Here is a 1153433-nt window from a genome sequence, read left to right as displayed (position 1 = left end):
AGTCAGGCAGTATTTTCAAGAGACAGTGGTACTTGAGCTAAAAATTTAAAAAAAAAAAAAAAAAAAAAAAGGGCTGGGCGCATTGGCTCACACCTGTAATCCCAGCACTTTGGGAAGCTAAGACAGGTGGATCACGAGGTCAAGAGACCGAGACCATCCTGGCCAACATGGTGAAACCCCATCCCTACTAAAAATACAAAAACTAGCCAGACATGATGGTGTGTGCCTGTAGTCCCAGCTAATCGGGAGGCTGAGGCAGGAGAATCACTTGAACCCAGGAGGCTAAGGTTGCAGTGAGCTGAGATCATGCCACTGCACTCTAGCCTAGTGACAGAGTGAGACTCCGTCTAAAAAAAAAAAAAAAAAAAAAAAAAGTAGTGGTAAATAAGGTGGATAAAGGATAGAAAAGCATGTGTTTAGTAAGCTAGTATTTTTACCCAATAATATTTCACAGACATCTCTCTATGTTAGTTGCTAAAAATCTTTATCATTTTTGTTGGGTTTATCATAGTTCTTGGAATAAACATGTGAGTTACTTATTTCTTTATGATCATTTTTCTCCTTTTATAACCAAATCTACAGGAAACTTACAATACTATTTCCACTTATATTTTAAATACCTGTTTAATTTTTTTCCTACTAAACTATTATGTTTCCAAGGACAAAAACCATGTTTATCTTGTTCACTCCTTAAGTCCCCAAGATATAGTATGAAGTTGAATAAGTGAGGATATAGACCATGCAAAGACATGGAATGAAAAAGTAGCAAGGAGCATAAGAGACTTGCAAGCAGTTTTCTACAACTGGAGTAAAGGATTCTTATTGTGGAATTTTGAGAGGCAAGAAATGAATTGAAGAGGTTGACATTCATTCTCTAGGAATCATCAAAATGTTTATTTTGGACCCAGTCTGTGTTAGTCCATTTTCACACTGCTATAAAGACGCTACCTGAGACTTAGTAATTTATAAAGGAAAGAGGTTTAATTGACTCCCAGTTCCATATGGCTGGGGAAGCTCAGGGAACTTACAATCATCGCGGAGGGCAAAGGAGAAGCAAGTACCTTCTTCACAAGGTGGCAGGAGAGAGAGAGAGCAAAGCGGAGACTGCCAAACACTTTTAAAACCATCAGCTCTTGTGAGAACCCACTGACTATCATAAGAACAGTATGGGGGAACCGTCCTTATGATCTATTTATCTCCCACCAGACCCTTCCCTTGACACCAGGGGATTGCAACTTGAGATGAGATTTGTGTGGGGACACAGAGCCAAACCAAATTACAGTCTATATTACGCACTGTAACTACAAATAGAAGGAAAACATTAGCTGTTCAATCAGGAAGTTTATGGGATTGCAGGGCCCACAATATAAGGGAATTTTTTTCCTCTTCATCCTAAAGACTGCTGGAAGTCTTTGAAGTATTTTAAGTAGGAACTTCAGAAAGATCTTTGAATCAGTGGTCCTCCTGCAGAAGGAAACTGAGAGAGAAGGGCAATATTAGGAAACAGAGACTCCATTAGAAGTTTCTTGCAACATAAAAATAATAAGAGATTCCACGAAATTACTTGTGTGGAGACTGAGAAGTGGCTGCAGGGGTCATGATATTAGAAGGATGTGACGTGGAGGCAGCTGGGAGAGGATTTTTCAGGAGGAGAGGGCGGGATTGAGATCTATCTGGAGGTTATATCAGCTCTGCTCTATAACTGACGTGATGTGGAGGGTGATGAGCAAAGAAATTGAGTATGATTCTCAAGTTAATGGCTTGCATCACTGGATGGGTGAAAATGGCAGACAGTAAAGAAAGTAAGATAGAAGACAGTGCAATCTGTTGTGTTTTTGGGATGGGTTAGTCAAACTCATTGTGGTGGAGATAATTCCAAGACCCTAGGTGAAGGTTCCCAGTAGATAGTTGAGGACACTGGTCTCTAGGGAGAGAGCCATGGGCTATAGATATAGACCTCTGACTGAGTAGTATATGAGTTAATATTACACGAAGTCTCACTGTAAATGAGACCCCCCTCAAGGAGACTAGGTAGAAGAGAAGAGAATCCAGAATGAGCTCCGGAGAGCACCAGCATTTAAGATGGAAAAGAAGAAGAGCATGAGAAAGAAATACATTTGGAAGTCAAGATGAGGACGATGAATGGGAGATAGGTGAAAAATTTGGGAGAGCCCACTGAAGTATGATTGAGGAAAGAAAAAGTATTCAACACTGCAGGGTGCAAATGAGGGTTAAAGTGATGAAGCCTTTGTAAGTGATAGGATTCTTCAGTTAGGGTGCCATCCACAGCCTTAATTAGAGCAATGCCAGACACTTTACTCAGATAATTGCATTTAATTTATACAATAGCTGATGAAGCAGGTAATATAATCCTAATTTGACAGATGAAGAAACAGTAGCTTAACTAACTGACTCACAGACATGCAACTAGTTATCAGCAAAGCTCAGATTCAGACTTAGGAAAGCCAATGCTGAAAACTGCACTCTGAATAACTAAGCTCTACGGTGCCACCCACTGACGCATCTAATTACTTTCAATTCAGCATGTCACTTCACAGTTTAGGGTTTTGTTTTGTCCTCTAATTTTTCATAAGCACAAATATTAGTTCACCAGCGCTATTCTAAAGCATCGTCAGAACTGAGTGAGACATATATGTTGCTGTGTGTTGGCGTCAAGTTTTTAGCCAAAAGCAAGGTAGTCCCCATAAGGTGTCCCGTAAATTCCATTAAATACATGATATTGAAAAGAAATGAGCATTTGAGGTGTTAGAGGAAATGCAGATCAGCCAGGTTGTCCTCCAATGACACACATAGCAGCTGAAAAGAATGATGCCAACTATTGACTGTGCTCCCTGGTCCTAAGCACTAGATCATTGCACTTCTCTACTGATTTATGTGTGAAATTTCCAAGGTTATACGAATAGGCCACAAATAGACTTTGATATACCCATAATGGGTTAATAATGCATACTCCATACTTAATGCACAAGAAAGTAAACCACAGAAATTCCACAAAAAAAAAAGGACAAACATCTCTGGTGAGCAGTTCCTTTGAGCTTAGAGTCTGGAACAAACTATTGTGGAAGGAAAATGCTTTTAATCTTCCTGCTGATGAATAAATCACAGTTTTTTCTTAATACTTTAAAACATTTGAACAGCACCACCCCAGGACTTCACACAAGCTCTATTTTTTAGTTCCATCAGCATGCAAGCCATTCTCTTAATTGTGTACATAACCACGTACATAAGCAATGCCATGGATTTTGCACACTTCTGAACAATGGGCACCATAGATATCTTGCGTGTAATACCGGCTGCCATGGTGCGATTAGAGGAGAAATAAATCTTACCATCTTGATGACAGCCTGTGCATCCAAAACCAGGCAATACAGATGGCTTTGAGAAAGCGGAATCTCGTATTCTTTGACAATGTAATTATTATGCTCTGTCAGCTCATTTGACTTTTTCATAAAAATCACTTAACACTTCGCAAGGATATTACTTTTGCCATCAAATATCACTTTGGGAAATGTTAATAATTTAGGAACTCCTATATTAAAAATGGCTAATTCACTAAGTACATGAAATGCCATAATCTGAGAGCCTTTCCAACCTAAAAGATATCCCCCTCCCCAAGCTTTATTAAGGTATAATTAGCATACAAAACACTGCACATAATTAATGTATACCATTTGGTGAGTTTAGACATATGTAAATGTTACTCCTGTTACCATCACCACAACCCAAGTAATAAATAGATCCACCACCTCTAAAAATTGAATACTTCAGTCCCACTGTAAGACCCTGGGGAGAACAAAGGGCTGCATTAAGGAGCTATGGTCTGGTATTTAAAGGCTAAATAGTCAACAATTCAATTACAAATGATTTAGGAAAGTGCTGCAGCTATATTTAGTAGAGAGTTTTCTTCTCCAGCACCAAACTTGTTATATATGCTATATGTTATTATATGCTATTATATGTTATTATATGTTATTATATATGTTATATATGTTATTATATATGTTATTATATTATATTATATATGTTATATAATATTATATTATTATATAATATATATTTATTATATATAAATATATATTAGTTATAATATATTAAATATATTAAATTATTTAATATATAATATATGATATATTATTTAATATGTAATATATGATATATTATTTATATGTAATATATGTTATATTATTTAATATGTAATATATGATATATTATTTAATATGTAATATATGATATATTAATACATTAATATTTAATATATTATAATAATATATTATATTAATATATTAAATATTAATAATATATTAAATAGATAATATATGTATTATATATAAAATTATATAATAATATATTATTATATTATATATGTTATTATATGCTAATTTTCAGAAACTTAAATCTAAAGACTTGTCTACTAAAGACTCTTTTTGAGTTGAATGAAGTTCATGGGCAATAGACATTGCATATTTCACTTTTTTTTAGTTGCCTTTCTAAACTTACTTACATAAGATAAAATTCACTCTGTTTGGGGTAGATTACTGTGAATTTTGACAAACGCTTTCAGTCTCATAACCACCACCACAATCAAAACACAGAGCAATTCTGTCACCCCTAAAATTTGTGCTACCCCTTTATAGTCAACCTCTCTCTCCATCCCTAGCCCCTGACAACCACTGATCTATTTTTTGTTCCTATAGTTTTGCTTTCCACACTGTTGTATACTAGTTTGTTAATTTTTGTTGATGAATAGTATTCCATTGTATGGAATATCATAGCTTTTATGTCCTAAAAACTTGCGTTTATGATGTGATGATGGCAATGATAATAATAGGGATATCTGACATTATGTGAATGCTTATCGTGAGTCAGGCATTGCTCCAGCTCTGTCAGCATACTACCTCATAAAATTTCCTCATCATACGAAATAGGCAATATTATTATTTCACTTTAGAGAACAGAAAAAGGAGGCAAAGAATATTAAGTAACCACCCTAGGATCACACAATTTGTAAATGTCACAGCCTGTATTGGAATCTGGGCAGTCTGACTTCAGGACCTAACATAATAACCACCATCTTAAACTGCTTCCCAGTAATAGCTACCAATTATTGATCATCTGCCCTTGGGCTCCATGGCAAGCATTTCCTTGATCCATTTTCACATGAATAAGGTAGGTTGCGGAAAATGAGACTTACAGAGACTAAGCAATTTGCTCCAAATCACTCTGATAATTTACCTAATTTTTAACCAAATCATAAAAACTGGGTCTTAGTACTTTTAAGGGTATTTAATTTTGATTAGTTTCTGGATTTCAATTTTTTTATTATTATTTTCTCCTACGACATTGCATTTCCAATTTGTCTCAGCATGCACAGAGTCTTTTGGAGTTGGACTAACTTGTTGGGCATTGGTACAAATCATCTTCCAGGCTTTAGGATTAGATAATAAAATATATTTGGTACAAAAGAGACCTTGTCTCTATCTTGATTTATCCCTGCCTGTGGGAAATTGAAGGGATGAAAAAAAAATCTGCTATCTGAATTAAACTCCATGGAGTGACATGTGGAAAAAATTTATATACATTTTAACTTTGGGTTGTTCCTCAGGAGGTTAAATCTTTGTTCCAGAATGAAGATAAAAATACATTTTGCCGCTAGATTGCTTATGTTATCACCTTATCATGAGCACTGTAGAATTGGAAGCAAAAATCTCCAGTAGAGATGTCTACAGGGAGAATGTGATTGTATTTTTCAATTTGTATTTATAGTAATAATAATGCACTCAGCTCACATCTTTAAGGAAAAGGCCTTGAAGTACTTTACGTATTTTAATTAACCCTTACTGTACTCAGTACATAGACAGTATATCAATTTTATTAAGGCATAGCACATGGAAAGCAAATTTAAGGTCTTAGGTTCAAAGTCATGGCATGCTGGTAATGATAATAATGTTTCATGGTGGAGACAGATCTGTGAAAAGAAAGAATAGGAAACAACCCAGCAAACTCCGTGGTCTGACATGTCAGCAGCGTTGCACCCTTGCATGCTCCAATGGTCCTTTGCATTACAAATTTCTCAATATAAGAAACATCCTGAATATCCTGAGTATTCTTTCCTACTGTCCTCTCTGGATTTATTAACAGAGTGTAAATGTCAAATACGGAGGAAGGTGTGAAGAATGGAGGGCTCATCTCTTTTCCGAACAACCCTAAATACTCTGGTCAAATTTCAAACAATTCCTAGTTAGACATTTGGATGCCTTTGATTTTGAGTCCTACATACATTCTCGTTATCATAAGAGATATGCCACAGGAAAAAAAGACATGTTCTGAGGCAGAGTTACAAGACCAGATAGGGCAGAGTGGGATTTTGATATTGTTTTTGGATCTTCAGACTAATGGTAGATATTACCTATTTGTGAATTTAAGCTCAATTATAAGGGGAATTTTTTTTTCGGATAACTGGGGTAATCCAGGGTGAATGAGCTTATCTAGAAGGCAGTGAATTAAGAAGAGGAGATTCCTGCATTGAGTGGGTGATTGAACTACATGCAAAGCAAGGCTTCCTCCAGTTCTAAGGAACTAACTGGAAAACTGATTTGAACTTTTATTTAACAGCTTTATTAAAGTTTAATTCATATAGAATAATCTTTATATATATATATCTAAAATATACAATTTAAATGTTGTTTTTAACATCTTAGTCATTTTACGTGTACAGTTGAGTAGTGTTAAGTACATTCACATTGTTGTACAACAATTCACCAGAACATTTCCATCTTGTAAAACTGAAACTCTATACCCACTAAACAACCGTTCCCCATTTCCACTTCCTCCCAGTCCCTGCAACGACCACTCCACTTTCTGTTTTTATGAATTTGACTATTTTCGATACCTCATATGTGGAAGCATACAATATTTGTCTTTTTGTTACTGACTTCACTTAGCATCATGTCCTCAAGTTTCATCCATGTTATAGCATATGGCAAGATTTTCTTTCTTGTTAAGGCCAAATAATATTCCACTGTTTGTATATACATTTTGTTAATCCATTCATCTGTAGATGAACATTTGTGTTGCTTCCACCTCTTGGCTATTGTGAATAATGCTGCTATGGATATAGGTATGCAAATATTAATTTGAGATCCTGTTTTTCATTATTTTAAATATGCACCCAGAATGGGGATTGCTGGATCTTAAGGCAATTCTATTTTTAATTTTTTTAAAGAATTATCATACTATTTTTTAAAGTGCCTGCATAATTTTTCATTCTCACCAATAGTGTACAAGGTTTCCCTTTCTCCACATCCTCATTAACATTTGTTCATTTCTATTTGTAGTAGCCATCCTAATGAGTGTGAGGTATAGGTTAAACTTTTATAACTAGAAAATTTAAGAACTGAAAACCATACAGTTTTTCTGGCTCAGATTATTATTATTCTGTTCCTGACAATAAGTTTGACCTTGTAGAAGCAACTTCACCTCTCCTTGCAAGTTTTCTAAAATATTAAAGAAGAATAATAATGCATATCTTAAAACCAAACAGGCACTTGAGTCTGTTCCACACATCATACATGTACGATATGTGATCATCTGTGATACCATTTATATAAGTATATATAATATAGTTAACCATATAAATATAATATATATAACTCTATAACTATAGTTATATAGAGAGAGATAGAAATACAGGTGATTACATGTGATAATTACATGTGATTCAATTTGTATATATAATAAGCTATACTAAGCAGGGATATGGTAACTTTCTTGGTAAGCATCCCTCTACAGAGAAAGACTCTTCCTTTCTCTGTTTTACTTACCCACTTCACTGGGATCACTTCTCAAATTAACTCCTTGCCTGGAATCCTTGTCTCAGGGTCTGCTACGGGAAAACCAGATTAAGACAAGTATCTATTCACTCTTACTTATTCAGGTATAATACTTAAAGTGTAAATTAGGGAGTGAATATTTGATGGACCTAGTATAGTTCTTGGTAGTTATCTTTATTATATTATACTCATCATGGAGTGTGAGGAATGCTTCGTAATCCATTATCAGTACCCTATCTTTTCTTCTAGAGGAATAATGATAGACATGTATACAGCACTACACAGAGGTTGAGAATAACAGGCCTGAGCAAAACCAATCACAGCTCAAGGGCTATTTTCTTCATATCTGTTAGCAAATATAAGGGCTGTATTTGACAGTCTCTTTTTTTCCTCAGCTTTTTCTCTTCTGATCATCATAAGATGAGGTGGGATGAAACAGCAATAGAATAATAGCAATGGAATTAATGCTGTGCAAGTTTGAAGAGCATTTGTCCTACTAAGGCCAATTCCTGGGAAGAATCATGTGGAGGGTGGATTTTTCTGCCGGTGAGGTCTGCTTGAAATACCCTGGTCTACTGAGAGTGTATTGGAAACAAATAATTTTACCAGCCAAAATGTACTACAGGCATGAGGATGCACCCTCCAGTTTTCTTATGAAACCCTTCTTCTTATTGATTTCTGCCTGCTCTAGTCTATCTCAGTAATCATCTAGATACTATTCCTGAAGGATTAAAAATGAAAGAAATCAATATGTTCAACCTCTGTCTGACAGCAATCTCTGCACAACTCAAGGTACAAATCAAAGGCTTCTCCATTAAGTCGTCCCTACAATTCACTCATTTCCAGGCCATATTCATTCTACTCTCTGATGTGTTTCCATTGCATTCTATAATTACTTCTGCCACAGTAACTAAATTTTGTCTTAGATTCCACTTACTCTCACCCTGGTTTGAATGTAAGCTCCTAAAGGATAGGAACTAAGCTCTTTTCTTCTTGCCTTCTCTGGGAACCATTATAATGCTAGGAATATATGCATAGATAAAAGTTTTAATGTCTAATATTGAGTTTATAAACTGTCTTATTTTCAGTTATTCTGGGGAGCAATTGACATTACAGATCAAATACTCCACACTAGCATTGTGCTAAATGCTTTATAAATGTCAATTCATTTCATCTCACAAACACTATCATTTATCTTATACTGTACAACAGACATCGAAAACTTGGTTCTTAAAACAAAAGCTACTAAGTCTCTGAAGTTGCTGATCAGAGAGCACAGCCTTCAGAATGCGCTAAGTCAACCTGAGTTGATAGCGGTTTTAGCAGGTCTCTCTCAGACTCTTTCCCTGATCTCTTTGCTAAGTTCTATGTCCCTGTTGGTATCACACTGACCTTCTAGTTTCCTCTATTTGATGCTTGATTGTGCTAGTGTTATCAACTATGCCCTAGGGCATAAATTACTACACAATCTGAACCAATTAAATTGGAGCTCTTTTGCTGAGGTAGTTTTTGAGACTAGTCTTTGAGGTTTGTTCTGTCCCTGGAGAAGCTCTTCTTTGTGGTCTCTTTTCATTTTACTCTCTGGTAAACTAGCTAGTCTGTGGTTTAGCTACATGCGTTTTCTCATTTGCTTGCCATCCAATGTTAAGTGGGGGAAAGGGGGGAAGCACCCTTAGGCTTGAGCTATTCCATGCTCTTTTTCAAATAAAGTTTGTTTATTTGGGGATAGCTTCGGAGCTCTCTGCCCTTTTGGACTAGTTCTACCAGTGAGGAAATTCTCTCAGTTACTGATCTGAAGCTGCAGGTTCAGGAATAGTGGTCCACTTTTCTTATAGGGTACCTCTGCTTGATGAGAAGAGACCCATGTTGGGGAAGTACCTTCTAGTCTTCTGGCTTGCCTTTCCCCATTTGGAAGCTTCACTCTGTGAGTGAGCTGTAAAAGGGCAATTGGAGCCCTATTATCATTAGCCTGCTGTGCCTAGTATAGAGCTTCTGCTCTATTTGTAAGGGGAAGAAGGGCCACATTCTTGGCCACGCTCTCTTGGATTTGAGCCTTTGTAATTTACTTGGAGGATGTGAGTGAGCTTGTAGGGATGGGGATGAGAAATGCCCAACTCTCTTGGGGAGATATTGACCTTATCCTTTATTTTGGAGTTCAGAATAGAAGGAACCCTGTTTTTCTTGACCACATCCTCCCAAAGTGGGGGCATCCATGATGCTGATCTGGAAACATTAGGATGAGAGGAGCAAGTTATAACTCATATCACACAGACTCTTGCTGTCCTTACTGAGGTTTAATGGATTTTCTTTTAAGAAATGTTTCTTCACCCCACAAGCACAGGCAACCAAAATAAAAATGGACAAATGGAATCACATTAAGTTTAAAAGCTTCTGAAAAGCAAAGGAAACAAATAGCAAAGTGAAAAGACAACCTACAGAATGTGAGAAAATATTTGTAAACTACCCATCTGACAAGGGATTAATGGGTAGAAAATATAAGGGTTCAAACAACTCTTTTGGAGAAAAATCTAATAATCAGATCAAAAAATGGGCAAGAGATCTGAACAGACATTTCTCAAAAGAAGACATACAAGTGGCAAACAGGCATACAAACAGGTGCTCAACATCACTGATCATCAAAGAAATGCAAATCAAAACTACAATCAGATATCATCTCACCCCAGTTAAACTGGCTTTTATCCAAGAGGAAATCAATAACAAATGCTGGCAAGGATGTGGGGAAAAAGGGAACTCTCACGCACGGTTGGTGGGAATGTAAACGTATACAACCACTGTGGAGAAGAGTTTGGAGGTTTCTCAAAATACTAAAAATAGAGATGCCAGCAATCCCTTTGCTAGGTAAATACCCAAAGGAAATGAAATCAGTATATTTAAAAGATATCTACACTCTCATGTTGTTCACAATAGCCAAGATTAGGAAGTAGCCTCAATGTTCATCAACAGATGAATGGATAAAGAAAATATGATACTTATACCCAGTGAAGTACTATTCAGCCATAAAAAGAGTAAGATCCTATCATTTGCAACAATATAGATGGAACTGGAGATCATTGCTTTAAGTGAAATAAGCCAGGCACAGAAAGACAAACTTCACATGTTCTCACTTATTTGTGGGAGATAAAAATTCAAACAATTGAACTCATGGAAATAGAGAATAGAAGGAAGGTTACCAAAGGCTGGGAAGAGTAGTAGGGAGGGTGGAGAGGAAATGGGGATGGTTAATGGGTATAAAAAGTCGTTAGAAAGAATGAATAATACCTAGTATATGATAGCACAACAGGGTGACTATAGTCAATAATAATTTAATTGTACTTTTAAAAATAATTAAAAGAATATAATTGGATTGTTTTTAACAAAAGGATAAATGCTTGAGGTGATAGATGCCTCATTTCCCATAATATGATTGTTACATATTGCATGCCTGCCTCAAGGTATCAAATGAACCCCACAAATATATACACCTATTATGTACTCACAAAAATAAAAAATAAAAATGCTTCTTCATTTGTTGTATGCTCTTAAGACAATTCCAAAACTTTAACTCTTTTTAAATTAGAAGTTTTACCAATTACACTTGTTTTTCCAAGAAGCAGTTCCATGTAGCTGTTTATGCAGCTATTCCAAAAGCAGAACTTCCCATTGTCCTGTGATTTTAAGTTAGAAAATTGAACAAAATCTATGAAACAGCTGTTTTGGGGCATTGAGCAATATTACTGTGTGGCTCTGTTCCTTGAGAAAGAAGAAATAAATAAGCCAAGCCCTATGATAACCCCAGGCTATCTACCTAGGAACACTTCCCAGACAAAATTGCATGGATAGGAAGGCTAAGGAGACTGCAGTAGTCTCATTGAGTTGAAATTATAGTTCTAGGTACTGAGGTGGCTGGAAATGAAGGTACTATAAGAGACTTCTTGAGTCTTTGTCTAAAAACTAAGCAGCAAGTATGTAAGATTAAAGAAAATGAGGATGAACAAGAACAATTTCTGGGGCAAAAATGGTAACTACCTGAGAGCTGTCAGCTCAAAAAAACTTCCTAAATCTCACACAAAGCTAAGAGATGCTCAAATTCAGCCAGATTAGATAAAGGAAACTAATTCAAAATACAGGTTATTCATAGATGCCAAAAATTTCACCTCTTATGAAGTGGATTAAACTAGACCTAGTATGACTATTACTCTTTAGGACTTAACATAGCATAAAAACAATCTAAAGAGTATCAAGTAGATCAACAAGTAACTTAACTGGCACCAGAAAAAACCCCAAAGTACCCTCAAAGAAGATGAGAAAAGCAATGTCACTCAACCATGTCACTCAACAATGTGACATTAAAAACATCTGACATCCAATAAAAATTACTAGACGTGAAGAAGCAAAAAAAATTGATGTACATTTGTGCTTATATCAATGATTCATACCTTTTTTATTCCTCAAATGTATTTCATTGTATGAATATACATAAATGTTAATCTATTGACATTTGGCTGTTTCAGCTTTTTATATAAATAAAGATGCTGATGCTGGGATAACTGACTCTCCATATGCAGAAGATTGAAACTGGACCCTTTCCTTACACCATCTTCAGAAATCAACTCAAGATGAATGAAATACTTAAATGTGAAACCTAAATCTATAAAAATTATGGAAGATAACCTAGGAAATACCATTCTGGACATAGGACCTACCAAAGATTTCATGATGAAGATGCCAAAAGCAATTGTAACAAAACCAAAAATTGACAAATAGGACCTAATTAAGAAACTCTTTTTCAACATAGTAAACAGACAACCTACAGAATGGGAGAAAATATTTGCGAACTATGCATCCAACAAATGTCTAGTATCTATAAGGAACTTAAAAAGAGTTACAAGCAAAAAACAAACAACCTCATTAAAAAAACAGACAAAAATCCAACAAAGGTCAGAATCTATAAGGAATTAAAAGGAGTTACAAGCAAAAAACAAACAACCTCATTTAAAAAAACAGACAAAAGACATGAACAGACGCTTTTCAAAAGAAGACATATATGTGCCCAACAAGCATATGAAAAAATGCTCAACAGCACTAATTATTACAGAAGTGCAAATCAAAACCACAAAGACATACCATCTCACACCAGTTAAAATAATTTTTATTAAAAAGACAAAAAATTACAGATGCTGGTAAGATTGTGGAGCGAAGGGAATGTTTATACACTGCTGGTGCAAATGTAAATTAGTTCAGCCATTGTGGAAAGCAGCTTGGTGATTTCCCAAAGAACTTAAAAGAGAATTACCATTTGACCCAGTTATTGCATTATTGGGTATATACCCAAAGGAATATAAATCATTCCACCATAAAGACTCATGCATGCATTCATTCATTGAAGCACTATTCACAATAGCAAAGACATGGAATCAACCTAAATACCCATCAGTAGTACACTGGATAAAGGAAACGGAATACTATGCAGCCACAAAAAAGAATGAGATCATGTCCTTTGTAAAAACATGGGTGGAGCTGGAGGCCATTATCCTAAGCAAACTAACACAGGAAGAGAAAACCTAATACTGCACATTCTCACTTATAAGTGGGAGCTGAACACTGAGTACATATGTACACAAAGAAGGGAACAACAGACACTGGGGCCTACTTGAGGATGGAGGGTGGGAGGACGGTGAGGATTGAAAAACTACCTATTAGTACTATGCTTATTTCCTGGGCAATAAATCTGTACACCAAACCACTTTGATACAAACTTTGCCTATATAACAAAACTGCATATGTACTCCTGAACCTAAAAAAAGTGAAAAAAAAGTAAACCAGATTATAAGTTGTTAATATATCTATACATCTGTAGTTGCAGCACTAGTGATTGATTTAATAAATTGATATTTGCAAACATGAAATAAAATAATACAGCAGAGCAAAAACTATATAAATAAATAAAGATCCTGTAAATATTTTTGCATAAGACTTTTGGTAAATACAAGTGTTTATATATTTTGCAGCTCTATTTGGTGCATACTATTTAGAAAACATACCTTCTTAATGAATTAACCCTTTAATAATTATGAGATTATTCCTCTTTAGTAACTTTTTTTTCTAAAGTATACTTTGTCTGATACTAATATAGCCAGTCCAGCTTTCTTATAATTAAAAATTGCATGTTATAAATCTTCATTCCATCCTTTTACTTTTTTCTTTTTTTTAGAGACGGAGTCTCGCTCTGTCACCCAGGCTGGAGTGCAGTGGCGCGATCTCGGCTCACTGCAAGCTCCGCCTCCCGGGTTCACGCTTCTACTGCCTCAGCCTCTCTAGTAGCTGGCACTACAGGCGCCCACCACCACGCCCAACTAATTTTTGTAGTTTTAGTAGAGACGGAGTTTCACCGTGTTAGCCACGATGGTCTCGATCTCCTGACCTCGTGATCCGCCCACCTTGGCCTCCCAAAGTGCTGGGATTACAGGTGTGAGCCACCACGTCCCGCCCCTTTTACTTTTTTTCTATGTCTTTATCTTTAAAGTCCATTTTTATAGACAATGCATGGTTGGGAAATACTATTTATGAAGTTTTCTGTAATCCCTTTCCTTTGATTGGAAAGTTCAGATCATTTCAATTTAATGGAATTGATGACTGGGATTCAGAATGAGATACATTTGATATCAGATATCAGAGTTTGTACTCATCATCAATGGTATTTCAAGTTCCTAGATGGAAACTATAGCCTATACTTGTGTCTTTGTTTCGAATGACTTTAGTAACCTGTACCCCTCATTCCTGTTATCATTTTCAGCAATGCAAGCATTTTTAAAAGTTGTTTGGAACACAGAGTTTGACATATGGAAAAGTTCTTAGGTATTTACGTAACAGAAAAGAATGCTGGACATTTACCCAGTACAAACACCACCTCCACTATCTTAGAAATCAAGAGAATATATCAGATATTATACAAACAATTCACAATTATGGTAAACATTTGAAGGAAATATATATTTTTCTACCTTCTGAATGTATGCTGAATCTGTTAAAGATTTTACTAAGTAATTTAATATTTTAAGTTTTTCCTTAGTTAAATGGGGATATTTGCTTAAATCTAGACAAAAAAAAAAATAGATTCTTTCTTTTGAGCCTTGAAAGCACACCCACATCTGAGAGACAGTTAAGTAGGGGTTGTATAGAGGCTGATTGTCTAATTATATGACTTTAAAATATTCTTTAATTCTGAGATCTAAGGAGAAGAGAGTCAAACTATTGTATTTTTTTAACAAAATGAGACATTCTGCAGCAGATTTCCCCCATCACCTTCCTGTTATGGAGACACATCAGAATCACCAAGGATTAACTAGGAAGGTGTCAGATTTCATTACTCATTTGGATTCTGTATGGCTGAAAACAGAAAGCCCATGCGTATGCTCTCTTTCTCCCCTTCCTCTCATTGAGCAACCAGGTGCTCAGGCTCAGAACATGTTCAAGGTCATGCCACTTGCTTGATGAGAAATTCTTGGCAAGTTTTCTGTCAGTGTTGGTTTCCTCTTCAGTGAAATGAGACTAATAAAGATTCGTACCACACAGGGCTTTGTGAAAGTTAAGTAATATATGTTAAACACTTAGCTCTATGACTGGCTTAAATAAGGTCTTGATAAACAATATTTACTGTTGTTATTTTCATCATGATTTTTTTTTTTTTTTTTTGAGACAGAGTCTGGCTCTGTCGCCCAGGCTGGAGTGCAGTGGCGCGATCTCGGCTCACTGCAAGCTCCGCCTCCCGGGTTCACGCCATTCTCCCACCCCAGCCTCCCGAGTAGCTGGGGCTACAGGCACCTGCCACCACACCTGGCTAATTTTTCGTATTTTTAGTAGAGAAGGGGATTCATCGTGTTAGCCAGGATAGTCTTGATCTTCTGACCTCGTGAGCGGCCCGTCTCGGCCTCCCAAAGTGCTGGGATTACAGGCGTGAGCCACTGCACCCGACCCGTAGTTTCTATTTTTAACATAAAAATCCAGAATCTCATTCTTCAGACGCTTCGCAGATCCTCCTTGGATTCTTCTATTTTAACCACAGAACCAAAACTAAACATCGCCTCTTCTACTTTGCAATTCTTCTATACACCATACCTCATAAACGGCACAAAGGAAATTTAAATCCTGATATGGTGATGTATAAAGCAAATTAGAGATTCACAGTAAGGGAACTCAGATCTTGTCCAAATTTTCCCTGAGTTTTTGTGTAGCTGTAGTCAATGTCTTAAATCTCTGAGTTTCAGGGGTTTTTTCTCCAGAAAATGAGTGATTTTGGGAAAAGTCCCTGAGGATGCTTCCAGCTGTATGTGTTTATGTGCCTTCATCCAACTTTGTTTTTATTTTAATATGTCCTGTTTTATTTTAATATGTCCCATCACAGATATAGAGTCGCTATAAAATAATATAAAGGCCACAAAGAATTATTAGCAGAAAGTCCAGGAAAATTTTGTTTCTCAGGTGATCTTGGATCGATGAATCAAGTCTCAAAGGGCAATCTACAAAGATTCTTGTAAAACAAGATGAAAATAAACATATGTATTTTTTAATTCTACTTTTTTAAAGGAATACGTTGCTGAATTAACAAACAGTGACAGGAAAATGGATTTGAGAAGTTAACTGTAAAGCTAGAAGAGCTCTGTAAAGCATAACCTTTATCTGCATTGGTAAATAAAAATCTAGAGTGGAAAATGGATGAGGGAAGAGAATTGGAATGAATCCAACAAGTAACTGGGTTATAGCTCCGAGGCAAAGAGAATCAAGCCCTCAGTGAATGTCAGTTGCACAATCAATTCTTTAGGAAAGAATGATAACCATCAGCCTCTGAAAGCTGTACTTCCATGTGTCTGGGAAGAGCATAATTCACAGGAGGACAGGCCACACGTGCGATTGTTGAGCACAGGGTTCCTGGGTTCAGTACTATTAGGAATTACAATTCAGAGACACAGAATTTATAATTAAATAGGAAAAAAATAGTAAATATATGATACAACATTGAGAATACATTTTAGAGGGTCTATATTCCCACTCGCATTTGAATTTTTTAAGAATAAGAACTGGTTCTAGTTTGTCTCTATCTGTCCCATACAAAAAACACAATTCTTGGCACATGTCAGGTGCTTAATAGAACTATACGTTTTGAACAGCATTTTGCCACATCATACAGAGCCATGACTGCGAGTAGGAAGGGAATGCTAGGTAATTGGTTGTAATTAAAGTTGTAGGGTTAATGAAGAAAGAAAGTACTGGAAATTCTGGGCATATTTTTACTGAGATAAGAGGCCAGGATATTGAGGGGCTTACCTGCAAATTCTGAACACAAAATGGACTTGGGAAATCTCAATTTTGACAGGTTATTTAAGTTACTCAGAAGCAGAAGTAGCCATTTTGATCTGAGAGTTGATGTACAACTTTTACTTCAAATGGGCTTTCATAAGCAACGCATGAGATAAATTCTCATTTTACCTACCCTCTTGAGGCAAGAGAAGAGCAGAAAGTCTCTCAGGCACTAGAAGTCATAGTCAGTTCAACAACTAGATACATATGGTATTTTAAAATGCGAATCTCCAAACCTTGCCAGTGAATCAGCATGATCAGGGACATTATTAACTACATTCAAGAATATAGGAAGGCCAGGAAGTTTTCTGCTCTGCATCTCTTTTATTGGCAATTCCTCTACACATTCTATTCTGCTAAGTTACTACCTCTTCACAGGGAACAACATTTATTTCCTCGTTTCATGAAGGGATGGTTTATTTCAGAGATGTACAAGTAAGGGATATGAACCAACATTCCCACTGGATGGTATTTGCCATATTCCTACCCAAGCTTCTCAATATTCTCTTATAGCATCTTGTTTATTTCCTTTTTAATGTAGATCACAAGTAATCATTTTGTTAATGTTTTGTTAATGTTTTGTTTATATATAGAATTTATATATATAATTATATATTTATATATAAATATATATTACAAATTTATAATATATATTTATATATATATTATATATTTATATAATATATATTATATTTTATAAATATATATTATATTTATATAAATATATGTGATATTTATATAATTAAAATTTTATATATAAAAATTGAAAATTATATATATAATTAAAAAAATTATATAATATTATATATATACATATCATTAAATTGGAAACCATGAGTGAGAAAGACAGGTAAATCATTTACTACTCTTTCCTAGGGTCTTATACAGAGTTTGGGTCAGAGTTAGCACTTAAAATATTTTGTGACTAAATTAAGGAATGAACAAATCAATATGAAAACAAAGAGATGAGATACCATCAGAACTATTTTCTTTGGCATCTGCAAGGCATAACTCATTCAATTATGCCCAGAAAGCTCAAAAATAATTTTCTTATTATCCCAGGAAAAAATAATAAATCTAAAGAGGAGATATTTAAAGCGATATCTGTTTCTCTTTCGCTCTCCTCTTCCTTCTCCACCACTACTGCCACCATCACTACTTTTTAAAGTGAAAAATTGCTTCTTGTTATAATATGCTGGTTTGCAGGAGACAAATAAGCTACCTTACCCCTCAAAATTAGGTAGGAGTAAAGTTTAATCAGTATGAAATCTTTCAAGAATTTTCTATTGATATAAAAATCCTTTCAGCACTATTACTTTTCTTTGGAAGTGATGGGGAACAGGGAGGCCAATTAAAAAAGACTTTCCCTTTGAGTCTCTGTCTTTTTTAAGGTTAGAAGCTTCAAAACCCTTTTGAGTGACGGTGCAACACCTACCAAAGGTAACTCTGGGAACTTTAACACCATGGAAAATGTTGTGGGACTAATATAGGGTACATTTATTTTTAGAGAATTGGGTAGTGCAACCTGTGGGCATTTTAAGTTCACAACATGAAACCAAACCCATTCCAAACACATCAATCCAAATACCAAGGCAACATTTTAGTGACAGATGAAAATCTGGCTTAATTACTCTACCAGAGTAACCCCATCAAAATTGCCTCCCAGACTGAGAGAAAGAGCTGAAGGTCATTAAAGAAAATTACCTTTCTTAGTCAAAGTCTGTAGGAACTTAACCAATGAAGGCACTGGTTCTGTAGAATAAGAGACAGGATAGGAGGGAAAGACTATTTTGTTTTGCTTTCCTCTGGGGAGTCTTAGGGCCAGAAGAAGGTGCCAGGAATGTTTCCTGGCCTGACAGCATCTTGGGGATGTCCAGCGGCGGTGGAAATTGAGGTAATTCCCACTAATGTTCACTGACTGGAGCACAGCCCTTTCTGACTCCCAGGAAGAAGCCAAGGTAGATACTAACTCTTAGCAGGATTGAGGAATCTGTAGCGATTATAAACTCTAAAGGTGGAAAGTTAGCTTAAAATTTACACTTCATTTCTTTTGGCGGGTATTTGAAAGAACTTTGAAGGTTTCCATGGGGATACAAAAGCAATATCATGATAGCTATTTAAAGTATTACAGAATAGTATTATTTTTTCAATTGGCTGCTAGATGTATTTGTCCAAAGTGGAATAATTTTACTGAGGATAGGAACTAATCAAAACGCCACTTATTATTTCTTATTTATTTTTTCTTCCTTTAAAAATCACTACCAACAATGATCCAGAAATAAGACTTCTGGATATTTACCCAAAAGAACTGAAATTAAGAAACTGAAAAATTGTGAGAGTTTTAGTGAGGTATAATTGATATAAAAAGAACGGCACATATTTAATGTATACAATTTGATGAGTTTAGACATATGCAAACACCTGTGATACCAACATTAAAATCAAGAGAACAGACATATCTAGCATAACCAAGTTTATGCTGCTTAAATAAAACACACTTGGAGCTCTATCTGTCTCCTGCCTGGATGGCTTCATCGGGATCCTACCATGTCTCAGGTGATCCGCATTAGACCAAGTGGTGGGGGAGGGGAATTGTCTAGGAGAATACAGTGAAATTCCCAGAACTTAAAGAACTGTTGCTGGATTAACAGGGGAGGAAATAAGTTATAAGAGGCTGGAGCATTGTTTGGGCTTGCAGAAACCATTATCTTATGGGTTATAATTTTGAAACTGACTAGCGGTTGGCATTTTATAGGAAAAAGGCAGTCTTTGTCTTCAATAATAATATTGGTGGCTTATTACTTATTGGGTGAACTATATGCGAGGTATTGTTCTAGAAAATCCATTTGTTTTAACTCATTTAGTCTTCATATTATACCTATGGAATAGGCCCTGTTAGTATGCTTGTTTTCCTTATGAGAAAGCTGAGACACATACAGCTGAAATAATTTGTCCAAATCAGCTGGCTTTTAAGAGAAAGCTTTGAGTTTTGAACCCAGTCTTTCATTACAGCCCATGACTTTAATTGTTATAGAAGGGGTATGAAACATACACACATAAATTGTTATATTGTCAATGTAATAAAATGGTTTAAATTTTTCACCTAATAAAAAGGAGATGAGGTGAACAAGGGTTTCTTAGGGGTAGAAGAACTTGAACCATGTTAGAAAACACAAAATGGAGTTTTTTCTTTTCTTATTTTTGTTTGTTTGGTTGGTTGCTGGGTTGGTTGGTTTGTTTATTTTAGCAATTGTTAGAATTTCAACAATCAAGAATAGATAGCCATTTCCAGTTAAAACCGATCATTTGAGCAAAGTTGTCATAGTAGAAGAAATGATAATAAACAGTTGTATAGTTTTTTAATTTAACTTTTATATCCTCTCACTTTATCCTTGTGACAACGTTTTGAGAGAGACATTTTTATCACCTTCCTCACCTTCCAGACAAGGAAACTAGGTTTTAATAAATATCTTATGGAGAGTGCACAAGTTGTGTGCTGAGCAACCTGACTGGAATAGAAAATTCAAATAAAAAAGAAGACAAGATTAAAACAGCAGTGTGGAAATTGACTTTTGCCAAACGCTGAATACTGACTCTCCTTGCTTACCATCTTCCCCACCGCTGTACTTTCACAATACCCAGAATACTCTTCTATTATTTGACTTAACAACAATGGCTAATATTTATTAAGTATTTCCTACAAGATCACACTGTACTAAATATCTCATTTGTCCTCACATGAAGTAAATAACTTTACAATGAACAAGCTGACGCTTATAGAGGTGCGAATAAGTTGGGCACATCACACAGCTAATAAAAGGCTGTGTGTGGAACTGAGATTTTTTCTATGTCAGAGTTCAGGTTCTTAGCCTCCCACCACACTGCCTAATGAGTCTTGGGGCTTTCCTCTAAGCAGATTCTAAGTTCCCTGAACATATGGACTTCTGTTTTTGTTTTCACTTTGTATAACCCATGTCCAGCACAGTACTTGGCACATAGTAGATGGTCAATAACCTTTGCATTTGTAAGTAAATAATAAGAGAAAGAATTGACTAAATTAAGTAATCTGGCAGCAACAGGAGTGTATGAGTTCTACTGAGACATAGTAGGACACAGGTGAAACCATCCAGGCAAGAGATAAATGAGGCTCCAAGTGTATTTCATTTAAATAGCATAAACTTGGTTATTTTGGATATGTCTTTTACTTTGATTTTGGTAATGGTATCACAGGTATTTGTAGATGTCTAAACTTGTTAAATTGTATATGTGCAGATCTCTGGATGTCAATTATACCTCACTAAAACTTCCATAATTTTTCAGTTTCCTAATTTCAGTTCTTTTAGATAAATACCCAGAAGTGCAAATGTTGGATCATATGTTGTTTCTATTTTTTAATTTTTTAGGAACCTCCATACTATTTTCAATATAGTCTGCATGATTTTTGCGTCCCCACCAACAATGTACAAACATCAGGGACATGCAAATCAAAGCCACCATGAGATGCTATTTTATATCCGTCAGGATCACTGTTATCAAAAACACAAATAATAACAAGTGTTGGTGAGCATACGGAGAAAGCAGAATCCTTGTATTTCTTTATGTGTTGTGAACTCTGTAATACTTTGAAGTTTCATTTGGCTTTAAGTAGTCACTCATTCTGTCAGTATAAATTTTAAAAATAATGTTTTACCACATATTTGCCACTGTGGTCCTTTTATTACTTCATAAAGGTTTGGCTTTCATTTACCCAGATTTTATTCAACCTAAAGAATATCCTTTTGCATTTCTTGTCATATGGGTCTCCTGGCATCTAATTCTTTAAGCTGTTATTTATGTCAAGTTATTTTTATTTCAGCTTTGTTTTCTCTCAACAATATATAGAATTCTAGATTGTCAAGTTTTTAAAATCACCTTACAGAAATAATCCTGTTGTCTTTTGTTCCCAATAAAGTATCAAATGGCATTTTTATTTTTGTTCCCTGAAATGTAATATATTTCTGTTTCTATGGCCACTTTTACAATTTAAAAAAAAATTTTTGATTTACCTTGGTGTAACCTTCTTTGTATTTCTCTAGCTTGGGGCTTACTGAGTACTTAGATCTGTGGGCCGATGTCATTCTTTACTTTGGAATGCTTTTTTTCATTATATCTTCAATGTATCTCCATGTGCAACTCTAATTTACGGAGTTAAATCATTTAATTTTGTCCTGAAGGTATCTAACGGTCGGTTTTTAATTTATTTTATTTTATTTTTATCTTTGATTTTTAGTTTAGATAATTTTGATTGACCTATCCTGGAGTTCAACCATCTTTCCTCTTGTGTGTCGTTCTGCTGCTAATCTTTTCTAATGAATTTTTAATTTTAGATGTTGGGTTTTTTTTATAACTCAAATTCAGGAATGTCTATATGTTTCCTGCCAAGAGTTTTCATTTTTTCATCAAAATTTCCCATATGCTCCCACATGTCTATTTTTCACTTCAAACTCTTTAACAGATATGTGATACATTTAAGGTCCTCGCCTGTTAACTTTAATACATAGGTTGTTTTTGAGTGTTTCTATTGATTTTTCTTTTCTTATTGGGAAATTTCCCTCTTGAGTATGGGTTGTATTTCTATGCTTTGTTGTTTATCCTATATTATTTTTTATTGTATGGCAGACACTGTTATAAAACATTAGAGACTGAAGTAGACAATATACATGTTGTTTTTCCAGAGACTTCATGCTTTTTCCTCTGTCAGGCAACTATGTGGAAGGGCTAATCACTTAATTTTAATCAGATGCTAATCTGAATAGGGCAACCTGAAGCTTTAATTAGTTTCAATTCAACTTCACTTTTGAATGTTTTGAGGATGAGTTCCATTCTTTTCTACAGCAGGCCTTTGAGATCGAAGCACTACAAGATGTACAAATCATGAGGGGTGATAATTTTATGTTTAAGGGTCTGCACTGTACTTAACTGTTGTATAGTACTTAACAACCCATAATGTCATTAAAAGTTTCCTGATTTCTCTTTGTCCCAGAAAACTCTCTTCACATATTGTAGGTTTGCTCTCCCACTTACCCATAAAAAGAATAGGCAACTGATTCCAAGCACAAAAGCAGCCAATGGCCCTTGCTCACCTAGGAATAGACTGATCCTCTTTGAAATTTAGTTTATTTAAGTTCCTTGTGTCTGAGATTCTTTAATGGCTTTAAAAGAAGGTGTTATTTTGTTTTCGTTTATTCAGGCTCTTGTATTGTTAAAGAAGGAGTGATGGCTTTTGATAACTTTCTACATCCTAACTGGGAGCAAAGAAATCTCTACATTGTACTATTATTTTAACATGGACTGAAAGGGAAGATGTAGGAAAATAACATGACAAATGATATAAATTGCAAACTGAGTAAAAGGGAATAGATTTATTCGGTATGAACAAAGTGGATAGAAATGTATTTTGAGCTAATTTGAGAACTAACTTTTCAAATCTAGGACTGTTCAATGATGAAAGAGTTTCCTTGATGTGGTATTGCAAGTTCCTTGTCACTATAGATATTCAAAGCCAAAGTGCAATGGCTATTTGGGCATTGCAGAAAAGGAAAGGAAATTCAAAACTTGGGTTTAGTTGGGGTGATTTTTAGAGTCCCTTGTAGCACAGAGGCTTTATGACAAACAATATAACTAAATATATGTTTTTCCACTGAATTCCCACCTCTAGGAAACAGCAGGTGCCTTTTGAGGCAAGGTATTGCAAATAAAAGGAAATCTTATTTCATGTTGAGAGTGCTTTTTCAAGGAGCTACTGCTTCCCATAAATATTGTTGGCAAGCAAGTAGTGAATCTAGAATGTCCTAGGACCTGGTATAGGCCAGACATATGGACCATTCATAAGTAGGTTTTAATAAACCCTTGAGTAACATTACAAAGTAATTGACTATTTACTTGCATGTCTTTCTTTTCAGACTATATGTATGAGGCTAGTGAGTTAGATTTTTCTGTTGCAATTACAAGACGCTGACTCTGCTTAATTTGAGCAGAAAGAATTTACTAAGACATATCGAGTAGTTCGATGCATTTCTTAGAGAACTGAAAAGTCGTGCTTACACACCACACAGACAGAAAAAAAAAAATAGCCAAAGTCATGCCACATGTCCCATGATGATACCACTGTATCCAGGTACCTAAGAGTGAGTGAACTCTTACCACTACTGCTTCTGGATCTTGGATATGCTTTTTTTTTTTTTTTTTTTTTTTTCCTGCCGCCATCTTCACCAACATGAGCTCCACCACCTCTTGTGTTTTACCTTTTTTTGCCTCACTAGTTTGAAATCAAAGTAGATGTGAGTGCACTTGTTTTGCAGAGTCTAGATCATATCCCTGCATCCTAGCTATAGGAGAAGTTGGAAAAGGGCGTAGCTAGCATCTTCACTTCGTACTGGGAAGTAAATTCTGCCTTCTTTCAATACTTATGAGGTGGGAAGTCTCCTACACATAGAACGAGAATACAGATACTTGTTACACATGTTTATGGAAAGTATAAGTTGAGTTAATGAATGGCAGAACTAGGAATAGCTATTAAGAGAGGTTAGGCTGAGCTTAACTGGAAATGGGAACTTTCCTCAGGACTTTCTCCAGGATAAAGAGCAGGATCACAATGTGCTCATTCCTTTAAGAAGCCAGTGAGAAGACCAACCTGAGTTTCATTTTTCCATGACTTTATTGAATTCCTTCTGTGTCCCATCCTTGAAGCAAATGGGATTCAATGGTGAGGACAGACATGTGCTTGCATTGATAGTGACTACAGTCTAACAGAGGATAAAGATGTCAAATTAAAGATGTATTCACTATTTTACATGTGTTCTGAGAGTATGCCATTGGGGATATGACCTGGGTAAGAGACTCAGAGAAAGCTTCTCCTGGGAAGGAATGACTGAACAAAGATCTAAAGAATAAAGAGGAAATAACAGATAAAGGGGTAGATGGGGATGATATGGGAAAAGCATTCATGTCAGAGGAGAGGTGTTTATAAAGGTCAAACATTTGCACAGAAGGCTGGAACAAGGTCTCTTAGACACTGAAAAAAAGACCACATTTTGAATCCCCGAGGGTTTTGTGCAATTTCAAAATACAAAAGGAGACAGGGATAAAACAATATTGAATATTGGAGAGCTTATTGCTTATTAAAGATATAGACTTTTGTCCTAAGGAATTATGGGAAGTCGTTGAGTGTTGTTTGTTTGTTTGTTTGTTTGTTTTCTTAAAGAGCTCATTGTCCTACAGTTGTATTTGGGTTTGGAAACAGTTACTCTAAATCCAGTGAGGAGAATGAGCTACAGGGTGCAAGAGTAGCTACAGGACACCAGCTAGAAGGAAATGAGACTAGTGCCGATGGAAGAGGATGATGGCTTTACCTAGGGTGGCAGCAGTGAGGATAGATATAAAAACATATTAATCCCCAGCTAAAGCTGAGGGTGATATTGTAGAAGAAGGTAGTGAAAAAGTACAGACACCAGCCTTGTATTCACTGACACCCAAGTTAATGCTACACCAAGGATGTTAGCGATAATCCAGTCATAGCAGACTTTTCCCCAACTTCACTATTTGATGCTATTTAAAATAAACTTTTGGCATATAAAATGAAATATACTTAGGGTTTCTGTATTTCTGTCTCCTAAAACTTGAAACATCCATTTGGTCCAGTAAAATTTTTAATAAACCCTTTTTGTATTCCTACTTAAAAAATTATCTTTTACATCTTTTAACTGTTTTAAGTAAAACAGTTATTTACTGGACAATAGTTTCTTAATCTACAATTACTTCATTAAATATTGTTAACTTTCTAGCTTTAAAATGCTTACAATCCAAGATCTAACAAATATGTTTTTGTTTAACAAAATATTAATAAAAATAAAACAATTAAAATAAATTTATTAAATTTTAAATAAAATATTTACAGTAATTTCCTCTCAAATTAAGGTATGCAAGGGACATTTAATTGAACTGAGAAGCTCTGGTGTTTATATATATTTAGACCTGATCTCCCCTGGCACAAATCGGGCAGAATCAACCAAAAGAAGAAGCAGGATTAATTTTTGGCTTTGTTTCTTGCAGAGTATGAATGTGCATGACTGTGTGTGTTAATTTGTGTGAGTATATGTGGTATGAGTCTGTGTGTATGCAAGCATATCAGGTGCGGCTTGTCATAAAAGAAAAGTATATTTCACTAACAGGTGGGCCTCGTGCTGAGTAATAACGTGTGAGTCTCAGTGGACAGAAGTTGTTAGTAAGTGGTTGTCTATATGGACTGAATCCTTTGCCACCTAGATCCCATTCCCTGAAATATCCCTCTCCAATCTCTATTGCAGTATCTCAGATGTCTTTGTGTTAAACACAAATATTCCTTAGAGAGGTGTCATGGAAATTTGGGTCAAATCTTAAAGACTGGATGGGAACATAATTATGAGATATTTTGCATTTGCCAATGGTGAAAAATCACAGGGGCCATGGAAACTTTGGAAGATGTCATGTTGAAATCATAAATTTTGGTCCTATGTTACTTCTGGAACTGCAGTGAACAAATACAGGGTACTGAACAATTATTAGTGCAATAAGGATTATGGAAACCTTAGGGAACCAAAAAAAAAAACTTAGCTAATTTCACAAATTTGCTGAAGCCAGCTCTGTCTCCTATCTTGATGGTCTTCCCATGTCTTATTATAGCTCACCCTTTTAGAAACAGTCTTCTGATCCTTCAGAAAATAGTGCTTCTCAAAGTATGGTCCTCAGACCAGCCGCTTAAGCATCCAAGGTAATAGCATTCACTACCCACGTTTTACAGTAAAATATACTTTACTGCATATTTTGGGAGAAATCAGAGGAAGGGGGCTGCATGTACAGAAAAGGGTGTCTGCATCTCTGTACCATGTCTGCTCCTCATCCTCTCCCTTCAAGGCTGCCCTGGAAACTCCAAATCTGTTTCCTTTATAAGTTTAGGTTATCAACATTTAGCATCAGATACTCAGAGCATTGCCTTCTACACATAGCTTTTAACTAAAATGACTCAACAAATCAGTCTCTCATCAAGAGAGAAGCTAGTGCTTGCTGTCAAGGTAAGCAATTTTCTCTATGTCCATTTTTTCTATTTTCTTCCTCTGATTATATATTACTTGAGAGCACAATTCTATCTGCCTTATTCATCCCTGAATTCCAAACAGTGTGTCTGGCACAGGGTTCTTGGGGTTATTTATTGAACGAGTAGATGAATAAATGCAAAGTTGGTGATTAAATCTGCAAAACATCCACCTACGGAAGTGACCAGATTCTGTGGCTGTGTAACTTTTTTTTATCAATAAACATATGGGAAGGTGAGCCCTATAGGGAAAAGCTCAGTCAATGTAATGAGGGGAAAGGGAGCTCATTGTGCATGCAAGACAGAAAAAGGTGATCAGCCAATGGAAAGTAATATGTATATTATGCATACATATTAATATGTATATTATGCATACATATTAATATGTATATTATGCATACATATTAATATGCATATTATGTATACATATTAATATGTATATATTGTATGTATATAATATGTATATATTGAGAAACATGAAAGGGGAAACAGAGCCACAGCCACATAAGTATAATCTGGGGTTGCGGATACCTGTGTAAGAAGAGAGAAGGCAAATGAATTTGGGCCCCTACCTTTAAGGAATAAGGAGCCACTATTGGCTCTTGAGCAGAAGAATGACATGATATTAACTTTGGCTAATTTTCAGGAAGCAATTCCTATATATAGGGCATCTTCATATACATCATTCATACCCCTCCCAACTACCATTTGGGTGAGAGCTTATCTGTGTTTCAACAATCGGAAGATGGAGGATCAGAGAGGCTGAGTAACTTTCCCAACATTATGGAGCAAATGAGCGACAGCCTAGTTCCATCCCAGATACCCTAAACCAAGTTCAGTGCCCTTTACAGAAACATTAATTAGGCATTAATGTGTGAGGTGGCAAAATTTTCTGAAAACAAAATGATTGGGTCTTAAGGCAGTCGTCTTGTTTCTAAAGGGTGGGAGGAAATGGTGGGGATGGGAGAGAAGCTCTCAGTAGGTGAGGACCTCACACAGCAAATATGCAGAAATACCCCAGGCTCTCCATCTGCTCCAAACTGAGGGCCAGGAGGCAGCCAAGGAGTCTGTGGAAGAGAGCAGTCTGTGGGTTCCTGTAAGTTGAAAACAGCATCTCCCTTCTCAGGGCTGTGAATCGTGCCCCAGAAAAATCACAGCAGGGGCAGGCAAGGTGGGAAACGAATATATCATTCCTGAATGTGAGCAAATTCTGCCTTGTCACTGCTGTCAGTCCCTGATGATTTTCTTGGCAGAGTTTATGTTCACTTTGGGGTTTCCTGATTTCCTGCTATGTCTCTACATAGTATGTATACCGTAGGTGTGATTGTGAAGGCAGGGAAAGGTGAGGCAAAGGCAATGAAGTGAAAAAAGAGGAAAAACAGGAAAAGCAACCATGTACAAAGACTCTTAAGTGTCGCCAGTGACAGGATCCAGGTATTTATATAGATACCGAAGCAGGGAGGAATGCATGGAAGATGTTTCTGTGGAGCCCTGTGGGCATCAATATGATTACAGGAGAAGTGGTGGCGGTCCTAGCAGGTCAGGTTGCTGCTTTGATTCAGGAAAGGTAGGAGTTACCCAGAGAGGAAGTTGGATACTGCTTCTGAACTCTCCCTAGTCAGACATTGGCTTCTGTTGACAATACCATGTGAGTGCTTCCCTTCAGTGTTCCCAGGGGGACTGCACATTCATTATTTCTTGCTTACATGGGATATGTCTCTCTTTCAGTCCATTGAATCCCTTTTCTCAAGGTGAGAAATGGCCACTTGCACTATAGGTTTTAAGAGTAGAGAATATTAGGCTGGGCGTGGTGGCTCACACCTGTGATCACAGCATTTGGGAGGCCTAGGCGGGTGGATCACCTGAGGTCAGGAGTTCAAGACCAGCCTGACCAACATGGTGAAACCTCATCTCTACTAAAATACAAAAAAATTACCAGGCACGGTGGTGCACACTTGTAATCCCAGCTACTTTGGAGGCTGAGGCAGGAGAATCACTTGAACCCGGGAGAGGAGTTGCAGTCATCCAAGATCACGTCACTGTACTCCAGCCTGGGTGACAAGAGCGAGACTCTATCTAAAAAAAAAAAAAAAAAAAAAAAAATAGAGAATATTTGCTTGTACTTGAGTTTCAAGAATTATAATATGCATAGAAATAATTATGATAATTATATTCATATAATTAGTTTTAGGTATATTTCTCATTTATCAATGCATTTTTATGAGCCAGGCATTGGGCTAACTTATTTTTATATATTGTCATTAATCCTAACCAGGCATTTTAAAGTAAATATTATGTTTTCCTGTTTTCCAGTAAAAGAACCTAATAATTAGAGAGCTAAGGTGACTTGTCTAAGATCACGTAGCTCATCCATGGTAAAATTGGCATAAAGACTCTAGATTATCTGTTTCTGATATTTTAACTTTACTACAACACTCTATACTGACAGCTCAATCAAAATATTTAGAGGTTGATGTCACAGTAAGAGCTTTCCCTGGAGTCAGAAAAATGAAGTGTATTCTGTATGTCCTATTTCCTGATCATGAGTTGTTGAAAGTCTTTTTATTTTTGTTTTTCTTATTCCATAATTGATATGTCTGATTATTTCTCCTTAGAAAAAGGCATATTTAACAAAATGGTATATAAGTGTTTCCATAATATAAGTTAATGAAAACTGCAGAGATTTTTTTACATTTTGCTCTTTATCCATATAGCACAAAAAGCTATTTCTGTATGCAAGAGTTTCCATCTCATGTGAGACAGTCACAAATACAGAGCAGAGAGATCCCAGGCAAGGAAGGAACCCAACAAGAGCAAAAACTGGATAGTCTTGGCCTCCGTATTATAAAGTAAAATGATTTCATTCTAGGGATCACAGGATTTCTTGTTGTATTTAACTGGAAGAGAAGGTCAGAAGAGTTACTATGGGACACAACAAACTGGAACTGAGTCCTGTTCCTATATCTACTACATCCCTAGTGAAACAGGAAAAGAGGTTTCTACCCTCTGGGTCTCAGTGAAGTCATATATAAAGGAAATAGCTTGTTTAATTCACATTTACATTGATTTAAATTTCACACAAAATTACAAGCAAAGTTAAAGTCTTATTCGAAAGCTAATATAAATACATAGAAATATAAATGTACAACAAAAATTTTTTCAAACTGTCTATAAATTCCTACTTTATTTGTAGGAATAACCCATTCATACAAGAATGCTGGAGACAAAATTAACTGTTAGTAAAGAAAAAAATGTCAGTAATAATGTCAGCTCTGAGACAGAAGGCTCTGTTTTAGGCAGTAAATTCTTAAATGATCAATTAACGTATGTTTTTCTTTGAAGGATAATCTGACTACTATGGAGTTCAAATTGTTTTAATAAACTGTATTGTAAACATTAGAATATTAATAACTTGAAGATAAGCACATCTAAGTTGAAGCCCAGCTTGTTACATGAACCAGATAATCTAAACAGCAATGTTATTGCTTGAGGTGTTATGATCCCCCGAACAGGATATTAAGGATGTCAAAACACAGGAGGAATAGGAGCATATGAATTAGATCCCCAAAAGTTATGTTAACATAGATAGTATTTAGATAAACACAATCTATTTTTATCTTAAAGGCAGAATTCAATTATGTTAGAACTTGTGTATAAAATGAAAAAGCTCTGAACAGTTGAAAGTTAAGAAACAGGAATTCTTACATGTTGGACACTGGGAAACTATAATAACTTCAGATCATGCAACTGTGGTAAAAGAATAGGCATTCTATTGGATCCAGGAAGAACAGGGCCCTTGTCCTTGAGTAGACACCAAAGATTTTTTAAGAGCATTGAGAAACAATGCTAAGGCAAGTTTGGCAGGAAAGAATATCCTCTGATAGAAGTCAGTGCCCAAAATATCAAGAGCTGCTTTGGAAAACTAAAGTTTTTGATATGAAGATTCAGAGTAATGCAAATTTTATAATTTTGGAGTTTCCTCATAGTTCCTTTCAAAGTTAGGATAGAAAAGTTATAATCCAACAAATACATTTGTAGGGTTACTCTTAACTAATTCTGCTCAAATATGCACACAGAAAGATCTATAAGAGTATTAAATATCTTAAAAGCAATCTTGATTGCCATCAATAGTTGAATGGATAAATAAATTGTAATATGGTTATACAATAGAATGCTATTCAGCAGTAAAAACAACTTATGTAGAAAGCATTGTCTGAGGCCAAGTTCCCAGAAAACAGTCTCTGACTTGGACATTGTACCAAGAAAATTTATTAGTGATTGCTTTTGGGAACACCTATGAAAGAATAAAGGAAGTAGGACTGGGCAGGAGATGTTTACGGTGATGCAGTCAGAGCAAAGAACTCAGCTCATCCTATGTGGAGCTCTGAAATAAGGATAACTTTTCAAAGTCATCCAAAATCAGGAAAGGGGGTTATGTATTTGTAATTTCACCCACCAGTCATTGGACATTTGCTCCTGGGGAGGTGTAACGTGGAGCAAGGCAGATCCCTTTAGCTAAGGGAATCTGGAAGGAAATGCCTGGAAAGGGTCTCAGCAGAGAGTGATCAGCAGCCAAAACAGCCAGCTGCTGAAGGAATGAGTAGCTCCGTTCTGAGGATCCTGAAAAGGAAATCTGAACAGCATACCACAGCATCCAGAATAGACATATATATCAACATGATTTTATTTCCTAACATAATGTTGACTGCAAAAGCCAAGTTGCATACGAATACAGAAAAAATGCAATTTAATGAATGTATAACATTCATTATCATATCATTTTAAAAATATGCCAAAACAATAATTTATTTCCTTAGACATCCATAAGGAAGCAATAGAAGGTAATGAAAATGCCAAGATCACTATAATAGTTACTTCTGAGTACACAGAAAGGCATATACAGATATTCTCAATCTAAGTGTCAAAGTGGTAAGTTTAGTAATGCCTTCTATTCTTTACAAAGGTATTCTTTATGTGTTTGTGTCATGGTTAATTTTATGTGTGAACTTGACTGGACTAAGATTTTCCCAGAAAGCTGGTAATACATTATTTCTGGGTGTGTCTATAAGGGTGTTTCTGGAAAAGAAGAGCATTTGAATTGGTAGACTGGGTAAAAAAGTCACCCTCAGCAATGCAGAGGCCATCTATTGAGGGCCTGAATAGAACAAAATGGTAGAGGAAGGGTTAATTCATTCTTTCTCTGCTTGAAGTGAGATATTCATCTTCTTCTGTCCTCAGACATCCTTGCTTCTCTTTCCTGGGCCTTAGGACTCAGAGTGAGTAACACCATCAACCTTTCTGGTTCTCCAGATTATAGGCAGCAAACTGTGGAACTTTTTGGCTTTCATAATCATGCAAGCCAATTCCTATTGGAATTCAGGGGTGAGTGAGGCAGTTATAGTTGTGCTTTCCAGTAGGATATAATCTAAGGAAGAAAATAGGAAAACGGAAGGACATAGTCTTTTTTTTTTTTTTTTTTTTTTTTTTGCCACAGGAAGTGGCCACCCACACTGGTTTTTCCACATTTATTTGAGGGAATTAACCCTTCATTGACTGAAAAAATGGTAATGGCCTCCCCTAAAGCAGTTTCCATGCAAGGTAATGCTGATTATACTCCCGACCCACTCCCAACACCCATCTTTGCATCTAGACCTATATCTAGACCCTAGCAGGCCCCTAAAGGTGAGGTACAATGTATGACCTCTACTGAGGTATGCTATAATCCAAAATAACAACTTGAATTTTCTAACTTATACAAGCAGAAATCTAGGAAACATGTATGGGGATAATATTAAGGGTATATAATAATGGTAGAAGGAGCATAAAGTTGGATCAAACCAAATTTATTGACATGGGCCCACTAAACAAAGATTTTTCATTTAGCATTACATTTCAGAGAGTTAAAAAGGGCTCTAACAGTTTGGCTGGTTAGTTGGCTGAAACATGGATCAAAATATGGCTCACAGTGAATGAATTAAAGATGTTTAACCTTTCTTGGTTTAATGTAGAGGAAGGGATACTAAGGCTTAGAGAGATTGGAAAATTAGAGTAGATTTGCCATATAAGACCTACTCTCCCACACTAGGAGGTTCCAGAAGACATGCCTTTCACTGAAATTTTGAGATATAAATTTGTGAAGGGAGCCCTAACATCCTTGAAGTAGTCAGTGAATGTTCTTCTCTGTATGAGACCTCACAGTAAGAACTGCAGCAACTCAATTGGAAAACCTAAATACAATAGGAATAATTGGATCCCAGAGTGACAGGGGCCAAGCAGAGGCACCCAACCAGCAAAAGAAAGTTGGGCATAGTTTCCTTACTGGACATCAGATTCAATGCAGCAATCAGAATTATCTGACTCATGCACACCTATGGTGTTAGCTAGTTAATCCTGGTGTTTCTCAAAGTGAAATAGATAGGAAACCCACTCAATTTTTACTTGACCTGTAAGCAGAAAAGTTCTTGTTCAAGTGAACAAAAGTCTAACTCAAATCATATAAACAAAGTCAAAGCCTCTCAGTCAATTCTAAGCCCTAAGGCATTTACAGACCCAGACCCCTTGAGTGAAAGCAAGGCTATTCCCCCTCAAGGAAGAACCCTGGTACACTCACAAAAATTTATTTTAAACCGCTAGTATTTCTCCCAACATTCCCCAAAGGTACCTACAGCCTTTTAAACAGGGTTACTAGGCATTGGAGTAAAGGAAATAAACATAACTTTAAGGACTACTGGACACTGGCTCTGACATGACTCCAGAAGATCTAAAACATCACCATGACCCTTCATCTAGAGCTGGAGCTTATGGAGGTCATATGATCAATACAATTTTTGATCAGGACCATCTCACCGTGGGCCCAGTGGGTTCCCAAATGCATCCTGTGGTTATTTCCCCAGTCTTTAAGGCATAACTAGAATAGACATATTTAGCAGCTGGTAGAACCCTTGTATTGGTTCCCTGAACTGCAAAGTAAGGGCTATTATAGTGACAAAGGCCAAGTGAGAGCCATTAGAACTTCCTCTACCTAAGTAAATAGTAAATCAGAAGCAGTAATGCATTCCTGGGGGGACTGTAGAGACTGGTGCAGAATTTGAAAAATGCAGGGTTGGTGATCCCACCACATCTCTGCTCAATTTCCAATTTTGCCTGTACAAAGAACAGATGGATTTTGGAGAATGACAGTGGATTGTTACAAGCTTAATTAAGTGGTGACTCCAATTGCAACTGCTGTACCAGATGTGGTTTCATTGCTTGCACAAATTATCACATACTCTAGCACCTTGTATACAGCTATTGATCTGGAAAATTCCATTTTCCTACCCTGTCCATAAGGTACACCAGATGCAGTCTGCATTCGGCTGGCAAGACCCACAATATACCTTTACTGTCCTACCTCAGGGGTCTATAAATTCTCCAGGCGAATGTCAAAATTTCTTTCGCAGGGTTCTTGATCATCTTTTTTTCCTACAAGATATAGCATAAATGATATTATGCTGATCGAACTAAGTGAGAGAGAAGTAACAACTACTCTAGACTTATTGGTAAGATAGTTGCATGTCAGAGGGTAGAAAATAAATTCAATTGAAATCCAGGGGCCTTCTACCTCAGCAAAATTTCTAATGGTCCAGTGGTGCGAGGAATGTCAGGACATCCCTTCCAAGGTGAAAAATATGTTGTTCCATCAGGCTCTTTGCTCAATCAAGAAAGAGGCACAGTACCTACTGGGCCTTTTGGATTTTGGAGACAACATATTCTCATTTGGGTGTATTACTCTGGACTCTTTACTAAGTGACCTGAAAAGCTGCTCATTATAAGTGGGCCCAAGAACAAAATAAGGCTCTGCAACAGCTTCAGGCCACTGTGCAATGTGCTCTGCCTCTTGAGCCATGTGATTCAGCAAATTCACTGGTGCCTGAAGTGTCAGAGGCAGAGAAAGACACCAATTGGAGCATTTGGCCTGCCCCTATAGATGAATCACAGCGTGATCCTTTAGGATATTAGAGCAAGGCCCTGCCGTCATCTACAGATAACTACTCTCTTTTTGAGAGACAGTTCTTGGCCTATTACTGGGCCTTCGTGGAAACTAAATGTTTGACTATAGTCCACTAAATTACTATGTGACCCAAGCTGCCCATCAGAAACTGGGTGTTATCTGACCCACCAAGTCATAAAGCTGAGCTTGCATAGCAAAACCTCATTATCAGATGGAAATAGTATATACATAATCAGCCCAAAGCAGACCCTGAAGATGAAGTAAGTTACATGAAGAAGTGTCTCTAATGCCCATGGTTCTTTCTTCTGCTATATTGTCTTCTCTTTCCCAACCTACACTTATGTCCTTATGGGTAATTCTCTATGATTAGTTAACAGAGGAAGATAAGACTAAGGCTTGGTTTACAGATGGTAGTATTCATGGTCCTCACGATATGCAGGCACTACCTAAATGTGGATGGTTGCAGCACTAGAGTCCCTCTCTGGGACTTCCTTGAGGACATTGGGAAAGGAGAATCTTCCAAGTAGGCAAAACTTTCAACAGTTTACTGGCTTCATACTTTTCTTGGAAGGAGAAATGGCCAGATTTGTGATTATATTTTGATTTATGAGTTATGGCTAATGGTTTAGCTGAATGGTCAGATATTTGGGAAAACATGATTGAAATACTGGTGACAAATTTGGGGAAGGTGTATGTAGAGAGATATCGCTAAGTGAACAAAAAATGTGAAAGTTGTATCCTAAGTGAATGCTCACCAAGGGTGAGCTCAGTAGAAGAGGACTTCAATAATCAAATGGACAGAATGACCCATTCCGTGGATGCCAGTTGGTCTCTTTCCCCAGCCACCCCTGTCATCACCCAAGTGGCTCATTAACAAAATGGCCCTGGTGGCAGGGATGAAGATAATGCATGGGCTCAGCAAAATGGACTTCCACTCACCAAAGCCAACCTGGTTACAGCCACTACTGAGTGCCAAGACTGCTAGTAGCAGAAACCAACACTGAGCTCTAACACGGTAACAGTCCCTTGGGTGATGAGCCAGCTACCTGGTGGCAGGCTGATTACATTGGACCATTTCCATCATGAAAGCAGCAGTGTTTCGTTCTTGCTGAAATAGACACTCTGGTTATAGACTTGCCTTCACTGCATGCAATGTTTCTGCAAAAACTACCATCAGTGAACATATATAATGCCCTTCTAACCATTGTGATATTCCACACATATTGTTTTGATGAAGGAACTCACTTCACCACAAAAGAGGCATGGTAATCTCATGCTAATGAAATTCATGTCTTACCATGTTCTTCACCATCCTGAAGCAGCTGGTTTGATAGTACAGTGGAATGGCCTTTTGGGGCTTCGGTTACAGCACTAGCTAGATGGCAACATATTTCAGGGCTGGGGCAAAGTTCTGCAGAAGGCTGTATATGCTCTGAATCAGCATCCAATTTATGGTGCTCTTTCTTCCACGTCCAGGATTCATGAGTCCAGGAATCAAGGGGTGGCACTGGGGGTGGCAACACACTATTACCCCTAGTGACTCAATAACGCAATTTACACTCTGTGTTCTCAAGGCTTTATGCTCTAGGGGCCTAGAGGTCTTAATTCCAGAGGGGAAAATGTTTCCACCAGGAGGAACAATAATGAGTTCATTGAACTGGAAGTTAAGACTACCACCTGGCCACTCTGGGCTCCTCGTGCCTCTGAGTCAACAGGCCGAGAAAAGAACTATGGTGTTGGCTAGGGCAACTGATCTAAACTACCACTGGAAAATCATACTACTGTTCCACAGTGGAAGTAAGAACGGGTGTGTCTTGAATACAAGAGATACCTTAGGGTGTCTGTTAGTACCCATGCTCTGTGGTTAAGGTCAATGGAAAACACCACCATCACCATCTAGTCAGGACTACAATGACCCAGATTCTTCAGGAATAAAGGTTTTTTTCACCCCATCAGGTAAACAAACAAACAGTGAGCTACAGTACTTGCTGAAGGCAAAGGGAATACAGAATGGGTAGTAAATGAAGGCAGTTTTAAATACCAGTTACAACCATGTGACTAGTTACAGACATGAGGACTGTAATTGTCATGAATATTTCTTCCTTGTTTTGAGATATATACAATTAAGCAAATATCTGTGTTTTCCTTCCTCTTATTCACTTATCATATAAGATAAGATGTATTGACTATATATTGTTATTTAGGCATTGTTAATCTTACAGCATAATATTTAATTTATACATTATCAGGAAAACAGTAAACATGACCCAAGGACTTTACCCCTTCTGAGGAAGGGATTAGTGTGGTTTGGGTTGAATGTAGGATAGTTGTATTATGTCAAGCAAAATTATGACTGTTACTATCTTTATTTGGAGATTAAGTAGAGTTTAAGGAGATGCATATGGGTGCCAGTTTGAGAACCGGTGGACTTGTGATGAATAATTTATGTCAACTTGACTGGGGTAAGGGTTGCTCAGATAACTGGCAAAACACTGCTTCCAAGTGTACCTGTGACGGTGTTTCTGGAAGAGATTAGAATTTAAATTGGTAGCCCTAGTAAAGAAGATTACCTTCACCAGTGTGGGCAGGCATCATCCATTCTATTGAGGACACAAATAGAACAAAGAGGTGGAGAAAAGTTAAATGCGCTCCCTCTCTCTGTCTGAGCTGGGACATCCATCTTTTCCTGCCCTCAGCATTGGAGCTCCTGGTTCCTGGGGCTTCATTACACCACCAGTTTTTCTGTTCTCCAGTTTGCAGATGGCAGTTCCTGGAACTTCTCAGCTTCCATAAACACATGAGTCAATTCCTCTAATAAATCATATATATATTAAAGTATATAATTTTTTTCTGCTTCTCTGGGAAACCTTGACCAATACAGTTTGATATCTCATTAGAAAATGTTAAATATTTAATCTGAAAAAATAAAACTAGGATTTCTCCATAAATTCACAAATCGTTTGTTCATTCATTTGTTCTCTTTCTAAATATGTATATAAGTAGTTAGATAATACATATTTTTTTAACTCAGCTCAAACTTTGAGACCAGCCTCCTAAATGCTGAAAGAAAAACTAGAGAAGTAAAGCCCCTTGCTTTCAAGGGGCTTTAGTCTCATAAAAATATGAGACACACAGGGAAATTAAAATAGCAACATAAGATTTATGAAGGGGAACCTGTGTGGAAAGGAAAGATGCAGCTTTAGGGCCACGGTATATATATACATATAGGCTCTCTCTCCAAACCCCGCTAAAGGTGAGAGAGACCATGGGTGTGAAGCAAGAGCACGGGAAAAACAAAACCTTTATTGAATCCTTCACTGTTCTTTCTGGGATATAGAGGAATCCATTAACTTGACAAGTGCCCCCATTTGAGCCTCTGTTATATCAAAATTTCTTACAATGACCTGAAGTCCTACACCAGGAGTGATTTTCAGGCAGCAGCATATGCTTTGTCTAAGTATCACAGCTCTCCTCTCAGAGGTGTATCAGAGACAGGCATTGTTTTAATCAGTCATTGTGATGTCTTCTGTTAGATAGTATCTGTAGCTGTTTTTCTACCCAAATAACTTTTTCTATAAGAACATATTGGGTCATACAAGAGCATATCCTCCTCTTTAGAAGATAAAAAAGTGATTTATTGTGGAAGGATTTCCTGTCCTTGACAACCATGTTTGAAGGATTGTATAAGTGGGATTTAGTTTCTACTAAAGAGAGTGTCTGGAACACCAAGGAGGCCCTATCAGTTCTGATATCCATTAGTTTCAGCTCTCAGAAGTCAGGGTTGTGTTTTAAACATCACTGGCTGCCTTTGAGAATTCTTGTGCCTTCCTCTTCTATGGATATCTCTAATCCCTATGATCCATTATAGTATGATAGTTGTTTTGTTGTTTATGTAGGAATGGCATGCATAATCTTGAAAGTAACAATTTCAAAAAAAAAAAAAAAAAAAAAAAAGATTTCCATTTATGTGAAGGGGAGGGGAGGGCTTAATAGTTTAGTTTTGTTCTTTTTTTTTTTTGCCCTAAAACTGTCTCATTTGCGATTCAAAGCAGACTTCAACTTTCTAATATTTCAAAAATCACTGAACACATCTGAGGTTACCTCAGATGTATATGGGGTTAAGACTTCCCATACTTATTATGGCTTCAAACTCAGTTCTTCACTCTGCTTTCATTTTTACATCATGAGAAGCTATCTGATTTTGAGTTACACTTTACATGTTTTATGTTTTTATTTTTTATTTTATAACATCCTTATAGTGTTTTGATGAGGAAACTGAGGCCCAGAGAAATTATGATTTTGCCTTAGGTCACACGATGGCCATTGCAAAACTGAATTTAGAACCAGAAACATTGACATCAAGCCCACTTTAATAGATAAGTAATATACCTGGAGAAATATCCACCATTCCATATTACATTGAAATGTGAACCAAAAGAAACCTAGGAGATTGTATTAGACCAATCTTATGCTGCTATGAAGAAATTCCAAAGACTGGGTAATTTATAAAGAAAAGAGATTTCATTGACTCATAGTTCCACGTGGCTGGGGAGGCCTCAGGGAACTTAAAAGCGTGGTGGAAGGTAACTCCTCACAGGGTGGCAGGAGAGAGAATTAGTGCCCAGTGAAAGGGAAGGCCCCTTATAAAACCATCAGATCTGGTAAGGACTAACTCACTATCATGAGAACAGGATGGGGGAAAGTGCTCCCATGATTCAGTTGTCTCTACCTGGTCCCTTCCACAAAACATGGGGATTATGGGAACTATAATTCAAGATGAGATTTGGGTGGGGACACAGCCAAACCATATCAGAGATTATCAAGTTTTAGGGATCCCAAAGAAAGTTGATTAGATCATTTCATCTAAGGGATCATTATTAATGGCTGTCAGCCAAGAATAAAAAATTATCTCAATAAATTAACCTGAGATAAACTCTGAAATAAGCAGGTTTCTGCATCACAGAACTCTTTAGGGCCTTTAGAATATTAATGGTTACTTCCCAGGTGAAAATATAGGGGATATGAAATATGTGATCTTGCCAGATTTGTTTTATCACATAACTATTTTGGGGATTGATGTATTTTGCCAAGCACACTCTGGGAAACATTGACCTAAACAAGTTCTATTAATATGTGAAATGGGAAAACAACGCATAGGAAAAGGGAATGATTTGTCCAAGGTTACCGCACTAGTTAGTAATACCAGAAAACAAGGAAGGAGAATAAGGAGTGCTCATTAAGTAGCATTTGCATGTGTCTAAAAACCATGCAGTCCTTTTCTACAGCCAATGTAATGCTAATGAGAAAAATACATCCACCTGTGAAACAAAATATGGAGAAATGTGCAAAACATATGACTTTTTTCATATTTTCAAAGATGTTCATCATCATTAAATGCTAGGCAGAAAACCCTGGAACAGATTATGGCAACGATAATACTACTCTTGTGTTAAATGTCTATTAGACATCTGGAACACAGAGGAGCAGCTTAATATTACTAGCTTAATTATCCTCTCACATGGAAATTATTTAATAATATACATGTTGCTATAAAAGTATGCTTCCCTTATTAAAGATTGTTAAAGGAAGATGAGACCTAGAGATCTTTTAATCTAAATTTTGGTTAGTTTCAGATATGGAAACTGAGGCCCTGTTTGGGTAAACAGCAAGGTCAAATGACTAATTTGTAACAGCACTGGGCTGAGACCCCAGGTTTCCACATTTTCACAGCAAAGTGCTTTCCATCTCATTGTATGAGTGTGTATAACAATGCCAAATTACTGGAGATAGCTCCTAGGGTGCCACATTTTACTCTGATTTAAACTTCCATTTGGTTTTTCAGGAAAGAGTATGATTTTTAAATGAGATGACTTGTCATTCCCTGGCAGCCAGGGCCCCTGTTCATTTGAGCCAGAAAGTGAGGACTGCAGCTTTCCCCTCTGGTTATGAGAGCTGGAGTGTTGCTGCTTACTGCATGCAGAATTCATCAACCACAAACCACTATTTAAGACATATTTCTAAATGGATTTTGCTCTTCCCCTTTCTAGGGGAATAATAGCCCTTCTTTCTCATCTATAAGTTCATCTGTGTTGCAAAGCATAAATAGGAGCAATAATCAAAAGAAATAAGAATATGATCTAGCTCAGAACAAAAGAAAAGCAGATGGCAGATTTAGCTCCTCCTTATACAGTAGAGGGAAATACTGAGAAGCATTTTGTTATTCTGATTTTCAACTATAGGAGGTAGAAAGATCTAAGAATGTTGCTCCTCGGCCACTTGAACATTTGTCTCTGGGCAGATTTGGTGTCATCATGAAGGCTCATACTGTAAGAGGAAGAACAACATTTACCTTATCTGCTTCACAATAACAGACTGCACTATCTTGTCACGCTGTAGTTTTACATTCAGGGAAAGCTAGGTAATATAATGCAGCATGCATTGAATTTACCTCACCAAAGATTAATTCTACCTCTTAGAGCTTAGCAAGTTAGCTTTTGTTTTTAGGTGGCATGTACTCTGTGGCATAAAAGTTAGACATGTAATGCAGATTTGGAAAACTACATGGATACATAAGTGCAAAGCTCATGGATTTTCACAATTGGAATGTGCCATCCTAATCAAGGAACAGACCATTACTGGCACCAACATACTCTTCTTATGTTTACTTCTAGCCACTGGGTTCACTTGGATAAATACTACCCTCACTTCTGGATTAGTTTTGACTACTATTGAACTTTATATGAGTGTAATCTTTTTGTACAAACCATAGGATATAGTTTAGTTTCTTTTGTTCAACAGTTTGTGCATGTAATTTATCAATATTGTATATAATTATAGACTGTTCATTCTCCTTGCTTTAAAGTATTTCATCATCATGCATTCAACTGTTGATTAGCTTTCGGGTTGTTTCCAGTTCTTGGCCTTTATAAATAATGCTGCTGTGAACATTCTAGTACATACCTCATAATTTATACGTATACGCATTATTTAGAATAACATAGATAAGAATGGAATGTATCTAAAATATATAGGTATGTGAATACTCATACATATATATGTTTAACTTTGCTAGATACTGACAAGAAGTTTTCTGATGTGAATGAACCAATTTATACTCCCACTATAGTACATGAGAGTTCTGGGGGCTTCACAGCTTCTAGAATGCTTGATATTTTTTAGCTTTATCATTTTGCTTATTTTGGTGGAAGTAAAGTAGTATTTCTTATATTTTTAATTTGTATTTACTACTAAAGTTGCATCTTCTCACGGATTTGTTATTAAAACGTGCCCTTTGTGACATGCCTGCTAGTGTTTTTTGCCCAATCTTCAACTTTTTTCTCATTTTTTATTGATTTGTAAAAGTTACGTACATATATATGTTTGTCTACATATATATGCAAGTATGTGTATACATATACGTACATGTGTGTGTATGTGTGTATATATGTGTATATATGTGTATATATATGTGTATATATGTGTACACATATATATATATATAAAATGAATACAAGTCCTTTAGCAGGTATATGTATTATAAATGTATTCTCTTTCTGGATTGAACTTTCACTCTCTTATTGGTACCTTTTGATAAAGAGGATTTCTTAAATTTGTCATTTTTTTCTTCTTTGGATAACAAACTCTGTGTCCTGTCTCATAGATTTACCCACGTTGATGTCATCAAGACATTCTCTATTTTCCTCTAAAAGGCTAATGTTTGTAAATGGTGTGAAGGACAGATGAAATACATTTCTTCCGTATTCTTTTTGTCTATCTATTGAAGCAGCACCATGCATTAGTTAAAGAAAAATAGCATCCTTTCCTCACTAAAGTCTCACTTCTGTCATAAGTTGTTTAACTGTAATTCTGCAGAACTGTTACTGGGTTATATTCTGTTCCCTGCTCAGTTGTCTAGCCTTGTGTCAGTAGGACATTATCTCATGCACTCCCTATCATGAGCCTTTCCCTTTGGTAGTATAAGTCCTCTGGCTGTCTTTGTCAAGATTGCCTTAACTACTTTTGAATATTTGCACTTCTACATGAATTTTATACTTAGTTTGATGTAAGAAAATTTTTGTATCATTTTTATAGTTACTTTTAATTTTTAATATGTAAAAATTATACCTAGTTCTGGGGTATATGTGATGTTTTGATACATGCAAACAATGTATAGTAATCAAATCAGGGTAAGTGGAATTCCCATCACCTGAAACGTTTATCACAGATGGAACTGGAGGATATTATATTAAATGAAATATGTCAGACACAGAAAGACAAATATCACATGTTCTCACTCATATGCAGAATTTTAAAGTTGATGCCATGGATGTAGAGAGTAGAATAGTCGTTACCAGAGGTTCAGAAAGGTAGGGAAAAGGAAGAACACAGGTTGGTTAATGGGTACAAATACACAGTTAGATAGAAGGAAAAAGTTCTAGTGTTCAATAGCACAGTAGGGTGACTGTCGTTAACAATCATTTATTGTATATTTCAAAACAGCTAGAAGAAAGATTTGGAATGTCCTCAATACAAAGAAGTGCAACATAAAATGTATAATTTTGATTCAGATTGAGTTTGGGTGAATTAGTATTTTTACACTATTGAGTCTTTCAATCCTCAAACAGGATATTCCCCTGTATTTATTGTAGTCTTTTTAAATTACTTTCAGTGAAGATCTGTAATTTTTCAGAGTAGAAATCATGTACATATTTTGTTTTATTTTCTAGACATATTCTATTTTTTTATGGTATTATACATGTGTGTTTTTCATTTTTTGTTGAAAAAGTCATAGAAGTAAAATGGATTTTTATTAGCCTGGTGCTCTGACATCTTATTAACATCATTTATTCATCTTAAATTTGTTTATAGATTCCTTTGGATTGACAATACACAATTATTGATTCTGTAAGTAATAACTACTTTATTTTCTATTTTCCCATTCTTATTTTATTTTGTTTTCCCTGCCTTATTCTACTGGGTGGCCCTTTAGCAAAATATTAAATAGAATAATTGAAATCAGATTTCTATATTTTTCTTGTTCTCATAGATACAAAATTTTCATCATTTTATTACTATTCATGATTTTTAGACATATCTTATTAGATAGGGAAGTTCTATTATTAGTTTACTAAGAGTTTTATCATTAAAAAGTGCTGCATTTTGCCAAAAGTGTTGGCATGAGATGATCATATTATGTGAAGTTTGTCATTATGGAATACAGCTTTGCGTTATACATTGTTACACACACATATGCAACAGTTACTGGAGTAGTGTCATGGTTCCCTTTGGGGAAGGTACAAAGGAAGACTTAAAGTATATACTTTATACTATATATATATATATATATACATGCACACACATATATATACACACATATATACATATATATACACATATATACACACACACACGCACACAAACACGCACATATACAAATTAGTTCAAGCTTGTTACTTTTACATCTTTTGTATCTTTACTGATTGTATCAGTTCAGTTTCTGTGGAAGAAACAGCCATCAAAAGTATTATGGACATAAAGGAATAAGGTGGGAGGAGCCAAGGAACTGAACATCTGGAAGGGAAATTCAGTGTCAGAGAAAGAATCACTCACTACTCAGTCTACCTGAAGTACCGTTGTAGGTGGACAAGTTGGAACCTACAGGGAAATTTTTTAAAGCCAAGCATTTTCACCCACCAAAACATGGGATCACATATAGGGGGCTCATGTAGAGGTCTGTGGGAAGCTGTGCATCTGTGAGAGGCAGCTGACACCTCAGTGGATCTACTGTCTGCTAGAGGCCTGGGGTCAGTTTTTGTAGGAAAAGCCAGCAAAGAAATATCAGATAAAATATACTTTAATGCAAACATGATTACTAACAACAAAGAGGACAATCTCATAATAATAAATGGCTAATGCAACATGGCAATATCAAATTCTAATTTACCCAATAGCATAGTTTTGGAATAAAGTAGAAATTGACAGAACAAAAAGGAAGAATGGAAAAAATCATAATACCAGTGTGCAACTTTAACAAACCTCTGCTGACAACTAATTGAATAAGCCAAGAAAAAAGAAAACCTGTATACCGGACTATGCTATGACAACTTGGCTAAGTCTGGGAACTATGTTTCTCCGAACCCCACCCCCCTCTTTTCTGCATTGTTCTGGATTAAAGATGATGAATAGAAGAAATTACATGAAACCTGGAAGGCAGAGATGAAGCAGTAAATATCTCTCAAGAGTTTTTCACAGGTTGGTATGGTGATGGACAGATGTAGAAACACCCCTACAGATCCCTGCTTGCTCTAGTTCCTCACTCCTCTAGGCCCACTTTGTCTTTTAGACTGAGTCCCCTGTTTACCAACAGCACCTCCAGGCCCATCACCAGATGCCTGATTGTGAATCAACAGTAAGTCACTGATGATCAGACATGGTAATGGATAGATGCAGAGGTGCCTGAAGCATCCCAGAAGCTGAAGACCAGGTACTACACCTCACATTATCTACCACATAAAAGAAGCACACTGCGTGATGGGCCTTTTTAGATTGTGAAGGCAACATACAATGTATTTGAGTGTGTGATTTCAACCCATCTATCCCAGTAAAATAAAATTGCTTCTTGGTGATTCTTACAAATTAGAATGAAGAAAAAATAATTAGCTGGGTCAATGACTCACTATCAACTGTCAAAATCTGTGCTGATGTACCCTAGTAAATCTAAATCTGGAGTTACTACCTAATTAGGCTCAACATAGCCCACAGTCATTTTCCAAGATCTGTCTGATTTATTCCCAGGGGAAACAGTAAGTTAAAGAAGGATTGATGATTACATCAACACTGTGTCTCTCAAGTCTTTAGTGGTGGCACTAATCTGTTATTCTCCAAGGGATACACCGTTGTTCCTTGTTTACTATTTTTTAATGGAGAGAAAATTCCACGGGCTTCTGCTCAGCACTTCTATTATAATGGCTCTTATCCCATGGGTGAGAGATCCCATGTGAGAAATCCACCAATTGTCAAGTATATCTATTCTAATCATACATTCAGGAATTAGGGAAATAGCCACAGGATAGGTCTGTAGAACAATCGAGCTGACTGTAAATTGAATGTGAACTAAGACCACCACAGTCATGACTTTGGTTATCTATGGTGGCATTTATCTATGGTGGCATTTTGGGGTATGAGAAATTAATGTTATTTCAGAGCCAGTGTGTGGTAATATCAAACATGTCTGGATAATCCCTTTGGTACAGTACACGGTTCCTGGAGTAGTGTCATAGTTCCCTTTGGGGAAGGTACAAAGGAAGACTTAAAGTATATACTTGTATGAAGTTGTTTCTATTTTCTGACAACATGATCTTATATAGAGAAAAACACAAAGGCTCCATACACACACACACACACACACACAACTATTAAAACTGATAAATTCAGCAAAGTTACAGGATACAAAATCAACCTACAAAAATCAGTAGCATTCTGTATAATAAATACAAACTATCCAAAGGGGAAATTAAGAAAACAATTTCATTTACAATAGGAACAAAATAAATACTTACATGTCAATTTAAACAAGGTGATAAAAGACCTATATACTGAAAACTATTAAACACTAATGAAATAAATTGAAGAAAACACAAATTAATGAAAAGATATCCTGTGTTCATGGATTAGAAAAAATAATGTTGTGAAAAAATCCATATGACCCAAGTGGTCTATAGATTCAATGTAATCCATATTAAAATTCTAATGTCATTTTTCACAGAAATAAAAAAACTATACCTAAATTCATATGGAACCACATAAGACTTCAATAGTCAAAACAGTCTTAAGCAAAAAGAGCAAAGCTGGAGGCATCACATTACTCAGTTTCAAACAAATATTATAAAGCAATTATAATCACAACAGCATGGTACTGGAACAGAAACAGGTACACTGACCAATGGAACAGAAGAGAAAACCTACAAATAAACCCATGCATTTATAATCAGTTGACTTTTGGCACAGATACTGAGAACACAAAATGGGGAAAAGATACAGTCTTCAATAAATAGTGTTGGGAAAACTGGATATCCACATGCAGGAGAATAAAATTAGATGCTTATTTTACACCATTTACAAAAACAAAAAACTCAAAATAGATTAAAGATTTAAATACAACACCTGAAACTGGTAAAACTACTGGAAGAAAACAGGAGAAAACCCTCAAGACTTTGGTCTGTGCAAAAATTTTTAGGATATAACCCCAAAAGCACAGAAAATAAAAGCAAAAACAGAAAGTGGGATGGCATCAAACTAAAAAGCTTCTGTACATCAAAGGGAGGAATTAAGAAAGTGAGGAGATGGCCCACAGAATAGCAGCAAATATTTGCAAACTGTGTATCTGATAAAGGGTTAATATCCAAAATATACACGGAACTCAAACAACTCAGTAGTAAGAAAACAACCTGACTTTAAAAATGGGCAAAAGGCCTGAGCATGTATTTCTCAAAAGAAGACATACAAATGGCAAACAGGTACATTTTTAAAAACATGTTTAGCATCACTAATCATTAGAAAAATGCAAATTAAAACCACAGTAAGATATCACCTCACATGCTAGAATGACTTCTAGCAAAAAGATGAAAGATAGTGTTGGAGAGAATACAGAGAAAAGGGAACTCTTATACGTTGTTGTTGGTGGAAATGAAAATTAATACAACCATTATGAAAACTGTATGGAGGTTCTTCAAAAAACTAAAAATAGAACTAACATATTATCCACTAATCCTACTTCTAGGTATACATCCAAAGGAACTGAACTCAGTATTTCAGAGGCATATCTGCACTCCCATGTTCATTGTAGCAGTATTCACAATAGCCAAGATATGGAGTCAACCTAACTGTTCATCCATGGATGAACAGATTAAAAATGTGGTATATATCCACAATGAAATACTGCTCAGCCTTAAGAAGGGGTAAATCCTGTCATCTGTGACAACATGAATGAATCAGAGGACATTAAGCTAAGTGAAATAAGCCAAGCACAGAAAGACAAATACTACATTACTTCATGTATATATAAAATCCAATAAACTTTAACTTATAGAGAAATAGGTCATAATGATGGTTACTAGAGGTTGGAGGGATAGGGAGCAAGGGAATGGGGAATTGTCAGTCAATAGATACAAAGATTTAGATAGAAAAGAAATAGATTTTGAGATCTGTTGCACAGCAGGGTCATTGGAGTCAATTATAACGTTCATTTCAAAATAACAGTAAATTTTAGATGTGTCATCATAAAAAAATAAGTATGGAAAGCGATGTGTATATCAATTAGCTTGAGTCTGAAAACTAGGAGAGATATCATGACTTTCAATTGTGATAAGTTAAATCAGGATTTGGGCCACTAGACCTGGAATATTTGTATTATATAGATTTGAGAAATATATTCTAGTTGATTTCCTGTCTATATAATTCCTAAGAAAATTGTTTTCAAATAACGATACCCACAGGTCTCTGAAGTTTAAAACAATCCTGATTATCTATACCTTTTTGCTTCCTTTTTAAAATAATAAATGTGTCCATTTTGTCTGTGCTACCTTGCCTCTGCTACTCCAGAATACCATCCACTGTAGAAGGTGGGACTTAACTCTGGAGGCAGGGCTCAGACAGTGGACCAGACTCAGGACTAGAGAAGACAGGGAAGAGGTGAAAGCATCTCCCCATAAGATATGCCAGGACAATGGCAAACTGACATGGTGCACCCAGCAGTGCACTATGTCAGTTTGCCATTGTCCGGGCAACACCTCGAAGTTACCACCCTTTTCCATGGCAATGACACAGTGACCCAGAAGTTACCAACTTCTTCCATAAATTTCTGCATAATCTATTACTTAATTTATTTATAATTAAAAGTTCATACAAATATGACTGCAGGACTAAACTGCTACTTGTAGGCACACACCTGTGGGGTTGCCCTACTCCACAAGGAGTAGTACCTCTGCTGCTGCTGTAAACAAGCTGCTTCCATAAAAGTTGCTGTTTTAATACCACCAACTCACCCTTGAATTCTTTCCTGGGTGAAGCCAAGAACCCTCCTGGGTTAAGGCCAGTTTGGGGGTTGACCTGCCCTGTGTCATTACCAGTAAAATGAGAACGTTTATCTAACTGGAGAAATTACCCATGGTCATACCTAGTCTACAAAGAAGAGAAAATACAGTGATTCAAGTTTCATTGTATTCCTCTCATTGATATATTTATCAACCTTCCAAGTGAAGGAAGTGTCTTCTAGGCCTTTACAAAGAATGTAACTAGGGTTTAGGTATACAAGTTGCACATGATAAATCTGTCATATTTCTATATAAATCTGTCCATACTTCTCTTCTGAAATGCATTATTTCTGTGGGAAAATAAAATGTGATGCAAAGATCTTTATACTTTGTGATTTCCCCATATATCATCCCTATACTTCTTTCCAGAACCTTTTTCCTATTGATTTTCTAGTAACAGTCCTTCAAGCCTCTGAGAAAACAACCCAGTCATTTGCTACTCTCTAGAATTCCCTTGGGCTGTTTCCTTTTTCCCCACACAAAGTGCAATGCCTTAGGCTTTACCTACTGAGAGGATTTCTCTTCTTCACTGTCTTTTAAGGACATCTGTAGGCAAGATGTAGCTCACCATTAATCTATTATTGTTGCCTTAGAATAATTTACCCACATAGCCCATTAGTGAACAAAGCCTGGACATATTTTTCCTCCTCTTTCAGACTGTCATGCAGAATCTTTCAGAAGCCAATGGAAGTTTATAGGAGCAGCACTGGTGCAACAATGGTGGGTCACATGGGAATCTGATCCTCTTTTTTCACGCAGCTTACTAGAGCCATTTCATCCTACTGAGGGCTGATTCTTGATATACTGCTTTAACTGTATAATAAATTATTATTTGCCCTGCCTGATCTTATGATTGTGGGTATGAAAGCTCTCAGTTCATGATGGACAACACTGATTATGTTTACTTGATGTATTAGTCTGCTCTCATGCTGCTATGAAGAAATACCAGAGACTGGGTATTTTATAAAGCAAAGAGGTTTAATTGACTCACAGTTCCACATGGCTGGGAAGGCCTCAGGACACTTTAAACTATGGTGGAAGGCATCTCTTCACAGGGATGAGGAGAGGGAATGAGTGCCATCAGGGAAATGCCAGATGCTTAAAAACCCATCAAATCTCGCGAGAATTCACTCTCTATCAAGAGAACAGTACAGAGAAAACCACCAGCATGATTCAATTACCTCCCGTCAGATCCCTCCCATGACACATGGGGATTATGAGATTAAAATTCAAGAGGAGATTTGGGTGGGGACACAAAGCCAAACCATATCACTTGCTATATCGTGGCCAGTTACTTGGTCTCTACCATAGCCCAGTAGGTCATCAGGAGCTGCTATTTAAAAGGTTAACAATTATCTGCTACAGAATATATGCTTTTTTTCCTGAACCCTAGGCTTCTGCCCTTCTTATTTGGTCTTTCGGGAGATCTATACAGTGCCTTTATTTACCCAATGAAGATCAATTACTGTAATATCCACTGGGTCATATAGTCCAATAAACAGGGCAGCTTTTATCACAGCCTGTACCTAATGCCAATCCTTTTCTTCCCCTGGTCCTCATGCACAGCTGGTAGCCATCAGCATCACTGTGTAAATGAGACATAGCAGCATTTCTAAGTGCAGTATTTGAACTTGAATTGGTCTAACAATTTCTGTGTTCCTTTTCTTGTGATAAAAAGATTCAAATGCAGTAACTTGTCACTTACTTTGGAGTGCTGTCTCATCAATGCCCCAAACCACTTGAGCCCTAAAACCTTTTCTGAGCTGGGCACATGGTTGTGTATGCCTGTAGTCCCAGCTACCAGGGAGGTTGAGGTAGGAGATTGTTTAAGCACAGTAAGGAGTTCAAGGTCAATCTGAAAAATATATCGAGACCCCCCATCTCTAAACAAAAATTAAAAAATCAAAACTTTTCTAATGTGTCAGAACCCTAAATAGTTGTACAGTTTATCTCCTACCATTTGGTGTACACATGTGTTATCAGTGCACTGAAAGTACTTCGTACTTCCTATTCAATAGGTCTAAGGTTATTAATACAATTGATCAGCATGAAAGTCTTTGGGATATCCAGATGATCTTGGACGTTTCAGACTCTATTGTTACAAAGTAAGGGGATAGCACAACCCTGAGGCAAGAGAGTGAATGTTTACTGTTGTTCATCCCAGGTAAATGTGAAACTCTTGTAATTCCCCTGTAATGATGACTGTTGGAAACAACATATGAAGCATTTCAAGAGCCAAATTTTATGAACCAGAGATCAGGCTGATCAGTACTAATCTATCTAACTATCTATCTATCTGGCATAGAGCTGCATTTGAAGCTGCTCATTAGTTCAGTTTACAGTAGTCCAATAATGTCAACTGCTACTCATCTGGATTTTTGAGGAGTCATATGGTGAATTAAAGAGAGTAATAATGGGGACCACCATTCCTGTGTTATCCAGATCTTTTAAGATCGTACTAATTTCTGCCTTTCTAATACAGTTGCCTTTGATTTAATATGGCCAAGACATATTTTCATAGGCTTTCACCTTTCCTACAACAATAGTTCTTCCTTCAACACGTCAAAGAACTAATGTGAGTTTTGTGCCAAGTTTTAATTATGTCCATTAAAATTATGTATATGGGAAGCAAAGAAGTGATTACTGTGCTACAGTCTAAGCCAGGTATTCATTAGTTACTTGACCCTCAGGCACTCTTACTTTATCAGGGGTCCCTAAAAGTGCTTTTTTCTCCTAGTGTCTGAACTTGTCTTACAAACTCAGTGTTAAAATAGAGCATATCTTGAATGATTTCAGATTTTCCAGCATTAAAATTAGACATCTAAGAACTACCTATGACACTGACCTAGGCCTGGATTCTACTCATTACTTGAACCCCATACACTTCACTTTATTGGAAGGAGCCTGTATTAGTCAGGATTCTCCAAAGAAAGAGAAGAAATAGGATAGGAATAGAAAGTCCAAAATCTGCAAGGCGAGCCAGCAGACTGGAGACCCCGGAAGAAACAGTGTTGCAGTTCCACTGTGAAAGCCTCTGCCAGCCACATTTCTTCTTGCTCCAGGGAAATCAGTCTTTTTTTCTATTCAGGCCTAAACTGATCAGATGAAACTTACCCACATCATGAAAAGCAATGTGCTTTACTCTGTGCCTACCAGTTTAAATATTAATCTTATTCAAAATGATCCTGGCAGAAATATCCAGAATAATGTTTGATCATATATTTGGGCATCATTTTCCTGCAAAGTTGACACCACTGCTGAGCCTTATAAAATTTTATTTCTCTATGTTTCAGGCTAACCCTTGCATCTAACTGGCTCTGTAGTGATCTAAGTATCCTGCTTTCCTGCTTCCTCTTACGTACAGTTAATTTGGTAATTCAAGGAACATCAACTTTTAGAAACACTGCCATTGCACTTGCTAAGCTACTACAGGTTTTATTTGTTTGTTTCTCGAGATGTATTCACCTCTCTTTCAAGTGGTTTGTTTTGTGTCTGAGAATTAGCTCAGTTCTGGAAACCAGGCAAGGTATAATGCGTTTCATTGGCACATCTGACACAAACCTTCTGTTAATCTATTATTTATTTATTGTTATTATATATATAATTTATTTTATACATAAGAATATTTTATTATATATGATTTTAGTATATTTCATTTTATATATATATATGGCAATTTCTTGTCAGATATTCAACTGCCCATCTTTTTTGAACTGAAGAATACATGATTTGTCAGCCATCTCCACAAATCAAGGCCCACTGAATGTCTATGATAATTATGCCCACCATTCCTCTGATATTTATGTTCTAACCCTGGATTCTGCCATTCTAGAATCTTATCTACACCAGTGAAACTAGGGAGCCCAGTTTTTTAACAGCATCTCGTACTATCATCTCTGGCTTAAAAAGAGCAGTCCATAGCTGGACTGCTCACCAGTGTCAATGCATTCTTCTCCAGCATGCTTCTTACCATTTTAGCAGGGGAATATCTTTTGCTCCCTCTTCAATAACACGGCTTGATGATGACAGTTTAAGTCTTATGTAATATTAATAGATTTATTTTAACATTTAAACTTATCTAAATCCTTGATCTCTACCTAGATACTCTGCCAAAGTAATTCTGGCATATCTATTTCATTTAATGTGAGACACTAGTTTTTCCAACCTTCTAGTAGCCATCCTAGAAGCATTTAGAACCAGTTGCAGGGGTGCTGGCTTGGGTGTCAAGTCTTAAGTTTTAGGAGAGGGTCCCTATATAGACAAGATCTACTGTCAAGGTATTATTTTTCATCTCCCACCTGGATATATTATGCAGGTCTTCTTCAGTGTATAATCTCTAAATATAAACCCCTCTCTCCTTAGCGGGCACAGTACTTCCCCAATAAGGCCATGTTAACACTTGACCTTGGTGGTGGTTCTGATATCCAGAGGATGGACCTTGTAGGTATCTGCCTCGTTTGAGGTCACTGCATACTCTTTAGCTAAAATATGGACTACAGTCTCAAACGGGGGAAGCAAACTTCTTCTCCAGGTCCAAAGGCTTCTGGGGAATCTGGAGGGTCAACATTCACAAGCCCAACCAAATATTCTCATCCTATGTCTAAGGGTTCCACTTATTTCCTTTCAGGGGCCTGATTTGGCAGAGCTACCAAGCCTGCAAATTCAGCCTTTTCTCAGGTTCTGCTATTTCTACAATTAAGTCCCATCTTTGGTGGTCACTACATTTTTCTCTCTGGTTACTGGTAAAGGACACTTTAAATGCTGCCATGTAAACCACCAGGATTTGATATATTGACTCGTGTTGTTAACTGGTCACATTTGCCATTTTCTCTCTCAGGGCTTCAGTGGTGCTCAGCAGCAGTCACTCAACCCCAGTGTCCTTATAATTACTATTTTCCTCATATCTCACAAGTCCCAGAGATACTGCACTACCTCTTCCATCAGTATCCCATCCCAGTCAAACAGAGATAAAAGCCTTAGCAATTGTAATGCTGTAGCATGCCAGTGGCTATCACCACTCCACTCTCCACCCGTGATGGATTTTTCATTGCCAATTAGTCGATGAGTGCACTAACTCCAGAATCCTATTCTTAGAAGTATCAACTGTTGGCTGACTGGGATGGTGGCTCATGCCTGTAATCCCACCCAGCACTTTGGGAGGCTGAAGCAGGAGGATCACTTGAGGCCAGGAGTTTTGAGACAAGCCTGGGCAACACAGTGAGAAAAAAAAAAAAAAAAAAAAAAAACAAGAAAAATTAGCCAGGCATGGTGATGCATGCCTATAGTCCCAGCTACTCAGAAGGCTGAGGTCGGAGGATTGCTTGAGCCTAGGAAGTTGAGGCTACAGTGAGCCATAATCGTACCACTGTACTCCATCCAGCCTGAGTGACAGAGTGAGGCTGTGCCACAAAAAAAAAAAAAAAAAAAAAAAAAAAGTATCTTAAGTCATATTGTCTAAAGAGGCCATCAGAGTTAGAGAGTTAGAGTACATGTTCAAATATTTTGTTAAGGGAATACCACGAGATTAAACTAGTAAGTGAATGGTGAAAAATACATTAATGAAAAGGAAGAAACCAAACTAAGACTAATTTCAACTGAAGCTCCATCCTCAGTCTGATCACATGAGAAGATCTAGGGTTTAAATTTTTCAGTTCATCCCACATTGATAAAAGAAAGCTGGGATCTTGTATTCCCTAACCAAGTATTTATTGGCTGTGAGCTTCTGTAGAACAGAGGGCATGGTATAACCCCCAGGACTTTCTGGATATTCAGAAAAGTAAAGTGTTTCTAGTACCCAAGGGCATACTCTGAAGAAAGTCGTGGGTGGAAACCCGTAAGCGCAAAGCTCACTGAAGCTAAAATATGGTTTAGAGGCCCAGTAAATAAAATAGATCCAAGTGAACCTAGAAAGAACACCAACCATCTGCTATACCTTCATTTTTCCAAGACACAAGAGAGCACTATGGCAACACAGGGTCGGATTAATGCTGATACCTAGGAATTTGCATGGCATTAAATATTTTTCATGTCTATTATATTTTTGTAATCACAATATACAATTAGAATAGGCAGAAGAGATATGTTTTATGATTGATGAAGAAACATTGTTACAAGGTCTTCAAAATAGTTAAGTTATCCCACAGATAGGGCCAAAGCCCAGATTGCCTAACTCTTTGTACAAGAGTCTTGTTCTCCCATTAATGGATGGGTCTTAATATACTTGAGCATCTCCCAGATTTGTTATTCATCTGTCTAAAGATGTTTTCTCATCTATGAGTCTTTTTACGTTCAATATGCTACAAAATCAATATTCTGTACCAAACATCAAATATTAATGTGATCAACACTATGCTGGAAGACCCAGGTGATCCTGAAGAGGACCAGGAACACTTTCTTTTTCTATAAAGGACTTGTCTGTTATGGATTGAATTGTGTCCTCAGAAAAAGATATGTTGAAATCCTAATCACTAATACCTGTGAATGTGACTTTAATTGGAAATAGAGTCTTTGCAAATTTAGTCAAGTTGAGATGAGATCACAAGGGTGGACCTTAATCCAGTATGATTGGTGTTGCTTTAAGAAGACAACTATGGAAAGATAGGAACACAAGGGAGAATTCCATGTGAAGGCAAGTGCAGAGATGCCACTGCAAGTCAATGAATGCTAGGATTGATGGCCTTTGCTGGTGCTAAGAAGAGGTGAAGAGGATTCTTCCCTATAGGCTTTCAAAGGAATCATGGCCCTGTCAACAACTTAATTTCAGACATCTAGCCTCCAAAAGTGTGAGATGATAAATGTCTGTTGTTTTAAGCTTCCCAGTTTGAGGCATTTTGTTATGGCAGCACTGGAAAACTAACACATGTTTTATGTAAAGAGTCAAGAATAACACACATGACAAGATTCAACATAAAGCTAATTATACATGTGAGCCCAGTGTAAAAAAAGGAACATTAGAAGAATTATTTTAGAATCTTGATTCCATGAGGTACAGTTTTTAACTTTTTGTAAATCATTTATCCTTTCTGAATCTTAAGTCCTTCAAAGAAGCTATTTTGTTCTGTTCATTCCTTAGAAGGAATACCAAGCCAAGCAAAAAGAGCTGTTAGGAAAAGAAAGATGAGCAGTATTACCTGCTTAATTTCTGTTTTAACCTGAGGAGAGAGATTTACATTATTACTTCTTAATGATGACATAAAGGCAACTTTTTCTGTTTGAATCCTTATAAAATAAGTTTTAAACAATCCAAAAATACAAAAGGCTCTCTGGATTTGGGCTGCATTTAACTTTCCATTTCAAATTTCCAGGGACTGACATTTGGTTTGTTAAGGTTCCTTGTTTAACTGACACACATTCATATATTTGTGCCACACTGAAGAAAAGACAGAGATAAAATGAGAGGGGAATATTGTTAAGACATCTGTATGATGGCAGCCCATCAGAAAAATGCTAAACCACGTTAAAGAGACATGAACATGAACAGACTTGGAAGTCACTTGTGTCACTGGAATACTTTACCAAGCTACTGTGCACAGAAGAGAGACATTTGGATCACAAGTGCTTCCAGAAAGCGGAAAGTTCTAAATATATTCATAGCCGACCCTCTCAGGGTTTGGGTTTTGCTCCAGATCCAGTTTAAGAGTCTTATTTTAAATAAAAGCTTTTACTCAATCTGTAATGAATTGAGATTCCAGCACGTAGAACTCATTGAGGGAAATTGCTTCCCACTATGATATATGATTCATTCATTTATCTCTCTGAGCTATGTAGAGGAAATTATCCATGGGATTGTGTCATTAGTTTAAAACTATTGTAATTGTTTTCTTGTCAATATAATTTTCAAACATGTTTTAGTCGGAAAAATATGTTGGACAAAGCATCTAACTCTTTTCATATTGTTGAAATTAAAATTTCAGAGATTTTTTTTTCCTTTGTAACCAATTGGATGAATAGGCCTGAGAAGAGTCAATGCTCTCCTATATATGTCACAAGATTTAATTCCCCCTATTAAATCCTCTATTAGACACACAATGCCAGGTCTGAGTATAATGACATAAGAAAAAGTTTTTCAAGAAAAATTTTCTTGAAACTTGCTCTGTAATTCATCACCTGGATATGACAACTGGGTTTCTTGAGTTCCATATGGAATTTGAGCTACTACTCCAAAATCTATATGGCATTTAAGTTACTCCTCTGAAATTATTTTTGCTAATAGGACAGAAATGGAAAATCATATTCATAAGGTGATGTGGTTTGGCTGTGTCACCCAAATTTCATCTTGAATTGTAACTCCCACAATTCCCATGTGTGGTGGGAGGAACATGGTTGGAGATATTTGAATCATGGGGGTGGGTCTTTCCCATGCTGTTCTTGTGACAGTAAATAAGTCTCACAAGATCTGATGGTTTTGTACGTGGGAGTTTCCCTGCACAAGCTCTCTTCTCTTGTTTGTTGCTATGTGAGATGTGCCTTTTACTTTCCACCATGATTGTGAGGCCCGCCCAGGCACGTGGAACTGTAAGTCCATTAAACCTCTTTTTTTTTTTTTTTTTTTTTTTTGTAAATTGCCCAGGTATGTCTTTATCAGCAGTGTGAAAATGGAATAATACATAAAGGAAACATTAAAACATTGGGGGAAATAAATGATGGGAAAATTATGCCTACATAACATGCTATTTTGTTATTCCTCATGGGGGAATACTAAATGTCTAAAAGAAGCAAGTAAACAAAATCTAAATAAATAAATCCCCCCTAAAAGCAAATGAATGAATATTGAAAAAAATTCATTGAATATTATGTCAGTTTTTGATTCAAATAAACAAAAGTATCTTACTTTTGATTATTTGTTTGCTTTGCATTTCCTGTAAGATATGTTTATTTTTCTACAGGGAAGATAGTGGTTGTTTTTCTTCTTTAGACTATGGCAATACTATTTAACATTTAAAGTTTGTCTTTTAGGATGCTTTCCTATGTGGCCTAGGGTTCAGTTTTTAGTGAAGGCTTTGCTGAAGTTTGAATGGGGACAGGGATGCCAGGTGGGCCAGTTCTGAGGCCCCAGTGGTGGTAGCGGTGGGCTGAGTGTGCCTGTTTTAAGCCCTAGGATCGTATGCGATGGTGCCAGTGTTAGTGTGTCCCAGTAGGCTTATTCTCGGGCTTCCAGGTAGATTGCTGGAATGCTAGCAGTTGCAGCAGTGGGCCAGGTAGGTCAGTGCATTCTTGGGCCTGTAGGCAGTGGATGTGGCATTGGCAATGGCAATAGTAGTGGTAAGACAAACCTTTCACTCCCAAGCAGTTCATGTAGTTGTTGTTCGTGGCTGTGACAGGCTGGGTGAGGCAGTCCCTAGGTCCACAGGTGGTATGTGTAGGTGGGTGTAAGTTGTTGTGGTAGTGGCAGGTTGGGTGGATCCATCTTCAAGCCCAAGGAGAAATGCTTAGATGCAAATGGTGGTGGAGCGGGCTGGATAATCCCTAGGCCTCTGGACAGCATGCTTGGGCACTGGGATTGCAGAGGGTAGAAATACAGAATATACATTCTCCTTGGCACATGAAACTTTCTCCAGGATAGACCATATATTAGGACACGAAACAAGTCTCAACAAATTTATAAATTCAAAGTTATATCAAGTATCTTGTCAAACCACAAATGAGTAATTCTAGAAATTAGTAACTAGGAGAAATTGGAGGAAATTTGCAAACTGTAAAAATACATGGAAATTAAACAAAATGCTCCTGAATGAACACTGGTTCAAGGAAGAAATTAAGGAAGTAACCAAAAATTTCTTAAAACAAATGAAAATCAAAACAACGTATCAAAAGCTATGGGATACAGCAAAAGCAGTGCTAAAAGGGAAGTGGTAACAGTAAATACCTGTGTCAAAATAGAAAAATTTAAATGAACAATCTAACGATGAACTTCAAGGAATTAGAGAAGCAAGAACAAACAAAATTCAAGATTAATAGAAGGAAAGAAATAATAAAGATCATAAAAAAATTAAACAAAATAGAGATTAAAGAGAATACAAAGGATCAACAAAATGAAAATGATAAATGCTTGCAGTGATGGACACCCAAATACGCTGACTTGACCATTGCACAGTATATACATGTGACAAAATTTCAAATGTATCCCATAAATATGTACAAATGTGATATATCTGTTTTAATAATGAAAACTTATTTATGTATTCTGGATACAAGCCATTTGTCAAATGTATCATTTGCAAATACTTTATCCCAGAGTGGCTTGTACGTTCTTTTTCTTAACTGTGTCTTTTGAAATACTATTCATCAATTTTTTTCTTTTTATGGATCTTACTATTGTTGCTATATCTAGAAAATGTACCTGATATAAAGCTTTGTTCCTGTTTTCACCTAGCAATTTTATAGCTTTAGGTTTTTTACACTGAAGTCTATAGTCTATTTAGAGTTAATTTTTATATGGTATAAGGATCTTTTACTGTTTTTTAAATGTGGATATCCGATTTTTCCAGAAGCATTTATTGACCTATTATTTCTTCTCTAATTGTCCTTGTATATTTATCAAAAATCAATTGACCATATGAGTAAAATCAATTTCTAAACTCTATACTTTGTTACTACTTTGTTTTATTTATCTATCTATCAAACTTTAGGCTAATTGTACATTATCTTGATGATTTAGCTTTATTTACAAAATCTTGATATAAGGTAATGTAAAGACACCAAATTTATTCTTTTTCAAAGTTATACAGGCAATTCTAGATCCGTTGCATTTCTTATGAATTTTAGAACAATTTGTCAATTTCTACCAATTATTGCCTGCTGGGTTTATAGAGAATTGACATCCTTTTTTTTGGCGGGGCGGGGGGAGGGGACAGAGTTTTAGTTCTGTCGCCCAGGCTAGAGCGCAGTGGCATGATCTTGGCTCACTGCAAGCTTCGCCTCCCGGGTTCACGCCATTCTCCTGCCTCATCCTCCCGAGTAACTGGGACTACAGGTGCCCGCCACCATGCCCGGATAATTTTTTGTATTTTTAGTAGAGATGGGGTTTCACCGTGTTAGCCAGGATGGTCTTGATCTCCTGACCTCGTGATCTGCTCGCCTCCGCCTCCCAAAGTGCTGGGATTACAGGCATGAGCCATCCCGCCCTGCCGAGAATTGACATCTTAATAATATTGAATATACCAATCCATGTACATGTTATATCTTTTCATTTATTTACATCTACTATAATTTCAGTCCTCTGTATTTTCTAGTTTTCACTATACAAAATTTGCATCTTCTTTATCAGATTTACCCCTAAGTATTTCATATTTTGAGACACTGTAAATGGTATTTTTAATTATAAACTTTTATTTTTTATTATATGAAACACAATTGGTTTTATTATATGAAACACAATTGGTTATATGAAACACAATTGGTTTCTTTTGGTATACTAATTTTATATTCCACCATCTTACTAAACTGTCCTTTTAGTTATAGTAGGCCTTTTTTAATTTATTAAATTTTCCGACATAGGCAATCATATGTCCTGTTAATAAAGCCAATTTTATTTTATTTTATTTTATTTTATTTTATTTTATTTTTTACTTTTTTTATTTAGAGATAAAGTCTCACTCTGCTACCCAGGGTGGAATGCAGTGGTGCAATCATGGGTCACTACAGCCTCAACCTTTAGGGCTCAGGCAATCCTCCTGCCCCAACCTCCTGATTAGCTGGGACTACAGGCACATGCCATCAAGCCCAGCTAATTTTTTTGTCTTTTTGTAGAGACGGCCTCCTGCCATGTTGCCCAGACTGGTCTTGAACTACTCGCCTCAAGTGATAATCCCACCTAGGCTGTGATTACAAAGCGCTGGATTACAGGTATGAGCCACCATGCACGGCCAAAAAGTCAGTTTTAATTCTTAGTTTGCAATCTGGACTTCTGTTGTCTTCTTTCATTTTATTATTTTATTGTACTAGCTGGAAATTCCAGTAATAAAGATAAAGAGAGCATTAAGTCTTTCACCATTAAGAATCATAATGGCTTGGTCAAAGATGTTCACTACCAGGTTAAGAAACTTCCTTTCTATTCCTACTTAGAACTCAGAGTTTTTACACAAATTAAAATTAGATATTTGATTTTGTTAGATAATTTTTAGCCTTGATTGATTTTTTAAAAAAATTAAAACAGTATATTACATTGGTTTTGTTTGTTCGTTTTTATTTCAAGACAGCGTTGAATTCCTGAGATAAACTACACTTGATTATGGTATTATCATTTTTAAATAGATATTGTTAGATTCTATTTGCTAATATTTTGTTAAGAATGTTTTTTATCTCTGTTCATGAGGGACATTAAAACCTTATTGTCTTGTAATGTTGTCTTAGTATCAAAATAATGCTGATTGCTTGCCTCATTGAATGATATCGGGAGTAGTATCTCCTCTCTTTTTATCGGGAATTTTAAAAATAGAACTTATATTAGTCTTCCCTAAATGCTTGATAGTATTCACCAGTGAAGCCATATGGCCCAGAATCTTCTGAGAAATTTTTAAACTATAAATTCAGCTTCTTTAATAGATAAAAGGCTGTTCAAATAATATTTTTTAATCAATTTTTGCTATTATGAGTATTTTATATTGATCCAAATTTCCATCTGATAGAGTTTTTCTTCTGCCTGATATATTTTCTGTAATATTTCCTGTTCATGAATTCTTTCAGGTTGGATGTATCAAAACTTTTTCCCCTATCATTACTGAAATATATTTCTACTATTTATAGAATGCTACTTTAACAGGTTTTTTTCAGTACTTTAAAATGTTGCTCTACTATCTCCTAGGATGCGTTGTTTCCAAGGAAAAGTCGGTTCTGATTTTTATCTTAGTCCTTTGCATGTATTTTTTTTTCCACTGGCTGATTTTAAGGTTTTCTCATCATATTGGTTTTGAGAAATTTGAACGAGGGGACTTTGTGTAGGTTTCTTTGTATTTCCTGTACTTTGGTTATATTGCGTTTGTGGATTTTTCGAATGATAGTTTTCATCAAATTTGGAAATTTTTCATCTGTTGTTTCCTCAAACATTTTCTGCTTGTTCATCCCTTTCTGTTCGTTTATTCTTAGAGATTTCAATGACATGCATGTCGAGCTGCTTGATGTTATCTTAAAGCTCACTAATGACCTCAACATTTTTCAATCTTTATATTCCTCTGTGTGTTTTATTTTAGATAGTTTCCATTGTTATGGCATTCAGTTTACTAATCATACTTTACCTTAAATCCCCTCAATTATATTTTTTAATCTCAAAATGTAGTTTTCTTCTCTAGAGAGTCTAGATTAAAAAAAATCGTCTCTGCCTTTACTTAACAGGTACAACTTTTACTATAGCTTCTTAAAAATAAGAAGTATTCTTATAATAGCAGTAATAATAGTTATAATAGCTGTTGCAATGCCATTGTCTACCAAGTCTATAATTTTTTTCATTATTTATTTATGTGTTCCTATTGATTAATTTTCTGATTATTATGGGTCTTTTTTACTGCTTCTTTTCATGCCTGATAATTTTTAAATTAGATGTCATACTTTGTGAACTTTACTTTTTGTGTGCTGGATATTGATAAAGGGCTGAAAAAAACAAACAGGTATTGTATCACTCTTCTTTGAAGTTAGAGGAGTCTATATGACATAGATCTGATCAATAAAATATATAGATCTAGCTGATCTGAGGGCTTCTAGAAAATACTTTACTCCATGATAAAATGACAGTCATAGGGAAAACCATATTTTCTTTCTACCCTCATTTTCCTATTTGGGACTTTCATTGTGTGAAAAATTGTTTCCTGGAGGAAGGCATCATGTTGCAAATGTAAGAAGTCAAATCACCAGCTTAGAGACAATGGAAGAGTAGAAAGAATTTAGGTTCTTCATGACATTGTTGTAAAAACTGTAATATACCTCCAAGTGTTCAACTTTTCAATTTAACTATAAATGCCATTATAGTTGAGGCCATTGTTATTTTTATTAGTGGTGGTATGTATTGTTACTTACAGTCTGAATACTCCTAGATTTTTAAGTACTATGTTTGTGTAGAGCATGGTATTTTATGGGATAGTAATGTGTTCAAACGTTTAGCAACGATGTTTAATATTGAGAGGAGCTGTGGAGTGTTCCTCGGAATGAATTTGAATTGATCATAGACATTAGAATCTTTAATTAGCTAATTCTCTCCCAGAAATGCTAATGAATTTTTTTGTAGAGCACATTATTGAAAATTAGATGTTAAAATTCAAATTATCCTCCGAAAAAATAACTGAGTCTCCCCTATCCTTGAAACCTCTCCACAGTAATCTACAATGATAATTCATACATTGAAAAAAATCCTGAAAGTTTGAAGATACTTCTAGTAGTTCAGAATACAATTTAAAAGTAGTTTCTGTACAATCTTTAAAGTAGCTACGATTATAAAATACGGCTATGTTATCTCAGTAAAATTCCCAGGAGACATCTCAACGCTTTATTATTTTATGTGCTGTTGCATGATAAAGTAAACTTAGTTTTCCAGGTGTGGTGGCATTCTTGGGAGACTGTTTTCTAACAGCTTCTTTGGTCGTGAATCAGAAAACAGTACCACTATTTCCATCTCTGCACAACTTGAATCTGCCTTTATAATTTATGTATCCATGTCACCTGCCTCCTCTCCCTATATATGACAGTAGAGTTGAATAATGCAGTAAAATTCAGTGTCTGCTTCTCCACAGATAACTCAAGTTTTTAGAGCATGGGTTGATGGAAAACTAGGATGGCAGTGGATAGACATGAGTGTTTATTTTGAGAATATAAAGGCAGAAGTGAATTCTAATAGAAACTCAGAGATTAGGATAAAGTGAAAGAAGAACCAAAAAGTATTAAACACAGACCCTTGTTTAGCACTATGTTAAAGGACTTGGGTAGGTAGAATCAGGGGCTCAGAAAATCCTGTGAGGACTATGGAATCCTATTTCAACCCAGTAGTTGCTGATTAAATCTAAAATTAACTCTAATGAAACAGAGACACTCATAGATTTCAAATAAATGCATATTTTATTTTCTTTTTTAAAATGGTTATCTTAAAGTCACATAAAGGAAAGAAAGGGGAGAGAAAAGGCACATATATACCATGGAATAATGAGCAGTCTCCTATTTCTATAAATCTCAGAGACAAAACCTTAGAGACTATTTATAATCATTACAACCACTAAAAAGGTCAACTAGCATGGGGTGGTAAGCCTGAGCCAATTTATTTGTTTTTTCACACTCTGCCATTATGTGAGCTACCATCAAAGGGAACGTTTGATTTTATGGCTCCCATACACTAAGATGGAGCAGGGGCTCTAATGATGTTGAATTTTAGGGATGGGAACCTGGCAAATGCTCCAAAGCATTCCTGCCTCTCCTGTGAGAATGAATCTTCCAGTCAGTTAGACAATCAAATCTCAACTTTGTCCATAGACCAGTGATTCCATACAGATAAATGGACCTTGGAGACGTATAATCACAACCTGTAAATTTGAGTTAATAATACCTAATAATAAAGTTTTGTGAACTAAATAAAATGATATGTGTAAAATTATTAAGGTAATGTATATGAAATACACATTGGGTCATATTATTAAGCGTCTAGGAAATAATATTTATATGTATGAGGAAAAGAAAGAGAATGCCCTATCCTAATTATTTTTTCTCAATTTTTCATAATTGCAGTAAAATACACACAAAATATAATTTGCCATCTTAACCACTTTAAATGTACAGTTCAGTTGTATCACATTTAGAACATCGTGCAACCATAACCACCATCTAGCTCTAGAACACTTCATCTGGTAAAACTGAAACTCTGTACCCATTAAACAATTATTCCTCCTTTCCTCCTAACTCCAGCACTTGGAACCCACCATTTACTTTCTCTCTCTCCGATTTTGACTATCCAAGTACCTCATATAAGTGGCTCCAAACAGTATTTGCATTATTGTGACTGGCTTATTTTACTTAACATGATGTTTTCAAGGTTCATTTATTTTGTAGCATGAGTCAGAATTCCCTTCCTTTTCAGACTAAATGGTATTTCATTGTATGCATACACCATATCTTGTTTATCCATTCATGCACTGATAAACATGGGTTTCTTGGCGGTGGCTCACACCTGTAATCCCAGCACTTTGGGAGGCCGAGGCGGGCGGATCACGAGGTCAGGAGATCGAGACCATCCTGGCTAACATGGTAAAACCCCGTCTGTACTAAAAATACAAAAAATTAGCCGGGCGCGGTGGCGGGCGCCTGTAGTCCCAGCTACTCGGGAGGCTGAGGCAGGAGAATGGCGTGAACCTGGGAGGCGGAGCTTGCAGTGAGCCGAGATGGCGCCGCTGCACTCCAGCCTGGGCGACAGTGAGACTCCGTCTCAAAAAAAAAAACATGGGTTTCTTTCACATTGTTGCTATTGTGAATAATGCTCCTATGAACATGGATGTACAAATATTTCTTCAAGATTCTATTTTCAATTATTTTGTGTACATACCCGAAGGTGGATTACTAGATCATATCCTAATTTTATTTTTAATTATTTGAGGATCTGCCATACTGTTTTTCACAGTAGCTGTGCCATTTTACATTCTACCAACAGTGCACAAAAGTTCCAGTTACTCTATGCCATATCCTTACCAACACTTGGCATTTTCTGGGTTTTTTTTCTCTTTCAATATAGTATCCATCCTAATGGGTATGAGATGGTATCTCATTTTAGTTTCGATTTGCATTTCTCTAAGAATTAGTGATATTGAACGTCTTTTCATGTGTTTATCAGTCATTTGTATATCGTCTTTGGAGAAATGTCTATTAAAGTCTTTGCCCATTTTTCAATCATTTTGTTGTTGTGGTTAGTTTTAAAAGTTCTCTATGTATTGTAGATATTAATTCATTGTCAAATATATAATTTGCAAATATTTTCTCATTCTGTGGGTTGCCTTTTTACTCTGATATTAAAAAATCGAAGAGAAATAAAACACGATTATCTAATTGATACAGAAAAAGCATTTGATAAAATTTAATACATGTTTATCACAAAAACCTTCAGCAAACCAGGAACAGGAGGAAATTACCTCAAAATAATAAAAGTCATGTATAAAAACCACAGCAGATGTGATACTCAATGGTGGAAGACTGAAAGCATTTTCTCTAAGATCAGGTGCAAGGCAATGATGCCTGATTGCACCACCTTTTTTCAATATCCTAGGCAGAGCAATTCATAAAGAAAAAGAAATAAAAGACATCCCCGTTGGAAAGAAAGTTGTAAAATTATCTCTGTTTACAGATGATATGATCTTATATATAGAAAACCTTAAATATTCCACCAACAAAACTGTTAGAACTAATACATGAATTCAACAAAATAACAAGATACAAAGCCAGCACACAAAAATTATTTGTAATTCTATAGACTAAACAATCTGCAAAGGAATTTATAAAAGCAATTCCATTTACAATAGCAGCAAAAGGAATATAACACAGAGATTAATTTAACCAAGGATGTTAAAGTTTTGTACAATACAAACTATAAAACATTGCTAAAGAAGATATAAATAAATGTAAACCCATCTCATGTCCATGGACTCGAAGGCCTAATGATTTAAAAAAAATTTAAACATTTTTCAATTTAGTAGAAAAAAAATTTCCAATATTCTAATTCACATAATTACAGAATTAACATATTTTTGAACTAACATTTAAAAGAAAAATTTACTGTTTTGCTGTTGAAAATATATAGAAATTTGATATAATTTTATGGAATCCATTGGATTTTTTCAAGAATAATTACTGACAAAATTTTAAGGTTGAAGGATTAAATAGCATGGTGTTTTAGTGACACAGAAGCAATGGCTATTTCTATCATTTCCCTTGGTGTTAGGTAAGAATATGACTGTGCCAGGGAGAAGGCAAAGCAAACGAACAATCAAAATGTCAGAAGAAAACACAGAAAAGTTATTTTTCCCCCACTTCCCAATATGGGTGTACAGACACACACACAATGGGCGCCTGTGGCTTTTTATCCAAACTCTGGGTTCTTTTCTTCCCCGTCAAAGTTACTTTTCTTTTTCTAAGAAACATGGCTTGTGTTTGCAGCTGAGTGGCCTTGTTCCTCGCTGTAGAAGACTGGATATTCAGAGGTCCCTTTTCCTTCAGAGCTGTCTCTGTGCTTTTTAGTCTAGACTGATACAATTTCAGCTTTGGATCACAAAAAGTAACTAATGGGTACTAGGCTTAATACCTGGGTGATGAAATAATCTGTACAACAAACCCCCATGACACAAGTTTACCTATAAAACAAACATGCATGTGTACCGCTGAACTTAAAATAAAAGTTAAAGAAAAATCTAATAGATCAGGTGCATTCAGGGTGGTATGGCTGTAGACAATGTACAAAACTGAGCAGCATTTCTACACACCAATAATAATATTCAAGCTAAGAACCAAATGAAGAACTCAATCCCTTTTACAATAGCAACATTTAAAAAATAAAATACCTGGGAATACATCTAGCCAAGCAGGTGAAAGATCTCTACAGGGAGAACTACCAAACACTCATGAAAGACGCAAACAAATGGAAAAACATCCCACACTCATGGATTGGAAGAATCAATATCACTTAAATGATCCCCCAAAGCAATCTACAGATTCAGTGCCATCCATTTAAAATTAGCAACGTAATTTTTCACAGAATTAGAAAAAGAGATCCTAAAGTTCAAATGGAACAAAACAAAACCCTGAAGAGTCAAAGCAATCCTAAACAAAAGAACAAATCCAGAGACATCACATTGACAGACTTCAAATTATATTATTAGTATAAAGCTACAGTAACTAAAACAGCAGGCTGGGCACAGTGGCTCACCCAGCACTTTCGGAGGCCAAGGCGGGTGGATCACGAGGTCAGGAGATCGAGACCATCCTAGCTAACACACTGAAACCCCGTCTCTACTAAAAATACAAAGAAAAACAAAATCAGCCAGGCGTGGTGGGAGGCGCCTGTAGTCCCAGCTACTGGGGAGGCTGAGGAGGGAGAATGGCATGAACCCAGGAGGCGGAGCTTGCAGTGAGCCAAGATCATGCCCCTGCACTCCAGCCTGGGCAACAGAGCGAGACTCTGTCTCAAAAAAACAAACAAAAAACAAAAACCCAGCATGGTACTGGTACAAAAATTGGCACATAGATTAAGGGAACAGAATAGAGAACCCAGATATAAAGCCACGTGTCTCAACCAACTCATCTTTGACAAAGCCAACACAAATAAATACTGGGGAAAGGACACCCTACTCAGTGAATTGGGCTGGGAAAATCGGCTAGCCGTATGCAGAAGAATGAAACTGGACCCGCTATATCTCACCATATAAATAAATGACTTATTTAAATCAATCAAGATCATTTAAAGACTTAAACATAAGACCTGAAACTATAAAAATCCTAGAAGAAAACCTAGGAAAATCTCTTTCAGACAATGGCCTATGCAAAGAATTTATGATGAAGGGCCCAAAAGCAAATGCAACAAAAATAGACAAATGATATTTAATTAAACTAAAAAGTTTCTTCACAGCAGAAGAAATAACAGAGTAAACAAAGAAACTACAGAATGGGGGAAAATATTTACAAATTATGCCTCTGACAAAGGACTAATATCCAGAATATATAAGGAACTCAATGACATAAAAACAAAACAAAAAATAAACTACCCTATTAAAAGCTGGGCAAAGGACGTGAACAGACATTTCTCAAAAGAAGAAATACAAGCAGCCAACAAATGCTGTAATGAGAAAAAAAAATTTCCAAAATCACTAATCATCAGATAAATGCAAATTAAAACTGCAATGAGAGATCGTCTTACACCAGTCAGAATGGCTATTAAAAAGTCAACAAATAACAGATGTTGGCATGGATGTGGAGAAAAGGGAGTATTTATTCATTGTTGGTGGGAATGTAAATTAGTTCAGTCTCTATAGAAAACAGTGTGGAGATTTCTCAAATAACTTAAAATAGAACTATAATTTGACCCAGCAATCCCACTAATGGATGTCTACTCAAAGGAAAACAAATTATTATGTTAAAAAGACACCTGTACTTGGATGTTCTTCACCATGGGCATCACTATTCTCAAGAGCAAAGTCATGGAACCAACCTATGTGTCTATACACAGTTGACTAGGTAAATAAAAGGTGGTACATATATATACCGTGGAATACTATGCAGCCATAAAAATGAATGAAATTATGTTTTATGCAGCAACATCGATGGAACTGGAGGCCATTATCCTAAGTAAATTAACACAGAAACAGAAAACCAAATACTGCATCTTCTCTTATAAGTGGGAGCTAAACAATGGGTACATATGATCATGAAGATGGAAATAATAGACACTGGGGACACTGGGGAGGGCAAAGATTCAAAAATTACCTATAGGTACAATGTTCACTACTTGGATATCCTATACACTAGAAGCCTCATCCCCACCAGCATGCAATAAACACATGTAACAAACAAGCACATGTATCCTCGAATCTAAAATAAAAGAACCAGAAAAAAGAAATAAAATATTGTGAGCTTTATATGTATCCAATTATAATATAGCAGAATAGACAGAGGTACAATCATAAATATCCTGGTTTGTGTATAATTTTAATTTTAGCTCTTTCTCCTTTGTGGATTTAATTTTTTGTATTTCCATAACTCAAACTAGATAACTACAATATCTCTTTGTATAAATGTATCCATTTTGTATTATATAATGTCACTCCTTTCTCTATTTTTTCTCATTTCCTGAAGTCCTTTCTCTAATTTTTCTCATTTCCTGAAGTCCTTGTAACTATTAGCTTCCTTGTTTATCGCATTATCCTCCCTCTATTTCACTTTGTAAAGAGATGCGATATTCTTCTCTCCACAAGTTTCTTACACAGTATATATCCTTTCGGTGTTCAGATTTCTTCATACTGGAAATCACATCATTTTAGTTCATATTTTCTTTATTCTTTATTGAAGGCTCATAAACACAACATAGTTCATTCAGCTTGTCTTCTCTGTCTAGATATTTAGGCATCCAATATTTGGCAATTAAAATAATGCTAAAATGTTTGCATACATATTTTGTATTGTTTAGAGTGTATCTTCAGAGTGAATTCCTAGAAGAGTAATTTCTGGGACAAAACACAAATTCACACATAGTTTTGTTAGATAGTGCCAAATTTCCTTCCCCAAGCTGCACTTACTTTCAAATTGTTGCCAGTGTGGTGGGTGAGAAATGGTATCTCAATTTAGCTTTAATTTGCATTTGAATATCTCGTAAATTTAAGGTCCATTTTAATATCTCCCTGGTGAATTGTCTGTTCACATCTACAGCTTACTTTTTGCATCTATTGCCTAGTTTTCTATGGAATTTTTAGTACCTTTCTCAATTTTTGTAAGTTATTTTTATGTTAAGGATATCAACCCTTGTCTATGACATATGTTATAAGTATTTTTCTATTTTTTCTCTTAATTTTTGCTTGTAAGGCTTGTACCATGAAAAAGTTATTTTTCTTTTAATTATTTGTAGTCAAATGTATCAGTCTTTACTTTTATGAACTCTAGATTTTTGAGTCATTCTTACAGAGCTTTTTCCTTATATTTGGGTTATAGAGGAATTGGATTTTCTTTTAGAATTGCATAGTTAATTTTTGTATTTGTGTATGATGTGATGATTAGATCTAATACTGTGAATTTGTAAATGGTTTTGTAATTATTCACTTTAAAGTCTATCTTTGATTTATTAATTAGAGATACCACATTTATTACATAGATTTCCATAGGTAGTTGTGTCTACTTGAATTTCTGTTCTATTTTACTGTATTTCATTGTCCTGCCTATTCATTTGTGAGTAACGCAGTTTTCATACAGAAGCTTTGTAATGTTTTTGAGCCTGATAGAGCTAATTCCTTTCACAGTTCTTCCTTTTCAGTATTTCCCTATTTTTATGTGTTTATTTTTCCATACAGATTTTAAAACCAACTTTTCCAGCTCCATAAAATCTTTGTTAGTATTTCCTTTGGAATCACTCAAAATTTATAAATTGCTTAGGGAGAACTAAATTTTGATGACTTTGAGAGTGCTAAGCAACACAAAGTCAGTGCCTTTTCATTTTTCAAGTTTACATTTTAATCTATAGGGATGTATTTTATAGTTTTCCTGCTATAGGTTTTCAAAAAGAAAAATTGTATTATCTTAACAGCTGATGCTTGAAATTCTCTCAGGGAAAAAGCTTTCTTTTATTTGTAAAGGAATATCTTGATCATTGTGTTGGATAGAAGGGAATAGTGGGTGCCAAAGTGTCAAGATATCAGAAAGAAGATGAATTGCATTATAAGCAGAGAAAAAATTTGAATTCTTGGGAATAATCCATAACGAAGTGTAAAGAAAGCAAATTGATAAGCAGAAGACAGCACAGCCAGAAAGGTAGCAGAAAGCTTTGCAAGTCATAATGTCAACTCTGTCCCTGTCAGATCTCCTCAGGAAATCTAAAAATCCTCTGAAAGATCTACTAGAGTCACAAGAAAGCACTGGAATTCATTCAAGTTGATAATTGTTAGGGAGAGGGTACACACAGAGAAGCAGAAAAGCAGTGATTCAGAATGCGGAATCAGAAGTAACGCTGAGTCAGAAGTCACATGGCGCTTTGCTAAAATCTTGAAAAATGCCTCATATATTATCTAACTGATGGTGGTGGTAGAACTAAATTATTATTATTATTATTATTATTATTTTTTGAAATGGAGTTTTGCTCTGTTGCTCAGGCTGGAGTGCAGTGGTGCAATCTCAGTTCACTGCAACCTCCACCTCCCGGGTTCAAACAACTCTCTTGCCTCAGCCTCCTGAATAGCTGGGATTACAGGCACATGCCACAACGCCCAGCTAATTTTTTTTGTATTTTTAGTAGAGATAGGATTTCACCATGTTGGCCAGGCTGGTCTTGAACTCCTGACTTCAAGTGATCCGTCCACCTCGACCTCCCAAAGTGCTGAGATTGTAGGTGTGAGCCACCGCTCCTGGCCCAAATTAATTTTTAAATTAGTTTCAATTTGTTTTAAATTAGTTTAACCTCGATATTTGGTGACCATGAGGCCCTCTGGGCATCTGGATTACAAGAATAAATAAGAAAGAGACAGTCATAAGTAAGTAACTGTCACACACACTAACTTAAAAATAGCCTTACGATGGTCCTGATGGTTAATTTCAAGTGTCAACTTGACTACATTAAAGGATACCCAGATATCTAGTAAATCATTATTTTGGGGTATGTTTGTGATGTTCAGACTGGCATTTAAATCAGTAGACTAAGGACGATCTCCCCTCACCCAATGTGGGCAGGCACCATCCAACTGGTGGAGGGCCTGGTAAGAAGAAAAAAAGCAGAGGAAAAGTAAATTCATACATGCTGTCTCTTCTGGAGCTGAGACACCCATCTTCTGCTTTTGGATATCAGATCTCCAGACTCTTCAGCCTTCAGACCTCAAGACTTGCACAACAGCCCTCCAAATGCTGCAGCTTTTGACCTTGGACTGAGAGTTACACCATTAGCTCTTCTGCAGATTAAGAAATTAAAGTTCAGAAAAACAAAGTAGATTGCCTGAGGTCACACAGCTAGTAAATAACAAAACTGAAAGTTAAAATAATTGTTTGATTCCAGAGTGCAAGTAACTACACTACTATTCAAGTGCATCCCAATCTGTTACTACATCAGGCTAGATGGAGATTTACAAACTCCAGGAAAGAATACATAAGTCAAGATGACATTTGAAGAAAGACTATACAGATTTAAAAATAAAATGCATATTTCACAATATGAAGTCAAGGGTGGACTGAAAACACCATTCACTGATTCTCTTCTCCTGCCAAAAAATAAAAGAACATCAGCCAAGAAATAAATCACATGTATAAGTGACACTTAGTGTAGTAGACTCTTGAACAGATTCTCTGTTCTAGAATAACCTGATCCACCAATAAAAGTTAATCAGTTCCTGTCTTTTCTCTTGCCTAGAACAAGAGTTGCTCTTTTTAGAAGAACTTAAAAAAATGCACAAAAAATAAAAGGGAAAAAATTATTTCCAACATATTTATAATTTCTGTTTGGGAGAAAAAAACAGGTAATTTTTTTTCAAAATTTATCTGAGTTTGCCATTGTTAGCTCTAAAAGCACTGCCACAGGATCTGTTAAAAGTGTTTAATTAATTCATGCTGTATAATGTCTCATTTTTTCAATATAGGCTTATTATGCATTGCCAAGATGCAATAAAAGAAAATTAAAATAACCAAGGAAGCATAATTGATGGCATTTTGGAAGCATGCTTTTAAATAACATTCAGTCAGATCAGTGTCACCCAAAGCATTTGGGGGTTAAACATTGTATTATTAATAATGGTTTGGGTAAGATGAATTGTGTTACCAGAGGCAACACAAGTTAAATGCATATTTCACAATGTGAAGAAATGTCTTCCTGGGGAAGAGTATTGAACATTTTTCATCTGTCACCAAATGAATCCTAGAGAGATTAGAGAAGAGGCATTGAGAAGGACTCAGAAGATCTGTAGAGAGAGTGAGTTGGAACCACACCCACTCTCAAATTCAAGTGAACTTTGACTCAAGAGAAGGATAACCACCAGACTACAAGTGGGATGTAAAACCAGGTGTTGCAAGTATCTACCATCCTGCACCTTCAAAGAAGTCCTGTCCCAAAGATCCTGTGGTGGATAAATTAGTTCTCTGTCCATGGGAAAATTCTTATGGCTCTGGGATTCGCTATAAACATCATGGCTTCATTAGGGCTATGTCTGGATACCTGCTACATGCAAAATCTTATATCTCCATGTAGAGATGAACAACACAGAAAAGATGAGAATGGGGTGATATGTGGGTAAGAAACAAAATAATAGGGAGTAAAGAGAATGCACCTTCTTTCAATATTTGCAGAACTAGGAGATGAGGTACACAAGAGGCAGAGAAGAAAACTGAAAGCTGTAGTACAGAAAAGCAGGCACTAGCTCCTTAGAGGACAGCTAGTTGTACTGGAAATGAGAGCATCTGATGGATTTAATGTAGGAAGAATCCAGAGTACCTATACCAGAGAAGTACACAACTGTGAGATCAGCTCAACCCAAAATGATAGTTTGTGCATGTGTGTTTTTTAATTTTGATATATAATGATTGAAGGACAGAGCACCATTCATAAATGTACAGTTTAGTGAATTTTTATAAACTAAATTCATCCAGACAAAATATAGAACATTAGTAATACCCAGAAGTTCTGCTCATGCTGTCTTCTAGTCACTATCCCCCAAGGAAATGCACCACTCTGACTTCGAACAGTATACATTAGTATTGCCTGCTTTGTACTTTATGCAAGTGGAATTCTATTACTTTTTGTGTCTGGTTTCTTTCACTCAACATCGTGTTTGTAAGATATGATTTGTCCCTATTGTAAGATCATTCATGAATTTTTTATTCTCATTGCCATAGTGTATTCCATTGTGTGACTAGAACACAATTATTTTTTTATCTGTTCTACTTTTGGTTAGAATTTATATAGCTTCCAGTTTTGCTTATTAAAAAACCTTCTAGTCAATGTCCTTTTTAAAATGACATATTTCTCTTAGATATTTCTTACATATTTCTTAGATATTTCTTACATATTTCTTAGATATTCTTACATATTTCTCTTAGATATAGAACTAAGAGTCATCTTGTTAGTTCAGAGGGTGTAAATATGTCCAGCTTGAATAGTAGTGCCAATTTTCAAAATAGTTGTACCAAATTACCCTTTCTCTCAGTATCATAATATGAGAGTTTTAATATTCTGATTAGAACTTGATATTTCCCATCTTTAATAATTTACTGTTTCTAATGGTTTTGTAATGCTATCTTATAATTTTAATTTGGATTTCTCCATGATAAATGAAGTTGAGCACTTTTCAGTTTCATTGGCCCTTTGAATATCCTATTTTGTCAAGTGTGTAAACATCTTTTGTGTCCATTTTTCTACTGAAATATTTCTTCATTTTTATTATTGAATTTTAGGGGTTAACAATAAACATGACTACTTTGTCCAGTGTACCACAAATATCTTCTTACTCCTTGCATTTCCATCTCCAATATGTGTTTTAATTAGCCAAAGTTCTGAATTTTAATATAGCAGAATGTATTACTTCTTTCATTTCTTAACGTAGTGCTTTGCTTGTCACTCTACAAGAAAATCTAGTCAACTCCAAGCTTTCATCCTTTACTTTCCTTTAAAGCTTTCATTTGTCTTTCTAATTCAGGTCTACAACCAATCATCTGGCAATTATTTTTATATACGATATGAGGTAGAAATTCAGATTCATTTTTCTCCGATATGGATATCTAACTTGTATAGCCTAATTATACAGAAGACCATCTTGAGAGAGAAGCCAGATGGTGGAATAGAAGCCTACGGTGTTCTTACCCACGTAGGAGTGCCAAATTTTAACAACTATCTGCACACAGAAAAGCACCATCACTAGAGGCAAAAATTAGATGAGCAATCACAATACCTGGTTTTGACTTCATCTCCTTGAGAGATGCATTGAGGAGGGTCAGAGACAGTCTTGGATAGCAGATGCCATTCTTTCCCCGAACAACACAGTCTCTGCCCCCACCCCTGGCAGCCAGAGAGAATCTGTGCACTTGGAGGAGGGAGATCACAATGACTGGGGGACATTACATCGAATTCAGTGTTGCCCTGTCACAGCAGAGAGCAAAGCTGTGCTGGGCTCAGCCAGTGCCAGTACAGACAGGGAGCATTTGGATCAGACCCAGCCAGAGGGGAATCACCCATCCTATCAGTCATAACTATAGCTTCTCAGCAAGCCTCGGCACCACAGGCCAAAGTGCTCTGAAGTCCCAGGTAAACTTGAAAGGCAGTCTAGAACACATAAAGACTGCAAATCCTCAGAGCCAGAGGACTAGGGTGGCACATGAGCTAGGTAGACAGAAGCCAGGGCAGCTAAAGAAGTGCTTGCATCATGCCTCCCCCAAACCCAGAGAGTGCAGCTTGCAGTCTGGAAAATGTCTCTTACCTTCTGCATGAGGGGTGGAGAGCAAAGAATAAAGAGGACTTTGTCTTGCATCTTGGAAATCAGCTCAGCCACAGTAGGATAGGGCGCCAGACAAAATTATGAGGCCCCCTTTCCAGGCTCTAGCTCCCAGACATTTCTAGAAACACCCCAGGCTGAAGGGGAACCCACTGCCTTGAAGGAGGGACCCAGTCCTGACAGGATTCATCACCTGCTGACTAAAGAGCCCTTGGGCCCTGAATAACCAGTAGTGATGTTTAGGTGGTATGCCGTGGGCCTGGGGCTCTGAGATGTGCTATCTGTGTGGCCCAGCACATTCCTAGCTGTGGTGGCTACAGTAAAAGACTCCTTCTGTTTAAGAAAAGCAGACAAGAAAGTAAAGGGGACTTTGTCTTGCACCTTCGGTTCTAGCACATCCAGAGCAGGGTAGAGCAACAAGCAGGCTCTTGGGTCCCCGAATCCAGGCCTAGCCTCTGGGTCAGCATTTCTGGACCTGCCATGGACCAGAGGGGAGCCCACTGCCCTGAAGGGTGAGTTCCAGGCCTGGCAGAATTCAACCAAGCTGACTGAAGAGCCCTTGGGCTTTAAGTGAAAATCTGCAGTGGACTAGCAGAAACCCGCCATGGGCCAGTGGTGATGGGACCCACAGGGAGAGGCTCCTCTGCCTGTGCACAGGAGAGGGAAAAGCAGGAAGGACTTCATGTTGTGGTTTGGCTGCCAGCTTAGCCACAGTAGACTAGAACATTAAGCACATTTCCAAGATTTTTCACTCTAATCTCTGGCTCCCAGACAGCATCTCTGGACCCACCTGGGGCCTGAAAGAACTTGCTGCCCTGAAGGGAAGGACACAAACCTGGCTGGCTTTGCCACCTGCTGGTTATAGAGCCCTAGGGCCTCGAGTGAACATAGGTAGTAGCCAGGTAGTGGTTACAGTGAACAAGACTCAGTGCTGTACTGGCTTCAGGTCTGACCCGGTGTAGTCCCAGTAGTTGTGGCCACAGGAGTGCTTGCACGACCACACCCTCAGTTCCAGGTGGCTTAGCACACACACAGAGAGAGAGAGACTGTTTGGAAAAAATTAAGGGAAAAGAAGAGTCTCTGCCTTGTAAAGAGAATTATTCCAGATCTTATCCAAGATCACCAAGGTGATACCTCTATGAGTCTGTAAAAACCCAGTGATATTGGACTTGGAGCTGAAGTCCCTTCAAAAGTCCCTGGAAATCCTTCTCAAGGAGGATAGGCACAAACAAGCCCAGACTTTGAAGACTACAATACCTAACTCTACAATGCCCAGGCACAGACCTGGAACATTCTCCAGAATAGACCATATCTTAGACCACAAAAGAAGTTTCAAAAAATACAAAAAAGTAGCAGTCATATCAAGTATCTTTTCTGGAATAAATCTAGAAATCAATAAGAGGAAGAACCTCAGAAACTACACTGATGCATGTACTCCTGAATAATCAATGGATCAATAAAGAAATTAAAAAGAAAATTTAAACATTTCTTGAAACAAATGAAAATGAAAATACAACATACCCAAATTTTGGGGATACAACCAAAGCAGTATTAAGAGATACTGTTAAATGCTAAGAAGCACATACTAATGATTATATCAAAAAAGTAGAGTTTTTAAGTAAACAACATAACAGTGTACCTCAAGAAACTAGAAAAATAAGAACAAACCAAACCCCAAATTAGCAGAAGGAAAGTAATAATAAAAATCAATGCAGAAATATATGAAATTGAGCCTAAAAATAAGTACAGAAAATCAACCAAAAGAAAGATTGTTTTTTAGAAAAGATAAAATCTGCACATCTTAGCTAGACAAAGAAGATCTAAATGAATAAAATCAAACATAAAAAAGGAGAGACGACTATGATTATATAAATACAAAGAATCATTAGAGTCTATTATGTGCAACTTTACACCAACAAATTTAAAAATTCAGAAGAAATAGATAAATTATTGGACATATGCAACCTACCAAGTTTAAGCCATGAAGAAATAGAAAATATCAACAAGCTAACAATGAGTAAAGAGATTGCAACCATAATAAAAAGTCTCCCATCAAAGAAAAGCCCAGGACCTGTTGACTTCACTGCTGAATTCTACCACATATTTAAGAAGCTAATATCAATTCTAGCCAAACACTTCAAAAAAAAAAAAAATGAAGAGCAGAAAATACTTCCAATCTCATTTTATGAATCCAAAAGTACCCTAACAGCAAAACCAGACAGAACACAACAACAAAAAAACTACAGACCAATATCACTGATGAACATAAATGCAAAAATCCTTAACAAAATGCTAGCAAACTGAATTCAACAACACATTTAAAAAGTCATTCACCATAATCAAGTGAGATTCATCCCAAGGACACAAAGATGGTTCAACATATGCAAATCAATAAATGTGGTACATCACATTAACAGAACCAAAAACAAAAACCATATGATCATTTCAATAGATGCTGAAACAGCATTCAATAAAATCCAACATCAGTCTGTGATAAAAACACTTAGCAAACTGGCTATAGAAGGAACATACCTCAAAATAATTAAGACCGTATATAACAAGAAACATGGTACTGAATGGGGAAAAACTGAAACCCTTTTTCTTTTCCCAGATCTTAGAATCTGGAATATTAAAAGGATTCCCACTTTCACCACAATCATTTAACATAAAAGTTGAATTCCTGACCAGGACCATTAGGCAAGAGAAAGAAATAAAGAACATCTAAATTGGAAAGGAATAAATCAAATTAGCCTTGTTCACAGATGTCATGATGTTATACTTAGAAAAGTGAAAGATATATACACAGAAAACTATAAACACTCAATAAAGAAATTGAAGAAGACACGAACAAATGGAAAAGATATTCTATGTTTATGGACTGGAAGAATCAATATTGTTAAAATGACAATACTACCCGAAGCAATTTACAAGATTCGATGTAATTGAATAGTAAAATACCAATGACATTCTTCATAGAAGTAGAAAAAATACTCTAAAATTTACATGGAACCACAAAAGACCCTGAATGGCCAAAATAATCCTGAGCTAAAAGAACAAAGCTGAAGGCATCACACTAACTCACTTCAAAATATATTGCAAAGAAATAGTAATCAAATCAGCATGATACTGGCATAAAAACAGACACAAAGACCAATGCAACCATATAGAGAACCCAGATGTAAGTCCACACATTTACAGCCAATTTATCTTTGACAGAGATGCCAAGAACATATACTAGGGAAAGGGAAGTCTCTTCAATAAATGGTGCTGGGAAAATTGGATAACCATATGCGGAAGAATGAAACAAGGCCTTGGTCTCTTAGCATACAGAAAAAAACAAATAAAAATGGATTAAAGACTTAAATCTAAGACCTGAAATTATAAAACCACTTAAAACATTGGGGAAATACTCCAGTATATTGGTCTGGGTATAGATTTTGCATAAGATCTCAAAAGCACAGGCAACAAAAGCAAAAAATAGACAACTAGGATTATGTCAAGCTAAACATCTTCTGTACAGTAAAGTAAATGGTCAACAAAGTGAAGACAATCAACAATCCACAGAATGGGAGAAAATATTTGCAATCTATTGTAAAGAATTGACCAGAATACATAAGGAGCTCAAACGACTTAATAGCAGAAAAAAAAAAAACCCCACAAATAATTTGATTTAAAAAATGGGCAAAATGCTTGAATAGATGGCCAGGTGCAGTGGCTCATGCCTGTAATCCCAGCACTTTGGGAGGCCGAGGCAGGTGGATCACCTGTGGTCAGGAGTTTGAGACCAGCCTGAACAACATGAGGAAACCCAGTCTCTACTAAAAATAGAAAAATTAGCTGTGCATGCTGGTGCACACCTGTAATCCCAGCTACTAGGGAGGCTGAGGCAGGAGAATCGCTTGAACCCAGGAGGCAGAGGTTGCAGTGAGCCGAGATTGTACCACTGCACTCCAGCCTGGGCAACAATGCCAGACTGTCTCCAAAAACAAAACAAAACAAAAGACTTGAGTAGCTGTTTCTCAAAAGAAAACATACAAATGGTCAAGAGATATATGATAAAATGCTCAACATCACTAATCATCAGAAAAAATCAAATCAAACCCTCAATGAGATATCATCTCACCCCAGTTAAAATGGCATTTATCAAGAAGACAGTGGATAAAGGATGCTGGTGAAGATGCAGAGGAAGGGGAAGACTTGTACAATACACTGTTGATGGAAATGTAAAATTAGTACAGCCACTATGGAAAACAGTATGGAGGTTCTTCAAAACACTAAAAGTAAGACTACCATATAATCCAGCAATTCTACAACTGAGTATATATATTCAAAAGAAATAAAATCAATATATTGAAGAGATATCTGCATCCTATGTTTATTGCAGCATTAGTTACAATAGCCAAGACAACAAATCAACCACAGTGTCCAGCAGTCAATGAATGGATAAGATGAATGTTGTATATATACACAATTTAATATTATTCTGCTATAAAAAAGAGTGAAATCTTGTCATTTGCAGCAACACAATTGGAACTGGAGGTCATTAAGTAAAATACATCAAGCGCAGAGAGACAAATGTTGCCTGTTCTCACTCATATGTAGGAGTTTAAAAAGGTAGATCTCAGAGAGATGTACACTGGTGGTTACTAGAGGCCAAGAAAAGTAGTGGGGAGAGTGGTTACAAGACGTGGGGAAGGGAAGGAGGAAGGGAGGGAGATTGATTAATGGTAAAAGTATATAGTTTGATGGAAGAAATAAGACCTAGCACTTGATAGATCAGTAGAATGACAACAGTTTACAATAATCTATTGTAGATTTCAAAATAACTAAAAGAGAATAATAATATGACTTTTCTAACATAAAGAAAACACAAATATTTAAGGTGACCTATATTCCAATTATTATCATTTGATCTTTGCAAATTATGTAAATGTATTCAGTTATCACAGGTAACCCCCAAATATCTACATACTTAAAAATAATTTTTTTAGGCCAGGCATGGTGGCTGACACCTATAATCCCAGCACTTTGGGAGGCTGAGGCAGGCAGATCACCTGAGGTAGGGAATTCAAGACCAACCTGACCAACATGGAGGAACCCCATCTCTATTAAAAAATAAAATTAGCCAGGCGTGGTGGTGCATGCCTGTAATTCCAGCTACTAGGAAGGTTGAGGCAGGAGAATCACTTGAACCTGGGAGGCAGAGGTTGCGGTGAGCTGAGATCGCACCATTGCACTCCAGCCTGGGTAACAAGAGCAAAACTCCATCTCAAAAAGTAATAATAATAATAATAATTTTTTAATTAAAAAATTAACACAAACATAAAAATTAAGCGAATCTCTTGTAATAAGTAAATGAGAGAGAAGAGACAAATCTCCTATGCAGAATTCCAAATAATTTATATACATATTCTGTTCTCAAAGAGGTGGAGCAGAACGCCCCACTCTTTAAGTGTGGTTTGTGCATATTGAGCTTCTTCCAAAGAATCAGCATGGAAAGAGGGGAGGAGAAAGGGAGAGAAACTTTACAATGGAGACGTCTGACAAGCAAAACCTCAGCCTGATGATCAAGGTCAACATCAACAGTAATAAGCTATATTAATCATATATCTCTTTGATATAATGTGATGAAGGTATCATTTTATCTCTATGTTCTTTGTATTCCCCAAACCCATAATCCCAGTCTAAATATGAGAAAAGTATCATGCAGCTCTCACTTAGGAGATATTCTCCAGAATACCTGACCAGTATTTCCAAAATTTTCAAAGTCCCCAAAAATAAGAGAAGTCCAAGAAACTGTTGCAGCTCAAAGAATCCTAATTCAGAAATAGAAAATCAAATACCACATATTCTAACTTATAAGTGGGAGCTAAACAATGGGTACACATGGATGTAAAGATGGAAATTATAGACAACTGAGGACTCCAAAAGGGAAAAGGGTGGGATGGGGACAAGGGTTTAAAAAATTACCTGTGGTGTACAATGTTCATTATTTAGGTAATAAGCACACTAGAATCCTCATCAATACACAAACTACCCCTATAACACACCTGCACATGTACCCCCGAATGTAAAATAAAAGTTTTTTAAAAGTATGAGTAATGCATCTGCAAAGGCCACAACTGGGCATTATCCTAAGAAAATAGTTAAAGTTTAAAGACAAAAGTTGAGGAAAAAAAAGAAATGACAAGCAAATGTAATATAAAGAGGTATGCTGGGTGGGATTCTACAACAGAAAAAGTAAAGTGGGTCAAAAAAAGTAAATCTTAATAAGGTATGAACTTAAGTCAATGATATTATTTCAGTATTGGCTCATTAATTGTAACAAATATGCCGGCCGGGCGCGGTGGCTCACACTTGTAATCCCAGCACTTTGGGAGGCTGAGGCGGGTGGATCACGAGGTCGGGAGATCGAGACCATCCTGGCTAACATGGTGAAACCCCATCTCTACTAAAAAAAATACAAAAAATTAGCTGGGCGTGGTGGCGGGCGCCTGTAGTCCCAGCTACTTGGGAGGCTGAGGCAGGAGAATGGCGTGAACCCGGGAGGCGGAGCTTGCAGTGAGCCGAGATAGCGCCACTGCACTCCAGCCTGGGTGACAGAGAAAGACTCCGTCTTAAAACAACAACAACAACAACAAAAAAAAAAAAAAAAAAAACAAATGTGCCATAGTAACAAGTTGTCAGTAATAATAGAGAAAGCTAGAGGGTGGCGAGAGGTATATGGGAACTATCTGTGTTATCTTCACATTTTTTTTATAAATCTAAAAGCGTTCTAAAATAAAAATTTTATTTCAAAATGAAGTTCAGCACCTTTTTATTGTTTATTTGTATCATTTTTCTTTGTTTATAGAATACTAAATAAAATACATTCTATGTTTCTATAAAGACTTTGAATCCAGGGACCTCATTTAATTCACTTATTAAGTACAATCTTTTTTTTTTAAGATTTGTTTATTTCTTGGTACAAAAATAAGATCATTTGAGGATGATACTTGTATTTTCTCTGTTTCCATTCATATGACTTCTCTTTAATTTGTTTGTCGTATGACATTGGTTAGGACATCCGGTACAGTCTGTCATTTCCTTTCCTGTAATGTCCTTGTCAGATTTCGGAATCAAAATTATGCTGGCTTCAGAAAAAGACAGAACTTGCCCTGCCTTTTTAATTCCTTGGAAGTGTTTGTTAAGACTGATGACAGTCTTTTCTTAAATATTTTGGGGAAAAAATAACGAGTGAATTCATATGAGTTTGGGTTTTTTCTGCTGCAAGTTTACTTTTTAATAATACTCTTCAATTCATTAACAGATATAAAAATCTTCAAAGTTCTATTTATTTTACTGTCAGATTTGGCCAGTTCTATTTTTAAAGTATTTTGTTTGCTACGTTCATTATTTTTAAAATATTGGCATAATATTTTCACAATTGTAATTTTTATAATTTTTTCACAAAATTTTAATTTTGTTATGCCTGTGGGATTTATATCAATGCTCCTTTCTTTCCAGTCTGGAAGAATGAGAGAGAAATAGCAGATTAACATATTAGAAAATATAAATGTAAATATAAAATGATCTACAGCTATGACAATAGCAAAATCTTTAGTCTAATAAACATAAGTAGAATGTATAGTGATAGAAAAATGCAAGAGGGCTAATATATTTGTAACTTGGTAAGGTTCTAAAATTGGGACATGGCAAAAATATAAAATGTAGACATTAAAGATAATCTTTTAAAAAATTTCCAGGTAAACCACTCCAGAACTAGTAAATAGGGAATAAATACTATAGAAGACAATAAAAATTACAAATTAATAATCAGTGCAAAAGAAGGTGATTAATTAATAGCAAAATAAAATATTTTGAAAATAGCAAGATGACATACACAATAACAAACATGTCATCCTTTACCTTACATGTGAATGAAATAAGAACTTTAAGAAAAAGGTTTTCAGACTGGAAAAACTGTATAAGTAAACAAACTTAAAAATTAAGAAAACAGAAATTAAAAGAATGGAAAAATCAGATACCAATCAAAAGTCAACAAAAAAGAAATATGGTGTAATTATACTAATCTCAGGCAAAAAATATTTTTATAAAAAGCTATATTAAAAGCCAAAAACAGGGAGATTCATGAGAGAAAAGATCACTCTACCAAGAAGATATTACAATTATAAATTTGTATGCACATAATAACACTATATCTATACCTATTAGACTGAATTAAAAAAATTAAAATTCTATAAAATACACCGTTAAATAAATTTGGCTGGGTGTGGTGGCTCATCCCAGCATTTGGGAGGCCGAGGTGGGTGGATGACCTGAGGTCAGGAGTTCGAGACCAGCCTGGCCAATATGGTGAAATCCCATCTCTACTAAAAATACGAAAAACTAGCCGGGCATGGTGGCAGGTGCCTGTAATTTCAGCTACTTGGGAGGCTGAGGGAGGAGAATCGCTTGAACCCAGGAGGCAGAGGTTACAGTGAGCCAAGATTGCGCCACTGCACTCCAGCTGGGCAACAAGAGCAGAGTGAAACTCTGTCTCAATAAATGAATGAATGAATGAATGAATATAAAGATGCCCACAGACTGTGGGAAGATATTTGCATATAACATATATATACACACAATTATATAAATGAATTGTAATCAGACTATACAAACAACTCGAAACTTAATAAATAATAAGAAAACGGAGAACTAAATTAAAAAGTACAAAAATTTGAACAGACACTTTGCCAAATATGCTATATGGATAGCAAACACACACAAGAAAACGCCACAATTTCATTAGTCACTAGTAAAATGCAAGTGAAAACCATAACATATTTTATCACATAATTATTATGATAGTTAAAATCAAAGACTTAATATACCGAGTGTTGTCAATGATGTGATGAAACTGGATCCCTCATACATTTCCAGAAGGAAAATAAAATGATATAAATAACTTGAACAACTTTGAAAGATTATTAAAAACTTACATATGCATCTATCATACAATTAAGCTATTCAACCTGTATATTTACTCTTGAAAAATTAAGGAATATGTCCATAAAAAGACTAATACACCAATATTTATAGCCACTTTATTTGTAGTAGCCCAAACTGGAAGTAAACCAAATATCTATCAAGAGGTGAACAGGTGAAATGTTCTGTTATATCTGTGCAACATAATGAACAATATAAGGAAATGAGCAACATACTGAGGAATAGAAATAAATGAATTAATTATACACAGCAACATTGATGAATCTCAAAATAACGATGCTCTGTAGAAAAACAAGACAAAAAGTACATGTTTTATAATTAGATTTCTATAAAATTCTGGAAGTGATGATCAATAAAATTCTAAAGCTTACCCTATAGTGCATAATGAAAGACTGAATATTGTTTTCATAACTTTATGAACATAGCAAGAATGCACTCCCCTATCAGTTCTATTCTGAAGGTCGCACGCATTAGAATAAAGCAAGAAAAAGGAATAAAAGCATAATAATTTGGAATGGAAAAAATAAATATTTCCCTACCTGCAGGTAACTTGAGTGTTTACATAGATAATACTAATGAATATACAAAATCTATTGATTTAGCATTTGTAATATACAAGTTAACGATTAAAAATTTATTAATTTATATATATAAGCACAAGGTGATTGGAACTGCAAGTCAAAAAACTAAAATTCAATGTATGATAGTGTATAAAACAAAAAGTGTAAGAATAAATTTAAAGTTTTCAATAGTTTTTTACACAGGAAACTATAAAGGATTGCTGATTGGAAATTTAAAAGGTCTACATAAATGGAGAGATAGACTGTGTTCATGGATTAAGAGAGTCAATATTTTAAGGTTTTAATTATCCCTAAATTGATCTATAAACAAAAAAAATCCCAATCAAAATATTAGCAGAAGTTTTATAGAATTTGGCAAACTCAAAATTGTGTAAGGAAATACATAGAGCCCAGATTGTGTAAAGTAAACTTGGAAAAATAACAAAGTTTGAGGACTTCAACACTTAATATACAACTACCATAATTAAGTTATGCTGAATACTGGAATATAAATTGGTAATAGATAAATAGAACAGAATACATAGTCCAGAAATGGACCTACATTTAATAGAGCACTTTCCTCTTTTACAAAGTTGCCAAATAGCAATGGAATGAAAAGCATTTTTAGAAATGGTGCAATATATCTACATGAAAAAACATGAAACTCATCTCTGTTTCACATGATATAAAAAATCATCAGACCTAAAGGTAACATCGTAAGCATTTAAAACAACAAACCAAAAAAGAACATCTTTATGACTTAAGGTTTAATATAGGCTTTTGAGACTGGTTACAAAAATAAATATAAAATAAAATTGTGTTACACACAAAACAAAATACAACCTAAAGATAATAAATAGCTAAGCTAATTATTTGGAGAAAATATTTGCAAAGCATATATGACAAAGGACTAGTATCCAAGATATAAAAATTATTTAAACATCCATAAAATAAGATCAAGCCAATATTACATTAATACCAATCTATTATATGGGCAAAAGAATCAAACACTTCATAAAAATAAGTTACGTAATGTCCAATAAGCACATTAAAATGTGGTCAATATCATTAGTCATTAGGACACTACAAATTAAAGCTACAACAAGATGACACTACATGCCCCCTCCCACCTCAGAATGACTAAAATTTAAAAATCTGACAATACCAAGTGTTAGCAAGGATGTGGAACAACTAAGTCTTCATACATTGTAAAAGAAAATGTAAAATGGTACTACCACTTTCAAAATTTTCCTAGTAGTTTTTAAAATAAGACTCAACATACATTTCCTGTGTGATTCCTAGATGATTACATACAATCAATAAAAACATATGTCCATAGAAATAATTGTAAAGAATTGTGAAGGAATCTTCATTTTACCTTTAATTACAAAAGCCTCAAACTGGAAACAACTCAGGTGGTAATGTTCTATAATTTGGTAGGAATTTGGGTTATATATCTATATGCATTCACCAAAGCTCAGTTAAATATAGACTGAAAGTTTGTGTACTTTCTTTTATGTAATGTTACATCAAAGGAAAAAAAATCAAAAATTACATACTAGTTAATTTTATAAGTAATATAACATTTATAGGGGTACAGATGTCTACAGTGTATTTTTAAATGTATGAAAAATAAGATTTATTAGCTATTGGGATAAAGATGATATACAGGGAGGAAGGATGGAAAAAAGGGAAGAAACAAAGATGGAGTGGGGAAGGAAGGAATATTATCAGACAAATATAGTGAAATATTAATAGTAAAATATAGAGGGTGAGTAGTGTTATTTACCATAAAATTTTCTGATCATTGCTATATGTTTCAAAATAATTATAGTAAAATGTTGGAAAATTACAACAGCAATTAGAAGAGAAATTTGCAGTCAAAATTCAAATTCAAAATAAAGAGAGAATACTGAAGACCTAGTTTCCAATTATGAACGGGAGCGAAAGAAATGCAAATTAAAACCAAAGAAAGTAGAAAAAAATTGAAACAGAAATACATAAAAAAGATACAATAGATATAATAAAATTAATTTTAAAGGGAGATTCAATAGCTAAAGCTAAAGATTAGTTCTTTGAAGGGATTAAAGCAATTTTTAAAAAAACTCTATAAATCCTGATCAAGAAGAAATTGGGGGAAAGGGGAAGAGAGAGAGAGAGAGAGACAGAGAAATAGGTAACTAGAACAACTATATGGTCTATAAAGTCTACGTTTTGCCTTTTCAATTTCTGAATAATGTACTTAGATAAATGAATGTTCTGAAATTCAATACAGCCTATTAAGAACATCTGTCTATCAAAGTACAACATTCTCTAGGCCAAATACTTGTCAAATACTTATATTTGACAATAGAATTTGATTCATCTATACTCAGAATACAAAAATAATTGTCAAATATCAGCAACAGAAAAAAAAAACTACGTAAAACGTAGAGAATAACCAAATGACTAATAACCATATCAAAATTTGCTCAACATCATTACTTATCATGGAAATGCAAATATTAGCATAATGTGATAACACCACAAACCGTCAGGTAAGTAAAATGAAGAACATAGTGCCCAGTGCTAGCAGAAATAATAGCAACTGGGAGTGTTGCTGGGAGTGTGAATTACTTCAATTACTTGGGAAAGCTATTTTGTAATTTGTAAAAGGTAAATATATACCTATGTTTGAGTTCCAGTCTTAGGAACATACCCAAGAGAAACTATACATAAATCCCACAAAATATGAGTATAACATTATCTACAATAGCCAGAACCTAGAAATATTACAAATGTTTATCAACAGTGGAATGAGTAAATCATTGTATATTCATTAAAAAAACAAATTATAACAAATTATTGATACACATAACATGAATAACATTCACAAGCTTTAGTAAAAGATGCCAGAAAAAAAAATAGTACGACATACCCATGTGCTTACATGATACTCAGAAACAGATTAAAATAATCTACATGTTAGAAGGTTTAATTCAAGACTACCTCTGTGGGAATATTGACTTGAAATGAATACGAGGGGATTTTCCAGGGTTCTGGATATAGTGCATATCTTGATGTTTTAGATTTAACTAGGTGATTACATGTGAAGAATTCAACAAGCTGTGCATATAAGATTCATGTAGTATAAATTCACTTATACTTAATTAAGTGAATGAATAAAGCAACATCTGCTGTGCTACCTGGTCTTGTATATATTAAGCACCTGACCATAGCATGTCATGTGAATACATTATTGGAGCTGTCCATCACGTGCTAAATATTATGACATCCATTTCACTGTGAAGGAGGTGCAAGATAATGCAAATGACCAGGGAATCTACTCATACTCCCATATACTGTATCTCTCAGACATTACCAGTTATGAGAATCTTGAAATGACCTTGTAAAGCATATCTAAGGCACTAGAGGGAATCGTTCTCTGAGGTGTTAAGGTGCTGCTCTTTAAAAACTTGTTTTATACCTTGAAACAACAGCCAGTGTATGAGGTAATTTGTCTAGTAGGGAAAATGTGAGTGAGAAACCTGAAGGTGGAATTAGGAATGGATTCGCCATCATGCCCAATGATACACTTGGGGACTTCGTTCTGCTGTATTAAAAATCTGGTGGTGTGTGCCTGTAGTCCCAGCTACACGGGAGGCTGAGGCAGGAGAATCACTTGAACCCGGGAGGTGGAGGTTGTGGTGAGCCGAGATTGCACCACTGCACTCCAGTCTGCGCAACAGAGCGAGACTCTGTCTCAAAAAAAATTTTTTTTTAAATTTGTTTTTCTAAGGTGAGAATGCTTCTGCTGAGAGACAAAATGAAAGTTCTATTAAACCTAAGAATATAGATGTTACTGGCCATTTGGTCTCTTATTGCCATTATATAAGCTGGCAAAGAAAGGAGTTTCCATTCTGGTAACAGTAATCCTCCTAATTATCATGAGGAGAGCTGGTTGCTGCTACACAATGAGAAGGAAGATTCATGTCTGTAATTTAAGGTATTCACTTGGGTATATTTTTTACTTCTATCCTCAGTAATAACCACGAATGGGCAACTACAACAACCTTAACCTAACAAGGTCATAAATAGACCATACCTCATGGGGATACAGGTCTGGTTTAGGCTACAGGCTAATCAATCTAGAGTAGCCAAAGTGCTGTGCAAGTTTGAAGGGGATTTTAGAATGGTTGGTAAAAAAGAAAGATCTTGTATAGCAGTAGATGTTTTAGTAACAATGGCAGCGCTAAAAACTACGGTTCTACCTCTGTCTCTCTCATTCTCTCTCATCAGTGACAGGACAAAGTAAACCTAACACATTCCTGAGATACATGGCCTAGGAGGTGGACTGTAATAGAGTCTGTGATGCCTAGCATATACACTCTCTATACCCCACTGTCTTCCAACTACAATCATACGCTTCTCTTTATCTGAAGTGTTCTTTGATCACTTCTGCTTGGTCTGCTACATGTTCAGTATGCTGGCCACTCTAGAGAGTCAGTACCACCTGGGAATAACCTTCAATAAAGGACTAATTAGTAGTAATATACAAATGCATATTCTTTTTCATTCTTTGGGTGAAATAACTGTGAAACATGTATCATTCTGGCTTCAAGAGTTCTCCAGAAGGATTAAGCCTTGTACACCGAACAGTGCTTTGCTTGACAATGCATCCTCTGTTGACTCCCTTCTCTTACTAATCAACACTTCTCCCCACTTTTTCCTCCAGTATGTCTTAGAATCACCCCCCAAATAAAATCCCTATGTCAACATTGGGTTTTGAAAGAACACTAAACAGAGTGCAATATGCAATATTCCTCATTATCCATTTTGAGAACAAGAAAAGACTATTTGCCAGTAAATTAGCTTATCTTACCTTTTGGGGAAAATAGTTATTTTTTAACAAAAATACATTGCCTTAAGGAGACAGGAACTAAAGCCCCAGCTATAGTTACTGGGTGAACTTGGAAAAGTCACATAACCTCTCTGCATCTCATTTTCTTTCACTATAAAATGAACTCTTAATGATTCAACATTGGCATTTTCTAATTCAAATATTTGCATTATTCTATAAAGGACTGAGATGTGTGTTTTTTGCTCCCTCCCTCTTTCTTCCGTTCCTCCCAGGCATGGCCTCTGTACCACATCATTTTCAAATGTATTATTCAAATTATATTTTTGTCTAGTTACTATGGTGATCAGTGCAACCCAAATCCTTAGATAGGAGTGCTGAATTTTTCTCTCATCAAAAATAATACTTATTGTTCCTGCTGCATCTTTTGAGGAGCAGAGAAACCTAAGAGCTGGTTGCTGATGGTACTTGAGAATCTGAATCTGAATGCTGAAATCTTCTGTAGCAGGGGAAATAGAGGCAGAGAAGAAGAATTTCAAGGCAGTAGCGTCCTTAATAATTGGAAAGTAACATTGTTACAGAGGATCAGGGATTTTATGTGACTGTGGAGGAATTTACCTCTCGACTTAATTTCAGCAATAAACCGATTAACTAGATAGTAAATTTTGGCTTTTGGAGGATACCAACAAGCTTCAAAGCTGCAATGAACTTTCAGACTAGTTAGTTCTTCATAAGCACAGTTATTGTTTCTTTAATGTCAAATAATACATACACGTGACATTGCCTCTACCAATTCTCCAAACCCAGTCTGCAATACCTTCCCTTAAAACTTCACAGTGGAAATGGAACCCCTTACACTTCCTCGAAATGAGGAGTTATACTTATTCTGAAGTTACAAATGGCAGCCCTTGAGCTAGATATGGACCACAGAAGGAGCGATCCTATAATGAAGGTGACCAATTGTCGTAGTTTGCCTGGGATACATGACTTTTAATTTTAAAACTGGGATAGTCCCAGGCGAATCAGAATGAGTTTGTTACTCTAAAATTTTTCTTTGAATTTCACAATATTTAAATATGTGTATTTTCGAATCAATAACCCACATATAAAAATCAAAAAGTTCTACACAGTTATTCAGAATTTTAATTTCTCTTGTAAAAATCATACCTGACAACATTGAATCATCAAAGGCTCACAGCAGTGAAGATGGGCATAGTAACCGTTTGCTTTGTAGATGGGGCCTAAGCTCTTTAGTTGGTCACTATTCTCACCTTTCCTATTGTCTACCAACAATGAGGTCACGACATTATCTTCTCTCTTATGCTCTTTTTCTTATCTTTGACCAATTTCATCAATGTGTTACCTGCCTGGGACATAAGTTTTTGTAACTATAACCCTGGTTTTTCAAATATTTTATTTTTATGTATTTTCCAGGAACATTCACCCTCCTGCTGTACTCAGAGACCATAATCTTACCTTTTAAGACAATTCACACTTCCTTTGACATTGACACATTCTAAAGCTTGGGTTGATTGTTCCCTAGTTTTCCTCTCTACTTGTCCATAGAACATTCATCACATAAAGGCTCAATTATTTATTAATATTTATCCCACATGAAATCATGATACACACTCAGAGAAAAAGAGAGACTGACTCAAGCATTTACTGGGATCATCAATTCACTCTGAAGGTAAGATTTGTAAAATGTGAGTTGAAGTAGGTGGGGAGTTGGTACATGGATTCAAATTGGAGAAGAACTTTGTTTAGAAATGTATAATTCTGATGAGAATGTAAATTTGTAAAGACATTTTGGATAGCAAAAATAATCTGTGTTCCTAACAATCCATCATTTTCACTTCTCAGCATCTACCTTAGAAAAATTCACTTGTGACCTCAAAAATATTCACTTTAATTAGATGCTTGTTTTAGCATCTAATTAAATTGCAAAGATTTGGAAACATGTTAAATAACCAAAAAAAGTGGGAGAATAGCTAAAGAAATTGTGATTGTCTATATTATAAAATACTTTACAGAGTTAAATAAGGTAGATCTTTATCTTTTATGTAAAGATATTCATAACTTAGCAATTCAAAAGAAAAAGGAGTGGAACAAAATATACAGTATGAAAATATTACATAAACATAAATAAAAATGAGACTCCATATGTAAGTATGTTAGGACATACATAGAAAAAAGGGTCTGAAAGGAGACCCACCAAAGTAGTATTATAAAAACAGGTATCTCCAGTATAGGAACAAGATTTTGAATGTCATGAAAGAATATTTTACATTTATATCAAAATACAGAAACAAGAAAAAACAGTAGACATCCTTATACCTACAGTTTACTACCATTAACTATTGCATTTTGCTTCTACTTTTTCCTTTTTGAAAATTATGCATGTTTATTTTAAGTATTTCAGTGTTCCACGCTACACATTTAATATAACATTCCACATTACACCACTCAGAAAGTAACCATTTTTTATATTAGGTACACACAATTCCAAAATTATGAATAGTTAGTTATACAGGTATTATTAAATATGACTTTATACTGTAGAGAGATGCTTTTTTAAAAAGTATTAATTTCAATTTTATTTAACTTATCAAAAGAGAGTAAACTAAAGGAGTTCTTGAATTTAAAATGTATGATGCGTTACCGTAGACATATTATTACCTAAATTATAGCTTAAAGGTTGAAAAAAACTAAGGGAAAAAAAATCATGAGAAAGTATTTTCTTAACCTTGTGTTTCAGTTTAATGTAATAACACTTCACTCCTATTGTGAAATACAAGGATAACGGTTTGCTCAGACTTGCTTCTTCTCCCTTACCTCTTCCCTCCTGATGCTTTATTTTACACTGAAAACTTTCTTTTAATAGTCTCTTCTGTAAGCAAAATTTGACATCGTCTTATGTATACATTTATTTACTGCCCACCATCTATCCCGAATGTGCAGTTTATCCATTTTTTGTAAGATTCCTTTTTGTAATATCTTAAATCACAAGATTTGATCATTGGATTTCTTTTAATTAGAGAGATTCACGGATGCTTCATTCCCTGAGATATTTCATGTTTTTGAGGGCGTGCCTGTTGCCTTTATATTTGAATACCTTGGGTGGTTATAATATTCTTGGACCATAATTTGTTACCCGCAGAACATTGTTGCTGCAGAGAAATCTGAGGCTCATCTGATTTATTTTTACCTTATAAGTGCTTTTTTATTTTTGATGCCTGAAATGTCTGCCTGTATTCTTGATGCTCAGTAGTTTAACTGGCAGCTTGAATATTTTATATCAAATTGTCATGGAATATTTCATGAGCTTTCAATATTAGGATACAGTTTTTTAAAATTCTAAACATGTCATCCTGGCCAACATGGTGAAACCCCATCTCAACTAAAAATACAAAAATTAGCCGGGTGTGGTGGTGCATGCCTGTAGTCCCAGCTACTCGGGAGGCTGATGCAGAAGAATTGCTTGAACCCGGAGGGCAGAGGTTGCGGTGAGCTGAGATCATGCCACTGCACTCCAGCCTGGCTACAGAGTGAGATTCCACCTCAAAAAAAAAAAAATTCTGGACTTGTTTTATTATATATTTGATTGAATTATATTTCATATTAAGTACTCCAATTATCCTTACATTGAAAGATGTTTATCAATTTATTTTATATGATCCTGTTGTATTTAAACATTTCCTTTCCATCAGTAATTCAATTCAAAATGATGTCAGTGTCGTTCCTTGTTTCCATTCATGTATTACTTTTGACGTTGTTTTGAATTTGCTACCCAAACCTGCAGTGTTCTCTGCCATCTCCTTCTGTCACCCTTTTATCTTGTCTTTCAGTTATTTTATTAGAGGAAAATTATTTTTATGAACTAACAGATGAGAAATTGTGAATAACTTTCCCTCTTCCTTGAAATATATTTTTCTTTTAGATCTATTTTTATTTTTTCATTTTTTTTATTTTCTTTCTTTTGTTTTCTTTCTCCCCACCTACCCATCTTATCCCCCACCACCTATGTCACCTTGGTAGAGGGAACCCAGAGAAATGACGTAAGTTCCACAATTCTTTTTAAAAAATTATTTTTAGGTGATGGGTACATGTGCAGCTTTGTTACATAGGTAAATTTGTGTCGTAGGGGTTTGTTATGCAGATTATTTCATCTCCCAGGTATCAAGCCTAATACCCATTAGTTGTTTTTTCCTGATCCTCAACCTCCTGCTGCCCTCTGCCCTCTGATAGGCCTCACTGCATGTTGTTCTCCTCTATGTGTTCTCATCATTTAGCTCCCACTTGTGAGAACGTGTGGTATTTGGTTTTCTGTTTCCGCATTAGTTTGCTAAGGATAATTGCCTCCAGCTCCATCCATATCCTGGCAAAGAACATGATCTCATACTTTTTAATGGCTTCATAGCATTCCATGGTGTATATGTAGTGCATTTTCTTTATCCAGTTCATCATTGATAGGCATTTAGGTTGATTCCATGTCTTTGCTATTGTGAATAGCATTGCAATGAGCATATGTTTGCATGTGTCTTTGTAATAGAAGGATTTATATTCCTTTGGATATATGCCCAGTAATGGGACTGTTGGGTCTACATTTCAGTGTATCACCCTGAAGTCTCAGCCTTCATTAGAGGCAGTTTGTTCACTACATTTTTCACCAGGTTCCAATTCTCTTAAGTCAAAAAAAAAAAAGCTGAAACTTATATATATTAATCATGCTTTTTGCCCCAATTGAGTGCATTAGTAAGAATCCTCAAATGTTGTTGACACACAGGGCTGGTGGGATCTAGGTGAGAAGTGCAATCTCACTGTGGCTCCTACCTCCCTCTACGTTCACCTGTTTCTTTCATGTGCCACCTGTTTTCAAAGTCCATCAAATTCAGTTCTCAATCCTACATGTATATTAGATTCATTTGGAGAGCTTATTTTTTTTTAATGCTAACACTGATTTACACCTATGCGCTAGGTCTAAATCAGTGAATCTGATTTAATGGATCTGGGGTATGAATCCAGGCATTCTTATTTTTTGAAGTTACCTGGGAAATTCTAATAGCCAGACAAGTTTGAGGGCTCTTCCGTTATTCTATAAGTCTCTTCTTATTTGATGGCTATTACTAATTACTTTTATGGAGATGGGGTTAAATTTTTTTCAGTTAATTAAGAGACGCAGTATCAATTCACTCTCTCAACCTTGGAAGTTCTTGCAACCTGTAGAATCAGATATCTCTATAGCAAACAGTCCCCAGATTTCAGAGTCCCATAAGAAGAAAGGTTTATTTTTCCTATGTCTTACAAGAAAGTTTCAATGTAGATGTTCTGGACCGTATAGCTCTCTTGAGTGGCTCTTCTTAAAGTGGTGGCTCAGAAATCATGGCTAACCAAGTTATAGCTCCACTATGTTCAACATGTAATTTGGAAATTATCCTGTCATCCTCAGCTGACTTATGGGGAAAGAGAGAGGAAATAGGGGAAGCACACCCTCTTCTCAACACCACTATCTGGAAGATGCTTTACGTGGGGTAAATTAGATGTTAGGTCATGGACCATTAAGAAAACATAGATTTGTCCGAAAACCAGCCAATCTCTGCCACACAAGCTCTCTAATGTTTTAGCATTTTTCCACAGCAGAATTCATGTATTGTTTGCTATAACTAAATTGAATTTTTAAAATAAAAAATAAATACTTTTGGCAAAGATGTCTGGCAATGAAGAGACTAAGCTGCCTGGAAAATAGTTTTCTGAAAAAGGGAAAAATACTGGTGAATTGGGTAGAATAAGCCAACAAAGAGAAACTTCGACATCCAGCCAGAGAGCTTACATTGGATATAATTGACAACAGCCACAAAGTTCCTTGAGCAGGCGCGGAAACATGACACATTATGCCAATTTGAGTTAAAGTGCAGAAAATTAGACAAAATATTTTCCAAATTCCCCCAACAGTATCAGAAAATAGTGTACATGGGCAGAAATTGTAGTTCTTCTTGTTGTCCCAATTTATTCACAATTTCCTGGCAGAATGAGTAAAATGGAACTTCAATTTCTATGCTCCCAATCATTCCCTTGACCTACAAGTGCAAAACTGTGGAGACAGGAGTGTTTACAGGAAAAAGGAAACACATCCAGAGGGTAAACACCATATCCCAACAAAAGCCTCCCAATTTTTATAGAAAAAGAAATAATAAAAGCAGATAAATAAGTGTCCACATAATCTGGGAGGGAAGAACGGCCTTGATCCCTGCAGGTGTTTGTTTGCAACAAAACTGTCTAAATGAAGCTCAGCTTCTCTCTTGAACAAATTCCAGAGCCTCCCTCTAAGAGGAGGCTAGTAAAGTTGCAGTCTACAGCTGAATAACCTCACAATTCCTGCTTTTATCCTTTCTCTGCCATATTCTAATTTTTCAGAAGCAATGGGTAATGGTTTCCCAAATTATGGTGCTGTGTCTTGTAGGCTAGGCTCACCAGGTGACGCCAGCTCTGGGAACTGCTGCAGGATCAGGATATTGCAGAAACCTTCCCTGGGCATAGAGACCATAATGCTGAAACTTAGCCCAGGATCTCTCTTCTTGCCAAACCAGGAACCTCTGCCTCACTCGCTCCCCAAGGTGGTCCCCATGGGATCCCTTGACACTGTAGGACCAGGGTTTTCTAATTATTGTTCTCCTGGGGAAAGTGACTTTTTCCAATCTGCATAAAGGCCCCGTAAAGAGAACCGTAAACCATTCCAAATAGGAGCGCTTTCTGGCTGATATTTGATCAGAAGTGATCTCTGTCTTTGAGACAGCATGACAAGTCCTTTATCATTTTATTTTTCTGGTCAAGGCCAGGTTGAAAGTGACTTTTCCTATCCTCTATCACTTTACAATGGCATTTTCTTGTCAAGGATGAGACCTGGGACTTTGCATATTTTTTTTTCAGAAGCCTATCAGATCATTCACTGAACTCCAAGTAGAAGCCTTGTTTCTCTCATTCACATCCTATGATAATAGTAATAGTTAATATTTTTGAAGTCTTTCTGTAGACTACATTCTGGGCTAATCACTTTACATCCATACATTTTCCTAGGTCTTACGACTGGTCTATGAGGTAGATAGTGTTACTCCCATTTCAGGAGAAGACCCAGAGAAAAATTAAATAACTATTGTATAATAATGCAATAGTTAACTTGTATTGGAAACCATATTTCTGTGACTCAAAGGTCCATATGCCAATCCAACTTCTTGTACACGCGCTGACTGTAGCATTTCAGTGAAGTTTCACCAAGATCGTGTCTGCAATAGGTGCTGCTTAAAGGGAAAAACAAGGCATAATCACTATTTGTTCTAGTCTCTCTCAGTCCTTATCAGTGGTGTAATATCAGGTCTATCATAAAGCCGCTTTAGATTTGGGTTATTTTGCTATATAATCAGGATTTTAATCCCTATTTTCTTCTTTACATTGTTTCTGAAAGGTCCAGATTCTCTTTGTCAGTTATTTTTATATTTCTTCAAAAAAATATCTGAATGTTTCTATATGTCAGGAATTGTTCTAAGTGCTGGGGATACAATGATAAACAGACAAGACCACTGCCCTCATGGAACATGTAGTCTCAGTGAGGAAGTCCAATAAAGAAGAATTAATGTGACAGGCAATTCCCAGAAGTGCCCCTTAAGAACTGTCTCTCTGAAAAGGTGACATTTGAATAGAGAGAGATCTACAAGCATGAGGGAAGAAGCCCTACTAAGCTTTTTTATTTTTTATTTCATTTTATTTTTTTGAGATGGAGTCTCACTCTGTCTCCCAGGTTGGAGTGCAGTGGTGGGATCTGGGCTCACTGCAACCTCTGTCTCCCCGGGTTCACGCCATTCCCCTGCCTCAGCTTCCCAAGTAGCTGGGATTACAGGCTCCTGCCATGCCCCACTACTTTTTTTTTTTAATTTTTTTTTTTTAGTAGAGAAGGGGTTTCACCATGTTGCCCAGGCTGGTCTCGAACTCCTGATCACAAGTGATCCACCCACCTCGGCCTCCCAACATGCTGAGATTACAGGCGTGAGCCACTGTGCCTAGCCCCTACTAAGCTTTGAGGAGAGACTATTTCAGTTGAAAGTCAACACAAATTTCAAAGACTTGCAGAAGGGAATTAGTATACTTAAGAAACAGTATGTTTAATTAAGGCTATGTTTGCACTAATGCTTTATAATTTGTTCTTGTTTCTTCTGAATTATACTTTATTTGTATTATTTATTTTTAATTAAAGAAGCAAGTGACAAAATTATTGGAATTTCCTGCAGGATAGGGAGTCAGTGGAATCTTTGCCACTATGAATACTTTCATGTTCATCAGAACAATACTCCTTAGCAAGAAGCTCCAAGAGCACCTCAGCCAGAGGGAGAAGAATGTGAGAAGGGAGATGCTAATCAGAGGAGAATATAGAAACGTAGATGGAAGTCTCCCGTCCCACATTTGGTGTGTGTCTGGTGTATGTGTGCATATGTGTGCATGTGTGTATGTGTGTGTGATTGTGGAAATAGTTCCATTAGATGGCAGGAAAGGACACTTTCAGTACCCTATGATAAAATATAAAATAGAACAATAAAGTAGAAAAAAGACTTGGGGTGGGTCCATTTAATGTAACTGTAGGTTAAAAAAAAAAAAAAAATCCAGAAGAATACAAGGACCAGTGGATAATAGATTATAATGTATAGTCTTATAATAGCCAATTATTTATGATTGCACCAATATCATCCACAGATGTGGCACATCATTATTTATGTATTGATGTTTTGTTTCTTCTGTTCAAATTGGCACTTTTGTGGGACTAGCCCCCACCCCACCCACACCCCCACCATCAACCTCACAGTTGCCATAAGGAAGCACAATTTTGCCGCATGTTGTTCTGAATTCCTGCTAACATTTGATTGATTCAGATGAGACACTAAGACCAAACTATGCGATTTTCTTCCCATCATTTTTTGGACTAAAAAATAAATTGTTTGCTCATGGTTTCCTTGTCCATGGGAGAAATAATAAAGATCTGGAAATCGATGAACATATTTTATGTCCAATGACCAGGGAAATGGAAGGGGAAATTTTGCATTAAAAGATGGGGTGGAAATGAAGTAGCTATGGAGAGGTGATCAGAGACAAGAGACAAGGAACAAATCCTTGTTGAAGGACAAGGCGTTGAAGTCCCTGGTTCCAGTTGTTTGCAAAGCCTGGCAGGTTTCCTATCCTTGAATTCCAGAGACAGCCTCATCCCCTACTTGTATTTTCCATTTATTATTTAAGGTAGTTGGTGTTGGGATTTATTTCTTGTAAGTGAAGAGTACTTACTAGAAATATCCATATATGTTCTATTTTGATCTTCACAACATCTCTGTGAGGTATATATTTCCTCCATATTATGGATAAGAACTCTGAATAAGAAAGTCTAAGTGAAGAGTATACAATCACATAGCTTTGGAGCAGAAGGCCCCCCTTCAACATGGTCTTAAACATAAAACTGTGCAAGAGGAGGATGAAATTATGTTTATGGATTCAGCTTGCAATTTCTAAAGATTTCTAAAAATTTGTTATCCAACCAATCAGAAGGATTGCTTCATGACAGGTCTGGCACTTATTGCTGGCTGTGACATCTGTCTTCCAGGTTGCTTTCACAGAATTCATTTTGGTTGGTGTGTAAAATTACACACAAGGAAAGGACTAAGGGGTAATACAGGTGGAACCCTGCATCTTTGCACAGGAAATCCCTTATACAAATTGTGGTCCTCCATCAGTACCTGCTAGCTTGAAATCCCAGAAAAAAATAGAAGCCTTTTTAAAAAGTCCCAACATACTGGCCCAGCACCCATAAGATAGCCTCCATCAGCACGCACCTTCTTCTCTTTCTCTCTTATTTCGGTAAGAAAAGTGTCCATTCTCCCTCCAAGACTAATCATTCCATTTATATTTTGAAAATCTTCTCTACCTGCCCTTCTGGGACTTTTGTTTTCTTGGTTAATTTTCCACCTTTTATCCTTGCTTATATATATCTCTCTCTCTCTCTCTCTCGATAGAAAGATAGATAGATAGATAGATAGATAGATAGATAGATAGATAGATAGATAGATAGATAGATAGATAGAGTTTGTTTTGAGAAAGAATCTCATTCCCAGGCTGGAGTGCAGTGGCATGATCTCGGCTCACTGGAACTCCTGCCTCCTGGGTTCAAGCGATTCTCCTGTCTCAGCCTCCAGAGGAGTTGGAATTACAGGCATGCACCACCACGCCCAGCTAATTTTTGTATTTTCAGTAGAGATGCGGTTTCACCACGTTGTCCAGGTTAGTCTTGAACTCCTGGCCTCAAGTGATCCGCCTGCCTTGGCCTCTCAAAGTCGTAGGATTACAAGCATGAACCACCACGCCTGGCCACTTCTCTAAATATTTTTTTAAATAATTAGAAAGCCTTTCTAGGATCACATAGACCCCTCTATATCCCTAGTTCTTCACTATCCAAAAAGAAAGTTCCTGAGAAATTGATCTATGCCTGTTGTAGTCAAGTATTTTTCAACCCACTATAATTCAGCTTATTTTCCTCAAAATATCATAAGAATTTCTCACTCCTTTGTCAAAAATAAGTTATTTTTTCTAAAACATCATGAACTCTTTTCAGCCCTTATCTTTATTATTCTCTGACATTACTTAACACAGTGGACAGTTCCCTCTTTCATAAACTGACTCGTTTAATTTTTTCTCTTAATCTGTGACCAATACCCAGTGTCCTGTACAGCATTTTCTCCTTTTTTTCCCTTTTTTCATCCTTCACTTGTTATTCTCTAAGCCTCTTCCCTTTGCATTCTATAGTTGATCTATTGCTGAACATCTCCACTAATACAGCTTAGTTAACTACCCATAATCTAGATACCACAGCTTATGGCAAAACTTGAATGTCCCACTGCTAACAGGACGTCTCTCTCTGAGTATATCACCAGAACTGAAAACATTCTTACCCCCACAGTGAAAATCAACAACATCAACAAAGTCACTCAATTCAGAAAATGAGAAGTTACTTTTGGCTCCTCTTTTTGCATCTCTCCTGTCTTTAAGTAAACACCAAATTAAGGTTTCACCCTCCTAAATGTATTTCCCAAACATTTTTTCATCTTCAGCATCATAATTCTTGTTCATCTGTTGTCATGTCATACTCTGTGATTACAGCCTTGTTTATCTATTCCATTCTGCAGACAGGTAGTAAGAGTCTAACAGTATATAACTCTGACCCTATCAAACTTTTGCTTCAGATTCTTCAATAGATTTCTATTGCTTTTTTTTTTTTTTTTTTGAGACAGAGTCTCACTCTGTCACCCAGGCTGGAGTGCAGTGGCGCGATCTTGGCTCACTGCAAGCTCCGCCTCCCGGGTTCATGCCATTCTGCCTCAGCCTCCGGATTAGCTGGGACCACAGGCGCCCACCACCACGCCTAGCTAATTTTTTGTATTTTTAGTAGAGACGGGGTTTCACTGAGTTAGACCAGGATGGTCTCGATCTCCTGACCTTGTGATCCGCCCACCTCGGCCTCCCAAAGTCCTGGGATTACAGGCGTGAGCCATGGCGCCTGGCCTTCTATTGCTTTTATAGTAATGTTTGATGTCTTAACATCTCACCTCTTACCCCAAGGTCAGGGATTGTCTATTCTGCTCACAGCTAGCTGTATTCCAGTGCCATAGCACAGTCCCTGGTACGTAATAGGGGCTAGTCATATAAATAAAGCTATGTTTACCTACTTTGCATTGTGGTAAATATACCAACAAGGACTATATAATGAAAATATCTTGGAGTCCAGAGAAACTGAGTTTTCATTTCTACTCTGCCTCCAACTTACTGCATGAGCTTATAGCAGACAGAAGGTTTTGCAACCTGAGAACCAGCTCATCTCTAAGGAAGTTTCCTAAAACTCTGACATTCTTTGGTCCTGTTTGTTTACCAACTCTCTAATTTGTCTGCATGAGAAGTCACAGATAAATAAAAACAGAAAAAGAGATAAATGAGTCAAAACTCACTAATGTACAGAACCTGTAAAGATAAAATGGTTTTAACCATGCCTTTTTATTCCATGAACATTTAATAGTTACATATGGAAAAAACAGAAGTGTCCCCATGTCTCTTCATTTAATTGAACATGTAGAGCACACATTCCCATTAACTGTGATGCCATGTATAGATTAATTTATGCTGTCCGTATAAATCAAAGAAAAGAAAATGAAAAGCTAACAGGTCTCAATGCTTGTTAGCTTGTAAACCCCAGCATACCCTACTATAAATTTGTGGAGTGGCCACTTTAGTCCATCCATACATTGTCATCTGAAATTATTATTCCTGCCAAAAGAGTTCATCAAGATGTATACACACTAATGTGTTTGTGAAAATGTTAATTTGTAAAAGGATACTACCTGCCCCAATTGCATGTATAATTTCAAAATAATCAATGCATATAAATTCCTAAAAGAAAAACCTCTGAAAAATGCTTGATAGTTAAAAATCTTTAGTGAAATGATTCACCAGTTGAAATGACAAAATTGTCTCAGTCCATTCTGCAGCTATAAGAAAATAGTACAGATTGGGTAATTTATAAATAGTAGAAATTTATTTTCCACAGTTCTGGAGGTTGGGAAATCCAAGATCAAGGTGCCTGCAGATTCAATGTCTGGTGAGGACTTTCTCTCTGCTTCTAAGATGGCACCTTGTTGCTGTATCCTCCAAAGAGGACAAACACTGTGTCCTCTCATGGTGAGAGGTGAAAGGGCAAAAGGGACTAATTCTCTTCTTCAAGATTTTTTTGTAAGGCATCAATCCCACCTATGAGGGCTCTGCCCTTATGTCCTAATCACCTCCAAAGGGCCCCACTTAATACCATGACTGGCAGGTTTAAATGCAACACATGAATTTTGGAGGAACACATGCATTCAAACAAAAAATCTTATCTGAGAAGAGAAGCTCAATACATTTTCAACAAGGCAAACTGGACCTCCTACATTCACAACAGTTTTCCTATCTGAATAATGTTTAATGGCATCTATAATACCAACTTATCTTGTTTCCACTGACATTATTATAAATAACACCAGAATACTGCATTCTATGTTTTTTACTGAATTGCAATTATCACCAACTGGCAATGGAAAACTAGGGAATGACATGTTATTTCCTGGGTACCCTGTCACTCAAAGTGGCCAATATATTAACAATATTGCATTGACTACCTTAAGAATTATAAATGATCAGAGTAACCACCCATTACTTTGTTATGACAGATATACTTAGTATCCATATACAGAAGTAACTAAATATAAGTTGCTACTTAGAAAAATGTATGAAATCATGGCAGCTGCAGTTGTTATTCTTAATAATATAATACGATATTTTCAGTCTACTTTTTACACTAGAGTCAGATGCCAACAGTAAAATTAAGAAAAAGAGGAGAACAGGTTATCTTTAGCATTTCTCTAGTTCTCCTTTCAACTTTCTACCTCTATGTGGTATCACACTCAGTCACACCACAGTCAAATCCAGCCTTCATGCTGTGTTCTGGGCACTCGAGAGGACCCGTTCACAGTTCAGGCCTCTTCAATTGATACCCACGTGCAGGATCCTCCAGTTCCTCCACACCAAGGCATTTCAACTTCTAGTTCTGTGCCTGTTCATTGCTATCTCCTCTTGGATGGTGTCAGTTGAAAAGGATTGTTGTACTTCATGAGGAGTTCTGTTTAATTGCTTTCTTTCATTCCAATAATAAAAAAAGGGTATTGAAGGTGTGCTTCCCATGCTCTATGGCTCCACCCTTCACTCTTTCTTTTTAATAAGAGGAGTGATTTATCTGATTATGTAAACCCAATCTCCTGACCTTCAATTTCTTGCCTGTGCTGCATACTTTATGGAGAGAAAAGCCCTGGAAATGGTTTGGCTGCATCTCCCATTTGGTGAGAGGACAAGGCTAGACCTGCAAGAGCAAATCTACCATCCTCCATGTTCTCACCTTGTCACTAGGTGAGAATTCAGTTCATTTCAATAGGGAAAGAAAGAGAAAGGCTTTCTCAATCCTCTGGTCTAAGATGGGTTCTCCATTCGAGGTTTACTAGTAATGGTGCCTCTCCCTATTTCTCTTTGATTTTTTTAACCCAGAAGAGAGGAGAGATACTCAGAGCTACTCAATATGCATAGCAAACTATACCGTGTTCTCATTAAAACAGTATGTTATACAGTAGTTATTACAATGAAATACATCTTTTAAGATGTTTCATTTATCATTGATGGCCTAAAGAGAATGATATTTGAGGTTAGGAGACTTGTTTAATGCACCATACACACAGGCAAACAACAATCTCTCCATAACTCCACCTCAAAGAAACATATTTAAGGTTAGCCATGCCATCAGATTTTACATCATTTTGCTTAAAAATGCAGACTCTACACCCAGTGCATGTGGCGTCTGTTTCTTGCATATATCAGTTACCTTGACCAAATTACTTACATTTTCTATGCCTCAGTTTGTGTGTCTGCGAAATGTGGATAATATTGCCAACTTCATAGAATTGTTTTGAGGGGTGCATGAATTAATAATTGAAAACTCATAGAATATGAACTAGAACATAATAATCATTCAAGCTCAATAAAGTTTGTTTCTATGATTATGGTTATAATTATGATGATATTTTATTCCTTTTTTTAGCTCTTCTACCTTTCCCTTGTATCTTCTTCCCTCTTCTTCTCCCTTCTTTTCACTCTCATGAGTTTCTATCCATCATATGTATCCATCATATATCCTACAATAGATTGGTTGCCTTATTTCTTCCTCCTTGGGATGCGTTCTCTTCTGGAGTTTGGAGGAAATTGACATTCACAGTTCGTGGTTAATGTACTACAAATTAGGTGGACACTCAGAATCCACTAAACCACTGAAAGTATTGCAGACATTTAAAGGTGTTAAAGCTAATTGCTCCAACTGGAATTTATCCAGAACAGTCATGGAAAATGCATCGTGAAGATTTTATTGACTATAAGTGGCAAAGACCTTGGTTTTGTATGTCCTCTAAATGACAACACCTCTCTTTTCTCCGTTGTCTGCCAGAAGTAGAAGACAAGTTTAGGCTCCACATGGAGTTAGGTCCAGCATCAGTTGGACCTAAAATGTCACAAAACTAATTCTTTTCAGGCATAGCAGTAACATTATAAAGTATGTGGGAAGCCATCTGGCAGAGACACAAAATCTGGGTTTCTCCGACCTGCCATTCTCAACCTGCTATTCACTAGCTATGAGGCTTGGACAAGTGACTTACTGCTTCTTCACCTGAAAAAAATGAGAATTAAAACATCTGTATAACAATTTTGCTGTGAGGATGAAAGGAAATAAACAGTACCAGTGTTCCTTGCACAAGGCCCAGATCAGACTAAGTAATCCGTAAATGTTACTCTTATTCACATGATTTGAGAACATTCTTTTGTTGTTTTCAGACTTCACTTAGGCTGAAATCTAGGTGAATAAGTCACCTATTTTATGTGTCAGTACTCAAAAACATAGAAGGAGTAAACGATATCCTCAAATCTAAGCTAAAGTTTAAAAGGATCCCTTTTCAAGTCTTTATAGACGCTACTGCTTCTGAGACACTCTTGTGACCAGTCAATAATGAGGATACTGAGTTATTTATTATTCATTTATTTCATGCATTAAATGAAGGATTTTTGACACTTTTTATAGGTTGGCCACTATTCTAAGTGCTGAATAAGACAACCAAGTTTCCTGTTTTCAAAAGGCTTAATTTTCGTGACGAAGAGCTAGAACAAATAAGCAAACAAGCAAGATAATTACAGAATATCAAGAGTGCTATGAATAAACTTAAACAGGAAAATGTGAGAGACAACGTCTCGGTGGGGGTTATGATTTTACATATAGATCCCTCTGACAAACATTTGAACTATTTCTCAATATAATGAGAAGAATCCAGTTTGTGACAACCTCGGAGAAGAGTCTTCCAACCAGAGGACAGAAAATCTTCAAAGGTCTTGAGGTAAGAATGAACTTAGAAGACTAAAAGAATACAAAGAAGGCCCATGCAGCTGGAGCAAGGAGACTTTAGAAGAACTAGTAGAGAGACCGGAGAGGGAAACAGGGGCTGGGGCAGAAGAACCCTGAGACCATGAGCCAGGCTCAGGTCTCATTCCATATGCAACGGGGACTGACTGAACAGGTGTAAGCATGGAAACACCTTGATCTGAAGGCTTCTAATATTTTCAAGAATTTCTTTAGCTTAGAAGTGAAAATAGATTTAGATTACTAGATCTGAAAGAAGCTAATATGTCTTTAGCCCCAAATTCTTTATTTTAAAATGAAAAAACAACTGCAGCCACAAAAAAAGGCAATAATTTATTCAAAAGCTTACATTTCATTAGTAGTCAAAGCAGGACCCAGACTCAGAACTTTAGTATCTTGCCCTATGCTGTTTCCACACAAGGGCCCCAAACTTTGCTTAATGTTACTTAAGTCCTCAATGATGCTTAATTCCAGGAGAATAAAGTAGACAAAATACCTCATCAGAACCCTCCCAAGAATCTGTAAGAGTCTCCAGGGATGGCCCCATCTATCAGCCAGTTAGTCTATTCTAATCTTTCTCTCCTTCTCTGTCCCATTCCTTTCCATTTACTGTTCTTGTGAGAAAACTAACGCCTGTATCTGGGGAGCCAGGCTCCGTGCTCTAAAGTCTATCAGTCCCAAAGTTCCTGCAGCACTGGGAAATGGTTCTTTCCAAGCTCCACACAGCATTGTGTCTTCTGAGCTGCTACTCACAATTTATGCTACTTTGGCCACAGACTCACAGAACTCCAATTAAAATAGCTTCTTCACAGTCTCCCCTAAACATTCCCTCTTCAGGAACCAAAACCGAGCCAAGCAACTGGGCAGGGATATGCTCCCCTCATTTCTTTCTGCTCCATCCTCTCTTTCCCTATCCCTCCTGCATCAATCAACAATTAAATATCCTCCTGCCCACATAAAAACACAAGAGAAAACGTTTGCATTTCAATGTATGCAGTTGGGAATTACCCAAGGAGTAATTTCTCCATGGTTTGGCTTTTCAAACAGCTCAGCTTCGGATCCCATTCCAGGAACTCAAAGATTCCATGCTAAGTGAAAACCAAGGAAGATATGGCTGCTGATTGGAGTTGCAGACACTGCCTTAAATCCTTTGTGCTGTGGCCTTAGCAAGTAAACTTCTGATTTTTAGGAAGGTGTTAATGTCGCACAGGGAAGAGCTGTATTTCTCTGTGACTTCAGCAATGCCATTACTGCCCAGAGAATGCTGAAAGCATTTAGTGCTTGAAAGACTTCTTAATAAGACACTCCTCAGCTAAAGAGGTTTTCCTTAATTTATAGAGGAAGTAATCAATCACTGCACTAGAAAATACATCCTACCCATTGAAGTAAGCTCTTAGACTCCTACAAGGTCCGTCCCACTGAACTGGATGGTCTGGGCCAGGGCATGTGGGGCAGCCTCTCTCTGCCATTGGTTTTTTTGTTTTTTTTTTGTTTCTTCGAGATGGAGTCTTGCTCTGTCACCCAGGCTGGAGTGTGGGGGCGCAAACTCTGCTCACTGCAAGCTCCGCCTCCTGGGTTCACGCCATTCTGCTGCCTCAGCCTCCCGAGTAGCTGGGACTACAGGTGCCCGCCACCATGCCTGGCTAATTGTTTGTATTTTAGTAGAGACGGGGTTTCACCATGTTAGCCAGGATGGTCTCGATCTCCTGACCTTGTGATCTGCCCGCCTTGGCCTCCCAAAGTGCTGGAATTACAGGTGTGAGCCACCGCGCCTGGCCTGCCATTGGTTTTCAAGGCACGGTCATGAATTTTGTCATTGCATCAGAGGTCTTAAAACCTAAAGGAGCAGGAGTTTGAAAAACAGGTGCATGGGGTGATACATGAAGTGAGAGGAGGTTTATATTTTCTGGGACTAACTGGAAGAAAAAAGCTTCTAGGTATTCCTGAAGGTATAACTGACTCTTATGCCTGTGGACAGTGACCATCTGTAAAATTTGGAAACTGGCTGTTGATGATCAAACTGGGGAGTATAAGATATACAGTGAGCACTAGGTTGCCAAACACCTGTGAGTTTCCTTTTCAAAATAAGGGGAAAAGGCAAAAGGAAGATAGGAGGAAACAGAAAAAACAAGAAGAAGGACAGGAGAAACGAAAGATAAAAGAAACTGTAACACTTCAAGGAACCCAAAGAGACAGAGGAAGGTGAGATCTAGAATCACAATATGCCCATAATTGCTTAGCAACCTGGCTAACTTGAGCCAAATCTTATGTCATTCTTATTTTCAAATACTCAGGAGCTCCAAGCAATAGCTCTTCCCTGTATCATGTAATTTATGAAAGTGTAAAAACATAGGCTCCACAGCTGCTCTGCAGACACACCACATCACACTGGCCTGAGCTCTCACTGGTTTTTCTGAGCACATAGATAGCTCTAGGGCTGCTGCTTTCTGACCCCCAGGTCCTAGATGTGATCCTTGCCATTCACAGAGAAGAAAGGCTTTGGCCACTAGCAACAACTAGGAGATACGTCACTCTCCTGCTCCTGCTGAGGCATTGGTGTAAGGGCCTCTATGGACTGGAGCGTGAAGTAACCCCCCAGTATTTTCCTTTCCTTCACTCAGGACTTTAATAAGAGAAAGCATTCGCTCCTCCCCCAATAAAATCTGTTTTCAGAGAAATCATTTACACCAAGTCATCAGAATAATTCCCTCCCATCTGTGTTTAGACTCTAAGTTGAAAAGAATGAATTGCTAAGTGGGGAATTTTAGTTTCTAGCCAGCCTTATGAGGAGGAGTCTTTTGTCATCTGGATTGTAGCAAAATCATCCTTGATATGGTCTTTAAGATTCTAAGTGATATGGCTTCTTCCCAAGTCCCTAAATTTTATCCTGCTACTTGTGACACTCCTCCTTCCTCTCCACCCACCATCCCATCAGTCACAGGACCTTGGTACATCTTCCTTCCTTCCTTCCTTCCTTCCTTCCTTACCTCTCTCTCTCTCCTTCCTGCCTGCTTGCTTGCTTTTTTCCTTTCTTTCTTTTCTCTTTCTTTTCCTTTCTTTCTTTGTCTTTCTTCCTTCCTTTCTTTCTTTTCTTTCTCTCTCTCTCTCTCTTTCTCTATTTCTTTCTTTCTCTTCAACTTTTAAGTTTGGGGTTACATGTGGTTTGTTACGTAGGTGAACTTGGGCGGTTTACTGCACCTGGGTACTAAGTCCAGCATCCATTAGCTATTTTTCCTGATGCACTCCCTCCCATAGACAGGCCCCAATGTGTGTTGTCCCCCACCACCACCCACATTGTGTCCATGTGTTCTCATCATTCAGCTCCCACTTATAAGTGAGAACATTCTCTTCTTTCTACATGGAGCTCTCTGCGGCTGCTCTTCACGTAGATAAATTCAGTGTAGCCTTCACATCTCGGCTCAAGTGTCACTCCATAGAGGCTTTCACTGCCTCCTCAGACTAGATCTGGCCTTCCTACTATTGATGCTCACAGAACCATGTGCTACTTGCCTGTAGTGTTTATCAAGTGTTTCTTATTAGCATCAATAGTCATCTCTTCCCCTGCACTGTAAGTGACATGATGTTAGAAATTTCTGTGATTTTATTTTTTCTTTAGTGTTCTCCCAGAACTGCACGAAAATCCAGAAGGAGAATAATCCTGACAGAGACAAAAGCTATTATAAAGGTCCTAAGCTAAGACTAACCCTGGCATGCTCCAGGTAACAGAAGAGGGCTGATGTGGCTGTTCTGTGGGCAAAGGAGAGAAATAGCAGGAGATGAGAGTAAGGAGGGAGTCAGGGACAGAGGGTGTCGAAACTTCAAGGTCTAGTTCTGGATTGGACTCTAGGAAGATGAGAAAACATTGAAGAGGATTTTTAAATGTTTGTTTTATCTTACTTTTTATTTTCAAATAATTTGGCCTACAAGAAGTCGCCAAAGTAATATAGACAGTGCTCCAGCATGCCTTCCTACCAGCTTTCCATAACTATACTACCTACGTACTGTGAAAACCGAGAAATGTCCATTGATACAACACTACTAAAACACTAGTAACTAAACTGCAGACCAGATTTCATCAGTTTACATGTAGAGTGTGTGTGTGTGTGTGTGTGTGTGTGTTACTGTAAAATCACATCACATGTATGGATTTATATAACTCACACCACAATCAGGGTATAGAACTGTTCTATCACTACAAAGAAACTCCTTCCTGCTACCCCTTTACAGTCACAAGTACTGATCTGTTATTCATTACTGTTTTTCATTTCTACGCGGGTTCATTTCTGTCATATACACGGATTCACACAACATATAACATTTTGCAGTTGGCTTTTTTTCACTCAGCATAATGCCCTTTTGTTATGCTCATCTTACAGAGACGAAAAGAACAATTGACCTGAAATTTGGTTTAGATGCCACACACCAACCAAAAGGCTATGAAAACATTTAATGCTCACATCATGAGGCTTTGGGGGAGAGCAGGGCATGCTTCCAAATGGGTCTGGAACTATCTTGAGCAAGCAAAAAAGGAGCTACTGGCTTTGCTTTTTATTGTTGATTGGATAGAAAGATGGACTGGGATGTGCGTTCCCATGTGCAGTCCAGACCTTGTGTGGTTTTAACTTTCCACCAGCATTAAAAGAAAGCCTTCAACCCTTTTTATCAGCTGGCCCACATATGGGGCAAGAGAGGAAGAGGGAGTAGTGGAGTTTGAAAGAGTCAGCAGCCAAGCATCAAACATGATGTTACATACTTTATTTACACACCTTTAAATCTACCCTAGTTGTTGCATGTATTAATAGTTCATTTTGTTGCTGGATAGTTTTCCATTTTATGGTTACTTTATGGTGTGTTTATCCATTTACCCACTAAAAGATGTTTGGTTGTTTCTAGCTTTTGGCTATTACAAACATAGCTTTTATGAGCATTTGTAAAAATGTTTTTATGTGAATATAAGTTTTCACTTTTCTATGATAATTACCTAGCAGTTCAATTGCTTGTTTTATGAGAAATATATGTCTACCTTTATGAGAAACTACTAAACCATATTCCAAAATGGCTATTCCATTTTACATTTGCACCATTCAATGCATGAGACATTGAATTGGAGAGTTTTAAGTATGACAACCACATTGATTTATACTTCTAATGATCCCATTAGCTACCCAGTGAAAAATGGGTAAGGAAGAGTTAGGGGCAATACTAGGATAAGGGAGACTAGTTAGGAGACTATTGTAGTAATCCAGGTAAGAGATGATTATGGCAAGTACAGAATGATGGTAGTAGAGGTACAGAGGAGTAGACAAGTTCAACATATTTGTTGTAAAAAAAAAAGAAAAGGTCATTGAATTTGGTAATATGTGTGATATTTTGTTGTGGTGGTTGAGGGGAAAAGAAAAATCAAGAAATTAAGATTTTTAGGTGGAGCAATTGGATAGCAAATAGTGGCTTTACTGACATGGAGAAGATGGAAGAAGAACAGTTTATGGAGGGAATCAATTGTTATATTTTGGCCATTTTACGTTTTTAGTGCCTTTTTTCCATGTGCAAATGCTAAGGAATCAGGTAAAATTGTTAGTAAAAGTCAGAGCTGGAAATAGATATTTGGCAGTAATTGACATAAAGAGAACTGTAACCAGATTTGAATTTTTCCATTCAAAAACAACGAAGAGAGAGGGGTTGGATACTTCATGTTCTTATGACACAATATAAAAAATAGACCATACTGACAGGGTAAAAGTGGTGTGTAGGACATGAGAAGAGTAAAGAAAGTGAAAAAATAACATTAAAAAATTGACTACCACAATGAGTTGTATAATCGACAAAGTGGAAGTGGCATTTTGCTAATTCCTTCCAGTGATATGATGGAAGGACAGGAAGCAGTGGTCATTGAATGTAATTTAGGAGTCAGAAACCACCATTTCAGGATATACATGTCCAGTATATTTCCAATCTCAATTCTTGACTAAGATGAGGTGTTACTATAATCTAGGATGTTATAATGGCTAATTTTGGCTATAATTGCTAATTAGCTATAATGGCTAATTTTATGTGTCAATTTGGTTAGTCTATGATGCCCAGATACTTAGTCAAACATAGTATAGATGTTTCTATGAAGGTATTTTTTAGATAAGATTGACATTTAAATCAGTGCACTTTGAGTAAAGCAGATTACCCTCTATAATATGAAAGTGTCTCATCCAATCACATAAAAGCCTTAATAGAAAAAGACTGAACTCTCCCAAGCAAGTGTGAATTCTGCCAGCCAACTGTCTTCAGACTCTCTCCAGCCTGATGGTGTATTCTGCAGATTTTGGACTTGCCAGCCTCCACAATCATGTGTGCCAATTCCTTAAAATAGATTTCCCTCTCTATGTACACATTCTATTGATTCTGTTTCTCTGAAGAACCGTAACTAATACAGATGCCTCTCCCTCTTTTTAGATGCCCATCAACCCACAGTTTTGAAGCTAATTCTGAAACTTTAAAACAACTTGATATTGCTGTGGCCTACGTATACACTCACAAGTAAAAGAGAGTTAAAAACTCTCCAAAGCTGTTTGTAAAAATATTTCGAGATCACTTTCTGTTTGCTGCTGTCTTGCTTGATTCTTAAACTCTTTGTTCTTTGTTCCATTATCCATTTGGAGTCCTGCCTCCAGCCTGGGATTGTCCACTCCAGTCAGCCTCTTGGATCTCAACCTCTAACTAAGGGTCACCCCAGCTCCAGGGAAGAACTATCTCTGGAGCCTTTCTACAAGAAATCTCTAATTGACCCCCATCTCCACTCTATCTTCTCCCAATTTTTGGGAATATGTTCCTTCATGACTACTCTGGTTATTCTACCTGACTGTTTTCTTCCTTTCAAATTGAGTACCATCCCTGCTACCCACAAGGCTCTTTACCTTCCAGGCTCACATCCGTCACAACTCACTTTCATCTTTTATTTACTCCCACTAAGGCAATCCTCTAAGTCCTCCCAACTTTCCTATCAAGAATCAAGCGTATTCACATCCCCCCCCCACACCACACACACACAGAGTGCTTATTTATAAAAATGATCAAAATTATTTTATTTTCTATATTCATTTCCTTATGTTATTGTCTCTTTATGTATTTGTTTTTGATGCTCTATAGTTTGTTTTCAAGAAGAAATCCCTAGAAGAACTCATAGAAACAATATTCCCTGAGTTATTTGTTATACATAATAATTTATTTTGCATCTTTATATTTGGAAGTCAATTTGTCTAGATTAAAATATCTTTTGATTCCATTTTCTTTCCTTGGGAATATTAAAAATATCACTATATTTTCTTCTGGAAACAACACTTCTTCAAGTGTTGTTGTACAAAAGACTGATGATAAGCTGATTTTCCTTCACTTATAAGTGTTGTGGCAACTTTGCTGGGATACCCAGAAGTGTTTTTGTTTGTTTGTTTTTCTTTTTCTTCTTCTTTAAAGTCTAGAAATTTTACAAATATACCTCAGTGTTGGTCATTCAGGGTCAATTTTCCTTAAGTATGCAACTAGCCTTTTTAACACATAATTTTAAACCTGGTTTTTTTTTTTTTCAGAAAAAAAATACTTAGAATTATACTTTTTACTCTTGAATCTGTTTCTATAATTTTTGTCATTCTTCTGAGATACCTATTATATCATGCTGAATCTTCTTGCATATCCTTAAATTTACTACTTCCTCTCAAGTCCTTTTTATGTTTCTTCATCTTTGTTTTTGCATTATTATTCACTGTCTATTCCTTCATAGCTAATTTTGATTGTAAAATGATTGTTTACATTTTATTGATAATTCTTTACCAAGATCTAAGACATGTCCAAGAGTTTCTAATTATGACTAATATATGTTGTGTCATTATCTTTACATAATTTATCTTTCATTGATATATAATTCTCATCTTTTTCTGGCATGTTTTCACTGAGGTAGAAATATTATTCTACTACTTATTCTCTTTCTCTTATAAGAACTTTTATATGATTTTCAAAATTCTTTTGTTATTCATTATATAAGAAATTCATTTTTATATGCTTTGTGGCTCTAGATTATCCTTTTCTTTTGTTTTGGCTTGATGTTCAAACTATGCTTCCTTATTTCCTGATGTCTCCCAATCGTGTTTCTCTCTCTTACTTTTTTTCTTAGACTTTCTTTTGTCTAGATTGTACCACTCCTCAGTGTGGAGATTTTAATGAAAGGACACTTTGAATGACTGACTTGGAGAGGTCGTGTGACTCAGAGCATTCATCTCCTTTAGGGCTTATACCAACCCCTTGCAGTCACTCTCTTTTGGAGTTTGCGAAGCCTCCAGGCTTCTGCATTTGCTTTCAAGTTGGCTGTGAGGCTCCAGTGAGCATATTTTTATTCATGTATCTTCTTGTGTGTGTATTGGGGATTATCAATACTGGAAAACTAGTTTTTGCATTGTGTCACCCAGTAAATATTATAATACTATCGTTATTGTGACTGATGATGGTTTTATCCCCATATTCCTGTATTTTATGGTTCATGTTGAAAATATTTTAGCCAGTGTTAACACAGATGTTTTCCAAGGTGGTTGTATTGTTCATTTGTGCATTTGTTTTTATACAGACACTACCCTACTTTATGGGCCATTGGAAAGATTTTTTAATTATACTATCATTTCCATTTTCAAGAAATTTATTGGATTATCTTATTTTTTCAGTCCTCTAGCTATTTAAATTATTATTTTCATTTTATGGAAGAGGAGACTAAGGCTTTAGAGGTTAAGCAATTTTTTTCAAGGTCAAATCTCCAGTAAGAGAAAGAATTCAGATATAAAATTGTCATGTTTTCAACAGAATATAAACTATTAAACACCCTCATAGGCTGCTTCTATGTGTAACTGAAGCTGATAACCCATGGATAAGTAGAAAGTGGACAAGTGAAGAATAGAAAGACGCTTGTGCTAGTTGTGTGTTGTAAGAATGAAATTGTCAAAAGCCCTGATACTTAGCTTCTCAGAAACTGAAAGAAGGTCAGTGTGGCCAGAGCTTGGTGGGTTAGGAGAAAAACAGGAACTGACCAATGAGAGGTTAAGCAGGGATCTACAATATAGAACATCACAGAACATAGTCAAGACTTTGGATTTTATGGGAGACCATTAAAGAATTTTAAGGTGTGTACAAAATGGCATGAGAGCTCAGACGGATAAATTAGGTATTACTTATCTTGGGCTTTGAATCATCATTGACTAAAATTCCAAGGTCATGGAGGATAGGACATATATGGGGCATTCATGAATCAGTGGGATCTTAACCAAGACTGAAATTAACATGGTGCACAACATGTGAAGAAGCCACCGAAAATTAGGGTGGAGAGTTAGACCAGGTGAGGCCAGTCCTTGCTCGAAGGATAATGAGAACAATGGCTCTGCCATCACATAAATTGCTGCTAGAAAAAGAGTCAGTTTGTGGGCCCTGGTACCATGTGGCATAGTTGGAAACTGAAGAGAAATGCTACTTTAGTTTGAAATAGGAAGGCGTATATTTTAGAAAGCTACATTACCTTTGATAGTTTTTAGGGCCTTGCGTTGGAAAATCCGTAATATACACATGTGAAGATATTGTGGCAATAATGACTCTGCTTCCTTGCTTTTTATATCAGCTATTTTTTAATACAGCCACTGAGACTTTTTGAGTGGGTTTTGTGATATCTTTTAGAACACTGTAACTTTTGATACTTTTCCCATTTTTATTCAACAAAGCAAATATATCAGGGAAAACAAGTGGAAAGGAAAATGCCTGTGACTCACATGTTATTTTTATATGTATTCAAGTGAATGAGGATATTGAAATGCATGTAGCTCTGTTTATACAAGACTTAATATGTAACATCCTTAAAAGAGAAATTTATAAATGTAGAAATTAAAGCCATAGTTTTACATTCCACTAAACCTTTATTGTTAATAGGAGTCTTAAGTGTCTATGTAAACTTTGGCTTGTTCTTTCATGCTTGGTATGATTGAGAAGTCTTTGTGTGAGAAACACTGAATAACGTGCTGCAGATTAGGTAACACTGTTACCTTCAAGAAGCTGTCAGTTAAGAATTAATTGTTTAAAAATGTTTTATTTTTAGTTCTGGGGTACATGTGCAGATGTGCACGTTTTTTACTTAGGTAAAAGTGTGCCATGGTGGTTTGCTGCACCTATCAACCCATCACTTAGGTATTAAGCCCAGCATGCATTAGCTATTTTTCCTAATGCTCACCCTCCCCCTACCCCACCTCCTGAGAGTCCCCAGGGTATGTTGTTCTCCCACCTGTGTCCATGTGTTCTCACTGTTCAGTTCCCACTTATAGGTAAGGACATGCGGTGTTTGGTTTTCTGTTCCTGCATTAGTTTGCTGAGGATAATGGCTTCCAGCTTCATCCATGTCCCTGCAAAGGACATGGTCTCATTCCTTTTCATGGCTGCATAGTATTCCATGGTGTATATGTACCACATTTTCTTTATCCAGTTTATCATTGATGGGCATTTGGTTGATTCTATGTCTTTGCTATTGTGAATAGTGCTGCAATGAACATACGTGTGCATGTATCTTTGTAATAGAATGATTTATATTCCTTTGGGTATATACCCAGTAATGGGATTGCTGGGTCAAATGGTATTTCTGGTTCTAGATCTTTCAGGAATTGCCGCACCATATTCCACAATGGTTGAACTAATTTACACTCCCACCAACAGTATAAAAGTGTTCCTGTTTCTCCACAACCTCACACATCTGTTGTTTCTTGACTTTTTAATAATGGCCGTTCTGATTGGCGTGAAATGGTATCTCATCGTGGTTTTGATTTGCATTTTTCTAATGATAAGTGATGTTGAGCTTTTATTCATATGTTTGTTGGCTGCATGGATGTCTTCTTTTGAGAAGTGTCTGTCCATGTCCTTTGTAAGGACTTACTTTTTTTTAAGTCTTACATTGTTCTGAATTATGAATCGTCTCACTACCTCCAGTGAGTTGAGTGATTGCGTCTTATTCTTCTTTTAAAAATTTATTTTATTGTAGATATAGAAGGTATCCACATGATGTTTTAATAGTTTTATATAGTTTATATACATAGTTTATAAATTGTTATTGCATGTAAAACAAATTAATATATCCATCACCTTCCATAGTGCCATTTTACCTGTGGTAAGAACATTTAAAATCTATTCTCTTAGCCAATTTTCTGTATGCAATACAATATTATTAACTATTGTCCTCATGCTATACAATAGATCTTTGTACTTAGGTAGAATCAATAAGGCAATAATAGTAATAGTAGTAACCTACTTCTCACCATTTTTCCCTTCCCTGCCCCTGGTAACCACATTTCTACTCTCTGTTTCTATTTATCCAACACCACTTTTTAGATTCCACATATGAGTGAGATCATATGGTATTTTTCTTTCTGAGGCTGGCTTATTTCATTTAGCATAATGTCCTCTGGGTTCATCCATGTTGTTGTAAATGGTGGTATCTCTTTTTTAAGGCTAAATAATATTCTGTTGCATAAATGTATATAACGTATGTTTTTAATCCAGTCATTTGTTGATAGGCACAGATTATTTCTATTCCTTGGCAATTGTGAATAATGCTGCAATAAACATGAGAGTGCAGATATCTTTATAAGGTGCTAATTTCATTTCCTTTGGACATACAGGCAACAGAGGGATTCCTGGGTCATCAGGCAGATTTACTTGTAATTTTTCAAGAAATCTCCATACTGCCTATACCAATTTACATTTCCACCAAAAATATCTAAGGGTTTTCTTCTCTTTACTTTCTTGCCAATATTTATTTTTTGTCTTTTAGACAGCAGCTATCTTAAATGGTAGTAGATAATTTCTCTTTGTGGTTTTAATTTGCATTTCCCTGATGATTAATTATGCTGAGCACCTTTTCATATACCTATTGGTCATATGGATTTCTTCTTTTAAGAAATGTCTATTCAGACTCTTTGCATTTTTAAAATCAGTTTATTTGGTTTTTTACTCTTGAGTTGTGTGAGCTACTTATACATTTTGGATATTAACCCCTTATAAGGTATATGGTTTGCAAATATTTTCTTCTAATCCAAAGGCTGCCTTTTTAAAATTTTTAGGTTCAAGGGATACATGTACAGGGTTGTTACATGGATGTTTTGCATAATACTGGGATTTGGGCTTCTGTTGAACTCATCACCACCACATAGTGAACACAGTACCCAATAGATAGGTTTTCAACTCTTGCTCCCTCTCTCTCTTCCCCAGTTTGGAGTCCCCATTGTCGATTGTTTCCATCTTTATGTCCATGTGTTCTCCTTGTTTAGCTTCCACTTATAAGTGAAAATATGCAGTATTTTATTTTCTGTTTCTGCATTAATTCACTTAGGATAATGGCCTCCTGCTGCATCTATGTTGCTGCAAAGGACATGATTTTGTTTCTTTTCTGTGGCTGTGTAGTATTCCATGATGTATATGTACCACATTTTCTTTATCTAATCCACTATTGATGCATGCCTAGGTTGGTTCTATGACTTTGCTATTGTGAATACTATTGTGATAAACATATGAGTGCAGGTGTCTTTTTGGTAGAATGATTTCTTTTCCTTTGGGCAAATACCCAGTAATGGGATTCCTGGGTCAAATAATAGTTCTAGTTTTAGTTATTTAAGAAATCTCCAAACTGCTATCCACAGGGATTGAACTCATTTACTTTCCCATCAATAGTGAACAAATGTTCCTTTTTCTCTACATGCTCACTGTTATTTTTTACTTTTTAATATATCCATTCTGACTGGTGTGAGGTGGTATCTCATTGCAGTTTCAATTTTCATTTCTCTGATTATTAGTGCCATTGGGCATTATTTCATATGTTTGTTGGCTGCTTGTATGTCTTCTTTTGAAAAGTGTCTGTTCATGTTCTTTGCCCACTTTTTAATGGGGTTATTTGATTTTTCTTGTTGCTTTAAGTTCCTTATAGATTTTGAATGTTAGTCCTTTGTCAGATGGTAGTTTGCAAATATTTTCTCCCATTCTATAGGCTGCATTTATGCTGTTGATAGTTTATTTTGCTTTGCAGAAGCTTTTTATTTAAATTAGGTCCCAATTGTCAATTTTTGTTTCTGTTGCATTTGCTTTTGAGATCTTAGTCTTAAATTATTTGCCTAGGCCAATGTCCAGAAGAGATTTTTCTAGTTTTCTTCTAAGAATTTTATAGTTTTAGGTCTTACATTTAGATATTTAATTCATCTCGAGTTAATTTTCATATATGGTGAAAGGTAAGGGTCCAGTTTCAATGTTCTGCATGTGGCTAGCTAAGGCTGCCTTTTTAATTTTGTGGTTTGTTTCCTTTACTGTGCAGAAGCTTTTAGTTTGATTCAATCCCACATGTTTGTTTTTACTTTTGTTATCTGAGCTTTGGCGGTAATATCCAAATAGTCCTTGCCAGGGCCAATATCAAGGACAATTTCCCTTTTGTTTTCTTTTAATAGTTTTACAGTTTTGGATCTTATATTTATGTCTTTAATCAATTGAATAAAAGTAGAAATCAATAACAGCAAGAACATGGGAAAATTAATCAACATGTAAAAACTAAATAACACACTCTTGAACAACCACTGGGTCAGAGGAAATCGAAAGAGAATTTTTAAAATATCTAGAGACAAATAAAAATTAAGACACCGTCTAGAAAAAACTCATGGGATGCAACAAAAGCAATAATAAAATGGATATTTATAACAATAAAGTTACATTAAGAAAGAGAGAGAGAAAGACCATAATTCCAGCACTGTAGGAAGCAGAGGCAAGAGGATCGCTTAAAGCCAGAAGTTTGAGACTAGCCTGTGCAACACAGTGAGACCTTATCTCTATCAAAAATTAAAAAGTTAGCCAAGAGTGGTTATGTGTGCTTGCAGTCTCAGCTATTCATGGGGCTAAGGTAGGAGGATTGCTTGAGCCCAGGAGATCAAGGCTGCAGTGAGCTATAATCATGCTCATGCACTCCAGCCTGAGTGACAGGGCAAGACCTGTCTCTAAAAAAGAAAAAACATAACAAAACAAAACAAAAAAAAAAAAGAACAAGCTTATATAAACAACCTACCTTTATACCTCAAAGAAATAAAAAAAGAAGAAACTAAACCCAAAGTTAGCAGAAGGAAGAAGATAATAAATATCAGAGCAGAGATAAATTGAGAATTTTTAAACTATAGAAAAAAATCAATTAAACTATAATTGATTATTTGAAAAAATAAACAAAATGGACAACTTCTTAGCTAGACTAACTAAGAAGAAAAAAAGAAAAGAAATAAATAATACCAGAAATGAAAGAAGTGACATAACAGAATAAATAGGATCATAAGTAAAAGGATCATAAGGAACTATTATGAACAATTATAATGTCAATAAATTGGAAAGCCTAGAGGAAATAGATGAATTCCTAGAAACATACACCATCCAAGACTGAATCACGAAAAAAAGAAACTCCAAACAGACCAATAGCAAATGAAAGAATTGCAGTAGTAATAAAAAAAAAAAAAAAAACTCCTAAGAAACAAAACCCAAGGACCAGATGGCTACACAGCTGAATTCTTCCAAACATTCAGAGAAGAATTAGTACCAATCCTTGTTAACTCTTCCAAATAATAGAATTACAGAAAATACTTCCAAACTCATTTTGTGCAGCCAGCATCACCCTGATAGTAAAGTGTCTAATGCATTTTTAGCTGCCCAATTACATTCTGTATGGCTGTAGAACTATCTCTCTGATAATTCTAAAGATTATAGACATAACTGGACATCTACTCTATGCCAAGTACTGTTCTTGATGTAAGAGACTATAAAGGTGCAGATGCTATATTTGCTGTTATTGGGCAGATAGACTTGTACGCTCAAATTTGGTCATTTTAAGGAACTTCAGATAAAGTAAATAACTTGACATATGTTATAAATATTTTTCTCTTGTGTTATTTTTCTTCACCTAAAACTTCTGTGAAAGCATTGACTACATCCTAATCAACTCTGCATCCTTCAAGTTACCTAAAACTTAATATATTTTTTGTTCAAATAATCATGTTGGTAAGACAACAGCAAAATAACTGAAAATTTTAACATTATGGAGATACAATAAATATACAACACAACAATTCAGAAATGATCCTAAATATTTATTTCTCTGAATTTCATTTTTAAAGACCATGTTAGAAATAGAATTCTTATTTCTTCCTTAAATGTACCTGGCAACCTTATGGGAAAGTAGCCAAAAACAAAATAAAAACAATGAAAACCCACCGAAACATTAAGAAAAACCTTACAAACACACAGGAATACAAAGTGCTTATAGTGAGAGAGGTTGGGGTGAAGACTGTTCCTTTTTCTGATATTTTGCAGTAGTTTTATTTATTTTTCAGAAATGGGACTTCAGCCTGATGGTTAGTAAGAGGTAAAAAAATGTGGTATTGGTTAGGCAACAGGCAGTGAGGTTCAAGAAGCAACAGGTGTTTGTTTTGAATTTATATTGTAAAACAGCACAATACGTGACCTACTGGGGCATTTTGAAAAGATTCTACTATCATTAATAATCACATCTCATAGAGCATCAGAAAGCCTTTACTTCCTTGCTTCATCCCCTCACTTAAAATTGATAGTTTTGCTTTCAGATTTCTCTCTTGGAGTATACCCGGTGATTTTAAACACTCTATTTGCTGTTTCCTTTGAAATGCATTTTTCTCTGAAATCCAAAAAAAAAAAAAATCTTCTATTTTACTTTGTGACAACTTCTAAAACAGACAAGGTTAGCAATTTAAAATAGTATGTGCTGCCCTACTGCCCATTTTAAAAGTCTCCAGTGACCCTACATAGTGAATTATTAGTTTTCTTTTCTATGGATTTTAGGATTTCCCCGTAAAGTAATTTTATTAACTCCAAACACATATTTAAGGTCTAATGGCCCTATTTTACTTCCTACTAGTGCCAAAATAATGTCCTTTTCAAAGAATTTTGGACTTGGGGTGGAGCAAGATGGTGGAATACAAGGCTCCATCTATTGTACCCACCCCCCAACAAAGACACCAATTTAACAACTATCTACACACCTTCATAAGAACCAATAATCAGGTAAGAACTCACAGTACCTTGTTTTAATTTCATATAGCTAAAAGGGGCACTGAAGAGGTAGGAAAAACAATCCTGAATGGCCGACAACACTCCTCTCCCATCCTCCAGCAGCAGCAACTTGGTTCAGAGAGTCATTTTATGCTTTGGGAAGCAGAAGAGCACAGAAATTGTGAGACATTGAACTTACCACTGCCCTGTTACAGCAGAAAGCAAAACTGGAATGAAGTCAGCTGCTGTCCACCCACGGAGGAAGCATTTCAGCCAGCCCTAGCCAGAGGGGAATTGTTGATCCCAGTAATCAGAACTTGAGTTCCTGCAAGCCTTGAAACTGTAGGCTTAAGTACTGTGGGACCCTAAATAACTTGAATGGCAGTCTAGGACACAAGGACTACAACTCCTAGACGACTCCTAGTGCTGCACTGGTCCAGAGCCAGTGGACAGGGAGAGATGCATGTGACCTACCGAGACAACTGCCAGAGTTGCCAAGGGAATGTTGGCATTACCCCTGCCCTAACCCTAGGCTGCACACTTTGTGGCTCCAAAAGAGACCCCTTCCTTCTGCTTGAGGTGGAGAGGGAAAAGTGGGAAGGACTTTGTCTTGCATCCTAAATACCAGTTCAGCCACAACAGGATAGGGCACCAGTCAGAGCCACGAGGCCCTACCTCCAGTACAACATTTCCAGATACACCCTTGTCCAGAAGCGAAACCACTGCATTGAAGGGAAGGACCCAGTTCTGGCAGGAAGAATCTTTGGGCCCTGAGTAACCATTAGCAATACACAGATAGTACACAGTGGGCCTTGGGTAAGATTCTGTGGCTTGCTGGCTTCAAGTGAGAGACTCAGCACATTTCCAGCTACTACTTCCTCTGCTTGAGAAAAGTGAAGGGAAAAGTAAAGGGGACCCTATCTTCCACCTTAGGTACCAGCTGGGCCACAGTGGGTAGGGCACAAAGCAGGCTCTTGGGGTCCCTGATTCCGGGACTTGGCTCTTAAATGGCATTTTTAAACCTGTTCTGGGCTAGAGGGGAGACCACTGCCCTGAAAGATGAGTCCCAGGCCAGGCAGCATTCCCCACAAGGTGAGTAAAGTGCTCTTGGGCCTTAAGGGAACATCAACAGTAGTCTGGCAATACTCCACGTGGGCCTGTGGTGGTGGTGTACATGGGTGCTCCTGTGCCCTTGGAAAGGGGAGGGAAAAGTGGGAAGGACTGTGTCTTGTGCTCTGAGTGCCAGCCAAGCTACAGTACAATAGAACAACAGATAGACTTCTAAGGTATTTTACTTTAGTCCCTGGCTCCTGAACAGCACCTCCAGACCAATCCAGGGCCTAAGGGAACCCACCCTCCTGAAGAGAAGGACACAGGCCTGGCTGACATTGCCACTGGCTGATTGTAGAGCCCCTAGGCCTTAAACCAACCAGGGAGTGGTTACAGCAAGCCTTGAGTGACACCCAGTGCTGAGTTGGCTTGAGGTCTGATCAAGCACAGACATAGTGGTAGTGGTCACAGGGGTGCTTGTGTCACTCTATCCGCAGATCCAGGTGGCTCAGAATAGAGAGAAACGCTGTTTGTTTGGAAGAAAGTAACAGTAGGGAACAAGAGACTCTGCCTCATAATCCAGACAAGTTTTATGGATCTCTTCAAAGACCATCAAGGCGGTACCTCCATGAGTCTGCAAGAACCATAGAATTTCTGGGTTTGAGGTGCCACCTAAAGCAGATACTCCTCAGATAACAACAGTGAAGTTCTTTTGATGTCTGGAAAGCTTTCCCAAGGACAAGTAAAAACAAGCCCAAACTACAAAGACTACAATAAATACCTAACTCTTCAATGCCCAGACATGAATAAACACCTAAAAGTATCCATACCATCCCAGAAAACATGACCTCACCAAATGAACTAAATAAAGCACTGGGATCAATCCAGGAGAAATAGAGATATGTGACATTTAATGCAGAGAATTCAAAATATGAAACTCAAAGAAATTCAAGATAACACAGAGAAGGAATTCAGAATTCTATCAGATAAATTTAACAAAGAGATTAAAATAATTGAAAAGAATCAAGCAGAAATTCTGGAGGTAAAATTGCAATTGGCACAATGAAGAATGCATTAGAGTCTTAATAGCAGAATTGATCAAGCAGAAGAAAGAATTGGCGAACTTGAAGACAGGCTATTTGAAAATACATAGCCAGAGAAGACAAAAGAATAAGAATTTTGAAAAATGAAGCCATAAAGCATGTCTATAGGATCTAGAATATAGCCTCAAAGGGAGAAACCAAAGAGTTATTGGCCTAAAAGAAGAGGTAAAAAAAGAGATAGGTGGCTCACCCCTGTAGTTCCAGCACTCTGGGAGGCCAAGGCTGGCGGATCACCTGAGGTCAGGAGTTTGAGACCAGCCTGGCCAGCATGGTGAAACCCCGTCTGTACTAAAAATACAAAAATTAGCTGAGCTTGGTGGTACACTCCTGTAATCCTAGCTACTCAGGAGGCTGAGACAGGATAATTGCTTGAACCCAGGAGACGGAGGTTGCAGTAAGCTGAGATCGCGTCACAGCACTCAATTCTGGGCGACAGAGTGAGATTCCATCAAAAAAAAGAGAGAGAGAGAGGGTAGAAAGTTTATTTTAAAAGATAATAACACAGAATTTCCCAAATCTAGAGAAATACATCAACATCCAACTACAAGAAGATTATAGAACACCATACAGATTTAACCCAAAGATTACTTTAAGGCATTTAATCAAAATCCCAAAGTGCAAGGATAAAGAAAGGATCCTAAAAGCGGCAACAGAACAAATGGACATAATAGATATTTACAGAACATTGTATCCAACAGCTGCAGAATACACATCGTTTTCCTCAACACATGGATCATTCTCAAAAATAGACAATGTGTTAGGTCACAAAACAAGTCTTAAAACATTCAAAATAACTAAAATAATTTTAAGCATCTTTTCTGACCACAATGGACTAAAACCAGAAATTATTAATGAAAGGAGTTTTAGAAACTGTACAATTACATGGAAATTAACATGATCCTGAATAACCAGTGGGTCAATGAAGAAATTAAAAAGGAAATTGGGAAATTTCTTGAAAAAAATGATAATGGAAATACAACATACCAAAATTTAGGATACAGCAAAACCAGTACTAAGAGGAAAATGTATACCTGTAAGTGCCTACATCAAAAAAAGAAGAAAAACTTCAAATAAACAACCTAAGGATGCATCTTAAAGAACTGAAAAAGCTAGAGCAAACTGAACCTAAAGTTGGTAAAAGAAAAAGATCAGAGCAGAAATAAATAAAATTAAAATGAAGAAAATACAAAAGATCAATAAAACAAAAAGTTGGTTTTCGAAAAGTTAAGCAAAATTGACAAACCTTTTGCCAGACTAAAAAAAAAGAGAACAGATGCAAATAAATAAAATCAGAGACAGAAAGGGAGACGTTACAACCAATACTACAGAAATGCAAAGTATCATTAATGGCTACTATAAGCAACAATATGCCAATAAGTTGGAAAATCTAGAAGAAATGGACAAATTCCGAGACACATACAACTGATAAAGATTGAACTAGGAAGAAATCTAAAACTTGAATAGACCAATAACAAACCCACAATAAAAAGACCGGAACTCAATGTCTTCACTGCTGAATTCTATGAAACTTTTAAAGAAGAATTAATACCAATCCTACTCAAAGTATTTCCAAAAACTGAAGGAGCCAAGATGGTTCAACACACACAAATCAATCAATGTGATACATTGTATCAACAGAATGAAGGATAAAAACTATATTAATTTTTCAACTGATGCTGAAAAAGCATTTGATGAAAATTCAACATTTCTTCGTGATGAAAACCCTCAAAAAACTGGGAATAGAAGGAACATATCTCAACATAATAAAAGCCATACATAATAAACCCACAGCTAGTATCATACTTAATTGGGAAAAACTGAAAGCCTTTCCCCTAAGATCTGGAACATGATAAGGATACCCAGTTTTACTTTGGTTATTCACCACATTCTGGAGGTTCTACCTACAACAATCAGACAAGAGAAATAAATAAACAAAATCTTAATTGGAAAGGAAGAAGTCAAATTAGCCTTGTTTGCAGATGATATGAGCTTATATTTTTTTTAAAAAAACCTAAAGCCTGTCCAAAAAATGTATTCAAGCTGATAAACAAATTCAGTAAAGTTGCAGCATACAAAGTCAACATATAAAAATTAGTAGCATTTTGTATGTTAATAGTGAACAATCTGAAAAGGGAAGTAAAAATAATTTCATTTACAATAGTCACAAATAAAATTAAATACCTATGAATAAACCTAACCAAATAAGTGAAATATAGCTATAATAAAAACTATAAAGCACTAATGAAAGAAATTGAAGAAGACACCAAAAAAATGGAAAGAGGTTCTATGTTCATGAATTGGAATAATAAATATTGTTAAAATGTCCATGGTGTGCAAAGAAATGTGCAGAATCAATACAATCTTCATCAAAATACCAATGACATTCTTCACAGCAATAGAAAAAAAATCCTAAAATTTTTGAAACCACAAAAGACCCAAAATAGGCAAAGCTATCCTAAGCAAAAAGAACAAAACTCAAGGAATCATATTATCTGACTTCAAATTATACTACAGAGCTATCATAACCAAAACAGCATGGTACTGGCATAAAAATAGACATGTCAACTGATGGAATAGAATAGAGAACCCAGAAACAACATCACACACCTACAGTGAACTCATTTTAGACAAAGTTACCAAAAACATACACTGGGTAAAAAGACAGTCTCTTCAAAAAATGGTGCTGGGAAAACTGGATATCCATATGCAGAAGAACAAAACCAGAACCTTATCACTTGCCATACACAGTCATCAAATACAAATGCAATAAAAGCTTAAATGTAAGACCTCAAACTATGAAATTGATGCAAGAAAACATTGGGGAATCTCTCCTGGACACTGGTCTGGGCAAAAGTTTCTTAAATTAAATCCCACAAGCACAGGCAACCAAACCAAGAATGGACAAATGGGATCACATGAAGTTAAAAAGCTTCTGCACAGTGAGAAAATCAAAAGAGTGAAGAGACAACCCACAGAGTGGGAGAGAATATTTGCAAACTATCCATCTTACTAGGGATTAATAACTAGAATATATAAGCAGATCAAACAACTCTATAGGAAAAAAATCTAACAGTCTTATTTTAAAATGGCCAAAAGATTTGAATAGACATTTCTCAGAAGAAGACACACAAATGATCAACAGGCATCTGAAAAGATGCTCAACATCGTTGATCATCAGAGAAATACAAATCAATGCTACAGTGAGATGTCATTTCACCTCAGTTAAAATGGCTTATATCCAAAAGACAAGGAATAACAAATGCTGGTAAGAATGTGGTGAAAAGGGAACCCTTATACACTGTTGGTGAGAAAGTAAATTATTACAACCACTATGAAGAACACTTTGGAGATGCCTCAAAAAACTAAAAATAGATATGATCCAGCAATCCCACTCCTGGGTATAGATCCAAAACAAAGGAAATCATTATAACAAAGAGATATCTGCTCTCCCATATGTCTGTTGCAGCACTATTCACAATAGCCAAGACTTGAAACTAACCTAAATGTCCATCAACAGACAAATGGATAAAGAAAATGTGGTATGTATATACAATGAAGTATTTTTCAACCATTTAAAAGAGTAAGATCCTGTCATTTGCAACCATATGGATGGAACCAGAAGTCGTCATGCTAAGTGAAATGAGCCAGGCACAGAAAGATGTACATCACATGTTCTTACTTGTTTGTGGAACATAAAAATAAAAATAATTGATCTTATGGAGATAGTAGCAGGATAGTTATTAGAGACTGGAGGGTGGTAAGGGGCTGAGGGGAGGTGGGGATGGTTAATGTGTACAAAAAAATAGTTACAGACAATGAATAGTACTTGATAACACAACATAGTATTTGATAGCATAACAGGGTGACTACAGGCAATAATAATTTAATTGTACATGTCTAAATAACTAAGAGTATAATTGGATTGTTTATAACACAAAGGATAAATACTTGAGGGGATGGATACCTCATTTTCCATGTGATTACTATGTATTGCATGCCTGTATCAAAACATCTTGTGTACCTCATAAATATACATGCCTACCATACGCCACAAAAATTAAAAACAAAACTTTTTTAAAAGCCCTACCCATCTTTTGTGCCTCTAACCATCTCTCATATTTGACGGGCAGTGCCGCAATTGAAGTTGAACCTGTAAGACTCTGGGACTTGACAACAGTCATCTCGTTTCCTTTTTCTGTTATAGTGCCCCTCTTGCCTTGAGCAAAGTTTGGACAGCATGGAAGTATTGAGCGAAAACCAAGTGAACATCCTCATGGATGCATTTCCAGACTTCTCGTCAGTCATTCTAGAAGAGATTGTATATAGGAGGAAGGCCCAGTTGAATTTAGGTTTTGTGGGGCCTAAGCTAACAAAATTTTGTGAACAATTTTAAGAAAAATAATCCAAAAGTATTAATAACAATTGGATTAAAAAGTAAGTCTTTTTTAAATAAGAAAACAGGGGCTTTGTTTTGATGTGTGTTTAGCAAGGTCTTCAGTCCTGGATCCCTTAAATAGAAGTTCTGGGATGGGGAACTGAACGGAACGGAGCGGAACGGAAGGGAACGGAACGGAACGGAGAAAATGTTATTTACTAAAAAATTTCTTAGAGGAGTGTTTCTTGGCTAGAAGGAAAGGCTCCAAGTGCAAACTCAAGTTAACAAACATAGTCACTGGACTCTTTTATTAGGTCAAGGAAGAAAACATGTGGCTGACAGACAGTAGAAGAAGATGAATAGAAAAAGAAGAAATGAAGAGGCATGCTAGAATATTCTAGTCTTGTCCCTGGTGGAAGATTGAACAAAAATATCTTTTAGGAGAACATGATTTCTAATAGGTGGGTTTTAGATTGTTTTTCTGGAAAACATACATTATAGAAAGATGCCTATCCCCTCAGTCTATCCTTACCTCCCCCATGAGGACTTCAGCATAGGCTGCTTTGCTCACTAATCTAGCACAGGAGAACCAGAGGAAGTGCCTTTTATGCATCTAGAATGTCAACATCAATAGAAATGGGCCAAGCATAAGCTGCATCTTACACTGTAAAACCAGAATAAGTACGAGAGAATCATGGAGGAAATGAAGCAATAAAAGATGAGAAATTCTTTCTGTGTTAGATTAATACAGAAGCATTTTGTTTTACCTCCCATTATTCTCCATTTTACCAATGGAGAAAAAAGGCAAAATTTAAGAGTATGTGTGTGTTACATAGGCTAGATTATATTTGTCCCAGAGCACAGGTCTTTTGACTCCAAGTCTAGCATGCTATATGTGGCTAACCATTTTCATTCTGATTAGCTTAATGAATCCCTATTCTTTTCTCTTGGAGATAAAAGGAATATGTATACCCACATTAAGATCTAAGCATTGGCATCTACCTAGTATCTATAGATGGAGCCAGCAGAAGCCCCTTGGCATCTGACTTTTGTCTGAGTTACAAGCCAGTGGAGCCTTGGCATGAAGACATGAGCATTCTGTTGCCTATTCTCTATTTCCAGCTTGCTCTGGTCCCCAAGCATGTCTTTATCAAGTGTGGAATTGACTTGGAAAAATAAAACTTTGATGAGACCCTTCTCAATAATGCTATATGTTTCTATGTGTTTCAAATTTAATGATTAAAGAGAAAGGAAAAGAAAGATACTCACATTTCTTTTGTTTTTCATTTGGTTGACCAGAACTCATTATTATTTAAATGTCTTTCTAGGTGTTCTGACAGTTTTCATGAACACAGTAAAATGCTGAGGCATTCTGTCTCCTCTGTCTGACAGCCATCTCCTTTTTGAAAGCTTGTGGGTGACTCATCTCAGCTGTTCTTTGTCTCACTGTATTACCATCTATTCAGGCCTAAGAGAAAGACACATCAAGCAAGGTGTAGATTTTGACTAGGTGGCCTAGGACAAGAAATCCAACTGTGTTTTCAGGTTTTCTGGGTCAGAGAAACAGAGGTCAAACTTGATGGAAGCAAGGCTGGAGAAAGCTCGTAAATAAAGAACCTTTATACATCACTTGAAATCCTTTCGCCGTTTGTAATTTTGAGATTCCCATTTTCTCTCTGTATAGAAAAGTTTTCAACCTGCAATTAAGAAAACATTGAGTTTATCAGGTTTCTATATTGCCATGCCTTTTACACTTCTGAATGTTTTTTCTCCAGCCAAAAGTGTACCATTGTATCTTCTTAATCCTTCCAGAATTTCTTTATGTCTATCTATCTATCTATACACACACTTTATGTTTGGGGATACATGTGCAGAACATGCAGGTTTGTTACATAGGTATACACATGCCATGGTGGTTTGCTGCACCACCAACCTGTAATCTACATTAGGTATTTCTCCTAATGCTGTCCATCCCCTATCCCCCAAGCCCACTACAGGCCCCGGTGTGTGATGTTCTCCTCCCTGTGTCCATGTGTTCTCATTGTTCAACTCCCACTTATGAGTGAGAACATGCGGTCTATTTTGTTTTCTGTTCCTGTGTTACTTTGTTACTTTGCTGAGAACAATGGTTTCTAGCTTCATCCATGTCCCTGCAAAGGACATGAACTCATCCTTTTTTATGGCTGCATAGTATTCCACGGTGTATATGTGCCAGATTTTCTTTATCCAGTCTATCATTGATGGGCATTTGGGTTGGTTCCAAGTCTTTGCTATTGTGAATAGCGTCGCAATAAACATATGTGTGCATGTGTCTTTATGGTAGAATGATTTATAATCCTCTGGGTATATACCCAGTAATGGGATTGCTGGGTCAAATGGTATTTTTGTTCTAGATCCTTGAGGAACCAACCGCCACACTATCTTCCACAGTGGTTGAAGTAATTTACACTCCCACCAACAGTGTAGAAGTGTTCCTATTTCTCCACATCCTCTCCAGCATCTGTTGTTTCCTGACTTTTTAATGATTGCCATCCTAACTGGAGTGAGATGGTATCTCATTGTGGTTTTGATTTGCATTTCTCTAACGACCAGTGATGATGAGCTTTTTTTCATGTTTATTGGCTGCATAAATGTCTTCTTTTGAGAAGTGTCTGTTCATATCCTTAACTCACTTTGTGATGGGGTTGTTTGTTTTTTCTTGTAAATTTGTTTAAGTTCTTTGTAGATTCTGGATATTAGCCTTTTGTCAGATGGATAGATGGCAAAAATTTTCTCCCATTCTGTAGGTTGCCTGTTCAATCTGATGATAGTTTCTTTTGCTGTGTGGAAACTCTTTAGTTCAGTTAGATCCCATTTGCCAATTTTGGCTTTTGTTGCCATTGCTTTTGGTGTTTTAGTCATGAAGGCTTTGTCCATGCCTATGTCCTGAATGGTATTGCCTAGGTTTTGTTCTATAGTTTTTACAGTTTTAGGTCTTACGTTTAAGTCTTTGATCTGTCTTGAATTAATTTTTGTATAAGGTGTAAGGAAGGGATCCAGTTTCAGTTTTCTGCATATGGCTAGTCAGTTTTCCCAACACCATTTATTAAATAGGGAATCCTTTCCCCATTGCTTGTTTTTATCAGGTTTGTCAAAGATCAGATGGTTGTAGATATGTGGCATTATTTCTGAGGGCTCTGTTCTGTTCCATTGGTCTATATATCTCTTTCGATACCAGTACCATGCTGTTTTGGTTACTGTATCCTTGTAGCATAGTTTGAAGTCAGGTAGCATGATGCCTCCAGCTTTGTGCTTTTTGCTTAGGATTGTCTTGGCTATACAGGCTCTTTTTTGGTTCCGTATGAAATTTAAAGTAGTGTTTTCTAATTCTGTGAAGAAAGTCAATGGTAGATTGACGGGGATAGCATTGCATTGAATCTATAAATTACTTTGGGCAGTATGACCATTTTCATGACATTGATTCTTCCTATCCATGAACATGGAGTGTTTCTCCATTTGTTTGTGTCCTCTCTTATTTCCTTGAGCAGTGGTTTGTAGTTCTCCTTGAAGAGGTCCTTCACATCCCTTGTAAGTTGGATTCCTGAGTATTTTATTCTCTTTGTAGCAATTGTGAATGGGAGTTCACTCATGATTTGACTCTCTGTTTGTTTATTGGTGTATAGGAATGCTTGTGATTTTTGCACATTTATTTTGTATCCGGAGACTTTGCTGAAGTTGCTTATCAGCTTAAAGAGATTTTGGGCTGAGACGATGGGGTTTTCTAAATATACAATCAAGTCATCTGGAAACAGAGACAATATAACTTCCTCTCTTCCTATTTGAATACATTTTATTTCTTTCTCTTGCCTGATTGCCCTGGCCAGAACTTCCAATACTATGTTGAATAGGAGTGGTGAGAAAGGGCATTTTTGTCTTGTGCCGATTTCCAAAGGGAATGCTTCCAGATTTTGCCCATTCAGTATGATATTGGCTGTGGGTTTTTCATAAATAGCTCTTATTATTTTGAGATACATTCCATCAATACCTAGTTTAAGAGAGGAGAATCAAATAGACTCAATAAAAAATGATAAAGGGGATATCACCACCGATCCCACAGAAATACAAACTACCATCAGAGAATACTATAAACACCTCCATGCAAATAAACTGGAAAATCTAGAAGAAAAGGATAAATTCCTGGACACATAAACTCTCCCAAGACTAAACCAGGAAGAAATCATGTCCCTAAGTACACCAATAACAAGTTCTAAAATTGAGGCAGTAATTAATAGCCTACCAACCAAAAAAAGCCCAGAACCAGACAGATTCACAGTCAAATTCTACCAGAGGTACAGAAAGGAGCTGGTACCATTCCTTCTGAAACTATTCCAAACAATAGAAAAAGAGGGACTCCTCCCTAACTCATTTTATCAGGTCAGCATCATCCTGATACCAAAATCTGGCAGAAACACAACAAAAAAAGAAAATTTCAGGCCAATATCCCTGATGAACATCGATGTGAAAATCCTCAATAAAATACTGGCAAACTGAATCCAGCAGCACATCAAAAAAGCTTATCCCCAACAATCAAGTCAGCTTCATCCCTGGGATGCAAGGCTGGTTCAACATACAAATCAATAAACATAATCCATCACATAAACAGAACCAATGACAAAAACCACATGATTATCTCAAAAGATGCAGAAAAGGCCTTCGATAAAATTCAACACCCATTCCAGAGCTTCTTAACAAGGAGTATGACAACCACGTCATGAACTTTCTTTTGCTCTTAAGCTATGTCTTAAAGACAATGTCCACAATTTGTAATTCATCCTAAAACGTTGTATTTTAATGGCCAAATATTTGAAATGATAGATTTATTTTTTAACTTTGTAAATCTTAGAATATATGGACTGTATATATTCTTTATCAATTATATTTGCAAATTGTTTTCCTGATTTCAGTTTTTTTCTTAATGTAACTTACCAAATTCACTTAGTAGCCATCAACTAATATTTTCAATATTAAGCTTCTAAACCACCTGGCAGAATGTTCAACTTTTTTAAGAATATTTTCTGTCTTCCAATTTACCACAGGTGAGAGACAGATTTACCAAATATGTTGCCACCACATAAAATGGATTTCCACTTTCCTAGCTTCATATCAGTGTTTTCTCACCGATTACTAACAGTCCTAAAGAGAAGATTTTAGACATCTGTTATGTTAACACTTCACTTTCAGTACCAATTTCTTTATCAGTCAACTATTGCACAATAACATTACATATTACATCATGCCAAAGTGTCAAAAAATTACAACAACAAGTACTTATTCATATTTTATGGGTCTGCAAAAGGACTTTAGTCCGGGTTACGTAAACTGGCTTAGTTCCAGGTTGCAGATTTGGTTTATGTCTACTTCATGTATGTTTACTCTGAGGTCCAGGCTGAAGGAACAGTGGCAATGTAGAGTACATTCTTCTAATGACAGATCACTGGAGCATAAAAGGATAACCGTCTGAGCACAGTTAAAACTTTTGCTTCTGCCATATCCATTTAAAGTCCATTAGCCAAAGTAAAGCAAATCACATGCCAATGCCCAAAGGATAGTATCCACCCAACATAAAGGCATAATAGCAGTGTGAATGTTATTGTTCTTCTAAAAGGAAGTGACAAATTAGAACCAATAATTTAGTCTACCATAACATCCAATACAAGTTGGGCCAATCGAAAAACCTTCATTGATATTGAACAACTACTCTTGTTCTACACAGACAAAGAACAGCCCTTTCTACCATGTAATTAAGTGTGAGTATAGGGGAAAAGCTAGTCTCCAGAGAAAGACAAAAATGATCATATAAAGCAGAAATGTGAGAGGCCCAAGGAGCTCCCTACATGCCTAATACCTTTCCCTTTTCTGCTTCCGTTCCTTCCTGAGACTCAGAACCTGTCTTCTGCCTCATTGAGACCTTCTCTTAACTTTTAAGTATATTTTAATTTTAACCTTAAACTACCTCAAGAGGTTTTCCTACAACTTAAAACTAATTACCGATGAATACAGAGGGATATCTGTTACTGAGGGTCAAAGTTCTGTATTAGATTCTCATTGGGCACAACATCTCAGCCCTGGTCAGTGTAAAACTAGACTAGAGTGTTCCTCAGGTCACTTTTAGCTTATAAGTTGTAGAGGATGTTCCCTTGAGTGATTTGGCTGACATAGAGAATCTGTGTCTTCATCACATTAGCAAGTGTTGCCTAGTCATTGAATACCACTCCAAAAGTAGGTGGATCACTTAATATACTCCAATGTTTCACAGAAAACTCAAAGCATATATACCCTCCTGGTAGAGCATAAAGATTACCTAAGTATCCACTAAGTATCTTCTTTCTGGGTTCAGACTAAGAACACTAAATCCAGTTTATTGTCATTTTAATGCACACACACACACACACACAAAACAATAAATAAATGAATAAATAAATAAATATATTTTTTTATAAACAATAAAAAAAATAAAAAGGAATAAACAGCCCAGTGAGTTTACTTGATAGATGAATGTCTTTGCAGTTAGCAATGAGCTGAATGTAGAACATGGCTCGGGGTTAAAATCGCTTTGTTGTTTTCTAGGCACAGGACCATTCAATCAATCAACTTCACTCACTCTCCACTTCCTCAGAAAACTGGATGATGAGTTGAAGGATCATGGCCTTGGAGACATTGCTGATGACCATGGCAGAGATGCTGTATCCCCCAAAGGACAGATAGCGACAGTCTGATATAAGCAAGATTCATTTTTCTTATTTAGAGAGCTACACTACTGAAAGATACATGTGAGTTCCAGGTTCCTTCACACATCCCAGAACAAAATCTCCTACAGTCTATACTGAGATGGACTACAGAGTTCTCCAAAATCTGTAGAGTTGGACTATAGGGTTATCCAGAATCAACTTATCCAGGTGTTAGATCCAGCCACTTAACAAAAGATATGGGGTGGCACCAGTCTCTTTCCCTCTTGGGGTGGCAGTGTTATTTACATCAGAGTGAGTTGGGTTGGAATACGATATACATAATTTACTAGTGATATGACATTAAGCAAATTACTTAACCTCTTTGAGGCTCATGTGTAAGGTGGAGATAATAATGCCTGCCTCATGAAGCTATTGCATTATAAGAAGATGATATGTGCAAAGCATTCAGCACAGTGTCTGACAAACAGTAAGATTTGTTTTTATCTCCCCTGCTATTTTCTCTTATCTTGCCTTGTTGCAGTAACATTATATATGGATGATACACCTTTTTAGGAGAAAACAAAGGCATTACCTTTTGACAGTTTAACATCTATTGATCTTTCCCTCAGCCTTATATGAGTATTCACTGCACTAGAGCAGCTGTCTCCCTCTCCAGACTCTCTAAGGTATTCTGACTTCTGTGCTATGTCTTCATAGAATATTAGAGAAAAAGGAACTTTAGAGTTAGTTATTTTACAGATGAAGAGACACCTGAAAGGATGAAGTAGCTTGCTCAAGGTCACTCAGCTAGGTGGTAGCAACACAGAGATTAGACTCTATTCTAGATCACATTTCACTTTGCCATCCAACCTAATGTCTAAAAACAAAGTCACAAGTTTCTCTGGTTAGCTCCCTGCTAATTTTTTAGCTAAAACCACAATAACAAAAATATAATAACAATAATGAAATGAAAAAGGGTCTTTTTCTTTCACTTATTCTTAGCTTCAGATTATATGCTTATATATTAAAACTAAGGTTTCACAAGCAGAAGACAGAAACACAAATAACTGGGTGGATTTCAGAAATCAGTGTGAACTAAATCAGTCTATAAAAACCAAATACCTTAAAAATCAATAATCTTTGAAGGATCCACCACAGAGTCCAGTAAGAGAAGACAGAGGCCCTCTCAGAACCCTCACAAACCTTAGGACCCAGGAACACTCAGCAGGGAACCTACAGTATGACTCAAAAACAAGCTTAGTTAAAACACACAGCAGTGAACACACTTAGTTAAAACACACAGCTTTGTTGCTGGACCACCTGCATGGCTGAGACCTACTATTTGATTTAAAGAAAAAAAAAAAAAAAAAAAAAAGAAAAGAAAATCCCATTGTTTTAATTAGTCCCAGGAGAGCTACGTTGTGGTTGCTTTAACATCCCATGAGAGGGTGTCTGTATAAATTAGCCAGGCCTGAAAATTTAAAGCTGTTCAACAGTAGGACCAAAACATATAAGAGGCATTGGTAGGACGTGCCTGGAGATTATTAGTACTGGAGGTGAGAATAATGAAATGTGACTTAGATGCAGAGAATGACTGTTTTCACACTTGACATAACTTTCAGCCATGTTTTATGCTATGCACAAAGAAAGCAAAGAGAATAGCTAAAGATGCTACATTCTGAAGATAACGACTACCAGAAGCATCAAAATCTCACTGTCTTTTTGGTAAAACAGGCAGTGAGTACAGCGGAGTCTAGGTGAAAGGAAATCTACAAGGGTTGAGGAAATCACGGGAAACTGGGATCAGTTCCCCCAGATCCCACAGATTTGGGCTGAGCTCTGTACCTCATCTCTGATCATCTTTTATTGGATCTTTGGCCGTTTGATTTAGGTAGTTACAGTATCATGCTTGGCTAAACTTTCAATTCCAACTCATACATTTTCTAAAAATTGTGATTATAAGACCCTATTTCTGAAATAGATTCATTGTTTCCAACTGTCTCTACCACTTTGTGTGGAATGCTCTTCTCCAATGCAGACTTAGTACAATAACTATTTTAAGCAATTTTTATGCTCCTGCTTACATAATTTTCAAGTTCCTGAGTCTTCCTATAAAAAAGCCCATCAAATATTTTTTACTCCCTCATATTTTCACAATACTCACGTCCTTTTATCCCAGCAACAACTCTGGAATAGATTTCTCCTCCTAAAATTACTAGCATTGCCTCTTTTTAAAATTGACACCTGTAAATGCTAGATTTTAAATTTACCGGTTCACTGTATTCATATCTTTGAATGATTCAGTTTCTGAATGTGGAGAAATTTTGCCTGTCTCTAACAGGGAATCCCTTCACTCATCTAATCCAGTCTGTACATCTACATGAATTTAGATCTCTTAATTGATATATCACACCAATCCATTAACTGTAGACTACTCTGAGAAACTATTAATTTTCTCAAGACATAGGCAATTATTGTTAACCTTAACTAGTATTATAACCATTTTTTGCTGGTAAATGCTTAGCAACAGACTCTCAAAAAAACAAAATAGCCCTGTTTTCTAGTGTTGGCCAATTTTCATGACGTAAATACTCCCACCATTTCTGACTTCACATTACAGATTTGACGTGATTGGACAAAGTTGATCAGAGCATACAATCAGCTCTCACAAGCCAATATAACCCAGCACCAGCATACCACTGAATAGAGTTTACTTAACAATGCACTTTCTGCTGTAAAAAATAAATTTATCCTTTTTAGTCTGTTTACAGATTGAATTAGAAATAAAAAGTACACACATATACACAAACACAAACACACATGGACACATATATGAAAAGATACAGAAGCATAGGAGAAATTGTCCACCATCCACAACAGAAAATGTAACTATTAACTGGAGATATTCTATGTGTTTGGAGTGTGGGTGTTCCGTTGTATAAACAGGAATTATAACAATATACTAACACACAGTTGGAATATTTCTTTGATGACTTAAAAAGGCAGTAAACACGTTTCCACGTAGAAAATGCCTTCTTAATTCAATTATTTTTAATGGTCTCACAAAGGGCTTTGAATTTGGGCAGTTGCTCTCCATTCATTCTCAGATATGGTTGTAACATACAGTGACTAATCCAACAAAAAGCTGTGCATTATGTACTCTGTAGCAGCACGGCCCTAAGGACCAGTGGTACCAGACAGTGAAATAGACAGGGTTCTGTCTTCATAAAGTTTTCTTTCCAGTAGGAAAAGATACATCTGCTTGTTTAGCTATGCAATAATGTGATTAACTATAATTGCTTTGGGAGAAACATATAGGATCTTATGAGAACTTATTACAGAAAAACTGATCTAGTATGGGAGTAAGGGTGGTCAGAACTTTTCTCTGAGGATGTGATACTTAAGCAATAATACAATAAGTGAGGTTTCATTGGAGAAAGGATGGTATTGGATAGCACAGTAAAATCCAAGGAAACTGCAGCATGTGGAGGCCTCTTAGGTGTGGAGGCATGTGCCACTCCTTAGGACGTTGGTCATGGCCAGTGTGGACAGTATGCAGGGAAGATGGCCAGAGATGAGGCTGGAGAGACAAGCAAGGGCCAGATCAGTCAGGGTCTGCTGTTAAAGATTTTGAATTTTATTCCGAAAACAACATTAGTTGTGCTAGGAGATGGAGTGAGGGTGAACAGAGAGTAAAAGGCAGGAAAATAGGGTCTGGAGGCAGGGAACATAAGGTCAATCGATTCACACTTCAGCTGTGACAGGAAATATCCTCTCCATAGGTTGTAGACCAAGTAAATGACTTTGTAACTTCATCCTCTCCATTTACATAGGGCATACACCAAGTAACCGATGGAATCCTCTAGGGGGTAAACTCCCAAAAATTCTGTAACAGGGCTTTTGAGCTCCTATGCTTGGGCCTGCTCCCACACTGGAGTGTAATTTCATTTTCAATAAATCCCTTCATTCCTTCCTTGCGTTTTGTCTAAGTCTTTGTTCAAAATGCCAAGAACCTGGACACCTTCCACCATTAACAAAACTATGGCATCAAATGGATATGAGATGAAACACGTCTTGATTCCTCTTAAAACATTGCTGCTTTGGGGTGATATAAAGAAATATTTCATTGAACATCACTCCCACACCTGAGTATCTTTTTACAAACAAACCCTAAGAATGCCATCAGATGCCTTACCCTTTGTAGCACCCATCTAGAAACTCTGCTTCCCACTACCCTAATGGGTAGAGTGGAAAAGAATCTGGTGCTTTTTTTAATCTCTGGAAATGACAGAGCCTTCTTGAGTGCTACCTGCCAGCCTCCTATTAGTTGTAGAAATTTAGTACCTTGAGAACTCACAGTTTCAAAACTGAGAATGGGGGGAGTTTTCAGGGATGGGGGAAGGGAGTGAAGTGGTTGTGGGTGAAAAAAGCAACAGATATGTTACAATTTTAAATTTGGAAGAGATAAATCTCGTTCAAAACTACCTTTCTTGCTCCATTCCCCAAACTCTCCAGTGCTAATGTTCCGGTTTTTGTTATGCAGATTAACATAGGTACAAATGGATTTTTAAATGGTTAAATATCAATTTGAAGTTAACAACCTGAGACTTCACCACATGCACAGAAATTGCCAAAATCAGCACCTTGAGGTTTGTTTCACATGGAGAGTGAAGAAATTAGACAGGGAATTTGCTATTGATTCTTGGCTGCTAGTGCCTGTTCAGATCCATTCGGAGAGACATGTTTATTTCTCTCTCCTCAACTCATCCTTTCCTTTAATGTGTCCTGGCACTACCCGTCTTCATTCCTTCCTCCCCTCCAGCCAAAACAAAACCAACCCAACAAACAAAATGCCACTCCCTTACCCCTGTCCTTTTTTGCTACCACCTTCTTTTCTTGCTTTTTAATTTTTATACTTATTGATCTCCTTATTGAGGTTAAACTGACTAAAAGAAAGTTTCCCCAGAATTGAACATAAGAGTATCATGTCAAGAACTCCTTAATAGCTTCATTACATGGTGGAATAAGATTCCAGGAAAAATAGTAAGAGGGCAATCATGTGAATTATTTAAAACCCAACAGGACAAAGTCATGGAAGGTGTGCCACCAGAAATGTGCCAGCTTCAGCCAAATGGGAATGAAGAAAATGATCATAAAAGATTGTCTAGCCTCAGCCCCATCTTTCTCTAGGCTAAAATCTATACATCCTACTAAAATCAGCTACATGTATAGACCAAAAGATTCCTTGCTTTTTCTGCTACCACATACATTAAACTAAGGGGAAAAAAAGAATTATCCCTGCTTCAATTACCAAAAAGCAGCCTAAATTCACAAGCAAAAATCTGGACTTGGGTTTTAGGATTGAAGTTCTAATTCCAGGCCTGATTCTGTAGCAGTTCTATGCAAATTGCATGGGGAAAGGTCAGTATGTAACATTTTATGACAAACGTGGTTACTTATACATCACTTCCTGCAATTCTAAGTGTCATTTCTACCCACAAATGAGTAATGCTTTTTTCCATAAGAAAGTACCATCTTACAACTACAAAGTATCATAGCAATTACTCTGTGGTCAATTAATATTTTTGTTTGTTTTTTAATGCATCCCACCTACCGAGTCTGGCCCAAGCCAAAATCCTATGTGTGATCTTTCAGGCCTGACCACAGGCAATTACAGGGCTCTGCCTGACAGGCCTTATGGGGGAAAGCTGTACTTGCCAAATGAGACCTAGTACATAGTCAGTGCACTGCAGTTCTCTGAAGGAAATAGCAGTCAAGGACTCAGGCTCAGCCAAATCCATTTAGAGGCTTCCATATTGGAAATTCCAAGGCACTTCACAGGAACCTCTCCCAAGGCCTCTTTATCAAAGGCCTTAACTTTTCTTCACTCTGACTCAAAATTCTTCCACTTCTTGTGGAGAAAAGGGAAACTTTATACACTGGTGGTGGTACTATCAATTAGTACAGTCATTTCAGAAAATAGTATAGAGGTTTCCCAAAAAAACAAAAATTAGAATTAACATAGGATCCAGCAATTCCCCTACTGGGTATATATCCAAAGGAATTAAAATCAGTATGTAGAAGAGATATCTGCCCTTCCCTGTTCATTATAGCATTACTCACAATAGCCAAGATACGGAAACAATTGAAGTGCGTATCAACAGATGGATTTGTAAAAATTGGTATTAAACAAAGTGGAATACCATGCAGCCTCTTAAAAACAGGAAATTCTGTCATTTGCAACAACATGGATAAACCTAGAGCACATGATGCTAAGTCAGATAAGCCAGGCGAAGAGGTAAACACTGCATAATCTCACTTCCACGTGAAATCTAAAAATGTTGAACTCATGGAAGTAGAGTAGAATGGTGGTGACGAGGGGCTTTAGGAGGGGTTTGTGGACTGGGAAAGGAGTGAAGTTTGTCAAAGGGTACAAAGTTTCAGTTAGCCTGCAGGAATAAGTTCTGGTGTTCTACTGTACAGCGTGGTAACTATTAATAATAATGTATTGTATATTTCAAAACAGCTAAAAGAACAGATTTAAAATGTTATCACCACCAAAAAAAAAAGATAAGTATTTAAGGTATGAATATATCAATTAACCTGATTTGAACATTCCATAATGTATACATGTTTTGCAACATCTCATTGTACCCCATAAATCTAATGAATATTATTTGACAATTGAAAACAAAATATTTTTCCACTCCTGCCTTTTCTCCCAATCCCTTCATCTGGCCCCCTGGGTCCAGAAAAAGGCAAAAGCCTTTTCTTCATGGCTTCTCAGCAGTGAGGCGACTCCTTCATCTGCACTGCTTGTCATCCAATCCTAGTCTGGTGCCATTCCATGGGGAAAAGTGAAACAGTGAGGATCTGGAACCTATTTTTTCATCTGCCTCTTGCACGCACTGTCTCAGGGAATAAGGGCTTGATTGATAACTTTCAATTTGGCTCATTGTCCCCACATCCGGCAGCTTGACACCAGCCTTGCAAAATATTATGGAAAACTTTTTAAACATAAAATATTTTAAATAGACCTATCAAGGCATTGAAGTAAATTAACTACCCTGTCTCTTAACAGACTAGGCTCAAGGAAAGGTGAAGTGGCTTCTAAGACAATGGTGAAAGTGAGATAAACATAGCTGTCATCCCTCTACAAGTTTTCAATAAAAATCCATTGTGTTCCAATAAGCCAATAGCACCATCGGCAGAGCTCCCATAGGTTTGGGGCTCTGTAGTAGACAAAATAATGTTTGCCCTAAAAATGACTGCATTCTAATCATTGAACCCCCTTTCATGACAAACAGATCTCAACAGATCAGATTAAGTCAAGGACCTTAAGAATGAAACAGGATCCTGGATTAGCTAGGTGGACCCAATGTAATCACAAGAGTTCTTAAATGTGGAAGAAGGAAGCCGAAGAGGCTTTCAGAGTCACATGATGAAAAAGGATTTGACGCACAATTCCTGGCCTTGAAGATGGAGGAAGAGGGCCTTGACCCAAAGTATGCAGATAGCCTCTAGGAACTAGAAAGGGCAAAGAAGCAGGTTGTCTCCTGGAGCCTTCAGAAGGAATGCAGCCTTTCCAACAGCTTGACTTTAGCCCATTGGCACTGCATTGGCCTTCCATCCAGCAGCACAGTAAGATAATAAATTTGTGTTGTTTTAAGCCAAGTTTGTGGTAACTTTTTACAGAAATAATAATAAACTAATACAGGCTCTTTCACAAACACCTTTTCACTTGATCCTCAAAACAGCTTCTTGAGGCAGGTATTATTATTATCGTTAACTCGATTTAAAAAATTACTTCCCATTTCTGTGCGTTAGTTGGTCCATTTTACCTGAAGCTCAGCAAGGGGAAATCGTTTGCTCAATGTTTCACAGCTATAAGAAGTAGAGCTGGAACTCAAGCACAGATATATGTGATTCTCTTCTTTCTCTTATATCTGAGTTTTTGAGTGTTTTTGAGACCTCAGCCTCAAGAACAACTCAGATGACTCGCATTACTAAATACCTAGTGCCTCTCAACCCAGTACTTGATAAATGTCTGGTGCTACAGATTGTTGATATGGTTCCTCCCTCACTCTATATATGTTAAAGCCTAATCCTCAATGCGGTAATAGTATTTGGAGGGTGATTAAGTCATGAGGACAGAGACCCCTTGAATGGGATTAATGCCCTCATAAAAGAGACCCCAGAGAGCTTGCTTCTCCTTCTCCCATGTGAGAACACAGCAAGAAGACAACCACCTATGAACCAGGAAGTTCAGCAGCACTGAGCCTCCAAGCATTTTGATTTTAGGCTTTTTACACTCCGGAACTGTGAGAAATAAACCTATGTGGTGTATAAACCACTTTGCTCATAGGATTTTGTAACATCAGCCCAAATGGACTGAGATATCTGGCCAAATAACTACACACAAATACAATGTTTTAATCAGCATCTCCAGAAGCAACAGCTTCTTATCTACGTGCAATTGATTTTCATGCACGGGAAAATGCTCATGGAAACTATCTTGGATTATATGTCACTGGGATGAAGACAATTCACCCTGCACCTGATCATCACCATGGCCACTTGGCAGGGCTGTCTGATCCCTGGCTTCCTTATCAACTCAACCTCCACCACCATGGACCAGGGCACTTAAATACCTCTCCATGTGCTTTCAGGAAGCAGCAACTACTTACTGTTGATTAAAATTAGCAAAAAGGCCAAGCAATGTTTATCACCCCACTGTCATGGGCAAAAGCTTGCTCTCTCCTGCAGCTGATGGGTTCCTTTTGCCAATGATAAATAACCATCAAAAACTTCAAACTCTGGCCTAATGGATGACAAGTGCAAAAGTAGCAAACTGGTGGATGTGGAATTAATGCTCTGAATATAGTGAATTTTTCTCCGGAGAAAAATGTGCCTCAATAAAGAAATTAATCAGACCTCTGCTCACTTGCCCTTTGAAGGTGAACTACTCAACATTCACTTCTCTTTTCTCCCTGACAGGAAGGGTGGTGCCATGTCACCTGCCCAAACTAATATGTGTTTTCCTAATCTACTGTATATATTTTTCCATTGAATAATTCCTATATTCTTGGGTCCTGCCTTCTAATTCTTAGCAAATATTCATCTCAGAAAAAAATAATAAACAGAATTACTTCTTTCAATTTTTGTTTTGTGTTTCTCTGCTCTCATGGTTCCCCGAGAAAAGGCTTGCCTTTGTAGGAAACAGCTGCCTCCACAAGCAGCCAATAGAGCTGGAGTCCCAGATGCCAGGCCAGAGTGAGTCAGCAGGCAACACTCTGAATTCTCTAAAAGTTGCCAAGAAATGAAATATCTGGAGTTGGTACAGCTACCTGGGCCCATTGTAAGTAATGGTACTGATATAGCAATAAGTATAATAATAACATCATAATAATAATAATGCCATATAGTTACTGAGTATTTCTTTTGGTAGGAATAATAAGAACATTTAATTTCTGTTCTCACTTAATCATCACATAAACCCCAGCAGGCACATATTAATATTCACACATTTTTCTCAGAGGAGAAAATTGAGCTTTAAGGAAATGAAATGCATTTCTGAGGATCACTTGCAGACAGACCTGGGTTTGATGCATAAGTGAATACGCTTTCCGCTACTGCTTGGCAGAGTTAGAGTGCATGACTAGCTTTCATCGTTAGTGACTTCCTTTAGCTACATGTGTCTGATTCCATTTCACCTTGTAACCATTACTACAATTCACAAGAACTGGGCTAAATTGAAGCAGATAGAGATGCATGGTCAAAATGAGGGAGCAGTCCAATTAAAAGGCCAGGCAGACTACTAAACTAACTTTTCAGTCTGAACGGTTAAGACAGAAAGAGCAAATCTGTATTCAAAGCTAATAATACGGAAATTAATCCAACCAGGTAAAAGCCAAGGTTGGAACAAAAGGTAAGTAGTGGAGCTTGGATTAATTACCCAAGCTGCCTCACACCAGGAGTGTTATCTAAGTGCAGTGCAATGTATTTCTGCAACTCAGGAAGACAGAGTAGGAAGAAGATCAGACTGCCTTAATCCTTGTGTGTTCAGTATAGCCATAGTGACATGCAGGAGAATTTAGGTGGTACAGAAAAAAAATATTTAAAATAACTGTTTTTGCAGATATCAGGAAGAAATAAAGCTTAAGTAGGCCATTTAACTAATGATTTTATGTTTCGGATGAGGCTAAATGTGCATAGGTGAGTAGTGTTGATAGAATTTAAAGTCAATATAAGGAAGAATACTAAGTAAACAAAATAGTGGTAAAGGTATGGAAAACTGGTTAAGGTCAAAGTCACTAAGCTCTTACGATAATATTGCTTAAAGTAGGGGTAATATTTTATTAGAAAATATAATTGCAACATTCCCAGCCGGGAAAGACATATGACTAAACATCTAATTGGACAATATTTCCTGTGATTCCCTTGTAAGCTCACCAATGTGCTGATTTATTGAGTGTTGAAAAAATAAGAGGAAGATAAAATCCCTACTACCTCTCCTCAAGCAGCATCTATTATGGGGACGAAATAAAATCCCCAGAAAAAAAATTGGCAAATAATAGTATGAATCTCAGAAAGCCTAATGATACATACTCAGAGACATAAGGAAACAGTGAGGCATGGAGTGGTTAGGGAAATTTCGTGAAATGGAGGAAATATAGTCTGACCCTTGAAGGCTACATTGAATTTCCCAAAGTATGGGGAAACGGAGAAATATGTAGGGCTAAATAGTATTAGTCAAAGTAGAATGAATGTGTTGCATTTTATGAGGATGTACAGGTGAGGTAGGGAGGAAATGTGAATTAAAGAGGGAAGATGGTGTTGGGATTAAGTAATCTTACTATAATTAATATGTCCAAATAATTCAACCAACATGAAAGCCTGGGATTAGAGCCTGTTGTCTATTGGGAAATTCCCAGACTGATAGTGACAGAAGAGACTTTCCATCTCATCAAGCCCTTCTCTTCAATGAATAATAGGACTCAAAGATCACCTCTTTCAAGCAATCTCTTTGAAGACAAAATCTACAGTGAAAGAAGCAAAAATATTCATTGATAAACCAACTACAAAATGACCTAGCACATGTCATGTGTCAAGCACTATACTAGTAGGCTCTGAAGATACTGAAACGTACAAAAGAGTCACTCTTAATTAAAAAAAACAACTCACAATCTAGAGAAGAAGACAGAAAAATAAACATCTGATTATAATAGAGGATGAAAATCCTCTATTTATGGAAGCAGTCAACAGAAATTGTAGGTATCATATTGGAAAATCAACCAATTCATCCTGGTGGGAGAAAAGAAACAGGTTGGCTGGGCGCAGTGGCTCACACCTGTAAACCCAGCACTTTGGGAGGCCGAGGCGGGTGGATCACCTGAGGTCAGGAGTTTGAGACCAGCCTGGCCAACATGGTGAAACCCCCTCTCTACTAAAAATAGAAAAATTAGCCAGGCGTGGTGGTGCATGCCTGTAATCCCAAGCTACGCGGGAGGCTGAGGCAGGAGAATCACCTGAACCCGGGAGGTGGCCATTGCAAGGAGCTGAGATCCCACCATTGCACTCCAACCTGGGCAACAAGAGCGAAATTCCATCTTAAGAAAAAAAAAAAAAAGAAGGCTGAGTGCTAACTTAAAGGACAAGCAGACCCCTACAAAGTCAATAAGATAAGGAAAAGTATTGAAAAAAGAGAAAATACTTACGTAAAAACAAAGGTATAAGAGAAAGCAGTGTTCAGAGAATAACAAAAATTTTAGAACACTGAAGTGTAAGCCAAATTGAAGTAAAAGATAAATGAATAAAGTTAGCAGCAAAGGCAGAGATCCAGCTTATAAATTGGATTAGATGAACTCTCCCACTAAAAAAAATTATCAATATAGTCCTCCCTTGGTATCTGTGGAGGATTGGTTCGAGGACCTCCTAAGGATACCAGAATCTGCAGAGGCTCATGTCCCTGATATAAAGTGGTGTGTGGTTGCATATAACCTCTGTACATTTTCCTGCACACTTTAAATCGTCTCTAGATGACATATAAAACCAAGACAATGTAAATGCTATATAAACAGTTGTTATACTTTGTTTTTGGCGGGGAAATGACAGGGGAAAAAAAGTCTGTACATGTTCAGTACAGATGCAATATTTTAAAAATATTTTTAATCCACAGTAGGTTGAATCCATGGATATGGAACCACAGATACAGAGGGCCAACTGCACATATACACACATACATACATATATGATATATATGGTTATATGTTTGCATTGAAGAGCAACCAACTCAAACAGTACCTGAGGGGCCATAATATGAGAGACAAGGAAAATACACAGGTGAGCAACACATTACTTTTGACTTTTTTCTGAGGGCATTTTCCACTGTGCAGTGCAGGGAACATATCTCCAAGTACTAAATACCAATTTCAGTGGATTTAAGAATCTTAAGTGTCAGAGATTAAATTCCAGAACCACCAGACAGCAGAACTATAAGAGACAAAGTCTTGGAAGAGACAGAATCACATAGAAAGAAGTCCCAAAATCTCCATACAAATATTCTCATTTTTATTCTCATTGAGTATCCCCAAATTCTTCATGCACTGGGAAAACTCCATGAAAACACAGCACAAAATATAATCTAAGAAGCAAAGATACCAGCAGTCATTCAGTGCTGAGGAGATGAAAATTGGAATTCAAATATTGCCAAGAAGGGCCTTAATAAACACCCTGGGATCTCTTCGATATCCCGAAAAGGCTTAGCTTTAGGAGTCAAGACCATTCTCTAGAATTAAACACAAAACTGAAATAGATCAATAAAACCTAGAACCATTCTTGAGAGAATAAAGCTTACTCGCTGCAACATGACTTGCCTGACAAAATTTAAGCATCTTTGCAGAAAGAAAGCATCATCAAGACTCCCAACTTCATTTCATTTAGAAGTCCATCATTCAATCAATAAATTATAATATACAGAAAAAACAAAGACTAAGTGCCACCCACTAAATAAATGGGAAAAAAAAAGAAAAAGAGGAAAATTCAAAAAAAGTTAGACTTCCCAGACAGGAACTTTAAAATAATTATAATTCATATATTCAAAAAATAGAGGAAAGGAGGGAAATTCTCAACAAAGACTTAATACATGAAAACGTGTCAAAACAAAAATTTTAGAAATGAAAAATTCAATCACTAAAATTAAGTATTGGGTATATATAATGTCGGATTTGAAATAGCAGAAAGCCTGTAGAAAATATCTAAATTTAAGGCAGAGACCAAAAATGATAGAAAATAGAAAAAAAGAAGACTATAAAAAACCCATGAGATATGTTTAAAAGATATACAAGGCACGAAGTAAGACATTTCAGAAGAAAAAATTTGAAGAAATACTAACCATTTTTAACTGACAAGATTCAATCACATTTAAGAATCCCAAGGAGGAAAAATTACAAAGAAAGCTCTACCTAAGCAAATCACATGTAAACAATTAAAAAAGCAACGAAATGATAAGTTAAGAGCATTCAGAAGCAGGGCGAGTTGGGTGGAGGATGTATTCAATAATAGCCTTCGGGCTGATTTAATCATGTGACTAATTAAAAACAAAAAGCAAAGTAAAGGATCTGTTTAAAGTGCCAAAAGAAGAAAATAAAGAGTGCAATTCTAGAATTTTATCCCTGAGAGACTGTGTCCCACAATTTATAGCAATGTATAGTATAGGCATTTTCAGATTAACTAATTGGGAACAATCTATTGCCCATATATCTGCCTACAAAATATACTAAAGCTGAAGAATAAGTATCCCAGGTGTTAAGTACAAAAGTACAGCAAAGCATGAAAGGCACGGGACAGAGAAAAGGTCACAGTTTAGCTTCCCAGGATGTATACAGGAAGAACACAGAGGGTTACTGTCAGAATCAACAATTTTGGGGATTAAAGGAAGCAGGATGGGCATAGGAATAAATTTGGCTGCTGTACAGTGACAACAAAGGCCTCCACTGATCCTCCAAGCCGTTCTACCCTCTTATCTCCCACTCACTGATGAGGCCTGCCCAATCTAGGACAAATGGCTCTCTTCACCCAAGTGCGAATGCTAAGAAGGGCAACCAGGTTTTGAGTTATTGGCTATTTACCTACCGGCAGCTGAGACAATGGGTGTGCTAATCCTAAAGGGATTAGGTGTGGGCAATGCAACACTGTGTCTGCTACAATCTGCCTCTTGGGGGCGCTTTGATCTGCTTATATTACTTCCGGGAGATTTTTCAGGATTCTGGCAGGCTACCTTTTCTTTTTTTTTTTTTTTTTTCTTTTTTTTTTCCTTTTCTTGGATGAAATGTATTAGGAGAAGATGTGTAATATTAATTAGAACCCTCACTACCACAGCTGGTTTCTAGGCCTAAACAGATAACTTATTTTCTTTTTCTACCATCGATTTTATATTCCCTCTATCCCAGGGCCTCTGCTGATACAGGTGAACTTCCTGGTGGCGTGACACAGACCCTCATTCCCAGTTAGCAGGGCTTTCTCTGGATGAAGTTGATGCTTTTGTTCATTTGCCACCGATGCTAGCCAAGAGACTCCCATGCAGATCGTTTAGGGGCCAAACATAAGCTTTCCTGACCCATTTTATAACAGTAGCCTTAGATCTTCCTGGTGATCACAGCCCATGACCCCTTTCATCATCTGATGGGTTGAGGCACTAAAAATGTTTGGGTGACAGTTACAGTTTGTAATTTAGTTGCGCCCTGGCTGTCTGGAAGTTAAGACCTCTGAACTTAACGCCGAATAGGTTTTTCTCAGCAGACGCTGGGCCATAGACAGAGGCTCCACCCATCCCTTGCTTATACCTCTCATCTACCACCACATGATAATGGAGGTACCTGCACCAGCCTCCTCCCAGGAAGGAAACAACCAAGCTTCCTTGTTCCTCTCATCTAAATGTGAACATTAGAAAGAACTATAGGACTCCGGGGAGGAAACTGTGGTACCTTGCAGTACTTGGCAGAATGCCATAATTAGTTACCTAATTATGACCTAAAGAGCTGCACACGAGAGACTGATGGATGTGAGATGTTTGCGGCAAGAATCAGCCTTCCCTTCAGTGTTTCGCTTCTTCTTGATGTTGCCAGGTTCCAGCTTGGCTCCCACGACATGATCTGCTATTTACCGACTTGCGTCGTGACTAAAGTAAAAAGAAAATCAATAAGCTGTCTGTCCCGCGTCTGATGCTGATGATATTTGCCTTCTGGCTCACCCACCTCCTCCACACCACCGGCTCCGGGAGACTCGCTGCCGGCTCCTATTACATCCTCACCATCCTTCTTGGTGTGTGGTAAGGAAAGCTCCAGGATTGCCTGTTTTCCTCTGATTCACGGTGCATTCTCATCCTCCCCAGATTTTGTATCTAGCATATTATTGGAGACAGTTGGAATCACTGCAAAAGGATAGAATTTGGAATTTGGCAAGCTAAGCCTCTAGTCTTCCAACGTGACTTTGAGCAAGGCATCTTATACTTCGAGGCATCTCAAACAGGAAGGAGTTGAATTGAAATATTTTCACTTTGCCTCTAACTAGTTTTGTGATTCTATGATCAAAGATATTTCAGGGATTTTCACATGCCAAAGATTTTTCAAGAAGGAACAGGTGTTTTACATAACCTTGAAACGCAGTAAGAATGAGATAGGCCTGGTTCATTGCCACTGCTTCTGTCACAGGACATCTATTTGATCATATCTAGATAATGAATGAACGTCAGTGCATTTAGTCAGCTAATTGTACGGTATTGAATGAGGGTGGTGTGGAATCAAATATAGGGTGACTCATGTCACAAGTGAGTGGCCCTAGTTAACCCTCAGTTTCTTTATAAATTTAGGATATTACCTGCCTCACAAGGTTTCCATAAAGATAACGAGACAATAGGTATAAATCACTTAGCATGGTGCCTAAGTATATTAGCTGTTTAACATACCTTGCTGCGCTCTATGGGTTTTGAACATAATCACAATTGCAACGGCAGTAACTATGTGAATAACAAGTAATATTCATGTTTACAAGATTATGAAGGATGTTTCTTGCCTCCATTTGACTAATCAGCTCTCATAAGCAGGACTATGAAAACTATTGTGTTGTAAACCCCGCAGCCTTTCTAAACATACAATTAAAAAATAGGTATGTAATGTTTAAAGCTATCAGTACAGTAAAAGTATTGTGAAGGATGGGGGAATTGAATCTAAAATGTATGTATCTTTATGGAAATGTGCTACACAGCCCCAGGAATCATGGACAACACTTTAGAAGCCTCTACCATGTGCCCTTCACATTTACAACACCCCTTCCAAGTAGCTATTAATACCAACCTCATTTCAGTGAAGATAGTCTGTCTAACTATTAAACTTATGCTAAGTATTTTTTTTTTTTTTTTTTTTGAGACAGAGTCTCGCTCTGTCACCCAGGCTGAAGTGCGGTGGTGCAATCTCAGCTCACTGCAACCTCCTCCTCCCAGGATCAAGTAGTTCTCTTGCCTCAGCCTCTCAAGTAGCTGGGATTACAGGTGTGCACCACCATGCCCAGCTAATTTTTCTTTTTTTTTTAATTTTTTTGTAGAGATGGGGTTTCAACATGTTGTTCAGGCTGGTCTCAAACTCCTGACCTCAGGTGACCTGCCCACCTTGGCCTCCCAAAGTGCTGGGATTACAGGCGTGAGCCACCACACCTGGACAAAAGCTAAATCTTACAAAGTCCACTTAATCAATGTTTTTTTCTTTTGTGGTTCTTGCTTTTTAGGGCCTATTGAGGAAAATTGTGATTCCTTAATGATCACGGAAATTTTCTCCTATTATTGCTTAATATTGTACAGTTTCAGTTTAGTTATATGATCTATTTGAGTAAACTTTTTTATATAGTGTAAGGGTCAAGGTTATTTTTTTTTTCCAAACAGATAACCAGTTGTTCCAGCTTCATTTCTTGAAAAGGTTATTCTTTCACATATTTAATTACCCTGACACTTTTACTGTAAATCAATTGAATACAGACACACACACACAATTCCTTTGATCTTACTGTTCTATTCCTTTTATTTATGTCTATTTTTAATGGAAATATGATATTGTCATATCAATTCTACATTTGTAGTAATATTGATATCAAGTGTTATGTTTTTCCAACTTGCTCTTTTCAAAATTATTTTGAATATTTTAAATGCTTTACACTGAAAAATCTTAATATCAGATTGTATCTATTTTTAGAACTACTACTCGGATTTTGACAGGGTTTCTATTGAATACATAGATACATTTGGACAGAACTGACATTTTAATAGGATTAAGTCTTCAGTCCATAACTATAGCATACATCTCCATTTAGTTAGGTCTTTTAACGTTCCTTGTAGAAATATTAGTTTTAGTTGTTAGTAATTTTTGGCCTTCTGGCCATGCAATATTTTACCCTGTTTGCTCTATTTATATCTAAGTGGTTCATATTTTGATGTTATTATAAATATTATTGCTTTTGTAATTTTATTTTCAATTGTTTATTGCTAGTATATAGGAATATAATTAATTCAAGATTATGAAACTTGGGTATGACCTTGCTACATTCATTTCTTAGTCTAGTAGATTTTTTAAAAACTTACTGACAAATAATCTGTAAATTAAGACAGCTATATTTCTTCCTCTCTTGTCTTTATGCCTTCAATTTAATCTTTTTCCATCATGAAACTGACTAGGACCTCTAATATTGAATAGAATTGCTGAGAATATATAGCCTTGTATTATTCCCATCTTAACCAGATGATACTTATTCTTTCATCTGTAAGTATGATTTTCACTGTGGTTTTTCATAAATGTCCTTTATCAGATTGAGGAAGTTCTTTTCTATTCCTTGTTTGTTCCGTTTTTTAATAATGAATGTATGTTGACTTTTGTCAAATGCTATTTCAGCATGTATTGAGATAATCACATGGGGTTTCTTTTCATTTGTTAACATGATGAATAAAATTGATTGTTGCTCAGGAGTTAAATCAATCTTGCATTCTTGATATAAATGTCAATCAGCTGTAATATACTATCATTTTTACACAATTTGGATTTGATTTTCTGATACTATCATAAAGATTTTTTTGTCTATTCATGAGGGAAATGGTTGGTAATTTTTATTCCTTATAACATATTTATCTGGTTTGCTATCTGGATGAATATGGTCTCAGAAAATGTGTTTGGAAATGTTTGTTTCTCCTCCATGTTCTGAAAGCATTAGTGTCCAATTCATACTATTTTCCCCTTAATATGGTTGGTAAAATCGACCAGTAAAGCCATCTTCATCTATAGGTTTTTGTTGTTGTTGTTGTTGTTGTTGTTAGCAATGAAGTATTTAATTAAGATCTGTGCATTCCTTTGGACATAATGCTATTGCACATTTAATAGACTACAGTGTAGTGTAAACATAACTTTTTTTATTTCAATATGTTTTGGGGGAACAGCTGGTGTTTGGTTACATGAATAAGTTCTTTAGTGGTGTTTACTGAGATTTTGATGTGCCTATCACTGGAGCAGTGTACACTGTACCTACCCAGTGTGTAGACTTTTATCTCTCACCCTCCTCCCACCCTTTCCCCTCCGAGGCCCCAAAATACATTGTATCATTCTTATGCCTTTGCCTCCTCATGGCTTAGCTTCCACTTATGAGTGAGAAAGAACATATGATGTTTGGTTTTCCATTCTTGAGTTACTTCACTTAGAATAATGGTTTTCAGTTCGACACAGGTTATTGCAATTGCCATTATTTTGTTCCTGTTTATGGCTAAGTAGTAGTCCATGGTGTGTGTATATATATATGTATATGGTATACATATACACACACACACACACACCACATTTTCTTTATCTACTCATTGATTGAAGGACATTTAGGCTGACTCCATATTATTGCAATTGCAAATTGTGCTGCTATAAAACATGCGTGTGCAATTATCTTTTTCATACAATGACTTCTTTTCTTCTGGGTAGATACCCAGGAGTGGGATTGCTGGATCACATGGCGGATTTACTTTTAGTTATTTAAGGAATCTCCACACAGTTTTCCGTAGTGTTTGTACTAGTTTACATTCCCACAAACAGTGTAAAAGTGTTCCTTTTTCACTACATCTACACCAACATCTTTTTTTTATTATTATTGTTTGATTATGGCCATTCTTGAAGGAGTGAGGTGGTATTGCATTGTGGTTTTGATTTGCATTTCCCTGATAATTAGTGATGCTGAGCATTTTTTCATGTTTGTTAGCTATTTGTGTATCTTCTTTTGAGAACTGTCTATTCATGTCCTTAGCACACTTTTTGATGGGGTTGTTTGTTTTTTTTGAGTTCCTTGTAGATTATGGATATTAGTCCTTTGTCAGATGTATAGATTGCAAAAGATTTTCTCCCACTCTGTGGATTGTCTGTTTACTCTGCTGATTATTTCTTTTGCTGTGCAAAACTTTTTAGTTTAATTAAGTCCCATCTGTTTATCTTTGTTTTGTTTTTTTTTTTTTTTTTGCATTTGCTTTTGGGTTCTTGATCATGAAGTCTTTGGCTAAGCCCATGTCTAGAAGGGTTTTTCTGATGTTATCTTCTAGAATTTTTATGGTTTCAGGTCTTAGATTTAAGTCTTTGATCCATCTTGAGTTGATTTTTGTTTGAGGTGAGAGATGAGGATCCAGTTTCATTCTTCTACGTGTGACTTGCCAATTATCCATGTACCATTTGTTGAATAGAATGTCCTTCCCACACTTTATGTTTTTGTTTGCTTTGTTGAAGATCACTTGACTGTAAGTATTTGGCTTTATTTCTGGGTTCTCTTTTCTGTTCCACTGATGTATATGCCTGTTTTTATACCAGTACCATGCTGTTTTAGTGACCATAGTCATGGCCTTATAGTATAGTTTGAAATTGGGTAATATAATGCCTCCAGATTTATTATTTTTGCTTAGTCTTGCTTTGGCTATGTGGGCTCTTTTTTGGTTTCATTTGAATTTTAGGATTATTTTTTCTAGTTCTGTGACGAATGTTGGTGGTATTTTGACGGGCATTTCATTGAATTTGAAGATTGCTTTTGGCAGTGCGGTTGTTTTCACAATATTCATTCTACCCATTCATGAGCATGGGATGTGTTTTCACTTGTTTGTGTCATCTATTATTTCTTTCAGCAGTGTTTTGTAGTTTTCCTTGCGGAGGTCTTTCATCTCTTTGGTTAGGTATTATTTTATTTTTTTATTTTTTATTTTTTTCCACTATTTTAAAAGGGGTTGAGTTCTTGATTTGATTCTCAGCTTGGTTACTGTTGATGTATACCAGGGCTACTGATTTGTGTACATTAATTTGTATCCTGAAACTTTGCTGAATTCATTACAAGTGACAGCTTTTTTGATGAGACTTTACGGTTTTCTAGGTATAGAATTATGTCATTAGCAAACACCAACAGTTTGACTTCCTCTTTACTGATTTGGATGCCCTTTGTTTCTTACTCTTGTCTGATTGCTATGGCTAGGTTTTCCAGTAGTATGTTGAGAGTTGTCATCTTTGTTTTCTTCCAGTTCTCAGGGGGAGTGCTTTCAACTTTTCCCTGTTCAGTATAATGTTGGCTATGGGCTTGCCATAGATGGCTTTTCTTAAGGCATGTCCCTTCTGTGCCAGTTTTGCTGAGTGTTTAATCGTAAAGCGATGCTGGATTTCATCAAACGATTTGTCTGCATCTATTGACATGATCATGTGATTTTTGTTTATAATTCTGTTTATGTGGTGTATCACATTTATTGACTGGTATATGTCAAACCATCCCTACATCCCTGGTATGAAACCCACTTGATCATGGTGAATTACCTTTTTGATATGCTATTGGATTCGATTAGCTAGTATTTTGTTGAGGTTCTTTGTATTGATGTTCATCAGTGATATTGGTCTGTAGTTTTCTTTTCTGTTATGTCCTTTCCTGGTTTTGGTATTAGGATCATACTGCCTTCAGAAAATGATTTAGAGGGGATTCCCTTTTTCTCTATCTTTTAGAATAGTGTCAATAGGATTGGCACCAATTCTTTGAATGTCTGATAGAATTCGGCTGTTAATCCATTTTTAAAATCCTGAACTTTTATTTGTTGTAACTTTTTAATTACCATTTCAATCTTGCTGCTTGTTATTGTTCTGTTCAGAGTTTCTCTTTCTTCCTGGTTTAGTCTAGGAGAGTTGTATATTTTCAGGAATTTATTCATCTCCTCTAGGTTTTCTAATTTATGCACGTTAAAGTGTTCATAGTAGCCTTGAAAGATCTTTTGTATTTATGTGGTAATATCTCCTGTTTTGTTTCTACCTGAGCTTATTTGGATTTTCTCTCTTCTTTTCTTGATTAATCTCTTCCATGATCTATCAACTTTATTTCTCTTTTCAAAGAACCAGCTTTTTGTTTCATTTATATTTTGTATTTTTTTTTTGTTTCAGTTTTATTTAGTTCTGCTCTGATCTTGGTTATTTGTTTTCTTCTGCTGGATTTGGGTTTGCTTTTTTTTTTTCTTGTTTCTCTAGCTCCTTGAGGTGTGACCTTAGATTGTCTATTTGTGCTCTTTCAGACTTTTTGAGGTAGGCATTTAATGCTATGAAGTTTCCTCTAAGCACCGCCTTTGCTGTATCCCAGAGGTTTTGATAGTTTGTCACTATTATCATTCAGTTCAAATAATTATTTAATTTCCATCTTGATTTCATTATTGACCCAATGACAGTTCAGGAGTGAGTTATTTAATTTCTGTATATTTGCATGGTTTTGAGGGTTTCTTTTGGAGTCGATTTCCAATTTTATTCCACTGTGTTCTGAGAGAGTACCTGCTATAATCTCAATTTTCTTAAATTTGTAAGCCTTGTTTCGTGGCTTATCATATGGTCTGTCTTGGAGAATATTCCATGTGCTGATGAATAGAATGTATATTCTGCAGTTGTTGGGTAGAATGTTCTGTAAATATCAGTTAAGTCCATCTGTTTTAGGGTATAGTTTAAGTCCATTGCTTGTTGGTTGACTTTTTGTCTTGATGACCTGTCTAGTGCTGTCAGTGGAGTATTGAAGTCCCCCACTATTATTGTGTTGCTGTCTATCTCATTTCTTAGGTCTAGTAGTAATTGTTTTATAAATTTGGGAGCTTCATTGTTAGGTGCCTATATATTTAGGATTGTGATATTTTCCCGTTGGACTAGTCCTTTTATCACTATATAATGTTCCTGTTTTTTTTTTAATTGCTGTTGTTTTGAAGTTTGTTTTGTCTGATGTAAGAATAGCTATTGCTGCTCATTTTTGGTGTCCATTTGCATGGAATATCTTTTTTCATCGTGCTATATGTTGCTTAAATACCTTGGGTTTTTGGGTTTTTTTTTTTCTCATTATGTTGTTGTTTTATAAGTCCTGTGAGATGTACGCTTTAAGGAGATTTAATTTTGGTGTATTTCAGCGATTTTTTTCAAGATTTAGAGCTCCTTTTAGCAGTTCTTATAGTGCTGGGTTGGTAGTGGCGAATTCTCTCAGCATTTGTTTGTCTGAAAAAGATTGTATCTTTCCTTCATTTATGAAGCTTATTTTCACTGGACACAAAATTCTTGGCGGATAATTGTTTTGTTTAAGGAGGCCAAAAATAGGACACCAATCCCTTTTAGTTTGTAGGGTTTCTGCTAAGAAATCTGCTATTACTCTGAAAGGTTTTCCTTTATAGGTTACCTGATGCTTTTGCCTCATAGCCCTTAAGATTCTTTCCATCATTTTGACTTTAGATAACCTGATGGCTATATGCCTAGGTAATCATCTTTTTGCAATGCATTTCCCAGGTGTTCTTTGAGCTTCTTGTATCTGGATAGCTCTATCTAGCTCTCTAGCAAGGCCAGGGAAGTTTTCTTTGATTATTCCCTCAAATATATTTTCCAAACTTTTAAATTTATTTTCTCCCGTGGGAACATCTAATATTCTTAGGTTTGGTTTACCTCTTGTAGGACCATTGAATTTGCTTATAGATTTTGAAATTAGTATATTAATGTCTACTAAAAAGACAGCTGGGATTCTGAAAGAGATTGCATTGAATTTTTAAATCAATTTAGAAAGTGTTTATATCCTAAAAATATCAAGTCTCCTGGTCAATAAACATCAACTGTCTTCATGTACTTACTTTTCATGTACCTTAATTTTTTATCAGTGTTTGTAGGTTTAGAGTATAATTTTTTGCTTTTTATGTTATATGTATTACTATTTATTCTTTTTCATGTTATTATAAATGTAGTTGCCTTCTTAATTTCAATTTTGGATTGTTCATTGCAAGTGTATAGAAAAACAATTGATTTCTTTATATTGACCTTGTATCCTCTAACCTTACTGAACTTGTTTACTAGTTCTAATAATTTTTAGTGTATTTCTTAGGATTTTCTATATACAAGATGATATTATCTGCAAATTGAGAAAGTTGTTTTTTCTGATCTGATGCTACTTATTTACATATATTACCTAATTTATCTGTATAGAACCCACAGTACAAAGTTGAATAGAAGTGGAGAGAGAAGTCATTCTTGTTTTTGCCCTGATCTTAGGGGAAGAGCATTCAGTCTTTTGCCATTAAGTCTGATCTTAGCTGGGGACTTTTCATAGAAGTCTTTTATAGGGTTATAGAAGAGCTCTTCTATGCCTGGCTTGTTGAGTTATTTATCATGAAGGAGTGTTAAATTTTGTAAAATGATTTTTCTATATGTATTGAAATGATCATTTGGGTTTTGTCATTTATTCTATCAGGGATGTAGTACATTAGTTTGTTTTTATGTATTAAAGAAGCCATACATTCCTGGGATAAATCCAACTAGATCATATTCTATCATCCTTTTTATATGTTGCTACATATGGTTTACTAGTATTTTGTTACAGATTTTGCATTTATATTCATAAGAGATATTAGACTTCAATTTTCTTCTTATTTCATGTTTTTTCCTACTTTTGGTGTCAGAATAATATGACCTCATATAATTATTCTGAAAGTGTTTCTTCCTTTTTTCTTTTTTTCTGTTAATTTTTTGAAGATTTTTCTCTTTGTCTTTCAATATTTTTACTATGATGTGTCTTGGTGTGGGTCTGTTTGTATTTATCCTACTTGGATTTCATTGAGATTTTAAATTATTAGTGTTCTCATCAAAATTGAAAAGTTTTCAACTATTATTTATTTTCTGTTTCTTCTCTCTCCTCTCCTTCAGTCATTCTCATAATGCATATGTTAGTGTACTTAATGGTAGCCCATGTTTCTCTGAGGCTCTGTTCATTTTCCTTCATTCTCTTTCCTTTCTCTTCTCAGATTGTATAATCTCTACTAGTCTATATTCACTTTTGCTGATACTTTCTTCTATCAGCCTACCTTTCATCATTTATCACCAAAATCCCCATTATTTTCAAGAGTGGCTTTAGTTTCAACTACTCCACACGCTTTTTCAAATGAAATCAATTCATTCAGAGAAAGTTTTGGAGCTCTTTTTTACACACAGCTTCTCTCCTTGGCAAAATTTCCAAGACACAGCTCCAAACCTGTGGACAATAATAAAAAGTCTGCTTCTCTCAAAACAACACTTCAGCTTTGTAAGTAGAGAATTGTGCAGGGTCATTGGCTTCTGATGTTCTTGGCTTGCCTTCCTCAGCATAGAATCTCCACTTTACAAGCAAGCTGGAGTAAGACCAATAAAGGCTCAGCATTCTAGGCCTGTTGTACCTAAGGTAGAACCTCCATGCTGTGACTAGGGACTGAGTACGGCAAGGGATTCCCTGACCTCTCAGCCACACTTTCCAGGAATCTAGTCTCGGCAATTTGGAGCTGAGAAGTGATGTGAAATATGGGGGACATGTCCATCCCAGTGAAAGGCCACATCCTTTGACTGAGAATTGAAGATAGAGGGACCATTGCCTTTTTGGCTATCCCCATCTAGAGTGGTGCACCATGCTGCATTAGGGAAGGTGGAGGGAGGGACCAGGTCACAGACCAAGTGCCACAAATTGACCATTCTTTCTAAAATTTAGTAGATTTCTTGAGTAAATGTTTCTTCATGGTATGTCCATAGGATAATTTCCAGAAAATTTAAATTGTTATTATTGCTTTTTAATAATACTCACAAGATATGTTTGTTCACTAGGGAGCAGGTCTACAGATCTTCTCACATAACCTTTCCAAAAGTGGAACAACTTTATTTATTGTCTTAGTAATGATTATAGGATTTGTAGTAATATCCTCCTTTCTCATTCTGATATTGGTAATTTGTTTGTTCTTTGTATTTCATCATTCTAGCTACAGAATTACTAATATTATTGTTTTCAAAGATACATATATCAATTTTATTGAATTTTCTTTATTTTTGGAAACTGTATTGATTTCTACATTTATATGGTTTCCTTCCTATTGTTTAATTTTTTCTCCTCTTTCCATCTTCACAGGTAACATTCTCAATCACTGATTTTTTGGGATTATTCTTTTTGTATTTTATATGTATTTAACACTATACATTTTCTTATATGCACTGATTTAGCGATAAGGCCAAAACAGAGACATCAGATGAAATAGGAAAGGAAGAAGCAGTTATACAGTTCAGAAAAGTATTTGCTACTTCTTTGGCCTAAGAACAAATAAAAAGAAATAAACAGCCAGAGACGGTGGCTCACGCCTGTAATCCCAGCACTTTAGGAGGCCAAGGCAGGCAGAACACAAGGTCAGGAGGTCGAGACCAGCCTGACCAACATGGTGAAATCCTGTCTCTACTAAAAATACAAAAATTAGCTGGGCATGGTGGTGCATGCCTGAAATCCCAACTACTCAGGAGGTGGAGCCAGGAGAATCCCTTGAACCTGGGAGGCAGAGCTTGCAGTGAGCTGAGATCATGCCATTGCACTCAAGCCTGGGTGACAGAGCGAGACTCCATCTCAAAAAAAAAAAAAAAAAAAAAGAAATAATCTGGTACCCCAAACCTGCCAGGAGGAATATGGAAGCTTCTATTTCCTTGATGATAACAGACTTAGTTGGTCAAAGAGCTGTCAAATTTGAGTATGAGTTAAAAGAGTAGGAGGTTGAAACATCGTTTCACAGCCAAATGCATCATTACCACCCACCTGCCTATCTCTTTCATTCAACAATTCTTTAATGAGCACCCAGTCTGTGCCAAACATTGGACGAGGTCCAGGGCACTCCACAATGAACAAGGCGCTACTCTTAAAAAGTTCAAAACCTCAGACACTGTTTCCTTGTGGAAAATAAATTAGATTCCTTGATAGGTTAACACTTAAGATTTGGTATAATAAAATATCCCTAGTTCCAAATCTAACTTTTCAACTTAGTAGTTGTGTAAAATCAAAACCAGTTACTTAACTTCTCTGGTTCTCAGGGTTGTCACCTTTGGAAGTGAATTAGAGTGCTCCTTAACTCATATGGCTTCAGAGAAAGCATTTACTATATAGAACTGGGGCAGTGCCTGTCATAACATAGGTATGAATTTATGTTCTCTTTTTATCATCAATGGTTACACCTCTGAAGATCTTTGTAGAGAACATGGTGAACAGGCTGGACCCCTATGCAAGGAATGTTAGAGAAGCCAGAGGTGGAAATGCCTAGAAGGGAAATGTATTTAGGTATAACACATTTAGCTTTTTGGACTATGAAAGAGATTATTTTGCATACAAGATACCTGCTACAGCACTGAAAGGATGTTGATGCATTCCCTAGAATTGAAAGCATTTCAGAATTTCTGAGATTCTGATGCATGGACCTCAGCTAAAGTCTCTCTTTTCTGGAAGATGCAGTCAGGTGTCTGGGTATTATTTTAAGGCACAGCTTGTTTTTTCTAGATGTTTTATATTGCTCTGACATGCTTTATTGCCAGAGAATGAGTCCAGCCTGTTGAACTTGTAGTTAAAAATCCTAATTTACATTTTCATGAATCTGGGAATACATTTTTCTTCAGGAAACATGTCAGTTATTTATAAGAAGAATTAACTCTCAAGAGAGCATAAGAATGATGTGAATACTGTGGATGGAAGTCACAGGTAAATTTGCAGAACAGGGTAATGTTGTAAGGAGCCATCTCTGGGGGAGGCCTTAATGCATCCATTGATGACCAATGTATAGACTATAACTTCTAGAAAGAGAGACATGAATCTCCTTAGGTTTTAACTCCTAGCTCTCAGGCTACTTGATATGCCAAGCCACATGGCTGTGGGAGCCCAGGGGAATCTTACCTCTCATTTTATGATAGGAAGGAAAAAGGGATGCATAATGGGGAAAAAAAAAGGAGTTCAAATTTGTTTTGTTCAAAATAGTGGAGCCCAAGATTTTTAAAATCCAGTATGCATCAAACATCTTCTGCTAGAGAGTTGCCCAAAATTCATTTGAAGTATCACCCTTTACCAAGGTTCAGGTCATGTGTTTGAAATGAGCTTGCCTTAGTTACAACTTCAGGTTTGGGTCCTAAATTATTTGAACTGGGATTTTTCAAACCAGGATTCACATTGGAATCACAAAAGGAGCTTTAAAAAAATAAATGCCTGACTCTCACTTCTGGATATTCTAAGTTAATTTCTCTAGGGTGGGAAACAGTATAAGTATGTTTCAAAGCTCCTCAGGAGATTCTCATGTGAACTGTTATACTTATGGTATAAGCTTGTAAACTGAGCTAGTCTCCCTAGCCATGGTGATTGGTTCACAGATAGGAATTCAACCTCATTGGAGCCAATGAGGGCCTGGCTCTGCACAACTGTCAAGGCCTAGGGAAGAGGAAGCTTCCTCTGTTCAGCTGGACCTCAAAATAAAATGATATAAGATGTGGATCTTCTGCAGCCACATTACAAGGAGAAAGCCATTTGAAAAGAAAGCCAACACACAATGAAAAGCAACGATGAATTAAGAGATGGAGAGGAGGGGATCCTGGTGACATGATTCAAGCCACATCTGAAACCAGCCCTAAGTCGGAACTTTAAGTCTGAGAGTCAGTACATTCTTTAATTTTCAAGCTTGATCTCCCAACAATATGAACCGATCACACAGTTATTGAAATTAGGGATTTCTGATCTATGTTTTTTTTTAATTTAGAAATAAAAGACTAAGGTCTGCAATGACTAGTTAGTGATAAACTTGCATCAAATTCAAGGTTATTGACAGGAAGACAAGTGCATTGTCTTGTCCACCACCCTATACTACTTTAATATTACTCAAAAAATATACTTGACTTTAATTATTGAGAGCCAACAAAATGCTCAGCTTTATGTATTGTTTCCTGCGGTAGAGCAAGAAAAACAGGCCCATATCCAAACACCAATTCATTAAATCAGCATTTGCTAAAACATCTTATATGTCTAACAAAATGTTAAAGTATGAGGAAAAAAATATATGCAGCATGGTTCCTGTCTTCAGCAGGTTTACATTCAACCGTATAAAGACAGTAATTGGACGTACATTATGTATACACTGATTTATAGAAGGGAAGAGTTATGCAGCATAGCATTAATGGTCAGGCATCAAGACTTAATGTCAGGCATACCCTCCATCCTACCTCTTTTACTTACTAATATTTTGACCTGTACAGGCTACTTCATCTTTTTAAAAGCCTGTATTTTGTGGTCTGAAAATTAGGGATAACCATGTATTTCTTCCCAAAGAAAAGATTAAATGAAATATTATAGGTTTGAGTGCTCAAAACCGTGCCTGGTAAGTAATGTTCAATAAAAGAATTAATATTTTCTTTCTGCACATAAAATTTACATAATAAAATTCATGATTTAAATATCCTCATAAGACTATGGTTTGCAAAAGATGTCACAAAGTGGCAGATGCATGCTATTCAGAGGTTACACATTGGCAGCTTGTGGAATCAATCTGTGTGTCAGGTTCTTTTGTTTCACCTATACAGTGTTTTAAAAACCCCCAAGTTATTTGCTAATATCCAAAAATAGGAAGATTTCACATAAATAACTGGATTATTCTCTTCTCTTGGAAAAACAAAAGATCTGAAAATACTCTGGTGAAATTTCTGCATGGCAGTAATCAGCGGGAGCAGAGCAGTGGGTGCTCACTTTTTATGAACATGCTCTTCCCAATTTGTCAAAGTCCCTACCTTGTCTCCTTTACTCACTCGCAATAGATGTCTTATCCTTGTAGGCACTTGAGTTTTGAGATTCTAATCGGTGTTGTCGACAGAGAGGCAGACTCTGTAAAATATTTGAAGAGATTTATTCTGAGCTAAGTATGAGTGACCATGGCCCGTGACACAGCCCTCAGGAGGTCCTGAGAACATGTGCCCCAGATGGTCAGGGTGTAGCTTGGTTTTATACATTTTAGGGAAGCGTGAGACATCAATCAAACACATTTAAGAAATGCATTGGTTTGGTCCAGAAAGGTAGGACAACTCAAAGTGGGGGCGGGTGGGGGTGGGGGGTGCCTCCAGGGTACAGGTAAATTTAAACATTTTCTGGTTGACAGTTGAGTGAGTTTGTCTAAAGACTTGGGATCAACAGAAAGGAAATATTCGGGTTAAGATAAAAGATTGTGGAGACCAAGGTTCTCTTGGAGTGTTATAGTGGCTGCCCTTAGAGACAGTAGATGACAAATGTTAACTATTCGGACTTTTAAAAGGTGCTAGACTCTAAATTAATGTCTTCAGGATTGAGAGGGCCTGGAAGGAAAGGATCTAGCTATGTTAACAGAGATTCTTTACGAATACAAATTTCCTCCCACAAAGGACAGCTTTGCAGGGCCATTTCAAAATATGGCAAAGGAACATGTTTTGGGGTAAAATATTTTGACTTTCTTCCTTGTCACGTAATGTTATGCTAGAGTCAAGTCAAATTGGAAAGTAGGACATGATATATGGGGTTAAATAAAACTCATCTGATGAGAATTTGTGGTTTGTAGGGCATGCCTCTACAGACCTCTTAGGAATTTGGGCAAGATAAAAAAAATCAGAGCTTAGTCCTCATTGTGTATCAAAGTATTGTATATTCCATGTATGATAAATAGTTTTTAAATATGTACATGTACACACACATACACACAATTACATAAACACACAAAGAATTACTTAGTCAAAAATAGTTAGAAATGTTTCATAATAAATTCTCACTCCCTTGAAGCATCACAATTGACTCAAGACTCCAAGAAATGCTTACGTACAGAAACCTTTTTTATTTTTAATTAATTTAACCCAGTTTTTTCAAACTTTCTCCCCCAAAGAGATGGTGCTCAGCAGTGGTGTTTCTGCAATACAGTTGCAGTCTGCTGGTACAGATGTAAACAAACTGTGAGGTCATAAGTGGGTAAGTTTCATAAAAAGTTGGTTATGTCATATTTCTGATATTTATATACATTCTACAGAATAGGATTTCAGAATGGAATTAATTATCTAAGAGTAAGGAAAAGTTGGGCACAGGATGGGTGGAAATAATGATGTGTAATGTAGAGATATATGTTGAATTCTCATGAAAAGTGAGAGTTATGGGGAATTAATCCAAGTACAATTCTGACACTATTCCTTGAGATGAAGGGCCTCCAGGGCTATATAGCATAACATTATAATACATCCTAATTTTGAGCTATTGTCATCTTTGTGTGTCTCTTTTCCCTCATATTTTAAATTATGATGATCACATAGTTGACATCAAAATGTGTCTCTCCTTGGACACGTTTCTTTGAAAACCATATATTTTTCTGCTTGTACAGGTCATCAAAAGGATTGGAGGATTGGAGGGCTGGTTTGCTTTTCTTCTCTGACATGAACTCAGGGTGATCAGTAAACTTTTATATAAATCCTTTGTTCACTGACCTCATTTTTCCTTCTTGCCTCTGGGGCATGTTACTCAAAGAAGCCTTGTTTTGTTCTGCACCCTTGGTTGTACATGGTAAGTTTTCAATTAGTAGATGTCAACAATCTATAATGAGACTGATTAAAATATTTATTACAGATAAAAAAATAAAAATTGCAGAATGGAATAAATGCAATGAAAAATAAATTAACCAGCAATGGTGTTATCTGGTAATATTTTAACATGTTTCCAATGATCAATATTACCTTAGCATTCCCCTTAGTTTACTAAACTTTAAACAGGTTTCTTCCTCACCATAGGCCCTTCCTTTTTCCCAGAGCATTTACCTTAGAAAATTGGCAGTTATAAATTCTTTCTCTGCCTTTTTGAGATGTAAGTCTTCTCCTAGCTTCTTGCCAGTTTTATAACCAAAGTCTTTGTTAAGGACCTGGGAGCCATATCTTTGAAATATAATCGTCAAGTAAGATAGTGCCACTATCTCCTGTCTCTGTGGGAAAGTACAAACTAACTCCAATAAGAGCCAATTAGCAAACATAGAGGGGCTAATCACATAGACCAAGCTAATCTCCACCCTAATGTCCTCCAGCACTATCCCACTAGCTCATTCCAGTGATTAAAATTTCACCTGCCTTTTGTTTCAGTGGAGTTGACTTTAATCTCCCTCACCTATTGCAATATTCTTGATTAAAGTCTTCCTTTCTTGTTCAGTTCTGTCTGGTACAATTTTTCTTTGACACCTATTTGTTTGTTCTCCCAAATTACAGTTTAACATATTATCTTGTATCTCATATAATGTGTATTTCAATTATAGAATTATAAAAAGTTCATTCAAACATCATTTAAAATGAATCTAAGAAAAATACTCAAATATCAACCAACAATAGAAGAAAGCTTTGTAGTATATTTACAAAATTGATAATATATACAATAAGAGTAAATTACAACTACATGCGGAAGTGTGCCTGGATCTCATACACACAATGTTCAACCAAAGAAGACAGATACAAAAGAGTAGATACTCATAGATAGTTTATTTATATAAATTCCCAAAGAAGCAAAACTAATCTATGTTAATAGAAGCAAGAATAGAGATTACCTGGGTGTGGGGGGAGGGGGTGGCAATAAAGACTGAGAGTGTGTGGGTAGGATTCTGGAGTATGAGTAATGATCTGAGTTTTGATCTGGGATGCTAAGCTGTACTCTTTGGATGTATGCAAGCTTCCCTGAATGCATTTTTTTTAACTACACACGCACATACATTATATACATTACATACGTGTGTGTATGTACATGCATATATATTATATATAACATATGCATGTGTGTATAAATACAGTTATTTTAAATATGAATTCAACTGCAGTCAGAAGCAAATAACTTGCTTCTTGAAGATAATCCTCACATTTATTTATCACAAAATAATTAATTCTCATTTTAATCTTTAAATAAAATTAAAATGTCTGTTTTTATAAAGATAAACCAAGACATCAGTCTCTCTTGGTTCATCTTCAGGCATTATTTTCTAAATTTTTAGAAGATCAGGGATAATTGATACCCATCTCATGTTTTATTTACTTTCATTCAGCTCAAGCTAACAATATATGATGCTGATTCCAAGAGGCTGTTTCATTCAGCAAGGGAGTTTCTATCATCTGTGTGGTTGGAAAGACTAGGTCAGCAGTGATCCATAAATATGAATTACTGTTACATGAGACACAAGTTGGTTTCAGGGATCTGTTTCAATACACGTAATTATGGCATGTATTGTCAAATGTAAATTAAGAGTCTGTTGTAAAGGTAGCAGCACAATTTTTTCCTGTTCAGATTAATTCCTATTTCTCATGTGGAATTGTTTCTCTCAAAAGACAACATATTGATGATTTGGTGTTCTAAGGCTGAAAAATTATTTTCTATGGCATGCAGTTGTTACTTGTGATGTCTGAGAGATATGCCTTTGGGATGATCTTTCAAACTGAGAATTGTAGCCTTACTTTTAATAATTTTTTTTAAAGCAAATTTACCTACTTGGGACTGGGGCTCCTCTCTTCCTGTTTCAAGGAGTGGAGACAGCCTTCCGATTTAACGGTTCTATAATTTCTACATTTTCATTGTGGAAATGTTCTCCCGAGGGCTACAGCCTAGGCAGAATTTCCCTTTGGCCCCTCACAGGCTTTCGCTGAGTATGAGACAGCAGGAGGAGGAAAGTTGGCAAAGTCTCCCTAGCAACTTTCATATTAGAATATATTATATTAATTTGCTACACAATCCTGGCACTTGTCATCGTCTATTAATTCTCCGAAGCACAGGCATTCTTCTTAAATGGTAAACACAGTTGTTTACTACTGTCAGAGCAAGTCTTGCAATTATAAATCTAATTACTAAGAGAAAGAAAACATGAAAATAATGAATACAGATTCTAAATAAAGTTTTTTAACAGCTTATTGTCAGGAAGTAAGTGGACTAACTGTCGCAGGCACTAAGAAATGATCATGGCACAATTTTCTAGAAACTGGAGTAACTTTTCACTTAATGATGTCTAGCTTACTTGATCACAGATTTGGAAATGTAGGATAACTATAATGGCAAGAGTTTATCAGTTAATAAAGAATGATTGAATTCAAAGATATAATGAAGAAACCTATATAAGTTTGCTGGATCATAAATTACTAGACAACTATTTTCAGGCTAGGATACTATGAAATAGAAGATAACAGGGCCAGGCACGGTGGCTCACGCCTGTAATCCCAGCACTTTGGGAGGCCGAGGCGGGTTGATCACGAGGTCAGGAGATCGAGACCGTCCTGGCTAAGATGGTGAAACCCCGTGTCTACTAAAAATACAAAAAAAAAATTAGCCAGACATGGTGGCAGGCGCCTGTAGTCCCAGCCACTTGGGAGGCTGAGGTAGGAGAATTGCTAGAACCCAGGAGGCGGAGCTTGCAGTGAGCCGAGATCGCACCATTGCACTCCAGCCTGGGTGACAGAACGAGACTCATCTCAAAAAAAAAAAAAAAGAAAGAAAGAAATAGAAGATAACTAATTTCCAGTTGATATTTGAGAGGGGTGGAAAGAGGATTGTCTTCTTGAACTTGAGGAAATTGCTTTGCAGATGATCTGGTACTGAATTCACCAACATCCAGAATATGTGATAATAATGCCAAGAGACCTTGGAAATCAAGACTTAAACATGACTTGATTCAGATTTCTATGCCTTTAGAAGCCTTTATAAATAAACTTTATTTTATAATAAAACTCATAGGTGTATTATACATTCAAATGAGCAAATTTGTACAAATTTGCAAACTGAAAGTCAGTACTGCAAAAAATTTTTACTGGCTGTTGTAAGTTGCTTAGATTGTACCACAACCCACAAGCAGCTGCCGTCACTCTCCTCTCAGCAATCAGGAATGTCAGAGAAACGCAGTGATCTGCCTTTTCACCAATTTTGAGATGACCCAAAGGGACACTCAGAAAACTAAAGTGACTCATCCAGATGATAGAGTGTTGTCTATAAGCAGAGCCAGAGCTGTGTACCTCTTGCTCCTCCTCCTGGACCCCTTCAGTGACTCACACAAAGGGACGGGCTGTACCAGTGATTGCTAAGCATACCCAAGTAGCAGACTCTACCTGACCCCACTTGCTGTAGCCTGCATCTCCGGGCAGAGTCACTATATATGTTCTTTCTGGATTGAAATCAGCCCCTGGGTAAATGGTACCAGGTCCTGCTTTAGGAATCAGATCTCATCCCTTCCCATCCCATCTCCAGCCTTTTGCAACATTCTTCCCCTAAAAGGAGCGAAGTCCCTGCACTCTGTATGGATCATCTTTAAGATTATTTACTCATTAATTTCCTCATATGTTCATTTTTATTTAACAAATGGTTATTAATCACCTATTAGGTGCCACATATGATTTTACAGCTAAGTATATACCCAAAAGAAATTGCTACAGATGACCATGGAAAAGACATGTAAATTATGTTACAGCAGCTTTATTCATCATAGCACAAATTGAAAGCAGCCCAAAATGTATCTACAACAAAAGAATGAGCATGTTAACAGAGATACAGAGCCAGGTAAGCCAGCCATCATCTCTTCCCTCTAGGGACAACCAGTCTAATCTAGAAAGAGAGAAGAGTGAATCTGTGTCTCTTGTCATATATTTTCCTCATGGACCTCATCCCCCAAGAGCAGGTTTACATTCCTTTGTTATGTCACACTTTTTACTGAGAAGTTACATACACAGCGAGGTGCATAAATCTTAAATGGTCAGCTCAATAACTTTCCTATCTATATAGAACATTTCCAGCTCCCTTGGGGCTCTCTCAGTCTCTTTCTCACTCAAAAACTGATCCAGAATTTACCACTATTTTGACTTCCATCATCACATACTACTTTTGCCTATTTAACTTCACTTATGTGGAATCATATAGTGTGTTTTCTGCTAAAGCACTGGCTTTTTTGCTTAATAGCATGCCTGTGTGAATCACTCAAGTTATGGCATTAGTAACAGTTCGTTTTAACTGCTCTATAGCAGTTCCCTGCACCCATATACACAATTTATTTTTTAATTCATTGTGGGTAAACATTTGGGCTAATGCACATTCTCATGCATCATGATGAAGCAGAAAGTGCCATATAACCTTTCTCTCTTTAACTAACTCCTTCAGAGGAGGGGAAAGACTTCACATTTCAGAGGCAAACCCTTTCGACAAAGTGTACACTGCAGAAGAATATCTGTAAATAAATATTTAATGGGATTTTAAATTCAAAACATCTCATCATCTTATCACACCCTATATTTCTCTAGAGTCTACATTTTCCTCAGAAAAACCATAATGGACACTTCTGCTTTTTAACATAGGATGCGTTAGATTTTTCAATTCTTACTGAGCAGCTGAGGAGGAAAGGAGCTTGGGTTCTCACCACACTTAGACTCCAGCTGTATTAACAAGGATCTCTGTGATTGCTAATACAGATGATATTTGTCTAGTTGAGAGATTAGCAGAACTTCTGATATGTGCAGAGTATGTTTTAGTCAACACAGAACTTTCATACACATTATTTCACTTGATTCTTACAACACATCCATAAGATGGAAAGCACAGATACCATTATCCTCATTTCACAGTGGTAGAAATCTACTCAATTGATATTAGTATGTCTATTCGGTGTCATCACTGTGTTGAATACTGCAAATACAAAGTTGAGCAAAGCCCATTTCCCCTCTTGAGAAAGTAATAGTCTGTTGCAGAAGATGGGTATGTAAACAGAAGATTAAAATCCACATTTTAATTTGGATTAAAATGCAACATATTGTAGATAAACCCTATAATTTTACACACATGAAAACAATAGATGTTATAAGTTATCATTATTATTTATACATTTTTTATAATCAACCCTACATGGAGAAATAAAAGGGAACGTCTATTAGAGGTGAAACTTGAACGAAGAGGAAGAATTTACCAGGAAGACTAAAGGAAGGGAGGCGTTTACAACAGAGATAGCACCTTGTCCAAAGGCCTGGTACATTATGTAGTTGCAGCACCAGCACATGAAGACGCAGTTATTAAAGATAATGCTTAGGCTTAAATTCGGTGGTTTTTTCCAGAGGATCTTTCTCTCCAATTACAAGTGTGCAAGCTCTGACCAGCAAATTGCTTTGAGCTTCCAGAATGAACTACTGCCTGAGGAATTGCCTCTAAAATGGGGCTCAACACAAACCACTGTTGGCATTCTTGATTTCAAGCCACATTACATTTGGGGAGAAATCACTCTGTACTGAAATATCACAACAGTTAAGAACATAGTAATAATATAACAAGAATAATCAAATGCAATTGAAATGAACATGCATCAATTCAAGCTGAGTTTTAGCTCTTGTAATGTCCATTCAAGTTTAATGTCCCTTATGATTTTCTGAGAGCTGTAATAGACTGGTTTCTGTAATTTGGTTTTGTTTGGCAATTTGTATTTCCAACCACAGCCTCAAATTTTAAAAGGAAAAAAAAAAAAGCAATCCACATACTGTTATCTGGCCATATACAAATTAAGCTAGGGGTGAGCTCATGAAGGTTGAACAATTTATAATTATGTTTGATCTATTATCATCAGACTCAGATTGAACTAGTGTAACTTTATATATAAATAATCACTGAGAAGTGATTTTTTAAGGAATTTGGTACTTTTGTTACTTTGTTGAGGCTGGTCAGAGACTGTAGAATATTGTCCAATATTGATGATTCTATTCTGGTTGCTTGATCATTTTAATTATCTTAATTGGTGACAGTTCTGCCATTAAATTTTTCTTTTTTTAAAGTGTGGAGTCTCCTCAGAAGTGGGGACTACTAGACTTGTTTTGAAGTCTGCATTGTTTTTACCTAGACTGAAAGGCTGGAGGAAAAAATCAGGGAGCTTGGTAGCATGGCCAGAGCTCTCCCATGTAAACTTTCAGTGGTAACCTGGTTGGAATTCAGGTTTCCCTCTCTTTTAGTCTTTCTCTCATTCTCAGTTGGGTAAGCCTCTCCCAATCACTGATTTTGTGTCATAATTAAGTGAGCTGTGGACACATCCTATAAATAGCCTAATGAAAGAAGATATTCTGGCTATGAGACAATGCACATCAAAAATTGAAGACTTAATATTTTCCTCCCTGGATTCTCGCTCATTTGTATGTGTAGAGAAAAACAGCAAATCCTTTCTACTCTTTATTTTTCATTTAAGGTCCAATGGACTAAAACTGGAGGCCCAGTACAGTAACTAATTTTCTAATCAAGCATTTTCTCAGCAAAGAAACATAACCTGAAAACACTAGATTGACATACTGAAGTTAGTTGTTGAATCCATTTACCTTGGCTGCATGTCCTAGGATTGTCTTGCAATTTATATCTTACCAGCCTCTGTGCCAAGCGTGTATTTCTTGATATAACTAGGTCACCTCTGTGTGGGAAGAGGATGGCCTTTTCTAGAGTTCCGCATGTCAGCCCTTAATGGAAATTATAGTGAATCAACCCTGATTCACCTATTCCAACATGACCTCAGATGCACTACGCAAACTGTGAAACAGAGACCAAATCCACACCTCTGTGTGTGTGTATGTGTGTGTGTGTGTGTGTGTGTGTATGTGTGTGTGTGTGTGTGTGTGTGGAGTTTGTTGTTGTTGTTGTTGAGCACATATGTACAGTTTATTATTAGGATAGAGTGGTGTCTTCCGGATGCTGGATGGAAAACAAGCTCTTGAAAGTCATTCAAATGAGGCATCACTCAATGGTGAATTTCACTTACTCAGTACTTTCCTTCAGCTTCACTTCCTTCAGGTCACTTCCTGTTGTTGTAAATAAAGTTTTATTGGAATACAGCCATGCCCATTCATTTATGGTTCAATGGCAGAGTTGAATATTTATGACAGAGGCTATGTGTTGTCTTCAAAACCTAAATTATTTACTGTCTAGGTCTTTACAGGAAAAGTTTGCCAACTTCTCTATTTTAATAAGATTCAGACACAATGATCTCACTCCTTTGTATTATTTTTAGAAATAATAATGGGATTTTACATATTAGAAATTCTATTTTTCTTGCACTTCAAAGGAATCAAAGAAATAGTTGAGGATTGACCCACTAAATTGACCCTAAGTCCACAGTCACAAGAGATGGAAATAACTATTTGTATTATTATTCCTATTATTGTTATTATTATTAACATGCATTACCTATGTGAATGTTACATGCAGAACATATTATGAATATCTCATGCAATCCCCATATCAATCCTCTGAGATACATAATATTATTATGCCCATTTTATAGATGAGGAAATTGAAACAGGAGTGTGGCATTATTTGTCCCAAACACATGCTTACCGAACTATATGATAGCTAAAATCAGATTCTGAGTCTTTCTGATTTTAACTACAAAGATAGGCAGCTACATGGAATATGTTCCATAGAGTTTCTTTCATTAACATTAATTCCATTTGATTGCAGTGAATTCAACTTTTATTTGAACTCTCCACTTATTCAATGCACTATGGAAAATATGGAGGGACAGAGAAACATGAATAAGATGCAAGTATGTTATTAGGGAATGTAGGCTTGGGTTAGTACGTACTCTCCTTTAAAAAGTAAATATTCCATAAGTGATAAAACTTCATTCTTATCTCTAGCTGAATTTCTTTTATTAGTGTGCTTTCCTCTAACTCTTAGCTAAGTAAACTGGTTTCTAAAGAGGTATAACTCATTGATAGCCATAAAACTTTCTGAACATAATCAGGGAATGCAAATTTAGCTATTAGGAGGGTGAAGGGATATGGGTTTGAAATGAGAATAATAACATTAGAGAAAGAACAAAATGTGAATCTGGGCTGGGCCTAAGGAATGCAGCATGAGTGCTTTAGGAGTCTATGTAAATGAGAAAATGAGAGGTAAGAAAAGACCAAGAAATTGAATGAGGAGACCCTCCACAGCAAACTAGCCTAATGCATGATTTCATGAAAATCAAGCTGGATGGGTGATTTGATGTGAGAAGATGAGTGAGTGCAATGGCAGCTGCAACAATTTCTACACCGTGTTGCTAAATTTGAAGAGTCCAGTTGATTCGAGGGCTGTATCAAGTCCTGAATCCATGAAACACACTCTGTGATGTAGCTCCAGCAAATGAACCGATAAGAAGGGTCACACAATGCCACCTCCAGGGACGTCTCTGGTGGAGCAGTTTGGAGATGTGATCACCCGGGTGAGTGAATACTTGTCCTGCAAGCAACCCTACCCGTCTGGAATGAAGATCACTCCTCATCTCCAGTCTGATATTATCCTGGGACGCAGTTCACAGGTCTATCCCTCAGCAACAATGAAGGCTTCTTTGGGCTTACAACTCGCCCAAGCCTTCTATACTCAGAGAATTTCAAGTCATTAAAGGGAGAAAATGTGTTCTTTTATGCTGCCAACCTTCATTTGTCCTGATGTCTTTACCTCCAGTATCCTAGGTCTCATCTCGAGATGCCAATCTGAACACAAGGGCTTTAAACACACCAAGATCTTCTTTAAAATTAATGCAAAGCAGGAAAAAACAAAACCTCAATGAGAAAAGTGTACAGTACCGAAGCCATCAGGAGAAGCGAAGACTGGCAGTTTAATTTTACTAAATACCGTAAGAGAAAAGATGGCAGCCACGATGGCTGGTATTCCTGCTCTGGGTGACAGCAAGAGACTCTGCTAGAGAAAATTAATAGTTATTTTTTAAGAAACTTTCAAGATGAAAAGCCCTGGGAGTGACCCCGGTGAGTAAAGTCTTCAGGCTACACTTCGTCCTTTTTTCCCTGATTTCTCCCATATAGGTTGAGCTGGGCTTATTTATTTGCCAATGCATAAAACAGAATTCCAAAATGCCTCTTCGTGTTCATCTTACTGAGGTGGTGTGCCCTCTGTGCATCCTCAGCTCATGCTGTCTTTGAGGATGATGTCTCAGCAGTGACAAGTACATTTACAAGGCTCAGGTCTTCTCAATTCAAGTGCTTCTCAATTTAGAATCCGTCAAACACATCAGGTGCAAGAGGTTTGACATTATTGAAACGGGCAAATAATGCATACCATGTTTTTTACTTTCACTTGGACACAAGGACTACAACCTTGGAATTAATTGCAAAGGGCAAGTTTACTGAACAGATAAAGCAAAATCAGTACCACAGATTAAAAATTAATCTTCACTTAGTGGGAAAGCAGTGAAAGAAATTAGGAATTTTAGACAATTCAGCCTGTATGCAAGTGTGTTAGGGGACAGTAGAAGAGTGAGTTTTAAGGTAGGGATGGTGCAGTTTGGGGAGGGAAGCTGTCAAAAATCAGGGCACCCAGGACGTAGACTCTGGAAACAATTTTAAGGAAAGGTTTCAGGATCAACGCCCATAGAAGAAGTGAAGGAAGTAGAATTGTTAAGGAGAAATTCAGTTGTGTTGCAGTCATAACAAAGGACTCAGCTGATCTTAAGGGGAACCCTGAGATTGGAAAGACTCTCTGAAGTTTTTCTAAATTTGGGTACAGCTGTGTTGGGCCTTTATATTTCCACATTTGCCCCCAGAGAAGAGAGTATGATGTTGGGCAAGGTGTTTCTATTCAGCCAAAGTCAAGATCTGGAGGATACACGTGTAAAATATTAGTCTCCAAAACCATGTGCAGTTGGAGGAATAAGAACTTCAGTTCTGAAGTGGGGGGATTAGAAGGTGCCACACGGCATCCACAGCAGCTTTTCCCATGAGTCACTTGGATTCACTTGCTTCATATATGTTCTGGAAGCCACTTCTTCAGGATTCAGGTGACGTCTTTCATTAAAGTAAACTTACAAGAGGAAGTACAGGATAAATTACCCCTGCCACTGCCTCTTGTCTTGAGGCCACAACTACACTCATCACCTCCTTTCTTTTTGTTTTACTTTTTTTTTTTTTAGAGACAGGGTCTTGCTGTGTTGCCCAGGCTCGTCTTGGAGTCCTAGCCTCAAGCGATCCTCCTGCCTTGGCCTCCCAATGTGTTGGGATTACAGGCATGAACCACCATGCCTGGCCATCACCTCCTTTTTATACTATGCATACTTTTTATACTATACTATACTAGATTCCTCTTTGCTTGTCTAGTTTGCTTGCTAGTGAGGAAACTCAGATCTGTATTCCTAAGAGCTTGAGACCCTTCTCAGGCTGTGGCTGTTGCTCTTGTCTATTAACTGCCCACATTGGTATCAAGAGACAAAAATGTGGATCATATTTTTCTTCATCTTCATGGTAGAAAATGATCTCTACTTCCTTACAGTGATCATTTTTCATTACTCTTGCCATCATGACAACACCTACAACACCTCCCCTTTCCTTCTGGTCCCTCAGTTCAAGGGGCCCAAAGTAATGGGGATGCAGTCATAGCTTACAATTTAATGGTTCTCTTAGTGTTTCCCTTTTTGATGCATTCATTCTCTGAGAGCCAAGTCCCTTAAACCTGCAGAGCCCAGGATTGGGAAGACAGAAAACAAATCATTCCAAGTGGGTCATTGAGAGTGATTCTGTGGTAGACTACCACTATTTCTACCCCTTACTTACCAGACCCATGTACTCTAGCTGTTAGACACATCGTGCAAGATAAAAAGCATGGATTTAGAGGATATACATCATCTTAGAAGTTGGTGTCTACCCTCACAAGGTGTCCACTCCAAGCTGGGGATTTAGTTATACCCTCAACAAGCTGTTTCATCACTTTGGCAGGCCAGCAGCTTCTGGGTGGTGTGTTTGTAATTGAAGCAATGGATAGCATGGTCATATGTGTGCTGCTGCACCTCCTTTGCTGAAAAGTAGGACAATTTCTCTAATGCAGTCTCATATGGAAGCCCACAGTGGTGAATTATACATTTTGTAAGACTTATTATAGTAGTACTGGCTAACGGAGGGTCCGTTAGCCCCAAAATTAAACTTATTCCTTGAATTTGAAAAAAATACCTATTCACATCAAGAGGACTTACTATCCTTTACAGAATGGAAGAGGATAAATTGATACACTTGGCACCAGGTAGGTAGTTAGTTCTTCTCAAAGGATGGTGTCCTACTCAGTATTGTCTCTATCTGGATAGTTGGGCATTCAGCATCTAGATTAGTTAGAACAGACATTGTAAACGGGAGCTCAAGCTGTTGGTCACAAATATTGCTTCCATGTCTGCCACTATAGCTACTTGGCTCAGGAGTTTGTTGTGACAGCATTGGGGTGGCCAATTACAGAGGCTGACTGATATCAATTGGCCAAGTCATTTAGTCTGCTTGATTGTATAGAATAACAAAGCTTGGATTTCATGCTTCTCTAACAAAGAATTATGGGGACATTTCATGCAGCCATAAACAGGGACTGGTAGAAAGGCACCGGGGCAATAGTGGTGAATAATACAGGAGTCTAGGCCACCTACAGTTTACCTGTGCCCTCTAGCTCCGCTCACGCCTGACTCTGGATGTACCACTTCCATGTTAGTGTGCATGATTGCTGGGCCTTCATGCTCTTGTGGCGTGGAGGGTGTATCTGAACCCAACTCATGGTGAACACTTCTGCCTGAATGGACTTTAATTTCTCATTATCAAATATCCTGTATCTGTTAGGGTTCAGTTGCCTGCCAAGGGCTGGTTTTAAAAGCTTAATACATTACTGCAGATTACCTTGTCATGCTCCAGAACACTACACTATCACATTGTGAGTATCCTACTTAGCCTTGCTAGAAATTCCTCCTGCATTTTTTCCTAACAGTCATTTCTAATACACAGGGCCCTCCATGTCATATAGAACAAGCAGCAGGGCTGCTTGTACCAGAGCCTGGTTCTACTACAGAGCCTTTTCCTGATGCTTTTCATGTGCCCCAATATGTGTGTCAGTACAGTATTCCCAAGATACAACTCCTGCCTCCAAAAGCCAAAAAGGTCTGCTAAGCATTGTGCTTCCTTCTTCATGTGTTGCTTCTTCAGACATTGTGAGATACAATAGTGTCCTCTACTTTGGAGGTGATTTCCTGGCATGGCTCATTGGATCCCTAAATAATTTACTGATGTAGCAAGTTTCCAAATATTCATGGGTTTTATATCCCACTCTCTGAAGTGCATGTCTTTTACCAAGTCCTCTAGTGAACTTGTCACTTCTTATCTGGTCTGATTAGCATGATGTCATCAATAAATTCATTACTGTGATGCTCTGTGGGATGCCCAGGTGGCCTGCATCTCTTCAGACTATATAGTAACCCAGGGCAGGAGAGCATAGAGACCTCTGAGCTTCTCAGTGGCACTGGTTCCCTGTTCAGCAGCACATTCCTCATTGCTTTGATAAATGGATGGTCTTTCAAATCTTCCCGTGGGAAAACATTCATCTAGTGGATTTTCAAAACTTACATGGTATGTAATTCTAAGACCACTTCTCTATGTCTTTTGATTCCTTCATCTACCTTCTTCCATAAAAATTCTGGCATTTATTCTTCACTCAGTGGGGGGCCTCACTTTCTTCAAATCCCAAGAAAGTAGCTTCATGTCAAGAAACTCTCCCAAGTCGAACTCTATATCCTACCATGCTTTATTCCACACCCTCAGAATCTAGTTCCAAATAAACTCTCCCAAATTCTGTCTGTATATGTTTGCTAGGTTTTCACTTCTTTTTATAGTCCCTTTCCTCCTTACAACCCCAGAAATTGCTGGTTATATCCTGTTGTGCATTAACCCTAGCTATAGATCTAGTGGCCAAGAGTGGAGGTGCTGTCTAGCACTGCATTAGTCCGTTTTCACGCTGCCAATAAAGATATACCTGAGACTGGACAATTTACAAAAGAAAGAGGTTTAGTGGACTTACAGTTCCACATGGCTGAGGAGGCCTCACAATCATGGTGGAAGGCAAAAGACACATCCCACATGGCGGCAGACAAAAGAAGAGCTTGTACAGGGAAATTCCCATTTTTTAAAACCATCAGATCTCAGGAGACTCATTCACAATCATGAGAACAGTGCGGGAAAGACCCAGCCCGATAATTCAATCACCTCCCACAAAGTTCCTCCCATGACATGTGGGAATTGTGTGAGTTAGAATTCAAGATGAGATCTGGCTGGAGACACAGCCAAACCATGTCAAGCAAAGCAGAGGCTTTTGCATAATCTTCAATGAAGAGGGTGGAGGTGTGGAGCAATAGGGAAAAGTAGTATACTTCTCTAAGCATAGAGAATTCAAGGGAATCTAGTGAATCAACATTTTTTGCTCATCAACCTAATCCTATTCCTCAAAGTCCTATTTCTTTCCAGTTAGGATCCTGACCTTGGCTTAGCAGACCTACCAGGACTAAGAACCCCACACACTCTTTGAAGCTCTATTAGTCTTTTGAATAAGTTCTATGACTATCCTCCTCTTTTTCTGCAGGATATGTGAATCTCTACAAATGCTTACAAGGAGGTCCTCTGGCTTTCATTTCCAATTTTTAATTACTAATGAACTGCCCCCAGCCTTTTATTATCTTGGTTTTTGTGTGTGTGTGTGTGTGTGTGGTTTTTTTTTTTTTTTTTGAGACAGAGTCTTGCTTTGTCACCCAGGCTAGACTTCTGTGGCGTGATCTTGGCTCACTGCAACCTCTGCCTCCTGGGTTCAAGTGATTCTCCTGCCTCAGCCTCCTGAATAGTTGGAATTACAGGCACCCGCCACCACGCCTGGCTAATTTTTTTGTATTTCTAGTAGAGATGGGGTTTCACCATGTTGGTCAGGCTGGTCTCAAACTCCTGACCTCGTGATCTGCCCGCCTCCCAAAGTGCTGGGATTACAGGTGTGAGCCACCGCGCCCGGCCTTATTATCTTCTTCATCCAGTAACAGTGTTCTTCTAATTTCTACTTCCCAGTGTTTCTCAAGTATCAGATATATTGTACCTTCTGGTGCACTTCTTTTCACAGGTGTACGATCTCAGTTCCCTACTGGTAAAACGTATAACGTTGTATTGCTAACTTGTTCCAGGGCCTATCTGTGCTGCAAATAACACCAGTGATGGGGTCCTCACTGCCAGCCTGCCAGTGGGTGCTTCAGCTCTGAAATCCCGTCTTAAGATCTCCTCTTTCAGACCACTCCTGGTCACAACTGTCACAAGTTTTGTTCCTGGGAGTCAGATTCTGGGATGGATATTGGGGTGCCAGGAAAAGTATTGGAGAATGCTCTTAGAATCAACTCCTGTGGGAAAGTGAAGGAAGTAAGACTGAGCAGAGGGAAAAGTTGTGCTGGGACGCAGTCACAACAAAAGCCTCAAACAATCCTCCAGGGACTTTTGATAACCCTTTAGAGTCTTCTGAAACTGGGACAAGGGGACTGGATCTTTTTGTCCCACACCTACCATTCGTTGTATGTAGATGCCCTTGAGAAGAGCAATGTGATTTAGACAAGGCAGCTACCGTTAGTTAAGGGCGATCTCTGGAAGGGACTCAGCACCAGTATGAGATGCCAGTAGCTCTTGGCCTCTGTGGGACTGGCCACTCTAATCCTTAGCCAGGGAAATCTAAGCAGCACAGCACGACATCCAATGTAAGAGCAGAAACATCAATAAGAGAATGAGAATGTGTTCGACATTGGAACTAAGGTGAGGTGAGTGAGGCACTTGCCTTAGGGGCAAATTTTAGAAACTTCCAAAAAAGCCAATAATCAAAAGAAATCATGTCTTAATCCAATGCTTTTAAATCAACATTAATGCAAAATGAATCAATGTTGAATAATATATAAACATTTTAAATGGACACAGGATCCATATTACTGGCTTTTTCTTTTGCCTCAGGCATATGGCTTGGCATATCATTGATGTATATGAATTGGTTTTATTTCTTGATAATTCCCTAAAAAATAATTTACTGTTCATTAACCCTGGGAATGGTATACCCCATAATGGAATCACAGGAAAAATTTACTGAGAATCTTTTATACAGAGATTGCGCTAGAGACTTTAAGTAAAGCACAGCTCCCATATTTGCAAGCAAGGTATTATAGCCCCCATTTTACAGAGGAGACAAGAACAATCCAAGAGATTAAGAATTTTTATGCACAGGAAACATCTATTTTTACACAAATCATGGCCTATGTTTTTAAATAAATCAATGTCATTATTTTGCAGTCACACCACAAACTCAGGAAATGACTCAGCAATCTTGATAAATCTTCACACAAGCTATTATGAAATCTCATTGCAAATAAGAACTCCATAAAAGTTTTTACTTGACATGTGGTAAGTATAGAACCACAGCTTTTGAGGCCTTTACAGCCTTACTCTTAGGGGAAAAAACCTTGCTTTAGAATTCAAGGTCATTAAATTCCACATTCCCAAGGATCCTCCAGGCACCACACATTGACTACTATTTCTCCATCATCACGGGTACCAGGGAATATTCACCTTCATTAGAACACTTTTCACAGAGCACCCTGGATTACCAAAGGCCAGGCTTAGAATTACCAAAGGTTACATATCTTTTCTCCATTAGACCGTGAGCTCTCAGAAGATTGACAGTGACATATTCATCATTATCCAAACGCATATGTTAGAGGGTGAATAAATGTATGTTGAAATGCATTGAAAGAAGAGATGCTGTTTATACACCCCTGTGTGACTGCTGATTGTCCTTCTCTCTAGCTCATTCTCTCTCTCCTCTGCTTCTCCCTCTGTCTCTACCTCTATATGTATGTACACCACACACATGCACATACACACACAATTTTAACCTGTTGTTTCTTCGGAGAAAAATAAATTAATCCTGACCTTTCCATCTGCACCAGCTCTCTAGTGGCGGCCTATTCAAAAAGAGGATTAAAAGGACACCTCCAAAGGAGGGACTTTCATCAGTTATTTTTAACTAAACTGGGGTTTTTAAAATGTGTAATATGCACATATCATGGACAGTGTTAATCAAAGAGGTGTGAAAAAATGAAAATAGAGGTTGTGTGTATGTGTCCTATGTTGGATTCTCCAGAAACAGACCCTGAGAGGAGGATTTGTGTGCAAGTGATTTATTAAGAGCATGCTCCCAGGAGAAATCAGGAAGAAAGCAAGGGATAACAGCATGTCAGGGAAGAAGAGAAAGCCAGGAAAAGATGTGATGATTGGCAAAACAAACAAACAAACAAAAAATCAGCCTGATCTCATTGGACACTCCAGAATAGAAATCTACAACTTAAAGTTTGCCCCACTTTCAGGCAAAGAAGTTGAGATTTCATTGACCTTTCAGTCAGTGGCTAAGAGATGCCAGTCAGATAAAAGTTTCCAGGAACCTCTAATATGAGCCTGCAGGTGAATTTCTAGTAGCCCAAGGTCAGTCTTCTGGAGAAAATCACAAGGATGAGACATAGTAAAACAAAGCACATAGAAGCTGGGAGTGAGCTCATAGAAACAGTAAAATGGCTTTGAGGCAGTAGGAGCAAGACAGTACAAGTACCCCCTCTAGTCTACCACTGGCGCCACTGAAATCCACTTGCTTCTCACATTACATTTACTGCATGCTGTGATACACTTTCAAACTTATTATTGGGCACAATTTCTGGGAGAAAATTTCAAGAAGAAGTTTAGCAAGATGAGCTGTAGTCCCCATTGCTGTAATCTCCAGGATGTAGCTGGTCTTCATCCTCCTATCACCAAAAAATAGCTGACCCATTCTTTCACATTCCACTTACCATTGGCTGTACTTCTTTTTTTAATCTTCTTGGTGTTTTGTTTTGGGTTTTTTTTTTTTGGTCACTCTTCTTTTATTTATTTATTTATTTAATTAACATATAGAATTGTATGTATCGATAGTTTACAACGTGACTTTTGAAGTGCGTGTACATTGTTGAATGGTTAAATCTAACTAACAAATCTATTAACTCCTATAGTTATTACCATTTTTGTGATAAGAACACTTTACATCCACTCTCTTAGCACTTTTCAGGAATACAATATGTTATTAACTATAGTCTGCATGTTATACAATAGATCTCTTGAACGTCTTCCTCCTATCTAACTGAAATTTTTAAAATATATATATATATTGTTTATTATACTTTAAGTTCTAGGGTACATGTGCACAATGTGCAGATTTGTTACATATGTATACATGTGCCATGTTGGTGTGCTGCACCCATTAACTCGTCATCTACATTAGGTATATCTCCTAATGCTATCCCTTCCCCCTCCCCCAACCCCACAACAGGCCCAGGTATGTGATGTTCCCCTTCCTGTGTCCAAGTGTTCTCATTGTTAATTCCCACCTATGAGTGAGAACATGCAGTGTTTGGTTTTTTGTCCTTGTGATAATTTGCTGAGAATGATGGTTTCCAGCTTCATCCATGTCCCTGCAAAGGACATGAACTCATCCTTTTTTATGGCTGCATAGTATTTCATGGTGTATATGTGCCACATTTTCTTAATCCAGTCTATCATTATTGGACATTTGGGCTGGTTCCAAGTCTTTGCTATTGTGAATAGTGCCACAATAAACATACGTGTGCATGTGTCTTTATAGCAGCATGATTTATAATCCTTTGGGTATATACCTGTAATGGGATGGGATGGCTGGATCAAATGGTATTTCTAGTTCTAGATCCCTGAGGAATTGCCACACTGACTCCCACAATGATTGAACTAGTTTACAGTCCCACCAACAGTATAAAAGTGTTCCTATTTCTCCACATCCTCTCCAGCACCTGTTGTTTCCTGACTTTTTAATGATCGCCATTCTAACTGGTGTAAGATGGTAACTCATTGTGGTTTTGATTTGCATTTCTCTGATGGCCAGTGATGATGAGCATTTTTTCATGTGTCTTTTAGCTGCATAAACGTCTTCTTTTGAGAAGTGTCTGTTCATATCCTTCACCCACTTGTTGATGGGGTTGTTTGTTTTTTTCTTGTAAATTTGTTTGAGTTCTTTGTAGATTCTGGATATTAGCCCTTTGTCATATGAGTAGATTGCAAAAATTTTCTCCCATTCTGTAGGCTGCCAGTTCACTCTGATGGTAGTTTCTTCTGTGGTGCAGAAGCTCTTTACTTTAATTAGATCCCATTTGTCAATTTTGGCTTTTGTTGCCATTGCTTTTGGTGTTTTAGCCATGAAGTCCTTGCTCATGCCTATTTCCTGAATGGTATTGCCTAGGTTTTCTTCTAGGGTTTTTATGGTTTTAGGTCTAACGTTTAAGTCTTTAATCCACCGTGAATCAATTTTTGTATAAGGTGTAAGGAAGGGATCCAGTTTCAGCTTTCTACATATGGCTAGCCAGTTTTCCCAGCACCATTTGTTGAATAGGGAATCCTTTCCCCATTTCTTGTTTCTGTCAGGTTTGTCAAAGATCAGACAGTTGTAGATGTGTGGTGTTATTTCTGAGGGCTCTGTTCTGTTCCATTAGTCTGTATCTCTGTTTTGGTACCAGTACCATGCTGTTTTGGTTACTGTAGCCTTGTAGTATAGTTTGAAGTCAGGTAGCGTGATGCCTCCAGCTTTGTTCTTTTGGCTTAGGATTGACTTGGCAATGCGGGCTCTTTTTTGGTTCCATATGAACTTTAAAGTAGTTTTTTCCAATTCTGTGAAGAAAGTCATTGGTAGCTTGATGGGGATGGCATTGAATCTATAAATTACCTTGGGCAGTATGGCCATTTTCACAATATTGATTCTTCCTATCCATGAGCATGGAATGTTCTTCCATTTGTTTGTATCCTCTTTTATTTCGTTGAGCAGTGGTTTGTAGTTCTCCTTGAAAAGGTCCTTCACATCCCTTGTAAGTTGGATTCCTAGGTATTTTATTCTCTTTGAATCAGTTGTGAATGGGAGTTCACTCATGATTTGGCCCTCTGTTTGTCTGTTATTGGTGTATAAGAATGCTTGTGATTTTTGCACATTGATTTTGTATCCTGAGACTGCTGAAGTTGCTTATCAGCTGAAGGAGATTTTGGGCTGAGGGGATGGGGTTTTCTAGATATACAATCATGTCATCTGCAAACAGGGACAATTTGACTTCCTCTTTTCCTAATTGAATACCCTTTATTTCTTTCTCCTGCCTGATTTCCCTGGCCAGATCTAACTGAAATTTTGTATTATTTGACTTCTGTTTGTTCAAGTGAGTTGCCGGATGGCATCATACAGACCTTAATGACTGAGGCATCTGAACCGTGGGTTACCATCCATCTTTCTGGCCATGTCTAGTGTAATTACTGATTTAAGGGGAAACATGTTCAAGGAAGTAGCAAGAGATGCCTGATGCATCACCTGAGAAACTAAAAGAAAGTGTGTTACCAATTTCATATTGAATGGCAGTTATAGTTTACTGAAGGAGAGCAAAATGAAGGTGCTGTTTGTTTCTTTTCTTTTCTTTCTTTCTTTCTTTTCTTTTTTTTTTTTTTGGGGATGGAGTTTCACTCTTGTTGCCCAGGCTGGAGTGCAATGGTACGATCTCGGCCTCACCGCAATCTCCGTCTCCTGGGTTCAAGCGATTCTCCTGCCTCAGCCTCCCAAGTAGCTGGGATTACAGGCATGCACCACTGTACCCAGCTAATTTTGTATTTTTAGTAGAGACAGGGTTTCTCCATGTTGACCAGGCTGGTCTCCAACTCCCGACCTCAGGTGATACATCCGCCTCGGCCTCCCAAAATGCTGGGATTACAGGTGTGTGCCACTGTGCCCAGCTGTTTGTTTCTTGTTCAAAAAAATTAATATAAAAAAGGGAACAATGTTAATAGACATTTGTAGTAAATACACAGAGCTAGCCTAAAGGATTTTGAAAAAAGAAGTTGGAGCAATATTTTTAGGGCTTAATTATAAAGTGACAGTCATCAAGAAGGTGTCCTATTTGTGCAAGGACAGACATAGTTCAATGGAACTGAATTGAATCCAGAAATATATCCTTGCATACTAGACCACTGAATGAAGCCTCCATGATGATAGAGATGAAGGCTGTGCATAGATGCAATAGCATGGCTACATTTCACCAAGGCCACTAAGTACTGCTACTGATGGACATGCAACCTCTCAGCATCAAAGGCAAACCCATCACAAAATGCTGTATGATGCAGCATGTAATAGGACCAGTGGATATCCCAGTCAAGTGGCTATAGCTGCACTTTTCTTGCCATAAAGTGGTCACTTTGTTTGAGGTGATAGTATCCACTGTACAATGTTGTTGATTCAAACAATGCATGAACCCTTGGATAATGATGCTAGCCACCACAATCAGGAAAAGCAAACCGTTACTCACAAGCTGTGTGACTCCTGGTCAGAATAAATAGTTGCCCTTTTCAAGCTGAAGAGGACTGACAAAATTAGCCAACCCTCAAGAAGTTGGTTGATATCCTTATAAGATAGTATCATATCAAGTGGTCAGGGTTTGCCTTTGATGCTGAGAGGTTTCATGTCCATCAGCAGCAGTACTTAGCAGCCTTGGTGAAACGTAGCATGCTATTGCATCTATGCATAGCCTTCATCTCTACCATCATGGAGACTTCATTCAGTGGTCTTGTATGTAAGGATATATTTCTGGACTCAATTCAGTCCCATTGAATTATGTCTGTCCTTGCACAAATAGGACACCTTCTTGATGACTGTTATTTTATAATTAAGACCTAAAAATATTATTCCAACTTCTTTTTTCAAAATCCTTTAGGCTAGCTCTTTTATAATTGCTTAAAAATTTTAGAATCAACTTGTCCATTTTATTTGTAACAGACTGCTGTAATATTCATTTGTTTTATGTTCAGTCTATAGATCAAATTGAGAGACATTGATATGTGAATAATATTGAGACTTCAGATTCATGAACATAGTACATTTCTGTTTATTCAGGTTTTCTTCTCTTTCTCTCTGAATTTCGGTTTTAGTTTTCAGTGCATAGATATTATACTTATTTTATCAGATTATTCCTAATTGTTTCATATTTTGATACTATTATGAGTGATATTATTTTTTAATGTGATTTTGTGAGTGTTCCTTGCACATTCAATTGACTTTATGTCTGGATCTTCTGCTATCTTCTAAATTTGATAAGTTCATTTATTAGGTTGATAATATTTTAATATTATATAGGACTTTTCATCACATCTGAGAATAAATTCAATTTTACTTGTTTCTTTCCAAGGTTTTTGGTTTTTTATTTGTTTTACTCACTTCATTGTACTCACTGGGACTGTTAATATTATATTGAATAGAAGTGGTGAGAGTAGATATCTGTACCTTATCCCCAGAGTTTAGGACAGGAAATCTGTCTCTGTACCTTAAGCATATTATCTGTAGGCTTTTAAGTTGCCCTTTGAGAAAGTTTTATTTTGTTTTTATGTTACTGAAAGTTTGATCATAAATATATGTTGATTTTTGTCAAGAGCATTTTCTGCACATCTTTATATATTAAGTGCTTTTCCTGAACATCTTTATATTTTTAAAACTGTAGTGTTTTACATTACATGATTTTCAAATGATAAGCCAACCTTGCACTCCTAGGATACTTAATTTCATCATGATGAATTAACCTTTTTATAGTGAATTTGGTTTTATTAGGAATTGTTTCTTCTATGTTGCTGGAGGGTATTGGTATGCAGATTATTTTATTTTAATGCCTTTGATTGATTTACTATCAGGTAAAACTGGCCCCATAAAATGATCTGGAAATTGTTCAAATACCTGAGAAACTTTATATAACATTGATATTATTTTTTTCTTAAATATTTAATAGAATCCACCAGTGAAGACACCAGGAAAGCCATCCGAGCCTTTAAGCATTGAAGGTTATGAGTTTCATTTTAAGCACTTTTTAAAATTTTAAATGTTTACTTTCTGTGAGTACCTAGCAGATATATATATTTGTGGGGTACATGAGATACTTTCTGATGTAGGCATGCAATGTGAAATAATTGTATCATGGAGAATGGGATATCCATCCCCTCAAGCATTTATCCTTTGCATTACAAACAATCCAATTACACCCTTTTAGTTATCTTAAAATGTACAATTAAGTTATTGTTGACTATAGTCACCCTGTTGTGCAAACAAGTAGTATGTCTTATTCATTCTTTCTAACCATATTTTCTTATACACTTTAACCACCCCACTTCCACTCAACTCTCTTGCACTACCCTTCCCAGCCTCTGGTAACCAACCTTCTACTCTCTATGTCCATGAGCTCAACTGTTTTGATTTTTAGATCCCACAAATACGTGGGAACATGTAATATGTTCTTTTGGTGCCTGCCTTATTTTACTTTATGTAATGATCTCCAGTTCCAACCAAGTTGTTGCAAATGACAAGATCTCATTCTTTTGTTATGGCTGAATAGTCCTCCATTGTGTAGATGTACCACACTTTCTTTATCCATTGATGGACAGTTAGGTTGCTTCCAAATCCCAGCTATTGTGAACAGTGCTTCAGTAAATAAACAGGGCTGCAGCTATTACAAATGGTGCTGAATATACCCAGAAGTGGGATTGCTGGATCAAGTGGTAGCTCTATTTTTGGATTTTTGAGGAACCTTCAAACTGTTCTCCATAGTGGTTGTACTAATTTGCATTCCCACTGTTGGTAGGAATATAGTTAGAAAAGGGTTTCCTTTTCTCCATATCCTCACCAGCATTTGTTATTGCTTGTTTTGGATATAGGCTATTTTAACTGTAGTGAGATGATATCTTATTACAGTTTTGATTTGCATTTCTCTGATGGTCAGTTATGTTGAACCCCTTTTCATATGCCTGTTGACCATTTGTATGTCTTCTTTTGAGAAGTGTCTATTCAAATATTTGGCCCATTTTTTGATCAGATTATGAGACTTTTTCCTATAGAGTTGAGTTCCTTATACATTCTGATTATCAATCCCTTGTTAGATGGTCAGTTTGCAAATATTTTCTCCCATTCTGTGGGTTGTCTTTTCACTTTGTTGATTGTTTCCTTTGCTCTGCAAAAGGTCTTTAACTTGATGTGATCCCATTTGCCCATTTTGCTTTGATTCTAAGCAGTTTTTTGGCTTCATCACACAATAATGATGTTCTGTTTTAATTTTCACAAAGCTCATTATTTATTTATTTATTTTGTTTTTTTATTGAGATGGAGTCTTGCTCTGTTGCCCAGGCTGGAGTGCAGTGGTGTTATCTCTGTTCACTGCAACCTCCGCCTCCTGGGTTCAAGTGATTCTCCTGCCTCAGTCTCCCAAGTAGCTGGGACAAGCGCCCACCACCACGCCCGGCTAATTTTTTTTGTATTTTTATTAGAGATGGAATTTCACCATATTTGCCAGTCTGGGCTCGAACTCCTGACCTTGTGACCTGCCCACCTCGGCCTCCCAAAGTGCTGGGATTACAGGCGTGAGACACCACTCTCGTCCACTCATTTAAAAAAAAAAAAAACTCTCCTTTTGTTTTCTTTCATTGAGGGATATTTCATGAGTTTGTTGCTCAATTTCTAAATATTTTGAGATATGCAACATATTGTTCTTTTATTAATTCCAAATTTAATTACATTGTAGTCAGAGAGCATGGTTTGTATGATCTCAATCCTTTTAAATGTATTATGAGACTTATCATATGGCCAAGAATATGGTCTATCTTGGTGAATGTTATTTGTGCACATTAAAGTAGTATGTATTCTGCTGTTTAGCATTGAATGTTCTCTTAATATCGCTTAGGTTAAGTTGATTCATTGTTTTCTGGAATGTTATATATATGTATATAACATGTATGTATACACACACTGAATGTATATATACATACCCTGAATATATAGAGAGAATATATATTTATATGTCAGTTGCAATATCTCTCCTTATTCCTGAGAACATCCTTTGTCCTAAAGAGAATTTATCTGATAATAATATAACCATAGCCCACAAGAAAGGTACTGTGTTTGTATGTTTCACTGTTTTTAAGCCTTTTAATTCAAACCTATCAGTGTTCTTATATTTAAAATGTATCTCTTAAACAGAATGCATAGATGGTTCTTGTTTTTATTGTCTAGCATAACAAAATCTATGTTACAATTCAAATGTTTAGAACATTTATATTTAATACAATTATCAATATGATTGGATTTACCATATTGTTCTTTGTTTAACTAGTTATTTCACCTATTATTTGTTCATTTTTTTCTGCCCTAATTTCTTTTAAATTGTTGATTTTTACTCTGTATTTTTTAACTGTACTGATGGCTTTTCAGCTATGCTTTGTTTTATTTTTACTGCTGCTTTAGTGTTTCCTACATACATATTTTTAAAGTTTAACATATTAATCTATTTCATGTACATTTTGAGAACTTTCAAATGTACAATTTCATTACTCTCTAGTTTTTCAATTATTTGTAACATAAATTTTACTTCTATAGATGTTGTAAATTACATAGAATTATTTTTAGTCCAAACAATAATCTACCCAAAAAACTTTTAAGGAAGATAAAATTTGTTTTTAATATTTAGTCACATAGTAACAATTTCTATTGCTCTTTCCTTTGTGTAAATCTAAATTTCCATCTAGTATTATTTCCTTCTTATAAAAGAACTCTTTTAATTATTTCTTTTATTGCAGGTCTACTGGTAACACATTTTCTCAGCTACTTTTTCCTCTAAAACAGTTATTACTTTACCTTCATGATTGAGAGATATTTTTGCTGGGCCTTTATCAGGGCCCTGACTTTGCTATTGCAGATTGCTGAGAATAAAAATTCACCTTTCCTATAATTCTTTTAAAATTAAGCCAATTAGTCTTTCAGCTACAGAAGATGAGGGTCCATTTAAATGCCACCAAAGATATTCAAGCCTGACTATATTCTATAGAATATTTTTCCTTTAAGAGTTTCTCGCTTGCCTAGTATTTTACCAGTAATGTATAGTAAGTCCCATCTCATATACACTTAATTTAGCCTTTTTTTCTCTTGTCCCCAGGATGCTTCTGAAATCCTCTCTTTTTCACCGATTATCAAAAATCTAATTATGATGCGGCTTGGTATGACTTTCTTTGTATTTTTCCTACTTGAAGTTTATTGCGGTTCTTAAATCTGTCCTGTCTCGCTTTCTGAGAGCCTATTATAGGGGAATCAGGCTGAGTTACGAGGCAGGTGGGACTTAACTCTGGACCAAATTGAGGACCAACTGAAACTGGGTAGAGGTACAGAAAGCCCCTCTCCATAAGACGTGCCTACCAGTGCCCTTACAGTCGACCATTGCAATGGCAACAACTGGAAGTTACTGCCCATTTTCTATTCCTGAAAAACCCATCCCTTAATTAGCATGTCATTAAAATTTATATAAATATGACCGCAAAACTACCCCTAGGCTGCTACTCTCAGCACCTTGAGTATGGGGTAGCCCTGCTCCACAGGAGCAGTCACGGAGCTGTAATATTGCCGCTGCCTCAGTAAAGCTATTTTCTTCTGCCACCAGCTTGCTCTTGAATTCCTTCCTGGGAAAAGCCAAGAACCTGCCTTATATAAAGGCAACTTGATAATTTCCCACAGCCGCCGATGTTTTGTTTAATATGCAGTCTTTTTTCCTCTCCATATTCAGTTTGGATAGTTTCTATTGCTATGGACTCAAATTCATTGATCTTTTCTTTTACTGTGTCTTAAATATTGTTTACCATTTGTTGAGCTTTTTTCATTTCATCTTGTTACACTGAGTTTCTTCCAGGCCTGTTATAGAAACACAGTCAGCAGGTAGATTCTCTGGTCTTATACAATATATTCCTCTGTAACACTCTCTAAGGGTAGTCTGGCTACCCTACTTTTTAAATTATGAGCGAATCTAGCAGTGTTTCAGAATTAGCTCCAGAGGCCCTTGCCAGGAATTAAATTCCAAGCCACAGGGGAGTGCACCCATATTGACAGGCTCTCTTTTATATATATAGCTTTATATTTGCGCACACACACACAGAAGTTCAACACCCTCCAGAGCTACCTCAAAACCATGTCTTTCTCTTATCCGCTAGTACATGTAAACCAGGTTACAAAGCTCCATTGCTGAATAACTCTAATAACTCTCATGCTCCCTTAGAAGGGATGGCATTTTCTCATTGAAGTTATGTTGACAACTGAACCTGGCAATTGATCTACTGGCCTGGAGAGAAATTGGGAGTACGTCTAAAGAAGACAAGCATTGCCTTTCAAAGCATATTTCACAAACAAGAGGAGGCTTCTATCTTCTACCGAGAGGGATTTGGTGCATTCTGTAGGCCCATAGCATTCAATGAAATATAGGGGTTCAAAATTGCCAAATGCATCTACCCATATATTTCTATCTCAAGTTTCATTGTCTGACTCCTTCTTTATCAGGGCCCTGACTTTACTATTGCAGATTGCTGAGAATGAAAATTCATCTCCCTATGAGTCTCTTAAAATGAAGCTCTGGTCCAGATCTTCGGCACAATTAGCCCTTCATCTACAGAAGATGAGGGTCCATTTAAATGCCAACAAAGATATTCAAGCCATACCTTAATCTGATAAATGATTGACTTGAGCTTGTAATTTACTCTTTCAGTGACATCTAATGACAACCAAACGATCCCACAGTCCTTACAACTACCATTTCCTTATATTTATTTCCAAGTGTCAGATATACTACATAAGTTAGTGTATCCTCACTTCACTGCAGGTGGAAGTTCTAGCAATTACACTGCTGCAGCCTGCAGAAGCTATTAAGACTCCATGTAGCTCCAGTAATTAGGTCCTTATCGCCATCATGCCTGTGAGTAATGCAACTCCAAAATCCCATCTTAGAATCTGCTTTCTAGTTTCACTTCTGGTACCAAGTGTCTTATGTTCAGCTCCCTAGGACTGGGGCCTGTATTGAGGATTTGTGTACAAGTAATGTGTGATGATACTTCTCCCAGGAAGACTTATAAGAGAGTTAGAAGATAACAAAACTAAAGGAAAGAAGCAAAGCAAAGGTGTGATTTCACTTTAAGTTCCACTATCAGCCTGCTGTTGAGGGGAAAAGAAACAAAGCCCACAGAAATTGGGAGATGGATACGCCAAAATTGTAAAAGAGAATCTGAGGGAATATAGATTATGCTTTGAGAGTGGCCTCTATGGGTATAGAAAAGTAATTTGCAACTATTTGATCAATCTCTTCTTACACAGTACTCATTCATCACTTGCTTTTCTGCCTAAGCTTGGAGTAGCTGAAATCAAATGTCTCAGAAAGTGTCTATGACTATCAGTACAGCTAAATGACTATTAGGTGTCATTGGAAGGAAAAATTCCAGAGTTCTTCAGAATTTGGAATTTTCTTCCTTTCTGCAAATGTTGTTCTCAGAGCACTGAGGCTTTTCTTTTTGTTCAACTTTATACCGGGATTGAGAGAACTAGAGTGCTGGGGCTGGAAGAAAAAGAGAGGTATAAGAAGAAGAAAATGAGATGTAAGAAGAAGAAAATGCTTCTAATATTTGATAAAACACTTTGCTCAAAGTTTGGGGGAAAATTAAATTGGTTCTGTTTTCTAAAATCCTGATTGTTGAATTGATTGTTTATTTTTTCCTTTATGAAAAAAATAGCAATTTACTATCTTCTCAGAAGTCCCAATAATCTTGGGGAAAATTTGTATACCTATATACATGTATTAATGAGGTGTCACTTTTCATTTGACATGGACTCTCCATTATATATTACAGAATTTTACTTGCAGTAGGTGCACAAGGAATTGATATTAAATGATGAACTCCAGTATTGTTTACATTTTTATTATGAGTTTTATCCTTCTCCAATAGGGAATATACGTGTTACCTCCCAACAGTTTTGTATAGTCTGTTAAATGATGATCACGTGTAAATTTTTATATTGTCCTATCTTGTTTCTATATTTTTGAGATGCCATCTCATCACAGATGAAAGTTTAAGTTAAAAGTTCTCACCTCCAATTCATGGGGATACAGGCCAAACTTACCCAGACAGTAGCCAGTGGTGGCAACTGCACAACTAGTTCTGATTTAGCTTTACTATTGAAACTTGAAATTCTCTTAATAAAGAAAAAATTTTATTTCATATTTATTTGACTTTGACAGCCCTCGTTCTCCTGACTCCAACTCCCACTTACGGTTTGTTAGGCAAGTAGTAGAAACATAAGCCAAGTGGGAACAATAAGGACAAATAAGTAAATCATTGGAAAAACTCACAGTATAACTAATATTGTGCCAGGAACCATGGGGAATTCAAATCCAGACAAAACAAGACCTCATAATCTATATACAAATTTAAAATGGCACATAACCCTGGTTCCAGCCATTATTCGTACTGAGATGTAACTGACTTTCTTAACTCTTTACCAGGGTGAGCCTTTATGCACCTGGAAAAATATTCTCCTGTGACAGGGAGTGAGGCTCCACAAGGAAAATAGAAACTGACCTAGAAAGGAGAGCTTATGGCCAAAGCCTCATTCCAGCAGCTCAGTTTCCTATGCTGAACCTTTCTGAAGATGCTGAGGCCATGGGGTGCACACCCACAAGCTGGTTCTCTCTGACCTGATAATCATTTGGAAAACTTTATTATGACGCTTTACTATTTGACCACAGAAGTGACATGGTCTCTCTTTCCTTTGTTAATTTTGTGAGTATTTTGTCTCCTCATTCAAGGTGAGATAATTAGTCCAGCTCCTGCTGACTCTATCGCACTTTGTTCTAATTAAGTTAGATCATCCCAGGGGCTCTTTTTTTACATTCTCACATTGGCATTATCTCCATGCTATAGAAGTTAGTATACCTGGCCACATATCATTTTACTTACTAGGATACCAAGGTATCTTTTACCTTATTCCTGCTCCTGGACCCAATCTGTTGATAGACAAATCAATCTAAGAAATTTGATTATCAACTGTAAAGGGCAGGAAAAAAATAAAAGAGAATACCCCTTCCATGGGACAGTTTATGACTTTGTTGCAAAGTCAATATTAGTTACTAGACTTTACACAATTAGAAGACTGATTAAAGCAGTGTGATATGGTTTGGCTGTGTCCCCACCCAAATCTCATCTTGAATTGTAGCTCCCATAATTCCCTCCTATTGTGGGAAGGACCCAGTGGGAGATAATTGAATCATGGGAGCAGTTTCCCCAATAATGTCCTCATGGTAGTGAATAAGTTACATGAGATATGATGGTTTTATAAGGGGAAACCCCTTTCACTTGGCTCTCATTTTCTTTGTTTGTCTGCGTCCGTGAGAGACATGCCTTCTGCCTTCTGCTATGATTGTGAGACCTCCCCAGCCATGTGGAACTGTAGTCCATTAAATCTCTTTATTTTGTAAATTGCCCGGTCCGCAGGGTATGTCTTTATCAGCAGCAGAGAAATGGACTAATACAGTAAATTAGTACTGGTAGAGTGGGGCGCTGCTGAAAACATACCCGAAAATGTTGAAGCAACTTTGGAACTGAGTAACAAGCAAAGGTTGGAACAGTTTGAAGGGCTCAGAAGAAGATAGGAAAATGTGGGAAAATTTGGAACTCTCTAGAGACTTGTTGAATGGCTTTGAATAAAATGCTGACACTGATATGGACAATAAAATCCCGGCTAAGGTGGTCTCAGATGGAGACGAAGAACTTGTTGGGAACTGGAGCAAAGGTGACTCTTGCTATTTTTAGCAAAGGGACTGGCAACATTTTGCCCCTGCCCTAGAGATTTGTGGAACTTTGAACTTGAGAGAGATGATTTAGGGTATCAGGTGGAAGAAATCTCTAAGCAGCAAAGCATTCAAGAGGTGACTTGGGTGCTGTTAAATGCATTCAGTTTTAAAAGGGAAACAAATCATAAAAGTTCAGAAAATTCACAGCCTGACAATGCAATAGGAAAGAAAATCCCATTTTCTGAGGAGAAAAGCCATCAGCAGAAATTTGCATAAGTAAGGAGGAGCCAAACGTTAATCACCCAGACAATGGGGAAAATGTCTCCAGGGCATGTCAGAGACCTTTGAGGCAACCCTTCCCATCACAGGCCCCAAGACGTAGGAGGAAAAAATGGTTTCATGGACCCAGCCCCGGGTCCCTCTGCTGTGTGCACTCTAGGAACTTGGTGCCCTGTGTCCCAGCTACTCCAGCCATGACTAAAAGGGGCCAAGGCAGAGCTTGGGCTTTTGCTTCAGACGGTGAAAGCCCCAAGCCTTGGCAGCTTCCATGTGGTGTTAAGCCTGTGGATGCACCGACGTCAAGAATTGAGGCTTGGGAACCTCTGCCTAGATTTCAGAGGATTTATGGAAATGGCTGGATGCTCAGGGAGAAGTTTGCTTCAAGGGTGGGAGCCTCATGGAGAACCTCTGCTAGGGTAGTGTGGAAGGGAAATGTGAGGTTGGAGCCCCCACACATAGTCCCTACTAGGGCACCACCTAGTGGAGCTCTGAGAAGAGGGCCACCATTCTCCAGACCCCAGAATGGTAGATCCACTGACAGCTTGCACTGTGTACCTGGAAAAGCCATAGACTCTCAATGCCAGCCCATGAAAGCAGCCAGGAGGGTGGCTATAGCCTGCAAAGCCACAGGGGTGGAGCTGCCCAAGACCATGGGTACCCCCCTCTTGCATCAGTGTTACTATATAGTTACTATACTTTACACAATTAGAAGACACAATTACTATACTTTATACAATTACACATGTGAAACATGGAGTCAAAGGAGATCATTTTGGAGCTTTAAGATTTGACTGCTCTGCTGGATTTCAAACTTGCATGGGGCCTGTAACCCCTTTGTTTTGGCCAGTTGCTCCCATTTGGAATGTCTATATTTACCCATTACCTGTACACTCATTTTATCTAGGAAGTAACTAAGTTGCTTTTGAGTTTACAGGCTCATAGGCTGAAGGGACTTGCCTTGTCTCAGGTGAGACTTTGGACTGTGGACTTTGGACTTAATGCACAGACAGAAATGAGTTAAGACTTTGGGGGACTGGTGGGAAGTCATGATTGGTTTTTTAATGTGAGGACATGAGATTTGGGAAGGGCCAGGGGTAGAATGATATGGTTTTGCTGTGTCCCCACCCAAATCTCATCTTGAGTTGTAGCTCCCATAATTTCCTCATGTTGTGGTAGGGACCCAGTGGGAGATAATTGAATCATGGAGGCAGTTTCCCCCATACTGTTCTCGTGGTAGTGAGTAAGTCTCATGAAATCTAATGGTTTCATAAAGGAAAACCCCTTTCGCTTGGCTCTCATTCTCTTCTTTTGTCTGCCACCATATGGCATGTGTCTTTTGCCTTCCACCATGATTGTGAGACCTCCCGAGCCACGTGGAACTGTGAGTCCATTACATCTCTTTCTTTTGTAAATTGCCCAGTGCTCAGGTATGTCTTTATCAGCAGCATGAAAATGGACTAGTACGCAGTATTTTACCAAATGCCAAAGTAGACTTCTTTGTTGATTGTCCACACAGCCCATGCTCCTCTCCACCCCATTTCTAAGGCCTAGAATCTCTCTAATACAGCCCACAAAGACACACTCATTGGGCCAGAATTGATTGGCTCAAGAGTACACAACTGAATCAAACTGAACCAATAGGATCTCTCTCTTCAAAACTGTAATTCCCGGGAGCCTTAAGCATTTGAACTGAAAGGATATGCAAGAAATGCATGTGCTGGGAGCTTAAGCATGTGAACTGAAAAAATTTGCAAGAAATAAATGAGTCCTAACTGAAATATGTACAATGAAGTAGCTCATAAAACATCTCCATAAATGTAGTATAAAGGAAATATTCATAGAAAAATAGAGAGGAGGAACAAGAGGGAAAATGAGATGGATAGATTAGCAGCTTGGGTTCCCAGGACTTCCAGATCCTGTTAGAAGTTCATTAGGCCCATGAAGACCAGCCCTTGGATTCAAGGAGATACCCTTGGGATCTTCCAGGATGTCGTCTTCATTTGCTAAGCTAGTCTGAGAAGTGTCTGCTAGTTTTACCCAAAAAGGTACAGATCAAATAAGATGCAAAGCAGTATAGTTTAAAGCAAACAGTCATAGAAAGAGGTCTCCACAGCCTTCCACATCAGTCAGGGGCAGCTTCACAGAGGAGAAAAGAATTTAGTTAGGGCAAATAGCAATAAGTAACAAGAAATATTCACATAGGATCCCTGTCTATGTGGAGAAGGCATCACAGGTTGTGAAAACAGCATGATTAAAGGCAGAGAGGCAGGATCAGATGTGATATATGTGGGATACTAAGGGACCAACTTGGTTAACACAGAGGGTTCATGCTATGAGGGTATTAAAACATCTGCTAATTACCTCACAAATATTCATTTTTGTGGATGGACATGATTGTTTGTCTTTTGTGGTGTCAACTTCAAAAGATCATGACACCTGTAAATGGATAAAGAACTCAAAGAAACAGCTGATTCCAGGGAAGGATAGATTAAACGTGAGCCTGGAACATGTTTTGGGGAGAAAAATTAAGAAAATACTAAGAAAAAATATATGAAGGCATGTTACAATGACTAAGGAGCCAGTTTGAAGTGATAACTTGATCATCAATATTAGTATGCATTGGAAAAATAGTAACTTGTGAGTTTGTATGGTGATACGGCTTGGCTCTGTGTCCCCACCCAAATCTCATCTCTAATTGTAATCCCCATGTGTCAAAGGAGGGATCTGGTGTGAGGTGATTGGATCATGGGGGCGGATTTCCCTCTTGCTGTTCTCATGATAGTGAGTGAGTTCTCATGAGATCTGGTTGCTTGGTAAGTGTCTTACATTTCCCCCTTCTGTCACTCTTCTGCCACCACATAAGATATGCCTTGCTTTCTCTTGGGCTTCTGCCATGATTATAAGTTTCCTGAGGCCTCCCCAGCCATGCAGAACTCTTGAATTGATTAAACCCCTTTTGTTTCTATATTACCCAGTCTCAGGTAGTATCTTTATAGCAAAGTGAGAACAGACTTATACATATGGCTAACTAGATAAATAAATAAGTGAGGGAGAAGGGAAAGCTTTTGCTTACAATAGAATGCCAAGGGCCTGTGAATAAATGTGCAAGGAGTATGAGAGTCGGAAAGTCATCATTTTGAAACCGTCATACTAAAGATTAGATTAGGCAAAAATCATCAATGGATAGTAAACTTATGAGGAAATTCTGATGTGAACAAGAGTATTTGCATCATCTTAAGGGATCTCCCAACCAAGTGTTTATTACTTGTGATGAAGAAAAATAATAATAATTATATAGCACAAATACCAGGCAATACTATGGCAGAGTAATCCAAATATGCATTATCAATGAAAGCACTGTGGGGATCATGTGCCTCTAGATTGATAACTCAGGAAAAACCTAACTTTATCTATGTAGTATTCTGGCACAGAATGCATATCCTAATTGAACCGTGGATAAACATTAGACAAATACAAGGTGAGTAACAGTTTATTAACAAAGGAAAAAGGAAATTCTATTATTTCAAAATGGTAATGTTATAAACAACAGCAGCAACAAAAACTGGCTGTAGAAATATTCCAGGTTAGAAGGTGCTAAAAAGTCATGACAACTAAATGCAATAAATGACTGTGGACTGGGTTCTGTTTTGGAGGGGAAATAATGCTCTAAGGAATATTCTTTGAGTCAACTGATGAAATTGGCATACAAATAGTAAGAGAGAAAAATATCGTACTAATGTTACATTTACTGAAATTGATAACTAGTGTGGTTATGTTTTTAAAGAATTATAATCATTATTAGTGTTACAAATATTCTCACATGATCATTGCTATTTATTTAGCAAATCTGTGGTGAAAGTTTTATGCATGTGATCCCCTTCAATTCTTACAAAACCCCAAGGGAGAGACAATCCCGTAGATGTTTGTCCTTGTAAAGATTTTCCAATGTAGATGTCTCTGGGATTGCCAGCTGCTTATCGAATCTGGACCAGTGAAACTTTCTATGTTGTAAAATGTAGTTTAACTCTGCTTAGAAACAAATTCTGTCCCTCTTCAAGTCTAAGCACATCGAGGTGAAATTAATAGAACCAAGATGAGAGGCTCAGGAAGATGTACTTTGCTGTCATGTGAAGTGAGGACTTGGGATGGGATCTTCAAAGCATTGAATGAGAATGTACTTACTTGATAACATGAGGCAAATGACAATACAAGGCAGTCATGGTTGAAGTGCAATGAAACTAGGAGATGTGTATGGTTCCCAGGCCAGCTTGGGCACGCATCAGATTTGTTGTATGCTCCCTTGGGTAAGCCACTTGACTCTCAAGGCTGACATTCACACAAGACATCCTTTACTTGTAATAGATAATGTGAGAAAGTTTCATTAGATCTGTGGATCTTAACACTAGCTGCAGATTAGAATCACCAGGGGTGCTTTCCAAAGTAAAACAGAATCTAGGTCAAATTAAATCTCTCTCTGGACAGTGGAGTCTGGAGAGAGAGAGAGAGAGAGAGGGTCCTTAACAGATTTTTGTTGTTTTTGCTAAGGTATAACATACATGCGATAGTGTGAACAATTATCAAGTGTGTGGTTCAATTAATTTTTACCATGCATATACCTATGTAAATACCTCCTGGATCAAAATACATTAAAACAATTCCACCACTACAGAAGACTCCCTCACTTTCCCTCCCAGTCAATGCTTCCCCCACCAAGCAAACCACCGTGATGATTTCCAACACCATGCTCATTTTTGAAGAACTTATGATCACTGCAGTTAAACAGTATGTCTTATTTTTGTGTCTGGCTTCTTTCACTCAATATTAAAGATGTACAGTTTAACCATAATGTTTTGTGTAGTTCATTCATTTACTATTGCTGCCTATTATTTGATTACACGAATGTATCACAATTTTTAAAATTTGTGTTATGTAGGATGGATATTTGATTCATTTTTCAAATTTTTATTATTATAAATAGTACTGCTGTAAATATTCTTGTGCAAGTCATTTAGAAAATAAACACTCGAGGAACAGCTCCGGTCTACAGCTCCCAGCGCGAGCGACGCAGAAGACGTGTGATTTCTGCATTTCCATCTGAGGTACCGTGTTCATCTCACTAGGGAGTGCCAGACAGTGGGCGCAGGTCAGTGGGTGAGTGCACCGTGCGCCAGCCGAAGCAGGGGCGAGGCATTGCCTCACTCGGGAAGCGCAAGGGGTCAGGGAGTTCCCCTTCCAGGGGTGACAGACGGCACCTGGAAAATCGGGCCACTCCCACCCGAATACTGTGCTTTTCCGACGGGCTTAGGAAACGGTGCCCCAGGAGAGTATAGCCCGCACATGGCTCAGAGGGTCCTACGCCCACGGAGTCTCGCTGATTGCTAGCACAGCAGTCTGAGATCAAACAGCAAGTCGGCAGTGAGGCTGGGGGAGGGGCGCCCGCCATTGCCCAGGCTCGCTTAGGTAAACAAAGCAGCCTGGAAGCTTGAACTGGCTGGAGCCCACCACAGCTCAAGGAGGCCTGCCTGCCTCTGTAGGCTCCACCTCGGGGGGCAGGGCACAGACAAACAAAAAGACAGCAGTAACCTCTGCAGACTTAAATGTCCCTGTCTGACAGCTGTGAGGAGAGCAGTGGTTCTCCCAGCACGCAGCTGGAGATCTGAGAACGGGCAGACTGCCTCCTCAAGTGGGTCCCTGACCCCGACCCCCGAGCAGCCTAACTGGGAGGCACCACCCAGCAGGGGCAGACTGACACCTCACACGGCCGGCCAGGTACTCCAACAGACCTGCAGCTGAGGGTTCTGTCTGTTAGAAGGAAAGCTAACAGAAAGGACATCCACACCAAAAACCCATCTGTACATCACCATCATCAAAGACCAAAAGTAGATAAAACCACAAAGATGGGGAAAAAACAGAGCAGAAAAACTGGAAACTCTAAAAACCAGAGTACCTCTCCTCCTCCAAAGGAACGCAGTTCCTCACCAGCAACGGAACAAAGCTGGACGGAGAATGACTTTGACGAGCTGAGAGAAGAAGGCTTCAGACGATCAAATTACTCCGAGCTACGGGAGGATATTCAAACCAAAGGCAAAGAAGTTGAAAACTTTGAAAAAAATTTAGAAGAATGTATAACTAGAATAACCAATACAGAGAAGTGCTTAAAGGAGCTGATGGAGCTGAAAACCAAGGCTCGAGAACTACGTGAAGAATGCAGAAGCCTCAGGAGCCGATGCGATCAAATGGAAGAAAGGGTATCAGCCCTGGAAGATGAAATGAATGAAATGAAGCGAGAAGGGAAGTTTAGAGAAAAAAGAATAAAAAGAAACGAGCAAAGCCTCCAAGAAATGTGGGACTATGTGAAAAGACCAAATCTACGTCTGATTGGTGTACCTGAAAGTGACGGGGAGAATGGAAACAAGTTGGAAAACACTCTGCAGGATATTATCCAGGAGAACTTCCCCAATCTAGCAAGGCAGGCCAACATTCAGATTCAGGAAATACAGAGAACGCCACAAAGATACTCCTCGAGAAGAGCAACTCCAAGACACATAATTGTCAGATTCACCAAAGTTGAAATGAAGGAAAAAATGTTAAGGGCAGCCAGAGAGAAAGGTCGGGTTACCATCAAAGGGAAGCCCATCAGACTAACAGCGGATCTCTCGGCAGAAACCCTACAAGCCAGAAGAGAGTGGGGGCCAATATTCAACATTCTTAAAGAAAAGAATTTTCAACCCAGAATTTCATATCCTGCCAAACTAAGCTTCATAAGTGAAGGAGAAATAAAATACTTCACAGACAAGCAAATGCTGAGAGATTTTGTCACCACCAGGCCTGCCCTAAAAGAGCTCCTGAAGGAAGCGCTAAACATGGAAAGGCACAACCGGTACCAGCCACTGCAAAATCACACCGAAATGTAAAGAACATCGAGACTAGGAAGAGACTGCATCAACTAACGAGCAAAATATCCAGCTAACATCATAATGACAGGATCAAATTCACACATAACAATATTAACTTTAAATGTAAATGGACTAAATGCTCCAATTAAAAGACACAGACTGGCAAACTGGATAAAGACTCAAGACCCATCAGTGTGCTGTATTCAGGAAACCCATCTCACGTGCAGAGACACACATAGGCTCAAAATAAAAGGATGGAGGAAGATCTACCAAGCAAATGGAAAACAAAAAAAGGCAGGGGTTGCAATCCTAGTCTCTGATAAAACAGACTTTAAACCAACAAAGATCAAAAGAGACAAAGAAGGCCATTACATAATGGTAAAGGGATTAATTCAACAAGAAGAGCTAACTATCCTAAATATATATGCACCCAATACAGGAGCACCCAGATTCATAAAGCAAGTCCTGAGTGACCTACAAAGAGACTTAGACTCCCACACATTAATAATGGGAGACTTTAACACCCCACTATCATCATTAGACAGATCAACGAGACAGAAAGTCAACAAGGATACCCAGGAATTGAACTCAGCTCTGCACCAAGCGGACCTAATAGACATCTATAGAACTCTCCACCCCAAATCAACAGAATATACATTTTTTTCAGCACCACACCACACCTATTCCAAAATTGACCATATACTTGGAAGTAAAGCTCTCCTCAATAAATGTAAAAGAACAGAAATTGTAACAAACTGTCTCTCAGATCACAGTGCAATCAAGCTAGAACTCAGGATTAAGAATCTCACTCAAAACCGCTCAACTACGTGGAAACTGAACAACCTGCTCCTGAATGACTACTGGGTACATAACGAAATGAAGGCAGAAATAAAGATGTTCTTTGAAACCAACGAGAACCAAGACACAACATACCAGAATCTCTGGGATGCATTCAAAGCAGTGTGTAGAGGGAAATTTATAGCACTAAATGCCCACAAGAGAAAGCAGGAAAGATCCAAAATTGACACCCTAACATCACAATTAAAAGAACTAGAAAAGCAAGAGCAAACACATTCAAAAGCTAGCAGAAGGCAAGAAATAACTAAAATCAGAGCAGAACTGAAGGAAATAGAGACACAAAAAACCCTTCAAAAAATCAATGAATCCAGGAGCTGGTTTTTTGAAAGGATCAACAAAATTGATAGACCGCTAGCAAGATTAATAAAGAAAAAAAGAGAGAAGAATCAAATAGATGCAATAAAAAATGATAAAGGGGATATCACCACCGATCCCACAGAAATACAAACTACCATCAGAGAATATTACAAACACCTCTATGCAAATAAACTAGAAAATCTAGAAGAAATGGATAAATTCCTCAACACATACACCCTCCCAAGATTAAACCAGGAAGAAGTTGAATCTCTGAATAGACCAATAACAGGAGCTGAAATTGTGGCAATAATCAATAGCTTACCAACCAAAAAAAGTCCAGGTCCAGATGGATTCACAGCCGAATTCTACCAGAGGTACAAGGAGGAGCTGGTACCATTCCTTCTGAAACTATTCCAATCAATAGAAAAAGAGGGAATCCTCCCTAACTCATTTTATGAGGCCAGCATCATCCTGATACCAAAGCCTGGCAGAGACACAACAAAAAAAGAGAATTTTAGACCAATATCCTTGATGAACATTGATGCAAAAATCCTCAATAAAATACTGGCAAACAGAATCCAGCAGCACATCAAAAAGCTTATCCACCATGATCAAGTGGGCTTCATCCCTGGGATGCAAGGCTGGTTCAATATACGCAAATCAATAAATGTAATCCAGCATATAAACAGAACCAAAGACAAAAACCACATGATTATCTCAATAGATGCAGAAAAGGCCTTTGACAAAATTCAACAACCCTTCATGCTAAAAACTCTCAATAAATTAGGAATTGATGGGACGTATCTCAAAATAATAAGAGCTATTTATGACAAACCCACAGCCAATATCATACTGAATGGGCAAAAACTGGAAGCATTCCCTTTGAAAACTGGCACAAGACAGGGATGCCCTCTCTCACCACTTCTATTCAACATAGTGTTGGAAGTTCTGGCCAGGGCAATTAGGCAGGAGAAGGAAATCAAGGGTATTCAATTAGGAAAAGAGGAAGTCAAATTGTCCCTGTTTGCAGATGACATGATTGTATATCTAGAAAACCCCATTGTCTCAGCCCAAAATCTCCTTAAGCTGATAAGCAACTTCAGCAAAGTCTCAGGATACAAAATCAATGTGCAAAAATCACAAGCATTCTTATACATCAATAACAGACAAACAGAGAGCCAAATCATGAGTGAACTCCCATTCACAATTGCTTCAAAGAGAATAAAATACCTAGGAATCCAACTTACAAGGGATGTGAAAGACCTCTTCAAGGAGAACTACAAACCACTGCTCAAGGAAATAAAAGAGGATACAAACAAATGGAAGAACATTCCATGCTCATGGGTAGGAAGAATCAATATCATGAAAATGGCCATCCTTCCCAAGGTAATTTACAGATTCAATGCCATCCCCATCAAGCTACCAATGACTTTCTTCACGGAACTGAAAAAAACTACTTTAAAGTTCATATGGAACCAAAAAAGAGCCCGCATCGCCAAGTCAATCCTAAGCCAAAAGAACAAAGCTGGAGGCATCACACTACCTGACTTCAAACTATACTACAAGGCTACAGTAACCAAAACAGCATGGTACTGGTACCAAAACAGAGATATAGATCAATGGAACAGAACAGAGCCATCAGAAATAATGCCACATATCTACAAGTATCTGATCTTTGACAAACCTGACAAAAACAAGAAATGGGGAAAGGATTCCCTATTTAATAAATGGTGCTGGGAAAACTGGCTAGCCATATGTAGAAAGCTGAAACTGGATCCCTTCCTTACACCTTATACAAAAATCAATTCAAGATGGATTAAAGACTTAAATGTTAGACCTAAAACCATAAAAACCCTAGAAGAAAACCTAGGCATTACCATTCAGGACATAGGCATGGGCAAGGACTTCATGTCTAAAACACCAAAAGCAATGGCAACAAAAGCCAAAATTGACAAATGGGATCTAATTAAACTAAAGAGCTTCTGCACAGCAAAAGAAACTACCATCAGAGTGAACAGGCAACCTACAAAATGGGAGAAAATTTTCGCAACCTACTCATCTGACAAAGGGCTAATATCCAGAATCTACAATGAACTCCAACAAATTTACAAGAAAAAAACAAACAACCCCATCAAAAAGTGGGCGAAGGACATGAACAGACACTTCTCAAAAGAAGACATTTATGCAGCCAAAAAACACATGAAAAAATGCTCACCATCACTGGCCATCAGAGAAATGCAAATCAAAACCACAATGAGATACCATCTCACACCAGTTAGAATGGCAATCATTAAAAAGTCAGGAAACAACAGGTGCTGGAGAGGATGTGGAGAAATAGGAACACTTTTACACTGTTGGTGGGACTGTAAACTAGTTCAACCCTTGTGGAAGTCAGTGTGGCGATTCCTCAGGGATCTAGAACTAGAAATTCCATTCGACCCAGCCATCCCATTACTGGGTATATACCCAAAGGACTATAAATCGTGCTGCTATAAAGACACATGCACACGTATGTTTATTGCGGCATTATTCACAATAGCAAAGACTTGGAACCAACCCAAATGTCCAACAATGATAGACTGGATTAAGAAAATGTGGCACATATACACCATGGAATACTATGCAGCCATAAAAAATGATGAGTTCACGTCCTTTGTAGGGACATGGATGAAATTGGAAATCACCATTCTCAGTAAACTATCGCAAGAACAAAAAACCAAACACTGCATATTCTCACTCATAGGTGGGAATTGAACAATGAGAACACACGGACACAGGAAGGGGAACATCACACTCTGGGGACTGTTGTGGGGTAGGGGGAGGGGGGAGGGATAGCATTGGGAGATATACCTAATGCTAGATGACGAGTTGGTGGGTGCAGCGCACCAGCATGGCACATGTATACATATGTAACTTACCTGCACATTGCGCACATGTACCATAAAACCTAAAGTATAATAATAATAATAATAATAATAATAAAAGAAAAAAAAAAAAAAAAAAAAAAGAAAATAAACACTCTTCTCCTGGGTGTATACCCAAAAGTAGAATGGTTGAGGCATAGAGTAGCTGCATATTTACATTCAGTAGCTATTACCGAAACATTTTTCAAAGTAGTTGAACAGATTTCACTTCCATCAGCAAGATATGAGTTATCCAGTTGCTCCATGTCCTTATCAGTACTTAGCACTGTCAATTATTATAATCTTCGAACTTCTAGTGAGTGTATAGTGGTATTATATTGGTGTGGGTTTTTGTTTTAATTTTCATAATCTCACTGATGACAGAAGAATTGCCTATGGACCATCTAGATATTCTATTTGTAAAGTACCTGATTAATCCCTTTCTTTATTTTTATATAATGGTCATCTTCTCCTGTAGATTTGTAGAAGTTCTTTATTCTAGATGCAAAACAACTTTCAGATATGCATGTTGCAAATATATATATTTTTTAATTTTAGAGACAAGTTCTCACTTTGCTGCCCAGGCTGGAGTACAGTGGCATGATCATAGCTCACTGCAATCTCAAACTTCTGGGCTCAAGGGATCCTCCTTCCTCAGGCTCCTGAGTAGCTGGAACTACAGGTGTACACCGCCGTGTCAGGATAGTTTTTAAATTCCTTTTTTTGTAGGGATGGGATCTCGCTCTGTTGCCCAGGCTTGTCTCTAACTCCTGGCCTCAAGTTAACTTCCCAACTTGGCCTCTGAAAGTGCTGGGTTACAGGTGTGAGCTACTGCACTCAGCCACATGTGTTGCAAATAACTTCTCCCAGGCAGTAATTTGCCTTTTTACTCTCTTAATATGTTGAAGAACATAAGTTCTTAATTTGAATGACCTCTAATGCAGTTTGGGCTCTCCAGACAAGAGGTATTTTAAAGAGTCTGGTGTTCCTAATGGTTATAGAGACCACCCTTTGGATCAAGACTCACAGAAAGAAATGAGAAAGGGAGAAGTTGAGCAATGATGCAGGCCCATTAGTCTCAGCTATGCAAAGAAAGCTCTGGAGCACATATAACCTCTTAGAATTGTCCTGCACTGGGCGAAAATGGCAGAAATTTATACCTCTGTCTCAATCGGTTTCTGGTCATAGCTGTCTCTGGAAAAACACCGCCTTGAACAAACTGACTCATTGCCCCAAAGGCAATCCCTAAAGTGAGATGATGGCTGAATACTGTCTACTGACAGTCCTCCCAGCAGCTGGGCAACAACTTTTTCCTTCAAATGGTATCTGGGTATCACATTTCTATGTCCACCTCAATATCCAAATCATAAATCTTTTATTCTATGATTTGTACTTGTGGTGCTTAAGAAATTTTGCCTACTTCAACATTTTTGTTATTCCCCTATGTTTTCATCTAGAAGATTTAAATTTATTTTTCATATTTAGGACTTACGTCTAATTTTTGAATAGGTTATGAAGAAAGGATCAAAGATACTTTTTTTTCTATATGGGTATCTAATTGAGACAACACTATGTATATAAAAGATTATTGTTTTTCCTCTACATTTCAGTGGTCTCATTTTGGTTTTTTTTGTTTGTTTTGTTTGTTTGTTTGTTTGTTTGTAGAGACAGAGTCTTGCTCTGTCACCCAGGCTGGAGTGAAGTGGTGCGATCTTGGCTCACGGCTCACGGCTCACTTCACCCTCCATCTCCCAGGTTCAAGCAATTCTCATGCCTCAGCCTCCCGAGTAGCCAGGACTGCAGGCACATGCCACTGTACCATACAAAATACCTAATTTTTTGTATTTTTAGTAGATGGGGGGGTTGCCGTGTTGCCCAGGCTGGTCTCAAACTCCCGGAGCTCAGGCAATCTGCCTGCCTTGACCTCCCAAAGTGCTAAGATTACAGGCATGAGCCACAGTGCCCGGCCAGTGGTCTCATTTTTATTTTAACATTCAACCAAACTTGAAAATTATCGATGAATTTGGATACTGTCAGGTCTAAGACTATAGGTACAAAATAACAGGCATGCAAGTGTAAATAAAGGGAAGTTGTGACATTGGTTACTCCAAAAGTGGTCAGTAATAAAGGTGTGTAACAAATGGAAGTTATGGCAACCTAATAAATGTAGAAGAATGTCTGTGAGGCAGAACATGTTGAAACGGTGTTTGAGTTTATATGAATAAAATTGAATTGGCTATGAAAAATTTGTTGGCTATGTGCACATTGCAAAATACAATGGAGATATATAAAATAGATATAGATGCCAATGGAAAAGTCTTCCAGTCTATTTAGAGATAATTAGATACACAATTAGAAACATAAATAAGTTTTTTCTTTGGGCGTCAGTAAATGCTTCTTGGAGTAGTCAACATTTTGATCAAGTATTTTAATAAAGAATGGAGCATGAAGAATATGCACATGAGAACTCAATATTGAAGGTTGAAGACATTTGAGAAAGGAGAAAGTCTGCAAAGTTTTGCCTTCCACCAAGGAATACTGAAGTCTGATTGGTTCTTTACCCTCTTTAAGCTGTTTCAACATTCAATGCCATTAATCATTTTTTTAAGCCCATCATTCTCTAAGAGTCATCCCAGGGCTATGTCCTCTAGGAAACTATCTCTTGTTAGTCTGTCTCCCAACCCATCACTGCTTGCTGCCATCATAATATTTACCATGTCAAACCTTCAACTAGGCTGTAAGCTCTTCAGAGGCAAGGGCCTTAATTACCATCTTGCTCCCAAGTGACTGTCATGCAGGCTGGATTACAACAGGCCATCAATACATTTTTGTTAATCTGGAGTAAAATTTAACAAAGATAAATCAAATGGTGTTATTTCTCAGCTAAAAAACCTAAAATTGGACTTCACACACAGTAGGCTCTCAATAGTTAAGAAAAGTGAAAGTATGTGTGTTGGAAATAATGACTTGTTAATTTGATTAATGTATCATGCTTGTGAACTAGAGAAGTGAAAGAAAAGGCCAAGTGTCAGTGGTATGAAATTATGAGAGATGAGAATATCTTTAAATACCACATCCCTACATTTGTCACAAGCTTTTGGTATTTATGAGCAAAAATGAATAGATGAAGTGGGATAGACTTCTAGAAAGTTGTATAATTGACTTATTTTCCAGAAGTTTGCATATCACAAAAATTATGTCTTTCTAACAACCCTAACTTTGAGGATTTAGCTGGGGCCATGCATTTTAGCTGTCGAAATCTCCAATGCATAAACAAGCTAGGTGATTTTTAAACATGTTGACATTTAAGCACATACTCAGAAGTTTTCACTTTCTTTAAAAAAGAGAAAATAAACTTGCAACTAGAGAAAGTAGTAAGTATATCCTCCCTTGTCATTAAATCAATAAAGAAGTTCAGAACATTAGCAAAAATTATGGCTCTTAGAAGATATTTTCAATTGTTATTTTTATTTTTGCCTTTATTTTTACTAATTACAACATTTTTCAGAAGTCACCAAGTATAAAGTTTCCTAGAATGAAAGGCATAGCAAGATGTAGAAAAGATACTGCTTTTGCCTGAGTTTTATGAAGCTGATATCAATCTTGTTTCATAAACTTCAGACCAGTTATTATCCTAAACACAGGCTTTCCTGCATTCAATTGACATTGACAGGAATACAAATAAGAGACTTCTCAATTATGTGAACCAGTGGATCTGGGGAGGACTGCTTTCCTTCTTGTGCCTAAAAAATGGAATACAGGAAAGGTCACAAAGCAGCCAGGCTCTGGAGATAAATATGAACTCAACTGGCTCAATGAATGACTCAGAGGTACAGTTTTTGCTGTTGTTTGTTTCCCAATAAGAGGAGAAAGAACAAAGGTTTTCATTGAGCCTCAAAATATGGGCTGAGGGTGGTGTAATTGAAAATTCCCAGGCCCAGTGTCAGAGATCAAAAGGCTTTTCTTCTGACCCAGCTTCTAAGGATCATGTGACTTTGGATAAGTCATTCAACTCCCTGGACCTCAGAGATTTTTGGTTTAGTTTGGGTGCATTCCATTTGTTGTTGTTGTTGTTATTGTTTGTTTGTTTGTTTGACCTGTGAAATGACAGCATTGAATTTCTAAAAGTCCTTTCTGGCTTAAATATGTATTGGTGATCAATATCAGCAATCCTTGTGAAATACCTGACTACACCAGTTGACCACTCACAACCGGAGAGGGATGAAGAGTAGATACTATTATCCCAATTTTATAATTCAGTAAACTGAAGCTAGCCTAGACAAATGACCCATAACTGGCTAAAAGTTGTTAAATATAGTTCCAGCCCTCATGACTTAAAGTCATGTGTCTTTTCTTTCCTCTCACACTGCCATTCAATGAAGAAAATATATGATTTTTTTTCTTTCATTGATCATTCAAGTAAATCTGAGTAATGGTTCAGTTATTCTCCTGGTGACACCGAAGTACAGGGGAGAAAGGAAAATGAAGTCTTTGGTGGAAGGGCCCCATGTTAGATAAAAGCCTTATTTTTAACAAGGAGAGGATGGATAATTGTGGGTCAACAAAAAAAAATCAGCCAAAGGGAACTACCAAAATCTTTTAAGCAAATAATTCTGTCATTATGTTGTGTGGGGAGAAAATGAATATTATGAATATTTATGTAGTCACATAAGACATTTCAAAATATATTATGTAACTACTTAAACTTTACTTTCTTTAAGACAAGTTGAAGCTAGAAATAATATATGTAAAAATTACACATGAGCCTCAGGAGCCAAGATGGCTGACTAGATGCAGCCAGGAAGAGCAACTCCCACTGAGAGACCAGCCCATCAAGAAGACTGGCACACTCTGAGCAGATCTTTGGAAGGAAGACATTGAGAGTGGATGGAGGGAGGACACAGACCCTGGGCTGAAGGGGAGTGGGGAAGCTGGGAACCCTGCACAGAGCTGCCAAGTACCAGGACTCATTCCCAGCCCTCAGTGGCTCCTGTGGAAAGGGTGAGTTAAGTAGGCAGGGAGTGGCCCATTCTCACCATGGACCTCCAGAATCCTAGCTGAAGGAGAAGCCACAACCCCCATGGATAATTGAGCTGGCAGGGAGAGGTACTTGAAGAAGTGACAGAGACAGCACACCATCCTGTGTGGAGCCCAGCATGTTTTGTGTAGGAAGGGCTGCAGTGGAGCACAGCCAGGGACATCCATCCCCCAAAGCCCACCATGATCTTCTTTGTGTCTTTGGCCTTTATTGACTGTCAGACCTGGACAGTGCAGTGCTGTCTTGCACATGGGATGGGGCCAGTCTAATCTGAGGACCCCACTGTCTGCCATCCTCTTCTGGGCCCCCTCCTTGGTCACGCCCACTTGCAGTACAACTTTGAATTCCATTGGGGACACTTCCTGGAAGCTGCCATCATAGCTCCTTCACTGGCAGATCCCACCTAAATATCAGACAGCTTTAGCAGATGGGTTCCTACTGACATTTACCTGCCCACAGCTTCCCCCAAATGCCTTTCCACTGCAACTTGCCCGTAGCCTACCCCCACGTTGTTGCTGATGTGCACTCATCACAGCCTACAGCCACGAATTTGCCGGTGTGCTTTCATGTGCAGACTCTGCCACCACAGCCCCACATCTGAGAGGGCTCACACACACACAGACTCCACTGCCCCACTACCACCAAGGCAAGCACATGAACCCCCCAGTGCTGTTGCCCTGCTGCTGGCACACATGCTCACATAGACCCAGCCACACCACTAGCCATCTGCTACTGGCACACACGTTCAAATGTGGACCTCACTGCCTCTGCCCCCAATGAAATGTTTTTGCTGGCACTCCCCCATCAGAGTTTGTTGTCAGTAGACCAGGAACACCTCAGACATTCCAGTGCAGCTGGTGCTTAACCTTGAGGGCCAGAGGACAAGCCTGGCCCCAGCACCCCAGTGTTAGAGCATGAAGCCCAGGAGTGGTGAGCTGAACCTGGGACCCCAGAAATCATCCAGAAATGAAGCCAGTCAACTGAACCCAACTAATACCACAATCAAACCTTCAAGGACCTCAGAGAATATCATAGCAACAAGCCCCATCCAAAAGACAGCAACTTCCAAAATTAAAGAACCGTCAGCCCACATAGATGAGAAAGAACCAGCACAAGAACTGGCAACTCAAACAGCTAGAGTGTCTTCTTTCCTGCAAACGACAACACTAGCTCCTCAGTAATGGTTTTTCACCAGGTCAAATGGCTGAAATGACAGACTTAGAATTCAGAATCTGGTTGTCAATGAAGATCACTGAGATTCAAGAGAAAGTTGAAACCCAATCGAAGGAATCTAAGGAATATAGTAAAATGATACAAGAGATGAAAGACAAAATAGCCATTTTAAGAAAGAACCAAACTGATTGATAGAACTGAAAAACTCCCTACAGGAATTTTAGTGTACCATCAGAAATATTATCAGCAGAATAGACCTAGCTAAGGAAAGAACCTCAGAGCTCAAAGACCAGTTCCTCAAATCAACTCAGTCAGATAAAAGTAAAGAAAAAAGTATAAAAAAGAATGAACAAAACCTCCAAAAGATATGGGATTATGTAAAGAGACCAAACATACAGCTCATTGGTGTCCCTGAAAGAGAGGGAGTAAAATACTATATAAGATGACCATCCCCAAGATACATAGTCATCAGACTCTTGAAAGACAATATAAAAGAAAAAAATATTAAAGGCAGCCAGAGAAAAGGGGCAGGCCACGTACAAAAGGAACCCCATCAAGCTAACGGTGTACCTTTCAGCAGAATCTTTACAAGCCAGAAGATGTTGGAGGCCTATATTCAGCGTTCTTTTTTAATTTTTTTTTTCTTTTTTTTCTGAGATGGAGTCTCACTCTGTCGCCCAGGCTGGAATGCAGTGGCATGGCTCACTGCAACCTCTGCCTTCCAGGTTCAAGTGATTCTCATGCTGCAGCCTGCCAAGTAGCCAGGATTACAGGCATATGCCACCATACCAGGTTATTTTTTTTGTATTTTTAGTAGAACAGGGTTTCACCATGTTGGCCAGGCTGGTCTCAAATTCCTGACCTAACTGTTTCACCTGCCTCGGCCTCCCAAAGCACTGGGATTATAGGCATGAGCCACCATGTCTGGCTCAGCATTCTTGAAGGAAATACATTCCAATCAGGAATTTTATATTCAGCCAAACTAAGCTTCATAAGCGAAGGATAGATAAAATCAATTTCAGATAAGCAAATATTAAGGGAATTCATTACCACCAGCCCTACCTTAAAAGAGGTCCTTAAAGGAGTGCTAAACATGGAAATGAAAGACGATTACCAGCCACCACAGTAACGCACTTAAGCACATAGAACATTGACACTATAAGGCGACTGCACAATGAAGTCTACATAATAACCAGCTAAAAACATGATAACAGGATCAAATCTGCACATATCAATATTAACCCTGAATGTAAATGGACTAAATGCCCACTTAAAAGACATAGAGTGGCAAGTTGGTTAAGGAAGCTAGACCCAATACTGTTTTAAAGGGACCCATCTCACTTGCAATGACACCAATAGGCTCACAGTAAAGGGATAGAGAAAAATCTACCAAGCAAATGGAAAATCAAATAAAGGACTGATTGCTATTGTAATTTCACACAAAACAGACTTTAAATCAACAATGATCAAAAAGGACAAACAAGGGAATTACATAATGTTAAAGGGTCGAATTCAATAAGAAAACTTAACTATCCTAAATATATGTGCACCTAACACTGGAGCACCCAGGTTCATAAAACAAATTTTTAGAGACTTACAAAGAGACTTAGATAACCACACAATAACAGTAGGGAGACTTCAACATTCCACTGACAATATTGGACAGATCATCAAGGGAGAAAACTGAAGAAATATATTCAGGACCTAAACTCAACGCTGTGTCTGGGACACAGCAAAAGCAGTGTTAAGGGGAAAATTTATAGCACTAAATGCCCATATCAAAAAGTTAGAAAGGTCTCAAATTAACAACCTATCATTACACCCAGAGGAACTAGAAAAACAAAAGCAAAGCAGCCCCAAAGCTAGCAGAACACAAGAAATAACCAAAATCAGAACTGAACTGAATGAAATCAAGACATAAAAACCATTCAGAAGATCAATGCAACCAAAATTTGTTTATCTGAAAGAATAAATAAGATTGATACAGCACTAGCAAGAATAATAAAGAAAAAAAAGAGAGAAGATCCAAATAAAGACAATCAGAAATGACAAAGGGGCCACTACCACTAATCCTACAGGAATACAAACAAGACAAAACCCTCAGAGACTATTACAAACACTTTTATGCACACAAACTGGAAAATATAAAAGAAGTGGATAAATTCCTGGAAACATACAACCTCCAAAGATTTAACCAGCAAGAAATTTAAACCTTGAACAGATCAATGTTGAGTCCTGAAATTTAATCTAATAAAAATCTTACCAACCAGAAAAAGCCCTTGAGCAGGTGGATTCACAGAAAAATTCTACAAGGTGTGTAAAAAAGAGCTGGTACCAATCCTACTAAAACTATTACAAAAAAAAAAGTTGAGGAGGAGGGACTCCTCCCCAACTTATTCTATGAGGCCAGCATCAATCTGATACCAAAACCTGGCAGAGACACAACAAAAAGAAGATGACAGTTTAATATTCTTGATGAACTTAGATTCAAAAATACTGAGCAAAATATTAGCAAACTGATTCCAGAAGCACATCAAAAAGCTAATCCACCACAATCAAGTAGGCTTTATTCCTGGGATACAAGTTTGGCTCAATATAAGCAAATCAATAAATATGATTTGTCGCATAAACAGAACTAAAGACAAAAAACACATGATCATCTCAATAGACCCAAAAAAATCTTTGGATAAAATTCAACATTCCTTCATGTTAAAAATCTTCAACAAACTAGGCATCAAAATTTTAAGAGCCGCCTATGACAAACCCAACATCATATTGAATGGGCAAAAGCTGGAAACATTGCCCTACCCTTGAAAACTAGAACAAGATAAGGATGTCCACTATCACCACTTCTATTTAACATAGTACTACAAGACCTAACCAAAGCAATCAGACAAGAGAAATAAAAAGCATTCAGATAGAAAGAGAGGAAGTCAGACTATCACTCTTTGCAGATGATGTGATTCTATACCTAGAAAACTCCATCTTCTCTGCTCAAAGCCTCCTAGATCTGAGAAACAGCTTCAGCCAAGTTTCAGAATGCAAAAACAATGTACAGAATTCAGTGGCATTTCTATACACCAATAATGTCCAAGCTGATAGCCAAATCATAAACACAATCCCATTCACAATAGCTAGAAAAAATTAAAATACCTAGAAATACAGCTAACCAGGGAGGTGAAAGATCTCTGCAATGAGAACTACAAAATACTGCTAAAAGAAATCAAAGACAATACAAGCAAATAGAAAAACATCCCATGTTCATGGATAGGAAGAATCAATATTGTTAAAATGGCCATATTACCCAAAGCAATCTACAGATTCAATGCTATTCCTGTCAAGCTACCAATTACATTCTTCCCTCACAACTGCAAATTTTCTCTGTTTCTGCCTCATTATTTCCTAACATCACATTTTCACTCACACTGTTTCCTTTGCCTATAAAGGTATTCACCTTTACATGACTAAAACTGCTATCTTTTTAACAAGCAAACCCTGGTTCTCTCAACTGGTTACACTCTCTCTCTCTCTCTCTCTCTCTCTCTCTCTCTCTCTCTCTGTCTCTCTCTCTCCTCCCTCTCCCCTCTCCTCCCCTGCCCCGCTCTAAAAATCTGTGGCCATACTATTTCTCTGCTGTATTATAACCATTCCTCAACTTGCCTTATCACTCCTATTAAATGCTGTATTATTTCAGGGCTAGAAAGTTTTGGTCTTCGGCAGGACGTGGAATTAGGGGTTCAAAGCAAATTTGTCTATTGTTCCAAGTTTTCAGAAAACCCAAGGGATGGTCTGATTAGGTATGTTTGACTACCAAAGACATTGTAAGATAATGTGTTAAAAAATGTTTTCAATTTTATTTGTTTCATTGATTGATTTGAGGCCCACTTAACATTTAATTTATTTCACTCAATATTAATGTATTTAATACTCTGAGTACCAAATATATGCCATTTCATAGTATATTAGTTTCCTATTATGGTTGTCACTGATTACCACATAGTGGCTTAAAAGAAAGCAAACAATATCTTATAGTCCTTACAGTCCTGGAGGTCAGAAGTCTGAAATGGATTTTACTGGACGAAAATTGAGGTGTTGGCAGGGCTGCATTCCTTCTTAAGGTACTAAAGGGCAATCCCTTTCCTTTCCTTTTCCAGCTTCTAGAACTTGCCTGCATCAATTAACATGTGGACTCTTCCTCCATTTTCAAGCCTGTAGCATATCATTTCCCAACCTCTCCCTCTAATTATGATCCCTAATTCCATGGTCACATCCCATCTCAAGATCTTTAAATCATATTTGCAAAGTCTCTTTGCCATGTAAAATGATATATTTACATGTCTAGGGGTTAGGATGTGGACACTTTTGGGATATTATTATGCATACCACAGATATAAGAACAAATTTGTGGTCTAGCTGAAAATTTGTAATTAGAATTTTTCAAAGCATTTTCTTCTAAAAAAAAAAAAACAAGAAAAAGAAAAGGAAAAAAAAGGGAGAATTGTGGACCCAGACTCAGGACTCTTTTCCTTCTCTCTTTGGAATTACCGGGGGGACTTTGGTTTTTGTCCTAATATATCAGAAATAAAATGAACTTTGTGTTATATTTTCAAAGCTCCCAGATAAAGACAAAAAAGAGAAACTTTTTCATTTTGATGCTGTAAAACATTACTCAGTTGACTACTAAAACATACTTAATCGTGGTACATTTATAAAGCCATGAAATATTTATAATCCAATGCCTCAGGCAGATGTCATATAGTATATTTGTTCCACAGTTCAGTAAATTATGGATACAAACACTCAAACAGATGCTTTCAAGCGTAAGCGAAAACAAACCTTTCCTTAAAAGTTAGTTTTTTTATTTGGAAATTATTATTTTTTATTCTGAAAAATGATGTTTTCTAGACACTTCTAAAGTGACATAAATAAGCTTAGCCTGTAAAATTATCTTTCAGCCAACAGTCAGTGTCTTGGTTCTATCATTTCTTTTTTTTTTATTTTATTTTTGGACTTTTCTAACCCTGTTTTATGGTGCTGATCTATCATTTCTATGCAGATAAGATGATTTAGCTATTCTTTACCAGATATTGTTACTCCATGACACATAATTTAAATAGATACTTTTAAGTGAACTTTGAAAACTATATATATATAATTATCTTAAATATTTATAAAATTATTTTCAATAAGCTGATTTACCCAGAGCTCTAAACAAGTCTTTACTACTGATTTGGTGTCTCAAAAGTAGTCCTGGCCTTATGCATGAGTGTGTTGTCCCTAGGAAACCAGAGCTTATGACAAAAGGGACACACAAATGAGTCATACAAGAAAACTTTCCACTGTAGAAGACAGAACTTGTTGTGGTAACTTTTATCCTTTATACATTTCCTTTTTTATATTATAATGATTGTATGTTATGGTTCCATGACCATTATTCTTTCTTTTCTCTTTTCATTTTAAGCAATTGTCATGAATCTAGCTCTGTGGTGCTCAATAAATATTTATTTAATGAACAGAACATTATTTACGAAAACCACTGTGTACAAAATATGGTGCCAGGTTCTGGGGTGCAATACTGAAAAAGATGACATTTTTCCTGCCCTCATGGAGCTTATAGTCTAGTGGGAAAAGTGGACATTCATTAGTAAATCATCATGGAAATAAATGGACACTTACAGCTGTGATAAATGCGGAGAAAGAAAGGCATGTGATAATGTGAGTGTTTATGACAGCTTATCAGGAAGGTCAGAGAGAACTTTTCTGACAAAATGTACTTCAACTGAGATCTGCAGGATGAGTAGGTGATCAGGTAAAGAAGAGAGGAGCTAGGCATTCCAAGCATCAAGAACTGCGTGTGCAAAGGCCTATGTGAGAAGTTACCAGCAGCTGAAAGAAACCTCTTTTTGTGGAACTAGAACAAAAAGACTTACAGGAAATATGATGAGATAAGGTTACAGAAGAAGGGAGACATGAGATCATGCTTGTAACTCCATGCTATAGGGTCTTTATTATAAGAATTGTGGGAAATCCTTGAAGGAGGCTAAGCAGAGGGGAGACATAATCAGTTTAGATTTCAAAATCAATGTTCTGGGTTTCAAAACCAATGTGGAAATTTGTGAAGACCATGGTACAAAACAAGAAAAGCAGTAGAACTGTATAGTCAGAAGAGAAATATTAAGAAAATGACTATAATAATTTTAATACGGGCTCTTAATGTGTGCCAACCATCATGCTAAATTGTCATTTCCAATCCTAAAGGAAGAGCCCATTTCTAATCAATTCCACGTTTATCCTTGCCAGCCTGACCTCTTGTTCTGGCCTTTTGGCCTTCAGAGGTATTATCTTTTCAGAGAAAATAACAATGAAAAAGATAATGGAGAAAAAGGTCATCATTATGTTGCCAGAGATTTGAAAGTGTGATGCTCATGTCAGTGGTCATTAATTATTTCATTCAGCTTCAGCTGGAGACTGGAGCTCAGAGGCCATCTGGTGGGCAGCCCCATGACCTCATGGGCTGGCCAGTTTCACATTGTTGTTGTGCTCCAGACTTCCTACTACGATGACCACTATGTGAATGTGGGTCATTGTCAGAAGAGGACCAGCTGGCTGAGTGCTACCACCCCTGCGGAATCTCAGAGTATATGATTTACTGAGCATAAGCCAAAGGCATTATTTTGTAAAGAAAGAATGGCCCATTCGCTTACCATCTGGGGAATCAATACCAATGGTAACTCAGTGGAGTTCTAAACTCCTAGCTCGTGCTACAGAACTGTCTATTATGTTATATAGGTTGATAAATAAGGCTTTTACCTACTGGTGATTTTAATCACTTTTTCATGGTTTATGAGATGAATGTTTGTATTATAATTTAGTTAGGAGTACTCTGTACGTACCAAAGGCATTCTAATTAAATATTTGAGTCTATTACTATTAATTTCTGTCTTTCTAATTAAACTGAACAGACTACCGCCTGAGGATGGTGTCTCATTGTTTGCCAGTTCTAACATATTCGTGAATCCAAACACAACTCATTAGTATTTCCTCACCCTTTTCTTCAGAGTTGAAATCCCACCCAAACTTCAAGGTCATGCTTCCTACAAGAGCACATCTGTCGAGTTTTTGCTGAGCACTATTCCTCAGGTGGCTCCGACGGTTGTTTCCTGTGAATCTGCAAATCCTTTTGCTTCTTATGAATTAGGTCATGTTGCCCTCTATAACAGTAATCCACACATGTTATAATGTTAAGGGACTTAAAGACAGAGATTTGGCCCCAGAAGAATTTAGTGCAGCATGTTATAAATGCTCCATATATTGATTTAATTTTCACAAATTTCAGGAGAGTCCCTGAGATCCCTAAACTCGAGGCAGTGTCCTCCCACATTACTTTGACTCGGTGGGAAAATAAGCTCCCTTGTTTTAAAGCTGGGCCAGGTCTCCTCGCTGCCAAGCAAATAGTAAGTATCAATACAAGCTTCTCAACTCAGAGAAGCTTTTTAGCTGAAATGATTTCAATCCCAAGCGTTAAAATGTGTGAAAAGAGCCAAAAATAACAATGAGTGTCAATTACTGTGTATAATGGATTTCTCTATTCATTTCTTCTTTTTTTTTTTCTTTTTTAGCAGTTAGTGTTTTGTTCTTACAGTAACACTGTAACACTTCTTACAGTAACCATATGAGGAGGGGGGCTTGCTCTTATTAGTTGATTGGTTGATGGTTGGCTTGTTTTATTACCTTCATAAGAAAATCTTTATGTCTAGCATAATATTTGCTATGAAGAACTAATATAAAGGGGTTGTGATATGGACTTTAAAATTTCACAATATGGAGAAAAATAAAGACTATGTAAGTCAATTAACCTGTTAACAAGGGTGTAATAAATATCTTTTCCCTGCATTAAGCCTTGTAATGGCTCTTTTAAAAAAAATAAGTTGCACTTACTACATGAGGGCACTGTTCTCAGTGCTTTTTGTACTTTACATCATAAATCAATCTTTTTCATCCTCCAATAACACTATGAGTATGGTTCTATTGTTATTCCCATTGTATAGACTGAACTGAGGTACAGAGAGGTCAGGCAGCCTCCACAAGGTAATACAGATAATGAATTGTGTAGCTGAGAGAGGCAATTCAAAAAAACAATGAACTAGGCCGGGCATGGTGGCTCATACCTGTAATCCCAGCACTTTGGGAGGCTGAGGCAGGAGGATCACCTGAGGTCGGGAGTTTGAGACCAGCCTGACCAACATGGAGAAACCCCGTTTCTACTAAAACCACAAAATTAGCTGGGCATGGTGGCACATGCCTGTAATCCCAGGTACTCGGGAGGCTGAGGCAGGAGAATCGCTTGAACCCGGGGGGCAGAGGTTGCGATCAGCCGAGATCACGCCACTGCACTCCAGCTTGGGCAACAAGAGCAAAACTCTGTCTCAAAAAATAAAATTAAATTAAAATGAAATAAATAACCGACAAACTCCACTACATTATGTAGTGAAGCATTAGCCCTTCCAGAAGAAAGGAGATAAAAGCACTTCCAAAATACTTTAGAGCTATTATTTGACGACATGAATTAGAAAGCATAATACATTTTTAGGGACGAGAAATCAGTGTGATCTAAACTAAAACTTTAGGGAGGCCTCTTTAATTAATGTCACTAATATTAGCCAGAGTTTGGCTTTGGAAATAAGGATTTAGACCATCAGAGGGAAGGGAGAATGTTATTCCAGGTAGCAAAGAGAGAAAGGCACAGGGGATTTTAAAAAGCAGGAGTAGGGTCAAGTCTAGTGTCTAGTGAAGATATTACTCTCTCTGGAGTCAGAATGCAGAGGACACCCTCCAGCGGAGGCAGTGGGAGGTTAAGTGGTTTGAGACTTACATCATGCCAGACTCTGGACTCACTTTTCTTTTTAAAATATTAGAAATTTTGATGTAATTTCTAACTTAGATTGCTTGAAAGAATATTGCAAGAAATATTTATATACATTTAATCTAAATTCTCCAGTTTTTAACACATTGACAAATTTGTTCTATCTGTGTGCATGTGTGTATGCACACACATATTTCTCCAGAACTACTTGAGGGCAAATTGGAAATATTATGCCCCTTTATCCAAAATTATGCAATATATATTTCCCAAGAAGGACATTCTCTTACATTATCACAGTATAATTTTCAAAATCAGGAAATCTAACATGATAAATATTTTAAAAATTATTTTAAGTTTCAGGGTACACTTGAAGAATATGCAGGTTTGTTACATAGGTAAACATCTTTCATGGTGGTTTGCTGCACCTATCAACCCATCACCTAGATGTTAAGCCAGGCATACATTAGCTCTTTTTCCTAATGCTCTTCCCCGCCACCCCCCACCCTCCTCCGACAGGCCCCAGTGTGTGTTGCTCCCCTCCCTGTGTCCCTGTGTTGTCATTGTTCAGCTCCCACATATAAGTGAGAACACGTAGTGTTTGGTTTTCTGTTCCTGTGTTAGTTTGCTGAGGATAATGGCTGTCAGTTTCATTCACGTCCCTGCAAAGGACATGATCTTGTTTCTCTTTATTGCTGCATAATATTCCATCGTGTATATGTACCACATTTTCTTTATCTAGTCTGTCATTGATGGGCATTTCGGTTGATTCCATGTCATTGCTATTGTAAATAGTGCTGCAATGAACATACGTGTGTGTGTGTCTTTATAATAGGATGGTTTATATTCCTTTGCGTATATACCCAGTAATGGGATTGCTGAGTCAAATGTTATTTCTGGTTTCAAACCTTTGAGGAATCACCACCCTGTCTTCCACAGTTGTTGAACTAATTTACATTCCCCCCAACAGTTTAAAAGCATTCCTTTTCTTCTGCAACCTCACCAGCATCTGTTATTTCTTGACTTCTTAATAATTGCCATTCTGACTGGCGTGAGATGATATCTCATCATGGTTTTGATTTGCATTTCTCTAATGACGAGTGTAACATCATACAATATTCTTATGTAATTCAAAAGATGATATTCAAATTATGTCAAATGGCCCAATATCATCTTTTATAAATATTTTCACCAGGTACAAGATCTAATGAAGGATTAAGAATTATGTATAGATGCCAATCGAGTTTCTTTAGTTTTCTTTAATCCATAAAATTTCCTAATCTTTCTAATTCTTCCTTGACTTTGACATTTTTAAACAGTACAAATCAATCATTTTTTAGTTTGCTTCTCAACTTGGTTGTCCAGTGTTTTCTGGTGATAAAGTGCAGGCTATATAGTTTTCACAGAAATACAGTGGAAGACATTCTTTGTCTGTCTTAGCACAGCATATCAAAGAACACAAAATGCAAATTAGTTCTAATAATGATTGTGTTAGTTATGTGATAATGTAGCAGTGTGAGTTTAACCAAGAGACAGAGGCACCAGGGGATTAAAAGGAGAAGCTTAACATAAAGCATTATTAACTGCAATGAAAGAGCAATTATAAGATATAAGGAAACATTCTATGGTATCTTAGGGCTGAGGGAGGGTAGCCAATGAAGCACAAAATTGAAAGGAGTTCAGGCCCCTTTTGTGTTTCAGCCCCACAGATAGCAGAAAAGTTTGCTGGTTTGGTTGGCCAAGCTAGAGCTGGTTTGGAGTAGGTGGACAAGCAATAGACGCCATTCTGTAGAGAGCTGACAGAGGTAGGAGGTCATCAGAGCATGCAGGCCATGGGGGCTTGCAGATCTGTGGGACCACCCAGGTCACAGGTAGGCTGCTAGCAGGCAACTTCACAGGTGGTTTTGCTTCTATTTCTAGAGAGCTGCAGAATGGTTATTAAAAGGCTGAGGCAGCAAAGTTGCAGAAGGATCACGTCTGGCATTCTCGGCTCATGCTGGAGCATACTCCACTGGATATCCGTGTGCGTGCGTGTGTGTGTGTGTGTGTGTGTGTGTGTGTGTGTATGTGCAGTAGTCCCCCCTTATTCATGGGATATACACTCCAAGACCCTCAGTGGAAATCTGAAATAGTGAATAGTACTAAGCTGTAGGTACTATGTACTAAGTACTATGTCTTTTCCTATTTATACATACCTATGATAATGTTAAATTTATAAATTAGGCATAGTAAGAGATTAACAGCAATAACTGAAATAAAATAGAATAATTATAACACTATGCCAGCCTCATTATTCTTGTGCTTTGGGGCTATGATTAAGTAAAATAAGGTTTCTTTGAATACAAGCACTGGGATTCTATGACCATGATTTGATAACCAAGATGGCAACTAAGTGACTAAGTGACTACTGGGCAAATAGTGTAGACAGCGTGGATACACTGGATGAAGGGATGATTCAAGTCCTGGGCAGGATGGAGTGACTGTCATGAAACTTCATCACACTGCTTAGAATGGCATGCAATTTAAAACTTATGAATTGTTTATTTCTAAAATTTTTCATTTAATATTTTTGGACTGTGATTGACCACAAGTAACTGGAACCTCAGAAAGCCAAACTGCAATTAAGAGGGGGACTACAGTATGTGTGTGTATAATTGGAAATATCAGTATATTTATATTGATATTTTCAATTCTAATTCAACACAATACAGTATATTGTGGTATTCTCCCATTTTATATTTGTAACTCCCTTCTCCAACAATGAGAGCTGTGGTTCCTCTTACTTTCCATATTCACTTCCTCAATCCTACAATACATGAAGGTAGCCCCACAACAGCAAGCACGCCATTGACAAAAACAAACATACTAACTAGAGTTCAATGTTTATGGCTCTTTCCCCACCCCCGTTTATGGTAAAACATTCATACAGTGAAATTCACAAATTTTAAGTGTGAAATTGAAGAATTTTTAAAAATGCCTATATTTTCACCACCCCAGCAAAATTTGCCTGTGCTCCTATCCCAGTCTGGCATTCTTATTTCCTATTTTGATTAGGGGCCAGGCTCAATGGCTCATGCCTGTAATCCCAACACTTTGGGGGGATTGCTTAAGCCCAGGAGTTTGAGACCAGCCTGGGCAATATGGTGAAACCCATCTCTACAAAAAACACAGAAATTAGCTGAGCGTGGTGGCACACACCTGTAGTCCCAGCTACTTGAGAGGCTGAGGTGGGAGGATTGCCTGAGCCCAGAAGGTCGAGGGTGAAGTGAACCTTGATCGTGCCACTGCACTCCAGCTTGGGAGACAAGCTGTTGTTGTTGCCTGAACAACAACAAAAAAGGTTTAGGTACATGTTTTCTCTTAAAATACTAACAATGACAGCTAATGTTTATTGAACCTTTACTCTAAAGCATGACGCACATAGTACATCATGAATTAAGAGAATGATCACTATTAATTCACACATCAATTTTATAGTAAAGGCAATATTATAATCTCCACTTTCCAGATAAATAAACTAGACTTATAACAAGCGAATTTTTTTTCTTTTGGATCCCAGAAGCAGAAAGTTGAGTTAACCATTCTTTTTAGTGTGGAGCAGCATGTTATTATAGTTCATCTGCGCAGTTAAAACAGGCTTTTATGTAAGAGTGGTTGCCTAGTGTTAGATCAAGATAGGTCTTATGCTAACATCTTGTTACCAAAGTCTTGACAGTCATCTTAACAAACTATGAACTTGAAAAATGTTGAATGGGAACCATTTTTGGAGAATTTGTGCTAAAATTTTGAACTTTGACTGTCTGACTTTAACATTTAAACACTGAACCACGAAATCCTGTTATCCTAAGTGCTGTTGGAGAACATTTCTTGCCATTGGTCACTGTGTATTCTGTCTTGTGTAAGAAAAAGCACACATTCCCATAGTTTAAGTAACTCCAATCCAACTTCGAATTCAGCTCCTTTTGCCCTTCATTGTACTAAAGTAGTTGAAGCTTCTCAGACACTGACACACTTCCAATAAACTGAATTAAAAATAAAGGATGTGTGAAAAGTACATAAAATGATTCTCCTAGACTACTTAGATTTTGTCCCCATTGAGATCCCTCTGTAACACTTCCCTTTTCCTTTTTTGAAAGTAATATTTTCATTTTTTATGAAATCATTTTCCTTTTTCCTTTAAAAGCAAATCTGGAAAGAGTAGCATTTTCTGAGCTCCCCCCCACTTTTTTAAGGAAACTTCGTGTCTCATTACACACCTTTCTCTTTAAGATGGTAACTCCATGAAGCAGGTGGTCCCCAGTGTGATAATTATATCCCCTGCATTCTCTGGGTGCCTTCCCAAAATTATTGCCAGAACTTTTGGTGCTAGAGGTAGAGCAGTCTCCTTAGCATGGGGGCTCAAGTCTGCAAGAAGGTCTTGGGAAATGCTAAGTCTCTGCTGACTTCACATCTTTCAGTGGATGGCAGCATCTCCTTCCCATGAGAAGGAGGCAAGAGAACAATGGGAAAAACAAGGGAAGCTGAAAACTAGGAAACCAAGTGTATCCTCATATTTTATAAATCACAGTATCGAGAGCACTAAACAAACAATAATTCTAACATTATACCACACAGACATGCCAAAATCCCCTCTGGATCTAATTAAAATTTTTTGACCAACTACCAATCACCATCATCAACCCCCAAAATCTGAAACATCCTAAGATTGAATAAAACGTAAGACCTTCTGAGAGGTAGCCTAAACCATAAAACCAAATGCATTCACTATCACATTTTATTTTTCTAGCCTGGAAGCTACAAGAGGACAATTCAGATGATGAAAATATTATTGTTTATTGGTTAAAAGAATTTGAACTCACAGATGCAAGGGAGAAAGGAGACCCAGCTGTGTCAAAATTCTGGAGAATAGATGTTTATATTTCTAAATTTAGGAATGGTTTAAAGGAACTTTAGAGCAAAACATAGAACCAAATAAAAATGTGAATTAGCTAAGCCATTGTTTGTTTATGAAAATTGTAGTTACATAATCTAAGATGTTAAGTGAGAGACTTTTGTACATGTAGTATCGCTATTAGTTGTTTGTTTATTTTAATTCTCTGAATAGAAAATCGTCCCACTTTGTTCTTTGGAAACATTTTCCTCCTTCAATTTCTCAGTATTAAATGGTCAGGAAACATTAGCAAAGTCAATTTCACAAACATATTTCCATTTAAGTGTCAGTCAGCTTCCAGTCAGAAGGTGGAAACAAAACCTCCTATTTTAATGGAAAGAATTCAATAGAATATATTGTTACCTGGTATGACAGAACTGAAAAAAAAGAAAAATAGGAATTGGAGGTATCACAGAGGCAGAGTAAACAGTTAGTACCCCTGAAACTGGGTGGAGGAAGGGAAGGAGTTGGGCTTATTAAGTGTACAGGCTAGAAGTAGCTACAGAAAGCTAGGCACTCAGGTCTTTGAGAAGGGTCTGTTGTTTGCCTGGTACTGGTACCCCAAAAGCATAGAGGAGCTCCTTCAGAGCCAGGACTGGGACCACTGATAAGGAACTATTGCTAAAGCAGTAGCTAAGGAGCTTGGAGGTCAAGTTTTGTGGAGCTGAAACTCCAACCATGGAGGGGTGAGTACTGGACAGCTGATGTCTCTCTAGCCCAGTGGATTTCTCAGTAAAAGAGTCAGAATAGCACACTAAAATGTATCTAAACTGCCTGCAAGATTTAAAGAGCCCCACCAGTTACTATTAAATGTGCCTCCCATTTAATAGTAATAGTGCATGATGAAGCAACTTGTCTTGCACCTTGAAAGGGATATCTCAACAAACTTCAGACCATCAGACATTAAGAAATTGCCCAAAGATGGTGTGTCACTGAAATTTCATAAAGTTCATCTCCCACCATCTGGCTTGCAGGTGTCTTACTAAAGCAATGGAAATAATTGATATTTTCTGCTCATCTGATCTGATCGGCACAATACCCTCAGCATAGTGGCCATTCTTAAGGCATTCAAGATTTCTGCAGCCTATGAGTGACAGCAAAAGATTTGATGTTGCCAGGGAGCAAGTTTGTGAAGATGAATTGTGGGGTAAAATTGAACTACCTCTGATGGATAGATCTTGCAAAGTGAAATAGAGAATAAAAGCGTGTTCTAGCTGAAGAGATGTGTTATAGTTGTCAGCGGCTGTGCTGATTTGCTTCTCGAGACACCTTACCATATCTGCAGCAGCAGCTACCATTATAGTTGTGACCTAATTATGTGTATGATACTCACGTTTGTTCTTAAAGTTCCATCTCCCTTTATCATAGGCTAAATAGGAATACTAAATGAGGTACAGTAGGTATCAGCACTTACAAATATTTCAAGGTTTTGGTGGTAGCACTAACCCTTGCAATCCTATAAGGATATGGTATGGTTTTTCCTATGGCATTATGGTAGGAGAGGAGAAATTCCAGGGGCTTCCACTTGGCTTTTCCTTTCACAATAGCAGTCAATCTATGGGTCAGAGAGACAATATGTGCCTTCTGACATTTTAAAAGTCTGTCTATTAGAATTCCTCATTAGAGAACTGAGGAAATACACAAATATACACAGGGTATGGATGAAACTACTGAATCTACTGTAATTCAAACACATACCAAAACTCCATCTATTGCCTAAACTCCATTGGCCTCTAATTAACTTGAAGACCACTGTCATATTATGGATTCCTAGGAATTATTGTCAGATTGAAATGGTTTGTGTCTGTGTCCCACCCAAATCTCATGTCAAATTATAATCCCCAATGTCGGAGGAGGGGCCTTGAGGGAGGTGATTGGATCATGGGGGCATATTTCCCGCTTGCTGTTGTCATGACAGCAGGTGAGTTCTCACGAGATCTGGTTGTTATTTAAAAGTGTGTAGCACCTCCCTCTGACCCTTTCCTCCTTTTCCTGCCAGGTAAGAGGTATCTGCTTCCCCTTCACCTTCTGCCATGATGGTAAGTTTCCTGAGGCCTTCCCTACCATGCTTAAATTAGAGCCTGTGGATCCATGAACCAATTAAACCTCTTTTCTTTATAAATTACCCAGTTTCAGGTATTTCTTTATAGTAGTGGGAGAATGCATCAATACACAGATTAAATATAATATCTATTGAGCATGATAAATGCTCTATATTTCTATATAGAGGAATATTTAACAAAGGAAATATTTCTATTTCCTTTGTTAAAGCACTCATACCCTTTGGGGAAGGTGGAGGAATATTTACATATATACTTGTGGCTACACGGTAGGTCCCATCCTTAGGGAGAAGAGATTCCTCCATTAAACAAGTGGCTGCAGATCTGTGAACTAACTGTGGTGGAAAAACTAGGTGAGTGTCCATGATTCTCAATGATAGCAATTAACCCACCAGAATTAGAAGTTTTGTTTGTTTGTTTGTTTGCTTGTTTGCTTGCTTGCTTGCTTGTTTTATGTTGCTCAAGTAATATCTACTAGGCCAACCACTTATTCCTAGAGAATTTTCATCAGTTAGCAATCCTCACAATTTCCCTATAGGTCCAAATACTCTGATTTCCACCACATCTTTGCAGCTCATTATGGTAAATATTCCCACCTTGTCCAAGGTAGTTATGTGCTGCCAATTGTCTTTTGTTCTTCTGGGATCCTATCATCTCCTTTGACATCAGGGAGTTCTTTCTCTTCGCAGCCTAGATAGGAAAGTGATCACAGAGCTTATCAAGGACACTAGTACTCTCATTACTAATGTATATCTCAATGCCTTAGTAAACCAATTGTCTTCTGGGCACTCTTAAGGGATGTCGTGGGAGGATGCTGAATATCCAAGGCTCAAATACTAATTACATTCCACATTTCCATCTTCCCGAAACTTTGAATTCTTTCCTTTATGTTATTTCAGGGAAGTTGGGCATCTCAATCACATTAAATGAGGGAAACCATTAAGTTCTAGTTTTAGTCAACCAACAAAACTTGTCAGCTCTTCTAGATTAGAGAAAGTTAAGTCTAGTATTTGTGACAAATGTGCATGCATCAAAATACTTGGACTAATCAAGGATTATATTCTATCTTAGTCAGTTTGGGCTGCTACAATGAAAACACATAGACTGGGCAGCTTAAAAAAGTTCCATGTATTTCTTATAGTTCTGGAGGCTGGGCAGTCCAAGATCAGATGTCTGCTGAGGGAGGGCGTGCTTCCTGCCTTGTAGACAGCCACCTTCTCACTGTAGCTTCACATGGTCTAGAGAGGGAAGGAGAGCTAGCGCTCTATTATGTCTCCTCTAATAAGGGCACTAATCCAATCATAAGGGCTCTAACCTCATGACCTCATCAACTCCCCAATCCCATATCTCCGAAAACCATTTCATAGGACTTAGGCTTTACAACACATGACTGTATGAGTTTTTGGGAGGGGGACAGAAATACTCATTCTACAGTATATTCTACCTTGCTTTATCTTTAAGGGGCTACCAAAGACACTGTTAAAATCCATTCTCAGCCAGGTGCGGTGGCTCATGCCTGTAATCCCAGCACTTTGGGAGGCTGAGGTGGGTGGATCACAAGGTCAAGAGATCGAGACCATACTGACCAACATGGTGAAACCCCATCTCTACTAAAATACAAAAAATTAGCCAGGTGTGATGGTGTGCTCCTGTAGTCCCAGCTACTTGGGAGGCTGAGGCAGGGGAATCACTTGAACCCGGGAGGCAGAGGTTGCAGTGAGCTGAGATCTTGCCACTGCACTCCAGCCTGGCAAAAGGGCAATAGAGCGAGATTCCATCTCAAAAAAAAAAGAAATCTATTGTCATTTATATTGCCCAGGTTTCTGCTGGTTTAAATTAACAAAATCTTGGAAACTGTTCAGAATATTAGCTATTTTCTTCTGGATTATAATTTGTGCTTGTTCTCCTAAAGGATTCTAAGATGTGACTCTAGGATTCTAATTTATGACCCTAGTGGCAATAAGGGTTTATATACGGTGGTAATGAGAAGAATAGGCATTCTCCTGTAAGACACCCTCTTCTCCAGGCAGTTATTATAATGTCTTCAAGAAAGAGATATATACTCTTCAGACACAAGAGAATAGGTTGTTTCTTTTACAAGAAAAGGATTCAAAATAAATTGAAAATTCAAGATTTTCAGCCTTATCTCAGTCCACTCACATACTCCCAACCTTAATTTTATAGCCCCAGTACTTTTCAATAAATGCCCTTTCACATGAGATACTGGGCAAAGCTGCGAATCCAATGTAAACTGAAATTTTGCTACTTTCACAATTAATCTCGGTGTCTGGATTATTAAATTTAATCCTGTGGCTACAAGAATAAGACATTCTTTTGGGGGGCAATCACAAAAGTCTTTTGGTTCCTTAACTATGGCCTGTGCTTGTGATTTCTTTCTTTAAGCACTCCACAACACTCAGAAGCAGTTATTCCACACCAAAGTCCTTGTTATCATCCTTTGTGCTATTATGGCACAAGGTCACTGAATCACACGAGATCACTGAATCACAAACAGCCAGGATGATCATTTAACTAATTATCATTTCACTAAATGCTATGGGTTACTAGCCTTCCGGCCCTGCCTATCTTTATCAAGGAGTACAACACTTCATTGAATCCCAAAGACATAGACAAACCAATCTATAATTCCTATCTTTGAGGGTTTGTTCCTGAAACTATTCTTGTTATCCATTTCTATATTATTCAGATTCCAGTCAAGAATAAAGAAGAACTGACCAAATTTTAACAAAGCAAATTCAATTAACCAGATATTAGATAAGTGAAAAGGCAAAAGGAGATCACAGAGCAAGTAGCTATGACCCCGAGGGTGGAGAGAACAAATGGAAGAAGGTGGAAGAGAAGGGAACCCCACAGAGCTGAGACTCAGCCCTGGAAGAGGGGATCTGGTAAGCTGGACTAGTGTCTCAGAATCTCAGAAACATAGCCCCATCAAGGTGGACCACGAACCTCTAAGCAAGACATGCTGATATGTCTGAAGCAGCAGTAAGGGACCAGTTCTGCATTGTGGAGGAACAACAAACTGGAATCAGTCACTGATACAGAAACCAGCCACCACAGCCAGGATGAAGAGCAGTTTCTGGGATGACACAAACAGGAGCAAATTTGTTTGTCATTCCTGGTCTTACAAATTTGATCTGGCTTTCCTTGTTGGTCGAGACTAACAGCAAGCCAGCCCACAAAGGAGAAATGTAATTTTCACAGTCCCAGGCCCAGTATCATAGAGCACGGTATAAAAGGGTGGGTTTTTATTTAAAAAAAAAAGAGGCACTACCTTGGCAATCACCAAACATCGAAAAATTGAAATAATCCCAATATCCAAATAAATTACAGGTGTTACCAAAAAACAAGAATAAGGGAGTAAATTTTGGCATTAGCTCAAAACTTACTGAATGTGGGAATAGATTCCCACGTTAACGTATAGAGAAAACTTTGTTATTCTTCATGCTAGCCCAACTAAGAATAAATTAATTATATGCTTTATAAAATCTGTCCTTATTAAAATAAAATGAATTTTGCCATAATAAAAATTGTGATATTCTGGAATTGGTGACTAAGAGTATTTGCTGAATTTCTGTGCATGAAGTATTTAAGAGCAGAACATACCATCTGGATCAAAGAAGAATGAGCAGTGAAAGAAGCAATTTCTCTAGATAACCTTTAGAGTTTCTTCCACATTTTGGTAGTATTCTGGTATGTTTTCTAAAAAATCAATGTTCGTTTCACTCATTTTAGAATATCTTTCTTTACCATCAGCAGAGCCTGAGTTTGTATAGAGTTTTGAACTTTTAATAATGTTCCCACTTGCATTAGTTTTCTGTGGCTGCTGTAATAAATTCCCACAAATTTATTAGCTAAAGCAATACAAATTTATTACCTGGAGCTTAAAAGTCTGGCTGGGTCTCACTAGATGAAAATCAGGGGATTCGCAATACTGTGTTCCCTTCTGGAAGCTCTGGGGGAAAATTCCTTTTCTTGCCACTTTTAGCCTTAGAGGCCATCCACATTCCTTGGCTTGTGGCTCATTTTCTCCATCTTTAAAGCCAGCAACTTTGTATTTCTCTGACCATTCTTCTATAATTATGTCTCCCACTGACCACACCTGGGGATGGCTGTCATATTTTAAGGAGCCGTGTGACTAGATTAGCCCTACCTTAGTAATCCTGCATAACCTACTCCTCTCTGTGTTTTAATTTAATCACACATGCAAAGCCCCTTTTCCCATGTAAGGTAACATATTCACATGTTCCAGGGATAAGGGCAAAGCCATTTTTGGAGGCCATCATTCTGATGATCAAAACACTCATAATCTTTCTGAGGTGCATGGCCACCTGTAGAAATGCAAGCCGGGCATTTTATGGGTAAGGCAATTGTAACAGAGAAATTAGGAAACTTGCTAAAAATCACACCTCAAGTAAATTGCCAGAGCCTGAACAAAATGCACACTTCGGATGTTAGTTTGTTTTTATACTGATGTCATGAAATCATAACTGCCAACATTTAAAAATTACCTAGCCTAGTTCCTCATTACACAAAGGAGAAAATGAGACCTAAAGAATGTAGGATTTCCTCCAGATCAGTGCCAGTGAGTGAGAGACCTAGTTTTTAAAGAAAGGACCAGAAACAAAAGCAGAATCTCCATGTTTATTATACCACTTTGCCTCTACAAAATTGTCTCAGATTTTTATAAATTGTTTTAAACATAAAATTCACAGTCGACATTCCTTTAAGCATCTGGGCACGTGTCCGCGTGTGGAATTGACGTAGCACAGGCTTCACATGCAGAGAACTGGTTCGGCTCTGATGTTTTTAGAATTCCTGGACTCGAATCAAATTGTTTAAGGCTCAATATGTGTGTAACCAGTATGTTGAACAAGCACGACTCCTGACATAATCAAAACACAACTATATTTTTGTCTCTCACCATTCTTCAGTTCTGATCGTTTTTCTGCCCCGGGAAGAAAACTTCAAGTCCGTGATATTTTTATTCGTTTCTTTTGGTAATAAAATAGCCTGGAGCTACTTTAAGTAACAAACTGGTCCCAATTCAGAAATTGGAATGTCCAGTCCAAATCATTAATGCAGACTTTGAATTTGACTTAGCATTAAAATGCTCTCATCTCCCCAGCCTGCAGAAGCCTGCGTCTCCTGGAAGGAGGCAGTGGAAAAGAGGCACAGCATTGACTTATTTTTTATTTCATTACCTAGTGCTTTCACTCCTTCACCACCCCACCTTGTTAGATAGTTTCTGACTCCTACATAGCTGGAACAGGGTGATGGTGGAGCAGAAAAGGAAAATGGAATCTTTTATTCTAAAAGATAGTTCCATAAGCTAGTTTTCTGCTCTGTGCACTTGGCAACGATTTAGAGCTAAATTGTTTTGTTTGGATGCTCTCAGAGACTCTCTGGAGTTTCTTTGCTGACCCCTCAGTCTGTAGATCAAATACCCTCAGCATCAATTTGTGGGCAGTGGCTTACCCTAACCTCAGCAACCCCTAGATATCCAGGGATGCACCTTAGTTCTTGCTGCTAGGAGTTGAAACTCTTATTCCTGAAACCTCTTGTTGGCACTACTGGATTGGAGCCACAATGGCCCAGGCTGAATATTACTCTTCCATATGTCCAGCTCTGGTCCAAGAGAAAACCCCGCATATCCTTTGCATTAACCAATTTTGGAGGTACAGGCTTATTGCAAGATAACCACAAAATAGCCCTCCCAGAAACTATCTATATTTCATTAGTGGGAGTTAGACTGTGATATTTGGTCACAGAGTCATGTATTAAGTTTCTTGTGTTGTTTCAGGAATGCCTACTTAGCAAGGTTTTGTGTGAAGGAATGAGAGCACCCTTCTTCCAGAGTTGCTTGGTCTTTCCTAGAAAACCCTTTCTTTGATATGTATATATGTGTGTATGTGTGTACATATACACAGGCAAACACACACACTCATACAGACAGACACAAACGCGCAAATACATATAGCTATTGATATAAATACACAGAGAGGGTTGTGTGTATATATGTGTATAATCTAGCTAAGAGTTTCAAAATTTGTGGAACTGGTTTAAAGAATTTCCTTTGAACATTTCCATGAATTAATTTGGAAAGTAACTTTAGAGGTTTTCATCTCTTGTACCTTGATGCCTAGTTAGAATATCACCTTTAATTAGCTTTTCTGTGTGATTCATCGCCAATTTTAAAAAATACATATCTTAGAGCAGTGGCTCTCAAACTTTTGTGTGCATCATAATCCTCTGGAAAGTTTTTAAACTTTCTGATTCCATGAGTTAAGTTGAGGACAAATAATTTACATTTCTAACAAGTGCACAGGTGATGTTGATGCTGCTGGTTTGGAAACCACACATTAAATCTCGCTGCTATAGGGCAAGAAATGGAAGGGTAGCTCTCCTTTGGTACCATTTTTGGAGTTGCCTAACACTTAAGAATATAGAACATTTATGAGTGTGAAGTTCTTATATAAGATTCAATAAATGTAACCCGTCCAACCAACATCTGTGATCCTAATGCTATTTTGACTTAGAAACTTTGCTTCCAACTCACAAGTGATTCAAAATAGCAGCATGCATAAATTTTGCTTATCAATCCCATCTATTTATTTAACTAATCAATAAACATCTATTAATACCTATTGTGTGCCAGGTATCATTCCTCTGGGACAGTGTTTCTCGAAGTATAGTCTCTAGACCACCAGCATGAGCAAAGTTGTTCTCAATCTTTTGCATGCATCGGAATCACTTGGAGGGCTTGTAAAGCACAGAGGACTGGGCTCCATCCCCAGAGTTTATAATCTAGTAGGTCCAGAGTGGGCATGAGAATTATGTCTCCAACAGTTTACCAATTGTTGCTGAACAAATGTGGGTAGATACTTCTAAACTGTCTTATAGTATTACTCATTTCTGTTTACTCTTTACACTTTTCAAAGTAAGGGAAAAAATATATTTCTTTAACAGTGAAAGTCTCCATCTGAATCATCTTGAAATTTTTGCTGATGGTTGAAAATGGGTGATATTTTAGCAGCATAGAACATATACCTTTAATGACAAAAAAACTACAGAGTTCACAGATCATTATAATTGCAATCTTTTTTTTCCTCATTATTTTCTTTCCTCTAATTAGCTGTTTCAAAATCAAGTTAAGGGCTATAGGTGACAGGGATGGATAAGAATTTCTGTCATCCTGTCAATAAAAATAAATGTCCAGCATAAAAATGTCATACATTTTTGGCAATGACTGAAATCCAGTGATGTATTTAAAGGGGTCACATGAAAACAAAAGAGCATTTTGATATTTTGGACTCCTGGTTATAGCCAATATGTAATAGCTGGAATCAGACCAATCCCCCTGTTGAAAACAACTGAAAACTTAGGCAAGAACATAAAATAACTGTTTAAAATGCCTTGAAAATAAACTATGCCTAGAGGACTCAAGAGGCTACAATTCACACAATGAGTTAAGCTCCATATTCCCAAGGTTTTATTCCTGAATCTGTCAACTTCTGCATGGGAGAAAATTTTCCTAATTAAAAGGGGCAAGCACATTGGGCCAAGGAGACAGAAGCTTGAGTTTAGAGTGGACAAAGCAGCTAAGACTTTAAGGGCAAATATTCCAAATAAAGGAAATGTGTAATTGAGTATAAAATATGCATGTAATCTGCCCTTGAGTTGTTTGCAATTCAAGATTTGCATATTGCAGGATAAAACTTCAAGAAAAGTAGCAGAAATTAGCAGCTGCTGGAATATTAAAGAGTTGAGATCCACAGTGATTTCATACTAGAGACACACAAAAAAAGTTGAAATTCAAGGACCTTTGAAGTAGAACAGCCCCTTTCATAGTTTTGTTTGAGACCCCAGAACATACAGCAGCTCTAACAAACTCTAAAGCCAAATCTCACCCAGATAAAGGTTGTGTATTCTATCCTTCATCCAGAAGAAATATTTTTACAATTATAATAGAGATAACATCATTTACAGCCTCTAAATATTTGTGTTTTGTCTAGGACCCAAATAAAATTACAAGCACACAACAAAACAGGACAAAGAAACAGAGACAGAGAGCATGTGAAATAGACAATAGAAACAGGTACACATATGATTCACATTTCACATAGACAGGTACTTTATGATAATTACAATTAATATGTTCCAGAAAATATATGAAAAGGCTGGGTGCTGTGGCTCATGCCTGTAATCCCAGCACTTCGGGAGACCAAGACGGGTGGATCGCTTGAGCCCATGAGTTTGATACCAGCCTGGGCAACATGGCAAGACCTCATGTCTACAAAACATAAAAATATTAGCCAGGTGTGGTGCTGCGTGCCCGTGGTTCCAGCTACTCTGGAGGCTGAGGTGGGAGGTTTGCTTGAGCCCAGGAGGTCCAGGCTGCAGTGAGCTGTAATCACACCACTGAATTACAGCCTGGGTGACAGAACAAAACTCTGTGAAAGAAAGAGAGAAAGAGAAGAGAGAAATACAAGAGAAGAAAGAAGAAAGAAAAAGAGAGAGAGAGGGAGGGAGGGAGGAAGGAAGGCAGGAAGGGAAGGAAGAAAAAATAATGCCTGCAAGCCCTAAAAAAGTCAATTACAAATTTTACCACTGAAAAAATTGTAATTTGAACCTAAGAATTCAATAGAATGTAATAGAAGAAAACCACTGTTTCACTGGAAATTGTGTCAGAGTGCTGTAATCAAAAGGATGGAAATACATAAAAGAGCATAACAGTTTCATTGCAATTCTAATTGCAGTCTAGAAAGAGTGGAGAGGCAGAAAGATTCTGAAGCAATATTTGAAGAAATACTGGCCAATAATTTTCTAAAACTGGCAAAACAGTGAAATAAAGCATCAAGAATGAATAAAGAAAGTGTAATCATGAACTTGTAGCATGGTATCATTACTTAATTAGAATTTTGGGATCTTAGTTTAGTTGTGCGACTTACTTTGGTCTTGTGGAGCATAGAATGAGCTTTTTAGATCTTTGGGTTTGGGCTCCGTCATGCAACGGGCTTAGGCTAATGAGATGATAGCATATAAGACACAGAAGAGACTTGAAATACACTTTGATAGTCTTTCTTGCTCTCTGTGTCTTCTGCCATCACCATGAGAAGAAAATATTTCAGATAGCCTGCTGATCCAAGGGGGATGTCACACATATAGACCACTTGTGTGAACAATCTTCCATCTTTGGCCACTTCCTGCTAAATTGACCCAAAATACCCAGCCCCAGCCAACCTACAGATGGATGAATACGAATAAAAGACTATTATTTGTGATTTCAGCTTGAAATTAATGGTTTGAAACAATGGTTTGAAATGTGATTTCTTATACAGCACTATGCAGTGACAGCAAACAATATAAAATACTAAATTCTCCAATAAAAGACAAAGACTGACTCTGGTTTCTGGGAAAATGGAGTAGACATACTTCTCCATATTCATGCTGGTGGTACATTTAAGAACTTAAGCCATTATGTATTAAGCAAACATAAAATGACTTTGAAAGGTACAAACAAGATGGGAGATCAGCTACAGGCCTTGAAGCACAAGTGAAGACATAGTGGTGAATTCCCTGGTTTTCATGTTACCTTATATATTACAGATATGGATTTGAAAAAGTTGGCAACCTAGAAATGCCAACAGACACACACACAAAAGTCCTAATGAAAGCCAGGTCTCTCCAGCCAAAGGACTAGAAAAGATGCAGGCTAGCAAGACACAAAACTTTTACTCAGTAACTGTGCTACTCAAGCCAAATATCACAGAAAGAAAAACCGTAGCCCCATCCCACCCGTACCAGCTAATACCAAGTGGAGAGACAAACTTGCATCTTTCTCATGCTCTAACACAGTGCGTCAAGCACCCCCGACCAGAGAAGACAATGTAGGGAGCCAGGATTTTCATTCCCACCAGGCAGTAAAGAAGCCCTTCTCTCCCTGTAGTACAGATCATGTGGAAATCCTGGACTGGAGACGGTCAGTGAGGAGTTGGAACATTCACTGCTGCCCATTTGGTAGCAAGGGCCATTCTCACTTGGGTGTCATCGAAGGCTATGCAAGGAGAAATACAGGGAACTCCAGGTTAGTCCATTATTGCAATGCTATAAAGAAATACCTGAGGCTGGGTAATTCATAAGTAACAAAGGTTTAATTGGCTCGTGGTTTTGCAGACTTTACAGGAAGCATGGTGCTGGCATCTGCTTCTGGTGAGGTCTCAGGAAGCTTACAATCAGGGCAGAAAGTGATGTGGAGCCGTCATGTCACACGGCACGAAGACCAGTAAGATAAGAGAGGTGGCAGGTACCAGGCTCTTTAAACAACCAACTCTCGTGCAAACAGAGTGAGAATGCACTCGTTACTACAAGGACACCACCAAGCAATTCATGAGGGATCCACCCTCATGACCAAACACCTCCTACTAGGCCCATCTCCAACATTGGAGGTCATATTTCAACATGCAATTTGGAGGAGATAAACATCCAAACTGTGTCAAATTCCTGCCATTCAGGGAGGTATCAGTGCTGGCCTAGTGAAGAACCAGAACTGCCACTCCAACCAGAAGTATTAGGAAGACACCCCTGCCTGTGTCAAAGAGACTGAGAGGGGAACATGGAATTATTTCCTCTTCTGTCAGTAATGAGGCAGCCCACTTCCCACCCCTATTCTTTCCCTTGTTGGGAAAAAGTAGCTGAAACAGAAGGCTTAAATAAGAGGCCAGGTTTCAACCAAGAGTCTCTCAGTATACCAAGAACCTGAAAGATCTCAATCTCAATGAAAAAATGACCAGCAATCAATGTGTACATCAAGGTTACAGAAATGTTAGAATTATCTGAATACAATTTTAAGGTGGCCATTAAAAATATTTCAATGAACAATTATGACCAGTCTTTAATCAAATGTAAAAACACAAAGTCTCAACAAATCAATAGAAAGGCACAGCAAAGAAGGGGAATATACAAAGAACTAAAAGGAAATTTTAGAGCTGAAAAATGAAATAACTAAAACACATAACTCAATAGATAGACTCAAGAACAGAATGGAGAGAACAGAAGAAAAAAGCAGCAAACTGGAAGAGAAGCAATGGAAATTAAACAATCTGAATAACAAACAGGAAAAATGATGAAAAAAGTTGAGAATAGCTTTAGGGACCAGAGGGACTGCAACTAAAGATCTAACTTTTGTGTCATCAGCATCTCAGAAGGAGAACAGAAAGAGAAGAAATAAAAAAATCAAACAAATAATGGCTGAAAACATTACAAATTTGGCAAGAAACTTACACAGTCAAAAACCAAGTGGATGTAAAGAAAACCAAGTGGATATAAAGAAAAAAGATGAAAATCCACACCAAGAGACAGTATCATCAACTTCTGAGACTAAACACACTCAAAAAGTTTTTAAATGTCTTTTCTGTTGCTTTTTAAGAAATTGCTATAAGAACATCCTGAAATCTACCCTCTTAAATTTTTCAGTGCATGATAAAGTATTGTTAACTATGGGGTTAACTATAGGCACAATCTTTGACAGCAGATCTCTCAAATTTATTCATCTTGAATAACTGAAACTTTATATGTACTGAATAGCAACTCCCCCATTACTCCTGCTCCCAGCCCCAGAGAGCCAACATTCTCTTCCTTGCTTCTGAGTATGACTGCTTTGGATACCTCATATAAGTGGATTCATGCAGTAATTGTCCTTCTATGACTGGTTTATTTCACTTAACATAATGTCTTCAAGGCTCACCTATGTTGCTGTATACAGCAAAATTTACTTTTTAAAAAAAAGCTGAATAATATTCCATTATATGTGTATACCATATTTTCTTTAACTTTTATTTTAGGATCGGGGTGCTTATGCAGGTTTGTTATATAGGTAAACTCATGTCACTGAGGTTTTTTGTACAGATTATTTCATCAACCAGGTACTAAGCCTCATACCCAATACTTATTTTTTCTGCTCCTCTCCCACCTCTCAGCCTCCACCCTCAAGGGGGCCTCAGTGTTTGTTGTTCCCTTCTTTGTGTTTGCGAGTTCTCTTTATTTAGCTCCCACTTATCAGTAACAACATGCGGTATTTGGTTTTCTCTTTGTCTATTAGTTTGCTAAGGATAATGGCCTATAGCTTCATCCATGTTCCTGCAGAAGACATGATCTTGTTCTTTTTTCTGGCTGTATAGTATTCCATGGTGTATATGTACTACATTTTCTTTATCCAATTAGTCATTGATGGACATTTAGGTGGATTTAATGTCTTTGCTGTTGTGAATCGCACTGCAAAGAACACATGTGAGCATGTGTCTTTATGATGGAAAATTTCTATTCCTCTGAGTACATACCCAGTAATGGGACAGCTGGGTTGAATGGTAGTTCTGCTTTTAGCTCTTTGAGTAATTGCCACACTGCTTTCTACAATAGTTTAACAAATTTACACTCCCACCTACAGTGTATAAGTGTTCCATTTTCTCCGTAACATTGCCAGCATCTGTTATATTTTGACTTTTTATTGATAGCCATTCTGACTGGTGTGAGATGATCTCTCATTATGGTTTTGATTTGCATTTCTCTAATGACATTGAGCTTTTCTCATAAGTTTGTTGGCTGCATGTAGGTCTTCTTTTGAAAAGTGTCTGTTCATGTCCTTTGCCCACTTTTTAATCGCATTGTTTGTTTTTCTCTTATAAATTTGTTTAAGTATTTTATAAATGTTGGACATTGGACCTTAGTCAGATGCATAGTTTGCAAATATTTTCTTCCATTCTTTAGGTTGTCTGTTTACTCTGTTGATAGTTTCTTTTGCTATGCAGAAGCTCTTAAGTTTAGTTAAAACCCATTTGTCAATATTTGCTTTTGTTGCAATTGCTTTCAGCATCTTCGTCATGAAATCTTTGCCTGTGTCCTAAACGGTATTGCCTAGGTTGTCTTTCAGAGTTTTTGTAGTTTTGGGATTCACATTTAAGTCTTTAATCCATCTTGAGTTAATTTTTTTATACAATGTAAGGAAGGGGTCCAGTTTCAATATTTTGTGTATGGTTAGCCAGTTACCCCAGCACCTTTTATTGGATAGGGAGTCCTTTCTCATTGCTTGTTTTTATAAGCTTTGTTGAAGATCAGATAGTCATAGATGTGTGGCCTTATTTCTGGGTTCTCTATTCTCTTCTGTTGGTCTATATATCTGTTTTTGTGACAGTACCATGCTGTTTTGGTTATTGCAGCCCTGTAGTATAGTTTGTCATTGAACACTGATATAAGAATTTTCAACAAAATACTTGTAAACTGAATTCAGCAGCACATCAAAAAGCTAATTCACCATGGTCAAGTAGGCTTCAGGTAACACGATGCCTCCAGTTTTGTTGTTTTTGCTTAGGATTGCCTTGGCTATTTGGGGTCTTTTTTGGTTCCATATGAATTTTTAAATAGTTTTTTTCTAGTTATGTGAAGAATGTCCATGGTAGTGATAGGAATAGCATTGAGTCTATAAATTGCTTTGGGTGGTATGGCCATTTTAACGATATTATTCTTCCTATTCATGAGCATGGGATGTTTTTCCATTTGTTTGTGTCATCTTTGATTTATTTGAGCAGTGTTTTGTAGTTCTTCTCATAGAGAACTTTCAGCTCCCTAGTTAGCTATATTCCTGGGTATTTTATTATTTTTGTGGCATTTGTGAATATAATTGCATTATTGATTTGGCTTTTGACTTGGCTGTTGTCAGTGTACAAGAATGGTAGTGATTTTTGTACATTGATTTTGTATCCTGAAACTTTGCTGAAGTTGTTTATCAGCTGAAGGAGCTTTTGGGGCACAACTATGGGGTTTTCTAGATATAGAATCATATCATCTGCAAGCAGGGATAATTTGACTTCCTCTCTTCCTATTTGGATGTCCTTTATTTTTTTCTATTATGTGATCGCTATGGCCAGGGTTTCCAATACTATACTGAATAGGAGTGGTAAGAGAGCATCCTTATCTTGTGCTGGTTTTCAAGGGGAATGTTTCCAGCTTTTTCTGATTCAGTATGATGTTGGCTGTGGGTTTGTTTGTCATAGATGGCTCTTATTATTTTGAAGTATGTTTCTCCAATATCTAGTTTATTGAGGATGTTAAACATGAAGGGATGTTGAATTTTATTGAAAGTCTTTTCTGTGTCTATTGAGAAAATCATGTGTTTTTTTTGTCTTTAGCTCTGTTTATGTGATGAATCACATTAATTGATCTGCATATGTTGAACCAACCTTGCATCCTGTGGATGATGCCTACTTGACCATGGTGAATTAGCTTTTTGATGTGTTGCTGAATTCGGTTTACAAGTATTTTGTTGAAAATTTTTGCATCAATGTTCATCAAGAATATTGTCCTAAAATTTTCTATTTTGGTTGTGTCTCTGCCAGGTTTTGGTATCAACATGATGCTGGCCTCACAGAGTGAGTTGGAGAAAAGTCCCTCCTCCTCAATGTTTTGGAATAGTTTAAATAGGAAGGGTACTATCCCTTCTTTGTACATCTGGCAGAATTCAGCTGTGAATCCATCTGATCCTAGTCTTGTTTTGGTTGGTAGGCTATTTATTATTGATTCAGTTTCAGAGCTTATTATTGGTCTGTTCACGGAATCAATTTCTTTCTGGTTCAGTCTTGGGAGGTTGTATGTGTCCAGGAATTTACCCATCTCTTCTAGGTTTTCTAGATTGTGTGCATAGACATGTTCATAGTAGTTTCTGATGGTTGTTTTTATTTCTGTGGGGTCAGTGGTAACATCCCTTTTGTCATTTTTAATTGGGTTTTTTCTATCTTTTCTCTTTTCTTCTTTATTAGTCTAACTAGCAGCCTATCTTATCGATTTCTTTTCAAAAAGCCAACTCTTGGATTCGTTGATCTTTTCAATGGTTTTTTTTTTTTTGTATCTTAATTTTATTCAGTTCAGTTCTGATTAGCAAAATTATGTCTTGTTTTCTGCTAGCTTTGGGGTCGGTTTATTTGCATCTCTAATTCTTTCAGTTTATAAAATATTTTTGACCCATTTCTTCATTAAGCTGTTTTCACATCTTGGCTATTATGAAAAATGATAAAGAGAACATGGGAGTGCAAATATCTCTTCTGGATTCTGATTTCAATTCTTTTGAATACTTGTCCAGAAGTGGGATAGCTGAAACATATGGTAGTCTATTTTTAATTTCTTGAGGAACCACTATACTATTTTCCATACTTGTTGCACCATTTTATATTCCTCATGACAGTGTACAAGGGTTCCAATATTCCTTCATCCTCACCAACACTTTTTATCTTAATTTCATGATAATAACAATTCTTAAAGGTGAATTGACCATCCTTACTGTGGTTTTGATTTGCATTTACCTAATGATTAATGATGTAGACTACTTTCTTAATTTACTTGTGGATCATTTGTATTTCTTCTTTGGGGATATGTCTATTCAAGTCTTTTGCCCATTTTTAAAAATGGGCAAAATTTTTAAAATTAATTTTAAAAATTAATTTTATTATTTTATTTAGTATGGGTATATATAATGTAGTCATATATGTAGTCATATAATGTAGTCATATATATATAATGGGTATATATATATGGGTATATATAATGTAGTCATATCAGGGTAATTGATGTATTCACCACCTCAATCATCTATTTTGTGTGTGTGTTAGGAACATTCCAATTGTACTATTTTCATTATTTAAAAATATATAATAAATTATTGTTGACTATAGTTATCCTGTTATGCTATCAAATAGTAAATCTTATTCATTCTATCTAACTATATTTTTGCATCCATTAACCATCCCCACTCCCTGCCACCCCAATCTCTGTTACCCTTCTCAGCCACTGGTAATAGTCATTCTACTCTCTATCTTTGTGAGTTCAATTGCTTTAAATTTTAGCTCCCACCTATGAATGAGAATATGCAAAATGTATCTTTTTGTGCCTGGCTTATTTTACTTCACATAATGTCCTCTAGTTCTACTCATATTGTTGCAAATGACAGGCTTTCATTCTTTTTGTGGCTGAATAATATTCCATTGTGTATTTTTATCATTATTTTAGAGTGTACTTCCTCTACTTATTAAAAAAAAAAAAAAGTAAGTTAACTGTAAAACTGCCTCAGGCAGTTCTGTCAGAAATAAGGCATTGCTATCATAGGAGATGACAGCTCCATAGGTGTTATTCCTCCTGAAGACTTTTCAGTGGGACAAGATGTGGAGGTGAAAGACAGTAATATTGATGATCCTGACCCTGTGTAGACCTAGGCTAATATATGCATTTATGTCTTAGTTTTTACCAAAAACTTTTTAAAGTTAAAAAGTTAGAAAAAAGCTTATAGAATAAGGATATAAGAGAAGCAAACACTTGTCTACAGCTGTACAATGTGTTTATGTTTTAAGCTAAGTGCTATCACAATAGTCAAAAAGTTAAATAAGTTAAAACATTTATAAAGTTAAAAAAAATACAGTCAGCTAAGGTTAATTTTTATTGAAGAAAGAAAAACATGTTTAATAAATGATTGTAGCCTAAGTGTACAGTATATATAAAGTCTACGGCAGTGTATAGCAATGTCCTAGGACTTCACATTCACTCATCACACACTCACTGATTCACCCAAACAAGTTCCAGTCCTGCAAGCTTCATTCATGGTAAGTGCCCTACTCAGTTATGCTATTTTATAATATTTTATACAGTATTTTTACTGTACCTTTTCTATCTTTAAATATGTTTAGATGGACAAATACTTACCATTGTGTTAGAATTGCCTACAGTATTCAGTACAGTAACATGCTGTATAGGTTTGTAGCCTAGGAGCAGAGCCTAGGTGTGTAGTAGGCGATACCATCTAGGCTTGTGCCTAGATATTTGCACAACTACAAAATATCCTAAGGAAGCATTTCTCAGAACCTATCCCCACCATTAAGTGTTGCATGACTGTGTTAGAAAAGAGGAAAAATCACAAATCAAAAATCTAAACTCTTCTCTCACAAACCTAGAAACAGAACAGAAAAATAAACTCAAAGTAAGAATAAATATGTAAATGATAAATATAAGAGCAGAAATCAATGAAGTTGAAAACAGAAAATGGTAGAAAACATCAATGAAACAAAGAACTGGTTGTTTGAAAATATAAAAAATATTGACAACCCGTAGGAAGACCAACAAAGGAAAAAAGAGAAAAGACATACATTATCAAAATCAGAAATAAAACAAAAGTCAGAGCCTTTCAACTAATAGTTCTGGAGCAATTGAATATCTATTCAAAATACAAATAAAATGAAATAACTTTGACCTAAGCCCAACACCTTTGGCAAAAATTAATTAAAATTAAGTCATGAACATAAATGTAAAGTGTAAAATTATAATACTTTTTCAAAGAAGAGGAAAAAATCTTGGGACTCCAGGATTAGGCAAAGAGTTATTAGAATTGACACCAAATCATATTTCCACAAAACTAAAGATGTTTGTTCAAGCCAGTCTCAGTGGCTCACACTTGTAATCCTAGCACTTTGGGAGGCCAAGGCAGGAGGATGGCTTGAGCCCAGGAGTTTGAGAATAGTCTGAGCAACATAGTGAGACCTCATCTCTAAAAAACAACAAGTTAGATAGGCATGGTGGCAGACATCTGTAGTCCCAGCTACTCAGGAAGCTGAGGTGGGATGATTGCTTGAGCCCAGGAGGCTGAGGCTGCAGTGAGCTGTGATCACACCACTGCACTCTAGCCTGGGTGACAGAGAGAGACCCCGTCTCAAAAAAAAAAAAAAAAAAAAAAAAGTCTGTTTTCTGAAAGGCCCTGTTAAGAGGATAAAAATACATGCTAAAGAGTGGGAAAACATATTTGCTAACCATATATCTGACAAAGGACTAGTATCTAAAATACGTTAAAGAACACTCAAAACTCAACAATTTAAAATCAAACAATTTAATTAGACCATGGGCAAGAGACATGAAGAGTCATTTCACTGAAGATACACAGATTTCAAAAAATGCTTAAAGTTATTATCCATAAGAGAAATGCAAATTTAACCCATAATGTGAGGTCACTATACACCTATTATAATGGCCAAAATTAAAAATAGTGACAACATCAAATGCTGTCAAATATGCAGAGGAATTGGATTGCAGTGCTGAATACACACAGTGATCTGAATTAATTTCCATAGAATCATGCAGAGTAAAAAATGCCATTCTCAAGAGGTTTATATTGTACAATTTTTTATATAACATTCTTGAAATGATGCAGTTATATAAATGGAGAACAAATTAATGGTTTCTAGGAATTAAGGAGAGTATGTGGTGTCTATACAAGGGCAATAGGATACATGTATGCATTGTAGAATGATTAAATCAGGCTGATTAACATATCTAGCACCTCACATACTTTTCTTTAGTGAAAACAATAAAAATAAATTCTTTTAGGGCATTCAAAAGACCAACGGGTTTATGAAAAAATGCTCAACATCACTAATCGTCAGGGAAATGCAAGTCAAAGCCGCAATGAGATATCCTCTTACTGCAGTTAGAATGGCTATTATCAAAAAGACACAAAATAAGAAATGCTGTCGAGGATGCGGAGAAAAGGGAGCTCTCATAGGCTGTAGGTGGGATGTAAAGTAGTACAGCCATCATGGACAACAGTATAGAGACTTTGCAGAAAATGAAAAATAGAACTACCATATGATCCAGAGATCCCACTACTGGGTTTTTATTCAAAGGTAAGGAAATCAGTATATCAAAGGAATACCTGCACCCTCATGTTTATTGCAGCACTATTCATGATAGCTGAGATAAGGAATCAAATTAAGTGTCCGTCAATGAGTGAATGGATTTTTTTTAATGTGGTATATATACACAATGAAATACTGCTATTCGGCCATAAAAAAAGAATCAAAGCCTGGCACAGTGGCTCACGCCTGTAATCCCAGCACTTTGGGAGGCCATGGTAGACGAATCACTTGAGGTCAGGAGTTTGAGACCAGCCTGGCCAACAAGGGGAAACCTATCTCTACTAAAAATGCAAAAATTAGCTGGGTGTGGTGGCATGCACCTATAGTCCCAGCTGCTCGGCAAGAGAATTGCTTGAACCCGGGAAGTAGAGGTTACAGTGAGCCTAAATCGTGCCACTGGGTGACATTCCAGCCTGGGTGACACAGTGAGACTCTGTCTTAAAAAATATATCTATATATATAATAATAAAAAGAAAGAAATTCTGTCATCTGCAGCAACATAAATGGAACTGGAGGTCATCACGTTAAGTGAAATAAGCCAGGCACAGAAAGACAAATATCGCATGTTCACACTCATTTGTGGGAGCTTAAAAAATTAATCTCATGGTAGTAGAGAGCAGAATTGTAGTTATCAGAGGCTAGGAAGGGTGACAGGGATGAAGTGAGGTTGGTTAATGGGTACAAATATACAATTACACAGGAGTAAGTTCTACTGTTTGCTAGCACAGTAGGGTGACTACAGTTAACAACAATATACTGCAATTTTTTTTTTTATTTCCAACTTTTAAGTTCTGGGGTACATGCACAGGATGTGCAGATTTGTTACATAGGTAAAAGTGTGCTATGGTGATTTGCTGCAGAGATCATCCCATCACCTAGATATGAAGCCCATCATCCATTAGCTATTCTTCCTGCTCTCCTTCCTCCCACCCCCCATGCTCCAATAGGCCCCACTGTGTGTTGTTCCCCCTCCGTGTGTCCATGTGTTCTCATCATTCAGCTCCCACTTATAAGTGAGAACATGTGGTATTTGGTTTTCTGTTCCTGTGTTTGTTTGCTGAGGATAATGGCTTTCAGCTCCATCCATGTCCCTGCAAGGAAATGATTTTGTTTATTTTTATGCCTGCATAGTATTCCACAGTGTATATGTACCATCTGCTGCAAATTTCAAAATAGCTGGAAGAGAATATTCAAAATGTTCCCAACACAAAGAAATGATAAACATTCAAGGTGATGGATATTTTAAATACCCTGATTTGTCATTACATATTATAAGAACGCATCAAAATCTCATATGTCTACCATAAATAGGCACAATTAATATATAAATAAATCTTTTTAAAGTAAAAAAAATTATTTTAGCAATTTTGAAATATACTGTACACTATTTTTAACTATAATGACCACATTGTGCAACAGAGCCTATAAATATGTGCAATTATTATTTGTCAATTAAAAAATATATTTTAAAGGACAGCATAAAGATCTTTGCAGTGATGAGAATGTTCCATATTGTGACTTTATGTCAAGATGTCATAATATCAATATCCTGATTGTAATTCTGCAAGATGTTACCACTGGAGGAAACTGGCCAAACAGTACATGGGAATACCCTGTATTTATTTATCACCACTACTGTGAATCTACAATTATCTCAAAATAAAAAGCTGAATTTATAAAAAAGACAAAGAATGACAGGCAGAAACAAACAATGTGGTGTTTTAAAAGACAGATTTAAGGTAGATTGAAGGCAAAAAATGGAAAATAAATACAGTACAAGTTAAAAAAAGGCAAAACTATATTAATATACAAAGTTGATTTAAGGCAAAAAATAATATAAAGGAGAATTCATAATAATGAAATAATAAATTTTAAAAGATGATATGGCAGTTCTAGATATATTTGACCCGAATAACACATCTTCAGAATGTCAATAACAAATTGAAAACAAATCAAGGAGAAACACACACATATGACTGGCAATTTTGATACACCTCTCTTAGTAATTACAAATTAAGCCAAAAAAATTAACAAAATTACAGAATATTTGAACAACATAATTAACAAACTTGACCTAATGAACATATATAAAACACTAAGTGTAAATATTGCAGAATACACATTAATTCAACTGTGCTCGGAACATTTACCATTATTGATCATAGCAAAGGCCATTAAGCAAGTTTCAACAAATTTCAAATAATTGGATTTGTACAATATTCTTTCTGATTGCAATGAAAGAAAGCTAGAAAATTTTAAAAACATAATTAGAAATACTTGTCTAGGTGCAGTGGCTCACACCTGTAACCCCAGCACTTTGGGAGGCCAAGCTGGGAGGATCGCTTGAGACCAGGAGTTGAAGACCAGCCTAGGCAGCAACATACTGGGGCCCCGTCTCTAAAAAAACTGAAAAAAATTAGCCAGGCGTAGTAGTGCCCATATGTAGTCCCAGTTACTCAGGAGGCTGAGGTGGGATGATCACTTGAGCCCAGAAGGTCAAAGCTGCAGCGAGAAGTGATCACACCACTGCACTGCACTCTAACCTGGGCGACAGGAAACCCTGTTTCAAAAAAAAGATAAAGAAAGAAAGAAAGAGAGAGAGAGAAAGAAAGAGAGAAAGGAAGAAAGGCAGGAAAGGAAGGAAAGGAAGGAAGAAAGAAAGAGAAAAGGGAAGGAAGAAAAGAAGGAAGGAAGGAAAGAAGGAAAACAGACAGGGAGGGAGGAAGGAAGGAAAACAGAGAGGGAGGGAGGAAGGAAGGAAGGAAGGATTACATATAATACTTTTTAATAACTCATGAATCAAAAAAGAAATAACAATGGAGATATTTTAAAAGTTAAACTAAGTGGTAATGAGTGGGTCATATCAAAACTTGTGAGATGCAGCCAAAGCAGTGATTATAGGGGAATAAAAAGTTTCAAATATATGTACACATATATGTGTGTGTATATAAGCAGAAATAAATTAAAGCAAAACACACAAAACAAGAATAACTCAAATTTGCTTTTAACAATTAATAAACCTGATAAACTTCTAGTAAGTTTGATCAAGGACAATGAAAGAAAACAAAAATTACCCATATCAGAAATCAAGAAGAGGACATTAATATAGATCTAACAGATAGCAAAATGATAAGAGTAATAGAATAGTAAACAAATTTATATCAATAGATTTGAAAATTCAGATGCAATGAATAAAGTATTTGAAAAACACAATGTACCAAAACACAAAAAGAAATAAATTGGCCAGGCACGGTGGCTCACACCTATAATCCCCAGCACTTTGGGAGACCAAGGTGGGCGTATCACTTGAGATCAGGAGTTCGAGACCAGCCTGGTTAACATGGTGAAACCCCGTCTCTACCAAAAATACAAGAATTAGCCAGGTATGGTGGCACACACCTGTAATCCCAGCTACTCGGGAAGCTGACAAGAGAATCACTTGAACCTGGGAGGCAGAGGTTGCAGTGAGCCGAGATCACGCCACTGCACTCCAGCCCAGGTGACAGAGCTAGATTCCATCTAAAAGAAAGAAAGAAAGAAAGAAATCTAAATAGGTTGATAAATAGTAAATAAAGCTTCCCATAAAGTAAACTCCAGATCCACGTAATGTCAGTGGTTATTTCATTCAAACAAATAAGGAAGAAATAACACTAATCTTACACGAACTCCCCCAGAATATAGAGAAAAGGTGAACTCTTATCAGCTTGCTTTATGGTGCCACTTTAACCTTGATTTCAAAATCCACTAAGGATATTATACAAAAGGGAATTAAAAGACAGGATATCTCATGAATATACTTGCAAAAATCCTAAACAAAATATAAACAAATCAGATTCAACACTATAATAAAATAAAATGTTTTGTTCAAGTGGAGTTTGTTCTAGGAAGGTAAGATTAGCTTCACATTTGATAATAAGTTAATATTGACAGAACAGAGGAGAAAAACGTGACCATATTGCAAGATGTGGAAAGGCATATAATAAAATTCAAAACCTATTCATGTTGTTAAAAAGTCAGCAAATTAGGAATTTAAAAAATTAATATAATAAAGTGATTGGCAAGAAAAATTCCAGTAAACAGCATACTTCACAATGAAATAATAAAACCTTTCCCCCTGCTCTTTTGAGCCAATTTTCCCCATAAAATATTGTAAACTATTACCATTTCTATTCAATATCATATTCATCTTCCTAGCCAAACAATCATCAACCAATCAATCAATAGTAGATATATTTCAAATAGAAAAGTAGAATTTTAATATGCACATATCCTTAAGTACATAAAAATTCTAAAGGGCCCTAAAAATTATTAAAATTAATAAGTATAATTAACAATTTCACCAGATATAAGGTCAACATAAAATTAATTTTGTTTTTATAGTCTAGCAATAATCAATTAAAAATAAAGATAAAGAGGTCATAGTGACAATGCCAACAAATACCTTAAGTAACTGAAAATAAATGTATTGAAAAATGTGGCCAGGCGCGGTGGCTCACGCCAGTAATCCCAGCACTTTGGGAGGCCGAGACGGGTGGATCACGAGGTCAGGAGATGGAGACCATCCTGGCTAACGCGGTGAAACCGCATCTCTACTAAATAAAATATTAAAAAATCAGCTGGGAATGGTGGTGGGCGCCTGTAGTCCCAGCTACTTGGGAGGCTGAGGCAGGAGAATGCCGTGAACCCGGGAGGTGGAGCTTGCAGTGAGCCAAGATGGTGCCACTGCACTCCAGCCTGGGCGACAGAGCGAGACTCCATCTCAAAAACAACAACAAAAAAAGAAAGATGTGCAGGATTTCCATATTGGAAAACTAACAAATATTGCTAAGAGAATTTAAAGATCGAAATAAATGCAGAAAAATAATATATTAATGGATGGGAGGACTCAATATTTTTAAAATACTAATTTATTCCTGATTGATCTATACATACAATGCAATCCTATTAAAAAGTCCATCATTCCTAGAAGTTGACAATGAGATTCTAGAACACGCTGGAAGAACTAAGGGACTTCATATCAGGTTTTATGATGTATTATGATGTTGCAATAATTAAGAAGTGCTTTGTTAGCACAAAATTTGACAAACTTGATCCATTAAGGAGAATAGAAAATTCAGAAACAGTCACACACACATGTAGTCACTTGACTTCAATAAATGTGCCATGGCAATACAATAGGAAAAGGATTTTTAAATTTTGAATTAATGGTGCCAGGTTCATTGATATCCATATACTACAACATGAACCTTCAACCTTACTTCATGCCATATGCATACAAAGAAATTCCAGATGGATTATAGATATAAATGATAAAACAATACAGCTTCTAGAAAAAATTTCACAAACATGAGGTAGGAAAAGATTTATTAAACTGAAAATAAAACGCATTAGCCATAAAGAAAAGGTTTGAAATAATTGAAAAATTGAATTACATCATATTAAGAACTTCTTTTCCCTTTTAGCTGTTATTGAATATATTTATGAGGTATAACATGATGTTTTAATGTATATATAAATAGTGAAATCATTACTAAAGTCAAGCAAATTAACATATCCATCCCTTCACATGTTTACTCCTCCTTCCCCTACTTTTTTTGGTGTGGTAAGAGCACTTAAAATCTACTCTCTTAGCACATTTCCAGTATATAATACAATATTAATAACTATAATCCTCATATTGTATATTGGATTGTAGACTTATTCATCCTATATAACTGTAACGTTGTACTCCGTGACCTACATCTCCTCATTTAACACCCCCTGCACTGCTAGATACAAGAGTACAAACTGTTTGATTTAATTGAATAAGGTCAAGGACAGCAAAATTAATGTATAGTTACAGAAGTCAGAAGAGGTATTACTTTTGTCAGAGTGGATGCACATAGGTGTTATTGACTGGGAAGGTACAGGATCCTGCTCGGATGCTGAGAAAGATTTCTATCTTCATCTTTGCGGTTGCATTTGTGTGTAAGGGGGGAGGGATAGCATTAGGAGATATACCTAATGCTAAATGACGAGTTAATGGGTGCAGCACACCAGCATGGCACATGTATATGTATGTAACTAACCTGCACATTGTGCACATGTACCCTAAACCTTAAAGTATAATTTAAAAAAAAAAAAAGGATAATGCCACTGCCTACTTCTCAAGAAGAATATAACCATGCCCATTTTATTTGCTCTTCCTAAGAATGGCTTTTCTTAGTTTTTAAAATATTTTCTAATTGGACAACAGAAAATTATGTCTTAATTTAAAGAAAAACTTCTATTGACTTTATTACAAGTATTTTCTATAAAGGTTTGTGCTTGAGTTGCATTTCTTAAAAAAACAAATAAAAATAAAAATAAATAAAATAAAATCACAGAAACAACATATAATTAAGATTTTGACAATCTTATGGATGTGGGTTAAATTTTAATATAATTTCAAATACTTAAAAAATGCTAACAAACATTGTCAATGTTACCGGGCAGGGTTCTCTTTAAACTAACTTCAGCTAATAGCAATAGGTTAGAAAACAGGAATATTTTCAGTTGATGATGTTTTGCCTTAAATTGCCATATTCATTGATTCAAGTTTTCTCTTAGGTGTAAATTTAGCTTTATGTGACATTCGTGGTGGGTGTTTATGATTCATCCTAGTGCTGATCATCTGACAATATTAAGAAAGGCTATTATTAAAAATGTGAGAACATTAGCTTTGTTATTCACTCATTCAAGAAACACTGTCTTCTCTGTGCCTGCATTAGGTTATGGACTGAGGTTAAGAGATAGATGACACAACCCCTAACCTACAGGAGTTTGCAGTCTAATGGAGGAGATAGCTAACTTAGAAGATGAGAATTTAAAAAGTACAATGTTAGAATAGGCATAGAGTGCCAAGAGAATATAGAAAAAAGAGATACTGTTTACAAACTTAGCACCTACAACAACAGAACCAAAAAGTACATTACAAGATGATCTCCATAATGAGAACCTTTAAAAGTCTGTGGATAAATTTCAAACATTTCCTAATATCATGCCAAGATCTAGCAGATGATGGCACAGGACATGGCAGGCACAGACCAAGAATTATGCTGCAAAGAAGGAGGCCATCAATTTGAGGTTAAATCTATGTAGCAGATATCAAAGAAACAAAAGTAGTTAATGTAAGTCTAAGAAGATAAAGCTACTAAAATCTAGAAATATCAGTGAGTTGGATGAGAGATGGAGAAATGGAGAAAATGATTTTGGCTGCGGGCCTCTACAGAAATTGGGCCTTTGGATAACAGGCATAAAATACCAGTTTAACAATGAACCGATTGACTTCTTAGATAGGGACTCATTAAACCACCCCTGGAGAACCACAGCTCCTTTTAGAAAATGAACAGGCCTCAGCTAATAATATACCTCACAGAAATATACCTGATGATAGTAACTGAGCAGGTAGTTGAGTGGATCCTAATGACAGTTTTTCAACAATCATGGATCTACGTCTAGGCAGCTTATTAAAGCTCATTCATATCTTCACACTCTATAGTATCTCCACAAGATAAATTGCATGTGTTGAATAAGGGATGTATTAAGGGATTCCCTGGCTGGGCATGGTGGCTTACGCCTATAATTCCAGCACTTTGGGAGGCCAACGCAGGTGGATCATTTGAGGTCAGGACAACGTGGTGAAACCCGGTCTCTACTAAAACTACAAAAATTAGCCAGGCATGGTGGCAAAGCCTGTAATCCCAGATACCTGGGGGGCTGAGGTAGGAGAACTGCTTGAACCTGGGAGGCAGAGGTTGCAGTGAGCCAAGATAGCACCAATGCACTCCAGCCTGGGAGACAGAGTTAGACTCTGTGCCAAAAAAAAATAAAAGGGATTCCCTTGGACCTTTTCCAAAGTTAATTTCTCAAGCTGCAAAGAATAATTCAAGTGCATAGTTAAAAGCTCAGTCTCTTGCCCAATCTACTGTTGATGTCCTAGAAGCAGATTGATGGTACAGTGTTTTACGTAGAACACCGGATTGGCAATAACTAAGAAGGCGGTAGTTTATCCCATCCTTTCAATTTGCTTCCAGAGTGAAACTTCTGCGTTCCAACACCTGTTCTCTACTCTTCTTTTTATATCTTCTGGGGTATGGTGGTCTTTAAATTGTATTTTTACCCTAGCTGGAAATAAGTTGATTTAAAAAAAAAAATGGATTTTAACTCCTTGTCTCCCATCTAGAGAAGCATGTTGAAGAGTAGTGTCAAACCGAAGTTGGTATTTGAAGTATGAAGCAACTTTAACAGCTAACATGTATTGAGTGTTCATTCTGTCTCAGGTAAATCAGTCTTACATGAGGAAGGTGATACAACCTACATTTTGCAGATTAAGGAACAGGGATTCCAAAAGTCAAATGATAATGTACAGTTAGTGAGTGACATGCATGGGATTTAAAAGCAGGATTTTGACTTTCAAGTTTAGGATTTTAAGCCCCACACTGTACTGCCTCTCAGCACAAGACAGACAGACACAACAGACTTTGTGCCTTTGACCGCCTCTCTTCTTTTCCTCTTTGGTGTCCCTCTGTGCCACTACCAGAGCTTAGCATACTGTTGGGAATATCTGGACTGGAGGCCTGCTCTTGGTCCAGATCAAACAGAAATGCGAAGCAGTATAGAATAGTTAATGTCTGTCCAACTGTGCTACTGATTCTTTGATTTGTTTCCTCCTTCTTCTGTAAGATACTCTTTGCTCTGAGTGAGAGGTCCCAAAGATCTTGTTTTTCAGTGGCTACTGTACATTTTATAGAGTTGTATTCTGCTGGAATATTATGCCCCAGAAGTCTACTGAATTTGGCTTTATATTAACCTCATTTACCTTTGGATAGGTTCTTGTTAAAGGGGACAAAAATAACCAAAGACTTCTTATCATATAGAAGCTTTTGGTTTTGCAATCATTGGCCTTTAAAGAGTTCTTTGAGGTAGCGTTTTGTTTCTTTTGTCTCCTTTCCTCCAGTCAGTATTCCTGAAGCAACAAAAGTGAAATGTAGCTCCAACTTTAGTTTAAAATAAACTGAGTTTATTTTTCCTATTTGTATTTCTAGGGAAGTTGGACCAGAAAACGTGTTATGAAGTTGGTTTCGTGATTTAGTACATCAAAGCCTTTTTATATTAGACTTACAGGCTAGAGAAAGACAGAAAACAGAGAACACAGAAGTTATATTTTACAGTTTTCAGATCATTTTAAGACTATAATAAAGTTATGTTAATGCATTCTTAGACTTTTTGGTAAAGGTATATTTTCAAAAATCTAATAATACAATCTTTAAATAAACTTATTTAATCATAGTATATTTTTATCTATTTCACTTTAAGTATGAATATTAAAATTGGAAAAATATATAGGCATATGTGAGTTTATATAATGACAGTGATATTATTTCATGCTTCTCTTTTCCTATTTAATTATGCAAACTATCCTTTGAAACCTGAAATGATTGTATAAGCACTGCATAACAGCTACACAAAAATAATGTGGAATTTTAATTTATGAATATACAAATTGGGAACAGAATTGGACAAAACAGGGGGGAAAAGGATAAAAAGACAGTCTGCTCTAAGTCTTGTCTCTAAGTCTGTGACCTTAGATAAATTTCTTTGTATTCTGTAAGATACAGGCAAAAACTGCCCCCTACCTATCTTTTGGAGCTGCTGCAAGATTTATTAAACTAGGGGGAAAAAAGCAAAACAAAAACTGTTTAGAGGTGTGATGAGATAGAGGGTACACAAATCCAAGACAGTTTTGTTATCTCCAACGGGTGTCCAAGGTAGAATTAACTTTCATAACATCCTTATGAGTTAGGTAGATAATCTTAGCCCTGTTTTTAAAGATAAGAGGGCTTATGTTCTCCTACTAGCACCACTTAGATTGGGTGTATGAGAAGGGATACAATTACTGGATTCAGAACTAGGTCTGTATTTGTTGATACCTGAAAGTATTTTAAGGGGCAGATTAAAAAAATCCCATCATTCTGTTGGCAGGCAATGAGAATAGCCTGCATATTATTCTCCCCAGTTTTCTTTCTGTGGTTCTTCATGAAATTGATCTGAAATGCAAGACAAGACACCTTGTCTCAATGGTATCCAAGGGGAGCCAAGTATTTTGAGTACTATTAAAAGACATTGTTCAAACGATGAGGCATATAATGTGATTTAGTGCAAACTGAAGCCAAAGTAGCCATCAGAAATCAAGAGACTTAGGAAAAAGGGAAGACAAAAAACCAATGAGACAGTTAACCTGTAGCTTATGCTGTAAGATTATGTGGGGAGTGGTTATACCACTCTCTTTAACATTACTCCCCACACACAAAATAAAAGCAAATAGAAATGGAGAGTATATATATTCCCCTCAGCCTAAAAAAAGTGCACACTTGTTCCCAAAATTGCTTGCTCAACATTACTAAAAATGTTTCAAGCCAATTAGAGTGCCTGACACATAGAAAATCATCAATAAGTGTTATCTGTTATTAGTTGGATTCAGAGTAAAACAGTATTTCATAAAATCAAGAACATAGTAGGAATAAGAATGCCTACATAGAAACCTTGTCTCTTTGCACTAATTGCTGTGTGACCCTAGAAAGTTACTTAATATCATCTGTGAAGTGGGGAAAATGATAGTACTTATCTGATATAAGCTTTGTAAAAAAAAAAAAAAAAAAAAAAGGCATGAGCTGGTACATTTAAACTCCATAGCATAGTTTCTGGCATAGAGTATATATCTGACTTACAAAGTATTAGTTATTAAGAGTTGTGCTCCTAGGCTTGTTATACTGGTGCCACCCAGTTAACCAGCCATTATTTATTGAGCACTTAATAAACTAGGCACTGAAAGAAATGTTGAAATGAGGTTAATGTTGAAAATAAATGTTGAAATAAGGAGGATATGGCCTTTGTCCTCATGTGGATTTTTTGGAAGTTATTAACAAGAAACAGGTTTAAGTAAAACAATTAAATGCTGTAATATACACTTAGAAAGATCTGGCAAGAGATTGATACAGAAAATGTGGAATAAATTTATTCTTTAGGCAGAAGTTCAGGAAAAGTCTCTCTAAGGTTGTATATTTAAAGTGAAGGTCTCAAAAAAGAGGAGTCAGCCATATGAAGTGGGGTTGGAGGGTGGACGTTCTAGGCAGGCGGAACAGCATGTGCAAAGGTCACGAATTGGAAAAAACTGGGCACATCAGAGAAAAGGATAGCCCCTAATGGTTGGCGTATTAGGATGAGGGTAGAAAATCCTGCCAAGTGTGATTGAGAAGTGAGTACTTGGTCAGCCATGGTAAGGAGTTTGGATATTATTCTGTTTGTGATGGTAAGCTGGCAGGAAGTATTAAGCAGTTACTTTTTTTTTATCCTTTTGAAAGACTTTTTTTTTATCCTTTTGAAAGACTACTTTTGCTGCTTTGTAGGGCAGAGTGTCCACACTTTTTTGATTGTGCACACCAAGCAGTATACAATGACTATATATGAATAAATGTTCATATTCTTTGTCTTTCTGCCTCTGCTTCTTTCTCTATCTGCTTCTGTCTCTCTCTTTATACATATGTATGCATATATATGAATATATATACATATGTTTATATTGTATATAAAACTATATATAACATAGGTATATTAATCAATAAATATTTTAGCAAGGCTAAATTTTAATCTTTCTGATTAAAACTAAATATATCATCAAATTCTATTATTTTCATCTTGCACAAAAATGGATCACCTCATTGTGCTTGTGCCCTTGTACTTGTGCCATCTTTGGAGATGACTATTGGAGAGAAGGAATGGAATAGTGCAATTATGGAGTAGAGTCAGCAGTAAGAGGCTGTTGTGGTAGTCCAGATGAGAAATGATGATAACTTAGACTAAGTCGTGGCATATTTGTCACGTGCACAATGAAAAGACTCCTTATTGGAATTACAGATTTATATTCTCTACTAGCCTTTGATATCAATTACTTTCCTAACAAATGACTCATTCTTATTATATTATATTATATTAATAAAAATCTATTGGATTGCTTAGTGGGTTGTTGGATTGAAAACATCTTGAAATAGACTTCCCTCCATGATTAGCCTATTTATTGTAGTCTTCTGGATAAGGGGAATAATTTAGGAAATTACTGGTACTTTCCTCTTCTGTTTGTTGGCAAAAGTAAACAGGGAGCAGAGCCATAAAAAATAAAATGAATCCATCTATCTACATATGAACAACACGACTTGCAGCCAATTTCATCCACACTTGTGTAACTTCTGTCTCAAATGAATAATTAAAATCAGGCATTAAAAACTTGCCTGCTCTCTATGAACTCCCAGCAAATGGGCTGCAAAAGCTTTCACTTTAAAGGGATCATTCTGACAGGTGTGTTTGAAAAGAGGTTGTAAATTCTGGGAAGGAAAAATCAACTCTACTTGTACCAGCATTCTTCAGGAAGCGCTTCCATTTTGAAACCAAAATAACATAAATGTTGGTAGGGCTGTGATAGACTAAGGCCAGGAAATCTGAATCCACTGATGTCTTCTTTTCCATTTTGCTTCTTCTAGCCTATATTTGGATGATAATTTATTTGGGTTCTGATTCTTTAATCTGGTTTTCCTTTCTTGGAGGAATTCCCATGTACTTATCCAGACTGGAAAGGAGGTTAGCAGGGCATAGAAAGAAGTCATTAAGTAAATGATCCTGCAAAGCTCTAAAAACCTTTCTAAGGAAAGAAAAAACGACCGCTCTGGGTTTTGACAAAGAACATTTGCAATTTGAGGAGGAGAGAGGACCTCTGGCTCTCCTCTCCTCCATCTAGAGGCCATAGCCTGCCAGCCTGCCTTTCTGTTTTGGAGGATCCAGGCATAAAGGTGCTTTTGCTTGTATTTCTTCTTTAACGACAAACGGGACACTCTTTTGTCCTTTTAGGTACTCAAGTTTAATGGCTGAGAAGCCTGCCCTCCTTGCATTTGCACTTTTCCTGCGCTGGTCATAAGAACAATAACTTAGGCTGATATTTTACAACACCTCTCTGGATTGGACTGATATAACGGACGTTTTCTTGGACAACATTAGAAAGAATTTCACTAATTGAAGAGTAATTATCACTCCGTATTACTTTGAACTTGGCCTCATCGCAAACACGGTATACAGATTTTTCAGTGAGGTTATTATTCTAGTATGAAAATGAACAAAAATGTAACTAGAAACTGGAATCGGTACTATTTTGTTGTGTCATTCATTTATTCAATCAGTAAATATTCATTAAATAATGTAATAACTAACATGTACATAAGAGAATATTACGTATATGAAGACTGCAAAGAAATCTGAAACCATTTCAACCCTTAGAAGCAAACTGTCTACTTTAAAAAGGATTGGATTTTGGGAAATTCTTTGCCATTTTCAAGGCCCATTCACCTGCTATAAATCTTCATCTGAACTTACGAACAGTAGCAGGGGTGCTAGGCTGGGCAGATACTATAATCATACAATTATAGAATTTTAGGAGCGGAAGGGATTTTAAAGGTCATCTAATGTGACCATTTAATTTTAAAGCTTAGGAAGCTGAGAGATTGTGATTTGTCTGAGGTCCCAAAGCAAACCAGTGGCAGAGCACCATCACAGACTTGCTAATAGGGATCTCAAAGCATGTGGCAGTAGCACTGGGCCAGGCACCAAGTGACACAGAATAACTATAAGTACTGTGCCTTCTTTCCTGTATTTATTTGTTATGCAGATATGCATTAGCTCACAATAAATATTTATTGAACTAATGACTGGCCGATTTCCTCCCATGTAGGGTACTGTGCCTCGTACTGAGGAAAATGGTAAACAAAAAAACAGGTCACTTCCTCCAAGTTGCTCGAAATTTGATCTTCTTGTCCTCAATGAGTTTGCAGTCTCTTAGGGAAACCAAGATACATCCGCTTAAAAAACGCGTAGTGGAAAGCGTTTTCTTAAATATGATTGCATGCAGGAAGATTGGGTTCAAATTCAGTGAATGCTTTAGGAGGTTAGGAGAGAAATCTAAGCGTTAAAATTGATGGGAAAAAAAAAAATCCCCCAAACTAACACACACACACACACACACACACACACACACACACACACACACGAGATCATTTAATTACATCACTCTCTGCTGCTGCCTTTCCGGGATCTCCCCCAGGCTGGGACACACAGGCTCTGCTGCGGGTAAGGTCAAGATGCCAACTCAGGAAGCATAAGAGAGGGAAGGAGCAGAAGCCCACCCATTCCTATCTCCTCAACTAGAAAAGACCAGAAAGACGGAGAAAAAAGGAAACAGCAACATAGACTGATAGAAACAATAAAGCAGGAATAGGAAGCTCCCGACACAGCGACTGCTCCGGGAGCCCGGGGTCGACCGCCCCCGCAGGCAGGGTGTGCGGACTCAGCGCCGGGACCCGCGGCCGCCGGGGCGCAGAGTGGGCGGCGGGGAGAGGCGGCAGCAGCGCCTGCGAGGCCGAGGGGAGGTCGCCGGCGGCGCCTCCAGCGCCCGGAGACCCGGTGCGCAGCGCAGCTCGGCCGCGGGAAGCGGCGCCCGAAGCCCCGGCAGCGCCAGCCCTCCCTCCCGCGTCGCCCGCCAGCGCCCGCGCCCGCTCCGCCAGTGACTTCAGCTCAGCTCCACCCCCGCGTGGCGGCGGCTCGCTCCGTCCGGACCCGCGCTCGGCACAAGCCCAGCCCGGGAGAGCGGCCGCCACCTGCCCGGCGCCGCCTCCGCCCGCCCCCACCTCGGCGCAACTTGGATGGAGTTGGGGTCCTGAGCGCCGGCCCCCAACAGCCGCCAGCGCAGAGCTCCGCGCCGCCACCTTCGGTCTGGGACCCCTCTCTCCGCTGCTCTTCGCTCCCGCGATGGGAAAAGTTGGCGCCAGCGGCGGCCCCCAAGCCCTGCTGAGCGCGCTCCTCGCCGGCGCGGGGCTCTTGGTCCTCTGCGCCCCGGGCGTCTGCGGTGGCGGCTCCTGTTGCCCCCCGCCGCACCCCAGCTCGGCCACACGCTCGGCCTCGACCCCTAGGGGCTTTTCCCATCAGGGGCGGCCAGGCAGGGCTCCTGCCACGCCCCTGCCCCTCGTAGTGCGTCCCCTGTTCTCAGTGGCCCCCGGGGACCGAACGCTATCCCTGGAGCGGGCTCGGGGCACTGGGGCATCTGTGGCGGTTGCTGCACGCTCCGGCCGGAGGAGACGGAGCGGAGGGGATCAGGAGAAGGCAGAACGGGGAGAGGGCACGAGTCGGCGCCCCCGGGGAGTGCTAAGAGATGGAAGGCAGCAGGAGCCTGGGACTCGGGAGCGGGACCCGGACAAAGCCACCCGTTTCCGGATGGAGGAGCTGAGACTGACCAGCACCACGTTTGCGCTGACGGGAGACTCAGCACACAACCAAGCCATGGTCCACTGGTCTGGCCACAACAGCAGCGTGAGTAGAATGGGACTGAGGGCAAAGGGGTGGAAAGATGGAAAGGGTTAAAGTCGGCTGTGTGATCTGATGGAGAACTGGGGGGAAATAGGGTTTCTGGACTTGGGAGATGCTGCAAACTGGTCTCTGCCCACTTCTCCCAAGAGTTAACATCACCTACTAGGAGACCAACCTCCCCATCTCTCCCACCAACACCATCAGAGTCCTCTCCAAATGCCACAGCTTCAAACTGAGGAGTCAAATCCCTATTTCCTGTTGCCTTGGTCGCATTGGTGTGTGGAACTGAAGACCAGGCAAACAGAGGGGTTAAAGTTCTCCTAAAACAGAGATGAAAGGGTTAAATTTCCAGGCAGGCTGACATCCCCTCAGGTGACTTTCCCTTTACTTGCCAGACCTATGTACTGGCTCAAGGAAGATTAAGAAGACCCATATATGTAGGCGTTTTATTTTATTTTATTTTAATTTCATGCAGAGCTCCTAACCCCTTCTTCCCCACAAGGGAGAACTGCAGTGGAGAGTATATAAGGTGTTCTTCAGTGTATCCTCTGCTTTAGGGACCAAGTGGTTGCAAGTTTCAGGGCAGGAACTCTCCAGCATCTTCTAACAGCACTAAGCGAGTGTGTTTTGAGAACTGGGGCTTTCCAGCCCGTGAATGAGCGGTTGTTCTCTGGCATGGTCAGTCCCAGGAAGATCAGATATATCCCAGTGACAACAACTCCCTGTTCTCCCCCATTGCCTGACCTCCTCTAATGAAGAGCACAAATAAAGACTTAACATTCCCTTTATGAAGGCAGGAAAGGGATTGCTCAATTCCAGGAGGCTGGATTCCAGGGGACTTAGGATGCAAGTCCATGAGCTTTGGTCATATCAGGAAAGGTTTTAGATTTTCAGAAAAGCTTGCATGTCTGCAATCTGAGGGAGCTATTCTCGTTTAAATTGAACCTAGAAACTTCAGTGAGTTGAAATAGTAAAGAACCAGCTTTGATTGTAATAACTAAAAGTGATTTTAAAGTGTGGAAACTTCTCCAGACATAGACAAGAACATAACAACCAAGGATGGGTAAAATGGGGGAAAAAAATTTCAAGTTTTACAGCTTCAACCAGGTAATTGAGATTGTAGTGTTTGTAATATGCACAGTTTATGCAGTCTAGAACCTTTCAAAACGTTTTCTGTTGTGATGTAATTCCCAGAAACCTTCCCAGAGTAGTGCCACTTTAGTGAGCTGTGCTCATTGTCAGCTTTTTAATGAGAGTTGTGAACATTTTAAAATACTGATCTGTCATCATGAATTCCTTGGGTACATAGATATAAATTGTATTAAGGCACATCATGATAGATAATATTTAGCATTGATGTATCTGTCCTGAGAGTAGTAGCAGCGTTTTCCCTACAATTCCTCCTTCATGACAGAGTCTGTGATTTTATATGGTTCTCAGGAGTGGTTTGATCAAATAAATGAAGCTGAAATTCTTTCCATTCAAGTTCTGGAGACCCTTGCCCTCATTCCTTACCTTAACTAGTATATCTTTCATATCATAGCCACTAAAATTAATCCTCTAATTTGAACTTGAATCTTCTTAAACTGATTGAATAACTTTCACACTGCTTTAAGTGATTAACTCAAAGCTTCTGGCTTTAAGGGGAGATTCGAAACACATCAGACATGTTAGCTCTTGTTGTGTTAAGAAGTAAAAGACTTTGGACTCAAAATGTTTCTGGCTTTTAATGTAATTCAAGCTGTAAAATATCACTCACCCATTAGACCTCTTTTTTTAGCTCATCTCTTGAAAGATCTTGGAAAGAAAGAGAAAAGTAGAATACATCTTTGGCAAATTTTTAACCTCCATTTAGGAAATGGTGCCAAGCACTGCCAGCATTAAAAAATAATAATAAATGGTGCTTATAATTCTAGTAGGGCTTGTTAGGGTCAGGGCATTGAACATGCAGGCAGGTCTGAGATAACGTAGGAAATAAGGTGATGAGTGTTAAAGTTTTGATCACTCAAATCATGTTAACTAATGAGGTGAGATTTCTGCCCCCTGAAGTCTCTTATTCCATAAAGACCTCTTCTGACCCAGTCTCTGCTCTGGTCATCACACACAAAGGTGTTTCTTCTTTTTCTTTTTTTACGTATATACATACAGATAGTGGAGAAAGAGAAATAGTCTTTATCTATGTCCTCCAAAACAAAGCCAGTCCTACGTATCTGGAACAGACTTAGAGAAAGTTTAAAATATTTTTTAAAGGGAAAGAAAGCACAAATAAACTTTAATTTTTTGGCAGTTTTGTAGAATGCAAAGCAGAGTGGAGACCTGAATTCTAGTTCTGCTTATTTGTGGTTTGACGGAGGCAAGTTGAGTGTCCGCTGAATGTGGATTTTTTCATCTCTAAAGTTGGGGGGGCTATGCCGGTCAGATTAACTACAGAGAATTAGGAGCCAGGCTATACGTAAGAGGGCAGTGTGACTTTAAAGCCTCATACACTTGTTTGGGACTCTCAACAGCACTTCACTTTACCCCAGGGTGGGAAATTCACTAATTTAAACCCGAGGGCCAGATTGGAGTGGTGGAGGGGCATGGGGGACTCTTATCTTTTCACATTTAGATGTCCTCCCCTATATATCTGCCCCCAAACCCATTCAGGGCCACAGGCAATGCACATCCTGTGAACCCCTCTCATCTTTAGCAAAAAGCCTTTGCTATGAAGAGTCTCTGATTATGACAACATCTGCATTCAAGGTGCAAATGCATGGTAATTATAGGCTGCCTGTCAATCTGGTGAGGAATTCTGGATGGTTCACTCACCTCCTTCCCTTCTCTTTCCTGCCCCCTCAGCTGTTGGACTTGAGCAGTTGTATAAAGACATGTCTGTTTTCCCTCATCTGTGGGTGTGATGTGATTCCTCTGTACTGCAGTCTCGATTGATGGAAACTGTTGCTAGAGTTGGTGGAACACCTGGGGGGATCTTCTGGCATGAAAGGTGCTGGGTATGAATCATTTGTCATGAGCTTGGTGTCGTAAGCAAGAACATATTGTTCCCACCCTACTCATCCCAGGCATGCTGTGCCCTGATCTAAATTTATATAGTAATCCTTAGAGTGTTAAAATATATATTTGCCTTTATATGTATGCATAATGGTGTATGTGTTTATTCCTTCTTTCCAAGGGATTTTAAAGTGCTGAAGCATTAATCTTTATAAAATCCTTTGTAGGTAGTAAGTAGGTGACGGGTGTTAATATCTCTTTTTCATATTTTTATGCCGAGTTAAGTTTAGTATTTCAATTCACCACCCTACCCCTTTCTCACTGGCAATTGTATTACAAGACTTGTTAACAGAGGGTTTTACTTGACTTCTATTTTGCCGTGATGACATCTTTAATGTTACATTTCTCATAGCACATGATGGACTGCTTGATTTCTGTGTACCTCTTTGCTTCTAGTTGTTCTGGGATTTGACACTTACCATCCAACATTAGTGAATAAATTGAGTCTCAATCTGGGCCAACTTTTGGGGTAGATGCTTTACATTCATCATCTCACTTAATTTTTCACAGAAATGTCATGCGTAGGTGTTATTATTGTCATTACATACAGGAGGAAACTGAGGTTCCAAGAGGCTAAATGAATTGCCATGTAGACACAGGAGGTCAGTGGCAGAACAGAGACTGTCACCCAAAGTGATCCTATTCCCAGACTGCACAGAAGGGCTTGTTCAATGGACTTTAAAGTAGGACGGAAAAACTCAGACCTTTTGGAATCTGTATTTTAGATAATCCTATCTTGAGTTGATTTTCTGATGATGGTGGAGGAGGACGTACTCTTAGCTGGAAGCTCCATCTCCTTGTAGAAAAGCGAGGACATTAACATGTGCCTGTCACATTGCACCCTTTACCTTAAGTAGTGATTTGGTTGTTCTCTCATCCACCCACCTCTTCATCTTCAGTGAGACATGGAATCTGCACCTGGTGATTCAGTGAGCAAGAGGTAACCTGCGATCATTCAGCTTTCAGCTCAGTTGTTCTTCAGGAATAGATTCCTTTTCTAATTTAATGACAAATCTGATATTATAGACACATTGGCTATGAATGCTTCACTTGGCTATACATTTTGATACAGTTTTTTTTTTCGGTGGGGGGAGCTGACCTTTTAAAAAGTAAAATGATGAAAGATTTTAGCTTTCTCTAGCAAGCCCACGTAATTCCTTCTCTCAGTACTTAATGCTATATGAATGCTAATGTGGTGTGATTTGGAAGGCAATGGGTTTGAAATCAAACAGATTCGAGTTTGAATCTTAGTTGTCCTGCTAAATCAGCACATTGCCTTGAGTAAGTCACTTAAATTCTTTGAGCCTCAGTCTCCCCATCTAAAATATGGGGATAGTATATCTTTCGGAGGTTTTTTTCCTCAGGAGGCGACATCGTGGATACAAAGTGCTTTATTCCTAGTAAATGCTCAATAAATGCTACTTGCTCATGGGAAGAAAGAGTTCTCTACTGGAAATTAAGAATTGTGGGTTATAATACTGGCTGTATACAAAAATTAGATATGTAGTCATAGCATGTTGAAATGTTGTAGCCTCAATTTCATCCTCTGTAAAATGGCACTAATAGACTAAAATCCATTACAGGTCAAAACTAATTTAATACTTCATTCACACAGATACTGGATACCTGCTGCATTTACTAAGTAAAGTGCACTAGGAGTGTTGGGGATGTAGAAATGACACAATGACCTATACTCTTGACCTGTAAGGGAACAAACCTTTTATTTCACAAGGTTCTTCCTTTTTCCTCAGTTCATATGCATATCTGTTTAGGGGAAATCAAGTAATTTGAGATCCCAGGAGGCCTTCATTTCAGTCTGGGCACATGGGTTTGCAGCAAAACATAGTTTATTAGGTTTATTGTATTACATCTTCATGTTAAGGAACTTCCTAACTTTGGACCCCCCTTCCCCCCCAGAAAAATGCCTCATGTGAAATTAGAAAGTAAAAATCTCTTAGTTATTTAATGAGATTTTCTAGAGAACATTGACATGAATGTTGACTGTGAGAACTACATCCACATTTTTTTTTAAGACAGACCTTAGAAGTTCATAGGATAGGGCAAAAAAGCAGATACATTAATCTCATTTATATGTGAGAATAATAATTGCTCCCATTTAGGAGTAATTGCTGTGTGCCAAAATTACGCCAAGAGCCTTACGCAAATTATTGTATTTAGTTTTAATTCAACAAGTATTTATTGAGCTCCTAACATTTGTCATTCACTGGCATAGGGATATTTGTGAAGTGCTACACAAGATGAAAAGAAATAATTCCTGCCCTCAATGAGCTATCGGTCTTGTACCCAAAGAAACTTCTTAAGAGACAGCAGGAGATGTGCGTTCTCTGAGGACAGAACATGCTGTAGGAAGTCAGGGGAGAGTTGGGCATCTTCTGGCTGGGATGGCCTTCAAGCTGGATTGTAGAGTAGGCACTTCAGACAAACCTTGAAATGTAGAGAAGATTGTAAGTAACAGTTGGAGATTATTACAAGGATATTTTTAGCTGAATGGATGTCATAACTAAAGGTCAAGGAAAAAGATGTAAACATTCCTCTTTATATCCAGGAATTTAAATTACTTGATTTAAAAACTATGTTTAATGAAAGTTTTAACCTCAGGAATGATCGAAAAATATGAGTTAAGCAAAAAATATACACATCAATCTTGTAGTAAATTTGGGTACATTCCAAGCCCAGTAGGAAAATAAAAACCTTTATGGTCATTGAGAGACGTGACTGACCTTATTTGCACATTAAATCTTAGCTGGAGTCATCATTGTTTCATTTTTACCTTGATATTTTCCACACAGAGTTTTCACAAGAGGATTTTCTTTTGTTTAAGTTATTGTTGAGAGAGATCACTGTTCAGGCTGCCTTGGGGATAAACTCGTTTGGCTCCTTGCCAGCTTATATTCAGCCACTAAATGTATGTAAAATATTTGTCCTGTTTTTGTGTATGTCTTAATTGCTTCCCTTATTTTGCGGCTAAAAGGTGTAGAGAAGGCACTTGTGTCTCCTGGAGGGGAAACTGGCCAAACAGCGTGTCTGCAGTGGCCAAAGGGGATGGCAGAGAAGAGGTATGTTCATTGCGAGGTGAGGCCAGCCTCCATAAAAGTGCAGTGGTTCCTGTCAAGGAGCTCAAACTCTGCTCCGATTGTACGGATGGAGTAAGCAAACAGTTGGCAAGAAGCAAAGGTGGAATCTTACTGTGCAACGTTTAGAATGAAAGAACAGAGCTTATCCTAGAATGTAGATAGGAGTAAAAAAAAGGACGTGGATGCTCTGTCGGAAATCCTATGTGAGATTTTACACACATATGAAAGATATTGTGTCTATTTCTATAGCACTCCTGAATGTTTTTATACCACTTTAGATCAGTTACAGCCCTTTTTTCTCTTTGCAAAATGCTTCAGTTTTCAAAGATCGACTCATTACTTCCATGACTTAAGGTATTTTTTCTCACCACAATTCTATAAGATAGGAAAGACAAATGTCATTTACACTCTCAGATAAAGAAACCAAGATGTTCCTATTAAGTAGGTCAGTTAGTGGAAGAAGAAGGTCAAATAACATTTGGTCACACTGTAGGAGTGATTCTTGGTTTGGCCCACTGCTGGCTTGCCGCAGGCAAGAGTTAGAACACAGCTGCACCCTAGCCTTGTGGTTTGTCTGAAGCCCATGCACCTGTATCCTTAAGGTTTTCCATTGTGGGAAGAAGAGTGAATATTGGCCATAGAGCTCCTGAGTTCCAGGTTCAGCTTTTCAAGTTGTTTGTCTTGGGCTTCAAAACAAGTAGCCTCATGAAAAGTCATGCTGTTGACATTGTTTAAACCGCTGAAGTTACCTTAAAGAGTGATGATGGGACCTTCTGGAAGTGAGGTTCCCAGTAATAACCTGTCTGCCATATGTATTCCACTGCTAATGGACTTCAGAGATGAGACTACTTATGACTGGGTTTACTGCATTAGTGGCTTGGGGTAGAAGGGAGGTATAGCCATCTCTTCCTCTCTTTGATTTTCTTATGCAGATAAAAGCTAGTTAAAAATAATATTAAAGGTGGTCTCACTACATCTTCCCATATAGGAAACCTAGAGTGTCAATCAACATTTTGGAGCAGAGTAGTCAAACTGAAGGACTGCTTGTTGATGCTAATGGGTTTTACTTGCTCAAGGATTATAATTGAGTTACCAGCTATAGCTTTTTCTACTTCTAACTTTTGGGGTGAGAGTGGAAGAAGAGAGCAAAGGAAAGTTTGCTGAATATCAGGGACAACTCTATCTACATAAGACATATTGATTATATCAGAAGTCTCCTTTAACAAAAATAATATAAATAACCACCAATTTAGTGAACAGCTTCTCTGGAAATATGATCTGGAACATCACCACATGATTTCACTTGATTCTCACAACACCTTTATGAACTACGTATTGTTATCCTCATTCTAAAGCTGTAGAAGTCAAGCTTAAACAACTTGCCCAAGGTTATCCAGCTAGCAGGTGGCAGAGCTGGGATTTGATTTTTGCCCTTTCTGGAACCAAAGCTCTTTCTGCTATAAATCATGCTTTGTCTGGGTTTATTTTTGTGTAAGTTTATTTTTGAATGGGTTTATTTCTGAGTTTCTTCAGAAAGAACTCCACAATTCAGTGCAGATGGGGTGGTAGGGGAGCTCTTTATATGAATGACATATCTTGGGGGTCTCCCTTTCACTTCACCCCATTGTCAGGTCACTGACACTTTACTTGGCAATAACCTGCTCCATGATGCTGTTTGGGTTGAAGCCCTCACCTCTGTCCATCCCCACAAGTGGCTTCTGGGGGTTATTAATATGTGTCATCTTGTTATCCTGGGAGGATGTGTGGGATGGGCTGTTTGGTTTCTCCCTGCTGACTAATGACCCTACAGTGACGGTGTGCACAATGTGTACACTTTTTAAAGAAAGTGCTAATAAGAATCATGTTATCAGACAACCAACTAGTCATGTTGTGCCCTGGAACCAATAGATTGATGCCTCTAGTCATCTTTCCCTAACCAGAGTAACAGGAGCTGTTGAGACACAAAATCATGGGCCATCAATCCTTCTGCTGCAGGGCCTTTGGTGGTTTGGGGCCGGGTGGTGGGTGGGTCGGTGGGGCAGATTAAAAGCGAAAGATCTTCCCCTTATCTCAGCAATTCCCACTGTACATTCTTGATTGTAATCATTAAAGGGAAAAAGGCTATTTTAGGCACATTCAGCACCCTGGTTTAGAAATTTATCGTCTGCAGCCCTGCTTGCCCTGACTTGCATTTTGCTGAAATGATAGAAGAATTCTTAACTGGGCAGGCATGGGCTCACTCATAGGTGCCTGGGGCAATGTTTCTCAAAGTACTGTCCTCATGGGCCCTGCTTTTTAATGTCCTGATGGGGAGAAGGGACTAGGAATCTATATTTTACAAACTCTCTAGGAGATTCTTGGGAACACTCAAGTTTGAAAATCATTTCCTTAAGATTTGCACATGAGTTTAAGAGTCCATGGACTTCTTCCATTGTCTACATAATTTTGTGTTAATATGCTTTAATTTTTCCCATGGAGAGATGCAGTCCACAGTGTTTATCAGCTTCTCAATGGAAACCATGACCCCCTACAGTGAAGACCTGTTGGAATGTAAGGCTCTATAAATCACACAGGACAGTACAGTGTCGCCCAGGTGAAATTTCTGTCATTCAGTGTATACTAAAAAATTATCTTCCATGGCTGTCCACATAACCACAATAAGTCTTAAATGGCAAAAAGTACACATGATTTAAAATATAATTTATTGGGTTAATTGGCGACTCTGCTATCCACTAGATATGTGAACTTGTGCAGTTAACTTTATCTCTGTCCTTAGTTCCCTCATCTGTAAAATGAGGATACTAATGGTATATTTCTTATATGGTGGCTTGATGATTAACAGAGATAATATAACTTCTTAACGGAACATCTGGCATATACTAAATCATCAATAAGGGTTAGCTGTTATTACAGTTTCATTGATATTAATAGTGCTCCAGTATGGCCTATTAAAAACCTAAAGTATAATAATAATAATAATAATAATAAAAGAAAAAAAGAAAAGATGTTTGTAATATGACATTCATGATGTTGTTTCTGTTTCTGCATTTAGGTTCTCTCGCTCCAGTTCTATTTTCTTATATTGAAGATTGGGGCACTGTCCTAATCTTTTTAGCATCCCTGTCAGCATCTCTAGCTGTTTCCACTTAATAATTGCTTATTAAATATTTCCAATTTTATTTGCTATTTCCTTGGGAAAGTTTTTTTGTTTTTATGTGTTGTGAACAACCTATAACTTTGTACCTGTGTGTTGTAGAATAATGAAGTCATTAAAAGGTTGATTATAAAAATATATATTTTTAAGTGGGAAACTCCACAAAATGCCAGAATAAAAAATTACAAAATAGCACAAACGTAAACGCATTAAGTCAGAGTTTTTGTCTATGTTGTTCTCTCATATATCCCAAGTCCCTAGAAATATACCTGAAGGCCGGGCGTGGTGGCTCATGCCTGTAATCCCAACACTTTGGGAGGCCGAGGCGGGCAGATCACTTGAGGTCAGGAGTTTGAGGTCAGGAGTTTGAGGCCAGCCTGGCCAACATGGAGAAACCCCATCTCTATTAAAATACAAAAATTAGCCGGGCGGGTGTCTGTAGTCCCAGCTACTTGGGAGGCTGAGGCAGGAGAATTGCTTGAACCTGGGAGGTAGAGGTTGCAGTGAGCCAAGATGGTGCCACTGCACTCCAGCCTAGGTGACAGAGCAAGACTCCATCTCAAAAAAAAAAAAAAAAAAGAAAGAAAGAAAAGAAAAGAAAAGAAATATACCTGGAAATAGTAAGGGTTTGAGACAGTTTTTTTCGATTATTATATACTTTAAAATTAAACTTTTGTGGAAAAAAAGCAGGAAAGATATGACTCAAAATGTTTGCCAGTGATAATGATTAACGTGAGGATTCTATGCAAGGTTTCTTGTGTTTGTTCATTCTTTTTGTCATTTCTCAATAAATGTGTATTGCTTGAGTTATTTTTAAAAGTTATTTTAAAATGAAAATAAATGAAAGAGAGAGCAAACGAGTTTGTGAACTTGGCCTCATTAAAACTGAATTCCAGGCAACAACTGTACAAGAGCTCACATTCAAGTTGCCTGTTTCCCTTTTAATCACTATTGTTGGGAGACAGTCTGCTGTCCAGGCTTTTTGCAAAAGAGCAAGATCACTCTGTCTGTTTCCTGGGTATGCAGCAGCATGTGCTACCAGGCCTTTTGTTTATCATCGCCTTTGTTGATTCCAGAGAGAATGATCCATGGTAGTTTCACCAACCTGACTTGTATATCCCAGAAATTCCAGTGACCTCCATTCACTCAATAAAACAACGTATGTTTCAGTTTAAATCTCAATCTCTGTCTTTATTTTGGTCTCCATCTCCATATCATATAATAAGTACATATAAATATATACATAATAAATATGTGCACTCTTATATGTCTGTACACATTCACAGCAACATAAGCACCAATGTACAACATTTAAGTCTCCACTCTTAAAAATGAAATATTAGTATCATAAGGCCACAGTAAGGATGTTTACTGATTGTGAGCGCTGATTGGAAAGAGAGCTCCAGAGCAAGGAGAGATGGAAAAAAAAAAAAAAAAAACCCAGAGAGAAGGAGACAGAGAGACATAAATAACAGATATATGGAAGACAGAAAATGAATAAGAGAGAGAAGAAAAGGGAGAGGGAGAAAATGAAGGAGGGAGAGGGAAGGAGGAAGAAGGGAAGAGAAAGAACATAAGTTCGTGACAAAGGCAGAGAGAGACAGAAGGAAAGCCAGAGAGCAGAGGCAGATTGAGAAGAGGAGGAAAAAGGAAAGATGAGAGACAAAGAGACACGGAGAGACCACAGGCAAAGAAAGTCATATTGGGAGACAAAGACAGAGCTGTGATGTAGGTGTATAAACAAAGCAGGAGAATCACAAAAAGAGAGTAAGAGATGAAAATAAAAGGCAAAAGTGTCAGTGAGTGTATTAGTCCATTCTCATGCTGCTAATAAAGACATACCCATGACTGGGTGATTTTTAAAGGAAAGAGGTTTAATTGACTCACAGTTCAGCATCGCCAGTGAGGTCTCCAGAAACTTACAATCATGGCAGAAGGGGAAGCAAACAGATCCTTCTTCACGTGACGGCAGAAGAGAGAGGTGCAGAGTGAAGAGGAGGGAAAGCCCCTTATAAAACCATCAGATCCCATGAGAGCTCACTCACTATTATGAGAACAGCATGGAGGTAACCATGCCCATGATTCAGTTACCTCCCACTAGGTCCCATGTGTGGGGTCCCCATCCAGGCTGCTTACGTGGGCTGGCATTGAGTGTCTGTAGCTTTTCCAAATGCATGGTGCAAGCTTTCAGTGGATCTACCATTCTGGGGTATGGAGGATAGTGGTTCTCTTCTCATAGCTCCACTAGACAGTGCCCCATGGGGACTCTGCGTGGGGACCCCAACCCCACATTTCCGTTCTGCTCTGTCCTAGCAGAGGTTCTCCATGAGGGCTCCACCCCTGCAGCAAACTTCTGCCTGGACATCCAGGCATTTCTGTACATCCTCTGAAATCTAGGCAGAGGTTCACAAACTTCAATTCTTGTCTTCTGCACACCCACAGGGCTAACACCGTGTGAAAGCTGCCAAGGCTTAGGGTTTGCAGTCTCTGAAGCAATGGCCTGAGCTATGCATTGGCCCCTTTTAGCCACTGCTGGAGCTGAAGCAGCTGGGATGCAGGGCACCATATCCCCAGGCTGCACAGAGCAGTGGGTTCTGGGCCTGGTCCACTAAAGCATTTTTCCCTCCTAGGCCTCTGGGTCTGTCATAGAAGGGCCTGCTGTGAAGGTCTCTGACATGCCCTGGAGACATTTTTCCCATTGTCTTTGTGATTAACATTTGGCTCCTTGTTACTTATGCCAATTTCTCCAGCAAGCTTGAATTTCTCCCCCCAGAATTTCTCTGCTTCCTCTTGAATGCTTTGCCACTTAGAAATTTCTTCCACCAGATACCCTAAATCATTTATCTCAAGTTCAAAGTTTCACAGATGTCTAGGGCAGGGACAAAATGCCACCAGTCTCTTTGCATAGCAAGAATGATATGGGTTGGCTGTGTCTCCACCCAAATCTCCACTAGAATTGTATCTCCCAGAATTCCCACTTGTTGTGAGAGGGACCTAGGGTGAGGTAATGGAATCATGGGCGTTGGTCTTTTCCTGTGCTATTCTTATCATAGTTAATAAGTCTCATGAGATCTGATGGGTTTATCAGGGGTATCCACTTTTGCTTCTTCCTCATTTTCTCTTGCTGCCACCAAAAGTGCCTTTTACCTCCCACCATCATTCTGAGATCTCCCCAGCCATGTGGAACTGTAAGTCCAATTAAACCTCTTTTTCTTCCCAGTCTCAGGTGTGTCTTTATCAGCAGCATGAAAACAGACTAATACAAAGAGTGACCTTTACTCCAGTTTGCAACAAGTTTCTCATCTCTATCTGAGATCACCTCAGACTGGGCTTCATTGTCCATGTCACTATCAGCATTTTGGTTAAAGCCATTCAGCTAGTTTCTAGGAAGTTCCAAATTTTCCCACACCATCCTGTCTCTGAGCCCTCCAATTCTCTAGGAAGCTCCAAACTTCCCCAGATTATCCTGTCTTCTTCTGAGTCCTCCAATTTTCTAGAAGTTCCAGACTTTCTAACATCTTCCTGTCTTCTTCTGAGCCCTCCAAGCTTTTCCAACCTCTGCCCGCTACCCAGTTCCAAAGTTGTTTCCACATTTTTGGATATCTTTACAGCAGTGCCCCACTACTCAGTACTAACTTAGTGTATTGGTTCATTCTCATGCTGCTAATAAAGATATACCCGGGACTGGGTAATTTATAAAGGAAAGAGATTTAATTGACTCACAGTTCAGCATGGCTGGGGAGGCCTCAAGAAACTTACAATCATGGCAGAAGGGGATGCAAACACCTCCTTCTTCACATGGCAGCAGGAGGGAGAAGTGTAGAGTGAAGATGGGGAAAAGCCCCTTGTAAAACCATCAGTTCTCGTGAGAACTCACTATCACAAGAACAGCATGGAGGTAACTGCTCCCATGGTTCAGTTTTCTCCCACCAGTTCCCTCCCACGGCATGTGGGGATTATGTGAACTACAATTTAAGATGAGATTTGGATGGAGACACAGCCAAACCACATCAGTGAGTGAGAAGAACTTATAATCAAATCAAGGGCATAGAAGAACTGGTGCTAAGAAGACTGTGCCCTTCCAAAAGCACAATGCTTCACTTGCCTTTTGCTTTGAGTGATTTTGCACCCAACCATGTCAGATGGTTAGCACAGGTAGCCACTCTTGCATGTGTGATGGCTTTGAAGCCATATGTTTGTCAGATGGGTGTGGAGTGGAAGGGGTTCATGTAGTATTTATGCATTATTAAGAATCTCTTAAGAGCGATTTTGTTTTGGAGGTGGGACTGATGTTCTGAACGGTAGAAAGACAACTTTTAACCTTTCCTTTTATACCAGTTATGCTGTTTTGAATTTTTAACATGGGCACGCATTTCTTTAATAACAAAAATACTAAAACATGTTTTAAGTGGCTGTTGTGTCGGCACTGTGCTGAGCGCTGGGAATACAAAGATGAATAAGATCTGATCTTTACCCTTAAGGGTGCGTATTCTAGTGGAAATAGACCCGTAAACAATAAATTGCAATTTACTGTGATAAGTGCATAATAGCCATAATAGAGTTTTGTGCAAAGTGCTATGGGAGCAAAGATGAGTGGGGGACACCTAATTTTGCCTGAGAGTGGGAGGTAAGGTTTTAAAGGGAAGTGACATTTAAGCTGGGTCTTTATACAAGATTAAAAATTTTGCAGACAGAATAGGGCGGGGTAGGAGAAAAGGCCATTAGTGCCTGTTTTTAATTCTTCATATCTTGGGTCTTGGGTTGATCTTAGGTTGTTAGCACAATCACCAAGCTGTGACTGGGAGAACACTTTCTTCATCGTCTCAGTGTCTAAGATATTTGGAACCAAGGCTAACCGTGTTTTAAAATATCAGATTAGATTCCACATCTTAGAATGTTGTGTTCTTGTCCTCAAACTGGACAAAGGAATCTGATTTTCTCGGAGATAAATTGCTCCCCTAATCTTCACCCAACCAACACACACAATCAAGAATGCACATGCACGTTCTTGTACACACCATTTTAAAGCATCACTGTCTTCTCTCTTCACAGTTAAATCTGATTAGCACAATGGTGATGGGATTTTTTTTATTGGTTATTCTGTATGTTTCTGCTTTTAAAGACTTAACAGTGGTTGTTTTTGGTATTTTCTTGGACATGCTTCTCATGTCCCAATAGATACAAGTATATTGGGATGAATCAGATGGTTACCACTTATGATTAAAGCACGATTTTTTTTAACAGCAGTAAGAAAATGCAATAGAATATTCCACTCCAGTGTTATCCAAACTTAGTTATGCCTTGCCAACTGGAGACAGTGTATGTACGCTAAATACATGGAAAAGTCCCAGAAAGCAAAGTTAGCTTTTAATTGGTTGGCCCTTTCCGTTCTTCTTGTCTACCTTCTAAATAAAAGAAAAAAAGAACAGAAAGGATGAAACTGGGGCTGAAATGTATGTATAGTCAGAGACAGAGGGAGCTGTGCTCTCAGGGCTGGCTTACCAGCCAGTGAGTAGTTGAAGAGATACCTTCGTGGTCTTTCAGTTCCCTTCTTTCCTTGCACGTAAGTCTCAGCAGACTGCTGTTTGAGATGATGTTACAAGGTCCCGATCTGGTTTTAGGGTGTTGTGACTTTAGAAATTTTTGCCTAGCATTTTTTGCTAGGTAGTAGAGAATCAATTTAGGAGTTTCATCATTTTAAGACAAAAATTAGTTAAGAAAGAGCTTTTCAGCAGATCCCAAATATGCCCTGAGACAAATAAATGACTATCCCCAGAGAGTAGGAATTAGCTCCCTTCCAATCACCTAAGCCTTGGTTTAATGCCCTCTATGAAAGTCTCCTTGATTTTCATTTGGTTAGATTAAAATCTTAGGGCAGGGAGAAGGGAAAATTATATTTGCCTTAAAAGCTCACCAACTTTATAAGTACCCTAGTACCTCTTACTCAACTTAAATCCAGGTATTGAAAATATCTTTAAAGAAACATTTGCATTCACCATTAGAGGGAAAGACATAATTTATCTTTTGTTGCAGGTAGGATTGAGGTAATTTACACAGGTGTTGCCAAATTATAGCCCATGGGCTATATCTGTCCTACCACCGTTTTTTATGGCCCACAAGCCACAGATGGTTACTACTTCTTTAAATGACTGGAAAATCTAGAGAAAAATGATATTTCATGACATGTGAAAATTATTTGATATAAAATCTTATTGGAACATGGCCACACTCATTCATTGACATATTGTCTATGGCTGCTTTCCTGCTACAACAACAAAGTTGAATAGTTGTGACAGAGACTGTATAGCTCACAAACCTAAAATATTTACTCTGTGACCCTTTACAGGAAAGTTTGCCAAGGCCTGATTTAGGAGATTGGAGAGAATGTAAGCAGTGAGGCACAGTAAAGGTCCTGTGGTTGTCATCTGCGTGCCAACCTGAGAGTGTTTTTTGGACCCTTGGTTTTCGTGGCTCAAAGGCATACACACTCCTAACCATTGCAGACTTCCAGTCACAAAGTGGATCATTTATTTTCCATCCCTGCCCCTTTGCTCAAGCTGCCTAAAACTTTGCTACCTCTGTTTAAAAACTCAATCTGCCATGTCTGTGTCCACTTAAATCCTTTCCATTATTTAAGTCCTCATTTGGATATCACCTCCTTTCTGAAGATTTCTCCAACACTTTCAAGAAGAAGGGAAGCCTGAATATAACGAAGAAAAGATCTGATCTTATGTGCCAGGTCACTCTCTCTATGTCTCCCTCCAAGCACTAAGCATCATCTAGTGTGTGCTCCAATTAATAGTGAGTTTCTCAAGGGCAAGGCTTCATTTCATTTATTTTTATATGCCAGTATTTGGCACATAGGTGGTTTGCAATAAGCATATTTTTTTCAGGACACTAAAGCAATATAGAATCTTTTTATTTACCTCTCTTGGTATAGAAGATAAATGGTCAGCATTGATATACCATAAAGAAAGGCTGCCTGGATAGTTTTCACTGTCCTGATTCTTGAAGTATAATCTGTCTGAGTTGTCTCATCCAAATTGTTCTACAAAAGTGGCCAAAAATGAGACACAGGAAGAGAGAGAGGGGAGAGAGAGAGAGAGAAAGACAGTGAGAGAGACAGAGAGAGAGAGAGAAAGAAGCATAGATTCAGATCAAATCAGATGCATTGGAGGCCACAGCTCCCTTGTGTCAGGGAGGGTAGGGGTGCACTTTGATAAAGCATGCTGCTCCAGTGGATAGGATGGGCTGATGGCCGTCTAGTCAGGGCTAGCACTGCCAAAGGCCTGAGGGAGAAAGTAGCTTCATGCTCTTCATTTAAGGAGCTGACCTGAGAACCAACGCCCATGATGCGAAGTCTCAGCAGGGCAAGAATGTTTGAAAAATGACGAGGACATATTGCATTATGAGAAGAAGAAAATTGCATGTGTGATAATGGACTGAACTAAGAGCAGTGTGCCAATAAGAAAAAGAATTGTAGGTTAAACTTACATTTTCTTTCAGGCACATTTACCTGAAGGGGTAAATTGAGAGTTGCTGGGGTTATCAATTAAGTTGGGGTATGATAGAATTTCAATTAAATGTAGGTAAGGACTTAGGGGTTGGGTGATAGTTAATATAATAATAACTAATACTTACTGGGTTTTTACTGTGTGCCAGGCACTATTTGAGGGGAAACACATATCTGCTACAATAGGAAGTAGGTACTGTTATTATTCGCTAGACATGAGTACAAGGAATTGTACTATTCCCAGTACAATAGGAAGTAGTCACAATCATTATTCTCTAAATTAAAGTCTAGTTAAGCTACTTAACCTAGGGTGAGAGGTTAAGTAACTCACCCAAGTTCACATAGAAAGCAGATAGTAGAATTGGGAGTTGTGAAGTTGGGGTCTAAAAACACCAGACAGTTTAGACCCCATGCAGTTGGGGTCTGAAAAGCTCAGCTCTTAACCACTATATTCTACTGCATTTAGGACACTATGACATATCATCTTCAAGTAGCCTCAAGTTTTTCCTGTATTTAGTGATTGTTAATTGGATACCTGGTGTATGTCAGGCATACACCAGGTGCTGGGGATTTATTCATGATGAAAACCAGTCATAGCCTCGATCTTCCATAAGCTAAGAGCATGGGGCATCCACTCACATTCTGTAGTCTTTGAGATGTTATGATCCAGGATTCTTTTCGGGAAGTAGACTTTTCAAAACCCCCAAAGCTAACTCATTCGTTAGGAGTTAATGGAAAACATTTAGAGGGAACATTTTTTGAAATCAGATGAACATTTTTAGGCAATAGGTGGAGTGCTGGTTGTCATGGTTTAAATACGGTAAAAATGCATTTACAGAAATCTGTATCTAAAGAGACAAACGCTTAGGGTTCTCCTTATCATGGACATTGGTGAGTTAGTATTTGTGTGTGTGGGTGTATGTGATGGACATTTATACAGACACACATGTATCTGCTTCTGCTTCTACACCTATATTATAAGCTATACTTATAGCTGAAACTGGATAATCTCATTCAGTGTCTCTGCTTTGTCTTCAAATTTTGAGGCAAATTCTGTTATATAAGGATGCAGTAAAATTGTAGAGCTACTTCCCTGTGAAAACCAGGATGCTTGCCCCAGTGGTATGATTAAACAAACAATTTATGTGTATATGACAAAATGGTGAAATTGTTTAAAGTTCAGTAATAGTGAAATAAGGCACTGACTTAAAAATAGAGCTAAAAGGATAGTCATTTTGCAAATAATTTGGGCTTCTTTCTTTTTATAATAATTTCTTCTCTCACCTGGAAAATGCTTCTCTCTATTTAAAAGTTGTCCTTTTTTCTCCCAAATCGGAAACTGTTTTAGTTAGATTGTGGGTGTGCACTTGCTAACTTGCTATATTTCACCCTAACATTTAAGTTGCCTGAATTCAATCGGAACAAATTTGAATTCTCTGACCTTGATTTATTATTAAAACTTCCCTGTAGCCAACTTGTTTGTATTTTTAATGGACTTTATTATTTTTAGACCTGCTTAAATTTTATTTATGCTCAATTGTTTTCAAAATCATGAGTTTATAATTTTATTTTATTTTATTTCTTTGTTAAAACACTTGGTGCATGTGGGTAAATTTTCCTGCACAGTGATTTAGAGTAGGACAGACTTTCTTAAAATGCAGTATTTGGACCACCATCAAGAAAGAAAACCAGGATAATAAATGGTTTTTGCATCTTTTAGACAAAACCATTTTTGTAATCTGCCAGTCTGGGATGACTGATGAAATGTTTCCTTCCCAGAAGTTGCTGGTCTTCTGGCCTTTCTCCAGGCTCCTCATTTTCTTCTTTTGGTCATTTAATTCAGTCACATTCGCTTTTTCCAGAATTCCTGGTAGTTTAACTAACTTGTACCATCAGGAAATGCCAAATATGTTTGCCCAAGACTTTCCTACCAAACACTCTGCTTTATTCATTGCTTGCCCCATCTCATCTCCCACTACCACCCACATTGGTGTTTATCACATTGTTTGCTGATGGATATGAGCAAAAAAATATAAATGCTTTTACACCTCCCCCTGCATCCACTGGAAGATGAAGATTATTGCCACCTTGTTGAAGAGGGAGATAGATTAAATAGCACCATGCATCCTGATGGCTTAATTCTTTAAAGGAGATGCTGCAGAAAGCATTGGTATATTGACAGAACTATTCTTTTATTCCCCCTTTTTAACAGTGTGATGTGGATATTTGTCACACATATATCCTTATAATCCTGTAAAAAATGCAGGCAAGTGACGGAATGCAAAATATCTCTCTGTCCCTATCGTGATGCTGTCATTTCTCAAAATTGTGACCACTCTTATGTTGATAGGTTCTAGCAAAGCTGTGCTGAAGGGAGAGAGGAATGTCAAGGAGTTCAGCAGGTGGAGCTGTTCCCTATGAGACAGTGCTGAACCTGGCTCTTCAGTTGAGGCTCAGCTGCTCACTACTGAGTGCCCAGTATGGCAAGGCCACGGGCTCTTGTTTGTTTGGCTGAGGCCAGCTAGCTGCAGAGTCATGCTTTTTCTTTAAACCCAGGTGATGTTCCACAGGGATATGCCTTGTATATGATGAGATGTGAGAGTTGTGTGCCTAGCTCTGTGGCTGACCATTTTGATACTCAGGCACATCATCTGTAGTCAGCAAAAAGTTACAGGAGGAAGGAGAGGGTCATGGTTAAAAACATGGACGCATGTACCCAACAGTTTTGAGTTTTGTTTACTAATTCTTCATCTTTGTTTTAGTATTATTAACCCTATCATGTGCTTAACTTTCTGGTAGGGCTAAGAACACAGAAATAGTCCTCCTCTCAAGTAGTTCAAAGTCTAAGGGGAGAATTAAATAGTTGAAGTATAATTTGGTAAGTGCAAAACACAGGTATTTACAGAGGAGGAGAATCTAGCCAAATGGGAGTGGAGTAAGGTGAGGGTATCAGCAAAGATTTTGAAGCAGATATTACATATGATGTTTCTGGTAAATATAAAAGATAAATAGGATTTTCCAGATGAAAACACGAGACAAGCAAGCTCTAAGGGGAAGGATAAGCATGTGTGGCCCCTCAGAGCACAAAAGGGAACAGCCCATGAAAGGAAGGGAGAATACAAAGCGGCAGACGGGATGGGAGATGAGGCTGGAGAGAAAAACTGGCATCATACCAAAAAGGGCCTTGCAAACTAGATTGAAAGAGTTTGGGGCTGGGCACAGTGGCTCATACCTGTAATCCCAGCACATTAGGAGGCTGAGGTGGGTGGATCGCTTGAGACCAGCAGCCTGGGTAATATGGTGAAACCTCATCTCTACAGAAAAATAGAAAAATTAGGCCGGGCGTGGTGGCTCACGCCTGTAATCCCAGCACTTTGGGAGGCCAAGGCGGGCAGATCACGAGGTCAGGAGGTCGAGAGCAGCCTGACCAACATGCTGAAACCCCGTCTCTACTAAAAATACAAAAAAAAATTAGCCTGGTGTGGTGGCGCATGCCTGTAATCCCAGCTACTCAGGAGGCTGAGGCAGGAGAATTGCTTGAACCCAGGAGGCGGAGGTTGCAGTGAGCAGAGATCGAGCCACTGCACTCCAGCCTGGGTGACAGAGGGAGATTCCATCTCAAAAAAAAAGAAAAGAAAAGAAAAGAAGAATTAGCTGGGCGTGGAGGTGTGTGTCTGTAGTCCCAGCTACTCAGGAGGCTGAGGTGGGAGGATGGCTTGAGCCCTGGAGGTGTAAGTTGCAGTGAGCCAACATCGTGCCACTGCAGTCCAGCCTGTGCGACAGAGCCAGACCCTGACTCCAAAAACAACAAAACAAAATAAGAGCTTGGACTTTATTGTGAATGTATAAAGGAGTGACATAATCACCATTTTAGTTTGGAAGAAAAACATATATAGCAAAAATAAATTGTATGGGTGAAACATAGAAAAAAGGGAGACCAGTTGCAAAGCTACTTGTAGGAGTAATTCATCCATTGAACTCATTTTCAGGGCATTGTGTGAGTGCCTGACCATGGATACTGATGGTACTTGTGATTTTTACACCTACTTTCTCAAGATAACACTGTAGAGGGCAGGGCCAGTGCACACAGTCTGTCACAAAATATGTATGATCAAGAGTGATATCCTTTTTCTGTTACATACTACTTCATCCTTTGCTTCTGGAGGTATAACATACGTGACCTTCGCAATTTTAGAAACTACATACAGGGAGGCCAGTGCTAGGAGTCAGGACACGTTGGTCTTGGCCCCAGTTCCACCACAAATTTCCTGTGTATTTAATGATAGTAATTTTAGTTCTCTGGCTTATTTCCTTCATTCCAAAATGAGAATGCCAGACTGGACAATAACCAAGGCCTTATCTGTTCCATAACCCTGTCAGTGTCACCCTACCTATGATCTAGTGATGATGGCATTGAAGAAGAGCTGGGAGAAGAACCGCAGGTGAAACTGGACATTGGACTGAAGTACTAATGATTGAGAGGGATTTCTAGGAATAGAAAGTATGCATTTGAGCCATACTAAGATATTTTTAGTATAGACCAGTGCACAAATAAAATATATAAATTTAGGCTGTGGATAAATCTTCTGAGTGTGATGTTTAATAAATACTCAAAGTGAATGCTAAGTAGCTTTAAGGAATAGAGGACAACTACTTTCTTCATCACTATGCCTAACACAGTGCCTTTCTCACACTAGTACTTGAGAAATGTCACTTAACGAAGAGGATTTAAAACATTTTGGAGTGTAGTTGAATACTTAGGGAAGAAGAACACTTGTGGTTTTAGCGGCTTCTTGCAGCACGGGTTCTCTGTGCCATGAAATCCAAGCTCCACGCCACAAGCTGGCATCCGTAAAAATCAGTCACTAGTAGGAACTCTGCTAGAATCTGCATCTCCTGGGCACACATTTCAATATCATTTCCTCCTCCTGGGCACACATTTTAATATCATTTCCTCCTTGCAAACCTCCGCCAAAGGCTGCACTTGGAAACCACAAGTAAATAGAGAATGGCCCCTGGGAAGTAGCAAATAAGAGGGCCAAGCCAGGGTCCATTTCCCTAGAATTGAATAGGGAAGCCATGGGAGATTAAAGTGATTAAATTGGTTGGGGACGATAACTCAAGGTGCCCCAATCTCTTTTCCTCCTCCGCTTTAACTTCCCACTCCTTAGAATGAAGGAGATTCAGGTGTGTTTTAAATTGCCAAGAACTGCTTTCCCATAGCACTGCAAGTCTAGGAGAAGGAATGAGACTATTTTACAAGAAGGTGAATGCTGGTGTTTTTGATTGTGCAGTATTTAGTGAAGTGAAGGGATGGTGCCACAGACAGAAAATCATTCTGCTGCCTCAGCATAGTTCCCTGGGTGCAGGACATACTGCTGGGACTGTGTTGGGGGAAGCTCCTGAGTGCAACACGAAGCCAGGCATCTAGGGAGTCATGATCAAAGGCAAAAACTCCTCCTTGTTACAGGCAGCCTTTAAAATAGACCCAATTAGGGCCTTAACTGGAAACCCAAGGGATTCCTCTGCCCCACGCCCGTTACCACTGCACTCTGCGTGGGACTTCTGCATACACACAGACTAGGAACAGTAATAATAACTTCTTTTTGTTACATGATAATGAGCCAGGAACAATTTTGAGGCAGTGATCTGAGCACTGCCCCAGAGCAAGTCTGTGTTACATAACTACCACCTTTTTGAAAAATAGTCCAATAATCCCCATTGGGCTCACTGCATACTTCCTCAGCTTGGAGAGTATGAACAATGTTAACAATAGGCTCTGGAAGGAAATGCTGAAGTTTATATTATTCGATGGAGGAGACAATAATAATTTTAATTTGTTTCAGTATTAAATAACACGTGTGTGCGCCCCTCCCCCCCCATTGAGTTCCTCTCTACAAAAGTGGCCAAGATAAAACTTGGCCCAGGGGGTTGCTTAGTCCAGAATCTTATGAACTTCACTTGGGTACACATGGGATTTTGCCAGACACCTTTCATTCCTTGCTTTTCCACCAGTCTGATTTTGGCAATTGAGTATAGTTAACGTGGGTCACTTACGAAGAAGAAAGATCTCGGAGGTCATCTTCTCCAGTGTCCTCATTTTACAGATGAGAAATCTGAGGACTGTAGAGACTGAACTAAATATGCTGTGAAGGACTTCAGAGTGTGGATGCCCTTGCTTTTCATAAAGGGTTCAAAACACTGGCAGTGTAATGTGGTATTCTTCAACTGGCAGTTGAAGACTGGGTTTGAATTCCTGGTTCTGCCGTTTACTAGTTGGGAAATATTGGACTGGTAATTTAATTTTTCCAAGATCATTTCATCATTCATAAAATGAAACTAATATTGTGACCACTAACAGGGTTAACCTGAGTATTACAAGAGGTCATGCATGTAAAGCATTTTGTCCAATGCTCAGCCACAATTACCATGTGTGTTATATGTTGGGATATCGAGTGATGTCTTGAGACAATAGAGCTATAGATGTCTTGAAAGCAATTTCTTATGGGACTATGTATAGGTATATACAACAATATATATACATAATATTAACTATTTTATCACAATGGTTGGTAAGACAGCTGGCCATCGTAATGTAAGAATTTTCTACTAAAGGCAGGTTGTAGAATGCATTTCACTTAAAAAACATTATAGGCATTCATAGTAAACGTGGAATTTTAGCTCAGTCTGTGACAACATGGGCCGATAAGAACAAATGTTTGTTCATTTGTTTGAAAACTCAACATCTACAAGTCAGCCACAAAGAAGCAAACCACAAAAATGATATTGTGGAATTATTGCTGACAGTAAAACTGCATATGTCATGAAATTAGAAGTTTGAATTTTAACAACTTTTAACATGGCATACTTTTAGAAGTCTTTGAAGCCCTGTGTTGCTGGAATCAGTATGTAAGAATTCTTGTGATGTTGTAGTAAACTCAACTTCATAGATTCTGCAAGGAAAGTTTGGTAGCTGAAACTTGAGATATTTAATGTATGTTCACATAAACATAAATACACATGTATTTTCTTTTTGAACGGTAGATAACAGAAAAACATGACTGGCTGTGTGGTCAAGATGGAGATTATTTTATTACTGGATTTAATTTGAATGCCGTTGCAGTGTTAGCTTTGCTCTGATGAAGGAGTGGAATGTCATGCTTTAGATAATCACTGGAGGCCCATGAACCTGGGTTTGAGTCTTTCTCCACTTTTTACTGGCCAGGTGACTTCGAAGAAATTGCTTCAACCCTCTAGATCTCAATTTCACCAAATGCAAAATGGGACTGATGCTAGCAACTCCATAGGAGTGTGGTGAGGACATACGTGAAGCACTTAGTGTTTGGCCAGGTGCATGGAGCCGCTGAATATGAGCCAGTTATTAGCTATGTCTGTGTTATTATTATTATGTGTTGGTCACTCCAGGTTTCTCGGAAAGGACTGTGCAATCACTATAAATAGTTCAGTGAAGAGCTTGCCAAAAGACTAGATGATATAGTTTGGCATATGGAGAGCATCATAGCAGCCATTTGGTGATGAAACTGCCTCGTGTATTTGGGCTTCACCAATCTCTGATGATTGCGTATATGTGTCAGGGCCTGACTATGCCTTTGAGAATCTGCTGTCTGTTTTTTCCCCTCTGTCTTTCCTTTTCTCTTTCTCTCCCCCTCTCTCTTCCCAATCTCTCTGGCATCCCCTAGAATTTGCTAGGAGCTCACTGCAGTCACCAATTGATTGCAGGACCAGATTACAGGGTCTAGGTGGCAGTGTCTTTATTTCATTTAGAAAGCTTTTAGATAGATAAATAGTAATAGAAATTGCATTTTGTCTTGACTTTTTTTTTTCTTCAGATTTTCCAAATAAGCCAATCTTATATCAACATTGGCTAAAACTAAGTGCACAACTCTGCCTATTACTAGCTTGGTTCCTGTTTTTGAAAAGTGTGTTTCTGGGTTTCCAAGACTAGTGACTTATCCTCTTTTCTACCTGCAATTTCTTTTTAAAGAAAGAATATCCAGATGATTTAAGCAAATGGGAATTTAATTCATCAGATTTAATCTTATTTTCCTGCTTAGATTCATAGCTTTAATCTGTAAACAAGCACATCATTAGGGAGATAGGTAATTACACAAATTAGATTGGAGAAACTTTGCCAGGGGAGATAGATTTTGTTTACCCTCATTTGGTTGGCACCAGAGGAATTTCTCAAACAAAACTCCATTTTACGTGGCTAGAGAGGAGGAAAAGAGTGAAAAGTCTAGGACAGGAATATGTTTGTCCCTGGGATGAAATCTTGAAGCAATGAACATTTGTTCCAGCCTGCTCTTGGGGGTCAGTCTGCAGTGAGGGACAGCGGAAAGTATGGACCGCATAGAGGCACTGAGGCTTCACTTACCCAAGGGCCTGGCACATACATTTTTTTTTTCTCAAAATATGTTATTTGGCTTCAGTGAGAAATCTCCTAAAATTTTAAGATGTGCTCTGCACATGAAGTGCACTTATGAACAATTAAATTGCCCTGAAAATCTTTACTCTTAAAAATAATTTCTAAGCCTGAAAGAAGATATTTTGTCCTCGAAGTGTGAATAATCTACATAAGAAATAAAATGTGAATGTGAACTGATGTCTCTGTCTGCCTATCTTAAAAGAAAAATGGGTAAAAGATTGATGAGTGGTGTAGACTATCAACCCTGGGCACAGTTCACTGGAAGGTAGAATTACTGAGGGTTGGAGCAAGCAAGGAAAAATAGGAGGGGAAAAACTGTGTATGAAAAGGATGCAGTAAGAAAACACATTCTCTTTGGACAGATAGATCCTTGTAAAGAATAATAAACAATGAATCTGCAAAGATAGTTCAGATCCTAGTCACCAAGTATTGTCTTTCTCTTATGGACAGGTAGGGAGCCAGTGAATATTTTAAGTAAAGAATGAACTAAAGAAAGTCACATGAAAATAAGAATGGTTAGCCATGAAATTCAGAAAGGATTTGAGGGGTGGAGAGATCATTTAGGAGATAGAGGATTCATTCTTTTATTTTTAAAAAATATTAATTGACCACCTACTATGTGCTAGTCACCATACCATTTGCAGAAATGAAAATATAGGAGAAATTATTTTGGCTGTGATTATTGTGATAATAATGGAAATTTATCTGCTCAGTAACTCATTTAACACATATAGAAGGCTTATTATATTTCAGGAACATAATAATAGGCGTCAGAGATCCTGTAATGAACAGAATACACGTGGCTTCTGCCTTCATGGAATTTGGAATTTAGTGGGTAAAAAGGATATAAAATAAATAACAGTATTAATTTTTCTTTTTTTTTTTTTGAGACGGAGTTTTGCTCTTGTTGCCCAGGCTGGAGTGCAATGGTGTGATCTTGGCTCACTGCAACCTCTGCCTCCTGGGTTCAAGCGATTCTCCTGCCTCAGCCTCCCAAGTAGCTGGGATTACAGTCATGCACCACCTAGGCCCAGCTAATTTTGTATTTTTAGTAGAGACAGGGTTTCTCCATGTTGGTCAGACTGGTCTCGAACTCTCGACCTCAGGTGATCTGCCCGCCTCGGCCTCCCAAAGTGCTGAGATTACAGGCGGAGCCACCATGCCTGGCCTCATTCTCCCAATGGTGCATACTTGAGTAGTTTTCAGTTTTGGGCCAGATATTTTTGCTATGAATATTCTTGTAACTGACACTATTGCAGCGCTTTTGATACATTCTAGTACATATGGAGGGGATTTAGGCTAGTCTGGCAGGGTAGTAAAAAAAAATTCAAGGAGTTGAAATTTGAGTTGTCGGGGGTGGGGGGTGCAGAGTCTGGTCAGAAAGAATGATATACTTACTATATGCTGACATCCAGGACAGGATGAGATTGGATTAAAGTGTTCCTCTAGGTCAAAAAAGGCTGGGACCCAGTGGGATCAGTACAGTTGGCCTCGGAATGCTCTGGCATCTGTGTCATCCAGTGCCTACGTAACACCCAAGGTTGGCTTCATCCTCTGCCATTCCTACTTCTCAGCATTTTCTAGTGCCTGACTTCCAGGCTGGAGGAATGATGGCTGTGTCTCCAGGCTGGTACCTACATAAGGGATACCCTTATGGGAACCAAGAGTTAAAGGGCCCATGGGGAGCCTTATGACCACAGAGCCCCAGATTCTTATGTTGGTGAAACATTTCCTTTCCAAAATGGATCACTGGACAAGATTTTATCTAGAGTAGGGGCTAGACTGTGGTCTTATACCTGTCTAAGATAGAGTGATTGGAGGGGAATTTGTTCCCAGATAGAGTTAGGTGGAGCTGACTGGTCCTCTCAAATTTCCAAAAGGAAGCAGGGGACAGAAGGGAGTTCTGCTGGAGTGCAGAGAGGCTGTCGGTGTAGACCGAATTAGCCACGAATATGAAACCGGAGGTCACATAGCGTGTGCTTGAAACTTGGTACTCCTGCTTACTAGCTGGGTGATCTTGGCCACGATGTTTCACCTCCCTGTGCCTCCATTCTCATATTTAACCTGTACTTAATAATCAATGTGGTTATGAAGATCAAATGATATATGTGAGGCAGTTAAAAAAGCATCTGCTGTACCTAAGCACTTTGTAAGTGTTGGATATTATTGTTAATTGGGCCCCTCGCTTACCAGTTGTGACTTTGGACAAGTCATTTTCCCTCTCTAAGCCTCATCTTTTTCTGCACTGAAACTCTGAGGTCTCCAAGACCCTTGACTACTGCAACATTTATGATTACCCAAAACTAAATGATTCGATCACACAGCTCAATACACAAATATGTTTTGTGTGCTCCCAACATTGACAATTACAGGCCCAAAGTGGTCTAGCAAAACCCACTGTTTTCAAGCATTGATGGCTGTGCAATCTGAACGTGATGCATTTTGTTTTTGTTGTAGGCTATGTGGAACCCCTAACTTGGCTCAGAAAAATAAAGACTTTTTGTTTGAGCTCTGTTTTCTCATTCTTTTTGGTTTTTAAGATTTCAGCAAATCACTTGTATGAAGAAAGCCAGGACTTTTGTCCTCTCTCCTGCGTATGGGTTCCAGAGTCACTCCTGTGAAAAGTCTGATGAAAAATGTCCTCCTAAGTTTTGCGTAAATGGATCTTCTCAATGTTGCCTCCTTGATTTGAAGTTACCTTTTCTTTTCATCCTTTTTTTGTTTTTTCCCCAATTTTTTTTTCTACAACTGCACTCTTTACTACTAAACAAGGGCCACCTTTTCCTTTCATCTTGATGAACAACTTAAAAGAAAAAGCAGAGGTTATTTATTTGAAAACAGGATCATGGCAAGGGGTGGGAAAGAAAGAGAGAGAGATCAGGGGCTGCTTTCAGTTGCTATAACAACCATACGTAATATCTGTATTTTCTTCCCTCTTTGCTTTTAGTAGCTTCTCTAATCTGTCTTCTGGCTTTTGATTCTAGAAATCACCTGGGATTATTTTATGAAAGGACATGTGATTTTAATAATACTTTAAAAAAGAAACATAAATGCAACAATGGCTGTCTGGTATTGTGGGTCTCCTACTGGCCAGGCACTTTACTGGGTATTTAATATATGTCGTTTTATTATAATATTCTCTTTCTTCTACAAAATTGTAGAGAATAATGCTTGGACATAATTGCTTTCTGGACAATACGGTGTTAATCACATACACTGATAGCTGGAGCCATTAGGAAACTTCCAATGTATATTCTATATCAGAGCTTCTATAAGGAGCACCCTTCTGGATTGGCAGGTGCTGGTTAAGGAGGATAGTTTGATCAATGCCCTTTCATGATTTTTCCAGCAACTTGTGTTTATTTGATACAATTAAAGTTATGTTTGGTGACATAATTGTCTGGGTATATTTTTTCTTTGTTGAAGGGAATTCTGATCTATGTGTATGATACTTTTGCCTCTTTAATGCCTAATGAGAAGAGGATATCAGCCAATTTTGTACTTCAGTGCATTTAATTTTGCATGTACTATGTGCAAAGCACTGTGCTCAGTGCCATATGGGAAAGTAAAAACAGTCTTCAGCCTTCTAGACTTCATATTTCAATAGGGGAGAGAGGCACATATGTGAATAATGCAAATAATTTTCCAATTGTTTTAGAAAGGACATAAAATCATTAAAAGAAACTAATGATCTTACCATAATAAATTATTTACCATAACGAATAATTACCCGTATATTAGTTCTTTCCCACAGTCCCCTTTTGACTATTTGAATTCAATTCACAAACATTTAGGAAGCTCCTATTATGTGTTAGGCCCTGTGTTCAGACAGGACAGATCCTCACCCACATGGAGTTTATGGGAAAGATGTATTTGTACATATTTACCTGCAGAAAAGCATGAGTGTCATTTCCACAGCACCTTTTTCTCCTTTCCAAATCTCTTCCTCGTGTGTTTCTTATCACAGGCAAAGCCACGGTCACTCAACTAAGGCCCCCAGGACATCATCTGAGCAACTAGAGTTAAGTTTTTGAAAGATGCATTTGATTGTGTTACTCCCGTTGAAATCCTTCAGGGTTCCCTATAGTGTATCTGGAACAATAATGACTTTTCCTCTGCTCACTTGTCCCATTTCTCATCCCACCCCAACCCTTACATTGTGATCCAGTTACACAAAGCTACGGTGGAATGATGGAATGTAAGTCTCTTTTTTTTTTGAGATGGAGTCTCGGTCTGATGCCCAGGCTGGAGTGCAGTGGCACGATCTCGGCTCACTGCAACCTCCGCCTCCCAGGTTCAAGCCATTCTCCTGCCTCAGCCTCCCAAAGTAGCTGGGACTATAGGCACATGCCACCACGTCCGGCTAATTTTTTTGTATTTTTAGTAGAGATGGGGTTTCACCGTGTTAGCCAGGATGGTCTTGATCTCCTGACCTCGTGATTCACCCGCCTCGGCCTCCCAAAGTTCTGGGATTACAGGCGTGAGCCACCACACCTGGCCGATGGAATGTAAGTCTTAAATTATTCACTGTAGTCAGAGGTGGAAAGAAGGGAGGCTGGTCAGTAGGAGTTAAAAGCATAAAGTTTAAAAAGTTGTGAAATATTTGTAGTAAAATGATAGTTACTTCTTCATGGAATTAATTGTGGCCACATAATTCCTTTTTTCCTTCCTGACATCAGTTTCTAACTCCCCTTGGTCCCCAACGTATTAGAGTGAAAGTATGCCAGTTACTTTTCCCAGGGCCAGGAAGACCCTCTGACTCCTTTATTGTCACCACTACTACTAGTACTGCTGCTACTAGTACTGCTACTACTACTGCTAGTAGTAATAGCAACAGTAGCAGTGCATAGGGAGAGAATTCTGACTCACACAGAAATGTCAGCAATTTGTGGCAAAGTTTGTTGGAAGCTATAGTTCTGCATATGTTTTCTTCGTTCAGCAGTCTTTTGACACAGTGTAAAGGATTGCTTGAGTAAGCTATTTATGTTTGTTAGAGAGACAGAAAAGACAGAAGAAAATCTAACTAAAGTTGAAAGCTGGGGATCTATTGGACTTCCATTCATTTCACGGATATAGCTAGATTTGTTTTTGGTTGGCACATTTCTAAAGTTCTGAATGTTAGAAAACTGCAACAGTTGTCTCCAAGTGCCAACAGTTACATACATGCACCAAGGCTGGTGAAACAGACACAAGGGAAGAAAGTAAGAAATGCAATGAGGCTGAGTTGTGGGTTCTTCCCACAAAGGCCTTCCAGCAGCCTAGGTTTCTAACTCCTATAAAAACATCTTCTATACCTGATGTTGGGATTCAGAAAATGATACCCCCAAATGTACTGCTTCAGCACACTGAGTACTCTGAAATAAAGGATATTGAAAGGCTTCAGAAATAGCCTCAAAATCAAGGTCTTTCTGACCTTCTCCGGCACCCTACCCTTCCCTCCTGAAACACAGGGAGGGGCTTTCTCTGAAGTTCCCTTATCTAAGTAAGGGAAGTTTCTCCAGAAGGAATGCAGTTGTCTTGAGCCCCGTCCCTATAATGTCAAACAAAAGATTAGCTCACTGGAAAGGAGACCAAAGGTCCATGGATCCTGTTCTTCTGAGGACTGCTGCCTGAAAAGCTGTATCCACCCAATAAGACAACCTTTGTTCAAAGTGCAGTTCCTCCCCTCACCTTCTCATAGTTTTTCTGCAGGAGCCTTCAAGCTCCTATTTGTTTCTGTAGTTCAAAATTCTATTTAAGATTCAACCAATCTGGCCTTTCTTTGAGTCTCTTATTTTGTCAGACTCCGTGAATATGAACATAATAAATTTGTATGTATTTTCTCTTGTCTAGTTTATTCCAGAGGTTGAACCTTCAGCGGGTGTAACGAAAGTTCCCTTTGTCCCCACACTGATAAGGGGGATGAAACAAAATTGCTCTGACACTTCCAAAAGTATGATTGTTGTTTCAAAGGAAGGGAAAAGCTTGTGTGTATGTTGAGTTAGTTGTGCAAGGTCTCGTTTTTTTTAATTTTATTTTTGAAATGTATGAGAAGGGTAATAGCAGAAATATGGTTATGCACATAGAGTAACAACGGGGCTGTTGAACGTGGTAATCTTAGTGAATCTGGTTAATGCTTTAACAAACAGACAATAATCACAATCAGCACATTGATTCTTTGAATGGAACTAGGCACGGAAGTGCTGCTTAAAATAGTGTGTTGATTTTCACATAAAGTAGGCCAAATTCTCTATGTTTACAGTATTAATTTGCTTAGCCAGCCCTTTATTTCATTGACAGTACGGAGATAAACTTCAGCCCAGCTGTGACTGAATTATTGAATCAAGCAACAAGTATTTGTTGTCTACTGTTAGTGTGCTAAAGATTGCTTGCCACCATGATGGGTACATGGTATAAATAACATCATAACTCTTCAAGGAGCTTGAGTCTAGAACTAAGGAACTACTAACTTGAAAATTAAGTGCTATGTTGTGTAAATTAACATATGGCACCGGAATTAAGAGCAGAATGGGTGGGATAGTGCTAAACAAGAGGGGCTCTCACTGAATTTTTAAGAATAGGTGGGTTTGGATAGGAAAAATATGAAGTTGTCCGTTCATAGGTAAAGCTTGGGTATAGGAATAAATAATGGGATTGCCTGGAGTTTATAAAACCTGACTGTCTTGAGGAGGTAAGGATGATGGGTGGGAAAGATGAGAGAGAGGAGAAAGAAGAGGGGAAAGGGAGAGATAGAGAAAGGGAGGGAGGGTGAGAGAGAGAGAAATTGACCTCTATTCGATGCCTTTAAATGCTAGGCAAAAGAGAATTATCTATAAGTTCTTACTTAGTTGAGTCTGAGAAGTTTAACTTTCTAGGTTTTACTTTGCTACTTTCTTCTCAAAGAAAGAAAAGTTGATGGTAAACAAATTTTGTATTTTTCAACCAACAACAGTGGTTCACGTTGGAAGGAGGCTAAGGGCAGTGGACAAGAAAGAAGTGGAAAGAAAGGAAGATAAGATTTTTCCCACCTATCATAGTGCCTCGGCTGCTCAGTCTGTAAAGTAGATTGACGATAACTCAGTCACAGAGGATTTTCATGATAGTATCCTCTGTGTAGCAGACTCTGCCTAGCATTATTCTAAAGTATAAAAGAAAGAGACTTTTGTTTTTGAGGCAGTCTTGCTTTGTGGCCCAGGCCGGAGTGCCATGCTGTGATCTAGGCTTATGACAACCTCTACCTCCCGGGTTCCAGAGATTCTTGTGCCTCTTGAGTAGCTGGGACTAAAGGCACCTGCCACCACACCCGGCTAATTTTTGTATTTTTAGTAGAGATCGGGGGGTTCGCCATGTTGGCCGGGCTGGTCTCAAATTCCTCACCTCAGGTAATCTGCCCACCTTGGCCTCCCAAAGTTCTGGGATTAAAGGCGTGAGCCACTGCATCGGGCCAGAAGAGAGAGGCTTTCATCCAAAATGCTGCAACATCCAAGAGATGGTCTGCAGCTAGACTGTGGGAGCAGCAGTTTTTGAGGGAGGCTCTATAGTTGATAGATTTGTTTTAGAAAAAAGAGGTAAGACTTGGAGGAGCAGGAGTTGGGTCAGAGGATAAGGCAGAAATGTGATGTGAAAGATCTAAGTCAGAGACCTGAGAAGAGGACATGCCAATAATAATGTCTGTGTCAGCACCAGGGGACAAACATTAAAAGAAATACAAAAGAAGCCCGAATGCAAGAATGCTCAGAACTAAGGACAGGTAGTATAAAGAGCAGGAGAGTGTATATAGGGCCTGGACACCTACACGTGGTGTTTGCAACAAGGAGGGTTTGAAAAGTGAGTTCAAATTGTAGCCTTTATCACTTATATAAGTTACACAGAATAGACAAATTTAATTGTAAAGACAGAAGAAAGTAGACTGGAAGTTACCAGCAGATTGGGAGGGAGGAACGTGGAGTTATTGCTTAATGGCTCCAGTGTTTCTGTTTGGGGATGATGGAAACATTCTGGAAATAGATAGTGGTGATGGTTACACAACATTTTGAAGGTACTTACCGCCACTGGATTGTACATTGAAAAATGGTTAAGATAGTAAATTTCATTTATGTATTTTTAAATTCCAATTAGAAGAGTAATCTAGGATTTAAAAAAAAAGAAAACTTTCTGTGAGGAAGGAGCTCTGGGGTCCAGAGTCCATAGGGAAATCTGTTCACCTTCAGGTAGGATAAGGGCCAAAGTGGGAGCAAAAGATGTTAGAGAGATTCAAAGTCGAAAGATTTTACATTTTTATGCTCCCATCCATTGCCTGTCTGCTGCACAGAAGCTGTTGTCAGCCATGTGAGGCTGTTGTTATGATGTTGAACTCCTTTTACAACTCTAAATAAGTTGCTCCCAGCCTTTGCTCTTCTGGATAGATTTTGGAAAGTTTTTGATTAATCATTTAATACCTAGTTTACCTCTCAAAATTATTTAACATCTGTTACTGCTTTAGCAATATGTTTTCTACTTTAAAACTATTATAATTATGAAGCTTGATTTTGAGAAATGCTGATTATTTGTTGCTCTGCAGTTTGTAACTGTATAGCAGAATCCACTTGTTCCTTCTGTAAATGAAAGTAGCCATAAGATGAGAAACTTATTTTTTTAAAAATTTTCCTCTGCTTCTACATAAGGACGCTTGAGTGACTAGGTTGTCCAAATTGTGTCATTATTGGTGATTTGACTGAGAAAGTTTGGGTTCTCTTAACTCACAATGAAGTCTTAAAATTAGGATTGGAAGATAGTGATTCCCTCCAGTTGGATGGTCCTTTATTGCATGTGAAACATTTTTTCTTCCTGATAGTTTGTTCTTTTTCTCTAGAATATATAGAAAACTTGGACATACTGAAGACATTATTAAGTCTGCTCAAGTTAGATGAGGTGGATCCTCCTCTGTAATGCAGAGCAACATGATTTCATTCCTAATGGATAAAAGTACATCAACAGGCACAGAAACTCCCACTTGAGCAAAGCAAAGCTTTTGTGAAGTTAAGGAAATAATCAATGGTCTCTCACATAGAATCCAGCAATAGCAATAGAGTGAGTGATGGGGTAACTAAAATCAGTAAGTAAAAAGAGATTTCATCCAAGCCATCAAAGAAGTTATTAGGGGCAGTGAGAAAGGAGAATTAGAAGAGCAGTTGGAAAGGGTCTTAAAGATCTTCCTTTGAAGAGGTTTGTTTCAAAAAAGCCTTTGGAGTGTAAGATGACAAGAACACACTCCCATTTTCAAGTTAAATGACAAATTGGGAAGAGTGGGTAAAATTTAAAACTTAAATTATGCTCGTGTGAAATATTTTCCTAATTAATACATTAAACCGTCTCCACCTGGTTTCTCCCTAATGAACAAAGGCAATTATGTTATTGTTCAGGCTCATGTGCAGCCTTTGATAACAACAGAGTTATTTGTACATTCTTTTTTCTCCCTTCTTTTTATGCCAGTGAGCAATTGAGCCCAATCATTGTATTTCTCTTAACGTTGAAGGAACTGGCAGCTCTCGCTTGAGCCTGATGGGTTTATTCTATGTTCTTTCGTCCCACGGCAACTAAATTCTAGTTAAATTTATTTTTGAACAAAGGTAGTCAGCCTCCAAGAGGTTCTCTTTTAAATGAATGACAGCAGACAGTTCCAAGACCATTCATTTGCTTATATCTATTTGCTGTATCTAGACAGCTATTATCATGCATGTGGTACTTCAGAACAGTTTCACCCAGTCTGCTGTCAATAGCAACCAGCTGAAGAAGCCTGCTCCAGCAAGACTTGTACTTGGTGTCTTGAATCTGAACGGAAACTTTTGTTATTGCCTTGATATTTGTACGAGTTCGTGCTGAGAGACTGGTGTTGAGAAAGAGCATCCTTTTTTGCAAATAATTTATTGGTTTAAAAGGACTTCAGATGTGCATTATATGTTTTTAGGCAGCCCTCTTATTAAGAAGTTTGCAGAATTTAATGTATTTTTATCAGAGGCTCATCACCAGGAATAGTGGCACGACCTGGAAGTAAGACCCAGGACACCTTATTGGAGATTGAGATCACAGCTAAAGGGCAGTGGGGAGAAATGCCAAAGAACTGATGTTAATCAACATCACGCATCAGCATTATGAAGCAAGGAGAAAATAGAAGAAATGCTCCATCTCCACGATAAAGGGGTATTAGAATTTATGAAGTCCCAGCTAGGAAAATGTTCCTTAAGGAACTAATGGTAGTAGTTCTTCAGCAGTTCCCTATGCTGTGGTTCAGGTGTGTGTTTGTATGTTTTTGCTAAGCACATTCCATGGATTTGTTTCATTATATTTAATCATCACAAAGTACTGTTGTTACTTCCGTTTTAGAAATGAGAAAACAAGTTCAGACACTTACCCAAAACCAACCAGCTGGTAAATGACAGTGATGGAGTCAAACACTTACAGGACTGATGATTTCAAAATCTAGACTGTATTGCCCCTTCTGCCTTTCCTCCTTGCCCAGTGACTGTGAAAAGTCACTCTTGAGATTTGCAACTTCCCTAACTGTGCGAGCAAGATGGGACATCATGCAGCCCGATGTTGTGTTCACCCAAAGGACACTTTAATCTCTTTTTTCTTTTGTGTAAATTCTTTCTTATGAAGAACATGATTTAGGCTTAGTTTATTTTTATCTGGAAGAAGGGCTTATATTTATCTGGAGAAAAGGATTAATTAAATTTCCTAAGTAGAAATGGAAGTGCTATGGAATTTGTTTCCTGCCTATGAAGATTGTAAGACCTTATACTTATCTTGAAGAGTGTACAAGTAGTAAGTAGAAATATTGGAAGGAAAATAAAATAATGTGTTGAGATCCTCCTGAGTTCCAGTCCCTTTCATAGCTGTTTCGCAGAAATACTTGTATTCTATCTATGAAATCGCTGAAATCACTATAAGTGTGACCAATTTACAATGAAGAATCTGAGGTTCCAAGATGATACATTACTGGCCAAAGTTCACACAGCTAGTAAAGGAAAGAGATAAGATTTAAAGCCAGGTATGCCTGACTCAAAAACCAGCCTTTATTGCCACATTCACCCTACTGTCTCAGTTTGCCTCACATTCAGAGGTGGAGGTGGGCCCTACCTACCAGGTAGCAGAAATCTGGTAAGGCTGTATGCCTTCGAACAATGCTGGATGGAAAGGCAGCCTTTGAGCATGAGGGCAGAAGGGGAAAGCTGTCTATGCAGGATGGAAGCACAAGTGAGGTGATGCAAAATCAGAAAAGGCGTGAGATGTGCACAGAGGACTTGACTAGAGCCAATTGTTTGTTTAAGTTCCTCTGCTATCTTCAGGAACATGATTCCATTTCCCTACTGCCCTAAGAATTAACCAGATCATAGACAAAGTTATGCCTGTGGGGAAGATGCGCAAAAAGGATGCAAGAATACTTAAGAAAATGAACAGAAAGACATGCCAATGACATAGAATCACCAATACACAACATGTATTCTAAGGAAATCAAAGTAGTGGAGGAGTCCAGACCTATGGAGGCCCAAACAGATATATCCTGGAAAATTGGAATTTCGACTATGGTGCTGAAAGTAAGGGAGCTATATTCAAGCAGAACTGCATTCATTGGTTCCAGCCACATAAGAATAAGAAGTGCCCCAAATGACAGCATAGAATCCTGAATCAATTAGTTTTCATCTAGAATCTCTCTTACCTAATGGCAAGATCTAGCTCTTTATCAGCAAACCTCCTTGAAAAGCCAACGTAACATGAGCATTTTTTTTGTTTGTTTTTTGCAATTACATATCTTTGAATAATCAGCCTGCCACAAACAAGATTGGGGTTGGCATCTCATTTACTTCCAAAGCCATCAAAGATCTGTAAATCAAAGCCATCAAAGATCTGTAAATCATGTTAACCACTGCTGGGCTCAAGTGAGTGGGCTGGGGTGGAAAGGCTACTTGCCTGGGCCGCTAAGTTGTATGCTGTTCCCTTGCTGTTGCTATTTATGGCAAGCAGAGTGCTTACAAGTATTCTCCCAATTTGCTCATTAGTTCCTAACATATCTTTTAGGCTCATTTTTCTGTCATGGACAGACTGTGTCCCTTCTGCTTGGAACTGATTCATTAATACAATTATGTTGAGGTCACAGATCCTCCCTCTCAACTGGGATGCAGGGAAATGCCCACGATTAAAGGAGATAAAATCCACATCCATCAAAAGAAGTGCCTCTGCAATGAGCAGAACTGTTGTGTCCCCTCTCCTTAGTGTTTCATAATGAGCGGATGACATGGAGACAGACTCTCCACAAATATGTAGAGAAAGGTCCCTAACGAGGATTTCTGACTTCATCCCAAAGGCTGGAAATGGTTTAGATTAAGCTAATGGAATACAGAATATCACAAGGTTCTTCTCTTTTAGAGGTCAACAGGAAGCCAGATTATTTTTATTTCTCATTAAAATTTGACTACAATCTAAATATAAGAATTTCAATAAGGTAGATACCTGTCTATTGAAGATGTTTTTCTTATTTATGAATCACAGTTTTCTGGGTGGTGCAGGGCAATTTTCAAAGATGCTGACTATATGGCTTGAAACTCTTGGTAAGTCATATTTTTCTAGGCTGGTGATCTAAGTGTTTAATTGTAATTTTAAAAATTAGGAGCAGACATTGGAGAGTGCTTTGTTGTTTGTTTGTTTGTTTGTTTGTTTTAGATAGGATGAAGTGATCGTTGGTTTTCTTGGAAGAGGTTAGGCTTAAAGTGAGCCTAAAATGAAAAGGACTATTGTCACTCAAGGGACGCTTCCAAAGCAAAGACTTATTCGGGAAGGAAAGAAAAGGGCCAAGGTCAAAAAGGAGGTAATAAAGTCAAGCAGAGATAAATGTGACCTTAAATAAGTATTTAATTAGATTGAATCATGTTTAATCACGTGTTACAGACATTTGCCCAACATGTTAGCTTACTGGAAAATCACCTTAGGGACAAAAGGAAGGAAGGACATTCCAATTTACAAGCATTGGTAGCATTTCTTCTGGGACCTGAAGCATTTCCCATAATGATGGTTTAATACAATCGTGGTCAATTACCTCTTCTGAGAGAGCTAGGGATATGTGCCACTTTGCTGGAAATGTTAAAATCCTATTAAACTTCAGTTATTAGTAGCAGAGGGGGAAAAAAAGAACTGAATGATTCAATTAAGACACAAACCACCAGGTGTCGGTGGTACTGAATTAGTTTTCCTGTTATGAGCAAGAAATACTGATTTTCAAGTTGGCTAAAAGCCTGTTTTCCCCCTTATTTCACCTTCATTATTTGCTTCCCAGCCTTCTGATGCAGTCCCAAAAGCCACACTTTCAGAGATTTTTCCAGTAAGCAAATGCGTTAAGCAATGTCTTCTGTATGCAAAAATTATATAGCCACCACTAATAAGATGAGTGAGTAGTGACTGAGTGAATATCCATGCTCCTGACATTTCTAAGATAGCCTTCCTGGTCAGATCAAGCACATCCAGGCAGAATTCTTTAAGCTGTTCCCAACTTCCAATGGTAAATCCAAAGCAGTTTTCATGTTGAAGTAGTCAAATATCATTACAATCCTTGAAACTTTCTAGCTGAGCAAATTTGTGAAACTTCTAGGCCTTTCTGAAATAAAGAAAATGGGCATTTTTGCTTTAAGAAGGCTGAGCGGGCCCAGGCATGGTGGCTCACGCCTATAATCACAGCACTTGGCGAGGCTGAGGTGTGCAGATCATGAGATCAGGAGATCGAGACCATCCTGGCCAACATGGTGAAACCCCATCTCTACTAAAAATATAAAAATTGGCTGGGCGTGTTGGTGCATGCCTATAGTCCCAGCTACTCTGGAGGCTGAGGCAGGGGAATCGCTTGAACCTGGGAGGCAGAGGTGGCAGTGAGCCGAGATCATGCCACTGCACTCCAGCCTGGCAACAGGCAAGACTCCGTCTCAAAAAAGAAAAAAAGAAAAAAGAAAGAAAAGAAAACTGAGCAGATCGGGCAGTGAGGTAGAATTCAGCTTACTACAATTGCATTTTGCTGACCAAAAGGCTGACACTTCCTTGATCAAATTGGAGAGATGCTCTCTGCTCTGTGAGTTTTGTAAAGAGAAAATTACACGTTTCATACACGGTCGCTTATTTATCAGATTTGGCTGGTTTTCTGTTTTTCGTTTTGTTTGTTTTTCACTTTTGATTTTGTTCCTATATGAGTCCTCAAGTTGATGGATCACTGACTCATAGACTCAGATTACCTGTTTTTCTTTCATCTTTTTTTGTGCTGCCCCACTAGTGCTCAGATCATGTCGACCACCAGTTCCCAGGAAAATGTTTGCAGGGAAGAATTGATGCCATTAATGGTTCATTTACCTTCCTTTTCAGTTTTCTGTGCTCAGTTAAGAGCATTTTGGAGCTAGTTTTCATAGTCACCGGTTTGGGAGAAAAAAAGGAAAAATTAAAACCTGACTGGTCCTGATTCCATTTTATGTTACCTATCTGACAGGTTTCTAATTACATATCTAATTCTAACATTGGAACCAGGGTTGCAAAGGGAACAAGACTTAAATACATTTCAGATGGACTTGTCTCACTTGCAGGCAGTGATCAAAATTAGGACCTAATTTTGGAACGAGTCATGAACTTGGAGGCCAGCTGAACACATCTCCCTTCCTGGGGCTCCTGGGCTCAGCAAGAATAATAACACATACCTGTAAACACACTAGCACTGAAGCATGGTACAAAAAGTTTTCATATATTATTTAATTCTCACTCTAACCTTCACAGGTCGCATCGTCTCCATTTTCTTTTCTTTTTTTTTTTTTTGAGACGGAGTCCCGCTCTGTCGCCCAGGCTGGAGTGCAGTGGCACGATCTCGGCTCACTGCAAGCTCCGCCTCCCGGGTTCATGCCATTCTCCTGCCTCAGCCTCCCAAGTAGCTGGGACTACGGGCACCCGCCACCATGCCCGGCTCATTTTTTTTTTTTTTTTTGTATTTTCAGTAGAGACGGTGTTTCACCGTGTTAACCAGGATGGTCTCGATCTCCTGACCTCGTGATCTGCCCTTCTTGGCCTCCCAAAGTGCTGGGATTACAGGCGTGAGCCACCACACCTGGCAACCTTGTCTCCATTTTCAAATGAGGTAACTGAAGCTTCCAGTAGTTAATATGTTCAAGTCCCCTAGCTAGTAAATGACAAAGCATAGATTTAGACCCTTATTTTCTGTCTCCAGGGCCTGCAAATTTAAACACTAAGCTATATCCTGTAGGTAAAAGAAAATCCTTACATTTTGAGTTAAATTAAGCGTTCTAAAAATTATCCAATATATTATCTTCAACTCTGGACACATCTCAGTTTCTTGTCTATATTTGCAGCATTAACTTATGATACATTCTATTTATTATGTTTCTCTCTTGTGCTAAGTACTGGGCTACTTTTGACATACTCCCTGCTTTCAAAGGGTTCTGCCTTGTGACTTTCCATCTATCCACTGCAAGGTTCTGTAATTGCACTTACTTTCAAGAATTAACATTCAAATAATTCCAGTTCATTTTAGTTTCTTTTACTGTTTATTGAACAGTGTGGTTATCTTCTATATTGCTTCATTACGTATGCATGTTAGTTCATCTAGTCTAAGCTTTCAACATCAGATGTGGCCAAAACTGTGAATACAAGTACCAATTATTTTATTATTTATTGGGGAGATGCAACATCAATGAGAATGTTTACCATATACCCCCTTGTAAGTTGGGCGCCGCTTTGGCTCTTCAGACACTTTGTACTTCATTCAGTTTTGTTGTGTTTGTTCATTTTCTTCCTTTTTTTTTTTTTTTTTTTTTTTTTTTTTTTGCCAGTTCGTCTTTGCCTCATGATTTTTAGATGTTTTAACAAAGTGAAAAAAAGAAAGGGGAAATTGTGGGTGGAGAGGAATATAATTTCTCATCTTAAATGTGGAAGAAAGCCTCCCTGAGAAGGCAGTAACGGTGAACAGAAGGGGCTTGTCAAAATGACTGATACTGTCTTTGCCTCTCTAACAATGTCTAGGATGACATCAACAACTCTGAGCACTTGCTTATCATTATTTCAACTTGAGTTTTCCTTCCTTTTCCTTTTCATGCCCAATTCTTAGCTTGTCTCCAGCTGCAAATTCAGAAGAGAAGACAGGTGCTAAATTGGTGCCTCACTTTGGAGCCTGAAACAGGACTACTTTTTTTTTCTTTCCTGCTTTTAGTCCGTAAGGAGATGATAGACATTTTATAATGGCACAGAGGTGCCATCATGCTATTGTGCCATCAGTGTCAAAGTTAAAGAAAATTAACGTGAAAAGCTATTTTATCCATAAAAATAACTAAATGCTACAGCTATTCGTATATGCATCATTTAAGATTAGGGTCTTACCTTATTACCTTCTTCAGATAAAAGCACAGACACTCAAATGCCATGCTATTTTTATCTATAATTAGTTTGAGTAGCTTCTTCCTTACCTTTCCTGGTTAAGTGATCAGAGAGGCAAGAGCCACAGAACCCTGACATTGGAGTGGAACTGTTGCTACTTACTACTCAGCACTTCTCTTTTTGAATGGGAAAAGAAGGAAGGAAATGAAAATCAGACTTCTAATGGTTTTACTTGAAGGAAAGGTACATGGAAGAAATAGTACATGGAAGAAATATTAGGGTTGACCAAGGTCAGGAATGGCAGGCACTTGCTTGTATTGTGCTTAGTTGTGAGAACAGAGAGACAGAAATAAGAATGTCATTTGAACGGGTATTTTCCCTTATGAGGTGACCTCTTTGTGCCCTCTGGAATAGATAAAGCCAAAACCAGTCTCCATAGCACTTCTCAAGACTGGCACTAAGTGCAGAGGGTCACATCTACATTCACAGCACCATCAGGTGGCTGGTGCTTTTTCCCTTGGGACACTCCCTGTCCACCAAACTAATTTTTGGAGGTAGATGTGCTTGCCTCCTTTTTTCCTTTTCCTTCATTTTTATTATTATATAATAAATACACTTTTGTATTAAAAGGTGAAAATAGTAGATAAAAATATTGGTTTCCTGTGATAGCCCCTGTCCCCATGCCCAAACCACAGACAGTCCTTGTGTCAAAAGGAACCACTGTGTATTTCTTTCAGACATTTTATATTTGTTATGCATAGAGATGCATACACAATAATGTGTTTTTGTCCCTTATCATAACAACTCTCCAACTGTATGTACTGTTATGCCAGTTTTATCTTGTCTCTAAATGATATTCCCTGGGGAATTGATATGATGTTACTTAATACCCTGTGATTTTTTTTTTTTTTTTTTACTTTAGAATCATGTTTGATAATGTTGTTAAATCACAGTTAGCCATTTTACATTTAATGTATTTCCCTCCAGTCTTAACAATAATGTAAAAACAGGCATCATCTAGCCTTCTTTGTTGTACTTTCCTTTAAACAACTTAAAAGCTTAGAAGGGATGGGCCCAAAGATGTCATTGTGTGAATTTTGTCCTTGAGAACCCAAGTCTTTGATTGAAAGCAGTGGGGATGCTTCTTCTGCTCATATAACCAATTCTAGCTCTGAGCTCCTGCTTTGCCTAGGTCCATGCATTTTATGGATCTCAACATTCTGAAACTTTGTGTTTTGTCAAAAAAGGCTCTCAGGATTGACAGAGAGGGATTGTATTTTACTGAGCTACTGTATTCCAGACAATCTCATGAATAATCACATGGCATCCTGTGGCAACCCTGAGAAACACGTGGTACTGTCCACCGTTTATAAGGGAAACTGAAGCTCAGGAAAATGAAATAAACTGCTTGAGATTATAGACACTAAGTTGCATGTTATAAATTTAAAGACTTCAGCTCCAAAGACACCTGTGATTTTCACTGTGCCATGTTACCTTCTAACATGAACCTCATTTTCGAAGTGCTGGTCGCTTTTCTCCTTATCCTCTGCATTTTGGCATATGGACCCTAAGCAAAGCCATCCTATCCCCATCTCCCTCTTCTCCTTAGGATAGATCATTTTTTCTTGCTTTTTTTTCACTTGAGACCTGAAATATAGAACCTAGGGATTTCCTCGCTGTGGTCTCCCCTACAAGGAGCATGTTACAAGAAGGGATGTTGTATGGAAATTAAATGGGTTTGCTTGAATGTGGATAGCCTGCTTTCCGCATTTTCAGTTGTAGGAGTTTGGTGCCAGTGATGCATGGCCGGTTTAAGCAATCATGCTTTGCCTCTCAAGTTAGTCATCTTTGGTTTCATGGAAAGGTTCCTCCCTTAGAGGAATAACAGGTGGAAAGATCTATTAGTTTATCCTGTGCATTATGAGGTTGCCTGCTTCTGTGAATTTCCTGGTCCTTTGCTTTATCCTTATTTCAAGTGACCCATGTTGTAAGTCTTTGGTCTCTGTCTATAAACTAATAAGTATCACTACTGTGATTTGCTTAGTCTCAATGTCCTCTTACTTGTTTTGAATTTTCTAGTCTAAATCAGACTCTTCCCATCAGAGAATAGAATAATATAATACTGTACAATCATGTCTTCCAGGTACTTGCCTACAGGCAGTGAATTTTTTTATTACTTTCTTTATTCATGTATTTATTTATTCATTCAGCAAATACAAATTACCTGCCTGCTATGTGCATAGCACTGTAAGAGATGCTTTATGCTGTATTGATGTATAATGTATGATACATTTATATATGATATATGAAGATGCCAAGTAGTTAACATTCATTCAATACTTACCCTCAAAAATCTTGACTTCTAATTATTTCTGACATTAAATATATTCACTTGCAAAGGTAAAACCAATTTGAAGTCTAACAAACAGTAAGAATGATAATAACACAGGAGATACATTATAAGGCAGGCTGTGATGGAAAGCCTGGTAGTCATCCTAGATGGCATGTGCTTTGTGCTCTGAAAAGATATTCATACATACAGGAATTAACTGGAAGAAACCATGAAAAGCTTTTCTAAGTGAGGGCAGATTTGCGGTTAGCTGTGATCAGTCTTGGCTGTAAATGGATAGCTCCATAGATAGAGATTCTCAGGCCTCCTTCATTTTCTACCACTCCATTTTTTGGATGATAAATACTCTCACTCTTTTATCTATCTCAAATTAATTTTGACTTAATTGTGACCTATCTACTTGTTTAGTCCTCAGGAAATGTGAAAAATACCCAAATTCTATAGGTTAGTAGAAGACATTTTTCTGAGCTCCATGACATGGACAACTAGGTTAATCTCTCTGTGGATTAGACTTCCTATTGTAAAATAAAATATTTGAAGGCTTCTAACAATAATTGAACTTTTTCCCTGGGCAAAGATTTTCTTGGATTATTTAATATGATTATCTCATCAACACTGTATATAGGTGCAATACTCTCCATTTTCCTAGTAAAACAAAAATCAAGGCCAAGCAAAGCAAAGTAACATTTTCAAAACCTCAGCCACAGTAAGATATTTCTGATTGCAAATCCCATGTTTTTATTATTCCCTTGAAGGGTTAAATTGGATTACTGCTAGAGACTCTTGAAATGCAACCCTTATATACAAACCATAGCCTTTCTTTAAAACTAGTTGCAATACCTCAGCTGAGTGTATGAAATGTACAAAGTGCCACCATTCTGTAGGTAAACAATAAAAGCACATTTAATATTTCTTTGCTGTATCTATGTCTATCCTAGTCACTTTTGTGATTCATCTCTAAACCCTTACCAATTCTTTTGCAGTTTTGAAAGTGTACTTCAAAATCTGCAGTAAAATTTTGATATTTTGCCCTTTCCCTTCACTTCCTGTATTACCAGTTCAGCTACTTTGGAGGTTTGTCCACCGCTTCCATTTCACTGGCTTTGTACTCATTTCATTATGGTATATAGCTGTCAGGATAGATTAGCTGATGCTGCAGCAAAGAACAATATGACCAGTGAGTCATGTGGAAGTTCTCATCTGCATAGTTATCACTCAGGGACCCAAGTGTTAAAGAGTCCACCAACTATGGCATTGCTGGTTCTTGAGATTGGAAAAGAGAGCTGTGGAGGACCTCACATTATAAGTATTCTGACCTGGAAGTTATACGTGTCATGTCTTGTGTGTATCCATTGCTCAGACATAGTTACGTGTTATTTTATGGTACCCAGAAATAGAGGAGACAACCAAAATGTGACATACTCAGTATATGGTTATTTTGACAAGAAAAAAATGTGGTTACTATTGCAGGTATCCTCAAAGACTAAAAGGAAGTGGAAATGGATAAGGGTGCAAAGACCTGAATAGATATTATTTACCTAGATATCAATTCATCTGTATACTCACACATCGGTCTGTTTATCCTTTTATGTAATTTTTTGCAAAGTCCCTCACAGATTTATGGAGTGAGATAGAGTTAATTTTTAAATCAAAGGACATTGGATGCTAGATAAATCAGTGGAGGAAAAAAATAAAGCCCAAGGATAAATGTGTCATTGGCATATGCATATGATATGGTCCCATTCAACTGATGGATTGTTTCCTGGATTTACTGCAAACTTTCTAGTAGCTAAAGAAAAAATAAACACATTGTCTTAGTCACTTTTGGCTGCTCTAACAATAACGTAACCTGGGTGGCTTATAAACAACAGAAATTTATTTCTCACAGTTTCGAAGGCTGGGAAGTCCAAGATCAAGGCAGCAACAGATTTGGTGTCTGACGAGAGCCCACTGCCTGGTTCATAGATGGCTGTGTCTTCACATGGTAGAATGTAGAAGGGATCTTATTTATAGAGTTTCTTTTATAAGGACACTAATCCCATTCATGAGGGTCCTGCCCTCATGACCTATACACCTCCTATAGGCCCCACCTTTAAATATCATTGCACTGGGGATAAGGTTTCAACATATGAATTTTGGGGAGACATAAACATTCAGTCTATAGCGTTCTGTCCATAGTCCCTCGAAATTCATGTCTTTCTTACATGCAAAATACATTCATTCCATTCCATTAGCCACAAATATCTTAATTCATCCTAGCATCAACTGTAAAGTTTAAGTCCCAAGTCTCTTCTAAGTCTCTTCTAAATTAGGTATGTGTGAGACTCGAGGTATGAGTCATTGTGAGGCAAAATCCTCTAAAGCTGTGAACCTTTGAAACAAAACATATTATGTGCTTCCAAAATACAATTGTGTGACAGGCATAGGCTAGACATTTTCATTTCAAAAGGGAGAAATAAGAAAGAATAAAGGGAGTAACAGAGGCCAAGTAAGTTGAAACTACAAGGCAAACTTTGTGAGATCTTGAGAAGGGAAGGAATTAAGGGTCAAGAATAATCCTCTGGCTCCATGCTGTGGCTCCATGCTGTGACTCCAAGCCCACCGGAGCTAATATTTCACCTTCTAGGCCCACTAGGGAAGAAGTCCTGAACTTGAAACTCTACTCTGCAGGATTCTCACCCCTACCACTTTCCTGGGTACTTATGACCTCACAGTTCTGGGGGGCCCTGATCTCACAGCTTTGAGAAGAGGCTTTCTGGCCTGTTGAAAGCAAAGCAATGATCCCCTGTTTTGAACCTGAGAAAGCAGCCCTGATGGTCTCTGAATTGCCACCCGGGGTCATTGTTCTTGTCTTGAAGAATAATGTCTGTTCTCAGATATATACCTCTCTGGTCCCATGCTGCAAAAACAACAAAGCCTGATAGCTTTCCTTCATTACTTTTTGTTTCTTTTCTTTTCAGTTCTAACTGGCAGTTTTCCTGCTTGGGTGGTGGATTAAGTTCATAGTTCACACCCATATTAATCTTCTTTTCAAATAGGCAGTTGGCCATGCTTTTTCACTTTTTGCAATAGGGATAGGCTAAGACTTTTTCAAATCTTTAAGTTCTCCTTCCCTTCTGTTTAATAATTCCCTCTTTAACTCATTTCTCTCATTTTCTTTTTTAAACTGAAAATTTGATTTTAATTCTGACAAATTTGGGTATCAACAATAATTGTGCTACTCTTTAGTGTATCAGTTTATATATAGTTTCTATGATTATTCATTAACACCAAGCTCTTGGAATAAAATTAAACCAAGACAGTTAATAAATCTGTTGATAGCAATATTATTTCTTTTATATTTTAAATAGTTAATTGGCAAATAAAAATCATATATACTCAATGTGTACAACGTGATGATTTGATATGTGTATACTTTGTGTAATGATTATAACAAATTAATAAATCCATTACCACCCATGCCATAAATTTGATCCTTGGAATTTGTTCATCTTGAAATTGATATTTTGTCCCCTTACATCAACATTTGCCACTTTCTTGCATCCCCTAGTCCCTGGTAACTTCCTGTTTCTATAAGTGTGATTCTACATATAAGTGAAATTATACAGTATTTGCCCTTATGTGTCTGGCTTACTTCACTTAGCATAATGTCCTCCAAGTTCATCCATGTTTTTATATATGGCAGGATTTCCTTTTTAAAGCTGTATAGTATTCCATTGCTTGTGTATGTATGTATGTGTGTGTGTGTGTGTATATTATGTATAATACATTATATATGTATGTGTGTGTATATATAATTTTCTTTATCCATGTGTATATATAATTTTCTTTATCCATTTATCCAGCAATGGACACTTTGATTAATTCCATGTCTTAGCTATTGTGAATAATGCTGCAATGAATATGGAGATTCTGGTACCTCTTTAAGATGCTTATTTCATTTCCTTTGGAGATAGTCCCAGGGCAAGATTGCTGGATCGTATAATGTTGTTCTACTTTTAATTTTTTAAGAGCCTTCCTACTGTTTTACATAATGGCTATACCAATTTACATTCCAATCAACAGTGGACAAACGTTTCATTTTTTCCCACCTTCACCAATAATTACCTTTTGTCTTTTTGATAATGGCCATTCTAATATGTATGAAGTGGTATCTCATTGTGGTTTCATTTTTCATTTCTCTGATTATTAGTGATGTCGAGCACCTGTTCATATTTTTCAAAGAAAACATACAAATAGTCTTTTATATGTTTTCTTTGAATGAGAATGTCTACTTAGGCCCTTTGTGCATTTTTTAATCAGGGATTTATCTTTCTTGCTATTGAGTTGTATGAATTTCTTAAACATTTTGGATATTAACCCTTCATTATACAGATAGCTTGCAAACATTCTCTCTCATTCCATGGGCTGCCTTTTTACTAGGTAGGTTATTTTCTTTGTTGTGCAGAAGATTTTTGGTTTTATGTACTCCCATTTGTTTGTGTTTGCTTTTATTGTCTGTTCTTTTGTTGTCATATCCAAAAAATCATTGTCAAAGCCAATGTCAGGGAGCTTTTAAACTATGTTTTTTTCTATGAGTTTTACAGTTTCAGATCTTACATTGAAGTTTTTAATCCATTTTGAATTACTTTTTATGTATGGCGTAAGTGAAAGAATTTAATTTTTATGCATATGGATATTGTTCTCCAAGCATCATTTATTGAAGTGATTTTTTCCCCCACTGTATATTCTTGGCACTCTCATCAAAGATTAGTTGATGACATATGTGTGTGCTTATTTCTGAGATCTCTGTATTGTTCCATTGGTCAGTGTCTCTGTTTTTATGCCAATACCATACAGTTTTGATCACATGACTTTGTAATATACTGTAAAATCAGGCAGTGTGATGCCTCTAGCTTTGTTCTTTTTCTTCAAAATTGCATTGGCTATTTCAGGTCTTTTGTAATTCCATATGAACTTTAGGATTTTTTTTTTCTATTTTCATGAAAAATGTCATTGGAATGTTGACAGAGATTGCACTGACTTTGTAGATTACTTTTGGCAATATGGACGTTTAAACAATATAAATTATTCCAATCCATAAGCACAGGATATGTTTTGATTAGTTTATGTCTTCTTTGATATCCTTCATCAGTGCTTTATAGTTTTTAGTGTAGGTATCTTTCACCTGCTTGGCCAAATTTATCTTAAGTATCTTATTTTTGATGCTGTTGTAAATGGGATCTCAATTTCTGTATCTCAATTTGGATATAGTTGTTAGGTGATGGAAATGCAACTGACATGTGTATGTTGATATTGTTTCCTGTAACTTTACTGAATTTATTTATTAGTTCTGACAGGTTTTTGGTAGAATGTTTAAGTTTTTCTGTATGTAATATTATGACATCTGCAAACAGAGACAATTTAACTTTTTCATTTCCAATTTGGATGCATTTTCTTTCTTATTAACACACAATGTTTCTGGCTAGGACTTCCAATACTATGTTGAGTAGAAGTGATGAGAGTATGTATGCTTATCTTATTCCTGATCTTGAGAAAAAGCTTTAAATTTCTTCACCATTGAGTATTATACTCCCCATAAGCCTGTCATGTATTGCCTTTAACATGTTGAAGTAAATTCCTTCTATATCTAATTCGTTGAGAGTTTTTATAGTGATTGTTGAATTTTGTCAGATGCTTTTTCTGCATATATTGAGACTATCTATGATTTTTGTCCTTTGTTCTTTTAAAGTAGTGCATCACATGTGTTGATTTGCATATGTTGAATCATTCTTCCGACTTGACATGGTGTATGATCCTTTTAATGTGCTGCTGAGTTTGTTTCACTAGTATTTTGTTGAGGATTTTTGAATCTATCTTTGTTCATGAAGGTTTCTGGCCAGTAATTTGTTTTCTGGTATTATGCTTACCTGGCTTTGGTTTGAAGGTTATGCTGGCCTCATAAAATTAGTTTGGAGATGCCCTCTCCTCTTTAATTTTTTGAAAGACTTTGAGAAGGATGGGCATTAATTATTTAAACGTTTGGTATAATTGACCCTGGAATTTTTTTGTCGGGAGGTTTTTGATTACTGATTCAATCTTCTCACTTGTTATTTGTCTATTCAAATTACCTAGTTATTCATGATTCATCTTAGTAGGTTGCATGTTTCTAGGAATTTATTTCCTCTAAGTTAACCAATTTGTTGGTGAATAATTGTACTCAAGTAGTCTCTTACGATCCTTTGTATTTTTGTATTATCAGTTTTAAGTCTCTTTTATAATTTTAATTTTATTTATTTGGGCTCTCTTTATTTTCTGGTTAACCTAGTTAAAGCTTCGTCTATTTATATCTTTTCAGAAAAACCAACTCTTAGTTTTGTTGATCTTTTCTTCTTAGTCACTGTTTCATTTATTTCAGTTCTGGTCTTTATTATGTCTTTCTTTCTGCTGACTTTGGGCCTAGTTTATTATTTTCTTAGTTCCTTGAGGTGTAACAATAGGTTGTTTGGGTTCTTTCTTCTTCTTTTTTTTTTTGAGACGAAGTCTCGCCCTGTCACCCAGGCTGGAGGGCAGTGGTGTGATCTCGGCTCACTGCAACCTCCGCCTCCCGGTTCAAGTGATTCTCTTGCCTCAGCCTCCCAAGTAGCTGGGACTACAGGCGCGTGCCACCATGCCCGGCTAATTTTTGTATTTTTAGTAGAGACAGGATTTCACCATGTTGGCCAGGATGGTCTCGATCTCTTGGCCTTGTGATCCATCTGCCTCGGCCTCCCAAAGTGCTGGGATTACAGATGTGAGCCATCGCACTTGGTCTCTTTCTTCATTTTGATGTTGGCATTTATCACTACACAGTTCTCTCAGCACTGGTTTTGCTGCATCTCAGAAATTTTGGTATGTTATATTTTATTTTCATTTGTCTCAAACGCTTTTCATTTCTATTTTGATTTTTTTCTTTGAACCATTGATTTTTCAACAATATGTTGTTTAATTTCCACATATTGGTGAGTTTTTCATAATTATTTCTCATATTGATTTATACTTTTATACCATTGTGGTCAGAAAATATATGTGGGTTGATTTCAGTCTTCTCAAATTTGTTAAGAATTGTTTTGTGGCCCAAAGTGTAATCTGTCATGGAGAAAGGTCATGTGCATTTGAGAAGAATGTGTAGTTGTTGCTGTTGGATGGAATGTTTGCTGTAAGTCTGGTAAGTCCATTTGTTTTATCGTGTTGTTCAAGCCTACTGTTTCTTTATTAATTTTCTGTCTGGATAATCTATCCATTGTTGAAAAATGGGATATTGAAGTCCCCTGTTATTATTTGATTGCTGTCTATTTCTCCCTTCATTTCTGAAATATTTGCCTCATATGTCTAGGTGCTTCAATGTTGAGTGCATATATATTTACAATTGTTATCATCATGTAGCTACCTTTTTTTGTCTCTTCTAACAGATTTTGACTGTAAATCTATTTTGTCTGATATAAGTATAGCCACCCATGCTCTCTTTTGGTTGCCATTTTTCATAGAATACCTTTCTCTATTTTTTTACTTTCAGTCTATGTTTGTCCTTAAGGCTTAAGCGAGTCTAGTTTAGGTAGCATATCGTTGATATATTTTTTTTTACCCATTCAGCCACTCTGTATCTTCAGAGAGTTACATTCATTTACATTTAAAGTTATCGTTGATAGATAAGGATTTACTATTGACTTTTTAATTGTTTACAATTTTGTAGTTCCTTTGTTTCTTTCTTCCACTTTTGCTGTTTTCCTTTGTGATTTGTTGAAGTTTTGTATTGGTATGCTTTGTTTCCTTCTTTTTGTGGTTTGTGTATCTACTAGAGATTTTTTCCTTTGTGTTTACCTTATCATGGAGCATACATAAAACATCCTAAAATTATAATATTATGATTTAGCTGATAACAAATTACCTTCTTTTGCATACAAGAACTCTACATTTGTACTGCCCCTTTCCCGGTTTTTTATATTGATAGCACATTTTCATCTTTTTATATTGTGTGTTCATTAACAAATTATTACAGCTATAGTATATTTTTGTGCTTTTTAACTTTTATGCTAGGGTTAAAAGTGATTTGCAAGCCACCATTATAATATTAGAATATTCCAAATTTCACTACATACTTAAGTTTACCAGTGAGCTTTATACTTTAATATGTTTTCATGTTGTTACATGAAACAAAAATAACTCTTTTCTTTCAAACTGAAAGAATCCCGTTAGCATTACAGTTGCTGAGTATAGTATTGTTACTTGGCAGTTTTTCTTTTGACACTTTGAATATATTACCTTACTCCATTTTGGCCTGAAAGGCTTCTGTTGAGATGTCTACTGTTAACTTTATGCAGATTTTCTTATATGTGACAAGTCTCTTTTCTCTTGCTGCTTTCAGGATTTTCTTTGTGTTTGACTTTTAATAATTCATTTATAATGTGTCCTGGAGTTTTTTCTTTAGGTTGATCTTAGTTGGGATCCTTTAAATTTCATGAATCTGAACACTCATATTTCTCCAAAAGTCTGGATAGCTTTCAGCAAGTGTTTCTTTAAATAATTATCTGTCCCTTACTCTCTCTCCTTTCTCCTTCCAGAAATCACACAGTTTATATATTTGTACAGTTGATTTTTGTCCCATAGGTCCCTAATGCTTTCTTCAGTTTTTAAAAATCTTTTATGTTTTTGGTCCTGGACTTGGCTAATTTCAAATGGCCTGTCTTTGAATTCACGAATTATTTCTTCTGCATAGTGGAGTCTGCTGTTAAAGTTGTTTATTGAATTTTTAAATATTGTCATTTTATCCTTCAGCTCTAGGATTTCTGTTTGGTTCTTTATTATGGTTTATATTTCTTTATTAAACTTTTTATTTTGTTCATGCATTGTTCTAATTTCATCAAATTGTCTATGTTTTCTTATATTTCATTGAGCTTCTTTAAGATGATTATTTTTTATTCTTTTTTAAGGAAATTTGTAGATCTCCATTTCTTTGGAGTCAATTATAGAATGTTCATAGTTGCCTTTGGTGGTGTCATGTTTGCCTGATTTGTTGTTATCTCTGTAGCCTCGCTTTGATGGCTATGCATTTGAAGGAGCAAATACCGCTTCTAGTCTTTACAGACTAGTTTTGGCAGGAAAAGCCTTCTCATGTTGAGTCTCTGAGCTGATGGGATTGCCTATAGGATTGCAGTCTTGTGGTGATTGAGCTGGATCACATGAGTCCGTGAGGGGACCCACAGTTGGCAGGCCTGTTACCAGTGTCTCTAGTAGGCATGGCTTTTGTCTGACCTCTTGGTGGACAAGATACCATTAGTACCTTGGCCAGTAGGGCTGGCACTGGGATGAAGAACCACTTGAAGGTATGCAGACAGCAGGCCTGTTACCAGTTGCACAACTGGGAGTGACTTCCTCCAGGTCCCTGGGAGGGCTCCTACTAGGTCACTGAATATATACCTGGGCAGGCAGTCCTGACCTCAGCCATGGCTTAAAGGGACTAAAACCAAGTCACAATGATATAGTTTGGATATTTGTCCCCACTGAAATCTCATGTTGAATTGTAATCCCTGATGCAGTGGTGGTGGTGGGGGTAGGGGGAGTTGGTGGGAGGTTTTGGTTATGAGGGTGGATCCCTCATGGCTTGATGCTATCTTTGTGATAATGAGTGAGTTCTCATGAGATCTAGTCATTTAAAAGTGTGTGGCCCCTCCTCCCCAACTCTCAAGCTTGCTCTTGTGTTTGCCATGTGACATGCCTATTCCCCCTTTGCCTTCCACCATGATTGAAAGCTCCCTGAGGCTTCACCAGAAGCTGGGCAAATGCCTGCACCATACTTTCTATTAAGCATGAAGAACTGTGAGCCAATTAAACCTTTTTTATTTATAAATTACCTAGTCTCAGGTATTTCTTTATAGCAATATAAGAATGGCCTAATATAGAAAATTGGTACTAACGAGTTGGGTATTGCTATAAAGATACCTGAAAATCTAGAAGCAACTTTGGAACTGGGTAACTAGCACAGGTTGAAAAAATTTGGAGGGCTTAGAATAAAAAAGAAAGACAAGGGACAGTTTGGAACTTCCTACAGACTATTTAAATGGTTGTGACCAAAATGCTGTTAGTGATACGGACAGTGAAGTTCAGGCTGCTGAGGTTTCAGATGGAAATTAGGAGCTTATTGGGAACCGGAGCAAAGAAACTGAACCCTTGTTATACCTTGTTGAAGAAGTTGGCTATTTTGTGATCTATGTCCTAAAGATCTGTGGAAGTTTGGAATTGAGGGTGATGACCTAGGGTATCTGGCAGAAGAAATTTCTAAGCAGCAAAGTGTTCAAGATATGTCTTGGATGCTTCTAACAGCCTACTTATCAGACGCAGGAGCAAAGAAATGACTTAAAGTTGGATGTTATATTTAAGCAGGAAACAGAATGTAAAAGTTTAGAAAATCTGCGGCCTAGCCATGTGACAGAGAAAGGAAAAGCTTTCTCAGGAGAGGAATTCAAGCAGGCTACCTAGCAACCACTTGCTAGAGAAATTTGCCTGACTAAAAGGGAGCCAAGTGTTAATATCCCAGAGAATGGGGAAAAGGTATTTCAGAGACTTTTGTGGCAGCCCTTCTCATCATAGGCCCAGAGGTCTAAGTGGAAAGAATGGTTTCAGGGACAGGGCCCAGGGCCTCACTGCCCTCCACACCATTGGGATGCTGCTCCCCATATTCCAGCCCCTCTGGCTCCAGCCTTGGCTCAGAAGGCCCCAGATATAGATGAGGCTACCGCTTCAAAGGGTGCAAGTCATAAGCCTTGGTGGCTTCCATGTAGTGTTAAGCCTGCAGATTCACAGAGTGTATGAGTAAAGGAGGCTTGGCCTCCGTCTAGATTTCAGAGGATGTGTGAGAAAGCCTAGCTGCCCAGATAGAAGCCTGCTGCAGGGGTATAACCCTCACAGAGAACCTCTACTGGGGCAGCACAGAGGGGAAATCTGTGGTTAGAGGCACCACACGGAGTCCTCACTGTGGCACTGCCTAGTGGATCTGTGAGAAGGGGGCCACCACCCACCAGACGCCAGAATGGTTGATCCACTGGCAGCTTGCACCATGTACATGGAAAAGTCTCAGGCATTCAACACGCTGTGAGAGCAGCCTCAGGGGCTGAACCCTGCAAAGCCACAAGGGTAGAGCTTCCCAAGGTTTTGGAAGCTCACCCGTTGCATGATCACCCCCATGGATGTGGGACATGGAGTGAAAGGAAATTATTTTGGAGCTTTAACATTTAATGCAGTGAGTGGAGATGGCACCACTACACTCCAGCTTAGGCAACAGAGGGAGACTCCGTCTCAAAAAAAAAAAAAAAAAAAAAAAAAGATTTAATGACTGCCTTGCTGGTTTCAAACTTGCATAAAGCCTGTAGCCCCTTTCTTTTGGCTGACTTCTCCCTTTTGGAATGGGAATGTTTATCCAATGCCTATACATTCATTGAATCTTGGAAGTAACTAATTTGTTTTTTTATGTTACAGGCTCGTAAGTAGAAGGGATTTCCTTTGTCTCAGATAAGACTTTGAGTTTTGGACTTTTGAGTTGACGCTAGAATGAGTTAAGACAGGGGGACTGTTGTGAAGGCATGATCATATCTTGCAATATGAGGAGGACATGAGATTTGAGAGGGCCTGGGGTGGAATGATATAGTGTGGATTTTTTTTCCTGCCTGAATCTCATGTTGAATTGTAATCCCCAGTGTTTGAGGTGGGGCCTGGTGGGAGGTATTTGAGTCATAAGGGTAGATTCCTCATAGCTTGGTGCTGTCTTCATGGTAGTGAGTGAGTTCTTTTGAGATCTGGTCATTTAAAAGTGTGTGGCACCTCTCCACTACTCTCTTGTTTGCTCCTGCTTTTGCCATGTGATATGCGTGTTCCTCCTTTGCCTTCTACCGTGATTGAAAGCTCCTTGAGGCTTCACCAGAAGCTAAGCCGATGCCAGCACCATGCTTTCTGTAAAGCCTGCAGAACGCTGAGCCAATTAAACATCTTTTCTTTATAAATTATCCAGTCTCAGGTACTTCTTTATAGGAATGCAAGGACAGCCCAATACACACAAGGATGCTTCAGGATGTACAGCTGAGACTAAGGTCTGCAGTCCTGTCTCTAGGATCATAGATAAGTGTGTTTCCCTCCAAATGCCTGGGCATATAGGATTGCTCACAGGCTACAGCTCAGAGGGGTTGTAGCTGAGTTTCAGTGCCATTTCAAGATCTGCTGTAGGGCTGAGTTTGGCAAGCCTACCCTGGGGACTCAGGCAGGCATTTCTCCCTCTGGGTTCCTGGATGAGAAGGCCTACTCTCAGTCCACAGCTAAGAGTGTCTAAAACTCAGTTTCAGAGCTGTTTCAGGGTCTACATCCAGACTCAACTTTGGTTTGCCTGTCTGCCAACATACTAGTGTGCATGAATTTTTCTGGCCCTCTTTGCTGATGATTTTTATAATAAGACCAAGACAAAATGGGGCCATGCAGAGTCCACAAGAGGATAAAGCCATTTCCAGGTCTGCAGCCAGGACCATGATCACCAAGTCTGCCATCTGGGCATGAGTTGACCCTCTCAAAATGGCCCTACTAAATATTGGGCTCCCCTGGAATTTCACAGCCTCCTGAATTAATCCAAGGCTCCCACAAAGGCTATTTTGTCTGTGGGTGGCTGAAAAATTATTGTTGCTGTGGGAGATACAATTAGGTGAGCTATTATTCCACTATTTTGCTAATGTTACCTCATTTCTTTCACACTTAACTATAAGAAGTCAGGAGGAGCCAAGCCACTCCTTCAGTGCTTTGTTTAAAGATTTCCTCAGCCTAGTATACAATTGCCTTGCTCACAAATTCTGCCTTCCACAAAGCGCTGAAACACAAAATCAATTCATCCAAGTTATCTGGCACTTTATAACAAAGATTACCTTCCTCCACTGTCTAGTAATATGTTCCTTATTTCTGTCTGAGACCTCATCAGAATGACCTTTGCCATTCATATTCCTAATTTCAGGATTACATAGGTTTTTTCTAAGATTGAGGCTTTCTCTGCATCTCTTCTTTTTTTCTGAGACCTATCCAGAATCACTTTTAAAGGTTCTTTACAGCAATGTAGGCTTTTTCTAGCAGGCACTTCCAAACACTTCTAGCCTCTACCCATTGCCCAGTTTCAAAGTCACCTGGACATTGTTAGGTGTTTGGGATAGCAGCACTCCTAGTTCTGGGTACCAATTTCCTGTCTTAGTCTGTTTGGGCTACTATAACAGAATGCCGTAACTGGGTGGCTTTTAAACAACAAAAAAATTATTTCTCGAAGTTCTGGAGGCTGGGATCTTGAGCCCCAAATCGCTTCACTAGTAGATTAGGTATCTGGTGAGGGCCTGCTTCTTTATACATAAATGGCCATTTTCTCTTTGTATCCTCACATAGCAGAAGGGATGAGAGAGATCTCTGGGGCTTCTTTTGTCAGGGTATTAATCCCATTTATGAGGTTTCTGCCCCCAAGACCTGATGAGCTCCTCAAGGCCCTGCCTCTAAACACCATCACGCCAGGTATAAGGTTTAAACACATGAATTTGGGAGGGGAGGGCATAAACATTCAGTCTATATAGTACACATATATTTCTAGGATTGATAATTTTAATTTGATTGAAAATGTGGTTAAAAAGGAGAATCTTTATTCCAGATACTGAGAGCTGAGTGTGATTTTTCCTTGGTGATTCTACAAAAGCCATCCCCAAAGATATTTAATAGATATAATAGTTTTTTGTTATAATGCCGTTCAATATTTAGATATATAGTTTGTAGAAGAAAAGCACTTCTTCAGGAGATAAATAAATGCAGAATAAATAGGTAGTTGTCAGATCTGGTTCGACCCAAAATAAAAGGCATTTAATACTCATCTGTTCATAGCACCTATTTAACAAACATTTACTGAGCTTGTGATATGCTGGCACTGTTCTACAGTTGGGAAATACCAGAATGAGGTACTCATCCTGTAGCTGGATTGATTAACTTATGCATGATACTATTGGGGAGAAGCATCTTGCTTTTGCCAAATTTGGAATGATGGTCAAGTCTGTTCAGTATAATACTATCTGAAGAGTGAGTCTCATTTATATCATCCGAATGTACCTAGTATTCAGATTTTTGAGAATATTTGACAAGGAGATCCTCATCCAAACTTCTCATTTTCTTCACCCACCAGCACCACCACCACCACCATCTCTTCCTTTGATCAGCTCTGGGAGGTCCACGGAAGTCCAAATTCAGTCTAGCTTATGAATGTGTTTTCTGCCTTTCTAACTTCCTGGACTTTTTTTTTATGCTTCTCTCCCCTCTTTGCACCCTTCTCATGTGGTGCTTCAGCCATCAAGAATTACCCTTTCCTTCCTGATCACTACGTTCTCAGACCTACCACAAGAACTTTGTATATGCACTGTGTGATGGTTAATATTGAGTGTCAACTTGATTGGATTGAAAGATGCAAAGTATTGTTCCTGGGTGTGTCTGTGAGGGTGTTGCCGAAGGAGATTAACATTTGAGTCAGTGGACTGGGAGAGGCAGACCCACCCTCAATCTGGGTGGGCACCGTCTAATCAGCTGCCAGTGTGGCTAGGATGAAAGCAGGCAGAGGAACATGGAAGGAGTAGACTGACTGAGTCTTTCGGCCTCCATCTTTCTCCCATGCTGGGTGCATCTTGCCCTCGAACATCAAACTCAAAGTTCTTCAGCTTTTGGAGTCTTGGACCTACACCAGTGATTTGCTAGGGGCTCTCAGGCCTTCAGCCAGAAGGCTGCACTGTTGGCTTCTCGACTTATGATGTTTTGGGACTGGGACTAGCTTCCTTGCTCCTCAGCTTGCAGATGGCCTGTTGTAGGACTTCACCTTGTGATCATGTGAGTTAATACTCCTTAATAAACTTCCTTCATTTATACATCTATCCTATTAGTTCTGTCCCTGTAGAGAACCCTAATATACTCTGTTTGCCTTTAGATCAGCCTTCCTTACACTCTGACTTCTAATTGCCCTTCAGATCTTAACGGAGACACCATGTTCTGTCCTAAGGCTCTCCTGACCCTCCAGATAGTTCACTGGAGCCACATCTGTGTTTGCCCCCAGAACTCATTTCCTCATTTAGGCTAGATATGTTAAGTGCTAAACACAGTTATTAACTCACTACTTGCTGAATACATGTTAACTGTTTGAGTGTTATGATCGGTATCAGTATTATCAGTATTATAATTATCATGCACTTGTCAAATATATGTTGATTATTGAGAAATAAAATTAGACTTTCTGGCCAGTGTTTCTTTTTCCTGTTGATTCTTCTGAATATACCACAGGCATTCAGGTCATTCTTGGCTCGTCTAGTTCACCTCTTCCAGATCCTATCTCCCACACAACTAAGGTTGTTTCACACTTGCCAGCTCTTTGTTTCTTAGCTCTGGCAACAAACTCCTGACCTGTTCTTTCCTATAACTTAGAACCTCACATGTCTCTGAAAAAGATAAGCAGTACGTGTGGATCTAGACATAACTTTCCTGCACTCCTTAGGGAATTTGGTAAAGGACGGCAGAGCAAAAAAGGGAGCTCTTTCATATCAGGATCATGTGAGGCTAAGTACTTTTCCAAATTGCCAAATCCTGGAAGGTCTTCCAGCCATCCCTCTCTGGAATGGACATCTCTGGCTCTGGCCTGTTAAACATGCTTTTTTTTTTTTTCTTTCCTGGGAACATTGCACTTATGTTCCTTTACTGTTCTCCAGTCTCAGTCCACATGTGTACAGTAGAGCAGTTCCCACACTCCCACACTCCAGATCCTGAGGTGAGAGGTGACTGGTCTGCCGGTGAGGCTGAAGTATTTCCCTTGGCTAGAAACGCTGTTTCAGGAGAAGGAAGATGACGAAAGCCAGACCTTTCAAGCCAAACATATTCAATTTCCAAACTTCTTTGGAACTAGTGGATAATAGGAACTTCTTTCAAACTAGGGCTGCAAAGCAGAGGAGGTAAAATTCAGCGGAAGAGGATTAAACTTGGTGAGAGTTTGCTTGAATATAACCCAAAGCAAGGAAAGCTGAGCTGAGTGGTAGGGAGAGACTAATTCCTAACAGTATCACTTAGCACCTTGAGGCAGTCAGACCTGGGGATTCATTCCTTGAATTTCTCAGTTGCGCTGGCAGTACATTTCCTTGAATATCCAGTACAATTCCTTGAATTTGTCAGTTGCACCAGCAGTACATTCTCTTTGTTGTTGAAGCTTCATACGGTTGGGTTTCTATCATTTGTGTCCAAAAAGGTTCTGACGACTCTGCCATCCATTAAGGCAGAAGAAAAACCATGAGTGCAATCTTTTGTCCAAATAGAAGAGTGGCCTTTGAAGCAACTCGCAGTGAAATGATGGTCTGTTATAATATGACATTTCCTGGCTCTAAAATGGAGCCCATGGCAGTGGCCACGGGTGCTTAGGAGGATTTGGTCTTTGAGTTTTACATGAAGGAGCACAAAGGGGTTTTATAATGGCTACTGGATTCCTCTTTGGGATTCCCTTCTCTGCTTCCTACTGAAATGTAAATGCCTGCACAATGCAGATGGCATATTTCATTAATACAAACAAAAGTCCAGGCAACAGATGCTTTGGGGACTGAGGGGAAAGGAGATCTCTGTATTTCTCCAACAGCAACAACTCCGATGATAAATTTCTCCCACTGAGCATATTGAACCAAGAGCAAAGAAATGTGTAGTTTTCAAGCCTTAGGCACTCTACAGTATTTAAAAGTAGGAAGATCAAAATCAGTATTTTTGGACAAAGAGACCTTATGCTTGAAAAGCAATGAGCAAGAAAAGCTGAGGCATGCTTTGTGAATTTCACAGGGCTTGGGGGTGGGCAGGACTTCCAGTGTTCTGTTTGTCTAGAGAGCATATATTAATAAACCTTAGTCGGGGCTACTGCCATCCACAATGACAAAAGCCAGGCCAGGCCAATTGTTTGCACATCAAGGGCTGGGTTAGCGTGGCTTCTGTTCCTTTGTTTCTTACATTGTTTTGTGGGAAATGTAATGCAGAGATGATTAATTGCAGAGCAGATCCAACTCTTTCTCTGCTTGTGATAAGTTTAAATAAAAATGCCAAAGTCCAAATTCTGAAACTATGTCAAAGAGTAATAATTCAAAAATTTATAAAAATTACACCATGCTTTCTGGTCATATTCTCCTGAGTTTATTGTGACTATGGGCAATTGCCCGGGCAGGAGTGTTGGAAGGAGAAAGGTATGGGGGTAGAACGAATTAAGCAAAAAACGTTATCTGCACTATTTTGGTGCTATTTCACTGAAGACGGAAGATTGATAGCAAGCGTTTGGAGGCAATATTACAGCAATTTTTGTGACTCTTCAGTAGGGTAAGCATAATGCTAATAAAATATTGTGGGCAGGGATTGTAGGACATTTTTCTGTTCACAAAATGTAAAGATTTTTACATTATATTTTATAATATATTATACTATATACTCTTTAAAATACTTGCCCCTCTAATTGTGTGTGCATTTTTAGCCTATTTAGTTAGCAGAATAGAAAAGGCCGAGTTAAGCTGAAGAACTGCGGTTTATAGCTTTGCATCTAAGACGTACATGCTCTGAGTCTTCTGGTTTTGCAAGGCTTTTTCCTCCTTTCTTCTTTATAGTGCTTAGGTAGAACGCTAACTAAATGCCCACTGAGCATAGGAAGCAAAATAAAGCACCTTTAACAAATCATAGTTAGATTCTCTTTTTATATGTAACTCAAAGAATTGATACCATTAAAAATGTCAGCCACTGACAATCCAATATCTTGCCACTGCTGGAAACCAGTCTTCGCTTGGTAACACTTGTTTGTTCTTTATATCCTGATCCAGATCCCAACACCTTGACATTTTGCATGACTTCCCTATATCCAGAGGTCATCTCAAATCCAGCTTCAGGACAGTGAGCCATGCAGCTTGGCTTGCATGAGAAGGGCCATATGTTTTCCTTCCTGTACATTAAATCCTCTCATATCAGAACCAGCTCCATAGTGTCTAAATGAATAATAAGATTAAATAATAAAGGCTCAATAATGACAAGTCCTTAAAATGCAATGACTATTATTAAACATGCATTTGTTCATTCTTCACTTATTGATGTAACAAATACATATTACGTGTTGCATTATGCTAGTCATTAGGGGGAAATGATGACCAAGATAGAAATCGTTTCATAAGGTCTAGAAAGCTCCCTTATCTTTGATCCAGGCCATACTGAGAACACACACTAAATATTCTATAGAAATAAACAAAGGTAATAGGCAGAGTCACTATAGATCAGAGATTGCAAACTGAAAGACTAAATGGGCCATGTAGGTTACATATATATACAAACTGGGCCAAATGAGAGTTGATAAAGCATGATAGAACTTATAGCTAACTGGAAAATGTCATACTTAAAGACATTTCAGTTATTTTTATTATAAAGAATATTGAGTCAACTCTCCCCAAACAGAAACACACACACACACACACACACACACACACACACACACAATTAACCCATGGAAGACTTGTTTCTGGAAATGTTTTGCTTAACATACTTAAATTTGAGGTTACTATTTTTTATTCAAGCATATTCAGCCCCAGTGCATTGGTTTAGTCCTATAATCCCGGCAGTTTGAGTGACCGAGATGGGAGGATCACTTGAGGACAGGAGTTTGAGACCAGGAGGGAGGGCTGTCTAGGTGAAGCACAGGGGAATTTTACTTTAGGGAAAATATTCTGTATGAGCCTATAATGGTAGTTACATGACATCATACATTTGTCAAAACCCATAGAGTTTAAACACAGTGAACCTTAAGGTAAACTATGGACTTTGGTTGATATGGACATGTCAGTGTTGGTTCATTGATTGTCACATAGTGAGACCATGTTTCTACAAAACATAAAAAAATAGACCGGGCACAGTGGCTCACGCCTATAATCCCACTTTGGGAGGCCAAGGCGGGTGGATCACCTGAAGGTCAGGAGTTCAAGAGCAGCCTGGTCAACATGGTGAAACCCCGTCTCTAATAAAAATATAAACTATTAGCCAGGTGTGGTGGCAGGCTCCTGTAATCCCAGCTACTTGGGAGGCTGAGGCAGAGAATTGCTTGAGCCCGGGAGGTGGAGGTTGCAGTGAGCTGAGATCGCGCCATTGCACTCCAGCCTGGGCAACAAGCGTGAAACTTGGTCTCCAAAAAAGAAAAAAAAAAAATAGCTAAGTGTGGTGGTGCATGCCTGTACTCCTAGCTACTCAGGAGGCTGAGGAGGGAGGATCTCTTGAGTCCAGGAGTTCCAAGTTATGGTGAGCTATATGATTGCATCACTGCTCTGCAGCCTGGGTTGCGGAGCAAGACCCTGTCTCTAGAAAAATGTTTTTAAAAATACATGTCCATTATTTCTCATCAGAAAGAATTATTATTTTCTTAAAGAGGGAGAAGTGTAAAGTAACATTAAGAATCTTGACAGATAAACTTTTGCTTTTATGTGGGTATTCCCTTGTTCTTTCTCCTGAACTGTCTGTAGGAGTTAGATCTTAAAATAATGTCAGGAGAGAGTAATCAAGATCCAGCCCACTAACCACCAAAGTCCTTGCTTAGAACTGGTGCCGCCTCCTCTGAGGATTGTTCAGCTCAAACAGCTGAAGATAAGAACGATTCTCCCACCAACTAGGATAACTTTTAAACCTACCCAACCAAAGGCTGATTTTCAAGCTCTTTCTTTGAGATTTTCAATACCTGCTCTTTTCTCTGATGTCGCTAGATACAAGATAGCTTTGACTGTATCATAAAGGCTGCCTAAGAGACTATTTACTTAGTTTTTTTTTTTTTTTTTTTTGAGGCTGAGTCTTGCTCTGTTGCCCAGGCTGGAGTGCAGTGGTGAGATCTCGGCTCACTGCAAGCTCCGCCTCCCAGGTTCATGCCATTCTCCTGCCTCAGCCCTCTGAGTAGCTGGGATTACAGGTGCCCACCACCACGTCCAGCTAATTTTTAGTAGAGACAGGGTTTCACCATGTTAGCCAGGATGGTCTCGATCTCCTGACCTTGTGATCTGCCTGTCTCGACCTCCCAAAGTGCTGGGATTACAGGCGTGAGCCACCGTGCCCGGCCTATTTACTTACTTATTATGATTTACAAAATGTGCTCTCATGTTTGAAAAACTCATATTTGAATATATATGAGGTAAAAACATTTAAATGCTGGCTGCTAAATTCACATCTCAAAAACCTACGGAAATTTCTGGAAGGAAACTCTCCTGTAGTTAGCATGATGGTTTATGCGACCCAGAAAGATTATAGCTTCTCAGGAACAGACATGTCTGCCCCTTTCTGCATGTGCAAATGTAAGAGAGTTTCCATTTACTGTGATTGCGACAAAATTATAGGTAATAGCAAATAATCACATTCTGTTGAAACTACATGTTATATTATCTGTACTTCCTCCGGGTTTTAAGATCAATGAGGTCAGAAATCATGTATATTTTGCTAATTAATCTCTTACTTCAAGTACGATGCCTGGCACTTAGTAGGCACTTAATACGTATGTGCTAAATCCATACAAAACAAATGAAAGAATGAATCCAGATCACTTTTAGTTATAATATTTTATTGTATTCTTTATGGTTTTATTAGTTTAACATATAGTTCCTTGGTTCAGTAATTTTAAGGAAACAAATTTCAAATGCATACCAGCATTGTTAATATACATTTCTGCAGTGATGGAATACCTGCTTTGTTCAATATCGTAGCCACTAGCCACATGAGACTATTAATAAACTATTAAGTGTGATTAGTGTGACTGAGAATCTGAATTTTAAATTTAATTTAATTTAATTTGACTTAATTTAAATTTACATAGTTACGTGTGGCTAAAGGCTAAAGGTCTATGCATAGCGCATAGACCACTCCTTTAGGGAATCTTGTTTAACTGTTGATTAGGTCAGTATTTGGAAATGCTCATGGAAAGGGTCACATATTAAGAGATGGATATGTAGACTCCTTGTATTTTCTAGTGGTCTCACACTCAAAAATCTTCTCAATCAAGAGTCCCTGAGAATTAAATTTGAGTTAACGTGAAGAGAGATATATCATATACTACGTAGTTAATAGAGAAAAAAAATATCCTGTATCAAGCTGCCCTGAAAAAGTTTTATCTGCCAATCAAGACTGAACCCAACTTTACTACTCTCAGAATTTTTCCTTCTTTACATCCTCTGGAGCACTGCAGAATTTTGTCAATACCTTTAACACTATATATGTCTCCACTGTAGATTGTTTACAGAGCAACTGAAACTTCCTTAATTAATGGACACCATAATAGTGCAGAAGCTTGTGCTGGGACTAATTCAGTACTGTACACATTGTTGGTTGTTTATGAAGAGTTATTGAGTGAAGGATGAAATTTGGGGTCCAAAGATCTGAGTTCTAGTCCTATGTCTGCCATTTACTTAGTGACCCTGTGCCTGGAATTTAACATCTCTAAGTTACAGTTTTCTTATTCTTAAAATGGGAGTATTAGTATGTGTTTTCCAAGAGTAATACATGAGAGCCACATGGGAGAAGTCATGCATGTGTAAAGATGACCAAAAATAAATCTAATTATTGTCAATATGGAGCTTTAGAGCAATATCTTCAAGGAAGCAATTTCAATTCCAGAAAGAAGTCATTCCAAAATTGTTAGAAGCTATGCCACATAGGCATTAATTAAATTTCCTCTTCCCTTATAAAATAGTGTCATCTTTAACAACGAGGTGTTGGCTGAGCCCAGACAGAAAACAGTAAATTCTCAATTTGATATGCATTCCTGACACGTGATACATATGCACTCACCAGATCTTTTATGGAGATAGCCTAAATGCTGAATGGTGGAAAAAACCAAACCAAAACAAAACATACAATTATAGATTTAGACAACAGAGACAGCTCACCAGTCTGCATTAGGAAAACTGACTACTTCTTCAAGCAGCTCCCAGAAACAATAGTTATTTCTGGACCTCTTATTGTCTACTAAGTGATGTGCTAGATGTTCAGGAAAGAGGTGTGAGACTAAGGAGCTAAGTTAGATTCACTTGGGAGGAAAGATAAAAGAGTTCGATACAGATAAGTTGGTAAAGAAAGACATACTGAGAAACATCATAATAACCTACTAATATTTGGCAACCTGGATATTATGCCTGACATAAACAACAACAACAAAACTAGATGTTATAAAAATTGGCCACTTTGCAGCTTACCTAGTGATTGTCTACATATGACTAAGACATGACCTGCACAAGGAGAATGCTTATCACAATAGTGCTTTGCAAAAAATAACTGTTTTATAAGTAAGATTTACCAGATATTCATCGATCACCCTACTGTATAACAGGCATAAAATGGGCATTTTTACCTATATTACATTGACTCATATTTTTATAATAGCTCAAGGATGTAGATTTTTGTGTGAGTCAGGATTCTGGCAGAAAAGAGATGGCACACTCAAATGGAAATTAGAAATTAAAGATAACTTAATGAAGGGACTATTTAAAAGTCAGAACTAAAGGAAACCTGTAAGCAATAAGAAAGCACCCAGGCACTAGCCGATGTGCAGCTATCATCTCTAGTCCTAAAGAGGCTGAGAGTTTGGTGACCAGAATCAAGAGGGAACCATAATAGCAGGGAGGGCACAGATGAGGAGAGCTGCAGGCACAGGTAAGAAGAATATGGCACTTGCTAATGTGTGGCCTGGCAGAGAGGGTGGGGCTAGGTGTGGAGTGGGATGGTGGGGTAGAGTATAAAGACTTTGGTCTTTCTCTCATTCCAGCTTTGGAACCCTAGCCAGTTGCTCCTATGAACTCAAACAGGCACCTTGCAGGCCCAGTTGTTATAGCACCAAAACTGGCATCCTATGACACACAGTGTGGAGATGGAAAGTAGGAAAGGACCTGGAAGGCAAATGGAAATGATCCAGCCAGTTTTGTTGCCTTTATTTTACAAATAGGGAAATTGAGGCCCAGAATAAATAAATAATTTGCTTAAAGGCATGCAACAAAGAAATCATATGAAAGATTTCTGATTCCAAAAATGTGTCCTTTAATTTCTCCATTTCTCGTTCACTTGTTAAAAATAAATCACAAATTGGGCTGTGCTCCTGGATTTCATTCCCTGAGCACAGAGGTTTTTATTCAGTTCCTTTATTGAAAACTATGTCCTAACACTGGCCAGTCGTTTCCCAGAACCTTGCATTCATCACAATTGGACATGGTAAAAGTGAGTGCGTGTGTTTCTGTGACTTTGCGAAAAGATCTCAATACTGAGAGAGGTTATTCTCCTTAAAGCACGTTAATAGTTGTTTAAAACAATTGAAGATTGAAGATTGGAGAAAACTAGTGTTGGGATAGCTTAGAGAAGTGGATGGAGGAAATGAAACAGGCAATCTAAATGAAAACTAGGAAAAAGGAGCTTATGGAGGGAATCTTGGGTTAAGAGTGAGTTGATGATCCGTTTTGTTAGGAATTTGGCCTTTAAGAATATTGATAGGGCCGGGTGCGGTGGCTCACACCTGTAATCCCAGCACTTTGGGAGGCCGAGGCGGGCAGATCACCTGAGGTCAGGAGTTCAAGACCAGCCTGACCAACATGGTGAAACCCTGTCTCTACTAAAAATACAAAAATTAGCCAGGCGTAGTGGCGGGTGTCTATGGTCCCAGCTACTCAGGAGGCTGAGGCAGGAGAATCGCTTGAACCCAGGAGGTGGAGCTTGCAGTGAGCCGAGATTGCGTCACTGCACTCCAGCCTGGCGACAGAAGGAGACTCCGTCTCAAAATAAATAAGTAAATAAATAAATAAATAAATAAATAAATAATAAAAATATTGATAGATGTAGCAAAGCTTTACTGAGGGCATGTGATATGGTAAGTTGTTTTGCTAAAGCTAAGTCTTCATGTACATGATCTCTGTGTTCCCTATAGGTAACTACTTAACCTTTTCAAGGTGAAAGAAGTTGAAAGTCATATCAATAGTATGTGGTAAAACATGATTTCAAACCTAGTAATCTGTTTACCTCATAGCCCGTCCCCTTTACCTTTTAAAGCTTGTTAAAGCAAAGCACAAAGCCTTCGACGTCCTATTCCTCATTTGTTAAATGCCAGTGAAACGTAACTGTGACTGTTTCTTCCTTCTTGCAACAATAACTTGCCATATATTATCTGCATTTAAGGTGACTGCAAACACAGGATAAAATACAATTCATCTATTAGCAAATCATGAGTAACCGTGCCAACTTAGTGCTGTATATCTTGTAATGGATAATGGTTGTTTCCAGCTGGATGGAAATGGGGAATAAACAGTGAGGGTTTCATATATACAAGAGGAAAAATCCTGGATAAGTTGTAAAGTGTGTCTTTATTCTTGTTTTTTTTTTTTAATGCAAATTGAATTCCACTCACCAATTGGAAATAACTGTGTTGGGGCTATATTATAGGTTTATTGTAAGCAGTGCATATATTTTTCATATTTGGCTTTATAATATTTTAGCTAAATCACCTTTTATCGTGTTTCTCCTTGGATGGGAGGTAACTTTTTTTTTTTAATATTCCTCATGATTTCTGCCCTATACTTAGCCATTGGTAACTTTTTAAATTTTTATTTTACTGTAAAACTCAGCACTGATAAATCACTGGACCTTACATATAGAGTGGATTTAAAATTTATACACTGTGACTGAGATGGGTAGAAATATAACTTTATTTCTTCATAACTGAATACTGCTTGCTCACCAGCACCCATTTCTGCTTAAGGAAGGAATACTTCTATGCCACTTGAATTTATCTTACTGACTTCCAGTTAAAATCCGTTGCCTTTTGGATAAATCCAACTCTTTAGAACAGACACTTAAACTTTCAGCAGTTTTTTTCCTCTGCTCTTTCTTCTTTGCTTGGGTTCAGGGAGACTATGAGTTTCATGGCTACATGCAGCATGATGAGGTGGGGAAGTGGCATCAGGTCAATGTGTACCCTTCGGTTGTTGCAGGCTCCCACTAAAGAATGTTGTCCCTTGGCCTTTCATATTGACTCTGTGTCTGATGCAACTGTAGATGAGACAGATTGCCTTCTGTTTCCTTGTCTGTATTATGCATTGGCATCAGCCCTCTGATAGACTAAGTCCCCATCATAATGCTTGTGGGTGCTATATTTTTTCCCAAGACTGGCTGTGACTGCCACTTAATTCCTAGCTTGGGCCATTTACTCTAACTCTTTCTCCTCCACAGTCACTTCACCTCTTGCCTTAATGACCAGCCAGTGCTCTTAGGTAACATCTGTGTGCTACACTAGGCCAGGGGGAATTTTTACATCTTGTTAGCAGCATAGAGCTGTCCCGCGTTGGTGAGAGACACTCTGAAAGACTGCCTTCTCCCATGTTCCAGAAGATGAGGCAATGAGTTTCTCTTGCCGACAGATCATCAAACCTGTCTATGACGCTTCTATTACTTTCCCAAATGAATGTTTTCACTGCAAAGAGGGAAGGGGCTGGCTGTCTCGGGGACCATACTTACATCTAACCATGTCGCTTCTCACATTCTTAGGGGTCCTCCCACCGAGTCAAATGCTACTCTTTCGTTTGGTCTGGCAAACTGTATCCTTATCATTCCCTACTCAATGCATAGTGTCCTCTCTGATACTACCAACTACTGATATATGGAGCCTTTTTAAAAAAAATTCTAAACAAAAGCCACTTCTATTTCTTGTATCTAATTATTGCCAATCAAAATGTCTTGGGCTCTAAATCTGTTGTATGATCTGTGGCCTTGAATAAAAACCATTTTTTGAAAGTCATAGGTGAATAATTTTTATTCTATAGTTTATATCTGTCATTCCCCCTTTTTTGAAATTATATACCTCACCTTCATAGCCTATTCATAGTGAGAACAAAGTGCTTAAGGAAAAATGTTATGAAGCAGAAATATGATTTCAGTAATATTTAGAAATGTTTTTCAACTGTAGTAATAAATTGGAGTTTCTTAATGTCAGTTTGGAAGAATACTTAACAGAAAGGATTTCCCAGTGATTTAAGATTCTCTATTTGATTGAAGGATGTTTCTTAGAATATGAAAGATGATATATTATACATTCATATGATAAACAATTACCATATGACTGTTTGAGTACTGGGGGTGTAGGAGAGAATTAAAAAAACAAAAATGTTTGCCCTCATAGATCTTATATTCTTGATTTAAAAAAGAGAAAATATATACATTAGTGAAATATGAAGGCCATTATACGATCATCACTGTTATGGAGAAAATAAAGTGAGGGAGAATGTTAGAAAGTCTGGGAGAAGTGGGGTTTTCGAAGTTTTAAATAGAGTGATAAGAATTGGAAAATCTCGAGGTGGCATGGGAATGAGCTGTGTGTGCTTCTGAGGGATAGCAGTCCAGGCATAGGAATGGTGAGTAAAAAGTTCCTGAGGCTGGAATGACCCTGCTGTGTTCAAGAAAGAGCAAGAAGATAAAGTTACAAGAGCTGGAGCAGAGTGAAGGAGGCAGAGAACAGAAAGGGATGTTGCCAGAGAACAGAAAGGCATGTGGCATGGTGGAAGAGGTAGTGATAGGCAGATTATGTAAGGCTTTTCCATCCATCATAGGGAATGTGGCTTTTATTCTGAGGGAGATTTCAAACAGGGAGTGATATGAAAGACTCGCTTTTTTTTGAGACTGAGTCTTGCTCTGTCGCTAGGCTGGACGCTAGGCTGCAGTGATGCAATCTCGGCTCACTGCAACCTCCTCCTCCTGGGTTCAAGCGATTCTCCTGTCTCAGCCTCCCAAATAGCTGGGACTACGGGCACACGCCACCTTACCCAACTAATTTTTATATTTTTAGTAGAGACAGGGTTTCACTGTGTTGGCCAGGATGGTTTCTATCTCTTGACCTCGTGATCTGCCCGCCGCGGCCTCCCAAAGTGCTGGGGTTACAGGCGTGAGCCACCGCGCCTGGCCGAAAGACTCGCTTTGTAACTGAATTGCTCTAGTTGAGAATAGATTGAAGGGGAGAGGGTATAATGAAGAGATGTCATTCCGGATGCTATTTCAGACATTGGAGCAAGTGATAGAGATGTTTCAGACCAGGGATGCAGCACTGTCGGTCAATCGAAGTGTGTATGTGCTGGCCATGTATCTGGAAATCAGTCATACATTTTGGGAACCAGTACTGCATCGTGGTTAAAAAAAATCATGGCTCTGCAGTCAGGTGGCTTGAGTTCAAATTGTAGTTCGATCACTTACTAGCAATGGAATCTTGAAGAATTCCACTAAAGCATAAGCTGCATGAGGCTTTTGTAAGGATTAAATGAGAAATGACTGAAAAGTACCAAAGAAAGCTCCCTAGCTCATAAAACTTAAATCATTACCTGGCATTATTATTGCCGTGGTTTCTTTTCTTATTGAACTTGAGAAAAGTTGGAATCATGAAGCAGTAAGGTTTGTTTTTTTTTTTGGTTTTTTTTTTTTTTTCATGGTCTTCTTTTAGCCCGTGAACTTGGGAATACTTTCCAAAAAGCTGAAAGTGCTTTTCAGGATTTCTCTGGCATAGGTACTTAGAAGTAAAATATAAAGCCTTCTGTTTCTCAAGTCCTGCACTTGGTTTTCCAGTGAAAAGCCACAAAAAGATATACTTGGCATCTTATGGTTATTGAGAAAAGGATGTAAAAATAAAGTTGTGATAGCTCTCTCACAGCAGGTTGCTTAGTTCTTAAGCCTGTTCTTTGCTAGTCTGTAGTATGTGTTTGATTCCTGAATGGGAGCTCAGTAAGAAGAATGAAGGAGCCCAGCATCTGACTGGCAGGCATATTGGACTGCAGCCTTGTCATGTGCAAGGCAGGGAGAACGATACCATTGAGAGTAGAGCAGCACTAGCTGTCATGCATTCAGCACTTGAGTGTGTGCCAAGCCCTATGCTTGCATTGCCTCTCACCATGCAATGTGGATGATATTATCCCTCAATACTACTCAGCTTCCATAACCATAAACGACGATCTCCTGAAGAATTCCTGTCTCTCATCCTGGTTTTCACTGCAGAAAGAGCTCATGTCAGTCTTGGGCAACATCAGCTCTCGAAGCGTTCTTGGCATCTTAGAATCACACAGAGGGTGTATCATACAGTTTGAGAGTCTCTCTCTTTCCTAAGCTCCAATTTTGCAGTTGCCTTTAGTATGGCTTCCAATCCTCCTGCTTAGAAGCATTTCTGAACTTCAGATGTATGGATGTACCTGCTTTACCACATTTTCATAGTTGGCTTAAGCAAGAGATCTTTTTATCTTCCTTCATAAATCAGCTTTCAATATTCTTAAATCACCTTTGCAGCTCTTCTCGGAAATCTCTTAGATTTACTGGCCTCTTTTGGTCCTGTAGGTACTCTGCTAGGTACTGATGTGCAGTGTCGTGTACTCTGATGGCATTATGTAGGAGCTCATTCATACATAAAGACAGGATAATCAGAAAGTGAGTGATGGGTCATGAAACCGTGTGGCAGCTACTTGGCCATTGCGGAGTATTAAGATTTTTGCATTTTACCATCTGGAAGAGTGAAATGAGTTGAAGAAAATAAAATGTAGCCAAATGGATCATTTAGGCTTTGAAGGACCAAAGTCCAGCTGTTAGAGGCAAATGGGGGTCTCCAGCAGTTACTCTATCTTGAAGGGACTCTCAGGTAAGCAGTATTTCAGAAGATGATTGAATCTCAGTGACTTATTCTGCTCCACCTGGATCCTTAATGTAGCAGCAAATGAACTCGGTCTCTGGAATTTGAAGTTCATGCCCATGCATAAAATGTTAAAGATGACTTTAAAACAGACACTCCATTCATCTTTCCAAGTTTATGGGACTGTCAGGAGGCCAGAGGCACAAGTTTAGAAACATCAGAAGACTTATCCTCCAGGAAATGGAAATTAATGTCCCATCTTAATCTCAGCCATCCTCCTCCTGTTTATGTGACCACATTAAATGATGAAACAATGGATTGTTATCATCAGAAGGCTGACTCGTAGAAAAGGGAGAGAGAACAGCAGCATTTGCTTTGAATCCTAAGGCGTCAGTCATCACCGATGCTGGGGAACTCATAAGCAGGTGGTGAAGATTATGGGATTTATCAGGGAAGGCTCAAATGGGGCTACTCACCAGCTCTGTTGCATAGGCAGGAAGGGATTAGTAGAAGAGTCATGTCAGCAGCAGCTGCGTGATGAGATTTGTGACAAAATGTGCTAAAGGATGCTGCATTAACTACTTTTGTTGGTATTTTCCCATGATGAACCGTAACAGAGGGCTTGGGTTTCCCTTGCTTTTACTTTTTCCTCTAGACACCTCATGGAGATAGAGCTTTTCTTTCCCATGTGTTTACTCTCTTCTAGGTCACTGGCTATCTTTTCTTTCATTTCACTCACCAATTGTGTGTGCACGTGTGTGTGTGTGTGTGTACTTTAGAATAGATACCTGGCCATATTGGACAATAAATTCTAGATCCAGTGTTGCTTCTGACAGTGTCTCTTTCCATATCACTTCCACCGGGAATAACTTGGGTTCTACATCCCAGCTCAGAATCTTACTGGCTAACCCTTTCAGAACTCAGTTTATCAAAAATAAGGGCTTTGGTTCAAATTATGTATGTAGTCAATGAGGCTGTTGTTTCTAATTTTACCATCTCTATCATGCCCAGAATCTCCCAACCCCAGCTAAGCATCTAGGCTTAGTGTCGGAAGGTTCTGCACAGTTGAAAAATAATAGCTGACATCTATCTGTAGCTTTAAATTTTACATAGTAATTACCTTCTGTCATTTAATATCTCCAAAAATATTGGAAGATAGAAATGGTTTTTATTGTTATCAGTCATAATTGTCATCATTAGTACTATCATTATTTTACTCATGAGGAAAGTAATGTTCGTGAAGCCGTGACCCAACCTGAATTACAAGTCCAAACTCCTCTGTGCTCTCTTTCTACAGGGACAGTGCTCAAAATGATTAGTCACACAAGGGAAACATTTGATTTCTCCACAACTTACATGGTAACTGGAGGCTGCCATGTCCCATTCCATTTTCCTTTCTCCTTTACTTCCTGTCTCGTGGTGTCCAATTAGACCTATGCTTCTCCAGGGTTCTCTTTAGGGATGCATAAACTAGGACAGGCCACTGTTGGGGAAAGTGTTCGCAGTGTTCCTGTCCCCTGTACTAGGAATCGTGAGTGAGTGGGAAGAGATTAAGAAGGCTTATTCATGCCAGAGAGAGACCTGAGCCCCTCTGCGTGGAAGCCATCAGGCTCTCCACCTTCTTTCATTCCATAATGCCTCTATGTCATTGTTGGGTGAGTTGCGAAGTGAAATAAACACAGGCTTAAGGGATTTGGTGGGTCGATGGATCATTCTTCCTAGTGCTTTCTTCACAATTATGTCTGAAAAGAGCCACAGCCATCCGAGAGCCCTTTTAAAAATTGTAACGATGGATGGAATAAGTATTGTTAGACATGATTGGGTTCATTTTGAGACTATAAGAACTTACAGTAACTTGAATCTAGTTTTGTGTCATTTTTCTTGTGTTCAGTGCTTTATGTGGTTAAAGATGGGGTTTGGGAAAATATAGATGTGACAAATATCATTGTATTCATTTTACACCTGTAATAACTTTTTTGCCTTTGCCTGACAGCATCAGACTTAAATCCTTTTGTCTTTTTGTTAGGTTATTTAACCTCTTTTTCATTTGTTTATTCCTGCATTAATTTATTTATATAAGAACTAGTTTGAGTCCTCTCTTCAAGGTTTGGCTCTGTACTAAGTGATGAGGATACAGCAGTGAGAAGGAAAGATGTTTTCTGACTCCCCAGAAATAGTATCTATTAGATGATATTAAAGCACATGGAAAATATGTTTTAATTTCTGCAAATTTTAAAAGACAAGATAGATTTTCATGTGTCTAGGATAACTTAAACTAGTCTTTTCTGAAGGTCAGAAAGATAGGCTATGTACACTACTCATATGTGTTGGATGGGAATCACATAATAACTAGAATATCTATGCCACTTTTTGTTTAGCCCAAAAACATTTTTTAGTTCATGTCAAGTAATATGAGGTTTACTATTAATATTTGTTAATTTTATGAAGACATTGGCTTTAACCTTTAGTTTGCCTTAACAAAGATGCCAGCAAAACAAAATTAAAAAGTAAAATTCTAAAAAAAAAAGGTTTGTCATACACTTAAATGAAAAATAGAGGAATTTGGCTTTGGGTGATTATGACTACTGATGTTTTAGAGGTTAGCAGTTGATCGATCCAGCCTATTTTCCATCAATGTCTTTTGTATATCACAAGATTCTAAGTCAGATGGTAACGGCAACTTTGAATTAGATTAATGTATCTATTAATATTAGTAATAGAATTAATAATAGAAACAAATAATCGTAATAACAAATAATAACTTGCTCATATTAGCTTAAATAGAGGAGGCATTGATTGGAAAGTACACAGATCCTTAAAATTCTAGGAAAAGCTGAACAGGAAGTTTCCAGGAAATAGAGAAACCATGACAACTTCAGGGGCTACAATAGAAGTTGTTCATGAAATTTTATTCTAAGGCCCTACCATTTATGTAACTCAAACTCTGCATCTAAATTACAGATGAGTAGGAGACACATGCTAACTGTCCCAGTTTGGTTCAATTGTCCATATCTCTTCCAGTGATCTGTGGCCAGAGAGTAAAGGCAAAAAGCCGCTGATCATCCAGCAGTAGCTGTCAGAGCCGACTCTGAGAAAAGGTGGGTGAAACAATTGAACAATATACCTACTTTGTTACATCGTTGGCCTGCCGTATCCATTTGCATTATTTCCCCTGTGAACTGGAGATACTCTAGAATATGAAAACCAGTCACAGACATCAGACAGACAGAGTGCCTGCCATGCCCCACCCAATCAGGGAAATCCCACAGTCCCACCCAGGGGCTGCCTTCAGATGCAGTGCATTGAGTAAAAGCTGCTTGTCAGTTGTTGTGTTTCCTAGGTGAGGTGCTTGCCTCCCTAATGTTTATCTTAATTTTGTCTCAGAATTCTGAGATCTATGGATAAAATGGTGAATTTAACCACTTGCGGTGTAACTGTGTAGAGTATTCAAGGGAGAGGGTGGGAACAACAAAAAAAATCAAGCCTTTAAAAAAAATAAATTCAGGCCGGGTGCAGTGGCTCACGCCTGTAATCCCAGCACTTTGGGAGGCCGAGGCGGGCGGATCACGAGGTCAGGAGATCGAGACCAGCCTGGCCAACACGGTGAAACCCTGTCTCTAGTAAAAATACAAAAAATTAAGTGGGGCATGGTGGTGGGTGCCGGTAGTCCCAGCTATTCGGGAGGCAGAGGCAGGAGAATGGCGTGAACCCGGGAGGTGGAGCTTGCAGTGAGCTGAGATTGGGCCACTGCACTCCAGCCTGGGTGACAGAGCGAGACTCCATCTCAAAAATAAATAAATAAATAAATAAATAAATAAATAAAATAAATTCAGCTGGTTAGGCAAATTACCCAACCCACAGCAATTGAGAAACGCTAGCAACCAAAAGGGAAACAGGCAGGAGCTATGGGAAGGTTTCTGCAGATAGGAGGCCTAAGCCGATATTTATTTTCCCTCTTCTGCTATTAATTCCATCTTTACAACATCTTCATGATACTTGTTACCTTTGTTCTTCAAATGCTTGGCTTCTCATGGCCCTCCCTATATAAGGTTCTAGAAACTTTCCAGTTAATCTTGTGCTACTTGTCACCTTCTTTATCTTCACTATTGCTGTATATTGAACGTTAACCAGGTGATAGGAAATTGACTTGGTATATTACGTACATTCTTATTCAGTCTTTACAATGACTCAGGATATTGGTATTATTTAGAGAGGAGTTAGTGACTATTCCGTTAGGTTAAAACTGCCTAATATTACTGCTGGGAAGTAATAGAACCAATCAATGTAGGTGTATCAGGAACTTTCCATTATATTACATTGTCTTTTATTTATTAAATGAAAACATGTTTCTCCAGGAAAACTAGACATATGGATCAAGGATAAAGCTGCTTAATAAGACTTGACTGGCCAGAGCCACTATGCAATACCATGTTTTCCGGGAAAAAAAAAAAAAGAAGAATTGTTTTACCCCTCTGATAAGGCTCCATGTTTGAGGGAACAGCCAAGCCAAATGGTGGCAGGTGAAATGTAGTGAGTTCCTTCTATTTTATAGGGGACAATTATTTTGTCTCACCAAAGACAACTCCAAAACTGACTTAAAGTAAAAGAGATGAAGCCACAGAAGAATAAAAATAAAATCTAAAATTGAAACCCTCAATCTAGTGTTCTTTCTATGTCCGGTAATTTTTTTTTTTTTTTTTTTTTTTTTTTTTTTTTTTTTGAGATGCAGTCACGCTCTGTTGCCCAGGCTGGAGTGCAGTGGCGCGATCTCAGCTCACTGCAAGCTCTGCCTCCTGGGTTCACGCCATTCTCCTGCCTCAGCCTCCCGAGTAGCTGGGACTACAGGTGCCCGCCACCATTCCCGGCTAATTTTTTGTATTTTTACTAGAGACAGGGTTTCACCGTGTTAGCTAGGATGGTCTCGATCTCCTGACCTGGTGATCCGCCTGCTTTGGCCTCCCAAAGTGCTGGGATTACAGGCGTGAGCCACTGCACCCCTGTGTCTGGTAATATTTTCTAGGTGGAGTTAAATAATGTGACTAACAGAGTGCTGTATTCCCAAACCATGCTGGTAGGTCACTTAATACAACTAATGACTATATGATGTATGTGTTCTTCCAATTGCTTTAAAAAAAGAGAACCATATAACCCAAGAGATAATTCAGATGTGCCTAAAGTCCACAACTATAAATGGCAAAGTCAAAATATTGAAAATGTTGACTCTAGACCTACTTGACTCCTAATTCATGGTCTTTCCAATATGCCGTATTATTTATAGTTTGATAAATTTATTATTTGAAATATAAACAATATAGGATAATTTTAGGATATCTCAATATTTTAAGCTGTTGTGTAGTAACTTCTCTTAGTTGTTAAAAACTTGTCTTTAAATGAGGTTAGGTATCCGCCCCCAACCTCCCAAAATAATCCACCTGTGTCATAAAATGCATCATCTGCTCACTTCCAAGCTTTGAGAAGTGGATTAATTTTGCATCTGTATATTCACATTTTTTGTAGACTTGGCTAGGTTTTACTATAATATACAATGGATTAGGACTTCTGTTTGAATTGTGAAACTATTAAATGATTCCATGTCTCTGGAAAGCAATGAGCCCTCTAGGTATTGTGCTTAGATGAGATTACACAGATGCTTCTCCAGTGCCCGAATTCTCCTCACTGTGAAAACAAGCTTTGAAAATCCTTATTTTGACAGCATCTGTGAAGTGCTTTAAACGTCAAGTCACTTCCAGGCTTTGGACTTCTTTATTCAACTGCATTCTTTTCAACAATATGGCTTGGAAATTTGTTTGGTAATGGGGAAAAGGCCTTGGTTTGTTTTATTGTCAAATTCCAATTGCTTTGTGAGTGATTGTAGAATGTAGAGCTAGTGTCTTTAATGCAGTTGCCTCAGCATAATACAAAATGCTCATTGTCTACTCTTCTTGAGAAAAACGTTGTATAGTTGTTGAAAAGGATTCTTCATATAATTCTACAGTGTTCACCCAAGTAGGATCTTTAAAGATCCATCTTCAATATGTCACATATGTTTGGGTGTCAACAAACTTCTGTATTTTCTGAGGCGGAGTAAATGCTCTCAGGAACTTGTTTTACTTATCCAATTCTCTTCAAAACTGCCCTTGGCATTTTTTTATCCCATATGTCTTCAGAGTGACATGTATCTCCCTTATTATAGCCTTTAATGAGGATGTTATTTGATAGTAAATAAATTATTTAAGTGTTTAATAAAATAAAGCACAGCATGATTGTCCATAAAAGGCAAGCTGCAAAATGAGCTCTAATCATGTTCTTCTGTTTTGGAAGTAAATTTCACATGTATTTGCATAAAACTAACCATTTTCAGTCTTAATGATAAGTCACCCCGATTTGAGTAGAGCCATGTTAAGTCAGTAGAGATATTATATGTTGATACTCTGGCCAGTTTTTTTTTGTGTGTGTTTAAATGGTATTACCGAAGGACAAATCAGGCTTTTCTAAAAAGACAATGTAGTTTTCAAAGTCCTTGAGATACAGTGATTTAGAGAAACCTAGAGACAAAAGAAATATTTAGTGACGTCTCTGTCTATCTGCGTCTATCTCTGTCTTTCTGTCTGTCCGTCTCTTTCTCTTCAATTGTGAATAGGCTAAGGTACTTGTGCTTCTTAGATTTTATGAATCCGGAATCCAAGATCCAGATTCCGGATCTGGGAAACTGAAAACTAACCATTTTCAGTCTTAATGATAAGTCACCCCAATTTGAGGAGAGCCATGTTAAGTCAGTAGAGGTATTATATGTTGATACTCTGGCCAGTTTTTTTGTGTGTGTGTTTAAATGGTATTACCGAAGGACAAATCAGGCTTTTCTAAAAAGACAATGTAGTTTTCAAAGTCCTTGAGATACGGTGATTTAGAGAAACCTAGAGACAGAAGAAATATTTAGTGACGTCTCTGTCTATCTGCGTCTATCTCTGTCTTTCTGTCTGTCCGTCTCTTTCTCTTCAATTATGAATAGGCTAAGGTACTTGTGCTTCTAAGATTTTATGAATCCGGAATCCAAGATCTGTTCAATAAAACAAAAGCTTTGAGGGCTTCACACTGCTCTGAACGCTCATCAAGACCAGATACTGGTTTCAGAAGCTGTGCTTCTGAAATTTTGCGTGCCCTAGAGTTTATATCTGGTGGATCATCAATGTTTTAATAAGCTTGTAATCAGAGTCTCATGAACGATTGATTCTAGTGTTTTCCAGGAAATGGGATAGATTAGAGCCTCAAATAATTTTGGAAGCTGTAGTTTTTAAAAATAAACTCACAGTAACTTTTGAATACTTAGTATTTGTGGTTTCGTAGAATTTACTTAGTCTCATTATGGGTCAGGAAGTTAGTTAAGAAATACATCAAGGAATGCATTACTGTACCTCTACCTTTCAGATGGAGAAGTCAAAGTGTGGATTTGATTAGCTTGCATTTGTAACTATTGTAGACTATTATTAGCCATTCATAAATAAATAAAAATAAAATTACATTTTATTTTTTCATGTTCTATTTTTTTAATGCCAGAAAATTCAGTATTCTCTCTTCTCTCCCCTCTTTTCTCTTCCCATATGTATACATACACAAACACATCTGTGGTCTTTATACATACTGTGTCTTAAACAGAGATTTGTCTTCTGAGACTAAGAAATAGTATAGTTCTTGTCCATTTAAAACCTTTTCCTGGCCAGGCATGGCGGCTCAGGCCGGTAATCCCAGCACTTTGGGAGGCCGAGGTGGGCGGATCACGAGGTCAGCAGATCGAGACCATCCTGGCTATGGTGAATTCCCGTCTCTACTAAAAATACAAAAAAAAAAAAAAAAAAAAAAATTAGCCGGGTATGGCAGTGGGCACATATAGTCTCAGCTACTTGGGAGGCTGAAGCAGGAGAATGGTGTGAACCCGGGAGGCGGAGCTTGCAGTGAGCCGAGATCTCACCACTGCACTCTAGCCTGGGTGACAGAGCGAGACTCCATCTCACAAAAAACTAAAAAAAAAAAAACAACAAAAATAACCCACCTTTTCCCCTACTGTGGACATTCATATCAGCTCTGGGTAATATTCTGTATAGTTTTACATGAATACAGTTGAGAAAGTTGTGTTAGGTAGGAAATGGAAGGATATGTCAGAGTAATCCAAACCTGAGTGAATATCCAACAGCATTCCATACATTTCACCTTAACAGCAGGTTGAGAGGGCCATGCTAAAGCCTTGGTGTCATATTGAAACCCTTCGTGTAACCCCATTCCAGTCAGAATCATAATAGATTGGCATGAGTCATCCCACTCCCCTCAAGGGCCTCCTTTTAGAGTGCTCATATGCAGCCCTCATCCTGCTGCCCTCTTTCCTTTAAAGCTGTGAGTTCCTTGTGAAGAAGAAAAGCTTTCACTTAGAATAGCTCTGCTCACCTGTAAGGCTAGGAGTAGGTTAAGAATCTTCTGAAAATGTGTCCCATTTCTTAGAATTGTGGAAGTAATTGGTCTGAAGAATTCCTTGGGTTCACAAACTACTAATGGCCACATTTTAGCCTCGTAAAGATAAGGAAAAAAGTATGACCCATGACAGTCTTATCTTCTAAGTGGTTGTGTCTTAGTCATCAAGGGTTTTAACTTAAAAACATGTTTAGTAAAATGGGATTGGAATAATAATATGAGAAACAATACAAACAATCAAAATCTTTTGAGAATCAAATAGAAAAATTGAAATAAAACACAACCAGAAGTCTAATTTGAAATATATGAGCTCTAAGATTGACAGTCTGCAATGATTTTACCTTATAGGATGTTGCTTTAGATTTAAGTATTCTTCCTTTCAAATCTGCTTACCACAGGTCCTAGTTCTCTTCCGAGACAGAGGCAATGAGCCAGAAGAGAAAACCTCCATCTTCATTTTGTTACCTTTCCTTTGATAATAATTATAAACCCTTTCAAATACTGTATTCAAGCATTGACTTTGTTTTTTTTTTTTTTTTTTTTTTGTGAGTTGGAGTCTTGCTCTGTCACCCAGGCTGGAGTGCAGTGGTGCAATCTCGGCTCACTGCAAGCTCCGCCTCCCAGGTTCACGCCATTCTCCTGCCTCAGCCTCCCCAGTAGCTGGGACTACAGGCGCCTGCCACCACGCCTGGCTAATTTTTTTTTTTGTATTTTTAGTAGAGATGGGGTTTCACCATGTTAGCCAGGATGGTCTCAATCTCCTGACCTTGTGATCTGCCAAGCAGCTGACTTTCACAGATTTCTTCTCCCATCAAGAAATCCAGCTCTTGGACTTTGGACTTAAAGGACATTTGTAGAAACAAAACAAAATGAAACACCAGGCCAGGCACGGTGGCTTACACCTGTAATCCCAGCACTTTGGGAGGCCAAGGTGAGCAAATCACCTGAGCTCAGGAGTTTGAGACTGGCCAACATGGTGAAACCCCGTATCTACCAAAAATACAAAAATTAGCCAGCCGTAGTGGCACAAGCCTGTAATCCCAGCTACTTCGGAGGCTGAATGAGGCAGGATAATTGCTTGAACCCAGGAGGCGGAGGTTGCAGTGAGCTGAGATCGCACCACTGCACTCCAGTTTGTGCGACAGAGCGTGACTCTGTCTCTAAAAAAACAAAAAAGAAAAGAAAACAAAAAAAGAAAGAAAAAAGAAACACCACTTCTTCGGGGTAGTAAACAAAATAAAACAAAAGTCTTCACCTTTGAACAGCACTGTGTGTGAATTAAAATGATAATTAAGTAGTATAAACACCAATAACAAAAACTTTAAAAGCAAAACAAAACAAAACCCAACCAAACAAAAATCTCCTCTTAAAGAGTAGGAAAAGTAAAGTTCCAAACATTCGAGGCCATTTCATTTTCACCTCGGAGCCTCTGAGGGCAGACAAGGCCCTGTTCTGACAGGTGGGAAACCATGCCTTGAGGACAGAAAAATCTTTGCTCTGAGAGTTTCTGAAAGTGCAGATGTGATTAAAAATCAAACAAACCCTGAAATTAAATTGAAGGAAAACTAGGCTATTCACAACAAATTGGACAATTAAGAAATGGCACTATTGCTTCAAACATGCCAAATGGGAAACTGCCACTGTCTCTTTGGGGGAAGTCTCTTTTATCAGTTTTATAGTGATTTTCTTTCTTCCCAGACATACAAACACAATATTTTGCGTGTTATCTTTGCTGTGAGTCCAAAGACAAAGAAAGAATTTTTCTAGCACTTTCCCGCTAGTTCATGTAGCTCACAGCAATGGTTTCCTTTGTGAATTCTTCTCTGTGGTTTTCTGGTTCATGCTAATACCTCATGAATCCTGAGATAGCCACAGGAAGGGCCAATGATCTTTGAGTTGTTCTTGCATTTTCAGTTGATGCTATTCATGCAGTTACTTCCTTATTCTGGTTTTCTTCTGATCATACTTTTTTTCACTCTTTTTCTTTGTGTCTTTGTATATCTACTGTCACAAAAATCTGCTGCATTTATGAATAGACTAAGTGATAGCCGTAAGCAACAATACATGAACTATTAGTAGCTTTTTCTGAATAAGGAGAGAATTAATTGCTATAGAATGCAAAGAAAGAAAGCAGCATTCAAGGGTCTAAGTTCTCAAGTCTCTCACCCACAGGAGGCAGATTTGAGGGGTAGTTGAGAACAGTTCTCTAAATGGAAAGTCTTGTGGGTCTATGTAACAATGGTTTAGTATAGTGATAGACATGTTCACATCATATATAAAAAGCAATCAAGTCAACTTTCCTCTATTTCAATGAATTATAGAAAATTCCCTGTGAAGAAATTCATGGTGGATTCCTATTAGATAATTTTATTTGGGGTTGGCCTGTGATGTGGTGACCTGAGACGTATTTCAGGAAAAATTTTTAGATGTCTTCTTACTTTACCATTATCCATTGAGTTGTAAAGTTTGATGAGATTGGATTCTTCTAGTATAGATAGGAAAAGATTAAAGAGATAGTTCAGCAGAGTGTTTAGAGATACAGCTTTTAGGATTAGATCTGAAACTGAACTGCAGTTATGGTACTGACTAGCTTATGACCAAGTTGGTTGACTTCTCTGAACTTCTATTGACTCATGTATAAAATGGGAATAGCAATGATATCTCTTTTTATGGTTGTGTGACTAAATGTTATGATAAATGTAATATACTTAACACGGTAACTCTTAAGAAATGTATTAGCTATAATCATGAAAGACAGAAAATGCAGAATAGAAAGAAGGGTCCTGGTGAGGACTGACACTCTGGGAACAAAAGGTGCCTTTTGAGTTTCCTATAAGATTTTATTGAGATCAGTTGACAACATGAGGTTAAAATTCGTTTAAGATATTGTGTGTTATTATTGTTTTAATAACTGGGTTTTAAGGATGAAAAAGAGCAGAACTTGTTAAAAATTGGTTTTTGAAATATCGTAGCAGGGGAGCAACTTTTAGCTCTTGTATGTAAAATGTCTCTGATGGAAGTGAAATACTTTCTTAATGTGTTGGTTACAGAACTGCTGAAGGCCTTTCACATACCAAGCTCTTTATAAAATGATGCACTGTCTGATTACTCAGTGGAAAACCTTATCAGTAAATATGTTGTTAGTAGACCACACACGACTCAGGGAAGAGTTTGTGGGTGGTTGTTCAAAGAGTAAAGTACAGGATGTTTTTAACCTAAGGAAAAAAATTGTCTTTAAATTGAAAGTATTGTTAGTGTTCACAGTCCCTTCTGGCTAATGCTGGAATGACTTGGGGTCAAGGGAGATAATCTCATTTTACTAGTTGCCTATAGGTTGCAGACAGTATTTCTGGGAGAGATTTAATGCAGGGGAACATAACAGAAAACCCTTGCTTGGCAGTGAGAAGACTACACACTGCAAAACAACATTATGGCTTAATGTCAGCCACTCAGACAAAGCACTGGGGGTTTTGTCATTCATTGGAAGACTTTGAGGAAGCTAATAAAATACATTAGAAGCAGGTTGTTCAAAATGGTCCTAAAAATGGAAAAGAACCCAAATGTTTATTGCAGCAATTTTATTGCTGGGAAACATGGGCTTTATGACCAGAGTGTTTGTAATATATTCAGTTGTGTCTCTGAGGAATTTCAGACTGCTGAGAATTATTTGGATTGCATGAGCATAATTATGTTACAATTTGAAAGCTAAATCTCTCTTGTTTTTTATCATACATTTTATTTTGTTAATCTTTTAGGTGGGAGCTGCTCATGAGGAAGGTTGTTAGCTAGCCAAAGGCAAGAGTTGGGGTCCATCCAAGATACCTTAATTATTGGCCAGTAAATCCTGGCTTCTGTGTTAGCTTGGAGTTCTCCTTTTGGTGATGTTTCTGTGGCGTGTGTACTGACTTCCACAGAGCTGTCAGTTTTCTAGGGTTCTAGTCAGATTGATTGAGTTTTCTCACCCTGGGCCTTCATGGTTTGCTTCTGAAGTATCTGTGGCCTCAAATTTTTATCACCCATTTTTCGGAATTGGGGCACAAATTTCTTCTGAGGGTTAATTAGCTGACATCCCAGCCTCTAGCAGCCTTTCTGTGTTCTGGCTCTTTGCCTTACACTAGCAAGATGTAGCAAAAAATTGTTAGCAGTGATGGTTCCTAGAGCAAGTGATGACTGTTCACTTCTTTCCTTTCTTCTTCAGGAATCAGTACTGAGATCAGGGGAAGCACTAATACCAACCCTCCATTATGACAAACAATGTAGAATGTGGCCATTTTAAATATGTGTAGTTTGTAGTCACTTAACAATAATGGCCTAATTCCAGAAAGGGTCTGTATTGGCACATCCATGGAACTCTTCCAGAGAATGGTAAAAATCCTATATTTAGTGGGAGGTACCATGTCTTTCAGAGTCTTTCTGTGTGATCTCCACACTATTTTTTTTTTTTTTTTTTTGAGATGGAGTCTTGCTCTGTTGCCCAGGCTGGAGTGCAGTGGCATGATCTCAGCTCACTGCAAGCTCCGCCTCCCAGATTCATGTCATTCTCCTGACTCAGCCTCCCAAGTAGCTGGGACTACAGGCGCCCGCCACTATGCCCGGCTAATTTTTTTGTATTTTTAGTAGACACGTGGTTTCACCATGTTAGCCAGGACGGTCTCGATCTCCTGACCTCGTGATCTACCTGCCTAGGCCTCCCAAAGTTCTGGGATTACAGGCATGAGCCACCGTGCCCAGCCAATCTCAACACCATTTTTAAGCAGTTAACTCCTTGAGTACCTTTTGTGTAATTTGTGAAAAATACAGTAAGATAAAATGTGACAGCTGACCTCAGAGGATCTCAAGCTAGTTGCAGAGAGTACTTTACACAAATACAACCACAGTGAAACAGTAAGTGGCCTTAATATTGTTAAGTGCTAAATGAGGAAATATGGGATGTAGTTTTCTCGGAAGAGGAGAAGGGTGTTGGTAAGTCAAGTTCACTGATGGTCCTGAAAAATGATCAAGTACAAAGCTTTAGGTAGTTCAAAATATGAAGAGTCCCTGGGCATAGATGGGAGAAAAATGAAGAGAAGATCTGATACTGAGGGAGTGATAGAGAACACAACTGAATGGAAGAGGTGTGTCCAGAACAAAGGCATTCATTGTTTTTGGAATTGTTTTCATCACGAGAGAATACTTCAGCCTGAGATCTGGGCAAGAAGCTATGTAGAAGGCGTTCACATGCAAAGTCCCGATCCTTTAATTGAGTGTCCACAAACAGGCTCCTGTCCCTTGAGTGATAAATTAGCTTCTCATTTCTAATCTTATTTTGAATTGTCTGGAGTCTGAGCTAGAACTAGGCTAAATTGAATGAGTAATCTTTTTTATTTTATTTTATTTTTTTGTCCCAAACACTTCTACTACTCCAGCATGGAACCTCCTTTTACTGAGTATAAGTTATTTAACACTGTGGTCTTAGAACATTTTAAATTACTATAGTAAAATATTTTTATTGGTGAATTACTGAAAATAGACCCACTGTCCCAAAGTATTTTACACAGTATTTAATGTTGTACATCACATTGGAAAGACACTTTGAAAGTAATATTGAGTGTTCCTTAAAATTTTGTAATTTCTCTTTACTCACCTAACACTTTATATTCATCATAAGTGATTAGGAAACAACAATTCCATTTAACAATGAGGACCATGAATTTCCCAGACATTAAATGATGGTTTGGAATTGCAAAATCAGTGAAAAGGATTTTCCTGATTTTTTAAATTTTCGCCCTAATTCTCTTTCTAAACATTTGCTTAACTTTCTTCCTAAATGCTCCCTTCTTTTGTAATTACCACATTCTCATCTAAATCTCTTCTTTTCCGTTGCTATATGTAGCATATTTAGAGTAGATTGTCCTTTTCTGGAGGCAGCAAAGCATAGTGGTTAATAGGGAAAGCTCTGGAGTCAGAGAGATCCAGTGTTGAGACCTGTTTCTGTGTTTCACAGCAGAATGGCCTTGATCCAGGCACTCAGCTCTGCATTTCAGTTCTCTTAACTGTGAAATGGATGTAAGAGATTCTTACGAGGATTAAATGAGATCTAGTATGTGAAATGCTTAATACACTGCTTGCTATATAACAAATATAAAATAAACATCACCAATTATTAACTGTCTGTATAAAATATGTATGTTTTCCTAAGTTTCATCCTGCACTTGTTCTATGTAAACATCTAAAAAAAAAAAACACGGAAAAATTGTGCCTTTAAATTTATGAATTTGAAAATCACTGGCGATAGGTAAGTAGTAGCAGTTTTATAAGAATAGCAAGAGTTTATAGTACGTATTTCTTAAGCATTTTTGAGACTGAGTTTAGAATGTATACAACAGGTAACCTTAAATATGTCATCTAATTGGACTGAAAATAGTTATTAAATGGTATTCAATGTTGAGGATTTGATTACTTAAATAATTATTTTCAAAACTAGAAAAATGGCTAAACCATATACAGGACCTCAGAGACACCACAGGAGAAAAGCTAGTAACACATTAGAGGGGAAAAATAAAACAGAAACATGTGAAACTTTAGGTCAATAGAAACAGTCTGAAAGTATGAAGGAAGATAAAAATGATTGGTTGTGAAAAAATAGAGCAGATCCCTCCGAGGTAGAGTCATTAGAAGTAACAGATGCAAATAATCAAGCTGCTTTCATCTTGAAAAAGCATAACAGGTAAAAGTGTACATATCAGATGTGAGCACTGCAGTATAAGATTTTTCACAAAGGAGTTAAATATATTGAATCAACACACTAACTATTCTCATGGTGAAAATGTTTTAGTCATTCCAATGTCCCAGACTCCTCCGACAACATTGTAAAATGTGGCTTCGGGGATATAGTAGAATAACAGCCACCATCAGAACCTCAGAAAAGTAAACTCCAGGGAACACCTAGGAGCGTCCACTTCACCATGATGTTCCCCTCAATGGGAGCTAAAATAAAATATGTACCTTAATTTACCCACAAAGAGCTACATGTTGTTCTCTCAAAAGCCCATCCCTGGGCTCATTAAATGTTGACTTACAGCAGGAGAGTGAATAATGCTTATGAACCATGTGAATAAACAACTTGCTTTCGTATATTAGCAATTACTAGGAAATGTTTGTTGGATGAATTAATTAAAATTTGTTTAAACATTGTGTATTGTAGTTTGTTCAAATATTGTGTGTTACTGTTTTGTGCTTGCTGGTGTATTGTGCATATAGTTTAGAAGAGATTACTATGAGAAATATCAGTGCTGCAAAATATTAATAGGTGTTAACCAAAACGTTAAAAAAGCTTCCAAAGTCAAACATGTTTGGGCTATGCAGGCTTATGCAATATTAAGTAGATTCCTTGAGTGTAGGACTTTGGAGACTTTAATATGCTAATATGCTCTATGAATCACCAAGAAGGCTATAGTGCTAAGTTTATTTCACTATAGCATAAGTATTTAGATACAGTCTCACAGTACTAATGTTCTAGCAAATATAGTGCCGAAAACCTAGCAACAGACTTTAGTATTCACAGTATCACTAACCTGTGGGCAGCTGGCTCTCAGAAGCCCATGATCTGAGATAATTGGCAATTTTGTCAAAGTTAGTATTTGAATTTCCAGCACTGTACAGAAAGTCACTTAATTAGTAGCTATTCCCTATATTCTTGATTTTTTTTTTCGGTGTCACCCTTTTGAAATAATAAAGTTTTGTTTCTTTTCTCAAAAAGGACATCAGAAGAAAGTCAGCTGATATGGCTGGTGACAATAATAAAATGAATGTGAAGCTTCCTGAGAAAATCGTTGCCTGAAAATGGAAAGTGTAGAGATATTAAAGAGCAGAAAATTGAATTCAGCTGTAGCTTTTCTTGATGGGAACACACCCACCATATAATTTGTATGGAAACAAGAAAGAATGATTGAAGAATAGGTTTCAGTAAGTTCCCAAGCTACTGCAAAAGTTGCTATCCATATATATATTTTTAAAAATTTATTGAAAGGTACAAATTTAGACAATTTCTCTGTGAATCTGTGCATAGGAAACGTGTAACTTTAGAAGCATATGAATGGAGAAATTCAGGAGCCCAAAGATATATTTCTGTGTTTGTGAATTTGGGAATTCCTGACAGTCTTCATGATTTTTTCTATGACAGTATCAACAATCCTGCTTCTATAGGATAATGTTTATCAAATACCCTCTGCCATCTTCTGTGCCTAGAACATTTATTCCAAAGAAAGTGTTGATGTCAACTTCACAGCTGAGGAAAGCGAGATTCAGAAGGTGCTTAAACTGCATCATACAAGACCTTTGCTTTCATTAGGCTTTGCTTACAATCCCTTTCATCATACAAAAGTTGGAAAGCAAAGCCAGACTGCTTCCAAACTCTCTTCACTGCATCATGCTGTTTTCTAATAAGCAAATGACTTTTTAAATTGGGATTAGTTATGGAGCCACCATTTCTGGCTTGTGCTATCATTACCTCAAGTTCTTGATTTTAACATATAAAATAAAATTCAAATTCAGTATATTCTGTAGTTATAAAACCAAACTGCTCAGTTTACAAAACTCCCAAAGAGTATGTTGAAGTTTTTTCCATGCAAATGTACTTATTGAAATGTCAAATCAGTGAGGCTGATTTATAGAGATGTAGATCATCCCACTTTTGGATAGATGTGCCTTGAATATCTACCGTCAAACAATAAACACTTATCAATAAAGGTGAGTTACTGTTATTGATGAAAGCAGTCAGAGAATATACTTTATTTAAAAAACATTTACAAAGAACTCTTAAAACTCAACAATAAGTACTTAACAGATATGCTACCAAAGAAGTTATACAGATGACGAATACGAATATGAAAAAAAATGCTGCACATCATATTTCATTAGGGAAATGCAAATTAAAACAACAATAAGTTACCACTACACATCTATGAGAATGGCCAAAATTGAGAACACTGAAAACACCAAAAGTTGACAAGGATGTGGAGCAACAAGAACTCTTCTTCATTGCTATTAGGAATGGAAAATAGTACAACCACTTTGGAAAACAGTTTGGTGGTTTCTCACAAACGAATCATACTCTTACCAAATGATCCAGCAATTGCACTCCTTGGAATTTATCCACAGGAGTTGAAAACTTATGTCCACATGAAAACTTCCACACCACTGTTTATAGCAGCTTTGTTGATAATTGCTAAAACTTAGAAGCAACCAAAATGCCTTCTGGTAGGTGAATGGACAAAGAAACTGTGGCACCATCCAGAAAATGGAGTATTATTCAGCCCTAATCAGAAATGAGCTATCAAGTCATGAAGAGACATGGAGTAAACTTAAACACATATTACTAAATGAAAAAAGCCAATCTGAAAAGGCTGCATAATGGGTGATTCCAAATATGTATGACATCCTGGAAAAGACGAAACTATGGAGACAGTAAAAAGATGAGTGCTTGCCCGGTGTTGGGGGAGTGCAGGAGATGAATAGGTGGAGCACAGATGATCCTTAGAGCAGTGAAACTACTTCGTATGTTATAATGGTGGATACATGTCATTATAAATTTGTCCAAATGCATAGAATGGACAAGGCCAAGAATGAACCTCAATGTAAACTTTGTACTCTGGGTGATGAAGATGTGTCAATGTGGGTTCATCAGTTGTAATGAATGTACCATTCCGGTGTGAGATATTGATAACAGAGGAAGCTGTAAAAGTGTGGGAGCAGGGAATATGTGGGAAATCTCTGTACCTTCCATTCAACCTTAAACTGCTCTAAAAAATAAATTCTATGTTAAAAAAAAAAATCCAAGCCCAGGTGAAATGTTATTTTCTCAAAGTAACCTTCTTTGCTTTCCCAACCATATAGTACTGGTGTCCATAGTGCTACATGACATTTAGCATTTCTTTGTTGTTTTTATGGGAGACGACATGGCCTAGGTAAATACAGAGGATTGGAAGTCAGAGTACTTGGAATTAAATTCTGCCTCCAGCATTTATTAGCTGTGTGACTTGGGTAAAATAGCTTAAATTCTCTGAGCCTCGCTTTCTTTATCTGTAAAATAGGGATACTAAGACTTACCTGCCTTATAGATCGTTGTGAGCATTTAGTGATTTAATGCATATCAGACATTTTGAACAGTGACTGCCAGCATTAGTATTCAATACGTAGTAGTTGTTATTGAATTCATGTCTCTAAGTCTAATTGAGGGTAAACACAATTAGATGGTAGAATCCCCTCAATTAGAGGGCAGAATCCTTGAGAGCAGTGGCCATATCTGAGTAACCTCTATTTGGCAAATTATAGGTGCTGGATAAGTATTTTTATTGAAGAAATGCATTAAATGAATGCCTATGGAGATTTTTCTCGTAGAATTTTGCTGTATTTTTAAAATGTGTTTTTGAAGAATTGTAAAAGTCAGCGGAAATCCTCCTTAGAAAATTAGTTGCATCTCTTTATGCTTTTATTCATGGTCTTTCCACCTTAGCTGATCTCATCTCTCCAAATCTTTTCCTATGTTTAAAGTAGTATCATTAGGAAAGAATTATATAAGAGTATCTGTGCTGTATGCAATTGAAGCCGTAGCTCATTGTAATTAAAAGTAACTGAGACCAGACAGTGAATGGGTTTTAATAGGAACACAGCAGACATCACCCAGACAGTGTCCTGGTGCTTTCCTAGCCCAGTGAACTCTAGTAACCCTGTAGCATTAGGGCACAAGGGGCCTTTGTATCAGTGTCATTGAATATCGCTGAGTGCCCTACTAGGAAAGTGGCCTTTTTAGAAGGGGATCTGGTGTCCTGAGCTGGGTGTGGATAGTAATATAGAGTAGTTAAGAGCACAGGGTTGGAGGTCAGATATGCATATAGGTTCTGGGCAATTATTCAAACATTCCCAATCTTGGTATCTCGGTGGTTCTTTTTTTTGTTTATTTATTTATTTTGTTCTGTTTAAGAATAAATATTACACTAGATCTCTAGAGTTAATGCAAATAATGCAAGTGTTCTCATTCTCTCTCTCCCTCTGGCCATATGTCTGTATATGTGTGTATATATATGTGTATGTATGTATATATAAATATATGTAAGTATATGTAGATATATGTATACATACATGTATGTGTGTATATTCAGAGAGCAGGGAATTTGTGTTATGAAGATTAAGTGAAATTACAGATTATATTAACTAAATCGTTACACTCTAGAGCCTAGGGAGTGCTCAGTGCAGGTGGCAGTGTTATTAGCCGTTCCAAGGCATCTATTATGTAGATGAAAACTTTTTCAATTGCTGATTTCAGAATTTAACAAAATCTAGAGACTTTTCATTGAGATAATTTGTGTGCCAGTTATTATTAGCTCCAAATCTACCCCTCTGCACTCTGCTTTGGGAAGCTGGAGAGGCCTCTGCAGCCTTCCTGCTTTGCCTGCAGGCTCCCTGTTAAGCTCTGCAAGCAGAGGGTGCTTCAGGAAGATGGCATGGTTGGAGGAGGGGGTCAGGGCTGGTTCCTTATTTGCTCCCTGTCTCCTTCCTGTTACTCTGAGCTTCATCCCGGCCATGCATCTTCACTTGGGCAGCAGGAGTTCTTTCCTGTAGCTGCAGCTGCATCCAGTTTGCAGTTTTTCCAACACTCCAGGAACAAATTGCATGGTGTTCCACCAGAGATGCCAGAGGAGCCACGCTGCATCCCATCTTCAGAGTTTTAACTCATTGGGTCTCTCCTCTATGTTTCTGAGTTTTCATATTGCCAACCTGTTTCCATTTTCCCCTCAGCCCTGGGGTAGCTGCTTTCTGTAGTTGCTTCCTCTGTAATATCTTCTAGTTCTCTTTTTACATCTTCAATTATGTAGTTAACAATAGTATAATAGTCAACAATTCTTCCATTTAAATTCTCTCTGTTTAAGTAAGTGACGTGATTTCTGTCCGCTGACTGGACTGACTAGTGTGTGTTAGGACCTGTCTTTGTTAGTAGTGCCAGTTGGCAAAATGCTAATTGAGGGGTGCTTTACTAAGTACAGTTCTTAGATCCAAGGAAGTAGATTAATCTAGAGGGATGATTTTCCAGGGATATGGTGTGCCCAGTGACAATTCAACAAAGAAAAGATCACATTTTTCATCAGAACAACTGTAGGAGGATATCCTTATTCACATTGCAAGGGCTCTAGGGGTGAAATGACTCACCATAATGCAGGAAGGTGTCCTTGAAGAGGTTCGTAGGTTGGCTTCAGGGGATTCACATAAGCTCCCGCAACTCTGTGAAAAAGTAGAGTACACAGACACTTTTCAAAAGAGAAGTTTTCTTTTTGTTAAGTTTTCAGTGGAGCCCTGGCCCATAAAAACTTCAACCCTGTTACGTTAGTAAAGGAAATATAGATGGATAAAAAAAGAAGAAGAGGCTTGAGAATTATTTGGAGAGTGAACATAAATAAAAACAACCACTTAAAAAAATACCAGCATTTTTTCTGCTGCAAAGGCTGATGCTGCAAAGGACAACCAGTTTTCTCTGCCAAGGTCCATCCTTCCTCTTTTGGCAACTTGACTGTGAGGCAGATGGGCTGTGACTCTGACTCCTGCTGGTCATTGTCGTGTGCCCAGCTAAAGCAAATGTTTACATTTTGCATTTTTGCATTATTTAGTGTCAAGCACCTAGTAGATGCCACGTGAAAGCCTCCTGGTTACTGACTGAGGTCAGTAGCAAGCCTTGTTTATGGGACTTTTTTTTTTTTAAGATATCTTACCTTCTATTACAATAATTACAAATCTCTTTATATAGCATAGCTATTCAGAGAAAAATTATATATATACGTATGTGTGTGTCTGTGTACATGAATTAGATTCTCCAAAAGAGTATTCAGTAACATAGACATTCAGTAAGTGATAATGACAATTTTTGTTTTGAAATTTTTGCTTTTTGAAATTTTATTGTGAAATTTTGCTACAGTTCAATCACAAATGAGGTATTATTTTTCTGTATTACTCATGTTCTGTGAGAGCCAGTAGAGTGGATTTAAAGAATAAAAGAAACAGATTTTATAAATGATGAAAGTAAATTATTTGTCTTTCTTGGAACTCTGATTTTGTAGCCACCAAATCATAATAGGAGGCCTAGGGTAAGATGCTTTAAATGGAGGATAAGTGCGTAACACTTAGCTTTTAAATTCCGCAATTTTGTTCTGTTATTTTTCATTAACTCTTTTTCTCTCAGAGTGCAGAAAGAGACCATTAAGTGGAAGTGTAAAACTATGCAGCTACTGTGAAAAACACTTTGATAGTCACTCAAAAAGTTAAGCATAGAGTTAACATATGATCCAATAATTTTACTCCTAGCTATGTACACCAAAGAACTGAAAACATATGTCCATACACACACAAAAGACTGTTTACGAATGGTCATAGCAGCATTATTTGTACTAGGAAAAATGTGGAAACAACCCAAGAACAAATAAACTGATAATGGGATATTACTCAGCCATAAAAATGAAGTATTGATACATACTACAGCATGAATAAACCTTGAACACATTATGCTAAGTGAAAGAAGTCAGGCATGAGAAGTCACATATTATATGATTCCATTTATATGAAATGTTCTGAGTAGACACTCCACAAAGAATACAGACAGAAAGTAGATTCATGGTTTTCAGAGGCTGGGGAATTAGGACAGTGGGAAGTTACTACTATGGGGTTTCTTTTGGGGTGATGAAAATGTTTTGCAGTTAGATTGTGATGATGGTCACACAAATCTTTGAATATACTAAGAAGCACTGAATTGCATGCTTTTACATAGTAACATTTAGGATGTGTGAATTATATCTTATTTTTTAAAGAGGCAGGTGGTAAATATTCATTCTTTGCATTGAAGGTGATAATCATTGCATAAGACATTGTTTGGATTCTGTACTACTTCTTTCAAACAAAGACTAATTTATCTAATTCAAAGGTGCTTTTTAAAAATAGGCACATGGGCCGGGCGAGGTGGCTCACGCCTGTAATCCCAGCACTTTTGGAGGCCGAGGTGGGTTTGATCACCTGAAGTCTGGAGGTCGAGACCAGCCTGGCCAACATGGTGAAACCCCATCTCTACTAAAAATACAAAAATTAGCCGGGCGTGGTCATGGGTGCCTGTAATCCCAGCTACTCGGGAGGCCGAGGCAGGAGAATCGCTTGAACCTGGGAGGCGGAGGTTGCAGTGAGCCGACATGGCACTACTGCACTCCAGCCTGGGCAACAAGAGTGAAACTCTGTCTAAAAAAAAAAAAAAAGAAAAAGAAAAGAAAATAGGCATGTGATTTTTAAAATGTAGTCTGCAGTAGAATTTCAGAAATATGGAAATAATAGAGGTGAATTCAGCTCTAGAGGTGCTGATAGGGTAAGCGTAGATGTCACAGTTTTGTGATCACATCCCCTCTTCTCTGGGTCGTATATCTCTCAATGCATATCCGGGATGCCCACCTTAGCTGGAGGATGCTGCACCCCTCTGGACGTGCTTATTTAATCAATAGTATACCCTTAATGTCAGAATAAATTCAAGACATATTTTGGATTGAGAACTCAGTTTATAGTCAGAAAGGTGGATGAAATAACCAGCTGCAAAACAAAATAACAAGTATGTGTTTAGGCACCATTGGGAATCTATCAGTGATGTGCTGTCTCTCACCAGTTAGGTTTCATATATAATTGCTTATTGTACTTGGGCGATGCCACCCTCCACCCCAAGAAAAAAAAAAGATCATGGTGAGGTTTCCTTGCTTTTTTTTTTTTTTTTTTTTTTTTTTTTGAGACAGAGTCTCGCTCTGTTGCCCAGGCTGGAGTGCAGTGGCATGATCTCTTCTCACTGCATGCTCCGCCTCACAGGTTCACACCATTCTTCTGCCTCAGCCTCCCAAGTAGCTGGGACTACAGGCCCCCACCACCATGCCCAGCTAATTTTGTTTTTGTATTTTTAGTAGAGATGGGGTTTCACCGTGTTAGCCAGGATGGTCTTGATCTCCTGACCTCGTGATCCACCTGCCTTGGCCTCCCAAAGTGCTAGGATTACAGGTGTGAGCAACCGCGCCCGGCAGATCATGGTGAGCTTTCTGAAATGGATTGTAACTCTTGAAGTTTAGAGTCAGGCCGACTTATGCCTGAAGTAATGCTAGTTCAAAGACTTACTGGTCACTTAACTTTCAGAAAAAGACTAACCATGTTAGTACCTGGTTCCTGGTGATTTGTCATAAGGTTTAACTGGTATCAGGCATGTGTGGCTTCATAATGTCCTGAGGAATTAGTCTGTTGTTCCCCCTTGTTATCGTCCACTGCTTCACCAAATACAAGCAGGTAGTGTGCTGGGAGTTCAGTTGCCTCAGTGAGGACATTGGTAGAAAAAACAATGGTTGTCATTGACAGATCTTTCAAGTCTTTCTTTCCAAAAGCCCAAATCTTGAGTAGATTCCAGATTTGTAGTAAAAGGCTTCCCGAAAGCAGATTAGAAAGAATTCCTCCAAACTAGGGAGGGGAAGGAGGATGATGATTACTGAAAGCAATTTGCATGCCTCTCAGTAACATCATTTTGATAGGGGCAAGCAAAACCTCGGAGAAAGAATGAGACAGGGAGTCTTAAGAGGGCTAACAAAACTATTCTGTACCAAGCTTGCCATGGAAGCAGCGTTTCTTTTTATTTTTCTTTCTTCTTCCTCTTGACACCTTTGTGAGATAGGAGCTTTGAGTCATCATCATCCTTAATGTTAACACTTGAGATAGCACTCTTAATGTGCCAGGCACTTTCTGAGTACTAGCATATATTTATTTATTTAACAAATATGTAATCCTCACAACAATTCATGTGAGGTTGGTACTATTTATTATCTCCATTTCACTGATGAGGAAACTGAATGAGAATCAGGGAGGTAAAGTGAGTTATTCAAGATCACACAGTTAATAATTGAAAGAACAGGTATTTGAACTCAGTCTGATTCTAGTTGTTTTTATGTGCTGTTTCATGCCTCTCTTAATGATAAATTAAATATTTTTATATAAAATCATGAAAGTAGCAGTTTCTAAAAAACTGTATTTATGGACTGAATTTCATACCTACTCTTCCTAAAAAGCACACAGCATTCCATATATCTTATCAATATAGTTATATGCATACAAAAATTACATGGGGATGTTTTGGAGTTCTCGACTAATTTATTTTCCATTTCAAAGGGACTGTTCCTGCCTTCAGTTTTGCAGCAGGAACAAGTCTATGAGGCCAATATGATCTTTTCCCGGATACACGCAAGGATTAGGAGATGGTTACCCAGATAAGTGTCTGCAAACTGCACAGCAACCTGTTGGGAAAAAAAAAAAAAAAGTAAAGTTGAACTAAGTAGCCACTCTTTTTCCTAAGGTTTGGATTTGAATCCAGGGAAACTATTAATATGTCAGTAAGGAGTAAGGAGAAATGATAGTACACATTTAGAGAACAGGTCAGTCCATGAATGCCAGAACTCGGGAAAAATGACATCAAAATCCCACAGCTGAAATCTCTGGGGCTGCTTCATCTCCGGTATGAGTTAGAGTTTCAGCCAGCTCCCATAAAACAATGCTACCCTTCAAATAAACTGTTTGTGGCTTTACTGTACCCCTCGCACATTCCCAATTTTTTAAATCTCTGAGTTGTTCCTTAACTAGCAAAGAGCTGTGATTGACACAATAGGGCTAGAACTTCTCTGTGATAATCCCACCTCTAGTATTAGGGTTGACTAACTAGGTAAGCAAGATTATATTACAGAGGGCCCAACTATGGCCAGAAAGATGATTTTCCATATCCCAAGATGACAAGTCAACAGTTGTCAATTCTCCTTTCCTTCCATTTATATGGTTGGGAACACAGTATTTATTCTCCCTCCTTTTATAGCTCTTAATCTTTTTTTAGAGAACTCAGTCCCATTTTGAGTTTTTCCTAAAAGGATTTGGACAGTGTTAAAAAAATAATAATAGAAATGATTAAATTACTACAACAAAGTAGACATTTGAATCTTAAGATGAGAGTCAGAGCTTAATAATAATTAACTCAATGACTCTTGATCATTGTACTTCATTCCTCAGTAGCCTTGGGTCTCCAGTGTCTAGTGCAATAGACTGGTTTGTAGAGCCTTGTAGCAGATGGCTGGCTTTTCGCTTTCAGATAGATACCATATTTGAAAAGGAAGACTAAAGATACTAAGTAATATTTCTAGATTTCCTTTCGGCTTGCATAACACATTCCCATTTCACTCAAAAACATTTTTATTTAGTAAAGCAATTGAAGGATAATGAACATGGTAGCAACTCACAGAGTAGTTTTCTGCCTGAAGGGATTAGAGGCTCTTGGATCAAAGTACAGTGACAACTCCAGGGTTAAGTGTAGAAGATACTTCATGAATAAATGGCAATAGAAAGTGATCATGATGCTTGGAACCCCAAGCATGGACTCAGAGCTACAACTGCCCTCTCCATTCCGGACCAAATGAGAAAAGGACTCAGGTAGATTAATTTGATGCAAACTTAACACTTGAAAAAAAGTCATAAAAATATTAGTGCCCATTAATAGTTCCACCTCTCTTCAAAGATTCAGTCTCTGTAGAGACTGAGCGCTTACTTTATGAAGGTTTAGAGAAATATGTTTTCATTAGAATGAGAAGGTATTGGTTAAGCCATTGGTGCTAGAGTCAAACAGGCTGGGTTTGAATCCTGTCTCTGCTACTCACTGAGCTTGGGAGCTTGAGCCTCAACTTTTTAATTTATGAAATGAGAGAAATTATAGTACTCATCCTTAGCATTTCTGGCAGGATTAAATGGGATTATGGATGAAATGTTCAGCATAGGGCCGGGAGTAGTGGCTCATGCCTGCAATCCCAGCACTTTGGGAGGCGGAGGCCAGTGAATCTCTTGAGCTCAGGAGTTCGAGACCAGCCTGAGCAACATAGAGAAACCCCATCTCTGCCAAAAAATACAAAACAAAAACAAAGCAAACAAACAAACAAAACCAATTATTTGGGCATGGCGGTGCGCCTATAGTCCCAGCTACTTGGGGAGCTGAGGTGGGAGGATCGCTTGAGCCCTGGAGGCGAAAGTTGCAGTGAGTTGAGATCACGCCACTGCACTCTAGCCTGGGTGACAGAGCCAGACCCTATTAAAAAAAAAAAAAAAAAGAAAGAAAGAAAATGTTCAGCATAATATTAGAAGTTTTGAAGCACTCAGTGTTAACCATGGCTCTTTTTATTAAGTACGATTTGCTGCATTCTCATGGCTGAGCCAAAACATTAGTTAGGGATACCGAGTGTGTGCAAAGCTCTCTTAGGCTCTGTGGTGTTGGTAGGGAAAGTGAATGCTCATTCATGTTACAGACATTTCTTGGATTTCTGCACCGGAAGAGATATTAGAAATGATTTACCCTTATCTATCCCATCCCTGCCTACCCCACCCTCAATCAATTAATGCATTTGGCTTGATTAATTCCCAGTCTTCAACAACCTGTCAGTCAATGATATACTTTTCCTACCTGAGGGAAACCGTGAGGAGAAGCAAATCCACTCGAGCTCACAGTTCCAGCTGTTTCCAGGGAAACAGTGCTTGGGGGCCGGAGTTGCCTTCCTTCAGGTTCTCTACTCTGCTTTGCCGCTATTTAGATGGTGTCCTTAGGCACAAACCCTGAAATTCACTTTCTTCCTCTATTAAATAAGAATCACAGTGACTACCCTGTGGTTGTCTTGAAGATGGATGAAGATCATAGAGATGGAAGCTATTTGCAAAAATAGTTAATTCTTTTAATCTGTTCCAGGACCAGTAGGCATGTATAATAAAGTCTTGTAGAGCTTACATAATTACACAAATATATAACACAGTTTATCAACACCAAAACAGGTTGCTGTCTGCAAGAGAAGAGAAGGAAAGAATTTAGTAGATCTCACTTCTGGATAGATGTTCAAAAATACACCTTCAGAGGATTAAGTATGAATAAAACTCCAGCATATAAATGCAGGTCAATATACAAGATTGCCTACATAAACTGGAGCATGATGGGAAGCAGACTGGAGAAAAGGCTTCGCAGAGCAGTCACATTACTGGTTATCACCTCTGGCTCCCAAACAATGTTTTCTTGGGAATAGCGGAAACTGTGAGCTAGAGTGGATTTGCTTCTCCTCACCATTTCCCCCGGGTAGGAAAAGTATATCTTTGAGTGTCAGGTTGTTGAAGACTTAGAATTAATCAAGCCAAATGCATTAATTGATTGTGGGTGTCAGAGGAGACAAGGGTGGGACAAATAAGGATAAATCATTTCTAACGTCCCTTCCAGATCAGGGTTTAGGATTCTAAGAAGGTAAGGCCCAGCTGTTGGTACCGTATTCAATCTTTTCTATCCCTAGCTAAGAAAAAATGTTTAAATGTTAAAATAGAAATGACTTCAACTCCTTTCGAAAGGAAAATCGAAAGCCACAGATTGCTCTCTAAAAGGATTTTAAAGATTTGTGAACAAAAACTATTAGTGAAAGGAGTGGGGATAGAATAGGGGTATAAATAATGAAGATGGTTGGTTAATGTCTTTTGACTCAATGAGGCCTAGAAAGTGTTGAATTCTACTGAACATTTTAAGTCTGATATCTTTACTGTTCTTCCCATTCTACATTCATTTCAAGTATTTTAAAATGCAGTCAGATTTCATTGCATCCGGAGAGTTACTGTCATGAACTCTCCATTTCTCATTGGGAATATGGAGGAATGAGGAAGAAGTTGCAAATTCATTCAGCTATGTAACTTTAGTATAAAAGAGCTAAGGATTGATGTCACAATCTTACCATCTGCACCCACATGTGCTCATATTAATTGATAAACATATAAAGCTAAGTCCCTTTCAGGAAGAACACAAAAATGAAAACTCAAATAACCAGGCTTATCTTAGACTCATAGTCAGTGAGAATTTGTGTTTTTTATGATGACAATGAGGACCCATGAGATTGTGAATTGCCTTTCAAATTATCGAAAGGATATTAAATTGCATTAAATGTCTTCTAGTGTCAGACATCCTAGTGCCTGAGAATTGGTTTTTCTGGGTACACATGGTTACTTTTTATTAACCAGAATGGGAAAAGCTACCAGCTTTTAAATGATTTTAAGTGATTTGTCCTGCAGAACTTTGTCAGCTGTCCATTAGCTTGGAGTGCTCTCCTCTCATAGAAATAGTAATATACAGGTATTCAAGTATCCCCATTTCTTCTGAAACTTTTTCTAAAACAGTTTTATTTTAAAATGACTACCTATTTTAGAAAACATGAAAATGGAAAATCAACTAGAGAAGAAAACAAAGACTCCCATATTCCACTAATCAGAAGTAACTCCTTGTATGTTGATGCTTTTCCTTACCTACCCATAACCATACCCATTTACATTTATATTTATTGATGCATATTTTACAGATGTGTTTAAGCATGTATGTAGGAATATAATTATACTAGTACATATTCTTCTCTTAGCTAACTTTGTGGTGTCTCACAGTCATTCATCACAGAACCTCTCACAGAGCCTAGTAAGGTTCTTATAAGTCAAGGAAAGGTCATCTACTTCCTCTGGCTGATTGTCTGGCTTTATAGAAGCATATTTATTCCTGGGTAATTTGAAATAGGCAATATGGATTTTTCCCCGCTTTTCAAAGAATTATTTGAAAAAACAAAAACAAAACAGCAGACTGAAACACTGTAAAAAACACTTGTGTCTTCACACATCCTTACTACTGACTTCACATTTCAAGATGCAGTGTCCTTGATCTTGTTGAGTTATGGGAATTGGAGAGAAAAGAGATACTGACGTAAGAGGAAAGGAGGTAATAAAGGCATGTCATAAGCCCAGGTGCTTTGCAAATCCGATCACAATAGAGCAGTTGCATTCTCTTTTGTGGCTGTCTCTCTGGGGTGTTTGAGCAGCTAACTTCTAGTTTCTTGGCTCTGAAATTCTGACCTCATGTCCCAGCTAGGCTGCATTAATTATCCTTAGCTATGGTAGATGGGTGATCAAGAGTTCTAGCTTCCTGTGGTGATTTAACATTACATCTCCTTCTGTTTTCATGAGTATTTTAATTAAAAAGGTGCCTTAATTATAATTATGCTTATAATCATAATTATAATTAAAGTAACTGTAATTATAACCTAAATGTGCCACCACCCAAACTAATTTCATCCACCTCATTCCTCTGCCATGTTGTGGTTGAAATACTAGAAAACAATACTATTGAAATATTAATAAATTAAAAATGTTAATGTTAGCAAAATATGCTGAAGATCAAAGGGATAGCTTGTATTTTTCCGTGAAATTTAGAAGAGATTAAATTCAATGTCAATTCTCCTTATAAATAAAGATTATTGTTATAAATTTAAGCTGTTTGAAGTTAAGAAAATAAACTCTACATATTAAAATTGTGCACAGGTAGCTTCCTAGCTGCATGAATTTGGACAGATCACTGAACTTCTTTATGTGTCTCCTCATCTAAAGATGAGGGACTTGGGGGTGGGGTGCCAATACCTACCTTAGAGGATGGCTGTGAAGATTAATTGATATAATAAAGTGTGACGTACATTTAACAGTGTCTAATGCAGAGTAAAATCTCAATAAAGGTTAGCTACCAATATGTCCGCTCAGATTAGCTTCTAAAATTTATTTCACATATATTATTCACTTAACCTTATTCTGTTAATGTATTTCTCTATTGCCATGTAATCAGCATATTTGCAATTTTTAATGAGTCTTTCATGTGTTTAGTATGCCCTACTTATTTCCAAAATAATTTTAAGTTATTTTAACATTATATGGGAGAGATAAAATGAAGCCATAAGTTATGTGAGAAATAAAGCAAGCAAATAATGAAAGAAGTGAAAGAATAATTAGACCAGAACTAAAGATCTATTGTATTGGAGCCTTACATTTTGCTCTGACCTGTTCACAAAAGGCAAAAAGGAAAATATAACGAGTTATGGAGCTTTTGCTATCATCTTAAAAAGGGAAGAATGTTGGCTTTTTAATTATAGGGTTTTCTTCTCTTGTACTGTAGTATAAATGGGATGTATTGCATTGGCTTTTACATAAGAGATGTCGAAAAACCTGATGTATGGTATCTTTAGTACCTATTTTACTAAAAAATAGTGTGTTCTAAATTTTTAAACTATTACTAGAAAATAGTCATTTTTCTTCTTTCATACACTGAAAGTAAGCATTTTAATTAGATATGTGGTTTTTTGTTATGATACCATACTAATGTTTGCTTGGGAATTTATTCCTTTTAGTTTTCATGTTGTAAGTATTCATTACAGATGTTTTTGAACAAGTTATTTTTCTTTTATCCTTTATCTTTTGTTTGTATATGTTCTTCCCTGACGCAGATGATAAGAAATAGTAAAAATTCTCGTTAAACACCATCAGATTACTTTGCAGAGAGTGAACTGGTTCATTTTTATGTCTAATTTTCTTTAAAATTGTCTTTCCTTTTTCTTGATGGAATACATCACTAGCATAGCTCTTATACTTGTCAGGCAAAATTACTGTTATTTTTTACTCATAGATATATCTGGCTGGAGTGGAAACAGAAGATAAATTTTTTTTATTTAACTTGGAAAGAGAAAGGGAAAAGATATTTGAAAATGTGAGGACTTCATTCAGTACACATTTATTGATAATTTTTAAGACATTAGTTTAGAGGCTTGTGATTGAATAAAATTAACTAAAATATGATTTTTTAAAGCTCCTTAAAAATCTCATTGAAAAGAAAGACACGGTATGAGATAATAAAGGAAGTGCTAAAATGAGTTACATTTGGTACTTTTTTGCATGTAAAAAGATATTGTCTAAGAGTAAACATGACTGCAAGTGTCAAGAGAGGAGAAAACTGTGAGCCGGGGACTCATGGTCACAAATATCACAAAGTAAATGAAAAGGGTTGTTGGCAAAGATGGAGATTGGGCAGCTCCTTTTCCTGAGCACAGAAAAATGACTTTGATCCCAAGGAAGGTCCTTGAGGCCTGAGGGGATGTTGGGAAATATGAGGACTGAACCATCCTGTCTGAACAGAGGGCAGAGAAGGTCTGGCAGCTTCCATTTTTAGGTTTGCTACGTCTGAGGCTTCACTAAGTACATGACAATAAAAAATTATAGCAAAGAAATTTGCCTCACTGTACATTTTGCTATCCTCAAATGGCTTTCCCATCTATTTTTTTAATTAATTTTAATCTCACAAGAACCCTCCTCAGTACTAGTAACCCACTTTTACAGATGAGGGGAAAACAGATTATTGGATGTGTTATAAATGATTGAAAATGAGATGGATAAAACATTCTGAAGACAGCGTGTAAACTTCAGATCCTTATTGTCATTTCCATCCTTCTGTCTACATTTTAATATTCCAGTGTGCGTGTGTACATATCTGATATGGGATACTGTGTGTGTGTGTGTGTGTGTGTGTGAGTGATGAGGTCTGGCAGGAGATTTGTCAGCTAGAGTACAGCTATGTGCTATCAATGATAAGGATTCTGTGTATGAGGACAAATGGTAGATTACAGATCACTGTGTCATCTGTCAGAAGCATTCTTTGACCCTCATAATCATCAAATCTCTGGCATTCTAATGTACTTTGTAATTCAATTTTATTTCATTTAGTAGAATGTCTACTCTCAAGTCTGTGAGTAGATTACTGAGGTTTTTTTTTTTTTTTTAATCTACTTTTGTTTTTAACATCCAAAAGCATAAAATAAAGTAGGGTCTCTACTGTCTGGATTGTGGATCATAAGCCTGCTTGATGGTAGAAGGATGGGCCAGACGGACTTCTGAGGTCCCTTTCATTTTACAGAATTCATTACTGTCTCATCTCCTGTTGCTCCAAAGGTCCTTTCATAATAAAGCTCATAGTCAAAGCCCTAAACAGGCCCATCCTTTATACAGAATCCCTTGGATTCTTTACAAGAGCAGAGCTGCAGGTCCTTGAACCTGACATCCACAGCGTTTCAGTGACTTTTTCTTTTGTTGTCACTTATGACCTCACAGGAAATCTGGGCTTCTTGTTTTACTGGGATTGTGTGCATCTCTTCTGTCATCTGGGCAGTTACCAGGCAGCATAGAGCCTTTGTCTCAACCAGAGATAATGCCTTTAAACAGCGGAAAACAAAGCAAAGTAATTGCTTTTGTTTCAAGGTCCTTATCTTGAAATAGAGAACATTGAAAAATAATATTGTGTAGGAAACTATAGCCGTATCATGTCACAGTTTCAGCGAAACTAAAATGCTTGCATTTGTCACTTTTGCTGAAAGAGTGTCTTTATAATGTGTGCGTGGGATTTGCTTTTGGCCTCATTCTAGTTCTGTGGAGTGAAGTCCCTTGTTTTGAGCTTGTTGGCTGACCTGCTTGTAACCCTAGATTCCAGTAAGAAAACAACAAAGACAGGTTTTTATGTCTTGTGTTAGAGATGATTTAGATTATGCTAAGGAATTTTTATATGAACACTAATCATAGAAACAAATTCAGATCAGTGAAAATATAAAAATTTCTTATTGGTTTTCCATCACAAGATGCATTACAGGGAAGAGTTTTAGCACGTGATAAAAACCCGGTGCAGCGCTATTAGCAATGTGCTTTTTTAGTTGGTGATGTCCCTAGTTTTCTCGAAAAAGTTGCAAAATTGTATTTACCTTGTTGCCATTTGATATTCAAATAGAGTAAGATTTGAAATGCTTTAAATTGTATTACTTGAAAATAAAATCTTAAGTAACTGAACTATAAACGAAAATTTCATGTCAGCCAGTACTTTCATATAATGGTATTTAGTAATTCCAGTATTTGTGATTGCTGACATTTATTTTTTGGATTCCATGTGACAGGCACAGTTCTATATTCTAACTCACCACCCTATGAGATAAGTATTATTGTCTCATTTTACTGATAAGGAAACTGAAGCATAAAAATGGTGAGTAACTTGCTCAGGACCATACAGATGGGTGACAGGGCTGGGATTCAAACTCAGGCATTATGCACTGGGAGTTCCTACTTCCTGAGATAGTAAGACAGCCTGGAGTGCCTTCTGAATCATCGAAGAAAATTATAGTCAAGGTAATTGCATTGTTAATAATATACTAAACCGTTCTGGGTTTTTTGAATGACAATCCATGTTGGCTATTTAAATAAAAATTATATATTAGCCAGAATGTGTATTAACCAGAAATCCCTGGTTCTCTGTCATGTTGAATAAAAGCTGATTTTAGGCCGGGCACGGTGGCTCATGCCTGTAATCCCAGCACCTTGGGAGGCCGAGGCGGGTGGATCACGAGGTCGGGAGATTGAGACCATCCTGGCTAACACGGTGAAACCCCGTCTCTACTAAAAATACAAAAAATTAGCTGCGCATGGTGGCAGGTGCCTGTAGTCCCAGCTACTCGGTAGGCTGAGGCAGGAGAATGGCATGATCCCGGGAGGCGGAGTTTGTAGTGAGCCGAGATCTCACCACTGCACTCCAGCCTGGGCAACAGAGCAAGATTCCGTCTCAATAAAAAGTAAAAAAAAAAATTTTTTTTTAAAGTTGATTTTAGGTCTCTTACATATCTTTAAAACAAGGCCAGTAAGGCCAGGCACAGTGGCTCATGCCTGTAGTCCCAGTTTCTTGGGAGGCTGCAGCCAGAGGATTACTTGAAGCCAGGAATTTGAGGCTGTGGAGTGCGATGAGCATGCCTGTGAATAGCCACTGCACTCCGGCCTGGGGAACATAGTGAGACTCCTCTCTAACAAGCAAAAGAAACACAAGGTCCATGGACATATTTCCACTATAGGAAGGTTGTTATTTCTGTCCTTTGACAGTTGCATTGTGAAAAGGCTATATGTGTTCTTTTTCCATCAACAGCAACAAAAATGCTTGGCAAATCAAACAATGCAGTTCTATTAGACATTGTTAGAAGCCAGATTTAGAGAAGGCAGGAAAGACGGAGAGAAAAGGAGAGAGGACAGAAGAGAGAGGAGACCCAGTGACAGCTCATGTGTAGAAACCCTATCTGGCTCAGTTTAACATAAGAAATAATTAACTTGGTTTGGGTTTGGAGTTGAATGCAATTGGGCCCTTGTTTGCAGAGGTAGAAATTGGGAAAAGTGAGCCCCAGGTTTGAGGATATGACTCCCAAGAGACAGAGATTGATAGCGTTTTATAATGCCAGGTATATAAAGAACAGGGCTTTATCTTAATCGATTCCTTTCTCTAAGAACTAAACCTAGATATCAAGTTGTGTGTTTCTGTGTGTATAAGAAATAATACATTTGCTGAATTTATAATGATGGCCCCTTGTAAGTAAGATTTGGGTTCAAGAAACTCATTTTATGAATAATTTTTTTTTCTGGGGATGGATCTCTTTCATAAAGTGGTTATCCACTGATGATTTAAGAATCAACAGTACTGATTTCATTCTTTTCTAGTCTTTCATGCTCTAGTGGTGTGTTTTTTACTTCTTTGTGCGTCCTAGCCATGCTCTTTGAAGTTTTAGTGATAACATTCAGGACAGGGAAAGGTCAGTGGTCAAGCGATTGAGGATTTAGAAAGTGGGAACTGGATGTTAAAGCCGATCAGGAAAGTCTCCGTGCACATGGTGATAAGAAAGCCACCCAGGGCATGCTGAAAGGGGGACAGACATAAATAGGAAATGAACATAAACTCAGCTTAAATTGTCTTGTTTGAAATATATCAATTATCTGGCTTTTTGGTGACATGAACCTCTCCTACATTATTGGGTTAGGGTTATTTACTGTAAAACTATAGTAAAGTTAGACATGGAACTCTGACTTTCTCTGTCTGTCCTGGAAGAAGTTTGGGTGAGCAGAGAACACGTTTTACCGTTGCATTTGCAAATTGAGTTAACTTATCTCCCCATTTCTTGTCCTCTTGCTTTTTATCACTTATAAATGGTTGAGTGAGAAAGAGAAATGTTATTCTGCTTTCCATAAATGTTTGAATTAGCTATCAATGGTTATGTGCTAATTATATGCTAAAAGATAGTTTTCCTCTGTCCTCTTAAGTTGCTGCCTTCTCAAAGCCAAGTTTCTGTGCCTCCAGAATACATGACATCTCATTCTCTTTCTCAGAAATTGGCAGAGAACAATTAAAATTAAAAGGAAAGCTCAGTGGCAAGAGAAGGACATTATATCTACGTCTTGCACACGGATGGCTCCTAGCTCTCCTTCTACGTCACCCTGCAAGGTGGGGCAGTGATCGTGCTTCATGCTTTCCCAATGAGACAAGAGAGCAGAGTTCAGTAAGTGACTTGTTCTTTCAGGACATAGTGATAGTTTAGAATCGCTAGCGTCCCGGCCTATTGCTCAGCTTACTAAACCATAAAAGTATATTGCTTCATCTAGGCTCCTTTATGAGGTCCTTTCTCATTCCTGAGCACATTATTTATAATGGTTGATAGGATGCTTATTGTGACTGAAGCCCCCCCGACACTTTTACTCTGTAACAACCAATTTCTACAAGCAGCTCATTCCACAACTTCTCACTTTTTTTTTCTGCCAAATGTCATAAAGAAACTACTGGGTTCTGAAATTAAATAGCTTTGTTTCTTCATGGCTGGAGCTCAAATTGTCAAAGGGGGGTCTGGAAAGAAGGGCAATCTCTCAAAGCAATCCCCTTAGGTGACTTCAGTCTTCAGAAGAAAAAAGGTAGTTATGGACTGGCTCTGATAGAAACTCCCTTGAACAGAATATGTCTCCTCGTTTCTGTCCTGACATGGCTCATGCTGAGCTAGTCTGTGCTCTTAACAGACTGGTGCCTGGTATATCCTGATCTCATCTCTATTTCTGAAGAAACCACAAGGTAACTCCAGGTGTTAATTAGAGATGTTCAGCTGTATTATTTTTCTAGTCTCCTGTCACTCTGATGGGTCTCCTCTTCCTTTGAATCAAATGGCTGCTGCTGCCTGGTAGGAAAAAAAGTGCAGAACTTTGTGTATTAAAGGATGAGTTCTATCACCTGCTCAGATCCTGCAGAGCACACTTACAACAGCACCCCTATGCCCAGAGCAATATTTTCTGCCCACTGGTGAAGGGTAAAAATACAAGACTGGCTTTGCTTTTTAAAAGTGTTTTTAAAAATTATTTTTCTGTAAGTAATAAAAATGTACCAAAGTCATCTTCATTGCAAGTAACCTAGAAAAACTTTGGACATGTATTAAGTCCTGCCTACATAACTTAAACTCACTATCTATTCCTTTACATCCATGCCTCTTTCTCCTGTGCCAGATCTCTGCTTCTCTTCTAAATTCTGGCTTAACGTGAGAGATTACTAGTAATTTGATGTTGAGTTTGATGTTGTTTAGAACACAGAAAGTAACAGGGATAAAAGAGTTGTTGATGTAGGCAAAATAAACCAGAAGAAACTAGGAAGGTGATGTGGTGTGTTCTTCAAGGCTTCTCTCAGACACCTCCTTCTCTCTCCATGAAGACCTCCCTGGTCCCATGATTCCAAATTAATCCCTTCCACTCTGTGCTCTTCAAGCATTATATTTCAGCTCCCCATGGTCCTCAGCACATTCTCTGTTGGATCAGAGGTATCTGTGTTCGTGTCTGTGTCTCTGACTATCTGATGGGCTCTTCTAAGTTCTAATAAGAGTGGCTAACACTTACTAGGCATGTCGTATTGACGAGGGCTCAACAAATGTGATACCACTTTATCTTTACCTAGTAAGTCTGAGGAGGAAAGTTCACTATTAATTGCATTATACAGATGCAGCAAAGAGATGGTAAATAATTTGTCCAAGTCAGGTCAAAATAAATGTTGGGGCTGGATTTCACAACTTAGACAACTCTGGTTGTTGGCTAGCATAGCTCATGCCCTGTGGTTTGCTGCTTGGCTGTTAATTAATGAATGTCCCAGGGAGTCGAGTTCACAGCATTTAGATGACCCGTTTCACTTCCTGCCCCAGATTGTCAAGTTAGACTTTCAGCCAGGCTCTGAATGTGACATTTCCATGGTTATCCTTGACTCCCTGTTAAAATTCTAGCCCTTTTGCACTCAGTTCCAGCCAGACTTTCCTTCTTTCTGTCCACCAAACGTGTCCAGCTCTTTTCTGTCACATAGGTGATATATACATGGGAATATCTCTACTTGGACTCTTTCTGTCTTTGCCTGGTCCATTTTTTCCCATTCTTTAGATCTCAGCTGAAGCTTCCTCAGGAAACCCCCCAACAAAAGTTCCCAATTATTACATACACCTTTTTTTTTTAAAAAAATGTTATTATAGTTAGAATTCTGCTTTGTTCCAGGGTCTGCCTCACCAACCTATCACAGTAAAAATGTTAAAGTAGTTAAAATATTTGCATTGTTTTTCACATTTTCACTTGCGTCACCTCTGTTGCGAAGATTTTTCTAGTTTCCCCTCTCTGAATCGTATTGCGTATTCGTTTTCAACCACTTGTTGTGGAGTCATTTGAAAATAAATTTCATCTCAATCAGTAGCCTTCAACACTTGATACATATTAGATTCACCTGGAGAGCTTTTAAAAATTCTCATAGTTGGGTCCTCCTGATCAATTAAATCTGAATCTGTTTGGGATAGGTTCCAGGTATCAGCAGTTTTTTATTCCCATAGAGGATTCTAAAGTGTGCAACAGAAGTTCAGAACTACTGACTTCAATGGTGATTGTACCCCCATAGAGACTCTGTATAGAAACGAGTGCTGTTTGCCAGACAGGCATGTGCATTTCAGAAATGCAGACAAGGTATGTGCAGCAGGAGGTAAACTATATGATTGAAGGAGCTCTTGGAAACCACTAGCAGTGAAGGTAAGAAAGCAAAATCTTTTATAAGACACCAGGGCTTCTGCTTATTTGTATTTATAATGAAACCTATTTTGCTTCTGAATCATTTGATTTGCCTCTTCTTTTGCCCCAGGCAGGTTTTTGCAAGCATTTTCAGTGAACTCAGTGGGAAAAATTTGTATTGCTATCCATATGTGAGTTTCAAATATTGTAACTCTTCAAAGATACAAGTCAACCCTTTTTTCCAGTTGGAGACTTTTTTTTTTCAATTGACTAAAAATTCTAATTGAAGAAATATACAACTGGTAAAGAATACATATCCATGTTTGCTCACTCTGCAGTTTATATACAACTACCTACCTGACCTTTGCCTATCATCATTTACTTGTGGCAAATTGTGACTTGTGGATTGTTTTGTTCTTGAATTAAAGATTTTAAAGGCTTCCAGTAATGGCAAAAAGCCTGCTAAAAGCTGTTCTTATTTCAATATAATAAATCATAAATGTGTAAAGTGGATTTCCCCAGAGGTATGCATTTTAAAGTTTAAGTGGGGGGTACATATTTGGAGAGACTAATGCATCAGTACTCTGCTAGTGGAAATCACAATTAAAGAGTTTAAATAGAATTTGGCTTGGGACAGGGTTTCTTAGACAGTGGAGTGAAATAATTGAGTGGCTATAAGCGAGAGAAAAGCATGGTTTTTGCCTGTAGGCTTTTGATTTACACATAGAAAATGTATTCCAAGTTAGATATATCATTGACTCATGGTTTTGCCATATTCAGAAAGTAGCTGATATTTGATTTGTACGGATTACATCCTTAAAATAATAGCGAGCCACATGGCTTTCAGTAAAAATGGTGAGAGGAGAAAGAGAAGAGTTCCTTTGATTGCTGTGAATCTTCTATGGAACTCAATAAGAAAGAAAGGATCATTTTCTACAAATACTGATTTCAGGCCTTTTTCTGTCACTAATGTTCTAATAAGGGCCTATTTCACTAGAATATAATTTACAAATTTCAATGAAAAAAATTCCCATTATAGAACAGAAGTTGACAGGTAGCAGAATAAGAATTCATAGAGATATATGAGAAGAAGAGGAAAATAAATCCTTGGGAGTCCAGAAGCAGATTTAAGATTTCTGTAACGTCGTTGTCCTGAAAGTGTTTCTGTGACCATGGAGGTTGGAATTTAACTTATGTCTTTGCATTATCCTTTAAAGTGCTGATACTTACAAATGTGCTTACCAAGTAGTAGGTGCTCAGTAAATAATACTTGAATCTGAAGATGTAGAGAACTAAGGTGACATTCAGCCTGATGTATCCCGTAGGGTTTCATCACATTTGTTGTCCTGGGTAATTATACCCCCTTTAACTGTAAAAAAAAAAAAAATCCCAATAGGTTGATAATTTATATGGTCACTTTTCTTAGAAGCAGTGAGTGATACCTCTCAGGGTTCAGTTACCTTAGATGCAACTTGATTAGACAGATCTTGAAATCTGAAAATGATCCTTGATTTGGACTGGAGTGTCATCCCTGAGTCTGAGGCTGTCCATAGATTCCCAGTGCTGAGAAATGATAAATGAGTCTTTCGTAAGTAGCCAGCAGGCCTCCACAGGGAAGTCCAGAACCAGACATATTTAACAGCTTCATTAATGACCTGGAAGAGCTATAATAAGCAGCTTGCTAATGAAACCTGCAGATGACACTAAATTCTAAATTCTTAGGTGTGGGGAGCAACCATTGAAGCATGAATAACAGAAGATCCAAGCCTAGGCTGAGGCTAGACTGTAAAAGTCCATTTAGGGTGACTTTGCAAAGCAGTTCTGTGCAACACCAGTAGTCCTTAAGACCCAGGCAGGGTAGGACACAGAGATGATTTATGTCACTGAAAAGTCTATGCCAACAATTTTCTTAGTCTCTAAGTCAGGAAGAGGATATTGGCAAGGTAGGATTAGCATTGGAAAAGTTGGGTTCAAGTACCAGCCCTTTCATGAATTAGCATGTCTTAAGCAACTCACTGCATCTCTGGAATTCTTGGTTTCATTTTGTAAATGTTAAATTATTAATGTACCTGAAAATGCTTGGCACAGACATGCAACCCGGTACAAATTAGTTCAATCTTATTTTAAGAGCAGCAGCATAACACTAAAAATCATTCTACACTCTGACAAGAGTCCATGAATCTCCAGGGCTTATACAGATGGGCTTCAAAAGATCCATGAACCCCCTGAGATAATATAGTAAATACTTAGTGTGTGCCTAGAAGCATGGATGGGTGTTTTTCTGGAGGAAGTGTCTAAACTTTCTTCATACACCCATTGGCGTTGACAACTAGCAACATGTTAAGAACCTCCACACTGGATTGTAAACATCTTTCAGGTTCCAATTCAATATTCTAGACACATACTGAGCTTTCTGTACTATGGACTTGACAAAATGGCTCTCAGCTCAGAGCCTGGACAATTGCTCATTTACTAGATATTTTTATAGCTGGTAAGATATCAGCTCGTTGGAAAGATCTGAAGTATTACATCAACTTTAGGCACTCTCTATCCCACTGCCTTGTTTTCTCATCCTCATAACAAGTGGCTGTCTGAAATTTGAAATGTTCTCATTTATTGTTTCTATTTACTTGTGTGCTGCCATCCACTAAACTGTAAGCTCCTTGAGAACAATATTCTAGACTTTCTTGCCTACTGCTGTATGCCTAATACTTAAAAGAGTGCCTGATCCATTGTAGGTGTTCAATTGTTATTTGTGGAAGGAAGGGAGGGAAGGAAGAAGGGAGAGAAAAAGGAAGGAAAGAAGGAAGAAAAGTTTATGTCACACAGAACCTGGCTCATACTATATATTAAACGATTTAATGAATAAAAGACTGAAAAGATATGTGAATGAATAAGGAAGACTCATCTAGATTGTTGTAAAGATGTGGAGGGAGGGATGATGCCTGAGCAATGGGAAAATTCAGCCCACTCTTCTTTGACATAGTAGAGAGCTTCACTCTCTAGCCTGCAAAACCATATATATACTTAAGAAGGTCTGGTTGATACTTTTGGTTCTAAAAAGAAAATACCCAGTCCCATTTCCTCTGTACTGTAAGAATGGCCTGAAGTGTCCATTGATCCATTTCTTGGAAGTACACAGGAGCTTTGGTTCAACCGCTGACAAGATGAACTTGTGGCATATTCAATTCTATACAGAATACAGTTTTGAGGAGAGGTGCCACTAAAGCCATTTTGTGCCTACTTTTAGCAGGACTAGAAGGTTCTGGAAATAAAGCCTAAATAGAGTGCCATTATTCTCACTGGGGTTTCTATTGAGCTGTTCTACAGTCAAAATACATCCTTCAGAATCAGAAAGCAATGTCTTAGATTCTTCTCCTCACAGGAATCAACTGCTTCTGATTGTGGAAAAGGAATTTTCCTTATGTCTGAAGCATACGCTCCTGTTCTTTGACTGATTCATTTCTCACATGTGATTTTTCTCTGTCAAGTGTTTAAAAGTGACCATTTTCTGTAAAAATCTGTCAGCCCTAGATAGTAAGCTGCCAGAAAAAAAAGAGAAAGAAATCTAACCGTTATGTGTAAGCATCAGCTATTAAACTGAATCTGCTAATACCTAAGATTCAGAAATACAACTAACAAATATATCTGTTTTGACTGAATCTCCCCCTTAGGCTAATTTTTAAAGTTAAGGGTTAAGGTTTTTGGCTGATTAGACCTTTTCTCACAGGGCCGTGTTTTAGTGGGCCAGATTCCTTGAAACACTTGGAATATGCATGTGCACTTGTGGAAAAACTAATTTTATACACTGATATCCCTCATTAAATGGGCTTGAAGCCAAAATTCTAAGCTGAGGTATATTACGTTTTGTTTATTGATTATTCTGTCTTCACACAAAACATTAGCCAAAGGTGGAATTTTGGTAGCATCGTACATATATCCAAGACACCAGGAAAATTTTTACTCCTAAAAATCCAAATTCATCTTTAGCCTGTTGTAATTTTTACTGCATAATTAACAATAATGTTTGACACTGTCATCCACTTGTCAGAATCTAATTTGGAGCATCTGGTGTTATTTAGCCAAGAGCCTAGTTCTATTCTCCCAGTACAAAAGGGTTCTGATTAATTAGTCATTGCCCAAACCTGAATAATACATTAAAGATAAACTTCAATGCTAAGTGAAAAACAAAAGGGAAAGTTTTCTTATTTAAAGAAGCTGGAGTTTCCTAGTAATAGAAATGTAACAATGAGTAAGTTTTAGCACTTAAACTTGTGACAGGTTGCAACTCAAGCATGTAGCAGACAAAATATTTTCTTAGATGGCTGAAATTCTGGGTTCAGCCAGCAGAGCTCACCACCTGCCATGGGGTGTATATTGTCTGCTTCTCTCTCAGACACACTCTTTTGCCCTCGATGTGTTGCTATTCTCCTTTTAAAGAGTCCTTAGTACAGGTTTCTGAAACACAAAGTTACCGCTACTGTCATTAAACATGGCCTTAGTGTCATGTGGCTGTGTCAAAATAACTCCTTCATAAAAGCCATCCATCCGTTTCTGGTTCTGTCCCTTCTGTGGTTTTTCCTTTGGGCTGAATACAGATTGCTTTTCTACTCCGTCCAAAAAATGTTGTCACCTACGATGTGAATGGGTGTGAGAAGGTACACTTAAGTAAGCTTCCATAGAGGAGACAGCTCAACTCTGAAAGTCATGAGACATTTGCCATCTCTACATACCCCATAAAATATTTATTTATAAGTACTTATTAGATATTATTAAACAATTCATTGAAAAATATTTACTTTGCAAATATCACATCCCTGGAAAGGTCCTAGGCATTGGGGCTACAGCAGTGAATGAAAGAATGCCCTCCTACTTTCATGGAACTTATACCCTAATTGAAAGACAAATTAACAAATAAATATACAGTATAGGATTTAAAGTAGTGTTAAGGACCATGAAGAAAAACAAGGCAAAGTAAGTAGAAAGACAGTAAGATGATATGCTAAGGTAATTTTATGTTGTTACAAAGACCTTGTCAGGCATTACTGAGCACCATTTATATAGTGCTGTATACTAAAGCTCACTCTCTGTAATGCACTTACTTTCAGTCTGATAATCAGGATAGAAAATACCTAATCATAACTAAAATACAGTGTTAAAATGATTGAGGCAATAAGAAAAGTACAAAACAGTATCAAAAGACTTAGAAAGAAGGAAAGGCCCCATCCAGGTAGCCAGAGAGTAAAGTCTTTTTGTTGTTGTTGGAGACATGGTCTCATTCTGTTGCCTAGGAGTGCAGTGGCATAATTGCAGCTCGGCTCACTGCAGCCTTGACTTCGCGGGCTCAGGTGATCCTCCCACCTCCGCCTCCTGAATAGCTGGGACTACAGACATGTGCCACTACACCTGGCTACTCTTTGTATTTTTTTTTAGAGACAGGGTTTCGCCACATTGCCCAGACTGGTCTCGAATTCCTGAGCTTAGGCAATCTGCCTGCCTCTGCCTCCCAAAGTGCTGGGATTATAGGCGTGAGCCAACGCACCCGGCAAGCTTCCTAAACAGGGGTATGAGAGATGGGCTCGGGTAAAGATGGGGCTCCATTCTCAGGGAACAACTGGAGCAAGGACATAACATTGGGAAAATATTGGCAACGCACTGAGTAACAAATGGTCCGTTTTGGCTAGAGTGCGGTAAAAGAGCAGGATACTATTGAGAGAACAGAGTGAAGTTAGCTTGTAGCCAGTTGTTGAAGGGCTTTGAATGCTAAAGTGAGAAGTTTGAATATAAGAGTAACTTTAACAAAAATATGTAAAGTACTTTTTCTGATAATCAGAATAACCCATTTTCCTTACGTAAAATAGATACCATGCCTAATAATAAAATTTCTGGTAGAAAAGTGAGTTAAAGCGACAGTAACAAAATAATAACCTATCAGGGCTGTATAGACAATCTTAAAGTGGAAAGGGTTGCATAATGTCATGTGGGCTTATCGACATCCACTATGGTAGTTTTGTTTTTAATGACTTGTTCTACTGACATCTGGACTTTATCTAAAATAAAACAGAATGCTGGCTGGACACGGTGGCTCACGCCTGTAATCCCAGCACTTTGGGAGGCCGAGATGGGCGGATCACTTGAGGTCAGGAGTTCAAGACCAAGCTGGCCAACATGGTGAAACCCTGTCTCTACTAAAAATACAAAAATTAGCCAGGTGTGGTGGTGCACACCTGTAATCCCAGCTACTTGGGAGGCCGAGGGAGGAGAATGGCTTGAACCTGGGAGGCAGAGGTTGCGGTGAGATGAGATCGTGCCACTGCACTCTGGCCTGGATGATAGAGCGAGAGTCCATCTCAAAAAATAAATAAATAAAATAAAATAAAATACAACAAAACAAAACAGAATGCCAGATGATCCTTTCCTGGAAACTTTATGAAATCCAAATATGTAGCCACTGTCACGATAGGGGACTGTTTACGAAATGCCAAGCCTTCTCTGCTTTATGCTCTTTCATACCTTCTGCGCTAACTGGTAGACCCAGAGTGTTTTGGGTCCTCATGAGAGACTTATCCTAATTCAAGATTGCATTTTTCTGGGAGGTTTTTAGATTTCAGCAACTAACACAGAAATTTAGAAAGCCAAATAATCCCTTCTTTGGAATCAAAGCCCTTCCTCTTTTCAGATTCTTTGCTTCCTGTTCATATCAAAAATATACTTCTTTTCACAGCCTCTGACATACATGAGGCTCATGTCAGTGCCCAATGTGTAAAGAGTTTTTAAACCCTTGCATTTTCTCACCCATCCTTTCTGGGTTGTATGTTGATTTGTGTAGACCTTAGGCACTTTTGCATTTGGGGTCTCTTTATCCATAAAAATATATTTCGATTGTGTTTATATAGATGTATTATTAGTAGTACAGAAATATATATTACATATATTTATTGATAAACATAAATGTTAAATATATTTATCAATAAGTATATAAATGTGGCCAGATGCAGTCACTCATGCCTGTAATCTCAGTACTTTTAGAGGCCAAGGCAGAAGGATTGCTTGAGGCCAGGAGTTCAAGACCAACCTGGACAAAATAGTGAGACAAAAAATTTAAAAATTAGCCAGGTGGCCGGGCACAGTGGCTCACGCCTGTAACTCCAGCACTTTGGGAGGCCAAGGTGGGCGGATCACGAATTCAAGAGATCAAGACCATCTGGCCAACGTGGTGAAACCCTGTCTCTACTAAAAATTCAAAAATTAGCTGGGCGTTGTGGCACGCATCTGTAGTCCCAGCTACTCAGGAGGCTGAGGCAGGAGGATCGCTTGAACCCAGGAGGCAGAAGTTGCAGTGAGCCAAGATGGCACCACTGCACTCCAGCCTGACAACAGGCAAGACTCCGTTTCAAAAAAAGAAAAAAAAAATTAGTCAGGCATAGTGGCATCCACCTGTAGTCCTACCTCCTTGGGAGACTGAGGTGTGAAGGATTGCTTGAGCTCAGGCGTTCAAAGTTGTAGTGTGCTGTTACTGTGCCACTGTATTCCAGCCTGGGTGACAGAATAAGACCCCAACTGAGAAAAAAAAAAAAAAGAAGATATATATACACACACAACACACACATAAACATATATCCGTGTTATTTATTTAAACATTTTTCTCAACTTAAAATTTTTTTCCTGACTTTAAAATAAATTAAAACATTGGCATGGCCCCTTAAAACTGTTATGTGCCTTAGGCATTCTGCAAACTCTGCCTAATGGATAGGTTGACCCTTTTCCCTTTCTGTGGAGAATTGGTGATGAGCTGAATTGAAAACCAGAATGCATGGCTGGGCCCAAGTTGTCCATGCCGTGTAACACTCTACAAATATGAAGTTCAAGTCAGATATTGCATACCCTGAAAATACCTCCCAGTTGTACAGTAGGAACATTGGGAAAGGTCAGATTCATTTTACTGACCTTTTCATTCTGGTCAATAGTGGCAGCTGCAATTTCCTATTTGCAGCAAATTTGGGAAAAGTATGGACCTCAGAGTACTTACCTGAAAACCACCAGTGTTAATTAAAATTCAGCTTCCTAGGACCCTTATAATGAAATCAGGTATTTTGGATCAGAATCTCAGTGTTTGATGTATGTAAATCTTATGCACACTTAAGCTTATAGCCACTGTCCTAAAACAAAAGTCTGATTGGATTGCTCCCCTTTAGCAGTCCCCCATTGCAGAATAAAGTCCAGCTCTTTAACCTGGCATTGATGGTCCTTCATAATATGGTCCTGGTCTCTCAAGGCCTGATACCCCAGACTGAACGATCTGAAGTTACTCAAATGTGCATCCTTCTCTTTTGGCCTAAACTCCCTATCTTTCAGGACACTATCAGTTTCATATGCATTCCTAAAGCCTTATATCAATTGCCATCCATCTCCTGCAGCATGTGTTAACCCTTCAATATAAAACTGGCCCCCCTTTCCATCTATCTGATGCAGCACCTATAATACATCATTGCATTTGTTTAGTTGTCACTTTTTTTTTTTTTTTTGAGACACAGTCTCACTCTGTCTCCCAGGCTGGAATGCAATGGCGCCATCTTGGCTCACTGCGACCTCCGCCCCCCTAGTTCAAGCGATTCTCCTGCCTCAGCCTCCAGAGTAGCTGGGACTACAGACGCCTACCACAACAACCGGCTAATTTTTGTATTTTCAGTAGAGACGGGGTTTCACCATATTGGCCAGGCTGGTCTCAAACTCCTGACCTTGTGATCCGCCCGCCTTGGCCTCCCAAAGTGCTAGGATTACAGGTGTGAGCCACCATGCCTGGCTAACTTTTTTTTTTTTTTTTTACAAATTGGAATGAATCATTTTTTAAATGCAGGACCTATTTCTTATTTATTTGTTTATTTCATACATTACAATGCTTGTTTTTTTAAAAATCAGGCCACATTTCTTATTTATTTGTGAGTTTTCTTTTGTGGGGGAAAGCTTGTATGTGTGTTTACGTATTTATTTATATTTTGAATCCTTAAGGCTAAACACAGAATTTGGCCATGTTAGTCATGCAGTATATCTTGACTTCTTTCTTTTCCTTTTCCTTGTTTTCTTCTTTAAGGAGGCGATGACTAGGCATTTATTTGGTTAGATAAGATTGAGATTGAGAATCAAGGTGAAGATCACCAGAAAAATATTGAAAACAAATGTTTAAAAAGAAAGATCTCCTGATTTCATTATACATGGTTCTCCATCACAGGCTTTTTTTGTTGTTTTCCAGCAGGATAGAGAAGAGAAAAATTAGAAAATAATTGACATTGATGGTTGCAGGCAACCTGTTGTTCATGTGAACAAGAATGGGAACACCATCAAGGAAAGTCACATCCCGCCAGGAGAATATCAGTATGGACAAGCTGTGGAAGTCCTACTTTTATGGAACATTACCAAAGACCTAGATGTGAAGTGAGCAGGACTTTCGGAAAGATGATTTGGTTCCATTCAATGACTATTGAACATAGACACAGATCTTCCTTTATGGAGCTTTTTATCTTAGTGGGGTAAACAGGCATTAATCATGAAATCCCACGATGAAACACTCCATTATCAAATTTAGTAGGCATCATAGGGCTGGCAGAAGGGGCTGGTGGTGGTGAAACGTGAGGCTGAAGGGATAGGACAGGGCCAGATTGTGGCAGGGAGGAGGGTGGCTTGGGGGCCACGTGACCTTGAACAGCTGAAGACAATAGAGAAATTAGATACTTAGCAAGTTTGACGGGAAGGGAAGGAGCCCACCACAATGAGTACCAAGACTCGTTAACTTGTTAAATAATGTTAAAGAAAATCAGAAAAACTGTATTGCTTTGTTTGCTGGAGACCTGTTCTTCCTAAAACTCAATGCAGTTATTGCCTGTTTGCCTTATGTCTCCATGAAAAGAGCATCGTTTCATCTGGCAAGGGAGAACATTAATCATTCAGACGGCGGAATCAGAATTGTAAGACTTACCTTCCAACATAAAACCTGCAGGTTGAATGAAAACCCATGACAGAAAACTCTTGTTAAAATTCCCATTGCTATGTCCTCCTCCCTGAAGACATGGGGCAAAAAGGGGTTTTCTTTTTCCTTAGATGCTTTCCAGTTTTTTACCCAGCCTAGATCTTAATGACTGAGGATCCAGAGAGAGGTCTTAACATTTCCCTGGAAATATTTTCTTATGATTAAAAAGGTTTGTCTTACAGAATTCTCTTTTATTATTTTTTTCCTTCTGACAAAATTTTTTTAGCTTAGGTTAATAGTGTATTTGAATGGGTGACAGAGCATGAAAAAGAATGAATTAGAAGCCTGGGATCTTTGAGATAAATTGAGAAATCTAGTTTAAATATCTTAACAAATAAATTTATTCTTGGGATAACCACAGAAGCTCCAACATGGCCTTCTTGAGCTGTGTCAGTGTTTAATAGTTCACTTCCGGCAAGGCTCATTCCTGTAATCCCAGCACATTGGGAGGCTGAGGCAGGTGGATCACTTAAGGTCAGGGGTTCCAGACCAGTCTGGCCAACACGGTGAAACCCCATCTCTACTAAAAATACAAAAATTAGTCAGGTGTGGTGGCAGGTGCCTGCAATCCCAGCTACTTGGGAGGCTGAGGCAGGAGAATCGCTAGAACCCGGGAGGCAGAGGTTGCAGTGAGCCGAGATTGCACCACTGCACTCCAGCCTTGGCAACAAGAGTGAAATTGTCTCAAAAAAAAAAAAAAAAATAGTTCACTTCCCCACTGATAAAAATCAGGGGTTCCCTGTACACAGTATGAGAACCACCCCTTTATTTTTCCATGTGCAAGGAAGATATTGCCCATCTGTCACAACACACTCATGTGGAAGTAGGGTGGCCTTAAAAAGTAGTCACTACCCAACAGATCCAAGTTAGCATAAGAGAGAAAACTTATTTACCAGCCTGATTCTAGATGCTCTCCAGAGCTCTTTATAAATCTAGATGATGTGAGTCTCTTTGAGAATTCTGTTTTAGAATTTGGTAAATGCCAGGCCCTTTTCTGCCAGGGTAAAGCTATTCGTTGTTATTATTGTCGTTCCATAGTTCTTATTTTTGTTGCGCTGCTGGATAATTCTACAATGCCAGAAATGATTACACCAGACTCAAAGACAGAATGAAATTTATAGATACAAGTTCTAAACCACAACAGGAGATCCGTGGCTGTCTGATTTGTCATCACCTTTTATTGACTGTGATTATTTCAAGCATAAATACAGGAGATGTGCTTAAGAGTTTGCTGTACTTTAGGGTTGACAGCACTGTGAAGTTTTAAAGGCTACCATCTCTTTGCTTGAAATAGTGCATTTTAAGGTTAATGAAATCTTTATTGTGGACTCAGTTTTGAAACTGGAACAAGAATTTTTAATTTAAGAAAGATTTGCATTTTTCCAAAATGCCTTAAGAGCTGTGCTTTTCATGTTATCAAAGCCTAAAAGATAGGGAACATATTATTATTCTCATTTGGGATAAAGAAATCGAGGCACTTTAACACTAATTGGTTTGTCTAGGAAACAAAGACACATGCTCTGAAAGCCTTGTTTGAAATGTAGTGCCTTAGCCCCTCTGTTGGACCAATCTAAGGGTTCTGAGGTCTGTGTTCTCACTTCCTCACCTTTCACTAGATAGCTGGATTTACATACTGGGCCTCTATATAAAATTCTGTTGAATATAGGAACAAAAATGTTTAAAAACCATGGCTGTAGGGGAAGGAAAAAAAACTGGGAGTTTGAGTGCATTTCAATTGCAAGTTAAAAATCACACGTGGGACTAAAACTGACTCCATAACTAGAGGAATTATTGCCCCTGTAACTAAAATGTCAAGCTGATAGACCTAGCTTCAGGCCCCCTTGGATCCTAATGCTGAAGTTAGCAGAAATCTCCTTTGTCACTTTTCTTTCTTTTTTTTTTTAATCCCCTTTAGAAGTTGTCCTTTCTTGCTTTCAACTCAACATTTATCTAAGTATATTTCATTCTTGGCCAGGACATTTCAGAAAGTGGCAGAGATAGACAACATCATGAAATGCTTAACTGCAGCAGCAAAAGAGACCCTGTTTCCAATGTGCTGTCCTGGGTAAATCACTATGTGGGAATTTATGTGGTAAAATATATTGTATTTTACTGGTTTTTTCCCTAAATTCAAATTATTTCCTATTACACATTTGTTCTGAACTTGCATTTTTCTTCCTGCTTAGCAATAATACATCTTAGAGATTTTTGTGTGTGTCAGTACATGTAAATCTACCTTATTCTTTAACACTATTGCATAGTATTACATTGTACAATAAAATATTATTTAATGATTTTGTCAATAATGGGCATTTAAGTTATTTGAGGATTTTTTTGTTATAGCAAACAAGTATTATATTAACAGCGTTTTACATGCTCTTTGGGCTGTGTATGAGATTATTTCTCTAGGATAGATACCAGGAGATAGATCTGCTGGGTTAAAAGGTATTGGCATTTCCAACGCTGGTAAATACCATCTAGCTTTCAGAGAGTTTCACCAGTCCCATTAGTTTGTTAAGTGCTAATGATGCTGCTGCTGCTACCAAATCCTTTTGGCTACTCTGCCAGGTACTATGCTAAGTGTTCTGTATATATCATCTTATGTAATCCTTACGACAACCCTAATCAGGTTTCTTTATGAGATGCATGCTGATATTAATCATGATCATTTTGCAGAAGGGGACATTGAGGCTTAGAGAGTTCTTGTCACTGGCCTAAATTCAGAAAGGTGCTTTTCTTGTCTTTATAAACTAAAGATTGGCTTTACATACTAAAGTTAGAGGGTATTTTACTAGTGACATCTCAGCTGCTCAGTGAAGAAATTTGTCCTTGAGTCTTGGGCCAAATACGATAAGGGGTGAATTCACAAATGTTCTGTCCCTGTGTTCTGGATATGCGATTTGGATTCCATATAGTATTTCTGCGTTATTATCTGGCATAATTAAATGTGGAGTGCAACCCAAAGTCAATAAAAGAAAATTGCTGCTGAAGTTCCTACTGATCTGAGCATAAGCCCCCAGAGAAAATTAACATGGCAAGAAGAAAACTAAAAAAAACCCCAAAACCCTGGGCCATTAGTTAAAGCAACATACGTATCATAGAGTAGGGTGTTTCTCTATGGAGTCATTGGCTATTGTGTAGCATGGTTAGTGTGGTGATAGCAGTGACTTGGGAATCCTGGAAGGATATAAATGTTATCACTTTGCCACTGGCTTACTAGGTTTAGTGGTTACTTATTTATTTTTATTAGAGATGGGGTCTCACCCTGTCACCCAGGCTGGACTGCAGTGTTGTGATCCTGACTCATGGCAGCGTCAACTCCTGGATTTAAGCAGGAGCCTGGCTAATTTTTTTCTTTTTAGGTAGAAATGGGGCCTCACTACGTTGTCCAGATTGGTCTTGAACTTTTGGCCTCAAGTGATCCTCCTACTTCAGCCTGCCAAAGTGTTGAGGTTATAGACGTGAGCCACTGTTCCGGGGCCTTAGTTGTTAGTAAGTATCCTTATTTTACTATATTCTCTGAAGAAATGTGTTTATTTAACCTTCGGTTATTGTGGTCAGATGTCTAGTTCTATTTAACATAGATTGCAGTGGTGGAAGACGTCTAGTCTCTTTAAAAAACAGATCAGCTGCTGAGCTCTTAGGAGGTGGTTAATTGGTGACTGCTGAGACTGAGAGGCTCCCCATCCCTTCCAGCTGATCCCGCAGGGGAGCCAGAGAGGAAAGAAGGATGCTTCTTCCTGCTGCTTTTCCAGAAAGATTGGGCTGAGCTCAGTTATTCTGAGAAGCAGGAAAGAATCAGACCAGAACATTTAAGTGACTTTGGCTCATGCTAAAGAATATTAAAATATTCTTGGCACATTTACATTTTAGAAGTTTCTACAGGACAGACAAGAGGGCAGCATTATATAGGGCCAGAATTTTCAGTTAGTTTGGCATACTTTCAGAAGTTTGTCATCCTTTTTTTTTTTTTTTTTTCTTTTTTTGAGGTGGATTCTCGCTCTGTCGCCAGGCTGGAGTGCAGTGGTGCGATCTACGCTCACTGCAAACTCCCCCTCCGGGGTTCACGCTATTTTCCTGCCTCAGCCTCCCAAGTAGCTGGGATTACAGGCACCCGCCACTACGCCCGGCTAATTTTTTGTATTTTTAGTAGAGACGGGGGTTTCATGTTGTTAGCCAGGATGGTCTCAATCTCCTGACCTCGTGATCCACCCGCCTCGGCCTCCCAAAGTGCTGGGATTACATGTGATTTCTTTTTTCTTTTTGTTTACAAAGAAAGTCATCCTTTTTTTATTTTACACTTTTTAGATTACTTTCATATTACTTAGCTTAATTGTGCTTAGTAGTTTATTTATGTTTTGCCTTGTAAATGACTCCTCTTTATTTTGCGTTAACTCTAAAGGCGATTCCTTGGCATTTTTATTAGCATTCAGGATTGAAAGATTATCATGCCTTAAACTTTGGTTGAAGTTCGGTTTTGGTAACTTTTCTGTTAGTCTACAAAAAAGAACTAATTGTTGCTAATCTATGAGCAGGGATTAAAAGACAGAGTACAATATTGAATATTAAATGTGCATTATCTCATTTAGTCCTCACCCTCCCCTCGCCCCCCGGCCCGCTGCCCGGGGTAGGGGGGGTGGTGTCTACTTTCCTCTTTATCTCCATTTTACCAGTTTAAAACAAAGAGAATTTAAGCAGTTTGCCTGAGACCACATAGTTACTAGGCAGCCGATTCAGAGCTGGAAGTCACCTCTGATTTTTTTTTTATTATACTTTTAAGTTTTAGGGTACATGCGCACAATGTGCAGGTTTGTTACATATGTATACATGTGCCATGTTGGTGTGCTGCACCCATTAACTCGTCATTTAGCATTAGGTATATCTCTTAATGCTATCCCTCCCCCCTCCCCCCACCCCACGACAATCCTCTGTCTGATTTTAGGACCCGTGTACATTACATGGCTAAGTGCTTGCTTGCTTTTCCTTCTCAGCTGCTTCTCCCTACATTTTTTCCTACACGTTTTCTACAGCTGTAGGAGAAATTTGTTTTTCTTTTCATTTTCCCCATCTAGGGAAGCTTATGAAGCTTCAATTCAGTCTTTAATGAATCTCCGTTTTTCCTCTATAGCTTTGTTTGGTGACACCTGGCTGTAAATAACTACATGGAGGAATTAAAAACAAATAAAGGGCCGGGTGCAGTGGCTCACGCCTGTAATCCCAGCACACTGGGAGGCTGAGGCGGGCAGATCACCTGAGGCCAGGAGTTTGAGACCAGCCTAACATGGTGAAACCCTGTCTCTACTAAAAATACAAAAACTAGCAGGGCCTGGTGGTGCACGCCTGTAATCCCAGCTACTTAGGAGGCTGAGGTACAAGAATCTCTTGAACCTGGGAGGCGGAGGCTGCAATGAGCCAAGATAGCGCCGCTATACTCCAGCCTGGGCAAAAGAGTGAGTCCTAGTCTCAAAATAAATAAATAAATAAAAATCAATAAAGTGACCTCAAAACAAAGCACATAGAAAGTTTCTCCCTTTGAAATTTGGTTTGGCTCTTGATGAGCAAGTTTCTCCTATTAGCCTCTCTAGCTGAAGCAATTGGGACTAATGATCCTTTTCTGGTGTTTACCTCAAAGGGATATTATAAGAATTGGATGAGTCATTTGCAGGAAAAACAATATAATGTTCAATATTCTGAAAATTGCACCAAGTTTCTCCACAATTTTGCCTGAAACTGATTTTATATGAGAAAGGTGCTGGGTTTCCCCACTCCCACAGCTCATTTATAAAATGTGCCAATATTTATTCAAGTTTCTTTGAGTCCGGGAGCCAGATAGAAATGCAAACATATTATGGTTGTTTGATTCTTATTGAGCTATCAGGGCTGTATGCAATTCTGAAACGAGTACATTGGCCTACTGCTCCTCCCCAGGAGCTTGCGGTAGCCTGCCCTCACGCACTTCACAGCCAGTTACATAACTTGTGTCACCATGGAAGCATCTCACCATCACTGAGCCTTTTGGTAGACTGACTTCATATATCTGGTTCCTAATTTTTTGTTTTGTTTCGTGAGACAGTCTCAGTCTGTCGCCCAGGCTGGAGTGCAGTGGTGCAATCTCAGCTCTCTACAACCTCCGCCTCCCAGGTTCAAGCAATTCTCCCTCCTCAGCTTCTTGAGTAGCTGGGATTACAGGTGTGTTCCACCGTGCCCAGCTAATTTTTGTATTTTTAATAGAGTAGGGGTTTCACCATGTTAGCCAGGCTGGTCTCAAACTCCCAACCTCAGATGATCCACCTGCCTTGGCCTCCCAAAGCGCTGGGATTACAGGCATGAGCCACTGCACCCAGCCTGGTTCCTAATTTAAAACATAAATGATCACATAGAAAACAAGCAAGAATGGAGCCTTCTTTATAAATAGAAGCCTGAACGATAAGGAGGATGATTATAGCATCCAATTAAATGTTTTAGAATTTGGCATTTTCTTAACCATGAGATTTCCTTCACTCAAATGAGAGCTGGGTGGTGGTCTGGGTACAGATATTTCCACAGAGGGTTTTCATGAGATGCAGGACGAGAAGGAGGCGCTGCTTAAAAAGGTCTCAGTGCTTTGGATCTGAGGCATTAGCCTATTCTATCAGGTATAGCTCTTACGTGTTGAAATCTCCATTAAGAACAGTCCCATGGAACCAGCTCAGGGAGATGCAATGACTCTTTGGGCCAATCAACCCAAATAGTTTGATGAGATCACCTCTAGGCTCGGTGGGCAGAGGACTTAAGTTCACTTATGCCAGTGTCATCAACTCTCTCCTCAATTATTATAGGTCTGTATTATATGTGTCTGGGAGCATAGAGAATACTGGCACTGGTTCAAGACTCCTCATTTCTACCTCACGAATGCAATTGTCCCTCAGTATCCATGAGAGATTGGTTCCAGGACCCCGTGAATACCAAAATCTGCAGATGCTCAAGTCCTTATATAAATGGTTTACTATTTGCATAAAACCTACACACATTACATTAAATTATCTGTAGATTACTTAGAATACCTACTACAATGTAAATTCTGAGAAAATAGTTATACTATTTTTATTCATATTATTTTTTATTGCTGTATCAAAATGAAAGGATCTAATAACTCAACGTTTCTTATGACCAAAGTGTTAAAACATTTTCACATTTTCCCCTTCAAGCAGGCTGGATTAAATGAAGCTATGCATACAGATGGGCTTTTAATTTCACTCTACGCCTAGCAAATACAACGTTATGGGATACTAGAAATATGTAGGCTCCAGAATCACACTGTCTGGGTTCAAATCCTGATTCTGCACTTACAAACAATATATATATTATTTACAAACTATATATATATTATATATATGTTATAAACATAATATATATTTTTATATATTGTTTGTAATATATAATATTGAGATATAAAATGGGAACTATACTTATAAGGTTGATTTCATAGGATATTTGTGAGGATTAAATGAGACCATCCAAGTAAAGCACTTAAGAGGGTAAGTATTCTAGAAGTGCTGTCCCTTTACCTATTAGTCTGTTCTAAAACACATTAGTGATTTAATGATCCTCAAATGTGAAATAGCTTTTAAGTGAGATACAAGCTTTTCCATTGACAGGCAAAGCAAGTTAGAAGAGGAAAAGCCCAAATTGTAGGTGATGTTTACAATCAATCAGTGAGCCCTATGCCTCATCTGTAGAAAATCTGATTGACCGTGGAGCTCCAGATGATTTAACACTATACATAGTTCCCTGATTAACTTTTAATTTGTTACTAATGATAAATATGAGATTTTTTTCACTCCATTCTGCAAAAGCATGGTTCTGCTGGTATGGCGTTGCTTGAATGGTAGGGCGCTAAGCTGCGGGGTTCAGGTGAAGGTACTCTCATTTAATCATGTAATGGGAAGACACATTCTTGATGAGAAGCACAGCACCTGATTCACTATGCTTTCCTCCAAAGAGAACCATGCGTAATGATACATGTGAAGTTTTTCTGTGTTTTTTTGTTTTTGTGTTTTTTTTGAAGATTCACTGGACCAAATGCTCTAAGTTGCTTTAAAAAAACACTGGCACAGAATATAAGTCTCCACATCTAAAAAGATGTAGGGGGCCTGGAAATCATCTGGATCTGGGTCCAGATCCAGATGAGTGTATTCCATCTAATCTAGAAATTTCTTGGGATTAAAAAAAAAAGGTGGTAATGAATATACTAAGCTTTTTTATATTACAGATGCCCAATTAAAATTGTACATGCATTTGTGTTCTTGATTATACAGAATAGCGAAGTTATTCCAGCTTTTAGATATTTCTTCAACTGGATGATGATTACATTGATTATATCACCATGATCCAGAGATCAGGTTAGCATTCTTATATAATTTAGTTAAAAATGAGTGAATAGATTAAATTATTTTATATTTGATTACAAAAATAAAACATACTCTTTATGGGGAAAAATTGTAAAAGGAGTTCTGGTGGAAAAGGCTGGGAGTCAATGTCCAACTAATTCCTCCTGCTGGGAGAGATGGTTCTTTCATTCTTTAGGTTTTAGATGGAGCTGCAGAGAGACTTTGTTTCTTCTATGAACATTGTTTTTTTGGTTTTTTTTTTTTTTGAGATGGAGTTGCGCTCACATTTCCCAGGCTGGAGTGCAGTGGCGGGATCTCAGCTCACTGCAACCTGTGCCTCCCGGGTTCAAGCAATTCTCCTGCCTCAGCCTCCCAAGTAGCTGGAATTACAGGCTCCTGCCACCACACCCAGCTAATTTTTGTATTTTTGATAGAAATGGGGTTTCACCATGTTGGCCAGGCTGGTCTCAAACTCCTGGCCTCAGGTGATCTGCCCGCCTTGGCCTCCCAAAGTGCTGGGATTACAGGCATGAGCCACCAAGCCCAGCCTATTAGTGTTGTTTTTTAATTGATGTATGAAGGAAAGAAAGGTGGAAAGGGCACAAATGCCTCTCACACACGCTTCCCTGATGAAGCAGTGTCTGTGCTCCTGACTCTGGGCTCTTTTCTGATACTTGGAGCATGGCCAACTGTGTTGACTCACTAGCCTTCAGCTCCCTCTGTACCCCTCCCCGCCATTTCTGTTTATGAGATCTTCTTTACTACACAATCTAATTAAGACTTAACCAGGGTGCTTCCAGATGTGACAAATAAGAGATTTTCCTGTTGAATTGATCTTCCTATCTCTGTTCTCTCCAAGCTGTCTATTGGAAACCTCTTTCCAAATGTGTTTGTGACACTGATTAACAGTTTTCCCACCCCACTACCAATGAACTAGGGGATTAACTGGCTTATAATTGTATCTCACTTCTCCCAAAGCATCAGGAGTGATTCATGTGCCACATGCAGCTGCCTTGCTTAACTCTGTATTTCTTTATCTGGAGGCTCACCAGCTCTAGGCTCCCTCACCCCACATGGCTGGAAAGTTCTCCTGGAAGCAGAAACCCACTTACTTGTACTAGAGATGGCAGAATTCTGAAAATAAGAGAATGGGGGTGAGGACTTAAGAAAAGCAGCAAAAACTTCGATAAGCCTCAAGGAGGGGAAAACAACTAGCTAGCCAACTCCAGCTGCTTTCTTTATACTGTTAATGGGAGTATTTAATCTCTCTGATCTGTAGTCTGTAAAACAAGGGAATCTCTATCTAACTGAGCTGTTATGTGGTAATTTGCTAATTTAATTGGAGTAAGAGCTTAGCATAGTTTTTGGCATATAGGAATTGGTGTTTACTTTTAGATGAATATGTTTTTGTTCAAGTTCTCTATCGTCACCTGTTTGCTATAGAGATCAGACACTTGCTCAGCCTATGCTATGGCCCTGCCAAGAATCATACTATTTATTGTCTTTTTGTAGCTGTGAGACTGAGGCTTTATGAAAAATAAGATTGGGAAAGCATAGCAGATTATACTGGTTTTTAGAAACATGCTGATATGGTTTGGCTCTACGTCCCCACTCAAATCTCATTTCGAGTTGTGATCCTCGGTGTTGGAAGAGGGGCCTGATGGGAGGTGATTGGATCATGGAGGTGAGGTTTCCCTTTGCTGTTCTCGTGATGGTGAGTGAGTTCTCACGAGATCTGCTGATTTAAAAGTGTGTGGCACTTCCCCTCTGCACAGTCTCTCTCCTGCTGGCCGTGAGAATATGTGCTTGTTTCTCCTTTACCTTCCACCATGATTGTAAGTTTCCTGAGGCCTCCCCAACCAGCCCTCTTGTACAACCTGCAGAACTGTGAGTCAATGAAGCCTCTTTTCTTCATACATTATCTGGTCTCAGGTAGTTCTTTATAGCAGTGTGAGAACAGACTAAATACATATGCCTTCCTTTAAAAAAGAAGATGGTGAGCTCGTTGTACAGGCAGATTTCAGGGTAGACAGGTTCAGTGGTGATTGTGGCAAAAATCCTTGCAGTAGTCACTTCCTGTTGCTAGGTTGATGACTGCAGCAGTAAGTGTGAGGGTATCATGTAGTTTAAGGTGTGCAGAGCGAAGAGAGGGTGGGAAGGAGCCTTAATTGTGTTGTTTCAGCCCTGAATGATTGCCTCCCTCAGTGAACAGTTTCAGCAATAACAGCTCTGTTGTCATTTCCCCTGTGGCATTAGATGCTGTGGAGAATCGCCCAACTCACAAGACCCCTTTTCTGGAGACATCTCCACATATCCATAGGGCAACAAGGGGAGGTTCTCAGCAGGCTTATTTCTAGTAAGTGACTCAGCTCTTCTAACTCATTGCTGGTTGATATCAGATTTCCCATTCCAGGAAACTAGAGGTAGAATTGAGGGGTAGCAGCTGTTTCTGTAACTGACAGGAAACAGAAACTCTAGGAGTTCTAGGGTGGACATGGTCTACCCAGAATGTGAAATGAAGAGTGAAAGAAAGGAAAAAAATGCAGATAAGCAGAGAGAAATCAAGGAAAAACATGGACAGTGAGCACTACAGGGATCTTGATGGTTTTTATGTCCTAATTTCAGCCCTCAAGGCTTTTGATCCATGCCATGCCTCTTTATAAATGTAATAACTTTCCCTTTTTTGCCCTTTCTCGCTTAAATTAGTCCCAGCTCATGCCTGTTAATTGTTGCAACAAGAGTTCTTACTAATGGTCATATGTGTCTACGTGTCTTATATTTATTTATATATATGGAATGCAGCTTAGGGCAGCAGATCCAATTCAAACTGCAATCCTTCAGAGTCTTAGTAGTCCCACATAGAAGCAGTAAGGCTGTCTGTTCTTGGCTCTATCAAAAGGTTGCAAATGCTACCACTGAGTCCTATGGGCACTCTTTTCACTCTACTGGTACTCCGGACTGTGCATATGTCTGGGATTCTAAACATGATGGAATAACATATGGAGAAGAATAACATGTCAATGTTAGTCCAGATTTCTGGATTTGGAAAGCAGAAACACAGGGTCCTAGTGAAGAAAAGTTGGGAATGGGAGCTAAAGAGAAGCAGAAAACGTTCTGAGTTTAGTGTGGAACACAAATATGGTTTGAAGTATTAGAGAGGTAAGCTCAGAGAGGATGTCATTTTGGCCAGGCATGGTGGCTTATGCCTGTAATCCCAGCACTTTGACAGGGCGAGGAGGGAGGACTGTTTAAGTTCAGGAGTTCCAGCCTGTAGTGCACTATGATTGTGTCACTTACACTCCAGCCTGAGTGACAGTGAGACCCTGTTCCCCCCCACCAAAAAAAAAAAAAAAGATACAAATTGGTTGTCATTCACATTTTGAGGCTATTAATGCAATGTTTTTCTTTTCTACTAACGTCACAGAAACCTTGCAGAAAAGTCAGTCTTTTTCAATAAGAATGGAAATAAAGTCATTTGAGGCAGTTTGCCAAGTGATGTTACTCTGTGCCTCCAAACCCTAGGCATTGATTCTTGAAATGACTATAGGCATGATCAATTGCTTTCAGATTGCTAATTTGATGATTATTATGGGCCATGGCTAGAAGAAAATGCATTATAAATGGAAAAAAAAAAATCTGGCAAGGGTTGGAAAGGATCACTGGAAAGTTACTTTTTGATGAAACCAAATGAACTAGCTTAGCTATAAATGAAAGAAGAAACTATTGACACATGTAATAATTCTCATGGTCCAGGGGTTACAAAAAAAGATTGTTCTGTCGATATTTTCAAACCAAGATGAGAAACTTCTGACTTTTTCTGTCTTATTTTACGTGTAGACCTCTGCTTCCATCTGCATGAATACCCTCCACATAGGCTGTGCTGTCCCTTCAGAAACAAACCAGTTTCTGAGAAAAGAACAGTTTGAGAACTGTGAGCAGTAGTTTTTAATCTAATTGTTTCTCTAAAAACAGTAATGGGAAGCATGAAATTCTGAGATTTGGGTGAATTGCAGAAGATTTGGCATCTCCTGGGCCCTCTACAGTGTGACCCTTTTCATTCATTCTTCTGCTGTTTGTGCTGTTCCTTTTTTGTCCTTGTGATTTTTGTCATTTTCTTAGTTGTCATCCAATCATTTTTCCTTCTTTTATAGCTTTCCCCTTTATTTCCATTTCTCTTTCTTTGGTTTTTAAAAAACCTTTTCAGTTTTAAACTCGGCATAATGTAAAAACGAGGCCTGCCTTTAAAATGATGACTTATATTAATTGAGAAAAGTTTTATTCCTGTTCAAAATCAAGTGAGTTTTGCCACTACAGTGTTTTTTCATTAACTTTTCAATATGCCTCCAAAGAAAACACCAAGTTAAATTGCTTTTTTACTTCTGTGAAATTCAGCTTTAAAACCTCTTATGAATATGTGCCTACATCTGTTATATTTGCGATTTTCCTTTGTCCAGATAGCAGAGCTGTGGGTGTGGAGAACTGAGACACAAAGTGTGGGACACAGGCAAAAGCATAGAGAATTTAGAATCATACAAATTGGGGTTTACAAATTGACCTCAGGCAAGATATTTAACTGCATTTTCTTATCTGTCACTTAGGGACAAAAATAATGCCTTCCTCAGGGTGTAGATAGAAGATGAGTATTATATGATGGATATAGAGTACTTAGCTTAGAACTTTAGGCATTCTCAATAAATGACAGCCATTACTTTTAATAATGCTATTCTTCTCTGCGGTCGCCTGGTACTTACGTATTGAATGTGGAGACTGGCACTTGACCCAACAAAAGAGATGTTCTTAAAACTTAAAAAAAAAAAGAAAAAAAAAAGCAACACGGAGTAGACCACTCTTGATGTCTTTAATTTTTTTTCAAGTAGAAAAACGGTTAAAATACTTTTAGAACCTCTGAGTTATTGTGTGACAAGGCACTGCTTGCTGCATGTGTGTGTCCCTCCAAGGCTCACTTTAGGCTCCTCTACTTTCCACTCTCTGCCTTCCAAACACATCTGCCACCAACTCTTTCATTGCTGTGATGTTCCTTCCTGACTCAGAGATGTCACATACGCTGTTCCCTCTACCTAGAATGTGGCTTATGTTTTCAACACTAGTAAGTCCCTAATACAAGAAAGACAAAGGGCCTGGCTGCCAACCTAAAACTTGGATAGGAGTGAGAAAATAGAATGAGTTTGTATGCATACATACATGCAGGTATGTGTGGGTGTATTTGGTTAGTGTCTGTTCTCCATTCTTAATTGTAATGTCTAAAGTATCAATGGCCTAATTTCTTTACCTTCTCCCATATCTAGAGTACCTAATTCTTACCAAAATTAAGTTTCAATATGTATCTGTTGGATTAATTAAATGATGCATTGAGAATTTAGGCAATAGGATTAAAATGAAGTGGCTCTCCTTTCACTCTTAGGATTTTGCTGGAAGGGAGGAAACTAACATTTACTGAATGTTTGCTACACACTGTGGTTATGGAGAATTGCAGGAAAAGGAATACCTGATATTTGCAGTTGAATGCGTGAAGGAGAAGTGTACGGTGAGGAGGCTGTGAGCTCCCACATAAGTAGATTTAGTGGGAATTCTTCTGACGAATGTGCTCCAAAACAGGTAAACCCATTCTTCTGACTAGTGAAAGAGAATATTGGCCATCATACAAATGCCTTTATGGTATCCTCCCAGTGTTACAGAATGATGCTGGTGTGCCAGTGAATGACCAAAGCATCCTCTCATAAAAACAAACATAAAGTCAGGTTTGTCTAGGAATTTGCTTAAATGGAAGTATAACTATTGACTGACATTTCATGAGAGAGCATCTAGCAAAGTATCTGTACATGCTATGGGTTACTATATAGTAATCTTCCCACTAAAGCAAAGTTAAAATTATTTGGCTTCAGTTGGTTTAATAGTTTTTATCTGGACTGACTTAATGATTTGGTACCTAGGAACTATGAGTGCTCATTTCCTATAATCACAAACCAATGAGCCAAAAGACCCGAGAGATTGTCTAGTCCAACTGATTCATTTTAATGATGAACAAAGCGAAGTCAAGCGAGGTTAAGTGGCTTGCAGGGGTCACACATCTACTTCCTTCTTCCTTGATTTAGAAGTAAGCATATGCAATCTGTGATGCCCTTCAGTGAAAAGGAGAGAGATAATGAGAGAATGAATTGCTTACAGATGAAAACCTTGGGGTATACCAGCAGATGTAGCACATAATTAAAACACTGTGTCCATGGTTGGATTGTTGGTTGGTTTCTACAACAGTGCTTGATTGAATTATGAAGGGGTGTCTGAGGATTTAGCCAATATAGCCTGTTACTCCCACAAACCAAATATTGCTAATCTCTCTAAAGAGAACTGATTGATTAAAATGATGCTCTTACTAATGAGCACCTGTGAAGTCCCAGGCAATATGTTAGAAACTTTACACTCAGCGTTTCACTTACACTGTATTGTAGTGACTAAAATTGTATGTGGTCTAGATTACCACTCTGGTTTTACAGATAAGGAAACAGAGGCTCTTGTGAAAACAAGTCTGGCAAGGTTACAGAAATAGGAAGTGGTGCAGATGGGATTCTAACCCAAGTGTGTTTGAATATGAGCCTCTTTCTGTTCCCTGACGCCCATTTCACATGAGGAAAAGGATGGGGAATTGAGCATTTAAGGGTAGTCATATGAGAAACTATTTAATGCTTTCTTCCAATATATGTTAGTGGAAACCCTGGAATTCCTTTTCAACCATCTGAGTAGCTTTACCAGATTAAGATACAGTGGCCACTGATTTACCTGGCAGAAGTCAAGCTAGAGAGCACCTCCTTCCTATTAAGAACTGTTCATTAATTCAATTCATGAGCGATAAAATAAGACAAGAAGAGAAGCACATTTAACACCAACTTCTGTTTTCTTTCTTCGATAAAATAATCATTATCTCATTCACCAAAACTCATTCATTCATTCTTTCACTCACTCACCATACATATTTTGAGGACTTCTCTTGTGCCAGACAACAGGTAGAGAACTGTGAATACTGTTCTTCCCATCAAAGTGTTCACATTCTCACTGGGGGCTGACTGGCAGGCAAACGAGTAATTGTGATGTGGTGATAGGGGTACCTTGACAGAAATCCACAGACATAATCTGCCACAGAGATAATGGTTTGTGTTTGGAGTCTCAAGTAATTCTGTATATATGGACCTGCCACAGAAGTGGAGAAAGGGTATCTTTCCCTGCAGCAGCTGGTGACTGAAACTTCTGCGGTGCCCTTGCTGATCCTGCTAATAAATCAGGCTGGATCCAGAGTGTGGCTTTCCGTGGCTGTCCTTGAGGAAAGGTGTCATACGGCTGCTCGGGGATGTGTGTAATGGTTTATGACTTCAGCACCTGAAGTCCTATCACACAGCAGGTTCCCTGGAGATGGTGATCATACAGAACGAATATTGCTTAGCTGGTGATAATGTCACGCTGCCACGCTGAGTTACACGGATTGCCTGATTCCTGCGGCTAAAAAACTCCTGGCTGATTAATCCCAGTGTCATGTAAGTAGAGTCGGTGTCAAGGAGATCATAAATGAGAAAATGGATGCTCGGATGGGGACATTAGTGAGGAATGGAGAGCCACCATCACCCTACTCATCCCTCAGTCAGCCCCTAACAACATCATTATCCAGGTGAGAGGAGGCACATCACTCAGCCAGATCATGGAAGGCTTCCAGATCTTCCCTATCCCATCCCTTGACTCTATTTTAAACAGTGAATATTTTACAAATCACATAACCAGGCTTTCTCTTTCTTGTCATGCCTTCAGAGAGGAGTTACAGGACCATTCTATTTTATACATATATATATATATCTGATATATATTTATATATTATATATATTTATACACACACACACACACACACACACACACACACACACACACACCCCTGATAGTCAAGCACCTTAATCACCAACTAGATAAATTGGGGCATGATTTATTCGTATTTTTAAAGACTCATTAGAGAGTTCCTTTAAGAAATGCTCTCATATTTGACTTACAGAAATTTAATTGCACATGTAGGCTAGGTTTCAGGTTTATTGACAATCCGCTCTTTAATTGCTTTATACCCAGAGATGTACAAGTTGACCCCTGTCAATTATCTTGTAATTTGGTGGCTTTACTGTCAGTGTGAGGGTCATGGCATGGCAGGGTGTCACATCACACTCAGCACAGCTCCCCTTCCCCCATGACACTTGCTCTCCTCTTTTATCTTTTTTTCTTCTCTCTTTCTCTGCATCTCTTTCTTTTTAACAAAACCCAAAAACTTTTTTTTTTTTTTTTTTTGAGATGGAGTCTCACTCTGTGGCCCAGGCTGGAGTGCAGTGGCACAATCTCGGCTCACTGCAAGCTCTGCCTCCCGGGTTCACGCCATTCTCCTGCCTCAGCCTCCTGAGTAGCTGGGACTACAGGCGCCCACCACCATGCCTGGCTAATTTTTTGTATTTTTTAGTAGACACAGGGTTTCACCATGCTAGCCAGGATGGTCTCTATCTTCTGACCTCGTGATCCACCCGCCTCGGCCTCCCAAAGTACTGGGATTACAGGCGTGAGCCACCACGCCCGGCCAAAACCCAAAAACTTTCTTTTAGGAGTAGCCTCTACTACAAGCTTTAATCAGGGCATCTCTTTCAAATAAATTTATTCCTCTTACTAAATGCTTTATTCTGCTCACCTAAAGAAATCCAGGTGAACAACATTTTTTCTCCATCTTGTTTTAAACTTTCTGAAACATTCCAATGTGTAAAGGAAATTTAACCTAAATTCATTTGAAAGTCTGCAGATTTGGGTCATGTATTCCTTACCTCTATTCCTGTGATTTCCTTTTCATGTGTGTGTGGGGGGATCTCAATCCTGCAACATATGGTGGATTTTCAGGTTGGAATTCCTGGGGTCCTGGATGGGAGAGACAAGAGCTTTTGTGTTGTGTGAAGAGAGGCTGATCTAACTCTCAAGACTGACATTCAATTGACCTTCTTTAACCATTCCAAGGCTTATCTCTTCATGCCAGCATTATTTCAGCAATCCCTTTGCTGGTCCTCCCACTTGTGGGCTCTCACGCTTGCTGACTGCCGTTGTCAGATGCACCTTCCTGAAGGGCTGTTTTTATCCCATAAAAGACTCCCGTGGTTCCTACTGCCTGTGGAATTAAGTTCCAGCTCCTCAGCCTGACATCAAGGGTCCTCCAGAAGTTAACCTTTGCCTGACCATCTGAATTTATCTTCCTAAAACGTGTCAAAGTTTTTAAATTCTCCTTGGAGTATCCTTGAAACAGAAATTGACCATTTTGTTTTACCCTGTAATCAGTTATTTTGTTTTGGGTCTTGTATCCAATGTATCTGATTTGCTTCATCTTCTCTATATGCAAATACACTAAACATCATGAAACAATACCACCACAGCTGGCCCAAGTTTAACCCCCTAAATAGCTTCCAGGATAGTTTATTTCATGTCCAGCCTTCCATTGTAATTTCAGTCACCTGATTCAAAAGAGAGGCACTATCCATGAAAGCCCACAGAGGTTACAAGGTTTAGCTGGAGTCTGCTTGAGCCTTCAAGAACTGTTTATACCCAAGCTAGCATTTATTGGAGTTGATTCCTTCTTTCAGACTTTGACAGGCAGATAGTTCTAAATCTGTTTTAGCTAGAACTTTCAGCTGGAGTGTTAGAAATTTATTTTTCTTTATAGACTAACCATTTGCAGGGTTAAAGGTTTTAACATTTTCAGTACTTTTTACTACCTAAGCAACCCATTTATGAGACTGTGCCTTTCATTTTTTAGATTTTGATGTGTGACCCTTGATATAACACCTGACAGAAGTCATTGGACATAATTAATATTACTGATAACACAGTGTTTCACATCAGGTGATTTTGTGGTTGATTATTCAGCTTCACAACACTCTAGTACTGATAATACTAACCCTTAGCCCCAAGCCAGCTAGTTAAATCTCTGCTGATTCTTCCAAAATAGAGTATCCTCTTCTCCCTTAACTGTCTAAATCCTTCTGTAATATTTAATAATAGTCATAAATTACTATATTTTAGATGCAGTAAATGTTTTGCAGTCATTTTTTTTAAAGGACCATGTCTTTTAAAGATGTACTCTGTGAAAAAATTACCAATGAAGTGATAAAGTATATGGGATTTCCTTTAAAATAGTCCAAAAAGAAGGGGAGAAAATGGGCAGAGGTACAAATAAAACAAGATTGACCAGGTATTGGTACTTGTTGAAACTGGGTGATAGGTACTTTTGTGCTCATTATGCTACTACCTCTCAAAGCCTACACACAAATCATGTGATCTTATTAAAATGTAGATTCCTGTTACAGAAATCTAGAGTTGGCATGGAATTCTGTATTTCTACCAAATTCCCATGCTGCAGTTTGGATATCTGACCCCCAGTGTTGGAAGTGGGACCTAATGGGATGTATCTGGATCATGGAGGCAGATCCCTTGTGAATGTCTTGATGCCATCTTGGTAATAATGAGTCCTCACTCATTAGTTTCCATGAGAGCTGGTTGTTAAAAAGAGCCTGGTAACTCTCTTCTCACTCTCTCACCCCGTCTCTTCCCTCTCTTGCCATGGGATCTGTACACAACAGCCCTTACCCTTCTGCCATGAATGAAAGCAGCCTGATTCTCTTACCAGAAGAAGGTGCTGGTGCTGTGCTTCTTGCACAGCCCTCAGAACCATGGGCCAAACAAACCTCTCTTCTTTTTTTTTTTTTTTTTTTTTTTAAAGACGGAATCTCGCTCTGTCACCCAGGCCAGAGTGCCATGGCACAATCTGAGCTCACTGCAACCTCCGCCTCCTGGATTCAAGCGATTCTCCTGTCTCAGCCTCCCGAGTAACTGGGACTACAGGCATACGCCACCATGCCTGGCTAATTTTTCTACTTCTAGTAGAGACGTGGTTTCACCATGTTGGTCAGGCTGGTCTCGAACTCCTGACCTCCAATGACCCGAATCTCACTTTATAAGTCACCCAGCCTTAGGTTTTATTTTTTGTTTCTTTTCTTTTTCTTTCTTTTTTTTTCTTTTTTTTTTTTTAGAGCAACACAAATAAACTAAGACCTTCCAGGTGACATTGATGTGGCTGATCCTCTGACCACACATTTGAAAGCTTTAGGAAGTAAGAATTATAATAGTTTCTCTTAATTTGTAAATATTTGAAATTTTTCAAAATAACAGCAAATTCCTCTATTTTTCCTTGCTTGACTGAGGTTCCATGACCTTTTTGACGTCTTTTCCTCCCATTTTAGGACAAATTGACCTCTCCTTGTTTTAAACTTCATTAGTCCTTCCGGTCTCTACTATCTATTAATATATAATCATGTACTATCTTGAATTATTAGTTTGAATTTGTGTTATTTTTCTAAGACTATAAAAATTATCATGTCACAAGCTATGCTTTGTGTTTTTTGGATACCTATGCCCTCTAGCACATGTTTATGGGGTTAAATTTGGTGCATGAAAAATAAGGGTATATATTGCCTAAAATTCTGAAGTGTTAAAATGAATACAACCAATTAAAATCCCCAGAGAAGTGGTTTGGGGACAGAGTGGCAGAAAAATGAAAGAAAAGTTATTAGCCTGAGAGGGAGAGCCCTTGATCGTTTCGGTTTGATGCAGGAAGGTCAGTGTTTCCTGGAAATCCTTGTGTGGCGGTGAAAAAGCAGTGTACTCAGAATCAAAAGACCTGGGGTTTGGGTCCTGATTCTGCAATAGCACACCATGTGGCCAGCAGCTAATGATGGCTAGAATTACATACATACAGGCTCTGGACTCAGCAATTTACATGCATTATCTGATGTAACTCTCACAATAGCACTGCAAGTAGTTATTAGACTCCCTTTCTACTGAACACATACTGCACTGTGAACTTGGACTGACCACTTATCGTCTCTGAACATGTGTCACATCCGGATTCAGATCCAGGCCTCCCACTCTGGAGCCGAAGGCTTTCATTTACTGGGGTTTTACTCTATTGAAAAGTGCCTCAAGTGTGTTGTGCTATACCAGAGGGAGGATTACCTGGTGTGTTTCAGCTCCTCCCATCTTATACCTTGAATCAGAATCTTGGAGGTAAGACCTAGAAATCCACATTTTAACAAGCGATTCAAGTGCTTTCTTTACCCTAAACCCTGAACCACTGCTGTGTTGTTCTTCTGACTGGTCAATTTACTATGCATTTCTATAGACCACAGTTAACCCACAGGCAAAATGAAGGTGGAGTTGAACTATCTAATCACCAGTGTTTAACCTTGACTACAGAGTTAAATCACTTGTTTGGTACTGCTTTATCACCTGTGTCCACTGCCTTATTGTTAGACCTAACAGTGGAGGTGTTACACATGCTAATGACTGTAGGAGATCTTGAGCTCACTACTTTGTGAACTCCTTGAGTCCGAGGAGCTTGCCTTAAGGATCTCTTATGTCCAGCATATGGGACCTAGCACATAAGGGACCTCAATGATTGTTAATTAAGGGTTGTTTCTAAAGCTAACATTCGGAAATTCTGCTAAATAATCTTTCACTTGTCCTTTACAGCTCCCACTGGACCTCAGTCATGGTTCCACTTAAAGTCTTGATTTAAGATTGGTCTGGACTCTGGACCAGTGTGTGTCATCATTTGTGTTGTTCTAATGAGAATGCAAGTTAATTAACCCGGCCTTCACCAGAGTTCTTTGGAAGAAGTGAACATCCTATAGAAGAGAAAAGAGATGGCCAAAATTTGCATATGGCAAAGGGTATCCCAAGAACTGCTTGCTTGTGGGTTCTGAAACCTCCGTATTCCTTCCCTTCAGCCTCTGCAATCCTCCTCCATCCTGGAAATGAGGGAGAGGGCCATTAAAATTTCATCAAAACTTCTCGTGGAAAGATAACTCAAATGTTAATTGCTCAATATTGGAGATCAGAGCGATCTCCACAAGTGGGAGTTGGCAGAGCTATTCTGCTTCCATGTTTGCGACAATATCATTACTCTGGTTTTTAAATCACTACATCTTATTAAAAAATCTTAATATAAAGTATTTGTAAAACACAGCTTCCCCAATCACGTAAGGTAGAATAGAAGATGATATTTGCTTAAACCAAAGCAAAAGGTGGTTAATATGGAACTTCAGGAAGCCATGTAAATAATTGATCAGGCCAGTGAAAGAGTTTGTGAAATTTCATTGAAAGATATTTTAACTCTTAGGGAAGATACTTTATCAATTGCCTATAACAGTTTGAAATGATAGAATTAGGTATCAAGACTGAGCCTACCTGACTCTAATATACTTGCTCTTAATGAATTTTTAGATCAAGAAGGTCACAAAGAAACATGAAATCTCTGAAACTGCCCTGCATTTGGGAGGAGGGGTTGGGATAAATATGCGTATTCTTTTTTTTTTGAGGCGGAGTCTCGCTCTGTCGCCTAGACTGGAGTGCAGTGGCGCGATCTCGGCTCACTGCAAGCTCCGCCTCCTGGGTTCACGCCATTCTCCTGCCTCAGCCTCCTGAGTAGCTGGGACTACAGGTGCCCATCACCACGCCCGGCTAATTTTTTTTTGCATTTTTAGTAGAGATGGGGTTTCACCATGTTAACCAGGATGGTCTCGATCTCCTGACCTCGTGATGCGCCTGCCTCGGCCTCCCAAAGTGCTGGGATTACAGGAGTGAGCCACTGTGCCCGGCCAAATATGCGTATTCTTAAATTCACTAACAGTTTTTTCACATAGCCGGTCTTCCTTCCCAGGTGTAGCTACTGTAGGGACACACACACAGTTTGCATTTATAGTATGATCCCAAATGCAAGTCTGTTGCTTCATGTAGTGTATTCATGTGTGCACCCAAACCCTATGCCTGTCTCTTTGTATGAAAAATATCTGGAATACAATAGACATTCAATAAATAGCAAGACTTTCTCCCTTTTTAAAATTGTTTCCTTCTTTATTAAAAAAAGTGGAGAAAGTTTAATTACCCAAATGAATGCTCTATATCTATAAATAAAAGCGTGTACAATGTATGTAGAGATAGGAAAAGTGAAGTTGATTAAGTTGAGAATTTAGTGCTGTAGAAAAAAAATATTTTGCTTAGAAAGTTTAGGGATTGCTGCTCCGTGTTATCCAAAATTCCTTAAAATAACATCCTCTGAATAAACCACCCAATCAAGTCTGAAATTTTTCATAGCCTCCAAAATTCTTTAGAAAGGTCTGTTTCTTGATGAGTAGGGAAAGCTGTAACAGGAAGAAAAACAGGACACACAAATTCAGCTCATTTATTTTCCCACACTGCATGAGGGCTTGGGTTCAAAAAATAAATCACCAAACAGAATTCCCTGAAAGTACCTTTTGAGGTATATTGATCACTGTTAATAGATTGTGTTTAATCACAAAAACATCTAGAAATGCTAAATCGAGCAGATTTTCTCCCTAAAGCTTTGTTCTGTGTCTTTAGTTTGCTAACATCTATAAGAACAAAAGTTAAATTCTTCAAACTTATGGATGCCAGCATTCCCTCTTCCTCCTTCCACAAGGGCTGAAGAGGACAGATATTCCAGATAACACTTTTGGGTATCAGATTTGAACAGAATCCTACAGGCCTACTCATTTTGAGTTTGTTCTGATTCTGTACTGCAGTGTATTTACTACATGCAATTCTAAAGAAAGGAACATTTTTATTTTAAGGCCATTAGTGAAGTCCTAAGATTAGAGGCTGTGCATTTGGTTAGCATAAAAGGTAAAGACATTTGTCCTATTCATATCTTGTTTTCATCGTTCTTGTCTGGGCAGAGTGACTTGGATAATTTGAGGTAAAAGCACTTATCCCAAATTGACTTCATCTCAGTGGTCATTGCCTTCGTGGTCACTGCCTAGGAAGAGGGAGTGGGATGGCCTTGGCTCATTGAATTTTAGGTCCATATGTTTAATGATTTCATTGCTTCTAAAATGCCTTGTCAGATTTTCTGTAGTTCGCAGTGATTGTTCCTTTCTTGGGGCCCCAGAGCACTCACTCTGTTTGCAGCTCTTGCTCTGGCATTTACTTTCCTTGTCTGTCCAACAGACTTCTGTGCAGTAGCTGCCTCCCTAAGTAGATTGTAAGTTTCAAAAGGGCAGAGATAGTCATGCCCCAGTGGGCTCAGTACAGCACACCTCATGAAGTGCACATCTGACAGATACCTGCTGTTGGAAATAAATGTACAGCCCATCTGAGCATGCCTTTGGCATTTCTGAAATTCTAGTTATACATTTTGTTTGAATGGCATTTCCCCTGCTTGGACGATTAGGGCATTAAATGGGTTGCCTGCTAGAAGGAGCCTGCAGAGACTGAACTATGCATCACAGGAAAGAAATGGCAGAGTGAGTGGGCTCCCTCTCTCAGGAGATCCTGAACCAAAAGTTCAGTCTGGAACTTTGCAATCTGATTGAGCTTTCTAATTTAGACAAGTTTTTAAAAATCCTAGCAATAACATTTTCTGTGGATCCCAAACTCATATTTCTGTGGTAATCATTCTGTCAATAAAAATGAATGATAGGGACTATGGTGAGCCAGAGTACATGGTCCATTGAAAAGTAGACATTACTTAAACTTTACTCAGCTGTTGTCATCAGGAATTTGAGCCGAGGACTGCATGATTGTCTAATATTTAATAGTAATTTGAAAAGCAATATTTATGACATCTGATTTTTCAAAAATGTTTATTTTTTAAAAAATACAGGCCATATATAATGGCTACAGGCTAGATCTACAATCTACAAATACAATTTACCCACTAGTCTGCATCATATATTTATGTGATGCTTAGGAGTTTACAAAACAGTTCACAATTGTAATCTCATTTAATATTTACAGCTGAGATATGAGCTGGGATCCTCTTCACAGATGCAAAAAAACAAGGCTCAGATTGGTAAAGTGAGTTACATAAAATTGTATAGCTATTGAATAGCAGAGCTGAGCCTAGAAGCTGGAACTTCAAGTTATTTAGTTTAGTGTTGCTTTCACCAAACTGTACTGTTAAAATCCTAGATTATTTTTCTTTCAGTTTTAAAAACATTCTTTCTTATTAAAGTGTAACGTACATACAGAAAAATGCACAAATCACGAAGTCACTGTTCAAAAAGTTATTTATTACAAAAGAAACAATTCTATAAAACCATCACCCCTATCAAGAGGCAGAACATTCCTAGAACTCCAGAAAATCTTGTCCTGCTGCCTGCTGTTGGAGAGGAAAGTTTTTTTTTTTAAATTTTTTTCCTTCTTTACCTATTGCTAGGTTCATGGCTGAGGCACTTATAACAAAAATTGATTAACAAAAGAAAAGCATACAAGCTTAATTAATATAAGTTTTATATGACATAGGAGCCTTCAGCAATGAAAACTCAGAGAAACAGGGAACCCTTTGTATTTTTTATGCTTAGGTTTAATAAGGAGTGGAAAGTTGGCCAGGTGCGGTGGCTCACGCCTGTAATCCTAGCACTTTGGGAGGCCGAGGCAGATGGATCACGAGGTCAGGAGATCGAGACCATCCTGGCTAACACGGTGAAACCCCGTCTCTACTTAAAATACAAAAAAAAAAAAAATTAGCCGGGCGTGGTGGCGGGTGCCTGTCGTCCCAGCTACTCGGGAGGCTGAGGCAGGAGAATGATGTGAACCCAGGAGCTTACAGTGAGCCAAGATCACGCCACTGCACTCCAGTCTGGGTGACAGAGCGGGACTCTGTCTCCAAAAAAAAAAAAAAAAGTGGAGAGTTGTGGAGAAGTGTCCTTGGACAAAGGGCATGTGATCTAATGGAAATCAACTCGAGGGAACTTAGCAAGACCAGTTTATTCAGATTCTTCTCTGTGCCCCTGTGTCTTTAGAGATAAGGACATTCCTTTCCTCTGGGTATAGGGTGGGCCCCTGTCTCATAAGAGTCTTATGACCTGCTTCAGAGGAAGGTCAGAAAACTTTTTTGTGTCAGGGTGTGGTAGCTCACGCATGTAATCCCAGCACTTTGGGAGGCCAAGGCTGGTGGATCAGTTGAGATCAGGAGTTCAAGACCGGCCTGACTAACATGGTGAAACACCATCTCTGCTAAAAAACTACAAAAAAAACAAAAACAAAAAAAAAACAAACAAAAAAAGTAGCCGGGTGTGGTGGCACGCACTTGCTCACTTGGAATCCCAGCTACTCAGGAGGCTGAGGCAGGAGAATCACTTGAAGCAGGGAAGTGGAGGTTGCAGTGAGCTGAGATCGTGCTAATGCACTCCAGCCTGGGTGACAGAGTGAGACGCTGTCTCAAAAAATATATAGAAACAAAAAAATTAGAACTTAAAAAAAATTCTTCTGTGGTCTGCTTCGGGGAAGAAGGCAATAGAAGATCAGAGAGTGACTTCCTGCTTTTGTTGTTTGCTCAAATGTCAAGGTACTATATTTTGGAGTAGGGAATCCTGAACCCCATCACTGCCTTTTCTGTCAAAGCTAACTACACTCCTGACTTCAACTTCATAGATTGTTGTTGCCTGTTTTTGTTCCATTTGTAAATAGAATTACACACACTATTATTTTGTATCTGTTTTTTGTTTTGTTTGCACAGACTTGTGATTCTGAGATTTATTTACATTGGTTATTTCATGTAGCAGTACTTTGCTCATTTCATTGCTTTACAATTTCTATTGTATAAATATTCCAGAGTTAATTTATCAGTTTCATGGTTTATGGGTGTGTGAATTGTTTCCAGTTTTTAATTGCTACAAATAGTGCTGATACAAACATTCGTGCATGTCTTTCAGGCTCAAATATATGCATTTTTGTCAGTTATATCTAGAAGTGGAACTTCTGGGTTCTAGAGTAAGCATGGCTTACTGTTAATAGACTCTGTCAAACACTTTTGCAAAGTAGTTAATGCAATTTACAGTTCCATCAGCCATGTAGGAGAGTTCCAGTGGCTCCACATTTCACCAAGTCAATATTTTCATGTCTTTCTATTCTTTGCTAGTCTAATGAGTATGTACAGAATATCACTGTGATTTTCATTTGTATGTTCCTAAAGAATAATGAAATTAAACATTTAAAAAATGATTATTAGCTGTTTAGCTCTCCTGTGAATTTCTTGTTCGTGTTCTCCCTCTTTTTTCTCTGTTAGGCTATCTTTTCTTTTGATTGAGGGATTCTTTATATATTTATGGTATGAGTCATCTATTACTTATATGGATTGCAGATATCTTCTCCTACTGGATACCTTCCCTTTTCACTCTGATAATGGTTTCTTGTGTTGGGTAGAGGTTTCCAATTTTAAAATAGTCAATTTACCATGCTTTTGCTTTTATGGTTAGTGCTAAAGTATCCTGTTAAAGAAATCCTTGTTTACTCCAAGGTCACAAAGATTTTCTTTTATATGATCTTCTAGAAATCTCATTGTGTTGCCTTACACATTTAAATATGCAATCCACCTAGAACTGATTTTTTTTTTTCTTTTTTGAGACAGAGTCTTGTTCTGTTGCACAGGTTGGAGTGCAGTGGCACAATCTCATCTCACTGCAGCCTCCGCCTCCCAGCTTCAAGTGATTCTCATGCCTCAGCATCCCCCAGTAGTTGGGATTGCAGGTGTGCACCACTGCACCCGGCTAATTGAATTGATTTTTGTGTATAGTGTAACTTAACAGTCAGGATTCATTTTTTGTTTTCCCGTATGGACGTATCCAGTTGACTCGGTGCCATTATAGAAAAAGCCGTCTTTTCTGACTATTCTACAGTGCAACATTTGTCATATATTATGCACCTATATCTTGTGAGCCGATTTCTGAATTCTGTGTTCTTCCATGTTTGTCAATTTGTCTATTCTTCCATACTGTCTTATAGATTTATTAAAACTATTCATATCTGGTAGCGTAACTCTCTCAACTTTTTATTATTTATGACATTCTTAAACCTGCTTGGCCAATTGTCTTTTCATATTAATTTATAATTGATTGCTAATAGTCTATTTTTAAACATTTATTTCAGTAGGTTTGTGGTATAAGTGGTTTTTGATTACACAGGTGAAATGTGTAGTGATAAAGTCAGAGATTTTAGTGTCCCCATCATCCAAGTCATTTACATTATACCCAATACGTAGTTCTTATATTAATAGTCTATTTTGACTTAGGTATTTTCTATTCCCAAGTTGCTTCTTTGAGATCTTTACAAATCTGTCACCTTTATTCAAAATTATACAAATGAACTCTTCTAATTCATCAAATGTTCTCAAGGAGATAATGGGCAAAGAGTCCTTGCAAAACATCTGTCCTCGTTGTTGAAGACTATAGATCATTGAGAGAGCCAGGAGGCCATGTGTTGCATTATATTGTATTATTATAGTTTCCATTTTGAAATTATTTGTGAGTATGGATATTGTATTCATATACAGCATCAATTCTCACTATTTTAATTCCAGAACTGTCACTGTCCAAGACAGGGATGTTTCTGCTTTTGAGCCTTTGTACTCACAGTTCCAATGCCTTAAATGCTTTTCCCTCAGTTACTGGCATGCCTAACTCCCTCACCTTTGTCAACTCTTTGCTCAAAACCACCTTCTGAATAAAACCTAAGAACATCACTTTAAACCTCCTTGCCCTGCTCCATTTGTGTGTGTGTGTGATGGCAATAACACAAGTCACCTTCTGACACACCATACAATGTACTTACTGAGTAAGGTCCAGCTATATTTCTCTCCACAACAGCAGAGGTCTTGGCTTTGTTGGCTAACATATCCCAAGGGAAGAACAGTACCTTGTACAGAGTAGGTGCTCAACACATATTTGTAGAATGCGTTGAATGAATGATTTCCTTCATGAAATCATAGGGTTAAGCGCAATCTGTCTCTACCTGTGATTTAGATATAGGGTATACTCTGGTGAAAGGGTGTAGCTGCCCTAGAGAAGTCAGTGTTCACAAGGGTCTGAGGAGCCTCCTTGCAAAGACTTCATCCTGACCCTAAGCATGGGATATTGATTCAGTAATATATTCTCTTAGTAGTTGCAAGGGAAGGGTGATCCTGACCATATTCCAACCACAATTGGCTATTCTTTCCTTTAGGAATTCATATCAGCATCCTTAGAGGAAGAAAAGAATGTGGTTTAGGAATATGTACATATCCAAACTCATCAAATTGTATGCAATAAGTTTATGTGGTGAAAAGATAAATTTAAAAAAGTAAAACTTGTTTTTTCTCTAGAAATTCTGTAAAATATCTTCAAACTTGAATGTCCATCAGAGTTATTTGGAGGGCTTTTTAAAACACAGACTGCTGGGCTCCACCTCCAGTATTTTTAAATTTTGGTATTGGACCAGACAATTTGCATTTCTAACAGGTTCCCAGGTTATGCAGATGCTGTAGGTCCAGGGGCCACACTTTGAGAACTGCTGCTATAAGATAACGGAAAGCAAGGGAATCCAGTTCCATTTTGGCTGTGACCTAAAGGAGGAAAGAAGCATTTTGGCAATTCCTAGTTTCTCATTTTGCCACAGAAAACTTTGCAAACTATTGACACCTTGAAACATTTTAACAGCTCTAAAGTATCCACAAAAATGGACAGTGGCCCCCACAAGAGGGCTGATGCCCTGCAACACTAAGCAAAGGCCAGAAAAAAAGCTGGAAGATGTTTTCTTCCTCCTCCCCTATTTTGTTTCTTTTTTTTTCTCTCTCTCTCTCTTTTTTTTTTTTTTTTTTTTTTTTTTTTTTGATGCGGAGTCTCCCTCTGTCTGGTCCAGGCTGGAATGCAGTGGCATGATCTTGGCTCACCGCAACCTCTGCCTCCTGGGTTGAAGCAATTCTCCTGCCTCAGCCACCCAAGTAGCTGGGACTACAGGCATGTACCACCACACCCAGCTAATTTTGTATTTTTAGTAGAGACAGGGTTTCACCATGTTGGCCAGGATGGTCTCAATCTCTTGTCCTTGTGATCTGCCTGCCTCAGTCTCGAGTCCTGGGATTACAGGCATGAGCCACTGTGCCCGGCCTTTTCTCTCTCTTTTTAAGCCACCTCCAAGGGTAGCCAGAAATAACTGGGTGGGCCTTCTCTGTGGCAATCTAGAGATTCTAAATTAGCAGGAACTAGAGTCAAGAGTCACATGGGTGACTCATTTTTACAGACCTTTTAAACCATGATAAGCTTGTTAGAAACAAAATCTTCAGCAACCTGGTTCTGTATCCTTGTAGCATGAGGAGGTCAGACACGCTGGCAGGAGGAGTCCTGGAGGGAATTTATGGTGTCATTGCACAGTGGATGTTTTATTTAATTCTGTCTTCCAACCACTGGCCAAAGGTAGCCTACAAGCTGAGGTGGTTCTGCATGCTAATAAATATCCCTAAAGAGCTCTTTAGGTTTCATCTAGGCTTAATTACAATGTGTAAATACAAAGACAGCCCCATTATTGATGTTAATCCTACTGATACTGCAGGAAGGGAGAGAACAGCAATGAAATAAAATACAATGGATAATGGCCTCTTATTAGCCTACTCAAAGAAAAAGTGAGTCTCCTGCTGGCTACGTGTGTGACTCCAGGTTAACCTGGATCTGATTACCTTCTACTTGGTGGCAGGTTCCATCTCAGTGCTCAGTGGAGTTCCTGGCTAGATCTGAAACCTTTCCACACCATGTATTTTAACTTCTGCAAGGTTTCTTGCTGAATTTCAATGAAACCTGGACTTGGTTAAATGTGACCCACATTACCCAACTTTGCCTAGTAGCTTGATCCCTTGCCCTACCTCTTCCAAACATACTTAAGGCAGGTGAATTTTAGTTTTGTGAAGGGAGCCTGCCAAAAGCCAAGGGGCAGTGTTCACACTTCTATTTGTTTATTTATTCAACATTGATTAGCTACCAACTGTGTACCAGGTACTCTACAAGCCCCTAAGGATATGGAATTGAATGCTATTTCCTCGACCTTAAGGAACTCCATCAAGGGAGAAAATTGGATACATTGACAGATAATAGGAGGCCAAGACATGAAGTGGCATTAAGGAGGTATAGAAGAGAAACAAGCAACTCAACCTGGAAGAGACAGGTGCAGGCATCTTAGTGGAGTCGATAGCTTAGGATGCATCCTTCATATTTGGTAAGAGTTAGTTAAGGAAATGGGGAAAGAGAGGAGCTTGCCAAAACATGCACAATGTTATAAAGTATAAAGATGATAAATCCCATGGTATCTGTGGGGAACTATAGGATTAAGAAAGTGATGGAGGAAAAGGATCACAGTGAGTTAACAGTCCTTCTGTACCAGGTTCTGTTTTAAAGTAGTGATGGAGCATGTGGACACTAGAGGCAGATTACCTGAGTTCCAATTCTGATTGTTCCATGAGCTAGTTCTATGACACTGGACAAGTAACTTCACCTCTCTGTGCAGGTTCCTTAACCTCTTCATGTCTCAATCTTCACCTGTAAAATGAGGATGATGATATCTTTCTCATAGCTATGGTGAGAACAAAAGAAGTTAATATATAAAAAGTGCTAGCATAATAAAAGCTAAATGAATACTAGCTATTATGATTTATTATCGAACACTTATGTATCATCTCCATTATTCCCACCAAAAACGCTATGAGCTGTGAGCATCCCTGTTTGAATTTTTTTTTTTCTCAAGCCCATTCAACTCCAGCACTTTGGCTTTTAATTGTTATACTACACTGCAGTTCTGCAAGCCTCTGCTGACATATCTCAAATGTCTAGCCATAAAGATGGGAAGAGGGTGTGAGGGATGAGACTGGATTGATACCCAAGGCTATTCCTTGAGGCTAAACCACAACTTGGAAAATGGAAGGAAAGCGTGAAATTGCAACTAAGCAAAAATGTCCCCGTTTCAGTCTTAGACAAGGTCTTGGAGGAACTCAAGAAAACAATCTGCTGCAATAACAGTTGATTCTACCTGTTGTCTGGGCACGTTTGAACATGCCAGCTTCAAGGAATTGCTTCTGATGTTAAAAATTACTAAAAAAAGATAAAACAGTAAACATACTTGTGGGCTTTTCTTTTCTTTTAGAAATGAAGATCTTATTTCACCAGTCCTTATAGATATAAAATTGTGATATCTCAATATTTAAACAGACAACCTTGTGATCCAATGTTTTATAACCCAGAATATTCCAGGTATGGCAGATTAGCTGGTTCTTTACTTAGGACCTCCATGGCGTACTGTAAAACAGCCTGGGGATAGAGAACCCTACATACAGTCAATGGCTTTTGGTGTTCGGGGAAGTTAAAAATAAGTAGGAGAATTGTAAGGAGAAGGTGAAACATTCTGTCTGTTCTCTTGTATTATCTGACAAATCTCTAGGCATCTCATTGGTCTCCAGTTTTGCAAGAGGTAACTTGTCAAGTTCTTTGGAGCATTGGAATTCTGCAAGGGGTTGTGGATAGCTGTGAAGTAAACCTTGTGGCTGTTAACGATTGAACAAGAGTCCATGTAGCATCTAATGGAGTGATCATTGGGTAGCTTGGAGGGCAGAAGCAAAGACGCAGCATTTACAAGAGAAGGAGAGAAATTGTCTGAGGCTTGCATGAATTTGTATGGAGACAAACATGCTTTTCTCCCTTTTATGTGGAAGGTCCTGTTTCTTATCATCTGCTCTTGGTGAGTTTGATCACTACATTCCATTGCAGACTTTCAATTTTTCCCCCATAGGAGGTGGCATTGGCATAAGAAGTGAAAAGTGGTTTAAGAAATATGAACTGACAAGTTTTCAATGCTGTGGATAATGCTCTGTGAAAGGGAAAGTGGGTCTCAAACAGACCCAAGAAAGAGGGCTTTATTTTGTCCACAGCCAAAAAGTTAAGAGGTCCATAAAGGAAGCTGCTATTTATCAGTCACCTGTCAGCATTACTTGGTGATTAGAGCAGAATTATTATTATTTTCTTTCCTCCTGAGGTTCCTGTCCTCCTGCTCATCCCGGTGTGTGGGAATTGCCTTCATCCATCTAGGCAGATCTTACAGCCTGTTGAAGAATCACAAGGCTTGGCTCCATGTGGTTCAGTTGACTTACGCATTTTCTGGTGGGGCATGTGAAAAAATCATTGTGTTCCTGTCTCAGTGGGGTGATATCTGGTTTGAAAGCTGTGTGAGAGAAACTAAAATTATCTGCAAGACACGTTCACTATAGTGGAAAAGAAGCCATGCAGGACAGCTCTGCCAATAGACACTGCGATTGCCCGTTATCTCCATTGGAAGCTGCTTATGAACTCTGTCTTACAAAAGGAAGGGGACCACCAACTTATTCAGAGATCTGAGCCCTCTCAAAATGACCACAGGCCCCACGGTTGTCTCAGTTATTCAATCAGCTCCTACTTAACTTTCCTGAGTTGGGCTGATGGTCCAAGTTTTGTGCTTTGTGGACAAGGCAAACGCCTGATGCAGCTTGACGTCACAAAGCTGTGGAGAAACACATCTGCAGGGGAGATGAACTGAGTGATGGATGTTCACCGATGCAGGATGTTTAACTGAATGGCATTTTCTTTTCCATAAAATGGAAGAACTCATTCAGAGAAACTACGAAAAAAAAAAAAGAAAAAAAGTTATGCCTTGTGAGCAAGTAACTAGGCCTCAACTCAGTGGAGCATGATTAAGTATGGCTGGGATTTTCTTTCATATTCTGTCCTGCAGAGCAACTGTTTGAAAAATGTTCTGGCCCAGTGGGTTTTCAAACTTATTTAGCAGGGAACCAATTTTATAAATGAAATCTTTTGTGAAATCTCCCCTACTCCATCCTTCAGAAAGTATTAAAACAAAATTTCATTTAACAAATGTATAAGTTCATGTGCTTACAAACTCCATAGCTTCAAATATTGAGGTTATTTTGATGAACAAACATTTGAAAACAGGTGTTGTAGATGACTTACTAATTTTAGAAATACCTTTGATGCAGTGATTAGATTATTTTTTCAGAATTGAGACTATACTGGCTTCCATACATAGTTCCACATTGTAAGTTTTTCAACAGTTCAAATTTCAATCTTAAGATATACTTCAGTTTTTCTACTAGTCTTCTTTCCATACTGAATCAGTGCCAGATACACTTCTGAGTTCTGACTTGTAACCCTCCTGGGTTTCTTTTACTTCATTACTTATATTACATAGTGTCTCCCTATGCACCTATTCTTTGTCGCTCTGATAATGATTATTTGCATCTCTCAATAGGTGAAAGAGCAATTTAAAGGAAGTCAGAAAACAGGTTTCTTAGTAAGTCTAACATTTTCGTCAGAAAATACTTTTGTGCATGAGATTGTGATATTTTCAATCATATATATATTTTTAAATCTTGCGTGTTTTGGTGCCTGTCTCAGCAACTACATGAAACAGAAGAATTTATTTTGCTTTATCTGTTGAGTACAAACTTAACTTTGAATGTCATTCCAGTTACTTTATCCATAGTCCTAAACTCAATAACATTGTGTCCTGTGTTACGCTTATTTTGCATACTAAAAACTATATTCTATTTTAGGGAGAAACAAAAAAGTAGTGATTTCTCTTCTCAATTTAAACATTCATACTTGCCCTTTGTGTTGATCAGAAGAGCTGAACACTTCATTTAAAAAATAAAAATCTGGAACTCTCTGCCCAAATAATTCTAAAATGTCTGTAATTTGTGAACAGTATACATTGTATTGTCTAAGCAACTGTAACTGAAGATGGTGCTACTCCATGCAACACACAAAAACAGCCTGATAGTATTTGGGGAATAGCTTTTACAAGGGTCACAACATTTTACAGTTTTTCCTATTGTTGCTTTTTCAACGTCTATATGCAGATGTCACTGCATTTTTGCCACACTTGATCATGTATTTAAAAAACTATTTCAGACCCTTCAGAATTTTTTTTGCATCAACATGGAGTAATTTAACCAAGTAAGAAATCTTTCTGGTATCTCTTTATGACCACAACTTACCAAAGCGAACAAAATAGAGAGTTAAAATAACCATTTGTTTTGTTTTGTTTTGTTTGTTTGTTTTGAGATGGAGTCTCGCTCTGTCACCAGGCTGGAGTGCAGTGGCAGTGGCGCAGTCTTGGCTCACTGCAGCCTCCACCTCTCGGGTTCAAGTGATTCCCCTGCCTAAGCAGCCCGAGTAACTGAGACGACAGGCACCCACCACCATGCCCAGGTAATTTTTTGTATTTTTAGTAGAGACGGGGTTTCACCATGTTGGCCAGGATGATCTTGATCTCTTGACCTTGTGGTCCACCGCCTCGGCCTCCCAAAGTGCTAGGATTACAGGCATGAGCCACTGCACCTGGCCCATATAATAACCATTTTTAAGTGCTATTGAATTCTGATGGTCTCATATAACCCAGACTTAAGCAAATTTATCCAGTACGCAGAATGTACTTTCTTAGCTCCGTCTCTGAAATACATTATCAAATGTTTCTAATTGTACCATTTAACACAACCTATTCATCAATCTACTTATTGCAGTGACAATATTAGAGGCATTAACTTTTTGTCTGTTGTGGGAACATCTTTCATATGATGAAGCAATTTATCTTAAATGCTACAACTGCATTTTAATCAACGTATTTGAATTATCTTTGCATGCTCTTTTAAATAACATTTACATGTTTAGTTGTCCCAGAGAAAATTTAGCATGTATATTTGTGTTTTATATAAAAATGACCTTGTGACTTAGCTGGAACACTGTTTTGCATAATTGTACTACATAAATTACATTGAGGGCTTGGACTTCTATCACCTTAAAAATGGAAACCAATGAAATTGTACTGTCTTTTTGAGTGGCTTTATGAAAAATACTGGCAACACTACTATTTTATATACTATTGAAGTTGTCACTGGCACTAGATGAAGAATCACATGATGTTAGTATAGAAAAAACTGCCCTCTCATTTTGAATCTAATTGATGTTATCACAGTCTTCTTTTAAAAAAAATTTATAAAACTAATACTGCATTTCTGATGTGAATAATTACTTAACCTACAATAAACAAATAAATAAATCTTAGTTTTAGACAACATACAAAGCACTTTCTAATATTACCATGGGAGGAGCTAAAATTTAGATTAGCACTGAAATTCTACAAGAATATGTTGTATATTCATCCCTTCTTGGCCTTTTGGCCAAGAACAAGTGAAGAATATGTTGTACGTTCGTTTGTTATTGCACAGGTATCAAGTAAGCGTAATGTGGGCCTGAGGCTTGCATGGTATTCAGTGGGATGTGGCATAGAGGTGCTGAAGTGTAGTTAGTGTATTCTCTACGAGAAGGCTCATGTGTGAAGGACAAACACAGGTCTGAGTTTTTACAATGTTTTCTAAAGTTTCATCCAGAATGTTCCACTTACCTATTTCTGTGTTACCAACCACCCCAAAACTTTATGGCCTAAAACTCCAACGTGTCTTTATTTCGGTCATGAATCTTCACTTTGGGCAGAGCTTGCCAGTGGCAGTTGTATGAGGCGTGAACTAGAGAGGCTCAGCGGGGGCTGGAGGATCTATTTTCAAGATGGCTTACCCACATGACTGGTGAGATGGTGCTGGCTGTTGTCTGGAAACTCAGCCAGGGGACATCTTTCCGCTCTATTAGGGTCTCTCCAAAGGGTTCCTTGGACTTCCTTACAGCATGGCAGCTCGGTTTCAAGGCAGAGTGTTCCAAAAGACAGAAGTGGAAACTAACAGTTTGTTAATGCCTCATCTGGAAAATGGCACAATGTCACTCCTACTGTGGTCTATTGTCAAAACAATATCCTGCACCAGTTAAAAGGGACAAGACAAAGAGCCCCTCTCTGCCTTGGGAGGAGGCCAAAGAATGTGTGACTGTCTTTAGTCACCACACGCAGTTACCACCTTCATAGTCAATGAACCTTTTGAAGAAATTTCAAAGAATTACACAGGGATTGCAGGGGAAGTTTTAGACCAAGGTCAACACAGAAACTAATTACTACAAAATTGAGAACAAACTAGATGCTAAGCATAGGTCTAGTCAGGACATGGAGATACAAGGGAAATGACTTAACCTAGAAAAAAATAACTTTGTCTCTGGAATGTTAAGATTTGCTGTAAGTGCATTTGAGTTTGTAAGTTTGTTTTTTATTTATAATCATTGAAAATGAAAATATTAATTTAAAAGGAATGAGAATAATAGAAGAATCTGAAGTTCTGTGGGAGGTACTTTGAAAGTAACTATTTTTCCTTTTTTTGAGACGGAGTCTCGCTCTGTCAACCAGGCTGGAATGCAGTGGCACAATCTGGGCTCACTGCAAGCTCCACCTCCCAGGTTCATGCCATTCTCCTGCCTCAGCCTCCTGAGTAGCTGGGACTACAGGCGCCTGCCACCACACCCGGCAAATTTTTTGTATTTTTAGTAGAGACGGGGTTTCACTGTGTTAGCCAGGATGGTCTCAATTTCCTGACCTCGTGATCCACCCGCCTCAGCCTCCCAAAGTGCTGGGATTACAGGCGTGAGCCACCATGCCCGGACTTCTTTCAAAGTTCAATTTCTTTTGCCTTCCAGAATGAAACAGTTCTGACTTCCTACTTGTTTCCCTTCTGGGTTTCTTTCACTTGTTCATTACTTATATTAAATAGTGTTTCCCTGTGCCATCTATTCTTTTGTTTCTCTGATTTAATACACCTGTTTTTCCTCCGTCTTCCTTGTTTCTTTCATTGAACAGCTGCTTTTCTAGTACCTGTCAGGTGCTAAGCATAGGGCTAGCTGGGATACAGACACACAAGGATGTAAGTTAAGAGCTTTTTGTCATCCACACCTCCCTCTCCCCTGCTGCATTGTTCTACTAGGAGGACCTAGAATAGGGTTTATGGAATATTAAGGTGTCAATAAGTATGCATTGAGTACATAAATGAGAGTTCAGTCTTCAACTAACTCAAAATCTAATAGGAGAGACATAAAGAAATATAGCTGCTGTGCTGTGATATGTATTCAATTGGACAATGCAGGGAAATATGAAGGGGACGTGGGTCAAAATGCAGCCTAAAAATGACACACCTCAGCCCTCAACAAATTACCACAAAATCAAGAATGGGCAATTGATATAATTTTCTATCATGGTGGTATAGATATTGAAATATTTATTGATTTCAACTAATTCTAGGTTCTCATTTGGATAGTTATAGTTAGGTGTCAACAAACTTGAATAAAAATGGGACCGAAATCTTCATATAATTTTAACATCAGAAAATATGTGAGAATCATATGCCTATTTTTGTCATTTTAAAATATTGTACGATCCCACCTCATTAAATAAAATTTCCCCATGATTACAACAGTAAAATAATCTTATTGTGGAAAATACACAGGGTACAGAAAGGTAGAAAAAAGGAAAATAAATTGTGCAGAATTTTACCAAGAGATAATTATGTTAACATTTATTATAAAGTATACATAATATGTAGATATTCATATGGAAAAAAGGAAATACAACTTTTAGAACATGATGCTTGTGCAGTTTTTAAAAAATTCCTCTTTCAGTTAAAATTTTATCTTCAGCCTTTATTTGTGAAAGTTTTCAAAAAAACCATAATTTCTCATATCTATATGATTCCACATTTAAAATTTCTGTATTTAGAACAATCTCTAGTTTTTAAAGTTTACATAGTGTTCAGCTTTGTCTCCACCCCCACCCCTACCCCCCACCCCTGAAAGAGACAAAGTCTCGTTCTGTCTCACCCAGCCTGGAATACAGTGGCACAATCATAGCTCACTGCAGCTTCAAACTCTTGGGCTCAAGTGATCTCTCACCGCAGCCTCCCAAAGTGCTGGGATTATAGGTGTGAGCAACTACGCCTGTCTTGGCTTTTCATTTTCTATTATAAGTAATGCCGTGATGGGATGCCCTTATGCAGAGATCTTTGACCATATCTCAGTTATTTCCTTAGAATTGATTGCTGTAGCTGGAATTTTCTTAGCTGTGACCACCTCAGGGCTCTTACTCTATATAGGCATATTGTTTTTCAGTGGTTTACATTAAAATATCTTTCCGTATTGGCAGGCAACTGGAGAAAGTTTAATCAGGGCTGGGTGACTTGCTGTTTTTGTTTTGTTTTGTAGGGTCACTGCTTTGGCTATCTTTAGAAATACACTTTCACATACACGCACAGGCCCACCCACTCACACATACCAGCATATTTATGGGAATTTATAATTTTGTCCTTTAAAAATGCCTCAACTAGAGTGCAGATGAAAAGTTTTATATTTTTAATGATGCCAGCCTGCAACCCAAAGTATGGACCTATAGAAGAGTATTGTAAGGAGGGCTTCCCAGAAGAGTAGCCATTTCTGGTAAATCATGAAGTTTAATCAGGAAATGATATGGTTTGGCTGTGTCACCACCCAAATCTCACCTTGAATTGTAATAATCCCAACAAGTCAAAGGTGGGGTCAAGTGGAGATAATTGACTCATGGGAGTGATTTCTTCCATACTGTTATCATCATAGTGCATAAGTCTCATGAGATCTGGTGGTTTTATAAATGGGAGTTCCCCTGCACAACCTCTCTTGCCTGCCGCCATGGAAGACGTCCTTTTGCTCTTCTTTTTTTCTCTGCCATGATTGTGAGGCCTCCTCCACCATGTGGAACTGTGAGTCCACTGACCACTTTTTCTTTATAAGTTACCCAGTCTTGGCTATGTCTTTATTAGCAGTGTGATAACAGACTAATACAGGAATTACCAAAGAAGGGAACTGAAAAATGATAGTAGAGACCTGTTTTAAAATACAAACTTGGATATTGGGAGTTATTACATACAATGCCAGTAGTAGTCTCTGCTTTTTTTTTTTTTTTTTTGAGACAGGGTCTCGCTGTGTCGCCCAGGCTGGAGTGCAGTGGCGCAATCTCAGCTCAGTGCCAGCTCCGTCTCCCGGGTTCATGCCATTCTCCTGCCTCAGCCTTCCAAGTAGCTGGGACTACAGGCGCCCACCACCACGCCCAGCTAATTTTTTGTATTTTTAGTTGAGATGGGGTTTCACTGTGTTAGCCAGGATGATCTCGATCTCCTGACCCTGTGATCCGCCTGCCTCGGCCTCCCAAAGTGCTGGGATTACAGGCGTGAGCCACCGCACCCAGCCGTATTCTCTGTTTTAAAAAGGGATTTGCTATGGATTGCTTTTGAATCATGAGTTTCTGTTATAATATTCCCTGCCTCCTTCCTTCTTCCTAGCTATTCAGGGCCATGTTAATTATGTAACGAGAGGCACACTAGTCCTGAGCCAGAGGTAGGATCTTCTCTGTGAGATGCCTTCATCTCAGGCAGCCTCCTTCACAAGGCCAGAGACTCCATCCAGAATTAGACCGACACTGCAGATAATGTCATTACCCTAAGGATTACACTACAACATGATGGTGCATTTTTATGGCTAGATTTTTAGATCTGAAATAGACACTAAGAATGCATTAGATCCAGTATTCTGCCTTAGGCATTTATTTAAAAGATTAATACTCTTGTTGTATGAGATAGCTAAGAGGAAGTAAGTCTCTGGATTACTACACACACACACACACACACACACACTTATGGGAATTTATCAGTCTGTCTATACACACAACACATGCATACTTTGGCTATACATAAATATACAACATATTCTTATATTGCTACCCCATTGGAAGGATGCTGATATAAGCTGCAAATATATTACTTATGCTGCTAAGTACCTATTGTAGAACAACTTTTTCTTTTCTTTTCTTTTTTTTTTTTTTTTTTTTATTTGAGATGGAGTCTCGCTCTGCGGCCCAGGCTGGAGTGCAGTGGCGTGATCTCGACTCACTGTAATCTCCACCTCCCAGGTTCAGGCGATTCTCCTGCCACAGCCTCCCAAGTAGCCAGGATTACAGGCACCCACTACCATGCCTGGCTAATTTTTGTACTTTTAGTAGAGACAGGTTTCACCATGTTGTCCAGGCTGGTCTCGACCTCCTGACTGTAGGTGATCCACCTGCCTCGGCCTCCCACAGTGCTGGGATTACAGGTGTGAGCCACCACACCCGGCCTAGAACAACTTTTTATAGTAATGAGTGGGCCCAGTGATATAAACCAAAGCTGATTTCTGTAAGACTGTCAGTCCCCTAATGGAATCTCAGTAACAACTCCCACCTTGAATGATGCATGTCAGCAATTAGTAGGACAAAAGGCATCTGGCACTTTTACATCTGTGTTTAAAAATAACCCTTGTTATTTCCTCTAGGTTTTAAAATCAGACTTGTTCTACTATGAAGAGACAATCGTAGAACCTACCCGTTGCCTCTTGGTAGACACAGACAACATTCTCTGTATGGAATGCAGCCTGGATTTTCTAGGCACAATTATCTTACTTTGCGAGTATGCAATTCCAGCAAACATACAATTTATGTAATATAGCATATTCAGGAAGGCTATGCTATGTGTTCTTACATTGTCCCAGGTTTTGGGAGCTATAGAAATGAGAACTCATTAGCTATAGTTTCTGCTTCATTATGTGCTATGTGGGCTGGAGACAGTTGCTCACAGTGAGAGAGACAAGGCATCTAATGGCCCAAAAGAGTGGCTGTTTCTCAAAGCTTCCTAAATTAGTCTCAGGTAGGAGCTTTCCCAGGCTCCTGGTCTGACACAGTAATTAAAGGAGACTGGGAAGGTTCACTCATTCCATAATTATTTTTAGTTCCAATACAGTCTGACCTTACTAATTCAGAATTATTGAGAGAGAGATTAGTTTGGCTTAATGAGAAGCATGAAAAATGTAACATTTTAAATTGAAACATGGCTTTATTACTTAGGGCTATATTCAAAACCACAAACTAATAGCTTAACACCTTTTGTGGTGATGCTCCTGGGCCTGCTTTAATGAGATAAGGATGATTTTTAATTTGCTTAGGGCCGTTCTTGTCCTTGGCATACAAATTCAGTGGTCTTTGCTGTGTTCATTTGCTGTGTAACACATTTTTTAAAATTTATCTATTCTTGGATTTTTTTTTTCCTTTAGAATCATAAACGTGACACATTACTACTGTAAGAACCCAAAGGAAAAGAAAATATATGAAGAAAGAAAAGTTAATAAATTCCTTCTCTTTCAATTCAAATCTCACATATAACCAATAATAACAGATTGGTGTGAATCCTTTTAGAGCCAAGTTTAACTGCCTTTGCCAGGGAACATAGAAGATGCTTAATAAATAGCTGTTAAGCTGACTTGAAGCAAATGCCTGCTTATAAACAGTTTATTTCAGCTGGGTGCAGTGGCTTACCCCTGTAATACCAGCACTTTTAGGAGGTTGAGGCAGGCAGATCACCTGAGGGCACGATTTCCAGACCAGCCTGGCCAACATGATGAAACTCTCTCTGCTAAAAATATAAAAATTAGCTGGGTTTGGTGGCACGTGCCTGTAATCCCAACTACATGGGAGGCTGAGGCAGGAGAATTGCTTGAACCTGGGAGACGGAGGTTGCAGTGAGCTAAAATCGCGTTTCTGCACTCTAGCCTGGGCGACAGAGGGAGCCTCCATCTCAAAAAAATAAAATAAATAAATCGTTTATTTCTATCTCTTACAATGTCCTACTTATTTCCTTCCTGTTACTCCTATCCCAGATTCAACCCCCATGTCTTTGCTTATAAATAGATTACTAAAAAGGCTTCTGCCAGGCTTCTCCACCAGCAAACTTGACCCCACTCTGTTCTGTATATGATGTTGGAGTAATTGGTCTGAAATGTGCCTCATCCTACATTTCCCTGGCCAAGAGTCCTCCCATTGCACTCCCCACTGCCTAAAGAGGTAATGACATTTCATTTTAGAGACCTTTACATCTGGCACCAGCCCAACATAACCATATTCCCTTTGCAACAATCCCCGTCACACATCTGAAATTCCAGGCAAACTACACGTTTAAAAATGCCTTGTCTACACTCTGCCCCTTCCTGCCTCTCTGCCTACTTTTATGCCAAGCTTCATTTTGGGATTCAATTTAACATTAAGGAGCTCCTATGTTCAAGACTTGGGCTAGTCACTCCAGAGACTAGACTGGTAGTCATTAAGAAAACATTTTTATTATCCTCCAATCCAAAGTGGCAAGATGTCAAGAAATTTATACAAAAAAATTCATTACGTGATGTCTATTAAATCTCTCACTATTTTTGCTTCTACAATTAACATCCATCTTCTAGTGTTCTCTCAAAATAGTCACTGATATCTTCCTTTCCTACCCTTCCCTAAACTGGCATTGCCCTTTCCCCTCACCCCTAGTCTCACACTTCATACTTGGCCTCATATTATATTTATTTGAGCCCATATGTTGAAGAATATCTTAGATATATGAATATCACTTATTATCTTGTATTTATTTGTTCAATCTTCTTGCCTGTACAAACTAATTGAAACCTTTATTTTGTGTAAGCCAGGTATCAGCTTGAAGCATACAGAAATTCAGGTTTGAGGTAAAATTGACTCTTTTTTTTTTTTTTTTTTGAGACGGAGTCTTGCTCCTTTGCCAGGCTGGAGTGCATTGGCATGATCTCAGCTCACTGCAACCTCCGCCTCCCAGGTTCAAGCAATTCCCCTGCCTCAGCCTCCTGAGTGCTGGGACTACAGGCGCGTGCCACCACGCCCAGATAATTTTTTTTTTTTCGTATTTTAGTAAAGATGGGGTTTCACCATGTTGACCGGGATGATCTCGATCTCCTGACCTTGTGATGTACCCGCCTCGGCCTCCCAAAATGCTGGGATTACAGGCATGAGCCACTGCGCCCAGCCAAATGGACTCATACCTAAAGATCTTCTCAATATTTCAGTCTGTTTTGGGGGGAAAGATGGGAGCATGTTCTCAGGACCACTTTGACATCAACTGCTGGGTGCGCATTGCACACAAGAAGGTACAAACTATTCTCTGTTTTTTACAGTAACAAAATTTTAAAAAATTATTTATTTCAAATCATTGTTAATTCTGCAGACTTAATTGCTGATGGGGAGAGGGTGATGTGGTATCACTGGGAGTACAGTTTTCTGCCCTATCATAGGTGGGTTCTCCCCTTCCCCCCCTTCTCTGCTTCCCTCCTCACCTGCTTCTTTCTAGCTTGCCCCTAGAAACCCCAAACTTTCCTTCCTGTGATGCTTGGCCCAGCTGACATCTGCTGAGATTTTTTTTTTCAAACAACAAACCATGATCTGGGTATATTTTCAACCAAATCCAATGTTACTTTTAAGAATTCTGGTATCAGTTGTTAATAAAATTTCTGTCTATCCTGTTACACTTGAGAAATCCCGTTTTCATCATAAGGAAGTAAATTTGAGGCCAGCCCTTGGCTGAATTTGTAAAAACCTGACTTAGAGCGGTATAATCTGGAGGCTAGTGCCTGATTTGGAAACAAAAATGGCTCAGACGTCCCTGAAGCTAAATTATTGTTTGCCAGAGCCAAGCTTCTGCTGGTGCAAATGGAAACAGTTTGTCTTGTAAGTCAACTCAAAGTGATTTCTCCTCTGACAAAGTGAAGAGATGAGAGAATAAATATGTACCCTGAACTCCAGAATCCTGTTTCTTCTGTGTAATTTAAGGCCAGGGACTAAGCACGTTTTCTTAAATGAAACAAATGGTGCTATAAATGGTAATAGAAACCATGCGTCTTCACTTTGTGATGTGGCTTTGATGAGCTCCTGTTAATGAAACAGGACACAGCAGATGCAAAATTGTCAGAGTAGAAGACGGAAAATGGGGTTCCATGTGAAATACAGACTTCAGTGCCCAGAGATCTGATCTTAGAGAAGACAAATGATGTTTGCCTATTGGTGTGTGTGCGTGTGTGTGTGTGTGTGTATGTATGTTTGGTGGTGGCAGTGGTGTGTGTGTGTGCATATTTGCCAGTTTATGTGTGTGTATGATTGTGTGTATGTGTATGTTTTTAGTGGTTAGAAGTGCTGGGCATTACCTGTTTTTTCCATTAAACCCGAATTATGTAAATCTATATTTTAATGCAGGCTCTTGGAGAGGAATTTTAGGACCTGTCTTCATTTGACAAAATGTGGTACTTTTAGAAGTTTTCTTATTTCTGAAGAATTTACTTAGAGTCACCTCTGACCAACCTCAGATTCCAAGAATTATTCAGCACCAAACTTCTGTAGTCAGCAACAAATGGGAGAACTCAAAAATAATACAAGGACATACTTTTTAATTGCTCATTTATTGTCTTTGCAGTCTGATTCTACTCTAGAGACTGTTAGCTTTACTAACCACAGAAATTAATCTTTGCAAAGTCCTAAACTTTTGGAGCTCAGTGTATCAGAGAGGTTATTTTTAGAGGAGATAAAACCACCAGTTTTTTAAAATGAGGTAATGGTGTGTGTATGTGGTAGGGGGTGGATTGGAAACATTTCGTGCTAATGAATAATTCAGTTGGATTTACTGGAGAAATGAAAGGGGATGGCATTCTGCCCTTCTCTTAATGTAAAAAAGATAATAGTGGTTTCACATTAACTGTATATCTGAAAGTATCTAATACAGCTTATTTTTGTTCCAGGTCAAGTTGTCAGCCTTTAAAATAGTTTAAGACTGGCTGTCATATTAAAGTGCACCTTTAAGAATAAAAGGAGTGTGAGATGAAATTGTGCCATTTGCTCCATTATCCCACCCCTACCTAGGTCTCCTTGCAAAAACAAAATGTGTTTCTTAATTGAACATCAAAAAAATGAAAGAAGCCAGAGGTTAGGAATCCTCATGACAAGAAAGGCCATCGTGAATGACCCTAGTAGTTCAGGTAACCAAGCCAGCTTTATGAGTGCCGTTATTTTGACACTGCAAAGGCATGGACTTTCAGAAGCTGAGCTTATTCTTGTAGCTATTATTTTGCATGAATAGTTGCACACTACCCTTAGCTCAGGCACTTTTAAATAAGAGGCCAACGAATTATGTAAAAGCAGCGGATATAAACATGTGAATGTATGTATTAGAATATGTTTATGAAATTATGGGGCCTGACATTCGCATAAGGAGGCTTTGTACATTAAGCTTCTCTTCTTCTATTTGCAAGGCTGCTCATCTGTTGCATTTAAGTGAGGTCTTCTCTTAATTAGAAGCAGACAGTGAACAAATCTGCTGAGTCTGGGAAGTAACCGGAATATATGGTCACGAATGCAAAGTCCTTCCTCTTTCCTCTCCCTACCCAGGCACTTCCCACTAGGGGAAGTGGCCATTTGAGAGGGCGGTTACTGGGAGGTAGTGGAGAAGGAGCTTGGGAGACAGTGGAGAAAGAATGCTACTTAGTATGTTGGAGAGAAGTGGTTCACCAAGGAGAAGCATGGTTTTGAATTTATTTGCTGTCTTGTTTTGTTATTGTTGTTCTGCAAAATGGCCAGGTTATACTCTTACCCTTTAAACCACAGTGTCTATATAAACATTTCAGGAAAGCCATTAGTAGAGGAGTATATATTTCTCTCATTTCTGATGCTACTTTAAAAGGTTTCCTAAGTAAAGGAAACTCTGTCTGGTCTTGTTTATAGTTTTCCTTCAGATGACTTGGAAAATGGCTTCTATGTGGATGAGTGTAACATGCTTAGAGATGAGATGAATTGGGGCAATGTTTTACTGGGGGCTGAGTTGGGGAGAATTGTTCTGTAGCAGCATAAGTAATTTAGTATAGTCCAGATGTTGTCAAAGAGAAAAGCATTTGGTCAAAATAAGAGAATCTGTGGCAGCAGTGAAGTGTTAAGAGCATATCAAAGCTGCAAGCATGGGAAAATGGGTTGTAAGTTCAGAGGCAGTGACAGTCAGGGGTAGAGCAGAGACACAGAGGTGAGGGCAGGCACACAGAGAGTGGCTCAGGGGATGGGTGGAGTTCACCAACTATTTATAAGACACCTACTGTGGGCCAGACAATGTGCTGAGTCTAAAGGTAAGTAATGGATAGTTCTTGCCTTCAGGGGAGTTAAACTTACCAGGAGAAAGAATATCAGAGAATAATTTAATGTGGTACCTGCCTTGGAATGGCAGCGCTATATGTAAGGGCTTAAAGGACCAGGCTAATCTGGTGCAGCTTTATAAAGCCAAAAAAAAAAGGATGTTAAAGAGAATGTTATGCATTCCTCCTACCTCTTTCCTTTTCCCTAAATGAAAAGAAAATCCAAGAAAAAAATAGCAATGGAAATTGAGTCCCATATGTTTCTCTTGTGATTTTAGACATATTTCCTTTCATTTTTAGAAAAAAACATGGATATTACTTTATAACTGCAAGATAGGCACTAAGCAAGGTTTCCTGAGTATTGGAAACATTGAGTTTAAGTCCCTTACAAATTGGGCTTTCTCATCTTCCCAAAGAGTACCAGCACTAATCACATTATGCAGGCAACACACTCTGGTCATATCATCCAGAATGATCAGCACTTTTCTTGCCTGCTGTGATATCATTGGGATGCCTCATTTGCAAATGGGAAAATTGTAGGGCTGAAAACAATATGCTTCTGATTTTTTTGGTACAACGAAAGGCAAGTAGTGGTCAGGATAATGTCTGAGAGATCTTGTGCATTTGACTTTCATGTGCGGTTATAACTGATTTCTAAGGATCCTAGGGGCCAAGGTTGAGCTCAAATAATTCACTGGTATAGGGAGAAAAATGTGCCTCGGCAGAAAAATAATGCATTTTGTCTTTAGCCTACCCTTCTGGTAGTTATCTGATTCTATGAAAGCTATTTTATAATTATTAAAATTGTAGATGAATGATAGCAGTGCAAAATAATTTTTAGCTATAGAGAAGTAAATTCTATTCCATTGTATAGAGGCTCAGTTGACTACCCCGACCCCAAGTAGTTTTGCCTGCATTTGTACATTCATTTATACATTCTTTTTTCCTTTTTCTTTTTCTTTTTCTTTTTTTTTTTTAGATGGAGTCTCGCTCTGTCGCCCAGGCTGGAGTGCAGTGGTGCAATCTCGGCCCACTGCAGCCTCCCCAGTTGAAGCAGTTCTCTGCCTCAGCCTTTCCAGTAGCTAGGATTACAGGCCACCACGCCTGGCTAATTTTTGTATTTTTAGTAGAGACAGAGTTTCACCGTCTTGGCCAGGCTGGTCTTGAACTTGAACATGATCACAGGGTAGTAGTGATCCACCCGCTTCGGCCTCCCAAAGTGCTGTGATTACAGGCATGAGCCACCGCACCTGGCCTCATTTCTACATTCTTTTAATCTGTAAAAAAGTGGTGCTTTTTCAACTTCTCCTTTGACTGGTCACAACATTTGCCAGGTTCCCTTGTTATAAGTAAAATAAAATCTTTGACCCAAATCTTTATGCCTGTATGAAAATCATGATTTTGTTTTTTTTTTAAATTGTTACTTAGCATTGTATTATTATTGTTGCTGCTACTGTCACTACCACTGCTGCTGCAATTGCTTACTGTTTCTACCATGACGAATATTTTTTGAGCAATGTCAGTGCTCAACTTCCCATGTAGCCCTAATTTAGGAAGAAAAGAGCAATTTGATGCATTAGAAAAGCAACACTTCAGATAACTTTTATGAACATGTATCTCACCCAATGAAGTGAAGGCAAAATTCCACACCCACGCAGGACTTTTTTTTCCCCATACCTTCCCAACTTGTAAGATAACCTGTGGGTAGCTTCACTTTGATAATCCATGCCAGAGCATAGCAGAAAAAAACAAAACAATACAACCTGCTGAACAAATCCCATTACTTTTCCTGCCCATCCAGACAGATGTAGTACCTTTTTATTCAAACTCATTTCTAAGGCTGTTCTTTTATTCTCTGTTACCCTGTTCTTACTTTTTTTTTTTTTTTTTTTTTTTTTTTGAGACGGAGTCTCGCTCTGTCTCCCAGGCTGGAGTGCAGTGGTGCGATCTCGGCTCACTGCAAGCTTTGCCTCCCAGGTTCACACCGTTCTCCTGCCTCAGCCTCCCAAGTAGCTGGGACTACAGGCACCCATGACCACGCCCAGCTAATTTTTTGTATTTTTAGTAGAGGCGGGGTTTCACCATGTTAGCCAGGATGGTCTCGATCTCCTGACCTCGTGATCCACCTGCCTCGGCCTCCCAAAGTGCTGGGATTACAGCCGTGAGCCAGCATGCCCAGCTGGCTGTTCTTACTTTTTAACTGCTAATATCCGCTCTCCTATATGTTTTATTTTCCTCCGTTCAGTTATTGCTAATAGTCATTCTGATGACAAGGTTTCCATTTAACTTTTATGAAGAAACGGATAGATTCACTTTGCTTTCTATGCAGAAATGGTGGAAGGGCAAAATACATTTTGGTGCCTGCCTCTAGGAAATGTCAACTCTTAAGCCAGTTTGCTTTTAATGAGTTATTGCCTCTTCATCTTCTCCTTCTCTTCAAAAATATTCAGCACCATTTCAGAATGTTATATCCTGAGTTGTTAAACCTTCACCAGTATTTTCACATTCAAGTAATGCTAAATAGCACGTTTGCCGGCAAAATTTAAATTGAATCTGAACCATTACTTTTACTTCAGGGCAAAAACAGCTCAGTGGCATACATTTCTGTCTGAAATAGTTTTAATCAACTGCTAAAATCAAAATTGCCATTTAAATTGATAGCATTTTCAAGAAAAAAATGGTTTCAGAGTCCTTTTCCAAACTGTCTGTTGGCTTAAATATGGGTCAATTGCTATATTTGTATCTATGCCATCCTTATTTGATACTTCTATGGTATAATCCTATTTTTTTAATTCCCGGATTACTTAACACTGAATTACATACTAAATAGTAACATATACTGGTAGAGAAACAGATACCTGATTATATTACTTTCTTTGACTCCTAAATTTTTAAGACATTCAGCATATTCCAGACAGATTTTTGTCATGCTGTAGTCATTTTACATAAAGAGCTGACCCCCCAAAAATCAATTTTGTAGGTAAGAGAATTTCAATATCATGCAGGTTTCCTGAAAGTCCTTGGGACTAGATTTAATTAGTTTTAATGGGCTTGTATTAATAGCAAAGTGGGTTTATTGTTTTTACTAAGACTGTGAATTATGAATTTGTTTGCTTCTCATTTTCTCTTTTTTTTTTTTTCTTTTTTTTGCGATGGGGTCTTGCTCTGTCACCCAGGCTGGAGTGCTGCAGTGGGACAACCTTGGCTCACTGCAGTCTCCACCTCCCAGGCTCAAGCGATCCTCCCGAGTAACTGAGGCTACAGGCATGGGCCACATTGCTGGCTAATTTTTGGTACTTTTGGTAGAGATGGGGTTTCACCATGTTGCCCCAGGCCGGTCTTAAACTCCTGAGTCAATCAATCTGCCCACCTGAGCCTCCCAAAGTGTTGGGATTACAGGAATGAACTACCGCACCTGGCCTCATTTTCACTTCTATATATGAAAATGTCCCTTCTTTATGTTACATCCTTGGAAAAATAAAATTTACTTTGTTGCTTTTCAACTTTTAAAAGAGTATTTTTTTTTCCCTTATATATACATCCAAACAAAGTGTTGACAGTTTCAACTGTGAACATTGGGGCATGATACTGTGCCTGATTTGAGCTGATACTTGTTACAGAATGAATAAAATACTATCCAGTTTTTAGCTTTAAGAAAATAATTTTTTAAAAGAAATTCCTGCATACTCTTCTAGAAGTCAAAAATTCTAATTCAGAGTTCAGCCTCTATCATGTCCTTTGTGTCCTTGATAGTTAAGTCATTTATCTCTTTGCTCCTCAATTTTCTCACCTGTAAAATGGGACTGATAAAAAGTAACAGGGATGCTTTGAGAGTAATATTCAAGTGTGAATATAGTTTGCACTGAAATGTAATAAAAACCACCAGTGCAGCTTTGTGTAAAGCTGATGTCACAAACAAGTGAAGAGTCTACTGTCAGAGCCCATGCACAAAGATTTCCTGAAAAGACATGTATGGGTAGGGTTTCCAGCACTACTTGGGCATCTAAAGAGGTGCTTAGAATGTTGACTCGAGATACAGTATCTAAACCTGACATGAAAGCCCTGTAAAAAATTAGCTAGGCCCGGCCGGGTGCGGTGGCTGATGCCTGTAATCCCAGCACTTTGGGAGGCTGAGGCGGGCAGATCACGAGGTCAGGAGATAGAGACCATACTGGCCAACATGGTGAAACCCCATCTCTACTAAAACTACAAAAATTAGCTGGACGTGGTGGCGCATGCCTGTAATCCCACCTACTCAGAAAGCTGAGGCAGGATAATCGCTTGAACCAGGGAGGCAGAAGTTGCAGTGAGCCTAGATCATGCCACTGTGCTCCAGCCGGGCGACACAGCGAGACTCTGTCTCAAAAAAAAACAGGAAATTAGCTAGGCGTGGTGTAGTGGTGCATACTTGTAATGCCAGCACTCTGAGAAGCTAAGATGGAGGATTACTTGAGGTCAAGAGTTCCAGACCAACCTGGGTATCAGCAAGATCCCATCTCTACAATTTTTTTTTTTTTAATTAGCCAGGTGTGGTGGTGTACACCTATAGTCTCAGCTACTAGGGAATCTGAGGTGGGAGGAACACTGGAGCCCAGAAATTCGAGGCTGCAGTGAGCTGTGATTGTGCCACTGCCCTCCAGTACCTTGGGCAACAGAGCAAGACTCCATCTCCTAAAAGAAAAGAAAAGGAATTAGTTGGATTTTAGAGTGGACTAGAAAAAGGGGGTCTGCAATATAGATCATTAGGAACTACCTATAGGTTTTCCATCTTGGAAAAAATTTTAGTAAATGTATGGTATTTTTTTACTCTGTCATGATCTATTGCTTTTAAGTCCAAAATCAGCCTCCATTTTCCTGGCTTGAGCTTATCCAGAAGACCACTCCAATTCCTCATTATCATGACTAGGAGAGGAAGTCTGAGCACTGTGAATATTGGGATGAATATACGGAAGTCAGGGGCTCCTTTGTCCACCGTGTCTGTGCTTTTAAGCTCATGCCGAACAGTGCTTGAGAGAGGTGTGTACCGAGAAGTAAATACAAACAAGCATCCAACAGCCTGTCCATTGTGATCCTGTGTTGATTGCTCAGTCTTCACCTTTTTATTTTCTATATCTCTCTTCACTCTTAAGTTTTTGAGGCAATATTCACAATGAGTCACATTATAACATGCAAAGTTTAATTGCATAAAATATTTCATCTTTTTCAGATCTGTCACTGGTGGAAGTGGAGATAAAAAAGATCCAAAAGAGTAATTTACTTTTACTCTCAGAATCAGATTCTAAATGTAGAAATTAATGAGACGTTTACATAGTTTTAAAAGGGAGCTACAAAAGAAAAATGCAAAAATGACTTTATACAACCTCAACTTCATCCTCCCTCTTCTTGTCTCTCCTCTTTCCTTGTCTGTCTTTTTCTTTTTACTGTCTTTCTCCCTATTCTTTTCCCTTTCCCCCTTCTAGTGATTTTTGTAATGTACTGGGGAGTTAAAATCCAGCTCTGTTCCAGGAGTAATAATTTTTAAATCAAAAATAGATAATTATTAGTGATATTCAAAGCCAAAAATCATGGATTTACCCATTCTTGGTTCTGCTGACTCTGTTTCAAAAGGCATAACTACTTTTGTCAGTGAAGCTGACAGGCATAAGTGGAGGACTCACATGGAGAAGATCTGTTCAGAGAAAATCAATTTTCAAGTAAGAATTGCCCACTATAATTAAGATCTGTGGGCTTTCAAACATCTCAGGCCAGCTCACCAGTTAAATCCAACTAGAAGTGTTCCCATTGTTTTATGTTTTAGTTTCATTTATTTGAGGAATAGAAAGGCCAGGATGTGGGTGTCATCTTCCTATCCAGCTTGTCAAACATGTCACTGTGGGGAGAATTATTGAGCCATTTGACTTCTGCAACCAGAAAACATGAAAGCTGAAATAACGCTCTGGCTGCTAGAACATTTGCTGAATAGGCATTGGTGTGGATGGAAAGCTCTCCTGTATCCCGAGGGCCTTCCATGTCAAATATAAAATGTAAGTCGAAGGCAATGGAACATAAAGTTCTATGCTGTACCTGGTATTTGACAAATGGGTGAACATAAGCGTCAGTCAGATTAGTTAGTCTCATGGAATACTGAACAGGTGAAAAAGTGGCAGCTTTCTTTTCAACATGATGTAGAAGAACTGAGCTCCAGTAACCAATGGCTAGGCATGAAGGTCCCTTTAAGCAATATTATTTTAGCCACTATTATAACTATGAAAAGCACAAATTTTAAAATCATTATTAATTTTGAAAAAGGGTAGTGTGCCTCAAATAAAAGAAGTGTTTATACATTTTCTTAAGTTACAATCTCTTTTAATGAGATTTTATTTTAATTGGTGGTTTTTGTCTGTTTAATTTTAACAGTGTACTACTCACAATTTTTCAGAAGTAGACCTTATGCATTAACTAAATAAATGGGATGCAGGTAGAAATGGAAAATGGGAGATGAAGGTCTACATTTTCTTCGATCTCCTTAAGTCCTGTCATTCTTAATTACAAACGTTTGGTCCCCATTTGCCCTTGTGATTTGTGCTATCATACATCATGATAAAAGGACCAGCATTCGTTCTGAAGAAAGAAAAACTTGGCTGGGTGTGGTGGCTCATGCCTGTAATCCCAGCACTTTGGGAGGCTGAGGCAGGCAGATTACTTGAGGTCAGGAGTTCGAGACCAGCCTGGCCAACATGGTGAAAACCCATCTCTACTAAAAATACAAAAAATAGCCAGGTGTGATGGCGCACACCTGTAATCCCAGCTACTCGGGAGGCTGAGGCAGGAGAATCACTTGAACCCAGGAGGTGAAGGTTGCAGTGAGCCAAGATCGCATCACTGTACTCCAACTTGGGCAACAGAGCAACTCCATCTCAAAAAAAGAAAAATTTGAAATAGCAGTAGACTTCCAAATCTGTCAGAAGGACTTGTTTTTAGAATAGGGCAAATGTTTGCTTTAGTCAGAGCTTGACTGGATGAGATATGTTAGGAGAGTAACAGTCTCCTCTTGCTACTTGTTTCTGAGCAGGTAATCTAAAAAGGAAAGCTTTATACTACTCCAGAGGTATTTTCACTGCAAAAGAAATGTTTCCAAGATGGCCCTTCTTTGCACCTGTTCAATAAATGACCTTTAACATTAACAGCAACATCAATCAGGCTGAATTAAGAAAACATGGGCAGGCCGGGTGTGGTGGCTCATGCCTGTAATTCCAGTACTGTGAGAGGCCAAGGCAGGTGGATCTTGAGGTCATGAGATTGAGACCATCCTGGCTATGATGGTGAAACCCCGTCTGTACTAAAAATACAAAAAATTAGCCAGGCGTGGTGGCGGGCGCCTGTAGTCCCAGCCACTCGGGAGGCTGAGGTAGGAGAATGGCATGAAGCCGGGAGGTGGAGCTTGCAGTGAACCGAGATCACACCACTGCACTCCAGCCTGGGTGACAGAGTGAGACTCCATCTCAAAAAAAAAAAAAAAATGAAAAGAAAAAATATGAGTATATAAAGAGAAGTTCTGCTTTGGAATGGTTTATATAAATGAAGGGGCACAGTGCCTGTTGCTGCAACCAGAAAGCCCTATGCAAGAAGAGGGAGAGGATGAGGATTAGAAAGTAGAAAGACTGCTGGGAAAACTACATTGGGAGTGGACCTTAAAGTGTCAAAAGTGCCCTGCTGAATGGAAACAAGGAACAGATCATGCTTGAAGGTGGGTAGTAGAAAAAAGGAGTGAGAGTTAAGTTCCCATACATCAAGGTTACTGCTGTTAGTGGACTTGGCAGAATCAGGGTACTGCCAAGGGAGATAGACAGCCTCGAAGGAAATTTTAGGGAAGGCACTTGGAGTATTCTTTTTTTTTTTTTCTGAGGTGGACCCTCTCACTGACACCCAGGCTGGAGTGCGGTGATGCAATCTCAGCTCACCTCATCCTCTGCCTCCTGGGTTCAAGCGATTCTCCTGCCTCAGCCTCCTGAGTAGCTGAGATTACAGGTGCCCACCACCACGACCAGCTAATTTTTTTTTTTTTGTATTTTTAGTAGAGGCAGGGTTTCACTATGTTGGTCAAGCTGGTCTCAAACTCCTGACCTTGTGATCCGCCTGCCTCAGTTTCCCAAAGTGCTGGGATTACAGGTGTGAGCCACCGTGCCTGGCAGGCACTTGCAGTATTCTAACACCATTTACATTAGAGGAAAAAAACCCCTCCTAGGGACGTTTGATCCTTGTATCATCAGTACAAGATTCTATTTTATAGAATATTCTCTACCACTTTGCTTAGTATACTATAGTTTTAAGTGATGGGACTTCTGGCTTTTTCCCCTGGGAGGTTATTACAAATTCTGAAGATATTTCAGTGTTACAATTGTGTTAAAAAGTCACATTTTGAGACCTGATTTTTTATTTATTGTAGAGCATTGCAACCATTTATAGTGCTATATGAGTGTTAAATATTAATGCATTTTTCCTACTCTACCAATTCCCAGGCATCCTGCGAGTGTATAATTCTGGAAAGGCAGTCAAAAGATTTCTAGGAGCTGTCCCACATTAGCCTTAAGAGGTGACCTTCTTGCAGAATTCAAAAAAAAAAAAAAAAAAAAAAAGTAAGATTATTTACTCACTTTTTGACCCAGTAGCTTCCTGGATAAGGGATTCTCTCCAGAAGGAGGCAGATTTTTTCAGATGCTAAGACGTCCAACTGAGAGACTGCTGTAATTCTCAACCCTCTAATTCCAACTAATGTTAAGCAGTCTTACCTTAGCCAGTGGTAGTGAGAGATAATATATTTTTCATCCACCAGCCTTCTTATCAGCTGAGATATGAATGCTGTCCCTCCTCTGGTTACACATCTGAAAAAATAACAATTTTAAAGCCACCACCGTTTTAGAACTTGGAAGTAAGTGGCTAGATTCCTTTGCTCCCCAGGTGAAAGTGAGTATGGCATGACTCTTAATTTACAGGATAAAGGTGCTGTCCAAGGTTGGCAGGTGAGCTAGCGATCAACGTCTGCCTTTCCCACTACTTCTGTTGATGGCCTAATTGGACACAATACAGAAAAGTCACAGGGCGTGGAAAGAAATGGCAGATTGATAGCTTCCCATATTCTTCTGTAATACAGTGAGAGAGAGGAAGATGAGTCTGGTGAAATGGCCTTTACTATAGCAGGGTCAGTATATTTCTGTTTTTATCACTTTTCGTTAAAGTTGGCCCTGAGGGAATTCACCTTGGATAAATTCAGAAAAGGAAACAAAAATCTTCCTAGAACATAAGTGAACAAGTGATTTTGTAATATAATAAAAATTATTATCTTATTTAAAATAGGGTTAAGAAGGTAGACAGCACTTGAAAAAGACAGGGTTGTTATTTTAAGAAGGAGCCCCAGAGTGATAGTGGAACAGCTTATTACTAGGTTTTCTGTAGGTAATAATTATAAATTCTGAGGAAGAAGAAAAAAATGTTTGAGGGCACTGGAGAGGGATCAGCAACAGACAGAAACTGAATGGGTTTTAACCCATGAAAGAGGAGAACCTCAGTAGGCGGGAACTATGTTTATACAGTTTCTCCCCTGAGGGCACTGCCCGGTCCATAAGGCATTGGGTGGCTATGCGCCAAGAAGACAGCTGCTGCACACAAGGTGTCCATGGGTAGAATGTGGGGCTTCCAGAGTAGCTAGAGATTGTGGAGAAGTCCCAAGAATGAAGAAGCCATGGAAGTTAGAGCCTCAAAATCTGAGTCAAATACTTGCTGATTCCTGAATTCTAAGGAGCAGGTAGAAACTACTGTCAAGACTGAAAGAGCTGAGAGAGGATTTCAGTTTCTGATCACTGCAGGGGAAACAGACTTTGGAGTTTGAATTCTGCCATCTTAGAGGAGCTTAGTAAGTAGCTGAGCCTTCCATGAAAACACACTTTACAAATAAAGACTATGTACCAGAATAAAGGAATTTTCCAGAAGCGTAAGTGAAAATCCAAAGAGTCTCATCCAAAGAAAATGTAAAAGCTAAGCCTCTACATGTTCCAGGTTATCAGCCAGTAATTTTTTAAAAGCCTATTAAGAGTGAAAAAATTATTCAGAAGAAGATAAGATCCAGTTCCCTGCAACATCATCCATAAGGTTCGATGAATAATCAAAAATTACTAGAAAAAATTCACATACAGAGAAAGTGGAAAATGTTACCCATTGTCAGAGAAAAAAGTAGCCAAGAGAAACCAACCTGAAGATATCCCAGTTGTTAGAGCTAACAGCAAAGACTTAAAGCAACTATCGCAAATATGTTTAAGGGCTTAAAGAGAAAGATGAGAGACTAGATGGGGGTCACAGAAGAGAAGTGACAACTATCATGATAAAAGCAAAACAAAAATTCCAGAAGTGAAAACATACGATCTAAAATGAAAATATTTATTGAATGGGCAGAGTGGAGACTGTGTAAGGAAAGGTCATTAAACTTGAAGATAGACGAATAGAAATTATCCGATCTGAGGAAAAAAGAGAAAGAATAAGTCTCAAAAAATAAACAGCTTTAGTACCTGTGAAAAAAATATCAAGCAATTTACAATCTGTGTACATAGAGTACCAGAGAGGAAAGAGAGAGATGGGGTATAAAAAAGTTACACAAACACACACACACACACACACACACGGTTGTATATATATTCTTAAGAATCAACTTCATATTAGGTAACAGTCTTGTCTAAAATAAATTATGGAAATAATGAGCACTTTATTTTAGCAGTTTGACTATGATATGGCTAAGTATGGTTTCCTTTATATCTAGCCTACTTTGGGTTTGTTGAGCTTCTTAAATATGTAAGTTTTTTAAACCAAATTTGGGGATTTTTATCATTTTTTTACATGTGTGTTTGTATATATATTTGCTGTACATATGTGTGTGTATATATAGGTTATACATATAGGAATATACATGCTATATGTACGTATATATCATGTATATGTTAAAAGTTTCCAAATTTGTTTTCAAAAAACTTAACTCATTTAAGGTAGATATAAAGGAACCCACATTTAGCCATATTGTAAACTGCTAAAACATAGTATTCATCGTTCCACATTTCATTTTTGACATGACTGTCACCTAATTTGAGGTTGATTCTTAACTTTTAATTGTTACATCATGATCACCACTAGAACACAAGCATGTGGAAGGAGCTTACTAGATCTATGAAGAGATAGACAAGGATTGGGTCCTGTATCTTATGCTTAATGACTGAACCCTTGGGGAAAGGGGTACTCTGTGTCACATATTCATCATCTATAAGATTGCCAATAAACATAGGGCTGTTGTGAAAGCTTAAATGAGTCCAGGCGTGGTGGCTCATGACTGTAATCACAGCACTTTGGGAGACCAAGACAAGAGGATCATGAGGTCAGGAGATGGAGACCATCCTGGCCAACATGGTGAAACCCCATCTCTACTAAAAATACAAAAATTGGCTGGGTGTGGTGGTGCGCGCCTGTAATCCCAGCTGCTCGGGAAGCTGAGGCAGGAGAATCACTTGAACCCGGGAGTTAGAGGCTGCAGTGAGCTAAGATTGTGCCACTGTACTCCAACCTGGTGACAGGGTGAGACTCTCTCTCAAAAAAAAAAAATGTTTAAGTGAAATAATAGTACATGAACAGACTTCACGTGTTGTCTTGAACATAGCCGACACTCTGTAGACATGCATTTTCTTTCCTCTTTCCATTCTTTTCTTCAAGGCATTTAGAGGGCTTTTTAGCATAATTCTGGGTTTTCTGTGTAGCATAAGACATAAGGATATATTTTATAAGAGAAAAAATACACTTCGTAATTTCAAATCAAAGGCCTCTGATAACTTCAACTTGATTTATAACGTATTTCATGTAATGTTTCCTCTCACAAGTCATTGGAGGACATGCATGGCAATCACAGAACTGTGACTACATGATTTGCTCACCCTATTTTATTTATTTTTTATTTATTTATGTATTCATTTTGAGATGGAGTTTCGCTCTTGTTGCCCTGGCTGGAGTGCAATGACATGATCTTAGCTCACTGCAACTTCCACCTCCCAGGTTCAAGCGATTCTCCTGCCTCAGCCTCCTGAGTAGCTGGGATTACAAGTGCGCACCACCATGCCCAGCTAATTTTGTAATTTCAGTAGAGACGGGGTTTCACCATGTTGGTCAGGCTGATCTGGAACTTCTGACCTCAGGTGATCCGGCCACCTCAGCCTCCCAAAGTGCTGGGATTACAGGCGTGAGCCACGGCACCCGGCCTGCTTGCCCTATATTTTTCAACAACTTAATGAGAAGATGGGTCATGTTTACCAATGTTTTCATTATGTTCCTGTGTCCGTGAGGTTTCAGGATTGAAATCAGCTGTGAAATAAGTATAAAAGTGTGTGTCTATAAAGATAAAATTTAATTTCATGCCCTTTACTACCACACGAATGGTGGTGATAATAGTAACTTTTACAATTAAGAATGGTAGGCCAGGCGCGGTGGCTCACGCCTCTAATCCCAGCACTTTGGGAGACCCAGGCAGGCGGATCATGAGGTCAGGAGATCAAGACCATCCTGGCTAACAAGGTGAAACCCTGTCTCTACTAAAAATATAAAAAATTAGCCAGGCGTGGTGGCGGGCGCCTATAGTCCCAGCTACTCGGGAGGCTGAGGCAGGAGAGTGGCGTGAACTCAGGAGGCGGAGCTTGCAGTGAGCCAAGATCGCACCACTGCACTCCAGCCTGGATGACAGAGCGAAACTCCGTCTCAAAAAAAAAAAAAAAAATGGAAATCACTATTTAATTTCTGAGAAATTAAGTTTAGCTCTGTCTAAAGTCTTGCAAAGGAATCAGAAATGCTTTAGACATCTGTTGGGCAATTTCCATGTGAGTAAATAAGCTTGTGTCCCTGGGAGAAATATGTAAAAAATATAAACTAATCACTCTTACCTATAAGATGCCATACTATCTTCCTAAAATCTGACTTTCTGATTATTGAGATAATACTTCAGTAGGACGACCTTGTCTTTATGGTTCCCTTTTATAATTGACTAAAATATGTCAGCCTTTTAAAATATGTGGTCCAAGTCCTGTGATACATAACGTGTGTTGTTAACTTCCATTAACCCAGGAATTGGTAAAAGCCATTAGTTCCTGCATTTACAATTTTTTAATAACTGGCTTTTCTTTAAAATATTTCACCAGCTTTCTTATTAATTATCACCCTACTTCTGAATACCAAGTTAGATATGACCTTTACAAGTTGCCATTAAGGCCCTAGACTTCTTAAAGGTAACAAGAATTATGCTGTTTGGTCCTCCTGCTACAAAATTTCCCACAATTGCTACGGTTTAGGTGATTTAGGCTTCAGTTTTGCTGTTGCTGCTTTTCTGTGTTAAGTTCTTCAATTTAGTGTTTTGTAGTAAAATCAGACACAAGAGATAGCAACGTATGTTTGAACTTAAATCTTTACCAGGGAACACTATTCCTTAGTGTTCCTGGCTACTATTCCTGGCTACGAGTAGGGCACTATTCCTGGCTGCAAATAGGGGCAAAATCTGGTTTCAGAGACCATGGGCAGTGTTGCTTATGGGACCTCTAGTAGTGAAGAAAAGACAAATAGCTCCTTGGGAAATAGGAAGCACTTCTTACTTAGATAGCTGACTCTTCAATTATTGTATCACAGAATAAAAGCAAGGCTGATAGGGTCCTTGTCCTGTGGAAAGAGAAGAACAATTTCCTCTGATTTTAGAATTCTACACATTAGGTTGTCTACTACCTATGAGGTAAAGTATATAAGAAAATAATACTAGAGTGTAACTGTAAATAATGCAAGCAACTATATATATATCAGAATATTATCAGTTTTAAATTTACCCATTAATATGTTGCTCCCCTAGTGTTAATTTCTAAGAATAGAAATATGTATATATATTTATATATAGAAATATGTATATATATTTATATATAGAAATATGTATATATATTTATATATAGAAATATGTATATATATTTATATATAGAAATATGTATATATATTTATATATAGAAATATGTATATATATTTATATATAGAAATATGTGTATATATAGGGAGACATGTATATATATTTATAGAAATATATATATATAACCTCCTCTGAGATAATGAGGAAGTAAACTGTATATTGATGCCAAAATAAATATTTAAAAATCACTCATTTGCATGTCTTTTTTTTTTTAAGCACCTTTGATATTTCATTCATTTGATCAACAGTTATTAAATCTCTGTGCCAGGGAGCTAGGCACTTGTGATATAAGATGAATATAATAAGATCTCTGGTATCAAAAAGCTTTCAATAGGCTGCCTTCAGGACTAATCAGATGTTCTTTATTTGGTTATTTTCCTATTCTTAGAAATTAACACTAGGGGAGCAACATATTAATGGGTGAATTTTAAACTGATAATATTCTGATAATTTTGGAATGCAGTTTTAGTAAGCTGCAACCAGCAAGCCAAAGCTTTGTTATTTCTAGAATATTTAATCATCCTGGCTGTATCTTTTACCTGTAATAGTGATCCCTTTCAGGAACTGAGGGCAGAGTCAAATCCATAAGAAAAACAAGGCAACAGAGAGTTTGTCTTAACAGTTGAATGCCTTGAAAAGATATTGTTCTTAAATGTTGAGTTCACATAGATTTCTGGAAATGGTAATAGTTTGATGAAAGACATGTGCCCCCTACTCCCCCTTAAAATCTAAACCAGCTTGTCATCCTTGAAACTGGGCACAGTTCTCTGTTTACATTTCTGCATTTCACGGACTAACATACTGTGAAATCTCAAGCTAAGCTGTCTTGGCTAATGAATATACAGTATGTTGAAAAGTATGATCCTTACCATGGAAGGCAGAAGTACAATTTTGTTAGCAATTTCTCTATGTCAGTATTTACTTAGCTATATGTATATACACACACATACAAATTAATATTATCTTTACAAGTCAGCACAGTGAAAATCATAGGCATCAAGTCTTGGTTGAGTCTAAAGATTATATTTTCTTTGACTAGATTTCAGTAATGGCCTTTCTTGTGGTTAAAGGATCGAATTCAACCTTTTCTACACAATCTAATCGAAGACTATCTTCCAATTCTTAAAATTATACCTGAGAACTCCTAGGTACCTAAATCCTTAAAAGAAATAATTACTGTGCCTTGGCTAATGTATTGATGCCTGATTCTTGGTGACCTAGAACTTGGAACTCCACAAAAACAATGAAAGTCAATACGTTTGAATGGGTCTTGGGGTCAGAAACTCAGGAACCCGCAATGGATGTTTTGTGCTTACACTATTTCGTGGGCTTCTCTTAGGAGATCCATGAAGACTTCAAACCCTAATAGACACCAGGAACATCAAGTAGTTGGGAGGGCATTCACAGGAGAGAGGGACAGGAAGAACAAACAACAGAACAGTCTGTTACATGCTCCTTGGCAATGTGATGAGGAACCTTGTCCTCTTTTCTTCTTTTGGATATTGGTTATTTTCCTGAGCACGGCCATTTTTTAGTATGCCTCAGGCTATTGTTGGAGACGAGAAAAAAAATCCTCAGAGATGAAAAATGCAGTTATTCTTTTGAGTCCTCTGAGATTATAAGTACCCAAGGGAAGTGATTACATCATCTGCCTCTGTGCTCTATTTTGAAAGAATGTTGGTTGTATGAGAAAGATCATCTGCATGTCTATAATTGAAGTTCTTTACCTAGAGTTAAATAAATGAACTGTAGAAGGTTGTCCCAGCATTTTGTTTGTAGTTGGTGTTTATTAGAAGTGGTGTATGTCGCATCCATAGCTCTCATCAGACACTCAAAAAAGTTTTTAACCTCAAAAAAGAGCCAGGTGCAACAAGCTCAGCACTCACAATTGCACTAGAATTCAGATTTAATTACTCTCCCAAAGAAAGCATTTGGACAGACTCCTGGTGGCAGACAATTACCACAAATGCATTCTTGCAAACAGATTGAAACTCCTTTAGCTTTCAGTATTCAGTGTTTTCAGCAACATTTCCTTCCTGTTGTATTTATTTATTTATCTGGAGAGAGGGGTAAGTGTTAAGCTTCTTGCATACTGACAACCTAAACACATTTTCTAGAACACTACACTCTTGGAAAGTAGACTTTCTGAGTCATTCCTATCTAAATTGTGATATTTTATTGGTTCAGATCCCTTGAAACTTAAGGAATTGCTTGCATTGTGTCATCCAGTTGTTTTTTTTTTTTTTTTCCTTATAAACAAATGAAACCTTCAGTTCAAAGTTCAAGGAATCAAGCTTAAACGAAATAAATTAAAGCCCCCTGGGGATTGAGTGTTGAAGGAGAAGAATGAAGAATTGATGACCTGTTAACAGTTGTAATTCTCCACTTTGAATTATTGACAGCATGTGACATTATAACCTTACAAATTGCAATCTATAAAGCTTAGAAAATATGACCTTTGCATTACAGTTGGTCTCGTGAAGCTTTCAGCTTATTACAAACAGCTACCACCAGCGTATTTTCTTGTAGCTGCGGAAAAGAGGGAATATGTGTAACAGGAGCACTGGATGCTATTTAGACAGAGCTCAGCAAGGCCACTTACAGGCAGAGTGATAGATGGTGGGTGGCAGAAAAATTTCTCAGCCAGGGTGAAGGTATGAGAAGTTTGCTTGTCACTGATTTGCAGTACCAAATAGAAATAACTAATTAGTGAAAATTGGTTGACTAAGCACTTTTTCTCCTCCACTTTTGAAACAGGCAGGGACTGAGAATTTATAAACAGAACAGAGTTGCTCCAGCGTATTTTTGCCAGTGTTTCTACCTACTATTGTTCTCCAGGATAGAATGCAACTAAAAGTCATCAAACTTGGTTTAACGTGTGGCCTGGTTTTTACTGTTACCAATGGTAGAATAAATGTTTATAATTCCTTTATGTAGCTTTGGCAAAAAAAAAGATCACAGACATACAATTATTATATGTTTGTTCCAATGTGCTACGTTTGGGCATAACCCATGGAAATGGTTAGACATATTGGCCCAACATCATCTCTGATTGGCTTTTTTTGTTTGTTTTCCTTCTTGGTTCAGGGCATGCATTTGTTAGATTTTACAAATAATCCTCAATGTATTTGTGGTAGAACATTCTCAGGGTTTTGGAAATTGCTCTAGAGTCATTGGTTCTGCCACCAACTGCCAATGTGGACTTGGGCGATTTATTTAACTTTTTAAAAAGCTTTCATTCACCATAATGATGATGATCACAATATCTAACATTTGAAGGACTACCATGTGGCTGGGCTTCACATACAGTATTTCATTTGATTATCATCATAATCCAATGAGGTAGGAGCTGACAATATTCTATACCTTCATGATGAGGAAACTGGAGCATCTAGAGGTTAAGTTACCTCCCACAGTGGCAGAGTCAGGGCACCAGCCTGGCAGTCTGACTCCATAGCCTATGCATTGAAATCAGCCTACACAAACTTAAATGCCTGAGAGGGCCACACGAGTGATGGCAGAGGGCTCCTGTGACTGAATGGAGAGCCCACATCCTTCAAGCAGCAGGTAGCTGCCACACTCTTCCAGCTAATTTTGTTATGTGGGAAGATAAGCGAAGTACCTCCAGATCTTCCAGGTTTTTTTTGTTTTTTTTGTTTGTTCGTTTGTTTTTGTTTTTTTCAGAGAAGCAAAAACTCCAGTCTGATATTTTTCAATGCTGAGAACTGAGCTACTTTGTTTTAGAAACATACTGAGGGCTAATATTTTGTAGGACAAACCAAACATGATTTGAGGCCACTGTTGTTTGCTGGTCAGTTCATCTGATACAATATAAAATGAACTAAATAATCTCTAAATCCCCCTGTAGCACCAGAATTCTCTAGAATTCTGTGATTATCTTGACTCTGGGTTCCACATGCATATCTTTTTGAATTGCTGTCTTACAGATTTCCTAAGGAAGTTTCTCTGGAGTGGGTAACTAAGAAGACCTTGCCTGTCAAAGGTGCCTTTATGCTCCCAGTTCTCTTTGTTTAAAACCATGAAAAGATACTGTTCATTCTCTTACCTTTTCCCATAAAGTATGCAATTATTCACCCTCTTTTTTCCTGGAACAACTTTTCTTTTTTGGCTCCATTTCAACTCCCACCACCCTGGGCCAAGCCTCCAAAATTTTATACCAGTACATTTGAATAGACTCTTAAATGTCTTCTCTACCATTTATTTGTCTAGACCAGGAGTTGGCAAACTACAGCCTGAGAGACAAATCTGGCTCATTGCCTGTTTTGTAAATAAAGTTTTATTGGAACATAGCCATGCCGATTTGTTGACATATGGTCCATGGCTGCTTTTGTGATACAACTGCTGTATTGAGAAGTAATGACAAACATCTTGTGGTCCACAAACCAAAAATACTTACTATTTAGTCTTTTTTTTTTTTTTTTTTTGAGATGGAGTCTCATTCTGTCGCCCAGGCTGGAGTGCAGTGGCGCTATCTCAGCTCACTGCTACCTCCGCCTCCTGGGTTCAAGGGATTCTCCTGCCTCAGCCTCCTGAGTAGCTGGGATTACGGGTGCACACCACCACACCTGGCTAATTTTTGTATTTTTAGCAGAGACAGGGTTCCACCATGTTGGTCAGGCTGGTCTCAAACTCCTGACCTCATGATCTGCCTGCCTCGGCCTCCCAAAGCACTGGGATTACAGGCATGAGCTACCATGCCTGGCCGCTATTTAGTCTTTTAAGAAAAACTTTAATACTTGCTAATGCATTCCTTACATAGCTGTCAGATTAAACTTTGTATTTCTAGTACTGTATGTATCACCTCTGTGCTCAAAAATCTATAATCGTTTTCCATACTTTATTATACACATAAAGACTCCTAGGGATTTCTTAGTCTGGAATTAGAGACCACTCACAAAGGCCATCCTCTATCTTTTCAGTCATATTTTCTAACATCATTCTGATCTCCAGCCAGGCTGGTTAAAATGATTAACTACAGGCCAGGCATGGTGGCTCACGCCTGTAATTCCAGCGCTGTGGGAGGCTGAGGTGGGTGGATAACCTGAGGTCAGGGGTTCGCGACCAGCCTGGCCAACATAGTGAAACCCTGTCTCTACTAAAAATACAAAACAACAGCCGGACATAGTGGTGGGTGCCTATAATCCCAGCGACTCAGGAGGCTGAGGCAGGAGAATGGCTTGAACCCAGGAGGCGGAGGTTGTAGTGAGCCGAGATCGTGCCATTGCACTCCAGCTTGGGCAACAAGAGCAAAACTCCATCTCAAAAAAAAATGATGAACCACAAACGTATCATGTTCACTCGAACTCTGACATTTTGAGAATATGCTACCATTCTGCAAAGTAATTTGCAGTTCAACATTCTTTATGCTATTCAGTGGACATTTATGATTTGGATTAAACAAATTATTTATTGAAGCCGTACTATGTGTCAAGGTTGCTGGTATTCCAGCACAAATAATCTAATTTGTCCCATATTGGCTCATATTTAAAAGATGCATATTTGTATATTGTGTAATTGTCAGTAATACACTGACAATATACTGGTGCTTTCTTTATGTCAGGTGCTGTCCTAGCACAAGAAATCATAAAACAAAACAAAAATCAGCGGGAACAAATTCAAAAATCCAGTGAATGACACAGGTTAAACAAATAATAGAAGTAATTTGCTTCAGTCATAATAGAAACATGATACTAAAGAAGCACAGATGATTGTTCACTCTGATGAACAGAAAACCTACAGAATGGGAGAAAATTTTTGCAATCTTACCCATCTGACAAAATTCTAATATCCAGAATCTACAAGGAACTTAAATTTACAAGAATAAAACAACCCCATCAAAAAGTGGGCAAAGGATATGAGCAGACACTTCTCAAAAGAAGACATTTATGCAGCCAGATATGAAAAAAAGCTCATCATGATGGATCATTAGAGAAATGCAAATCCAAACTACTCTGGGATACCATCTCATGCCAGTTAGAATGGCGATTATTAAAAAGTCAAGAGACAGTAGATGCTAGCAAGGCTGTGGAGAAATTAGGAACACTTTTATACTGTTGGTGGGAGGGTAAATTAGCTCACCCATTGTGGAAAACAGTGTGGTGATTCCTCAAGGATCTAGAAACCAGAAATAATTTGGCCCAGCAATCTTGTTACTGGGTATATACGCAAAGGAATATAAATCATTCTGTAAAGACACAGGCACATGTATGTTTATTGCAGCACTATTTACAATAGCAAAGACATGAAACCAACCCAAATGCCCATCAATGATCGACTGGATAAAGAAAATGTGGTACATATACACCATGGAATACTATGCAGCCATAAAAAGAATGAGATCATGTCCTTTACAGGGACACAGATGAAGCTGGAAGCCATCATCCTCGGCAAACTAACACAGGAACAGAAAACCAAACACCGCATGTTCTCACTCATAAGTGGGAGTTAAACAAGGAGAACACATGGACACAGGGAGGAGAACAACACACACCGGAGCCAGTTGGGGGTGAGAGGCAAGGGGAAGGAGAGCATTAGGACAAATACCTAATGCATGTGCGGCTTAAAACCTAGATGATGGCAGCCGGGTGCGGTGGCTCACACCTGTAATCCCAACACTTTGGGAGGCCGAGGCGGGTGGATCACGTGGTCAGGAGATTGAGACCATCCTGGCTAACATGGTGAAACCCCATCTCTACTAAAAATACAAAAAATTAGCCGGGCGTGGTGGCAGACTTCTGTAGTCCCAGCTACTCAGGAGGCAAAGGCAGGAGAATGGCGTGAACCCGGGAGGCGGAGCTTGCAGTGAGCCGAAATCACACCACCGCACTCCAGCCTGGGTGACAGAGCGAGACTCCGTCTCAAAAAAAAAAACCTAGATGATGGGTTGATAGGTGCAGCAAACCACCATGACACATATATACCTATGTAGCAAACCTGCATGTTCTGCGCATGTATTCCAGAACTTAAAATAAAAAAAAAAACAAACAAAAAAAAACAGATGAAGCAACAGATTTCCCTGTCAAAAGAGGTTGGGAAGGCTTCATGGAGGACATGGCTTTTTTTTTTTTTTTTTTGAAAGACAGAGTCCAGACTGGAGTACAGTGGCATGATCTCGGCTCACTGAAACCTCTGCCTCCCGAGTTCAAGCAATTCTCCTGCCTCAGCCTCCTGAGTAGCTGGGATTACAGGTGCACCACCACTCTCCGCTAATTTTTGTATTGTTAGCAGAGACGGAGTTTCACCATGTTGGCCAGGCTGGTCTTGAACTCCTGACCTCAGGTGATCCACCCACCTCAGCCTCCCAAAGTGCTGGGATTACAGGCGCGAGCCACCACGCCCAGCCAGGAGATGGCTTTTTAACTGTGTATTGGAAATTGAGAAAGCTCCAGGGGCCTGAACATTCACTGTGGTTCAAAGAACAGCAAGAAGGTCAGTATTACAGGATTGCAGAATTGCAAGAAGTGGCAGCAGACAAAACCAGAAAGGAGATATGTGCTATATAGAAAGGAGTTTGGATGTCTTGTGGAAGAATCAGGAGTTAATCCCGTAGGCAAGTGAACCTTCAGTGTTTCTGAAGAGGAGAGTGACAATCAGATTCTACCTAGACTGTAAATTCCTGCATGGCAGAAATTACATTTTGTGCATTTCTTTTTCTCCCACAGGGTCTACCAGCTCTTCCTTGAACATAGTAAACTTTCAATAGTTAGTTGTTCATTGATTAATTTCTTCCCAAGGGTGAAGCATTTCTGGCTGGCTTGTAGCCAACAGCATTTTGAGTTTTCTCTGAGCCCGATAAAATGCTGACACCAACATAGTTTTTAAAAAAGCAGCAAATATTGTTAAGGTGATGAGAAGCATCAGATTCATGACATTTCTCAGTGCCTGTCACCTTCATTCTAGTAGCCAGAAGTGTTGTTTTCAGCTTTCAGCAAAATGTTGGTAAAGTTGAAACTACCTAAAAGAAACTGGAAGTTTGTTGTCATTTAAACCATTTAAGGTAAGGTTGGGAAATTTTGGATCTCTAAACTCTGAGGGAAACATGCAGTTACTATTATTATTTAAATCAGAGGGAAATGAGATAATTGAGAAACTCCCTGAAGCAGTTGATAGAATGGGAGGGTTTTCCTCCAGATGTGTAAAACCCAAGACTTTGGCCTTCTGTGTTGTAAGCGGTAGGAATTATCAGCCTGTACTAATTGTCAGGAGTTGCCAGGAGTGATGGAGAGCTACAGGCATTGCTGATGTGAATGTTAGACCTCAGGTTTTGTTTGTGGCATTGACAATTTAAAAAGCAGAGACATTTTGAAATTTGTCATTTGAGGTAGTTTAGCTCCCAAGGAGCTGTTTTGTTTCCATCCTCAACAAAACCTTGGATTGCATTTTCATTCTCAAAACTGCGTAAAGCTGGGATAATAGAGCAGCTCTACCTTTGACTTGATTTTAAGAAGAGTACCAGGGTCCTTCTTTCTTTTGACCTGAACCAGTTTCTCCTACTGTAGTTCTGCTGCAGACAGGGTTGGTAATTAGCAAGGCTGATAAATAATAGCTTCAAAACCTTGCTTTGGAGACTGAATCTGGTTTTGGTTTCTGGTGTCTAGGGCCAATTTATCCAGGGGCCACAGTCTCTAGAGCCTGTGAAGGTCACCCTGCATCCTTGTGGATCTCTTGTTAAGCTTCTCCTGCCACCCTTCTCTCATTGCCTTCCTCCCCATCACTGAGTTGTACCACATCACCATACTCACTCTCCACCCAAACATCTCTGGGCTTCACATTTGCATTCCTCTGGTCTCACAAAGGCTTCTGTATTGAACGTGCTTCACATTTTCCAGCCCTTTGGCTAAATAGGCCTGGATACAGTGAAACCATCTTTAAAAACCTTTCCAGATTCCCATCCCCCTACTAGGCATTTTGCATATACTTCTATCATAATACTTATCACATTATATAAAGTTGTCTGAAGACCCCAAGGATCAATTTAAGAGCATAGAACTCATTGTTTTGTTGCAATGGAATATCCCCATCACTTAGGCCCCATGTTTGGCCACAGTAGTTGCAATCATAAAATAAATAACAATAGCTATGATGTCATAGCAAGTTACCCTGTGCTAGTCATAACATCAAATGTAGTAGCACAAGTAGGTGCTCATTTAACCCTTGTAAATGGAAGAAAAAGCCTCATGACTGACTCTCACTCCACCCTGTCCTACTCCAGATCCAAACAAATTCCTGTTATGCAAGGACGTCACCTATATCTTTATTGTGCCAGGCACTGCCATTCAATAATTCTGCCAAGTGGTATCTTTCCTCCTGACAGAGTGCTAAACAGTGATTTATTGCTTGAATACACATTGCTTTCATGGAAGTGATTTGTTTAAAACAACGTAAAACACTAAATAAATTATTCATTCCATGCTAATTCTTCACTTTTATTTGCTGTAGTAAGCGTCAAAATAAGCAGCCTGTGGGGCATTTTATTTTTGCCACATTAATCTTGGACGATTTAAGGGGGAAAAAATTGAAGGAAACCTAAAGAGGTTCCATTTTCAAGAAAATAGATTTTTTTTTCTAGAGCCGCCAGCAGCAGCAGTTCTAGCAGACATGTTTGTCTCTCCTGCCCCCAGGGGCTCTGTGAGTCACCTACAAGACCCCCTTGCACTTTTATTCCATGTTGTGAACAGTGGCTCTTTTTCTTGGCAGAGATTGATTCACAATGGCCCCAAGCCTTGTCACAAGGCCAGGAAACAAGTGGGTTATTTCCTGGGAGATTTGCATTTTCTGGAGCAGACAGGGTGTTGGGTTTCTAAATTTCACCGGTGTCTTGATTTTGGATTAAGGGATTATAAAGTGAGAGAAGCAGCAGGGACACACTTACCCATTCCTGCAACAGATTTCCCACTTGGAATAGAGTTATCATTTGTTTCTAGCCTTCCTTAACCTTCTTTACTGGAAATCTCCTTTCTTTGAACTGGGGACATTGGAGTGATTTTCAGTTTAGGAAAGTCTTCCCTTAGCAGAGGAGAAGATAGATGGTCTTGTTGTAAATTCTTGAGAAGCTTCACTCCTCTTTTCTGAACATGACCCCTTCATGTTTTATACCTGCTGAGGGTCGAGCAAGGGTTTGTGCTCTCTGCCCGTGGAATCCACGGAGATCTCAGTGAATGTGATACAAAGATGACCCCTCAGCCTCAATGGTAGAAGAGCTAACACAAGCCATCTTTCAAGGCCCTACTTCCAGATCAGAAGCCAAGAAGATCCAGGATTAAATATGTGCTATCCAAGCCCCAGTCAGTTTTCATCTTCTGTAAGAGAGCAACAAAAAACATCTCCCCATTGCTGTAGACAGGATTAAATGACATACTGTGTGTAAAGCACCTAGCTGTTTGTAAGAGATTGAAAAGGTCCCTACCTGCGTATAGCTAGAGATTGTCCCCTTCTCTTTATTCCCATAGTAATTCATCTCTAAAACATTCAACTCAAACCTGTCAGCTTGGTAAGTCTCTACACAGCTATGATGGGTAATGAGAGCAGGTATCTGTTTACTCTTATCTGCGGCACTGAGCTTTGGACTCAGACTGTTTAGGTTCAAATCTCAGCGCCGCCCCCCACCCCCCCCCCCCCAGCTGATCTTGGGCAAGTCACTCAAACTTTATGGCCAAAAAAAAAAGAAGAAAGGTAAGACATATTGCTTTAAAGGATAGTTGAGAAGGTATATAGATTATATTATTCAAAATGCTTAAGAGAATGACACAAATAAAAAAGTCAATTAGTGATAATCCAGTTAGAAGGGGAATTCTAATATTTTTTTTTTTTTTTTTTGAGACAGAGTCCTGCTCTGTCACCCAGGCTGGAGTGCAGTGGCACGATCTCAGCTCACTGCAACCTCTGCCTCCTGGGTTCAAGTGATTCTCCTGCTTCAGCCTCCCAAGTAGCTGGGATTGCAGGTGCACGCCAACATGCCCAGCTAATTTTTGTATTTTGGGGAGAGACGGGGTTTCACCATATTGGTCAGACTGGTCTCAAACTCCTGACCTCTGGTGATCCACCTGCCTCAGCTTCTCAAAGTGCTGGGATTACAGGCATGATTGATTACAGGCATGAACCACCATGCCTGGCCTGGGGAATTCTAATTTTATCAGTCCCCTTTAATAATAAAAACAGGTTAAATGAATTAACTAAAGTCATACAAAGTGTTAAAACTGGCTCTGTAACCACAGTCCAGCCCTTTCAACCTCTTGCATTAGCCCTCACCCTGCCACCATACATACTCTATTTGGCCTTGCTCCTATTACACAGAGGAAGAAGTTTTGAGGGTCTCAAAGGAAATAGCTGAAAAATCTGGAATTCAGACTTTGATTCAAAATCTGCACCCTGTTATATTTGCACTGACCCAGGGCTGTCATTTCCTAGATAGAAGAAACTGACAGAATGGGAAGTGGATCTCTGCAGTGTCCTGGCCAACCTTCAAAAATCCCATAGAGCTGTGCATGAAAGCTAACACTCTTGAATGAAAGGGCAGGAAAATCAATAAACCTTTGGATTAGATCATAGACATGTTTTACAACTACTCAGCCCTCACAAGAGTTACACAGCATTGAATTATGTGTAACATTTAATCCTTTAATCAGCCTAAGCTTTCAAGAGGAAATCCAAAGTATTTGGAATGTCATTCCTAAAATTGGAATTTGATAAAATGGCAATGCTGGTAGATTGCAATTTCTCAGGGTATTCTGATGTGACTCAACTCAAGAGGCTAGTTACAATAATTGCTCATGTAACTGAAACATGTTGTTAATGCCTGGAAAAGTCCGTCATCAATATAACCACAGTCATTCAGTCAGACGATCAACAAATACTGGAATTCCTTAGGTCAGCAAGAGGATATTACGTATTAGTTCACATAGAATTGTGAGAGGATATGGGGCACTGGGGTGATGCTGATTTGAACATGAGCACAGGAGTCAGGCCATTCTTACTTAGAGGTCATATTTTGAAATTTAAACTTTAAGATCAGTGAGAGGCTACAGACATGTTTTAAGGAGTGTGGAAAGATGTTTAGACTGCTATTTTTAAAAATTTCATGGTGGCAACAGTGTAAAGGGCGACCTGAGGAAAGCAAGATAAGCTGCTGTAAAAGCTGTCAGAAGCAGGCCAGTCGTGGTGGCTCACACCTGTAATCCCAGCACTTTGGGAGGCTGAGGCAGGTAGACCACCTGAGGTCAGGAGTTTGAGATGAGCCTGGCCAACATGGTGAAACTCCATCTCTACTGAAAATACAAAAAAAAAAAAAAAATTAGCTGGGCATGGTGGCGGGCGCCTGTAATCCCAGCTACTTGGGAGGCTGAGGCAGGAGAATTGCTTGACCCTGGGAGGTGGAGGCTGCAGTGAGCTGGGATCATGCCATTGCACTCCAGGCAACAAGAGCGAAACTCAGTCTCAAAAAAAATAAAAAGAGTTGTCAGAAGCATTGTGGTCTTTTAGTTGATGTAGCCCAGATCAGGTTGAGGTGAGGTTAGATGGGAGAGGTATGTAAAACTTAGAGATTGGTCGAGTGTGGTGGCTCATGCCTGTAATCCCAGCACTTTGGGAGGCCAAGGCAGGCAGATCACCTGAGATCAGGAGTCCAAGACCAGCCTGGCCAACATGGCAAAACCCTGTCGTCTCTACTAAAATTTAAAAAATCAGCCAGGCGTGGTGGTATGTATCCGTAATCCCAGCTACTCTGGAGGCTGAGGCAGGAGAATTGCTTGAACCCAGAAGGTGGTGGTTGCAGTGGGCAGGGATCACGCCACTGCCCTCCAGCCTGGGAGACAAGAGTGAAACTCCATCTCAAAAAAAAAAAAAAAAAAAAAAGAGATGTTGGTTACATTTGGAGGGAAGAAGGGGATAATAGAGTCAAGGAGGACTCAGAATTCTTAGTTTGAACAATGACAATAGTACTTACTAAGACTGGCAACACTCAAGATAGAGTAGGCCAAGGTATTCCGCATTGAATGGTATTGTAATTGGAAGACACCCTTGCAAACATGTAGTGCAGCCATAGAGGAAACTGAAGCCCGAAGAAGTAAATTGACTTTCTCCCATCCAAGTACTAACCAGGCCCGACCCTGCTTAGCTTCCGAGATCAGACGAGAACGGGCGCGTTCAGGGTGGTATGGCCATAGAGTATATTGACTTTCTTAGTGTCACAGAGTATTGGCAGCGGAGCCTGGGCTCAGGTCCATATCTCCTGATTCATAGCCTAGGACTGCTAAAATGGATAGTTTGATTGAAAAGGCTTAATGAGCATCTAATGGGGAGTCCTATCTGAAGGTGAATTTACAGTGAAGCTAATGAAGCTTAGGATTCAGAGCCTTCATGGGCACTGGCTCCTTTGAATGTTGGGAGTTTGAGGAGTTGTCGATTGTTCCAGGTGGAGAGAGGAAGCCAGGGTGGAATCGGAAAGCATTTCTGTATACTCATTTCCGCTAAATCACCTGAAGATATCTCAGAACAAAAGTATGTCTATCTCTAAGGCACTATTAATTTCTTGTGATCTAATTTCTTGGGCTAGTAAATATGAAGTTTTAGATCTCATTTTATTTATGACTTTGTATTATTTTTCTTAAAGAGAAGCTCAACATTGAATAACTTTCATCCCCACAAAACCCGGGTCTAGTCCTAATCCTAGATCTACTTCTCTCAACTCTTCCATCTCCAAACTGGCCCAGTCCAGTCCTTCCTTCTGTACCTAGGCCTGCTTCAGGGACAAAATCAGCAAATGATATATTAAGATTATTTTTTGCTCTCAGATATTCCTTATTCAAGAACTGGTTCTTCTAAAAGTATAACCTACACTATATGTGAAATGAGGTGGTTGGAGTTAGATGGAGTTAGATAATCTTTCCAGTCCCTTCCAATTTTAAGTTTCTTTTAAAAGAATAACAAAATGCTAAATTTTTATACCCACCCACTAGCCATGCCATTGTAAAGAATTAGAACTAGAATCACATGGAAACATTTTGGTTCTGTGACTAAAAGACAAGGAATATATAAAAATCACTTAACCTCCATGGGATTTTTCCCTAACAGAAAGTCTTGTTATTTATTAATACATTTTACTTGGAATTTTAAGATGTTACCTAAATTTTAGTTTCAAGCCAGATTTTTTTTAAGTTTTGAATTTCCTTTTAGGCAATTGTGTCTCACCATACCTTAGCACTCAGACAAGGCAAACAAAAGATCTGCTAATAGAGAAGTCAGTTGTTATTGTTGATTGACTATAATTTCTTAAGAGAGTAAAATGTTTTTCTTCCTCCCTTGCCTACATTAAGACTTTCCCATAGTAAAAGATAAGATCTAATACTTGCTTATTGACTCTCTCTGGTGTTTTATTCTTGTTGCTTTTGTTAGTTGTACTTTATGGTAAATGAGAGGAGATAATGAAAAAAAAAAGTTAAAAGCTTGCATTCTTTTCAGTTTTTATTCCAGTTTCTTATTGAGGTTTATGTTCTGACACTTGGAACACAGTAATATGCATAGCATTATTTATTAGCTTCCTGCAAGTGTCTTGTGTTAACCTTGAAAAATAATGCTTTTTAGAATTGAGTTGACTTCTTCAGACCTGTGAATAAACAGCATAAAAAAACAAGATGGCGAAGTGGAAATGGAAAGACTTGCTTCATTTCTTCCTATTGAAGCTACATATATAAAGGCATAGGAACAGAAGGGCCCCTCATCGTTAACACACAGTTTGCTGCTTAATGGTGTGTTCACTTTGTGTGTGCGTTCTCACATAGGAAGAATCTTAATATTTAGATAGTGTCTATAATTCAGACAGATACTGATTTGAGAGCATGGAAATCTGTCTTTCTCAGATCATCACATCAGGGAAGTTGGAAGAGAATTTCTCCAGCCCTTACTTCCCTTCCATCTCGCTCCTACAAAACCTGGGTTGTATCCTTCTTAAGTATTGGCACATCTTTTCTCTTTTTTTTTTTTTTTGAGACGGAGTCTTGCTGTCTCCCAGGCTGGAGTGCAGTGGCTCACTGCAAGCTCCGCCTCCCGGGTTCACGCCATTCTCCTGCCTCAGCCTCCCAAGTAGCTGGGACTACAGGCACCCACCACCACGTCTGGCTAATTTTTTTTTTTTTGTATTTTTAGTAGAGACGGGGTTTCACCGTGATAGCCAGGATGGTCTCAATCTCCTGACCTTGTGATCTGCCCGCCTTGGCCTCCCAAAGCTCTGGGATTACAGGCGTGAGCCACAGCCCCTGGCCTTTTTTTTCTTTTTTTTTTTTAATAGACTTTCAGAGAGAAGATAATACAATAAATATTTCCTTATTGTTTTACAGCTCTAAACTGAGAATTCTGTGCATTGTTTGTGTTTGTGCAGCTGTGTATCAGGTGAGCTAATTTGAGTAGGTACTAGCTTAAAGAAGGTTGGATGTAGTCTCTCTTCCCTTCTAAGCACTGGAGGGGAATGAGAACAGGGTTTATAGTTTGTTTCTTTAACTATAAAACAATGGGCTTGCGCAAGATATGCTACGTGGTTTCCTCCAACTGCAGCTCTGGAGACAACCACGCTAAGTTGCCAGCTTCTCCCCCTGTTCCCTGGCCCCAGTTAATTTCAGGTCTTGAAGCCTTGGCTTTGGGTCTGTAGGCCTGTTCCATTTTTCTATTTTACTATCCATATGTAGAAAGATCTTGTCTTGAATATGCATTTTCCTCACATTTTGTATAATTATCTCATCTTGCTACTCTTTTGGGATTACATTGGTGCAGCTATTTGGTTTTTTTCTAGAAAAAATATTTAATTTAGCATCTCCCTTATTTTCCTGGTTTAATGTAAAAGAAAGTCAAAATCATTTGGGGCTGAATAATTTACCAAGAGGAAGAAGAATATGCAGTGGTCAGCTATGTACTATATATGGATATATATTTTGAGAATTATCCTCTTTTTATTATTCAAAATAAAGAACAGGAGAAGGAGGTGGCAGAGGAGGAAACAGGACAAGTGTCCTCAGTCTCTCTGGTTTGGCAATGTGAAATTAATAGATTTTGGAGGGAGTGCATTTTTTATTTTTTTGAGTGGATAGCATCTCTGAACTTGGGAAATAGAAGAACCTGTCAAAGGTTAAATGTTGTATTTTCAGGATTTGCATCGAAAAGCAACTTAAGTCTAGTGGATTTGACAAGTTTAGTTTTGTTTACTAAATATAAAGACCTGACTCTGACTATAGTCTGATAGTTTGGTTTAGCCTTATTATAAGCTTTTTTTTTTTTTTTTTGGCTTGTTACTAACAGGAAGGAACTTAGCTTTCAGCAAAGGGAGAAAACACATGAGTTCCCTTGAGTGAGAGCTGCAGTATTTCTCACATGGCAGCTCCTGGGACAGGAAGAGTCCTGCAACTCAGGTGCAGATTTTATGTCTTAGCTACAAATGACCTCTGGCTCTGTGGGGAAGCAGAGTCAGGAGGGTATAGCAAATTTACAAAAAGTTTTTTGCCCTTCACGAAGCTCTCCATGTGCTACAATTTGCTGTGTCTAATGTTGATTCGGTTATCTGTATGTCCCTAGCTCTGTCTGCATCACTGTTGGTTGGCTTGCCTTTTAATTTCCTCAGGGGGGATGCAGAGGCTGTTTCACTCATTCAATTTCAGCGCCATGCAGAGGATTTTACATAAATAAACATGACATTAAATTATGTGTGGGCTACTACAAAATATAAAGGGCATTTAGGGATTAAATACTTTTCAGAGGCAAAAATCCACTAACTGCTTTCTGGATGCTTTCTTGTACCCTAAATTAGTCCACTGTTCCTACTGTTTTTTCATTTCGTCAGGTATGTTTGTCTATACCAGATTACTTTTGTCTGTTGACTTCACATATTCATGTGTGAGTGTGTGTGGTGTGTGCGTGCATATGTATTTCTATCACCCTTTCAACTCTCCTCTGGAGCACCTTGATCCAGCTTAGCCATTATTGATTTCTTTCCCCTTTGATAACTCAAAAAGAGTGTAATTATGCGTTCACTTAAATCTAAATGATGATACTGTAAAACCATCTGTGGAAATCTGCAGTTAGCTGCAGGCGCATTCGCTGTCAGGAACCCCTGATCTGGCAGCAGCCAAGTTCTCCAGTAATTTAAATGGAAGGATCAGTTCCTGAAGAGTATTTTACCAGGGTTCAAAATTTTAAAAAATGTAATAATTAAATTTTAAAATGACCACAAAATGCCATTGACTTGAGGTCAGTAAAGAGTAAAAACTCAAGCATGTCTATTATCAGGAAAATATATTCCAGCAATGTCTAGAAGAAGGCAGAGTGAGAGAAGGGTTTGTGATTAGTATCATGTCTGACAGATAACAGGGCTTCAATAAATGTTTTTGAAATGAACAGAAAGTGAGGGCATTTCAGTGGTTCTGCCTTGCATCTAGTAATCATCATACCCATATTAGACAGGAAACCAGAGAGGAAAGTTTAGCACGGGGATTAGGATTCCATATGTGATGTGACTTAGACTTCAAATTACTAGCTCAGTAATTTAACTTACTTAGCTTCTCTGTGGCTCAATTTCATCGTCAGAAAACAATGAGTTAATTGAAATTTCTTGATTATGATATCTGGCACACAGAGTAGACTTCAAATAGACGCTACATGTTAGTTCAGGATTCAGGTGACTTACTGAAAATCACACAGTGGTACACCCTAGTATTTGCTACTCAGCAGCCATTCCCCACTCTTTCTTTGCTGGCAGAACCCACCTCTGATCATAGTAAATGTCAAGTGGAAATACCAGTTCCTTGTTTTCTCCATCTTTATTGCAACCGCGTGTGGGCATGTGGCAGAATCATGGTTGGTGAGGGTAAAGAGAGTTTGCTGGCAGGGCTTTTGGGAAAGAGTTTCTTCCCTAGGTAGAAAAAAACACAACAGAAACCACAAAAACCCATGTATACACCAGAGGCCCTTCTTTACTCTGCTGAATATAGCCACATCTTCAGGTGATGAAAAGAAGTGTTATGACCGCTTTGCAAACATGAGGGTAAGTAGCACTGAGTGCTGACACTGTCAGAGAGGACACGTGGATATTGCTTGGGTCCTTGAGGACATTGTTGAGCTAAATTAGTCCTGGAACTGATTAAACTCTGGACTTCCTGCTATATGACATAATGAACCACCTATTGCTTGAGTCACTATCAGCATTCTGTTTCTTGCTGCAAACGGCATTCTACTAGATCTGGTGGCTAAACCAGGAGTCAAAATCTGGTCTTGGCCAGGCATGGTGGCTCACACCTGTAATCTTAGCACTTTGTGGGGCTGAGGCATCAGGATCACTTCAGGCCAGGAGTTAGAGTCCAGCCTAGGCAACATAGCAAGACCCTATATCTAAAAAAAAATTAGGCCTGGTGCAGTGGCTCATGCCTGTAATCCCAGCACTTTGGGAGGCCGAGGCGGGCAGATTAGGAGGTCAGGAGATCGAGACTGTCCTGGCTAACACAGTGAAATACCGTCTCTACTAAAAATACAAAAAATTAGCCAGGTGTGGTGGCAAGCACCTGTAGTCCCAGCTACTCGGAAGGCTGAGGAAGGAGAATTGCTTGAACCCAGGAGGCAGAGGTTGCAGTGAGCCAAGATCGCACCACTGCACTCCAGCCTGGGTGACAGGGTGAGATTCCAGCTCAAAAAATTAAAATAAAATATTAGCCAGGCATAGTGGCGTGTGCCTGTAGTCTCATCTACCCAGGAAGCTGAGGCAGGAGGATCACTTGAGCTCAGGAGTTCAAGGCTGCAGCGAGCTATGACTGCATCACTGCACTCTAGCCTGGGTGACAGAGTAAGACCTTGCCTGTAAAAAAATAAATTAAAAATCAAAATCTGGTCATCTTCTGGTTCCAAAGCCTTTTCTGTTTTGAGCAGAGCACACTACCAGCCTGATATTTAAGGTCCTCCACAATAGTGCCAAAGCCTATCTCTGTGTTCTGATATTGTGTGGGTCCCTACTCATACTCTAACCTTCAGGTAAACCAGAAGACTTGACCTTTTCTTAATGCTCTCTGAGCCTTCTCCCTCAGTTCCTTTCCTTACAGTACCCTTTGTATACCTCTCATCTTCATCAGAATCACACTCAACTTCTGGGGTTTGTCTTAAATGCATCCTTTTCTAAGAAATATCTCTTGATTACATCTCTCTTACTTGCTCCTTGAAAGATAGAAACACTTTCCTCCTGCTTCACATCTTTTTTCCTCATATTTTGTAAGTACCTGTGTATGGGTCTGCCTCTCCTAAGACTGAGCTTTTAGAGACTCATATCAAATATCATTCCTTGTTTTGTATCCTCAAAGCATGTATTTTTAAATTATTGCCTTTTAACAAAGCTTAATAAATGTTTATTAAATTAAATCTGCAGAATTTTGGAGCTGAAAGTTCTTTTCTTCTAAAGAAAGCTCTTATTTTCTGAAAATTATGGAAGTTCTTATTCTTGGATGTATGGCCCCCTCCGGATTCAAGAGATGAGTAATATTATTAAAGTTATATTTATTGTTTTATGCCCATAAGTTGTATCAGATCATATTCTTAAAGGATTCTTGAGTCCCCAAAAAAATGAGAACCTCTGTTTAAGTTGGAAAGTCAAATAAATACTTAGCCAAAGACACACAATCTGGAACATGCATATTTTAAAGAAAACTAGTGCTGTGAGTTTGCTTCTTTTCCCTAAAATTGGAGTGCAAAGAAAACAATCAAAAACAAATTTCTGGCCAGGTACGGTGCCTCACACCTGTAATCCCAGCACTTTGGGAGGCCGAGGCGGGTGGATCACAAGGTCAGGAGATCGAGACCATCCTGGCTAACATGGTGAAACCCCGTCTCTACTAAAAATATGAAAAATTAGCCGGGCATGGTGGTGGGCACCTGTAGTCCCAGCTACTCGGGAGGCTGAGGCAGGAGAATGGCATTAACCCAGGAGGCGGAGCTTGCAGTGAGCCGAGATCGCACCACTGCACTCCAGCCTGGGCAACAGAGCAAGACTGTCTCAAAAAAAAAAAAAAAAAAAAAAAAAAAATAAATTTCTGGCCATTGAACACTCCTCTCTTATTTTATCCAACTCTTTGATTCTCATGAAAGATTACTCCAAATCTCTTCAGGCTCCTTATTATTCTCTTCCCCCATATTTGCTTTCCTCAGGATCTGTAAATACATCTAAACAATTGGTCTCTAGCAAGCTGCTGAAATAAGCAGAGAGGTGGCTGTCTGAGCTTGGACAATGAAAAAACACTAAGGCCTGCTGTAAGATGGTGGGAGCAGGACAAAGGTGGCCAGCATCAGCACCACCCAACATGCCGGCGTCTTCATGATGGTTGTTCCCATGCTCACCCAAGCCAGACTATGGCCCACCCCAGGCAAGAGCAATTATGACCATTAGTATGGCTAAGTGCTGTGGAGTCTTCCCATGTGTTACAAGAAGCACCTGCCCATGCCATCCCTGAATCACTAGTGGTTGAGAGGAGTACAAAAGAAATAGTGCTGTTTTATAGACTAGGACCTAGTCATCTACGTTATTCAGGATTTGGAAATATAGACCATAAGGAATGGAAGACATTTTGGGATTGTGTACTCATTAATCCTAAGCCCATACTTTTGTTTCTTTTGAGATTCGATACTGCTTCCACAGTTGGACATAGAGGAAAACAAGAATGCGAATTATTATTAATTGAAGAGTGAAGAGATATGTCCCCATTTTCTTTTTCTTTTCTTTTCTTTTTTTTTTTTTTTTGAGATGGAGTTTTGCTCTTGTTGCCCAGGCTGGAGTGCAATTTCGCGATCTTGGCTCACTGCAACCTCTACCTCCCAGGTTCAAGCAATTCTGCCTCAGCCTCCCAAGTAGCTGAGATGAAGGCATGCACCACCATGCCAGGCTAATTTTGTATTTTTAATGGAGACGAGGTTTCTCCATGTTGGTCAGGCTGGTCTTGAACTCCCGACCTCAGGTGATCCTCCCGCCTTGGCCTCCCAAATTGCTGAGATTACAGGCGTGAGCCACCATGCCCAGCCCTGATATGTCCCCATTTTCTAAGATGTCCTTGGATGAGCAGTAGGCAGGCTAAGTACCCTTACAAATCCACTGACACCTCCCCAACCTCCTGATGCAAAGCAGGTGAACCCCACAACTAGGGCTTAGCCTGGGAGGGTTCTTGACTTCACTCAGGAGAGAATTCAAGAGTGAGCTGATGGTAGAAGAAAGCAGGTTTATTAAGTGGCAATGTACAGCAGAATGGCTACTCCTTCCAGAGCAGGGCTAACCCATAGGCAGTGTGCCCAGAGTAGCAGTGTATGGGCTGTTTGCTAGCAATATTTATACCCACTTTTAATTACTTGCAAATTAGGGGGTGGGCTATTCACAAATCTCCAGAAAAGGAGTGGTAACTTCCAGGTGTTGCTATGGAACTTCTCAACTGTCATGGCACTGGTGGGAGTGTCTTACGCTAAGGAGAACAGGGAGGGCAACTGGAGATTGCCTTTGGCGCCATCTGCTAGTTCTGCAGGTTTCTTCATTTCACCCTGCCAGGACCAGGAAATAAGTTCCTCCAGTCTCTTGCCTCACTTCCATCCCATTTCTGTGGGGTGAATTCTTCAGTAAATAAAAAGAGGAAGACACTATATTTTTGTTTTTAAGAAAAGAAATGGAAAATTCCTAGGCTTCTATTTAGAAAAGCATAGAAAAATTTCGGTTCTCTCCAATCTACTACTTAGTTAATACACAAGTTTTCAAAAGTTGCTGTGTGTAGAACCAGATTACCAGGAAGGTGTTCTCTGGTTCCTTAAATGTTTAGGGTTTCATTTCTAAATTATATTTTATGTTAATAATAAAAACCATGCTGTCATAGTCAAAGGTGTTACGTGACTGATAATTGGCATAGGAGAGACTGCCTGTCTTATGCTGCTGGCAGGTTAATTCATTTCAATGCATACCTGTAAATAAGGCTTCTTGCCCCTACCGTTTTGATACAACAGAATATTTTTCACTGACTTTTGGTAATTTATAGTGGAACAGTCTTATTAGTCATCCATATACCAGCATCTGTTTGTGAATGCTTTTGTTCTGTAACCCAGTGCAGAAAGAGGTTGGGGCTAGAAGGGAGGAATGTAATTGACATTCTCCTCTCACAGAGTCCTTTGTGATGGTTTCTCAACTCCATATCCAGAGGGAGCGAGGGCTAGAGTTGATGGAATTATTCAGTAGGAGCTTTGTAAGGGCCTGAGCAAAGGGTCACTAATAGTTTGGGAGCCCGGGTTATGAAAATGTGGCTCAGTGCTGTGGGAGAAGAAGCCCTTGCTCACTCCGTTGGACTCTCTCCCATTCCTGCACAGAACCTGACCTGGCACTGTTTCTGGCACCCTTCTACCCTCCAAGGAATGGGTGATTTGAGAACAGCAGCTTGGTGAGTGGGCACCGGCATCCTCTCTCTAAGTATGGACTGGCCGGGCGCGGTGGCTCACGCCTGTAATCCCAGCACTTTGGGAGGCCGAGGCAGGTGGATCACGAGGTCAAGAGATCGAGACCATTCTGGTCAACATGGTGAAATTCCATCTCTACTAAAAGTACAAAAATTAGCTGGGTGTGGTGGCGCACCTGTAGTCTCAGCTACTCGGGAGACTGAGGCAGGAGAATTGCTTGAACCTGTGAGGCGGAGGTTGCAGTGAGCCGAGATCACGCCACTGCACTCCAGCCTGGCAACACAGCGAGATTCCATCTCAAAAAAAAAAAAAAGAAAAAAAAGAAAAAAAAGTATGGACTAAGTGAAGTTCCTCCCAAAAGTTTTGTAAGTGATAGATGTGGCAAGAAGGAGTCACAGTGAAAGAAGTACAAATGTCATGTGCTGACAGCAAGTCCTAGACTGGCGAGGGGGATACTTGAAGCATGTCACTGTGGAAATTCCAGAAATAACTGGATGCTGAGGTCCTGGTATGGCATAGGTGGAGGTTATCAAGTCTTAGATAATTTGGGTCATAGCTATTTAAAGATAATATCCTAAGATTTAGGGAGGAACCTTAAAAAGCTAGTACCATATTGTGACCACTTGTTTTGAATCAGGGATGTTTTAACACTATATAATGAAAACAAGATACAGAAATAAATGGGGTGCTGATGGATATGCCACTTTGTGTGGGGGTATATGTGTTCATATGCATTTTGAGATGTATATGTGTTCATCAAAACAGCTTTGCTTTTTGATTGAACTTGAATACTCTACACTTGAACTCAGAGTTTTTCTATACATGAAAATTGTGTGCTGAATGAATAAAAATAAATTATGTGTATATTATTTAAGCACATACAACATTTCACTTAATTGAAAAGTTCCACGGAAAGCTGGACGCAGTATCCTGCACCTTACTCCCAGCTACTAGGGAGGTTAAAGTGGGAGGATCCCTTCAGCCCAGAAGTTGAGACCAGACCGAGCAATAGAGCGAGACTCCCATCTCAAAACAAAAACGAAAGCAAACAAAACAGCTTCATTTTGCCCCATTTTGAGTTTGAAAAATACAACAAAAACGACAGAGAATAAAATCAGAATAGGGAGGCAATTTCATTTTTTCACATTTTCTCATTTAAATGTAGTAATTTTGCCTCTGGATCCCTTAACAGAAACTGATTTGTTAAATAGTATTGCCATAACAGAAAAGCAAACAAACAAACAGCAAAACATATCTAACATAAGGATGCATCGTTGTTCAGTAATAAGATGGTAAATAATGCACAGAGGCAGTGAAGGGAAAAAAGAAAAAGAAATCTCAAATAATTGATTGAAAACATAACTAAAGGTTAGCAGTTCTCCTTTCTTGCTCTCGTTCTGAAAACAGAAAGATTAAATAGATTGATTCAAGCAGATATGCTTTCAAATGTCATAAAGGACTCCTCTTCTGGTGCTGTATTGATAAACTGCCTGAGTGTATCACTGGCATTTCAGTTTTACTAGCCCTGCAAGAAGAGGCAGGGAGCGGTCTCTACCTCCCTGCCCGCCTGCCCTGGGATTGCTTAAACAATTTCTGTGTGCTTGTGCGAGTGGCTCCACACCATTACATGCTGGGTTAAAGGGTTCCTTCTCCGGGGCGCCTTTGAATTCCCTCATCACAAGAATGGGAGACACAGCCTGTGACCAGCTGAACTTTATTATTTAGTTTACTGCGGTCTTGTATCAGGAGAGCAACTACCTAGAAATGCATTATGCCCACACCCCTATTTTCTTGGTGGGGGATTTATAGGCTTATTCGGCAAAATTGTACTGAGGTGGAGGAGCAACATCATTCTGTGTCTTCAAACAAACAGCCACCCTGCTGCCACTGATCAGCGTTCCTGGGATGGCAGTGATTGAAATTTAGCACTGAGAGCGACTTAATTGACACATGGATCTGTTAAGCATATGCCCCCGCCACAGGCATGCCATCTGATGTGTCCATAGGGTGCCCCGCACCTCACACATGCTAAAGAAGCAAGTTTTGAACAGGACCTGGAAGGAAGGAAGCTGTGCTGTAGTTTAGGAGAGGGGTGGCCTTAGATGACAGGTACTCTGGGATCTCTGCCTGTTTTTAAGTTACTGTGATTTTTTTTTTTCCTTGAACTCAGAACAAACCTAAGGTCAGGGAGTTCCAGTTTGCTTGCTGTGAAATTAAAAAAAAGTTAAGAATGTGTTCACTGATGCTTGTGCCTTCAGTAAATCAAACGCTGTGCTAGTAGAGTGGAACTTGGACTCAGCATTCTTCAGCAGCTTGCAGCCCCGGAATTTAAGGTTAGAATGTTCTGTGTTCACTGTGCGTAGAACTGATCCCTTGGCCTTCAGAGAAGAATTCAGGAAATCAATGTCAACATTTTTCTGCTGAGTTGGAAACAGCTGGGCTGGGCCAAATCTTCTAGGTTATGAGTACCAGGAGGAAAATACGAACTTCGACAGAAAACTGAGCAAACCCATAATGTTTTCCCCTTACGTAAGAAGAGCAAGTAAAAGGTGGAGAAATCAGTGGTTAGGAATACACACTGCTCTGTGGAATCTTCGCAAGTGTCCTTGGGCTCATGTATTTCAAGTAACCAGGTGGACTCGGTTCATTGTTGCAGACACCAGAAGAAGCTGTCTTCCGGAGCAGCTGTGATGGGAAGGGTTTCGGTGTGACTTGAGAAGGGGTATATAGCTCTATCAACTTCCCTTTTCTTTCATGAGGCTTCTGTCCTAACTGGATCACGGACTCATAGACTGAATCTGTTTTGCTTTGTGTTCTCTTCTGGTATCAGACAAAATCCTGGGCTCCTAATAAATGTTTGTTGAATTCTGAAAGAATGAAATAGTTTAGGTTCCTCTGGGTAAAGTTGGAAATAGTGCTGCTTTCGATTTCAGAGGAGGATTTTCTGTGAAGCGAATATAGCTTAAATTCAGCATTCCGCAATTCTACGGCTTCTTTCCTGAGACCTGTTCCTAATTTTTGATTTTCTCTGTTTCTTATGGAGGGTTCCATAAGAAATATATTACACAGTAATTATCTGGACCCCATGAAATAGATTTGCTCCTGTTAAAATGCTGTTGTTTAGCCCTGCCAATGTGGCTTCTATTTAATGGCTTTCCTAGAAATTGGAAGTCAGAAGAAAGTTAAAACCAAGCTCACATAGGGCAAAGGGAAGGAATTAATATTTAAGAATCCCATGCTAGGCCAGGTGCAGTGGCTCATGCCTGTAATCCCAGCACTTTGGGAGGCTGAGGTGGGCGGATCACCTGAGGTCAGGAGTTCGAAACCAGCCTTCCCAACATGGCGAAACCCCATCTCTAAAAATGCAAAAAATTAGCCGGGTGTGGTGGTGGGTGACTGTAATCCCAGCTACTCGGGAGGCTGAGGCAGGAGAATCCCTTGAACCCGGGAGGCGGAGGTTGCAGTGAGCCGAGATCGTGCCACTGCACTCCAGCATGGGCAACACGAGCCAGCGAAACTCCATCTCAAAAAAAAAAAAAAAAAAAAGCCACACATGCTAATAGATATGTAATTTGTATTTATTTCCTAATTTAACTTTAAACAGCAATTCTTTTGGGAGATAGCATTACTCTTCATCCCCCTTAATAAATGGGCATACTGACATTCTTTCAAATAATTCTTTGCTGTCTCCCAAAAAGCTGGTAGCTAGGCACATTGGGTAACATGCTCAATGCGCCCAGCTACTAGGGCTGGAAACTAATCATTGACCTTCCTTTCTCCCAGGCATCTGCTCAATGAGTACCTGAGTGGTGTGCATATTTGGCAGCTCTGCCAGCCTTCCCTAAAAGCGTTAAACCCACTAGGGAAAGAAATGCCTGCAGGAGCAGGTAACCCTTGCTGCAGGGTGACAGGGAGAAAGGTGGGGAGAATATAGGCCTAAGCAATTCAGTGGAAGGCAGAAAGACATGCCAACCCTTCCCCAGTCAGTGCGGCAAATGCTCTCACAATTCATTCAATTATGTTAAGCACCTATTAAAGGAATCCTAAGCCCTCCCTTGGGCCATTTCAGTTCTAAGAGATTGTAATTGTTTGAGACTAACCATGATTTCTTCTTTTGCCTTCAGGTGATTCTCATTTTGACAAAGCTCTATGACTATAACCTGGGGAGCATCACGGAGAGCTCGCTTTGGAGGTATGTAGATAAATGGAGCTAATAATTACCGTGTTATTTAAGCATGATGCCTGCTACTGCTGTCCCACTCACTTTTTCCTGGCAGGAAGATTCCTGGTAATGTGCACTGCTTGCTTTCTCTCTTTCTTCTCTGTTTCCTTTAGTGATGCGCTGGGCTTTATCTCCAGGCAGGCCAGAGCTTTACTTTCTTTATAGACCCCTTCTTTTAGTCATCCAGATTCTTTTGCTAACCTGTACAATAGGTTGTGTTTATGCACCGTCTCACTGACCTGTGTGAGTTTATTGGAGCAGAAGTGAGACTGGAAGTCTCTTTGCAGAAGAATCAGCAGCCTCTAGGTCTGCAGAACGAGGCTCTCTACCAGGGAAACATTTTTTTTTATTTTTTGAGACGGAGTTTCGCTCTTGTTGCCCAGGCTGGAGTGCAATGGTGCGATCTCGGCTCAGCGCAACCTCTGCCTCCCAGGTTCAAGCGATTCTCCTGCCTCAGCCTACCGAGTAGCTGGGATTACAGGCATGCGCCACCATGCATGGCTAATTTTTTTGTATTTTTGATGGAGACAGGGATTCTCCATGTTGGTCAGGCTGATCTTGAACTTCCAACCTCAGGTGATCTGCCGGCCTCAGCCTCCCAAAATGGTGGGATTACAGACATGCACCACTACGCCTGGCTAATTTTTTTGTGTTTTTGGTAGAGACAGAGTTTCTCCATGTTGGTCAGGCTGATCTTGAACTTCCGACCTCAGGTGATCTGCCGGCCTCAGCATCCCAAAATGCTGGGATTACAGGCATGAGCCACCGCGCCCGGCCCAAGGCAACATACCAACTTCCCTTCCGTGGTGGTCCTGCCGCTCACCAGCAGCACAGGCATCATACCCACACTCATGCACACCCTTATCTTTGGGATTCACCCTGTATTGCTTCACACATATAAAGTGTGGAAATGATACAGGATTTTTTCAGTGCCTCTTCGCCAGCCAGAGACCTCCGCAGCTGGCAGTGCCTCTGCTTGAGTTTTGCTTGTGCCCACAGGGCTTGCTCTGCCCACTTGGCCCATCAGGCTGCACTCAGCTCATACTACTGGTCCATGTCTCATGCCCGCCAAGGGCAAACCAGGTGTACCAGCTGCTGTGGTGGGGGTGGGCAGCTCCAGGCATTGGCTCTGTGCAAGGCTGTGGCTGGACCAGGTGTACGATAAGGGGCTTCCGCCTTGGGCGCTGGTGTCTGGACGAGGGGAACGCAGTGGCGCCCTAAAAACTCGGGGACACCAGCAGTCATGGAACTCCAAAGGGGGTGTTACAGCATGACATAGCCCTGGCTTGGGGAGCTGAGGTCGGGGCCCCCAGAAGGGTCACAGCTCTTCTCTCCTTCCCACCAGCGACAGTGTGGCAAATGGGGTGGGAGTGGGTTTCAGCTCATTCGTGTTACACCTCGTTCAGTCCCACTGCTCTGCTCTAGCTCATGGCTCCTAGCCTGCCTGGCCCAGCCCCACTGCTACTTCCTGTTGTGTGGGGCAGCTGCCTGGCACCAACAGAGGACAGGAAGGCTACAGTGTTACAGCTCCTTTCTCACTCGCTGTTTGGTGGGTCCCAGGTTATTGTCCTGCATCCAAGAAGAATGAGGTTATACGGACAACTGGAGAGTGATCAAGGCAGAGAAGAGTTTTATTGAGTGACGGAACAGCTCTCAGTGGAGAGGAGACCCAAAGTGGGGAGTCCCTACCAGAAGGCGGGTAGTCCCAACGTGTGGCTGAGGGCAGGGTTTTTATAGGCTCAAAATGGGGGAGGTGCAGGTCGTAGGTAGAAAGAGAAAAACATATTGGGTCTCGGAGGAGTTTCCCATCCATGATTTTGGACCCGTGGTAGCCCAACTGCCCAGTCATGCTGGTATTCAAGGAGCTCCTTTATGCTAAGGGATTTGTACCTATTCATTTGAAAAATTATCATGATAGTAGTAGAAGGCCAACAAATTCCTAGGCAGATAGGGACAAGTCCCCAGTGAAACCCAACCTTCAAGCCGTAAGACAGCCTGAAGCCTGAAAACCAATCTGCCAGTTCTGGGTATAGTCCCTAGTTACAGGGATGTAACTGAAAGTGTGGGAAGTTTGGTAGGGGACTTAATAAAAGTATAATTTTTTGTGCATTAAGGAGCCAGCACCGACTATATTTCTTCAATTCTGTAACCCTTCATCATAATCTCTGTAACTCTGAGCAACTTCATACTTCCCTGATAGATTTCTCTAATGGATCTCCATGTATAAGAGTAAAAGCCAGCATTTTTTTCTGCAGTGCATTTTCCATATAAAGTATAGTCTGCATATTAGAAATTTAATAGATAATGCAGTTTTGTCTCACTGGGACAGAGGCTTACGCAGTCATAACTCTTCACCTGCACAGTGGAAAGAGCATGCTTGCAGGGCCTGAGGAGCAGGTCGCCCCAGACTGTGGAAGCTCAGGTTCAGTATGCTTTTCTCTCCATGAAGGGGCATTGTTACTGATGGCCCAGTCTAAGAAGAATGTCCTTTTCAAACTTAGTGGAAAGGTTTAATTTAAAAAATGGCATCACATTCCATTAGTATCAGGCTTCCCTTCTGAAGGAGCAGTCTACTTGGGTGAAGTCTGGGAAAGTGTGGTGAGAATGACCTGCTGGCTTCTCAATCTTAAGATGAATTTCACTGAAGGATGCATACTGTCGTGCACTGTATAATGCCATTTTAGTCAATGACACCATATACAATAGTGGTCCCATAAAATTATACTGTATTTTTCCTGTACCTCTTTTGTTTAGATATATTTAGATACACAAATACCGTGATGTTACAGTTGCCCACAGTGTTCAACACAGTAACATGCTGTACGGATTTGTAGTCTTGGAACAATAGGGTGTACCTTACAGCCTACGTAAGTAGTGTGCTATACCTTTGAGGTTTGTGTAAGTATACTGTATTATGTTCACACAATGAGAAACTCACCTAACGTCATGTTTCTCAGAATTCATCCACCTCATTAAGTGATACATAACTGTGTATATACATATAGTCAGCCTTCCCTGTCTGTGGGTTTTAGATCTGTTAATTTAACCCGTCTTGGATCAAAACTGTTGGGGGAAAAAATTAAAAAACAACACAACACTATCACTGATACAAGTAAAAAATACAGTATAGCAATTATTTACATAATATGTATATTGTATTTGGTGTTACAAGTAATCTGGGAATGATATTAAATATACTAGGGAGAAGGTCAGTAAATCATATGCAAATACTACACCATCTTCTATCAGGATTTTGAGCATCTGCGGATTCTAGTATTCATGGGGGGTTCTGGAAACAATCCCCTCCAGATACTGAGAGATGACTGTGTATACACACACGCATGCACACACGCACACACACACACACTATACCCACAGATACATAATGTATTTTAAAAATATACACCTAATAGTAATTTGCCATATGTCATATACTGGTGTGACTACTTCAGGTGTGTGATATATTAGAAACTGGTAGTTTTATTTATTTTAAATTATTATTATTATTATTTGAGACAGAGTCTCACCCTGTCACCTAGGCTGGAGTGCAGTGGCATGATCACAGCTTACTACAGCCTCAAACGCCCAGATAAAAGTGATCTTCCCACCTTAGCCTCCCAAGTAGCTGGGACTACAAATATTTGCCACTACCCTAGGCTAATTTTTTTTATTATTATTTTTATAGACACAGGGTCCCACTTTGTTACTCAAACTGGTTTTGAGCTCCTGGGTTCAAGTAACCCTCCCACCTCAGCCTCCCAACTCTCAGGATTACAAGCATGAGCCACCACGCCTGGTCATTTTAGTACTTTAATAGGAATGACACATACCTTACTGAAAATGTAATTTAGAAAAGAGAGAATAAGGTGGAAAAATATGTATAATACTTCATATTATAATATAATATATCATATGTCATATATGAAACCTCGGTAGGACTTTTGAACAGCTCACAGTGCCCGTACTCAAGAGTTTAGGGAACCTCCGTAGGTATGTTAATACAGAGGAGGAGTGGGACAGGCCTGGGTGGGTAGAGGACAGGGGTCGGGAAGAGAAAGCCTGATGGTTCTGAGTTGTCTAGCACAGCCTTGCTTGAGGGAAACTAGATGGCCTAGCGCAAACTGACTTTCTCCTGCACCAGCTCATACTGTTACCAAAACACTAGGGATCCAATCTCAGCCCTGCTGGTCACTGCACAGACAGCCAATCACTGAGACAACTATTATTGCCAAGGAAGAAGGCTTTAACCAGGTGCTGGAGCTGAGGAGATGGGAGATGAGTCTCAAATCCATCTCCCTGACTCACTAAAGTTAGGGGTTTAATATAGCAGGGAAGAAATGTAACAGTGTGTTGGAAAACAGGAACCAGGGAAGGGTAAGGAAATAAAATGAGGGGCCTGGCATCTCATTGTCTGAATGCAATGAGCTGGTGAGTTTTAGTTCTTTGATACCTTTTGAGGGGCTTCCAGGGCCTTTCCTGAGGAAGGAACTCAGATGAAACAAATGTTAAGTTTCAAGCTTTAAGACAGGAAGGACCAATTCCTATTTTTATCCAAAAGAAGTGTCTATGGGACTATTGGGGCGGTTTCAGTACTTTATGCTCAGAAAACCTGCCTATGCCAAAAACTGGGGACTATGACCTCAGGCAAGTCTTAGACATCTGCAAGGTACCCATGGCCCCGAGTACAGGACTTAGCATATAGCTAGTGCTCAGTAACTCTGTTTTTAAACAGAGCAGTGAACACAACAAACTTCATGGTCATCCAAAGATAATTTTATTATATTGTATTTTATTTATTTTATTTATTCAACAGTGTTGTATTGATTAACTCCTTTATGCCTTGGAATGATCTGGTCCAGCGAGGGGAAGGTGTGTGTGTACCTAGATCAACAGCAGATAAGCTCTGTCCTCCAGGTGTTCCTTTTTTTTTTTTCTTGAGTCTCGCTCTGTCACCCAGGCTGGAGTGCAGTGGCGTGATCTCGGCTCACTGCAAGCTCCGTCTCCTGGGTTCACCCGCCATTCTCTTGCTTCAGCCTCCCCAGTAGCTGAGACTACAGACACCTGCCACCATGCCTGGCTAATTTTTGTGTTTTTAGTAGAGACGGGGTTTCACCATGTTAGCCAGGATGGTCTCGATCTCCTGACCTCGTGATCCGCCCACCTCGGCCTCCCAAAGTGCTGGGATTACAGGCGTGAACCACTGTGCCCGGCCAGGTGTTCCTTTTTTAGAGGGGGACAAAGATCTGTGGACAGTCAAGGTGAGAGGGAAATACACTTGCATGTATCCCTTCTTATGTAATTGTATTGAATAAGTTATTGAAGCAGCCACCCAGAAATGCCAGATCCCAGAATAAGACAGATATAATGTAAATAGACTCTCACACAACCATAAGTGTTGTAATAAAAATATGAGATAAGTGTTGCTTCTTTACTTTGCTTATGTGGATATTTTCTCTTCTTAACTCATCTTTGAGTCCTTGAACCCAACACCTTGCTGGTTTAGTGATAATGATGGTAATGGTAATAATGACTATGCTGAAAACCTTTATTGGGTATTCACTATGTGTCTGGCATGATGCTGAGTGTTAGACATGTGTTATTACATCCTCTTAATTCATTTTTATGGTGTGCCCAAGATCGCACAATTAGCAAGTAGTAGCCTACAGACTTACAGACATGGTACTGAACTCCATACATTCATTGCTTATCTGTCTTCCAGAGCTCTGCCTTCTGGTGGATCTTTCTATACCCAAACAAATAACAGGATATTTTATAGAAATATATTTGTATATTATTCTATAATATCTATATATGTATTGTGTATATATATATATATGCACACACAGACACACACACGTACAAACACCATATACAGAGTGAATAGGGTTTTCTACATGCTATAACATTCTGAGCAGCAATTTCCTTACTCCTGAAGAATACTGGGTGACAGAGAAATGGCTTCTTGTCCAACAAATAGATACATGCACTTTTCAATTGAGCCCTTATTCTTTACAAGTTTTAGCAGCTGAAGAGTCAGAAAGGGGCAACTGGCAAATGCGCTTGAGGTGGTAGGGTAGGCAAGAGGCCAAGAGGCTGTTGACCTTATAGTGATGTCCTAGGGCTGTAAGCCTTGCTGGATATCAACAAACCAGGGAAGACAGAGAGAAATGTCACTGTACCAAATTAATGAGCTTTTGCTCCTGGTTGGTCTTGTCATTGATTACACCTTAATCTTGGAGCAAGTTGGTGATTTTTGTTTCGTTTTGTGTTGTCCTTCACTCAGGGAGTCAAAATGAGAGGAAAGGGGGATGATTTGATGCAGAACAATTAACTGCACCTTAAAATTGTCTTCACTTTATAGTGGATTAAGCTTTGAGAATTGGAGAGCGTGATGGTTTTACCATATTGGCACAAGATAAGCTTAAATGTTGAGTTAAATAAATTGTCAAAATCTAGAATATAGTATTTCTGAGAAGAAATATATTCATCTTTTTTTCCCCTGTTGTATTAGGGCAATCAGTACTCTGTTGAGAGAGGCTTAGCTGGTGAGAAAGCTCTAGGCAATTCTGGAAGGAGCTGGAAGTCTACTCTCTTAAAGCAGCACACAACCTGCAGTGCCTGTCTGTCTTAGAGGTTGCCTGACATGGCTGACTTCTCAAATTCAGTGTCCTGTTCTCAGATGCACATGGGACGCAAGCAGGCTTCTAACTAGGTTTCCAGAAGTCTGTACTTCTCAAACAGCAAAACCTGCTTTTGGAGGGGCACAAAGCAAGTGCAGTTTAAGGAGAGAGAATGTGTTAGGCTTTTGATGTGATTCTGTATTGGTAGCCAGCCCTGTCCCATTTTCTTAGGAGACACATTTTCGTGGGCATTACACATCGTGATTGTCAAGAGAAGTTCCCCAGTAGTGTTTGTGAATAATAGCCTTGAGTCAGAGGCTGTGTAGGGATGAGGGCAGCCTGTGCTCTCCGGAGAACTCCTTGGGTTCAGGCTGAAGGGAACTCACCTGCGTGTTTGTGAGCCCTCTCTGCAAGCCCCGTGGGTGAGTCCCAACACCTCCCTTCTCCTCCACACCACATCCAGGGGAAGAGCAGTGGGTGGTTTGGGTCAGATTGTTAGTCCCTGCTTTGAAGGATGTTTTGCTACCAAATCCAGTTTTCACTCCGCTATAAACACAAGGCTATATGCACATCCTAAAAAGAAAAAAAAAAAAACAACCAATAATAAAACCAGCGTGTGATAACTTCCAGGCAAGAGAATTCTTCATGTCACACAGATTTAATGATGCTGTTCACACCTGTGCGTACAAATGTTTAGTACCTCTCCAAAGTCTAAGGGAGCTAGTCAAGCACTCAGGCAGGATCCGGAGGTGTTCTGGATTGTGGCTTTTTGGATTCTAGATTCTTTTGTGTTTTGTAACTCCCATTCCATATTTGTGTCACTTGGAGCTGGATGTGGTTCCTGAACTTATACAATTACATTCTTTTTTTTTTTTTTTTTTGATACAGTCTTGCTCTGTCTCCCAGGTTGGAGTGCAGTGGCGCGATCTCAGCTCACCGCAAGCTCCGCCTCCCGGGTTCATGCCATTCTCCTGCCTCAGCCTCCCGAGTAGCTGGGTCTACAGGCACTTGCTACCACGCCTGGCTAATTTTTTTTGTATTTTTAGTAGAGACGGGGTTTCACCATGTTAGCCAGGATGGTCTCAATCTCCTGACCTTGTGATCTGCCTGTCTCGGCCTCCCAAAGTGCTGAGATTACAGGTGTGAGGCACTGCGCCCGGCCTACAGTTATTTATTTTTTTTAAGAAACAGGGTCTTGCTCTGTCACTCAGGCAGTGGAACAATCATAGCTCACTGCAGCCACAAGCAGTCCTCCAGCCTCAGCCTCCCAAGTAACTGGTACTACAGTTTCACACCACTGCGCCAGATTAATTTTTAAATTTTTTTGTAGAGACGGGGCCTCACCTTGTTGCCCAGACTGGTCTTGGACCCCTGGCTTCAAGCAGTCCCCTTAACTCAGCCTCCTAAAGCACTGGGATTACAGATGTGAGCCACTCCACCCTGCCTACATTTATTTTACTAAATCTTGTTTTTTAAAAAAATCACAAAAGTAATGTATGCTCATTACAATGAGCCAGAAAAAACACAGATACATTTTTTTTCAAAAAACTGTGAATAGTTTCTTACATACCACCTAGATTCAGCTTTCCTGATATCTGTGACGTTGAGTTGTTTTTTTCTCTTCATATCTTTATGACTCAACTAAAAAGTGTCAACAGATATATGCATACCGTAGGTCTACTTTTTCATTTGTTTAAGAAAACAGAGGTATACTATTCACTGGACTATGACAGCCTGATTTATTTCACTTACCAGTGACTCTTGGGTGTCTGTCCAAATGAATGCATTGAAAAAAATGGGCCAGGCTTGTAAGCATCCCAGAGTATGCATATTGTACAGTATATTGAATTAAACAACTACATGCTTAATTAACTTATGTATTGCTTCCTACATAGCAAGAAGTGTTTTCAGTGCTTTTCTCCTTTTAACAACCCCATAAAATAGGCACTCTTTGTAGCTCTAGTTTCTTTTTCTTTTTCTTTTTCTTTTTTTGAGATGGAGTTTCACTCTTGTGAAGAGTGATGGCATGTTCTCGGCTCACTGCAACCTCTGCCTCTCTCTGGTTCAAGCAGTTCTCCTGCCTCAGCCTCCCAAGTAGCTGGGATTGCAGGTGCCTGCCACCATGCCCGGCTAATTTTTTTTGTATTTTTAGTAGAGACAGGGTTTTACCACATTGGCCAGGCTAGTCTCGAACTCCTGACCTCAGGTGATCTGCCTGCCTTGGCCTCCCAAAGTGCTGGGATTACAGGTGTGAGCCACCATGCCCAGCCTGTAGCTCCAGTTTCTAGATGAGAGAGGTAAGACTTAGAAAGATTTAGTAGCATGCTCAGTGGTCTGACACCCAGCTAGTCAGACAGAACTGGCTCCTGACTATTTTCTGAATGCCTGTGCTACACTGCTTCTCCATTACCTTTCCGATTGATCTTTAGTTCATTTCTTCAAGAGTTGTTACTACACACAGTGCTCCGATAAACTTATCTGTAAACATATCCTTTTACTTTGATAATTTTACCTTTATAAAGTACAATAGAATTCTTAAGATGATATGGTTGTATCAAAAATGAATGCATTCGTATTGTAAATGATACTCGAGATTACATTCCAAGAAGGTTGCAACAAATCATACACGTGCAAGCAATAATAGTTTGCAGATTTCCCCAGGCTTTCATCAGGACTGGAATTTTCAATACATAACTTTTAAATCAGTATTTCAGATGAAAATAATGTCTTGATCTCAGTGTATTTTAATGGGTATTTTCCTGACCACAAGTGATGGTGATCATCTTTTCATATGTGTATTGGTCTGTGGCACTGTGGATCTCTCTTTCTCCCTCATTCCTCAGGCAAAAATAATTGCTTCTTTCTCATTAATCTTGTAGTGAATTATGTATCTTTGACTTATAATGGTTATCAGATGTATATTTATTTTGTTCAACAAACATCTCTTAGACCTACCTGTATGCCATGCCAAGCAGTGTACTAGATAGTGAGAATAGGCATATAAGTAAATAATTGTTTCTGTCCTACAGAAATCCCAAATCTAGTTAAGAGCAGACTTTCAGTGGATAGTTACAGAAGTGTGCTAAATGCAGGGTAAAATGTGTGTGTAAGTTATTGGGATGTTGGTCTGTTTCCATACTGTATTATTAGTCTGTTCCCATGCTGCTAATAAAGACATACCTGATACTGGGTAATTTATAAAGGAAAGAGGTTTAATTGACTCACAGTTCCACAGTGCGGGGGAGGCCCCACAGTCATGGTGTAAAATGATGGAAGAGTAAAGCCATGACTTGCATGGCAACAGGCGAGAGAGTTTGTGCAGGGGAACTCCCATTTATAAAACCATCAGATCTCGTGAGACTTACACGCTAACATGAAAACGGTATAGGGGAAGACCCGCCCCCATGACTCAATTACCTCCCACCAAGTCCTTCTCTTGATATGTGGGAATTATGGGGGCTACAATTCAAGATGAGATTTGGGTAGGGACACAGCCAAACCATATCACATACTAACCTGGAAATCCAAAGACTTGACCATGTCTTATTTTCATTTGGTTCACACCCAAAATAGAACTGGTCTTATTAAGTATCATTAAATGCTTTTTGCTTTGAAGCAGTATGTTACGAAATGATTTAGTGTCACTGAAAGCCAGGCCTATGTCATACACTTGTTTCTATCCTAAATTTTTAACCTACTGCCTTACGTGTAGGTGATACAGTTCTGAATAATGTGCTACATGACCTCGTGAAATTCCATGACATTGCTGTCAAAGAAGAAGAGTATAACCAGTGCCAAGTGGGAAAAGCCCAGAGATTCAATGCAGGAATCTGTTATTTCCATAGAGCTCTAGGCATTCCTGTTCAGCCCCCTTGATTTTAACAAAATCTTAGAACTCACCATGTGAAAGCTCGTTCTATAAGGATCTACATGTATTCATCCAAAAGATGCTATAGACCTTCCTGAGATGTGTGAGACTGTCTGTGAGAGTCTGGCCTCAGCTTGCACCTCTGCTCCCCTTGTTTGCCTCAGTGATTGACACCCTGCTGAGTTCCCCACTTCTCCTTTTAGCAAGTAATAGATGAAATACACAGTAAAGCAAACACTGTCCTGAGGTCCTAATAACTTTGCCAATATGAGCTGAGAAAGCAAAGGCAAAAAATTTTACTAGAGAAAGCAAAGCAACTGACATTCTGATATCAAACCTGGTTATAGATTCAGGAAGTATTTAGAATATTAATTCCCATTTTAGTACATTGGTATGAACACCACGTGGTAAAATTCTACATCTGTGAAGTCCCTTGAGATACAGATCACCACCATCCAGTTACCTTCCACATCCTCATAGTTCCTCAGAAGGCTTTCCTGTGTATTCACTGTTTTGGATTGTCCTTCTATGTCAAAATTTAAGCTTAATAAGCAATTAAAACAATGGAAATGAAGTGCTATTTGAGTATAGTGTCCTGTATTGGGCACAAAGAAAGTCAGAAGATCCTCAGAACACAATTTCATACCTTCTAGGAACACAAAGTCTCTTTATTCTTTCAGCATGACTAGATGCTCCATATTTTTCAGGTCATAGTCCAAATACCAACTTCTTTTTAAGAAGCCGTTCGTATCTATACTATTGAAAGTAGGCTTGGCTGGATATGGTGGCTCATGCCTGTAATCCCAGCACTTTGGGAGGCCGAGGCAGGTAGATCACTTGAGGCCAGGAGTTTGAGACCAGCCTGGCCAACATGGTGAAACCCTGTCTCTACTAAAAATACAAAAAAAATTAGCTGGGTGTGGTGGCTCATGCCTGTAATCCCAGCCTCTCGGGAGTTTCAGGCAGAAGAATTGCTTGAACCCGGGAGCTAGAGGTTGCAGTGAGCCAAGATCACATCAGTGCATGTCAGCCCGAGTGACAGAGCGAGACTCCATCTCCAAAAAAAAAAAAAAGAAGGCTCTTGCTTCTTTCTACCATAGCTCGTTGTTTATTTCATTCACTACATGTGTCATGATCTAGAATGATTTTATTTATTACTTTTCTATTGTCTGATGCCACCATTAAAATATAAACTCCCTGAGGGCAGAGACCTTGTCTGTCTTATTTTCTGTGTCCAGGAAATTGCCTGGCACAAAGGCGTTCAGGTGAAATTTGGCAAATTAATTGAATGTATAAATACATACATATATAGACCCATGCTAACTGGTACAAATCCAGATATAAAGAAGATCAGATTGTTGTCCTTAAGTAATTTGCAGTCTGTTGGGGAGACAGATAAATACATGAGAGATTACGTCAGTATGTCAAGTGCCATAGTAGAAGTACCATAGGTTCTCTGGATGGGGAAGGAAGAGCTTCCTGGAGGAGAAGAGACCCGAAATGAATCTCAAAGAAGGAGTAGGAATTAGACTAGTAAGGGAGGCTGATTATTTAGTGAGTACCTCCCGTATTTCAGGCACCTCTAGGTGCTGGCAGCATGGCATATTGAGGAAATTGCGCTAAATCACAATACAGTCTGTGTGTGCAGTGGGTCAGTTCTGTGCTAAGTATTCTGACATTTATCCCAGAGGAAGTAATGCATCTTTGAAAGGTCTGGGGCAAGTAAAAGGGTTGATGAGATATGAATTTCACACACAAAAAATTACCTTGGTGTCATGTTGTGGATTCACCTGGCAAAGAACAAAACTGGTGACCATGAGCAAAGTAGTCAATGAAGCAAGAAGTAACAGATGAGAAGGGGCCAACCTTTTTAGAGAGTGGAAAAATGGAGTATGACATATAGAGGGTGGGGGTGATTTTAATAGATTTTGTAAGGGAAAGATGAACAAGACCAGTTGTTGGGTGAGTAAGAAGGTGAAAGGGAGAGACATATCTGCAATGACTTTCTCACTTTTTTCTGGAATGTCTTGGACATTCCAGAGGATGGTGAGATTATTTTCTAGGAGAAGATGGAGGAAGACAATTTTGGAATGGGAGATGGGGATGAGGTGAAGAGACAATTAATTAATTAATTTTTTGAGATGGAGTCTCACTCTGTTGCCCAGGCTGGAATCCAGTGGCACGATCTTGGCTCACTGCAAGCTCTGCCTCCCGGGTTCACGCCATTCTCCTGCCTCAGCCTCCCGCATAGCTGGGACTACAGGCACCTGCCACCATGCCCAGCTAATTTTTATCGTATGTTTAGTAGAGACGGGGTTTCACCGTGTTAGCCAGGATGGTCTTGATCTCCTGACCTCGTGATCCGCCTGCCTCGGCCTCCCAAAGTGCTGGGATTACAGGCGTAAGCCACTGCACCTGGCCTATTAATTTATTTTTTAACAGATTGAGGTTGAGGTAGAGTTAAACAACTCACATGGACATTTTCAGATAATTAAAGTATACATGGCCTTGGAGTCCAGGCAGAAGGACTGACGTGAAGACATATTTGGAAGGCATGAGCTCGAGCAGTAGAAGCTGTGTTCATAGGAGCCTAGGGAGAGTGTGCAGAAGAAAATGAGAGAAAAACTGAGGAGATCCCCAGTTCCTAGACAAACAGAAGTCTGAGGAGGAGTTGGAGGAGTTACTGCTTGAAAGTTGGAAGAAAAATTAGGCAGAGGAACAAGTGAGAAGAACATTAAACACCACAGATAGTTAAGTAAGAAAAATATGTGTGAAGTAGCCACCAAATTTGTCAATGCAGAAGACATTGGCTCAGCCGAAGTGCTGGAGGGAAGGTTGGGTAACAGGTGGCTGAGAAGGTGCATCTGTCTGTCCTAGTGATGCCCACTGAGCACCTCTGACTAGTGGATGAGCAGTCAGGAAAGGGGACAGGATATGAAAACAGCTCTCTCAAGAAGGAGCTGTGAAGGGAAATAAAAGGAAGAGACGTGATTTTGCAGAGAGGAGGTGACAGACTAAAGGAACATTTTCCTTTCTTTAAGTGAGAACAAACCTGGCCATGTTTACATTTTCCAGGGAGAAATCAGTGAAAAGAGACTGAAAATATAGAAAAATTAGTGGAGAATAGAACTGATAGAGAACTGATAGAGAATTGAGTGGTAGAGAAGGTATGGAATCCAAGGTCAGGTGGAGGAATTATCCAGCCGTAGTAGATCAGGGAGGGCAAGGGGTGGACCGAGGGGAGCTTTCCTTTTACCAAGAAAGGAGGCAAGGAGGCCAGGATAGGGACTCCCACAAATCAGCTTTCCTGAGCGATGTGGGTTGAGGGGTGTCCTGCCATTTGGTTGTATGTTGAGTGGGAGATGGACGTGAGATGGGACTTGACATTTTGGAAGAGTCACTGAGAAGACAGGAGAGGGACAGCTTAGGAGCTGGCATGCACTGTGCTTGAATAATGCTGAGATCCAGATGAAGCTACACCCTGGGGTCAGCATGGCTGTGCTTTTTTTGTTCCAGTGAGCCTTGTGTAACACACAAGAAGGCATTTGGTTATGATTCCAGGAGGAAGGACAAGAGGTTGGGGAACTGAGGGGCTTGAGTAGTAGATAAGAGGTCTTGACCAAATAGAGAAAGAAGAAAGGGAAGCCAGAGGTGGGAGGAGGACAAATAGTGAAACAGTAGGACCTCCGATCCATTCATATTTAAGAGCCTGAAGAACACTTAAAAAATAATACCCAGAGGCATGTGAATTTTTGTATTATAAAACTTGGAACATATCTTGTCCCCAGGGAACTCTGTGAATGGGAACTGGTCAGAGCAGGTGGAGTTAATCAGAAAAGCCTTTTATAAAAGCTACTTTTAAGAAATCCACTCAGCTCTCTAGGAGAAGGCACTGCTATTTTTCTGCATGTATATGGAACAACTAGATCTACTTGTCAATTTCCCCCACATCCCTGAGTTATTTGTGAGTGACAACCCACCTCCACACCTTTGGGGAACACTAAGCAGCCTTCTCCATCCTGGTTATGGGAGATTTTCTCCAGGCAGCTCTCTATTCCCAGAACTAAGACTTACAGATTAACCACAACTGGCAGTCCCTGTGATACCACTGTCAACACAGAGTGAGTCGCTCAGATGTTAGGGTGAAGTAATACTGGTTTTCTTGCTAGTCACCATTTTTTACCCTACTACTTACTCTGAAGCCCATTCCAAAATTTCTTTTCCTTTTGTAGTTAAAAATATATTTTTTAGAGTTTGGTTTTCTGGAGTATAAGTTGACCTTACTTTGGCTTCTCCAATCCTTCTCCTACTGGGAGCCACATTCCTTGGTATCGTTCACTTCACTTACTAAAATTCTCAATAAACGAAGGGTATTGTGTGTTCTAGCCACGGTGAACTACTTATAGGTTCTGCCAAGGCAACACGTGCCCTTGGAAGGCCACCCATGTCATGGGTCAGCACGTGGGCTTTGGCCTTGGGCTGTCTGGGCAGGAATCCAGGCTGTGTCCATTTACTAGCTCTGAGACTGTGGGGAGATTTTTTTTTAAGTCTCTCTGCTCCATTTCCTCATCAGAAAAAGTGTATTTATCTAATAGGCTTATGGTGACACTGATGTTGAGTGTGGATCTCCTACTAAACATACATTAATAATACAACACCAACAGACAAACACAAATCTTTGATCTTGTACTTCTGTGGTCTTTGCTGGGAATGCCTTTCCCCTTCTATCCAATTTGCCTAAAAAATAATACTGATAGCCGTTTATACTGACAATTTACTATATGCCAGCCATGCCTTCAAGTGCTTTATATGTATTAACAAATTCCCAAAATATTTTTATGAGATAGGTACTATCGTTATACCCTTTTTGTAGACGTGGAAACTGAAGCATAGGGAGGTAACCCGTACAGGGTCATAAAGATACTAGGCAATAAAGAAGAGATCTGAACCCAGTCGAGCTCCAGAGCCCAGGCTTTGAACCCCACAAGGACCATCTTTTGTGGGATCCTTCCCTAGCCATCTCTATCCACACGGAGAATAATTTTTTTTTTTTTATTATTTTTTGAGATGGAGTTTTGTTCTTGTCGCCCAGGCTGGAGTGCAATGGCACAATTTAGGCTCACTGCAACCTCCGCCTCTCGGGTTCAAGCAATTCTCCTGCTTCAGTCTCCTGAGTAGCTAGGATTACAGGCATGTGCCACCATACCCAGTTAATTTTTGTATTTTTAGTTGAGATAGGGTTTCACCATGTTGGCCAGGCTGGTCTCGAACTCCTTACCTCAGGTGATCCACCCGCCTCGGCCTCCCAAAGTGCTGGGATTACAGACATGAGCCGCCATGTCCAGCCAAGCCTACTTTTAATAGTATAGATACGAATGGCTTCTTAAAAAGAAGCCACACAGAGAATAAATTACTGCTCATGTGCTCTTTCTGTTTTACATATTTTTCCTTTTGAATGTATTGGTTTGAATTGTAAGCACTTTCTATTCATCTCTTACCTTTATCAGGAACATTTCGAAGGACACATGCTACCTTCTTCATTTTTGTATACCCAACACCAAGTACAGACCTTGGTGCATAGTAGTATGTTCAGTAACAAGAAGCGCCAAGTTAAATGTAATGAGGAAAGGAGATTTTTAAAAAAATATATTATCTGTGTCATCTGTGGGTTTAATTCATATAAAGCATGTCCCATATTAGTTATCACAAGTAATCAATGGTTAACAGAAGATAGTTTACTCAAATGTCATGTTTTGCTCTAATCTATTGTCATTGCACTTGAGGGAGGTGACAGAAACTAATTTAATTTCAGCAGGTAGCTTGACACTGCTATGCTGAAGGTCTGTAATGATGCTTCCATGAGTGCTGGAAGCTTATCTAATGCTAAAGCAGAGGTACATTTGTTCAAACACAAATGTAATGTCTGGCGCATTGAATTCCCAGTCCCAAGGGCTGCACCTTGTGCTGTCTCCTGACAGTTCACGTTGGGAAACAGGACACAGGACCCCACTATGGACCTGGCTCAACTTTGAGCAAAGGCCACCAGAGCTATGTGTGGCACTGAAGCGAGTATCCATGGCTCAAGAGGCATTGCCCTGTATATTGTAGGACAAGGAAGATGAGAGCAACAGTACTGGAGAACTTTAGAAAAACCTTTTTCTTATTTCAGGTGAAGTTTCCGAAATACAGTACTGCTCCTCCATAAATCAGGCTGGGGCACTTTCAGCTCTTCTCCTCCTTCCAAAGGGAAATGGTGTGCTGAAGAGTTATTCCTCAGTGCAGTTTTATTTCTTTCTCCTGCTGGGATGTATTAGCAAGGTCATCACCTTTGGTTTATGGGCTTCAAACAATCTGTGATTGCAGAGGATTATGACTTTTTAGCTTGCAGAAGCAGGAGATGCAATCAATTCCTAAAAGGCACAGGACTGCGTTTTCTTTCAGAAATGTATATTTATTTCTGCCATCACTTCTGGGGACCAAAACTTTAAAAAGACTTTTGAAAGGAATTTATCTTTGAATGTCCTGCATCATCGCCCCTTTTGAATGAGAACATTGAGTCAGGCCAGTGTGAACTATCCGAGTTTGAAAGAAATAAGATAATTTCACAAGTTTGCCTTCCCCATCTCCAACCTTAAACCAAATTAATTGGGAAATTTATATTCATTGCATTATTCCAAACATACACCCTTTGAAATAATCGAAGACTTGGATTAGCCATGCCTGCAAGTTGATGAATACATTCTCTTTGCTGGGGCAAGGGAAGTGTCCAGAAATCTTTGGAACTTGATTGGTATTTATTGTGATGTCAGTTTTCTTTCTTATTTTGCCATTATCTGTCAGTTTCCTAGATCATTTTTCTTAAATTTGGTATTGCCCTTCTCCCAATTAGGAATCTATCACTTCTGACCTCAAAAAAGAGTCAGAATTTACACTGTTCTCTTCCTTCTACATTACATGGGACATTTTCTCTTTAGGGTTACAAAAACGCAGTCCCAATAATCTGTCTCTTCAAAACTTAACAAATTAATGTCACAACATGGAGACTATACTTTTGCTAGGCAGCAGGAGGTCCCAGCCTACAATAACCTTGGCAGTCAGAGTTTTGCTGACACCAAGTGCTGCACTATTAATAGAGGTCTGGCCTCTGAGTTCCCATTTTGGCAGCTCTCCAGAGGTCAGAGGTTGATGTTCTGATGCTGATATGACATAGGAATTTGTGGACTCTGCTTAGAATAACCACTTAGTTTGTTTATTTGAGTAGTTTTACAGAATCTGCAGAACCGCAAAACTTACTCAAAATGGTTGCTGCCTACTTATTCTTTGGGCCATCTAAGCACATGATACAATTGCTCCTCCTGTCACCAGGAAGCATGTGGGTAGGAGGAAGGAATAGTGTGAGATCAGCTACTGTCTGGACTGCAGGACGCAGGGTGCATCTGCAATGGCTATATCCATGGTTGTCCTTATTAGCTTAGCTTTACTAGCTAGCGTGGTGGCCTGAGGTCCATCAGTTTGCCACTTCTGCTCTTGGGAACTAAGTCATCCATGTTCCCCATCTCTCCAAACATAAAACTCTACAGGATATCATCAGACTGAAAATATCTTCAGGCCATTTTTCTTATTAGACTTGTTGTAGTAGGGCAAAGATCAAGGTGCAGCTACCAAGCTAGTGTATAATGACAAACATCAACTTGATGTGCTAAGTTCCTGAAATAGGCCTGTACACTAGAGCAGATTGAGATTGTGAATTTTGGTCCCTCTTTCTCTACTTCCTGGGCCTGCTTTCTTCATTGATTTGACGCTCCCTGCCAGACCCTAGTTTCTACATCCTCTTCTCTTCTGAATTATTTATCCTTGTAGAGAAGATAGAGTTGAGATGGATACCTAATCTGTCCAAGCTGTGGTTAATGATGCCCTCTCTGGACCTCATTTTCCTCATCTGGTGTATTAGACCACTTCCTTTCTTTTTGAGACAGAGTCTTGCTCTGTTGCTCAGGATGGCTTGATCTTGGCTCACTGCAACCTCCGCCTCCCGAGGTCAAGCAATTCTCCTGCCTCCGCCTCCCAAGTAGTGAGGATTATAGGCACCTGCCACCATGTCCGGCTAATTTTTGTATTTTTAGTAGAGACAGGATTTCACCATGTTGGCCAGGCTGGTCACAAACTCCTTACCTCAGGTGATCCACCCTCCTCGGCCCCCCAAAGTGCTGCGATTACAGGCGTGAGCCACCATGCCCAGCCTAGACCATTTTCATACTGCTATGAAGAAATGCCTGAGACTGGGTAATTTATAAAGAAAAACAAGTTTAGTGGACTCACAGTTCCACATGGTTGGGGAGGCTTCACAATCGTGGCGGAAGGTGAAGGAGGAGCAAAGGCATGTCTTACATGGCAGCAGGCAAGAGAGCATGTGCAAGGGAACTGCCCTTTATAAAACCATCAGATTGGTCAGGCACGGTGACTCATGCCTGCAATTCTAGCACTTTGGGAGGCCGACGAGGGCGGATTGCTTGAGGTCAGGAGTTCAAAACCACCCTAGCCAACATGGTGAAACCCTCTCCTACTAAAAATACAAAAAAAAAAAAAAAATAGCTGGGCATGGTGGTGGGCACCTGTAAATCCCAGCTACTCAGGAGGCTGAGGCAGGAGAATTGCTTGAACCTGGGAGGCGGAGGGTGCATCGAACTGAGACCATGTCACTGCATTCCAGCCTGGGCAACAGAGCAAGACTCTATCTCACAAAAAAAAAAAAAAAAAAAATCAGATCTTCTGAGACTTATTCACTATAACAAGAACACCATGGGAAAAACCTACCCCCATGATTCAGTTACCTCCCAATGAGTCCTTCCCATGACACATGGGATTATGGGAGCTACAATTCAAGATGAGATTTGGGTGGGGACACACCCAAACTGTATCATCTGGTAAATGGGGTTATTAGTACTTCCGCATTTTAGATTGGAGTGGACACATATATGCTAGTTTAAGATTAGATTAGTTTATAGTATTTAACCACAGCATAAATTTATCAGAAGTAGAGTGGTCATGAAGAATTGCTAGTAATTTTGTCCTTGAAGAATAGTTTCCTACCATATCTGAGAAGTCAACTATTTTGTTTTCCATTATCCCCTTAGAGTTGAACCTTGCATTATATTCAAGAACAGTCTTTGCAGTTGATGCTTCCTCTTAAGGGAATGAAGATATAACTTTTCTCAGAGCTTTGTGCCAATCTTCTCATCATCAAGGCCATATCTGATCTTTGGAGGAAATCAGAGTTCAGGAAATTCCTGAACAGTAGCTCTGCCAGCATTCACAAAAACTTACTCCCTCACATATATATCTCATATAGACTTATTGCAAAGAAGAAGATATTTGAAGCTCCAGATGAATAGTAGAATCTCATTAAATGTGAGTTCCCTCCATTAGTGGCATGTTCCATACATTCTTCTCTTCTTGATGCCAGAAGGTATTGGTGTTGGTCCACTGGAAAGGTGCACTAGGGTTAGGAAAAAGCCTGCTCTGAGATTGTCTAACCAAATCTATGTTCCTGTCTTGGACTTGAGTAGCTCTTCACTGCATTTCATCTCAGTTTTGTGCTGTTTCTGGGAACAGGATTCCATGGAATAGTTAGCAACCATCTTGTTGTTTGCCTTAGAAGATTATGCAACTGAGTGCCCATGAGATACCAGTCAGGATGTAAATGGAAACAGGAAGGAAAAAGATTGGTGAAGGGCTGCGTCCCAAAGTCTAAGCACAACTGATGGCTTGAGGCCAAGTCAAAAATTAGAGAAAAGGGGAAGTGAGATTTTCAGCAATTAGTCAGTATTTAAGAATAGATAGCTTCCTGCACCATACTGCAAAGATCACTTTTGCAGATTTTCAGGAGGCAGTAAAGAATAGTTAACATTCAGATATGCTCCAATCAGATGATAATAGGGGTAATTTGAGTTTACAGGCTACCAGTTCTTAAATTTAATTCTCAAGTTTCAAAGTACTTTCTAGAAATGTTAGAAATTCTAAATGCAAATTGAAATAGCTTCACCTACTTGAATTTCCCTCAAACTTTTGCAAAGACAATCAAAATAGTAAAAAGTGACATTATCACTTTGATGAATCCTGTGAAAAGTAAATAGTATGTTCTGTGCATATTGAGAGTAGGTGTGAGCATGTTCTGTGTTCTAAACTTAGCACTGCCACTAATTGTGTGATCTTGGGCAAATTGTTTTATTTCATAGAATCTTGGTCTTCTCATTTTTAAGAAAAAGAATTTGTACTAGACATACTGATTTTCAACCTAGCTCTAACATTCTATATTTCTAATTATTGCTGCCCCAAATATTTGCCTTGTTTACAGCAGGTATCCTTGCATATTTTGGAATGCTAATGATAAAACATTGCTGCTCCTATTTCTTCTAGGAATTTTTTTTTAAAAAATGTATCCATTATAACTCATTATTGGTTGACTACAGGTAGACCCAGACAGGTCAACCCACTATCATTTTGCAGGTAGGAAGCCAGGTATTTCGTGACTACTAAATTAGAGGACTTAAAATGGTAAATATTAGAATATTATCTCCACCAAGTTTCCATATCTCTTTGGACATTTATTTCTATATTCTATATTAGGGATAATAATTTAATCAATTAGGTTACACTGAAGAGTAAATAAAATATTTCAAGGACTCGCTGGGCACATTCTAAGAGGTAGAAACATAACTGAAACTCAGGTCTTGTAATTGTAAAAGCAAACTGGGAAAAGAGCTAACTATAAAATACCTAAATGCATCTGAGTCTCAGTTTCCTCATTTGTAAGTGGGTATTCCAAAAATTATTTTCTTTTCTTTTTTTATTTGTAAACATTTTTAAATTTCAATAGTTTTGGGGGTACATGTGGTTTTTGATAACATGGATGAATTGTATAGCGATGAAGTCTGAGATTTTAGTGTACGCGTCACCTGAGTAGTGTACATTGTACCCAATATGTCATTTTTTATCCCTCACTCCCCCTTCCACCCTCCCTTTTCTGAGTTTCCAGTGTCCATTATGTCACTCTGTATGCTTTTATGTACCCATAGCTTAGCCCCTGCTTATTAAGTGAGAACATATGGTAATTGGTTTTCCATTCCCGAGTTACTTCACTTAAAATAATGGCTTCCAGTAACATCCAAGTTGCTGCAAAAGACATTGTTTTGTTCTTTTTTATGGCTCAGTAGTATTCTATGGCATATATATACCACATTTTCTTTATACACTCAACGGTTGATGGGCATGTAGGTGGTTTCATATCTTTGCAATTGTGAGTTGTGATACCCAGTAGTGGGTTCCTGGATTGAGTGGTAGATCTACTTTTAGTTCTTTAAAAAATCTCCATACTTGCCAGGCACGGTGGCTCACGTCTGTAATCCTAGCACTTTGAGAGGCCGAGGCGGGCAGATCACGAGGGCAGGAGATCCAGACCATCCTGGCTAACACAGTGAAATCCCATCTCTACTGAAAATACAAAAAAAAATTAGCCGGGCGTGGTGGTGGGCGCCTATAGCCCCAACTATGCGGGAGGCTGAGGCAGGAGAATGGCGTGAACTCGGGAGACCGAGCTTGCAGTGAGCTGAGATCGCACTACTGCACTCCAGCCTGGGTGACAGTGCGAGACTCCATCTAAAAAAAATAAATAAAATAAAAAATATCCATACTGTTTTCCCAAGAGGTTGTACTAATTTACATTCCCATAAGCAGTGTATAAATGTTTCCTTTTCACCATATCCACGCCAATGTCTATTATATTTTGACTTTTGAAATTTTTTTTTCTTTTTTTTGAGATGGAGTCTCACTCTGTTGCCCAGGCTGGAGAGCAATGGTGTGATCTCGACTCACTGCAACCTCCGCCTCCTGGGTTCAAGTGATTCTTCTGCCTCAGCCTCCCAAGTAGCTGGGATTACAGGCGTGCCATCACCATGCTCAGCTAATTTTTGTGTTTTTAGTAGAGATGGGGTTTTGCCATGTTGGCCAGGCTAGTCTTGAACTCCTGACCTCAGGTGATCCATCTGCCTTGGCCTTCCAAAGTACTAGGATTACAAGTATGAGCCACTGCGCCCAGCCAAAAATGTTTTTCATAGTTGAAGTTGCTATTGTTATCTGGTAAAGTTAATGATGCTCCGTGTGCTCTACAAGTTTTAGAGTCCTCTGTGGGTGTTAGCTATCCTTACTTGGGAGTTGGAGCAGGTGAAACTTGACCTTTGTGCTTTCCTCTGCCATAGCTGGGGGTGAGGGGGCATCCTGGATACAACTGTCTGTTCAGATATCATTGTGTTTCACTATTGGACTCCTTGAGAATAAGTGTTTAGTTTGCAACTTCTTGGCCTTGTAGCACCGGAGTTACCACATAGTGGGTACTCATTAACTAGTTGTTTAATAAATCAGTGAATTAATAAATCATTGATTGTATTGTAGCTACCATTCTATTGATCCTAAGCCTGGAAATATGCTAAATACATTTTATACTCAGTGGCTGTCAATCCTGTGAACATTAAAATCTTCTGGGGAACATTTTAAAATAGTATATGTGTGGCCCCACCCAAGACCAATTGAATCAGAATCTCTAGGACTGAGCCCAGGACACAGGTAGTGTAAAAGCTACCCAGGTGATTTAAATCTGGAAAGTACATAGAATCGATGAACTTTGGCCCATTATTTTTCTGGTGTTTGCTTGACTGAGCTGCTCATTAATGTTGCTCATACCTTACTTCCGGGCTTTCTAGTTTCAGTGAACATGTTCTCCCATCTTGCCATTCGTCATGGCTAAAATATTCTGCATTTACAAGGATGCAAATTCATCATCCACATGTAATCTCTTCTGCATTTAGACCTGAACACGATCGTGCTGTCCAGGTAAATCGTAAACTTAGATCCCTTTGTGGTGTGAAAGAAACGTAAATTAGGTTGGGGAAAATTAATGTTGACAAAGATCACTGATATGCTTTAAATTGCAGAGGCCCAGGTCTCAGATTGGTTTCAGAATCACAGCTATTGGTAATCATTCTATAACATTATAAAGTGAGGAGGCAGTGCCTGGAAAGTGGTTTGAATTGGAGTCTAATCCCCACTTAAACATTTAGCTTGCAACTGTGTTGATACAAACCAGCTAAAATTTACCATTGCTGCCAGGGGAGTGCTCACCTTGAAGGTCCTTCTGATTCTACAGAAGGCAGAGCAGACAAGCTCATTTTGCATGTTTGTCAAGGGTGTCCTTAGAGCAAAACTTTGTCTAGATTTCTTGGAATTATGGTCCTTTGTTTCTCTTGGATAGTTAACATTTTCATTTTCCTGAGTCTTGCTAAGGTGTCATTTTGTCCAAGAAGCAAGCATAAATTGTGCTGAAGACAGGCATACACATATGTGGTGGGAACTGGGGAGAAAGATCACTATCACTCTAAGGCAGCAAGGTATACCTTTGCTTTGTCACCAGTGACAAAGTTAAATAACAACTTAAGATTCCATTAATAACACAGGTGACAGCAGTGCTGTGAGTTGCTTCAGGAAAGGGGGGGATTCGATGCCAAATGAATGGTATCAGGGGAGCTATCAGCAGCCAAATGTGAAGTTATTTTTACTCAAGACAATGCTTTCTACTTTGTTTTTTAAAAATTTCAGGATATACTCAAATATATCAAAAAAATCGTGTAATTCTCAAAAATAATAATATGTAGACTATTTTGATACTGTAGTATGCTTCTACCAGTGTGTATGGAAGGGGGTAAAAATTCACATAACATCAGTGCTTTGTAAATGGGGGATCAAATTGACTAATGATCTGCTTGACACAACCTTTCCCCATGAGAACATCCCCAGGGTATAACTGTCAACGTCCCCAAACCCTGTGCTTTCCTAAGCTTCCTGGAAGCACTCAAGCCTGTGAATATTACTGCTGTTATGGAAAAATTGGCTTTTGTTTTTCCCCATGAGATATTTTTCCTATCTTACTAGCACATACGGCCAGTATTTGCAGTGCATTTATCTCCTATTACCCTTTTGTTTTTCTTTTTGCTCTTACCTTTGATTCCAGAAATGTTTTTAAAATAATGGATGATAGTTAATGAACAGCAGTGAGTTCATTTTGATAGACTATGCTGTCTGCAGATAATTTACCAGGGCAGAGTGCTGACATACACAACCCTAAAAAAAGGACTTATCACTGTTCTTAAACCAAAATCATTCTTGAAAGTTTCCATTATTCATAAGGCACCATCTCTGAAAACTGCAGGGGGCTTTCCCATGATGATGCCTCTGAGCTAGTGGCTCTCCGGTTCAGGAGTTACAAACGAGCAAACGTCTGTATTTGTGCACTTGGGGAGATTGCCAGCTTTCAGAGGACTTTACATTGAAGGCCAGCATGGTGAAACAGTTTCCTGTCCTTATTACCAAGTATTTTCCCCACCCGCTTCCATGCTCTTCTCAGTGAGTTCTGACTTGTGAGATTCTGCTCTTGCAGTTGTTTTTGTAGCTCCATTGTGTTGACTATATTTCATCACTTTTCTGTCCTACTGCTACTGTAAACCCCTTGATGGTAGGACCACATTTCTTTGTATGTCACTAGTTTACTGGAGTGTACATTAAGTAGGCTTATCAACATTGAATTAATTAATTAACAGCCAAAAAAGTATTTCTGGAGCTCGCTACATAGGATTTAAGTACAAACGCCTCTCAAGTATTTTTGGTCGCTGAGAGTCTTGTAGAAGAAGAGTAGGGCAAGGATTTTTATGAGTCTTCTTAAAATTAGGAAGGAAGTTAGACAACCAGTGTATATTTTTCCAGGATTCAACTCCACAGCATGTGGTTTTTCCAGAATCACACGGCTATAATTTGTGGTAATTGGTGGGGATTATAAAACCACAGTATCTGCATTAATACATTTCATAGCCAGTTCTACCACAGTTGTATCTTAGGAAATTCTGATTGCAAAACTCCCCTGAGATCTCCTGAAATTGCCTTTTCTTTGAAGGGCAGAGTCCCCATGTCTTGATTGAGAAGGCTTTGAGCAGATGTGGTTTCAGAAAGAGTTAGTGGGGAAGCATTAGAACACTAGGTTCCCTGGACTTTTAAAGAAGTTTCACCTAGAAGCCTTATCTGACTAACCATATTATTAAAAAAAGAAAAAGTCCTGACTCCTAAGAACCATCACATCTTTCCAAATTCTGAAGAAAAAAACCAAAACAAAGCAAGATGAAACAATGCACCTGATTTAAGCATGTGATATATAAAGCCCTCCTGTGTTGGTGTTGTGCCTGTGAGCTGGCTATTTTCTTGAATGTGAAGATAATTTATAATGAGATGCTCAAATACATAAATACACACATGAACATACAATGCCAGCTTCCATGTATCCCAGTAGCAAAATGAAGCAAGGATAGCTGAAGGTTCTGCAAATAATTTGTATTCAATATACGGCAGCCCTGCCACTTATTTTGCAGGGTAGCTGATGACTGTTTACCCTAAGCATAAGCATAATGAGTCTGTTAGGAGTGACCTTTCCTGGTGATTTTGTAACCAATCTGTCTTAACCTTTTAAATCTTTTTTTTTTTTTTTTTTTAAGAGACGGAGTCTCGCTCTGTCGCCCAGGCTGGGGTGCAGTGGCACGATCTCGGCTCACTGCAAGCTCCGCCTCCCGGGTTTACGCCATTCTTCTGCCTCAGCCTCCCGAGTAGCTGGGACTGCAGGCACTCACCACCACACCCGGCTAATTTTTGTATTTTTTTTAGTAGAGACGGTTTGTATTTTTTTAGTAGAGATGATTTAATATGTCTCATCACCGCGTTAGCCAGGATGGTCTCAATCTCCTAACCTTATGATCCGACCGCCTCGGCCTCCCAAAGTGCTGGGATTACAGGCGTGAGCCACTGCGCCTGGCCATCATTAATTTTCTTAAGCAAAAGAGGTCCTCCCATCCCTTCTCTGTTAGCAAGCATTCATTTTACTCCATATTCAAAATATTAGTTTAGGATTTTTAATGACCATACTCCATTTATTTTCATCTTTCTTGCTGGGATCTCAGCAACCAAGTGCTCCGATTAATACTCGTGTGTGTGTGTGTGTGTGTGTGTGCGCGCTTGCGTGTTTGCACATGCGCATGCCTGTGCCCTCACAATTGTGTTTGGTCATTTGTTTGTTATAGGAACCTTGCTGACTACTCCAAAATTCAGCCAGGAACAGCAGCTTAAGTTGACGAAGTTTGATTTCCCATAAACTCAGGCCACTAAAACAATGGAGGGGAAAATGAACCAGAAAGCCTGCAGTGTAGGCGTTTTTTGGTTGATCTGCTTTTCCAGAAGCTGATTAGCACTCTAATCTGTCTCAGTGTGCCTTCATTGTTAGAGACGGAAAAAGAAGAGAGACAGGGCTTTTCTTTTTATAAAAGGCCATGCTAGTAGGGAGGGAAAGTAAACATAAGCCACATCTCTGTAGATCTCAGTTTTCCCTAATGGGCCAATTCACATCTCTTTTTAATTCTGATACCCCAGGTCTTTTCCCTTCTTTCTTTCTTTCCTTTTGTGACTTGAATTTTTCCATTAAGTGCCACAGGGATCCCACACAAAATGTATAGTGGAAAGAAGATGGAAAAAGGATGAGTAATGCACAATTTCTAAGGGTTTTAGAAATCATTTGTTCTGGGGAAAAATTCATTCTCTTCTGATCTAAAAGTATAATCCCCTTCTAAGTCTCTCCTCTACGGCTAAGCCACCCTTGAACATGAAGCAGTTCTTAACTACTGAAGCATATTCATGGAGATAAAGTGACACAGAAGGAGCCATTGCTTTCATACCTATGAGAGCCTGTGCATTTCTTATGGATGATTTAATATGTCTCATCATCAGTATGCTTTAATTGCATGTAACTGCAATTTTAAAAAGATTTGTTCTTTTTTTTCTATAAAATTATATATATAATTTTAATTTTATAATTCAGTGAATATATATGTATAGGTATATATATTTTCACTAAAAAAATAGAAAAATACAGAAAGTTTATTTGCTAAAAGGCAAAAAATAGATAAAAAAATAGGTATTGGGGGTGTGTGGTCAGAAGCTGTTAATTCCTTTTCCCCTTTTGAGACACCTTTTAGCCTTTCTTTTTCCTACTCCTCTTTCTCCCTTCCCAGGAGAATAGGACACCTCTGCTCATGATAGTCTATGTGAGATGTGAGGTTGCATGCCTCACATGTGGCTTTGCTTCTGTGGGGTATTGAGAGGTGACAGTGTGCTGGCAGTCCTCACAGCCCTCGCTCGCTCTAGGCGCCTCCTCTGCCTGGGCTCCCACTTTGGCGGCACTTGAGGAGCCCTTCAGCCCACCGCTGCACTGTGGGAGCCCCTTTCTGGGCTGGCCAAGGCCAGAGCTGGCTCCCTCAGCTTGCAGGGAGGTGTGGAGGGAGAGGCACGAGCGGGAACCGGGGCTGCGCTGGGCGCTTGCGGGCCAACTGGAGTTCTGGGTGGGCGTGGGCTTGGCGGGCCCCGCACTCGGAGCAGCTGGCCGGCCCTGCCAGCCCCAGGCAATGAGGGGCTTAGCCCCCCGGGCCAGCGGCTGCGGAGGGTGTACTGGGTCCCTCAGCAGTGCCGGCCCATCGGCGGTGTGCTCGATTCCTCGCCGGGCCTTAGCTGCCTCCCTGCGGGGCAGGGCTCGGGACCTGCAGCCCACCATGCCTGAGCCTCCCCGCCTCCGTGGGCTCCTGTGCGGCCGAGCCTCCCCAAGGAGCGCCGCCACCTGCTCCACAGGTGCCCAGTCCCATCGACCACCCAAGGGCTGACGAGTGGGGGCGCACAGTGCAGGACTGGCAGGCAGCTCCACCTGCAGCCCTGGTGCGGGATCCACTGGGTGAAGCCAGCTAGGCTCCTGAGTCTGGTGGGGACTTGCAGAACCTTTATGTCTAGCTAAGGGATTGTAAATACACCAATAGGCACCCTGTGTCTAGCTCAGGGTTTGTGAATGCACCAATGGACACTCTGTATCTAGCTACTCTGGTGGGGCCTTGGAGAACCTTTATGTCTAGCTCAGGGATTATAAATACACCAATCGGCACTCTGTATTTAGCTCAGGGTTTGTAAACACACCAATCAGCACCCTGTGTCTAGCTCAGGGTTTGTGAATGCACCAATCGACACTCTATCTAGCTAATCTGGCGGGGTGGTGGAGAACCTTTGTGTCTAGCTCAGGGATTCTAAACGCACCAATCAGCACCCTGTCAAAACAGACCACTCGGCTCTACCAATCAGCAGGATGTGGGTGGGGCCAGATAAGAGAATAAAAGCAGGCTGCCGAGCTAGCAGTGGCAACTCGCTCGGGTCCCCTTCCACACTGTGGAAGCTTTGTTCTTTCGCTCAAATCTTGCTGCTGCTCACTCTTTGGGCCCATACTGCCTTTATGAGCTGTAACACTCACCGCGGAAAGTCTGCAGCTTCACTCCTGAAGCCAACGAGACCACGAACCCACCGGCAGGAATGAACAACTCCAGACGCGCCGCCTTAAGAGCTGTAACCCTCTTACATCGAGAAGGTCCGCAGCTTCACTCCTGAGCCAGCGAGACCACGAACCCACCAGAAGGAAGAAACTCCAAACACATCCGAACATCAGAAGGAACAAACTCCGGACACCCCGCCTTTAAGAACTGTAACACTCACCGCGAGGGTCCGCAGCTTCATTCTTGAAGTCAGTGAGACCAGGAACCCACCAATTCCAGACACAGTATTACATTAGAGGCTCGAAGCCTGGCTATGGCAGGATCATGATGCACTCAGCTTTTTCCTATCCTGTCACTCTCATCCAAGTACCTACCTCCAAAAAACTGTGGTGACAACTTTGAGCCATGTAGTATTGTATTATGTATTATTGTATTGTTTTTCTATTTATTTTTCACTCCAGTAACTGGTGGATAAACTCATACTACAACCAACATAGGCGTTTGTCATTATCTCTCTCTCTTTTTCTCTCTCTCTTTCTCTCTCTCTCTCTCTCTCTCTGTGTGTGTGTGTGTATATATATATATACCTTAGAAATTTTGGAGGAAGAATGGCTATGGTTTGAGACCCTTGATCTAGTACCATGTTAATGCTACTAAAATCCATTAATAATTATTTTACTTTAGAGTTAACACCTGCTATATTTGTGTTTGTTCCCATGGATGAGACTTTATACTCTAGTTTGTTTACTGTCTTGTTAGTTTTAACCGTAGGAGATTTTCAAATATTGACTACATTTGAACTATAGAAATGGCAATTTTATGTGCCTCAACCTAATAATAGTAAATGTTCAATAAAAGGTAACTTTATAATTGGCTAAGCTCTTCAAGGGTATCATCTCATTTAATTCTCACAGCAGCCCATTCAGGCAGTTACTTTTTTTAATCCCCACTTTTCAGATGAGACATTTGAGGCTCAGGAAGATAAAGAGATGAGTTCAGTATTGAATAGCTGGTTAGGAAGCAAGCTACTATTAAAACTCAGTTATTTTTGACTTTAGTCTTTTTATTCAAGGCACACAATTATTTTAAAAGCACATATTCTAAATGGCTGTATAATGGCTTGTATGGATTTACTTTATTTTTATCTTAAAAATATTAACCCCCTGCTTATCATTTAGGTCGTTTCTATTCTTTCATTACCACAAAGAATACTGTGATTAACATAACTCTAAGGATACAAGTAACTGTATGCTTTAGCTGGGATTGAATGCACTTGCCATATCTGGAGCTACTCCTGTGTTGTTCATTAATGGATAATATTTGGTATAAGCCTCGTGATTTGCCATCTAGGAAATTATTTTTCAGTGTTTTTTTTCTTTCAAAGTGTCTTATTTTAGAATTGTTTAAATATCAAATTTCTGATAAAGTCTATAAAACATTATTTATTTTTCATAAATTGTTTATACACAGTTGTCCGGGAACACGACTAGAGAGCCCAATAAACCTGTCATTGCAGCCCCTTACCAAGTCTTACCAAAATCATTAGCTTTACCTCTCCATGGAATGGACCCTCCCTTGGGCTCTAGTGTTACCATCAAATATACAGTGCAATTGTTCTCTCTTGTGTTGTTTTGCTGGGAAGGTACAATTTCATCATAAAAACACAGAAATACACTTGAAGTAATTATATATAAAATGCTGCATGAACGAATTTTAGGTTATCTAGATATAAAAGTAAAAGCTTGTTGTTTGAGCTAAAATATTCTCACTTCTCAAAAGCAGTTGTTAAGTGGAGGGAACAGTGAGGGAAGAGATTGCTGCTGGGGTTGGAGAGACTCAATCTGACTTTGTCTTGGGATATGAAGAGGTTATGTATCAGTAAGCAAGCTTGAGGCCATCAGGAGGGGCTGCCTCTTAGCCTCTGTATTTCAAGCTAATTTCATGCTAAGCAGGGAGCCAGTGTAATCCGGGTAAATTTCTGCTGCAGGGACAGCCAGTTAAGTGTGGGTCCCATCCAGGAATCCAGAAGCATGGAGTGAATGCTATACCTTGTGCAGCAGTAATCATGCAGAGAGGGCAGCCTGAGTGCTGGCCCACAAAGGGCCCTGGAGGAAAATCTAAGGCTGCTCTGGCCCCTGGCAGAGGCAGATAGGATAGGGAAAAGGGCCTTTTTGCCGTACAAAAAAAAAAAAAAAAAATAGAGAAGGCAATCATTTATGCAGAATTGTGAGTCTTCCTCTTCTCCAAATGAGCAATACTGCCAGAGCTTTGATATTTTAATTTGCTAATAATCATTACAAAATGATTTTTAAGTACATAAAATATATATAATATAGCATGTAAAAGTACTATTTTTAAAATAATTTTTGAAGTAGATATGGTTTAGAAAGTATGTGTTTCTTTAATGTAAATATGTCTTGTGAGTGAGGAAAAGAATTGTCATTTTGCATAGATCAGAACATCTGAAGTTTGTTAAAAACAGAATGAAAACATATAAACCTGAGATACTTATGAAAGTTACACAAGGAATACATCTTGCTTGTCCGTTCTTGTCAAAATAAAAAGCATTAATTCACACTGCAATCAGGTTGCCTTAACATAAAAACAAAACAAATCCATGCAGTTAAATGTAAAAATTAAAAGGAAAAAAAAAAGACTTGAGAATCCCTGTTAATGTGTTTCTCAGGGCTGTCACTAGCAGCAGCACCAACATCTGTAAAAATAGAAAGTGAGGATGGTGGACAATTATTTTTGACAAAGTCCTTCCATACCACCTATCCTCTTGTTCTTGTGCTTCCTTTCTTTTCAATTTTCTCTTTTGCCTTTTGCCTCCATATGTTTTGGAGTAGCTCCTGCCCAATGCAAATTAGAGAGAGAGAGAGAGATAGATAGATAGATAGATAGATAGATAGATAGATAGATAGATAACTGTGGAATTTTCATAATATTAAGAATTGTCAAAATTTTATTTGCATGTTTTAATTTTGCTTTGCTTTATTTTTACCATATCATTTATCTAATACAATAAAATGTTCCTTTCAATCACTGAGCAGTTCCTTAGACACTATCATTTTCATGCATTTCTCACTAAAGCAAATTGTTTTTAATTAAACAGTAGATTTTTTTTTTTTTTTTTTTTTTTTTGAGATGGAGTTTTGCTCTTGTTGCCCTGGCTGGAATACAGTGGCATGATTTCGTCTCACTACAACCTCCACCTCCTGAGTTCAAGCGATTCTCCTGTCTCAGCCTCTCAAGTAGCTGGGGTTACAGGCATGTGCCTCCACGCCCGACTAATTTTGTATTTTTAGTAGAGTTGGGGTTTCTCCATGTTGGTCAGGCTGGTTTCGAACTCCCGACCTCAGGTGATCTGCCCACCTCGGCCTCCCAAAATGCTGGAATTACAGGCATGAGCCACTGCACCCGGCCAGATTATTATTTTAAAGTCATTTGTCGAAAGAATGAGAAGACAGTCCACAGACTGGGAGAAAATATTTGCAAAAGTCATATCTGATAGAGAACTGTTATCCACACTATACAAGCACTATTACAACTCAATAATAAAAAAAAAGCTGTCTTTAAAAAATCAAACAAACATGCAAACAAAAACGGGCAGAAGATCTGAACAAATAACTGGCTAAAGAAGATATGCAGATGACAAATAAACATGGGGAAAGATGTTCAACATCATGTAAGAGAACTGCAAATGAAAACAACGATATACCACTAACACTTATTAGGATGGCTAAAATCCAAGACGCTGACACCACCAAATGCTGGTGAGGCTGTGGAGCAACAGCAACTCTCATTCTCATTACTGGTGGAAATGCAGAGTGGTTCAGCCACGTTGGAAAACAGTTTTGCAGTTTCTTATAAAACTAAACATAATCTTACTGTAAGATCCAACAATCAAGCTGCCTTTACCCAACTGAATTGATGAAAACTTATATATTCACACAAAGTTCATTCAAAACCCGAATTCATCTAAGATGTTCTTTAGTAAGTGGATGGATTTTGGTACATCCATACAATGGAATATTATTCAGCTAAAAATAAATGAGCTATTAAGCCATAAGAAGACGTAGAGGAAAATTAAATGCATATTACTAAGCAAAAGAGCCAATCTGAAAGGGCTGCATTATATATGACTCCAAATACATGACATTCTGGAAAAGATAAAACTTATGGAGACAGTAAGATAGTCCATGGTTGGCCGGACCTGGTGGCTCACGCCTGTAATCCCAGCACTTTGGGAGGCTGAGGCGGGCGGATCACGAGGTCAAGAGATCGAGACCATCCTGGCCAACATCGTGAAACCCCGTCTCTACTAAAAGTACAAAAATTAGCTGGGTGTGGTGGCGTGTGCGCCTATAGTCCCAGCTACTCGGGAGGCTGAAGCAGGGGAATTGCTTGAACCCGGGAGGTGGAGGTTCCAGTGAGCTGAGATCGCGCCACCACACTCCAGCCTGGGGACAGAGCCAGACTCCATCTCAAAAAAAAAAAAAGACTGCATGGTTGTCATGGGTTGCAAGAAGGGAGGGATGAACAGATCAAACACAGAGAACTTCCAGGGTAGTGAAACTATTCTATAAGATACTAAACTGGTGGACACATTGTTATTATACATTAGTCCAGACTTGTAGAATGTATAAATCTAGGATGAACCCTAATGTAAACTGCGGATTTGGGCCATAATAGTATGTCAGTGTTGGTTCATCAGTTGCAACAAATGTACCACTCTAGGGTAGATGTTGATAGCAGGGGAGGCTGTGTGTGTACAAGGGAGGGGGATAGGAGTCATATGGGAACTCTCTGTACTTTCACTTAAATTTGCTGTTAACCTAAAGCTACCCTTAATTAAAAGAAGCCTAATAACAAAAACACCCCCAAAATGTCTTTGAATGGTTTCGTTATTTGATGGTATCAAAGTTTTGACTTTATTATCAACGGGCTTTTGTTTTTTCTTTGTCTATTTGTGTTGTTTGTTTATTGTTGGAAGCCCTTCAGGGGATGACAGAAGATCTATCCAGGTGCCAGAGTCTGCTGTAGTCTTCATGTTGAGAAGTCAGCTGCTCTTATCTCCCACATCCCTAGCAAGGCAACCCTGTAATTTCTTATTCTGTTGAGGTTCTATGTTAGTGCTCAGTGGTAGTTGTGTGTTTAGCGTATGTCACCTGGAACCCGCCTCTGAAATTCATAACTTTGTCCTTGGCTCAAAATTAAAGTGCTGAAAGAAACTTATCCCTTTCATTCTTTCCTAAGCTCTAATGTAAGCTTTGTTCACCACCTGAGGAGACCTGTCTACTCAATAAGACTGTCCATTTACAAGTGGCATTTTCAGATTTTTGACCTTTCTTATATTTCTTAATGTTTTTCTACTTCTGGGACTTCAAAAGTTCAGCAGATCAGAGGGGATTTCTCAACTCGGTATGAGATGCAGCACAATGGAAAGCAATTTCTTAGATTTCCCTTATGGGAATAAGGTGCATGAATTATATGAGGTCAGACCCTAGAGATGGCTTTTCTGGAAATGCAGGCAACATAGCAAAGAAATAAGCATTGTTCAGATTGAATTTGTAATAGGTGGAGGATAGGTGTTAGCTTGCTTACCTGGTTTTGCCTTTTGGGGCACTAGACCCTTAGCATTAATACCCACAGAAAGTTTATAGTTTCTTATTGTTTTTACTGAGTCCTTATAGTTTCTATAGGGGTAGCAGTGCAATGGATGTCATGGTTCCAAGGCATGTGTGAGATAGACTTTCTCTTTCCTCCCCATTCCCTGTGTCCCTTGCACTGATTTATTAAGCAAATGATTCTTTTTAATAACATTTGTTATTAAATGATTATATAATGATTCTGTTTAATAACATTTGCACTCTTCAATCAAATAGAGGAGTCAGATAAAGAATATTGAAATGGAATTAAGAGAGGATAAAGTGGGAGAATATTCTAAGTCTGATATATCTAGATGAAGTTATGCTCTGAACTCCATTTTCCCTATTTCAGGAATTTGGTTCCTGTTGCATCAGTGGAGCCTGATAAGGACCAGGGAAGCAGAGGCATTCTGTAGGTCTTGTATGTAAGGAGCTGAGTGAAGAGAACTTGAGAAAAAGTCATCAGAGTTCTGGGCTATTTTCTTTCCCCATCACATAGGGGTAGGAGGAGTCTTCCCCTCAGTTTGAGCCCCATGAATGTATGGGCTTCAAGAGAGCTTTACCTGTATCTCTCTAAATTTGGGGCTATAAAAACTGGAACATAACACTGACTGAGATAATCAAAATGGTTTGTAGATTGAGATCTGATGCCTGCCTGGGAAATCGAGAGGGAGAGGCAAAAGCTGACCACCTGCAAGACGATGAGCTAGAGATGTTCTTGCCGTGGTGCCTTGGAGCTGGAAAAATGGGAGTGTTTTCCCAGGAGCATGCCATGGAGACTATTGCTGGGGTCCTCTTAGGTCTTGTTCAGCAGACTTCTCTGGAGGGACAAGCAGGCCTCATGGTGAAAAGGGCTGGAGTTGAGCTGCCAGGTGACAAGCAGTTGAGGAGGGTGACTCCATGCACTATTTGGACTGGAGATGCATCCATCCAGGTCATAAGACCACAAGGAAGAGATCCAGCAAGAGATTCTAAAGAGCGCACCAAAGAAAAAGAGTCACTTTCACCATCTGCCAGGCCCAGAGTGCTGGAAACCACCCAGCCACAAAAGAACAGCCCTCACTTCCTACACGCTTTTCTCTCCTGCTTTCCTGGAGCAAGGCAGCAAGTTGAGTCAAGAAACTCCATTAGGCTCATTAAAGAGCAGATGACCACACGCCCTTTCTGCAGTGCAGGTGTCAGCCTGAAAAGGGTGGGGGAATTCAGGGACAGGGTGGGTGTAGGGATGAGGACATGGGAGGGAGAAGGGGTGGGTTTAATACAGTTGTATACAGGATTTTGATTACTATCTTCAGCCGGACAGTTTATTTACAGAAATTAAGACCATGCTTGTGATCTAAAGTAACTCTGGGACTATCTATTACAAAAGAATAAATAGAAAGCCCGGGGGCCTGCCAGAGATTGTATGGAGGAGCAAGGGAGATTGCTCCCGAGGAATAAAACCTAAAGAAAGAAACACAGACCATGCTTTAAGTCACTAGTCATGTTTGCTTACCACTGTGATTACAGACATAGGTTTGGATGTGAATGTTGGCCTTGACTCCCAGTGGGTGGGCGGTGGCTCCCTGCAGCTCATGCTCACTGTCTGCTTTTCTCTTTGTTGGGGTCATTGTTCTGGCATAAAGTGGTGACTGGGGGTAACTGGTGGCTGTCCAAAGCTTCTTTTTTGGGAAGTGATAATATAACTTTGGAAGGAAGAGGCATTTACCACCTACTCCCTAAAACCTTTCTATCGTCATCAGCAACCTCTGAGGAGGAAGCATACCCATTTTAAAAGTGACTAAATCTGAAACCTGATAATATGTTAAACCAGTCAGGTATATTGTGAAACTCAAGCCATATTTAGCATGACAAAATTGTTTATCTTGATCAAACTGGAACCCTTTTAAGAATGGGCACTATAAATATTCATATTGAAACAATGGGAATAAATTAGGATTGTCCTGAGCCAACCAGGACATACATGGTCACTCCACTCATATTCTGTTGCTCCCAGTCTATGGAAAAAAGAGTGACTTTATTTATGTATTTTTATTTTTTTTGCTAGAAGTGAGAACTAAAAACATATCCAATGCTTTTGAGTAGTTTCAAGACATTTATTATATAGTACCGTTAGGCATCTCCTGAACCAAGTAGCTCAGGGAATTTCCGTTTTTTTCACTTCATGCTTTATGGTATTGCGGGTTACATGCACACCTATCAGAATCCAGCCAAGGCACTTAAACCAAGGTATCCGATAATGAAGGAATGTGTATCTCTTCAGGAATCCTTACATGTTCCTGGACAGGGGTCCCAGTAAACATCCTCTTCCCAGGCAGACCATGTTCTAGAGTAAGAGAGAGAAAAAGACTACAACTCGCAGGACAGAAAATGGGAAATCAGTAGTATTAGATGTTTTCCATTTAAGAGTCACTGGGATCAAAAGGGGGAAAAAACCCATATGATTTAAAATCAGAAGACCTGGGTTTAAGTACCTCACACTAATATTGTGTGAGGTTTGGCAAATATTTTACCTTTCTTCAGTGAAAAGGGCATAACTATCATACCATCACCTGTTTAAATAGAAGTATTTAAGTGGTCTGTACTGTAGAAGACATTAAAATGCACATATGCAGGCCAGGCATGGTGGTTCATGCCAATAATTCCATCACTGTGGGAGGCCAAGGTTGGTGGGTCACTTGAGACCAGGATTTCAAGGCCAGCCTGGGCAATGTGGCAAACTTCATCTCTACAAAAAAATACCAAAATTAGCTGGGTGTGGTGGTGCACGCCTGTGGTCCCAGCTACTTGGGAGGCTGAGGCAGGAGGATTGCTTGATCCCAGGAGGTCAAGACTGCAGTAAGCCAAGATCATGCCACTGCACTCCAGCCTGAGCAACAGAATGAGACTGTCCCAAGGAAAAAAAAAAAGTATAATATGCTATATAATTTTCAATTATTTTGCAGTTATACAACAGGAAGTTATTATGAAAGCTCCTGGTAGTTAATTTTTCAGTAAAATTAAGTGTAAAACTTTTTCAGCCTTGCCTATTCTGTTCATCTGAGCCCAGATGTTGAAACTTCTGGTGAGGAGATAATTGCCTGTTTTTTGCTTTTTTGACCACTGAATAGTCCCTGCCCCCCTCTCTCCCCTTTTCCCCCTTTCTCCCTCTCCTCCTGTCCCTATTTTCCTCTTCCCCATCTCCCTGTCTCCCCTGTCTTCAGTACGCATACTGTTTGGTGAGACATTGTATGTGAGAGTACGTAGCAAATGACAAAGTTCAACCAGGATATTCGCTGTTAAGAAACATCTTTGGCCAGGCGCGGTGGCTTACGCCTGTAATCCCAGCAATTTGGGAGGCTGAGGCGGGTAGATCACCAGGTGAGGAGATCGAGACCATCCTGGCTTACATGGCTAACATGGTCTCTACTAAAAAAATACAAAAAAATTAGCCAGGCGTGGTGGCGGGCACCTCTATTCCCAGCTATTCTGGAGGCTGAGGCAGGAGAATGGCGTGAACCCGGGAGGCAGAGCTTGCAGTGAGCTGAAATCGCACCACTGCACTCCAGCCTGGGCGACAGAGCGAGACTCCGTATCAAAAAAAAAAAAAAAAGAAAAGAAAAAGAAACATCTTTGCTTGGGTTCTCTGCTGTCTGGCAGAAGGCACTTCAGTAAAACAAGTGCATATTCTTACCCTCAGGAGGATGTCCTGGACAGGAAGATTTTTTTTTTAAGTTACAATGATGGAAACTTAATTGGCGAGTTCAGGGAATAGTAAATAAGATAAAAATTTATGTACTGTTCCAAGGATGTTCAAAATGAGCTGCAGCTATTGAGAAAGCAATTACTAAGGAAGAAGTTAGCATAGGCTCCTGGCCAAATTGGCATCAGTTTCAAGCACTTGAAACGAGCACCACTCATAGGAGCTGACAGATATTTTTAGGTATTTGTTCTATACCTTGGCTGTAGTGGAACAATTCATCTCAGAGTCTGAGGGACTCTTTAGAACCCAGAGATTGCCAAGCCACCTTGCAATCTATTAATCAACATTGATTAAATTAAGCACTTAATCCACTGCTTCTCAGCAGGGTGTCAGGGGCAGATTTTGCCCACATAGGATATCTGGCAGTGTCTGGAAACATTTTTAGTTGTCACAACAGGGTGTGGGAGATGCTACTGGCATCTAGAGGCCAGGGATGTTGCTAAACATGCTGTAGTACTCGGGGCATGTACTGCATGAAAAAGAATCATCTGTCCTCCAGGATTAATAATCCCCAGCCTAATCTAACTGTGGGTTTAGTACCATGGGGGATACTAAACAAGCAAAAATATCATGTCTTTCCTCAAGAGATATAGAGCCTTGATGCAGAGGATACCAAAGCTATAGACCATTTAGTGGAAGTAATTTTTCAGCCAACAGTATTTATTGAGCATCAACTATGTACCAGGAACTCTGCAAGGTTTGGGTATTAATTACAATTATAGCAAAATAGATGTAGTGCCTGTCCTCAAGAAGCTTAGAGTTTATCAAGAAACACGAATGTTAAAAAAAGAAACACAAAATTTGCTGTTTATTGGGGTAATCATATTTGGAATGGAAAATTAGAGCTGCCCTGGGAGAGATTATGCAAGAGTTTTGTTAGATTGGATGGTCTGGGAACACCTTTCCAAGAACATCATACTTCAGCTGAGAATGAGCTGGCCAGGTGAAAAATGACAGGATAAAAAAGAAAAATTGGAAAGTAGGCTGGGTGCAGTGGCTCACGCCTGTAATCCCAGCACTTTGGGAGGCTGAGGCGGGCATATTATCTGAGGTCAGGAGTTCGAGACCAGCCTGGCCAACATGGTGAAACCCCGTCTTTACTAAAAATACAAAAATTCATGGTGGCACATGCCTGTAATCCCAGCTAGTTGGGAGGCTGAAGCAGGAGAATTGCTTGAGTCTGGGAGATGGAGGTTGCAGTGAGCTGAGATCGTGCCACTGCCCTCCAGCCTGGCCGACAGAGTGTGACTCTGTCTCAAAAAAATAAAAGAAAAATTGGAAAGTAAACCCTCTTCTTTGTTAAGCTGATATAGGCAACTTTATGTAGAAGAGATCTTTAATGGAAATATATATATATATATTTATATAATTTATTTTATTTTATAAATTTTTTTTCCAGGTCCAATTTCTGATTTCTAATTGTGCATATGTGTGTGTATATATATATATGCACACAATTATATATCATTATGTGCATATATACACATAATGATATATAATACATAATTAGGTACATAATTATATATGTATATAATATACATAATACATATATACATAATATATAATCAGGTATGCAATTACACACACACACACAAATACACAATTAGAAACAAAAAATTGGACCTGGAATAGCCAATAGTATAATGGAAAAAAATGTATTGCCATCAATCAACTTTCCACTTTATTCATTCATTAAATAAATAGTTTGAGTGCCTTTGACATACTAGACCTTGGAAACATATTGGTGACCGAAAGCAGAAATGATTTCAGCTCTCAGAATGTTTACATTTTAGTGAAAGGGAATGCACTAAAATAAAAAAATAATTAATTGAATAAAGTATTCACAGAGTTAAGTACTGGGATGTGCAGATCTTTATCTTTATGAAAGCTTATGCTAGAGGATTCTACCTAAACAAGAGTGCCAGGGAAGATTTTTTCAGTAAAGTGATGAGCAAGAGGTGTGTAGACACTGACCAGGTGAAGTAGGTTAGAAGGAAGTCTCGATAGAGGCATCAAGGTTTTTAGGATACCTTTCATTGTAAGCAGTCTTTTCCTGGACCTTTCTTATCAATTGGCTTTCTCCTGGAAGTTTCCATTGCTCCTCCTGGAGGAGAATCTGGAGCCAGGTCCCTTCAAAATAGGTTATGGCTCACTCTTCCTACTTTGTGGCTCTTACTTGGTCCAGGTGTCCCAAAACACTCTGGGAGTGCAACAAACTGGAAGGGGGCAATAAATTATTGGAAGTCAGATATCTATAATGAAGCCACTCTTCCTCACTTAAAAAGTTAGCCATGCAGCCTCAGTTTTCAGCTTTTTTTCAGTGTGAGTCTACTGTGTTCCCCAAATATATCATGCATATCAAGTTCTCTGGGAAATCACCCTGTGGATCCAAGAAGCACAACAAGAAAGAGGAATAGAAATGACTCCAATGTGACTAGAGTAGAGTGGGCCTGGGAGAGTGGAGTGTGAAATGAGACCACGCAGGTAGGGAGGAGGAGGAGGGAGGTAGGCAGGATGGCAGTGGAGTGGGATAAGGAGGGGAAGGAGTGGGCAAATATGCATTTTGAAAGGTCGAAGAGGAAGTGCTGCCAAATCATGTAGGAAAATATTATAGAAACAGGGAAGGGATAATGCATAAGCTAAGGTTTTATTGGTAGAAATGCATTGGTTTGTTTCTATTTAAGAAATTCTCAGGGAGTAAATGATAGGGCTTGGGGATGAACCAGTTAAAGGGATAGCCGTGTCAAAGATGAGGGCTAGGTGCCTAGCATGCCTAACAGGACAGATAGTGGTACCATTCACTGAGAGAGGAAACTCTAAAACAGGACCCATTTTGGAGGAGAATATCACAAGTTCAGGTTTGGAAAAGTTGACTTAGAGGTCAGTTTGAGACACCTAAGCATAGTTACCAAATGCAGGTCTGGAACTGAGCTGAAGATAAGCAACCACTGTGCTCCTGCTTAATGAGAAGCTGACACTCGTCCTTCTGTTAGTAGATGCTATCTTGCCCCAGTCACAGTCTCGTATCTGTTACTCCACGTGCTTGAAATGGGTACATCCAGCTGTCAGCACCTCTGATTGGAAACTGAGCAAGGAGCCAATGGGAGTATAAATCCAAGATCAATGTTGAGCATGTGTTGAAGGGAGAAAGTGAATGAATGGTTAAAAATCAGATTTGCCAGTATGAGGGGGTGCCACTTCCACCTGCCATAATTTGGAGAGATGAGAATTAAGATCCCACGCTAGTCATTCATGTAAAGCTCTGAGGTGGCTGATTAATATTGTGCTGGCTACTGAGCTAATTGGATACTTTGATAATAGGACTGTAGCTTGGAATAGGACTTTAAAAGTTATCTAGGTCAATCCATGCCTTTTTTCAGTTGAAATTGAGGTCCAGAGAGGATAAATGACTTATCCAAAGTCACCATGCACAATAATGACAGAGCATGGCCGCCATTGATCTCAGTTTATTTCACAGTCTTACTTGGTTCTGTCCAGTATTTTGAATGTGAGGGGAGTGACATACAGTATTATTTTACTGCCTGGCACATTGTGTATAGATGTTGGTCATATAGCCCCAGGCCCCTTTAAAGAGACACTGTTTTGTGGCTTTTGGCTAGCACATACTTATAAATCACCCCCCGGAAATCCAGAATAGCTTGGATAATGATATGAACCTTAACTACGAATTTAACAGTCTGTAACAGCATCTAGCAGTTTTAGTTTATTACTGTCCCAAGGGGAGAAAGGAGGAAAAAAAACAGCATAAGAAACAAGCTAATAAATTTGTTTTTAAAACCCAGCACCCTCCTCCCTTCCTTCAGCAAATGTTGTAAATTCTGGGTGTTTATAGTTTGCTTGAGGAAGCAAGCTCAATGTCAAAAGTGTTTTTAATAGCCTTTGATTTACTTTTTAAATGCTTGTTAGAATGATTGATGACAGTGTTTTGAAATCAATCACAGACTCGGGAGAGATGGGAACTTCACAGCTATCTTCCCACTGGCTGGATGTGTGTTTTGGTTGGTTTGGTTTGGTTTGGGGAGGACCTACAAGCACAGAAGGGACTCAACTTGTATTTTCTTTTCTCTGTGAGTGGCAAGTGGCTCTTATTTTTCACTTTTGCCTCCTAAAAGAATGTAGCAACTCAAGGACATTTCTTAGGCTTCTGTCTCTCAGATGCCCAGTTGCAATGGCCACTTGCTGAGTGAGATTTGAGTGGCCTGCTCTGGGGGCTTCACCCTGCCTTCAACATTTACAGGAAAAATGATCTTTCTGTGTGAAGTTATGAGCTGAGACAAGAACTAGCACTCCATTTTGCGTGCCTTAAAGTCCTACTGAAAAGCACACCAGGCAGTTGAAGCAATAATTGGCTTGAGTTTGCATTTGTTCATGCCATAATAACCTCCTCACCATACACAGCACCCAGCTACGAAACCCCTGTCTCCTTAATAGATAGAATTAAGTTGCATTTCATCCTGTGCTCATTCAGGAATCCCCAATAGCCAGCATAACTGAGAAAGCTGTAGAGTAGGCTTTTGAGATGTAAATACTATCGCCTCCACATGAAAATCCATGAAGTCAGTTCCTGGGTCTTTACTTACAAGATATTTAAATGAAGAATTGGTGTATTGCAGTTCCAGCAGCACCTTTCTTCTCTCTAAATCCAGCCACAGTGTTCGTCAATGTGTTTAATAATGCCTGGGGAGCCTTTGGTTCTGGCATTGAATAATGAACATTCGAAGCGCCCACTGCTTTAAATACTTTCTAAATTTGTGTCCCTTTCTGTGTGCAAAAGGCAAATGGACAAGAAAGAGACTTTCTTTTTCTCACTCTGAAGAGAATTGACATGGAGGAATGTTTAGGAAATGACACCTGGTCAAAGAAAAGACACTTTAGCAATGTAAGCCTTGCATTTTTTTTTTCTTTACAGTCCAGCGGCATTGCGATTATCACACAGGCTCACAATCTGGCTTTTAATCAAAACTCTATATGGATGTTTAAAAAAATTCAGCAATGCCTGGCCGCGTGCAGTGGTTCACGCCTGTAATCCCAGCACTTTGGGAGGCTGAGGCGGGTGGATCACAAGGTCAGGAGTTTGAGAACAACCTGGCCAATATGGTGAAACCCCCATTTCTACTAAAAAATACAAAAATTAGCCGGGCGTGATGGTGTGCGCCTGTAGTCCCAGCTACTCGGGAGGCTGAGGCAGGAGACTCACTGGAACCCAGGAGGTGGAGGTTGCAGTGAGCTGAGATTGAACCAATGCACTCCAGCCTGGGCAACAGGGTGAGACTCCATTAAAAAACAAAACAAACAAAACAAAACAAACAAAAAAAGCAATGCAGGCACTACACCAAGGATGCATGGGATAGAACCAGGAATCTATATTTTATATTTCTTCTTGTTTTGCAATCAGGGCAGAAAACCCCAAAAGGATTATACAGTGATCCTTAATGCAATCACTTAGAAAGCAGTGGTCCGAAACTTTTGTGGGCTTAGGTGCTCTGGGGTACCTATTGAAATGCAAATTCCTTGGCAAACAGAGATTCTGATTGCTTTAGGTTGGGGGTGAGAATCAGAAATTCACACTTTAACGAGATCTTCCCATGTAAGAGATAAAAGGATCATCTCATAAAAAAAAGTGGTACAGGTGGACTGTCAGGGGTGGGCACTATTGTGTTTTGCTTCGTTTTGTTTTGTTTCACGTTCGGTTATTCTGACTTACGGGATTTGGCCAAACTAAGCACAATAATTGGATTTCATTCTTACTTTTCTCCATGCTCAGTAAGTGCAGCCTTACCGTCTGGCCACGGTTAACCTAAAGCAGCAGAAGAAGCCTTTACTTCTGAGCAGCTTTTTTTTTTTTTTTTTTTTTTTTTTTGAGACGGAGTCTCAATCTGTCGCCCAGGCTGGAGTGCAGTGGCACGATCTCAGCTCACTGTAAGCTCCACCTCCCGGGTTCACGCTATTCTTCTGCCTCAGCCTCCTGAGTAGCTGGGACTACAGACACCCGCCACAACACCAGGCTAATTTTTTGTATTTTTTAGTAGAGACGGGGTTTCACCGTGTTAGCCAGGATGGTCTGGTCTTGATCTCCTGACCTTGTGATCCGCCCGCCTCAGCCTCCCAAAGTGCTGGGCTTACAGGCATCAGCCACCGCGCCCGGCCCCTGAGCAGCTTTTAATATAAACTGATGCCTGAGTCCCCCGCTTCCACCAACAGATTCTAATTAAATTGGTTTGGGATGGGTCCCAGTTATTGGCAGTGACAATAATCTCCCCATGTGAATCTAATGGACAACCAGGATTGAGAACCACTGGTGTAAGTACTCTGCAAAGCCACAGGAGTTCTTGGATCAGCCGAGAAATGCCAGGGGCCGATGCTGTAACTGCAGGTGCTGACAGTATTTAGTGGGGTCAGTGACATCGCCTGTGGGTACTACACTGCCCAATACTGAGTTCATGATCCTGGCTCTCTGGTACTGATGCATGCAGCTAATCTATAAATAGGATAGGGCTGAGGCTGTGTGACTGAAAAAAAAAACAAAATTTAAGAGGAGAAGAAAAGGACATTTGCAGGTTTTGTTGTCCTCAGTGGACATGAGGGTGGTGTTATCTGTACCAGCAGTGACCCCACTGCTACTACAGAAGGGAATCTCAACGTGTCACTGGATGGTGGTACACTCTGCTATAAATCCTGAGTGAGACACATCAACCAGGGAGCTTATGAATGAAGGACGTTCACTTCCCTTTGAAAAGCCAGGTTTTCTGTTGTTGAAAGCTAATCTACTGGTGTCATCAGCCACAACAAAGAGTTCTTGGACATTTACTGACAATTAACACCATGCACTTGCCCAGTGGTTTACAGTTTACAAAATACTTTGACTTGCATTTTCTTCCTTGATCTTTTACAAGAGATCTATGAACTGGACCAAATGAAGCACCTGGAGCTTAGAGAGTTGAAGTGATTTATCCAAGAACAGGCATCAGAAATATATAAGACCTAGATGGGTTAGTAATTCAAGTCTTACTATTCTGCTTCCAAATCCAGGTAATTATCATAGTTGAAATGTGGATAGACAGATTTAAAATGTTAGTTATTGCTACTTATGCACATTAAGCAATGATTAACAGCTCATTAGACCTATGATGTCATAGTTATTATCTTAGAACAAAACTAAGAAATATCGTTGATTTAAAGAAAAAAATAAAAAGTGAACAATAGCACGTGCCATGGTCCAGGATCAGGTAGAATCCTGCTGGCAGCACACCGAAGGACCATGGATGGGCAATACTGCTCTGGTCGCATCATCATTGTATGTGTATCTTTGTTCAGTAGATAATAATTTGATATGTTCAGTGAAGGAAAACTGTGCTATTGAAAAACAACTGTCAAATTACTAGAGCTGTTTTTGCCTTCTGTGAGAGACGGTTATGTTAACTGATATCATTGGTAATAATCTATCTGTATACTACACATTTCTTCAGTGACTGATGGGATGAAACCTCTTGCATGACCCCCTGTCTAAGGCAAACATTTAAGAGGATTAACTCTGTGCCAGGTGCCAGATGAGCACCTTTTCCTCCCATTTAAGCTTCATGCAACCCCATAATATGATACCGTCATTAACTATATAAAATATGGCACGCTCTCTCGCTTGTGAGCTCGCTCGCTGTGTCTATATATACTCACACACATACACACACACACATAATGTAAAGAGACGGAGGCACAGAATTGTTAAGTAGATTACCCCAAATTTCACATCAGTAGGAAATCAGGCTTCTTGTATCCAGAGCCCAGTTATCAACTACTTTCTTCCACCTCAACTATATTTAAAACTTGTTGCATGTGCCAAGGAGAGCAAAATCAGATACTAGTTTAGAGGTAGAAGCCACAGAAAATAGAATTGCTTTGCAAATTATATATTTAGATAAGTTATTTGGCCTTGCTAAAACAGAGAGGCATGGCTATTAAAAAATTCCAGTATGTAGGTAAGAGTGAGTGAAAATTGCTAGACAGCTTTTAAAGTCATTTTCTTGCCACGATATACAACATGGATTCTTCCCCACTGTGACAAGCTCTGGAGACTTAACCATTCCCCCACATCAGCAACCACATGCATAGCAATACCTGCAATCATATTGGGTGGATAGGTATCATTTGGTCAATGCATATGTGTGTGTGTATGTGCATAGATATTAAGGAAAGGTGAACGAATTTCATGGACAGTGGAGGTCCAACTGGAGAAACCTAGTTGGAGCCAAAAATAATTTAAAAAATTAATCATTCACAGAATGCGCAAAACTCTTGGGAAGGATGTGGGATAAAGGGATTTTAAGCTGTCAACTGGATAGATAAGCACACACCACAACCCTCTACTTAGACAGTAATGCATAGTAACTAGGAAAGGCATGCCCATATGCTGTTTTGCAGAGGTTAAGTAGAGAAATGAGAATGTGAATTTCAGAGTTGGTCTGATGCATGGTCTGGGCGCAAAGAATCCCTCTCTCTGTAACCATCTGGGTGTGAGTCTGCATTTCTACCACACAATTTCTCTTCCTGAGTATATTCTCTCTCTCTCTTTCTCTGTCATTTGTATTCTCCTTCCACTCTATACCTATAGCTACTTTGCAAGGAGAAGATGGTGACTTGTGACAAAAGGAAATGCATTCTTTTCACCCCAGTGAAATCAGCAAGGGTCCTCAGCATGAAAGCAATAGATTGAGGGCAAGCAAGGCAGCCAGGCAGCCAGGAGAAAATTGAATGCAGTCCTCAAAGACCGTATGTTCTGTGGATTTTCAAAAGCCCGTGTCAGAACCTCTCTCCCAAACATCAAGGAGCCTAGGATACCGCACCCAGTGAAGGAGAAGGGTGGAGAGGGCAAGGAACTGCTTGCCTAGTGGCTGTTGTGTGGTTAGCTGAGGTGTGCATCTCAAGAAAAGAGCTGACCTTGTAAGACAGGCAAACATTTCTTCCAAAGAATCTGAAGGAGCAGAGAAGACAGGGAGGATACAAGTACCATGAAGATTAAAAAAAAAAAAAAAAAGTAATGGAGTAAATGGACAGTTTAAAGATGGCTGAAGAAACAGAAGTTGGGTGGTGGAGGCTGAAGATGCCTAGGGCAGATTTTAATGGCTTCCATAGATGTAGGTTGTATTCGTTCTTGAAGTCACCAATGAACTGCTCAGAGGCTGACTGGGAAAAGCGGAGCTGTGCAGCCTGCTCATGTAGGGTAGTTTCCATTGCCTCAAAGAGCGCCATTCTGTGGCAGGCTTCCTCCATTGTTAATGGCATGCTGTGTGTAAGGGCTGCTGGGCTCTTGGGAAAGAATGGACAGAATGTATAATGAATCCCGCTGAAGATGCATCCAGCTTGGGCCTTGCAGGGGACACATTCCCCCAAGCAGAGCTTCAGCCATAACTCTCTTCAGCTGTGGCTGAATCCAAGAAGGTTCTGTCACCCACACCAGCCCAGAGAGGGAACAGAAGTCATTCATTGCAGCCCAGAGAAGGGACAAAAATGCTCATTAGAATAAAAGAGGATCCAGCGGAGGGCTCCTGGAAACTATCAGTGTTGATAGGCAGTTACATCAGCTTCAAGTTTGACATCTATATTCTACGTAATGGTGTGCTCATGAAACTTCTTAGAACAACTCAATGGTAAAAACTCCTAACCCGTATTTTAGACATATGCCAGTTAGGAAGTTAGGACAAGGGGTGCTGGCATATGCCCACAGCTCATAACCCGTGGAACTGTTACCCGACAACATTAGGGAAAAAAAATGAAAATACTTGAGTGTGACACTATATCAGCTGCCATTTAGAGGCCAGGGATTCAAATACATAGAGGGACATATAAATACATACATATAAATAATGACATATAGTCCTGACCTGTATAGAGAGATCTCTACCCAGAAAAATGGTCAGTAAGAACTTAAGGCACCATATGCTGAGTGACAAATGATGGATACTTTTTAAGATGTCAGAGAAAGAATAATGGTCTGTGGCTATTAATAAAACTCTCCCAAGAAATTCGGAAATAGGATGGTAATTTCACTATTAATAGAGTTTCTGTATATGTGACATAATTTTTTTTTTTTTGAGTGCAGTGGTGTGATCTCGGCTCACTACAACCTCCACCACCCAGGTTCAAGCGATTATCCTGCCTCAGCCTCCCAAGTAGCTGGGACTATAGGTGCACACCACTGGACCTGGCTAATTTTTGTATTTTTGGTAGAGACAGATTTTCTCCATGTTGGTCGGGCTGGTCTCAAACTCCTGACTTCAGGTGATCCACCCGCCTCGGCCTCCCAAACTGTTGGGATTACAGGCGTGAGCCACCGCACCCAGCCATGACATAATTTTTTAACCTTATTCATGTATACTCATTTTTGTTATCAAAATAAGAACATATTTACTAATTTGCTGATTATCAGAGTAATATTTACTTATTTTTAAGGTTTCAATATTAAAATAATTGAAATAATATAAAATCCACTGTAATCTTAGCACCTTCAGATAAAAACTGTTAATCTTTAAGTATATGTACTTCCTTTTTTTCTGTATGTATGGACACAACTAGTTTAATGACGATATATTTGAACTGTATCCTTTATTTCTTCTCCTATCAGTGTGTACTAATCGTATTTTCATGTCAGTCAGTATGAATCTATATTATTTTAATATGTCACAATATTTAATGGGTATGTCATAACATATTTATTGGTTTTCCTATTATTAAGCATTAGTTTCTTTCCAGTGTGTTATTATTGTATGTAATACTGGGATAAAACCCATTGACCTAGCAAAGTCACTTCTAGGAAATTATAAGAAAATCTTGCAAAGATTCCAGCAAAATCATATACACAGTTACTCTCTAGAACAGCTGCACTAAATATGCATCTACTGGCGAGTTATCTGGGTGCCTGTTTCCCCACACACTTGGCAGCAATGAGTATTATCATTCTTTTTCAATCTTTGTCAATGTGTTAGCTTGGAAGAAAAAGCACGGTGAAATAGCATTGTTTTAGGTCTATAATACGTTTATTGTGTCTGGATGCTGATTCTTTGATATTACAGCAACTTAGTCTATGGCACATTTCCTCAACCAAGTATTCAGCCCCTTCCCTGGGTGTTACAGTTGAACATCCCATACTCTATTGATGACAGATGCTTTGGGATCCAAGCAGAACATTGAATTTATGTATCTGGATTCTCAGGTTTGTATCTGAAATCAGACTCACCTGTTATTGTTCTAATTAAGTTATAGTCATGATATGGTTTGGCTGTGTCCCTACCCAAATCCCAACTGGAATTGTATCTCCCAGAATTCCCACGTGTTGTGGGAGGGACCCAGGGGGAGGTAATTCAATCATGGGGGCCAGTCTTTCCTGTGCTATTCTGGTGATAGTGAATAAGTCTCGTGAGATCTGATGGGTTTATTAGGTGTTTCTGCTTTTGCTTCTTCCTTATTTTCTCTTGCTGCTGCCGTGTAAGAAGTGCCTTTCACCTCCCACCGTGATTCTGACTGGGGCCTCCTCAGTCATGTGGAACTGTAAGTCCAATTAAACCTCTTTTTCTGGCCAGCCACGGAGGCTCACACCTGTAATCCCAGCACTTTGGGAGGCCAAGGCGGGCAGATCACCTGAGGTCAGGAGTTCAAGACCAGCCTGGCCAACATGGCAAATCCTGTCTCTTCTAAAAATACAAAAATTAGCCAGGCATGGTGGTGGGCACCTGTAATCCCAGCTACTTGGGAGGCTGAGGCAGGAGAATTGCTTGAACCCAGGCGGCTGAGCTTGCAGTGAGCCGAGAGCATGCCAGTGCCCTCCAGCCTGGGCAACAGAGTGAGACTGTCTCAAAACAAACAAATAAACAAACAAAAACCTCTTTTTCTCCTTTTCTTCCCGGTCTTGGGTATGTCTTTATCAGCAGCATGAAAACAGACTAATACAAGTGGTTAAACCTAAAAGTTTTCCCAAAGGATGGAAGAGTGTTGATGTGAGGTAGATGACGTTGAGTTATAAGAGGATAGAAATTAAGTTAGTTATGACCTCAGAGATAGTACAAAAAGTTTGCAGATTATCAGAGAGACTGATAATACATTATGGGATTGTTTTAAAGCTAATTAGAGCCTTTTAATTCTAAAATTCAGTGTTTCAATGTTTGATAGAGTTAGCAGACATGCGATAACATTTATCATTCTGATATACACACAAATGCATACAGGCACACGTGTGTAAACATGCACCCTCTGCTTGTGTTATTGAGGGAGAAGGTGAGACTCACAGAAGTGGAGATTTGACCAAAGCCAAATGAAGTAATATTGGAAAAACAGCCCTAACCCTCTCAGCTTGTTTTGCAAATGTTTTCCTTTCTATTATAACTATTTTAATTAGAAAATTACCTGGAAATTAAATTTATATTTGTTTAAATCACTTGCAAAATAGCCATCCACTACAAACTTTTCTTGAACAGGGCGATGTAGGGAGGAGGAAAGAATAGTTTTCTAATTATGGGACAAGAATAGTTTTATAATCTTGCTCCACAATTCTGGTAACATTTAAAAATTTTTCTTTATTATATTTTGATAATATCTATTTTCTTAGAAATGTATTTATTCCATCTAGATTTTCAAGTATATCAACATGCAATTGAAAAGAGGAATCTATTTATAATTTAAAGATTGTGCATTTATCTTTTCCTTCTGCAACTTAATTTTCTAAATAAATTCACCAGGTTCATACATTAATGCTTAATATAATAGACTAATTATGTTTTCCTAAGAAACAATTCTTGGATTTATTTAGCAATTTAGTATTTTTCTTTTATTTTTCCTTCTCTAAGTCAACATTTTCTGCCTTTACTTTTATTTGCTTCCTCCTGCTATTTTAGAATTGCGGTTATTTTTCTACTTTCTTCAATTAAATAATTACTTTTTAACTTTATTATGAAAGTATTTAAACATTTATTCATCTACACAGAAGAGTTGTGTTATATTCCGTTTTTGACAGCAGTGTTTGCATTTTCATTATTTTCTAATTAGTCTGTAATTGCAGTTATTATTTCCTCTTTCACTCAATGGTTTTTGTAGGGCATTTTTGATTTCTGAGTATAACATTGTTTTTATTTAAAATGTGTTTAATTACGTAATTTTACTTCTTGAAGTTAGCAAATTAACATTGCTCAGTACAGAAGTCCTCATTGCCAACTTTTCCTCTTAGTCTAGATGGAATATCTCAATACAAATGGGCCAAAACGGGTCTATCAGTTGGATCCATTTGTGAGATAATTAGGTAAGATTTTTCTAAACATGGCATAGTTTAGCTAAAATCTTACTTAGATAGTTTAGCTGCATTCCGCCCCATAGCTGTGCATCTTTTTATGACTTTGTGGATTTGTCCAAAGTATGGGATGGAGGTCTGGATGCCCTGAGAGTTAATGATCTATTCCAAGTCTCAGTTTAGGCACCAGGCTTGCTCTCCTCAACAATCCTCTATAATCCTCACATACCCAGAGCTGTGATTTTTTTCCCCATCAGTAGATGCCCATGGTACTTACATGCATTCCTCTCTGTGGCACTTTTTGTTTTTCCCCTTTTGGGGCTGAGCCATTGATATGTATATTTCCCTTTCTCCATTAGAAGGTGAATTCCTAGAAGGCCCTTATGTGTCTTGATTAGAGCTGAGGATATTCCATGACCATGAAAAGCACTAAGTAAAGGTTTGTTAAATAAACATTTAGACCAAGTCTAACTTTTAAATTTGGTATAAATCTGCTTAATTTGGCAAATTCCATGACCACCTATAAGATAGATAGTGATATTAGATCTGTATACTGAGGATTTCCCTAGCATCTACTACTGAAAGTATTCTGGAGAGAAATTTAAAGGAGCTGGATTATATCTATGATTTCAGTAGCAACTTCATAAACTTAGGCAATACCAATTAATTTGTCTCTGTTTCATCTGTAGGCACAAAACAGCTGTGTTTTTCAAGAGATAAGAGTTCTGATTGCTGGATTCTAAGTGAGGATTGAGGGAAGAAGGATGATTTTTCTAAGTCATTATAAGGAAAGCAGTGGTAATGATGCAACCCATCATTTGTTTCAAAGAGACCACAATAAACAGGCAAATAAAACTATTTTGTCCCATGCATACAAGCATGGACATAAATTATGAGATTTGCAGATATCTACAGACTAGTCCCTAAAGCAGAACCAACCAAAGCAGAAAGAAAATATTTTCCCAAGCTAATGCAAAATCTCTTAGTAAGTAGAATTTGATCCCTTTGTCCTACTGAGAATGTTGTTATTAATATAATTTAAAGGTAATTAAAAATACATTTGGTTTATTGTTGCTTTCCCTTCAAAATCTTCACTCTTCTTTTCTCTGAAAAAGTCCTGCTGAGTCAGTTTGATCTTCCAAAACAAACAATGTTCATTAATTTACAAAATTTCGGCAAATTTGTTGATTATGGAGAGATGATGGTGTCAGAAATTAACACAGAGCCAAGTAACAATAGGATTGTCTTGGACTGTAGATTTATATTTTGTAACATTTGTTCTGCTGCAACTCTTGGAGAGGACAAGAAGCAACTGGCACTCACAGTAAACCTCTTTTTTCTCAGTCAGGAAAGCAATTCATTACCAGATGTATGGCCTTGGCTTTACTGCTTTGTATACTTGTCAACTGCCATTTTAATGGAAACCGCAAAAACAAATGCTTTCATAAGAGTCCATGAACCCTTAGAATTAGCAAATGCCCATGAACCACAAGACTCTCCAGTGGTGGATGTTATGGCTGGAAACATTAAAATGGAAGGTGAAAGGAAGCATGAACCCTCCAGATTTGGAGGATGAATTAGGCAAAGAGAGCACTACATAAATTATTTTGTTTTACCAGCTAATTATTTTATTATTATTATTTTTGAGACAGAGTCTCGCTCTGTCACGCAGGCTGGAGTGCAGTGGCGTGATCTCCATTCACTGCAACCTCCACCTCCTGAGTTCAAGCGATTCTCCTAACTCAGCCTCCTGAGTAGCTGGGATTACAGGCACCTGCCACCACACCTGGATAATTTTTTGTATTTTTAGTAGAGGCATGGTTTTACCATGTTAGCCAGGATGATCTCAATCTCCTGACCTTGTGATCCACCCACCTCGGCCTCCCGAAGTGCTGGGATTATAGGCGTGAGCCATTGCATCTGGCCCAGTAATTTTAATTTAATCCCTGGTGTCTTGTTATGCAGGAATAACCACCTATAGGTTTACTTTCTAAGTATAGCAAATTCATATTTTAAAATAACTTCATATAAATATAAAAATTATGCATGCATAGTTTATAAATGTAAATAAAAAAGTAACCCATAAGACCACCACCATTTATAACTATGAATCTCTTCATGTGATTTCCTTTTATCTTGATTTATTAATATTTAAAATAAGTTCATGCCATATATGAAATTATAAGCCCTGCATTTTTTAAGCTCTCTATATTATTTTCTCATGCCATTTTGTACTTTTCAAAATCTCAAACTTTAATGTTTAAGTATTCTAATGTATGGTTAAATCATTTATTCCTTTTTCTTGTCTTAGTGGGCATGTAGGTGATTTCTTTTTAATTAGCTATTATAAATAATATTTTGATGATTTTCAAGACAAATTTTTGTTATATGTAAGTATACATGGGTGTGAGTTGTATTCTTAAGCAAATCCATAGGGGGAAAATACTGGACTAAAGGTTAGGGACTATTTTAAAAATTGCTAGGTCAAGTTTAGGGTCTGTATCAAGAAACCTATTATAAAATGCCAAATGCATTTTCAAATAGATTTCACCAATTTATACTCTCATTGATACTATACCAGAGTGCCTATTTTACTAATTACATGAGTATTGTACATTATCATATTTTAGTATTTGCTAATATTGTGATAGAATAGTAAATCTAATTTTTTATTTTTTTGAGACAGAGTCTCGTTCTGTCACCCAAACTAGAGTGCAGTGGCGCAATCTCTGCTTACTTCAAGCTCTGTCTCCTGGGTTCATGTCATTCTCCTGCCTCGGCCTCCCGAGTAGCTGGGACTACAGGCGCTTGCCACCAAGCCTGGCTAATTTTTTTGTATATTTAGTAAAGACAGGGTTTCACCATGTTAGCCAGGATGGTCTCTATCTCCTGACCTCGTGATCCACCCTCCTCAGCCTCCCAAAGTGCTGGGATTACAGGCGTAAGCCACTGCGCCCGGCCAGTAAAATCTAATTTTTTAAACTTTGTGGCCAGGGACAGTGGCTCATGCCTGTAATTTTACCACTTTCAGAGGCCAATGTGAGCAGATCGCTTGAGCTCAGGAGTCAGAGACCAGCCTGGGCAACATGGTGAAACCCCATCTCTACAAAAAATACAAAACAATTAGCCAGGCATGGTGGCACATGCCTTTAGTCTCAGGTACTTTGGGAGGCTGAGGCAGGAGGATCACTTGAACCCAGTAGTTTGAGGCTGCAGTGAGCCGAGATCATGCCACTGCACTCCAGCCTGGGTGACAAAGTGAGACCCTGCCTCAAAACAAAACAAAACCAAAAAACTGCATACCTTTAATTTTTATAAAGTTGAACACTTTGATGTGTTTTCCTCTCCATTATTTATGTTGTAGATAAATTTATCTCTCTTATGTAGCTTTCTACCATGTCTGGTTTGCATAAAAATTACAAAAAAAAAAAACAAAAAAACTATAGAAATGTACTTTTGCTTTATGCATTGCATTGGGCTGCTTTCTAATACCTGTGAATTAATCCCTCCTATCCTGGTTAATCACAATGGCAACCCTGTTCCTGCTGACTCCCTTGAGTGATCTCTGTGTTATTTTAGGGAGAGGTTTAGTTTACCACTCTACTGATTTGCCAGGCTCAGCTATTTTAGGTGCTGGCCTATAATCCTTCTCCAGAGGGCTGCCTTTTGAATCAAGGGCACCATCAGCCACTGGTATGTGATCGTTTTCATTAATGATGCTAAAGAGATCAGAAGAAGAAAGTTAGTGGGAAAAAAGCACACACACACACAAACCAAAACCAAAATGTGCAGACAAGTTTATGATAGATTGTCCTTTCAATGACATGCTCTAAATTTACCGAACTTTAACCTCTCTGTGCCTCAGCTTCCTCATCTGTGTAATAAGGATGATATGAATTCCTACTTCACTGAGTTATATAATTGTTTTTAAACTTAAAAACATAATATTGGATACTGTCTTAGTCGAGTTCAACCAGAAACAGATTCTGAGGGTAGGATTCTGATATAAGTCAGCTATTTGCAAGACAACCCCTGAAAATAAAGTTTGGAGAGTGGGGAAGTTAGGGATGGAATGTCAGCCAATGTTATGGAGCCATTGGAGCCATTCACCACTGGGGATGATTGAAGCTTAATCTCACTGGGAAAGTGTAGGAGTCAGTGTAGAGCACACCTCTGAGTTATTCTATAGGAGGGATGTATTTATATAACCTCTTTTTGGCCATTGGTTGAGGGCTGCTACAGTGAGTGTTAATTCACCTGCACGTGCTGTCTCTGTAATCACTGAAGGGGAGGGAGACACTTGCAACTAGAGAAAAGCCACAGAGAGCAGTAGGGCTATTAATAGGATATAAGTGGATATTGTATATTGTATAATCAAAAGCAATATAGCCTTTGATTTGGATTCTATTCAACAGGCATTGTTATCAGACACAGGGAAAGGTACCGGGGATATAATGGCTGAGACATGGGCTCTGAACTTAAGAAGCTCGTGGTTTTGTTTTTACAAACAGAGAAGTAAGCCAACAGTGTGGTAAGTGCACACTGTTTCAAATGCAAAAACAGGATGCAATGAAAATTCATAGGAAGAGCAATGCTGAGAATTCATGATGGAAAATATGCCTATTTAGTGTGTGGTTTGGGAAGGATGGTTCCAAGGGAGATGTCCCTTGAGCTTCTTTTTTGAGGTTTGAGGAGTAGGTAATAGCCTTGCAGAGAAGGAAGAGATGGACATCTCATGGAGGAAAAAAAATATGTGTGTGTGTGTAGACACACATATACATATACGTATATAATATATAGAGAGGAAGAGTGCAAAAGGATGGAATAGTGAAATAACGTGGCTTATTCTGCTATTTACATGTAACCCTACATACTTGGAAGGAAGCATTCATTTGGGCAAGCGGTAATTGTTGAATCTTAAGATCCATGCTGGTGCCAGGAACTTATGAAGGAAGTTAAGGGATTTTGAATCTATCTTGAAAGCCCTTGGGAGTCATTAAAAGACTCTACACAGAAAGATCTCTGAGTGACATTTGGAAGATACTTTGTGGAAACGCAGCCCTGGAAGCATAGAGACCAGTTCAGAGGCTACTGTAAAAATTTTGGCAAAAAAAAAAAAAAAAGCCCTGCTAGCAGAATGGATTTAAGTAATAGTAAATAGGTGGAATGAAAAGGAAGTAAGTGAGATGGCGCAGCCCTGGATGATTTTTAGAGCTTCAGACTAGACAACTGACTTTATAGTCCCGCAGCTCATCCACACGGGGTGCTGGAGAGAGAGTTGGCCGGTTTTGAGGGGAGAGGACTGGGACATGTAATAGGGCAGGATGTTGCTTATTTATCTTTCTTTAGGATCCACCATTCCTTCCCTCACTCTTCTCCTATTAATGCCTAGTTTAGTTTTCAGTCTACATAGAGAATGTTTTAGTTTTCTTGCCAAACCCATATTGTCAAATCCCCAGGGCTTAGTGAGGAATTCAGAGAGGAAACTTCATGGCTGCCACTTGGGTTCATGTGTAGACTGACAGGAAGAGCAAATGTGTTAGAATAGAGTTGGCTTATAACTATTACAGAAAAAATATGACTTGATTCTGTGTTCTCAGCACTACCACGTTCTACTGGTAGGACTTTGGAATGGGTCCTTCACTACCTGGAAAGATTATTGTGAGAAATGAATGATTTATGGAGTAAGAATTCACCTGGTAAACCACTAAGGATCATGTAAATCTAAAATCAATTAATCTATAAACTAGAGAAAGAAATTAGGCCAAAACCCAGCACTATTCTGACCAAAGAAGTCAAGACCAGGCATGGAGTTCCTTTACTTAGGAGCTGGGGACAGAGTATAAATAAATGGGCCTTTGGGTTTGTGGGAAAAGGTGATAATAAAGATAAAGGCAGCACTGAATGGCTTAGAACGGAGAAAGAACCTTCAGAATTGATCATTACAATTAGGAGCTATTTCTTTGGGAAAAAATAAGGAAAACCCAAGAGGGAATAAGAAGAATGATATAATCAGGCTGGCAGCCCTATGTCTTCCACTCCCCCACAAGTCTGGCTCCAACTGCTGTCAGCCACACCACCTACATCTTCTCAGCAGCGTATCCTAGATTTGCACTCTGACAGCTACCCCCGACCCCCTACGCAAAAATTATCTTTTGATCAGTGACAGTGGCCATTTGTTTGATGCTGGGAGGTTTCCAGTGCCATGCTCATTTCGGAGTGGTTGAAATGGTTGTCTTTTCATGAGTAAACAGAGGAAGAAGATTATGACGCAGGTGGTTAACTGGTTCCTAATGTACCTGTAAAATTCCTGCATAGAAAGACCAGCAGGACAGCAGTCCTGCTGAAGTTGGCTGTCAGACATCTAATTAGGTGGGAGGGTGATTAGCAGGCTCTGCTGTAAGTGGGTTTATTTTAATAGATGTTTTTAGGACATCATTGGGAAGAACAGTATCTGATCATCATGGATTTAAAGAAATCTGAAGAGCAAAATGACAAGACGAATTAGAAACATGGAGACAGTTTCAAAACCTTTCCATATAGAACCAGGAGAATAAGGGGATTTCACATTGCCCTAGGAGCTTGAGATTACAACCATGGCATTGCTCTTTTGAAAGAGCTGTGGAAATAAACATCGTCAGGCAATGTTTTCTAGTTGAAAGCAACAACAACCCACTCTGGCTGTTTTCACTGAAGGGGAATTTACGTGTAGGATAACTGGTTTTTACAGAATCGCCATGGGTCCCAGTGAAGGAATGGCCATTGGCCAAGGCCGCACCAGAGGACTGAAAAATAGGAACCTTAACAAGTCAGGATGCTGTTTAGCAAATGCCCAAACATCGAATGTTTGTTCCATTCTTGTGTTTCTCAAAGTTCAAAGTCCTGAGCTCATGTGTCCCATTGACTAAGCATTGGTTACAGTCTCACTCTGTGGCTCTGCTTAGTGGAAGGACAAGGATTTTGGCCCCTTTAGTTCTGGCCCCTTTTTTAAACCATCCTATTCATGACATTTTTTTTTAGCGATAGGTTAATTTCTTGAAAGGAAATTTGAATGTTGGGAAGGAATAATGGCTTTTGAGTCACATACACAAGCACACATATGAGTACACACACAGATACACAGAGGCGAATTTCCAGTGTGGAAATGGTATGGAGGTGTTGGAAAAACCCAACCACAAAAGCTGATGTTTTTATGATGGGATTGTAAAATATTAAGATGTCAGGCCAAGGAGAAGTGAATAGAAAAGGTATATCTTTTTTTAATGTAGGACATACATTAAGGATAAACTGAAAGATAGAGGATCATAAAAGGCAACAGCAAATTGATCATGGACAATAAATTCTAAAAACCTTTGTCATTTCTGGACCAATGCACATAAATTAAACAGTTTTGGGGGCCAGGTGTGGTGGCTTATGCCTGTAATCACAGCACTTTGGGAGGCTGAGGCAGGAGGATTGCTTGAGTCTAGTGAACTATGATGACACCACTGCACTCCAGCCTGGGCAACAGAGCAAGACCCTGCCTTTAAAAAACAAACAAACAGGCAAGGCGAGGTGGCTCATGCCTATAATCCTAGCACTTTGGGAGGCCAAGGTGGGCAGATCACGAGGTCAGGAGATGAAGACCACGGTGAAACCCCGTCTCTACTAAAAAAATACAAAAAATTAGCCAGGTGCGGTGGCAGGCACCTGTAGTCCCAGCTACTCGGGAGGCTGAGGCAGGAGAATGGCGTGAACCCCGGAGTCGGAGCTTGCAGTGAGCCGAGATTGCGCCACTGCAATCCAGCCTGGGCGACAGAGCAAGACTCCATCTCAAAAAAAAAAAAAACACGGATTTGGTGCATAGATTATGGAAATAGAGTGAGTAATGTGTAAGAACATCTGAACCTGTGACCTTGAGTCATTTCATCTCTCCCTGTGAACTCTAACACTGAGCTTCAGTTATATAAAGTGTTAATATTTGTAATATGTTATGGGTTGGTGCTTTAGTTGGGGAAAGTTTCCAGGGAGAGTGGATCTAGTGTGTTCATTTTAATCTGTTTTGTAAAACTATGTAAAAAACATGTAACCTAAAATTAACCATCTTAATTCCATCTTATCCATTTCTAACTGTACAATTCACTAGTGTTACATATATTCACATTGTTTTGAAGCAGATCTTAAAAAAATTTTCATCTTGTAAAATTTCATCTGTCTTTTCTCCCCTGCCCCTAATCCCTGGTAGCCACTATTCTACTTCTCATTTCTTTTTTTTTTTTTTTTTTGAGACAAAGTCTCACTCTGTCACCCAGGCTGGAATGCAGTGGCACAATCTCGGTTCACTGCAACCCCCGTCACCTGGGTTCAAGCAGTTCTTGTGCCTCAGCCTCCTGAGTAGCTAGGATCACAGGCACCTGCCACCACACCGAGCTACTTTCTATATACTTAGTAGAGATGAGGTTTCACCATGTTGGTCAGTCTGGGTTCAAACTCCTGACTTCAGGTGATCCACCCGCCTTGGCGTCCCGAAGTGCTGGGAATACAGGCATGAGCCACCGCACCCGGCCTCTACTTTTCATTTCTATGAATTTGACTATTTTAGATACCTCATGTAAGTAGAATCATACAGTGTTTGTCTTTGTGTAACTGGCTTATTTCACTTAGCATAATGTCCCCAAGTTCTATCTATGTTCTAACATGTTTCAGAATTTTCTTCCTTTTTAAGGCTAAATATTATATGTGTGTATATATATGTTTGTCTACATATATATATGTTTGTGTACATATATATGTATATGTGTGATAACATTTTGTCCATTTATTCATCGGTGAGCAGTTGGGTTGCTATTGTTGGCTATTGTTGGCTATTGTGAATAGTGTTGTTATAAACATGGGTGTGCAAATATCCCTTTGAGACTCTGTTTGGACATACACCTAAGAGTGGGATTACTGGATCAAATGGCAGTTCTATTTTTAATTTTTTAAGGAACATCCATACCATTTTCCATAGTGATTGTACCATTTTGTAATCTCACCAACATTATGCAAGTGTTCCAGTTTCTCCACATCCTCTCCAATTTATTTTATTAGTAGTAGTATTATTTTTGAGGCAGAGTCTTACTCTGTCTCCCAGGCTGGAGTGTGGTAGCACAATCTCAGCTCACTGCAACCTCTTCCTCCTGGGTTCAAGCGATTCGCCTGCCTCAGCCTCCCAAGTAGCTAGGACTGCAGGTGCATGCCACCATGCCCGGCTAATTTTTGTATGTTTAGTAGAGACCGGATTTTACCATGTTTGTCAGGCTGGTCTTGAACTCCTGACCTCAGGTGATCTGCCCACCTCGGCCTCCCAAAGTGCTGGGATTACAGGCATGAGCCACCACACCTGGTGATCTCCAATTTATTTTTACCTTTTAAACAAAAGCTAAAAATTGCAGGTCATGCATAGAATTAATGAGGGTCTAGGGTAAGGGAGGACGTTTAGCACAGCTGTTTCGTATCATTTCCTGGGAATTTCAGATGTTTCAAAACCCTTGCTAAAAGGGAAGGGAAAGAGAAAGCACAAAACAGACTTGAGGAAGGTGAGCAGGAACTCATCTAACTGTGAGGTCTTAACACTCATCTGACAAATGAAGTAGGGTGAGTACAGTATGAAAGCTTGACTAAGCCAAATTTACCTGGTTTTCTTCATCAGTTATTCTCCCAGTTGATATCTGGTTTATATCAATCATGAAAAAAGCTCATATGTTGGGGTACTTACAAAAAAAGACTCATGTAATCCTCTCAAATGCCAAATAATGTATTTACTCTCATTTTCCCCATTCCATCAGTTGAGAAAGCCAAGGCTTGTGGCAAAACTGTTTACGCAAGATTACACTGTTTCTGAACTAGCCAGAACTCCTGGCTTTCTTCTAGAATTTAGGATCCTTGGCAATGTCAGCAATGTGATAAAATAACAAGTCTTTTTTTATTTTACCAGCTTAGAAAGCCTGTTTTTCTGGTACTACATGTACCTAAAACTAAGTATAACTTTGTTTGAAACTCATGAGCAACTGCTTTTCTTAGTGGAAACTGTCAGATTGATGGCTCCCTCAGTTCCTCATCTTCCTTCATTGGCTACGCAGGTTTATTCCACACAGCACTTGTAACTCTACCATGGGGGTCTCCAGCATTTCTGCTGTCAGTCTTGGGGTTTATTTTTGTATATCTACTTCTTTTAGGACCTGCCTGAGATCACCAGATCTCATTTAATAAAGATGGTCTGTTTAGCTCTTATAATTCCTTTAGACTGCTGTCAACATGGATTGGAACTAATGTCTTTAAAAAAAAGAAAAAAAAAGTTTTCTACCCAGAACATGTAACAGCAACCTTTTCCCCTTATCTGCACCACAGAGGCCTTTCTATTCTCCCTACACACACACACACACACACACGCACGCACGCACACGTGCGCACACACACACACACATATGCACACATGCCCCACTGACTTCCTACATGCTGACGAATTTTCCCAATTTGCTGTTCATTAAGTTACATCAACTGTGGAAACAAAATATGTCACATGATCAAATGTTATTAGATAAAAACGAATTTGCCACCTGCTGCTTTCACCCACCCCTCTGGGAGAGAAAAGGAATTGAATTTGCTGAAAAATCCCCCTAATTTGTATTTTTTTTCTTTTAAGAAGCTCCATATGTCAGGGAGAGAGCCACAGCTGTAGTAAGTAGTTGAAAGTCCATCTCTGTTATTAATGAAAAACTTCTGTGCAAATAAAAAGCTCCATTTTATAAGATAAACTTCCTGTTTACTTGCAAACTCATGTTTTAATATCAGAACTGATGATGTATTCAACCTCATGCTGCTGGCCCGAAGAGCTGGAGAGATAATTATCCATTTTTGAAGGCTATGAAGTATTGAATAAAAATGTTTAGTTTGTCATTTGAGCCGAACTCCACTCTTTCTCCTATTTTTTTTCCACTCGCATTTTTTTTCCTGTGAATCTTCTACAAAAGAAAAAAGAAATTACCTTTCTTCGTGCACTGAAATGATCTGCAGTAATCTCCTAATCATTTTTTTGCATGCAACGTGTGGCAATATCATGTTTTAATTTGAAAGCTATTTTGAGATGTTTATAATTTTCGGTGTGTAAAATTATACTGCATTGATTTATTTCATCATTAACTTATTTATTTCATAATTATTGCATGTAATATGTGCCAGGCATTGTGCTAGGTTCAGATAATACATGAATTGTCAGAAGTACATAGCCCCTGCCCTCAGAGAGCTTATAGGCTAATAGGGAAAAAAGAATAAAAAATAAATATAGTTAAATAAGTATGTGATGTTATAAAATCTGAGCTGAACTAAATGTTTTAGATCGAAACAAATGTTTCTCATTACTTTTGTTGGCTTCATCCATTATTATTTTTGAAAGTATTTATTGAAGATGACCAAAAGCCCCATGCTTGGGTGATGATAGGGGAATGGCAATTGATAAAAGTTTTCAAGGCGGGCACGGTGACTCACGCCTGTATTCCCAGCAATTTGGGAGGCTGAGGTGGGTGGATCACCTGAGGTCAGGAGTTCGAGACCAGCCTTGCCAACATGGTGAAACCCTGTCTCTACTGAAAAAAAAAAAAAAAAAAAAAAAAAAAACTAGCTGGGCGTGGTGGCGGGCACATGTAATCCCAGCTACTCGGGAGGCTGAGGCAGGAGAATTGCTTGAACCTGGGAGATGGAGGTGGCAGTGACCTGAGATCATGCCATTGCACTCCAGTCTGGGCAAAAAAAGCACAACTCCATCTCAAAAAAAAAAAAAAAAAGAAAGAAAGCTTTCAAAATGCCCCTTTTTTTTCTGTGATTTTATTGAGTGAGTTTTAGTCACTATAAAAAATACAGTTAAAATTTTTCATTTGAAATGTGCAGTTCTTGGATAACCTATTTTGGTAAATGAAGTTTAATTTATCTGGAGACATGTAGAAGTTAGAGGGCTGGAGGCTTGACTTCTTTATTTGGCCAGTAATACTACACACTATGAATTCTGGCAGGGTTGAACTATCCTCATTTATATTTACATCTTGCCTAAAGAAGACTTCATGAAAAATTGTGAAATAAGTAGAATGAATGTATAAATGAACAAATAAATGGGTGGATAAATCATGGGTCTTGATAAAGTCCCAACATATATGTATGTATAACTTTGTTATTCAAATTTAAAGCTTTGAACTGTGAAAAAAGTTTGGTAAGTGCCTGCACAGAAGAGTGAAATGTGCTAGGTGTTCTGTGGAGCATAAAAATTACACAGTCACTGAGCTTTCCAGTTAATATGCTGTGATGGAAGTCGTTGTCCAGAGACTATTTGAAGTAGGTAAATAACTGCATCTGTTTAAACTAAGTCAAACTCCAGGTGACTTAGAATAAAAGGTTGTTTACGAATAAGAGAAGTAGATTGCAGTTGCAATCCTATTTGAACTGTTGTTTAACTCTAGGGTCACCAAAGAGTGTTGGTGACTTGTTGACACGTGTTGTTCACATTTGATTTGGCTCCAAGGGAAATCTTGGTCCATTTCATTCAATTTCACATCTGCAGATCAGCCTAGCAGCAAACTCATGCAGGTTAAAAAATGCCAGGAACCTTTGCTCTGAGACATGGAAGAGGCTTTGTGTGAAGCCTATTCAGGGTCGCGTGCAAATGTAGTCTGGCATAGAATGTTACATTTGGAGTGAATTGGTCAGAATTAAGGCCATTTTGATGCTTACCCAAGTGAGAACGCTGTGGTGGTAGTAGGAATGGTTTACCTCCTGCTCCCCAGCCCTGGACCCTCACACGAAATGAAAGAACAGTACATTTCTTAAGTGATTTAGGCATGGGAGTAGATTGTCAAAACTACAGGCCTGTTAATTCTCCTGTATGTCTTTAACAAAGAAAAAATGGATTGGTTTAGCTGAAGCTCTAAACTAAGACAAAAATCTTTGATGCTGATTCCTTTTGGTCTGTTTGAATCTTTATTCTGTGTAATTGTCAAAGAGGATCCTTACACTCAGTTTAAAGAAGATCCCTGGCAGGGTGCCGTGGCTCATGCCTGTAATCTCAGTGACTTGGAAGGCCAAAGTGGGAGGATCACTTGAGCCCAGGAATTCGAGGTTATAGTGAGCTATGGTGATGCCACTGCACTTCAGCCAGGGCAAAAGAGCAAGGTCTCTTCCCAAAAAAAAAAAAAAAAGTTCCAATTGAAACTTCTGATTATTTTGTTGTCTTCATATAATAGGTCAAGAGAATAGGAAAGTCAAATCTGTCCATTCATTCATATATTTGATACCTACTCGATACTTACTGTACAAGAGGCATTTCCATTCATTCTGACCACTCTATCAACTTTTTGCTAACTTGTTCAACTAAAAATACTTTTTCTTTAGATTTCTAAGGGGCCACCGGTTATTAGCACAATTTACAGGTGCACTATAAAAACAGCTTCCTATTCCCTCCAGACCAATCATCAGCTTCATTAATTTCATCAAGTACTCCAGTGTGACAGTTCATCCTAATTAATATTCTGTTTCTTAGCACTCTTAGGACCTAGATATTTTTGTTATGTAAAGTAATATGGGAACCATATTGCTTTCCTGTTCCTGAAGGCCTGGGAGTTACTCAAGTAGGGGATAAATTCAGAAGATATGTTCCATTAAGAGTGAGTCAGAGAAGAAAATGTATCATAAATACTACTAGAGGAATTATCCTTGAATCAGGAACACATGTTGATTGCTGCTCTTTTTGCTGGAGCTGTCATGGTTACTATAAAGTAGAATTGATGCTCTGAACTCTGCTTCATAGGATTACTTATTCAATTCCTATTGAGATGTAGTCTCAAGCTTTTACTTTTAGCATGATTTTCCAGTAAAATATATATATATATATATATGTTATATAAATGTAAAACCACAAATGGTGCCAGTAACTGACATTCTACTTTGGCTCATAGAGGTACAAACAGGGCCAATATTAGGGCTCTCTACATCATAAGCCAAGAGTGGATTTGTTAATTTCAAAACTTCTGGTAACTTAAGAATTGAGACGAGTCCCTTGGGTTTCTATTCAGCATTCTCCCCTAGTAGCCCACTGATTTATTTGACCAGTTTGTGTTCCTTTGTCTTCCTAAGATGTCATTTAGAAAAGTTTTCCCATCACTAATACCTCTCAGGGCTGATTTTACGTACTCATCGCCAGCGATCACATTTTAATTTCATAGACCTTTGTTTTGTTTTCTCCTTTTTAATAAGGCTCCACTGAGGAAATTTTCCCCTTTCTAGGTATAATCAGGTTGTCAGATCAATTAAGGTAATTGATGGCAGGCTTATCACATTCCTTAATCAAGAGTGTAGCCATTTTATTAGAGGAAAACAATCCCTAGATTATTTAGAGATAGAAAAAAAGGTTCAATCTTTGTAAATGGTGAGTGGGGAGAAGGAGAGAAAGACAACCTGAAATGTCAGAGTTCCCAGTGAGAAAGGGAAATGAAAGGGAAATAGCCAAGGGTTTTCAGTCAACAAGGAAGAATAGTGCATAAAATTAATTGTGCATCAGAATCACCTTGAGTGATTATTTAAAATGCAGACTTCTGCTCGCCATCCTGGTAACTTTACTATGTATGTGGTAGAACACAGAAGTCTGTATTTTTACAAAAACCCCAGATAATTTACCCATTGCCTGCTGCACTTTGAGAAATAGTAGTGTAAAGTCATCAGAAGAGTAGGGTGTCCTAATATCAAGCTATCAAGTGCTTTTTTTTTTTTTTTTTTTTTTTTGAGACAGAGTCTCGCTCTGTCACCCAGGCTGGAGTATAGTGGCGCGATCTCGGCTCACTGCAAGTTCCGCCTCCCGGGTTCACGCCATTCTCCTGCCTCAGCCTCCTGAGTAGCTGGGACTACCGCCCGACTAATTTTTTTGTACTTTTAGTAGAGACAGGGTTTCACCGTGTTAGCAAGGATGGTCTTGATCTCGTGACCTCGTGATCTGCCCGCCTCGGCCTCCCAAAGTGCTGGGATTACAGGTGTGAGCCACTGCGCCCGGCTAATTTTTTTGTATTTTTAGTAGAGACAGGGTTTCACCTGTGTCAGCCAGGTTGGTCTTGATCTCCTGACCTTGTGATCTGCCTGCCTCGGCATCCCAAAGTGCTGGGATTACAGGCATGAGCCACCGTGCCTGGCCGGGAAGTGCTTTTTATACCTTAATAGACACACAAATTGCCTGGGGCTCTCTTTTGTTATGGATGGTGTATGGTGTGAGAGTCTATACTTCTAATGAGCTCCCAGGTGACGCCATTGTTGCTGGTCAGTGGAACACATTTGGGGTGGTAAGGCCCTACAATTGCTGTCTGTTTTTCTTGGTTCCTTGGTGCTGTGCTGAAAAGACAGTTGGCAGGGGCAGTGGCTAGGTTGTATGTCCATTATGGCACTAAGTGTCTTGAGGCAAGGAGATTGAGCTTTCTGCCAAGCTTTTGGCTGCCTGGGGAACCAGAGAAGAGGATGCTTAACCTAGTATCTCAAAAAGTGACAACTTGCCTTTCCCCATATTTCTCTGAACCTATAGAAAATTGTTTCTAATTTCTGAATACTTTTGAGTAAAGACAAGTATTCTTTCTACAAAAAATTTTACCTCTTATTGAAAAAAAGGGTTTTTTGGAATGACGTTGATGTTTTTCACATCTTTATTCCCAGTAATTGTTTGTGTCACATAAACCTTTCTAAAACCGCACCTTGTGATTTTAAATACTTTCAAATTTTACAGATGCTTTCACATCTGTAGTTAATTAGTTTATCCAGCGTAAGCGCCGTTCCATTCCTGCAGTGGCTGGCACAATGTTTGGAGCAAGGTCTAGGACATAGATTCTCCTACTCTTACCAGCTTACAATCTATTTGAAGATATAAGATATCATTTCATGCTTTGCATTGTTGGTTATATTTATCTTTTGACATGCAAATAGGATATTCATTCCAGTTGGAGAGTAGGTTATTTCCATTTGAGATGGTTATCGAAGTGACACTTAAATTGGTCACGGAATAGCAACTTGTGAAGCCAACAAGGCACGTTATTAGTACCCTCATTCTATGTAATGTAACCAAGGCTAATTGATTTCCCACTAGTAAAACCAGGATAGAAAACTTTCATTCAAGAAATATTTATTGGTCATCTATGGTTTCCAGGTACTTAGCTAAATACTGACCCTACTTTTACGGTAAATAGGGCTGTCTTGGTTCTTTTGCTTATTTTGATGATAGTCTTGATATTTTCTTCTTTTCCAGTGCTGTTTCTATCATGAAAAAAATTTTAAATGCACGAACCTCCTTAATGTACAGGCACCAGCACCGAATACCTTCCAATTGTTGAGCAGCCTCAGTCAGTTTGATCTTACTAAGGAGACTATGAAGTTAGAAGGCCTGAGACTTAACTTCTGTATTTGGCCAATAGTATTTTACTTTTTTTTCTTTTCCATCTATTCTGTAAACTACTACCTCAAATCAGCTTCTGAAGAATGGAAGAATAGTTTGTGTTCCATATTTTTCCATAAAAACCCAAAGAAAATTCTCAGATTCTATTTCACTTATCCGTATGACACCATGGACTGCAGAGAGGAGCCAGCACTGTCGCCATTTATAGTTGGCAAGACTAAGGCCCAAGGAGTTGGGAATTGGGAATTTGCTTCATGTTACATAATAAGTCAATGATAGAGGGAAGAGTAACCTGTTGAGGTGAGCATGCAGTTTGCAGCTTTGTCTACGTAGTCACTCCATCTTCAGTTAGAGTGTATCTGTATGCAACAGAAAGAATACAGAATACCGTGTATATCAATACGTTGCCCACATGTTAGAAAACAATGTATTTGTAATGAAAAAATAATAGTCGCGTAAACATTACACAATGTAGCTTAAGAAAGCAAATTTCCAAAGTCTTCAATACTAGATCCTTTTAAGAGTGATTCTGTAACTGTCAGTGCATGAGTATGTTTTAAGCTAATTATTTGTCTTACTGCTAATAATTAACACTTATTGAAAGGCTATTTTCTAAGCACTTTATATGTGCTTCTTTATTAGGAGGTTATATTTATTTATTTATTTTTGAGATGGAGTCTTGCTCCATCGTGTAGGCTGGAGTACAGTGGCGCGATCTCCACTCACTGCAACCTCCACCTCCTGGGTTCAAGTGATTCTCCTGCCTCAGCCTCCTGAGGTTATATTTAAACTTACAGTCTCTGTGCCAAAGTAATAACATTTTTCATTTTCTGATAACTCTCTAATCCATCTAAAATTACTGAATGTCAGGCATGATTTTGCCATCTTGATTTCTATTTTTTAACCCAAAATACTACAAAGATGTGAATTATTGCTAAGTTCAAATAGTGATATTGTTTCAAAATAATATTCACTAGCATATTTTAAATGTCATTTTCATTTTAATGTATCAACAGTTGCTTAGTTTTAACAATTCTTTGAATGTTATTACATGTATTGAAAAAGCACAATTATGGCCAGTTGTTAAACAATGTATTAATATTAATTAGTGATAATACATTAATACTGTCTCATGTGACTGATGTGTGCTTTCATTGGTACTCTGTTGGTGTTTATGAATCTGTTGGTAAGACTTGTTGTAATTGATATTTCTACTCTGTTTCAGAAGCCATCGACTCTCATTTATGAAGACCATTATATTTTCAAGGTCACAGTCTCTAGGTCCCTGGTCATCTTTTTCTAAACATTCTCTGCTTAGTGCCTGGCATAGTCCTGGGCACATGATAGCTTAATAAATAACTGCTGGTTGCTGAAGACAACTACTCTAGCCTTTCCTTTGCTCAGTTATTTGTATCGTCTAATACATTTGAGCTTCCATATTACACTTTCACAGTAGAAACTTCCACTTAAATCTGTCTGAGCTTTATGGCATTATAGGGTCTGGATTCCAGAAAGAGAATGGATCTGCTGCATAATTTTTCTGTATGCGTGAATGTTGGTACATTTAGTTTACTTCTAATGAATGATACCTGCAGAGTAGGTATTCAGGATCTTTAATAACATCCATCCTTCTTCCTTCTTTCATGAACAGCCTGGTAAGGTTGAGTTGCAATGAGCTTAACAGATTGATAGTAATCACAGGGTACTTGGAAAAGACAGCCTCCTCTATAATCTTGGGACAGCTTAGTTAGCGTTGTCACTCAACCCAAGATGACAGAGTGTGTGTGTGTGTGTGTGTGTGTGTGTGTGATGTTTGATTCTAAGAATTACTAAGAGTTACTAATTTCTGGAAAAAATCCAGGAAAAAAATGTAGAAAATAATCCACCATGGTGTATTAGTCCATTTTTATGCTGCTGATAAACACATACTTGAGACTGGGTAATCAATACAGAGAAAGAGGGTTTTGGGTTTTGTTGTTGTTGTTGTTGTTTTGAAACAGAGTCTCACTCTTGTCGCCCAGGCTGTAGTGCAGTGGTGTGATCTTGGCTCACTGCAGCCTCCACCTCCTGGGTTCAAGCGCTTCTCCTGCCTTAGCCTCCTGAGTAGCTGGGATTACAGGTGCCTGCTACCATGCCAGGCTAATTTTTGTACTTTTAGTAGAGATGGGGTTTCGCCATGTTGGCCAGGCTGGTCTGGAACTCCTGACCTCAGGTGATCCGCTCGCCTCGGCCTCCCAAAGTGCTGGGATTACAGGAGTGAGCCACCGCACCTGGCCAAGAAAGAGGTTTAATGGACTCACAGTTGCACGTGGCTAGAGAGGCCTCACAATCATGGGGGAACGTGAAAGGCACGTCTTATGTGGTGACAGGCAAAAAGGGAATGAGAGCCAAGCAAAAGGCATTTCCCCTTATAAAGCCATCAGTTCTCGTGAGACTTATTCACTACCATGAGAGCAGTATGGGAGAAACCATTCCCGTGATTCAGTTATTTCCACCTGGTCCCTCCCATAAGACATGGGAATTATAGGAGCTACAATTCAAGATGAGATTTGGGTGGGGACACAGCCAAACAATATCACATGGCTACCATTACTTTTCTTCCACTATATTAGAAGATACGCATGTAAATCATACATTGAGCATCCTTGCTTCCCCTATTCTGAGGCTGCCTGTTCCTTCACTGTCCTCCAGATAGCCTTGTTAGTTGTTCACATTTCCTGCAACAGTGAAAGAAGAGTTCTTATAAGACCTGCCAAATCTCTTTCCTTTGCTGCTGACCTCATGGGCAAAAATCATTTTTAGATGTTTGGCCATGAATTCTTTTCTTCAGACTGAATTATGAAACATTCAATAATTGAGATCTAAAAAGGAGAGAAACCAGAACATCCAGTTCTATTTGATCTGAGGCTGACTAGAGGAAATTGAAAACTAATTTTTTCTTTCCCCTTTCTTCAAGTTCCCCCCCACTTTCTCCTTAAAAACTTTATTATATTTCCAATAAAAAAATCATACATACAGTTGAAAATTAGAAAATACAGAGAAGCAAGAAGAAAAAATTATATGATTATTGTAGCACTTAGCTTCTATTTATCTGTCTAAATTGGCTATTTACAATATCCTTCTTGTTTTATAAAGCCTTCCACAGAAATTCTAAACAACACAGATTTTCTACTATCCAAAATCACACACTGTCTTCAGTATAACAAGGGATCCATGATTTTTATCAGGCTTTATCCTTGATGATTACGTGTTAATTTCTAATTGCTTAGGTGCTTTTGTATCCCAGTGAAACTCAAGCTTCAGTAAAGGTTTAGGCCCTGCCCTGACTTCTTTCCTCAGTAATAGATGTTCACATACTTATACTATTGAATTGATTTTACTCAAAATCCAGTAAGACAGTGTTTTATTTTGTTTTTTCATTGCCATTATGAGATAGATCACTTTTTAGTGTGAAAACAATATTCTAACTCTTGGATAAATAAATATTCAGGCCTTCTTTTAAAAACTTCTCCATTATGATTTTTTTTGGGCAGGGTGGCAGTTGTCATAATTGACAACCACTGGTGATATTCAGCATTGAAAGTGTTCATGCAGCAGACAAGTGGAGGAAAATTTAATTTGTCTGGTATGGGCTTTAACTGACAAATGTTAGAAATTGACCTTTTCAATGGAAATTTACTTGGAAGTCCTAAGTGAAGCTCTGCTTTAAGCTAAATTTGTCACCAAGACATGATTAAATTCTCTTAAATGTAGATCAATTGCACATATTATTAATGGGAATTGAAATCTCCCTAAATGGTGTCCATAAATTTAAAAGAAAAAAAAAATAGAATGTGAAGGTTAAGGTGCCTCATTTGCTGAATGAGAAAGCTTTCCCAGAATATAAGACAAGAGACAATCTTTGATGCTTCCAGAGAAAGGTGGTTATAGCTTAGATAATCTTACGTTATCTCAGCACTCTATTTGAGAGGAAGTTGTTTTTTCCACAATAGGCTGTGGCTAGACTATTCAAAATCTTGTAAAAAGGAATTTAATGCTTAAATTTTCATATCACTGGAATCCAAGAGCCTTAGTTCTCACAGAACATTGTGGGGGTGCCATGAATATAGTTACAATGAGAGAAAGAAAGAAGGAGAGAGGAAAAGAGGAAAGAAGAGAAGACAGAGTAAGTTTTTACAACTTTCCCAGATGCTAAGTAGTTTACAGAATTAGGGAGAGGAAGCAAGGTTGTAGATATATATTATGGCTTGAAAAATGACTTATGTTGTCAGCAAATAAAATAACAATCTATTGGCTCAGAACTCTAGCTATGGGTGTATTATGAATTTTGAGCAAGACTCTACTGGACTGCAGATGCCAACATATAAAAATAGTGAATAAGCCAGGTTCTTCCTGCTGTGACACTGTATGAAAGGTCAACTTACCTGTGCAAGATCAGAAACGTCATCATTTTCTTTTCCCTGGTGAGTCAGAGAAGCTTAAGTCAAAGAAATGAGTAGAGCTGGCAATAGATATACAAGACCATTGGTTAATAGATTTGAAGGCCGGGCGTGGTGGCTCACACCTGTAATCCTAGCACTCTGGGAGGCTGAGGTGGGTGGATCATGAGGTCAGGAGATCGAGACCATCCTGGCTAACATGGTGAAACACCGTCTCTACTAAAAATACAACAATAAAATTAGCCAGGTGGCGGGCACCTGTAGTCTCAGCTACGCAGGAGGGTGAGGTGGGAGAATGGCGTGAACTCGGGAGGCAGAGCTTGCAGTGAGCCGAGATCGTGCCACTGCACTCCAGCCTGGGTGATAGAGCAAGACTCCGTCTCAAAAAAAAAATACATTTGCTAATTATATTTTTAAATGATGTTGCACTTTAGCTCCTATGGCCCCTATTCAATCTTTGAGCATGGCATAGAATCTGCAAGATCAAAGGGTAAAAGAAAAAATCTATGAAGATGTTATTAAAATTGCTGACAATACATGCTAAACTTATAAACCTCACCCCTCATTCAGAAGCACTTTGGAGGCTTATAACATGCTTATGTTGATCATACATGTATCTCAGGTTGGCTACAAGTGGGTCTTCTAAAATCAAATCAAATTGAAAAACATCTTACTCTGAAATGCCGGTGGCTTTCCACAAATGGTGAGGAAAACATACTGGATGGATATCTCCAAAGATGCTGGGACACCTTCTGTAGAACCTCTTCTAGGTCTTTCAACAATTATTTCTGCAATCATATGGCTTTTGTAGACGAAATGTTATATAATGTGTATGTGGTGATGGTCGTTCAGTGTAATCAGAATGGAACCTGATTCTATGAAAGTTTTGCTGGGGTTTTGTGTTTGTTTTTGAAATGGAGTCATTCAGTGTTCCACCTCAACAATCAACAGGAGGTTGTCAAGGGCAGAGCCCCAAATCCAAGCCTGTGCTGCATCTCCATCCAATGTAATTCATGGTTGATCTCATTCTTATTAAAATTCTCTAGTGAATCCCTTTGTAAGGAAAACCAGTTTTGTTTTTGTTTTTGTGTTTTTGTCCCCGCCTCCACACAAATAGATTGTGTGTGTATGTGTGCATGTGAGTGTGAGTGTGCGTGTGTAATCTCAGGTTGAAAAGCTAAAAAGTCAGCAACTAGGAATTTTAGCCTAAAGTATCTAGACTAGGGTCAACAACAGCCAAATTCTGCCTACCACCTGATTATATATAAAGTTTTATTGGAACACAGCTGCACCTATCTGTTTACATATTGTCCATGCTCTAATGGGAGAGTTGAAAAATTGCAAATGAGACTGTATGACCCACAAAGCCAAGAATATGTAGTGCCCGAACCTTTACAGAAAAAAGTTTGCCAAATGTTCACCTAGACCAAGCTTGTCCAACTCACAATCCAGAATGGCTTTGAATGCAGCCCAACACAAATTAATAAACTTTCTTAAAACATTATGAGATTTTTTTGGTGATTTTTTTTTTTTTTAGCTCATCAGCTATCATTATTGTTAGTGTATTTTATGTGTGGCCCAAGACAATTCTTCTTTGTCCAATGTGGCCTAGGGAAACCAAAAGATTGGACACCTCTGGTAGACCATATTCCCAATAGTATGCTCAGGTTCACAGCATTATGGTGGAACTAGAGGAATTGCAGTTCTTTCTCCAGGTATCTTGGGTGAAGCTGGGAATGACAAATAATAACTCAGAAGCAACTGTACTAAATCCAGAGACAGAGAACTTAGGTATTTATTGCCTCCGTGGAGCATCTGAAAGAGGTAGTAACTTAGATTTCACTTTAGCCAAGCTTGCCCTCAGAGATCCTAGGGAGCAACCAACCGACTTCTATTCATTTCTGTGCCCCCAGTATTTTGCAGGGCCTATGGCATACAATAAAATGTTCAGTACATGCCGGTTGAATGAATACAAGCATATCAAAGGGGGGATTGTTACTATAATTATTACCAATTCACAGGGGATAAATAGGATATCGGGTAAGAAATCTATTCTAAAAATGGTGGCTTAGTAAGGTGGCAACAAATTTGAATCTTCTTAGCTCTTGTTGTTAAGCCCATTGGTCTCTAGTGACATTAGCTGTCTCATTTTAATTTCTTCTCTACTTCACGAGTACATGTTGTAGATAGATAATAGGTTCGAGTTTTATTAGGTGGGATTTGAAGAAGGCATTTCTGGTATAAATGATGTTACTGGAACAAATGACTAAGAGATGTTAATGAATTTCCTTTTCTGGCCTTTAAAAAATAATGGGATGCAAGCTTTTTTCTCTGAAAAGGTTAAAGACCAGGAGTGGGATTAGTCAATTTGGAATATATTTATCACCTTTGGATCTTTTGTTTCTAACAGAGAGCAGACAAAAGAATAGATATTTATTAAATAGCTACAGTTTGCCAAAATGACGATAGTTATTTTAATCTTCAACACTTAAGGATTAGGCACTGCTGTTTCTATTTTGCAGAGGAAGACACTTAAACTTAAAAAGATGGAGAAAATTCCTGTACTTACCTTGTGAGTGAATCAGTAAGGATGTTAATGAAGGTCTAGATGTCCCTAAAGCCCAAAGTCATTTTACTGGACCACATAGCCTCTCTGTTCAAAAGTCATTGCTCTTTGTCATGTCTTTTGAGGAGATTTATTCTGCTTTTTTTTTTTTTTTTTTTTTTTTTTTTTGAGACAGAGTCTTCCTCTATCGCCCAGGCTGGAGTGCAGTGACGTGATCTCAGCTCACTGCAAGCTCCACCTCCCGGGTTCATGCTATTCTCCCGAGTAGCTGGGACTACAGGCGCCCGCCACCCCACCCAGCTAATTTTTTTGTATTTTTAGTAGAGACGGGGTTTCACCATGTTAGCCAGGATGGTCTCCATCTCCTGACCTCATGATCCACCCGCCTCGGCCTCCCAAAGTGCTGGGATTACAGGCGTGAGCCACCGCGCCCGGCTTATTCTGTTTTTGAAACGGCCTACTGCTTGTTTCTTAGGGTAGTAGCTGAGTTTGCACAAAGAGGTATACTGATACTCTTCTTCCATTTCTCTTCTACTTCATTGTTTGTTAGGTTATTTTTAGCCTATTTGTTTATCCTATGGAGTTTCAAACACTCTTCATATAATTCCCTTACCTAAACCTTTTCTCAAAGTAGATTGTACTAATTCTAGGAAGCTTATTAAACTATAGATTTCTGAGCACTTCCAAGACCTGTTGGCTTAGAAGCTTTGGGAAAGAAACCCGTGAATCTGAATCTTTAACAGACTGTATCCTTTTCCCCACTTCATAAATGTCAGACAGACTATCCGTTAGAAAATTGGCCCTTTAATGCCCTTCAGTGACATATTTAGGGACTCTTCAACTGAAAAATTTTGTTTTCCTAAGTATGTTCATAGGTATTTTTTGTTTTAACACAGAAAAGATGATTTTATAGTTTTTTTTTTAGCACCAAAGCTAGTCTTTATTTCATAGTATCTTTAAATGTAATAAGACCGAAGTGCAACAATTCTTTTTATACCTTTGACTATCTGGAAGAACAGAGCATGCTTATTCAACAAGTAAAATGGAACTCTCATACCTAAAGACTTCATTTTGAACTATTATTGAAGCCTGATCAATACCTGTCCCAGGTTCCAAATAATGATACTGTGAACACTTTGCATTCCAGCCACCTTAGCCACCAACCATCTTGTGCTGTCATTATGAGCTTTGGCAGAACTAATATCTCACATGAAACTATATTAGCTTTCTATTGCTTCCTAAAAAATTACCATAAATTTAGCATCTTAAAAGTGTATGCATGTATTACCTCACACAATTCTGTACATCAGAAGTCCAGATGAGCTCAGCTTGCTCACCGCTTAGGGTTTCACAAGGCTGATGTTAAGGTATCAGCTGGCTGGACTCCCATCTGGGGGCTCTGGGGAGGCATTCACTTCTGTGCTGATTCAGGTTATTGGCACATCCAGGTCCTAAGGCTGTAGGTCTGAGTTCACTGTGCCTTTGCTGGCTGACAGCTAAGGCTTGTTCTCTGCTCCTGCACACCACCCACAGCTCTCCTCACTTGGCCCTCTCCATCTTCAGCAATGGCAGGGGCTGTCCTTCTCACACTTTAAATCTCTCTTTTTCTTCTGCCTTTAGGAGCACATGAGATTATATCAGGTCTGCCTGGATAATCCAGGATAATCTCCTGATTTTAAGGACAACTGATCAGTAACCACACTTACATCTACAAAGTCCCTTTTGTCATGTCATCTAACCTGTTCATTAGGGAAGAACATCTTTAGGAGAGGAAGAGGGAAAATTCTGCCTACTCACACTCACCTACACATGTGATTAAAAATAACTAAATAATCCGCTAACTGTAATACAATGTAGAGATAAAAATAGTGTAATATATAATAACTGAATGGATTAAAAATGTATTTTAGTATGGGAGTGTTTAGACATTATACTGCCAAAAGTAATAAAGTTGTCAGAAGAGCTGTGAAGACTGATACAAGTGAGTGGGGTTGGCAAGTTCCGTGAGCAGTGTGGTCATCAGTTATGTGACTTTCATAAATGGCATGCTCACCATTGCTCACTCTTGATAAGTTATCAGTGATTTTTTTTTTTTTTTTTGACGGAGTCTCACTCTGTCGCCCAGGCTAGAGTGCAGTGGTGCCATCTTGGCTCACTGCAAGCTCTGCCTCCCGGGTTCACGCCATTCTCCTGCCTCAGCCTCCCGAGTAGCTGGGACTACAGGCACCTGCCACCATGTCCGGCTACTTTTTTTTTTTTTTTTTTTTGTATTTTTAGTAGAGACGGGGTTTCATCATGTTAGCCAGGATGATCTCAATCTCCTGACCTCATGATTCACCAGGCTCAGCCTCCCAAAGTGCTGGGATTACAGGCATGAGCCACCGCGCCCAGGGAAAGTTTTTAAAAAAGAATACAGTATTTCCTCACTTACATGGGAGTCACATTCTGTAAACATTAGTATATGTAAAAAGTGCAAAAAAACTAGAGAATTTTATATGTAAAATTACATATAAATTTTACAAAAAATTACACAAAAACCCAGAGGGACATATAAAAATTATGTGTGATGACATCAACTTCCTGTCTTAGTCCATTCAGGCTGCTATAAAAAAATATATATATACCAGGTAGTTTATAAAAAACAAATTTCTTTCTCAGTTTTGGAGGCTGGGAAGTTTAAGATCAAGGCACTGGAAGATTTGGTGTCTGGCAAAGGCTCTTTTTGGGGTTCATAGATGATATCCTCACATGGCAGAAAGGGGCAAGGCAGCCCCTTAATAAGGGTGTTAATCCCAGTAATGAGGGAGGTCTCTGCCCTTATAACCTAATCACCGCCCCAAGGCCTCCAGCTCCTAATACCATTATATTGGTAATTAGGTTTCGATATATGAATTTTAGGGGGAACACAAACATTCAGAACATAGCATATCTCCAGGCCCCCTGCAGTATATATCCCTAATTATTGTGACAAGTTTATAACCTCCCACAAGGAGTCCCCCAGAAGACAGTGGTACCCCAGCTGAGAAACAGTGGCAAGGTGAGGGAATTTTGTAGTATCTGGATTAAAAAAAAAAAAAAAAAAAAAAAAAAAAAAAAGCCCTGTCTGCTCTTGGTCCGCTCATAAAAATTTACTACCTTGCCAGAAACAGAGACCTGAAGTCATGTATGGTATGACCTGGCCATTTATACCATGGGGACATTCATGGATTAGGAGTAGGAGTAGAGAAACCAGTAGCATTCAATTCACTCTTGGATAGTATGTTAGAGAGATGGTATCGGGTAGAGATTATGACTAAGGACTTTGGAGTCAGACAAACTGACATTTGGAACCCTCCTTACTTACTCTGAGGGTTGTTTCCACCCTCTGAAAAGTAGGACACTATGTCTGTGAGAATACCCTGCCAGGTATTATGGAAGAATCTTCCTGCTTTTTTATGGCATGTCTCCTCCCATTGCCTCTCTTCTCTGCACCACAGAACCAGAACACAGTTCTGCATTTCAAAGGTGATTCATCTGTAGGAGTAATTCCTCACTGAAGCTGTACACTGAGTGTGGCTTACTCGAGGGACTGGATTCTGTCAGGACCGGCATATTCCCAAATTCTAATCTAGAGTTCTAATCCCACAAATCCTAGATACATAGATCAAATATTTATTTTATTTCCCACCTGTCACCAAACATTACCCATGTTTTTGCTGGGCCTATATTCAGTTTTTTTGTTTTGTTTTGTTTTGAGATGGACTCGCTCTGTCACCCTGAATGGAGTGCAGTGTCACTACACAATCATAACTCACTGAGAAACTGGAACTACAGGCATTGCACCACCATGCCCACTAATTTTTTTTTTTTTTTTTTTGTAGGAACAGGGTCTTTCGATGTTGTGCAGGCTGGTCTGGAACTCCTAGCCTCAAGCAATCTTCCCTCCTCGACCTCCCAAACTGCTAGGAATACAGGCATGAGCTATTGCGCCCATCCCCACTGTATTCTTTGAATAGAGTTCTACTTGTTCAAAAGTAGAGTGATGCTAGAATTTTCTCTTACAGCCCATTAACCAGCCTGAGTTTGATCCCTGAATTTTTGAGAAGATTTTGTATTGTTCATAATTTGTATAAAAATCAAGCTGTGGCAAAAGAAAAGTTCTCCCTAAAGATTTTCAGACATTTTAAAGCACAAAAGAGTTGAAATGTTTTCCGAGGTATAAAAATAGCCAGTGATTCTCATTAGCTTTATAATTATCCGAATCATTAGGTAAATGTCTAATTAGTAAAGACTTTATGCTAGGCACTTTACAAAGGAAACAGTACAGGCACAGTCTTTGTCCTCCAGAAGCTTACTCTGGAAAAACCTCTTAATGACATGAAAATGCCACCTCTTCAGTTATCAGAAGAGAAGGACTGATTAAAGTGGCTGTTCATGTTGGTAGTATTTGCAAGAGACACAAGAAGTTATACTGTGACATGGGAAAGAAGTTTAGAGCAGAGCTAACAACATAAATGATATAATAAAGAGCTGAAGGGTGAACGAATTAAGTAATGGGTCCTGGAGACTTCCTTCCCAAGCAATCTCTGAACAGGATTTTAGGAGATCATAAATCATTTTGAGAAAATTAGTCTCATGGACTCTCATGGCAGATCACTTGGGCATCCTGTCCATCATTCCACTGCCACCCACTGTGTAGATTTCACATACAATCCACATTACTTACCATTTTTCTTCTGGGAAGCAGCCAGAGAGGGCATTCCTTAGAGCAACCAGACTGGCATTAATCTCCAGCAGTGTGCTTTCATTTCACTTCCTGTAAAAATCCATCTCTAGATCCTGTACTTGACCTAAGGTTAGATGTCAGAGGAACAAAATACTGATTCTCATTTCGCATCGCAATTGTTGCTATAAATAGCGAATTTTATAACCTGGTAGATGCAAGGGATGCAGAGTGATGGATGAGCTTCTGCTGATTAAAAAAAAGTCCGTAACTTGTAACTACAGTTCAAGTTGAAGTAAACAATAATAAAGCACAAATAACGCACTGCTGAATTATTCATGTTGATTGTAAAAACCGCGCCCTCAGTGTCAGAGAAGCTGCATTCCTTACAGTGTATCTTTAACCAGAATGCTTCAGGAATTGCCTGGTTCTAAGTGAAAAGGAAGGTTCAGGCACTGAATCAGAATTATGCTGAAGAAGAGCTTAAATTGAAGAAATATTAAAAGTCATAACTAGAAAATAATATAAATAGTAGAAATTATTTTGATTTATAAATCAAAATAATTATAAGTGACTATATTTTGAGGCAAATGATAACTGATCATAGCCTATATTCCTAACTGAAAAATAAAGCCCAGAAATGACTCCTAGCAGAAGTCCCTAGTCCAAGCCATCAGTGTCACTTAACTGGCCTCCCTACTTTTTCTACTTTTGTCACTCTGTATTTTATTGAGCAGCCAAAATTATCCTTCAAAAATGTTGTCAGAAATAATCCCATCAAAAAGTGGGCAAATGACATGAGCAGACGTTTCTCAAAAGAAGATATACAAATAGCTAATAAACATAAGAAAAAATGCTCAACATCGCAAATCATCAGGGAAATGCAAATTACAGCCACTGTGAGATATCACCTTACTCCTGCAACAATGGCCATTATTAAAAAGTCAAAAAACAATAGATGTTAGTGTGAATATGGTGAAAGGGGAACACTTATACACTGCTGGTGGGAATGTAAATTAGTACAACCTTTATGGAAAACAGTATGGAGATTCCTTAAAGAACTGAGAGTAAATCTACCATTCAATCCAGCAATCCCACTACTGAGTATCTACCCAAAGGAAAATAAGTCATTATATGGAAAAGATACCTGAAGATGTATGTTTATTGCAGCTCAATTCACAATTGCAAAGACACGGAACCAACATAAGTGCCCATTGACCAATGAATGGATAAAGAAAACGTGGTATATATACATCCTGGGATACTATTCAGCCATAAAAAGGAAGGAAACAATATCTTTTGTGGCAACTTGAATAGAGCTGGAAGCCATTATTCTAAGTGAAGTAACTCAGGAATGGAAAATCAAATACTGTTTGTTCTCACTTAGAAGTGGGAGCTGAGCTATATGAGTAAGCAAAGACATACAGAATGATATAATGGACTTTGGAAACTCAGGAGGAGGAGAGTGGAAGGGGGATGTGGGATAAAAAACTACATATTGAGTACAATGTACATTACCCAGGTGATGGGTGCACTAAAATCTCAGAATTCACCACTATATAATTCATCCATGCAACCAAAAATCACTTTTACCCCAAAAGCTATTTAAATAAAATAATACATTAAAAAATAAAAACAAAGCAAAACAAGCAGAAAAAACACAAAAATGTTGTCAGTTCATGACATGTCTTTGCTGAAATCCCTCATATGATTTCTTACTTTACACATAATAAAATCCAAATGTCTTATCCGGTACTCCAATAAAGGCCATACGTGATCTAGCAACTGCCTGCCTCTTTCTATTCATCACCCTCTGAACTATAAGCATATGACTCTCTTGTGGTTCCTCTAATACATCTTAAAGGCATTTGCACTTGTAGTTCATTGTGTTTCCAGTGCACAGCCATGAGCCTCCCAGCTTATGTCATTTGCTAGGAGAGGTTTTCCAAGGTCATCCAATGTAAAGTACGGTCACTTTTTACTGCAACACAATTTTGTTTTCATCTGAGTACATATGTAAACAAGAAAATGTCAATAGTCAGATTGGTTGGATTGATCGTCTCTTATGCTGAAATGCAGGCTCTTGAAGAGTAGGATCCTTGCTTGTTTTATTGAGTATTTTATCCAAAGTAATCAAAACAGTGTCTGTCATATATTATCCTTAGTTCACTTGGTTTCTTGAGTGATAAGCTCAGTTGTACACACACTTTATTATGAATGTCATAATAATTTATTTTCTGCATATAATTATGCCACTTTAATGGACTAGAATCATTGTTTTCTTTGACTTGTAAGTGACTTCTAAAGCTTCCCTGATCTAATTCATTCTCCTCACTTAGGATAAGAAACCGAAATCATCCCAGAATGCTGATAATATATAAGATTTAAAAAACCATTTCAGGCACAGTGTTGACTGTTATTGTGGGGTCCAGACAGAGTTTTCTGTGGATATGCAAATCTCCTGGCTCTTAGATGCAGTGAGCTCATTGTATATTAGTAAATATTTATAAAGTACTCTACATTGACTAAATGTTTCACAATCAGGTTGATTAGTAGTAATTCCTCCCAGCAACCTTGTGAGGTCGATCAGCATTTTTAAAGCACAGCCCAGAGAGGTTGGGCAGCTTGCCCAAGGTCACTCAGCAGGTCATTGGCAAAACCTGCATTGGCGACTTCAGAGCCCATTACTGTGACAAGCCCTGGCACTGACTCTTTTTGGAAGGGTGACCCCTAATTGCTTTTCTTGTAATGTAGGCATATAAACACTAAATGTTCTGAAGTGAGAGAAGTACAAAGGCCTCGAGGTGAAGGAGTTATTGGTGCAAGTAGAAATTGGAGCCAGCTATTGAAAATTGAAAATGCTGCCTAATTGAGGTGAATTGGAGGATATATTATTTTTTGAGAGAATTAGAGAAATATAGTTTGAAAAATAGGAATCTAAAAAGCAGGAATGTATGTAGAAAATTAAAGTAGGTGACTTTGGCAGGGTTAATAAATAAGTCATAGGGCCAAAATGGTTTAAGAAGAGTTTATGTAGGCCATGGTATCAGAAAGTTTGTTCTCTAACATTATATGCCACCAATTCACCTTCCTCAAGCAGTGTTTTCTGAAAATGATACCTGGTTTCAAGTATGGAGTATTTCAGTCCTTGAAGCCCAACATGCAAATTACGTAGGCCCCACTATTATTAACATGCCCTGCTTTAGCATGTTCCTAGAGGAATATTTATATTCCTCTAGGAATATAAATATCAAGGAAATTATCTTTTCTTTTCTTTTTTTTTTTTTTTTTTGAGACCGAGTATTGCTCTTGTTGCCCAGGCTGGAGTGCAGTGGTGCGATCTCGGCTCACCACAACCTCCGCCTCCCGGGTTCAAACAATTCTCCTGCCTCAGCCTTCCTGAGTAGCTGGGATTACCCATTTATTTCTGGTTTCTCACTCTTTTGCCCAGGCTGGAGTGCAGTGGTCTCGGCTCATTGCAATCTCTGCCTCCTGGGTTCAAGTGATTCTCCTGCCTCAGCCTCCCAAGTAGCTGGGATAGCTGGGACTATAGGTGCTTGCCACCACGCCCGGCTAATTTTTTGTATTTTTAGTAGAGACGGGGTTTCACCATATTGGCCAGGCTGGTCTTGAACTCCTGACCTTGTGATCTGCCCACCTCGAACTCCCAAAGTGCTGGGATTACACATGTGAGCTACCAACCTGGCCAAGGAAATTATGTTAATTTTAAGAAAACATGATGCATCTTTACTTTCCATTATTTCCTTTTTTTCTATATGTTTGTTTCTTCCCTTGAGATTTAAGATAAATATATTCAAGATAGTAATAAATTTCTGTCCCATCTAATTTTGTCTTTTGGTATCTCAGATTATATCTCCCGTGTTCCCTGGAAGCAAATTATTATGACTAACCATTGCAACCACAGCAGTAACTGCTTATATTGGTAAAGCTTGTTACATGCTGAGAACTTTCTAGGGAGTATCTCATTTAACTTTTCCAACATTCTTATGAGAATAGGCGTGCCTATCCCTATTTTGCATTTGGGAGCTAAGCTCCCAAATGTAACTCCAGAGCCATTATTCTATTAAAACCTTAGTAAAATGATGTTCTCCCCTTTCTCAGAACCCTCCACTGACTTCACATGGTCTGCAAGGCTTATTCTGGTTTAGGCACAGTTATCGTGGTGAATGATCATCTTTGCTACAACTCTCTTCCTCACCTACAGACTTTGCCTCAAATATGCTCACCACCTGGTCATAAGTCAGATATCCTGAGCTTGGTCTGACTTGGTGTCCTTGCACTTGATCTTCTCTCTGCCTGTTATATACTTCCTCAACACATGCACCTGGTCCAATTATGTCATTCAGATTTATTCTCAAATGCGTTTCAGGGAGGCCTTCTTTGGCTATGCTATATAAAGTAGTACACTCCATTTTAGCTATCTGTTTTCCATAACTGATTCCTTTTTCTTCATGGTATGTACCATCCCTTTAAAAATTATTTATACATTTGTTTATTGTTCGTAGTCTATTTCCACTAGAATTTAAGCTCCATGAGGACATCAATTTTGTATTTTATTTTCTTTATTTGTTTCATTGTCAGTGGCCAGAACAAGTCATGGAACATGGTAGACTCTCCATAAATAATTGTTGAATAAATAAATGAACTATCACACTACATTGCTACACCAAGTTTTTTTTAACTCTAATTTTAGATTGGGGGATACATGTGAAGCTTTGTTGCATAGGTAAACTTATGTCATGGGGGTTTGTTGTACAGATTATTTCATCACCCAGATATTAAGCCAAGTAGGCAATTGTTGTTTCTTCTCTTCCTCTCCCTCATCCCACATTCCACCTTCAAGTAGACCCCAGAATCTATTATTCCCTTGTTGGTGTTCATGAGTGCTCATCATTTAGTTCCCACTTATGAATGAGAACATGGGGTATTTGGTTTTCTGTTCTTGTGTTAGTTTCCTAAGAATGATAGCCTCCATCTCTATTCATGTTCCCCTAAAAGACATGATCTTGTCCTTTTTGATGGCTGTATAGCCTTTAGTGGTGTATATGTACCACATTTTCTTTATCCAGTCTGTAGTTGGTGGGCATTTAGGTTGATTCCATGTCTTTGCTATCGTGAATTGTGCTGTAATGAACATTCACATGCATGTGTCTTTATAGTAGAATGATTTGTATTCCTCCAGTAATGGGATTCCCAGTAATGGGATTGCTGGGTGGAATGGTAGTTCTGTTTTTAGCTCCTTGAGGATGAGTGGAATGGTAGTTCTGTTTTTAGCTCTTTGAGGAATCGCCATACTGCTTTCCACAATGGTTGAACTAGTTCACACTCCCACCAATAGTGTATAAGTGTTCCCTTGTCTTTGCAACATTGCCGGCATCTGTTATTTGTTGACTTTTTAGTAATAGCCATTCTAACTGGTGTGAGATGTTATCTCACTGTGGTTTTGATTATATTTCTCTAATGATCAATGATATTGATCTTTTTTCATATGCTTGTTGGCTGCATATATGTCTTCTTTTGAGAAGTGTCCATTCATGTCCTTTGCCCACTTTTTAATGGGGTTGTTTTTCTCTTATACACTTGTGTAGGTTTCTTATAGATAATGGATGTTAGACCTTTGTCAGATGCATAGTTTGCAAATATTTTCTCCCATTCTGTAGGTTATCTGTTTATTCTGCTGATAGTTTTGTTCTTTCTTTTCTTTTTTGCTGTGAAGAAGCTCTGAAGTTTGATTAGATTCAATTTGTCAATGTTTGCTTTGGTTGCAATAGCTTTTGGTGTCTTTGTCATGCAATCTTTGCCTGTTTCTATGTCTAGGATAGTATTGCCTAGGTTGTCTTCCAGGATTTTTATAGTTTCGAGTTGTTCATTTAAGTCTTTAATCCATCTCGAGTTGATTTTTATATGCAGTCTAAGGAAGGGGTCCAGCTTCAATCTTCTGCATATGGTTAGCCAGTTATTCCAGCACCATCTATTGAATACAAAGTATTTTCCCTATTGTTTGTTTTTGTCAACTTTGTTGAAGATCAGATGGTCATAGGTGTGTGGCTTTATTTCTGGGTTCTCTATTGTGTTCCATTGGTCTATGTGCCTGTTTTTGTACCAGTACCACACTCTTTTGGTTACTGTAGCCCTGTGGTATAGTTTGAAGCCAGGAAATGTGGTGCCTCCAGCTTTGTTCTTTTTGCTTAAGATTGCCTGGGTTATTTGAGCCCCTTTTTTGGTTCCATATGAATTTTAAAATAGTTTTTTCTGTGAAGAATATCTTTGGTAGTTTGATAAGAATAACATGGAATCTGTAGGTTGCTTTGGCCAGCATGGACATTTCAAAGATGTTGATTCTTTCTATCCATGAGCATGGGATGTTTTTCCATTTGTTTGTGTCTTTTCTGATTTCTTTGAGTAGTATTTTGTAATTCTCATTCTAGAAATATTTCACCTCCTTAGTTAGCTGTATTTCTAGGTATTTTATTCTTTTTGTGGCAGTTGTGAATTGGATTGTGTTCCTGATTTGGCTCTCGGCTTGGTTGTTGTTAGTGTATAGGAATGCTAGTGATTTTTGTACATTGATTTTGTATCCTGAAACTTTGCTGAAGTTGTTTATCAGCTGAAGGAGCTTTGGGGCCAAAATTATGGGGTTTTCTATGTATAGAATCATGTCATCTTCAAACAGGGATAGTTTGACTCCCTCTTTTCCTATTTGGATGACCTCTGTTTCTTGCCCTTGCCTGATTTCTCTGGCTAGGACATCCAATAACATGTTTAATAAGAACAGTGAGAGAGGGCATCGTTGTCTTGTGCTGGTTTACAAGGGGAATGTTTTCAGCTGTTGCCCATTCAGTATGATGTTGGCTGTGGGTTTTTCATATATAGCTCCTATTATTTTGAGGTATGTTCCTTCAATACCTAGTTTATTGAGAGTTTTTAACATGGAAGATGTTGCATCTATTGAGATAATCCTGTGGTTTTTGTCTTTAGTTCTATTTATGTGATGAATCACATTTATTGATTTGCCTATGTTGAACCAAGCTTGTATCCTGGACATGAAGCCTACTTGATCATGGTGGATTAACTTTTGATGTGCTGCTGGATTCAGTTTGCAAGTATTTTGCTGAGGATTTTTCCATTGATATTCATCAAAGATATTGGCCTGAAGTTTTCTCTTTTTTTGTTGTGTCTCTGCTAGGTTTTGGTATCAGGATGATGTTAGTCTCATGGAATGAGTTGGGAAGCAGTCCCTTCTCTTCAATTTTTTGGAGATGTTTCAGTAGGAATGGTACCAGCTCTTACTTGTATATCTGGTAGAATTTGGCTGTGAATCCATCTGTTCCTGGGCTTTTATTGGTTGGTAGACTGTTTATTGCTGATTCAATATCAGAGCTTGTTATTGCTCTGTTCAGGGAATCAATTTCTTTCTGGTTCATTCTTAGGAGGGTGTATGTGTCCACAAATTTATCCATCTCTTCTAGGACTTCTAGTTTGTATACATAGTATACTAGGTGTTCATAGTAGTTTCTGAGAGTTATTTTTATTTCTGTGGGGTCGGTAGTAGCACCTCCCTCATCATTTCTCATTTTGTATATTTGGATCTTCTCTCCTTTCGTCTTTATTAGTCAAGCTAGTGGCATATCTATCTTACTAATGTTTTCAAAAAACATACTCCTGGACTCATTGATCTTTTGAATAGTTTTTCATGTCTTGATTTTCTTTAGTTCAGCTCTGATTTTGGTTATTTCTTGCCTTCTGCTAGCTTTATGGTTGATTTGTTCTTCTTTTTCAGTTGTGATGTTAGATTGTTAATTTGAGATCTTTCTAAGTTTTTGATGTGGGCATTTAATGCAGAAATTAATGTCTTTCTTAACACTACCCTAGCTGTATCACAAATATTCTGGGATGTTGTATCTTTGTTCTCATTAGTTTCAAAGAACATCTTCATTTCTGCCTTAATTTCATGATTTACCCAAAAGTGATTCAGGAGCATGTTGCATAATTTCCATGTAATTTCATGGTTTTGAGCAGTTTTCTTAGTCTTCTACATTTGTTGCACTGTGGCCTGAGAGTGTGTTTGGTATGAATTTGGTTCTTTTTCATTTGCCAGGGATTGTTTTATGTCCAATTATGTGGTCGATTTTGGAGGTATGCACCATATGATGATGAGAAGAATGTATATTCTGTTGTTTTTGGGTGGAGAGTTCTGTAGAGGTCTATCAGATTGATTTGGTACAATATTGAGTTCAGGTTCTGAATATCCTTGTTAATTTTCTCCCTCAATGATCTAATACTGTCAGTAGAGTGTTGAAGTCTCCCACTATTATTATGTGGGGGTCTATGTTTCTTTGCAGATCTCTAAGAACTTGCTTTATAAATCTGGGTGCTCCTGTGTTGGGTGTGTATATATTTAGGATAGTTAGGTCTTCTTGTTAATTGAACCCTTTACCATGATGTAATGCCCTTCTTTGTCTTTTTTGATCTTTGTTGGTTTAAAATCTGTTTTGTCTGTAATTAGGATGGTAATATCTGCTTTTTTCTGTTTCCTATTTGATTTTCCTCCATTTCTTTATTTTGAGCCTATAGGTGTCATTACATGTGAGATGGGTCTCTTGAAGACAGCATTTCATTGGATCTTGCTTTTTCATCCAGCTTGACGCTCTGTGCCTTTAAAGTGGGGCATTTAGCCAGTTTACCTTCAAGGTTGGTATTGATATGTGTGGATTTGATTCTGTCATTGTGTTGTTAGCTGGTTATTATGCTGGTTTGTTTTTGTGGTTGCTTTATACTGTTACCGGTCTGTGTATTTAAGTGTGTTTTTGTATTAGCTGGTAGTGATATTTCCTTTCTATACTTAGTGTTCCATTACTCACTCAACATTTGCTTATTTGAAAAGGAACTTATTTCTCCTTTACTTAGGAAGTTAGTTCGGCCAGATATGAAATCTTTGGTAAAGATCTTTTTTTCTTTAAGAATGTTGAATATGGCCGGGCACAGTGGCTCACGCCTGTAATCCCAGCACTTTGGGAGGCCAAGGCGGGTGGATCACGAGGTCTGGAGATCGAGAACATCCTGGCTAACATGGTGAAACCCATCTCTACTAAAAATACAAAAAATTAGCCGGGCGTGGTGGTGGGCGCCTGTAATCCCAGCTACTTGGGAGGCTGAGGCAGGAAAATGGCATGAACCCCGGAGGCAGAACTTGGAGTGAGCCAAGACTGCGCCACTGCACTCCAGCCTGGGCGACAGAGCAAGACTCCATTTCAAAAAAAAAAAAAAAAATTTTTAATATAAGCTTCCAATCTGTCCTAGCTTAAAAGGTTTTAGCTGAGAGGTCTGCTGTTAGCCTCATGGGATTCCCTTTGTAGGTGACCTACCTTTTTTCTCTGGCTGCCTTTAACATTCTTTTTTTCCATTTTGACCTTGGAAAATCTGATGATTGTGTGTTTCGTGGATGACCTTCTTGTGTAGAATCTTGCAGAGATTCTCTGTATTTCCTGAATTTGACTTTTGGCCTCTCTAGCAAAGTTGGGGAAGTTTTCATGGACAATAACCTGAACCATGTTTTTCAAATTGCTTGCTTTCCCCACTTCCCCTTCAGGGATGCCAGTGATTCATAGATTTGGCCTCTTTGCATAATCCCACACTTCTTGGAGTTGTTTTTTTTTTTTTAATAATCTTCTTCATTATTTTTTATTTTTGTCTTACTGTCATATTGCAGATAACCAGTCTTCCAAGTTCTGAGATTCTTTCCTCAGCTTGTTCTATTCTGCTGTTAATACTTGTGATTGCATTGTAAAATTCTTGTGTTTTTCAGCTCTGTCAGATATATTAGGGTATTTTTGTATGAGCTATTCCCTCCTTCAGCTCCTGTATTGTTTTATAGTGATTTTTGGTTTCCTTGGATAGGGATGCTTTCTCCTGAATCTCAATGATCATTTCTGTTTATATTCTGAATTCTATTTCTGTCATTTCAGCCAGCTCAGCCTGGTTAAGAACTCTTGTTGGAGTACTGGTCTGGTGATTTGTAGGACATATGACACTCTGGCCATTTGAGTTACGAGGGGCTTTGCATTGGTTTTTTCTCATCTCTGCGTGTGGGTGTTCCTTTAACTGCAGTGTAGATTAAGTACAGTCAATAGATGTCTTTTCTAAATGTTCTCACAGGGTCGAGGTTTTCTGCAGCATTTTTATTTGAAGCTGACTTCTTCTTTTTGATTTCACAGTGGGGTTTTTAGCAAGATATTTTTGGTGCTGAGGCTTTGAGGTATGATCCAGTAGGTGGTGCTTAGGTGTATTTGTCAGTTGGTAGATTCTTGCTCGGTTGTGTGGCTTCCCCATGTTTCCTCTCCTTTGCAGCCTTGTTCCCTCTCAGTGCTCTGAAAGTGTGGGCTTTTATCCCCCTTGAGTTCTGGCTGTAGATCGCAGCTTGGCACTCTTGGGCTGCCCACTGCAGCCCTGGGGAAACCTCAGGTCTTATGTTCCTTCCCCAACTTGGAGATAGCAGAAGAACAGACCTTAGTAGTGGTGTGGCTAAAGGTCTTTTGCATGTCTCCTGGGGACTCTACCCCAGACAGATGCAGGTCAGCAGTCGCTCAGTGTAATCAGCCCAGGATGGAGGCTCTGTGTGATGGGCCCAACCTGCAGGTTCCCTGTCTGGTAATGAGTGGGGTTGGAGGGGATCCATGGGAGATGGAGTGACCTCCTCTTCTTGGGTTGACTGCAGCTTGTTGGAGGTGTGGATAAGGCACTTAGGGTCTTTGCTCTTTTGTTTGTTGGAGGGTAGCAAGGGCAGTTCCACTGCAGAGTCAGTGGCATAGAGGCTTTCAGTTACCCCTGGGGGCTCTGTCCAGGAAGTTACAGAGCTCCTATTGGCTCAATAGCCCTAGTGGGGGGTGGCCAGTGAGGTGATATGGGAACAGACATCCACATAGTCTGGCCACTTTTTTTTTTTTGAGACAGAGTCTCATTCTGTCACCCAGGTTGGAGTGCAGTGGCGTGATCTCAGCTCACTGCAACTTCCACCTCCCAGGTTCAAGTGATTCTCCTGCCTCAGCCTCCTGAGTAGCTGGGATTACAGGTGCATGCCACCACGCCTGGCCAATTTTTGTATTTTCAGTAGAGATGGAGATTCACCACATTGGCCAGGCTGGTCTTGAACTCCTGACCTCAGGTGATCTGCCTGCCTGGGCCTCCCAAACAGTCTGGCCATTATTTATTTATTTATTGTTATTTTTATTTTATTTTATTTATTTATTTTTTTGAGATGGAGTCTCGCTCTCTCACCCAGGCTGGAGTGAAATGGCACAATCTTGGCTCACTGCAACCTCCGCCTCCCAGGTTCAAGCGATTCTCCTGCCTCAGTCTCCTGAGTAGCTGGGATTACAGGCGCCCGCTGCCACGCCTGGCTAATTTTTTGTATTTTTAGTAGAGATGGGGTTTCACCATGTTCCCCAGGCTGGTCTCGAACTCCTGAGCTCAGGCAATCCACCCGCCTAGGCCTCCCAAAGTGCTAGGATTACAGGCATGAGCCACCATGCCTGGCCTAGTTTGGCCACTTTTTAATGGGGCTGTTGTGGTATGTTGGGGGTCCGCTTCAGTTCCTAGGCAACTTGGGTTTTCCAGTACCTGGAGGGATCAACAACGAAGGCTGCAAAACTGCAAACATGGCTGCCTGCTCCTCCCTCTGGGAGCTCTGTCCCAGGAAGGTATGGACCCATTGCCAGCTCAAATGCACCTGTAGGAGGTAGCTGGAGATCCGGGTTGGGAGGCCCCACACAGTGAATAGGAACTGGATCAGGGACCCGCTTAAAAAGGAGTCTGGCCATGTTTTTATATAGCAGCTGTCATCACATTTTTGTATAGCAGCTGTGCTGTGCCAGGGGTCTGCTTCAGCCCCTGGTCACCTATGTCTCTCCAAAGCCCAAAGGGCAAGACAGCTAAGTCACCAAAACAGCAAAGTTGGTGGCCCACCCATCCCTCTGGGAGCTGTCTCAGGGAGGTTTGAAACTTCTGTTGGCCAATGAACATCATTGAGGGTGGCTGGAGACCCTGGTTTGGGAGACTACACCCAGTGAGGAAGAACAGGATCAGGGACCTTCTTTAAAAAGCAGTCTAGTCACGTTTTCATAGAGCAGTTGTGCTATTCTGGAGGTCCACTTCAGCCCCTGGTTACCTTGGTCTTTCCAAAGCCTGAAGGCTAAAAAAGCTAAGTCTGCCAAACAGCCAATATGGCACCCCCTACCCCCACCCCCCAACCCTAGGAGCTCCAGCTGAGTGAGGTGCAATTGTTGCTACCAGTGGCTGGCTGGAGTTCCACATCAGCAGGTCTTATCGTGATGTGTTTTGGGAGTAGGGCCTGCAGAGGGATGCTACTCATTCCCCTGGATTCAGCCTTTTCCTAAGGGTGTATATGAGGGTCTAACCTCCTGCTTTGCCAGAGTTTCAGCTGCTTTTGCTGGGAAGCTCAGAAAGCCCGAGTATCTAAGGCTCCTGCATCTCTGCATGTGCTTGAGTGGCTGCTCTGCTAAGCCTCCACTTAGCTCTGTGTGTTAGACTAAAGGCCATGGTGGAGTGGGTTCACATGGGGATGTTCTGACTTGAGGGTTGCAGAGATCCACGGGAGAAGCGTGGGTTCCCAGAGTCACACATTCACTCACTGCTTCCCCGGGCAGGGGAGGTTACCCTGGCTTTGTGTTGCTTCCCGGTGGACCGTCATTCTGCCTTGCTTTTCTCTGTTCTCTGCGGGCTGAGTTGTTTTCTTGATTAGTCCCAATGCGAGCACCTGGTTGTTTCAGTTGAATATGTATTTACTCACTACTTTCATTTTTCTCCGTGACAGCCAGGCACACTAGCTGCTTCTAGTGAGCCAAATTTAGATTTTTTTCTATACTAAGTTTCTAATAATTGGATTAACTTCACACAGGCTACGTATTGTGCGGGTTGTGAAGAATCAAAGTCTTGGGCTCTGGGTGAACATTTTGCAGCATCTGTTACTGGCTGTTCGGGTCTTGCCTTTGCCACAGAAAGAACCCAAGCCAAGAAGAATCTGAGTGTTTTTGTCTACACTGTGTTCATCCCAAAACATTTAAGAATCCAGGGAAGGGACTCTGGAAAGATTGTGAGATGGGACTGGCAGCTTTTCCTGTATTACTTTGCTTTTTTTTTTTAAGGAAAATCTGAAGGCAGTGGGAATCTGGCAATTCTCCTGGGACTTGTGGGCAAATGTCAGTGTGTCTAGTGTGATGGGGCATATTAGAGCTCCATCCCCAGATTTTGTGAAACAAATATTGCCTGTGAGTTGGTTGGGAATCACTACATGCAGACTGGAGGAATAGAGATCAGTGACTGAAGGGTATCTTGGCAAAAAAAAAAAAAATCTCTATTTCATGAGGGATGCTGGAATGCATTCTCTGTAAGCATTTTTTTTAAAATTTTTTTTGAAATGGAGTCATGCTCTGTTGCCCAAGCTGGAGTACAGTGGTGCAATCTCAGCTCACTGCAACCTCTGCCTCTTGGGTTCAAGCAATTCTCTTGCCTCAGCCTCCCAAGTAGCTGGGATTACAGGTGCATACCACCACACCTGGCTAATTTTTGTACTTTTACTAGAGACAGGGTTTCACCGTGTTGGCCAGGCTGGTCTCGAACTCCTGACCTCAAGTGATCCGCCCCCCCCTTGGCATCCCAAAGTGCTGGGATTATAGGTGTGAGCCACCGTACCCAGCCCTCTGTAAGCATTTTATATAATATTTTTATTTTTAATATTCTCTTAGACCTTCCCTCTTTCCCAAATGTAACTACAATTTTCAGTTGGGTATGATTCTGAAGTGTAGCAGGACACAGTTTTTTACATTTGTAGACCTGTTTGTTTCTGTTTTGCTTGTTTATTTGTTTGTTTGGGGGGAAATCAACTTCTACAGAAATATTATCACATTTTTTCTTACAGGATTAGCTAATTTTAAAATGGATAGACTTTACAAAATTTTTTTAATTGACGAGTTGAAGATGCCTTTGTATATTTGATAATGTATAATTCTAAGAAATATCTTACCATGAGAATCAGAAAACCTGGATTCTTTTCATGACTTTGGTCTCAACTAAATGCTTGACTTACTTTAATATAAGTCTCAGCTACTTCATCTGCAGAATCAGAATGCTGAAACTTTTTATTATATGAAAACTATTTTATCCTATGAAATTGTATGAAAGTGTGAAACAGTTAATAAGGAAAGTAAATTGTGTGTGTTGGGTCGGGGGTGAAATGGAGAACAAGTGTTTTAATGAGGACTAGACTTGGGCTTGAACTCTTCTGCCACTTAAAAAAAAAGACATTGAAGAGAGATGAGATTATTTCTAAAATGTCATTGAACCTCTAATTTTCTACGATTTTTAGGTTTCCTCAAAGTAATGGGTAGGGACAAAATAAATGGTGATATTAAAAGACATTGTAATGATATGCACAAATAGACAAACAATGTTTTCTGGATAGCATCAATTATTTCACCCTTCAAGAAATTAAGCAGCAAACAGACAGGATGTAATACACAAAGAAGATGTACGTTCACCTTGACACTCTGACCCTGAATGTGTCTAGTGATTTGGGGATGATATTTATCCATAAGCTTAACTTTTCACATGTGTAATAGGTTTCACTGTAGATGTTCAGTTCCCTAAAACTCCCTGATACTGGAATTCTTAAATGTTAGAGTCAAAGCTAGAGATCAGCTGGTCCAGTCGTCTCCAATTACAGATGAGGAAGTGATTTACTCATTTTTTACCTCATTCAACCTTTAGAAAACTAAAGGTAACAAAAGCTCAGTTAAACATGTATCTTATGAGACTGAAAATCCCATCATCTTTGGTGAAGACAAGAAAAAAACCTAACAAGTTGACATTAGACTTTGACACCTAGAGAACAGCTTACACTTTTTCTGAGATGGCGTCTCGCTCTGTCACCAGGGTGGAGTGTAGTGGCACAATCTTGGCTCACTGCAACCTCTGCCTCCCAGGTTCAAGTGATTCTCCTGCCTCAGCCTCCCGAGTAGCTGGGACTACAGGTGCATGCCACCACGCCCAGCTAATTTTTGTATTTTAGTAGAGATAGGGTTTCACCATGTTGGCCAGGATGGTGTTGATCTCTTGACCTTGTGATCCACCTGCCTTGGCATCCCAAAGTGCTGGGATTACAGGTGTGAGTGACTGCGCCCGACCAGTTGAGGGTATTTGAATCATTTTAAATTTAAGGGATCAAGTAAATTCCATTGTCACTGCTATATGTTTAGTAGCTTGTCCTTCTAGAATACATTTTTCATAATTTGCATATGTATGTTTTGATGGAAAAGCTAGGAGAGCCAAGTAACATTGACTTCATTTGGTATTTTATTTATTTTCGCGTATTCTTTTTTTTTTTTTTTTTTTTTAAGGCGGCGTCTCACTCTGTCCCCCAGGCTGGAGTGCAGTGGTGCGATCTTGGCTCACTGAAACCGCCGCCTCCTGGGTTCAAGCAGTTCTCCTGCCTCAGCCTCCCAAGTAGCTGGGACTATAGGCGCACGCCACCACGCCTGGCTAACTTTTTTTGTATTTCAGTAGAGACAGGGTTTCACCTTGTTGCCCAGGCTGGTGCGAACTACAGAACTCAGGCAATCCTCCTGCCTTGGCCTCCCAAAGTGCTGGGATTACAGGCATGAGCCTGGCATATTTTTGCATATTCTGAAATCAGGACAATAACACTGCGTCTTCAGCCAACTGAGTACCGTGTGAGAAGAGAGTGAAACACACTGGCAGAATTGGAGCTCCAATTCATTTTCTAACAAGGGCTCTAAGATAAAGGATGTGTATGTGTATGCCATTTCATTTCAAGTACAGTGCATTCACAACTGGGGAGAAGTCTGCAGTAATCCCTGTTACCTTCAATACAGTTGAACTCCTAGTTTACTAGAAGCTTGGATTATGGATCCTCATTCTAATAAAAAATTGAATTTAGGATGACAACTCGCCAATATTACAAACAGCAGTGGTTTGTTGTTTGGAAGGCAGGTGATGTAAGTTCTGGGAGCTCCATTAGGAAAAATCTATTCTTTTTCAGGCACACTGCCATCATTCTATGAACAGTACCATATCTAAATGGACAATTCACCGTATCTCTGTATTAAGCATGCTGACTTTGGAGGCTAACTGCCTGAGTTTGAATCTAGGCCGTGTTCATCACTCCTGTGTGGCATTGGGAAAGCTGATCATCTTCCTTAAGTCTTGGTCTCCTCATCTGTAAAATGTGGATCATACCAGTACTTAACTCATGCGATGTTAGAGAATTCAGTGAGGTAATCCTTATGAAGTGCTTAGCCCAGTGTGTGGTATCTTAAGTGTTCAATAAATGTTCACTGTTATTCATAAACCACATAATTTAGGAGTGTAGGGTAATGCAGCCTATGAAGATTTGACCCCACTGTGATGAAGGATGCTCTCTCTACCTGTCGGACTAGAAGTACCTGGAGATTGGGGTTGTATCAAAAGATAGAACATGTCACAAAGCTAAAAAGATATGTTCCTCTCCTCCCAAATTTATCTTTACCCTTATAACTGACAAATGGATATTTTATTTTCCATAGCCGTATTTATAGACATTTAAACAAGCTGATATATAATACATTTTGCATATGCATTTGTATGAGTTCTTCCTTAGTGAGTCACTAATCTCTCTTATATTTATGTCTCATAATTATTCCTACCCAACACAAACTCAGCTGGAAGCCCTGAAGTTTTCTTGCTCCCAAACCCTCCAAAAGGAAATACAAAACCCAAATGCGAAATTTTTCAAACTGGATTTTCTGGTGATAAAGGAGAATTTTACAGGACAGTGTGTTCGGTTCAACCTAGCAACACTGAGCACCTTCAGGATTGTAAGAAGCAGCTAAATGGTGGAGAGAAATACAGAAGAGTAAGCATAAATGCATTTTGCTCCTAGTAGATGGCCATCTGGTAAGCAAGATCAGACCCATGTAAATGTAATACATGGCAGCATATAAAGGCCAATAAGGAGAAATTCAAATGAATCACATACGGTGTAAAGGAGAGAGGCATTCCATTCAGCAGAGGGATGTGAAAAGGTTCAATGGAAGAAGGGATATTGGCCGGGCGCAGTGACTCATGCCTGTAATCCCAGCACTTTGGGAGGCCAAAGTGGGCAGATCACTTGAGGCCAGGAGTTCAAGACCAGCCTGGCCAACATGGTAAAACCTGTCTCTACTAAAAATACAAAAATTACCTGGGCATGATGGCACGCGCCTGTAGTCCTAGCTACTCGGGAGGCTGAGGCAGGAGAATCGCTTGAGCCCAGGAGGCGGAGCTTGCAGTGAGCCAACATCGCGCCACCACACTGCAGCCTGGTGACAAAGCGAGACCCCATCTCAAAAAAAAAGAAGGGATATTTGAGTCCAGCCTTGAAGTGTATGAATGAATTGTGATCGACTGAAGGAAGAGTGAAAGGATAAATTATTATCTATCCCTGCCTTTAAAAACGCAGTCTGTTAGCACAGACAACTGTGAGCATTGACAACAACGATACAATGCCAGGAAATCTGGGTTGTCATGGAAGAAAGAACAAAGGCTGACTGCTAGTTGATTGGCATGGTCAGGAGTGGCATCCCTGGGAAGAAAACTGTGGAGTAGAATGTTAAAAGATGAGAAGGAATACGTGCCCTATGCCCTCCTCACCAGTACCAGCTTGTCTGCTTAGCAGTGGATATTGCCTTTGCAAAGACATGGAGGTATGAGAGAGGCCGCATCTGTGAGGGGGAGCTGCTAGTAAATTTACCTGGACTACTGCAACGAGTTCTAGCCATAGCAGAAATAGTGATGGCTTGCCCTAGGAATGGCAGTAGAACTAGAGTGGAGGGTACATATTGGATACATTGGGCACAGACAATTGTGTGTTTGTATAAGAAGGATGTCATGGACATCATCTAGTGAAGGATAGTACTCCAATTTGCTCCTAAAAAGATGAACAGGAGACCTCTGCTTAAAGTACTTTGCCCTTTCTTACGCAAAATAGAGATCCAGGTATCAGGGCCAATGTAAGTTACTTTTATACTCAAACATAAAACAGCAGACATGTCAGTGGTAAGGGTAACCTACAGCAGAAAAGTCACTGTCTGCACACAACCCCAAACCAATGCACCCAAATTTTTCTTTCTTTCTTTTTTTTTTTTTTTTTTTGAGACAGAGTCTTGCTCTGTCTCCCAGGCTGGAGTGCAGTGGTGCAATCTCGGCTCACTGCCAGCTCCGCCTCCCGGGCTCACGCCATTCTCCTACCTCAGCTGGGACTACAGGTGCCTGCCACCACGCCCGGCTAATTTTTTTGTATTTGTAGTAGAGATGGGGTTTCCCCTTGTTAGCCAGGATGGTCTCGATCTCCTGACCTCGTGATCCGCCTGCCTTGGCCTCCCAAAGTGCTGGATTACAGACGTGAACCACCGCGCCCGGCCAAATGCACCCAAATTTCTTATCTCACCGGATCTGTATGACTAGAAACATCAAGAACACAGAATAAAGATATAATTAGGAGAAGAAAAATGGAACAGACTACTAGATAGATGAGAACTTCTATCACTTATTAACACAAAAGTACCTTATACTTAAAGAATAAAAGCTTTTGATGTGATATTAAAAATTCTGTGATATATGACAGAATGGAAATATTTTTATGTCAATTTTACATGACTTCCCCTTAACCTACTGTTTAATCCCCTTAGCTAATTATGCAAGTTAACCTGAAAGGTTCAGGGAATCCAGGGAAGAGAGGGAAGCTCATTCAGCTCAGAATGCACCATAATGTCTCAGCAGCACATTTAAATTATATGTTTAGGCTGACAGGCAAACGTATTTCGGGGCAGAATCCTTAGAAAGCAGGAGACAATTTCCTTCAGCTCCACGTCATCGTTTGATGTAGACTGCCTATTATATTCTTGAGGTATTATGAAAAATGGATTTGAAGATATTTCTTGACAGTGGGTAGACTAGTGGAATCCAGTGACTGTATTTAAAATGTGCAGGGGTTTGTTATAACATGGTAATAGAAATATCAATTGCACTGACAGGTTAAAAAAAATCTGTCGATGAATGATAATGAAGTTATTTAAATGTCGACTCACTCGCAAACATTTTCCAAACCCTAAATTATTCTCACTGCTTTAACCTCATGCATCCTAAGTTATTAAGGAGCAGAGTCTGTGATGCAGCCAATGCGCCCTTGGCTTTCGGAGCTATTTTTATGCCACCAAATGCACTAGGAGCAATGGAAGTGGCTGTTCTTAATAATTTTAGGAAAGAAACAAAACACAGACGCTGCAGCTGCTTGATTTAGAGGTGAACACTGTTCCGCTTTCAGGACATCTTGTTGGCAGTGATTTGAGTAATGCCCTGATGCTTCCTGTGCCCAAGCTTCCCTCTATAGCCTGAGTCTTGCATTGTGACCTTGGCAGTATGGCTCTGTGTTTCTGAAATAAGGCATCTTCCCTCTGTGGGGTTTTGGGTAGGGAAGGAGATGGTCAGGATATCTGTATGCTTTCTAAAGCCTTACCGAAGGAGCAGCTTGGCTCATCCCTGGTTCAGTACGTGCCCATTAGGCATTCATTCACCCTTCATGTGGAGAAGCCACCTGATTGTGCCAGCACTGTCCTGGGGACTGGGGATCTGGGGGGTGAACAAAGATATGTTCACTGCTTTCAGGGCACTTAGAGTAATCAGGAAATGGGTGCCAGGCAGAGATTTTCTGATTAAAAGGAAGAGAGGTGAACTCCTGGTTTCTGGTCCAGCAGGTAAGAAGTTCACAGTTTGTCCATTTTCCTAGCAAGTTAAAAGCTGAAGAAACTGAAAAATTAACAACTCTGTTCAGATCATCCTACAAGTGAAGTCACAGGACAAATGCTGTCCCCGGAAATGGAAAGACCAACAGGCAGACACAGCAAATCACAATTTACCTAAGCAGAAATTTCCACAGGAACCAGTGCTAAGTTACAAAAACTTAAACAGTAGTTGATGGTTTGCTGGAGGCTCAGTGTGGACATGTCTGAGAGTTAAGAACTTCACAGGGACCTAGTCAGAGGGGCCCTCATACTTTTGTGAGTTTTACCTCCAGGAGCTTTACCAGCTCCCCACAGTGACAATTGGTGGGGGAACTTACCTTCATACTTCCAGCAGGGAGAGGACAAAAGTAACCATTTTGAAATACGCCAGAGCATTCTGTCTTAACAAGACCTGCCCTCAGGAGAAACTAGTTAACAGAGCCTCACCTGCTGGGGATCTATCAGACCATAACTGACTAGGGGGAAGGGAAATAAGCAACTGCAACTTCCTCTAGCTATTATGTTCCACCTAAGCAGGGAAGAAATGTGAGAAGCACTGGTAAAGTTCACATTCCAGGGGCAAAGGCTCCCCAAAAATCTGAGAGTTAATCATAGAACTAAAGAATGTTTTGCCTGGCTGGGTGGGGTGGCTCACACCTGTAGTAATCCCAGCACTTTGGGAGGCCGAGGTGGGTAGATCACCTGAGTTCAGGAGTTCGAAATCAGCCTGGCCAATATGGTGAAACCTCGTGTCTACTAAAAATACAAAAATTAGCCGGACGCGGTGGCGCATGCCTGTAATCCCAGCTACTCAGGAGGCTGAGGCTGGAGAATAGCTTGAACCAGGGAGGCTGAGGTTGTAGTGAGCTAAGATCGCGCCACTGCACTCCAGAGTGGGTGACAGAGCGAGACTCTGTCTCAAAAAAAAAAAAAAAAAGTTTTGTCTGCCTCTTCGCCTCCCCGTATTACCATCACACAACTAAAGGCCTATTGACTATGGTTCCTTTTACCTAGTACCTCATGTCAGCTGTTCAGGCATTCTAAGAGGCAAACAATCCAGTTTCTAAAGATTAAACAAGCATCACAACCAGAGTCATATATGATAGGAATGTTGGAATTAGAAAAACCAATAATTTTTATAAATGTATGATCAACATGCTAAGGGCTTTAATAGAAAAAGCAGACAACATGGAAGAACAGATGGATAATGTCATCAGAGAGATGGAAATTCTAAGCAAAGATCAAGAAGAAATGCTAGAGATCAAAACCATGTAATAGAAATGAAGAATGCCTTTGATGAGCTCATTAGTAGACTGGACATGGCTGAGAAAAGAATCTCTGAAATTGATGATACCTCAACAGAAACTTCCAAAACTTAAAAAAAGACCGTCAAAGTGCAAATACAGAGCAAGAACTGTGGGGCAACTACAAAAGTGTAATATATGTATAATGGGAATAACAGAAGGGAAAGAAAGAGAAAGAAACAAGCAATGTATGAAGCAATGATAACTGAGAATTTCTGCAAAATAATGTACCAAACCTCAGATCTAGAAAACTCAGAGAACACTAAGCAGGATAAATGTCAAAAAACAAAACAACAACCACAAAAACCATCATAACCCCACCTAGGTGTATCATATTCAAAATTCAGGTAATCAAAGATTTAGAAAAAACTTTTTTTAAGGCAGAATGGGGAACACCTACCTGTAAAGAAGCAAAAATGAAAAATATATCTGACTTCTCAGATCTATACAGGTAAGAAGAGAATGGGATGAAATATTTAAAGTGTTGACAGGAAAAAATAATGAAAAACATCAAGAATTCGGTACCCTGCAAAATTATCTTTCAAAAGTGAAGGAGAGATAAAGACTTTTCTCATACGGACAAAAGTTGAGCAAGTTTGATACTGGTAGACCTGCTTTGAAATAAATGTTAAAAGAAGTTCTTCAGAGAGAAGGAAAATGATACAGGACAGAAACTCAAATCTATGTAAGGAAAAGAAGACCATCAGAATGAATAAATGAATCTACCACAAAAACCTTTATTCTTCTGAGTAGTAATCTCACAGATACCACTTTGTTCAAAATAATAGCAACAACGTATTCAATTATGTATGCTCATATATATATACACACACACACATACACACTTAGGTATGCTTATGTACAGGTGAAATGAATGACATCAATAATACAAGAATTGGGAAGGAGAATTAGGAATAAGTTGTTATGACAGAGTGCTTGCACTCCCCATGAAGTAGTGTGTTGTTATTAGAAGTGAACTTCATTAGTGGTAAATATGTATTGCAAACTCTACAGCAAGTACTAAAAAGAGTCAAAAAGAAGAGAAAAAAATAGGCTAAGAAAGGAGAGAAAATAAATTTGTATAAAATGCTCAATTAAAATCACAAAAGACAGAAAACATGTGAAAAGATAATAGGAACAAAGAATAAAGGAAACAAAAAGAAAATGGTAAAAATGTGATAGCAGTAAAAGCCATGCTTAGAGGGGAATTTACAATGTTGAAAGTATATATTTAAAAAGAAAAAATATAAAATCAATAATTTAAACTCCTACATCAGAAAATTAGGGAAAAAATGAGCAAATTAAATTGATAATAAGCGGAAGAAAAGAAATAATAAAAAATTAGAGCATAAATCAACAAAACTGAAAATAGATAATCAACAAAACCAAAACCTGTTTTTTTGGGGGAAAAAAATCAAGAAAATGGTTAAGCCTCTAGCCAGGCTAAGAAAAAGGAGAGGAAGCACAAAATACTAATGTCAGAAATGAAAGAGGAGAGAGCACTACAGATCCTATGGATACTAAAAAGACAATAAAGGACTATTATGTACACTTTTCTACCCACAAATTTAATAACATAGAAGAAGTGGACCAATTTCTTGAAAGACACAATCTGCCAAAACTCACATAAGAAAATGTAGAAATCTGAATAGGCTTGTAACTATTAAAGAAATTGAATCAATAATAATCTTCCAAAACAGAAAGCACTAGGCACAGTCATTTCACTGGTGAATTCTCTCATACATTTCAGAAATAAATTATGCCAATTTTCTACAAACTCTTGCAGAATACAGAAGCAGAGGGAATACTTCTCAGCTCATTTTATGATGCTGGTATTATTCCAATATCAAAAACCACCCAATGACATTAGGAGAAAAAAGCAAACTTACAGACAATTATCTCTCGTGAACAAAGATGCAAAACCCCTCAATCCAATAATGTTTGAAAAGAATTGTGCATCATGACCAAGTGGGGTTTATCCAAGATATGTAAAGCTGGTTTAATATTCAAAAATCAATTAATGTAATTATCACATCAACAGGCTAAATAAAATCACATAATATACCACTAGATGAGGGAAAATAACAAAACTTAATACCAATTCATGGTAAAAACTCTCAGCAACCTAGGAATAGAGGGAAATTTCTTTTTCTTTTCTTTTCTTTTTTTTTTTTTGAGACAGAGTCTCGCTCTGTCACCAGGCTGGAGTGCAGTGGCGTGATCTCAGCTCACTGCAAACTCCACCTCCCAGGTTCAAGTGATTCTCCTGCCTCAGCCTCTTGAGTAGCTGGGACTACAGGTGTGCAACACCACGCCCAGCTAATTTTTGTATTTTTAGTAGAGACGGGGTTTCACCATGTTGGCCAGGATAGTCTCGATCTCTTGACCTTGTGATGCGACTGCCTCGGCCTCCCAACGTGCTGGGATTACAGGTGTGAGCCACTGCACCCAGCCGAGGGAACTTTCTTAAATTGAGAAGAAACATCTACAAAATACCTTCAGCTAGCATCTTACTTAGTGGTGAGAAACTCAAAAGTTTTCCCACTAACATCGGAACAAGGCAAGAATATCTCCTCACCACTGTTTTTTTAGCTGGAAGTCCTAGCTAATACAATAAGACAAGAAAAGGTAATAAAAGTTATACAGATTGAAAAGGAAGAAATAAAACTATCTTTGTTGCAGAGACATAAGCATCTATGTATAAAATCTTAGAGAATCAACAACAATGAAAAAACTAATAAGTAATTGTAGCAAGATTGTAGAATATAAAGTTAATATACAAAAGTAATATACACTAGTAACAAGCAGAATTTGAAAATCAAAATGCATTACCATTTACATTAACATACCAAAAAAGAAAATAGACATAAATTTAACAACATATGCACGCAAGATCTGTATGAAGAAATCTATGAAGCTCTGATAAAAGATATTTAAAAACTAAGTAAATGAAGATATTCCATATCCATGGACAGAAAGACTCAATATTGCCAAGATGTCAGTTCTTCTCAACTTGATCTATAGATTCAACACAATCTCAATTAAAATGTAGCAAGTTATTTTGTGGATGTTGACAAATAATTCTAAAGTTTATATGGAGATGTAGGAGACCCAGAATAGTCAACTGAGTTAGTAAGGGAAGGAAACAAAAATGGAGCACTCACTACCTGACTTCAAGACTTACAATAAACATGTAGTAATCGGGAGAGTTTGTTATTGTGTGACGGAATAGATAGATAGATCAATGGAACAGAGTAGAGAGCCCAGACATAGAACAATATAAATATAGTCAACTGATCTTTGACAAAAGACCAAACCCATACAATGTCTAAAAGAAAGTCTTCTCAGCAAATGGTGCTGAAACAACTGGACACCCACAGGCAAAAATAAATACAAATAAAAGGAAGTTTGAACACAGACCTTACAGCCCTCACAAAAATTAACTCAAAATGTATAACAGACCTAAATGTAAAATGCAGAACTACAAAACTCCTAAAGATAACTAGGAGAAAACCTAAATGACCTTGGATGTGGTGATGACTTCTTACATACAAGACCAAAGTCACAATCTATGAAAAAAATGGATAATCCAGACTTCATTAAATTTTAAAGCTCTGAGAATAATAATACCAATAGAATGAGAAGACAAGCCACAGACTGGGAAAAAATTATAAAAGACCTATCTGATGAAGGCCTGTCATATACAATAGACAAAGAAATTCAGTAAATGGTGTTGGAGAAACTGGACATTCACCTGCAAAAGAATGAAATTGTATCCTTGCTTTATATCATACATGAAAATCAATTAAAAATTGATTAAAAACTTAAACATAAGACCTGAAACCATGAAACAAACTCCTAGAAGAAAACATAGAAGAAAAGCTCCTCAATATTAGTCTTAGAAATGATTTTATTTTAATTTGACACCAAAAGCACAGACACCAAAAGCAAAATGTGGGAATATATTAATCAAAAAAGTTTCTGCACAGCAAAGGAAACAATCATCACAATATATAAGAAACTTACACAAGTAAATAGCAAAATTAAACAAAAAACCTGATTAAAAATGGGCAAAGGACCTGAATAGGCATTTTTCCATAGATGGCATACAAAAAGCCAATAGTATATGAAAAGATGTTCAACATCACTAATCATCAGGTAAATGCAAGTTAAAACCACAATGAAATATCACCTTACAACTATTAGGATGGTTTTTATCAAAATGTCAAAAGATAACAAGTGATGTGAAGAAAAGGGAACCCTTCTACACTTGTGGTGGGAGTGTAAATATGTAGCCACTATGGAAAACAAGATGGTGGCTCCTAAAAAATTAAATATGCTCCATATAGATGCAGCAGTTTTAGTCCTGGGTGCATATCCAAAGGAAATAAAATCACTATCTTGAGATAGCTGTACTTCAGTGTTCATTGCAACATTATTCACAGTAGCCAAGATATGGAAATAACCTAAGTGTTTGAGAAATCAATGGATAAAGAAAATGTATTATATATACAGTGGAATATGATTCAACCTTAAAAAAAGGAAATCTCGTCCGGGTGCAGTGGCTCACACCTGTAATCCCAGCACTTTGGGAGGCCAAGGTGGGCAGATCACGAGGTCAGGAGATGGAGACCATCCTGGCTAACACGGTGAAATCCCACCTCTACTAAAAATGCAAAAACAGAATTAGCTGGGCATGGTGGCAGACACCTGTAGTCCCAGCTACTTGGGAGACTGAGGCGGGAGAATGGCGTGAACCTGGGGGGTGGAGCTTGCAGTGAGCCAAGATCGCACCATTGCACTCCAGCGTGGGCGACAGAGTGAGACTCCGTCTCAAAAAAAAAAGGAAATCCTGCCTTTTACCACAACATGAATTAACTTGGAAAACATTATGCTAAGAGAAATAAGCCAGACATAGGAAGGCGAATGATGCATGATCTCACTTACATGTGGAATCTATAAAAGAGCCAGACTCATAGTAACAGAGAGTAGAGTGGTGGTTACTAGTGGCTGGGGGTTGGGAGAAAGTGGAAATATGAGTCAAAGCATAAAAACTTTTCACTATTGGATGAATAAGTTCAAGATACTTCATTTACAACATAGTAACTCTAGTTAATGCAATGCATATTTGAAATATGCTCCTAGAGAACTCAAGTGTTCTCACTGCATAAACACACAGACAGTTAATGTTTGAGGTAATGGACATATAATTAAGTAGATTGTGGTAATTATTTCAGAATGTATCCTATATGAAAACATTATATTGTATACCTTAAATACAGTTACATTTGTCAATCATATCAGTAAATTGGGGAAATACACACACACATGCACAAAACTCTTAAAACTCAACAGTAAGGGCACAACAAGGCACAGTGGCTCATGCCTTGTAATCCCAGCACTTTGGGAGGCCGAGGTGGGCGGATCACCTGAGATCAGGAGTTCAAGACCAGCCTGGCCTACATGGTGAAATGCCGTCTCTACTAAAAATACAAAATTAGCCGGGCATGGTGACACATGCCTGTAATCCCAGCTACTCAGGAAGCAGAGGCAGGAGAATTGCTTGAAACCGGGAGGGGGAGGTTGCAGTGAGCTGAGATCGCACCATTGCACTCCAGCCTGGGAAACGAGTGAAACTCCATCTCAAAAAAACAAAAAGAAAACTCAACGTTAAGAAATTTATATTTAAAGCCATTTTTTAAAAATGACAAGGAGCCTGAACAGACATCTCATGAAAGAATAGGCCAGACACAATGGCTCACGCCTGTAATTCCAGCACTTTGGGAGGCCGAGGTGGGCAGATCACCTGAGGTCAGAAGTTCGAGACCAGCCTGGCCAACATGGCGAAACCCTGTCTCTACTAAAAATACAAAAATTAGCCGGGCCTGGTGGTGCACAAGGGTAATCCCAGCTATTCGGGACCCTGAGGCAGGAGAATCACTTGAACCTGGGAAATGGCGGTTGCAGTGAGCCAAGGTCACGCCATTGCACTCCACCTGGGTGACGAGGTGAGACTCTGTCTCAAAAAACAAAAATAAATAAAATGATAAAATAATAACATATACAGATGTCCAGTAAGCATATAAAATATGTTAAACCTCGTATGTCTTTAGGGAATTACAAATAAAAAAAATGATACACTGCTATACACCTATTAAAGTGGGCAAAATCTAAAACACTGAGAACACCAAATGCCAACAAGGATGTGAAACAACAGGAACTCTGATTCACTGCTGGTCAGAATGCAAAATGATACAGTCACTTTGGGAGACAGTTTGGCAGTTTCTTACAAAACAAATATACTCAATATACAGTCCAACAATCACATACCTTGATATTTATCCAAAGGAGTTGAAAACATGTTTACACAAAATTCTGCACATGGATGTTTATAGAAGTTTTATTTGTAATTGTCGAAACTTGGAAGCAACTGAGATTTACTGAGATCAGCAGGTGACTGGAAACTATGGTGCACCCAGACAATGGGACATTATTCAGCACTTAGAAAAAAAGCTATCAAGCCATGAAAAGGCATGGAGGAAGCTGAGATTTATATCACTAAGTGAAAGAAGCCAATCTGAACAGGCTAGATGCTGTATGATTTCAACTACAGGCATACCTCAGATACTGTGGATTTGATTCCAGACAACTGCAATAAACCGAATATCACAATAAAGCAAGTGAATGAATTTTTGGTTTCTCAGTGCATATAAAAGTTATGTTTATATTATACTACAGTCTATTAAGTGTGTAATAGCATTATGTCTAGAAAAACAATGTGTGTGTGTGTGTGTGTATGTGTATTTTATTGAAATGGAGTCTCGCTCTGTCGCCCAGGCTGGAGTGCAATAGTGTGATCTTGGCTCATTTCAACCTCCACCTCCTGAGTTCAGGCAGTTCTCCCACCTCAGCCTCCCGAGTAGCTGGGATTACAGGCGCATGCCACCACACCAGGCTAATTTTTGTATTTTTAGTAGAGATGGGGTTTCACCATGTTGCCCAGCTGGTCTCAAACTCCTGACCTCAAGTGATCTGCCCTCCTCAGCCTCCCAAAGTGCTGGCATTACAGGCGTGAGCCACTGCACCTGGCCACCAATGTACATATCTTAATTAAAAATATTTTATGGCTGGGCAGGGTGGCTCATGCCTGTAATGCCAACACTTTTGGAGGCCGAGGCAGGCGGATCATGAGGTCAGGAGATCTAGACCATCTTGGCCAACGTGGTGAAACTCCGTCTCTATTAAAATGCAAAAAATTAGCGGGGCATGGTGGCGCGTGCCTGTAGTCCCAGCTACTCAGGAGGCTGAGGTAGGGGACTCACTTGAACCTGGGAGGTGCAGGTTGCAGTGAACCAAGATCATGCCACTGCACTCCAGCCTGGCGACAGAGGAAGACTCCATCCAAAAAAAAAAAAAAATATATATATATATATATATATATATATAATATAACTAAAAAATGTGAATTATTATCTGAGCCTTCAGTGAATTATAATCTTTTTGCTGGTGGAGGGTCTTGCCTTGATATTGATGACTGCTGACTAATCACAGTGATGTTTGCGGAAGATTAAGGTGGCTCGGCAATTTCTTAAAATAAGGTAACAATAAAGTTTCCTACATGAATCGACTGTTCCTTTCATGAAAAATTTCTCTGTAGCATGCAATACTGTTTTGATATCATTGTACACATGGTAGGGCTTCTTTGAAAATTGGAGTTCATTCTCTCACATCCTGCCATTACTTTATCAACTAAGTTTATTTAATATTCTAAATTCTTTGTTCTCATTTCAACAATGTTTACACCACATTCACCAGGAATAGATTCCATTTCAGGAAGCCACATTCTTTGCTTATCCATAAGAAGCAACTCCTCATTGGTTCAAGTTTGATCATGAGATTACAGCAATTCACTCACATCTTCAAGCTCCACTTTTAATTATTTTGTTATGGTCACCACATGTACAGTTACTTTCTCCACTTAAGTCTCAAACCCCTCAAAGTCATCCATGAGTAATGGAATTAAGTTCTTCCAAGTTCCTGTGAATGTTGGTATTTTCATCTCCTCCCATAAATCATGAATGTTCTTAATGGCTTCTAGAATGGTGAATCCCTTCCAAAATAAATCCCTTCAATTTATTTTGCCCCCAGATCTGTCAGAGGAATCACTATCTATGGAAGCTGTAGCCTTACAAAGTGTATTTCTTAAATAATACTACTTAAAAATTAAAATTACTCCTTGATCCATGGACTACAGAATGGATGTTGTGTTAGCAGGCATGAAAACAACATCCATTTCCTTGTACATCTCCATCAGAGTTCATGGATGACTAGGTACATTATCAGTGAGCAGTCATATTTTGAAAGGAATCTTTTTATCTGAGCAATAGGTCTCAATAATGGGCTTAAAATATCCAGTAAGCCATACTGTAAACAGATGTGCTGTCATTCAGACTTCATTGCTGCATGTATAGAGCACAGGGAGAATAGATTTAGGATAATTCTTATGGACTCCAGGATTTTCAGAAAGAATAAAGAGCATTGACTTCAACTGAAAGTCACCAATTGCATTAGCCCCCAACAAGAAAGTCAGCTTGTCCCTCAAAGCTCTGAAGCCAGCATTGACTACTTCTCTCTAGCTTTGAAATTCTAATGGAATTATCTTTTGATTGGATGTTGTTTCCTCTACAGTGAGCATCTGTTGTTTACTGTAGCCACCTTCATCAATGATCTTAGCTAGATTTTCTGTATAACCTGATGCAGTGTATCAGCACTTGCTGCTTCACTTTGCACTTACCCGTTATAGAGAAGGCTTTTTTCCTTAAACCTCGTGAACCAAATTCTGCTAGCTTGAAACTTTTCTTTCACAGCTTCTTCACCTCTTGGCCTTTATAGAGTTAAGGAAAATTATGGCCTTGCTCTGGATTATGTTTTGGGCTTAAGGAAATGTTGTAGCTGGTTTGATCTTCTAGCCAGACCACTAAAACTTTCTCCATATGCAATAAACCTGTTTGACTTTCTTATTCTTGTGTTCAGTGGAGTAACACCTTTAATTTTCTTCAACAACTTTTTCTTTGCAGTCACAGCGTCACTAACTGTTTGACAAGAGGCCCAGCTTTTGCCCTGTCTTGCCTTTTGACATGTCTTCCTCACCAAGTTTAATCATTTCTAGCTTTTTATTTAATGTGAGAGATGTGCAGCTCCCCCTTTCACTTGAACACTTAGAAGACATTGCAGAGTTATTCATTGGCCTAATTTCAATATCATTTATCTCAGGCAACAGGGAGGCCTGAGGGGGTGGGAGGAAAGAGAAGGAGGGAGAAAGGGGTAGTGGATGGCTGGTTGGTGGAGCAGTCAAAACACACATAATATTTATTGATTAAATTTGCCATCTTACATGGGCATGGTTCAGGGCACCCCAAAATGATTATAATAGAAACATCAAGGATCACTGATCACAGATCACCATAACAGATATAATAATAACGGAAAAGTTTGAAATATTGCAAGAACTACCAAAATGTAGCACAGAGACATGAAGTGAGCACATGCTATTGGAAAAATGGTGCCAATAGACCTGCTTCCTGCAAGATGCCACAAAATTCCAATTCGTAAAAAATGTAATATTTGCAAAGTAAAATAAAGTGAAGTGCAATAAAACAAGGTATGCCTATATATGACATTCTAGAAAGGGCAAAACTATGGAGAGGGCAAATAGATCAGTGGTTACTATGGGTTAGGGGAATAAGAAGAATGAATAGGAAGAGGACCAAGCATTTTCGACCTAGTGAAACTATTCTCTATGATGTCAAGTGGTGGATACATGTCATTATGCATTTGTCAGAACCCATGGAATGTATAACACCAAGAATGTACCCTAATGTAAACTGTGGACTTTGGGTGATCATTATGCTTCGTTATAGGTTCTTTGATTGTAACAAACGTAACACTCTGAAGGAGGATATTGATAATAGGGGAAGCTATGCATGTGTAGGGATGGGCTATATGAGAACTACTTATTTTCCACTCTGTTTTGCTGTGGACCTGAAACTGCTCTAAAAACCAAGATTATTAATTCAAAAAAAGTAGAGGGCATAGAACCTAGTCACCATCCTAGTGTCCCTTCTTTCCACACAGCTGATTGTATCTTCTAACAGCAGGGGCTATTGTAGCCAAAAGCCCTTGCCAAATCATATGAGCTTCTCAATTTTTATTTCGTGGAAGTCCACTGATTAACACAAGAAAAGCAAGCATCCATCAGGCTAGCAAGAAGTCAAAAGCAAATAGTGCCTACTGTGCCCAGGGCGCTGTTCTGAGTGCTAGGAAGACATCTGTGAACAAAACAGACATCAGCCCTGTTTCCATGGAGAAAGACACAATAAAAATAAGTAAAAATCTATCAGATGGGGATAAATATTGTGAACAGAAAATAAGGGCACCTAGGAAGTGCAGAGTGTGCTGAGGGGTGGGTGAGGGAGGCTGTCACTTCATACAACATGAGCATTGTTCAGAAAGCAATAAGACAGTTGTCTATTAGGTATCTGGGAAAAAAGCTTTCCAAGTGAAGGGACAAGGCTGGAATGTGAGTGGAGTGGGGAGGAGGCAGAGAAAAGAGAGGGATTGGGTATCAGGCAGCTAACAATTATGTTGCAATCCTATTAGGTGACAATTGGAATGCAAATTATACATGAAATTCTGTGGAGTACTGAGAGATTTATTTGCTGTAGAAACCAGGGCACTGACTGCCTACTAGATAGTGATGTTATTGGGGGGTCTCAGTTACCCCAAAGGGAGCTTTTTCCTGTTTGGTGTTGCAAAAGCCAATACACAAAACTGAAAGTGAGTGTCAAGTAGTACTGTCTTTATTCAATCATCATGGAATTGGAGAAGTGGGAACATAGCTCATAAATTAATTTCCCAGCTCCTGAGAACCAGGCACTTACAAATACAGGGTATCTTTAACATAGGGGGTTGAGTTGAAGAGCAAGGGGAGGAATATTTATGCTTTTCTTTTGAAGGGACTGAGACTTTCCTGGAATCAAGGAGCTGCCTCTTTTCTATTTTTTCTTGGTCTCCTCCAGTCATTGTCATGGTGACTGTCAACTGTCATGATACTGGTGGGAGTGTCATTCAGCATGGAAATTGGATTATAATGAAGCTAGAAGTTCTTCAGAGGTTGAGTAAGCTGCAGTTGTGGATTTTGCTAACTTCAGCTGGCTTATTTCTAAGAAGGAACTCCTGACCACAGACATCCTGTTTGCTAAAAATAAGCAGAGTTAAAGCTGAATAGGAATCTAGTTTTGACATATTGGCATTGCACTGGGCAACATAAGTGGGCTAGGAGTCCAACTAGGTCGTGTAGGCACTGCAATGGGTAACAGTGAGTGACTGATTCCAGTTGTGTTTTGCTTCGAGAACTTGCTTTTTCTGTTAGACTGAGATATTTTGCTAATCTTAATGAGGCATCATCAAGTCATTAACTGGTTGAGCCCAATCACTTTGTGCATATTTTCAGCCTTCACAGGAGTCAGGCTGGATCAGATAAAGGATATACCTTCTTTTCCTCATAAATCCTTGTGAGAGTTTCTGCTTATACTTTTCTTTTTTAATTTAATCAATTTTCCCTGGCAGGTCTGCCTTTTAATAGGTATAAAGAAAAGCCAGGCTTTGGTCTACACCATATACAACCTCAAAGAGTTTTAGTTAATGTTTCTTTTACTAAAAAATGCTCAACTAGGTTTTCTGAATACATCTCCTTAACTGCAAATTTCTCCCGGTGGCTTTTGACAGAGGCACGGCAGTATGGAGTTAAGGATGCCAGCCAGTGCGCACTCAGCACCTCCCAAGATCTTTTTTTTTTTTTTGAGACCTAGCCTCGCTCTGTCGCCCAGGCTGGAGTGCGGTGCTGCAATCTCGGCTCACTGCAAGCTCCGCCTCCCGGGCTCGTGCCAATCTCCTGCCTCAGCCTCCCGAGTAGCTGGGACTACAGGCGCCTGCCACCACACCCAGCTAATTTTTTGTATTTTTAGTAGAGACGGGGTTTCACCGTGTTAGCCAGGATGGTCTCGATCTCCTGACCTCGTGATCCGCCCGCCTCGGCCTCCCAAAGTGCTGGGATTACAGGCGTGAGCCATCACGCCCAGTGCACCTCCCAAGTTCTTTAGTCTTAAGCAGGCTGGTTACACTTTTTAGTCTTCCTTATTTGTAACGTGATATTAATATCAGTGTCCATCTCATAGGATTCTGCATGTGAAGAGCTCAGATAACATTGTATGTACTCAAGGAGCATTCATTGTTATGATGTTATCTGTTAGGATTTTATTTTATTTTATTTTATTTATTTATTTATTTATTTTTTTAAGATGGAGTCTCGCTCTTGTTGCCCAGGCTAGAGTGCAATGGCACAATCTCAGCTGACCGCAACCTCCGCCTTCTGGGTTCAAGCGATTCTCCTGCCTCAGCCTCCTGAGTAGCTGGGATTACAGGCATAAGCCACCACGTTCGGTTGATTTAGTATTTTTAGTAGAGATGGGGCTTCTCCATGTTGGTCAGGTTGGTCTCGAACTCCCGACCTCAGTTGATCCACCCACCTCGGCCTCCCAAAGTGCTGGGATTACAGACATGAGCCATCACACCCGGCTTCTTTTAGGATTTTTAAGCATAATGGTCTATTCAGCAATGGAATTCTGACATAATTATTATAGAAGCAGAGTGTGGAATCTTTAATTCTTATATTCCAGTTCTTACCATTAACTCTGTGATCCAAGTACCACGTAGAACTACTAGCACATATCCTTCAAGATATGATAGACAAAATTATGCTACATTTTTAAAATGTTGTAATTGCTTTATGAATGTCTTTTCTTCTAAGCAACCTAACTCAAAATTATTTTCAGTGATTGGGGTTTTCCTTGAGAGTTCGCATTATACGTTTTAGTAAGTATTGAGCAAAGAACACCAAAAACAATCAAGAAAAAAATGTCAGAAAATGAGTAACAAAAGCCATCATTTATAGTTTGCTTCTGTGCCAATCATTGTGCTTATGGGTTAATTTAGATTACAATGATTCTGTGTTTATTTAGGATCCCATTTGATGGCATAAGATTATAATGAAGGAAATCCAGTCACACATTGCATTTCTGCAACTCCTGTGGAAACTAGCTGTATCCTATACTGATCCTTTTTCCAAGTGTGATAGGAGATTTTGCCACCTCAAAAAGATCATAACCTCTTGGAAGGCAGTTGGGATGCCTCAGATGGTGGTTTCTGAACTCCGCAGAGCAACTTATTTCAGCTCTATGTATATAGTAAATACTTAAATAGAGACATACTTTCAAATGTTCTAAAAGCCACTAAGATATATTTGTAAAAACAGTAGTGTAAGGATTAAAGATCAAAAGCAGAAGAAAGTAAGCCTTAATTTAATCACTTGCATATATTTATTTTCATAGAATGCTTATTTTGTTAAGCTTTTAGCTTCTTCTGGCACAGTGTAGGTGTTGACAGAAGCTCTCATTTTCATTTATAGATAAGTCAACCTGTAAACAAAGCCTGAAAATAAAAATGCTTGCTTTGAAATGATTTTTTAAAAATGGTACAAGTGAAGAATTCAAGGCTGCATATGTCGCATCTTAATTATGGCTATTTAAGATACACATTTTAAGATCCTTTCCTTTTTTTGTTTTTTGTTTTTCTATTACAACAGTAGTCACTTTATGGTTAGTACAGGCTGGCATTTCTGTTTGCAATTTTCATTTAAGATACTTTTATAGTTCCTCTTTCTTGCGAAATTAAGATCCATACCTTTCTTTTTCTTTCTTTGTCTTTGATCTCATGCTTCCCCAAGTGTGTTGCTCAGAACACTAATCTCATTAGATATCCCTCAAGAATGGATCCTATCATCAAATATGTTTGGAAAATGTCACATGAAATATGCTTTTAAGAGGTTCAATGTATATTAGAATAATATAGTTTGTGAAAAGTTATGAAGTAAAGGAACATTAAATGTTGCCTAATCACATATTTCTTAATACTTTTTGTTCTTGGAAAATATCCTCTCCCATACCTAGGGATGATAGTTAAAATATTTAACCAGCACATCAGCTCACCAGCCAGTCTGCTTCCCAACCTCTTTGTTGGGCAAAAAGCATCCTCTGCTCTTTTGGAGCTCATGTCCATAGGAGACTACAGCTCCCATGAATGTGCAACTAGAACTGGAAGCATCTCTTAGCTGTGAATCAGGACTGACAGATGGGCACTACAAATTGCCTTCCATGGCCGGGCACGGTAGCTCACGCCTGTAATCCCAGCACTTTGGGAGGCTGAGGCGGGTGAATCACAAGGTCAGGAGATCGAGACAATCCTGGCTAACACGGTGAATAACACGTCTCTACTAAAAATACAAAACATTAGCTGGGTGTGGTGGCAGGCGCCTGTAGTCCCAGCTACTCGGGATGCTGAGGCAGGAGAACGGCGTGAACCCGGGAGGTGGAGCTTGCAGTGAGCCGAGATTGTGCCACTGCACTCCAGCCTGGGTGACAGAGTGAGACTCCTTCTCAAAAAATAATAATAATAATAATAACAAAAGAAAGAAATTGTCTTCCATGATGCAGTGCCAACCCAAGGTCACTGTGTCCCCCACTGGGGAGCAGCCTGATTGGCAAAGGCATGGACAGATCAGCACAGGTGTGTTGGTCTTGGTGCTGGAGCAAGTTTTTTGAGGATCTCTGCTGTGCCAGGCCTCAATCTTTTGATTGCTAGACTGTGAGGAAACTTGAGAGGCCCCTGAGTGAGAGACCATAGGTGATAAGGCTCAGAGGAACAACTACGCAGAGAACTTGGTGCAGTAACTATTTATCAACTGGTTTGAAAGTATTTACTATTTTTACTTCTGTACCACCATACCAATGTACACCAGCTGATTGTTGGTTCTACTGATGAAAGTTGTCAACACTCTATCTAATTCTAGTTCTTTGGGAGACCCTTGGACACCCGCTAATCTATGCCACTTGGATGTGTGAAAATGCGTCATTTTCTCTCTATCAATTGCTTATTACAAAGCCATGATGTTTAAATATGCAATTCTGCTCGAGTGGAGAATTATCAAAATTTGGGTTAACTTTTGAGCTTTGTAAAATCAAGAAACAAGAGATGGCACCAAAAAATAATGATAGATACCTTGAGGGATCTGGATTGGTGGATGAATTATGTTACAATAAGATAAAAATGTCCAATAACATAGTGTAAGCTTTCTGAAAAAAACGTTGCTAATGTAAATCTGACTAAGTCACTCTATTGCCAACTTGTCATATTGGGATTAGAGTTTAATACGCACCCACTCACCCACCCACACAAACACACACACATGCAAATAAGGATGATTGTATGTAGCATCCTTATAATATAATCCTCATTTGCCTTTCTATTGCTAGTTTTTTTAAATGTAAAAATATTCATCGAGTAGCTCAGGGATCAAGTTAATAGAAATTATAAGAAACTCATCACACTATAGACTAGTTCCTACTTTTTTAGTCTCTTTTTTCATTATTCCACTAGGAAAATTGAACCATTCTCTCGTCTCTCATGTAGTCTTACTGATTTCCACCTATATCAGGCTAAATTTATTAATGTAGAAGTATTTACACGTTTCATTCTTCTCCCACCATCGCCCGCCCCCAGGTAGATTTTGCATCTGTTTTTTTTGTTCTGGAACTTGTGAGTATTGTTCAGAATAATGAATAGAAAAAAACTGTACAATAAAAGGAGGCAGAGTAAGGCTAGCAAGATGCGGGAGACACACAAGAAAGAGAATGTTGACTCAGGAGGTTAAGATAAGAATGGAAAAAAAGACAAAACACCAAGAGTGGACTAGGGGCCGGGTGCCTTGGCTCACGCCTGTAATCCCAACACTTCGAGAGGATGAGGCGGGTGGATCACCTAAGGTCAGGAGTTCAAGGCCAGCCTGACCAACATGGTGAAACCCCATTTCTACTAAAAATACAAAAATTAGCTGGATGTGATGATGTGTGCCTGTAATCCCAGCTACTTGGGAGGCTGAGACAGGAGAATCGCTTGAACCCAGAAGGCGGAGGTTGCCATGAGCCGAGATCACCCAACTGCACTCCGGCCTGGGTGACAAAATGAGACTCCATCTCGAAAAAGAAAAAAAAAAAAAAGTGGACTGGGCTAGGAAAGAAATCTTAGATATTCCTTAGAGAATACCAGGGAATTCCCTCAAATAAGCTATGAATTTTGGAGAAAAAGATAGGTTTGGAAGGAAGATGTTAAGAAGTTTTGTTGTGATTCATTAATAAGATATCCTGTGAAATAGTTCTGGAATGCTCCTCAAATATTCTTGACTATCAAGCTAATGTGTGTTTGATTATAGTAGTGCAGAGACTGGTACTGAAATAAGCCAGGTATATATTTTTGTTACAAAGGTAACATCTAGTCTGTGATGCTCTAATTTTGTTTTCTAAACTTACCCATTTTCAAGGTTCATAGCTCTTTCAAGAAGTTTTGCGTAGTACTTTGTTCCTCAGCGATTAGGAATGGCATCTAAATCCTTTAAAGTGCTGACCGTTTTCTGTTTGCCATCTATGTATAAATTTTAGAAAGAAATATCTTGAATCTCCAGCCAGAATAAATCCTTAATTCCTAGCTCCAGGATCACTTTTATGCAGCTTTCTTGCTCCAGTGGTTGGTCCACGGTATATAGTGAATGGATGGTAGTGAGGTTGTTAACACACAATTCTGCTTAGTCGTTATGGCCTATAGGAATTTGTAACCTTTACCAGTTTCAGAAATTAATTAAGATGATTACAATTTTTGTGTTTTTCTAATTAAATCAACTTTAATTTCTAAGCATTGTTAACTCATATCTCTATCTTTGCACTTAACATATTCTAAATATTTTTTTATATTTCTTTCTTTCAAATAAAATTGTGACATACTTGAGAGTAGACGCTGTGTGCTATGTCCTTGCACTTAGCAACACTGTCTGATACGTCTTAGGAGCACTACAAATGTGAATGAATGAATGAATGAATTTTATCAACAATCTCCTAAGAAAAGCTGAGAGGAAATTTTATATCTTTTTATGTCTATCTCCTTTTTATTTATTTATTTTTTTTTTTTTTTGCGACGGAGTCTTGCTCTGGACAAGACTCCACCCAGGCTGGAGTGCAGTGGCACGATCTTGGCTCACTGCAACCTCCACCTCCCGGGTTTAATCAGTTCTCCTGCCTTGGCCTCCCGAGTAGCTGGGATTATAAACGCCTGCCACCATGCTTGGCTAATTTTTGTATTTTTAGTAGAGACAGGGTTTCACTATGTTGGCCAGGCTGGTCTCAAACTCCTGACCTCGTGACCTGCCCGCCTCAGCCTCCCAAAGTGCTGAGATTACAGATGTGAGCCACTGTGCCTGGCCTTTTTTGGTTGTGAAACAGAGTCTTGCTCTGTGGTCCAGGCTGGAGTGCAGTGGTGTGATCTCGGCTCACTACAACCTCCGCCTCCTGGTTTCAAGTGATTCTTGTGCCTCAGCCTCCCAAGTAGCTCGGACTACAGGCGTGTGCCATCAGGCCAGGCTAATTTTTGTATTTTTGATAGAGAAGGAGTTTCACAATGTTGGCCAGGCTGGTCTCGAATTCCTGACCTCAAGTGGATTCACCCGTCTTGGTTTCCCAAAGTGGTGGTATTACAGGCGTGAGCCACTGTGCCCAGCCCTGTATTCTTTAAATTATTTTTTTTAAAAAAAGGAAAAAAAAAAAAAGCTCAGGTGTAATGAAAGCAGCATGGGGCTTAGGCTAAAATACCTGAATTCAATTTCTAGCTGTCCATTTATCAGGGAATTTTTTAAATTTCTTTGAACAAGTCACTGAAGTTCAGCCATTTTCATCAAAGACAGATAATAATCCCTACTGTACATAGTTGTCATGATGATATAATAAGATTAAAATTCTGAAATAGAGTAGACCTTCATAGAGAAGGCAATTAAAAGCAATTTATTTAATCTGAGTGAATAATTTATTGACCAATGGCTAAAGTTGAGAGGCTCTATAGGAAAAACAGAGTCAGTGTCGAGAAGTCACGTCCTCCTGACTCAGGATTGCTTAACACTGGAAAAGGCTAGGGAGTATGAAATTCATGAAATCTCACTTATTATTGAGACATTTTCTTGCTCTTAAATAATAAGAAAAGACTGACTGACCTTTGAAGGGACTGGCCTACCATATATTCCCTGACTCATGAAAGAAAACACAATTTGTAGATAAATCGGGAGAACCTGCTTTTCTACTGTGCCAAACATAAAAGTTTGGAAATGTCATATCTGACTAAAAACTCTTTAATTCTTTGATCAAATCAAGGGACACCTTCATCTCTTAATCTTTTTAAATTAACCACATTCTTTATGCAATGTGCGTACATTAAGGAGCAATAGAGAGATGGAGTTTTAATTTTTACCAATTCAATTTAAATGCAAATTTTAACCACTCACATGATGTTACTGTGTACATAATTAAGCATCATTATCTACTACATGAATCATTGAGAAACCTCCTGAGAGCCGTTCTACTATGTAAAGCATGCATTATACTGACATCAGCCAAATGACGTATACTTCTGTCCTCATTAATGCTCTTTTTGAATTATAGGTCAACCGATTATGGAACAACCTATGAGAAGCTGAATGATAAAGTTGGTTTGAAAACCATTTTGAGCTATCTCTATGTGTGTCCTACCAACAAGCGTAAGGTAAGAAATGTATATTCAGCATGCTACTCATTCATGATGTGACTTCTGTCTTGGGTGGCTAACCGCTCTAGCTACCTAAAAATCCATTACAGTTAAGCTGGGATTAGAAATGTAAAGATGGGTTGATGGATGTTAAGGTTGTAAAATGTTTGACACATCATAATTTTCAGATCAGCAGCTGTGAATGTAAGAGGGCGAGGGATAGGTAGATCATTACCATTTCCAAAAGGCAGCTACAAAGAATGAGTCTTGTTGGGTGGATGCTGCTGACTCTCTAGTAAGAGTTCTGACCAGTCAATCACAAGAGTCAGAATGAGTCTTGACAAGACAGCAGAAAAGATGGATTTTCATCTGATGTCCCAGTTTTTCCTTGACATGGAACAAATAGATTAACTAGAATTTAAGTGAATGCATTGTCCTACAGCACATAGGAAGTTTCATTTTTAAAGTTTGTTCAGTCTGCACACATGTCAGGATGAATGCAATGCATTTAACAGAATAGAGTAGCTTGGAAAGAGTGATAAGATTAGTCCCTTCTGAGCATGGATCTTAGCTTCAAGAAGCCTTGGAGATCATCATATACAACACTGTTATTTTACCAGTAAGAAAACTGAGATTCAGAGGAAAGAAATAGTTTGTGCCCATTGCAGAGTTATGGCCATAATTAGGACTAGAATTAAGGCGTCTTGGTTAGCAGTCATACTTTTTCCACTATGTCATACGTCTCCTATTAAGAGAGCTTATCTACTCCTCAGATACATCATTTTTTAGGAAGAAAATATTGCTTTTAAATGAGAAAGACATTTATTTGTCCCAGAAGGAGAGTGGTATTACATCTATACCTTCGTTTTTGTAAACTTGCATTATCAAATTTTGAATTCTGACATACAATTGCTAAGTAGTACATAGGTTACATGAGCTAATAGTATTAATCAGGAAATAGAAATGTGTCATTCATTAACATACCCTAAACCATAATGTGTTATGAAGGTAGCACTGATGTCTATGTTCTCATCTCAGATTTTTCATTAGCTACTGTTAGTGACCTTGGGTAGGGTCTGCATTTTGCCATCTGGACCATGGAAGGTGATGAAAATATCTCTTAAGCAATCACTCTCAATTCTGGCTACATGTCAAAAGGTACACTCTCAATTCTAGCCGCATGTCAAAAATGGTCCCCAAATGTGCAAGCTCTGACCCCACCACTGTTGCTCTGGATTAGGGCTCAGGTAACTTTGATAAAGCTCCCCAGATGCTTCTGATAGGTATCTAGGATTAAGAACCACTAATGTAAAGTGTAATGTTTACTCTGACTGTAAGCATTTCAAGTTCTTCAGTAGAAGCAGCATAACTTTTCAGTTGAGCATAGACTCTGGAGTAAGAAGAAGAGAGAAAACCCAGCTAAACTGATTACCAAGTATATAAGCATGGTGACTTACTTAATCTCTCCAAGCACAGTTGGATTCAGTTTAAAAGGGGGACAGTTATAGTACCTACCTCATGCGGGAAGTTTTAAGGATTATATGAAATTAGGCATTTCAAATGCTTAGCACAGAATAGTAAAATCTTAATTAATGTTTTCTCTTCACTTCATTATTTTTTCTTCCTGCAGTGTCCAGCAGAACTTTATGATCGAAATTTTCTTCTAAGCTCTCCTGTACTTTAGACATTAACAGTTTATGGCTTTTGAGTATTTGAAATATGGCTAGTGTTACTGAGTAATTGGATTTTAAATTTCATTTAATTTTAATTAATTTAAATTGATATAGCCGTGTGTGGCTGATGGCCACAGTACCACACAACCAATAATGTCAGCCTCACAAATTTAGGACTATACCCAAACATTCCTATCTTCCCTTTACTGTCTGGTTACTTCATCAACAATTATGTTTAAACAATTTTGATCTGCTGTATGCAGTCCCAAATTAAGGAACTGAACTTATATCTTTTATTTTTATGATGAAATTTAGTTGTTTGTTGGCTTTGTATTGATTTTTACAGTCTCTCTTGATTTTTCTTCTAGTTCAGATTTTTAGCAAATTTAATTTAACAGTCAACAAACTGTATGCTAGGCAATGTGCTATGCACTGTAGGATATAAAGAGAAATAAGCCAGCAACTCATCCTCAGAGGTCCTATATTCTAGTACTAAATGTGGCATGACGTTTTGTAATTGAAAGATCCCTGAACTAAGATTCAGAAATCTAAGTCCCTGCCTTGAATCTACTTCCACCTAACAAGTGACTCTGGGTGAATCATTTACATTTTCTCCATTTGTAAAGTAATATAGGAAAATGGAAGAAATTTATGCCTGGAAGAGACCTCAGAGTAATCAATGATAGTCTCTGTTTCATTGATGCTGTTAGAGAGAAACATGAAAAAAAAAAAAGATGCCAAATATCAAATCTGACTATAGGTTTTTCTGTAGCTGCAGAATATATGGTGATGATCCAGAAACTCCAGGATTGTTTTCAGGAGCAGGACTTAAGGAGTGAGATGCTCAAGTCCAGATATAGCTGCTAATACTGGAAGGGAAGCAGAGAGGTAATAACACAGCAAAGAGCCTAACCATCAAATCCACTCAAGTCAATATACCATGAATCAGGCTGCATAATTAGTCCATAGTTATCTGAAGGACGTTTAAAAGGGCATTTAGCCATGGGCATTTTACTGTTCTTAAGACTTGACACAACCTAGTTCTACAAAAAGAGAAGTCCCTGTGCATGACTATGAGGGAATGGCTTTCTCTGGGACTGTTACCCTTCAGAGCAGAGGTGGTTCTGAGCTGTTTAAATCACAATGTTATGAGTGAACCTAAAGGAAGGAATCTTTTCCTCTATAGATAGATGAGACCTTCATGGTCACTTTCTGAGATGCTGATAGATTTAAGAAATATTGGAGGACGATGAAGGTCTTAACAATGGTACAGAAATCAATAAAGTTGACATCGCAGTATATTTGTGCACAGTTTTTCTACTTATGAGGTGAATTTATCACCATGAAATATGTACTCCGCCCACCCAAAGGACATATTTGAATCAAAGAGATAGTACTTGCACAACATTTTAAAGTGTGAATATATTTTCTCCAATCAATGAGAATTTATGTTAAAACAAAAAGAAGAAAGAAATTTCAGGCTCTGTTAATTATGCAGAACAAAGGCAGTGCTCACATTTGCTCCAATTCTTCTAGGACTTAAGCTATCCTCCAGTGAAAAGGGCAGACTCCTTTAAAAAGTTGTATTAATTCTCTCAGGTCTCCGGGGTGCTATCTAGCAAGTCAAAATCTTTTGTACTAGATACTTCTCGCTGCTTTTCACACTAGTGGGAGCAACTGGAATAAAACTGACAACATCAGGGTAACTCTCTGCATTCCCCGAAACCTGTTTTGCCTTCACATTCTTATAGCTATTTTTAGCCGTTTGTGCAGACAAGAGCAGTTCTTCAATCATCATGTTGGAAACAGCAGGCTTCATGCCTTGCCTTTGCAGGCAGCTTGTTAGGGGCACTACCGGGGATCAGAGTCCAGAATAAAGCAGGATCTTATTTACAGTTTAAATTAATGATCATCCATCGGCTGTTTCCCTGCAAGCCTGCTGTAAATTACAGCAGCTTTCCTTGGCTAGGTCTTTTACAGTAAAAACTGTAATCTCAACATATGTCAGTGTAAGAAATCTTGACTAAGAGATAGAAAGAGGGGTCCTAGGTATTAGCCTAGATTGTTCATACTCTCTTTCAAGGGAAACCTGCATCTAGCCACTGATATATGAGGTTGGCCCAGAAGAAAAGGCTGAGTGGTCCCAGTGCCAGAGGAGAGGCAGGCTGGCTATCTGTCACCATGTCTCAGAGGGAGAGCAGTTCCCCCCACCCCAGTTCGTGATAAATCCCAAGGCTTGTTTGTGTCAGCAGAGGTTTATTGGTCACATACAGTCTGCTATAAGAAAAGATGATTTAACCTGTACCGGAAAGGAACAGCTGGGATGCAGAAGGTGATGGGAAAAACTAATACAAATGTAGCAAAGAAAAAAAAAAAACTTGGCTGGGCGCAGTGGCTCACACCTGTAATCCCAGCACTTTGGGAGGCTGAGGCGGGTGGATCACGAGGTCAGGAGATTGAGACCATCCTGGGTAACATGGTGAAACCCCGTCTCTACTAAAAATACAAAAGAATTAGCCAGGCGTGGTGGTGGGTGCCTGTAGTCCCAGCTACTCGGGAGGCTGAGGCAGTAGAATGGCGTGAACCTGGGAGACGGAGGTTGCAGTGAGCTGAGATTGCGCCACTGCACTCCAGCCTGGGCGACAGAGCGAGACTCGGTCTCAAAAAAAAAAAAAAAAAAAAAAGTCGAAGTCTCAATTTCACTCTCAAATTCTCTGAGTTGATGTGTATTCTGCCTAAAAAGAAAACTTCTATATACTCTGTGTGTCTTTATCAGCCATACCTTTCCCATCACCCCCAACTAACCTGAGCTGTTCTCCCTTCACAAGGATCATGTAACATCTTTAAGGATTAAAGAACATAAAACCCCTAGTGGAATTCACCGGGGAATAAAAGAAAAAAAAAGTGTTTTGTTTTGCTTTTTTACTTGGAAAAGCCAATTCTTGTAGTTCTTTTATCCTTGTGGTCTCAGCACACTATATTCTAGCAAAGAAAAAACGTAGACAGTATTTGTTCTTTATGTTTTCTGCACCCCCTTCACATTCCAGTTTTTTCTCATTTCTGTGTTATCACCACTTAATTTACATCATTCCTGCTGAGAGACTCTTCCAAGACTTTCATTCTATAAAGAGGACCCTAGCTCCTCAGAATACATTGGTCATTCCTACGGGTCTCTTGGTACATACCAGCATTAAACACTGTGTTTTCTCCAGATGTTTAAGTTTTAATTACCCTATTGTATGTGGTACTTTCTAAATAAGGGTTTGATTATTGACTTCTTGTCTCTTTATATCTGAGCATGCTTAATTCCTCTTGTCATTTGGTTGAGTAGTTTGTGTATCATGTATGTGACTTTTTTTTTTTTTTTTTTTTGAGATGAAGTCTCACTCTGTTGCCCAGGCTGGAGTGCAGTGGCACAATCTCGGCTCACTGCAAACTCCGCCTCCTGGGTTCAAAAAATTCTCTGCCTCTGCCTCCCTAGCAGCTGGGATTATAGGCATCTACCACCACACCCAGCTAATTTTCATATTTTTAGTAGAGATGGGGTTTTACCATCTTGGCCAGCCTGGTCTTGAACTCCTGACCTCATGATCCACCTGCCTCATCCTCCCAAAGTGCTGGGATTATAGGTGTGAGCCACCACACCCGGCCTTTTTTTTTTTTTTTTTTTTTTTTGAGATGGAGTCTTGCTGTTTTGCCCAGGCCGGAGTACAGTGGCACAACTGCAACCTCTACCTCCTGGGTTGAAGCGATCCTCCTGCCTCAGCCTCCTGAGTAGCTGGGACTAAAGGCATGCACCACCACACCCGGCTAATTTTTGTATTTTTGGTAGAGACGGGGTTTCACCGTGTTAGCCAGGCTGGTCTGGAACTCCTGACCCCAGGTGATCCACCCGCCTCGGCCTCCCAAAGTGCTGGGATTACAAGCATGAGCCACCACGCCAGGCCCATGTATGTGACTTTTGAGGACAGCAAAGAGGAATGGTTGATAGGATCCACCACCTTCTCTTAGGAAGAATCATGTATCATTGAATCTGAATCTAAAAGATTTTGGGGATATTAAAATTCTGCTCTTTTCTTTAACAGATATGGAAACTGAGTCCCAGAGAGTTTAGTGACTTGTCTGAAGTTACATGCAGCTGGGGAATGATAAGCTAAGATCATTAGACCTTGAAAGTAAACCTTAAATGCCACCTCTTCCATAAAATTTAATCAATTTCCCTAATGAGACTTGCTCACTCCCTCTTATCTCCAAGACATCTGTTTTCTTTTTTCTAGCACTTTACTCTCACTTCTGATTATAGTTGTTTTTGACCATGTCCAATCTTCACTTTAGAATGCGAGGTCCTAGATGGCATAAAGTGCCTTAATCAGTTATGTATTCTTTAACGTGCTGAGCATAGGATTTTAGTATACAGTAGGTGTCCAATACATGACTGAGTATTTGAATTGAACTTTGGTTCGCTTTTGGACTCCTAGGCTGAAACTTAAATGAAATGCTCTGTGAAATCAGCTTTGACTCCTTTATTTCCTCTAACTATAAATTTAATTATTTCAAGTGAGTAAACAAGAACAGTAAAGAATCTCTGTAGGTTTTAGTCATTTGTAGGTCATAATGTATAATTTTGTCTGTTGTAACCAAGAAGAACATGATTAATATTTAAAATGCCAGGACTTTGCATAGCACTCACTTGACATTATCTAGCGAGGCCAAGAGGAGCTAGTGTATTGTATAGTACATCAAAGGGGGTGCATGACATTCCCTTGGCGGACAAGCAACACTTGCTCATTCCACCCTAACCCTTTCATCTGTCCCTTTGTACACAAGATCATCCATTTGCCTCTAATCTTTTAAAAAAGAATGTATGTTTCATTCATAAAGAAATGGGCCAGGTGCGGTGGCTTACACCTGTAATCCCACCACTTTGAGAGGTCGAGGTGGGTGGATCACCCGAGGTCGGGAGTTTGAGACCAGCCTGGCCAATATGCTGAAACCCTGTCTCTACTAAAAATACAAAAAATTAGCCAGGTGCGGTGGCAGGTGCCTGTAATCCTAGCTACTTGGGAGACTGAGGCGGGAGAATCACTTGAACCTGTGAGGTGGAGGTTGCGGTGAGCCGAGATCGTACCACTGCACTCCAGCCTGGGCACAACAGAGCAAGACTCTGAAAAAAAAAAAAAAAAAAGCCACGCATGAATTCAGAGACATAGTGGAAGTGGCATTTTCCAAACTTCAATAAAAGTGACTTGTAGTAAGTAAATCCTTACTTCCCTACACTTAACCTGAGGAATGATGGCCAAAGGGAAAGGTCCTCTCCTTTGATCCTTTTTTGGGTACCGCTGAGTGTTTATACTGTTTCATTCCATGAAGCATTGTTCTGTTTTCTTCTTGAGCATTAAAAATATAAAATCCAAGAAAGCATGCTGCATCTGTCTTTTTACTTGGAGTGACTTTCCAACGGTAATCCCCTGGGTTTCAAATGAGCTACAGAATAATAAGTGCAGAATGCTGTCTTTGAAGCAGGGTTGGAATGCCAGGAGCAGTGCCCACTCCACAACCCCTTGTCACTCCAAGAAGTCCCTGCGGAAGCCTCTGGAACTCGTGGGCTCTTTGGAACACAGAGAAAAACAACACTGATCTAAGACACTCTTCTCTCTGTACACTGACCTATATCTGAAATTGCCATATATCCTATATTAGTTTATATAAATCAAAGCACCTATTATAACATTCATAAATTTAAAAATGCTAATAAAACTACACTCTTAAATTTTAATGCAATATATTACATTACACAGTAAGTACGTAGTTGATTTTTCTGGGATATTATCTGTGTCTATCTAACACTGATGTAGTAAAAAATAAATTAATTAATGATAAATCAGTTTCAGGCAGTAAATTCTGATCAATACATACATTCCAAAACTTACTTTTTCCTTCCTCCTATCTTTTCTTGTCTCCCATATCTGCTAATTTGCCTGGTTCTCAGAACTGATCAGGTTAACTGGTGGTTTACTGCTTTACTTCATGTGGCATTAAGTAGTACTAAGTACTTTTTTTTTTTTTTTTTTTTTTGAGATAGAGTCTTGCTCTGTTGCCCAGGCTGGAGTGCGGTGGCACGATCTCAGCTCACTGCAAGCTCCGCCTCCCAGGTTCACGCCATTCTCCTGCCTGAGCCTTCCGAGTAGCTGAGACTACAGGCGCCTGCCATCACGCCCGGCTAATTTTTTTGTATTTTTAGTAGAGACAGGGTTTCACAGTGTTAGCCAGGATGGTCTCGATCTCCTGACCTCGTGATCGGCCCGCCTCGGCCTCCCAGAGTGCTGGGATTATAGGCGTGAGCCACCATGCCCTGCCTAGTACAAAGTACTTTTTTGATAGAAAGAAGTTTCCTGATAAGAATTTCCTGCTTATTTGTTATTCTTCATCTGTAAGGTGTTATGTCTATCACATATAAGAAGCATCTAATGCATTACATATTAATCATGAATTGATGACTTTAAAAACTAAGTTATATCTGTATGATGATCAAGTTTATATGTTACTGACATTATAATTCAAAATTGTATTAGCTACATTTATGTATTTTTAAAAGATACAGGTATTTAGCTAGCTCAATAAATAGGTAGAAAAGTAATAGATAGGTCCACCTATAAATCTCTTCTAAGTTTATAATGCTTTTTTCATTAAAAAATAGAACTCTATCTTTTAGTTTTATACCTTTTTAACAAATGAAATTAATCAAGGTAATGATAGCCTAAATTACTCTCTAAATATTCTGAAGATTGATCTGGAAACTGCATGTTTTTTGTATCACTGAGTGGTTCTTGGAAAATAGGTTGCCTCTGTGGCCAAGTGATCAGAAATTCTCAAATGGAAGCTGACCATTCTTCAAGTAAGCATAATAGACTATCTGCGTAATCTTCTTTGAGAACAATTTGTTTTTAAAGTTAACTGTCTACTTATTTATTTATTTTTGTCTCATCATCTGTCCTTATTAGAGCTCATGTTCTCTGAGGTCTGGCTGGCCAAATATTAAGTGCCCATGCATTACCCTTTTATGAAGGTCAAATGCATTATTTCTGGTTGGTTCCAAGTTATGCTCTGCTGTGGAAAATGGTCAGAGGTCTTTTCAACATTCTGGTCTGTTTGCTTCCAGCGCACTCCCTGTGGTTTCTCAGGGGTTTCCATCATCTTGTGTTTGACATACTGTATCTAGAACATTTGTTTCTAGTGAATAGCCTGTGCTGCTCTTATGATGGATGGAGATGAATGCTGGCCGCTACAGGAAATTTGCGATATTTACTATGGTGGAGATGTTTCACTCCAATGTATCAGAACTGCCCCAAGCTTTCTCCTGGTGCTGTCATGAAAACAAAGTCAATGTGGATGAATCTTTAATAAAACCACTATTTCTCCCCTGGAGAAATTAAGACTGCACCACCAGCTTCAGGGGCTAAATTGTTTCTATTCAAACATTTCTTTTGCTGACCTGACCTTTCCCTTGACCAGATCTTCTTTTGATGGTTTTGCCCCTTTGTTCCTCAAAGCATCACTTCCCTATTTTACTGGGTCCTTGACCTCTAATGTGCTCTTGTTTTACAACCTTTCAAGTCAACTACTTAAATTAAGTTTTGCAGAACAAAAACTATAGCTTCTAGGTAACAAGTAGGCTTAGATGCTCATAGGTGAAAAGGCCTGCTGTATGGGATATATACGATATAACAGCTGGGAGAGAAAAATCTTTTCTTGGCTGGTTGGGGCAGTATGTGTGTTTGGGGAGTAGAATACTAAGTGTTGCCTTGATTGACGTCATCTGGCACCAGGAAATGAACATGCTTGTAGTGGGGAAAATGACAATGTGGATGAATCCAAAAAACAAAAGATATGTAAAAAATATCTGGAATACACAGCCTCTCACAGATAAGAGAAGAGGCATAGAAGGAAGGATACAGAGGTAAAGCCAAGAGAGAGAAGACGACAGAGATTACTATGAAGAATTTAAAGTAACAGAATAATGGGAGAATGCTAATACAAAGAGCACAATGAAGACAGAGGGTAGAAGAAAAAGAAATAATAAAATTGTCAATGTTTTCAGGAGTAGTAGTTTAGGAATCTCTTGAGATCTCTCAGAGAGAGGAGAGCTAATTTACCAGGAACTTATTAAGGCTTTCAGAGGGAGTACAATTTACCCTTATCTTTCTGTTCTTCCTGAGTGGTTTCAAAGGGGTAAAAGATGTTGATGGCTGTGGTTGAAATTGGTTTTGCCAGGAAGAAAAACACAATTATGACTCAAGTGTGGGGGTGTGGTAGGCCTAGATCTAGATTCCCCAGCTCCCCTGCAGCAGATTCAAATATCATCGCTGCTGCCCACACTTAATGGATTTTTGTCCTTTTAATGCTCTCTCTCTTAGCTACTCCCTCATACCTCTGTGCAATGATCTCTTGTATTTATATGTATACCTTGTATTTTCTGCACTCGTCACGTATACCAACTCAGCACCTATTTCCTGTCACTGCAGAGATACACTTTGTTATTTGAAGGTGGTCATTATGAATTTTTGCTCAGGGGCGTCATTAGTTATGGAACTGTATGTGATATAATGGACCCTGGAGCCAGGCGACCTGGTCTTATATTCCAGGTAAGCTACATACTAATTGTGTGCCCTTAGACAACATTTTATTTGTTGGTTTATTTGTTGTAAACCCCTGCATGACACAGTTTCCTCCTCTCCAAACTAAAAGATAATGATTGTGTCAACATCCTGAAGTAGTTATGGGAAATAAAGAGTCAAAACCAGCAAAGAACAGTGTCTGAGACCTAGCAAGCATTCAACAAATGTTAGTCTCATTGTTATTCTTCTTAACTGTTCCAAATTATATGGCCATGCCTTATGCTGTCTTTTGTCAACTCAACCAGAAGGTATTAAATGCCTATTTTGTTCCAGATCTTTTTTAAGAATTGGGAAATAGAAATATAAGACGTTGTTCTTTCTCTTAATGATTGCACAGTCTGGTCAAGGAGATGAATGTATAAACAATCTCTTATAGCACAGTACTTATATATCATGATAGCTATGTACATAGAACTCTATCTTTGGAGACTAGGAAGGTTTCACAGAGATGCAAATATTTGTCAAAGGAGAAGGGGAAAGGAAGATGAAAACAGTCTTTCAGTGTATGTACTATGAGAAACTAGTGTCCACAAGCGTACAATGCACATCTTGGAGTAGTTTTCAGATTTAAACGATTGAGTGTCTATTTTGACTCGTAAAACATGTTAATTTCCACTGATATCTTACTATACTAATTAAACCCTAGAAAAGGCCAGCCGGAGGCAGTGGCTCACACCTGTAATCCCGCCGAGGTAGGCAGATCACGAGGTCAAGAGATCGAGACTATCCTGGCCAACATGTTGAAACCCCGTCTCTACTAAAAATACAAAAATTTGCTGGGCCTGGTGGTGCGTGCCTGTAGTCCAAGCTACTCAGGAGGCTGAGGCAGGAGGATCACTTGAACCTGGGAGGGGGAGGTTGCAATGAGCCGAGTTCTCGCCACTGCACGCCAGCCTGGTGACAGAGCAAGAATCCATCTAAAAAAAAAAAAAAAAAAAAATCCTCATGACCCATTTGAATTACAGTTTTTATGTAATAATGTAATTTATTTTCAGTTGCAATAAACTTTCTTCCTGTCTTGCTTATAAAATCAATAAATGGGCAGTGATGACCTTATTAATATTGAATTAATAGAACTCAAATTCATCTTATTATAGATTTGATATATTCAGCATGTATCTTAAGTACTACTGTCCAGTCAGAACTATTGATGAAATTTGGGGGTATAATATTAAGAAGAAATTAATTGACATGTTTTATTGAACACCTGGCTCGTTCCTTGTTCTCTGCAAGCATAAAGGTGAATATAAAAGAAGCATGAACCTCGCTTTGCTCTTACGGAGTTTACCATCCCAGCTCAGGGATGCAATTAAATCACATAAGGTAGTAGAGTGGATTGTATAGATGACGAAGGCTTTAAGAGTTTAGAGAGGGCTGTAATCTCACATAGTCAGGGAAGCAGCATAAAAGGGCTTAGGCTGACCAATGAAGCAGGTCAGCATAACACAAAGTCATGACATTCACAACAGAAAAATATCATTTAGTTGAACCAATATTTATTGACTGCCAGGCAGTAGAGATACAAACATGCATAACACAGGGCCCTGTCTGCAGAGAGCTCACAGATGGAAGGGAGAAGTATGTAGCTGGAAATGAGCATTGAGTTTATACTGGTAAAGGTACTGTATCTTTCATTCTCTGGAATCTTAATAATTTGATATTATCTGTTACACATTGTACTCTTTTGCCTCTTAAAGCTTATAAAATGTTCCTTTGATAGATCGTTTATGTAAATTGTTGATGTAGAGAATACAGTCTCTCTAAACTTACTGGACCCTGAGGAGATGGTCTGGATCATAAGAGTGGGTGAATATTGGGAAAGATGAGGAAATGAGAAAAATAGAGTAAAACATAGCAATAAAAGAAGCAGCCAAGCATTTGTGGGGAAGCAGGAGGGGCCTGGTGTTCCAATGATTAGTACTTCATCTTTTTCTCTGCTACTTTCTAAAAAGGGCCCAAATTCCCTTGAACAAGAATAACTATAACTTTAATTGCAGATGCTATCCCCATCAGCATCCAGATTTCACTGGGATGGATGTAGCTTTTCTTAGGAGCCAACCCCATCTAACTTGACTCAAATAATTAAAGTGTTTGGATTCGAGGCTGTCCAGGAAAACAGCTGAACTTGTGCTGGGGAAAAAGAGGTTGGATCTTATAGGAAGGCATGTATTTGATATTGAAGTAGTCTGTTTTCTTTTGAATCTCTGTGATGTGGTGTGTTTGTGTGTGTCCACCACTTTTGCTTTATTAGTGCATTATTTAACCAACTGATTTACATATTTTCTCCACTCACTAATACTGTCTTTGTTCCTTGGGCCCAAGCCCTTTGTGCTTCCATTTGGAAGTACATTGCTGACATTTACAGACTCTCACAGAGGACTCAGTCAGTTACTACCACAGATGCCCATTGTTCCAAGACAGCTGACCTTTACCCCTAGGCACCAATTAAAATCCATTGCTTCTTACCCCTGCAGCGCCAGTGCTTGCTGTAATTCTGGCTCGATGCCCATTGCAACTGGTGAGATACATTCATTTTAGTCTTCGTTTTATTATTATTTTTTTCAAACAAGAAGAGAGGGACCTGCAAATGAAAATGTATGCTTTCCTTGAAAGAGGGGCAGACCACCAGAATTACCAATCATTTTCAATTAAATGACCTTTTGTGTCAACATAAATAATGACCCTAAATAAATAAAATAATTAGGAAAAAATTGGGAAGTTGCCTGTAGGATTATCCCAGCTTCAAAAAACAGCAGAGCTCTCTAATTACTTCCTGATGATGATTTGTTGCTAATCGCAGGGCTGTTCTGCCCTAGGCATAGCTGGGTATGCTCTATGGCAAGCTGACAGAGAGACCAAAGTCCCAGCATGTGGGACATCAGGCACTGAGCCCTCTACCTATCAAATTATATGAGTTACCAGCACACTGCTAGGCTGGTAGCCTCTCAGGTAAACGTAAGTTTCTTCCTATAATCAAATTTAGGTTTAGGGCATTTAGAGCCAGAACTAGTTTGTCTGAAATCACAGATGTTCATTGTAGCAAGATTGGTACTTCTGACTGACCAAGTAGCCTTAAAGATGTGCTAATTTAGAGAAATAAAAATGAAAAGGTATTGAAAGGTTTATAATTCCCTTTGTAACTTTTTTCACTCTTCTATTTCCACTACCTTCTGTTGTGCTAAGGGTTTGATGGTGCTGACATTTTAATGGGATTCGAAGCCAAATTCTACAAACCAAATTATTTTGGTAAAAATGGCCATAATATAAACACAGTGGCCCAAAAAGATGTCTGAGTATACTCAGATTGAGACAAGAAGTCCCGATTTGCTAAAAAGTAAATGGAGCTTGAAATTTGCCTTTCCCTTTTTGATTTAAAATTCCAGATCTAAGCAAGTTAAAGCTTGACAGAAAGAACTGGCCTCTTCTTGTAGAAATAGCCTCTTCCTCCCCCACTTCCTCCTTGCACTTTTAGTGCTAACAACCACATGCAGAAAATGCAATTAATTATTTGATCTGCAGAGGAAGTGGTTTCTGCAGTTATATTTCCCTTCTCCCCTCTATTTACTATTTGAAATCTTATAGACTTGTGAAGATTATACTTGTATGAGGGCTTAAAAATTCCCAAGAGCCATAGCATCTCACTTATCCTACCCCACAGGCCTTGGTGGTATAGACTGGGAGTATAATATGATGAGTAGGAGGCCATCTGGCTCCCTGGAGACCCAAGTCAGCATTCTCTTACCCAGGTACCAATGGAAACTGATCAAGCTCGTTTGATAAAGCCCAGAAGATTATCGAACCCAAACCGTTTGGCTTCAATTATTACAAATACAAAGTTTTGCCCATGGTTCATTATGTTCCTCCCATACATACCTAACTCGGGGGAATTACAAAGAACACTGAAATAAATATGTGGGAGAGGGCCTTGTTGAAATTGGATATTACGTATCTACAACTGCTTAGTTTGTTGCTTCTTTATTTTCTTCCATCTCTCCCTCCCTTTATTCCTTCCTTTTTTCTTTCCAAATATCATTTGTTAGAAGGACAGAGGCCGGGTTGGGTAGCTCACGCCTGTAACCCTAGCACTTTGGGAGGCCAAGGTGGGTGGATCACGAGGTCAGGAGATCGAGACCAGCCTGATCAACATGGAGAAACCTCATCTCTACTAAAAATGGAAAAATTAGCTGGGTGTGGTGGCACGCACCTGTAATCCCAGCTACTTGGGAGGCTGAGGCAGGAGAAGGGCATGAACCCGGAGGCGAAGGTTGCAGGGAGCCGAGGTTGCACCACTGTGCTCCAGCTTAGGCAACAGAGTGAGACTCCGTCTCAAAAACTAAAAAATAAAGGACAGAATATACGACCACCTTTTTTTTTTTTTTTTTTTTTTTTTTGGAGACAGAGTCTTGCTCTGTCGCCCAGGCTGGAGTGCAGTGGCGCGATCTTGGCTCACTGCAAGCTCTACCTCCCGGGTTCATCCCATTCTCCTCCCTCGGCCTACCGAGTAGCTGGGACTACAGGCAGCTGCCACCACGCCCAGCTAATTTTTTTTGTATTTTTAGTAGAGACAGGGTTTCACCGTGTTAGCCAGGATGGTCTCGATTTCCTGACCTTGTGATCCGTCCGCCTTGGCCTCCCAAAGTGCTGGAATTACAAGTGTAAGCCACTGTGCCCAGCCAAGACCACCTTGTGTATTTACAACATAGTATATTTTCAGAATGATTACAGAACTGTGTGTATGAATGTGTAATCATCTCATCCTTATAAAAATACCATGAGGTGGGTAGGAGAGGTTAAGGCATTGCTGCTTTATATGTGAGGCCTAGTTAGTGACTGGTTGCCTTTAACTAGAACCCTGATCTTTGCATTTCTAGTCTATGTTCTTCTGTCATAGTTTACTGTTTTCCAAACCTTGCTCCAGTTGTCTTGTCTGGAAGGTTAGTTTTTATTAGTGTTCTTCAGGCTGATTCTTCTGTAGATCTTCAATAAATTTCGTGTTTTAAATACGAATTATATAATCTCAGATAAAATACAAAGCACAGAGAAAATGTAAAGGCAAACCATATGTCATATTTTTAAGTTGCCTTATGTAAAATAATTCAGCTTGTCATTTCTGGATAACAGGCTTGATGGATTTATAGGATAAGCTTGATGCTTTTAGAAGTCTGAAAAGGATTCTATATCGAGGATCCCAAGAAAACCTTGTTGTAAGTCCAGGTCTCAGTACTGGTTTCTAGGAAGGACTCAGTAAATATTTGCCAATAAGTCAATGAATAAATACATGCATGGATGAATGAATATAATAGATAAAAGGAAGTTGATGGATTTTCTCGTTGGTATTTCTTTTGTTTTTGTTTTGAGACAAGGTCTCACTCTGTAGCCTCAGCTGGAGTGCAGTGGTGTGATCATAGTTCACTGCAGCCTTGAATTCCTGGACTCAAGCAATCCTCCCACCCCAGCCTCCAATGTAAGTAGGGATGACAGGCACATGACACTGCCCACTGTCCCCTCTGCCAGCTAATTTAAAAACACTTTTTTTGTAGGTACATGGTCTCCCTATGTTGCCCAGGCTGGTCTCAAACTCCTGGGCTCAAGTGTTCCTCCTGCATCAGCCTCCCAAGGCTTTGGGATTGCAGGCGTGAGCCCACTCCGCCTGGCCCTTGTTATTTCTAAGATTAGAGTTGCAACAATAATCAAGATAGATTTTCAATGGCAGGGAGATGTCATGCCATTTCTGTAACAAGAATATTTCTGGTTCTAACTGTAAGAGTTCCTGGTGGCCCACAGCTGCCCCTCTTTACTCACAAAGTACATTCATTTACTCTGGGTTTCTTTTCTCCATTGGAGGGAATGCATTTCAGAAATGCGCCTGTCAGGCCGGGCGTGGTGGTTCACGTCTGTAATCCCAGCTTTTTGGGAGGCCAAGGTAGGTAGGATCACGAGGTCAGGAGTTTGAGACCAGCCTGGCCAACATAGTGAAACCCCATCTCTACTAAAAACACAAAAAATTAGCCGGGCTTGGGGGTGGGTGCCTGTAATTTCAGCTACTCAGGAGGCTGAGGCAGGAGAATAGCTTGAACCTGGGAGGCGGGCGTGGCAGTGAGCCAAGATCTCACTATTGCATTCCAGCAAGGGCGACAGTGCAAGACTCCATCTCAAAAAAAAAAAAAAAGAAACAAAGAAATGTGCCTGTCCTACTCACTTATCTATGGCCAGTGGCATGAGGGACAATACAATTTGCTGATGTTTGGTGCAAGGATCTGCTTAGATTCCATTGCTCTAAATGATGCTCCTTGGAGAAGCCATAGCTGAGAAATGGTTATTACGTTATTGCATGTGCGGGCTGAGCAGAACTTGTTCTTTCCCTTGTACAGCTTTATTCATGGGCTCTGATCAAATCTTGTGGCTCCATCGTTACCTTTAACCTTTGAGATATACTACCATTAAATCTGTAGGTACTTGCTTTTTCTGTAAGAACTACTAGTCTTTCTCAGCTCCCTAGAAAAGAGAGATCCTATTCTTCCATGAAATTTCCTCTGTAGTATAAATAGCTATTAATATGTACATAATATACATACATGCATACATATATGTTGCATTTACTCTATTAAACACTGAACACATGGATCCTAGTGAATAACCCTCCCCCACTTTTTCAGTGACAGACACGTTTTCTATATCAGATTTATGAAAGAAACTAATAAAACTACCACAGGGAAAGATATAAAGACAAATATTAGAAAGAAAGCTGTTTACAACTAGACCTAAATCGGAACTAGAAATCTGCCTTTGCCTTTTGAGCTAAGTGGTATTTAAAGTAACCCACACTCACACGTTTTAAAGAAGAAATAGAACAGCAATGGCTCCAGCTTCTCAAATCAGTGATTATAATAAACTGTAAGCTCTAAGACATGCATATGTGAAATGTACTGAGAACATTCCCACATATGGTGGTAGTAGATGCAGAAACAAAACAAAACTCCAGGCCGGGTGCGGTGGCTCACGCCTGTAATCCCAGCAGTTTGGGAGGCCGAGGCGGGTGGATCATGAGGTCAGCAGATCGAGACCATCCTGGCTAACACAGTGAAACCCCATCTCTACTAAAAATACAAAAAATTAGCCGGGTGCGGTGGTGTGCGCCTGTAGTCCCAGCTACTCGGGAGGCTGAGGCAGGAGAATGGCGTGAACCCGGGAGGCGGAGCTTGCAGTGACCGGAGATCACGCCACTGCACTCCAGCCTGGGCGACAGAGCGAGACTCCATCTCACAAAAAAATAAACAAACAAACTCAGAAACCATCAAGGTAAGTACGATAAACTCCATTTTCAAGTTGAGGAAGTGAAGATTCAGTGAGTGGATTGTCTAGGTCATGTAGCTGGTAACCATGCAAGGATGTGGCAACCTGGAGATTTTCTCGAGCTTTTTGGTTAGCATTCACATTCTCTACATAGTAACTAAAGAGTATAATCTCCTTAGGGCCATAATTATTTCCCCAAGGGTGCATGGGAGTTAATAGCAACTGCTCAATGAAGCAAGCAGTAACAGTAATTTCTGTTTCTTAGCCATTTATAGCAGAGTGCTGTTGCTTGAATGTTTTGATATCTTTTGCTTTTCCCAATATAAACGAAAATCCTAAAGATATGCCCAGTTGCCTTTCAAGGGATTAGTGGGATGAAGTGGCTAAATTACTACTGAGGTTCTTAAACGTCCGCATATGTGAAAATCATCTAGGGAGCTTGTTAAACTGCAGATCTGGGGGCCTATTTCTCAGAAATTCTAGGTCATTAGTTCTGAGAATCTGCATTTTAACAAGCATGTGCCACTTTTCCATCTCCCTACAGTTCTGCTGCACATAGACCAAGTACTACATTTTACTAAACAGAGGTGATCTGTGCCAACAGGAAGGTATTATTTTTCAGTGAAACTCTTGGTTACATTTTTTCTTTATGAAAAGGCTCTTGATGTTGGTGATGCAAGGATAAAATATTGAAGTTATGTGTTTGAAACCAGCTGTCCTCTACTGGACAGTGAAAGTTTTGATTTGAAAACTTCTGGTGGCTCACGCCTGTAATCTCAGCACTTTGGAGGCCGAGGCGGGTGGATCACGAGGTCAGAAGATCAAGACCAGCCTGGCCGAGATGGTGAAACCCCGTCTCTACTAAAAATACAAAAATTAGCCAGACGTGGTGGTAGGTGCCTGTAATCCCAGCTACTTAGGAGGCTGAGGCAGGGAATTGCTTGAACCCAGGAGGCAGAGGTTGCAGTAAGCCGAGATCACACCACTGCACTCCAGCCTGGGCGACAGAGTGAGACTCCATCTCAAAAAAAAAAAAAAAGAAAAAGAAAAGAAATTATACCCTTTTTCTCCATTTGTCCCTTTGACATAAAAACTAGCCTCATGATTTCTCTCCTAGAAAGACAGCTGTATTTTGCATTTGGCTGCTGGATGGGTGAAGGAGAGTACATAGACATGCCCAGAGCATCTTTGAAATTTAAGGAAATGGGTAGCCACAGCTTTTAGGAGTGCATTAGGGGAGCACAGTGAGCAGGTAGCCCTTTCCCCTCTGCTCTTCCACCTTGGAATTGAAGTAGGGACTGGAATTCATAATTCTTAGTTGCTTTATGGCATAGAATGCTTACTAGCAGTTGAACTTTCCAGAGCCCTGGGAGGCTACTATTATGGTGTATTCAAAGACATTTGTTAAGCCCAGGGAGGGGAGCTTCTTGGAATTTTGTTTTTCAAAAGTTCCACTCCATTATTCCAGAGTTCTAACTTTATTCCTTAGCACAGCAAGTGACTCTGTCTTGGTATGAAACACAGGCATCCCACACAGGCTTATTAGATACAAAGTGCTGTTCAAAGAGCCCTTGAAAGCAAAACATTTTTTTTTTTAATGCAGTTATTTTTTTAAAAACAAATTTGGGAATAAATTCTAACATGTATCATTACCTGCAAGATGAGTGAAGAGGGGGTTATATTGCTTTGAATTTGGACTCATGTAGTTTTAAGGCAGCTTGGACTAGTGGGCTACTTACTGCCTGTCACTGAACTTAAACATTTTTTTTTTTTTCCTGAGACAGAGTCTCACTGTGTCACCCAGGCTGGAATGCAGTGACATGATCTCAGCTCACTGCAACCTCTGCCTCCCAGGTTCAAGTGATTCTCCTGCCTCAGCCTCCCAGGTAGCTGGGACTACAGGCGCGTGCCACCACACCTGGCTAATTTTTGTATTTGTAGTAGAGATGGGCTTTTGCCATGTTGGCCAGGCTGGTCTTGAACCCCTGACTGCAGGTCATCTGCCCGCCTCTGCCTTCCAAAGTGCTGGGATTACAGGCGTGGGCCACTGCTCTCAGCTAACTTAAACATTTTTCACCTCCCCACAGAAAGATGCTATTAATCATGGACATGTTTTATTTCATAATTGTAGTGCCTCCCTTCTGCCATCCACAAACAATAGATGTGCCTTAAAGTGAAATAACAAAACACAAGGGAAGAAAAGGACTGTTGTTTGAAAAGAGACAGACACAAATACACAGAAGAGGGTTCTTTCACTTTAATAGAGCACCAGGTGCTCATATCAACCTACAAACAGATTCTGGAGATTTTTTTTTATATATATAGTGAAGGAGAGTCTATGAAGGCTGTAGAACTAATGGAAGAATAAATGGTCCAGATACCACCAGATGTCCCCTTTCCTGGCCCCTTCATTTGTACTCAGGAGCTCAGCCTTCCTCTGCCCAGTGCTGCCAAAGCTGGACTGTCACTCATCTCCATTTTGCATTTGGGCTGTCATGTCTTTCAAGATCCTACCGTGATGAGTGGAATTGTACAGGGCTAGCAGGGGGATCCTGGCATGATGAGAGAGGCTTCCTGGGAGCCCAGTACAGATTGGATCATGCCATCTTCTCAAAAGGGCAGCCTGGCTGCAGAGCATCTCAGCCAAGAGAAGAGTGAGCTCCTCCAACCCTGGCATCTTCTGTCCCTGTGCCAACCCCAAGGTCAACTTCATTTCCAATGTCTAAGAACTTGGAGACTTTTAGTCTGGGAGGTTTTTTTTTTAATATTATTATTTTTTTTAATTGTATACCTATTACTCCCCATTCATACCCCTCCCCCCACAACCACAAAAAAAAAAAAAAAACAAAACAAAAAGAAGAAGAAAGAAAAAAGTCTTGTCTAGAAAAAAGAAAATCATCATGCAAAGACTGAATCTGAGTCTGATGACTTGGCTTGAATCCCATGTCTTGTTTACTTTACAACTGGCGGTAAAAGGGACAACTGTTTCCTGATTCCTGAAGGCTTATACCTTGAAGTTATTATTTTGACTTGGTTTATCCAAACACATGCAAAGAAATTGCCACCTCTAGAGTGGAGGGAGTTTCAGATTGAGAACAAGGATCTCTAAATGGGATGAAGGTAGTAGAGTCCTCTGGTTTTGATTACCCCTCCAGCTAACAAAAGACATTCAGAAACTTGCTTTAAATATACTCTTTTTCCGGTGGCTCATGCCTGTAATCCCAGCACCTTGGGAGGCCGAGGTGGGCGGATCACGAGGTCAGGAGATCGAGACCATCCTGGCTAACACGGTGAAATCCTGTCTCTACTAAAAATACAAAAAATTAGCCGGGCGAGGTGGCAGGCGCCTGTAGTCCCAGTTGCTAGGGGGGCTGAGGCAGGAGAATGGCGTGAACCCGGGAGGCGGAGCTTGCAGTGACCGGAGATCACGCCACTGCACTCCGGCCTGGGCGACAGAGCGAGACTCCGCCTCAAATAAATAAATAAGTAAATAAATAAATAAACTCTTTTGTGTTGTGCGCACAAAACCACACAGTTTTGGGTGCCACTCTATCTCCAAATATTGATAATAACACATATTCTGTTAGCTCATTGCATGGCAGTGAGGGCCAGGAGGTCACAAACACAAAAGGATGTGCATTTATTGAGCTGAATTTAATATTTAAAAACAGCACTAGGCCAGGTGCGGTGGCTCATGCCTGTAATCCCAGCACGTTGGGAGGCCAAGGCAGGTGGATCACCTGAGGTCGGGAGTTCAAGACCCACCTGACCAACATGGAAAAACCCTGTCTCTACTAAAAATACAAAATTAGCCGGGCGTGGTGGTGCATGCCTTAATCCCAGCTACTCGGGAGGCTGAGGCAGGAGAATTGCTTGAACCCAGGAGCAGAGGTTGTGGTGAGCCAAGATCGTGCCATTGCGCTCCAGCCTGGGCAACAAGAGCGAAACTCTGTCAAAAAAATAAAAATAAATAAAAATAAAGGCACTAATACTATATAGAAGAAGAAACTCGGAAAAGGGTGCAATTGATCTCAATCTGAGAGGCTTTTGAAGGACTCATTGTAAGAGAAGAGATTTGAGCTGAATCTTGGCAAATGGGAAGATGTAAAGAATGCATTGGCATTACAAACTAGTACAGCAATCATTGCAGACGACAAAGGAGGCTGTGGCAGTTGGGGCTCACTGTATGTATTCCTTAAATGACTTCACTCCAGAAACTGTTTTGACCCAAACATAGTTGGAGCTTAGCTGCTGCTGTATTCTTGGCAGAGATGCAGAAGACTGCATGGGAAGAGGCTTTTGTTACAAACTACCTGGTGGAATGCAATTACTTGCAATGGATTCTGGCCAGGGCAATTGCTGTTAATATTACTACCTTTTGCAGAAAGTTTCTAGGGAGTCTTCCTTAAATGACTCCCTTTTAACGTAGTCACGGCCTTTGTTTTACATCTCAGTGAAAAACCTGCAAAACCACAGCCAGAAATCACCAACCAAGAGAAATTACTTTTCTGGCATGGATCTACAAACATCTGAGCTCAAAAAGCAGGGGCAGGCAATAGGGCCTTGGGGTTCTTAAAAGAGAGATGTAATTGGGAGTCCCAGTGCTTAGTGAATGAAACAATTTATTTTATCATGTCTTAAATGCCATTTAAAGAGAAGTTTAAAGTTTCAAAAAAGACAGTTTACCATTCAGTGCTGCTATGCGGTCTCTGTCTACGCACAAACATTAGGAGGAGAAAGTTCTTTATCTGCAGTCCTTGCACTCTCCGACTGAGATTCCCTCTCTCTTCTTCCTTCCTTCCTTCCTCCTTCCTTCCTTCTTCAAAGCAGATTGTTGTGTTAGCAGAAAACCTTTGATAGTGTCATTGACCAACACCGCAGTACAAGCTAAGTATTTAGAGAAGTAATCTAAAGGGAAAGATAAAGAAAGGGAAAACTGATTGGGTTTCCCTGAATTAATCTTATACTAAATTATGATGAGAAGTAGGATGGTGAACATATGTGCTTTTTTTTCCCGTGCCTTTATTGATATTGTGTTCAGGACTATGGGAATTAAAATACACAATCTTAGCTCCACTTATAGCATGATAGTATGTGAGTAAGGCGGGATGTTGAAAAGAGCCAAGCAATTATGCATTTGTCATGAATAATAGGGAAGGTGGAGTTTTCTTTATTTGAAAGGCTTCCTCTCCTCCGGGCGCGGTGGCTCACGCCTGTAATCCCAGCACTCTGGGAGGCCAGGGCGGGCCAATCACGAGGTCAGGAGATGGAGACCATCCTGGCTAACATGGTGAAACCCCGTCTCTGCTAAAAATACAAAAAATTAGCCGGGCGAGGTGGCGGGCGCCGGTAGTCCCAGCTACTCGGGAGGCTGAGGCAGGAGAATGGCGTGAACCCGGGAGGCGGAGCTTGCAGTGACCGGAGATCACGCCACTGCACTCCAGCCTGGGCCACAGTGCGAGACTCCGTCTCAAAAAAAACTTACTCTCTCATCAGAAGGGCTGTAGTCTCTCAGGATTTATATCCATGGGTAAAGGCTACTCCATGATTATTTTATTTTATTTTATTTTATTTTTGAGGCGGAGTCTCGCTCTGTCACCCAGGCTGGAGTACAATGGCCTGATCTCGGCTCACTGCAACCTCTGCCTCCCGGGTTCAAGCGATTCTCCTGCCTCAGCCTCCTGAGTAGCTGGGACTATAGTCATGCACCACCACATCCGGCTAATTTTTGTATTTTTAGTAGAGACAGGGTTTCACCATGTTGGCCAGGATGATCTCGATCTCTTGACCTCGTGATCCACCTGCCTTGGCCTCCCAAAGTGCTGGGATTACAGGTGTGAGCCACCGTGCCCGGACTACTCCATGATTTTTTTTTTTTTTTTTTTTTTTTTTTTTGAGATGGAGTCTAGTTCTGTCGTCCAGCCTAGAGTGCAGTGGTGCGATCTCGGCTCACTGCAAGCTCCGCCTCCCGGGTTCATGCCATTCTCCTGCCTCAGCCTCCCGAGTAGCTGGGACTACAGGCGCCCGCCACCTCGCCCTGCTAATTTTTTGTATTTTTTTTAGTAGAGATGGGGTTTCATCGTATTAGCCAAGGTGATCTCGATCTCCGGACCTCGTGATCCACCTGTCTCAGCCTCCCAGAGTACTGGAATTACAGGCGTGAGCCACCGCGTCCGGCCGATTTTTTTTTTTAACCTATTTCCTTTACATCATTATGATTTATATGTAGATATCCAGAAAAAATTAATAAATGCCACATCCAGATACCATATAGGCAAATAAATCATGTCTCTCATGGCATGAGCTCAGTATTGGAAGCTATAGATGGCAAGTGAGTCAACAGGCAGGGTGGCCTTGGGCAACTTGTCTAATCTTCCTGGCATTGGGAATAAAGCACTTAGAATCATAGGATCTTTTTTAAATCAGTTAAATGGATAGTAACCTTAAGATCTCCTATAAATGTCATTAGGTCCTTTCTGCTTAACATATTGTATTTCCTTTGATGTCTACTGCAGTCTGCTCTCTTTACTTGCCCTTTACTTTGTAAAACTAAGTGGTAATTTGCAGGTGCTGGCTTTCTGCACTGGGACCCCAAAGGTAATAGATTCCAAGCCTCACAACATCAGAGGTACCTCTTCAAGGAGTAAGTTAATCCTTTCAAATCTCCCTCGTTAGTTTCTTAGGATCCTTATCAGACTCTCTGCTACTTGTTTGATAATATCCTTTAATCTAACCCATTGATTTGTTATCTCTAAACACCATTTTAGTTTCATTTGCAGCTATGATGTACATTAGCAAGTGATTACAGTGAATGAACTTAACTGCTGTATATTGAGATAAAATACCTTTTCAAGTCCTTTGGAAGGCCTGGGGAGTGATAAATCTGTAGTGCTCAGGAAGGCTTAAAAGGTTATGACAATTGGGTTCTGAGGTTGATACAAATGGTTTTGAAATTCACTTTCTCATATTTAGAGTTTGCACATAATCTTAGGGCATCAGTGAATGATCATTCTGAAAATACTGAATAACCAGGAGCTAGTTTGCAAAAGTAAATATGAATGAATAACATTTTCTTAGTGCACTTATATCCTACGTAATGGGTTATCTGTCTTTAGAAACAATGATATTATTTCTGGGACCACCTGCTTTAATTCTGAGTACACTTCTGTACCAGGGGTTGCTGTAATATATGCTCATTAAGAGGTCCATATATTTCACCATCACTTGTGAGTGCACCATGCTAGGAAAAATCTATTTAAGTGGATTTCCTAGATAACTGAAGCTTATCTTCTACTTAAAAATATTTCAAAATTAGATTACATTCTCACCTTCCTTTTTCAAGCATCTTATATTTGGCATTTCTTTTATTTTATGAATTTTAAATATGTTTTTGTTCTTTGTAATGGTTCTGGTATATATTTATAAACTTCTTTTTACTTTATTGATGGAATTTAAGTTGTGTGTGTTTGTTTTAATTTTTGTTGTGGTTAAGCAATATTTCTTGCTTCTGTTTACCATGCAGAAGGATTATTCTTATAACTAAATTGTTAAGATTTTCAATTTGTTAGGTTTATTTTATTTTATTTTATTTTCTCTTTGGAGACAGTGTTTCACTCTGTAGCCAGTCTAGAGTGCAGTGGTGCAATCATGGATCACTGCAGCCTTGACTTCCCAGGCCCACGCGATCTTCCACCTCATCCTCCTACGTAGCTGGGACCACACGTGCGCACCACCATGCCTGGCTGATTTTTTAATTTTTTTTGTAGAAACAGAATGTGGCCCCGGCTAGTCTCAGACCCCTGAACTCAAGGGATCCTCCCACCTTGGCCTTTCAAAGTGCTGGCATTACATCAAGAATACTACTCTCATTCTTGAACCATGATTTTCATTTATTGGTACATTGGTGAAGCTTCTTATAAATATTGCAAGCTGGCTGATTTTGGTTTGGTGAGCAGAGGTTTGGGCCCAAGGTCTGTTCTAGGTTGGTGTGAGCCTTCACGCCTAGCCTCATTTTGGTACTTTTAACAAGGAATTTTAAAATCTGAAGTTAGAAACTAATGTTGTATAAATACTTAATTTTAAACAATTACATTTTGAATTGGGCTCTGATAAAAGTGAAAGAATTCTGTGGACCTCTATACAAGTGCCTTCCATCCATACCTGCAGCTTCTCTGTATTAAGGTCATTCTTATTAAATGCTGTACACTTTCCCTGCTTTGCTTTTGACTCCCATCTCATAACGCTTTCAGATGGTGGTATTGCTCCTCACCTGTTGCCTCATTTGTGAAACTGTAGCTTGATATACCCAAATTTCTAGGATGCAGAAATTGCCAGAGTAGTATCTATATTTGAAGTTCCATATCTTCAGAGGACAGTCACTCAATATACCTGAAGCAGAGAAAATAAATGGGTACCTTCTCACTTCTGATAAAAAAGAGAGAAGGAATCATCTTCCTGTGCTTACTTTCATCCCCACCTTTACCTCCAAAGTGGATGGCAGAGCCTCACAGAGATGGACCTTGCCTCTATCAGTGTGACATTCCTAGGCTGGATAAGAATTTTCTGTTGAAGAAGAAACATGACCCAATCTCACACTTCATCCCTGCACCAGTGACAATGAACCAGGTGACTTGTGGTTTTCACTCTGGGATGGGGATGAAAGGACTTGAAAGAGCAATACAAAATATATCTGAAGAGGGGGTCAAATTCCACCATGGGTTTTCAGATTACTTTCAGGCTACTCAACAATATTTACCAAAATTTTATGGTCCTGTGCTGAGCCCCCAGCTCTGTCTCCAACAAGGTCATCCTCTTTAATTGATTCAACCAGCACTTATGGAATCTTTACTATATGTGAGACAGTATTCTACATATGGGGTAAGATGGACAGATATATCTTCTCTATAGTTTCCAATATAGAGGAAAATGCATATTATATAGGTAAATGTTTAACTTTCCAGGGGTTATGACAAGAGGCAGGGTTCCTTAAAAGCCCACGAGACAAGTACCTGGCCCAGATTTGAGATAGACAGACAGTTGGGGAAAGATTCCAAGGGGAGTAATCTCTAAATAAAATTAAGAAAGTAAAGAATAATTCAGCCATTTTCAGAGGGGGATAAAATGTATGTCTGGCTGAGCAAGCAGCAATAACAAAGAGAATCCACAGGCTCATAGAGTGTTCATGAGCAAGGAACCTGGAGTTGTGGATGTGAGAAGTAGAGTTATGAGTAGCTGAGGAGGGAGGCAGGAGTAAGATCGTAGAAGATTTTGTGTACCAGCCTGCTGAGGGGTTTGAATATTATGCTGAAAAAGACTAGAATGCATTGGAAATTTTAAGCAGAAAATGGACTAAATGTCCATTTTGGAAAGTCAGAAAGGAGCAGGAGTGGAGACAGTGCAAATATTTAGGAGCCTGATGCAGCAACCTCTGAAAGAGAGGATACATTTCAGTTTACCAGGCAGCTGACTTTGAGTGAAAGAAATTAGCAAATGAAACCTACTACCAAGTAGAAACATAAGATCTACATTATTCATCATGAATGAGACAGGAAGACATATCTGTAATGGAAGTTGTAGGATTGAAATGAGAGTTGATCAGAAAGTATAAGTCAAGTCTGGCGCAGAAGCTCATGCCCGTAATCCCAGCACTTTGGGAGGCTGAGACAGGTGGATCACCTGAGGTCAGGAGTTGAAGACCAGCCTGGCCAACATGGTGAAACCCGTCTCTACTAAAAATACAAAAATTAGCCGGGTGTGATGGTGTGCACCTGTAATCTCAGCTACTTGGGAGGCTGAGGCAGGAGAATCGCTGGAACCTGGGAGGTGGAGGCTGCAGTGAGCCAAGATCATGCCACTGCACTCCAGCCTGGATGACAGAGTGAGACTCTGTTTAAAAAAAATGTATAAGTCAAGCATATTAAAATATGAAAATTTAAAGTTTAGGAAAATAAAAAATAAAATAACAAATTTTTCATAGCAGTAACTTCCCGGTATAAGAGGCTAAGAGCAGATGGAGTCTACACCTGAGAATTTAAAGAATTCCCACATTCCTAAGTTGCTATGTAGAGACTGCGGTAAGCACCCTTTTTCCCATTGATAAAACTCTTAAAATACCTAAAGTTTGGCCGGATGCAGTGGCTCACGCCTGTAATCCCAGCACTTTGGGAGGCTGAGGTGGATGGATCACGTCAGGAGATCAAGACCATCCTGGCTAACACGGTGAAACCCCGTCTCTACTAAAAATACAAAAAGTTATTAGCCAGGCATGGTGGCGGGCGCCTGTAGTCCCAGCTACTCAGGAGGCTGAGGCAGGAGAATGGCGTGAACCCGGGATGCGGAGCTTGCAGTGACCAGAGATCGCGCCACTGCACTCCAGCCTTGGTGACAGTGCGAGACTCTGTCTCAAAAAAAAAAAAACAAAAAAAACCTACAGTTTACAGTTTACTCAGAGACTTCTGTGAAAGGATTTGGCTTTGGTGATTTCAACCCAAAGTCCTCTACATTTAAGAACAGTATTACTTGACCTTAGGTTTCAGAGGGATTCCAAGGATCTTTCTGGATGTTTTGCTTTTTTTTTTTTTTTTTTTTTTGGAGACAGAGTCTTGCTCTTTTGCCCAGGCTGGAGTGCAGTGGTACAATCTCGGCTCACAGCAACCTCCGCCTCCGGGGTTCAAGCAATTCTCTGCCTCAGCCTCCTGAATAGCTGGGATTACAGGTGCCCGCCACCATGTCCTGCTAATTTTTGTATTTTTAGTAGAGACAGGGTTTCACCATCTTGGCCAGGCTGGTTTTGAACTCCTGATCTCGTGATCCACCCACCTCGGCCTCCCAAAGTGCTGGGATTACAGGCGTGAGCCATCGTGCCCGGCCTGTTTTGCTTTTTAGAACAGAGTTCTTTCATGGTTTTTGGATGTGTGTTGCTAGAATACCTTTGTCCATCTCTTGTCCAAGAAGACAACCAAGAAATATGCAAACTGGATTCATGATATCGCTGACCTAGAAGTTTCTCCTTCCCAACCAATGTTTACAGATGTCCAAATTCCACAACATAATCCTCAGTTGTCTGTTCTGAAAAACAACATTTCACTATAAATTTTCCCCAAGAGCACAAGATTAATTATTTCCATACACAGTTGTTAATTATGTTTCCAAACTGCAGCTGATATGGCAAGTAGCCATATTTGTCCCCAAGCACACTGTCCTCATTTTTGATAATGAAGAGATTTTCTTTGATAAAATAATTATGATGAGTACTTTTTCACTCTCTCCCATCAATTTGTTTAGATTACCTGTGGCTTGCCCAACTGACTTCCTCTTTCTAATGAAACACTCAGGTTTGGAAATTCCTTTCTTTTTCAGATGCTATCCCCACAAATTGGCCCCATAGTCTCCTGGAATTTAACCTGTAAAATAGGCTGATTGTTAAATGGTCGTGTGTCACTTTTGTTCATGAGTCATCTGTACAGTAGATGTTTAGAGATTCTGATATGAAAAATGTCCTTGCAGAAATCAACTGTAATGGGAAACGGTTCCCAGAAATTCTCTGCTGCAAACCTAGATTGGGAGCCAGGGAGAAGATGCACGGTAATCTATTTCATTGCATCCCTTGTCTGTAACAATTCTGACAGACACCACATTCAGAAACTCATTCATAACTTTCAAAGAATGTTCTACCCTCCCTACATTATTCACATCAGTCAATAAACAATATATAAGCTGGAGAGACACCAAAATGTATCACTGAGATAACGAGACCTAAAGAGCTGACAGAGGTTGGAGAGAAGATACTGAGTATGACCAGTACCCAGAACAGATTGGAGTCTGACCAACAAGCTTCAGCCATGCTATCAAGAGAACAGAATCTAATCACTTAAATGTACAAAGTATTGTGAGAATGAAAACTAGTGCTAGACATCAAAGTTTCTGCGTTTATCTGTAGGTGAATGATTTGATAAAAACTAGCCTTTTACAATAAATACTCTCATAAGTGTGGTTAAGTGCCCTGGTATGTTTTCCATATAAGTGTGTGTCCCTTTTGTAATACAAAATATTCTTCTTTGGAAAGATATGGATATTTATATGAATAATTTTGTTACCATATCTGTTTCATCAAGAATACTACCCTCATTCTTGAACCACGATTTTCATTTATTGGTACATTGGTTAAGTTTCTTATAAATATTGCAAGCTGGCTGATTTTGGTTTGGTGAGCAGAGGTTTGGGCCCAAGGTCTGCGTTCTAGGTTGGTGTCGTGTCAACATACATACGTTACAGACTACTGAAGCCATCACATGTGATCAAGTGAAAGAGAAGTAGCCCAGTCTCCCTAATCAGAAGGGAGAAGATCATTCCTGAGTAAAGGATAGTTCTTTCCTTTCTGTCATAATTTGCATTAAACCAGCATTTTAATGAAGTTTTTAAAAATAGTGTAAAGTCAGGCCGGGCATGTGGCTCACGCCTGTAATCCCTTTAGGGAGGCCGAGGCGGGAGGATCATCTGAGGTCAGGAGTTTGAGACCAGCCTGGCCAACATGGTGAAACCCTGTCTCTACTAAAAATACAAAAATTAGTCTGGGCACGGTGGCTCACACCTGTAATTCCAGCACTTTGGGAGGCCGAGGCGGGCGGATCACCAGACGTCAGGAGTTCGAAACCAGCCTGGCCAACATGGTGAAACCCCATGTCTACTAAAAATACAAAAATTAGCCAGGCATGGTGGAGCATGCCTGTAATCCCAGCTACGTGGGAGGCTGAGGCAGGAGAATCACTTGAACCCAGGAGACGGAGATTGCAGTGAGCCAAGATCATGCCACTGTACTCCAGCCTGGGCAAAAAGAGTGAAACTCCGTCTCAAAAAAAAAAAAAGAAAAAAAAAATTAGCTGGGTTTAGTGGCTCATGCCTGTAATCCTGGCTACTCTGGAGGCTGAGGCAGAAGAATTGTTTGAACCCTGGAGGCAGAGGTTGCAGTGAGCTGTGATCGTGTCACTGCACTCCAGCCTGGGTGACAGAGTGAGACTCCGTCTCAAAAAAAGTATAAAGTCAAATTTTGCTAAGCGGCCATTCCATTGTACATATGTTTCTCTGCCTTTTGTGTATGCAAATCTTCCCTGAAGCCAAGCTCACCTTATCACCCTCATAATACTTTCTTTGACTACGTCATCCTTAAACATTTCTTCTGACTCTGTACTCCTACAGTATGTGTGCTCTTTTTGGAACTCTGTCTTTACTCTCCATATGCAACTTTCTATCTTAGAAGATATGACATGTACTTGGTAAAGGAACTGATAATATAAAGCAGTGGCTTAGACATGTGTATCCCTCCTGTGCCTGACCAAATGGCGTGAACTTTGAGAATGATAGTGCTTAATTAATGCTTGCAAATTCAAGATGGAGCCGCATAGCATAATGGATGAAAACACTGACACTACAGCTAAACTAACTACATTCAATCCTGGTTTGGCCATTTATCATCTATGTGATCTTGGACTAGTCATGAAACTTTTTTGTGCCTCAGCATATTAATCTGTAAAATGGCTATACTAGCTGGGTGCTGTGGCTCACGCCTGTAATCTCAGCACTTTGGGAGGCTGAGGCAGGCAGATCACGAGGTCAGGAGATTGAGACCATCCTGGCTAACACAGTGAAACCACCTCTCTACTAAAAATAGAAAAAAATTAGCCGAGCATGGTGGTGGGTGCCTGTAGTCCCAGGTACTCGGAAGGCTGAGGCAAGAGAATGGCGTGAACCTGGGAGGCGGAGCTTGCAGTGAGCCGAGATCGCGGCACTGTACTCCAGCCTGGGTGACAGAGCGAGACTCCGTCTCAAAAAAAAAAAAAAAAAAAAAAATGGCTCTACTAATAGTCCCTGCCCAATAGATTTATGGGTTTACATGAGTTAATATATGCAAATCTCTTAAAATGAGCCTAACACATATTAAGGGCTATTAAGTGTTTGCTATTACTGTGATGTTTTATAAATTAGTAAAAAAAATAGACCAATTATGGTTAATATATAAAGCACATTTAGAAATTTTTCTTAATTCACCAAACCATACTATTTAGAAACTTTATCCTTCCTTCTCTTACCTTTATTCCTTTCCTATTTTCTTCTTTCTGTTTCTTCCCTTGTCCTTCCTGCTTTCCTTAAAATTATGAATAACACATATTTAATATGACAGTATGTGAAAATTAGGTGTTCATGTAAATATTTAATGAGTTAATTTATGAATAAATATTATAAAATTAAGAAAATATCTTGTTTGTCCATTCAATCATCAGACATTGATTAACAACTTACTATGTAGAGGCCCTAGAGATAGTGAACCAAAGACGATGAAAAGTTCCAGTGCGTGGTATTGATATTCCAGTCTGGAAGAGGAGATACACAAATAAGGAAATAACGACAAAGTAGAATTGATTTGGGGATAGCCTTAATTCCAGGGTGCTTTTGAAGGACTGAGGAAGGTCACCTAATCCAGCCCACTGAAGGCCTAGGAGACTCTCTGTTTCTTTTTAAGATTCACCTGGAACCAGCTGGGCACGGTGGCTCATGCCTGTAATCCCAGCACTTTGGGAGACTGAGGCAGGCAGATCACAAGGTCAGGAGATGGAGACCATCCTGGCTAACACGGTGAAACCCCGCCTCTACTAAAAAAAAAAAATACCAAAAAAAAAAAAATTAGCCGGGCATGGCAGTGTGGGCCTGTAGTCCCAGCTGCTGGGGAGGCTGAGGTAGGGGAATGGCATGAACCTGGGAGGCAGAGCTTGCAGTGAGCCGAGATCGCGCCACTACACTCCAGCCTAGGCAACAGAGCGAGACTCCATCTCAAAAAAAAAAAAAGATTCACCTAGAACCTATGTATCTTTTGGCCCCTCAATCTCTGCTGCTGATGGTATGTTGGTGAACTATAACACACAGACACAGAAATCCCTTGTATTGTACACAATCCTAGAAATGTTCTGTTAAACAGAGATATCAACCTTTAGGAAGTCTTACAGTCATATCGAGGTTTTATGTAAGTATCACTTAGCATATACTTTTTTATTTTTCAAAATGATTCATGGACATGACCAATTACTTTCCTTGGTGGGTGAGTCCTACTGGTGCATTTAATTATTTATTAATAGGTCATGATTATTCTTTGCTTGAGAGGTTAGAGCTAGTGTTAGAAGGTATCACCCTCTATAGGTCAATTACAAATGAGACAACATATCCAGTTGTAGCAGCGCATCAAAATCAAAAGCCTGGTCTAAGTTGTAGAAAAATAGGGCAGGCAGACAATTCTGACTCCCTGCTTGATCTCTAGGTCCTGCTTGATCTCTATAACCAAATGTTACATTTGTGGCAATGCATATAATAGTTATGCTTTCAGTCACTTCTGAATCTAGGCATCCTAGGCTTCTTGCAGGAAATTGAAGAATAAAGTGACAGAGGGCAATTCCCCTTTTAGGACCTGTGTTAGTCCATTTTCATGCTGCTGATAAAGACATACTCAAATGGTATTTCTAGTTCTAGATCCTTGAGGAATCGCCACACTGTCTTCCACAATGGTTGAACTAGTTTACAGTCCCACCAACAGTGTAAAAGTGTTCCTATTTCTCCACATCCTCTCCAGCACCTGTTCTTTCCTGACTTTTTAATGATCACCATTCTAACTGGTGTGAGATGGTGTCTCACTGCGGTTTTGATTTGCATTTCTCTGATGGCCAGTGATGATGAGCATTTTTTCATGTGTCTGTTGGCTGCATAAATGTCTTCTTTTGAGAAGTGTCTGTTCATATCCTTTGCCCACTTTTTGATGGGGTTGTTTGTTTTCTTCTTGTAAGTTTGTTTGAGTTCTTTGTAGATTCTGGATATTAGCCCTTTGTCAGATGAGTAGATTGCAAAAATTTTCTCCCATTCTGTAGGTTGCCTGTTCACTCTGATGGTAGTTTCTTTTGCTGTGCAGAAGCTCTTTAGTTTAATTAGATCCCATTTGTCAGTTTTGGCTTTTGTTGCCATTGCTTTTGGTGTTTTAGACATGAAGTCCTTGCCCATGCCTATGACCTGAATGGTATTGCCTAGATTTTCTTCTAGGGTTTTTATGGTTTTAGGTCTACCATTTAAGTCTCTAATCCATCTTGAATTAATTTTTGTATAAGGTGTAAGGAAGGGATCCAGTTTCAGCTTCCTACATATGGCTAGCCAGTTTTCCCAGCACCATTTATTAAATAGGAAATCCTTTCCCCATTTCTTGTTTTTGTCAGGTTCGTCAAAGATCAGATGGTTGTAGATGTGTGGCATTATTTCTGAGGCCTCTGTTCTGTTCCATTGGTCTATATCTCTGTTTTGGTACCAGTACCATGCTGTTTTGGTTACTGTAGCTTTGTAGTATGGTTTGAAGTCAGGTAGCGTGATGCCTCCAGATTTGTTCTTTTGGCTTAGGATTGTCTTGGCAATGTGGGCTCTTTTTTGGTTCCATATGAACTTCAAAGTAGTTTTTTCCAATTCTGTGAAGAAAGTCATTGGCAACTTGATGGAGATGGCATTTTACCCAGCCATCCCATTACTGGGTATATACCCAAAGCATTATAAATCATGCTGCTATAAAGACACATGCACACGTATGTTTACTGCGGCACTATTCACAATAGCAAAGACTTGGAACCAACCCAAATGTCCAACAATGATAGACTGGATTAAGCAAATGTGGCACATACACACCATGGAATACTATGCAGCCATAAAAAATGATGAGTTCACATCCTTTGTAGGGACATGGATGAAGCTGGAAACCATCATTCTCAGCAAACTATCGCAAGGACAAAAAACCAAACACTGCGTGTTCCCACTCGTAGGTGGGAATTGAACAATGAGAACACTTGGACACAGTAAGGGGAACATCACACACCGGGGCCTGTTGTGGGTCAGGGGAGGGAGGAGGGATAGCATTAGGAGATATACCTAATGTAAATGATGAGTTAATAGGTGCAGCACACCAACATGGCACGTGTATACATATGTAACAAACCTGCACGTTGTGCACATGTGCCGTAGAACTTAAAGTATATAAAAAAAGACATACTCAAGACTGGGCAATTCACAAAAGAAAGAGGTTTAATGGACTTAAAATTCCATGGGACTGGGGAGGACTCACAATGATTGTGAGGCAGAAGGTGAAAGGCATGTCTCCCATGGCTGCAGACAAGAGAAGAGAGCTTATGAAGGGAAACTGCCTTATAAAGCGATCAGATCTCATGAAACTTATTCACTATCACAAGAACGGAAAGGAAAAGATCTGAACCCCAGGATTCAGTTACCTTCCACCAGGTACCTCCCACAATACATGCGAATTCAAGATGAGATTTGGGTGGGGACACAGCCAAACCATATCAGGACCCATAAGAAATGGTACCTCATATTTCAAGGAAAGGTCCAGTAAACTTTCTGTGTCAGATTGCTTTATATCTTAGCCCATCTCTGCCTACTGTTAGTTTTAAAACATATTTTAGAGGATTACGTGGTTATTTTCACTTTTACATCTGTGTGCCACTCTGGGGTTGCCCTGCTCCTTGGGTACCTGGACTGCACAATCAGAGATGCAGTCTGAAAAAGCCATCATCTGGGAGCATCTGGCTGCATGGACTGAAGGTGGTAAAAGCAAATTGGCCATCTGCTGGGGCTGGTATAGACATGGAGATGATACTGGATAATATTCAGATTGATGTTTTACCCCAAGGGTGCTTGGAGAGGTTTTGTTTTGCAAGGTTTTCAGCAGACCTGGTTTAAAAATTCATGAATGCACCTGGTTGGTTGTTTCTACCCTCTGTTTTTCACGTATTCTGGCGCAGCTAAAAAAAAAACTCCTCAGCAACAGACTAAATTGGAAAAGGATTGTATTCAGAGTTTACAAGAAAATCTGTGTGGTTTTCATGAAAATCACCTAAGTATAGATGTTGGGGTCAAGATTTCCAAGAGTTAACAACATCATGTGGTTTACTTTTCAGTCTTAGAGAAATTTAGCCAAATGATATATTTGAAAAAAAAAATGGATATTTGGGTTAAATGCCATTGTCTAGGAATTCCAAAATGCTCAGAGATTTTTGAAACACTTTGATGCAGATAAAAAGAGCCAGAGCAAAATGACAGTGTTTTTCCCAGTAAAGAATCTTACTGAATCTCTTAGAATAAAGATGAAAGATAAGTAAAAAAGTGGTTGTTATCCTGTCTGAGAAAGGTACATTCTTTTATTTTTATTATTATTATCTTTTTGAGACTGAGTCTTGCTCTGTCACCCATGCTGGAGTGCAGTGGCATGATCCCGGCTCACTGCAACCTCCGTCTCCTAGGTTCAAGCGAGTCTCCTGCCTCAGCCTCCCGAGTAGCTGGGACTACAGGCACCCGCCACCATGCCTGGCTAACTTTTGTGTTTTTAGTAGAGACGGGATTTCACCATGTTGGCCAGGATGGTCTCAATCTTATGACTTCGTAATCCATCCCCCTTGGCCTCCCAAAGTGCTGGGATTATAGGCAAGAACCACTGTGCCCGGCCAGGTATACATTCTTTTCTAGGTAAGATTTGCTTTTGGTTTGAGTGGAAACTCTAGTTAAACTATGGGTTAGACAAATTAAATTTGGTTAGGATTCAGGGAACCAATTTCAGATCCATTAGTAAAAGTTTTTATTTCCCAAACTTTGCTCGCTCACTTTCTCCCCACCCCCTACTGTCCCTGTCCCTGTCAATCTTTTGTCTCTCTCACTGTTTCCCAGGAAAAGGGAAGAAAGATATTTAGCCTAAAGGCTGAGCTTTAATACAGAAAATGACCTTTACATTTTAGCTCAAAGAAGTAAATATAATCTTATAAGTATCATTGGCAATTGAGTCTTTCTGGGTTGGGACTTATGAGTATAATGCAGCAGTAGAAGAATTTACCTTCAGGGAAAAAAACAAATTTGATAAAGGGACTGGTGAGAAACATTGTATGTCAAGAAGATCTACATCTTCTTGAAAATTTCTGATCTTAGATTAAGAAACATGCTGAAGTTTCTATAATTTAAAGCTTCCATTTAGCACAGACTTTCTGTCTGCTGTGTCCTTGGCACCCTAGGTTTACCTTGATTTTAGAAAATCTGAACTGTCAACATGTAAATGCAGAAATTCTTCACTTTACACAAAGAAGCAGTGCAGACATTTTAAAAAATAGGCAGTCCTTGTATGTTTTGCTAAACAAGGGCAAAACTTAAGACTAAAATGCTAAGATCTAGTGCCACAGGAAGATCAATTAATGGTGAGAAATGGCATTTTTGGAAAATGTAATATCAATTTATAGGTATATAAGATTTGATTCACTAAAATTTGATTTGCTCATAACCTCACTAGCATGTATCTCTCGCCCCAGAGAAAACACATGATGTTTGAACTGGAAGATCACTAGAAACTTTCTCTTCTAACTCAGCATTTGACGATGATGAAATTTGGGCTCACAGATGTTAGTTGGTTTTCTCCCAGTGTCTTAGAACTAGACAGTGGCAGAGATGGACCCCGTATCTCATTCCACGGCACACTGCCTCCCCCTGCTGTCTCTTAGAGGTTGACCCACCTTTACAGAATGTTCCCATTGAATCTGTTTCTTAATTCTAGAGTTGTAGCAAATTTCCTTCATTATATTGGATAACTTCGGAATATGTAGCAAATACCTTGATCCCTATAAATACCAAAGATCACACGAACACCCATTATTTTAATGGCTCAGAATGATGTGGATTTGATCATCTCCCGAAACAGGAAGTATCATTATAGCCAGAGCTTCTTACCCCTCTTTTAGCCAGCAACCCCACATCACGTGGTCTAGTCCTCAGAGTTCCTATTGTTATTATTTTGCATCTTGTTTTCACAGATAAACTTGAAAAAATTGAATTTCATCTAAACCTTACAGAAATTCTAGATCCAGTTCTAAGAATGAATTGATAACTCTTAAGTATCTGCGATGTGCCAAAAAGGGATACTAACCAATCACTAGTATCCCAAAGTATGTTTCTCAGAACCTTAGTTCTCTAGAAGCTTCCTGGGAAAAAACAAAAAACAAAACTAGATTATATCTGAATACATTTGGCAAATTATCTTCGACTCTTCTTGCTGCAGGATGCACTTTCCAATGACTTTAATAAACCAAAGGAACCTGTTTTATTTTCTGTATTCTGATATCCCCCAAATTTACATGACTATTGAATTCCTATGGTGTTATAACTTTTAATTTCACTTAGAACATGCTACATTCATTGTGTTAGCTCCATCAAATCATAATGAACACCCACTCTGTGAATTGTGTATTGTTAGCCTCATTTCATAGCTACAGAAATAAAGGATCAGACATAATAAGTGATTTCCTAAGGTCATGCGAGTGAGCAGAATTGGGGGACCCCTGGTTAAGTTTATGATCTTAGCTCCTACAGGAGTCTCAACTCAAATACCTATTGACTTACACAGGTAATTGTAGATGAATGGAGTGACTAGGGATTCCATGAATACAGAAACTTTATTTTAAGAAAAGGAAACAATGAGGGCCGGGCGCGGTGGCTCACGCCTGTAATCCCAGCACTTTGGGAGGCCGAGGGTGGGTGGATCACGAGGTCAGGAGATTGAGACCATCCTGGCTAACACGGTGAAAACCCGTCTCTACTAAAAATACAAAAAAATTATTAGCCGGGCGTGGTGGCGGGCGCCTGTAGTCCCAGCTACTCAGGAGACTGAGGCAGGAGAATGGCGTGAACCCGGGAGGCGGAGCTTGCAGTGAGCCGAGATTGCGCCACTGCACTCCAGCCTGGGCAACAGTGCGAGACTCCATCTCAAAAAAAAAAAAGAAAAAGAAAAAGAAAAGGAAACAATGCTAGTGAGCATAGGAAGTTGTAGGAGGTGAGGAATATTTTCTGTGTTTAATGTGTTCTCTGCCCGCTAAATCTGTTTGTTGTTCTGTTTGAACAGCCAGAAGGATACAGTACTTTGTTTTAGCTAAGAATGTATGCTTTTTTCCCCTTACCTCAATAAGAAATGCCAACAGGGACCTGCTTTTAGTTTTAACAAGATAACAAAAGATGATGTGGGCGGTGGTAACCTGGAAAGCTTATGACCTCTCTATAGGGGATAGCAGTTCTAGAGTTCTTGTAGAGTGTGGCCACATGGGAATAATGTCCAGGACATCTGGACATTGTTGGAAAATCTGTTGAACAGTGCTCTTTGGGCCAATATTATCTACATCAAACAGAACTCGGGTGCTGATCAGTCAGTCTGTGGACTATGGGGTTCTAATGTTTGCATTTCACTATGCTACTTGGCAAAGAAAAAAAGTCTGCCACTGAAATCATTCTTTGTAGCCTGATGGTTTCCTTTGTGGCAGTTCTACATTCTGTGGCTTGAGGAATTTGTTGAACATTGAAAAGGCACATGTGCTCATTTACATTGTTGGCAAGTGTTAAATTGGGGAGACATATGTTTTGTTTATTCTCTCTTCCTGTTAGATCCTTAAAGAGGATTGGTTGTCAGACTCAGCAGTAGCTTTATAAGCAGTGTGTTTTGGAAAAGTATTTTCAGAATTGCCAGTACTTATACATTTGGCTGGAAATAACTATAAAGTATGCTTGGAATCCTGGTGGACGTATTTTGGGTAATGCTTAACTGGTCATCTGCCTGGATTTAAGAGTGTTTTTATTTTGCCTAACGCTGTTATTGTGTGTTCCTGAAACACTCCTCTTAGCTGAACCAATGTAATAACCTCTTAGCTCGAACTTCCTGCTCCCCATTCTCTTGTATTTAACACAATCTCTGTGTTACCTCCAAAGTGATCATTCTGAATGAGCTATACTCTTTCTATTCCCCTGCTTAAAAATCTTGATTCTGTATGTATGCCCCTGAATAAATAGGTTCTGTTGCTATTTAAGTCAAAATCCCTTTACCTAGGAAGTAAGGCTCTTTCAACTTGGCTGTAGACTGCTTTGCCTAACTTTAGCCAAACTGAGGAACTTGCCATTACCAAAACATGTAATGCATGCCCACATTCCACTGCTTTTGCATACGTGATTCCCCCGTCACGAATCTTTCCTGCTCGTTCTATTAAACACCTTTACTTCCTTCAAAACTAATTTTGGTGTCAGGTGTTCTTTGGTTACATCTCTTATTCCAGCAATAGAAAAAAACAAGTGCTTTTCCGTGTTCTAGTAAAATTTTGTACATTTCAATAGGTCTGCAATGGTAGTTTCATCGATCTGTTATTTTTGTGGTGTTATCTGTTGTAATAAGGCATTTAGTGTCTTTTTCATTATTTAATCCCAAGTCTTCAGCACAGGGACTGTCACTTGGTTGCAGAAACTTCTTAAATTAGATTTTTTTTAAAAAATGAAATGAATGGTTGAATGACGAACATCTGCTCGTCCCACAAAGAATAAAATTTTCCTCTCAAAAAAGTCATGTTTTTCCAAAAGTCGTGTTTTTCTATTTGTTCTTGAAAGGCCTAAAAAGGGATTCTAAAAATTTTAATTTTTTTGAATATTTATATACATTCGTAAAATATTTTATAGACAAGGCACATTATAAGGTTCCATTTAGTGTATCACTTATGAATTGAGTGTAACGTGTGTCAAAGAGAGAATTTCTATTTATTTCACATTTTCACTTACGTTTTAGACAAATTTTAAAATGTTGGTTAGTTACTCTATAAGCCCGTGCTTACCCGTCAGAAGACCTGCTTATTATGTGCTCTAATGGTTAAGATGCAGTCCTGGGAAAGCAGGTACTTGGGTGTGAGCCATGGAAATGCCAAGGATGCTCTGGAATAATCTTGGAGGAATGATTATGCCTCTCCATGCCTAATTTCACTCTCTTGAGGTTTGCTTCAATTTCCCATTGGAATATCCTAATTAACATTTGTAAAGCGCTGTGTAATGCTTAAATGAAAAACGTCATGTGAGTATAAAATTTTTTAAAATAGCAGTTTAACAAATTTGAGTTTCTTGTGCAATGAGCTATTTTTTTAACATCTTAGAATTTATGATAAAAGGATAACCAGAAAGGTTTGACTGGGAATTGATGACATAGTACAAAAAGGAGAAATAATGTTTTTCTACAGCTCCTTTATTTCAGGAACACAATTACTGAAATATGCAGTTTAGAGTTTCTAATTTCTTAATTGTCTTCGAGCTTGAAATACGCACTTGGGATCACCCATGTCTATGTGTGTATAATATGCGCAGAATGCTACTGTGTTGTCTTTTTCCAGAAATGTAGATGAAGATAGAAAGTGTGCATAAGCAGACTTATAAACAGACTATGAAGTAAGAATAACAATGTATATAAATCAATAAGAAAAAGAGACATACCCATAATTTTCAACGGAGAAAAATATGACCAGTCCGTGTATCAAATGAGGATTTCAAATGAGTAAACATAAATGACAAAAGTATAAAAGGGAGGGAAAAAGAAATGAAAAAATTCGCTGTCATTAGGAATGAAAGTGACATGTATGTATTGACATAAAATACATCTTTTTCTCCAGTCATCTTAGAAAACAATATAAAAAGACAGACAAAACCTAGTGTTGTGATAGGCACTTCCAATTAAATTAGTATACTCTTCTGAAAAACACTTGGTAGTGTGTATCAAAAGTGGTTACAAAATTCCTAATCTTTTTTTTTTTTTGTCGAAATGGTGTCTCGCTCTGTCACCAGGCTGGAGTGCAGTGGCCCAATCTCAGTTCACTGCAACCTCCGCCTCCTGGGTTCAAGTGATTCTCCTGCCTCAGCCTCCCATGTAGCTAGGACTACAGGCGTGCACCACCATGCCCAACTAATTTTGTATTTTTATTAGAGACAGAGTTTCACAGTGTTGGCCAGGATGGTCTCCATCTTTTGACCTCATGATCCATCTGCCCGCCTCAGCCTCCCAAAGTGCTGGGATGACAGGTGTGAGCCACCATACTTGGCCAAAATTCATATTCTTTATCCATAAATTTCACTGCTAGGAAATTACTTGAGGAAATAGTAATTGACATACAGAAATATTAATCTACATTTATCATAATATTAGTGAAAATTGGGAACCCGGTAAATAAGAGATTAATTACATAGTGGCATATTTGTACAATCAATACTATATCACCAATAAAAATGATAATACAGAAGAATATTGAATACCATAGAAAATCTTCGCAGTGCGGCTTTAAAGTGGGAAAAGCAGGTTAAAAAGCAGAAAGTGTCATGAGACACCCTCTTGCTATATAAATTTCTCTTTCTCTCACTTTGTGTCTCTTTCTGACACCCACAAACATTTATGTATATGTGTATATATCTATATATGCATAAAACAAAGATTGAAAACAAATATCAAAGTGTCAGTGACAATAATCTCTGCATAGTGATGCTTAAGTGATTGTTCTTTTATTCTGAGTACATTTTTGGGGACTTTTTCAAAAATGTCTGTAATTAATACATATTTTTTCTTGTTCATATTTGAACACAATACCTAAACTTTAAAGCAAATGATATGACTAAATGAAAAGAAACAAAATTATTGTATCTTTGACACAAAGATTCATACCTAGAAAGAGCTAGACATCGGACAAATAGCTTAAAAACCTGTCCTGCCATCACTAGGAGCACTCTTTGTCTTCATTCTTTTATTCTGAATTTGAAGCCAATCCAGTAGTCCCATAGACTGCCCTTTTGGATAAACATAGAAATTGACCTTTCTGGTCAATTGAAGCTTGAGGCTTACATTTGTTTTATCTGAGTTCCTTCCTTAGGAAAGGACCTTCAAGCCTCTCAAAAAAAGTATCAAATAACTGAAACTCACCAGATTACCACATCCTGACAATGAGAAGCTTGGACCCCTCTTTCACTTTGATTGCTTCCTTGCCCTTCCTTAGTTCCTGTTTTCTTACACATGATTACATTTCTTCCCTGCTATATAAACCCCTAGTTTCAGTCAGTCAGGGAGATGGATTTGAGACTGAGTTCCCAACTCATTGGCTGCAGCCCCTGGTTAAAGCCTTTTTCCTTGGAAGTAACTCATCGTCTCAGTGATTGGCTTTCTGTGTGGTAAGCATCAGGACCTAGACCAAACCTCTGATGTTACAGTAACAAACTGAAGGAATTAAGTCCAGTACCAATTGTTTATGAATCGAGGAGAAACCATGATGTGGTTAGGCTTTGTGTCCCTACCCAAATCTCATCTTGAATTATTATTCTTAGGTGTTGAGGGAGAGACCTGGATCATGGGGATGGTCCCCGCCCCACCCTAACTGTTCTCATGATAGTGAGTGAGTACTCAAGAGATCTGATGGTTTTGTGTTTGGTAGTTCCTCTTGCTCACCTCTTCTTTCTCCTGCCGCCCTGTGAAGAGGTGCCTTCTGCCATAATTGTCAGTTTCCTGTGGCCTCCCCAGCCACGCAGAACTGTGAGTCAATTACACTTCTTTGCTTTATAAATTACCTAATCTTGGGCAGTTCTTTAGAGCAGTGTGAGAACAGAGTAATACAGTGAATTGGTACTGCAGAGAGTGGAGTACTGATATAAATTGAAACTGCATAGCAGGTAGAGGTTAGAACAGTTTGGAGGGATCAGAAGACTGGAAGATGTGGGAAAGTTTGGAACTTCCTAGAGACTGGTGAATGGTTTTGACCAAAATGCTGATTAGTGATATAAACAGTGAAGTCCAGGCTGAGGTGGTCTCAGATAGAGATGAGGAATGTGTTGGGAACCGGAGCAACGATCACTCTTGCTATACTTTAGCAAAGAGACTGGTGGCATTTTGCCCCTGCCCTAGAGATCTGTGGAACTTTGAACTTGAGAGAGATGAGATAGGGTATCTGGCAGAAGAAATTTCAAAGCAGCGAAGCATTCAGGAGGAAGCAGAGCATAAATTTGAAAAATTTGCAGTCTGACAATGCAATAGAAAAGAAAAACCCATTTTCTGGGGAGGAATTCAAGCTGCCTGTAGAAATTTGCACAAGTATAGCAGGGAGCCAAATGTTAATTGCCAAGACAATGGAGAAAATGTCTCCAGGGCATGTCAGAGAACTTCATGGCTGTCCCTCCTATCAGAGACTTGGAGGCATAGGAGGGAAAAATGGTTTCGTGGGCCAGTCCCATGGCACTGCTGCTGCTCTGTGCAGCCTAGGGACTTGGTGCCCTCTGTCGCAGGCATGGCTAAAAGGGACCACCGCACAGCTCAGGCCATTGCTGTGGAAGGTTCAAGCCCTAAGCCTTGGTGGCTTTCACATGGTGTTGGGCCTGCATGTGCACAAAGTCAAGAATTGAGGTTTGGGAACCTCCACCTAGATTTTAGAGGATGTATGGAAATGCCTGGATGTCTTGACAGAAGTTTGAGGCAGGGGCAGAGGCCTCATGGAGAACCTCTGCTGGGGCAGTGCAGAAGGGAAATGGGTCAGTGCCCCCACACAGAGTGCCCACTGAGGCACTGCCTAGTGGTGCTGTAAGAAGAGGGCCCCCGTCCTCCAGACCCCAAAGTGGTAGATCCACTGATAGCTTGCACTGTGCCCCTAGAAAAGCCACAGACACTCAACACCAGCCCATGAAAGCAGCTGGTGTGGGAGGGGTGCTGTACCCTGCAAAGCCACAGGGGGAGAGCTGCCCAAGACTATGGGAGCCCACCTCCGGCATCAGCATGACCTCAATGTGAGACATAGAGTCAAAGGAGATCATTTTGGAGCTTTAAGGTTTAATGATTGCCCCGCTGGATTTCAGACTTGTGTGGGGCCTGTAGCCCCTTTGTTTTGGCCAATTTCTCCCATTTGGTGGGAGCATTTACCCAATACCTGTACCTCCATTGTATTTTGGAAGTAACTAACTTGCTTTTGATTTTACAGGCTCAGAGGCAGAAGGGACTTGCTTTGTCTCAGATGAGACTTTGGACTGTAGATTTTCGAGTTAATGCTGAAATGAGTTGAGACTTTGGAGGACTGTTGGGAAGGCATGATTGGTTATTAAATATGAAAAGACATGAGATTTGGGAGGCGCCAGGGGCAGAATTATATGGTTAGGCTTTATGTCCCTACCCAAATCTCATCTTGAATTGTAATTCCCAGGTGTTGAAGGAGAGACCTTGATCATGAGAGTGGTTCCCCTCATGCTGTTCTCATGATAGTGAGTGAGTTCTCATGAGATCTGTTGGTTTGATAACTGTTTGATTAGTTAATTTATCATCCAAGTCATATCTGAATGTCAGTAATAATATTTATGATGGTGCTATAGGAATAAGCCAAGATTTTCAAAGGCAGCATGTAATGTATGTTCACCCTATTCGTGACACATTCAAAGAAAGCCAAACCATCTATGAACTGTCTTTCATATGATCAAGGCAGCTCTTGAATCAAGATCAGACAACTTTTAAAATGACAGTATCTTTATGAACTTATTCAACTTATCATGAATATGAACCAGGGTCTGAAAATGGCTTTTATATAGTCACAAAACAGAATTGGAGCTTTTATAATTGGACTTCATGGTAGCCCTTGATTAGGAATTATTCTGATTGATGAGGATCCTTGACTATAGGCAATTGTGGTGACTAGCTGTATAAAAGATACTAGCCCAGATCCATAAAAGATCGTGTTGTTTGAAAAGGTTTAAAGAAGGCAACATTTTTGTTCCCTTTGCATACAAAATACTTTTGGGGTGTTGAGAAATACCACTGAAGTCAAGAGAGCCGATTTTGTGGTTATTTTCTTGAAGTGTGGATTCCCTGTTGGTAATAACTTGGAGCAGATGAGTGTTTTATAGGGTTGGCATAGCAGCAGTAGGAATTGAGCTATGCAGCAGGATGCAAATACAATTTTAAAAAATAATAAAATAAAAATTTTAGGTGGTTTTATGTGGGCCTGGGCATGATAAAAATTGAACTTTCTGTATGTTTCTAGAATACATTTACCATTCACTTTCAGACCTAAATGGCCTTTTGTTGTTGTTAGCCCAAGGATACCTAAAAATCATTAGGTTTATTTTAAGATCCATTTTCCAAACTGAAGGGAACACTAAGTATCCTATTTTCAATTTCTGGTTTATGTTGTAAATGATACTGGTGCTTTCCCTGTGAGCATAGAAGAACAAGGACTACTTTGCTCTTAGGAAACCCATATTTCATGGTATCAGATCCTTAATTAAATGAGGGGATTATAATGCCTAGATATAGGTTCTCTTATTAGAGAGTTACTTATGCACACTTTAATGGACATTGAACTGGTCTATTCTTCTATAATTTAATCTGGGTAATTTATGTACCCTGAAAATTCACACACAGAAATTACTCAACCTTGGCTCCCTTAATGTCCCTGAAAGGGACTAAACAATGCAATTCACTTGGTCTTCAATAAATATACTCATCTTAAACTGATAACAGATTAGAATTTTTCAGCCTTCAAAAGTTTAAGGTAAGACCCAATGAAAAAATCTGGCAACTTCAAGATATCTATATCCCAGAAATACTATGATTATGAGGACATTTTAATTCATATTGAATATAATAATTACAACTTTTTATCATATCTATTTTTAAAAATTATAAGTGACAAGTTTTACAGAAGATAGTTGTGGTTCCTTATCTTCCATATGGCTTGCCTTCTGTGTGTGTGTGTGTTTGTGTGTGTGTGCGTGTGCACGCTTTTCTTCCCTTGAGAGGTGAAGTCTATTTTTTTCCTCCCATTAAATCTGGCCCAGAATTCTTTGACCAATAGCATGTGGCAAAATTGATGTCCTGGATCTTCTAAGGATGGGTCATGCAAAGCTTTGCACCTTCCACTTTAGCCCTTTGGAATACTTGATCTTGGGACATTCACACTGAAGGAAACCACTGCTATATAAGAAATTCAACTATTATGAAACTGCCATGTTATGTGATGTTCAGCCACGTGGGGGGTCCTGGAGGATGTGATGCCATGCAGGGAGAAAGAGAGAGGTTAAGCCAGATACAGGAATGAAGGAGCCATCTTGGAAGTGAAATATCCAACTCTGGCCGCCACAGTTGACATCATGTGGATTTGAGACTACCTACTCAGCTCAGCTTTTCCAAAATTCCTGACCCACAAAATCTTAAACAAAACAAAATGCTTGTTTGAAGCCACTGTTCTGAGGTAGATTGTTATACAATACATGAGTAGAACAGAACTCCTCTTCTCTGTAATATACTACGTCAGTTCTACTGCTTCTGAGGTATGTATATTGAGATAGGATTAAACCTAGAATATGCAGTCATGAAAAAAATCATCTTCATAAAACAGCGCACTACTATCTTTCCTGCTGTGACTGAAATCCAAAAAGAGAGAGGAAAGCAGCAGATGATGTAATTATGCTCTGGCATGTCAATTAAGCACATTGACCCTTTTCCACCTCTCAACAACAACTTGAGATGATCAATGTTTGTCATTAAATAACTGAAGGAAAGAAAATTTTACATGAAATGGACCTCATTGTTAATATGAGAGACTTCTTCCTGGATGACCCCCTCTAGGCCCATCTTCCAAAGGGCTCTGCAGTAGAGCTGCACCAGGCTATTCTCACTTCACTAATCTGCAAATCCTGTATAAGAGAAATCCCTGGTGGTCTCCATAGTCTTTTCAGGAAAGCTTTAATAGTCAAATACATTAACAAGGTCTCACGCGGCTGAGACTTCATTAATCTTCCCCAGTACACCCTAGTATATTTGCCAGTTTATCATGAAGCATTAATATAAGTAAAATTAAAACGTACTTGTTAGTGTAGGAAAGGGAAAAAATTCCCTCTACCCTCTGAGTGCTTTATAATTGAGTCTATGAAATAAACCATCACTGGACAGATTAATAAGATAAAAGGTAAACAAATGTATTACATGTATAGGGGCATCACATGAAAGAAAAGTGAATACCAAAAACCCAGTGAGATCTAAAAGCTTATATGCCTGCTTCATAGGAGGGAGGAGAGGAGGGATGTAGGCAATTTAGGAAAAAGTAAATGAATTTTGGGAAAGACGAATGGGCCCTCAGAAGAAGTGATAGCCAGTCTGGGTGTAATGTCAACTTCTAGTCTCTTCTGTAATCTGAGTTCATCTTTGGTTGATGAGATTCCTGAGGAAGGAATTTATGACAATTGAGTTATTTTAGGAGATCAGTCTTTAGACAGATAAGGAGAGCTGAGAGAGAGCTCCTGCCAGCATTTGCTGTTCCCCAAGGGCCCTCAGTTTGAAGTAATCAGTGTACCAAAGCAGCATATTTTGGGGTGGCATTTCCTGAACTCCTTCATTAGGATGATGATACAAATACAGCAAGGGATGAAGAATGTGGATGAATTCTGTTCACTGATTTTTAGAGTGGATTAATGTCTATGGACTTTTCATTTTACTTTCTTGACTTTCAACTTGACACTTATTCAAACTCTAAAATCAAGTACACAACTTATAGATTTTACCAAAAATGGATTTCCCTCACTTAAATCAATGTTAAAATAGACTGATATCTTCTCTTTCCTGCTCTCTCTTCCTTCTCACCTGAGTTTCTTTATCATTTCTTGTGGAATAAAGAGATTTCTTATCATTAAATGAACATCATTTCTTGTAAAGTTTCCCATGAGCAAAGAAGATGAATGTCTGTTTCTCTTAGCATCATGGCTCCTTCTGATAGCAGCTAACATTTTAAAATGATGTAACCTTTTGGCATTTATAGATCTTTGGGGATTTAAGAGAGAAGTTACTTTAGGACTTGTAATGATGATGGAAGTGTGTTCTGATTGGGTTGGAATGGAGGCTATAGGATAATGAGATTTTTAAGGTGGCTCAGATATTCTCAAGGTATTTAATTAGTTCTCATAGTGACTGCAATAATTAAAACATTCTTTGAATGTGTACATCATTATTTCCCTCTAAAATACCATGTTTAGGTTTTTTTTTTTTTTTTTTTTGATGGAGTCTCACTCTGTCGCCCAGGCTGGAGAGCAGTGGCACGATCTTGGCTCACTGCAAGCTCCGCCTCCCGGGTTCATGCCATTCTCCTGCCTCAGCCTCCTGAGTAGCTGGGACTACAGGCACCCGCCACCACGCCCAGCTAATTTTTTGTATTTTTAGTAGAGATGGGGTTTCACTGTATCAGCCAGGATGATCTCGATTTCCTGACCTCATGATCTGCCTGCCTCAGCCTCCCAAAGTACTGGGATTACAGGCATGAGCCACTGCACCCGGCCCCATGTTTAGTTTTTTAAACCAGATGACCCAATGCTAGGCATTAGTGAATATTTCATATTCTCCACTATCACCTCATATGATATTAATAATAGCAATCAATTTATCCAGCAAAATGAGTCTGTTTTTTTTTTTAAATGACAATTAAGCATGGGATGCATTTATTAGGAAAACAGTTACACTGTAATAGTTCTTATTTGCTTTAGCATAAACTTCTTTGGGAACTAGCATGTGGGAAAATGTTTCTCCACCAATAAGAAAATTACATCAGAGATTTTTGCCCATTTCTATTATCCTTTTCCCATCCATTTTTATGATAAAGCGTAAAATCCCATCTACAGAAGAATCATGCTGGAAGGACAAGGTAAAGGAAGCCAGAGCCATTGTGAAAAATCTGGGGTATGAACCATGACTGGCTATTTTGATCTTCTGACTGTATATTTAAAACCAAGAAATTATCTTTATTTATTCAAGAATATAGTGTCTTACCAACACTTGTTACTGAAATTATCCATTATCTTACACCCCATTTCTTCTTGCTGCCTCTTTTTTTTCATCTAGGCAATATTTTTATGAGATATTTGCAATGCCAGATTTAAATCTCTCTCCCTCTCTTTTTTGGAATTCAACTATCATATTTTAGCAGAACATAAAGTACTAAATATGCCATCGTTTGTGAGGTAAACATAGTAATATTTGCACAAAACTTAACAGTGCTTTTGCACAGATAATCTTATTTGAGCTTCACACGAATCTATGCAGGGCATGACATAGATAACCTTACCACTCACTAGCTGTGCAACCTTGAGCAAATTGCCTCATCTCTCTAAGCCCGATATCAAATGGACATAATGATATCTACCTGAAGTAGTTTTCATAAACAATTTAATGGAATACTTTAGTTTAAAGCTTTAGCAGAGAGCCTGATACACAACAGCTCAATAAATGGCAACTTGTTTATGGTATCACTACTATCTTCAACGAGGAAACTAAGACTCAAGAAAAGGATTAAATGAGCTATAAGGTATTCAAAGTGGCACAACTGATGATAGCAGAGAAGAAATTCAAATCTGAGTTTTTAAACCCAGGCCCCTTACTATTTCTTGTGATTGTAGTGTACCTTTCTTCTCATGGTGTGAATGACCTTCACTAAGCACACTCCCTTCTTTTCTATTTTGTGAGGAAAAGTACACATTCATGAAGACATTGACTAGAGTGAGGTTTAGGATTAGGTTATGGCTCTTCCTGTGGAACACAAGTCTGTGGTGCACCAGCCCCGTGCTCAGCCCTGCAGATCAACCTGCCATGGGAATATATACATGGACATATATTTCCTTTATAGAAGTTCAGTGCCATTCACAGTGGTGGAAGCAGATTCTCACAGTAAAATAGTGTTTGTATGTTTGGGTTTCTCTACATTGTCTCAAAGGAGAAGACTGTGTTCATTAGTCCCAAGTGAAATAAGAAGAGATGTCCTATACATTTTCCTTTTTGAATCATCTTCCAAGGACTGTAACTTATATGTCGTCATTCCTGATAAACCTTACTCATCTCCTATGTACTCTATGGAATTGGGCAAGGGGTACTGAATGACTCCTCATTATTGTTACAAATAATAATTAGTGGGTTGGGTCTCCTGACAAGGCAATTAACACACATATGAAGGACTGAAATTATATGCTCCTTAAAAAGATGTTTCTTCCCAGCCTTACATGGTGGCGCATGCCTATAATCTGAGTGTTTTGGGAGGCTGAGATGGGAGGATCGCTTGAGCCTAGGAGTTTGAGGCTGTGATCATTCAACTGCATTCCAGCCTGGGCGACAGAGCAAGATCTTGTCTTAAAAAATGTTTTTTATGCTTGTTTTTTTCCCTTAAAAAATCTGAGTCTGTGGATCCTCATTAGAAAACCAGTTTGAAATCAAAAGGACAGAATAAACTCTTTAAAATACAATGCCATAGTTTCCCAGTCATTTCACTGAATCGCTTTCCAGGTCACAAGTAGACAGTCTGTTGCCCACATGTTCTGTTCATCTCTTAGTATTGAATGACGCGATTTTGTGCTAATAAACAAAGATGGCACATAGGTAAGCTTCGCTGAGTTTGGAAGGATGGGATTTAGGAAAATTGGTTGTGTCATTTCCATCTTCTTACAGACTCATCTCTATTAGTGTGTGCTTGATTTGAGCTTTTTTCTTTTTAATCCCCTTCCTCCTCTTCCTTCACTGTTTGTATTTCTGTGATTTTTTTTTCCATGGATCATTCTGGGATCCTGTTCAACTTTCCCTAACACTGTCCTCCAAATAGTTGCCAATTGATAAGCACTTAATTGCTCTTTCCCTCAGCTCATCTGGGAAGGATAAGCGCTCAGCCCTGGTTGAGAATAGGTAGCTTTTCCACCCTCATTGGTCAGCAGATGACTTACTTTCTCTGATTACATTTTGCTTAATTTGTTTTTAATTTTGAGGTCAGAGGTTTGCAAATAGACTTTTGTGCTGTTTATAGAGAGAAATATTTCTGTTTGAATAAAGTGGGTAGCAATAGATAACTGGAGTGCTTAATTGCTGCTGTTGGTGTTTTTCTTTGCTGTTGTCATTATCATTATGAAAAGCGTTTATTATGCACCTGTGATATGGGCATCTGGAGGTGAATTAAGCTCTGAGTAAAGCAAGAGAGATATCCTCACAGCAGCCCATTACCTCTGCTTGATTCCAGCCCATTTATGACAAAGAATAGACAAATGAGCAAACAAATAATGAACAACACATAAAATAAATACTTTTTCCATTAGGACCGAAGAAATGGTGCGAAAAGGTATATGCCCAGAGGTGGTGAAGAACTCTTTATTAACTCCACGCCACATAAACCAATAAATGGTGGAATTCCAAGAACAACATATCTAGGAAAAGAATTTGGAAAACTAAATAGTAGCAGCATTCCTCTGGGAAGAAGGTCCACAGGAGACGACAACTGGAAGGATCAGAAAGCTGCCTGCCAACCTTTTGTAGAATTACTTCCTGTAGCCATATGTTGAATCTGGAGCAAGCCAAAGACAGTGAAAGTGCATTTAATTTTTGATGACACTGAGCTGTCAGGAGGACTAATACCAAAAAAAAAAAAAAAAAAAAAAGAGAGAAGTGACGTATTTGAAATCTATAAATTGCATTTCATGTTCATTTGTCTACTCTAGGAAAAGCAGACAATGTTTCTTCCTCCTTCTGAAGTGGGTGATGAATGATTGCTTGGAGTTGGGTGGTAGGATCCTGTGTTGCCATTATTGACTTTCTATGGAAACAATTCATCTGCAGGTGCAGTCAGTCGGCACACCCTGCAAGGTATAAGTAAACTGGTTCTAATCACTCATGGGTGGATCTGAACAGGGAATAATTACTTTCCTGATAAAGGCAGTCTCTTTCTCTTATCTTCACCTTCCTTGCCTCAAGTAGCACAGCGAGGATTTGCTCAAGGGAACTGGAAATCCCAGTGTTGCAGGGGTCCCTGGCCTGCAGGCAGCAGAAGGCAGGAATGAAAAGGACTCATTCATTTATTCATTCCTTTATTCATTTACAATGGTATGTGGACGTACCATGGAAAAAGCTCTGATCCAGGCAAACAATGACCTCTCTTTTTAGAGAGCTTACTTTAGGAATCTGCAAAGCTTGGATTCATGCCTTTTACAAAGGCCTCCTAAAATTCTGTTGTCCAGAACATACTCCAGAATACAGAGAAGTAAACACAACGAAACATTATTTGTTCAAAGTTACATGAAGAGTCAGAAGGGGATAAAGAGTCATTCTAAACTAGCAAAAATAGGGATTGTTAGGCATCTTTAAGAAATGTAGTCTATTGTTTTTGAAGAATATTTGCTAATTTGAACTTACTATTTTGAAAATATTTCCGAGTAGAAAATCTTGTGAGAAGATATGACTTATTCATTTATGAACAATATCATCTATGTCTAAAGACTGGATCACATTTATTATTTACAGTGTTTATTTCTCAAGTTTGTTAAGCCTTTTTTACTTAGATCTCATTAAATTTTTTACTTATTAGCTTATTTATATTTGATTACTGATAAAATGATAGGACAAACATCAATTCATTTGAAGCAAAATTATTAAAGAATTTGAATTTAAGACTAAAATAATAAGGTTTTACTTATTCAATTAGTAATTAGGTACATACTATGTTTCAGTCATTACAGCAATCATAATTTAATTAATTTGAAGGTTGTGATTAATTGGAGTACATTATACAGTCATGTGTGTTAATGTGTGTGCATTTGTGTGTTTATGGCTCAGTTAAAAATGAATATTTGGGGGGCTGGGCACAGTGGCTTATGCCTGTAATCCCAGCACTTTGGGAGGCTGAGGCAGGCGGATCACCTGAGGTCAGGAGTTCAAGACCAGCCTGGCCAACATGGCGAACCCGCATCTCAACTAAAATACAAAAATTAGCCAGGAGGCAGAGGGCAGAAGTTGCAGTGAGCCAAGATTGTGTCACTGCATTACAGTCTGGGCAACAGAGCGATACTCTGTCTCAAAAAAAAGAGCCATAATGTCAAACTTAAAAAAAAAAAAAAACAGAATAAAATCCTCAATCCACAGTAGGATATAGAGATGTGGATAAAGAAGTAGAAAGAAACACAAACATGGTTTAACTTGCAATGATAGGGTCATGAGTTTGTTTTTTTTTTCTTTTGAATTCAACTAGAGGTCTTATGGAGTTGTTTCTGCAATAAGAAAAATAACTAATGAAAAATGGATCCAGATTGACCTGTTTGTTCTGAGTAGAATTGAACAGAAATTGAAGAGAGCAACCACTGGAATGTTTCTGTAGTACAGACATACCTATAAAGCTCACCGGGAGATTTCTGACTATTTCCCATTATTTCCAAAATGTCAAATTCTCAGAGAGTTTTAGGTGAGGGCTGCATAGAGAAGGTGGGATTTTGGTCTGCCTGTTTTCAATATCCAGAAAAAAAGCCAAGGATATGAGTCGCTTTATTTTTATAATATTAAGTTTCCATCTGTTGGGAAATAATGTGCATTACTCTGCCACTCGCACCCAATATTACCTGATGCAGGATGTCTTATGCAGTCTGATCACGTGGAGCATAAATAGGTATCAAAAATACTTTAAAGTGATTGATAAAAATCAGCTTGCTTTGGGAATATTCTGTAGGCCTAGTTTATAATTGTGTTTAATTTTATTTTGATTAAGTATTCTGCCAGGAGAAGCAGGTGGGGAGATCTATACTCATGGGAAAAGAGGAAAGCATATTCTGGCTAACAGGGAACTAGAAAATCAGAGTGGGGGAGGGAATCACCTTGCCTGAGACAATAGGTGTTCTATAAAATTGAGCCTCTTCATATTATCATGGAAATGACTTTTTGGCAGTAGTGCAAAAAGGTTGTTTTACATTATTGTTAATTGTGATTGGAGACACAAAACAATATGATCATTTGATGGCTTATTTGTTATTCAAAAAATGACAGCTTTTATGTGTTCATAAATATGAACTCACCTGGAAATATTCCTGTGAATTTAGGAGCCATCTAAATGTACTTGCTTAATGCATACACTAGATTTTAATGAAGCCATATGAGTTTGTACTTAGCAGATTACCTGATGGCTCCTTGTCAGCCATCCGATGAGGGAACGCTGTCTGGTGAATGTGAGACAGAGAAATCCATAACTTTGTCAGAATTTATGGTTGGTGGGCAGTGGCTTTCCTGGAACATGGTACAAGAGGCAATTAGTCTTCAATTTTGTGTGCGCTTTTCATCTTGTCGGGCGTGTAGCTGACAGCAACAGCATTGCCTTCACCCCATTACATCCCTTTTCTCCTCTTCAAGAAGGGGAGGTTGAAAGAACAGCAAGGAACCTTAAATTCATCCTGGATAACATAAACAGAGTTTGGGCAGAGTGTCTGGCATGCAATCCTTTTGTGCCATTTACAGCGACAGGACACCACTTTTTCAAAGATGACACTAACTGTTCAGAGGCTTTAATATGATTGCCTCCAAATGCTTGAGAAAGCTCCATGTGTTTGCCTGGCACTCTGCTCTTTTAAGATATGACTCTATTCCCCTCTCTCTCTCTCTCTCTCTCTCTTTCTTGGAAGTGCAGCATCCTCAGCTGGTAATCTTTAAACCCTGGGCTGCAGTGATTTCTCTTCATACAGCAACACATTAAGCACATATTTCACTTCCCTGAACCAAATTCAGAAAGTGCCAATTAATAAGTTGATGGGGAAGAGGTCAATGGCTAGCATTAAGGCCACCTGTCTGGAGACATTAGGTGCACACTTTGAGTGAAAGGAGACCCACAGAGAGTTGGGAATGAAGTAATTTATCACACATTCCTGAAGGTGTAAAATGAGAGAATTTAAGGCAGTTTCGAGGGCAGCTCCTCCATCTTGCTGCTATTATGATTGATCCCATTGCTCTGGACGAAATTGGGCATCCCAATGAGACAGTGTAAAATGTCTGAAGCTGTGAATTTTTACGTATTTATAGCTTCTTCAGTGGTGCAGACTGTGCAGAGCAACCAATTTTTCTTTCAGAGAGTTTTAGAGAGTCATGTGGACTTAGAAGTTGTGAAGCTTCCATCCATATCTCAGAATGTTCTGGGCATCTTTCTATGCACTCATTTATTCATTCATTCGACAAATATTTATTAGTGTACCATACATACCGGACCTTAGTCTAGCTGCTGGGAATACATCTGTGAACTATACAGACAGCTATCTCTGTTCGCACAGGGTTTATTTTTTAGTAGAGGTTATATAGACAAGAGACAAAATAAATAAGTAAATTATGTAGTAGGCTAGAAGGTGATGAGGGTGGTGGGGTAAAATAGCCTTTGTGAAATTCCTAGAGAAAGCTTTAGAGCCTAGACTTTGACTTAAGACTCAGAAAATCAGGCTAAGTTAGGATGACATAGGAAATCATTGAAGTGGAATGAAAAGATTTGAGGTAGGGAAGAAAAACAATGGACTCCATCCTCTTTCTCTTCCACCTTTCCCACAGCAGACTATAACCAGTCTTTCAGTCCCCGAAAATGGAAAGTACATAAGGCACAGTAGGAAGAAGGGAAGAAGGGTAAGTGTTCCAGGTTCAGGAAATAACCTTGGAAATGAAACAAAGAGTCCCCTAAAAGAGAAGAGAATACAGTTATCTATTTCATCCCTCATTCTTCCAGCTTCTCCTACTCCCTTCATTTCTTTGTAGAAATATTTCTGTAGCATTGATCCAAGATGGAAGAATAAGCCTGCCAGAGTCAAGGTCCCTGTTTGGCCAAGCATTCTTTGCTTGCCCCCGTCCTTCCCTTGTCAAAATTTAACTAATTTTCAAGTTCTGCAAATTTGTAAACTTAATTTTCTGTTGTTTCTTTCTTCAACAATTCTTTGCTGCAGATAATGTTACTCACAGACCCGGAGATTGAGAGCAGCTTATTGATCAGCTCAGATGAAGGGGCAACTTATCAAAAGTACCGGCTGAACTTCTACATTCAAAGCTTGCTTTTTCACCCCAAACAAGAAGACTGGATTCTGGCATACAGTCAAGACCAAAAGGTGAGCATACTTACCTTGTTTGAGACAAGGAAGCACGGTTCTCCGGGGAAAATAGTGCTAATTTAATCATCTCTCCATTTCACCTCAATGATCATTTTTGTTCAGAGCAGTAGCCTGACCTCTGTGCTAATGGGACAAGGGAAATCTAGGAGAGTCTCAGGTTGCTTGTTTAAATCATGTAAATATCTGAAACCACTTACCAAATAAAGATTAGGTGTACTAAGTAAGACATGGTGGAGGAGCAGTTCTCAGCATTAGATGCTTAAGGCAGTCAGGAGCCTCTGACCCCCACTGAATTGGAGACAGCGTCTTACGTTTGCGGATTGGTGATCATTTCTCTTGGCGAAGGACTCATGGCTTTTCTCAGACTCTTAAAGGGAAGCATAACCCTGAAAAGGTTAAGAACATGAAGTAGGGTTTTTCTAAAACACTGAGAGAAATGGCCAGAGGAACAATAATGATGTATAGAGGTAACCTTGTGCAGAACCTAGTCATCTCAGAACTTTGCTTCACTTGGTGGTAAAGTTGAAGGAGAAGTCCACTTCGTAAGAAAGGATTAAATGAGCTCATGGTATTAGGTGTGTGTGTGTGTATATGTACATATGACCCATAAAATGTCATCCTATAATATATATTATGTACTCCATACGACATATATACTATAACATACATATGGTCCCTGCCTTTAAGGAACTTGCATTCTCAGGTAGAATAAAAGGCTAGCAATAGCTAATAAAATTAAATTAAAATGAAAAGAAACAGCATCTACACAGGCAAATGTGAGAGAGACTCTGACTATAAAAGCCAGAGGGATAATTGGTGAAATACTAGAATACTCCTTGTGAAATGTATTATGCAGTGAAGTCATTCTGAGAATTCTCCTTAGAGGAATCATGAATTAGAAATTACATATATTTGAAGAAATACTGGACTTAACTAAGTGAGGGGAATATTCTGGGGTTTTATTTGTCTGGGTTTGCATAGACGTGTGGCATTTTTGAAGGTAGGAGAATGGTATGAGCAACTTCCCAAGGTCTCTACTGACAGGAGCATTTTAAAGGAAGCAAATTAAAATTCTTAAGACTGGAGTTTTATTCATGCTGCCCCTACTGCCAAATAAAATGCACATTAATCCTAAAAATAGAAAGAATTTACAATTCATTTTTTTTTTTCCTCTCTAGCAGCCTGGCTACCCTTTCAGCAGAATGTACAATTTTGTTTCTGGAGTCAAGCCACAGTGCATCTGGTCCAGGATGGTGCAGTTAACAGAGGCAAAGCCTGACCAGCTCAGACAGAGTATTAGTCATTTAATCCACAGGGTTATTATATTTTATTTGGCAGTTGGTTAATTTCCCCCTCCCCCCGATGCCAGAGGCACAGCGAGGGCCAGATTTACCGGCCTAAGTAAAAACTCTGCATCTTTGCAATTATGCTGGAGGAGATGCCCAATTATGTAACCCTTTCGTTCCCAGCACTTCAGAGAGTGCCTCCCCTGGTCACTGTGGCAGAGTGGATGATACAAGACCAGTTAGGATGCCTGGGCTGTGACTTCAACTCAGCTACTTATGGTGAACAGTATTTAGCGTTGGTTTCCTTTGCGTTAAAATGTGTTTGTATGGATAATTATAATTGTAGGTACTCTTCCAAAGTGATTTAAAAAGAAACAAATATTAGATGCCACATCTCTTTTAAGTGCCATGCATGATACAGTGTTGATATAAAATAACAATACTCTATCCATCTGGAGATAGATGATTAACACATATGAGTTGACCAATAGTTTAAGAGAGGCCACAAAGGCAGTGCTGTCACTGAATATTATATACAAGTGACTGGATGAATTACATTAAATTGGTAGCCCAGAGTTCAGGAGATAGAGATCTAGTAATCTGTCTACTCTAGAAGTCTTACAAAATGACTTCAGCTGGACTTTAATGGATATGTCGGATTTCTATTGTAACAGTAGGGGAGACCAATTTTTTACGACAGGAATGTCATATACATGAAATTGTAAAAATCATGTTTACAAAATTGCAAATTTTTCTATTTGGCTGAAACTAAAATTTGTTATAGCTAGTTATAATTTACGCGCGCGCACGCACACACACACACACACACACACACACACACACACTTTGGAACTTAATCCTTATTATTTTTCACTGTTTTGGCTGTTTGATTTTTAGGAAAACTAATTTTTGTTTCCTTAATTAGGAGCCTTCAGAAATTTGCATCCAGAGAATGATATGTTTAGAGCTATAGATTTCAAGGGTTAATCAGCAGTAATATCAGTATAAACTGTGGTAATATGAGGTCAAAAGACCAGTTGGGATGATATTACAGCAGTCCTGGCATCAGATGCTAAGGGTAAGAACCAAAAGGTATCCTTTGTGACCACAGACCCAATGACTCCTGTCATTTTAAAGTTCTAAGCAGTCTTCATTTATTTGTTGTTGTTTTTCTGTATGAGGCTAAGGATCTAAATATCTAAGAGGTTAACACATTTTCTCAAAGGGAAAAATCACTAATTGGTATCACATGTGGATATTCTACAACTGGGGTAAGGGGCTACCTGACGTTTGATAGTGTTCTCATTCTTTTTTTTTTTTTTTTGAGATGGAGTCTTGCCCTGTCACCCAGGCTGGAGTGCAGTGGCGCAATCTGGGCTCACTGCAATCTCTGCCTCCAGGGTTCAGGCGATTCTCCTGCCTCAGCCTCCCAAGTAGCTGGGATTACAGGTGTGTGCCACCATGCCTGGCTAATTTTTTGTATCTTTAGTAGAGACGGGGTTTCGCCTTGTTGGCCAGGCTGGTCTCAAACTCCTGACCTTGTGATCCACCCACCTTGGCCTCCCAAAGTGCTGGGATTACAGACATGAGCCACCATGCCCAGCCAGGGTTCTCGTTTTTGAAGGTGATATTTTGAGATGAACAGATGGGAAAGAGCCAGGCTTTCTACTGACCTGTCTGTTTCTTTAAGAGAGGATGAAGGATAAATCATACTGGAAAAAACACACCGTGGATAGCCAGCTATACAAGTAGGAATCAGAGAAGACCTCCATTTCTCAAGGCTTGAATCACAGAATAGGGAGTGGAGCATTCGCTGGAAGGGAGTGAGCTGCAGCCATTAGCTGATGGCATTGGCTGGAAGTCAAGTTGAGAGGGTCTGTGGCCACTCAGGTGGGTCAGTGACATGGAAATAAAAGCTGACAGTCCCCCATGGGTCGTGGAACTTTTAGCACTGATGAGATGTGGCAACAAGGAGGACCATGTGCTGGTGTTGGCTGGCCAGTGACTGCACTTGCCTAGGAAACAGGAACATTTATTCTTTCATGTAAGTATCGCTCATCAGTTTTTCTGTGACAGCTGCTAATGTCACTGCTGCAGATCTCCCAGCTAGGATCTTAGTCAGTATTATCTCTGCTGGATGCTGTTTTACATCAAATTGTGGTGAACAATCCCTTAGAAAATGCGTTATTGAGGTGGCAATTCCTATGAACAGGGTCCTCCTCTTTTCTCTTTTTCTTTATTTGCTGGCTTCTTTGTTTTTTTAAGGCATACTCTCCGTCTTTTGAACACATAGCCACATTTATTTTTCCGTTATCTCCCTGACATTGCTTTTTCTCTCCTTCAGTGAATGTGATTTTTAAACTCCTAAGGACAGAGTTTGGAGCTCTGGCCTGCAGGACAGACCCCATATGAGCTGTGGTACTCTGCTCTAACTGTGTTTCATTTTGGGTGCCTAAATCCCAGTGGAGGCTTTTTGATGTGGGCATTATAAGGGACTCAAAGAGTTTTGTTGAACAGATGTTCCTTTCTGGCCCAAGATAGAATTTTACTGGATATCAGTCCTATGGGAGGTCATATTAAGATTTTAAAAGGTGGTTTTAATCAGGGAAAAATGTGTATGGCCAAATGTCCTCAGAATTCACAAACCAAGGTTTTTGATATTTTTTCTTTTTACTTAGAAGGAGAAATCTATTTGTGATATTCAGCATCTAGGTGGTTGTATTATTAAGGGTTCTCCAAAGAAACAGAACCAATAAGGGGAGGAGAGAGAGAGAGAGAGCGAGATTGATTGATTATGAGAATTTACTCATGTAATTATGGAGGCTCATAAGTCCCAAGATCTGCCATCTGCAAGCTGGACAACCAAGAATGCCAGTGGTATAACTCAGTCCAAGTTGGAAGGCCTGAGAATTGGGTGGGGGTGGAACCAATGGTGTAAGTCCTGGTCCAAGTCCAAAGTCCTGAGAACCAGGAACTCTGATGTCTGAGGGCCAGGGGAGACGGATGGATATCCCAGCTCAAAAAGAAAGAGGGAATTCACCCTCCCTCTGCCTTTTCTATTCAACACCTCCAAGGATTGGATGATGCTTGCCCACACTGGAGAGGGTGGATTTTCTCAGCCTACTGATTCAGGCACTAATGTCTGCTAGAAAAACCCTTACAGATATACCCAGATAAGTATTATCAGCTCTTTGGGCATCTCTTAGCCAAGTCGACACATAAAATTAACCATCATCATAGTTGCCAAGAGGTAAATGCTATCTTGTCTGGGAATGTGGCTATCCAGGCACCACTAGAATGACTGAAAGGAAAAGGTGTGGAGCCTTTTACCCATTGAAATTCTTAAATAAGTAGCCTGGGTTCATAGGAAACCCTGCCCTGAGACTTACCGAGTAACGACATAGGAGCTGGACTTGGCCTCTGAAGGGCCTATGTGAGGATGTGCCTTTGGAAAGCCCTGAAATTTTCAGAAAAAGGAACATTATAGATACAATGATAGAGATTCTGTTTCAAATGGACAGGGGGCTACTTGATATCTAAAGTCCCACCCCTCACATTTTTAAAACAATGAATCCTTATGGAAAGTATGAAGAATTCCATGGCATTTATTATAGGAGCACCAAAATGTTGCTTTCTTTTATTAATTTACTTTTTTATTTCTAGTAGGCAATTTAAACAGTAGGCAAACCAAGCATTCTACTCATTTAAAAAAATTTGTTTGTATTTGGAAACTGAGCAGATAAGAGAAAGGAGATATAGTCCTTTACTTCATTGCTAGCTGACTTTCTTGCCTCAATACAGGAAACCACCCAAGGAAGGCTTAGCAGAAGGCTGAGTCTGCCAGATTACATCTTTATTTTAATTTGGCAATAAACTAGTGTACAAACTGTGCTATAAAACATTGCCTCCAACGGCATCTCTCAGTCTGTCTTAAACACCTCACTAAACATGATGTGTTGGGAAACATTTGAAATGAGAGAAAACAAAGAGCAGATGTGACTGTAAGGAAATTAAAAAAAACAGAAGAGAAATACAAGAATCTGTGTATACCTCAGCTTTGCTGTCTATGCCGGGGTAAGCGCTCTTGGAGCCTCTGTTAGGATTTGCAACGGAGACGTGATTTGTAGAGGGGAGAGTGCCATGTTGTGAAACCAACATGAACGCTGTCAGCACTCTGGCTGCTGAGTGGCTGGAGAGCAGAGGCCCCTTGCTGTCCTTATCCAGACCTCTTCTTCAGGTAGCTCCAGAAAAGGGCCTGCTGCCCCTGACCATGAGCAGGAAGGGCTGCTCTTCTCCTGTCCTGTGCAGTCCCCACCCTTGTGGACGTTCAAGACCACCTAGAGCATGAATGCAGTTCCTACACAAACAGGCAAGAAGCACAACTGAACAAAACAGGCTGGGTCCAGGCTGTGGGAAGTTGGAGAGCAGGTGTTCATTTAGAAGGAGGGAGGGATGTTGTCAAGCTCTAGCCTGCTGTCTTGCCATGTAGGAAGGTGGGTCCAATGTCACCAGACCTTCAGAAGTATTTCTTTTTTTGAGAGAAGTAATTCTGCTTTGTTTTCAATGTGAAGTTTTCTTATTTTTATGTGTGTAACAACAACCTCAAAAATTTAAAAAGAAGCACTGCATATGATGAATAAACCTCATCTGCTGCCCTGTGGTTGTCCTTTCTTCTTTCCCATTATCTTTGTTTTTCTTTGTTCGTGGGTCTCTCTTTTAATTTTATTTGAGAAGATGTTAATTTTTTTTTCTTGTTATTTTTTGAAAAAAGTAAATTCAAATAAAGGATTGGTTTTGTCGGGGGAGAATAAAACTTTTAGGACAGTTTGGTGGGCCACCCTTTATTTTGTGGCAGTTCTAGAATATTTGTAGGTTTATATTGACTCGCTTATTTTGGAGCTCTACGAGTCCGCAGTCCAAGTAAGAACATGTAGAAAACTTGCTTCATTCCTGATCTTCTTTAAATTCCAAAAGATCACAGTTTATGAAATAAACAGAAAATCCTAAGCCCTGTATGTTGGCCTTCCCTTCAACATTTTTTGGTACATATGTGTCAGATACCAAAACATACTTTTAAAGGCAGAAAACAGGCTTTGATAGGGAGGTTCTCTTTACAAATAATGGAAAATCTATTTTTTTTTCTTTTTTTGAGACATAGTCTTGCTGTCTTGCCCAGGCTGGAGTGCAGTGATGTGATCTTGGCTCACTGCAACCTCTGCCTCCTGGGTTCCAGTGATTCTCCTGCCTCAGCTTCCCGCATAACTGGGATTACAGGCACCTGCTACCATGCCTGGCTAATTTTTGTATTTTTTTAGTAGAGACTGGGTTTGACCATGTTGGCCAGGCTGGTCTCGAACTCCTGGCCTCAAGTGAACCGCCTTGGCCTCCGAAAGTGCTGGGATTACAGGCGTGAGCCCTGTGCCCGGCTGGAGACTCTAAATATTAACAGCTGTCATTCTCTTCATAAATGAAGGCTGACTTTCAGTTAAAATCATATGTTGATAGAAAAGGAAAAATGGACTGCCAATGTGATGAACAGCCAATGACAGAATTTTAGTAACATGAATAAAAGTGAATTTGATTAAAAAAGAACTAATTTTAGTTCTCTGCCTTCTCTCTCTCTCTACCAGTCCTGCAATGTTTTTAAAGTTTCCTATCTATTCTACATGTATATCTATAAACATATCTATAAACAAAAAATCTCTTTATTCCTTTCAGTTATTCCTTTCTTTTCTTTTTTTTTTTTTTTTTTTTGAGACGGAGTCTCGCTCTGTCACCCAGGCTAGAGTGCAATGGCACGATCTCAGCTCACTGCAACCTCCGCCTCCTGGGTTCAAGCGATTCTCCTGCCTCACCCTCCCGAGTAGCTGGGATTACTGGCACCCGCCCCCACGCCCGGCTAATTTTTGTATTTTTTAGTAGAGACGGGGCTTCACTGTGTTGGCCAGGCTGGCCTCGAACTCCTGACCTCGTGATCTGCCCGCCTCGGCCTCCCAAAGTGCTGGGATTACAAGAGTGAGCCACCGCTCCCAGCCAATTGTTCCTTTCTTTTCCTGAGTGAGCCCTCACAGAAGGGCAATACTTATCATGGCTGCTTTGAATGGCAGACATTCCCTGGGAAATAGTGACTACTTAATAAAGAAATAGATGCCAGCGCTTTAAAAATCTCAGTCATACTAAGGTTTCTCACCACTGACTGACGGTAGAGTGAGCTGGTAAGAGGATCAGCTGTCTGCTCTGTCAGGTCGTACCCCTGCTCTGTGACCTTCAACAGGTCGTTTAAATGTAGTTTCTCCAACTGTAAAGTGGAAACAATAATAAGAGTACCTGGCTCATGGGACTATTTGATGATACTGAGATAACGCATGCAAAATATGAACACAGAGCCTGACACATAGCAAACATGGCATAGATGCCAGCCAATGTATTATCCAAAGACCTGAAAGAAAGCTCCCCTGGTGTGGTGCAGCTGGAATTAGACAAAGCATGTCTTAGGCAGAGGCTGTCTTATCCCAGTGCCTTTCCAGTACATAGAGCTACAGGCACTTTAATCAATTTAATTTAAATGCCTTTTTAGACAATCACTAAAAGGTCCCATGGAAGCAGAATGAATGAAACAGGACAGACAGGTATGTGGTACTTAGAAATATTATTGATTATAATAGAAAACCATTAAATATTAAAGTATTTATCTTCACATTAACTCTATTTGTTTTTTAATAGACCTAGCAGCCCCTTAATGTCAAAAGGGCAAGATTGAGATAAAGACAAATTGATCCTTGAAATTCAACCCCCTGGGGATATTCAAATGATTTCTGCACAAGCACAAACACTTAGGAAACTGATATCTACCTAATGCCATCACGTATCCCCAAGGTACTGCATTAAGTTAAAAGGCACTCAGTTTTTTATGAGAAATATGTTGAGCATTATATACCATGCTGGTTTGGCAGGATTTTCATGTGCTTGAAATTTCCCAATGTCAGAGCTGATTTCTAATCTCATGAATATGTAAGTAATTTAAGTATCCAAGTACAAAACTGGCAATTAGAGTGGAAACCAGGGAGCTCACTAAATGTCAATCCCAACGCTTGTTTATAAAACAAATTCTCAAGCTGAAATGCCATCATATGCAAACAAGTAAGGCCTATGTTCACCTTAGATACCATGTTTAAACAGGTTGTATCATTATTTTTCAGTTGCTACCTGGAACAGTTTGATTTGCCTGTTTCTAATGATTTGGGGGAAAAAAAAACAGAGCTACAAGAATAAGGAGAAATTAACATTTTAAAACAAGCAATTGGGTTTAAGATTTGAATAGGCACAGTTGTGCTATTTAATAGTTTCGTAGGCTTTGAAAGAGAGGTATTTGTATGTCCAAATTTTTAGCTAGTTCTTCATCTGTTCTATGCCACCAACACTTGTCTTTAAGAACCTTTAAGGGGCCAGGTGCGGTGGCTCATGCCTGTAATCTCAGCACTTTAGGAGGCCAAGGCAGGCAGATCTCTTGAGGTCATGAGTTTGAGACCAGCCTGGCCAACATCGTGAAACCGCCCCCGTCTACTAAAAATACAAAAATTAGCCGGGCATGGTGGTGCATGCCTCTGATCCTAGCCAATGGGGAGGCTGAGGCAGGGGAATCGCTTGAACCCTGGAGGCAGAGGTTGCAGTGAGCTGAGATGGCGCCACTGTACTCCAACCTGAACAACAGAGTGAGACTCTGTCTCAAAAATAAATAAATAAATATATAAGAATCTTTAAGGCCAAGATTTTATCTTATCATTTTCCTATATACCTCCAGACCTGGATGCACAGGAGGTGTTCACAAATCAAACTCTCCCACAGTCATATATTGACCCTCTCTTCCCAACCGGCTCCAGTTCCGTAAGTCTAATCTTCCAAGCTTCAGAGCACCACCCTCAACTGTAGGGCATGTGACAGACTTCAGTGACAGCTGGGGAGTGGGCAGTGACAAATTTGATAAATCCAGCTGTAGGAGAGATTGATGGAACCAGCAATAGGCCATCAATCCTGCCCAGCCTTCATCAGCAAAGCCTGACTGTTCAGCTTTGATACTCTTTTCTTTTGACCTTAATGACATTTGGATCCAGTCTACATTAGCTCCCCGCAAGTATTGGTAAGATTGCACCTACCCAGCCTGGTTCCAGGCTCTCTTTATAGCCCCAGCTTCCACTTCACTCTATTATGCATCCCAGCCAAACTGGGTCTCTTGCTATTGACCAAAGAAATGTGAGAACACCACCCTGAGTTTTGCTGCTCTGTTTATTTGCACAGACTGACCCATTCCCCTAGAACACTTTTTCTGCATGTCTTCATTCTAAGACATATTAATTGTATTACAAAGCCCACTGTGAATTCTTTTTCAAATTACAAACTTTTTCTCTACAATATAGGCCACTACAACACTGTGCACAAAATATTACACATTACTGTAGGTTGTCTGTGATATCACTAATACACAACATTTTCTTTGAGAAACTTAAATCTATTGGGGCAGGGTTGGGTGTGGGGGTCTGGATTGGGCATCATGGCTCTTTCACTGTCTGCTCTCTGTACTGAACAGCCAAGTTAAAGACTTGTGTCAGCTCTTAGTGAAGTTTATGGAATCCTTTCAAGTGTTGCAGATTTTGGTTCCCCTTAGGATGGGTTGTGGCCCCCTTCTATGCTGTGGAACCAGAGCATCAGAACATACTTCTGAGGACCGCATTTTTCTCTGGACTGATTCTCTTTCTTCCTATTGAGGGTGATGGAAAAAAGAACTTGCTATTTGTGATGCCTCAGCCCTGGCATTAGGAATTTATATGAAGTCCTTAAGGTACCATCTCTTTCTTGCTAAAAAAGGATGGAGGAACAGCAGTGAGAAGCAGAGAGTCATGAGGTGGATGAGTGCTTTGTACCCAGGCCATCCCCAGGGCAGTGTTAGGATGAGGCAAATAAAATAGAACTGGCAGGATTTTCTGTCAGCCTTTTCAAGAAGTACAATTTGCAGGCCCCCTGCTTCCAAAATGTTAAGAGGAGAGAAAGAAAGAGGAGTGGGCAGGCAACCTTGAAAAGAGCCGACAGCAGGATGTTTTCCGCCAACGCAGGTGCCTCCTAAGGAGCCTGTGTGGAGGAGCCCCAGGAAATTGCCCCCTGACCGGGGAAGCCACTGTGGGAAGCTTTGTGGTGAACAGCATCTGGTCCCATGAACCAAAGACTTAAAACGTTATCACAACTCTTAGCTTCTATGGAATTCTCCTAGCACAAATTTCTTTGAAATGTATGCTCTTTCACTCATTTCCCAGCTGCAAAAGAGAATTCCATCACGTGCACCTGTCTAACAATCTGAAAAGAGAGGATACATTGATCCGATTTAGGAATATTGAAAGGGCTTTCTAGGGACACTGACAATTGCAAGCTTATGGATCACCACAAGGAGTTGAATTTCTTATCTAGTAGCAAGTTGTCACTCTTCTAGGGATTTAGCCAAAATGTGAATGTTAAGGTGGAAATGAAAGTTGGAAATGGCTGCTACCCTTCTCTCATCCCATCTTCATCTGCTGTAGACTAGGAATTGAGCAAAACCAGTGAATCCCATTCTTTCCCTCCCCCAGGCTATTTTGTCCTGCTGTGGCATCCTTCTTTGTCAATGCCCACCATCCAACTTGCAGCTCCAAAGACATCCAGAGGATGGCGCCAGAGATGCCTAACAGTTGGCTCAAAGCTCTCAATGAAACTAACCCTGGCAATTTCATCCTTTGGAATTAAGTGTATTTTTATCTGCATTCTTCTTAAAGCAAACAAAGACAGATGGCAAGGAAACAAGCCAATGTGAAAGATGTCTTAAAAAAAAAAACAAACCCTTCAGGAGAGGAACATGTCAGGATAGAGAGAGAAGTGCTAATAGACCCAGACTAGCATAATGACAGTCTGGAGGGTTAGGCCCTAAGGCTGCTAATAGATCTTGAGCACAGGTGAGTGTTGGGTTTGTGCTCATTAAGTTGTATTTACTAATGCAATGTAGTCACAGATACTTTAGAATGATTTTACACAGAAAGGATTTTCTGTGTTGCATTCTTATTGCAGGTATAACCAGAATCTTTCCCTGTTCTCTGACATTTCTGCTCCTTCAGTTCTTTTTCAACATTTATACTAATGTTAGCTAAACAAAATCAAACCCAAGAATGGCTTTTTTTTTTTTTTTTTGAGACAATGTCTTGCTCTGTTGCCCAGGCTGGAGTGCAGTGGTGCGATCTCAGCTCACTGCAAGCTCCACATCCCAGGTTCACACCATCCTCCTGCCTCAGCCTCCCGAGTAGCTGGGACTACAGGTGCCGGCCACCACGCCCAGCTAATTTTTTGTATTTTTAGTAGAGACGGGGTTTCACTGTGTTAGCCAGGATGGTCTCAATCTCCTGACCTTGTGATCCGCCCACCTCGGCTTCCCAAAGTGCTGGGATTACAGGCGTGAGCCACCGCGCCCGGCCAAGAATGGCATTTTTAAGTTCATGACACGGCACTAGTAGAGGAATAGCGCCCTCCTAAAACTAGTTTAAGTACTCTTTCATCCTCTTCCTAATCTTTCTATCTTTCTCTAAGCTTGGCATAGCTAGAGAAAGCTGCTGCTGCTTTCTCTGATGTGACAGATAGTAATGATAGTTCTCAGTTCTGTGTTCTGACAGTCAAAAGAAACCTTGGAGTCAGAGACAGACAGGGAGGGAAATAAATCTTACTTAGGTGCTGCCAACACTATGAATTTTATTAAAGGACATTGACTCATTCTACAGGGAAAGCCTTCCACTGGTGGCTGAGACAGTCATTGGGTAAAATGCTTTGATACCATTCCCTTCTTTGTGGAGGAGCACTTTCCTGCCAGACTCCGTAGGTTTAATTAACATGTTAACTTGAATGGCACAGTTGTTGTTTTCTTTTTAGTCGGTATAACACCAGGCTGGACAATTAACTTTTTAGGGAGAAAATGTCTGAAGTAGTAGGTGGAGGATATAGAGCAATTTTGTCTAAAAGTGAATATTCAAGACTCTGCTTTCAGATTCTTGGGAGTTTCAAATATACTGATATTTATAGGGTTTTGTGGATGTGTGTTTTATTTGTTTGTTTTTCAGGTATACGCCTCTAGTTATAAATCCATGGAAGCAAAACATATTCCTCTGATGAATTTTCTTTGTCCACCATTTGTGAAACCTGGGTTCTTTATTAGGTAGAAACGTGACTAGGAAATTCACATGGTGCAAAATCATTATCTTTTTCCTTTATCATCTACTGTGTTTGAGGCACCTGCACACATAGAAGGATAGGATTTCCAACATCTAAAAGCTTTGCAATCTCATTAAAGAGGCAGGAAGTGGTCTTAGATATTTTAGAGTAATTTTAGATAGAAAGGAATTTCTGCCTTGCATTCGTGAAAGGTTCTCTTGAAAGGCCATTAAGAGAATTAAATATAAATACGTGGCTGGTAGTTTGATAGCATCTGCTCTTGTTCCACAGTTCTTTGGAGATGAGACTGGTAGGAATCTTAGTAGGTAGAGGAGGGTTCATAGAAGAGGGCCTTTCGTCTGGCTCTGAAAACAAGACTGGTGTTGAAGAAGGAAAGTCTTGAAGCCACTTCTGCCAGAGTGGGCAGCCTCAGTGAAGGCATAGCAGGGCGTGTGTGGGAAGGTGACAGGGCCAGCCCACCAGGACCGAAAGTTACCTTTGGAGAGAGTAAATTGAAAGAATCTCACTGAGCTGAATAAGAGAGGCTTGGTTTAGTGGATTGTTTTGTATACCCACTGCTTGAGGGGCCTCTATATGCTCACAAATAACAAAGTTGCTCTTTGAAGATATAAACAAATGTCATGGGACATACCTGAGTGGTCCACAGGCTGCAGATTCAAGCTTAGGGGATAAATTTAACAAGAGAAAAAAAGAACCACAAATGCTGGCGCCCAACAATTCCTCATAGAGATGAATTATCTGTGGGAGCAGGAATAGCAATCCTTTGGTGTAGCCGTAGGAGCACACAGAGTTTATATATTATTCTTGCAGCATGTATATGAGTTCAGCCTGTTACCCAGACATATTATTATTTTGAACTGTCCTGATACTTTTACATTTGCATTAATCTTTGTATGTTACTAAATATAGATATATCTATATGACATAGGCACACCACAATGGTATGAACTCTGTTCCCTTTAAACTTATAGAAAGAAGTAGAGCTCTGGGCTTAAAAAAAAGAAGACAAAGGGGAGAGAGAGAGAAGCGGGTACTCTCGGGTTGGGTGCCTGCTGTTGTTGTACAGTCCTCTGTGTTGAAATACCAGGTGTTCAGGACATGCTGGGAGCAAGAAGCAGGCCATGTATACACTGGCTGTTTGGGTTCTCAGTTAAGATGGTGTGACCTGTCCCATCTTCTGTTATCTCTATGAGGGGAGTTGTCACCCATCTCTCCTTGGCACTCATAAAATATATCAAACAGGAAACGTACCCAGGAAACCAGTTTCCCCAGGCATGATGGCCAAAGAATGAATAATAGGCTGGGCACGGTGGCTCACGCCTGTAATCTCAGCACTTTGGGAGGCCGAGGTGGGCGGATCATGAGGTCAGGAGATCGAGACTATCCTGACTAACACGGTGAAACCCCATCTCTACTAAAAATACGAAAAAAATTAGCCGGGCATCGTGGCAGGTGCCTATAGTCCCAGCTACTTGGGAGGCTGAGGCAGGAGAATGGCGTGAACCTGGGAGGAGGAGCTTGCAGTGAGCCGAGATCGCACCACTGCACTCCGGCCTGGGCGACAGAGCGAGACTCCGTCTCAAAAAAAAAAAAAAAAAAAAAAAGAATAATAAAAAAGACTTAGAAAAAGTTACAGATTCTCCTTGGCTAGATGCCTGAATAATGTGTAATTATTACTTAGATAAGCTTACATAGATAAGCTAGGCTTATTTATATCTTGTCCCTGTCTGTCTTACCACTTTGACTCATGTTGTTCCTTTTGTGAATAATGCTATTTTTGTCCATTTGAATGCTGTCATTCATTCAGGTCCCAGCTGTTTCACCACAGCATCTGGAAAGCATCCCTAAACTGGCTCCTGTCTTCTGCATTATTTTATTACTGGCTGCCTCGTGCATTTCTCATTATGTGAGTCAGGTTCAGGTTACATTGCGTGCTCTTCCAGAACCAGTTCTAGATTTTGCACTTCTTTGCATCACCTACAATGCTCAGCACATGCTAGGTCAAGTGGCACAGCTGACTTTATCGCCAGGCGGAACAGGGTGTGCATTCCAGTTCATTCAACTACTTATTTGACATGTAATTTCTCACAAGTCAGTTAATCCTTCTAAGCTTCAGTTTCCTCAACTGTAAAGTGAAGATATTAATCTGACTTGCAGAATTTGTATAAGGAATAGAGATGGTACATGTGGAGCACTCACCTTGTATATGGCAGGTGTTCAGTAAATGTTAGGTATTATTATTATTACTGTTGATCCAATGAACTGATGTTTGTGTATTTTATGTACTGTAGAACCATAGTGCTGAGTAATTTTTGTTCTTTACAGTTATACAGCTCTGCTGAATTTGGGAGAAGATGGCAGCTTATCCAAGAAGGGGTTGTACCCAACAGGTTCTACTGGTAAGTCTCACTTTATCTTGTAACACATTAAGATATGACCTAGTCAGATATGACCTAGTAAATGACCATTGGAATCTTGTTCTCACCAGTGCTCTCACATAAGGTCTGTTCTTATTGGGACATGCCCACATCCCCTCAGGGCAGGATGTGACATTAGAGTAAGAAACACTTTAAGAGAATGTTAAAAAATATGTCACAGTCTTTTTGAAAAACCCCAAATGGATTATGGAGGTTGGTGAACTGCAGGAGCTTTATGAGAATTGCTTTGTTATATTTTGGTGGAACCTTTGAGACAGACATTTAAAAAAATCTAATAGTGACTTTTTATTATTAAAAGCATTATATACACATATATCGCATATTCAAATGAAGATTTTCAGTCTAAATAAGTAGGTTTTATTTAGTCTAAAAGTAGATCTTCCTCTCATTCCTGATTTTAGATCTTGTAGGCCTTCTCCTTGTTATTTATTTATTTATTTATTTATTTTAGACAGTCTCACTCTGTCGCCCAGGCTGCAGTGCAGTGGTGTGATCTGAGCTCACTGCAACTTCTGCCTGCTTGGTTCAAGCGATTCTCCTGCCTCAGCCTTCCCAGTAGCTTAGATTATAGGTGCATGCCACCATGCCTGGCTTCTTTTTGGATTTTTAGTAGAGATGGGGTTTCACCATGTTGGCCAGGCTGTTCTTGAACTCCTGACCTCAAGTGATCCACCCACCTCAGCTTCCCAAAGTGCTGGGATTATAGGCTTGAGCCACCCCACCATGCCTGGCCGGCCTTCTCCTTGTCATGTGGGACACAGTTGCTATTGCTAGTTTCTCAATTATCTTTCTAGAAATGTTCTGTGAATTGCCAAATGTGCGTGTGTGTGTTAGTGTGTGTGTGTATGTGTTTGTGTGTGTGTAGTCTTACTTTGCTTGGGCTGCAGTAACAGAATACCATAGACTGGGTGGCTTAAACAACAGATATTTATTCTTCATTGTTCTGGAGGCTGGGGAGTTCTCGAGATCAAGGTGCCGGCAGATTTGGTTCCTGCTAAAGACTCCCTTCCTGGCTTGCAGACGGCTCCCTTCTGTCTGTGTCCATACATGGTAGAAAGAGAGAGCTCTGATCTCTCTTCCTATTTTTTTTTTTTTTTTTTGAGACGGAGTCTTACTCTGTCACCAGGCTGGAGTGCAGTGGTCCGATCTCAGCTCACTGCTGCAAGCTCTGTCTCCCAGGTTCACTCCATTCTCCTGCCTCAGCCTCCCCAGTAGCTGGGACTACAGGCACCCACCATCATGCCTGGCTAATTTTTTGTATTTTTAGTAGAGACAGAGTTTCACAGTGTTAGCCAGGATGGTCTTGATCTGGTGACCTCGTGATCCCCCCACCTTGGCCTCCCGAAGTGCTGGGATTACAGGCGTGAGCCACCACACCTGGCCTCTTCCTCTTCTTATCAGGGCATTAATCCCATCATGAGGACCCTATCCTCATGATCTGAGCTAAACCTAATCACTTCTTAAAGGCCCTATTTGCAAATACCATCACATCATAGTGGGTTATGGTTTCAACATATGAATTTTGAGGTGACAAAAATATTCAGTCCCCAACGTATATAGACAGAGATACTTGCATTTACATAAATGGTAGCTGTGCGCACTGTTCTATGCCTTGTTTTTCTTGAGGGATGCAGTTTATTATGCATATATCATTATTTTTAGTTGACTACATATCATTTTGCTCTAAGAATATAGATTGGAGGTAAATCTTATGCCTAATTAATGCAAAACATGAACTATATATGTTAGTGGGATGTGTGTATGGGAAAAGAGAAATACGTGAAGAGAGAGAAGGGGGCAGCAAGAGAAAGAAAGGGACAAAGGAAATAGCATTCCTTTCTTTAACCGCTTCAGTTCATCCCCCTAATTAAACTAGAGGTGGCTGTGTCCATGGGAATGGGTGGGTAAAATTGAAAACAAGGAAAATATCAGAAGTTAACTGTGGCTTTTAAGTTTCCAAGATATTAGATTCTGGCAAAGTAAGAACAAAGCACAGAACATTCTAGTGTGATTTTGATATTAATATTTATCAATACCTTTGAATGTACATCCTACCTCCTGCCAAAAGACGTGATTCTACCTTACCCTAATTTCTCTAATCTGCCTGTGGAAAAGACATTTTGGTTGTTTCAAGATTTTTACTACTGTAAACCGTGTTACAAGGAATTAGCTCAGACAAGAGTTTAAATATCCTTTATTCATGTCATTCAGAATCACTGTGGCAGTGACCTTTTAGGGGCCAATGAGCTCCCTGCAATGACGGCAGTGAAAGTATCTCCTCTTGATTCCTCCTGAAATCACACTGCCTCTCATCAGCCTTTAGAGTTACAGGCAGAATAGATCACCAAGGTACATAATAGCTTCCCACCTCCACTCCAATTCTTTCGCTTTTATATGAACTTCTAAGAGGAATGCATTTTTATCTTTCTCATTTTCAAACACTGCCTTAAAACCCCTGTGGGAGTTGAAAGCCAGAGAACTACATTAGAGAAATCTCTTAAAAAGCTAGCAAAACTGCCTGAAAAAGTTAGACAAGCCATTTGCAAACAAACTGGCTCAGAGATAACACAGGGACTTCTATATGGTAAGATACCACTATTTCCCCTATCATAACGAGACATTTGTAACTAAAGGAGGTTTTTGTTGCACAGAAGCTTATTTACCTCTCTCCCTCTGGTGCTCTTGTTGAGGATGGTGTGAGCCTTGCTTCTGAAGTCCAAATTGACATCTTCTGTCTCCAGGATCTCAACTCTGTCTCTTACTGAATCTCCCTTCTCTGGTCAGCGTTGTTTTCTCCCTCTGTTACTAATTTTGTATCGTATTCATGAGAAACCTTCATCTCTGTGTGTTTTCCCTGTAAAGTATAAAGTTAGTTTATGGAAGAGAGGGTTCATGTCTTTTTCTTTCATTCTCTCCCTTTTTGGGGGTGTTATATGTGCATAGAAAGGCCTCAGAAAATAAGCAAATGAAGGACTGAAATAAATGAATGTTGTCCCCCTAGTTTATCCTGGAAGTGGAGTTGCTGCTTTGCTAATGAAAAAGCATGAGGGACAAATCTTTTCTCAAGTCCTACTTTCAAATGACTGCAAATATCTGTACATGGTGCCCAAAACTCGAGGGTAGGAAGTAGGACTTGGCAGAAGTTGGTTCCTACCAATAGAAACAATGAAAAAATATTGAAAGGATGGTCAAGAAAAAGGAACTGCGATGAGAACATTTCCCATGTAAGTGGTACATATATACAGTGTTTTCTATGTCACCAGAGGTCTTATTTATGCATTATTATAACCTGAACAGACCTCACCACTGCTTCCACCAGTGCTAATTGCAATATTTTCTTACCTATTCCTTGAAGAAGGAATCTTCTGTATGAAAGCTTGATTAGCAAAGCTCTTCTGATCAAAAGCCATAAAATTATCTTTATAAAAACATTACACATTATTGTATATGAATTCTGATTGATCTGTTAAGTAAAAGAAATAAAACCTCCTTCTTTTGTTTTTGAATACAGACACATCTTGCCCATTCAAGTCTTAATAGTGCCACAAGCACTACTTAAACTTAAGCTATTTAATCCTCATAACAACCTTCTGAAGTAAGCTTTTCATTATGATCATTAACAGATAGGGAACCTATGGCATAGAGAAGGTAAGTAATTTGGCTAAAGTCACACAGCTGGAAAGTGCCAGAGCCAGAATTTGAATGAAGGCTGTCTGTCACCGAAGTCTGTGCTCTGCTAAATCAACAAATGCTCTTGTCTCTGCCTCTTGGCCTTACGTTCTTGGCTGGGATTGTGAGCCCTGGAAATCTAGCCCACTCAGGCATATCAATCGTGAGAGCCCAAAGTTCTTTTGACCACAGTGTCAACTGTGCTTGTCAAATGGCTCACAAGGGTTCCTTAAGCTTGGTTGATTTTTCTAGAGAAGGCATGGGAACTCATAAATTGCATAGTACCATGACTGTTGATGAAAATCTCGGTCTCTGCCCACATGGTCTGTATTTTCTAACTCTGAGCAACTACCTTAAGCTGACAGAAAAGTTGTCAATCAAAGCAATATTTATTAGATTAACTTCTGGAAACCAGTTACTTCAAATTATGTAGGAACTATGGGGCTATCTAGGATAATTCAGCAAGTATAGTTAAAAGAAACCTTTAATCATTTGTGCTTGGAACCTGGCTATTGGAGGTGTGTATGGGACTGAGGGAGATTTCTCTAGTGTTAAATCAAATTAAGTTACCATGGGTAATAACATAGAATTTCCCTAGAGAAGAAATAAAGATAAATTCTTATTTTTTCCTCATCACTTAACATATTGGTAATTATTTTTATTTCTGGTAGCAATGGTCATGCCACCCCTGGAAGTAATAAATAGCAATAGCAATTGGGAAATAATTATGGCATGTAACAGCTTATTCTTATGTTATCACAGTGGTTTCTGATAATGTTACCAAAGCACTGGAGGTTTGGTCAAGACCCTACTGCACACAAATACTTGTTTGACAACAAGTATTGCCAAAGAAGAAGGCTTCAATCAGGTGCTGCAGCCAAGGAGACGGGGGCTCAGTCTCAAATCCATCTCCCTGGCTAAAAGTATGAGTTTATATAGCAGGAAATCAATGTAACAGGGTGTAAAACAGGATCGGTGGGGGGGCAAGAGGCATCTGCTTCATGATCTGGTGAGTTTCAGTTGTTTTTTTTTTTTTGAGAGGCTTGAAGATCCTTTCCTGAGGAAGGAACTCAGATAAAACAAATACAAGTTTCAAGCTTTAACAGCAGAAGGGTCAATTTCTGTGTTTATCTAAAAGAACAGTGTATGGGAGTATTGAGCTGGTTTTATTAATACTACCATAGCAACCATAAATATGAACTTTCCTCCAAGGAATTCAGATTGTTTCTAAAACTGATTTACATATATAGGACATCATGTAAGAGACAGCATAATATTACCATTAGTAGAATAGGTGTCCTTTTAATTTAACTGACAGCAACAGTGGTCTTGTTCTTTCCTGTGCTGGAAATCAATTCTATTGGGAGGCAGTACAGCTTGCAGGTCAAGGGGTTCAAGGACACTGAGGTTTAATTTCTAGCATTGCCATTTACTAAGTAAAAAAATCATGGGGAAGTTACATAACTTCTCTGTGACTCAGTTTTTTCCCCTATAAAATAATTAACACCTACTTCATCAAATGAGATGCTTCTTGTGAGTTGGTTACATGCCTTGTGCCTAAGAATCATATTGAATGCCCACTGGCTAACAGTGTTAATATTATTCATATCTATTTCTATCTCTACTAGTTTTGTTTTTCTTTGTGTTGTCTTCATGATCAGGTTTGCTTTCCCCATTTTGTTACAGCGGTGGACACTAGCAGCTTTAGGCTTACTTTTTTTTTTTTTTTGTCAGACATTGTCTTGCTTTGTCACCCAGGCTGGAGTGCAGTGTTGCGATCTCGGTTCATTGCCACCTCTGCCTCCTGGGTTCAAGAGATTCTCCTGCCTCAGCCTCCTGAGTAGCTGAGACTACAGGCACATGCCACCACGCCTGGCTAATTTTTTATGTTTTAGTAGAGACACAGTTTCACCGTGTTGCCCAGGCTGGTCTTGAACTCCTGAGCTCAGGCAACCTGCCTGCCTCAACCTCCCAAAGTGCTAGGATTACAGGTGTGAACCACCGTGCCCAGCCTAGGCTTACATTTTAACAGCTTAGAAGCCCCATCAAGCCAGTCTGTCTCTTTTTCTCTATTTCCAGGGATTGAATCTGAGAGGCCTGGCTTAGATCAAGGACATACAAGATAATTCATTACTCATGTAGATCAGATACATATCTACCCCAAGAATTGAAATACGGTCTGGGGTTGAGACTTAATCAAACTGTGTGATTCAAGGTTGGAGGAAATGTAATTCCTAAAAAGGGAAAAAAAGACACACACACAAAAAGATTATGTTACTGTAAGGGAAGATGGGTTTTCTTATTAGGGAAAAATATACAGATGGGAGAACTGAGTGTCATAAGGATAGAATTCCATCAGGGGATTTGTATTTGTTGAGTAACTACATTGGTCTAGCTAGCCACATGATAATCATGCTATTTGATCTTCTTAACAAGATTATATGGTAATGGTTATTATCCCCATTTTGATGAAACAGAAAAGTGAAGTGATGTAGTTTATCCAACATAACACATAATTTGTAACAGCCAGGTTTTGAAAGATCAGTTCAAATTCAAGACTTATTCCCTTCTCATCCACCAATAAAAGACAGGAGAAAAAACTTTAAATTTTGAAATTTTATTTTAGTTTAGCACTTCAGTAGGTAAAAGCTAAGGTGCTGCATTTGACACTGAACAAAGAACGTGGTGGATGATCAGTGGTATCCAAATGCCTTAAATAAGGAAAGCTCCTGCCAAAAGCCAAATTCTCTACTCGAGGATGGTGAATGTGGTTTGTTAGGATCTGAGTCAAGTTTAGTATAAAGCAATGGAAGGCATTTCTCATTAGAAACTCTTCAGCAATCTATTAATTGTGCAAAAGACAATGCAATCTTGGGGCTGTTTCACTTAATTAAAAATAGGTTCAGCCTTACCTTATTGATTATGTTGCTCTGACATACAGACAGCTGGCTTGAAAATAGGGACAGCTGAATGGTGATACATATTTTCTGTGACTAATTCACACATGGAAAATCGAGAGTTGGCTCAGCAATGAACCTTTGTTATTTTGGAATGCCAGCTGTGTTTCAAGAATGTCCCTCCGGGGGTTATATGACATCTGTATTATATAGCAGAAGGATAAATGTTTATCCTTATGCTATACTCAGTGCATTTCAGCATGTATACACATTCTCATTCTTCCCCACAGTTCAATGCCAGTCAATGTGAATGACTTCCCATTCCACATCTTTTTCAACAAGTCCCATTTGTTGAGCATTTACTGTGTGCCAAGCCTTGTGCTAAGTATTTTGCATATATTATTTAAATCAATCCTCAAATAATTGATGGGAAATAGTTTATTGATCAAGATTCTTTCAAGATATGTGATAGAAAAATGCATCCTGTTTTAAGAAGAAAAAAATTTTAAAGAGATATTGGCTTATGGGTCTGGAAAGTCAGAAGGAACTTTATTGGACTCCACTATATCCATAGGCTTCTTAAAGCCATCAGATCTTGATCTCTCCCCATCATTCCACTCTCCTTTCCTCTGTTTTAGCTTCACTTGGGCAGAATTTCTCTTTGCAGTGGCCTCTAGAAGCTTCTGTCTTCCAAATTCACTCCAATGTAAAAAAAAAAGGACTTCTTGCTTGTTCCAGAAAAACTCCTAGAATTAAATCTTATGGGCTCTGATTAAGTAAAATGCCCATAGATAGACCTGGGGATAGAATCAACTTTACTAAACCACATGGACAGAAAGTAAGGAATATGATGCCCCAGGAGAGACTAAGGTGCTTTTACCAAAAGACATGGGGAGGATAATGCGAAGGCATCAATAAGAGGTACCCATTATCCAGAGATGTTTCAGTCCTCTTTTTCAGATGAGAAATAAATAAGGTAAATAAATAAACACAATCTTATATAATTTTGCCTAATGTCTCACACTAGTAGACAATAGTAATGAAATTTAAACCCAGGTATGTCTGGCTAGAGAGCCTGTGTTATCTGCACACTATGCTATAATCTACCTCCAGTGTATCTTCACGGCCCCCACTGTGCCATGGACCAATAAAGTCTGGCTTTTGAGCTTGAGTTCTCTGCTTACGTAAAATTCCTACATTGGCAGATGCTTTATCCACATCCACTGGGCCTCACCGCTAGTCCTTGAAGTGACTTTTTTTTTTTTTAATATATACCTAGCCTATTATCGCAGCCCCAAATTTTCTCCTCCAACCTTGAGTATCAACGTTGACACGAAGGAGGCAGCTTCATAAACTTTTGCTAACATACCTGTCCATGATCAGAAAACACTCCAGAATATAAAATAGCCTCTCTCTGTCTCTGATTCTGACTCGTATCATTACCATTCATTCTCAAGGCCTTGTTGAATATTGCTGCAAAACAATAAGAGGGTTTTTATCCCTCTTATTGTTGTTTGATAGTTTGTTTTATATGCACGAGGTCACCATGGCCATTTCTCTTCCTCCTTCAGATATACCAGCCATTCAGCACAGCACTCCTAAGACTTCTCTAAGCCACCCACACCAAAGAGACTTAGAGAATGTGGCACGAGATGGCTGTAACTCTTCCCTCTTCCTGCCCCCTAGTGAATTTAGTGGATTCAGTAGCAAGAGACTGAGCCTCTGCATTTTTCCTTCTCCAGGTTCTGCAAACTGGAAATGGGATGAAGTCTAAAAAGGTTTCAAAAAAAGGAGAGAAAGAGCATAAAACTCTATTAGATAAAAATGACCAGATATACCGGTAATATATTAGGAAGGCGATATGGCTTTTTTTTTTTCCAAGATACTCTGCCTCATCTCTTACTCAAAGCTATGAAGCAGGTCACTGTCTGCAGAAAACTTCAAAATGAATACCATCACTCACTTTCAATTTATGCCATGTTGACGTGGCAGTGGAATATCTTACCATTTAGAATCAGTTTTTTAAAAATAGGCTTCCATATTTCCTTATTCCTCATATCCCAGCGTGACTACTCTTGGGTCATATTTATCTCTGCTCTCTTACCTTTTCTTAAATATGTGGATTTCCAAGTTGTGTCAGTTCTTCCCTCATAGTATTATCCCTGCCCACTTCCTCTCCCATTCTCCTTAGCATTACCCTGGTTTAGCTCCACCACCAACACCCCACTGAGAAATAATGAAAAAGCCTCTCCATTTATCTTCCTATATCACTGCCTAAGGACTCTTGTGTCTCCCCAATCAAATATTTGTCTCATTCCTCATTGTTTGCAACATAAATTGAAGAGGAAGAATCTAACTAGGTTCTTGCCATTGTGGGCTCGAATGTACTTTTTCTGACCTACTACCCACTCCAATTCTGTATGCTAAATTCCAGGAGGCCAGGTAAGTAATAGTAAGCACTAGAAAGTCTGTGGATCTGTCAATACTTCTTACATCTGTCCTTATTTATTTTAGCAATGATTAATTTTTAGCACCTATTACGAGCCAGGACAGTTTTAGTCTTTGAATACAAAGATGCTGTGTGAGGATTTTTGTCATTATTAGGATCACAGTGGATCTTTCTGGCCTTATACCAAAGCCCACCTCTGCCATGGAGCCTTCTTTGGTTCTTCCTGCTTTTGGGGACAAAAGAAATCTCTTTCTTCTCTGAATTTAAATGTGATGGTGTCACAGATAAAATGTAATATATCATACCATGTACTGGATTGCAGGTCTATATATGTGATTGGTAGGAAAAGCACGGATTTAGGATGAACATATTCAGGTGTAAATTTCTAGCTTTACTATTAACTAACTAGGTGATTCCAAGAAACAATTTCACCTGCCCAAGCTTCAATTTCCTGCTACAAAGTCTTATTTTTAGAATTAAAAATGACATATTATCATTATTACCATTAAGTAACTTAGCACTTAGTATGTTCTCCATATATATTTCTTTATTGTCTTCTTTTCATTTCCTTCTAGAAGAAAAGTTTTTTAAGGTTCAAGGCTCTGCCTTTAACATATTTTTATCTTGTGTACTACAGTAAATAGAGCAGCAGAAAATTGTGCATACACACACACAGGGTACTAAAATTCATCAGATTTACACATGCTTGTACGTGTACACATATAAATCCGTCAGCACACAGACTGAAATATCTTGAGTAGACCTCATTAGTTAAATGAGAGAGCTATAGTAGGTAACCTCTCTATTTCCCTCTAGCATGAAAATGCCAGAATTCTAAATCACTGAAGTATATATTGAAGGAAGGAAAATTTTAGATCCAAGAAAGGCACACTTTTCTATGCACTAGGCTGTTTATTAACTCCTTAGGCTGTCCTAAGGAGTAATGAGATCCCTGTAACCAGAGAAATTCAAGCAAAAACAGAAAGACTCATCCTAGACTGCTCTCACAGTGCAAGCCTGTCCTTTACTGCTGATTTTGACAGGTCTTGATACATTTCAGAATATAGAGTTCAGGAGAAGAACTCAGAAAGCCGTTTTCTTTGAGAATGGACTTTTATTTGCTCTTCTTTTACACTTTCCCTTATTCTCCCAGGCAGTCTCTTCTAATTATGAGCCCCTGCCCTCTGAGTAGAATCCTGTATGGTTTGGATAAGGAGCAGGGAGAAATGGCAGAGAATCTTCCCAGAGATCCCTTCCCAAGGTCTGTACTGAGGCGTTTCTATTGCCTGCACTAGGAGTGCTAGATAAGAAAATTTTTATTACCTTGGGAGGCGTGGTATTTCTTCTTCTTTTTTTATTGTTGATGATCTCCACATGAATGCTGCTTGCTAACCCTTTTGCACCTCCTCCACATTTTTTTTTTTTTTTTTTTTTTTTGAGACGGAGTCTCGCTCTGTCGCCCAGGCTGGAGTGCAGTGGCGCGATCTCGGCTCACTGCAACTTCCGCCTAGCAATTTCATGCCATTCTCCTGCCTCAGCCTCCCTAGAAGCTGGGACTACAGGCGCCCGCCACCGTGCCCAGCTAATTTTTTTATATTTTTAGTAGAGAGGGGGTTTCACCGTGTTAGCCAGGATGGTCTTGATCTCCTGACCTCGTGATCCGTCCATCTCGGCCTCCCAAAGTGCTGGGATTACAGGCATGAGCCACAGCGCCCGGCCTTTCTTTCTTTCTTTCTTTTTTTTTTGAGACGGAGTCTCACTCTGTCGCCCAGTCTGGAGAGCAGTGGCGAGATCTCGGCTCACTCCAAGTTCCATCTACCGGGTTCACGCCATTCTCCTGCCTCAGCCTCCGGAGTAGCTGGGACTACAGGCGCCCGCCACCTCGCCCGGCTAATTTTTTGTATTTTTAGTAGAGACGGGGTTTCACCGTGTTAGCCAGGATCGTCTCGATCTCCTATCTCGTGATCCGCCCGTCTCGGCCTCCAAAAGTGCTGGTATTAACAGGCCTCAACCACGGCGCCCGGCCCCTCCTCCACTTCTTAATCTTTTCCTGTGATTAACAAGTTTTCCCTTCAAATTAAGTTAAATTTCTCCTGCTGCAGTGTGAGCCCATCACTTTTCATGCGACCTTCATTCACTAATGGCCATCATTGATTCCTGTCATCCTTATCTTGATGATGCCTGTCCCCATAGGCTGCAGCTTCTCTATCTTTGAACAATAGATATTCAGTCACTGAGACTTCACTAAGAATTCCTGTGATGGCAGAATGCGAGTGATTGCCATGAATGAGGGTAAGAGGGAAAAAGAAATCCTCATAATTGTGTCTTCTTAATTTAGAATTTTATTAGAAGGAATTGACTTGGCCCTAGTGATCACACCTCACTTAGCTTTCAAATTAAGGGCCTCTAAGTTTGCATCACGTCTTTGTATGCTTATCCTTGTTCATTCAATAATCGACTTTGAATGTTGCCTTTAGTCAATAGGAGATGGTGTTTAATGTGTAAAAATGGGAGTTCTGGAGTCAGAATACCTTTACCAGAATCATGTTTTCAAGGGGTGTGACATTGAGCTCTTTAATTAACTTCTTTAAGCTTTACAGTATTCATCAGTAAAATGGTCCTCATAAGAGTATCTTCCTCGTATACTCATTGTAAGAATTAATATGAGATCATTCCGTTTGGTTACTATGTGATGAGTAAATGTTAACTGCTACTAAAAAGAGGAATAGGGAAGAGTTGGGTATTAATGTGTTTCTGAAATGTGGCAATCTCATTTTGATTCGATTGAATAATTTATATTTTCAATGGGAATTTTTAATGTGTGCATGTATTTTACTTCTTTGTTGTCCAGAATCAGGAACAGTGGATAGAAAATCAGCCGAAGGTTTTATTTGTAGCTTCTCAATTTTATATTATTCAACTCATTTAATTAATTTCAATGGAGTGATTTTGCAGGCCAAATTCTGGCCACAAAGATGTAGGAAACACAGTTCCTTCCATAAAGGGGCTTGCAGCTGCTTAGGTAGGACTGCAAAGAGAATGCCTAAGGAAGCATAGGGAAGGATATTTTCACTGCATAGCTACTGCTCAATGAGTTTGCAGCCAAGCAGGTTTGGGGCCTGAGGTCACAAGGCGGGCAGTCTCAAGTAAAACTTGGCGTGGAACTGGGAAGAGAAGAACAAGGACAAACTAGAACCTGTCGGGACATCTGCATCTGCCTCTCACTACCTCTAACTGAAATGAGTCTTGGAAGGAATTGACTGCACTCCTTTCCTGCCTTGCAAATCTCATATTTCCTTTTGGCGAATTCTAATATGAAACCATACAGAGACTCTGAGAAATATAGTTCAGGCAGAAGTAAATCACAGTCTACCCTTTGAAAACTTGTCACCTGTGCAGGTATTTTGAAACCATGTATAACTCCCAAATAAAAACAAAAGCAAAATTATGCTTCTACCTAGCATGATGGCATTTCTGCTACTCCATAACTTAAATGTGATAAATAAATTTCCCCAAAATGAGAGCATTTGTGTATGCCACATCACGTATATTTGGGTAATATTCCTCCTCTGGTTGAGTCATGCTTCCCCTTTCTATATCCTGAAAGCAAAATACTGAGACGTAAGATTAGTCAATATAATCAATATTGACATATTTTCTGCAGAAAACATAGGTAAATGTGGGAGAAGAAGACAAAAGGAAAGGATTGTTACACACACACACACGCACACACACACACACACACACACACACACGTAAGAAGAAATTGACCACAGAGCGGAGACAGCAAAGTGCCTAGAACAGTTGGTGGCACGTACTGTATATCATAAAGTCTAAATTTTCATCAAATGGAGATACATTATTACTTTATGTATCAGCAAAAAAAAAAATGCTGCCAATTAAACTACAGGTATATCTAAGATACATTGTGGGTTTCATTCCAGACTAGCACGAATAAGTGAATGTTGCAATATTCTTGCATCTCGGGGAATAGGGAGGCCTGAGGAGAGGGAGACAGATGGGGGAATTGCTGGTCTGTGGAGCCGTCAGAACACACATACCATTTATCAATTAAGTTTGCAGTCTTATATGGTTGTTGTTTGTGGCACTCCAAAACAATCACAATAGTCACATCAAAGATCACTGATCACACATCACCGTAACAGGTGTTATAATCATGAAAAAGTTTGAAATATTGCAAAAATTAGCACAGTGTGGCATGGAGACATGAAGTGAGCACCTGCTTTTGGAAAAATGGCACTGATAGAATTGCCACATGAAGGGCTGCCACAAAACTTCTATTTGTAAAAAACAAACAAAACAAAACAAAAAAACTCAGTATCTGTGAAGAGCAATAAAATGAAGTGCAATCAAAGTATGCCTGTATAACATTTGAACAATCATAAGATACCTACTGATGTACAAGATGTTAAAATGAGAAAAAATTAGCATTTTGGAAAGGATGGAAGAGGTGCTCAATAAATATTTTCTGAGTGAGTGAAAAATGTAGGACAGATAATGGGGATGAGGTGGCATTATTTATTCATTTTATTTATTTTAATATTTCAAGTGACACATAATAGTACGTATTTATGGGATACATATAATATATAGTTATCAGATCAGGGTAATTAGCATATCCATCTTCTCAAACATTTATTTCTTTTTTAAAATTTTTTAATTTTTTAATTTAATTTTTTATTTTATTTTATTATTACACTTTAAGTTTTAGGGTACATGTGCACAATGTGCAGGTTAGTTACGTATGTATACATGTGCCATGCTGGTGTGCTGCACCCATTAACTCGTCATTTAGCATTAGGTATATCTCCTAATGCTATCCCTCTCCCCTCCCCCCACCCCACAACAGTCCCCAGAGTGTGATGTTCCCCTTCCTGTGTCCATGTGTTCTCAATGCTCAATTCCCACCTATGAGTGAGAACATGCGGTGTTTGGTTTTTTGTCCTTGCGATAGTTTACTGAGAATGATGATTTCCAATTTCATCCATGTCCCTACAAAGGACATGAACTCATCATTTTTTATGGTTGCATAGTATTCCATGGTGTATATGTGCCACATTTTCTTAATCCAGTCTATCATTGTTGGACATTTGGGTTGGTTCCAAGTCTTTGCTATTGTGAATAATGCCACAATAAACATACATGTGCATGTATCTTTATAGCAGCATGATTTATAGTCCTTTGGGTATATACCCAGTAATGGGATGGCTGGGTCAAATGGTATTTCTAGTTCTAGATCCCTGAGGAATGGCCACACTGACTTCCACAATGGTTGAACTAGTTTACAGTCCCACCAACAGTGTAAAAGTGTTCCTATTTCTCCACATCCTCTCCAGCACCTGTTGTTTCCTGACTTTTTAATGATTGCCATTCTAACTGGTGTGAGATAGTATCTCATTGTGGTTTTGATTTGCATTTCTCTGATGGCCAGTGATGGTGAGCATTTTTTCATGTGTCTTTTGGCTGCATAAATATCTTCTTTTGAGAAGTGTCTGTTCATATCCTTCACCCACTTTTTGATGGGGTTGTTTGTTTTTTTCTTGTAAATTTGTTTGAGTTCATTGTAGATTCTGGATATTAGCCCTTTGTCAGATGAGTAGGTTGTGAAAATTTTCTCCCATTTTATAGGTTGCCTGTTCACTCTGATGGTAGTTTCTTTTGCTGTGCAGAAGCTCTTTAGTTTAATTAGATCCCATTTGTCAGTTTTGGCTTTTGTTGCCATTGCTTTTGGTGTTTTAGACATGAAGTCCTTGCCCATGCCTATGTCCTGAATGGTAATGCCTAGGTTTTCTTCTAGGGTTTTTATGGTTTTAGGTCTAACATTTAAGTCTTTAATCCATCTTGAATTAATTTTTGTATAAGGTGTAAGGAAGGGATCCAGTTTCAGCTTTCTCCATATGGCTAGCCAGTTTTCCCAGCACCATTATTAAATAGGGAATCCTTTTCCCATTGCTTGTTTTTGTCAGGTTTGTCAAAGATCAGATAGTTGTAGATATGCGGTGTTATTTCTGAGGGCTCTGTTCTGTTCCATTGGTCTATATCTCTGTTTTGGTACCAGTACCATGCTGTCGAACATTTATTTCTTTGGGCTGGGATCATTCTATATCCTCTCCTCTTGCTATTGGAAAATATATAATAGATTATTGTTAACTGTAGTCATCTTGTTGTGCTATAGAACATGAGCACTTACTCTTCCTATCTAGCTGTCATGCTGTATCTTTAAGTACATTTTCAAATTGAAGGTTAAATAGGGTTGTCATAGTAGATAACTACTGAGATACGGAATGCTAAATTCAAGACAGAAGAGTAGAGAAGACCCAAAAACTGAAGGTCGACTTACTTGACTGAGCAGAAAAGAAAGGCAGAGTAGACAGAGAAAATTCTAAAACCAACTGTAAGACTAGTGAATCTATGTAGGTGACGAGCCCTGATGTATTTATGCATCGGAATCTCAGGATCAAAGAGAACTTAGAAGACATCTCATCTGACCCCCTATGACTTGCAGGAATCTCTTCTAAAAAATGCTAGAGAAATGGATGGAAACGTCGTTTTGGTTTGGGAATGGAACTTGGTCTGTCTGTCAGGATCTATGTTCCTCTAAAGAGAATAACTAGAGGAAGTGGACCTATCCCACTATTTTTTATTGTTGCCTTGGCACTTAAAACATCAACACCTCTAAACAGAACAATTCTGTAATTTAGAGAAAGCTGTCAAGGTTTTCACAGGCATGGCAAGATGTGCCCTGGGGTGGGGGACAGAACCTGCATTTATGAGATTTATGGTAAAGGGTTTTACATGAGTGCTGAAGTTTAAGGCAGATAAATCCCAGAAGTCAAATACTACCAATAATTGAATTATAAAGCCATTATCATGTGCTGAACAGAACAATTTTATGACTCTATTGTGACAGGATGAAACCTGTTAGAATATTTATGCACTTGGGATAGCTTCTGCTTCACCATCCCAGAGAACAAACCAGCTCTTCCATTGCCTCTATGATCAATTGGCCTTCCTGAGTAATTCAGTCGCCAAGGAAAGCAAGATGCCTAAGAGAGAGGAATCTAAAAGAGACATAGCAGACAACCACATCAGGCACAAGCCTCACATTTGACCTCACATTTCAGCAGCTCCTGGACCCAACATCTTTATGTTGTCATCTGCTATCAGGTTCTTTCTGTGGTAACCAGGGAAGCCTGAGAATAAATAAGAACTCTGGCTGTCAGCATTGTTTTCTACTTATGAGTAAATCAAAAATAAGAACATCCCAGAAATAAGAGCCACTAAAACAACCTTAGCACTTTTTTGAAAAATGAAGTAGCTTTATTTTTTTGTGATTGTTGAAATGCCTGAATCATAAATATAGGACAGCTGAAGTGATACAGTTGTTAACCTGCTTTAATGACAGCATAACCAGTCCATTCCATGTGATGAGGCTGACTTACTAAATAGATTACTTTCCTCTTTGTAGGAAATTGTGGCTTTGCTCTAATTCTTGTCCTTAATAAGATTTGGGCATAGGATTTTTTTCCTCTTTTATTTCAAAATAATTTTAGAATTGCAGAACAGTTACAAAGATAATACAGAGTTCCCATATCCTATTCACCCAGCTTTACCTAATGTTAACATCTTACGTTACCATGGTGCAATGTTTACCAATAAAAAATTAACATTGGTAAAAAAACAGTGAACTAAAATAGAGACTATCTGGATTTCTCCAGGTTTTCTACTAATATCCCCTGCTTTTTTTTTTTCCTGACCCAAGATACAATCCAGAATCCCAAATTGCATTTATTTTTCATGTCTTTTTAGTCTCTTCAAATCCATGGGAGTTCCTCTGTCTTTCCTTGTCTCTGATGACCTGGACAGTTTTGAAGAGTACTAGTCAGGTATTTTGTAGAGTGCCCCTCAAATTGGGTTAGTTAGTCTGGTATTTTCTCACGATTACAGGGTTATAGATTGTTGGGAAGAATATCACAGAAATGATGTACCCTTCTCATCACCTCATATCAAGGAGTACAAGATATCAATATGTCTTATTACTGATGATGTTAACTTTGATCACTTGGTGAAGGGGGCGTCTCCCAGGTTTCTCCATTGCAAAGTTACTGTTTTTCTTGTCCCATACTCTATTTGTTGGAAGCTCCCAGATTTCTCCATTGAAAAGTTACTCTTTTTCTTGTCCCATACTCTGTTTGTTGGAAGCAAGTAACTAAGTTCAGCCCACACTCAAAGGAAGGAGAATTAAGCTCTAACTCCTGGCAGGATAAGTATCAAAAAGTGTGTGAACATATGTTAATATAACCAGAAAATTGATCAAGATTTTGGAGAGATACTTTGAGAACATGCGTTTTGCGTACTATAGTATTTGTAGCCAATCTTGCCTACAGCAATTATTACTGTAGTGTGCTAATGAAGGTGAATAAGCTCAAATCTGGATTGTGTTTTGTTGTTGTTTCTTTTTTTCTTTTTCGTTTCTTTTTTTTTTTTTTTTTTTTTTTTTAGACATTGTCTCACTCTGTCGCCCAGGCTGGAGTGCCGTGGCGCAATCTCTGCTCATTGCAAGCTCCACCTCCCGGGTTCACCCATTCTCCTGACTCAGCCTCCCGAGTAGCTGGGACTACAGGCACCTGCCACCATGCCCAGCTAATTTTTTTATATTTTTAATAGAGATGGGGTTTCACCATGTTAGCCAGGTTGGTCTTGATCTCCTGACCTCTTGGTCTACCCACCTCGGCCTCCCAAAGTGCTGGGATTACAGGCATGAACCACCGCACCTGGCCCTTATTGTTTCTTCACTAATATCCCTTTCTCATTTTAAGTGTCCCTCTGCCCTGGCTCTGAGCTATTGTCCAGAGGATCCCTGTTGACCTACTAATTAAGGGCAAGACTTTTTGGCTAATAAAATTTTTTGTTGGTCCTTTTTTAAGGAGCATTTTAGAGTCTGACCTGGAATGGAGACGTCAGAAGAAAATGCACTTTCTCTGTGACTGATTTTCTTGGTTGACCATGGAGGCGGGGTTCTCACCCAGTAGTTCTGAGCTCTCCTCTTTGTTCAGTTGGGCAACTCATACATCTTTTCCAAAAGGAAGATGTTATACACATACGTACACATGCGCACACACACACTTACACTCTGTTTTACCTTTTCCTGTTTCTCCTCTGTCTTAACCAAGGAAAAAAGCAAGCCTGGCTGCTCCCAAAAACAAAACAGACCTGTAAGCAGGGTACTAACCTCTGTGTTTAAGTCATTTTAATTCCCAAAACAAAGAATGAAGGTTCTAAATTCACCAATTAAAAAACACATGAAAAATATGGTATAGTAATAAGGTAAATATTCTAAATATTTTAAGCACTCTTATACCTTATGGACTTAAACTTTGTGGGTAAGGGAAGACTACAATATTTCCTCCTATAACAGTTGTTCCTATTGAAAAAACCAGAGAGATTAGAGACACATACAGATATTTACCTACAATGATCATCAGTGCAGCATCATGTCTAAAAGTAAAACGATGGCCAGGCACGGTGGCTGAAGCCTGAAATCCCAGTACTTTGGGAGGCCGAGGTGGGCGGATCACGAGGTCAGGAGATCGAGACCATCCTGGCTAACACGGTGAAACCCTGTCTCTACTAAAACTACAAAAAAATTAGCTGGGCTTGGTGGCGGGCGCCTGTAGTCCCAGCTACTTGGGAGGCTGAGGCAGGAGAATGGCGTGAACCCGGGAGGTGGAGCTTGCAGTGAGCCGAGATTGCGCCACTGCACTCCAGCCTGGGTGACAGAGTGAGACTCTATCTCAAGTAAATAAATAAATAAATAAAAGTAAAACGATAGATATTACCAATACTCTGTGATCAGAAAACTAGTTAAGTCAACTATAGAATATTGTACAGCTGGCAAAACAGTGCATCCTAATATTACATCATGTGTTATGCTGTGTTCGTGATATGATGCAAAAGTCTTAGAAAAAGGAGTGCCTACACAAACATTGAAAAAGTACTGAAGGATTAACAGCAAAATATTAAAGGCGGTTAATTCTAGATGGAGGGATTGTAAGAATGTTTTAGTTTCCTTTGTATACTTCCGTATACTTAGTATTATATTTTCAATGAATACATACTCCTTTTGCAGTCAGATTTTTCACAGCAGTGTTATTTTTAAAGCATGCTGTTTAAATAAATTATACAGGCCGGGTGCGGTGGCTCACACCTATAATCCCAGCACTTTAGGAGGCCAAGGTGGGTGGATCACTTCAGGTCAGGAGTTTGAGACCAGCCTGACCAACGTGGTGAAACCCCGTCTCCACTAAACATAAAAAAATTAGCCAGGCATGGTGGTATGCACCTGTAGTTCCAGCTACTCAGGAGTCTGAGGCAGGAGAATCACTTGAACCTGGGAGGCGGAGGTTGCAGTGAGCCGAGATTGCGCCATTTCACTCTGCACTCCAGCCTGGGTGACAGAGTGAGACTCCTTCTTAATAAAATAAAATATACAAATAATGATAATAATAAAGCAATCAAACATATTTCCAGACGGATGGTGGTGTGGTGGGATTGGTGGCAGCCAGGCAGCAGGAGGGCATGGTGACCCCTGTGGAATAGTCATAGCAAAGAAAGTCTCCTCTCTCTGGCTTCTCTTTCCTCCCTTTCTATCCTCATTCTGTCTCCAATGCCTTCATTTGCCCTTCTCATTCTCCTATCCTCTCTTTCCCACGTTCTCTTTTACTCCCTCTCTTTCCCTTTCCCTCCTCCTCTTCTCTCTTTTCTTTGTCACATTGAGATATTTTCAAAACCAACTTTAGGAATTCACATCCATAGTGGACTACTGATTTAAAAACAGACTCCAAAATGAGATAAATTAAAAGGTGTGTTTTTCTTTTTTTGTCATCACGCTAGTTTCCTTGGCCAAGGAGTTAACATGAGTTCAAAAGCAAATTGGCACAGCCTTCAAAGTATTTTCACAAAATAGCTTCCCTGTCTTTGCCCAGTTTCAAATCCCTTCACACCTTATACTCAGAACTCCAGAAATTTTTCATCAGCAAACAAAGTGCAGGTAGTACAGCCCTAATTTGAAAATCCCAAACCCTAAATGCTCCAAAATCTGAAACTTTTTGAATGACAACATGATGACACAAGTGGGAAATTTCATACTATACTTCGTGCCGTGGGTTCTGGTCGAAATGCAGTCATAACTTGGTTTTATGCACAGAACTACTAAACATATTGTATGAAATTGGCCAGGTGTGGTGACTCGCACCTGTAATCCCAGCACTTTGGGAGGCCGAGGTGGGCGGATCACTTGAGGTCAAGAGTTTGAGACCAACCTGGCCAACATAGTGAAACCTGATTTCCACTAAAAATACAAAAATTAGCCAGGTGTGGTGGCGTGCGCCTATAGTCCCAGCCACTTGGGAGGCTGAGGCATGAGAATCACTTGAACCCAGAAGACAGAGGCTACAGTGAGCCGAGATTGTGCCACTGCACTCCAGCCTGGGCAACAGAGCTAGACTCCATCTAAAAAAAAAAACAGTATAAAATTATCTTCTGGTTATATGTACAAGGTGTTATAAAACATAAATGGATTTTGTGTTTAGACTTGTGTTCCATCCCTAAGATATCTCAGTATGTATATGCAGACATTCTAAAATCTGAAAAATAAAATCCAAAATCTGAAACCTTCTGGTCCCAAGTACTTCAGATAAGGGATACTCACCCTCTACTAAGGAGAGCAGTTGCCATTTCATACCCCAGGAATTGCCTCTGCGATGAACATCAATCTAATTTCCTCCTATATCTAACCCAATTCTATTCTTACTCCCTTCCAAGCTTTACTGACTGGATCTCTTTTCCTTCTCAATTGAAGTATTTGAAGGCGATAGCCTCTTAGTGTATTTTTGCAGAAGTACAATACCCAGCAATAAAGCAAGAGAAGGCTTTGTGTCATAATAACCTGATGAAGTATGGAAAAGCGACTACAAGGATAGCTAAACCAGCCTTACCTACAGGCCAGGCACTGAGCTGTCCATGTAAAAACTGACACTGTGTTTTCTGAGAAGGGAGAGAATTTATTAGTCGTTTTGCAAGTGACTGCAAAAAAGCCACCTTCAAACTTACAAACCCTGCTGTTTAAGGTCTAAGCTGAAGAAATTAATATCTAGTCTGTTTCCAATCTCTGGGACATGGGACCCCTCAAATATGTCTAGGCTCATGACTTCCAGTACGCATAATGCTTGCAGGATGTTGAAATGTCAGGATTTTCCATTATTTCTCCATATATATATATATATATATATATATATATATATATATATATATATATGGAGAGAGAGAGAGGGAGAGAGAGAGAGAGAGGGAGAGAGAGAGATTATTTTTGAGACAAAGAGTCTTACTCTGTCACCCAGGCAGGATTGCAGTGATGCAATCTCGGCTCACTGCAACCTCTGCTTCCTGGGTTCAGGTGATTCTCCTACCTCAGCCTTCCAAGTAGCTGGGATTACAGGTGCATGCCACCACACCAGCTAATTTTTGTATTTTTAATAGAAACGGAGTTTCGCCATGTTAGCTAGGCTCATCTTCAACTCCTGGCTTCAAGCAATCCACCTGCCTTAGCCTCTCAAACTGCTAGAATTACAGGTGTGAGTCATCATGCCTGGCTTCTCCTTATCTTTTTAGTGTGTAAGACACACACATTACCTTCCTAGTTAACACTGTCTTGCCTGAGACACTAAGAGGTAATTTTTTTTCTATGAAAAGAATTATTGAGATGAGTTAAGGACCTGGGTTAGTAATTCCAACGTTGATACACTCTGAGTGGTATGACTTTGGACATGGTATTTGCTCTCTGGAAGCCTGGGCTTTCTTAATTGTAACAGGAGGTGTTTGAACTAGTTAATCTCTAACAGACTTTCTGTCCCTAAAGGATTCCTTGATTCATACTCTTGACAGTAGTAGTAGCTACACATATTTCGTCTTTTACCTTTCACAACAATCGTGTTATTCGGTACTATTATCTCTACCCTTTTTTACAGGTGGTGTATAGAGCCCTAGAGAAATTAGAATGCCTAGGTTCCAGTCTGATTGTATCTTTTATTAGCTGTATGCCCTTAGGCAAGTAAATTTCTTTCAGAGATAACACTGTCTTTCTCTTATCTTGTCATTATTTTTCCTGAATTTGTGTCATGTATGAGTTTTCTAGGCACACAACTTGTATTTTCACCCAAGTTGTTGACAATTGATGAGCAGGAAACCAACAAGAGCACAGCCTTGCGGCCCTATATGACATCAATCTCACACTTAATAGATGGAAACCAGCCATTGATTGACACCGGGGAACAATGGGTTTTTTTTTTCTGATGTAGCTAAATGGCTTGTATTTTATATACTTTTCCTCACACAGCTTTCAAGAAATGTTATGAGCATCACCTGACATGTTTATTTTTAATTTCTGTGTGTTCTGTATTGAATTGTAAGCTTCACAAGGTACAGGGATTTTTCTTTTTTATTCAATTTTAAACCCCTAATGTCTAGAACTACACCTAGCATTTGTAGTTACTCAGTAAACATATTCAAAAATTTATTCATTTATTCATTAAAAAATTAATTCAGAGTCAACCGTCTGCCATGCCTGGTGTTAAATATTAAGGATATCCCAGGAATCTTCAGTTTAGAGCAACAGTCTCCGTGGTGACTTACCTGCACCCGCACCCTAGGGGGGTAATTGGTGATTCACTGAGGTGTGGGAAAAAGATACTTTCTGATTATTCTTTCCTCCGATTTTAGTTTCTATTTTGTGTATATTTTCTAAAGTTAGTATGTAAGTACTGTACTACATTTCCACAACTTATATCTAATAAACCATCATGTATTAGGGGTGCCTAATTTCCCCCCCTTGCTTGATGTGTTCAAACAAAACGTGTAGATAGCTGTTCTGGAATTCTCTTATGGAATATCATTTCCATGGGGTCAGGTTATCTCCAGCAGCAAAATGCTCAGGTTTAAATTTTCTTTTTTTTTTTTTTTTAAACGGGAGTCTCACTCTGTCACCCAGGCTGGAGCTCAATGGCGCAATCTCAGCTCACTGCAAGCTCTGCCTCCTGGGTTGACGCCATTCTCTTGCCTCAGCCTCCCGAGTAGCTGGGACTACAGGTGCTCACCAACACACCCAGCTAATTTTTTGTATTTTTTAGTAGAGACGGGGTTTCACCATGTTAGCCAGGATGGTCTTGATCTCCTGACCTCGTGATCTGCCCGCCTCGGCCTCCCAAAGTGCTAAGACTACAGGTGCTCGCCAGCACACACGGCAATTTTTTTTTTTTTTTTTTTTTTTGTATTTTTAGTAGAGACGGGGTTTCATCGTGTTAGCTAGATGATCTCGATCTTCTGACCTCGTGATCCACCCGCCTTGGCCTCCCAAAGTGCTGGGATTACAGGCGTGAGCCACCACGCCTGGCCTGGTTTAAATTTTCAATTCCTTTTTTTTTTTTTCTTTTTGAGACAGTCTCTAGCTCTCTGTCACCCAGACTGGAGTGCAGTGGTGCAATCTTGGCTCACTACAGCCTCTGCCTCCTGGGTTCAAGTGATTCTCCTGCCTCAGCCTCCTGAGTAGCTGGGATTGCAGGTATGTGCCACCACGCCAGGATAATTTTTGTATTTTTAGTGAGATGAGGTTTCACCATGTTGGCCAGGCTGGTCTCAAACTCCTGACCTCAAGTGATCCACCTGCCTTGAACTCCCAAAGTGCTAGGATTACAGGCATGTGCGACCACCATGCCCGGCCAAGACAATGACAGTTTTCCCCAGGGGAAAAGTGGGCCAAACTCTGGACTTTCTTCTCTGAATTTCTATCTTCTCTCAGTTTTTGGCCTCATAATTCTTTTATTTCCTTGCTAGGTCTCTTAGTACTTTTAATATTTACCCAACCTTTTTGGTCATCCATAGTGAGTCTCTAGTTCAAATACCTAGTCCATTAACCTTGCCTTTTAAAACAATCCCTGGCTGGCCACAGCAGCTCACGCCTGTCATCTCAGAACTTTGGGAGGCCAAAGTGGACGGATTGCTTGAGTCCAGGAGTTCAAGACCAGCTGGGGCAGTATAGTGAGACCCTGGGATTACAGACGTGAGCCACTGTGCCTGGCCTTTTAAAAAATTTTTAATAGACATGGGGTCTGGCTTTGTTGCCCAGGCTGGTCTCAAACTCCTGGACTCAAGCAATCCTCCCATTTCAGCCTCCCAAAATACTGGGATTACAGGTGTGAGCCACTGCGCTGAGCAATTCCTTTAAACTTCTATTTGCTCTACCCTCTAGTCTGAAGTTCTTTGTCCTTAACAGAAATGGATAAAGAGAGGAAAAGTGGAGAGGTTCTCTCTTCTCCCTGTCTTCTGTTACTGTGGCCCCTCTGGCCCCACGCAGGATCTCCAGCTTCCTTCCTCTCACGCTGAATTTAACATCAACACAAGCATGCCCCTCCAGGAGGTCCTTAGCACTGCTTCTCTGACCAAAACTCTTCTAGGCTTTCACCTTCCTGGCCCTCTTACTAAGATGGTGTCAGACTTATAAGTATTCAAGATTTAAGAAAATCCCAGGTCTCCTCCCTACGGAAAGGATGTCACTCATCCTTTTTTCTCTCTGTTTGTGATTTGCCCACATTTACTACCCACTTAGACTTTATTTTCCAGATGGAGAATATTTTCTTTTTATTAATAGTACAGCTGTGTTAATTATTAGACTATTGCATATATACATCTTCCTTATAAAAATTCTTAAATTACTGATAAGGATAGGGATCCCTTTGACTATTACCCACAACCCCCAAACTCTACCAAAAGTGACTAAAATTATGAATTTTTAATGTGTATCTCCAATTTTTTTTCCCCATTTATGTATATTTTTTCTTGGGGTCCACCAATAGACAATGACTGAATACATTGGATATATTTTCATTTAATAGGTTGCAATAAAATAGTTAGAGATTTATCTCATTAATTTTATGTTCTGGTGTGGAACCATCTCCAAGATATATTATTGAGTACATTTAACAAGTTGCTAAAAATACACAGGGTATGATACCACTAAAGTTTAAAAAGATAAAAAGAAACCTTATTAAAAATATTTTAAGCTTTTCCTTTACCTTAATCTCATGCTCTTTTTGATCAGTTGAAATGCATTTCTCTGTATCTCATTGGCACTGTGATTTTTATTTGGGGATCGGGAGCACTGATCTGAGCATGGTTCCTGGTATCTCTCTAGACCCCCCACATACTTTTATCCTATTTTGGCGGGGCGGGGGGTAGGGGAGTGCAGTGGCATGATTTCGGCTCACTGCAACCTCCGCCTCCCGGGTTCAAGCGATTTGCCTGCCTCAGCCTCCTGAGTAGCTGGGATTACAGACGTGTGCTACCACGCCTGGCTAATTTTTGTATTTTTAGTAGAGATGGGGTTTCATTATGTTGGCCAGGCTCATCTTGAACTTCCAACCTCAAGTGATCCACCCGCCTCGGCCTCCCAAAGTGTGTGAGCCGCCATGCCTGCACCACCCCCCTCTTTAAAAAAAAAAACATTTAAGAAACAACAAAGACAAAGAGGGGGCATAAAAGTCAGGAAATAAGAAGGAAACAAAAAAATGCAAACACTGATGGAAAAAGCAAAGTCATTAAATCAGAAAAGGGAAAGTGGAGAAAGGAAGGGGAGAGCTGCTGTGGAAAGCTTCATCTTGGCTGGTTTAGGTCTGGTCATTGTGATGTCTCTAGAGACAGGTTGCTTGTTTCTAAACATTGTCGTTTAAACTTTTAGTCCTGTTTACCAAGCCCTTTGCTCAATAATCATCTTCACCTCCTCACTGCCCTCCTGAGCTTTATGTATTTCTTCATTCCAGGTCAGACTTGCATGCCTCGCTTTGCTCCCCTACACCTATAAACACACACACTCACACTCACACTCATGCACACACACACACATTTTGCTGCAGACATCATAGAAATAAACACTTGGGCTTCTGGCTTTGGGGGTAAGGATGACAAAATGCAGCATGTGGAGGGCTTCAGGTTGCTGGCAATGCTGATTCTCAGTAGGCAATTATGCATTGAGGAGATTAAGCATCGTTTTTATCTGTCTGTTTATCTATTGATCTATTTATTTGTTATTTTTAGTAGGTACCTTTGGTTCTGGAGAACCAATGTGACAGTGTGGGGGGCCAGAGGAATAAAAGCAGAAAGCAGACGTGTTTCTTAGGCTAAAGGGAGAGGTTAAATGGCATCTTAGGCTGCTTTGTAGATTATCTGGCCCATTTGCCCTTGTTGAACAGCAGACGAGACATCAGGCTAAGATGCTCTATTCAAAAACAAAAGCTGTGGCCTTAACCAGGGTTATCTTGATGATATTTGTCTGAGGGCCTAATTATAGTGGCAGGCGAAGGGGAAACCCTTGACTGTAGGAGAGGAAACCAAGGTATCTCACTGCCAATACCTGCCAGGCAGTTTGGTAGCAGACAGGACCTCTTGCCCTCATGGGCTTTGTTTACGAAGAGGGGCTGTGGGAACATGAAGAGGAAGACAGGGGTCTCCATCCTTCCAGCCTCTGTTCCTCTGCAGGTACCTCCTCGTTTCTTCCCATATGCCATTAACTGCAATTCTGAATCTGAATAAATAGGTGCTATCCCATCATGATATTTATTTTGTAATACTTGATCTGCGGTTATCTACATCAGGACATTTTGTGGCTCTGCAGCATTTATTGGGCACTATATTAAGCTGGTATAAACTCAGACAAAAGGCCAGGTGAATGATAAACTAGTGACATTTCTGAGTGGAAAATGTCTACAAAGGCTGCATTTGGCTGATTGTATTTCAGAAGGCTGATGTTGCGCTACTCACATCACTGGTATACTATTTCAGAGTGTGATTTATTTTTATTCATATTCTTGTCTTTAGTGATCTTTAGGTTTTATTTCAAAATAGCTCCTAAATGTGAACACCTACTTAAGATACTGGAAGTATAGATGCAGGAGGCTGCAATGGGCTTTGTCTCGTTTTTGTCAACAAAGCTCATCTAGATGACCTGTGCAACTTCACCTCATACTCCCTCAATAGCAAGGACCATACATAGACCAGGACTGAAGTCTTTTCACCTGCTTATAAATGTATATGCTTACCTTTCTTTAGTGCCATCTCATGAATTTCAGGATCAAATACAGAACCTTAGCATTATGCAAAAGGTGCTTTTTGACTGGGCCCCTGCTATCTTTTCAGTTTTCTTTTACTAATCTACTTTGGAAACACTGGATCCAAACTATTGACTTAACAATAGATGCCTATATGGGTCATCCTTTCTTTGAGGTAGGGCCCCAGAACCTGCTATTTGTCTGTAAATAGAATGCTCTTCACTCCTTCTGTCCATTGATTCTATTGCTGCATATACTTGAAGATTTGATTCATTTACTCCAAAGGGTTCCTGGACCTTGCTTTTCCTCCAGGTTTCCATCTGCAGGTGAAAGGTCATTCCTCCTGTGTCTTCAAATAGCACCTTGAATGTTAGAACCCTTTCTTCATTGGGTTACTGCCTCTTCTGTAGTTCTAAGGCTCTTAAGTGCAGTAATTATGTAGCCCTCATTCTTATTTCATAGTAGGGGTTTGGAATGTTTCACTGACTAAATAAATGAATAAATAATTGAATTTTATTTATTCATATAATTGATCTCTGAGCCATTGACTCATTTTTTGTCTATTGACTTATGACAATAAATAATTTTGATAGATAATTTCTGTTAGCAAGGCATCCATGATATGTCAAGAATTTTTTTTTTTTTTTTTTTTTTTTTGAGACGGAGTCTTGCTCTCGTCGCTCAGCCTGGAGTGCAGTGGCACGATCTCAGCTCACTGCCACCTCCACCTCCCGGGTTCAAGCGATTTTCCTGCCTCAGCCTCCTGAGTAGCTGGGATTATAGGCGCCTGCCACCATGCCCGGCTAATTTTTGTACTTTTAGTAGAGACGGGGTTTTGCCATGTTGGCCAGTCTGTTCTCAAACTCCTGAGCTCAGATGATCCTCGGATTACAGGTGTGAGCCACCGTGCCTGGCCAAGAATTTTTTAATACCAACATACATTTTAATTTCTTAGGTATTAATATTCCCCCACCCATTTCTTGAAATAAAAAGAGGGGAAAAGAGAAGAAATAAATTAACTCTACTTCCTGAGCCCTAGCTGTGTGCCAGGAATCTTCTAGGTACTTAAAGATGTATATTATAGGAAAAATATAGGAAAAATTATGTTAACTTATTTTAAAGACTAAAAAAGTGACAGCACAGAGATGTTAACTAACTTAACAAAAGTTACATATACAGATAAATTAATATATGCTGATATGGCTGGTTTGTGCACTACTCTTTTCTCAAAAACCATTCAATTAATGCTTTTTGATAATCTATCTGTGGCGTGAAGGTGCCTAGCACAGAGATACAGAAAGGTTTGAGTCTGTCTGTCAATAAAGGAGATTGACAAATGAGTCACCAATTATAACATGGCCTAATTTTTTCTGTGCAAAAGTATGTCCATCATTCTGAAAGTCTCAGAAAGGATAACCAACTTGGCTTAACTGGCACCCCCACTGAGAAGCCTGTTTTCAACTTCAGTCATCTGCAGCTGAGCTACAGCAATAAGAGTTATGAAGGCAGAAGAAGGATGAGAGGAGATCCCAGGCAGACACCAGGATGTACACAGAAAGACTCCCTTTCCCTTCTATAAAATTCACTTCAAGAAGGGAGTTCATTTTCCTGGTTCAACATAAAGGCAATATAAAGGTATACAAGATACATCTACCTATTGCCTTTTTTTAATAATTAAAATATCCTAGGCAAAATTTTAATCATATATTTACAGAGAGGTTCTGAGTCCCAGAAATGAATAACATGCTATATTGGATATTAGTAAATATTGACTGGTGCAAAAATGTTGTATATGTATTTACTGAGAAAACTTGCTTCCCTGTACTTTGGCAAGCATAGAGAGTTCAGTGATAAAAGACAGAACACTTGCCTTTGGGAGTCCGGTGTAGTAAGAGAGTCATTTATGCAGACACATGGCAAATCATTATGAACTATGACAGTGATATGTGCCGGATAATCTAGAGGCATAAAACAAAGGTGCCCAATCCCTTATGCTTAATACCAGAAGTCAGATTTGCCAATGTGTTTGGATAGAGATGCTTGACTATCACTCTCAAGATCTCATTTGCAAGTAAGACCATGAAGAGTTCATTTGGTATTAAATTCTATGTTGATGCTGTTTTTCTTTGATGATTATAATGATGATGGTGGTGATGTTTAATGATGAGGATGATGATGAAACACATAGTTGGTCTTAAAACTCACAGAATACCACCTAACTCCATAGCTCCAGCTAAAATTTAGGAGCATATATAGGCTAGAGTAATGATATCATTTGGGTCAACTGCAGTGATATGCTTTTCTAAGGTATCTGGTCAATGACAGGACCGTTAAAATCAGCACTTATACAGACATTCAGCATTGATTGGCCTCAGCAATTAATAACTCACTAGGCCATAAAGTAAAAGCAGCAATAATTCTTTATCATCTGTGACTGCTAGAGATACTCTTGGACCACAGGTCTAGGAGTTAGGACATCATCAAATAAAAATTATTGGAAACACTGTGGTTTGACTTTCACATGTAAAGCTTTGTTTTGTAGTTGTAATTGTTTTACTATAGATGAGAAAACATTTAGGCAGAATAAGGAGGTTTGTTAACCACAGTAGATTTGGGGAGAACAAAGAACTCTGTTTTGCTCTTGCCTCTTTTTTCTTTTTCTTTTTCTTTTCTTTTCTTTTTTTTTTTTTTTGAGATGGAGTCTCGCTTTGTTGCCCAGGCTAGAGTACAGCAGTGTGAGATCTTGGCTCACTGCAACCTCCACCTCCCAGGTTCAAGGGATTTTCCTGACTCAGCCTCCTGATACAGGCATACACCACCACAACTAGCTAATTTCTGTATTTTTAGTAGAGACAGGGTTTCACCATGTTGGCCAGGATGGTCTCAATCTCTTGTCCTCGTTATCCGCCTGCCTTAGCCTCCCAAAGTGCTGGGATTACAGGTGTGAGCCACCGCACCTGGCCTTGCTTCTTTTTTGTTTGTTGATAAGGCAGTGGGGGATGTCACTGGAAACAACAGCTTTGCCATTAAAGATAATACAAGATTTTTAAAAACTACTGCTATTATTTATTTGAGACCATAAGCACATGGAAAGCTACAGTGAATCCAGGGTAATTATTTTGCCTCCCATTGACGCTAGCCGTAAGCCAAGTAGATAGGCTTGCATGCTAGGTTTAACCTTGTGTTTCTGGGGTGCTGGGTTTCTCCTGGGAATAAGTGGTGGTAGTCATTTCAAGGATGAAACTTAAAGCAAGGTGGACCGTTGAACAGCATGTAACTGCCCATTTTGAAATAAAACAGTTAACTGCTGAGCTTTCTGGATTGAGGCTTGTCAAGCAGCTCATTTTCTTTTTTAATGCTCGTGACTTGCAGTCTTGTCAGAAGAGGTCACCTGTGGATCCCGTTAATGCTTCAGTGTGGGGAGAGTCACCACCCAAAGCTTAGTAGTTGCTGCAGTACTTAACTGAAATTCTGATGAAAGGGTCAATTTCTGCCTGGATTCAAGCAGATTCCAGTGATTAAAATGTGCAAATGCATGTCCCATGTCTATATGAGGGAAATTATGAAACCCTTATTAGGAAACATCTGCTTCCTAGGGGAAGAGCAAAGTTGGATTTAATGTTTCAAGCATAGGCTCTGAATTTCAGGCCATGTATTAATCAGAGAAAACTTATTGACAGCGATAACAGGGCCTTAAGGAGACTTCTTTCCTCCAGATGAAGAGTGATTAAGCCAGCTAGCCACTCACCTTCTTTGAGTTGGGAAAATGAGTTTAAGTAAGTAGAGTTCTGGGAATGACCCTAGGACAATGATTAATGTACTTACTTCAGAAAACCCGCAGACCTTTATAGCTCCTTTGTTTTCTTTCTCTTTACCTCCTTCCTCTTGTCCTCCCTGTCTTTCCTCCTAACTTCTTTCCTTTTCTTTAGTCTTTCCTTCATTCCTTCCTTCTTTCATTTCACATTTGACTGTCTGTTATATAACAGGAACTATATCTATGAATATAAAGTGTGTAAAGAGAAGACCCTCCAGTAGCTTTATTGGGTATCTCTGTGTGTGTGTCTTTTGTATTTGTGTGTTGTGTGTGTGTCTGTTGGGGGAAGGGGATGCCTTCATATTGGAAAAACACAAAAATAATTATAACAAACTCTGATAAGGATCTTACAGGATTTATAACATACACTTGCTGATAGGAGGAAAAGGCTCTCCCTGTCGTAAATGAGACATATTTAACAGAGGAAGTGACTTTTCACTTGTGTCTTAAACTATAATTCAGGGGTTAGGTGAAGCTGGAGAAGAGCATCTCAAGCTGAAGGCAGAAGCTTACAGAGACTCACAGAGGGGCGAGGAAATAAGTGTGGCACTTTCAGACAATGGCAATATCTTTCAGTGTGGCAGGAGATGAGGCAGCAAAAGTGAGATGGACCCAGTCTGTGTAGGGTCATGGATACCATACTAGGTTCTGGAGGGATAAGTACTTTTTTTTTTTTTTTTTTTTTTCTGAGATGGAGTCTCACTCCGTCACCCAGGCTGGAGTGCAGTGGTGCGATCTCGGCTCACTGCAAGCTCTACCTCCCCGGTTCACGCCTCCGGAGTAGCTGGGACTACAGGCACCTACCACCACACCCGGCTAATTTTTTGTATTTTTAGTAGAGATGGGGTTTCACCGTGTTAGCCGGGATGGTCTTGATCTTCTGACCTTGTGATCCGCCTGCCTCGGCCTCCCAAAGTGCTGGGATTACAGGTGTGAGCCACCGCACCCGGCCCGGGATAAGTAGTTTTAACATCTGCATTTTCTAGCCTTGATTGAGTGGCTGGGCTGAGTGGCTGGGGGCAGGCAGAGGGACCAGTTTGGAGGCATTTCGCTGTTTTCTGTGTAGAAATGGAATAAATTAAAGTTCTGCAAAGCCTGATTTTTTCAAAAAGTGCAGATGTTCCCAAGTTTAATTAATCTCATTGTATAAAAATCCTAGAGATAAGGCGTGGTTGCCCGTATTATTTATGTTCCAGACTAATAATTATTTTCTATTTAATATAGCTTAATGCAGGATTACACAAAATAATATGTGTCTCCAAGGCATTTTAAATAGGCTTTTATTTTGCTTACACATATGGTTTCAGGCACGTATCAGAAAGTGAGGTGCATCTATTTCTCTTCACACGGGTTCGACAATACAGAGAATCGTCACTCTGCTGTAACTGCTGCTGTATTGGTTGAGTCACAGGGTTTGTTCATAGGGCAGTAGTAGGTGGTTTGGCAAATTTCAGTGAAAAAATTAATTAGATCAGTGTGCTATGGGAATCGCTGTTCAAGTCACCCAGCTGAAGCAGCATGCCTGCCTAATAAGTTTTGAAAGTTTAATACACTGTCACTGGGGTTGTTGCAAGAGTACACACACAACATGCATAGGACCTGTATGCAAGTCCCAGCTAACAACATGCAACATCCTTGCTAGAATGCAGCCTGCCTTTCATCAAGTGAAGTTTTCATTATCGTTTTTATTTTAAGTGTAAATTTTACTGTCAGGCTGTATAAATAAATAGAGTAGATATATTCTAAGGATTGTGGGTTTAGATGCCTGTGGATATTAACAGTCTGGGGGCTCTGCCGAGTTCCTGTAAGGCGCATGTGAAGTCATTAATATGGATGTTTCTTTTCATGTTTCTCTATTTTTTAGGTCTGTGATGGGGTCAAATAAAGAACCAGACCTTGTGCATCTTGAGGCCAGAACTGTGGATGGTCGTAAGTAAATCAACTTTGCCGCAATATTCATAGTAATATTAGTTCTATGACTCTGTCATGAACTGAGTCTGTGTAATAATCTCATGGTGTATGCAGAGTAATAGTGGATGTGTGGTTTCTGAGGATTTGGGGTTGCAGGGGTGACCTGCTTCTTTTGACTCTAAACTAGTAAAGTGCAGGTATCTTCTGTTCAGAAGAGCTAAGGATAGGTAGACAGGCACAATGGCACAGTGGCAATAATTGTGTGATTTGGGCATGAAGACATTTCCTGTCTTCAGTAATGCAAAATAGTCTTAATGATTTTTCATAAATACATATTTTCATATATAAGTATAAATACATATTTTCATATCGATTTATAAGTATAAATACATATTTTCTTATCGATTTATAAGTATAAATACATATTTTCTTATCGATTTATAAGTATAAATACATATTTTCATATCGATTTATAAGTATAAATACATATTTTCATATCGATTTGTAAGTATAAATACATATTTTCATATCGATTTGTAAGTATAAATACATATTTTCATATCGATTTGTAAGTATAAATACATATTTTCATATCGATTTGTAAGTATAAATACATATTTTCATATCGATTTGTAAGTATAAATACATATTTTCATATCGATTTGTAAGTATAAATACATATTTTCATATCGATTTGTAAGTATAAATACATATTTTCATATCGATTTGTAAGTATAAATACATATTTTCATATCGATTTGTAAGTATAAATACATATTTTCATATCGATTTGTAAGTATAAATACATATTTTCATATCGATTTATAAGTATAAATACATATTTTCATATAGATTTATAAGTATAAATATATAGGTTATCCAGAAATATGTATATTTTGAGTGGTGATACCAGCACAGCCCTCTCATCCAATCAAAGTGCCTTTCCAGTTAAAGAGAATACTTCCAAACTCTTGATTCCTAAAGTGTTTCTTTGTTGTTGCTGCTGCTACTCTTTTGTGTTGAATTGTTTCTTCAGTCTTCTTATTTTGTCAGATACCATCCAGGCCATGCCTCACTGTCTTGTTTGGAGGTTCACAAAACACTTGGAAAGAATTTTAAAAAAAAGAGAGAGAGAGAATTTTTCTGTGTGTCCCCATCAGAGGCATCAGGAGGAGAGTCAGTTGAGTGAATTGCTCACCGATCAGTAGTTCTCATCAACTCCGAGTGGTTATGCTGCAGTGAAGGACAGGACTACACTTTGTGGCCTCATGACAACGTTGTAGGTTGTTTTTCTCATTTCACATATGAAGAAACAAAGGCACAGAAAGCTTAAGTAATAATATAGCTAAGCTAATATGGTAAATAAGTAGAGGACAGTGATGTCTATCTCACAGAGCCTATTCAGGTGAGAATTCAAGAAACCCATGGATATAAAATACTTCACACAGTGCCTGACCCACTAACACCAGCAATGAATGTTTCCTTACCCTTCTCTGGTACAGAGGATCCTCAGAAGGGCTAAGCATTTGTGGGGGTACCGCTAGGCCTAGGATAGAGCACTCCAGGTGGGAGGGGTAAAAGAAAATGAGAAAAGGAGGAAACTGTATATAGAAGAGGGTGAGGGGAGAAAAGACAGGGAGAAAGAAAGAGGTCTCAGATGTAGAGGAGAGGAAGAGAATGGACTATCCACAATTACCACAGAGCAATGAGGCTGTTGTAGGCTGCCCAGTGCTGGCCCAGAGAGTGACCATCTCATTTCCAAGACATTCCCAGTTTCTAAAATATCCCTCACAATTCAGAAGCACCCTAATCACTGCTGTTTGTGCCTGTCTACCAGTCCTTAGCTCCTCTGAACACAAAGGCAGAAGATCCTGCACTTTACCAGCTTACAGTCAAACAAAGCAGGTCACCCCTATAACCCAAACTCCCCAGAAACCACACATTTTTCATTACTATGCATGTACCATGAGATTTCTCATCTCTAAAGGTTTGTTTCCCTTTTGGGGGAGTGAATATATATTTTGACAGAGTCAGTCGGGGCACAGGTTAGGGGTCAAGGCTGACCATCATCCTCTGTAACCCAGGCAAAGCTGCCACGTGTAACATGCCCAGCACTGTGCATGACACAGAATGAGCTCAACAGGTCAGAGCGGCTTTCCCACCTCCTCAGTGGGCTCACTCTGGTGGTGACTTCTCCATTTCCCTGGAGCAGATGATGTTATCTTGGATTCCAAGGTCCAGTTCTTGCTACATAACAGAGATCAATATTTTCTTAATGCAAAAGTAAACACATCATTGTTTAAAAGTCTTGCTTACTAGAGATAGAGACCATCCTGGCCAACATGGTGAGACCCCATCTCTACTAAAAATACAAAAATTAGCTGGATGTGGTGGTGCGTGCCTGTTGTCCCAGCTACTTGGGAGGCGGAGGCAGGAGAATCACTTGAACCCGAGAGGCGGAGGTTGCAGTGATCTGAGATCGCGCCACTGCACTCCAGCCTGGTGACAGAGCGAGACTCCATCTCAAAAAAAAAAAAGGTCTTGCTTACTTCCCATTGCTTTGATGATAAAGAGCTAAATTCTCATCTTGACCTACAGCTCCAGCATAACTTGTGCCTGCCCATTCCCTCAGCCTAATCTTAGTCTGCCCTCTCCTCACTGGTTGCCTGCAAGCCTTTAGACAGGTTTTCAATTCTTGGAACATACAGGGATATGTGTCTTGCCATAAAGCCTTGCTACATGCTGTTTTCTCTATCTAGAATATCCTACTTTCTTGCCCGTACCCTGACCAGTCAAGCATAATTGATTACTGTGGATGGTTCAAACCCCAGGTTAATCGCCTATTTCTTAGAAAAGCCTTTCGTAAACTCTCAATCTAAATGAGCTTCTTATTTTGATTGCTTTTATACAACTATGTTTTTTTTCTTTGTCACGTTCTTCTCTGTTTGAAATTATACTTTCTTTTTACATGATTATTTGATCACAACCATTTCTCACCACCAGTCTGTAAGTTTTATGAGAGCAGGGACCATGTATATCATATTCAATATTATATCTCCAGAGCCAGGAATGGTAGCACACATCTGTAGTCCCAGCTACTCAGGAGGCTGAGGCAGGGGGACCATTTGAGCCCAGGGATGAAGACTGTAGTGCACTATGAACACACCTGTGAATAGGAACTTTACTCCAGCCTGGGCAACATAGTGAGATCCCATCTCAAAACAAAAACATGTCTCCAGCACATGCCATGGCATCTACATGTAGAGAGATCTCACTAAGCATATGTTGAGTGACCGCAGACCCAGCTGACCTGTTGTCAGGGCTACCAGTGGCTATCTCACCTCACTCACCAGATTGTCTGAAAATGCTAGAGTCTCGCATCTTAAACCTTAGCATGTATGCTACCCACCTAGAGACCTTGTTAAGATCTGCATTGTGATTCAGTAGGGGCCTGAGAGTCTGCATTTTTTTTTCTTGAGACAGAGTCTTGCTCTGTCGCCCAGGCTGGAGTGCAGTGGCACTATCTCGGCTCACTGCAAGCTCCGCCTCCCAGGTTCACACCATTCTCCTGCCTCAGCCTCCTGAGTAGCTGGGACTACAGGCACCTGCCACCACGCCCGGGTAATTTTTTGTATTTTTAGTAGAGATGGGGTTTCACCATGTTAGCCAGGATGTTCTCGATCTCCTGACCTTGTGATCCACCCGTCTCGGCCTCCCAAAGTGCTGGGATTATAGGCGTGAGCCACCGCACCCAGCTGAGAGTCTGCATTTCTAACAAGCTCCTAGATGATATCCATGCTGCGGGTCTGTGAAATATGCTTTGTGTAGCAAAGTTCCACAACAGAAAATTAGTGAAAGAGCTTGAGAGTCTGTTTCCCATGATCGCACCCCTAGTTTAGGAAGCTCTGGATGGAATTGGGAGCTTGAGGGTCTGTTTCCCATGATCGCACCCCTTGTTTAGGAAGCTCTGGATGGAATTGGGAGCATCCCGGGTTGCTTTTGGGCATATGCTGCTGTTTTCTGGCTTGTGGCATCCAATGCACATGACGCTTTTTCCCAAAAACAGTGAGGCCATCACTCTCTGTGATCTGCACATTTTCTTACACCCAGCATTCATTATTCCTGTGCTCCCTGAAGGCATGGCGGTTGATAATGCCAAACTGTCATCTCAGGCTTAGCTTTCACAAAGCATGAAATGTATCAGTTCTAATTTTATTTATTTTACTTTACTTTTTTTTTCTTTTTGCAAAGGCAGCATCTTCAGAAACTATCCAAGGGTGAAAATTCAATAAAAGGATTTAATTTGAAAAGTTAGCCCTGTCAAAACGAAACAGAAAAAAAAAAAAAACCTACCAATTGATTTAAAGGGTCTAAGCATAACACCTGACCTGTCACAGTGTTAAAAAAAAAAAGAGAGAGATTGTCTCAATAACCAAGGCTCCAGTTAAAACAACAACAACAACAAAATAAACAGAGAGGAGGAGGTTGGAAGTAAATAGCACAGAGAGGTCAGGGTTGCAAGGTGTTAGCAAATGTAGTAGGCAAAATTTGACAGTGTATTTATCAAAATCAGGTTACAGTCTCATCAGCTGCACTAAGAATTTCATATCTCTGTGTTACCTCTTTCCTGAGACAGAGTCTCACTCTGTCACCCAGTCTGGAGTGCAGTGGCGCCATCTCGGCTGACTGCAACCTCTGCCCCCTGGGTTCAAGCCATCCTCCTGCCTCAGCCTCCCAAGGAGCTGGGACTCCAGGCATGCACCACCACACCAGGCTAATTTTTGTATTTTTGGTAGAGATGGGGTTTTGCCATGTTGGCTAGGCTGCTCTCGAACTCTTGACCTCAAGTAATCCGCCTGCCTCTGCCTCTCAAAGTGCTGGGATTACAAGCGTGAGCCACCATGGCTGGCCTGTTTCTCATTTCCTAATTGAGATCCTCTCTTTTTTTCTCCATCCATTCATTATTGTTATTATTTATTTATTTATTTATTTATTTTTGTGTGTGTGATGGAGTTTTGCTCTTGTTGCCCAGGGTGGAGTGTAATGGCACGATCTCAGCTCACTGCAACCTCCACCTCCTGGGTTCAAGTGATTCTCCTGCCTCAGCCTCCTGAGTAGCTGGGATTATAGGTGCCTGCCACCATGCCCAGCTGATTTTTTGCATTTTTAGCAGAGATGGGGTTTCACTTTGTTAGCAGAGATGGGGTTTCACTTTGTTGGCCGAGCTGGTCTGGAACTCCTGATCTCACGTGATCCACCTGCCTCGGCCTTTCAAAGTGCTGTGATTACAGACATGAGCCACTGCGCCTGACCCCATTCATTATTGTTTACATATATGGAACCCATTGTTTTTATTCTAGGTTATACATCTTGTAGAGTATATGCCAAATATACTTTACAATAATATAATGTTTTGTTTTGTTTTGTTTTGTTTTTTTGAGATGAAGTCTCTCTCTGTTGCCCAGCCTGGAGTGCAGTGGTGCAATCTCAGCTCACTGCAACCTCTGCCTCCTGGATTCAAGGGATACTGCTGCCTCAGCCTCCCCAGTAGCTAGGATTACAGGCGCCTACCACCATACCTGGCTGATTTTTGTATTTTTAGTAGAGATGGGGTTTTGCCATGTTGGTCAGACTGATCTCAAACTCCTGACCTCAAGTGATCCACCCACGCTGGCCTCCTAAAGTGCTGAGATTACAGGCATGAGCCACCACACCTGGCCATCATGTTTTTGACTTTGAACCAGAAATTATTTTCTGATTTTAGTGTGTTCACATATTTTGTAGTCAAGACACTGAGACATTTGACACAGGAAAAATCCCTCGCTTGCCAGTTTGGCTCTTCCCCATGGAGTGTGTTGTGAATCCTTATCTGGGTTTGCTATTCAAAATTTAGTTTTGGTCTATTTCAGATGTCCCTAGATTACATGTTATACTTAATTTCTGTTTCCATTGAAGTTCCCATATTTGAGGGGAGGTGAGCTCTGGAAAGCTTTAGTTTTTTACGTGAGAATAAAGAATTATATCTTTATTTTTATTTTATTTTGTTTTTTTTTTGAGATGGAGTCTCACTCTGTCACCTAGGCTGGAGTGCAATGGTGCAATCTCAGCTCACTGCAACCTCCACCTCCTGGGTTCAAGCGATTCTCCTGCCTCAGCCTCCTGAGTAGCTGGGATTACAGGTGCACACCACCACGCCCAGCTAGTTTTGGTATTTTTAGTAGAGATGGGGTTTCACCATGTTGGTCAAGCTGGTCTTGAACCCCTGACCTTGAGATCCACCCGCCTCGGCCTCCCAAAGTGCTGGGATTACAGGCGTGAGCCACCATGCCCAGCCTTATATCTTTATTTTTGTAAACCTTATAACTTGCAAGATTACTTTCAACTGTAAGGGCTGGAAATAAACTCGAGTAGTATTAGCAATATAAGGGACTTTGTTGCAATAGAAATCACAGAAATTTTTATATCATAATATAGTCATTATATCTGAAAATATTATTTATGCTCGTTCTTTCCTCAAAATTGTAGTAGTTATCAGACCTGCCAGTAGATCTTGATATATAATATATTAATTTGAAAAGTACATACAAGGGTATTAAATATTTAATCTTTTGGTAACTTTATTTAAATTTAATTGAATTAGTTTTTTTTATTTTATTACTATTCTTTAAGCTTTAGGGTACATGTGCACAATGTGCAGGTTAGTTACATATGTATACATGTGACATACTGGTGTGCTGCACCCATTAACTCGTCATTTAGCATTAGGTATATCTCCCAGGTCTATTCTGGGTAATTTATTTTATGCATTAAAAACATTCTGAAAAAATGGGTCCACAGGCTTTCTCAGACTGCTAATGGGGTCCATGGCATAGATTCTGAACCTTTGCCCACAAAGCGACAAGTGTCTGCATAGGAATGTGTGGTTATTTATATAAACTAGTACTTTATCTTAGATCCTCTAGAAAGCTTTTGTTCTGTGAGAGTCTATGGTTGGCACTGATGTTTCTTACCAACTATCCTCTAATATGTAGATATCTTGTAGTTTACATCTGTGACAAGGATGTTATTCTTTCTTGTATTACTTTCTGCCTTGGGAGGTGAGCTGAAAAGAGCAAGCTCAACTACAATCAATCACGGGATGTATTATTGGAAATTTTTGAACATATTTATTGGATGTGACATTTATTATTGGCCCCTGAGTTCAAAGAGGACAAATTGACAGGTCCTCATCCATGAAGCAGATCTTTTATTGTTTAAATATTCTGTGTGTGTGTGTTTGCATTGTAGGAGCCCAGTAGATTAAAATACTAAAAAGGAAACCTACATTCTATTGATTTACCTAACATAGGTGCATTTGTGTATGTGTGTGTGTAATGCATATAGTTAAAGAGAAAACGTTGACCAAACTGTTGGATTGAAAGCTGTGTGAAAAGTTGTATCTTATTTAATCTCCGTTCTGTGTCCAAAAGATAACTTAGAGCCCAAAACATTATATTTTTATTTTATTTTACTTTTTTAGTAGAGATAAGGTCTCACCATGTTGCCCAGGCTGGTCTTAAACTCCTGGGCTCAAGCGATCCTCCTGCCTTGACCTCCCAAACTGCTGGGATAGGCATGAGCCACCACACCAGGATGAAACATTTAATATTTGTTGAATTAATAAATATATTAGTGTGTCACTGTTTAGGTATATCCACTGAAAGAAGGGTCTTTAACCACTGGGTCTGTGAAGTCCTGGAGCACTAACAGATGGATGCAAGAGACTTACTAACTCCCTGCTGGGTGCCACATTTTATGCACATTTGATTTTGGAGGAAAATAACATAACTTTTATCAGAATTTTTCACATGGCAATTACACATGGATATATAGTTGTATATTATGGGCATCTGTAAGAGAACCTGCAGTACCACCTTTGGCCATTGTTTCTTCTCCCTTTTACTTCTGCAATAAAAGGCCCAGCCCGCAACCTGAATGTTTCTGTACTGGTGGTGATCTGTGCCAGCAGGAACAGGAGACAGGGGACAATTACGGGTCCCAGTGTTTATTTGCATGAGTAAGTAACCTCATAACAAGTTTCCCAAGCACTAATCTCATTCACTGGGGAACAACAAACCTTGGCCCTTTAACCAACTGTGAAAATGACTGCCTGAGAACTCTGTGAAATGAACCTCAAACTAGCATTTTAACAAGCAAAAATAAAATAAAAGAAACTCACAACTTTATATAACTATGCATCCCACTAATTCTGGTCTTGGGTAAGAACTGGAAATCTCATTTTCTACTTCTTATCCGCCAGCTTTCCAACCTAGTTTCCATATTGAACAGCAAGTGTGTCAAAATCTGGATAAGGTAAGCACTGCTGAAATGCTTTGGGGAGGTAATAGAGACCTCAGTTCTCAAAGTCTTCAATATCTCAGCTATAGAGTGTTTTTACCATGAAAATAGATTACTTTTATACCAACAAAAATAGCAATGATAACAATAAAAAGATATATATATACATATATAAAACCGCTTATCTTTTTATTGTTATATATGGGTGTGTATATATATGTTTGCTATATTTCTCCAGAAATTGTTTAAGCTTATACAGATGAACATGTATATGTATAGACACATATACTTACACGCATGTTCTTGTTGAAAAATTGTGGCAAATTTAGTGTTTGTGAATATAAATATAAGTTAAAAATCTTTTCATATCAGCACATATAAATTTAGCAACTTCATGGTTAATTGATATATAGAACCCCATTCTAAAGTCAACTATATTTTGTAATTACTAAATTATAGAGACCTTTGTAGATATAGAGACCTCTGGCTATTTCAAACAATGCGAATATATATACACATACACACATATTATTTATTTGGTTAGTCAGCATTCAAGCTCGCGTAAGCAGCAAACACTACGGAAGGAAATTTGATGAAGGAAAATTCCTGGGTCAGAGAGTATATACATTTCAAATTTTTGTAGAAATTGTCAGATTGCCTCCTGAAATGTTTGCAACAATGAGTAGTCTATCAGTATGAGAATGCCTGTGTTTGCAAGCCCTCAGCAATCTTGGACATTATCGAAGACTTTTCAAATATAACCCATATGAGAGCAAATTTTAAAAAGGCATATCCTTATTGTTTTAATTTGTATTTATTTAATTAGGAGTGAGGTTGAGAATTTTTGTTTTTCTTTACTACCTTTATTTCTTCTTCAGTGAACTTTAAAAAATCAAATCTTTTGAATAGAAAATATGAAACCTTTGGCATTGATACACACATTTAAAAATATCAAATTGGCACCCCCACTTTGGCCAAAGTTCCAACACTAGCACAACAGTTGCCATTATTAGACCCCGCATTTCATATCTTTTATCTTCTTTTTTAGTCAATTTATTAATACCTTCTAAGGTAGACCTTGGAAAAGGTTAGACGGTTCCATTTCTGGTCAGCTTCAGATTCTAACAGATCCTTATCACTTCCCGACATGCTGAGAAAATGCACATTCTCACCTCTCTTCTATCCCCAAATAAAGCATCAATGTTTAGCTAGTATAGCCAGAATCTAGTTCTCTGCTTCTTTTTTTTTTTCTAGCAGTGTTATTCTGACCCCGTATTTCATATTGCAAAAGGCTCTTGATTTCAGTGACTAGTGATATCCACTTGGCCTGTCTGATTCAGTAGCCTGAAGACAGCCCTAACAACCACTCAGAAAAGCGTGAAATAAGATAACACGGGCCTCCTAGCACAGCATTGAAAAGCCTGATAGTGACAGTACAACAACAGGCTCAGCTGGGCAGCTTTCAAATTGGGTTCTTTGTAGCCATTATATGCCACTTCCTCTGCTTCCCAGGTGCCCACCCACCTGCATGAAGGTCTGTGCCCTTATATTCCATGCTGAGGCTGAGAGAACAAAGGTGCACAAAAAACTTTTCACTCACAGGCCTTAACTTTAGGACAAAGATCTAGGCTTTGGGTCCTTGGTATCCCTCGGAATACAATAGCAGCACTCCATATAACATGCAGATGTGGTAATCCCCAAGTGCTGAAAAATTTCTAACGTTTCTGGCTCCGGCTTAAAAAAAAAAGTAGCATCGTAAAGTCCCTGGCATTTACTCACATATTTTCTTCATTTGTCCTCTAAATTCTGAAGCAACAATGATGCTAGGATCATGCGTTATATTCCTATTATTTATCTGGTGTGAGCACACTAGATACTTTTCAGCTGCCTTACTTATAACAATCCTTGGAGGTAGACACTATTCTTATTTTCCTCATTTTAATGATGGGGAAATGGGGCTTACAAAGATTAAGTGTTTTTTCCATTGTTTCAGAGTTAGGATTTAAAGCCAGTTCTGTTTCACTCTGGACCTACTATTCATTCATTCAAAAAATATTGTTGGACATCTACGCCACATCAGATACTCTTCTAGGCATGAATGAGGGATGATTAGGAATTGATGCAAAGGCTCTGCTCTCATAAAGTTTACCTTCTAGTTAGGGGAGATGTTATAAAAAATGCATGAGGTATTTGTATGAGAAGTGGAGCTACAAATGTATGAGAAAAACAGAGTAGGGAGAATAGAGAGGGATCACAGAAAGAGGGCCATCAAGGAAGAAATCTCGGATAAGGTGACATTTGGTGTTTAAGCCAAGTCTATAAGGAAATATTGGAGAGACCTGTATGTCTGCCTGGTGGAAGAGCATTCCAGACAAATGGAAGAGTACATGCAAAGGATATGGATATGAGCATGCTTAGCATGGCTGAGGCATAACAGAAGGCCAGGTGGCTAGAATAGAGAGAGGGGCGGGCAAACGTGTTATCTGTCTTTACTCCATTATCTGAGACAAGGACTGTGCCATACTGTTCTTTGTTGAGCATCTCTTATGTTTCAGGTAGGATAGCTGGTATGGAGGGTGATAAAAATAATCAAGAAATTGTTCACTGAGGCTGGGCACAGTGGCTCATGCCTGTAATCCCAGCACTTTGGAAGGCTGAGGCAGGTGGATCACGAGGTCAAGAGATCGAGACCATCCTGGCCAACATGGTGAAACCCCGTCTCTACTAAAAATACAAAAATTAGCTGGGCATGGTGGTACTTGTCTGTAGTCCCAGCTACTTGGGAGGCTGAGGCAGGAGAATCGCTTGAACCTGGGAGACGGAGGTTGCAGTGAGCCAAGACGGTGCCACTGCACTCCAGCCTGGCGACAGAGCGAGACTCCATCTAAAAAAAGAAAAAAAAAAAAAAAAAACTGTTCATTGAATGTATCCACATGTCTTAGAGGCAGTGTCTCTCTGTTCTGAAATTAATCTTATAGCATGTAGACACATCTAAGTAAATGTGCACACCTTCTCCCCTCACTCCCCCTTCCAAAAATAAAAGTAAAACACCTGGAGAAGAAACTGGAAACTATATGCTTTCTCCTTCATGAGCTAAATGGTTTCATTTCTTCCTCTCCTCTTACCACTTTCATTCTTGCTTGCTTGCTTCTTTTCTTCCTACTTTTTATCCTTCTCTCTCTTTCTCTGTCTCTCTTTAACTCCTTCCCCTACTCCCTACTGTCTTTGTAAACTTAATTTGGACATGAGAGGTGAAGCTGGCTGTGCTTCTGGATTGGGTGGGGACTTGGAGAACTTTTGTGTCTAGCTAAAGGTTTGTAAATGCACTAATCAGTGCTCTGTGTCTAGCTAAAGGTTTGTAAGTGCACCAATCAGCACTCTGTAAAAACGCACCAATCAGCGGTCTGTGTCTAGCCAAAGGTTTGTAAATGCACCAATCAGCACTCTGTAAAATGGACCAGTCAGCAGGACGTGGGCAGGGCCAAATAAGGGAATAAAAGCTGGCCACCCCCAGCCAGCAGTGGCAACCCACTCGGGTCCCCTTCCATGCTGTGGAAGCTTTGTTCTTTTGCTCTTTGCAATAAATCTTGCTGCTGCTCACTCTTTGGGTCTGCACTACCTTTATGAGCTGTAACTCAGCACAAAGGTCTGCGGCTTCACTCCTGAAAGTCAGCAAGACCACGAACCCACCAGAAGGAGGAAACTGCCAACACATCTGAACGTCTGAAGGAACAAACTCCAGGCACACCATCTTTAAGAACTGTAACACTCACCTTGAGGGTCTGCGGCTTCATTCTTGAAGTCAGCGAGACCAAGAACCCACCGGAAGGAACCAATTCCGGACACAGAATTAAGTTATGTGATGTGCTTCTCAGTTCTACATGATTGAGTGTGACTTTGTGTATAATTTTCTGTCTTTACCCAACTAAACTAGGTTCTAGTGTGGGTTTCCAGTAGGGCTTTCTTGCAAAACACACAGCCAGTGTTCCCGAAACACATCTCACATTCTCTCATGCCTCTCTGCTCCTGCCCAGTGCTCCTTCTTTCTGGAGTAATGAGTTATCCTTGTCATCATTCCAGGCAGCCTTCTGGGCTTTCCCTCAGCTTTTCCATCATGTCCCCATCCCTGACAAAAGTAATTCCCTCTATAACATAGTCTGAATAGTAAAATAATCTCTAGCCTAAAGAGGACTAAATAGGCCTTGAAGGAATAACAAGTCCACAGCTCTGTGTGATACAAAGTGAAATAAATTCAGAGTCACAGGAGAAGTTTCTAGCACAGAGTAAAACATCTGTGCAGAGGTATGAGGATTAAATATCTCACCAGCAAGCCCATAGCACTTCCATTCCTCCTAGAATGCACTCACCATGCTGCATTGTAATTGGACAGTGAACTTTCTGTGTTTATATTATTTGGTGCAAAGGTAATTGCGGTTTTTGGCAATTACTGCAGTTACTTTTTGCACCAACCTAATAGTATGCTTTTGTTTTCTCTCTCATGTTCCCAGTTTTTGGTTTCATGCTTGGCTAAATTTTATGATCCCAGAATTTTCCCTGTGGTAGTCATGGCCTCCTGAATGCCTAAAGGCCAACAATAAAATACAATATTTAGTCAATTACATTGGTCCCAAATCAAGAAATTTCATAGAAGAAAGCAATGCTAAATCACACTCATCATGCCAAGCTAGAATATTTGATGTAAGTTTATAATTTTCACAGAAGTATCTCGTCCTCTGTGTAGACTTTCTGGAGCCAAGACTAGAATCTCACTTTTGACATTCTCAATTTCTAGCTGGTACATGTGACAGAGGGCACTAGAATCCTGATAGGAATTAAGTGTATATGAACAGCGGCATGTTGACACGTGTGTGTGTGTGTGATGAGTGAGAACATTTTACACAGAAGTTTCAAAGTAAGTAATAGAGCAGTAGAACACAAGGAAAAGTTATATGCGCTTGTATGGGCTTTAAAATCTGTTCTGCTTTTAAACAGATTGCTTAAATTGCTGATTTAAATTGTTTCCGAGTGGAAACAATGGGGAATAGGTGAGTTTTAAAGTGCTTATGCTTGCCTGCATCATTTCTAGCTTTATTTATAATTAAACTTCTACAATATTAGAGAAAATTAAAGTATTTGGTGCTAAATAAATACTTGTTGAATGATAGAATGGATGGATAGAGTCCCAGAGATCTGTAATATATTGTTTTTCTCTGTTGGTCAGGCTGGTCTCAAACTCCTGACCTCAAGTGATTCACCCGCCTCGGCCTTCCAAAGTTTGGGGATTACAAGTGTGAATCACCGAGGCCGGCCTGGATTTTAAACAAAGTTTAAGAGAGAAAAAAACATGTGATCCACTTAGCACAGTTCCTGACCCCGAGGAAAGGTTGCTCTGATTATTTTGGAGGTTAATGCTGCTGCTGCTGTTATCAATGAAGACATTCTAGGGATGGAAAGGTTTGTCTAAGCCCCAGGAAAAACTTCACAGAAGAAGGTGCAGGAAGTATTCGGACTGAGTAACAGGAAAGGAAAAGGCAGTTCAAACCAGCAGAACTCTGAATGAACATAGGGAGTCAGCCAGGAGTAAGCGTGCTGTTTAGAAATAGCAGAAGCCCTCAAGACACAGACTTGCCAGCAACATCACAGAGCTTTGTTTTGTTTTGGCAGCAGTGGGAAGGAAACAGGTTTCAGTGGATAATTTATGGTAAAGATTTGTTGGATCTTAAAGTCATAGTCTGATTTTTAACATCCGTTTTGTTTCTAAGCTTCTAATAACTCTTATTATGTAAAAAAATAGTCTAAAACCGAGCTTGGTCAATGACCTTCTCAGAGTCGCATGCCATGCTGGAGATGGAACTAGGACCTAGAAGATTGCTCCAACAGGAAGACGGAACACCTGCCACACCTGCTGATTGGCCCTGTGTGTTGGGTGCAGAGATGACTTCCACATTCTCCTTGTAGCCCTACTTACTTTGCAGTGCTGTCTGCTGCCTATGCAGAAGATCTGTATTTGTATTAATTATTATACAAGGAGAATATTTTTTCATGGTGTTTTTAAAAACGTACTTAAAAGAAAAATCTTTAACTCAGACAAAAATTGAATATAAAAAGAAAGAAGTAGCCGAGTGTGGTGGCTCACTCCTGTAATCCCAGCACTTTGGGAGGCCAAGGCAGACGAATCACAAGGTCAGGAGTTCGAGACCAGCCTGACCAACATGGTGAAACCCTGTCTCTACTAAAAATACAAAAATTAGCCAGGCGTGGTGGCATGCGCCTGTGGTCCCAGCTACTTGGGAGGCTGGGGCAGGAGAATCGCTTGAACTCGGGAGGTTGCAGTGACCTGAGATTGCTGCCACTGTACTCCAGCCTGTGTGATAGAGTGGGACTCTGTCTTCAAAAAAAAAAAGAAAAAGAAAGAAGCTGCCTCAGGTAGAAATATCCTTAGCACTTTACAGGTGGTTAGCTTGAGACACAGTGAGCAGTATTGGTGATTACAGAGAGAGGACTTAAATACCAAGTACAGCTACATTATGTGAGTACAGTCTAACCTGGCACTAGACTCAACACATTTCAAGACTAAGGTCATCAAATGTCATAACTTCTAGCAAGATGGATATTGTTTATTCCCATTTTCTAGATCAGACTTTGGAGTGATTTACTAAGCTAGCAGGCCTTGAGCCTGCATTTAAACCTCTGATCCTCTGTTCAAAGCCTACCTTTTTAAAAGCAGCTTCCCTTCTCTAGAACAGCACAGGTTTTGGGTGGATGGGGATTGCATTATTCTAAGCAGCAGCTGTTGCAGAGAGTGAAGATGCTTGAAAAGAACAGCACAGTGTCCTAATTACCTATGGCAAGGAAAACATCTGTGTAGGAAAAGTAATGAAATTAATTCTAATGTCTAGCAGTTGCATGCATTAATTGACATTAATTAATGCCAAATTACAAGATACTTCCTATGGAATCACATCATACACTCACCAGAATTGAATATGGAAAGAGTTCATCATACTTAATGCTATTACAGCAAGCCCCAAGGGGAATGAGTGCTTGGTCCCTCATTATGAAGTGCAGCCAATTTCTTTCTGTTTCCATTAGGAGGAGAAAGGGAACAAACCAGGAACACTTTACCACGGGCAGACTGTTCAAAATGGATCATTTCCCCTTCAGCTTGCAAATTTCACTTTGAGCCACTCAGAGAAAGAAGTGGTTTGAAGACCTCTTCCGGGGCTTTTCTTGTGTCCCTATTTTACACTTGGTAATTCTCAGACCAAAGATAGGCTTATTGCACAGCTCAACAGCAATATGTGGCATGGGAAGTAGAGAAGGAACAAGCAGAGAGATTAGAGACAGTTGATCTCACAAGCCCATCTTGACTCCCCGCTCCCCTACTTGCCCGGCTATAGAGGGGCTGGACTAGGGATTTGTTGTACAGATTGCCAACTCTTTCACATTAGTGGCTTTCCACTGTTGTTGACATCACATATATATCTTTTATTCATTTTTCCTGTGCAAACATACATTTATAGATATCTATATATACAACTTGCAAAAAACTCAGGTCCATAATGCACATATTTTGGTAACCTACTTTTTAAAAACTTTTATTTTGGAATAATTTTAGATACACAGAAAATTCACCCAAGATAGTACAGAATACATGTACTTTATACCCAGCATCCTCTAATGCTAACATTTTATGTAACCATGGTATATTTTTCAAAACTAGGAAATTAACATTGGACTAATATTACTAATTGGTAACCTACTTCTATAATATAAAATATATTAAGCATTTCCTCATAAAAGCAAGATTTTAATAGCGAACTCTAAATATTCCATAGTTTATTAAGTTATTTTTCTATTGTTGGCCATTATGTTTTCTCCAAAATTTGTTATTATAAATAACACTGACAAATATCTTGGTTGTTAAATCTTTGCATTGAGCCTTGATTTTTTCCTTAGATAGAATTCTCAGAAATAAACCCTAGGTCAAAGGGTATCTTTTTTTTTGAGGCAGAGTTTCACTTTTGTTGCCAGGCTGGAGTGCAGTGCCATGATCCCGGCTTACTGCAGTCTCCACCTCCTGAGTTCAAGTGATTCTGCTGTCTCAGACTCCCAGCCAAGTAGCTGGGATTACAGGCACATGCCACCATGCCTGGCTAATTATTGTGTTTTTAGTAGAGATGGGATTTCACTATGTTGATCAGGCTGGTCCTGCATTTTTAAGTATCTTGATTCATATTGCCAAATTACCACACAAAAATATTGAGGTGTTCTTATTTTGTATCTTGGGGTATCTGTTTGAACCTTAGATAGAAGCCAAAATATACTTAACAAAAATTGGCCCCAAAATCACTGGGATTTTTCATGCAACATAGTATAGTAGAAATAAACCAAAGTTGGAGTCAGTCTAACCACACTGCAACCACATACTGCCATTTCTACAAATCACTATTTTTTAGCTTCATTCTCTTTATCTCCAAAATCAGTTGATATACTCTGTAGTGTTGTGAAGATTAAATGTGCTATAGTTATGTGAACATGCTTTAGACTGCCTGGCTCACAGATGATCAACAAACGTTAAATTCCATCTTTGTTTTCTCCCTAAATTCCTTAGGTTAATAATTTCTATATAGATGAATTAGAAACATGAAAAGGGTATGTTATTATTTTCCATCTTATGTTTGTACAGGGACCTCTGAAGAGGAGATTTAGGTCTTAAGGAAAAGAGCCATCAGACACTAATACAAATAAAACAAGAATGGTGTATGCATCAAGTCCTCATTAGGTGTCAGTCTTAAAAATTCTAGTTGGAAATTGTATTTGTAATTTGAAGGTCAAGACCTCCTAATCAAGTTCTCATTGTGTTTAGCCATTGTTTTTGTTCATTATCTCACATAATAAGAAGCACAGAGGTTGGGCAACTTGAGGCTCAGTACCATCAACAGCTCAATGATGTCATTAGGGAATGGATATTTTCCATCTAGTTGTCATACTCATTATATAAGCTTGACTGTAAGACTGGCTCCTTTGGGCAACCAGAAGCCTAGAGCCATTCACATTGAGACAGAGTGTTTACAGAGGCAGAAGATCTTCTGCTGTATCTCCTGATATCTCTCAGATTCCCCTTAAAAGCTCTCTCCTCGCTTCTCATGCACCAGTACTAGGTTTAAATGCCCTCTTCTAAAACAACCAGGGGTAAGTGGAGAAGGAAGGCTTGAGTGGGTTTAGAGTGACAACATTCATCCTTGCATATGGGAACTTCTGAGTCACATGGAGAAAAGATGAGCTGACAGAGCCAATACTGGATTTTTCAGCAAAAAGGCAGAGAAGAATGGGTGTTCAGCAGCTCGCCAAACAACCTGATTCAGAAATATAACTGGAATATTTAAATTTGGCTTAACCAGTCTTTTAAAGTGTGTTCCCAAAACTTCTTATCATTATGAAAGGTAGCAAAACAGAAAACAGAAATATTATCATTCTTAATCATAACAACTAACATTTGTATGAGTTTGAGTTTCAAAACATTTAGCATATATGTTATTTTAATTAATTCTTACAGCTAAAGTACAAAATAGTTGATATTGGCATCCTCCTTTAATAGATGAAGGAAGCAGTGAAATTGGCCCAGTTGTCCCATAGAACATGATGTTTATGCTTTCTTTTGAATAAACACAGAAATTGATCCTCCCAGTCTTCAAACCTTTGTTTTATCCGAGTTCTTATCCAAGTTCCTTTCTCAGGAAACCAACCATCAGGCCTCCCAGGTATCATCAAGGAACTTAAGCTTACCAGATCACTGCGTCTAGACAATGAGACACCAGTCCCCTCACCCATCCTGATTGCCTAACTGACAACTTGCTTCCTGTTGATCAGCTCTTCTTCCTTACACCCCCTAATTCCTATTTTCCCACACATGGTTACATTTCTTCCCTGCTATATAAACTCCTAATTTTAGTTTGTCAGAGAGATAGATTTGAGACTGATCTTCCATTTCCTCAGCTGTGGCACCTGATTCAAGTCTTCTTAGCAATACTCATTGATTCGCTTTCTGTACCATGAACAGAAAAACCAAGATGGAACATTGGTTAGCATTACAGTAACAGCAAGACTCAGGAAGATGAAAGGATTTCCTATGAACTACACAGCTAATAAACAAACCACACCAGAATTCAAGCCCAGTTCTTATCGTCATAAATCTCCATTGTTTCTATGACCCCCAAGCTACATTTTTGAAAACAGAAGTCACTTAAAAGCTGTAAAACAGTCTGGTGGAGTGTAAAATTGTGAGGTAAAGATTTTGTGTGCTAGATGGAGGATCGTTCTGGGAAGGGATGAGTCCCAGAAACTGTCTTTAAGGAAAAAGATCCTGTGTTCTGCTCTAACATGAAATTACAGGAATGCCTGAAAAAGGAGATGAGGAAGGAAGAATAGAGGACTCTAATTTAATTTTGGAGGTGGCTTCACCAGGACTAGACAGGTTAAAGCACTTGAGAGCTATCCCCATCTTCGGAAATGGCAGTGGGGTGAAGGAAGATGGCGTGTAAGGCTCTCCACCATTGTCTACTGAGAGTTTATCAGAAACCCCATCAGTCATTGGTCAGAGGGAGCAAGAGTGCATGCCGCCCCCTAGTGGCACTCTTTGCAGAATACAGGTACACACAAGTACCTTAAGTAAAGGTGGTCCCAGACAATTCCACCTTCCTAGTTTTCTTAAGAGAAATCTTTAGTGAATCCTTATATCTAGCTTATCTATCTCGACATACTATTCCCCACCTCAATTTCCTGTAAATAATCATCTTCTGATATTTTCATTTGGAAAAGTGGAATTCTGCATAAGTCTCTGATATCTTAAAATCAAACCCATTTACTCATTAAGCATCAAAAACAAGTAAAATAACTCCTTTTTTATACTCAAAAGGATATATTTCAATAAGTGGCATGTTCCAACAAATATTCATTTATTGCCTACTATGTATCAGGAACAGTATTAGGATCTGGTGGGCACAACAGTGAATAACAGCAACAACAAAAACAAAAAAGGCATTTGTCTTTATGGAGATTACATTCTAATGGGAGCAGGGCTCAGTAAGAAAGAAATAACAAGGTAATTTTATATTGTGATAAATTCCATAGAGAGAATTAATAGGATGGTGTGTGATAAAGAATAATCATGGAAGATCCTCAGATGTAACAGTGAGCTAGCTGAAATCTAGAACCTGCTTTGAGAACAGCCTGGGGAGAAGCATTTTAGGCAGAGGGAATGCAAATGAAGAGTCTTTAAAGTGGTAGAAAGTTTGGCCAACTTCCTGAGAGAGTAGAAGAGATTAGCATGGTGAGAAGTGGGGAAGGTTGGAGGGTTGGCGTGGTGGGTGGTGGGGAGTTTGAATTTATTCTCAATGCAATGAAGCAAAAGGGGTTTTAAATAAGGGAGTAACATAATCTGATTAGATAGAGGCCAGGAGAGTGTGCTCAAAAAACAGGAATAGCCTCCCTGATACAATATATCCAGCGATAGAGACCAAACTGATGTAGGAGTTGTCATTACTGATATTGTATTTATCACCAGGTGAGATCCAGGGTCTCAATTGATTCAATTGTAAAATAAAAGCAAAGTCTTAAGGAACTCCTCCCAATTCGGTTTTGCTTTTTTTTTTTTTTTTTTTCCTGTCACCCAGGTTGGAGTGCGCAGTGGTGTGATCTTGGCCCACTGCAACTTCTGCCCCCCTGGGTTCAAGCAATTCTATTGCCTCAGCCTCCTGAGTAGCTGGGATTATAGGTGCCTGCCACTGCGCCCAGCTCATTTTTGTATTTTTAGTAGAGACGGGGTTTTACCATCTTGGCCAGGCTGGTTGTGAACTCAAGACCTCGTGATCCACCTGCTTTGGTCTCACAAAGTGCTGGGATTACAGGCATGAGCCACAGCGCCCGGCTCTATTTTACTTCTAATGAATTATGAAAGAAAAACCCTTATCTTACTTAACCTAGAATCTTATAACCACATAATTTTTATCGTTAGATGATTAATAATTAAATGTATGTGTGTTTTCCTCTTTGTTAAAGATCAAAGTGTGAAGGTGAAACCTACTAATGAGAAAAAATTGACCACAAAATCACAAGTATTATTGCCAGTTTTTGAAAATATTTTCATTTGGGTTTGGGAGGGAAAAAAATAATTAGCAAGAATTTAGTATTTGAGGATATCAAGACTTGTTGGAAGCACCAGGAGATGATATAGGTGGTATTGAGAGCAAGTGAGTAAAATAATAATAATAATTTAAATAATAACAATGACAACGTATTTAACAAAGTTTGTGAGGCTTGTTTAAAGAACTGGAAATGGTGGCCGGGCATGGTGGCTCACGCCTGTAATCCCAGCACTTTGGGAGGCCGAGGCAGGTGGATCACGAGGTCAGGAGATCGAGACCATCCTGGCTAACATGGTGAAACCCTGTTTCTACTAAAAATACAAAAAATTAGCCGGTCATGATGGCAAACGCCTGTAGTTCCAGTTACTCTGGAGGCTGAGGCACGAGAATGCTGTGAACCCGGGAGGTGGAGCTTGCAGTGAGCTGAGATCATGCCACTGCCCTCCAGCCTGGGCAACAGAGCGAGACTCTGTCTCAGAAAAAAAAGAAAGAAAGAAAGAAAGAATTGGAAATGGTAAGGGAAATAGCAAATGTCCACCCTGACTCTAAAGCTCTGTCTTATATCCCCCTCAACCCCATTTTTTTTTTTTCAGATTCACATTATCTAACTTGCCGAATGCAGAACTGTACAGAGGCCAACAGGAATCAACCTTTTCCAGGCTACATTGACCCAGACTCTTTGATTGTTCAGGATCATTATGTGTTTGTTCAGGTATGAAAAATCCACTTCTGTTGATTGTCTCAGAAACCTTTCTTTTCCTTGTTTCTGTCCCTTTTGCCTGCTTTACACTCCATTAAGACTCAAAAAGAGAGGATGGGAGGGAGGGAAGGAGGTAGGGAGAGAGGGGAAAATCACTATCTTTTCAACAAAACGATAATTACTGAGTGTGGAATCTTCTATACTAACAGAATAGTCTGAGCTTCTTTGGGCTGTGTCCAGAGGATGTTATCAGCATGGGGTCATGAAGGCATCGCACAGAGTAGTGAGATTGTCTCTAGGATGAGGCACAGTACGATCTGTCCCCCACACCTGCATTCCAAAGAAGCTCCCAGTTATCAAAGGGACTGAACAAATATGTCAGTCTCTTTCTATCTGGGAAAGGGTCAGCCAATCAGCCCCCTTCCCAATACCCACCTTAAAAGTGGAGAAGCAGGAATGAGAAGGGAAGCTGTGGGGTGACTGGAGATAGTGGGAGGCAGAGGCCAGGGGGAGAGTAATCAGCTTTTATTGTCATGCACCAACTATGATTAGAATAAAGATACTTCAGAACAGATGTATTCAACCAGGTTTTTCACCCCCAAGAGAATGGAGAACAGTTTAAGAAGCTGACGTTTCCTGAGTTGTTAGTAGAGACAAGAAGCAAATACGCTGCACTGCTTTTCAGCATTCAAGGAAAAATTTAAGCTTGTTTGGACAATGCATTTAAAAACTCAGTTACCACCTTCCATGTTAAAAATGACAAAGGTACAATTAGTAAATAGCTTATACATATATAAAAGTATACATATATATAGAGAGACCCATTCTAGACAGTATTACATTTATTTCGACAAGAAATTGTGATTTAGAATATTTAATTACATGCTTTGAGGATGCAATTTGTTTAAATGCCCACCAGCCTGTGTACTTTTAAAATGTTTCACATATGATCTCACACACACACACACACACACACACACCATTTCTTTATTCTTCAGGTAAATTAGTAATTAATACTCTGACAATTTCAGCATCAAGTTGTCAAGGGACATTCGAATAGTTACACGTATTGGTTCTGTCTATAATAATTCATTTCTGTATCAGTGCTGCTCCCAGGAACCTTTTCTGGTTTCTAATAACAGTTTGTGATCCACATCTATGACTTACAAATGAGAATCAACTCTGCATTTGGAATTTCATACAGTCTTTACCCATGCCACCATGAACATCCTATAACCCCTCACTAGACCTAAGAGGTCATCTGGCCACATGACAGTGAAGATGATAACTTTCCAAGTCACATTCCTAATGTGATGAACATGCACATTTGTTGACATTCTGAGTATGCAAACTCCAGCTGTCATTGAAACTCCAGGCATTTAGAGGGGTTAAGAGTGGCTGTGAAGGAGAGAGAGAGAGACTGGTGGTGGTGCCCTTGACACTGTGCCTGCAGGTTGCTTAAGTGCTGGCTGGAGACCACACCTGCCCTCTCTACCTGCCCTCTGTACCTTCCTGCCCTGTCTCACACCCACCAGGATTCATTGGGCTGCATGCTTTGGACAAGATTGGAGGGGAACTGGCTGTGGTGGCACCTGCTTGTAGTCTCAGCTCCTGGGGAGGATCGCTTGAGCCCAGGAGTTGAAGGGTGCAGTGAGCTATGATTGTGCCACAGCACTCTAGCCCTGGGCAACAGAGTGAGATTTAGCTTTAAAAGTGTTTTTAAAAGGCTGGGCACAGTGGCTCATGCCTGTAATCCCAGCACTTTGGGAGGCCGAGGTGAGTGAGTGATCACCTGAGGTCAGGAGTTCGAGACCAGCTTGGGCAACATGGTGAAACCCCCCATCTCTACTAAAAGACTACAAAACATAGCCAGGTGTGGTGGCAAGGGCTTGTAATCCCAGATACTCGGGAGGCTGAGGCAGGAGAATTACTTGAACCTGGGAGGCGGAGGGTGCAATGAGCCGAGATGGTGCCATTGCATTCCAGCCTAGGTAACAGCAGTGAAACTTCATCTCAAAAAAAAAAAAAAAAAAAATTAAATTAAGTAGAAGAGACCTAGATTGAATTTCGACACCAATCCTAGCCTGGTTTTCTGTCTAATATGCCAGCACTCCTGTGCCATGTGCCCATAATCATCAGTGTAACACCATCAAACTGGAATTCAGTGCCTAGAGATGTGAGCCTCCAGCTCTGCCACTGTTTGACTTGGGCCATTTCATTCTGATATGGCACAGGGACCTACTTGTAGGGTCACAGACTTGGGTCTAGAGACCTGGGCTGGTGATGGCAATCAGCCAATGTACCCCAAGGTTAGTATCATTTGAAAAAAATAACTCAAAATGTTTTCTGGCATCTGAGCCACAGTGCAAATTTAAGAATTGTATTTTTGCCCAGTAGGTTCAGTTTGGGCCTCTGACCAGCTCACATACTCTTTATAAGTTGTGTTTGAACTGAATGCCAATTCTTTACACTTGTCTGCAATAGACATTAATGCCATTTGTTGTGTTGGAAGCTACCTCCTTCCATTCATGTGGCTGTTCTGTGACCTGTGCCTGTTATAGTAGCTCGAGCTTCTTACAATCTTGTTTTTATGGTCCAGCTAACATCAGGAGGGCGGCCACATTACTACGTGTCCTACCGAAGGAATGCGTTTGCCCAAATGAAGCTTCCGAAATATGCTTTGCCCAAGGTATGGCCTAAATCACTTTCTTCATTTCACTCCTGACTCTCATTCATAGAAGCCAGCCTCCATCCCTTTCCCAAGGACTCTTTCAGCCTCTCATAGTCATGTTTTCTTTACATCTCTCATCTCTGTTTCCCAAGTTTGCTCTGCCTTACTGTCTCTTTGGTCAGTCTTATTACCCTCCTCTTGTTTCCTCCCTCCCTCCCTCCCTCCCTCTCTCTCTCTCTCTCTCTTCCTTTCTTTCTTTCCTTCTTTCTCCCTCTTTCTCCTTCTTCTTACTTTCTTTTTTACTCTTTCTTTCTCATTTTCTTTCTTTCATCTTACTTTCTCTTTTTCTCTTTCTTTCCTTCTTTCTTCTCTCTGTCTCTGAGATTGTTGCTATAGGAACATTCATATAAATTTTAATAATTGATTTGCTTTTCAATAGTAAAGATTTTCAAGCCATATGTATTGGTTTTCTAACAAGACAGAAAATATTTTTTGGATGTGTTATGTATCAGTGCAACAGCTGCCATCCATTTCTGTCCTGTTTTATTATCAGTTGTTTACTGAGCAGTGATGCTGTGACGTGGCACCAGCCTTTGCTTTCTCAGCCAGTCAGCTCCCTGTAAACTTATGAGACTGGTTGTCTTTAGAGTTCTGAGGCGCAGCTAATTTTTTAGACTTCCCCTAAGGCGTACCCTTTGGAAAACAGAGGCAAACAAAAGTTAAAGACCCTCAACTGTTGACATCCCCAGGCTGTCTTTCCCGAAGTGCTGAAGAACTGCGTTGATTTGGAGCGCCACCTAGTGGAGGTCAAACTGACTCGGGAGCTCAGAGCTGTGTATTTGCGATCTTGCTGCCATCGTGATGTATTGAAGTGACTAAGAACTGTAAATGTATTGTGCCTTAATCTTAGAGCAAGGGAGATGTATGTGGCTATAAGAAAGGGACTATGCAGGTTTAAAGAGAGTTATAGCTCAACTTTGAAGCCTTTGGGTTGCACAAAGAACATACATAACTTTTTTTTTAATGGAGTTTCCATGCCTCTTTCTCTTATATATTCATCTGTGACTTTGTCGTATGTTGTCTTGAACCAACACCAGATAGTTGCCCAGGAAGTCGTATAATAGACATAACACAAGGGCACAGCAGGCCTCCTCTCCCGGGAGAGCCAGTGGTAACAGATTGTTCTGGTTTCTCCAGGATGAATTCTCTTTCTTGGCTACCACCCTTCCCTCACCCTAACATAGTGAAAGGTGGGCTGTAAGACTCAGCCCATTAGAGGTAATAACACACACTGAGTTGCACTATTAACTTGAAAGAACTATAGCTATGTTTGTAGTTGTTATTTTCAGCTGCTGAGAGATTAATGACTGTGGTAATTATCCAGAACTGTATGTATGTCTGTGTCCGGATACATTTAAGTTCTTGTTGTTCTTGATTTGGCTTAAGTGTTTCTTTTTTTTCCCCAATAAGACAAGAATTTACAACATTTAAGTTGTGCCTTAGATAAGAATTGGATAACATCACTATGTAAAAGGAAAACTGAGTGTTGTTCAAATTACTTCTGATAATCTCTTAGGAAGGTCTGTCAGAGAAATGAACATGTTAATTCAATAAATACAACAGAGCTGGGTTTTGTTTTGTTTTGTTTTCCTCTTGAGCATTGACATAAATTGTTGTTTCTTTGATTGACTAATAAATGAAGTAGTTGACTTGCAGGATTTGCACCTTAAAAAGAGAATTATCTTCAATGCAATGACATGCTGCTGTGGTTCAAGAAGGATTGTGGAAATGGAGACCATATCCTCATCTTATGCGCATTCTTGGGAATAAACTGTTTTTTGTTTTTGTTTTTGTTTTGTTTTGTTGTTGAGACAGAATCTCGCTCTGTCACCCAGGCTGGAGTGCAGTGGCACAATCTTGGCTCACTGCAACCTCCACCTCCCGGGTTCAAGCGATTCTCCTGCCTCAGCCTCCCGAGTAGCTGGGACTATAGGCACGTGCCACCAAGCCTGGCTAATTTTTGTGTTTTTAGTAGAGACAGGGTTTCACCATATTGGTCAGGCTGGTCTTGAACTCCTGACCTCGTTATCCACCTGCCTCGACCTCCCAAAGTGGTGGGATTACAGGCATCAGCCACCGCGCCCAGCCGGGAATAAACTCTTTAAGTGACATAAGTTTTGGTTGAAATCAAATGCTATTTGTAGCATAATTGAGGCTAGAACTTAAGTCTCCTGACTCTCAAGGTAGTATTTTTTTATGTTATACTTTCTTACCTTGAAGGTAAATTAATAGCTTCGGTTATTAAAACATAGCATCATCACCCCCTCAAAATTCCATATACTGTCAAGAGCATTAAGAAGAAAATCCCATTGACTTAAGGAGCCCCAGAAATCATAGTTTAAAATCAAAGAAATGTTTGTAGACTATTTCTGGAGGTTTGGGAAACAGATACTTTGCATTGCTTGTTCATAGCCGTCACACAGATCACTGCTGACAGTTGCCCCCAGTGGCATCTAACCAATATGGAAGGAAAAAGTTATACTTTGAACCCGAATTTGCATCTGTCTCCTTCCTCCTGTTCTCCCAGAAGAGCATGTTCCATTACTCAGTCTTATCTAGCTTCTGAGGGTAGAATGCAGTGATTAATTTAGCTTGTTCCCAGAAAAAGTAGGGGCTAGTACAGCAAATGAATGTATTATTTGGTCCAGGTGGGTGTTTCTTATTTAAGGCAATGAGATTCTTTATTACAATGCCATTATACCTTCAGAAAGAAACCCCAGCTTGGGTGGAATGATCTGCGACAAAGGTGCATGTATTTCATGGCCTTCTGTCAGAGTCAGGGCTGGTGCAACTGGAAATGAACAAAGCTTCATGCCAACCAAAGGAATCGAGACAAACCAGCACTTTTATGCTCAATTTTCTTTAATCACCCACTACCATTGTATCAGCTCCTGAAAGATCATAGTCACCCTGAGCTGTGCTCAAAAAAATATTTAATAATATAATAGTAAAGAATGACAATGGGTAGGGAGATTTTAATATTGCCATTGCCATTAAGAGCATGTGGCCCTCCAGACAGGGGAATGTAGTGAGTTTTCCTTCCTTTAACTTGCTGGGAACCCATTCTGAGCTACTCAAGTGAGATAAATGAGGCAATACATACAAAAGTGCTTTGAGCATTTTGGAGGACAGATACTCTATAAAAGCAAGGTAATATTATTAGTAGTATGGATCTAGTTGTCTTCGTGGTGGAAGATAGATGTGGACCAGGATGCAGGTGGTGTGAAGGCTGTTTGATTTGCAGCAGGAAACCTGGATTAGGGACCCAGATCTGTCACTAACTTGCTTTGAAACCTTGGGCTGGTTTGTCAATGTCTCTTTTCTTTATTTTTTTTTAAAAAGGAGCTTAGATTCACAACAATATTTTCTCATATGTGTTACTTAGAATAAAATGTCCTTAGTAATCCTTCCTGAGAATTTGGTTGTGTGGTCAAATATGTCTGAAAAGAGGAATGAACTTCATTCTGTGTTTCTTGCCTAGAGACTAAGAGTAGCTCACTGGTATGTTGAAGGTTTAGAACATCCAGTGAGCAAGAAAGCTCTTTAATTCACCATTAATTAATATGTTTTACTAAAGGATCCCTTCCTCCTTTTCAAGTCTACTAAAATCCTAACAACATTGTTGTCCTAAGGAGCAGACTTTAGAAAATGCTTCAATACAAAATCTGTAAGATCACACCTTGCTCTCAGATTCTGTGATTTGGTTAAAGCATTCAACATAAAGTGCCACATTGGGATAAAAAGCGCATTTCTCCCAATAGAAACAGGATTTAGGGAAGGAGAAAAAAGAAAGATGATATATAAATATTTTAAACTTCAATTAAAATATTTAAGACCAATATCATTTGAAAATGGCTGTTCAACCTAATTATATGAAACAAAGGAAGGATTGGAACTCAGCTGATATCTAGAGATGGCCATTTTAATCTGTTATCATTGTGTGATTAGTTCTCTAAGTGACCTAGACCACAATATTTGATGCATCTGTGTTTTCCTATCCAAATCTACAAAATAAAGTCTTGGGAGAAGTGGCCGGTATAGGTGATGCACTTTACTCTTCCAGCCTAGGATTATTTAATCAAATGTCTATTGTGAGAAACTCAGAGGTTCACCAGTGCAGAAATTCACTGTAAATCACAGAAGTGGGAATTAGCTATGCGGGGGTCAGGTTATTGTTGAGATATTTTAACTTGGCTTCAGGGATTATGCTGCATCTTACTGACAAAGAAGGGAAGATGGATTGGGAATAGTTGTTTGATGCTTCTCAAGGCCAAGGTAAGGATTTAGGTCTTTGCCCTATAGGATGGGGAGCCATGGGAGGTTTGGTTGTCAATGCAGGAACTGCTCTGGAGCTAATTTCCACAGACAAGTCTCTCCGTTAGAAAGAAACCAAACACTTGGGTATAGCTTCTCCAGGTTCAAAGAATTTTAAATTTTATTTTAAACAGTAACAACAAAAACACTTGGGTGAACCACTTCTTGTCTTGTATATAGTTAGGACTTGAGTATTTGCGATAAACAGAAAGCTCAAATGAACCTGGATTAATCAACAAAAGGGATGTAGGGGCTCACTTAACTGAGAGTAGCTAACATACCTAGAGCATATGCTAAGTGCCAGGCACTATTAGGAATGCTTAACACTGATTAACTGATTTCATCCTCACCACTCCATGGGGGACCTACTTTCCTTGTCTCTATTTTGCAGATTGAAATTATGAGACACAGAGTTTCATTCACATGGCTAAGTTATAGAGCCAAGATTTGAACTCAAGTAGTTTTACTCCAAAGTCCATTCTTCAGCCACTTTACTAGACTGTCTTCTTTAACTGAAAAGTCTGGCGGTGGGATGAGCTTCTTAAATGTCCACATTTAGGGACCAAAAAATGTCACAGGATTGGGCCATCTCTCTCCATCCGCTGACCCTGTTTTCATCAGGATTGGTTTCATCCTTTACCTCCAAGATATGTCTCCAGCAGATCTGGAATTTTCTTTTTTATTCTTACTGCTTACAAACCAATAGTGAGATACTAATTTTGTCTCTCGCTAATAACTCTGCAGTCATTCTAGAAACATGTCATATTGACTTTATGTGGGCCACCTGCCCATCACCTATTCAATTGCTGTTGCCAGAGAAATGGAATATTCTGAATGCCGCTAAAAGCTCATTTGTTGTGCTGCTGGTAGAAGAAAGTAGAAAAATGTTTAGATTTAATATAGAAATATATCTGAGAGGGATAAAGCTGTTTTTCAAAAAACATCAATCCATACAGTTGGACCTGTGTCTCCTCAGGTTCTGCATCAGATTGAAAATATTAAAAAAAATACAAAGTAATACAAATTAAATAAATGATATAACTATTTACATAGCCTTTACATTGTATTAGATATTGTAAGTAATCCAGAGATGATTTAAAGTGTACAGGAGGATGTGCGTAGGTTACATGCAAATATTACATGACTTTATATAAGGAACTTGAGCTTCTGTGGATTTTGGTATCTGAGAACAATTGTGGAACCAATCCCCCTGCAGATACCTAGAGAGAGCAATAATTACCAGGAGAAATGTAAATAGGCATTCAACGGATAGAAGCACACATTAAATTAATGGGCAGGATTCATTTTTTGACCTATCCACTTGGGGTTCTTTCTACAAAAATGTTACCAAACTTGAGTATGTCATTTGGAGCCTGAGTAGAGGTGAGGAATATAAAGCCCTTTGGATATGGACTTTTCCCTCTATGATCACGAGTTTACTGTGATAAAGGGTAAAGAGAATAGGGAGTCTTGTTCCTACACGTCTAGAGCAGAGTCAGAGCTGAAATGCTGCTTGATTGAGAACATGGGCATATATGACAATGAGAAATTTAGGTCAGTAGTCAGGTAGAATTTCCCCTCACTTGAATTGTTAACAGGAAGATTGTCAGATCTCCTAAAGCTTTTCAAAAATAAAGTACGGTGCATCTGGAAAGATTAGAGTACTAAGCGACGCCAAAAACAAGAATTGTTCTACGTTGTTCTTCTACCTTTGTGGTTATATGCAATCTTTGTTTTCGTTTGTTTTGGTTACTTAGCTTTGATTTTTTTGGTTTTTGGAAGTTGTTTTATGTCTACTATCTTGGGCAAAGGGTAAAATGCAGGTAAGAACATATGAACAGACATCCCCTAAAGAAGAAAGCAGGCCTTGGTCTGAGTCAGCAAGCTTTGGACTGTGGTAGCTTCCATTGTACTTCTCTAGAGTTATGAATGGGGGAAAAAGAATTTGAAATTCCCATCCCAGGGGCATTTGCTCACTGCCTCCATGCTACCTTTGCTTTAATTCTATCTTCCAGGACAATCAGGCTCTGAAAACATCATCAGTTATGCAGACTATCTTTTACCCTTTTTCACTGGAGGATTCCTGCAGAACCTCTCAGTTTAGATTTTGACAAGCAGCTAAGTCTTTGAACACACTAACATGAGGATTAGTACTTTGGGTTTCTCTGGTGAATGTTTTCTTGGGGCTGAGGGTAGAGGAAACTGGCTGGGGGTTGCTGAACCTTTGGGAAGTACTTTTCAAACTTTAATATGCATGGTAATTATTTAGCAATCTTATTAAATGCACATTTTGATTCACCAGGTGAGGCCCAAGGTTCTATATGTTTAATAAGCTTCCAGGTGATGTCCTTGCTGCTGGTCCATGAGCCACGCTGAAAGATGCAGGGTTTGTCTATTTTCTCTCTGTTCCTCCAGCTTTTCCTCATAGCTATCCCATATATGCCTTCTGAGTAAGTATCATATTTATGCTTGGCAAAAAATCAGGATGCTTGATTCTCCAAATCATACATATTTAAGAAAGTGTTTTTCAAATTATGTAATGAGGCAATTAAAACTGATCTATCAAACATCGCTCAATCCTATTTTCTCATGACCTTATTGCCTAACCCCACAAGTGACAAAGGAAATATATGATTGATGCTTAACTAATCATTATTTCTCATATATGCAAAAGGAAGCTATCTTCCATTAAAGTGCTCATTCTGGTATTCCTCATTTGATTCCACACTCTTTGGATGCCTGCCAGGTTCACGTATAAAACTCTTTTGCCCTCTTCACGACCTTGTGTCTTTTCACAGGACATGCATGTTATCAGCACCGATGAGAATCAGGTGTTTGCAGCAGTCCAAGAATGGAACCAGAATGACACGTACAACCTCTACATCTCAGACACACGTGGTGTCTACTTCACCCTGGCCTTGGAGAATGTCCAGAGCAGCAGAGGCCCTGAGGGCAACATCATGATCGACCTCTATGAGGTATGTCACGAGGCATATGTGGTCCTAAGCCGCAGCAGTGCCCAGCTGGCTGATAGAAGCCCCACATAGACTCTTTTCCTGGTCATTTTAATACAGTTCCTTATGTGGCCTCATTTCTCTTGGGAGATGGAGAGATTTGCAGAACATTTTTATTAGTTAATTTGCAATCCACAGAAGATCTCTGGGGGATTCTGGGAGGGATTCTTTTTTGACAAACCCCATAGGACGTGAAGGCTTAGAGGACTTGCGGAATGTCTGGGGAGGCAGTCAATTACAGGGTTTGATGAGAGTGGTCTGCATGTGATGTTTGCACATAGTTCTGAAAGGCAGACAGGGCCGTGAGTAAAGGGATGGTGGATGACACTCCCTTGTCTCTCAGAAGAAAGAATGAAGGGGATAAGGTCTCCTGCATCCAGTCAGAAGACATTCCATTTGGACTTGAAGACCTTTCTGGTTAAATAAGCTCCCTTGGCTAATGGCCTTTTTCTCATGGGGCCAGAGAATGAGATAAGATTAACAGGTGCTTGTCTCCTAAATCCAGAAAAATAAAATAAACAACTACAACAACAAGAACAGAGCTTAGCAGAGTCTTTGTTTCTCAAAATGGCCAAGATTCAAAAGAAAATCATGTATGTTGGATTGGTTGGCTTTCATGATAAATACCAATGCTTTAATTGCCATTGAAGGCACAGTTAGCTAGAAAGAAAACTGCTGCTTTGGGATGGATTTTAGCCATTCGTCAGTCTTCTCATGCGCTATGAAAGATTTATCATAGGTTATAATAAGCCATTTGAAAACAGTCAGAATTTGGGAAGTGCAACAATATACCTATATTCTAGCTGAAAAAAATCTAAAATGGATTCAGATATGTACCGTCATAATGACACTGTCATTTAGTTGAGAATAAGAGCAGTGAGTCAGGAGGTTGTTTGTCTAAGAAGTAAGGGTATATCCAGTATGAAAGAAACTAATTTCACTTAAGAAATTTTAACCTATCATTGTAATTCCTTTCGATGTGTTCTATCTTCCTTCTCCTTCAGAGGTTCTTAGTGATTTTCTTCTAGTATCTAAACTCCTGTGTATGTATAAAAGCATATTAGTAAACGGTATGCCAAATTTAGAGCCCAGGTATTTGTAATAGAAATTATGGCAGACTAGCATAGGGTCTAGTTTATGTGTATATGTTTAGAAAAATGCACTGCAAACTTTTTCACACTATCGTAAGTTTTTTCACTTCTTCTCCTGCCCATGTTTCAGATAAATACAGTATCATGTATGACAGCCTCAAACTGTAATCTAGAAGAAATTTACATATTGTGCTGATTTAGTTTCAACTTCATGTTGAATAAAATTTAATTTAGAGTACAGATTTTGGATTTAGGTTGCCTGTGCTTAAATCCTAGTGCTGCCACTGGTATGTATTCTTGAGACAAATCCAGTAATTTCTGAGCCACAGTTTCCTTGCTTAAAATATGGAGATAAACATGATACCTACTAGATGTGATTTTTCTGAGGATTAAATGAGTTAATCCTTTCAAAGCACAGCACAGTGCTTCAAATACAATAATGCTCAACAAATTATAGAGAGCGTCATTAATATTATGTTCCAGAGTGTTCAAGCACCACTACAGTGTTCTAATCTCATAACCTTAACATCTACCGACATTGTTTAAATGCCCAAAACATTTATATTATTTTGGATTCCTACATCTTCCCATATTGCAATTAGTGCAGCCATATGACATTCTTTATACCAAGTAGTCTTTTTTTTTTTTTTTTTTTTTTGAGATGGAGTCTCACTCTGTCACCCAGGCTGGAGTGTAGTGGCGCGATCTCGGTTCACTGCAACCTCCGCCTCCTGGGTTCAAGCTATTCTCCTGCCTCAGCCTCCCGAGTAGCTGGGACTCCCACCACCATGCCCGGCTAATTTCTCTATTTTTAGTAGAGACAGAGTTTCACCATATTGGCCAGGCTGATCTCGAACTCCTGACCTTGTGATCCGCCTGCCTCAGCCTCCCAAAGTGCTGGGATTACGGCCTATACCAAGTAGTTGTCTTCTTATAAACAAGTGTAAATTACCACATTTCTCTTTTCACTTGTAAATAGATTATAAACATTTTAACTTGAAGTATGTTTTGTTGAAATGCCATGCATTTGCTTGCCTTGACTGAACACTTAAAATGGAAGGATTCTTGCTCTGAGCATCCACTGGCATGAAGTCAAAGCAACTGCCCAAGCTTAATCCCCAGTTTTCTTTCCTGGCCCTCGTTCTATCCTTAGTCTCCCAAAAACATATTCTGACTTTCAGGTTCCATTTTCCCCTTCCTGATTATCCTCTTCCCTCTTTTTGAGTCAACATGGAATTGATTCTCTGGATAAATTTTGTTTCCTGCCAGAAATAAAAACCATTTTAATTGGTCCCTTGATGATGAAAAAATGACAAATTTAGACAGGAATGACTTTGCAATGTCTTGTTATTTGCAGCTATTTTCATGACTAGTTTTCTGAATTCAAACATCGGTAACAGGTATGGAATGAAAAGAGGAAACAAGGCGACCTCTGGACACGCCAAACATTGCTTTGTTAATCTTGTGTTTCCCCTTTGTGCCTCTCTTGCAGTTGACTATCTGTAGGGAAACTGCTGGCTCTTATTATCATCATTTTGAGCAGTGGTGTGACTGTATTATGTAAAGGTGCTCTGCATCCTGGGGCTGGGAGAGAGGAGTCTTTGTTTTATTAGCCTGACAGTTCACAGCAACTTGAATTGAAATTGATGTGATCAGAATGGCAGTGCCTTATCTGCTGATTACCTAGATAGAAAGAATATTGGCTGACACGGTGCCTGGCACAAATGTTCCCTTAAATCTGATTGTTCTGGCTAGCAGGAAGCTGAAAGCCATCCAGCATGAATTTCCCAGTAGAATTGTAATGAATGATGAGAGCTTAGAGAGAAATGAGAAGTAAGAAAATCCATAAATGAATTATTAAGGAGCAAAGATGAGCAACACATGAGGTAGGGGTTACAGAGATAGCATACATGGAGTGCATGTCTGCTCACATTTGGGGTGACTGAAGAGGGTGGCCTTTGTTCTTTGTTTGTTTGCTTCTGCATGCCAATTATGTGCTATTCCTGCATTTGTGAGCTCTTCAGGCTATTTTAGCAGAGGTGAACTGTATAATGTATAAACATGTAGATGGATCTGTGTATCAAGGATGTGCATTGCCGATGGGTCTTTGTAAAAAATGCAGAAGGAAGCACTGTTCTCATTAAAATTAAGCATTTTGTTTGCAAATACATTGGAACCTGGCTACAGATTCTGTGTTCTCTACCCTAGAACTATGTGTGTGTGTGGAATAAGAGCGAGAAATGCTGGAGACAAAGTGTTGAGGGTACAGCTTGTATGGTTTAGTTACTGAAATATCAGAATTTTCCATCAGTGTCAATTGGACTCCATTCAAGAAAGCCAAGAAATGAGAGCCAGGAAAGTTGGCCTCAGAGCAAAAATACTAGAAATGAATTTTGTTGATATCATTAATAATGGCTAATATTTTGGGCCACTTTGTGCCAGGCATTGTGTAAAGAACCTTCCATAACTGTCTCATTCAATACATACATTAACTTTATGAGGTAGGGACTGTTGTCACTTTCACTTCAAATATAAGTAAATGGAGGCAGAGAGAATACAGCAACTTTTGCAAGACCCCAAAGATGGTAAGTGGCAGAGTTAGGACCTAAACCCTAGAGTGTGCAAACTCTCAACTATAGACTGTCACATTTTCCCTGAAGGATCAGCATCTGGGCTTGTATTTGGTTGTGGAAAAGTGATAGCATTAAGACTGAAGAACATAGAAGGGCAGGGTAAATAGGGTTAGACTTTGCATACCAGTGGAAAACAGAAGACTGGAAGAAGAAAATGATCTGGGGAAAAGTCAGTGTAAAGAGAATCAGAAATTTGATTGCCTGAGACCTATATATGCAGCACCTTTAGTACCAAGTCCTTAGTTATAGCTGAGTTCAGGCCATATTTACACATGGCTCACAGTCTTGTCGGGTGGATGTATTTGTGTAAGAAAAGCCTGGAAACAAGTGTCCTAAAACTCCATCACACCTGAATAGAATGAATGGTCCAGTGCATCGTGTGTGTCATGCAGTGCATCAGACTGCATGTCTGATGGTGGCCAGAGAAAAAAAAAATGTGCTGAGTGTCTGTGAGAAGAGTGATGCCTGACGTCTTTGTGTAGTGTGGATGATGAGAGGGAGCCTGTCAGGTTTGGATGATACCTTCTGTCCTTTGGGAAGGGAATATTAATTAATGACGAATGAAGGGTACTTTGGCTTAATAGACAATGACAGTTCACCCCAGCTGAGTGCAAAGGGTTGTGTTGAGAGTGAAGCCACCTGGCTGACAAATTCAGAATACACAAGAATGTGTGCATACATGAGTGAGCCCTGGTGGGTGTCATGAAGGACAGCCAGTGACCAGGGCATGTTCTGTTACACACAGTGTCTTCTTTACATTATGAGTACCCTCTCTTTGAAAGAGAAAACTCAATGGTTATGATAATATAGCATACACTTTGATTTCTTGGACTGCCTCTTACAATCTAGGTTAGGAGGTAGGGAAGAAAAATGCTCTCCTATTGAAGATACATTTATTACAGGATGTTGAATGTACTATTGGCCAGGTGCAGTGGCTCATGCTTGTAATCCCAACACTTTAGGAGGCAGAGGCAGAAGAATCACCAGAGGCTAAGTGTTTAAGACCAGCCTGGCCAACATGGCGAAACCATCTCTACTAAAAATACAGAAATTAGCTGGGTGTGGTGAAGTCCCAGCTGCTTGGGAGGCTGAGGTAGGAGAATCACTTGAACCCATGAGGTGGAGGTTGCAGTGAGCCGAGATGGTGCCAGCCTGGGCGACAGAGCAAGACTCCTCCTCAAAAAAAAAAAAAATAATAATATTAAAATAAAAGAATGTACTATTATTTCAGGCTACTGTCTCTTGAGGAGGAGAGTGCTGTTTGAGGAGGAGAGTGCTCTTTGGTTGGGGCAACAGAGAAGGAAAGAACATTTAGGTTTTTCTTGGCCAATGGGTTCCCTGATTGTGAAGGCACCCCGGCCTCATGTTTATCCTTCCTGCTGTCCTCTCAAGAAAAATATCCCATCCACAAAGCCCAAAGAAATTGTGGCCATGAATATGTTCTCTTTCTTGCCACAGTTGTTGTTTCATCTTTTTAATTTTTTTTTCAAATTTTGGCGCTTAGGATTTGTAATTTAAGTCTGAGACTGAGAGGGTGGTAGTATTCATCTTTTAGTCAGGATTAAAGGCAGAAATAAGCAAAAACTCTTGCACAGGAGTCTTCCCAACTTAGCCTCTGCATGGAGCTTACAAAAGGTTTTCTTACACAAATACATAAGTTCCTTTGAATTGATTTATAATAAAGAGCATAAGGAGTACTAGAGATATTTATGGGAAGACTGATTCCCATAAGAACAGGACAGAACCATCCAGAAAGTAAACCTAAAAAACAAGGGAGATACCTGTGTTTTTCTCTTTAAGTCACCAAAGAAATATGAATTCCCAGCACCTAGCACATTCTAACTCTCAAAAAAGTTAGTTGTTGAGATCTTCTATGTATTATATCTGCAAGTGCCTAGAAGATCATATGATACGTAGTAGATGCTCAGAAAATATTTATCGAATGACTAGAGTAAATGTACTAATACTGAATAAAATACAATTTCTTTGAGTAGAACATTCTGATATGATATTTCTCTCAGGCCACTCTAGGATGAGAGAGAAGTTCGAAGAGACAGTACAGCCACAGGCCTAAGGGTGTAGACTCTGTAGTTAGACAGACTGACTTGGAGTCCAGATCTAAGATTCTTCAGTGGGATGACCTTAGGCAAGTGATTAGCCACATCTGAACTTCAGTTTTCTCTTCCGTAAAATGAGGATAATATGAATTCTAAAGCATGCGGAGATTCACAAGTTCATGTTTGCAAAGCCTTTCATGTACAGGTTGAGTATACCTTATCTGAAATGCTTGGGACCAGTAGGGTTTCGGATTTTAGATATTTTTGGATTTTGGAATATTTGCATATATATAATGAGATATATTGGAACTGGGACCCAAGTGTACACACAGGATTAATTTATGTTTCATATATACCTTATCACATGCTTGAAGGTAATTTTAAACAATATGTTTAATAATTTTGTGCATGAAACAGTTTTTTTGTATTCTAGAAATTTATTTTTTTTATTTTTTATTGGTACATAATAGGCACACATTTTCAGGGTATATATAATAACTTAATACAGTTATATAATTAGTAAATAACATATTAGTATACTTGAGATTATTCATCACCTTAAATATTTTTCTTTTCTTTAGAGTTTTGATTGTGTTTTGACTGTGACCCATCACATGTGATTAGGTGTAGAATGTTTTACTTATAGCATCATGTCAGTGCTTAAAACATTCCAAGTTTTGGAGTATTTTGGATTTCTGGATTAGGGATGTTCAACCTCTGGTACCTGAAATTTAATAATCAATAAATTTGGGTTGCCATTATTGTTACATCTTTCCTTTAAAACAGCTTTATTAAGATATAAGTCACATATCATACAATTTGCCTACTTAAAATGTAAAATCCAATGGTTTCTAGTATGTTCACAGAGTTGCACAGCCACCACCACAATTTTAGGTCATTTTCATCATCCAGCACAGAAGCTCCACAACCATTAGTAGTCATTCCCCATTTCTCCTCCTCGCATCTTCTGCCCTTTCGTGGTTACCAGAGGCTTGGGTGTTGTACCTTCTAATGCAGAACTCTTACTACCTATTTCAGTAGGAACAAAAACGGGCTGGTGCTGTGGCTGACACCTGGAATCCCAGCGCTTTGGGAGGCCAAGGCAGGTGGCTTGCTTGAGCCCAGGAGTTTGAGACCAGCCTGGGCAATGTGACAAACCCTGTCTCTACCAAAAACAAAACAAGACAAACAAACAAAAAACCCCAAAATTAGCTGGGCATAGTGGTGTGCAACTGTAGTCCCAGCTACTTGGAAGGCTGAGGTGGGAGGATCGCTTGAGCCCAGGAGTTCGTAGCTGCAGTGAGCTGTGGTCACACAGCTGCTCTCCAGCTTAAGTGCCAGAGAGAGACCCTGTTTCAAACAAACAGAGTTCTTTGTATAAAGTTACTTTACTATTATTAATTTTAAAGAGCAGTTTGGTGGAGTGAATGACAATCCGAAGGTTGTATTAGAGTAGGAGACCATAATGTGAGAGGTCACAGGGGATGACGAAATTGGAATTAATTTATGATAAAGAGTATAAGGAGTACTAGAGATGTTTACAGGAAGATTGAGTCCCCTAGGAAGATCCCACAGTCCTTGACAGCCAAGATACAGGTACCATCTGTATGAGAGACAAATTAAAGAACAGAGAAGAAGTGTTGGGATAATCAGGATGAAAAGAGATTCTGGTTTTTGGAAAAGGTTTATGAGCTGAATATTTAAGGATGAATAGGTAGAGGCACATCAGGAGGCTTTCTGAGGGAGTTGGGGGTGGCCTTTGTGAACAAAGAGAGTCAGATAAGAGAAGGGAAGGAAGTGTTCCGAGACCATCATGTTGGCAACAGGGAATGCACCGATGTACTTTGTGTTAGGCTTAAGGTTTGAGCTATAACAATTCATATTTAGTCTAATTAAAATTATATCTTGACTTATATGATATTAAATAATAAGAAATAACTATTAATTACTTTTGAGATGTCTGGTAGCAAATTTCTCTGTAGGAGAAGCAAAGGGACTAAAGTAGCCTTCCAGCACACTTAGAATTCTTAAAGGTCTTTATGCAGAATTCAGAAGGGCATTAAAGGCCACAATTCTTTTCCCAAAGGAGGACAGACTTCCAACAGTGGGATGTACCATTCCCATGGGAGTTTTGTCATCAGAAATTCTGTGTCTATGGGAAGACATGGCTTCCGTAGGAAATATTACTTTACCCCACCCTACCCCATCCCTCAGCTCCACTCTATTCCATAAATATGCATGCAGTATGGATACAGAGAGGTTATCTAGAAACATAAACATGCTCCCTCATCCTCAGTGGAACCTCAGACCTTACACTCAGACAAAGAGAGACATATACTACATGCATAGAGAGGTGCACCCATGTACACCCACACACATTCCACATTTGGGGCACTAATGCTTGGCATTAGTCCCCTTGATAGCCAAAGTCCTACAGTGAGAGGGTAGAGGTTCCAAGAAACGTAGGATGAGACCTTAGAATAGAGCACTGGAAGAAAGTGGCTCGTGCGTGCCTAGGGGTTTCCGTGAGACACACAGAAAGATGGATTTTAAGCTCAGAGTGAAAGGAACAGTGAATAGCACAAAAACCTAAGACTAGGGCTGACTACATTTGCAGACCAGGACGAAGCAGCAAAAGAAAACAACAAAACAAAAAACCCTACCTTAAATGGATAAAGTGTCTTGGCTGCAAGAGGAAAATAAGCAATAAGCAGACCTCTCCAGCTCTATCCCCTGTTGATACACATTCCCTTTACTTTGCCAAGTTTTTATTCCTCAAGATAAACCTGAAGGCCAAGCTGCCAGAGATGAATTACAAAGCGTAGCTCTTTGCTCAAGTGGCATTTGATAATGCCAAGCAGTCGGGGGCCAATAAAGTTGCCACTTCTGCAAATCAAATGAACCAGCTCCCAAACATGCATAACCCTGCGCTGGCACCCTTGCCAGAAGAGGGAGAGGGCACGAAGGAAAATGGGCAATGAAACTACTGGAATAGGTAACATTTTTATTCCTTCTGCACTTATTGTCACCCTTTAGAGTGTTGAATGGCTAAGACAGGGTCATTTGTCATTTCTGGGAATGGTATAGAGGAAAGACCAGTATGACTTTGTGAAATTCTGATTTACGTAATTTAATTTTTTAAAGAACTGGAAGTTTATTCACATTGGAGTATGTAACAGCTTCTTGAACATATGCAAAACCAATACGGAATTCCCTGGTGGGCAGCCCTTGCGGAGCTGGTGTAGTGAATTACTAAATATTATTTGTAATTAACACACTGCTGTTGGGAGGTAGAGTGCTCCTGGAGTTTATACCTTCCACATTTGTTGAGGTTAGACAATGCACAAGAAGTTGTTCTGGCTGCTATTGATTGCCCAGAATGCACCTTGTTTCCTGAGTATAATCGTTCAAAGTATTCCTCTCCGCAACTCATTTATAACATTTAGTTGTTTAACATGCTTGTTGTTTCAAAAGAGTACAAATTTGGCCCAACTATAAATTATCCCAGATGCCAGATCAGCAGGTACACACTAATGAGGTCTGACTGTCAAAAGCAAAGGCAAAATGTGTCTCTTCTATCGATTGAAACCCAACCTCTTAGAATTGACAAATTCAAGCTGTATTTGTTGAAACAATGTTGGAAGTCAGGCAGATTTGGGTGTGAATCTCAACTTTCTGTGATCTCAGTTTCTTCATCTGTAGAATTGGGGTAAAAGCTGCAGGTGCAGGTTTGTAGTGAGTATTGGAGGTTTTGTAAATAAAATACTGGACATAGTGCTTGGTGTTTGGCGAGGTCTGAGGAGGTGACAGCTATTGCTTCACTATTCTGCTTAAAAATTTTTCGTGTTATAAAGGGCCCAAGTTAAGCAGGTTCAAATATGCTTGTTAGCCTGCTCACTTACTCCCTAGGTGTGTTCCAGAAAGCCACCAAGTCAAAGTGTCTATTTCCTCATCCTCAAAATGTGGCTAATGATAATTATTCCATAGTTATTCTGAGTATTAAATGAGGTAATGTACATGCAGCATTGGAATGCATTACTCAACATGTTTCAGTCCTTTTCCTCACTGCCCTCCAGTTTTCCTGATGTTGCAGTTGCAAGCAGGGTAAAATACGCATGAATGTGTTTGTTAAACTCCAAAACACAAGAAAAATATAATGCACAATTATTTGCTTTTGTAATATTTTGACAACTTACTCGTTACTACTTCTTACCTAACACATAGAAGGGAGGAGACAATCATATTTTCAGAGCCAAATAATTAATAGCATCTGTTTAGGCTGAGAACAACCATGTTATAAAAACAAAGTAGGGAGTATTTGATGATTTAGGGAAATCACCATTTATATAAATTTAAAAACTGTCCTCTTATGTTCCATGTATTCTGGTGGCTGAACAGAGAGATCTTACACAGAAATAAAGCAACAGTAATTGGTTCAGGAGCTTTAACTGACCTCTTTCAACTGCTCAGGCCTGCAGATAGCTTGATAATTGAGGCAGGCATTAAGAGCATGAGCTGTGAAGCCAGAAAGTTGTGGGTTAATAATCCTGAGTCCGATACTTACTGTGTGCCCTTGGGCAGTGTGACCTTAGGCAAGTCACTTTGTTTAGGTGAGCCTGAGCTTTCTTCATCTGTGAAATAGAATAAATGATACCAAAGAGGACTGTTTTAAGGATTAAGTGAGATCAAGTGTTTGAGACTCTGGGTGCTACGTTAGCATACAATAAAGTAGCCCCTATTTATTTATTATTACTTACCAAGCAACAGAGCTGAAACCATGAGAATTTATCTCTTGGCAACTGCGTGCTCCTGTCAGCCTATGTTAGGGGTAATAAGAAGCCCCTGTCAAACTCTTGTTGTGACCCCCATATGATAAGGATCACCAATCTGTTGTTGTTTGTCCAGTAGCCTGGGAAGTCATTATACCTTGAGCCACCTCCTTCCCCCATCGTCAACCTTTCTTTCCTCCAAGACAAGTGCTCTCAGCTGACTTTGACAGCCTTCTTTTTTTAAAAAGTCAACAAATATATCCCTTCTCAAATTGATGTATTTTTCAGCCATGTCAATTTTTCCCAGGTAGCAGGGATAAAGGGAATGTTCTTGGCTAACAAGAAGATTGACAATCAAGTGAAGACTTTCATCACATATAACAAAGGCAGAGACTGGCGTTTGCTGCAGGCGCCGGACACGGATCTAAGGGGGGACCCCGTGCACTGCTTGCTGGTGAGTCTTCATATTGTAGCAGAATGCCTCACACAGTAGAGGGATGGAGATGGATATTTAACAGAGGATGAGGATAGTTCTGGGACTTTTGCTCAGTTGATGAACAAAAGGGAGCGGGGAAGAGCATGAAGGCAAAGGGTGTAGAAAACTCATAGCACTGCCTAGTGTGATGTGCCAAAGAGATGGGAGAATATGGGCATGTGTCTTGTGCCCTTCCAGGATCCTTGGTTCCCACCCAAGTTCTGATGAGGGCCTCAAATGATAGTTTGAGGGAGAATATGACAGTTTCTATCCCTGGTGAGGATACACACTGAACAACCTACTTTCTCATGAGTAACCTGTTACAGAACTAATGGTACATAAATTCAGCTGTAGACTTGATGAACTGAATGCAGAGTCGTGTAGGTGTATTTTCCTGTGGAGATGTTTAATCATATTTTCAGAGGAGTTTATGACTCAAAAAAGGTAAGAACCACTGATTTATACCCTTATTGGTATTCTTTACAATGTGTTCTGTTCATTTATGTCTTATTCCGTAAAACTGAAGTTGGCAAACTATAGCCTGTGGGAAAAATATGGCCCACCACTTGTTTTTCTAAATAGGGTTTTATTGGAACACAGTGATGCTTATTCATTCGTGTATTGTCGATGGCTGCTTTCACTCTACAAAGCCAGAATTGAGCAGTCATGAGAGAGACTGGTGAACAAAGGCCAAGGTATTTATTATCTGTATCACGAAAAAAGCCTGATATTTATTATCTGGCCGTTTACAAAGGTTTGCTGATCCTTACTTTAAAGTATGGCTTTCTTTTAGTTGCCTTACATTTGGGCAGTATATAGATTAATATGAATTTATTTATATATTTGATATATGATGGCATCCAAAAGGAGGATCAAAGATGAATCTTGCTTTCAAGGAGTTTGCAGTCTACTTGTCTATCTGAATGTGTCTAGATTAATAAATGGAAGATTGCAGGGCCACATCTTATTCCTCTTAGTAGCTCTGATGCCTGCCCCAATTTTGACACACAGATAAGTACTGAGTGAATGCAGAAGGAGGTGAGGAAGAGGCAAATTGCAAACATTATTAATACTATCAATGTCTGTAAAACACTTCGGAAGTTGTGTCTAAATTTAGAAAAAGGAGAGCTGATTGTGTAAGCCTAGAGGGAAGACCACTTCATCTGAGTAAGAAGGGCTTGTAGGGGAGGGGGGGGTGTGTGTATGAACTACCCATATATAGTTGTTCACACTCTTCATGCGGTTCTGACTTTGATGTTATCCGCACTCAGCTTACTTCCTTCCATCCCATAAAGTCTGGACAGTCACTTTGCAGGTTCATCTCTTACAGCTGTAGGCGGGTCACCCTTCTAGTTGAGAAGATGCCAGCAGCCATAGCTTGACCTTATTAGTTGCAGAGGATATCACAGTTGTCACTGTGCATCAGGGAAGCAGTCTAAAATTCAGCCTCCCACTCAGCTTCTATCCTTATTACTGGCAACTTACAGGAGGAAAAAGCCAGTTGTTATAGTAAGTGCACAATGCCAGTGACAGAGTAAGTAAATGTAGCAGCTATTTATTGAATACCTACTCTACACAAGGCACAGTTTGGTGGCATTTTAAAAAACAGGGCCACCTTCCTAGTTCAGCTATAGCAAGTTGGAGCGTAGTGCTGCTTAACCAAAGATGCATGGGATATGCCAGTTCCTTAAGCTGGTCTCTACTCTGCACTTTGGAGATTAAATGCCTATGAGAGAGAATTAACCATGTCACCTAAATGGGCTTGCCTGGGGACTCTGGCATCATAAATGAACCATTAAAATTGGCTTTTAAGCACTTAGCAAGGTATTCCCTGCTTCACCCCCAACCAAGTGTCAGAAACTCTTATTGTTGTACTTCCAAAATATAAATGTAGTATCAACTTACTTCCCCATCACCACTGGGACTGCCCTAATCCAAGCCAGCATTGTTGCTCACCTGATCCACAGTGACAGGCTTCTAACTGGTCCTCCCAGTTTTACTTGGCAATCACTTCTCTAGACAGCAGCCAATGGGACCATTTTTAAAAAAAAAACAACTTTATTTTGAGGTAAAATATACATACATAACGATTTTAAGAGTATAGTTCAATGAATTTTGACAGATGTATATACCGATATAACCATTACTACAATCAAGACAACATTTCCATTGCCCTAAAAAATACCTTTGTGCCTCTTTGCAGTTAGAACCCACACTCTCAGCCTAGCACAACCAATGATCCACTCTATTTTACTATATATTGGATTGCTGTTTTTCAAAATTATGTGTAAATGTTATCAACTTGAACTTTTGAAAAATCAGATCGTATCCCTTCTTTCCTTAAACCTTCTAATGGCTTCTAATACATGTAGAACAAATAAAAATACTTTATCATGACCGATGAGGCCCCATGTGATCTGGCCCCTGTGTAGTTCTCCTCCCTGGTCTCTAGCCTCTCCCTCTTCCCCTTCTTCCTTATATGTAAGCCAGAGTGGAGGAGGGGGTGTTTCTTTGCGTACTGTGAACTCACCATGTTCATGTATGTCTCAGGGTCTTTGCATTTGTTATTATTTCTCTTAAAATGCCCTTCTCTTTGTCTGGCTTGTTCTTGGCCTTCAGATCATTGCTTCATTATCCTAATTTTAGAGAACTTTCTTGAGCATCCCCTAAAGTCGTATTTGTCTTAACTCTTTTTTTCTTCATGGTCCTTATTGTTATCTGAAATGAGCAGGGGTACTGCTTAATTTTCTTGTCCATCTTGCCTGCTGAAGTGTGGGCTTCATGAACCTAGGGACGGTGCCTGTCTTTTTGACCTTTCCAAAGAATCAACTCCAGGAATCATACCTGCCATGTGGTAGGGGCTCAACCCATGTGGTAGGGGCTCAACATTAGGGGTGCCACGTTGGGAGTGTGCACTCCATCGAAAGGTGTTGTGACAGTTTCGCATTTGGATTTTAATGGAAGCCGTTCATTCCCTCTGAGAGTCCACTGGAGGATTTGTCACATTGTCTACCTTCTGAAGCTCATGGGCTCAAGTGGAACCCAAAGTTAACAAAAGCAGGAAGCTCATTAAGATGGAAGAAAGAGGGATTATTGGGATACAGATGTATAGAACTCAGGAGTCTTCCAGTCTTCCTTCTTTGTTAACTCTGTTGTTTAATGTAGTTTCAACCCGAGCTTCAGAAAGCAGGCTGCAGGTGAGAAGGGGAAAATGACAAAGGGAAGCAGGGAGGAGAGACCAAAATCACTTTACAAAAATCTGCCAGAGGCACTAAAAAGGAAAGAAAATCTTTGAGCTACAGGAGACGAAGACTGCTAAAACCCTCCTTTAGGCTTGGGAGCTGGTGGCAGAGATGAGATAAAAAGTGATTTTAGATTGTGAGTACTTGGAAAGTGACAGTGTCACCGAAAGCACAGCCTAGTGATTAGAAAAGAGATTTTTCCAGCAGGGCTGTTACAGATGTGGAATAAGTTCAGAATTACAGCCCGAATGCAGTGTTCCTGGTAAAAATCTATGCTATAGAAATAAAACATCTAGGGTAATTTGGGCTATATTTTTAGGACTTTTAGACTGATTGCCTAGAGGGCCCAGTCTTTCCTCTGAAGACTGCATTGTACAATTAGATAGAATATTACAGGTCATGGTCCACCTGCCTCCAATGCCTCAGGATTGGGCTCCCATGAGGCAAGATGTGAGCTGAACTGAGCCTGTGACAAATCCTTGAGCCCTTAGGGAAAGCACAGTGTTTCATGTAAAGAGGCGCTGACTTTGTGGATTCATCTGGCAGTTTTCTTTTCTTTTCTGTTTTTTTGAGACTGAGTCTCATTCTGTCACCTGGGCTGGAGTGCAGTGGCGCAATCTCGGCTCACTGCAACCTCTGCCTCCTAAGTTCTAGTGATTCTTCTGCCTTGGCCTCCCGAGTAGATGGGATTACAGGTGTGTGCCACTATGCCCAGCTAATTTTTGTATTTTTAGTAGAGACAGGGTTTCACCATGTTGGTTGGCCAGGATGGTTTCGATCTCTTGACCTCATGATCCGCCCGCCTTGGCTTCCCAAAGTGCTGGGATTACAGGCGTGAGCCACCGCGCCTGGCCTATCTGGCAGTTTTCTACTGGAGCTGAGCAGGCAGCTGCCCCAGGAGAATCTGTTTTTCACCTTTCTTCCATTGGAGAATCTGTTTTTCACCTTTCTTCCATTATCTCTGACTCTATATATTTTGCTGATTTGGGCTGGAGCTGAACTCTCCATACCCAGCCAGTTGATCCAGGAGCCTCCTTCCTCTTTGCCATTGACTCTGTATTGAAGATGTAATAAATTTGAGTTCCAAGTCAGAGAAAGAAATTATACAAATGAGTATGTATTTCGGGTGGGAGAGTGTTGGGGATACTATTTGGGAGCTTGTTCTTTACAAAAGCTCTGATCTGTCTTTTCAGTACAATATTCAGATTAGATACCATGGAGATAAAGGTACCATGAAGATAAGATCTAAAGGCAGTTGATACAGAGGCTGAGGAGAAAGAATTGGGATTTGAAGCTGGTTGACCCTTAAGTAATATAACAGCTTTTAAAGTTGATTTCTTACATGGTGGGGAAATGTCTTCCATTATATGGTAATTCCCCAGTGGGATCCACAATGCTAGAAACACAGTAGATAATTAATGGATCACCTGGAGAACGTTATGCTAAGTGAAATAAGCCAGGCACAAAAAGACCAAGTCTGCATTTCTCTCTTCTGTGTGGAACCTAAAACAATCAAACTCATAGAAGTGGAGACAGGATGGTAGTCACTGGAGGATAGAAGTCGGGGGAAATAGGGAGATATTGGTCAAAGGGTATAATGTTTCAGTTAGACAAGAGGAATAAATGATAAATATTTGAAATAAAAAATAATAATGGATCCGTTAAATTCAGCAGACATTTATTGAACACTTGCAATAGCCAAAGTATTTTGTTGGTTAAAAGAATCAGGCAAAGAAAGGTAACTAGTAACTAGGAACTAGAGGTCCACTTACAGGTTTCAGGGGTTTGCAGACTCCCTGAAATTAAGTGAAAAACTCTGTATCCTTGTCTGTGTACACATTTTCTTGGTCTTTAGTTTGCATCAGATGCCCAAACTTTGTACCTGACCCAGAAAAGATTACAAACTAACGGTCTAGTTGCTCCTAGAATTTACCAATTGATGATATGCCATGGCCTGTGACCATGTGTGAGGATGCAAAGGGCAGCTTCCAAGCATGTGTGCTGGTCATTCTGTCCTCTGTAGGTCAGCTGCTGGCATTGGTGGTTTGGGTGTACATTTCTATATTTTCTTAATGTGGAAAGGTTAGGAAAATAGAGAACTGCCTTTGGAACAGGCTGTGCTTTGACTCTATTGACTTGGAGATAACTATTGTGACTATTAGCATATGTAGGTACCCAGCACATATTTGCTAATGAGAGAAAAGAAGGCAGAAGAAAAGAGAAAGGAAGAGAGGGGCCTATGATATGCCCCCAGCCTGGGAAAAATGTGCATAAGGACTGGAGAGCTTTGTCCTGTGTCCCTCAGAAACTTGGAGGGGTTTGATAAGCATTATAATAAAATATATAAACTATATTAATTGTTTATGACTTAACTTGGACAAATGTCCAAAACTAGTCAGTACAACAGCTTAAGTTAAAAAAGTGAAGATGAATCACTTCACACTGTTTTTTCCTTAAACATTTGTGTAGACTATGTTACTTCCTTGAAGAAAATGAAAGAAAATAAGCCACAGAATATTTTCCTTATACCAGCTGGGGGCAATCCAGTACTACAAATGTGAGAGTGGAGAAAAAAGTACACCAAAAGATCATTTCTAATGTTGCTGTTACTGAGTGAACTGGTGTCTTTTTTTCTCAGATTAATGTATGTCAGCCTTCTGAAAGCCATAGCAACAGAGGCATGCTGAGGTAGCCAATGGAAAAATGACATCTTTCCTTTGTTCTTGTTTTTTGTTTTTTGTTTGTTTGTTTGTTTTGGTTTTGGTTTTGTATTAGAGATGGAGTCTCACTCCGTCACCAAGGCTGGAGTGCAGTGGTGTGATCTTGGCTAACTGCAACCTCCACCTCCTGGGTTCGAGTGATTCTCCTGCCTCAGCCTCCCGAGTAGTTGGGACTACAGGTGCCCGCCACCATGCCTGGCTAATTTTTGTATTTTTAGTAGAGACAGGGTTTCATCATGTTGCCCAGGTTGGTCTCGAACTCCTGACCTCAAGTGATCCACCCACCTCGGCCTCCCGAAGTGCTGGGATATAGGCATGAGCCACCATGCCCGGCCTGACATCTTTCCTTTGTAATGGCAGCTGCCCCTTACCAAATAATCCTTAGGTCAGGTGGCAAATAACTTCCAAATCTTCCAGCAGTGGCAAGCAACTGGCTTAAGATTGCAAGTTGGGTGCTCTCCTGGCGAGGGATGTCCTCTGTTTGGTGGTGCAGAGAGTCCTCTGTTAAGCTCTTATGTCTAGGGATAATCCACAAGCAGTAGTCTACTTCTTGGAATGCCATACAGATGCTCACAACATTATTCAGATTATGTGGTTGATAATCCAGCTCACATACTCCTGGCATTGCTCTGAGTAAAATAGTAAAGTGATACCTTTCATGTCCCAACAAAAAAGCATTACTTGATATTGCAAGCTTCTATTTATTATCTTGTTTAGATTCTATGCTAGGTTTCACAAAAGATGCAAAGCAGTACTTAATCAGTTATCTTTATTTATAGAGTATATTCTTAGATATAATTGTATATACCTGAAATAGATAATACAAGATTGTGCATAGTGAAATAAATTGTTGTAGATTAGAGGAGAGGAGACCCTGACAGGCTGCAGTTATCAGGAAGGCTTTCATGGAAAACTGGTTTTGCACTCCTGGTTTACCCTGTCTTACATCATCTGAGTGTTATACTACGCTGTTCTGGAACATCCACAGCATTTAATTATATCTATTCTAATCTTCCTCTTGGACAAATAAAAGCCAAGAGTCTAGGCCTGATATTTCTTCTAGTAGGGGCTGTCTTCTTTACTCTTATAGAACATTATAAAGTCAAAACTCCTTTTTTTGAAAGCTTTACATGAAATGTTTATGCAAAACCAATCATTTGTTACTATTAGTGCACCTTGAGAGTTTTACTTTGTTGGCAGTAAAGAAAATATCCAATTGTGATCTGCTGTTTTATTTCACCAGCGTTCTGGCTGTTTTTATTCCTGAGTTTCATTTTCACTTTGTCATTTACTCCATCCTATATAAATTTAATCATTGTATCTGTAGGTGTCTGAATGTCTGCTGGCTGAAACTTACAGAGCAGAAAAGAAGTAATAACAGAGATACATTGGTGATTCCAGAAACTCAAGTTGATAAGATTAGAAAGTAATCTTCCTGAGATATGAAAAGAAATGTGGGTTCAAACACAAACTTATATTTTTTGACAACTCAGTACAAGAACTATTTTAAACAAAATTCGTGTAAGATTTTTTATCCTTTTTTCTTGAACACTGTTGATATTTCAGTCAGATAATTTGAATGAGGTTTCTGCACAAACAAGTCCCTTACATTTTCACTTACATTTTTACTACTAGTGCATTTTGTCTACAAGTATGACTTTTATATTGAATAATTCTGATTCTGATAATATCCTGGTAGAGATACTGGGTCAGTTGCCTGGCGGGTGTTTGAATAATTTCACATACTGTTTCTATACAACTGAGACCAAGGTCTAAAATGGAGAATGACTAAGAGATGCCAACCTACATTTTCAAAATCCTCCCAGCTTGACTTGACCTTCTCTCCTGGCTTCATATCCCATTTCTCCTCTTCAGTCTTTTCTGATGACATACTGTGCTGCTCAGCTTTTCTGCTTCTTTTTCTTTGTTATTGCTATTACTCAGGCTTGAAATGTTCTTTAACCTCTTGAACATCTACCTACTGTTCATAGCCTATCCATCTTTGCTTCAGGCACTGTTTTCTTTTTGGAGTCATTCATGATTCAAAGTTCAGCATAGTCTCTCAACCTTCTAGAATCTCATACTGTTTTGTCTCTTCATTTTTTATGGCTGTTAAAAGATTCTCTTTTTATGGTAATGAATAGAAGGATCTCATGCCCTCTATATAAATTGTAAGCTCTGTAATGACAAAGACCAAATTAGATTATACCTAAACTGAAGGTTGTCTTTACTTTACTCACTTGAAGGCTGTTTTGCACTTAGTGGACACTAGATATTTGGGGGATGAAAGATGTTGGGTAGGTATAGATACAATGGGTGGTTGGAGTGGTGCATAGATATATGGTAAATGGGATGGTTGGTTAGATGGATGGATGATCTGATTCTGAGCTTCAAATGACCATTGTGATTATGTGATTTTGTGGCACTTATTATTTCTCTTTTCAGCCCTATTGCTCACTACACCTTCACCTGAAGGTCTCTGAGAATCCCTACACATCAGGGATCATTGCTAGCAAAGACACAGCTCCAAGCATCATAGTGGCATCCGGTAAGAAGCTTGCCTGGTTTGCTGGCTGTGGTAAATAGTGTTTATTTTAAGAAGCTAGATATCTGTACTTGGAACTTAATGAGCAAGCTAAAAATATTTTTGAAAGGCACCGTTTTAAACCATTGGCCCTGAAGCAAGTCTGCAGAAAACCCCTGCACAGGCAGAATGCTTGCAGTCAAAATCTTTCTCAGGCAATGCATCTGCCAATATAGTCCATTGTTGCTTTTGCAGAAAGTTCTTTTCACTAATGGCACCGTTCTCTTTCTAGGTAATATAGGTTCTGAATTGTCAGACACTGACATCAGCATGTTTGTCTCTTCAGATGCAGGGAACACCTGGAGACAGGTAAGAAAATACCCTGGGTCAAATCGCTGAAGTTTAAGTAACATAAAAATTGCCCAGCTTGGTTCAAATCTGGGAACTTTTTCAGCAGTGCTACACATAAATCCTAATGACTGTGAATATGTTTATTTTTCCTTTTTTATATAAAAGTCTTAAATCTTGGAGTGTAGCAAATATTTATGGAATTTGATTTTTTATCATTAAATAAAGATGTTCCTTATTCAGAGCTTGTATGTAAGGATTTTTATAAGTCACAATGAAACCAAATTAAGTCTGACTAAATTTTTCCCACAGATGAAAACCAGAATTCCTAAGGGTTTATCATATAGGGAATATGCAGCCTTAAGGGTAGCTTACATATCTAATGCTGAGTTGGCTCCATAAATTCCCCTTGCCTTGAAGTCAAAATAGGAAGGAATGCAGATATAGAAATGGCCATTACCCAGGTGGTGTTCTGAGATGTTTAAATCTCATGTGCAAAAGACAGAGTAATAACCATCAGGATGCATATGTTAGAGAAAGTAGAAATGGAATACTTTAAACCAGTGTGTTTAGCTTAAGTGCTTCCTGCCCTTCTTCTGAATGAAAATTAGATACCCATAGCTTACAAAACAGGCATTTAATGAGGTTTAGCAATCTTAACAAGATATGCACCTAATGCATGGTTGTTATACTTCAATAAATATGTTTTAATACCCTACTGACGTTTAATTATCATACAATAACTAGCACTGTAAATTGAAATCTAATGCACAGGTAATCACACTTAGCGATGACAGCACTCTGCTTTAAATTTTAGACGGAGGTGTCCACATTATGTTCCAATTGCCATTTCTTAGCTTCAGACCCTTTATAGATCCTCAGTGGGATTCTGATATTTTGAGCGGAGGAGGAAGGGAAGAAATTTGCATAAGAAACCCCATAGCAATTGATCTTGGAGGTATGTAGAAACTTGGACTATTCTAAGTAAACTTCCTCTGGAGAATAGAGAGCAAGGATCCCATTTTCTTCTTTCCAACACCCCAAGCAAGGCAAAGAAGTCTTTACTTCTATAGTCTTGGGTTGCATCTTGGGTATAAGAAATAAACAAATTGGAAGAAGATTGTCTGTAATGTAACTCCAGGCAAGGCTGCACTAATAATCTGACTGAGAAAACAGCATGCATCTTATACAGAAAGGATCTAGAGATTATTTCCATTATGTCTCCATTTGACTTCAAATTTCTTTCTCTACATTTGGAGAAAGACCCAATGACACATGTACCCAAAGATGACGACAGAACTCACCACGATTTTGGTGGAACGTCTATTAATTAAACAAGAACAGTTTTCTTTGATAACAGTTGGAAACTTCAAAATAATAAGATCTGGAAAGGGCACTGTAATGCAGCAAGTCCAAGCTCCATCCATTACTGTATGCATGATCTCAGGCAAGTTACCACATCTCTCTAAACCTTAGATTTCTTATTTATGAAAATGAGACTGTTGGAGTAAATGATTTCTAAGGTTCCCTCTGTCTAGAGATGTATAATATATGACAGTTAACCAATATTCTGACATCATCATAACTGGGAATCAATAGAAATTATCATGAAAATGAAGGAATCTAAGCATGAACCCATAAATATTCATTGTTCAAATTTATTTTATGCACACCTAAAATTATTTTGTATAACACCAATGGTACAATAGCCCATGTTGGGAAGAACTGTTCTATAGCTCTATTTTCCCAAAGATTTAGGGAAACCTATTTTTATCATGGGAAGGATTTTTGTTCTCATGTGAAGACTGATTCTCTGAAGCCTGGGTATGTGTGGATGTGGATGTGTGTCCATGTATGTGTTTTCCTCATCCAGATCTTTGAAGAAGAGCACAGTGTTTTGTACCTGGATCAAGGTGGAGTCCTGGTTGCTATGAAACACACATCTCTCCCAATTCGACATCTTTGGTAAGGGCACGTGCTGCCTGTGAGATCTGCAGCTGATGGTCCTGAACTGCTAAGATCAGTCTAGGAGTCAGGCTATCAAACTGTCTGTTTTGTAGTAAATCTGTTACCAAAATGCCGAGGTTTGGTTCAGGTCCTGTTACTCTCCACACAAAAAGCCAATCCACTGAGACAACAAATATTGCCAGGGAAGAAAGCTTTAACTGGGTGCTGCAGCCAAGGATATGGGCAATCAGTCCCAAGTCCATCTCTCTGATGACTAAAAGTAGGCGTTTATATAGAGGGAAGAAATGTAACCAGGTGTGAGAAAACAGGAATTAGGGAGGGGTAAAGAAGAGGAGGTGAGGAAGAGGAAGTGGTCAACAGGAAGCAAGTTGTCAATTAGGCAGTCATGATGGGTAAGTAGTCTGGCTTCTCATTGTCCAGATGCCTTTATCTGGTAAGTTTCAGCAACTTGATACTACCTGGGAGGCCTGATGGTTGGTTTCCTGAGAGAAGAACTCAGATAAGACAAATGTAACTTTCTCAAGTTTTAAGACAAGGAGGATCAATTTCCGTGTTTATTCAAAGAAACCATAAACATCAGTTCTATGGGCCAGTTGGGCCAGTTTCAGAATGTCAAGGTCTACTAGAGCAGTGGAGGTAGGAAAGAGAGAGAGACACAGAGAGAGAGAGAGAGAGGGAGAGTTTTACTCCATGAGAGAGAAATTGCATTATACTTTGCAAATGTGATGATACTTTCACCCTCATACCCTCACCAGTATATTATTCTCTCAGCACGATTACAGGTAGAACAATGTTCATGATCAGGTATAGTCTCTGAATAGCTTGACTTCTTGCAGTCACCTTTCCCAAATAACATCACCTGGAGTTTAATATCTGTATCCATATTTGCATTCCACACAGAGATGATCAGCTCATGACAGTTCTGCTCCAGTCTCATCTCTCCTGATCTTGCTTTCTTATTTTTCTTTTTTGAGGTGATATTCCACAGTTCTGCCTGTGCATATCCCAAAGATGGATGTATAAGGACTAACTTCCAGAGGAGTTATCAATAGGCTCTTTCAACTGTGTTTTTGAAAGTGGTTCTCTCCATATATGAGTTTGTCCAAAATCAAAAGCCTGGTTTTCCTTCTACTGTTAGTTAGTTTGATGACTGAAGAGAAAGCTGCAAAAGAGAGAAAAAAAAGGCTAAGCTTGGGCAAGGGCGTTCATAAAGAAACGCAGAGCAAAGAAAAGGTCCTGGGTTACTATAACAAAATGCCATAAACTGGGTGGCTTATAAACAACAAAAATTAATTTCTTATAGTTCTGGAGGTTGAGATGTCCAGTATCAAAGTGCTGGCAGATTCAGTGTCTGATGAGGGCTCCACTTTTGGGTTTATAGATGGCACCATTTTGCTATATCCTCACATGGTGGAAGGGCAAGGCACTTCTCTGAGGCCTCTTTTAAAAGATCACTAATTCCTTTCATGGGTGGTCCGCCCTTAGGATCTAATCACCTCCCAAGGTCTCCACCTTCTAATATCATCACATTGGTGATTAGATGTTCAACATTTGAATTTTAGAGAGGACACAAGCATTTAGACCATTCCAGTGACCATCAGGACTGAAGAATTATCTTCTCTTGCTTTCAAGAGCCTATCCTGTACTCATTCATTCAGTGAGGTCAACCAGGATTTATAGTTGTAAGAAGGACACACTGAGGACTTGGTCACTTAGAGATGGGTTGGTTGAAATCCAAGTAAGTCTTACAAAGTCATTGCTCTTCAGGATCACCTGTAAGACTTGTTAGACAGTAGAAAGGTTTTGGACAGGGTCAAGAGCTTGAGGTCTAAGATATAATAAAATATCCAAACTTTCAACAATTTTATAAAAGACTTATAGTTATTGTCATTTAATGTAGCTCTCCTTTTATTGATGTTTTAATATATCTGTGTCCCGATGGCTTGGCTAACTGTATTTCTACTTTCTGATATAATTAAGAATACTTATTCATATGAAAGGCTCATTTTGACAAAGTCTCAGCTATTTTTAAAATGTATTATCTCCGGGTTGAGAGTATCTTTCCTTTGAAATGACATTTTTTTTTTCCTTTGGAGATCTGATGACTGATTTTTTTTATATCATTAGGTTGAGTTTTGATGAAGGGAGATCTTGGAGCAAATACAGTTTCACATCTATTCCACTTTTTGTGGATGGGGTTCTGGGTGAGCCTGGAGAAGAGACTCTCATCATGACGTAAGTTGAAAACTGTGATGTAGTACAGCCTTCATAGAAAAGAGTAATCCACAAAAATGTTTTATAGCTAAGCCTGTTTGATTTGCAGCTTTAGGTTCAAGGTTGTTGCATCTTACTGCAAGAGTGTACAGCAAATAGGGAAGAAAAATGTGGGCAGCTATTTTCTTGGTTCTTTGATAGTTTTTAGGAGACCCAGACTGAGGCACTTAGAGAAATTAGAAGTGATGATTTCAATAGGAAATAAAGCTGTACATTTAAAACTTTAATAATAACCTGGATATGTGGAAAATCTCACGTATATAGGAATGAGTTCGCTTTAAGTCAGAACATAGAGTTTCATTAAAATGCCACAAAGCATTGTATTTTTCCCTGGCTCTTTACCTAACCCAATTGTGAGGCATATTAGGAAAACCATGAGAACAGTCTGTTCTTGTGAAATTGCATTTACACTCATTTTTGTCTGGAATGTGATGATCATTAATTTGTGAAAGATTAATGACGCTGCCTATGGGTTTCAATACGTGGACTTTGAATTTCAAGCATGAAACTGTGATAGTTCCTTCCTTTGGAAAACTGGACATGGAAAATAGAAAGGGAAGGTTGTAAAGTAGTTGATCTGGTCATCAATGAAAACTTTCAAGCCAAAGTCAATTCTTGGTAAGCTTTCTAATTCTCTCCCCTACCACTACTATTTTTTTTTTTTTTTTTTTTTTTGAGACGGAGTCTTACTCTGTTGCCCAGGCTGGAGTGCATTGGCGTGATCTCGGCTCATTGCAGGCTCCACCTCCTGGGTTCATGCCATTCTCCTGCCTTAGCCTCCCGAGTAGCTAGGACTATAGGCGCCCACCACTATGCCCGGCTAATTTGTTTTTAATTATTTTTTTTTTAGTAGAGACAGGGTTTCACCATGTTAGCCAGGATGGTCTCGATCTCCTGACCTTGTGATCCACCCGCCTCGGCCTCCCAAAGTACTGGGATTACAGGCGTAAGCCACCATGCCCGGCCTACCACTTCTACTTTTTAATGGTAGGAAACAACAATAAAAATCTAATATGCCTAATAGCTACACTTTTCTCAATGAGAAACATAGCTAAATTAGCAATGCATTCCATAATTTGTCTTTCTTCAATTTTTATATTTTCAAAACAGATTTTAAAAAACTGACCCAACAGGCCACTTCATGGCTTTTCTTCAAACCTATGGTTGGTAATTCAAACATCTCAGTAAATACTTAAGTCTCTCTGAGTAAAGAGAGTAGAATGTGCAATGTAGGAAACCATTATTAGTACTTGGTTCTGCTGATCACTTTCACTAGGGGCTGGTGGGAAGGTAAAATAGCATGGAAACCATGGGAACTATGTACATTAGCAAGATAACCTGGAAGTCTAATCCTGGACCACATAGAATACAGCATTTATGATTGTTTTTCTCAACCATATTTTCCCAACCAATCCTGTGGCACAATATGTACAAGTGGGCTCTTTAATTAAACACTCTGGGTCTGGTTCTACCTGTTATTATGACTTGATTTTGTTTTTGCAATGTTAACAAAACTCATTGAATCTCATATTATCTATCTGTGAAGTGGATCCAGTAATGGTACCCTCCTCGGCCAGGCGCAGTGGCTCACGCCTGTAATCCAGCACTTTGGGAGGCCAAGGCAGGCAGATCATGAGGTCAGGAGATCAAGATCATCCTGGCCAACATGGTGGAACCCCATCTCTACTAAAAATACAAAAAATTAGCTGGGTGTGGTGGCTCGTACCTGTAATCCCAGCTAGTCGGGAGGCTGAGGCAGGAGAATTGCTTGAACCAGGGAGTCAGGGGTTGTAGTGAGCCGAGATCACACCACTGCACTCCAGTCTAGTGACAGAGCGAGACTCTGTCTCAAAAAAAAAAAAGTACCCTCTTCATGAATGCGTTTTGAGGATTAAATGATATGATTCATATAATGTGCTTAGCTCAGGGTGAACACTCCACAAATGCTCTCTGTTGTTATTACTCATTACATTGTTATCATTGTAATGATTTTTATCACCATGATCTCTGTAGAGTGTTTGGACACTTCAGCCACCGCTCTGAATGGCAGCTGGTCAAAGTAGATTACAAGTCCATTTTTGATAGACGGTGTGCCGAAGAGGACTATAGACCCTGGCAGCTGCACAGCCAGGTAGGAGGAAAAGAACTGAGACTAAGGCCTGGGCAGGAAGCATGAGTGGTGTTGGGGGAAAGCTAGTTGCTAAGGTATAGGAACTAGGATGCTGTAGGCCAAAATGTCCATCTACTGTTTTCTTACACATTTGTGTTCCACAGCAGTAAACAAACTCACCATTAATAGCTTGTTGTGAAGTCATTTCTGTTTTTATTGTGCTAGGATATAATGAGATAAAATTCAAATGTGCTTGGCTTAGGCTTACAACTCAAAATGAAACACCAATTCAGCACTCAGATCCAAACATAATTCATCTGAGAATGTCATATGGTTGCATGGTGGGGGCAGGGATGAGGAAGAGATCTTCAATTTTATCTAGCAATGCAGAGACATAGAATAACAAAATTATGCTGGGTGAGTGTTGCCGGAGAAATCCTTCTTCCCCTTTGCCTTGATTCCTTGGAACTATATAGTACTTTTTGCCTCCTTGCAAGGCACTCCTGGTATGAGAATGCAGAATTATTAATAGGAAACTTTCATTTGTCCTGGACTCTCACATATCCAGCTTATATCAAAATGCTTGGATGGAAGTGTCTCTCCCTTGATTTCCCAAGGTACAAGTCATTCTGCAGATCTCTCAAAGGATATGGTAGAAGTACCTGCTGCAAAGCCATCACCATATTCAGGCAGAGAAACGTCATATACCTCAAACCTAGACCAATTAATATATGTAAATATAGATGTGTAATGAAGCCAGTTAAAGTGAGTTTGCTCAAGAAAGATGGTGTACAGTAGATTAAGCAAAATTCTCTGATCTTTCAGAAACACAAAAGGAGGAGTGTGTCTGATAGTGGGCCCTGCATTAGCTGGAAACACCCACCCTATTCAGAGGCTCAACAATAAAATTGCTCATTTACATTGCTGATATTTTCTCCTTTGGGATGCACAAGCATTGTGATATTCAAAGCTTTTATTTATTTTGTGGGAAAACACTGAATTTAGCTCTCTCGCTTGTCTGGTAGAGGAACATTAAAATCTGTGCTGTAAAGTTGTGTGGGCAGAGGCATAATAAATCGAGGCAAAATGGATGTTTATATTTCTTAGCAATGCTCCTCTTTCATGCTCTCATAAATGACCAACTGTATAAATCTTTTATTATAGGGGAATTGAACTTAATTACTACAGATTTATTGGCAATACACTAGGTACAGGCTGAGTCTGTGTGTCCTTCATAGCACTGCACCCAACACTTTGCCAAATAAAGGTTTGATAAGTGCACACAAAATTAAGGATGTTATTTAATAATCCTCAATGATTGTTAGGATTGCCTTTATAGTCAGGTTGTATAATAGGGCTCTAGACCGCAAAAGGAAAATGTTGTTAGCACAAAGAGGGTTACCAAAGTTTACGTTACACTAAGATGTGCAGATGTCTCCCTAAATGTCGCTCATGTGGTGCAGGGAGAGTCCAAGCTATGTGCCCAAGTATCTGTGATCCTTCTCTGCTTACAGGGGGAAGCATGTATCATGGGAGCAAAAAGAATATATAAGAAGCGAAAATCAGAGCGGAAGTGTATGCAAGGAAAATATGCAGGAGCTATGGAATCTGAACCCTGTGTCTGCACTGAGGCTGATTTTGATTGGTGAGCTTGTGCAATTATCTCCTGGAGCCATTCGGTGTATCAAATCCACGTGGGCCTGAATGAAAGCTTAGAATTGAAATAATAGTAACATACATAGGGCTAAGTGGCAAGCTTCATATTCTTATAAAATTACCTCATAGTTTACTAGCTATGTGCATGTGTACGTGGAATAGTCAAGAGTTTCTTTAGACTGAAAGAGGACTCCGAAGATGGCTGGTAATTATCTTCATTACCAGCAGATTTGGCCGGGCGTGGTGGCTCATGCCTGTAATCCCAGCACTTCGGGAGGCTGAGGGGGGCAGATCACTTGAGGTCAGGAGTTTGAGACCAGCCTGGGAAACTGAGACCAGTGTGGGAAACATGGTAAAACCCCATCCCTACTAAAAATACAAAAATTAGCTGGGCATAGTGGCAGGCACCTGTAATCCCAGCTACTCGGGAGGCTGAGGCAGGAGAATCGCTTGAACCCAGAAGGTAGAGATTGCAATGAGCCACGATCGTGCCACTGCACTCCAGCATGGGCGTCAGAGTGAGACTATCTCAAAAAAAATGCAGATTCTTTCTGTGCTGCTTCAAACAGCAACACTGGAAACAGTAAGTGGACTTTTTAGGGAGCAAACAAACATATTTGTCTTCAAGATGAAAGCTTTCTAGAATTTAGGATTTCCTGTAGTGGAATAATAGCCTTTTAAGGCAGTAAATTTTCTGTCCCTGCAAGTTTTCAATTCATAGTTAGCTGACCATAGCTTATGAGATTCATGGAAGATGTTGCTGAACTCAGATCAAGCATGGGTTCAATGGCATTGCAAATCTGTAAGTCGGTGAACGTAGTGATAAAGGAGACTTTTTGCTTTACCAGGATTAAGCTAATTTAAACTGGAGAAGTACTGAGACATTTAGAGGTTAAACTAAACTCAGAGTGCCAAAGAGTCCTTCTTGAGACATTTGCTCAGCAGAAAGCTAGCTTGTGGGCACCGTGAAGCCCTTGGCTTGTTGTCAGTGTTAATTGTTCAGGTAAGGCTTACAAATTATTGAGGACAAGTAGGTGGTAACTCCCTTGGTATTTTCCATTGTTTTCTTCCCTCTTCTTTTTGCTTTTCATGTATTTATTTGTTTTTAATTTAGAAAACACAGTCACTAAATATGTACATATGTGTTAAAGAATTAAAACTTGACCTGCATAAGAACTAAAGTCATTCTTTAACAGTTTCTTTCTAGCTGTATAGCAATCTCAGGTTACATATTGAATCATTAAAATATCGGTGATTGAACTGAGATACTGTGTACATACACATCACATATCTTAGAAAAGTTAAGCCTTCTCTTATGGTGGACATCTGGAGATATTCTCTGAATAAATAGTACTAGGAAGGTCTGACAAGAGTGGCAGCCAGCAGTCAGACCAGTAACCCACAGCTGTACCCCCTTGTTGGTGAGGACGCCAAGCCAAGAGCCAATGAAGTATCCTTCGGGCTCAGCCAGAGGGCAACAGAGCTTCAGTTACATTGGAGCTCAAATCTTCAGGGAGCTCAAATCATCGAAATCTTCAGGGGCCTCCTTAGTTGTGACTTCTGTTTCAGTCAGTGCAATACTATTATAATGACAAAAATATTTTATCTCTGTACTAGCCTTCGAGACTAACATCCTGAAATGCATTCACAGGGAAAACTACCATGAGATTTTAAGTCGTTCATTGCATCCCTCTTTCTGAAGCCACTGCTGCTTCTTCATCTACCCTATTCAAGGAAGATTTGCAAAGGAAGTTAGCATCCTACATTAGTGGTTTAGCTTTTGCCTTAAGAAACAGCCATTCTTTAGCAGGAGGCAAATTTATTCTCTGGTAGAAAACCTAAGAGAAAAAAAAAATGAGATGAGCTATCCCAATGTCCTGATTTCTCCCCAAAACATTTGCTTCTCTGGGAATCTTTTCTACAGGCTTCAAAGTAAGCCAGTCTTTTGTGGTTGTTGTTGTTGTTGTCATTTTTCTTTTTCAATTGTAAGCTAGTCCAGAATGAAAGGAATACCAGATAAGGAAAGCAATTAGATTTCTCCTCTCCCGCATCCCTCGTGCCCCTTAGTCTTGGCCCAATCCCTGCATTCATTTGTGATTGGAATCCGCTACTCATCCCGCCAGCTGAAATGCATTCTGAGAGGTGGGAAATGAATCATGAAGGAGTTCACTGTAAGGTTTTCTAGTCCAGTGGGATTTCTGTCACTGCATGATTTCTGAAAATATTTGGGAAGGCTCATCACAACCTTGTTGGGTTTCTGCTAGTAGCTGGAGTTTTGGTGATTACACCTGGCTGTAGTGTAATGAAAGGTGATTGTCACTGAGTGTTTCTTCTTGGTTTGGCCCTCTCCTGGACAGTCCCCCAAATGACCTTGCCTGTCCCTCTCCAGCATTTGTAAAGTAACTCCCCGAAGCAAACACTGGTTGTCCTATAGGCAGCAATTCTGAAGTCTTCCTACTCATGCTGCATTGAACCAGCACCAAATCCTGCTGGTATGTGCAAAATTCTAAGTACCAGCTGCCTGGTGACAGGCCCCTGAGCTGAGCCTGTTTCTCCATTCCTGACCCTTGTGTGCCAGCATCTCACCTCCATTACACAGATGGGCCAATTCATACTAATGCTTGCCAATTGCTGCCTGCGATTTGTCTGTGCATGTGGAGGTGCAATTTGTTGTCATTCTCTGTGCCCAGGTTCATCTGCCAGAAGCCAAGAATATCAGGCAACTCAGAGGCCCCTGGAAGCATGAATGAGAGGAGGCTGAGAGGGAGGTCTTTGACTATATCCGAAATAGTGAGGATTTAAAGCAGTTAGTCCCAACTGGCAGCGCTAACTGCCTAGTATGAAACATTTCCTTAGGGGAATGCTCGAGACACTCCTGAAGGACATTTCCTTTTTGGCTGTAACTTTGAAGCATATGGAGTGTACACAGAGAGACCTGGCTCAGCTCTACTTGGTAGATCCAGATGTCTTGGAAGAGCATCCCAAAGACATCACCAGTAATGAGGACTGTGCCACATGTGGCCGTGTTAAACTCTGTGATGAATTTCTCACCAAGGGTTGAGTTCCACCACTGCCCGTTTTCACATTACAGCTTTCTCTGGGCCCAGCCACCTGTATTGTGTATCCTTCTAATGAGAACACAATCTACTCTCTCAGCTTAAGAGTGTTTAAATGGAATGACCGGCTGTGTAGGATATTTTCCTGAATAATTGATAAATATTCTATGAAAAAGTTCTATTTTTGAGAAGTCATTGATTCAGGGAATGCTTGTGGTTTTGTTTGTTTGTTTGTTTTTGTTTTTGTTTGTTTGCTTTGACTAATTGATTAGTGTAGAACTTGGCTGTGGACTGACGTGGAATTGTTTTCAGTAATTTTGCCACCTAGTGAAAGGTTTTTCTCGGCTCTTTCCTAACAGCGACTATGGTTATGAGCGACACAGTAATGGCCAGTGCCTGCCGGCATTTTGGTTCAATCCATCCTCTCTGTCAAAGGATTGCAGCTTGGGACAGAGTTACCTCAATAGTACTGGGTAAGTGTCTGGAGTAGTGACCTTGAGAGGCCAACGTTTGCTGCCTTTCAGCACATGTTATACTGACAGAATTACTTCTGATCAAGGACCAAGCATATTTCCTTACAGCACAATGTAATTGCTTTTGTTCATTTTAACAATGAAGCACAACTTTGCGCTAATAGTGCAAGTTTCATGTGAGAATAAGATTCCAGTTGCAAATTTAAAAAAGAAATGTGTCTTGATTGAATATCACGATGATGATATTAAAATAAAAATGTCTTCATTTTTTCGACACTTTGTTTTCAAGCTATTTAATCCTGTAAAGTTACCTTTTACCCTCATTGTATCCATGATGAGGAAGGCCAAATAGATATTTAATATTTGCATTTCCTGTTTTATAGATGTGGAACCTGGAATCACGAACTCACTGACTTTTCAAAAGTATACTAGTGTTAATAAGAATGTATTTTGCTTTCTCTTTATGTTCAGTCTTGACACATTTAAACATGCATTCTGACCTTTGTAAATCCAGAATCACATTCTAAAATTTGATATTTAATATTCTGTGTCATGGGGCTTATGCAATATTATTTAAGAAATACTATAATAAGGAAAAAAATTCATAAATTTGTCTCAAATGTAGTTGGTATCTATACACTTTAAAATAGCTCATGGAACCTATTTAAATTCTGATTCAAACAAATGATCTGTAAAAAGACACATTTGAGCCATTGAGGAAAATTGAACCTATACTAATTCGGGTAATGTATTAGTTAGGGCTTTCCGGAGAAACAAAACCAATAGGATGTATATTTATTTAGAAAGAGATTTATTGGCCAGGCATGGTGGCTCACACCTGTAGTCCCAGCACTGTACTTTTGGAGGCTGAGGCGGGCAGATCACTTGAGGTCAGGAGTTTGAGAGCAGCCTGGCCAACATGGTGAAACCCCGTCTCTACTAAAAATACAAAAAAAAATTAGCCTCACATGGTGGTGTGCACCTGTAGTCCCAGACACTCAGGGCGCTGAGGCAGGAGAATCACTTGAACCCAGGAGGCAGAGGTTGCAGTGAGCCGGGATCACACCACTGCACTCCAGCCTGGGTGACCAAGTAAGACTCTGTCTCACAAAAAAAAAAAAAAAAGAGAGAGATTTATTGTAAGGAATTGACTCATTTGATTATGGAGGTAGAGGTAGGCGGGTCCCAAGATCTGCAGGGTAGGTCAGCAAGCTGGAGACCCAGGAGAGCTGACAGTCTAGTTCTAGTTCGAGTCTGAAGGCCTGAAACCATAGAGCCAATGTTGTAGTTCTAGTCCAAAGGCCAGCAGACCTGAGACCCAGGAAGAGCCTATCTTTCAGTTCAAGACCGAAGGCAGGAAAAGAAGCCAGTGTTCCAATTTGAATGCCATCAGGCAGAAGGAATTCTCTCTTACTTTGGGAACTGTCAGCTTGTTGAATTCAGGCCTTCAGCTGATTGGATGAGGCCCGCCCTCACTAGAGAAGTCAATCTGCTTTACTCAGTCTACTGACTTAAATGTTAATCTCATTTAAAAATACACAGAAGTGGCTGGGCGGGGTGGCTCATGCCTGTAATCTCAGCACTTTGGGAGGCCGAGGTGGGTGGATCACGAGGTCAGGAGATCGAGACCATCCTGGCTAACACGGTGAAACCCCGTCTCTACTAAAAATACAAAAAATTAGCCGGGTGTGGGCGCCTGTAGTCCCAGCTACTCAGGAGGCTGAGGTAGGAGAATGGTGTGAACCCAGGGGAGGCGGAGCTTGCAGTGAGCCGAAATCGCGCCATTGCATTCCAGCCTGGGTGACAGAGCGAGACTCTTGTCTCAAAAAAAAAAAAAAAAAAACACCCCACAGAAGTGTGACATTTGACCAAATATCTGGGCATACTATGGCCCAGTCAACTTGACATATTAAATTAACCATCATAAGTGATATTAAAGAATTATACTTATATATTTAGTCATGATAAAGGCATTTTGGCTAGGCTAAGAAAAAAGCCTTACTTTTTAGAGATACATATTTGTGTGAGTTTTGTTTTAATGTGTTAAAAAACAGATAAGTATTGATAATTTTTGGAGATGGGTAATGAGTACATGGGAATTTATTACATTACTTTTCTTCATACATACTTGAAAATTCTGATAATAAAAAGTTAAAAAGAAGCTAGTGTAGTAGCACATGCCTATAGTCCGTGCTACTCAGGAGGCTGAAGTGGAAGGATCGTTTGAGTCCAGGAGTTCAAGGCCACCCTGGACAACATAGGGAAACCCCCATCTCTTGAAAAAAAAAAAAAAAAAAAAAAAAGAAGAGAGAAAAAGGGAAGGAAGAAGGAGAAAGGAGAAGTAAGGAGATAGGAACCTTACCAATCAGCCAGTTCTACTTGACAAAGCCCCTTCTCCTGAGCCAGCTACAGTACAGAGAATCCACTTGAGGAGGTGAGACTTCCATTTATGTACTCTGTATTTGAAATTTTAAATGTGTTTAATTTTTATAAAAAGATTATCAAAATAATAGATACTATTCTTTTCAAGGAAGGAGAAGGCATAGAAAAGGATTTTGTAATGATTCCTATTTCTGATGTTAGGGATTTCTAGAACTTTTGAATAAAGGAATAAGCTATGATTTTTTTGAATGATAACACGACATCCAAGGAAATATAAATAACACTTTTATAGCAATGGGTCAGTGAGGTCTTAGCATAGTACCATGGGGGAAAAAAATGGAAAGGTTGATAATTAAACTTAATGGGGAAGGAATTCAAAAGACAGAGTTTTATTACTTGCTGGTACTAGCATGTTTAGACACTGTAAAGGGCATTGGAAACCCCTCAAGCTAATTTAAGAACTGATTTTTTTTTAACCAGCTCAATCAGTCAAGGAAGTTATATTAGTCTGTCTTTGGTATTGATGATAGGAGGCTGAAACACAGAGGGATCAAATTGTTCCAGATGCTACTCAATCATAGACCAAGGCTGAATGATACCTGTGACCCCTCACTCTTCAGTTCATTGAGATCTTTTTTTTATTTTTTTCTTTTTTTTTGAGACAGAGTCTCACTCTGTTACTCAGGCTGGAGTGCAGTGGCACAATCTCGGCTCACTGCAACCTCCGCCTCCCAGGTTCACACCATTCTCCTGCCTCAGCCTCCCGAGTAGCTGGGACTACAGGCGCCGGCCACCAAGCCCGGCTAATTTTTTGTATTTTTACTAGAGACGGGGTTTCACCGTATTAGCCAGGATGGTCTCAATCTCCTGACCTCGTGATCCACCTGCCTCGGCCTCCCAAAGTGCTGGGATTACAGGCATGAGCCACCGCGCCCAGCCCATTTGAGATCTTATAAATTCTGACTAACATCAAATAAAACATCAGTGACGTTTAAGTAATTTTATATTCAAAAAGAATACCATCTATGCCATATAAAATTAAAATCATTATGTCAATTAAAATGTGACTTAGCAATAAGCGTCCAGGTATATAAATGTTGGTCAATGCAGTTGTTACGTTTAGTAGTCACAAAATTACAACACTACCTTCTAGGACTCCACCTTTATTCTCAGGGGCTTGTTCATTTCTGTGGGTATTACACGATAGCATCTGACCCCAAATGATTTTTGTTAAGTTGCCACATCCATTGGTTTCGTCTGTTCCATTTAAAGATTTTGCAGAAAAGCATCAGCATTGGTGAGCAAGCTGGTGTAAAGAGAACATATGATAAATACCAGCCATCAGCGGGTATGATAAATGTCCTGCTCTCGTAAGTAAGATGCTCACAGGTGGAGGAGTGAATACCCAAATAGGGCCTTACACACAAAAGTCACGGGAATGGTTGTCAATAATAACTCCACTGATCAGCATGTTGTCTAAGCTACACATGTTGCATTAGGAACACGAAGACCCTTAGCTGGGACAAAGGCCTGAAATCATCTACAAAGAAGGCCTCACACCACTGAATTCCCATTTGCAGTGTCTGTAGCCAACTCAAGAGTTGGCAAGAGGTAAAATGTTGGTGATCTTGGAAAAGAACTTTCTGCCTCCCTTAATGTCACTCCAGCCCCTCACCACAGATGTCATTTGGCTATGTGTTGATTCAGTGGTATTTTATAAGCAGATTCAGTATATCATGTTGTAGCCACTAATAGTGCTGCCACTATACATTTAGATTTTTACTTAAAAAATATTTAGTTACAAAATAAATGTGTATGTTTTATATGTTTAAAAGCCGATTTACATCATCACCTCAATCCTGGCCCCCTTTCCCCACACAACTGTGATCTATTTGATATGCATGCTTCCAAACACTTTTCTTTGCATTTGCTAGTAAATACTTGTCCCAAGAGAAAATACACAAATTAATTTGGGAGGTTGTTTTTATATGTGATTTCCTACTAGATACATTGTTCTTCTATTTTCCTTTTTCATTCAAAAATATGTCTTAAACATCTTTCTAAGTCAGAATATATAAGGGCACTTTCTCATTTCTTTAATTTCATAGTATTATGTATTATAATATTATCAGTTATCCTTCTTCCATGGATGTTTGGGTTATTTTGCTTTTTCTGCCACTATAAATAATGCTGCAGTTAATATTCTCATCCCATAAAACTTGTTATACAAATAATACAAAGATAATTAAGTCTCTTTTGGCAATTGGAGGTGTTTCTGTTAGCTCATAATGCAAATTCCACTCTGCCAACTGGGTACGTCTCAGACCTGGGTATCAGGCATTGCCACGTTTCTCCCTTGTAAGGGTTAAAACACTAGTAGCTTCCTACTCACAGGCTGCCTGTGAGTCTCAAAACTTAGAGATTCATTTGTATTAAATACCATCCTCCTTTAAAATTCAAATGCCAGTGGATTCTGTAAAGGAAAGCTGAGGAGAAGGAGAAGTAGGATTTAGCCAAATTAATAAGGGGAGGAAGGTCATTTCATGCAAAAAGAACAAGAAATGATCCTGGGGGAGGGCCACAATGGTAGTTTTCTCAAGGACAAGCCCAGATGCCAATGCCTGCATGCTTATAGGGTTAAGCAGCCACTGGGAACCCTGTGTCCAGTGCCATTTTAAGCCATCCATGGTCACCTCATGCTCAGTCAGTGCAGAATCTGTATTAGCCTCAGGGCTGGGATGAAGTGCAAAGGAATCGCAAGTGTAGGGTTGGCCAGAGAGTGAGCCCCTTCATAAATGTTGCTCCCTGGACACCTCATTTGTCTCACACTTTTCTTACAGCATAGCTCATGGTACAGACATGCAGTGGGAAAATGAATTGAGTGGGGTGAATGACCAAACCTCCCAGCATCACCTTTCTGAGAGTTTACTTGGAAGCATGCAGGAAATCATTGCTTTAAAAAAATTTTTTTTTCTTAAATACCTCACTTTATAAATGTCTATGGCTACTTTCCCTGTCAGCTTATTACCCTGTGTATATAGCAGTGTTCTCAGGTTTACCTGCTTCTCCATGATGGGGAAATCCTGGCATCGGTTATTATTGTGCCCGATAAAATGGTATTTTGATGAGATGCCAAAATATTTATCATCTTCACTATGTAGAAGTGAATGGTTGCACAATTTTTGTTTTAGTTGCTGGCTAGGACTTAGAAAGGATGGATGGAATAAAAAGTGAACTCGGTGCAGAATGTCCCTCCAGGTGGCTGTAACCACCAGTCCTGCTCCTTGGTCCAGCGTCATCAGGGTTTCTCATACCCACACAGTGGAACGGTAGAGCCTGCTGCTGTGTTCTCCACGATTGGCTCCCTGCCTCTCTTCACCCTCTGCCCTCACAGCTTCTACATGTCATTTGACATGAGGGTGGAAAGCAAGGAGGCTGGTACTGGGGCCTCAGCCTGTTATGGATTGAGAGTGAAATACATTTGGGGATGTTTTGTTTGGTGAAAAAGGGAGTAATTGGAATGAAACAATTAAGGATGTTCAATCTAACCTCTGCCATTTACTGTAATGTTTAGCAAGTGACTTTGTTTCCTTGACCTTAGTTCCTTAACCTGTAACGTTTAGCTATTTGCCTTCAGAATTTGATTAAATGTCACACTGTATGTAAAGCATGTAGCACAATGCCTAGCACATAGTCATCACCTTATAAAATGTGTAACATCACCAATAGTTATTGTCTGAAGACTCCTCTAGAGTAAAGAAAGAAGGCAAAAAACTTATTTTTATTATGAATCCACAGTCCAGACATGTATTTGGTGTTTAATTGTCACTGCAGTAATAATATCTGAGACATATTTAATGTAAGTCTCTGTTTTCTCATTTGTAAAACAAAAATAGTAACTGCATAGGCTCATGAAGTTACAAAATTGGAAAGTGATGAAAGCACTGTACACCAAAGCACGTCTGTCCCTTTATGCCACTCAGGCCAGATAATGTGTTTAGCTGATTACTGAACGAGTTCCTTTTGCTCAAATAAAATGAAAGCAGTATTCATTTGTATTTTATTTCATGTTAGTGCTGAAATAACCCCAAATTTATTCCTCTTTGTTTCTCTTTCAGTATCTATAAATATCTCAGTATGCACATCCGCAAGCACAAGCTCATTTAGTGATACTTATATATGGTTAAATCTTGTTTATACTGTTTTGGAACCAGGGAGCGTACTGCAAAATTTAAGTTGCTAAATTAACTAGCATGTTACTTGTTTCATGCCAATGGCAAAAGATTCTGTAAATATAAAATAAAGTGGGCATTGGGTTGGTTTATTCTAAGAAACCAAGATGATCTTCTCAAGGGAAAGATTTCTTCTTGCTATTAAGCTGGAGATATTTCTAGATGTGCTTTAAAAAGTATGTACAGAAATTTCTATCTGTAGAGTTTCTTTACAGGGGCCATTAAGTCCTCATGGAAGAAGGTACAAAGACAGTTCTTACTGCTCTTCAGGTTAGTTTCTCAAAATGCAATGGGGACTCTTTTTTTTGGAGACGGAGTCTCACTCTGTTGCCCAGGCTGGAGTGCAGCAGTGTGATCTTGGCTCACTGCAACGTCCGCCTCCTGGATTCGAGAGATTCCAATGGGGATATTTATACAATAAAGACATTTTTAAAAAGTTTAAGTTCAGTATCTATTTACAAATATATAGTGGGTCCAAGAAAAAATACACGCATAAATTCTAGCAAAATAGTTATCTTTATACTATCAAGATACATTTGGAATGTTTTAAAAGATGCTTTTTATAAATAACTTTTGGTGTTTTATTTCACAGTAGAGTGACTATAGTTAATAATATTATGTTGTATATTTCAAAATAGCCAGAAGAGAGAAGTTTGAATATTCTCACCACAAAGAAAGGATAAATGTTTGAGGTGATGGATATGACGGATTTAATCATTACACAATGTATATATGTAACAAAACATCACACTGTACCTTATAAATATGTATAATTAATATGTCAATTAAAAATAAAAACTTAAAAACTTCCTCTCCACATAAGCCATAAAACACTTAGATTCTGCTAACCTGCCATTTCCTGGATTTGCTATTTCCAGTGTCTCTGGGGCTTTGGTCTTTCCCAAGTGATTCTGTTTTGGTTGCCTTTTGGGGGTTTTGATGTTTGGTCTGCTCTCCTCTCAAGGATATTTTTCAGTGTGCATCAAGGAGAATAATTGGCCCTAAAAATGGTGCATGTGTTTAAAGTCACAAAAAGGCAATCACTTGCATTATTTACAGACTCATCACTGCGGGGGCCTCTGTAGCTGTTTTCTAGCCAAGAACCATACAGCCTCACTGCACACACTCAATAATTGTTGGTTGCTACAGAGTCAACTTTCTTAAGAAAACTTTCTTAAGAAAACCTTTCTTAAATGAGATTTTCCATCTTTTCATGCATGTCACTGGGGTTGGGAAATGAAGGAAAAGGTGAATATCACTACATGGAGACTTGCTTTCTCACATGGTGATTCAGCACATCAATGGCCTTGGCATTAACGATTCTTATCCTGGTGCTACGGTACAGTGGCAAGAGAACACCAAACTTAGTCCAGAGTCCCAGACGTGCCAGTCGTCCCCTGTGTGAGGTGCAACTCTCTAAACTGTGTTTCCTTTTCCTTATGTGAAAAACAAAAGGATAGTGTTGGATGATCTTAGAGACCCCTTCAAGCTTTAACATTTCCATGACCAATTGAAAGGATTCAATATTAGAATTCCTTGGACTGTAGGCGCTCAAAAGATAGAAAACAAATTCATATAACTTAGTCGTACAACTGGTGGGCTCAGATAGTGGATTCTGTGAGCCATTCTCAATCAGTATGATTCTTGATATTAAGTGATTTAGTGAAGTGTGTGTGGCCATATGTCCCATTTCACCATTTCATCAAGCTCATGTTCAAAATGAAGTCACATTCCTGTTACTATTCAAATTAAATGACATCTGCTTCCATCCTGCTTAATGCAAGAGAAGCTTTCTTCTTTTTACCTGGTCTTCTGTCTTATGCCTGTCCCCTAATTTCTAGGTCTGTTTACTCCGTTGAGGGGAATAGTCCAAAGAGCTGTTGCCTTGAAGAGAGAAACTTGGAAAGCCTGCTTAGTCAGCCATGGAAGTCTATTCCTGATTGCTGATGCTGTGGCTGCTACATAAGATTATTGTTGATATGTGGACACATTGCCATTCCTGAGCATACCTTGTCACATGGGATCCCAGTTAAAGAATAAATCACCATTTTGGGGCTGCCTGTGTCTATTGATGAAGAGTCACAGTGGTTAATATACAGCCACCAATGAGGTCTGTCAGCCTGGAAGTCTGGTATAATCCCTGTTCACTGGAGATCAGGAAATCTAGGCTGCCACCACTACTACTTTTTCAGAAGCAGTTTCTCTGGATGCAGGGGTAGAAGAATCTCTCTCTACCCTAATTGTTAAGCCATGCCATCGTATCCCTGTATCTTCATGTTAGAGATCTATAGTTACATAGCTCTTTTAATTTACACACATGAACATAACACATATAGCTGTTTTGTCATTGCATACCTACATTACTAAGGTGGTGGATTGGGAAGATTTTAAGTCTTAGCCATATACTTTACCCAGAATTAGCCCCCTTCTGCATCCCCAAGGCTTCCTTCATTTCCTGCTTCATTAAGTCTAGTGTCATTGTAACAAGGCAGTATTTTCCCTTGAAAGCAAATGCACATAGCACAAGCCAAGAAATTAAACTATTTATGCTTTTTTTTCTTGTGAGTGCAAATGAGGACCACCGTTGCTCAATGACAATAACACCCCCTGGGGTACAAGAAGACCTAGAGTTCCAGTTTCACCTTGGTTGCATGTGATAACTACCATGACAAAAAGGAAGAGGAGGTTTCACAAAAAGCATGATTTTGAAGCTGATTTTTTTTTTTAAAGGATGAGTAGAAGTTTGCCAGTAGGAAAGAGCATCCCGGGCAGAATGAACAGCACAGGCAAAAGAAGGCATTTAGTCTACAGAATGGCTTGGCTCAGGGCGCGTGTCAGGCCATGGAATGAGCCGATGCTAGAAAAATGCATTGAGGTCAGGTCGTGGATCTTTACTTTAAACCTGAACTTTACTCTTTAGAATAAGCCCATGGGAAATTTTGAATGATTTTAAGAAAGGAATTGACATAATTGGGTTTGATCTTAAGATGACCTTGGCAATAAGAACGTCACTTTTATTTTGGGGGAACTTGAAATATCATAGCAAGTTAATATTTGATACTTGAATACTTTTTTCTAACTTTTTATATTTTAATATTTATTAAGTTGTAAATGTGCCAAAATCTATGCTAAGCCCTTCTCAATGCATTGTCTCATTTAATCTTCCCAAGAACTTTAGGAAAAGATTCCATAATTATCCCTAATTTGTAGGCAAAGAATCAAAGATTTGAGAGAGGATGGGTAAATTGCCCAAATTCATAGAGTAAGAGAATGAATTTAAACTCAGACAATTTGGTTCTACAACACTAGTTTTAACCTTCAGGTCAGTAGTGTTTATTTATTTTCTTGAAAAAAATACACACACATACACACACACACACACGCATACACACACATATATAGTGTTATATATTTTTGAGATATATAATATATTTATTTTATATATTATTTCAATACCTTTTGGAGTACAAGTGGTCTTTGGTTACATGGATGGATTGTGTAGTGATGAAGTCTAAGATTTTAGTGCATCCGTCATCTGAGTAGCATACGTTGTATCCAATATGTAGTTTTTTCTCTCTCACCCTCCTTCTTCCCTCACCCTTTCTGAGTCTCCAAAGTTCATTATACCACTCTCTATGCCTTTGTGTACCATAGCTTAGCTCCCACTTATAGGTAACAACATGTGGTATTTGATTTTCCATTCCTGAGTTACTTCATATAGAATAATGGCCTCCAGCTCCATCCAAGTTGCTGCAAAAGACATTATTTCATTCTTTTTTATGACTGAGTAGTATTCCATGGTATATATACACCACATTTCCTTTATCCACTCATCAGCTGATAGGCACTTAAGTTGGTTCCATATCTTTGCAATTGTGAATTGTGCTGTGATAAACATACATGTACAGGTGTCTTTTTGATATAATGACTTCTTTTCCTTTTGGTAGATACCCAGTAGTGGGATTGCGGGATTGAATGGTAGATCTAATTTTAGTTATTTAAGAAATCTCCATTCTGCTTTCCATAGACATGGTACTAATTTGTACTAATTTACATTCCTACCAGCCATATATAAGCGTTCCCTTTACAGCACATCCACACCAACATCTATTGTTTTTGACTTCTTAAATTTGTAGTCTTTAAACTTGGCTGCAAACTAGCATCACCAGGGGAACCTGAAAACAAAAACAAACTAATCCCCATAATTCTCAATTAAATCAACATTTCTGGTTGCAGAGCCTGGGTATCCATCTATTTTAAAAGTACCCCCAGCTAATTCCAAAGGGTAGACAGGGTAGAGATCTACTAAGCTACTAAGCTACTGTCACCTTAATATACACTGAATACTCAAAAACATCTGTATTTTGCCATCACCACCTCAAAATGTCAAAAAAAAAAAACTACTAAATAGAAAAGTCACAGATTACAAAGACTTTTAATGCTTCCTTCCAGTTTTACTTTCACAAAGAAAAATATTGCCTTCATCTTTTTTCTTTTCTTTTTTCTTTTTTTGAGAAAGAATCTCGCTGTGGAGTGCAGTGGTGCAATCTCAGCTCACTGCAAGCTCCGCCTCCCAGGTTCATACCATTCTCCTGCCTCAGCCTCCCGAGTAGCTGGGACTACAGGCGCCCGCCAGCAAGCCCAGCTAATTTTTTTGTATTTTTAGTAGAGACAAGGTTTCACTGTGTTAGCCAGGATGGTCTCGATCTCCTGACCTCGTGATCCACCCGCCTCGGCCTCCCAAAGTGCTGGGATTACAGGCATGAGCCATCGCGCCCAGCCTATTGCCTTCATCTTTTTTAAGATTTCCAGGTAGCAAAGAAGCAAAGTCAGAGAGGGTAGGGGCAAAAAGGAAAACGTGACAGAGGCATATCAAGATAGGGAGGAAGAGAATAGCTGAAATTGGGGTTGTTGGAGTAGTAAGATCCTATCTACTGGTGAGCCATCAGTAATATCAAAGGCACATTTGCAGAATGTTTCCTTTTCAGTAATTGTACAAAGACTCCCTTGCCATTACAAAGCACTCTTCTTCTTGGCAGATTGAAGAATGCTTTACCAACTAAATGCATCCCAGTAATATTCAGAGCGCAGGTCCAACATAATCATAAGTTGCCTTGTTATTACAGAGGTAGCAGCCCCATTTAATAACATATTAAATGCATTATTCATTTATGTAACTCAGACCCAGGGACAGCTGCTGGGATGAAAATAGAACCATTCTGTAATGCAAAAAGCAGGTGTGTGCTTACTTGAGTAAATGAACTCTGTATTACGGCACAATTTTCTTCTAAATTTCAGGGACAGGTCTGGTAGGGCTAATGTGATGCCATTTTCATACAGGAAATAAAATGGTTTCAGAATGGTTTTTAATGAGCATTTAAAAAAATTACCAACAGCCTTTTCTGTGGCATAGTCCCAGGGGGATGGATTCGTGCTTTGGATTTAAGCAGAACTCCTGTTATTGCAGGATTCAGGAAAGCCTAAGGTAATGATTGATCAGAACAGTGACAAACAAAAGAATATTCTCTAGCTGATGATGCTAGTGGTGATGGTGAAGCCATGTTTCTATAGCTGCCCACCAAGAGAGAATCACAGGTGTGCTTGGATGCTAAGTGATTAAAAATCATAACCTGACTTCAGTTTGCACAGTGCCTCGCCTCTGAAACCTGTAGACAGTCTCTGATGCATGGTGAAACTCACTGAGATGCCACAATTAACTTGGGTGGCATCGCTGGTCATTTTTTTGCTACTATTGCTGGTACCAGGATGCTGTCATACACCAGTGTCTACATTTTGTGTTTTATTTCCTTCTCTCTCTCACCTGCCCTTATTTTCTCTTTTACATATACTTATAAGCAACTACAAAGGATTTTTTAAAAAATAAATATCAGATGAGGCCAGGCGTGGTGGCTCATGTCTTTAGTCAGCACTTTGGGAGGCTGAGGTGGGCAGATCACTTGAAGCCAGGAGTTTGAGACCAGCCTGGCCAATCTCTACTAAACGCCATCTCTACTAAAAATACAAAATTTTGCCATTCGTGGTGGCACATGCCTGTAATCCCAGCTACTCGGATGGCTGAGGCAAGAGAATCGCTTGAACCCGGGAGGTGGAAGCTGCAGTGAGCCAAGTAAAGCCTGGGCAACAGAGCGAGACTGTCTCAAAAAAAAAAAAAAAAATCAGATGGACTGATGTTCAAATTATTTAGGCATAAAAATGACCAACCAGAATGGGCAGTTATCTCATGTCTGGAGCAGAGTTTTTTTGACTCCCTCATGGGCTAGGTGTTAACCGATAAGTTGCTGAATTGTGAGAAGCAAGGACTCTTAAGGACAGGGATCAGCATAACTGGGTTGGTGAGTGAGATGCTTGGAGGGTTTGTGGACGTGGTAATAACCAATTATTATGCAGATATTTCCACATTTAAACTGGTACAGTTACTGGTACGGACCTCCTGATTACCAGCTTTGAATCAGGAGGCCACACAAGGAGGCCCTCAAGGAGCTTGAATTTCACACAGTCACACCAGGAAGAAAATCATACAAGGTATAAAGAATTCCTATCAAGTAAATCATAAGGATTCTTTTAAGGGTTTAGAGGGAGGGATAATCTTACTCCATTTAAAGCAGCAGTGCAGTAGTAAAGAGGGGATGTGTGCTAGAGACAAATTGTCTAGGGTCCTGGCTATTTGATCTTGAGAAAACTAGTTGGCACCTATGAATCTCAATTCTTCCATCTGTTTATTGGGAATAATTACAACATCTTCCTTATTATGGATACTTCTGAAGATAAATGAGTTAATTTATGTAAAGAACTTAGCACCATAGTTAGGACATAGTAAGCACTCTCTAAATATGAAATTCCTGCCATTTTACTCTTATATTCAGGGAAATTGTCTTAGAGAAGACAAGAAGTAAGCTGTACCTTAAAGGGTGGGCAAATTTTAGGCAGCTGCTAGGGCATGCAGGAGGACATTGAAGCAGAAAGAGAGAGAGAAAAACAGAAGTACTCTCAAGAAGGTTAAAAAGAGAATGGACATGGGCTTATGAGGGAGAAAAAGTCCAGGAAAGTAGAATAAAATTAGCTAGTGGAGGGCTTCATGCCCAGGATTACAGAATTTATAGCTATCCTAAGGTCATATGAAGTCCGTGAAGGTTTTGAACAGACTTTCAGAATTAATTAATATTAATTAATATTAATTAATAATATTAAATAGAAATAATTGGTAATATTTTATGAGCACTTGCAGAGTATTAGGATACTTTTAAGTACTCTGTGTACATTAACCCATTTAATTCTTACATTTAACATATGAGATAAGCATTAATAATTGACATTGTAGTGATCTATAGTGTGCAACGTACTTTTCCAGGCAGTATCTCCTTTGACTTTCTCGCAGAGGAAAGGACATTCACTAGACTTAAACGCATTGGAAAACTATGCCAGTTTTGTACATAAAGGTTTTCTGGAATCCAGCTGCATACATTCTTTTATGTGTTGGCTGTGTTCACCTTCATACAGTAAGTGCAGAGTTAAGTAGTTGTGACAAAGTCTACATAACCTGCAAAACTGAAACATTCACTATCTGGCTCTTTATATAAAAAGTTTGCTGACCTCTGGTCTAGAAGAATGGAAAGTAAGCTTTGATTGCTTTTTATTTGGGCTCTACCACTAACTCTAGGCAAGTAAACTTGGGAAATCAAATATATACATACATAAAGTGGTTGCTACAGACCCAACAGTGTAAAACGATAATGGCTAGATAACACTGAACCTCAAACATCTTAAGGGTTTGTCATCCTAAAATTGCAAATTTTAATTTACTATGAATCCGTTAAATTATATAGGTTAACTTTATAGAATAATTTTTTCCTGTTAAAGCTAAAACAAGAAATAAGCAAAAGAGCATCAATCTGCAAAAACTGAAGTCTCTTTAATGTGAAGTTTGATCATTTAACCATTATAACCTCTCATGAAAGACTGAGTAAACATATCAAATTTAGCCAGGGTTTTCTGTGCTACACCATTACTGTAGCAGTCTCTATGAGATCTATGAATGTTGAGTCATATATCTATCATAATCTATTCTTTCTCTGAATTGTAAATTCGTTTGCAATATTTATTACTCATTCTAGTCCTTAATTATATAGCCTTTGAATTATCTCCTAGATTAGCCACCTGTGTCTCTCTAACTAGCTTATAAACTTAGTGAGAGTAGGGGCTATATCTTCTATTTCTGTGCATTTCCCACAACTCCAAAATGAAGTGATTCGTTAATTTAATAGATGAATAAAACTCAGTTACAATGCTAGTAATAGATACAACGTGTGACCATGATTATCTCTCTGTTGGGTGCTTTATATGAATTAACCCTACTCCTCATAGTAGCATGAAAGATGGTTAGGTGCTTACTGATGGTCTTCAGGGGTAGGCACTATGTCTAATTTTAAAAAGTGGGAATGATTCACATTATAATGAGCTGGTTTACGACTTGAGCTTTTTTTCCATTTAGGTACAGGAAGGTGGTTTCCAATAATTGCACTGATGGAGTAAGGGAACAGTACACTGCCAAACCGCAGAAGTGCCCAGGGAAGGCCCCGCGGGGGCTGCGGATAGTCACGGCTGATGGAAAGCTGACAGCGGAACAAGGACACAACGTCACTCTCATGGTGCAATTAGAAGAGGTAGGACTGATTCCTATCTCCCCCCTACTTTCTAGGGCCAGTGATTTTTCTTTCTTTTTTTTTTTATTATTATACTCTAAGTTTTAGGGTGCATGTGCACAATGTGCAGGTTAGTTACGTATGTATACATGTGCCATGTTGGTGTGCTGCACCCATTAACTCGTCATTTAGCATTAGGTATATCTCCTAATGCTATCCCTCTCCCCTCCCCCCACCCCACAACAGTCCCCAGAGTGTGATGTTCCCCTTCCTGTGTCCATGTGTTCTCATTGTTCAGTTCCCATCTATGAGTGAGAACATGCGGTGTTTGGTTTTTTGTCCTTGCGATAGTTTACTGAGAATGATGATTTCCAATTTCATCCATGTCCCTACAAAGGACATGAACTCATCATTTTTTATGGCTGCATAAATAAACCATGGTTTTGTTTGCATATCTTTTTCAACTTTCTCTATTTTAGTTGCTATTTAAAAGTTTTTATTTTACTTTTAGTTACTTGTTTTTCTTTTATTATCACTTCACCTTCCCTGATCTATTTCTTTAATTACTTACATTTCACTACAAGTTATTCTTCACTCATACTTAATCTCTTACTTTTGGAGGATCTGTTGGATTTAATCTTGCCTTATTGGCACTTTTAGCAAAATCCATTTTCTCAGAATACATAAATAATATTCCTGAAATAATTTAATACATACACATACTAAACTAACCTAAGAGATGCTAATACTTTCATCCCCTCTCAGCCTGCAGGGTTTTCTTTTCCAAGGGCAACACAACGGTCATGCATATAGCACTGAGGCCAATGTAAACATAATTGAGTGTAATTTCTTTGGCAGTTAAGAGTTTGTATTGTGTAGCACCTCAGGGATATCATTAAAAGCATACATTATTATTTGCCAGATTATGGTTTTCTGAAATGTCTGAAATTTCTATGGTGGATAAGATGAAATTTATCTTATATATTTTAGAATATACACAGGAATTCTGTAATCTTGTAAATAAGGAAGATGGTCTCCAAAGGATAAGTGCTTACATTAAATCATCTTAGTTATTAAACCAAGCAGTCCTATCCTCAGTCACGTTTTCTGGGTACCTAATTATGGTTACCATTGTGTAAAGCCCTGTAAATATGAAGGAATTTTAAAGGCTAACAATGACACCCAGGATTAAAATATATAATATTGACTTCCAACTTCCTCTGCTGATAGTCCAGGGACCCTCAGTTTTTACCATGTATAAGAAAATCACCTGGAGAGCATTTGGAAACACAGTTTTCTTGGCCACATCCTTAAAGATTCTGATTCAGTAGGTTGGAGTAGGGCCCAAGAATATACATTTCTAACAAGTTCACAGGTTGTGCATTGTGCATTGTGCTTCAGGAAAAACAAAACAATGGCAAGGCTAGGGGTATAGAGAAGTTGGAGGCTCTGGAGTGTGACAAGAAGGTGGAAAGATGAAGCAATTATGATTGCTTTGTCAGGTTTGATGAAAATTTTTAGTATTTTGATTCTCATAGGAAAAATAACTGTGAAATAACGAGTTTGAAACTCTAGCTCAAATGATGTGCATATCTCTGGTCCAAGGGCCATTTACAGACTGTGTAACCCAATACTCCTTTCCTGATTATCTCCTTAATGAGTGCCTCTCAATTATATCCAGTCTTCTAAATACTAAGATGCCCAAAAATTCTTCAGTTGGAACTAGAAAAACACAGGCCAATTCAGGCAAATTGGAGTTGCTCATATTTCACGTAAATAAACTCTGGGGATTTCTGCTTGAGACTATGACAGATTAGCCTGCAGTAAACCAAATATATGTGTATATATTTAGAGCAAGAGGGACAGAGAGAGAGAGAGAAGAAGAAGAAGGAAAATGAAGAGGAGGAAAAGGAGGACTAGGAGTTGAGAGAGCTATCAAGAGGATTGAGAAGCTAAAATTCCTTTCATAAGAGATGGGAAATTGACTGCAGTGAGTCCAACATTTTATGCTATATTTTCCTTTCGAGAACTTTAGCAATTCATATGCCACACTATAGAGGAGGTTCAGATTTCAGATTTCCAGTAAAAGGCCAAGTAGAAAGTGTTGGCTAAACAGGTGTTAATAAACTCACAAGGCTTGGGAGATAAAAATTGGACTTTGAGGATATTCCAAAGCTGGAACCAATGAGGTCATGTCCCAGGGAGAAGGAAAGCACAGGGAAGCAGCACACATACAGGGCCTTTTTCCTCCCTGAGGTATTTCATGATACCTAAGTAACACAGGACACATAGAAAGCACTCAATAAGAGGCTGAGAAGTTAAAGTTTTTAGCAGTATCACCCTTCGGGGTGATAAAAATTTGAATTCAAGACCTATCAAGGAGGAGGGCACTGGTGAACTATCTAAGACTTGGTTCTTGGAACTTCTGGAAATCTCTATCCTAGGAGTAAAGGCAAACCCAAATTAGAACAAGCCCTCTGTACCCAGAAATCCAATCTGAAATCACTTCAGTTTCTGAATCGATTAGAGTGATTCTCTTCAACTCTAAAATGATTGTTAGAAACCAAAGTAAACCTTCTTTAGTGGAAAATAACATAAACCAGAGCTTTACCTAATATTTTTCATATAAAATATTGGACATTTAGAAAAATCCAAGTATATCAAGATAAAGGACCAAGAGGGGGGAAAAACAGAAAAGAACAACAGTTGGATGATATATAGTGTTTATTTAAGATATCCTGTAAAATAACAATGATTAATATGTTCGTGAATGTGAGAAAAGGTGGAAAATTGAACCCCAGAGTGGTAATCAATAAGAAATACCAAATAGAAATTGTAAAAATAAAGATATAATAACTGATATTAAGAACTTAGATTTACAGCAAATTGAACCCATATGAATAGAAGTTAAATGGAAGAAAGGACAGCAGGAAATATACCATCTACAGCATAAAAGAAAGAAATAGAATATAGAGAAAAAACAGTAAGAGACAAATGGAAAATGATAAAAAGGTCTAACACAGATGCAATTGTAGCCCCAGAAGGAGAGGAGAGAGATAAGGAACCCGAATCATTTTTGAAAAGATAAGGGCTGAGAATTTTCAAAGCCTGATGAAAGATATCAACATATTAACCTATAGATTTAACAGAATCAGTAAACTCAAGAAGAATATGTGCAAAGAAAAATCACTGAGCTATTACATTCAAACTGCTGAAATCTAAAATCAAAGAGAGGTGTTTAAAAAGTCCAGAAGAAAATGGAATTACACCTTTGAAGAGCTGCAGAAAACACAAATGGTTTTTTAGATAAACAATAATAGAGATATTGAAACAAGAAATGTTCCCTTGTCCCCCTAGCAGGCGTGTGATGGGGATGTGGCTCGCTTCTTCAGTGCCCCACTGCTCAAACCTCTAGGGGAGGATACAGGGGCAGGCTGTGGGGGCTCTGACCCCACAGCAGTGTCTAGGGGTGAATGTTTACAGCTCCTGAAGCCCCAGTAGGCATTTGCTACCATGTGCTCTTTCTGTTTTGCCATCTGTAGGCAGCTTGTCTTAACCAGCTCAATTAGACCCTCTACTTTGTCGCAAGGACAACCTGGCTTTCTGTATCCCAGGTTCTTACCTTGGTGCACTGGAAGAATCAGATCACACCTGGGCTTGGAGAGTGAGTGCAAGGTTTTATTGAGCGGAGGTAGCTCTCAGCAGATGGAGGAAGCCAGAAGGGGATGGAGTGGGAAGGTTTTCCACTGGAGTCGGGCCACTGAGTGCCCCAGCTAAACTCCGTATAGTTCTCCTGGTCGGTGGCCTGCTGGCATGCTGGTGCCTGTCAGTGCATTCCTCTCCACGTCCATCTGCCTGTGTGTCTGCTTGCTAGGGTGTCAGGGGTTTTTATAGGCACAGGATGGGGGCATCGCAGGCTAGGGTGGTCTTGGGAAACACAACATTTGGGTGCAAAGGCAGGAGGGCCTGTCCTCACCTAGGTCCCAGGGCACAGGCCTAGGGGTGGAGCCCTAGCCAGGGACCACGCCCTTCCCCCCACCCCCCGCGCCCCTTCCGCTTCCCTATCATTTAAAGGGGCCATTCCCTTCCCTTCCCAGCACTTCCTTCCATAGCAATATCTGTCATGTAAACCAATGTCTATAAAAAGGAATGCTAAAAATAATTCTTCACGCATAAAGAAAATGACCCAGACAGAGGCACACACACACAAAATAATAGAAGGAATGAAGAGCAAGAAAGGGGGTAAATTGAAATTAATAATAACTGTGCAGACCAAGAACGATAATCAGCTGTGGGATTTAAAATATATGTAGCATTAAAATACATTAGAATAATAACACAGTATGTGGAGCGAATTAAATGGAGTTAAAGTAGTTTAAGGTTCATGATACATCTATAAAGAGATAAAAGTACTAATTTGTATTAGACTCCAACATATCCAGAATGTGTGCTTCAATATCTAGAGTAACAACTGAAGAAGTAGTGAGAGAATCTTATCATCAAGCTACTGACAGGGGAATTACAGTAACTTTAAAAGGGTTTCATTAATCCAAAGTAAGACAAGTAAAAGAGAAAAAAAGAATATAATACAGTTGAGACAAATAGAAAACAAATACTAAAATGGTAGATACAGGAATGGTGTGGTGGATCCCAACATTTTGGGAGGCCAAGGTGGGAGGATCATTTGAGTCCAGGAGTTTGAGAGCAGCTTGGACAACTACCAAAAAAAAAAAAAAAATTAAAAAAATAGCCAGGCATGGTGTCATGTGTCTGTGGTCCCAGCTACTTGGGAGGCTAAGGTGAGAGAATCACTTGAGCACAGGAGTTCAAAGCTACAGTCAACCATAATTGCGCCACTGCACTCCAGCCTGGCTGACAGAGCGAGACCCTGTCTCAAACACATTAAAATTAAAATTAAAAAATGGTAGACATATACTCAAATATTATCAATAGTTACATTTTGAAAATTAGTGATTTTTGTCACTTCAGTGCTTTTTGTCAGGCTTAAGAAGTCTTTATCTAAACCAACACTGTGAAAAAAGTCATACCACAAGATTTCCCTTTAGGTTTCACATTAATGTGTATGATTTATCTTGAATAAAACTCTTTCAGGTTTCTATATTTCATCCACATGCATATTCAATTGTCCCAATACCATTGAAAGACTGTTCATTTCACACTGAATTGCTATGAGCCTTTGTCATAAATCAATTGACTGCCTATTTGTGGTTCCATTTCTAGGCACTCTATTCTGTTCTCTTGGTGTGACTTTAAAACCTGTGTTGATTACTAATTGCAAACACATTATATTTTCAGTAGAGTTGGTGTGAGTCTTGATACCTGGACGTATAAATCCTCTACACAAGTAGAAAATTTGTGTGTGTGTGTGTGTGTGTAAAATTCATAATAGCATCAAAATACAAGAAATATTTATACTCAAATCTAAAAACTTATTTTCCATAGCAGTACCCAGAAAACAACACAAATTTGGAAATAAATTTTGAAAAAAACCTGAATGAATGGAGGGATGCACCCTGATCATGGATTGGAAGACTCAGTATTATAAAAAGACATCAATTTTCTTCATATTGACTTGAATTAAAAGCAATCTGAATAAAAATCTCCAGCATGTTTTGTTTATTAAAATTGACAAGATCATAAAATTTACACAAAATTTCAAGACCTGAAGAACAGCAAAGATACTTTTGAAGGTGACTCACAAATTTGGATGACTGACATTACCATATATATGTATACACACACACACACACACATATATATGTGTGTATATTATACATAAGCTGAACAAGGAGAGTCAAGAACATATATACATGCATATATTTTATATATATAGACACACACACCCACTTTATGACAAATGAGACACTGCAGTACAGTGGAGAAATTATGATCTTTTCAATACATGGGTGCTACAATTTTGAATATCCATATGGGAATACAAGAATCTTTATCTCACATAATATACAAACATAATTATAACTGGATTGTCAATCAAAATTTGAAAGCTAATACTAACATTTATGTATTTATTTATTTTTTTTGAGTCTAACTCTGTCGCCCAGGCTGGAGTGCAGTGGCGAGATCTCGGCTCAACTGCAACCTCCGCCTCCTGGGTTCAAGCAATTCTCCTGCCTCAGTCTCCCGAGTAGCTGAAACTACAGGGGCATGCCACCATACCCAGCTAATTTTTGTATTTTTAGTAGAGACAGGGTTTCGCCATGTTGGTCAGGCTCCTCTCGAATTCCTGAACTCAAGTGATCGGCCCACCTCGGCCTCCCAAAGTCCTGGGATAACAGGCTTGAGCCACCATGCCCAACAATACTAACATTTCTAAAAGAAAGCACAGAAGAGTATCTTCATGACCTTGTGTTATGCAAAGACTTTTTTAAAAACAGCAAAGAAAACCCATTAAGTATAAAGGAATTATACTCACAAATTTCTTTATAATTATACTAATTTTATTTTTATTTTTATTTTTTTGAGATGAAGTCTACCTTTGTCACCGAGACTGAAGTGCAAGTGGCATGATCTTGGCCGCCTCCAAGGTTTAAGTGATTCTCCTGCCTCACCCTCCTGAGTAGCTGGGATTACAGGTGCCAGCTACCACATCCAACTAATTTTTCTATTTTTAGTAGAGACAAGGTTTCACCATGTTGGTCAGGCTGGTCTTGAACTCCTGACCTCAAGTGATCTGCCCACCTAAGCCTCTCAAAGTGCTAGGATTTGCAGGCATGAGCCATCATGCCCAGGCTAATTATACTAATTTTAAATAGGACTACATTAAAATTAAGAATTTCTGTTATTTAAGGCATTATTTCGAAAATAAAACATTAAGTCCTAGAGGGGAAAAAGGTATCTGTAATAATACCTTTTCAATAAGCTATTATTATTAAATTAAGCCCTAGAGGGAAAAAAGTATTTGTAATAATACATTATTGAAAAGGTATTATTACAGTAATAAAATAATAAAATTATTTTATTTGTTATGTTTTTTATTGTTATTTTTATTATGCAAAATAAACATAATTTCAATGAGGGAATCATAATTAGAAGAGTATAAATAAATTCTACAAATTAATAAGGGAAATACTGGTAACTCAATAGAAAATGTACAAATGACTCAGAGTAACCAAATAGCCAATAAGCATATGAAAAAATTCTGAACATCCCTATGTAATGCAACTTAATTTATGATAATATATTACTGTGCACCACCAGAAGGTTTATATTTAAAAAGACTAATAATATGCTGGGTGCGGTGGCTTACACCTGTAATCTCAGCACTTTGGGAGGCCAAAGTGGGCAGATCACTTGAAGTCAGGAGTTCAAGACCAGCCTGGCCAACATGGCAAAACCCCATCTCTACTAAAAATACAAACAAAAACAAAACAACAACAAACAAAATGAGCTGGGCATGGTGGCACGTGCCCATAGTCCCAGCTACTTGGGAAGCTGAGGCAGGACAATTGCCTGAACCTAGGAGGTGAAGGTTGCAGTGAGCTGAGATTGCACCACTACACTCCAGCCTGGGTGACAAAGTGAGACTCCCTCTCAAAAAAAAAAAAGACTAATAATACCAGCTGTTATTGACAATGTGGAGCAGCTGGTCATTCATATAATGCTATTTGGAGTGTAGATACATACTGCCATTTGGGACTTGTTTGACATTAACTGCTCTAGCTGAACATGTATACCACCTGTGTCCCGGCGTTTCCACTTTGAAGTATATACTCATCAGAAATGCATACACATACGCACCAGAATGTATGTAAGATAATATGCATTGCAAAAGTATTTGTAAGAGCCCTAACTGGAAACAATCTAAACATTCATGAATAGTAGAATACATAAACTATAGTATATTTACAGAATGGAATGTCATACAGCAATGAAAAAGAACAAACTAAAGCTATATGCAAAAAACTTGGATAAATGTCATATCCATTATTGAGCTAAAGAAGTCAGACTAAAAAGAATATATGTTGCATTATTCTTTTAATTAAAATGCAAAAATAGTCAAAGCTGTTAATAATTCATGGTGACCAGGCGTAGTGGCTCACACTTGTAATCCTGGCACTTTGGGAGGCCAAGGCAGGCAGATCACAAGGTCAGGAGTTCAAGACCAGCCTAGCCATCACAGTGAAACCCCGTCTGTACTGAAAATGCAAAAATTAGCTGGGCGTGGTGGCGGGCACCTGTAATCCCAGCTACTTGGGAGGCTGAGGCAGGAGAATTTCTTGAACCTGGGAGGCAGAGGTTGCAGTGAGCTGAGATCACACCACTGCACTCCAGCCTGGGTGACAGAGCTAGACTCCATCTCAATAATAATAATAATAGTAATAATTCATGATAATAGAAGGGAAAAATTATTGTTAACTTTGGAGGCGGAATGATTGGAGAACTTTGGGTGTACTGGCAGTTTTCAGTTGCTTCATCTGGGTAACAGTTAATGGATGCATTCATTTTGTAAAAATCAAGTTGTATATTTAGTGATATGTACATTTTTAATGTATATTTTACTCAATAAAAAGCTTACTTAAAAATTATTTTAGAAATCCATATAAAATATAGTGCTTTACATTTAGGTCTTTGGGCAAAAAAAGGAAAAATAAGAAAAACCTTTCTGGTACACTTAGGGCCAATCTTCCACCCTGTGTTTACCTGCAAGGTGAATGTGAAGGTTCTCTTCCCGGAGACATGAGGCACCTGATCCTGATACCCAGAGAAGTGTCATCTTTTGAAGCAGCAGATGTTTATACTATGGCAGAGTTCAGAAAGTTTTTTCATTTCTGAGAACACAATATAGCAATATCTGAAACAAGAACTTTCACTTCTGATTAGCTCCAACCTTTGTGCAAATGATAGAGAACACACTTCAGGGACAGACGCCTGGTTCTCATCTGTTCAACTCTGCTTTCCATGTAACAAAGATCATCATCAGGCATCTCACACTAGGTTGAGTGATTTGGGAACAGATTGGGGAATCTGGTTCGAAGATATGTGAATTCATGCCTTCTGGGCACAAGAAGGAAAAAAGATAACAAGTCAGTTCATTCCACTTGAGTGGGCAAAGCTTCAACAGCAGGGATGAAATCTGCTGCCTCCAGCTGTCAGATCTGGTTTCTTGACGCTCTATTCTCCTGGTGCAGAGCACCAAGCCAAGAGCACCATCTTCATATCAGGAGGCTCTGAGGACCTCACATGTGATTGTGTGATGCTGTGCTAATGATTCAGACTCCTCCTTGCAGAAAAAGACCCTCAATTTCTCTGTGACCCTCTGGATTATATATGTAGGCACAGGAGGTGCACATGATTAACAATGAAGAATGAAGAGACACAGAGTGTCTCTGAAAAGCTGAGGAGAATTGACACTCGACACAATGATAATAATGTGATTATCCAACATTTATTGAGCACCACTGTTCCAGTTTGTGAGTGCTTTTTATGAATTATCTCATGTAGATCTTACAGCAACTCTATGCAAATAGGTGTTATTGTCATTTTGTTGTCATTTTATATGAGGCACAGAAAGACAAGTAACTTACCTGAAATCACACAACTGCTAACTATTAGAGCCTAGGGTCTAATCCAGGATCTGTGGTATCTTGTCTTTCTATTGCTTCTATATGGAGAAGGAACCATTTTCTAAGAAGAACTTCACGTAGCTCCTAAGCCTCTGTAGAAACCCATGGCTGGGATTATAAGTAGTCACAAAGATCAAGAAGTAGAAAGAAAAGACCAAATCATCAATGACCAAGCCAGTTTAGCCTGTGGCTCTTATAGTCTTAGACACTAATCAATAAATCTACCAAAATTTTCCTCCTGGCTTCTCTGAGAGTACTAATGGCTTGGGATCCATTCGTGGAAAAACATTTCAGCAAAGAGAGATGAGAAATCCTCTCTGGGTTCCCCCTCTTTGGAAAATGATGCCTTTGTTGAATGCCTAGTGTGCCTGACACTGTTTATCTATTCTAAAGAATATTGCAAAAACATAGGATATGAATGCAGCACCCAAGGAATTTAGAATACATGTATTTCTTCAGAGGCTTGAGTATAAATCAGGCCATAATATTTTTTAATTAAATCCAAAACACAAACAAGAAATCCCTGGCATGTGCCCCTACTGGTAATACATGGTATCTTTATTCTCCTCAAAATCTATGAGTGCATTTCTTATTTGAATTTGATCCTCCTGAATTTACTTTGAAAATAGTGGCTGACTCTTGCCCCATTTCTGGTACCGATTCTTTATAAAAACAGGGATCTTCTGAAGTCAGAAGATCATGCTTCTGATGCCTGTAAAAAGCAAGTCCTCTAGGTACCAAAGAAACCTAAAGGTCCCTGCTAGGTTCTTATATGACATCACAGTGTGATTAATGCAGAGAGGGCAAAAGATTCACCTCCCCAAGTTGTTATAATATTTTTTTATCATGTGAGTACCAAAGCTTGTGCCTCTATCCATGTTAACTCATGGTTCAACTTTCTCCTACAGTCTTGTCTTCCTTTGATGGAGCTAGATTGGGTTGGAGACTGATCTAAGCCTCTTTTTTTTGTCCTAGTTACTTGCATACAAACCCCTCCATGTAATTTCCATCTCCTCTGCATTTCATCTAAACCTTTAGAGACCTGAGGAATCAACTGTCTCAGCAAATAGTTAGATATTTGTATTTATTTATTTGTTCTTTGACAAGCATTTTACCAACTGCCAATTTTATATCATGTACTTTTCATTCATTAGTGGACTTACTTTAGTTTGTGGGAATATATGTTTTGGTTTGACTAGGACCTCTGTTATATTGAGTTTTAAGTAAAAATCTAATGATGTGAAGTAGAAAGTGCCTAACACCTTATATCCATTGGAAACAAAAAAGATTAATAATAAATTATCTAAATATAATAAATTATAATGCAATAATTTATTGCATTATTTTGTAATAATATTTTTGGCATCCGCCAGTAAACTATACATATCTTTAAGGTAAGAATCATGTCACTCCTGATTGCAGTTCCCACATCTCTGTACAATGTGCCTAACATATTGATAGAAACTCAATAAATGTATGTGGACTTGGATAGGCTTCCCCAAGAAGCATAGAGATAAAACTGAAACTTAAAAGGAAAAGACTCTTAACATTTGAAAAACAGTCAAAACATGGTAAAATCTTCATCTGAAATCTAAATCTCTTCCTTAATCCTTTCCTAGTGCATGTCCTAATTCTAGCATAAGAATATAAATGAAAACATGGCTAAAACCAGAGCAAAGAGGAGAACTTCTTATTGACAGAAAATAATCAAAAGCTAGGTACACTGATACTAGTTTGCAATTTTACATACAGTAGTATGTACTCAAGCCAGAAAATTACAGATTTAATATGTGCAAGAAATGGGATTCTTTCCTGCAAATAGCATATGAGGTCACCCTCAAAACCTAGATGACAGAAATACCTCCATAACACAATTCCTCCAAAATCCCACAACTTGGCTCACCTGATATGTTACTCAGAGAGCCACATAACATAGCTATTCTGAGGTTGATGAAAAATTCCAATGTCATCAATACCACCTGCCTCATTTCCTGCTGCTTTTAGGGTTCTCTCCAAGTGTACTCTCATGACAGAACCTTCATTAGCAGCAGAAGGCAAAGGAGCAGTCGTACTTCCATCCCAGACTCACTGTGGCAGATGCAAGAAGAACACATGTGCGTGCACACACAAGCACACACAATACATTTATGCATCATTATTGCCTTAAAAATAAAGAACAATTAATCCAAGAACCAACTGGAAGAGGAGTAGAGAAGTCCATAAAGTTGAGTCTAAGATGCCGAACATTTTCAAACTATGCCTGACTTTTAGAAAGCTGATTGAAGGTGTTTTGCACTGAGACCCAAGCATGCGGTGAGAGGTGGCATCTCTGTGCTTGGAGACTCACTCAAGATGAATGTCCTCTGGACCACTAATGAGAACCTAATGAGCCTATAGACTTTCAACACAATAACTCAGCTTCCCAGAGAAATCCAATGCAAGAACCTGAAGGTGCAGGATAGATGGCAAAGGCCCTAATCAGTCTGAAGAACTCAACAAAACTGATTTGGGAGGCATTCGTTTGAGAGAACTGGTAGGCAGAAGTAGTATCTGCATGTTAAGGAAGATAATTAAATCTGTTTTAAACAGCTGTAAGAATAAAGAGATGCAATTCTCTGCATAATTTAAGACTTTTAAATTAAATCTGAGGCAAGGGATGAAAATTAAAACTTTGATCTGTATCTCATTGTCTTAATACTTCAATTTACATACAAAGACTGAAACTTAATAAGGAAAATTCATGATTATCACTTTTGTGAGATTTAACTCCAAAACGTGAGGACTGTGTCCTCATTAGACAGGTTTCAATGATGCGTAATTTCACATACATTGAAAGACTTATGGGAGCATTAAAATACCCACAGTGTAATAACACTTCATAAGTATTGCAGGATGCTGTCAGCCATCAGATGGTAGAGAAAATGGCTGTTGATAAAAATTTCTGCAAGATACTCACTTGTCTGAATTCATGACAGAATTTGACCTGCTTTTTCATCTGGAGAAAAGGCTATTTGGAGCCTTTAGTGGTGGCACAAAGGGTTAATAAGCAGTGTTATGTTGAGGCAGGCATCAGTTTCTTTCTTTTTCTTTCTTGTGTGTGTGTGTTTTTTTTTTTTTTGAGACACACCATGTTGCCAGGCTGGAGTGCATTGGCGTGATCTTGGCTCACTGCAACCTCCACCTCCTGGGTTCAAGCGATTCTCCTCCCTCAGCCTCTCGAGTAGCTGGGGTAACAGGCACGTGCCACCACGCCCAGCTAATTTTTGTATTTTTCGTAGAGACGGAGTTTCACCATGTTGGCCAGGATGGTCTCGATCTCCTGACCTCGTGAGGCAGGTGTCAGTTTCTAAGCCAGCTTAGCTCTGAAGTAGATGCCTCAACTGTTTTCTCCTTCCATACAAAGGAGTGGAAGCTGATTTCAATGAGCCTTAGAGATTTGAGGCTTTCTCCTATGTTATTCTTTACTCCATTCAGTATTATTCTCTTTGATTCTAGCAAGGTAATTGAGCCACTTCATTTCCTCTCACTTTTTGTTGTTGAAGGAAATGAGGCAGGCAATATAGGTTGTCTTTAGCCAGAAGCCTAATGTCTGAAGTTCAAGTTGGATTGGTTAGCAACTCTTTCTAAGGCTCCACTTCTCTCTCCCCTCAGAACTAATCCACATATATTGGAGTATTGCTGTTCTTTAGGGTCTCAAAGAAAAGATATTTGCTAAGAACTTTAGTCTGACTTAGATACCTGGCTCATTACTGACAGTTCCAGTTCAGCAAACATCCCAGAGGCTAGATTCATGAAACAGTCTTCAGTTTGGATTTTCAATCTCCTAGTCTGCCTACTTGAGGCCCTGACAATACTAATGTCCCACTTCATCCACATGGGTGGTCACCACCCCTGAATCAGGGTTTCACCACACCATGCAATCCTCGCCTGAGTGAGTAACTTCCTCAGGCTTCTGGCTTTGCACTTTGCCATTGATTATTCCATGACCCTCTGCTCAGCTGCTCAGTCCTCAAGCTGGTCTACCATTAATGTGCAGTGGTAAGTCTCTACCTATGACAGCAGCACTTGAATCAGTTCTGCATCTTTACCTGAGATCTGAGCTTATCTCAGCAGCTCAAATTGATGTTAGAACATATATATATATGTGGATGCACAATAATGCCAATAACAAGAATAATAGAATTGTAAAAATCACAGATTATCTGACTTGGAAGTGACAATAAAGATCATCAGGTCTTACCATCTTTAATTTACAGGTAGAGAAATTGATGTCCAAATAAACAATGTTTTTTGAAGGACACAAAACTAGGTCTTCTAATACCCAGGTTGCCACCTGACTTTTGTAGGGCACCTCTTTCACATACAGCACCTCTTTAAAATAAATTTCACAACAACCTAATAATTTAGAAGGGGAATGAAGTGACTTCCAGGGCAAGAAGTCATATATCCATTTCATAGAAGAGGTCTTATGACTTGGTGAAGACCACCAAGTGATACTAGGTATAAAAGTTTAAGCTATTTAAACATGTTGACTGCATAATGCTAAAAATAGTATAGTGATTCCAGTGTTATAGGGGTGGTATCTGTGTCCATGTGCATTCTCATTGATTAAAATGATATTCACCAATATGTTAACAAGGTAATCTGTGGGTGATATAATTATGGGTGGTTTTAATTTTCTTTGTCATTATTTTATGTATTTGTATATTTTCCCAACGAATATACCATGCCTTTTTTTTCTCTTTTTTTTTCTTTCTTCTAATAAAGCTAACATATTTCTGTTACATATTTTACTACAAGGAAACCTGGTTCTATAGAGATTTATTCCTAAAGGAAACTTCCTACTATTTTTAAAGTATATATAGTTTTGTTCTAATTACATAGCTGAATGTCTTTATGAGTGAATTCCAAAAGTCATTCAAAAGCATTTATGTCATTTGGCAGCCCCCTAGTTTTCTAGCCAGAGCCTGCTGATATAATTCCTACAGCCACCATGCAGTGGTAACAGTATAGCAGTGTCCTTTATTATCTAAAAAGTGCTTCCAAAGTGCAATGGGTCAAGGTTCTGAACCTCTCTGTACCACAATATCTAGAGGGAGTACAGAGGCCCCAGCTCATAGTCATTATCTGCTTACACAAGCTAAGTATTCCTCCCGTCTTATGTATTCTGTTCCATTTTAAACCAGACACCAAGTACAGAAGACATAAAAGGGAAATTTGGGATTCAGTCAAATACATGGTACTATCACCCATTTCTAAAGGAAGGACCAAACCACTTTGTGATGTTCCTATTGGAATGTCTTGATCTGGGCATTAGATCCAGAAGTATTTGGGTATTTAGTTAGGCAAGTCCCAAGGATGTGAGTCCTCATAGAAGGGCCTGAAAAAACAGCCATCTTCATTTCATCTGAGAGAAAGTGAAATGTCATAAATCTAGGCAAATGATTTGATGTGTTCAAAGTGTGCTGTCTCTGAAATTCATGGCCTTGACAGATCTGAGTTCTCTAGAAAAATTGTAAAACCTTCTGCACTATCCTCTTCACTGTGGCGACTCTTCATCCCCCAGGTCAGAGCATCTAAGGTCACTGTAGGTTTTGCTTGCAGAGAAGCTCAGGAGGTCTGCACATTTGGAGAAAGACATGTGCTTTAGAAAACCATCTTTGAATAGGCAAGGGGAGAAGACTGACAATACTCCGTAATTATGCATGGATTTGGATGTTTTTGAGTCATCTTCCAGAGCTCAGTTTTGAAAGTGAAGAAACACCTATAGGGCATGATTCAAACCAGACATCCTGGGAACACTCTGTCCTAGCTGCTCTGGTGAGGAAACTTTGGCTTTCAGCAGTGCCAGCACCTCTTGGAAGAGAAGCCAGAGAAGACAAAGAGCTTGCTTGGGAGCAGAAGATAGGGCATGTGCAGCTGCCTTTTATCCTAGACTGGTTTTTAACTGTTCTAGAAAAGCTCAGTTTACTATTATAAAATGTCACACAAGAAGGTCCAACACAGTTACAACAGTTGTTTACTGATTAGTCATCTCAGACTTTGTCAAACACTCACACCACCAGGAATCCTCACAAACACATTTTGTAGCTTCTGGGGTATTTTACAGAGCCTGGCATATTACACTGGGATCATCTTACATCACTTTTGCATTCCTCTAAAGGGTTGTAGTTAGCGAAGCTTACAAAGTTCTTTGGTTTCACACATCAGTGAATTCATTCTTTAGCATCCATCTGGGAATGAGCACCACAGAGTAGTTTGAGTGTTTTCTGTGAACGAGTTGTGAGAGTGCTGGACTCGGAGTTAAGAACAGCCTGATTCAAACTAGTCTTGTGACTCTAGGCAAATCTGAACAGGTTTGAGTTCCTTCAGGGTTGAAGATTGATATGGTTTAGCTCTGTGTCCCCACCCAAATCTCATCTTGAAATGTAATCCCTATAATCCCCAGTGTTGAGGGAAGGACCTGGTGGAAGGTGATTGGATCATAGGGGTGGTTCCCCCATGCCATTTTCATAATAGTGAGTTCTCAGAGATCTGAGGGTTTTATAAGTATTTGACAGTTCCTCCTACACAAACTGTCTCTCACACATAAGACGTGCCTGCTTTCCCTTCCACTATGATTGTAAGTTTCCTGAGGCCTTCCCTAGCCATGTGGATCCGTGAGTCAATTAAACCTCTTTTCTTTATAAATTACCCAGTCTCAGGCAGTTCTTTATAGCAGTGTGAAAACAGACTTATACAAAGATTAAATAAAATAATATATAGAAAGTAGTTGCTATTATTTCTGACACAGTAAACTTTCAAGAAATGTTCTCTCTTTTCTCCCTTAGTGACCACCCAGTGGATCTTGTAGAGCAATTGTTTTCCTTTTCTATTTTTTTTTTTTTTTACTTTAATGAGAGAGTGGTTCACTCTGTTATCCAGGCTGGAGTGCAGTGGTGCAATCATGGCTCACTACAACCTTGACTTCATGGGCTCAAGTGGTCCTCTCACTTCAGCCTCCTGAAGTGCTGAGACTACAGTCATGAGCCACTGCACCCAACTAGATCAATCTTACTTGCACTCTCAGTTTGTGTACAAAGTCGTATGCCATGCATTTACTACACTGGCTGATGAAATCTCTTCTCTGAATGCCAGGCTACGTTGAACTGTTATTTCCTTTTCCACTCCTTGTTGAGACCTTGCTAACCTGAGTCTACCTCCCTAGAGTAGGGTATGCAGGATAATGGTGAGCTACTTTTGTTTCATACTCCCTACTCTGCCTAAATATCCTTAGTCATACAAAGAAATGGCTGAAATATCTGATTTCCTTTCTGTCACTCAGTGCAGCTTAATGATGTGTGAAAAATCTTACTTTGTGGTCAAAATAACACAAAAATAACAAATTCAGTTGGTTGTATTCCATCATCAGTCAAAACAAAGTCTTTGTTACATTGGTTATTTCCAATGTACTTAACCCATATTTAAATATTTACAGTAATAGTAGAGGTATAGTGTTGTATTTCGTAATGTTTCTTATGTTATACAGTACTCTACCCCCTTTTAAATTTGGAAAAATATTTATTTCCCCTCATTCACTCCTTTCTTTGAATCCGGCTGATCCCTTCCTGCCCCTCACTTCACTCCACTCCCAGGGTAATCAATATTAACAGTCTGGATTACCTTTTCCATCACCTTTCTCTGTACTCACACAAACACATACAGATTTATGGTATATTTACTATGTTATTTGTTGCTTATTTTTTTATTAAAAATGGATTATACTAGTGATTTTTCTGCAAGGTAGTTTTTGCTCTCTTCCAAGAAAAATGTTGATGAAGCTTGAGTGAGGGCCACTGTCATGCTTGCATGGACCAGGTTCTGATATACGAGCCTGGTGTCTGTCTGCAATGGGTCTCTGATGCCTTAAGGGACATCTTGGAGTCTCACTTCTGGACTGAGGCTGTCCGTGAGGAGTTGCGATAGCATTTATTGTCCCAGTGTTCTCTGAATCTGTGTTACAGGAACTGATAGGTTCACACACCTTTCATTGCTCAGGTTAATATTGGCTTCCTGGTGGCCATTTGATATATTTGTTTTTCTATTGTAGAAGTCAGCAATGCCCTTGGAGAATAGAATCATCACGTGGATTTCATGTGGGTTTTGTGCCTTTCTCAGGCATGTCTTTTGAACTAGTCTTCTCAATTCTGTGTCTGTATTAGGACATGTGACTAAAGAGCATTAGATCTAAAGAATTTTTTAATAGTCTAGATGTTTGCCAGCCTGAATTTAGTTTCAGAAATGATTTCTTTTGATTTATTAGATTGAAGTATTTTTCAATTAGTTATACACAAGACTTTCCTGACTACTGATTATGAATACCAATTGTTTCTCATATTCTCTATCTTCTTTACTGCTTAAACATGATACTGTTCTACTAGCGGGTAGACAGAAGCAGAGTATTGAGTAAATGCCAGCCTATCATTGTTAGAGAGGAAAAGAGAGTCAAAGCCAGGAAATACAGTCAGGCAAGAAAAGAAAATAATGCTTTATCTTTGTTACCACCTTCCTCTTGGTCTGAAAGAAATATTGCAAGTAATTTCAATTAAAGAAACTCAAAGAGAACTGAACTGAATAGGTCAAGTCAAAGCACAGATCATCTTAAACCCTTTTGTAGGTATCTAGCTGCGTGACTTTATGCATCTTACTTAACCCCTCTGTGCTCCAGTTTTTCTGGTATATCAAACATAAATAACATCTGTCCTTTCTATCTCCTAGGGGTCCTAACATCCACATGAGATAATATGTAAGAAAGCATTTTGACAAACACACACAATAGAAATGTGCAACTTTCAAATTATATGGAACTAAAAAGGATCATTCGCAGGTGTTGCATTAAGGCACTGAAGATATAGCCATTCACAAGACACTTCCCAGCCCCGCTGGAGTTGACACAGTCTACCCTAGTACCACCCAGCAACTCATTTTCCTAGCGAAGTTTGCTAATCTTGGCTGCATATATCATGACACTTTTGTTTGTGATTATGCTCCAGTCCACAATGAGTTTAGTCTTTCCATTCCCAGCCTTATTAATACACGCTTAGTACTTACAATCCTAAAGCTTTCTGGTAAAGCTTTTTCATCATATTAAAATCAAATAAGAATAGCATCAGCTTGTGCTGTAGTGTTCATCTTCAGATGAATCCGACCACAAGAAAACCTAATATTCAACAATCAGAATGAGAGGGCCTCAGCCTTTGCTACAGCCCAGCATCGGCTGCAGACCTCAGACTGCAGCAGGACTGGGCATCTTCTCAGAGGCCTCAAAACAGTGCTGGGTCTTGGGTAGTAGCTGGACATCCAGATTAAGAAATAAAACTCCTAAAAAAGATGTTATCAAAGGCCCAGAATCACTGATTTCAAAACCAATAAACTGTGAGAGTTAATTTTGACAGAAAGGTGCATATAATTTTCTGCTGGAGATTTTTTGTTTGTTTGTTTGTTTAATCTATTGTCTATCCTAGAATACCTTCAAATTGGCTTTCCAGCACACTTGGATCCCCTTCCAGTTCATCTCCATATCATAGCCGGAGTGATCATTTTGAATTAAAAATATCGTCATGCCATCTTCCCTTAAACCCCTACTTAGAATACTTGAATCATTAAGTTGATCTCACAGAATAGGAGAGTAGCATGGTAGCTACAAGAGGCTGGACAGGGAGAGATTGGTTAATGAGTCCAAAATCACAGTTAGACAGGAGGAATAAATTCTAATATTCTGTAGCACAGTATAGTGTTAACTATCATTAACAATAATTTATTATATATTTCAAAATAGCTAGAGGAAAAGAATTTGAATGTTTCCAACACAAAGAAAGAAAAAAGATTCAAGGTTATAGATATCACAGTTACCCTGATTTGATCACTACACATTATATACATGTATTGAAATATCACATATACCTCCATAAATATGTGTGATTATTATCAATTAAAATTTTAAAAACATTTAAAAATTAAAACACTTTAATGGCTTCTCATTGCTCTTAGGAGAAAGATAAAAATCAGGAATTTGACCCACAAATCCCAAAAGGTATTTTTCTCTGCTTTAACCTCATTTGGTAACATGTTCTTGTTCTTTCTCTCTTTTTCCTCCTTCTTTTTTAATTTCTTCAACCGTACTATCTCCCTCTACCACAGGGCCTTTGCACATCTGTTCCCTCTGTTCCCCTGGCCTGCACTCTCTCACTTGTACCTCACTCATTCATCTCCTCCATTTGGTTAATTTACCTTCTTCTTTCAGGTCTTCTCAGCTCAGATATCACTTCCTTTTAGAAACCTTCTTTGAAGTTCCCAATCAGATCAGCTCTCCAGTCCTGCATATTGCAAAAGCTTACAACTCCATGTACCTTTCCTTCATGTCACCCTGCACTAATTTTTATTTGCATGATTAGTTAATTAAAGTACATGTGTTTCACTAGTGGTCTGTAAGCTCATGAAAGCCCAGGCCATATTTGTTTTGTTTGTTTGGCTATTTCTTGCTTAATAACATTTTCCCATTTGGTGACTGACATGAGATAGACACTCAATAAATATCTGACAGTTGGGTGAACGAGTGAATGACCAGAGCGCCGGTAGGGTGAGTATGCCTACTCAATAGTTATTAGGACTTGGGCTGCCATCCCTTTGCTTGGTTTCTTATTCTCTGAAAATGGCTGGCATCCTTGCTTCCAGTGGTCATTTGAGCCCAGGAACACCAGAATCTGATGACAGATGAGCCCCAGTGTGAAGCTGTTACAGTGGTAATAGTCTTATCACTCATCTGAGAGCTCCTGAAGGAAAAGGCATGGAATCCAGTTTGTTCACCTTTAGTGGAAAGCGACAGCAGGAATATAATCTGCTGCCTTCTGCTGTCATACATGGCCCCTTGACATTCTCATCTCCTAGTGCAGAGTCCAAGCCAAGAGGCCTATCCCAGTATCAGGAGGTCCTGGGGACTTCACATTTGATTGGAGCATTCCATGCCTTTGTCTTCAGGGGCTGTCAGGTGCATGTTAAACCTAATACCTGATTCTATGATGTAAAGTATGATCTGTTATATAATTATATGTAAAATACCTGACCTAACACCCTAGTAGTCTGACTCTGAAATGGAAGCCTTACTAATGCCCTAGTCCAAACATTGAGTAGCTCCATCTTTCACCCATTATATACGCAGAGAACATTCCATGAATGGACAATGAAGAATCCTATCATGAAACAAAACGCAGCAAGACAGACAGTAGACATCAAGAGAGATAGAAATTGGAGGGCTTTTATGTAACTGGTCTTGATCCAGGACAACAAAATGGAAGTGATGAAGACCAGACAGAAAGGGCAAGGCAAGGTAGACTCAAGCAACGGCAGCCAAAATTGTATTCTTCCCAGCTATATGAGTGTCTGCTGTCTCTCAGTGGAGGCTGAAGTAGAGTTGACTGAAGGTGTGAATCTCCCCTCTGTCCTTTTGCAAATGATGGCCCCTGCCTGATGCTCACTCTGTTGCCACAAAGTACATTAAACTTGTCTGTCTTCCTCTTCCCTCATGTCCTCCCCCGTCTCTAGTGGAAACTGCATTCCTTGTTTTATTTCATGGATAACCCCAGATACCCTTGCTATTTCCCTCAGATACTTGCTTCAAAAGTGGGCTCTTTCCCCTTGCCCACACCTAGGGCTGGCTTCCCAGCAACTCTGTTAAAAACTAGGGGTGGAAACTAACTGGAAACAGAATGAGAAGTTGATCAGTCCACTTTGGTTGTTTAAATGAAGGACACGTCAGCAAGAATAGTTGACATTTATATTTATCAGTGAAGGGAATTCAAGTAAGTGCACAATGTCTGGGCTTTGGATATTTATTTTGTAGTTTTGAATGGAATTTCTGTGTTTACCCTAGGGGGAATTTGTGCCTATGTACTTATTGAGAGTTCGCTGCTGTGAGCCCCACACACAATGCTTGGCTGGGCATAGAGCAGAGGAGTAGGTCACACGGATTCATAGGATTTGAACTGCTTTTCTTTTCCCTGTGAATTAATCTTTTAAATGTCAACATTTTAAACTTGGCCTTTTCAAAAAATATGATACCATATGAACCTTACTTAATTGAAAATACATTTCTAGTTCAAAGGTTTTTGTTTTTTTCTTTCCTGAAAGTGGGAAAGGCTAACAACAACAACAAAATTTGTTAAAGGACGGACTGTGTGTGAAGGAAGCTGGTTTTTGTCAATGGGGTCTAAGCAACTTTTTTTCCTTAAGATTCTAAACTGTTGTTCCAAAGGCCATTTCTTTTTTTTATAGGTCTGGGATTTTATAATGAAGAATTTATCTTCTTCTGCCTATCCATGGGAAATTTGGAATCCTACAAATTCAATTAAGCTTTAAAGGGACAATTGTAGGTCTTTTATAGCTACATTGATTTATAGTCATTTTTATGTAGCATTTTACAGATGACTAATTAATCTGTAATTGATTACCTGCATATTTTTTACAACAACTCTTTAAGACAGGAAGGTATTATTATACCCAGTTCATAGATTTGTCACTGAGACTGAAGGAGACTGAATGGCTTGCATGAAGTCTTCCAGTTTGTTAATGGCACGTGAGAATTCATGCCCAGGGGAGCCTTGATTGCCCACAGTGCTATATTCTCTCTATAATGAATGACCTGGAAGTGCAGAAAGGTGGGTTAGAATCCCAGGACCACCACTTACTAGCTGTGTTAACCTTGAACGAGTGATGACATCTTTTTTGACTTCAGCTTCTTCATCTGTAAAGTGAGAGAAGATTGCCTACTCCTCTCTCCAGACTAGACTAAGAATCTGTGAAGAATAACATGAGATCATTTTGATAGTTTGAAATGCTAAAGCATAAAAGAATTAACCCGTAATTATCTCAGATAATAATAGGGCTGAGTACAGTGTCCTATCAGGTATCAGGCAAAGTGTCTTCTTCCATCCTTTCTTTGATACAATTAGGGAACAAGAAATAACAAGGGGGATTCGGGTTGAGGAGTGGTCTTGAAGACACAGCAAGTGGAGTGGTCCATTACCATGTCAGTCAGGTAGGCTAAATTTTTTGGGTTTCTTTTTTTTTTTTTTTTTTTTTTTTTTTTTTTTTTTTTTTTTTTTTTTTGAGACGGAGTCTCACTCCATCATCAGGCTGGAGTGCAGTGGCATGATCTTGGCACACTGCAACCTCTGCCTGCCAGATTCAAGCAGTTCTCCTGCCTCAGCGCCCCCCCCCCCCGCCCCGAGTAGCTGGGACTATAGGCATGCGCCACCACGCCCAGCTAATTTTTGTATTTTTAGTAGAGACGGGGTTTCACCATGTTGGCCAGGATGGTCTTGATCTCTTGACCTTGTGATCTGCCTGCCTCAGCCACCCAAAGTGCTGGGATTACAGGCATGAGCCACTGTGCCTGACCTGGGTAAGCTAAATTTTTAAAGTTGTGTGTGTACACCTTTTATCCTTGTGGATGCTAAGACTATTACCAAAGCCTTTGGAGGAATTGAATATCACATTGCAGCTGATAATCAAGCACTATTAATATTCAAACCCCTGAAACTTACAGTAGTTGGTGTCCTTCAGATTTGGAGTGTATCCATCATAGCAAACTCTTGCCTGCCAGGGATTGTCACAGGAATTCTGTCAAAGGCAGGCAGATGCTCCTAGCTGTAGGAGCGAGCCACGGCTGCCATCATGCCTGAGCCAGGGACTAGGACAAGCCGTAGTCCCCAGTCCCCTAGGCAGGAGCAGCCGAACAGTGACTCATTTCCTCTGATGTTGGTTTGTTTTTCAGGGTGATGTTCAGCGGACACTCATCCAGGTGGACTTCGGCGATGGTATCGCGGTGTCTTACGTCAATCTCAGCTCCACGGAAGATGGGATCAAACACGTCTATCAGAACGTGGGCATTTTCCGTGTGACCGTGCAGGTGGACAACAGTCTGGGTTCTGACAGCGCCGTCCTGTACTTACATGTAACTTGTATGTTATTACTGTTGTTGGTTTATGACCTATCTTAAATATTGTGTCCTTTTCAAATTGAATTCACAATTTTATATCTAGAAGTACACTAGTTATCTTTTAGCAGAAGGGGAATGGGGAAGAAATGATTAAGAGACCAAAATAAGGAAAGAGTGAGAAGAAAATCAAAGAGTAGAATCTGAATAATCCTGGACTCTCTGGATTGCTTCAAATTCTCATTGCATTTCCTCTGCTTACCCCGGGTGCCTTGAAGAATGACACTTGAATCTGGAGGCTGAGCCTAAGTGACTTGCAGAGCTATTTGGTTGAAACAAAGAAATTTGGTTTTGCTGGGGTCAGAAATTGTTGAAAACAATCCACATGCACCACTCAATCTAATGCACTGAGAATTAGCCCAAGTAAAGACATTTCTCCCCATCTGATTATTTCTGTCTTCTCATAATATGTTGCTATTAATAATCCTTTTAGGGTTTTTCTCCTTTTTCCTGGGCTTCTATCTGTGGATGACTTGGTGTTAGAGAGAAGGTGGTGTAGAGAGAAAGAGTATAAAAACAGTGTTAAGGAAACTGTGGTAGGAAACAGTTCAAAGAAACGCTAAAGCTTTTCCCTCACTGGGGATTCTAAAGATGTGAGTAAGTATGATGAGACAATAATAACTTCTAAGTTATGTGTGCTTAAAACGTGTGTCATTGATATGTTAGGTGTAAGGGGTTTCCCAGTCATAGGACTTGTGTTGGTTACTAAAGAAATTGTTTCCTTTAAATGAAAGTAGTTCCTTTATATGAATGGCCTTGTTCAAATATGAAGTTTTAGTCCAAGAGTCTCAAGGCCAGGCATTATTACTCCATGCCTCTCCTCTGCACCTTGCCCGTGGAACAAAATTGAATACATAAAGTATCAATTAGAACATTTTCTTTTCTAGCTGCTGTGGTCCAGTGAGAGGGCAAAACTATTAAGGGATGACCAAGAGATGTTTTTGGTTGTTGAGTCTTCCTAACATGTCAGTAATTCTGATCTCCATCTCCTGTACTCTCATGGCAGAGGTGCTTCAAAGAAGCATGCACTCCTTTATTTGGGTCTGAACAAAGTTACACATGATTCTCAGTAGGTCAACTCCATCTGCCTATTTTTGGCTATAGTTTACAGTGTGTTCCAGACTTTGTGCTAAACAGGCTCTTAATGTATGTTATCTCACTTCTCAAAACAGTCCTGTGAAGTAGGCACTATTAGTAACCCTATTTACAAAAAGTGTTGAGGTTCAGAGAGCTTAAGTTACTTGTTTGAAGTGGCCTACCTACTACCTAGAAGAACCATGCTTCAGACTCAGGTCCACCTGCCACAAAGATCCCAGCTCTTGATAACTAAGGTCAATGTCAGTGCCAAGAGCGGCTTGGGATTGGAGGAGCTGTCTCCATTAGCTTTTACCATCTACCCCCTACTCTTTACAGATTGTCTTGAAGAAACATAAACATTTTGGTTAGAAGCAGTGTGCTTGTTACACAACTACATAGTTCAGGACTCATCACGGGGGCTCCCATCCCTAACTCATCCTGTATAGACTTTCAGGACTTGCCACTTACTAAGACATAATACCTCCCTATAGGTTAGTATGTAGGGAAATGATAGCGATGGTATCATAGAAATGATCATGCTAAAATCTTTAACAATACATCACAAACATTAATGATTAGTAGCAAAAATAACTTGCAATAAAAATGATGGCACATTTGCCGAGAATGGCTCCTACCTAGATCATATCATATCTCATAGCTTATTCTATAAGGGGTAATTTTGCTAGAGAGGTAGCTTCTTTACAAATTATAATTGTGTACCATGTACCACAATTTTGTTATACATCTACTGTAGTCCAATCACATGTAAATACTGATTTAAAAGCCAGTATCAGCTTCTGATCTAAATTTTTCAGGGTCTCCCATTAAATCTTCCATAGCTTCACCTCCTTGTCACTCTGTAGGTTTTTTTCTCATTCCTGTGTGTGTGATCATACCCCTTGAGGTGTCTACTGCTCCCCTGAAAGACTCCTCCCTAGTTAACGAAATCCTGGAGAGGAAAACAACACACACAGAGATTGTCTCTGCTCAAGATTAAGGGCTGTGGAAACCCTTCTAAAAGAAACCAGTTTCTTCGTTCATTTGCAATTCTTTCGTTTCATTAGCCTAGTTGATTGGACAAAATATTTGACCTTAACCTTAGAGGAAGATAATTTGTAATGGAATGTTTTGTGTTCTGATTTTAATTTTGTAGACTCATCTTGGGTTAAGTGGTTGGATAAGCATGCCTCATATAATGGAACTTCTTTCTAAGCCTGGCTCTTTGGTACTAATTGTGTTAAAAGCAAGGTCATGTTTGAAGCTGTTTGCTAACTCACATGCATATAAACTCATGTCATAACTGTTTCAGTAGATTCTGACATGCTTGGTTAGTGCCTCCCTCCTAAACATCCAGGGTGCTTTGCTATGCACACAAACTCATTTTGCTCATCTTCATATCTATGCCATAACAGACTTCTGGCCTTTTCTTTCAGATGGAGAAATCAAGGATTGGAGAAGCACTGTGACTCTGGCATCACTTTACACTCAAAGCAAGTCAGAACAAGAACATAACTGAGTCACACTCTCAGGCATCTTAAAGCTGGAGGGTGTCATGAGTGACTATGGATGCCAAAGTGCCATGATATGGCAGTGAGAGGTGGCTTTATAGGGGAAAGAAAAGCACTGGACTGAGTTGGGCATTCTGACTAGGTCCAGATTTTGGTTCAAACTCTTGGGGAAGTCACTCCATCTCTCTGAGCCTTGATTTTCTCCTCTGTCAAGTAGATGCGCATCTCGTTCCCAAAAGTCCCATCAAACAAAATATATGGTACCCTGGCACCTAGTAAAACTTGATTTTTCTATCATCACAAAGTAGCATATACATTTGGACTTAGTGGATTGTGAGGGAGAGGAGGATTAGCAGCAACTCTTAGCTCACCAAGCCTTTCCTCTGCCCCTCCCCAATTCCTACCCTCTGGGGCAATCCTGAAAGCCCATTGCCTGTCTCACATACACATTCCGACCACTCTCCAGTGTGGAAAAGTGATTTGATTCCAAACCAGAGGGTTTGAAAAAAAAAGATGGGTTTGCAAAGGTCATCTGAAACAAATGGAGCTGATGTTCATGCATAGTATTTCCAGGAGTGGGCCGGTCTTGCTGGGTGCCTGGTAATCTTGTAGCCTGACAGTTGGTAATTCCTTGGGGATAGTATTCACTGTGCTCTGCTAGTTTGCAAACTAATGAGACACGTGCTGCAGCCAGTGTTGCCTTCAGTCGGATGGGGCAGAGGATTTAGAGAGCATGCAGATTTCTGCTCAGAAAGCTACCTTGTCGCAGCCAGTCTTGCAGAAAAAAAAAAAATCACTGAAGACTGCAAACCTGCAGAACAGGAATTGGGGACAAAAGAAAGATAAGGTGGATCTTGTAGTCCTTCCTAAACCACTTCCCTTACCTGTTCCCTTATATAGGAGCCATGTGCAGATGACTTTCTGGCCCCATCTTAGAGTAAAATGATCTGTGTAGCTTGAAAACCCACGTAGTTTTTCAACCATTCACACCATCATTTTATTGACCAGCAAACGTCAGACTAGGATTTTGTAAAGTGTAGCTTAATGAGCCACCTGCCCCCAAATTAAATGATAAAAATGTAGTGTTCTGGGTCTTATCCCAGACCCACTGAATTAGGATTCCTGGAAGTATGACATCATAATCTGCTTTGAACAGATTAGTATGATTTTAACGTACAGTGAAATTTGAGACACTCTGTTTTAGGATCTCAGCTTTATAGTTTGAAACACTCTTATTTCATCTAGTAGCTTTTTTAAACATTGCGGACAAATAGCAATATGATATGTGCACAATATTTAGGTGGCCAAAGGTCTCCAGATCATAAATGCTGCAGGCAGGCCAGAGCAGCCAGTACACACACACACACACACACACACACAATCACCCAATGTGCAGCCTCACAGGCGTCAGTTGTTTCCTGCAGCACAGGAGGGCTATAAACAAGAAAAGAGAAGGGAAACCCAGTTCACACAATTCCCCAATTCTCTCAACCACCTTTCCAGGAAGATTCATATGGAATGATGCAGCGCCACCTACTGTCCCTTTTGTGCATTGCAGGCACCTGTCTGATGGAGCCGCATCTGCCAGTTCAGCTCCCTACTTAATGCAGCCAGCCAGCTGGGGGCCTCCAGGGTCTGGAGTTTCACCTCTGCGGCTCCATTAGGGCATACTGCACCCTCTGTGATAAACAGAGATGGTCAAGTAATAGGCTTTTGGATAGCAGGAACCAGGTATTTTAAACCCGTGAAAAGTAAATGAATAAAAGAGGCTGTGGGAATCTGAAAGATAAATTTAATATGTGTATGCATATATAATGTATATGCATGTGTGCGTGAACTTATACAAACACAGACATATGTATTTCAGGGCCTACAAGGCCAACATACTATGTGTCTTGAATTTCTCTTAGAAAATTCATCATTGGCCGGGCGTGGTGGCTCATGCCTGTAATCCCAGCACTTTGTGAGGCTGAGTCAGGCAGATCACCTGAGATTGGGAATTCGAGACCAGCCTGGCCAACATGGTGAAACCCTGTCTGTACTAAAATTACAGAAATTAGCCGGGCATGATAGCAGGCGCCTGTAATCCCAGCTACTCACGAGGATGGAGCAGGGGTATCACTTGAACCCAGGAGGCAGAGGTTGCAACGAGCCAAGATCGTGCCACTGCACTCCAGGCTGGGTGACAGAGTGAAACTCTGTCTAAAAAAAAAAAAAAAAAAAAAAAAATCGTCATTGACCAAAACGTGGTTATGTGAAAATAAATGAAAAAAGAATAAGACAATTTCTCAAACATGGCAGGCATCCCTCTTCCTCGTGGTCTTTTCACTTACTCTACCCTCACCCTGGAGCTTTCCAAATTGATACTTGGTGCTGTCTTTCACTTTATTCAGGTTGCTGCTCAAATGCCATTTCTTCTGAAAGGTCTTCCATGATCACACTTTCAAAAATAGCACTCTATCACCGACTTCTGCTTTATGCGTTCAGCACCCTCCTTCCTCAGAAATACCTAAGCTCCAACAAATGCCACGTATCCCCAGCACCTAGAATAATACCCAACAGATCACAGGACTCAAAAACTATTGAGTGAGGGCCGGGCGCGGTGACTCACGCCTGTAGTCCCAGCACTTTGGGAGGCCAAGGTGGGTGGATCACTTGAGGTCAGGAGTTCGAGACCAGCCTGGCCAACATGGTGAAAGCCCATATCTACTAAAAATACAAAAATTAGCCAGGTGTCGAAAATTAGCCAGATTTGGTGGCACGCCCCTGTAATCCCAACTACTTGGGATGCTGAGGCAGGACAATTGCTTGAACCCGAGAGGTGGAGGTTGCAGTGAGCTGAGATCATGCCACTGCACTCCAGCCTGGGCAACAGAGGGAAACTCTGTCTCAAAAAATAAAAAATAAAAAAATAAAAATAAAAAAACTGAGTGAATGAATTACCATGTTTTACTAACAAGATTCGAATTTTTTCGTTGAGATAATGACATATAGGCATTGTTCTTACGCTGGTTTATGACTTTTAAAAAATGCTCAGCCGGGCGCGGTGGCTCACGCCTGTAATCCCAACACTTTGGGAGGCCGAGACGGGCGAATCACAAGGTCAGGAATTCGAGACCAGCCTGGCCAACATGGTGAAACCCTGTCTCTACTAAAAATCAAAAATTAGCCAGGCATGGTGGTGTGTGCCTGTAATCCCAGCTAGCTACTTGGGAGGCTGAGGCAGGAGGATTGCTTGAACCTGGGAGGCAGAGGTTGCAATGCTCCGAGATCGTGCCACTGCACTCCAGCCTGGGCTAGAGTGAGATTCCTCCTCAAAAAAAAAAAAAAAAAAAAAAAAGCTCACATATGAGAGGCAAAATGAACCTCTTTAGAATGGAACTAGCATTTCTAGCATAGCTTATTTAGTCATTGTATTCTAATGGATTCATTTAACTCAGATTGAGGGACTCAGGAAGAATTTCACAGAGGAGGGGATGCTGAAACTGAGATTTGAAGACTGACAGGTGCCATAAGAAAGGTGTGTAGAAGCAAAGGCCCTGGGGTGGATCAGGACATGGCTTGCTGGAACAAACCATTTGATAGGGAAATGGCAAGACTTGTGCAATAAATGAAACCAGGTGGAAAGTGCATTTTCCAATGCCTGGGACATATTTACCTGATCAGGAGGTAGCAACTCTTAATAGCTATTTTGTTTGACTGGAAAGGTTCTTTCAAACACTTCCATCTGCTCAGAACAAAGGCTCTGAAACCAAACTGCTTTCCTAGCTGTATGACCTAGGGAAAGTCATGTTACTTTGTTCATCTCTAAACGGGGAGGATATTAGTGCCTACTTCATAAGATTGTTTTGTGAGGATAAAATAAGAAAAACAGAGACGTTAGCAGAACATTTAGTTGTAGTCATCACTCCGTAAATGTTTCCCTTTTATTATTTCATTGAACTGTTCTGGCTTATAATCAACTGCTTCTCAACATATGCTTTATAGGCCAGAAGATCAGTTTGATTCTGTATGCTGATCACCAGACTTTTCATTCTCTAAAGAGGGAGTAGCATGAACAAAGACAGACATGGGAAGTTATATCATTTGTTTTACCCAGTGAATACTTGAGCATCTATTATGTCTTAGGAACTCTGCTAGTCTTTGTGTATGAACATAAATATGAAGAATTCTTACCCTGAAGAAGTTTTCAGCCTCTGTCTTGTGTCTCACAAATTTTAAATCAATATGTGTTAGCTATCATTATTATTATAATTGGACCATGGGAATCTTTTTTTTTTTGAGATGGAGTCTTGCTCTGTCACCAGGCTGGAGTGCAGTGGTATGATCTTGGCTTACCATAACCTCTGCTTCCCAGATTCAAGCAATTCTCCTGCCTCAGCCTCCCGAGTAGCTGGGACTACAGGCACACGCCACCATGCCCAGCTAATTTTTGTATTTATAGTAGAGATGCGGTTTCACCATGTTGGCCAGGATGGTTTCGATCTCTTGACCTCATGATCCACCCGACGCAGCCTCCAAAAGTGTTGGGATTACAGGCATGAGCCACCACACCCAGCCAGATCATGGGAATCTTAATTTTGAACAAGTATGAGTAACATGATCGCTTCGCTTTCTAGAAAAATTACTGTTGCAGCCATTTGGAGGATGGATTCGGGTGGTGAAAGGTTACAGGCAGGAAAATCTGGAAGAGAAGTGAGAAAGTGCTTAGAGTATGAACCAGGGCGCCAGATTAGGGAGGGTGAGATAAATATCTTAGAGAGATTTATGAAACCAAATGGTCAGTTTCCTAAATGGATGTGAATAACAAAAAAGAAATTGAAATTGACTTTCTGTTTCTGCAGTGGGCTCCTGGATGAATATGAGCGTTAATCACCAAACTGTAGAGAATACAGGAGAGGGAAATAACAGGGTCCTTGAGAACATTTGATTGCTGGAGCCAAAGAAGTCTAGACTCCCCCAGAAGGAGGCTAGAGCCCAGAAAGGGGTGTTAGAGCCCTTCACATGGATTTGATATTTGTAGGTTAAGGTGTGGATGGTGTTGCCTAGTAGAAAAGTATGTAGAGAGTGAAAAAGTCTCAACACAGGACTCTGGGAAACACATTTACAGGGCAAGCAGAAGAGGAGGTAATAAACCAGGTGAATAGACCCAAGGTATTGCTCTCTCCTCCATCTCATGGGACCAAGATGGGGATGGCAAATGCATAGGAAGCTGCATTTTGCCTGGAAACAGTGACTCAAAGAGAAGATTGAGGGTTGAAGGAAAGGTCCTAGTGGTTCTTTATGAAGAGGGCATTCATATCTTTGTGAGGTTGGTACATCTAATTAAGGTTTCAAGTTTTTATAGGCCTCTGTAGATAAAAATCATTCTATATTTTAGGTGAGCATCTTCTGAGAACCACAGAGCTCTCTATCTACATACACACACACCTCTGTCCTGAATTAACTTAATTCAACCCCAAACACAGTGTGTGTGCCATGCTTACCTAACTAGACAGCTTTGCAGACACATGCACGAACACATTCACACATACACAGACCTTTAAAACCCAATAAATAATAAAGGATAATTACATGGAGAGTGGTTTGAAGATTTGTCCCTCCACCCTTCATCAATATGGATTCTATGAGGTCTTCACGACTGTGGTTCACCACCAAGGATACAACCTCTTGGAAAGACTGCATTGCCTTGTGAAATCCCAAATGATGCCTGTTCGTAAGGACTTCATAAATTACCTGTAATTTTTTTTTAACTTTTACACACACCTAACTCAGGTTTTAGAACTGGTAGAAAGATTGGTAAGTGCAAAATGTCAAGATGCAATTGTGCTCAATGTATTCTTTCTCCAAAGTGGGGAAAGCATCTGAACACTTCTTTTGGGGAATATGGCAGCCAGGTTTTGGGGGCTTCAAGAGTAAATGTGTAATCTCTTCAGAGCAGGGAGGACAGAGCAGAGGAAGCTCTTCTCCCTCCATGGCCTCTCTTTCTCTTGTGCCTCAGGTCCCTTGGAGCACGTGCACCTGTCTCTTCCCTTTGTCACCACAAAGAACAAAGAGGTCAATGCGACAGCAGTGCTGTGGCCCAGCCAAGTGGGCACCCTCACTTATGTGTGGTGGTACGGAAACAACACGGAGGTGGGTTCACCTTCCACATGCGGTCTAGGGACGGAAGCTCAATTCACACTGCCTGAAACAAAGAAGGGAATGAAATGGCTTATGAACCTAAGAGTGTAGAAGCAGTTGTAGCTTCAAGGACAACAAGCTCCCTTGGCGCTCAAGTATCTCATCATTATGTTCTCTCTTTCTCTCTCTGGCCCCTCTCCACCTTCTGTGTTTCATCTCTGCCTTCCTCTATGTTTACGTTTTTCTCCAGCTGTACTTGTCTTTGTAGTGACTCTTAGCAGCCCTAGCTTAGCACAGAAATTAAACTCTATTTCCTGAAAGTTCTAACAGCAGTCCTGAAATTGAGTCTTACTGGCCAGGCCTTGATCACAGTGCTGGTGGTAGAGAAGGAGGTGAACAAGTCAGTCTCCTCGGAACCACGTGAACTACAGAAGGGGAGAAGTGATTACCAAAAGAAAATGAAGCAACTGGATGCTGGACAGGCGCAAGCAACAGATTTCCATTACAACCCACCCCCGATGGCCTCCTTACCCTAAATCAAAACTCTTATTTATTTAGGTCAACTTTAACTTTTATACGTTTTTCCAAATATTCCCTATGCTCAAAAGTCAGTGGCAATTTTAAATCTAGTAGAGACCTAACACCTCATTTACTCTAAGTCTTTCATTTTGCACATGAGAAAAGTGAGGGTGGTGCAGCTGGAGTGGTTTGCTTTGATCTCTTCCAGCTGCTTCATAAGAGGCCAAATTTAAGGCCTTCTGATGCCTCCACTAATTTTTCTTTCCTCTACACCAGGCTGCGTGGTCTATTTCAGTTCTGAACTCATTCCATTCTCAGAAATTAAAGTGCTTCCAAATGTAAGTTAGGCAATAGAGCTGAGGCCCCAAAGGACACTGGGATGAACTGCTCTGGACTGAAACCCTCCATCTTCTTCCAGCAGAGCTGCTTTCACTTGGTGACTTTGCTCTTCAAATATGATGTCTCTTATTTTAATAAAAACATTTTTCTGCTCTGGAGCTGAAACTTGGCTTTAGCTGGAGATATAATTTTGCACAGGCCCAGGAGGAACCCAAACAGTAGAAAGAACCCCTCACCTCTACTGCAACCATAACTAAACTGAGAAGACACCCTTTTTAATTTCATCTGAAACTATGTGTGTGAACTCAGCCTATAGTGGGCCCTCTATCCATAGTGGAAGAGCAGGAATCTATGTCATTTCCCTGAAAACTAGTACTAAAAGGTGAACGTACTGAACAACTTCCTTTTATACCCGCTATTGTTTTTTATTTTTTTATTTTTCCTTTTAAAAGAAAACCAGATTCTCAAGAGACCCTATTGAAAAGGCTTCTCATGCTGGGCGTTAGTCTTCTTTCTGCCATACAGGGAATTAAATGAATTTTGATTTTTAAATTAATTAAGAAAAGATGGGAAATAAATGTTTGTGAGGAGTGTGTCGAGGGAGGTCAGTAGGCTAATATTTTTTCCTCTAGGACCCTAGCATTCGATTGTAATGCAGGCACCACTCCAAATTTTTTTTTTCTTTTTTTTCTGTTTTGAATCCTCAAACCACTATCCAATTAGTGCTTGTTTCCACAGCAGCTATTTCCAGGAAACTGCTGATGAGGCTTCTCAGAAGGGGCCAGCACACAAGGCCACTGCTGTTTAACTAGTGTATGGTTTTGGTGTACCGGATTCATGTTCCATTGTAATTCTACAGAAATCATACACCCTGGAGATGAACACATGGCAGCTTATAGATTTTCAGTGACGGCTGCTTCCATCTGGATTAATATGAGCACCCGTTCTCATTTGCTTTGATCATTTCCTTGTATTAGGGATCTGCTTGATGTGAGTAGGTGATGCATAAAGAGAGACATATATTCCACCAGTAAGCAAGACCTGTCCATCTCCCCAGCCCTGAATCAGGATGATATCAGGAATTCACAATGAATAGGCAGACTTGCTTGGAGTCATTGCTCCAATAGCCTCTTTTCTGCTTTGGACTTGAGATGATGGGGAGGCATAGAGGGACTCAGTGCCATTGTGGTACATCAGGAAGAGCCTCTGCTGGGTTAGACAGCCTATTGTTGGCTCAGAGTTAGTGGCTGTCTCAACTAACTAAAGAGCTTTCCCTTCACTCTGGGCCCTTGTTTATTTTAGCCTTTGATCACCTTGGAGGGAAGCATATCCTTCAGATTTACTTCGGAAGGAATGAATACCATCACAGTGCAGGTCTCAGCTGGGAATGCGATCCTACAAGACACAAAGACCATCGCAGTATATGGTGAGTGCCCATCTCGGTGGATCTACTGCTGTCTTCATGCTCAGAGGAGGTTCTCCTGTGCCATGATGCCCGAGACCATCCCCCAGCTGTGACTTTTACCTGGAGAATGGAGGGCAGTAGTTGAGAAAGAGCTGAGGCAAGTCTCATCTTTTCCTGTAGGGAAATTTGAATCACTGGTAAAACAGTGTCACGGGATCCAGAAAGGGTTTTCTTAGAGGTAGAGTGACTATTCACTCACTCATAGGGTAAAGTGGATTTTAGGATGTGTAAGGCTAACTCATTTCACTTAGAATATTAGTAATATTTGAATACCAGTTACAAAATAAAATAGCTAATGTTGAATCTTTTTTTTAAGTTCAACTTTAAAATTCTTGATTAATAAGGGAAATCTGCCATTGTCTAAATACTTTTAAAACCTCTTCCACAAATCTGTGTCATAAAAAAAATTATCTGCTAGATTGAGAGTGATGGAAGCATCGTAACAATTATATGTCATGCATAGCCATAGACTGGATATTTGAACAAAAGCCTAATTTTGTGATCAGTTGGGGAAATTGAATATGGTCACAGGATTAGATTAAATGAACGTGTACTGAAATGAAAAGATGGAGTCATTGATTGAAAACTGGAAATAAAAAAAAATACTTGATGGATTGATTTCATTTTGGTAAATCTTTTTCTGCATAGAAAGACAGTCATATGGATATGCACTAAGTGTTACTAGTACATGGCAAAAATGTTTATTGTTAATATGGAAATGGTACATATGAATCCTGAAAAATTAGCTTTTGAAATATAAGAAGTGGAAATTAAATAGGAAAAGGAAGTGCTGTGCAGAGAGAGGAGGAGGCCGAAGGAGGGAGGAAGGAAGGAGGATGAGAAAGAGAGCAAGAGAGGCTGGGTGCGGTGGCTCACATCTGTAATCACAGCACTGGGAGGCCGAGGCGGGTGGATCACCTGAGGTCAGGAGTTCGAGACCAGCCTGACCAACATGGTGAAACCCCATCTCTACTAAACATATAAAATTTAGCCAGGCATGGTGGAACATGCCTGTAATCCCAGCTACTCAGGAGGCTGAGGCAGGAGAATCGCTTGAACCCAGGAGGCGGAGGCTGCACTGAACCAAGATCGTGCCATTGCACTCTTGCCTGGGCAACAAGAGAGAAACTCCATCTGGAAAGAAAAAAAAAAGAGAGAGAGAGAGAGAGAGAGAGAGAGACAGCCAGCCTAGCTCGTGGTCCAAATAATGTCAATTGCCCAGTTCCAGAATCAATTGATTTTGATGAGATAATTTGGGGCTGGATTTTCCTGTGAGGAGTCAGGTTCTGTTAATGCTTATCTTGCCAACTTGACCTTCAAAATCAGAAAATAATTTGTAAGCAACTTTGAACACATCTAAGGATCAAAAGGCCTTAAGGACACTATTCCTTTCATGGCTGGGTGTTAGATTTTATAATTTCTTCTCTGTCCCTTCCTCCTGAAAGGCTTGATCAGCCTAGATAATAAGAAATAAACCAGGACTGTGATTTTCCTACCAATGTCCCGTTAGCAAGGTACGAGGTGGCCAAACAGTGGCTGTGTAGAGTGCGGCAAAGTCTGCCTCTCTTCCCTTCTCCATCTCCTTTCTGTGTGCTGGGAATGCATTTATTCTTCGTAACAACCCTAGTGTAAAGCAGGTGATATTATGATCCCCATTTTTTTCAGAGTGATGAATAACTTGCCCCAGCTAGCAAGTGGTGCAGCTGGGTTTGCAACCCAACCCATCTAGACTCAGGGCCCATGCACTGAAACTATCCTACTTAACTGATTCTCATTTATTTTCACTGGATTTTTTTTTCCTTTCTTTCCCTCTTGGATGTCACAGGTTGCACTAATGGGCACTGACCTATTAGCCCAACAGATGTTCTCTTGGTTATGCATGTTGGTGATGTCATTAGAATCATGGAGATAACCTTAAATCTTGGCCTTATCTGGTCCAGCCCATCATTTTATAGATAGGAAATTATGGCCCAGACATAGGGAATTACTGGCTTAAAGTCATTCTGCTGTTTGGTGACAAATATAATAACAATGGTGGTGGTGATAGTAATTGACATTGATGAAGACTTTACTAGCCACTGGCATCTGTTCTAAGCATTTGGTTTGATCTGCTTTGTTAAATCTGCTCAGATTTATGAGAAATATTCTATAATTATGCATTTTACGGATGAGAAAACATGAGATAAGTATAATAAACGAGCTAAGAATTCTGAATCCAGAGGGTATGTTTGTAAGCACCTCCCATGCCTTGCTATGCTTGCTTCTTCCTCTTTCTACAATTTCTTTAAAGGTATCACCCAAGGGTGAATCACTCTTTAAAAAAAATAGGTTATCATATGTCTCCTTGTTAAGAGATTTGGCAAGGTTCTCCTCTTCTAACCAAATTCCTGCACCATCGGCCACCCTTAATTTGTCTTCAGTCAGATGAGTTATCCAGAGATTCATATACATAATCGGAAAGTTATGGGGCCTCCCTATGTTGCCCAGGCTGGTCTCAAAGTCCTGGCCTCAAGCGATCTTCCCTCCTCAGCCTCCCAAAGTACTGAGATTACAGGCATGAGTCACCACACCTGGCTCCATGATCAGAAAGTTTTAATGACAGGTGTGACTCCTTAAACAAAAGTTGCACCAGGCAAAGTTAAACAGGAAAGAATGAACCCAGCTGAAAGAAAAGGCAGGAAGATTTGTAAACGCTGGGGTTAGCTAGTGGGAAAATACTGGAGAACTTTAGGAAGCACATGGGTTTTCAGTGTGATTAGACCATCTGTGTGAGTTAATCGCTGCTTAGGGAAGTCAGTCTCCTACTCTCCTGCAGAGATTGGGAGATAGGGAGGGGTGCTATCTTTCTCGATGATTACCTTTCAAAGGAATGGCTCCCGGGTCCTTGAGAAAGACATTCATGAGTTGTAGAAGATTTACATCTCAAGGGACAGAGAAGGAATTTACAATTGTAAGTTTTCCAGAATACTCTAAGAAAAGCAAGTCCAGGAGCTTACAGTCAGGAAGAAACAGAAACTTGTTTGAAGTTTAGTGAGATTGACGGGAACATGAAGACTTGTCATGATGGGACTGAAAAAAGCATCACATTTGGGAAATTGACAGGGGAAGGTTTGTCTACCCAAAGCCACACGATCAATTAAAAGAAAGAAAATCTAGTTTGCATTGTTTCTTCTAATTTGCTCCAGGGCACAAGTTTGCTTGGAAATAAAAATATGCGAGTGTATAGAATTTATCTCTCTCAACGGCTGCAAAAAATATTATATTGTTGGTGTTTACCCTTTTCAGTCCGCCCACATGCATCCCCTATTTCTTGAATCAACTTAAGTACGTTTCCCTGCCATTCTGCCCCCGAAGGTTAGTATGCTAAGTAATTACGGAGGGAGCTGCATCATTTTCTCATTTGTGTCCTTTTACTAAGATACACATTCTCCCTTGTGGATGAAGTCTCTGCAGTTTGGTAAGAGGTACGGAGAAAGTGAGAATGACATAAACTTAAATCTTCGTGCAAGAAGGAAGGACTTAATGGGTGATTCTTTGGCACTGCTGTTTACCACACTATTTAGTTAACGTACATTTCATTGTTCTCTGTCAGGTAATATTCACGTGGGTGACCAGTGACTCATAAAATAGTCAAGCTTTGAACAATACCTCTTTGGAATATATTAACTGCCACGAAAACATACCTTATAATGTCAGAGTCTTCGAAACATGTGTTTGATAACTCCTTAGCATTGTTAGGAAATGTACAAGTGAGCTTTTGTGCTTCCTGAATGTAAATTGGCATCCCCAATGTTGCTTAGACCCTAATGAAACAAAAGGGCATGCTTAACATAAAAAATGTTTATTAAATAAATAAATGCCTAAATTTCAAGAAGGCTACACCATAAGTTAAGCATACATTTATTCAACAAATGTTTATTAATTATAAATGACTCATAGATAGTAACTGAAAACCTACTGTGTGCTAGACACTGTCCCAAGGGCCAGGAACACAGAGCCATCATCCTGATTGAGCTTATATTCCAGTTTGAAGGATATAACAATGAAAACAAAATAATTTAAATAGCTCTGAGTATGAAAAAGAGACAAAGGGTCCAGTGATGAAGGGTGTATGGGATGGTGGAAGGGAGGCTACCTGAGGTTGGGTGGTTGGAAAGGCCTCTCGGGGAGAGACTGAATGATGAGAGGGGAGTTTGCTACAGTCCAGTGAAGTGGAGAGAGCTGGTATGGACAGAGCCAGCAGGATTGAGGAGCACAGGGAAGTACAGGTCCTGGAGCACAGAGAGGGCAGGAGAGCCAGGTAAGACAGGAGAAAGGAAAGAAGGTCCCCACCAGGTTATGTAGGGCCAGGAAGGCTGTGGTAAGAATCTAAATTTTATTCTAAATGCAATGTGGAGGCACTGGCAGGTTTTAGGGGAGCCACGTGAGCTGAGTCTATTATGTGCCAAACACTATGCTAGGTAAGGAGTGTCGAGGCCACAAGAATGGGCTTCACAGACCTCCAACTCCAGAGAGTGTAACTGACCAAGGCCACCAGTGCTGTGCTCTGAAGCTTATCACCAAGCTAGGGCTAGGGCTCCAACTTCCAGGGACTTACCCCTGCCAATGACAGAGTATAGCAGGGATACTAAGGCTGAACCATTCCTGGGATGCAGGGGACTCCTCTGCCAGCGACTTTGGCTCCAAGACTCCAGGACAGGCTTACTGAACCTTCCTCAGACTGCAGAGTAGTCACCCACTCTTTTTTCCTCTCTTTGTCCTATATGCATGCACGGTGGTCGATGTTTCTCCATGACTCCTGTGGCTTCCTGCCCACTTTGTCGCACAGAGAATTCCCCTCATATAATCCTTCCCTGTGTAATCACCATCTTGCTTCCTGGAGAACTAAACTAACTCAGGTGCTACAGAGACAATGAAGAGAATCCCTGAATAACATAAAATTCCATTAAATGAAACGTCCATGCAAACAAACAATAGCAATAGAATGATTACAGTGATAATTATAAATATCTAATCATAATAATTATTCCATAACCCTATAATAATAATAAAAGTGTGTACGAAACAGAGTAGTGCCATAAAAAAGAAAATTAAAATGTGATGGGGGAGGGTAGTGAGCCAGGGAGTGCTTGAACTAGAGCTTGAATATTTTGTGCATGGACAGTGGGGAGAATGGGGCGTTCTAGGCAGAAGAACGGTGTATGCAAAGGCCCAGGGTCGTAAACCTGCCATGCATTCAGGTTGCTCCAGATCATTTACTATCCAGGAGTGCAGAACCTAGAACTAGGAATAATGGGCAAAGGCTGCAAAGATAGGCATGGAACAAAGTTAGGAGTTTGGTTTAGAAAATAAGGGGCTACTGGCTCTTAGAGCCTGCTGGCAACCTTTGGTATGCAAATGCTGGCCATTAGAAACTGGGTCCAACCAAACATAGCAATTCCCTGCCCCTTCTTGCCCTTGCCCTCGCCCTCACATGTGGCTGGCAACATGGCTGCCCCCACGTATCCCTACGTGTGTAGAACAACATGGCACCCTGTATTTGCATATTAAAAGACTAGGGTGGGAGGGCCAGTTTTTTCCCTGTCTATATCATGAATGACATGCCTGGTCAAACCAATCCCTGAGCCCTGTGCAAATCAGACACTGCCTTCTCATATAACTGGCTGGTATCTGCCATATGGCGCGGGGCGGGGGCGGCGGGAGGGGGAGAGAAGGGGGAAAGGGGGAGACGGAAAAGGAGAAGGGGGGAAGGGGGGCCAGGGGTAGTCTGGGGGGGGGGTCTCCTCTCTCAGCTTTGGAGCCCCTTCCCTCTGTCTCTATATAGGGGAGCTTGTTCCTTCTTTCTTCTGCCTTCTTTCTTGCCTGTTAAACTCTCCGCTCCTTAAAACAAACAAAAAAAAAAAAAAGAAAAGAAGGGGCTGGTGAGATATTCACAGGGTAGTGACTTGCCTTCTAAAAAGGTCCCTATGGTAAGTGAAGGGGAAGGACCCTCCATTTTGTATAAAATATAAAGTGTAACAAACCTCTTGGCAGGACTATTTGACTTATAGTAATCCATCTACCGTTATATCCCCAGAGGAATTCCGGTCTCTTCGCTTGTCCTTTTCTCCAAACCTGGATGACTACAACCCGGACATCCCTGAGTGGAGGAGGGACATCGGCCGAGTCATCAAAAAATCCCTGGTGGAAGTGAGTGCACACAATTTCTCCTCTTACTTGGGTACCTTTTCTCTCTGTCCTTGAAGAATTTCGTGGAAAGGAGAGCTTTGTACAAAAACAAACAAACAAACAAACCCAGCAGGAAGAATCTGGAGCCCATGGGAAGTTCTGGCCTGATGTCTGCAAAGCTGAGCCCCACACATGCAGACACCTCAAAGGCCCTAAAGGGGATGCAACTATGGAACCATGGGCAAACATGGGGTCCTTGCCCTCTGTGACTCTTATTCTGCTTAGAGAAGGAGGACAAGTATATCCTAAACTCCCTTGTCCACATTTCTGTAGCAGAGTTCACAATTAGGCCATTAGGAAGTATAAAACCAGCTACTGTACATGCCAGTGAAGGAACTCAGCATGTAAGTGTCCTCGGGTGACTACAATTAGTAAGAGTGGTCCCAGGTTCCAACTTCCGCAACTGTGAGCATAACAGTGCAGTGAGCATTCAGTATATGATGGTTAGTCATATTTCTCTTTCCTCATTTTTTAAAGACATTTCTGCACTGTAAAAACCCCAAAAAGGAATTATTATCCACACTTTGGAGATGAGGCAACTGAGGTTTAGAGGGGTTAAGTAACTTGCCTAAACTCTCATATCTAATAGAGGATGAAGCTGCAAAATTGAAATTAAGGGCCTGAGTCCAATGTCTGGGCTTTTGTGTATTTGACAAAGCTTCCTAAGGTTTCTCAGAGAATTAACAAGGTGGTTGTGGTTTATCCTTCCCTGAGCAAATGTCACTGGCAATTAGAGAAGACACCTTCTTTTAGGCACATCTCCCCCTCCTTGTTCTACTTTTTTTTTTTTTTTTTCTTTTATGAGATGTAGTCTCACTCTGTCACCCAGGCTGGAGTGCAGTGGCTCAATCTCGTCTCACTGCTACCTCCGCCTTCCGGGTTCAAGCGATTCTCCCACCTTAGCCTCCCAAGTAGCTGGGATTACAGGCGTTTACCACCACGCCCAGCTATTTTTTTCGTATTTTTAGTAGAGACAGGTTTCACCACGTTGGCCAGGCTGGTCTCGAACTCCTGACCTCAAGTGATCCACTTGCCCCGGCCTCCCAAAGTGTTGGGATTACAGGCGTGAGCCACCACGCCGGCCCCTTATTCTATTTTCATGAGTGAGCAGAAGAGTGGGATAGCCGCTCATGGGGCAACTTGAGCTTGTTGTGCAAACACGGAAAATCAGAAGTGAGTTATCCACTCCCAGGGCATATTCTTAGCTCAGAATGAAAATCAATTTAGGTTTGCTGAACATTCTTTCCTGCTTCCAACACATGGTGCCACAGGACACAAAAAGATGATGAAATAAAGGCATTCAGATAACTCCCGCTCAGAAAACAGATCTTACATCCAGCCTCTTGCAAGGAGCTGGTCTTCCCCGTCTTCATTACCTTTGTTAATATTTAGTTAGCACTTAAAATATTCTAGGTACTCTTTTGAGTGCTTTGCATTATTTTAACACATTTAATCCCCCAAATAAGCTTATGATGTTGAAACTGTGATTATTCCCTTTCTGTAGGTGAAGAAATGAAACTCAGAGATACTAGGTTACTCATCCAAGGTCATGCACTTAAAGATCAGATTCTGGAGTCAAACCATCAAGGTTTGAATCTTGATTTTTGTGGTTTCCTAACCACTCCACTCTAGGGCAATCCTTTTCCTTATTCTAAGGAGAAACAGGGATAGATGGAATACTGGGGTAAAGAAGGGGTATCTTCATGTGCCTCTGGGCAATGCCACCCACCTCTGTCTCTATGGTCTCAGCATCTGTGACATGATTGGTGGTTACACATTATCACCACCAGGAGGCGCGACTACCAGACTACAACCCTAAAAGGAATAGGCCTTTCTGCTCTGAGCCGTCTGTCTCCAGGGTAACAACTGGTTTTTGTCCTCTGCTGTCCAAGACGGATGACTTATGCTCTTTAACGAACCCACTGCCCATCTCTTCTCATCTGCAGCATTCTAGGGACCTGTGTCCCCATAGGTCCTCCATCTGTCCAACTCCTGCAGGTGATGTATCAACCAGGCACTAGCTCAGCAATGTCCAGGCTTCCAGGCTGATTTCTCTTCACACTTATTACCTAGAGATCAGATGCCCTGTACCTCCACCTTTCTACCAGCTGTCCATTAGGCTAGAAATTACTGCTCATCAATATTTCTAGCCTGCTGTGTAGCATAATCAGGAATATGCAAAATAAACAGATTGACTCAATTTCCCTCAGGGCAGGGTTATAGCAGCGGTGGTGGTGGTATTAATACCTTCTAGTTTCCAAGGCTCCCTAGTTACCCAATCCCAAGAGGCAGTTGATGCAGAGCTTGGTTCCTAGCAATTTGCACTGACTTTGAGATCAGTAATTGCACTTGGCCACTTTTTTAAGTCCCGAGGGACCACATTGCCAAGTGTACACTAATAAACCCTATGAGAGGTACAACTGAGAGTCAGTTTATTTGCATTTCTTCCTATTCATTATGAAACAAAATTTGGTATTAAATTGTTTGCCCTTTCTTCATCAAAATGGCTTTTGCTATTGACATTTCACAATGAAATCTTTAATTGAATGTCATTGTAAACATTTTTGTATACAATGAAGATTATTCAGGCACAATCTCTGAGTTTACAGTCTAGTAAGGGCATAAAACAGTATGGGGTTTGCTATAATAGGAGCTGTTGTTTGTCAGTGTCTGGAGAAGGGAGGTACAGAGCACTGGGTCCCAACACAGGCTTCACGGTCAGACCAGGCTTCAAAAGCATCAGCAGTCACTTCCTAGATGGCCTTGAGCCACTGTCTAATCTTCCTACAGCCACCATCTTTCCTGGAGTGGAAATTGAGATGCACCACCCAGATCTCTGTTCAGGGAGACACTTATTGTCTTTTCTGGGAGGGCTATGGGCAGAGTCTTCACCAGCCTGGTTCTAAGTCGTGTCACTTCTTAGGGTGGCTCATGTCTGATGACAGGCTGGTGCAGTTATGTAAAGTCCTGGCCATCTCAGCCCAATTTAAGACAATTCTGAAGGGCCGTTGTGTCTCCCCTTGGGGTCTCATGAAGTTGTCATGGGCCTATATGGCAGCTCAGTTTCTCCCTCGTCCATGTTTGTTTCCTTCCCTTTGCTCCCATAGGTGTTGTTCCCAAGAGCACTTCTTAATAAACATCCTACATACTAAACTCAGGGTCAGCTTCCTGAGGACCCCAGCGTGTGATATGTCCTCACTGTAAAGTGAGGTGTAATCATATTTGCTTCAAAGGGTTGTTGTTGGAGGTTGCCTAAAATAATATTGTAAGTTACTTATAATAGTAACGTTGTTGGAGGTCGCATCAAATAATATAATTCACTTAGCACAATGCACCCAGGAAGTACCTGGGATTGTGCTAAGTAACTTATAACATTCGGTGAGGACCTAATACCTGGAATTTCTTGCTACTTCAAAAAAAAATGCAGCTCAGTGGAGTTCAAAAACAAATAATCACCTAATTGGGAAATAATGAAATAAATAAGCTTTAAGATGACTCATGAAGGGTAAGTAGCAAAGGCAGAGAAAAGACATTCTGGTGGAGATAACATGCACAGAAACGTTTGCAGGAAAAGGCTGAAATATTGAGAAATTGTACATCATCACATTTGGCAAAAGAATAAGAGTTGTGGGTAATTAGCTTGGAAAGGAAGCGTGGGACCATATTGCAGAAGGCCTTGAATATGTCCTTAATCCTGTTAGCAATGGGAATTCTTGCAAGCATTTTGGACAAGGGAACATGATCTGAATTGGACTGCTGGAGAGAGAAGCTGGGATTATAGCTATTGATTCTAGAAGCATCTAGAGAGAGGATTCAGGGGAAACCCTGGGGTATAAGCTCAAGAGAGAGAACAGTGAGCTAGGATAAACAAGAAGTCCTTGAGTGATATCTGTAATTTTAACAGAAGAGTCAGTGTGGCCAAGTGGAGGGCTCAGGGTGCTTCAGGGAACAGGGCTGGTCATCGGGTCTGATGCTGCAGAAAAGTCAACAAGGGCCTCCTGAGGGTTGTGATATGGGGATGTCCTCTTAGGTTAGGTGGTTAGGATGTGATGGGTCTATTTGAAGAGTAACTCCAATGGGCTGACGAAGGAGGAAGCTAGGTTAGAAAGGGCTAAGGCATGAGGGGCAGATGATGAAGTGAAGGTCTTCTCACTGTCATGGTCCCCACCTTGGAGATGCTCTCTAGGAAGAAGAGCTAACATTTGAATCCCCAGGCCCTACCGTAAATGCTTCATGTGTAACTCATTTAATCCTCAAAATCACCCATGAACGAGGCAAGTACTGCAACTGTCCTGTCTTCTATTTAAAGGAATGTAGGCATAGAAAACAAGCAATGAGCTTAAGGTCTCACGGTGTTGAAGCTGGGATTAAATCACAGACAGCCTGACTCCAGAACCTGGACCTATAGCCCAGTGCTGTCTCTACACACCCTCGGCCTGATATGCCCAGGCCTCTGCTTTCAGGCCCCTTCTTGTGTCTTCTGCCTACCCCTGATCCCCCCACCAAATACTTGGTCCCTTCTCAGCTTTCTTCTCTGCAGCACTAATGTGAGCCCCTGTGTCTGTCCCTCAGGCCACAGGGGTTCCAGACCAGCACATCCTGGTGGCGGTGCTCCCCGGCTTACCCACCACTGCTGAACTCTTTGTCCTACCCTATCAGGATCCAGCTGGAGAAAACAAAAGGTCAACTGATGACCTGGAGCAGGTGAGTCCCCTGAAAAAGGAGATGTTTTCAGCTTCTCTCTGCAGTCAAAGCCACACCCACTGCTAGTCTGAGGGGCCTCTGGAGAATTGGGGCTTAAGAGTGAGGGCACCAACCGTTTGTGGAGTCTTCAACTTTCTGAGCCTCCATTTCGGACCCATAAACTGGTGATCCTAACTACAGCTTCGCCGAAAGCACATGCAAGAACATTCATGGTAGGTGTATTAGTCTGTTCTCACACTGCTAATAAAGACATACCCAAGACTGGGTAATTTATAAAGGAGGTTTAATTGACTTACATTTCAGCATGGCTAGGGAGGCCTCAGGAAACTTACAATCATGGTGGAAGGGGAAGCAAACTTGTCCTTCTTCACATGGTGGCAGCAAGGAAAATGTAGAGTGAAGCAGGGAAAACCCCATATAAAACCATCAGATCTTGTGAGAACTCACTATCATGAGAACAACATGGAGGTAACTGCCCCCAGGATTCAGTTACCTCCCATTGGGTCCTTCCCATGACAAGTGGGGATTATGGGAACTACAGTTCGAGATGAGATTTGGGTGGGAGCACAGCCAAACCATATCAGCAGGAAACGGCTAAACTATTTACAGTGTGGAATACTCTGTGGAGTTTACAATGAATTAGATTAATCTATGTATACCGACACAAAAAATTGTCCGTGATATCAAGTGGAAAAAAAAGCAAGTCGCTGAGCAATATCATACTTGTCACAAGAATGCCATGAGAAGCAAATGACATGATATGCATATCTTTTTTAACAGGTTCAACTTTTATACAAATCACTAATCCTTTGATGATCTAATTTGTGTTTGTAATGAGTAACATTAGCTCCAGAGCAACTCTACTGCCCTGTGGGGTTCACCTCCTCCTCATCTCCACTACCTTCTGGAGCATTTGAGTGTGTGTGTGTGTGTGTGTGAGTGTGTGTGTGTATCTGTGTGTGCATTTGTGTGATTCTCTTTCTCTTTTCCCCTTTAGTCTTCTTTTTTCTTCCCTTTCCTCCTTTTAACTTTAAAAGACTCTCCTGTCTCTGTGGTGGGGATTATTATGTTGTTATTATCCTTCTTTGTCCATTCAGTTAAAATGATCAGTCTTGGACTAGTTGCCCTTTTAGAAACCAGATGATTTCGATTTATCAGTTCTTTCAGGTAAATAGATTAAAAATAAGATTCCTCTCGGCCACTAAGTAAATATTGGCTGTTTCCCTTCCAGTACTTGGAGATTTTCTGTTTTCTAAACCCATAATCTAGCCCCATGATCTCTAGTCTTCCAGGATGACTTGAGAACCTTCTATAATAGTCTTATTAAAAACAACCCCAAATTATGGCATGGCCCACCTCCTAGCACACACCCTCTTTTCAGCTGCCCCTTTTTCACTTGGCAGAAGGCTCCCCTGTATAATTTTCTCTGTGTGCAAGTAATGAAGAGCAGAGCTCTCATGGTAAGCCCTGTTGAACCCCATTTCCTAGTGAAGTGGAGTTGAAGGGTGGGCAGCAGGTAACTCCTCAGATTTGCATCTAACCTCACTCCCCACCTCAGCTTCCCATCATACTCTACAAATTATTATCTGCACTGCATTTTGATGGGAGAAAGAACAGATTATTTCTTATCACAACATTTTCAAGAACCTAGAGGGAAAGCAGATCCCTATCCAAAGCCTTTAGATAGGAACATTTGCAGTTGTACCTCCTCTAAATCTTACTGGTTTTTCATGAAATCCGGATTTTAATATTTTCAAGTATGGAAGAGGGTACAGATTTAGAGTCACCTTTTTTTCCTAGTTACCACATCATCTGTGCACTTTTATTTCTTACACTTTCCATGTTTTTTTCTAAAAGTGTTGTATTTTCTACATCATTATTTGAGGGGAAATTTGGAAAGAAGAGGGGTCCATTCTGTGAAACTTCTTATACTTATGTATGGATCTGTCTTGCTTTGACTGTCTGCTTTCTCTAGACTTCTTGTTTCCCTTCATTCTCTGTCTCTTCTGGGTGTTTCATGCAAAGGCATTCTCAGAGAGCTGAGTTTGGCCCTCAAGGCAGACTGTATCAGTCATTGGTGAACCATGTCATCAGAGATCTGAAACTAACTAGCTTGCTTGAAGGCTGTGTGACTTAGAATTGGCACACATGTAGAGGAGTCGTCTGTTTTGTTAGAACACAGGTTTACATAAATATCAACCAGTTTCTAGTTTCACCTCTCATATTTATTATGTCCATTTTACAGACGAGGAAAGTGAGGACAAGAAAAGTTGAATAATTGAGCCAAAGTCCCACTTATCTCATGGGGTATCTGAGAGGATTAAAGAAATGATATAGCAAAGTACTTGGCCTTGAGTAAATGTTCACTGGTGGTATAGAGATAATGGTTACATTCATGTTCATTATATGGTAAGAAGAGATGTGGAAAATGAAAAAAGTAAGTTTAGGACTATTAAATAGACTGATATAGTCAAGGGCATGTATTGGAAGAGAGGATGGTGGGAATAAGGGAAAAAACATTAATGCTGTTACTCAAAATGGAGAAAAACAAGGACAATAAGGAAAGAATGTATCTGACTGGCATGAGCTCATGCGAGTTATGCAGATTTATAGCATGAAAAGAAAGTAAAGTACCAAGCTAGAGACTGTAAATTTGTTTAAGGAAATTGCCAGTGTATCAGCCTATTCCAGGACTCAAAGCAAAGTAGACACAGTGACTTTACAAATGCCAAACAGAGCACATCAGAAATTAGTGTCTTACTTGTGGAGAACATTATTACCCTGATGGAAAAATGCACATGAAATCAACTTATTAAACCAAGGCACATGTCTAGACCCTGTGAGAAAGGGGCATCCCCTGGAGACCCATAGTTTTCAGTCCAGGAGGGGTCCTTTCATTCTCTGCTCTGACTTAATCACTTAACTTCATGGGTAAAAAAAGGGAGTTTTTGAATTCATTTAATTGAGAAGTCCAGAGATACAGTTGAGGTGTAGATGAATTCAGAACCACTCTAAAGTATCACCAAATTACTTCCCTCTCTTCCTCTCTCTCCGTCTGTTTTCCTGGCTACCATATGGGAAGTTGGCCTGAGAATGAAGCCAACACATAGGAAAGCAAGAATGGCCACAGACATCCCCAACTTCTAGTTAGCCAGTTTATCAACCCAATCCAAAGGCAGTACCTCTCACCTGATTGCACCAGCGAGAGCTCCAGGTTCACAGTTTTCACTGGCCTGATCTGTTTAAAGTGGGCATCTCTTAGCGAGTCCCTGCAGTCTTGGGGATAATGTGCTGTCAGTGACAACTGAGATGTTTTATACCCTCCCTGAACCAAATGGACCAAGACTAGACAAGGACATGGATTCCTCAAAGAACAATGTGGGGAAGGGAGAGGGAATGCTGGGAGGCAAACGCAACTGACTTCTGGTGTCATAAATTATACAGAAATTTAAGACAAATGCAAAGCAAACCCAAACAACAGAAATGAACCCCCTCCTTTGAAGGCTGTACTCTAAATCTCAGCTGAAACTTGAGAAGGGCTGTCCTTATCCCCTCATTTCATGCCTTGGCCCCCTTTCTTGTAAAGGTGCAGTGCAGATCCCCCTGCAGTGAAAGAACTGGGATCCTAGACAGAGGTGCCCTAAAGAATGGGAGGGCAGGGCCCCAGCAAAGGACTCTCAGTCCTCCTTCCTTAGCTTCCTCTGAGAGCCTTCCTGGGGAGCAGCGATGCTGGCTTGGATCAAGCTATCTTGTCTGTGAAATAAATTGAAAATTCTTCACAGTGAGAAGTATTTGACCCTGTTATCAGGATGAGGCGGGCTGGGTTAATCAAGTGACCTCTGTCTGGGAGGGTTCCACCAGCCTTTATTTAGGATCTCTGGTGAGTGAGAAAAGGCTCTTATGCCTTGAGCTGGCCTCATCAAGGGTAGCGCGTGCTGTTGTCCTAAGGCCAGCTGCTCAGATATGGAGCAAGCCCTGCCCCTCAAGCATCCCACTTCCTTGCTCTCCTTGGAGTCCTCAGGGGTGAACAAATTTGTTTCTGTCTCTCCTGTAGGGAGGAAAGACCACCATGCTCTATCGTGATTGTTTGTGATGCTGTGCTGGGGAGATAAGGAGCCTAGGTGTGTTGTCTTTCAGGATTCTTAAAGGACATTAGAACATCTAAAAAGAACAAAAAAGATATGGAAAAAATGTCAACCACAAAAATATATATATTTCTTCCTTGGCTGTTTTTATTACTCTACACGGTTGGCAGATGCAGAGCCTGAAACCTAAGGAAGAAAGGAAAGGCAGATCTCAACAGGGAGCAGGGTGACAGCTTTTAAGAAAATAGAAATTTATTATGAAATGGAATTAATAATCTCTATTTTCTGTATATCCACACATTTTGCTTATCAGTCCAGATCTTTTTAACATGGGGAGTCAAATTACAAAAATACTCTAGAGTCTACAAGGAAGGTCACTGAAGTAGGAGAACTATAACCAAAAGTGGAGCAGGTAAGAGGTAGGCCAGAGCCAATGTGTCAGGAGGAGGTAGAGAGAAGCTTAAAGTGGGTGATGGGAAATCCAAAGGAAGCACGTATTTATGACTGATTTGTTTCTTCATGCACTATTATCCAGGAGACCCCTTAGGCACTTTAATCAGGCTAAATTTCTGTGTGTGTGTGTGTGTGTGTGTGTGTGTGTGTGTGTTATGAAGGAATGAAATTGAGCTACTGTTAATTAGAATTTAGTATTTGGCTCCATTGCTTCCCTGTCATTCAATGCAAAGAAATGTATGAATTGGGAGAGATCTTCCTCTGTTTAACATGAGAGGAATATTCCTCAACTGCTACTTGAAGATACTTTAATAGTGTGACAGAATCAAGATTGACCAACTGAGCCAGCTCCCAGGTCATCCCAGGCAACACCCTCTTTAAACATGGCACTAGAATGCTATTATGTTCAGTAAGATTTGCATTCATCCTACCACCTTCAGAATAAATATTAGTATTTTGGCCCAGTGTAGCTTTGCCATTGATAAATTTGTCTAAACCATTTGCATCTGTATTTTTACCTTGTACCACTTATTTGGGTTATGTGTTCTATGAATGTATAAACTACTCTACTGTCCTTAAAACTTTTAGTTTTTCATGTTTCAAGAATTGCCACTTTCCTTCTGATCGTCTGACAGTGTTTTCCCCTCTTGATTTCATTAGAAATTGTTTGGGTGTTGAATGTGTTCTTTGTGTGGTAACCATCACTGTGTGACTAAACATTTCCAGCCCACTGCTTTCAGGGTACATGATAGGGCTGTACCCATGAGTCTCTTCTGCTGGGGCAGAGCCTCAGGACTGTGGGAACAGAAGTGATATGTGCCACTTCCAAGCTAAAGTATTCAAATGCACATTGTAGAATTTTGCTAGCTCCTTTTCCTTCTTGTGCTGTATGTAGTGAATGGAAATGCTTGTGATGGCCGCTCCACCAGCCAGTGTCCCTGTGTGACCACAGCGAGCCCAACACCACTGCATAGCTGCCATGGATACGAGATGTGAGCAAAAAATTGACCTTTCTTGATTAAAGGCCCTGACCACAGCCATATCTAGTTGATTCTGAGTGCTGCATTCAATCTTCCTCGTGTGAAGAAGACAATGAGGAACATTGGTGTTTTCCCTGTCTCAGGTCCCTCCCAAGACATCCTTTTGATGATAGCTTTCCTAAAATTTGAATTGAGCCTCCACTGTCCTTTTAAATGGTACTTTAAATGAAATGTAGGTTGCACTTGAATAATAGGCATATTCCACCAAATAGGCGGATACCAAGAATAATGTGTGGTTTCTATGGTCATGATTGTTTAGCTGATGTGGAATAGAAGATGGACTGTGCTGGAAAGCAGCAGAAGAGGGATGACTGTATACAGGATAAATGAAATTTGTTAAGACAACACGCTTTTCACCAGACAGAAAAAGAAAAAGAAATAAATTCAATTTGCTTTAGCAGGTTCAGTCTCCCTCCTAGAAATCACACAGTATTTCACTTGAGTCTCTATCAGGCAAGTGTTTTTCTTCTCATTTAGGCTGTTGCCATACTTTTCAGTAGAAGGCAGTTTATTCTACTCCTTTCCATAGCTGAAGACTCTCCCAAACATTACCCAATTATGCAGCTGGTGAACAGAAAGTGGCCCCTCTGAGGATGGTGTTAGGAAATCCCCACTCCTGTAACCCATATTGGTCACTGGGCATTGGGGCTGATGTTTTAACTTCGGGTGCTTCACAGATCAATGAGAGAAGGCAGCATAATTAATAAAAGTGCTGTATTTTCTCATCTTACAAACCTATCCTGCCAGACTTCTCTCCAACTCTTTTCTGCTGTCTCTCTCTTTGCCAGCTTATTCAAGGAAAATATTTTTAATGGAGATACCCTAGGATTAGGAGTCAAACAAAGCTAAAGTCCAGTCTCAACTCTTCAAATATTAACCAAATGAACTTTGGTATTTCCTTTAAGCTCCATGTTCCTTTCCATGAAGATGCCAGCACTAACACCTAAGATGTGCTCTGCTAGAAAAGCTAGTAAGAAATAAGCAACTTTACCAAAGGAGTGTTCACAGCATATATAATGTCCTTTAGAATATATGTAACAACTTGTAATCTTTTGAAAAAATACAGCATAAACACTTCTACAAGTGGCGTGGAAAACATTTAAAATATTGTCAAAATCTGTCAACAGTTTCATACTCATTTATTTCAGTAGAAAAGCACATGGTTCTAATTGAGATTATTCTTGTATGCAATGTAAATTTTATTTAGTTTTGTTTTCTTATGCAAATTTTTTCTCACAAAGCATGTGTTCATTGTTGAATGTCCTTTGATGCAAGTTAAATATATGAAACATACTTTCTGTTACCAGATAATTTTAAAATTTAAATTTCCTTCTTAAAATTTTGTAAGCGATACAGATAGAGCCAATGAAACAATGTTATAAACCAAAACAAAACCAAGTAGTTAATTATTTTCACAAGGGTCTCTCCTCCTGGAGATTATAAATTAAAAATATGTTACTTTGATAAACTCCATTTTCTGGTTTAGCTGTTTGTATCTCTCACTTGAAGAGAAAACATTCTCAGTGATAAGAAACAAATATTGCGGCCAGGCACGGTGGCTCACACCTGTAATCCCAGCACTTTGGGAGGCCAAGGCGGGCGGATCACTTGAGGTCAGGAGTTCGAGACCAGCCTGGCCAACATGGCGAAACACTGTCTCTACTAAAAACACAAAACAAACAAAATAGCCCAATGTGGTGGCAGGCGCCTGTAATCCCAGCTACTCAGGAGGCTGAGGCAGGAAAATCACTTGAACCAGGGAGGTGGAGGTTGCAGTGAGCCGAGATCGCACCATTGCACTCCAGCCTGGGCGACAAGAGCAAGACTCCAATTTCATCTCAAAAAAAAAAAAAAAAGAAAAGAAAGAAATATGGCTTCACCTGGTTGAAAGTGGAGAGTCTTTCTCCCACAAATACATGTAGTTCCCTTTAGTCCATGTGATAGATTTGGCAAAACAGGCTAATTCCTTCATTACTTTTGACAAGTCTTTCATATTTGAATAAAAAATATTTTTTCTGCAATTCTGTATCTGTGTGTGTGCATTTCATAGCTAAAACCTTTGTGATAGACCTCTAAAAATTCCACTGTCTGATTCCTATAAAGACTCTGCCAATTAAAAGATAAGAACACAGAGGAAAACCATTGTATGCAATCTGTGTTAGAAATCCACTTCTCCACTTCTCCTGCTCCTTCCCCCTCCCCCTCCCCCTCCCCCTCCTTCTCCTCCTCCCGCTCCTTCTCCTCCTCCTCCTCCTCTTCCCCCTCCTCTTTTTTTTTTTTTTTTTTGCGTCAGAGTTTTACTCTGTCTCCCAGGCTGGAGTGCAGTGGCATGATCTTGGCTCACTGCAACGTCTGCCTCCTGGGTTCAAGTGATTTTCTGGCCTCAGCCTCCTGAGTAACTGGGAGTACAGGTGTGCACCACCATGCCTGGCTAATTTTTTGTAGTTTTAGTAGAGATGGGGTTTCACCATGTTGTCCACGCTGGTCTCAAACTCCTGAACTCAAATGATCCACCTGCCTCAGCCTCCCAAAGTGAGCCACCATGCGCGGCCAGAAATCCACTTCTGTAAACCTGGATCGTTCTGGATGATTCCCAGCACCCAAGAATACAGTATACAGAATAAAGTTGTTTTTGTTTTCAGCATAGTTTTATGACAATCTTGTTTTTCTGCATTGTTCGCTAAATGACAGCATTTGAAAGGCTGGGCTTGCACTGGATCCCAGGTGCTCAACGACTGGGCAGTGATGGTCATCCTCTGTTCCTGTTGTTCAGGAGAGAAGTTTATCTGTGGGGCAGTTCAGTTCTATCACCAATCAGGGGCTTCTGCAGGTGACTCTCTGCTTCCAAACTAAGCCATCAGGCCCTGCTTAACAAATAAAGGGATTAAAGGTGTTATTTTGGCAACTCACTGGAGTAAATAAAACTCAACAAATAGAAAAGGAAAAAAAAATTAAGAATTTAATTAGCAGAATGATGGTCAGAAAGCATCTAATTAGACTTAAATAACATGTTAAGTAAAATATTAAATTGATTATTATAATATTAAAAATAAGGCTAGCAGACCAGATAAAAATAATAGGAGTGGGCCAGGCGCAGTGGCTCACACCTATAATCCTAGCACTTCGGGAGGCTGAGGCAGGCTGATCACAATGTCAAGAGATCAAGACTATCCTGGCCAACATGGTGAAATCCCATCTCTACTACAAATACAAAAATTAGCTGAGTGTGTTGGCTTACGTCTGTAGTCCCAACTACTCAGGAGGCTGAGGCAGGAGAATCGCTTGAACCCGGGAGGCGGAGGTTGCCGTGAGCCGAGATCGTGCCACTGCACTCCAGCCTGCCGACAGAGCGAGACTCCATCTCAAATAATAATAATAATAATAATAATAATAATAATAAAATAAGAGTGTTGTTATCCCCGTAACTTTTCAGAAATTCCTCAAAATTATAAAGGACACATCAAATGGAGCTAGGTTTTCTACTCTAAACAGACGAACCATTTTACCTCATCCATAAAACCTTACTTTACACTATTTCTACCCAAATGAAGTTATTTGCCCCATGCTTGGGGTTAAATATTTCATAGTTCAGAATTCCATGGGTCTGCCCAGTACCTGTGTGTCAGCCTGAGGAACAGTTTAGATTATAAGCATGAAATAAAGGTTAGCCAATTTGTTACTTATGTTATGGCCGTACTTTGTTTCAATTGTATATTTTAGCAGAACTATATTTACCATACAATAAATATTCATAAAGTGTTTTGTGAAAAACACATTGTTTGGGAAATAGAATGGAGGTAAAATGAATATATATGAATCTTATCGGAATGTGTAAATTGTATATACTTCTTTTAAGTCCTTATGCATAACAAATGTTCTCTCAAAAGACGGGGGGTAAGTTTTCTAAGATCATACAGAATAATTTTTAAAGAGTATAATTATTTTCATTCACTAATAGTTTCTCCTGTTTTGTTGCAATTAGCACATAAAGACAGGTCATGCTTAAAAATAATTGTATCTGCATATTCTGGAATTAAATCAAAATCATATAAACCTTATTTATATAATTCATGGGTGTAATATTGTGATGCTTTGGTGAAAATAGTAAATATTTCTAAGCTTATTTGTTTGTAATCAGTATGACACTTTTGGTGGCACTAACTGTGCTTCTTTTTTCAGATATCAGAATTGCTGATCCACAAGCTCAACCAAAACTCAGTACATTTCGAGCTGAAGCCAGGAGTCCGAGTCCTCGTCCATGCTGCTCACTTAACAGCAGGTCAGTGTCCATGTCCCTGGGTTCTGGCTGGTGGCTCTGTCAAAGGGAATCCCAGTCTCTGCTTCCTTCCTCATAAAAAGGCTAGATGGTAACAATGCTAATCAGAAATCCAATCAGTCATCGGATCTTGGAGGTTCCCTTGCTTAATGTTTCTGCCTTAATGGAGAACCAGTTAAACAACAGAAAAAGGTGACACTTACAGCTGGGTTCAATGGCTCACGCCTGTGATCCCACCAGTTTGGGAGACTGGGGTGGGTGGATCGCTTGAGGTCAAGTGTTTGAGATCAGTCTGACCAACATGGAGAAACCCGATCTGTACTAAAAATACAAAAATTAGCCGGGCAGGGTGGTGCATGCCTGTAGTCCCAGCTACTTGAGAGGCTGAGGCAGGAGAATCGCTTGAACCCAGAAGGCAGAGGTTGCAGTGAGCCGAGATCATGCCACCGCACTCCAACTTGGGTGACCCAGTGAGAAGGTAATATTTTATACTTAGTCTCTGGCAAAAACTGTCAGCGAACTGCTTAGATACATCTCACATGAAAGCATGCTTTATTTATCTCATCAGAAATCTTGAAAAAAGCATTAACAAATACATTTGTGGGGGTCTTTCTGCAAAGTCTTATTTTCAACATATTCATATTCATATTCATATTACAAAGAATTTGCTTTCTTTAAGTTTCAGGATAATGTAGCACAGTAGAGATAGCAGGAACTTAGGAGTGGTACAGGGCCATACCCAGGAATTGAACCTGGAATTGGTCATGATCTTACAATTTACTTAATGTCATTGAGCTTCCATCTCTTCAACTGAAAAAGTGGTAGTGAGGATGGGGGATCCTCCTTCTAAGCTTATGGAGAGTTTTCAATGATAACACAAGTAACTTAGAATAGACGATGACACAAGTAGCTTAGAATAGTTTTCAATGATAACAGAAGCACTTAGAAACAGATATTGTTGTGATATATTAATAATAAATTAACAATATTTATTGAGTACTTATTTTTGCAGAGTACCATGCTGGTGCTCCATGGAGTACAAACACCAGTGAAAAGTGGTCTTCGTCTTCACAAAACTTATAACCTGGTTGTGGTGTCGGGAAGTTCGGTGTAGCAATGGCAGTGGTACTGTGGGATGGGAAGAATAGGCAGTGGAGAGTAGTCAATGAGCAAACTGCATAAATGCTTACATAGAGAGAGACTACGTAACATATTTAAGCACTTGGATTTTTTTTTCCAGTCAGATCATTGGTTTCAATCTTGGCTTTGTTACTCACTATGTAATCCTTCTGTATGTCTCAGAGATGGTAATAACATCTCTGCCAGTGGGATTGTGTGAAGATTAAGTTAATTCAGGTAATGCACTTAGGATAGTGTCTGAAACATAGCTTTAATATTTATTTTTACTGTTATTAGCAACTAAAGCTGTATAGGAAATTTAAAGCAGAGATGAGTTATATCCTGTCAAAATGATACAGGATTGTTTCATGGAGTAGGTGGTTTCGAGGAAGAACCTTAAAGGATGGATAGGATTAAATGCAAGAGGTCATTCTAAGCACCAAAGCACCAAGGAAGTAAAGCCTAAAGGGCTTTGGGGATGCTGAATAAATGAGGACAAAAAATAGCTATTACAAGCACCATTCTCTGGTTTCCTGGAGATTTCACGAGGCTCTGCTAGGTCTAGCAGAAGGCCAAGCAGGCTGACCACTGACTTCTCACCCTCTTGGATTTTATCTTTTTTCTTTATTGGATTTCAGAATATTTTATTGTTCTTGTTGTTTTTTCAATCCCAGTATTTAAAGTCACTGTTCCTCAGCATGGAGTATGGAAGTGTGGAGGGGGGATGCCAGGGTGCGCCGTTTGTACTTACTTTAGTGAGTAAGCCATCAAAGGTCTGGGAAGCCATCAAGACCTTTGAACAGAAGTGTGACTGATTCAGAGCATTCCTTGAAAAAGATGACTGTAAGAAGCAAGGAGGATTGAGTAGGGCTTATCTCCTATTCTGCATCTTTTCATCCTAACACATCCATTGAACAGATATTTACTGAGTGCCTGCCTACGCTGGGCCAAGCAATGTTGTCAGCATAGGGGACAGAGTCTCTGCCCTCATAAACTACTATTGCTGGTAAAAGCCACTTTCGGAATCATATGCTGATGAAAATTCTCTGAAGAAAAGGCTGTCAACTTATCTCAGGGCATTTGATGGTCCTGACTGGCCTTTTCCTACCCAAAATGTTGAGCTTTGGTGTTTGGTGAATGGGGGTAGCACATGGCAGAGTCACACGTGACTAGTTGTATGGGAGAATGATCAAATTCCAGAAACAAGAGTTGTAGTCATCCTAATAGCCAAGCCACTGACAAATGTCAACTGAGTAGAAAGTAACCATTGAATATCGTTTTAAAAAGATTCACTGATTTATTTAATCTAATCAGACCGTCGAGCCTGTTTAGGTAGCAGACTGAACTTCATCAGCCACTACTTGTTCCCTTTGAGTTTAGAAATTAAAAACAACTAAGCCTGATATTCCATACTGAAGTATGGGTTTGAAGGGATGTGGCCAACTTGTCTATCCGTCGTGATGCAAAATTTGCTTTTACAGCATAAGCAGCCTTTGAATGAACACTATCTTTAGGTTTGGTGTATCAGAAAACAGTGCCTTTTTGAGTCCAGAGACCTTGCTCTGTTGAGCAGGAGAGCATTGGAGGTCAAGCTAGACCTGGAACTAACCCTATTTCTCCTATTCTTCAATTCTGGAGGCCACTCACATTTCACTCTTTTTCTTCCTTCCATACTTCTCCTCCATCTGTGTCTGGTTTTTATTTAACTGATTATTGCATTATGCTCTAATGATGGTTCAGATCATTTTGGAAGATAGTGAATGTTCCCACCACAAAGAAATGATAAATGATTGAATGATGGATATGTTAATTACCCTGATCTGATCACTATGCTTATGTATCACAGCATCACTATGTACCTCTTGAATATGTATAATTGTTATGTGTGAATTTAAAAAAAATTTAAAAGATTGATATGTTACTGTATTTAACTTTAGGGAGAAGTGGTATGTAAAAAAAAGGAAACCTTATTTTAAATGTTGCTTAAGAAAACTTTCTTCAATGACAAATAGTTTAGAGCTGGGACCAAGCTGAAATACTGAGATCAAAAAGTGGGTAATTAGCTGAGACTTTTTTGGCCAGTTGGCTTGGCCAGAGAAACTGAATACAGCAAAGGCATCCAAAGGTCTTTGGATTTATAGCTCCATGTGGGAACGGAAGTCAATTCCTGATAACCACGATATGTTAATCCCACTGGTAAAAACTCCAGATGGCAAAAAATAATGCAAAGTTGGGAAGAACTGAAAAATGTTTCCCATTCATGTTTGTAGTTTTTTCTGTAACTAGGAGTTTCAGAAGCAGGACTAAGACTCCTGGGAAGAAGGACTGGCAAAAGGGAGGTATATTTTGGGGACCCAGATATGCACACTGAGATTTAAAGAAGAACCCCTTGTAATATAGGTATGTGTAACACAAAGTCACCAAAGAAAAAAAAATCCATTTCCAAATAAAAGCCCAATCTTAGCCTGGACCAATTTGGAGAGAGTGAGAAAATTCTTTGACTTCCAACCATTGTAGAAATCTTTCCTGTTAGTTTTGATAGCAGGGTCTTTCGGCTATATAATTCCAAGCCTGATCAACTGGCATTGTTAAGTTTTCTGTCATGGCTATCTCAGCAACTGGAGTAGATATAGATCTATATGTGGATAATTAGCTCCAGTTTGGTAAGTAAACAAAGATAATGTCATGGGCTGATGGAATAACTGAGTCTTAGAAACTTTTGCTACACTGAGTTTGGCTATGCTGGTCATAACGCATTAGAGCTGGCAGTGTCCACAGGAGCACAGTCACTCAGGGCTCGATTTTCATATGCAAAAGACAAACGTGTCAACTGGAACAACAATTGTGATAGGGAAGTAAAATATGGGAGGGAATCTGTTTCCTGTTGGTGATTGCTCCTACGTTACCTTTAGCTACCTGATTAAAAGAAAAAAAGAAAAAAAAATATTTGAATAGGGTGGTAGACCCTACATATACAAAAATCAGTGGAGGGAATTCCCCCTTCACTCATGGAAAACTTGGCACTTTGGTAGGGTATCAGTGGGCCGAGACACTTGCCACAGTTTTGTTTCTTTTTTCTTTTCTTTTTTTTTTTTTTTTTTTTTGAGATGGGATCTCACCCAGTCACCCAAGCTGGAGTGAAGTGGCGTGATCTCGGATCACTGGAGCCTCTGCCCCCTGGGCTGAAGCCCTCAGCCTCCCAAGTAGCTGGGACCAGATTCATGCCTGGTCTAAGTTTTTTTGTGTTTTTGGTAGAGACAGGGTTTCACCATGTTGCCCAGGCTGATCTCGGACTCCTGACAGCTCAAGTGATCTGTCTGCCTCAGCCTCCCAAAGTGCTGGGATTACAGGCATGAACCACCACAATTGCTTTTATTAGGTTGAAATTAACACATTAATATTTGGATGGCTAGGAAGAGAAGGAGAAGGAAACCTGAAAAAAAAAAAAAAAAGAGAAACAGTGGGGAGGAGTATTAGATGCAGAACTTCCACCTCAACTCTATTTCTCTTTCTGTCATCCCCCCTGTAGGCAGGGTAAAATGAAAAAAAAAAAAAAGAAAGAACCATTGTTAGCAACATTTCATGTCTCATAAGCAGGATGGCTAATACCTTCCCAGGGATCTTTACAACATGCTGCTGCATCCCATTAATTGCTTAGCAGATGTTCAGCAGCCTTCTTTTAAAAATGTTTGAGCCAGAGTATGTTGTTGGTGAGAGAAGCAAATGCATAATTTGGTTTGTCTCCAAGGAAAAAGAACTGTCTCTTTTCAAGAATTTACTAGCCTTATTTTGGTTTTCAAATTCACTTCCCTGTTTGCTTTTATGGGAACACAAGGAAAGCATTTGCAGATACCTGAATGTCATTAGAGACTGGATTGTGTTTGCCCCCCACCCACCAACACGCTCCATTTGGGAATTCATTAACTGTGGTATCTAAGCTGAGCTAAATTTTGAATGTAGTCCTTGTTTTGTTCCTAGCCATTCCTGTGCTTCTTAGTTTTCATGCAGTTTTTCTTAAGGGTCTAACCACTCCTGACAGGTATGTTTCTGAAATTCTCTTTGCAGAAAGGAGAGACTTGAACCGTATGACAATAAGGGAGAACGAAAAGCATGTTATCCAGAAGGTTGAGGGAGGGTCATGGCCTGAGTGGCTCCCTTTGACTTTTAGTACCTGATGGCAGCTGGCATCCATGTTTAGCAAACAAAGGCTATGAAGTTGCAAAAACAATACAAAGAGTTGGAAAAGGGAATAGAATGCAGTCAAGCTAGTGTTAGACTGGAAGCACTGCTGTCTTGACCAAAGTGTACCTCTACTCATGATATTCCAGAGTGGAATATTTCTCCCCATTTCTTCACCTATTTCTCCTTGTCCACCTGTACTTTAAGGCTCAGCTCAATGCCAACATTTGCATGACATCTTTCCAGAGACATTTGCCTGGACAACATCTTCCCCTTGCCTGAAATCACATGGATTTTTAGATCTCTATCTGTCTGATGATGATGATGATCATCATGACCATCACCTTTTGAATCACTCCTATTTAATTTCTTGTGGATATGGTTCATCATATCTTTATATTAGCTTCTTCATATATCTTTATATCATCTTCATCATTTTACCTAGCAGATAACTTGCACGTATCGGGTGCTTAACAAATATTGTTTTCATGAATAATTATATGCATAATTTATAGCCTGCAGAGGTATATTCAAAATCCCATTCCCGCAGTTAACCTTCATATCCAGTTTATTCAGTTTATTCATTTGTGAACCTGTCCCCATGACATGCTTCTTCTTATCAAATAACTGGTCAGTGGAGACTTGCATTCATTTATACAATAAGCATCTAGGGAATCTTTGTATTTTTTTTTCTTATGGCAAGTATTCTTTAAATATGCATTGTAATTGTTTATATACACATTGTGGGGAATGGGCAGTTGAAGGAAAACTGGGCCCATCCTTCCTGGAGTTCTACATCCCAGAATGAGAGATGCGAGAGAGAATGGGAGAATGACTGGCAGGAGACTGTTACCAAAAGAGACTGAATCACTGGTCCTTATTTTATTGCTCTGGCCACTGGAAGACATGATTTCAGTATCACAGCAGCTTCACTTCATGGCGTAGCTCATGGTCACACACCTTGGACTGCAGCCTCCTCACCTTAACAAACCAGCAAAACCTTCACATCTTTTGTAATGCCTCCCTTGTCCTCCCCATCTCTCATGTATGCATTTGCCCTGGACTTCTGTATCATATATCTTAAGAGCTATAACGGGCTGGGTGCACTGGCTCATGCCTGTAATACCAGCATTTTGGGAGCATGAGGTGGGTGGATCACCTGAGGTCAGGAGTTCAAGACCAGCCTGACCAACACGGTGAAATCCCATCTCTATCAAAAGTACAAAAATTAGCCAGGCGCGGTGGCATGCACCTGTAGCCCCAGCTACTCGGGAGGCTGAGGCACAAGAATCACTTGAACCCAGGAGGCAGAGGTTGCAGTGAGCTGAGATCGTGCCACTGCACTCCAGCCTGGGCAACAGAGCAAGACTCCGTCTCAAAACAAAAACAAAAACATAAAACGGCTATGATGTCATTTTAGGGAGAGTTTTTCTAGCAAGAATCTGGAAGGCTCTGAATCTAATGCGAACTATTTGATCCATATAGTTACTTGTGGAAGAACAAACCTGAGCCGTTAAAAAAAAATCCCTAAAATGCCAATAGTTTTCTCATTGCCCCTAGTAACTTGAAATTTACTCAAGGGCAGGATCCATTTTTAGATTTATCATCTTATTCTTCACATGACTCTATGCCTTACTTTGAAATTATTCCTTTAAACCTATAGTTTATCAGGGCATATGAGATGAGTGAGGGCCCTCACTCACACTGAGCTGGCTAGACCTGAGGCACAAATACCAGTTGCATGAAACTTTACTAAATTCTAAATGAGGAGAATGAAAAAATGTTCTATGCAGAAGATTCAATAAAGCTGAGTCTTTAAGGTTGAATAGGAATTCACCAAAAAAAGAGCAAATAAGTATTGCAGGTTGAGAGGCCAGGTTGCACAAAGGCACAGAAAGGTGGAATTATATGGTTTATGTATAAAATTATGTCTGACATGGATTGGGGCTTCTAGATATGTACCCTCAAATATTCATAATTAGCATATTTACTGAGGGTAAAATTATGAGCAAAGGGAGAGGGATAAAATTCAGGAAAAATAATATGCTAGTATATTATAAACTTTGTTGTCCATCATCCATTGTGCGCTAATGAAGAAATTTTATTAATGCAAATTTGAGATGATAAGGTATAATGAATTTGGAAAATGAAAAAAAAAAGGCTGCTAGAAGGATTTTGGTGTTTTTTTTTTTTCTTTAATAATAGGTTTGGGCAAAACTCCATTATCATTTCTATTTTTAACAAAGTATTTACACACAAGTTTACAACTCAAGTGGCAAGATATGGTAATTTATTTAGTTGAGATAGAGACCTAGGAGGTGGAGCTTGTGTTTTTTTTTTTTTTTTTTTTTTGGTTGTCAAAGATGATAAATTTGGTGGTTTATGTTGGGTTGGATGTCATCAAACATATAAGTGAAAAACCCCATCAGGAAGCTGGAAACAGGGAGTGGAAACTCAGGTGAGAAGACCAGGACCAGAATATACATTCAACTATGAGCTTCAATTTACCATCTCATAGCAGATAATCAGGTGAGGGGAATCTGCTGACAGGTGATAAGTTAAAGCCTTAATTGCCAGTTTAAATCTTTCAAGCTCTATCAAACCCTGTATCTTTGTTCTCATGAGAACCCTTGGTCATGAGTAAATTTAGTCCTTATATTTGGTGGGGAGAAGGAGGGAGTGGGAAATGACCTGAAAACCTGTTGACTCTTCTAAGACAGAATAGGTAAGGTTTCCATGAGAATAGAAAGTAAAAAGAGGGCAAGCAAGGGACAACACTGACCTTTTATTTGAGAAGGCAAAAGCCTAACTAGATGCATACCTCCTAAATAGCAAATAACAACCCTTTAGGGATTATTTGCCCTTTGTAAGTTAGGTACCAGGCAAATGAACTGCAATTTGGATGGTGGGACTTCTGCTCAAAGAACTAAAAGAGCTGGAGCTGACTAGTTCCCTCAAAGCATATGAGATACATGAAACCCTGCCCCATACTTAGAAAACTCTTTCCAACTCAGGGTGGGAGATATCTGCTATAAATAGCAGCTGTTCTCAAACGTGACTTTACATTGCAATTAACTTAGGAAGTTTTATAAAAATAGAGATTTTCTAAGCCTCACCACACACAGTGAAGAATCCCAAGGAGCCAGGAATAGGAATCTTCTTTTTTTTTTTTTTTTTTTTGAGATGGAGTCTTGCTCTGTCGCCCAGGCGCGATCTCGGCTCACTGCAAGCTCCTCCTCCTTGGTTCATGCCATTCTCCTGCCTCAGCCTCCCGAGTAGCTGGAACCACAGGCACCCGCCACCACGCCCGTCTAATTTTTTGTATTTTTAGTAGAGATGGGGTTTCACCGTGTTAGCCAGGATGGTCTCGATCCCCTGACCTCGTGATCTGCCCACCTTGGCCTCCCAAAGTGCTGGGATTACAGCCATAAGCCGCCGCGCCCAGCCCCAGGAATCTTCATTTTTAGCAAGTTTCCGCTAATGATGCTTATGATGGTGGCCTCTTCACTAGTCTCCACAACCACTGTTCAACAGCCTTTCACAGACAGAAATCCATCTGCATAACAAGGAAAGGTGAACGACTATCTCCAGTAATAAATCTGATTTACAACTCAAGGCACCCACTAAAACAGAAGCATGAATTAAATAAGAAGAGCCTGTGATATTAAGTACAGGAGGAAATCAGTAATAAACATTAAAATCTAATTTCTTGGACTATTTGGAGCTAACCTAATTGGCAGAATGGGCAAATGACAATGAGTAAGGGGGAGAAAATGAAACATGCCCCTGAATCTGGGGCATATTAAACCCATAATCTAGATGAATGACAAAGGCCAGCCAAGAGCTGTGGCCATGAAGCAGTTGAAACATGATTAAAGTGTGAACTGGAATCTTAGTGGCAGATGTAATTGAACAGCCGTGAGTTTTATGAGAGTTAAACAAATAATATTATCTAGATGCTGTTCATGTGCCAGTGTGAGCATAAAATGATACAGCTACATTTCACTATATTTCTGTACATATTTCAGAATTCAGAGGTTGCCCTACACTGGGCTTTCCAGTTTGGTCACTCTTCATCTGGAGTTCTGGATAAACGCACATTATAAAAATGGTAAAGGGTTAATATTTATCAAAGGAAGAGCCTCAAACCTCAGGTTAAATAAAAAACATGACCAAAAAAAAAAAAAAATACACAGGAACATTGCTTCCACCCCCTCCTGTCTGTCAGTTGCCTTATTTAAACTGCTCAGTTCAGGAAAACTGTCCTTTGTCAAGGGTATGTGTGGGTTTTTTAATAAAACTGTTATCTTGTGTTATCTTGGCCTCTATGGCTGCTGCTGACTGGTTTAATTTCTTTTGCAGGTGTAATAAAAAGATGTTATCACAGAGATATTAGAGAATTAATATTTCCAGGCTTCAGTTGCTACCACTGGATGTGTTATGAGTAAATTTAGGAGGGAATAAGAAACTTCAAATTTCACCCTAGGTTGTGATACATCATGAATTCTGCACTACAGTTTCACATTGAGAAAAAGACTTTCCACTTGAAGGGAGAATTACCGTTCGTCAAGAAATTTTAGAAACTACAATATAATCTCAGCGACAACATTATGGATGCAGATGCCAAATAGGAGTTGTGGAACTCTGAACTGTAAAGTGAAGTAAATTGTTGCAATAACATTTTCCATTTAGGGATGAAATTAGTACTGGTGAAATTCTTCCACAGCCAGTAAGTTTATCTGTCTCTTTAGTTTCCGGCCACCATATTATCTACATAGTAATCATTTACAAGTCTTTTTTAAGTAAAGCCGTGGTACCGATACGTTTTCTTCCTTTAATTTTTCTTCCTTTTATTTTTCCCCAAAATAAATATATTTTTTATCTTCAAGTAATTAGGTAGTTGCACGGATACATAGACCCAGCGGCTTTTCATAGTTATTTAATCATTATGGTGTTATAAACAATAATGGATTTATCATGTAGATATATATCTAAATATTATCCCTCCCTGCAATATGATTAAATGTGATATTTTCATCTACCTACCAGCGTGCAGCAATGAGGTTGCTCGTTGGCTTCGTTTAGACATAGGATCTAGTTCTGTTATCCAGTCTGGAGGGCAGTGGCACATCATAGCTCACTACAGCCTTGAACTCCTGGGCTCAAGCGATCTGTCTGCCTCAGCCTCTCGAGTAGCTAGGACTACAGGCACGCACCACCACTTCCAATTAATATTTTTATTTTCTGTAGAGACAGGGTGTTGCTATGTTGCCCAGGCTGATCTCAAACTCTTGGCCTCAGGAGATTCACCCACTTCAGCCTCCCAAAGCATTGAGATTGCAGACATGAGCCACCGTGCCTGGCCTAGCTTCTAATAAATTCTTTCTTCGCCACTTCTTTTTTTATGAGATTACGGGGGACCATAAAAGGGGCTGAAATGATTACAGGGTAACTAGACTGAGTTAGCCAGGCTAGAGGATATGTCTGGAAACTCTTGGTCAGAGAATGGTCAGCAAGGAACAGTCAGATGAACAGAAACAGGGGCACAAACATGCATCAGAAATGCAGTTTCCCAGGGGAAGGCAAGGCACATAGTCAAGAGAAATTAACAAAAAGAAAAAAAAAAAGTAAAGGAAAGGGGAAGGATAACACATATAAAATACAGACAAGATGCCAGAACATAGGGCAAGCTACCCTTTAGACACCAAGTTTCTTATACCTAGAGTGATCAGGACTGTCCTGGGTTATCTATGCTATATCAGCGTAAGCTTTAGTAGCACCCCCTTTCATTCTTAAAGTGTCTTATCTTTGAAAATAATATATATGGTCTTCTTAACGTTTACCCTGCCACCCTGAGAGTGGGGATAGAAGACTATACCAAAAATTGGCTAATGTGGAGCTCAAAGGTAATAATTGGTAATAGAATGTTTAACCAGTTGAAAGAGACTTTTGAGGAAAGTAAATAAGCTATTGCTATGTAACAAACCACCTAGAAGTTCAGTGGCTCAATAGTAAGCATTTATTATTGCTTATGGGTCTAGTCTTATCTACGTTCACTAGTCTGTCTGCAATCAGCTATGGGTTGTTGGTTAGGGAGCTCTGCTGATCTTGGCTGGTCTGTCTCACATGTTATGGGTCAGCTGCCTGCAGGCTGCTCTGGCATGCTTTGGTTGGAATAATTAACCCGGCCTCTACATGGCCTTTCATCCTTTGACTGTTCTGGTCTTGCTCACATGGCAGTGGTAGGATTTCAAGAGAAAAAGCAGAGGTATGCAAGACCGTGAAATTCCCAATTAGCACACCATTGCTTCCATTGCGTTCCATTGCCAGATGCAGATTATAACGATAGCTCAGATTCAAGGCATGAGGAAACAGATTTTACCTCTTGCCTTTTAGGTGAGACAAGCTTCAAACTCATTGCACAAAGTTTAGACACAGAGAAGGGTAGAGGATTGAGCCAGCAATGTAATCCATATCTACAGGAGGCTGACTGCTCACTTAGGGGAGACTTGAGATGCTTTTAGGTAGTTTAAAAAACCCTTCTGGAGCCATCACCAGATTGAGCTACTATCAACAGCAAAGGGGCACATTTGTGTCTGTATGGGGATATTTTTGCTTTGTTTTAGTGATCCAGAGAATATAAAACTCAGGCATGCCCTAAAGACAGGACTGGAAGTTTTATGAGTGAGAATAGCTGGGGCCTGCTATGCAGTATTCTCAAACTGTTATACATAATAATTACCTGTGTACCTTGTCACATATATGGATTTTGGAGACCTACTCTTAAAGACTATCCACTGTTTTGTTTTGTTTTGTTTTGTTTTTTGAGGCAGAGTTGAGGCAGAGTTTTGCTGTGTCGCCCAGGCTGGAGTACAGTGGCACGATCTCGGCTCACTGCAAGTTCTGCCTCCCAGGTTCATGCCATTCTCCTGCCTCAACCTCCCGAGTAGCTGGGACTACAGGCATCTGCCACCATGCCTGGCTAATTTTTTTTGGACTATACATATTTTTTTCAAGTGAAGCCTAGCTAACAATATTTTCACAAGTGCTCCAAGTAATTCTGATTCAAGTAGTCCGTAAACTACACTTTGAGGAATATTTCACATAATAGCCAGGAATCATCACCTTCCAACCTTAGAAAACCATAAGTCATTCTTCTCTTCTTGTCTATTATGATGATGCTTGGTCTTGGAGTTACTGATGTTTGTCATTACTTGGCTAAGTGACCTCAACTCCCTGTCACTGGATATTACTGAAGATTCACCCTCAGTTTAAATTCAGAAACAATGCTTCACTTGTCATTAGAGCTACTAAAGGACAAACTGAGACACATTAAAATGTTAAAGAGTTTATTTGGGCAAACAATGATTCATTAATCAGCACCAGACCACAGTTGATTTAGGGCTCCCAAAAAGGCATGAGGCTTTTATGGGGTGAAGGTGAAAGCTAGGCAAAGAAAATACTTGATTGGTTAAAATAGAGGAATAGCCTTCTTTGGATCATTCTAGTAGAAAGTCTCTCATTAGATATTAGTTAGTGGTTTCTAATTGATTAAGCTTAAGTTTCGTTTTCCTAGAATATGACTGTTTACTCTTTACTTGGGTTTTGGTTTGCTTACATAAGAACCCAGGACGCCAGAGCTGCCTCAGTCTAATGGCCTCCCAATTGGCTACTTTAACAAGAGACTTCCCTGGAAATTCCCACCTAGTCTGGTCTGCAGTCTTGTGGCTTTTTCCCAATAACATAGCAAAACTTTAAGACTCTGATGATTGGATTTGTTTCTAAATGGAGGGAAGGCCCATTGGACAACTGAGAGTGTTCTGTAAATGGAAGCCTTTCTGCCCATTCTGCATTCTGGATAAACTTTCTCTGTGCTATTCCCATATCACTGTAATTTCTGAAAAAATATTTCAGACCACATGGATTTTGTGATATTCAAGGCATGTAACTCAAGCCTGAATTGAGTCTACTTTGGGGTCAGGAGAGGAAAAAAGAAAATCAAGGTATGGTAAATTACTTCTACAGCATCCTGACAACACTAACTCTTGGATTAGAATTAGAGTTGAAAGTTTCGGGGTCATAGTGCAAGTAGCAGTTCTCCAGGAATGTCCTTTTGATAGAATGAAAGTGAACACTGGACAACAATAAGATTGTTCTGCATGGCTTCACTGGGTGATGCTACCATGTTATTGACCTTAAAACTTGGAAATAAACCGAGCAAAGGGCAAAACTGCAGCAAGAGGGGCCGGGTGCGATGGCTCACACCTGTAATCCCAGCACTTTGGGAGGCCAAGGTGGGTGGATCGCTCAAGGTTAGGGTTCGAGACCAGCCTGGCCAACATGGTGAAAACCCATCTCTACTAAAAGTACAAAAAAAAAAAATTAGCCATGCGTGGTGGCAGGTGCCTGTAATCTCAGCTACTCGAGAGGCTGAGGCAGGAGAATTGACTGAACACAGGAGAAGGTTGCAGTGAATCGAGATCGTGTCACTGTACTCCAGTCTGGGTGACAAAGCAAGACTTCATCTAAAAACAAAACAAAACAAAATGAAAAAACTGCAGCAACAGGGAAAGCAGTGCCTGGAGAGAGGCATTTCCTAGAGTGTTATGTGGAACCTAGTTCTGCAAAGGGTCTGTGGTCAAATGAGTTTATGAAAGACTATGGTAAAGTTAAATGTGTTCTTTTCTGCAAGGGCTGCTGTGACCCTTTAATATACTGATGTACATTGTGAATCTCCATATGAGGAATGCTGTGTGTATCATCGCCCCAAATTATCTCACCAGGGAACTGTCATAATTTTTCAGGATTTTTTTTCTGTAGAAGAATACACTTTCAGAAATATGATAGCAATAATATGACAATGTTAGAAATATTGGGCATGTAGTCGGTCCCAAATACTATGACAGTACTTTATAAATTCCATCTCATTTTAATCTCACAAATTTCTAAACTAAACACTAGTTTCATCTCCATTTTGCAGATGAGGAAACTGAGATTTAATTTAAGTCACTTAGTCTGTAAGTGACAGAGCCAGGTTTGATTCTGAAAAGGCTCACATCATTACTTAACCCCAAATGTGGAATTTTGAATTTGTTCTCATACATACAACTATAATCATTTATTTAGCACTTACTACGTGGCAATCACTTTTCACAAGAAAATTGTTGTTATTATTGTAAGTGTTCCCATTATTATCATCCCAGGTCCTCATGAATAAAATATAAAAATTCAATGCATTTCCACATTCCTCAAAGGATTTTAGAAATGATATGTGCAAGTACGCAGGCTTAAAAATGTTGAGTCACTTGGAGTACTGCTCGTATCCATGTTTTATTTTGTGCAGGAATAATGGCAAAAAGCTGCTCAGCACTTTCCCCTACACGTCTACCTTGTTTAAGCTGCAACTGGAAAGGGATTAATGTATGGTAATTCCACACAACAAGCTAAAGCCCATTTATCACAAGTTTCCATTCCTCAGCAAAACACACACAAATGCACCTAAGTGCTGGGCAAACTAAGAAATGCAGCTGCTGTTCTATGGAGCAATAATAGGTCCGTTTATACTCAGGCACCGATCAGCAAGCAGACGCCACCCACGGAACACAGAGGGCAGTGGTAGTCAGTCTCTGGCCACTGCTGCTGGCTGCTTCCTGCTTCCTGCTTCCTGCTTCCTGCCTCTGAGAAGTGACTGACTGATGCAGAGATGGGGAGGGTGAATGGATAACACACATTTTAGAACTGGGATACAGAAGTTCATTTGCCCAGAATAATATGCTAATTACTTCACAGTGTTAATGCTGCTTGTTGAAGGATGATGATTTAGTGTAAATGATTTAGAATTGAAAGACAACCTGGGGATGGGGAGAGATAGGAGGAAGGAAAGAGAAGGGAAAAAGTTCGTGTGTGTGTGTGTGTGTGTGTATGTGTATGTGTTTGTGTGTGTGCATGCATGCATATGCGACTTTGCTTTCTGTGTTGCTGACAGCTTGGACAAAGTAATTTTCTCTCTTAGTTTTCCATTTATTTCAAATGCCAACATTTTCAAGCAAGCTCAGTATTCTTAGTTGCTTCATATCACAGGTATTCTGGTTATGCTGAAAGAGCATTTAGTTAGGAGTGAAAAGTTTAACTTTATTTCAACCTCTAACCATCCCAATCATCTGTGGCCCCTTCTGAGACTCCATCGTTCCCTGACAAATTAAGGGTTTGCATTAGAAGTTTGCCTTGAAAACATCTTCCTAATATAATTTCCTTGATGTGATGATCGTATTGTGATAATGATGAGAGAGAGAGAGAGATCTTATCTTTTAGAGTTATAGATGGTTAAATTATAGGTTTTCCAAGATTTATTTCAAAATTATCCGGTGGTTGGAGGTTGTGGGGTTGGATAAAATAAGATTGGCTGTCGGTTGATGGTTGTTGAAGCTGAGTGGTAGGTACATGAGGTTTCATTTCTGTATTCTGTGTATGTGTGTTTGCATGCACACATACATATCCATACATATATACACACGTATGCATATATGTATACATATACCTGTCTTCCAAACTTAAGAGTACATGATTTATTATTCCTACTGCTCCTTTTAAAACTTAGTATTTTAACTTGTGCCACTTGTTAATTTGCTTCTTGTGCTATAGTCTTAGTCCTAATCCCTATCCTCAGAAATATGTCTTTTACTGAAATTAGCCCAGGATTGAGTATATAGAAAGTGTGTATGTGTGTTTGTGTGTGTGTATGTGTATGATGATTCGGGTTCAAGTCTTGGTTCTTCCATTTACTAGTAAGTACTAAGTCCTTTTAAAACAACACTAACCAGTGAGAACTTCATTGTTAGCTGTTTAATGGGGATCATAGTCGCTGCCTTCCATTTGTGAAAATCAATTGTGATAATGTCTATGACAAATGGAAGGTGTTCTCTTCCCCTGATGACATCCTACCAGTTGCAGGGTGAGTTCTGAAGAATTTCTGGACCTCTCTGCTAATGGCATGGAGAGCTTTGTTTTCTAATTTTGAATCAAAAGAAAATTTGCCTTGAGTGTTCCACAGCAGTGGGACCCCACCCATCTTTTACACACAAACTCACATATTCCCATTTCACATATTCCCATTTCAAAACTGAGGTGATGTTTGACTTACAGGGGAGAGAAAATAGTGGGGGCGTTCCTTATATTCAGTGTGTGTGTGTGTGTGTGTGTGTGTGTGTGTGTGGCCTCCTGAAAGCCAACTCTCCTGAAATTACTATTTTCTGAGAAGGAAGGGGTGGCTTTCATTTTTCACCAAAACTATGTGGTTAGATGGAATATGCTTTCCAGTATCAATACAGAGTGGCCAAGATGTAATCCTGAAAAAACCAGACAGAGCAGAAGCAACTGAAAGTCTTGTCTGAGACCATCAGTATTATAGTCATTTATTCTTGAACTTTTTTACCTGGGTGACTAGAAGGTTGCCCTCTCAGCTCACACCAGAGAAAACCACAGAAAATGGTGATTAAAGGTCACCTGTATTTCTGGGTATCAGGCTTTGCTTAAGTTGATGGAAGGTAAAGGTCAGCACCAAGGCTTCCCTGGAGTACGTGTGGCTTGTCGTTTATGCGTGAGCTGTACTACATTTGCAAAATGTCAGCTTTTAAGAGGGTAGAGATTAATTGCAAAGTCTACAGGTACAACAGGTTTGACTGTGAGATGGGGGAAGGTGTAGAGGTGGAGAGAAGTGTTTTCCAGACTGCACCTTAAGGGGAAACTCAGGGAGGGAGACTCTTTGATGGAGGCAGAGGCTTCTGTTTTGTCTGAGAGAAAAACTCACTGTGTTTGAGAGGCTGGAGCATTTTGGTGAGGGCTGTCAGAGCTTTTGGGAAATTGTGGAGACAGCCAGGTGGCATATCCCTCCTTCAGCATCTCAGCGGCTGCCCTTGTGAAATATTCACTTGGCCATCAGTTTCCTGTGTACAAAAATACAAGCATGTTCCATCACTTTGCTGTCCTTTCTGTCACGTATGACAACTTTCCAATTATTTTTCTCACATGACAACTACTGGAGTAGGGGTGACGGGGTAGTTGAATTCACAAATATATTCCTTCTGGTGGTTTTATTGGCAATCTGTTTTGCTTTGTGGAAAAATCTTACACTCAGAGTATAATAAAATATAATTATTATATTATAAATATTGATTAATAATAATAATACTAGCAGCAGTAGAAATGAAATCTAATAGTTACGTGACTTACTATGTGCCTGGCACTTTTCTCAATGCGTAACATACATTAGCTCACTTAATCCTCATAAGAACCCAATGAAGTATATACCATTATTTTGATTTTACCACATAAGGTACATTAAGGTGAAGCAACTTGCCCAAGACCACATAGCTAGTTAGAGTGGGACTTGAATCCAGACAGCCTGGCCCTGGGGTCTGTGCTTTTCATTGCTCTGCCGCAGAGCAGGAACATTTGGGGTGGGAGTAGGGGTGGACTCAGATGCATCCCATGTCAGCCATGTGACATGCATCTTGTATGTATACCCCACACGGTTTTCTGGGACTTACCATGCTTGTGTGTGAAACATTTGAGCCTCTCATAGAGTCTCACCTGCCCAGGTATCTGCTCATTTTTCTTTGCTCTGTTTCCCCCTCAAGCCCCCCTGGTGGACCTCACTCCTACCCACAGTGGATCTGCCATGCTGATGCTGCTCTCAGTGGTGTTTGTGGGGCTGGCAGTGTTCGTCATCTACAAGTTTAAAAGGTGCGTGTCCCTCCATCCACCTCCCCCCACCCCTGACCTCTTCCTTCTCCCTGACAGGTTCAGAAGCATGTGTTACAGTGATGTGCATAGCAGTGATGGTTTCTATTAATATTTTAGGAAGATCCCGGGGATTAATGTTTATGCCCAGATGCAGAATGAGAAAGAACAAGAGATGATCAGTCCAGTCAGTCACTCTGAAAGCAGGCCCAATGTCCCTCAGACTGAACTAAGGAGGCCTGGCCAGCTTATAGATGAGAAGGTGGAATCCCAGCTCATAGGTAAATGATTCCCAGTAGCCATCAGCTGTTCAGCTGAGTAGGCAATGGCTGACTCTCTCTCTAACCCCTTTCTGGCTTGACATAACCACTTTCTTTTGCTCTAACACCCCTGAGAGAAACAGCTAAGATGGCTTTTTCCCTGCTTCCTCTCATTGGGATGGGGGAAAAACAAACAAACCTCTTGCTTCTATCTAGTTTTTTTCTCTCATTAGTTTATTCCTCCTTTTGCAAAACCCTCCCTAAAATATTGGGCTTAAAATGTTAAAATGTTATATGTTTATGGGCAAAGAGCAAAGCATTTGCTTTAATAGTATATAAGAAGGAGAGGCCTCAGAGGGTAAGGCTGGTGAACCAGAGGGCTGGGCAGAGTTTGCAGGACACGGTATGTATTGACTAGAATGAAACATGGTAGCCTCAACTGGATACAGCTCTAAGGAGGGCAAACTGCTCTGGAACACCAGTAGAGGAGTGACATAATGAGAGTGGCCAGCCTGATCATCCAGGGAATTTTTTTTTTTTACATCTATTGGTAGTCTAGGAATTTTCCCTCAGGAGATCTGGAACCTAAGATTGAGGAAAAGAGGCATAATGTTTGCAGACATCCAGGCAGTGGAGCATCCTGAGAGAGACCACTGGTGGGTGAGACTATTACAGAGCAGATTAGCAAATTTCTTCCTCTTTTTTGACTGTCCCTTACCAGAAGTTGTAAAATGGACTTTCTCATATTTCAATGGCGCTCTCTCTGCCTGTGAAGTAGGCACGGGAATCCAACAACGAGGTATAGAGAATCTAACGTTCACTTGCTAAATTCTGCTATTTATTGCAGCAGAAATTTTCCAGGAAGCTAGACAAACCTATGAAGCCACTATTGCTGATCCATTTCTCTGTTTGGTTCCTCCTGTCTGTTGGCATTAGGAGTTGAAGCCTTTTATGTTTACATCTAGATCCTGCATTGCTGACAACAGTGAATAAATTATTATATAACCATTCATGCTCCACTCTAATGTGATAATGCCAAACCACCTAGAAGGCCTTTACATACAATTTTTAATCTTACTTGGAAAACAATGAGTATGTAAATGGAAACATAACCCTCTTTAAATGAATATGGGAAAGGTCTGTGGCTGTGTTAAGGGGAAATGTAAATGCAGTAACTGGCTCCTATCATAGATAATGATAACAACTGCAGTCACATCTGGTGTCCAATTTTCACAGTGCACTTTCTTTTATTTGGAGAGGCAAGGTAATAAATGTGTAATTGCTTGAGGCTAAAAAGAAAAAAGTCTTTTCTGTCTTCAAATCCAGAGAGGCATTCACCCTGTCTACTCATTCCTAAAGCTTCTAAGTACATTTTTTGGGATCATTTGGTTCTCAGTCGCATTTCCGTAGGGTATGAAGTACAGCCTCTATTTGCTTTATTAAAGTAGTAATTCCTCCTTCTCCAGGAAGATATCGCAGCACATTGCAAAGTCTGTGACACCTTTCCCTTTCCAGTGTCATTAAATGAGTAAGTGTTACACGTTTTCTCTTAGGAGAGTAGCTTTACCCTCCCCTCCCTCCCCTTCTACTCAACCTGGTGACTCATCTCTCCGATTGCAAAGAGCAAGACACGCCACTCCGCCTTCAACGCCAAAGCGGGGATCTGCTGGGGCACAGTATGCAATTTAAGGAAAACCCCCAAAGGCTACAGGCGACCTGCTGATCAGGAAAGAATTTCGCTCTTGTCAAGTACATCATCCTTCGTGACCACTAACTTTGTGTTTTTTTTCTTTCCTTTGTTGTTCTGTTTCCTATTTTGCCAGGAAGTATTTCCATAGTTGCTGAGAATCAAAGCACAAAAGAAATCCCTACCTATGTAAATGTTTGAATGGAGGACGCCAGTAAAAAACAAAACAAAAACAAAACAAAACATAAAATATAAACAATCAAAATCCAAACAAACAAACAAACACTCACTGCATCGGGACTTTTTAATTCTTCAGACACAGACAACAAGGGTTTTTAGCTTTAAGCCTGTGCATGTGGACGATACTCTGAGAACATGTCTGGAGGGGCAGTGTACAGGTGCTCTATTTTAATGGAAAACACTCCCCTCTCCCTCTTTCTTCTTCTCTCTCTTTTTTCTGATCGGTCGTGTTTGTAGAAAATTCATAACATATATAGGCCAAGGAAATCTGCATGTATTTTTGGAAATATTCTTGGCTCTAGATTTATCAGCTATTTTAGCATTAAAGGCTGATGGGTGGATTAGCTACCCCAGCTCCTTTCATAAGACACAAAGACATGCACAGGAGTTTGAAACCCTGAGCTGTTTCTCTGTTCCACTTTCCATACTGTCATTTCCCTTCTAAGTTAGCTTTGGTAGCTCTGTTGGTCAGCAGTGGCCACAAGGCTGCTTTCTGCACTCTCTGTGGCCACAGGAACAAAGATGCGAGTTGAAGATCCCTTTGTGCCGGTAGAATAAGGAAGGAAGGGAGGCAGGGAGGCAGCGCATGTCAGAAACGGACCTTGGTTTCCTGTTCACCTCTTTCCACCATGATTGCCTCCCCTTGCAGCTTTCCCTACTCCTGCCCCAACTGCAGTAGGAAATGGAATCCCATTAGTTACCCATTGTCCTGTCTTCACGTTTGTTTGTCATCCATGTGTGACCATGATCTGTTGATATCTTTGAATCTCTTCCCTCCAAACCCCAAGTAAGTTGTCCTTCAACTGTTCTCAATTTTTCTTCCCAAACATATTGCTAGATTCTGGACATTAACCCTGACGTTTCCTAAATACTGGCCTGGCCTGTGCCGCCCCTGCCTCCACTACTCGCAAGTTTCTGAGCCCTTTGTCAGTTTTGTACATTCCCAAGCATGCCAGCTTCTGTGCCCATGGACCCTGCTGCGTCCTGCACAGCAGGGTTCAGTTTCATGTATCTTTGTCTTTTCCTCTAGAACTTGCCTTTTTCAAATATCCCTGCCTTTTCCCACCTGGAAACATATACTGTATGTGAAAGAGTTGATATATGCAAAGCAATTCAAACCTGGCCATGTACTTTGGAAAAGGAAGCATAGAGATGAATTGTGGTGTTCTCACACCTTAACGAAAATCTCGTGCGATCTGATTCCAGAAGATTCTTGTGAGAAATGTTTTGAATGTGTGACAATTTTGCAGGGCAATTTCCTCCTGTGATGGTTGCTGTTACCTGGTATTTCCACTCTCACAATAGAATAGAAATGTTTGTGAAATAAAACTGATTTTAACTGGAAGGAGATACAGGTTAATGGACTTTGTGTTTAAGAGTGTCAAACAGTCTGAGAGAATAAATGGGAGTCTTGTCTTACATTAGGGTGAGAGTTTGATTATTTAGGATGATCCCAGTGATTTCATGTGTGCTCTCTGACCTCTGAGTGTCATAGTATCATTAAAGGAAAGATTTAAGTCTGTATAAAGGAGAAAAGTTACTGATTGGCAAAAAAGATTGGCACAAAGCAAGAAGAAACCCCATTTTTCCCCAGGGTAATCATGAAAGAAGGCTCAGAGAAAGAGGGAAACAAAAGCCTGTTCAGCAGAGGCCCCTTTAGTATTATGGACTGGGCAAAGCCCACTATAAACTATAGGAGAAAGAAGTTCTGATAAACCTCTTAGTATGCTCAGCCTCCTTCTTTGCTATGTCCCTAAGCCAACAGGGTATAACACAGTTCCTGGTGATAATGAGGGTGTCCTAAAGATCCTGATGTCCATGACTTCATGTAGTTCAGGCACAGAAAGAATAGCAAAGCTGCTGTCAGAAGTTTATCAGGCAGAGATGTTTATGGTTGAGGATACCCCATATGAATCTGGGAAATGGGCTAGGCCTGAGGCAGTCACCTATTTGTAGAACTCAATTGATTCCCAACCTGCCAGGCTTCCTGTCTCATAGGAAACATCCTCATTGATCCTCTTCAGTTGGAGCCTCCCAAATTTAATCTGGAAGACAAAGTGCTGGAAAATCAAAAGAGGCTCACTCAAACCAGCACAGGGAGTCCTCAGAGTTGCAGTTCAATTCATTTTAATTAGAAAAGTATGAAAAAGGAATAACACTCTTATTCTAGCACAGTGCCTTGCCTAGAGTAGTAGTATGAAAACTATTTGTTGAAGAAATAAATGAATGGAAAGACATAGGGAAGAATGGGCTGTAAATCCTAATTAAAAATAGAGGTCGACATGAGATGCCTGGCATTTTGGGAAGTGACCAAATATGGCCAGCTAGAGATTCAGCATCTCCAGGATCCTCATGTGCCTCTCCTCAAAGCTCTCTCCCATCTGTAGGAGATTAGTGAGGCAAGGTGCTGCTCAGAGAGGAGGACCTCATTGTTCTTATGACCTTGGCCAGTTGTTCTCAAAGTGTGGTACCTGGATCAGCAGTATCACTATCACTTGGGCCTGTTAGAGATCCAGATTCTGGATCCGTACCCCATACCTACTGAATTAGGAACTCTAGGGGATGAATAGTGGTGTTCTCTGTTGCTAAGTGATAGTGGGCCCAGCTATCTATTTTAACAAGCCTTCCCAGTGATTGTGATACATACTAAAGTTTGAGAACCATTGTACTAGGCCATTCCAGCTGAATCTCAAAGAGAAGGCAGTAATGAGAGCCTACAAATGGGAGGGACCTAAGTGCCTACCTACTCGCTAATCGCAGGTGCAAACACACAAAGAGTTTGGTGGGCTTAAGTTCAGAGGAGTGTGTAGGGAGGGATGTATGTGGAAGGTAAGATTCAGGGCAAGCTAAAAATCTGATACTGCAACGTTTTCCAAAATCCCAGAAGGCAAACTGTGCATGTTCTACCCTGAACCACCCAAGCAACACTTTCTACCTTGCCTTATTTTTAATTGGAGTCACTGTCCAAAATGCAGAGGTTTGCTTTGCTTTTTTTTCAGAAGTTCCAAACAGCAACTTTGAGAGTAATGGGGTGCTTGGCAGCTGTTCTGTGTTTTCCAGGAATCCAACTGAGCATTGAAATCTCTCATTTGCCAACTTATTTTTATAGGAAGCCAATTTAAAAAAAAAAAAAGAAAGTTTTCTTATAGTATTGGAACTACTTCTAATTTTAAAATGACTTTTTTGATGTATTTTTTGTTAAATACTATGTAGTGTAATGTATAATTGCTCTTGTTTATTGCTTTTACAATCATATTTATTAAACAGATAATGTCTCTAAAGTCTTTGCCTCAGGTATTTTTTTTTTAATCCTAAACCCTTCGTGTTCATTCTAAATATAGAAATGTTGCATGTATAGGATTTCATAAAGGCTAATTGCATAAGAAATAGTAAACACCACGGGCTTGAGGTTTTTGGCTGTTTTTTACTAACAAGGCAGAATATACGTACTACCTGAATTCTACCTGCATTTCAATTAACTATACAATGTCTGTTTATTAAATTACTTTGATTTAAAAATTAGTCCAAACTGGTTATTTTAGAATGAGTACGTGTTCATTATTATTAGTTCAGAATTAGAAATTATTGATGGGGAACAAACCCATTCAAATTTGTTCATAACCTTGTGGTTACCAAAGGACCGAACCTGCGTGGAATGAACTGAAACATGGGGAGTGGTAAAAAACAGCAGATGAGTAAAAACAGCTGTGGACCTGGAATCAGGAAAGAGGAGTTCGCCTCTGGCTATGCCAGCTGTGTGACCTTGAGCAAATCATTTTAACATATAAGAGCTTTAGTGCTCTCGTGCATATAATTTGGAAGAAGAAGATCCCTTCCAGCTCTGACATTCCAAATACTATGGGTGAGTCATTCCCCAAGAGTCCCAAATATTTGATTTAAAGTTAGCAGGAAATAACATGGTAGACTGGATCCATCTTTTCAGCCCTGTGGCTTGCCTACGTAAGTGGCATTTCTCCCTGGGCATCATTTGGTGCTGATATTTGGCTGAAACATTTGTACAGGCATAAAACCCTCCCTAGCCTTCCCGAAGGCCTCCCAGACACAGAGTGGTGTTGCCTCAGCTCAATCTCAGCATGTGTGAAACTTCCTATTACTTTAGGTGGCCCTTAACCTTTCCATTCCCACAGACTAAATTCCTGAATCTTTATTCCTTTCCAGGCCAGAGCCCATGCACCTCCTTCCTATCAGAAGCAATGTATCACCTGTGTCAGGCAAACAGCCAGCATCCCTATACACGTCAAACAGAGGGGAGTTAATACAGAAAATGTGTTGCTGGGTTAATGGAAGCACAAAAATACCAAATAGGAGCAGGTGAGGCAACTCTCAGATCAGCCTCAATAGGAAGCCTCTCACTTCCCTGTGCTGGAGAGATCCAGGTATTACCAGAGCCCTGGAGTCAGGACCGCCAGGTTGAAGCTGAAGTCATGGAGGACTTGTCTGGCAGGAGCTGGAGCCATTGAGGAGATGTGACTACTGCCTGTCCTGTGATGCTGGCCAAGCAGAGGGGTAGGGAGAAGTAGCTTGCTTTTTCCCTTGCTCTGGTCTTCTTTGCTGTTGCCGATCCTTTTAACTGCACAAACCCAGCCACAAGCCAGTGGGCAGTGGAGCCTAGGAAATGTTGTTTTCTGGAATACAAAGTGAACCGGGAGGGAGTGGGAAATGGATTTGAGAGAACACAGGCAGGTGACTGGCACAGCACCCCTTTCATGGCCAGCCAATATCATAACCAATAGATCTCCCCCAACCCAAATGCGCCAGGTACTGTAGCTCACACCTGTAATCCCAGAGCTATGGGAGGCCAAGGCGGGGGGTTGGGGGAGATTGCTTGAGCCCAGGAGTTCCAGCCTGCAGTGAGCTATGATCATGCCACTGTACTCCAGCCTGGACAGCAGAGTGGGACCTTGTGTCTAAAAAATAATAATAAGTAATCCCAGCACTTTGGGAGGCTGAGGCGGGTAGATCACATGAGGCTAGGAGTTTGAGACCAGACTGGCCAACATGGTGAAACCCTGTCTCTACTAAAAATACAAAAATTAGCTGGGTGTGGTGGTGCATGCCTGTAATCCCAGTTACTCTTGAAGCTGAGGCAAAAGAATCACTTGAACCCGAGAGGCAGAGGTTGCAGTGAGCCGGGATTGCACCACTGCACTCCAGCCTGGGCAACAGAGTGAGACTGTCTCAAAACAATAAATAATACGTAGTAGGTGCTCCTTTCTCTGTGAGTATGTTCACGTATTTTTCTTTAAACATCACATATTTAGAACTTGGCTGTATGTTTATGTGTGGCACTTACACCTTTCTCACCAAATTCTACACTCGTTTACAGAAGGATCTTTATTTTATTCGTTATTTCAGCATTTAGGACTGGGCATTGCCATTAGGGGGCACTAGATAAATGTTTGCTGGAACTCAGCCCTTGATTTTCAGCTTAGTGTTGTGAGCAAGTCCATTTTATTCAGCGATGATCTCTGAGGTGGCTTCACAGTCCGATTCCTCTACCCCAGCTGGCATCTCTAATTACATGTTCAGTTGGTGTTCGCCAAGAATCAACATATCCCTGTCCATCTCTGTTACCACTCAAGCTGCTGTATTCCCGGAGCTATTCTTAGACATTAAGTGAAATAGTTGCAGTTTAAGAAGAAGAAAAAAAAATGGCTAGAAACTAGCATAAAAAACAAAGGTCTAAGTTTGATTTCTGGATTACTATATAATGTGTTTACCTATTCCCCAAGGAGTTAACAGTACTATGAAAATGCATGTTAGAGGCTTGTATAGTAGGGGAAGTCCAAAATAATTCCAGATGGACAAATACAAGGAAATGGCTGTTATAAAGTTTTCATGTTAAACACATGAAAAGAGACCCGTGTTTTATAGCATAGAGATATTTATTGATCAGTATGTGGTGGACACTGTTTTAGGCAGTGAGAATCTTCTGTGAACAAGGCAGATGACATGTCTGCCTTTATGAAGTAATTCTGAGTAGGAACAATGAACAAATAATATAATTTAATGTAACATATGCAATGCTGTCAAACGTATAAGATAATTTCAATATATCAAAATGTAAAAATAAAACATGATAGGTGACAGGGCGGCCAGAGTGACTAGGGGTGGGGGCGGGAGATGGGGAGAGTTGGTCCTCGGAAACAAAAATGTCTACGTGCTGAACAAAAACCTCTTCAGGATCTGAAGGCTACAAAGGAGACAGCCATTTAGACACCTGCATGGTCCCACTATGTTCAAAAGCCACCTTAGAACAACTGCACCCAGAAAACAATTTTGAACCTAAACAATTAGAAATGTTTCTGAGTTTAAGGGAAAATAGCTCTTCCATTGCACATAAGCAGGGTCTTTCCCAGAGATCATCTGTACACTCAGTTGTACTATTATGTAACATATGTGTTTCCAAAATCGTCCCTCTATGCCAAACGGTATAATAAAGCCCATAAAGCTTAGGGAAAAAGATGGGGCTGGGGCACAACACACAAAAACTTTGTCATATCTCAGTGTAATGTGTCTCCGGACAAATTTTTAAAAAGGTACAAACCGAATAAAAATGGTAGCATAGTTTTACACACACTGAATAGTTAAATACACAAAACACTTACCTTGAAAAAGACTTGAAGTTTGCTTATGAGAGTGGGCGTTGGAATGCCTACAGCGTGTGAGTTATTGTGAAGTGGTAGAAGGGAAGTTACTTGAAATCAGACAGAAATTTGCAACACCAAATACAGATAATGTGGCTGTAATACACAAGGCAAGTGGACACAGCTGGTAGATGTTTGAGGAGTGTGTGTGTGGGTTCTATGTACTTTTACACAGCTGGTTTCAGCTGGGTGCAGTTTTCTGCATTCATCTAGTTTTTCTCATTGACAAAATCATGCATAAGCAAATACAGCATTTGAATTATCCTCAAATTCTTCCTTAATATATCAATTACATTAGAACAAATTTATATTTTCAAAAATGCTTGATAGCAGAACTGATTATAATTTAGGTGGCAGTTTAAAAGTACTGGTAGAGGGAAGAAACCCTACTTGACAGCAGAGGAAAAAGATAAGGAAATAGTGCTAATCCTCATTAAAATTGTCACCTCAGCCTGAGACCTTTCAGTATAGGGACCAGCAGCCCTATTCACTTACACAGACCTTAGAACATCATCCAATTTCCACCTACCCCAGCAACAATATTTAGAAACAGGCTTTGGCCCAAAGAATGTTAAGTTGTGGTCAGAACCCCTTGTTAAAGAAAAACATGGCTGGCCAGGCACAGTGAATGACACCTGTAATCCTAGAACTTTGGGAGGTTGAGGAGTTTGAGACCAGCCTAGGCAACATGGGGAAACCCCTTCTCTAATAAAAATACAAAAATTAGCTGGGTGTGGTGATGCACACCTGTAATCCCAGCTATTCAGGAGGCTGAGGCATGAGAATCGTTTGAGCCTGGCGAGTGGAGGTTGCAGTGAGCCAAGATTGCACCACTGCCCTCCAGCCTGGGCAACGGAGCAGGACTGTCTCCAAAAACAAACCAACAAAAAAACATGGTATGAAAAAGACATTTATGAAGTATTTGAAGAAAAGTAAAACAGCTGAAGATTTGAAATGTTTAAAAATAAACTCAAGGCCGCTAGATAATCATAAAACACTTTATAAACAATACTAAGTAAAATATTTCAATATATGCATTTATATTTATCTTCATAACATCTTTCTGTTTATGTGAATATTAATAACAGCTTGTAGATGCAGAAAAAGGATTCAGTAAGCACTATGTATAAACTAGTTAACAATCATAATATATATGCATATCATAAAATATAATTTCGTTAAAACTCTTCTAAAGAACAAGGACGTGAGAAATTTTTCATGTGATGTTAAGAGAAAGCAGAATTTGAGACTTTCATAGTATCATAATTTGTACAGAAAATAAGGACAGAACGAGATGAAAAATAGTAACACAAGTTATTTCTAACTTGTAAAACTATGGGTGTTTTAATTCCCTTCATCTTTGTTTATATATTTTCTAAGATATTCTAATATTTGCTAATTAAGTTAGTTATGTAATTATTGTAAATAATATATAAAAGTTATAGGAAAATTCATGATTGTTGACAGCATATACTTAAATTCCTTTAATAAATTAAAAACAACTTCTCTAGATAAGACAATTTTTTACCTTATGTTTATCAATTTAAATTCATATTGAGATACAAATATTATTTTGCAATTATGGCACCTGCAGTTTAACTCATGAAATTTCAAATGTTTAAAATTTTTAAACTGTTTAACTTTGTGATCCATGTGTATATATGTAATATACATGTACACACAGACATAGATATGCAGACATATATACATGCATGTAATTAATAACATTTTACAGTATAAGTGTAAGGTAAATATGTGTACATACATATTTATACATTATTTTATTTTATTTTATTGATTTATTTTTGAGACGGAGTTTCGCTCTTGTTGCCCAGGCTGGAGTGCAATGGGGCGATCTCGGCTCACTGCAACCTCCACCTCCCAGGTTCAAGTGATTCTCCTGCCTCAGCTTCCCAAGTAGCTGGGATTATAGGCATGCACCACCACGCCTGGCTAATTTTGTATTTTTAGTAGAGACGGGGTTTCTCTATGTTAGTCAGGCTGGTCTTGAACTCCCGGCCTCAGGTGATCCACCTGCCTCAGCCTCCCAAAGTGCTAGGATTACAGGCATAAGCCACCGCGCCCAGCCTATACATTATTTAGATATGTGCATATACACATAGAAGTAAACACTCTTGCATAGATATAAAACAACAATATGGTAATAGTAGTTAGTTCTGCATCATAAACATACAGAAACATGTGCTATTAATGGGCCTAGACCCATTGCTTGACTGTGTGTTGAGTATTGCAAACCAATACTGTCTGAAGATTTTGTTGTTCCTCCATAATCATGACTGGGGTAAGCAAGAGAAGTGAAGGCAGAAGAGTTATTTCTAGGGGAGAATATGCAAACCTGCTGGAAGATACCCTTGCTCTAACTTATGTAGCAGCCTTCTTAATTGCCTAACCAGCAGCCACTCACTTTCCTTAACACCTTTCAGCCACAAGAAGAATGCCAACCTTACTTAGTAACAGCACCAAGATATCATACCTGACATGCACATACATACATACACACACGCTTGACAAATGACAGAGACTAGCCTCACCAAGTGTCTGCTGAATAACTGGAGGCAGGAGGTTCTCATCGGCCAAGGCGAGGGCACAGAAGCAATGCTGATAGTCAGGTTGTGAGTAAACCAAAGTCTCAGTGAAAAGTCCAGGGCCAAAAACACTGGTGTGACCACATGTGAACACTAAGTGCAAAGGGGCAAAGGCTACCAAGATTTTAATTCCCAAGCGCACAGTTAAACGTTACCTAAAAATAAAAGATGTGAATGAAGCAAAAGTGTACAATGAGGAAGCTGTGTGTAAAAAATACGTGAATGATGAAAAAATAGTAAAGCAGCTACCATTTTGAATATAATGTGTCATCTGTGTACCCATTATCTCATTTAATCCACACAAACTCTCGAAGTAGGAATGGTTTTCTTCTTTTACATTTGGTGAAAGTGGAGCTTGGAGAACTGAAGTAATTCACTTGTTCATCACGATCATGGAGTGGGAGGTCTGTATGACACCCAAATGCTCACTTTTCTTCTGTGCTGTATTTTTTCCTAAAAGATGAATAATACGTCAGTCTCATCTTTGGGGTGTATAATAATTGAAGGGTTGAGCTAACTCAAAGAGTGGGTCAAGAAGTCTTGAAAACTAGGTGGGCCTGAAGCTTGGGAAACTTAGAAACCCCACTGGATCTGTTCCACATCAAAGCCCACTTACGTGCTCGATTAAATCAGAAAACTGCTCAATACAACAGAGACTGTTTTCCAAATTCTTCAGTGTGCTGTATTTCAGATGGCACAAAAGCAAGGCAGACACAGTTGTCCTTAGTGACATGCACAGCCAAGTTTCTGTCTGGAAAAATGCCCAGAAAAGATTCAATTCTTCCTTCTTGCTCTGCAGAGCTTTTCTCCTGGTTGGGATTTAATAGATGCCCCTAGGGATTTATGGAATCAAATCTGGGCATCTGGAGAGGGAGGGTAGATGTAAGTTGGTAAAATCTGTCTCTCTGGTTAAAGTACTACACTGGCAAGCACATGGGAAATAATTGACCTGAGATGGGATTTTTCTATAGTAACAACCTGACATTGCTTCTAGGATATCCAGGAGGGCAGATTTGGTTTGTTTTAATATGGCAGGCAAATCAGAAAGTTATTTTGTTTGTTTAGTGCATCATTCTAGATGTTATTTCCAAATGTACTGTAAATCTTTTTAGCCTCTTGAATTTACACAAATATAGTCTAAACAGTGTTGAGACAGACAGAAGAATGAACAGTTTGATATAAGTAGAGGGCAATGGGCTATAGGAAAGTAGAAGAGTTAAAGGTGGTGATTTGTGGCACATTCACTGTGTTATAAGGAATAAAGGGATACATGATTTAAAACCTGCAAACACTTTAAGGTAGGTATGTTTATTTTATAATGTAGAAACATTAGTCTGTAAAGTTCAATTCACTTGTCCAAGATCACATGGCCAGTAAAGTAGGAAAGTCAGAATTTCAACCCATGATTCCTAATCCTCTTTCACTCTACCCATACACTCCTCCAGTCTTCCTACAGGTAAGCCGCAAATAAGAGATGGTTCAAAACAACAAAACTGTGTGTTCATGCAGTTCTCTGCTCCAAATGCGGTTGTTGGAAAGAGTTTACACGAGGAAAAGAGCTATTCTTGTAAATGCATATACCAGATTCTGCCTCAGCCCCACTTTGAGTTACACAAATAGAGACTTATTCCTTTCGACCTTAGTTGATATGGTACACAGGGGAGGTGGGCCATCTAAGCTCTCTTGAACTAAAGAATTGATATTTGCTACTCACTTCAGTAAACAAGTGAATATAGAGTAAGTATTTTCCAAATACCAACACTAAGTCATCCGAAACCCAGCAGCTCATACAGCACCCAGAGTGCTGCATGTAAGCCATATATATAGATATTGCTTAACCTATTAGAGATGGGATCCCCTATGTAATTCCCATGCTCATGCATGAATTTTCTCTTCAGTGGCCTCATTGTAGGGCAAGACCTTCCTTCTCCACTTTGGCCCATGAGTGGAAAATTTCTTTAATACAGAATGAAGCCTTGTGGCTCTATTATATCTGAAAACATTTTACTAAGCATTTTTTTTGGTTTGGTTGGTTTTGTTCACATATATATATGTATTTGTTTGTTTTTGTTAACTGATGAGAGCCCACAGTATTATTGCAAATAGCAAAGAACTGGTTTGGGATGTCCTGATGAGTCATGAGGCATTTTGCAACTCAAGTGGGAAGGAATAAGAAAGCAAGGCAGGAGAGGACTGGTGGGGCAGGACTGACCCATCGGAGAGATTGCTTCTTGAATTTAATGTAGCATCTGATTTAATGGACTGTGCTGGGCCCAAGCCCACAGGCGAAACACATTACCTCAAGATTCCAATCAGTGATTATGTCAGCAATCTAGCTGGTGGTTGTAAGCCAGGTGATCCCTGGGTATCCACAATAATCAATATCAGTTTGTTATGAATAAGAGACCTGGGATGGGAGGTAGGCAAAGGCTAACTCTGTAGGACAGAAGGTGGCAGAGACAAATCAGGGCATCTGGGTTCAAGGGGCCATTGTCAGGTATCTGGAGTCTCAGCAAAAAACTGAGGTGAAGGCCAGGTCCCCACGTCTGAACCGTGCAGTGAAGACAAAGTAATAGCTGAGATTCACCAAAAATATGTGTTCAGAGCTAATCTCAGGCACACCAGACCCACATCTAAAAGCATCCTAACCTCCCAGATTGAACTGGTGACTCATAACATGCTTTAATCCTTGGTGGCACTGGTTCTGGGACACAGTGGATTCCAGTTCCTCCAAATTCTCTGGGGATTGGATAGTAATTTCAGAGCTTCCTTGACAGTCCCTCAAAACTGGCATGAAGAAGGACCACCTAAATAAAAGCAACCGCCCGTTTGTTATCAGGTTCAGATGAATTTTTGTCTGCACTTTCTTTCCCTCCACATTGTCCACATTATTGTTTTTCCTTTGTTATCAACACTGACTTTGTCCTAGTTCTGCATAGTTTTAGGGGACAACAAATAAAGTGAGTGAACATGTAACCAACTTGCCTTGAACTCTTTTGCAGATGAAACTTTTTGGTGAACCCAGCAGGTTTGTGTACTTTGTGTATATGCAGATGTGCTCCTTTTGGTAGAATGTGTGGTAGGCAGTTTCCAGAAACAAAACAAAAGCGATGCCAGGATGGCTTATTAAGCATATTACAGTAGCCCACTCTGCATAATTTCAGAGGCATTACAAATAGGACTGCCATCCACTCCTGGGAAGCAGAGGCAGAAAGTAACTCAGCGTGAGTTCAAATTTTCAGAGCTCAGAGGATATCCATATTAAGAATCAAGTCAGCACCGCTTCGCTAGAATCATAGATGCACAGAATTCTAGAGCTTAAAGGGAAATTAGAAGTAATTCTCCAAGTATTTTTGACTGCTGATTATGTGCTATGCGTCATGCTAGACCATCAACTTGACCAACACCTCATATGATCAAGTTTCAACAATTACTTCATGAACACATAAGTTAACAGCAAAGACTCCTGCGTCTTCTTTCCTAAGCCACATTGCTAGTCTTGGTTCTTTTCTCCATGGTACCTTCCTCTATCCCCATCTATGCAGAACACAGCCACGATCCTTAGAATGAGTAGAAAAAAATTCAAGAACTGTGAGAAAAATAACCCACAAAATCCATGATTTGAAGCCATGAGCTCCCTCTCAACCCATGAAAAATAAAGCATTTGAGGCCAGGCACGGTGGCTCATGCCTGTAATCCTAGCCCTTTGGGAGGCTGAGGAAGGCGTACTGCTTGAACCCAGGAGTTCGAGACCAGCCTGGGCAACATGGCGAAACCCTGTCTCGGGGAAAAAGTTAGCCAGGCATGATGGTGCACGCCTGTAGTCTGAGCTATTCAGGAGGCTGAGGTGGGAGGATCACCTGAGCCAGGGGAGGTTGAGGCTGTAGTGACCTGTGATTGCTCCACTGCACTCCAGCCTGGGTGACAAAGTGAGACCCTGTCTCAAAAACAAATAAATAAATAAGTAATTGAAAAGGAAGAGAAAAAGAAAGCATTTGTTTATGAGTCTATTCATTCACTCATCCAACAAACACAATCTGAATACTGAATCACAGGATAGTCTCTGAAGCGTATAACTTTAAAAGTAGTAATCTAGCCATCAACTAGTAATAAAAAAATCTCTAACCCTCACTTGCATCTTTCAAGGAATATTGCTAGGGACATGATTCATAACTCCAGCAACAATTCTCAAAAGCACCTTTTTCTACACCTCCCAGTTTTCCCCTCACAACTGCTTGGGAGTCTCTCAGTCAAACCTGCGCTCCTCCAGCTTTTGCTTTATCTTCCACTTGGGCCTCCACTCACCTTCCTGGGTTTTTTATTGTGTAAATCAGTTTAGATTTCTGCTTAAATCTAATCTCTGGTCTAGTCTCTACCCATTCACCTGATTCTTCATTCCAAAAGGTTCCTTTTAAACAACTAGATGAAGGGAAGAGAGGAGAATGCTTACACTTTAATAAATCTTGTCTGAAAATTGTATCTATGAATATGTCACATAAGAATTCATTAAATTGTGTACAATTACATGTCAATTAAAAACAAAATAAAATTTTGAAAGAAATAATTAGAGGAAGTGGCATCAGGAAAATTTGGTAATATGTTAAGCACGAGAAACCAGAAATAAAGAGGAGTTAAATGTGAGATTTGGAGCTGGAAGTATAACAATTCTCTTTGAAAAGAAGGTGTTGGTAAACATAATGGTTTTGGATTTAAATACACTGCATAGAAGCAATAAGGACTGCTGATGACATTGGTGAGAGGTACCAGCAGATAGCATAAGGTAATCAAAATGTTGTAAGAGGCCTGGGAGTGGTGGCTCATGCCTGTAATCCCAGCACTTTGGGAGGTCAAGGCAGGTGGATCACTTGAGATCAGGAGTTCGAGACCAGCCTGGCCAATGTGGCGAAACCCTGTCTCTACTAAAAATACAAAAATTAGCCGGGCGTGGTGGCATGTGCATGTAGTTTCAGGTACTTGGGAGGCTAAGGCAGGATTCTTGAAGCAAGAATCTCTTGAAGCTGGAAGGCAGAGCTTGCAGTGAGCCGAGATCGTGACACTGCACTCCAGCCTGGATGACAGAGTAAAACTGTGTCTCAAAAAAAATAAAATGAAGTTATAAGAGGCAGAGAAATGTATAAAATCTAAGACATCAAAGGCACTTTAATGAAGGAATAAAAAAGTCTTAAATATGTAAGCAGTCCTGGAAGGTGTCTCTATGAATAAAAGGTATATGGTCATAATGGTGGTTCTACTTCAGAAAGATCATTTGAATTATGTTGAGTCTTTTTTTTTTTTTTCTGGTGGGGGAGGGTCCATGAGTATAGTATATTTTCTAAAGATCCACTGACAATTAAAATGCTTTTTGGCATTCAAAGTGAAATGCTTCACTTATTTTTAAATGAAAAAAAAAAAAGGCTTATTTTTGTAAAACCCTTGACGGCCCAATGATGCCACATAAATAAACTAAATGGAGTGTGACTCTTCTATTTTTCAATTATTCTAAAGAAGCAGGCCATTCTGTAGATGTGATTCCTAGACTGCCTTTTGGTAATAACTAGTTATCCTTATTTGTTCAGTTCAAGATTAACTCATTTCTCACCATGGCCAGCTGCTTAGAAATTGCTCTAGTAGGGCTAGTGAATGAAATTACAAAAGGAGATTTTTATCAATGTGCATGGAGTCTCTAATGGCAAAGCCTCAATTCACAAGTTACTAATGGATTGTCCTGCACCAAAGGTCAGAGTACTGCTACCAATATGCCTTTTGGAGTTAGATCTGAATTAATGTCCTGCATCTTCCTCTTACTGATTGTTGTGGGCCAGCAAGGTTTTCTTTTCTTTTCTTTCCTGGCCCTTCCTCTTCTCTCTTTTTAAAAAATTTTTCTTTTTCTCCTTCAACTCAATTGTATAAAATGTAATATACAGCAACTTCAAATTGTTAACGTGTGGTTTAAAAATATAATCTACAGAAAATATTTAGTGAAGGGTCTGGTATGTACTAAGCAGTCAATAAATGCTGGTTAGGAACCGTAGCAGTAGTAAGCAATGCTAGTAGCAGTACAATAGCACAAATGTTTATACCTGGTTGTTTAAGTTAATAGATGATAAACATGGCATAAATGCAGTATTGTCATGTATTAGTTCGGGTTCTTCGGAGAAACAGGACCGGTAGAATATATACATATATAGAGAGATTTATTTTAAATAATTGGTTCACATGATAATGGGGCCTTAGACTGAAATCCACAGGACAGGCTGGCAGGCTACAAATCCCAACAAGAGTTGATGTTGCAGTCTTGATTCCTAAGACACAATTCACTCCCCCTCCTGGGAGCATAGTCTTGTCTCTTAAGGTGTTTAACTGGGTGAGGCTTACCCACAGTATGGAGGGTAATCTGCTTTACTCAAAGTCTACTGATTTCAATGATAATCAGATCTAAAAAAAAAAAAAATGCTGTCATGGCAACATCTAGACTGTGTTTGACCAAACAACTGGGCACTACTGCCCAGCCAAGTAGGCACACAAAATTACCCAGCACACGTCGTCAGTACCTCAGACTATACACTTTTTTCATATAGGAAAGCTGGTAGATTGTCATTGTCTAAGAAATGTCACACAATTATGTGACAGTCTTGAAGAAGAAAATATAACTTTTTTATCTTCCAGATTAAAAAATTGAATGGGGTTTGGCACCTCAGGAGGATGGAAGCATTTACAAGTCACTGCCTACTTTAAAGGCATATCAGATGGCTGACTCACGCCTATTCTGTTCCCATGGGAGAGTCTAGCAAGAACAGACCTCAATTTACTCACATGACTAAATTAAATGGGACAGAGTGTAACAGGACTTGAGATGCCCCCATCGTAAATGCAAAAGCACCAGGCAGGAGAAATAAAAATTCTGCCTTTGCTAAAGCAGCTACTAGTGCCTAAAGACTGAGATAGAATTTTGTTTTTTTAGTAAAATTAAAAATGTTAACTGTTTTTGCATAAGCACACTTTCCTCAAAGTAAAAGCATGAAGAACAGCACTTAAACATATAACAGATAAAAGAAAAGAAAGAAAAGGATTAGAGATAAATTTCTCTAGCCAGGTGATCAATTTTTTAGTATCAGGGAGGTTTCATATACATCCTGGTCAAGCAGAGCCAAAGTGGTAGACACCCTGACACAGTTCAGAAATAGCAGCTCTGGAAGAAGTGGGCCCAAAGTCAATAGAGAGACGGAGGAGCAAAGAGGACGGAGTCACACTCCTGACCAACCAAAACAGTTATTCCAGTGTCCTCATCTGCAGAAATACCAGATGACGCAAAACATTTTTTTTTTTTTTCTGAGATGGAGTCTCACTCTGCTGCCAAGGCTGGAGAGCAGGGGCACGCGATCTAGGCTCACAGCATCATCTGCCTCCTGGGTTCAAGCGATTCTCCTGCCTCAGCCTCCTGAGTAGCTGGGATTACAGGTACACACCACCACGCCTGGCTAATTTTTTGCATTTTTAGTAAAGATGGGGTTTCGCCATGTTAGCCAGCCTGGTCCCAAACTCCTGACCTCAAGTGATCCGCCCACCTCAGCCTCCCAAAGTGCTGGGATTACAGGCATGAGCCACCGCACCCGGCCAACCCAAAACATATTCTTATCTTCATCTTTCATTCTAAGTCTCTATCCTTCTGCTGTACTTAAGAGAAGCATTCATGTCTGTATTTCCTTAAGGAAAAAGGTTTTAAATAATGATGAAGCTAAAAGCCTCTGTGATCATCATGAAAAACTTTACTACATTTCTTTTGGGAACAGGATTAAGATAGGAAAGAGCATATTAAACAGAGAATAGATCATCTTCCAGATTGGCTGAAACAGCAATGGCAATAGAGAGTATTTTGGGATATAAAGCTGAAGAGATGGGTTGGTGATAGATCATGGAAGGCCTTAACTAACAGACTGAAAAGATAGGTCTTTATCGAGAGAAGAAAATTCAATTCCAAAGCCTTTAGAAGTTTTTAGCAGTGAAATAGTATGCTCAGTACTCTGCTTTTAAAGTTTACTTTGGAGCAGAGTGTAAGATGGATGGTATATTAATTATCTATCACTGCATAAGATATTGCCCCAGCATTTTGCAGCTTAAAAAAACAAACATTGTTACTTCTGCAGTTTCAAAGAGGTAGAAATCCAGGAGTGAGTAAGCTAGGTGATTCTGACTCAAGGGTTTATGAGGCTGTGGTCAAACTGTTGGCCAGTACTACAGTCATACGAGGACTTGAGTGGGCTGGAGGATCCCCCAAGATAGCTCAATCTCATGGCTTTCACTGGAACGTTTAGTTCCTCCCCACATGGGCTTTTCTACAGGCTGCCTAAATGTCCTCATGCCATTTCATGACATAGCTTCCCCTAGAGCATTCCAAGAGAAAGTGAATGAGGAGGAAGCCTCGTGTTCTTAATGACCTGGTCCCTGAAATTGCACCCTGTCACTTCTGCTCTATTCTATTATTAGAAATGGGTCACTGGCCAGGTGCGGTGGCTCACGCCTATAATCTCAGCACTTTGGGAGGCCAAGGTGGGCAGATCATAAGGTCAGGAGATCAAGACCATCTTGGCTAACACAGTGAAACCCCGTCTCTACTAAAAATACAGAAAATTAGCCAGGCGTGGTGGAATGTGCCTGTAGTCCCAGCTACTCGGGAGGCTGAGGCAGGAGAATCGCTTGAACCCAGGAGGTGGAGGTTGCAGTGAGCCCAGTGAGTGAGACTCCAACTCCGTCTCAAGGAAAAAAAAAAAAAGTGAGTCACTAAGTCCTGCCTACTCTCAAACACGGGCAGGGGCAGGAGTCAGAGGAAGGAATTGGGCTCCAACTCTTGAAGGGGGAGATAACAAAGAATTTAGGGACATGAATTATTAATAAGACCAATATAGATGGTTTATCATTGGAATGTCTTAGGGATTTTTACCTTACATCTGGCGCCTCCCATTCCAGCGGATATGTGGGGCCGGAAAACAAATCAGAAGTCTGGTGCAATGGTAAAGAGGCCAAACAAGGAGACCACAGCTAAGGCAGTGTGTTGAACAAGAGGAACATCAGGAGCAACATATATGAAGATAAATTATGAGGGTTGTTTTTAGCAAGACTTTCGGTAAATTAGATGTTAAGAACTATTCAAAATTTTCTTATTTTTAAATTATCTGTCATCATCAGATAGGGTATATGGGACTGGTCAGATGATGGCGTCATTGGCAAGAATAAAGAAGTTAGAGGACATGTTGAGGAGACACAGAGAGATAATGTGTTTGCTTCTGGAAAGATTGACTTTGTAGTCCTATCAGTGGTCCTCCCATGTGCAAACACCTAGCAGGCTGTTGAAATACTAACCTGGAACTGAACCATGAAAAATAGAGGATGAGCAATAATATAAATAAGCAATAATATAAACTAGGCAAGGAATGGCTTGGCCAAAGGGGAAGGAATGAAGACCGTTCGGTTTAGCCTCTTGAAAAATGGATACATTTGCAAGAAGGAGGAAAAAATCAGAATTTTTGAAGGGAATCAAGAAAAGAGTTCAGAATTGCACGGGACATGAGAGCAGGAGGAAAGGGAAGATGAGGTCAGTTTGCAGTGCCAAATGCTGTGAGAGGTCAGGAAGGAGCTGGACTGTGTGGGGATAAGTGTGTTCAGAGATTGTGCTGCCTGTGATATCTAGGAGAAGGTTATAAGCAGGATGGGAAGTGAAGAGAAACACATGGCATGGAGTTGAGCAGTGAGAGGAAAATCTCAGTAGTGTGCTGAGAAAGATTTAACAGCTGGCTCTCCATGTGGGTGAGTGGGTGGAAACCCTGATGTGTACCATTTGCTGGATTCCAGTGTGTAAATATTTCTACCATGGCCAATTTCAAGCTACCTGTGGTTAATAACTGCCTCACAAGTTCCAGAAAAACTTAGCCATCAGTTCTCACAAGCCTTTATGAGCTGGCTACAGTATATCACTGGAAGAATTAAAAGATAAATGCATATATTCATCTTCTAAGCCTTATATTATATGTAAGGCATTCTTTTGAACTTAAAAAAATATGGGCCTGGCATGGTGGCTCACGCCAGCAATCCCAGCACTTTGGGAGGCCGAGGCAGGTGGATCATCTGAGGTCAGGAGTTTGAGACCAGCCTGGCCAACATGGTGAAGCCTCATCTCTACTAAAAATATAAAAATTAGCCGGGCGTGGTGGGAACCTGTAATCCCAGCTACTTGAGAGGCTGAGGCAGGAAAATCGCTTGAACCCAGGAGGCAGAGGTTTCAGTGAGCTGAGATCGTGCCACTGCACTCCAGCCTGGGCAACAGAGTGAGACTCCATCTCAAAACAACAACAACAAAAAATAAACATGTTAACATACACTTATGCCCTATAAATATGGAAAAGCATGATAGCGTCTCAGAAAGCTTTCCATAAGCCCCATCATTTTCAGAAGCCAGAGAAAATCTTTTTTTGTCTTACCTTCTTGCCTCTCCCATCAATTTTACAGGGACACCTGGGGTTCACATAGCCATCCAGAGTTCACATTTCCCTTCTTTTTTCTCTCTCTTCCTTTCTGTCACTTTTTCTTTGGGGATGACTTTACCTCACAGCAGCTACATTTTTCCATTATGAATCTTTTGCATTAAATGCTCACATTCTTCATGGATGAAGTATTGCAAAAACAAGCAAGCCTCTTACTTTCTAATACCCACAGTCTCTCAGAGTAGAATTTTAATATGTCATGCTTAAAGCCTTCTTCCACACCAGGGATGAGAATAGTGGGGGACAAAAGGACAAATGAGAAAGTGGCCTAGGTCTTCCCACACTTACAACATGTAAAATATTCACAGTGCAAAACTAGCTACTCACTATCTCCCACTGTTAGAACTTGTATATTTTTTTCATCATCATTGAGATTTTGGTCAATGGTATCCTTGTTTTTGAGCCACCAGGCCACATGAAGAAATCTTTACAAAGGCAATCCAAAGACAAGGGCTCACTTTAGCCTGCAAGTATTTCTGCCATGCCAGGGGCGAATATGCTTACTGGAGAGTTTTAAAGAAACTCAGTGCCAACATTTATTCATGATGTATGTTCTTCCAAGCCTAAAATTACCAGACTTGAAAGCTGTGTGATTTTAAAATGAATTGATCAAGACCATAACTGTTAATAAAATGCATGACTACAGTCTGTATATTAACTATGATCTCTGAGAAAATATACTTGGGAATCACAGACCCGTATTTTGCACTTGATCTTAGAATCCTCATTTTTAAAAATCCCACTGCTAATTAAATCCAACTGAATATTTCCTTTACCTGAAGATAGAGAAGTGCTTCTTGTTTGTCAAATCCCTTTCAGCCAAATAACCACTTAACTAATCTCAAATTGAATATCTTATTTAAGATTTTGAATTATCCTTTCTCTCCAGAGAGCTGCTGTTGAATATTGTAATAGCATCATCCAGGGAAATATTTCTCACCCTCTTGACTGAAGGAAAGGGGAAAAAAACATGTTTCGTTATATCACTGAGTAGATTGAAATCTGGGAAAATGAACAAGCTGACATTTTTAAGCCAAAGAGCATTAGTAGGAGGCAGAAGTGGCTTTCATCACTGCATACAAATCCTAGTCCTGAGCTCACCGAAAAGAAAAGAGGAGTTGGGTCTTTTGCTACCTAGACTAATCTGATGATTCCTGCTGAGAGTGACCGGGATGTCAGCATATCATAGGGAAAAGAGAAACAGACCTGTCTCCTTCACTTGCTACCTTTGTGATCTTCGATAATTCACTTAAATACTTTGAACTGCAGTTCAAATGGCATCTTAGACATTCCTGAAATAGTACCTGACTTTTTGCCATTAAGGCCTATTTTAATTGAAATTATATCAAAGAAACATATTGCAAAATTAACTCATTATTTCTCTGTTCATACCATGAAATGGCTGACCATTTCACTCTATTACAACCCTACATCCTTCATCTTTTCAGTGGCCTATGATCTGTCGCTCTGTTACAGCTCCAACTTCCATCCCCGTTCCTCTGTCCTGTGCTCTCACTGTGCCAGCCACACTAGCCTCCTGCCTGTCTTTTAGAGAAGTGCACTCTTACACCAGGCCCCTGCACTTCTTCCTGGAATGTTCTGATTTTCCACAGGGCTTGTCCTCTCACTTATATCTCAGTGAAGTCTTCTGAAATGGCAACACTTCAACACGGCTGCTAACACTTCTTACCCTTCTGTTAAAAGATAACTTATTAAAAAAAATCCTCAGTCTCATATAAATATCTGTCACTGTTAATTTTATGTGTCAACTTGGAGAGTGTTTTGGAATGAGATTAACACTTAAATTCATGAATTTCAGTAAGTAGGTTCTCCTCCAAAATGTGGGCAGCCCTCATTCAATCTGTTGGAGGCCTGAGTAGAATAAAAAGACTGGCCTCTCTGAGCAAGAGGGAATTATCCAGCAGACTACCTTCAGATAGGAACTGCACCTTTGGCTCTCCTGAGTCTCTGGCTGCTGGCCCACACTGCAGATTTTCAACTCTCCAGGCTTGATAGTTGTAGGAGCCAATCCCTTATAATAAACCTCCTTCCATATTTATACACATCTTATCAGTTCTGTTCCTTTGGAGAATCCTAACTAATACAACATCAAATTAACAAGTGTCAAATATTTTACTTAACTCACTAATTAATGAGTAAACCACTAAGATGTTAAGACAGATGACAATGAAAATTGAACTTACAGTTTCCTTGGGCCAGGCATATGGGCATAATTAGTTCCTCTGTGTAGTTGTCTTAACAGGCTGCAATCAAAGTGTTGACCAGGGCTAGATTATCACATAGAGGATCAACCAGAGAGGAATCTACTTCCAAGCTCAGATTGTCAGCAGAATTATCTTCCCATAGTTGTAGAACTGAGGACCTTGCTTCTTGTTGGCTGTCAGCTAGAGGCTGTCCTTAGCTCCAAAAGGCCACCTGAAGTTCTTGTAGGCCGATCCCCATTCCTTCCCATGTGAGTTTTAATTATGTGGTCACTTACTTCATTAATCCTACAAGGAGATCCTCCAGAGCAAGTCTGCTAGCAAGACACAGATGTATATAACATGAAGTAATTATGGAAGTGACATCCCATCGCTTTGTTATATTCTGTTGGTGAGAGTAGAAGCAAGTCACAGATCCATGATTACTCAAGGGGAAGAAATTACACAAGGACATAAATACCAGAGTTGTGTACTATTGTGATATACCTTAGAGTCTGTCTGTCACACAGCCAAAGTCATTCAAAGACTCAGACTCCTATGGAATCATATACTCCTTGGGGGGTCCACTAGATAAGACACCCATTTGGAAGAATGTCAGTTTCTTAAAAAGCTCTACACAGTCTTGCAATGTGTCTGAAAAATCATACTGTTAGGTATTTCAATCATGATTTGAAAGTTGATGTCCTCACAAAAACCTGCACACAAATGTTTACAGTAGCTTATTTCACTGTCATCAAAAACTAATTGCAAGGAGTTCTGAAGAAACAGAGGAAGAGCTGAATAGAACAGTGGAACTATTCTGTGACACTATAACTGTGAATAAATAACATTATGCAATTTTCAAAACCCACAGAATTTTACTACACGAAAAATGAACCTTAATATGTGCAAATTAAAAAAATATCATCTAGAAGTTCTGGAGAATTCTAGGATGGAATGCAGAGTTTGAAGTTAATCAAATTTATTCTTAGGTAAATTACTATCTTTTACTAAGGAGAAAGCATGAAGGAAAGAGGGGAAAAGAAAATTGCTGCTTGTCTAGCAACTCATACCCTCTTCACATTTGGTCACCACAACCATCCTCTCAGACAGTCCTTACTATATCCTCATTTTACAAACCAGGAGTTTGAGGCTCAAGAAAGCTACGTCACCCTCCCAAAGCTGTACCTCAATAATGAGCAAAGCCGTAATTTTAACTAGAAGAATCTTATGTCCCTAAATTTTCCCTACCAATCAATGATTCTTGTTTTAGGATGCAAAATATTTTCTCTGAAATTTGGAAAGCTTTTTCTCCCCTTTAAAAAAAAAAAAGTGGTCCACTTTTAAGTTTGAACACTACTGCCTATTCTATGGTCTCTCCTGGAAAAATCTTACATCCTTTCTCCAATTTTTAAATGGTTTCTTCCTGTTAAAACAGATAGGAGAGAAGTAGAGAAATGGAAATTTAGGCACTGGCTTTGAAAACAAGTAGGGAGACAGCAAAAACGAAAGTACAAGTTTGGGGGCAAATGGAAAGAGGCAGTGATGGTGATGGGATCCGTTCAGGAAAAGGCAGATTAGCTCCTTCTTAGTGTTCCTTCTTAATGAGTTCCAGCAGCAAAGCTCTACTGCAATATATGATCAATGCCCCAGACTGAGCCAAGTAAGGTTCAGAGTGGCACAGACTCTTTCCTAGTCTGTCGGCAGCCATGGAGCTGGCGCTTATGGAGTAACTATCTGGACTAAATGGGCTGTCCATTTTCTTACCAGTCCTGATAGTCACTCGTGTTAAAATGAAAAGGACATTCTCTAAACCCTAGTGAGTAACATTTTGCTACCTGATCAATGAGAAAAATGTATTCAGTTTCCACCAATAATGGTTTCTACAATTCCTTTAAGTAATCATCAGAGAAAAATAAACATGGCACCTGTGAGAAAAAAATGAGAATGTTTTCATTTGTTGTTTTGTTTTGCTTGTTTGTTCTGTTCATCTATCATTTGGAGGGATTTTCTTTCCCTATGAAGAAAAGTCTTTACTCATCCTTACATTTATCCACAATATAAATCTGGCATTTGTTGCGAACCTACTCTGTGGACTGTTTTAAATATTTCGTATGTATTTAATGACTTCACTCTCACAATAATGTGAAGTATTATTTCATCACAATAATGTGATGAAGTAAAGTCTGTTATGAATCAACTTTACATATAAGAAAACTAAGTCACAGGGAGGTGACATGCTTTACTCAAGTCACATAGCTAATGAGTGGTAATTCAAACTCCAGCAGCTTATAATTAAACACTCCTAATGAGCATACTGAGATATAGAGATGTCTAAAGAGGCTGTTTTTGTTCTTATGTATGTGTGTGTTTGAGAGTGGAGGGTTGGTTTTAATACAAAACAAAAACTTAATGCATTTTCTAAAAACACACACTGAGTTTCACGAAAAAGGAAACAAACAAACAAATAAACTACCGGATACACCCACTAGTATATACTCCACTTAGAACCTTGGAGTCCCAAATGCAGAAATAGTAGAGGATGGTTGAGGAAGAGAGGACTTAATCACCAATTATTTATTGAGCGTCTATTATGTCCCAGGGATAGTACTATGTGTTATGATAAGTAACAAAGGAGATTGAGTCCTTCAAAGGGGCCTCAGGGAACTTACAAATCAGGTGAGAATATCAGATATAGCTATAGTAAGAAGAGAAAATGTCTATAGAATCACTTAACTGGGTACAGTGTTATTTTCAGACCTCTTCCTGTTGTAAATAATAGAATACCAATTCAAACTGACTTAGGCCTAAAGGGTTTTTATGAGCACATCTGCATCCAGGATTTTGCAAAGTATTGTCTGGAAAGTAACTCTATCCCTTGGTTCTATTTCACTCTTGGTCTCTAGAATGGCTTCTAGAAACTTAGTTCTTTCAGCTTAGTAACTGCAGCAGAAGAAGGGTATCTTTCTCAGTAATTCCCTTCCTAAACGGGCTGTCCATTTTCCTACCTGTCCTACTAGTCACTGGTGCTAAAATAGAAAGGACTTTCTCTAAACCCTAGTGATAAATAACACTAGTAAGCCTGTCTTGGATTATGTGCAGTTGCTAACCCATCTCTATGACCAGCAGGAAGAAATTCTCTGGCGAGACCTAGGTTGTCTGTCTAGCGCAGTCTTAGGGTGGGTCAGCACCATCCCAACCACTTTGACTAGGACTTGTGATTCCCCCACATGAAAATCAGATGCTCTTATGAGATGAGGGAGAAATGTACGCCATATGAGCAGAAACCACAGAATCCTCTCATGTGACTATAGAACCATGTATGTATGTGTGTGTGTGTGTGTGTCTGTAGCCACACTTAGTGACTTTTAGACTTGTCACAGCAACATTAACCTCATAAGGTACAGCTCACTTTGTGGATAACACGGAAGCATTCCTTTGGCTGAATTTAATGTGTAGCTTCTTCTGAAGCCAGTTGGGTGACTTCCAGCTCAGGACATTAGCTTTTTAATTTACACTGGCTCTTGGTCAGCTTCCAAGTTCAAGTCAAGGTGTTGATTTTAACCTAATGTTCAAACTTCTAAAGCACTGGCTACTGTAGTTGCAATAGTACAATTTGCATTTTTGGTTCTGCAAACCTAGCTGCCTTAGTTTGATGGCTAAATTGTAGCCTCATTTCTAGAGCCCCTACCATGGTTACTATAACCCCCTCTTTTTATTGCCTCTGCCTCCCACTCTGAAAAAAAGATTTTATTTAAGACATATTCATTGATGGGAAAATCTAGCACTGGCATCAACAGAATTAAAACATCCACATGAGCTCTAAGAAAGACCTTCAATTTTGCTTACTGTTTCAACTGCCTTCCTTCTTTCCTTCCTTCCTTCCTTCCTTCCTCTCTCTATTTTCTTTTCTTTTCTTGTGAAAAGCTATATATATTTAGAATTAGCCATCCAGACTTAATTTAGATGACTCCAATTTTGGTGACAACATCCAAAGCATTGTAATCAGGAGCCAGTTTAACATATATGCCTTCTCTTCATCAGGACTGTGATGGTTAATATTGAGTTTCAATTTGACTGGATTGAAGAATGCAAACTATTTTTCCTGGGTATTTCTGGGAGAGTGTTGCCAAAGGAGACTAACACTTGAATCAGTGGACTGAGGGAAGCAGACCCACCCTCAACCTAGGTGGGCACCATCTAATCAGCTGCCAGCATGGCTAGAATAAAGCAGGCAGACAAATGTGGAAGGACTTGACTTGCTGAGTCTTCCAGGCTTCATCTTTCTCCCTTGCGGGATGCTTTCTGCCATTGAACATTAGACTCCAAGTTCTTCAGCTTTTGGACTCTTGGACTTACATCAGTGATTTACCAGGGGCTCTTGGGCCTTCGGCCACCTACTGAAGGCTGCACTGTCGGCTTCCCTACTTTTGAGGTTATGGGACTTGGACTGACTTCCTTGTTCCTCAGCTTGCAGATGGCCTATTATGGGACCATCACCTTGTGATCGTGTGAGTCAATACTCCTTAATAAACTTCCTCCCATTTATATATCTATCCTATTAGTTCTGTCCTTTTAGAGAACCCTGACTAATACAAGACCTAATCAGGATGTTGACCTTGGCCACATCAGTGTCATAGAGCTTCTTCACAGCCTGTTTGATCTGGTGCTTGTTGGCTTTAACATCCACAATGAACACAAGTGTGTTTTTGTCTTCTGTCTTCTTCATGGTAGACTAAGTTGTCAGTGGAAACTTGGTGATAGCATAGTGGTCAAGCTTGTTTCTCCTGGGGGCAGTCTTTTGAAGACACTTGGGGTGCTTCAGGAGTCATAGTGTCTTGGGCCGCCGGAAGGTGGGTGACTTGCAGATCTTTTTTTTTCTTGTGGCTGTGGACATCTTTTAGCACTGCCTTCTTGGCCTTCAAAGCCTTCACTTTGGCTTTGGCCTTAGGAGGGGCAGGAGCTTCCTTCTTTGCCTTCAGCAACATCTTGTAAAAAAAAAAGGTCAAATGCCTTTATTACATGTATCCACTGTATTTTTTTTATTGTGGTAGGAAGTACACAACATAAGATTTACCATCTTAGCCATTTTTAAGTATACAGTACTGTAGCATTAACCAAATGCACGTCGTGCAACAGATCATTGCTAGATCATATGGTAATTCTATTTTTACTTTTCTCAGCAGTCTCCATAGTGTTTTCCATAGTGGCTGAACCATTGTATTCCCACAAACAGTGCACAAGTCTTACAATTTCTCCACATGTTTGTGAACACTTCTTATTTTCTGTTGTTGTTATTGTTGTTTGTTTGTTGAGACAGGGTTTTGCTCTGCCACCCAGACTGGAGTGCTGCAGTGTAATCACTGCTCACTGCAGTCTTCACCTCCTGGGCTCAAGTGATCCTCTTGCCTTAGCCTCCTGAGTAGACAGGATCACAGGTATGAATCACCATGCCAGGCTAAATTTTGTAGAGATGGGATTTCACCATGTTGCCCAGGCTGGTATCAAATGCCTGAGCTCAGATAATCCTCCTTGCCTCAGCCTCCCAAAGTGCTGAGATTACAGATGTGAGCTACCATGACCGGCAGTTTGTGGGGTTTTTTTGTTTTTGTTTTTATAGTGGTCATCCTGAGAAGCGCGAAGTGATAATTCACTGTAGTTTTTTCATTTGCATTTCCCTAATGATTAGTCATGTTGAGCATGCCCCAGTCAGATAGCAAATCATCCTTCACCATTATAAGATGGCAAAGCAGAAATTAAAACAAAAAGAGTACTCAAGGAAATAAGAATAACTTAGCATAGATAAGAGATTTTTGAAAGAATATAAAATAGAAGAGAAACTTTAGAACTTGGAACCTAGATATTTTGGGTGGGGGAGGGTTGAAGAAAAAGAGAGACAAAGGGGATTAAAAAATGCAAGAAGGGTAGTGGGACTCAAAGATTGTTTAGAGATTGGATTTGGAGAGGCCACACAGACCAGAGATGAGGCAGTATGCAGCACTGTTTTATTCTACTCAAGCACATGTCAACACAGCCTAGGTGCTGATTTAGTGACTACAGACCATATTGTCTCTAGATGCATTATCAACTTCCACTATCTACTCTAAGGAGTGTAAAGGGATCTAGTCAAAAGCCAATCATGCACATTAACTGCTATGTCACTAATTTACAACTCAGCAAGAATAACTCCCATCTGCGACCTGAGCTATGTTAGGTTTTCACTGAGTTTATGCCATGTGAGTAATTTGCCTCACTCCCTTCCCATTTTAATGTTCGAAGATTCAACAGTCTTGGGAACCTAGAGGTTCCCAATAATTTGGCCCATGCCAATAATTTTTTGGAGCTAATAAAATGAGCTCTACATAGATCCTGATTTGGGAGAGTGACAAAATGTATACCCAATTTGGATATACGGGAAAGACATGCTTTTTGTTTGCTACGGGCTGCCTATACATATGCTTGTTGACTGTGAGTAATATGCATGGCATTTAAACAAATGGAGCCATTGATAATTTCCACAATGTGTGTCTAAAAGAGAGCAGCCAAAGTGGTCTGGAATGAACTAAGTCGTGTCATAGGAGAAATAATTGAAGGACCAGGAAATGCTTAATTTGGACTAGAGAATGGCTAGGGAACTTGAGGGCCGTACTCATACATCATTCTGTATAGACTACTTCACTTCTGATTTGAATACAAATCAGACGCGAATGATGTAAAAAAATAAATTCTGAATGATTCCAATGGCTGACATAAGGGCCAGATATTAGAAAGTATAAGAAGAAAGAATTTAGGCCAATTTAAGAAGGCACTTTGTAATTGAGTGTTCTATCATGGGATGGGATTTCTTCTGGTAAGCATTCAAATACAAGCTACCAATGAAACAGAAACATTTTGTAGGTTGTTCAGATATCATGCAAGGATTAACTTTAAAGTCTTCTTTGTTCTTTCCTGCAATGGAATTGCTCTACTAAAAAGAGAAAGACTGATTTATTAGCTATTTGGCATGACAGAAATACAAAATTCAGTATTTTATATGAGGTTCAGAAAGTTGAAAATTCGAAGTGTCCTGTGAAAATGTTCAATCATAGGATACTTTATAAAAATTTAAAATAAATATGGAAAGTATGGGATTTCCTTCCATTTGTGTACATAAAAGAGCATAAAAAACCACCATAAACAACTATAAAGCCTGGCAAAATATATTGACTAACACTATTCAGACTTCAGACACTAGGAAGTGCCAGAATATGATACCTGAGAGATGAAAAATAAATGAAGTGAATACTACAATTTTCCTGGCTCTCTACCTAGGGACAGTTTTCAAACCATTGGTACAGGAAAGGGAAAAACAAAAAGGGCCCAGTGATCTAGCTAAATGGAAAAAATAGAGATCAAAGTTCAAGGAGACTGAAGTATCTACAAGTGTAGCTGGAACATTGGAAAAGAGAAAGCAATGTAGAAAAAGATATCTAAATATCTCTGTAAGGTTCTTAAAGGGTGAAACTTTACAAGGGTGAAAAAATAAGAATCACAGAATAATAAGCTGAGCGACCCAAAGCTCACAGAAAGTAAAGAGACGTTGAAACTTCAACCAGTCAGAGTCGAGTCCTCAGTGATCTCGCAGTAATTAGTAAATTTCCCAGAAATTTGATACTTCAAGAGTGAGGCTAAACTATCCTGAAATGAAGGTTACTCTAGTTTAGATGCACTTAAGAAAAGCTTAAAAACAAACGGCAAAAGGATCGTACTAATCCATACATAATTTAACTGCCTGACAGAACAAAGCTCAGTGTTCTTTAAAGGAAGACAACACAATCTAGGCACTCCACAATGTAACATTCACAATATTGAGCTATTACCAGACATGCCAAGAAGCAGGTAAATGTACTTTATAACCAGCAGAAAGATAAGTCATTAAAAACACAACCAGTGGCTGGGCGTGGTAGCTCATGCCTGTAATCCCAGAACTTTGGGAGGCTGAGGAGGGTGGGTCACCTGAGGTCAGGAGTTTGAGACCAGCCTAGCCAACACAATGAAACCTCATCTCTACTACAAATACAAAAATTAGCCAGGCGTGGTGGCATGTGTCTGCAGTCCCAGCTACTAAGGAGACTGAGGCATGAGAATCACTTGAACCTGGGAGGCAGAGGCTGCAGTAAGCCGAGATCATGCCACTACACTCCAGCCTGGGCAACAGAGTGACACTCTGTCTCAAGAGAAAAAACAACAAACAAACAAAGAAAACTCATAACTAGAAATGACGGAGATAATAGAACTAGTCCAGAAGGATGTTAAAACAACTTTTATAAGTATGAAAGAGTTTTAAAAGATTAACATGAAAGAAGAAAAAATACATAAAAGAACCAGTGGAACAAGCACCTAGAAATTAGAAATTAAAAAAAAACCCAAATTTAAAAACTTAAGCATAAAATGAATAGAAGATGAGAAATTTCAGAAGAAAATACAATCAAACTTGAACATGAAGCAATAGAATGTATCCAAACTGAGCAAAAAGACAAAAAGCAAAACTAACTAGAAGAGTATTGCCTAAGTGACGTATAAAATAATATCAATTGATCTAATATACATACATATAATCTGAGTCCCAGAAAAAATGGAAGTGACAGAAAAATATTTGAATAAACAAGTACATTTTCTCAAATTTGATGAAAACAATAGAGAGACGCATTATAGAAATCCACAAAAAAGCACATTATAATCAAAAAGATAAAAATCTGTAACCAAAAAATTGTAAAAGCTTTGAGAGATAAAAGACACATCCAATACTGAGAGGCAAAGCTAAGAATTATGACAGAGAAAAAGAACACACCAAATGAAGAGGAACAAGAATAAAAAAATTTTTTAAAGAAATCTCATAAACTATGCAAGCCAGAAGATAATGGAGCAAAATTTTAAAGTGCTCGTGGGGAAAAATCTGATAATCTAGAATTCTATACCCAGGAGAAAAGTTCTTTGAAAATAAAAGTAAAAGAAAACTTTTCAGGCAAGTGCTAAAAGAATTTTCTGCCAGCTGACTTGTATGATGAGAATATTTTAAAAGTTCTTCAGGTAGAAGGAAGTGATGACAGAAGGACACTTTGATTTACATAAATCAATGAAGATAATTACCAGTGGTAAATATAAAAGACATTTTTCCTCATTTTTAAGTGTCTTAAAAAATAAACTGCTTAACACAAAAGCAACAATTGATTGTGGGTTTTAAAACCTATGTTAAAAAATTCATGATGATAAGAATAGCCCAAAGGACCAGAAGAAAAAAATGAAAGAATATTGTTGTAAGGCTTATACATTTTTATATTTTGGATGCTTCTGCAAGCTTTATAGCAACCAATAACTAAGAGATGAGATGAAGTGGAAGAAACAACTGAAAGTATAAAACCCACTGATAAAAATAAGTACATAGTCAAATTCAGAATACTGTAATGGTGGTATGTAAATCACTTATATCTTTATTATGAAGGTTAAAAGACAAAAATATTAAAAATAATATTAACGGCAATAATTTGTTAAAGGATATGCCATATAAAAAGGTATAAATTTTGACAACGCAAATTCGAAATTTGAGGGGAAGTGGAGTAAAATTAGAGATTTTTTTTTTTCCAATCAACTTTGTTATTTTTTGCAAGCCTCATGGTAATGAGAAAGCAAAATCCAAGAGCAGGAAAGTAAAAAGCAAGGAATCAAAACATATCAGTAGAGAAAGTCACTTAGCCATAAACAAAGACAGCAACAGAGGAAGAAAGAGCAAAGGATTGACAGAACAGCTAGAAAACATTAACAAAATGGCTGTAATAACAGAAACAGGATGATATTGGCCTAAAACCAACATTTAGACCAATGGAAAAGAATAGAGATCCTAGAGATAAATATAAGCATTTATAGCCAACTGATTTTAGACAAACACACAATAGGGGAAGAACCAGTTTCTTCAATAAATGGTATTGGAAAACTGGATAGCCACATGCAGAAAAGTAAAATTAGACCCTTATCTCACATTATATAAAATCAACTCAAAGTGGATTAGATATGTAAACATAAGACACGAAACTCTGAAACCAGAAGAAAACATAAGGGAAAATATCCATGGCATTGGTCTGGACAAATATTTTTTTGGATATGGCCCCAGAAGCATAAGCAACAAAAGCATATATATATGAATGCAGCCAAAGCCCATTCAAATCTTTGTAGTAAAATCTGTAATATGTCATAGTGGACATATGTCTTTCAGGAGCAAAATTTCTTCATTTTACTGTCTGATCCTAAAGCAAGAGTTCTAACTTTTCCCAGGATTAAAGTTAAATTGGGCTGAGCTATCTACATTTTACTCTGTGTTCTGCTTTTGATAAAGTTGCCATTTATATTAATATGTAAGGCCAGTTATGATATGGGCCCACAGGGCATGATCAAGGTGCCTGCTTGCCTGCCCAGGACTTTGGTCTCCCTCCATGCCCTGTACAATTAGCGAGGCAAATCACTAGAGCTCAGGAGCTCCTACTTACCCAGACAGCCACAGTTCTTTTTTTGTTGTTGTTTTTGTTTTTTTTTTTGAGACTGAGTCTCGCACTGTCACCCAGGCTGGAGTGCAGTGGCCCGATCTCAGCTCACTGCAAGCTCTGCCTCCCGGGTTCACGCCATTCTCCTGCCGCAGCCTCCCGAGTAGCTGGGACTACAGGCGCCCACCACCACGCCCGGCTAATTTTTTTTATTTTTAGTAGAGACAGGGTTTCACCGTGTTAGCCAGGATGGTCTCGATCTCCTGACCTCGTGATCCGCCCACCTCGGCCTCCCAAAGTGCTGGGATTACAGGCTAAGCCACTGCGCCCGGCCAGTTCTTAATACTTACATCTGACATCCAAGTATAGCATCAGAGCCTGATCCTTTCTGCTGTACCTTTAACTCTGAAAAAAGTCTATGATGGTAAACCAAACTTTACCTTTAACACTTTAAGTGATAAATTTTATAATTAACTAAATGTATGAAATAGAGTGTGGTTTACTAAGAAGTTCTTCACTGTTAATTTTGGTCCAAGATTTTTTGCAGGATTATTGATAAATTTAGGCCTATCTCTCTTTCTCAAAGGGAAAAGGATTTTGGTTGAGCTTTGTTCTCTCAATAGTCTAAAACCATTAATTCATAGCATTGCTCTGTGTCATATATTATCTTTCCAATCATAAAGCATTTTCTTTTGGATTAACTGATGTACTTTGGTTATCTCATATACATGGAGGTGGTTTCCCAAGTGAACTTTAGGTTTTTGGTGGTCCCTTACAAGCCTGAATTCTATAACGTACCCCAGCTGTGCTTGGTTTCATCTGAAAAGTACAATAGGCAAAAACATTCTCATCAAGAAATTGGTTTTTTTTTTGCACGAGTGCACTGACCTTTAATATCACTGATGGTGAATCTTATAGAGCAGTATTTTTAGGTGTGTGATACAATTTACTGATGATGAAAACACTTTTTCAGATGCTACACAGATAATTTTTTAAAACTTTTAATACTTCTGTGTTTATTTTACTATGCGTTATAAACTACACGAGTAGAAAATAAATCCTACAGTTTTATGGATTATATTTTTAAGACAAGCTTTAAAAGGGATATTGGCTTGAAAATAAAGAAAGGTAAATAAAAATTTTTGTTAATACATGAACACACAGATGTGGCAAAAATCACAACGGTGATATGGAAATGCCTGAATTTTGTGGGTGGAGAAAACAACTCTAAGACATATGCTACTAAGATTTATTACCTAAACTTAAGCACTCTGATTTTCAGTGGCGTGTTATATAGCCACCTTGCACGTCGCTTCCTCTCTCTCAGTTGCAGGCACAAACAACCCTCACCTCCTTCCTGGTTATGGCAATAGACATGCACACACATATACCTCCAATGGCAAATGTTCCAACTGGCCATTGTTTTAATGATGGCAATGACTTACTAGTGACCCTAACAGAGTAGGTAGGTATAGATCCCAGATCTCTGAGCCAGTCTCCTGACCTCTAGCAGGTATCTACCTCTGGTTTATCAAGAGGAGGCTTGAGCGAATGGATTTCAGAGAGTTTGCTGTGATTTATGAGCTTACAAACCAAGTCATGAGTGGGGAAATAAGCTCCATTTATCAGCTCTCTAGAGTCAATAGCACAGAGTTGGAGTAAAAGCTGGCTACTAGGCCCAGCAAGGAAATAGCGCCCAACTACCAAGCAGGGGCAAAGAACACTAGTCACCTATAGCCAGAAGCAGGGACGCCATCGTATTTCTCACCAAATACTACTTTGCCAAGTAATTTTTCACTTCCAGTTGGAAATCTTTTAAAAAAGTCAAAATTAATGTTGAGAATTGATGTTATGAATAAAAAATTGTGCCAAATTAGCACTTCGGATTTAATTTTATGTGTAGCATGCTTGCCAAGCAACTTGGAACATTTGTGGGTTGTCGGAAAATAGTTAGAAATGGCACACAACTTCTTCCACCACCTTCTCTTCTCCTCCCCTTTACCCATAGTGTCTCCTCTGGGAGAAACACTGATATTGGATCTCTCTCTCTCTCTCTCTCTCTCTCTCTCTCTCTCTGTATGTGTGTGTGTGTGTGTGTGTGTGTGTATGTGTAGGGATATAGGTGTCAGAGGGACATGGGGTGATTGTGGGAAATTTTTAGATTTTTTTCTAATCTGCATTCTTTTTGTTTGTTTGTTTTCCACTGAGATGGAGTCTCACTATATTGCCCAGGCTGGTCTCGAACTCTGGGCTCAAGCGATCTGCCTGCCTCCACCCTCCAAACTGCCAGGATTCCAGGCATGAGCCACTGCACTTGGTCTCTAATCTTCATTTCTTAAGAATTGCAGGACAAGGAATTCCTTAAATTCAGACACCTGTCCTTGAATTCACATTCCCTTGGAACAGAAAAGATGAAAAAAAAAAAAAAACCTCACCTGTTTTCATAACCTGTTCTCTCCAAGAACTCGTAAAGACACATTGTACAGTATCTCTCTCACTCAGGTCACACTTCTTAAAAGATGCAATTAAATAAATAAAGTGTGAGCTTTCCTTCATAACAACATGTACTTTAAGGCAAACTCATTTTAAAATGTCAAGACATAAGATAACTTGTTTTTTATTTACATTGAGCACTGCTCTAGGAGGGGCTCTGAGTTGTATCACATGGCACCTAACTTCTTTCCCTCTATTGTCTATAGTCTGACTCCAAATCAAGTGATTATCTTGAATAACATCAAATGTTGGCTGAATTATATGTGCCTGATCCACTAAAATGGGGCTTCAATTTTCTTAAATTGGACATCAGAATGTTTCTCCTATTTTTAACCAAACTCCTTCATGCTGTTCTGGCTTACCATGCTATGTCTCATTCCATGTATGACACATTTTATATTCATATAACTGTACATTTTGAAAGAATGTGAGAAGATATCTGGTTCCTTCTCTTTTGCACAAGGGAAACTGAGGTTCATAGGCAAGTTGCTTACCCAAACTGACATAGAGAGTGACTGATAGGAATCTGATCCTTCCTGTTTTCACTTTTAGGCCCAGACATTTTCGGTGACACTCCTCTGTCTCAGGTAGTAGGCATGGGGTCTGTTTTCAAGTGAAGACTCACCTTTGTTCTCTCTGGAAAGAATATCTTGAATGGTGAGTGCATTTTTTTTTTTTTTTTTTTTTTTTTTGAGGCAGAGTCTCACTCTGTTGCCCAGGCTGGAGTGCAATGGCATTATCTCGGCTCACTGCAACCTCCACCTCCCGGGTTCAAGAGAGTCTCCTGCCTCAGCCTACCAAGTAGCTGGGATTACAGGCACGCACCACCATGCCCAGCGAATTTTTGTATTTTTAGTAGAGACGGGGTGTTACCATGTGGGCCAGGCTGGTCTCGAACTCCTGACCTCAAGTGATCCACCCACCTTGGCCTCCAAAACTGCTGGGATTACAGGCATGAGCCACTGCGCCCATCTGGTGAGTGCGTTTTTGCACACTTGGCTTCAAAGCTGCTCTTGAATTTTTAATGTGTTTTCTTGTCCATTAACAAAATATTCAGACTCCTACTCTGCTTGGGTGCCCTGGAGTCTAACTGCCTTCAGCACTGCCAGTGTGAGTTTTATTCTTTCTTAATAAGCCACAGTGGAGTGCAGAGCTGAAAGCTGGCTGCCTAGAATATGCAGCAGAATATGAAAAAGGCAGGAGCTGTCCACAGACTGGGAGGTAATGCAAATATCAGACTTGTCAGGGCAGAGGAACAAACAAGTGAAATATCCAGAGGCCACACTCCAGGAGCCAAGTGAGTCACCCATTTATTCATTTTTTCACACAACAAATATGAGTGAGTGCCCATCATATCAATGCATTCTGCTAGATGCTATGGAAAATGCAGAAACAAATAGCTCATGAATTCTTTTCCCCAAAATTGGATTAGAAAGCCACACTTAAAAAATTCTAAAAGAGGGGGTCCCCAAAACAAAAAAAAAAGTGTATGTTAATGACCAAATGAGCGGCACAGAAAAAAAAATGTTGTAAAATTTCTACATTGATGAGAAAGAGTTTATTAAGGCTTTGGGGATTATGAATTGCAATAGAAGTTAATATTTCTCATTCACTTATTATGTGCCAAGCACTGTGCTGAATGTTTTATGTCCATTAGCTTATTTAAATTCCTACAGCAGGCTAAACCTTAGTAAGCTTTTGGGGTTTGTTTCTATGTTTGTTTTCTTTTTTGAAACAGGGTCTTGCTGTTTTGCCCAGGCTGGAGTACAATGGGACTGTCATGGCTCATGGCAGCCTCAATCTCCCAGGCTCAAGCGATCCTCCCACCTGAGCTTCTGGAATAGCTGGGACAGGCGCACACCACTACTAGTTTTTTTTTTATTTTTTGTAGAGATGGGGTTTTGCAATGTTGCCCAGGCTGGTCTTGAACACCTGGGTTCCAGTGATCCTCCTGTGTTGGCCCCCCAAAATGCTGGGATTACAGATATGAGCCACTGTGCCCAAACCCTTGGTAAATTTTAAGTAACTAGTTCAAACTCATACAGCTATGAAGTATTGAAGCCAGAAGTCAGTTTCGGCGATTTTCATTAAACAGCCAAACTTTCACCAAGGAAGTCCGTATTGAGGGTATGGAAGTGAAACAAAGATTATTTGCAGTTTGAGTAGATGAGTATGAAAAAGAAGGGCAAATCACTGGAGGGAGTAAGGAGAAGGAGCAGAGTACTCTATGGTTTAGAAACTTGTCATGTCTTTGGCCATTATATCTACTGAGATTATTAATTGGTAGGCTGGTAGTATGACATAGAAGGACCTAACAGTGGTTCTTTGGAATACTGTGTCCTGGAACCGGAGAAATAAATGACATCCCTTACTGGGATAGATGACTTATGGAGCTACTCTCCATCTGCCCCTTCAACTAAAATGAAAGAAAGGGAAACCTCTTGAACCATTCTCTCATTTGTTTTTTGTCTCATAATTTCCTCTGCCCAAAGTTCTGGGAAACATCACTAAGCAAACCTTCCCACCTTAGGAAAATCAGCCGGGAGAGAAGAAAAAGACAAAGCTCAGGCCTGTAATCCCAGCACTTTGGGAGGCCGAGGCGGGTGGGTCACCTGACGTCAGAAGACAGAGATGAAATGAGTTACACAGCTGAAACTAGAGAAAATATCATCTTACATTTGAATAGTGCTGTATTATTTTCTATTGACTTTTGGTATATTTTATTTTTATATTTGATCTGGTAATCTATCCTCCTCTTCACAGATGGGGGATCTGGGACAAGACAGTCAAAGATTTTCCCAAGGCAATGCTGAACTTAGTGATAGATCTAAGCTGCACTGCAGGTCTTCCAGATTCTACCTGATTGACCTAGAAGGTATTCACCCTTGTTATTTTATTCCCATTTATTTAATACATTCTTGGGGATCTCTTATTGAAGGAAAATTGAATTTTTGTCATAATTGCTGCTTTCATTCTTTATAATCAAAATGCTTATTTGTGAAGTATATCTATCCTCTTACATTAGAAGTTTCTTGAGTATTTGGATCATGTCTTAACCATGTTAGTATTTTTCACAGCCTCGAACACAAACCAAGGCCCTATGCAACAATGTTCTGATTTATGTGTTGAACGAATAAATATACAGATGCCACTGGTGCTGAGTGGCAGCATCATGGTGGTTAAGGACCTTAGATTAAGAGGTAAACAGACCAGGATGGGGGTGGTGGCTCATGCCTGTAATCCCAGCATTTTGGGAGGCTGGGGCAGGCAGATAACTTGAGGTCAGGAGTTCAAGACCAGCCTGGCCAACATGGTAGACCCCCATCTCTACTAAAAATACAAAAATTAGCTGGGTATGGTGGTGTGTGCCTATTGTCCCAGCTACTCAGGAGGCTGAGACAGGAGAATCACTTGAACCCAGGAGGTGGAGGCTGCAGTGAGCCAAGATTGCACCACTGCACTCCAGTCTGGGAACCACAGTGAGAGTCTATCTCAAAAAAATAAATAAATAAATAAAGGGGTGGGGGTCGGGGGTGGTATACAGACCTGCCTCTGTTATTACCATCTCCAGGATTTGGGGCAAATTGCTTCATCTTTCTAATTTTTGTATTTGTTTTTTAATTTGTAAAATTAATTAAGATAGAACTTATAAGCCTCTCTGAAACTTGAACTGGATTAATACGTGTGACATGCTTAGCACCATTTGTGGCATTGGTAGGTTTTTGATTAATCATCACTGTTATTCTCTAGGTTTGGGAACCTAAGAATCAAAAGGTCTTGCATTGGCACAGTGGGTTACTAACAAGTTCGAATATGTAATGTTTCCATTTGGTCAAAAGCCCATTCCTTTTGAAAACGACAATTTACACTCTGTAAAATGACTAAAAAGGCAAGTGTTAACTTACAAAGAAGTGCATTGTGTTCTTTGAAAACAGCCTTGAGTTTTCTGTGTGTGTGGGAGACAATTTAGTGATTGGTTCTCTTGTCATTAATGCAAGAGAGATGGTTCTTGTGACTTTCTGTCCTTTTCACCCTGGTAGCTCAGCTGTGGTGGTGATATTGCATTGATGATGCCCGCCAGCTTCTCTCCCTGTAGCTCTGAGTGTCTGTTTTGTGTTTGGATCAGTGGGTAGAAGGTCTCACTGCTCTTCAGAATGACATACACATTGCCAGTAATTACTTTCCTAAAATGGGAAGGGAATTAAAATAAAAGCCTGAATGTAGAAGGGGGTGGCAGGTTTTTGGAAGTGTATTGGCAATTTGAAGCATGAATAATTAATTTTGTCTTGAGATTAAGTTCAGCCTGTGTTTATAATCTGTTGAAAAAAAAAAGAAACCTCTAATGGGTTCTAAATAAATTCAGTATCAATTTAAACTATTAGAGGAAGTGAAATCAAAATAATTAGGATATTAAAATACTTTGTGCATTTCCAATCACTGCCTTATTGAGGCTCTGGATCTTTTCCAAGGAACAATAATAGCATGAATATATTAGGATGTTTGCTTGCCTTACAATGTGACTGTTTGTTCATGTAAAGATGATTGAGAACTTGCAGGAAACAGAAAGCCAGATTAATGTGTTGACATATTCAAGGGATTTGGTGCTATATAAATGACGAATTATTTTGTACATATAGATTAAAAACAACATAGTGACAGTTCACTGTTAAAACAGTTGAATTTGATTATTCCTTATTTACAGTAATTGCTAATTTCATACTATATTAAGGGAGGCATTATTTTTGTGACTTCTTCAATTACTACAGAATGGGTTGGTAAATCTAAATAAGATTAAGGTGCATTCCAATAGATCCCAGCGATGGGTCATTTGGTCACTTTGCTTATGGTTGTCAATACTCATTGTAATGTAAATTGAGATAAAGAGATTCTTCCCCCATAAGTTATTTATTAGGATTCTTCTCCCCTCCTTCTGCCCTTAATGCTTGCTTGGAGCCTAGCAAGTGTAAAAATTTGAACAAATATAAAGGATTTTGAGACAAGTTTTTCCCCTTTTCTGAGGTAACAGCTCATTTTCTTGTAAATAATTTTGGTAAACTTTCACAATGGCTGCCATAGTGGAGTGATCGTGAACATTTAAGAGCTTATACATTCTCTGGATTTAATTCTAGGGCTTAAATGAATTGGTTTCTAAGAGATTTCTCTGCAATATTTTAATTTTTTGTTTCTTTTTTTTCCTAAGCAATATGCAGTTTATCTATATTTAATATCTCTTGAAAAAATATTTTAATTAATATAGCACTAACATAATTTATAACTGGCTATCGAAACTAACTGACAATTATTATGGCAATTTATGGCTTGCTTTTCTATTTTTTTTTCTGGAGAAAGAAAGCGAGAAGACAGAATTTCAGGGTATCCAAAGTAATTTATTCTGAAACTGAAGTATTGCATTAAATTTTTTGCTTCCTGGAGAATCAGACAAGATAACAGGATTTGCAAAAATGGATCCTCCATCCCCAAAAGACATCATAAAGTATAATTTCTAGCAGTATTATAAATGATTCAGCAAAACAATAGTATTTTGAGTTCCAAAGAGCTCAATAAAAATATAAACAAAAATTAACAAGCAACTGCAAAATAATTCTTAGTAGAATTATGAAAATGTTTGTTATGTGTCTTAATGAGAATAAATAATGGGTACTTAATTCACTATTTATATACATACAGTGAGTTTTCCCTTGCTTGAAATATACTTACCAGTTTGTATGTTAATGGAACTGCACTGTTTCTCTGCCTCATTAGAAAAGGGTTGTTAAGCTTTCAAACAATAAGTTTTTATATATTCTAAAAGAGAGCTGAGCATCAACAGCCGGAAAATTATATCTTTAAAGGCTTTTGTCTCACTTCAGAAGATGTGAATAGAGCAGGCTGTAGTATAGATGGGGGCAATATCTTTTTTCTGAATTATATTTTCGCAATATTTCTAATAGATAAACAAGGTCTGCATTTGTTTCAGGACTATGCTTGCTCACCTCTGTCATTTTCTTTCTTTGGGGTCTGTCTATACTTAATTCCTCATATGTAAAATGGAGCTAATATCACCGCCTTTCAGACTTCCCCTATTTGTGGATATGCATTGTGTAAGAGAAGCCAGAAAGGTTGACAAGGAGAAGGTCAGCCAACATGATGGAAAAACTGTGGATATGCAGCCAGCTAGTACTGGGGTGTCTTGCTGACACCAGCACTGACTTTGGGCAAGTATGCGGGAGTTCAGGCAGGCTGGTGGGAAACATTTTAAAGATAGTTGTAAGAAATAGTCACAAACCTTCTTGGAAGGGTGGGGGAGGGTGGGTTGCATAAGCTTCAGTAATGGATCTGGCTGAAGGCAGCCTAATCTTTACCTTGAGTAAGTAGCTTAAAGTAGGAACAAAGGAATGTAAGGGAGTTTATCTAAATAGCTTGTTTACTCATGTGGTCCTAAAACTAACCTTTGATCTTTTGAGAGCAGGATGTCTCTCTTGGGGAGAGGGCTACTGGGTTAATTACCCTCTAGTGGTGTTGACTCAAAGCCTTTGTCATTTAATGTGTGCTGAATAAATGCCAGCAGGGCCAGCTATTCCAGGCCGTGGCTGCTACAACTCTTTCAGTCAGTGGCCTGGCCCCCTAGCCTACTCTTTCATTGAATATCAGTGTCTGAGTACATTATTCATCTGTTGTACAGCTGGGGTCTGCAGGACAGAACCTGGCACAAGTAGCTATATTTCACTGAACCTCTGTTTCCTCACTTGTAAAATACCTAAATTGACAATGCCTACTTGCAAATTTCTCATTAAGTACTAGAGATAACTTATATAAAGTGCTTATTATAGCACCTGGTAAATACTATTTACTCCATAAACACTGACTAATAGTAACAGAGGTGGTCAAGATCATAGTCGTTGCAATAGTGACTTTACCATACAGGTTAGGTATTCTTTTGTTATAGGTGAGCCTTATCATATACTCATGAATTACTATTATTTTTTTAAATTTTAGAGCTTTCTACATTCCGTAGAATATTTCTAAGACATTTCTCTGCAATATTTTTTTTCTTTTTTTCTAAGCAATATCCAGTTTATCTATGTTTAACATATCTTGAAAAAATATTTTTAATTAATATAGCACTAACATAATTTGTAACTTTCAGTAAAAGACTCATCCACCTACCATACAGGTTAGGTATGCTTTTGTTATAGGTGAGCCTTATCATATACTCACGAACTATTTTTTAATTTAATTTTAAAAAGAATTTCTACATTTAATTTCTACATTCAGTAGAAGTCTCATCCACCTGGACAGCTTGGATGAATGCGTTAGATAAGCTGTGATGTGAGGAACAGCATGTGGCATGTGGGCTCTGGATTAGGGAGGCAGCAAGCAGCTGTGGATTCCAGAACACCAGAGAACACATGCCCTGTCTAAACGAGGCAGGCATCATTTGCTCGCTTCCAGCTGATTTTTTTTTTCTTTTGAGAAACAAAGACCTCTGTTTTATCCATTTTTTTCTAAGAGAATCTAGAAAATCTGGATTTTATGCAAAATATCCCTCTGTAAATATTGACAACAAATTCAAAAGTATTGTGTATGCCAAGAGTGTTAGGCTGAACACAACATAATTGTAGAATAGGTTCAGCCTGTGGATGCCAGTTTGAAATCTCTCATCTATCCAACAGAGAACAATACAGTTACTATTTATTTACACAGCATACACTATTGCTGGTAGGTACTTTTTAAGCACTTTACATATATTTATATTACATGTACTTATATTTAAGCATCCCAATGACCCTAGAAGATTGCTAATAATAATCAGTATTATTATAATCAAGTCCATTTTACAGATGAAGAAACTGAGGGAAGGGGAAGTTAAGTAACTTGCCCAAGCTGTCTGTTATTTAGCAGCAGAATTGAGATTTGAACCTAGGTAATCTGATGGCAGTGTTTGCATTTAATCCTAGAGTTTATATTATTTGAAGTGAGTTGGTTGAAAAAAAAAAGGTAATCGTAAGGTATATAAACTCAAGTAATGAATTCTTCTTATTTGCAAGAAGTATTTTTAAATGAGATCTTGAAGGAGAAAATTCTATAGGACCTAAATTTCATTTCAGGTGCACACCATTCAATAGCATTTATTGAATTTGTACAAAATGCCAAGTTCTCAACAAGGAGCAGTAATGAGGATAAAGACAGAAGACATGGACCTTGTCTTCAAGCATTTTTCAAGTAGTAAGAGAGAAAATGAATGACTAACATAGCATCACAATATATAAAATGTTTCCATAGGATATTTCTAAGGCTTTTGAAGAAGACGGGGTACTGTGATTAGCTTGGTAATGGATGACTTCACAAACATGGTGGCATTTCAGCTAACTCCTAAAAAGTGGGTTGCATTTCAATAGACAGAGATAGAGGTAGTAAAGACAGTGTTAGCAAATATTTTGTGGCAGGAGAGACAATACTTTAGCAAATACAGGCAATAGTCTTGTTATTCTATAATTAGGATTTGCAGAGGAACAGAGAAAAAAAGAAGATAGGTATCGGAGACCTTAAATGTGCCTATGAGTGTGTTCTCTGTATCTCCCTGTTATAATTATATGAGTCCATTCCTTAATCATCATTTCTCTCTCTCACACATACACATATGCACAATTTGCATTCTCATGAAAACAATAACACCAAACTAGTATGAAGTTTTCAGAAGGACCAAAATGTCTCTAACAATTGAGCGGAGTCCGTTTTTGAAATGATTTACTATTGTTGCCCCCACAACAGAATTGTAAACAAAGAAAGAGCTATACAAATTATCCTTGTTTCATTTATAAAATAAAAATCGCAGGAGATAGAGATATTTCAGAATGAGACCATAGAAAGGAAGATAAATTTTAGCCAAAAAGAAGGGGTTATGGATGACCACAAGTGTCAACTGAGAATTACTGGACCACTACCTAGACTGAATTATGATTCTTTCTGCCCTGCAAGACTAACACTAGCTCTCTGTGATCTATTGCATGCACAATACTCATAGGTGGACATAAGGATTTCAGAACTTCTTATAAGTGTTAGCTTCTACAATAAAATGCTAATACTTAATGATTACTACTAAGTAGAGGGAGCTCATTCTTTTCCTTTTACTTATTTTTTAAATTATTTATTATTTTAAAAATATAAATGAACCTGCATGTTTATATATAAAAATATAAATGAACTGATGTGAAACTATTATGACACAATACACAATACTTACTAGAAATAAACCAAGACTGTGAGGGAAGGTTTTTCTAATATTTTGGCTCTTAAACCTCCCTGTTAAATCATCTCTTCAAGTAAACACATTTTATGTATATAGAATGTTTAGCACACTGCATGGCATGGAAAACTGCTCTATGCATTTGGCTATAAAAGCAATATTACTTGTTCTTATTATTTCTATCATCATCAGCAGCAGATCTCTTCCCAGGCTGCATTGGAAAACTCATACCTTCAATTTATCTTGGTCATTAACTGCTCCGAAGATGGCACTGGATTCATGAAGTCTGACAAGGCAGAGTTTCAACAATAACCTGTGGAAGGCCATTGAATTTCAGCACCAATCACTGTGAATCTATTTACTTGCTACAAAAGCCTTTAATTTACTGTGTTAAATCACAACTGTAAAAATTGTCAACTCAAATATTTCCCATCAACTATAAAGCATTAAAGTACAAATTACATTTTTAAAACACATATTTATTATTCTTTCTTATTTCTTTTCTTTCTACTTTATTTTCCCCCAGGGGTTGGGAAGAGTGGTTCAAGAGGGGCCTGCCTTTGAAGTTATTTTGATCTTTATTCTATCTAGTCCTTTCCTGGACTCATTTAATATACTTGATTTTTAAGTCATAATTATATTCTCCAGATACCAATTCGTGACATCCTTCCCAAGAATCGTTCATTAAAATCTAATTTTTGCCTTCTAATGTTGGCTTTTTAGCTAATGAAATCTGCAGTAATTATAAATATCCATCTTGCAAAACCTTCAAATTACTGGCATTTATATATAAAGTCAGGCAGTTGGAGAATGATATCAACATTGAAGTTAGCTCTTTCCTTTTCATTTCAATGAAGTTAAGGTAGTACATATATAGTTATGTATATTTAAATAAGAGAATCTCATTTAACTTCTTTCAATATTTTTACACTGTCATTAGAACTCTTTTGAATGGTACCCAAGGGATATCACATCTAATTTAAACTTCAAGGCAAAAAAGACATCAGGAAACTTCAGATTCATTATTCAGCTTGATGATCTGAAAAGACTGTAAAAAAGTTTGTGTAGTATTGGGCTCTGATCTACTGAAGGTGTCCTGTAGTTTTCTGAATTATCAAGTGAAATTTTATCAAAAAGACAAATCATTTATGAAAAGTTAGAATACTTCCCTGGCTCACGAGTTTAAGCCATGTATAAGCAAAACAATAAGCTCTAAATTCCTTTGGCACTAACAATATGAGAGCGGCCGGGCGTGGTGGCTCACGCCTGTAATCCCAGCACACTGGGAGGCTAAGGCGGGCGGATCACGAGGTCAGGAGATTGAGACCATCCTGGCTAACACGGTGAAACCCCGTTTCTACTAAAAATACAAAAAATTAGCTGGGCGTGGTGGCAGGCGCCTGTAGTTCTAGCTACTTGGGAGACTGAGGCAGAAGAATGGCGTGAACCCAGGAGGCGGAGCTTGCAGTGAACGGAGATTGTACCACTACACTCCAGCCTGGGCGATAGAGCGAGACTCCGTCTCAAAAAAAAAAAAAAAAAAAAAAAAAAAAAAAAAAAAAAAAAGTGAGAGCTAGGCTATGCATCTGAATGCATCTGATATGAAAGGAGTAAACTTGAAGAAAGCTCAGTGCTAATCAACGTCCGGCCTGTATAGTCCAAGAATAAAGATCAGATCTTGAATGAGGAAGTTCCACAAAATATGAGTTCCACCGAAGTTAGCTGTTGGAGGGGAGAATGCACAGGTGGTGCAGCAGAGAGAGGACACACTTTACCCAAAGATACAGAGTTAGAAATTGGCAAAGCCATGTTTCAAATCTAGGTCTATATGATACCAGATTTATAAGATGTATATGAGTCTCCATTCCATTATCTACAAAATAAGAATAATAACACCTACTTCAATAGGTCTGATTTGAAGTTTAGATAAGACAATACTATGATTTACTGAATACTTTCCATATACGAGTTTACCACTTTCATTTAATAGCAAGTGTGCCCTGTGGACTAGAATGAGAAATTAGCTGCCATTCTAAAGCCTATTGCCCACTAGAATCAAATATGAAATAAAGCCCATTGTTCACAAGCAGATGGCCCTCAGTTTCTTTCCCTTGATCTGGTGTCTTAGACTCATGCAAATATATCTTTATATATCCTCCTTAGAGATATAGACTCATGTGTATATCTTAGACTCATGCAAATATGTCTTTATATATCTTTCTTAGAGATAATTGAGTGGGAAATACAAACCTCTAAGCCCCTGCACTGACTTTGTGCTTTGGGAGGGCAGCTGAGCTGACATTGACATCAAAGAACCAGTACTATGAACATTAATTTTGATAAAAATAATTTGTATTCTTCTAGCATAAAATTGAAAAAGACGTAACTAGGTTAATGTACCGCCTCTTATTTCCACACCAAACTTAATTTCAAACACCTTGTCTAAATCTGATAGTTTTAGAAACAATATTTAATAAAGGGTTTTAATTTAATTTAATAAAGGGTTATATCAGCTAAAGTCTTTTATTCCAACATCAAGAAGCATCCATTCTTTATGAAATGAGTAAATTCTTAATATTATTTGGCTTATTTCTTTCCATTTTAGCTTTAATAAGAAACAAATTATTTTCTTAGGGATTTCTATAAAATGTATTGTTTTCATAGTAAGTCAGAATCCATGGTTATAGAACCATTAACCCATAAGATTCTTGAGGTTCAGTGTTACCTATTCATTATTTAAGTGGGGCCCAGAGCAAGCACTGTATTTATTCATATATTTATTTATTAACTTAGCATGTATTTAGTGTTTATCGTTATGCACCCAGACACTTGCAGGATAAAAATATTTTTACATGTTTTTATTTTTCTTGCCCTCTAAGATCTTAGAGATGATTCAGAAAGACATGATTAATGAGTAAAACTAAGTTACTAGAGAATAAAAATACATAAGTGTAAAATGTACAATGTATTAATAAAAAATGATACTTACCACTTAAATGATAGCTATGTGCCAAGCACTGCATATTTATTATCACATGTAAAAGTCACACATGGTCTTCACTGAAGTCAACAAGATATATACAATTCATCTCCTTCTAAAGGGAAGAAATAGAAATAGTGAATGATTATGTGGCTTCTGGATGCCACTTTTGCCAAGTTAGTGAAAGAAGTAAGACTGGGACCAAAGGGGGTCCCAATTCTGTCCACTCTTTGAGACAATCTTCTTCACATAAAGAACATCAAAGTCAAAGCCCAGGGGAAGAAAGCATGGAGTGAGATTAAACAGGAAAAGGTCCATAGAGATATATAGTCTCTCTTTATATCAATAGATGTCTGTTTAGATTGTAAGCTTTTATAATACTATAATCCTTTCAAAAACAAGTTATTTACTAATTGGTTTGTACTGATATACAAATGATGCATTTTTCATAAATATTAAAGTCTTTGGAGGCCTATGGATTAGAAATATGGATTCATTTGCTGGGTGAAGTGAGAATACATCTGCAATTGGGAGATGCACAGGCTGAAAGGCCACTGAAATCATAAGGTTTAACCTTCAGTTTTGTAATCAAAGAACAGAAATTCAGCAATGTGTTCAGTTCTGTGTACACATTTAAGAGAAAAGTTGAAAAACTGAAATGTGTTGAATACTTAACACAACATCTGAAAATGACAAAGACAATAAATGTACAATGCATTCACAAGTATGAGATAAAGATCGTAAGAGTTATAAATGTATTTCCGTAGCGGTCTGTACACACTCAGGTTTGTGCTTATCTCTTCACATTGTAATTATTTACATGTTGACCTTTTCTTCTGAAATATAAGAATTTAAAAACCCAGACCTGTGTCATACTGATATTTGCATCTCTGACAGGTGGTGACTTTGTATCTTGCGCATAGTAAGTTAACAGTGAATGAATAAGAGATCAATAAAAGATCGGTAGTTCAAAAAGAGTTCACACAGGTCCTGTCCTAGTCCATTTTGTGTTGCTGTAACAGAATAACACAGACTGGGTAATTTATAAATAAAAAGGATTAGTTTCACAGTTCTGAGGATTGGGAAGTCCAATATCGGTGTACAGGCATCTGGTGAGGGCCTTCTTGGTGCGTCATCCCATGGTGGAAGGCAGAAAGGCAAAAAATCATGAGAAAGCAAGAGATCAAACTTGTAGCCTCAAGCCCTTTTATCAATGGTAGTAATCTATTTATGAAGGTGAACCCCTCAAGACCTAAATCCTCCCATTAGAGTTGCATTGAGGGTTACGTTTCTGACATGCTTTTCTGAGTAATTCAAGCCACAGCCTTCTTTCCCTGACCCCCAAAATGTATGTCTTTCTCACATGCAAAATACGTCCATTCCATCCCAATAGCCCCAAAGTCTTAACTCATTTCAGTGCCCACTCAAAAGTCCAAAGTCTCATATAAATCAGATATGGGGAAGCCTCAAGGATGGATTCATCCCGAGGCAAATTTTCTTCATCTGTGAGTCTGTGAAATAAAAACAATTTGTGTGCTTCCAAAACACAATGGCAGGACAGTCATAGGATAGACATTCCCATTCTAAAAGTGATAAATAGGTAAGAAGAAAGGGATAACTGGTCCCAAGTAAGTCCACAACCCAACAAGAAAAATAGTGTTAAGTCTTAATGCCGGAAAATCATCTCCTTTGATTTCATGTCTTGTATCCTGGGCACACGGACAGGGACTGGCTCCCAAGGCCTCAGGCAGCCCCATCCCTATGGCTTTTTTGGGTGTAGTCCACTCGGTACCTCTCAATGGATGAAGTGTCATACTTGTTTCTTTCCCAGGTTACAGTTGCATGCTGGTGGACCTACAGTTCTGGGGTCTGTGAGATGGCTTTGCTGCCATGGCTCTACTAGGCATTGCATTTGTGGGGGAATCTCTGTAGCAGCTCCGCCCCCACATTTTGCTCAGCATTACCCAAGTAGCAGATCTTTGCAGTGGCTCTGCCCCTGTGACAAGTCTTTGCCTGGGCCCCCAGGCTGTCAGTGACATCCTTTGGGCAGTGGCTCTGCCTCTGTGACAAATTTTTGCCTGGGCCCCCAGGCTGTCAGTGACATCCTTTGGAATCCAGATAGAGGCAGCTGTGACCCCACAGGTTGTACATTCAGTACATCTGCAGAGTGAGCACCATGTGGTTGCTGCCATGGTCTAAGGATTTGCTTCCAGAGTAGTGGCACAAGCCACATCTAGGCCCATTTGAGCCAAAGCTGGGGTGGCTGAAAAGCACAATGCTGGAATGCAAGGAACAGAGACGATGGTTCAGGGCCAGCAAATCCTGAGGTTCTGCTGGCACCTCTGTGGAAGCCTTGCCTTCAAGATTCTGGCTTGCCTCAAAAATCTCTGAAGGGTTATCAGGGTTATTTTCTTGTTTTCTTGATGAATGGAATCTAGCTTTCTTCTATCCACACTAATCTTCTTAGAACTTGTTTGGCCACACTCATGGTTTGTTCTCCTAAACACATCATTTTATTCTTTACATAACTAGGCTGCAAATTTTCCAAATCTTTCATCTCTGCTTCCCTTATAATTATAAATTCCATCTCTAAGGCATTTCTATTTTCTCTTATTTTTCGGTAAGCAGCCAAAGAAGCCATGCAGTATCTTGGATGCTTTGCCACTTAGATATTTCTTCTAGTTCATCACTGTTGAGTTCTGCATTTCACAAAGTCCCTGGATGGGGACACAATTCCTCCAAATTCTTTGCAACTGTATAACAAGGACGGCCTTTACTCTAGTTTCCAATATCTTATTCCTCATTTCTATCTGGGACCTCATCAGAATGGCCTTACTATTTGTAATTCTATCAATATTCTGATGCAAATCACTTAAGTAATCTTTAAGAAATTTCAGAGTTTCTACAACTCATCTCTCCTAAGCCCTCACCAGAATGGCCCTTACGGCTCCATCCATGACAGTATAGGCTTCTTATAACCTGCTTCTCCAAATTACCCATTATCGAGTTCCAAAGCTGCTTCCACATTTTCAGGTGTTTATGATAGCAACAGCCCCATTTCTGGTATCAGAATTCTGTCTTTGTTTCGTGTTGCTATAACAGAATTCCAAAGACATGGTAATTTATACAGAAAATTATTTGTCACGGTTCTGGAGGCTGGAATGTCTAATATCAAGGTACCAGCAACTGGCAAGGGCCTTCTTCCCGCTTCATCTCATGGCAGAAAGGCGAGAGAGAGTGAGAGAGCAAGAGATCAAACTCATAGCACCAAGCCGTTTTATAATTGTCAGTAATCTATTCATGAGGGGGGAGTCTTTGTGACCTGATCCCTCCCATTAGCCCACATCTTCCAACACTGTTGCACTGGGGGACCAAGTTTTCAACACATGCTTTTGGGGGGACATATTCAAACCATAACAGGGCCCGAGTCCAGATATCAAAGGCTGAGTGGGATTAGAAAGGGGAGAAGGGAGCAAAGAATATTTGCAGCATGGAGAACTTGATGGCATAAATCATAGAGGTGGAAATGATTGTTGAATGTTGATGGATCAGGAAACCATGAGTATTTCCAGAAGAAACAGGATAAAGACAAGGGAAAGAGAACAATAGCGAAGGAGCTTCAGTAGGCCACAGATCATGAAAACTCTTGAAAGTCAGGATAAGAAATTGAAATCCACAGGTCTTACAGTAAGAATGAAGAGCTTTGAGAAGAAGACTCAGAAGTGAGATGGTGGGAATGATGACTAAATATGTAGGTTGAAGAGAGAGATACAGAATGAACAGGAAGACCACCTGGACAGAACCCATGTGACCAATGTCAGCAATAGAGCAGTTACCTAATAACTTCCAGTAATCTGATTCTATTATTCATGGCTCATTTTACAGAGGTTGGGGAAAGTAGATATTTGCAGCTCTATTGCATTCTCAAAACTGAAGGATTCATTCAGTCATTTATTCAATATGCATTTCTTGAATATCTTTCATGTGTCAGGGAATATGCAATTTGTTGAGATTCAAATGTTCAGAAACTGATTAAGGATCTGGAGCTCACTCTGTCACAGAATGTTCAGCTCAAATCTCTAATCAATTTGTACTCTAAAATTTTTGAATAAAGGATACTTTCTTTTGTAATGTCTTATAATCAATTTTGCCTTTAATACCATGGCATCAAGCTTTTCTCAGTTGTATTGTACTATCATGGTACAATACGTAGGGTACTATCTGATGGCATTGTAGACATGAATATTAGGTAAAGCAATAATAAATGGGGACAGTATCACTCTAGAACATTCAGTTTTCTGAGAAAATGACAAAACTTCAGGTATAATAGTATACTAAATACTGTCGAAGTGGGGCTGAATCATGCTTAAAATATGCATCATTTTGCTACTGATGTTGATTTCACTCTGTTAATGATATGAAATTGTATCCCATAGGTCAATATTAATCACTGTGTTGATTGCTTCTGAAGGAGGTAAACGGCTATAGTATTTATTAAAGAAATTCCAGGAAATAGAAAGTAAGCCAAGAGTTATTAGCACTCAACTAAGAGAAGAGCAAATACATCTGATGCTGTCTAGGTATTTTGTTGGCCTGATGATTCCATGTTTCGAGGGATGTCATTGCCTAGATTTGCAAACACACAAGTGAGAGGAAAAGTTAACTTGTAGGAATTAGGAGAAAATGGCTTATTTAATGAGGGAGTCACAAGACATCCCTATGTATCCATATCTATGGTATACATTCATGTCTATCGTATACTAATGTGATCCTACAAAATTAACAAGACTATCCTGTTCAGGGGTAAGCTGAGATCACCATAGCAGTAATAACATAATTTTGTTATGGTTATAGTTGTTTGTTGTGCTCACCTACAAGAACTCCACTTTCCTCTAATTCTTCCTGATTTTGATGAGCTCACACATGAATTATATTTGCTTTAATTTGTGCCTTTTCTATTGTTTCTATGGTGTATGTATCACTTATACTATCAGGCTAAAAGGTTGCAAAAATGTAGCTCAATCCAAACAGTTACTGAAGTCTCCAAGGGGCATCTTACATACTCATGAACTCTTTTTTTTCTTTATGAAGTATATTTTTTATTTTATTTATGTATTTACTTTTTATTATTTTTGTTATTTTTCCCATAGCTTATTGGGGTACAGGTGGTATTTGGTTACATGAGTATGTTCTTTAGTGGTGATTTGTGGGATCCTGGTGCACCCGTCACCCACCATGTGGGAACTAAGCTATGAGGACACAAAGGCGTAAGAATGATACATGCTCATGAACTCTTGCTTATTTTTATTTGTTTTCCTCCTCCTCTGTTGTATTGTCTTCTGCTGAGGCCATCAAAGACTCCTCGATATGCTATGCCATTTCCTTCTTTCTCTGGTCCAGCTCTTTGCTCACACTAACTTACGTATTTCACATTTTCCAACACATGATGCCAAGAAAGATGATATTTCACTCCCCTACTTTTGATTTATTCTATTACCTAGGTTGCATAACAGAACTAATTCATTTCCTCATTGCTTTCAAAAAGTTTGGTAAAGGCAGCTCTTCTATTATTACAGATTTTATTTTATTTATTTATTTATTTTTGAGACAGAGTCTTGCTCTGTCGCCCAGGCTGGAGTGGAGTGGCATGGTCTCCACTCACTGCAAGCTCCGCCTCCCGGGTTCACGCCATTCTCCTGCCTCAGCCTCCCTAGCAGCTGGGACTACAGGCACCCGCCACCAAGCCCGGCTAATTTTTTGTATTTTTAGTAGTGATGGGGTTTCACCATGTTAGCTAAGACGGTCTCGATCTCCTGACCTCATGACCCTCCCGCCTCGGCCTCCCAAAGTGCTGGGATTACAGGCATGAGCCACTGCAAAATTACAACTAATGGACTTAACTGTCAGACCTAAATTTATAAAGATGGGATGATAAAGCTGTGGGTGGTCAATACTCTTCTCCACTCAAGATTGACCTTCCTCTTCAGTATTGTTCTGTTGTCCATGGACCAGCTTAGTGTTCCTCATCTTCCTTTTCTTTTGAGATGAGTTATTTCTCAGAAGGCCACCAGATCTATTATATAAATAGGCTTCTGGAGGACCTGAATCACCTGTCTTCAGATGTGTCTGAAATAATGGAAGAACATAGTTTAGCTTTCCAACTTGGGAGCATCCACTTTACTGTGTAGATGCATCATTATTAGTGCATGTATTTTACATTCAATATATTTTTTTCATTCTGTACACATGTCTACATGTAGAGTAAATTTCAATTGTAATATTGTCACAGAGGGCCTGAATGGTATTTTTTTCATATACTGTTATTATTTGAGATGGAGCTTTGCTGTTGTTGCCCAGGCTGGAGTGCAATGGCGTGAGCTCAGCTCACTGAAACTTCTGCCTCCTGGGTTCAAGTGATTCTCCTGCCTCAGCCTCCCAAGTAGCTGGGATTACAGATGTGCGCCACCATGCCCAGCTAATTTTTGTATTTTTAGTAGAGATGGGGTTTTGTCATGTTGGCCAGGCTAGTCTCTAACTCCTGACCTCAGGTGATCCACCCATCTCAGCCTCCCAAAATGCTGGGATTACAGGTGTGAGCCACCGTGCCCCGGACAAGTTTTTTTCATATATTATTATGCACTTAATGATTAATTATAAGATCATAATGGGGATAAAATTTGGATTATTGTTACTTTCCATCTTAATACTTTAATAATTTAAATATTTAATGGTGACTATATGATTTGGGTCTAATTATCTTGGTATACATCTCCATTGAGGATAGGGCAGTTAATATCTTCTTATCCAAACAGAAAATGGGGAGAACACAGAGTGATGTAAGCAAAGACACACTATTGCTTTTATTTGAGGTTAGGCTGCAAGAAAAGTTTTTATCTATAATACCCTAACACAATATGTAGTAATCTCAAAAGCAGGTATATCAGCCATTGTGTAGTGGGTCAAACCCCAAACTGTTTTAATTGGTAGAATGATTTGCTATGACACCACATAGCTGCAATGCTTATATTAAAAGAGGCTACATATTCTTGAAGATCCATCTGTAATTTCACAATGTAAAGACTTTATATCCCTTTACAATTATTTCTATTTGAAAATTGAGAGTTAGATTTAAGGTACAACTTGTTAGATGCTGTAACTAGTACTCAGTGACCCAGTGTAGATCTGATGTATCATGCAAATAAGGCAGAATAATATATTCTATTTAATCATGTATAATTTTTTTTCTTAATATAGTGTCCAAGCACACAATGAATATTCTATGAACCCAAAATCTTCTTCAGAAAGGAAGATATTTATATGAGGTTGTAATAGCAAGGTGCCAGAAACATGATTTACAGAATTTGCTTGGTCAATTGTAGAAAACAGTTTGTCTTTAAACAACCGAATCTTATAATGAGAAAATTATCAAAAGCTTTTAGCTACTCAGGTTATTTAAGTGAAAGATGAATTCATCCATTATGAGCTATAAAACCCATTGATTACTCGACTTAATTACTTAAACCTTACAGCCTGAGAATCTTGTCTGACTGAAATAGCTCCCCTTCAACCAGAAGGTATTTTTGAAGAATGATTTTATGATACTGCAGCATTTCAGGTAAGCACTGTTCTCTCAACAAACATGAAGAGATAATTCACGTGGGCAAATCGTAATATATTTAGAGTGCAGCAGCAGTTTCTTGGCAGCTATTAACCATTGTCACACTTGGTGCCAAAACTCACATCTCAAGTCCAAAACCCGAATTCAGTGTGAGAACCATGGATAATTTCGTTTCTAGCATTTTTTCAGGATCCAGATACCTTTTAGCAAAATTATCTTTCTTTATATAAAGATTAATATACATGTCAGAAAAGAGTAATTGGGAAAATGGTGAATATGAGAATCGTTGCTATGACTAGGTTGATGTGGGTTGTTTGGAGAAGTGAAAACAAATATTGTAAAATTCTTTCATTTCTTGTTAAACTTTCAGGTAGGTACTTTTTTTTTTTTTTTTTTTTTTTTGTGAGACAGAGTCTTGCACTGTTGCCCAGGCTGGAGGGCAGTGGCGCGATCTCAGCTCACTGCAACCTCTGCTTCTCAGATTCACCCCATTCTCCTGACTCCACCTCCCGAGTAGCTGGGAATACAGGTGCCTGCCACCACGCCCAGCTAATTTTTTGTGTTTTTAGTAGAGACAGGTTTCACCATGTTAACCAGGATGGTCTTGATCTCCTGACCTCGTGATCCACCTGCTTCAGACTCCCAAAGTGCTGGGATTACAGGCGTGAGCCACCGCGCTCGGCCTTAGGTAGGTACTTTTGTACTTATTTGATAGATGGGAAATATTCAGAGAAGTTAAGTAACTTTTTCAAGGACATTCAGCTGAGAAATAGCAGGGCTTTATTTTTTGCATGCTCTTTGAAATGTAACATTATTAGTTTCAGACCTTCGGTTTTAGAAACTATAAGAAGAACACCATGATAAAAGTTAGATGCAGGAAACAACCTCCCAAAATATAAAAACTGCACTAATACATTGTTAACATACCAGTATACTATGAGCTATATAATTTGATACCTGTGTTTTGGCTTATTTTGAAAAGCAAATCAGTGATAATGACTAAGTTAGCAGAGTTTGCAATATTCATTGCAATTATTTAATACCCAAACTGATTAGAATTCTTCCGAATTTCCTTCTGTGTCTCCAAACTATGAGAGATTGATGAATTCTTTCAAGAAGGAAAACTTGGAGCTTATGATTTTTTTTTATTATACTTTAAGTTTTAGGGTACATGTGCACAACGTGCAGGTTAGTTACATATGTATACATGTGCCATGTTGGTGTGCTTCACCGATTAACTCGTCATTTGACATTAGGTATATCCCCTAATGCTATCCCTCCCCCCTCCCCTGACCCCACAACAGTCCCCAGTGTGTGATGTTCCCCTTCCTGTGTCCATGTGTTCTCATTGTTCAATTCCCACCTATGAGTGAGAACATGCGGTGTTTGGTTTTTTGTCCTTGCGATAGTTTGCTGAGAATGATGGTTTCCAGCTTCATCCATGTCCCTGCAAAGGACATGAACTCATCATTTTTTATGGCTGTATAGTATTCCATGGTGTATATGTGCCACATTTTCTTAATCCAGTCTATCATTGTTGGACATTTGGGTTGGTTCCAAGTCTTTGCTATTGTGAATAGTGCCGCAATAAACATGTGTGCGTGTGTCTTTATAGCAGCATGATTTATAATCCTTTGGGTATATACCCAGTAATGGGATGGCTGGGTCAAATGGTATTTGTAGTTCTAGATCCCTGAGGAATCGCCACACTGTCTTCCACAATGGTTGAACTAGTTTACAGTCCCACCAACAGTGTAAAAGTGTTCCTATTTCTCCACATCCTCTCCAGCACCTGTTCTTTCCTGACTTTTTAATGATTGCCATTCTAACTGGTGTGAGATGGTATCTCATTGTGGTTTCCATTTGCATTTCTCTGATGGCTAGTGATGATGAGCATTTTTTCATGTGTCTTTTGGCTGCATAAATGTCTTCTTTTGAGAAGTGTCTGTTCATATCCTTCACCCACTTTTTGATGGGGTTGTTTGTTTTTTTCTTGTAAATTTGTTGGAGTTCATTGTAGATTCTGGATATTAGCCCTTTGTCAGATGAGTAGGTTGCAAAAACTTTCTCCCATTCTGTAGGTTGCCTATTCACTCTGATGGTAGTTTCTTTTGCTGTGCAGAAGCTCTTTAGTTTAATTAGATCCCATTCGTCAATTTTGGCTTTTGTTGCCGTTGCTTTTGGTGTTTTAGACATGAAGTCCTTGCCCATGCCTATGTCCTGAATGGTATTGCCTAGGTTTTCTTCTAGGGTTTTTATGGTTTTAGGTCTAACACTTAAGTCTTTAATCCATCTTGAATTAATTTTTGTATAAGGTGTAAGGAAGGGATCCAGTTTCAGCTTTCTACATATGGCTAGCCAGTTTTCCCAGCAGCATTTATTAAATAGGGAATTGTTTCCCCATTTCTTGTTTTTGTCAGGTTTGTCAAAGATCAGATGGTTGTAGATATGTGGCATTATTTCTGAGGCCTCTGTTCTGTTCCATTGGTCTATATCTCTGTTTTGATACCAGTACCATGAAGAAAAGAACATAAAAAGACAGAATTTGCACTCAAACTCTGATTTTAAGGATCTGTGATTTGTGATGTATGAAGCAAGCCGAGGTCAAAATTAACTCTTGATGTGTTCTTAAAATTATTATGACCATCTGTTTTCCAGTATATTAATGCAGAACAAATCTCTGAAAAATGTTCCTCATTACTGAGATAATAATAATTCAGAGTGTGGTATAAATTGTGTTTATTTAATTGCTGAATCTTAAACAGCCTTTGATGCTTCAGGGCTATCTCTTTAAAAATGTTCTATAATGTTTTGAAACAATTCTGGCCATTTTCTCTATCTGGTTTTCATTATCTTTTTTTTTTTTTCCCTGATAATTCTTCCATAAGTCAGTTAAATGGAAACATAATTTTTACTTTTAAAAGTTTATTTCTACTACTGTATTTCTACCTTAAGTTATAAATTCTGTTTTTATCATGAGGTGCCATGGGGGTGAATGAGCTGCTTTTTTATATATGATGGATAGTTTTCTGGTTTTGTGATTTGGGAAAGAAGATCCAGTTTCACAAAATCCCTTTCACGTTCTTGTTTAAAACAAAGCCGAGAAGAGTAGGAATGAGAAACAGGCCCTCTAATGATGATTGCCCAAATGCCTTTTCATAGCTTTGTCATTTCTTCCCTGTAGCTGTAGTATTATGAGTATATATCCTTCTTTTCATGGTACGGGTTTGGAGCAGCAACAGAACTAAGAAACAAATTCATAAAAGTGGGGCTTGTAGAGTATACAATGGCTAATCAAGATAATGTACCAGTAAACTTTGGCCATCGGACTGTAAACTCTCTGAAACTAGAGACTACTCCTGTTTTGCTGTTGTATCTCCAGTGCCTAGCGCATGGTACCAGGTCAATAATTTTTATTTAGAGAGTGAGGTTGGCAGTCCCACTTTCTTTTACTCTCTTAATCTAGGTGTGCCCATACCATCAGGTTTGTGACTTTTACGCTTGGTTAAGGAATTGAAGACTTCTTGGGGGTGGTAATTCGACTGTTGGAGCTTGTTAAGGAAGGAACGCCTAAATTTTGGGCAATCCTGTGTGCTGCCAAAAGGGACAAATCTGGCAGAAGGATGGACAGATGGATAAATAAATTGCAGTAAATTATTTTACAGCTTTATGAGTGCAATAGGAGGAGAGAGCCAGAGACTTTCAAAAGAGATTTGAAACAAGTACCAATTTCAGTGACCTCGCAGGGCTACTATGAAGGGCCTACGCTCTGAATCATATGAAGTATGGTGAATATGCCAGAAACTACTGTTGAGGGTTTGAAACTGTTAATCACGTGTATCCCCTGTCCAAATTCTGAATCAGTGGAGGAGGCTTCATTTCTGCCTGTTTTGATTAAAGAACATAGCAGGAATGAGAACTTAGAATAGGCTTCCTAAGAACTTACCCAGCTGGTTGCATGGAAGATAGTAGCTGACCTCGTAGCTTATCAAGTGCAGAAAGGCCAAGTGGCACATTGAGGCTTTAACATATTAGTCCTCCCCAAGAGAGAAATAAAGACCAATGACAGTTGCACTTTGGCAGCCTCAACAACCAGAGAAATCATTCCTGTGATGGTTAATATTAGAACTCTAATACACCCTCCAAAGAGAGGAAACTACCAAGAGAGGCAACCAGGGGTAGATTCTTTCTTTCCATTACCTCTGGGGGAGAAGTAATGATTTCTATTAACATTATTTTCCGCATTATTATTGTGGCCTCTCGTCTCTTTTCAGTGATGCAGGATTCAGCTCTCTGTGAGGATCTTACAAGCACAGGCTTAGTTTCTAACCCATAGAGTTGAGTTAGAAAAGCAATGGTATAACTTTAGCATTATTCCTCTCTGGCTTCCATAACTCATTCTAATGACACCAGATATTAAACTCTGAACCCTGGTTATTCCATACTCCAAATATTCTTCCTAGTAGGAAGAGGTAGTTCCTACCTCACTAGGAACTCCACAAACCCTGTAGGAAGGATTGAGTGGAAGTACCTTTAGTGAGTTAGGTGAGTATAAAAACTCTAGAGACATTCCTTTTACAGATTTTGCCCTCTTGACTTCTTTTCGTAATTCACAGAGACCATCACATCGCCATAAAATTAGAAGGACACAAGCTACAAAACTTAATCTTTGTAGTGTTTAGATAGTTCTCCTCTCTGTTGTTCACACACACATGCACACACACACACACACACAGAGCCAAAAAATTGTGATTGCATGATTTATAAACATTCCTACATAAATGTTGGATGGAGATAGTGTGTATATGTACACTTATTCAAGGATCATTATTATGAGACAGTCATGACAACAGTGGTGACAATTATAAGCTGATTACATATATAATTCACAACACAAGTGCACAAAAGTTGTATTCCACTTGTTTCAGTTGTGTTTAATATAAGTGGCATTCTGTATTTTTCAGCAAGTGAAGCTTCTAATCAAGGCACAGATAATCTTCTAATTAACTGCCTTTGTTTGATCCTCTGAAATAAAATGTAGTTTTGTTTAGGGAAATGAAGTAGGTGTTAGAATCATCCCAGCCTTTATCAGGAGGCCAATCTCTCCTCTTTTCTATGGCTTTGTTATCAAAGCCAGAAAATTAGTGCTTACACATTGTAAGCCTCATGCAATCACTGAGTAAATCATGCTGAATTGCGAGTTAGCTATATTTTCTAAATTTGTATTCAGTGGCATCAATTGTCATCACAATCAGTTTGTAAAGGCATTTCCCTGCCAGTGATTTTTAAGCCTGACTGCACATTAGAATCAACTGCAAGGTTTTTAAAAACCACAAATTCTAGCGCACCAGCATGGCACATGTATACTTATGTAACTTACCTGCACATTGCGCACATGTACCATAAAACCTAAAGTATAATAATAATAATAAAAAAGAAAAAAAAACCCACAAATTCACAGGTTCCCATTCTGTGTCAATGTAATAAGCACTCAAGAGGTGGAACTCCACAGTAGGTGATTCTAAATGTCTGTCAGAGTTGAGAATCACGGACATAGACCAAAGATCAGAAATTTTTTTCTATAAATGACCAGGTGGGAAATATTTTAGTCTGTATGGGTCTCTGTCACAGCTACTCTGCCATAAATGCAAACATACACAATATGTAGACAAATGGATACGGCTGTATCTCAGTAAAACTTTATTTATAACCAGAGGCACTAAGCTAGACTTGACCTGACATTAACAATTCAAATTAACAACATATTAATGCTTAATTTAGTCTCAGAATCCAGTAATGAATTTAATAAATGAGAACCACTGTGTTGACAGATGACAAAATATACTAAAGAAAGCATTAGTCTTATGATCCAAAAGGTATTGTTCAAAACCTTGCTTGTACTACCACTATTTGCCATATAAAAATACAGACATGTCATTTAACCTGCCTGAGATGCAGCTTCTCCACTTCTAAAATGGGAAAAATGGCACTTAAGTCAAACGACCGTGGTGCTGCTGGATTTCTCATGAAAATTCAATAGTTTCTCTAGCTAATAGTGCCTTTTATTCATTGAGCATTTACCATACGTAAGACACTGTTCTAATTGTTTTTTATTCATCAACTTATTTCATTCTGTTCTGAAAAAAAAAGAGAAAAGTGGCAAATACTCTCCTTCAATGAAATTTCAACATAGTGTAGAAAAATATAGTCATAAATTGCTGAATTTCAAGGGGGAATATGGTAAATGCTAAGAGATTTGCAACAATATATTAGGTTTCATAGGTGGGGAGGTCATATGCAGGTGGGTTAATTAAAATCTTCAGGAAAAAACTGGTAACAAAAACTGATAGCTAAAGTCTATATATAATTTCATTTTGCAGATCTAGGAGAAGTGGAAGGAAAAGTATGGGAAAAAAATGTGGAAGTGGGAAAGCACTGGATATGTTTATAGATAGAAGCCAGCAGTATGGAGTTATAGTAGTGGAGTCGAAGGTGACGGGCAGGAAAGTTAGAGTCAGAACATGCAGGACTGTGAATTTCAGTTTGGGCAGTTGAACTTATTTATTAATCAATAGAAACATACTTAAAGTTATAAGAGATAAGTGCTATGCTCTCAGCTATGATTTGGAAAAATTAATCTGACAGTGGTGGATATATTAGAAAGGGTGGAAACAGTGGTATTTTTCTTTTATTACACTCATTACATAGAGTTGTTGGAATGATTAAGTGAGTTCATACAGGTAAACCTCTTAGAGCAATGACCTGGCAAAGTGTAAGTAGCATGTAATTGTTAGGAATTATTATGGTTCCATATAAGGTCAAGTATTTTTCTTTATTAAAATATTATTATATTTTTTGCTTTGCCTAGTTTAACATAGCCCTAGAAGGTGATTATAGATGTATGTGCATCTTATATTCATTACTGATTTTAAGAAACATGCCAAAACTTGGAAATAAGTCAAAGGTGGTGATGAGTCTGTCAATGCCATACTTGTTTGTTGTTTAATAAACCTGTTCACACATTATTTAACTTAGACCTAATACCTTTGCAAATGGAGCCACAGAAAGCTTTGACCAAAGGCGGGACCCATGCACAAAACGTGGGAATTCTCAAGGAAGAGATGATTTATGGTGGAGATGTGGTAAATTGAATTTGACTGTGTTCAATTGGAGGCATTCAGAACAGAGCCATCTTGCAGGCAGGTGGAAATGTGAGAGTTAATCAAAACCAAATGGGATTCTAAGTGCTTGGAAGTTGAAATAAAAAGGGAGAACCTGTATTTTCAGAAATTGGATAACTGTAAAAACCATGAAAAATTCTGTGCAGAAATTACCTCTTCCTTTCTTGTTGGCTCAAGATTTGGTCACAGCAAAGCAAACGATAAAGCATATACTTGATTGTGCATGAAGCCTAATTCACTCCAGCAAATCCCTAATGTATTCTAACTACTATGTTTAGGGTAAGATTTTTTTCAGCCTGTCACCACTTAAGCAAGTTTTACTCAATACCTCTTTGATGAGATCTGCATTTCGTAGTAATGCAGATCTGTTTTTTTTTTCTGCTTTCTCATCTCATGGTTAATACATTTTTATATGCTTTTAAAAATTTACTCAAGGAGAATGAACACTAAACATTTGAAGAAGTCAAAACAATCAATCATAAAGAATTAAAATGAGAAAATGCGCAAAAAGCCCACATAGCTCTCTGTACTTTTTCCTAGGGAATAGTGGGCTCATCAGTGATATAGTCCAAAAATTACTGTCAATTAAAAGTTTCATAACAAATGGTAGAAATGAGAGAAGGTTAAATGAATGGGGAGCAATTGTTGAGGGTAATTGTGAACCAGAAAAAGTTTCTGAGATGAATATTTGTACATCCATTTATTTTTTTAAGTGTGTGACCTATACCATATTACAGTAGAAGAGACTAAAAAGAGATAGGTAAGTGAGAAAGCTCTTGAAGTAGTACATGAGGTTGTAAATAATAGAAAAATATATGAAAAATTGCAATAGTAGAACTGATAATGCTTAGCAAATGGTTAGATAAAAGTAAGCAATAGTGAGAAATATGAACCAAAGGCCATACTTTTTTGTAAGCCTGAGTAGCCTGAGGAATGCTGGTCCTAGTAAACTTCAGAATTGCTGGCAGAAGACATGATTTTGTTGTTTGTTCTGGAATGAGAATGGCTTTGAACATGAACATTACATGTTAAAAACATTTCGAGAAAGGAGAGATGATCATAAAGAGATGATTGGGGAAAGGAAAAGGGCTTGGGTTGATCTTAGGGTTGGATTTAAACCGGCAAAGAGCATGCCTTTGTTTTGCCAACACACTAATTATATGATCCACCAGTGGACTCCAAGTTCCAGTTTCTTGAGAGTTTCTCGAATCCACCTTCTAGAAACCATCATTACAAGAGATAGAACTTCCATAGTCCGTCCTTGTTCCAATAGGAATCCCATATACTTGATGGGCCACTGCCTTAGGATCACCAAGGGGAGGGTGGGGGTAGGGGTGGGGAGGGTGTGTCTGTGCAATGAGTGCGAAGCAAGAAACTCCCAGACCCCTTACAACTGCCAGAAAACCGTAGGCTCTTTATCCAATGCGTATACCGTCTTCTGATGTTGTTTGTTTCTTTTATTTTTAATTTTTGTTTTGATTTTTCTTCTTAGACAACTCAAGACTCCCTACAACATGCTTGCCAATTTCTCTAAATAAATGCCTGTAATATCACTGTAGCAGTTTAGAAAAGTATAGGCTTTGGAATGCACTCCTGTCAAAATATCTGGGTGGCCCAACCTTCTGCATCTCACCTTCCTATCTCATTGAGAAATTAGTGGGGGTTTTTGTTGTTGTTTGGGGAAAGCTATAATTTTTGCTAAGCTTTGTCCTACACATTCAGCTAGCCTAAGAAATGTAATGGCAGCTAACAATAGATCGTGGTTAAGTAGGTTGTAGGATGGTGCTGCTGCTGGTGACCACTGTTTAGAGTGATTGAACTAAATCCGCCATTGTTCTGTGACTGTAGTCCCATATCCTCCCAGCAAAAGAAACCTTCACCAAAACAAAGCACACACACACACACACACACATACACACACACACACACACAGAGCCAGGGAATGTCTTCCTACACAATTAGTTTCACATAACTAGTTAGTAATCAATTGTTGGGATACTCAGCTGGCATTGTTACTTAGTATTTTTAGCCTGTAATTTTCTTTCTAGTCCTTCTGTACAGTGAGCACATTTCTCAATTGTGATAATTAAGCTGATGCTTTCTTCAGTTATACTCAATTCTGCTTTCTTCTCTGGCCTTTCTGAAAAATTATTCTTTAAGTGAATAATGTCAACATTGTTGTCTCCATAACCTACTATAATCATGTCTTGTACCAGTTTTATTTTAACGGTGGCTGTTGATCTAGTTAATTTAAATGTCATTAATTGCTTAATTGAATTAACCAGATTGGTGTTGGTAGTTAAAGACACTCTTATACTTCCCAAGGAGGATTTATTATCAAGTTAAAGAAAACCATTCTGTTTGACAGCAGCAAACACCTTCTCTTATCTTCTCCATTCATTTTTTTAAAATCAGTATTGTTCATTTCTGGTAGCTTTCCGGTTCGGGAGCAATTTCTAAGTCTACGATCACTCAAAACATGCAAATCTTTACTTAGCTGTGTCTTTATCCTGTTCCCTTAAAAAAAAAAAAAAGTAGCTTCCCTATTCCATAATGAGACAAATAGCCTGCTGTACAGGGGGAGATTAAATAAACCCGTCTCTATTTTGCTGCAACTAGTGACACCACAACCAGGCACTCTCTCACCAGTAATTATTATGTGGCAGCTTTCATTTCAGAAGGTAACAATGAATGGAATCACACTAATCTGTCTCTAACACTGCTGGCATGTCAATAAGAGAAATTGCAGGGGGAAAAATCTGTCTGAAACAAAACAAACAAAGCATTCAGGGTTCCTAGGAGGGTTTTTATCAGCACAAACACTAACAGTTTGGTGATGATGACTCATAGAAGTAGGAATAAAGAGGCTCTTATTCTTGGTAGGGGTGTTATAAAAGCAGAATATCCTGTCACATGCCAGGTGTTGGTGGGGACAACATTTCATAAATATAGTTTCTTTCTTAGAGAAAAAATGTTATTCTTTGTTCACTTGGTGCTATCATTATCTCCTTATATTTTGCACTGCATTTAGATTAAGATGCTTATCATTAACTGCTTAGAACACTCAGCATTTCCTGCTCTTCAACTGAATGCAAACTAATTCAAAGGGTGTTAAGCTATAGGAAATCTTTTGCACACTTCCCTTCCTCAAAGTCATATCATTACAAAGCCCGGTATTGGAGTTTGCTCTAGGCATAGCTATGCTCAGGACCTCAAGTAATTTCATTAGAGCTTAGTCTGTTTCTCTCTATGTAACTTCTGTCCTATCCCTGGATTGTGTTCTAAGCAGGTTTCTACCTTCTTATGGTATACACAGCACTGGCCTTTTACCTATCAGTTGAACAAAACAAAAAATTCCCATACATGTATTTCAATGGCTGGGGTCCTAGGCCCATCTTTGAATCAGTTACTCTAACTGGATTGCCTAAAGTGCATCTAATTGGCTAAGCATGGGTCAAAATTTGGAATGAAAGTAGAAGAGAGATGGGTTCCCTTTGAAAAATCAGGGTGTAGTTATTATAGTTATTGGTATATGGGTACATGGATGCCAAACGTACACAAACAACTAATTTCCAAAATCCACCAGTCTTTGAAATGTATTAACCCATGGGTTTTCTTGGCTTCCTTTGTAAAACAAAACCCCTTTTAGTCCTTGGGCAGAGCAAATCCTTCGCCACCTCCTATTTTCATAGTATTCAAATGTACTTTGACCACGGCCTTCACTACATTGTTGCTTAATTATAATTGACATTACTATTTTTTAGACATCTCTCTCTCCCACTGAAAAGTGGGATCCACAAAGACAGATAAATGTTAAGGCTTTTTTCAGTCTTGTATAAATTCCAGTAGTGTCCAAATAGTAGAGCCTCAATAAATGTTCATGGTGCAATGATAGTTGGTTCACATAGATTTAAACCACTGGACTCTGGTTGCCTTTTTCTTTTCTTATAGTGAGTTTAGGCTATTTTTTCCCTGAGAAGAATTCATGAATAGATTTTGCTTTACTCTGTATAATCAACAATAAAATAGGTAAGGGAAGCCTATGCTATCTCCTCCAAGAAGTCTTGGGTTCTCTTCTCTCAATAGATCATTGACTTTACTATCTGTGTTAATTAGTAATATCCTTTCTTGCTAACTTAACACCATTTTATGTGTTTTAATATACACCAGTGACATAAACTAAAATATCAATAGTCAAATCTGCCTGAAGGTAAATATGGGTGACATCTCTTACATTTCCTAATTTTCTATCACAGATACGTTTTATTTGTATTGTTAGAAAAAAAAATCAGGTTGTAAAAAATTCTAAAGGAGTTGATTTGGCCTAGCATAACCTAATTCTAATTCTATAATTTTGACATAAATTATCCTTTTGTGTGTGAGTTTGTGTATGTATACCTATGTGTGATTATATATGGTTTGTAAAAAACTACAAATCAACTTCTTATCATAGATGTTACAAATTCTGCACTAGTGGTGTTTCAAATTAATAATGTCTTATACTTTGGGATTTACTATTGTATTAATTCCCATGTAAAGTTCAATAGGTAACAATTTCTTTGCCTAGATCTCTCCCAAGACATATGAATAATATTTAAATAATAGAGTGATTATCTTAAAGCATTGTATCATAACTCAGTGGAGAAATAGAAGACCTAATAATGGATGTTATTTCCCTAAGCGCTGGGTTAAATGTTAGGCAAGGAAAGTATCACAGGCAATTTGTGATACACATATCTGATGAGTGTCTCAAGTGCCCTCTATCCTTCCATTTTGATTAAAGAGAGATATTCATGCTTTAGAGTATTACATGTATAGGTGGAATAAGTTTAATTTTTATTCATATATTCTCTTCTAGTCTTTATTGATTAAATAAAGGAATAAGAGAGTCAAAGGGATTAAGTTTACACTTTCCTGGATAAATCATTTAGTTGAGACTCCAGATTTTTGTGCTGCTTAATATAGGAAAGATAATTTTTATATGACAATATTAATGGTAAGTGTTTCAAACTCATGGCCTGAACTATATAGATGTCTCATGTCAAATTGTTATTGAAAAGATTTACAGATTGTCTATTACTTGTCTGGCTGTGAGCAGGGTGCTTGGGACAGGTGAGGCATAACACACAGCATCTGTCATCAGAAACCCGAAAATATGGTAGAGGAACATAATAGAGTTTTTTAAATACAATAATGACTGTAGTTCAACAGACTTCGGTGGCTGGCTTGGGGTTCAGGGGGCAATTGGTAAATGAGTTAGGTCAAAATAGCCTGTAAGAGTTTGCCAGTGGGCAGAGGCAAGTTGTGTAACATACAAGGAGAGCTGTTTGATCTGCAATAGAAATGTTGAGACTTCCAAAATGTATGGTGCCTATTAGCATGACTTGGATCACAATTAGATTCCCAATAGTAAACAGATATAAAATTAAATTTTTTTTATGATTGGTCATTGATTATTTGGAGAATGCCTACTAAATACAATGATCTTTTTGTTATAATATAGTATTAAGGTCATCTGTTTCACTATAATTTACCTGAGTTCAATATCTTAAAACACCTTGAAATTTCCTAACTTTATAATTGTAAAGTTATAAATCATTATTAAAGTATTCTTAATTTTTATTTGCTAAGGCTGTAAGCTTGCTTTTAAATGATATAATTTCAAGTTTTAAAAATATGATAATAACGATAATCTATATCTAATATGATATAGAGAAATATTTTGTAATGTAACCTGTAAATGTGACGTTTTGCCCATTTCTGGCTTTGGCAATTTCTTTTAATAGGAAGAATTTGAGACACATTACTAATTTAGGATTTGTACTAAGATTATAAAACTTGGTCTAGCTATTATCTGTAGAATCTAAGGCTGACAAGAGGCTAGGTAACAGTACAAACAATCTTCCTTTGTTCTTACTCATTTTCTCAGTGATGTTAAAGAAATGCAGGAATGTTTAATGATAAAAAAGTTGTACTTCAAACTAGTTGCTCCTTATGAATGACATTAGATTAAAAGTTCTAATCTAGGCTGAGCGTGGTGGCTCACACTTGTAATCCCAGCACTTTGGGAGGCCAAGGTGGGTGGATGACTGAGTTCAGGAGTTCGAGACCAGCCTGTCCAACATGGTGAAACCCCATCTCTACTAAAAATAATAATAACAATAATATAATAATTAGCCAGGCATGATGGCAGACATCTGTAATCCCAGCTACTTGGGAGGCTGAGGCAGGAAAATCACTTGAACCCGGGAGGTGGAGGTTGCAGTGAGCCAAGATTGCACCACTGCACTCCAGCCTGGGTGACAGGGTGAGATTCCATCTCAATAATAATAATAATAATAATAATAGTTCTAATCTAGCTTTTTTTAAAAAAAGAAATCAGCATCAAAGTTCAAAGTATTGTCTTACATATTAATGGGCTCAAATTTTTTGAATACATATTAGAAGCATGTTTTCTCTACTCTTGATGTTTCTTTTCATGTGGATTAATACCAACTAGTACAGTATTTCTCATTTCTCTTTGCATTTTTACTCTGCCCCAGAGAGATGGAGAGATCTCTTCTCTTCCTTCTATCAGAGTAATATACTCGAAGACTTATGATTTGCTTCTACTCTCTCTGCCGTATTTCCTAAGGGGGGCTGCCTCTCACCTGGAAGGAGCAGGAGATACCCTGTCCAGGGATACCTGATACTGAGGGTGCTATTGCATAGTTATGAAGGTCATTGTTAGGGTCATTTGCCCAGAAATACTCAAAAGATTTATGAGTAATAAAGATATTTCTAGTCTGTACTTGGTTTATTCCCTTACAACAACTTTTAATTAATACAGAACTCTGCAGGGAGAGAGGAGTTTTTATTTGGTGTCCTCAAATTCCACCAATGTGATTGTCTGAAGTAATCTGTCTTATTTTACAGTCCCACAGAGGCAGATTCTGAGACAAATATTTGATTGCAAATAGATTAGTAGAGAAATCAGGGAAGGGAGATGGAAAAGGGTAGGAGGTAAATAAAGAATGTGTAGCTTAACAAGCTACTTTCCATGGTAAACAACTAGGGTGACTCGTGAGTTTAGCTGGAGAACTCTAAAATATAGTGTGGAACATGGACCCAGAGTTATACCAATGGAGAGGTCATGAAATTGGGCCATATATACACCAATTGTCTTCAGTCATTACTTGGGGGCTGCTCTTAATGGGCATTAATTCCCTGATACTTCATGCTACAGGGAAGAGAGACAGAGAGGCTCTGGAGTCCCGAGACAGACATGAATGGCAAACGTATCCATGTGACAGCAGTTGAAATTCTAGTCCGTGTACACTGAAATAAAAGAGTTGGGTGACATGTTATAGGGCCTGACAGTGTCTTCTATAGAGCTGGACATGTAGACTTTATTAGGTGTTAGGTAAATTATATAGTTGGCGTAGAACCCCACAATTAAAATAACATATCAATTCTTCTGATGTTGAGATATCCTGAAAGCTGTTTAATGTGACTAATGATTATTTTTTAGCTGATTATGATACCATATCTCTGCTTTAGAGAACCAATATATAAAATTTGGAAACTTTTTGTAAAGTCAAGTTTGTCTCCCTGCTAAGCTAACATTGAATGCTTACCAGGTATGTCATAACATTAGTTATTTTTCTTATACATTTCTGCATTCAAAACTCAAAATTCTGTCCTAGCATATTATCTCTACAAAAAAGTATATTATCTCTATAAGCCCGTGTGGTGCAGCTGAAATTTGAGAGATATTAAAGTCAAGTAGAACTAGATTCAAATTCTAGCTGTGTCACTGAATAGCCATTGTCTCTGGTCAGGTTATTTAACTTCTTTGACCTTCAGGTTCTCAACCTATATATTGGAGATGATGCTAAACACCTATCAGACTATTAAATGAAGTAATGCATCCACATTATCAACAGAGAGCTTGTCATGTAGTAGACATCTAGCGAAATGTTTTTTCCCAGCACCATTTTTATATGAGGAAATGGAGCCTTAGGAAAGTAGATTTTTAAAGGTCAGACCTTTAAAAATCAGCTTTGGATCCAAGATTAAATCCATATCTCTCAAAGTGGGTACGATAGTACCGGTCATCAATAGATCTGTGCCACTGCTTTTTCCTATTTATAGCAGGTGCCATACCATTGGTGACTATAATTATTTTCCCAGATTAAACAAAGACCTCCCATTGATATCTATTACAATCCAATTTATGTTTCAGAAGTTTAAATTGCTAATTAAGTGATTTCAATATGAACTTTTAATCTGGATCTTAGCTTTGTACGAAGTGCTTGCTATTATTTTGCTGTATCTTGTGATGGGGCTGGCATATATTTAACCCCATTGATGACACTTGAATTGTATTAAAATGATGTAGCTAAGAATTTGGGCTCTGAAGCTAGACTCTGTGGCTTTGAATCCCAGTCTGTCATTTACTAGCTGTGTTTGTGTCTCAATTGCTTCATTTATAGAGTATGCAGAGTACCTTTCCCCACAGAGTTACTATACAGATCAAAAGAGTGAATACGTGTAAAGTGCTTAAAATGGTGCCAAGTCTATAGTAAAAGTTCAACAAATGTTAGTTATTATTTAGTAGAAAGCCTTCCTTAAAAAATGTGTGATTATACTGTAAGATTAATCTATAAAGAAATGTGGGGTTAGGAGGTACTTGACTGGAAATTTAAGTCCTTGGAATAGCAGTAGAGAAGAAAAGAAGAAGAAAAAGATCCTACTAGAAATATGAGTATCTAACAATCAAGGGAAAGCCACATAAAACAAGAACAAGATTGAAATTACAGCGAAAGGATTTTGGGACTGTTTCCTCCCGGCATAGTGTTTCCCTAAGCCTCCAGTCGAAAACAGCCTGGTTGACATAATTATTTAGTGGCCAGTAAATTCCTAAAAAATGAGAACAAAAACGATTAATTTGGTACCTAGGAGACGATACCAGATGTGACAGAGGGCAAAAATGGCAGCCCTTTGTGACAGACCTAAAAATATATTTACTACCTTTACCTAAGATATTATGTGTTCTGTATGAAACAGTCATGAGAAGGAATGAGTCACTTCACCAGGAAGCATATATCCGAGGTATTTTAGGTGATACAAATAGAGTCTGAGTAAGGAAATGGTGAGACACCCTCTCCTACCTTATTTTAATCACTTTTCTCTTCTGGCCCTGGGATCCAACCAGCCTCAATGCTGTTAAACCTTCGACTTTCCATGTGGGGTTTTCCATTGTTTCTAACCAGGGAGGCTGAGGTCCCTTAGTGTATTCAGTCTACCCTGGAACTCAACTCCAATTTTGCATAAAATTCTTTTGCAAAGTTCTCCATCGACACCTGCCAATCAAGGACCATCTTTATAACCTTTGTTACAGAATGTTTGGGGAACTTCGCAATGGCCACAGAATGTACGAAGATAGTGCTGCTTGAGAGGCTGCCACTCCCAGAGAATTCAGAGGACCTCTGTGGGAAGTTGTTTCATTCTAGATGCCAACCTTGTATCATCTCATCTCTAAACTCATTGTACTGTTACACAAACTGAGTTTATTACAGTGTGTGTGGATGTTACCAGAGAAACAAAGAGCATACTAGCATACTATGAGAGTACATCATAGAAGCTGAGGTAGCCTGGTAAGAGACATTTACTGTGCCCTGAATTCGTGAGAGTGAAGTAGGAAGAACCTGCAAGAGGTAGAACTCCAAAAACAGAAGGCTTTTTTTTTTTTTTTGCATTTGAAGAGTTGAAAGAATTTTGCTACAGCTTTATAGGATCAGTTAATTCTAGTAGACTGCCAGAAATTGGAGGTAAATAGACCTCTGTAGCCACAGGTAAAAGCAGATTCTGAATTCAGATGGTCCATAGGCTTGTCTAAGTTCATGTCACTCTCTAAAGCATTATTTGCAAGCACATGTTTTGGGTGGGATGCATGTTACAAACCTAGATGAGAAGGTAAGAGGGTATCATGAAGGTTAGAGAAGTAACAAGACAATTCTAGGACCTCTAAATCCAAGCTTAACCATCTGCTAGCTCTCTGGAGGACTGATTTTATTCTTATATGGTGGTGCATTTATTTTGTTTCGTAGGTCAATTCAACACTAAAATTTACCATATTGACTATATTTACTAAATTGCAGACATAGTTATGTTATTTTCTTGTGTTTTAAGGCCTCTTCTTGAGTAATGCCACGTTTTGTCTACTGTTTAATCATTTAATGCCAGGTTCTCATGGGAATCAAAATAGGCAATTATAAGTGACCCAAATGAAATCATGAATTTAGATGGACTTTCTCTGCAATTGTAGATAGAAACACAATGGCAGTAGGAAAGACTGAATGAGGATGAGAGAAAACACGCTACGGATATCGGAATTTGGCTTAATGGTGGATCTGTAATGGAGATGGTAGCTCTACCAAAGGGAACCACACCCATAATTATCTATCAATCCATGAGTGTATGGAAGTATAGAACATTTCTGGACTCTGGAGTTTTTGGCTTTTTATACCTTGCCGTATATAATGAGTACAAGCCTGGCTTAAATGAAATAGGCTTTGACCCTTGGTAAACTAGAGAATAGACTTCAGTTATGGTTTAACCAACATCGCATGGTAAACTCAAGAATAGCTATACATCCATGAATTAACAAACACCATGTGAAAATGTTACATTCAGAAAGAAATACCTATTCCACTAAAATTTCCTTCCTTGTAAGGGAAAGATCTATTTCTATCAACTCTGGTCAGACTATGGGGATGTAAGATTCATACAGAAAAATATCAGGACACAACATTAAACCCTGAGCATAGTCTTTCATGGTTTTAATGAAGTGATCAAGAATAGAAAGTATTTTGGATGGATTCCAAAAATATTCAATAAAATGAAAGCAAGGAAGCATTTATGATACAGTGATACAAACGAGATTATTTCTGGATGGATATAACCAACAGGAGCACAGTCAAAGCTGTGGCAGGCTGGGTGCAGTGGCTCAGGCTGTAATCCCAGCACTTTGCAAGGCCAACGTGGAAGAATTGCTTGAGCCCAGGGGTTCAAGACCAACCTGGGCAACATAGTGAGACCCCCATCTCTATAAAAAATTTAAAAATTAGCTGGGTATGGTGGCACACACCTGTAGTCCCAGCTACTCAGGAGGCTGAGTTGGCAAGATCCCTTAAGCCCAGGAGGTTGAGGCTGCAGTGAGCCAAGATGGTATTACTGCACTCCAGCCTGAGTGACAGACCAGAACCTGTCTCAAAAAAAAAAAAAAAAAAAAAAAGTGGTAGTTTTGGGGAAGGGAAAAAAAGTGTGTTTTATCTTCTGTTTCTATCATTTCCCAGCACGTTTGTCACGAATCTGAGCTGGAAGCAGGCCCATGCCATCCAAAGTTGGCTATGCTTGGGAAATCAGTGAGGATCAGTATAACCAGAAGCTGTGTAATCCATGCCTTAGCGTGCCGATGGTATTCTGGACCTGATTTACACGCTGTTTTTGTTCCAAAATGTGGTGTAACTTGGTTGTTGCAAATTCTTAACACATTTCTTTTAGAATGATAATTCCTTTGTCAGACCAGGATCCCCAAACTGATTTAACATGTAATGCAACTGAATATATATAATACTGGTGTGGTGGTTGAATTTTTGAATCACAGAATCAAAAGATGGAGAGAAGAGAAAGAGTAAGAAGAGGAGAAGATGAAGTGAAAGTGAAAGAGAAGGTGAAAAGAAAAAAAAAAAGAAAGAACAAGAAGGGGTGAGGATCTAAATAGAAGGTAGCACCATTTCTTCCCCATTCCAGAGGAGACGGCTGACTCTAGGCAAACTGAAGAAGAAGATTTATTTTGGGACCCTCTTTTGTCTCTCTACTTCTCTTACCTTCTACTTGTCATCTAGGCTTTTATATGTTCCTCTCTTGCCTATCTTCCACCCCACCATGTCTCATGCCCCAAGAGTACACCCTCCTTTCCTGTCCCATCTCCTTGGTACTTCTGGTCTTATCTATTCATAAAATAAATGCAAACTGAATAATTCACACAAGATTCAGAGCTACTGATAGAATGATAACACTCCCAATAGCACTTTCATTTTTTAAGAACCATTTTTATTTAACACAATTTGTTTAATTAATATGATTTCAGATGGTTTGAGGATAAGTGAACTCATTCAGGTGGTATAGAGGGAAGATAATTTCAGGCTTGGGAGCCTAGGAAACACACAGAACAACATTGCTCAGGTGATTGTTCACAAGATAGCTGCCCTTGCCTTTCATTACTTAACCCAAGGAATTTCCAAAAATTCTTAAGGTTTTCAAAAGGACCTCTATGCTGTTTCTTAAGTTTTTCTCTTTTTCTCTCATGAGATCATTAGTGCCACTGAAGGTAGGATAGTGTTAAGTCATCTTACTCTTTTTTTTTACTCCTCCCTCCATCTTGCAGCTTATACATGACAATAAGTGTTCAATGTTTAATAATGTTTAAATGTGCAATACCATTTTCTCTACTTTTCTTCTAAGCATCAAAGCATTTGAAATATTTTCAGCATTGCTTTTCAAAGAAAAGAAAGGATAGCTTTCATTCCTCCTTCTAAAAATAGAAAGAGGCTGGACATGTTGGCTCACACCGGTAATCCCAGCACTTTGGGAGGCCAAGATGGGTGGATCCCCTGAGGTCAGGAGTTCAAGACCAGCCTGGCCAACATGGTGAAACCTTGTCTCTAATAAAAATACAAAAATTAGCTGAGTGTGGTGGCACATGCCTGTAATCCCAGCTACTGGGGATGCTGAGGCAGGAGAATCGCTTGAATCTGGGAGGCGGAGGTTGCAGTGAGCCAAGATTGTGCCCATGTACTCCAGCCTGGGCAACAGAGTGAGATTCTGTCTCAATTAAAAAAAAAAAAAATGAAAGAAAGAGAAAGAAAGAAAGAAAGAAAAAATAAAATAAAATAAATAAAAATAAACATAGAAAGAAACCATGGCGTGTTGTCATTTATCTATGATTAAAAAAAAAGGAAGCTTCCAATGAAATTACCATATATACAAACATATGGATCTGCTTTTATAACATAGGCCATTTTCCCTGGACATAAAATTGAGACAACTTTAAATCCATTTCCAAACTGAAACCAACTTTGTCTTCTCTTCGAAATAAAGGGAACTTTGAGAACAGGTCTCTTTTAAATAATCGAAGGCATCAAATTTTCAAACAGGTCACTGCCATTCTTATGGTATTTGACATAGAAGAGGCTGGGATGGGAAGAGAGACTTCTAGTCACTGGAAAGATCTGCATCCTGAAATGATCTAGGAGGCATTCAGCCAAGAGAGAGATAAAAAGATCGTGACTCTGTAACACAGAGGGATTTTGATTATTTCAGCATGTGGTCTAATAGGCAACAAATTCAGCAAGATGAGGATTAGCGTAATGTAATGAGACCAGAATTAAAGAATCAGAAAGCTGAAAAGAAACTAGTGAGAAGATTTTACACTTAGACAGACAGATCAGGATAGAATATGAGAGAAGGAGCAGAAAATTTCTGTCAACTAGACACCATATTCTCCTAGAATCAACCCCTTTCTTAATAGAGAATTCCTCTGAGGCAGGAGCATCATAAAAACTAAGGTATTTCACAGATATTTCTCTGGGTGTCAGGATATTTTCTTTTCTTATATAACTCAGACAACTTAGGGGAAATGGGACTGTTTTTAAAAAAAGACAAATTAAATTCTATTCGGGAGTGGATCAGTAACCATGCCAAGTTGTCAGAATTTTAAAACTATGAAGAAAGATGGAAGACATTTGCTTCATAATTACGGGAATTTGGGTGACATCACTGGGTGCTAATTGCCTCTTCACAATTGAAGAAGGGGCTTGTTAAAATTGATTTAGTTGGATTTAACACACAGTCCAAGAACAGGTAAATGAAAATGATGTGCTCTATAAAGAAGGTGCTATTAAGAGAAGCAGATTGCTGTTCATGAGGGGACTCCATAAAACAGGCATAAAGAGGTGATGATCAGTTACAAGCCAGAAACAATCGAATCATATCCTAGGAGAAAAATGACAATTTATAATGTGTTTTTGAGATCCTAATGACGAGCTTATAGGCATTTCAAGTCAAGTATCATTATTTTCCTTTCTGTTAAAAAACAATATTAACCTTATGTTGGTTGTTTGAGTATTACTACCAAGTTTTCTCTTTGCTGACCAATTGCTGTAATAAGGACATCAACCATGATGGTCAAAGGGGTGGGGAGGAGATTTGCATATTCTTGTCTTTTGCCATGAATATGTTGTACTGTGATACATTTTACTTCAAATAAGAGGATATTTTAAGTGGGCTTTATTTTGTTCCTGGAATGATTATGGATTATTATGCAGTGTGCCCATCGGGAATTCTTTGAGGTTATTTATCTAGCATGCACTCACATTTGAAATGATGCTGAGAAATTTACAATAACTCTGTGAAAATCTTCACAGCAAAGACTAGAAAATACAAAGAGAAAAGTTCTTTGTATTATTAACGTATCTCACATTTCATGGTTTTTCTTTTCTTATTTTGGAGGATGAGGCATTTGAGACAATGCATTACATCATGTGTATGCAGTTCTTGAACCAGATTTAGTGTGCAAGGCAGGTTTTGGTGGCTTTCTCTGTGATACAGTAGGGAGGTGGGAAAACATCTCCAAAGATTTCACAGGGAGGATAAAACATGTTGAGCAGTCATTTGTGACCCTGTTTGACCCCGGTTTGCATGTTTTTAGGTTATGAGCAGTATGCCCTTTTCTTGTATGAGTTTTGGGTGGACTTGCTATTCTCTCCAGTTCCCATGATATGGATAGGTTTTGCTTGTTTGTCTTTCTCCTTTCCTTACTTCCTTCCTCTCTCCCTTCCTCCCTCTCTTTCTTCTTTTATTTGCATCATGCATCAGATGACATATGATGTTAAAAGCAGCTTCAGATCATACCGTTTGGGGATTGAGGTGGTACATTATTTCGTATTCTTTTGTTGCCAGCAATAGAAACAGTCAGTGTTAAACTTTACTGAAACCCTGGGAACCTGAAAACCACAATGTTGAAGAAATCCTCCAAATCTTTTGTGTTGTGGGAAACAGCTTCAAGGAACCACCCTTCACTATATGACTTAAGTATGATTCATGGACACCCACCTTGTTTACCTATGGCAAGACCTTTTACAGACCCTACAAATTCCTTTTTCTTTTTCTTTTTTTTCTTTCATGAATAATTAGCTGAACCAATTTTTCCCACTGATCAGTTTCAACAAAATGCTTGTTAACCAAACTCTGGTTGAGTTTGTCTCCTTCCCTTAGGCCCCCTGAAGTTTGACCTATCCTCAGCCTAAGGCAGCAAACAACTCCTTAATAGCCCTCTAAGAATAGGCTAGCCTCAGGGCAAAACATTCTCTCTTCTACTCTTCATCAAGCCACGCTTTCACAGTACTTTCCATATCTGGGTTGTTTAACCTTGTTTACTCCTCCGTTTAAAAGAAAAACTCTTTTTTCCTAACCTTTGAGAATGGTTGCAGATCTTTTGGTCAGAGCCTTCTCTTTATTGCAACAGAGCCCCTCCTCATATTACATTAACCCCTTCTCTTCCTCTATCCTTCACTGCAATGAACATTTTGAATGAAGTCTCTCCTTACTAATCTGGATTTTTTTTTTTTTTACTTAACAAAAACATGCTAGATAAAATAGTTAATTAAATATCTGTTTTTATTTTTAGAAAGGACAAAGTCTGGGTAGAGGTAACAAGACTTAAAATGGAAAGTACACTGAGATCTCCACAGCTGGGACTGATCAGCTCTACACATTTCCCGGGCTTATATTATTCTTCTGAAGGGACAAATTTCAGAGAAGAAGAGTCAGCCTGGCCTGACTCATGTCACCAAAAGTCATGAAAGTGAACCTGGCTAGAAGTTGCACCAAAACCACATGCACCTGGGGAGAGGTGATTCCTCAAATAAAAGCTATAATCCTGTTCCAAAAAGGAAGGGGAAAGAAGTTGGGCTTGTAAAATCAGCAGTTTACTACAGGTGTGACACTTACCTAGCAAGCTTGGCATATGTGGACTTTCTACAGAAACGAAATAAATAAATAAATAAATAAATAAGGAAATTACAGATTTGTGTACCTGTACAATGGTGCCCCTATGCAAAGGATTCTTGTGGCTAATCTGCCAAGTAGCCACTTGGCGTCACTTTGATATACATGTTTTCACTATTTGTCAAACAAAATATTAACAGTCATATTTATATAACATAATTCTCTCTACATAGTTATATAACATATGTATCAGAAGCCCAGCCTATGATACTGTTGGCACCAATGAATTCGTATTGGTCTGCAGCAACTCTATTCTTGCCTCCTCAGAGGCAAGAAATCATTTGAGGGGCATAAGGTAGAGTGAGAGACCAAGGCAAGTTTTTGAACAGGAGTAAAAGTTTATTTAAAAGTTTTGGAGCAGGAAGAAGGAAGTAAAATACACTTGGAAGAGGGCCAGCAGGGCAGGTTGAGAAATCCAAGTGCCCTGTTTGACCTTTGACTTGGAGTTTTATATATTGATATGATTTCAGGGTTTTGCATCTCTCCTTCCTTGATTTTTCCTTGGAGCAGGTTGTCTGCACTTGGGAGGGGTCCCATTCACAGTGTGTTTACTGAAGTCGTGTGCATACTCATTTGAGGTGTTTTTCCTTTACCAGTCAAGTGTTCCTAGAGGAAGGGCATATACCAGTTAAACTCCACCATTTTGCCTCTCAGTGTGCATGCTTGAGCCCACTTGCCCGAATCCTGAGATCTTATTGGGAAGCTGCTGATCACCAGCTTCAGGTGTTTTCTATCTATTGGGAGACTGCTTTTCCCTCGCATTGGCTGCAACCAGTTATTTTAGAGAGACAATTTAACAACCGCCTGACCATCACCTGATGGTCGCCTGACATTTCTGGTGGGGGAAATCCTCTCCCACACTGCTCATGCCTACCTACCAACCCTAACTATACAGTATCAGAGGAATTAATTACTATGCAGTTGACTTTTTGTAATCCATGTGTAATCCATATGTGTGTGGATAAAACAGACACTAAATCCTATAATGATCCCCAGACAATCTTCAGCTTTTAAGCGACTGTGCAGAACAATTTCACTCTGGCTTTACATTTTCGCTTCTTTATTTTGGCAATGAACTATCATGGACTAAATTTTGGGAGCTTTTCATTCAATACCAAGAATATGATATTTTAAATGTTTAATGACTAAACTAGACTTTGGTCTGTAGGACAAAGTCCATTTTTTTTTAAATCAAAAAGCAAGACTCTTTAGACATTTTTTCTGTGTGAGCATGTATATTTGTGTGTGTGAGAGAGAAAGAGAAGGAAAGAGAAAAAGAGACAGAAAGGGAGACAGAGTTTTTCATTTTTAATAGACTAACAATGATTTTCACCGAGGGCGGATTACCAAGACTTGCTTAGAAATTCCATATATATATTTTTAATGAGGGCAGTTGCTAGAACTGTTACTGAGTTTAGCCTGGTAGTTAACTTAAAGTCAGGACTGAAATGTAAGCCATGGGGTGAGATTTCATTTGTAAAGTGTATTATGGCACAAGACATAAGAGTTTAGCTGGGCTGATTCATAGATCAAGGGGTTCAGATATAATACACAACAAATTGGTGGACAGAACCATAAAGGAAATAGAATAAAACAAAGTAAAGCACCAACACCGTCACCAAATCTCCATGCAAAGACCTAGACAAGAAATAACAACTTCCCCAAGATTAGAAAATGATTACATTTACTTATGAGGATTTTAGAAAGTGGCAAGTATTACCCTAATGTTCATCATTGAGGCTCAATTAACTGTTGGGAATTGATTGAAAGCAGATCTTTCATATCTGCAAAAAACATATATATGACCGTAACTTGTTCTGTAAATATAGATTCTGAACCTAGACTCCCAGGTTGAAACACTGGCTCTACTATTTGCTAATTGTATAACCTCAGACAAGTTACTTAAATCTCTCTCTGATATCGCTCACCTGAAAAATGTGGATAATAAGAGTAGCTACTTCATAGTTTGTTTCAGAAAGGACTACATATATTAACATACAGAATGCTTGAAAGGGTGGTTATCACAGAGTAAATTCTCAGTAAGTACTAGCTATGTTTATTGCTATTGTTATGTTCATTATCCCATAAGTACTGACAGATAATAATTAACTCATTGCTTTGGGAAAGTCAGTTAGGTTCTCTGAACCCCTGTTGCCTCTCCTATAAAATGCAACATATTAACCATTGATCTCTTTCTATATGATTATTTCTAAATTACAGGACCATTTCAAAATATAATACCATGCAACCCTCACAACAACTTTAGGAAATAAAGAGGTAAAATTATTTTACATTTTATAGGTGAGACAATGAAGGCCCCAAAAGATAAACTGATTTGCCCAAAGTCAGTGTATTGCCATGACTTAAATGGAATATTTGTGATATAAAGTCCTGTAATCACCTGATGGGTTCTTCCTGCCCACTACATAGACAAAATCAATTCACTGAGATTGTGGCTTTGTAGTAAAGAGTTTAACTGATGCAAGTCTGGCCATGTGGTTGATGGAGTTACCACTTAAACCAGTCCCCGCAAAGGCACAGAGGTTAGGGTTTTTCAAGGATAGTTTGATGGTCCGGGGGCTAGGGAGTGGGCAATGTTGATTGGTTGGGAATGAAATCATAAGGAGTGTGGAAAATGGTCCTTGTGCACTGCTTCTGCCTCTGGATGGAGGCCACAGGACATGTTGAGTCAGGAGTTGCAGCCAGAGTAGGGTCAGCCGATCATCAGAAATGCAGAAGTCTAAAAAACATCTCAAAAGGCCAGCCTTAGGTTTTACAATGATGATGTTATCTACAGTAATAATTGGGAACGTTACAAATTTTGTGACCTGCAGAACAATGGCTGGCTATCCTTTATGCCTACATCTTAGCAGAATTCAGGCCCCTCTCATAATCCTAACCTGTGGCCTTTCATGGGTTTTATAAAGGAAGTTTAGTTTTGGGGAAGGCTATTATCATCATTGCATTAAGGTTAAACTATAAACTAAATTTCTTCTCTCAAAGTTAGCTTGTTCTACACCCAGGAATGACCAAGGACAGCTTAGAGGTTAGAAGCAAAATGGAGTCGAGTATGTCAGATTTCTTTTATTGTCATAGTTTTGCAAAGGCAGTTTTGGTTCTGTACAATTTCTAGCATGATTTCTAGAATCTCCAAAAATAATGATGCTATGGAATTTCAGCCTTGTTGAAGCCATTACTTTGGTAGGCAGGCAGTCGTTCATTAAAAGTCTCTCTCTCTCTCTCACTCTCTCTCTCTCTGCCTCTGAGGTAGCTGCAGGACTGTATAATAATGTTATAGTGTTAGGGTCTATTTAAGTTAGTTTGAGCACAAGGCATTTAAGTACCGTTGAGAGCATTAAGCCCATGTGATTCTGCTCCTCTGGTTCACAGACAGTCATTTGTTTTTTGTATACACGCCAAAGTGATTATTTTTACCAATGGCTCTGCTGTCAACTGATCTTATGATGAAGCCAGAGCATGCCTCAGAGTCTCCTGTAACTGCTGTGGGATAAAACCAGCTGGAAATTCTTAAGAAATTTGTTCAGTCTAATTTCTAATGTCATGGTTCTTCCTAATAGCATGACTTGCAATGCCAAAGTCCTTTAGAATGGTTTATTAACCTGTCAGAGGCACATTATCATTCTATGAATAATAATGAAGTCAAGGAGGTGATATTACCTTACAGCTAAAAGAGTATATTGAAGAGCTTTCTCTGCCCGCAGTTTTATCCTATAGAATGTGATCCAGGACAGCAGTAGCACTCTTTCTACCTCCAAGCTTTCTTCATGCTGTGTATTCCTCTAAAAACTCAGCGTGTCCAGTAACCACACAAATAGTAGCTTTAGATTATCACCAATAACTTGTTACAAGCAAAGAGGAATTCCTTTAATTCCCCCAGCAGCACAGATGTGCACTTTATTCACAGGAATTTCAAGAACAGTGTCAGTTACCCTGATAGAACAAGCCCAGATTGTCAGAAAATGTCATACATCAGCTTCTCAATGCTCTGTGAGAGAATTTATGTACCATTATTCCTCTTTAAATAAAATGTAGCTAAGGCTGGCATGCAGGTTTGTAATGAGCTGAGCACCATTGATGTTTTCCGTATAGAAAGACAGGCAACACATTCTGAAAATTCCCAAAGAAGAAGTCTTATCATTTTTAATGGGAAATAACAGTCATCTGGTATTTATTGTGCATTTACTTTATTCAGCCCTCAGCTAAACACTGTATGGCTTCCCATGTAACTGAAATTAACAAGAGGCCAGGAAGATTTCCCAGACAAGTCTTTATTTTGGGGCTTGTGCTCGAGTGCTAGGGAGATGGCAGAGATGGAAGGATTCTCTGGCTGGCTCCCCAGAAAGAGCATGTAGGGCTTTTTTTATGAGGCAAAGTGCAGGAATTGGCATCAGGGGTAGGGCATGCAGGTTTGCATATCTGGTTGCCATGGTCATATTGGGTAATGGGCAACCCGGTGGTCTGGCTGGAGGCAACAAGGCTGCCAATGAATTGTTCAGCACATCTTTTGGATGTGGGACAGTCTGCAACTTGGTTCCATATTTGAATCTCCTGAGGCCAGTTTCTGGAAATGTTTAAGTAATGTTTAAGTAAAACACTATCAGACCACTGAAGAATGGCTATTTTCTTTGTATGTATGACTAAAGCCTTGGTGTGAGCAGCTATAGCATCAGTAAGGTAGTGGTGTGGGTTTTGCAATCATGAGGAGAAGAAAAAAGAAAAAGGAGGAGTTGTGTCCCACTCTTATTCCATCTCAGACTGTGGAGGGGCAAGGGAAAGATGCAGAGGTATCCCAGCTTTACAAAGCAAAATACACCGAGAATAATAAAGTGGTGTATAAATGAGAGTGATCTATTCAATGCCTGTTGTTGCCATAACAACTTACCACAAATTTAGTGGCTTAAAGCAATACCTGTTTATCACCTCACAATTGTTAGGTCAGAAATCTGGATGCTGCATCACTTAGCTTACAGTCTGGGCACTCTGCTTACAGTCTTACAAAGCCAATGGCAAGGTGTCAGCAGGGGTGTGTTCTTTTCTGGAGGATCTGGGCATGTATCCACTTCAGGCCTCATTCAGGTTTTTGCCCAGATTCAGTTTCTTGCAGTTGTAAGACTGAGGCTGCTCTTTCCTTGCTGACCGATATGGTTTGGCTGTGTCCCCACCCAAATCTCATCTTGAATTCCTACGTGTTATGGGAGGGACCAGGTGGGAGATAATTGAATCACTGGGACAAGTCTTTCCTGTGCTGTTCTCTTGATAGTAAATAAATCTCTTGAGACCTGATGTTTTTAAACAGAGGTGTTCCCCTGCACAAGCTCTCTCATTCTTTGCCTGTCACCGTCTGTGTAAGATGTGACTTGCTGCTCCTTGCCTTTTGGCATGATTGTGAGGCTTCCCCAGCCACAAGACTGTAAGTTCAATTAAACCTTTTTCTTCCATAAATTGCCCAGTCTTGGGCATGTCTTTATCAGCAACATGAAAACAGACTAATACACTGACTCTGGTGGGGCCCAGTTCTTACACTTGGTGGCTACCTGCATTCCTCTTGTCAGAGTTGTTTGAACCAGGGCAACTCCATCTTGAATAGGGGCTGGGTAAAATAAGCCTGAGACCTACTGGGCTGCATTCTCAGGAGATTAAGGCATTCCTAGTTACAGGATGAGAGAGGAGATCAACACAAGATACAGGTCGTAAAGACCTTGCTGATAAAACAGGCTGTGTCGTAAAGAAGCTGGCCAAAACCCACCAAAACCAAGATGGCGATAAGTGTGATCTCTAGTTCTCCTCACTGCTCATTATACACTAATTATAATGCATTAGCATGCTAAGAGACATTCCCATCAGCACCATGACAGTTTATAAATGCCATGGCAACATCAGGAAGTTACCCTATATGGTCTAAAAAGAGAAGGAATCCCCAGTTCTGGAAACTGTCCATCCCTTTCCCAGAAAACTCATGAATAACCCCCCCTTATTTAGCATATAATCAAGAAATAACCATAAAAATGGGCAACCAGCGGCCCATGCTGCTGCTCTGCCTATGGAGTAGGCATTCTTTTATTCCTTTACTTTCTTGATTAACTTGCTTTCACTTTATGGATTCGCCTTGAATTCTTTCTTACATGAGATCCAAGAACCCTCTCTTGGGGTCTGAATTGGGACCCCTTTCCGATAACACTGTCACACTTTTCATATGGCCTCCCTCTGGCAGTGGTGGGTTGGTGAGTTCAGTCCACTTCATGCGTTGAATCTCTCCTTCTTCCTCTTTTACCTCCCATTCCGATTTTAAGGGCTCCTGTGATTACATTATGTCCATCTGGATAAACCAGGGTAATCTCTCTATTTTTAAATCAGATGACTAGTAGTTGTCATTTCATCTGCAGTTTTTTCACAGAAGTACCTAGATTAGTGTTTGAATAACTAGGGGGCAGGAATCTGGGTGGGGGTGGGAAGACTTCTTTAGAATTCTGCCTACTGCAGGTGGTGCATAAGGAAATTAGTCCTATTTGAATAAAATGTAGGAAGCATGTAGGAAAGTATATGTGTATAAGATCTACATGTAAACAAAACTTCTAGCTGTTAGCTGCAACTCTTCCTTCCAAAGGGCTCATGATTGGGCTGGGAATAAGGTCAACAACATGCTATCTTATTTGCTTTGCCGTACCCCTTCCTAGTACCTGTAAATTTCCTCCCCTCTTTTTCAGCCAAAACTAAAGCTTATTATGCTTTAATATAATTTATATACATTATATTATATAATTATATTCCCCCATTATATATTATATATTATATATAAATAAATATGTAAACATATATTAATATACTTAATAAATATATAAATATATATTATATATACTTAATATATAATATATGAACTATATACAATATATAAAATATATAATATATGAACTCTATAATATATAAAATATATATTAAATATATATAATACTTAAATATTATAAATGAGGGAAATATAATTATATATGTAAAATGGGGAAATATAATTTTATATATATAAAATGGGGAAATATAATATTTGACAACATTAAGAAGGAAAATAAAACTTATGCATTACAAAATGTTATAAAATGGAAAGACAAATGAAATAACAGCAAAAGTAAATTTGTAAAATTTTTAAAGGCAAAACACACTATTACATAACGTGCTCTTGCATAAGCAACCCAAAACAAAAATTGCAAATTTAAAGAAAATTTCAAAAAAGAAATATAATTGTTTGATAAGCTTATGAAACTATATCCAAATATGACATTAATCTATATATTCCAAATTCAAATATCAAGGTGTTGTCTCCTATCAAGTATATAAAATGATATTGTTATACATGCTGTGGGCAAGATGACAGTGGAAGGGTTCATCATATGTGGCTTTTGGAAGTGCAATTATTACAACTTCCCTGAAAATCATCTTAAACTGTTCACACTTTCTTCAGCTAGTAATTAAACATCTAGTGTAAAATCAGAGATAAACACAAATACATTGTAGTGTTACTGATAATGTTCAAAATTGAAACCAATGTAAATGTTTAACAATATTAGATTCCCTATTGTATTAGTTTCCTATGGCTGCTGTAATAAACTGCCACAAATTTAGTGGCTTATAGCTATAGAAATTTATTCCTTCACAGTCTAGAGGCCAGACATCTTAAATCAAAGTGTTATCAGGGCCACATTTCTCTGGACGCACTAGGGAAGAACACATTCTTTGCCTTTTCCATCTTTTCTGGTGGTTGTCAGCATTCCTTGACTTGTGGCCACATCATTCCAGTCTCTGGCTCTGTGGTATCATCACCTTCTACTCATCTCTGTTTGTCTCCTCTGTGTGCCTTTTATAAGGACATCTACTGGATTTAGGACCCATAATAATCTTCTTCTCTCAAGATCCTGAACTTAATTACATCCGTAAAGGCCCTTTTTCCAAATAAGGCAATGTCCACAGGTTTCAGGGATTCAGCTATAAATATCTTTTGTAATGGTCACCATTCAACTCACTATAGCTATTGTGTTTTGGTAAATCCGTATGCTAAAATATGCAGCCATTAAAATTACATTTGAGTGGCATGAAAAAATCATAAACATAGGAACATATAGTTGTATATGCTATACTATTCCAATTTTGCAAGAATAAATTAAAGGAAAAAAAAGAAAATATAAACACCTCATAAGCACCCTATCTTAGTCCATTGTGTGTTGCTATACAGCATACTTCAGATTGGGTAATTTAGAAAGAAAAAAAATTATTTCTGACAGTTCTAAAGACTGGGAAGTTCAATGTTAAGGGGTCCACACCTGGTGAGGGCCTTCTGTCTCATCTTATAGTGGGAGGGAATAGGGCAATAGAGCACTAGACCACAAAGGAGCAACATGGGGCTGAACTCATTTTTATAACAGGCCCATTCTTGTGATAACTAACCAGCTCCGAAGATAAAGGTAGACATTAACCATTCATGAGAACAGAGCCCTCATGACCTAATCGCCTCATTGTGTTGAGAGGCCTTACCTCTCAACACTTGCACTGGGGGTTGCTTTCAACACATAAATGTTTCGGGGAGACATTCAAACTATAGAACAGAGATTTTCTTGAAGAGGACAAAGACCAGGCACGGTAGCTCACACCTGTAATCCCAGCATATTTGGGAGGTCACAGTGAGAGGATTGCTTGAGGCCAGCAGTTTGGAACCAGCCTAGGCAACATAGTGTGACCTCCATTGCTATGAAAAAAAAACAAAAACAAAAAACTGGTAGAGTATGATGGCACACGCAGGTGGTCCCAGATGCTTGGGAAGCTGAGGTGGCAGGGGTGGCAGTTTCTTTGAGCCCAGGAGTTTGAAGCTGCAATAAGCCATGCTCATACCACTGCACTCCAGCCTGGGCAACAGAGCAAGACCACCCTGTCTCTAAAAAATTTTTTTTGAAAGTGAACAAATTTATATTATAATATACCACAATGCTTTTCAAACTTATCTCTTTCTGAATGGTGGGATTTAAATTTGCTTTTATTCTTTGATTTTGTTGTTTGATTGCAGCATATAAGAGCATGCAATTATTTACAACAAGATAAGAAATTTGTTTTATTCTGTTTTTCAATTAAAGAGTAGAATAAATTAAGGCCAAACAAAATTTTAAAAAGTTAACCATAATGAAGTAAATTAAATAAAACATAAAACAAAAGTATGTTTAATTAAAATAACCAACTATATATGAATAAATGAAACACATGGGGTTTTCAAATATTTGTAATAAATTAGAAACTATAAGAGAAAAACCCATAATGCTTTTTAAAAAGTTGAAATATAAATTAATATATTGTGGAGAAAAATTGAAACTCTACCTACATGGAGAAAAATTAAAACTCTCTTGAGAGACAAAAAAATTGAAAAATTGAGACAAGGTTGCATTATTTGATGGGTAGATGACATTGTAAAATGTCAAATCCTTCAAATTGTGTAATGACTTAACAGACAAAAGGGGTTTAGAGGAACATTAGAAATCAGCTCAGGGAAAGGACCATATGTAGTCTCTAACACCACAATAAGGTTAAGGAAAAACACTGATTTTATGAATGTGTTGAAATAGCAAAATCTGAAACCTGGTTTCAGGTTACTAGCTTCAATCCCCAAGTCAATGATTTATTTCAGCTGAGCCAAGTTTACTCACCTGTAAAATGGGAATAATAATAAATAGACATAGAAGCACTTAATAAAGCTGTAAAGCAGCCTGCAAAATTTATTGTTCTTTCTGCCTACAGTATATGTGTTTAAGTGATTACAGTTTCTGAAGGCTCAGAGGATGTCAAATACAGAGACCTTCCTGAGGATATATTTTGATATTTCTTTTATTCCCACTATTCTAAATAATTTCCATTATCATTTTTAAAACAAATTTTTGACTCATTTGATTAGTAGACACAATTATTGTTGGTCATTTAATCATATGATCATCCAATTTTAGAGGCAGAAGAGAACTTTGGGATTACTTAGTGCAATTCCCTTATTTTATAGATGAAGAAAAAGCCCCCAAGCATTAAGCAATTTGCCCAAGTTCCCCAAGCTGCTGTGGGTAAAAGTAATAAGTAAGTAGTAATGGATAAGTAAATGGTTACATTGTGGCTTGGGACCTCTTGTCTGGACACTAATATTAGACCTCCACAACCTTAAATTGAGTGAAATCACCCATATATCAACAGCATTAGGTAATATCTCATTGGATAAATGTTGGGCAACATTTATCTGACTTAGGGTAATGGATTCTGGTGGTCTCCGTTTCCAAAATAAAAGGGACTCTAATTGTATCTAAGTAATAAGCTTGTAACAGTTATGAGACCGGATGCTGTAGAGATTTAGTTGAAATTTTCGGTTTTAGGGAGATTTAGGACCAAGTGCCTCAGAGTTGCCCCTCTCCTAAAAATCGCTTAGGAAAGCAAACAAGATCTGGTTTAGCAAAGAGTAGGAAAATCAATAGCATTTAGATTACAAATGAGATTTGAAACTAAAAAAAAAATGTCCTTATGAGCTTGTCTGAGGTTTGCCTTGAGAATGAGAAATAACAAATTGAGGACGGATTTTGTCTAAGTCACACTATGCTCCTCAGACAGGACTTTGGACTCGTAATTAAATGAACCACAGCATGAACTCTAGAGGGGTTGTTCAACTGTAGCCAGTTCTTGCTCCTGGCCCATGAAGACCACCTAGATTATAAAAAGTATCATAATTCTTGTACTCCAACCTCTAAAGAATTTGGACCTCCCACAATTGCTCAGTTAACTCACAAATTTTTTAAAGAAATTCTGTTTCTGATAAGTCAGAAGACAAACTGAAAGGCTGTGAAGTGCTTCTTTTATGTAACAGATTGCTTACAGCTTATTACATTTCCCTTTCTTCTAAACAAGGAAAATCACATTAGGAAAGAAAAAAAGTACATTACATTATCTTTGCACTCCTTTATTTTCCCATAATCGCTGGGCTAATGGTAGCCCTAGGCATAACCTGATAAAACTAAGAGGAGTATTAAGTAGAAAGTATCTCCACGAGATGATAGTCACATTTGTGTTTTGTTTTAATTTTCTATATTCATAAAAATCTTGCAATGCTGAAGAACTAATAAACTCTGAAACCGCAAATGTTCTTTTTTTTTTAATTCTTTTTTTATAACTGGAGACAAAATGTTACTATGTTGCCCAGGCTGGTGTTGAACTCCTGAGCTCAAGCTATCCCACCACCTTGGCCTCCCAAAGTGCTGAGATTACAGACATGAGCCACTGCACCTGGCCGCATATATTCTTTAAATGGTTCTATAACATATATGAAAACCACATTTTTCCCCTTGTACTTTAGTATCAGGTTGGTGCAAAATTCATTGTGGGTAAGCCTGCAATTAATTTTGCACCAACCTAATATTGCATCAAAAATTATATTGAAAATTTAGGAGCAGGGCACATTAAATGTTAGAAAGGTGTAAGATAAGGGGTGAGGTCCATTTCTCAACCTGACACTACTTAGGTTTACAGATGTCATAACTGCATTTTTTCAGGAATCTTGACTTCCTGATGGTCAGCACCTTAGAGACTGTGCTTGCTCCAAAGGAGACAAGCAATCGTCATTGGGTCATGGGAGAATATATTGTCTGTTGACTCTTCCTTCGAGAAATTCTGGGCTCTTGACATCTTTATCCAGAATTCACTCACAGCAGCATTAAGAAAATATTGACCACAACCCTGTAAGATCTAAAATGAATGACCTTATCCCATTTTTCTTAGACTGTCCAGATCTTCCAGTAGTTAAAACAGAACTGTTTCTTCTGTGAGATTTTAAAAATTGGTAGATTCATTCATTGTTGCTGGGTTTTTGTTTTGTTGTTGTTTGTTTGTTTGGAAACTTTCATTTTTTGTTGTTTTTACTGAAGTTCGCAACGAAACTTGAATCCTGTGCTATTTAGTGAAAGCACAGTGTCCAGCTTCACTCTCCCAAAATACAATGGACATATAGACACAGCAAGTTGCCTATGAATAGAGTCTAAAAGAACTTTGTTTGGGCAATCCACTCTCCTAAGCATGGACGTATTTTTCACTAAGCCAGTCCCAGGAATCTCATCTCCTTCCTTCTGTGAATGGTTTGGGAATTGGTTTACAATATAATTCTGGCCAAGTGCAGGCAAGGGAAAATCTCTCAGGGAGACTTCTAGGAAAGCGTTCCCTAAATATACTAAGAAATTGTCCTTCCTCTTTTGGAAATGTTTACATCTGAAAGTTATATCTAGAATTGCGGAAGCCTTTTTTGTGACCACAAGGGTAAGCCAACAAGCTGAAAATGGCTAAGAGGAAGGAATGTGATGGTTAATTTTGCATCAGTTGACTGGGCTAAGGGATGCCGGATGCCTGGATAGCTGCTATAATGTTATTTCTGGTGTTTGAGTGAGGGCTTTTCCAGAACAGATTAGCATTTGAATCAGTAGACCTCGTAAAGATCTCCCTCACCAATCATCATCCAATCTTGAGGGCTTGAATAGAAGAAAAACACAGAAAAGGGGCAAATTAGCTTTCTCTCTGCTTGAGCTAAAAAAATCCATCTTCTCGGCCAGGCGCAGTGGCTCACGCCTGAAATCCTGGCACTTTGGGAGGTGGAGGTGGGTGGATCGCCTGAAGTCAGGGATTCGAGATCAGCCTGGCCTACATAGTAAAGCTCTGTCTCTACTAAAAATACAAAAATTAGCTGGGCATGGTGGCACACACCTGTCATCCCAGCTACTCAGGAGGCTGAGGCAGGAGAATCACTTGAACCCAGGAGGTGGAGGTTGCAGTGAGCCAAGATCACACCATTCACTCCAGCCTGGGCGACAGAGCAAGACTCTGTCTCAAACAAAAAAAAAAATTCCATCTTCTCTTGCATTTCAACAATGGAGCTCCTTTCAGGCCTTTGGACTTGAACCTGTACTTACACCATTGGTATCCCTGACTCTCGGTCCTTTGAGTTTGGGCTGGAACTATACCATGGGCTTTCCTGGGCCTCCAGCTTGCGGATGGCAGATCATGAGACCTCACAAGTTCCATAATCATGTGAGCTTATCCTTTACAATAAATCTCTTTCTATTTATCCTTTTGTATATCCTGTTGGTTCTGTTTCTCTGGAGAGCCCTTACTAATATACAATGGGTTCATGATGTTGTTGAGCTGATAAAAGGATCACTTTGGAGCTACCCTACCTTGGAATTTCTTGGGAGTTATTGTCCTTAATATTAAGGATACTTTGAATTGGATTGTCTATTACTTAGCCTAAATGTACTAACTGATCATTTGCCTTTCCAGTCTCTTCAAGAAGACAATAGAATGTGCTTTAAAAAGTCAGTAGGATGGAATAGGAAGAAATATCTGAAGGGAAGGGCATTGGATCATTTTAACACTGATTCAGAGAATATTCCACATAGGTAGAGGACTAAAAGCAGGGAAAAAAATTCTGTCACTTCTTGTTGACATGTATAACTTCTCAGATACAACTTGTAAATGTGAAAGTGCATAGAAAAACTTTTTGAAAGCTAAAGTGCAGTCGGATCACTAACCAGTATTATTTAAAGCACATTGCAGGCATTGAGTTGAGCAGGATTTTGAATGTGGGCCCTGTCTCAAAGCAGAAGTTTCTGGGTATAAGAGTCTCCCATAAGCAAATGGGGCCAAAATAGAATGAGTTTGCAAGAATGAGTAATGCAAGACTCAAAGCAATAAATAAAACTTCCTGGATTTATGTGGTTTCAGCCAATTCATTGAACTATTTTTTGACCGGAAACCAGTGATCTTAGCATAAGTTTCTACATGCTTACTTATGGCAAGATGCAGTTTAGCACAGACATACACACATTATTAATCTTTCTGAAGGCAGATTTCACTAGAACAAGTAGTGCAAATTAGAACTTGTCTCAAAAAGATGTGCCATTTTGATGCAAGCTAAGTGACGCTTTGATATAATTACTGGTTAAAACATAATTACAAAGAAACTGGATTCATAATAAAATTCCAAGACTTCACTGAGGGGTCAAAGGGGTATGTATTCTTAGATACAATGTTAGTAGAGAATGAGAATGTATATGGAAAGCACCTGCTTTCACCAAATTTATGCTGAAAACTTAAAAAAAAATACCCAAAGAAACCACACACACACACACACACACACACACACACACACACAAACACTCTACAGATCTAGGACCAAGACAAGACAAACAAAACATTGTATGATATTGATGTTAAATTGCAAGTTAAGAGAACTAATAGCCAATCCTTGTATCATCCTGAGGAATATGTTGGGGAAAACCTTACACTGCTTCCATTTTTCAGTTTTTTAATTTGACAGTCCTTATATTGAGGTTCAGAACTCAAATGATAATTGGTGTCTTTCCCTTTAAAATTTTATTTGACCCCTCAGCAAGGCAGAGGAGGAAAGAGTCAAATTTGTGGGGGGTATGTGTGTGTGTGTGTGTGTGTGTGTGTGTGTGTGTGTGTGTGTGTGTGTGTGTGTGTGTGTGTTGGGACTTGCTGCTGCACTTCAGGGAAAAATGGAGCTTTTTTGTTTAGGTTAAAGTATGTCTTCAGCTTTGGTCAATGCATCTTACATCTGGGGAATGTAGCTACCATATTGTACAGTGCAGGTTTAGAAGGCATCTCAATTAGAATGCTTTTGATGAGGCCATGGAAGAAACTCAAAATGATGAAGAAATAAATATAGAGGCTGGGTGCCGTGGCTCATACCTGTAATTCTAACACTTTGGGAGGCCGAGGCGGGTAGATAACAAGGTCCAGAGATTGAGACCATCCTGGCTAACATGGTGAAACTCTGTCTCTAATAAAAATACAAAAAAAAAAAAAAAAAATTAGCCGGGCGTGGTGGCACGCGCCTGTAGTCCCAGCTACTCAGGAGACTGAGGCAAGAGAATCACTTGAACCCAGGTGGCGGAGGTCGCAGTGAACCGAGATCACATCACTGCACTCCAGCCTGGGCGACAGTGAGACTCTGTCTCAAAATAAGTAAATAAATAAATAAATAAATAAATAAATAAATAAATAAATAAAGAGATGGGGTGATCCTAGGGCAAATTCCATGACATTAAAGATTTGGGTTCTTTCCATCATTTGGTTCTTCACTCTTCAGTAAGTTAGCTTTGTACTTGAGGCCACTCCACAAAACAACCAGAATTCCGCTGAACATGCTCTGATTACCTCTGAATTAGATGAATTTTCATGTTTCTTTAAGTTTTAAAATTCCAATTTACTCTACCCAAATATATTGTAGAGAATCAGCCATATGTCTTTAAATCTGAAATCTCCCAAAATACCTTCTGAAATAAACTACAACGATGCGGTTTTTAATTCTGTGAAGGAACGTATGTTTGGTGGAAGTGGAAGGCTAAACATAAATTTAATGGTTCCTTAATGTTAGTGAGCAAAGTATTCACAAAAACTATAATAAACAAATAAAAGTCAATTAAATCCATTTAAATTATTATAAAATAAAATAAATATTTAAGATGGACTTAAGCTATCTGCTGTTGATTGTAATTTGAAAAACTGATCTATATTAGCAAGCTTTGGGTTTCATTTATCCAGTACTAGAATGGACAGAGAAACCTTTCAATTCTTTAGGAGTAGTTCCCATACCAGATTTTTAAAGGAAACAGTCACAATTTGATGAACCTATCCATCATTAAAAGTCTGAAATGTAGAGGGTATTAGCATTCTTTGTCTCACATGATGAGAATAATGAACATTTACTCTTTTTTAAGTAATTGTACTTAAAAAACAATTTACTACCCACTATTAGCATTTGGAATAGGCTCTAGTGAATTTTAATTCAAGGAAACAAATGTAAGGAGCCTAGAAATAACACCGTTCATGTGTCACAAAGGCAAATTTTGATAAGCTGTCACTGGTGATTTTAAACAATAAACAGCTCAATTTTCACTGCTTATGAATAGGTTATGTTCAGTGCCTCATGGTTCCAGTCAGGGTAGAAATGGCTCCAGAGCAACTGCTGTAACAGGATTTTGGCTCACTGGGCTTCTGTCAAAACTCACAACTAAAGATACTGCTCTGAATATAGGAAGCAAGGAAAAGCTTTAAGAGTGCAAATGATTTTAAAGCTCAAAATAGCTTACATTGACTTTGACAGCAGTTGTTCTTTTTCTCCACCTCCATTCCTAACTCAAGCTCCTTCAGGGTGTTTTGTAAATAGAATGGACAGTTTGTAACTTCCATCAGTGATCTTGTGATAATCAAGACTCACTTTTCACTGTTCTTTTACTGTGGAGGAGATGGGGCGAAGGAGGCACCCACCAGAGGCAGGATGCACAGTTCTGCTGCTAGTGTGATGGTCAGCAGGTTGAGCCTTGAAGCAAAAGGAGGCTTGTGAAAATGCCCACTCCTAGGGTCCCTCCAAGGGTTAAGAGAGTTAATGCATATAAAGGAAGGGCCTGGCACATAGGAAATGCTCAATATCAACAAATGGATCTGTTCATTTAGTTTATTACTAAGAAGTCTCTTTGTTTGCTGCCCTAAGCTAACTCAGATGTTCATCCTTTTGATTTTTGCTTTGTATAGGTTACATTCACTTCTGTAGAACTACTGCAACCATCAAGGCATAATTCTTAATAATCTTGATGATATTTCATTCAGTCTTAAGTGGGTAGAAGTCCATAAATCTACCATGGAGAGCTCCCCAGCACTCTGTATCAAGGGATAAATACACAGTTTTGAGAGGGTGAGGAGAGCCAGCTTGCTGCGCCTGAGTTTTGACAGAAGTTCTTGGAGTAGTTATGAAGTCTGTGGGTACGGGGCCAACATGTTTTTTTGGTAGACTTTAATCTTTCATCCGGGTTATATTCATTGCCAAAGATGTTTTCAGTTCCTGAAAGCTCACTCATTTTACTTTAGACGTATAGCCAGGAAGACTGTTAGAGCTCCTAATTCTCTGAAATTCTATGGATGTGAAATTCCTCTCAGATAATATCACCGACCTGGAGTAAGTACTAGGTGATTTGTTAACATGATAAAACTAGTACACCACAAAAGACAGGCAGCCCCCTGAGGCCTGAGATTTCACACAGCGCTTTCACTTTATGGCCATCTCCCTCATCTGGGGCATAAATTTGATTATTTTAATGCTCTGGACAGATAGAGAATTTGTAGGGCATTGAAGATATGGAAACTTAGTTTGGCCATCACAAGGTCAGATTTCTTTTTTTGTCATGGTGCTATCTAAACAAATGCTCTTATATCTTTGCTTATGGTACTTTTCAGTCAAGGCTGAGAATAAGTTTACATTTTAAAAAGGAAAATCTAAAATTTCCTTTTTTAAGTGCAAACTTAGAAACAGGGGTATTTAGAGATGGGAAGTGTTGCTGTCATGAATTACCTGCTTTGTCACAAACTTCATGACTTCAGTTATAGCTCTTCTTTATTTTCAAAAGCCTTAATAAGGTGACCTGAGATGAGTTTCTCAGTCATAGCCCCATGATGTGTAATTAGATAATGAAACTCAAATTTTTAGGGAAGGCTTTGTACTGAATAAGAATTGGAAGAAATGACTTAACTGGGCTCTAATCAAAGAAAAGTAAAGTCCTGTGACAGAGAGACAGCTGGGGAGATGGAATGACTTATGAATTTGCCCTTGTTTTGAATTATAACACCATAGCCGGGTGCAGTGGCTCACATCTGTAATCCCAGCACTTTGGAAGGCCAAGGTGTGTGGATCACCTGAGGTCAGGAGTTCAAGACCAGACTGACTAACATTGTGAAACCCCATCTCTACTAAAAATATAAAATTAGCCCGGCATGGTGGCACATGCCTGTAATCCCAGCTACTTGGGAGGCTGAGGCAGGAGAATCATTTGAACCTGGGAGGTGGAGGTTGCAGTGAGCCAAGATCGCCCCATTGCACTCCAGCCTGGGCAACAGAAGTGAAAATCGATCTCAAAATAAATAAATAAATAAATAAATAATAACACTATGTCTTGAAAAGTGGTGAAAAAAGCTGGGCATTAATTTTGTTACATTTTCACGTTATTGATTTTATTGTAAAATCTACAGCCCTTATTCTCAGATTTTAGTGTTCCTAGGAGTCACTCTTGATGCCTATTCAGATGGGAAAATTCTTTTTCCACCTCAGAACTACTACAGTAAATGAGGAATCTGAATTTTATGCACAATAAAGTTTAAGATTAGCTGCCATAAAGTATTCCCCCATTTCTTCCTGTCGTCAAATTTCCCTTTGCTAAATCTATAACTGGAGTCAGGTCACCTTCTGTTTCCCTTGATTAGACAACAAGTATTTTTGACTGTCTTGAAGGTAAAATAATTTTTAGATTTTCAGAGATGCTAGGATCAATAGGAACTTAAGTTCAGTCTAGTTTTTATAATATTTGTTTAGTACTGATCTCCTACTACATACAGAACACCTGGTCCTCAGATCCAAACATGGACCCTGCCCTCCAGATCCTTTTAACTAAGTAAAAGATGCAGAAAAGCTGACGGACCTGAATCTGGTCAATAAACTGTGAGAGGTGCTCAGAGTAGGTTCTGAGGAAGGGCACCCACCCTAGCTTTAGGAGTGTAGGGATGGTCAGGAAATTCATTCTGGAAGAGGTAACACCGGAGACCCATCTGAAATGATGATCGGGTTTTAGCTAGGATTTGGGTTATTCAAAGGATAGGGAGGACATTATAGAGTGGGAGAACATTTCTGGCAATGCCATGTTAAAAGGACAACATGATATTTATGGAGATCACACGTATTATTAGGTGCTGGAGATGAGTCTGGAAAATGAAGCCAATTTTTTGGATGTCATATTTAGGACCTGAGACTTTGTCCTAAAAATAAAGAGAAGGTTGGCAAGAAGCTTTTCGTTAGACACACCCATATCAAAGATGACACACAATTGCCACAAAACAGTATTGCATGGTGAAATGTTTTGTTCATCAAGTCAGTTTGCATTTAGAGACAAAGGCATAATTCTTCCTCCTGTTGTGGTAGATAAGAGCAAATGCCCTTTTGCAGCAATCACTCACAATCTTATCTCTGAAATAAATAGATAAGATTAATGCGTGGTGTTTGTGTTAGCTGGAGATTTACGCAGTTGGTGTAGAGACATCATTGCTTGTACTGGTGATGCTGTAATAGAAACTATTCATTAGCACTGCCAAAGCCATGCTTTAGAGCAGTGGTCCCCAAACTTTATGGCATTGGGGACCAGTTTCGTGGAAGATAATTTTTCCGTGGACCAGGTTGGGGGTTTTGGGATGATTCAAGCACATTTCAATTATTGTGCACTTTATTTCTATTATTACTACATTGTAATATATAATGACATAATGATACAACTCACCATGATCTAGAATCAGTGGGAGCCCTGAGCATGTTTTCCTGCAACTAGATGGTTCCATCCTGGGGGTAATGGGAAACAGTGATAGATCATCAGGCATTAGAATCTCAAAAGGAATGTGCAACCGAGATCCCTCTCATGCACAGTTCACAATGGGGTTCACGCTCCTATGAGACTCTAATGCCGCTGCTGATTGCTGATCTGATGGGAGGCGGCACTCAGGTAGTAAGGCGAGCAAGGGATGGGGAGCAACTCTAAATACAGCTGATGCTTCACTCACTTGCCTGCCACTCACCTCCTGCTGTGCAGCCCAGTTCCTAACAAGCCATGGATGGGTACTAGTCTGTGGCCTGGGGTTTGGGGACATCTGCTTTAGAGAAAATTATTATACATAGAGACAATAGAACATGGTGGTTAGGGACTCAGTCTGTGGATTCAAATCTGAGCCCTGCCATGTTCTATTTCTGTGACCTTTGGTAAATTATATAGCTCTCTTAGCCTCAATATTCTTTTTTTTTTTTTTAAGTCTGGGTGATAGTTCATGATAGTGGACAGCAATGATGAAAATTAAATGAGGTAATACACTGTTATGGATTGAATTGTGTGCCAGAAAAAAGAGATATTGAAGCCCTAACAGACTGTGATTGTGACTCAGAATGTGACTGTATTTGGAAATAGAGTCTCTACAGAAGTAATAAAATTAAAGCGAGTTATTAAGGCAGACTCTAATCCAATATAACTGGTGTTCTTATAAAAAGGAAAAATCTGGATACAGAGGCAAGTATACAGGGGGAACATATGAACATGAAGGCAGAGATCAGGGCCATGTATTCATAAGCCAAGGGATGCTACAGATTGCCATTAAACCCCTAAAAGCCAGGACAGAAAAATGGTAAAGTTGCTCCCACTAGCTCTCAAAAGAACCCACCCTGCCAACACATTGATCTTAGACTTCTAGCCTCTAGAACTGTGAGACAATGAATTTGTGCTCTTTGGCCACCTAATTTATAGTACTTTGTTTGGCATCTCTAGCAAACGAATACGTTCACATAAACACTCCGGCACATAGCAAGTGGGCAACATTATCATTATCAGTCTTTCTTTTTTTTTTTTCTTTTTGAGACGAAGTCTTGCTCTTGTCGCCCAGGCTGGAGTAGAGTGGCGTGATCTTGGCTTACCGCAATCTCTGCCTCCTGGGTTCAAGCAATTTTCCTGCGTCAGCCTCCCGAGTAGCTGGTATTACAGGCATGCGCCACTACACCCAGCTAATTTTGTGTTTTTAGTAGATATGGGGTTTCTCCATGTTGGTCAGGCTGGTCTCAAACTCCCAACCTCAGGTGATCTGCCTGCCTCAGCCTCCCAAAGTGCTGGGATTACAGGCCTGAGCCACTGCCCCCGGCCTATCAGTCTTTCTTATTGCTGTTAATACTATGCTTTGTCACATTTCCAGATTTCTACTCAGACTCTTCTTGTCCAATCTGGCTCCTTTGATGAGAGTGTATTGTTCTATGTGTCACAGACAGGAAAATCAGAGGTGTAATGCAGAATGTGATGCACAGATTTCTTACAGCTATGTGTATAGGGCAGGGCCATTCTGGAAGCACTGAAACCAGTTATCAACCAGTCGCAGGTAGTGCTAGGATGGTGACATGACAGAGCAGAGTAAAAAGCAAAGGTTTGGATATGAACAGACTGGGCCTGACATCTTCAGAGAAAACAAACTAATCAACAAATGAAACAAAACAACAAAACACAATACAAACAACTTAATGGTTTGATTAGGGATGAAGGAGAAGTTGAACATATACTGATAAGATGCTTGTGTGGTTGTGTATCTTATTTTTACACGAATCACAGATATTTATTTAATATATATAGTATTTAGTATATATAGTATTTATTTAGTTATATAGTATTGACCAGAACTAAAGACAGTTACAAGAAGAAGACTATAAAGGAAAAAGAAGAATATAAAGGAAAAATAAGAGGAAGAAAATAGGAGGAGAGAAAAGAGGAGGAGGAGAAAGAGGAGTGTGTGTGGAAATCAGCCTCATAGATTCAGGCAGTTCCTTCTATTGCGAACACAGTACTTCAGCATAATTTCTCAGGAAGGTGTGATGGAACCTTTACCAACACAATTTCATTTCAAGGAGGAGCTTTTGCTTTGAGATTTGTGAGTCCATTCACTCTGAGCTCAATGTAACTGGGCTCTGCCAGTGTACTTGACCAATAAGCAAGGGAGAAAGAAGAGGAAATATCTGGAAGTATTTGTATGCAGTTGGGAGGCCATGGGGAGAAGTGATAAAAAGAATAAAAAAGAGGAGAGACAGAAAATAAGCAAAATAAACAAATAAATAAATCAAAGGATGGTCAGCATTATTGCTAAGTACACAGCTTCTAAACCCTAGCTCTGTCACCTCAGGCACATGACCAAACTCTTTTAAGACTCTGCTCTCCCATCTATAAAATGAAGTTAATAATAACACTTATCTCATTGAGCTAATTATGAGGATTAAACTAGCGAATACACAAAAAACTCAGGTTGTTTCTATTCATGAGTTATTACTGTGCTGGGTATTCATCAAGAGGAGAGGATTAAATAAATCATGGTATATCTATTCTATGATGGCATTAAAGTGAATCTGGCAAGGCTTCATGTGTCAACAAGGCAAAAAGTTCAATATGAACAGTTAAGTACAAAACAAGAGTTGTATAAGATAGTGCATAATATCTACCCATTACCTTGAAAAATGATATATTTAAGAATGACCAAGAAATTGGTTCTAATGATTCTTCTGTGGAAGTCATCTAGAGAACCACAGAGTAAAAAACATCACATTTTATTGTATTCCTCTTTGTTGTATTTGAAATTTTATCATTTGCATGTATTATTTTTTCAATGAAAAATAAAGTAAAAAATGAAAAAAAACCCCAGAAGAGTAAAACTAGCTTCTGTTGTATAGTTTGAGAAGATTAAATGAGATAATATATAAAAGTTAGCATTGTACCTGAAAATTAAAAAGCCCTACAATTATTATTACTATTATTAATAAAGTCATCTTTAACTTTCAGTGTAACTATTGAATGTTAAAAAAAAAATGGATGTTTATGGAAGAAGGAGGCATTGGGCTCATCGATGCTGCCAAAGCTGCTCAGCTGCCTTCTTTTTGGAGGTATGATTAACCACACTTTGCATGGTGTGGTTTACAGGTATGGCGAATGTTAGCTTACCTCCATGGCTTCCTGGTCTTTTAATGACATTGATTCATGTCAGAGCACCCATTTTCACATTATCAGTTTAGAAAAGTTTAGAGAAGGCCTCCTGAGACTCTTCACTAACAGGAGGCTTCCTGACCCCAAGGTGTACAGGTTGGCTCCAATAGAGAGCTGTAATCCTGTTTCATGCTAGGGTAAAAGTTTTCGATTTAAGGAGGAAATCTCAGAAGAGGGATACATGTTTTTAAGCTAATAGTGTATAAGTTAATTTTGGTTCTTCAAACTAGAGTGGCAGAAAAAGGGAAATTCCCTTAAGGCTTGGATTGTTTCTGTTAAGCAATTTGCTAGAAAAACCAGGGACACTATGTGCAGCTTGAAAGTGTTTAAATTGTGTGTACACCCTCCTCCCAACACACACACACAAAATAGAAACAGAAAAACTAGACCCTTTCAACGTCAATCCTTACCTAGGTGGCTAACATAAGCTGTTCTCATTGTTTCAGTTTGATCCTTCAAAAACATTCTTTGTTTACGAATTTATTCAAGGAGCCACTGTGAGCCAATCTATATCTCACTTATTTCTGCATATTGGTACTGGGAAATCTGTTTTGTTTTCTTCTGCTGTACTTAGACCAATGAGAGACTACTTTGAATTGGTGATTTGTGGAAAAGCAACTAGACTAGAACTTATTGGTCGCTAAGCTGGTGACTCTGAGGCAACCCATTGGAAATGAGCTGAGAAAGTTGTCCTTTCATTGCAAACTTGCTCTCTCACAGCACAATCTAACACAGGTAAAAACAAATATAATAACCTCAGCATTGGGGAAAACACTTTGTTTTTCTTAAATGTATGTGTTATGCATAGTTAAATGTACTGCTATATACATTATATATATATATATATATGTCTGTGTATGCGTGTGTATGGTGAGATATATATATATTTTTTCCATCTTACTTGGCAAGACACGATGCTCCAAGAGCACAAATAGCCTTTGAAAGACTAATAATTCTGTTTCTTCCCCCATTTCTTGGGTTCTTTCATTACTCTATAGTTTTCAAGTTGGTTAATTGTATTTTCAGTCTGTACATTGCATGGCAAATGGTAAACCTATTTAGTGAAAAAACATCTGTTATTTGCTGAGGTTGGTAAAACACTGAAGACATTAGTCACCTTAGAACCAATGCAAAAAATAATAGGTTTAGCTATTCCCTTCAATTGCTTTGGGAAATAGATGTGGTGGCAAGATAAGTATTAGGTTTCATTTTCTCAAAGTTCTACAGCTAGGTAATCTGAACTGTTTCCCAGATAAATCTGTCTGTGTCCTTAAGTGTCAGCTAAACTACGAAACTTTAGTTCCTAAAATTGTAGTTTCAGGTTTGCTCGATTCAATGCTCCTTTCAGAACCATATTTTCATGCATTTATTCATGCATTCATGTTTGTTTTCAACCAAAATCTATTGAGCACTTATCATATTCTAAGTCCTGGTTGAGATGCTGGAAAAATATGACTGACAAGTAATGCAAGATCTGATTTGAAGAAGGTTTGGCTTAGGAAACACACATATAAATAGATAATTCCACCACAGTGTCTCAGTGTTAAATATAAGGTACTCTAATAATATAGAAGAAGAACACCTAATTTAGACTGGACTGGGCTGTGATATAAGGGAAAGATTCCAGGAAAAGTTGACAACTGAATTGGGTGTTAAAAGATAAGTATATGTGGGCTAAATAAAGAGTTGTACAAATTTATTTTTCTGATGTTTTGAATGACCTCTCCTTACTAATTAAAAGAATGTGGTGAAATTAAAGTTCATTGAAAAACTCCCAAGAGGAAACAAATATATTTTTGTAATGAAAACATTGAATCTAGAGTGCTTGGCAGAGTTACATGGCTAGTGTAATGACACTCTGAGTGGAAAGGGAAGGTGATGAAGATGACATCATTGTCCCCTTAGGCAGAAGGATCAACATTTAGTGACTTCAAGAATCACTCATCATGCTTTTTAAAAATAATAGTTTCTGGGTTGTCTCCATGAATTCTGATTTAGTATGTCTGGAGGGAGGCCTAGGAATATGAATTTGTAACATGCCACCCAGGTAGGTACAGGGTTTTTTGTTCTTTGATTTTTATTTCCATCACCATGCCCTGCTCTTTTCTGTCCTACTACTAGCACATTCACAAGAGGCTGCTGTTTTCAAAATGAATTTTTTTAATGCTAAGTAGTAATGGAAAAGATATAAAATAAGGAAGTCATACAATTAGTTAAGCTTACACAGTATGAAGGTCCTGCTGCTACTGTAAATGCAATGTAGGCTTTGAACTTAGGACATCTTTATAGGGCCATTCTTGGATTATTTTCGTTCCCAGCAAAGGATTTCCCTGTGAGACTGCTCCACTTTATTTCCTGCCACATAAAAAATTTGTCAGTTGTTCATTTTACTTCTAACTCATTTGAGCATAGACATCTAATTTTAACTCTATTGCCTACTTGACCTTCCTCAGCTCCCTTTGGGTTTCCTACTCAAAGGGGCATTCTTATCCTTAGTTGATTTTAAAGGACATATTAATATCTCAAATAAGCCAACACTCTATTTACTCTACACAGAAAGGGACCTTTGTTGGATCCTTCATAATGATAGCACCACAGGGTAGAGATACCTTCTCCATAAAATAATAATACCTATGACAAAAATTTACACACGTAACATCCCAGGCTTATCCATGATGCTCAATGATATCTGTTGAAAACTAGATAAAGAAATTCAGTAATTGTGAGTCACTCAAAGACATTCTTGTCTCAGGATACTTATGTCTACAAAGAGAAAAGTGATATCTCATTCCAGATCTCATATTTGACATGGGAAAAAGTGACTAATGTCAAAAATAGCCAAGGTGCTATTTTATTTTTATTTATTTATTTATTTATTTTTATTGTACTTGAAGTTCTAGGATACATGTGCACAATGTGCAGGTTTGTTACATAGGTATACATTTGCCATATTGGTTTGCAGCACCCATCAACTCGTCATTTACATTAGGTATTTCTCCTAACGCTATCCCTCCCCAAGCCCCCCACCCTCCAACAGGCCCCGGTGTGTGATGTTCCCCTCCCTGTCTCCATGTGTTCTCATTGTTCAGCTCCCACTTATGAGTGAGAACATGTGGTGTTTGGTTTTCTGTCCTTGTGATATTTTGCTGAGAATGATGGTTTCCAGCTTCATCCATGTCCCTGTAAATGACATGAACTCATCCTTTTTTATGGCTGCATAGTACTCCATGGTGTATATGTGCCATGTTTCCTTTATCCAATCTATTATTGATGGACATTTGGTTTGATTCCAAGTCTTTGCTATTGTGAATAGTGCCACAATAAACATATGAGTGCATGTGTCTTTATAGTAGCATGATTTATAACCCTTTGGGTATATACCTAGTAATAGGATCGCTGGGTCAAATGGTATTTCTAGTTCTAGATCCTTGAGGAATTGCCACACTCTCTTCCACAATGGTTGAACTAATTTACAGTCCCACCAACAGTGTAAAAGCATTCCTATTTCTCCACACCTTCTCCAGCATCTGTTGTTTCCTGACTTTTTAATGATCACCATTCTAACTGGTGTGAGATGGTATCTCATTGTGATTTTGATTTACATTTATCCAATGACCAGTGATGATGAGCATTTTTTCACATGTCTGTTGGCTGCATAAATGTCTTCTTTTGAGAAGTGTCTGTTCATATCCTTTGCCCACTTTTTGATGGGGTTGTTTGTTTTTTGTCTTGTAAGTTTGTTTAAGTTCTTTATAGATTCTGGATATTAGCCCTTTGTCAAATGGATAGATTGCAAAAGTTTTCTCCCATTCTCTAGGTTGCCTGTTCACTCTGATGGTAGTTTCTTTTGCTGTGCAGACACTCTTTAGTTTAATTAGATCCCATTTGTCAATTTTGGCTTTTGTTGCCATTGCTGTTGGTGTTTTAGTCATGAAGTCTTTGCCCATGCCTGTGTCCTGAATGGTATTGCCTAGGTTTTCTTCTAGGGTTTTTATGGTTTTAGGTCTCACATTTAAGTCTTAAATCCATCTTGAGTTAATTTTTGTGTAAGGTGTAGGGAAGGGATCCAATTTCAGCTTTCTCCATATGGCTAGCCAGTTTTCCCAGCACCATTTATCAAATAGGGAATTCTTTCCCCATTGCTTGTTTTTATCAGGTTTGTCAAAGATCAGATGGTTGTAGGTGTGTGGTGTTATTTCTGAGGCCTCTGTTCTGTTCCATTGGTCTATATATCTGTTTTGGTAGCAGTACTATGCTGTTTTGGTTACTGTAGCCTTGTAGTAGAGTTTGAAGTCAGGTAGCGCCATGCCTCCAGCTGTGTTCTTTTTGCTTAGGATTGTCTTCACTATGCAGGCTCTTTGTTGGTTCCATATGAAATTTAAAGTAGTTTTTTTCCAATTCGGTGAAGAAAGGTAGCTTGATGGGGATAGTATTGAACGTATAAATTACCTTGGGTAGTATGGCCATTTTCATGATACTGATTGTTCCTATCCATGAGCATGGAATGTTCTTCCATTTGTTTGTGTCCTCTTTTATTTGGTTGAGCAGTGGTTTGTAGTTCTCCTTGAAGAGATCCTTCACATCCCTTGTAAGTTGGATTCCTAGGTATTTTATTCTTTTTGTAGTAATTGTGAATGAGAATTCATTCATGATTTGGCTCTTTGTTGGTCTGTTCTTGGTGTATAGGAATTCTTGTGATTTTTGCACATTGATTTTGTATCCTGAGACTTTGCTGAAGTTGTTTATCAGCTTAAGAAGATTTTGGGCTGAGACGATGGGGTTTTCTAAATATACAATCATGTCATCTGCAAACAGAGACAATTTTACTTCCTCTTTTCCTAATTGAATACCTTTATTTCTTTCTCTTGCCTGATTGCCCTGGCCAGAACTTCCAATGAATAGGAGTGGTGAGAGAGGGCATTCTTGTCTTGTGCTGGTTTTCAAAAGGAACGGTTCCAGTTTTTGCCCATTCAGTATGATATTGGCTGTGGGTTTGTCATAAATAGCTCTTATTATTTTGAGATAAGTTCCATCAATACCTAGTTTATTGAGAGTTTTTAGCATAAAAGGCTGTTGAATTTTATCAAAGGCCTTTTCTGTATCTATTGAAATAATCATGTGGTTTTTGTCATTGGTTCTGTTTATGTGATGGATTACGTTTATTGATTTGTGTATGTCGAAACAGCCTTGCACCCCAGTGATGAACCCGACTTGATCATGGTGGATACGCTTTTTGATATACTGCTGGATTCAGTTTGCCAGTATTATATTGAGGATTTTCACATCGATGTTCATCAGGGATATTGGCTTAAAGTTCTCTTTTTTTGTTGTGTCTCTGCCAGGCTGTGGTATCAGGATGATGTTGGCCTCATAAAATGCGTTAGGGAGGATCTCTCTTTTTCTATTGATTGGAATAGTTTCAGAAGGAATGGTACCAGCTTCTCTTTGTACCTCTGGTAGAATTCAGCTGTGAATCCGTCTAGTCCTGGACTTTTTTTGGTTGGTAGGCTATTAATTATTGCCTCAATTTCAGAACCTGTTATTGGTGTACTCACAGATTCAACTTCTTCCTGGTTTAGTCCTGGGAGGGTGCATGTGTCCAGGAATTTATCCATTTTTTCTAGATTTTCTAGTTTATTTGCATAGAGGTGTTTATACTGTTCTCTGATGGTAGTTTGTATTTCTGTGGGATCAGTGGTGATATCCTCTTTATCATTTGATTCTTTTCTCTTTTCTTCTTTATTAGTCTAGCTAGTGGTCTATCTATTTTGTTGATCTTTTCAAAAAACCAGCTCCTGGATTCATTGATTTTTTGAAGGGTTTTTTGTGTCTCTATCTCCTTCAGTTCTGTTCTGATCTTAGTTATTTCTTGTCTTCTGCTAGCGTTTGAATTTGTTTGCTCTTGTTTCTCTAGTTCTTTTAATTGTGATGTTAGAGTGTCAATTTTAGATTTTTCCTACTTTCTCTTGTGGGCATTCAGTGCTATAAATTTCCCTCTATACACTGCTTTAAATGTGTCCCAGAGATTCTGGTACGTTGTCTTTGTTCTCATTGGTTTCAAAGAACATCTTTATTTCTGTCTTCATTTTGTTATTTACCCAGTAGTCATTTAGGAGCCGTTTGCTCAGTTTCCATTTAGTTGTGCAGTTTTGAGTGAGTTTCTTAATCCTGAGTTCTAATTTGATTGCACTGTGGTCTGAGAGACAGTTTGTAGTTATTTCTGTATTTTACATTTGCTGAGGAGTGCTTTACTTCCAATTATGTGGTCAATTTTAGAATAAGTGCGATGTGGTGCTGAGAAGAATGTATATTCTGTTGATTTGGGGTGGAGAATTCTGTAGATGTCTATTAGGTCTGCTTGGTCCAGAGCTGAGTTCAAGTCCGGGATATCCTTGTTAATTTTCTGTTTCATTGATCTGTCTAATATTGACAGTAGGGTGTTAAACTCTCCCATTATTATTGTGTGGGAGTCTAAGTCTCTTTGTATGTCTCTAAGAACTTGCTTTATGAATCTGGGTGCTCCTGTATTGGGTGCATATATATTTAGGATAGTTAGCTCTTCTTGTTGAATTGATCCATTTACCATTATGTAATGGCCTTCTTTGTCGCTTTTGATATTTGTTGGTTTAAAGTCTGTTTTATCAGAAACCTGGATTGCAAACCCTGCTTTTTTTTGCTGTCCATTTGCTTGGTAGATCTTCCTCCATCCCTTTATTTTGAGCCTATGTGTGTCTTTGCATGTGAGATGGGCCTCCTGAATACAGCACACTGATGGGTGTTGACTCTTTATCCAATTTGCCAATCTGTGTCTTTTAATTGGGATATTTAGCCCATTTACATTTAAGGTTAATATTGTTATGTGTTAATTGTCATTATGATGCTAGCTGGTTATTTTGCCCATTAATTGATGCAGTTTCTTCATAGCATCAATGGTCTTTACAATTTGGTATGTTTTTGCAGTGGCTGGTACTGGTTGTTCCTTTCCATGTTTAGTGCTTCCTTCAGGAGCTCTTGTAAGGCAGGCCTGGTGGTGACAAAATCTCTTATCATTTGCTTGTCTCTAAAGGATTTTATTTCTCCTTCACTTATGAAGCTTAGTTTGGCTGGATGTGAAATTCTGGGTTGAAAATTATTTTCTTTAAGAATGTTGGCTATTGGCCCCCACTCTCTTCTGGCTTTTAGGGTTTCTGCCTAGAGATCTGCTATTAGTCTGATGGGCTTCCCTTTGTGGGTAACCCAACCTTTTTCTCTGGCTGCCCTTAACATTTTTTCCTTCATTTCAACCTTGGTGAATCTGACAATTATGTGCCTTGGGGTTGCTCTTCTTGAGGAGTATCTTTGTGGCATTCTCTGTATTTCCTGAATTTGAATGTTGGCCTGCCTTGCTAGGTTGGGGAAGTTCTCCTGGATAATATCCTGAAGAGCGTTTTCTAACTTGGTTCCATTCTCCCTGTCACTTTCGGGTACAACAATCAAATGCAGATTTGGTCTTTTCACATAGTCCCATATTTCTTGGAGGCTTTGTTCATTTCTTTTCACTCTTTTTTCTCTAATCTTGTCTTCTCACTTTATTTCATTAATTTGATCTTCAATCATTGATATCCTTTCTTCCACTTGATCAAATCAGCTATTGAAACTTGTGTATGCTTCACGAAGTTCTCGTACTGTGGTTTTCAGCTCCATCAGTTCATTTAAGCTCTTCTCTACACTGGTTATTCTAGTTAGCCATTTGTCTAACCTTTTTTCAAGGTTTTTAGCTTCCTTGAGATGGGTTAAAATGTGCTTTTTTATCTCAGAGATGTTTGTTGTTACCAACCGTCTGAAGCCTACTTCTGTTAACTTGTCAAACTCATTCTCCGTCCAGTTTTGTTCCTTTGGAGGAGAAGAGGTGCTCTAGTTTTGGAATTGTCAGCCTTTCTGCTGTGGTATCTCCCCATCTTTGTGGTTTTATCTACCTTTGGTCTTTGATGTTGGTGACCTACAGATGGGGTTTTGGTGTGGATGTCCTTTCTGTTGATATTCCTTTCTGTTTGTTAGTTTTCCTTCTAACAGCTGCAGGTCTGTTGGAGTTTGCTGCAGGTCCACCGTAGACCCTGTTTGCCTGGGTATCACCAGTGGAGGCTTCAGAACAGCAAATATTGCTGCCTGATCCTTCCTATGGAAGCTTTGTCCCAGAGGGACACCTGCCTGTATGAGGTGTCTGTTGGCCCCTACTAGGAGGTTTCTCCTAGTCAGGTTACACAGGGGTCAGGGACCCACTTGAGGAGGCAGTCTGTCCGTTATCGGAGCTCGAACGCTGTGCTGGGAGAACCATTGCTCTCTGCAGAGCTGTCAGGCAGGGACATTTAAGTCTGCAGAAGCTGTCTGCTGTGTTTTGTCCAGATATGCCCTGCCCCGACAGGTGGAATCTAGAGAGGCAGTAGGCCTTGCTGAGCTGTGGTGGGCTCCGCCCAGTTCAAGCTTCCCTGCTGCTTTGTTTACACTGTGAGCATAGAACCGCCTACTCAAGCCTCAGCAATGGTGGACTCCCCTCCCCCTGCCAAGCTCTAGCATCCCAGGTTGATCTCAGATAGCTGCGCTAGCAGAGAGCAAGTATCCATGGGTGTGGGACCCAGGCACGGGAGGGAATCTCCTGGTCTCCCGGTTGCTAAGACCATGGGAAAAGTGCAGTATTTGGGCAGGAGTGTACTGTTCCTCCAGGTACAGTCACTCATGGCTTCCCTTGGCTAGGAAAGGGAAATTCCCTGACCCCTTGTGCTTCCCAGGTGAGGTGACTCCCCGCCCTGCTTCGGCTCGCCCTCCATGGGCTGTACCCACTGTCCAGCCAGTCCCAATGAGATGAACCAGGTACCTCAGTTGGAAATGCAGAAATCACCCATCTTCCGTGTCAATCTAGCTGGGAGCTGTAGACCGGAGCTGTTCCTATTCGGCCATCTTGGAAGCAACTTCAAGGTGCGATTTAAATACTCATTGAAATAGCGTGTAGCCATCATCTCCTATCTTTCTTAAGTTGTTAGCTGATCTCCCATGATCCCTTCAGAGCTGGTCTATTAACCAAGGATTACTGGACAACAGTAACTAGGCTACTCGCTTTTCTCCCAAGAACTCAAATCTGTCAAAGTGAAATTATGATACAGATGATTTGAAGCTATTTATTTGACAAACATTTCGGAAGTTCTTTCATGAACTTTAGAGGTAGAAGAGCAAAATATTGTTGTCCACTAAGAGCTTATAAGTAGACAAAGTTCACATAATACAGTAATGAGCACATTTGATTAAAACAAAAGGAGTCTGTATTTCTGCAGCTATATAGAAACCAGTAAACCTTTGGAATATGTCTCCAGTACTGAACAGGGATCTCTCTTCAAAGTGAGGGGACCTGGAGAAATAATTCAATGATGTTAGGAGATCTGATTTGGAAATGCAGTTATTAAATGAAAGTATGTATTATGCTATAAAGTCCCCAAATGCCCAAACAAATGTGGAGACCAGAACAGGGAGATTTATAATTTAAATTTGGTTTCAATACCTATTTTTTTAATTTTATTTATTTAGTTTGGAGGGGGATGGAGTTTTGCTCTGTTGTCCAGGCTGGAGTGCAATGGGGTGATCGCAGCTCACTGCAACCTCTGCCTCCCAGGTTCAAGTGATTCTCCTGTCTCAGCCTCCTGAGGAGCTGGGATTACAAGCATGTGCCACCATGCCCGGGTAATTTTGCATTTTTAGTAGAGATGGGGTTTCTCCATGTTGGTAAGGTTGGTCTTGAACTCCTGACTTCAGGTGACCTGCCTGCCTCAGCCTCCCAAAGTGCTGGGATTACAGGTGTGAGCCACTGTGCCTCGACTAGATCACCTATTTTTATTTTTGAAAATTTAGTTATCTGATGTGTATAGTGCAATAGGGGAAAGCTTACAACAGGGCCATGTGTGGCCTTGTCTCTTTCATTTCTCCTTTTGATATCTCTGAGATGATAGCATATTCAATCAGGTGGGCTCATTTTCCTGAGAAGGCTGCTCAATGAGAGGTTACGGCAAGCTTTGAAAGAGAAAGATGAAATGCTGACGACCCAATACAGGAATTAACATTTAAAAATTGTTCTGTACCAGCTCACAACATTGGTAACAACAACAGTAATTATCATTGTTATTTTAGAAAGTTGTGAGTCTCATAGTGGGTGTGGAAAGTCAAACTGGAGAATAAACTTCCTCTGTTTGATTGACATTTTGGGAGCAATTCTTCTTTACCCTAATCATCAGCTCAGATTTGCAGAAACAATCTCTCTCTGAAAAATCACAAGCAAGTTCCAATAAGGTAAGAACTCTGTTTGAATAAAATGAAATAAAGGGAAAATCAAATCTAATTCAAAGTACTTAGCTATTAAAAAATTATTCCTTCTGGCTCCATAGACACATGAAATACATATTTAAAAGTTAATTGAAAAAGAAGGAAAACAAATCCCCAGTGCACCTTTTTATCCATATGCAAATTTTAATGTATTCTCCAAAACAATTCAATGTTATTTACTGTGGATATCATTGGACAGACATTGAAAATGGTATTATTCTTGCTCTCCTATTTTTTTTTTTTTTCTTTTTTAGATGTGTCTCACTCTGTCACCCAGGCTGGAGATCAGTGGCATGATCTTGGCTCACTGCAACCTCCACCTGCCAGGTTCAAGCAATTCTTCTACCTCACCCTCCTGAGTAGCTGGGACTGCAGGTGTGCACCACCACACCTGGCTAATTTTTGTATTTTTAGTACAGATGGGGTTTCACCTTGTTGGCCAGGCTGGTCTCAAATTCCTGAGCTTAAGTGATCAACCTGCTTCGTCCTCCCAAAATGCTGGGATTGCAGGCCTCAGCCACTGCCTCCCAAAGTGCAGGGATTACAGGCATGAGCCACCGCGCCCCACCTAATTCCTGCTCTCTTGAAATGTACATTCCATTGTCCTCAGATCTCTTCACAGCGTTACTTCTAGTTACTCCCTAGTTGATCTCATCTATCTCGTAGCTTAAAAGCAATAATTTTCTTGATCTCATTCTAGATAAAAATCAAAGCCCAAAAAATGACTCCCCGATTATCTTTAGTCAGGACTTATTCCTTGAATTTCATAATCATATATCTAACTCCCTAATTGACATTTTCACTGGGATGATTATTTTGCACCTCCCGTTAACTGTCCCAAACGGAACTCATTCTCCTCTCACCACCTACGTCTCTGAGAATCTATTCTTTCTCTACCCTTCTACCCAAAATGCTAACTTCATTCTTCCAGTCAATCTGGCAGAAAATCTTGCAGACATCTATAATCTCTCTTTTTATCCCTGTCCCTCCCTCTCCCATCTGTCTCCTGCACTTTGATGTATTAATATACAATCTATGCCAAATTTTCTTAATGGCAACCATGAAACAACCCAAATTCCATGACTCCTAAATATTAACTCTACTGCTACCCTACCTAAGCTACCATGTTTTCTTACCTGGACTATTGTGATCACTTCCAGCTGGTCTCTTAGCTTCCAACACTGACCCATACATTCTATTTTCCATAGAGCAGCCAGAAGGGCCTTTTAAAAAATGTTAGCTCTTGATACTCTTCTACTCAAAACCTTCCAGTGATTTTCCATCACATTCTAGATTAAAAAACTACACCACAAGAATGAACTCCAAGGCTCAAAATGGTCTGCACATATCAGTCCCCTAACCCCCAACTCTATATATTATTTCCTGCTTTTCTGTCAAGCTCCTTTCATTTCAAGCACATTTTCTCCCCCAGATTTTGCATGTGGTCTTTGCTTTGCTTAGTATGTTCTTTTCTTCATATACCTGCATGACTCTTTCATTTTATTTAACACTCTATTTAAATTTCACTTTATCAGAGTGGTCTTCCCTGACCAAGCCATTCACCCTCCTTACTCTGTCTTTAAATCTTTCTTCATAGTATTTCTTATGCTTCTAGTTATCTGTCATTAGAGTTGATTCTCATTATTTGAGGATTCAATATTGAATCAATAATCATGGAACTTTTATCATTATTCACAGACAAGGGCAGTGGTGAAAAATTTGAGTAGGCTAAGGTGTACATTTTCAGCTGAGGTCTAACAAGGAGAAATTCTGCCTTCTTTTTTCAGCTCCTGTACTGCAAACAAATGTCCTTTTTTCAGTCTATTTAGTGCCCCATTTTTACCATCTTTGTGCTTTTTCTTCTTGATTTTGCTGTTAAAAAGGGCCTCCAAACATGGTGCTAAAGTACTTGTCTAGTGTTTCTAAGTGCAAGAAGGCTGTGGTATGTCTTCCAGAGAAAATATGTGTTTTAGACAAGCTTCATCAGGCATGAGTTAAACTGCTACTGGCCATGAGTTCAATGTTAATAAATCAACAATATATATTAAATAACATGCCTTTAAACAGAAACACACTTTAAAACAAAGTTATATATTGATTGCTTGATGAAAACTTTGTGACCAGAGGCCTACAGGAACCTAATGTATATTTCCCTTAGTAGTGATGATCTAGTATTCACTAATTTAGTGTTTGGGATAACTTTATAAGACGTAACTACCACAAATAATAAGAACTGATTATAGCTGGTTTTTCTATTTCTTTATTTTCCTCTGATAAAAAATAAACTTATGAGAGCAAGGACTTTGTGTTCAGTCCTGTATGTTCAAAGGTACTCAATAAATATTTAATGAAATAATGAAACGAAGAAAGAAAGAAATTCTTATTGTGAAAGAATTACAATAAGTTAGTAGTTTGAGAAAAATCTGTAAACTGGTAAACAAACCAATTAAAAATAGAAATTGTGAAACCCTCTCTGAAGCTGATGTACAAGTTAATGAGGTAGAACAACCAGTTGGCAGGGGTGTTGTCATTTGAGTTGAGCCCTAAGGGGAGAAGAATAAGCCATACCTGTGTAGCAATAAGGAAACAACATTCCAGGCAGAGAGAATAAGAAGTGAAGACTTAGTTGGGCACGGTGGCTCACACCTGTAATCCCAGCACTTTGGGAGGCTGAGGTGGGCAGATCACCTGAGGTCAGGAGTTCAAGACCAGCCTGGCCAACAGGGTGAGAGCCCGTCTCTGCTAAAAAAAAAATACAAAAATTAGCCGGGTGCAGTGGCGCATGCCTGTAGTCCTAGTGACTCAGGAGGCTGAGGCAGGAGAATTGCTTGAACCCTGGAGGCGGAAGTTACCATGAGTGAAATCGCGCCACTGCACTCCAGCTGGGGTGACAGAGTGAGACTCAGTCTCAAAAAAAAAAAGAGAAAAAAGAAAAAAAGAAGTGAAGACTCACAGCAAGAGGGATGGCAGCAGAAATTAAACGATAAAGTGAAGCCAATGTGAGCAATGGGAAGAATGGTGACAAAAAGGTGAAAGACATAGTGGAAGAAGTGGGAGGGATGCTGGATCACGAAAACATTTTGTATTTTGGATATTCTAAGAGAAATAGGAATCCATTGAAATATTTTAAGGAACATGAATTGATAAATGTGATTTATACTCCAAGGAAAAGAAAGATAAAGAGGAAAATGTTTGGTCAACTAATGGGCCCAGTTTTTAGTTGCCATATATTCTGTCACTATCAAATAATGGTCTATTCTGGGATGGCACCTTAGCTGGTCCAGGTACTACACAGACTGCTATGGGACCTCTAGTTTGATTTCTTAAAAATAAACTTGAAGAAGCTTTATCAGAGTTTCAGGTGTACAACGGGTAGCTTTGGCCAAAGAATTCTTCTCCATTTGGAACGCACCTCTTCTTCAAACAAATGTGCAGATTTGGAAAAAGACACACGGAAACAAATTGGGGAGACAGGAACACTTTTGTAATCAGAATGATCTGTCAAAGGAACCCTGCTGCATGGTGGCTTATGCCTGTAATCCCAGCACTTTGGGAGGTTGAGTGAGTGGATCACCTGAGGTCAGGAGTTCAAGATCAGCCTGGCCAACATGGCGAAACTCCATCTCTACTAAAAATACAAAAATTAGCTGGGCCTGGTGGCATGTGCCTGTAATCCCGGCTACTCGGGAGGCTGAGGCAGGAGAATTGCTTGAACCCGGGAGGCAGGGGTTACAGTGAGCCAAGGTTGCACCACTGCATTCCAGCCTGGGTGACAGAGTGAGACTCTGTCTCAAAAAAAGTAAAAATAATTAAAAAAAAAGAAGCCTGCTGATCTGGAAATCAAGGAGTAGCAAATATTGCAAACAAACTCACTCAATTTTATTGGGTATGGTATATTTTATAAGTCTTGTATCATGCTCAGCACTTCAAATGTGCTGCGTAAATTGGTAGTGATTATTATTATGAATTCTTCTAATGAATTTGGAGGTCAGTGGTGTTGAAAATTTGAAATCAATACCAAGAGGAACTCTCAAAACCACACAAGTACACGGAAAGTAAACAACTTACTCATGAATGACTTTTGAACAAATGACAAGACAGAAATAAAAATAAAAATGGAAAGAAATAGAAATAGAGACGTAACATGCCAGTGCCTCAGGGAAATAGCAAAAGCAGAGTTAATAGGAAAGTTTACAATTATAAGTGCCTACATCAAAAAGAAAGATCTCAAATTAACAACGTAATGTCACATTTCAAGGAACTAGAGAAACAACAACAAAGCAAATCTAAGCTAGACAAAGAAAAGAAATAAGAAAGATCAGAGCAGAACTAAATGGAATTAAAACCAAAAAAAAAAAAGTATACAAAGGTTCAATGAAAAAAAAGTTGTTTATTTATAAGGATAAACAAAACTGATAGTCTACTAGCTAGGTTAACCAAGAAAATAAGAGAGGAGATTAAAATAAGCACAATCAGGGCCGGGCGTGGTGGCCCACGCCTGTAATCCCAGCACTTTGGGAGGCCGAGGCAGGCGGATCACGAGGTCAGGAGATCGAGACCATCCTGGCTAAGACGGTGAAACTCCGTCTCTACTAAAATACAAAAAATTAGCTGGGCATGGTGGCCGAGGCAGGAGGCCGAGGCAGGAGAATGGTGTGAACCTGGGAGGCGGAGCTCGCAGTGAGCCGAGATTGTGCCACTGCACTCCAGCCTGGGTGACAGAGTGAGACTCCATCTCAAAAAATAAAAAAAAAATAAAAATAAAAATAAATAAATAAATAAATAAGCACAATCAGAAATGATAAAGGGGACATTACCACAGAAGTACAAAAGGTCGTCAGAGACTACCATGAACATCTCTAGCACACAAACTAGAAAACCTATAGGAAATGGATAAATTCCTGGAAACATAGAATCTCTCATGATTGAACCAGGAAGAAATAGAAATCTTAATCAGACCAATAACTAGTAATAAAATTGAATAAGTAATAAAAAATTCTATCAGCCAAAAAAAGCCCGGGACCAGACAGATTCACAGTCAAATTGTACCAGATTTACAAAGAAGAGCTGGTATCAATCTTACTGAAAGTATTTCAAAAGTTCAAGAAGGGTGGATTCCTCTTTAACTCATTCTATAAAACCAGTATTATCCTGATATCAAAATCTGTCAAGGACACAAGAACAAAAGCAAACTACCAGACAATATTCCTAATCAATATAGATGCAAAAATCTTCAACAAAATGCTAGCAAACCAAATCCAACAGCACATCCAAAAGATAATCCATCATGATCAAGTGGTTTTATTTCAGAGATGCAAGGATCATTCAGCATATGCAAATCATAAGTGTGATTTACCAAACAAGCGCAATTAAAAACAGAAACCATATGATTATCTCAATAGATGCAGAAAAAGCATTCGATAAAATCCAGCATTCCTTCATGATAAAATTTCTCAACAGGCATCGAAGGAACATATCACAAAATATATGACAAACCAACAGCCAAGATCATGCTGAATAGGGAAAAGTTGAAGGCATTCCCCCTAAGAACTGGAACAAGATAAGGATATATACTCTCACTACTTCTTTTTTTTTTTTTTGGTAGGGATTTGTCTTTTTTTTTTGTTTTTTTCTTTTAATTACACTTTAAGTTCTAGGGTACATGTGACAATGTGCAGGTTTGTTACATATGTATACATGTGCATGTTGGTGTGCTGCACCCATTAACTCGTCATTTACATTAGGTATATCTCCTAATGCTGTCCCTCCCCCTTCCCCCAACCCCACGACAGGCCCCAGTGTGTGATGTTCCCCTTCCTGTGTCCAAGTGTTCTCATTGTTCAATTCCCACCTATGAGTGAGAACATGTGGTGTTTAGTTTTTTGTCCTTGCGATAGTTTGCTGAGAATGATGGTTTCCAGCTTCATCCATGTCCCTACAAAGGACATGAACTCATCATTTTTTATGGCTGTATAGTATTCCATGGTGTATATGTACCACATTTTCTTAATCCATTCTATCATTGATGGACATTTGGGTTTATTCCAAGTCTTTGCTATTGTGAATAGTGCCACAATAAACATACGTGTGCATGTGTCTTTGTAGCAGAATGATTTATAATCCTTTGGGTATATACCTAGTAATGGGATTGCTAGGTCAAATGGTATTTCTAGTTCTAGATCCTTGAGGAATCGCCACACTGTCTTCCACAATGGTTGAACTAGTTTACAGTCCCACCAACAGTGTAAAAGTGTTCCTATTTCTCCACATCCTCTCCAACACCTGTTGTTTCCTGACTTTTTAATGATCGCCATTCCAACTGGTGTGAGATGGTATCTCACTGTGGTTTCCATTTGCATTTCTCTGATGGCCAGTGATGATGAGCATTTTTTCATGTGTCTGTTGGCTTCATAAATGTCTTCTTTTGAGAAGTGTCTGTTCATATCCTTTGCCCACTTCTTGATGGGGTTGTTTGTTTTGTTCTTGTAAATTTGTTTGAGTTCTTTGTAGATTCTGGATATTAGCCCTTTGTCAGATGAGTAGATTGCAAAAATTTTCTCCCATTCTGTAGGTTGCCTGTTCACTCTGATGATAATTTCTTTTGCTGTGCAGAAGCTCTTTAGTTTAATTAGAAGTCCTAGCCAGCACAGTCAGTCAAGGGAAAGAAATAAAAGACGTCCAAACAGGAAGAGAGAAGTCAAATTATTTCTGTTCATTGATGACATGATCTTATACCTAAAAATCCCTAAAGATTCTTCCAAAAGTCTCATAGACTAGATAAATGGTTTCTGTAAGGTTTTAGGTACAAAATTAACATACAAAATTCAGTTGCATGTCTATGCACCAGCAATACTCATGCTGACAACCAAATCAAGAACTCAATCCCATTTACAATAAAGACACAAAAACAAAAATATCTAGTAATACATTTAACCAAGGAGGTAAAAGGCCTCTACAAGAAGAACTACAAAGTACTGATCAAGAAAAGTGTAGATGACACAAACAAATGGAAAAACATTTCATGCTCATGGATGGGGAAAATCAATATTGTTAAAATGACCATGTTGCCCAAGCAATCTACAGATTCAATGTAATTCCTATCAAATTACCAACATCATTTTTCACAGAATTAGAAAAAAGTATTCTAAAATTCATATGGAAACAAAAAGGAGCTTGAATAGCCAGAGCATCCTAAGCAAAAAGAGCAAAGCAAAACAACATGTTACCTGACTCCAAAGTATACTGCAAGACTATCATAACAAAACAGTATGATACTGGTACAAAAATAGACACATAGGTCCATGGAACAACATAGAGAACCCAATAGTAAAGCCACATCCTTACAGCCAACTGAGCATCAACAAAGTTGAAAAAAATAAACCATGCAGGAAGGACACCCTATTAAATAAGTGGTGTTGAGAAATCTGGCTATTCATATGCATAAAAATAAAACAGGACCCCTGTCTCACCACATAAAAAAATTAACTTACAATTGATTAGACTTAAGTGTAAGACTTTAAAATATAAAAACTCTTGAAGAAAACCTGGGAAAAACTCTTCTGGATATTAGCTTAGGCAAAGAATTTATGACTAAGATCTCAAAGGCAAATGCAACATAAACACAAATTGATAAATGGAATTTAATCAAACTAAAGAGCTTCTGCACAGCAAAGGAAACAGTCAAAAGAGTAAGCAGACAACCTATACAATAGGACAAAATACTTGTAAACTATGCATCTGACAAATGACTAATATTCAGAATCCGTAAGGAACTCAAATCAATAAGAAAAAACAAGCCCATTAACAAGTGGGCAAAGGACATGAATAGCCATTTTTCAAAATAATACATACGAGATGCCTACAAACATGAAAAAACAATCATCACTAATCATAAGAGAAATGCAAATTAAAACTATTATGGGATATCTCACATCAGTCGGAATGGCTATTACTAAAATGTCAAAAAGTAACATGTTGGTGAGGATGTGGAGAATAGGGAACGCTTATGCACTGTTGGTGAGAATGTAAATTAGTCAAACTATGGTAAACAGTGTGGAGATTTCTCAAAGGACTAAAAATAGAACTACCAATTCAACTTAGCATCCCACGACTAGGTATCTATCCAAAGGAATAGAAATTGTTTTATCAAAAAGACGCCTGCACTTGTATGTTTATTGCAGTACTATTCACGATAGCAAAGTCATGGAACCAATGTAAGTGTCTATTATTGGTTGACTGGATAAAGTAAATTTGGTATATATGCATCATGGAAAACTATGAAGCCATATGAAAGAAGGAAATCTTGTCCTTTGGAGAAGGCCAGAAGAACTGGAGGCCATTATCCTAAGTGAAATAACTCAGAAACAGAAATCAAATACTGCGTGTTCTCATTGTAAGTGTGAGCTAAACAATGGCTACACATGGACATAAAGATGGAAATAATAGTTACTGAGGACTTCAATAGGGGGAGGATGGTGGGGGAGTGAGGGTTGAAAATTTTACCTATTTAGGGTACATTGTTCAGTGTTTGGGTAATGGATTAACCAGAAGCCCAAACCTCACCGTTATATAATATATCCATGTAACAAACCTGCACAAGTACCCCCAAATCTAAAATAAATTAACAAATAAAAGTCAGTAGTATTAGGCAGTTCTAATAAGTTTCAACTTAGACAAAGAACTCTGATTTCTAGTGGCCTCTCAGACCCACTATGTTAGGAAGGTGCTACCATAGAATCCAGGCTCAAAGAATACTGCGATCAACTACCAATGTCTGCTAAAATGAGGAGAGGAAAACTGTAATGTGCCAAAAGTTCATCAGGCCTAAAGTAAAATACCCTGAAAAAATAGCCTCTGATAGAGCAATATGTTGTACTGAAATCAGCATGTGATTAATATCAGACAGAATCATCTTCAAATCCTTGCTACACAATTTCTAAGTGTGTGTGATTTTAAAAGTACGTACACATCACTGTCTCTACACAAGGGGGACAGCACTATCTACTTTTGATGTTTAAAATGGTGACCAAAGAAGATCATGGATGTAAGTATATAATTTAAACTTGGTAAACATTAGCTTTCTTTAACTTCCTTCCCATTTCCCTAATATGTCTTGGAAAGACCTTTTTTGTTTCAAGGCTCAGCAGCCATTTTTGGCAGGATGCTCACTTAGTGGACCATTCATAGAATTCAAGGCTTACTTTTGTTACCTTTCTCCATGGATTAACGTTCCATCCCTCCCTACCTCTCCCCATCCAATTTATATAATTATTATTGTTTATATATATATATAGTTTATATATATATATAGTAAACTGGAGTTGAAAAATACTGTCTAGAAATATTCCTTAAAAGCACTTACTAGAATAGGGCAAGTATGTCTAGGACCTGAATTAAGGTACCAAGGTTAGGCATAAAGAACATCACAAATTTGAGTTATATTGTAAAGGGATCCTATATTAGAATTTGTGGATCATACTGATTGCTGAAATAGTTTACATCTATACTTGCATGTGAAAAACTAAGTCCTGAAGTGACTGGGCATTTTAGTTGGATATTTGACAAGTACATTGGAAATGCATTGCTGTTACTAAATAAAAGAGAAAATAAGCAACTTGTTGTCATTTAAGACTTTCAATGTGGCTGAATCGTGAATAAAAGACTTCTGATTCTCATATCGAAAATGGTATATTCGATTTATGATACAGAAAAGGAATGAAAAAAGTCCTCAGTCACCCATATAAAATATGCATGCCAAGAGAGCGTGCACTTGGTGCCATTCTATCATATCTTCTCCACACTTTTTAGGTCAAATGAAATGATTTATCAGCTTGTGCTAAATTGCCAACTCTCAGATAATTTATACCTCCAACTCAGATCATTTGAAAGGATTTATCTCTTGGCTTGTAGAACACTACATACAAAGTGGTATTGTTTTTCTTCTCTGACTTTGCTTGCAGTGGAGACATTTAATACACAAAACTATTGATTTTCTTGTTTCACAAATGCTTCCAAAGCTCTTAACTTGACCTTATTCAGCCAAGGACAACCAGTTTACATTTGTTCGTGATTGCATGCAGTTTCAGAACATTTTATGCAGGCTGATTCTTTTCTCTTGACTTTTTTGGGTGATAAGAACTACAGTTTGAACTGGAGGAACAGACTACGGGAAACGGAGTATCAATGATCTAGAACCAATCATGTGTAGATTTCTGCACAGTTTTATAAATCTTATTTTATCTTTTGACCCAATCCCAAATATTATTTCTTAAATTTTACTTTTATTGAAATAATTATATACCTATATGCTAATATATGAAAATAGTTTAAAAGTACGTACAATAAAAATGTAAACTTTAACCCCTCCAAAATCTCAATTAGTTAACACATTTTGTGCACCTTTCCAGAGAGTTTATATGCATATATGCATGTGTGTCTGTTGTGTTTGTTCTGTTAAACTGTTTATTTTTAAATTAATATAGAATAAAATTTAGTTTATATTGCTGGAGAGTTTTATGAATTTTAGCATGCAAATATTTTTGTGTTAACAAAACCACAGTCAGGAGAAAGATCAGTTTCTTCATCTGGCAACCACCGATCGAATAATTACTATAGTTTTGTCTTTTCAAGAATGTCATCTAAGGGGAATCAAACAGACTATAACCTTCCGACACTGTCTTCTTTTGCTGAACACAATGCCTTTGAGATTTATTCAAGTTGTTGCATCTATCAACAGTTTACTTCTTTTCATTCCTGAGTAGTATTTCATTACATAGATATATCACAGTTTGTTTATCAATTCACTCATTAAAGGCAATTTGGCTTATTTCCAGTTTGGCCTAATTTCCAGGTAATTAGGAATAGAGCTGCTATAAAGATTTATGCAGAGGTTTTGTGTGAATTTAAGTTTTCATTTCCAAAGATTAAATACCTAGGAGTTAAACTTCAGGGGCCACATGGTAAATGTATAATCTATAAGAAACTGGAAAGCTTTTCCTAAAGGTTGATTCCCACTGGTAATCTTTGAGAATTCCAGTTGCTTCATCATATCCTGTCAGCACTTAGTCTTGTCAATATTTTTTATTTTAGACATTCTGATAGGTTTGTAGTCATATCTCATGATGGTTTTAATTTCATTTTTGTAATGACTAATTGTACTGAGTATTCTTTCTTGTACTTATTCTCCATTCATATATTCTTTTTGGTGAAGTGTTTGTTCAAGTATTTTGCTGATTATTTAACTGGGTTATTTTTTTCTCTCTTTTGAGTGATTTATAATTTTTTAAAAATTAATCTATTATTTGTAATTTCATTTTCTTAACAGTATCTTTCTGCAGAGCAAAAAATTTAATTATTTGGAAGTGTACCTTATCAATATTTAGTTCAATGCATCATTCTTTTGGAGTCATGCCTAAATGTTTTTTGTTTAAATCATAAAAATTAAAAGATGAAAAAAGACAAATTCGTAATTATAGTTGTACATTGATACTTCTCTCCCAGTATAATTGATAGAGTTAATACATAGAAAATCATTAAGTTTATAGAAGAATGGAACAACATCAACCAACTGGATTTAATTGGCACATAGGATTCTCCAACCAATATTAGAATACATATTCTTTCCAAGTGCAAATGAAACATTCACCAAGATAAATCATATTCTGGGCCATAAGCTAAACCTTAACAAAATCAAGTATTGTCAGGTTTTGAAACCGTGCAAAATATGTTTTCTGACAATAATAGAATTAATCTAGAAATCAATTACTAAAAGATAAAAAGAAAATCTGCAAACACTTGGAAATTAAGCAACATATTTCTAAATAACCTATGCGCTAATGAGAAAGTCTTGAGGGAAATTAGAAAATATTTTTAACTGAAGAAATATGAAAGTACCACATAAAATTTTGTGAGATGCTAGAGCAGTGTATGGGGGGTGGAATTTATAGCAATAAAACTCATATTAGAAAAGTTCTCAAATCAATCAGCAAAAAGGTTTCTTAAAGAAATAATTTAAGTTCTGTTTTAAATCTACTTTACCTGATATTAATGAGCCACTTCAGCTATCTCCTTATTTTAAATTTTCCCATTTTAAAAAGTATTTCTTATTATTCATTCAACAATATAAGTATTTAAAGCTACTCTATTTTCAATAAACTTTGCTTTAGCTGATCAGTGAAATTGTGTTTTCATTACTGCAATTAAAATTTTGATTTACTTTTAAAGTTAGAAGAGATGTTCTATTATTTGATACTCTCATTTGATATAATGTTTTAATTGTATTGAATATCATTCAGAGAATACCATTTTTATTTCTATTTTGGAAAATCTATCAGTATTTTAAATAAATATGTAGTCAGTTTTAGCAAATGTTTCATAGATGCTTAAAAAATATTTTCTCTTATATCAGGATTTACATATTTGACAGAAGTGACTATTTGTCCATTATTCCCTTCTGTAATATAACTTTTTGATGGGCCTTTGACCTCCTAGAATAAAGATACTATGTTCAGCCTAAATACAGGTTATATGATACACTTCTGGTCAATGGGATATAAGCATGTCATCTTTCAATTTCTAGGAATTTCTTAAGAGATAGATATGAGACATTCTTGGCCTGCTTCCCTCAGTCTTTTCATTCTACAATTTGGAATATGAGTATGATTTCTGGAACTCTATCTTGTATCATAAGAATGAATATCACTCCTTTATGACAGAGGAGTACAAAACTAGAGGAATGTGGGTCTCTAAAGACTTTGTAAAACAAATCATATCGCAGGCCTGGATTGCCAACTAGATAGATTTTATTTTGTTTAAAACACTATTATTTTAGGTTTTCTGTTACCTACACAAACTTAATTCCAAGTAAAGTATTGTACTATGTTTTTCTATATCTGTATTTTTAGTATGTTGATATGTTATCATGATAGACATCACTACCATTAATCATTTTAAAATTTATGGTAATTTTTTTTGGGTATCTGTACAGATCTCCTTCTATTTCCTTCATGTACCCTGGGATCCTGTTTCCTAGTGCCCTCACCATCTCTGAATATTATCATTTTTGGTTTGCTTAATATTCTATATTAGTTTGAACATGGTTTATTGGATTCCTCACCCATAAGAAAGAATAGGAAGTGTTTGCTCAGAGAAAGTGCCTTGACTTTGAAGCAGTTAGATGACTTTATCTGTCATGGTGCTCTGAAGGAACTGTGATAAATCAAGAGCAGATCTTAGAAGGGATTGTATTCACCATGTTTTAAAGACCCAGAAGAATAGTTTTGGATGAGTTGCTTTATGACTTTGCAGTAAAACATGTGCCACTCATGACCTATGAATATTTAGTTTCTTCATAGAGCGATTACATTCAACTAAGGCCTTCCTTTTTACCTCATCACATCACTTTTAAAGTTTTACAAGTATTTTCTTCATTTGTAGTCAACCTCTATTAAAGTCTGTTGGCTAGGAATCAGAATTGTGCCAATATCTAGTGAGAGGAACAAATAGCTAAACTTATAAATCCCTCACTAATCTTACTTTTCAATGGTTAAAGTAATTGACTCTGAGTACTAGCAATGTTAGCCAGTTCTAGGGAAAAATCCATCTTTCCAACTCACCCTCTAGGTAAAACTATTGTACTGTAGATAGGACTCTGCCTTTGAAAGAAATTAAAAGCTATCATTACAAACAATAATAACTTTCTGCAGATTCTAATTAAAAGATAATTTCACACTTTTTCTTTACTTGATTATAAAAGAATGAAAGAGTAGAGACTTTTTATATTTAAATATTATTATCTACAGTTTTGCATATCCACTCCAAGAGCCAATTTCCTATGGCTGCTGTAAGAGATCACCACAAGTTGAATATCTTAGAACCACAGAAATGTGTTCTCTCACAGTGTTGGAGGACAGACTTCAGGATCAATATGTAAGCAGGATTAGTTCCTCCTGGAGTTTCTCAGGGAATGCCTCCTCTATGTCTCTTTTCCTAGCTTCTGGTGGCCTGCAATCCTTCACATTTCTTTGTTGGTAGCAGCGTAACTCTGATCTACTCCCATCTTCGCATGATTTTCCCCTCTGTGTGTCTTTATGTGCAAGTTTCCCTCTTGCTTTCTCTTACAAGGACCTCTACATCAGGGTGATCTCATTTTGAGATCCTTAACTTACTAATATCTGCAAGGATACTTTTCTCAAACAAGATCACATTCATAGGTTTTGGAGGTTAGGACATGGACATCTTTTTTTGTGGCGGGGGATGGGGGGTGTGAAGAATGCACTATTCAACCAACTACAAAGTCTATTATTTACTTAGGTAAATGTGATTCATTTTCACATTCAGAAGCCATAGAAGGTGTCCCAGGACCTGAACAGGATGTCTCCCCTATGCAACCAAAAGGAAGAGGTAAAGTTGGAGCACTCATAGTAGGGGAGGAGATAGTCTCTGAACACAGATTTCACGCTGTGTGTTACTGATGCATATGTCTATCTCCTTAGAATATTGCTACTGTATTACACGGTGTGAATATAGGAATTATATTTCACAGAAAGAAATTGTTTTACACAAAATCATTATTTTCACTCTAGGACTTCAGTGTAACATAATACTTTCAAAGATAACTGTTGATTAAAAACAGGTAAGGGTACACTTGTGCAAAATAAGCATGCAAGGTCTGAATGATTTACCATCTAAGGTGCTAATGGATTTTGTTGAAAAACTTGCTGAACTACTGCTGATGGTTATTTATGAAAATTTACTGAGAACTGGGAAATGATAGGATGGAATGCCAACATTGTATCAATTTTCCAGAATAGAAAGAACCGCTATCGTGGTAATTATGGTTCAGTGAATGTAACTTAAATCCTTCAGTAATGGAACAACTTTAAAAAAAGAACCTGTAAAAGCCTCTCAAAGGTAACAAAATCACGAACAATGAATAGAATTGGTTTATAAAGAAAAAAATTGTGACAGATGGAGTTTAACAGCTTTTTGATAGGATTACCAAACTAATAGACTATGGAAAGGAAGTGATTGTAATATGTTTTTATTTTATTATATGTTATAGTCTCTAGTGAAATTCACATCAATTCAAATTTTCTGGAAAATGAATAGCACCTTGTGGTTTGAAAACTACTTAAGGTCTCAAACAGTCAAAAATCAACAGCAAAATCTCTAGTTTGAAGACGAGTAAGCTATTCTGATCCATCTAGATTTAAAGTAAAGCTGAATTTTAATAACTCATTTGAGATCTCAAAGAGACAATTTTGTTGCTAGAAACTTTTATCAGTTTAGAAGAATGAAAAACATAATACATTAATGCATGCCAATGAGACTAGCACACTGTGGCCATTTTCTCTTACTTAAAAAAAATAAATAGGAAGGCGATAGAATTTGAAGGTGAACAATCTAGTAGTTAAAATTAAGAAAAATAATTTCAACCTGGGCTTTAATTTAGTTGTGGATGCTATATTTCGCTTTAGAAGGCTCTCTGCTGTTTTGTATCCCCTGTTTTTTTAAAGAGAATTTTTTTATAAAGACGTTTTCTAGTTTTAGGGTATACAGCAGATCCTTGAGTGATGTTGTTCTGTTCAAGGTCATTTCATTATAACATTAATAAGGGGGAAAAAACACAATTCCTGCCCAGGACCACAGTCTGCTGGAGTTTGCACTTTCCCCCCATTTCTGTGTGGGTTTTTTTCTGGGCAGTCCAGTTTTCTCCCACATCCCACAGCTGAGCCCCTTAGGTGACCTGGCATGTCTAAATGGTCCCAGTATGAGTGAAAATGGGTGTGTGTGAGTATGTCCTAGAGTGGGATAATGTCCTGTCCATGGCTGGTTCCCGCTATGGCCCTGAGCTGGTGGAACAGGTTCCTGCTAACCTTAACTAGAATAAGCAGAGTGTCAGATGAATGATTTAATTAATTAATACAAACTATTGTAAAATAAAAATTCTTGAAGTATATGACATTTATACCAATGCACAACAATAAACAATATTACCATATTGTTTATGGCACTCAGTGAGCCTGCCATATTGATTCTTGTTTGTTTTTGAACTGCATGGTAGAAGAGGCTCCTTCCAATTTTTGCTTTGCAAACCTTTATTCCTTCATTTAACCCACCACCACTACAATTGCCATCACTCACGGACTGAGCAAAAATTTGGTGGATTCTTTCATTTGCATTTATTTTAATGTTTGATATTAAAAGTGTCTTGTGTCTTTCTTGATTTAGAAATTTGGTGATGTTTTTGTGACCAGAAATATGCTACAGGAACTTAATTCTTGTTTATATCCACTAGCCTGTGGTAAAATTGGTTTCATCATATGTTATTTTGCTTCAAGTCTTGCAAGGACCTATGCACAACATTAATTGAGGACTTAACTATATTTGATCCTTAAGTGAGGTTGCCTTGAGAAGATTTGGTCCAAAAAAGAGGAAAGAGATTTTTTTTTTTTTTTTTTTTTTTGAGATGGAGTCTTGCTCTGTCACCAGGCTGGAGTGCAGTGGCACCATCTCAGCTCACTGCAACCTCTGCCTCCCCAGTTCAAGTGATTCCCCTGCCTCAGCCTCCTGAGTAGCTGGGACTACAGGCACGTGCCACCACACCCGGCTAATTTTTTGCATTTTAGTAGAGATGGGGTTTCACCATGTTGGCCAGGATGGTCTTGATCTCCTGACCTTGTGATCCACCTGCCTCAGCCTCCCAAAGTGCTAGGATGGAAAGAGTTTTTTAAGTTTGGAAGGATATGCCTTACATTGGTGGGACTTAGAGGGTTGTATCAGGGGGAAGATGAAATAGAATCAGAAAGGTAAAGAATTTCAATTGGGAAAAAGTTCATCCACAGCATTGCATGAAAGATAGTGTAGCATTAAGCATAATATTCACCAAGTATTTCAAAAGACATAAAATTATGGGATGCATTAAATGAAAAAATGTGAAACTGTATATTATAGCATTTGCTCAACTATGTAAAAATATTCATAAAAAGTGAAAGAGATGTGTTAAAATTATAACAATCATTATTATTGCATGTTAGGATTATAAGTGACCATTATATTCTTTTTTATGATGAGTTTTCCAAATTTCTACAATGAAAATGCAATTCAGCATTAATCAACCCCCTGAAAAAATAAAACGTTTATACACACCACTAGAAATTCCCTGGGATAGAACATGAAATTGGAGTTAAGAATGAGTAATGTTTAAGTATTTATTATGTGACAAAAATGTGATAGGGCTTTATGTATGTTATTTCCTTTAGTCTTAGAACAACCATTTGAGATAGATGTCAGCTCTAATGATTGCTTCACAATATGGCTTTGGGTTTGGGATAACACATTGCTCCAAAGATGCCAAATGAATAAATCAGAGACTGTTTAGAAAAGAGAATGATTAAAGAGCTTCAGGTATGGATTTATGATGTAAGACAGAGTGTATACACAGTTCTGTCAGGCATAAATGTGGTCAAGAGGAGACAAAGTAGGAGCATAAAATGGCAAAATTATTTAGAGTATAGATTGGGTAAAATTGGTGGAAGAAATTGAATTATCATATGATAGTGGAGCATATCTAGGTTGTCATCAGAATCTAATGAGGAGCCTATAGTTTGAAAACAATTATTTCGTATTTAAAAATTAATACTTGGGGCCAGGCATGGTGGCTCATGCCTGTAATCCCAGCAGTTTGGGAGGCCAAGACAGTTGGATCACTGGAGGTCAGGAGTTGAAGACCAGCCTAGCCAACGTGGTGAAACGCCGTCTCTATAAAAACACAAAAATTAGCTGAGTGGTGGTACATACCTGTAATCCCAGCTACTTGGGAGGCTGAGACAGGTGAATCACTTAAACCTGGGAGGCAGAAGTTGCAGTGAGCTGAGATCATGCCACTGCACTCCAGCCTGGGCAACAGGGTGAGACTCCTTCTCAAAATAAATTAAATAAATAAATAAATAATAAATATTAATACTTGTTAACAAAGCTATTGCTTTGTAATAGCAAGATAAACTGCACAAATCCTAAGAACAAGTAAGAAGGTACAGAAGACAGAGTAATTTCCACTGGGGCACCAGTTAAAAGAGACAACCATATGAATAGATCTTCCATTAGAAGACAAGCTGACAGGCACCATTATAAGTTATGCATCAGACTGACCACACCTAAGCCTACCTATCAGACTTAAGATCCCAAAAAGAGGGAACTAGAAATTTGGTGGTCCTGATGGGATGCAATGGGTAACATACTAAGTCACCTATAAAGTGTTCTTGTCCAAAAAATCGAATCTTGAAATATTAAACCTAAATCTAATCATGCTTCTAGATTTAACTTTCAGGTACAAACAATATGGGGGACAAAGAAACAGGGGAAGGAAAATCAGAAAAATAAAGAAAATAGAAACGTCTAGAAAATGAAGATTCAGTTTCCTTAAAATAGTAAGTATAAGAAAAGAAAAAAGGAAAGGAACAAAAGGGATATATAGAGTAAAAGACAACAGGGAGGCTGGGCGCGGTGGCTCAGGGCTGTAATCCCAGCACTTTGGGAGGCCTAGGCGGGTAGATCACGAGGTCAAGAGATCATGACCATCCTGGGCAACATGGTGAAACCCCGTCTCTACTAAAAATACAAAAATTAGTTGGCTGTGGTGATGCGTGCCTGTAGTTCCAGCTACTCAGGAGGCTGAGGAAGGAGAATCATTTGAACCCAGGAGGTGGAGGTTGCAGTGAGCCAAGATCGTGCCGCTGAACTCCAGCCTGGTGACAGAGCGAGACTCCATCTCAAAAAAAAAAAAAAGACAAGAGGTAAAACTCCAATTGCTGGTGAGAATGAGAAGCAACATGAACTCCCCTCCCCTCCCCTCCCCTCCCCTCCCTTGCCCTCCCCTCCCCTCCCCTCCCTTCCTTCCTGCCTTCCTGCCTTCCTTCTTTCCTTTATTCCTTCCTTCTTTCCCTCTTTTCTTCCTTTTCTTTTCTTAAATTGACTTAAAAATTAAATATACTTATCATGTAAAACATAATGTTTTGAAATATGTGTACATTATGGAATGACTAAATCAAGCTAATTAACCTATATGTCATCTCACATACACTTATCTTTTATGGTAATGTATTAGTCTGCTTGTGTTACTATAAAGTGATACCTAAGACTGGGTAATTTATAAAGAAAAAAGATTTAATTGGCTCGAAGTTCTGCAGGCTGTATGGGAACTGTGGCGCCGGCATGCGCGTCTAGTCAGGACCGCAGGAAAGTTTTACTCATTGTGGAAGGTGAAGGGGGAGCTGATTTGTCACATGGTGAGAGCAGGAGCAAGAGAGAGAAGGGGAGATCCCAAACTCTGTTTTTACAACCAGGTCTTAAGTGAATTAACTGAGCCTGAACTCACTTATCATCAAGAAGATGGTGCTAAGCCATTTGTGAGAGATCCACCCTCATGATTCAATCACCCTTTACCAGGCCCCACCTCTAACACTGGGAGTCACACTTCAGCATGAGATTTGGATGGGACAAATATCCAAACCATATCAAGTGAGAACACTTAAAACTTACTCTCAGCAATTTTCAAGAATATAGTACATTGTTATTGATTGTGAATAGATCTCTTATTCTTCCTACTTGAAATTTTTTATCCTTTTAACAGGACGTCCCCACCCCACCCCACCCCCTAGTTCCTGGTAATTACCATTCTACTCACTATTTCTATGAGTTCAACTTTTTTAAATTCCACATATAAATGAGATCTTTCAGTATTTGTCTTTCTGTGCCTGGCTTATTCTACTGAATGTAATTGGTGAATTTCAAACTGTTATTACACATGCATTTTGAAAGACAGTTCATCACTTTCTTACAAAGCTAAATAAAGTCTTCACATATGATGCAGTGATTGTGCTCCTTGGTATTTACCCAACTTATATGAAAACTTATGTGCACATATAAACCTGCAAACAATGCTTGTAACAGTTTTACTCATGAATCATCCCAAACTGAAAGATGTACTTAAATAAGTGAATGCATAACAAAATTGTGGTACCTCCATACAATATTGTTCAGTGATAAAGATAAACGAGCTCTTAAGCCATGAAATGACATGAACAAATCTTTTTTGTTTCTAATATGTGATGCTTTATTTTTAGGTTTATTTTTCCTGTATTTTCAAAATTAAATTTTATTTTTAAAAAATATTTAATTTTTGATTTTTGTGGGTACATAGTAGGTGTATATATTTATGGGATACATGAAATGTTTTGATACAGGCATGCAATGCATAATAATCACATCATCGACAATGGGAGTATCCATTCCCTCAAGCATTTATCCTTTGTGTTACAAATAATCCAATTATAGTGATTTTAAAATGTACAATTAAGTTGTACATTTATTATTATATCATTCAGTGAATTGTTTCATATATTTATAATGCAGTTATACTTTTTGCCAAGTTCTGCAAATGTACAAAGTTGCATATTTATTGATTATTGATTATAGTCACCCTGTTGTGCAACCATATAGATGATCTTATTCTTCCTGTTTTTTTGTATCCATTAACCATCCCCACCTCTCCTCCGTCACTCTACTACCTTCCCAGACTCTAGTAACCATCTTTCTACTCTCTATGTCCATGAGTTTAATTATTTTGATTTTTAGATCCCACAAATAAGTGAGAACATGCGATGCTTGCCTTTCTGTGCCTGGCTTTTTTAACTTAACATAATAATCTCCAGTTCCATCCATATTCTTGCAAATGACTGGATCTCATTCTTTTTTATGACTGAATAAAACTTAATTGTGTATATGTACCACATTTTCTTTATCCATGCACCTGTGGATGGACCCTGAGGTTGCTTCCAATTCTTGGCTATTGTGAACAGTGCTGCAACAAACATAGGTGTGCACATGTCTCTTCAATATACAAATTTCTTTTCTTTGGGGTATAAACCAAGCAGTGGAATTGCTGGATCATATGGCCGTTCAATTTTTAAATTTTTGAGGAACCTCTGAACTGTTCTCCACAGTGGCTGGACTAACTTGCATCCCCACCAACAGTATGTGAGGGTTCCTTTTTCTCTACATCCTTGCCAGCATTGGTTATTGCCTGTTTTTTGTTTGTTTGTTTGTTTGTTTTTGTTTTTTCAGATATAAGCCATTTTAACTGGGGTGAGATGTAATCTCATTGTAGTTTTGATTTCCATTTCTTTGATGATGAGTGATGTTGAGCACATTTTCATATGCCTGCCTTCTATTTGTATGTCTTGTTTTGAGAAATATCTATTCAGAGCTTTTGCCCATTTTGGATTAATTTATTAGATTTTTTCCCTATATGGTTGTTTGAGCTCCTTGTATATTCTGGTGATTAATCTCTCATCAGATGGGTAGTTTGGAAATATTTTCCGTGGGCAAATATTAGATTCACATTTCTAAGTGAAAGAAGGCCACCTGAAAAGGTTACATACTGTATGATTCCGCTTATATAACATCTGGAAAAGATAAAACTATAGAGATATTAAAAAGATCAGGGCTTGCCAGAAAATTTGGGAAGGAAGGAGGGTTGAATTGGTGATACAGGGTTTTTTTTAGGTTTATTAAACTATTCTGTGTACTATAATTGTTGATATATAATAGAATGCATTTGTCAAAACCCATTGAACTTTATAGCACAAAGAATAAAGCTTAATGTATGCAAATGTAAAAAAAATAGGAAGCTGGTGGAAGCCCATGATAAAATGCAGAATTTGGCAAAAAGTATAACTGCATTATAAATATATGAAACAACTCACTGAAGGATTTGTGGAAAAGGTGCTGATTAAGTAACTTTGGAACTGATTGGGGTCTATAAAAACAAAGCAAAATAAACTGTGCATAAATACTATATGCCAGTTGATAAAGTTGTTTTCCATAGAGATATGAGTTAACATATCTAATTTTATTACACATGTACCCTGGAATTGAGCAATTAAATAGATGGCAGATGGTGTGAGCCAGGTTTGTCGCTGCTGCAGTGGGAGTTTACAGATGAGAAAGGGGAGGTGCCTAGAATGACTCATGTGGTAATAAATTTGAGTTAGAGACATCAGTATAAATTTATGTTTGGCTTCATATAGATATGGATGGTTACATATAAATGTGTTTATAGATATGTGAATTCAGAGTGTTTAATATATGCATATATGTTTCTTTGCTCTGTCAGCTAAGAAGGCATAAAAGAAATGACACCCAGTAGCTTAGTTTTTATACCGTTCTCCAATAAAGGAACAAGAAATACTTGGAGAAATAGTGTATTTTCAGTGGCAGAAAATACGCAAGATGAGGATGGAGTATCTTGTTGTGCTAGAAAGTAAGGAAATACTCAAAAACAAAATAAAACGCAGCGATGAAGGTATGTATCAAAGGGGCACAGAAGCCTACTGAAAGAGCTCCCAAGGGCTACAGCTGAAACACTTAGAAAAGCAAAATGACGTCGTATTGGATTGTAAATACAAAACAGACAGAGTATACTGGATTATAACCCAAAGTATAAAATAAATATAAGTCCATGCTGATAAAAGTAAATAATGGAATGAATACATAAACGGGGGAGTAGTGACACATTTTCCATGCAAAGAATTCCAAATAAGCTTTGTGGATCCTCTGCATTCAAGAAGATAAAGCATGATTATCCAGTTCTTAAGAAGGGAAAGTGTGATTATCCACTCCTTAAGTCTGGGCTGTACATGGTGATTTCCTTCCAAAAGGAAAAGTATGGAAAAAGAGGAAAAAAATAACATTATAATGGAGAAAGCTGACAAACACAACCTCAGCAAGGAGATCAAGGTTAACATTAATAGTGATAAGCTGTATAGATATGTACCTTTGATATGACATGATAAAAATGACACCTTTCATCACTCATCTCTGTGATTTTCCCCTAAATATCCACAACTCAATCTAATTATAAGAAAATATTAGACCATTCTAGCAAAGGGACATTCTACAAAATACCTGACTGGTATTCCTCAAAACTGTCAAGGTCATCAATAACAAGACAAATTTGCAAAATGTCACAGCCCAGAGAAACCTAGGGAGATATGATGACTAAATGTAAGGAGGTATTTTGGATAAAATTCTGGGATAGAAAAAGATATTAGGAAAAACTCTAAGGATATTTAAACAAATATAAACTCTAGCTAATAATAATATATCAATACTGGTTAATTAATGATAACAAGTGTACCATAGTAACGCAAGATGTTTGTCTTTCCTTTGACTTGTGAAACTGGATCTAAGGCTATCATTCCTTCCTTCCTGTATGTCTCTGAGTGTTCCCTTCCTTCAATGGGTCATGACTTTTTTATCCAATTTGGAAGCTTCAGTCTCTCTCCAACAGAAAGACATACAAGTCTCAGTATCCCCTGAGAAAGAAATTCATTTTTTACTGGACCTTTTGGCTCCCCAAAGTCAGCAACCATCCCCTGTCCCAGAGAAAATACTAACTAAAGTAACAAAGTCTGTATGGGACTGCAGTACTCCGGAAAGGCCATCAGTACAAAGCCTGTTAAAATAAAACTTGAGCTAGCCATATGCTACCCATGAAAACTCCAATATCCTTGCAGGCCAGAAGCCCAACAGAGGATATGGCCCTTCCTGGAAAAATTTCTATAGCATAAGCTAATTCAGCTCTGCCAATCTCCCTGTAATACTCCAGTCCTACCTGGGGAATACTGCTTTGTTGAAGACCTTTAGGCAGTGAATGACTCAGTTGTTCCTGTTCATCCTATAGTCCCCACCCCATACACACTCCACTCCCAAATACCTGGGTGGACTGAATTTTATAACATGCTGTATTGAAAGGATGCTTTTTTGGGTAAACTGTTACATATTGATTCCACCTACATTTTGCCTTAAGTACTAGTCATGCTATCACTATATTATCTTTTATTTATGGCCTGATCCACCTAAATAAATACTACAGAGCAAGTAGAGGTTAACATTCAGGCAATGTAGTTATACTCTTTTGGTAAAGGGGACCCAAGAGCTGACTCAGTGTGCAATGCTGTCAAATCAGCCTTACCCTTTATAACTTGGTTCTTTCCTTTCTTAGGGCCTGTATTAGCTGTCTTTCTTCTTTTAATCTTTGTACCATGCTTGTTTAACTTTCTGGTAAAATTTATGTCTTCTAGACTAAAACAGTTTTATGCCAAGTGAATGGTCATGCAAGGCTTCCAGCCTGTTCTAGAAACTGCCATCCAAGAGCGATATAGCCCATTCTACTAAGCCACAAGAAATTTCTACTCCACCTGGGAACAGATATAGGGACTATGTCCTTGCTCAGCAGAAAGTAGCTCCAGAAGAAAAGGCCTTCACTCCTTAACAGTAAGGAGCATAAAATCTCTCAAGCGGGGAACGAGACAGGAAAGTTTGCTGATTTCCTGTTTGAATATGGTCTGGAGAAAAAGAACAAAAGCCCCTTACTCAAGCTGTAGCTTATTTAATCTCCAGCTAATCAGCATCAAAGCCCCAAGAAGCTATTTTTTAAAATTTTTATTTATTTATTTATTTATTTATTTATTTATTTATTTATTTTGGAGATGGAGTCTCGCTCTGTCACCCAGGCTAGAGTGCAATGGCACAATCTCTGCTCACTGCAACCTCTGGCTCCCGGGTTCAAGCGATTCATCTGCCTCAGCCTCCTGAGTAGCTGGGATTATAGGCGCCTGCCATCATGCCTAGCTAATTTTTTTTTTTTTTTTTTTTTTTTGTATTTTTAGTAGAGACAGGGTTTCACCATGTTGGCCAGGCTGGTTTCGAACTCCTGACCTCAAGTGATCCGCTGGCCTGGGCCTCCCAAAGTGCTAGGATTACAGGCATGAGCCACTGTGCCTGGCCCCAAGAAACTATTAACCACATGTATCTGCTTTAGGGGGCTAGAGACTTCCATGAGGCCCTGTATGTGCAGCTAGGCTTAAGTTTCAACTCATAGTGAACTTTTCCTTATTTTAATAATAAAAACCACGCCCAGGTATAGAAATTTAAAATGCTAATGTTGCATGCGGTGTATGTTGAAGCATGTAAAGCCACTATATAAATGCTAGAGAAACCCCTTGTATACATGCCCTGACATGGTCCCTTCCTATAGGAAAGTTTTATGAACTAACCCACACTGCCCTCAGAGAGGAGTTCACCTTTTTCCTTTCCTGTTGCTGACTTCTCTTGTGCACAAGCTAAATAAATCTTTCTCTTTTTCTTTGCTGCTATGTCTGGAGTCCTTTCCTGATTTCTGTTTTGGGAGATTGCAAGAACCCTGGGTGTCAATAGCAGATTGGCCATGTGTTAATAATTGTTGAAAGTAGGTAATGGGTATTGGTAGTTTATTATATATTCCCTCTACTTCTGTATATATTTTAAATATTTTAAAAAACCAAAACACGTTTTTTTATTTTTTAAGTTTGAGAGAAAATATGTGGAAGAAAATGAAAGAATTACTAGGTATTAGTTAAAAGCCACTGTTGTGAGTTGCAAGGAATGTAGTGCAAATACATTCTGAATTTTACTCTTAAGTTTATCCAGTGTTGAGGAAGCTTATGTCCTAAATGGTTTTAGATGTCTAGAAAGAAGTGTATTTCTCACATTTAGAATAATTTATGAGGGCAAAGAGAAGTTCAGTCTCTGGAAAATGTTTGATTTCACTACTTATAAACCACTGCATTGAAAACATTTTTGTCCCATAATCATCCATAGTACTGGTCTGCCAACCAATTTATAATCCACTGAATAAATTCATGGAAAGGGATGCAAAAAGAATTTTTGTTTATAAATGAGCCTTAAAGCCTTTCTTTAAAAACAGACATCAATTATTTTTGGTTTCTACTAATGTTCTCTTTCTTATTCACCAATACTTAGATATGTTTATGTACATATCTGTCTGTGTGTGGAATAAAAATCTCTTTCTCTGAAAATTTTCTCTGTGTGAAGCAATCACTTTAATTATTGCTTCATACAATTTTTAAAAGATAACAGTAAACTCTGCTTAAATTCTAAGTAAATCTATAGAAACCTCTACTGTTGTGAAAATGGTTTGGTCTTAATTTGGTAGCGTGTGACTTGCTTTAGGAAAATGTGTTATGACCTGTTCTGACTAGTTCGTATTTATTTCTTCTTTCCCCTTTTTTTCTGCACCTCTCAGTGTTTTGCAAGAGTGTTAGAGAAAATATGGCCACAGTGAGAGCAAAGGTTTAATTTTTGGCAAACTACGAATAATCATGACGTCAGCCAGATGATCCCAAATTTTGTATTCAAATAATTTGCTTTAAAGTAGATATTTTACTACTTTACTGTTGAGAGAAAGTAAGTTTATTAATTGAAAAGTACTCAACTACATTTACTAATTTATTAAAAACACACACTGTATGCTGTAGAGTCTTGGAAATATTAAGGACTTAATTCTCTGTCTCACTCACTGGCTTGCTATAGTTGTCTCTGTCACTGGAGATATTTACTCCCTGAGTTGGAAGTGATTTTCCCACAGTCACACTGTTAATTAGTAGCAAAAGCAATCTAAAAATCCACTCATCTTTCCACAAAATCTCCAATGTCTCTGTTGAGTTTTGAACATCTTTATTGCACCCTCTTTGCATGATCCCTTTAGAGAACAAGTAACATAAAGAAAATTATTTTTCCACTTCAAATGAGTAATTATGTATGTTTTTGCATGTGGATGATATTATGTATATATGTATGCATATGTGTGTATTTGCTTTGCCAAAATATGACAGGGGAGGCAGATGAAAAATGCTGTAAATGAACAAACCCTGGACTCTGAATAAATTGTCAAGTTTACTTACACAGAGTCTATTACGTGTAATATTCATTTAACCATTGGCTAATATCTCTGTCAGTAGGTGATCAAAAAATGTGCCTATTTGTGGTTAGAGTTGTTTTTTTCCACCTTAATGAACATCAAAATGTCTTCATTAATTTGTTATGTAACACCATGATCTATTGCCTCTAGGACAAAATCCTAAATGCTGGCATTCAATCTTCTCTTGGTCTCCATTTTCAGTATCATCTCATACTATTCCTCACCATAAGCCATGTTTACTATTTCTTAAACATGTCCTAGCCTTTTATATCTCTATGTCACTTCTAGAAATATGTCACTCCATACTCGCTTCCTTCACTGGTAATTCTCATCCTAGCTACCCTTAATGTGTGCAGACTCCATGAAGCTTTCTCTGCCTTCACAAACTTCCCGTGATTTCTTCCTTTTTTTGAATCCCTGTAGGAATAGCTCTTATTAATAAATGTGCAGCTTTTGTGACTTTTGGCAAAATGTGGACAAGGACTGAAGATTATATATTTCTGTATATAAAAGCCCAAAGTAGAAGCAATATAAATGTTAGTGAATCTAGTAAATGATGGGTAACTTTCCCAACACACAGTGGTGCATCCTAAACCCCCAGTCGTTAGTGGATGACAAGAAGGAAGAGGCAAAATTGCCAGCCTAGAGCAGTGGTTCTTAAAAGCCTATGGACCATGGATCAGCTAAAGGGGCTGTGTCATAATCACTTTGAGGACTTAAATGATTCAGAGCACTGTCGCAGAGGGCTTGATGCTGGTTTGTGGATGTGTCCCACAATTTGCAAATGTAGTCAAAAGAGCACTGAGGTGGGCATTTGCATTCATAAAAAGTTGTTATTTTCTGGCTTTAGGCAAAGGTTTCCAACCATAGCTGCACATTACAAAGACCTGGGATGCTTTCAAATTAAATGCATGCCATGCCTCATCTCTAGAGATGTTCATATAATTAGTCTAGACCAAGCCCTGGTATCTGCATTCGTAAAAGCTCCCAGTGTGATTCTAGTGTAAGGATTGAGAACTATTATATAGACATCCTTTTAAATTCAATCCATGGAAATTATTGGAAATGTCTCTCTCTGGCCTCTAATTCAAGTCATTTCCTTTGCCTTCTCTTACCCCACTCCACCTCCCACCCAAGCCAGGAGATACTTTCTTTTTGCTGGAGTGAATTTTTTCCCACTTAGTTTTTATGAGTTTGTCTTTTATGCAAATGCCTGTTGGAATGAGTTCACCTGGGAAGGCCTCCAGGGGGGATAATGGGTGGTGAGGTGTTTACAGCATGATTCATTCCACCATCCTATTTATCTTCTCAATGAGCAAAGTAGCTTACAAAGTCTTTAAAACTGCTTTATGTTACCAAGATAACTAACTCCCTGTGCTTACCTAATAGTGGGAATTAATTCTTTGAGCATGTCTAAAATAGGTCACCATGAAAGGTAGTTTTAAGAACTAAAAGGAAAAAAATAAATACTTATGAATCATGTTGCCTGTTTCCTGGCAACCCATGTTCACTTGTTCTCTTAATCCACGACTGCCATTATTTCACCAGAGACCCATGTGATTTCTTTCCTAGTAATTGATCACTTTTTCCAGAATTTAGAGTTGTCTTTGGAAGTGATTCAATGCTAGGTCAAAAGCAGGAACAAACGCTTACTTTTTAATCATTCTGTCATCAATTTGAGACCTGAGTTTGAGGCATAATTTATTCTCTCAAAATAAAAGAAAACAAAGTATTTATTTATTTTTTTAAAGTGAGCCAAGCACCTGAAGGGGACTGTTGTCTCCTTACAGATATGTACAGGTGACAAACACAGGTCCACTCATCTCTAGAATATCATAGATATATGAGTTTTTAACTTCAGACAATTGCAGTTGAAAAAAAAAAGAAATAAAGAGGAAATTCTAGGCTTTGGCCTTCAATTAAGTGGGTCCTCAAGGAACCAAAGGCTGAGCCTACTAGTTTTAGAAGCAAAATAAAGTATGTCTCAGAATACAAAGGTGTAAGGATGCATACTACCCCCTTTCATGGGAGATTATAATGCAGCTTGTGGTTGGTCTCTTTAAATTGGCCTCTGTCTAGGGTTGCATTTGTATTCCTATTGCAGGGGCTTTTGATGTGAGGTTTATGGATATAACCGATGGGGTGTTGATGATGAACTTGCTTGTAGAGCTCCAGCCTTTCAGCCCTAATTGTCTGGTTGTTATTGCAGTGATGTTCTTGAAGGAAGCAATGCCCTTTAGTTATTGCAGCACAAAACGAGTCCCAGAAAATGTCTGTCTTATTTCAAGGATATGTTTTTAAACTTTAAAGTGTTGTCTATGAGTTGCTGAGTGCAAAAATAGCCAAAGAGCAGTGTGGTGGACAGCCACTAGGACTACCTCCCATTACCTCCCGCTTTTAGTGTACATACCCTTATGTGATCCCCATGCCTTGAGTGTAGGCAGGACCTGTAGTTTTCTTCTAAACTAAAATAATAGCATATGACAAAGGTGATGAGTATCACTCCCCTGGTTGGTTTATGTTACATAGCAAAGATGATGAGCTGTTACTCCCATTTACCTCGTGTTGCATAAGATTCCACCTAAGCAGACTGAAACTCTTTGTAGGGTTCATGAATTCAGTAGTCATGTTGGAAAAGCTCATGTATCCAGGAATTGCAGGGGACCTCTGCCAACTATGTGTGGCCTCTAGGAGTTGAGGATAGTCTCCAGCTGAAGAGCCAACAAAAAGCTTGAGCCCATCAGTCATACAACCACAATTAATCTGCCAACAATCTGAAAAAATCTTAGAAGCTGATGCTTCCCCAGTCAAGTCTTCAGATGAGAATACAGCTCACCTGATTTATTGATTGTAGCCTTGTGAGACCAAAAGCAGAAGGCTGAGTTAAGCCACATCTAGACTTCTGACTTCCACAAACTGTGAGAAAATAAATGTATTCTGTTTAAAGCGACTGATTTTGTGGTAATTTATTATGTAGCAATAGAAGACTAATATAAGCAGAGACCTCCTGGAGGCTTTTAAATGAAAAAATTTGCCTAGCTGGCATTTGCTTATCTGAACCAGGTAATTAAGAAAAACAGCAATTTAAATCTGCAACAATATATGATGCTCTGACTTGACAGTGGAGTCTAATAAAAAGGAGAACTTTCACTCATTCCTAGCAGAAACCAAAGGTTGGGGTAGGGGGACAGTGTGGAAATAAACTTTTCTGTTATATTCTTACCTGCTCTCACTATAACACTTTGACATTATGCTATCTTTTTGCTATTTGTTCTCATAAATTTTCATCATAGAGAAGAGAGGGTAATTTTCATTTCTCATCAATGAAATTATTGTTTCCCATCTGCATTTCCCAAGGATCACTTTAGAAAGGTAACAAAGGGTTTTATTACAGAAGCTGGGCTTCTGGGGCTTGATAATTTGTCCATCTTGTTATTCACTGTTCAGTTGTTAGAGCTCAAGGAAGGTGCCTCCATCTTTATAGTAGGACAATGATATAATATAATCCAAATCAGTGGATAGAAAAAAGGGTGCATCCCACGTGATGTGGAATTCAATTAAGCACATTGGTTGGTAAAGAAGAAGCTCCGCATTATTTCATACACATAGTCCAGCTGTTAGAAAGACATTATTCATTGCTTTCTCTGTCCAATAATATTTTTCTGTTTCGCTGCTCTTAAAAAGTGATGTAATTGTTTCTTTATATATTTACCAGGATACCACTAATTTTATTTTCTGTTATCATCTGGGAAGTAACTATATAAAAGCTAACAAAAATACTTGAAAGTGTCCATTGATATCAAGACGGGAAAAAATGTAATTTCATCAAGAATTCTATTTGGATCAGGATGTAGGTTGATTTTTTTACCAATTGCATAGAAGCTCTTATAGCCTTTCACAGTGCTGCTTTCCTTTTATACAAAATGAGTAACCTTGAAATTTAAATATACTTCTACCAGATGGCCATTGTTCCTCAGTCATAGCCTAAATAACTGTTTCAAAAATAATAAAATAACATATTTTTTAAAATTGACAGTGATACACATTACTAGCACATACATGTAAGTGGTATGTGAGAGAATGAGTGTGTGAAGATTTATCTGTCTACACACACACACACACACACATCTCTGGGGACTCAATTTTATTCCATTGATCTATACCTCTCTCCTTATCCCAATACTACTGCTTTACGGAGTACTGCAGCTTTGTAGGAAGTTTTGAAATTGGGAAGAGTGACTCCTTGTTCTTTTTCTTTTTCAAGATTGTTTTGGCTATTTGGGGTCCATTGCATTTCAAAATGAATTTTAGAATCAGCTAGTGAGTTTCATCCAAAAATGAAGTTGGAATTTTATTAGCGATTGCATTAAATCTGTAGATCAGTGTTGGGCATATTGCTATTTTAACAATGTTAAGTGTCCTAAGTCATGAAAACATTTATTTACATATTTATTTATTTCCTTTCAGCAATACTTGCAGTTTTCAGTGTATACATCCTGCACTTTTCTTGATACGTGTATTTCTACTTTGTTCTTTCTGATGCTATTGTACATGAAAATATCTTCTTAATTTAATTTTAAGATTATTAGTTGCTAGTGTTTAGAAATACAATTGAGTTTTTTTTTCTATTTTGTGAAAACATTGCTTTTTACAATTGAATTTTGGATACACATCTTGTATTTTTTAACTTGCTAAACTTGGTCAATAATTCTAAAAATTTTTGGGTGGATTCCTCAGGATTTTGTATACATAAGTTTATGCCATTTGCAAATACAGATAATTTTCTTTTTTCCTTTCTAATATGGATATCTTTTATGTCTTTTTCTTGCCTAATTTCCTGACTAGATCCTCCAGTGACAATGTTAATAGAAGTGTTGAGGAAGGACATTTATGCCTTGTTCCTGATCTTGGAGAGATCAGGAACAGAGTTTTCAGTATTTCACCATTTAGTATGAAGTCAGTTGTGTGTTTTCTTTTCGTTGTTGTTTGGTTGGTTGGTTGTTTTGAGACAGAGTCTCACTCTATCGCCCAGGCTGGAGTGCAGTGGTGTGATCTCGGTTCACTGCAAACCCTTCCTCCTGGGTTCAAGCAATTCTTCTGCTTCAGCCTCCTGAGTAGTTGGGACTACAGGCACACACCACCATGCCCGACTAATAGTTGTGTGTTTTCAGAGAAAACTTTATCATGTCCTATTTCTAGTTTTTTTGAGTGCTTTTCTCATGAAACTGTGTTAGATTTCATCAAATGATTTTTCTGTGCCTTTCGAGATGTGTGTATTTGACTTTTATTAATAACGTAGATTTTGTCCTGTATTTTATTAATATGATGTATTATTTTAGTTGACTTTCATCTGTTGACTTGACCCTGGATTTCTGAGATGAATTCCACATGGTTATGGTATATATTATGTGTTTCTTGATTTAGTTTGTTTGTTGAGGATGTTTGTGTCAATATTCATGAGAAATATTGATCTGTTTTTTTTCTTTTGAAATCTTTGATGCCTCCCATCAGAGTAACAGTGGCCTCATAATATGAGTTGAAAAGTGTTTTCTTCTGGTCTAATTTTTGGCAGACTTTGTGAAGGATTTGTGCTAATTTTTCTTTAAATATACGGTAGAATTCACCAGGGAATTTGGTACTGGACCCTTACTTGTGGGAAATTTTTGTTGTTTTTTTAATTACTAATTCAATCTCTTGTTATATGTCTATCCAGAATTTCAACTGTTAAAAATCAGTTTTAGTAGTTTGTGTATGTATAGGAATTTATCCATTTCATGTAAGTTATCTAATTGATGACATAAAAAAAGACATAATTCTTTAAAATCCTTTCTTTTTCTCTATGGTCAATAGTAGTATCTCCTCTTTCATTCTTAATTTTGATTTTCTCTTGTTTTCTTGGTTATTCTAGCTAAAAGTTTTGTCAGTTCTGCTAATTTATTTAAAATATTTTGTTATGTCAGTTATCTCTAGTTTTTCTATTTCTTATTTTATTTATTTTCTCTCTAATATTACTTTCTACCTCTATTTGCTTTGGATATTAGTCTTCTTTTTCTAGTTTCATAAAGTGAAGGAATAGGTTATTGATTTGAGAACTTTCTTTTTAAATGTGGTGTTTATACTGTAATTTTTCCTTATAATTTTTATTACTATATTTTTTCTTATAATTTTCTCAAGGACTGTCTTTGTTGGATCCAAAAAGTTTTAGTACTTTGTGTTTTTGTTTTTATTATCACAAATTTTCTGATTTAATTGTGATCTCTTTTTGGACCCCTTGCTTATTTAGGAATGTGTTAATTTCCACATTTTCCCAAATTTTCAAAATTTTCTTCTGTTATTCACTTCTAAGTTTATTCTATTGTGGCAGAAGAGCATACTCTATATGACTTCAATCCTTTAAACAGATCGAGACTTATTTTTATTGGCTAATATATACTCTTTCCTTGAGAATGTTACATGTGTGCTTGAGAACCATGTGTATTCTGTTGCTGAGTGAACTATTCTATAGATATTTGTTAGGTCTAATTGGTTTATAGTTTTCTTAAAGTCTTCTATTTCCTTGATTATCTTTGTCTTGTTCAATATTTATTGCAATTGGGTAATTGAAGTCTCTATTATTATTGAACAGTCTATTGCTGCCTCCAGTTCTGCACTTCTGCCTATTTTTGGTACACATATTTTGGGGCTCTTTTGTTAGAGGCTTATATGTTTATATATTTATATCTTCTTCTTTTTTTTTTGTTGTTTTTTTTTTTGAGACGGAGTTTCACTCTTGTTGCCCAGGCTGGAGTGCAATGGCATGATCTCGGCTCACTATAACCTCTGCCTACTGGGTTCAAGGGATTCTCTTGTCTCAGCCTCCCGAGTAGCTGGGATTACAGGCACGTGCCACCATGCCCGGCTAATTTTTGTATTTTTAGTAGAGACAAGGTTTCATCATATTGGTCAGGCTGGTCTCAAACTCCTGACCTCAGGTGATCTGCCCGCCTCAGCCTCCCAAACTGTTGGGATTAACAGGCGTGAGCCACTGCGCCCGGCCATATTTATATCTTCTTAAAGCTTTGATAGATTTAACACATTTTAAAGTGCTTTTTAATCTCTAGTAACAGGTTTTGTTTTAGAGTTGATTTGTCTAATATTTATTATACCCACTCCAGTTTACCTTTGTTACTCTTTCCTGGTGTATGTTTTGTCATCTTTTTACTTGAAACCTATTTTTGTCTTTGAATCTAAAGTGTATCTGTCATGGATGATATATAGTTAGATCATGTTTGTTTTTATTTTTTACTCTTTTTTATCATTCTGTTTACTTCAATTGTAATATTTGCTAAAGTTAAATGTAATGTAATTACTGATAAGGTAGGATTTACATCTTCCATTGGTTATTGTTTTCTATTTGTCACACATTCTTATTATTCTATTTCTTCATTACTATTTTATTGTGTATTAAATGGATATGCGCTAGTGTATAATTTTATTTTTTTCATTTCTTTGACAATATTATTTTAAAAATTATTTTTATTGGTTGCTCTGAAGGTTGCAATCAGCATCATAATTTATGACAACCTACTTTGAATTAATACCAACTTAATGCAATATTTTGCAATTGGATATGCCAAAACTTTATTCCTATATAACCCCATTCCCTCTTCCCCACTTTGTGCTGTTATTGTCATGCACAAAATTACATATTTGTGCATATAAAAGTATGTATATCAACTCAGTTTTATAATTAGTATTTTATGCAGTTGTTTTTTTTAAATAATTGTTTTTAGGAGAAAAACAATTATTAAAATCAAAAATATATTTATAATTTGTTCTTTATATTTATCTTCATAATTATCTTTAATGGTTCTCTTTAAGTTTTCATGTCACTGTCTAGTGTATTTTCATTTAAGCCTTAAGGACTCCCTTAGACAAGGCTTTATGGTAGCTCTGCTATAAAACAAATTTCTCTCAGATTTGTTTATTGCACAGCCTCTTAATTTCACCTTCATATTTAAAGAATAGTGATACTTGATACAGAAATTCTTAGTTGGCAGTCTTTTTCTTTTTAGCTGTCTTAATGTCGTTTTACTATCTTCTGATTTCTATCTCCATGATTTCTGATATTAAATCAGCTGTTAATCTTACTGAAAAACACTTGTACATAAAGAGACACTCTTGTGCTGCTTTCAAGATCCTCTCTTTGTCTTTATCTTTTGACAGCTTAATTATCATGTGTCTAAGTGTAGTTAGCATTGAGTTATACTACTTAGAATTTGCTGAGCTTCTTGGATGTGTAGGTTAATGTTATTCTTAAAGTTTGGTAAAAGTTTAGTCATTACCTCTTTGAACATTCTTTCCCATTTTCTTTCTCTTCTATTCTGGGATTCTGCAGAATGTGTATGCATACTTGTTGAACTTGATGATGTCTCACGGGTCTCTAATTATCGCTTCATATTTCTTCATTCTGTTTTTTTCTGTTTTTAAGACTGGATAATCTCAATTGACTTCTCTTCATTTTGCTGATTTTTTATTCTGCTTGTTCAAATCTACTGTTGCACCCCTCTAGTGATTTTTAAAATGTTTCAGTTATTGTATTTTTTAACTTTCACTAATTTCTTGAATGACATTCGTGAGCCCTTTATTTTCAGTTTGTGACAATATCAAAACATCCCTGGTCTGTTGATATCTCAGTATTTGATTAAGTTATCTGTTAAAACAAGTTGATCTAACAGCTAAGCTCTTTAAACTGAAATGGAACATAGGCTTCCAACGATGTATTTACATAACAAGGAAGGCAAAGTGCCAACTATAAAGAACATCTTGTCACAGAGAGTATCATCAGTGCTCTTTACTGCTTTACTCCTAAAGCAGGTAACTCCACCTTACTCCTGTACTCCCTATTTTTTATTTATTAACCATTAACTTAAAATTAAAGCAACTTGACAACATTACATTTCTCATGCAGAATAGCTTTAAAAAATTATTGTTCCAGGTTAACCTATTTTTTGAAAATTTAAAATATACAAATAAAAAAATCAATGGATAATAAAAAAGAAATACAGTTGTAGGAAATGAAAAAAGTTAAAACTACCTCAGATTATATCACCAAGAGACGATTACTCCTAAAACTTTGTCATATATACTTTCTGATTTTTCCCATGTATGTACATAAATTTATGTACAACGCATCAAAATATATTATACTCATTATTTTGTTTTTAATAGAAAATATATTCTATGTGACATATTCTTACATTTTTAATGGTTGTGTATTATTCCATTTATATTCCTATGATTTAAAGAATCACAGCTATCAGATATATAGATGACCCACACTAATCCCAATCATTAGCAACCATTAGTAACAAATTATGGCTGTAAATTAGCTTCAATATATATTTGCATATTTGAACATTTACCTTGAGAAATTTATAGACTTGAAACTGATGGATTCAATGTCTTTTATTAGACCCTTGATATGTATACCTAAATTTCTAGTATGTTCCTAGAAAATAGCATAGCAATTTATATTTTAAGCAATAGCTTGTGAATACTGATTTCCCTTTTAAACAATACTGGGTGTTCCCACTTTTTTCAATATTTGCCAATCTTTTGTTTTACTTTTTTAAACAATAAGTCTTTGAAAACTAGAGCACCTGTACTTATTTTTATCCATTGCTTTTTTAGATGTATTTTTCTTTTTTCCCTAATATTTTTCTATTCATTTTCCTGTAGCATTTGGGGTTATTTTTTCCCTACTAATTTGCAAAACATTTTTATATATTTAGGATATTTACCCTTTTTGTTTTATACATATAGTTTGTTTGGCCTTTAAGGTTGTGTGTTAGTTTTGGATTCTTCAGAGAAACAGAACCAATAGGATGTATATATCGAAAGAGGTTTATTTTAAGGAATTAGCTTACATGATTAAGGAGACTGGCAATTCCAAAATCTGTAGGAAGGACTGGCCAGATAGAGATGATGTTGCAGTACAAGTGTGAAGAATATCAGCTGGCAGAGTTGCCTCTTGCTAGCAGGGAGGTCAGTCTTTTGTTGTATTCAGTCCTTTGTTGATTGGATGAAACCCACCCACATCATAGATGGCAATCTGCTTTATTAAAATTTCACTAATTTAAAGTTAATCTCATTCAAAAATAACCTCACAAAAATATTCAATACATTGTTTGACCACATATCTGGGTACCATGGCCCATGCAAGTTGACACATTACATTAAGCAACATGGGTTGCTATATTGTTCTGGAGCCTTCTGTCATGTTTTGACCCTATCTGTCATGACCCTTCCTGGAAGACAAATTTTATAAATGATGCTGTCATAATTAACATTCAAATTTTAATCTCTGCATAATTTACTGAGGTATACAGTGTGAAGTTTAAATACAATTAGGTGTGTTTGAGTGTGTGTGTGTATATGTAGATATACACACTGTATATATAGAGAGAGCTATATATATATAGTGTGTATATATAGATATATTTCTATATTTTGCTACATATAGATATTGCTGTCTCTCTACATATACACACACACTATATTTAGTGTACGTAGTAAAATAAATTTAGAGAATCATAGCTATCAGATCTATAGACTTCGCACACTAATCACAATCATTACCAATCATTAGCAACCAATCATGGCAGTAAATTAGCTTCAATATATATTTGTGTATTTAAAAATTTACTTTGAGAAATTCATAGAATTGAAATTGATGGATCAATGGCAATCTGAAGAATTGATGACAATTCTTCACACTTCAACTGATGGATCAATTTCAATTCTTCACACTTCAATTGATGGATCAATTTCAATTCAATGATATGACACAAAGGCTGTTAAAAGAGAGAAAGAGAAAGAAAGTTAGGCAATTTATCTTGCATCATGTGATGAATAGAACCCACCCAAAGATGTCTAGGCCCTAATCTCTTGAACTTGTGAATATGTTGCCTTATATGGCGAAAAGAATTTTGCAGATGTGATTAAGCTAAGGATTTTGAGATGGGACATTATTCTAAATTATTTCGCTTTGCTCAGTGTAATCAGGGGTCTTTGTAATAGGGAGACAAGAGGGGCAAAGTCAGAGAAGTTTGTATTGTAACAGAAGCAGAAACTGGAGTCACGTGCTTTGAAAGTGGTAAAGGAGCTATGAGCCAAGGAATGCCATCAAGTTCTAAAAGCTGTGAAAGGTGAGGAAATGGAAACCTAGCACTTCCAAAATGGACACTGCCCTATGGACACTTGAGTTTAGCTTACTGAGACTAATTGTGGATCTCTAACCTGTAGAACTGTAAGAGAATAAATTTATGTTGTTTTAAGCCATAAGGTTTTTTTTTTTTTTAATAATTTGTTATGGAAGCACTAGGAAGCTAATATATACCATTTATTGAACAATTATCATTTTCTTCACTGATTCAATATTCAGCATTTATGATAGCTGTTCCAGGAATAATATTTAGCAAACAACAAATTGATGTATTTTGATCTTAAATCATGTTTCCTTGTAGCTTTCCATCTCCGAGGCCTAACTCCCAAGTTTTTTGCCTCAAATAAGGAAAAGTAGTTACTTGACTTCTTTAGCAAGACAATCAGTTTGGTTAACCAGAGAGACGTCTCCAAAATTCTTTTGCCTGTTACATCCAGACAAAGTCTTGCTGCTAAATACTAGAATGATATGACACAAAGGCTGTTAAAAGAAGCCAACCCTTTTTAACCCAGTATGGATTAAAATGACGGAAGAGAGGAGAAAGCAGTAGGAAGGATTCTCCCACATATACCCTTAGCTACCTCTCTAGGAATGAGTGGCTTTCCCTCACACTCTGGGAGAAACTTCTCCACCTAGACCCCTACCTTACAATGTGAGGCCCAAGCAGAGTTAAATGGGAAATGTGTCTCATAGTGAGAAGAGAAAGAATTTAATAGTTTGCCCTCACCATCCTTCCTAGGGAAGCCTCTGTATATTTGAACACAAAGTTGAGAATCAGAAGATCCGCAACAACGCTCATCAGTGTAGTGGTGACAGCTTAGCCAGAGGCTAGAAAGAGAATATGGCCAGCTGCAAAAGGTCTTTTTTATTGTTAATTAAAACAATCTGTATTATCTTTAATTAACAAATAATAATTATATGTTTATGAGATATTATGTGATCTTTTGATGCTAGCTAGATTCAGCAGAGAGAAGGCTGCTTGAGTAGGTAGGATCTATGAGGTTAGAAAGAGCCCACTGAATATGTTCAAGAGCTGAAATTTAAAAAAGATAAAAGACCACAGATTGATCAGCTACCACCTGGACCAAGCTGCCGTATTTCTCATGTGGGTCATTTCAGCAGACTCTTGTTTCCCTGTTTTTACCTTTTGTCCCTGTGCAGTCCATCCTGCATACAGCAGCAAGTATTCGTTAACCCTCTGCTCAAAACTCTCCAATGGTTTTCCACTTAGAGTAAAAACCGAAGTCCAATTTGATGTAACTGCCATCATCTTTCCAACCTCAATTCCTACCACTTGCCCTGTCAATCATTCTTCTTCAGCTACCCTGGCCTCCTCTGTTGTTCCTTTAACATGCTAAGCACATGCTCACCTCATGGGCTTTCAGCTTTTCTTTTCCTTTCTTGGAATGCTCTTCTTCCAGGCATATACGTGACTCATTTTTTTTCCAATCTCTGCTCAAACATTACCCTATTAGACAGTTGTTTCCCCACTGCTTTATATAAAAAAGCACCCATGTGATGCCTTACTCTCCATATTCTTTTTCCTGCCTAATTTTTCTTCTTCTCTTTTATCATCACCTGAAATATGATACATTTATTTCATTATTTCTATCTTTTCCCACTAAAATATGGGGAGAACCATACCTAGGCCATGGCAAAGACACAACATATATCTATTTATTTTAATGAATTAATCACCCATAGCCAACAGAACTGTAGTAGAGTGGTGAGGATATGTCTATTATTTAATATTGAGGAATGAAGTGTAGTCATTTGGGATACCTCTATTTTTTTAACTCATTTTTTTCGTATCAACTTTAAATGAGGGTGGGCTACATCTGCACACTTCCAAATTATGGCCTTGGACTGAAGATTTTAGAAATATTTCTGCAATTAAGGATAAGAAATAATGAATTATAAAATTTGACTTTAACCTCAGAAGCTTCTGGTAAAATTTAGATAAGAGGTCATAGAGAAAATAGTTCTGTTGCTTTCACAGAGCAGGAATATTCATGCCATCTTATTCTTAAAAATCTTCCAGAGTTTCTTTTTTTAAAAAGTAATGCATGGCTGAACTCTTCTTCTCATATTGTCCTTTTTTTTTTGCCTCCAGTAAAATTAAGCACCGTATGAATGAAAATAGATAGAGATAGTAAAGTACATCTTTTCCAAGAATATAACATAAGCCTGTGAACACTTCTTAGGTCATAGTCATATCCTACCCTCCACCCTCAAACATATGCTGACATGTCACATGAAATGATTAGCTATTTTTTGGTATATTGGAAAAGTCATTATGATTCAGTGATGTAAGTACATCACTATGTACTTACTTATGTAAGTACTTACGTAAGTGCTTAACTTACATAAGTGCCTACTTATGTAAGTACTATGAGGGAAGAGGTTACCAACACAGGATAGTACCATGAGTCCTCTGAATTGTCTTGACTCAGAGGATCTTCAAACAAGTAATTTCTAAAAATTATGACTCAACTCTCTTAGAATTTAATGGGGACATGGATATAAAGATCAAGTTTTAAGAGAAATATCATGTACGACTGTAAGGCAAAGTTACTTAATCTGTTTCTATCTTTGCCCATGAAAATCTCAAAACAGCATAGTTTCTCAAAAGCAGATCAAACTTGAGCCTGAGAAATGTAGACCGGAAGGCTCGGCATGAAATTTTTTATTTTTGTCTAGTTTGAGCTAGAGAACATGTGTGCTAGGATGGAAAGAGTCCTGCTCTAAGAATAAGAAAACCATAGGTTCCATCCAATTGGATCACTAACTGTATGACTTCAAATGCCTGTGGGCTTCAGTTTCTTCATAAGCAAAACAGTGGGGTTGCATAAATGACATTAGGGGCCCATTTCTGACTCTAGCTTATCATAAGACTGATAAAATTACCAACAAATCTAACTTCTGATGAAATTTAAAAAATAATTTTGATGTTTGGATATGTTAATGTTAATTGGGGGAAGCTGAAGAAGAAACTGAATCCATCTGGTATTACTATCTGACCTGTAGTAACAAGGAGATAATTTGGCAATTTGACAAGTGAACATAATGAACATTTTAGAAAACTCCTTCTGGTCCAACCATATATGAACTCCGAAGCCCACATTAAATCCTCTCCTTTGTGAGGAACTTTTCCAGATTAAAAATGTAAGAATTCCTCATGACTCCAAAGCTTCCACCAATTGGATCCAAGCTTTCAAAATACACTCTTCAAATACAAAAACAAATGACCTAAAACAGTACATTAAAATACTTTGCCAATATTTTCTCTTCTTTTTTTTCTACTGAAATAGTAAATATCTGAACAAACAGACTATTTCTCTTTTTTTTTTCTTTTAAATTTCATCAAGTGACTAATTTTGAGCTCATGTTCATGGTTTGGGTATTGAACATTTCATCATTTTATTATGGTGAATAATGTATCCTGTAAAATCAGGTTCTGTTTTTATTCTTATAACATCAGATTCCTGCTGTTCCATGAATTAATATTAACTGTGTTTCTGAGAATATGATGATAAAATGAAAGAATAATGATCATTGACTGATGAATTTATTGGAGGTGGTTTGTTTCACTTAGTTTCAGATTGTCAGCATCTACTCTGCTAAAGGCATTGGATTTCTATTTGTAATATATTAGATTTATCTTTAAAACAAATGAACACTGGAGACTACCAATGCCATAGATGAACTCCTGCATGCTCACCTTTACACCACATTTTGCCTACAATTTATTCCTTCTCTGACATGTTTAAACAACTTTCTGAACTCCAGATGATTTTGTTCATTACTTTCTTGAGATATAAATGTGTTGGCCCTAACATATAATGTATTCCTGCAACCAAGGAGACAAAAATGTTCTGTAATGTTCCATATCTAATTCCAGGAAAAAGCCTTTTCAGTTGTCTAGAATGTTATATAGTCTATATAGAATTCAGTGAAGATTATTTTATGCTTATACAATATTGCTTCAGAACAAGAACAAATGGTACATCTGTGTATAAAAGTTAATTTTTCAAAGGCATGCTTCATTCTAACATCAAATTTAAAATGCCCTTTGAAGAACCTTTTCAATCTGAAAAAACAACAAATCAAAGATTGTATATCTAGAAAACCCCATCGTCTAAGTCCAAAATATCCTTAAGCCGATAGGCAACTTCAGCAAAGTCTCAGGATACAAAATCAATGTGCAAAAATCACAAGCATTCTTATACCCCAATAACAGACAAACAGAGAGCCAAATCATGAGTGAACTTCCATTCACAATTGCTTCAAAGAGAATGAAATACCTAGGAATCCAACTTACAAGGGATGTGAAGGACCTTTTCAAGGAGAACTACAAACCACTGCTCAATGAAATAAAAGAGGATACAAACAAACGGAAGAACATTCCATGCTTATGGGTAGGAAGAATCAATATCATGAAAATGGCCATACTGCCCAAGGTAATTTATAGATTCAATGCCATCCCCATCAAGCTACCAATGACTTTCTTCACAGAATTGGAAAAAACTACTTTAAAGTTCATATGGAACCAAAAAAGAGCTCACATCACCAAGTCAAACCTAAGCCAAAAGAGCAAAGCTGGAGGCATCACGCTAACTGAGTTCAAACTATACTACAAGCTACAGTAACCAAAACAGCATCGTACTGGTACCAAAACAGAGATATAGACCAATGGAACAGAACAGAGCCCTCAGAAATAATGCCACATATCTATAACCATCTGACCTTTGACAAACCTGACAAAAACAAGAAATGGGGAAACGATTCCCTATTTAATAAATGCTGCTGGGAAAACTGGCTAGCCATATGTAGAAAGCTGAAACTGGATCCCTTCCTTACACCTTATACAAAAATTAATTCAAGATGGATTAAAGACTTAAATGTTAGACCTGAAACCATAAAAACGCTAGAAGAAAACTTAGGCAATACCATTCAGGACATAGGCATGGGCAAGGACTTCATGTCTAAAACACCAAAAGCAATGGCAACAAAAGCCAAAATTGACAAATGGGATCTAATTAAACTAAAGAGCTTCTGCACAGCAAAAGAAACTACCATCAGAGTGAACAGGCAACCTACATAATGGTAGAAAATTTTTGCAATCTACTCATCTGACAAAGGGCTAATATCCAGAACTCCAGCAAATTTACAAGAAAAAAACAAACAATCCCATCAACAAGTGGGCGAATGATATGAACAGACACTTCTCAAAAGAAGACACTTATACAGCCAAAAGACACATGAAAAAATGCTCATCATCACTGGCCATCAGAGAAATGCAAATGGAAACCACAATGAGATACCATCTCACACCAGTTAGAATGGCGATCATTAAAAAGTCAGGAAGCAACAGGTGCTGGAGAGGATGTGGAGAAATAGGAACACTTTTACACTGTTGGTGGGACTGTAAACTACTTCAACCATTGTGGAAGACAGTGTGGCGATTCCTCAGGGATCTAGAACTACAAATACCATTTGACCCAGCCATCCCATTACTGGGTATATACCCAAAGGATTATAAATCATGCTACTATAAAGACACATGCACACGTTATGTTTTTTGCGGCACTATTCACAATAGCAAAGACTTGGAACCAACCCAAATGTCCAACAATGATAGACTGGATTAAGAAAATGTGGCACATATACACAATGGAATACTATGGAGCCATAAAAAATGATGAGTTCACGTCCTTTGCAGGGACATGGATGAAGCTGGAAACCATCATTCTCAGCAAACTATCGCAAGGACAAAAAACCAAACACCGCAAGTTCTCACTCATAGGTGGGAATTGAACAATGAGAACGCATGGACACAGGAAGGGGAACATCACACACTGGGGCCTGTTGTGGGGTGGAGGGGGGAGGGGTAGCATTAGGAGATATACCTAATGTTAAATGACGAGTTAATGGGTACAGCACATCAACATGGCACATGTATACATATGTAACTAACCTGCACGTTGTGCACATGTACCCTAAAACTTAAAGTATAATTAAAAAAAAGCAAAACAAACAAAAAACCCCTTAGTACGTAAGGTTTATCTAGGTGCTATGCAGAAATTTTGGCAAGTTAAAGTCATGGTCCTCTAGAACTAGTGTTTCAGAAGACATGCAAGTCTAGAGAGGATATAAGTCAGGAGATGGCAAATATGAGAAAGGAACCAACTGGTTAAAATATGAATAAAGGTTATGCATTTTCCTCTTCATATAGAAAGATTGTTTTAGAAGAGGTATTGTCTGAGGAAAGGAGTCACACATCCTGGCAATTTATAATAGTAATAGCAGAAAACATTAAGAGCGTGGGGAGATTAGAGCATTGTTAGGAATGATTTTTCTGTTTCTACAAAGCCATCCTTCGGTAGATCTTTCATGTCATCACATTAAATGTGAAAAGCATTTAGAGTGTTCATAACAAATGAGCATTTTTTACTTCTTGTGCAAAAACAGAATGTTGACGTTTCTTTTAGTTTTCATCACTGCTTTCTGCCTGTGATGAGCGTTTACCTTTTTCTCATAATCCATTAAAACTGTTACTCTCTGTCTCTCTCTTTTAGCTTTAAAATGGTGTTATTCTTTCCAGCACTTGCCGTAGAGGTGTAGGAGGTATATGTATTTATGAGGTACACCAGATGTTTTGATACATGCATGCAATGCATAATAGTCACACCATGGAGAATGGGTTATTTATCGCTTCAAGCACTTACCTTTTATGTTACAAACAATCCAGTTACACTCTTTTAATTATTTTAAGATGTACAATTAAATTGTTATTAACTATGGTCACCCTGTTGTGCTATCAAATAGTAATTCATTTTTTCTAACTATATTTTTGTACCCCTCCCACCCTTCCTGCAATTCTATTTTTAAATGTTTAAGGAAATATTTGCGTGTTTTTTGCCTCTCTCACTAGGTTTTAAATTCCACCAGGTCAGGAACTGTGACTGTTATGTTCATCATTTCCCTAGCACAGGCAGGTTATCATTAAATATTTCACAGACAGGTTATCTTTAATATTTCATAGGCAGGTTATCATTAAATATTTCATAGGCAGGTTATCATTAAATATTTCACAGGCAGGTTATCATTAAATATTCTTTGTTAAAAATGAGATGAGGAGGAGATTTTTGCTTGATTTGTGAGAATAAGGTACAGATATGGATACTAATTTAGAAAAATTATAATATGCAATTATATTATGATATAAAATTAATTACAAATTTACTTATCTTTAATTTTTTTCTTTTTAATTTTTATTTCAATAGTTTTGGGGGAACAGGTGGTTTTTGGTTACATGGATAACATCTTTAGTGGTGATTTCTGAGATTTTGGTACACCTGTCACCCAAGCAGTGTACACTGTACCCAACGTGTAGTGTTGTATCCCTTTTATCCCTCACCTTCCTCCCACCCTTCCCCAGAAGACACCAAAGTCCATTTTATTATTCTCTTGCATTTGTGCCTTCACTTATAAGCTCCTACTTATGAGAACATACAATATTCAGTTTTCCATTCCCGATTTACTTCACTTAGAATAATGGTCTCCAGCTCCATTCAGGTTGCTGTGAATGCCATTATTTCATTCTGTTTTATGATTTAGTAGTATTTCATGGCATATATACATATCTCACATTTTCTTTATTCACTTATTGGTTGATGGGCATTTAGGCTGGTTCCATATTTTTGCTGCTATGAACATGAGTTTGCAAGTGTCTTCTTCACACATTGCCTTCTTTTTCTCTGGGTAGTACCCAGTAGTAGGATTACTGGATCAAATGGTAGTTTTACTTTTACCTCTTTAAGGAATCTCCATACTGTTTTCCATAGTGGTTGTTCTAGTTTACATTCCCACCAGCAGTGTAAAAGTGTTCCCTTTTCACCGCATCCATACCAACATCTATTATTTTTAATTTTTTTTTATTATGGCCACTCTTGCAGGAGTAAGTGGTATCCCATTGTGGTTTTAATTTGCATTTCCCTGATAACTAGAGATGTTGAACATTTTTTCATATATTAGTTGGCCATTTATATATCTTCTTTTGAGAATTGTCTATTCATGTCCGTTGCGCACTTTTCGATGGAATTATTTGGTTTTTTTTCTTGCTGATTTCTTTGAGTTCCTTGTAGATTCTGGATATTGGTCTTTTTTTGGATACATAGTTTTTGAATATTTTCTCGCACTCTGTGGGTTGTCTAACTCTGCTGATTTTTTTTTTTTTTCTGTGCAGAAGCTTTTAAGTTTAATTAGGCTCTATCTATTTTTGTTTTTGTTTCATTTGCTTTTGGTTCCTTAGACATGAACTCTTTGCCTAAGATGATGTCTAGAAGAGTCTTTCTGATGCTATCTTCTAGAATTTTTATGGCTTCAGGTCTTAGATTTAAATCTGATCCATCTTGAGTTTTTTTCTATAAGGTGAGAGATGAGGATTCAGTTTTATTCTTCTACATGTGGCTTGCCAATTATCCCGGCACCATTTGTTGAATTGGTTGTCCTTTCCACACTTTATGTTTTAGTTTGCTTTGTCAAAGATCAGTTGGATATAAGTATTTGGCTTTATTTCTGGGTTTTCTATTCTGTTCCATTGGTCTATTTGCCTATTTTTATGCCAGTACCACACTGCTTTGGTAGCTATAGCCTTGTAGTATAGTTTGAAGTGTGATGCCTCCAGATTTGTTCTTTTTACTTAATCTTGCTTTGGCTATGCAGGGTATTTTGTGTGTGTTCCATGGGAATTTTAGGATTGTGTTTTCTACAATTATATATTCAATTAATATAGTTTCAATTTTCTTAAATTTTACCAAGACTTGTTTTGTGACCTATCATATGGTCTATCTTGGAGAATGTTCCATGTGCTGATGAAAAGAATGTGTATTCTGCAGTTTTGGGGTAAAATGTTCTGTAAATATCTGTTAAGTCCTTTTGTTCTAGGGTATAGTTTAAGTCCATTCTTTCTTTGTTGACTTTCTGTCTTGATGACCTGCCTAGGGCTGTCCGTGGGGTATTGACATCCCCTGCTATTATTGTGTTGCCATCTATCTCATTTCTTAGGTCTAGTAGTAATTGTTTTATAAATGTGGGAGCTCTAGTATTAGATGCATATATACTTAGGATTGTGGTATTTTTCTGTTGGATTAATCCTTTTATGATTGTATAATGTCATCCTAACATCCCTCTTTGTCTTTTTTTTTCCCTGTGGTTGCTTTAACATCTGTTTTATCTTATATAAGAATAACTACTCCTGCTTGCTTTTTGGTATGGTTTGACCCTGTATTCCCACCCAAATCTCATGTTGAATTATAATTTCCAATATTGGGGGAGGGACCTGGTGGGAGGTGACTGAATCATGGGGCTAGTTTCTAATGCACCATCCCCCTAGTGCTGTCTCCAGACAGAGTTCTCATGAGACCTGGTTGTTTGAAAATGTGTAGCACATCCCCCTTCACACTCTGTCTCTCCTGCTCTGCCATGGTAAGATGTCCTTGCTTCCCTTTGCCTTCTACCATGATTGTTAGTTTCCTGAGGCCTCCCAGTCATGCTTGCTGTACAGCCTTTGGAATTGTGAGTCAATTAAACCATTTTCTTCATAAATTATCCAGTCTCAGTTAGTTCTTTATAGCAGTAGTTCTTTATAGCTAGCATTTTGTTATGGACTAATACACTTTTGGTTTCCATTTGAATGGAATATCTTCTTCCATTCCTTTACCTTAAGTTTATGTGAGTCCTTCTGTGTTAGGTGAGTTCCTAAAGACAGCAGATACTTGGTTTAAGATACTTGGTTGGTGGATTTTTATCCATTCTGCCATTCTGTATTTTTTACTTATTTATTTATTTTGAGATGGAATCTTGCTCTGTTACCCAGGCTGGAGTGGTGTGATCTTGGCTCACTGCAACCTCCACCTCCTGGGTTCAAGTGATTCTCCTGCCTCAGCCCCTAAGTAGCTGGAATTACAGGTGCCCACCATCATGCCTGGCTAATTTTTGTATTTTTAGTAGAGACGGGGTTTTACTGTGTTGGCTAGGCTGGTCTCAAACTCCTGACCTCAGGTGATCTGCTGACCTTTGCCTCCCAAAGTGCTGGGATTACAGGGGTGAGCCAATTTTGTATCTTTTAAGTGGAGCATTTATGCTATTTACATTCAATGTTTGCATAGACATGTAAAGTACTGTTCTATTCATCATACTAGTTGTTGCCTAAATACCTTGTTTTTCATTGTGTTACTGTTTTATAGGCCCTGAGAGATTTGTGCTTTAAAAAGGTTCTATTTTGGTGTATTTAAAGGTTTTGTTTCAAGATTTGACTCCTTTTAGCATTTCTAGCAGTGCTGGCTTGGTAGTGGCAAATTCTCTCAGCATTTGTTATCTGTAAAAGACTTTATTTCTCCTTCACTTATGAAGCTTAGTTTTGGTGGATACAAAATTCTTGACTGATAATTATTTTGTTTAAGGAGGCTAAAGATAGGACCCCAAACCCTGCTGGCTTGTAAAGTTTCTGCTAGGCAATCTGCTGTTAATCTGATAGGTTTTCCTTTGTAGATTACCTGATGCTTTTGTCTCACAGCTCTTAAGTGTTTTTCCTTCTTTAGATAACCTGATGACTATGTGCTTAGGAGATGGTTTTTTTGCAATGAATTTCCCATGTGTTCTTTGAGCTTCTTGTATTTGGATGTCTAGATCTCTAGCAAGGCCAGAGAAATTTTCCTCAATTATTCCCTCAAATAAGTTTTCCAAATGTTTAGATATCTCTTCTTCCTCAGAAACACCAGTTATTCTTAGGTTCAACCATTTAACATAATCCCACATTTCTTGGAGACTTTGTTCATTTTTTCAAATTATTTTCTCTTTGTTTTTGTCCAGTTGGGTTCATTTGAAAGCCTTGTCTTCAAAATCTGAAGTTCTTTTTTCTACTTGTTCTAGTATATTGTTGAAATTTTGCAGTGCATTTTGTATTTCTCTAAATCTGTCTTTTATTTCCAGAAGTTGGGATTGTTTATTCTTTATGATGTCTATTTCTCTGGAGAATTTTTCATCCATATCCTGTGTTGTTTTTTAAATTTCCTTAAGTTGGTTTACACTTTTCTCTGGTATCTCCTTGAGTAACTTAATAATAAATATTCTTAATTCTTTATCCGGCAATTCAGAAATTTCTTCTTGGTTTGGATCCATTGCCAGAGAGCTAGTGTGATCTTTTGGAGGTGTTATAGGACCCTGTTTTGTCATATTTCCAGAATTACTTTTCTGGTTCCTTCTCATTTGGGTAGACTATTTCAGTGGAAGTCTGGAACTCAAGGCCTGCTGTTCAGATTCTTTTGTCCCACAGGGTGATGCCTTGATGTGCTGTTCTCCCCTTCCCCCTAAGGATGGGGCTTCCTGAGAGTCAGACTGCAGTGATTGTTAATGCCCTTTGGAGTGTAGCCACCCAGCGGGGCCACCAGGCTCTGGGTTGTTGCTGGGGAATATCTGCAAAGAGTCCTGTGATGTGATCCATCTTTACGACTCCCAGCAACAGACACCAGTACCCGTTCTGGTGGAGGTGGTAGGGGAGTGAAGGAGACTCTCACTGTGAGAGCCCTTGGTTGTAGACGTGTTTAGTGTGCTGGCTTTCTCAATGCTGGTTATGCTAGCAGTAATGTTGTTAATGAGGTCCACAGACTCAGGACCACTGGTTAGCCAGGATTTTGAAGGCAGTGGAATTAGATATTATTTTCTCTTTCCTGGCAACAGGGTTATTCTGTCATTAGTTGCTGTAATGGCCTGAGTTGGTTGGCCTCCAGCCAGAAGGTGGTGCTTTCAAGAGAGCACCAGATGGGTTAGTAGTGGGGGGATCTAAGCTTGCCCTAAGTTGGCCAGGGTTTTCATTTCTCACGTGATGGGCAGGGCCATAAAGTTCCCAGGAGTTTATGTCCTTTGCTTTTGGCTACCAGGACAGGGAGAGAAATACCGTCAGTTGGGGGCAGGGTTAGGTGGGTCTGGGCTCAGACTCTCCTTGGGCGGGGCTTGCCACGGCTACCGTGGGGCATGTGGAGTGGTTCTCAGGCCAGTGAGGGATTATGTTCCAGAGGGGATTGTGGCTGCCTCTGCTTTGTCATATAGTTCACCAGAGAAGTGGGAGATAGCTGGCAGTGTAAGACCTCGCTCAGCTCCCACGCAGTTGGTGAGGCCAGTCTCACTCCTGCAGTGCTCCTTTCAGACCTCGCTCTAGGGTGTAAGCTTCCCCTGCTGTAACCTTGTGAAATTTGCAGCAGCGGGCTGCTTCTTTCAAATGATCTGTGAATTATTTTGGTTTTCCTGTTATGTTCCTGTGGTGGTTCTTGGCGCAAAAGTTTACGGTGTGAGTCTCCATACACTGTTCTGTCCATCCAAGTGGGAGCTGCACGTTAGCCCTGTCTCCTATATGGTGACATCATATGAACAAGAAGGTAAGATTTGACTAAAAACCAAGGCAAAAAATAAATAGTAAAGTCAGGCAGATAGGAGATCCAAATATTGAAATGATCAAATACTGCCTTTGAAATAGCTATTATTAATATTTTTATGGTATTAAATGATAAGCTAGGGAATTTAGGCATGGGTCGGGAAACTGTTTAAAAATATGCAACGAGGGTTTATAAAAGTAATGATCCAAATAGTCAAAAAGCACATGAAAATTTCTTACTTTTGTTAGTGGAAGTTAAGATATAACTAAAGTAACAATTTGCTTACCCATCCAGTTGGTAAAACAAAGAGTGAAAACTTATTTTCCTGGTAGGAGTGCAGAGGAAAAAAGTAGTTTTAAATATTCTTGACAAAATAGAAATGTTACAGCATTTCAGAGAAATAATCTGGTAATATCTTTGTTGTTTTCAAAATTACATGTCTTTTAACCTAACATTTTCACTCCTACAAATATATCTCATGGCAAACAAATAAAAGCATCAGTATTTAAAGATTTATATATATATATATATATATATATATATATATATATTCTAAACAATGGAAATGAATATTTTGAAAAGGGAATATTTTTCCAATGCACAAAATAGCTAATGTTGTATATTCATATAATTAAATGTTGTGAGACTTAATTGAAGTCTGGTATATATTTTTAATTGAAAAAATATTTTAATTAAAAAAATAAAAGCATCAGTATTTAAAGAGATATATATATATTTATATAAATGTTCTGGACAATAGAAATGAATATTTTGAAATGGGGTTACTTTTCAAATGCACAAAACAGCTAATGTTGTATATTCATATAATTAAATATTGTGAGACTTAATTGAAGTCTGGTATATATTTTTAATTGAAAAAATATGTAGTACAATTCCATTTTGGAAAATGATAAATTGCTCATATAGCAGACACTTTTAGTGCTCTAACTCAGTGGTCCCCAAACTTCTTGGCATCATGGACTGGTTTCATGGAAGACAAATTTTCCCGCGAATGGGGGTTGGGGGATGGTTTTGGGACGAAACTGTTCCACTCTGGATCCCCTGCATGTGCAGTTCACAATAGGGTTTGTGCTCCTATGAGAATCTAATGCTGCTGCTGATCTGAGGCAGAGCTCAGGTGGTAATGCTCACTCACCCACCACTCACCTCCTGCTGTGCAGTTTGGTTTCTAACAGGCCACAGACGAGTACTGGGGGCTTAGGGAATGCCTGCTCTAACCAACATCCATTCACAAACACCCTGTCTATCCTCAGCCACCAAATCCCACACATTCTAATGTAAATGTGATTTTGTAGACATATCCACTCACTTCTGCATGGTCATGGAATTAAAATAATTCCATTCCTAACTCAGGGAATAAATAGTAATTGGTTTAGGCTAAGAATGATGGTTCCATCTTATCTCTTCAGCAAGTCAATGGCTAAGGGGAAATAAAGGGAGTCTCCTGGAGCTTCTTGGAAAGAGTTTTCTCACTGAATTGAGAAAGTGAGAGAGAATGTTCTTCCTGTTGATTGCTGTCATGCATGTGTGCATCATTTGGAGCCATAGCAACATTGTGTGACCATGAGTAGGATCAATTGTACACATTGAGGAGAGCAGATGAAAGTATTGATACTGAATTAGTCAATTCTGATACCACTCCACCTCTTAACTTCTTTCTATTTGAAAGAATTAATTTACTATATTGTTTTATCTAGCTCACTCAGAATCTTCTGTTTCACAGCTGAATATATCTTAAATGATAAACTTACACACACACACACACACACACGCACACACTCCTTTGTGTGACCATGTGTCCAGCCTGAAGACAAGACCAGATCAACCTGGAGAAAAAATTCTTGTCATATTTTTATGTTGCTATTTGAGCCAAAGCCTTATTTGGAAGCTATTTATCCAGGAAAATAACTGGGGGTGAAATATGTATTCCCCAAAACACCTTTCCCTGAAGATTTCTATTTTGAGTATATGTATTATCTGTCCAAAGAGCCATCTCAGTGTTAAGTATAGGATGCCTTTACTATTTTTCTTTCTCAGAGCAATAAAACTGTTAGCAGCCATAACAAAGACTATGCATAATGTTTGATAAAATGGTGAGCTGGGAGTTAGGAAGAAACAATCATAATTTGTTAATTTTCCTAAAATGCATTTAAAAACTCTTTCACATTAATCTCTGTGATTCATAAAGAAGGGAGGCAGGCTGGCAAAATTTAAATGATTGAAAATGATGCTGGTGGCCTTCTGCAAAATCTGATTACAGCTTTGATGATTCATAGCTTGCCATTAGCACAGAGGGAGAAAAAGCCTGGAAACTGAACCAAGTAAATCAAGCAAAATCTTTCTAGTTTATAGGGAACACTCAGACATGATTCAAAAATGTTTTAACCAAGATTTCATTTTCTGTAAATATATGTTGCCTTCGAATATGAAGCATTCATTTCAGTGACTTTTCCCTGAACTGCACTTTAATCTTGTCTTCAAGAAAGTTCAACTTGCCCTGCCACCTTCCCTGGGATTCAAGGCTGGTGTGATTTACTTAAGTAACAGTGTGCCACTCTATTTGTATTCCTGTTTTCATTTGGCAGCTTCTAAAGGATGCATGTTGCCGTTGCTGGGCAGACATGGACACTGAAAAAATCAAAAGTGAGAAAAGTAAGGAATCTGCTCTTTGTTTGGAAACTTTCCTGCATTTGCTAAATTTCCCATGTCGATTTGACATATAGGACAAGGTGTCACAGATCGTTAGCTTTAGCTTTAGTGCAATATTTATATATTCAGGCCTCTCCCTAACATCAGGTACCAGAAAAGACAATTTGTAGTACATCACAACTACATAGGAGTATTTCCAAGATGGTTTAAGCAGATAATTACAACCATGCTAGGGTTTACTATCAGTTGACATATTACATAGGCCATATTGTTGCAAATTTCCAATAATTGATCAAGTAAATTATGTATAGTTATGGAGAAAATGTATACATATTTGTATACCATCATTGCATACATACAACGTATTTAATACAGCTTAAAAGTATTGAGTAGCCCACCATGTCTTTATTAGCTAAACGTATCCTTACCAGCAATGCTGGTAAATATTAACTGACACTTACTGTATGCAAACACCATAAGAACTTACTGCAAGTCATTATTACTGAGAGTTTACTATTTGCCAGTGTTGTAGGGTCAATATGTACTGAGCACCAAGTGTGTAAGACTATGAACTCTTTGAAGGTAGAGGCCATGTCTTTATCTTGAGAGTTTAACAAAATGCATAGTACAGTGCAAACACAGTTTTTTGATAAGTACACATATTAAACTGTACAACTTTTGCTCAAATCTAACTTCCACTTCCTTCTACAAAAAAGCAAACCATAAAATAGATGTTTTTATTGATCTTGTTTTACAGAAATTTAAACTGAGACCTCGGGATGATTTTTTAACCTTCCATGAATACACAACTGATTCATGTCTTAAAGTAGCATTTTCAAGATAATTTGAGAATGTGAGGGCGTAGATAGTCACTGGGAAATTTTAGAGGGGTGAGGTGGCCAATAGAAAAAATGTTCTAAGAATTTACTCTGTGAATGAGTTGATGAACTTCTTTGACCTCCAAGATGCTCTCTTAGTTCACCATCGTTCAAGTCACTACAATGTTTCTGTATTAGTTTTCTATTGCTGCAAAACAAATCACCAAAAAACTTGGTGGCTTAACACAGCACAAGTTTATTATCTTACATTTCTAAAAGTCAAAAGAACAAAATGGGTTTCACTAAGCTGAAATCAAAGTGTTAACAGAGCTGTATTCCTTGCAGGGTCTCTAGAAAAGAGTCTGTCTCCTTGGTTTTTCTAGCTTCCAGAGGTTGCCCACACTCTTTGGCTCATGACCCCGCTTCCATCTTCAAAAACAGCAATGGCCAGTGGAATGTTTCTCACATAGCAGCACTCTGACTGCACTTTTGTCATCACATCTTTCTGTGACTCTTCCTATCTCTTTCATTTATAAGGACTCTCAGCATTACACAGGACCACCCAGATAATCCAGGAAACTCTCTTGTTTCAAGATCTTTAGCTTAATTACATTTATAAATCTCTTTTTCTATGTAAGATCACATTCAGAGGTATGAGGGATTAAGACACGGATATCGGCTGGGCATGTTGGCTCAAGCCTGTAATCCCACCACTTTAGGGGACTGAGGCACGTGGATCACATGAGGTCAGGAGTTCGAGACCAGCCTGGCCAACGTGGTGAAACCCCGTCTCTACTAAAAATACAAAAATTAGCTGGGTGTGGTGGCATGCACCTGTAATTCCAGCTACTGGGGAGGCTGAGGCAGGCGAATCGCTTGAACCTGGAGGCAGAGGTGGCATTGAGCTCAGATTGCACCACTGCACTCCAGCCTGGGGGGACAGAAGAAGACTCCATCTCAAAAAAAGAAAAAAAAAAGACATGGATATCTTTGGGAGTCCATTATTCTACCTGCCACATGGTCTATACAGAGAACAGAAAGAAAAAAAAATTGGGAAAACATTTCAGAAGTTTTATTTAGGAGCATTCCTCAACAGATAAGTCTATCAGCACCATTCATCTAATGCAACATATTAACATTGTTTAGTGAGACATGTTTTGAGTCAAATCAAATGCTAATTTACCAGTATAATTCTGCCTTCATTTGGGATTTTGGACTACTGTTAAAGATATAAACAACTAATGTAGGTTCACTTTGTCATGGATTTGTGAAAAATAACTAAGGAAGAATAGTTATATGTATTTGATTTCATATACAAAAGCATTCAAACTTCTAAAATTGATAAAAGGTAGTAGAGCTCCATTTCCTTCTCTTTGGAAGGGGACAATCAGAGGCACATCCATATTTGTGGTTAGATCTTTATTGCCATTCACATTCTTGGTTTCCCTACAAGAATCTTTGTGGGGCACTACAACTAGACTCTAGTTATATTCATTTAATCACCTTGTAGGCAATATTTTAATCTGCCAAATCAGATTCCATCTAAGTCAGATTATTTTTTCTTAACATAACTTTAATTATGTTATTTTTTTTGGCTCTAATTCCTCATTCAATTTCCATTGTGTACAGGATTACTCAGACTTCTATTCAAAATTCTCCTTAGGCTGCTTCCAGGTAAATTTTTAAACTTTCACTACTCTTTTAAAGGAGCTCCTGTTTTTTTTTTATTTTACGTTTCTTCCTCCAAAGGTGCTAAGGATTCTCTGCAGATCCTCTGGGGCAAAAGGCAAGCTGGTGGGAAGATCTCTGGATTTTCTTCTCCAACTTCAATCAGAGTGCCTCCACTTTTTCTGATGTATGCATTGGATTTCACTGCAAGGTTATTGTTAAAAAAAAAATGTTTCTATGGGCTGGCATGGTGGCTCGTGCCTGTATTCCTGGCACTTTGGGAGGCTGAGGCAGGATGATTGCTTGGGCTTAGGAGTCTGAGACCAGTCTGGGCAACATAGGACGATCCCCATCTCTGAAAAAATTTTTTCTAATTAGCCAGTTGTGGTGGCATGTGCCTGTGGTCCAGCTACTCTGGAGGCTGAAGTAGAAGGATTGCTTGATTCCCGGGAGGTCGAGGCTGCAGTGAGCTATGGTCGTACCACTGCACTCCAGCCTGGGTGACAGAGCGAGACCTCATCTTAAAAAAGAAAACAAAACCAAACTTTCTATAAACGTGATGGAATTAAGATGGCTGTTCTCTGTGAACAGTATATTTAGCCAAGTTATATCCTTTACTGGAAACCAAACATCTCTCACATTTTAGCTTCTCACCTTTTGCTTCTGCTCCTTCCTAGGTTATTTTTCCTATCCAGATACTCCATCCTCAAGGGCAGGCTTCGGTGGGAGACTGTTCCTAATCACTTCAGCACAGAGTCATGACTCTGGAAGGCTAAACGTGGCATTTAATCATGTATTTATTGTCTGATTCATTTTTATTAAGGAATGGCATGTAGTGGGTTTTACAGAAATTTAAACTGAGACCTAGAGATGATTTTTAACCTCTAGTGGGTATACAGTACATGGTGCATGATGGAAAGAAGGAAGACAGGAAGGAGGAATGCTAGACAGAAAGAAAGGAAGAAAGGAATTTGATATTGCCTGCATATTTGGTATTGAAACATATTGTAGTGTCACTGATCTACCCTGTTTTTTATTTGTTTAACTTTGTAAATGTAAATACAAATCTACCCAATTACTTTAAAGGGAAGAGAAGACTGCAGGTTTAACGTTTATCAAATGCTATATGACATTCTAGGTGCATTACAAGATTATCCTTTTTAATCTTCACAGGAATCCTATGAAGTTTTGCCAAAGAAGCTGAGAAAATTAGGCAATGTTCCCCATGTCACATAACACTAGTGGGGCTGGTCTGATACCTCAGAGTACACTGTACATATTTCCTCAGCCTCTCTGGAAGCTAGTCACTGCTTTCTAAATGTCAGACTACCTGGCAAGAAGCAAATACTCATTTCATATTTTATGAATAAATAAATGAATTGCCGAATCATTTATCAAAGAAGGATGACATTAATACTTTTTATTATACTGCCACACTTCTACAGTGTTGCTATTACCACCTCTATTTCTACTGCCATTGTTGGTTACAGCCCAGATACTACAGCCATTGCTTTGGTTGCAGTTGTATTCCTACCACATACCAGCTGTATATTCACAGTCAAGTCTCTCCATCATCTTCTCTGCCTCTCTCTTTTCATTTGTTGCAGGAGGAAAATAATTGCAGTTATTTTATAGAGTTATTACAGGGATTCAATGCATTTAGCCCAGTTTCCAAACCATAATAAGACTAACATTTTTTGAGAACTAACTACTACCGCAACCTCCATCAATATTTATTGGGTGTTTAGTAAATGTAAAGCATTTGTGTCAGCATTCTCTTTTTAAACGTTTTAACAGCCCGTAAAGTAGGTACTGTTACTGTTCCCTCTTATAGATGAGAAAACTGAAGCTTAGAATAGAAATTACTTGCCTAAGATCACTCCACTAGCAAATGACAGAGCTGAACTCAAACCCAGGTATGCTTGATTTCCATAGTCTAAATTAGTAAGACCAAACTGAAAATGTTAGCCTTTTAAAAAAAATTCAATAGCTTTAGGGGTACAAGTAGTTTTTGGTTACATGAAAGAATTGTATGGTGGTGAAGTCTGGGATTTTAGTGTGCCTGTCATCCAAATAGTGTACATTGTACCCAATACCAATAGGTAATTTTTCATCCCTCACTCTCTTCAGACCCTCCTCCACATTTGGAGTCTCCAATATCAATTATACCACTCTATCGTACTCATAGCTTAGCTCTCACTTAAACATACAGTATTGAGAACATATAGCATTTGGTTTTCTGTTCCTGAGTTACTTCACTAAAGATAATGGCCTTCAGGGCCGGGCCCGGTGACTCACGCGTGTAATCCCAGCACTTTGGGAGGCTAGGGCAGACAGATCATGAGGTCAGAAGATCGAGACCATCCTGGCTAACATGGTGAAACCCCGTCTCTACTAAAAATACAAAAAATTAGCTGGGCTTGGTGGTGGGTGCCTGTAGTCCCAGCTACTCAGGAGGCTGAGGAAGGAGAATGGCATAAACCTGGGAGGCGGAGCTTGCAGTGAGCCGAGATCGCACCACTGCGCTCCAGAGTGAGACTCCATCTCAAAAAAAAAAAAAAAAAAAGAAGATAATGGATAATTCAGTTTCATTCAAGTTGATACAAAAGACATTTCATTCTTTTTCATGGCCAAGTAGTATTCCATGGTGTATTAGTCCATTTTCATGGTGGTGACAAAGACGTACTCGAGACTAGGAAGAAAAAGAGGTTTAATTGGACTTACAGTTCCACATTGGCTGGGGAGGCCTCAGAATCACGACGGGAGGCAAAAGGTACTTCTTACATAGCAGAGACAAGATAAAATGAGGAAGAAGTAAAGCAGAAGTCCTTGATAAACCCATCAGATCTCATGAGACTTATTCACTATCATGAGAATAGCACCGGAAACACCAGTCCCAATGATTCAGTTACCTCCCCTGGGTCCCTCCCACAACACATGGGAATTCTGGGAGATACAATTAAAGTTGAGATTTGGGTGGGGACACAGCCAAACTATATCACATGCTATATGCATACCATATTTTAAGAAATCCATTCATTGTTTTATGGGCACTTCAGTTGTTTCCATATCTTTGCAATTGTGAACTGTGCTACAATAAACATACATGTGCATGTGTCTTTTTCGTATACTGACTTATTTCCTTTGGGTAGATACCCAGTAGTGGAATTGCTGAATTGAATGGGAGACTTACTTTAACTCTTTGAAAAGTCTCCATAATGTTTTCCATAGAGGTTATACTAGCTTAAATTCCCACCAACAGGAGCATGTTGGCCTTTATCTGGTCTGCTATGGTTTGGCTTTTTTTGTTATTGCCTCTGTGTACAGCACCTCTCCCAATATACGTTATGGATGGCAAGTCCCTTGTGTTATGTTCAGTATTGTCCCGATTCATTCCTTATTTATCTATATTCAGTGGGTAACCCTATGACTCTTCTACTTTGTTGGAGATTAATGTCAGATATGGAGTTCCATGAATTTGGGAAGGCAGTTGAGTGTTACAGTTGCCATCCTTGATTCTCATTCATTTGGTTGGTACCAGTTGTTACACACACAGTTGTTACACACACACACACACACACACACACACAGATTTTTCTCCTCTAGGTTCACAGAGAAATTTATCTGTTATGAAAATGGGATGACATCAGTCAGAGGCAGCACCATGGATTTCTTTAAGTATTCTCATGACTCAGGGGATATCCTTCTCTAAAATAATGCTCCCAGGAGACTCCCATTTAATTTTTCCTCATAAAAGCAACAAGTTACAATAAGCAATGTTTACTAGGGCTACATGCCAAATATGTTAATTTACTGTCCAGAAAATTCTCAGACAAAAATAGACTGATCTTCACTACTCTGGGACACTGTGGTCTCCTTAGGATGTACCCAGCGAGCTGGGCACAAAGTAAAATATCTGATTTAGGAGGCTTGTTCTTTCAGAGCTACAGCAGTAAACTCTGTCACCTTTCTTTATCTCTTTTCTACAGGGTAAAGATATAACCCACTGACTTTGTTCTGTGGTATCCCAAGGCAATTAGGCAGTTGTTTTTGTAGGAGTGCCTATTGTATGCTATTTATTCAACATTTATGTATTTGGCTTTTTCCACAAATACAGTGCTAGGAGTTTGCAATACAATAAAATACATATTTTCAAGGGGATTGGAATTCAGTAATACCAGATACAATACTACATGACTTAGCATAAATTTTCTTACTTAATTCTCATAGTAGTCCCAAGAAAAGCAAATTATTATTTCAATTACTATACATGAGCAACAAGAGGATCTGAGAAATTTGCTGATATTTGAATTGAGAATTATAGAATTCTGAAACCCATCCACATTATACTATATTACTTTCTCTGCCAATCACTGCTACAGGAAGTCTCCGGGACCTTTTTTGTAGCATAGTGTTTAAGATTGCAACTTTGACATCAGACAGATCTTAGTTCAGGTACCAGCTCTTTTATTTACAAGTTTTATGACCTTGTTTGTATGTGCATACATGCACATATACATGCACAATGATAATAATTTAACTATATTATGGGTTGCCATGTGGATCAAACAAGATTTTGCCTTAAGCCTACTAAAAACCTAGCCTTTTAAAATGGTAGCTGCCATTATATCATTAATAAAGGGAGTTTCTGTCTGACTGTGTTGGTTAGAGTACCTGGTATTCAGTATAACTTTATTCTTCTACAGAAATAAGCAAAAGAAATGGAATCAGCTGTTGATAAAACGGAATTTTGTTAGCTAGGCAACCATCATTAACACTAATGAGTAAGCCCATCCTTTCCTCCTAAGACTTTCCAGTTTATTATTTCTTTCACAGAATGATCCTTTTGAAAGCAGCAAGAATACAAGGAATGTACATTTTCATCATTTATAGCTAGTTGATATTTGGACTAATTTTTGAAAATTCAGTGTCAAACAACAAAAGATTGGAGAAGTCTCATTATAATGCTATGCTTTCATTTAAATGAAGTGTGTCATGAGGAACCTGATAGGAAAATGCATAGCCTTCTTTGTCTTTATGTGACTTTGTGGCTCATTTGCCCAAGGAAAGAGGAAGCATCACCCCAATAATATTCCTAAGGATCTTAAATGAGCATGGGGCCAATTTTGACATTTTTTCCCCCTAGTGATCCATAAATATATTTTTCTGACTTGGAGGCTAGCTATGGAATACAGGTATTCATTTGCTACTTCCCTCAGCAAATATTTATTGTGTCCTTCTCTGTGGTACCTTCCGTCACATGAAGATTATACTGTTCAGCGATCCCTTCTTTCATGTCTGCCACACAGCATGTCACATTTGCCGTTACCTACCATATGCTTATGATGTATATTTGAGTACTATAAGGTTAGATAAAGTATTACTATAATTCTGAAAAAAATAAAGGTATATGAAAAAAGACAGCAAAGGACAATGCAAATAGTGATCACTATTTTGTACTGGTGAGGTTCTGGGGAATTTTTGGTGTGTGTGTTTTCTTGTGTTTGTGAATATGCATATGTGTGTATGTTCCATGATCTGTAATACTATTAAACCTCATGAGACATATTTTTGTCTCTGGTAAGATTCCTAAAGCCATCTTTGAGCTCCTATGAACTCTGCTTTATATCTATGATGTCACTTAGCCTTCATTACTCGTTATTCTTTATGTTCATTCTTCCCTCACACACTAGGTGATTTAATTCAGACTCACGGCTTTAAATACCACATATTGCTGATGAAGCCCCAGCTTTATCTCTAGCCCTGACCTCTCTCTTGAACTGCCCACATGAAAATCCAGGTGCCCTCTTGACATCTATTGAGCATCTAATAGGCATATCAAAGGTGACATGCTCCAAGCAGTACTTCTGATACCTCCCCCACAGACAGTCCCTAGTAATTTTCTTATAGAATTCATCTTTCTGGATAATTACAAGCACTACTTTTAAATGAATTGTTGAAATAAAAAATAAATAGTGAGTTTTCCTCCATCCTTCTCTTTCTTTTATACCTTATATGTGATCAGCAAGTTCTCTAAGCTTTATTTTCAAAACATATCCCCAATCTGACCACTTCTACTTTCCATCCTACTCCAAGCTGCCGTCCCTCGGAGTAGCAGGCATCACTGGGCTGGCCAGCGATGCTGATCTCTGATATGGTTTCCCTGTTTCTTTCCTCGCCCCCCTCACATCAAGTCTCCACACAGCAGCCAGGGTGACATTTTAAAAATGCACATCAGAGTATGCCACTGATCTGCTCAGAACCATTCAATGAACTTCCATTATATTCAGAATGAAATCCTTACTGTGACTGAACAAGGCTGTTTCTTATTTGTCACAGGTTACCTCTTTGACCCAATCTTCTTCCACCCTTCTTTTCTCTCTCATTGCTTCAGCCACACTGGCTTTCCAGTGGCTTCTTGTACACATCAACTTTCTTCCCGACCAGCAGCATGCTGTCCCTCTGCCTGGAACACTATTCCCCTACATCTTCATTTCGCTCACCCCTCTTACTTTATTTACCGCTTTTTCAAATTCACCACCTCGGAGAATCTTCATATGACTCACCTAGCTAGAACTTCCACCTCCTTTGCCCATTATTCACCTACTTTTAGCCGTTCTTCATCTGAAATTATATATGAATACACACAAATGCACACACGCATATCCATATTAATTTATTATCTGAATTATCCACAGCATTTTCTTAATATGCCTGTCTTATAAAACTCTCTCTTTCTGCAAGATTGTGAACACCTCAAGATCTGGGACCATATCACAGTCAGGACCTATTGCAGGAATCAGCACATAATTACTCAATAAATGTTTGTCAAATTGAATTGAATCAATATAGTGCCCTTGGCATTTATTACTCATCTACTTGCATAGATATTTAAATTGACTAAATGATTAAACAGGCCATATTTGCAGGCTCATACAAAGCATTAAAATAGTTAAAATAGAAATACAGGCTTAGCTCTCTACTTTCAGTTAAATGCCAATCCTTATATAACCGTGCCAATCTGATAGCTTTCATATGTAACAACTCTTTGAGGTAGATAGAGAGTAAATATTTTTATTCCCAACTTGGGGTTAAGAAAATTAAAAGTCTGCATCGATTTTTAATGCCAGAAATTAAAAAAGCCCAGATGAATGTTAGAGATTAACTAGCTAAATCCCCATAGAGATGAATACACTAAACTTAGACTAAGAACAAGTGACGGATTTTTCCAAGTTATTACAGATGCTTAGTGGAATACAAGCCAAAATGATCAAGTATTGGCAATGCTGGAATAAAAAAGTATTTTCTTCCTCATACATTTTCTGGAATTTTTCCATGAGTCTGTCTTGTCTTTTTTTCTCACCTGGGAAGGTGGCATGCTAACTGGCAGGAGACCTAGTGATGAAAATACTGTGGATCTTTACACATTCCTCAAGGCATCCAGGTTGACATCAAAGAGCAAATTTTGATTAATAGTAGAACTTGGCAGCAATGACAATCACTTTGGTCCTTTCTCCCCACTGCTCTTCCAGGGTGCCATAGTTCCTCATAATAATTAATTATAATTCAGCTTGTAGTGCACCTAGATGGGTATAAGTATGGTTAAAACAGTGTATTTTTTTTTCAGATGTGTTGTTTACCTCTTTTAATCCACCCTTAGTACAGGAATAGTGTCTGAAATAGCCAGGCAGGGTGTCAGTTCAGTTGTGTTATTTATCTTTAATTTATCTGGAAGGGATCTTAGGTTTAGAAATTTATGAAAATAACAGAAAGATGAATTGAGACTGAATGAGGCCACACTATGGAATAAGCATATACACTTTGCTACATAATCTATATTAGCATGGTTTAATATGGCAACTTTCAATGCTACACATAGGGATGCCACTATGCATTTTTCTTTTTCATTAAGAGCTGGTAAAAGTGCTTAGCTGAGTACAGCTGAGAAAAGAGTCTGTGTTTTGATAGAACCTCACTTTATACCTACTTTCTTCCTCATATCCTATGAGCAAGCACATGGCAGTCGACACTGAACTGTTCTTTCCTCATATCATCTTATGATTTTCAGAAGATTCTTTTTGTTTTGCTTTTAGCGCTTTTTTGAATTTTTTATTTCATAGGTTTTTGGGGAACAGGTATTGTTTGATTATATGAACAATTACATAAATTGAAATAAATGATTTCGATTTTGAGAAGATTCTTGACACTGTTTATATATTTCCACAAAGTTAACTTTAAGACTTGGGAATTTCTTCGTTTCAAAATTACAAAAAGCCCAATGCTTAGGCAAGAGAGCAGACCTCATTATAAGGATGTAGGACTTTCTCCTAGAACCTTATGTTGGGAAGTAGAGTCAAGTCCAAGGGTAGTTTGAAACCTGGTACTGTAAAGCTCTCAAGAATCAAAGCAGGTCAATAGAAAGGTCTCTCTTTCTAGACAGGTAATTTCAACCTTTTTCTTTTTAGGGGGGCATTTTTCCTTAAGTTTTCAGCTCCCAAGTTTACAGGTCTGGATCAAATGGCCAGCAGAAAATGATAAGCATCGATTAATCCTGATTCAAACAATCAAGACAAAGTGGATGGAGCAACATGGATAACATATCCATCTCTGCATCAATCAGGTATGGCTATGAAAAGAGGACCATCAGTGCAAACAGACCACAGGGTCCCATAACTTAGATTGAGCAGGGAGGGAAGTTATCACAGAAGCGAAATTGTGGGTGAAGCAGACACTGCAAAAGTTGTGCACTGGCAGTAAAAATGTCACTTACCAGTAGAATTGTAAGGTGGCTTTGCTTTCCTCCAATATATTAATATTTAGTCTTGCAGATTGCTAGTTACTCATTGAGGAAGGCTTTGCTCTCTGTGTATAGTCCCCACTTTCTTTCGCTTTGCTCTGAATGTTCAATGTTCTCTTATCAGTATCTTTGGCATCACAGAGTCGGTGTTTACAGATTTTCCGTCATTTATTGAACAAATATTCCTTGGTTGTTCATGTCTAATATCTCTATGTCACAGAAAAAGTGAACTTACCTTAAAATAATGTTTTTTCTTTCTTACACCAAAATGCCAAGGAATGGTGAAGAATAATCAAATGTAGTGATTATGTGCATTCTTTATTTCAAACGTAGACACAGTATTCTCCAGAAGTCCTACCCTACAGGCCAATTATGTATATTTTCCTACACTCCAAATGACTTATTTTCTGTCTTCAAGCCTCATCCATTTCAACAACCTCTAATTCTCAGCTATAATTTCCCTCATAGTTTATTGAGCTAATAGGAATAAAGGTACTTATTTGTCTTTTCAACATCATACTTATTAACCCACCGGCATTTATGTAATATACTTATTCTGACTGTCCGTCTCTTACCGTGGCTGAATGTGTTCTTGTTCCTAGATGAGACAAACCCTCCCCTTTTAGTCCCTGAATCTATCCTCTTCTGTTTAATGACCTCATGTCTGCTTTATACAGAATTCTTTTTCCAGAATAATCTATTTCTCCTTCTCTGTTGAACAATTCCACTGTCACTATATCCCCTATTGATATCTCAATATTTCCTATCTTAAAGTACATTCTGTTGACTCTACTGCCAACACTTTTTTTTCCTATTCTCCTGTAAGATTCTTTAAATGTGGTCTGTATTTGCTGTTCCCACCTTATCATCTTGCATTCTCTTATCAACCCACTATAATTGTACTTCAGTCCCTGCCACTCCATTGAGACTATTCTCATTTCATATCGATGACATCCACGTTGCCAGCACACTGATTATGTCTCTGTTCTTTTCTTAAAGTGTCTTAAACTGTTAAACTATCTTAAACTCCATTCAAAAGCACTGATTGTGGCTGTTTATTCCATGACTATTCACATTCTGTTTTCTTGGCTTCTGTGAACAGCACACTTCCCTGGCTTTTCTCCTACTTTGAGGCTACTTTGAGGCTCCTTTGAGGCTGCTTGTTCTTGGCCTACTTTGCTAACTGCTTCTCCTCTATTCAGCTTTTAAATACTGCATTGCTCCATGGCTCAGTCCTAGACCCCTTTCTCTTCCCTAACTACTCACTCTTCTTAGGCGAACTCACTTAGCCTCCTGCTTATAAATACCATGCATATGCCCTTCACCTTCCAATTCACTATTCACAAAGTGACCTCTTCCCACAACTCTGTACCAGTGTATGTAACTACCTACTTACCACATGTTTATATTTCTCATAGATATCATAGACTTAAGAGGTCTGAACTAGAGTTATTTATTTTAATTTCTGTGGGTGCATAGTAGGTATGTATATGTATGGGTTACATGAAATGTGGCATGCAATGCATAATAATCACAAGAGTGAATGGGCGATTACCCATCACCTCAAGCATCTATCCTTTGCATCACAAACCATACTCTTTTAGTTATTTTTAAATTTATATATATTTTTTAAATTTATAGTTATTTTTAATTTAATTTAATTTAGTTTTTTAATTTATACTTTTAGTTGTTTTTTAATGTACAATTAAATTATTTTGACTATAGTCACCTGGTTGTGCTAGCAAATACTAGGTCTTATTCTTTCTATTTTTTTTGTAGCCATTAACTTTACCTACTCCCCCACCCCAACTACACTTCCCAGCCTGTGGTAACCATCCTTCTGCTTTCTATCTCCATGAGTTCAATTGTTTTAATTTGTAGATCTCACAAATAAGTGAGAACATGCGATGTTTGTCTTTCTGTGCCTAGCTTACTTCATTTAACATAATGCAAATGACAGAATCTCATGCTTTTTTATTGCTGAAGAGTACTCCATAATAGCCAAAATTTGGAAGCAATCTAAGTGTCCATCAACAGATGAATGGATAAAGAAAATGTAGCACATGAACTAGAATTCTTGACTGTCACTTATTCTCACTCAACTCTTCCTATATTCTTTCCCATTCCAGTGAATGGTAAAACCACCCACTCAGTTGCATATGTCAATAAGTTAAGAGCAATCCTCAACCTTATTTTCCCCTCCTCTTACCATATAAGATCAACTACCACATTTTTCTTGCCTCTGCTTCCAAAATGCATCAAATATGTACCTACTTCTCTGTCTCTCTGCTCCTACTGCTGTCATTCAAATCACCACCCTATCTTGCCTGGATGTCTTTAACAAATACTTGGCTTTCAATTTTTTTCAATAGAACCCTTTGTCCATATGCCTTTTATGTTAAATTTTTAAGAAGTTGAAGCCAATAACTTGGCTCCCCCTGCTGGAAATAAAACCCTCCAGTGAAACTTGGATTTTAATCTAACTCCTTACACTGATTTATAAAATTTTATCTGATCAGGCCTGTGACCAGTTCTCTGACCTCATTATTTATACCAGATTTTCCGGAATTTATTGTAATCAAGAAAAACAAAATAAAACCACCAATCCCCCTACCTCCCATCCCTAATACACACACAAATATACCAACTACACTTACATATATGTAGTGGCTTCTTTCTGTTCCCAACACACCAAGCTTGCTCACACTTCAGGGTCTGTCTCAGTCAGCTTGGGCCGCTATAACAAAAATCCTATGGACTGGGTGGTTTAAATATGTTTCTCACAGTTTTACAGTCTGGGAAGTCCATCACTGAGGTGCTGATAGATTCTGTGTCTGATGAGAACCCTTTCCTGGTTTTCAGATGGCCACCTTGTTGGATTTTTACATAACAGGGAGTGGGGTTAACTCTCTGGTATCTTCTTATAAAAGCATTATTCCATTATGAGGTCTCCACCCTAGAACCTTATCTAAACCTAATTACCTCCCACAGTTGTCACCTCTAAATATATCACACTGGGGAGTAGGGGTTGGTTCACTATATGAATTTTGGAGGGTACATAAATACTCAGTCCCTTTCAGGGTCTTTGCACTAGCGTACTGAAACGTACTTTATTTTTGCATGGCTACCTTTCTTGTAATTCACATTTCAACTTTACTACTGTCTTTTGAAACAAGCCTCCTCTGACTATCCAATCCTTTTCTATCATGTTGCCCTGTTTTCATCACCCACAGGGCACTTATCTCCTGAGACTGAAACAGAACCTGCCTTATATCTGCAAGTGCTTGAGAAATATTTGTTGTTGCTGTTTTTGCACAAAGCCTTTGACGTTTTGTAGGGCAGGGATTTACTTATTTTATTTTGTGTTCTAAATAAGTAAAAGAACAACATCTAATTTGATTTGAATTATAGTAATTAAGACACAATACAGAAATGCAATTAAAAATAAAGCAAGGAGCAAACTGAACCCTAAATTGCATATTTTTGGAGGCAGCATGCAATTAACCACAATGAAATAAATCTGCTTTTGAGAACATGGGGTGGGAATGAGAATCTATAATGATCATAGTTCTTTGGATCCTGTTTTTACATTTCATGAAAAAGAAAAAAAATTATACTGGCTGATTATCTTTACTCTTTACTGTCTGTAAACTTCCAAAGCTCTGTGGTAGGATTTTTTTTTAATTTGAGACAGACTCTCGGTCTTTTGCCCAGGTTGGAGTTAAGTGATGTTATCTTGGCTCATTGCAACCTCCACCTCCTAGGTTCAAGTGATTCTCCTGCCTCAGCCTCTTGAGTAGCTGGACTACAAGCGCCCACCACCACACCTGCCTAATTTTTGTAGTTTTAGTAGAGATGAGGTTTCATCATGTTGGCCAGGCTGGTCTCAAACTCCTGAACTCAATTAATGTACCGGCCTCGGCCTCCCAAAGTGCTGGGATTACAGGCATGAGCCACCGCTCCCGGCCTGTGGTAGGTTCTTTATGGGAAGATTGAAACTAGACCAGTGCTTTGTCCTTTTATCTCATGCATGGCCTTAATAGTAGCCTAGGGAAAGAGTCTTTGGGAATTCCAGTTTTACCACTGAATGATCTGTGGAAATCAACAAGCTGTGTAATGAGGAGACTCAGACAGTGAACTATAGTTCTCCAAAGAATCGCTCTTGGTTTTACACATTGCACTCGTGGATATATTCTTCAGGAATTAGAAAAAAACATGTGTACGAGGTGGGAAAGTTAGATGATTTCCATATCTATGAATTTAAATATCAACCAACTAGTCATTTTTACCAGGAACGCAAATGTCTGTGCTGTTTATATTGTCTAGAAGTTATTCACCCTTTTTCTGATAATAGCAGTTCAGCTTTCCCCTGGGGGAACCCCCTCTTTCTCCTACTTTCAGCTTACAGGTTTTCTGTGGAGTCAGCTAAGCCACCACTCCAGGAGCAGACATGCTTCTTAGCCTGGTCAATCAGAATATCTCATGCCCCTGGCTGTGGTAATTGGTTCACTGACAGGCAGATAATCAGAGTCAATACAATGAAATGGGACTGTTGTTGGGATTGCTGAGAGAACAGCACTCTTTTCTGTTTCTCCTTCGTTTATCATGACAGAATGGGGGCTTAGATCTGCTAGACCAGAGGTCTCCAACCTTTTGGCACGAGGGACCGGTTTCGTGGAAGACAATTTTTCCACGGACAGGGGGAGGCAGATGGTCTCGGGATGAATTGAGTGCATTACATTTATTGTGCACTTTATTTCTACTATTATTACATTGTAATATATAATGAAATAATTATACAACTCACCATAATGTAGAATCAGTGGGAGACTTGGGCTTGCTTTCCTGCAACTAGATGGTCCCATTTGGGGGTGATGGGAGACAGTGATAGATTAGCAGGCATTAGGTCCTCAAAAGGACTGCGAAACCTAGATCCTGTGCCCATGGAGTTCACAATAGGGTTCATGCTTCTATGATAATCTAATGTCTCTGCTGATCTGGCAGGAGGCGGAGCTTGGGTAGTAATGTGAGCAATGGTGAGCGGCTGTAAATACAGATGAAACTTCACTTGCTTGCCTGCCACTCACCTCCTGCCGTGTGCCTAACAGGCCACAGATGGATACTGGTCCGTGGCCTGGGGACTGGGGACACCTGTGCTACACCATATTGCTACCCCAAAGAGAGTGTGAGTACAGCTGATCAGGCCCAGGGGACAGAGAGCAATCAGGGTATGACTTACAGTTGGCCCCATTCCTGGCTTTCTTGGTTATGTAAACAAATACGTTTCCATTTTGAGTCATGTTTTCTGTTATTTGGTGTTGAAAGTGCTTCTTGAGAGATATGCAACTTATGGCTCATTTTCCTGTTTCGTGAGTGTGTGTGTGTGTGTGTGTGTGTGTGTGTGTGTGTGTGTGTAGTCACCCTTTCTGCCTTGCCTTGTAGGTTGGGATCCAGGAAAACAGATTTACTGTACTCCTGATTTTGATGGCACAGTTATGTAGACTTGTATTAATTTCCAATTTTTATTTATGGTTGTCTTATGGTACTATGGCCATGTCATACTATATTTCTGAGAGCACAGAACATCAAAAATACTTATTAATATGGATATATTATTGATAATTATCTTTGCACAATACTTAGTGGATGTCATGGCATTGGGCTTACTGTGAGTAACAAAAAGGTTTAAGGTCTTCTTGTCTCCAACTTTCTTCTTGTCTCCAACTTTCATTTCTGTCTGGAAGGATAAGATTGCTTATATGAAGAAGTTGAATTGGGAAATAGCTTTCTATAGTTGTGAAAATGGGAGGTAACATTGAATTTAATAGTTTAATAAAGGGATAGATGACTATGGTTTGGGGTATCCACAGAAGAATTCATGGAGTGATGGGGAATTGAATTAAACCTTAAGGGATAGGCAGGCTCAGTGTAGTTGGAGAGGATTCAGGAGACTATTTTTGGTGAGAGGCAAATAGAAAAACTTTGTTGCCGTTGGAAAACAAAGTGAATGGAACAGCGGATCTTCCTTAATTATACAAGCTTGTCTTATAATGTATCAGGTAAGTCATTTCCAGAATATAATTCTGTGGAATCTAAAACCAAATTTACATGAGAAGACCTTATTTTTAGTTCATGGTTCAGAAAGTTGAGGTATTGTGCAGTTACATAACTTGCCCACATTACTCAGCTTAGAGGTGGTACAATCATGAGGAAAATGGACCATAGATCTCACTACAGAGTTTGTGCTTTTGAGGGTTGCACAGGCAAAGTTGTACCAGTTCATAGAGGACCTCCAAAGCTGGCCTGAGGAATCTGGTGAGAATTCTTGAGAGGGGTCTTTAAGGTAATCTTCTAGTTGCCCACATAGTGAGGTTTTTGAGTCAGAATTTTGGTGTAATTTGAAATAACCTAAGTAATGAGGCATCTTCTTTCATGATGACATTCTGATAAGGAAGATTCCTCTAAACTGGAAGAAGGCTTTCTTCGCTTCATTTCATCCAAATTTCCTTAGGAGCTTTCTGTCCTCATCCCTAGATCCATTTCCCCAGCTGGTTTCTACAGGTTAGAGTGAAATTAGAATTGAAACAGGAAAGTTAAAGCCTGTTTTGCATTAGATGTATTTAAAGTCTATTTGTAAATTTTTCTAACAGCTGCAAAGTGGCTTTTTAACACATCCAGTAATTGAAATTATTTTGTAATACAAGTCTTGTCATACATCATTAAGATCATCCTTCTACCTCTAGGCCGATTTAGGAGTGGCTCAGGCATTTGGACTGCCCTCCTGAATAAATCTAATTTGTTTATAGCTATCAGGGATGCAACATTAGGTTTGGTGATTTCAGAGTGACTGTTATATTCAGACATTCACAGTTTTACCAGCTCTGCAGTTATTTTGCAGAATCCATCCTTGTCTTGGTTACTAGGGTGTGGTAATGCCGGTCTCTTATTATTTATTATAGGTAATAATCTTTTGCCCTGAGATCTGTGCCTCTGTGTCTCATCATTAAATTAGGAAATAGAGATTTGCTCAAAATGCTGTCTTGCATTGGTTCCAGTGCCTCTGTCTTTAAAACTCCTTCCAGTCTGACTTTTTCAATAGTTTTCATTATCTCTTGTTGCTGTCATAGCAGTGCTGTTGCTCATTTACATTCATAGTGGTACCAAGAATGAGTAAGTTGCAAACAAAAGGTTTCACTTTAGTTAATTTTTATAGAAATACTGGTTGTATAAACTCTTATTAGTATAAGCACACTAGAATTAAGGAAAAATACAGCACACAGGGATATGGCAACCATGCCATAAGCCGGAAACAGGCATCAACACACTCACTTGAAGAAGTCCAAAGCTGGAGAGAGTAGAGTATAGCCAGGTGATAAGCAGGTGCCAAAACAGAGACATAGGAACAAAGCCGAGGTAAAGCCACAGCTGAAGAGTAATTCAGGGCAGTACAGAAGCAGAAGCTTGAAGGCCAATGAGGGTGAAAACCCAGCACACATCAGATGTTTCGTTGGAAGCAAAGAAATTGCACTGAGAGAGAACTCTGTTGGGCTGGGCCTGATGCTGGCTGCTTTTATTTTTACTTATTATTTGAATCTGTTCCACATTCAGAAGCTTTTACTTTCAGAGATTCTTTAAACATCAAGTGATTTATACCACCCTTGACTGAGAACTGATGCATGGTGCTTTGCATATATTAACTCTAATCCTCATAAGAACACTCAAGGTAAGTATTTTTACTGAAATTTTACTGATGAGGAATTTGTAACTCGAAGTGATTTAGTAAATCTATCTAGGGCTATACAACTATGACATGGCAGAGCCAGGATTCACAGCCAGTTGTGTCTGAATCCAACGCTGGTTTGATTTTCTCTGAATTTTCTCACAATGCTTTCCCTTCATCTGATGGAATTCCAAGTCAGAATGTCACTTCTTCAGTTGAAATCAAAACCACACATGCACAGTAGACAGGGAGCTGAAATAAAATGTAGAGTTCAATTAGTTTAATCCATTATCTTTTCAGATAAGCTCAGACAAGTTAAATAACTTTTCAAGGTTGTTCATACCAGTTTTGCCAACACCAGGAGACTAAAGCCAATGTCTCTAGATTCATAGGCCAATATCGTGCCCCTGGACTGTAGACCCTTTAGACCATGCCACTGACTGTCATGGCTATGAGAATTTTGGAATTTTTGCCATTTACATTCTCTCCTCTGTCACCCCTGACAGCCTGTTCACTTTGAATCCAGAAATGCATTCACTGACTGAGCAAATACTTTGACCTGATCAAGGTTCAAGAGAGGTTGCTATCCAAATGAACATTCCTGTAGAAATAATTTCACATTAAAAAGGTCATAGGTGAGTGCTTGGTGTCAAAATCAATCCATCATACATGAACAGGCAGCATGTGATTACATTTTTTGGTGGTGGTTGATGCTGGGTAATAATAAATTCCTTTAGCCTCAAGGGATTTTTGCAGCTTGAGTTCTACCATGGACAATTTCATCAGTCTAGTGGCAATGAAGTATTTCTCTAAAAGAGGTGTGCAAATGATTTCTGATATTGCGAAAACAACCCACAGATCTAGTCATTTGCATGGAAATTAGATGAAGCCCTGGAGCATGGGAACTGGCTTTGTTTTGGATGTCATTGAAAAAGAAAAACACTTATAAGCTGCCAGAGACCAAATAGCATTTTCATTCAGTCAGTTGTAATTTTTAAACTGATAAGAACAACACAAGTAATGTAATTTTCAGTTCTGCTTGCTAGAATTACTTCAGTCACCAAACTGCCACCTCAATGATCTCTCTAAAATAGTAGTTCTCCCCATGTATTCCTGGCAAATAAAAAAATGTTTATAAATTTAAAAGTAAAAATAAAATAAAATAGTAATTCTCAAAGTGTGGTTCCCAGACCAGCAGCACCAGCCCTTCGGCATCACCTGTGAACATGTTAAAAATGAAATTCTTAAGCTGCACTCAAAATTTAATGAATGAGAAACTCTGAGGATGGGGTCCAGCAATCTGTATTTTATCAAGCCTGCCGGGTGGCTCTGATGCCCACTAAGGTTTGAGAGCCACTGCCCTAGAGTCTGGACTTATTTGTGCCACACTGGCTTAAATATTAAGACTATGTTGTTTGTGTGTGTCAGGAACTCAATTCAAATTAATTTAAATCCAGATTTGTATTGGCTCTTTTACCTAGGAAGTCAAAATGGGCAGCTCATACACTAGAGCTCAAATTACATCATCAAGACATTGTTTCATTGCAGCTCTTGGGTCTGTTCTCAGGGTTGTTTTCTTGTTAGGCAGTTTCTATTTGAAAAGGGGCACTGGCAGCCTTAGGCCTGCATAATTCTCAAGGACCTTTATCATAATAGCCTCAATCAAATTACAGGGATGGGGGTTACTCACATTGGCTTCTCTTGGATCACTTGCCCATCCCTGAACTAATCATCAATGTGGCCAATTAGATGGAGGATTCTGATTAACCAGATCTGGGTCATGTGTTCTACCCGGAGGAAGTGAGTGGTGTCAGCACCACCTGAACCGCATCTCCCGCGTATTGGAGGACCATTTCCCAAAGAAAGAGATATAAAATAACAACAGCAAAAATTTAAAAAGCACAGACATTCATTATGAAATCCTTCCCTTACAAGGTTGCTATGAGTTAAAATGTGTGTTCCTAAAATTTATATGTTGAGGTCCTAACTCCTCAAACCATAGAATGTGACCTTATTTGGAAGTAGTGTCATTGCAGATAACACTAGTCCAATATGAATAATATCCTTATAAAAAGGGAAAATTTGGACATACACACACATACACACATACACACAGACACGGAAAATGCCATGTGAAGACTGGAGTTAGGCTGTCACAAGCCAAGGAACTACCAGAAGCTAGGAGAGAGGACAGCATCAGATCCTTTCCTTGTACTTTCAGAGGGAGCATGGCACTGCTGACACCTAGAATTTTAGACTTCTAGCCTCCAGAACTGTAAGACGATATATCTATGTTATTTAGACAATATATTTGTGGCATTATATTACAGAAGCCTTAAGAAACTAATACAAAAAGCAAGTGTTTATTCTTTCTAATCATACATAAGGTTGCTATCAATGCTATTCAACATTGCCTGCATATAAAACTCTTCAGGCAGTGTATCATACAGGTTTTCAGAACACAATGGCATACTCATGATGAGAACCACCATGAGATGAGATGATGATCATGATGAGAATTTTGTAAAGTTACTACTTATAGAGGTGTGGGCAGGGTTATGGGGACCACCAAAGGATGGCAAAGCATCTAGAGCTACAGGCAGCAAAATGCTGTTAGGAACTCAGCTGAGCTGGGAAAGGGAGAACTAAGCTGCCAGGTGTTAGTGTAGCCAATTAAAACAAGCCAAAAATGAGAAAGTTAAGCCTTTAATCACTTATTGCAATAATAAAAGCAAGAGTCTGAAACCAGAGAAATCACCGACTCCTACTGTTCCATTTTTTCCCCATGGAAAAGAGCACCAGTAAAGGGCCAGGTGGATCAGCACTGATTTGGGCAGATTCGCACTGTTGAGGGAGCCCCAAACTAAAGACTCCTGCAGCTGATGAACCCTGATGGTGTAGGGAGTGGAGTGGTGAAGAAGGGCTAGGAGTGGAAAAGTATTAGATATCGTGTCGGAGTGTGAAAAAATGTCTTCAAGATTTCCCGAGTCTCTCCACATAAGGAGCCCTTGTTGGAGACACTAACCTAGTACTGAGGCTGCTAGGGCTGGGAATGCAAACCTGTGTTACACTGTGACTGGCTAGAGGGGCCCAAGTCCTTGGCTGCAAATCCTCCTAGAGACTGCACTGCACTGGCTGTGCACCAAGCTGATGTGGAGACCAGCTGTCCCACGTGAGGCCTCTCAGGTAAAACTTTTGTCATTGCCTAGGGGTAGGCCTGAAAAAGCACATGCAGGGTTTTAACCAGGAGCTGAACTCCTCAGATGCCATGAGTACCCCAGGCAAAAGAGGAAATAGTGCGATTGGAGCAGACTGAAAGTCATTGTCATGGCAGTGATCAACTGAGGATACTAAGCCATGCTTACTTAGAACCACGGTAAGGCAGGTGGATAGCAGGGTGGGGGAACAAATGCTTTCATATCACTCTCCTTCTCTTACTAATGGCTCCCCCAAGCCCTTTTGCACCATGATTGGCCAAATCCAACAGGAAGGCAGAGGGCAGGGGAGCTGGAGGGATGCAGTTCTTAGTCTTAAGCCTTCCAGGCACAAATCAGGGCAGAGAACAAGAGGAGGGGGAAACTCAGCACTCTAAACTTTTTTTTTTTTTGAGCGAGAATCTCACCCTGTCACCCAGGCTGGGGTGCAGTGGCATGATCTGGGTTCACTACAGCCTCCATCTCCTGGGTTCATGGGATTCTCCCACCACAGCCTCCAGAGTAGCTGGTACTACCAGGCGTGCACCACCATGCCTGGCTAATTTTTATTTTTTTTATTTTTTTTATTTTTTTGTTAGAGACAGCATTTCACCATATTGGCCAGGCTGATCTTGAACTACTGACCTCAAGTGATCTGCCCGCCTCATCCTCCCAAAGTGCTGGGATACAGGCATGAGCCGCTGCGCCCGCCTCCGCCTCCCAAAGTGTTGGGATTACAGGCATGAGTCACCACGGCCGGTCCAAGGAATCTTCTATATAGTGGTGAGGACAAGTTATCCAAGTGATTTTGAGTACAAGGCATTGTGTTAATGAATATTAATGACTCTAGCATGTTGTAATAAAGGAATAAATGTGATATTTTTGTGGGAAACAAAAGATATTGCATAAGTACAGAATTGAGATAGCAATGTCTAGTTATGCAAGGTAGATATTTAGACATTAACAATCTAAAATCCAACTGTATATTAAAAAGTATGGCAAAGGATACTGAAGGTCTATTGAAGGATAGATGACTCATTAAGACACACACACTGAGCATGAAGGCTGAAACTGTAATGCATAACTCAATTCAGCCTTATTTAATTTCAAGTGATGAACAGCAATTTGAAGTTTTACATTCAAATAAGACTTAGTTGACTCTTTTTACCAAGTCAGTGTTGTGTGATTGGGGCCATAATGTTGTGCTTAGTGGTTAAATCTAGTTAGTCCCTTTTTGCACATAGCAAATATATTTAGAACTTAGCTTGAAGAGAATGATATGTGACAGGGACTTCTCTAGAGAGAATCTTGTCTCCTTTTTTTAGGAGAGAAATATTTATGAAACAGCATCTGCTCTGTCCACATAACTCTGAGTAAAGGCCAGCCTTGCCCAGGAATCCAGATTGAATGGGCAGAGGAAATACCTTTCTGGTTGAAGTTCATAACTAGACCCTTTCTTTAAATGTTTGTTCATAAGCTGCCTTGTTTTAGTTACACATAAAGCCATGCTGATGAAGTGAATTTCCAACGGGCTGCTCTGACTAGGAAGCTAATTCAGCTGATACTTTCACTGGAAACAGTGGCTTTTGAGAGCCTTGCTTTGAATTATGCAATTTGCCATAAAACTCTTAAAGCAACTATTTTCCTTTTATTTTTTATTTCAGAAGTTATTTTCAATTTGACAGCTCTGTGCCATATATTTATAAAACTTCTTTTTAATGACTTTAACACTGTTTTGAGGTTCATTATTCTGAGAAAAACCCCAAATTTTGTAGTTAGTATGACACTGTTTACCATTCCCATACTATGGAAAAATTTCCAATATTGACAACATCAAAATAATCTCTGATAACTGAAATAGTTCTAATGGACTTTGAAGACAGGCTCAATCTCCCAAATCTCCCTCAGACACTCTATGTCCTTGCCTGCCGACCATGGTCACTCACATTGAGGACTGGGGAGTTAAGGTTTGAAGAGATTTAGAAGACTTGTATGAGCAGAGGTAAATCTATGAACTCAAGTAGTGTTTTAAATACATACAATTTGAGCAATAGTAGTGGCTTTTAATAAATAGTTCCCTCTGCCAAAGAAAGGATAATATGCCAATGTGTCTTATGTTCAATAGGTTAACGGATGCCGATTTCCAAAATTCATAAGATGCTCGTTCTAAACAGTATAAGTAAGTGAGTATAAAGTTTGTAGAGCAATTTTCTCCACATACCCATCTTTGGACCAGTACAAGTGTATGGTTGCAGTTTCAGTGGTCCGTACCGCAATAAGAATGCTTTCTGTCCTTCCTAATGCTATTGTTATTCATTTTAAAAGGTTTTTCTGTAATATTTCCCCTTCCTATATTTTTGGCTTTAAAATGATTACTTCTTTTATGAAATATCGAGATGGTACTTGGTAGAGGTTGTTATTATTACTGTTAATGTTTTATTAATGCCCTAACTTGTTTGTTAAAGCAAACAACTTTGAATGCCATTAAATTTTTTAAAGTCTGTTCCGGTAATGACATAACACTAGGAACTGCTGTTTACAGAGTGCTGTTCTCAATGATTAGGAATCTAGAAATAGGTATGGAATTCTTTACATTTCTACTCTGTAGACTGTAATATACATGTACACTGTAAGACAAAGGATAAGGAAAATTACTTCCAAGATGCATTCTTAATTGACAACTTAGTGTGTCATCCCTCAGTTGGTCACTGTTCCCCTTAAGAGAAGGGTTTCCAGGAATAGGTCCTTTAGTTTCTCACTTGTCTTCATCCCCACCAAGACTATACAAGGAAAAATTGCTATGGATTTATCTGATTTTTGCATGGCTGTAATTATTGTGCATAGATGTAGCTGGTTTTCTCACACTCTGTATTCCATGTTGCCTGAGTGCTAAGAGGATCCAGTCCAGGAGTGGATCTTTCTCCCTCTGTATTATGTATCCAGTGTTTAGCTAGAGTGCAGCAATATCTGAGATCCATGTTTCAGTGTATGATTTGGGGGTCATCATACACTGCCATTCTACCCTGTGGTACCATTATTTCTTGACTATATTGTTCTCTTAAGAAAGTTGGGGGTGGAGATGTATTTGAAATAGGACTTGAGTATTTCTAGGTTTTCTGGCTACTGCTCCACCTAATAGAAACTCAGTTACAGATTAACATCTAATATTCCAGTACACTCATTCCAGTAACTGTGGGTAATTAGTTCCAGGACCTCCCTAGGACACCCAAATTCCTGGATACTCAAGTCTCTCATATAAAATGACATGGTATTTACATATAACTTATGCACATCCTCCTATAAACTTTAAATCATCTCTAGATTACTTATAATACCTAATACAATCTAAATGCTATGTAAATAGCTGTTATACTGTATTGTTTAGAGAATAATGACGAGAAAAAACATTCTGTGCATGTTTAGTATGAAACAATGTTTTTACAAATATTTTTGATCTGCAGTGGGTTGATTCCCTGGATATTGAACTCACAAATAGAGAGGGCCCACTGTACCTGGAAAAACGTCAACTCAGCTCTTCTGTTCTAAGAAGAGATTTCTATAAAACTCAGAACAAGTTTCTGAGATTATTAATGGCCAGTTTTGTATTCTCTTTTCCTTAGTAAACTTTCTTTACTCCATTAATCTGTTTATCCCTTTCTCCATGAGATTGCCATTTACCTAATAGAATTGATTCTCATAGCACATATTATGCTTCATTGCAAAATGTTGGTGGAGGTTTATGTGTCTCCTAAACACTAAATTCTTGAGTGCAATGGCTGAATTTCATTTATCTTTGTATCTCCAGCTCTTATCACTGTGCTTGACATGTGATAAACATTCAGTGAAATTTGTTCAATGAAGACAGGAAGGAATAAATGAATGATTTAATTAATTTCATCAAGTTTGATAGCCATGCAATTGCAATGAATATTTTATTATATTAATAGATATAATCACCCCTGTCCTTAACATTTGATTCCTCTCAATCCTAGTTCTGTGAGCTGGTAATAGGAACTCTATTTTCCAACCTTCATAGGTTTGAAGATTGAGTTTTCTTTGGTTTGAGATTCCCTGGGATAGCCATGAAAGTGTCAGTCATTCCTTTGAGTGAGGCCATAATCAATACTTTCCCTTGTCCTTACAAGGACATCATGTGACTTTTTTTTTTTGCATTTTAAAGCACTGTGACACATATTTAGAAAAATAAATTAACACCTTCATCTGATCTGACTTTATATATGACAGTAACAGCAAGTTCTTATGCCAGTGCATAGGCTAATTGACATCACACAGAAACTCTGAATTGCACATATATTTGTATTTTTATAATAAATATTGCAGCCTCTGAAGTTTCATTTTTCTTGTTTTGTTTTCTTAGCACATCAAGTTTACCTTATAAAGGCATTCTTTATATGTAGTCAGTCCCATGTAGGTCATTTTTCAGACACGAAATTTCAGCATAGAGGGAAAACTGACTTCTCTTTTTAGTGTCTATAAATAGCTGTATAATACTTTTTAAAGACACTGGAAGTAAGAGGAAAAAAATCTGGAACCTATTACCTCTTTGTCATCAATAACTACAGCTTTATTAATTCAGAATGGGATGGCTTTTTGATAACTTCTTTTGTTTGTTTCTTTCTCTTTTGCCAGTGCTAAAATTTATTAATATTCAGATCATTGCTTGAGATAATCAGCCTGTAACTTTATATTAGTCTTCCTATAAACCCATAAGTTTGCAACTTTCCTGTAAACCCATATGTGAGCTATCTAAGTTACCACCCTGTACCCTAGCCTCCTTGCCGTCAAAATGAAGATTTGGACTAAAATTTCCTGCAACTGTAATATACTATAAATCTATGAATATTTGTTGGGTTTTCCCTACAATCTCAGCTAGTTAAGTTCCTGATTTTTTAATGTATTTTATTCAAGAATACTTTCAGGTTTATGTCGCTGCAAATTTGAAAAATAGTGCCTCTAACACCTTCACCAAAGTCACTGACAAAAATATTGATCAAGATAGACTGGGGATCAAATCCTCAGCGGATCAATTCATTAGTTGCTCCTCTTTGGGCATGGTACTTCAATCAATTATTAATCTACTGAATTTTACTAGTGTCTTAAACTTATTTTAATACTTTATATACAGTTATCAGGAAAGGATTTTCAAATGCCTTACTGCAATCCTGCTAAATCATCTGTATATCAGTCTGACTTAGCCATCTTTCAACTCTACAAAAATGGAATGTGACTCACTTGATACTGCCCATTTTAAATTACTCATGTTTTTAGCAAACCTATTTCATCCTCTTAAAACCCACAAATCACTCCATTGCAACATCATTCTAGAAGCCTTCCTACACAAAACTTGCCAGTCAGAAGTTAGTAAAATCTGCCTTCTACATACTGAGACTAGAAAAGACCTTTATTTGCCCATCTTTAGTGTCTTTGTATCATTCCCATTCTATCTGATTCTTCCAAGAAGATGGATATGGCTCAGATAACTAATTTCCCTCAGCATCCCTGTATGCAGGTTGAGCCTGGAATTGTTACACTCTGTTTCAGTTTTTCATTCATGTTGGAATTCTGTAATTTATTTTTTATTTTTATTTATTTATTTATTTATTTTGAGATGGAGTTTCACACTTTCACCCAGGCTGGAGTGCAGCGGTGCCATCTCTGTTCACTGCAAACTCCGCCTCCCGGGTTCAAGCAATTCTCCTGCCTGAGCCTCCCGAGTAGCTGGGATTACATGCGCACGCCACCACACCCAGCTAATTTTTGTATTTTCAGTAGAGATGAGGTTCCACCATGTTAGCCAGACTGGTCTCAAACTCCTGACCTTATGATCTGCCTGCCTCGGCCTCCCAAAGTGCTGGGATTATAGGCATGATCCACCGCACCCAGCTGGAATTCTGTAATCATTTACCATAATTAATTGCATATCATTTTTTTGTTCATCAAAGAAAGCAGAAAATGTAGGGGTTGAATAGCCTAAGTGTCTGTCAACAACAGCATTAAAACAATAGAATCTTTGTGGAACTCTCATTTCCTTAGTACTTTCTACAAAGCCACTTTAATTTTGCTGATGGTGATCGTTATGATTTATCACCACATCATTTTTCATATGCTGTCTATATTTCCTCACTCATTTGGGCTCATTGATTTTTTTTTTTTTTTGAGACGGGGTCTCACACTGTCACCTGGGCTGGAGTGTGGTGGTGCGATCTTGGCTCACTGCAGCCTCTGCCTCCTGGGCTCAAGTAATTCTCCTGCCTCAGCCTCTTGAGTAGCTGGGATTACAGGCACCCGCTACCATGCCCAGCTAACTTTTTGAATTTTTAGTAGAGATGGGGTTTCACTATGCTGGCCAGCCTGGTCTCAAACTCCTGACCTTGTAATTCGCCTGCCTTGGCCTTCCAAAGTGCTGGGATTACAGGCGTGAGCCACCGCGCCTGGTCTGAAAATTTTTTTTATGCAACCATGCTGGTTTCTGTTTTCTGCCTCACTGAGGTATTTCACAATTGCAAGGTCAAAATTACATTTCTTACAACCTTGCAATCAATTATGAATTATAATTCATAATTTCAGCCATCTTCCTTTCAGTGTGATCTGCCAGGGAATCATTCCTATGACCTCAATATTTAAAATTTACCTACTAAAAGTTTATGCTGGTTATTTGATAGACAGACTTCACATTTTTAGATAGCAGATGTTAATAACTAAAATTGTTAACTTTATTCACAATTTTCATTTCAAAATCTGTTAAGAAGTTATCTCACTTTTATTTCATTAATCAATGTTCCATTTTGGCTGGAGTTAGAGTTTCCCTTGAGCAGAGTTTCTCAACTTCAGCATGATTGAATTTGGGTCTGGATAACTCCTGTTGTGGGGTGCATTCCTGTGCACTGTAGGATGCTTAACAGCAGCATCCATGGGTTATATCCACTAAATGCCAGTAGAACCATTTCCCAGTGAGGACGATGCCTCCAGATATTGTCAAACGTCCTGTTAGTGAGAAAATTACCCTGGTTGAGAACCACTGTCTTACTTGGTTCTGTTGCTCTGTGGGAGATAAAAATTTCCAGTTGAGATCTTGCTATTTCCTTTACCATCTCTCAAGCAGGTCTTTTAACCACTACACTTCCCTTCTGTGACTAGAACATGATAGACAGTAGAGATCCCTTCCCCTTTCTGGGGAAGTAGCTGTCATAAAATATTTTTTTTCTCTTTTTAAAAATATTTAAACGTCACTTCTTTATTATACTTCTGCCTTAATATGTTTGGATTTTAAAGCAGTTGTATATATAATTACAATACAGAGCTACTATTTCCCTTCAGGACACAATTGCAATTTTATGTTGTTGTAAAATAATGTTTGCATTTAAACAATGTATCGCTTGAAGAGTTAAACACTGAAAAAAATGCTAATACTATAAGCTTGTAAGTGACTGGTGAGTATAATACTATGAAAGTTTGAGTAAAATACACACAACTTTTAGTGTGGCATTAACAGGCTGAACAGAGAAGGTAGAATGTTGCCTGGACTTTAAAGGAAATTAGGATCAGATGAAAGAAAGGGAGAGTGAAAATGTCACAAGTGGTAAAACAGTGAGCAAAAGCAAAAAAAGCTCCAGAAAGCAGAAATATTTGGGAAAGGGAGGTATAGTCTGTGAACCAGTTCAGCTGGAGAAAAAGGTCCGGGGAAATGATAAACATTTTTTGGATGTTGCATTTCTTATCTATTTTTGCCATAACAAATGACCACAAACATAAGGCTTAAAACAGCACAAATGTATGTTGCCACGGTTATGTGGTTTGGAAGTCTTCGTTGGGCTAAAATCAAGCCATTGGTAGCTCTGTGTTTTTCCCTGGGGCTCTAGTGAAGAATCTGTTTCCTTCCTTTTTGCAGCTTCTAGAGACAAGTTTCATTCCTTGGCTCAGGGCTTCCTTTCTTCATTTTAAAAGCCAGAAGCAACAGGTATAGTCCTTCGCGTGCTGTATCTCTCTGGTTCTTTTTTTTCCAGCAAAGGTACCCTGATTTTAAGAACCCATTTTATTAGATTTGCATACACAATCCAGAAATTCTCCCTGTCTCGAGGTCTTTAACTTAATCACATAAATGAAATCCCTTTTGCCATATTAAGTAACATATTTACACATTATGGAATTATGATGTGAATATCTTTGGGGTGGAGGACATGATTCTGCCACCTACAGATGGATTGGCCACATGTAGAGTGCCTTGAATCATTGCATACAGGTATTTTCCCTACTTTTCTGGGGAAGAAGGAGCTGTTGAAGAGGATCCAGTTTCATAAAGCAACTCAGATCATCATCACCACCACCATCATCATCACACACAATAAAGTGTTTCCATCATTTTAGTAACCTTCAAATTTATTTCTATTCCTCCTTTTGATCTGGCTTTCCTGCTTCATCCACTCAATTCTTCAGCACCTGGGACCGTCATTCAGCACCTTTACTATCACTTGCAATGCAACTAGGATCCTACCATTGACAAATTTTCCAAGGGAGTCTTGACATCCTCTTTGTTCATGTGATCCAAAACAATGTTGAAGATAAATAAACCAGGGTTAGAATACTCAGGAGCGGACCTGGAATAAAAGTATTAGCTCTAAGTCACAAGGAACGTGCAGCCGTAGGGTAAAGCAGAAGCTCACAGGAAACATTCCTCCATAAAAATAATGGTGGTGACTGGCCAGAGGTTAAGGCAGTGAAATGGGTAAAGAAATCAGAGCAACCACAACACATGATATCTGACAAGAGTTGAAAGTTAGCTGGGCACAGTGGCTGATTCCTGTAACCCTAGCACCGTTGGAAACCGAGGAGGGTGGATGAAACCCCATATCCATAAAAAATTCAAAAATTAGCCAGGTATGGTAGTGCACACCTGTAGTCCTAGCTACTAGGGAGGCTGAGGTGGGAGGATTGCTTGAGCTCAGGTGGTAAAGGCTACAGCTGTGAGCATGCCACTGCACTCCAGCCTGGGGGACAGAGTGAGACCCTGTCTAAAAAAAAGAGACAGTTGAAAGTTGAGGCTAAGGCTGTTTCAGCTAGAAATACTGTTAGATTCTCCCTCTTGACTTGCTTGTCTAGATAGAATTAACCTAGTGCTCAAGCTGTCATGATTAACATTTCTCCCTAAGACCTAGAAGACCTGGAACTCTTCTGATAGGATAAACATAGAGTGTTGGATACAAAATATGCTTAATAATCAGCAGTTTCCAAATATACTGTGTAATCTCCTGGGAAAAATTTAAAAATGCATAGTCCCAGACCAGCCCAGCCTGCTTTATCAGAATCTCCAGGGAGAGGGATCAGGAAATCTGTATTTTTATACAAGCTTCCCAAACAATGACTCTAAAGAGCCTGACACAGATCGGTGGGCTCACTGTGGAAATAACAGACATGGACCTGTGTTCTCACTTTACATTGAGTGAAATTAGGGTCTAAAGGAGTTTAAAATTTTTTCCAAAAGTCACACGTTCCATAAACTAGAAATCCTCAGCCTAAATACCTCAAGTGCAATCACCTGAACATGACAATTTGGAGTCTGGGAAGACATGCAGACACATAGAATATATTCTGGCCAATGAAAGGTTTTATGCATAAAGCTTCTTTCTCCTTTGCCCCAGACAATTCTGGACTTGTCATTAAAACATGGCAAAAACTGAAATATGTCACTCAAAGACCTGATGCTAAATGCCTGACTAGATTTATGCTTTAATTTGCTCCGAAGAATAAATGGACAATTTCCCACCTGTATCATGAAGAGCTTAAAGCCACCTGATCTACAACTTCTGGCCTGTTTCCCTCCCTACAAGTTGGTCTATTGTGCTTGAAATGTTAGACATTCATGACTTTTCTTATTCCTGAAATACATTCTCTGAAATCTTTCCAAAGAATGGGAATCTGAATAGCATGATACATTTGAAGCGTCAGAAGTCTTTCTACCTCATCTAAAAGAAATCAAAAATGTTGACAGATGTGCTCAGTGATAATGGGAACTGAAGAAAATCCTCAGAAGCCCTTATAAACTACCTTGGTTACTCACTTTCAATTGTTTCTCTTAGGATTAAATAATAAAAAATATATTAGAAAATTTTTTTTATCAGTTAAACCAAAGTTCTAATGTGTTTTATTTAATGCCTCTACACTCGATCCTTCCTTCCCAGACTTGTATGGAATAAATAGAAAACTTCTTACCCCATTTCACTTTTCTGTTTAAGGAATCATTGCTTAATGCCAGAGTTTTTTGGGGAAACATTAATTCAATTTATTCAATAAATATGGCGGGACAAGGTGGGTCACGCCTGCAATCCCAGCACTTTGGGGGCTGAGGTGGGTGGATCTCTTGAGGTCAGGAGTTTGAGACCAGCCTGGCCAACATGGTGAAACCCCATCTCAACTAAAAATACAAAAATTAGCTGGGCGTGGTGGAGGGCACCTGTAATCCCAGCTACTTGGAAGGCTGAGGCAGGAGAATTGCTTGAACCAGGGAGGCAGAGGTTGCAGTGAGCCAAGATGGTGCCACTGCACTCCAACCTGGGTGACAGAGCAAGACTCTGCCTTAAAAATAAATAAATAAATAAACAAACAAATATTTACTCTGCCCCTATGGAACACACTGACATTAAAGTGGGCCCCATAATTTTTACCTCCTGGTGTTCATGGTGTTCATGACCTTGTGTGATCCCTTCCCCTTGAGGGTAGGAAGAACCAGTAACTTGCTTTTATTCAATAGATATGGCAAAGGTGATGGGATGTACGTGATTGTGTGATCATGTGTTTATGTCTCATAAGATGATGCTGTCCATCTTGCTATAGCCTCTCTCTCTCTCTCTCTCTCTCTGGCTCTGAGGAAGCAAGTGGGGAATCTTACATGGCAAGGAACTATGGGCAGCCCCTAGAATTGAAGGAGACTTCTAGCCACCAGTCAGCAAGAAAATGAAGCCCTCTTTCTTACAGCTTCAAGAAACTGTGTCCTCTGCCAACAACATGAGTGAGCTAGGTAGTACGTCCTTCCCCAATGAGCCTCAAATGAAGCTGCAGCCCTGGCCTATACCTTGATTAAAAGCTTGTGAAACCCTAAGCAGATGACCCAGCTAAGGTTTATCTGGATTCCTTAACCACAGAAACTGTGAGGTAATAGTGTCTGCATTTTAAGCTATTACTATTTGTGATATTATTGTATTGCAGCAATAGATAACTAATATATCCTATAATGCAGCAAACGTGGTTCTAAATGTAGGGATACAATAGTTAGAAAAAAACCACACATAAAGCTCCTGCTTTCATAAAGTTACACTCCAGAGGTGGGGCAGGTAATATACATACAAATGAAGCAATTATCGCTTATGGTATGTGCTATGTATTGGTGCATATGTGTAGGTGAGTGATACTTTAGAAAGGGTTGTCTGGGAAGGCTTTTCTGAGAATGTGATATTTAAACTCAGGTATAAAAGATGGGGACCAGCTGCACAAATAGTTGAGGAAAAAGAATTTCAGGCATTGAGAACAGCAAACGCAAAGATTCTCTAGCTAGAAAAATTTAGGAATTAGTACATTGGTATGCATGCAATGTAATGATTCAGCGGGCAGAGCGGCAGAAATATATGATCTCATGCATTGTTTGATGGGTTGGGAAGCCAATGAATTATTTATTCTCAATAGTTATTTCTTTTTATTGTATTTCTCGGTGCACTCTGCTTCAATCGGTCTGTAAATTCAATGAGGGAAAACTCAGTAGGGCACTGTGCTGCACAGTCAGCAAATGCTATGTATTGGATGCGTCTAACTAAGTATGCTTACGTTAAAATAGCTTACGACACTCTACAAAGATTACACTATTCCATGGTAATGGATGAGGGGATTAAGGTCCTGATGATAAAATGTCTTAACCGGCCGGGAGCGGTAGCTCACGCCTGTAATCCCAGCACTTTGAGAGGCTGAGGCGGGCGGATCACGAGGTCAGGAAATCGAGAGCATCCTGGCTAACATGGTGAAACCCTGTCTCTACTAAAAAAAAAAAAAAAAAAAAAAAAAAAAAAAATATTAGCCGGGTGTGGTGGCGGGCACCTGTATAGTCCCTGTAGTACCAGCTACTCGGAAGGCTGAGGCAGGAGAATGGCATGAACCCAGGAGGCCGAGCTTGCAATGAGCTGAGATCGCGCCACTGCATCCCAGGCCAGGTGACAGCGAAACTCCGTCTCAAAAAAAAAAAAAAAAAAAAAAAAAAAAAAAAAAATTATACAGATTTTCTAACCACAAAAATCAAGAAAAGAATAAAAATATAGCTACATAAAAATGTAACATGTTTTTCTACTTAAATAATAGCAGAAAAATACAAAGTTAAAAGAAAAATGAATAGCTAGAAAATATATTTGCAACACAAAAGGCTAAAGGAAATTATTATGTGAATAACTCATATGTAGTAACAGAGAAGGGCAGATGGGTTTCCAAGCTTTTTCCTCTTCCTAGTCACAGATAAACTACACATCCTAAACACTTAGCATCTAGTTGAAGTACTAGTTTTAACTGATGAAATGCAAGTGGCAGTGATGTGAAGTGTCACTTTTAGCCCAAGACAGTTAGACAGGTAGGCTGTATCCAAGCTCTTCATACGATTCATACTCCATCTGTTCGCTGACTATATTAGAACTATAGCCTAAAAGACAACAGATTTGTAAATGACTATATAGGACAATTCTCCACCCCACCTATACACACACATCGCATTGGACTGAAAATTGACTGTGGAATAATCTTTAATGTTCTAAACCAATCAGATTTTGAGGTGTTTTATATAACAGCTAGGCTAATATACATGTTTTTAAGAAAGAAAATGTTGTAAATGTGGCATATTAACATTTTCCAAAATAGCTTAACAATATCTCCAATCAATATGTTCTTACAATATAATATTCACAATTCTTCCACCTATAATTGGAGCCTCTGGTCTCAGGTTTTATCTGATCTCTCAAGGCTAGGACGATTTATTTCTAGATGGGTAGGTCCCAAAAGCTCATTTTTAGCAGGTTGTGAAGTCTTGTGTCCTGTGAAGAGAAAATAGTGAGGAGGAAGGGAGAAGAAAAAACAATGACAAAAGAACAATCCTAAAAAAATCAATGTAGGCCACATAACTCCAAAGTCCATATGTTAGTAGGCAGGTATGAAAGTGGCTTATGTATGTAAATAGGCTACTGTTATTTTCTTCTGAAATTTAAGTTATCTGGCTTCACTTTGCAGGGTTTTAAGAAAGCACAGCTTAGTTTTCAGTGACTCTGAATCAGGAAAAATGGAAAAAAATAAAAAAGAAAAAAAGTTGAAAACAGTATTTTGAAGACTTATAGCCAAGAAAAATTAGAATTTGATCCAAATTGTAAATAACAAACACTGAAAAAAAGAAAACATTAGGCAAAACTAGAATTTAAAAATAGGTGTACAATCATTTTAAAACTTTTTTTTCTCTCTCCAGTTTCCCATTTTACTAAAGACAAATCATGGTAGGACTGGTTTGCTTATTATACTTGGGCTAATTATTTGTATACAGTGCAGCAAGAATAATTATTTTTTATATAGGCTTTGATGGAACTTTGCTCCACAGAAGGTATCCCAGATAAGACTTTTTTAAAGCCCAGCGCAACCATGGATTTGTGCCATGAATTACCTATGAATTTGGTGAATTTCCTCTCCTCTTGATGTTCCAAGATAAACCTGGGGCTTCTGCACCTGTCAGAAAATGACATTTTTACTTACCACAGGTCAGAAACCCTGTACAGAGACTGTGTACACAAAATACAAGGCCAGTTTTCCACGAGCTTTATTGGCCCCATAAATCAAGTTTGATTCCTTAAAGGAAAGCATTCCAATCCAGTCAAAGCCTTGGTAAAATACCAATTTCTCCAATTGTGTCCTGCTACAAATGAAAACAGATTCTTATCGCACTTATGCAAACAACTGTATTGCCAGAAGTTAAGAATACTCACAAATAGTTTCCAAATTCTGGAGAAATCAGGTAGAGAGAAAAAAAATATGCTCCAAATTTTGTTCATAGGAGTATACTAAACTGTTAAAAGCTGTCATTAGCTCAAAAGAAAAGTTTTAAGTCTCTGAAAAACAAAACAAAGGATCAGCAATCATTTTAAGCAAAAAGTCAAAAAGATTGGTTCAGTCCATGTGGTTCATTCCTGTTCTGCTTGATACTCATGAATATTTTACTCTCCGTGAGTACTGAAAGTTTTTCCTCTATTCTGATGTCACAGTCTCCAAAGTTTTCAGAAACCTGCATTTAAGAGCACCTGTTGGAGTTTTATAGCTGATTATTAAACCACTTTCTAAAGAGGACCAAAACAAGACAATTGACTATGGATGAAAAAAATGTTTTAAGGCAGCCATATTTAAAAGATACAATTGACAAGGAAATTTGTTACCTCTGTTGCACACAATAATTTTACCATAACAATTATGATTATTACTAATAATGTACACTAAGTTATATTAGAATTACAGGAGTTTCCCATAATTTTGGAACACATACCAATAACATATTTACACAAACACACCCCAAAGAAAACCAAACACCATTTTATATCTGACAGATGCTTCCTGTATAATTTTTGTACCAAATAATCCAAATTATGTCATTTTTGGACTTTAGGAAACCTAATGTTTTAAAGGATTAGTTAGGTTAGAAAAATATATAATTTATAATTTGATTTTGGAAAGTCTGTCAAATATAAAATGTTTAAAACATTTGATATTACAAAATAGGATTACAGGTCATTGTAAAGTCATTTATTTAACCAAAGTGATAGTTCAAGGATTTTTTTAAAAAAACCTTCATTCTTTGAGCGAGGAGACTTAATTTCCTAAATAAGAAGCCCTAATAAAAACAGCATGAAGCCAATTACATTTGTTTTTCAAAATTTTGTAAACAATCTATAAAATTTAATTTTGATTATAAAATATAATTTACATGAGCCTTTTATAACCTTTATCACTTTTATTAAGGAGTTGGTTAATGCTTCAAGAAAACCTTGTTAGTCTGACACAGTGATCCATATACTGGTTTTGCATCAGTGTGCATTTGACACTAATGATTAATATGTAGAGAAACTGAACTTATTTTATCTTTCAAAATTGGCCCTTACAGTCTTACATGCCCATCTCTTCTGTGATAATCCCTTGGCCCTGAAGAATTGAATAGCTTTAATTTGTTTTTGCCCTGTGACTCAGGAATGCAGTTTATTTTGATTGGTATCTTCTATGGGCCTGAAGATGAGGCTTCAATTGGTGTTAATGTTTAAGAGTTAGTAGGACTTGATGTCCTTTTTAGACCCAGGAGTTAAAGCCCTGTAACTCAATGTTATAAGGACTTTGAAAGTATATACAGGAAGATACATGGATGTAATAACCTTAGTTAAAAAAATTTTTAAATCAGTTTTTTTCCTAAGCACACCGAAAGATTATGACAGCTTGATTATATAAAATATATATTTTTTAACATATAAATCCTCTTATTGGGACTTACACTGACCATTACATGCATGCGCAGACTTTCCGGTTTGTTCTGTACATCCTTCCTTTGAAACAACCAGTTATTTTATTTTAGGACTAAGTTTACCATACAATCTTTTTTCTATATAAAATTATTTTTCTTTAAGCGTTTTTTAACCTCAAAAAAATCCTCTTTATTTTTATAACTTTCTTTACATCTTTTTTTATTTCCTGGTTCCTTTTACCTTGTTTTATACATAACCTTTAAATAGGCTTTGAATTAGACAAAATTTGTTCACTTTTTTTAATGATGTCTCTTTTTTTTAGCAAGAGTATTTTCCTATAATATATATTTATTGGAAAATACCCAAATAATGAAATATCTATTATTTAATTAACTTTATATTCTAAATTATGAACAGCTTGTCTGCAAGTATTTATCCCATTACATTTCCCTAATTATTTTATTTTAATCATTTACCTAAATTATTTATGAAAACTGTGATAGTCATGAATTTAAAGTTATGAAACTGCCATTGTAAAATTATAACTGATACAGTGAAGAAAGATTTGACCTAATTGACTCCATCTTGCACTTAACCTTCAAGCTGTCCTTGTTCATTCCTGGGCATAAGCTGAACTAACTTTGGGAGTAACTTAGTTTATAGTTTAGATTTGAAACAAAAATGATAACAGTCCTTTCCCAAAACAAGCCTTCTTATTGTCTCTGGACTAGGTTGCCTAGAGCTGCAGGATTAGAAGTTATGGTAATCTTACTAAATTCAAGATGCAGCTATTTTCATTAAACCCATATCAACATCTTATTTATTAAAAATTACAAAAACAAAGATAATTCTGATTTGGGATGGGTTTATAGTTTTGTAACCCCTATGCCAAATTTTGACACCTTATGGCATATGGCAGGGATAAGTATGAAATTGATTGATTAATAAATGCAAACAAAAATGTATGCTGGCAATTCTTAAGACATTTGTAATATTATTTACCAATAATTTTAAACCTAGCTTATTTATTAAAGATTTTACTTAAATAAAGTTAAAAAAGCGTTGACTAGTCTTTTCTTTTTTGGTATCTGACTTAAGTGCTTTTACTTTTCTTTAAGCCAATTAATTAGAGCTCTTTAATATATTTTTAGTAATGAAACCCTGTGTACACAACACATAAATACATATAAAGACATATTAGACATGTTGATGGAAATACATTTTATAGATGTTTTTTTTCCTGTCTTAGACTTTCAGATTATTGATAACCTGTTTCACAACCCTAGGCAGTTGTCAGCTAAATAGTCTTAAATTTGCACATTAAAGGAAACAACTGAGGTGAAAGTCAAATAGCAACATTTACATCGTAAGGTACAGACAGAAAAAGTCTGGTGGTGCTAGAGGGAGATGCTTTTATTTTTATGTGAGCCAAATTAAACACAAAATTAAACTACACTCTTCCTTAAAAACTCATTAGTAGCCTCTGTTGCAATAACTATTTCAGTCACACACACAAAAAATTAAGATGAAAACAGAATTCAGTCAACTGAGAAGAAAAGGAAAAAAAAAATTTGCTCAAAAAAGACAAGGTCTTAGGACCTTTCACATTAACAAATTGTCCTAGAAACACTAATAAATACAAACAACCTTCCTTCTCCCACCTAAAAAATACCATTTTGTCATATGCTAACTTTTCTTTGGGAAATTTTAAATTTCTTCCACTAATCTGGTTAACATTATTATTACTGTTTTAATATTTGAAAGCATAAGAAACTTTGTATCATTATTCTATTTCAAAATGGCCTTGTTTTGCCTAAATAGTTAATTTATTTAGTTTTCCATATGGATTTTGATAAATATGCTATTTCATAGGCATTGTGCATTTACTTTTAAAATTTGTTCCGAATTATTTTATATTAGTGATTTTGTAAATGACTTTTTTCTAGTATGTGTGTGTGTGTATACATGTTTTTAACATATCAGTGAAAGTAGATATAAAAACTTTTAGCATATAATTATCATATAGATATACTTTATCACTTTAAAGCACTGTTATTGATTCTAACATGATTTTTTTCTAATTTTTTTTTATTTCTGTGATACATTTTTATTCCAAGTTATCTTTTCCTTTGGATTTTAAGTGCTTTTTTTGTTTTTGTTTTTCTGCTGTAGAATATTTCATTCACTCCTTCATATGTTTCTGCCTGCTTATTTATGATTGATTGAGTAAAAGTTTATAGAGTCCTTTAATTTGCAGTCTTTTTTTTATACTCTCCTTAATTTCCCTATTGTTCACATGTGTGCAGTTAGAGATAGACGGAGAGCTGATGTAAGTTTTACTGTCCACTCAGTGATCTGAAGGCTTAGCTGGTTGGAGATGAAGAAGCTGGTGTTACAGGCACTCACTTCAAGAGATCACCCAAGTGCACTCTATATCTGGTGCCTATTATTGCCTGCCATATGAGTCTGTCCAGTTCCTTAAAGCAGATACTTGGAAAAGATTCCTGCTTGATCAGGATACATTCTCCCGCATGCTTTGGCTTTTTACTTGATGCAGCCTCTGTCCTTCCATTGCAGAAGCTATTACACAATGCTGATCAGTCACAGTATGTTAATTTCCACATATGTGTTCCCTGTGTTGTCCATGGCGCTCTCTTACCATCTTCCTTCCTTGTTGGAGTGTGTTGATGGGTTTTATCTGAGCCTCTTCTATGAGTTTTGCCAACTTTGGACCAATCTTCAGAAAAACTACATGGAAAGGATTCCTGCTATCTTCCACTGATCTTGTTTCAACACTGTGTGAAGAAATTCAATTTCTTCTAAGTTGGTAATATGGGATAATCATCATGTGGAAGACCATTCTAAAATTTACATCTAATCTACTTTTTAAGAGAAAAGCTTGTCTATTTTTTATTTTTCTCATAGATTCAACATCCATATTTACATTTTGTCCTAATACTTCCACAAATACACTAGCATTTAGCATGTTACGTTGACTTGGAAAATGTGTTTGCTATACTTTTTCTCTTCATTTAGCTGCACATTGGTTGCTTTCCCTTGTGCTATTGTTAGAAACGTTATCACTGCTGCCACAACAAGTGCTATGTGGTGAATATAAGACAGTGCTTCTCATTGTTTTTTTTTTTTTAAATTATTGACCATCCTCCTATAAGGAGAATTTGTAGACTTTTTTTTTTTTTTTTTTTTCGCTAACTAGCATCCCAACATTGTTTTTAATGTCATGGGTATACAGTATAACTGATTATATACTCTGTCCTTTAGAATGCCACAACCCATCCTAATTTCTACATTTTTTTCATCTCCCAAAAACCAGTTTTCACATCCTGTGGATAATATTGCCCATACTGAGAACACAGTGCAATCTATATGCCAGGAAATTCACTATGTATTTTGTATTCATATTCATAATATTTTGTTGTTAATAGATTATTTTTTAGTATGTGACTGGGCATTTCTCTAATTATAGGTGAACATAAAAGTTATCCTACTTATACGAAGTAGCTTATAAATTCTGTCTTCCAAAAGGCTATACAGCAAATACCATTCTTTTGGACCTTCTTTTGATTTTTTTCGTGCCCATTCCTTCACTGTATGCACTTCTATGTACTTTAACCATGAGAAATAAGTAGTGTCAATGTACCGAAAGGCTAACACTACATCATACCATGTGGCTAAGGGAGTGTCTGCAACTGCTATGGGATTTTCAAATGTAAACTGCTTTTTATTTTTCTTATTAACTGCATACTTCTGGAACCAGGATGAAAAAGATATGAAGCTATGTGTCTGTTTGGAGTGGAGCACAGTGGAAATCCTGTCTGTCCTAATATGTTCTACAGAAATCCTCCTTCCTGTGTGCAATCAAGTAGTTCTACTCACACAGCACATTTTTAAATAAAGAACATTGCCAGCACCTTTTACACTACCGGTATCCTCTGGAAACCTAATTTAAGTTATGGTTTCAGAACATAATTGTATTTACTTACGAAGCACTGATTATTATATCCATACTTACTTGCATTCTTCACATGTGTTTTGCAAATTGCTTTACAAATAATTGCATCCAAGGGATATGTTTGCAACACATGCTCTTGTCCTCAGTGGCCGCTGTTAATTGGAACATGAATGAATGGCTGACTCAGGCTTGGCATCCATTGATGGGTTGGTTGATTAAATTGCCTATTGAAAATTTGAGTGAAGACTAAATACTAGGATCAAGCAGTAGTCGGTAGGCATAGAAATCTAAAAAATTATCTGGAGTGAGAATAGAATTAGCCTTATGAAACTGAATATTATTCAGCCTTAGAGAGGAAGGAAATGTTGACACATGCCACAACATAGATGAACCTTGAAGACATTATGTGAAGTGAAATAAGCCAGCCACAAAAGGACAAATATTGTCAGGATTCCACTTATATGAGATAACAAGAATAGTTAAATTCATAAAGACAGAAAGTGGAATGGCAGTTACAGGGGTGGGGGGAAGGAGGGAATGGGAAGTTGTTATCTAAATGACTACAAAGTGTCAGTTTGGGAAGATAGAAATAAGTTCTACAGATGGACGGTGGAGATGGTTGCCCACCAATGTGAATATACTTAACATCACTGTATACTTAAAGATCGTTAATAGTAAATTTTATGCTGTGTATATATTACCACAATTTTAAAAGTAAAGGAAATCTCTCTGTTAAAAAAATAAAGAAAACGCTGCAAGAATATTGACATTAAAAGAGAACAAAACAAAGAGCTTGTGGAGTTCTTAGTTTCTGTGGATCAGTGAAGAGCAGAAGCTAAAATCTGTGCAGTTCCAGGGAAAGTAGATAGGATGATTTTCTGATATTTTGTTCTTGCAGTTGGATTATATGGATACCTTAAACCCCCCTACCTCCCTACCTACCCCCCTTTTTTTCTGAGATAGCGTCTCACACCGTTGCCCAGGCTGGAGTGCAGTGGTGCAATCCCGGCTCACTGCAACTTCTGCCTCCTGGGTTTAAGTGATTTTTGCACCTCAGCCTCCCAAGTAGCTGGGACTACAGACACCTGCCACCATGCCCAGCTAACTTTTGTATTTTTAGTAGAGACGGGGTTTCACCATGTTGGCTGGGCTGGTCTTGAACTCCTGGACTCAAGAGATCTGCCCACCTCAGCCTCCCAAATTGCTAGGGTTACAGGCGTGAGCCAACGTACTCAGCCTTTATACCCTTTCAATGGACCTCTGTTTAACTCTGACTTCTCTGATCATAACCAAAGGGTATTAGCAAGGATTCTTTTGCCAAAAAACAATTCAGGAGGAAACATATATCCCATAAGAATATTAGTGCCGTGACATTTGTTCATTATGTTAACCATTATATTTCTGCTGCTTAGAGCAATATCTATTCCACAGCAGATGCTCCATAGAAATCTATTAAATCAATAAAATAAAATCTACATGATTGACATGCACATGCATTGCAGAATCTGGCATACCTCCCAGATGTTGAAATGAAGACATAGAAGTGGGTTGTGTGGAAGAATAATCTGAATATGAGGAAAGTTATTTCATTTGCCCTTTCTTTCTTCGTTATCCTGGTGTGAGGTTGCCTTTGCTTTGTTTTGACTTTCATTTCTTTATAGATTTCAAGTTAAGGAACTAAGCCTTGGCTGCCAAATGCCACTCTTCACTATTCTTAACAGAAAGCACTGTAAAGATCTTGAATATTTGACATGCTAAGAACATGTTTTCCAGAAAAATACCCCAGACATTCTCCACAAAGTGCATATAAAAGCACCTTTTAATGATACAACACTCTTCCTCAGATGTTTAGATTTCAAAGACTATTAAAATTTCAAAATAATTTTTGGGTGTCAATTAAGGTTGCTTGTTTTCATTTACCCAAGTAAAGACATTAATCATAGCAAAAAAAATTGATTTAGTTTCTGTAGGAATTAACAAAAAAGGAAAGAAACACGAAAAGGTGGCTCTCCAGTCAGGACAGATTTATTTTAGAGAAAACAAACCTGAGTGACGTCTTCCGGCCAAGTTAGGTCAGAGGCACACTTTCTTACAGACTAAGAGTTTTGAAGGATTCGGGGTGGGAGAGTTTACCAGAGGCTGGGACTGCTTCTGTGTCTTTTTGTTGTGCTTACGTGGCAGGGAGAGTTGTGTGTCTGTTTCCATACATCTTTTTGCAGCTGCAGGCTTATCCCCAGAATCTGCTTTTAGCTTTCCTATCTTAGTGCACCTGAAGGGAAAAGAATGTGCTTATGAAAGCCCATTGTTCTATTGGGGCCCATGATATGAGGGTGAAGTTTGGCAGTTCCTTAAGAGAGTTTTCCCCCACCTTCCTCTGTGCCCGAGCTGTTTTATCTGTGTTTTACTGTCTGCTCTTTCTGGCTGCTTGTAGTTAGAAGAGAAGTGATTTTCTTGAGATGCATGAGGCTAGAAAGGGAACTGGAATGGAAAGTGGCCATGTTTGTCTGAGATGACGGTGCTCCTGCTCTATCAGGTTCAGCGTCATTTCATAGGGAAAAACGATAATAAAAAAAAACTCAGTGCAAAGAACATAATTTCAGAATAAAAGATACCTTAAAATGAACATGCTCAGTTTAATGTAAGATTTACTACATTGTTTAATTTTTCTTATTTTCCAGTGGTGTGATGAAAACTCCACCACTCATAAGAATAGCTCTTCCTAACCTTTGGTCCAAGATCAGTAAGGGTTGATGGTCTCTTAAAAACACTGTACTTCAAAATCTGAGATTCCAGACCACTAAAGGACCAAGGTTTTTTGTTCTTGCCTTGCCTTGATATAGACCAACTTACTCCAATAACCAGTAATGATTTCATGCAGGAGTAATGTTGAATGGCAATTACATATGCTTTTGTAATAAACAACAGTCATTTTAAAGAGAACTTAATAAATGCCATTTAGTTATTGACACAATGAGGGAAATTACTATCCTTTTTCTATTTTATTATTAAAAAATCTATTTGGCAAACAGCATTGGCAGTTAAGTCAGTGCTGATGGGACTAAAGTAGTAAATTCAACCTCGTTTGATTTTATCTTCTTGACCAGTACTTTGGTGTGACCTAGCCATATTATGTATAAGAAGGTGTCACTGGCAAGTGAGGCCTAGATCAAAGAGGGGGAATAACTTTCTATGACATTATCCATATACACCACACTCTTGTGGCTTTATATTAAATCAATTTCTACCACTGAAGTTACAGACATTACTATGCATATACAAGCGGAAACCTGTGGTCTGTTATGATACGTACCTCTAAAGATACTTATATTTTAACAACCAACAAAAAAGCCCAATCTATGCAAAGTCATTTTTCTATTAATGTTAACTGAGTTTTGCCCAGATTTTTTTTCCCTTTAAGGGCCAAACACGGTGGAAATTGAGGTCTGACTGAATTGCTTTTTTAAAAGTTGTAATCAAGTGTTACCTTAGCAGGCAACAGATGGAGGAAAAGCCATTTGATATCAGTTCAGTAGCAATGTGCCCAGCACATGATATGAAGCACAGATGTTTATCTGGAATGGACATGAAGTTGGAAAATGAAAACTTGGAAGAAAGCTATTAAGTTCCAAAACCTCTCTAATGCCATATTGTAAACAGACAGGACAGCCTCCAAGGATAATATTAATACCTGATTCTTTTATGATCTTTTGGTAATAGAGTATGTACAAAAGTGTTGTGCTCAACACTAAAACCTCAAGTCAGAAATGTCTTCTCATCTTCCGAACAATACTTTCAGTTAATGTTTCTTTGTGAACAATTTCATTTCTTTTTCCCCAGTGGCTCTTTGGAGTTTTACAGCCAATATTTTATTATACCTTTCATGCATTACATGGTGAGAGTATAAACTGCTTCTCACACATCTTTTTATTCCCTTAAAAATACGTGGTTTAAAACATTTGTGTATCAGGTATGTTATGTCACAATAATCCTTCAGATAACTATTTGTTTTCCTGAATGGTTGTCAATTTAAAAAAAATTTGTTTGCTTTTACAATGAGGTAGCGTTTTGCATTCTGACTTCTCTAGAGGCTGTTCCTCACTCAGCAAAGAGGGCAAACATTTGCGTGAGTTGTCACTTGAGACCATGAGAGCGAATGAAATTATCTGCTCAAAGTGGGATTTCGAGTTTCTAGATGTAAACAGGCCCAGCTCTAACATTTGTGTGACTTGAGGAAAGAGGATGGGTGAAGCACACTTGGTCAAATGTCTAACTCTGAAATTCCTTTCCCTGGTTCCAGCCTGAAGCATGATCGTGGACACCTCCAACCACAAGTCCTATCTCTGACAACTAATGTCTTCTTTAAAGAGCTGCCCCTTGAACTACTCCCAGGATCTAAGGGTACATACATCGTGACGGCATGCTCTGCCCTTGGGAGGACAGACTGAGGAAGAGGCCTCATGCTCCTGTTAGCAGGTTTGGGGTTATTTGGGCAGAGAGTTCTGCAGACTTGAGTACCCAGAGGGCAACATTAAAGTGGAGGTATGTGAGTTTGTCTTCATCATTTCAGGCTGCTATAATAAAATACCATAGACTGGGTGGCTTAAACAGCACACAGTTCTCATGGTTCTGGAGGCTTGAAGTTTGAGATGCCAGCATGGTTGGGTTCTTGGTTAAAACTCTTTTCTAGGCCGGGCGCAGTGGGTCAGGCCTGTAATCCCAGCACTTTGGGAGGCAGAGGCGGGTGGATCACGAGGTCAGGAGATCGAGGCCATCCTGGCCAACACGGTGAAACCCCGTCTCTACTAAAAATTCAAAAAGAAATTAGTCAGGCATGGTGGCGGGCGCCTGTAGTCCCAGCTACTCGGGAGGCTGAGGCAGGAGAATGGCATGAACCCAGGAGGCGGAGCTTGCAGTGAGCTGAGATTGTGCCACTGCACTCCAGCCTAGGCAACAGAGCGAGACTCCATCTCAAAAACAAACAAAACAAAACAAAAAAATCAAACCCTTTTCTTGGTTATGATCTCACATGGTCTTTTCTTGGTGTGTATACACACACACATGCACACACACACACACACACGGAAAGAGAGAAAGAATGCCCCACACTCATTACCTAATCTAACCCTAATTACTTCCCAAAGGCTTCACCTACAAATATCATCACTTTGGGAATTAAAGTTTCAACATACATATTCGTGAGGTGGGGAGACAGAAACATTCAATCCAGAGCAGAGCTCTAGTTTGGTTATTTCCTGGGCCTCGCTTACTTCTTGCTTTATATGGAAAGACACAGCTGGGAGACCTCTACAGTATAGCTGGGGACCTCTACAGTATAGGTGAGGACCTCTACAATATAGGGCCAGCGACAGCAGTCAGTTACCCAGGTCTAAGGTTGATACTGCCTGTAAGTTTTATTCCTTTGTAAACATAAAGAAAAGAAAAATGAGTTATAATTCACAGTTGCACAAAGACAAATGTGCAATCCATATTTGTGAACAATATTATGCCAGCCTGATTAATCCATTTATATTGTTTCCTTGTGCGATGGCTTCCAATGACCACACCCTTGTATACCCTCCTCTTCTTGAGTATGAATGGGATCCATGTCTTAATTCTAACCATTAGCCTTTTGCAAATGTGTTTGGAAATTACTCTCTTGATCAGGTAATGTTATGTGGCAAAAGTCATGAGATGCTTATACTGTAAAAGATTCCTTCTTAGGAAGCTAGAGAGAATGAATCTTCCACTAGTGTTGAAGAAGCAAGCTGTTACATTGTCAACAGTCTATGGAGAGCGCCACATGGCAAGGAACCAGGACAGCCTCTAGGAGAGCCTCAGTCCTACCATCCACAAAGAATTAAATTCTGTCAACAACCATATGAGCTTGGAAGATGCTGCCCAGCTCCAAAAAAGATCATAGGCTGGCTGACACTTTGATTGCAGTCTTGTAAAATTCAGAGCAGAGAACCCATTATGCTATGCCCAGACTCCTGACACTGTGAGATAATAATTGTGTGTTGTTTGAAACTGCTAGTTTTAGTGATAGCTTGTTACACAGCATAAGATAACTGATACATTAGTTTTTTGGAGATTGGGCATTTGTTGTTTCTTGTGTATAGACACTTGTTATATTGGCATTGGACAATCTTTGGGAATCCCCAATTCCCTGAACTGTTTGAGTAAAGTCTTTTAAAACACATACTTATTTGATACTATAGCTGAGCAAAGATTATCATGTTCAAAGACACCCTAGATTTTTTGAAGACTTTGCTTGTGACACATCCCCTTTCCATTTCTTTCTAATCTATTCTTCAAATATGCACTCATTCCTCTGACATCTTCCTGATTTCTTATTTTGCCCCTTGACACAGGCAAAAATAATTTTCTTTCTCTTTAGATAATAAACCACTTTCCATGCTCTCCTTTTAAGACTTTTTTCTTTCTTCTTCCTCTTCTTTTGTCTTAATCCCTTACTTAGTAATCTTAATTGAGCTCTTCCTTTCCTAATTAAATTATATTCTCCTAGAGTGGAGAAAGGGGCAGGGGCAGGTCAAATTTTTTTCTGTCTTTATGACCTGTCCTCAACCCAATCATGCCTTGGATACAGTGGGCTCTCTTTTAGCTACTTGCACGTATCAATGAAAGTGATGTTGTTGAGCTACATAGTTTTCAGCCCATAGATTTCTCAGGAAGATAATCAACTTTTTTTTTAGAATCTAACAAAAAATAATCAGAAAATAAATGTCTCATTAAAACTCAAGTGAGCTTTTCCATCCTGAAGCTGACATTACCTTATTGATAGACTTGGTAACTTTGATTCAGCAAATTCTCATTTGCTTGGAAAATTGGATGCCATTAAAAAATACAGCAGCCTTAGAGGGCAGTTGAAGTGAATGATGTGGTTTGATCTATAACACACTGATAAAAAAATGCCTATGGGTATTTTTAGAAGGACAGATAAGCACCGAAATCAAGTGGGAAAATCCCGTGACTAGCTCCTATTTCTGCTCCAGTTATTCCCTCAGCTGGAAAGAGTGAAATGCAGCCTCCTGTGGGTTCTTGTCATTCTTGGTTGAAGCCCTGGATGTTGGCAGACTGTCCCCACAGGCAAAGTAAAAGGAAGAGTTTAGGCAATTATCAGGGTAATTCAAGCAGTGTGTGTGCTAATAAAGAAAACAGGTGCTTTGAGCTTGGTTGAACCAGCATGGAATGAATGCCCTGGATAAATTGCCTTCACACTGGTTTCTGTTGCATGACTAGAGGCAACTTGAAATGTCTGCCTTATTGATGCCCTTGCAAATCAAGACAAAGCCTCCTTATGAAAACATCCAGATTGCTCTAAACTCAACCTACTTACAAAAAGATTATAAACCTCAGCCATAATTGCAACATCTTATTAAAGTGCAGATTTTCGCTTCAAATAATATTGATGATCTAAGATTTGAATGATAGGAAAGAAATGATTTGAGGACTCAAATGGCTTGTCACAATAGGGAAAATTCAGCAGAGATGCTTTGTGTAGAGGAAACAATATTAGAAGCAATTTGACTTAAAGTTTCAAGAGCTTTCTTTCTTTGGATTAAGTATACCATTAATGTTTGGTAGTGGTGATGGGATGGCTTGCTCTAACTAGCCTCACCTCACCGCCACTGTGCAGAAGTAGTAGAAAGGGTGGCTGACTCCACATACTCCATATACCACTGCTCTTTTAAAAGAGCAGATGTGTTCACTCTTTGTAATATTGATCACAACATCCACCCTGGGACGAATAGATATCGTTGAACCAAGCTTTCTCTGCAGAAGTTCCTTAGACGTTAAAGGGAATATCCAAAAGGATCCGTGTGGTATCTTCATTAGATTTTAACAAATACTTACTGAAGACCAGTCAACAAAACAACATGCAATGGCAGAGTCTATGAGTTCCCTTATAGAGCCAGCAAATGGAAATTTTTTTAGCTGAAGTAGGAGGGAGAAAAAGATCACCCCAGATCTATTTACAATCAGCATTTATTAATTCGAACAAAATTAAAACAGATTAACTCCATGTCAAGGCTGGAATGAAATAACAATGGACAAATCATGAAGACCTATCTCAGAATCATTTTGAATCTCTTTTTTCCTCCTGAATTTGAATATAATTGCTGATTATATTTGCGACTATAGTACAAAATTTGTTTTCTTCTAGTTTTTCAAATTTTCCTGTAATGTAAGAATGAATTCTCTTTGATTATTTAACTTCTGTGAAAACTGCCTCCAAGATTTAGCTTTTAGGAACTTTGTCTTATTCCTTAAATAAAAGGATTTGTATGTTACAGTTAAAGATCATATATATTGCTTCATTGCAATTCAGAAAAAAGTATAAATGTATAAAGATAATACCCCCCATTCCAATAGTACTATTTCTTCAGAAATAAACTTAATTTTTTTGCCTGAATTTATCCACCCCATTCTCTATGACCATATTGGTATTTGGGTATACAGACAGTCCCCAACTTAACAATGGTTCAACAACAATTTTTCAACTTTATGATGGTTCATAAGAGATACACATTTGGTAGAAATTATACTTGTAATTTTCAATTTTTTTTTAAATTTTAGAGACAGGATATTGTTGTGTCACCATAGTTGGAGTGAGTGAGGTAATCAGAGCTGCTGCAGCCTTGACCTCCTGGGCTCAAATAATCCTTCTGCCTTAGCCTCCCGAGTAGCTAGGACTATTGGTATGTGCCACCACACCAAGATAAATTTTTATTTTTTGTAGAGACAGGGTCTTTTTATGTTGCCCAGGCTGGTCTCAAATTTGTGGCCCCAAGTGATCCTCCCACCTTGGACTCCCAAGGCACTGGAATTGCAGGCACATACTTTATTTTGAACTTTGATCTTTTTCTAGGCTAGCAATATGTGGTAGGATACTCTTACATTGCTGAGTAGTAGTAGTGAGGCACAGCACCTAGTCAGCCATCAGGAGGTAAACAACTGGAGGATAAATAAGTGCTACTCTGCAGTACACTGTGTTGCCAGATGATTTTTCCTAACTGTAGGTTAATGTAACATGTGGCGAACACATTTGAAGTAGTCTAGGCTAAGTTATGATGTTAGGTGGGTTAAGTGTATTAAATGCATTTTCGATTTATGATATTTTCAACTTAATATGGTTTTATCAGGACATAACCCCACTATAAGTCGAGAAGCATCTCTGTAAAGAAATATTGTCTCTTCCACTTCTTTAACTCCATGAAATTATACAACACATATTATCATCTTTCCATAAAGAGTGAATCCATTCTTTTAATAACTTATATATACTATAGTTCCATACTTGGGATATAACATATTTTATTTAAACATCTTCCTACTAATAAACACCACTTATGACAGTTCTGATTTGACTTTATAACAATGCTCAGCAACTATCTACATATACGTGTCTTCTAATATTTCTCCTCTATGATTGATTCCTAAATGGGAGGTTGCAGGACCAAAGTTAAATATGTGTGTGTGATTTCAATGGACACCTAAACACACTTTAAACTATATACTAAGTAAGTACTCACAAGCTACAGAAGGGAGAAGATTGGGCCCCACTTGTATGTAAAGAAAATAAAAGCCTTCATTACTTCCAGAATCTTAATACCATGTTCATCTTTGAAAATAAGGCAAAAATAATTTTTCTAAAGTATTATATTTTTTATTCTCAGTCTTAATTATATTCCTATATCCAAATTAAAAAAATTCATTTAATTTCACCTGTTGAAAATGGATTACCCTTTGCTTCTACAAATACATAGAACAGTCAATGAGTTAGAGTGAGGCATAATAGCATGCATCTATAGTCCCAACTACTCAGGAGGCTGAGATGGGAGGATTGCTTGGACCCAGGAGGTCAAGGATGCAGTGAGCTATGGTCGTGCCGCTGCACCCCAGCCTAGGTGAGAGAGAGAGAACCTGTCACTAAAAAATAAAATAAAAACAAAAATAAAAAATGAAAGCGAGGCAAATGATGTGAGATTGAATTAGGAAAAGGGAGATGAAAGTTCTTGTGTAGAAACACTGGTAATCATTTTTGCCTGACTCATTTTTTGGTTAATTGATTCATCTTTAAACACATTTATTGAACATCTACTATATCCGAAGCATGGTGTTGAGCAATATGTACCATATTTGAATATTATGCATATGCCATATGCATAATTGGACTTTGCCAGTCTCTGCTTTACTCACTTTTGGTCTAATAGAAAGTTACTCATCAAATAACAATGTATATTTTTTTAATGAGTATGCAATTATATACTGAGATAAATTCCATCTTCAACAAGGTACTTACAAAACAATTTGGCTTCTCTGAGGAAAAATTACTTACAATATTAGTAATAAATAGAAAAGAGAGTCAATGAATGGTGAAAGAGCATGGAGAGAAGCCACAGCTATATGTACAGAGGAGTGCGGGTTGTCTGAGAAGTTAACACAAGCATTGTGTAGTTGAGATAAGAGTATGGGGAGAAAGTGTTGGGAAAGGTGAGCAGAAATCAGATCATGCTGCCTTGCAGGCCATGTTAACGATTTTTGGACTATTTTATGTGCAATGAAATGCATTGGAGGATTTTAAGCAGACATTGCCACAGTGAGATTTAATCTTTGACAGTTAAACTTGAAAAGTTTAATACAAATAAAGAATCTCCTTTTGAGTTATTGACCACTTTTTTTTTTTTTTTTTTTTGAGACAGGGTCTTGCTCTGTCACTCAGGCTGGAGCGCTGGAGTGTAGTGGTGCGATCTCAGCTCACTGCAGCCTCGAACTCCTGGGTTCAAACAATCCTCCCAGGTCAACCTCCATAGTAGCTGGGACTACAGGCATGTGCCACCATGCCCAGCTAATTTTTGTATTTTTGTGTTTATACAGGGTTTCACCAAATTGCCCAAGCTGGCCTCAAACTTCTGAGCTCAGGCAATCCACCCACCTCTTAAATTTCTGGGATTACAAGTATGAGCCACCATGCCCGAATTTTTCCCTTAAAAAAAAAATTGGTATTTCTTTTAGTAGAGACCATGTTTCACCATGTTGCCCAGCCTGGTCTCGAATTCCTGGGTTCAAGCAATCTGCCCTCCTCTGCCTCCCAACTGACTACTTATTAACCAGAGGCAGTGCTTTCTTTCACACACAGTGAATGCATGTGCCATTGCATGAAATTGATCCGCGCAAAAATTTACTTGTGCCCTTACATTTTATAAGAAGTGTTTCAACAGAGCCACAGCCAAGTATAAATCCCACAATTTTCTTTTAGATACGGCCATTATCAATGTATATTTAGACTGTTTATGTGTTCCTTAATTTCCTTTTTTTACTTCAAGTTATCATAACACCGGTCAGAGACTGAATATTGACATAACGATTTCTAGTTTTGTATTGAATTGGTGAGCCTAATAATTGTTATTACTAATATTGGCACAGTTTTAAATTTTTTAATCTTTTCATAAGAATGGCAAAATACAGCAAATTATTAATATGATTGCATAAGTTAATAGTAACTATGGCCGCTTGCAGTTAAATTTTTGCACAGACCAATTTCATGCAATGGCAGACAGGAGATTTAATGATTCCTGCTTCTTGGTGTTCATGCTGTTATGTGATCCCCTACTCCTGAGTGTGGGTGACACCTGTGATTTGCTTCTAAGCAACGTAATAACAAAAGTGACAGGATGTACATCATTATTTGTATATAATTACATGATTAATTTACATAACATTGCAGTGCAGTACTTGCTGGAGTCTCTCCCCCACACACTTTGAGGAGGCAAGTGACCATGTTGGGAAACCCCATGTTGTAAGGAATTGTGGATGGCCCCTAGGAGCTGAGTGTAGCCTCCAGGAAACCGTCAGCAAGCTCTCATTACCACCACTGCTGGAGACTGAATCCTGCCAACTACATGAGTAAGTTGGAAAGCAGAAACTTCCTCACTTGAGCCTCAGATTATACTGCAACCCAGACAAATTATCCCTTTTTTGCAGATTCCTGAGCCATGGACACTGTGAGACAATGAATATGTGATTGTTAAGCTTCTAAGTGTGTGGCTATATTGTTGTGCAACGCTCGATGAATAATACAATTCTGATGCCAAAATCGCACTGTGCAGAAGAAGAAGTACCACCACTCAATGAGTAAGATGTTACTGGATGGTCAATACATGAGAAACGGAATTCAGCCTGGGAAACTTGGTTTAGGGAGATCCATGCATTTTTCTGAAACGGTGTGTTCTCACAAAGTCAGTTGTATTAATGTAGAAGAATAGTTGCCTGTTATTTTGGGCAAATCACAACTTCCCTGGTTTTAGTTTTTTTCTCATCTGTAGAGGGATAATATTTGTCCTTCCTGTATGGAGATGGCGATAAGATTAAATTGAGATCACTGTAATTCAACACTCAAGTTTACACTTGTACAGTGCTTTCATATATTATGCGTGGGCTCCATTGACAACTGTTGAATCCTAGCTATTCAAGTGAGAGCATCAACATAGTACAAATGGGCTCTCCTCCGTTCTCTGTGACCCACTATCACTAATACATCCGATGTGGACAGATTCTCCAGTCGGAGTTCCTGATTTTCTCTCTATGTCTGAGTTAAGAATAGATGTTTGTTAATGCCGTTGTTAAAACACTCACAGTGTGGCCCTTCATTTTACCTGTGACAGGCGTATTATTCCAGTCTAAGTTACAGAAATTCTTGTAGATGAGTTACCTGCTTTACCCTTAAATCCTATTCTTGGATGCAGTGGTGTACTTGAAATTCTCTTTTGTAAAATCCAGTGCTTTCCATTTGTTCATGCTTTGCCGTTAATATTCCCTTCACATTTGCAAGCTTGTCACAAAATACGAATTTATTTTCAATCTTTCACCATTTGTGCAAATGCTGTTGTCACTGAAGGGTGAAGATATAGACAGAATTTAAATGCATAATATCACAAATGTTTTCTAAGCCTTTTTATTAATGCAGTTCACAGCACAATTAACATAAATAATATTGTTTTTAGTCTACTGGTTTCCAAAAGCATTAAGATGCAAAAGCAGACTGTGGGGGGAAAGGATTCTCAATATGGTTAAAAAAATGTTACTGACTGCATGCAAAATGTGGTTCAACTGCTCCTGTAATACTACTACTACTACTACTACTACTACTACTAATATCTGCATTATTGGAGACCTTTTCATTGTTGTTCATGTGTTTTTCCTATTGGATGATGTTTCAGCTTATAAAGCATCCTTGCTATCTGGGTGAACCATCTGTGATAGCTCCATTTAAACTGATTTTCTTTTTTTGTCAATGACAGGCCCACATGGGAAAGAATAAACAACATAGACAAATGTTCAATTTGATGGATATCATTATTTCTTTAAATCAAGGAGACTTGGAAAAAATTTTATTTAAATTAAGAAATATCCCTGAAAATTGCAGTCCTGAGGAAATAAGTTCTTTTAGGTTTCAAATTAACTTAATACAAAATGTATCATCTATGCAGCCAGTAATGAGCAGGAAAGAACATAATGACTATAACTTCTTGAAACATCTTAACTAGATTTTCAAGATTTTGCTGTCCCAATAAATGGGAATTAACGACAAAGCAAATATATTTGTTTAATGTAAATGTTTTGTTTCCTTAAAAATTTAGCACAACAACATAATTCACATAATTACCGAGAAGTGATCCAAAGGAAAACTGAGTCTTGGTTAACATTTATTATATAATTACTATGTGCCAATTTCCATTGTATGTCTCTACACAGATTACACAGCTTATTCTTTACAATTAATTCTATCAAGTGTGCATTATTATCATCACCACTTTACAGATGAGGAATGTGAGACAATGAGATGTTAGGCAATTTAGCCAAAGGCCAGACAGTTGGGATTCAAATACAGGCCATGTAGGAGCTGAGAGTTGAATCCAGGCAGGTGAATTAAAACCTAAGCCAACCATGAATCTTTGGCGTAGTGAAAGTAGGGCAGATTTTGTAACCAGTATGAACTAGAACTGATACCTAACTCTGCTACCCAGTAAAGGTCTGATCTTGGGAACTTAGCTCCCTCTTCAGTGAAGGTTGCATTTCAAAATAAGACAATAAGACCCAGGATTACATGAATGTGGCTCAAGTGTCTTCCTTGCATTTTGGAACCCCATGAGGGTGATAACAGTACACCACACCAATAATTTCCTAAATCCTCTCCCAGAATCCTCCTGCCTTCTTTCCTACACCCATTCTTTTTTTTTCTTTTGTTTCTTTTTCTACACCCATTCTTGAAATGCAAGACATGAGGAGGGATGGAAAGGATATTGAGAGAGTCACGCCAAAATTCTTCTTAGTGGGCAAAAAGAAAGCTGTAGTCTGTAGCACTCATCCATTACATGCTTGTTTGGTTACAACATTATTGTTATACATTTAGAGGCATCCACGGTATATGTTTTGGAGACTCCAAAGGTTGAAAATGCTACAGTTTAAAAGTTGGCCCTCTTACATGAGAAACAAAAGTATGTAGACTCATGATAACTTTATGTGGCTTTCATATTAGACAATTCCTTCTAATGGAACTCGTGTGGATAGGCAGGGATAACATTAAAGAACAAGATTACTAATAGATTAGTTGAAGCCTGTCTGACCAAATATCAAGATGGGCTATTTGGTTTAAATAGTAAAGCCTACACTATTGTTTTGAGGTTTGGATATAGATGAGAGGATCTGTGTGGGACATATTGATGATTAATACCAACTTACTGGGTAACAACAGTGCTTTAGTAAGTTTGGAATTAAGGTATAATTTCATCTTTACTCTTAAGTGATCCAATGAACAACTCATGAGTAAGCATTTTCTCTACGCCTCAGGATAGCATGACTTTTAAGCCACATATATTGAGGAGGGACAGCTGGCAGCCAATGTGTAATACCGTGTGCCTCATCTCTTCAAACCTTCACCTACTCACCACCTGTCAACAACTTATCTGCTTACTATTTCTATAATTTTTTATTTTCTAGAATGTCACTTAAATCAATTCATCCAGTATGTAACTCTTCAGACTAGCTTATTTTATTTAACAATGACGTTTAAGATTCGTCTGTGTTTTCAGTGGCTTGATAGCATATTTCTTTTTATTATTAAATGTTAATAATATTCTACCGATGAGTATTCCACTGAATAATAATATTTCATTGGACAGTATCTTACAGTATGTTTATCCATTCACCTGTTGAATAACATCTTGGTTGCTTCCAGTTTTGGATCATTTTGGATAACGCTGCTATAAGTTTTCATGTACAGGTTTTTGTGTGGATGAGTTTTTGAATTAGTTGGTTAAATACTTAGAAAGGCAACTGCTGGATCATATGCTAGGACTATGTTTAGCTTTCAAGACACTGCAAAACTGTCTTCCAAAGTGGATGTACTATTTTGTATTTCCACCAGCAATGAATAAGAGTTCCTGTTGCTCCACATCCTCCCCAGCATTTGGTATTGTCAGATTTTTGGATTTGAGCCACTCTAATAGGTATGTAATGATACCTTATTGTTGTTTTAATTTGTATTTCTCTAATGATGAGTTTTGAACATCTTCCTGTGTGCTTATTTCCCACCTGTATATTTTATTTGATTAACTGTCTGTATAGATCTTTTGCCCATTTCAAAATGTGGGTTGTTTGTGTTCTGAATTTGGAGTGAGCACCTGTTTTTAATGTATAATTTCAAACTATAAATAAGAGTAGGGAGGACTATCTATATGAGCCTGGCACTCTGGCATGCATCATCTCATTTTTAGCCTCAACCTATTCCTATGAGGCAATATTATGATTCTCTTTTCACACCTGAGAAGTCTGAGGTTAAGTGATAAAACCTAATTTTTAGAGGCTACAGAGCCAGTAAGAGGTAAGACAACCCTATCTTAATAAAGTCTAAAAAGTAGTTTTTATAATCATCAGGCCTAATAGCCTTCTTTTTGTTACAAATATTTTTATATCCCATTTACTCACAAAATGATATTCATAAATAGTATAACCTAATTAAACACAAAATCAAGCAAATCAATATAAAACCTTGTATGTAATATGGAGGAAAAGTAAAAGGAAGGAGGAATAAGAGGAAAATAATGAAATAATATGTGTTTATATATTGAATACTTTTGCATGATTATATTAGGTACAATACTAATAATAAATAAACCCACTTATAATAAATACATTTATTTGTAAGAATCCAGATGCCTTTTCATACAATAGTCTCAGGAAGTTAGTAGAATTTAAACAAGAACGTGCTAGAATAAAATCTAATGTTAGATTAACTATTAGCCAACTAGACTTACTTGAGAATTACACAAGAAGGAAAGATAATGCTTTGTGCAATAGGAAAAACATGCCAGGATAAATTTTAAAATCTAGAAATGAAGAAATTAAGTAACGTGAAGTCCTTGCAAGCAAGAGGTATTCAAAAGTCATGCAGTGTGTGGCAAAAGTCTTTAATGGATAAAACTTCTTTATGCATTTTGGATGTTTAAAATACCCAGCTACTAGTTTCCAGTCATATGCTTCATTCATTGTAACAGCTTAAATCATATTCCAAATTCTTTACTGCCTCATTCTAAAGCCATACAGTAATTGGTCTAATTTGTAATATGTAATTTGGGGATTACTGTGACATGCCAGGTTATAAAATTTAGGAACGTTTGAGACTATTTTGGAAATATTAATTTATGGCAATAGAAATGTCAAAAATTAGTAAAGTTCAGTATTTAAATTTGCCAGCTTGTGGCCTTGAATCAAATGGGTCTTATCTTTGGTAGCACAGGCACTTTATAAAATTAATAAAATATGTTAGCTAGAATAGAGTCAGATACTAAATATTTGGAGCAAAATTGGCCAAAAATTCTTTAAAATCATCTCCTTGGTTCTGCTTCATGAGTCCTTCAGCTGAAGATTACCCTTATAATAGTAACACTGAAGGATGGGATGTAGAAAAAGCATTGCTTTTACTTTCATAAACATCCAATACATATTATTTTAGTTACTAAGAAATAGGCTAAGTAGCCACGGAGGATAACTACATAATCAAAAAATTTCCTTCTTTCAAATTTTTAACTTCTTTGACTAGAATCTGTAAGATTAAGTCAATGTGACATTCAAAATCTTAAAATGCCAGTATGACCTTGACATTTTTGAATTTATCTGAATTTTCTTGGCATCAATTTATATTTTCATCCTGGGTCACCTCTTGTGGTCATGCATTTTATAGATTTATTCCCTGTTCTATCAGACAAGTCTTGTGTTTATTAGTCTTCAATTTTGCTCTCTTTATTTGTAAGTGAAATTTTTATCATGCTAGCCAGATAAACGGACTACAAGAGCAGTCAAGCTAGAGTGGGAGTGTAAGGGGTTCCAGGGATTTTGAATCTGAGCAAGAATAAAGATGTGGCCATGAGGTGGCAGAAGAAAATACAAGCTTTTTTTAGGTGATCCTTTGACAAATTTGCATGTAGGAGCCATGTCAGGGGTGCCACTCAGAAAGGCAGGAAGGCAAAGAACTCCTAAAGGAAAGACAGATCAGAAAGGGAGCACCTGTCTCCGTGATAGCACTCAATAGCATGGGGAGACTCTGGGTCAGAGAGCTGCAAAATGCAGCAGTGGCATGGGGTATGTATAGAGAAGGGCTTAGCTTACCTATGACTAGCAGATGTTGGCACAGTTTTGTGGGGTATGCAAAGCAAGCAGGCTCTAAATGGCTAAAAACTCCTGCTTATTATGGCCGTGTTGAAACAACTGGACATACAAAATTCGAGTTTGGTGCCACAGAGCTTTTAAGCTAATGGGTCCCATCCAGATGTGAAGAAATAAACAGCCCAGTGGCCAACGTACAGAGGCCAACTTTGGCTCTTTTCTATAAAAGGGAGGCCCTGTGGCATGGTGAAAAGAAGGTGGGTTTGGAATCAGACAATCAGGATTTGAAATCCCTATTGTATTTCTTATTAGCTGTGCAACCTTTGTCTATTTCATTACCTTTAAGAACCTCAGATATCTAATGTGGAACAAGGGGATCAAAATAGCCAACAAAAGCCTGGGATGACGATTAAACAAGGTAGCACATGCTGATCACCAGGTACATAGCTTATGTTCAATAAATATTAGTTGCTTTCATAATTGTTTTCCATACTTTGGGGTACGTTATAATTCGAGTACCACTTGGATAATTTGAGTCTTAGATAACAGAATTTCACTGAAGAGTTTGCATGCAGGTAGTTTATTTTGGAAAGTGATCTCAGGGAACAGAAGTAAGGGGCTGAAGAGGGGGAATCAGGGAAAGAAGAAGAGCTTATGTATAGATGTGCCCTATGGTCTGTTTTTGTAGTGATCACCTGTGGTCTGAGTAGCAAATTGAATGTGCCACAGGATTACCCAGCAGAGGGACAGAAGAAGAATGTATCTATGGACATCTCCTTTCATGCCACCAAACTGATTGAGGGTTACTCTTTGGCATACTAACTCCTTCTCACTTCTAGGTTGCACCTGTGTGAGTGCTGGGTGGTTTCCAGCAACTGTTCAACACTACCACTGCACACCCAGAGAGGCACAGGGGCAGAAAACCATAGAAAATGCTGCCACTGAGGTAAGAAGTTTTGTAGTTACACCTCCATGAAGTTGGTTGCTGCAGCAACACTTGGAAGACAAGATGGGTCCAGAGTTTGGAGAAGGGAAGGCACATGGCGTATTCAGTAGAGAATGACAAGGCAAACAAAAGTGAGATAATTAGTCCGTAATGGGAAAGACCATCTTGAAAAACATGGGTCATTTTTAATAAAACCATGAGCTAGTCCATTGATTTTTCAGCTCTGACATATAACATTTTTGTGAGCTGCATGCTCTACAATTCTCTTTGATAATTTTTGAACAGAGCTAATTTTAGTTCTTTCCAATTGTCTTTCCAATTTCCCTGTAAACAAAGTGATAAAGCACACTTTTCAGATTTTTCCAGTCTATTTAGATTCTTTGGGTTGCAAAAGACTAATGCTTTCTTATGTCATTTAAAGCATCAGTGATTATTTAACAAGATGCGCATGTGTAAAGATTCGGGGCACATTCTGAGACAGGCACATTTAATTTGTGCAAATTCCATTTTATTGGCTTTTCTATGAGGAGAGGTGAAACATTTGAAATGCATGAGACATTTTTGTGACTATTCCACACTCAATTAGCATATTCCAGGAGTAACCATAAGCTGGAAAATGGGAATTTGCTATTTCCTTGGTCGTTCTGTCTTCTAGTGAAAACATCACATGAAATCCTGGGGATTACAGAGTTTAAAGAAGCATAGTTATTTTTTTTCACACGAAATTTCTTACAAAACAAGATAGCCACTTCATTTAGTACTCAATGAAAGAAACCATGAACTGGTTCAAAGCTAAGAGAAAAATAATAATTGTGTCTGTATTGCCATTCTCCCAAAGGATTTTTAAAGGAAATGATAACTTTATTCATTTTGGGTAAAATGTAACGCGACTGATGAGACAGATCAACAGGAGGCAAGAATCATGAGAAACCCCAGGGCCATTGAAACGTTTCAGTGCTTTTTTTTTTTTTTTTTTTTTTTTTGAGATGGAGTCTCGCTCTATCACCCAGGCTGGAGTGCAGCGGCGCGATTTCGGCTCACTGCAACTTCCGCCTCCTGAGTTCAAGCGATTCTCCCAAGTAGCTGAGACCATACTGGCGCGTGCCACCACGCCTCGCTAATTGTTTGTATTTTTAGGAGAGACGTGGTTGCACCATGTTAGCCAAGACGTTCTCACTCTCCTGACCAAGTGATCCGCCTGCCTCAGCCTCCCAAAGTGAGCCACTGCACCCGGCCTTGTTTTGTTATTTTACACGTTCTATAAATTGATCTTTTTTTTTCCCCTCAATGATGCTCCTTTTCCATAAGCTTGGCTTACTAACAATTTTATATATTAGGACCTGTCATGGATTAAATTCTGTTTCAAGGTATTTTTTGATCATCCCTCTTTTAGGTAATGGCCTCATTTTCTGGTTTTGTTGATTTGTTTTAGCTTAAATTCCCGAGAATCTACTAGACCCAGCCCATGATTTATTTTTCAGGATTTAGCATTTCAATTGTTGCTGACCAGCCTGAAAATTTACTTTTGGGGGTATCATTGTCCCCCTAAATCCTATTATTCCTTGGGGATTGGGCAAGGGCGTAGGATCTGCATAGGGTTTTGCAAACAACAAATGAGGGCTATGGGTGAAACAGTTTCATGCAGAAAGGGGCTATGGCTCTGACAGGCAATCTAAGAACCGGTCCATTTCCCCAGTTATTTAGTACAAGGAGTATTCTCTACTTTAGTGAACAACAGCCAGCTACATGCAGTCCTGTATATCATTCAGATAAAACTGCACTTGGAATTGGAGCTTCTTTAGCAAGAATTTTGTATCTAAAGTTCCTTGCATTTGTCTTCTCCTATTCTTGTTTTTGAAGTTGTCTAATTTTCCTCAATCTGAAATAGCTATGATTTTTATGATTCTTATTTTCTGTATTTTCACTTACTTTCTTTTGATGATTAAATAAATAAACAACAATAAAACTCTTATTTTAAACTTCCTCGTGGACCAGTAGAACTGGAGAACTTAAATGTATCATAATTAAAATTCCTTCTGTATCATAATTAAAATTGCTAGACATTTTGAGACTATCCTAAGCTAAAGAGGACAAGGACTAAGTTTCAATCAAGGACAAGGAAAAAACGTCTTGTGGTGATGTGGACATCAACATCTACTTGAAATCCAGCCATTTTGGGAAATATTTTGTTGGCTTTAATTAAGATGCATTTGTTCTATAGAGAAAGGTTTGAAGCATCCCCTCTTTAGACTATCATTCCAAAATAGTGAGAGAAATATTATTATTCACTATATATTAGCCAACTTCTTGAGGAATTTGAGAATATTTAAAGTGGATAGTACATAAAAGAAAAAGCAAATGAGATGATATATGGAAAAGGAGAAAGAAGAAATTCATTAAAATTTAATTTCTATGATTTTTTTTCACTCATTAGGCATGGCTGAGCATGTTTTTATAGCACATATAATATTTTATAGCATTAAGTTAAATGGTTTCAGGTTTCATATAAATTCTTTTATTCTGTAAGTGCTTCAGGACATACCTCATTTCTGAAAGAGGTGATCTCATTATGTTTTTAAATGACAGCAGTATGTTCAGGTATTTTGCAAAATATATAGTAATTAAATTTTGTATATCTTTCCAGCATGATCTATACCATATAGACTATATCAAGATTTTCTCAGTCATTACAAAATATAGTGATGCAAAATTTCAATTTTTAAAATGTATTCATCCAACCATCCTCTCATCCTTAAACAATTACTAAATGCCCTTAATGAGGAGTGAAAGAACCTGTCTGTGTTTCAATAAGATGCAGAGATGAGTACAATAACCTTAAAGAGGAAGAAAACTATAAATGTTTATAATACAAATGAGTATGTGCTAAATGTCATAATAAAGATAGCAATAACAAGATTTCTGAGTTGAATATTGAAGAAATTGCTAGGTGCATGATGAAGAAAAACTGCATGAGGAAATAGGCATTTGGGATGCTCCTCAAGGAAGAGGTAGGAAATTAAGGGGATTAAGGGATATTAGGCAAGGACGAAGAGACTATTGGCAAGAGCAATGGTACACTGAAGACGGAAGCATAAAACACTGGGGAAAATCCATAATAAACATAAAATTGTAAGAGGAAAATTCTGCACAATAGAGCTGAAAAGGAAGAATGAAGCGTGAGTGCTTGAATGCCAAGCTAAGAAGTTTTGGTATTTTCTTTGTTCAGTGGATGGGACATAAGTAGGTTACCAGATGTTTCAGCAACTTATCTGCTACAAAAGGACACGTAAGACCTCTTCGAACTCTGAGTATGCAAAATGTGATTTATGTATTTATTCAACTATGTCTTAAGAACAAATTTTTTCTCCGTGCAACTGAAATTGCCATTGAGAGGGGCAACAAAGCCCCAAACACAGAAAAGATGAACTATTCTAAACAGCTACGTCTTTTATATATTAATTTTTCTTCACAAATAGCTGGAGTAAAAGTCTTTCTTTATTGTTTTATCCAATGAATCACTGCAGAGCAAAACCATACTTCATGCTCTACAAGGTCAAGTGCCTCTGAGAGGAACATCTCAGTGAAGCTTCAAAACTGCTGTTTTCAGATCTTGGTTCTCAGGAGAATTGAGATAGGCAGGCGCAGGGGAAAGATGGTTGTTCTATGAACATTTGCAGACATTTCTCTCTGGTGGGTGCTCACACAGGGAGATCTGAGGCTTGATATGAGTAGAAAAATACTAACTGCCATTAGCGAGGACATGTGGCATCATTAACAGGCACTATCCTTTGTTGTCTGGGTTCCTCAATGAAGGATAAATAAAGAGATGCAAAGAATATTAGAAGCTCCAATAAAAGAAAATTAAGCACATTCAGAGTTGCACATTGAAAACTTATGAAATCAGAAGGGCTCTAAATAGCTTTGGTAAGAATAATGAGGAAACAGTATAATCAATGTAACTCAGCTAAATGGATACTTTGCAAGCCAAATGCAGTATACAGAACTTAGAGACTCAGGGAGGCAGTCAATAAATATTCATTAATGATGCTGAGAATGAGAAGATGGTTTAAATCTCATGAAATCAAGCATACATGTCTTTATTGTTGGAATTTTTCTAGATCTAGATAATTCCAGCCATTGCTTTTAGGTTCACATGAAAAAGCAAAATATGCTATTCTCTTTGGGCCTCAGTTTTCTCATTTGCAAAATAAAAGGTTTGGACAGAGATCAGAAAACTACAGCCCAAGGGCCAAATCTGACCTGTTGTCAGTCTTTATGAATAAATTTTTGTTAAATGTAGTAATGTCTATTTGTTTATGTATTGCCCATGGCCATTTTTGGGCTACCATAGCAGTTAGGTAGTTGCAACAGAGACTGAATGGCTTGCAAAGACAAAAATTTTTCCCTCTGTCCCTCATAGAGTTTGATAACTACTGGACTGGATGATCTCTTAAGTCAGTTAAAACAATCCACAGTGTAAGAGTACATTCCAATGTTTATTAGAGCTGGAGTCTATTATGCAATTTATAAAGGAAAGACTTCCAGAATATGACACATTTGTGTTCTTGACAAACACTGGGTTAAGGGATTTGTGTGTGCACTTGCACAAACAATTAGCAAGTTCCTTAAAAGCCACAGACTCTTCTAAAGCAAAATAGATCCTAAATAACCATTCTTCTTTCTCTCACTGGGACTGCACAGTTATTGCTGCATTCAACATTAACTCGAAATTTTCTACAATCCAGGGAGACTGGACTGCAATATACCGTTATTGCTTTTTTTAAAGAAAAGGATTTGTTGAAGATGTACATAGTGAAAAAATGGTTATGGGGAAGTATTTTACCCTACGAACCAAACCTCCTTAAAATATGAATTAAGTTGGTAATGACAATGTTTCCCCCCAAATTTTCTGTTTGCTATTGAAACAGATTCCAAAATATTCACCCCTCCCCCATGAAAACCTCAGTTTGCCATTTGAATTGAAGACTTAATGGTCTGTTATTTAGATTGAAACGATCTGGTTCCCAATTGCAGGGCTGAAAGTTCATCAGGTTTCTTAATTTATTTAAGTCTCATCTACCCCAAATTTGTTGCTCCTCTTCCCATCAAGTGGTGGGGGCTATGTACCTTCCCTTTGAGTCTGGGTGGCTTGTGACTCTTCGATCAATAGAGTATGACAGATTTCACTTAGCATAGCATCCTCCAAGTTCATCCATGTTGTCACAAATGGCAAGTTTTCCTCCCTTTTTATGGCTGATATTGATCAATTTTATTGCGGTAACCATTACATGTACACATCTATGACATCATCAGGTCTTATACCTTGAATATATACAGTTTTTATTTGTCAATTATTCTTCAGTAAAGCTGGAAAAAAATAGGGTGTGGCAGAAATAGGTATGGTCATAGAAGATGATACAGTTTCTGCCTTGGTCTCTGGAATACTTGCACCTGGGTCTCTGAGCCACCAGGTCAGAAGTCTGACAACACTGAGGTGGGCATGCTGCAAGGAAGGCAAGCCACCAGCAGTCTTGGTTTTCAAGTGTTTTCTGCCTTGATGCCCAATGTGAGGGCAAAGGAGATTGCAGGTGATTCCTTCCTTCAATCCTTGAGTGACCCTAGCCTTCAAGCCTTCCCAGACATGATTCCAGACTTTGGAGAACAAAGAAAAGCCATCACCGCAAATAATAAAATACGAAATAAATAATAAAATGTTTGTAGTTTTAAACTACTACATTTTGGGGGTAGTTTGCTTAGCAACAGCAGTATTAAAACTGTTCTGCCATCTACAAAAGAGAAACAATATTAATCAATGTGATACGACTGTGTTGGGAAGACCAAACGAGATCGTAAATAAAATGCTACAATGCCTGATCTATCATAAGCAGTAAATTACAGCTATTCATACACATTTCCTGAAAATGATAATTTAATTCTACTTTTGTTCATTGTGACTAGGTTCTATATTCCTTTTACTGCTTCTCTATAGTACCCATGTATCCATTCTCACTACCACAAAAATAGAAGCTATGAATTTTAAAAGATCAAGCTCAGACATTCAGTAAAGCAGACTGATTCCTAACAGATATGTATATAATAGGAAACTAGAATACAGATAAAAAGTTAATATAAATTATTATTTTTTTTTTACCAATTTATTGGAATAAACATTTATAAGATGCCTACAATGTGCCAGACCCTCTGATACAGCTCATGATAAACATCCATGGGGAAAATGTCTGCTTTGCCTTTGACCTAACACAATAGTTGCTGTAGTTCCTTATTTAGTAACACCATCCTTTTTGGCTAGGAGTTAGTGATCCATCATCTTTCATCTTCTCAGATCTGACAGACACTGGCATACACCATAAGACCATAAATGATCACCAAAACTCAGGACTTTCTCTCATTGAGGTTTCAGATCTAAATGTCTCCTTGAAGTTTATCTTGCTCTTTTGGCTTGTCAGTAAACACAGTGTTGTAGAGTTTGTGTGGCAGATACCACGGGTGAGCAGCATGAAATTCAAATGCACAGTGAATTGAAGTGACTTTTTTTTATCCAAAGCAATTCCATTCAAAGCCACATCATTTCAGAAGGGCATCAGTACTGATGATAACGACTGTGCATTGAGACTACTCTGAGTAGACAAATTGTCTTGCATTTTAGCTAATGAACAAGCACTGTGGTAAACAGTTCTTTGCTTCGGGGTCATAATTCAACTTGCTATTTGCTCCTTTGGACATTCATACAGGGTTTGTTAAATTAGGCATTAATTTTTGATTATGTGGTGCCATCCTAATGGTTATGATCTTTTGCAGAATTCTTAACAGATTACAGTAGGATGGGACTGCAGAGATATACTAGGAACTCAAGGGAAGGTAGAATTAAGAAGCAATTTGTTGGCCAAGAGGCCTTCATCTTCTTTACCCTGCAGACATTAGAAGAAATAAAAGACAATGTTGGATTGGTGGGGGGTGATGGTAGTTTGGAGTCGATTAAGTGCCAAGCATTGTTATAGACACTCCATGTACAGTTTCGCGTTTAATCTTCATGATAACTCTGCAACGGAAATACTTATCTTTCATTATCTAGAAGAGGAAAGTGAGGTATAAATTAAAGGACTTGCTCAATGTGAAAAGAATTATGACTTTCTGAAGTGTGAGGTTACAGCTGTCTCACAGGCAGAGCTGTTTAAGTCCATAAGTCAAATGGTTAAACAGTAGGCATAAATCTCTCTACCGTATTTTTAGAGTATTGATACATGGTTTTAAATAATCCTTAAAAACATTATAAAATTAGTGCATACTTAATTAGGAAAACGGGAAGACAGTAGCTGATAAAGAGTTAAACTGATACTATCTTTAATCCTACTACCTAGAAATAACCATTGATAAGATTCTGATGGACTATGTTTACTTATAACATTTTTGCTATGATTTTGACCTAAAAAGTCTCTCCCTCTTATACTATAAGTAATAAACTTATTTATGAAAGGCAGAAATGTATAAAGAAGTAAAAATCACAAAGAATTTCACACAATCCAGATATGTTACATGTAGGGAAATTTTCATACAAAACATGCCTGTATAGTATACTTATATGTATATGTTCATGTATAAGTACATAATTTAAATATATTAATTTATATTTTCCACCAAATTGGCATCATATCCTTTATACAATTGTATATGCTTATAAAACCACTGTCATTGTCTTGCTAGGGAAATTATCTATTTAAATCAGATTTATTAGGGGAGAGGAAGAAGAAGAGAAAAGGTAGAAAAGGAAAGAGAAGGTGGGGAGGGTTGGAAAGGAAGGGAGTGGGGAATGAGAGAGAAAGGGACTGGTCATTAGTTGTGTAAGTTCGGACTCTATCAGTCTTTAGTATAAATGCAATAATTCATCTTCATCTATGTTTTTCTATTTTAGTCGCTATTGTACATCATTATCAAAAATTATTATTAGGAACAAATTTATATTGCATTTAACAGCAGAAAGCCAATTTATAAGTCTTGTAATCATAGGACATCTCCCAATATCACCATTATCATACCATCTCCATCCTAATCATCACCATCATCATCATCTAACAGTTGTTGAGTGCTCAACCCTGCCAGTTCTTCAGATTTTATGTAAGACATGACACTTAATTCTTACCACCTTCTAAAGTAGGGGCAATATTTAATTTCATTTTGCAGATGAGAGATCTGAGATTGAGAACTATTAGATACATTTCCCAAAGTCTCACCACTAGGAAATAGTGCTGAGATTTGAATCTAGGTTTTCTGACTCCTAAGGCCATAATTCCAGTTCTGAAAATTATACTATACTGATCAGCTTGATCAAAAGTTGGGATCATAGCTGCGGTATTTGCCATATAGCTTGACAGTAGCGTCATAGGTCACAGAAAGAATTGTCACATTTTAGAAATGGAAAGAATCTTGGTTGATAGCCTAAGGTTCAAATATTAAATATGAAGAAAATAGAAGCCAGAGAAAAGTGAAAATACCTTGCCAAAAATCACCTAGCAGGCTGAAGACTTATCCCACATGACTTTTACATCAGTGCCCTATAAACAGAAAAGCAAACCAGAACATAGAATGGGAGGAAGGTCAGTGCTCTGAACTGATAGCACTGAGACCATTTCCAAGTCCAACCATGTAGTAGACTTGTCACATGACCTTAGTCTAGCTATTTCATCTCTCAAAAATCTGTTTCTATTTTTCCTTTTCTTTTATTTTTCTTGTTGAAAGAATGGGGGTTGGAATAAGCGATACTCAAAGGCAAAAGCTAAAATACAAACTTTCACCCCTGAATGTGAAGTTCAACTTCAGCATCTGTGGGTAGATCTTCTTACCTTGGGTAAGTCACTTGACCTCTCCAACCCTCATTTACCCTAACTTTAAAATAGTGATAAGAAGAGTCCCTCCTCAGGGACTGATATGAGGATAAAGTGAGATAATCTAAACAAAATGCCTGGCTCATCATATGTACTCAATAGATGTTAGTTATCTAAAGATCCTTTAGGCTCTAAAATTAAGTGTTACAAATCAGTAAATACTCACTGGATATCTACCATGGCCCAAGGTCACCTACCAATACCAACTTTGAAATGTACATTGCTTACAGAAACTTTTTATTTTAACTTCCCTGAATGTTAGGTCTTTGAGTTGAAAAAGTAATGTTCAGTTCAAGTTTTCTAGGATCACGCAGAGAGAAACAAAGACGGAGAGTAAACACACACAGAAACCATTTTGCTATATGCCTTTCACAAGTTTAAACCCTTTAAGCCTGAACTAGCTCTTTTCTCTCTTACAATTTCTATTTGAAACCTCTTCATTTTAAGTGTCGTATACATATGTATGGATGGTTTTATTTTCCTGGATCTCTTCTAGTTCAACTCTTGCTTTTTCAAAACAAAAAGCAAGGAGGTATACTTTTGTAACTATTTTCAGGAAGTAAGAGCTACTTCATGATAATGTGGCAGGCTTCATGGATACCATTTCAACATTCTATAGTTTGGATACATTTTATACTACAGTTTTGCCTCCAAGTGGCATTGTTCTTTTCTTCTCAATTACATAAAGTATTGGCATATATTGATATATTGACCATATCTAATTATTCCTTTCAGCTTTGTTCACAAATCCTAAAAGAAAAACAATGCAGTTATCATTTCTATGTCCATCCTTAAAAGACCCATCAATACTTAATTCTTAGGTTTTGAGTTTTCATAAGTTTTTCTTAAGTCTTTCATTCATCTCAAAGTATCCCTTGGTGATTCAGACATGTTGGAAGTGTGGCACATGAGGTTGAATTGCCTCCTTAAATTAAGGCATACCTCTTAATACTAGAAATTTATGAAGAGAAATTTATTTGCCTCTGTTACATCAAAGTGATTAACATGTTCACTAAGCAAGGTTAGGTGACAAAATGCTGACAGCGTGACACTATTCCCTCTGCCCAAACATATTAAATGGCTTCCATTACATATGACAAAATATACAAAGTGCCTAATGTGTGGTAGCCACTTTGATAGAGTTAGGCTATTTCGGGTGGTGAGAACAGAGATTGACTAAGGGGATGGGATCAATTTTGAGGCTACAAGGGGAGGTCAGGATGCTCAGGAAGCCATGTCAGCAACCCTTTGGTGATTTTTTATTTATACAGACTATCCTGTGCTTCCCATTCTACTTCTATAGCAATTTCTAATATTCATTTCACTTATTAGTACATACCTTATACCAGCTACTGTGTCATGCATTTTTTTGCATTTATGTAATCTTGCCTTCAAATACCCTAAGACAGAGCTTCTGATGGGCTTGGCTAATGTCTCAGTATGTAATATTGAATGTCCTTTGGGGCTGAGGTTTTTTTTTGTGTGTGTGTGCGTGTGTGTGTTGTGTGTGTGTGTGTGTGTGTGTTGAGACAGAGTCTCACTCTATTGCCCAGGTTGGAGTGCAATGGCATGATCTCAGCTCACTGCAACTTCCACCTCCCGGGTTCAAGCAATTCTCCTGCCTCAGCCTCCTGAGTAGCTGGGATTACAGGCTCCCGCCACTACGCCCGGCTAATTTTTGTAATTTTAGTAGAGACAAGGTTTCACCATGTTGGCCAGGCTGGTCTTGACCTCCTGACCTGGTGATCCACCCAACCTCGGCCTCCCAAAGTGCTGGGATTATAGGCGTAAGCCACTGCGTCTGGCCGGGGCTGACTTCTTATCCCAGGATATCACAAAGCTAGAGTCCTGTCTGTAGATAACTTATTTTGGCTCAGGATGTGAATTAGTAGATAACTGTATGATTGTGTGACAAAGTATCCTTTAGATCAATAAACCTCTTTATCTGTTTTAATGGACAGGAACCACATAACAAATAGGCACATTAAAGCTTCTTTCTGATTAGGGCAAAAAGGGAAAATCTGTAGATACTATTACCAGTAGTACAAGTGTTATTACTATCACAGTAGCTAATAGTTATTATCACATCAGCTAATTATATCAATCACTTCTTATATGGAAACCTTTCTTTTTTATGGAGATGAAACTTACTGACATACGTTTGTGTCATTATATCTTTACAGAAAAAAACCTAAGGGAGAAATGTATGCTTGCTTTATACTAGTAATTAAAGAGTTGGGGCTTTAGGGGATACTTGGGTTTACTGCAAGTAAGCTGTTCTGATTTGGGGAGAGCAGAATGGAGGGGGTGACTAAAACTACATTTGAAGACAAAAATCTAGTGGAAGCAGGGTCTTTATTTTGCGATGTGTTCACTTGAATTTACCATACAAAAATAATTTCTTCTGAAAAGAATGTGAGAGTTCATTAAATATGCATAACCTTTTTCTTTTTTTTTTTGTTTATTTCTTGAAAGCTTCTATTCCTTTGGATGTCAAATGCACCTAATTAGTATAAGTTGATGTGTAAATCTTATTCCACTTCCTAAGACAAGAGGGAAAAAGTCTCATTTGTATAAAATTTAGAGTCGTGAATTTTAAAGCATGGTTAAAAAATAAAATCATACATCTTAATTAAACTAAAAATTTTATTTGTAGAATGACAGATAAAATTGAGCTTTTTAGTAATACAATTATGTGTGATGTAATAGAAAGTGCTTTTGAAAACAAGTCAGGATATCTGAATGCTGGCTCAAACTCTCACTATTTCTGGGATATTGGGTAAGTTATTTAAACTTTGTTGTTTTGATTTAAGTTTCCTCATCTGCAAAATGATGTATTTTGATTAAATGATTTCTATTTTCTCCAAAAAGGTTTGGAAATGCATGGTATTATATACATATGATATATTTACATCAATTTTTCTCTCTATTACAATCACAAATGTAACATAAAAATCATGAAAACTTACCAAGAACTTAGATTTCTAATCAAGAATATTGAATTTATATGATTGCGTGTATTCAGACATTCAATAGGGATCTGGGGAAACATTTAGCTCCTGATACATATTGTTAGGTTTGAAAGGGAAGGCAAGGGTTAAAGAAAGACACACACACACACACACACACACACACACACACACACACACACACACACACACACACACACACACACACACACACACACACACAGCAAGAGGGCGGCTCAACAGCAAATGCAGGCTTTCTGCCCAGGATAAAACCTGCAGAAGTAGGGGACCAGCCTAATGCCAGAGCCCATTGCTGCTTACAGGCTGGGGGTACTCATAGGTATGGGCGGGAGGGGTCTGTGCAGTATGGCTTACTGCCCAGCAGGAAACTGATAAGATGTTCCCATGATGAGGCGGTTCTGGCCCTTGTTCTGGAGGGATGTCATCATGGTGTTCCTTGGATCCTTGTCCAGCAAGATACGATAGGGATGTTTCTTTAGTTGGGCCTTTGTCTGCCTTGTGTTCAGGTGGTTAGGCAGGAGATTTCTCATGGCCTGAACCCCCGTGAAATGTTTAAATTTGACTAAGATCTGCAAAGTAGCAGGGAGCTTACAAAATGGTGCAGTTTGGACTAACACATCAGTATCTTTCTGGTACTTTCATATTTCTTTCTAGCAAGGCTTCTTTAAATATTGAGCCAATTAACTGAATTTTGGAACAAAGATACCGTTTAGCCCACCAAATCTAGAAATAACATTCTCTCTACAAATTGTATCCCGAGTCCATTTATTACTTTCTACCCTTGCTCCACAATTCCTCCTCCACCTGCACAACGCACGGATATAAAGGAGGTTTTGTAGCAACATCGAATGACGAAGATCAGCTCTCACAGGACAAAGTTTCAAGCATTTTGCAAATTCTATCCAGAAGAAAAAAAAATCCCCAAAACTTTAGCAATTGCTGTGCTCCCTTAAGGATGAAGATGACAGCTGTTTTAACAGCTGGAAAGTCACGTCTTCTCACAGCTCAGCAAAAGAGCTGTAGAGTGCTGAACATATCAGAAAGAAAGTGTGCATGAGCAAGATGTCTTAGAACTTCTACAAGACAAATTGATCTAACAGCTTTGCTCCTCTGAATAGTTTATAACCAGAAGCTGTCAGCAGGTTGGATCTAAGACCTGGGAACATTTCCAGCTCTCCATTACTCTGAAGTCCCTCCTACGGTCTCAGATTAGAAATGCTTTAAGGGGAATGAAAGCTCCTAGTTGATAATTAGTGTTACTGATCTGAAAAAACATAATATCTGATCAGTTGTATTTAATGAAAGCTGACTGAAATGCTACATGGGCAAGGGGAGGGAGAGAGGCTCTTGAAAGATTTTATAGAAAAAGTTATAGGCTAGGAAAAAAGGAAATACATACAGTTAATTATTGTTAAGAGTAATATGAATTGTTTTGCCCAATTTCCAGCATGAAAGCATAACATTTTCAATTAATGTCTAAATATAGTTTGTAAGATATCATTCATTTGTTCATCCATTCATTCATGCTTTCCATGTGCTTATTGAGCACTTACTATATCAATCATCTACTATATGTTAACACTAGGTTAGATGCTGAAATGTATATTACCTGCCCTCATGAAACTTGCTAGGGAGACAGTTATTAATCAAAGAATTCTAGTTAATAGTATGTGCAAATGTCTATAAGCAAAACAAACAAAACCCCCCAAAACTCTAATAAATTGAAAGAAAGAATAGTGCTGCATAAGTGTGTAGGCAAGAGCAAGTCAAGACTTTGTAGGCCAAATAAACTTTAGACTTTACCTTAAACATAGTCAGAAGCTTTGGAAGCCTCAAACAAGAGGGAAAATGAGACATGATTAGAGTTTCCTTTATCACTGATCTTTTGGCAACAGAATGGAGATTTGCAGAAGTGCTTGCAAGACATGATGGAGAATTGGCTTTAGAATATAAGTTAAGAAACTATTGCTGTGGTCAAGAAAGGAGATGATACTGATGACGTGGCCAGTTGTGGGAATATAGAGAATTAAACAGATTTGAGAGACAAGGAAGTCGAATGCATGGGACTTGGCTATCCATTCAGGCCATTGTGCATAAGGAACAATCCGAATTATTAATTTTCTCAAATCTACAATAACTTTAAAGCAATATTTTACTGAGTTAATAGAAATAGCTACAAAGTAGTACTAATTTATTTCACTCCTACTTTGTGTGTGTGTGTGTGTGTGTGTGTGTGTGTGTGTGTGTGTATAAAGTATAAAAATAGAGGAAAGGATGGTCCATGATGTTCAATTATATATTTGATCATAATCATAATATAATTAACTGTGTGTGTATATATATGTGTATGTGTGTGTATATACAGAAATGCACATATAGTTATTTAACTAGTATTATTTAAATTTCTACAGTTGTATAGAAAATAATATATATTTATAGATAAATATTATAAAATTATATAATAATTCAGTTATATATGTAATTCAAGCTTCACAAAGGGCCACGAATAATTAAATAATTATATATACACATATATTTATATACAGATACAATTATTTAGTGATTTTTGGTCCTTAATGTAGCTTATATAAAAGCTGATGGTTTCAACACAATGATAAAAGACTTATCTTCAAAATGCATATTCAGTATCAACTGTTTCTTATTCCTCTATAGTAGAGATTGAAAAATTATAGACTATGCCCCAAATTTAGCTCATGGTTTGCTCTTTTAAAAAAGGGTTAATTAGAACACAGATATACTCCCTTTACATATTATCTATAACTGCTTTTTAATTACAATAGCAATGTTGAGTAGCTGTGATAGAGAATATATGGCTCACAAGTCTTAAATATTTATTATCTAGCTTTCTACAGAAAAAGTTTGTCAATCTCTGCTCTATTGGTACATAAACTAATCCTATAATATTCATTTAGACTGTTGATTAGAACACTTCTTTCTGGATATTTTACAGCATAGAAAATGAATTACATTGTGGGATTGTGAATTTTTAAAATATTCATAAAAATCCTCATAGCATCAAAGGATTTAGAAAGATATGTTTACCACTGAGAAATAGTTACTACAAAGGAAATAATAATTACATTAGCCAGATGCATTTTAAAAATTATGATTCCCTTCAGAAATCTGAAGAAATGGATAACTTTTATAGGCTTTGGTGTTACTTTTGGATGCCAAATTCTATAAGGGTCCATCCATCTCATACTTAAGAATTTCAAAGACTGTATTGAATGTGGCATACTGAAATGTTTACATATTTGTAAAATAGATAAATTGAGCCAAATAAATATTTGCCAGTATTTTGCATTTGGAACAGTGAGTAGATCACCAGTTACCTCAATTATAGGTTAAATATATAGACTTCTCTCTCCAATTCCCACCTAGCCAAAACTGAATTATACATTTTCGGTGTATATTGATAGCTACTGGAGTCTTTCTGATGCTACTTAGATATCACATGGCAAACAAGAGAGGCTTTTAAATTTTTTCCTGAAGTCCTTTCGTCCTGATTGCTTGTTATAAAACTATTAGCCATCGTCAAATCAATTTGACTGGATTCCTACAAAAATAAAGTTTAGGTTCAAATTAACTTTTCACCAAATGATTTTCACAAAGCATGAAATTATCTCAGTGCTGTGAATCACCAACTAAAATTACACCCTTGTCAAAATTTTCCTAATTAGTCATTACTCACAGCAACTGGCTCTTTTTTTCTTTCCTTTACACAACTGGAGCTATTTGCATTGAGAGAAGATGATGCTTCTGCTAACCAATTGTTACTGGAAACTAGCCCTGTGAATAGATCCCCTTGCGGCTGAGAAATTCCTCGTGGGACGTGTTAAGCATATCCTTGACAACAACAGCAGTGATAGCCACATTCCCCTTGTGAGAAAGTACCATGGCAGAGTTGTTAGGAAGTTCTAGCAACATGCCTCCTGTAAGCTACACTCCATATATCAATAGCTCCATTAAAAGACAGTTGTCTTCGCAAAGGAGAGAGAGTCTGAGTGTTCTCAGTACTTGCATCATCCTTGGTGTTCTTTATTCTTCAATATCCTTGGTGACCTAATTCAAAACTGTTCATTTTTTAACATTATGAATATAGGCATTTTTCTGTATGTGGCTATACACATATGTACTAATTTCTTTCACATCTGCTTTCGTGTGTGTTTGTGCATCTGTGTGAACACTGTGTTTATATCCACATGAAGTTGCTCCTAGGATATATATACATATCCCATCCCTCATACTATATATTTTTTTGTTTGCTTGTTTGTTTTGAGATGGTCTCACTCTGTTACCTAGGCTAGAGTGCAGTGGCACCATCTTGGCTTACTGCAACCTCTGCCTCCTGGGTTCAAGAAATTCTCCTGTCTCAGCCTCCCAAGCAGCTGGGATTACAGGTACCCAGCTAATTTTTGTACTTTTAGTAGAGATGGGGTTTCATCATATTGACCAGGCTGGTCTCAAACTCCTGACCTCAGGTGATCCTCCTGCCTCAGCCTCCCAAAGTGCTGGGATTATTGGCATGAGCCCCCGTGCCTGGTCTGTATTATATATTTGTACAAGAGCTGGATATGTGTGTGTGTGTGTATATATATATCTTGGTTATTGTGTAATTTCTCAGCTGCAAGGAGATCTACTCACAGGGCTAGTTTCTAGTAACAATTGATTAGCAGAAGTATCATCCTCCCTCCATGCAAATAACACCAGTTGTGTAAAGTGGAATAAAAAGAGCCAAAAAAAAAAAAAAAAAGAGCCACAAGATAAATTAAGACCAAAATATGGCTTTTAGAATTCTGAGTAGACAGTATAAAGAATTACATACAATACTTCGTACATATTCTTCAGTGGAGGCAAGTAGATCCTTTCCTCAAACTTAAAGATTAGTTCTCTCCTATTCCATCAGATCTTAATTTTATTTGCTATTTGTCATTGAAATGGAGGAGAGATTATTTCACAATGTATCAAGGTCTTATGCAGCAAAAAAAATTGTCTCTATATTTCCATTCCTTTCTTCAATCATCAAACACCTGATAGAAGCCATCCTTGAAGATGCAAAAGTGAATTCAGACTTTTTTTCCGATATGATTAACAATTATCCAGGTGCAAAAGGTAGAAAGAGCATTAATCAGGCAAAAGGGACCACATGTGCAAAAGCTTGAGGTGAAAAGAGAGCTCAATGAATTTTAGATGTGCCTTGAATAAAATTCAGACCCTTCAAGGGGCCTGCAAAGTTTTGGATCATCAAGCCCCTCCATCCCTCCTGACATGATATTATTCTACTTTCCATTTCATGATCTGTGATGATTAATATTAAGCGTCAACTTGTTGGGATTGTACCTGGCTGTTCCCGGGTGTTGCCAGCAGCGATTAACATTTGAGTCAGTGGACTGGGAAAGGAAGTCCTACCCTCCGGAAGACCCACCCACAATGTGGGTGGGCACCATCCAACTGGCTGCCACAGTGGCTAGAAAAAGGCAGAAGAAGGTAGAGGAAGCTAACTTGGTGTGTCTACCAGCCTTCATATTTCTCCCATGCTGGATGCTTCCTGCCTTCAAACAAGAGACTCCAGGTTTTTTGGCTTTTGGACTCTTGACTTACACCAGTAGTTTGCCAGGGGCTCTTAAGGCCTTTGGCCACAGACTGCAGGCTGCACTGTCAGCTTCCCTACTTTTGAGGTTTCTGGACTCGGATTGAGGCACTACTGGCTTCCTTGCTCCTAAATTTGCAGACGCCTATCGTGGGACTTCACCTTGTGATCATGTGAGTCAATTCTCCTTAATAAACTCCCTTTCATATATCCTATTAGTTCTGTCCCTCTGGAGAACCCTAATGAGACAGAAGAGTTCCCTGGACCCCTTCACCGGACTTGCATCAAGGTTGTGGCTTGCTTACTCAACCACTGCACCCAAACCCCTTATGGGAGGAGGAGCACCCAGGCAACTAGGTGCCGTGGCTGGGGTGAGCTTTGGGCTCCAGCCCCACGGTAGTGTCTACAGGTGTGTTACAATTAATGCTCTTTCAGCAGTTGCCATCTGCAGGTGGCTATGTGTTAACCAGCTCAGTGGAGAGTCAAGGTGACAAGTCTGTTACACCCTGCCCTGTTGGTACCTGGGTCCTTGTCCGGTGTCCAGGAAGAATCAGGTCTCATGGACTTGAAGGATGGTGAATGCAGAGGTTTTACTGAGTGATGGAGGTGGCTCTCAGTGGGATGGATGATGAGCTGGAAAGGGGATGGAATGGGAAAAGGGTGATCATTCCCTGAAGCCCAGCCGCTCCTCGTCGGAAGTTAAGCCGCATCTATCTGTAATCTCCCACACTCAGTTGCCTCTTCTCCTCTCAACATTCAGCTGCTTGTCTCTTCTCTCCTTCTCTGCCCTGTCGCTCTGCCACTCTGCCATTCCCCTGCTCATGGAGCCTGGGGTTTGGGGTTCTTATGGGCACAGGATAGGGGGCGGGGTGGGCCAGAGTGGTCTTGGAAAGGGCAACATTCAGGCATGAAAACAGGAATGGCTGTTCTCATTTAGGGCTGCGGGCCCAGGCTTGAAGGTGGAGCCCTCGCCAGGGACCCCGCCCTCTTGCCTCCTGTCCGTATCACTAATACTTGACCTATGCATTTTATCCAGGCTTTTGACAAGGCGGGTTCCTTCTTAAACTTTAGATCTATACTTAACTATCACTTGTTCAGTAAGCCCTAAACCCACCCCAGACTAACTCCTACTTCATTATTCTGTTACCACACCTTCTTTATTTCATCATTCTTACTACGTGCCTTAATTCTCTCCTATTCCATCAGATCTTAATTTTATTTGCTATTTGTCACTGAATTCTGAGTACACTGTGTACTCAGAATTCTAAAAGCCATATTTTGGTCTTAATTTGTCTTGTGGCTCCTTTTTTTTTTTTGGCTCTTTTTATTCCGTTTTACACAACTGAGGGAGGATGATACTTCTGCTAATCAACTGTTACTGGAAACTAGCCCTATGAATAGATCTCCTTGTAGCTGAGGAATTCCTCAATAACTAAGATATATATATATATATACACATATACAAACACACAGACACACACACACATATATAGTATATATATGGCAACAGGTTCCTGGGGTGTGTATACATATACACACACACATATACATATATCCCAGCTGTCATACAAATATATAATATGGGCCAGGTACGGGGGCTCATGCCAATAATCCCAGCACTTTGGGAGGCTGAGGCAGGAGGATCACCTGAGGTCAGGAGTTTGAGACCAGCCTGGCCAATATGATGAAACCCCATCTCTACTAAAAATACAAAAATTAGCTGGGTACCTGTAATCCTAGCTGCTTGGGAGGCTGAGACAGGAGAATTTCTTGAACCCAGGAGGCGGAGATTGCAGTAAGCCAAGATGGTGCCACTGCACTCTAGTCTGGGCAACAGAGTGAGACTCTATCTCAAAACAGACAAGCAAACAAAATATTTAGTATGTGGGATGGGATATGTATGTATATCCTAGGAGGAACTTTATTTGTTTATTAATTAACTTATTGTCTTTCTTTATTTGGTTATTAGTTAACTTATTGTCTTTCTCACCCATATGGACTTTAATTGCTATTACAACTGTGTTCCCAAGGCCTAGCACAGTGCTTGGTTCATGGTAGAAATATAGTAAATACTTTAAAAATGCACATTCTGAAAATCTAGTGGACAAAATCCAATGATGATGCTGGACAGTTAATCAGAAGTCAACTCATGTAGACCATAAAGACCTTGTCAATAAGAACTTTAAAGTTTATTTTAAGAGCAATAGGGAGTTGTGGATAGTTCTAATCTGGGGTTAAACTATCGAACTACATGAATCATCATTTCCTCTTTTTTTTCCTTTTTTTGTAATGCCATAGTACCTTCCTGTTGTTGAAGTTTTCCTTGGATTTAATCAACCACCCCCTGCTGTATGACTCTTATAACAATACTCTACTGTTAAAATTATTTTTCTTAGGTGTGTGTTCTATAAGATTCTGAGCAACAAGAGAGTAATGATCATTTTATTCCCTGTGTCACACATAGTGCCTGCTCAAGAGCTGGTGCTCAGTATTTACAAAATGATGAACCAATAGAACAGAGAAAATCTGGATACTTGGTACTATAGAAGTGGGAGGGTTGGAGGACTATGGGTTTTGGCTAAGTTTCCTTGGACAATAGAGTTTAGAATCATTATTAATGCCAAGACATATTTTTAATTTGTATACTACTGACTTGGTGAGGGTTAGCTTAAGAGACAAGTTCATTGCTAAGGAAGTCAAGGCTTTGCAATGAAGAAAAATACCACCTTATTAGTTGCAATGGAAACAGTACTCTATTTCCTTCATCATTTCTGCACCAATAATTTTGCCCTCTTACTAACATGTGCTGATAGTTCCAAGATCTTTTAGGGTGGTAAGGCTGGTTCACCCTCATCCATGGCTGGTATTACAGGCTGTAGTTGCTCATCTCTGTATTTAAGAGGAAAAAGGCCTGCTTGTTTCCTTGAGTATCTGTGACTTAGTGCATTTGTATGCTACAATAGCATACCCCCAAATCAGCCCAATTTTGAATAGGTCAGGGTGGCTCAGACTCATGAAGATGATCTCCTATAAGGCTGAGATTGATAACTGGTAGGTTCTTTGGCTAGCTCTGAAGAGTCTATGGTTTCTATCGCATTGTGTGACTGTAGCACAAAGGGCATGTTTATTGTTGATAGTTTATGGTACAAATATAGTACAAATGTAATTGAATAAAGGGTTTTTTTTTTTTAGACAGAGTCTTGCTTTGTCGCCAGGCTGGAGTGCAGTGGCATGATCTGGGCTCACTGCAACCTCCGCCTCCTGGGTTCAAGCAATTCTCCTGCCTCGGCTTCCTAAGTAGCTGGGACTACAGGTGCCTGCTACCACACCCAGCTAATTTTTGTAATTTTAGTAGAGACGGAGTTTCACCATGTTGGCCAGGTTGGTCTCGATCTCTTGACCTCATGATCCACCCACCTCGGCCTCCCAAAGTGCTGGGATTACAGGCGTGAGCCACCGCGCCCAGCCTACGTAAAGTCTTAACCAAAAGAAATCATTTGAATATAGGGTAACTCTTAAACATCATAGAAAACACTTTAGAAAATAGACATACCAATTCTACTTGTCTGAATAGCATTTACAAATCCACTGAACTATTTATTTTTAATAATTTTATTTTCTTTAAATAGGAAGTCATTAGAAGGTCTATATATTTCTTTTTAGCAGAAGGCTTTCCAATGGGCTATTCTGTTCAACAATTCAAGAGGAATGTGATTTTCAAAAATAATGCCTTCTCCCCCATCCCATAGTCAGAAGGCATAACCATTTAAGGAGTGAAGCTAATTTTATTGCCTTTTTTTGTTTTATAGACTGCATTTACTACATTCAGCCCCAGGGTAATTACAGTCACACAAACCTTAAAAACAATTTCATCATGACTTTTAAGGACAAATTCTACCCACTTTCATTATAGAAACTGAACAGTATTCTTCCTCCTCTGAATTACCCTTGGAAAAAAACATGTTTCTATGGTGAGTTTTGTGACATAATTTGCAAAATGTTGGCATTTGGGAATGAGGAAACTATTATTTCTTGTCTTTATGTTAAAGTCATCTCCATGAAACTCTATTCTCAGGTCCATGGCAATTAGGATGGCAAAATAGCTTATTTTTTTAATCAAAAAGTAAGTCATTAAAGCCCATTTTCCCCTGAGTAAACACACACAACTTCTGGTTTTAGAGATGAACAATAATCAACTAAATAAAAAAAAAATATTTATTTACTGCCTGTGGTCACAAAGAATCAGGCTTTGATAGTGTGAGAGATGCAAAGATAAAAGGAAGGTGATTTTTATCTTCTAAGAGATTAGTTTGAGGTTGGAAAAGAGTGAAGACAAGTAATTCTGAAATAAGGCCTGAGTTAAGCAGTGCTTCAATAGAGGAGTAAACATGCATCTGTATATCATAATGAGTCAGAGACAGCTTAATGCTCCTTATACAAACTTGTGGTATTGGTTACCTACAATTTTTTAAAAATGAAACAAATACATTCTCTTTGTCAGACCTCTTAAGAAAGCAGGAACAGGTCCCTTGGAAAACAGGGCTCTGTTATTTGCTCAAAAAAATATCAAGTGTGGTTCAAATACCTCTCTGCACATCTGGGCATCATGAGAGGTCTCTGGCCACCAAAACAATAGAATATATCATGCTTCTGTGTGGTTCAGTGGCCACAGAAGGTTGACAAACTCCTGACACCCTCTTTCCCTCAACATGGACACAATCTATTGTAGAATTTCAAATAATGGTCTGAGAGCTTGGTAGGTAGAAAGAATTTTCTTCTTGACCTTTACAACTTATTATTCACATGATTGTGTAATGACAAGGGGAAAAATACATAAAAGATGCCTGTTTGTGAGAATTAAATTATTTCATGGTCAGTGGTAATTATGTGGCAAATTTTCTTCTCGCCCATAATTGACAGGGATTTTGTAGTTCGCAAATTGCAATTCTGGTTAGAAAATTAAGCAACATTACCGAAAGCTAAAATGTACTTAGAATTGTTTTAAAGGACAGTTACCTTAATATAATGGTTTGAACTAAGCTTTCTCTTCTGAAGCCTGGTTTTCTTTATGGGAATACTAACTGAAAAAAGAAGCGTTGTGTTTATACTAAATAAAGTCAAAAATTGGTTATAAGCATACTTTTCTTAGCCAATCCCTGAAATAATTGGCCCTTCAGAAGTGTAAAACATCATTGATAATTTTTGGAACACCAGAGAATGAATCAGCAATGCTCATGGATGATGAGAAGTGGGATAAAGTATCTTGAGCTGTTTTGGGGGGTATTTATGGTAATAATCCTATTGTTTTGTTGCCATGAGGATCTAAAAATCTTCTTTCTTGTACTATACCAAGCATAGCATGCTAGAGGCCTATTCCAAAGAAATATTTTCTATCCCGACAGTCTAATTGGGTCAACCCAATTGTTAATCCAATCAACCTGAGATTGAGCAGGATTTTATGTAACAATAAAAAAATTAGAAAGTTATCAAATGTTCCATTGATATGAAACCCTTACTTGTGTAGGCGTGTGACAAGAATAAAAATAACAAACACTTGTTGAAATTTATTTTGTGCAGGCAATTTTGTAAATGCTTTACACATATTAACTATTAACATCCACTACAACAACCTCGTGGGGTAATGAAGATGAAAGTTTCTCTTTAATTTCCCAAAGTCCTACGGTTAGTAAGTGGCAAAACCAGGATTGAAACAAAAAAATTTGTATCCAAAACTTATGGTCTTAACTTATGTAACTGTGGTACATTGTTCTTGTAACAGGATTAAATAGTTTCCATTTGTCAGTGAGAAACAATTATGTGGGATATTTAGGATATTACGATATTTAGGAGACATTAAGGGTAGAAGGTTCTTGTTAACCTCACCTAACAAGATTCTTGCTGAATGCAAGCCGAGGACTTAAAAGTAGGGAATTAAAGGCGGGGAATAAGCAACTTCATCAGATATCAAGGGTGAGGAGATTCTGACTAAATTGTCTTAGCAGGTTTCTTGCTAAGGCTAGGTTAGGCAGGCCAAAGATAGGACAGGGCCAAGGTCAAGGCCTAGTTGAAAAGAGGGGTTGGTGGGGCCTGACTAATGCTTGAGCAAGGGCAAGATGCTTGTTCAAGAGACAGTCTTCCTCTGAACAGTATAAGTCTTCTTTCTTTTCTTTCCTTTTTTTTTTTTTTTTTTTTTTTTTTTTTTTTTTTTTTTTTGAGAAAGGGGCTGGCTATGTTGCCCAGGCTGGAATGCAATGGCACAATTTTGGCTCACTGCAACCTCTGCCTCCTGGGTTCGAGCAATTCTCCTGCTTTAGCCTCCCAAGTATCTGGGACTACAGCTGCATGTCACTGAGCCCAGCTAATCTTTGTATTTTTTATAGAGACAGAGTTTTGCCATGTTGCCCACTCTGGTCTCAAACTCCTGGGCTCAGGTGACCCATCCACCTACCCCTCCCAAAATGCTGGGATTACAGGCATGAGTGCCTCCACCTGGTTCTTTTGGTCCTCTCTTATCTATTAAGGAACAGCTGAATTATCTGTTGAGACTTGGTATTAGAGGATATTTGCTGGATGGTGCGAGCCATCAGGTACTCAATGAGTGGCATTTCTATGATGACAAAATAAAAACAAAAATGAATGATTGTAGCCAACCACAACCCAGTTTCTGATTCTGAAGAGCAGCTGGTGAAGATGTCTGGATTTTAGGCCCAAACCTTCTTTAAGTGGTCAGATGAGGATGGTGAGATTTCTTGGTTGGAAGTTTGAATGTCTTTCATGTCATAGACATCAGTGACAGAGTAGTTATTTCTGGGAGAAGAGCATGGAAAATGCAGGTGATTGGTAAAGTTCCTGAGCAACCTGCACAATAGCAGGAATGAAATTTGCCCAATCTGTTGTAGTGATGAGCTCTTAAAACTTATATTAAGCTGTCCAGCTTCACCTTCAAAGGCTTCTTTAGATCTTGGGGAGAAAGGTCAACTACAAGACAACTTAGAGTCCCAGTAAATTTCTGGGCAGTCAGGTTTTAGTTCTCAGAGATCTAAATCAGGAGAGTGGGAGACAAGGAGACAAATTTGAAATGGCAATTTGGAGTATCGTAGAAAAATACTGAAGAAAAATATAAAATTGAGAATTTGGTGAGAACTGACAAAATGTGCACAACAGCAGGACCCAGTCTAATTTATAGTAGACAAAGAATAAATAAAATGTAGCTTAACAAGAGGGGGAAAACAGCTCATATTTAGGCTTAATATTAGGCCAAGATTTCCTTGTCTTACTGAAAAGTAGGTTCTGTCTATGTAGCACCTAAGATGGCTGCAGGTTGAACTACAAAATACCAAATAAGAAATATATATGGAAAGAAAGATTGTGTTCAATTATGGACATATTGAATTTAAGGTATCTGGAACTTCCAAGTTCCAGATGTACAGCTGACATTTAGTTAAATGAGTTCTCAGAAAGAAAGTAGAAGTTAACATTAAAAGCTTTGGAAAATTTTAGATTACTTTTCTGAGCTTCAGTTTTTTCATCTGCAAAATGGGGCTAATAAGAAGACTTACAGGAATGTTGTAAGGATTAAATATGACAATGTACATTCTTCACAGAATTAGAAGAAACTATTTTAAAATTCATACGGAAACAAAAAGGAGCTCACATATCCAAGGCAATCCTAATGAAAAGGAAAAAAGTTAGAGGCATTATGCTACCAGACTTCAAACTACACTACAAGGCTACAGTAATTAAAATAGGATGGTACTGGTACAAAAACAGACACACAGACCAATGGAACAGAATAGAGAACTCAGAAATAAGACTACATCTACTACCATCTGATCTTCAATAAACATGACGAAAACAATAGGAAAAGAATTCATTATTTAATAAATGGTGCTGGGAGAACTGGCTAGCCATATGCAGAAAATTGAAACTGGACCCCTTCCTTACACCTTATACAAAAAATAACTCAAGATGGATTAAAGACTTAAATGTAAAACCCCAAACTGTAACAACCCTAGAAGAAAATCTAGGCAACACCATTCAGGACACAGTCATTGGCAAAGACTTCATGATGAAATCACCAAAAGCAATTGCGACAAAAACAAAAATTGACAAATGGGATCTAATTAAACTAAAGAGCTTCTGCACAGCAAAAGAAACTATCATCAGAGTGAACACGCAACTTACAGAGTGGGAGAAAATTTTTGCAACCTATCTATCTAACAAAGGTCTGATATCCAGAATCTACAAGGAACTTAAACAAATTTACGAGAAAAAAGCAAACAGCCCTATCAAAAAGTAGGCAAAGGACATGAACAGACACTTCTCAAAAGAAGACATTCATGCAGACAACAAACATATGAAAAAAAAGTTCAACATCACTGATCATTAGAGAAAATGCAAATCAAAACCACAATGAAATACCATCTCATGCCAGTCAGAATGGCTATAATTAAAAAGTCAAGAAACAACAGATGCTGGCAAGGTTACAGAGAAGTAGAAACACTTTTACACTGTTTGTGGGAATGTAAATTAGTTCAACCATTTTGAAAACAGTGTAGGGATTCCTCAAGATCTAGAACCAGAAATATCATTTGACCCAGAAATCCCATTACTGGGTATATACACAAAGGAATATAAATCATTCTATTACAAAGATACATGCATATTATGTTCACTGCATCACTATTCACAATAGCAAAAGACATAGTGATATGGTTTGGCTGTGTCCCCACCCAAATTGTAACTCCCAGAATTCCCATGTATTGTCGGGGGAGCCCAGTGGGAGGTGATTGAATTATGGGGGCAGGTCTTTCCTGCACTGTTCTCATGATAGTGAATGAGTCTCATAAGATTTGATGGTCTAAAAAAATAAGGGAGTCTTCTTGCATAAACTCTTTATGCCTGCCACCATCTATGTAAGATGTGACTTGTTTCTGCTTGCCTTCCGCTCTGATTGTGAGGCCTCCCAGCCATATGGAACTGTAAGCCCAATTAAATCTTTTATTTTGTAAATTGCCCAGTTTGGGTATGTTTTTATCAGCAGCATGAAAACAGACTAATACAATAAATTTGTACCAGGAGTGGGGTGTTTCTGAAAAGATACCTGAAAATGTGGAAGTGACTTTGGAACTAGGTAACAGGCAGAGGTTGGAACAGTTTGGAGGGCTCAGAAGAAGGCAGGAACATATGAGAAAGTTTGGAACTTCCTAGAGACTTGTTGAATGGCTTTGATCAAAAGCCTGATAGCAATATGGACAATAAGGTCCAGGCTGAGGTGGTCTCAGATAGAGATGAGCAACTTGTTGGGAACTAGAGCAAAGATGACTCTTGTTATGTTTTAGCAAAGAGACTGGCAGCATTTTGCCCCTGCCCTGTGTATTTGAAGAACTTTGAACTTGAGAAAGATGATTTAGGGTATCTGGCAGAAGAAATTTCTAAGCAAAGCTTTCAAGAGGTGACTTAGTTGCTGTTAAGACATTCAGTTGAATATGGGAAGCAGAGCAGAAAAGTTTGGAAAATTTGTAGCCTAACAATGTGATAGAAAAGCAAAACCCATTTTTTTCTGGGGAGAAATTCAAGCTGGCTATAGAAATTTGCATAAGTAATGAGGAGCCAAACGTTAATCCCCAAGACAATGGGGAAAATGTGTCCAGGACATGTCAGAGATCTTCATGGTAGCCCCTCCTATCACAGGCCCAGAGGCCTACGAGAAAATGGTTTTGTGGGCTGGGCCCAGGGTCCCTGTGCTGTGTGCAGCCTAGGGACTCAGTGCCCTGAATCCCAGGCACTCCAGCTGTGGCTGAAAGGGGCCAACATAGAGCTTGGGCTGTGACTTCAGAGGGTGCAAGCCCCAAACCTTGGCCGCTTTCACATGGTATTGAGCCTGTGAGTGCATAGAAGTCAAGAACTGGGGTTTGGGAACTTCCACATAGATTTCAAAGGATAAATGGAAATACATGGATGCCCAGGCAGAAGTTTGCTGCAGGGGTGGGGCCATCATGGAGAACCACTGCAAAGGCAGTACAGATGGGAAATGTCGGGTCAGAGCCCCTGCACAGAGTCCCTACTGGGGCACCGCCTAGTGGAACTGTGAGAAGGCCATCGTCCTCCACTCCCCAGAATGGTAGATCCACTGACAGCTTGTACTGTGCACCTGGAAAAGCCTCAGCCACTTTGATCAACATCAACCTGTGAAAGCAGCTGGGAGGGAGGCTGTATCCTGCAGAGCCAAAGGAGCAGAGCTGCTCAAGACCATGGAAACCCACCTCTTGCATCACCATGGCCTGGATGTGAGACATAGAGTCAAAGGACATCATTCTCAGGCTTTAAGATTTGACTGTCCTGATGAATTTCAGACTTGCATGAGGCCTGTAGCCCCTTTGTTTTGGCCAATTTCTCACATTTGGAGCAGCTGTATTTGCCCAATGCCTGTACCCCCATTGTATCTAGGAAGTAACTAACTTGATTGTGATTTTACAGGCTCATAGGTGGAAGGGACTTGCTTTGTCTCAGGTTAATGCTGAAATGAGTTAAGACTTTGGGGGACAGTTGGGAAGGCATGATTGGTTTCAAAATATGAGGACGTGAGATTTGGGAGGGTCCAGGAGTGGAATGTTAGGAGGTTTGGCTGTGTCCCCACACAAATCACATTGTTCCTGCCACAATTCCCACGTATTGTGGGAGGAAACCAGTGGGAGGTGATTGAGTTACGGGGGTGGGTCTTTCCTGCACTGTTCTCATGATAGTGAATGAGCCTCATGAGATCTGATGGTTTAAAAAAAAAAAGCAGTTTCCGTGCACAAATGCTCTTTTTGTCTGCCGCCATCCATGTAAGACGTGACTTCCTCCTCCTTGCCTTCTGCTGTGATTGTGAGGTCTCTCCAGCCATATGGAACTTTAAGTCAAATTAAACTTCTTTCTTTTGTAAATTGCCCAGTCTTGGGTATGTCTTTATCAGCAGCATGAAAACGGACCAATACACATGGAATCAACCTAAATGCTCATCAATAATAGACTGGATAAAGAAAATGTAGAACATATACACCATGGAATACTATGCAGCCACAAAAAGGAATGAGATCATGTCCTTTGCAGGGACATGGATGGAGCTGGAAGCCATTATCCTCAGCAAACTAACACAGGAACAGAGAACAAAACACTCCATGTTCTCACTTATATGTGGGAGCTGATCGATGAGAACACATGGACACAGGGAGGGGAACAACACACACTGGGGCCTGTAGTGGGGTGAGGTGTGGGAAGGGAGAGCATTAGGCAAAAAAGCTAATGCATGCAGGGCTCAATACCAAGGTGACGGGTTGACAGGTGCAGCAAACCACCATGGCACATCTTTACCTCTGTAACAAACCAGTGCATCCTGCACATGTACCCCGGAACTTAAAATTAAAATGAAAAAATTAAATAAATAATTTAGTAAAATACCTCATATATAGCAAGCATTTAATTACACTTATCTATCATCATTAACATCCTAATCATGACCTATCAGCAATAAATTAGTGCTACTATATATAATTCTTTAGATGGGTGTCAGTCTGCAAGTTGTTACCTGTCCATGATGAGATAAGTTCTAAAATTGAGAATAAGCACTTATATAACTTTATAGCAATTTGCAAGTAATTTTATGCCTATTAAATCTAATAATAAAAAGGCTTACATTTTGTATGCCTTTGATTTTTTATTTCATTTTCTAGTAATCTATATTTACTATATTTTACAAAAATATCAATCTGTGATAGATTTAAGGGAGACAAAAAAGTAACAACTGTCCTTTATCAGTCTAGAAATACCGATCTAGACCTCAGGTAGAAATCAGGGACCCATTTGTATACTAATTCTTCTAACTGGCCAAGAATTGTTGGCCTGGACTTACCACAATAACACAGCTAAAATCCAGCATTTTCTTGCCCATAATAGGTTTTTCTCCTCTCTTCACAATGTTTGTTTTATCTTTCACAGGATGTCTATGACCTATACATATATCTCCAGGGCACACTGTAAGGAGTGTTTCTCAATTTTTCATTGTTTTTATTTTGCCACAAAGTTTTATGAAAGTTTGCTGTACACACTCCCATACAATCCTGACAAAATAACAATCATGGACCATTTGGTGAAATATTACAGAGCCTTTTGCTGTCAACCTGGCTCACACTGCAGAGTACCTTGAAAACTTAAAGTCACCTTGTAGAGTGCATTTGTGACAAAGAAATTATAGCGTTCCATATCTTAAGCAGATGAGTGAATATAATTGTGAAATGACTTAAATTCTACCTACACAATTATTGAAAATGGAATTCTAGGTCAATCCACTGTTATTTCTTCTCTGTACTAGTAACAGTGAGTTTGATTTTCTTTCCCCTTAATCAACTGGTTATGGCATTCTGTATGCAGAGTCTCAATAACTCCTTCATGGGTGTGAGTAATCAGAACTGCATATTGATTAAATTTCAATTATAATGAAACAAGATTTTAAGAAATCCCAGAGGAGGGTTTTCTGAATCAAGACAATTAAGGCTTTTATTGAACTTCAGAGATTTATAATATTCTGACATGCTTCTTTTCTCCCGAGTGATTGATGTTACTCATAATTTAAAAGGGAAACAAAGGAAATATGTTTTTTCAATGTGCAATAAACTACAATTTCACTTGTACTAAATTATCTCCTCTTAAATAAGGGTTTTTAGAATTTTTTTTCCTTCTTACTATGAGCTTGTAGTGTCTTATCTGTGCTATACTTTAGTGTCTTTACAGTTTGCATTTTCTTAACAGATTTGTTTCTAACAAAAACTTGAAAACACTTTTGATCTCAGATTTCATTATTATCCACTGAAGCTTCTTAGTCCTCTTTTCACAGCACAGCAGTTTCTTCCAGGAAACAGAAAAGCGTGATTATATTTAGCAGAAAGATTCAAACTCCTTGATGAATTTAGTGTGATCTTAGGTATTTAACAAAGCCTTTGTGTTTGAGTGTCCTTTCATGCCATCTGGGAATAATGCTGGTCCTAATGATTTCACTAGTGTCTTTGTGTGAAGATTACATTATGTGTTAGATGATAAAATTGGTAGGAACATGCATTAAATGTATTCAAAATGCAGAATATCATAATAGTTTCTTATCAAAGAGACTCTAGAGAAGTATTTTTTTCTTGCAAGGAATACATAAATCAATGCTGAGCAAGCAATGTAGGTTTTGATGACCTTGTAGAATGTAGGCAATGCATTAATAAGGAGGTGCTGTGCAAAGGTTGGATCTTTGCTTTCATTACACTTTTACAACTTTGAAGCTTCTGCCACCCTTTTGTTCAATCCTTGTCCCCATGGCTTTAATCTTGGCCTTTAAAAAAAAAAAAAAATCAACTCCACTGAGTCATTCCTCCTGTCCGGGGAGGTAAGGGGAGATTCTTTATTATACAAATTTAGCTTACCTAAAGTGCAGAATCCCATTTAGGGATCTATGATGACTTAAAATTTTCTTACTTTTTTTTCCCCAGGTGGGCATCAATTTCTATTTTCTAAAAGTGTTAGTGGTTCGATTGTAATGTAATTGCAACAGAAGCTCCAAAAATTATGTGGGAAGCTTTAGAGTTGAGATGACCCTTCAGAGATTTTCTAAAGTGGCCTGGACCTTTGCACCATGGCACTGGCCAGTCATTGGGTGAGACCTGCCTCTAGGAAGAAAGTACAAATTTGGATGAGGCAATTTCCTTCAGCCAAAGAAAATTATTAGAAAGAGACCCAGTTATTAGCAGCCAATACTCCCAGCAACTAGGGAATGGGTATTCTTTTACTTTAGACAATATCTGAGTGACACCTTATTGCATTCACTATAGGGAGGTATTGGGAATTTTCAAGCAAAATGTTGAAATTATCTTTTCTCATAAGCATTATTCTGGTTTCTGTATGAATATGTAGGGTATCAAAAATAGAAATAGTGGGACCCCTTTAGGGGCCATTTTAATAATCAAGGCAAGAGAAATGGTGGTTTGGATGGAGATGGTAGCAATGGAGGTGGTGAGAAATGGTAAAACATGAATATATTTTGATATAGAGCTGGTAAGATTTAGAGATAACTGGATGTAGCAAGTGAACAAAAATGACATGGCTGACTCCAAAGTTTGAGCCAACTGGATAGATGTAATTGTTATCTGAGAATGGGAAGACTGCAGGCGTAGCACATTTAAGAAGGAAGTTCAGGGAAACCATCTGGGACATCCAAGTAGAGATGTAAAAAGACAGTTATACAACTGAGTTTGAGAAATAGGTCAAGGTTGATTATATTTATTTGCAGTCAGTGAGGTCTTCTTGCTGCTAAGCTGAAGAAAGTGGTCTTTATTTTACTACTATATGATTTCAAAACATTCAAGGACTCCCTGTTGAGTCATTCAAACTTAAACGTTTTAGGCTAGAAATTCTTAATTCGAGTAAACTTAACATTTGCATAATTTTAGTTTAAATATAAGGAAAATGTAGAGAATACTACTAACATCTGTATCTGCCATCTAATTTTAACAAATCTTATATTTTCAGTTTTATATTTAGATTACATTTTTTCTCCTGTTATTGCTCTTTTTACAGCTACAGTTGGTTATGCCTTTAATGCTTTCCCAATCTCATTCCATCCTTTACTCCAAAGGTAACCACTATTTTGGATGTGTTGTTTACTGTCCTCATAAATATTTTTAACACTTGTCAATGATATATATGCAGCTGTAAGAAGCAAACTATATGCATGAATGTATATTATATACAACATATCGTACTCTACTATAATCTCCATATTACATTTTATATGAGTAATACCACACTATATTTTCCATCTGCAACTTCGTTTATTTAAGATTGCTTTTTTATTTTGAGATTTATCTAGCTCAATAGGTAATGACCTAGGTATAGATATGAATGTAGCTCTGTAGCTCTGTCATTTACATTGCTGCTTTATGGCAATCCACTATGTAGCCTTAACCACAATATCCATTCTCCTATCATGAATACTGAGATGTTTCCAATTTTTCATCATTACAAATCATGATGTGAAAAATATTCCTTGATATAACTCCTTGCTTGCTTTTCTGAGATTTTTAGGAATAAGAGAATTGCATGGTGGAAGGAAGTTACACATCTTCTGCTCTAGAAGATATTACCATAGTACTCATTAATAAGAGCTATACCAATTTACCCTCTCCACAGTAAAGTGAGTTCAAATTTCTCTCTATTTTCGAACATAAAAAAGGACACATCAGCATGATGTGATATATTATTGTTTTCATTTTTTATATTTCAAGTGAATTGAACATATGTCCATTTTTTTCTGTTTGTGTTTTATCTTCCGTGAATTGTCTATTCGTAATCTCTGTCCATTTATTGTATTTATTTCCTATTGATTTATAGGATGTAGGGGAGAAAGAGATATTTAAATACTTTGTACACAAAATATTGGCAGTGTTGTGCATTGCTATTATTGTCACTTTCAATATCACTTGCAGTCTTTACCTATGTATTATGTAAATGTTTTACTTTTACATAACTATTTCAATAAATCAATCTTTGCTCTTATATTTTATGCTTTTACTGTCTAATTTGTTCTCAATGTTCTGGTCATTAATATTGCTCTTACATATTTAGAAAAGTTTTTAAAAGTTTGCTTCTTATAATTAGATACTTAATATGTCTGTAGATTATTTTTGTGTACCATATAAAGTACATATGCATATAAATTACGAATTATTTCAGCATTATTAATTAAATAATTTTACCTCTGGTATGTTATTGTTATGGGATCCTTGGGGTGTCTTCTCACCAGATGGAAACTTCTATGGCCAGTGGCACTGTTGCTTGAGTTTTGCTCTGGCATGCTGGGTTTAATCTGCCCACTTGGGCTATCAGGCTGTGCTCAGCTCGCAATATCGGCCTGGATCCCATGCCTGCCAAGGGCAAGCCAGGTGCAGAGCAGCAAGGGGTGTGTGAACAAGCATGGGCTCTGGCCACTGCACACAGCCAGACACACCAGCTGCGGGGTGGGGGGGGGGGGGGCGGGCAGATCCAGGCACCAACATGGGTGTCAGCTCCCTGCAAGGCTGTGGCTGGACTAGACTTAACCATGAACAGCTTCCATTGACACTGCAGAATGTGGTAGCACCTGGAAGCTTGGAGATGCCAGGAACTACAGAGCCCTAAAGAGAGTGTGTGTCACAGCCCTCACTCAGGGAGCTCCTAGGTCTGAGCTCCCCAAAGGGCTGCAGCTCTTCTCTCTTTCTTGTCACCTGCAAGGTGATGTGCAAGGGGCGTATTTCAACCCTGTTTGTGTTACAGCTCTTTTAGCTCTGCCATTTGGTGGGTGCCCAGTTATGGTCCTGTGTCCAGGAAGAATGAGGTACATAGACAACTGGAGGGTGAGCAAGATGAAGAGGAGCTTTATGGAACAATAGAACACCTCAGAGGAGACCCACAGTGGGTAGCTCCTCTTCATAGGCAAAATGTCCCAACCAGTGTTTAGCTCTTAGCAGAGAGAGTAGCTCCTCTCTGTAGCTGGTTGTCCTGTTGTCTCTTCAAGTCTGGCTGAGTCCAGGGCTTTTATGGGCCTTAGGGGAGAAAGTGGTGCCTGTTGTTCCATAGGTGGCCATGGTGGGCCTGTAAAAGCACAGCAGGTTTCCAGTCTGCAGGACCAACAGCCCAGCCAGCCGCCCCCATATCCTGCCATGGTGGAGCCTCTGGGCTTGGAGAAAGTCCTGCCCAGCTGTGTGAGGGTAGGAATGATACAGTCAGCTGCATCAGGGATGTGGGGCACAGGGGTCCCACCACCACCACTGCTGCTCCTATAGCCAGCACCCACACCTCCCCGCTGCAGCTGGAGTGATGGCAGTGGCCATTCCAGACGACCTGCCATTCCCATCGTTATCAAGTTTTAAGATACTCGTGGGTGTTTTTTTCTGCACTTAATATTCTGATTACTGGTCAATTTGTCTATGTGCCAGTTATACTATTTTAATTATAATGTCATAAATTTTGGAATATAGTAGGTAAGTTTTCTCCCTTCATTCTTATTCTTTAAAATTTTATTTACTGCTCTTGATCTTGTAGTGATAGATAGATAGATAGATAGATAGATAGATAGATAGATAGATAGAGAGATACTCATAAAGTTTCATGAAAAACACTATTGGGATTTTAATGTAACTTGTATTAGCTTAGTTTAATATTTTAATTAGGAAGACACCAGTAAGTTTATGGTATTTCATCTTCTCATCCATGATTCTAGGATTATAGCAGGTCCTTGAAAAACATCGCTTTCTTCAACATCTTTTATTATAACATTGAGAAAAATAGGAATGATTTCCAGCACTGGCACCTGTCTGTGTGGTTTGCATGTTCGCTTCACGTCTGTGTGGATTTTCTCTGGGTACTCCACTTGCCTTACAAATCCCCAAGATGTGCGCGTGAAGTGAACTGGCGTATGAATGTGGTCCCAGTCTGAGTGAGTCAGGGGGAGGGGTGTGTGAGCATACAATGGGATGGCATCCCATCCAGGGTGGGCTCCTGCCCTGTGCCCTGAGCTGCTGGGACAGCCTCCCAGGATGGGCTCCTTCAAGTTGAATAAGCAGATTGGAAGGTGAATAAATGAATGTTAATTATTGTGAAAGTAAATTTCATAAAGATAATCATGCAAATGCATGACAATAAACAGTGTGCCATGAAAGCATTCATCTTGAGTAAATAATTACCTTGTTTTTCTTAACCTTTCTTAAATATACATATAACTCATATTAATATCAATGATTAATATTAGAAGTATTTTGGGTCTTTATTTAGAATTTTGGGGATCTTATGACCAGAATTATGCCATAGAAACTTTATTATTTATATCAATTAGTCTATGGTAAAATTGGTTTTGTTTTATACATTGTTTCCCTTAACAGTCACAGTTTCCAAGAACTTATTGATGTTAAGTGAGGACTTACTCTGCACTATATCTCTGCATTTATTAATGGCTTTTGTATGTCCATCAATAATATTTTATAATTTTCTTTGTAAAGGCTTGTGCATTTTTTAATTTTTTTCTGTGTATCTTAATTTTATTATTTTTAATGTTATTGTGAATGATTTTTTTTTAAATAGAAGCCATAACCTTAGGCAGTAGTCAATTAATAACTACACTTACATCCTTGAATTGCCACACTGTCTTCACAATGGTTGAAGTAATTTACACTCCCACCAACAGTGTAAAAGTGTTTCTATTTCTCCACATCCTCTCCAACATCTGGTGTTTCCTGACTTTTTAATGATTGCCATTGTAACTGGCATGAGTTGGTATCTCATCGTGGTTTTGATTTGCATTTCTCTAGTGACAAGTGATGATGAGCTTTTTTTCATATGTTTGTTGGCCGCATAAGTGTCTTGGATCTAGAACCAGAAATACCATTTGACCCAGCAATCCCTTTACTGGGCATATACCCAAAGGGTTATAAATCATTCCACTATAAAGACACATGTACAAATATGTTTATTGCAGCACTATTCACAATAGCAAAGACTTGGAACCAACCCAAATGCCCATCAATGATAGACTGGATAAAGAAAATCTGGCCCATATACACCATGGAATACCATGCAGCCATAAAAAAGGATGAGTTCAGGTCCTTTACAGGGACATGGATGAAGCTGGAAACCATCATTCTCAGCAAGCTAAACACAGGAATGGAAAACCAAACACCGCATGGTCTCACTCATAAGTGAGAGTTTAGCAATGAGAACACATGGACACAAGGAGGGGAATATCACACACTGGGGCCTGTCGGGTCGGGGGGAGGGGTGCTAGGAGAGGGATAGCATTAGGAGAAATACCTAATATAGATGACAGGTTGAGGGGTGCAGCAAACCACCCTGGCATATGTATACCTATGTAACCTACATGTTCTATACATGTATCCCAGAACTTAAAGTATTAAAAAAAAAACAAAGATTTAAAAAATTTATCTTTTTTCCACGTACCAATGTGGGGAAAAAGACAGTTTTGTGATGAGTAAAGCGAAAAAAAAAACTATACTTACAAAAATCTTCTTACATGATAATTACATGTTTACAAGTCGGTTCCACAAGTCAATTATCTCAATGGATGCCATACAATTTGTAGGTCTTCAATAAATGTCAGATGGTTGGATGAATGACTGAATTACTATATTTCAATTACTCTTTCTGTATATCATCAAGAACTCCTTTGTGGTCCATTTCTGTCTGCTTTTTCCTAATCTATCAAATGAGGTTAGTGAGAAATTAAAGCTGTCAGGGTCTGTGACAGGTTATAGATTCTCTTGACTCTGCAGCATTGGACTTTACTGTCTAGAGTTTCTTTCTCAGCACTTAGGATTTACTGTTTGAAGTTGCTCAGGTCTCCACTTCTGTGGTGTTAAAAGTAACTGCTACCTTGATAAACTCCTTATGCTGACTTACTCTTTCTTGAGATGAACATGTTTAGAGGTGGCCACACTGCCAATCAAGGGCAAGCTGTGAAACAAAAATGATCTGAGCCTGCACATGCAAACACTAAATCTTTAGACGGTTCTCCAAATCTTTCCGACAAATAGATTGTTTCCAGATTTATTTTGTACTGGCCGTGTTGCGAGTAATCTCTGGGGAGGTCTGTCTACTTATCATGTAGAGCTTTTTGACTCACGAATTCTTCTAGAACAGGGATAATATTTACAAACAGAAAAAAAGAAATCACAGTGACGAGGGATTTGGATTTGCAATTTAAATAAAATTGCAAGAACAGGCATTGATTTATTCTGAATGTCCTTTCAGGGTTGGACAAAGACCTTCTCATGCGCAAGGATTTTGTTTTTTATGGGGCATTCGTATTATGAATAAAATATTTCTTGGTGTCCTAGTAATAATACCCTAAGTTTGAAAAGAGACTACTTATCAAAATCTTAGTGCTCTTTTTTGTTTTTTTTAAACCTAACTTTTTGTTTTTCTGCCTAATATGCCCTGTCTCAGGAAGGTCAAGTTGCCACCTACATTTTTTTTAGTCTCTATCACTTGGACTGAGTGTTTTTCAATAATCCTGTTCCAGATGAATTTGAGCTGTATATCCTCATTTTATTCTTCCATTTCACTGCAAGAGATAATTAAAAGGGCTCTGATGCAGATAAGAAAAAGGCATAGTACAGTACACTCCCCCAAACCATGAATATTCTCTTTTCCAAGATGGAAGAGAAAAAGATTAAGGTAGTCATGGTGTACAAGCCTGAAGCTAAGTATGTATCTGTTTTCTTTAAATAGCCCGGGGAGCGGAGTCAACTTACTTTGGGAAATAATAAATGATTTTTAAAAACAATGCTGACAATCTTATCAATACCACCTTAATAATAAGTAATATTGAATACATATATTCCAGGAGCTATTATCTCACTTAATACCCACAAATATCTTATAGATGGATACTTTTACCATCATTTTACAAATAATAAACTAAGACATAAAAAAGCCAGATTGTCTTCCTAAGATCACATAGCTAATAGGAGATTTTAGCATCAAACTTATGATTTTCTGACTTTTAAGTCAGTGCTTTTAATTACTGCACTGTATATTTTTCTCACTATAGTAGTGGTATGGAATGCAAAAACATTATATATTTGAATGCAAAACATTATATATTTGACATTATTAATGCAAAAACATTATATATTTGACATTATTAATGAAACAAGATCATATAGATCATACTTATTTCTATAAAATAGAACAATTGGATTCATTTAACCTTTTTTTTTTTTGTAGAGACTGAGATTCAATTCCATATTGAGCACAAGATAAAATACAATTGGATGTCATTATAGACAGGTTGGAGTCTTCCCATTGAGAGTGTCCTGAAGCCCACTGAAAAGGATATCCTGTGTATTAATGACAAATATCATTTGCAATTTTTTTGACCAGTGTGCCTTTTTCAGGATCCACCTACTATTTTCTTTCTTTCTCATTTCCTTATTTCATCTTTATTTTTTCCTTTCTCTCTCTCTCTTTTTTTTTTATATACCTGTGGCTAGTGTTGATGTACCTTCCAAAAGCAAAGGATACTTATTTTAGTTATGAAGCCTGTGCTCCAAAGGGGTGTGATTCCACTCTTGATCTACTAGAGGCAATTTTTCATGGTGTCTGAAATCAATAACTTACTGTCCTACTGCTAGTCTCTTTCTATGTTTACTACTTATAAAGATTTTCATGTTTGCTATTCACAAGCTTCTCGTTACTGAGCTGGCTGGGTTATGTACTAAGCTAGATGCCTGCATCATCCTGGCTCCTCTGGAGGGATTAAAATAAAGTCAAAAGTAGCCATGCAATAAGGGATCAGTGTGTCTGGAGTGCAGGAACTATCTGCTAAGAACTTCCTATTTCTCTCTCCGTCCTCCCTCTCCCTGGGAAGATTGTTTACTGTAGCTGAGAGGGATGTTGCAGGCACAGAAACTTGATTTACTGAAAAGGTTTAACACAAATCTTCCCTTTGGTAGGATTAGTTGCACTTGTAACATTGACAGAAAAGTCACCGTGAAGTAACTATGCAGTTGGTAGAAGGGCCCAGACAAGGGGACGGATACTCAGTTTTCAACTGAGTATCTGGAAAAGCTATCCCCAGTTATAAATTATGCTTAGAAGAATTTTCAAGAAAAGAAAACAATTTTAGCACATGTTTCAAGGTAGAAATTGGTTATTAACTCTAGTTACAACTTTAATCACTAGGACACTGATAATTCAAAGCCATCTCTATATTTGGTTAGCTTCAGTTGCTTTGCTAAGCATCCTTTTCAGAAATTAATACAATCATCACATCCAATATTCAATAGTAAAGGAGATAATACTGTACTGTATATGTATGTGCTACTTAGGGGCTAGAATTTGTATGAATTATCAGTAGTTTAACGCAAGTTCTTAATTTCTGAAGTCAAATTACAATGCTTTGGGGAATCAGACACTTTTGGCATCAGGCTGGCTAATGCTTACAAGGTCAGACTGGAGTCTGATTCTGTAACTTTGCTTTGCTCAAGGAATAGGGAAACCTATTCTTGATATAAAATCCTTAATTTATTAGAAACACCTCATAAAAGATGACCAGTCACCATTCCATTTTCAGGCTGATGACATATTAAGTATATGATTAAAAACAAAAGGAAAGATATTTTTAAAGCCCCAATATTTAAAAAAATGAAAGCGTTGTCTTCTGCAAATTACTTGGCTGAATTTAAAAGATAAAAAATGAAGACAGGGAAACTGATTCACAAGATGTCAGGGATGAAAAATTTTATGGTATCAAGATGCATGATAATCTCTCTAAACTTTTCCTTCAACATCTCATTTAAAAATTAGCCCTGATTGAAAATGAATTCTATAAGTGCTGTTTTGTAATTATTATTGATTATCCTCCCCTCAAAAAAAATCCTTCATTTACTTCCAAATATCCTGATTACTCTTGGGGTTGAGTTATAATGATGTGCCCTCGGGACCCTGGCTTCAGGAGGTTGTGCCTCCATGGGGCACTCTGAACTAAGAGAGGAAGGGAGAGGGACTTGCCTCTCTGTTCAAGTCTTTGGGTGAGAAGTTTATAGGACCACTAAGGTCTGCTGTTTCCCTTTTTACTTTGAGTTCTTGAAGCTATTTGGGTAATAGAGCTTAATTCAATAGCAAAAGAAGTTCTATGAACTTTAAAGAGTAACTTCCTTTAACATCTAATACTCCTCCTTCTGTAAGAGCTTTCTCTTATATGCCTATTTTTTTTCATTGTACATTCATATGTCTCTTATTTTATTTATTTATTTTTTTAATTTTTTTTCTTTATTATTATTATTATTATTATTATACCTTAGGCTCTATGGTACATGTGCGCAACGTGCAGGTAAGTTACATATGTATACATGTGCCATGCTGGTGCACTGCACCCACCAACTCGTCATCTAGCATTAGGTATATCTCCCAATGCTATCCCTCCCCCCTCCCCTCACCCCACAACAGTCCCTGAAGTGTGATGTTCCCCTTCCTGTGTCCATGTGTTCTCATTGTTCAATTCCCACCTATGAGTGAGAATATGCGGTGTTTGGTTTTTTGTTCTTGCGATAGTTTACTGAGAATGATGATTTCCAATTTCATCCATGTCCCTACAAAGGACATGAACTCATCATTTTTTATGGCTGCATAGCATTCCATGGTGTATATGTGCCACATTTTCTTAATCCAGTCTATGATTGTTGGACATTTGGGTTGGTTCCAAGTCTTTGCTATTGTGAATAATGCCACAATAAACATACGTGTGCATGGGTCTTTATAGCAGCATGATTTATAGTCCTTTGAGTATATACCCAGTAATGGGATGGCTGGGTCAAATGGAATTTCTAGTTCTAGAGCCCTGAGGAATCGCCACACTGACTTCCACAAATTCACAATTGCTTCAAAGAGAATAAAATTCCTAGGAATCCAACTTACAAGGGATGTGAAGGACCTCTTCAAGGAGAACTACAAACCACTGCTCAAGGAAATAAAAGAGGATACAAACAAATGGAAGAACATTCCATGCTCATGGGTAGGAAGAATCAATATCATGAAAATGGCCATCCTTCCCAAGGTAATTTACAGATTCAATGCCATCCCCATCAAGTTACCAATGACTTTCTTCACAGAATTGGAAAAAACTACTTTAAAGTTCATATGGAACCAAAAAAGAGCCCGCATCGCCAAGTCAATCCTAAGCCAAAAGAACAAAGCTGGAGGCATCACACTACCTGACTTCAAACTATACTACAAGGCTACAGTAACCAAAACAGCATGGTACTGGTACCAAAACAGAGATATAGATCAATGGAGCAGAACAGAGCCGTCAGAAATAATGCCACATATCTACAACTATCTGATCTTTGACAAACCTGACAAAAACAAGAAATGGGGAAAGGATTCCCTATTTAATAAATGGTGCTGGGAAAACTGGCTAGCCATATGGAGAAAGCTGAAACTGGATCCCTTCCTTACACCTTATATAAAAATCAATTCAAGATGGATTAAAGACTTAAATGTTAGACCTAAAACCATAAAAACCCTGGAAGAAAACCTAGGCATTACCATTCAGGATATAGGCATGGGCAAGGACTTCATTTTATTTTCTTATAGAATATTTAACCCATGCTTTTAAAGTCATGAATACAATACCTTGTTGACAGGAACACTAAGAAAGCCTTGAAGAGCTAGATGACATTAGTTTTATCAAGATTCTTTATACACATTCAAAACATCATCAGTTATTAAATATTTGAGGAGTTTACAATGTTGAGCTGTAAGCATTCCTCTTATTTCCATTGCAAACAATTTTTTTGATGACCAGCAAGTTTTTAATCATTTATATTAATACACGCAGGCCTCAAAATAAATAGAAGCATTTGTGTTACGGCCTGTGTTAATTTTTAATTTGCTTTTTACAACAGAAATAATCAAAATGAATTTTTTTAAGAGTTGTTGGCATTTAACATTGATGGGTAAAATTATTTACAATTTTCTGGACTGTGTAGGTGATCAGCGAGTGTGTGTTTTTAATTATTCTGCAAAAGGAATATTAAATTGGAAAGAAATGGCCAGCTTGACATCCATCATGCAGTCTGTTTCAGCCTCATTACCTGAACTATTAGATTGCAAGTAAAGAATAGTTAAATACCTATTTGTTATCTAATTGCTAAAGAAGCCTGATAAATTTAAGTTGCTGGCTCGCTGAAAAAAATAAGATAAATTGAGAAGTAACTGAATGATTGATTCATCTCTTCCAAGGAAAAAAAAAAAACATAAATGTGTCAAATACAGTTATAAAAAATTGATGTTTTATGTAACTCCTTTTGAAGTAGAAATTAAATTTCCTTAAAAGGTTATATTAAAAAGAAGATGGGATGGAACCATGAACCAACACACACCATTACTCTAATAAATCTGGGGGAAAAATACATTTTTGAAAACTTTTCTGAAGTGTGATATTAAATTGATCTATTCAGTCCTAAGCAGTAATTATAGAATGTGCTTATCTAGAAACCCTCTGCTTCTATCGATCCTCATGTCTTCTGATGAAAAGCTCATAATTCATTACATTCTTGAAGGTTAGAATTGTTAGAATTATTTACGATCCATGGTCCTAGGTGCTGGTAACTAAGGTAGTTGGAGTGACAATTTTACAGTATAGTATACTGGCTGTTTTTCTGAGCCAAGTTAGTAGCTGATGGATCCCGGCAATGTACACAAACAATGCAGGTTTCCTATGAAATTTTGGAGACTCATTATTGTGTCTGGAAACTAAGGAATCTGTAAGAATGTTAGATGTTTTGATGGTTTTCCTTTGTGTTGCTTTGTTGGTTAAGGGGGACTAACTTTCACTGTATCTGCTTGCTTAGATTTGCAAAATATGGTGAACTTACAGTCCTCTGGAAATACAGATCTATAGATTTCTGCTGTATGTGCCCCAGGCAGGCATAGCTCTAAGCAGTGTAGTGAAAAGGACATGAAGTGTTAAAGCACTTACCTAGTCAAATTCCTGTTTTCAGTGGCTATACACTGTGACTTAAATCTAGACTAGCTTTTGCTTTTTATTTTAGAATTAATATTGCATCTTGCAATCACTCTCAAACGTGTTCCTTCTCCCCATTTCCTATTTCTGTTGATGGCACCCAAGTTGGTCCAGTCACCTAGCACTTAAGTATGGAGGCTTCTTTGACTCTTTTTGCTCTCTAACCCTCTTATTCAGTTAGTCACAGTGTCCCATCAAGTCTGACCCCACACGTGTGTCTCCCATCTGTTCTTTTTTTTCCCCCCGCATTCCCACTGTGACAGTTCCTTGTTTCAGGACTTCATTACATCTCATTTGGAAGTAACAATCTTCTTTAAAATGTGCTCCCTGATTTCAGTCTCTTCCACAGCCAATCCTTCCTGCTGCCAAATTAATCTTCCTGAAGCACAGCTCTAATTATGTCATTCTGTAGCTCAAAAACTTTTAATGGCTCCCCTTTGACTCATAAATTACATTTAAATTCTTTCACTTGGCAATCATGACTCTAGGCGATTTGAACACACTAACCTCACCTTTGAACTTTTCCAACCATTATTCCACAACTTGGTCTTGTCAACCAGTTTCTAGACTTTGGAATTTCTTGCACATTATTATCATTATTGCTCTGTGCTTTGGACATATCCTCAATAAGGTCAATAAAGTATTAAAATACATACAAGTGTCATCACTATAAGTGTCATTATTGTTTGATGAAATAAAGATGGCTTTAACTTAAAACATAGATTACAAATGTGGAAAAACAATTGTTTTTAAAATGAACCAATTTGTCTTTATAAAACACTAATGATTCTGTTCTTTTTAAAATCTATTGCCAAGAACCTATGGATAACTACCATAATGGTGTAGAAAGTGCAGTACCAGATTACTTAGCAAACACATCTTGTGCCTTCCCAGCTTTGGTGATGTTCTTCTATATGTTAGAAGTGTTTCAAGGGCAGGGATTGTGTCTCATTTTTCTTTGGATTGACAGAGTCCCATGTGCATGAGAGAACCTTGATGACATTCTCAGCACAGCTGCTGGCTCATATCCAATAAGCTGAACCATGTGTTGTTCCTAAGGGTGTTCTACCATGAAGGAGCCTGTGGTCATTCAATATTAAGTAAATATAGCCAAAATCTGGACTCTTCACTGGGCCGTGAATGAGAAACAAGAACTGAGAGAGCAAAAGAAATAAACAATAAAGAAAAAAAAGAAGAGGAATACATTCCTGTTTCAAGTGCCTATTTCATTCCATGGACTTGATTGTTTTGAGAGTTGAATCATTTTATACTATTCAGATGGGGATTTCTAGTTACAGTACATGTTTTTCATATGATTAGGACACATATACTCATAATAGATGATAATATGTGAAACTGGTGTTGTCCCCAAAATCAGGAATGTCATAAATTGAGGATCCACAATCTTTTTCTGAAAAAGATGGTAGTAAGTATTTTAGGCACCATGGGCCAAACACCATTCTATCTACTCAGCTTGGCTGTTGTAGAGTGAAAGCAGCCATAGACAGTACATAAATGAATGGGCATGGCTGTGTTCCAACATAACTTTAAGAGCCCTGAAATTTGAATTTCACATAATCTTTAGACATAAAATATTCTTCTTTTGAGTATTTTCAGCAATTTAACCGCAAAAAAACATAAAAACAAAACCTTCTTAGCTCAAAGGCCATATCCAATGAGCAGGCCAGATATGGCCCATGGGTCTTGGATTACCAACACCAGTTACAGATGCAGTTCCAGCTCACATAGCTGAATACATTGTTTCTAATTATAAAAAGGCCTAGCTGTCTTAGTCCATTTTGTGTTGCTATAAAGGAATACCTGAGACTGGGTAATTTGCCAAGAAAAAAGGTTTCTTTGGCTCATGATTTGCTGGTTAGAAGACTGGGTGTCTGGTGAAAACCTCAGGCTGCTTCCACTCTTGGTGGAAGGCGAACGGGAGCCAGTTTGTGCAGAGATCACCTAGCAAGAAAGGAAGCAAGAAAGCAGAGCAAGTTGGGAGAGAAGTGCCATGCTCTTTTCAGCAGACAGTTGTCATGGAAACTAACAGAATGAAAACTCACTCACCCCACCAGGAGGGCATTAATCTATTCATGAGGGTTCGACCTCCATGATCCAAACATCTCCCACTAGGTCCTACCTCCCAACACTACCGTACTAGTGATTAAATTTTAACATAAGATTTGGAGGGGACAAACACCTAAAGTATAGCAATAAAGGTTATTTCAGTTTCAATATAGTCAATTTATAATGGTTTAGCCTAGTTATTTGATAGCAAGGTTATAACTGGAGCTTTCTCTAACTATTTCTGAAATGTTTCTTAAATATATGAACTCCACTTAGTAATCTGTCTACAGGGGAGAGTGGAGGGAAATTTTTTTGTTTTTTTCCTCATGAACAGTATTTAAATATCTGATTTGTTTTCTACGGACCAGGGCTTTAGGTAAAGTTGACGATGTGGAAAGACTAACTTGGGCTGTAGGGGAAGACTGTCTTAAATTATGCTTAGGATTTGTTTGGTTCTGTGTTTTATATTCAAAGACTCTCAAGTGATTTGATAGTCCATCTCCAAAAGGAATATATTGTATCTAGACTTTAAATATTCACCACAGGCAGAAGAGACCTGACAGGAATTTCTATTACATTTTTTCAAGGTAAAAGTCCGCCATGTTTTCCTTTCTAGTTGAAGGTTTTCATACTTTTTAAGGGTGCATTTTTAGGTAGTAACTTGTCTTTTTACATGCCCTTCTCCTGACAATGTTTTCCTTGGGGCCTTCTGTTCCATTTTAGGTGAGCAGATCTAATTCAGCCTTGAAATATTAATTGTAGTCTCTGGTGAAAGGATAAACTTTCATGCCTTAAGGATATCTGTAAAAATACAGACATAAAATGTGAATCTCTTTATTGTCCCATAGGGTTCAGCTCTCAATGCTTTCAAAGTCTTAGAAGCTAAAGGAATCTTTCTCTTTGGTTTTAGATTATGGCTTAGGTTAACAATTCTCTATCATTAAATGTTTAAATTTTTAGGCTATTTAAAAACTTTTGTGAACTATTTCATATTGCAGAAGACCTATGCTTAATAAAACAAGCAGCAGGTTACATAAGGAAAACAAGCCACCTCATTCATATTTTCTCATTTTTTTCCTATACTTTCTCTTCCACCACAACCTTTCTCTAAATCTTTCAGTTCAAATTCATGCATATGGAGCAGCCATGCTTGGATTTCTGCCCCCTTAAGAACCGTTGAGAATCCAACTTGCTAAAGCCACCCCTAACTCAATATAGCTCTCTAAGAAGAGATCCAATCATAACCAAACTCAGGAGCATCCCTTTATGTGAATGTTCTAACTTCTACTAATACCTTATATTTAAATTGCATGTACCCTTTTTAAAGTCTGTTTTAAAATTGATTTTAGAGGGTGCGTAGTGTGAAAAACACTGGCATGAGACAGATTTGGTTAGCATTTCAGATTGCTGTAATTATTCTGTTTATTCTTTCAGCAAATATTAAATACATATGAACCAAGCATTTCACAGACTTTGAATAATACAAAAATAAATGGGAAGAGGGTTCTTCTTCTAAAGAATGTGTAATGTATAGATCAGAGTGGATTAGGCAAGAGGACTTGTTCTGGGCTAATATTGTTTGAATTTGAATTCCAAGTTTAGCCAGTTACTAGTTTTGTAATCTTGGGGACATTATTTAACTTCCCAACACTTCAGTTTTCTTATCTGTAACTTGTTGAAAACAACATCACTTTTAGAGGGTGCTCTAAATAAGATGATACATGGGATGTGCTTATTACAGAGCTCATCATAGAGTAAGCCCTGAAACATTCATTCTTTATTTCCAGACAATTATTACTATTGTTAAGAAAAAACAGTAACAATAGAAGCACCTAACCTAGTTTAAAGCTTGGACTAGAAGGTATTTGGGACAGTGTTTTGGAGAAGATGATGCCTAGGTTGTGCCTTAAGTTAGTTAATCAAGTTCTTCAACTGTCAAGATAGGACTGGTGAGTCCCATCTTGCCATATATTATACAGATCAATGTTCCTTTCCCTCTCTCCTCTTTCCCTTGATCCTCAAAACAGTTCAATGAGTATGGCCTCTATATGTATAGATGTGATTTTTCCATGTTGTCTACCTTTCTGGTTAGATTCTAAAAGTGTTTTCTTAAGCTTCTTGTGTAAACATTTAGAATGCAGAATTGAAATGGCATTGTCGAAATAAACTGGAAATGAAACTTCATTAAAACCTATAGACTGGTTTCAAATTTCAATACTCTTCAGAAATTCTAAGGTCTCATGAAGATTAATAGCCTAGAGAAGCAAAGGTGTAGTTTCTGATAACAGACAGAATGCATTTTATAACAGGGCTTGATAACTATCAGCATGCAGATTACCCAAAAGGACATTCTAGAAATCAAACAGTCACAGTGAAATTTTTCAGCAGGACACAGCTCTGAGCAAGGTACAAGGTCCTCGAATGTTCACGAATAACAGAGATCAGCTGTGTAGTTAAATATTCTTGATTCCTCATTCATATTGGCAGCCGTTATTTTTGTCTGCTGAAAGTGAGAGAAGGATACTTGCCACTGGGAGAGGCGAGATGAGTCTAAATGAAACCTGTAATTCATGTGATTATAGCCACTGCAAATGAAAGAATCTGATTTGCCAAGAAACCTAATAATAGGCAAGACTATGGGGGCAAAGTAGCAATCAGAGATTAGTCAAGCATTTTCTACATTTATGGAGGAAAAAAAAATCGGTGTTTCCTTTATTTCTACTCAGAGTCATGCAAAGAAGCAAATGTTTTCACTCAATCTACAATGCCTGCTGCCCATACTCAGACACATATTTGCATAGATACAGTTCTTACTTTCAAAGGCTGATTGTGTTGATAATTCCAGTAGTTACTTTCTATGATTCAGATTTGGTTTTTTTGTTTGTTTGTTTTAACTTGACTAGTTTCTCTTTGCTACATTTTTTGACCAGAACACCCATATGAAAGAATGGTTTGCCTCTTTGGGCTCCAGTGACCTAATCCGTAAAACACAAGTGCCTGAGATCCCTTTCGCACTAACATCCTATGGTTCTTGTCTGCAGTTCTCAAAGGAGCTTTGGACATGGATGTTATTTTTTATACTGTGAGCCTCCTGGTTTCACAAAACCAAAAAAGGCCCCAAAATTATTTATCCTAAGTTTAAATATTTTTTTCTGTAACAGAACAGTAGGTACAAGGGCATAAGTGGTCTCAAAATAATAATTTTCAGTAGCTTGTTTAATTTGAGATAGCAGAATCTATTTTTGGAGAGCCGCTTTTAAATGATTCATTTTGAGATTAAAAAATAATAGTAACATTATTTTCCCTTACTAACTACTTGTAAAGGAAGTGTAGTGAGCGAAATTCCTTAAGTTCCTAATTTTAGAGTAGCTTGGAAAAGGTCCCAGAATTTTAGGTGAATATTTGTTATTATAACTCACAGGTTACTTTTTAATGCTTGATAAAGACATTAAACCTAATATTTTAGCTATGCCATTTATTCCTTTTTTGCTTTTCTTTGTTTTCTCTCTCTTCCTTTTTACAAAATTGTTCAGTTTCCATTTCTCTGTTTATTTGTTCTTCTAATTTCTATTGCATTTCTCCTAGCCTGAGAGTTTTCTTTCTCTTTCCAAAACTTACCACAGATAGAATCTTTCTAAAATATATTGTCGCCTAAGACTCTAAAAATGCTTTTATTTTGTTCTTTTTCATGGAGTCTTTAAATAAATCAACAAAAAATGATGAAAACTGCTATCATTGCTTTTTTCCAGGGAGGGTTTGTCTCAGTATCTTTTTCACTAGCATTGCTTGTCCACACAGGTTTCCTTAAAACCCATTGTAATATTTTTAGCCTTCAAGAATTTAAGATCCACATTGGAGAGCACATTATTGAGCTGCTGGTATGTTTCAGGCCATCTTTTAGGTGGACAGTGTTACATTTATTATCATATGCATGATTAAATTTTTTGAGGTAGGCATTCTTATCTTCATTTTACAGAACAATAAGGTAATGGAGCGTGAGTACTATGCCCAGGGTGAAGTCATTAGTTAACTGGCAGTGGTTGAAATAGTGGAGAGTTTGGATTTAAAACCCAGATATAGAGAATTCCGAAGCACATCCTCTGTCCCTTAGCACCACTGATTCTACAAGCCCAGATATATTAATGCCAGCAAGGAAGGGTTTCTTAAATTCTAAAGCAAAACACTTACAGTGACTGAAAATCACTTTTTGACAGTTTAAAAACTGCCTTCAGCCCTTCTTGCTTATCAGAGGCGATTCATTTTGGGGATAAAGAATGGTCAACCAATTAACTAAAGTATCACAAGATGGTGGCACAGGTGATGCCCTGATTGGGGTTTTGATTTAATGATGGGGCCTGGGGACTATATCTTCACAAGACAAACATTTGCACTTTCTTGAGGCATGCACATTTATTACTAAACTGCCAGCAAACATTCTACTTCCTCTTCTTGTATCCTAACAGGAGCATTTTTCTAATCCAATTGTAACTCAGCCTTAGCTAGAATGCAGCCTTTCTCCGGATTCCAATATGGTAATCATCCGTCACTTACCAGGAACAACAAAACTCTGCCTCTCCCCCAGCTACACAGATTTTGTTACATTTTGTTTTCTGTAATTTGTAAAATGAACATCATTGTTGTTCCTTAAATACAGATCATAATATTACATTTTTATGTTTAATTATTTGCCTTTTAAAACTCTACCTCTTAATCCCTCCGGAAGCAAAGAAAATAATTGCTACACTAGAGCATATGGACCCACAGTATCTTAGAAAATACATGGGATTTTTCAGTAGCTAGGACTATGGTGAAAAGACATTAGAGGAGTCAGTGTGAGACCGCTAAAAAAAGGTACATAAAAGGTTGTTTGTAGGCAAGCCAAGATGGAAGGTCTGTGGCTTCTCCTTCAAAGCATCGGTGATTTCCTTGAATACACTGGTGAAATAAATATAGAATACATTTGCCTTGTTGGATCTGGCTTTCTTAAAAGCAGAAATCCATAGCCATGGACATTATGTAGACTCTGAATTAATGCTTGCTTAGATGAATAGCATGAAGAATTGGATGAGACCCCTTTACTAAGTATGCGTAGTGTCTGTGTCTGTTTAGTGCAGGTTCTTTAACTTTTCCCCCAAGACTCTATCCAGGATTATAGACACCTATGAAATAAAGCCATCATGAATATCTGAATGTTTGCTTCAGGGAGTCGATCCAATTCTCTACTTCTTCCAGCCCTTGCTTTCCAACTGTCTGTCCCTTACCTTCTGACACATCATTAGTTACCTTCATTTTCTTACTCTCAATGCCTCACCTCTAGGCTCCTTCTCCCAACCCTATCCTAATTTGGACAATTTGTTACTCAGCTCTGGATTATTATAGGCTTGGAACCCGACCAGGTACTAGAGGAGCAGACATTTTTACCTCATTTTATTTATTGACCATGGTACATGTTGGTCTGGATCAGTGAAGTAATAATATTATTAAATGCCCTATCAGAGGATCAGATCAGAATCATACCCATAGCCTCATGTGCACAGAAGTAGTAAATATATATTTTTATTTTGCAGTATATAGTGGTCTCACAAAACTTCAGGAAGGATAAATCAATTCTGGCTGAAAAAAATGGTATCTCAGCTGCTAATAGAGTATATTGGCCAGTATAAAGTATAGGATCATTAGACATCTGTGCAACCTCTTTTCAGGAGAAGAGTAATTTTTTTACCAAAGGACAAAGAATCCCTGAATTCTTCTTAACTGAAAGAGAAATATCCCCCAGACTGTAAAAGTGATAATTTTATTACAGTTTTATGGCCATATAATCAGATAAACAGGAAACCAACATTTTATCTTTTGCAAACAGTGTGAGAAGTATTTGGAATTTAAAAAATTTGATCTTACAACCAAAACATATGCATAGTTTCTTGAAACATGTCATTTCTTGAGATATACACACATAAATGCACGTGTACCTCTCAAAAAACTATATGTGTATTTAATATTCTTATAAAATGCATTGTTTGAAATACCTCATGTACCCCATAAATATATATACCTACTCTGTACCACAAAAATAAAAAAGATTTTAAAAATAGTTTTATAAGAAGCATTGTTTTACAAAAAAACCGAGCCTTACAGAAGTGAAGTAATATACTTCAATTTTATAGTTTAGAAGATAAACAATTTGACTGATATTTTAAAATTAAAATCAGAATTTGAACTCAGGTCTGTAAAACCCCAAAGCCTCTGTGAGATCTTTCCACTGTCATGGCTTCCTAAGACAAAAGTTTTAAGGAAAATGTGTCAGAACTTTTCAGATCGTTAAGACATTCGGTGGAAAAAAAACCACGCAAAATATCAAATCTTGGCTATAATAATCACTTCCAAAAATAAGCAAAGATGCATCTACAATGAGCCAAATAAAGGGCTCCCAAAAGTACTGGTGTACTTAGTAGAGAAGAAAAGTCCAAAATGGCAAAGTGACAAAGTATGTTTTAGATCCTCTAAACTGGTTGAATAACCTCAAAGGTTGAAACTATTTTACCCAAATTGAAAGGCAAAAAAAATGCTTTTCTCTTGAAACTGAATATTCTTAATTATTATTTTACATTATTTAATTTTATACTATTAAAATTAATAAATAATAATCATGACAGCAATAATGATGCTTTGGCCCTCTGTGCACCAGGGTGGAGAGATATATGTAAGCTGGTCCAGAATCATTTGAAATTGTTAGATTTGGGGCACAGAAGCCATCTCCAATACACCCTAGGAACAGATGGTAATAATAAAATCAGTTTTCTGAATTGATTACATATAATTTCAGATCAGGAATCATTGCTGCTCTGAGAGTAATAGGAAAGATATTTTGTAAGCTTTGCATATTAAACTTAAAGTCAGTACTGAAAACCACTACTTCATTGTTCCACTTCACCAAAATAAAACTGGCTAGTTTTGCTCTCATCATAGAAATGATCTGGTCTCAGCACAGTGATACAAAGGAGTACATAACAACTTCAAAAGCTTTGAAAAAAATCATGTACAGCTTTACTGAAGACTTTTTAATTGGGCTTCTAAAGGGAAATTACACCACACATCAGAAAGCAAAATGTCCTGAAAGTTGTCTCTACGCAGTAACCTCCCTAAAGTAATGCCCACCATGAAACAGCTGTCTTGCAAGGCACAACTCTATTGACTAAAGTCCGCAATCTGCACACAAGGATCTACTTATCACATTCCTTAAAGATGGCAGGTTCCTTAATCCTTTCAATGTTGCATAAAGACTATATAACACTTAACTATGAAGAGTCATGGGAAGATCTTTCTTGTTGCATTTTCTTTTAAATTTCAAGATTGTGTACTTATTATAGTTCCTTTATAATGGGACTAGATTGCCAGACTCTGCAGTATCTCACTTATTTTTTTTGTGTGTGACTCTATCCCCTCGTTCCCTACCTTGCTCAACATCCTAACATCTCATATCATTAACTTGATCCCTTGAGACATGTATTTATAACCATGGACTCTTAACACTGCAACACAAGCAATCTGGCTCTGTTAATGATGTTATCAGCGGGGAGAAACTCATTTAATGACCTGTGTGAGAACCATGCTTTCAATCACATGGATGTTCTGAGCAATAAAAGTGGAAGATCATATGAAAGTGGGTGAACAAAAGACACAGGGTTTTAGAGACGTGTGTATGTAACTGAAGCCATTGTATCTTGGAATACAAGGACAGTTGCACAAAAGCAGTATGCGGTATGTAGTCCCATTCCTAGATATCATTGGCCATTTTCCTAACCAGACACCAAATAGCATGTGATACTTAAATTGATCCAATAATAGCTAGGATTCCAAGAAATAGTAAATATATTTATGAGGTTATTAACCGAAAAATATCATTACCATTGCTGCAATTCCTAGAGATGGTAGTGAGCTCACACAGGGCACACAGCAGTACTGAAAAACTCTCAGTTGTTCATTCTTCTTCCCCTTCTCTTTTCTCCAAAATCTTTTTTGTTTGATTCCTTTAGGGTGGGTACAGAAAGATTCTCCCCTTTCCAAGTTACCAGAGAGAAAAAGCTGTAAATCCACAGATGTATAGCTAAAGAGAGCCAGTGAGAGCCTCCCAACCCTTTCAAATAACAGAAAAGAGAGCCAAAGTTGAGAAAAGTAAAATGACTTCTCATGGTCAAACAATGTGGCAGGGGACTGTCTTTTCCCCTTACCATCACAGCATGGATACCTAGCATATGTCGGATACCTTCCATGCACTCTGTAAATGTTAATTTAGTGAATAAACTGATGAATGTGTTTTTTAATACCATAGCTATTACCAGTACTCAGAATCCCTAATTCCTTGTATTTTTTCCTGTTGTAGTTCACTGTGATAGTTTCTTTTGGGTTGTTATCCTCTTTCTATCCTCCCTGGAAATGTAGGGAATGGTCATAAATGTGAGAAGAGGAACAGCAAAAGGTCAAACAGTTGACAATATTGGGTGAAATGATGGATTCTAAGGCACAGGCATAGAAAAGCTTTGTTCAGGACAAATGACCAGAAACTGTTTGAGCTTCATTGAGGTATATGTCTAAGGTGTTAATGTTTGAAATCAGAGCATCAATGAAATGAAAAATATCAGAATATCCAAATCTTTTGGAACATGTACAGATGCATTCATTATTTTTATGAATGTACAAAAAATATATTCAATTTTTCATTGTACAAAAAATATATTCAATTTTTATAATTTAGTTCACTTAGAATTCATGAACATGTTAAAAGAACCAGTAGAAATGTTACCATATAGATAAAACTACCGTTAAAATATTCATGCTTGTACATTCAAGGTTTTCCTATGCCAATATCTACATCTGTGTGACTTCTTCTTTTGGAAAATTAAAATGATGAATATTAAATGCCGTTTTACCCTGTCTTGCTTGTGGCACTTTCTCACCTTTCTCCAATTTCGCTGGTATGTGAACTTGTTTTGATAACAGTCAATTGGTATGGGAATATCAATGTAGCTATCATTATTATCCTGAAAAAGGTCCAGGTATTCTGCACTGAGTCATGCCTTCAAAAAAATTTACTCTGTATATAAATGTGTGTGTATGTAGCTGTTCCATATTTTAATTTTTAATTAAATGTTTCTGATGTGGTAGATATTAAAATGTTTTTGCAAGGTCAACAAATGAGGGTGAAAGTCAAGATTATGAGTGAAAAGAGAACCTAGAATTAAACACTTCCCCATAAGTCATCTATATAGTGAAAAATTTAGAGCTAAAGATGGTAGAACATTCCTGACAAAGTAAGACTTCTTGTTTCTAAAGTGATCAGTGCCTTGGCAGCCAACCAGCTTTCAAGTAAGGAAATGAATTCACTAGTAAGTGGCATCCAACTGTAAAATAGAGCATCATTGAGACTTGGAGAATGATTGAATGAGTCTTTCTGTGCCTTTGAAGACAAATAAGGAAAAATAAATACTATATTCAGGAAGCTATGTCAGATGTTCTAGATCTGGGCTGACCAATATGATACCTAGTAGGCACAGGAGTGTATTTAGACTTAAATTGTTTTAAATAAAGTAAAATAAAAATTTTAAAAGTAAATTTTTTACTTTAAAAATGTTTAAGTAGGCTGGGCGCGGTAGCTCATTCCTGTAATCCCAGCACTTTGGGAGGCCGAGGCGGGTGGATCACGAGGTCAAGAGATCGAGACCATCCTGGCCAACATGGTGAAACCCCGTCTCTACTAAATATACAAAAAAAAATTAGCTGGGCGTGGTGGCGGGCACCTGTAGTCCCAGCTACTTGGGAGGCTGAGGCAGGAGAATGGCATGAACCCAGGAGGCGGAGTTTGCAGTGAGCTGAGATCGCGCCACTGCACTCCAGCCTGGGTGACAGAGCGAAACTCCGTCTCAAAAAAAAGAAAAAGTTTAAATAAAAATTTAGTTTCTAAATGGCTTCACAAGCACCTGTGGCCACCAACTGTTGAATAGGACAATGTAGACTTAAACTGTTTTCTTCAATACAGAAAGTTCTATTGGACAAAAAGTTCTCTTGGATTACACAAAGCTTATAGCCTCCATGGCACAATCGAAAAGAGAAGACACAAACACTTAAGGTTAAACAACAGAAGAACTATCATAAGGTCATACATATTGCAAAGGAATGAGAATGATGGTCACTGCTCTAGCTTCAGCTCAGGTATCATGGACAAGATGGCACTTGAAGTGAACATCAAAGAAAATTTGTATATGGGATGATACAGACTAGGATGAAATACTTTTTTTCAGACTTCAGGCCCAAGGACAAAAGAGGTAATGGTTTCTTTTGAAAGAATCTGGGTATGACCTGATAGCCTACTAGCCTAGGGTTCACTGTTGTTCATTGAGAATTTAACCTTTGGTTTTATCATAATGTATTAGGTTTTGGGATATCTTAATGTAAAACATTAATCTCTTTCCTTTGAAGGGTCCAACTTTGATTATGAGTATCCAACTGTGTGCCAAGCACTATGCCTAGGAAGTCACAATTTCATCTCCTGTGTACATGAAGCATTTTTTCTGTATAGCTGAACTTGATGCTTTTACATATGCTTGATATTTTATCCAGTTTCTCAGAGTAGTATGGTCTGCTTCAAGTTTTTTATATCATTTAAAGATGGAAATTAAAAGTTAATTTCTTTTCCTCTTTTGTGATAGTAACATTGCTGTTTTAAGAGTGGTTCTAAGCAAAAATGAAAACAAATGAGTATTGTTTTTCGGAGTGACAAATTCTTAGGGATTTAGGGATTGGTGGTGCTTCAAGGCTGACTTGACAAATTTATCTGTTAAGGAGTTTCATACTTTATATACAAATGGAACTAACTTTATACCCTTTCATATGGTTTGGTTCTGTGTCCCCACCCAAATCTCATGTCGAATTGTAACAGATTATTTTAAACACCCCATACAACTTCAAAAAATTCTGAGATGGCATTGTCAGATTCAGCAAATAAGAATATGGGACAGAAAATAAAATCTAAATTTCAGAAAAATAATAGTTTTTAACATGTAAGTATGTCTCAAATATTGCACAGGGCATACACTAAAAAAACAAAAACAAAAACAAAAAAACTTGGTGTTTATCTGAAGTTCAACTTTAACTGGGTGTCTTGTAGTTTATTTAGCCAGTGTAGGGATAGTTATTCCTTTCACAAATATTTATTGAGTATTGTTAGAATAAAAATCTTAGACAAAATATATTTAACAGAGTTTAATTGAGCAAAGAATGATGTGTGAGTCGGGTAGCCCCTAAAACAGAATAGGTTCAGAGAGACTCCAGCACAGTCACATAGTGAAAAAAGATTTAGGGATAGAAAAAGGTAAGTGACATAGAGAAAATGGAAGTGAGGTACAGAAATGGCCAGATTGGCTACCACTTGGCATTTGCTTTATTTGAGCACAGTGTGATTAGTCGACTGACTTTGATTGGTTGAAACTCAGTGATTGGCACAAGAGTAATTTATAGTCTGTTTACATATCAAGTTAGGTTGTGGTTTTATGTGTGGAGAAGTTTTTATGCTGAACTTAAAATATGCAAAGAGGCAGAGTTAGTCTAAACTTAATTTAATAGTACCTGCTAGGATTCATGACTGGTCCTAGGTCCTAAGAATACAGCTATTAAAAAATCAGTTGTAGATCTTGGACCCCTGGAACTTACATTTAAAAGAGATGCTTCTCAATTTTTAGTCTCAATCACCAATTATGTGTTTTTCTCAAAATTAATTTAGTAAATTTTCACTTTCTCTGATTGTTCCTAGTAATTAATTCCTATTAATTATTAATAAACTAATACAAATTATTTTAAGCAAATGACTGAAATCCATTAAATATATTTTGGATATTTTTAAATAGATTGGATAGTTTTCTACCTTTTACGAAAGAATGCACTGGTAAGAGGAAATTTTATCAGTGACATACATTAATTTTTGCAACAGAATTATCAAACAAAAATATTTCTAAAATCCATGTTCAAAATGCTCTCTCAAGAGAACACTTTTAGAGAAATTCATTATTATAGTTTCAATAATTATTTTTATTTGTATTTATTTATTTATTTTGAGATGGAGTCTTGCTCCATTGCCCAGGCTGGAGTGCAGTGGCATGATCTCGTCTCACTGCAACCTCCACCTCGTGGGTTCAAGCGATCCTCCTGCCTCAGCCTCCTAAGTCACTGGGATTACAGATGTGCACGACTACACCCAGCTAATTTTTGTATTTTTAGTAGAGATGGGGTTTCACCATGTTCGCCAGGCTGGTCTCAAACTCCCGACCACAAGCCATCTACCAGCCTGGGCCTCCCAAAATGCTGGGATTACAAGCCAATTATTTTTATTTTTTAAATGACGTTATTAAAATATCATTTCTGTAAATGCTAACTTAACTGATACTCTTTCTATGCAATAGCTGTTGAAGGGCTCACCTATGACAAGTTTAGTAATTTTCTTGTTGTCTACTTTTGCCTTTATTATGAATATTTTCTTCAGTCTATCTATTAATTTTTTAAGCTTTGTAGACATTCTGTGAAGGTTAGTAAAACTAATATAGTAAAACTATATTTTCTCTCAGTTGTCTTAACTAGACACATAAATGGGACACAGGAATTGTAGAAAGTTGAAAATAATTTTAGGATATTCTTAATAATTCTCTTTAAAAAAAAAATACTTGAATTTCTTTTACACTTGATCTTAGCCAAAAGGCTGAGAAATGATTACCTTGGCTTTCTTTTATTGAAAATGTTTTCACATATTAAATTCAAATTGTTAAAAATCATATGTAAGCACATAATGTACAATATATTTATCTAAAAATATGTGGGTAACAGTTTTGAGTAAGAAACCATTAGAAATTTAAAATTCTTTTTTGTGTAACCAATGCATGTATGGTTTTCATTTATGTTTGAGTCACTAGTTTATTATTCATGATGATCCACTAGTATATTCACTAATGCTCCCATAAAACTGCCTAACTTATTTTTAATTATTATTGTGTTAAGAACACTTAACAGGAGATCTACCCAAAGAATTTTTATGTGCAGTACAGAATTGTTAACTTCCCCATGATGCTGTACATATCTCTAGAACCTAGTCATCTTGTATCACTGAAGTGTCAGTTATTAAACTGAGTTTTAAAGTCACTTTTTCTATCAAGACATCTTTTATTGACTATGATAAATAACCACAACAACAGTAACCACAACAATAACCACAGAAGCAACATATATATGAGTAAAGCTTACATTTTTAAAAAAGTAAACATGAATACAAATATATTAGTTCTAATATTTTCTTCCTTTATACCAGTGAACTGTCTTGTGCTTCCCAGGTTGAGGACCACCACCAGAGATAAAAGCTTAGGGCTTTGCCCCCATGTATAACTCAGTTAATCACTTACTGCACTATAATAGTGCATGTCATCTGCACCACCATTAAGTAATCCTTAATTAGCCCTTGTGATAGTAAGGAAACTTGACATTGAATCAGCATTCCTAAGAGTGCAGAGAAGCAAATGGAACACAGGATGAAATTATTGCATGTGAAACCTTTCTTTCAAGAGAACCAATAACTATAATTGAAACATCTCACAATATTTGATTTGCGTTCACCCCATAACCAAATGCTTCAATTAAACTCATTTGTATTAGAATGGCTGAGATCATTCCCAACACTTTGTCTAAATTACTACAGGCTTCAGTCTGGAATATCAAACTGACTTCAGAGGACACAGCCTGGGCTTTTGGCAGCCTGTGGAAAGAATGTAACAGGGATCTTTATCATTCCCATACGGGAGTTCTCATTAGTGATTATAAGCACTTTTTTCATATACTTGAAGCAAAATTTCTTCCATAGAGAGCTAATCAGCATCCACAGCCAGCAAACAGGATTCCAAAGTAGTTTTTATTTTTAAAGAGGTGTCTGGTTTTACACATGGTAAAGGAAGATGAAAATACCCCTTCTGCTTGCATTTTGGATCTATTTAAAATATTGAAATGTTGTCTAAGCAGAGATGAATTTCAAGGTCAGCTCTCCCTTGGGACACCTGTCTTTGCTTTCCCCTGAGGCAATAATGTGGACTAAGTTCTGAAATATTTGTCCAGTTATTTTGAGGTCAGGAATTGTACTCATTAATACCAACTGAAATGTAAGCACCTAGAAATATTGTGGAATGCAAGAAAATCCTAATGCACATCCAAACTGTGAAGGAATAGTTAACCTCTCATAACCAGTCCTACTTTTGGGGAAGGAGCTCATCAGTGGCCTACAAAGACCTTAATGCATAGTGGTAGCCTGGACATTGACGGATAATACTCATTATTCTCTGATACCATGAATTCATGAATTCTTTCCTCTAGTACCATAAACTTTTAGAATTCAAAGAAAGCAAAAATGCAACCCATGCAGCTCTAGATAACAATCTGAGGCCATGGAAGAGAACTGACTTGGCCCAAGGTTTCACAGCTCTTTTGGGACAGAGCAAAGGAAGCTAGAATCAAGACTTTATGGATCTCAATATTCTTCTTTGTCTTAGTGACTCTACTGGCTGAAAAGTACTGATTTTCAGCACTTACACATCAATTTAATGCAGATAATTTAGATAGAAGACAACCTGATTAAGAATGATCACCTTTAACACAAGTTTTAAAAAACATCTGAAGTGTGTACATGTACATTGTCCAAATGATCATAAGCTTTATGAGGTCAGGGACTGAATATTTAATTTCACGGGATCTTTTTCCTAGGCAGTGCAAATCTTTCCTCAATGTAAGTGTTTAGCAACTGCTGGTTAGTGGGGAAAGCACAAGGTCATGAAGACTCTGTTATCTACCACTCTTCTCTGTATCCATGCCTATAAGATAATGTGAAAAAATTACCGCACTGGGCAGGGAATATCTGAGCAGGTGAATACAAATATACTTTTAAAAGGACGCCTTTAAAATTCCTCCTTTCTTTTCTCCTCTACCTGCTCCTGCTGTGAAATGTAAGATAGGATTTTTATACTTTTACACATCCTTAGTTCTGTGAGAGGGGACAAGTTTGAGGACTTAATCCTCTTCTTAAATGCCACAAAAATAACGAAGCGATCAATCTTGTCTTTGAAGTTTATAAGGATTTTTTGAGCCAAAACCTTTTGTCCTTAATAAGTAATAGATCTGCAGGCAAGCAAAGTCCTTAGATGCTTAGAACTGGCTACCTAACTGGCAATAACGTTAGAACAATTTTGATGTATTTTAAGGTTGGATGAGATCTCCAACCCAACCTCCTTTTTAGTGAATAAGAATTTGCTGTACTATTGCTGACCAGTCCTTTCTTTGCCAGTTTCAGAGAGTGTTTGATGATTATCATCACCACACGGGAGTAAACACTGTAAGGAAGATAAACAGATAGATAGAAGATTCTTATGGCATCATTTTCAACTGGCCAAATAAGAAAGAAAAGTGGTTAGTTCCTAAGTATGAAGAGATGCCAAAATCTAAGAAAACAGAAAAGCTATTATTGGAAACAAAACAAAATAAACCAACACCATATAAGATATATTTTATGGCTTTAATTTCCAGGATTTCTGCGTAATCAATATTTGTTGACTCATGTAACATGAAGTTATGGCTATCTAAATAAATTTAATCACCAAAGATAAGCAAAGGATCTGTTAAAAAATTTAACTGGGGCCGGGTACGGTGGCTCACTCCTGTAATCCCAGCACTTTGGGAGGCCAAGGTGGGCAGATCGCGAGGTCAGGAGATCAAAACCATCCTGGTTAACACGGTGAAACCCCGTCTACTAAAAATACAAAAAATAAAATTAGCCAGGTGTGGTGGCGGGCACCTGTAGTCCCAGCTACTCCAGAGGCTGAGGCAGGAGAATGGTGTGAACCCAGGAGGCGGAGCTTGCAGTGAGCCGAGATCGTGCCACTGCACTCCAGTCTGGGCGACTAAGCGAGACTCAGTCTCAAAAAAAAAAAAAAAAAAAAAATGTAATTGGAAGGTCATTAGGCATCTTGCGTTCCTACATAAGCAAACTGAAGCTCAATATAAACAGTAAAACAAAATGAAACTTAAGCTTAACTAATCAGAGACTTCGACTAACCTCTAACTTAGGATATTCCACTTTAATAAATCAAGTAATTTTTTTTGTTTTGCTTCTGCAAACACCTTATACAAGTTTACTTTCTTGCCCTCTCTGCCCCTTATCCCCAGAGGAATGCTTACTTGCATCTGAATTGGTGTGACCCAATTCATGAATCACCAAATGCCCAAATAAACTCTTTAAATTTTTCATGTGCCGAAGTTTATCTTTTAACATATCGAAACCAAAGGATGGAAAGTATGGTGGGAAAAACTATTGGCTCATATGATGTTAGATCATGCTAAAATATCAAATGGGGATTGTATTAGTCCATTCTCCCATTGCTGTAAAGAACTACCTGAAACTGGGTAATTTATAAAGACGAGAGGTTTAATTGACTCACAGTTCTTCGGGCTGTGCAGGAAGTATGGCTGGGGAGGTCTCAGGAAACTTATAATCATGGTGGAAGATGAAGAGAAAGGAGGCACATCTTACATGGTGGGAGCAGGAAAAAGAATTAAAGAGGAAGTGCTACACACTTTTAAACAACCAGATTTCATGAGAACTCAGTATCACAAGAACAGCAAAGAGGAAGTCCGCCTCCATGACCGAATCACCTCCCACCAGACCCCTCCTCCAATATTGAGGATTGTAATTTGACATGAGATTTGGGTGGGGACATACAGCCAAACCATATCAGGGATATTTAAAATGGTATCTCTATTCTCTATATAGATGTTGTGCTTAAAGTGAATATATACTTTTTTCCTCCTGTCTATTTGGAATAGCTTTAACATTAAAACTAACCTCATCAGGCCCATCAAATTTAAGCTACCTTAGGATATTATGAAACCCAGCACCAAAATGTTCTCCAAAAGCAGAAATAACTAGTGGGCTTGAAAAGGGACCTTTGTTTCTCAAAGTCTGAGAACACAGCAGGGCAGGGATCAGCGTGTGTAGTCTTCTTGCAAGTCAAATGCTTTATTTGTGAAGCAAAACACTATGCAGAACTCTTGTTCTGCCAGATACATAGCAGTAATGACGCTATTAATTTGTAGTTTTGGTTGAATATGTGTCAATGAAATAAAAAAAAAATCTTAGCTCCTGGAGTTTTTAGAATTAATGTTTTTCAAAGTTGTAAGAAAATGTAAGGCATTCTGGCCATGTTAGCAAAATACAAAATTGGTGGGGAGCAGGAGGACAAAATTCAGAAAAAAAAAATTTCCCCAAGGCTTTTTTGATTTTTAATATTCAGAAGGCATCGCTACATTTGTACAAATGGCTATGGAGAATAAAACGGAAACAAAGTTCTAGGAACATAGTGGATGGAAAAAATTCATTAACCCTCATATCTATATAACATTCTTTTCCTATCTGATTTTCTGTATTATATGGAAAGTCAGCAATATCTACTTTCATTTTAAAGATGGGAAACCGAGGTCTTGGAGAAGTTGAGGCCATTTAGTGAAGAGATATACTGTAACCAAGGGCAAGAATGCAAATATCCTAACATTAAAAATTCTCTTTTAGTGGGATGCAATCCAATACCAACTCTCCTAATTTGAATTTGAATCGGATTTCAATTCATTCACTGTCAAACTCAATTAAGAAACGTTTATTGGGAGCCTCCCATTAGCTGGTACTACCTTAGGGACTAGAAATAAAGCGAGAGACAGCTCTGTCTTCAGAAATCATAGTTTATGTGGAGAAATAGGCAAGAAAACAACAACTGCAAAACATAGGAATATGAACATTCAACGAATGGGCCATCGGAACATTCCAGGGACCGTAAGTTTAAGATCACTGTATATCCCACTTTACCTGGGAGAATTCTGGTTTACTTCAAATGTTCTTGAGTAATTATTGTTGGTACCCAATTTCACCCTGGAAAGAATCCTGGTTGCGATTATAAATTACATGACTACCTTACTCAACCTATGCCAGGAGATGAGAAAAAGCCTTTTTAAGAAGTTACTTTAAACTAGTTACTCCCATATAGTTTTCCAACTAATTTCAAAAACTCCCATTTAATTTGCTTCCAGTATATTATCTGTATTGTCACCAAATGATCATTCTAAACCCAAATCTAGCAGTGTCGTACCTGATGTTTAAAAAAAACTTCATTAGTCCCTTATCTGTAGGATAAATTCCAAACTCTTTAGTACAGTATGTAAGGTATCCCCTGTCCTAGCCTCTGCCCATCTGTGGATATTCATTAAAAATAAATTTTAAAAATGCCTCTTAGTTCTTCAGTCATAGCAACCTACTTTGAATTCTGAATTGCGCCATGCTATTTCAAGCCTCTGTGCCTTGACACATGCTGTTCCCTGTGACTATAATTCTCTTCCTCCAACACTGATCTGCCTAGTGGATACCTAGTTCATTCGTTTCTTTCTTTCTTTCTTTCTTTCTTTTTCTTTTATTTTTCTTTCTCTTTCTCTCTCTCTTTCTTTCTCTCTTTCTTTCCTTTCTCTCTCTTTATCCTTCCTTCCCTTCCTTCCCTCCTTCCCTTCCTTCCCTTCCCTTCCCTCCCTTCCCTTCCCTCCCTTCCTTCCCTCTCTTCTCCTTCCTTCCCTCTCTTCTCCTTCCTTCTCCTTCTTTCCTTCTTTTCTTTTTTTCTTTTCTTTTCTTTCAAAAAAACCTTTCCTGAGCCTCACAAGCTGAAATTTGCCCCCTTCATTTCACCACTGAACAATCTCTACATTGTTGTGCATCACAACACATTACATGTTTTGTCTACGTGTCTGTTTCCCTGACTTAGCTGCAAATTTTTCGAGGGGTCCAACCTGTTCTCATCTGTGTCTCAGTGTGCCTGTGCCCATTTAATAAATGCTTGTTTAGCTGCATGTCTTAAAAATTAGGTGAGCAGGAAAAAAGGTAGGTTAGGAGAAGTTTTCGAAGGATGACAGAATTTGCAAATGTATAGATATTTAAGAACATCAGATAATCTTTGGGAACTGCATATTGTTTAATGTGTCCAAGTCATTCGGTAACTGTGGGAAAAGAGATTAGGGAAGGAAAATTTTTTTATGTGTAATTATTAGAAATTCCCATGGGTTTTGGGAAACAAAAATCCCATGGATTATCTATTTTGCTAGAAAGTATATTTTAAAAGGGGCAGACAGGCTAAAATTTTCATTCATTTGTTTCCTAAATGAGTAATGATTTACTACCATGTAGTAGGTATTGTGCAAAGCAGATTGTATACTGTGGTTGTAAACGAGCCCGTTAACATTGGCTCCTCTCTAATGTACTTTTCTGTGTTCCATTATGGGAATCTCGGAAGTGGAAATGTCTGAATTAAGAAAGGTCTCAGGCAGGGTGCGGTGGCTCATGCCTGTAATCCCAGCATTTTGGGAGGCCGAGGCAGGTGGATCAAGAGGTCAGGAGATCCAGACCATCCTGGCTAACACGGTGAAACCCCATCTCTACTAAAAATACAAAAATTAGGCTGGGCGCGGTGGCTCACGCCTGTAATTCCAGCACTTTGGGAGGCCGAGAGCGGTGAGGTAACGAGGTCAGGAGATCGAGACCATCCTGGCTAATGCGGTGAAACCTAGTCTCTACTAATAATACAAAAAATTAGCCGGGCATGGTGGTGGGCGCCTGTGGTCCCAGCTACTCGAGAGGCTGCGGCAGGAGAATGGCGTGAACCCGGGAGACGGAGCTTGCAGTGAGCTGAGATCGCGCCACTGCACTCCAGCCTGGGCGACAGAGCGAGACTCCCTCTCTAAATAAATAAATAAATAAATAAATAAATAAATAAATAAAATATTAGCCAGGTGTGGTGGCACGTGTCTGTAGTCCCAACTACTCAGGAGGCTGAGGCAGGAGAATCGTTTGAATCCGGAAGGCGGAGGTTGCAGTGAGCTGAGATTGCGCCATTGCGCTCTAGCCTGGGCGACAGAGCAAGACTCTGTCTCAAAAAAAAAAAAAAAAAAAAAGAAAGGTCTCAATTTGGAGATTAACATTTAATGAGCATCTACTCTTTGGCACCTCTCATTCTACACAAAACCAACAACCAAAGATAAGGTCATTGGGAATATCAGTAGCAGAACCAGCATGAGTCTGATCCTAGAGGATTCTGTGATCAGTCAACTTGCTTGGAAAAACAGTAGAAGAAGCAACTTAACTGGCTACTGGAAAGCATCCATTCGCTCTTGCCTGGGATATGCAAATGTCTGACCTGTCTCTAGCACTGATGGGATTTTAGTGAATGATAGCAAAAGTTAAAGAATCAAGAAGCTATTGAAACAAACACCTGATTAATTATCCTGCATAGACTTCAAATACAGTGAACTTGAAATTATCCCTAACCTGTTCCCCATAGGGTGTTTCATGGCATTAGGTTTTTTACATTCCTGGAGCCATAATGGACCAACAGGTGTAGAATTCAAGAAGTTTTTTTTCCCTTGGCGGGGTGGGGAGGTCTGGTATTAAAGAATTATGCACTTTAGGAGATTTTTTTTTTTTCTGTCTGTCTGCCCTGGGAAGTTTACTGGGACTTTGGTGAGGAAGGGGGATTAAGTTAAATCATTTTCAATCTCCACTGAAGAAATGACTGTAGACATTCCACAACAAAGACTGACTGTGTCATAAAAAGAGAGGTAGCTAGATATTTTTTGCTTCCTAATGAAAAAGACCACATCATTTATAAAATAGTATTGAAAAAAAGAAAATCTAACCTGAATCAGATCAAGCTTCTATATCTAATTTCCAATTTATAGGAAGTACAGAGGACAGAGGAGCATGTTAAATTCTACTATGGAGATGCAATCAACAAAATACTCATTTTGTAATAGTCCACAAACCAAATTACCCTGTTTATTTGGCTAACAAATTGCAAGAGAGGGACAGAGCGAAAAACAGAAAGATTATATAGATTAAAAGAGACTTAAAAGATATATCGAGCAATCCCAATGTCAGGGCAGTATTTAAATCCTAATTCAAATAAATGTTAAAAATAAACAAGAACTCTGTAAGACAATGGAAATTTGAATACTAGCTGCAAATTCGATTACATTGAAAATGATTTTTAAATTATTTTTGGTGTGATAATGGTGTTGTTTTTACATCTAATAAAGCCCTTGTCTTTTAGAGATGCATACTGAAATACTTATGAAGAAAATTACATGGTATATAATTTTTTTTCAAAATAATAGAGAAAAACAGCGAATGGTCATAGATTTAATGTGGTTCACCATGAGTTCATTGTTGAAGCTAGGTGATGGACATACGCAAGTTTATACATATTATTCTGTCAATTTATGTCTTATATTCTCCATAAAAAATTGAAAGCTACTGGAAGGAAAGACAATATATTAATTAATGTAGATCTCTCTTCACAAAAGCAAACATGTTAATTCCCAGGGAGATGAATCTGTCCATTTCACTGTGAATTATTTTATTTTATTTTTTGTGGAAAATATGCATTACAGAGTAGCAATACAGAAATTTTTAACCTGGTATATAAGTCCAGGAGTGATTTAGTAAATCTGTAGTTACCCAGAACTATATACAAAATTGATATTACATGTTTGTGTTTTTGCATTCTGGAAATCAAAGGATTCCATAAATCAAGAGTATAAAATAAAACACAGATATTATTGCTTTTTAAAAAAGAGATTGCAGAGAAATTTTGATTGTTCTTATGTGATCTGGAAACTGAAATAAAAAAATACATTTCCTAAATAACATAATCAATGAGAAAATATTTATATTTTGTCAAATCCATGTGTATTACAATGTATAATTTGAGGCAAACTTGTTCTTTGAGCAAAAATAATGATATATCCTTGCGCATTGCAGTTCATATTTGACTAAATCTGCTTTGTCCATGTTCGTGCGCTCAAAATCATCTCCTCTCTAGATCATGTCTCTTCACTCATTTAAGGCAACCTCCTTTCTAGCCCATGGCCTTCTCCAATTTACCTTGGCCAGTGTTGAACTGTAGGAACTCTATGAGCAACGTTTAGATTTCTATATGTACCATTTAATAAATGTTCTGTCTGCAAGTTCAGGATAAGTTCTCTATTGGCATAGACCATAATTTTGCTGCCTATGTATTCCTCTAGTTGTGTTAGTCTGGTGAGTAAGAAAGCATCACTATTCACGGTGCTTCCACTCATTTCATTTTGCCCTTGATATAGAAGCAAAGACATCTAAATTAGACATTGTAGAGGAAACCAAATAAATGCCATCTTTGAAGAAATATTTGCATAATACTTTTTAAATTCTCTAAGTTTACTCATATACTTTTATTCTAGTTGAACATGAAACATTAGGCACACGTGGAAATATTTAATGACATAACTGTAGGCAAATTTCTTTTTTCATGTAGTTCCTTTTTTTTAGTTCTCATTTTGTTGTCATAATTAGGCATTTTAAAGTCCAAAAGACATATTCTAAGACAAAATTACAATAAAAACCTTTCCCCTCGTGTAAGTTTCCTTGTAAGGTCATTTTGAATATGATCCTTTTTTTACAGCTTTACTTATATTTGTTTTTTTAAAGTACGTAAGTTCACATATTTAGTAGGTTACCATGATCTCTTATTCTCATATTTAAAACTGAATTTAGGAAAATATAATATCTAGGAAGATTTTCATGAGTTTTTCTCATCAGCAGTGTTACCTATTTTTCTGCAGTGTAACAACTTTGGAACACAAAGGCAGTTGAAATAGGCATCCTTGATACAAATTGCAGATTACTTTCTCGCTACTCCTGGCTGTGTACTCCCGAATCAATAGAAATTCATGGGATCTGAAAATTAAATCTTGCAGTCCATTTTTAAAATTCTGACTTTATTGATAAGGTTATAATCATTCTGCATCACTTTCGCAAGTTCAGGTGGAAAAGTATTAACATTGGCATTTGAAAATGAATGTATTAAGTAGGAGGGGAAAGAGATGTAAAGTCTCTACATCCCTAGGTCCTTTTTAAATTTCATAGACTGCACTAAGTACATCAGAGGCATTTTGTTGAAACACCCTGCTATTGCCAGATTGGTTCCTTTTGCATTACCTTAATGCAAGAAACTAGACTCATCCCAAGTGGGGAAGAGTAAAGCTCAGTCATTTCCAATTAAGAAACAGCTGATCTCAGTCATCAAGACTCTGAGAGCTCTGACAAAATCTAAGACAGTTTTGTAAATACAGTGGCCACATAGTCATTTCTGAAGGGCTAGCATTTGGAGCTCTATTAACAATAAATACATTCTGAATTTACACTACATGGTATTTAACAGCCAAGACAAACCTGTGGAGACTTTAGAACTAAAGTCTAAAGTCTAGTTCCTTTCGAACTAAAGTCTATTTCCAAAGTCTAGTTCATTTCCCCTCATGTAAGTTTTCTTGTAAGGTCATTTTTGAATGTGATCCTTTTTTTTTTCTTTTCTTTAGAACTAACTAGACTTTATTCTAGTTCTTCTTGGCTATAAAACAGGATGTAGTAAGAAACAATGTGTTTATCTAGCTCTTCTTCTTGATAAACAAACAATATCATAAGGACTGTGATTCACCACTTCAACCAAACTCAAAAAGAGTATATTTTTTATAATTTGTTTATCTTTCCCTGCTAAATAGTTTGGAAAGAACCAATCATTCCCTATGTCCTTGCTTATATCATTCACCATCACAAGTCTAAAATTCCTTGTTTCTACACCTAGATGGATTTTCCCCCAATGTGAATATGTAAATCCTGTAATTGGATTTATACTGTTCATTAGTCCCCCAAAACTCTCAAAATCCCCAAAATCTTCTAGCATCACAAAAATTCTGTCTCTTTAACCTTTTCAGTTATTATTTCTTCTCCTTGCCATGAATAGAACACTGTATCTCTACTGAATTCACTGCTTCCCTTGAGGCTCTGTGAAGTCATCACTATGTTTTGATCCTCATAATCCTTACAACACAAGTCCCAGAAATAAGACTGTTTCTTAATTGTGGCTGTTGTTTCTTTTCTCCCTCAAAAACCACTGCTATTTGATATCATACATGGCCACTTTCTATCCCTTTGTATTAGTCTGTTCTCACACTGCTAATAAAAACATACCTGAGACTGGGTTATTTATAAAGGAAAGAGGTTTAATCAACTCACAGTTCCACACGGCTGGGGAGGCCTCACAATCATGGCTGAAGGTGAATGAACAAAGTTATGTCTTACATGGCAGCAGGCAAGAGAGCTGGTGTAGGGGAACTCCCTTTAGAAGATCTTGTGAGACTTATTCACTATCATGAGAGTAGCACGGGAAAGACCCCTTCCCATGATTCAATTACCTCCCACCATGTCCCTCCCATGACATGTGGGAATTATGGGAACTACAATTCAAGATGAGATTGGGTGGGGACACAGCCAAACCATATTACCCTTCTCATTGTTACTGTTTACTAATCTTCCAATTTTAGCACTGTAGTCACTTTTTTTTAATCCTTAACTTGCAATCTTTCTTGGGGACAGTAACAGTCATGGGCATAATTCGTTGTAAATGGCTCTCATATTTTTACCACTCTACCCAATTCTCTCTTAATTGCTTAGTCATTGTTATCAGTACTATTTATACCATCTTTCCAAAGCCTAAATTTCAAATCTCTCTGATCACCATTTTCTATATTTTATGCTCATTTACTCCATTCCATCCATGACGAAAATTTAACTCCATTTGAACTTCCAACCCACTTACACTACAATTTTTCCACTTTCTCCTGGCTTATGTACTCATTTTCCCTCTTAACCAGCTTAGGGTTCATGGTCCATCATTGTAGTAAGTTGTTTAATGTACTTTCAAGTCTTTCCACCTTCCCCTGACACCCGCTGACAATCTCACAAAACTCCAGCGCTACCCAAACCTAACTTCCTCCCTACTTGTCTCTCTCTGCTCCCAGTGTCTGGAGGAATCACACAGCCTTACCACTGGGACTCCATTTTAATTTATAATAGCAAATTTTGAGTACCCAGGACCACTCAGAAGTGCCCAGACAACCTTCTGTATTTGTCTAGTGAACTCACTTTAGTTCTTCTTTCAAATTCCACATTCTCTCCAGACCACCTTTACTCTCAGCGAAAAACTCATGAAAGTAAGAAAAATTCTCTTCCACCATTGAATCTACCAACCTGTATGCAACTGGACTCACATTCTCAGCATTCTTTCTCACTGCTATTGTGACATCCCTGCCCCTGTTACTAACTGGATATTACACTCAGGCTCTAAGCCCCATTGCTGCTTGTTTTCTCTAGGACTTCCTGCTATTACTTCTGGTTTCTCTAACATCATCACTTTTTCCATGTGTACTGCACCCTTGTGACTCAGTACACAACTGTGCTGCACAATTTACAGTGTAAAAAATTAAAAAACCCCATCCAACTTACGCAGTCTAGTGAGGGGACTAGAATCCCACCAGCCCCTGGTTTGGAGTAAAGAGTTAAGGTGACCAAAGGCTAGCTCAGGCTTATTCACGTTTTCAGGATGGTCTCAAGTTTCCAATCCAGTAAGAGAAAAGTATACTGGCACGTTTCAAGTTTCTGCTTATACCATGGTTGGTACATGTGCATTGGCTAAAACAAGTTACAAGGCCATATTCAAGGGATTGAAAAGCTAAGTCAGTCACATTGCATATGCATGGATACAGGCAAGAAAAGAATTTGTGGAAAGGTAGTAAGGCTCCATAAAGAGGAAGTGGCTGTGTGATGTGTCTAGAAAAATGAGGCCTTATGCAGTCTTGCAGATATTCGATATTTCCAGTGGCTCTGCAAGGCACAGAAGTATCAGGAAGACTCCTTTGTAGCCATAAATGACACAAAGTTAATAGAAAGAGGTGGTTAATAGAATGGGGCTTTGTGGATGGGCACAAAGAGTGACTGAACAATGAAAAGCTGAACTAACAGCATGATGAGCTCTCATACCTTGATACTCAGAGTCAGCATAGGGAGAAAAAGCTGTGAAGTGCAGATAAACTGAAATAGATGAAATATTCCAATACCTTTGCAGAGAAGGGGCTTAAAATAGAAATGTCGTTGCAAAATAAAAAATTAAATAATTTTGATTCATTGCGTCTCTCAGTTTGTGGCCTAAAATTCATTATCATTACACCTGAATTGTCTACTGTTATTTATCTAATGCTTCCCCCATACATAAGATCATACTAGGGTGTCTAGCTAGGGAAAAGGTAGCTTTCATCTGGCAACAACCAAAACAATGCTTTTTTTCCTTACATTCTTCCTTATTTGGGGAGGTTCCTTTTCCAAAACTCCACTGCCTTTGGCAACATTCACACAATTTTAGAGCTCTTATCTTGGCCAGCAATTGTGCCAGTGACTTCACTGAGTCCCGGATAAATTAAACATGGTGAGAACACTATGGAGAACTGAGTCCCTGATAAATTAAACCTGGTGAGAACACTATGGAGACAGCTGGCTGAGGCTTGGTTTCAGCTTGCTTAGTGCACTCTTTGTAATTATGTTCTTCCTATTTTATCTTTTTAATAATTTTATTTCTTCATTTATTCCCTTTCTCTCTCTCTCTTGTTCCCCAGTCCAGCTCACTCTCAATTTTATTTTCTTCCATTTCTTTTCTTTTTTTTCTCGTTACTGTAAATTTTGAATGGCATAGGTAGTCTTTAGGGACAAAATCCATTGAGATCTAACTGAATGATCTGATTTAATACTGTTTTAAATATTTTATTCATATTACATGGCCAGGACATTTGAATATTATTAATAGCTTTCCTCATGTAGCATGTAAAACTTATTTTACATTTACATTGCTTCCAAATTTTACCATTATATGTTGAATAATCCCATGATTAATATTTATCATTCTCTTTTAGTCTATATCATTATTTATTTACTGGGTAAGTATGGTTAAAAATCTTGCTTAATTCATACTGCTAAACTGCTCACCAGTAATGAGGATGTCTTTCTAATGAGAGTAGAGTTACTCTTTAATACTAAAAAATCTTTTAAGACTTAGAGGAATAGTAGTAATAAGTCAAGGTAGGCTGTAAAGAGAGTCCTATTGAGAGCTCTCAGTGTGGCTTGGGCACCAAAAGGACACAACTGAAATTCACAGACTCATCTTAGAGCTGGAGAACACAACTGTAATAACAGGGTAGAAAGCAGTTCAGGAAAGAATACTTATATCCAAACAAGAAATTATTTATTTATTTATATATATAAAGCAATATAGTTATAAGTATTTATATTGTTATAAATATTGTACCCTCTGAAACTAAAAGTCAAATGTATATATATAAATATATATAAATATATAAATATATAAATATGTATATAAATATATAAATATGTATATAAATATATATAAATATATAAATATATATATAAAATATATATAAATATATAAAAATATATATAAATACATATAAATATATAAAAATATATATATAAATACATATATTTATATACATAAATATATATATATTTTTATAAATATATAAATATATATAAAATACTAAAAGTCAAATAATATATATAATTTGACTTTTAGTTTCAGGGGGTACATGTGCAGGTTTGTTACATGAGTAAATTGCACACAAATTGTTGCATAAGATTGCTTATAATTGTTGTACAAATGATCCCGTCACCCAGGTAGTGGGCATAATACCAGATAGTTAGCTTTCCAACCCTTCTCTCCCTCCCATCTTCCCCTTTGAGATGGTTTGGCTCTGTGTCCCTACCCAAATCTCATCTTGTAGCTCCTATAATTCCCACGTGTTGTGGGAGGGACCCTGTGGGAGATGATTGAATCACGGGGGTGTTCTTTCCCCTGCTGTTCTCATGATAGTGAATAGGTCTCACGAGATCTAATGGTTTTAAAAATGGGGTTTTCTCTGTACAAGCTCTTTTTGCCTGCTGCCATCCATGTAAGATGTGACTTGCTCTTCCTTGCCTTCCACCATGATTGTGAGGCTTCCCCAGCCGTGTGGAACTGTAAGAAAAATAAAACTCTTTCTTTTGTATATTACCCAGTCTTGGTTATGTCTTTATCAGCAACATGAAAAAGGACTAATACACCCCTCTATTAGTCCCCAGTGTCTGTTGTTTTCATCTTTATGTCCATGTGTACTCACTGTTAAGATCCCATTTGTAAGCGAAAATATGTGGTATTTGGTTTTCTGTTCCTGCTTTAATTTGTTTAGGATAATGGCTTCTAGCTGCAACCATGTTGCTGCAAAAGACATTATTTCATACTTTTGTATGGTTACATAGGATTCCATGATGTATATGTACCACATTTTCTTTATGCAGACCAATGTTAATGCGCATCTAGGTTGATTCTATGTCTTTGCTATTGTGAATAGTACCATGATGCACATAGAAGTGTCTTTTGGTAGAACAATTTATTTGTGTCTTTTTGGTAGAACAATTTATTTTCCTTTAAGTATATTCTTAGTAAAGGTATTGCTGGGTCAAATGGTAGTTCTGTTTTAAATTCTTTGAGAAATCTCCCAACTGCTTTCCACAGTGACTGAACTGCTTTACATTCACACCAACAGTGTATAAGCCTTCCCTTTTCTCCACAACCTTGCCTACATCTGTTGTTTTTCAACTTTTTAGTAATAACCATTCTGACTGGTGTGAGATAGTATCTCATTGTGGTTTTGACTTGCCTTTCTCTAGTGATTAGTGATGTTGAGCATTGTTTCATATATTTGTTAGATGAATACATGTCTTCTTTTGAGAAGTGCCTATTGCTGTCCTTTGTCCATTTTAATGTGTTTTTTTTGGCAAACAAGCAATTTTAAAATACAGAAATTATGAAAACAATACCAGATGATAACAAACTGGGAGTAAATGCATGGTGTGACATGGAAGCTTCAGATGAAGGGTAGTCCAAATTGATTTTTCTGTGATAAATCCATTCTGTAAATTCTAGGTAATGCATCTCTCACATATTAGCATGTTTATTATTCACCTGGGCCTGTGGGATTAGGTGGGGCTGAGGTGGGTTGGGTGTTGGAGGGTTGCTTATCCAGAAGTTATGATTAGTAGAGCTGAGTTGGGGTCCAGGTGATTCTGAAGGAGACGCTCAGTCAAAGGCGCACATTTTGAGCACATTGATTTTAAAGGTAACTGACTTGAGTAATCCCCGCAGTCCCTCAACAAACATTAAACAGTTTGCTTCAAATTCCTTTCAAATGTATATTTGAGGGTCTTTTGACTCTCACTGTCATAGTCTGGGGATATAAAGTTTAGTAAGACACCTTACGCTTTCCCTTGTGAGGAATTTATCCTGGGGGCAGCTACCTTTCTACCTACTTTTAAAACCTTAGCTGACCATATGCAGGTGCTGTGCACTGAGTCTGAAAGTGCAGTTTTTATTCATCAGTTTATCTCTCCTTCTACTCTCTCTTCTCACTCTTCCTTCTTTGTACCTTCAACACGGGCACTCATTTAATGACACTCTGTAGCCGAGAAGATAAAGCTGGATTTCTCCAAGCTGAAAGCCGTCCTCCTTCCATGGCAACAGGGTCAGACTCATCCTACACAGACAAGAAGCATTAGCATCTGATCTGCTTCATCCTGCAGCAGCAGGAGCCCAAGTGCTTTACGGCGGAAAGCAGCCCTTGGTGTATCCGTGGAGACAGGGAGCTTCTCCTTGCTCAGCTTGTTCTAGGATCAGTATGTAAGCTTTGTTTCCAGCAGTGTTATCTGTGACAAATGCCTCCCCAAAGCCAGACTGCATCTGTTGACTGATGCCCAGTCCCCATCCTCCAGATTTCAATTAGCATGTACGTTTTAGCAGTCCTCTGAAAGAAACGCTTGTTGCAATAGAACTAGCAATGGACTCCAGGCTGCTCACTCCAAACTTTCTTTGGAAGAACTAAATCACATATGTAATATTATGCAGATTTGGTCTTTTCCGGCACCATGGTTCTGTTAAAGGCTAAAAGAAGGAACAGAAAATAGCCTTTTTTACTGATTGCCTTTGAACTGAGAGAGGGGATTGGCAAAGAAAGATAGAGCCGGAAGTAACACTGATTTGAGCTCCCTGTGGTTACACAGAAGCAGAGACAGCTTAGATGCAGTCCCATCTCTGCCAGATTAAATGACTGGATTTGAACTTGTCCAAGCAGAGCCCTCAGAAGATGAAGGATGCTGTACAATAGCAGCTTTCCTTCTGAAAATTGAAATGCAAAGTCGCCTAAATTTGAATAGGCAAAAGTAGTATTAGGGGTGTCCCTATGATTGACACTCACTATCACCCTTTTGCCTGCCTTAGGTCTTCAGCTCTCCCTCTCACCAGCACCATACCTGCCTCCCCTGCCTAAGTCTGAATGGAAATCTTCTAGCCAGTTCTCTTTAGAAAAGCTGAGACACTGGCATTTTAAAAGAATTTTATTAACTGCTGAGAAAAACACTAACAGAAAATACAAACAGAACTGAAACAAGTTTCTAAAGAACATCTGCTGATCCTACAATCACAGTCTCTCAGAGTCAAGAGAGACCATGGTACACACCTTTCACTTTTTGTTTCTCATTCCATTATCAAATAAAAAATGGTTGCACAAATTGTGAAATTTTGTGAAAAATCTACTTCATATATTGACACTTTAGATTTTCCACTTAACATTTCCACTAGAAATTGGCACTTTTGATAAGTTTCTAATGGATGTATTTATAATCTCTTGTGAAGCTAAGACCACAAGTCTGAATTTGAGGAAGATCTGTGTGATAAGGCTTAAGACAAATCCCCCTGCCCTCCAACACCCCATGAACATATTAGAGTTCTGCTACCAAATGTTTGCCAAAGTCTCCGATATTGCCCCGGGCTTCCACTTTCTCAGCTTGTCAGATCTGCATGAGGGAGATTATTTCCCATCCGAGTGATGGGGTCTTGCCATGTCAGGACCCACTCAGTGTTCTCCAGTAGTAAAGAGACCAGGCTGAAATCATCCAGACCTCGAAGTTTCTGTCTTCCATGTGGAGGGACATGTGTACACAGGAGTGATATTTTTCTTCAGATGTAACTTACTTTACATCCCTGTATTAGTCCGTTTTCACATTGCTATAAAGAACTACCTAAGACTAGGTAATTTATGAAGAAAAGAGGTTTAATTGATTCACAGTTAGGCATGGCTGGAGAGGCCTCAGGAAACTTATAATCACAGTTGAAGGATGAAGGGGAAGCAGGTACATCCTTACATGGTGGCAGGAGAGAGAGAGAGTGAAGGGGGAAGTGCTACACACTTTTAAACAACCAGATCTCCTGAAAACTCACTCAATATCACAAGAACAGCAAGGGGAAAGTCTGCCTCCATGATCCAATCACCTCCCACCAGGTCCTCCCCCAACATTAGGAACTACAATTCAATATGAAGTTGGTGGGGACACAGAGCCAAACCATATCAATCCCACACAGAGAGAGGCTAATAGCACAAGGAAACCTTCACCATTTAAATACTAGAGCCATAAAACAAGAACCAACTAGTACCCAGCAGAGGGAGTCAGTCCCTTACTCTGGTAATACTTACTTTTAGTATTTCCCCATGCTCTGAATCAGGACTACCCATCCCCAATAACAGGCAGATTTTTCATACATTTCTCCAGGTTACAAGTGGGCTGACAGCCAGTCTTCTAATTTGCTACTTACAGAAAGCACAGTATTGCAACACTGGTTTAGAAATTCAGGTTTTTGTATATTTCTCCGAATAATCACATAGGAGCATACTAAACAATAGGATCTCTTCATAAAGTAGCTGCCTTTTCTTAACCATTCTCTCAATCTGGTATTGGACTCCAACTTCTGAGTTACCCACAACTGATAAACAGCCACAACAAAATATATGTTATTTCATGTAATATTCATTTCCAATATTGGCTGTTATGTAGCTGGGGCACAACTCTGGGGAGAAATTAGATGGATCTGGGCAAGTTGACCAGCTCCATCTAATTTCTTCAAATTGACCTAGTGTCAGAAAGATAACAGTTGTTGGCATCTGTTGATAATCTATTTTACTCTGGGTAGTATGCTAAACCCTTTACATGGGTTATATCATAGTCTTTATGGTCACCCTGGGTCAGATACTGATATTATCCTCATTTTACAAAAGTGGAAAACAAGCTTGGGACAACATTTAGGCAATTTGCTCAGCTCTCAGCTTAATTAAGGTAGATGACTAGGACTTGAACATAGCCTTAATCTGACCCTGGATTCTGTCCTCCTAACCAGAGGTGGTTAACTGGTTAACTGTACTCTATTCACAAAGACAAGTGGAACAGTCTTGATTTTTGATCTTTAGGTTTTTGACCTCTTAATCTATTCCTGTATAATTTATGAAGTTCAAAAAAATACAGCCAATTTCAAGTAAGTAAAATATTCTGTATTTATTTATTAAACATCTAAGCATTTGGGCCTTAAGAATAATAATCATATCTGGAGATTTATTATAAAAAGTTCACAATTTGTAAATTTGGGCCTCCAATTCCTAAGCTCTGTGTATTATTTCTGATGGATGATTACCTGATAAAAAGAGTATTAAGGCTGTTTGTTATTCACTCTTTTGAAGAGCCAAGTTATAGCCATCACTAGTCTCTCTCAGGCCTGTACTTACCAGTAGCCTTTTGGCTTGAATTCTAAAGATATTTTTAAAGGGCATGAGAAAGAAACATAACAATAAATAAATAAATGCAAAACACTCCCATAAATCCAAAAAGGTCTTCGTACAAAGCAGTCTCAAATGCCACTGTATTTTTGACCTTCTGAATAGCAACCAGTTATATTGTAAACAGAAGACTATCTAAAGGTTTGTAGAGCTATTGCAAACATTTTATACAGAGCTGAAAAGCACAAAAAAAAAGAACTTATGGTTTAAAAATACCTTTCATAAAATCTATTCTGTATAATTTCCACCAAGTGATTTTATAAATTATTATTCATAGCATAGACTTTCAAGGAGCAATTATGTATTTAGTTCTCCTTAACAAGTTAAATTATGAATTAGGAAAGACAAAAAGGTATTCTGTGTTTGCATCTGTGGAAAAGATCCCCACAGTGGCTCTTAAGTGTGTCCTGAGAATGACTTACATTGTGTAATTTATAAATAGGCAGATTAATAGCTCTCAGAAATTGTGTGTCAGTTTTCTTAACGTATTTGGTAATAGTATTTTAATATTGTGAGTTTTTGGAAAGGTATGAGTTTCATGACATATATCAGGCAATTTCACTCCCATAGTATCTCTTACTCATGTTCTATAGAATCATTCTTTCAATATTTTGGACAGATTGCATAAGTTTCCTCTGCAAACCTATGGTCACATTTGGTTATAAAAAAGTTCAGTTCGAGTTAGTCCAAGTACAAATGTAACATATTATTCAAATTAAAGCCCTTCCCTCTTCTTGGTTTAGAGACTTGCTTTGAAAATGGGACTGGTCAGTCTTTCTCCCCTTGAATTTGATTTCTCACTTTGGTACTAACTAGTTTTGTTTTGTGTATATATATATATATATAACCAAATTATACAGGAATAGATAGAGGAATAGAGGTCAAAAACCTAGAGATCAAAAATCAAGATTGTTCCACTTGTCTTTGTGAGTACAGTACAGTTAACCAGTTAACCTCCTCTGGTTAGGAGGACAGAATCCAGGGTCAGATTAAAGCTATGTTCAAGTCCTAGCCATCTACCTTAATTAAGCTGAG

General features: G+C 38.6%; 1 protein-coding gene across 5 annotated transcripts; it reads left to right on the top strand.

Moving 5' to 3' along the window:
• Positions 1–263448: 263448 nt before the first annotated feature.
• Positions 263449–853408, top strand: SORCS1 (sortilin related VPS10 domain containing receptor 1). Of its 5 annotated transcripts, none has more exons than XM_054503112.2 (27): positions 263449–264563; positions 472290–472357; positions 591937–592036; positions 648264–648422; positions 663272–663345; positions 696251–696315; positions 717374–717492; positions 720080–720169; positions 727324–727503; positions 738397–738543; positions 746972–747074; positions 747343–747419; positions 749272–749363; positions 751494–751601; positions 753654–753771; positions 755265–755395; positions 758822–758935; positions 774059–774230; positions 797625–797811; positions 806433–806566; positions 808715–808838; positions 814954–815066; positions 819678–819809; positions 829567–829666; positions 847597–847702; positions 847820–847980; positions 849783–853147. In XM_054503112.2, the coding sequence occupies exons 1-27, from the start codon at positions 264006–264008 to the stop codon at positions 849845–849847; spliced, it is 3597 nt and encodes a 1198-aa protein (XP_054359087.1). In that variant the 5' UTR covers positions 263449–264005; the 3' UTR covers positions 849848–853147. The 5 variants fall into 5 exon arrangements, with proteins under 5 accessions (XP_054359087.1, XP_054359089.1, XP_054359088.1 ...); XM_054503113.1 differs by having other exon boundaries at positions 263825–264563; positions 849513–853408; XM_054503111.2 differs by lacking the exon at positions 849783–853147 and adding an exon at positions 849426–849494 and having other exon boundaries at positions 263891–264563.
• Positions 853409–1153433: the final 300025 nt, after the last annotated feature.

This window comes from Pongo pygmaeus, chromosome 8 (assembly GCF_028885625.2).
Source record: "Pongo pygmaeus isolate AG05252 chromosome 8, NHGRI_mPonPyg2-v2.0_pri, whole genome shotgun sequence".
NCBI classification, from domain to species: Eukaryota; Metazoa; Chordata; class Mammalia; order Primates; family Hominidae; genus Pongo; species Pongo pygmaeus.
The sequence above is the reverse complement of the archived record's forward strand: the minus strand, read 5'-3'. Positions and strand labels throughout refer to the sequence as shown.

What these genes read in the sequence shown, in the direction of transcription:
- SORCS1 (XM_054503112.2), top strand. Translation starts at nt 264,006, where the DNA reads ATGGGAAAAGTTGGCGCCAGCGGCGGCCCCCAAGCCCTGCTGAGCGCG. An exon ending in TCATGATCGACCTCTATGAG is followed by an intron (nt 727,504 to 738,396) that starts GTATGTCACGAG and finishes AATTTTTCCCAG; the next exon opens with GTAGCAGGGATAAAGGGAAT. An exon ending in CAGGGAACACCTGGAGACAG is followed by an intron (nt 747,420 to 749,271) that starts GTAAGAAAATAC and finishes TTCCTCATCCAG; the next exon opens with ATCTTTGAAGAAGAGCACAG.